The sequence below is a fragment of the Saccopteryx leptura genome, chromosome 4 (genome assembly GCF_036850995.1).
Source record: "Saccopteryx leptura isolate mSacLep1 chromosome 4, mSacLep1_pri_phased_curated, whole genome shotgun sequence".
NCBI classification, from domain to species: Eukaryota; Metazoa; Chordata; class Mammalia; order Chiroptera; family Emballonuridae; genus Saccopteryx; species Saccopteryx leptura.
This window is the reverse complement of record NC_089506.1, coordinates 39,673,751-40,827,183: the sequence shown is the minus strand read 5'-3', so window position 1 is coordinate 40,827,183 and position 1,153,433 is coordinate 39,673,751. Positions and strand designations below refer to the sequence as shown.

General features: G+C 37.8%; 4 protein-coding genes, 1 long non-coding RNA gene and 2 pseudogenes across 7 annotated transcripts; 5 read left to right on the top strand and 2 right to left on the bottom strand.

Moving 5' to 3' along the window:
* Positions 1-44,897: 44,897 nt before the first annotated feature.
* LOC136404099 (large ribosomal subunit protein uL18 pseudogene) lies at positions 44,898-45,784 on the top strand (annotated as a pseudogene).
* Positions 45,785-136,327: 90,543 nt separating this feature from the next.
* On the bottom strand, positions 136,328-139,183 carry LOC136402784 (uncharacterized). The gene is made up of 3 exons (XR_010751034.1): positions 138,690-139,183; positions 136,650-137,646; positions 136,328-136,546 (listed from the first exon to the last, which is right to left on the bottom strand). It is a non-coding gene; the product is annotated as an uncharacterized lncRNA (long non-coding RNA).
* Positions 139,184-139,570: 387 nt separating this feature from the next.
* Positions 139,571-149,441, bottom strand: LIG4 (DNA ligase 4). The gene is made up of 2 exons (XM_066380573.1): positions 149,316-149,441; positions 139,571-145,837 (listed from the first exon to the last, which is right to left on the bottom strand). The coding sequence occupies exon 2, from the start codon at positions 145,807-145,809 to the stop codon at positions 143,074-143,076; it is 2,736 nt and encodes a 911-aa protein (XP_066236670.1). The 5' UTR covers positions 145,810-145,837; positions 149,316-149,441; the 3' UTR covers positions 139,571-143,073.
* A 1,653-nt stretch (positions 149,442-151,094) lies between these two features.
* Positions 151,095-169,079, top strand: ABHD13 (abhydrolase domain containing 13). The gene is made up of 2 exons (XM_066380570.1): positions 151,095-151,388; positions 164,116-169,079. The coding sequence occupies exon 2, from the start codon at positions 164,136-164,138 to the stop codon at positions 165,147-165,149; it is 1,014 nt and encodes a 337-aa protein (XP_066236667.1). The 5' UTR covers positions 151,095-151,388; positions 164,116-164,135; the 3' UTR covers positions 165,150-169,079.
* An 18,095-nt stretch (positions 169,080-187,174) lies between these two features.
* On the top strand, positions 187,175-236,761 carry TNFSF13B (TNF superfamily member 13b). 2 transcript variants are annotated; one of them, XM_066380571.1, is made up of 6 exons: positions 187,175-187,696; positions 187,798-187,885; positions 204,130-204,186; positions 231,790-231,902; positions 231,989-232,139; positions 236,541-236,761. In XM_066380571.1, exons 1-6 carry the CDS (start codon positions 187,355-187,357, stop codon positions 236,651-236,653), a joined length of 864 nt encoding a protein of 287 aa, XP_066236668.1. In that variant the 5' UTR covers positions 187,175-187,354; the 3' UTR covers positions 236,654-236,761. The 2 variants fall into 2 exon arrangements, with proteins under 2 accessions (XP_066236668.1, XP_066236669.1); XM_066380572.1 differs by lacking the exon at positions 204,130-204,186.
* A 178,805-nt stretch (positions 236,762-415,566) lies between these two features.
* On the top strand, positions 415,567-1,007,790 carry MYO16 (myosin XVI). Of its 2 annotated transcripts, none has more exons than XM_066380569.1 (35): positions 415,567-416,620; positions 559,200-559,463; positions 593,874-593,944; positions 602,139-602,282; positions 624,557-624,665; positions 627,778-627,902; positions 635,730-635,855; positions 643,709-643,784; positions 646,360-646,513; positions 662,820-662,970; positions 676,061-676,171; positions 684,083-684,148; positions 694,122-694,249; positions 699,146-699,251; positions 707,172-707,289; positions 717,295-717,442; positions 757,352-757,463; positions 761,212-761,329; positions 762,092-762,163; positions 770,940-771,081; positions 795,821-795,893; positions 808,542-808,694; positions 812,765-812,965; positions 834,216-834,291; positions 840,503-840,675; positions 843,521-843,601; positions 843,861-844,066; positions 892,484-892,586; positions 909,961-910,057; positions 915,147-915,393; positions 917,292-917,563; positions 929,262-930,395; positions 957,826-957,984; positions 972,834-972,925; positions 1,007,384-1,007,790. In XM_066380569.1, exons 2-35 carry the CDS (start codon positions 559,238-559,240, stop codon positions 1,007,609-1,007,611), a joined length of 5,598 nt encoding a protein of 1,865 aa, XP_066236666.1. In that variant the 5' UTR covers positions 415,567-416,620; positions 559,200-559,237; the 3' UTR covers positions 1,007,612-1,007,790. The 2 variants fall into 2 exon arrangements, with proteins under 2 accessions (XP_066236666.1, XP_066236665.1); XM_066380568.1 differs by lacking the exon at positions 415,567-416,620 and adding an exon at positions 532,617-532,891.
* LOC136403257 (COMM domain-containing protein 8 pseudogene) lies at positions 688,426-691,518 on the top strand (annotated as a pseudogene).
* Positions 1,007,791-1,153,433: the final 145,643 nt, after the last annotated feature.

The window sequence follows — 1,153,433 nt, the reverse complement described above, 5'->3', positions numbered from 1 at the left end:
TTGACTTTGGGTGATGGGTATACAACATAATCAAATGTCAAAATGATCTGGAGATGTTTTCTTTGAATCTGTGTACTCTAATTGATCAATGTCACCCCATAAAATTAATTGTCTAAATAAATTAATATATATAATAGATTTCTTGTAGACACAACAATCATATGTTGAATCATTTTTTTTAACTCACTCTCACAATCTTTGTCTTTTAATTACTGTATTTAGATTGTTTATATTTAAAGTAAATATGCATATACTTATATTGATATCTACTGTTTATATGACATATTACAGCTATCTGGTATGATTTCTACGAGTGTGGGGTTACCCCAAGATTTTAACCCCTGGTGTCTGTATCATTCTTGCTAGTTTATTCTTTACCTCCAGCATTTAGTCAGTTAGTATTTAAGAGTTCTTACCAGTTTATGGCTCAAACAAGCTCTACTTCAGCTAAGCTGACCTCAGCTCTGATTCTCTGTATTTGTCTAGTTGTCTAGATATTGAGGTGACCATTCTCACTGTGACCTCAGTTCTCTAATAGGCCCAACATAAAGTCATTGAATTAGTTTTAAGTTTTTTTTATTTTAAGGATGAGACTCTAAGATCTTTACATGTAGAGTGGAAGCAAGAAATCCTGAAAGAATGCTTTAATATTTAAATATTAATATCTCACCAAATTAAGAAAACAATTAAAATATTACCTAAAGATGCAGAAAAAATATTAGACAAAATATACATCTTTTCTAATGAAGTATTTTTTAAAATACTCCCAGTAAACTATAAATTAAGTGGAATTTTCTAAATCTTATAAAGAGTATTTATAAAAAATTACAACTAAAATACAATATAAAATATTAAACACATTTTTCACAATGTCAGGAATAAAGTAAGAATGTTCACTCTATTTTCATTCAATATGTTATTTTAGGTGTAACAAATAATATACAACGTATATATATACATACATACATACATACATACATATATACATACATACAGCTATAAAAAATATAACTTCAGAAGATTAAGTTATAACATTCATGAGAATATGACTTACATAATAGAAAAAAATAAATGTATATGGGAAAATACTCATCTTCATTAATAAGAGACATAACTTATAACTGAATTAAAGTAAACTTTTGACATATAGACAAGGCATTTAGGGAAGTTTAAATGCCCAATATCTCCTGAACGGTAGGACCCTGGTTGTCTCATACTTTGCAAAAAATGGTATAAAGTCATACTGATAATTTAAAATGTTAGGACTATACTCATTAAAAGACATTATAAATTTCATGCTACTTAGTAACCTCATATCCTGTAATCAATTCAAAAAGAGCATTACTAAATATGAAAAATGCATTAGGATAAAAAGATTTTATAGCATTTTTAACATATTTAAATATCAAGAATAATATAATTGTTTAATAACACTGAATTTACTTTCATTCATTATGATTTTATTTAAAATATTTTTTAATGTTTATTTTATGATTTTTTTTAGATAGAGTAGCAGAGAAAATAGAAGACAGGAATATTTATCTGTTCCTGTAGGTGCCCTGACCAGGGATTGAACCCGCAACCCCTGTACTTCGAGCCATGCTCGAATCTACCAAGCTATCCAGCCAGGGCAGTAAAATGTTATTTAAAATGTTTAAAATGATATTTAAAAAGATAAGATGGTTAAAATTTAATCGTGATTTAATAATAAACAAAATGTTTACATAAGGGCAAATATTTTAAAAAGCTTTTTTGTCCCAGTAATTTAAAACATATTTGCAATGTTTGTATAAGGATGGTCAAATTATGAGTATCTTTCCCAATTTTTTTCTCATGTCAAAATTATAAAAGAATCATAACAAACATTATATATAAAAGCAAAATAAGATTAGCTATCATTAAAATATGTATAGTCAAAACAGAGATAATATATGTAACAGTCACATTTAAGTTAGCACAAATCATCACTATTTAATACTTTAAATAAAACTGTTCAGCAATAGAACTAGATAAAATGAGAAAGACAATTTCATTACCAAGACCTTTAGAGAGAGAGGGAAAAAAAAAATCTTCTTTCTCTTCCTGCAAACTTGTGAAGTTTTATCCTAATGTTTCCATGTGAACTTATTTTTATAAATGTGCTAAATAAATGCAGAGTTAAAGTAAACTGTCTAAAGTCTTTGCTTAAAAAAAAACAAACCAGAAGCTCACATCACTGATCTCTCTATTAGTACCTACATTCTACTAACGTCTACTTGTCCCAGTACAGCCCAAGCTCTACTTCGATCAGGCGTTCCCAATTTGACTTCCCCTTGCAGTGGGACACTCCTGCTTAACCGCAAGGCTGGCAGCCTCTTCAAGACTACTCTTGAGGCAGCTATGAAGATGTTACTTATTGGTACCTAGACCAATCGCCACCAGAGGAAAGACACAACTGACACACAAGTTAGTTCTAAGAATCATACCGGCAGTTTATTTTTCACAGGTACTATGGTGTGCCTGGGTACAGCTTAATGGGGTCCCGTCAGCGTACTCCTCTCATCTGTCCTTGGTCAGAATGGCCTGTAGATGTTTCACATTCAATGTTCAGCATTGGAGCCTGGATGACTAACTGCAGCTGGGGCCCCCTTGGCTTTAGTACCCTTTCTGGCATACGCCTTCTCACAGGTGTTATTCTACAGGATTATCACATCAAGCCACTTTTAGGGAATTCTTTGTAGGGAGCTCTTTTTATCCATGTATAATTTCACACACACAACTGAGTGAGCCCTGTGCAGAGGATTTAGTCTTGCCTATCACATCTCTACATACTCTATTAGCTCCCATCCAGAGGAAGTAGCCTTGTTCACCTGCCTTAATGGCTTTTAATATTATATCCTCACATTTCTATACATTTTCTGTCTTTTTCTATATTTCAATATATTTATTTACGATAACATTATATTGTAACAACACTCAATGAACTCAATACAGCAGGTTCTGAGAGAAGAGGGGAAAATCAAGAAGGAACAGAAGGAAAAAATATTGATTTATTAGTTTATTACATTTTAAACATCTTCAGTGAAGTGTCTTCATAGTTTTCTAAAAATATAAACATCAAACCTATGAATATATTTTATTCTATGTTCATTAATAAATTTATACCATTCAAGACTAGCAAATGTCTCACTATTTCCAAGCTACATTAAGGTTGTTTATTTCAGTAATTTGTGGGATTTTATGATAGCTGTATTTTATAGCACATGTGTGTGTTTCTTGAGAATAAACTATTAAAAGATAGTTCTTTCATTGTTTTGTTTTGTTTCTTTTTGCAAACTTTCTGTAATGGCTTCTTAAAATAGTGCTATATGTAAAATTTGGATGCAGAAAAATACATTAAAAAAAAAACACCCAACAGCAGTTCCAGGTTTGCCCAGGATTATACAGAAGCACCAGAAGAAGCTTGCTTCCTTTGTTAAAAGAGCTAAGCAAATATACTAAGCAAATATTCTTTCTTGCAAACTGGCTTCTGTTGAATTCTAGGGAAGCTCTGGAGCATGGCTTGCTCCTCAGTGTTATTCTACAAGCTCTCTAGCCTTCAGAATCCCTCCTCTGTCTTAGTTTTTGACCAACTAGTTGTCTGAGAAGGGCTTGAGGGCATAACCTTTTAGAGCAGGGGTAGTCAACCTTTTTATACCTACCGCCCTCTTTTGTATCTCTGTTAGTAGTAAAATTTTCTAACTGCCCACTGGTTCCACAGTAATGGTGATTTATAAAGTAGGGAAGTAATTTTACTTTATAAAATTTATAAAGCAGAGTTACAGCAAGTTAAAGCATATAATAATAATTACTTACCAAGTACTTCATGTTGGATTTTTACTAAGTTGGGCAGAATAAATCTTTATAAAACAACTTACTATAGTTAAATCTATCTTTATATTTATAATTTGGTTGCTCCGCTACCACCCACCATGAAAGCTGGAATGCCCACTAGTGGGCAGTAGGGACCAGGTTGACTAACACTGCTTTAGACAGAGGAACTAGTTCCCTTTATAAAGCATAATGTTGTACCTGGCAATTTGTAGGCTCTAAATAAAATTTTTTTAAATGTTATAAACTATCTGCCTAAGTGTTCCACAGTTGACTCATGTTCAACATAGTCTGAATTGAATTCATTTTTCTTCTCAAAGCCTGTTTCTACACCCACTTATCCTATCTTAATCTTATTATTATCTTCTCAGACACTGGAGCAAGAGATTTCTAAGTCAAATTTATTTCTTAGTTGCCTTTATTCACTTGTAAATAGTTCATTAATTCTACAAATATTGTTACTAGGAACTAAAATAAGTGCTGGTGACACAGAGTCAAATAAAACACAGCCTCTGCTTTCAAAGATAATTGTATCTAGTGGGAAAGAGAGACTAGTCAAGCACAATTTAAAGGACGCTGTGCAAAGTGCAATGGCAGAACAATGAATGAGCCACAAGACAGAAACCAAGAAAGACAGAAACCTTCTTGGAGAGGAGGATCCTTAATCAGAATTTGAAAGAAAGAATGGGAGAGAGTTTCACAATGGGGTGAAGGGCAGAGGAAATGGTGTGTGCAAAGGCAAAGAGGGGTTCACTGTTGACAGCAAGTAGTACAAAATAATCAGAGTGAACACCAAGTGTCAGGGGGATGGGATGCGAACTAGAGAGGCAAGGAAGGCCAGCCCTGTCTTCCAAATACTGACACCCAGCGGGGCCCAGGGAGGATGAACCATGTCTTAATCTTTGAGAACTCTAGAGAGTGGTTAAGGGATGTTATACAGGGTTTAACCTTCTCTGTGTGTCTGTGCATGCATGTTATTATACCACATGTATATATATATATTATGTTTACAGCAATACTCTTATGTTCAAAGAGTTCAAAATGGAAATACAGTATGTGGACAAAAGAGGGGGCCACGTGCTGAACTTGACGAGCTCAGGGGAGGCCTGCATGGTGTCCTTGCAAACTCAGAGACCTAAAGTAACCTCACAGGATGGTCTGAAATCAAAACTTTCTAACAGTTCTGGGTTGGGTAGTCATGTCCTAGGGAGGTATTTTTCTCTAACAAAGGTCCCTGCTTTCCTTAATTGAGCCTGTCATTTGTCTTTTATTATTTATTTATTTTGCACCCACAATAAGGCATTTGATAACATGCCTTTGAAATATGAGTACAGTAATCTCTTCCTGCCCCTCTAGGCAACCACCCCACCAGAGCAGAAACCAACAAAGCCCTTCATGATTGTTATCATGTTCATTGTAACTGTTAATTAGTTTACACCTGTCTATGTAAAAGAAATTTAACTACATATATTTTTACTTTTCATTTAATCCCAAAGATTTTCCCACTTTGCTTTCTCCTGCCTCCCTAATCCATCACCAGCGGATTTCATGTAACCTGCTTACGTCTTCCCCTTCAATTATGATGTAGAAAATCAATGGTGAAACTGCCTTCTACCAGAACATTTTCTCAATCCATTGAGATTTTGCTTCTCGGCAATTATCAACAGTTTGGCTCAAATAAACTTATAAAAGTTCTTACAGGTTTGGAGGTTTCTTTCATTGACAAGTATTATCTAATTTGTTCTAAGGACTGAGGACCCAGAAGCAAATTGGAACTGGTCTCTACTCTGGTGAACTCACAATCTATAAGTAATAAAAACATGCACAATAAAATATGGTAAATATTAGCATAAAGATATAAACCAGCTGCTATGAGAGTGCAAAGGAAGAAATGGCTAACTGCCTAAAACTTAACTCCCTCTCTGCCTAAAACTCACTGGGCCATGTTGATTCCTGGTCACCAGGCTTTTATATCTAAGGACCCACAAACAGCCTTTTGATATCTTGCTCAAGAATCTTCTGCAGAATTGAGGACACGTTCATTTGCTGTGCATAGTGAATTCTCTTCTGACTTCTTGGTTCACATTAAAACTCATTTTTAAAAATATTTTTAAGTGTTTATTTATTGATTTTAGCTAGGGAGAAAGGTAAAGAGTGAGTGATAGAGACAGGAACATCAATCTGTTCTTCTACGTGCCCTGACCAGGGATTGAACTGGCAACCTTTGCGTTTTGGAAGAATGCTCTAATCAACTGAGCAATCCGGTCAAGGTTATAACTCATTTTTATTAAAGCATTCTAGACTTAACAAAAATGTGTTGTAGAGATCAGTGATGTTTGTTGTGTTTTAGTGTTTGTTAGTTGAGAAGGCATATAAAAATAAAATTGTACTATTATATATTTTAATTAGCACTTATTACTATAGTTACAGTACCATCTATCTTGGACAAATGTAGGCTGTGTACCTATGGGTTTGTGTTTGTATGAGTCATGAGTATGTATGAAGGAGATATTTGCAAGAATAATTTAAAACCAATGCTAATTAGGCAGTCTCTGTGATTAAGGGAAAGAAAATGTTGACTGTGACTTCTAAACATAAGGAGGAATGCAATTCAATGAGGAAAAGAAATCAGGAAAACAGATAAGCACATTCAAATTTCTTGCAATAATTTTGAATGATCAAGCTTCTTGCATCATTGTTGGATGATACATGATAAATACTGCTGAGCACGTGCTAGGCAAAGGAGTTTTCTCACTCATTATCTCATTTAATAAGACGAAAAGGGTGGAAAAATTATTTTTAAAAAACCCCAAAACCAAGCACTACTTTCAAATATATAAAAGATCTGTTACATGATAGAATGAGTAGACTAGTAGTAGGGATAATAGAGAGCCAGGTTTGGGTTCAAAAAAGTTATTTAACAATGTGAAGCACAAAAACAATAAAGCCATACCAAAATAATTGACAAAATATCTATAAGCATAATTATTACAAATATTTTCAAAAATGGTTGTCATACATTTGATTTAAAAAACTTATAAACGTACATTTTATTGAGGAACTGTCTGTCCTGATATATAATATAATTTTGAGACCTATGCAATATACAAATTATGTTATATATATTTTATGTTATACATATATAACTAACAATATTATTATAATAATATGTGAAATATAAAATAAATATTATGTGAAAAGACTCAATAAATCTGGAGTAGGGGCCATCATTGGTATTATTATGAAAAATCCATGGGTAAGTCTAATGTGCACCAGTTATTGAGAATATCTGGCCTGGAAGATGCTCTATTCAAATTAAACAAGTAAGATTATGACCAAGTAAGAATTTTAAATAATAACTAATTATATGACTGATAACACACTAGAAAATCACCTAATATTATCAGACAAAGCACCAACAGTACTCTAATGAGTAGAAACTTATTATGAACAATAAGAATATTGATAAATATCTACAAACTTTCTATAAATTATAGAATTTCTGAAATATTAATAGTAATAACATTTTTTTTCTCTACAAGGCACATGATCTTTTCTGATTTGATGTCCTCCCAAGCAATTAAATAATAGCCTATTAAATAAAACTAATTATTTCTAACACCCCTTTATAAGATGAAAAGATAAATATTTGTGATTATCTAGGGCCCTTCTAAGAAACCTCAAGCTACTTTTAGGTGTAAAAGATATCCTGAAAATTAGACTATAATTTTTCTGTATTTAAGATTCTATTTGGGAATGAGAAAATCAAAACAGATGTTGCAGGAATTTGGATATTTGACTAAGACAGGACCACAGGAGCTTAAGAGGCAACACCCCAGCCTCTATTTAATCAAAATAACAGTAAAACATTTAGAAATAAACCCAGCCATTTTATCAATAACAAGATAATACCTCAGGGATGTACAGTTTTTTTTTTAAAGGTACTATTTGTGAGGTCATTTGGCAATGGGGGAAGGTCATGTGAGGAACTAAGTCTGGGGGCTTTGGCAGGGACCACCCACATCCATACCCACCAAAAGAAACAGCCCTGGAGCACTTTGAAAAAGAATGACTGTCTGTTGGCCAATGAAATTTCGCCACATCATATCAACTCACCACCACCATACCAACACTATAAATTACCCCTGGGTGAAGGAGGCTGAGCGACTTCTCTGGCCTGTCTTCCAGACCAGAGAACTTCGCCCAGGATGCACTCTGAATACAGCTTTTGCTATTCCACACTTGGTGGCTATGCCCTTCTTTCTTCCTTGGCAGGAAAATACCTTACATTTGGTGCCAAAACCCAAGAGGAGCTTGAAGCCCGCAAAGGCTGCTCCTCTCTTCTTCCCTTTCGAGGAAGAACCAGGACCTCTGACCTCCCACCCACTTCAGCAAATGGTGCGGTAAATCCCCTGCCTCCAACCTCCCTCAGTTCTTTCTGACTCTGAAACTCCCTGTCCGTAATTGCAGCTGTGTGGAGGGCCTCTTATCCTATCCGAGTGCACATGTGCCCATGGAGACATCCTTGACATGCCCACTCTACCTAACCATTCGGTGGCCAGAGCTTGAGTTGTGGGACACCAATTCTCATCTCTGATCACTCCGAGGTTGAGGGTGGCCATGGGGGCTTAGGAGTCTAAACCTGGCTCACAAACACTTTTGGGTGCCTTATCCAGAATCTCTCAAACATTGATCCCTCCCTAAAGAAGAAGAAACTGAATCTTCTTCTCCAATGTGGCCTGCCCACAATACCCACTGGATAACCAGACCAGGTGGCCTCCTAAAGGAACTTCCGATTTTAACACCCTTACTGATTTATGGAACTATTGCCAAAAACTGGGAAATGGTCGGAGATCTCTTACATTCAGGGCTTTGGGCATTTGCGCTCCTGTCCTAATCTCTGTGCCACCTGTTCTACGGTGCAGGTCCTTTTGGCCAGAGAAACCTCAGCTAAATCCTCCACTCCTGATCTTTCTTCCACCAACCCCCTTGAGGAACTCTCTCCCCCTCCTGCATGACCCCATCTGTTCTATCCCCTCCCTTCTTTGGATCCTGTTTCTTATTCACCTGCAAATACCAGTCCCTCTTGCTCCTCCCATCAGTGCTCATACCTGATCCCACTCTGAGCCACAAGAGGGAGACAACCTTCTCTGTCTTCTTTGCCAGGTGGCTGGAATGGAGAGAGTGGGTAGGGTTCATGTTCCTTTCTCCCTCCCTTATCTGTCTGCAATCGAAAAGCATTTAGGCTCCTACTTTTCTAATCCTACTGCCCATGCCAAGGAATTCCAATATCTCAGTCAGGCAAATGACCTCACTTGGCATGATCTTTATGGTATTATGTCTTCTACCCTTACCCCTGACGAACAGGACAAGATCCGGACGGTAGCACGGGCTCATGCAGATAAGGTCCACCTCTCAAAACCTCAAATGCCAACGGGCCCAGAGGCAGTCCCTGACATGGGCCCCAACTGGGATTACCAGATGGGACAAACAGGTAGGAGACGACTGGACCAAATGATTGAATGTCTCATAGCTAGCATGCAGAGCATAGCACAAAAGGTAGTTAACTATGACAAATTAAGGGAATCACTCAAGGACCTGAGGAAAACCCGGCCCTCTTTTTGAACCACTTCACTGATGCTATGGTCCTCCATACTTGTTTAGACCCTACTTCCAGTGCCGGGGCCACTGTATTAGCTACTCACTTTATTTCCCAATCGGACCCAGACAGTCGGAAGAAACTTAAAAAGATGGAAGAGGGCCCCCAAATCCCTATCTGAGACAGATGAATATGGCATTTAAAGTTTTTAATGGTCATGAAGAAGAGGCCAAGGCTGCTCACCAGGCCTGCATGCAGCAAAAAGTGATGCTCCAAACCCAGGCTCTTGTGGCAGCCTTGAGGCCGGCAGATCAACAGGGGCAAGGCATAAGAGGTGCCCGACCCAAGCCCGGGCCGCAAAGAGGAACCCCACAGGAAGCGTGCTTTAAATGTGGCAAAGAGGGTCACTGGACCCACCTGGGCCCCTGCCTGAGGCCACCCACTTAGCCCTACCCTGATTGCAAGCAGCCTGGTCACTAGCGAAGTGATTGCCCCCTTTGGGCAACAGGCTCTTCCTCAATGCCTCTACATGGAGGACAAGCCACCCAAATGAGAGGCCAAGCCAGCCAGGAAGGGCCATTGCTCGAACACCTTGACCTCATGGACGACTGATGCGGCCCAGACTCAAAGACTGCCATCACCCTCGCCAAGCCCAGGGTAATGCTACAGGTAGTGGGTAAGTCCATCTCATTTCTTATGGACACAGGGGCTACTTTCTCTGTTTTACCATCACACTCTGGACCTCTAGTTCCCTCATAGGTCTCGGTTATGGGAGTGGATGGGGCCCCTTCTTTTCCCCTTCGCACGCCACCCCTGACATGTAGTTTGGACAGATTCCCCTTTTCATACTCCTTCTTAGTTATGCCATCATACCCTGTACCCCTTTTGGGTTGGGACATTCTATAAAGTCTCAAAGCCACTACCCAGCTGACAGCATCTTCCCACTTACTTCTACCACTCCTGACTGAAGGCTCTCCCACTACTACAGATCACCCTAGCCCGATCACACCCCCTATTCTACCAGATATTGTCAACCCTCAAGTCTGGGACACTTCTACCCCAGTAGTAGCTGCCTACCTCCTACCCATTCACATCCCCTTGAAGAAGCCCTCCCAATTCCCATCTAGACCCCAATTCCCTATTTCAGCAAGTCATCACCAGGGCCTTAAACCAATAATTACTGGCCTCCTGAACCAAGATTTACTCATCCCCACGGACTCTCCCTGTAATACCCCCATCCTTCCTGTTTGAAAACCTTCAGGGGCTTATTGCCTCGTACAAGACTTACGCCTAATCAATGAGGCGGTAGTTACCCTCCATCCAGTAGTCCCTAATCCCTACACATTACTGTCACACATTCCCTCAGACACTACTCACTTCATGGTCCTAGATCTCAAGAATGCCTTCTTTATCATTTCTCTACACCCTGACTCTTACTTTCTGTTTGCCTTTACTTGGACTGACTCAGACACTAACGCAGCCCAACAGCTTATGTGGACTGTCCTACCCCAGGGGTTCAGGGACAGCCCACACCTGTTTGGGCAGGCGCTAGCTCAGAATCTAGCTGCATGCAATCTCAAAACTAGTACTCTCTTACAATATGTAAATAACCTACTCCTCTGCAGCCCCTCCCCGTCCACCTCAAGGAGACACACCGCCAACCTTCTTAACTTCCTTGCCATGAAGGGGGTATCGTGTCTCCTCTACTAAGGCTCAAATTTACTCTCAGTCCATAGTCTATCTGGGCATCGCCTTAAGCCCCACCACCCGGGGTCTCACTCTAGATCGAACTCAGACCCTTCACAGTCTCCAGCCACTTATCACTGCTGATCAGATTCTTTCTTTCCTCAGTTTAATAGGTTTCTTTCAACACTGGATTCCCAATTTTGCTCTCTTAGCTAAACCCCTCTATGAGGCTACAAAAGAGACTCCCACAGGACCTCTCACATTCCCCAACACTGTCGAAAGGGCTTTCTCTATTCTTCGAGATGCCCTCATCTCCTCTCCCCCTCTCACTTTACCTGACCCCAGATGCCCCTTTCACCTTTTTACTGACAAAAAACACAGCAATGCTGTAGGCGTGTTAACTCAACCTGTGGGGCCTACATACTTTCCCATAGCATACCTCTCTAAACAATTGGACACTACCGTCAAAGGCTGGCAGCCCTGCCTCTGGGCACTGGGCACGGCAGCTAAACTCACAAAGAAGGCTACTAAACTCACCCTTTCCCAACCCATCACTGTCTTCTCCTCCCACAGACTCACCGACCTCCTTTCGCACAAATCTCTTTCTCTGTTAGGTCCTTCCCGCCTACAAGAATTTCACCTCCTGTGCATCGAAAACCCTTCAGTGACTCTTTTGCCCTCTCCCCTACTCAACCCAGCCACTCTACTGCCAGCTTCAGTAATACTTTCAGAACCCACCTACTCTTGTACGGAACTAATAGATTTCCTCAACAGATTCCCGAGATAGATTATCAGATTCTCCTTTAAAAGATCCAGATCTAATACTCTTTGTAGATGGAAGTTCTGTACAGGGACCCAATGGACAATGGGCCACCTATGTGGTGGTCACCACCTCCTCCACACTAGAAGCTCAACAGCTGCCAGAGGACACTACCTCCAAAAAGTAGAGCTAATTACCCTCATACAGGCACTCACTCTGGCCCAGGGAAAATGCGTAACCATATATACTGACTCTAAATATGCTTTTTTTAAAATTACCCACAGCCACTCTACCCTCTGGAAGGAAAGGGGTTTCCTCACTACCAAGGGCTCCCCCATAATCAATGCTACCCTCATTTCTAAACTTTTGCAGGCATTACAGCTTCCCACCAAGGTGGCTGTGGTATATTGTAGGCACCATCAAACCTCTCAAGACCCAGTGGTCTTGGGAAGAGCTTGGGCCAACGTGGCGGCTTGAAACCTCACCCTGAGAACCTCCCCCACTCCTCTCATGTTTCTCTCCACCTCCTTGAAACCTTCCTACACTCCTGAGGAAGAACAGACCCTGCTCAGAAAGGGTAGGGATATGTGCAACCAGAGATGGATATTTCTCAGAGATAGAATTTCCTTACCAAAAGGACAGGCTGAAACTCTCCTTTATGATATCCACTGTTCCTTACACATAGGACCAAAAGCTCTCTGTCGGTTCTTGCAACCACTCTTTTTCTTCCCAGGCCTCCAGCAGACTACTGAAAAGGTACACGCAGCATGCACTATCTGTTCCAAAGCCACTACACAAGGGGGACTCCGCCCTCGCTTCCCTATTCATCAACTGAGGGGGCATGTGCCAGGCCAGAATTGGCAAATTGACTGCACTCATATGCCCTCTCACAAAAAACTCCGTTATCTCTTAACTTTTGTTGATACCTTTTCAAAGTGGATAGAAGCCTTTCCCACCTCTCGAGAGTCGGCAGACATCATTGCCTCCATTCTCATTGGAAACAGCATTTCACGGTTCAGACTGTCGACTACCATCCAGTCAGACAATGGCCCGGCCTTCACTGCCCAAATAGTCCAGCATTAACATTACCTGGAAACTCCACATACCCTATCACCCTCAATCATCGGGTAAGGTGGAAAGGGCCCATGGCATCATGAAGGGTCAACTATCTAAACTTTCCATCGAGACCAGACTTTCCTGACCAAACCGTCTCCCCCTGACACTCACCAGGATCAGAGAAACCCCATGAAACTCCACTGGACTCAGCCCCTTTGAGTTGGTTTACAGCAGAACATTCCTAATTAATCACAACTTACTTGTCAACCCCCTTCCTCTTGCCACATACTTCCCCTTTCTGTCTTTACTCCGCCATCTTCTCAGGGAACACAAAAACCAGACCCTTCCTCCCATAGGGGGCTCAGATGAAGCACACCCAGTGGTCCCCCTTCAGCCAGGAGTCAGGGTTCTTCTGAGGGAGCTCCAGCCTGGCTCCCTACAGCCCAGGTGGACGGGACCCCATATGGTAATATTGACTACTCCTACTGCAGCCACGCTCCTAGGGCAAACACCTTGGTACCATGTCTCTCGCTTCAAGCTTACCCCCATGCAGGACTGCTGGCATTCGGAACCACTGGGCCCACCCATCTCTGGCTCACCAAAAGGTTGGGCCCTGCAGATCCTCCTGTTGCTCCTGTCCCTTCCACCAGAAACCTGCCACCTGAGCAAGTTAAAGCAGGGAGCTGTTCAATGAGACTAGCCTGATGGAAGAAAACATCAATGTCCTCAACCTTCTGCAAGAGAAACTGCACAAGGATCTCTCCTCCCAAAACCCACTTAACTCCTGGTGGCAGCCACCCATCCTCACCCGGATTGCTCCGATCCTAGGTCCTCTTCTAATTATCAGCATATTACTCATATTTGCTCCTCTTTTTTAATAGATTCTTACAAGGCTGCATCCGCGAGGTTTCTCCAGTCACGGTCACCCAGATACTCCTACACCCATATATGCGATTTCCCTCAGAGCCACCACCTTCTGATCTCCCTTCTCCATGACACCCCTAACCAGCAGGAAGTAGCCAGATGAATAGCGGTGCCACTATCTAACATAAAAGGTCAGAATGTGAGTTTGGTTGGCAATGGGGGAAGGTCACGTGAGGGACCAAGTCCGGGGGCTTTGGCAGGAACCACCCATATCCATGCCCCGGCCGGAGCACTTTGGAAAGGAATGACTGTATGTCAGCCAATGAAATTTTGCCATGTCATATCAACCCCCCACCACCTTACCAACACTATAAATTACCCCCCCACCCCGGGCAGGGGAGGCTGCGCAACTTCTCTGGTTGCCCTCACGAACCAGAGAACTTCACCCGGGATGCGTTCTGAATAAAGCTTTTGCTATTCCACACTTGGTGGCTACACCCTTCTTTCTTCCTCAGCGGGGAAATACCTTACACTATTCATGTGGTACAAGAAAAAAGCAGAACAAACGGAAAATTATTGACTTTTTTTGAGCCCATCAGAAAAGAAAGTAGCAGAATCTAACTATTTGCTTAAGGGCAGACACATCTGGATACATTAAATTCTGGTATGAAGCTGAACTAGAATAATTTAGCAAACTGCTAAAAGCTGAATGTGGTGTGTGCTAGTGTGAGTGTAAAGCTCCTGGGGGCGGGGGCGGGGGCGGGGAGGGGCAGGAGGACAGACCTAGACTTTTCTCCACTCCTGTGGGCGTTTGCTCCAGGACACCCAGAGGGCTCACTCAAGGAAAACCAGAAAGACTCTTCTCCCTTTCCATCCTCTGAGAAATCTACCCAGACCCTGCCCCTCTTTCCCAGCAGGCTCACTCAAGGAAAACCAGAAAGAATCTTCTTCTCCCTTTTCCATTCTTTGAGAAATCTACCCAGACCCTGCCCCTCTTTCTCCACTAGAGAAAAAAAGACTCAATCTGCGGGGGTGGGGTGGGGTGGGGGGGCACTGGTGACATTCATGATACTGGAGGAGGAAAAAGAAACCAGCACTGAGACTAAGCACAGATTGATTCCTTTTATCTTCCCTAAATAGGAAAAGGCTGATCTGCAGAAGAGGGGAGGCAAAGCCGGAGCCTGGAGACACTGCAGCTGGCGAAGGAGAAGTGGGGGGAGGGGAGAGAAGAGCTACTACTGTGGAGAGGCAAGGAACCTTGTGACAGCCACACACCCAAGATACGGGTTCCCAGGCCTTCTCCAAGTCTGCAGTCTAATTAGAATACACTAATGAACCCACCCCCATCTGCCCCATTCCATAGCCATGCTAACTTGCTTCCTGTTAAAAAGTAGGGGAAACAACCGGGAAAGCTGCAAAAGGAATCTCTCTCGAGGGAGAAAAACAAACTGAAGACACAACACCAAATAGGAGATAAAACCAAGCTATCACTAGAGGAATGGAAAATTTGTGGTCCCCATAACAAATTTTAATTCCAGTAACTAGAGCAACACAAACTTTACAACCAGCCCAAATCCTGGCCAGATGAAAATAAACCCCATACTAAAGGCATGGCAGAAGGAAAATACTAAATACTCACTCAGTATCTACCATCATATACAGTATATCCAGCTTTTAATACAAAATCACAAGGCATACCAAAAGGCAAAAAAGAATAGCCTAAAGAATTAATCATTACAACCAAACCAGTTATGAAATAGATGTTGAAGCCATCAGATGGGGAATATAAAAATAATTCCAATTAATATGTTAAAACCTATAATTAATAAAGTAATTTCAGTCCCTGACTGGATAGCTTGGTTGCCCATTTGATCCCGGGTCAGGACACATACAGGAACAGATGGATGTTTCTGTCTCTCTCTCATTCTGTCTTTTTCTCTATATAAAATAAATATTTTTTAAAAAAAATAAAGTAATTTCAGCAGAGATAGATACAATCTCTAACAGTCAAATAAAAATATTAGAAATAAAAAGGTAAAAAATAAAATGTTAGAAATTAAAAAAAAAAATTAATCACAGCTTGACCAGGCAGTGGCGCAGTGGATAGAGTGTCAAACTGGCATGTAGAAGATCCAGTTTAGAAACCTCACGGTTACCGGCTTTTAAGCACAGGCTTACCAGCTTGAGCACAGGATTGCTGGCTTGAGCATGGGATCATAGAGATAACCCCATGGTTGCTGGCTTGAGTCCAAGGTCACTGGCTTGAAGCCCAAGGTTGCTGGCTTGAGCCCAAGGTCACTGGTTTGAGCAAGGGGTCACTCATTCTACTGTAGCCCCTCGGTCAAGACACATATGAGAAAGCGATCAATGAACAACTAAAAAGACTAAAAGAGCTGCAGCAAAGAATTGATGCTTCTCATCTCTCTCCTTTCCTGCCTGTCTGTCTCTATCTATCCCTCTCTCTGTCTCTCTCTCAGTCTCTGTCACAAAAACAAAACAAAACATAATCACAGAAACTGTACAGGTCAGCACAGTTGTATCAGACTTAATACAAAAAGGACATAATGAAAAATAAGAAACTTGAGTCTAAACAAAAAAATGAAGAGTGTTGGAAATGAAACAAGTAATGTTTTATCGTTTTTTGAAAGCTTTAAAAAATAAATTATTGTTAAAAAACTAGTATTAATAATGTATTGTGTGATTATAGCATCCATAAAAGTAAATCGTCTTACAAAATCGGCACAGGGAATGGGAGGGAGAGATTAGGAGTATACTGCTGTGAATTTCTCACACTACTGCTAATGTAATATAATATTTGGAGGTGGACTTAGATTATTTAAAATTGTATTTTGTAAACCCTAGGGCAAAATCTTCTCCTTAGAGCGATATAGTGTGTGTGCTTTTATCTATCCTATTTAATAACATTTTATTTGCATATGATTTTTCTCAATAAAATTATCATCACTAAGAGAGGTCATTCTCAGTGCACAAGCAGTTATAGCCCCAGTTCCATCTATTTAAACTATATTTTTGCTCCATCAGATAAAACAATATTCATAGTTCATTTCACTCTCTCCTAGTCTAGGCTGCTATAACAAAAATATGATAGACTGAGTGGCTTATGAATAATATAAATTTATTCATTACTGTTCTGAAAACTGGAAGTCCTAGATCAAGGCGTCAGTAGATTCTGTGTCTGGTGCAGGCCACTTCTTGGATCCTAGATGACCATCAACCACCTTCTTGCTGTATTTTCACATGGCAGAGGAGTAAGAGACTCCCTGGAATATCTACTATAAGGGCTCATTCATTAAGCCTTCATCCTAATGATCTGATAACTTGCCAAAGGTGCCACCTCTAACTACAATCACATTAGGGGTTAGGTTTCAATATCTGAATTTTGAGGTGAGGGAGACACAGACATTCAGTTTATACCACATTCTTTTGAAAAATGTAAACAATTTACAATTTTTCCCTCCTAATCTGTTTCTCTACATTGCTTTATTGGCCAATATACCTTTTCTTAAACCCACTGACTTAATAGATTCTGAAACTACTACTTAATGATAATCATTTTTTTTCCTGAAAATTAAACATTTTTCCCCTAAACAATGCTACCTTACAATATTAGCTATTCTTTACTGAGTCTTCTTTCCAGAGGTGGCCAAAGATGCTTGCCTTCAGATCTTCCAGAGGAGAGCCTGCTCCGGTAAGCATCAGCTCCAGCTGCTGAACCTTTGTGTTTGCACCAGGTCTGTACTGAGGCCATACTTTCTCTGTGTTACTACCAGTTAATGAAGGAATAAGGCAGAGAGACTACAGCTGGCCCATTTCTACCTGATATCAGACCCCTCCCAAGGGCAAACTTTGCTTGTGAAGCTGTGATCTGACAATCTCCCTACCCAATCCGTTCTTCCTCTATCTATGGTAGTCTGATACAACCTATAATCTGAAGACTTTCCTGCTGTTTGCCTGTTCCTAACCCATCTCTTTATTTGTCCCAACATTTGCCTTAATAAATTTTTTGCATACCTAAAACTGTCATGGCATCTGCTCTTTAGAAAACCAAAGTGACAGACCATTCACATGTTAAACATTCAGCATTTATTAAGGCTAATTTTCACAAGTAAATATCACGATCACCATTTTACTTCTAGGTAATTTAAACTTATTACTGCTTGGTTCTAAATTTTATACTCTTTCTATTACATAACAGATTATCTATTAATAAGCAAGTTCTCTCATTCAGATGATCTTGGAAACTTAATCATAATTTTAGGTAAATAGATATCATAAATATTTGTGTATCTTCCAAATGAAGTTCTATATAAAATCTTTTTTTTTAAATTTAAGTGAGAGATATACTCCTTCATATGCCCCTACCGGGATCCAACTGGGAAGCCCTGTCTGGAGCTGATGCTCTGCCCTTCTGGGGCCATGCTCAAACTGAGCTACTTTTAGCACCTGACACAGAGGTTCTGTAGAGCCATCCTCAGTGCCTGGGACCAACATGCTCAAATCAATTGAGCCATGGCTGTGGGAGTAGAAGAGAAAGAGAAGGAGAAAGAGAGAGGAAGAGAAGCAAATGGTTGCTTCTATGTGCCCTGACGAGGAATTGAACCCAGGACTTCCACACAGTGGGTCGATGTTCTACCATTGAGCCAACCAGCCAAGGCCTACAAAGTCTAATTTAATTGATTATATGTGTATGATAGGTCTCAAATTTGATTAATTGTATCATTACTTTGATAGAAGCTTTTAAAAGCACAAAAAGTTGACTAATTTTATAAATTACAAGTGTATATACACTTATAAAATATATTTAAATATCTGCTCTACTACTTCTTAGAGATTTTCAATTTTATCTACTAAGTCAAATATCAAAAATATTACGACATTTCGGTACCTAAGCAAAATGGAGAGACTTGTGATAATAACCTAAAGTCTGCATGAAATCCTGAATCCAAAGACCTTGTAATGCAAAAAGATAAGATTTCAGAGTTAGGGAGCAAAAGAAATCTATAAGTATAAGTTATGACATAGAAGTGACATTTTTATACCTAGATTCACTGTGCAAGAGCAGAGCAGACTCTCCCGTCCTGTAAAATCTGTCAAATTTCTTATAAGATGAGCAACAGCACCCTTGCCTCCAAATACAACTGAAGGTGGAAATGAAAAGTGCCAAACCCACCACCACTAATTACTTTAAATTAGCAGACCAAGCTTTCTCAAGTGTCAGGCATAGAATGTGAGTTTAACCGATTCCTTTTTAAATGACAAACTTGTCTCTATTTGAAATAAAACAATTTGGAAGCCATGGTTAATATGAACTCGGCTTAAGAATGTTAATACCTTCTGGAAAAAAGTCTTGAGCTACTGTCCAAAGACTATCACAATGAAAATTTATATTTTAGTGTCTTTCTCGGGAAATGAAAATGTATTCCTGTATTAGTAATAGTTACATAAGATTTGTGTTAAGCCAAAAAATGTAAAACTCTAATTAAAATGGAAAAAGAGAAATCAATGTATGATGAAAAATATGACGGCTCAGGCAGAATGGTCACTGTAGCTTTGGATAACTCCAACCATATAAATATTTGACATTTAGTTTGCAGATAGAGCAAAAAATTATCATTATTTCAATATATTAAAAATAATAAGGCTCTCTTATTTAAAAAGACAGCTGACTCTATTAACTTGTTCTATATTTTACTTCTAGTAATTTTCATGATCTTGGTGCCAAGTACAAAGCAAATTGCTGTATCTTGCAACAACCTGTTTTCAATATCATCACCATCACAACCACCAACACCATCATTACCACCATCACTATCACTATCAATAGGCAATTTTTCTGCCTCCAAACTTAAATTTTTTTCTTTTACCAAAAGTAATTAAATAGGATAAAGTATGAGAGGTGATCTATTAATAGGAAATATGATAAAAAGAATTTAGGAGTAAAAGGTGTATTATTTCTGTAACTTACTCTGAAGTAATTGAGAAGAAATAAAACAGATATAGTAAGTCAATATTGAGGGATTCAGGGAGAACAGTATCCAGCAATTCTTTGTACTATTATTAGAAATTGTCTCTAAGTTTTTAGTTATATCAAAAATGTATACACAGTTTTTAAATATTGGAATAGATGACCACTTTTATTAAGTATGTAGGCACGAGGATAAGTTTTCTCTGATAATTAAGAAAGCACCTATAATTGTGTAGGACCTTGCCTCTATAATAACAGCAAAAGCTTTTTAGTTTGATATAGTCCCATTTGTTTATCCTGTCTTTTATTTCACTTGCCTGTGGAGATAAATCAGCAAATATATTGCTGCGAGAGATGTAAGAAAGCTTACTGCCTGTTTTCTTCTAAGATGTTTATGGTTTCACAACCTACACTTAAGCCTTTTATCCATTTTAAGTTTATTTTTATGAATGGTGTAAGTTGGTGGTCTAGTTTCATTTTTTGCAGGTAGCTGTCCAATTTTCCCAACAACATTTGTTAGAGGCTGTCTTTACTCCATTGTATGCTCTTACTTCCTTTGTCAAATATTGGTTGTCCATAAAGGTGTGGGTTTATTTCTGGGTTCTCTGTTCTGTTCCATTGATCTATATGCCTGTTCTTATGCCAGTACCAGGCTATTTTGAGTACAATGGCTTTGTAGTATAACTTGATATCAGGAACTGTGATACCTCCGACTTATTCTTCCTTTTTAAGATTGCTGAAGCTATTCGTGTTCTTTTTTCATTCCATATAAATTTTTGAAATATGTGTTCTATATATGTGAAGTATGTCATTGGTATTTTAATTGGTATTGCATTGAATTTATAAGTTGCTTTGGGTAATAGAGACATTTTAATGATGTTTATTCTTCCTAACCATGAGCACGGTATATGCTTTTACTTGTTTGTATCTTCCTTGATTTCTTTTATCAATGTTTTATAATTTTCCGAGTACAAGTCTTTAATCTCCTTGGTTAAATTTACTCCTAAGTACTTATTTTTTTTGGTTGCAATAGTGAAGGGGACTGTTTTTTAAATTTTTCTTTCTGACAGTTCATTGTTGGTGTATAAAAATGCCTCAATTCTGAGTATTAATTTTATATCCTGCCACCTTGCTGAATTCATTTATCAGGTCCAGTAGTTCTTTGACTAAGACTTTAGGGTTTCCTATATACAATATCATATCATCTTCAAATAATGATAGTTTTACTTTTTCTTTTCCAATTTGGATGCCTTTTATTTCTTTTTCTTGTCTGATTGCTGTGGCTAGGACTTCCAGAACTATGTTGAATAAGAGTGGTGAAAGGGGGCACCCCTGCCATTTTCCTGATCTTAAGGAAATTACATTTAATCTTTGCCCATTGAGTATAATGTTGGCTGTGGGTTTGTCATAGATGACCTTTATCATGAGAGGTATGTTCTCTGTATTCTCACCTGATCATGGTGTATGATTTTTTTTCCTATATTGTTGGATCAGATTTGCTAATATTTTGTTGAGGATTTTAGCATCTAAGTTCATCAGGGATATTTACCTATAATTTTCTTTCTTTGTGTTTTCTTTGCCTAGTTTTGAAATCAGAATTATGCTTGCCTCACAAAAGGAGCTTGGAAGTCTTCCTTCCTCTTGAATTTGTTGAAATAGCTTGAGAAGGATAGGAGTTAGTTCTTTTTTGAATATTTGGTAGAATTTACTTGTGAAGCCATCAGGCCCAGGCCTTTTGTTTGTTGGGAGTTTTTTGATGATTGTTTTTATCTCATTTGTTGTAATTGGTCTGTTTAGGTTTTCTGATTCTTCCAGATTGATTTTTAAAAGATTATATTTTTCAAGGAATTTGTCCATTTCATCTGGGTTGTCTAATTTTTTGGCATAAAGTTCTTCATTGTGGTCTTCATTTCTGATATTGTATTTGTCATTTCTGACTGATTCTTTTTTATTATGTCATTGTCCTTTTTTATACTTGCTATCTCTTTATTTAGATGTTTGTTATGTCCATCTATTGTTGTTTTAAGGTCTTTGAGCATCCTAACAATCATTTTAAACTCTGCATCTGGTAATTTGTTTATATCTGACTCTTTCAAGTCCTTTTCTGGGGATTTCTCTTGATTCATTTAGGTTGCATTTTTCTGCCTTCCCATTTTGTCTGTGTATAAGAAAGGTGTGGCCTTTGGAGTCCAATGGATGTGGCCTCTGTGTTCCCTAGGTGTGGTCTCCAGCGTTTTCTTTAAACAAAGCAATACATGATAATAGTCTTGTTAGAGTGTCTTTTAAAGTGCTGACTTCTTGGTATGTTCATATGATGCAGCTAATGCATTGCCTTGTGCAAAGTATACCATTTGTGTTTGTAAACTTGAGTTTGACAAAGACAATAAGAAACTTCCAAAAAATATACCATTATGCAACTTTCCCTTACTCTAAAATCCATAATCATGAGAGTCACAATGAAACCCTGAGGATTCTTAGATTCACCATAAATATCTCCCAGAAATAATGAGTTATAAATTCTGTCCAATAATGATTGTGGATAGGAGTAACAGGGATAGTGACTAGAAATGATTATGGCAAAGAGCATCATGATTGACAAATGATTTGTTGCAAATCTATTGTAGAATAGGCCAGAGGAAATTGCTGCCATGTAGCTCATCAGCCAGGGTTCATCAATTGGCTTGGGTTAATTCAGTTTCCTGACATCTAGTTCTTTCAAGAGGTTATTTTTGACATTGGATGGCTTTGTTCTACACTTTATCAGATCTCTAACAAGGTTGTGTCATCATCTATTATTTAATGTTTCTAAAATGAGAAAAGAACCATTTCTGAAATGAAAAATAAGCTTGAATTCTCATTGTCTTATAGTTTAATTATTATAGTCCTCTCTTTGAAGATATTTTTGCCTTTTCCCCTAGTTTTAAATGGGTTGAAAATTTAAAATTTCATTTCTGAATCCTTATATTTACTGTATTCCTTTACTGTAAAACATGATACAATAGTTTGAAAACAAAGAAAGGTGTTATTTTCTGCTTATGTAACATTCCTGCAATTCACTCTGCTTTTATAAAATGGTTTTCCTCCTTAATGTTATTAACTATACCTTTATACATTCTTGCATAATGGGAGCTAACAAGTATAAATTACATGTGTATGTTATACAATAATAGTGTATATGGATGACCACTGATAAAAATAGGAGGAATCATATAGATTTATCTCTTAATTATATTAATTAGAATCATAAAATATTAATTTATTTACTTTAATGACCAGCCATTTCACTTTTGGGAATATATCCAAAGAAAATTGAAACACTAATTTGAAAGAATATATGCACCCCTGTATTCATTACAGCACTATTTATAATAGTCAAAACTTGAAAACAATCCAAGTGTCCATCAGTAGACCAGTGGATAAAAATGTTGTGGTACATATATATGATGGACTATTACTCAGCCAGAAATTTAAAGAACAAAAATATCAGCAGACAAAATAGAAACTGACCCATAGATACAAAGGACAGACTGATGGTTGCCAGAGAGGAGGGCTTTTGGAAGACTACATGAAAAAAGTGAAGTACAAATTGAAAAGCAAAGAAAAAAATACAAACAATAGTATGGGGATTATACAAAGGATAGGAGGGTAGAGAGAGATTAAAATAGAGAATTAAAAATATTCTAAATAAAAAAAAAAGAAGTACAAATCATAGTTACAAAATAGTCATGGGGATAGAAAGCACAGCATAGACAATATAGTCGATAATATTATAATAGGCCTTGGCTGGTTGGCTCAACCATAGAGTGTCAGCCCGGCATGTGGAAGTCCCAGGTTTGATTCCCCGCCAGGCCACACAGGAGAAGCGCCCATCTGCTTCTCCACCCTCCCCCCTCTCCTTTCTCTGTGTCTCTCTCTTCTCCTACCACAGCCAAGCCTCCATTGGAGCAAAGTTGGTCTGGCACTGAGGATGGCTCCATGGCCTCTACCTCAGGCACTAGAATGGCTCTGGTTGCAGCAAAGCAATGACCTAGATGGGCCGAGCATTGCCCCCTGGTGGGTATGCCATGTGGATTCCGGTCAGGCGCATGTAGAAGTCTGTCTATCTGCCTCTCCACCCTGGCTTCTCACTTCGGAAAAATATAATAATAATAATAATAATAATAATAATAATATTGTAATAACTATGTATGGTGCCAGGTAGGCACTGGAAATATTGGGGAAAAAACTTTGTAAAATACATAATTGTCTAACAATGGTGCTGTACACTTGAAACTAATACAAAATAATATTAAATATAAACTGTAATTGAGAAATAACATTAAAATAAGGTAAAATTTTACCATTTGTGACATAATGGATGAACCTAGAGATTACTATGCCAAGAGAAATAAGTCAGACAAAGACAAATACCTTATGATTTCACTTATATGTGGAATGTAAAATAAAATAAATGTACTAACAATACAAAAATAGACTCATAGATACTGAGAAAAAACTAATGGTTGCCAGGGGGGAGAGAAAAGTGAAGGAACTGAGCAGTACAGATTGGTAGTTATGAAATAGTATAAGAACGTAAAGTACAGCAGAGAAAATATAATTAGTAATCTTATAATAACTGTGTAGGGTGCCAGTTGGTACTGAAAATGTCACGAGGAGCACTTTTTAAAGCATAAAATTGTTTACCAATTATGGTGTACATCTGAAACTAATATAAAATAGTATTGAATGTCAACTGTCATTGAAAAATAAAAGTGTTCTGAAACCTCGACACTTAACATACATATTTAGAAATAAAATTTAAGATAGGGTTGATGTTCATATCATAACCAGGCAACAGGAATAAGTAGAAATCTACCATCAAAACCTATCACGCCTGACCAGGAGTTGGTACAATGGATAGAGTTTTGGACTGGGATGCGGAAGGACCCAGGTTTTAAAACATCGAGTTCACCAGCTTGAAGGTGGATTCATCTGGCTTGAGTATGAGTTCACAAGCTTGAGCACGGGGTCGCTGGGTTGAGCATGGGATCATAGACATGAGCTCATGGTTGCTGGCTTGAGCCTAGATCTCTGGCTTAAGCAGGGGGGTCACTTGCTCTGCTGTAGCTCCCCGGTAAAAGCACATATGAGAAAGTAATCAATGAACAAATAAGGTGCACAATAAAGAATTGATGTTTCTCATCTCTATCCTTTTCTGTTAGTCTGTCCCTGTCTCTCCCTCTCTCTGACTCTCCCTCTGACTCTGTAAAAAACAAACAAACAAAAAAACACCCTATCCCAAACTAGTTTAAGAAGAGAAAAGTAAGAGGTAAAAGTGAGTATCAAGGTTATAGAGCCACTGTATTTAGCTGTTCTTATTTTCTATGTTATGGCTTCTTTAGATTCAGGTGACATAAACCCAAGACAGATTAGTTTACACAAAGTAAAAGAAATGTATTGGCATGCAGCCTGGCAGTCCTAGAGCTCTGTTTTCTCCAGAGGTTAGAATAATCTCATTCTCTGGCAGGCTGCCTTCACGTAGTAGCCAAGATGGAGACAGGAAGTTCTTGCTTACATTATTTTCCTGGCTAACAATCCCAGGGAAATCAAAATCACATCACTCCTATTGTTCCAGCAGATGACTTTAGGGGATTCTGGTCAGCATCTCTTGGGTCAAATGCTATCTGTTTGATAATTACTGTACACCAAGCATAGATAGGACTTCCGTGAAAAGCTCCCCGTTATGCCCAACTTTGGTGCAAGAGTCAGAGCTATTTAATCCACATGAAGTGAGTCTTACACAAGAGGGCTTGGTTTGTAACCTAAAAGGGTACAGTGTTAGCTGATGACAGAACAAGTGATCTCCCTGATCTGTAGCCACCACAGCCACCCTCAGCTCTGTGCTGCTGGATGGAGTGCACAGCCTTTAACATGAGGCTTGGGAGAATAATGACCATTAGAAATGGGCAAATACATTGAATGTTCAAGCCCTTTATTTTAGCTTCTTGATTCTAATATCCTCTGCTCCTATTCGCAGTTTATTTTGACTCTGGTTTTTTGTTTTTTTAATCAATTTTTATCATTTTGGTTCCAGTCTTACAATCTGATCTTAATTATTGTTCTAGGGCCTCAACAAGAATGGCCAGAGATCCTTATATGCCCATGTTTTGACAACTTATTCCATTGTTTATTGTTTTAATATTTTCACCTGTTAATATTGCCATTTGAGACAAGTGTGCCATCTGACATTAGCTTGACTCCCTGGAGCATGCTGAATTACTGTACAGTTTTGTATTCTTGTCTGTAAAACAGACATGACAGTTTTTAACAGAAGTAGTGGAGTGCTTCCTGGTTAGTACCCCTAATAAAAAGTTTGCTCAGCATTCAAAAGGTCCAGATTTCTTATCTGATTTCTAGCTGTTTAGTGTTTGTATACAAAAGCCTTCCTACTGAGGGTTTTTAATATTCCCTATTCCTCTCATTTTGGAGGGAGCAATATCCTCTGAGCTTTACCTCCTGGAAGCTAGCTCTGGGCCCAGGCTGGTATTATGGAGGGAGGGTTTTAGGCATGAGCTTCCATATGCTGGTGACTGAGAACACTTAAGAATCCCCTCAATGGCATTTTTGCTTTCCTTGAAAGGACAAGATAACCAATAGTGGCAGGTTTTATAGCTTCTATGACTTCTAATGGTATCCTAAAGCACTGTGAATGTTTACCAGAGTAACACTTCAGTGAAATCTTCTCAGTGAGACCGTGTCTTGGAAATTTGTCTTTACTACTGGGTCTAGTCCAGTTCTGAAGGAATGTACTGCAATGAGCAGAATAAACCCAGCACAATGTCTGGGAGATCACTCGTGGTGCTTGGTTGAAGGTAGATCATTTTTAGGATACTCTCTGGAAATAAAATTCTATTCTGTAAAAAATGTGTAATGAGCCAAAACTGAAGTTTAGTCATTTGTATGCAATAGCGTGACTGAAGAAAAGTTTCAATGGTTTTTATAAATAGACACATACATTTTTTTTAAAACCTGGATACTTTAAAGCCCCTTAAAAGGTAACCAAAATGGAGGGAACATATAACAAGATGTCTTGAAAATGGAATGCACTCTAAAGGGAACATTCACTCTGTTACTTCCTTAAAATATAGCCATGCTGCCCTTAAATCAACTCTCAGAACTTAAGTGCTGCCAATAAGTCCTCATTTTCTGTGGATATGTTACATGGTAAATTGAGTAAGAGCATTTTGAGCTATGTGTAAAAAGGTTATATACATTATTTTGTTGGCACAAACAAAGAATAATTTCCTTGGAGCTGACAGAATTAGCTCTTTTATGGGTGAAGTTAATTGTCAGAAGAGATCTGATACTTTCTACACTGACCTGCAAATTAAACAAACAAACAAAAAAAAACCCCACAGTCTTCACTATGTCAGCAACTTTTACAAACATTGAATTCACTTATACTGGCTTTAAATTGGAAATGTACAATGTCATGCCAAGTATGAAAATATCTTATGAATTTATGTGTTCTTCCTAATTGTTTTACCTCTAGAAGATATTCATTATATTTAAGGTTGACTTCATTCTGCTGAGAAATGATGGAAGGAAGGTATCATTATAATGACCTACACAAATCTCCGGGACTGCATTCAGCCAGATTCCTTACACTAGGAGATTACACTAGCTTGAAAGAATGTGACTTCAGCTTCATTCTAAACTTCATATCATCTTATTCTCTTAGCATGTTCTCTGTAGAAAAACAAATCTTTCAGGGTGTATTTAACATAATATCTCCTCAAAAACAAAAATGTTTTAACCTTTTTAAGAAAACCCTATGAAATTAATTTAGTTGACAGAAACTTAAAAGTGGTTGACTAAGTCAAGAGTCAAAATTGCAAATTTTTAAAATATGTTGATTGAAAGGAGGATTCAGCAACAAAAACCATTTTATATGTATTTGGAAATGTGCAATTGATAGGACATGATGTTATTTGTATATACAAGATTTATTTTATTCTTGTTATAGACAAAAATGACAACTATTTCTCAGTATTAATTGAGTCACATTGTGTATTAACAATCAGCAATCAAATAATATTATCAAAAGGCTAGACTAATTCACAGTGCTTTTTAACAATCAAATATAATTCAAGTCCAATCATTTCTCTCACATATAAAACAGTGGGGTTTATTTTTCTAGTTTTAATTTTCTCTTAGCTTAAATATATTAGGTTTTCATCAAGTCTAATATATATTTTCATATTTTAACATCACAATAATCACCATTGATGTATATCAGAGTTTAGTAGGCAATGCATTTTCTTTTCTAGTGGTATATATAACATAATTGTGTAATTTTTAAATTGATGGCATCTCAGTTTCCCTGAAATAAGAAAAGTGTTCCATTAATATACACAATTAAGAAGGAAACAGAAAAATATGCTGAACAGACTATTATAAGAGCACATTATAGGTTCAATTCTTGTCATTATCACTTGACTATTCTATAATTTTTGTAGACAAAACTTGTCTAAAACTTAATTTATCATAATATAGTGGGTTAAGATGACAATTAAATGATACAATGAAAGTATTTTGACCTTAGTAGATATTCAAAACATAGTAGTACCCTTCTTTTCCATGATTTAAGGAAAAATATACTCTTAGAAAATCAATTTTAATGCCAATACAACAATATGGTAAAATAAAAATAATGACTATTGTAGTCGGAGTTAATAATTTTCCTCAGCCTTGTTTTCCAAGTGGAATTATTTCCCATATGATTCCTAGGTCTCTTGCCTCTCCTTCTCCAAGGAGACTGAATGAGTTATTTGACTAGGGGAGACAATCATTGTGGTGATGACTCCCTAAAAGACAACCAAGCCCCACCTTACTTGGGGCTTCTCCCATAGATCATTGAGGAAAGAATATCAACAGCAGAATAGCAATCATGGCCCTGAACTAGTTCTGCCAAAATAGTTGCTTCTGGCAGCTATGCTTTATCTGTGTGCGTCAGCACAGCCCATCTCCTCAGCAACCTTGAACTAAATTCAGCTTTGAAGGACCTTTTCTCAAAGGTCTGTTCATTTCAGGTTTGATTCTCAGTATAATAGAGGAGAAAGCAGCATTTTGACTTCAAGTGGGTCCATCTTCAGGAAATGCGTTTTTGCTCAAGCTCTCTGAGATCAGATATTATTACTGTACTCTTTCTCTCTGTGTTCTTTCCCTTTTAATCCCCTTTCCTGTAGCCCTACCCAGTCTTAACTGCTTTTAGCAACTTCTCAACATGTTTTGAAATCAATGGTCTTAACAGAAATAAAAATTTGGGGTATTTTTTTTCTTCTTTTTGGTTTTGTATTGTTTTCTGAAGAAAAGGCAATATCTAATTTACCTTTCTTCTTGAAGTCACTCTTTCTCATACATTAATTTAAATTTCCATATTCATAATGAATCCTTTATGGACATTCTCTGAGAGATTTTCTGGTTGTTAAAAATCTTGCTCTTAGTCTTTATTAGTTAGGATTCTCAGAGAAACAGAACCAGTTGGATATATATAGAAGATTAATCACAAGGAATTGGTTCACACAATTATGGAGGCTCAGAAGTCTCAAGATCTGTCATCTGCAAACTGGAGACCTAGGAAAATTGGTAGTATTCAGTCTGAGCCTGAAGACCTGAAAACCAGGTAGCCAACTATGTATGTAAATCCCACTCTGAGGTCTGGAGAAGATTAGAGATGTTTCAACTCAAGTTGGCCAGCAGGAAGCAAAGAGAGTGAATTCTCTTTTCTCCTTCTTTTGTTCTATTTAGCTTTTGAATGTACTGAATGATGCTTACACACATTGGAGTGAGCAATCTACTTTACTGAGTCTATCAATTCAAATGCTAATCTCATCTGGAAATACCCTCACAGGCACACCAGGAAAAATGAATAATGTGGGCACTTTGTGGCCAGTAAAGTTGACATGTAAGATTAACCATCCCACACATCTCAAAAATTTTTTCTCTGAATGAAACAATGCCACAGCTATTATGTACTAAACTATGTTAACACTGACCACAGTGAAAAAGAATTTAGTAACGAAAGAAGCTGGTTCAGGCTAGAAAAGTCAGGGAGTGATTTATGGAGGATGTTGACATTACAATTTTCTTGAACAAAAATTAAAAAGGTATAGATAAGAATGGATTAATAAGAAGAAGACACTACTTTCAAAGAGCACATTGAAATGAAACCAGGAAAGCAAATGACTTTACTGTAATTATAAAAATTATATATATATAGTGAGACAAAGAGGGGGAGACAGACAGACAGAAAGAGAAAGGGATGAGAAGCGTCAGCTCATAATTGTAGAACTCTAGTTGTTTATTGATTGCTTCTCATATGTGCCTTGACCAGGGGACTCCAGCTGAGCCAGTGACAGCTTGCTCAAGCCAACAACCTTGGGCTCAAGCCATCAACCATGGGGTAAGTCTAAAATTCATGCTCAAGCTAGCAACCTGGTGAGCCATGCTCAAACCAACAATCTTGGGGTTTCAAACCTGGGTCCTCACTGTTCCGGGTCAGCGCTCTATCCACTGCACCACCACCTGGCCAGACAGAAATAATAACTTACATTATATAATGCTTTAAAGATTTTGAAGGACTTTCCCATAAAACATTGAAGCAGTCCAATTAGATTCCCACTGGGAAAATACTGTATCTCCCCATGTATAAGATGTACCTTAATTTTGGGGTCCAAAATTTGAAAAAAAGAAATGTATTACATAAAGTTATTGAACTCAAGTTTAATTAATCATAAAATTCATACAATTCCTCATCACTGTCAAAACTCCCATCCATTAGTTTGTCCTGATCTGAGTCTGATGATAAATCACTATCTTCAACAATGAGTGCAAAAACAAGTGCCGAAAAGTGGAAATGCAAGTGAAAAAATTACAATCATTGTATAAGACACACCCAGTTTTTAGACCCCAAATTTTTCAAAAATGGGTGAGTCTTATACATGGGGAAATACAGTATATACAAAATTTGGAGGTTTACTTTTATGAGTAACATGTTAATAAATATTTCCCCAGAACAATTTTGTATTTTAAAGCAAAATCAGTGTGCCTAACAAAAAGTTTTGATTTTGTGTTGAGGAAATGGACTGAAGAGAAGGGGGTGGGCAAGGTTGGTTATATATGCATGTTGGTGTATTTTCTTTTCACAAATGATATCTATTTAAGTGATTAAATATATTTTCTTCTTAAATATAAAACCTATAGTAGTTGTCAACCTACCATAGGGCAATCAATTGCCCAAACTCAGGTTCAGTTCCTTCCCAAGAAGCAAGGTTGGGCTGTGCATGAAAAGTAAGATTTTTGTTGCTGTTAATCAAATCCAGTAGCTTCTTGTTCCTAACTCTTTACTCCAAACTTGGCTGGCTTCCTGTGGGTCTTAATAAATCATGTTCCTGGCTCTATTTTGTGCATCTAGTTAAGTTTACTGGTATGCAAGTTTTCCAACTATTAAACTCTAGCTCTGCTTCTTGGCTGCTAGCTGCATTTCTCGTTTTAGCCTGGCCTGCCATCCATAAATTGGTCACTTTAATGCAATATTCAAGGAATTCCCAGAACCACACAAAGATCTTATGGGAAGCCTCATGCAGAATGAAGTTTTCAGGTTTACAAACATGAAGAATTTGAAAAGCTATAACCCAGAGTTTTCAAAGGTCATAAGGATGTGGACATTTAGAAAGAAAAATCAGAAAATTTATTTTTTTGTTTCTTTATTTTCTGCTTTTTACATAAACCTACATGCACTTTATATTTTCAGTTATTGATTCTGACATCCTTCAAGCGGTAACTCTTATTTGCTATTCACTGATTTAGATCCATGACCCTTATAAGAACTGTTTCTGAATAGCTTCAGTATAGACCAAGCTTATCTCATTTTTTCTTCCTATTGGCATTACGCGTGACTAAGTCATTTACAAAAAAATATTTAAAGAAGTTGTAAGGCCAAGGGCTGCCATCATTGTGGCCATTCAAGTGCAGGTTCTCATTGAATTTGGACAAATGGTAAAGAAATAGTGGAGCCAAAGAATGGTGGACCATTCCTTTATTAAAGTCTTGCATCAGCCAGCAAGCAACACACACAGGAAAAACACTTTCCTTTCATTCAGGGCTCCCAAAGCCACTGACACATTCTCCACTTTCACAACCAGGAGAATGTTCTCTGATATCTCCTAGAATCAAAGGCCTCACCAGTCTCAGTGGAGCTTGCAAAAACCCCTCAGCTCTGATTCCCCATCTGCACACCTTCTCCTCTCTCTTCATAAATTGACTTCTTCCTCAGCACTCTGCATTCTCTCTGCTCTAACTCTGCAAACATGACTTTGCTCCTTCAGCAAACATTAGCAAGACAATACCCTTCCCAAGCAGGAAGGTAATTTGCAATTTCACAGATCACATACCTGATGCTGCCCAGAGCCATTTTTTTAACACTAAAAGTGAGCAAACTCAAAAAATACAAATTTTACAAACTTGTTTGCCCAACGGAAGTAAATATTGCATTTTTAATGTCCAGGTATGCTTTTTTAAATGAAAATAATTCAATTTGTGACATAATCAAATAAGTTTGTAAATATGATATATATGTTTACTCACTTATAGATTGCATTGGGTGGGGGAATCAGGCTGTAAGCTGGCAAGGTCCTTATAGCCTAATGTTTAGTTTTTTTTGTTTTTTTTTTCATTTTTCTGAAGCTGGAAACAGGGAGAGACAGTCTGACAGACTCCCGCATGCGCCCGACCGGGATCCACCCGGCACGCCCACCAGGGGCGCTGCTCTGCCCACCAGGGGGCGATGCTCTGCCCATCCTGGGCATCGCCATGTTGCGACCAGAGCCACTCTAGCGCCTGAGGCAGAGGCCACAGAGCCATCCCCAGCGCCCGGGCCATTTTTGCTCCAATGGAGCCTTGGCTGCGGGAGGGGAAGAGAGAGACAGAGAGGAAAGCGCGGCGGAGGGGTGGAGAAGCAAATGGGCGCTTCTCCTATGTGCCCTGGCCAGGAATCGAACCCGGGTCCTCCGCACGCTAGGCCGACGCTCTACCGCAGAGCCAACCGGCCAGGGCTAGTTTTAAGATTAAATCTTTTCCACCTTTTTAATACTAATATCCATCAACATCCTTCTAATACTAAAATCTTCTCAAAACTGAGCTTTTCCCCACACCTTTGACTGTTGCATGATGTGGCGTGGTGCACTTTTATGAGGAATCCCACTTATGCCTCACCTCAGATAAGTGGCTTTGTATCAGAAACTTCCTTATTTATATATTGGCTTAAAGACTTTAATTTTCTACACTCTAAAATGAGGCAGACAGGGGGCCCTCACTCATTCAGTTTCTGCCATTAGCATTGCAGAGGAGAGGCAGCCAAAGCCAAGATGGCGGAGTGCTGAAAGAGAAGCCAGTTTATGCTGAGTTAGTGCAAAGAGAAGGAGGTGGGGAACAGAGGTGAATAAGTCTGGTGAGCTAGAAACCTTTGATTCTAGGAAACTCGGATGAGTCAGTAGCTTTGGGAGCCCTGAATGGAAAGGGAAGTGTTTTCTCACTATGTGTATTTACTCGCCCACCAGGTGCTAGTCTAGAATAAAGATAATGGCCTACCAGTTCTTAGCTTCGTTGTTTCATTACCGTCTGTCCAAATCAAATGCGAACCTGCACAGGCCAGGCGGCTGTGATGGTGGCCATGTCTACTGGCTTTACAATTGGATCTCCAAGTGCCAAAAATCTTTGACTGACTTAGGAAGTTATTAGAATAAATACAGCATTATCATGTAACTCAATTATCACATTATGAATGGCAGTACAGTAGAGTTGTGTAGAGCATGAGATTTTGTTTCAACAGAACCAAGTTCAAACCTATTTCTACCAGTTGGTAAATAATGAGTTGGAGCATGTTCCTTAACAATCTTAAGATTCAATTTTCTTTTATGTCTGTTGAGCAGATAAAATGTATTATGCTCACTTTGTTAAAGATGGCGCTGCCCACGTGGAGGCCGTTGCCCAGGTGATATTAATGTGTGCTGGGGGCGGTCTGTGGGAAGGCAGAATCCTTGTAGCCTGGGGCTTGCTTTGGGGATTAAGCCTTTCCCACCCTTTTTTTTTAAAATTTTATTTATTCATTTTAGAGAGGAGAGAGAAAGGGGGAGAGAGAGACAGAGAGGGAGAGAGAGAGGAGAGAGAGACAGAGAGGGAGAGAGAGAGGAGAGAGAGACAGAGAGAGAAGGTGGGGAGGAGCTGGAAGCATCAACTCCCATATGTGCCTTGACCAGGCAAGCCCAGGGTTTCGAACCAGTGGCCTCAGCATTTCCAGGTCGACGCTTTATCCACTGCGCCACCACAGGTCAGGCTTCCCACCCTTTTTGATGTGGGGTGGTACAATCCCATCATGCCTCAGATAAGTGACTTTGTATTAGAGACTTTCCTATTTTGTATATTGGATTAAAGGTTTGGATTTTTACACTATAAAATAGGGGCAGAACAGGAGCTTGCGCTCTTGGTTCCTGAGATTATCATTAGAGGAGAGAGCAGAAAGGAGAGCAGAGAAAGGCCACGTGGAGGAGGCCAGGAGAAGCAGCCAAGATGGTGGAGTGTTGAGTGAGAAGCCAGTTAGTGCAGAGTTTGTGCAGGGAGAGGGAAGAAGATGGGGAACAGAGGTGAATAAGTCTGGTAAGCTAGAAACCTTTGATTCTAGGAAACTCGGATAAGTCAGTGGCTTTGTGAGCACTGAATGTGAGTGGGTTTTGGAGCCCAGTGTGTGTTTTTACTTGCCTGCTGGGTGCAAGCTAGAATTAAAGAAGATGGCCCATCAGTTTTTGGCTCCGTTGTTTCTTTACCGACTGTCCGAATCCAATGCGAACCTGCATGGGCCAGGCTGTTGTGATAGTGGCCCTGGCTTCTAGCTTTACAATGTCAAATAGATATAATAATAATACTTACCCTGTAAGGTATTTTTTAATAAAATAATGTATTTAAATTGCATGGCACAGTGTAAGGAGCATTTTTAAAGTTTTAATAAAAGACTTTAATTGTGCTATTATTGCTTTCCTTCATTTTCCATTCTATCAAGTTGGGACCTTATTATTTTCTCTTAGAAACCTTGTTTGTTAAGTGAAATGTCAATAAGCAAAGGGTCTAAAGTCTGAGTGTGGAGACAGGTGTGTTGCTCTTCTTGAGACCTCTCCAGTGGTTGTAATGTGAATTGTCAATGTAAGAAACGTCCAAATCTGTAAAATTTTTATGAGCTTATTTCAGCCAAACTGACAATTGCCAGAAAGCAAAATCTAAATAGATTGAGAAAATGCTCCAGAAAATGACAGTTTCACCACTTAGTTCATACATTAGAATCAAAGGAGGAGGGTATAAGGGGATTCCATAAAATCCGTTAATGATAGTTTAGGGAGGAGAAAGAAAGCAAAATGGGGAATCTTTGGGATTGTATTAAAAGTGAAATGTATAAACACATTAACAGTTAACAACTAACATGATAGTAATAACAATGAGAGGGTTTGTGGTTCCTGCTCTGGTGGGGTGATGGCAGCCTGAAGGGGTTGGTAAAGACAATTACTCTTACATTTCAAAGGTCTGTTATGAGGTAGTTGTTGTGGATGCAAAAGACAACAGACAGGCCCTATTAAGGTAAACACAAACCTTTGTTAGAAAAAAATGCCGCCCTAGGATATGACTACTCACTTTGAACTGTTTTTATTTAGAAGGTTTTGACTTCAAGCCATCCTATGTGATCTCTGAGTTTGTAAGGCCACGATGCAGCCTCCCTGAGCTTGGGCTCAATGTTTGGTCCCTTTTCATCCACAGAAGCCAAAAACTACTACTTTCTGGCATAGCCAATAAGTGAAAATTCTCCCTAGTCTTAGCTGCTTCTGGATCTTCACACAAGACTCAGATTTTTTTATGAGAGAATCGTTTTACATTAGTGTAAGGCCAGTAGCTATGGCCACCATCACAGCCACCTGGCTTGTGCAGGTTTGCATTTGATTTGGACAGACAGTAATGAAACAATGGAGCCAAGAACTGGTGGGCCATTAGCTTTAATCCTAGCTTGCACCCGGTGGGCAAGAAATACACACAGTGGGAAAACACTTCCCTTTCCATTCAGGGCTCCCAAAGCCACTGACTTATCCGAGTTTCCTAGAATCAAAGGTTTCTAGCTCAGTAGCCTTATTCACCTCTGTTCCCCATCTCCTTCTCTCTGCACAAACTTTGCACAAACTGGTTTCTCCTTCAGCACTCTGCCATCTTGGCTGCTTCTCCTTTCCTCCACATGGCCTTTCTCTGCTCTCCTCCAGCATGGGCTCCTCTGCCCCATTTTATAGTGTAGAAATCAAAACCTTTAATCCAATATATAAACAAGGAAGTCTCTGATACAAAGTCACTTATCTGAGGTATAATGGGATTCCTCATGAGAGTGCACCGCCCCCTATCATGCAACAGTCAAGGGTGTGGGGAAAAGCTTAGTTTTGAAAAGATCTTAGTATTAAAAGGCTGGGAAAGGCTTAGTCTTAAAACCAAGCCTTAGGCTATAACTACCCTGCCTGCTTAAGGCCTGTCCCTCACACCCAATGCAAACTACTGTGTAAGGGAGCAAACACATATTATATTTACAAACTTGTTTGACCAACAATTAGCATAGGCAATTCTCCATCAAATTTCCACTGACTACATTGAGTGTGAGAGAGATTGTTTCACAAACAAAGGGATGCAGACAGACCAGAGTCCAGGAGGGCACTTCAGTACCCACTGATAATTAGCAGACAGTATTTGGGAATTCTCTAAGGGCACATCAGAAGATGATGGAAATGTTCTACATCTTGTTTTGGTTCATGGTTACTTAGGTCAAAAATCACATGAATGCTTAAGATATGTGCACCTTATTAATACAAATTTTTAATAAGTGTGTGTAAATAGAGAAATAAACCACTTTATAGAAATACTTCAGTAACTCAAACTGCCTGCAATAATAAGATGTAATTTATTTTCAGTCTTTTAATTGTGTTCATATCATAATCTACTTTTTTCTAGATGAGAAGAGGGGAGATAGTCAGACTCCTGCATGCACCCCTACCAGGATCCACCCAGCAAGCCCATCTGGGGATGATGCTCAAGTACCAAGCTATCCTCAGTGCCTGAGACTGACACTTTGACCAACCGAGCCACTGGCTGCAGAAGGGGAAGAGTAAAAAAAAAAAAGGAGAGAGGGAGGGGGAGAGAAGCAGATGATTGTTTTTCCTGTGTGACCTGAGAAGGGATGCAACCCAGGATGTCCATACACCAGGCTGACGCTCTATCCACTGAGCCACTGGCCAGCACCATAATCTAACATTCAATAAAATGAAAGTGGAAACTCAAACAGAAAAGATATACACAGTAGTTTCTTTTTTAGTTTTTAATTCAGCAAATATTTACTGAACACCTAAGCTAACTTCTGAGGGTGAGCTAGTGAGCAGTGAGCAAGACAGATATGGTCTCTACTTGTCTTATAGACATGTGAACAACCCAGTAGATTTTAAAAAGCTAAAATAATTGTTTGCCTAACCTTGGTGGCACAGCAGCCAGAGCATCAACCTGGGATGCTGAGATCACAGGTTTGAAACCCTGAGGTCACTGGCTTGAGCAAGGGTTCAACCAGTTTGAGTGCATGCAGACTGACCAGCTTGAGCATAGGGTCATTGGCTTGAGTGGGGGATCATCATCATGATCTCATAGTTTCTGACCAAAGCCCAAAAGGCACTGGCTTGAAGCCCAAGGACACTGGCTTGAACCCAAGGTTGCTGGCTTAAACAAGGGGTCACTGGCTGAGCTAGAACCCCCTCATCCCCATCAAGGCATGTATGAGAAGCAATCAATGAACAATTAAAGTGAAGCAACTGTGAGTTGATGTTGCTCATCTCTATCCCTTTCTGTATCTGTCCCTGTCTGTCTCTCTTTCTTGCTAAAAGTAAGATTTTAGAAAAGCTAAAATTATTTTTAAAGATTTTTTTCCTGAGTTATTTACACTAACTTTCTTTTTTGTTTTATTTCTTTTTCATTATTTAAATGTAAGAATGAAATTTAATGAGGTGACATTGGTCCATAGGGAGACATAGGTTTCAGGTTTATCCTCCATTGCACATGATATTGTGTGTCCATCACCCTAAGTCAAACCATCCTCTGTTACAGTATGTTTGGCACAAGTTAATAGATAAAGTATTAAAAATCCCATACACACATGCATTTATAAATGGTCTGATGTGTCTGCAATATTCAGGTAATCATTTCCATTTTCTTTATTTATTGTAAATAAATATACTGTTGCTAGTGCTTTATAAAATTGGTTTTAATATTAATATAATTAAGATATATAGATCTTCTTTGAAAATTCTAATCTATACATCATTTAAAAAAACTGTTCTTTCTAATAGCATTATAATACTCATTTGCAGTTGAGAAAACAAAATGATTTTAATATTTTGTGTAATATTACTGGTTTAAAAAAGAAAAGAACTCAGAAGGTTTTGTTCTGCTATAACCTATATTTCTATAAATAAAATTTTCAAGAAATGTATGCATATTAATACTTCTTGTTTTGAATAAAAAAGCAAGAAATTGAAGAGTAGACTGAAAAGCCTATATTTGCTTGTATGTTATCTTCTGGTTTCCTTTATGCAAGAATTCTATTTTGTTTGTGTACTCTGTGTAACTCTTAGACATCCAAATGTTTATGTGTGCAGCATTATTTTTAAATTTGAAGTCATCACATATATTCCCACATCTCTATCTCTATACATATGTTCATATGTTTTCTAATATGTAAACTGAAAGTAATATGATGAACTAATTTATTTACTCTTTTATCTACTAATATTTATTAATTACTGTGAGCTGACCATTGTGTTGAAATATATAAAGAAAAGATAATCTCATAGAAATCCTTGTCAAAACTCTATTACTTGTTTTGAGAAACAGGTGGGAAAAAAATCTAAAAGGCAAAAACTTTATAATAAAAATTATGAGGAAAATGATAAAGACTTAGAAGAAAGATATTTGAGCAATCACTTATGAGTAACGATAATCTTAGATGGAGGAGAAAAGAAGTCCAAATAATATTTAAAATTAGCTAGAGGAGGAAAAACATCTTGGATCTGTAATTTGAAAAATATTTCTAAATCCCAGGTTAATTTTAAGGCCTGTCCTGGTGTCATTCCTGAATTTCAAGAATAAGGAAAATGCAGTATTTTTGTGATGGGAAAAATAAAATGAGAGGATAAAAACAAAATCCAGTTCTTTATGAAAAAGCCTGGCAAATAGATCTCAGTGGAACAATGTAAGGCCAGGAGCCACCATCGTGGCCATTCACATGCAGGTTCGCATTGGATTCGGACAGTCGGTAAAGAAACAATGGAGCCAAAAACTGATGAGCCATCATTTTTAATCTTAGCTTGCACCCTGCGGGCAAGTAAAAACACACACTGGGCTCCAAAACGCACTCATATTCAGTGCTCACAAAGCTACTGACTTATCCGAGTTTCCTAGAATCAAAGGTTTCTAGCTCACCAGACTTATTCACCTCTGTCCCCCATCTCCTTCCTTCTCCCTGCACAAACTGCACTAACTGGCCCCTCACTCAACACTCCGCTATCTTGGCTGCTTCTCCTGGCCTCTTCCACGTGGCCTTTCTCTGCTCTCTGCTCTCTAATGCTAATCTCAGGAACCAAGAGAGCAAGCTCCTGTTCTGCCCTCATTTTATAGTGTAGAAATCAAAACCTTTAATCCAATATACAAAATAAGGAAGTCTCTGATACAAAGTCACTTATCTGAGGCATAACTGGATTGTACCACCCCACATCAAAAAGGGTGGGAAAGGCTTAGTCCTAAAACCAAGTCCCAGGCTATAAGAATCCTGCCTGCCCACAGCCCTCAGAGACACACATTAATATCACCTGGGCGATGGCCTCCATGTGGGCAGTGCCATCTTTAACAAAGTGAGCATAATATATTTTATCTGCCCAACGAACAATATTATAAACTTTGGAGAGATCAGGACTAGAACCAAGAACATGGTGTGTAGGGCCAGTAGCCATGGCCACCATCACAGCCGCCTGGCTCATGCAGGTTCTCATTTAATTCAGACAGATGGTAAGGAAACAACAGAGCCAAGAACTGGTGGGCCATCCTTTATTCCTGCTTGCAACCAGCGGGCGAGAAAATACACACAGCGGGAATACACTTCCCTTTCCATTCAGGGCTCCCCAAACCACTGTCTTTCTCTGTTTTTTTTTCCTAAAATCAAAGGCCCAACAGTCTTACTCAGTCCTTCTGCACATCTCCATTTTGGCTGCCTCTTCGCCTGCAACCATGCAGCCTCTCTCTCCTGCAACAACGTGATCTCTCCTCCTCTTCTAGAATGGACTCCTAGCTCCTCCTTTCAAAACTTTTCCCGGGCACAACCCCTCCTTCAGCACAGATTAGCATAACCAAGCCCCTTCCCAAGCAGGAAGGTAATTAATATTATCACCTGGGTGGTGGCCATTCATGTGGGCAGCACCATCTTTTTTTATTTTATTTTAATGGGGTGACATCAATAAATCAGGGTACATATATTCAAAGAAAACATTTCCAGGTTATCTTGTCATTTAGTTCTGTTGCATACCCATCACCTAAAGAGAGATCGTCCTCCGTCACCCTCTATCCAGTTTTCTTTGTACCCCTCCCCCTCTCCCTCTCCCTCCTTCCCTCCCCCCACCCCCCGTAACCACCACACTCCTGTCCATGTCTCTTAGTCTTGTTTTTATGTCCCACCAATGTATGGAATCCTGCAGTTCTTGTTTTTTTCTGATTCACTTATTTCACTCCACATAATGTTATCAAGAATCCACCATTGGCAGCACCATCTTTAATAAAGTGAGCATAAAAATTACAGTTTACAAACTTATTTGCCCAACAGGGTGGCAAGGCAAGACTGTGTCCATCTACTAGGAAAAATAAAAATAGTCTTGGAATTTCAAAGTTCAGGAAGCATTCTGCCTGAACTTTGTAGGGAATGATCCATCTAACCTTGAACCCTCAATGACTTGGATTGGGGAACTTCAGTTAAAAGTCCTGAATGAATGTCTCTTGGATGCAAACACCAAGAAGCTGTGTGAGTGAATGATGACCTTTGTGCAAACACAAAGGAATACAGGTAAACAGGCTTTAGAAAATTAGCATAGAGGTATAACTAGATTGCCCCTTCCTTTGTGCTTGTTAACTAGCAAAAGAAAGAGATGTACTGCCCCAAATTAGCCCTTTCTCCAGGTCAACAAAGTTGCCTTTAGTCATTCTTTCCCCTTATCACCAGTCCTCCCTGTCTTGTATTTCCGTTACCTCTGTTCTGCTTCTGATAATAAAAGATAAGGAAGAAGGAAATTCAGGAGGTCTTCTTTGCCTCCCTTGACAGGCTTCCTCTTCTTCTCAACATAAATTTGTGACTTGAGTAGGTTTCTTCCACATGACACTGGTAGTTCCCAGCAGGCAGTAGTACTACAGTGCTGGTCTTGGCTTATTGGCTCTAAACTCATGCCCTTTCCTTCCCCAGAGTCTGTATCTTCAAACCAAGTTTTCCAGGACCTCTTGCCTACCAGCTTCTCAAAATCTTCCAAAAATAGGAGGTCCTGACAGGAGATAGGTAAATAGCAGGAATTAAAGAGTTGAGATATTTCTTTTTCTTCCTCTCTGCTTCAGGTTGCATCCTTGGCTGACACTAGCTATCACTTCTATGGTTCCTGGTCCTATCATGGTTCTGGCAATACTACCTCGTGTCCTTATCTCTCCAGTCATAATTGCAATAGTTGCTTCTTGATACTGCTATTCAATGGGCTGCTTCATCCCTGCCCACACCTTTGTCACTAGTTTCCTGTGATTGGTCTTTCAACTACTGAACTGCCTCACATGGGCTCTGTTTCATTGACAAGTCTCTGTTACATTGTCTGTGTATACCATCCATCTAGCAATAGCATAAGGATTTTGAGAAATAACCATCAAATAGAGCAGATATCTCAGGGAACACTAACAGAAAGAAAGAGTGGGAGAGTCCATTTAAATTTATTTAACAATGAATTATGCAGTCTATTGTTAAACACTAATAGGTGACAATAATGATGAAAATAAGAATTTGAGAGATTACTATTATGTAAAACTTCTTAAAAGATGCGTAATAAAGGTGAGTTTAATAACATTCTGGAAGTAAATAATTTTAGATTCCAGAAAGAGATGGGGAAATTCAAAATATTTTTAAGATTTCATCTTGGAACTGACAGACAAAGTGTTGGGCAGATAAAATGTATTATGCTCACTTTGTTAAAGAGGCCATTGCCCAGATGGTATTAATGTGTGTTGGGGTGGGCTAAAGGCAGGCAGAATCCTTGTAGCCTGGGGCTTGGTTTTGGGATTAAGCCTTTCTTACCCTTTTTTGGTGTAGGGTGGTACAATCCTATCATGCCTCAGAGAAGTGACTTTGTATTAGAGACTTCCCTATTATGTATATTGGATTAAGGGTTTGGATTTCTACACTATAAAATGGGAACGGAGCGGGAGTTTGGCTCTTGGTTCCTGAGGTTAGCATGAGAGAGCGGAGAGAGTAGAGCCAGCAGCTAAAGGAGGCCACGTGGAGGAGGCCAGGAGAAGCAGCCAAGATGGCGGAGTGCTGAGTGAGATGCCAGTTTGTACAGAGTTTGTATCTGGGATAAGGCAGGAGATGGGGAACTGAGGAGAATAAGGTTGGTGAGCTAGAAACCTTTGATTCTAGGAAACTCGGATAAGTCAGTGGCTTTGTGAGCACTGAGTGTGACTGGGTTTTGGAGCCCAGTGTATGTTTTTACTTGCCCGCCGGGTGCAAGGTAGGATTAAAGGCTATGGCCCACCAGTTTTTGGCTCCATGGTTTCTTTACCGACTGTCCGAATCCAATGCGAACCTGCATGGGCTGGGCTGCTCTGATGCTGGCCCTGGCCGTGGATACTGGCTTTACACAAAGGCAGGTAAATGTGGGAGAAGCATGCAAAAGTTATTTAACATTGATATGTTTCTATAAAGTAGGTAGAAGTTTTGCAAAGCATACTGGAACTTCCAGCTTCACTGGAAAAAATGAAAAAATGATTCAAGCCATGAAAATAAAGAAAGCACAAAAGAAGAGAAAATAACACCAAAAAAATAATTAAATATAGTGCAACTTAAAGATTTAGAATAACTTGATCACTGAGGATACAAAATGTCAAGGGGTTAAAATGTCATCTCACATACAATGAATGCTAGACTCTATTATAAACAAAAATAGCTCTCTATTATTTACAAAAATACCACAAAAGAAGCTGACAGAGAAAGGTTTAAAGTTAAGTGGAGGTGAAGGACACACAGAGCAAATGGAAATGGAAAGAAAGCCCCAGATGTAATGTTCACATCCAATCACACAGAACTCAGGCTGAAAGCATTAAATTGGTCACAAAGAACCAGGATATGTGATTTTTAAAATGTGTAGTCTTCAAAAAAAAAATAAACCTTTATGCCTCAACCACTAGAGCATGCATATACACACAGACAGGAAAAGGAGACAGCAAATCAGATATTTTATAACATTGTTGTTGCAGGCCTACCTCTTTGCCAGAGCTGCTGATGGAGGAAAGAGAATTGCACTGAACAGCATCATTAGGCTCACAGAAGCAGGCAGCAGCTGTACTAATAAAGGACATGGCTTTCTGAGCGGAGGGATGAGAGTAATAAAGCAGATTTCTTGTCTCTTGTCTCTGCAAACTTATTAAGTGAACATCAAATTTGCATCGATGTTACAAGGCTCCTGAGAGTCACTGCCTGGAGTTGGGTACCAATCAACACTCCATGCTCATATCTTGGAGTAGATCTTCAAAAAGTGTACCTTTGCCTGCAATAGCAGTCTTAGATTAGAGTAGATGTTATGTAAGGTCTCTTCCAGTTCTCTGATTCCAACATATTGACTATTCATAAAGCATATGACAGTACAGTCTCCAACTTTTATAATGTATAGTCTCTTTCTATAGGGAAAATAACTTCCTAGTATTTTAATTACATAGTGACTTAAATCTGTACAAGCTGAAAAAATAGATAGATGATAGATAGATAGATAGATAGATAGATAGATAGATAGATAGATAATAAATAAATCTGTACAACCTGGTATAAATGTCTTACTCTTATTAGTCCTATCCACCTATAAAATCAAAAAAATATATAAATAAATAAGAACAAAGCTAGAAAAGCAAATTTATTTTAAATCAATAGTATTTATCTAACTAGATTATTTTTTGAAATTAATGATGATTTTAATAATAAAGAATACTGGTTTAATAATAAGAAAGATTTTGTTCTAATTCTGTTTAAATATTTGTTTCCATGTTGACATAAATATAATAATACAGAAAAGGCCTATTTGCCTTGATATGTTTTATAAAATATTAATGAACTTAAGACCTGAGCTAGTCAAGCTCCTCACTTTAATGACACAGCCATAAGATGTTTTCTTATGCTGATGTTAATTAGAATTCACTTGTTAAGTCTGTACTATTGTCTATGTAAATATAAAGTTTGTATGACTGTATTACCAAATTCTGCACTTTGTGGGCATGTATTGTAATCACCAACACTATCCAGAGCATGAAAATCTTCACTGACAGTAAACTGGTAACAAATATGTCTGCTCACAACACAAAGGTGACAATGTGTAATGGCAGAAGTTGTTTTGATATTATCCAGCCTCTGAATGTGAGAGGTGTGTTGGCCCAATTTCTCCCCTCTTTTTCTTAAAGTATTGCAAACCTTTCATTTCTACAGTGTACCACAAATGTTTACATATGGCCTTTGCTTGCAATAAAGTTAAACCTAAATATAATTATTGTAGCAGAAATAAAGAACTAAGAATCCATTACAGACCTCTAAGAATGCTTCTTGGACTAGTAAGAAATTTTTTATCACAGTTTAAGAAATATAGATTTTGACCCTCCGCCTTCACCCCAAGCTGTGCTGGGCCTGCAAGTCTGTGACAAGCTGTGAACGTGGGTCTGTGTTCAACAGAATGGGGTTTGTTGAACTTGTAAAAAATAAGGCCTACTCTAAGAGATACCAAGTGACATTTAGAAGACAAAGAAAGGGTAAAGCTGATTACTGTGTGCAAAAAAGCTTTGTAATCCAGGATAAAAATAAGCACAACATACCTAAATATAGGATAATAGTTCATGTAACCAACAGATATATCATTTGTCAGATTGCTTATATGGGTATAAAAGGAGATATAGAGTTTGTACAGTTTATGCTCATGAACTCCTCAAGTATGGTATGAAGGTTGCCCTGACAAATTATGCTGCAGCTTATTGTACTGGCCTGCTGCTGGCCCACACACTTCTCAATAGGTTTGGCATGGACAAGAGCTATGAAGGCCGAGGGGAAGTGACTGGAAATTAATTCATTGTGGAAAACATTGATGGTCAACCTGTTGTCTTAATCTGCTATTTGGATACAGGCTTGCCAGAATTACTATTGGAAACAAAGTTTTGGGGGCCCTGAAGGGAGTTTTGGGTGGAGGCTTGTCCATCCCTCATAGTTCTAAACTATTCGCCAGTTAAGGTTCAGAAAGCAAGGAATTCAATGCAGAAGTATATCAGAAGCAGATCATGGATCAGAACGTTGCAGGTTGTATGCTTCACCTGGTGGAAGAAAATAAAGATGCTTACATGAAACATTTCTCTTAATGCATAAAGAACAACATAACCCAGACATGGAGGAGATGTATGAGAAAGCTCATGGTGCTGTAGAAGAGAATCCAGTCTATGAGGAGAAGCTTTAAAAAAGAGTTAAAAAGAAGAGGTGGAATTGTCCCAAAATGTCCCTGTCCAGAAGAAAGATCGGATAGCTCAGAAGAAGGCAAACATCCTCAGAGCTTGGGAACAAGCTACTGAGAGTTAAAAAACCAAACCACAGTTTTCTATGAAAATTGTTTAGAGACAATAATAAACTTACTGCTCAAGCAGCTGAATAAAAAAAAAATAGGAATTTTGAGCATAATAACTAATAAAAATTTGATAATCCTTTAAAATGAATATTCAAATGCATTTTTTAACTGAGAAATTTAAAGCTAAAGAACTAGTGGAGGAAGTCTTGATCAAGGTTCTATAGAATCCTATTATCTGTTGCTACATTCTGATTTTCTTACAGGAAACATAACCTATAGAACAGGGGTCAGGAACCTACGGCTTGTAAGCCAGATGTGGCTCTTTTGATGGCTGCATCTGGCTCACAGACAAATCTTTAATAAAAAAAAAAATAACGTTAAAAATATAAAACATTTTCATGTATTACAATCCATTTATTTCCTACCGCTCATGTTCATGGTTGTGGATGACTGGAGCCAATCACAGCTGTCCTCCAGGACAACACTAAATTTTTATTGGATAATATATAAGGTACACAGGTCATTGTGAGGTCAGGAAGTAAACTTTTCTCCTTTTAATCAAGTAGTCAGCTACCTAATTGCAGAAACCCTTTTGACAAAGAAGATGGCTAAAAGAAAAAAAGATGAGGAGTATCGTACTTTTCAACAGAAATGGACAGAGGAATGCAACCTCTGTGGAGAGAGCAGGTTCTTCAGTGTGTCTAATATGCAATGATAAAATTGCATCAATGAAACGGTCAAATATAAAGTGGCACTTTGACACATGCGATACTACATTTGCATGAAAATATCCAGCGGGGGACAGCAGAAGAAAGCATGTCAAGAGCTACTGTGCAGAGTGCAAGCTAGTCAGCAGATACTCCGTGTTTGGACCCAACAAGGTGACTGGAATTCAGCTAGCTTTGCTGGTGCTTTAGCAATTGTGAGAAATGGAAAGCCATTCACAGATGGGGAGTATGCCAAAACATTCATACTTGATGTTGCCAATGAACTTTTGACGACTCTTTGGGTAAAGACAAGATAATCAAATGAATAAAAGACATGCCTCTGTTGGCAAGAACTGTTCACAATCATACCATTATGATGGCAAGTCAAATTGGGCAACACAAGTGAAGTGAAGGACATAAATGCAGCACCATTCTTTTCTCTTGCTTTGGATGAGTCAACAGACGTAAGCCATTTATCCCAGTTCAGCGTGATTGCAAGGTATGCTGTTGGTGACATACTACATGAGGAAAGTCTTGCTGTTTTGCCTATGAAAGAGACAACAAGAGGGGAGGATTTATTCAAGTCTTTCACTGAGTTCACTAAAGAAAAAAAATCTACCGATGGATAAACTTATTCAGTGTGTATTGATGGTGCTCCTGCATGGTGGGGAAAAACAGAGGATTTGTAGTGCTTCTTCATGAACATGAAAAGAGACCCATCTTAAATTCTCACTGCATCCTACATCAGGAGTTGCTTTGTGCTCAGATGTGTGGTGAGCAGCTTGGTGAGGTGATGTTGCTGGTCATTTGGGTGGTCAACTTTATTTTTGCCCAAGCTTTAAATGATTGCCAGTTTAAAACACTGCTGGATGAATTTGGGAATAATTATCCTGGTCTGCTTCTGCACAGCAGTGTGCATTGGTTGTCAAGAGGGAAGGTGCTCAGCCGTTTTGCAGCTTGTCTGAGCGAAATTCGGACTTTTCTTGAAATGAAAAACATCGAGCATCCTGAATTAGCTAACACTGAGTAGCTCCTGAAGTTCTACTATCTCATGGACATGACTGAACATCTGAACCAGCTCAATGTGAAAATGCAAGGCATTGGAAATACAATCTTATCCCTTCAACAAACAGTGTTTGCATTTGAAAACAAGCTGGGACTCTTCATCCTCGACATTGAAACAGGTCATTTACTACACTTTGAAAACCTGGGAAAGTTTAAAGATGCATGCAGAGCAAGTGACCCTGCTCAACATCTTGATCTCCAGCAGCTAGCGGGCTTCACATCTAATCTCCTGCAGTCATTCCAAGCACACTTTGGAGAATTTCATGAGCGCACTCGTCTTTTTAAGTTCATCACCCATCCACAGGAATGGACAGCGCTGACCTGAAATACATACCTGGTGTCTCTGTCAGATATTTTGAGCTACAAGCTGCTAACCTGAAGGCCTCAGACATGTGGGTGAATAAGTTCAAGTCACTGAATGAAGATTTGGAAAGACTTGCACAACAGCAAGCAGAGTTGGCGAGCAAACACAAGTGGGGAGAAATGAAAAAACTTCAACCCGCAGACCAGCTAATTGTCAAAACTTGGAACGTGCTTCCCGTCACATACCACACATTGCAGCATGTGAGTATTGCTGCATTGACAATGATTGGCTCTATGTATGCATGTGAGCAGTCTTTCTCACATCTAAAGAACATTAAGACCAACCTACGATCACGTTTAATGAATGGAAGTTTCAATGTCTGCATAAAGCTTAACCTCACCACGTATCAACCAGACTACAAAGCCATCAGCAAAACCATGCAGCACCAGAAGTTGTATTAATGGTAAGAAGTACTTTATTCATCATTGATTAGCAACAGCATAACAACGTTATTAAAAAGAATTCAGAGACTTACTGTACTTTAAAAGTGTTGGTCTTACATATAATGCACACATTTACTTTTATTTAGTGTTAAACATATTGTATGGCTCTCACGGAATTACATTTTAAAATATGTGGCATTCATGGCTCTCTCAGCCAAAAAGGTTCCCTAGCCCTGCTGTAGAATATAAAGATAAATTTTCAACTGGTGATTTCCAAAATTGATTTAGATAAGATGCAGTATAAATAAGTAAAAACATCAGCTAGTCTCTCAGATCCTTGTTTTACTTGCCTTATTTATCTACTCAGCTGCTTTGAAGCAACCAGTAGAAAATAACCTCTTATATTTCTGCCTTTCCTCCCTGTGCAATGGTGATGCTAATGAGTACAATATTTTCAAAGAGAGAAGGACAAGAAGGAGACAGAGAATTGCCAGGCCATGGAAGGTGAGCTAACTAGATAATCTTCTCCCCTGCAAAGAGGTCTGTCCCTTTAAAATAATAATAAGGTAAAGCATTTTTTTGAAGCTATACTTTTCTGGTATTTGGGAAATGATCAATTGTTTGTCAGCATGATACTTGTACAATTTGAAAGGAAATTTTTAGGTGTATCATCCTTTCAATTAACAATAGGTAAAAATGTTAATGGAAAAATGATGGAGGTTCAACTTGAGTGTATTCTTGTTAGAATAGACCCTGTTCTCCATGTGACAACTAAAAGAGTTTTTTGATACCGAAGAGCTTTAAAATCAGTTTACTGTATTTTAATGAGGGGGGAAAAATTAAGTAAGCCTTTTAAGAACACTGAATTCCCAGTATTTTAAAATTATATTTATTGGAGTGACATAGATTTTTCAAATATACATTTCTATAATACATGATCTGTGTATTGCATTGTGTGCCACTACCCAAAGTTAACTCATCTCCCATCACCATATGTGGAACTCCCCCATTATTTTTAATTTAGAGTTAATGTTTGTTTTTTAAGACAAAATTCTATCCTTGTACCTGAAATCAAATGGTTGATTATTGAAGCAAGATGGAACATTAGACACAGGCTAGTCTTATCTCTTTATCTCAGAGCTAAGCCTGACCCTGGGAATATAGCTTAGTTGTGAAGGGACGGAGATTTCATTAGATAAAATTTGGCCTAGGGTGTTAGTTCTATGGTTAACTTGTAGCATGGTCAGAATTAAAGGCATTCACCTTCCTTAACTTCAATATCCTTATTCATAAAATATGAATGATAGTATTTATTACATGAGGTCTCCAGATTGCCCCAGATATGAGCATAATGGGAACTGTATATGAAAAGTTCTTAATAGATCCTGGATGGTGGAACAGTGCGTAAAACATCAGCTTAAAGTATGGATGTCTGGGTTTGATTCCAGGTCAGGGCATACAGGAGAAGTTCCCATCTGTTTCTATCTCCCTTCTCTCCTCTTCCTCTTTAGCAGCTAGTGGCTTAATTGGTTCAAGCATGACCCCAGCCACTGAGGTGCATCAGCCTCAGGTGTTAAAGATAGTTTGGTACTCAAGCATCATCCCTAGACAGGGTTGCCAGGTAGATACTGGTTGGGGTGCATGTGAGAGTCTGTCTCACTATCTTCACTCCTCTCAGTTAAAAAAGAAAAAAAGAGCTTAATCAATGGCAGTTATTAATTTTTTTGAGAGAGAGACAGAGGCAGACAGACAGAAAGGGAGAGAGATGAGAAGCATCAATTCTTCATTGTGGCACCTTAATTGTTCATTGGTTGCTTTCTCATATGTTCCTTGACCGGGTGGGTCCAGCCGAGCCAGTGACCTCTTGCTCAAGCCAGCAACCTTAGACTCAAGCCAGTGACCATAGGGCTTATCTATGAGCTTATTCTGGTGATGCTCAACCCAATGAGCCTGCGCTCAGACCAGTGATCTCAGGGTTTCAAACTTGTATCCTCAGCGTCCCAGGCTGACCCTCTACCCATTGCTCCACTACCTGGTCAGGCTAATTATTAATTCTTGAAATCACATGATTAATTACTACTCTGTGATGTCATGTATCACAGAAAACATATGTTCCTTAGGTTATTACCCCCACATAACACTAACCAACACAAACTATTGCAGAAAGAACACTGAATTAACCCAGGGCTTATGTTCTTGTCTTGACTTTGATATCAGTTCTACACATGATTTGGGGATCTATCACTCTAACTTCTCTGGACCTTGTTCCTCATAATTAAAACACAAGGGAAGCTTTTGCATCCTTAATGCCTTTCTAGAGATAAAAGTATATAGGTATCTACTTTTGCCTGAGTTCTTAGTCTGAATGAAATGTAGACTGCTCATAGCTTTTACATAAAGTAAGTGAAGAGATTGCTCTTGACTTGACACAAAGCTATAACCACCAGTGGGAAAATGACTGAATCTTGCCTTTGTCATTCTCTACACATTTTCTGTTGCCCTGTAGTAAAATCAATTGATAGCAAACGTGATGGGTCCTTTGGGTGATCCAAATTTAAAAAGGTAAACATACACGTAAGAAAAAAACTAACTTCACTCAACCCTAAGCATAATTAATAACATCCATTCAATACTAAACTCATGCTTAGTATATAAATAAAAGGAAAAGATTAAACATTAATTATTTTTAAGATAGTTAAGATTCACATAATAAGGAGACATCAGTGACAATTACCTCCTGTCTTTCTGTCCTTTACTAGACAGGGTGGGGCAAAAGTAGGTTTATAGGTGTGACTATGTGAAACATAGTTTATTGTTGTATTATTATTTATCAACTATTTTGGTATTTTCCATATAAACAAATGTAAATCTACTTTTGTTGCACCCTGTATTTCATTTATAGACATGATATTCTTTCATCTTTTAGTCTCAGTCATTGTTCAGTACTTATGCATTCCATTATTCAGGCAGATATAGAAGATATATGTATATAAGCAAAGTCAAATACATCCAAAAGAAAAAAAAAGAATAAAAAATACAAGTAGTAAAAAATCACTTTTTTCTAAAACCTTTTGGAATCTTGAAACTTATGTTTGAACTTGAAGTTAGTTCATGAGTTGAAACAATTTCTCCACCTGAAATGCAAGTCTCCTTCACCTTTGGTCATACATGCAAGAAGGAAAAACTGAATATATCACAGTCAAGTTTGGGGTAAGATTCAGGGCTTTACCACATACCAGCATGACGTAAACCTGTTAGCATCTTATACCATTTTTACAATTTCATATTTCACTTCTCACCGACTCCCTATGTTGCAGTGAGACTGTCCTTCCTAATCAATCCCCTTTCATACACTATCTTTTGTCTGTAAAAATGTCTTCCCTGACCTCTGAACTCATACACTTTTATATATGCTGTCCCATTTGTCAGAAATGCTTCATCACTTTTCTGTACTTGGAAAATTTCTATCCACTTTCAAAAACCTCTGCAGATTGTTCTGTTCTTTCTTCTGTTTCCTCATATATTTGTTGAGACCTTCCAGTAGAACTCTTACCAATTTATATTGTAAAGCATTGTCTCATATTGCCTTTTTAACCTAACTGGGCATGAGTCTTCAAAGGTACAATGTATCATTCATTTTTGTATCAACAGTAATTTTGGTTGAATCAAAAGGATTGAAAGACTCAGAGTTTCTCTAAACTTCCAAGAGCAAGTGTAGGTATGTTCCAATAATAGGGGACATGAAAAGAGAGTATAACTCAAGAATGGTGGTAGAATCTTGTAATAAAATTGTGAAGCTATATTGACATAAGAACTTACTAAGAAAAACAAAATATTACCTATTTGAAGAAGCTTATGAGTTATACAGCTGTTCTCTAACAAATTAAGATATCATTGGGTGAGTATGCAAAATGGAAAATAACTATGGGAATAGCAAAGATGGGAACTCAGCAGTAAGATAATTCACTCTTGGGCACTAAACTATCTATGGAGTTTTATTCTTCTATGGGGAAGCAAGACAGGAAGAGAAATTGCAATGTCCACCAGACCACAGATGTGTCCTGAGACAGTGTCATTACTGAAGTAGGCTGATTGAAATGATGAGGTATATTGATTAGACAGACAAAACTTCATAGTTTCATGTACTCTCAATGATTTTAATTAGGTCCTTGTCAGGGTCTGAAGTACAGGTCACATGGAAAAAGACATTAGCAGAGGATAGAAAGGTTAATAGAGCTGGAATGAAAGGAGGTAGTGTGAGTCTCATCTCCAACAAAGGTATAAGAGTTTAAATCAGGGTCTGAGAGGTCAGTTATTGAACTGAGAAATTATAATGTGGGATACTGAGCCTAATGGGTATTTACAGATATAAGGGAGTGGGAAACAGAGAACTAAGAACAAGAGATATCAAACTTAAGCAGTGATATTAAGTCTCCTCTCACAGATGGAAGTGGTGATCGTAATATATATATATTATTGGCTGTTTTATCTAGGTCCTCTAGCAGAGTGAGGTCAGGGAAGATATAAAACCAGAAAACAGGGTCAACAATGCAACATGGCTACTGTAGATTTTAAAATTTTGATCTTTATTAATAAGAGTATATTAACAGAAATATATTACCTATAGCAAAATATATGATTAATACTCTATATTTGAACTGCCAGCTCTACACTAAGAATTTCATATTATGTTCTTAGTATACGTGTTAAGGTAGAAACATACACATGAGCATATTGAGTAGGTTAATAATCAGAATTCAAGATTACCTCAAAATATGCTATATAAATGCATGGTTATTTTTAGACAGAAAGGAGAAAAATATGAATCATTACAGTACTATCTAAATGTAGAAGCAAAACTAAATGTAGAATTTGTGAAGTTGGAACTAGTACCAATAATTTGAAGTTGAAAATAATCTATAATCTGTCCAGACATAATACCTTTTTTCCTTTTCTTTAAACAAAACAAACTGCCCAAACAAAAATAGAATGATCTGCAAAGTGTATACTTCATGAAAACATGTTTATTGGTGAAATATTTTGTTTAGTAAAGGCAAAAAAAAGATTAAAATTATTAACTCAGTGATATCTCTGACTTTTAAAATAAATTTTATTATTAGAAACACAATTTAAATTTTGTTTTGCCAGTTGTAGACCATAGGAATTCTTACTTTTTTGTCTTTTTTACTACTATAAATATTACTCTTTTAAACTTATGTATTTAAAAAGCTGTTATTTGTGAGTAGGAACAAAACTGGTTTTCATATATTGATCTAATACCTAATTTGATTTTTTTCCTATATGCCTAATAATATAATTTTAAAATAATGACAGTTTTATGTCTTCTTTTCTGATTCTCATAATTTTTTTTCTTGTATTATTCCATACTTTGTAGTGGATGAAGTAATAATCATAGTCATGTTTCTCTCTTTTCTTATTTTAAAGGTAATACTTCAAATATTTCTTTATTTTAAAAATTGTGCCAAGACTGACCAGGTGGTGGCACAGTGGATAGAGCATCAGCCTGGGACACTGAGGACCCAGGTTTGAAACCCGAGGTCACTGGCTTGAGTGTGAGCTCATCTGGCTTGACTGCAGCCTCACCAGCTTGAGTGTGGGGTTGCTGGCTTGAGCATGGAATTATAGACATGACCTTATGGTCCCTGGTTGAGCCCAAGGGAGCTGACTTGAGCAAGGGGTCATTGACTTGGCTGGAGCACCTTTGTCAAGGCACATATGGAGAGCAATCAATGAACAACTAAGGTACCACAGCTATGAGTTGATGGTTCTTATCTCCCTTCCTGTCTGCCTGTTCCAGTCTGCCCCCCCCCCAAAAAAAAAACTGTGCCAGTAAGAATAGATTCAGTGACAGGAAAATAAACTCCTCCAAATATTTTAAGCATAATATTAGTTAATATAGAATGGTCAGTACTAAAAAAATATTTGAAAATGCTGAAGTAGTAACCTTTTGACTATTCATCAAAGAAAGTTGTATGTGTGTGTGTGTGTGTGTGTGTGTGTACATTGATTTAGCTTTCCAAAGCAGCCAAGAGTATAGCTTCTACATAACTTCTACCGTCCAGATCTCTAATAAGTTTATCTAATTGGAAGAAGTTAATTCACTTTCAGAACCTTATCCATGGCAGAGGCAGGGATATACAGCTTTTACCTTTCAAGTCTTTGCAAAGACTTCCTAGAATGTGTGCTGAGCGCTAGTCTTGTGGCTCTTCCACAATTATATATACTCATCCATGGACATTTGCACTTTCAAACAGTGTCATATTTGTTTATACACCCTTGGTCTCCTTAAAAGGAAATTCACAGTCCCATCAATTATTGTCCACATCTCTGCACGATGTCCTTCCTTTTTCCAGGTCAATCAGAATCCCACCTTACTATCTTATAACCTAAGGACTTAAGTACATAGCTAACAACTCATTAATAGTCTTTTATTTATGCTGTAAAATAGGGGAAAGGAAATTCTTTAATTTTATTTATATGCTTAAGGAAGCAAAGATGAAAATAGGGGTAGAGTCTTAGTTTTCACAATTTACCAAGAAATCATAACTGACATTTAAAATATATTCTCCCTCCACTCTTTTCATGTTTCCATTGCCTCATTCAGCATCTTAGCTGGATGAGTTCTTTATCTGGGGGGGGGGGGGAGGATTGCAATGGGGGACCCAAACCTTTATTTCACAGGGTCTGAACCCTTATAGACTTGCTGAAAATCTTTCATGAGTTTTTTACCACTAGACATAGACTTAGAACAAAGTACCTCACATGATTCTCTAGGGTTCTCACACATTCAACTTATTCCACAATTGCAGCAGCGGCAGCCTTATTTCACTGCATTAGTCAGGATTAACAAATCCTGTGGACACAGAACGCAGAATATTTGGAGGCCTATCAGATCCATGACATGAGGAACACAAAAAGGCAAGTGACAGTCTCAATGGAAACATTGTTATTCCTACGATAAATCTATCCCCTCTACCCTAGCGTTCTGACAGAACAGATTTCAAAATCATGGTGATAGGAAACAAGTACCTGTATTTGCATATGGGCCCTTCAATGTAAAAGTGACAAAGTGACAGGTACTTTCAGGTACTGTTGCTTTTTTTTTTTTTTTTTTTTTTTTTTGCCCGTGTTCTTGATCCAATATTCTGGCTATGGAGAAGACAGCATTATTTCTTCATTGATCTTTCTCTTTATATATTACCTCCTGTAGGACATCATTCCACACACACAAAGTATTTTATCCCCAACGATGATCTGACTGCATTGTCAGTGTGCCAGCTGAATCTTACTGTTGGGTTCATAACACAAGTGAAGGCCATGGTGTGAGTCCATTGCCTCATTTATTTGTCCATTTTTTTAAAGAAGAAAGGAGAGAGAGAGAAAGAAAGAGCAACTGACTTGATCAGAAATAACGTTATATGGAATGCTATGAAAGAGCAGCAGGCATTCAATAAGTTTACACTGGCAGGCCTGGAAGAGATAACAGGCTTGGAAATTAAACCCATTTTCAAAGTTTATTGGTTCCACTGTAATGAAAATGAACCAATGGAATCAGCTTGTCCCCAGGTAGCTGGTGTTCCCTAAGGAATGATGGCATAGCCGGGGTTTGGAGTCAATCTCAGCAGTGTTGTGGAAAGTAAATCCCAATTATTGAGACTACATATAAATGTATAAACCTATAAAGTCTTTCACTGGTTATCTTTTTCTTCCCTTTTATGTCTTATAAAACTGTATTGGGGTCAGAGAATGTGTGTTATCACTTATTTTATGTGATATTTGTTAATACTTAATATTATGACTAAGCCACAATTTTTATACAGATTTTATGATATTCTTGAGAAGAGTTTGTTTTATGTATATAGGTGTGTGTGTGTGTGTGTGTGTGTGTGTGTGTATTTAAACAAAGATAAATATACATGCTGGTTTTAATTTTTAAAAAAGTAAATAGGCCCTGGCTGGTTGGCTCAGTGGTAGAGCGTCGTCCTGGCGTGCAGAAGTCCCGGGTTCGATTCCCAGCCAGGGCACACAGGAGAAGTGCCCATCTGCTTCTCCACCCCTCCCTCTCTCCTTCCTCTCTGTCTCTCTCTTCCCCTCCCACAGCCAAGGCTCCATTGGAGCAAGGATGGCCCGGGCGCTGGGGATGGCTCCATGGCCTCTGCCTCAGGCGCTAGAGTGGCTCTGGTCGCAACAGAAGCGAAGGCCCGGATGGGCAGAGCATCGCCCCCTGGTGGGCGTGCCGGGTGGATCCTGGTCGGGCACATGCAGGAGTCTGTCTGACTGCCTCCCCATTTCCAGCTTCAGAAAAATTAAAAAAAAAAAAAAGTAAATACACTATGAACATTTTTCTATAAAAGTCCAAGATGTTACTAAAAATAAACTATTTAAAGTTTGTGTGTGACAGAGACAGAGAGACAGATAAGGACAGACAGATAGGAAGGGAGAGAGATGAGAAGCATCAATTTGTTGTTGTGGCTCCTTAGTTGTTCATTGATTGTGTTCTTATATGTGCCTTGACCCGAGAGGGATGGCTATAGCAGACAGAGTGACCCCTTGTTCAAGCCAGCAACTTTTAGGCTCAAGTCAATTACCATGGGGTCATGTCTATGATTCCATGCTTAAGCCAGTGATCCCAGGCTCAAGTTAATGAACCCGCACTCAAGCCAGCGACCTTGAGGTTTCGAATCTGGGTCCTCTGCATCTCAGTCCGATGCTCTATTCACTGTGCCACCAGTTGGCCAAGCTAAACCTTTTAAACTTTAACATAGAACTTGTCCACAAAAGTTTTCCTAGAATATTCTTTAAAACATGTTGATTCAGGACTCAAGAATATCAGACATTAAAAGGAGTCTGTCTGTAGACTGACAAATGTGTTAAATGTATAACATGCTGTGATATTTGTTTGTTTTCTCTGCTTCTTTCTCCATTGAGCTTAGCAGCAAAATATTTACAAATAAAGAGCACCTTATACTTCTTTTCTTGGGCATCAGTAAGAATTAGAAAAACAGGGATTAAATTTACAGCACATATGGAGAAAATGCAACAACAACAAAGAAGAAATTTAAGATGTTGGCCTTTGAAAGGGGCGAAGTGGCTCAGTTTCCCTATGTCAGCTAGCAGGAAGAAAGGAAGAATATGAAGAGACTGTTGACAGAATCCTTCCCAGGCTCCATCTTCTCTGCTTGGAATCTAGGAGAGAAATATATTCCAGCATTGCCCTGCACAATTTAACAACTTGACTAACACTTTTACTGGGAACCAAGTCACTGAATCCTGCAACATTTCACCCAGATTGCATAAAAAATGAGCCCACAGGCTTCTGCTGAAGGGCAATGCTCTTAAATTTCCTTGAAGTCCAATGTTTAATTTGGAGGACTGTGAAACATACCCTTCATTGCTTTAGAAAGCCCTAGTTTCAGGTAAGGTTAATCTTTCCAAGGTCTAATAACGCATTTCATAGTGCTATTCTCATTTTCATCTTTGCGCCAGGCTTTCCTGACAGTGCTCTGGATTAGATATTTGTTCAGAAACCATTTTTTAATTTTAGCGTAGTTTGGCATCTGGAGAGCTGGGAGCCTTCCAACCTAGCAAGTCACGATTTATTTTGGATGGAAAGCCCTTCCTTTACGTATTCTTGTCCTCTCACATTTCATAATAGTAACCAGATAACACTTGCAGCACCCTGGCTGGAAATCTGCTCAGCTAAATCAACCAGTAAATTTGGTATATTTTTACCTTCCACACACACACAGGTAACAGTGTTGACCCTTGTAGCTCTAAAATAACAAGTCCACACGTTCTCATTTCATAGCTTCACTCATTGCATACAAGAGACTGTTTAGTCTCTCAAACAGCACAATAAATTTTCAGTTTTATCTCAGCAGTTCATTTCTCAATTCTGAGTTAATACTGCCATTTTTGGCCAGTGGTAATACAGGAAGAGGAAATGAGGAAAGGGAAGGGAGAAGATGGCGGGAGCAGGTTGGAGGAATAGCAGACCAAGTAGACAGATGATAAATGGAGAAAAATTACTACTTAAAAAAGATACACCCAGCTCTAGCAAGTGGCTCAGTGGATAGAGGGTCGGCCTGGTTTATGGACTTCCCGAGTTCAATACCTGGTCAGAACACTCAAGAGAAGCAACCATCTGCTTCTCCCTCTTTCCCTCTCCCCATTATCTCCTTCTTACCTTCCCACAGGCAGTAGTTTGATTGGTTTGAGAGTGGCCCTGGGCACTGAGTATAGTTCAGTCCAAGTGCAACAGCCTCAGGCACTAAAAATAACTTCGACCTTAAATGGAGTTGCTGGTTGGATCCTGGTCTAGGTACATGTGAGAGTTCACCTCACTATCTCCCTTCCTTTCACCTAAAAAAAAAAAAAAAGATAAATTCTATGCTTAGCATAATGTTTACTAGGGCCAGTGCAGAATCTAGAAGAAATGCAAAATTTTAATCATTAAGATCTTGTTTTATGTCTCTGCTCCAAATCTGGCATTACCTAACTGTACAATTTTAAGACTATCAGTTTACCTCTCTGGGTCCCCAGTTTCTCTTCTGAGGAATGAGGATTTGTAATGTCCATATGGTTCTAAAATCCTGAGCTTGTGCTGCCCTTGAACTACTGGTGCAGAAAAGAGAGTATGCATGCCTCCTTACCCTCAGTGTCTGAGGATGGTCACCTGACACAGTGCTGCTGCACAATTCTTGGGTCTCCTCCCAGGCTAAGGTGTGGAAATCACAAATGTGTTTTCTGTGCTCATATTCAGGAAGACACAGTGCACTGGTGCTGTCATTGTGTTTTTCCTGTCTGTTCAGCTTTTCCATCATTGCAGTTGTTCAAACTGAGCTGCATCAACTTTGTTCATTGTCACCTGTTACCAAGTACTTTTGAAGACCTAATTGGCTTTATTAAGTGAGCCATGAATTGGGAAGCATTCTGTCTAGTAAATAGAATGCGTGTTTTGAGATGTTGTATTAAACAGAGTGTTTTATATGAAGATGGAAGAAGAAGGGAGTTATTAACAAAAGAAACAAAGGATTCTATTTAGACCACATCTTCTTTTGTGGGGAAGGGAACAGCAGAGGATTTTATCCTGCAGACTGCCTCTTCTTTCTATGATGAGAATAGAAAAGACCCCCCTGACAGATAAGCTCATTGGTGTTGACCAGAAAATTCCAGTCTGGATGATTAAAATAATATTTCTGGGAGAGGTTAAAAAGTGATTAAGTCAGGTATTAAACATAAGTTGGGTATCATGGGCTTTAGCACAGTGTTGTCATTTGGGGCCTGTGGTTTTCTCTTTAACACTCCAGAAACTCATCTGCCTCCTTAGTGTCCCCTGCTAGTTGATAACAGATTGCTTATATAGAACATATCTTCTAACAGTTGGAAGACAAAAGGGAGTCCGTCTCACACCATGTGTCACATATCCTGCTGGAGTCTAACATCACTGAATATTTTCTGAAGAAGTAAAAGAAGAAAATGGATGTATCTAAGGCCATATTATCAATGATATTTTTATCTATGTAGGGAAAGAAACATTGAAATAAACCAATGAAAATCATCCTGGGAAATAACCACAAAAGAAAGTCCATACAGAGATTGCAGTGTCTCAGAGACAGAGGGAATAAAATAGATACTGAAGTATCTGTTTACCTTTTTAAAATAAACATGCATGGGATTGTTTCTGAACTCCTAAAAGTACTTCTCATTCAATTGGCATTTATACCAAATTTATTTATATCATTAGCTTTATCCTGAAATATCATATTTATCCAAGTACATTTTAATCTTTAAGGAAGTTCATTTTATGTGCTCAATCCATATGTGTTTTTCAATGACTTTTAATAATTATAGCTTGTGAAATGCTTCTATATGATTTAGACTGTAAAAGTAAAAAATAAAATTCTAGGTTTCTCATTTCAGGAAGTGTACAGCCAATTGAAAGAGAGCATCATGTTCATGTATGAAGATATGAGTTACATTATTCCTGAACTGAACATGGGACCTGAGTGAATTACTGACTTATTGCTCCGAGTTTATTATCTGTAAATGGGCCTTACAATACACACCTCATAGCGGTGAAGACAACATAAAGTAAATATATATGATACATGTACTGTCTCTAAAACATGCTTGGGAGTCAACAATCATGGCATCCTAAAAACCGGGCAATTGCTTGTTTAACAAGTATTTATACGATATGCTTAGGGTCAGTCAATGTGTGAAAGCTTCATAAATATCAGCTCACTTAATTCTCACAATCACCTTCTGAAGAAAGCTTGATCACTACCCTATTTTTCAAAAGAGAACATTTAGGCCCAGTGACATTACAACAAATTGCAGAGCTGGTAATTAACAGCAGTAAATTTGACTTCAGATTCTGTGTTCTCAGCCATACAGGTGCGCTGCCTTGCTTTACAAAGCCAGGCACTTGTGAGAAGATAATCTCAAAGCATAGTCTGACTTTTAACTTGTAAGTAAACATTGAAAGTTGATGTTTTCATTTTTGATTTACGATACATCTGAACAATTTTTATTTACTTTTTATTGCACTTCTTTTGAAAAATCTCTAAATTTTATTTTTCTAGTAATTTAATACTGTATTCTGTTTTTGATTTCCAAAACATTATTCTCCACTTATTAAAAGTAATAAATTTGGCTGTCAGAATTTGCAAATAAGTGTTTTCATGTAGTCATTCAACAAAAATGTATCAAAAACTTAGTGCTAAGCACTAGATAGATAATAAAGAAACCTGTTTTGCTTTCTGAAGGATTAAAGTTTACTTAGGGTCTCAGATAGTTAAGCAAATTCACTTGTTAAATAAACTATCAATTTGATCCTTCAAATCTTTTTTTCTCCATTTACTAGCTATGAGATTTTGACAAAATACTTCACTGCAATTTCCTTCAATTTTTTTATTTATAAAATTAAGGTAACATTACTATGTACTGCATAGGATCATGTAGGGAACTCATTGAGTAATCCATTTAAAGTACCTAGCAAAAAGTAGTCTATAAAAAATTTTGCTTACAGTAAGGAGGCAATATTTACAAATATATGTAGGACACAAGTAAACAATAAAAAGGCTGTAAATAAATATATAAATAAGAATACAAGATTAAACAGTCAAATGGATTTATTATGATTAGTCAAACTACAGGAAGTTTAATGAAGGATGGTCCATGAATATTGGGACTTATAGGTTGAATAAGCTTTTATCTACCAGGAATTCATGTGAAGAAGAAAATTCTAAGCTGAAGAAAAAGGGCAAAGAGGAGAAATATTGTAGTAATTTCAGTATCTGAAACATGGGCCATTTACAAGGAAAGGAGAACAGAATAAAACATCAAAATATATTGTGATAAGAAACAAAAAATATATATGTTATATATTTGTACTTATTCTTATATTTGCATTTATTCTACAAATTGAAGTATTAACTTTTGGGAAATTGAAATTTTTCTGTTGGTGACTCTGTTCATATGAGTTCAAAACTGGCATATTCTTTAATAATCCTTTGTAAATGATAATGGTTTATTTGAAGAGAACTAGAGTGATAAGAGATCTAACTTCATGGAGATGAACACCTGATGTTGTTAAACAGACTATTAAAATGTGTCACTGGGTGTGAGAACAATAAGACAGACTATGTCAAAGTCACCACGTGGGTATCGCTCCCACCTGTTCTGATGAGCACCGGGACACCATGAACATTCAAACACTTCAGCTCCCTCTATGTCAAGGCCATACACTCTTGTAGGATTTTGTTCATTTCATTATCACATTTGATAGTAAAAGTGAAAACATAATTTAAACCTCTCACAAAGTTAGGGTGTTAGGATTTCATTCTCAATTCCATTATGACCATTTTCAAAAAAGGCTCAGCGATTTGTCCAAAGTCACTCAGCTAGTAAATGATGGTGGAACTCAGACTCTGGTTTTGATTTTTTTTCCCCACTGCATCACAGTGCTTGAGTGTGTGCACGTGGACATCCAAGCACACACAAACACCATGATTTAATAAGAATGAAGTAATTAATATAATAACAAGCAAAGTTTTGGAATTCAGTAACCGCGGAGAGCAGTGCACTAATAATATCATCAGCTCATCCCTGCTAACGAGACAGGGATTACACTCATTTCCACTCCCTTCACTTCTTCTGTGTCCTCCCACCTTCAATTACTTCACCTAAAAACTGATTTCCTTTTATCCCAAATATAAGTCATAAGATTGTCTGCAATAGAGTGAGAAACACTTGAATTTTCTAATTTCTGCAGAATATAACTCTGAATTATAAGAAAACTACAATAATGACTTAGAAGAATCATAGGTTAGAATGCACACAACTTGGTTGATAAATTTTATTAGATTTATTGAAATAAAATTGACCTACAATGAAAATGAATAACTTTATATTTTATTAAATTTATTGTGGGGGTTGATACTAGTTAATAAGAGATCATATAGGTGCACATTGCTATGATACATGGTCTGTGTATATTGCAATGCGTGCCCACTATGCAAAGTCAAATCATCTTCCATCACCATACATTTGACCCACTTCACCCTTTACTTGACACCAACAATCTTTCCCTCTGATAACCACTGTAAAGCCAGAAGCCACGGCCACCATCACAGCAGCCTGGCCCATGCAGGTTTGCATTGGATTCGGACAGTCGGTAAAGAAACAACGGAGCCAAAAACTGATGGGCCATCATCTTTAATCCTAGCTTGCATCCGGTGGGCAAGTAAAAACACACACTGGGCTCCAAAACCCACTCACATTCAGTGCTCACAAAGCTACTGACTTATCCAAGTTTCCTAGAATCAAAGGTTTCTAGCTCACCAGACTTATTCACCTCTGTTCCCCATCTCCTTCCTTCTCTCTGCACAAACTCTGCACTAACTGGCTTCTCACTCAACACTCCGCCATCTTGGCTGCTACTCCTGGCCTCCTCCACGTGGCCTTTTTCTGCTCTGCTCTCTAATGCTAATTTCAGGAACCCAGAGAGCAAGCTCCTGTTCTGCCCCTATTTTATAGTGTAGAAATCCAAACCTTTAATCCAATATACAAAATAGGGAAGTCTCTAATACAAAGTCACTTATCTGGGGCATGATGAGATTGTACCACCCCATATCAAAAAGGGTGGGAAAGGCTTAATCCTAAAACCAAGCCCCAGGCTACAAGGATCCTGCCCACAGCCCACAGAGACACACATTAATATCACCTGGGCGACAGCTTCGACGTGGGCAGCGCCATCTTTAACAAAGTGAGCATAATATATATATTTTAGCTGCCCAACAACCACCATACTGTTGTCTGTAACTATGAGTTTTGTTTGTTTGTTTTGTTTCTTCATTTGTTGTTTTCAGTTTTATATCCCACACATGAATGAACTCATATGGTTCTAAATTTTGCTATGTGACTTATTTCACTTAACATGTTATTCTCAAGATCCATCTGTGTTGTTATAAGTAGCAGTATTTCATCTTTTCTTATGGCTGAGTAATATTTTATTTTACATATGTACCACATCATCTTTATCCAGTCATTTATAAAAGGACACTTCAGTTGTTTCTATATCTTGGTCACTGTAAACAATGCTGCAATAAACATAGGGGTGCATAAATCTTTGAGAATAAATGTTTTCAATTTTTTGATAGATACCCTAAAGAGAGGTTGTTGAGTCATATGGTTACTCTATTCTTAATTTTTGAGAGACTGCCATACTGTTCACTATAGTGGCTGTACCCATTTCCATTCCCACCAGCAGTAAATGAAGATTCCTTTTTTTGTGGGAACCTCTCTAACACTTGGTATTACTTGTCTTGTTGATAACAGCCATTCTAACAGGTGTGAGGTTGTATTTCATTATAGTTTTGATATGCATTTCTATAATAGCAAAGTTGAGTATCTTTTCATATGTCTGTTGACCTAAACTGACCAACTATAAATGCAAAAAATGGTGAAGCTTTCAAATGTCAATAGTCATTTAACTATAACTGTAATCAAGATATTGAACTTCTATCATGTCCTAAAGTCCCTTCAGTTCCTTTTGAAACCAGTGCCAGCCACTGTTCTGTTTTCTTCACTAATATTTTGCTTTTTCTAGAATGACATATAAATGTAATCATGGAGTGGGTAGTCTTTTGTTCCTGATCAATCAATGACATTTGAGTGTTTATTAAATTCAGGACCCAGATAAGCACAAATTCTTGGGGGGGGGGGGAGCTTATTTAATGAAATGAATAATCACCAAGAAGAAATTTACCCAGCAATTATAGCTTCATGTAAACATTTTCATTGCATTTTGTGAAATACAACCTGGTTTAAATAGCAAATTTTCTGCATCTCTGGAAGTTCATGAGATGAAGGAAATCTAATCTGACTAGACCACATTGTTGGATTTGACAAATTCTCACCTGAGCCTTTAAAGATCATACAAATACTCTATTAAATATGTTCGTGCAAAGAAAGTGAAAAATAGTTACTGAAAAATTATAAAGGATTTTGCAAGAAATCACAGGAACACTTTATTACATAAATATCTATAGGGCTGTTCTAATTCTCTTATATACCAATATGTTATCAATTATTGTTTAACATTTTTTCTATCCATGCCTCAAAAATCTTGGCTTTACCAAGTATTTGGGGTTTTTTTGTTTTGTTTTGTTTTTGTATTTTTCTGAAGCTGGAAACGGGGAGAGACAGTCAGACAGACTCCCGCATGCGCCCGACCGGGATCCACCTGGCACGCCCACCAGGGGCGATGCTCTGCCCACCAGGGGGCGATGCTCTGCCCCTGCCGTGACCAGAGCCACTCTAGCACCTGGGGCAGAGGCCAAGGAGCCATCCCCAGCGCCCCGGCCATCTTTGCTCCAGTGGAGCCTTGGCTGCGGGAAGGGAAGAGAGAGACAGAGAGGAAGGAGGGGGGGGGGGAGTGGAGAAGCAAATGGGCGCTTCTCCTATGTGCCCTGGCCGGGAATCGAACCCGGGTCCCCCGCACACCAGGCCGACGCTCTACCACTGAGCCAACCGGCCAGGGCCTAGTATTTGGTTTTATTTGCTGTCCTCTCTTTCATGTATGTTTCTAATTCTTTATAAAATCTTGGTTTTACCAAATACTTGGTTTTATTTGCTGTGCTCTCTTTCATGTATGTTTCTTATTCTTTATTCATCATAGAACAAACACCTGTTGCATGACATTCTGCCTCGGGCTATGACCACAACCATTAAGACAGTACATCTAACAGAGGCCACTGAAACCAGAAGGGATCATATGAGAAAAGGGACTAAGGAGAAAACAAATTCAAATAAAGGCTGGAGTTTCTCTGTGTCTGAACCCATTTCTTGCCACAATTAAGGACAAATCAAAATCTCTTTATTCACTGTCCCCTCAACTTAAGATATGAATGTCTGAGCCCACACTTAGGTTGCTCTCCCCTCAGACACAGGCAGTGGAGGCTGAGAGGTTCAACTGGAGCCTCAGGATTTGTCAGTCTGACCAACAGACCACCCAGACTTAATAAAAGAAAACCCTTTCACTGTGGCTCTGATTTAAGGTACCTTTCGAGTTTAGGACCTTGACTTTCTTACCTTTATGTTTCTCACATATTTCTTAAGCTTTTAACTTATTTATGCACCACATTAATCACTGGGAAGTCAAAATAAGTGTAAAACAGTATTCCTACCTTAATAGGCCTCACAGGAAGAAAAAAATATATATTAACTAGTGTTACATAATAAGAACTCTAATAGAGACATGTTTATGCTTATGAATAGAAAGAGTAAGGTACTCATGCTCTCAGGGTGGAACAAAGAATGATCCAGACCAGATGTGACATTTGAACTGAGACTCGGAGACAGACCTGTGGTGGGCAGGAGGTACAACCCGCATGAGAACAGAAGTATGAGAGTTTATCTCGTGTTTAGGAAAAGTCCTGAGTAATTGACTTTTCACCATTATGATATTTCTAAAATATTAAGAAGTTCCTTATATTCAAAAGCTAAAAAAATATGATATGATGGAAAATGTTTAGTTTGTGCATCTGGAAATAGAAACAAATTCTTAATGTTATTATTAGTCCCTTGATTAGACACAGTTAAAAGTTTTTTAAATTTACATTGACTTCTGTTTCATGAAACCAGAAGCATACTACATTAATCATCACTTTGGGGGAAGCAGCTAAAATAAAAGCATTCTCTTTATTCTGTTAGCTCTGGTCTTGCTGAGAAAACTTACTTGTGTGCCTTTTTTCTCAGTATTCCCTCCAGCTTCATTTTCATGAGCGTTCTCATCCAATACTTCACAGTTTGCTACTGACATCATTTCCTCTTGCTTTTATTCTCTAATGAGGCCGAGGTCTGTATTTGCATTGTTCATTCCATCTATCTAATATTAACATCCTGCAGAGGTAGGGTTCCCATTAAATGCTATTTATGATTTGGCTAACATTTTTCTTCCTGTGTTTTCTTTTTTCTTAACTACCTTTTTAACAGAGAGTGTCATTAAAATACAGCTGAATTGTGTCCCACTCTCTTATAGAACAGACCAAAAGCTAAGCCCACATGTGTTCCCAAATATTCTTAATTTTAAGGACAAGTTCTGAAAATAATCTAAAATTGGGTCTAAGATGAACAGGAAAACAATTTTAGCACCTAAAATGATAAATAAGGCAAAACAAGACTGTTCTCATGTCATCATCACCATGCTAAACGATTTATGGAGTATTATTAGCATCTCTACGTTATAACAAAGATATGGATATAAAACAAGAGTCTTAGATTTGAGAAAGTTTTAAACAAAGTAACTATGTTAGTAAAATATGTAACATGTAAACACTTGATATTAATAGTATAGATGTGATAAGGTGCTTAATGAATTTTAAGAATAAAAATTGTTGCAGTCCTCTGTAAAAAGAAAAAACTCACCTTAGGCTGACATGTAATGCACTAAGTTGTTACACTCAACCTGAACTATCAAATGCACAGCTTGCTTATGCCTTGAAGTCACTATGGTTTTAGTTTGTCAGCTAGTTAATGTGTTCTCTTCTCCAACCATAGTTATATAAGGGGATAAGAGGAAACAAACATTGACTTAAACTGTCTTTCAAATCTGGATTGTGTTCATAGTAACCAGATATTCTTCGAAATTCAAATTAAATTGATTTAAACTCATCTCAAGTCCCTAAAGAATTCTACCTGCCCTCCTACTGAGAATTAGGGATGTGATGAATTGAGAGGAGTGACTTGGAGTGTTGGTAAGCCTTCTCACTGTGTTATCTTGCAACAAACTTGAGAATTGGCCTCTCTTTTGGTCCAGTATAGAGTTCAATCTGTCTGGACAGGTGCTCTCCCAGAAGTTGAGTATGGAAAATCATTTTTCTTTCTTACGTTTCTTTATACTGGTGTCTATTCTTTGTGTTATAAACCTGAAATAGCAGAGTGATGCTTTGCATTCTGTAATAATGCCAGCAATTTGCCTCAATATCTAGCAGACTTTTCCTGACCAAGAACCCAACTTCTTGGATGTTAAATAACCAGTATTTTGAAATTATTACTACAGCAAAGCCTAAAGTCAATGAACACATATAAGGTAATCCTCAGCTTTCTAGCCTCATCTAAAACCATTTAACACAGGGGTCTCAAACTCGTGGCCCACGGGCCACATGCGGCCCACCGAACAATTTTGTGCAGCCCGCAGACTAATCCACAAAGTTCAAAATATTTTGGATAAAATTAAGTAAGCCTAGGGGCCTACTTGTATTTTTCATTTCTCTAGCATCCTAGCTAGATATTAGCTTAGTTAACAGCAGTTGAGATGCGAACTACAGTTTCTGGTCGTTTTGTGACACTGAGTAAACTGCATGTATGATTGTGCTTGTTGTACTGATTTTTTTTTGTTTTCAACTGCAGTGAGAAAAGTGTTGCATAACAGTTGCCTTTTGTAGACCTAGTGCGGCCCGCCGAACGGCTGTGATCTTGCTCTGCGGCCCACATGCTGAGTTGAGTTTGAGACCCTTGGTTTAACCCTCCATCTATATTAATCAATTAAAAACTTGCATTTGTACACATGATATATCCATTTTACTCATGTGGTATTGCCGTTTGAAAGTCTTCCAAACTTTAGTTGCTTATGAAAGCTCTCTTAAGATGCAGATAAGGTGTCACTTAACCAATGATGTCTTCCTGAACCCTAAAATGGATTGAGTGCCATTCTATATCACCTAAGCAGGTAATCAACTGAGAAAAAACTGTAGAGTATTATAATTATATGTTTTTTTATCTGTTTCCTGCATTAAGTTATAAATTCTCCATATGATTTCAGATTTAAACTATATGTGACTATATGCTTCAAGGAATAATACTTGAGCTATTAAAAAAGATAATGAATATAACATTTTGTCTTTAACTTTTCATTTGTGTGCCAAAGCACCTTGCATAGTTCCAATGGAAAATGAGTGCTTAATATTAGTAGACTTGACTTGAATAATGAGCTATTTTATAATAGGGGTTGTATTATATCAATAATTAAAGTTTTTGTCAAATCCTGTGACAAAGAACAAGGCTTAATTCACCCTAGAAAGGGCACAAAGCCCTTGATAATGACAAGATTAAAGGACTATTAATATTTCAGGAAAAGTATGATCATTAACATTTATCTATTATGCCTACTATTTTTAATTCTATATCCATTTTAATATGTGGGCTATATACAATTTAATTTTCCACTTATTTGATATTTATTTGTTGGATGCCTATTGTGTATAAATAACAACTAATTTGAAGCCTTGGGAACACATGATTTCTTCTCTAAATAGTATAGTTCTGTGGAAAAGTTAACAAGGTTAAACTACAAAGCATCCATACATTAAATAAAATGTGTATGTCCTTGAGGGGAATATACCTGAATGAAGTAATGACACTTAAAGTACATTTGGCAAAAACAGTCAAGTAGGGAAAAATATGTCTCTTAAAATAAAATATCTAAACTAATGATAATCACATATGAAATAATGAGTGAGATCATAAAAACAACAGATGTTAGAAATACATTCTAATTAAGTCATTAACGCAGAGGACTTATATGACAAAACTTGGTATTCTTGAGTTATTTCACGCAACAGGATACTATCTGCTTTTTTGTAAGTAAATAAAATTAATTTATAGAACTGAAAATTTATTTGCAAAGAATCTACTATAGTGAGAATATACTTTTGTCAAGAACTGAGTGATGATGATATTACTACCTGGGCACAGGGTTGTTTTCACTATTGATATCTCTCACTCTAAAATTTCTCTCCAAGAACCCATATTTCATCAAAGCTGCCAATTGGCAGACCCCACACTCAAAAGTACACTTCAAATTAGATCTCACATCTAGTTTGAAAAACATTCTTACTGTTCAAAGAAAAAAATATATTAGTGAGCTTTTAAGTTTATTAAAATTCCTCATCTGCTTTAGTTCTCTTCTACAAATGCATTTATTAAATTGCAAGAAATGTAGTGTTTAGTTAAAGATTTGTTTAGATCTTAGACCTCAAAAACAATTTTACCTTGTACTTCATACTTTCAGTGTAATATTTATATCTATAACACAGAGCATTCTTGGACAGTGGCATGTATACATTTATTATTCAATTAGTCTTTGTAATTTCTAGCTCAAAAAGCAATCATTCTCAGATATCTACAATACTTTATCAATGTAGGTCCAGTTTTTGACATTTACACATAGTACAGTAGGATGGTTTGAAATATTACCATAATCAAGAGAGAGGAGTAGTTCCCAGCATGCTGGCTATAAATTGCTAATTTAGCAAAAGCCATTATCATTATCTCTCAAAGACTTCTCTGTGTGTGGCCCTGAGCTAGGTGTTCTGTACCTGTTTTCCCAGATAATTGCTTTATAACAGTGGTCCCTAACCTTTTTTGGGCCACAAAACGGTTTAATGTCAGAAAATATTTTCACGGACTGGCCTTTATGGTGGGACGGATAAATGCACAAAATAAAATTATGCGACCAGCGTAAAAACTGTGGTATTTTTAAATATAATTGTCGAACTTACGATATTTATTGGGCTAAATTAAAGGAGGAACGAGCATGTCCTCATTATTCAGGCTGTATTTAAATTTGTTATTCTGACAACGTTTCATGTTATTTATTCTTTCTTTGCAGACCGATACCAAATGGCCCACGGACCGGTACCGGTTCGCAGCCCTGGGGGATGGGGACCACTGCTTTATAAAACTTCAGTAATAGCCTCATAATGAGGTCCTTATATGGTTAAAGAGAATCAGCATAAAATGGGCACATTAGCCAGGTCAAGATAGACCACATTGTAGAAGATATATGGAATAAACATATACAAGGGTAGGCAAAAGTAGGTTTACAGTAATGAGTATATGAAACACAAGAGTTTATTCTTGTATTATTATTTATTAATTATTGTATTATTTTTATACAATCCTTAGCCTACCTTTTCCCACCCCTATTTATGTGGATAAACATTAAACTAATTGAAACATTAATATATAGTAAACATTTTATATATGTCCAGTGAGAGAAATAATAAAACTAAATATGGGAGTAGTATTTAAACTATATAAATCTTTTAGAGGAATTCATGCTAATTTAACCTAACATGTCAATAAAACAAGTATGCTAAATATACAGTAACTACCCAATGATGCTTTATTGATCCATTTTCTCATGACATATCTCCATCCTTTTTTTAGTTTGTCTATTATTGAAGTATCATGTTAGTTCAAATGGAACAGTTTTTGGTTTCCTAGAATGTATAAAGTTTTACTACTCAAATAACAAGGTTGCAATAGAGTAGAGTTATTAAGAAAACATGATTTGGAATCAGATGACTTCGATGAAAATACATCTTCTGTTGCTCTGTGAATTTTGAAATATATATTCACATTCTCTGCACCTCTCTTTTCTTACCTGTTAAATGACCTAATAATAATACTTATAGTGTTGTTGAGAAGATTCAATGAAATTATACATGTAAAACTTCTCAGGACAGAAGTAGCTATTGTTACTGCAGACCACTTTTAAAATCCAACTGTTAAAATAAAAGGCAATTCTATTATTAGCTTTATATTCTGATGAGGCTGTGGGTGCTTTTGTCTAATTCTAAGGAATGGAGAGGAGAAAGAAAAAAATGATTACATTATCCACAATCAAATAAAAGTGTAAGGGCAATGACTAGTCTAGTCCCACGATGGTGTCCCTGTCTGTTACACCCTTCCAGGGGATCATCTCTCTGTCCGTTCACCTCCACCATCCAATTATGTCCACCTGTATTGCATCTCTTATTCTCATCCATTCAACTAGAGCTTTCTCTTTTATTGTGCTTATAATGAACTTCCTGACCCTATTGACTTAATACTACCAGATATGATCCTGAAACAGGCAAAAGTGGGTAAGTAGAGAGAAAAAATTAAAATGACTATTCAACATAAAAAGAATAATATAACAAGAAATTTAAGTATTGTAAGGAAATCAGGAATTACTTGGTAAGAAGATCATTATTACACTTATTGTGAGATAATAGATATATATTCATACAAAGAATATATATATATAATAGATATACATCATGTGAATACACAGTAGTTTCTGTTGAATTAATTTTCCATTAAAATAAAAAGTGTATGAATTTTTCAGATGAGTGATTTATAAATTCCCTTTTATCTCAGAAACTTATTAATTTACCCAAAGATATTAAGAAAAAATTAGATCAGAGATTTATAAGTTTCTTTAAGATAAAGTCAGAAAGAAATGAATAGTATTTAAATTGTCATTCTGAAGATTTTTGCAGAACAAAGCATATTATGGGAAAAGTATACCAGTAATTAAAAGGAAATTCAGAGCTAGTAACATTTTTCATAGACACTGATTGCTACCCAAAGAAGGATTACAGTTCTTTTGCTTTTGTTTAGACTAATCTCACCCCATATATATTTTCTTAAATGTCTTTTTACTCTAAAGACATTATGATTTTATATGAAAGTTTCCTTTAATACTTCAAGTTACATAGAAAATTAAAAATGGCTATCACAGATTTTATCTTGAATAGTGTAGAGAAGTTGCTGGTCAGAATTGCAATTGACTTTTTCCAATAGTATGGAAAGAAGAGTGAAAAAAAAAAACAGGAACATAAAGCCTGACCTATTTTGTTAAAATCTAAAATAAACTTGATTTTATTTAGTGATTACACTGAAAATCATTTAGTAAAGCTAAAAAAATATATTGTTAGTCCCAGGTTCGATTCCCGGCCAGGGCACACAGGAGAATCGCCCATCTGCTTCTTCACCCCTCCCCCTCTCCTTTCTCTCTGTTTCTCTCTTCCCCTCCCGCAACCTAGGCTCCATTGGAGCAAAGTTGGCCTGGGCACTGAGGATGGCTCCATGGCCTCTGCCTCAGGTGCTAGAATGGCTCTGGTCACAGCAGAGCAATGCCCCAGATGGGCAGAGCATCACCCCCTGGTGGGCAAGCCGGGTGGATCCTGGTTGGGTGCATGCGGGAGTCTGTCTGACTGCCTCCCCGTTTCCAACTTCAGAAAAATACAAAAAAAAAAATAATAAATATATATATATAGTTAAGAGGAATAGGGATATAGGAATGAACGACCCTGGTAGGATTGGTGCACAGAGAAGGACTGATGTGATGTTAATAAAGGTCAAGTCTCCTTTTAGTATGCCCCCTTCCATATTCTGGAGGAGACCCTAAGCAATATGTTTAGAAAGGGAAAACTTTTCTATAATAAATGTGGGAAATTAGAATGATTCACCCCCATCCCAAAAGCCTTCTTGGATCATTACATTAAAACAGATTCCAGAAAAAATCCAGAGTCAACTATACAAAACACTAAGCTATTGATTAAATCATAAAAAAATTGAAGAAAATATGAGTTCTTCAGAAACGGGTTGGGAAAGATCCAATGAACTCCCAAAAATTCAAAAAGAAATCCTAAAGAAAATGTATCTATTTGGTAAAATGGCTTGAATTTAAAAATAACACACCAAGCTAACTACAAAGGTAGTTTATAATGAAATTTGCAGAGGACATCCATCATCAGCTTCCTAACACAGTTCACCATCCTTTGGCAACTGTGCCCATGTTTTTGGGGAAGGACCGAGCCAACCGCAGCTGTAGAGGTAAGGGGAAGAGGAGCTGACTGCCTTAAACCAGTCAATGAAGCCTTTTCCCTGACCACAGCGGTTAGTTCAAGGAAAATCCACTAACCAAAGGAAAACGATAAAATGTGAGAAGATATTTGCTAAGGTCTTCCAAGAAAGAGAAGTTTCCTCTTCTTTAAAGAGATGTCCACTCATCTTCTGAACTATATACGATATGAGAAACGAGGTCTAGAACTGTTGAAGCCATTTTGCTGTTTCATGAAGAGTGACTAGAAGGGGGGAGCGGTGGATAGTTGTGCAGCTCCTATAGACAGAGAATGAAATGAACCTTAAGTGAGTCAGAGGGGAAGCGTTTTGATGAATCATGGTCCTGGATGCATTGTTTAAGTTATTACATAAATGCTTTCCTCATGCCAGATTTTTAGTTTCAAACCCAGTAAATTAATTTTGTTGTTTAAAGCAACTCAAGTTGGGTTTTTCATACTTACAACACAACACAGTTCAAATGATGCATTTTTAAATTGATATTTTCTCAAGGCAGTGTTTTTTTTTTAAAAGAGGGTTTTCAAACCTTCCACAGACAGTTCTCAAAATATGAAAAATTCCAGTAATACATCAGGAAGTAACTCCTCGCTTTATAAATAATTCATGATGGGTCTTTGCTGAATATAATCCACCCTAGTGCACTTAAGATGGAAACAGACTTATAAACAATTTATGTTCTTCCAACGTGAAGGGAATAGCCTTCATCTTTTAGATTTTCACAGTTTGTAAAGCTGTTTTATGTGTATTATCTCATTCAGTCTAGGAAACCAAAAGAAGCATACATTGGCCAAGATCCCAGGAATATGCTTTTAGAAAGAGTAGATGTCTATCTCAATCTGTTTGACATTGATATTGATTCATTTTTCATTTCTCCATAATTGCACAATTGCCATAAATCCAGAATTACTATAAGCCACCATTCACATATCACTCCATATATTAAAAAGCAAACCCACAACATTTTCTGTTTGATGGTCACTGGTTCAATAACCTTACCTTTGAGTGGGAAGCACGTGGGCTTTGTGAGATAAGCTGGGTCTGAAACTGCCTACATCTACTAGATATAAAACATTTGGAAAAGTTGCTTAAACACATTGGGTTTTTGATTTATCATTTGAAGGTAGGAATAATAAACAATCACATCACAGAGTATTGAGCACAAAGCAAGCTAATTCTTTTCATGTCCTTTTCATTCTTCTTTTTTTCTATTGTGAGAAGGATAGAGAAATGGACAGACAGACAGATAGGAAGGGAGAGAGACAAGAAGCATCAATTTGTAGATGTAGCACCTTAGTTGTTCACTGATTGCTTCTCATATGTGCTTTGGCCTGGGGACTCCAGCTGAGCTTATGACGCCTTGCTCAAGCCAGCAACCCTGGGCTCAAGCCAGCAACCATGGGATCTTGTCGATGATCCCACACTCACACCAGCAAACCTGCAACCAAGCAGGTGAGCCTGCACTCAAGCCAGATGAGCCTGTGCTCAAGCTGGTGACCTCAGGGTTTCAAATTTGGGACCACACCATCCCAGGTCAATGCTCTATCTACTGCACCAACACTGGTCAGGCTCTGTTCTTTTATTATTCCTTTGACTTGTTTTACCCTCTTTAATTCTTTTTTTATAAAAATATGCAAATTTTTATCCATTTCAAATGTATAAATTTGATCATTTTATTGCCTTGTTTAAACCCTTTCAGTGATTACAGAACGAAGCCTGAAATTCACATCAATACTTCCAAGATTATCCATGATCAGGCCCTGGACCACCTTCTTATTTCCTGTCACTTGACCACCATTATACAGCCCCCTGCTCCTGGAGGCAGATCTTACCCTAAAGGATCTGAATGTTTCCCGCAGCATGGCTAAACTTTAGTCAGGTTTCATCCTACTCTGGGCCTTAACCTTTCTTTCCTTAGAGCATTTATTTTAGAAAACTGTAAAATCTTACTCAACCTCTTTATAATATATGCAGATCATTTTAAAGTCTTTTGCAAATTTTACAACTCAAACCTTTTGCTTAAGGACCTGGCAGCTACTATTTTTCTGAAGTGCAAACATCCAAGTTGACAGAGCCTCCATCTCCCAGTTTCCGGTGAAGGGCAGGAGTCCGACCTTGGTGAGCAATTGCTCCAAGCTGTAAAACCATCTCCTGTCATAACGTTCTAAGAAAGTATACTTTTCCTTTGGGTAAAGGTGGTTAGCAAACAGCCTGCGTTCTTCCTTTCATATAGTTCTTTAAAATCCTCCCACCCAGTGTGTCAGCAGAGTTAAGACAAAGGCTTGGCCTCTCTCCCCTATTGTGATAGGCTTAAATATAGTCTTTCTTGCTTGCCTACCTTTATCTGATGCAGTTTTTGCCTTGACATTCTCAAATGCAGCGTGTGGTTATGCTCATGCCTATCCTAGTCCACCTTCTTCTAATAGGGGACAACATTCTCTTTCTTACCCACAGCTCCTTATGCATTCTTATGTCAAAGGATTTACCATGGGGCTAATTGTGCTTGTTTCAACTTTCTACCCATAAGGACTAGGCGCCTTTTGAAGACAAAAATTGTTTTATTCAATTTTTTGTTTTTACAGGTTATCCCCGTATTAGGTCCTCAGTGTACCCTCAACAAATGCTTGTTATCTATCAAACAGAATAAACAACTTCCCATCCCACCAAACAGACTTTTAGCTTCTTATTTTATTTAGCCTGAACAAGTAAATTAGAGCTCAAAAGGTATTTAGACGTCAGAAGGAAAATCCCACAAATAATAAACCTGGAACACAATACTATTTATTATTGTTGCTCAGCAAAAATGATGAGAAAAGTCAAACTATATGCTCTTTTCTTCTAGAAAATAAACTATCTGATGCAAGGACTGTGTTGGCAAAAACAAAGGTGGTCACTTCTAAACCTTCAAAAATGTAGTTCCCCTGAACTAAAATGGAAATCTCTCTCTGATATTTCCATGTAGGTTAAAACTGCAACCGTTTTTCTTAGTATTTTTAAAATATTGATAAAGCAGATGTTGAAACATAATAATTATAAAAATATTTAAAAAGAGGAGATAATAAAGAATACTAAACATATTGGATATTTAAAATTTTCTAAGAACTGTTCTTATCAATCGCAATATGATCACGAGGCGGGTACGTTGACACTAAGGAACAGGCACAGTGAGGCTTGGTGACCAGTCCAGATTCGCTCAGCTGGTGAGCAGCACAGCCCGGATTCATCCTCGTTACATTACAATGAAGCAATAAGTTCACTTATGGATACATTTAGAAATTGTAATTCAAATATTGTTAGCGTTAAACACGGCTTAGAATAGCACTTACAAACTGTAATGATCTTTGTAGAAAATAACCACTAATTTTGCCCAACACACAAACTAAGATTTTGAGAAGAAAATTGTGTAAAATAAAATTTCTTCCCATCTTAGATTGCCACCACACATAGCAGAGAGAACATAGATGCTCAAAGAAAAACAAAAGTAGGCCTGACCTGTGGTGGTGCAGTGGATAAAGCGTCCACCTGGAACACTGAGGTTGCTGGTTCAAGACCCCAGACTTGCCTGGTCAAGGCACATTTGGGAGCTGATGCTTCCTGCTTCTACTTCCCTCCTTCTTTCTCTCTCTTTCAAATGAGTAAATAAAGTCTTTTAAAAAAGCAGAGTATACATAAATTAAGCCAAAATTATTACACTTCACTTTCATGTACCCTAAAATCTCTCAAAACTGAGAAAATTTGGATGAACTTTATTTTTTTATACAAATCCCCTCTAATTTTTAGCAAAAGTGTTTTCAGATCAACCACAACAGAATGTTTCTGCTTCAATTGAATGTAGGTACATAGAATATTAACAACAAAAAAAGTCATATTTTTCCAAGAAAAGGGCAATTCTTCCTGTACAGACTTCGTTCCAGTTTCTGAATGATGAAATCCTCAGAGGAAATAATTTAAATCCTGTAGGGTGCTCTAGCATCTCAAATTGCTTGGCACCTTAATATTAAATTACCCAGAGGTTCCATTGATCACTCTTTGTTAATGCACATTGAGCCTGCAAGGGAAATTGGTAATTGAAAAGTTGTTTCTGAGAAAAAAAAAATCAAAGACATTCATTTGTAGTTTTAATAAGAAATCCCAGAAAAGCTCAACAAGAACATAGTTGAATTAACTTCAATTTTACCATTTTTATTTTTTTCAAAGGTATACAGAAAAGCAGCTTGGATGGAAAATAAATGAATTTTATACTACTTTAGAGACTTCACATGGATATTAGCCATGACCTTTAGAATGAACATTGTTTTCATCTATTTTAGAATGTGAGTAGCTAAGAAATTAAAAGCTAAAAGTAATAGTGGTTGAACTATATCCAACCACTTAAAAATTTTGACTGGAAGCATGTACTTGTGAGTCTAAGATCGTGTAGCTAGATTCTTTTATATTTCTTGAATAATTAGTCTTTCTGAGTAGAGAGAAGTCAATTTAATTTTCAGTAAATTATCCCCTGGATAATATATTCTGGATAAATCTATAGATCTTTTTACCATGGCTATGTGTTATAATGTGTTTTAAAATAATGCTAACTTTGGCAGGGACCTTGTACATTCCAAGTTACTGCACTATGCATTTGCTAAATTGAATAATGTTTTGATCTATATTATCTGAGTTTTCTCTGGACTTTAACACAATCTAATATTCTCTTTTAAAAAAATATTATCTTCCAAATATATACTTAAATGCCTACTCAGCAAATCTAAATGTCTTTTCTTCGGTCAGTCAACCTTCTGTGTGACTAAATTTTCTTCTCTTGTTCTTCTATCTGTTTCCAGGGTGAGTTTGTAGTACTGTTGTCCAAAACTGGAGTCATTGTATATCTTTCATCTTTTTCTCTCCTATATCTAAATTTTCTCCAAGTCCTACAGATTTTGCTTTGTGCTTCTTACAACCAACCAATCTATTGGTTCAGGATCTCATTATATGTTTTTCAAATGTCTCCCTGACACGATCATCCACCCATCAATAGTACTACTACCTGAATAAACCTAAAATGTTTTCCAGTAGTAATTCCATGTAGGCCTTCTATAGCTTTCCATACTTATATCATAAAATCTAAGCTCTTCAGTAAAACCTATAAAGATACTGTATTGACCAATTTTTAAATCTATTTTCTTTCTTCTCCATCTGCAATTTATGTAATAGTAACTCTGAGCTACTTATCTTCAATATAATGATATTTGGATTTGGGGTCCTTGGAAGGTAATTAGTTTTAGATTTGGCTAGCAGGGTGGAGTTCCCACGATGGATTAGTGTCCTTATAAGAAGAGGAAGAGGCATCAGAACTTTCTTTCTCTTTATGTACATGTGTACCCAGAAAAGGCCATCAGAGACTTCACTTGGTGTGGGGAACACACAATACAGCGTACAGATCGTGTGTTGTAGGGTTGTGCAGCTGATACCTGTTTAATTTTGTTAACCAGAGTCCCCCCAACAAACTCAATAAAAAGGGAAAGAAAAAGAGCACATGGAGAGAAAGCGGCTATCTAAACCAAGAAGAGGGTCCTCCACTCTGGTGTTCGTGTTTTTGAATATTAACTATTTAAATAGGTGTGTAGTGAGATCTCATTGTTTTTCATCAAGTATGATTTTAGGTGTGGGCTTTCTATAAATGTACTTTATCAAGTTGAGAACATTTCTATTCTTAATTCTGAGAGTTTTTCTTAACATGAATTAGTTTTGGAATTTTTCAAGTTTTTTTCTGCATTAATTGCTAAGATCAGAGGACTTTTCTTCCTTAGGCTGTTGATGTGTTGGATTATATTAATTGATTAAACTATATTTTTTTCAATAATGACATTATTACATAGTTAAAAAGTCCAGGACTCTAGCTTGAAACAAGTAGAGTTATTATGAACCTGAAAAGATGGATCTATAGAATATAACAATAGAAATCAATTACTTTTGTGTATATGCACCTGGAAATGGACACAGCATGATAAATATTGACAATATTGGCAAAATTATACAAAGTTTTAGGAATAAATTTAACAAAAGAAGCATAAGCTCTACATAAGAGATAAACACAATTGTCCTTAATAAACAAAGAATACAGGTTTTTAGCTCTTTTGACTTTTAGGATCAGCTTGTAAATTTCTACAGAAAAGGCTTGGGATTCTGATAGAGATTAGATAAAATCCATATGTCACTTTAGGGCATATTGCTATCTTAACAATTAATACATCTTTAATTTATGATTTGTTCAGGTTTAAATATATTGTATCAGTTTTTTTCTTAATATTTATCCTACTTGTCCTATGTTATTTTTGCTTTTTTTTTTTTTTAAGGGATGGGGATTAAACAGTTTTTGCATTTTATATTTCTCTTCCTTTATTTTATTAGTTATATTTTCTTTTTCTTTTCTTTTTTTTGTATTTTTCTGAAGCTGGAAACGGGGAGAGACAGTCAGACAGACTCCTGCATGCGCCCGACCGGGAAACACCCGGCACGCCCACCAGGGGCGACGCTCTGCCCACCAGGGGGCGATGCTCTGCCCCTCCGGGGCGTCGCTCTGCCGCAACCAGAGCCACTCTAGCACCTGGGGAAGAGGCCAAGGAGCCATCCCCAGCGCCCGGGCCATCTTTGCTCCAATGGAGCCTTGGCTGCGGGAGGGGAAGAGAGAGACAGAGAGGAAGGGGGGGTGGAGAAGCAAATGGGCGCTTCTCCTATGTGCCCTGGCCTGGAATCGAACCCGGGTCCCCTGCACGCCAGGCCGATGCTCTACCGCTGAGCCAACCAGCCAGGGCCTATTAGTTATATTTTCTATTGACCTTTCTTAGTGATTATTCTGGAAATTATAACATATACACTTTAGTTAGTAAATCTACTAAAATGGAATGTTTTTACTAACTTCCAGAACTTAGAACACTTCAATACTTTATTTCTTCTTTCTGCCATTGTGTAATTATACTGCTCACAAAAATTAGGTGATATTTCAAAATGAATAGGAAGAGATAAAATATCCCCTAATTTTTCTGAGCAGTGTATTATCTGCATTTTAATTTTATATATATTTCAAATTTCATGGATATTACTGCTATTATTTTGTATAATCAATATTTATTTAGATTTACTCATATATTTTCTCAATTCATTATTTTTATTTTTTCCTTAACATATATTCTTCTGTAGGAGATAATTTTCTTATATACATGATCATTGTCCTTGTACCTAATGAACTCTTCTTAGCATTTTTTTCAATAAAGTTTTACAGGCAACAAGTTGTGTCAATAATAGTTTTTCTAGAAATGCCTTTATTTCACCTCCATTTTTGAAAGATAATTTCACTCAGTATAGAATTGTTAATTGCAATTATTTTCTTTCTGCCCTTCAAACACATTACTCAATTATCTTTTTTTTTAAATGTTTATTTTATTGATTTTAGAGACAGGAAGAAAGAGAGAAAGAAACAGGAATATCGATATGTTCCTGTATGTGCCCTGAACGGGAATTGAACTGGCAATTTCTGCGCTTCCAGACAATGCTCTAACCAACTGAGCTATTCCACCAAGGCACGCGATTATCTTTTAAATTCTATTATTTCTTTGAGACATCAACTGAAAGTCTTATTGTCTAAATGAAGGGAATGTGTTTTTTTCCTCTGCAATTTTTAAGATTTTTTTTTTTTTTAACCTGGCTTGCTGTGGCGCAGTGAATGGAGCACTGCGGTTGCCTGTCTGAAACCCTGGGCTTGTCCAGTCAAGGTACATGCAACAAGCAAACACTGAACAACCAAAGTGAGGCAACTATGAGTTGATGCTTCTCATTCCTCCCCTCTCTTTCTTCTCTCTGGAAAATCAATAAATCAAATCTTAAAAAATATAGTTTTTTCTTTTGGAGTTTTATTTTTCTTTAACAGTTTTACTGTGATGAACTTAGTTGTGTTACTCTTTGCTCAGACTTGTGGTACATTTAATCTGAAGTATATTGTCTTTCAGTAGCTTTTAAAGTCTATCATACATCATTCCTAGAGATAGTGATTCTACTTTATCTATTCAAATACTAGTTCTGTCCCATTCTCTCTCTTCCCTTTTCTAACTTCAATTACATATGAGACATTTCATCATATCTTATGTAGTTTACGTACTTTTCTGCATTTTATAACATTTTTTTCTGGATATTTCTACTGACAGAGCTTGCCTGCAGTTGAATATAATCTGCAATTAAAGCCATTTATTTCAATTACTGTATATTTCTACTGAAGATTTTCCTTGTATTCTTTTTTAAATTAAATTTACTGGGGTGACATTGCTTAATTATATTATATAGGTTTCAATTTTTCAATTCTATGATATATAATGTATATATGAATTCTTTTTAACACACTCAAGTTCTCTGGTCAAATTCTCCATAACATCATCTATTTTCTGAAACCTGACAATCATGGTTACTGTAAGGACTGTGTCTAATAAACCCATATCTAGATCACCAGTAGTTCTGCTTCTATTATTTTTTTTTCTCTGCTTCTTGACATACCATACTTGGTGATCATTGATTAAGTGGTGGAGATGTAGTATATAATGGCCGGGTATTCATGTGATCACTTAGCTTTTGACAAGCATTTCGAATAGAAAAGTTTCCTCCTAGTTTGATCTGGAATTGAGCCCTTCAATGTGCGGATGCACGTCTCCATCTGGGCGTGATTTTGCTTTCTCTGTGGTCTACACCTATGAGAGTACACCTCCTGGTTTTGAGGTGGTTTCAGTTTGAGACTTTAAAAGTCACAGTCAGTTTTATCAATGTCATCCCATCAAAATTAATCAAAAAAAAAAAAAAAAAAAGAATGTGTCTCACGGCTAATTCAGACAGTTAGAAGAATAGTATAAGGATGCTAATTCTGCTTCTCAGACCACATCCTACAAAAGGGGCCCCAAGCAAATTGGTGATTTGGCTCCTCCGATTTTGCCAATTGTATTTAAAAAAAAAATAGGCCAGAAACGCCCTGAAATGGAACTAACAATACATGAGCATAAATTTAAAGGACTTTTAGATACTGGAGCTGATGTATCTGTTATTGCTAAGCTACATTGGCCTCCTTCCTGGCCCACTCATGCAGCAGCCACAGAATTACAAGGTATAGGGCAGAGTAAATCCCCTCAACAAAGTTCTAGTTTTCTACATTGGGAAGATTAAGAAGGTCATTCTGGATTTTTTTTATTTTATGTGCTCCCTGGATGGCCAATTAATTTGTGAGGTAGAGATGTTTTGAAAAATATGGGAGTGTTGCTTGTCAGTCCTAATGGTTTAGTCAGTACTCAGATGCTTGATCGGGGATTTTTGCCCACCAAGGGTCTAGGGAAAGAACAGCGAGGAATTCTCACCCCCATAGAAGCGGCACCCAATACCAGAAGGTGTGGATTAGGATATCAAAATTTAGCATAGGGGCCTTGGTAGCTCCTGCTACCTCAATAATGCATTGTGCAGACCCAATTACTTGGAAATCAGATAATCCTGTATGGGTAGACCAATGGCCCCTTTCTCAGGAGAAATTTAGGGCAGCTGCTCAATTGGTACAAGAGCAGCTACAGCTTGGGCACATTGAACCCTCTAATAGCCCATGGAATACACTTCCATATTTTGATCTTGTTGCCTCCTGTATTATCAATGGGCATAGGCGACCTTTACAGCTTATAGGTTTTGAGCCTCAAAATTATTGTTGTTCCTTTTTTCAAAGGATCAACAACAATGGCTCTGGCAACTTCCACTAAATGCCAAATTGCTCTTGCAAATCAATGGACAACTTTATACTGAAACTGAAACTTAAAATCAGCTCAAAGTCTAGAATTATATGCCATTATCAAGGCTTTTCAGCATTTGCCATATTCCCCCTTTAATCTATATACAGACAGCAAATATTTACTTATGGTGTTTCCACTATAAAGACTGCTGTCTTAGGGACAAATGCTGATGAACTATTTCAGCAGTTCCTCCTTCTTCAAAGACTTGTACGTCAACATAGAGCTCCATGTTTCATAGGACATACTCAAGCTAACTCCATGCTCCCTAGAGCTTTAGCACAAGGGAATGCCCTATTTTTTTCTTTTTCTTTTTTTTTTTTTTTTTGTATTTTTCTGAAGTTGGAAATGGGGAGGCAGTCAGACAGACTCCCGCATGCGCCTGACCGGGATCCACCTGGCATGCCTACCAGGGGGGAATGCTCTGCCCATCTGGGATGTTGCTCTGTTGCAACCAGAGCCATTTTAGCGCCTGAGGCAGAGGCCACGGGGCCATCCTCAGTGCCTGGGGTGGCTTTGCTCCAATGGAGCCTTGGCTGTGGGAGGGGAAGAGAGAAACACAGAGGAAGGAGAGGGGGAGGGGTGGAGAGGCAGATGGGTGCTTCTTCTGTGTGCTCTGACTGGGAATCGAACCGGGGAATCCTGCACACCAGGCCGATGCTCTACCACTGAGCCAACCAGCCAGGGCCTAGGAATGCCCTTGTTGATCAAGCTACCCAAAAGAAAATTATTTGGAGCAACCATGACAGATGGAGCAATTCAGTCTCATACTATTCAGAACCAGAACGCTGTAGCCTGGTATAAACAGTTTCAACTTTCTCAGGAAGCAGCACAGCAGATTGGGAAATCCTGTCCAAGGGGTCCTATGCTACAATCTGCCCCTTCTTTTGGAGTTAACCCGCAGGGATCCCTACCAGGACAACTTTGGCAAATGGATGTTACTCATATACCTTCATTTGGTAAACAGTCCTATGTCCACGTTACAGTGGATATATATTCCAGATCTATAGTAACCTCTGTCAGAACAGGAGAGGCTGCTAAGCATGTTATAGCTCATTGTCTGTATGCATTGTTCTATTATTGGATTTCCTAAACTGGCTAAACTGAAAATGCTCCTGCATATGGAGCAAAAGCATTTATTGTGTTTTGTCATGCTTACAATCTTTAAAGTTAAGGTATTATTAAAATGTACCCAGCAAATATTTTAAGGTCAATTAAAAAATTTTTTTAAAAGGGGGTAGTCATATCCTGGAACTCCTACGGGTCTACCATATCATACTTTTTACTTAAAAAAATTTAAATTTCTTTTGAATGCTGATGAACAGGAGGCACCAAAACTTTTTTGCGATTAGAATATGTCCATCTTGAGGTGACGTCACAGAAATGGCGCCGTGAGCAGCGCGTCCGACAGATCTCCCCAAAATCACAACAAATTTATCAACTAGAAACAGAAAAATTTATCCTCGGAGCATTCCGGAGTTCCACACAAACTGAAAGCGAAAGGACTGTTATCACTTGAATCTGAGAGACGAAGGTGTGGAGAAAACTAACTACCGCAGGGATGTTCATTCAAGCTGTGGAGGGAGTGCGCCTGTGTGCTATCAACAAGACCACCCTCAGATGCCAATAAGAAAAAGGAAATCAAATATTATGGATACAAAAGAAAGAGAGGTAACACAAATATATGTGGAAAAATCTATGGAGAAAAGACTTAACATATTGGAAGCCTTGGAGCTAAATGACAGAGAATTTAAAATAGAAATCTTAAAAATACTCAGAGATATACAAGAAAACACGGAAAGGCAATTTAGGGAGCTCAGAAAACAACTCAATGAACACAAAGAATATATTACCAAGGAAATTGAAACTATAAAAACAAATCAAACAGAAATGAAAAACTCAATTCACGAGCTGAAAAACGAGGTAACAAGCTTAGCTAACAGAACAGCCCAGATAGAAGATAGGATTAGTGAAATAGAAGACAAACAACTTGAGGCACAACAGAGAGAAGAAGAAAGAGACTCAAAAATAATAAAAAACGAGAAAGCCCTACAGGAATTGTCTGACTCCATCAGAAAGAATAACATAAGAATAATAGGTATATCAGAGGGAGAAGAGAAAGAAAATGGAATGGAGAATATACTCAAACAAATAATAGATGAGAACTTCCCAAGCCTGTGGAAAGAACTAAAGCCTCAAATTCAAGAAGCAAACAGAACACCGAGTTTTCTTAACCCCAACAAACCCACTCCAAGGCACATCATAATAAAGATGACACAAACCAATGACAAAGAAAAAATTCTCAAGGCAGCCAGGGAAAAGAAGAGTACAACATATAAAGGAAGGCCTATTAGATTATCATCAGATTTCTCAGCAGAAACTCTACAAACTAGAAGAGAGTGGACCCCAATATTTAAAGCCCTGAAAGAGAGGAACTTTCAGCCAAGAATACTATACCCATCAAAGCTATCCTTCAAGTACGAAGGAGATATAAAAACACTCACAAATACAGGAAAGATGAGAGAATTTATCAGCAGAAAGCCCCCACTCCAGGAAATACTAAAGGGGGTTTTCCAACCAGATTCAAAGAACAAAAGAAAACAACACCACAAGTAACAGCTCTACAAAGAACACAATAAAACCAAACTTAAACTGTGACAACAAAGGAAAAAAAGGGGAAAGAGGATGGAGATTAACAGTAGCAAAGGACGATGAAGTGCAGAAATACTCATAAGATAGGGTACTACAATGAATATGGTAGGTACCCTTTTCATTACTTAATGGTAACCACCCTTGAAAAAACCACCACAAAAACACTTGACTTAAAAAAGGTAGCAACAGAGGAAAGAAGTATGGAACACAAACAAACAAAAACAAATGATAGAAAAACAAAAGAGAAGAATCAAACTAGATACAAAACTAACAGAAAGCAATTTATAAAATGGCAGTAGGGAACCCACAAGTGTCAATAATTACATTAAATGTAAATGGATTAAACTTACCAATAAAAAGACACAGAGTAGCAGAATGGATTAAAAAAGAAAATCCAACTATATGCTGCCTACAAGAAACACATCTAAGCAACAAGGATAAAAACAAATTCAAAGTGAAAGGCTGGAAAACAATACTCCAAGCAAACAACACCCAAAAAAAAGCAGGTGTAGCAATACTCATATCTGATAATGCTGACTACAAGACAGAAAAAGTACTCAGAGACAAAAATGGTCACTTCATAATGATTAAGGGGACACTGAATCAAGAAGACATAACAATCCTTAATATATATGCACCAAACCAAGGAGCACCAAAATATATAAGACAGCTACTTATTGACCTTAAAACAAAAACTAACAAAAATACAATCATACTTGGAGACCTCAATACTCCGCTGACGGCTCTAGATCGGTCATCCAAACAGAGAATCAATAAAGATATAGTGGCCTTAAACGAAATACTAGAACACCTGGATATGATAGACATCTACAGGACACTTCATCCCAAAGCGACAGAGTATACATTTTTCTCTAGTGTACATGGAACATTCTCAAGAATTGACCATATGTTAGGCCACAAAGACAATATCAGCAAATTTAGAAAAATTGAAATTGTACCAAGCATATTTTCTGATCATAAAGCCTTGAAACTAGAATTCAACTGCAAAAAAGAGGGGGAAAAACCCACAAAAATGTGGAAGCTAAACAACATACTTCTAAAAAATGAATGGGTCAAAGAAGAAATAAGCGCAGAGATCAAAAGATACATACAGGCAAATGAAAATGAAAATACGACATATCAGAATCTCTGGGATGCAGCAACAGTAATAAGAGGAAAGTTCATATCACTTCAGGCCTGTATGAACAAACAAGAGAGAGCCGAAGTAAACCACTTAACTTCACACCTTAAGGAACTAGAAAAAGAAGAACAAAGACAACCCAAAACCAGCCGAAGAAAGGAGATAATAAAAATCAGAGCAGAAATAAATGAAATAGAGAACAGAAAAACTATAGAAAAAATCAATAAAACAAGGAGCTGGTTCTTTGAAAAGATCAACAAAATTGACAAACCCTTGGCAAGACTCACCAAGGAAAAAAGGCACAGGACTCAAATAAATAAAATCCAAAATGAAAGAGGAGAGATCACCACAGACATCATAGATATACAAAGAATTATTGTAGAATACTATGAAAAATTATATGCCACCAAATACAACAATCTAGAAGAAATGGATAAATTCCTAGAACAATACAACCTTCCTAGACTGAGTCATGAAGAAGCAAAAAGCCTAAACAGACCAATCAGCAGGGAGGAAATAGAAAAAACTATTAAAAACCTCCCCCAAAATAAAAGTCCAGGCCCAGACGGTTATACTAGTGAATTCTATCAAACATTCAAAGAAGACTTGGTTCCTATTCTACTCAAAGTCTTCCAAAAAATTGAAGAAGAAGCAATACTTCCAAACACATTTTATGAGGCCAACATAACCCTCATACCAAAACCTGGCAAGGATGGCACAAAGAAAGAAAACTACAGACCAATATCTCTAATGAATACAGATGCTAAAATACTAAACAAAATACTGGCAAACCGAATACAACAACATATTAAAAAAATAATACATCATGATCAAGTGGGATTCATCCCAGAATCTCAAGGATGGTTCAACATACGCAAAACGGTTAACGTAATACACCATATCAACAAAAGAAAGAACAAAAACCACATGATCCTATCAATAGATGCAGAAAAGGCTTTTGATAAAATACAACACAATTTTATGTTTAAGACTCTCAACAAAATGGGTATAGAAGGAAAATATCTCAACATGATAAAGGCCATATATGATAAACCATCAGCCAACATCATATTAAACGGCATAAAACTGAGGACTTTCTACCTTAAATCAGGAACAAGACAGGGTTGTCCACTCTCTCCACTCTTATTTAACGTGGTGCTAGAAGTTCTGGCCAGAGCAATCAGACAAGACAAAGAAATAAAAGGCATCCATATCGGAAAAGAAGAAGTAAAGGTATCACTTTTTGCTGATGATATGATCCTATACATCGAAAACCCGAAGGACTCCACAAAAAGATTATTAGAAACAATAAACCAATACAGTAAGGTCGCAGGATACAAAATTAACATACAAAAGTCCATAGCCTTTCTATATGCCAACAATGAAATATTAGAAAACGAACTCAAAAAAATAATCCCCTTCATGATTGTAACAAAAAAATAAAAATAAAATACCTAGGAATAAACATAACAAAGAATGTAAAGGACCTATATAACGAAAACTACAAGGCATTATTAAGAGAAATAGAAAAAGACACAATGAGATGGAAAAATATTCCTTGTTCTTGGATAGGAAGAATAAATATAATTAAAATGGCCATATTACCCAAAGCAATATATAAATTTAATGCAATTCCCATCAAAATTCCTATGAGATTTTTTAAAGAAATGGAACAAAAAATCATCAGATTTATATGGAACTATAAAAAACCCCGAATAGCCAAAACAATCCTAAGGAAAAAGAATGAAGCTGGGGGCATTACAATACCTGACTTTAAACTATATTATAGGGCCACGATAATCAAAACAGCATGGTATTGGCAGAAAAATAGACACTCAGACCAATGGAACAGAATAGAAAGCCCAGAAATAAAACCACATATATATGGTCAAATAATCTTTGATAAAGGGGCCAACAACACACAATGGAGAAAAGAAAGCCTCTTCAACAAATGGTGTTGGGAAAACTGGAAAGCCACATGCAAAAGAATGAAACTCGACTACAGCCTGTCCCCGTGTACTAAAATTAATTCAAAATGGATCAAAGACCTAAATATAAGACCTGAAACAATAAAACACATAGAAGAAGACATAGGTACTAAAATCATGGACCTGGGTTTTAAAGAACATTTTATGAACTTGACTCCAATGGCAAGAGAAGTGAAGGCAAAGATAAATGAATAGGACTACAGCAGAATAAAAAGTTTTTGCTCAGCAAGAGAAACAGATATCAAAATAAACAGACAGCCAACTAAATGGGAAATGATATTTTCAAACAACAGCTCAGATAAGGGCCTAATATCCAAAATTTACAAAGAACTCATAAAACTCAACAACAAACAAACAAACAATCCAATAAAAAAATGGGAAGAGGACATGAACAGACACTTCTCCCAGGAAGAAATACAAATGGCCAACAGATATATGAAAAGATGCTCAGCTTCATTAGTTATTAGAGAAATGCAAATCAAAACTACAGTGAGATACCACCTCCCCCCTGTTAAATTAGCTATTATCAACAAGACGGGTAATAGCAAATGTTGGAGTGGCTGCGGAGAGAAGGGAACTCTCATCCGGTGTTGGTGGGACTGTAAAGTAGTACAACCATTATGGAGGAAAGTATGGTGGTTCCTCAAAAAACTGCAAATAGAACTACCTTATGACCCAGCAATCCCTCTACTGGGTATATACCCCAAAACCTCAGAAACATTGATACGTAAAGACACATGTAGCCCCATGTTCATTGCAGCACTGTTCACAGTGGCCAAGACATGGAAACAACCAAAAAGCCCTTCAATAGAAGACTGGATAAAGAAGATGTGGCACATATACACTATGGAATACTACTCAGCCATAAGAAATGATGACATCGGATCATTTACAGCAAAATTGTGGGATCTTGATAACATTATACGGAGTGAAATAAGTAAATCAGAAAAAACAAGAACTACATGATTCCATACATTGGTGGAATATAAAAACGAGACTAAGAGACATGGACAAGAGTGTGGTGGTTACCAGAGGCGGGGGGAGGGAGGACATGGGAGGGACGAGGGAGAGAGAGAGTTAGGAGGAGGGGGAGGGGCACAGAGAACTAGATAGAGGGAGGCGGAGGACAATCTGACTTTGGGCGAGGGGTATGCAACATAATTTAATGACAAAATAACCTAGACATGTTTTCTTTGAATATGTGTACCCTGATTTATTAATGTCATCCCATTATCATTAATAAAAATTTATTAAAAAAAAAAACAAAAAACTTTTTTGCCTGCAGACTACTACCTTCTTCATTTGATCCAGCTAATAACACTGTTTTGTCTTTTTCTAAATAGCTCCAGATATATGGAAAAGATTTATATAGGCGGATGGGGATCCTCAAACCCCTCAGCGAGATCTTCTGAGCATGGCTTTTAAGATACCTAGAGGCAGAAAAAGTCCAATAGAGATCAGGGGAACTACCAGCTTTTAGGATACACCCTTAAAGGCTCCAGTGCCCCAAAGGGGTCTCATAGGATGCCATCTAGGTCCTGCTTCAATAGTGGAAAGGAAGGTCATTGAGCTAAAGCCTGCCAGACTTACATGCCTCTGCTGTGAGGAAACAGGGACACTAGAAGGTAGGCTTCCCCCTCACTCCTCTAAGGGAGGGTTCAGTCTCTTCCAGCCCTGCTCCAGCCACTTATGGCCTAACCTTGCCCAGAAAGCTGGGGTTTGCCACTGAAGGCTGAAGGTGCCTAGGGTCTTCAGCCCCATCTACGACACTGTGGATGAGCCTAGGGTATTTCTTCCAAGAAGAAGGTAAACTGATCTCATTTGCACAAGGGCCACTTAACTATGTCTTGCCTGAATAGTCAGGTTTTTTATTCTTCCCTCGAAGATCTCTGTTGTGGGTGTTGATAGTCCTATCTTCTGCTGCTTTGCTTAATATATAGTGTTTTCTTTTTTCCTCCTACCTCAATGCCCCATTCATATTTCAGGCTGGGACCTACTCCTAATTTAGAGCTCTCTTTCCCCCTTTTGCCAACTTCTATTATGAATCTACCTTTGTCACCCAGCTTAGTGTATCCCAAGGTTCTCTTTACCATGCCACAGTCGCAGAGCTCCAGGGAAAAGCAACCTGGTCTCATCTCTCCAGACAGAGGAGAACAGAAGCTCCATCTCCACACATGCTGCAGATGGCTTTTCCAGTCTACCTGAATCATTACCAGCTAGAAGCAGCTGTCATTGGGACTTGGACATGAGCTGCAAAGTATAGAATTGTGACAACAATTCCAGTGCCATGCGGACTTTTCCTGGATGTGAACTTTTCCTGGACTCCTGCTCCTTGTGACAGCTCCTAACAGACTGAACTGGGGTTGGGTTGCATTTTTCAAGGACTTGGTATGGTGTTGGAGCCAACTTGGACTTGGTGAACATGTTAAGGACACTACTCTTTTATGGATTCTTGCTGTATTGGCCAAGAGTTTGATTAAAGGCTTTAATCACTGTAAAAAAGAAAAATAGAAGACTAGATAAAGAAGATGTGGCACATATAAAAAAAAAGTCACAGTCAGTGTGAACGAAGAGAGGGAGGATGAAGAGAAATAGGCTAACTAACCAGAAAAGGGGGCCTCATCAGTGAAGCTTCATGGAGGAGGTGATGTAAAAGAATGATGACAGCCCTGGCCAGTTGGCTCAGTGGTAGAGCGTTGGCCTGGCATGCAGGAGTCCCGGGTTTGATTCCCGGCCAGGGCACACAGGAAAAGCACCCATCTGCTTCTCCACCCCTCCCCCTCTCCTTCCTCTCTGTCTCTCTCTTCCCCTCCCGCAGCCAAGGCTCCATTGGAGCAAAGTTGGCCCGGGCGCTGAGGATGGCTCTGTGGCCTCTGCCTCAGGCACTAGAATGGCTCTGGTTGCAACAGAGTGATGCCCCAGATGGGCAGAGCATCACCCCCTGGTGAGCGTGCCAGGTGGATCCCGGTCAGGCGCATGCGGGAGTCTGTCTGACTTCCTCCCCATTTCCAACTTCAGAAAAATACAAAAAAAAAAACCCAAAAAACAAAAACAATAAATAAATAAATAAATAAAAGAATGATGACAACTTAATCCTGGAAGGAAAAGAGAAAGTTGTTATATGATTTTAAAAAATCTGACATCATTCATTTTTCTAAATTACATGAGACATCAAGATTGGTCAGGCTACCTTGAGCCTCTCTATGTTCTCCCCAGCCCTCCTCTGCTCATGTATCCGAGGCAAAGCCCTCCCTTTCACCACAGCAGTTCTTACTTCCCTTCAAAGCATTTAACTCCCTGAATTTAAACAATCTAACCTCCTCTTGGATTAATATAGAGAATTTAGCAAATTTTCTTTCCCACGTCACCTGTGGTAATACTGGTCTAAAATCAGAGCCCTAGCATCATACAAACCATTAAAAGGATGTATTATTATGGTCATTTCTATGAACAAGAAACAGAAGAATGGATCATGTACATACTTCAAAAAAAAAAAAAAAAAGAAAATCAAGGTGTCTATAATTCCTCCATCGCCTATTATCAGACCTAGTTTCAGCAGAAGGAAAATTGGCGGGCATGACCTGAGTTGCCAGCCTCTTGCCAACTTCCTGCATATGACTGTGCATTTCCAATGATGACTGCTTAGACCTGGTAACTACTTCCCCTTGAATGATTTGAGAAGAGAGAAGGATTGTTCACTCTGCTTCTTGTCCACATTTTCTTTTTATTTCTTAAGCATTTTCACTGAGTATCTAGGATGGAGAAAAGGTGTCTTGCCAGGAAGAGTAAAGGTTCAAGTCACATAGCCAGGAGATTCTATCCATTGGTCTACTCGTCATCTCCTCTTAGAAGCTCAAGGTCATGAGGACTGGTCTGGCCTGCTTGTCCCCTTCTACAGTGTCACCCTGGCATTTTCCAGGGCTAAGAGGAAACCTTGGCCTTTTGTGGAGAACTCACAGTACAGTTGCCCCCTACTGCCCATAGGGGCTGTGGTACCCAGGACTTCACCCCTGCATGGCACTATCTAGACAAGAGAGCAATAAGTTCCAACCGTACAGTTGAGAGTAGCATCCTCTCCACCCTCTACTCTTTTCCCACTTACTATGATGATTTTGTGGAAGGTTAACCTTCCATCCTTTATTTTTAATTGAGCTGAAATTCATATAACCAAATTAAAATGAACCATTTTAAAACAAAAACAAAAAAAAAATAACAAAAAAAGTCACAGTCAATTTCTGGTTTGCATTTTTCTTAAGATGCCACCCTTCAGGCCTTTGGACATCCCAAAAGCCCTACTCACTCCTCAGTCTCTGGGAAATAGGTTCCCAAATCCTAGCTGGTTTGGTAGCCTGAATTTTGACTTGACTCTCTTGGGGCTATGAGCAAACCAAAAGCTATGCACAGTCCCTGCTCTCTGCTTATATTTCTCCTTGGTTTCTCAGCTGCTAGTTCAGATTATTTTCAATATCAGCAAATGACTCGAGAAATGCAGCATAGATTGTTAGGCTCAATTCAGTGATTTTTCTCTTCTCTCAGTGATCTTGAACCCTCAAATGATGACTGCCCTGGTTCTTGCTCTGGTGTCTCTGAACAGTTTTTTGGAGGTAGAGCAGTAGGAGAGAAGTATTGTTTTACATGTTGCTTTTCTAATTATGAAGGATACAGGTATGTGTTGCTGGAATCTAGTCCATCGTACCTGGAAACACAAGTATTTGCAGGAATATTTTAAAGCAGATCCCAGATATGGTATCATTTTGTCTATAAATACTTCAATATGTCTTACTAGTAACTATGTGATGCTTCCTTAATTAAACATAAGTATGTTACAATAAAAATAATTATTTAATATAATCTAATATCAAGTCTATGTTCAAAACACCTCAAAAGTTTAAATAAAATTTCTTGAATTTGGATGCAAATGAGGTCCAAACATTGCATTTTGTTGATGTCTCATTTAGTCTAGAACAACCTTCCCTCTATTTTGTCATTCATTTATAATAAAAAATAGTTATTTTTATGTAGAATTTCCCATTTTCTCAATTTTACTGAATGCATCCTCTCATCTTTTTGCACCCTGGAAATTGAAAGTAAAGGCTTGATTAGATTCAAGTTTTTGAAACAATACTTCAGATCATTAAGATGTTTTCATTATCCTATTCTTAATGATGTTTTATATTGATCAATAGGCTCAGATGTCACCACAAAATCTTTTTAAATGAAAAATGTCTTTGGCATACACATATTTACATGGTCTGTTTTGTAATTTATGTATGAACACTGTGGCTATCTTTAGGTGAGATTGTTGGCTTCTGTTTTCTTCATTTTGCTTAAAGTTTTTACCTTCAGTCATAATTGCATTTTATTTAGCTTTAAGGGACATATAAATTCATCTTAGAATATGCAAGTGCTATTAGAGAAACTGAACTTATTCTCGAAGAACTCTCATGAGTAAATATATATATACATATATATATATATGATACCTCTTAACAGGGTAGAGTAAAAATATATTCACAAGTCTAATCTTGACATATTAATAAATTCAAGGCACCAGTTCTCAAATGGGTGGTACTATCCTTGGTAAGTCTCTGAGGGTAAGTTCTGGACCGAATGTTTGTGTCTCCTGCAAACTTACGTACCAAGGTCCTTGCCCCCAATGTGATTGGTACTAAGAGGTGGTATTAGTTAATAGCTGGGTTCTCTGCCATTCTTCTTCAAGATGCTGGTCTTCCTACCTCAGCCTTCTGGGCCAGCCCTGGATTAGAGGCCGTGCACATATGAACAGACTCTCTCATGTTTGGGGGCACTTTAACTTTTCTTCCAGTTTGTTAATGAAAAGACGTGCCTCCTGGTTTTGACAGGAGCCTGCAGAGTATCCCCAACCATAGTCTTCATTTTGTAAATTGACTTATCCCACCTGCATATTTTCCCCACGGTCACATTTTGTAGCTGTTTATTCTCTCACTCAAATGAGAAAAAGGATCTCTCCTTGATTTCAGCTTTGGCAGCCTCTGTGGTGGGCCCCTGGTTTCTAGGAAACCTGGGTAAACGGTGCTTGGGTGCAGTCAGAACAAAGCAGGTGCAATGGAGAAGGACTTTGCACCCCAGTTACCCTCTCCCACCAGTCCCTGAATTCCTAAGGGGTGCAAAGCACTGTGTGAGGTATTAGTAGATAAGGTTGGGAGGGTCTCAAAGTTCAATAAAACGAGTCTCACCTCTCAGAGAAATTTACAAGTCTAGTTGGAGAAGTAATTGTTAGAGCAGAGAGTTGGCAAGGCCAGGAGAAGGCTTTTTGTCCCATTGCTTTTGAAACACAGGCTGCTATTTATTCCAGCCTCTCTGAGCCCCTCCCACCCCGCCCCTTTTTCTCTTAGTCATACGTTCTGCCTCTTCTATGGTCAATATTGACATTAGTCTAATAATTATTATTGAAAGGGGCCCAGAAAAGATGGACTCTTTCCAGGTTTTAGACAACGAGATAATCATATACACAGAAGGACAGAAATGAGGGACGTATTCATAGAAAAGCCCTTACTTCAGGGTGAGAGCGAGGGTTCAGGGAGAGAGGACATTAGAAGATATGTGAGTGAATAATTAAGCAAAATCAGTAAACAAAAGGCCGTCTGTAAATCTGCTTACTCTTCCTAATGTTCACACCAAGAAAAAAAAGTGTGGGTACAAAAAAATATTCTGTAAACTCTGTTCTACTCCCCTATCGTGGCGTTATGTAATCTAGTTACAGCACAGCTCCAACTAGGCGGAAAAAAAATCATTTTGAAATTGGATGGATTTGGGGAAGCTCAGAGACACAATAAAGATTGATTCCCTCGACTGATTCTCTCAATCGTGCTCCGGATTCAGCGCCTTCTCCACAGCCCGCGTTCCCCTTGGAGATTTTATGTGTCCACGCGAATTTCTCTGTTTTTTTTCCTGCCCTTACATGCCACCTTTCTCTGCCTTACATTATTAGGTTGCTCTAAGTTGCACCATTTAACGCTGGGATTCCTTGAAACCTCAATTCCTCTTTTACTTGAAAGACTTCTAATTTTATTTGTTAATTTCTTTAACGCCTTAATGACCAAGTAAATTCTCAATCGTTTAACAATTATCTTTACCTTTCAGGTCTCTTTTCTGAATAGTCATTGTATTTTTTTCTAATTTAATTTTATTCATCTATTACAATTATAAGAATTAAGCAACATCAGAATGTGGTTAGAAGACTGGGCATTGCATCCTGACTGCATGGTTTAAAATACTACCTCCTCCACTTAGTGGCTGTGAAAATTTGGTCCCTGCCTCAGTTTTGTTGCTGGGGAAATGGGTACAGTAATATCGACAGAAGGATTGCTGAGAGCATTAGTAAATGAAGCATATTGACTGATTTAAAAAGTGAGAAGCAGAGATTTAGCCTTTAGTAAATTTTATTTGACCTTATTATTGACCTTAGTATGATAATGTTATCTCCATACTGAAAAGTTATTTTTGTTGTTAACATATACACATATGTTCCTTTTAAATTAAAGAGCCAGGAGGGAATAGACTCACAGCAAGAGAGAACCTGCGTGTTGACATTTTTTTTTTTTTTTTTTTTTTGAGGCTTTTTGAGCTTTTAAGATATTATATGCTGCCACCTGCTGGACATCTCAGGAATTGTCCCGGTCTGATAAGGTCGTAATGAACCTTGCCATGTTGTTTGATATTTCACATTTACACAAAATAAAGAAAAATATATTATTAAAGCATGCATTCAACTAATATTCATCTGAGCAATTGCTCTCATGATGTGACTCTATTAATACCTAAATGTGATCTTTGAACGTTCTGAAAGGTTGTTTGGTCTGCAAAAAGACGTCAATGTGATTATGAGCATCTTCATATTTATGATAATGACTTGGTTATGAAATGCACACTTCAGAGAATAGTGTAACGAAAAGTAGAATGTGAGCTGTGACATTTAAGAGATGGCATTTTAAATTAAAAAGAATTGGCCTGACCTGTGGTGGTGCAGTGGATAAAGCGTCAACCTGGAAACGCTGAGGTTGCCGGTTCAAAACCCTGGGCTTGCCTGGTCAAGGCACATATGGGAGTTGATGCTTCCTGCTCCTCTCCCCTTCTCTCTCTCTCTCTCTCTCTCTCTCTCCTCTCTATAATGAATAAATAAAAAAATCTTAAATTAAAAAGAATTGAAATTATTGATATCATAACACAGTTTTACTCTTGTCATTTAGCAATACTTCAGTTTAAAATTAAAGAAAATGATTAAATAAATAGGAGACACTGAGATAAAAATCAATAATCTATATTCATAATGTTAAGGAAAATATAAAATATTTTTTAAATACTGTTTGTTTCCACTAGTTAGCAGATTTTTGTTTCAGAAAGTCTAGGGTTCTGTAATGGGAGCCACATCTGTGTTATATGCTATGGCTAAGCTTTGAGCCAAAGTGAGAGATATGGCTGTATGAAAACCCACAAAGTAGTATGTGAGAACTTTATATCTAAAGCTTAAAAAATATAACTTCTCGGCCCTGGCCAGTTGTCTCAGCGGTAGAGCGTCGGCCTGGCGTGCGGGGAACCCGGGTTCGATTCCCGGCCAGGGCACATAGGAGAAGTGCCCATTTGCTTCTCCACCCCCACCCCCCCTCCTTCCTCTCTGTCTCTCTCTTCCCCTCCCGCAGCGAGGCTCCATTGGAGCAAAGATGGCCCGGGCGCTGGGGATGGCTCCTTGGCCTCTGCCCCAGGCGCTAGAGTGGCTCTGTTCGCAGCAGAGCGACGCCCCGGAGGGGCAGAGCATCGCCCCCTGGTGGGCAGAGCAGAGCGTCGCCCCTGGTGGGCGTGCCGGGTGGATCCCGGTCGGGCGCGTGCGGGAGTCTGTCTGACTGTCTCTCCCCGTTTCCAGCTTCAGAAAGAAAAAAAGAAAAGAAAAAAAAAAAAAAGAAAAAAATATAACTTCTCATGACTTGAAAGTTTTTGACTCCGAAGAGAATCTTAGAACATGTGAGATCTCGATATTATGAGTAAGGGCAATAAAGTACCTATCCTCTGAAAGTAAAAAATCCCAAGTAGCAGAGTGTTGGGATACATTTCTAAAAGTTAGTTATACTAGTGAACTAGCACATATCCTTTAACAATAATTAAATTGTTAAATACTGGATTCTCTGTCTAGACGAGCACATGGGAGGTCTAAGGAAATCAGGTAAGAAAATGTGATTGTTCTCTCCCTAGTTTTCCTGCTGAGGAGGTCTGTGCAGCTGGGTCTACCTCCTCCCCACTCAGGACCTTATGCGCTATGCATATTGTACCTCATCATGGTCAATATGCTGGGTGTCAAAAGGACAAGTGAAAGTCATATGAAAGCTATAAATCTCCTCTTAGAAAAAGTTTGATAACTATCACAATCACATACATACACACACAGGGCAGATCCCTGAACCTTTTTTAGACCCATTAAGTTTTAAAAATTCATGACCATGTTATATGTAAGGGACTTTATCATACTAGTGTCCAAGTAGTATGGGCATTATGATGCCCCAAGTGTGGGGCATCATGATGGCTAATTTTACATGTCAACGTAACTGAACCACAGTATGCCCAAACATTTGGTCACATGTGATTTTGGGTGTGCCTGTAAGAGTGTTCCCGCATAAGATCAACATCTAAATCAGTAGACTGAGTAAAGCAGATTGCCCTCCCTAATGTGGGTAGGGTTCATTCAACCTACTTGAGGTCTAAAAAGAATAAAAAAGACTGAGTAAAAAGGAACTTTACTGTATCTGAATTTTTAAGCTGGGACATTTGTTTTCAACTGCCTTTGGATTTGGACTTGGACTAGGAAATGCTTTGGAATTTATGCCATCAGCTCTCCTGGGCCTCTAGCTTCCTGACTTTAGAATTTAGAACTTCTAAGCCTCCATAGTGTATATATGATCTTTACAATATATATATTGTATATATATTGTATATATATATATCCTGAAGAACCCAGTAGTCAGGTAAAAATGAGGAGGAGAAGTCACAATTCTCTGGACTTGGGAAGCTGGAACAATGACATAATGTAAAATGGTTGTATGTATTTTACCCATTCTTTGCTTTCCAGATGCAGATAGGCACACACTGAAAGGCTTTTCTTCGAACCATCAGGAAGCCTAAGAACTTCTACCCCAGGCATAGCAGGGAACACCTGTGTCCATGCATGACAGCGATGATTGAAATACAGAGGAAACACATTTGTCAAAAGTAGGTCTGTCCCATTCATGCTTCTGATTTTTTCTGAGTCATTGAGTAATTAATTGTTTGTCCTTCTTAGACTTCAAGAAGTGGCCTCGATTTATTCCTAACTTCCTGCTAGTGAATGCATTCATGTGTTTATGGCCCTTTTTGGTCTATTTCTAGAGCTTGATTCCCAAATTCTACCTTATAAAAGCATTTCGCCCTCCTTGCATTTAGCCACTGAAGTTCAAGACCATGGTCATTATTGGGTGACTTGGCTCAACATGAAAGAACATGAACTGAGAGTCAAGGAATACCAGGACAGTCAGGGGTTACTGTTCTCAGTGTAATTTATTTAGAGCATTCAGGAGGAATAGCTGACAAATGATTGTAAAATGTGGCCAAGATTATTTTAATAATTGGGTTACCTTCAATGTATCAGACACTTATATAAGACATGTGTATATAGATTTGCATACACTTTAATTTTAAATCTGACAACAACCCTCAAAGGCAGTACTACGTAAGAACATTGGGGCTCATAAAATTTAATATTTTATTCAAAATCAGGCCAGTCATCTAGATATGTTTGGCACCAACATTCCCGCGCATTACATCTATCCTCATGGCTGCATAGCTGAAACTCATGAGACTAGGATTAAATTCTTTTCTTTTTATCTATTAATGTTTTAACTTCACTGAGGAATATACTAATATTATCAGTCAACTAATATGAATTAGTCAGAAGGTACATGTTTATAAATATCAAGTACAGTGATTTTTTTCAATAAATTTGATTGATTTGTCCTTCTGTCAGACACCATATCCTTGAGCTTGCTTTTATGTTTTAGTACATATTTCAGGAAAATATCTGCTAAAACACTAAATGCCTTAATTTCTGTTTCTAACTTGTTTGTGCTAATCACCAAGCTTCTTAGCAATTACACTATTATAACTATTTCCAGGTTTGTATTTTCTGAATAACTTATGCTTTTAATGATTTAATTGGTATAGGCTTCTGATAGTCAAGAAGGTTCTCATTTCCTGTGGTCTTCTTCTCTATGTCCATTAGCTCCCCGTGACTGAGACAAAGGGTCATAGGACCCACTCTTTTGTCCTTTTGTCCTTTGTCATCATGGCTACAAATCCAAACAGAACCATAACTTCATACATTTATCTTTCCTGTATCAAGGTGGCACAACTTTAAGATTCAAATTAATAAAGAATATTTTGAGATTCTCAATGTCTCTTTTTGAGCAGAGTTGACACTGTATTTTTCTGAGGCCCTCTTGTTCTTAATGTTTTGATTATAAATAACAAGTTTCTGTTTTTGTTTTTTTTTTTGTTTGTTTGTCTTATTAAGTGAGCGATGGGGAGGTGGTGAGGCAGAGAGACAGGTTCCCACATGCACCCTGAAAGCCCCCTACAGGGCAATGCTCTGCCCACCTTGAGCAGTTGTTCTATTCCTTGGCAACCAAGCTATTTCAGAGCCTGAGGCAAGGCCATGGAGCAATCTTCAGCGGCTGGGGCCAAATTGCTCAAACCATTCGAGCCATGGCTGTGGGAGGTGAAGAGAGAGAGAGGGGAAGAGGAGAAGGGGAGGAGGAGACAGAGCAAAAGACAGAGAGGAAGGAACAGAGACAAGAGGCATCAATTCTTCATTGCAGCTCCTTAGTTGTTCATTGATTGCTTTCTCATATGTGCCTTAACCAGGGGGTTATAGCAGAACAAGTGACCCCTTGCTCAAGCCAGCAACCTTGGGCTTCAAGCCAGTGACCTTTGGGCTCAAGCAAGCCACCATGGGGTCATGTCTATGATCCCACGTTCAAGCCAATGACCCTTTGATCAAGTTGGTGAGCCCATACTCAAACCGGAGACCTCAGGGTTTCAAATTTGGGTCCTCTGCATCCTAGTCCAATGCTCTATCCACTGTACCACCGCCTGGTCAACATATTCATTTTTTTGTATTATTTTTTTTTGTTGTTGTTTTTGTGGCAGAGACAGAGAGAGGAACAGATAGGGACAGACAGACAGGAAGGGAGAGATGAGAAACATCAATTCTTCATAGTGGTTCCTTAGTTGTCCATTGAATGACTTCTTATATGTGCCTTGACCAACGGCTATAGCAGACTGAGTGACCCCTTGCTTGAGCCAGTGACCTGGGGCTCAAGCTGGTGAGCTTTGCTCAAACTAGATGAGCCCGCGCTCAAGCTGGTGACATCAGGGTCTCGAACCTGGGTCCTCCACATCCCAGTCCGACACTCTATCCACTGCGCCACCACCTGGTCAGGCAACATATTCACTTTTTAAAGCTACTAACAAACAGGAACATCTTTCATTTGCTTTTGTGAATTTTTCACTTACTTTCATTTTTTGATGTGAAAAACTTCATATGTGATGATTTAGTGGAAATGGAAAATTTTAAAACAGCAAGTGTCCACAATTTGAATTTAGTATCTGCATATTATGAAATTCCATGATTAAACACCTTAAAAATTCAGGAAGACTGTGAATTTAAATGGGTATCAGAGCTTTTCCTGATTTTTATATAAAAACAGTAAGTTCTAAGATCCAGTAAATAGTTTAAAGACAGATATTTATCACACAAAAACACGTGTGATACATTTTTCTGAAGAAATTTTAGAATGTTCTTAAATAGTTGCAAAATATCCTTAACATACCCTGATTAGTGTGTGAGCACGTGGCAGCGCCATGTGTGTACAGTCTCTGTAAGGCTATGGGCGCTTGCCCTCAGGGCGATTCCATGTCCGCAGCTATGAGGGGCTACTCTTGCCGTTTCTTTTCCTGAGAAGAAGTTGCCCTGCCTGTTTACTCTTCCACTGTTGAAGACTCTATTAAATGGAAATGGCCCACCACTTTCTGGCTCCACAGTTTCTTTCCTGTCTGCCTGAATCCAATGTGGACTTGCCTGGCCACGGCCACTGACCTTACGCACACACATAGAAATATTATCCAGCCATAAAAAAATAAGTATTGCCATTTGCAACAATATAAATGAATCTTGACCATATTATACAAAATGAAATGTCTAAGAGAGAAAGATAAATACAGTATGAAGTCACTTATATGTGGATTCTAAAAAACAAAACAATTCAGACCCATAGATACAGAGAATAGAATGGTTCTAGTGTTTGCTAGCGGTGAGGAGTGGGGACAAGTGAGAAGCGCAAAATGAATGAAGAGCATCAAAAAAATACAAAATTCCAGTTATAAAATAAGGATGTAGTGTAAATCGTGGTGACTATAGCCAGTAATGCCATATTTCATATTGTACATTTGAAAGTTGCTACTGGTGCAATTGCTGTCCTACCTTTTAGTTTGACTGTACTATTAGTCTGGGACCTTGCTTCAGCTGTCAATGTCCTTATTATTTGGTGAAGCCATGCCTCCCATCAGTCAATCTCCACATGTTTATTGATCTCTGTGCTTGTCACCACAGTGGCTGGGAAAGTAGTACGAGAAGAGTAAGATTGTTCCCTGTTTCTATAGGATGGCTGTCCTCAGGAGGTTTGGAGAGCTTTGCAGCTCTGCTGTTGGTACCACTCAGTGTGGCCTTCATTATTCTTTTATGTACAGTCCTTTCTCACATAAGGGTTTGAGTGGCCTGGGACTAGGTGACCCTAGCAGAAGCATCTCCCCATAACTGAAAAACAACTTAGATCCCAGGGTCCAACCAACTCCTTTCCCCGTCCCTCAGGGTGAGTTTACTGCCTACACTCAGCTTTTATCTTTTATTCTGTTTAAGAGATTTAAGTTTGAGGTATACTTATTATTTCATCTTGGTATCATCTTTTCCCATGGAGTATATCAATTACTCACACAAAGGAAGACACAGAAGTTCACCACTAAAATATATGTTTGTACCTAAGTAAGAAGAGGAAGCAATTATTCCAGTGCCTTCGTGACTAGGACTTCAAACCCCATGTCAGCATTAAAAGATGGACACATGACCTCCACAAAAAACCTAAATTAAGGCAAGCCTTCTAATAATTCACCTGGCAATTATGACCTCACTCCCTAAGTCTGAAATGGAATAAACAGAAACACGTTGCAATAAGCTTGTTTCCAAATAAAAGAAACAACATTTGGCAAATAGTAATATTTATTCATACTTTAATTACTTTTTGGTATTTGAAAAAAATTCCAAGAAAACAAAGAACATTTGCTTTTTATGACTAGTAGTTCACCTAGAAATGTACAATAACTCAAAATTGAAGGTGGCGTCTAAGTAATAGAGATACACGAGTGTTTAAATAAGCTAACAAGCATTAGACAAATTGTAGTGTGCACGACAGAGTGAAGTTGGTGAACTGCAGTATAACATAAGGTAATATACTAAAGTGATTGAAAGCAATCTAAAGAATGCACAAGTTAGAAGTTGGAATAAAGAATGTTGAAGCTGTTTCTGAATTAGAAGGTCAATAACAGGCAATGTATAGATACAACGTGCTCACACATTCTTTCATGGTGTGGCAAAACTATAAAACTAATGGGTATATGTTTAAGTTTCTGATATTTTACAATGTCAGAAACTTAAACACAGTACAAATACTATTGAATAAGGCTAACATGTAACATTTTCTGGTCTAATGACCAGGCACATTTGTAAGTCCTTTACTTATATTTTTCTTTCTTCTTCCTCTCCAAAGCCCTGTAGGTGAGTATTCCTAATACTCTGATTCTATGGATGAGAAAGTTGAGTCAGAAGGAAGCTGAACATTTTTCCCAAAGTAACAAGTAGGACTTCCATTGCTGGGGTTCTGACTCCAGGACCCTAAATTTAAACCACTTCTTTGTACTCTTTTTGAAAATTCTTCCCTGATCTTTAAGCCTGAATTGGATGTCCTTCCCATGTACTCTATTTCATCCCATGTCTCTTCATACCCCTTTGTTGACATGACCTGGTTTTGTCTTTCTAGTCAACAAATCTATGAGCTCTTTGAGGCATGCACAATGTCTTATTGTTTCATTAAGGCTTATCATATAACAGGGTCATAATTTATATTTACAGAATTACTGAAAGACAAATACAAATCAATGAATATTAAAACAGCAAGCCCAAGAAAAGAGAATTCATTCTTGAACAGTAGGTGGCAATAGTGAAGAAAAAAGGAAAGAAAGAAGAAAAGAAAGAAAGAAAGAAAGAAAGAAAGAAAGAAAGAAAGAAAGAAAGAAAGAAAGAAAGAATAAAAGAGAGAGGAAGGAAGGAAGGAAGGAAGGAAGGAAGGAAGGAAGGAAGGAAGGAAGGAAGGAAGGAAGGAAGGAAGGAAGGAAGGAAGGAAGGAAGGAAGGAAGGAAAGAAAGTTGGTCAAAGAATGACTCCTGGGATCTGACCAGGAGGACTTTGCTTGGCGTCCCAGAGTTGGACTACCAGTTTGGCCAGGGGAAGTCACCTTATTATATTAAATTTAGTAAATTTAGTTATTCTTCTATAGATACCTTCCAAATTTGTTTTCTCTTTTTCCAGCACCAGAAACTAGAACTGGTTTAACTTCATTTGTCATATTTCAATTGAATCCGTTTTCCCACTAGCTTAACTTATAAAATATTTATTTTTCAAGGAACTCATAAGAGGGCTTATGTAATTAAGCTATAATTAAAATATATATGATACATGTTCCAATTTTAATTTTAATTCATTCTTGTGTGTGACAGAGACTGAGAGAGACAGCGAGAGGGACAGATAAGGACAGACAGACAGGAAAGGAGAGAGATGAGAAGCATCAATTCTTTGATCCAGCACCTTAGTTTCCCATTGATTGCTTTCTCATATGTGCCTTGACTGGGGCACTACAGCAGACGGAGTGACCCCTTGCTCAAGCCAGTGACCTTGGGTTCAAGTTAGTGATCCTTATTCAAACCAGATGAGCCCGTGCTCAAGCTGGCAACCTCGGGGTTTTGAACCTGGGTCCTCCACATCCCAGTCCAATGCTCTATCCACTGTGCCACCACTTAGTCAGGTTAATGTATTCATTCCTATTGAATATTTGTGGTTTGAAGAAATTCTGCCTATACTCACAATGGGATATTGGAGAAAAATAAAGTTATCAAAAACTAGACACCATTATTATTGAACAAGGAAAAGGAAAATGAATGTGAACAATTTTCCCTTTGGATTTAACCACAGTCTAAACATTCTAGAAGAAGGTGCACTCACAATAAAATTAAGAAAGAATGTTTCTCCCATACTTATTTATATAAACTCCCACTCCTCCTAATAAAATATTTAGATTAGTGCTTCTCAGTGTTTATAGTGCGTATGGAACATCCAGGGATATTATTAAAATGTGGCTTCTGATGTAGGTGATTTGGGTTGTGGCCAGAAAGCCTACATTTCTAATAAGGTCCCAGGTGAGGCTCATGGTTCTGGACCATGGACCACAATTTCAGCTCCAAGGACCTAGAATACAGTTACACCTCGCACTTTAAGGACAAGAATAATCTGTATGGAAATGTATGTCAATAGATTGCTGATAGCCATCAGTTGAATCTTAAGGTTATGGGTATTTCTTAATTATATTTTTACTTATTTTAATACACTTAGCTGAGTTAACTATGTTGATTATTTTTTTGTAAAAACAGTCATTCCCTAAAGTTAACATTATATCTTTTTCTACATTAATCCAAAATATAATATTCTGTTATCCATTTTTGCAAAACAACACATCCCAAAACTTCATTGGCTTCAAACAACAATAATTTCATTCTATGTCACAATTTTGTAGGCCAGAAGTTGGGGCAGGCATTACCTGAGTTCACCAGTGATATTCAGCAGTCAGGTAGTCTGATTTCTTGGGTCCCAGATCTTGATTGATATGTCTGGTGCGAGAGTGGTGGTTAGAAAGCTGAGCTTATCTAGACTTCGCTCCCATTCCACAGTTTCTAAACCTTCCTAGATGGCCTCTTCAACAGGGCAACTGAACCATCTTACATGATGGTCCAAGTTTCAGCATCAGGTGGCAGCTGCCACCCTCTTAAAAGAGAGGCATGACACTGTCATGGTGTCATTTCCACCATACTTTATTACTCAAAGCTGTTACGGGCCATCTAAGGTTCCAGGGAAGAAGATATAGACCCCTTCTCTGGACAGGGGGTGTGTCAGTGTAACCATCTTGAAAATTCCACAGTTAGCTAATATCAGAGGACAAAACAGTGTCATGGAATTAGTGCATATCTGTGTGTTGGTTTGGAAGCATAGAAGGAACTGGAATATTGGATATTTTTCTCAATAAAAATAGTCATATATTCAAATTGAATTTATTTGCATCTCTGCTTCATACTCATAAGATGGAATACATTTAGGTTTTGCAAATGTATTTGTTAGTATTAAAAATGTATGCATTTTCTCAACCTCTGTTATCTTATTATTAAATTGAGAATTAAGAACTTAACTGAGAGGGAGAAACAAGATGGCGCTGGAGTAGGCGGACGTACCAACATCTACCTCCCAGAACCAAAGTGGATTACAAACTAATTTTAAAAACTATAATCTGGAAAAACCAACTTTGGACTAAACTAAGAGGACTCTTCAACCAAGGAACACTGAAGAAGCCACACCGAGACTGGTAGGAAAAGCGGAAATGCGGAGAGGGCTGCCCAGCTCCCTGGAGCGAACGGCAGCAGGGAGAGACTCGCGTGGCGGGAAGAGAGTTTAGCAGAGGGGGAAGGGTAGTGAGCCCCAGGAACAAAGCCCCAGCCTGCAGCCTCAGAGCCCAGAAGAGGCGTAAGGACAGTATTTAGCTGGAAACAAGGCAGGATACTGTTTGTGAGAAAGAGTCTGATTTCTCAGACCCAGGATCCTTCTTAAAGGGACCGCGCAGAACATCTCTCTCACAACCACTCACCCAGGGCTCCTGTGGACGAGGAGAAAGGAGAGGGCCAGAGTAACAGGAAGAGAGTGTAATCTAGGAGGTACAGGGAGAAACAGTTTGGAGATAGCCACCCTAACCCCTGGGATGAGTCATTCCCCAAAGCTGAAGTGAATATTTCCCCCGGAAACAGCAATACCAGCAAAGGGAAGCAGGAGAGCAGCCAAACAAGCTCCCCCGCGGCACTCAGAGCAGAGTCGCATAGAAGGAGGGAGCTTTTGGGTCTACAGTAGTGAGTCTTAGGGTCCGAGCTGCAACGCCCCCACCCACTTGGCTGAAGGCTCGCTGGAGGGCGGGCAGCAGCAGGAGACAAAAGCATGGTTCCACTGGCAGGGGCGGAAGCCAGCTGGCCACCACTGGGCTCAGGTGTGAGCTCAATCTTGCCTGGCTGGAGAGAAGGGGGCGTGCAAAAGCGGTCAAGCTCAGCTGCCGGCAGCCTGTAATCCAGCCTGTGGGAGAAGGGTGGGAACCCCGGATAGGGTGGATACCACCCCCTGAGCAAGGGCGCAGGAGCACAGCCTTGCCCCGCCTGTGCAACCCAGGCTTGCGGTCTGACTTGGTAGCCGGCTCCTCCCACGGGGGTGGAGCCAAAAGCCCAGAAGAGGCGGAGTTCCGCTACTGAGCTGAGCTTGGGCACACAGTCCTACCCGGAGGTAGAGCCAAGGCTAGCAGCCGTTCCTCGAGCGGGCTCCTCCTGCAAGGGCAGGGCAAAAGCCCGGAAACAGATGGAGACCCACAGCTGAGCAAAGGTGCTCTCCAGTGCCCTCAGGACTGAGCATAACATCACACATGGGGGAGGGGCAAAGGCCAAGGCCACCAACCCTTGTGCACCCGAGCACGTAATCACAGCCACTCCCATGAAGAGAAAATGCAGAGGCAGAGAAATACAACACAAATAAACCAAGAGAAATCCCCAGAAAAGGACCTAAGTGAATCAGATATAACCAAATTACCAGATGCAGAGTTTAAAATAACGATTGTTAGGATGCTCAAAGATATTAGAACAACCATACATGGCCATTACGAAAACCTAAATAAAGAGATAACAAATATAAAAAAGGACATTGAAATAATAAAAAAGAATCAGTCAGAAATGTCAAATACAATATCTGAAATAAAGAATACAATGGAAGGAATTAAAAGCAGGATGGATGAAGCAGAGAATCGAATCAGCGAGTTAGAGGATACGATAAATAAAGGCACAGAAGCAGAGCAGAAAAAAGAAAGGAGACTCAAAAAGTCTGAGGAAACTCTAAGAGAGCTCTGTGACAACATGAAGAGAAATAACATCTGCATCATAGGGGTTCCTGAAGAAGAAGAGAAAGAACAAGGGATAGAGACTTTGTTCAAACATATTATAGCAGAAAACTTCCCCCAATTAAGGCAGGAAAACATTTCACATGTTCAGGAAGCACAGAGAACTCCATTAAGGAGAAACCCAAAGAAACCAACACCAAGACACATCATAATTAAAATAACAAAGCTAAATGATAAAGAGAAAATATTAAAAGCTGCTAGAGAAAAAAAGACTATCACCTACAAAGGAGCCCCCATAAGGATGACTTCTGACTTCTCAACAGAAACACTTGAGGCCAGAAGGGAATGGCAAGAAATATTCAAAGTAATGCAGAACAAGAACCTACAACCAAGACTACTTTATCCAGCAAGGCTATCATTTAAAATTGAAGGAGAAATAAAAAACTTTACAGACAAAAAAAAAACAAAAAACTCAAGGAATTCACTGCAAGCAAACCAAGGCTGCAAGAAATGCTAAGGGACCTGTTGTAAACAGATCAAAGGGAAAAAAGAATATAGCAAAAGAGGAATACAGTTTTAAAGAAAAAAATGGCAATAAACAATTACATATCAGTAATAACCTTAAATGTTAATGGATTAAATGATTGGATCAAGAGACATAGGGTGGCTGCGTGGATAAGAAAACAGGACCCATACATATGCTATCTACAAGAGGCACACCTTAAATCAAAAGATGCACACAGACTGAAGATAAAAGGATGGAAAAAAATATTTCCGCAAATGGAAATGAAAAAAAAAAGCTAGGGTAGCAATACTTGTATCAGACAAAATGGACTTTAAAACAAAGACCAGGGGCCTGACCTGTGGTGGCACAGTGGATAAAGCGTCGACCTGGAATGCTGAGGTTGCCAGTTCAAAACCCTGGGCTTGCCTGGTCAAGGCACATGTGGGAGTTGATGCTTCCTGCTCCTCCCTCTGTTCTCTCTATCTCTCCTCTCTCTCTCTCTCTCTCTCTCTCTCTCTCCAATGAAAATGGATGAAAAAAATCTTTAAAAAAAAAAAAAGAATTTGTTTAAAAAAAACAAAAAAAACAAAAAAAAAACAAAGACCAGGCCCTGGCCGGTTGGCTCAGCAGTAGAGTGTCGGCCTGGCGTGCGGGGGACCCGGGTTCGATTCCTGGCCAGGGCACATAGGAGAAGCACCCATTTGCTTCTCCACCCCCCACCCTTTCTCTCTGTCTCTCTCTTCCCTTCCCGCAGCCAAGGCTCCATTGGAGCAAAGATGGCCCGGGCACTGGGGATGGCTCCTTGGCCTCTGCCCCAGGCGCTAGAGTGGCTCTGGTCACGGCAGAACGATGCTCCGGAGGGACAGAGCATCGCCCCCTGGTGGGCAGAGCGTCGCTCCTAGTGGGCGTGCCGGGTGGATTCCGGTTGGGCGCATGCGGGAGTCTGTCTGACTATCTCTCCCTGTTTCCAGCTTCATAAAAATACAAAAAACAAACAAACAAACAAACAAAAAAACAAAGACCATAGTTAGAGATAAAGAAGGTCACTACATAATGATAAAGGGAGCAATGCAAAAGGAAGATATAACCATTATAAATATCTATGCACCTAATATAGGAGTACCTAAATATATAAAGCAGACTTTGATGGACTTAAAGGACAAGATCAACAGCAATACTAAAATAGTAGAGGATTTCAATACCCCATTAACATCATTAGATAGATTCTCAAGAAAGAAAATTAACAAAGAAACAGCAGACTTAAAGGACATATTAGATCAACTCGATTTAATAGATATCTTCAGAACCTTTCACCTTAAAACAGCAGAATATTCATTCTTTTCAAGCACTCATGGTACATTCTCTAGAATAGACCACATGTTAGGGCACAAAAGCGGTCTCAACAAATTTAAGAAGATTGAAATCATATCGAGCACTTTCTCTGATCACAATGGCATAAAACTAGAAATCAACCACAATAGAAAAATTGGAAAACATTCAAACACTTGGAAACTAAATAGCACGTTATTAAACAATGAATGGGTTAACATTGAGATCAAAGAAGAAATTTAAAAATTCCTAGAAAAAAACGATAATGAGCATACATCAACTCAAAATTTATGGGACACAGCAAAAGCAGTCCTGAGAGGGATGTTTATAGCATTACAGGCATACCTCAAGAAGCTAGAAAAAGCTCAAATAAACAACTTAACCCTGCATCTAAAAGAACTAGAAAGAGAACAGCAAGTAAAGCCAAGAGCTAGTAGAAGGAAGGAAATAATAAAGATCTGAGCAGAAATAAATGACATAGAGGCTAAAGAAACAATACAGAGGATCAATGAAACCAGGAGCTGGTTCTTTGAAAAGATAAACAAGATCGATGAACCTTTAACCAGACTCACCAAGAAAAAAAGAGATAGGACTCAAATAATAAAATTAGAAACGAGAGTGGAAAAATAACAACTGACACAACAGAAATATAAAATATTGTAAGAAAATACTATGAAGAACTGTACGCCAAAAAACTAGACAACCTAGATGAAATGGAAAAATTCCTTGAATCATATAATCTTCCAAAAATCAATCTGGAAGAATCAGAAAACCTAAACAGACCAATGACAACAAATGAGATTCAAACAGCTATCAAAAAACTCCCCAAAAAGAAAAGTCCTGGGCCTGATGGCTTCACAAGTGAATTCTACCAAATATTCAAAGAAGAACTAACTCCTATCCTTCTCAAGCTATTTCAAAAAATTCAAGAGGAAGGAAGACTTCCAAACTCCTTTTATGAGGCGAGCATAATTCTGATTCCAAAACCAGGCAAAGACAACACAAAAAAAGAAAATTATAGGTCAATATCCTTGATGAACTTAGATGCAAAAATCCTCAACAAAATATTAGCAAACCGGATCCAGCAATATATGAAAAAAATCATACACCATGATCAAGTGGGATTTATTCTTGGGAGGCAAGGCTGGTACAATATTTGCAAATCAATCAATGTGATTCATCACATAAACAAAAGAAAGGAGAAAAACCACATGATAATTTCAATAAATGCAGAAAAAGCATTTGATAAAATCCAGCACCCATTCATGATCAAAACTCTCAGCAAAGTGGGAATACAGGGAACATACCTCAACATGATAAAGGCCATCTATGACAAACCCACAGCCAACATCATACTCAATGGGCAAAAATTAAAAGCAATACCCTTAAGATTAGGAACAAGGCAGGGGTGCCCTCTTTCACCACTCTTATTCAACATAGTTCTGGAAGTCCTAGCCACAGCAATCAGACAAGAAAAAGAAATAAAAGGCATCCAAATTGGAAAAGAAGAAGTAAAACTATCATTATTTACAGATGATATGATATTGTATATAGAAAACCCTAAAGTCTCAGTCAAAAAACTACTAGACCTGATAAATGAATTCGGCAAGGGGGCAGGATATAAAATCAATAGTCAGAAGTCAGAGGCATTTTTCTACACTAATAATGAACTGTCAGAAAGAGAAATCAAGGAATCAATCCCCTTTACCATTGCAACCAAAAAAATAAAGTACCTAGGAATAATTCTAACCAAGGAGATTAAAGACTTGTACTCAGAAAATTATAAAACATTGATAAAAGAAATTAGGGAAGATACAAATAAGTGGAGGTATATACCATGCTCATGTCTAGGAAGAATAAACATCATTAAAATGTCTATATTACCCAAAGCAATTTATAAATTTAATGCAATACCGATTAAAATACCAATGACTTACTTCAAAGATATAGATCACATATTCCAAAAATTTATATGGAACCAAAAGAGAACACGAATAGCCTCAGCAATCTTGAAAAGGAAGAATAAAGCGGGAGGTATCACACTTCCGGATATCAAGTTATATTATAAGGCCATTGTACTCAAAACAGCATGGTACTGGCATAAGAACAGGCACATAGATCAATGGAACAGAACAGAGAACCTAGAAATAAACCCACAGCTTTCAGGACAACTGATATTTGACAAAGGACCTAGAGATAAACCCACAGCTTTCAGGACAACTGATATTTGACAAAGGAGGTAAGGGCATACAATGGAGTAAAGACAGCCTCTTCAACAAATGGTGTTGGGAAAATTGGACAGCTACCTGCAAAAAAATGAAACTGGACCACCAACTTACACCACTCACAAAAATAAACTCAAAATGGATAAAAGACTTAAATGTAAGCCGTGAAACCATAAGCATCTTAGAAGAAAACATAGGCAGTAAGCTCTCTGACATCTCTCGCAGCAATATATTTACTGATTTGTCTCCACAGGCAAGTGAAATAAAAGACAGGATAAACAAATGGGACTTTTCCAAACTAAAAAGCTTCTGCACAGCTAAAGACAATAAGAACAGAATAAAAAGACAAACTACACAATGGGAGAATATATTTGACATTGCATCTGATAAGGGGTTAATAACCAAAATTTATAAAGAACTTGTAAAACTTAATACCAGGAAGACAAACAATCCAATCCAAAAATGGGCAAAAGAAATGAATAGACACTTCTCCAAAGAGGACACACAGATGGCCAATAGGCATATGAAAAAATGTTCAACATCACTAATGATTAGAGAAATGCAAATTAAAACCACAATGAGATATCACCTCACACCAGTCAGAATGGCGCTCATCAATAAAACAACACAGAATAAGTGCTGGCGAGGATGTGGAGAAAAGGGAACCCTCCTGCACTGCTGGTGGGAATGCAGACTGGTGCAGCCACTGTGGAAAACAGTATGGAGATTCCTCAAGAAAATAAAAATCGAACTGCCTTTTGACCCAGCTATACCACTGTTAGGAATATACCCCAAGAACACCATAGTACTGTTTGAAAAGAAGAAATGCACCCCCATGTTTATGGCAGCATTGTTCACAATAGCAAAGATCTGGAAACAGCCCAAGTGTCCATCAGAGGACGAGTGGTTTAAAAAGCTTTGGTATATATATATACTATGGAATACTACTCAGCCATAAGAAATGATATCATAGGATCTTTTACAACAACATGGATGGGCCTTGATAACATTATACTGAGTGAAAGAAGTAAATCAGAAAAAACTAAGAACCATATGATTCCATACATAGGTGGGACATAAAGATGAATCTCAGAGACATGGACAATAGTGCTGGGGTTACAGGGTGGGGGGAGGAGAGGGAGGGGGTTGGGGGAGGGGAGGGGCACAAAGATCATGGCTTTTCAGCATTTGCCATATTCCCCCTTTAATGTATAGACAGACAGCAAAAATTTACTTATGGTGTTTCCACTATAAAGACTGCTGTCTTAGGGACAAATGCTGATGAACTATTTCAGCAGTTCCTCCTTCTTCAAAGACTTATATGTTAACATAGAGCTCCATGCTTCATAGGACATATTCAAGCTCACTCCATGCTCCCTGGAGCTTTAGCACAGGGGATGCCCTTTTATTTTCCTTCTTTCTTTTCTTTCTTATCTTTTGTTGTTGTTGTTGTTGTATTTTTTCTTTTATTTATTTATTTTTTGTATTTTTCTGAAGATGGAAATGGGGAGGCAGTCAGACAGACTCCGGCATGCGCCTGACCAGGATCCACCTGGCATGCCTACCAGGGAGGAATATTCTGCCCATCTGGGGTGTTGCTCTGTTGCAACCAGAGCCATTCTAGCGACTGAGGCAGAGGCCATGAGGCCATCCTCAGTGCCTGGGGTGGCTTTGCTCCAATGGAGCCTTGGCTGCGGGAGGGGAAGAGAGAGACAGAGAGGAAGGATAGGGGGAGGGGTGGAGAAGTAGATGGGCGCCTCTTCTGTGTGCTCTGACTGGGAATCGAATCCAGGCATCCTGCACACCAGGCCAAGGCTCTACCACTGAGCCAACGGGCCAGGGCCTAGAAATGTCCTTGTTGAGCAAGCTACCCAAAAGAAAATTATATGGAGCAACCATGACAGACCGAGCAAGTCAGTCTCATACTATTCATCACCAGAACGCTGCAGCCCGGTGTAAACAGTTTCAACTTTCTCAGGAAGCAGTACAGCAGATTGGGAGATCTTGTCCAAGGGGTCCTATACTGCCCCTTCATTTGGAGTTAACCCTCAAGGACCCCTACCAGGACAACTTTGGCAGATGGATGTTACTCATATACCTTCATTTGGCAAACAGTTGTATGTCCACATTACAGTGGATACATATTCCGGATCTATAGTAACCTCTGTCAGAACAGGAGAGGCTGCTAAGCATGTTATAGCTCATTGTCTGTATGCATTGTTCTATTATTGGATTTCCTAAACTGGCTAAACTGAAAATGCTCCTGCATATGGAGCAAAAGCATTTACTGTATTTTGTCATGCTTATAATCTTTAAAGTTAAGGTATTACTAAAGTGTACTAAGCAAACATTTTAAGGTTAATTAAAAAAAAAGAATTTAAAGGGAGTAGTCATATCCTGGAATTCCTACGGGTCTACCATATCATGCTTTTTACTTAAAAAAAAATTGCATTTCTTTTGAATGCTGATGAACAGGAGACACCAAATCTTTTTCGCCTGCAAACTACTACCTTCTTTATTAGATCCAGCTAATAACACTGTTTTGTCTTTTTCCAAATAGCTCCAGATATATGGAAAAGATTTATATAGCCAGATGGAGATCCTCAAACCCCTCAACGAGATCTTCTGAGCATGGCTTTTAAGATACCTAGAGGCAGAAAAAGCCCAATAGAGATCAGGGGAACTACCAGCTTTTAGGATACACCCTTAAAGGCTCCAGTGCCCAAAAGGGGTCTCATAGGATGCCATCTCGGTCCTGCTTCAATAGTGGAAAGGAAGGTCATTGAGCTAAAGCCTGCCAGACTTACATGCCTCTGCTTTGAGGAAACAGGGACACTGGAAGGTAGTCTTCCCCCTCGCTCCTCTAAGGAAGGGTTCAGTCTCTTCCAGCCCTGCTCCAGCCACCTATGACCTAACCTTGCCCAGAAAGCTGGGGTTTGCCACTGAAGGCTGAAGGTGCCCAGGGCCGTCGGCCCCATCTACGACACTGTGGACGAGCCTAGGGAATTTCTTCCAAGAAGCAGGTAAACTGATCTCTTTTGCACAAGGGCCACTTAACTATGTTTTGCCTGAATAGTCAGGTTTTTTATTCTTCCCTCAAAGATCTCTGTTGTGGGTGTTGATAGTCCTATTTTCTGCTGCTTTGCTTAATATATAGTGTTTCCTTTATCCCTCCTACCTCAATGCCCCACTCATATTTCAGGCTGGGACCTACTCCTAATTCAGAGCTCTCTTTCCCCCTTTTGCGAACTTCTATTATGAATCTACCTTTGCCACCCAGCTTAATGTATCCCAAGGTTCTCTTTACCATGCCACAGTCGCAGAGCTCCAGGGAAAAGCAACCTGCTCTCATCTCTCCAGGCAGAGAACAGAAGCTCCATATCCACGCATGCTACAAATGGCTTTTCCAGTCTACCTGAATCATTACCAGCTAGAAGCAGTGGTCATTGGAACTTGGACATGAGCTGCAAAGTATAGAATGGTGACAACAATTCCAGTGCCATGCGGACTTTTCCTGGACTCCTGCTCCCTGTGACAGCTCCTAACAGACTGAACTGTGGTTGGGTTGCATTTTTTAGGGATTTGGCATGGTGTTGGGGCCAACTTGGACTTGGTAAACATGTTAAGGACACTACTCTTTTATGGATTCTTGCTGTATTGGCCAAGAGTTTGCTTAAAGGCTTTTAATCACTATAAAAAAAATAGAAGACTGGATAAAGAAGATGGGGCACATATACACCATGGTGTACTATTCAGCTAGAAGACATGATGACATCGGATCACTTACAGCAGAATGGTGGAATCTTGACAACATTATGCGGAATGAAATAAGTGAATCAGAAAAAAACAAGAACTGCAGGATTCCATACATTGGTGGGACATAAAAGCGAGACTAAGAGACATGGACAGGAGTGTGGTGGTTACGGGGGTGGGGGGAGGGAATGAGGGAGAGGGGAAGGGGGAGGGGTACAAAGAAAACTGGATAGAGGGTGGCGGAGGATGATCTCTCTTTGGGTGATGGGTATGCAACAGAACTAAATGACAAGATAACCTGGAAATGTTTTCTTTGAATATATGTACCCTGATTTATTGATGTCACCCCATTATAATAAAAATTTATTTATAAAAAAAAAATCAAGACCAATACTGATTAAAATTCAGGGTGAACAATAAAAAAAAAAAAAAGAACTTAACTGATTGCTAAAACTTCTTTAGAACTCCATGATTCTAATATATGTAATCTTTCATCTCATGAAATATACCTGTAGTTGTTTATTTAATATTTAATGTCTCAAAAGTATATCATTCCAAACAAAATAGTATATGTGTACATATATATAATTACTTTATTTATACCTTCTCTGCCTCATCTTTATTTCCAGGCAAGGTCTTCAAGAGCTTCTGCATAATTTAAGTACTGCTTATTTAAAGATTTACTGCTTTAATTATAGACATCTTCCCTCTTTGAAAATCCTTTAGATGTTTAGGAAAATCTTATTCAAGCCCATATAATTTGTTTATATGACAATTTTAAAGCTTCACTAAAACATTCCTCAGTTTGTTATTATTAACTATTTTAAATATTTTGACCTTTTCATATTTCCTATAAAACGGCCTCTTGCAGCTGTAATTTTCAAAATGTTAGTGGATAAAAATTATTTACCCAAATACTACCTCAAGCCCACTTTAATAGTGTATAATAGTGAATATTTGGATTGGCATTCAAACCTGGAATTGAAAGAAAAAAGTTTACACTATCATAAAAAAAGTAATAAAGTTTCTAGCCATTTCTTTAAGTACATATTTACTTTTAAAAAGAGTAAAAAAAAAAAAAAGTATTTGTAATTCAGAATGCAAAAAGAGGAGAGCTGGGATCTGGAGACATAAACATCTTCAGACGCCTTAGATGCAGGCAGGGAGTGAGGGGTCACCTGAGAATAAAATAGACAGTGTAGACAGTGAGGAGAAAAGGGCAGGGAGATAAAAGCCCCCACAGAAGAGGGAACTAGAAATATGGAGTCTGAAGACTGGGGCTGAGCGGCCGAGGCCAGCCTGAGGCTGCAGGCACCTCATAGGGCCTGCAAATGCTCCTGAAAGTGGGGAATGGAAGCGCCAGTGAAAATCTCACAGTGCAGCTGCAGAAAGCATTGTGCATTCCTTTTTAGCTGCACAACTGACACATACTTAAGCTAATTCTTAAATATACATGATTTTATCCAAAAATTTGTAAAGTACTTGTTATGGGCTAAATTGTGTTCCCCTCCAAAAGGCACATGTTGAAACCCTAACTCTCTATTCCTTAGAATGTGACTATATTTGAGACAGGGCTTTAAAAAAAAAAAAGTTGATTTTGAGAAATTAAAACATAATTTGAGTGTTGAGGCGGAAGTGATAGTGGATAGGTGACGGGGGTTATTGATGAACAGAGGGCTATTTTTTTCATAACCTGGAAATGATATTCTGGGCTTTCTCAGTCCCACGCTATTATTTTTTCTAACGCTTTCTATTCTGATTTTTATTTGTTGTCCTTAATAGGTACAGCCTGTGAGCTAGAGTTTTTGTTTATATAGGAATGCTAAACTGGGCCTAGTCATGAAGCTCATCTTGAAGGTTCCTGACGGAAGAAACTAACAGTGATATGATTCAGTTACAATGCATTTGCTATATGTTGCTGCTACCTTTATAATGAATACTTCCTGTCACTTACATAAAGGAAACCTGGGGGAATTTTAACTTCTTTTCTTAATTTTTTTCTGAAATATTGTACTACAAAATCTGTTCTCTGTTTAAAGAAAGTAGGAAAAATACGCATGGAAGGCTCATTCTTATACTATTCTATTCAGTATTCAGGGCCTGCCATCATATTTACATTAGTTCTGGTCTATGATACTTCAGTCTCTGTTTGGTGTCTACAAGACCAACAGTGAATTCGAACTAGATTATAGCTAACAACTTACAGTTAGAATAAAACGTAACTCCTATTTTACCATTAGTAAAAATTTGTGAAATAAACGAAGGCATCATTAGCAAAGAATAGACATCTAAAAAATTAAATTAGCCAACAGGAAAAAATGGACATATTTTATGAGATCTATTAGGAGAAAAAATAAGATTTCTAATGTCAGTGTTCAGTGTCTCATTTTTTTTTTTTTTTGACAGAGACAGGGAGAGGGACAGATAGGGACAGACAGATAGGAAGGGAGAGAGATGAGAATGAGAAGCATCAATTCTTCATTGTGACACCTTAGTTGTTCATTGATTGCTTTCTTATATGTGCCTGACTGGGGGGCTACAGCAGACCAAGTGACCCCTTGCTCAAGCCAGCGACTTTGGGCTCAAGCTGGTGAGCCTTGCTCAAAACAGATGAGCCCGCACTCCAGCCAGCAACCTCAGGGTCTCAAACCTGGGTCCTCCACGCCCCAGTCCGACACTCTATCCACTGCACCACCGCCTGGTCAGGCCAGTGTTTCATTTTTAAGTTCATACCAACTTCATTTTACTGGAGCTTTTCTCTCAGTACAAAAGGACTGAAAAACTCAGAAAAACACAAAGAAAAGGAGGCACTCACAACTATTGCACTTAATGTAACTGGTACTTTTATTTTGATATGTCATCGCTTATATTCTTTCTATGCATTTAAAATTTGCTTTTTAAAGATTGCATGTCATTAAATCTTCTTCCTCAGTAATTTAGTGGCTCTGTATTATACCATTATATAAAATACTCTATTGTACTTAATTTAGATTTTTCCCAATACTTTCTTTTGCAAACAATATTGTGATGAGCATCCTTACACATATGTCATTCATAAACATGAAGTGCCATTTTAAAGAGTAATGCTAGCCAAGCACTAGATCATGAAAAATGGAACTTCCTCATTCTCACTATGTTCAAATATATGAATAAGATTAAAATTATGCATATCATCTCCACCTCTCCCATCAGGTATTTGATGGTAACTGATAATTAGCAACTGCTCCTACAGTGATCTCATTTACACTAATTAACAAAATCAAATAAGGTTGAAATTTATTGTGCTGTTCAGTGAATCATGAGTCTCAGCAGCTGCTACTACCAAGGCAGGCGTTTATGCCTGACTGCTAACAGATTGTCTGAAAAAGTGCTTTGTTGATTATATTCTAATGGACATGTTTGTCTACAGAAAAAAAAGTTTAAACTGATTTTACATTAGGATTTTGATACAATAAGAAAAACTTCAATTAAATTTACATTAAAGGGAAACGTGGATACTCTGGAAAAGAGCCATTTTGAGATGTAGTATTGAGGAAACTCTACTTTCTCGCTACTGATGTCGATTAGAGAAAGACAACACTGCTGAGTGGAGACTAAATCCATTTGGCAATTACTGTGCTCTTTAATTGTCCATCTTATCATTAGTTCAGAGTATCCATTTTGGACAAGACAGAACTTATCTTTTTATCTATAGTTACCATTAAAGGACCAATATCCAAGTATGTTCATTGTCAATGCAGTAAGAACAATGAAAAGTTGTGTGTCTCTGTTGTGATGAGGCCAGATTCTCAGCATTAGTACTTATTCTTGAAAAAGAAACACAAAACCTGGTGTGAATTTAGCTTGTCTTTCATGCCAAACACGAATGCCAGGTGAACTGAATCATTATAAATGAGACAAGAAAATAGTCAAGGCTTCTTAATCTAACTGTTTGAAGTAAATGGTTTCCTTAACTCCAACATAATTTATTTGTGATAAAAGTGGCATTGTTCATTAGAATGATTTTCACTATATAAAACTATTTTTATTTTAAAATAGTACTAGGTACTTAATAACTAAGTATATAATTTTTTAATACAAAAATGTTTCATTCTCTTCTACCAGAAATATGGTCATTACACAGTCACTAGGCAAGGCAATGATATTTCTTATATCACTGAATGGCATCATAACATTAAGATTGGAAAATGCTAAGGACTATGATGATTATAGTTATTAGTGTAAATAAGAATCTGAGTCTTGGTCCTTTCTTGTTTTCAGTGCATAATACATAAATATAGTACACAATCTAGAAAGTACAAATGAATGTAAAGAAAAGAAAAACTTCTTTCTCAACCCTGTCTACTTAGACCAGGGGTTGGGAACTTTTTGGTTGAGAGAGCCATGAACAGCACATATTTTAAAATGTAATTCCGTGAGAGCCATACAATATGTTTAACACTAAATACAAGTAAATGTTTGTATTATATGTAAGACCAACACTTTTAAAGTACAATAAGTCTCTGAATTCTTTTTAATAACATTGTTATGCTGTTGCTAAACAATGATAAATAAAGTACTTCTTACCATTAATGCGACTTCTGGTGCTACATGGTTTTGCTGATGGCTTTGTAGTCTGGTTGATACCTGGTGAGGTTAAGCTTCATACAAGCATTGAGACTTCCATCTGTTAAATGTGATTGTAGGTTGGTCTTAATGTTCTTTAGATGTGAGAAAGACTGCTCACATGCATATGTAGAGCCAAACATTGTCAGTACAGCAATACTTACATATGCAGTGTGTGGTATGTGATGGGAAGCGCTTTCCAAGTTTTGACAATCAGCTGGTCCACGGGTTGAAGTCTTTTCATTTCTCCCCACTTGTGTTTGCTCACCAACTCTGCTTGCTGTCATGCAAGTCTTTCCAAATCTTTATTCAGTGACTTGAACTTATTCACCCACATGTCTGAGGGCTTCAAGTTAGCAGCTTGTAGCTCAAAAACTCTGACAAAGACACCGGGGATGTAACTCAGGTCAGCGCTGTCCACTGCACACTTGTGTGGATAGGTGATAAACTTAAAAAGACGAGGGTGCTCATGAAATTCTCCTAAGTGTGCTTTGAATGACTGGAGATTAGAGGTGAAGCCTACTAGCTGCTGGAGATCAAGATGCTGAGCAGTGTCACTTGCTGTGCATGCATCTTTAAACTCTCCCAGGTTTTCAAAGTGTAGTAAATGACCTGTTTCAATGTTGAGGATGAAGAGTCCCAGCTTGTTTTCAAATGCAAACACTGTTTGTTGAAGGGATAAGATTGTATTTCCAATGCCTTGCATTTTCACATTGAGCTGGTTCAGATGTTCAGTCATGTCCACGAGATAGTAGAACTTCAGGAGCCAATCAGTGTAGCTAACTCAGGATGCTCGACATTTTTCATTTCAAGAAAAGTATGAATTTTGCTCAGACAAGCTGTGAAATGGCTGAGCACCTTCCCTCTTGACAACCAATGCACATTGCTGTGCAGAAGCAGACCAGGATAATTATTCCCAACTTCATCCAGCAGTTGTTTTAAACTGGTGATCATTGAAAGCTTGGGCAACAATAAAGTTGACCACCCCAATGACCAGTGACATCACCTCACCAAGTTGCTTGCACACATCTGAGCACAAAGCACTTCCTGATGTAGGATACAGTGAAAACTTAGGATGGGTCTCTTTTCATGTTCATGAAGAAGCCCTACGAATTGTGGATAAGTCCTGCCGGGGGTGAGGATGACAGAGACGCAAAGACCCGACTCCGGGGACCAGGTTCAGTGACACAGATCCACTTTATTCAGAAAGTAAGCAAGCTTATATAGATGGGGTCAGCAATAGGGTGTTACAGCATGTCCTTCATAGCCAATGGCTGAAAAGATCAGGGAGCTGTGTGGTTGGCACTAAGTCATTTCCTTAAAGTGGGCAAGCTCCCTTCCTGGGTATGCTCAGGAGGGTTCTGGGAGCTGAAGTATTCTCCAGCATTGCATCAGCCTCAGCTGCTAGGAATGTGCTCTGCGCTCTACCTACAATGAATACTCTGTTTTTCCCCCTCATGCACGGAGCACCATCAGTACACACCGAAATAAGTTTATCCATTGGTAGATTTTTTTTCTTTAGTGAACTCAGTGAAAGACTTGAATAACTCCTCCCCTCTTGTTGTCTCTTTCATAGGCAAAACAGCAAGACTTTCCTCACATAGTGTGTCACCGACAGCATACCTTGCAATCAAGCTGAACTGGGATAAATGGCTTACATCTGTTGACTTATCCAAAGTGAGAGAAAAGAATGGTGTTGCATTTATGTCCTTCACTTGTGTTGCCTCAATTTAATTTGCCATCATGATGGTATGATCATGAACAGTTCTTGCTGACAGAGGCATGTCTTTTATTCATTTGATTATCTTACCTTTATTTGAAAAGTCATCAAAAAGTTCATTGGCAACATTAGGCATGAATATTTTGGCATCTGTGAATGGCTTTCCATTTCTCACAATTGCTAAAGCACCAGCAAAGTTAGCCGAATTCCAGTCACCTTGTTGGGTCCAAACACACAGTTGCTGCTGACTAGCTTGCACTCTGCATAGTAGCTCTTGACATGCTTTCTTCCTGCTGTCCCCCACTAAATATTTTGCGGCAAATGTAGTATGGCGTGTGTCGAAGTGCCCTTTATATTTGACCGTTTCATTGATGCGATTTTATCATTGCATATTAGACACATTGCAGAACCTGCTCTCTCTACAAAGGCAAATTCCTCTGTCCATTCCTGCTGAAAAGTATGATACTTCTCATCTTTTTTTCTTTTAGCCATCTTCTTTGTCAAAAGGGTTTCTGCAATTAGATAGCTGACTACTTGATTAAAAGGAGGGAAGTTTACTTCCTGACCTCACAACGACCCGTGTACGTTACACATTATCCAATAACAATTTGGTGTTGTCCCAGAGGACAGCTGTGATTGGCTCCAGCCACCTGAAACCATGAACATGAGTAGTAGGAAATGAATAGATTGTTATACATGAGAATGTTTTATATTTTTAACATTATTATTTTTTTTATTAAAGATTTGTCTGCAAGCCAGATGCAGCCATCAAAAGAGGCATATCTGACTCACGAGCCATAGGTTCCCGACCTCTGAGTTAGACACTCACTTGCCTTTTCTAGAAGAGACCCTTTGATAGTTTCTGTGTAGTACTGAAGAGGTGTGATAACATATATAAGTATTTCAGCTCATCTCTCCCTTCAAAAAAAATACTACTGATAAAGGACTCTATATAGTGTCTTACAGCTTCATGTTTTTTAAAACATGGAAATGCCTTGTCCTTTTCTAATAATTTTGTGTTACCGGGAGCTGTCATTTATTTAACAAAACTTTGGTTAACACTCAAGTTGTTTATTCTCCTTCACCATGGTATAATTTTATAGTAATTACCCTTGGAAATATATATTTTAGTATATGTATAACAACATCTGTAAGGTAAATCCCTGGAAGTTAAGTAACTTGGCCAGAGTATAAATGCATTAAAAACATGAATACGTATTGCCATTTGCCTCCATAGAGAATTAATATACATATATGTGATATAAATATAAATACTTGCATCAAGAAAGCATGAGAATATATCTATTTTCTTTCATTCTTATTAACACATATATCATCAAAGTTTTGGTTTGTAAATTTGATAAAACAAGAAATGCAACTTTAGTTTGTCTTTGTCATAGGTGAGAATATTTTTTTAAGTTTAACAGCTATTTGTTTTCTTTGACACTGTTTTTGAACATTTTTATATATAGTTGTATTTATTATTTATTATCTATTGACAGCCTTTCTTACAAGCGCTTGTCCTATAATAAAAAAGAATGTCATTTTTCTCCATTTTATTAAAAATACTTTTCCTATTGTGTCACTTCCTTTGACTTATTTATTGTGTTTACTGCAGAGTATGTTTATAAGTTTTGTCAATTAAATTTAGCAATATTTTCTTCTCTGGATTTTATTTTTGTTTTTATAATATATTTAAAATATCATTCTTCTAAATTTTTATTTTGTGTATGGATTTCTTTTCTTTTCTTTTAGGTTTTCTTAGAGAAAGAGAGAGCAAGAGAGAGAGACAGGGACAAAGAGACAGGAAAAAAGAGAGATGAAAAGCATCAACTCATAGTTGCAGCCTCTTAGTTGTTTATTGATTGTTTTCTTGTATGTGCCTTGACCAGGGGGCTCCAGCTGAGTCAATGACCCCTTGCGCAAGCCAGCGACCTTGGGTTTCAAGCCAGTGACCTATGGGCTCAAGTCAGTGACCATGGGGTCATGTCTATAATCCCATCCTCAAGCTAGTGACCTTCGGGCTTTAAACCTGGGTCCCTAGCATCCCAGGCCAACACCCTATTCACTGCCCCACCACCTGGTGAGGCTGGCTTTGTTTGCTTACTTTTCCATATCTGGTTTATCTGAAATATATTTTACTAAAGCAATAAAACAGGGCTTCAGATTGACTGTTTGTTTTCTAGATGACTACACAGTTGCCTCCAAACTATTTATTAAATACTCCATGTCTCCCTCATTGACATGAAACATCACCTTTATTAAACACTGAAGTTCACATATGTGTCCCTTCAGAACTTGACAAAGCCAAATCCCATGGCTAGAATTTAGGCCTCAACAAGGATAGCCAACCCAGATTCATTCCAGCATGTCACCACAAATATGGTTTCCAGATCAATGCTGAGTTAAAGATAACAATATAAATCTAAAAATTAGACTCTATGCCTTAAGAGATAAATGTCACATTCTATAAGATCAAGAGCTATATTAAAATTTAAAAAAAATTTATACTGTCAAAGAATAAAATTTATTTATGGGACATGATTTACACTTTATACCTAGAGAAAAAAACATATTATAATCTACCCAGTTTCTTGCTGTCTTCAATTTTTTATAAATCATTTTATTATCTTCATTTGATCAGACACAGTCCAAATTATACAGGGACTCATGGGACAGATATATACAGTTTGCAAATATAAATAATGATTTTTTTCCTATGAGTTATTTTTGTTTCTTCATGATCATTAAAGTATTAAATTATGGATTCTATCATCCTCCCTTGCTATATGCAGGGTGGGACAAAAGTATGTTTACAATTTTGAGTATATAGAACAGAATTCACTCTTGTCTTACTATTTATTAATTATTGTATTATTTTCCATACAAAGAGCTGTCAAACCACTTTTGTCCTACCCTGTACAGTGTTGTAAAATTGGAGGAAATTTCCTCCAACTTAGCAAATTCATCACAAAGCAAAACTTACAGCAGTTTTCTTGATCTTAATGAGCCAATTTATATACAGTCATATCCCTGCTATCGAAAATTGGCTTAGGTCCCTGATGCCTATCTTTCTCATTATTAAGGTTGCAACTTATCAAAATTAATTCAGTATCACTTAGGTCTTAGAGGTTTGGCTGTGCCGGTGAACAAGGGTGGTCACAGCACAGGCCTGCCAGAAGGTAATTAATAATAAATGGCATTTACATAAGACTTTACATCTTCAAAGGACTTTGCAAACACTAATTAAACCACATACTAACCTTTTACAGGAAGTAAGCAGGAATTAGCATTTGTTTTATGAATGAAAACTGACTCATAAAAGGCTATGATTATTCATGCTCTGAAGAAGGTACTCACAAGTAATATAACATCTTTTCCCATTATATTTTAGATGATTGCAGAATAAGTTTTTCCAGCCTCAGCACTATTGACATTTTGATCTGAATAATTATTTGTGGAGGTCTTTTCTGTTCCTTATAGGATATTTAACAGTATATATAGCCTCTACCCACTGGATGCAAGTCACAACACCTCAATCTTGACAATCGAAGTTTCCAGATGTTGCTAAGCTTCTCTTCTGGGAAGCAAAAATCACTCCCAGTTGTGAACCACTATGGTACAAGGAAGGGCAAAAAAAATTGAAGTTGATAGTGCCTGTTATAAGGTTTGCACTTACAAATGCTGTTCTATTCTTCAGTTTACTTTCTGTTATTACTATGTATCACAGGTCCTTGGCAGATATTATTTTTCCTTTTAACATTGTGTATAAAATTAAGAACTGATAAGATCAGTGGTGGGATCAAATAATTTAACAACCTATTCTCTGCCCTAATAACCATTTTAAGTATAAAAAAATGATATACCAGAAGGTAGTTTATTATTTCATGCATTTAATACTTAAATAAGAACAATAAAAGTTGTACACAAGACTAGATTATAAGAAAGGGTCTTAAAATATTAATGAAAAAATATTAAATAATACCTGACAAAAACAACAAAACTTTATTTAAGATATTTCCATATTGCTTCTTGATTGGTGTTCTCACTTGCAATTTGTTCACCTATGGACGGAATGAATATTACTATGGACACTTAGAATATACTGTTGTGCAGATGAATGTTCAAAAAGAGTAAAGAATGTAAATTTATGATTTCCACATTGGGCGGTTGCCCAGGATCCCACCTTAGAGAGAACTCTGATTACAAGTGCCATTTTAACAATCGGTTTGCTGACCTCCACAAAAATTAGGTATCAGTTCTGCAAACAGGTGCAAACGGACTTAATGCCACCACTGGATATGATGCAGTGTTCTAAACATTGTTTTAATACATACCCACATGTTCACACACACAGACACACACACACTCATTTAGTCCTCAAAACAACCTTATAAAATAAGTACCACTTCATCTTATTTTATACAAGAGGAGTTAAGGCACAAAATGGTGGCATTAACACCTATGGAAGTCAGGATTCAAACCTAGGCACTTTGGTTTTATGGTATGTACTCTTTTATTTTTCCTTTTTATTGTCCTTATTGAGGTGACATTGGTTAATAAAATGATGTAGGTTTCAGATATACAATTCTATGTATAATACATCATCTATATATTGTATTGTATGTTCACCGCCCAAAGTCAAGTCTCCTTCTAGCACCATTTACCCACCCTCTAGCCTCTTCTATGTCCCCCTATCCTCCTTTCCGTCTGGTAATTGCTATACTGTTGTCTGTGCCTATGAGTGTTTTTCTTAATTCCTTCACCTTTTCCACCTAGCCCTGCAATGCCCCTGCCCTCTGACAGCTGTCAATTTTCTCTATGTGAGTCTGTTTCTATTTTGTTTTGTTGGCTTATTTTATTAAATTCCACATATGAGTGAAATCATATGTTATTTGTCTTTCTCTGACTGGCTCATTTCACTCAGCATAATGCTCTCCAGGTCCAGCCATGCTGTTGCAAAGGATATTTCCTTCTTTTTTTTACAGCTAAGTAGCATTCATTTGTGTAAGAGTATGTAGCTTTTTTATCCACTCAACTACCAATGGACACTTGGGCTGCTTCCAAATCTTGGCTATTATAAATAACACTACAATGAGCATATGAGAGTGCATATTTACTTTTAAATTAGTGCTTTGTATTCTTAACCACTGAGCTATACATTGAAGTACACATATTTTTCCAGCAGAAAGTTTTCTGACAGTGGATACTGTTAATTTCTTATGTGTCAATATAAATCTATAAAATACAACAGTGATACTATGGATAAGGAAAAGATAAAATCTCAATAAAGAAAGAAGTGAGGCAACTCCTTGTAAATGTACCTCAAACATACTTATGAGTCACTCAACAAAATAGGGCACACTGAAGCATCGAAGATTTGCATAGCATTATTCATATCCTCAAAGAGCTAACCCAAAAGATAATATCTGATAAATAGGTTATGTAGCATAAACTTATAAGAAACATATATTTCTAAATTCCTTGGTGTTAGGAAGAATGAGATCCATCGTGACCAGAGAACTGGGCAGATTGTGTAATAAAAGTGACATATGAACTGTGACTTTAACACTGAATAGGGTTTTTAATTGGAGAATTGTCATAGTAGTTACTCAGAGAGGGCATTTCAGATTCAGAAGAAACAGGATATTCATGAAAGTAGAAAGAATGAAGTCAGTCAGTTTGGCTAGAACTAACTAAGCAGAAAGAGAGAAAAATGATGAAAAATTAGTTTGAGGTCAGGCTAAAGTTATAAATGTATTACAATCTATTTGCATTTTTCCCAGTAGGACTTACAGAGCAAATGAAGAAGTGTTTCTTTAGCGCCCTATATACACTAAACAGTGCTGAGCACTTTAATATGCAATACTTTATTTAATTGTTGAGAGGTTTCAGAAAGAAGAGAGAGTGATGAGGTGCGTATTAGTTATCAGTTGCTACGTTTTCACCTGTAGGCTCAATTGGGGAAGCATCTGCCTCCCTGCTCTTGTGATTTCTCCCAGTTATAGGGTCCTTGACAGTTTAGTTGCATAATAGTTAACAGGGCTGGAGGGGGGGGCGCAGGGAGGGGAAAAGGATGGGGAAGGCACAATAGAGAAAGGTAGAGGAGGGAGGGGAAGAAGGAAGGGAGAGAGAGGGAGGGAGGGGAGAAGACACACTGAGGCAAGTCAGCTAATAAGATGGAGACTTATACAATGTAATGTAATCAGGGCAGTGCCATCAATCACTATCATCATATTCTATTAATAAGGTGCAAAGCCCAGGTCTTGACCACATTGAAATGGAGGTTGTCCTACAAGGATGTGAATACAAGGAGGCAGGGATCATGAGACCACCTTACAATTTGTCCACCACAGTTCATCTTCCAATTCTCAATAATACACCTCCCTCCCACATGCAAAATACATTTGCCCTTTCCCAAAGTTCCCAAGAGTCTCATTCTATTACATCAGCAAAGTACAAAAGTTCTCATCTAAATAAGGTTCAAGGGAAGTTGAGGTTCCTGGTATAAACTGTTAAGTCCAGCTCTCCATTTATGGATCTGCAAAACTGAAGACATACATTGTCTGCATTCAACACACCCAACATGCAATAGTAGGAGAGATATAAAACAAGAGTTATTGACTTTCTCTTTCAAAAGGGAGGGAAAATGAAAGGTAAAAAGGGGTTTCTGACCTTAACAGTTTTGAAATCCAGCCAAGTGCATGTTGGGAGTTCCTGGATTATTTCTCAAATCTTGGAAATAATTCTCTGTGGCTCTTGGCTTCAATCTCTAAACTCATGGCTTTGCTCTCTGAGCCACCCTTTTTTTTTTTTATAAAAGAGGGCATATGTTCGCTGCTCAGTAGTCTTCTGAGACTGCTTCCTGCCAACAGAATTTTGGTGGTTTTCCCTCAGTCTCTTTTCATTGTATACTCGCAGGCCAAGCTGGCAGTGTTTCTAGTGTTTCTGCTGAAATAGTTTTCTGAAGAATTTTATAGTTCTCCTGGGGATTTTAGTAAGGTTCTTCCCATTAGACAAAAATCACCAACAGATCTGTGCAAGATAAGACCTTCTCTACTTTGGCCTCCTGCTGAGATGGCTCGGAGTCAAACAACATCCCTAACCTTTCTATAGGCCTTATAGTTTGATTGAGAGGATCTCTTGGACCCTTTGTGAGTTCAATAATCTTGTCTGAATTTAGAACAAAAGTTTGCACAATTACATCTTCAGCTATTTCTACATACCACACTTTTGAAGTAATTTCTTCATTTCAGCAGCTTTCCTATCTGGAGAGGCTAAAAATATTCAAAATTATTAAGTTGTAGTTTCTTTTTGTTTAATAAACAAAACCAGATTTTGTTTAAATCCTTTTGCGTTTTACTATAAGCAGCAAGAAACCAGGTGTCATCATTACTACTTTTCTTATAAATATCCTCAGCTATACAACCAAGTTCATCACCTCCAAATTCTTCTTCTTACATAATTGCAGGAGACAATTTCATTAAGCTTCTGCCCACTACATAACAATGATACCCTTCAATTTCCAATAATATGGTCCTCACTTCCATTGAGCCCTCACAGAGAACATCCTTGAAACCAGCTTCCGACTAACCAGAATCTGCTGGGTGATTTCAACTTTCTCTATTGTGTTCCTCAAATTTCTTTCAGACTCTGCACACTACCCATCCCAAAGCTACTTTTTAGGTATTTGTTTAGCATCACTCCACTTCTGGAACCAAATATCTGTTTTAGTTTTTCTACAGTTCCTTTCTCATCTAAAGGACAACCTGGGGAACCATCACTTCCCCCATCTCACCATCGTTGCAGGTAGTCAGTTCCTTGAGCCTTTGAATCCATGACCACCCACTTCAAAGCCATCAAGGTGAGAGAGCGTACTAGGTGGGTCTCCGGAAATAGTGGAATCAAGACAAGACACTCTGGTTGTACTTAGTCTGAACACCTGAGCAGAATTAAAATTGTTCTTTTATACCACTAAGGTTTGGATTGATTTGTGATGTAGCAATATAACTGGAACAATATTTTGCAGTTTGATTTTTGTTTTCTAATAAGTCAATTCATTTTATTTTCTTTAAATGAATTATGAAATTAAATCACATAATTGTTGGCAGACATTTTAAAATAGCATACCATATCCCATTAGGAAACCTATTATATATTAAAATATATGCTAAAAATTAACTGTTTCAGCATGAAGAACATATAAAAATACTTCCATTTTATGATTATTATATTTTGCAAATTATACTTCAAAAAAGGAAGTGGTATTTTGTTTTTTAAATGGTTGGATTTTTTTTTCTAAGTGGTTAGGAAAAGAGAATATATGAAATTATTTGTAAGTACTACTTTACAAATTAATACATTGCAGTTATGAATAGAGCTCCATTAGCAATAAATAAAGGGAATATTGGAAATAATTGTCCAGATAGTTTATCTTTTGTTCAACATTGTTTGAGAATGTTTAGAACTTTGGAACTGAATATGAGATATAGGAATTTTGATCAGATGAAAACAATATTAATCCAGTGACAATCATCTTGGTATACATGTGTAATGTTACTTCACTAATTTTTTATTTTTGTTAATGAACCTTATTTTTCCTCTTTTAACTAAAAATACATTATAAGAAAAATGAAGTTACATGTGACTAAGAATAAAAACAATTCAAAACTGAATAAACCATAAGAAATGATGACATCGGATCACTTACAACAAAATGGTGGGATCTTGATAACATTATATGGAGTAAAATTAGGTAAATCAGAAAAAAACAAGAACTGCAGGATTCCATACATTGGTGGGACATAGAAATGAGACTAAGAGACATGGACAAGAGTGTGGTGGTTATGGGGGGGGGGAGGGAAGGAGGGAGAGAGGGGGGAGGGGAGGGGCACAAAGAAAACTAGATAGAGGGTGATGGGTATGCAACAGAATTGAATGACAAAATAACCTGGACATGTTTTCTTTGAATATATGTACCCTGATTTGTTGATGTCACCCTATTAAAATTAATAAAACTTTATTTATAATAACAAAAACTGAATAAAGGCCCTAACCTCTACATTAACAAGGGGTGTTCAGCTTATGTTCTTGCTCAGTTTTCACTTTACTTCTTTTTTTTTTTTTAAAGAGGAAGGTTTATTATGTGATGTTAAGTCAGTACTTTCTTTTTTTTTAATTAATTTATTCATTTTTTTAGAGAAGAGAGGGAGAGACAGAGAGAGAGAGAGAGGAGAGACAGAGAGAGAGAAGGGGGGAGGAGCTAGAAGCATCAACTCCCATATGTGCCTTGACCAGGCAAGCCCAGGGTTTCGAACCGGCGACCTCAGCATTTCCAGGTCAACGCTTTATCCACTGTGCCACCACAGGTCAGGCCACTTTACTTCTTTTAAAATGGCTTTCAAATTACTTCATTGTAAAAGAAACACTAATTACCTTATTTATCAATTTATTTGAAAAGCCAAAGATATTAAAACGATTACTAACATAAACATCCTTGTAAACCCCAAGGTCCCCAAACTATTGGTTGAAATTGATGAGTTACCTTAAAGCAAAACACACCCCAGATTGCCAGTTGTCACTTCAGACTAAACTGCATGACTCACAGCACCCTTTCACCGCCATGAATGATACTTTCTGGCAGAAAGGAAATAATTTAGAGAATGAAGTAGAGGAAAAAAATTAGCACAATTACTCCTACTTTTCTTTTGGGACTGTGACTGTCACTTTTAAAAAAAAAACCTCTTGCTCCAATAATTGTAAAAAACATTATTTGCATCATAAGTAAAAGGATGTACGTACTTTACTTAAATTATATAAAGCATAAAATGTAGGTAATGCATAGCGCTCAATGCTATTTTTTCCCTAAATTTTATGACACACATTTTGTAAGAATTTGAAGACTTGTATTATTTTCTGAATTCAATTTACTTTTTTGTTTTCTGAAAGTATCCCTAAAATCGAGTCAGCTTTAGCTGCCAGATTTCTTCAGCACATAGAAAATTCGAAGAAACTATAGTGTTATTCATTACGACTATCCAAATTTGGCTATCTTACAATCATTAATTAAAACTGAATGAAAGCGAAATGCCTACCTGGAAGAGAGGTAGGGGGAAGGGAGTAAAGAGGGGAAATATTGATATAAGGTGACAGAAAATGATTTGACTTTGGGATATGAGTACAAAACACAATCAACAGTTCAAGTGCTGTAGAGGTTCTCCTGTAACCTATGTACTCTTGTATGTACTCAATGTCACCCCATTAAGTTTAATTTCAAAATAAAAATTTTAAAAACTGCATAACAAAATTTGAGATTCTCAAGAATTTGAGTTTGAATTCTTTTATTTGTCTAAAACAAAAACTAAACTAACTCCATTATAAAAGCAACACTTACTATTATTTGAACAACAATCCTGTGCCAAGATTATGTTAATATTAGGCTTTTAAACACTGTGCTGTGATGACTGACAGAAGTTGGTGGAATTGCCATGGCTGCTTCTGAATTTCTATACAGAAATTTGTAAGAGGGGCTTAAAGAATGCAACCTGATAGCAAGGAAGTATGTTTATATGGTTGGAAGACTGGCAAGATGATTTCTCTTGAAGTACATTTATTTAGTCAGTAGTTTGTTTATATTTATATTGATGTTAGAAATAAAAAGGTCAAGTCTGTGAAAGATAATTTTATTAACATAAAATGGAGATATCTCATATGTCCAAATCAAAAGACTGGTGGAGATGAAAAGCCGTTCCTTGGAAAAGCCACTTCCAGGCCAAATGTCATGCTTCTCCTGGATCTTCCCACCAATTGCCCACCAATCGCATCAACCAACCAAGTCATCGTATTAGCTCCACTTCCCATTATAAAAATAAAGGCACACTAATAGATGTACTCTAAGCTCTTGGATATATCGGATATTATGTTCTCCTGAGTAACCAGTTTGCAGATTATGTGGCCCTTTAAAGGGTCAGATCTGGAATTAAAATGCAGATTTTACTGTCAAAATCAACATACATAATTCCCACTCTACCTTACTTTTTTTTCTCTTTTCAATTTTTCCACTTCTGTTCAGTTTTTGTTCTCTTTGCTTTGTTTCTCTTAAATTTTCTCAATCACCTCTTGCATATGTCCTTTCTCTTTTCTGCTCAAATCTCCTCTCTCCATGTTATACTCATTGGATATTGAGGGATTTGGTTGGTTTTGCATAGTTTCCTTGAACCTCATTAACATTATCAGTATGGAAGGTTAGACTCAGGAATAGCAGACAGAGAGCTACATTAGTATTCCAGGTTATTAGCATCTGAATCAGGGTAGTGGCAGAGACAGTCACAATGCTGAGATAAAAGTAAAGATACACTCCTCATTAAGTAAAAGCAGGTAATCCTTTTATAGGGCTCACTGTGTGCTAGGTTCTATTCCAAATGTTTTATGCATTTTAATGTGTTCAGTCCTCTAACAACTGTCTGAAAAAAGTATCTCCATTTTATAAATGAAAGAATGGAGGGCTCTAGCAACCTACAGCAGAGATTCAAACCCAGGCAGTTTTGCTCCAGAAATCTTGCTACCAAACAACATTATGTAAATCGCTAGAGTCTATGGGCTTCATATTAAGAATCTGTGGTATTTCTATACATGAAACTGTAAGAGTTGATGAATCACTCAGGCAAGAGAGGGTAGCATAAAAAAGAAGACTGAAAATAGAACACAAGATGATCTTAAAAGAATGTAAAGAAACAAGAATGGTCCTGCCTGGTGGCTCAGTGGATAGAGCATCAACCCAGTGTATAGAAATCCCTGGTTTGATTCCTGGTCACAGCACCCAGGAGAAGCAAACATCTGCTTCTCCCCCTTCCTTCTCTCCCTATTCCCCTCCTACAACCAGTAATTCCATTGGTCTGAGTGTGTCAGCCTCGGGCACTGAAAATAGATCAGTATGTGAGCATTGGCCATAGATGGGAGTGCTGGGTGGATCCTGGTCAGGGCACATGCAGGAGTGTGCCTCACTATCTCCCTTCCTCTCACCTAAGAAATAAATAAAGGAAAGAAGAAAGAAAGGAAGGAAGGGAGGGAGGGAGGGAGGGAGGGAGAGAGGGAGGGAGGAAGGAAGGAAGGAAGGAAGGAAGGAAGGAAGGAAGGAAGGAAGGAAGGAAGGAAGGAAGGAAGGAAAGAGAGAAAGGATAAAAGAAGAAAAACCCAAAACAAAGATAAGGATATAAGGAGAAATGAGGGTGGCAACATCCTTTTTGCATTGGTTTCAGTTTTTTTGTGCTGAGAAAAGTTTAATATTTTTTATAGTTAAATATATCAATAACTTCTATGAGTTGAGTTTCACAGTCAGAAAGGGTTTTGTTTTTTCATGCCTAATTTCTGAGTTATGTTCCTTATTTCTGAACTTTCCTAATTCTATGTTGTTCTTTTATACCTTCTATCATTTTTCTTAATGTATTCTAGCTTTTTGGAAATAGAACAGTTTTGATCTGTTTTATGGCCATTTATTTCTTGAATGCTTTTATTCTCTGTGAAAACATTCTTCTTCTAATTATTCTCCTTTATTCACATCCCATCTTTGTACATTTAGCCTCAATACTTTATGGTGGCTCCTTTTAGGTGAGAATAATGTTATATCCCGGCGAGATAGGCCTCAGCAGACACAAAGTAAATTTTATAAGTTTTATTGCAGACCTGCACAGGGACTGCAGGAAACCCATGCAAGGGAGCACTGCAGCCCCCCAAACCTGCGCAGGGACTGCAGGTAACCCACAAAGGGGAACACTGCAGCCCCCCAAACCTGAGCAGGGACTGCAGGCAACCCACACCTCCGAAGAGACTGGAGCACTGCAGCCCCCCAAACCTGCGCAGGGACTGCAGGTAACCCACACAGGGGAACACTGCAGCCCCCCAAACCTGCACAGGGACTGCAGGCAACCCACGCCTCCGAAGAGACTGGAGCACTGCAGCCCCCCAAACCTGCGCAGGGACTGCAGGCAACCCATGCCTCCGAAGAGACTGGAGCACTGCAGCCCCCCAAACCTGCGCAGGGACTGCAGGCAACCCATGCAAGGGAGCACTGCAGCCACGAGCTTCTAAAATGGCTCCTTTTTATAGGATGGCTATCTAGGATGAGCAAACATCATACAGAAGCTGATGTGGCTGTTAGTCATTGGCTAGGGAGGTCGTGCGCAGTTACGGGGGGGGGGGGTATTACTCAGTGGAGAATTTCAAACATAAACTTCTGATAAGGGTCTCTGACTCAATGCAGGATGTTGCTGAACTCTTTGTTCTCAGTGTCACAGGGACCTTGTACACTCTTGGCAGCCCCAGCATGTCAGTACTCCTTGAATCTAACATTCCCCCATCTCTTTTGGGCATAAGTCAAATCCTTGATTCTTCATCAGTGAGGAGAATGGTATAAGGCTGGGGCTCATGAGAATTTTCTACTTTAGCTGTAGCTATAAGCTAATTAGGTCAGGGGTCCTCCCTAGTATGTGCTGGCACGCTGATAGTGTGCCCTTAGTACTACAAGCTTTACGGACTAATTTCTTTCTGCCTTGTTTTTTTCTTCTCTGTACTAACTTCTTACAACTTGCACAAACCTTCTGCAACTTACATAAACCTTCAACTTACACAAACCTTCTGCAACTTACACTAACCTTCTGCAACTTACACAAACCTTCAACTTTTATGCACTTTCTTATCCAGAAATAACTGGCCTTCATAATAACTTCCTTTTCCTTTTTCTTTCAAAAGTATTTCCATACCTTATACCTTCTATTATCAAAACCATACAATTCCTTTCTAATTTATCAGAATTCTTAATTCCTAAAAACCTTAACCTTCAGCAAAGACTAAGTTAGTACTAAGTAATCCTCTTTTAAAGATTGCTTTTGGAGGTGTCCTTTTCATAAGCAGCCTATTGGACACATGACCAATATTCACAGATTATTCTATAGTGGTAGCTATGAGCACATACATAACTTTCATTTACCTTGTAGCTTCTCTCTCAGCCAAGGGACTTACACTCCCTTTCTGTATGACTCATAGCAGTACATGCATCAAACCTTAAGATGACTTACTTGGCTTTCCTTTACCTTAGTTTCCCTCCCTCCCCAAAGTCTCCATGCGTGGACCAGTTAACTTCTGGTTTGTGGCTGAAGCAGGGCATGCTGTCCTTCTCAGGGTCAGCTTACAAGGGTTGGCAGGGTTAGTCTTCGCTGTCCACAAAGGTTTCTCTGCTGGGACTGCAAGCTTCAGCCGGCTGCGGTGGACCCAGGCGGGTATGCCTTCTACCTTGGCAGTAGTGGGAGTTGTCAGGATCATGGTGTCTGGACCCGTCTAGGTGGGAGTCAGTCCTTGGGTGGTGTACTGCTAGAAGTGCCTCTTGGACAGTCTTTGAACAGTTTTCTGAGTAACCTATAAAACCTGTAAGTACTTAGGGAAAGGGTGTTACATTTCTACACCTTGCAGTTAGAGTTTAAGTCCTAGTGACTACTGCTTCTAGCTGGAATTAGCAGCAGGTCCCAGCCTATAATAGGCATGGAGCATTGAGATAAGAGAAATAAAGGAGATACTAAACATAAAGCAATAAAACCAGACTGTCAATACCCACAGTAGAGATCTTTGAGGGATAAATAAAACTTAAATATTCAAGCAAGGCATAGTAGATGGCCCTTGTGTTATTAGCTTATCTGCTACTTGGAAGAAATACCTTAGGCTCCTGAACGATGTCCTTAGGCCTTCAGTGGCAATTCCCAGCACGCTGGGCAAGGTCAGGTCACAGGTAGCTGGAGCAGGGCTAGAAGAGACTAAACCCTCCCTCCATGGAGCAAGGGGGCAGCTTACCTTCTCATGTCCCTCTTTCCACAGCACAGGTGTGTCAACCAGTGGGGCCCGGGAAGCCTGGCAGGCTTCAGTTCAATGACCTTTCTTTCCACTCTGGAGCAGGGCCTTGATGAAGCCCCTTAGAGCACTGGAGCCAAAAGTTGGTATTTCCTGACTTCTTTTGGGCCTTATTTGCCTTTTCTGTTATTTCCTTGGTCGTTATAGACCTTAAAAGCCATGCTCAGAAGATCTCACTGAGGGGCTTGACTAGGAGAGCAAAATTGGGAATACAACAACAGATCCTTGGTACAAAAAGGAAGTCTTTGTACTTGACAGGCTATACAATTCTATTATGGCTAAAGCAGTGGGTTTAAAAGGGGCCATATTCCCTAAATCTTCTCCTCGGGTCTGGCTCCAGATAGGAGGCGGGGATTCCCCGGAGCCAAAGCAGAGGAGGGCAGGGGCTGTAGCAAGGTGATGATAACCTCTAACTTACAGCGCTGTTATCTTTTGCCTGACTAAGCAGTGGCTCAGCCCTTGAGCCAGTGCCCAAGGGGGAGGGGCAAGTGCCTGAAACTGTGAGGGGAGCCTGCCACTTCTCCTGCAGCCAGCTGCAGCCTGGCTGCCTTTTCTTCCTCTACCTCTGCTGCTATACTGGGCTGCATACTGACCATGCCACCTGCCTGCAGGTGGGTGCTGGTGATAGTACGCTAGACTCTCTATGTTTTCTATGGGTCTAGCAATCCTTGGTTTGGCCAGTCTGCTCTTAAGTTGGCCATTCCAGTAGCAGACAAACAAACCAAATATGCACACAAAACAAACAAAACTTCTAAACCAAAACCAAAGGGAGAAGGCAGTGTCCTGCGTTCCCCGACTGACCAGGTGGGGAGAAATCAGGTGGCATCCCGCCTGCTCCACTACACCCTTTTCTAACCAGAGCTCTGTTTCCAAATATTCAAAGAGGAGGCTTCCTTACCAAACAGTCTCAAGACTCCAAATGTTTCAAATCAGCACACAAAACAAACCAAACTTCTAAACCAAAACCAAAGGGAGAAGGCAGCGTCCTGCATTCCCCGACCAACCAGGTAGGGAGAAATCAGGTGGCGTCCCGCCTGCTCTACTACACCCTTTTCTAACCAGAGCTCTGTTTCCAAATATTCAAAGAGGAATCTTAACCAAGGGAGAAGGCAGCGTCCTGCGTTCCCTGACCAACCAGGTGGGGAGAAATCAGGTGGCGTCCCGCCTGCTCCACTACACCCTTTTCTAACCAGAGCTCTGTTTCCAAATATTCAAAGAGGAAGCTTCCTTACCAAACAGTCTCAAGACTCCAAATGTTTCGAATCAGCCAAATTCAGTTTCCAAACAGCAACTGCTGGAGGCTGGCCAGCTACCAAAGTCTGCTGCAGCCCACTCCGTGAGGAGGGGTCTTACACGGCCAATCTCGCTGGGGCCTCCATCTGTTACATCCCAGCGAGATAGGCCTCAGCAGACACAAAGTAAATTTTATAAGTTTTATTGCAGACCTGCACAGGGACTGCAGGAAACCCATGCAAGGGAGCACTGCAGCCCCCCAAACCTGCGCAGGGACTGCAGGTAACCCACACAGGGGAACACTGCAGCCCCCCAAACCTGCGCAGGGACTGCAGGCAACCAACGCCTCCGAAGAGACTGGAGCACTGCAGCCCCCTAAACCTGCGCAGGGACTGCGGATAACCCACACAAGGGAACACTGCAGCCCCCAAAACCTGCGCAGAGACTGCAGGCAACCCACGCCTCCGAAGAGACTGGAGCACTGCAGCCCCCCAAACCTGTGCAGGGACTGCAGGCAATCCACACCTCCGAAGAGACTGGAGCACTGCAGCCCCCCAAACCTGCGCAGGGACTGCAGGCAACCCATGCAAGGGAGCACTGCAGCCACGAGCTTCTAAAATGGCTCCTTTTTATAGGATGGCTATCTAGGATGAGCAAACATCATACAGAAGCTGATGTGGCTGTTAGTCATTGGCTAGGGAGGTCGTGCGCAGTTATGGGGGGGTATTACTCAGTGGAGAATTTCAAACATAAACTTCTGATAAGGGTCTCTGACTCAATGCAGGATGTTGCTGAACTCTTTGTTCTCAGCGTCACAGGGACCTTGTACACTCTTGGCAGCCCCAGCATGTCAGTACTCCTTGAATCTAACAATTAACTTTCTTGAACATTTAGGGGGAAAATGTAGAGAATGGCAACTTTTCTAATTTCCCAGAACTCCCCTTATCAGTTACTTTTCCAAAATATGGTGGTTTGCTTTCCTAAAATATTGGCTGATTCCCTCCCCAACCTTATGTGGACCTTCTTTTTTCTCATTTGTCCCTATGTTGTTTACTTTTTACTTCACACCTAGTAGCTAATCAAAGGTTCTATGGTGGCTCAGTTTTGAGAATCCATAGGGTGCAGGGCAGACGCTTCGGATTTAGCTACACCTCCTTTCTCTCGCCTGCTACTGGATTGGACAAAACTCCTCCCAGTTTCAGGGGCTGTTCTCTCTGACCCACCGTACTTTCCAGTAACTACCTACTGACTATTTATGTAGTTTCTGTTTTCCTCAGTTCTCAGAGGCCATACAATCCCTTTGCTTTCTTCACACAGAGAGTTTGGTTTTTAATGTAGGAATTTGTAGAGATTCAAGCACTATGCTACCACTATCACCATCATCCCCAAATTCAAAAGCTTTTGGCTTTTTTGAAGCATTGTCATTTAAGAAGTCTCTTATTTTAATTTACTTAGTTTTATTTCTTATAAAAAAGAATGCTGTTGAATTTTATATACCAATTTTTTATTGCTGTCTTTATTAATATAAATGACCTAATATATTTTAAAATATTAGATTATCTTCACACTCATGAAAATTGGACACCTGGAAACTTTTTATTGCTCTTCTTGCAATATTTAATTTTTAAAAAGTTTATGTGAAATTCTGTAGTTATTTTTAATATTTAATTGATCTAAACATAATTTACAGAGAATAAAATGTACAAATCATAATTTCAAGAGTTTTGACAAACATGGTATCTGTGTGACCAACACAGATTACTTATTTCCAACACACCAGAAAGCTCCCTTTGCTCCTTTTGGGTCAGTCCTCTTCCCCAGAGGTGACTCTGCTCTGATGTCTAGGACACAAATTAGTTTTGTCTTTTCCTGAATGTAAAGCCAGTAGCCACGGCCACCATCACAGCTGCCTGATCAGATTTGCATTTGATTCGAACAGACGGTAATGAAACAATGGAGCCAAGAACTGGTGGGCCATTAGCTTTAATCCTAGCCTGTACCCGGTGGGCGAGAAATACATACAGTGGGAAAATACTTCCCTTTCCATTCAGGGCTCCCAAAGCCATTGACTTATCCGAGTTTCCTAGAATCAAAGGTTTCTACCTCACCAGCCGTATTCACCTCTGTTCCCCATATCCTTCTCTCGGCACAAACTGGCTTCTCCTTCAGAACTCCGCCATCTTGGCTGCTTCTCCTCTACTCCACGTGGCCTTTCTCTGCTCTCCTCTCTAATGCTAAACTCAGGAATGGAGAGAGAGCAAGCTCCCAGTCTTCCCCATTTTATAGTGTAGAAATCAAATCCTTGAATCCAATATACAAAGAAGGAAGTCTCTGATACAAAGTCACTTAGGGTGGGAAAGGCTTAGTCTTAAAACTAAGCCTTAGGGTATAATGACCTTGCCTGCTTACAGCCTGTCCCCCACGCCCAATGGAAACTATAAGTGAGCAAACCTATATATCATATTTACAAACTTATTTGACCAACACTGAACTTCATGTTAATGGAGTCATACAATATTTATGATTGGCTATTATAAAGTTTTGAACATTCTTGAACAAATTATTTTGTAAACGTAGCTTTTCCTTTCTTTTGTGTAGATAACCAAGGATGAATTTGCTGAGTCATAGAGTAGGTATACAACTTCATATAAAAATCACTAGTTTTTCAAAGTGGCACCATCTTACATTCCCACTAATAATGTATGAGAAAGTTCTGGTTTCTCCAAATTCTGTGCTGCATTTATTATTGAATAGATCTGTTAGGTGTCAGTATTGTTATAAAACCCTAAAAATGTTTTACGAAGATTTATGCATTTCTTTTTTCTAAAAGACTTCAAGTATCAAAGTGATTGTTACTTTAAAGGCAATCCCCCTATGACATCTCACCATAAATCACTAGGGTGCATTTGCTTAACCTGGCTTACTAGGTGGTGTTCTCTACTTCTTTCAGTGTTCCAAGTCCATCTTCTCAGAAAATAATTATCTTTCTTCTTGATGGAAACTCAGTGTCTGTGCTCCCTGAACAGAATCTCCAACAAGCTCCTAACATTGATGGGATGTAGAAATAGAAGTCACTTTCTTTTCTTTTTTACAAAAATTACATATGTAATTTTAGAAGTGAAAAACTAGAAAATAAACTAGCATTTTAGACAATTCTTTTAAAACTCTGTGTGTGAAAAAGAAATTAAGAAGGAAACATACCTTGTTTAAATGTGGACAGTGTCTAACAGGAAACCAGAGAAGAAATTATTGATTATTCTCCTTTCCCTTCTACCCACTAAAATGTAAATTAACGAAGGCAGGAATTTTTGTCCATTTTGTTTATTGATGTTTGCCCAAGTACTGGAATAGTGCCTACAGTTTATAAGACACACATATTTGTGAATAGTTAACATTTAAAAGGGCAAAGATGTGCTATAGACTGAATGTTAGTGTCTCTCTGGAATCCACATGTTGAAGCCCCAGTCAATGTGATATTTGGGGGTAGGGTCTTTGGGAGGTAATTATGTTTAGATGAATTAATGAGGTCATGGAGCACCCATCATGGGAGCAGTGCCCTTAGAAAATGAAGAAACCAGTACTAGTTTCATCATACTTCCTATAAACCAGGAAGAGGACACAACACCAGACACCTCACCTTGTTGGCACCCTGATCTTTGACTTCTATTATATAGAAGAGATGTTATTGTTTAACCACTCAGTCAGTGGTATTTTTGTTATATTAGCTTGAACAAGGACAGGAGGAATCAAGAAATTATTAGCCTTAGGAGCCTAAAATATCTTACTTAAAATTCTTCAGTGTACCTTTCTTGAGAACCAAATACAAACTATATTTTGTAGTGTGGTACGTAAGATGTTTTAAAATCTACCCTAATCTATTTACCTACATCTCCCAATCACACCTAAATCTGAATATTTTTTATTTTATAAATTTATTTATTTTTTTGTATTTTTCTGAAGTGAGAAGTGGGGAGGCAGAAAGACAGACTCCTGCATGCACCCAACTGGGATCCACCCGCACGCCCACTAGGGGGTGATGCTCTGCCCATCTGGGGCATTGCTCCACTGTAACTAGAGCCATTCTAAATATTTCAAAAGTTAAAATTACTGTTTTCCTATATTCAATAATATTGCACAAGCATGAATTTTCTAAATATTTCAAAAGTTAAAATTATTGTTTTCCTATATTCAATAATATTGCACAAGCATGAATTTTCTAAATATTTCAAAAGTTAAAATTACTGTTTTCCTATATTCAATAATATTGTACAAGCATGAATTTTAAGATATAAAAATAATAAAATTTAATTTAATATTTTATCATTAGCACCTGTTAAAAGAAGTAAGCCAAGTCAGGCACCTTCCACACTAGAAAAGCGAGCTTTAAACCAAGTAGTGATTTTCCTCCTGTAACTTACATTTGTCTATTGAATCCGTTACCCAACCTTCCTGCAGAATTTTAAACTTTCTCTTAAGAGTTCTTCGAAAGGCTTTAAAATCTGCAACACGACTATGATCCTTCCCAATAATTACATGAGATACTCCCGCAGCTAAACAAGAAACAACTTTTGCTCCATGAAATCGAAGCTCTAAGGCTGTAATAGCTAATCTTGTTCCCTCAATTCTGGTACTCACATCATTAATAACAGTATACAAGTCCAAATAAACAGTGTGGTGTCGAAACATACTGAGGGGAGAGCTGTCCCAGGAATATCGATATTCTAAATCAGCAATCACAGAAGCCATTTCTTCAGGAGTCTGTTCACTAGAATTTTTAATTCCTGAGAACACTTCTTTCAGTTGGTTCAAATCTGTATCAACAAAGTAACTGTCACCATAACAATCATATTCACGGGCAAAATGTTGTTTTGTTGATGGGCACATATGAGTCATAAAGCGAGGCTGCCATGGCACAAAGCTTTTGGTCTTAAAACATTCTAACAGCCACTCAGGCCTAACAACATCATGTTTATTTGAAGAAATTATGTTTTTCACTCTTATGTTCTCAGACCCTGCAATAATGCAGTATGTGTCTGGGCCTGGATTTTGTACTATATACCCACCAAATTCTGCAATTCTGTTCTCCAGATCAGGCTTTGGATGGGTGTTTATTCCATTCATAACACAAAACTCTACATCTTCAAATATGTTGGAAACTTTGTTCACGTTAGAAAGGTTAGGCGCTTTTAAGTGCTCAATAATTCCAATAACTTTCTTAAGCTTTGGAGCAGCTTTCCGCTTTTTTTCTTGTGGTTCATCTTCAGCAGGGCCATAAAAGTGTTTAGACGCGAGCTTTCCAGCTGCTTTCCCTCGAAGTTGTTCTAAGTCGTCCAGAGTCATGCATTCATGCCACTCTTTGTCTTCTCTTATCTTTTCAATTCGTGGAAACCGCAGAGTGCAGCCAGTTTTATACATATCACTAGGAACAATCTCTGTTGCTTTAATCTGAACAATGACAGAATTACAAGGCTCAATGTATACTTCTGGCTTCTCTGTTCCACATAAAATGCTACTTGGTGGAGCTTTTTTATGAAAAGGCTTCCAATGTTTGGCCAATTTCAAACCCAGATCATACAGTTCTTTCATGGTGTAACCTGAGCCAACGCGAGAAAGAGTATGAAACACTGATGGCTTTTCACCAGAAGAGGGCTTCTCTGCTACAGCACACAAAAAATGAGACATCATTCCACCCCGTGAACCTTTACCCCAATAGCCACCAACAATGATGATGTCCAGTTCATCCATCAGTCCATTTACATACTCTGGCTTAATTTTTAACCATCCTTCACCTCTTTTGTCTGGCTTATAAATGGATAGAGGATGTTTTATCATGATCCCCTCTTCTCTTTTATCTATTGCTTCATTCAGAGCATCAATTACTTCTTTTTTAGTATGAGCTTGTGTTTTCTGCACTATTTCTATTCTACCTGGCATTGGTGTAAAAATACTACTAAGAATTTCATACCTCTTACTCAGAGTTTCACGTCCTAGCTTCTTATTATTGACCATCAATACATCAAAAACACAATAACAAGTTTGAAGATCAGAATACTCTACCATTCTTTTAATATCAAACTTATTCCCCTTTTGCATAAAAGTTTGCGTATTAGGATTGTAAGCCATCATCTCACCATCAAGGATACAAACTTGTATATCTGTTTTGAATGCATTATGAATGAATGGTGTAAGAGAGCCTTCCTGTGGAGTGGCACCAAACTGTTCTGTATATTTATATCCATTTCGGGAGAAGTATGCATACACATCCCCATCTTTGTGCATCTGCATACGCTCTCCATCTAGCTTGGTTTCAATGTAGAAACTCTGGTTTTTCATGTCCTTCTCAATTCGCTCAATATCTGCTATTGCAGCTAGCATTGGTTTAAAGGCAGAGAATAAAGTAATAGAAATATCACTGAGTCCTACTAAAGGATCATGCAGTTGCCGACAGACTTTTTCCAGATCTGTGGTAACATTATGCAACTCAGCAGCATCACTATGAAAAACAGAAAATACAGTTTGCTGACTAAAACCTAGCTTCAAGTCCTTTACAATCATCCGTATAAGCCACTTCTGTTCAAGTGCTGAACTCTGAGTTATAAGCTGAAGAAGACTCTTCTTTACTAGGCCCTTTTTTTTGGCAGAATTATTGTTGGCAATTGAGTCTAAAATGTCATTTACTTGCTGTATGGTTAAACTACCTTTCTGTAGACATCTTGGTTTCAACACAAAGTATGCAATCATTGCAAAGTCTCCAGCATCTCCACGAGTTCCAGTAGGCGTTCTGTAATTTAAAAGTTTAAGAGCATCTTTTCCTTCTTTAGGTAAATTGAGCAATTCAATATAAAGCTTAGCAAGCATAGTTTCTTTGATTCCATAGGCCATTCTCTCTCTTTCTAGCTGAGGAAGAATAAGTCTCATTGCTGGATAAAAGGAGTCTGTGACATCTTTTTGGTTCTTATGAAGTGCATCATGAAATTTTCTCCAGGAGTCTAAAAATTCCTTGAAGTGTCTGATTTTATCTGCACGTCCTTTACTTCTCTGTATTCGTTCCAAAGTTAAACATAAATCTGTAAAAGGAACGTGAGATGCAACAGTTTCTGAAGTTTGAGATGCAGCCATAGAAGCAATGGTGAATCCTCTGGTTCAACTAATAAAACAGAAAGAGAATAACTAAGTAAAAGATAACATTCAACTATTTAATGTAAAGCCCTAACAGAGAATACCTGCTTTATAATGCTTGCTAAATAAAAATAGATCAATGCTATAAATGCTACAAATAATGTCCTTTCAATCTCTACATTTAATTATAATCAACTATTTTAGCTTCATTCTATCTAGCATTTACTATCAAAAGTATCAATAGTGCCATTCGCTGTTTTTATACTAAGCTTAATCATTTTCTTTCTTCCTAAACTACAGCTTCTATTGAAATTAATTATTACATTACTTATTTAGTACATAATGCAAAAGATGATTGTTAATAGTGATAACAAAAAATAAGGCTTAATTCACTACATTTCTGGGCTTCTTAAGTAAGGCCTTTCCTTTTACCTCTCCTTTCTGTCAGATACACTATTAGAAACAAACTTCTTAAAACAGATGTTTTCAGCAAATCATTACCTCACTGAATTGAAATTTGGCTCTTGTTTGTAGGAAGTTTGGGCTCCTCTATAGATAGGGCACAAGTATCTTCTATCAGACAAACAAAGCGTACATCTATCTATGTTTACTTCAACTTCAATGCTAGCTATGTCAAATCACTCTGATTCAAAACCCAACTCAAATTACCCTCCCCTTGAAATCCTCAATTGGTCTGTCTTTTTAAACTCTGTAATTTATCATAGTTACATTTTCATAAATTTAAATTCATTAGTACACTTTTTGTTTATATTCCCTGCCAGTTACCCCATCGCCTCACCCATCCATTCACTGACTGCGCATGAACCAAAGACTATGCTATGGGCAAATACAGTATGAACCTGCCTTAAGAGAGCATACATCCTGCAAAGAAAAGGGACATATGGGAGCTAATTATAAAATGCTAAGTTCTTTAACGAAAATGAAAATGGCGAAATGCCACGACACAGAGCTTTTCACTGAGGTCTCTTCTAAACTTAGGAAACAACAGGTACCTTGCTGTGCTAAGGTCTAGAACAGGGGTCCCCAAACTACGGCCCGCGGGCCACATGCGGCCCCCTGAGGCCATTTAACCGGCTGGCACTGCACTTCCGGAAGGGGCACCTCTTTCATTGGTGGTCAGTGAGAGGAGCATAGTTCCCATTGAAATACTGGTCAGTTTGTTGATTTAAATTTACTTGTTCTTTATTTTAAATGTTATATTTGTTCCTGTTTTGTTTTTTTACTTTAAAATAAGATATGTGCAGTGTGCATAGGGATTTGTTCATAGTTTTTTTTTATAGTCCAGCCCTCCAATGGTCTTGAGGGACAGTGAACTGGCCCCCTGTGTAAAAAGTTTGGGGACCCCTGGTCTAGAATATTTCTTAAAGCAGTCAACACCATTGTGAAATTTCTTTAACATTTTATATATCCATGCAAGTTCTATTAGAATATATAAGGTATCAGAGCTATTTTAATATGGTTTAATATAACACTAACTTTTCAAAGAGACTTCAAATAAAAATGTGTGGCCCAAAAATACTTTGTTTTTATCTTGTGGTTTCAGACACTGCCTAGCACATACCACGTAGCCCACAGAGCCCAGAACAGTGTCACAGGGAATGGGGGTATCTGCTATGGTGCAGAGACCACAGAATTCCCCAGCACAGCAAACAAAAACAAGCACATACACTATCAGCACAAGGTTACTCTATCTAGCACAAGAAATTGAATGGTAACTACCACATTTACTAAACTGTTCGTCTCTAGAAGGCAGAAATCAAGTTGCAATTTGTGCCACTAGTAATTGGACAGACATAGGTTTGTTTATTGAATGAATTACTGAATACCTAGAGTTGAGTTCCTAGGAAACCATACTAGGGAATGTCAGGAGACAGAGAACAGACAGACCACACACACACAGCTGGTAGCATTTAGTTTGGATACAAACATTCAGAAGCAATGAATGCACTGGGAAAGATTCACAATAGTCATTTATTGTTCTATTTTTTTAAAAAAAGGTCACATTTTTCTGTCTAATTCCTAACAAAGAAAATCTCACTTCTACTGAGTCAGACCAACAGATAAAACCATGAGATTACATTCTTAACTTTTATCTTTGAATACAGTAACTGCTTCCCCTCTACTGTGCTTCATTTGAATAACTGAATGCACCACCTGCTTATGTATGTTTACTGTCCTACCTCTCAAAACATGCTCCCTCATGCCAGTGCATTCTGGTTTATAATGTTATTTTTATAACATACAATGTATATTAAAATAAAGTATGTGAAGAAATATGCCTTTAAGGGTTCAAGGATTGGTATAGTTTCCATTCTATCTGTAGATTTTATATGGTCTGAGTTAGTTTCCTTCAACCAGTCCCAAGCAAAGACTCAAATTACTTTATAGTAATGTTGAAATCTACTTATGGGTGTAGATACACATACATGTAAGACTGCTATATAGATAACAAAGATTCCATTAAATAGACTTAAATATTTTTATCTATTTGAATTGTATTTTGATACAATATTAGTATTTCCATTGTTTTTTACCTGCTCTCTAATTTTATTTTCTGGATCCTGCGGTTATTCTAGCTAAAGTTTTCCATTTGTGAAAAAATAAAACAAGGTTGTGGTTAGGACACAGGCTCTGGAATCCAATATATCTGAGTTCAACTGTGGACTCTAATACTTAAGGTCTGTGTGATATGGGCAACTACTTAATTTCTCTAAGATTAAGTTTCCTTAATGTAAAATGGGGTCAATAACTGTAGAAATTAAGATAAAAATGACATTGCATAATTTACTTAAGGTGCTTAATACAGTACCTAGCATTTAGGAAGTCCTTAATCAATTTTAGTACTATAATCAATACTTGCTGATCCACGCAATATTTAAAAATATTACAAAATACTAAGGTAAAAAGGGGGACACTTCACTTTTTGATAATAAGCAAAGTTTTTAAGAGAATGCATGTAAGTAATTACTAAACAATAATGACTTGTTCAGTCAGCTGCTGCCTTTATTGTCCTGAAGTGACACAACAAAATACACTAGAAGCTTGTGAGTATGGGATACGATTCCGTGCTATTTGGGGAGAAAATGACTGGTGCCACTGGGCAACTCTGGACAAGATGACGTGTTTCCCTATGAAACAAAGGGGTTACGTAGCCTGCCTTCCACAGCACTTGGTGACAGTTGGGGAGGATCTCAGCTGAAAGAAATTAGTGGTAAAAAGAAAAGCCATAAGCCCGTGGGAGACTGTAAGGTAACGAAACACAAAGTGTAAGAGGAGAAATAAGGTAATGCACTCCAAGCCTACAGTCTCTCCTTCCGACTCCACCGGTACACGCCTTCAAAATCCCTGGGGCATGCCGCCACCGCTCCTCTGCCTCCAAACCAAACCTCCGATGGCTCGCGGACGACTCCCTGGCCCTGGACAAACCCCGTTCCATCCCCCGGCTTCTGACGCGGCGCGGTCAACAAGGGGTCCGTACCGCTCACCTAGGATCCAGAGAGGTGTTGAACCCAAGGACTTCCTCCTTCCTAACGCAAAGCCGCAGGCGCCGCAACCCAACCTGAAGCCCAGGCAGAACCGCGGGGGAAACAGCTGCTCCTAGCGCAGGCGCAGTCACCACTTGCGCCTGGGGAGGCTGTGACGCCGGAGAAATGATGTGCGCAGGCCCAATCCCAACTGCAGACTGGGAAAACCGTGACTTCAAAAGAATGATGGGCGTAGGCGTGGCGATTCTCGGGAAGGGTACTGGGAGAACCACACACCTCGCTAGATCCTTGATAGCAGTGTGACTACAACCAGAACTCCCAATAGCCTCTCAAAGCTGCAGGTTCTTTTTGACAGTGGTTAACCCACGAGAGTTGATTTCGTCCCTGAGCGAGACCCAAGAACACTTTATGCACTGGCTCCTTACTTAGACCAAGAATGAGATTGAGCTCTCTCTCTCCTTGGCCTATTCATGAGCAAGTGACAACCGATCGACTCTGTTCCCTGTGAGTAAACTATACTCATCTCGCTGGTTGGTTTGAAAGCACGGGCGGAAGAGGGCATCTTCTATCTCAAAACGTTTGCTGTTATTTCAATGGAAAAATTGGCTTTTGCAATATTGAATAAAGCTGTCCATTCCTGCTTGTCTTTCATGATGGCACAACTTTAATGTGAGTTGTCCCTCAATACAGAAACAACACATAATTCATAATGATACATAATATAGTATATAATTCATTACACCGATTCAAACAGCTGCATGTCCAGAAATCAACTATGGACTCTGTAGTGTCTGTTCAAGGATTCAAAATAAAGTTATTAGGTAAACCTTTATTGAACACATACTATGATATAGTAATTATTCTAGGTATGCAGGGATGAGAGATGAAAACAAATCCAGTCCTTAATGTTTCAGGAACTGTTGATTTCTACCTTTAGTTTATTATTTTAGCCTTTCTCATGCTTGGTCCAAAGAGAATCAAGGTTTTTGTTGTTGTTGTTTTTTTTAAAGCACCTTATAGTGTTGCTGTGATTATTATGAAAGCAAGCTACCTTAGAGCTTGGTGCTTATTAGGTACTCAACAACAGGTAGCTTTTATCAAGAGACTGGCTTTGACCTGGAGCTCTTGATCTGCTGGCAGATAACCAATTCTGTATATATAAATCAATGTGCACAGAATAGGGCGTGACCAAATGATGGTGGACAGGCATCTGTAAATAAACAATCCGGTACAATTCAGTGCCCAGGAGGGTTGACAGTGAAGCTAATAAAGCTGCAGCTTCAAGGGCACAACTGTGTGGCAACTGCCAAGGCTTTGAGTGTGGCTCTAGCAATAGACCCTTGGTCTTGTACTTACATAATATTTGCAAAAGTAAGATAATTTTACATTCATCTTCATTAAAAAGCCCCCCTCCCCCATTCTTGCAAGGTTCAAGCCTCAAAAAAATCTGCATCCGCCCATGATGGTCCACTTGGACAGAAGTAGGATAGGGCTGGACTGAGAGAAAAAAAAGAGAAAAAATAGTTATGGAAGCGTTTTAAAGCATAGGAATTCACTCCTAACAACACCATAAGGCAATTTCTTCTATAAGAACTGTGTCCAACAGAGAGCTTTGGTGGCTCCGGAGCTCTAAGCCCAGAAGCTTCAGACACGTAGGGGGAAGCCTTGGACCAGCCCAACTGCTGCGTAGACCTGCCTACCGGAGTCACATGGACGCTTGCGGTCAGACGCAGACATTCTTGCCCATCTCGGCCACCGTCTCGGGGACTCCCCAGGCCTCGATTTTTGCGCATGCCCAGAAGGGGGGACCAGATTACCCACTACAAGGATAGAGGCGGAGAGCAGGTGATGTGGAAGCCGGCCAGGGTATTTGCGGGCGAAAGCGAGTGTGGGCCGGAAGTGGAGGAGTCGAGAGGAGAGCCGCAGGACCTCTGTGCTAGACTGAGGCAACGCCACAGGCCACTCGGCTGCAGGAGGACGATGAGGCGCGACGGAAGCGGCACCGGGGGACGCTGCTACTCGGCGCCAGGTTGCGTGTCCGTGGCAGACTGCGCAGCTTGCGAGCAGGTCTAAGTAAGTGCCGGACGGCTCCTCCGACCTGCGGGTTCCGATCTTTCCAGGGGGTTGCGGGGGGGTGGCCGGCTGGGACCTCACGGGCGCCCTGGTCCCGAACGGCGTTCCCGGGAGTGCGGGGCTGCGGACCCGGGGCCGTGCACTCAGGGCCGTGCAGGATCCGTTCCCCGCCGCGAGAGCCCCGTTCAGGAGCCCAGTCCGCAGCCTCGATAGCGGCGGGGAGAAACCCAGACGAACGCCCCTGGTGGAAACGGAAGCGCGCGATTGCCAAAGGCCCTCCGGTGCCCTGCTGGGACCGGTGCCCGGTCGGTGTCTTCGAATCATATGCCAGTGGTATTTCCAGTAACGTGTACAAACCAATATGTAGAAATCATCCCACCCCACCCCCGCACTCCTACCCAGATGGAAAAGTGAAACAAAAATCCCGGCTTCTAGGTCTGAGGCAGGTAGTAGTCCAGATTCATGCACGTCACTAACAGGTTTACACGTTCGGATTTCCTGGCAGGAAGTTTTGGGTGTTTAAGAAGCAGCACGACAGCACTCCCACACGATTGGAGTCAATTTTGCTATAGATTTTTGTGAACATTCTTTCAACAGCTTTTGGATATGTTTAACATGTAATTAAGTAGAAATATACAAGAGCATATATGGGCTTTTTAAGTTTTGATTTTCATTGGTCCTCTCCTGGTTTCTTTTGGCATGGATTAACACTTATTTGTGTGCATGCTTAATCACCTATCTTTTCCCAGAAGGTTAAATTTTATTCCACTAAATTAGAGTTCGTGGTTGTCCATCAAGTGTTATGTCATAATTATCCCGCTTAAACCCAGACTATACCTTTAAGTAATTGTTATAGACTGACTTATGTCCCAGACACTGCTTCCTATTGAAAATACAGAGCTGAATAAGATGAAGTCGTCATCAAGGAACTGGAGAGCAGATGAGTTACACTACTACAGTAAGTGCCACCATACTAATTTGGACAAACTACAGAATGTGGAATGATTGATTGGCAATTGTGAGTTGAGGTCCAGGGAGGATTTCCTGAAGTAGCTGCTACCTGAGCTAGGTTTTAACAGAAAAATAAGACATTGTTCTAATTATTTCCTGTGAGCAAATACTCATATTATTACTCAGAGATTCTAAAATTTTTCTATTTCTTATTTAGTCACCTCAGAAATGTTTGAGACCCTTATACTGTATATCCCTTCTAAAATACACCTAAACAAGGTTCTAGTTCTTCTAATTAAGATTTGTCCCTCAAATGATAGATTTCTAATAAATTACTACATTTTTTAAGTTACCATTTCACATAGGTGTTAACTCCTTTGGCAGTACGTTCTACTGGAATGGTAAAGGTGTAGTACTTACAGAACGTGAACTGGAATTTCACGCATTTATGAGCTGGCCTCATAAAGTATTAGAACATTGCCCCTTTGTAAGTGAGAAACTTCCTGAATTTAATTCAGTCTTATTTTGAACATCTGTTTAGCATTCTTAGCCTTGTAGATTTTTAAAAACCATTTTCTTTCTTATAATCAAATATGTTGTGATGGGCTTCCATAGTCACAATAATCTGTCTTCTTTTTTGTGTCATAATTGACTGTATTTACCAAGTCTTCATGCTTCAAGTAAAGGGGAAAGCACAAAAATGTACTATGTTGCTGCCCAGTGTAATAACTGACATACATGCTTAAGCAGATTTAAATCCCAGTTTAAAATGTTCTCTGAACCATTCAATTACTATCCAGCATCATAGGCAGTTACTGTTCATTTGTCCCATAGGACTATTAATACATGCTCTTTCATTATTGATGACATGTGGGTAACCATTAGGGAAATAGATAATTCATTTTGTGGTGTCTCCAACACACTGACTGATAGCAGCTATTTGTGTTTCCATTTCAGCTGTGCAGCTGGCATGGTTTCTTAACTTTCCAGTGTTTAGCAGAAAAGGAGATCTATTCAGGCGGGAAGGCTGAACTGAGTTCTGTATTACTTGAAATGTGATTGGAAGCTGGGAATTCTTCCAGAGTACTTGGGAACCATGGGATACTCTTCCTTCTCCTGTGATGTAGATGTTAGCGACAAAACATGAATTTGCTTGCCCTTTTTATAGTCTAAACGTGAACCTACACATTGTTCTGTCCTTTGTAGGTCTGTTTTCTTTTAATGTATGAGCAGTTTTTATTGTTAAACAAGCTGTTTCTAAAAATTATCAGTTTGAGATAGACTCTTCCGGGCCTTTAAAAGAGTTCACCTAGCCCTGGCCGGTTGGCTCAGTGGTAGAGCGTCGGCCTGGCATGCGGGGGACCCGGGTTCGATTCCCGGCCAGGGCACATAGGAGAAGCGCCCATTTGCTTCTCCACCCCCCCCCCCCCTCCTTCCTCTCTGTCTCTCTCTTCTCCTCCCGCAGCCAAGGCTCCATTGGAGCAAAGATGGCTCCTTGGCCTCTGCCCCAGGCGCTTGAGTGGCTCTGGTCGCGAGGGAGCAATGCCCCGGAGGGGCAGAGCATCGCCCCCTGGTGGGCAGAGCGTCGCCCCCTGGTGGGCGTGCTGGGTGGATCCCGGTTGGGAGCATGCAGGAGTCTGTCTGACTGTCTCTCCCCGTTTCCAGCTTCAGGAAAAAAAAAAAAAAAAAAAAGAGTTCACCTATGACTTAGGACATTTTTATTTTATTCCTAATTCGTTAACCTTTAGTCAGATTGTTTTTGGGGAATTCACATTTAGTCCACGGATAGGTAAAATTTTTGTAGTTTTCGGAGACCTTTTATTATTGGCAGAATCAATAAATTTATATACACTGTGCAATACAATATACTTTTGCAATTAAAATAATTAGAGTAATTAGAATTTACTTTTTTGTTGTTGAGACAGTTTTTACCTTCATTAAAATATAATTTTATCTGTGACTGAAACAATAATGTATTGTATCTGATTTACTGTGCTAATTATTAGGGCAGTAATAATTAAAATATAATTACTATAGTTTGAGCTTTCTTCTTAAAATATTTAAAACATTCTTTATTTTTAATTTTTTGTATAAAATACTGTTTGGTAAAGTGATCTGAATAGATTACTAATGTCAGAGGGAGAGAAATAAAATCCTTTGGTGAAGAGAAGGTTGAGGGTGGTTATACTGTAGACTTGGAATCAATCTTTACTGTTTGTCATCATTTGCTTTACATTGGAGAGAATAACGTAAGTTCCTTTAGCAAAGTGTAGACCAGGGGTCCCCAAACTTTTTACACAGGGGGCCAGTTCACTGTCCCTCAGACTGTTGGAGGGCTGGGCTATAAAAAAAACTATGAACAAATCCCTATGCACACTGCACATATCTTATTTTAAAGTAAAAAAACGGGAACAAATACTATATTTAAAATAAAGAACAAGTAAATTTAAATTAACAAACTGACCAGTTTTTCAATGGGAACTATGTTCTTCTCACTGACCACCAATGAAAGAGGCGCCCCTTCCGGAAGTGCGGCAGGGGCCGGATAAATGGCCTCAGGGGGCCGCAGTTTGGGGACCCCTGAGCTAGACATTCATACTCTCAAGACCAGTAGACCATGCCTGGCACTAGCCTCTTTCTGCTTTGTTGAAAGATATGGGATGGAGCAGGCTGACAGCTGTCTGGTGAGGGAGGGGAGTAAGGGAGGTAGAGAGATTAAGCAAAGAAAGACAAATAGACCTCAAGAAACAAATGCATGATCACGGACAGTAGTGCAATAATTGCGAGAGTGGTTGTGGAGGAAGAACTAGGGGTAAAGGGTGGGGGATGAAGACTTGATTTGGGGGGTGACCACACAATACAGTGTATAGAGATGTGTTATAGAATTGGGCACCTGAAATCTCTAAAATTATTAATCAGTGTTGCCCCAATAAAGTCAGTTAAAAAAAAAAGAAAGATAGGGGTTAGAAAACCCAGGATATGAGTGAGCATCAGGTGTATTGTTCCCAAGAGATAATTCGAGCTAGTGGAAAGATGGCACATGGGTGGGTGCCTCCTGATTGAACTATTTTATGCTCCACAGGAAATAATATCTTATTTTTGGACGCTAAGCACATGGACTTAGTGTCCAGGATTCATCAGAGAGGCTGATTACAAATTATGTATCAATAAAGAAAAACCACTCTCTATATGTACTTCATACTTGGCGTGTGTAGCCCTGCTCAACTGCTCAGTCCAGATTTACCTCATCTATAGGGTCAAGTTTACCACACAAAATGTTGCTTAGAAACATAGCAGGTATCTCTCACCTTTAAGAGGTTTCCAAGGAAACCATGCTAGAAGATTAGCCATAGATAATTTTTTTTCATGGAGCAAAAGGTTTTGTTAACCCTTTACTCAGATTAATTTATTGACAAAATTAATAGAAAACTTGTACTGCTAGCTGTTGTTTCTGCAGTGAACTGTATCAGAGGCACTATTCATTTACATTGACTATCAACATCTGGGTCTATGTGAAGTTGTTTTTACATCTTAGCAGATAGCTCCTGTAATTATATTTGGCTGATAGTTTCAGTAAATTTAGTAAATAAAATTCTTCTTATGTTAAGTTTCCTTGTTCCATTTCCTTTAAGAACATGGAGAGATATGATAAAGACTAGGGAGCAGAAAGTATTGGCAGTGGGTTATGTAAATATAAGGCAGTCCATGAATAAAGACCAATTTGCTATGATGTATTAAAGAGACACATGGACACTCAGAGCAATCCTTCCGTGTCCTTAAAATTAGCTTCTATTTGATGTTCTTCAAAATGAATTGGCTTTTATTCTGATTTTCACAGGTCCATTGTAAGATTACGTTTGTTAAGAAAAGAAACTCATGAACACAGACAGCAGTGTGGTGATTACCAGGGGGGAAGTGGAGAAGGGTGTAGAGGGATGAATGGTGAGGTGAGGGCTCAATACTTGGGGGGGGGGGGTGAACACAATACAATGTACAGAGAAGTGCTGGAGAATTGGCACCTGAAACCAATATAATTTTGTTAACCAGTGTCACCTCAATAAAGTCAATTTAAAAAAAGATTGTGCTTCTCCCAAAGTCATTTAGTTAATTAATTACTTTTCAGGAGAAAAAGTCTTTGACTATAGAAGACTGTAAGTTGAATTAACTATTTTTCCTAACCAATAATGGGACTCAATCTGCAATTTTTCTGATGTCTACTCATAAACGTGTATGCCCAGTGCTCAGAATATAGTTAATGTTTTTCTTAGAAGTCTAGTAATTCAGATATATTACTGGATTATTTATTTAAAAGATATTTTAGTCTTGAGTATATGTGAAGTGTTATACTACCCAGTAGGGAATACAGTAGTGAGAAAGAAAAACACAGTTCCTATGTTGAATTAGAAATTGAAGAGCCTCCTAGTTTGAATAATTGAAATTTTACTAATCTATACAGGTGTGTGTGTGTGTGTGGTTTGAATTTCAAAATATGCCTTTTCTAGGTATGAGAGGCTTTATATTTTCTGTAGTGTTTTGATAGTTTTTTTTTAATAAGAAATTTGTTTGATTTGAAAACTGAGTTTGTTTGCTCCTGATTATTTGAGTTACAGATGTGCTTTACTATGCCCTTATCAAATTTCTAGTTTTTTTTTCTTACACTTGTATGGTAAATTCTGATGTTGATTTTAATTTGAACAGAACATGGTTAAGATGTAGTAGTATAGCCAGAAATACTAGTAGTCACTACAGCAAATAAAGTTAAGATATCCATAGCATTTATAAATGCTTTTTAAAATTTCATTTGATGGCTCTGGCTGGTTGGCTCAGTGGTAAAGCTTCGGCCTGGCGTGTGGGTGTCCTGGCTCCGATTCCCGGTCGAGGCACACAGGAGCAGCGCCCGTCTGCTACTCCATCCCTTCTCCTCTTTCCTTCCTTCCTTCCTTCCTTCCTTCCTTCCTTCCTTCCTTCCTTCCTTCCTTCCTTCCTTCCTTCCTTCCTTCCTTCCTTCCTTCCTTCCCTCCCTCCCTCCCTCCCTCCCTCCCTCCCTCCTTCCTTCCCTCCTTCCTTCCCTCTCTCCTTCTCTCTCTCTACCCTCCCTCCTCCCTCCCTCCCTCCCTCCCTTCCTTCCTTCCTTCCTTCCTTCCTTCCTTCTTTCCTTCCTTCCTTCCTTCCTTCCTTCCTTCCTTCCTTTCTTCCCTCCCTCCCTCCCTCCCTCCCTCCCTCCTTCCCTCCTTCCTTCCCTCCTTCACTCCTTCCTTCCCTCCTTCCTTCCCTCTCTCCCTCTCTCCCTCTCTCCTTCTCTCTCTCTACCCTCCCTTCCTTCCTTCCTTCCTTCCTTCCTTCCTTCCTTCCTTCCTTCCTTCCTTCCTTCCAATTCCCTTTTTCCCCTTCCTTCCTTTCCTTCTCTCTCTCTCTCTTTCTTTCTCTCTCTCTCTCCTCCTCCTCCTCCTTCTCCTGCAGCCATGACTCGATTGGAGTGAGTTGGCCCCGGGCACTGAGGTTGGCTCCATGGCCTCTGCCTCAGGCATTGAGAAGAGCTTGATTGCTCTTTGGCAACGCCCAGATGAGTGGAGCAATGCCTCAGATGGCAGAGCATTGCCCCCTAGTGGGCTTGCCAGGTGGATCCCAGTGGGGGCACATGTGGGATTTTGTCTCTGCCTCCCCTCCTCTCACTGAATTAAAAAAAAAAAATCATTTGATAATGTTGACCAGCCTTAAAAGTATGCAGTTTAAGTTCTCATTCTATTGGAAAAAAATTCAGAATGGAAGTAAATGATAAACCCAATATTATTCTGCGGATATATAATAGTGCAGACTTTAAGACTTAGAATTTTAGAGGCTTTTTTTGTCTACTGTGTTGCCAGATAAATGTGGTTTGAGTTAATCATCTCTCTGATACCTCTCACAAATTATTTGCCTAGCTATGAAATAAATTAAAATTTTTCACTAAAAAAAACTTAAATATTATATTTTTGAACTAGTACAACGCTCTAGTATTTTATATCCCAAACCTTTTAATCCTAACCATTACACAGAATTCTTTTATTTTTATATATAAAGTTAATGCCAGTGTTTTTTTGTTTGTTTTTTGTTTTTGACAGAGAGTCAGAGAGAGGGACAGACAGGGACAAACAGATACGAAGGGAGAGAGATGAGAAGCATCAGTTCTTTGTTGTGGCACCTTCATTGTTCATTGATTGCCTTCTCATGTGCCTTGACCAGGGGGCTCCAGCAGAGCAAGTGACCCCTTGCTCAAGCCAGCAACCATAGGGTCATGTCTATGACCCCATGCTCAAGCCGGCAACCCTGCGCTCAAGTTGGTGAGTCTGCACTCAAGCCAGATGAGCTCTTGCTCAAGTGGGCCACCTCAGGGTTTCAAATTGGGGTACTCCACATCCCAGTCTGATGCTTTATCCACTGTGCCACCGCCTGGTCAGATACCAGTATGTTTTTGTTTCCCCACTATAGCTTCTGTGTATATATGAAAATCACTTAGATGTTGCTTATGCTTAAAAATAAAAATATGAAAAGTTTAAGTGACCAGATGTGTTGTTGAGAATTATCCATCACAACAAAGGACTAGAGAGGAGCCATGTCTAATTTAAAGTGTTTATAATTAGCGGTCTTAGATTGTGAAAGGCCTTTATTATTGACCTGAAACAAATAGTATTTCCTGGAATTGGCTTACTTGGCTGTTATACTGTAGCCTCTTTCAATCTGATTTTTTTTTTTGTATTTTTCTGAAGCTGGAAACAGGGAGAGACAGTCAGACTCCCACATGCGCCTGACCGGGATCCACCCCGCACGCCCACCAGGGGGTGACGCTCTGCCCCTCGGGGCATCGCTCTGTTGCGACCAGAGCCACTCCAGCGCCTGGGGCAGAGGCCAAGGAGCCATCCCCAGCGCCCGGGCCATCTTCGCTCCAGTGGAGCCTCGGCTGCGGGAGGGGAAGAGAGAGACAGAGAGGAAGGAGAGGGGGAGGGGTGGAGAAGCAGATGGGCGCTTCTCCTGTGTGCCCTGGCCGGGAATCGAACCTGGGACCTCTGCACGCCAGGCCGACACTCCACCACTGAGCCAACCGGCCAGGGCCTCAATCGATTTTTAACCAATCTCACCCTAGTGCTCAAAGTATTGCTTCTATAGTTTTTACGCGTGGGTTTTTGTTTACCTGACATACCTGCTTTTCTCTAGTTCAATATATACTGCTCGTTGTAATAAAACTTGCTACAAATGGGTGGCAGTGTTGATTTCGGAGAAACTTCAGAAAAAATGCTATGCTGTTAATACATGTTATGAGTCTTTTGAAAAAGAACTCAAATTTGGAAATCTATGTTTAATGAAATACTAAATGTTTGGTGAAATAATAGTGAAAAATTCAATATTAAATTATCAACCTCATCTTTATAGCCGTTATAACTAATCTAATTTAACTTGATTTTATGTTTTTTTTTCAGCATTTATACCTAATATGATTTACTAAAATGCCACATTTATTAGCTTATGGCATACAGTAAAATTTTAAAAATTAGTGATTATCAAACGAGTAATTTTATAGAAGTTTTTGTTAGAAAAAGAATTTAATGTTTTTTTTTCAATTCTTTTTTTTTCTTTTTTTTTTTTTTTTTTTTTTTTTTTTACAGAGACAGAGAGAGAGTCAGAGAGAGGGACAGATAGGGACAGACAGACAGGAACGGAGAGAGATGAGAAGCATCAATCATTAGTTTTTCGTTGCGACACCTTAGTTGTTCATTGATTGCTTTCTCATATGTGCCTTGACCGTGGGCCTTCAGCAGACTGAGGGACCCCTTGCTGGAGCCAGCGACCTTGGGTCCAAGCTGGTGAGCTTTGCTCAAACTGACAACCTCGGGGTCTCGAACCTGGGTCTTCCGCATCCCATTCCGACACTCTATCCACTGCGCCACCGCCTGGTCAGGCTAGAATTTAATGTTTTAAAACTTGGTAAATATATAACTAGAGGACTACAAGAAAAATTGTAATATATCTTCTTGCCTTTTTAAGATGATGTCCATAAACATTTTTTATTTAATTAAAAATTGACTTTAATATTCTGTATTTTATTTTTTTAATTTTATTTATTTATTTATTTATTTATTTATTTATTTTTTGTATTTTTTTTCTGAAGCTGGAAACGGGGAGAGACAGTCAGACAGACTCCCGCATGCGCCCGACCGGGATGACGCTCTGCCCTCCAGGGGGCGATGCTCTGCCCCTCCCGGGCGTCGCTCTGTTGCATCCAGAGCCATTCTAGCACCTGAGGCAGAGGCCACAGAGCCATCCTCAGCGCCTGGGCCATCTTTGCTCCAATGGAGGCTTGGCTGCAGGAGAGGAAGAAAGAGGAAGTAGAGGGGGAGGGGTGGAGAAGCAGATGGGCGCTTCTCCTGTGTGCCCTTGCCTGGAATCGAACCCAGGACTTCTGCACGCCAGGCCAACACTCTACCACTGGGCCAACTGGCCAGGACCCTATTTTATTTTTATCAGTTACATTTTTCAGCAATATTTTTAAAAACTTTTACTGCATTAAGTCAGTTTCTTCATTTATCTCTGGTTCTCAAATAGAATTTCTGTTTCTTTTACACTTATCCCCTAAGTGTTTATGGCCTTACCAGTACATCATAGCACCCAGTGATAACTCACTGGTATGAAATGTAATGACTGCAAAATATTTTACATATTTTATTGTATTGGTAATCTGAAATTTCTTTTTAATCAGATGAAAAAGATGAATTATTAAATTTTTCTTAAAAAAATACAATATTGGCTTTGGCCAGTTGACTCAATGACAGAGCATCAGCCTGGTGTGTGGAAGTCCTGGGTTCAATTTCCAGGCAGGGCACACAAGAGAAGCAACCATCTGCTTCTCCAGCCCTTCTCCTCCACTTCTCTTTCTCTCTGTCTCCATTTCTCTCTCTCTTCCCTTCCTGCAGCCATGGCCTGATTGATTAGAGCAAAGTTGGCCCTGGGTGTTGAGGATGGCTCCATGGCTTCATCTCAGGCACTAAGATAGCTCAGTTGCTGATCAATGGAGCAGAGGCCCCAGATGGGTAGAGTATTACCCTACTCAATCGGGGTACTCCACATGCCCAGTGAATCCCTGTTGGGGCATATGTGGGAGTCTATCTCTCTGCCTCCCTACCTCTCACTTTATTTATTTTTAAAAAATTTTTAAAGATTTTTTATTCATTCTAGAGTGAAGAGAGAAAGAGAAGGGGAGGAGGAGCAGGAAGCATCAACTTCCATATGTGTCTTGACCAGACAAGCCCAGGGTTTTGAACCAGTGACCTCAGCATTCCAGGTCAACAGGTTATCCACTGCACTATTACAGGTCAGGCACGTCTCAATTAAAAAAAAAAAAAAAAGATACAATATTAAAAACTAGTGGTTGCCTAACCTGTGGTAGTGCAATGGATAAAGGATCAACATAGAATGCTGAGTTTGTGGGTTCAAAACCCCAGGCTTACCGGGTTAAGACACATGTGGGAGTTGATGCTTCATGCTCCTCCCTCCTTTTCTCTCTCTCTCTCTCTCTCTCTCTCTCTCTCTCTCTTTCCCCCCTCACTAAAACAAAACAAAACAAAAACTAGTGGTTAATTTAAATAAATTATTTTTTAAGTTTAGTTGTGAAGACTTCCAGGTAGAGAGGAAAATATTTTATTCTTATTTTAGTTTATTATAATTTTTTTCTGTAATAGGGAAAAAATACTAGTATCAGATTGCTTTTGATAGATTAGAATCTGTTAACTATCTCTTTAATCAAATTTGCCTTTAACCTACCTCTTTGTAGAATTCAGAAATCTGTTGTGTTTCTTTGCACTAATAACTGTCAGAAAGAAATTAAGAAAACTATTCCATTTACAATTTCTTCAAAAAGAATAAAGTACCTAGGAATAAATTTAACCAAGGAGGTGAAATACCAGGACACTGAAAACTTTAAGACATTAATAAAAATAATTGAAGAAGAAACAGATAAAAGGAAAACTCTTCTATACTCATCTATTAGAAAAATTAATATTCTTAAAATGTCCATACTACCCAAAGAAATCTACAGATTTAATGCAGTCACTATCAAAATTCCAATGACATTTTTCACAGAAATAGAACATGTTATTCTAAAGTTTCTATGGAACTACAAAAGCCCCCAAATAACCAAAGCACTCTTGAGAAAGGAAGACAAAGTGGGAGGCATCATGCTCCTTGACTTCAGACTGGATTGGAAAACTATAGTAATCAAAACAGTGCCGCATTGGCATAAAATAGACACATAAAACAGTGGAGCAGAATAGGAGCCCAGAAATTAACCCACACATACATGGCCAATCAATTTACAACAAAGGAGTCAAGAATATAATTGGAAAGGAGTCTCCTCAGTAAATGGTGTTGGGAAAACTGGATCATTACCTTACCGTGCACAAAAATTAGAACAGAATGGATTAAACACTTTAAAGACCTGAAACCACAAAACTCCTAGAAGAAAAAATCAGTAAGCTCTTCAATACAAATCTTAATAATTTTTTTTTTTTTGGATCTGACACTAAAGACAAAAGTAACGAAAGCAGAAATAGACAAGTGGGACTACATCAAATTAAAAATCTTCTAAACAGCTAAGGAAGCCATCAACAAAATGAAAAGACAACCTATGAATGCTAGAAAATATTTGCAAATCATAATAAGGGTTTAATATCCAAAATATTGTATATAGAAGCTCTGGCTGGCTTGCTTAGTGGATAGAGAGTTGGCTGGCATGTGAGCATGCTGGGTTTGATCTTCAATAAGGGCCCACATGTGAAGTGACCATCTGCTTCTCTTCTCCTTCCTCTCCCCATTCTCTCTCTTCCCTTCTTGGAGCCAGTGGCTCAGTTGATTGGAGCATTGGCCCCTGGTGCTGAGGGTAGCTTGGTTGGTCTGAGCATCAGCCTCAGGTGCTGAGGATAGCTTGGTTGATTCAAGCATTGGACCCAGATGGGGGTTGCCGGGTGGATCCATGTTGGGGCGTATGAGGGAGTCTGTCTATCTCACTTCCTCTCACTTTAATAAAAGGAAATACACAAAGACTCACACAACTCAAAAGCTTTAAAAAAATCCAATTTAAAAAGGGCAGGTCTGAATTGACATTTTTTCCAAAGAAGACAAATGGGTGAACAATAGGTACATGAAAAATGCTCAGTGTCACTAATTATTAGGAAGAAGCAAATCAAAACAATGAGATGTCACCTCACATCTGTTAAAATGACTAGTATCAAAAAGAAAAGAAATAAGTGTGATAAGGATGTGGAGAAAGGGAACTGTTCACCATTGGTGGGAATGTAAATTGGTATAGCCACTATGAAAAACAGTATGGAAGTTCCTCCAAAAATTTAGAAGTAGAACTAGTATGTAACCCAGCAATTCCACTTCTAGGTATTTAAAAAAACACAACAGCATGAAAATACAGCAAACCCACTTATATCCCTGAGCCTCCCTGCCCCCTCATATAAAACCTGGGCTCAAATCAAGGAGAATACATGAATGAAAATATCTGACAGCAAATAAGCACATTTTTAAAAATGAATATAATTTGATGACTGTTATAGCAGTGGAGGGAGAAAAGAAACTGTTGACAACAGAAGGGACAAGGGAAATCACAGCAATGATATTTGTGGATGGATTGATACAGGCTTCCAAGGATTTTCTAGTACCATGATTTATATATCATGAATCTAACTTTAAAATAGATATAAGTTGAATGACTGATATTTTCTCTCTCTCTCTCTCTCTTTAGGACACTTACAGAGAGCTACAATGGAAAAGTCCTGGATGCTGTGGAACTTTGTTGAAAGATGGCTAATAGCCTTGGCCTCGTGGTCTTGGGCTCTCTGCCGTATTTCTCTTTTACCTTTAATAGTGACTTTTCATTTGTATGGAGGCATTATCTTACTTGTGTTAATATTCATATCAATAGCAGGTATTCTATATAAATTCCAGGATGTATTGCTTTATTTTCCAGAACAGCCATCTTCTTCACGCCTTTATGTTCCCATGCCCACTGGTATTCCACATGAAAACATTTTCATCAGAACCAAAGATGGAGTGCGTCTGAATCTTATTTTGATAAGATACACTGGGGACAATTCCCCCTATTCTCCAACCATAATTTATTTTCATGGGAATGCAGGCAATATAGGTCACAGGTTACCAAACGCATTGCTTATGTTGGTTAATCTCAAAGTTAATCTTCTGCTCGTTGATTATCGAGGATATGGAAAAAGCGAAGGAGAAGCGAGTGAAGAAGGACTCTACCTAGATTCTGAAGCTGTGCTAGACTATGTGATGACTAGACCTGACCTTGATAAGACAAAAATTTTTCTTTTTGGCCGTTCCTTGGGAGGAGCGGTGGCTATTCATTTGGCTTCTGAAAATTCACATAGGATTTCAGCCATCATGGTGGAGAACACATTTTTAAGCATACCGCATATGGCCAGCACTTTATTTTCATTCTTTCCAATGCGTTATCTTCCTTTATGGTGCTACAAAAATAAATTTTTGTCCTACAGAAAAATCTCACAGTGCAGAATGCCTTCTCTTTTCATCTCTGGACTTTCTGACCAATTAATTCCACCAGTAATGATGAAGCAGCTTTATGAACTCTCCCCATCTCGGACTAAGCGATTAGCCATTTTTCCTGATGGAACTCACAATGATACATGGCAATGCCAGGGTTACTTCACGAGCCTTGAACAGTTCATTAAAGAAGTAATAAAGAGTCATTCTCCTGAAGAAATGGCAAAAACTTCATCTAATGTGACAATTATATAATGTTTTTCTTTTTGATTAATGCACTGTATTTTAATTTGTGCAGAATGATAAAGAATGTTCCTTTTTAGAGTGTGTTATGTCTGTACTTGTCTGAAGAGTGACATTAAACTTTGAAAGGACTTCAGTGCTCCTTTAAGATGATCCAAATAGTTTTTTACATTGGAAAAACTATAATTGTTGGGATTATTTCATACATTTTCATCAAACTTTTCAACATGGTTATCTGTCCATGTCTTTAGTTTAATATGCCAGTATGATATATTCAAAAGTTTCTTGTTGCTAAAGTGGTATTCTCTAGGTGATGCTTCAGATTAACGGCTGAGTGTGGAAGGTGAGGTGTAAACAAGAAACCTTTGGATGTTATTCCTTTAGTAAATATTGGGACACTCATGGTACACAAACTTAGTTCTGTAACTTCATTTTTCACTTTAAAATAAAATGCATGATATTTTATTTCTTGAATTATGCAATGCAGTGTTTTTAATGTAAATAGCACTGGTCATATACTGATGTATATGGTAACCTAGGTTATATCTATTTTTGTGTAAACTATTTTGGTTTTTGGCAAAAGATGAAATTGAGGCCTCTGTGCAGGTTGCTAATGAATTTTGCTCTGGTGAATGCTGAGATCCAGCTTTTTCTTACAAATAAATGGAAGCCCTCTTTCCAATATAAACGTATTGTGTTTTGTTAGGTTCGGTCTGGATCATGGCATGTAAAAATAGAAACTTAAGAGTTTTGCTGCAGCTTTGATGTGCATATTTGAACTTTTTAACATTTGTAATTTTGGTGGCAATGAGAATTTTAGCTTCTGTCAGTTTCGTCAGTCTACAAGTAAACTACCAATGGCAGTCTTAATGAAAATTATAACTTGTTTAAGAATTAAATTAGGAAACCTTATTACATAATTGTACGTACTATTTTAAATAAATTCCCACATTGGATTTTTAAGTCCCAGTATCTAGGTAGATCTAACCCACTAAAGCCAGATATCACTTACTGAACTTTCTGATAATAAAATTTAAAAAACAAAGGTAAAAATACTGTGCTCTTTGGTTTAATGTTTCAGTTGTAGAATTGCAACAAAAGACAGTTTTAGGAAGTCTTATTTAGTGTTTTTTACATGGAGGAATGTTGGGATGAAGGAACTCGAGCTTTTTATCACAAATCCTAAACCACATTTAACTATTAAATCGCTATCAGTAGGAAGTAGTATTTAGACATATAGAACAGTACAGAAAACATTACTTTTATAAAAAGCTCCTTAAAATTGCAGGATTTACCTTTGAAAATATATATGTATATTTGTATAAGCTATTGAGACATAATTGTGCTAAGTTGTTTTGAGCACTCCTCAGAAATTAGATGCAGTTGAGCTCTGTACCTTGTTGTGTTGGCTTTGACATAATATTTTGAATATTTTGGCTATATGTATTGCCTTTGTGCAAGCTGCTAGAACAGAAAAATAATGGGTCAATAATTTTGACCTTAATTTAAAACTCTTTCCATGGAGATAGGGCTGGAAATACTTTTGCCAAATAACATTCTTCTCATTCACTTTATGTCAGTATTTAGAAAACAATAAATTATAGCAAATATGACTTCTAAAGGATAATGTTTTTCTATAAATTATTGTAAAAATCATGCTTTTAAAAACAAATTTAGTAATGCCTATCATGGAAGGTGTATTTTGTATGTATAATTGCACCACAATTAAAGGTTATTTTTCATCTTGTCAATCATTGCTATCTAGAATAACTGACCTAAATAGTAATGTAGTAAAGGGGGAGGAGGGTCAATACAACAAAATGTAGTGTATTTAGACCTGAACTAACATGGCATAGCTTAGACTTGTATCATTTAAGGTTTATAAAGCACCTTATATTTTCATGTAAACATCTAGTCTACTACACTGTGGAGGAATTTATGAAGTTTAGTTTTAAATATGCTGATGAAGTATGAAAGGTTTTTCTTCATTAGTGTTTTGTTTTATGCTGCTTAAAAAATATATCTATACGTATGTATGTGTATATATACGCACGCACACATATACACACTTCAGATTTATAAACATTTTTCTTTTTTAAGCCAGGGCTTTTAAAAGTCGTGAATTACTTGTGCCGCTTGCCTACATTTATTCTCTGGGTTAAGGAGCCTTTCTGCGTCAAAGGGAGGAGGCTGTTTCTTGGGTTGTAGTACATCTTCCTAATTTCTGTATTTGAGAATATTTCCTTAGGAATAAAAACTAATTCTTATTATCAGTGGCCTCTGAAGGCCATAGCATCAGTTTTTCCAGAGTGTGTCTAATATTTTGTCCAAAGCATTTGGTGTTCATAAAATGTGAATTCTGATTGAATCACCTCATTTTGGACTCATAGTTCAGTGGGAATAGAGGTGTGTCTTGTATATTAATTTCTGGCTCACTTAAGAGCATGTGTAGGAGTTTTTAAATGAATTATAAGTTATTAAGCTACTGTAAATTTGGAAATACTAGATTGGTTTTAAATATGGCAATTTACAATTTATTTAGATCAAAATCCGTTATTTTAAAAGTGATTACTGTGGGGAAATGGCAAAAAGGATCCTAAAAAGGATATTGCAAAATATGGGGGGAAATAACTTGTAGCAGATAGAAGAATACTAATAAAATAGATCGAGCAAGGGAAAGGTAATGTATTTCTTACGTGTAGATCTAGGAAATAACTGATGAGAGTGGTGGAAAGGAGACAACAGTGCAAAACAACATTTAAAAACAAGACATTTCTAACAATGTGAGTGGAGTACCTGATGTTGAAACTACCCTATATTTTTGCAAGTACTTTGACTGTAAGATTGATAGTTTTTATTAAAATTCTGAATTTCATTCCAGGGCAGCTTAAATTTATTTTTATAATGAATTCTAGATTCTAAATAACTACCAAAGGTCTGGCTTTGGTACTGTGTCACCAGATTAATTGTGTTGTAATGCTTCTTACTGAGACTTTATACCACCTGATATTTTTATATTCATTTCATAAGTTTGGAAGACTTGGTTTAAGGTGGGAATAGGTTTGTTTGGTAAAATTAAAGAGTGAAGGTCATATTCAGTTTTTTTTTATGATTTATCTTACATAAAGTTCAGTTTGTAATTTTTCTTGAGTCCCTTATTTCTTTGAAGTTAGGAATAAATAGATAAACTTTTAAGAAGTATGTCACAGACATCACTTTTTAAACTAGGTCATGATTGAGATACACTGAAATCATTCATTGACTTCCCTCTCTCCTATTACGTTTGAAGTAATTACGGAGGGAAAAAAATTGTGAAAGCAGTTGGTCATATGCTTTTGAATTATCCACTTAAATTTATGTATTTTAATATCACTCAGGTAAAGTTGGAAATGACAGAGCACAGACATCTATTTTCTAAAATTGTAGAAAATGAAAAGTACTAATGTATAATATTAACATATATACGCATCATCTTAGCTAATCAGAAATAATAGTCATTTGTGTGGCGAAATAAATGCATTTATCCTAATAGTAATCAAAACGTTTTTGCCAAATGGCACAAATATACCTCTGTTTATATTTTGTCTTAAAAATGTAGTTCAAAATATAAGTGACACTTTTACAAAAAAGTGCCATATATACATATGTAATGGATGAGTGTCTGTTGTTTAATTTATAACAATTTCTGTCAGTACAACATACACGTAAAAGGTTTTAAATCTATTCAAGTACGTTCAAGATAAAATAAGTTAATCCAGTTTCATAATGTAAATCATATCTTTGTTGCCATATTTTATTTGAAGCAGTAATAAAATTTTATAGCTCAAATATGAATTATGGTACATTATGTGCTAAACATTTACATTTGTTTTTTTTACAATACTTTAAAATACTTTATTTTCCTGTACTGACATGCAATAAATTGATACATTAAAATTTTGATTAATGTCTTCAGATAGTTTGTATTCAGTTTTTTTAAAATATATTTTTATTAACCTAAATGGTAGGGTATTAAAGTTTCCTTAATGGTTAAATAAAATTCCTGAATTTTTGCTGAAATTAATGAATTTTTATTGTAATAATGGTGTGGATAAGATGTAAATTTATGTTCCATTTTCTCATCCTCTCACATACACTTAATTTAGGCTATTATTAAATATTTTCTACATATGAATTGCTGATAAATGAATAGGCTCCATAACATTTGCTTAATTAAATTAATCTAGGGACAAATAAATTTTAACTTCATAGTTCTATTGCCTTCAGATTTCATAAAGTGCCTTTTCATAAAATTCTCAGTTGTTTTTCCCCACTATATTTCTTCAGTCTTTACGAGTGTATACTTGGTGTGTGTATGTGTTGTTTTGTTTTGCTTAATACCTTCACCTTTTTCACCCAGCCCCTCAACCCCCCTCCCATCTGATAGCTGTAAGTCTGTTCTCTGTGGGTCTGGAGCTTGCTTTCTCAAAAGGAACTCGTATATTTGATTGGTATCAGAACCAGTGGAATAATGAGAGAAGTACGATAAACCTCAAATAGCCTCCTACAAGTAGAAATGAAGAATTCACTTGCTGGAGATCATCTTTCCATAGGTACATCTGGTGGGAAGTAGAATTTCTCATGTACTTCCTTGAAAGATTACCAACATAATCCTACAGTGAAGCAGTTCTTAGATTACAGTTTATTTTCAAAAGATAATTTCACTCCCCCAACTGTTTTACAATCTGTTACATCCTGAAGTTTATGAACAATTGGATCTGTTTAGGAAATATAACTCCTATCTTATTAAGAAGAGGAATGGAGGAAAAAGACATTTTTTGAAAACCAACAAGTGTAAGGCTTAAGTGAAAGTATGTTAATGTCATTGAATCCTTACAACAAACCTTTGAGTAATTTCAGTTCCATTTTATAATAAATGGGCTCAGAGTGGTTCAGTTAACATGCTCAAGGTTACCCAGACTGGAGTTATGATTTGAATCTGTCTCCTGTCCTAAATGTAGGACTATATATTACCTCATTCTTTCAAACAACAAATTTTATTCATATTGTACTAGATTAAAGACATTGAAATGGGATTAAAACTATACCAGGTCTTCAGGAACCACTCCCAAAGAATCGGCTCTAAATCAAAAAATTGAGACTATTATACAATCAACCACTTCTTTTCAGAGTAAATGTGTGTTGCTGGAGGAAAATTTACAAGTTAATAGGATTTTACCTCCTCTGTTTCTTTAGCCTTTTATAGATAAATCATGGCTCTAATAATTTGGGGTCATCTTCCTCATAAAGTTAAACTACTTTTGGAACTGATCTTGCTGTTTCTTTTTCCAGTAAGATTTATTTTCCCAACCTTTCTGCTGTACCGTGCCAGCCCCTGAAGTTATTCTATAATACCTAACATTTTTATTGACTGCTTGTAATGTGTCAGGTATTGTTCTGACTCCTTACTGTCATTTATTTTTGATAACTGAAAATCTAAACTGGTTTCTGACTTCACTGATCCTGCTCCTTGATCTTTGTCCTGTTTTAACTTGCCAGAAAAATATTTATGCCTTTTTCTACTGAAGGGCATTTAGTAACTGCAATTTTCATTAGATCAAAGTTGGACTTCTTGGCCTATTGTACCCTCTCACAAATTAAACTTGTAAAGGGATCTGATCTACTCTTCTCTTTTATGAATCAAACCCATTCCTCTTCCATGTGTTTATTCATACCCTGTGCTGTAACCTTTCACCTCGTTAGGCTCCTGGGCTATGACCCAAATTTGTGGTAGCTCTAGCAAGTTTCTCCGCTTTCTGAACACCTGTTGCCATCACTCCATTTTGTATTTTGGTCTTTATATTCTATTCAGTTCTTGGCTGTACCCTGTCTTGTTTCCCCTTTGTGTATCTTACTACTACAGTAAACCAAGATCTGGCATACTGTCATATGATTCTTCTCTTCCACAGCACCTAGCACAGTACTAAGTACCTCATAATGCTAAATAAATTTTCTGTGTAGAATATGCTCACCAATTATAAAGTTAGTTCAAACTTTTCCTTTTTTAAGAGGGACAAAGATGCACAAAGACAATTACAGGTACTCCCTGCATTATAAATGAGATAGAGTGTAGGTTGAAAATATTTAAGTATTTATATGCACGGAAAAGTAAAAATAAATACTATATTAAGACAAACATCTGCCCAAGTTAGATTTAATGGGTAGATGTACCTGTTCCGACTTACATACAAACTCAAGAACAAACCTATAGAACCTATCTTGTTTGTAATCCGGGGACTGCCTGTACTATAATATTTTTTTTATTTCCTAAAGGTTGAGACCTAGAATAGCAACAGACTTGGAAAGGAAGTTAAGCACATGCACACACAAAACCAGTGATTAAATTAGAAAGATCAGCAGTTACTTGTGTGATTAGATTACTGTTCAGTATAAAGGGAGGGGAGGGAAGGGCAATACTTGTGCAGGACATACGCCACTCTGGAGGATATAGCTTAAGCTTAGCAGAGGAACCTTGAACTCATACCTCAAAGTATATGTCCTGTGAATAAAGATCATAACAATGCCAGTAAATCATATTAAGTGCCTGTGATATCTCATTGGTTTACAAATAATAGGAATAATGATAAAATTTTTAAAAGGACCCACAGGTACACGTGGGAAAAAATATAATGGAAGAAATAAAAGCTGGGACGTAATCACTATCATCTACAGTATAAGTTCCATGGTAAGGGGGTCTTTGGCCTTCCATTGATATGTTCTCCTGACATTCGGGTCCTTGTCTTATCCTACACCAGTTATTAGTTACTTTAAGCTTATTGATCTCATCTGATCTTTGCACCATATCTACCTTCTGTGCTCTTCGCTTGATTATTTTAAGAATATTTTCACCTTTGTCTCTGCTCAGCTTAATCTTTAGTCTATATATTACATTTATATTATATATTTACAGTCAATTGATTGTTGACAGGAATGCCAAGAATTCATTATTGAAAGGACGGTCTTGTTTATATATGGTTGTGTGTAAACTGGATATTCACATGCAAATGAATGAATTTCGACTTCTACATCACACCATATAGAAAATTAACACAAAATGCAGCAAAGACCTAGAAGAAAACATGGCTGCAATCTTTATGTCCTTGGGGTAGGCAATGATTTCTTAGGTGTGGCACCAAAAGCACAAGCGACTAAAGAAAAAACAGATAAATGCTTGTCAAAATTTTTTTTTTAAATTGTGTTTCAGTGAACATTTTCAAGAAAGCAAGCACAATCTACAATGTGGTAGAAAATATTTGAAGATCACATCTCTGATAAGGGACTTGTTTCTAGAATACAAAAAGAACACAATATAAGGACAACCCATTTTAAAAATAGGCAAAGGATTTGAATAGATATTCTCCAGAGAAGATATATAAGTGGGCAGTAAGCACATAAAAATATGCTCAATGTCATTAGTATTAAGGGAAATGCAAATTAAAACTACAGTGAGATACTACCTCACAGCCATTAGGATGGGCATAATAAAAAAAACCCATGGACAATAAGTAGCATCAGTGAGGATGTGGTGAAATGTTGAACACGCTGCTGGTGGGAATGTGAAATGGATAGCTACTTTGGAAAACAGGCTAACATTTCTCAAACTATTAAAAATAGAGTTAGCATATGACCCAAGATATTTTCTCCTAGTTATATATTCAAAAGCACTGAGATCTCTTTATACAGAAACTTGTGCATAGTTGTTCATAGTAAAATTATTCATAATAGCAAATAAGTAGAAACAATCCAAATGTTCATTAAATGATGGTTGAATACATAAAATTGTGATGCATCCACATTATATGTGCAATGCTATTCAGCAGTGAAAAGAAATGCAATGCTGATAGATGTTACAATGTTGATGAACCTTGAAAACAATAAAATGAAAGAGGCCATGAAAGACTAGTGCTGCGATGTCCAAAATAGGCATTTCTATTTAGACAGAAAGTGGATTTGTGGTTGCCTAAGTTTAGGAGCATTGGGGGGCTACAGAATTTCTTTTGAGTGTGATAAAATGTTCTAAAGTAGGTTGTTGTGATCTATCTGTATCCCAACTATATGAAAATACTGAGAGACTATTGAATTATATCTTTAAATGGGTGAATAGTACTGCATGTAAATTATATCCCAATAAAGCTGTTAAAGTGGTGAGATGATTTAGTAATAGTCTAAAGAAATTTTGGATTCAGATGATGGTAGTGGATCTGGAGAGAAGTGTATGATTTCAGATATTTTGGGGATGTAACTGATCAGGAGAATATAGCATGAGAACATATATATCTTTACTTTTAATACCTGGATGAATGATTAGGAGAACACATGTTTTTTTGAGAGAAATACCTGAAATTCAAACGAAGTTCATAATGAGTTTGAAGTGCCTATAAAACAGTATAATGAGCATTTTCCATTCTTTTCTGCTGCCCAGCCCATGCTCCTTGTTTTGGCAAGTCTTCCATCTGATGAGTTGGGAGTCTGTCTCCCAGTATGAGGTATTTCGGTTACAGCTAAGACGTAGGTTCTGTACATGACCCAGATTTTGTCAGTCATATTGTACTTCAAGGTGGGGGCCGACAATTGGAAAAGGAAGGCTGAATAAAATCCATGCTAATGTGGGCAGTTGCAGTGAGCAGCAGCAGCAGCCAGGTGTAGGTTTCAGAGCCTCAGCCTGGTGCTAGCAGTAGATTACCAAATGTACAAATGCAAATGGTGGTACAACCTCAGGGACCTATTCCAGTTGAGAACAGAAGTGGTAGTTTATGGGTCCAATTCTGCATTGTAGAACCTAGGACCTAGCCTGAGGAATTTGAACTTTTAAAGTATTGGAGAATGAGAAGTGTTCCTAGATGAGAAAGGAAGAGATGTTTTATTTAACTATACAGAGTAGTTGTCACTTGATAGTTTAGAACAAAGTTTGTAGCCTTGTTCTGAATTTGAATGAATGAGCTTAATAGTCAACTAGAGAACTCCTGAGTTGAGTGTTAATTGCTTATGTAAATATACATGGGTTGTAAAATTTGGTATATAGTATCATGGTGGGAAATACTATCAAAGAACAGCTCTCTTTATTACAGTACAGAGTCCACAGAATTAAAGTGGGAAAAGGAGATTCAGTCCAGTTCTATTTACTCTGCATGTAGCAAGAGCCATGGCACCATTTTCTGAAACTTTTTTTTTTAATTATTTTTTTTCCGTATTTCTCTGAAGTGAGAAGCGGGGAGGCAGAGAGACAGACTCCCGCATGCGCCCAACCGGGATCCACCCAGCGTGCCCAACCGGAGCCATTCTAGCACCTAAGGTGGAGGCCATGGAGCCATCCTCAGCGCCCAGGCCAACTCTGCTCCAATGGAGCCTTAGCTGCAGGAGGGGAAGAGAGAGATAGAGAGGAAGGAGAGGGAAAGGGTGGAGAAGCAGATGGGCGCTTCTTCTCTGTGCTCTGGCTCAGAATCGAACCTGGAACTTCCACAGGCTGGGCCGATACTTGACCGCTGAGCCAACCAGCCAGGAACCATTTTCTGAAATTTTTATTAACAATCTTAACCTATAATCATGTTCTCAACATAGAATTTAATTAATTGCTTCTCTGCTTTGTATGATTTATTAATGAATTTGGGTCATTATCAACAACTTTTATTAGTATTTGATTACCACACCTTTATTTACTTATGTCCACTTCTCTAGGTTGACAATAAAAATGGTGATAAGGTTAATTCTTACATTTTTTTCCCACTGAATACTTAAAAGTGGCTGAAATGAACATATTCATGATAAAGATAAAAGATTAAGAAAGAGAGATTATGACATTAACATTTAGAATTTCTGTTACTTTGAAATGTGTAGATTTGGAATTATTACCATTCATTGGCCAAGAGCAGATCAAGACAGTTTATTATAGTATTGACTCTGCTGTTACTGTAGCAGGAGAGAGGGAGAAACTATGTATTAATGATGGCCTTTTTATTCAGCTTCATTGACTTCTTCTACCTTTATTTTTGTACCACTCCCTTATTGAACCTTATAAAAAGTTTTGTGATTACTTAGTGCAAAACTGCAACACTTATTATTTTTTAAGATATTTTTGACTATCCTAATTATTTGTATTTCCATGCAGATATTGAAACCAGAATGCTAGTTCATTAAAAAGCCTACAAGTTCAATTAAATTAACATTTTTTAAAAAAGAGAAACAGACAGACAGGGACAGACAGAAAAGAGAGAGATAAGAAGCATCAAATCATAGTTGGGCACCTTCATTGTTCATTGATTGCTTTCTCATAAGTGCCTTGACCAGGGATCTCCAGCCAAACCAGTGACCCCTTGCTTAAGCCAGCCACCTCTGGGCTCAAGCCAGAGACCATGGGGTCATGTCTATGATCCCGCACTCAAGCTGGTACGCCTGAGCTCAAGCCTGCAACCTCAGGGCTTCGAATCTGAGTCCTCAACCTCCCAAGTCTGCATTCTATCCACTGTTCCACCACCTACACAGGCAAATTAATATCCTAAAAATATGTATCTTGAGCTTTTCCTTCACTTCTTTCAGCATTCTTTTTAAGTCTATAATTTATATTTAAATATTATCGTGCCTACTTACATAAAATTTAAGAAACTTTATATATGTTTTTTCCCTTCTTGCTTTTGTGCTATTCTTATTATTTATTTTGTTTCTATATACAGGGTAAGACAAAAGCAGGTCTACAGTTATTTGAATGGAAAAAAAATACAATGATTAATGATCAGTAATGCAAAAATAAACTGTTTCATGTGCTAACAACAGTAAACCTGCTTCTGCTTCCCCTGTATACTATTCTTACACTAAAAACTCAATCATAAATGTAGGGGTATAATAATAGATAATGACTAAATCAAAAAGTTGTCTTTGCCCTGGCCGGTTGGCTCAGCGGTAGAGCGTCGGCCTAGCGTGCAGAGGACCCGGGTTCGATTCCCGGCCAGGGCATACAGGAGAAGCGCCCATTTGCTTCTCCACCCCTCCGCCGCGCTTTCCTCTCTGTCTCTCTCTTCCCCTCCCGCAGCCAAGGCTCCATTGGAGCAAAGATGGCCCGGGCCTGGGGATGGCTTTGTGGCCTCTGCCTCAGGCGCTAGAGTGGCTCTGGTCGCAACATGGCGACGCCCAGGATGGGCAGAGCATCGCCCCCTGGTGGGCAGAGCGTCGCCCCTGGTGGGCATGCCAGGTGGATCCCGGTCGGGCGCACGCGGGAGTCTGTCTGACTGTCTCTCCCTGTTTCCAGCTTCAGAAAAATGAAAAAAAAAAAAAAAAAAAAAGTTGTCTTTTAGACCAACTTTGTGTCGTCATTTTACTTTTTAGAATAAAGACTGTTATGTACATAACATAGATAAAAGACTTAGATGTAACCTCTAATAGTTACTTCCCACAGAACTTGTAAATGGAAAAAAGGTGGTCTTTTACTTCATTTTGGGGAAGTTAGAAAATTTTCATTCATATACAGATGTTGAAATTGTGTATAATAAAATTGATGACCATTCGCTTGTCACTTAGATTCAGAATTTGCTTGTTTTTCTCAATATGGTATTGCATTAATCAGGGATGTCCAAAGAAATAGAACTAATAGGATTTAACAGGATATACACAAATATATCTGAAGGCAGAAAAAGAACTTTGTCTGGGCTAAGCAGTCAAGCAGAAGGAACTCCCTTCTACTTGAGGGAAGGTCAGCCCCTTTGTTTTATTCAAACCTTCAGTGAATTGGATGAGAGCCACCTACATTAATCACAGACATACATGCATTCAGTGAAATTTCATTCAGCCTTGAAAAGGAAGGAAATTCTGACACATGCCACACATGGATCAATCTTTGGGACATCATGCGAAGTAAAATAAGATAGTCATGAAATGACAAATACTATATGATTACACTTGTATGAGTATCTCTTATACTCAATTCATAGAGACAGTGTAGAACGATGGTTACCGGGGCCAGGGGGGAAGGGAGAAAGTCAGTTCAATGGGTATAGAGGTTCAGTTTTGCACGATGCAAAAGTTCTGGAGATGGATGGTGATGGTGGTTGTACAACAGTGTAAATACACTTAAAACTACTGAATTGAACACTTAGAAGTTGTTAAGAAGGTAAGTTTTATATGTCTTTTTTACCACAATTTTAAAAAAATCTAGGGCCAGAGGAAGTACTGACGACAGAGGACGGTCCTGGGAATCCAAATGCCTTTTTTCTGCCCTGATTAGAGTAGAAGAGAATTTAAAGGTGAGTTAATATCTTTTTGTAGATGAATTAGAAGCAACCTGAGGGCAAAGTGACCAAAAGTAGTCACAGAGCTGTCACTAGAACCCAGTTGTTCTGAGTGCTAGCCAGACTTTGTTCCACAGCCTCTGCTGCCTCAGAAGCCTGGGATGAGATGATAAGTACATCTTATTTGCACCATGGAGGCATACTCAGCACTTGGGGCCAGCTCACTCTGATCGAGCCATGGCTGCAGGAGGGAAAGAAAGAGAGAGAGAGAAGTGAGAAGGCGAGGGGTGGAGAAGCAGATGGGCACTTCTTCTGTGTGCCCTTAATGGGAATCGAACCCAGGACTTCCACACACTGGACCAGTGCTCTACCACTGAGCCAACTGGACAGGCCTGAAATGGTAAATATTTTAATAGTTTCTAGCAGAGTTTTGAAGTTTTACTTCCACTTGACCAGTAATTCGGAGCTCAAAAGTGACCATCCTTCAATTCATCTCTTGAACTGTGTAGTTGAAAAATTATGCAAATCTTTACTTCCTAAAAAAAAATTTCTACAACTGACTCATTTATTTTTAAAGTTTAAGTTGTCTCTGCTATCTCTGTTTTGTGTATGTGTGCAAGGATTTCTACATTCTCTTCTTTCTGTGACTGCTTACCTCTCCTAATATCCCATTAGTTTTTTTTGTTTGTTTGTTTTTTACCCACTGAGCTGGTACATTCTTGTTTAACTGGTGGGAAACCAAGTTGACCCTAACCCCCAAAACTCTCTTTGTACCTGCAGGGAAACTTGCAGCCTACTGCTGAGGCATTCAGGAAACCTTTCCTTCTCTCTCTTCCCCTTCTATTCTCCCAGTCTGGAGAAGAGAAGGAGGAACTCTACCCATCTTGTTCCTTTCTGCTCTCTCAGAAGTCCAGAAACATGGCAACATCATATGAGGCCCATGGTAACTACCCCTGGAGCCCTGATCTTCGCTTGATTTCTGCCTATTTATTCATTCCGAGATCCATGAGACTCTAGTCTCAGATACAATACTGTAAATTCTTACTTGGGGAGGGGAGAACTTCACACCATTTTTTTTTCTCTGTCTAGAGCCAATTAGAACCCAAAGTCTCACTAATCTCTAGCCTCTAAGCTCTCAACTCCTTGCAGTTTGGCACAGGAAAGACAGATAACTATTGCCTTGCAGTATAATTTGATATACTTCCTCCAACTGTGCTCTTCCTTCTCAGGATTGCTGTGGCTATTCAGGATCTTTCGAGGTTCTGTATAAATTTTTGGAATATTTATTCTAGGTCTGTGAAGTATGCCATTGGTATCTTGATAGGAATTGTGTTGAATCTATAGAACACTTTGGGTAGTATGGAGAGTTTAATGTTGTTAATTTTTTCTATCTGTGAACACAGTATATGCTTCCACTTATTTGTATCTTCTTCAGTTTCTTTCTTCAGTGTCCTATAAATTTCCGAGCACAGGTTATTTATATCCTTGGTTAAATTTATTTCTAGGTATTTTATTCTTTTTGAAGCAATTGTGAATGGAATTATTTTCTTAGTTTCCTTTTCTGATAGTTCATTATTGGTATGTAAAAATGCAACTGACTTCTAGATATTTATTTTGTGTGCTGCTACTTCACTGAATTTATTATCAGTTCCAGTAGTTTTCAGTAGACTCTTTAGGGTTCTTTATTTGCAGTATTATATCATTAGCAAATAACAGTTTTACTTTTTCCTTTCTGGTTTGGATGCCTTTTATTTTTCCTTGTTGTCAGATTGCTGTGGCTAGAATTCCAGTACTGTGTTGAATAAGAGTAGTGAAAATGGACATTCCTGTCTGATTGGTTGAACAGAATAGAGAGCCCAGAAATAAACCCATACATTTATAGTCAATATTTGACAAAGTATGCAAAAACACAACGGGGTAAGACAGTAATAAATGATGTTGGAAAAATTGGATAGATACTTGCAAAAAAAATGAAATTAGACTCACCTTCTTACAACATACACAAGAACAAACTTAAAAAGGATTAAGGACTTAAATATTAAACCCAAACCATAACAACCCTAGAAGAAAACAGGCAGTAAAATCTTGGATGTTTCTTGTAACAATATTTTTTTCCGATATATCTCCTCAGGCAAAGGAAACAAAAGGAAAGATAAATGGGATTACATACATCAAACTAAAAAGTTTTTGCACAGCACCTGACCATACAGTGGCGCAGTGGATGGAGCATCAGCCTAGGACACAGAGGACTCAGGTTCAGGACCCTGAGGTCACTGACTTGAGTGTGAGCTCACCAGCTTGAGCGTGGGGTTGCTGGCTTGAGCGTGGGATCATAGACATGACCCCATGGTCACTGGCTTGAAGCCCAAGGTCGCTGTCTTGAAGCCCAAGGTCTCTGGCTTGAGCAGGGGGTCACTTGCTCTACCGTAGGCCCCCGCCCCCTGAGCAAGGCACATACGAGAAAGCAATCAATGAACAACTAAGGTGCTGCAACAAAGAATTAATGCTTCTCATCTCTCTCCCTTCCTGTCTGTCTCTCTCTGTCTCTCTCAGTGTGTCTTTCTTTCTGTCTCTCTCACAGCAAAGTAAACAATCAACAAAATAAAAAGACAGCCCACTGAATGGGAGATCATATTTGCCAATGATACCTCTGACAAGGGATTAATGTCCAAAATTTATAAAGAACTTATAAAACTCAACACCAAAACAAACAAACAAACAAAAAAAAACAAATTAAAAAATGACAAAGGACCTGAAAAGACACTTCTCCAAAGAGGACATAAGATGGCCAATAAACATATGAAAAGAGGAACAACATCACTAGTAATCAGAGAAATGCAAATTAAAACCACAATGAGTATCACCTCACACTTGTCAAAATGGCTATCATCACTAAATCAACAAACAATATGTGTTGTCAAGGATGTAGAGAAAAGGGAACCTTTGTGCATTGTTGGTGGGAATGCACATTGGTTCAGCTAATGTGTAAAGCAGTATGGAGTTGCCTCAAAAAATAATGGAACTGCCTTATGACCCAACACTTCCACTTCTGAGAATGTATCCAAAGAAACCCAGAACATTAGAAGTAAATATGCACACCTATTTTCATTGCAGCATTACTTACAGTAGCCAGTATTTGGAAGCAGACAGTTGTCCTTCTGTAGATGAGCAGATAAAAAAAGCAGTGCTTACATTTACACAATGGAATACTGATTGATTATAAAATAAATAAATAGATAGATAGATAGAAAGGAAATCTTACCTTTTGCAACAGCATGGGTGGACCTAGAGAGCATTATGCTAAGTGAAATAAGCCAGTCAGAGAAAGACATGTACCACATGATGAATCTAACGAACAAAATAAACTAAGAAATGGACGAACAAAAATCAGACTCATCGATAGAGAAAAGACTGACAGCAGTTAAGAGGGAAGGAGGTTTGTGGGGCTGGTTGAAAGGGGTGAAGGGATTAAGGCAAAAAAAAAAGAGCCTCAGAGATGCAGACAACCAATGCTATGGCGATTACCAGAGGGAAGTGGGACTGGGGGTTGGGAGAGTAGAAGAGGGGAACTGGTGAATAAATGGTGAAGGAAGGAGACACACGGGGTGGTGAACACACAATACAGTATACAGATGATCTATTATAGAATTGTACACCTAAAACATATAATTTTATTAACAAATGTCACACCAATAAAGTCAATAAAAAGAGGGAAAGCAATTATAGAAACTTAATTAAAATGGTAACATAGTTTTATACATGGAAATTGTTATGAAATACATAAATGTTACAATAAATATGGGTTTTACCTGGAAAGAAAAAAATTAGATAAAATGTTGATAGGAAGGAGAAGAACAATGTATTTGCATTTCATTTTTCCCTTAGTTTTTCTTCTGTTTGACATGACTCCCTCCTTTGAAAGAGGGCACTGAATTTATTCTGAGTCCACACAGAAAAGGCAGATCCATTAAATACATCTCCACACAATAGCACTTGCAAAGATTTTTTTTAAAGTTTCCTAACACTACTAAATTACTGAAGTTATCATAAAATAATTTTACAGAACTGAAAATAAGACTGTTCTTAATGAATTTGTTTTTCTAGCAATGGATGCTGACCGTTTCATTTTACATTGTAGTTTTTAAAATGTGAACATTTGGGAAAATCCTGAAAGAACATTCAAATTTGTTGTGCGCTACAAAGTTCTTTAGTGGGAGGAATATATACTGTCAATCTAGCAGAATCAGGATGTCATTGGATGTATTAACATCTGATCTTATCTCAAATTTTCTTAAAGAATGAGGAAAAAGTATTGCTCAATAGAAGCTTCCCATTAAGGAAACATGAAGAGTTGATAAAGTCAACAGCACAATAGTGGCATTAAAGACCCAGGTTTCATCTCTGATCTTGCTCTCTCACTCCCAGACTGGCAGGTGGAGGACCGCCAGCAGAGTTCCAGGTTGCTATAGGTACGTATGTGACAGAACAAGAAGACTGTCTTTCTCTGTTTCTCTTCAAAGATGACGAACTCATTTTTATGAGCCCCCCTTTTACACTGGAGTTTTATACTTTAAAGCCCCAGTGTAAAAAGAAAAAGCATCCATTGCTAGAAAAACTTAATTCATTAAGAAGAGTCTTACTTTTGGTTCTATTATCAAGTTATTTTTTGATAACTTCAGTTATTTAATAGTGTTAGGAAACTTAAGAAAACAACAGCATTAAAAGCACCTGTTTTGTGGAGATGTATTTAATGGATCAGTAACCTCTTCCTTAAAGGAAAAATAACAATATCTGTTTGTTAAAACCTCTCATTCATTTATTCTCAGCTATAAGTGGCCATGTGAATGGAGCCACCAGGATTGCTTTGCAATGAATAGTATTAAAGCATGCAAAAGATGGATATTGAAATAAAATTAGTTTCTAGATTTGGGGCAGGAAATAATGTTAAGATTATGACCCAAAATTAAGTGTGCAGATGTCTGACTTCAGCGTCCACACTCTTAATCCCCATCATTTTACTACTCAAATTCATTAAACAAAATTTCAAATAAATTGTTTAAAATGTTTGAGAGCTTTGCCTTATGAATTGTACTTGTTAGAGAGAATTTTATAAGTAATATTTCCTGCCTGAGTTGAATTACTTTATCATTTCTCCCAACATTTTTGAGGTGGTTGAATCTGACTAGGTATTTGAGTGTTCATTTTTGTCAAACTGTATTCTGTATGTCTGCGTATGTGAATTAGGAAAAATTGATTCATGTATATGAAACAGGTAGATGATCACATTGATCCATATCCATCTTAATACTAATGAAAATACTATGTAATTATAAAGGTAAAGAATGACACACTAAATTGCGCTCTAATTGAAAATGGTATTGAATACACAAATTTCTTAAAAACACACTTAAACACTAGCATTCAGAAGCATTAAATTAGAAAGCAGTTATACAACAAATTGAGGAAATATTTGCAAATGAAAGTTGGTCTCACCAAAGTGCACGTTTCCCCTAACAGTGACAAAAATTTAGTTCCAGTAGATGCATACATAATTCTCCTTTTAATGTATCTATTAAGAAAGAGAAATCAGCCTTGCCAGTCACTGATACTTTGTTATAAGAAATGACCCGAGTTGTCTAATTTCAAGAACATTCTTATTTTGCAGTTAAGTTATACAGGGTGGCCTGCATTAAGCCTTCCAAATCAAGTTTTACTATAATTGTAATAACCACTGATTGCATATCTATTTCTGCCAGAAAATAGCATGATTATTTTTCTGAAATGTAATAATTATTTGTATCAAGCTTTTCCATTTCTGAGTACTTTACAAGCCATTTTACCCAGATCTGTTTTTCGGTACATCTGCATATCTAGAAAAGCTTTCTCTCTATGCTTGAGTGATCCAAATCTTATCCTCAAAGAAAGGGGTATAGGAGAGATTTCCCAAAACCTCTAATCCTTCATGGTACTATTGAACCAGAAATGTATTATTAAACTCGTTGAATATGGGTAAGATTGTCAATATAAGAAGCAAGTGTTCAGAGTGGATATTTGTTTTATGCTGTGGGTTAGTCCCTTGGATAACTTAAATTCTTTTCAAATGTACCTTCACATGTTCCTACCTGCCCACTGCCGAGTGGATGAAAAAAGGAACATCATATATCAATTTGTTTATTAAATTTGGTATAGGTATGGCCCTGGCTGGTTGACTTAGTGGTAGAGCATCGGCCTGGTGTGCAGGAGTCCCGGGTTTGATTCCCGGCCAGGGCACACAGGAGAAGCGCCCATCTGCTTCTCCACCCTTTCCCCCTCTCCTTCCTCTCTGTCTCTCTCTTCCCCTCCTGCAGCCAAGGCTCCATTGGAGCAAAGTTGGCCCGGGCGCTGAGGATGACTCTGTGGCCTCTGCCTCAGGTGCTAGAATGGCTCTGGTTGCAACAGAGCAACGCCCCAGATGGGCAGAGCATCACCCCTTGGTGGGCATGCCGGGTGGATCCCGGTTGGGCGCATGCGGGAGTCTGTCTGATTGTCTCCCTGTTTCCAACTTCAGAAAAATACAAAAAAAAAAGATTGGTATAGGTATGTTATCAGAGAATGTTTACATTCCAGTTAAGAAAAAGAAGTGCGTTAAAAGTAGCAAGATACTGACAGAGAACTCTGTGGCTCAGGTATGGTAGTTTTTCCTCCCTGAATAATCTTGGGGTTTGGTGTATTATTCAATGAATATAAACATACTATTTATATTTGCTGAACAGAATTTCAGTTGAATTACTGTCAAACCATTTCCTCTACAGGAAACAGATCCTTAATTTATCTTCCCTTTGTTCCTCTAATAAGAAATTCAAGAACAAATGAATGCCACTTAGTTTTCTAGCTGTCTTCAGAGAAATTTGATGGTGTGATCATTGGACATGCAAATGACAATGACTGTTTGTCCAATGTCTGAATCAGGGGAAGGCCTTCATGCTGCCTTTGGTGGAGTAAAGGCAAGTTCTCTATGTTCAGATTTGCCCACTGCTTAATCCAAGATGGGGTAGCTGTTTTTTTTTTGTTTGTTTGTTTGTTTTTGCAATGGAGAGAGGGTCAGACAGGGAAAAACAGGAAGGGAGTGAGATGAGAAGCATCAATTCATAGTTGTGGCGATTGCTTTCTTATATGTGCCTAGACCAGGGGGCTATAGCCAAGTAAGTGACCCCTTGCTCAAGCCAGTGACCTTGGGCTCAAGCCAGCGACCCTGAGCTCAAGCCAGATGAGCCCACAGTCAAGCCAGTGACCTCAGTCGGGGTTTCAAACCTGGGTCCTCAGCGTTCCAGGCCAATACTCTATCCACTGTGCCACCACCTGGTCAGCTGGGTTACATGTTTTAAAACGGCCCGCACATGGCTGGTCAGTGGCCCTCTCTTGAGATGATCAGCAATGAAGTTCTCTGCCCGACAGAGCATTGAGGGGATTCTCTACAGCAATGAATTATTCTCTCTCTCTTTGGAACTGTTACAACTGAGAGGGGCCAGTGAGAAATGGAAGAGTGTTGACTCCCAGAAGAAGCAGTGGCTGTGGTATCCTGAGTGAAAGAAGTAACTGATTTCTAGCACTGCCTTGAATTATTTTATTCCTACATTATTAGATAATAATGCACACATATAACCTGAGTGAGTTTCAGTTACCTTCAGTCAAAAGGGTTTAATAGTATATCCAGACGAATGCTTTTTATTAAATTGAAACTTGATTTAGTATTGTTCCTGATTGACGTGAAAAAAGGACTGTGACAAAAGACTTGTGTTATGTGAAGCCTGATGCAGAGAAGTTTGGCACTCTTGCTCACTGAAGACTCCCACTTGAGAGGCTAGAGAACGGCTTATTTGGAGTTTTTAAGGTGGTTTGGTTTTTTTTTTTGGGGAAGTAATTTAAAAAGGTCTTGGAACTTGTAGACGCAAAGAAAAAAATGAACAGTCCCAGTGGTAAAAATGAGTGACTGGTGTCTCACTTAGTGAGACAATGAGGAAACAGGAACTCATGGGAGGGTAACTCAGTGATACCTGGTAAACGTGAAGAGGTGCCTGCTCTTCAACAGGTGTTTGCTTGGGAAACTCTTGCAGATGTCACAAGGAGACCTGCACAAAGATGTCCATTATGGGGCTTTAAAATGAAAAATATTTCATGTCATGAGTGAATGAAACATCTCATGTAATGCATGATTGCAATGAATAAAAATGAATGAAAAATGGAAGTATCCTTTTTTCTTTTTTGTGTGACAAATACAGAGAGAGTCAGAGAGGGACAGATAGGGACAGACAGACAGGAAAGAGAGAGATGAGAAGCATCAATTCCTTGCTGCGGCATCTTAGCTGTTCACTGACTGCTTTCTCATATGTGCCTTAACCAGAGGGCTACAGCAGACTGAGTGACCCCTTGCTCGAGTCAGTGACCTTGGGCTCAAGCTGGTGAGCCTTGTTCAAACCAGATTAGCCTGCACTCAAGCTGGTGACCTCGGGGTCTCGAATCTCGGTCCTCCGCGTCCCAGTCCGACACTTTATCCACTGCGCCACTGCCTGGTCAGGCAAAATGGAAGTATCTTAAATGTTTGTTCTATATTTTTGTAAGCCTCACTACAAATCTCAGGGACCATGATTATCCCATTGAACAGATGAGGAAACTGAAAGAATCACAGAGAGGTGACATATTTTTCCCGAGGAGAGTAAGGGGTGGAGCCAGGATTTGCAGCCTGGCTCTGGAGCCCTTACCTTTACTTAAATGTCTTTCTGACGATGACATGGAAACAAGAGGTGAGATGGAGCAAGGGGTCTGCGCCTCACCAAGCCTTGGCAAGTGCTCAGTAACTCTGTGACTGAAGTGTGAGCTCCTGGCAGGAGATGTAGCGGCCGGGGGCTAAGCAGCCGGAAACCAGAGAATGTTTGGGAGTTGGCTATCAAGACAACTCAAGGTTGGTGTCCTTGCAACAAAGCCAAGTCCTGCAATAGAGACTTGAAACTAAAATGACCCTAGTTTGAGTCAGGTTGTTTTGCATAGATGTTAGGTTGGCGGAGAGTCAACTTAATGTGGACTAGTACATAAGGTGCTTTAAGGAAAAAGCAATTAATAGTGTGACTGGGACATTTGAAGCTGGAAGTTAGGCCAGTTCTGAAAACAGTGTCAGATGGAGGAGTACTTGAAGCTCCAGAAGTGGGAGCAGCAGAGTTAGGACACCCCAGGATGAGTTTTCCTGTGAGTATCTGACTACCTAGTACTGTGTCCCAGATGGAAATAGATTACTGCTAAAGAACTAATCTCAGTAGGTTTGCAAAATGTAGTCACAGTTTTTATTGTATTGCTAAGATCATAATAGACTACTCCCCAGCAGACTTCCACGCCTCCTTTGAGGACACTTCATTTAATTCCTACTTGAGGGCTGTTAATAAATCACTCTCCAGCTGAGTACAGTTCAGTGCTAGGGCACTTAGCTTATCTGACCTTCACATTAATTATTTTTATTACACCAGCAGGAGCTTTAATGTTCACTTTCCCCTTTCCTGCAAAGCCACGTGGCCCTGAGCAGACCCAGTTTTCTCGTAATGCCAAAGGGGGAGCCCCATAAACACCAGCATCACACAGTTCTGTCATGTGTGCTGATCCAGACCCCAAGTTCCATCAAATCAATAGATTGAAGGGAATCGTTTGTGTATAAATGTTTTAAGATGCCATTAAAATTCTTACAAAAACTGAAAGTGAAATGAGGAAGACCGATTGAGCAATCGACTAGAAGGGCAGACGCAAGGGAGACCTATTGTACGGTAGGGGCAGAAATGCAGCAACGCGAGGGGGAGAAAATTCAGGAGAATTCTCCTGAGGGCAAGAGCCAAGCTGGCCGATGTAGTCAATGTAGGACATCAACAAACACAGATAACAGGAAATGATCTGTTCCCTGTGGTCACTTCTAAAGACCCAAACTTTCAAAGTTCAAGGAATGAAATGAATGACTCCACAGAAGGGAAACAGTCACGCTTTACTTGTCTAAAGAGGAGAGAAGAAATGAAACTGAAGGAGTGTGTCTCCATCCTCCCCCAGAAGGAAAGCCCCTCTGTCCAACTCTCCAAAGGTGGAATGCTGCTAGCCTTGACCTTGCTGCTGGCCCTGGTGTCCTGCTGCCTCACGGTGGTGTCTTTCTGCAGGGTGGCTGCCCTGCAAGTGGAGCTGAGGAGCCTGCGGGCAGAACTGCAGGAGCACCGCGCTGAGCAGCTGCCAGGCCCCCGGGCTGGAGCAGCAGCCCCTAGGGCAGCTGTGCCTGAGGCGTTAGTCACCTCGGCACTGAAAGTAAGTTCGCAGCAGCTGAAGCCCTGGGCTCGGTCTCCCTGCAGTGCTGCCTCCCCTTACCTCAGATGTCTTTGCCCTAACTTGGGCTGTTCTTCTCCTAGGGGATCCTTGCACCACCAGCTTCAGGAGAAAGCAACTCCAGTCAAAGCATCAGGAATAAGCGTGCCACTCAGGGTCCAGAAGAAACAGGTACGTTTGGGGCACAAAAGCCTTTAGGAGTCAGAGATCTCAGACTTCACAGGTGTGCAGGACAGCATTGGTTTGGGGGAGTGAGAGGTGAACATAACCTAGAAACTGAAATTTACCATCTAAACAAGCTTGAGCACTGGCAGATATATAATAGGCTGCACAGTGCGTCTGGTCCTCCAATGAGCACACTTTGTGCATGGAAGTATTTGTACTATGCATTAAGCATAGGGGAGGAAAAGGGGGCACGTATTTCTCCTCAGATGTTCACTCCTCTGTCAGAAGCACTGTCCATCACCCCAGGAAAAAAGCTCTACATGATAGCATAGACTTGGTTTTTGTCTCCCTTGGGTCATAGAAGTTCACCTAAAGACAAACATTTCCTGAGGGTGCATTTGTATGCAATGAAATCAAATGAAGCAGGTTTGTGTGTGTGCTTTATTTAGTTTCTTGCTTTAAAAAGAGTTTATTTTGTACACACTGATTTTTAAAGTTTTCCTTTAATGTATGCTTTTCCAGGAGATCCACATATTTATAATCTTCTGGTAACGATTCTTCAGGGGTTTCCACCTTCATGTTCCACTTGCTCCACAGAATTTTATAGATTCCTGGAACCTCAGATTTAGTGGGACCTCCTAAAATGCTTGATTTTAGTTCCTTTACTTTAAAGATAAACATTTGCAATGCATTTTCTAATATCACAATTTACCAAATCCTTGGTAATTATTCCCCTTTTATATAGAAGGACATTTTCTGAGCACCTAGAATGTGGTAGGCAGGAATGTACTAGGATAAGTATTGTCACACCTACTGTTTCCTTTGATCTCCATGGTGACAGTGAGATAAACTGAACATGTGTAATTACTCATAATATTTGTACTTCTGAAGAGAAATGTGTGAGAGACATAGAGACTAGGTGTTTTATCACACATACATACATTAGATGCTCTATTAACTTATTTTTCACTGAATGCCTTACTCATAAAAAATATTTTTGTTTCGTAAAACCATATTTTTATCTGATAATCTTTGTGCCAATTATCAGAAACGGTTGGGTTTAAATATTTTTAAACTAAAACACACTCATATTTATACTATACTTTAGTACATCAGTTATTTTCATAGTTTGCATTTTATGATTTTATGTTGTACATAACTGAAAAACTGCAACATTTATACTATGCTATATTTTTGTGTTCACTTATTGTACATTAAGCATTTTCCCTATTTCTGAGTAATTCTCACACATCTATATTAGCTTATTCATCATACAATTATTTAACATAGTCATTTCTATTTGTGTGTGTGTGTGTGTGTGTGTGTGTGTGTGTGTGATGGAATATGCCAAGATTTTTTTGCAGGTCTCTTTTGCTTATGAGAAATTATGTGTTCAATATAAGTTATGTAACTGGAATGTCTGAGCTAGAAAGGATAAACATTTTTATCACCCTTGCTACCTTTTGACATTTTGCTTTCCAAATGAGTTATAAATGCAATTAAAATGTAGTGTACAATTTCTCCACAGTCTTATAGCATCTTATCTTTTCAAATTTATTTTGGCTAGTTTAGTACTTGTAAAGCAGTATTTCAAGTTTAATTTGGTGCTTGCTTACAAATAATTAATGTTTTTCCACATATTTTGATAGCTTCTAATCTTATCTTCTGATAATTTTTATCCATAAGTTTTCACATGTCTATTTTTTTTATAATTTTAGTGATTTTTATATTAGATATATTGTGTATCAGAATTTTGATGTAAATATTTTCACAATATTTTGTTGCTTTTCAAAACTTGTACAGAGATTTTGCATCAGAATATTTTAATGTGATAAACTTTTCCTTTTGAGTTGCTCTCACACATCACAGCTAAAAATATATTTATTCATAACCTCTTAAATAGTCTAATGTGGTCTCTGCTGTTTTGACTTTTTTATAATTTAGTATTTTCGTTTGGTATTTAACTCATTAATCCCTCTGGCATTTACTTTAGTGGATGGTCATACAAGCTTTAACTTTTCCTTTCTATTTGATTTTCTTCCAAACTGCTGCTAAATATCTCAACCAAATTTATTAGATGATACTATTTAACTTGTTTGGGATGGAAAGTTTACTGTATTAGTTAAGTTCCTCATATATAGTTGAATCTATTTGGAGACTTTTCCATTGGTTTATTAATCTGCTTATTTTTATTAAATAAAATATTTTAAATAATTTTATAATGTAATGAGCTTCAAAATCTAGTAAGATCAGGGTGCCTCAATCATCTTCAACCTTCTGAGCTAATATTCCCCTGCCTCTATATAGTAGTTTTAAAAATAAACATTAACTTTACCATCGCAAAGAGGATATAGGCTCATACAGCAAATTTAAGAATAGTAATAAATCAATAACTCCTTGAGGTTTACTTCCCCAAAATATCCTTTATTGATGTGTTAAAATTCCTTTCATGTACATATTTTTACATATTTGTGTTTTCATGACAACAAAAATTATATACTGATAAAAAATTATCCCCAAATAATTTGCAATTTTTAGAAAGCTTAAAGAATAGAAAATTCTAGCCCAATGAATAAACTTTACTCAGTTTTCCATAGTCCAGATGTAATCACTGTTGTCATGTTTTGCCTCCAATTTTTATAAACCTTTAATGTAGTGTACAACAGGGGTAGTTAACCTTTTGCAGTCAAATGCTCTACCACTGAGCTATACCCCCATGCTATAGTCAACCTTTTTATACCTACAGCCTACTCTGTTAGTAGTAAAATTTTCTAACCGCCCAGCAGTTCCACAGTAATGGTGATTTATAAAGTAGGGAAGTACCTTTACTTTATAAAATTTATAAAGCAGAGTTACAGCAAGTTAAAGCCTATAATAATAATTACTTACCAAGTACTTTATTTCAGATTTTTGCTAAGTTTTGCAGAATAAATCTTTATGAAACAACTTACTGTAGTTAAATCTATCTTTTTATGCTCTGCTACCGCCCACCATGAAAGCTGGAATGCCCACTAGTGGGCGGTAGGGACCAGGTTACTACCACTGGTGTACAGGGATATACAAAAGTAAGTTTCAGTTGTTAATATGGAAAATAATAATAAATAAACAAGAATAAACTTTCACAAACTTACAACTGTAAACCTACTTTTGCCCACCCTTTAAATAATATATATGTATAGTATAATATATGTATATACTTATATAGTGTTTATCATATATAAATATTGTACACAGTACCTATATATCCCTATATCTCTCAATGTATACTCATAACATTCATAGATTCTAGATGGAAGGTTTGAAGATGAGAACCTTAGTGACAGGTAATATATGCTATTCCTTGCCAATGAAATCACCTGGAATGTTGTTATAGACACTATCATTTTGTGCATGGAAACTTATTTTGTTTGATACTACTCTAAAATTAATGTATATATACAAGGATGTAGTCTGAAACTCTATGATTTTTTTGTAATTTGGCAAGGTTTTTTTCTGGAACTGAGAAAAATCTATGCAGTTTGAATCTATTTAGCTTCCTTTCTTTTTTTGTTTCCATTCTAGTTGGTCTGATTTATTTTAAGGAAGACTCGAAAATCTTTGGTTGTCCTTTTTACTTTCAAAGTATTCATTTATGTTCTTATTTATTAATTTTTATATACATTTTGGGACTGTTAATATTTTTATTGGAATTTAAAACTGAGGAAGAAAGTTAACTTTTACACTATTTAATTTATATATTCAAGAATAATATGCCTATTAAATATTGAATTTAATTTCTGAATAAATGCATGAATTTTCTTATATCGTTCTCACTATTCTTTCAAAGTTATTTTTAAAAGGGTTTTTTGCTGTGTTTAGTCTTAGCATTTTCAGATAGCTGGTTAAATTGTTTTAAAATGTGCATAATTTTGGGTAAATAATATAGCATTTGATGTCATGTTTATTTTTAAGGCACAGCAACATACTGATAGATATATACTTAACATAATTTTGTTATTTTCAATTTTTATCTAGAACTCTACTTTCTACGTATACTCCTCAATGACAATGTGCCATGATTTTATAACTATATCAATAAGGTTCATAGCTACATATTGCCATATAAAATACCAGAATGTTACCTATTTTTATTTTTCTATAATCCAACACAAATTTCACTAGCCTCTTCAGTTGTACAGCTTATAAGTAAATTTCAATGTATTGATTTAGAAAGCCCAACCTCCCCAGCACACTGCAAACCTAGTACTGCATGAGTATTTAGTACTTATTACATGTCATTTAAGAATGCTGCAGTCTATTTGTGTGTGCATGTGCTGTCTATACAACTAAAAAGTACATGGTTTGGCTCTTTTTTTCTTCTTCTGTATATTCATCATGACACTTGCACACAGTAGGTAGACTATGAATATTTGTTGATGGATTTGGGCCTCATATGAAGCAAGATAGAGTGATTTCAGAATGATTTGACATCATTTTGGTGGGAGGATTTTCCTATATTTCACCTAAAGATAATTTATAATTTTTTTTGATTGATTGATTTTAGAGAGACAGAGGAAGAGAGAGAGAGAGAGAGAAAAGAATTCATTTGTTGTTCTACTTAGTTGTGCATTCATTGGTCACTTTCTGTATGAGCTCTTACTGGAAATTGAACCCACAACCTCGGTGTTTTGAAAGGATGTTCTAACTGACTGAATTAACTGGCCAGGGCCAACGTATAAATTTTAAACTTGACATTTAAAGCAACTAATTAATCAGAGAAGGAGCCTGATCACAAGGCTAGCATTTTGGGGAGAGTTTGGGAGCCTCTTGTCTCAGACCCTCTTGGTGTACCGGGTAGACACAATGTGAACTGAAAAGTCACAGAGAAGCTCCCATATTCAGCAACCTCTTTAACATTTCATGAGTTTCTGCTATTATTTAACGTTCTTTTTATTTTAATTTAAATGTTATTTACATATGCTAATGGGAACATATCTTAAAGATATAATGGTGAATATTCATAAACTGACAGCCATAGATGAACGGACCACCTTCAACCACACACCCACTCGCTACCATTTCCAGTCCTCCCAAGAGTAAATGCTGCTTTTACTTAATTTTACTACTTTGGCTCCAATTTTGTTTTTCTAATTAAGTTGTGTTTTGAATGAAAGTCCTATTAAGTTTCATGTGTTTCATAAGATAATTGCTGATTATAGTATAACAAACAGAAATGTGGGGAAATCCAGGATCAAAGAATTGCCAAATGGTTCACAGTAATCAAAAATTCACTTTTAAGCCCATCTTCAAATATAAAGTATATTTGGAGATAGTCCTAATTTAAAACAAAACGAAGTGATACAGCTTTAAAAATATTACCAATTCAAATTTCTTCACAAATGGAATCACGATGACCCATATTTTGAATTCTCACCTAAGCTTGCTCATTAATTATATTTATTGATTATAAACTTAGATTTATAAAAATCAATTCATTTAAAAAAAACCTAAAGATAAGCATCTGTAGAGTTCAGCAAGAAAATAAATTCTTTTAAATGGGCTCCTACTGAACCCATTATTTTATTAGTTTATAAACAAAATTAGGTGACTTCGTATGTTCTTACTTGTTGTTCAGTAGGGTATTTTAAAGTTATTAGAAATGATGTGTTTTAAATTTTAGAAGGACAAAAATAATTTTTATAATGTCTGTTATACTTGTCTTAGTTGTAATAATAAAATAGTGGTGAAAACATAAACAATTTAAAAAATATAAAAACAAGAGTGCTTATATTTCATCTCCTAAATATTTATCTTGAGATTTTTACCAATCTGCTTTATTTTTCTCCATTTTTAAATAAACTTTTTAGTTTGGACTTATTTTGAAACAGGGCAGGATGTTGCCATATATTTCTCTTCCAGTTTCCCCTAACGTGAACATCTTATATTACCATGGTGTCTTTGTCACAACTGAGAAATCAACACTGGGACTTAATTAATGATGAAGCTCACCAGTTTTTCCAAACCCTCCTCCTGGAGGGTTTCTGGGACAATAAAACCCAACAACACCAATGTACTTTTTATGTCCCAGAAATCCTCCAGGACACCACATTCTAGTTAACTTCTAAAGTCAGAGTTTTGAACTTAGTGCCCATAAATTACCACCTAATATTGTAACTTAACTATTTCTCTGGGGTAAATATTTTTAATTGCTAAAAGAAAACATATCGATACGATTTTTAAGTCTTCTTTCTTGAAATTTGTAGTCTCTTTTGCAAAGAAAGATGGATGTCTGAGGGGTCTATAATGTTAAGTCTTTGGTTTATTGACATTTCTGGCTCAGCTGTAACTTTCAAGGCTGTATAATATGTGTTGAAAACATAAAATGTAGACCTCAACTATCTGGTTTGTATCAAAATTAGGCTAACTGGAGCCTCTTACCCAGTAAGGGTGTGGTGTTCCTTCCTAGAACAGAAACAGCTGGCTGCTGTCATGGTGATCTTTGACCAGATTCTTCTCTGACTGTTATTCCCCCCCCCCTTTCTTCAATAATGAGAGACACTTCTTTTCAGTGTTGCAAGAGCAGGCTTCTGTTCAATTTCCAAAAAAGTGTTTAAAATGAAAATATTGACCTGACAGCCAAATCTTTGACCCATGTTCTTGTCAAGTTTAAAGTTTTGGGAAACAGAAGAGCCAGGAAACTAGTCAATCAATGCAGCCAAGAGTGATATTGCCTCTCTGCCACATATTCTGCAAGCCTGCTAGGTTCCCAGAATTATTCTAGATGTTGGGTGTTGGTTGAAAAACAAAACAAAATAATTTGTGCCTATCAGAGATTTCATTACAGTGAGGTGGAAGGACATAGAAAATAATCAATAGACATAATTAACAAGTAAATTATAATATTAGAAAATGGCACATGTAGTGAATAAATAAAAATTTTAGGGCCGAGTTAAGAGTGAAGAAAGGAGAACATATGTTTCTATTTCAAATAGGGAAGCCAGGGTTTTTCTGTCTTCTTCTTGAAAGCTCAGTAATTCTTTATATTTTCAATTTAAAAAAATTCAGGCCTATGTAGGTATTTTACACATAAATTTACTAATATTGAGGGATGTGTTCTCATTATTAATTCTGTATAAATGGATATTATTAGTTTTAATGTCTAATTCTCTTTATAGGTCAAGTTCTACTTAAAAGAACTGCATTGAGCAGTTGTCCCTTTGTAGTGGGATTTTTTTTTATAAGGATATACCCATTTCTGAAGAGTTAGTGAAGAAATATATGTATTTCTCAAAATAGAATAGCCACTTTGTAAAGCTCTGAGGTAGGCATTCTGGAATATACAGAAAAGAGAAGAGAGAAACCAAGTTATTGGCTGTATTCCATGTGTAAGCTCTGGGCTATGCCCTGTTGATCTATGATATCATTTACCTTCTCAATAATCTATTAGGTTGTCATTATTGTCTTTATTTTAGATGGTAAAATTGAGGCCCATACAAAGTCAATTCCTCCCCTCAACAAGCTAAATATTTAGTTAGAGAAATTAAATAAAATTGTGTAAATTTTAAAATAATAAAATAAACAACAAGCTCTTTAGATTTTACAAAGCACATTAAATTATGACTGCAATTGATTCTTACAACACTATGAAATAGATATTATTATTATATAGATAAAACATTTCAAAATTGTGTCAGTCTCATGATTAAAAAGCTAATTGGTTTAGAAAGTGAATTAATTATCTATTGACTGTAAATGTAGAGTTTTTTCAATTATGAAAGCTGCATGTGCTTACTGTTCAAATAAGACACTAGATTTGAGAAAAATTACTGAAACCTTTAAGACCTAGACTTTTATTAATATTATTGCTAAGAAGAGGGACATCTAATTATGGAATCATAGAATGTTAGTAATGATGATTATTGACTAAAAGATGATCTATTCCATGGTGGAGAAGAGTTGAGCTGGGTTTGGAAGATTTAACAGATTTCAGTAAGAGAAGACTGTACCCTATGAGAATAGTAATAATACAAGAAGTAGAAAAGGTATAAGAGGCTTTATTTTAGTAGGTAGAAGAGACATAACACATGCCAACACTTTGACATTGTCCCTTTACTCTTAAATTTTTAAGATTTTTGCAAATGCTGATTGATAGAAGTATTATTACAAGTTCAGGCTTTCCTGTCCTGCTCCTCTTCCTCCTATGACTAGACTGTGTGAGAAAGGAGAAATTGAAAATAACTTCCTCTTGATAGCTTCTGATACTAGTTGTAAAGTCACACATCAACTTATCTTTTTTCTCTTTTAACTGCTTCTCTAGAGCTTATCAGGGAAATAAAGAGTAAAAATTTCAGGAAAATAATTCACAACTATTTTCTTAAAATATATAATAGCATGCTACAATTTTACAAGTGAAGATTAAAAACTTGATTATTGAGGATTATTTGTTATGAAAAAATGGTTTCATTATAACCATGGGCCCAAAGATTTATTGTTAGAGGGTTCAGATATTATGGAAATAGATTTTTTAAAAATTTATGGAACCTATTTTTCCTAAAAGCATTAATTTAAATTTATTTAATATATTATTAAGTTGGATATAAGAATGGGTTTTTATATATATATATATATTTTTTTTATCAACTAATCATTTTTTTTTAAATAAATTTTTATTAATGGTAATGGGATGACATTAATAAATCAGGGTACATATATTCAAAGAAAACATGTCTAGGTTACCTTGTCATTAAATTATGTTGCATACCCCTCGCCCAAAGTCAGATTGTCCTTCGCCACCCTCTATCTAGTTCTCTGTGCCCCTCCCCCTCCCCCTAACTCTCCCCCTGTCCTCCCTCCCCCCACCCCTGGTAACCACCACACACTTGTCCATGTCTCTTAGTCTCATTTTTATGTTCCACCAATGTATGGAATCATGTAGTTCTTGTTTTTTTCTGATTTACTTATTTCACTCCTTATAATGTTATCAAGATCCCACCATTTTGCTGTAAATGATCTGATGTCATCATTTCTTATGGCTGAGTAGTATTCCATAGTGTATATGTGCCACATCTTCTTTATCCAGTCTTCTATTGAAGGGCTTTTAAAAAATTAGTAGGAAAGGTTAAATGTTATGATGTCTATTTTCTTTTCTAAATTGTTCCAGAGATTTTTGTTTTAATCTGCTCTCTACCAGACACTGTAAATTTGTAAATGGTGATCCTTAATTTCAAGTGACTCATGGTGTAGGGAGAAAGACAAAGAAACCATTAGTATGTATAGTGAAATGTGTGTCAATAGCTGTATGTACTAAGTGTAGTGGGGTCAGATATTTAGCTAGAAAGGTTAGGGAAAGAATTGATATTTGATCTGAGCTCTGAAGGATCAATGGACTTTCAACAGATGAAAAGTGAGGACTATTTATGCAGAGGGAATGGCAGATACATAGTTATGGGTGCATGGAGATGGCCTCTATTTCTAAAACAGTGTTTAAATTAAGTACAGCTGGGTGGATGAGTAGAATTTATAAGGTTGTGGAACTAGACTCCGTTTTGATGTTCAAAAGTGGCCACTAAAGAAATTATAAACATCAAAAGAACAAGATAAAATTTAGCTTTAGAAAGACAATTCTAGAGCAGATCCAAATGTTGGACTAGGATTTGTAGAAAAAAGAAGACACAAATTTGATAAACTAATGTAATTGTCAAAAATGATAAAGGTAAGAATCTGACCAGAAGGTACCCTGTTCCTTGTCTTCCCATTTTTATCATTCTCTCCCTTCCTTCCGTACATACTTTCTGTGCCTCTCCCATATCAGCCCTTCTATATACATACTTATGGCTATTAATTTTGTCTAGAATCTTCTTATTCCCTTCTGATTTTAGTTCAGATGTCACCATTCACTTTCTGCCTCATATAGTTGCAAGTTTAATTCTGTTTTTATCATATTGATTCATGCCTGTTCTTCTCACTAGATTTAAGCTTATTTGAGATAGTTATGTCTCCTTTTTTTGCTATCCCTAGCACAACAAATGACATTAATATAGTGCCCAGTAAAACTGTTGAATGAGATGTAAAACCTAAATTATACAAAACTGAAAAATTTAAACCATTAAAATTTGCTTATTATTTGAATTTCAAGATTGAGAAGGAAGGAATCAGGCATGTGTATAACATTTCTAGCTTGGGAAACTCAGAGGAAAGTTATATATTCATTAAGAAAGAAAAAAGAGGAATAAGAAGTGAGTGTGTGAGGAAAATAAAGAGATTTGAGGCCCTAGAGGGTGGCTCAGTGGACAGAGCATCATCTAGTATATGGACGTTCTGGGTTTGATTCCTGGTCAGGGCACACAGGAGAAGTGACCATCTGCTTCTCCCCTCCCCACTCTCCCCCTTCTCTTGCTTTTCCCCTCCTGCAGCCAGTGGCTCCATTGATTCAAGCGTGGCCCCAGGCATTGAGTCTAGCTTCATTGATTTGAGTGTGTCAGCCTCAGGTGCTAAAAATAGCTCAGTACTCAAGCATCGTCCCTAGATGGGGTTGCTGGGTGGATCCTGATTGGGGCACATGCAGGAGTCTGCCTCACTATTTCCTCTCCTTTCACAAAAATAAAAAGAAGAAAGAGAGAGAGAATGACAGAGAAAGAAAGGAAAGGAGGGAGGGAGGGAAGGAGGGAGGGAGGCAGGGAGGGAGGAAGGAAGGAAGGAGGGAAGGAAGGAAGGAGGGAAGGAAAAAAGAAAAGAAAGGGAAGAAAAGGAAAGAAAAAAGAAAAGAAAAAAAAAGTTAGATTTGGCTTATGTTGAACTTGAGGTATCACTGTGGCATCTAGATTGAACTGTCCAAGAGAAAGTTGAAGATGTAATAGTGAAATTTATTATTACCTTTCTAGAGACATTCAAGTATATTTTGATTTTTGATTTACCTTCCTTGTCTTCAGACATGTTTGCATTTTGTTTTTCACTGGTAAGTTACTGATATCCAGTGTCTTCTGAGTATTCATCATTAATCGAGAAATATTCTAAAATAATGCAAAGAAGTCATGGCAAAAGAAAAAATCCTGTGGTGATTATGACTCAACTTTAAAATTAGTAATTTTAAATAAAAATATTTGATTGATTGTAAAATGAAGCATTAGATGGAGATGGTGTATTTTTTTTGTTTTGTTTTGTTTGTTTTTACTGCTAGTGATTATGAGGCTATGTAAAGGGCTACTATTTACATATCCTTCATTGCTTTAGGCATAGAACATAATTATACTATGAGTAGTACATGGCAATGCCCAATCAATGCTTAAAACTCTCTGTATGTACACACACACAGAAAATCTTTAATTCAAATATTTTTTTTTACTCCTGTCAACTGTAGTTATTTCTGTTTTATTTTATCCACTCCTTTCCAGCCCTCAAAAAAACAGTATCCTGCCTGACCAGGTGGTGGTGCAGTGGATAGAGTGTCAGACTGAGATGCAGAGGACCCAGGTTCAAAATTCTGAGGTTGCCAGCTTGAACGCGGGTTACTCTGGCTTGAGCTTGGTCTCACCAGCTTGAGCGTGGGTTTGCTGGCTTGCGTGTGGGATCATAGCCAAGACCCCATGGTGGCTGGCTTCAGCCCAAAGGTCACTGACTTGAAGCCCCAGGTTGCCGGCTTGAGCATGAGGTCACTGGCTCAGCTGGAGACACCCCTTTCCAGTCAAGGCACATATGAGAAAGCAATCAATGAACAACTAAGGTGCCGCAATGGAGAATTGATACTTCTTATCTCTCTCCCTCCCTGCCTGTCAGTCCCTATTTGTCTCTCTCTCTCTGTCTTTCTCTCTCTGTCTCTCTCACTAAAAATAAATAAATAAATAACAACATTCCTTCTTACTTTCCCAGGACCATTATAGTACTACCATCTTTCTGAATTCGCTAGAGTTGAAAATTTGTGTTTATTATATGTTTTTAATTCTCCTTCAAACACATATCATTATTATTCACAGACTTTTAAATCGGCTCATCCTCATGTTATATTTATTACCAGACTACAGCTGAAATTTGGCTTGCTGTTGTCTCCCTTTATGGCAACTCATTCTACACATAAACACATGTATGATCAACATGTATCAGGCTGGCCCCTTTCAAGATTAAGAATTCCTGATTTTCTTTTTCTATTTTATAGTAAGCCAAGTACATACTTCTCAATCTAGCTCTCTAAAGAAGTTTTTAGAACTGTCTCAACTCGTACTGGTTTCATAAGTAGCCACCCAAGAAAACTACTTGTCATTGGTCAAATAAAACTTTATGATTTAATTTTCCACTCCTCAATTCTTGTATTTCCATTCTAGTAGAAATGTTTATCCCAAAGTAACTCTTCCTTCAATTTCTTTACAAATCTGTGTCGAGCATTAGATCAATATTTAGATCTTTAAGAGATTTCTTCTAATTAAACTTTTTCAGTCAGGTTAATTAAAGAAATATGAAAAATTAGTTGGTATAGAACACATGGATTGAGCAGATGTGTGATGTTTTTTATGGGAACCACATATAATCTATAAAAATTGGATTATTTATGATAGTTTTCCATAGCTCATTGGAACAATGTATAGAAAATCAGATTCCAGTTTCAAAGGATTTAGTTTCAATAGAAAAAGCAATGTAAAACATTATAGCAATCCCATAAACTTTCAAGTCCTTTTTCCTGATTAAATGGTATTTGAATATTACACCTAAAAGATAGCTTTCTAACTCAAAATATATTTTGTATAGAAAATATTTAATTTTTTAAAATTTTTATTTATTGATTTTAGCGAGAGAGGGAGAGAGAGAGAGAGAGAGAGAGAGAGAGAGAGAGAGAGAGGAACACAGATCTGTTCCTGTATGTGCCCTGACCAGGGATCAAACCAGCAACCTCTGCACCTAACCAACCAAGCTAACTAGCTAGGGCTGTATAGAAAACATTTAAATGCTATTTTAATTGTGAAGTTGGTTGGGTTTTATTTATCAAATGTTGAGTAACAGCAAATTATTTTGTTGTGTAAATTCTTATTTAGGAACTATAATGCTAGCACTACTATTAATAATAAATAATACCTAAAAGTGACTTTGCAAATATTATGTACCAGATACAGTACTAATGTTTTATATGCATTGTCTCATTTAATCTTTGTAATATACATGCACACACAACAACAAAGGAAAGATGGAAATTTGACCTTGACATTTGTCAACATCCTCTTTTTTCTGTGCACATGGAGTATTACAGCTTTAGGTGCTCTGATTGACCCTTGCCTCCCTCACAGAACTATGGTACCTTTTGAGTAGTCATTTCTTAAGAAGTATTTGTTAGGCCTGACTGGCAGTGGTATACTGGATAGAACATTGACCTGGGACACTGAGGACCCTTTTTCGAAACCCCAAGATTTCCAGCTTGAATGTGGGCTCACCAGTTTGTGTGTGGGGTCACTGGCTTGAGCATGGGATACAGACATGACCTCATGGTTGCTGGCTTGAGCCCAAAGGTCAATAGCTTGAATCTTAAGGTTACTGGCTTGAACAAGGGTCACTTGTTCTGCTGGAGTCCACTGGTCAAGGCACATACGAGAAAGCAAATCAATGAACAACTAAGGTGCCGCAACTACGAGTTGATGCTTCTCATTACTTTTCCTTCCTGTCTATCTGTCCATCTCTAGCTCTCTTTTAAAACAATAAAAAAGTATTTGTTAGAAAAATAAAAACACGTTTAAAATAGGTTTAATCTGGCAACTCTATATATTGTCCCCTTCAGACTTCATCTGCTTTGGATGTTTTCTTCTTTTTTCAAAGCCTTTTAATTCACAACTGTTCTACCTGTTATGTTTTTACATATTTTCATGGCAGAGGGTCTGCCATAGTAACTGCACTAATGAGTCATATTTTCCCTATGACACAGGCATGACTAGCCTTGTTTTACAAATCAATAAAAGAATCACAAAGTAAACCAAACAGTACTACTCTTATTGAATTGATCAGAGTAACATAAAAATGTGATAGAAATGTTTCATGGTTATAAAGAAATTGTAGTTTTTAACATTGTATTTCACCTTTAAATGTTAAGGAAAAAATCTTAACATTTTCTTATGTGATAACTCCTCCCTTTAACAATTCTTTTTAGATAAATGGATTTGTATAGCCTCAGAATATCATATAATTATACATATATTATATATTGTTCCGTAGTTTATTTATTTTATTTTATTTTCCCTTTTTCAAAATAGAAGAGGAGAAATAGAGAGATTTTCACATGCGCTCCAGGCACCTGGCAACCCTGGTCTGGAGCCATGCTCTCAAAGGAGCTATTTTTTACTTATCCTCTTATTTTATTTATTTTTTAGTTTTTTATTTTTTAGGGGAGGGAGAGAGAGAGAAATGGGGGTAGGAGTGAGAAGCATCAACTTGTTGTAGTAGTTGCTTCTTGTATGTGCCTGGATCAGGCAAGCCCAGGGTTTCAAATCAACAACCTCAGCATTCTAGGTCAATGCTTTATCCACTGCGCCACCACAGCTCAGGCATAAACTAGCTATTTTTTAGCGCCTTAGGTGGAAGCTCTACAGAACTGTTCTCAGCACCAGGGACCAATGTGCTCAAACCAGTAAAGCCATGGCTGCAGGAGGGGAAGAGAGAAAGAATGCGAATGGAAAGGGGGAGGGGTCAAGAAGCTGATGGTTGCTTCACCTGTGTGCCCTGACCAGGAATCAGACCCAGGACAGCCACACACTGGGCTAATACTCTACCACTGAGTCAACCTGCCAGGGCCTATTCCATGTTTTAAATATTAGAAAATTTTCAATTAATCAACTGAAGCAGAAATTCTCTTAAAATCTATACATTAAAAAGCATATTTTAAAGTATTACTTCAGTTCTAAATAAAATACTTGCTAGATAAAAACAAATCTAAACTAATAGTTTCTTAATTTAAAATAGGGGCACAGGTTTATATTATATTTTTCAAAGATATTTACTATTTTACTTTCTTCTCCTACAGTCCATTTTGCTTTTACCTGATGGCATGTCTTTATTTAACAGAATAGTTATTTATTCCCTTGAATACTCTCTGGAATATTCTGCTGTACATGTAATACGTGATATGACTTGGTGCTTCCCCCCAAATTTACTGATTAAGTAGTCTCAGGAAAAATCTTCCATTTAATTTTTTTTTTTTTTTTTTTTTTTCATTTTTCTGAAGCTGGAAACAGGGAGAGACAGTCAGACAGACTCCCGCATGCGCCCAACCGGGATCCACCCGGCACGCCCACCAGGGGCGACGCTCTGCCCACCAGGGGGCGATGCTCTGCCCATCCTGGGGGTCGCCATATTGCGACCAGAGCCACTCTAGCGCCTGAGGCAGAGGCCACAGAGCCATCCCCAGCGCCCGGGCCATCTTTGCTCCAATGGAGCCTTGGCTGCGGGAGGGGAAGAGAGAGACAGAGAGGAAAGCGCGGCGGAGGGGTGGAGAAGCAAATGGGCGCTTCTCCTGTGTGCCCTGGCCGGGAATCAAACCCGGGTCCTCCGCACGCTAGGCCGATGCTCTACCGCTGAGCCAACCGGCCAGGGCCCCATTTAATTTTTAAAAGATGTTCTATCTCTTGTCTTATTGGTTCAAATATATCTCTTGTCTTATTGGTCCAAATACTTTAACGAGAGCTTGATTTTGGCTCCAGAGCAAAACAGATGTGGTTTTCACCTCAGGTTTTAAGCAGTTATTTACACTTTCCAAGACTTAGTTTTCAGTATGTAATTGTTAGGGTTTTTGTGAAGTTGGATTTGTAGCTGCTCAATAGATGTTAGCAATTAATTTTATTTTTAGTAGTGTTAATAGTGGTATTTTTGGTACTAGGGACTTGTTATCTACTATTAGATTTTTTTGAAACAAAAAATTATTTTAGAATATTTTGAAAGTTTAACTGACTCATGAATTTGATAGGCTCAGAAAGCAAATGACAAAGACCGAATTTGCTTTGTATATGTTAACATTTTAAAGCAAGTTAGGTTAAACTATAAAGATGATATATTTACTGTGTTCTAACAGCATATAGAGATTTTTCAAAACATGACTTTCAAGTACAAATTGTATTTCAAGATAAATTATGGTAAAAACCTGTGGCAAATTTCATAAAGTAATTTTAAGAACACTATTGAAGCCATGTTGAAAGTATAACAGATTCAGAGTTACTGGAGACTGAGTTTGTAGCTTTGTATTCTAAGTCATCTTAGTTCCCTCTCTACTTCTATTCGAGTAACTAAAATGATACATTTTTGCTTTTCAGTCACTCAAGACTGCTTGCAACTGATTGCAGACAGTGACATGCCTACTATACGAAAAGGTAATAAATAGTCCCAGTCATTTTTCCACTTAGAATTCAGTATAGTCCAATCACTTACAAGTTTTACATCTAAAGATTATATTTAAACTTCAGTTCAAATCATCTTTCTACCTTAAAACTTCTTATAGTCAGAGGTAATATAATACATTTATTCAAAGTAATTAGGGAATTGATATTTAGGCTAATCTAATATTTTAAAACAATTATTTTAGAGACAAATGCATAGAAATTTAAAATAATTAACATGATAAACAGACACTAAAACAAATTAATTTTTTATTATTTCATCGATAATACCTCAAGATAATCTTCACAGATATTATCTTATTATATTAGGTTGTAGAAATCATACTAGGATGATTATAAAACCGAACATATCAATATATTAATTTGTTAGTAAAATATAAAATGCACAAATAAGAAAATATAACATTTTATAATAAATCTTCAATCTGAAATCACAACTTTATATTTTACATATAATGGTTAATAATCTACAGTGTCACAGTGACTGGGCACTGGGGCTCAGCACTGACTGAAATACAAATGGTTCCTTACTTTCATGGAATTTACCTTCTGACCAAGGAAAAACAAAAAGAAATGAGCAAGTAAAATGTAAATGCTATTTCTGAAATTAAATTCTGTTGAGAAAAATAAAGCAGGCAGGGGGCAAGGGAATGTTTGGGTTGTGAACCATAAAAGGGAGTTCAAAAGTGTCAGGAGGTTAAACTGGAGCCAGGAATGGGGAAACAAGAACAGATAACAAATTTGGACTGGCCTCTGTAATGACTCCAGGGAGTGCTATCTTGCCACCCGTATTTTTCTATGTGACTTTAATTATTTCAAATGTAATATAAATATTAAACTACTTGTAATTCTATTATTATTTATTACTCTGCGTCTTTCAGTCATATGTTTACAACTTTTAATAGGCAGCAGACCGTTTCCCAAGAATTAGAAATTAAGCCAAAATAAAAACCCTTAAGCTCCAAAGATAAAAGTTGTAAAAATATAACTTGGAAAAGATTTGTTTTACACATCTGGGCCAAAAAAACATGCTAAAAATCACAAAAAAAGATACAGCTGCTACTCCAATGCGAGTATCAGCTCCAGTTGCATGGTGTTAGGATCTTTTTGGCACGGTGGCTGCTCTCCACCAATCCCAGGTCCTCATCTGGGTGTCTCGCCTTTTGGACCCATGGGTTGGCCTTGTGATGCCACAAGCTCTAGACAGTATGTAAATAAATGTAAGAGAGCTTGTACATTTCAGCAGTGCTGCTCTACTGTGCCCCGGGAGTTTTGATACGTTGTGTTTTCATTTTTATTTGTCATAAGATATTTCTTCATTTACCTCTTGATTTGTTTTTTGGCCCATGGGTTGTTCAGGGGTGCGGTGGTTTAACATTCATGCACGTGTGAATTTTCGTTTTCCTCCTGTTACTAATTTCTAGTTCATACTGTTGTGATTGAAAGAGAGGTTTGATATGACTTCAGTCTTTTTAAATTTGTTGAGATTTAGTTTATACCCTAACATTTCATTTATCCTATAGAATTTTCTTTATGCACTTAAGAAGATGGTATATTTTGGTATTGCAGAATGGAATATTCTGTATATCTGTTAAATTTACTTTGTCTATAGTGTTGTTCAAGTACATATTTTGTTTCCTTAGTGATTTTCTCTTGGATAATCTGTCCATTGCTTGAAATGGGGTACTGAATTCTACGGTTATTGTACTATTACCGACTTTTTAAGATCACTTAATATTTTCTATATATGATATATTTAGAGTCTCCAATGTTGAGTGCATATATATTTATATTTGTTATATCTTCTTGATGATCATCATATAATGACCTTCTTTGTCCCTTGTGACAGATTTCAGCTTTGCATTTTTTAAATATAAGAATAGCCACTTCTCTCTTTTGTTTACTGTTTGCATAGAATAGTTTTCTGACCCTTCAGTAACAGCCTATCTATGTCCTTAAAGTGAGTCTCTTGTAAGCAACACATGATTGGATTTTAATCCATTCAGCCACTTTACACTTTTACTTCTTCCTCCCTCACAATTTATGCTAGCAATGTGACAATTTATATCTTTTTATATTGTGTAACTACTAAATTATTATAGTTATAATTCTTAATACTTTTAACTTTTACAGTAGAGTGAAAGTGATTTACATCTCATTTCAGCCATTTATTTCAGGTTATTTACTGGGAGGTTTGTTTCTTTTCTTTGCTTGTGTTGTGCTTTCTTATTCTTCATACTTCTTGCAGATTTGCTTTGTTCTCTGTACATTTGGAGAAGCAGCTACCTCTTCCGGAATGCTTCTGACTAGAGGACATGTTTATTGGTCATCAGTGATTCATAATCACATTGGGGACAAGACCTCCTTTGCTTCCTTTCTTCCCTCCTGGAGGAAAAGCCTAAGTTCTCTGCATTTCCTCAATTATGCAAAATGTTGGTTATCAGGGGATGCTGTCCCCCTTTCTTTGTTTCTAACTATATCAGGGGACCAAGCTCCTTTGCTTTCTCGGTGCTGGTGCTCGGTGTGAGGCAAAGTAGAAACCAGCTTCACAGCAGGCACTCTCCCCATCCCTCCTCAGGAGAATCGTGGGAGAATCAGAATCGTGGGCTGAGGCGGTTTTCTTGATGCTGAGCTAAGACTTTAGGGGAGGGACTGATGTGAGTACAGTGAAATTGCTCCTCTTACCAATAAGTAGGGCTACTTCTCACTTTGTGCTCCTTTAGGATACTTCTGCTTCTTAGCTGGATCCTGAATTTCTTTTCAAGGTATTTTGGTTCCAACGTTTTTGTTAAATCAGTGTTTCCGTAGAGGAGTATCAGAGCTTTAACTACAGTGTGTCCGTAAAGTCATGGTGCACTTTTGACTGGTCACAGGAAAGCAACAAAAGATGATAGAAATGTGAAATCTGCACCAAATAAAAGGAAAACCCTCCCAGTTTCTGTAGGATGATGTGGCAGCATGTGCGCATACACAGATGATGACATAACACCGTGTATACAGTGGAGAAGCCCATGGCCATGCCAGTCGAGATGTGGACGGTACAGAGGAAAGTTCAGTGTGTTCTGTGGCTCGCTAAATTCGAATCCATGACCAAAGTGCAACGTGAATATTGGCACATTTATAATGAAGCACCACCACATAGGAATAACATTACTCAGTGGGATAAGCAGTTGAATGAAACCGGCAGTTTGGTGGAGAAACCCGGTTCTGGTAGGCCATCAGTCAGTGACGAGTCTGTAGAGGCTATATGGGATAGCTACATAAGGAGCCCTAAAAAATCTGTGCGTGAGCCCACATCAAACTGTACTGAATAGGTATGAAACTCAGAAAGTTTTCCTTTTATTTGGTGCAGATTTCATCGTCTTTTGGTGCTTTCCTGTGAGCAGTCAAAAGTGCACCATGACTTGACGGACACACTGTATATAATCCTACTGCCTAGGTCCATGATCTCAAGAGAGAAATCAACTGTTAATATTATTCAGCCTCCCATGTATGTGAGTTGCTTCTCTCTAGTTGATTTCAAGATTTTACCCTGTTTTTGTCTATCTCAGTTTAATAATGTACCTTGATATGGATCTTTTTGAGTTTATAGTTCTTGGAAGTCATTCAATTTCTTGGATGTATAGATTTGTTCTTTCTTCAAAGTTGGGAAGAGTTTGGCAATTATTTCTTCAAATACTCTTTGTTTCCCTTTCTCTCCTCCTCCTGGAAGTCCCACTATTTGTATATTAGTGTGATTGATGGAGTACTACAGGTCCCTCGTGCTTTCTTTACTTCCTTTCATTCCTTTTTCTTTATGCTCTTCAGACTGGATAATTTCAATTGTTCTACCTTCAACTTTGCTGATTTTGTCTTCTGTGTGCTCTATCTCTTCTGTAACCTCTCCAGTGACTTTTTTTTTTATTTCAGCTATTTTACTTTTTAGCTCCACAGTTTCTATTCGGTTCCCTTTTAAAAAATAATTTTTATCTATTTACTAGTAGTATCTGTTTATTCAAACAGAGCTCTGCTGTTTTTAATTTCTTTGTCCATGATTTTCTTTAGCTCTTTAAGTGTATTTAAAAGTTGTAAAGTCTTTTTTTATTGTTAAATGTCTGGACTTCCTCAGGAAGGGTTTCTGCCAATTTATCTCTTTTTTTTCTTTCCTGTGAATGATTCATGCTTTTTTTGTTTGTTTATGTGCTTTGTGTTTTTATTTAAAAATTAAACTATTTAAATATTACAATGTGATAAGTCTAGAAATTATATGTTCCCCATCCCATGGGTTTGCTGTTGATTACTGTGAACTGCAGTTGTCCATTTGCTTATTGATTTTCCAAATATAGTTTGGCAAAGATTGTATTTCTTGTTCTGTGTGGTCACTGAAATCTTCTGCTGTTTTCTCTGCAGTCAACCTGATTTTCTTTCATAGAATATATATTTATTAGTGAAGACTAATTAGAGCATATATCAACATATAGTTTAATATTTATATTTTAATGTTGACTGAAGCACATTATAAAATGATAGGTATGATGTATATTTAAAAAATTTAAACATTTATTTTAGATGTTTATATAGAAGTATCTGCTTAAAAGCATAAAATTGATTTGATTTTTTTTACTTATGTTCATAATTTTTTTATAATTTAAAAAATTTTCGCATGACAGAGTGTCGGCCTAGAACTCTAAAGATCCATGTTTGAAACCCGAGGTTGCTGGCTTGAATGTGGGCTCATGTAGCTTGAGCATGGGCTCACCACTTTGAGCATTGGGTCACTGGTTTGAGCGCAGGATCATAGACATGACCCTATGGTCGCTGGCTTGAACCTAAGGTTGCTGGTTTGAACAAGGGATCACTGGTTTGGATGGATTCTCCCCCCCCCCCCGCCAAGGTACATATGCAAAAACAATCAATGAACAACTATGTGCCACAACTATGAGTTGATGCTTCTCATCTCTCTCCCTTCCTGTCTGTCCCTGTGTGTCTGTCTATCTCTCTCTCACTAAAAGAAAAATGTTTTTTTCAATTACAGTTTACACTCAGTGTTATTCTATATTTGTTCAGATGTAGTTAGACAATCATGTACTTTACAGAGTGATATTTCAAGAATCCACCTTGTAGCATGCATAGTTAGTATGATATTATTCACTATATTCCCCATGCTATAATTTACATCTCTGTGACTATTTTGTAACTACCAATTTCTACCTCTTAATCCCTTTACCTTTCTCATCCATCCCACAACCCCCTCTTTTTTGTCAACCATCAGTCTGTTCTCTGTATCTGTCAGTCTGTTTCTTTTTTGTTTGTTTATTTTGTGGAACCAGGGTCCAAGTGGTATAAAAAGTGTCTTTTATTCAGATTGCCAACAACCTAAGAAGGCAGTGGATTCATGTTAAAAAAAAACAAACAAAACAGAACTGTTTTAACAGTCTCGGCTGACTGGCTGGTTTATATCTATTTGGGAAGGTTGGTGATTTATTACTATCTATGCATGTTAGTCACATAGTAGAGTGCAGGTGGTTGGGATCTAGCATACAGGAATGTCCTCCAGGATGCTTGCGTGACATCAGCAGTGGCCTTAAAGATGTTCTTTAGCTTTGTCTCCAGGGTACTGTTGTCTTGAATCCATGGGAATCTATAGCATTTGCAAAACAACTCCCTACGTTCCGTGGAAGGACGTAAAGCAAAGATTTTATTGTTCATGAGACAGGTTATTCTTGCTAAGAACTATTACTACTGAACCCTTCAACCCCGTACAATATGACATTTTTCTTTATCTGTTTTATTTTACTTAGCATAATACCCTCTAGGTCCATCCCTGCTATTGCAAAAGGTAAGATTTCATTTATTTTTATAGCCAAGTAGTATTCCATTGTTGAAATGTACCAGAGCTTTTCTGATCCACTCATCTATTGATGGGCACCTGGGTTGCCTCCATATTTTGGCTATTATAAATAATGCTGCAATGAACACAGGGGTGCATATATTCTTTTGAATTAGTGTCTTGGCTATCTTCCCAGAAGTGGAATCCCTGGGTCATAAGACAGTTCTGTTTTTAATTTTTGAGGAACCTCACCACTGTTTTCCATAGTGGCTGCATCAGTCTTTGTTTCCACCAACAGTGAATGAGGGTTCCCTTTTCTCCACATTCTCACCAACACTTGTTTCTTGATTTATTAATGACAGCCCTTCTGACAGGTGTGAGGTGCATATTTAATTGTGGTTTTGATTTGCATTTCTCTGATGATTAGTGATGTTGAACAACTTTTCATATGTCTATTGGCCATCTCTATGTGTACTTTGCAGAAGTGTCTATTTGAGTCTTCTGCTCAATTTTTAATGAGGTTGTTTGTTTTTTTTATTGAGTTGTCTGAGTTCTTTATAAATTTTGGATATGAACCCCTTATTGGATGTTTCATTAACAAGTATCTTCTCCCATTTAATAGGTTGTCTTTTCATTTTATTGATGGTTTTCCTTGCTGTGCAAAAACTTTTTAGTTTGATGTGGTCCCATTAGTTTGTTTTTTTTTTATTTTCCTTATCCAGGGAGATATTTCAGAGATTTATTGTTATTATTTTAATCTCTAATCCTAATCCAGACAGAGATTCACTTAAATACCAGGAAGAAAAAAAATCCCTTTTTTTTTTTTTTTAGCTGATTGGCTCTGAGCTGGGGCACTCCTTCAACATTTAGCTGGGCTGCCAGCAAATCTGCCTTCCAACTTGTGTAGACACTGAAAATCAACTAGAGTGGTTAGCATAGCATTTTTGAGATCTTTTCTGAGCATGAACGAGTTTGGGCATGCATGTTGCATTACAGATTCCTTGGTGTATGAGATTAGCACATGAAAGCACTGATTCCTTAAGTATCTTCCTCCTTAGCCTACTCCTTCTCAGGTTTTTTGTTAGTCAGCTGCCTGCTCCATCTGCTGTCTCTTGTTCCAAGTGGCTACAGGTAGTATATGTCTTTAAATCTTTTGATTGATAACAGTCTGGAGAGCTGCTTCCATCTGAAGGGAGCTTCCAGACAAGTCAAGGTGCTACCTAGGATTCAGGCCAATATTTCCATGTCTGCTGCCAAATGGAGAATGGAAGATAGTCAATGAATAAGCAAAAATACTATAGTACTTTCTTACTTAAATTTAATGGCCTTTTTTTTTTCTTCTTTTTATTAAGTGCTTTCTTGGCACTACTAAATTTTTTACATACATACAGATTTCCTAGATCCAAAAATATTGATTCTGTGAGTTTTTTTTAGCTTAATTGCTGCTTCAATGAAGGTAATTTTCTTTTACTTTCTACTCTGCCATTTCTACTCTATGACATCTATAATTATATCTTTAGACAGTGTCTATTGATTGTCTATTCTAATCTATGATAAAATTAATATGATTTTAGTCTCTTTAATCTCTCTATTCTCCTGTTCACCGTACATTTTTTGGATAGGACTTTTATATTTCTTAATTTTTATCTATTTACTGTTAAAATGTTTATATTCCTATTACTTGATCTGTCAACTTTAATTTATATTCTTTAAACACCAGCTATCATAATTAAGATAATTGATCGTTTTACTACCAATATTTTCCCTCTTCTACCTCTCTATATTTGTTAGTTATATAATTTCTACATAGTTGTGACATAAAACTACTTTATTCTTTTCTGTCAAACAGTTCACTTTATGTGTTTTTGTCTTGGTTTTATAAATGAATATATTAAGTACTTATTGTAAATCCTTTTCCTATGGTTTTTTCATTCATGCCTTAGTTTGCTGAATTTAATTCTATACTAGTTTACTCAAAATGAGCTCATGAGAACAATAGTCATTGACTATTTGCATTGATAAAGCTGTTTCTTTTTAGTTTTTATACTATGAGGACAGATGGCTAGATACAAAATTCTCACTTTACTTTTTCTTTACTTGAGTATCTTATAGAAATTTCTCCACTGTCTTTTGACATTATATGCACTTTGAAGAAAACTAAGGTAAGATAAATATTTCTTCTCATAAGTGGCTTCACTTTCTTGTATGGTTACACGGAGAGTTATTTACATACCTTAAATACTTATACTTATTTCAGCCCTGGTTGGTGGCTCAGTAGATAGAGTGTTGGTCCTGATGTATTGACGTCCTGAGTTCAGTTTCTGGTCAGCGTGCACAGGAGAAGTGACCATCTAATTCTCCCCCTCTCCTCTTTCCCTTTACTCCCTTTTCCTCTCCCATACCCAATGGGTAGATTGGTTCAAGCATGGCCATGGGCACTGAGGATAGCTTGGTTAGTTTGAGCATGTCAGCCTCAGGCACTAAAAATAGGCCGGTACTCAAGCATTGGCCCCAGACAGAGTTTCCCAGTGGATCCTGGTCGGGGCTCATGTGGGAGTCTGCCTCACTATCTCCCTTCCTCTCACCTAAAAATAAAAATACTTATTTTAATATATATCTCAACCTGACCGGGAGGTGGTATGGTAAATAGAGCATCTGCCTGGGGCACTAAGGACCCATCTTTGAATCCCTGAGGCCGCTAGCTTGAGTGGGCTCACAGCTTGAGCGCAAGGATCACCAGCTTGAGCATGGGATCATAAACATGACCCTGTGATACCTGGCTTGAACCCAAAGGTTACTAGCTTGAAGGCCAAAGTCACTGGCTTGAGCAAGGGGGCATTGGCTTGGCTGGAGGCCCCTGGTCAAGGCACATATAAGAAAATAATTAATGAACAACTAAGGTGATACAACTATGAGTTGGTGCTTCTCATCTTCTCATCTTTCTCCCTTCCTGTCTTTCTGTCCTTTTCTCTCTCTCTCTCTCAAAAGAGCTAAAAAACAAAACACACACACACACACACACACACACACACACACACACACACACACACACACACACGGGGTCCTTGAGTTATGACACAGTTCCATTCCTACAAAAGTGATGTAATCTGAATTTTAATGTAAGTCAAAACACACCCTAGCCTAAATCACTTACCTGTTGTAACACAGTTGTAAAATTATAATCTATAACATAAAAACACAACTAAGCCACAGAAAAGGAAACAGGCATAAATACTGGACTGTACCCTGTACTGTGTATTCTTCTACTGTGTGCAACCAAACTAGTTCACCCACATAGTCCGTAAGTACAGTGCTAATGGCATAAGCCAAAACACTCACGTCTCAATTATTTTAGGTGTTTATGGGAGTGAGCATCATAACCCAAAGACCTGTGAGTATGTGTGTGTGCGTGTGTGTATGTGTGTGTATCTATCTCAGAATTGACTATTGTGGTAGGTAGAATAAATGTCCATACTCTAATCCCTGACACATGTGAGTATATTAGCTTACAGGTCAAAAGGGAATTTGCAAGTATGATTAAGATAAGGAATTTGGAGAGATTACTCTGGCTTAGTTGGGTGGGCCCACTATAATCACAAAGGTCTTTTTAAGGGGGGTTCAGAGGGTCAGAGTCAGAGAAGGCAATATGTTGATGAAAACCGAATTCAGAGTGATGTGCTTGCTGCCTGGGAAGATGGAAGAGGCCGTGAGCCAAGGAATGAAGGCAGACTGTAGAGCTGGAAAAGGCAGAGGATAGGTTTTCCAAATTTCAGAAAAAAGCCCAGACTTGCCAACACCTTGATTTGTGCCCAGAGAGACTTCTGATGTTTAGAATTGTGAGATAAATATGTGTTGTTTTAAACCACTACATTTGTGATCATTTGTTACAGCAGCAAGAAACTAATAAAATTATTCTGAATGAATTTTCCCTGGCATGTAATGTTCCTTGTCTGTAGTAGCTCTTGATGGTTGCTCTGCTTGACGTTTTGTTGTTTGTTTTGTCTTTCAGGGTTCCATTTATGTATATACTGGTAATTCTTTACCTGTCTTCTATATTTTATTGTTCTACGTTCTTATTTTAAATTATTAATTCTGTCTTAATCTCCATCTTATTTTGTTTTCTTTTCAGAAACCTTTATGTTCATTTAAGTTAGTTTTTTTTCCCCCTCCCAATTTCCCAAATGCTTTAGCTGACATTAAAATTTCTTGGATTGTCTTTAAGAAATTTATGTATATAAATGAAGGGTTGTTCACCTTTAGGGAGTTGATTTGTTGTTTTTTTGTTTTGTTTTGTTTTTTTACAGAGACAAAGAGAGAGTCAGAGAGAGGGATAGATAGGGACAGACAGGAACGGAGAGAGATGAGAAGTATCAATCATCAGTTTTTTTGTTGCGACAGCTTAGTTGTCCATTGATTGCTTTCTCATATGTGCCCTTGACCGGGGGCTACAGCTGATGGACTAACCCCTTGCTCAAGCCAGTGACCTTGGGCTCAAGCTGGTGAGCTTTGCTCAAACCAGATGAGCCTGCGCTCAAGCTGGTGACCTCGGGGTCTCGAACCTGGGTCCTCCACATCCCAGTCCGATGCCCTATCCACTGCACCACTGCCTGCTCAGGCAGGGAGTTGATTTTTTTGGCTCTTTGTGAGGTTTGCCACTGCCAGGCCCTCTCATGTTTTTGTTTTGTTTGTTTTTTCTCTTCAAGTCCACATCAGCCTCAGTGTGATCTTACTTGCTTTTGGCATCCCTTGCTGTTGTTTTGGATAACATAGAGCTGTTTGTTTCTTTCATATAACTTACAGGACGTTAAGAAAAATATGTATATACAAAATCATGTTGATAGTGGCAGTCGCTTGTTTATTTCAATCCAAGTTAATTATTTCATAAAGACAGTGATGAAATTTATTTTATTTTTTAAAATTCTTTTAAGTATTTTTTTTTTAGATTTTATTTATTTTTTTAGAAAGAGATGAGAGAGAGAGAAAGAGAGAGAGAGAAGTTGGGAGGAGCAGGAAGCATCAACTCCCATATGTGCCTTGACCAGGCAAGCCTGGAGTTTTGAACTGGTGTCCCAGGTTGACACTTTATCCACTGTGCCACCACAGTCAAGCTGAAATTTACTTTAATCTCTCGATAGAATTTGAGACTTGATGATCCCCTTTTTCTTGCATCATTTGCATGTCTTGGTTTGTTTCTCTAACTATGAACTTTGTGACCACACCTTTTAAAACACTTTTGCAAATAACTCTTAAATGTATTATTTCTTCAATATTGGTGTTCTTTAGATCTCTGGTATCGTCCCATTCTCTTTTCATTCTTCTTCTTTTTTTGGCATTTTTAAATGCTCCTATGTTGTCATTTAACATCTCTGTGATAATGACTTAAATGTACATTGATTAGCACAAATCTATTTCAGGGGTTCCAAGTCTATACCTACCTCTGTCTATTTAACCTCTTCCAGAATATGTTGGCATCAAAGTAAGAACTAGAGTTCATCCCTGCCTGAACTCTAGAACTTTCCCCAAGTTTATTCTTCCTCCAGTGTTCCCTGTTTCAGTAAGTGTGATGACTGTATCTTCAGTTCTTTAATTCAGAATTCCAAGTATCATTTTGATTGTTCCCTCTTACTCACTACATTAATCTCAAAACCCTATCATTTACTGCTCATAAATATAGTATGAATTAATCTATTTCTCTTCATTCCCATCTCACCATCCTACTACAAATCACTAATATCTCTCTCCTGGTTAGTTTTCTTGCCTCTAGTTTTGCACCTTTTCTTATTTTGTAGCCATCAAGTGATATTTCTACACAGAGTGGTATTTCTACACTGAGTGCTATTTCCACTACTCACAGCCCTCCAGGAACCTCCCATTGGTGTTCGGTAGCTCAGCCTACATGGTCCTGCCTGCCTAGCTCCTGTTATTTCTTTTTCTTTTCTTTAATTAATTTTAATTTATTGTGATAACATAGATTCAAGTGTCCCACTGCATATAACACCCTCACCCCCCACCCCTGTATCTCTATACCCCTTTTCCCCCCCTCTCCCTAACTCCCTCCCCTCTTCCCTCAGGGATTTGCTGTCCTGTTATCTGTATCTCTGTGTTATGTATATATAATTTCACTCATCCCTTCCCCTTCTCTAAACCCATCCTCTCATCCCCCTTTCCTCTGACAGCTATCCATCTGGTCCCTGTGACCCCTCCTCTGCCTCTATTCCGTTCCTCAGTTCACTTTGTTCCTTAGATTCCACATATAAGTGAGATCATACAATATTTGTATTTCTCTGCCTGGATTATTTCATTTAGCATAATAGTCTCCAGGTCCATTCATGCTGTTGCAAAAGGTAAGATTTCCTTCTTTTTCATGGCTGTGTAGTATTCCATTGTGTATATGTACCACAGGTTTTTTGTTTGTTTGTTTGTTTGTTTTTGTATTTTTCTGAAGTTGGAAACAGGGAGGCAGTCAGACAGACTTCTGCATGCACCCAACCAGGATCCACCTGGCATGCCCACCAGGGGGCGATGCTCTGCCCATCTGGGGCGTCGCTCTGTTGCAACCAGAACCATTCTAGCACCTGAGGCAGAGGCCATAGAGCCATCCTCAGTGCCCAGGCCAACTTTGCTCCAATGGAGCCTTGACTGTGGGAGGGGAAGAGAGAGACAGAGAGGAAGGAGAGGGGGAGGGGTGGAGAAGCAGATGGGCGCTTCTCCTGTGTGCCCTGGCTGGGAATCAAACCCGGGACTCCTGCACGCCTGGCCGACTCTCTACCACTGAGCCAACCGGCCAGGGCCTTACCAGTTTTTTAATCCATTCATCCACTGTTGAACAAATGGGCTGTTTCCAGATCTTGGCTATTGTAAACAATGCTGTAATAACCATGGGGGTGCAAATCTTATTTTAAATCCATGATTTGGTATTCTTAGGATATATTCCTAATAGTGTAAGGTGATCAGTTGTCCTCCTTTAGGGAGGACAGTCCTTCTTTTGTAAGTTCCATCCTCCCTTGAAAAGTGTCCTTCTACATGTCTTCCTTTTTGATATTGGAAGACTAATCTGTAAATGTCCATATTTGATTGATGCAGAGTTGATCCATTGCATGTGATGTGACATATTTCTATATAAATGAGTATTTTTTTCTTATAATTATTATTAAAAATTAATAGGCATGTAAACATAATTACAATATAAAATATTACAAATGTTTTTATTATACATTTATCATATTATAGTGTAGTATTGTTGCAATGAATAAAATGTTTCTTTTATTTATGATATTGTTTCCTTCAATTTATTTTTGTCCTCCTTTTCATTATAAAAAAGGTTGGTCACCTTATTATGGTGGGATAGCTGGGTTAAAAGGCAGTTCCATTTTTAATTTACTGAAGAAACACCATACTGTTTTCCATAGTGGCTACACAAGTCTGCATTCCCATCAGCAGTGCAGGAGGGTTCCCTTTTCTCCACCCCCTCACCAGCACTTATTGTGTGTTGTTTTGTGAATATGCACCATTCTGACAGGTGTGAGGTGGTATCTCATTGTGGTTTTAATTTGAATTTCTCTAATGATTAGTGTCATTGAACATTTTTTCATATGCCTATTGGCCATCTGTATGTCGTCTTTGGAGAAGTGTCTGTTCAGTTCTTTTGCCCATTTTTAATTGGATTGTTTACCTTCCTGGTGTGGAGTTTTAGAAATTCTTTATAAATTTTGGTTATTAACCCCTTATCAGATGTATTGGTGAATATGTTCTCCCATTGTGTGGGTTGTCTTTTTATTTTGATAATGGTGACATTTGCTATACAAAAGCTTTTTAGTTTGATATAGTCCCATTTGTTTATTTTGTTCTTTATTTTACTTGCCTGTGGAGATAAATCGGCAAAAATATTGCTACAAGAGATATTAGAGAGTTTACTGCCTATGTTTTCTTCCAAGATGTTTATGGTTTAGTGACTTACATTTAACTCTTTTATCCATTTTGAGTTTATTTTTGTGAATGGTGTAAGTTGGTGGTCTAGTTTCATTTTTTTGCATTTACCTGTCCAGTTTTCCCAACACCATTTATTAAAGAGACTATCTTTACACTAATGTATGCTCTTTACTTCCTTTGTCAATTATCAATTGACCATAAAGTTGTAGGTTTATTTCTGGGTTCTCTGTTCTGTTCCATTGATCTGTATACCTGGTCTTATGCCAATACCATGTTGTTTTGATTACAATGGCCTTGTAGTATAACTTGATATTAGGAAGTGTGATACCTCCTACTTTTCAAGATTGCTGAGGCTATTCGTGTACTTTTTTAGTTCCATATAAATTTTTGAATTTTTTCTATATTTTTGAAGTATGCCATTGGTATTTTGATAGGTATTGCATTGACTTTATAGGTTGCTTTGGGTAATATAGGTATATTAATGATGTTTGTTCTTCCTATTCATGAATACGGTATATGTTTCCACTTGTTTGAATTTTTCTTGATTTCCTTTAACAATGTTATATAATTTTCCAAGTACAAGTCTTTTACCTCCTTGGTTAAATATACTCCTAGGTACTTTATTTTTTTGTTGTGATAGTGAAGGGGATTGTTTCCTTAATTTCTCTTTCAGATTGTTTATTGTTGATGTATATAAATGCCACTGATTTCTGAATATTGATTTTATATCCTGCCACATTGCCGAATTCACTTATTAGGTCTAGTAGTTTTTTGACTGCGACTTTAGGGTTTTCTATGTACAGTATTATGTCATCAGCAAATAATAATAGTTTTACTTCTTTTCCAATTTGGAAGCCCTTTATTTCTTCTGTGTGCTTGCTGTGGCTGGGACTTCCTGAACTATATTGAATAAGAGTGGTGAAAGGGGGCACCTCTGCCTTGTTCCTGATCTTAAGGGGATTGATTTTAAATTTTGCCCATTGAGTACGGTATTGGCTGTCAGTTTGTCATAGATGGCCTTTATCATGTTGAGATATGTTCCTCTTATTTCCACTTTGCTGAGAGTTTTGATCAAAAATGGGTGCTGGATTTTATCAAATGCTTTTTCTGCATCTGTTGATATAATCATGTGATTTTTATATTTCCTTTTGTTTATGTGCTGAATCACATTGATTGATTTGTGAGTATTGTACCAGACTTGCCTCCACAGAATAAATCCCATTTGATCATGATGTATGATTTTTTCAATGTATTGCTGGATCCGGTTTGCTAATATTTTGTTGAGAATTTTAGCATCTAAATTCATCAGAGATATTGGCCTATAGTTTTCTTTCTTTGTAGTGTCTTTAACTGGTTTTGGAATGAAGATAATGCTTGCCTCTAAAAGGAGCTTCAAAGTCTTCCCTCCTCTTGAATTTTTGAAATAGCTTATTAGTTCTTTGAATGTTTGGTAAAATTTGCCTCTGAAGCCATCCAGTCCAAGACTTTTGTTTCCTGGGAATTTTTTGATAACTATTTCAATTTCATTTGCTGTAATCGGTCTGTTTAAGTTTTCTGATTCTTCCAGATTGAGTTTTGGAAGATTGTATGTTTCTGGAAATTTATCCCATTTCACCTGGGTTGTCCAATTTTTTGGCATATAGATCTTTATAGTATTTTCTTATGATCCTTTGTATTTCTGCAGTGTCATTTGTTACTTCTCCACTTTCATTTCTAATTTTACTTATTTGAGTCCTCTCTCTTTTTTTCTTGATGAGTCTGGTTAAAGATTTGTCAATCCTGTTTACCTTTTCAAAGAACTAGCTCTTGGTTTCATTGATCTTTTGTATTATACTTTTAGCCTCTATATCATTTATTTCCTCTCTGATCTTTATTATTTCCTTCCTTCTACTTCTTCTGGGGTTTATATGTTCTCTTTTCTAATTCTTTTAGATGCAGGGTTAAGTTGTTTAGAGCTTTTTCTTGCTTCTTAAGGTATGCCTGTAATGCTATGAACTTCCCTCTCTAGACTGCTTTTGCTGTGTCTTATAAATTTTGAGTTGTTCTATGTTCATTTTCATTTTTTTCAAGGAAATTTTTATTTCTTCCTTGATCTTGTTGGTAACTCATTTATTATTTAATAACATGCTATTTATCCTCCAAGTGTTTGAATGTTTTTCAGTTTTTCTATTGTAGTTGATTTCTAGTTTCATGCCATTGTGATCAGGGCAGATGCTTGATATGATTTCAATCTTCTTAAATTTATTTAGACTTGTTTTGTGTCTCAACATGTGGTCTATCCTAGAGAATGTACCATGAGATCTTGAAAAGATTGTATATTCTGCTGTTTTCAGGTGAAAGGTTCTGAAGATGTCAATTAAATTCAGTTGATCTAGTGTGTCATTTAAGGCTACTGTTTCTTTGTTAGTTTTCTGTCTGAGGATTTATCCATTGATGTTAGTGGGATATTAAAATCTCCTACTATTATAGTATTGCTGTTGATCTCGCCCTTTATGTCCATCAAAATCTGCTTTATATTGTGAACAATGCTGCCATAAACATGAGGTACATTTCTCCTTTTGAAACAGTGCTATGGTGTTCTTGGGGTATATTCCTAAAAGTGGGATAGCTGGGTCAAAAGGCAGTTCAACTTTTAATTTTTTGCAGAATCTCCATACTGTTTTCCACAGTGGCTGCACCAGTCTGCATTCCTATCAGCAGTGCAGGAGGGTTCCCTTTTCTCCACATCCTCACCAGCACTTATTCTTTGTTGTTTTGTTGACGAGCGTCATTCTGACTGGTGTGAGGTGATATCTCATTGTGGTTTTAATTTGCATTTCTTTAGTGATTAGTGATGTTGAGCATTTTTTCATATGCCTATTGGCCATCTGTATGTCCTCTTTGGAGAAATGTCTATTCATTTCTTTTGCCCATTTTTTGATTGGATTGTTTATCTTCCTGGTGTTGTTTTACAAGTTCTTTATAAATTTTGGTTATTAACCCCTTATCAGATGTATTGTCGAATTCATTCTCCCATTGTGTAGTTCACAATAGCAAGGATCTGGAAACAGCCCAGGTGTCTGTCAGTGGACGAGTGGATTATAAAGCTGTGGTACATATATACAATGGAATACTATGGGGCCATGAAAAAGAAGGAAATCTTACCTTTTGCAACAACATGGATGGACATGGAAACTATTATGTTAAGTGAAATAAGCCAGGCAGAAAAAGAAAAATATCATATGACCTCACTCATTTGAGGAATTCAGTGAACAATGTGAACTGAGGAACGGAATTGAGACAGAGGAGAGATCAAAGGGACTAGAGGAAAAGAGAACAGAGGGAAAGTGATGATAGGATTGGATAAAGCTGAAGGGAAGGGGGAAGGGTGGTATGGGGAGGGGGCAAGAGAGATGTTGAGGGGAATACGGGGTAGGGGGGCTGCATTCAGGACAACACTAGAATCTATGTAAACACAATAAATTAAAATCAATAAAAAATCTGCTTAATATATTTAGGTGCTCCTATATTAGGTGCATAAATATTTACATTGGTTATATCCTCCTGTCAGATTGTTCCCTTTATCATTATGTAGTGACCTTCTTTATCCCTTACTATGTAGCCTTTGTTTTAAATCTATTTTGTCAGATATAAGTATTGCTACCCCTGGTTTGTTTGTTTTTTTCATTTCCATTTGCATGAAATACTTTTTTCCATCCCTTCACTTTCAGTCTATGTGCATCTTTTTTTTCTGAGGTTGGTATCCTGTAGACAGCAAATGTATGGTTCTGTTTTCTTATCCATACAGCTACCCTATGTGTTTTGATTGAAGCATTTAATCCATTTACATGGAAGGTTATTATTGATATGTACTTATTTATTGCCATTTTATTCTTTAAATCTACATTTCTCTTTTTCTCTATTTCTTTTTTTTAATTTCTTTGTTCTTTTTAAAGCAGGCCCCTTAACATTTCTTGCAGCACTGGTTTGATTGTAATAAATTCCTTGAGCCTTTTTTTGTCTGGGAAACTTTTTATTTCTCCTTCAATTTTAAATGATAGCCTTGCTGGATAAAGTAGTCTTGGTTGTAGGTTCTTGTTTTGCATCACTTTGAATATTTCTTGCCAATCCCGTCTGGCCTCAAGTGTTTCTGTTGAGAAGTCCGATGTCATTCTTATTGGGGCTCCTCTGTAGGTAATTAACTGCTTTTCCCTTGCAGCTTTTAGTATTCTTTCTTTGTCTTTTAACTTTAGCATTTTAATTATGATGTGTTTTGGTGTAGGCCTCCTTCGGTTCCTCTTTAATGGGACTCTCTGTGCTTCTTGAATTTGTGTGACTTTCCCTTCATCAAGTTTGGGAAATTTTCAGCTGTGATTTTTTCAAACAGGTTCTCTATCCCTTGTTTGTTCTCTTCTCCTTCAGGAAACCCTATGATGCAGGTGTTGTTTCTCTTCATGTTGTCACAGAGGTCTCTTAGAGTTTCCTCAGTCTTTTTGAGCCTTTTTTTGTTTTTCTGCTGTACTTCTGTGCTTATATTTATCTTGTTTTCTAAATTGCTGATTCGATCCTTTGCTTCATCCAGCCTGCTGTTGATTCCTTCTAGTGCTGCCTTAATCTCTGATATTGTATTTGTCATTTCTGACTAGTTCTTTTTTATGATTTCAATGTCCTTTTTGATGCTTGCTATCTCTTTATTTAAGTGCTCATTATATCCATCCATTGTTGCTCTAAGATCTTTGAGCACCCTAAAAATCATTATTTTAAACTCCACATCTGGTAGTTTGGTTATGTCCATTTCATTTAGTCCTTTTTCTAGGATTTCTCTTGTTGATTCATTTGGGTTGCATTTCTTTTTCTACCCATTTTGTTTGTGTATAGACTCCTCCTTTGAGTGTGCTGCTTGTGTAGCTAGCTGAGTCTAGGGTTGGTGTTGTCTGCCACCGGCTACTAGGTGTGTTGGTTCTAGATCTTCTTGGATTGGCGTCAGCTGAGGTTTGTAACCTGCTGTGGGCTACTTGTCTGCAGCTACTGCTCTTTTTGCTGTTTGTGTCTGCGTTTTCTGTGGCTGGGTAGTGTGAGAGGGGCCAACCTGTGTATAAGGATCAGCTTCCTCATGCTTAGAGCTGACAACAGCTCCATAAAAGTCCCAACCTCTAAGATCTGCCTCCACTTTTCAGCTGCTCTACCTCCTCTTACAGCTGCCTGGTCTTCCCAGAGTCTTCTTTAGAAAGACTGTAGTGTAGGCCCTGATGGCCCTCACCCAACCAACCCCTCTATAGGTTGCAAGCTAGTTGGGTTAGAGCAGCTGATGTTGGGAATACAATGTTATTGGGACCCTCCTACTTCACGGGTCTTTTGGGCAGTAGCCCAGTATAAGGACTGTGGCCCCTACTCCATAGCCTAATCCCTCAGCCACTGCTGGATACTCAAATTTTATTTCTCTCCAACAAGGTGAGCCAGAGGTTCAGATAGAGTGGGGCTGACAGTCCCCTCTGCAGAAGTTCTTACAGCTGATGAGACCCTGGCCTCAAGGAGGAAGACTGAGAGAGTCCTCTCCTGGGGCTGACTGTGCCCCCTAGAAAGTCACTAAGCCCCTTGACCAGATCCAACAGTAGTCTCATAGAGACCCACACTTTGAATGTCCATGCTCCAAGCCTTTCTCCCTTCCCCCTTTGGAGTCTAGACCAGCAGGGCAGAATATCCAGCACCCCAGTCAGCTGACTGTGAAGCTCCACCCTATCAAATACACATGAGCTACTGTTCTGGTGCTGATCACAGAGAGCAGAACTCACCTCAGCTGGGCCAGGTGTGAGGAGCCTTTCCTTAGGATACCACTCTAGCAAGGGTTGTTAGGTCCTGAACCGATACTCTTTGCAGCTGGCCCCTGGATGTGCCAGCCCTGGGCCTCCCTGGCAGGAACCCGGCACAGACCAGTCGGAGACACTGCTTGTGACTGTTCCTCAGCAACCTTCTTGAAGCTACAAGCAATCCAGAGTTTGTGACTGCCTCTGCCTGGCCCAGGTTCTCATGGAAATACCAGCTGCACACCTAAGCTGGCTTTTACCCACACTGGGCCTGGGGCAAGGTCCACTTAAAAGGCCAAGGGTTCCTGAGTCCCACCTCCTGCAGCCTTTCTCTGCTGGTTGCTTGTTGAGCTTGGCCAGGGAATAAACCTCTGCTGGAGTCTAGTGCCTGCAGCAATTTAGGGATTAGGAAGAGTGTTGGGTGTGGCTCCACCCCTCAGCCCCAGGTATCAATCTTTCCAGACTTTTTTTATAGAACTCAGTAGGGTGTGGCCCCTGAGACCCAGAGGTGTGATCTGCCCACCCTCTGGACAGTTTCAGCTGAGTCTCCCATGAGGTGGAAGCACCAGTCTTAGACTGAGGAGCGTGGGGTTGGGGGGTAGTTCCGGCCTCAACACCAGAAAACTGAGTCATTGATGTGCCCCTGCTTTCTGGCCCCTCAGAACGACCTTTCCCCTGACTGGAACAGGAGAGACTCCCAAAGGCAGAGCAGTTGCTTTTCCCCAGGCTAATGCCATTCAGAGGGGATTGCTCCAGCTAAAAAAGATGGCGACTGAAGTACTGTATTAGAGAATGACTTAGCACAGGGGTTCTGGTGGCCGTCCCCCAAAGTGTCTTTCCCTGGGCCTCCAACTTTACTCTCTCCTCACACAACTCTAGTCCTTTCTCCAGACAGTTTCTTCTGAATCTCCCATGAGGTGGAAGTGCCAGTCCTAGAGTCAGGAGCATGTGGACAAAAGCTCCAGTCTTAACACCAGAAAACTGAGTCACTGATGCGCCCCCTGCTTCCTGACCCCTCAGAATAACCCATAGCCATGACTAGGGTAGGAGAGACTCCCGAGGGCGGAGCATTGCTTTTCCCAAGGCTGGTGCCACTCAGAGGGGATTGCTCCACCCAAGAAAGATGGTGACTGCAGTATTGCAGAATGACTCAGCACAGGGGTTCCTGTGGCCGTCCCCCAAAGTGTCTCTCCCTGGGCCTCCAACTTTACACTCTCCTCCCACAACTCCAGTCCTCTCAGCTCTCTCTCCACCGGAGCCCTGGGTAAGTGCCTATGAACGAGATTTTCTGTGCAGGCCCTTTAAGACCAGCCTGCGTCTCTGAAAGCTTACTTTCTTTCTCGCAGACAGAAACCTGGCTCTCTTCACCACCAAATGCTGTCTGGGCACTTCTTCTAGGCTCTGAGGCTCTAAGTGAGGGCTCCGGGCCTGGGACTGAAGACCCACACTTCTCAGGGCGACCCTCCCCTGTAGTGAGAGTCCCTCGGGACCCTCAGCCACTGCTCGCTCCTGGGAGCAGTACAGCCCTTTCCGCATCTCCACCCTTCCTGCCAGTCTCGGTGTGTCTTCTTCTGTGATCCTCGGTTATAGACTCCTCTTTCTTTAGTCCAAAGTTGGTTTTTCAAGATGATTGTTCTTAAATTAAGTTGTAATCCAATTTGGTCCTGGGAGGTGGCTGTTGGAATGTCCACCTACTCCATTGCTATCTTGGATCGCGTCTCCTATTTTTTCTTGATTTCCATAGCCCTACTTCATCTGCACAGCATAAGAATAAAATACTGTAGATTTCAATGCCAACCAATATGTTTTCTAACAATAACAACAACAAATCATTATTTCTTTAATTGGTTTACTTAATCTACCTTTCAAAAAGTATTATCAATATATTTATTCTCCCTTAAAACTATTTCCAGCATCTTAATGATAATAAACTAGAAAATCAAGAGAAATAACCAAATGTGATAGTAAGACATGTGATATCTGTGATAGCTGTTTTCTGTAGCATTTCTTTTTAGTTATTGAAGAAGGTCATACTGAAATATAAATATTTAGGAGGAAATTTCCTATTCATAAAATGGAATAAAAACAAATAGTAATAAAATATATCTTTAATAAAGTTTCAAAGTTTCACATAAAGCTATGTCATCCTAAAATTTATTTTCTACTTTTTCATATATGTCAGAACAGGAAAGATCTATTTTCTGAAGAGCAGTTTTGGATATATATGTAAATTATTTTCACATATTAGCACTGACATGATTTTTATTTAATTTCACATATACATGTACACATGAATTTTGTTAAGTTTTCATAACATTTAAAGACACCAAATATTTAAACCTGAGTGGAGAGGGGAAGTTCCAGCTTTATGTACTAAGATTCAAGCTTTATATACTAAGTACTTTATATACTAAGGTATTTTAGCTGCTAACTAACAAAACTAAGGAGAATACTTTTGAAAATTACTTCCAAATTCTTAAATATGTACTAAGAGGAGTGATGCATGCTAACTTATAAAACCATTCCACAGAATAGCCACTTAATTCATATTTTCTTGTGATCATTTACTAGTAGTCTAACTAGCATGCTAAAAAACTAATTAATTTTTAAGATGTAGAAATAAGTTATAATATTTATACTTAAGTTTATAATTATTCTAGCTTTTAGTTTACCATTTAGCTTTTTTTCTATAAGGATTTAACATTTACAACAGCACATATTTATTGAGTGAATAATGTGTGCTAGACTTCATTCTTAACGTTTGGGTTTATAGTGATGACGGTAGCAGAACTATAACCTTGGCCTTATGGAATAGAATCCATGCATGTATGTGTGCAACAATGTGGATGTATGTGCATGTGTGAGCAGTGGTGGGAAATACAGACAGTACATATAAGCAAGCAACCAGGTACTGTCTTTAATAAAAATATTTTCAGCAAGTGATAATACAAAAAATAAAATGCAATAAGCAATGCTACGAGTCGCTTAAAAAGAAGCAGGGGAGTCAGTGAAGAACTAGGGTCTACATACATCTAGTGTCTCAGTTCTTAGAACTATTGTTCAATTGCTGACCTATTGCCAAAGCCCAGGTCTTAACAACAAACGTCCAGGATTGATGATTGCTCCATGGACACATATAGATTTTCCTCCTCATCATGGTGACCAGACCATCTACATTCTTCACCTTGAAAGGAAACAGTCGGCCCTTGCTGGTTGGCTCAGTGGTAGAGTGTTGGCCCAGTGTGTGGATGTCCTGTGTTAGATTCCCAGTCAGGGCACACAAGAGAAGCACCCCTCTGCTTCTTCAACCCTCCCCTACTTGCTTCTCTCTCTCTTTCTCTCTCTCTCTCTCTCTCTCTCTCTTTCTTCCCCTCCTGCAGCCGTGGCTCCATTGGAGTAAGTTGGCCCTGGGTACTGAGGCTGGCTCCATGGCCTCTGTCTCTGGTGCTAAGAAGAGCTCTGTTGCTGAGCAATGAGACAATGCTCCAGATGGGCAGAGCATCCCCCTGTAAAGCGCTTTCTGGTTGAATCCTGGTTGGGGTGGATGAATGAGTCTGTCTGCTTCCCCTCCTCTCACTTAATAAATTTAAAAAGTAAAATAAAAAGGAAACAACCCATTTCAACAACCTACATCCTCCATTTACTTAATGAGTCTAACTGATTCCAAATGACCTGGCCAATATCCTTCATTTACATGGAAAGCTTGTGAGCAGGGCTCTTATGGTTTTGCCCTTTATAAACCCTGCCTTTCTTTGTTCACTTTGGAGCACAATTTAGTTGCTACCTAAATCAGTGCCCTTAATTGAAATTTCTCCTTTGCACAAATAAATGATTTTTATATTTGATTACAGCCTAAACATTATTATTTTTTTTTGGTTAACACATGTTGAAATGCCAAAAGAAAAAAATATATAAACCTAATAACTACCTGTTTTTCTTCCTATTCTGGCAATACAGCAGTAGAATTTGGTAAGAACTGGATCACTACTTTTATAGATATAAGTATGGTGAAAAGAAATAGGAAATCAATTTAGGGTGCTGCAAAAGAAAATTTAATAAAAAGTATCTAGGCCCTGACTGGTTGGCTCAACAGTAGAGTGTCGGCCCGGCGTGTGGAAGTCCGGATTCAATTCTTGGCCAGGCCACACAGGAGATGCGCCCATCTGCTTCTCCCCCCACCCCCTCTCCTTCCTCTTTATCTCTCTCTTCCCCTCCTGCAACCAAGGCTCCATTGGAGCAAGGTTGGCTTGGGCACTAAGGATGGCTCCATGGCCTCCACCTCAGGTGCTAGAATGGCTCTGATTGCAGCAGAGCAATGCCCCAGAGGGGCCGAGCATCACCCCCTGGTGGGCATGCCGGGTGGATCCCGGTCGGGCGCATCAGGGAGTTTGACTCCTCCCCCGCTTCTCACTTCGGAAAAAAAAAAAAAAAAAAAAGTACCTATGGCCAGAATATAAACAAAGAATTTTAGAAATGTTTTTTACTTCAATTCAAGAGTCTATACTACCTCTATGATGGAAGGTGTTTCCTTTCTCAGAGTTTCCATTACTAAGCAGAAAAGTGCTTTTAAAAAAACAATTGAATGTTTGCAATTAATTGCATAGTACATTGTCATTTTGAATTATTTTATGTTTAAAGTTGAATTAGATAATTCAGATATTTGCTGCATGTCTGCTGTGGGCCAGTCATCATGTTAGGCCTTCGTGAAATAGCAGGGAACCAAACATAAACCATCTCTGAATTCAGAGAAATTAGAATCCAAGATGAACATTGTTTTGAAGGAAAAAAACAAAAACCACACACCCTTTTTGGTCAGAGCATCAAATAAGTATCATTATAACCACGAAAGCAATCGCTTTCAGAGTCATCAGTTTGCATTTTACAGCTATCGCCATGATATTAATCCTTTCTCATTCAACATTCTACATTTTTAAAAAAGCTTTGGGCACATAATCACAGTTAAACATCATTGAAAACTACATTATTATAATCTTTTCATTAAAATAATGTTGTATTTAAACAGGTGATAATGAGTTTGCCCCTGTTACTCATCACTGAAGAGATCTTTGATTCTTGGGCTGTCATTATCCAGCCTACCACTGGAGGGTTTCCATTTATTTATTTATTTATTTATTTATTTATTTATTTATTTTTATTTATTCATTTTAGAGAGGAGAGAGAGGGGGAGAGAGAGAGAGAGAGAGAGAGAGAGAGAGAGAGAGAGACAGGGGGGAGGAGCTGGAAGCATCAACTCCCATATGTGCCTTGACCAGGCAAGCCCAGGGTTTTGAACCGGTGACCTCAGTATTTCCAGGTCGACGCTTTATCCACTGCGCCACCACAGGTCAGGCGGAGGGTTTCCATTTAAGGAGAATATGTCTCAGAGACTTTTTTTGGAGAACAGTAAATTGGGGTAATTACGTCTGGCCCATATTGGGGCCATTCACTCCTTGTGAGAGTCGTGGCAAGGGAGGCTCTTAGGAGTGCTTAACAGGGCCAATAAAAGCACTTTTAAAGAGTGATGTCCCTTCCTGACCTCCTCTCTTCTTTCTCCTCGCTCTCCCTCACAGTTCTCTCTCTGTCTATCTGGTAATCTGAACTTGGAAGGCTGCCCTTCAGGAATTGTTTTATTTTAACTTGAATTCATAATGTCATTTGCTTTGTTTGATTACCTTCTTAATTCCTCAGAAATATTCAGAAAATATGTTTCTTGTTTTATATTCTTCCCTTGAGAATTCTGTTTGGGAAAAGTTCAAATATGATGGGGCTTGCCTTGGGGCACTATTGAAGTGGGCACATACCCTTAGTAATTGTATTTATGAATGTGAAAGCATTATCAACTACCACATCCGAAGGTGTCTAAGAAAATCCTCAGGGGGGAATTTCCTTTCATTGCAATTCTGTGACAAGTTGTTCTCATCTTGAGCTTCTGGCTATTGTCCTGTGGACTCTGAATTTTATTACTGATTTTGTTTCTCTTTTGGTTGTAACCAAGGTGAAGTTTGGGAACACAAATGATTCAACATTACCAATTATATAGGAATATTTTTCATATAATTTTAGATTACCAGTTTGATTTTCCTACTCTATTCTCATATTACTATTTTTTAAGTCTTCTAGTCACTTATTTTACACCATTTTATATATGGCCTCCACCCACCCAAATTATCTAGCCTAGCTTTATGGTTCCCAATTTACTCCAATATTTACTTAATGATGAGAATTTACACTGATGAAATTAACACTGAATCCACAGGAAAGAAATGTTTATACTCTTCTAATGGATGTTGATGTCCAAAAGCACAGTGTTTTGACTCAGTGATTTGGTCGCCTCTTGCCAGCTCCTTTCTGGGGCTGCTATCTTCTCTCTGCTGCTTCCTCCCAGTTTGGAGCACAGTGCCTTCGCTGTCGCTCCCTGTTGGGCTAGTGAGTTTGTAAAATTTGTATTTTTTGAGTTTGCTCACTTCTATTGTTAGAAAATGGCGCTGGGCAGTGCCAGGTATATATGATCTGTGAAATTGCAAATTACCTTCCTGCTTGGGAAGGGCCATTGTTTTGCTAATGTTTGCTGAAGGAGAGGTTTTCATGCCATAAAGTTTTGAAAAGAGAGAGTAGAAGGAGAAGAGGCAGAAAGAAGACACGTTTGCGAGTGAGAGCAGAGAGAATGCAAAGTGCTGAAGGAGAAGCCATGTTGGCAGGGAAAGAGAAGGTATGTAGATGGGGAACCAGAGCTGAGGGGCTTTGTAAGCTCTGCTAAGTCTGGTGGGGCATTTGATTCTAGGAGGAACCGGAGAAGATTCTCCTGGTTGTGGAACCAAAGAATGTCAGTGGCTTTGAGAACCCTGTGTTTTTGCTCATCGGCCAGTGCGAGACTTTAATAAAGAAATGGCCTACCATTTTTTGGCTCCACTGTTTCTTTACCATCTGGCCAAATCTAATGGGAACCTGCATGTGAATGGCCATGATGCTGGTGGCCCCTGGCCCTACACTCCCCAAGTACAGTTTAGGGGATAATGGAGGAGAGTTATGGTCCTCAACAGAAGCCACTTCAACTTGGGTATTACAGACTATTATCACAAAGTTTCTTGACCATTTCCCAGTAGGTATTACATCTTAGTAACTTTCCTTCCTCTCCTTAAACTGATCTCCAAAAGTGCCCTTGCTTGTCCCTCATAAGCACTCCCAGGAACCTCCTCCATCCTGACTCTCGCAGGGTGTGAATATCCCTCACTAGAGGCCTGTCCTGATTACTCTAACTTACTATTTCCAAAGAAGGTCCCTGAGAAATATTTAAACATCTTTTTAAATGTTTTTTAAATTTTATTCATTTTTTAGAGAGGAGAGAGAGAGAGAGAGAGAGAGAGAGAGAGAGAGAAAGGGGAGAGGAGCAGGAAGCATCAACTTCCATATGTGCCTTGACCAGACAAGTGCAGGGTTTTGAACCGGCAACCTCAGTATTCCAGGTGAACACTTTATCCATTGCACCACCACAAGTCAGACCTGAGAAATATTTCAATGAAAACCTTCTGGTGGCATACTGGGTAACAATAGCCCATGAATCAAAGATCTCAGTTAGGAATAACAGAGGCAAACTCATCATTGCTCGTCTTTATACAGCATTACTTCAGTGAAAAGAGGGCCCTGCTTTCTCCTGATAACCTTCGCTAAACTCCACATACTTACTGTGTCTTTCTCTGGGAAACAAAAGAAAACTGAGAAACCTCTCTGAATGTATTATTCAGAAGCATTTTGTGCATTCTTTGCCTCGACTTCGCCCACCCATACCAGCCTATGTTAGAAAATTTGCTGAAATACAGAAAAATGAAAGAAAAATCAGACATTTTATGAAAAGGGTTTGCTCTCAAGTTCCTATATCTGATAGTTACCTGGGTTGATATGTAATTGATGGTGAAGAAACCAGTGGAGTGTTGTGATTTGTCTTCTTTTTTTTAAAGATGAAATTCTCCTCTGAATCCATACAGTTTAGCAATTAAGTGGAAATTAAAAACTGCCTTTCTCAGTTTCCTGACTTAGAAATTGTTCTCTCCTTTGTAGGAGCTTACACGTTTGTTCCGTGGCTTCTCAGCTTTAAAAGAGGAAGAGCCCTAGAAGAAAGAGAAAATAAAATATTGGTCAAAGAAACCGGTTACTTTTTTATATATGGTCAGGTACATTCCCCCCTCATTCTTATGTCCCTGTTCAATGTCTCCCGTCTTGTGCTCACTCTGACAAAGTTCTTTGTTTTGTCTCTCAGGTTTTATACACAGATAACACCTTTGCCATGGGACACCTAATACAGAGGAAAAAAGTCCATGTCTTTGGGGATGAACTGAGTCTGGTGACTTTGTTCCGATGTATTCAAAATATGCCTGAAACACTACCCAATAATTCCTGTTATTCAGCAGGTAAATAATACTTCTCTATAAATAGACAGAAAGACATTCTTCAATATACTGTGTGGTTTTTATTGTCTGGAATGATAAGCTAGTCTGATTTAATTGAGGCAGATAAAATCATTATTAATGGTTTTATCATTTTTCTATCATTTAGATAGGGCAGTGACTTCATAGCAATCAAGAACAATTCGAAGCTGTATTTTCTTCAACCTGTAATAACAACAATAATAATAGGAGAAGAAGAGAATGATGACTATGCGCCAGGCACCCCTGTCTGCACTTCATGCTGGCTCATTGAATGCTCCCGCTGGAGGGAGGTGGAATCTGAGACACAGTGCTACATTAACACATGTCTTAGAATGCATAGCTACTAAATTCTAGAACTTGGCTTAACCAGCCAATTTGATTCCAGAGTGCGAGAGACCAAAGATTCTCCCTTCCGTGCTCTGGAAGAAATTCCCTTGGCTGATTTGAGGGTCAGGTCCGGTTGCCCAGTGGCTTCTCTCTCACTTTCACATAGGTGACATCTGGTAGAATAGACAGCAGACAGATGACTTTGGGACGTGAAAGTGTGGGAGTTTGCCTTCATTTCAACTCAGGGGCAGTCAAGGTATGGAGAGAAAAGAGAAAGGGTAGGCTTTGTTCATTGTAGGTCTGTTTTGGCTGTATTGCCAACAGTCTTTATTTTATTTTGAGGGAAATTCCAAATTACTCAAGGCTGGTATTAGGAAAAAAAAGAATGTTTACCTTAACACATATATTCCTCTCTGCTGATTTTGACAAGTCCATTTAAAACCCCGAGGAATGTCTTCAGCTGCAGTTACCATGAATGGCAGTAGGAAATATAGGGTTGGAGATAGGTTGCTCAGTTCGAAGTACTATATTTCAAAGGCATTTACTAATAGTTAGAAAGAAAGGGAAATATTACAAAATAATAAGGATGAGTGTCATTCTGGATCTGCAGCCATAAACCTCTCTAAAAGGGTGATGAGGAAGTTTGTTACATTGGAATTCCCTAATTTTCATTAAAAAAAAATGCTTCCTTGCACCCAGTGGTGACTAATATTTTGATGTTGCAAAATATTTATAAATGGTATGGCTGTGCCAGTATATTTATTTATATCCATTTGTACTCAGAGCTTTACAACAAACTTTAAGACAGGGGTCCCCAAACTACGGCCCGCGGGCCACATGCGGCCCCCTTAGGCCATTTATCCGGCCCCCGCCGCACTTCTGGAAGAGGCACCTCTTTCATTGGTGGTCAGTGAAAGGAGCATAGTTCCCATTGAAATATTGGTCAGTTTGTTGATTTAAATTTACTTGTTCTTTATTTTAAATATTGTATTTGTTCCCATTTTGTTTTTTTACTTTAAAATAAGATATGTGCAATGTGCATAGGAATTTGTTCATATTTTTTTTTATAGTCCGGCCCTCCAACGGTCTGAGGGACAGTGAACTGGCCCCCTGTGTAAAAAGTTTGGGGACCCCTGCTTTAAGATTTTTTAACAATCTGCTCTTCTCACATTTACTTTCTCGACCTGATTTCCTAGGTGTCTTACTTTTTAAAACTAAATATCGTTACCTTAAAGATATTTGTCAATGCTAATAGCTTAGTATTATATATGAGAACCACTCGGTAGGAAATTTCAGGATTGCAGGTTAATCTATTCTAGGGTGAATTTGTTTAAAACCATTGAAAACTACACATTGTTGTATAATGTATAAAGTGCTTCCATGATAATCTGAAAAAAAATTAAACTGGTTCTTTTGAACCCAACATAATAACCGAAGAACCTCTTTTGTACACAAAGCAAAATGGTATTCATTGTTTCATTAACAAATTAAATGTTTATTATACAAAAGGTTAAATTGCTATATACTCAAAAAATTGAAATAGTCAATAACTCAGCTGTCAGAATTTTAAATAGAATCTGTATTCTTTTTTTTCCTTTTCTTTATAAAGATTTTATTTATTTATTTTTAGAAAGAGAAGAAAGAGAGAGAAGGGCGAGGGGTGGAGAAGCAGATGGTGGCTTCTCCTGTGTGCCTTGACCAGGAATTGGACCCTAAACATCCACACATCAGGCCAGTGCTCTACCACTCAGCAAACTGGCCAGGGCCAAGTAGAACCTATTTTAAAAAGTAGTTCATTCTTGGGGTTGAGTTGAGTAGAATATAGAAACATTCAAATGGTATGATGTCTAGAATTTGCTTCAAATTATAGATGAAACAAGTTTGACAAGATTGACATTGGGTTGAAACTGAGTAATGAGTACATGTTTATATTTTTCTTTCTACCTTAGAAAATTTTTGACAATTTCCTAAAGAAAAAAAAACCAAAATATGTTTTGGTGGGTGTATGGCCAGTAGTTGCTGCCATCATGGCCATGCTGGCACAGGTTCCCATTAGATTCAGGCAGATGGTAGAGAAACAGTGGAGCCAAAAATGGTGGGCCATTCCTTTATTCAAGTTTTGTACCAGCTGACAAGCAAACACTCAGGGAAAAACACTTCCCTTTCACTCAGAGCTCCCAAAGCCCTGACATTTTATCCAGTTCCACAACCAGGAGAATCTTCTCCTGTTTCTCCTAGAGTCAAAGACCTCACCAGTCTCAGCAGAGCTCACAAAGCCCCTCTCCTCTGGTTCCTCATCTGCCAACATGGCTTTATACTCTGCAAAACTGGCTTCTCTCTCTTTCCCTGCTATCTTGGCTTCTCTCTTAGCATTCTGCCTTCTCTCTGTTCTCACTGCAAAAATGGCTTCCTTCTCCATCCTCTTTCTCCTTCTCTCCTTTTAAACTTTTTTAGAGCAAAAACTTCTCCTCCAGCAACAGTAGCATAACAATGGCCCTTCCCAAGCAGGAAGAGGTAATTAGTAATTTCACAGATCACAGACCTGGCACTTTCCAGAGCCATTTTTTAACACTACAAGTGAGCAAACTCAAAAAATACAGATTTTACAAACTCATTTGCCCAACAGAGGGGGACGTAGCTCCCACTTTATTTTAAGAGTTAATATTACTTAAGGCTCTGTGATCTATAGCCTTTGTCAAAATACAGAATGGGGCAAAAGAGATTTACAACTGTGAGTAAGCAAAACAATTTTCTTGTTACTATTTATTAATTATTGTATTATCCATATGAACAACTATAAATTTACTTTTGCCCTACCCTGTATTAGATTATCCTCAATCTCTATGATAATGACTAACCTATTCAACAAAAAATTCAAATTTTTTTTTAACTAGTCATTAAATGCTTTGTCAATCCTAGAAAATTGTACACGCTTCCCTTAACAATACCAAAAACTGGTTTTTTATTTGTTGTCTACCTTGGTCCATCACAAAAAACAGGATCAAGATACTTGGAAACCCCCCCGAAATTTGTCATGCACACTGTTCTCTGTGCATCTAGAAAAGTGTCTGGTATATCATAAATGTTTAGTACATAAATACCAATTAATTGTTGCTCAAGGAAATTGGGTACTTTGGGCTCCATGATAGAATAGATGTTTACATAGATGAGTTAGTGTAAGTACATTTTCACTGTATGTTAATGAGAATGCAACTACTACTTTTAAAATGTTAGTTGAAATTGTTGACAATTCACGTAGTATTTTGTTAGTTTCTTCTCCTTTCCTTACTTCTCTTTCTTTTCCTTCATATAGATATTTTTTTAATTGGGGTCAGAAATTACCTGATAAACTGAATATAGTTCCTGAATTGTATTTTGTATTCCTAAATCACAAAATAAACCATTGTAATTAGGCACACACAGGTTTGTTGGTTAGTTTTAAGAAGGTACTCATTTTGTTGTTTTTGGTTATAGAAACAAATATGGCTATTAAAGGAAACATAAAATATAGAAGGCTATAAAAAGTAATCCAAAGGACTCTAATCCCTTAGTCTTATCTCTAGAACAAACAGTGTAACAGATGTGCTTCCTTAATAAGGGCATTTTGATTTTTACTTTTAATAATTTACACATTTTTATATGCACATTTAAAAATATACATGTGTGTGTATTTTTATTTAACATTATAAAAAGGTTTTTTGTCAACAAAATGAAACAAAATCATTTTAAACTATTAATATTCCATCAAGGGATGTGCTATAATTTACTTAACATTTTTTCTTAAACATTTGGTTTCTGTTTAGATTCTGCATTTTATAAGCAGTAGGTGCTAAGACATTTACATCTGTTGTAACTTCTTCTGTTCATTTCTTTTTTTTTTTTCTGTTATTTTTGAGGCTAGTAGAATAGTAATTATTTAGAAATCCACTGGTGTAATTTGAAGTGCGAATGTCAACATTAACATTTTTTTCATAACAAAATCATTTTATTTGATATTCTTCCCCCCAACCCCCATTGTACAACCACTTAACATTCTTGTAAACCATTCCTCTCCAGGCATCGCAAAGCTGGAAGAAGGAGATGAACTCCAACTTGCAATACCACGCGAAGATGCTAAAATATCACGGGATGGAGATGGCACTTTTTTTGGTGCCTTGAAACTTCTTTGACCTACTTACACCTTGTTTGTGGCTATTTTCCTTCCTCTCTATGTACCTCTAAGGAGAAAACACTTAACTGGAAAAACCAAAAGGAAAAATAAAAGTAGTTACCATAGCCTTTTCTGTGAGCTATTTGTTTTGGTTTGCTGAAACTAGACCAAACAGGAAATTTAACAGACAACCACAGCCAAAGGGTGTCATGTGAATTACAAGAAATAGAGCTCATTTAAGGAAAGATAGAATTAGAAAGATTTTTCACTATAATGCCTGTTGAACAACTTAGTCATAGCTTCTTGTCTTGGAAGAAGTTCAGGATTCAAAGGGGCAGTAATCATTTGTTCAAAAATGATATTCCATTATTTATGATGAAGCAAGTGCCTATAGCTATAGGACAGTAAGAGATTTTGGAGAAATCTCAGGATTAATCCTCTATTCTTATGTGAAATATACTCCTTCTTTTTTCAGATAAGAAAGTAAAAAGACAAAATAAATTATAGAAATGTTCCATTCACTACATGAAAAAGTCATTAAAAGCCTAAAGTTAACATCATATTAAACAATTGGACTAAAAATAAGATACAGTACTATTTAAGACTTTTTGGTTTATTTCAAGTGCAATTTTTGGTTCTAATATATTACCTGATGCAACACTCCCAGACAGTTTTCACAAAAGAGAAATAATAATTCTCTCATGTGTCTGCACTTCTATATTTTTGTAGTTAATTTCAGTTACTTCAGAAACTTAATGTAGGATAATTTAATGTACCATAACTATAATTTTTCTTATATAAAAATAAAATCTCCAATAGAAATTAATGAATACATTTATAATAATGTAATGTAATTTCCCTTTATTTCCTAGTCTGTTTTAAACTGCTGCTATTGTATGTAGTTGACATATCCCAGCCTTAAAAAAAATTGTAACGTTATTAGCTTTACTGAAGTTGAGGTTTAATTAAAATTTTTGGCATTCTGAAGTATTTTTTATGCCATATGCTGTTATAAAGATTACCATGTGCTGGAAGACACCATCTTAATTTTCATTTCATAAAGAACCATATTTGAGAATGCTATACTACTTAACTTTATTACATCAATTTCCCATTTATTTTTTTGGCTTGATTGTTTTTAAATGTCTTCAATTTAAAGAGTTTTCACTTCATGAAACAGTTTATTTCATTAATTTAAACAATAGCCAGAAGAATAGGGCCTGGGCATCATTAATATTCCACAATCTATATTAAAATAATTTAAAAGATGTACTTTTCAAAAACAGAAGGAGTGATTTGTATTTTTGTGTTTAAAATGAAACTTTAAAACTCTGGTTTCGATAATTTTGACTTTTGGTTAAAATATAATCTATTTTCCAAGTTATTTTGTTTGCAATATTATAATTAAAAAGAAGTAATAAGAGGAAAGTTTTCAGTGTTGCTGCTAACTTGGATTTCCAAATAAAAAACTTCAGAGCCTTTTGCCTCATTTATTGAGTTTGTCTAACACCATTTATCTTTTGGTTTATTTCTATATAGCTATTAAATGTTATTTTTTAAATTAGGTGCATAATTGTAATACATTACAAAATAATATGTGTAAGGGTATGATGATAAAGTATTTGAAATCATGAATATTTAACATTTTAAAAAGGACTTGTATACATAAGTGCTATATATATTGGGATGCAAATTAAATATTTCATAGAGAATAAGCTTAAAAAGATAATACTGCCTTTAAAAAGTGTGCACACTAAGCTATTAAAATCTGCAGCTTGCACCATTATTTTTTACTAGAAAGCCCGGTGGTCATATGAAATGACCGCTGTTCTAGATATTATAAATTTTAATTAAAATGATTTGTGCAAAGGTGTCTGCTAATTCAAACTGAATTACCTAGGGCAGGTGGCGAGGATGCCCCTTTGCTTACTGCCCCACGGGGTTTCCCCCTTCTACTTGCTTAATTGCTTAAAGTAGAGTGCAATGAAGGAAACCACTGGTGGTATATTTCTTAAGAGCCACCGCTAGCTCATTAAATAAAGGTGATTTAAATAATAAAATGTTAATTCACATGTCAAAGATCTTTTTGTACACAACATTTCTTGTGTAGATCTTTCCATCATTTTTAAGCTCGCCTTGCAGAGGACCATCAATTATTTTTAATTTTATGTCCGTTCTTTCATGAACTCTTGAATAGGCAACATAAAGTTGACCGTGTCCAAATGCAGGCTCAGGTAAAAAAATGCCAACATGCTTAAGCGTTTGGCCTTGAGACTTATTGATGGTCATAGCAAAGGCAAGTTTTACAGGAAATTGTCTACATCTCAATTGAAACGGCAACCCTGTTTGAGATGGAGCCAAATCAATTCTTGGAATGACATGTGTTTCACCTTTAGAGGAGCCAAAGACTTAGTTAGCTATTATGACATTATTTTTCAGTTGGAGAACCTCTAGTCTTGTACCATTGCAAAGACCCCTTCTGGTGTTAAGATTTCTTAACAGCATAATAATTGCTCCAATCTTTAACCTCAACTTATGAGGTGGCATGCCAGAAGGCGGGACTATTTGAATGCCGTGGCAACTTCACCCCATTGGCTAGTACAGTTACGCAAGCAACCAATAAGCTATCGGCGACAAACAGACACTTAAGCTGCATATAATAAAGACAAATGACCTAGCATATTTTGTTAGCAGATAGAGAATTCAGCCACATAAAATATACTTAAATCTTATTTTACTTTTGGTTACAACCAGTGTTAAAATGAGAACCCTATCTTCCTTGTATGTGAAATTATGAGGAATGTTAAAGTTTGATTAAGTTAAAATTTATTTGACTATCAAGGAAAAGAATTAAGATTATGTGTATAAAGGGATCACCACTCAGTAATAGTTGCCTGAGTTTCCACTTCTCTATCCTTCCCCTGATTTATTTTAGGAGAAAAAAGGAAAAAGGATGTTATACTGTGATTACCGATTACCTACAACAGAACGTTTTTAACGTTTAGTGTATCGGTCCAGTCTAGACACTGAAATCTGCAGTAGTGTCAATGAATAACTACGTGAAGGGATGAAAGTGTTCCCTTGTGTGGGGACTAACCCAGTTAGCTGTGACAACATCCAGACTGAAATAACGTGCAGCCCTAAGTGGCACCTACGTAGCAACTCTACTCTCCAAGTCATCGCACAAGACAAGGTCTTCCCGGTGTCGTTGTTGTGGATGCAGCAACTTATTGACAGAAGAATTTAATAAATCCTTTTGTAATTTGAATTATGAATTAAAAAATATTGTCTGTTATCTGTTTGGCCCTGGCTACGGTCCTGGGAATTATGAATTATTGCTTACTCTTGATTATCTGCGGGTGCATTCACTTTTTAAAATTAATTTTGTAAATTTGCATAAATTTGATTAACTTTTACAAATAACTCACGATAAAAAAAGGGTGTCCAAGATCTCTAGCCTTAAGATCTCACAGTAGCTTCTCCTTTTGAGTTCCACAGGAGTGACAGGTTGGCAGGACAGTCAGCAACTGCAAAGGTCCCTGGGACGTCCCTGTGAAGCCAGAGCCACACCATCACGAAGGGAATGCAATTTCCTTTTAGGCGGGGTTTGAGGTTGTCTTTGATTTCCTTATCTTCACTATTGCCATCATCTAAGTCGACTAAGCCTTTTCTTATTTAATAACTAATAAGATGAAATTACAGTTTAAGATCACTTAAAAGTAATAAAATTATAGAAGTATATTAAAATACAATCTGTGTATAGATTTGTTTCTTATTTAGATTTATTTTGCAATTTTTTGCTTGTATAGTCCTTACCAATACTTAGAATGATGTATTTAGAATATGCAGTACTTTTTCTATGCAATTTTGTGCATATAAAAAGATTTTACGCATTTGTTTTGTTTTTGTTTTATCTTGTCTTAGGTCCTGCTGCAGTCACACATTGTATTTAAAATTAATCGCAAAGATTGAAACTAAAGTGCTGAGACTGAGTGAGTAGCTCTGTGTGACTGTGATGACGAAACATTTGAAACACTGTTAGGACACTGAACTGTCATTGTGGATCACCCAGTGGCTGATTAATTTGTCATTTTCAAGGGGCCTAAACAAATGAGATCAGCAATGCAAAAACTAATCTATCTAGTATGTAGCAGTACAAGTTGATTAATTTCTGTGTCTCACATTTTTTCATCTACATAAAAGTAGCATTTTTTACAAATAAATGGGTAAAATGACAAAATCCATTTTAGATTATTTAGAGGAGAACATTGGTTATGTCATTACCTTTAGGCTTGTATTTATAGTGATAGATATAGTTTATAAGAATTTCTTAATGAAACAATTCTATTTGTGTATGTGTGTGTGTTTTAACTTTGATAAAAATTAATAGCAGGCCAAGCATTCTCCTTAGGAATGAATTATGAAGATAAGAGTCAGCAATGACCATGAATGAGGTCACTGAGTGAAAGCTCCCATCAGCGACCTCCAATCCCATTGAAGTCCCGACCGCTCTATGGTTCTCAGAGGTTGAAAAAGAGGATTTAGCTTGTTAACTGTCATTTTCTAAGATTAGACAATGGTGATGAATGGACTAGTAATGGAGAAGTTAGGACAGCGAAGGGAGACTTCTTCATCATTGAGGTCACAGATTCACCCTACTTTATGTGTTTTTGAACTTCTGACTTTTCATGTTGAAATAATTTCAGTCTTATAAAAAAATACAAGGGACAAAAAGAGTACAAAGACATCTCTTACACCCTTCACTTTTATTCCCCAAATTTTAGCATCTTACAGAACTACAATCAAAATCAGGACAGTACCTTGATACAACATGGTCTTGTGAATAATACTTGCCCCTCTCCTTGATATCCGCTATAGCCAGATACATGCACACGCGTGCGCGCGCACACACACACACACACACAATAATTGGGAGTATTTGAAGATGAAACTGGCTTCTTGGACAGGCTACCTATGCAGTAGCACAGAGCCTCACACTCCAGAAGGTCCTGCTTTTAGTTTAATCTCTTGTTGCCATCTTAAAGTTCATAATTTTTTAACAAGGGGCCTTGTACTTTTATTTTGCACTGGACCTCACAAACTAAGATGTGGTCTTGCTTGAAAATATTAGAAGATGTAGAGGATGGTAGTTAAGAGCACATCTCTCAGACCACACCCCTGAAATTCAAGGTCCAGTTCAATTGTTTGCTAGTTTTATAATCTGGGGTACGAAGATAATAGCAACTGGTAAACTCATGGAGTTGCTATGAGAAATAAGTGACCGATATAATATCTGGCACATTTTAAGTGCTGAATGCTTTTGTTTAAAAGACACGCATACCCATATCCTCTGACACACAAGAAGAGGGCTTTGAATTGCAATTCAAAAGAAGGAAAAATATATGAAAGCTAAATGGACAGGAAATTGAGGAGTATCTGGTTTGGTTGTTTAGTTTTAAGATATCTAGAATAAACCAGGAAAAGAAAAAAAAAAAAAAAAACAAGAAAGAAGGAAGGAAGAAAATAAAGGAAAGCTACAGCAGCCCCTTAGGTTTCGGAACACCACTCGGCCCTTCTTCCCGTCCCTCCTTCTACCCAGCAGTGCAAATGAAAAAGAAAATGAACAGCTCTTAACACATCCACCCTAGAAGCTACGTCTATCCAAGACTGAGGAGACAGGTGGAGCAAGAACTTCAGTGGGGGAGGAGAGGGTCATCCAAATACAACTTGATAGGAGAGGAAGAGAACCAGGATCAGATGTGACAGCAGTAGCAAGAAAACAGAATGGGAGGGAATTTGACGAGAAAAAGAAAATGCCCAAGGGGAAGAGTATTTGCACCCCAAGGGCTCTCTCTCCATAGGAGACTAGCTTACTGGGGAAAGCTGGGGACCCGGAGGGTTTGAGATCCTCCTGAGGGGTCTGGACAAGGAGAGAGCATACACTCAAGGTCCCTGGTCGCACTGGAATAGTAGCCACATTCAGTATGAACAGGACTGTTTGGGTGGTCACGTGGGAGCAAAAACAGCCACATTTTTATTAGAATCTCAGATAAGTCTATTGCATAATACATGGAAATTTGGCTCCCTTGGACATTAAGACAAATTAATTTTTTTCTTAAGTGTAAACCTCAGAGTTCACAGGGCTGCCAGCTTCATGTCCAAAAACTTCAGCTTAAATGAACTGGACATTTCTAAATAGCATCCTGTCTGCTGAGAAATCCCCTCCACCACCTGGAAAGGCTAGTTTCATCCAACCTCAGAATAAACCCCTTCAGAGGAGATAACCTGTTTTAGTGTTGAAATCGTGTCTCCTACAGGGAATGAGGATGTGGTCTGTGAATTAGGGGGCCCGTCTTACCACATTACCACATTCCAGGACAGGAAATTCAGCACTTAGCATAAATTCGTTTTAACCTATATTACCTGAGTGGATACACCAGCAGGCAGCTATGTCCAGCCACTTGAATTAGTTGGGGAAGCTCATTTTCACCTGTGAAACTCTTAAGTAACTGGAGCTCTAGCTGTTGCCTCAGTGTTAACTCAGGGAATAAGTAGTCCATATTGGTCTCAGAAAGGTTGGTTCCCAGCGCGCTCTCTTTCTTTTCCCCCTCTGCTTTGCCCAGGTGCGTTACTGTAGCCTTCATCTCTCCTAAGCTCCAAGGGCCTTTCTTTTGCTTCTACAAGTAGCTCTGTAACTTAAGAAAGAAAGAAAGAAGGAAAGAAAGAAAGGAAGGAAGGAAGGAAGGAAGGAAGGAAGGAAGGAAGGAAGGAAGGAAGGAAGGAAGGAAGAAAAAGAAAGAAAGAAAGAAAGAAAGAAAGAAAGAAAGAAAGAAAGAAAGAAAGAAAGAAAGAAAAAGAAAGAGAGAGAGAAAGAAAGAGAGAAAGAAAGAAAGAAAGAAAGAAAGAAAGAAAGAAAGAAAGAAAGAAAGAGGCAGGAAGGAAGAAGAAAGCAAAGGAGGAAGAAACATATTTAACATTTAAAGAGCTATAACATGCTAAATGATAAAATTAGAATCAATGAATAGAGTTTACAAATGTTTTTAAACAACCGTATTGAGGTACAAATTACATACTATAAAATTTACCCATTTAAACTGTAAAATTGAATGGTTTTTAAATAAATTTTAACAGTTGTGCAGAAAATTACAAAATTTAATTAGCAACATTAGGGACTTGACATTATAATCTCAGGAAGGAAGGGAAGAGGTGGTTTAGAACAGCGGTTCTCAACCTGTGGGTCACGACCCGAGCGGGGTTGCCTAAAGCCATCGGAAAATACATAATGCATATCAGGTATTTACACTCCGAATCATAACTGTAGCAAAATTACAGTTATGAAGTAACCACCAAAATTATTTTTTGGTTTGGGGTCACCGCAACATGAGGAACTATATTGCGGGGTCACGGCATTAGAAAGGTTGAGAACCACCGGTTTAGAAGAAGATTAAAAAGAAGGAAAAAAACCACTTTTTTTTAGAAAATATTTTAAGCACCTTCTTTATTTTAGAATGACTTAGATTTACAATAGGTTACAAAGATCATACAAAGAGTTCTGTATACCCCTCATCCGCTTCTTTTATTGTTAACATTGTACATTACTTACATTACATAGCTACAACCCCCAAAAGAAAACAGGTACATTACTATTAACTGAAGTCTGCGTTTTATTACGATTTTGTAGGTTTTTCCCACTACTCTCCTTTTTCTTCCTAGGATCCAATTCAAGCCACCTTATCACATGTAGTCGTCACTCCCTTCTCCACCTCTGCTCTGTGACAGTTTCTGGCCCTGGCAGTTTGGAGAAGTATTGAGCAGGTGTTTTCTGGGGTGCCCCCAGTTTGGGTTTGCCTGATGTTTTCCTCGCGGTTAGAAGGAAGTTGTTAGGCCTTTGGAGAACGACACCGAAGAGATGGCGTGCCCTTCTCATCCCATCGAATCAGAGATGTGTGATCATCTGGACAGTTGCTTTCTTCCAAGTTTCCAAGAAATCCTTCTAAATTCATATATATTTTTTTAAAGAACTATATTATTATCTTTGCAGGCTACATTAATTTGGAAACAAACCCATATGTTCAGTTTGGGCTTTGCCTTGTTGAGCTGTTGTGCATGTTTTCAACCACTAGAGAGAAGCACCGAACAACTAAAGTGAACGGTTTATTCTTAAATGCAATTAAATGGATAGAAAAATGCTGAAAATGATAAAACCAGGAACTGGAAGAGCGTTAAAACACCGACCAGACCCTCTAGAGTCTAGACCATATCCAAGTCCTAATGAAAGTTTGTAATAACACAATTTCTACTCTGTTCCTATATGATTGATTTGATTCCTGTTGAGTTATCCTAAATGGTTTACACAGCTGGAAACTTTGGCAAGTTTATATTCCCTAAAAGTTGGTGACAAAGGGAAGAGATGGTGGCAGGGAGAGAATGGAAAAGGGGAAATTGGAGAACAGGCTTCGTCTTAATTTGGTCAAGCTTTATAGAAATCTCTTCCCTTCTCTGGCTTCTTACCAGCAACGGTTAGTGATATATTCTCATAATTAAACATAGAGCATATTGTCTAATTTTGTTTAACTTTTTTAAAACTATTTTTATATTACTGGTCTGAACTGATTTTGCATGCATTATCTAATATTTTTAACATATCTTTATTTTTTTTTAAGATTTTACTTATTGATTTTACAAAAGGGGGATAGCGAGAAGTATCAACTTATAGTTAGTTGTTAGACTCAATTTTCATTGCTTGCTTGTTGCTTGTCCCATGTGCCTTGACTGAGCAAGCCCAAAATTTTGAACTGGTGACCTCAGTGTTCCAGGATGACATTCTATCCACCGCACCACCCCAGGCCAGACAAAAAGTATCTTTATTTTTAAACTGTATTTAATGGGTTGGCATTGTTTAATAAAATGATAGAGGTTTCAGATGTACAATTCTATAGTACATCATATATAAATTGTACTGTGTATTCACCAACCCAAGTCAAGTCTTCTTCCATCACCATTTATCCCCCATTACTCTTATTATCTAATTTTTATTTTTAAAAAATTAATAGACTATTTTTAGAGCCATTTTATGCTTACAGAAAAATTAAAGTCTAGAATTCTCATATATTCAATCATCACAGCCTGGCCAGGCTGTGGTACAGTGGATACAGCATCGACTTAGGATATTGAGGACCCTGGTTTGGAACCCTGAGGTTGTCAGCTTAAACAGAGATCATAGAAATAAACCCATGATCACTGGTTTGAGCCCAAGGGTGCTGGCATGAGCAAGAACTCACTGGCTCAGCTGGAGCCCCCCCCCGGTTAAAGTACATATGAGAAAGCAATCAATGAACAACTAAAGTGCCACAACTATGAGTGCATGCTTCTCATCTCTCTCCTTTCTTTTCTTTCTGTCCCTCTCTCTCTCTCTCTGTTGCTTTCTCACACAAAAAAAATTTATCACAACCCCAGTTCCCCTATTATTAACATATGTATTAGTGTGGTAAATTTGCTATAATTAATAAATTGATAAAAACACGATTGTTAACTAAAGTCCAGAGTTTTCATTAGGGTTTACTTTTGGTGCTCCACATTCTATGGGTTTTGACAAATACATAATGTCATGTATCCACTAGTTTCATACAGAATACTTTCACTGCTCTAAAAATGCTCTGTGCTTCACTTAGTAATCCCTCTCTCCACCCCAAACCTATGACAACCACTGATCTTATTATCTGCATAATTTTGCTTTTTCCAGAATGTTTTTAGTTTGGATCTTACAGTGTGTAGGCTGCCTTTTTTCACTTTCAATATGACTTAAGTTTCCTCCATGTCTTTTTGTACATCAGTGGCTTATTTATTTTTACTGCTGTATAATATTCCATTGTGTAAATCATAGATAGTTTATCTCTTTACCTATGGAAGGACATCTGAGTTGCTTCCAAATTTTGATATTTATGACTAAAGCTGCACAAAAATGACATAAACATTTGTGTGCAGATTTTTTAATGGACGTGTGTTTTCAACTCATTTGAGTAAATATCAAGGAGCACAATTGCTAGATCATATGATTAGACTTTGCTTAACTTTGTAAGAAATTGATAAACTGTCTTTCATAGTGGTTGCACCATTAACATTCCCATCAGCAAAGAATGAGTGTTCCTGTTACCTACAGCTTTGCCAGTGTTTGGTGGTGTCAATTTTCAGATTTTAGCCATTTAATTAATGAGTAAGTAGAGTTATCTCATTGTTCTGTTAAGTTGCACCTCCCTCAAAGTTGTGGTGCTGAGCACCTTTCACAGGCTTCTTTGTCATCTGTGTATCTTCTTTAGTGAGTTGTTTGTTTACATCTTTTACCTACTTTGTAATTAGTGTTTTCATTTTCTGACTGTTGAGTTTTAAGAGTTTTTTGTATATGCTGTTACATCTTTATCAGATATACATGTTTTGCAAAGATTTTTCTTCTACCTTGTGAATTCTTTTTATACTACTAAGTCTAAATTAATTTTTACAACAACAACTCTGTGATGCAGGTCTATTATTAGCTCTATATTATAGATGAGGAAATGTGGTCATGGAGATACTACTTATCCCACCCAAGCTCTCAAAAACTAAGGTGCAGTGGTTCTGACATGTGAACCTGCTGAGTGCAGTCTGTTGAGCTCACTGCTTCCCCACCTTGTATTCAGTGCTCATGAGCTTTGCACCGTGGGCTGATTCTGCTCAACTGAGATCAAGAATGATGGTGAGACCCTGATATTGGTCCTCTTTTCATTTACATTACTCCAGATACTAGTGCTTAGAAATGCAGTGATCTAGCAACAGTGCTGAGAAATAGAACTTTATATACTACCAAATGCAACCCAGCCTCAAAAAGGTTACATTCAGACCAAAAGCAGGGAATTGTTCAATGTCAGAGAATAATGGAATGGTTTCTTGAAAAATTGCAGAAAAACCCATTGTAACAGCCCTGGCTGGGTCGCTCCGTTGGTTAGAGCATTGTCCCTGATACACCAAAACTGTGGCTTGGATCCCCAGTCAGGGCACATACAGGAGTCAACCAAGGGACACATAAACAAATGGAACAACAAATTGATGTTTCTCTCTTTTATTTTTTGACAGATATTTATTTATTTATTATTATTTTTTAAAGTTTATTAGAAAATTAAATTTACCATGGTGACATTGGTCAATAATAGTACACAGGTTTTACTTAAACATTTCTACAGCTTTTAAACTGTTAATTATGGTGTATACTAATTTTTGATTAAGTAAAATGTATTTTTTACAGTTATTCAATAACCAGTATAGCCATGCATTATTTTTAAATGTTCTTATTAAATTTATTGAGATGATATTGGTTAATAAAATTTTACAGGCTTCAGGTATCATCTGTATATTGCATTGTGTGTTCGTCACCCAAAGTTAAGTCTCCCTCAATCCCCATCTATCCTCTGTCTGTCCTCCTCTATCTCCCCTACTGCTTCTGCCTCCTGCACTCCCCACACTTGTCTGTACCCATAAATTACTTTTTTATTTAATGCCTTCACTTTTTTCACCCAGCCCCCAACCTCCATCCCCTCTGACAGCTGTCAGTCTTGTCTCTAAGAGTCTGTTTCTATTTTGTTTGTTAATTTATTTTGCTCATTAGATTTAACATATGAGTGAAACCATATGATAGTTGTCTTTCTCTGACTGGTTTATTTCACTTAGCATAATAATCTCCAGGTTCATCCATGCTGTCACAAAAGGTAACATTTTCTTTTTTACAGCTGAGTAGTATTCCACTGTGTAAGTGGACCACAGCTTTTTTATCCATTTACTGATGAGCAATTGGGTTGCTTCCAAATCTTAGCTATTGTAAATAATCCTGTGTATATTCTTTTAAAATAGTGTTTTGGGTTCCTTTAGCTATATTTCCAGAAATGAAATTGCTGGGTCATGAGGCTGTTTCATTTTTAATATTTTGAGGAAACCCCATACTGCTTTCACAGTGGCTGCATCAATCTTCATTCCCACCTACAGTGCACGAGGGTTCCTTTTTTCTCCACATCCTCACCAGCACTTGTTTGTTAATTTATTGATGATTTCCATTCTGGCAGGTGTGAGGTAGTTATTTCATTATGGTTTTGATTTGCATTTCTCTGATGATTAGTGGCTGATCATGTTTTCATATGTTTATGGCCATATGAATGTCTTCTTTGGAGAAGTGTCTATTTAGGTCTTTTGCCCATTTCTTAATTGGATTTTTTTCTTTGGTATTGAGTTTTATAAGTTTCTTGTAAATTTTGGATATTAACCCCTTATCAAATGTTTCATTGGTAAATACAATCTCCCATTCAATGGTTTGTCCTTTCATGATTTGTTGATTGTTTCCCAGTTTGATATAGTCCCATTTATTTATTTTTTTTATTTCCCTTGCCCTAGGTCAGTGGTCGGCAAACCCCGGTTCATGAGCCACATGCGACTCTTTGGCCCCTTGAGTGCAGGTGCAAAGGCCAGCTTAGGAGTACCCTAATTAAGTTAAAACAATGTACCTACCTATACAGTTTAAGTTTAAATAATTTGGCTCTCAAAATAAATTTCAATTGTTGTACTGTTGCTATTTGGCTCTGTTGACTAATGAGTTTGCCAACCACTGCAATATGTCAGAAAAAATATTGCTATAAGAAATATTCAAGGCCCTGGCCGGTTGGCTCAGTGGTAGAGTGTCGGCCTGGCGTGCGGGAGTCCCGGGTTCGATTCCCGGCCAGGGCACACAGGAGAAGCGCCCATCTGCTTCTCCACTCCTCCCCCTCTCCTTCCTCTCTGTCTCTCTCTTCCCCTCCTGCAGCCAAGGCTCCATTGGAACAGTTTGCCAGGGCGCTGAGGATGGCTCTATAGAGGGCCTCCGCCTCAGGCACTAGGATGGCTCTGATTGCGGCAGAGCGACGCCCCAAGATGGGCAGAGCATCTCCCCCTGGTGGGCATGCCAGGTGGATCCCGGTCGGGCGCATGCGGGAGTCTGTTTGACTGCCTCCCTGTTTCCAACTTCAGAAAAGGAAAAAAAAAAAAAGAAAGAAATATTCAAGATTTTCTCTTTCTGTCACTCTCTAAAAATCAATAAATTTAAAAATATATAAAAAAGAACTAACTTTATAAAAATCCACTAACACTGAAACAGGGAATGTTAGTCTTTTCTTTGGTGGAAATAAAAGTGAAACTTTAGGAGTCAGGGCATGGAGTCAACTATCCTTATTTTCCATTACTTTGACCTGGGTATTTCTAAGGGCATAGCTACAAAATGCATTTAGTGCAAAGACACACACAGAAAAAATGGTGGATGAATAACAACGTTTATTGTATTGTTAGTACAATAAAACAGTGTATTGTTTTAGTACAAAAAAAGTGGTGGGATTCTATGGAAAGTAATCTCACAGAATGATCTGATTATAAATTTCTAGCTAGGCAGATCAAGGTGGGCAGTCACGCCCCAAGCATATAACTGCTTTAGTGAAAGGGTTAGTCGTGGCCTTCAGCAAGCCCCGTGCATTGCTCTGTGCATCTAGGTTAACACACCTGGAAAATGACTCTTTTCAGACCCCTCAGAAATGAAAATACCCTCAAGAGAACACATAATCTTATTCACTATTTTATAAGCCAATCCCCAATTTGCTTCCTTCCCACCTTCATGCAGTTTTCCTTAAGTTCCCTCCTTAAATTTAAATGCACAAAAGAAACTGTGAAAGCTATTCTGGAGAACATTTGAGCTCTTGCTCCTTGGCATTTTCTTTGAGTGTAGCTCAAATAAACACTTATAGAATTTAGGTTTAGGTGTTTCTTATGTCCTCATAAGGCATATTATTTCAAGAAGTTTAATGATAAAAGATAGTTTTTAAGTGATTTGGTGATGAAAAGGAAAGAGAGTAGTAGCTAGAGGGGGCACCCAGGACATGCACCTGGCTGAAACTCTGGCTGGGAGAAAGGCTGGTTTGAAGACGATGCAAGTCATGCTGGGCACTGGGTATAGTGGGGTGAGAGGATGGGATCCAGGATGAATGCAAGGAAATGGCTTTATACTGTTCATCTGAGACAGGCTAGAATTATCTAAAAATAGAGGATGCAGTAGGCAAGAAGAGAGGGAAAGGAACATTATTCCCGAGAGGCTTTCTCTGTAAGGTAGGAGATGACTTTACTGACTGCACAAAGAGAGTGCCGATTCATGGCTAGAAAGTCTCATTCTTGGCTTTTTCCCGCATAGTCTGTGCTTCAATCTGTTTTGCTGTCTGAAGACAGCCTGCCCCATGCACTACCTGATTTCTCTTGTTGGTGGTGGGTCTTCTCTCTCTTTCTCTACTTCACTCTCACTCTTCAGCCTTCCTCCTGCAACACAGGTGAGAGAGGTTTGGATTCCATCATTTTTTTCAATCATCTTCTTCCATCAAATCAATGTAAAAATTTAGAGTCCCAATGGCCTCCTTGGTTAAAGGACTTAGTGGTTCTATTTTCAAAGAGTTTATAAAGGAAACCATAGGATAGGTCTTAATGAATGATTTAATGAACTGTTTTCAGCACTACCCACAATGACGTGTAGAAATTGTGGAAAGTCAGGCTGGTCCTTCCTCCAGCAGGCCTGATACCCCCACCTCACACCTAAACACACTCACTCTCCTGCCTGTGAGCAACACAGAAGTCTGGGAGACACTCAACTGCTCATAGCCTCATTGTCTTCCCTTTGACAAAACATTTTCTTTAAATTGAATACTTTCAAGTCCTATTGAAGTTCTTGATATGAAGCTCTATTTAAACGTAAATGATCATAACCTTCACATTTGTTTCCTGAACCAAACTAATTCAATTCATGCTAAAGAATACATCTACATCCCTCTTTCTTTTTATTTCTAATTAGCTTTTGAGTTTAATAATGAATTGAGTCTAATAGACCCTGGACTAGAGGCAGCCTCATTGAATTTCACTTACTTTTGTTTGAACTAGACTAACCATGCATCACTAGGAATAAATGAATTTATCTGTATTGTGAATTTAAATTAACAGTATACCATAAAATACTAGATTTTTAATGACTGTTACTAATATCCAGATATATTATAATTTTAATGATTGTGCTATTCATATTTATCTTTGAGTTTCAAGTCATCACTTTCTTTTAAATTAATGCACCAGACCAAAACAATGTGACAATACAAGGCATCTTTAAATTTCAGGGACCATACACATTTTAGTCTAAGAAACACCTTCTGTAAGTCTTCACTTACACACTTTTCTTTGAACTTACAAGCTATGAATTAATAATTATAGAGCAGTGCATATACGTGTTTAAAATAGTACTGGTGATGGAATCACTTTTATTTTGCTCTGCTTTATTCGAAATTGAATATAAGCATGTTTGTTTATCTAGAAATTAATTTTCTTTGCCATGAAGCTTTGCATCTTTTTCTCTATTTGGACTTGCTTAAGCTTTCTTCTGAAATAACTCAGAACTTGATTTTTACATATTTTATGTCTCCTGTTACACTACCTTGAAAAGCAAGCTAATATTGTGACAGGAGAATGAGACCCAGAGTCCAATGGAACTGGTCTGAATTCCACCGGCGTTCATTTTAAACGTGCATTCCTGAATATATCTAAATAGATGCCCATAAATCTGTTTCTTGGTCTGTAAAACAGGGATAATAATCTGTACAGAGTTGATGTGAGAATCAGAAATGAGTGTATAAATCACGTCGCTCAGTTCCTGTCCATGGTGGGTATGGTAACCATTACATCTTATGTGTGTCTCTGTCACGAGGCTGATGCTGATCAAGGCAAAGGCTCTCTCTGTCTCCATTGCTTAGGAAGTGTTGTGCTCATAAAAAGTATCAGCTTACATTTCTTGACTAAGGAAATTAATTATTAAAAGAAAGAAGATCTCATAAACTCCAACTTAAGAAAAACCGGAAAGCTGTGCAATTTTCACTTTTTTGCCTTATATCAATATTTTTTCTATATCTCATGCCAGTTTGTAAAGAGATGGACACTCTTTTATTATGCGGTATGGAAGGTCTTATCAAGAGAAGTAAAATATTTGTTTATATCTCATGTAAATAGAATCGAAATTCCCCAAAGATCTGACGTATTGCCTGTTGTGTCCTGTATACACAATTCCCACTGTGTCAACACAGCAATTTGGTGGTTGACAATTGCCATATCCTTTGTGGTGGGCATCAGGAGTTTCTAACAATTGGAGGTAGGCACCCAAGCACTCCAGCAAACCAGTGGCGTAAGGAACATAACTGGTGCCGGGGGCACGACACTTTATTTGCTCCCCCCGCCCTTCTACTATGCTTTTCTTGTTTGTCTTGGAGACCATTTGGCGCCCCTCTGCGAGAGGCGCCCGGGGCATGATAGACCCCCTGGCCCCCCTCTCACTGCGCTACTGCAGCAAACTCTCTACCAGGAGGTAGGCTACAAAGAGAGAGAGTATTATATTCTGCCACATAGTCATACGGTCAGTTTTCTGTTCTTTTAGGTACCCCAATAAATAGTTTGCATGAAAGGTTTACTCCCATCCAAATTTCAGTGTTCTGAAGGTAAGAAATGCCAATTTTGCTAAGGTGTTGGTCACAGGATCAGCCAGAGGTTAAGACGTTTGGCCCCATTTTGGAAGGTTCAACTATTCACCGGATTTTTGTTCATGCTCATGTTAAGAGTTGAGATGCCTAACACTAGGCTAAAACTATTTTAGCAACTATTTGTGTGAGCACCACTCATTTCTCCAGTGAAATATTAATTGTAACATTACTTATGCTAATGAACAGTCCGCCAAGGCAGGGAAGTTGGTGTTATTTGAAGGGTTTACTGTATTGTCTTGTGAAGGCTGGAATCCTGACTAGGGTCTTTCAATTGCTCATTGTTGACTTTGTTTCATGATTCTTTCATTATTGACTCCCATCCCTTTCTCTGTTATAAATTAAGAGCAACCTGCAACATGTGTGCATCCTTTATCTATACTGAAGTTTACAAAGTATACGAAGGAGATTACAGAGCACATGACAGCATTATCAAGTGAACTTGTGTGAGAACAGACATTTTAAAGCACTTCAGGTTTTGTGGAGTGCCTCAGTTCCAGAACAATTGAGAAAGGGGAGCAGTAGCTGCAGGAAATAACATGTGGAAAGGGTCCTGTGGAAAGCAGACTCCCAGCCAGGAGACCACCCCCAGAGCAGTGCTGGGCACGCAGGCCAGCGGAGGCACGGTGCTGTGTAATGTACCCATAAAGACCATCTCTAATGACGGCAGAAGGCACAAGGGCAAACAACGGTAAAACTTAATTCTGCTTGTGCAAAACAAGGGAAGAGATGTCTCCCCTTCCTTCTTAGAGCACCTTCCTCAGAAGTTCTTTCTCTCTCTCTTCAAAATGTATGTAAACTTTTTAAAGAGTTAGCCTTGCCAGTTTCACAACCCTGGGAAGTCCTTCTCAAGAATCTGGGTACCATCTCTATGAGATGTAACCTCAAGGAAGATAGCGACACCATCTCTTGTCAAAAAGCTTGGAGTTTCTTTTCCTTTGTACAAAGCCAATTAGCTAACACGGATGGTCATTCTCATTACCAGGTGGATTCAGGGTGAACTATGTGGGACAAATCCTGTTGTCAAGTCCCAGCTCTCGAGGACTGGCCAGAGTTTATCCTGAGAACATGAATGTGCCAGATGGAGTCTGTTTGGCTACTCAAGGGGATGAGATTGCTTTCTGTCTTGGCAGCCCCTCAGCAGATTACCTGTGATGTGCATCCTGTTCTGGCTTAATACTCAGCCAATAATAAAACTGTTTTCTTTCTGTATTGACTTTATTGAGAGGATTTTAGGGTTGGAAGAAGATTTTGGTTTAAATTCTATTTTCTCTAAGGCTGGAGCTTAGAGAAATCTTTTATGATTTCCTTGTTGTTTTTACTGCATCGTGACGATGTCAAGCTATGCTCCTCCCACATTTTCTCTCATTTATAGTAATATGATCTACTTTCTAGGAGTGTAAGCATATTGACTCTCTTACCTCTGGTCTAGTATTTTATCTTAGTTGCCTTTTCCAGTAACGGTTGAAATCCTTAATCAATCTAATTGTTCTTTCTAGCTGAGCCCTGAACTCTGAGTCCAGCCCTACGTGTCCATAGGAGATTTAATCAACATTGTTTAGCCAGGTATAAACTAGATTTGAGGAAAATTTAGTCAAACTAATAATGTTATAAATAATTAACATACACATATCCTTTGATCAGTGATACTTTTGTTATATCATTGGAATTCTGCAACTCTTTCCTTTAATTATTTCTATTGAATTTTAAGACCTTTATCAATACCTTCAATTTCTTTTTAATATTTTAAAATTAAATTTTCTATATTTTCAACAGATCAAAATAGAAACATAAAATGATCCCCTCTCTAAAAAACACATCACAATATTAACTACCCAGAGATAATCGGTATAAAGACTTCATAATTCTCAGTGTGTGGGTCTCCAGGGTTTTCCACATTTTTTAGAGCAAAGCAGGAATAAAGGAATATAAGTTTTAAAAAAGATAAGTTAAGAAGGAATAAAGTAGAAATCCTTCTCCCTAAGTCTTTAATAGCACTTAGATATTTTAAGAAATCATTTTTAAGAAGCACTCTACTTAAAAGGTGAACATCCTTGGAAGAATATTCATTTTCAGTGAGGCTTTCCTGTTGCTCGTCTTTCAGTTCCATCACACAGGAAGCTGAATTGCTTCAGCTAAAAAGGCTTGTGGCCTAATCATAAACTATTTCTTAACCTAGTGCTTTGTGTAGTTCCCTTCCCATTAATGGGAGTGATCTTCAAGGGTTCTTTTTCATTAGAGAGATTGTCTTCAGGGATAAATCACACATTTGTTTGGAGTGAGTTTGTAAGAAAAAAATCAGGATAAAGAAAGAGTTTCCAAATTGCAGGACACTCCCAATAGTCTGTAACTTGTATAAAGAGTGTAAGCATTTATCAGTACCTAAACAAACAGCCACTTAATGCAGACACTAGTAATAGTAAATTTTTACTGTCCGGAAATCTAACTTCCAGCTTTAGAAAATTATATCAAAGCACCTTCTACTGAGAAGAGAGAAGGGGCTGGATAAAAGGAAAGTGATGATTTATTTAAACTAATTATAAGCTATAATGACTGAATTTAATTTCTTCTTGAATTTAAATATTTGAAGAACTACTCTCTTTCATTAAGTATCAGTCATAAGTTTCACTGGTCTATGGCTTAAAAAAATGAATGTATGTTTCCAGTGGCTTAATTTATAACAGAGAACAGTTGAAAGCATGAGAAAATGGACCTTCAATTCCATCCTGGTCCTTAATTTTGAACACAAAAGGCTGCTTCATTTCCCATACTGATTACCACTAGAGGGAGTAAAAGGGACAATGCCTGCTTCTCCATTTCTTCAGGGGTTGATAATAGAAAGCTTTGCTTCTTGGGAACTGCATAAACCAGGGGTCAGGAATCTTTTAGGCTGAGAGAGCCATGAACACCGCATATTTTAAAATGTAATTCCGTGAAAGCCATACAACAACCCGTGTACGTTATGCATTATCCAATAAAAATTTGGTGTTGTCTCAGAGGACAGCTGTGATTGGTTCCAGCCACCTGCAACCATGAACATGAGCGGTAGGAAATGAATGGATTGTAATACATGAGAATGTTTTATATTTTTAATGTTATTATTACTTTTATTAAAGATTTGTCTGTGAGCCAGATGCAGCCATCAAAAGAGCCACATCTGGCTTGCAAGCCATAAGTTCCCAACGCCTGGCATAAAGTGTAAACTAAAATGCTCATATAACTTAAGTTATCTGTTTGAAATGAAAACTGATAGTTTCATTTTCATTGAGTCCAATGTCATGTCTGACCAGTTCTGTCTTTTGGTAAGCCCTTCACCCTGTCCTTGCTACTCCCTGTGCTGGTGTACCTGCTCCCTCTGTTCCTTCTAGGAAACATCAGGACATGACTACAATATACAATAACCAGTGATGGCAGAACAGGGGCTGACATGTGAGTCAGGCAATTTCAGAAATCAAGAATAAGAGGGCATATAAGTTAATATCCTAATAATTTATGTAAAGACCAGAGAACCTAAGCATTGAACTCCCTTATGTGAACATCAGTTTTGATATCTTGTCAATGTTGCCAAGGAGAGAAAAGGAGAAAAGGAAATAGAAGCATATAGGAAGGAACTTTCACTTCTGGTTCACATTATGCCAGCAGAAATGACACTTTGTTTTGCTTCTGAGATGTCTAAGAACTTCAGATGCCACAACAGTCAGACAAAAATATTTCAGAAGGACTATGTACATTGGGGTAAATAAAAAATAATATATTACCTTTATGAGTTCTGGTGCCCAAAATAATAAAATCTTGGCTATTTTGTCTAAATTAGAACTTCCTAAGAAAATGTTTTATCTCTCATTCTTAATATGTTGGTGTTTGAAGATACATCATAAACTTTTTGAAAATGATAACTATTTGAGAATTGGTATTTTCCCATCATGAACAGACTAGTATAAATTTACTGAGCTTGGTAATTTGCAGTTGTTAAAAATTTGTGTTGAATTTTTTGTTTGGTGAAGCCAGTCTTTGTGAAGTCTGGCTCTCTTAGACTCTTTGTGAAAAAAGAACATTTTCTTTCATTTTTAAGTGATCCAGCTTCTGAATCTTCCTTTGACTATATTTTCAACACATACACTGCTTTCAAAGACATTTGATAAAAAAGAAATCTTCCTTTCAGAAATAATAATGGGGTCTTGATGTAATACACAGGTGGAAGTTTTTCCATTGACCTATTTAAGCAACATCTCCAAGTCTTTTCACTATATTATCTAATAAAAAAAATGGAAACCACAGCCTATAATTCTGTAATATTTTCATCATAGAAATTTTGCCAGTAGACCTCCAATATTCATTCTCCCTTTATTTTCTAGTTAGAGATGTTTTCACTGGGTTAAATGCTTCTCAGAATAAACTCAGCATCTCACAGAAGAGATGTATGTGCCCATTTGATTCGATTCTGGTCAAAAGACTATAAGCAAAAGTGTTGTTGGCAGTTTGGGGGAAACTTCTTTAATAGAGAGCTAGTCTATGCTCTTTGCCACTTCCTTCTTTGTCCTTTACCACTTCCTGTTAGCTGGAATATGTCACTATGGCTGGTGCTGGAATAATAGTTTTAGTCCATGATGTGAATTTAGAAATGGCAGCTATGCTCACCTGAGAAATAAGAGCTTGCTAACCTGAAGATATTTTTGAATATTGAATAAGCTGTGGGCATAACATCTTTGGAATATACAAGAAAGCATCAGTTTCTATCTTAGATAAGTCATTGTTATTTTGGATCTTTTGTGGATTGAACTGTCTTTTCTCCCAAAATTCACATGTTGAAATTCTAACCCTCTAGAACCTCAAAATATGACCTTACTTGGAGATAGTCTTTACTGAGGGAATCTCGGTAAAATGAGGCTGTTAAGGTACGACCTAATCCAGTGTGGCTGGTGTCCTTACAAAGAGACACACAAACACACAGAGAATGCCACATGAGGATACACAGGAGAAAGATGGCCATCGACAAACCCAGGTGCGAAGTATGGGACGGGTTCTCCCTCACAGCCCTCAGAAGGAACCAACACTGTTGACAGACACCTCAATCTCTGACTTCCAGCCTCCTGGACTGTGAAACAATAAATGCCTGCTCTTTAAGTCAGCTAGACTATGGTACTTCGTTACACCAGCCCCAGAAAACAAATACAGGATCTGAGGATCAAGAAGAATTTTGTCAGAAAAAACAGAAATCACTCTAAGTGTTACAAGTTGAAAAGACTTACTACGAAGAATTGGAGTTACAAAATATTGAAATGTCTGGGAGATGAAAGAAAAGTATGCTTGTATGGCAGTAGCCACAGCCACTATCACAGCCACCTGACCCGTGCAGGTTTACATTTGATTCGAATAGATGGTAATGAAACAATGAAGCCAAGAATTGGTGTGCCATTACCTGTTTTATTTATTTATTTATTTATTTATTTATTTATTTATTTTGTATTTTTCTGAAGCTGGAAATGGGGAGAGACAGTCAGACAGACTCCCGCATGCGCCCGACCGGGATCCACCCGGTACGCCCACCAGGGGCGATGCTCTGCCCACCAGGGGGCGATGCTCTGCCCCTCCGGGGCGTCGCTCTGCCGCGACCAGAGCCACTCTAGCGCCTGGGGCAGAGGCCAAGGAGCCATCCCCAGCACCCGGGCCATCTTTGCTCCAGTGGAGCCTTGGCTGCGGGAGGGGAAGAGAGAGACAGAGAGGAAGGAGGGGGGCGGGGTGGAGAAGCAAATGGGCGCTTCTCCTATGTGCCCTGGCCGGGAAACGAACCCGGGACTTCTGCACGCCAGGCCGATGCTCTACCGCTGAGCCAACCGGCCAGGGCCGTGCCATTACCTTTTAATTCTAGCTTGCACCCAGCGGGTGAGAAATACACACAGTGGGAAAACACTTCCCTTTCCATTCAGGGCTCCCAAAGCCACTGACTTATCTGAGTTTCCTAGAATCAAAGGTTTCTACCTCTCCAGCCTTATTCACCTCTGTTCCCCATCTCCTTCTCTCTGCACAAACTGGCTTCTCCTTCAGCACTTCGCCATCTTGGCTGCTTCTCCTCTCTTCCACATGGCCTTTCTCTGCTCTCCTCCAGCATGGACTCCTCTGCCCCATTTTATAGTGTAGAAGTCAAAACTTTTAATCCAATATACAAACAAGGAAGTTTCTGATACAAAGTCACTTATCTGAGGGATAATGGTATTACTCATGAGAGTACACCACCCCACATCATGCAACAGTCAACAGTGGGAAAGGCTTAGTCTTAAAACTAAGTCTTAGGCTATAACAACCCTGCCTGCTTACATGCTGTCCCCCACACCCAATGCAAACTATAAGTAAGCAAATATATATACAATGTGTCCATAAAGTCATGGTGAACTTTTGACCAGTAATAGGAAAGCAACAAAAGATGACAGAAATGTGAAATCTGCACCAAATAAAAGGAAAACCCTCCCAGTTTCTGTAGGATGATGTGGCAGCATGTGCGCATGTGCAGATGATGATGTAACACCATGTATACAGTGGAGCAGCCCACGGCCATGCCAGTCGAGATGTGGATGGTACAGAGGAAAGTTCAGTGTGTTCTGTGGCTCGCTAAATTTGAATCCGGGATCAAAGTGCAACATGAATATCGGCGCGTTTATAACGAAATGCCACCACATAGGAATAACATTACCTGGTGGGATAAGCAGTTGAAGGAAACCGGCAGTTTGGTGGAGAAACCCCATTCTGGTAGGCCATCAGTCAGTGATGAGTCTGTAGAGGCTATACGGGATAGCTACTTAAGGAGCCCTAAAAAATCTGTGTGTGAGCCCACATCAAACTGCACTGAATAGGTATGAAAGTAGGAAAGTTTTCCTTTTATTTGGTGCAGATTTCACATTTCTATCGTCTATTGTTGCTCTCCTATGACCGGTCAAAAGTGCACCATGACTTTATGAATACACTGTATTATATTTACAAACTTATTTGACCAACAATGCTGCATATTCTTATACTCAAAAAGCAGGCTTTGTAATCAACCAGATTTGGGGCTGAATCTCAGATCCTTTACTTTCTAGCTACATAACATGGGAAATTGATTAGGATCTATAAGCCTGCTACTGTTTTAAAGTATCCAATCCACAATTTCCCAGGTTTTCATAGAGGCACGTAGTCCAAATAAGTTTTTGAAGTTTTATTAAAGGAGGAAATTTATTAAATATGCCGGCCACATATGACTGACACAGGGCAACAGACCCAAATTGTGTAGACCCCAAAAATAGTTTAGGGGCTGTTTATATACTCTTAATTATACATCGGAGGGGGAAAAAACTGACATCATGGCATAAGTTTATACCTTCTGTTTAGAGATACATATATTAACTACATGCTTTCAGGAGGGGAGGGGTAGTTTCCATAGGGACAAATGCCTATAAATGGTTCATCAGTATAAGAAAAGATTTTAATTTAATCTTTTTCTTCCTGTATCTGGCTAGCTATTCACCCTTCCCCCATAGGTATGTGGGAAGGTCAGAGAATCCAAGTCTCCTTCCTCTTCTGCATTTACAACACAATGCCATTGGCTATATTGGTTTTATGCTAATCACACAGGTACAGAGAGATAATCCACACACCTCTCTGTTTGCCCAGCCCAAAATCAACAAAATGTTCTTTAAACTTCCTAAAATATTAATATTAATTCTGTAGCTTTTGGCACTTTACAACATTCCCCACTGATTCTATTCCCTAAGTCAAGTCTTTGACTTAATTTACTGATGAGCATAAGGCTGTTGTCTAGGAATATTAACTTATAACATGTAACAGATATTTAACAGACAGCATTAATAGCAATACTGTTCACTAGAGAAACAAATGTTATTGATTAATTTTTTATAAACTACACAAACCTTTTGCAACTTACATAAAACTAATTGGCTTTTATAATAATTTACTTTTAGTCAGAACTCTTAATTTAAAACCTTTAACCTTTAGGACAATTAAGTTGGGTTTTGTTTTACCCTATTTTCCCTTTTTCCCAAAGTCTGATTAAAAAGAGTTCTTAGTTTCTTCATATATTCGCCATATGTAGACCAACCAGCTTCCTGTTTGTGGTTGATGCCTTCTATTTTGGCAGTAGTGGGAGTTGTCAGGATCACGGTGTGTGGACCCGTCTGTGTGGGAGTCAGTCCTTGAATGATGTACTGGATCTGCTGGAAGCTCCTTTGGACAGTCTTTTGAATAGTTTGCTGAATAACCTGTAAATCCTGCAAATATTTAGGAAAAAGTGGTTACGTCTCTTTTATTATTTGATTCATGTAATTTACTTGCCCTGAACCTTTGGGTACAATGAAACTTTAAATTAGCTTCTAATTAATATTGAGTTCCTTTTCTACTAGCTTTGAGACTGTGGACATGAATGCAAGTCCAATACTAGAATGGGCAAGCTAAACCTGGAAAGAATATATATAGCAATTTCCTACCAATTGTCAATTAATTTATTAAAGTCTATTTCTAAATGTTTACCTGAGAAAATTTCTTTCTTCCCTGTTTTTAAATCTTGTCTAATTGGTTTTGAATAAACCTTTGGCAATAAGGGTCACAAAACCCCACTGATTCTGGGTGGCATCTATTCATTTGAATTACTATGTTCCAATTTTGAGGCAGACTGGAAGAATATACAATTAACAATAAAATTCAAATAGCTAATGTTAACAAATACTATAACAAGCATCTTAATACAATAAAGTGACTAAAGTCTACTAGATTATTAAACAAAAATAAAATTCTAACTAGGATAATGGGATTTAAAATAAAATTCTTACAGTCACAAATGTCTATAATTTCACTAAATTTATGTTGACATTATTGCAGCTTTATAGTCACAAATGTAACCTGATTTATATTTCAGTTTGAGAAATGTCCTATACACATTCCGGAAAAGTCTACAAGGCACTGGAACCATGGTCATATTTCTACACTTTGCAGCTAGAGTTTAAAGCCCTCATGATTATTGCTTTTAATTAGAATTAGGATCAGGTCTCAGCCTACAATAGGCATGGGGCACTGAGACAAGAGGAATAAAGGAGACACTATACATTAAATAAAGTAACAAAAATTAGACTGTCATTACCCCCAGTAAAGATCTTCAAGGGATAAATAAAACTTAAATATTCAGGCAAGGCATAAAAAATGGCCCTCGTATTTACAAAAAATGGGATCAGTTTTTACCTATTACTTGGAAGAAATTCCCTTAGTCTCGTAAATGGCCTTCAGTGGCAGGTCCCAACAGGCTGGGCAAGGTCAGGTCACAGGTAGCTGGAAAGGGCTAGAAGAGACTGAACCCTCCCTCCATGGAGCAAGGGGGCACCTTACCTTCTCGTGTCCCTTTCTCTACAGCAAAGACATGTCCCCTGGTGGGGCTGGGAAGCCTGGCAGGCCTTATCTCAATGACCTTTCTTTCCACTCTTGATGCAAGGTCCTGATGAAATTCTATTAAGTCCCTTTGGGGCATTGGAGCCTTTTAACAGTATATACCAAAAGCTGGAATTTTCCTGATCTCTTTTGGGCCTTATTTGCCTTTTCTGTTTCTATCTTGGTCATTATAGACCTTAACAGCCATGCTCAGAAGATCTCGCTGAGGGGCTTGAGAGCCCTTTTCTGTCTATATAAACTCTTGGAAAAAGACAAAAGCAGTGTTATTAGCTGGATTAAATTAAGAAAAACAGGTTTTTTGTGCCTCCATTAGAATTCCAGAATCTCTTCACTGCTGAATAACTCAGTACATTAGTATTCAAAATAAATTTCAACAAAAGCATGATAAAATAGATTCGCAAGAGTTCCAGGGTATGACTTCTTTCTTTTATATTTACCTAATATTGCTTCAAAATGATAATAAACTAAACATTACATAAAAAGTCATTATTAAAAATTCCTAATATTTAAACTAAGTTCTAATATTATAGGGCTTTAAAACAGCAAATAAAGAATTAACAAAAGGCCTTTAAAATAACACATATATTTTAACATGGAAAATATTTTTTTACACAATAAGGGACTCTTGGTATAAACTACCCAGCTGGCAAAGAGATATTAACTTTCTTTTGACCTACAGTAATTTACACTATTAAGTCAATCATGAGGGGCGGGATGGATGTCCGAGGGGGAAGCAGACTCCAAGAACTGAAAGTGGAGTCTGACACTTTTACTTTATTTTTCTGCAGTTGTCCTGTAGCCAGGCTCCTTAGCAAGATAATGGGGCTTTTCCCAAGCAGGACTTGAATCAATCTGCCACCTGCAAACTAATTGCCTTGCATTGAGCAGCTAAATACAATTTTCACAAAATTACTTTCCCAATAGTGAGTTGCTTTAGCCTCTGTGAGGTTTCCAATTTTTTCTGTAATTCCTGAAAAGTCTCTCTCTCTCTCTCTCTCTTTCCAATTTTTACTATTATGGCTAAAACAGTGGGTCTTCCCTATAAATCCCATGCCTCCGACATCAGATAGTAACCATGCCACATGAAGAGACTGGGGAAGGGTAGGGAAAACTTAGAGGGGACCCTACATCCTCTTCGGCCCCACAGGAGAGGGAGTCAGAACCCTTCTCCCAGTGTTAGTTTTATACATTTTACACTTATTTTCTCTTCTATTTCTTGTACACCAATGGAGGGCAATAAGCCATTAATCCCAACCCATGGAGGGCTCACATGACCCCTATGTCCCAGGGAGGGGAAGGGGTGAGGCAGCTGGAGGGCCTATCTCTGATTACACCGGGAAACAAAATTTTTGTTGCATCCACAAAAACACTTGTTCTTACCTAATTTGAGTGTGTTGATCTCAAATCTGACATTAGTTTTTCTCTGTAAGCTACAGGTTTTTTGCAATTCAAGATTTTAGGTTTTCATCTTATTGTAAAATTTACAACATTTAGTTTAACATAATGAAGTAGAATGTCTTCTTGGGCATCATCTTTGTGAAAATATAATTTATATAATGCAGTAAATACACTAATACACTAAAAGATGTGATTGCATAAGAATTTGTCTACAATTTTGAAATAGAACATATTAAAACACTTATTATAATCATAAAATTTACACAAAACTTATTTAAATTCTATTCAGGCAAAAATTTGTGTTTGTAGCTATTGTGTTTGTTTACTTGTTGAGGACAATCTCATTTGATGCTCCAGCAGTAGTCTGCTCATCACTAACAGCTACAAGATTTTCAGGAAACTTATCAAGGTGATTGTTCAGGAAGTGAATTTTAATGCTCATGTTACATCCAATGTTGCAGAAAGCCAACAGCATCCTTTGAACCAGAAGTTTATAGTTTTCTGCTTTTTTGTTGCCAAGGAAGTTCTTTGTAACTGCTACAAAAGACTGCCATGCTGCTTTCTCCTCCTTATTCATCTTCCTGGCAAATTCTTCGTCACTTATGAGGGTTCGAATTTGAGGTCCATAGAATACACCTGCTTTTATCTTCTCAAAAGACAAGGCAGGAAAAGCAGAAATAATATGTTGAAAGCATTCACTTTCTCTAGTCAAAGCCTGACCAAACTGCTTCATTAAGCCAAGTTTGATGTGAAGTGGGGGAAAATGATCCTGCCTCGATTAACTACAGGTTCATTCACAATATTTTGCATCCCTACTTTCAGAGCTTCATGTTTTGGCCACTCCTTCTGTGTCTAGTGTTTCTCCCGAGCTCAGCTGTCCCACAAACACAGAAAGCAAGGATACTTTGTGAAACCTCTCTGTTGTCCTAGCAGGAAATTTACCATTTTAAGATTCACATAAATGATCCAGTTATGCTTCTCATACTTCAGAAAGTCAAGGGAAATTTTTATGTCATTATAATCTTCTTGCAGATGAGTTGAATAACCAATTGGAACCGCTGAAAATAGGCAATATATGCACATGTCACAAATGATGAAATATTGTGCCTTTGATGTTGAAGTGTGTAACAGCCACATATATAACAGAAGGTGTTAGGACTATTTTTACATTTATGCCTACTCGAAGAAGCCATGATTCAATCTTAAAATAAAATAAGAGGGTGTATTTATCAGATAATAAGTTTTTACTTTTAAAAACAACTACAATTATGTAAAAGTGATGTTTGTAAAACATTAATTGCCTTGTGGTTATGTTCAATCCAAGAGTTGTTGCCCTTTAACTTCAATTTATAAACCAATGCATGTCATTAACAGTAACAAAAAGAAATTAAAATTGGATAAAAACCTGGAGCATGCACCAAAAAACGTTTTTCAGATTTGGAATCAATGCTGTAGAAATATATAGAAACAATTCTAAAACCTCATGCAACAGAGAATGAAAAAAACTTGTTCCCCAGTGTAATCCCATCCCCTATAATCCTGTTACTAATGATCTCATCACTCATTTTGGACTGCAAATTTATTTCAAAGAACTGATAACCAGCAAGTTCCACACCCGTGGTTTGTTAATTTCTAAATCCTTTTACCTGGCCTTTCTTTCTTTTTTTTTTTTTTTTTCACTCAAACTGCCTACTTGCCAGTCCTTTTGCTCCATAGTTTGGAGAAACACTTTCAATTTGTGGACTCCACTTTTCTCTCTTCCTCATGGCTGCTTGTAACCTGGGACATTTATTTTTCCAAGGGCCCTCTTCCTTACAATTTGCACATTGATTCTTTTCTAGCTTGGTCCTATTTTTTCTTGAATTCCTACTCTTTCCTTTCTCATTTTCTTCTTCCCTCTCTCCTTTGACAGAATCTACACTAACCTCCTCATAATCCTTCTCAAGGGTAGCTATGTCCTCATGTGCCTTGGAGTACTCTCCTTCCTCCTCTGGGGGTCCCTTATCCTTAGAAGACTTTGTCTCTTGGAGTGCTGCTACTATTGCTTTAGTTATTCTTTTTTTTTTTTTTTTGACTCAAATTTTGCATGACCAAGAAGATGTGCTTTGTATCGAGCATGTTTTAAGCCACTGTGGTGGATTCATTATTAAATTTAGCCACCGACCAATGTATGGAAACTGATCAGAACAACTTGTGTTCCCAATTACTATATTCCAGACTGTTCTTATTATCTGGGGATTAGAATTCCCAGTTGTTATTACTTATTACAAAACTGAAACTTGTTTCAGGAGAATCTAAGAATTAGTATGTAAAGCCAGAAGCCAAGGCCAGGGCCACCATCAGAGCAGCCTGGCCCATGCAGGTTCGCATTGAATTCGGACAGTCGGTAAAGAAACAGCGGAGCCAAAATCTGATGGGCCATAGTCTTTAATTCTAGCTTGCACCCGGCGGGCAAGTAAAAATATACACTGGGCTCCAAAACCCAGTCACATTCAGTGCTCACAAAGCCACTGACTTATCCGAGTTTCCTAGAATCAAAGGTTTCTAGCTCACCAGACTTATTCACCTCTGTTCCCTATCTCCTTCCTTATCCCAGATACAAACTCTACACAAACTGGCATCTCACTCAGCACTCTGCCATCTTGGCTGCTTCTCCTGGCCTCCTCCACGTGGCCTTTCTCTGCTCTCCTCTGCTCTCTCTTCTAATGATAATCTCAGGAACCAAGAGCGCAAGCTCCCATTCTACCCCCATTTTATAGTGTAGCTTCACAACCTCTAATCCAATATACAAAATAGGGAAATCTCCAATACAAAGTCACTTCTCTGAGGCATGATGGGATTGTACCACCCCACATCAAAAAAGGGTAGGAAAGGCTCAATCCCAAAACCAAGCCCCAGGCTACAAGGATTCTCAATACACATTAATATCACCTGGGCGACGGCCTCCCCGTGGGCAGCACCGTCCCTAACAAAGTGAGCATAATATATTTTATCTGCCCAACATAGTACATCAATAAAAACAAAAAGATAAGACAGATAATTAACTAGCACCCAGAATAAGAGGGTGTTTGACTATAGAGATATTAATTATCATACAAGACAAGGGGAAGAAGCCAACTGAAGAGAATGACTCTTTTCAGAGAAGAAACCTGACAGGGCACCCGAAGCTAATTTGAGAACAAAGAGAGGACAATGACTTTCTACTTAAGATTGCTTTTTAGTCAGAAGCTTCCAGTTTTAACACAAAAGACCAAAGCCAGGCTTTAAAACAGACACATTTTAGACATTAAACAAAGGAAAGGACTTACATACAAACACACACAAGTGTGCTTTCATAGACGAGGGAAGGGCTCTCCCTGTGGCCTCTCCGATGTATGCAGGCTGCATCCTGCAAGGACTTTAAACTTTAAACCCAGGAATTTTAGAATTTAAAAGTAAGGAGAACAAAGAAGAATGAGATCTCGATAAATACAAAAGTGTCTTTATTCAGGTTTCTCTGAGAGCAGAACACAATTAGCTGCCTCTGGAAGTTCAGGGTCTCTACTCAGTCCCCTTTAATTATCTTTCTTGAGAAATATATAATTGGGCAAGCACAAAATCGCGATAGAAGCTGATGGACCTGGTCACCTTCAGCTCCTACTAATTGTCCTTCCAGAGTATAACTAAATGCATCCCAGAGAATCCTAATCAAAACCAACGGCTCTTGGTCTTTGGAGAGCCCATAACGGGACTAAATTCAACTCAGAAATGTCAGAAAGCTGACTTCACCTACATACTTCTGAAGTTTCAGCTCAGCAAAGCAGCTTTGAAGGCCCTACTTACATCACCAGAGTCACAACTCTGGAGTCACAACTCAGTGAGACCCCCCAAATTACCTACATTCTAGTCCCAAACCAATTTGACCAGTACCAGTCTCAGACAGAAGAGTGAAAGCAAGTATTCAGAGGAAAGCCAGAAAAATTCAGTAAAGCAGAAAGAGTTGCTTTATTTACCTCCTTGATTTCTCTGCTGAATAGTCCAAACCAGGGAACTGTCTGGACCCCACATGAAGACTGAGAGCCCTGGAAGTCTCGGGTGGCACGCCTCTCCTTGGCTTTCAAGCGGGCCCAGGCAGCTCTCCGGAGAATTCGTCCAATTTGGGGGGCCTCTACCCGGTGACGCAAAAAACCGTAGGCCCCATGTTGGGTGCCAAATGTTGTAAAGTACCCAATCCACAATTTTCCAAGTTTTCGTAGAGGCACGTAGTCCAAATAAGTTTTTGAAAAGTTTTATTAAAGGAGGAAATTTATTAAATATGCTGGCTGCATATGACTGACACAGGGCAACAGACCAAAATTTTACAGACCCCAAAAATTGTTCAGGGGCTGTTTATATATTCCAATTATACATCGGAGGGGAAAAAGCCTGACATCACAGCATAAGTTTATACCTTTTGTTTAGAGATACATACATTAACTACATGCTTTCAGGAGGAGAGGGGTAGTTTCCATAGGTACAAATACCTGTAAATTACTCATCAGTATAAGATTTTAATTTAATGTTTTTCTTCCTGTACCTGGTTATCTATTCATCCTTCTCCCATAGGTATGTGGGAAGGTCAGAGAATCCAAGTCTCCTTCCTCTTCTGCATTATAACACAATGCCATTAGCCGTATTGGTTTTATGCTAATCACACAAGTACAGAGAAATCATCTACAAAACCTCTCTGTACACCCAGCCCAAAATCAACAAAATGTTCTTTAAACTTCCTAAAATATTAATATTAATTCTGTAGCTTTTGGCACCTTACAATACTACTACATCTGTAAAATGGGACTAACAACAAATATACCTTAAATAATTGTGAGAATTAGATTTAAAAAATATTAAATGTCTTGCAGCATATCTGATCATAAATATTGTATATTTTTATTATTATACTTATTTACTTCATTGCTTTTATTTGAAATTAGCTATTTATATGTAGATGAGACTATTATGATCTCCTGATGGTCAGAAGTGTTATGCTTTTTATCTTATCCCAGCAAGCAAATAGCCTCTAACACTTAGTCAGTACCTGAGAGCTGTTATTAGTGAGGTTATTCTTATCAATATATCTGTAATTCTAATGGTTTTCAAGAGGTCTCAAATTAACTCAACTAACAATTCATTGAATAATTTTAAGGTTAAACTTATAGACTTTCTAACATTATTTGAACACTAAAATATTGGTATTTTTATATTCCTATACAGAGTGGACAAAAATAAAAGACAGGGCCACAAACTGAACCTGACAAGTTCACATGAACCCTGCACAATGACTTTGCAAACTCAGAGACATAAAGTAAATACTCAGGATGGTCTAAGCCTTTCCAGCTAAAAACCGTTTATGGTGGGTAGTCATGTCTTAGGGAGTTGTTCTCTCTCAACAAAGGTCAATGCTTACTTTTACTCAAGCCTGTATGTTTTCTTTTGCATCTAGAATAATGTGCCTGATAACATGTCTTTGCAATGTAAGGGTCATCCTTTTTTACCATTAGGCCAGACATCCCACCAGAGCAAGAGCCAACAGACCCCCTCATTGCTATTGTTATGTGAACCATTAACTGTTAACTGTCATGTTCCCACTTAGGTAAAATAAGTTTCAGCATAATACTTTTACTTTTACCCAATCCCCTAGATTTTCTCTGCTTTGTTTTCTCCTGCCTCCCTTGAGGAAGAAAACTCCCCTTGAGATAAGAGGCTTCAAAGATATTTTATAACTTAGGCCAAGTGTTCAGAGAGAATTTATAAATATGATTTTTATACTTGTGTGTGATTTACAATAGCTCAAGATGGCCAATTATATTTCTGCTTAGGAAAGACTGTTATATTGTAAATGAAGAGGTTTTTATACTTAGAAGGTTTTGACTAGAACAGGGGTCCCCAAACTTTTTACACAGGGGGCCAGTTCACTGTCCCTCAGACCGTTGGAGGGCTGGACTATAAAAAAAAAACTATGAACAAATCCCTATGCACACTGCACATATCTTATTTTTAAGGAAAAAAACAAAACGGGAAAAAATACAATATTTAAAATAAAGAACAAGTAAATTTAAATCAACAGACTGACCAGTATTTCAATGGGAACTATGGGCCTGCTTTTGGCTAATGAGATGGTCAATGTCCGGTTCCATATTTGTCACTGCTGCCATAACAAGTGATATGATGCACTTTCGGAGCTGTGACGTGTGTGTCCCGTGTCACCAGAAGTAGTATTGTATGTGAGCAACGCTGTGCACCAATGAAAGAGGTGCCCCTTCTGGAAGTGCGGTGGGGGCCGGATAAACGGCCTCAGGGGGCTGCATGCGGCCTGTGGGCGGTAGTTTGGGGACCCCTGAACTAGAAGAAGGAAGGAGACTCAGAACCCCTCCTTTCTCCACACCTGGGTAAAAGAAGGTAAAACAGCCAGAAATGTAGGCGGGGAAAGGGAGATTTGAGTAGCCCTTTCCTCTCTTCTTTCTTTCTCCTTAATGGACGGTTTACAAATGATCATCTTCTGGCATCCTGTAAGCCCCCTCCCATCCTGAAATCATGTGATTGATGAATATACCTCAAGACAAAGAAATCACAAGACCCATGAATGTGAACTTATGTTCTCTAAAGGGTATGTAAGACGTAAGAATTCTAATTTTGGAGAGCATGCATCTTTGGAGCTATAGCCCTGTGTGCTTCGCTGGTTTTTATTAATAAATGCTCTTTTTCCTCTTACAGTTATCTGAATGTTAGTCCTCCGAGGTTTTAAGCGTGGAGGAAAAGACATGCTTTTGGCGGACTTTGGGTACCCCACTGGGGACTCCCAAACTGTCCTGTGGATGCGCCCACTGACTGCCACCGGGGATTTTTCCGCACGTGGATGCCTCACAGGGTGGAGAAAGGAGTTCCCATCTGCTGGTCCCAGCAAGATTCAGATAACAGAGGAACAAGAACGGGGATGTGTCTAAGGCACGGTAAAGTATACTGGGTATTGGGCAGATAAAATATATTATGCTCACTTTGTTAAAGATGGCACTGCCTCGTGGAAGCCCATCGCCCAGGTGATTGCTTGGGATGGGCATAATTATGTTAATATGTGTTGGGGGAGGGCTTTCGTGCCAAAAGGTTTTAAAAGGAAGAGGGATCATGTTGTTCTGGGAGAAGAGTGATTATGTTCTAGGAGGAGCCCATGCTGTAGGAGAGCGGAGAAAGGCCACATGGAGGAGGCCAGGAGAAGCAGCCAAGATGGCGGAGGGCTGAGGGAGAAGCCAGTTCATGCAGAGTTTGTGCAGAGAGAAGGAGATGGGGAACAGAGGTGAATCAGGCTGGTGAGCTAGATACCTTTGATTCTAGGAAACTCAGATAAGTCAGTGGCTTTGGGAGCCCAGAATGGAAAGGGAAGTGTTTTCCCACTTTGTGTGTTTCTTGCCGCTGGGTGCAAACTAGGATTAAAGCTGATTTCCCACTAGTTATTGGTTCTGTTGTTTCATTACGGACTGTTCAAATCTAATGCAAACCTGCATGGGCCAGGCTGCTGTGATGGTGGCCGTGGCAACTGGCTTTACACCAGGAAAGGGAAGCTAGCTAAAGTCCTGTCCTACCGGGCAGAAGGGAGGCCTGATCATCCTCTGAAGAATCACTAATCGCCCTCCACGGTTTTGGAGTGGTGACTGTGTACTCTTTACAGGTGTGGAGAAGGAGCTCCATGTGTTAAGAGAGATGACTGGTCTCTCTCTACTGGTGTGTGGGAGGTTGTGTGGAACAGAGTGAGTGTGGAGTGAACGAGACGGACCCCAGGAGAGGGTACCGACTCTCTCCTACAGGGCCAAAGCGAGTGTTGGGTTCCAAACCACGGTTTCGTAGAGCACCTCATACATCTAGGAGGCAGAATTGCATGCTGATGGTTTATATCAGCTTGCCATAAGCCAAGGGGCCCTCTATTCCTGCAAGGGGAGCAGCTGGTGACAGACTGGAGCGAGTGACGTTCTCTCCAAATTTCCCCTACACTTCCCCACATCCTTCATGTGATGTGACTGTTGTTTGCCGCGGGAGGCATGGGAGGTTCACAGGGGAAACCTACTCCTTTAGCCACAATGGTTAAGAATTTTAAGAAAGAGTTCTTAGGGGATTATGGAGTTACTATGTCCCCATGGAAATTGAGAAACTTGTGTGAAGTAGAGTGGTCAGCTTTTCGGGTAGGTTGGCCGGCAGAAGGAATCTTGGATAGGTCTGTTGTACAGAAGGTGTGGCAGGTAGTCACTGGAGAGCCAGGCCACCCAGATCAGTTTCCCTACATAGACACTTGGCTTATGTTGGTTCTGCACCCACCCACTTGGCTTAGAGGTCAGGTTTCTACAGTACTGGTAGCTAAGGCAGGGAAGTGTTCCACCAGACCCAGAGAGCCGCTGCAGCTGCTAATGCCAGAAATTTTAACCTCTAGTGAGCCAGAAGAATCAGAAGCTCTGATTCCCCCACCTTATGTGAGGGCAAGGCTTTATCCTTCTATATTGGACTCTCTGTCCACCACAGAGACTGCCTCTAAGTCAGGCCCATCATTGCCAGATTTATCAAGTCCCAGCATAAGCTCACCGGAGCAGGTGGTAACTCCTACTGCTCAGTCAGAATTAGGTTCTGGCTCTCCTCCCCTAGCCAGGAGGTTATGCTCAAAAACAATGCCTGGTATGCAGATGCCTCTGAGAGAAGTAAGAAATACAGTAATAAATGAGCAGGGGAATATAGTAGAACAGCAGGTGCTGGTGTATCAACCATTCACCACCATAGACCCTCTCAATTGGAAGCACCACACCCCCTCATATACAGAAAAGCCTCAGGCTCTAATAGACTTGATGCCATCCATATTTCAGAACCACAATCTTACATGGGCAGATTGCTATCAATTACTCCTCACTCTGTTCAATACAGAGGAAAGGCACCGAATAATATAAGCAGCAATTAAATGTCTAGAGGAGAATGCTCCTGAGGAACACCAGAATCCCCAGGAATTTGCAAGGGTCCAGATGCCAGGAGAGGATCCTAAGTGGGACCTGAATGAAGAGGAGGGCTTGGGATGGCTGAGGAGATATAGAAAGGCTCTCCACCAAGGCCTACGGAAGGGAGGCCAGAAGGCTACTAATACCAACACGGTGGCAGAGGCTTTGCAGAGAAAGGATGAAAGACCAGGTGACTTTTATGAGAGATTATGTGAGACTTACAGAATGTATACCCCTTTTGATCCAGAGAGTCCAGAGAACCAAAGAATGGTTAATATGGCTTTTGTCAGCCAGAGTACAGGAGATAAAAAAAGGAAACTCCAGAAGTGAGAAGGCTTTGCGAGAATGAACATAACCCAACTCATAGAAGTAGCCAATAAAGTCTATGAAAACAGGGAGGTTACAAGCAGAAAGGAAGATGAACGCCGGATGCAGAGAAAGGCAGAATTTATAGCAGCAGCTCTCCAACAGAAGGGAAAAGGAAAATCTTTTTTGAAAATGGGAGGAAAACAGGCAAGGGCAAGAAAGGGCAGTCAGGCAGAGCTCCTCTGCCCCATGATCAGTGTGCCATCTGCCGGGGAACTGGTCATTGGAAACATGAATGTCCCAATCAGGACAAGGGGGAGGCACCCTGTGCAACACAGCTGAGGAGTCCCTGTTGGACTGAGGGCGACCGGACTCGGGAGCCCCCACTGGGTCTATGGTCCATATAGAGGTAGGGGACCAGAAGCTAGACCTCCTGATTGATACAGGGGCTGAACACTCGGGGTGACACAGCCAGTAGTGCCACTCTTCACCCGCAGAGTGGACATTATGGGAGCAACAGGAACACAGCCTGAACAGGTGTTCTGTCTGCCCCATAAATGTACAATAAAATAGGAGGTCATGAAATTAAGCATCAATTTTTATACATGCCTAACTGTCCAGTGCCCTTGCTATGATGTGATCTGCTGAGCAAATTAAGAGCTACTATATCCTCTGCTGACAATGGTCAGCTGGACTTGCAGGAACGTAAGCCTAGGCTTGTCTTAACTCTAACTATTCCTAGAGAGGAGGAATGGAGGATTTTTGACACCGAGTCTGGGCAGCTGCTGAGCCAAAAACTCATTCAAAACAACTCTGGAGTCTGGGTTGAAGACCCCCCCTCCCGTTGGCAATAAACCAAGTGCCAGTGTGGATAGAGTTAAAGCCTGGGCACTGCCTGTCAGCCAGAGACAATACCCGAAACCTAGGGGGTCTTAGAAGGAATCCAGGTGCATTTACAGAGGCTTAAAGATATAAAATAATTATACCGTGTCAATCACCCTGGAATATTCCTTTGCTTCCTGTCAGAAAACTGGGGACTAATGATTATCAGCCAATACAAGATGTAAGGGTCATAAACAAGGCAGCAGTGACTCTACAGCCAAACCCTTACACCCTCCTAAGCCTCCCCCTGCTCGAGTCTCATGGTTCACTTGCTTGGACTTAAAAGGTGCCTTCTTTAGTATAAGACTGGCACCTGAAAGCCGGGAGCTGTTTGCCTTCTAATGGGAGGGCCCGGCCACAGGGGCAAAGGCACAGTACCCTTGGACTAGGCTCCCACAAGGGTTCAAGAACTCTCCCACCATCTTTGGGGAGGCCCTTGCTCAGGACCTCCAGAGGTTTCCTGCACTGGATACGGGTGTGTTCTCCTTCAGTACGTGGATGATCTGTTGCTAGGTCATGAGACTCTCCAAGGATGTACTCGAGGAACGAATGAACATGCTTTTACGGCATCTAGAGAAGAATGGATATAAGGCATCAAGGAAGAAGGCCCAGATCTGCAAAAGGCAAGTAAAATACTTGGGATTCATTCTCCAGCAGGGGGAGAGGAGGCTAGGAGTAGAATAGAAACAGGGTATTCAGAACACCCCAGTCCCTACCACGAGGAGACAAGTCAGAGTGTTCCTGGATGCAGTAGGATGCTGTCGTTTGTGGATCCCCAACTTTGCAGTATTGGCCAAGCCCCTCTATGAAGTCACAAAGGGGGGAGAAAAAGAGCCCATGGACTGGGGCCCAGAACAGGACTGTGCTTTTTGGACTCTTAAAAAGGAGTTACAAGCTGCCTCTGTGCTAGGTCTTCCTAACCTGGCAAAGCCTTTTGTGCGGTACGTCTCTGAGAGGAGCAACACAGCAGCAGCAGGTGTATTAACCCAGAATATGGGGTCATGGCCTAGACCAGTGGTCTACCTCTCCAAGCAAGTAGATGAGGTTGCAAAAGGCTGACCACTCTGCTTGAGAGCCCTAGCTGCCACAGCTATGCTAGTACAAGAGGCAGACAAATTAACTTTAGGACAAGACCTAAAGGTACAGGTGCCACATGCTGTGGTGACTTTAATGAACATCAAAGGACATCACTGGCTCACTAATGCTCGCCTCACCAAGTACCAGAGCCTATTATGTGAAAACCCAAGACTAGTAATAGAAGTGTGTACCACCCTAAATCCAGCAACACTACTCCCAGTGAGTGAGGGCAAACTGCAGCACAGTTGCTTGAAAGTACTTGACTCAGTATACTCCAGCAGGCTGGACTTGCTGGATCAGCCCCTAAGGGAGCCTGAATGGGAACTGTATGTAGATGGAACCAGCTCCATCAGCTCAAGGGAAGAAAGGCAGGTGGGATATACTGTAATGACCCTAACAGAGACTGTAGAGGCACGGCCTCTACACCAAGGTACTTCTGCTCAGCAGGCAGAACTGATTGCCCTGACTCAAGCCTTAGAGCTCAATGAAAAGAGTGAATATCTATACAGATTCCCAGATTGCCTTTCTCACTCTCCAAGTACAATTTACAAAGAGAGAAGACTCCTAACTGCTGGGGGCAAAGATCTTAAATATCCAGGAGAAATTCTCCAGCTGCTGGAAGCCAAAACAAGTACCAGCAATCTACTGGCGAGGACACCAGAAGGGAGGAACAGTAGAAGCTCAGGGAAATTCCAGAGCAGATGCAGAGGCAAAGAGGGCTTCTACTCTGCCCCACCTCAAGGGCACTATAGCCCCTCTCATCCCATGGGCCCCAGAACTTACACTCTGTGTTCTGAGGGAGAGAAAAAGTGGATAGAGACAGAAGGAGCTAAAGAATTAAAAGACAGCTGGACACAACTACCAGATGGTAGAGTTGTCATTCCTCACCTATTGGCACCAGCAGTAGTCCAGACTTTGCACTCTGCCACCCATCTGGGACAGGATAAGACAGAAAAACTGCTAGGGAGATATTTCTATATCCCTCTCTTGGCTTCCATAGCCAAGAAAGTCAGCCTGCATTGTTCAACCTGCTGTCAGAATAATGCAAAACAAAAACCTTCAGTGCCCCCGGGTGTCCAGTCCTATGGGGCAGCCCTCTTTGAGGATATCCAAGTGGACTTTACTGAAATGCCCAAAAGTCAAAGAATGCCAGTACATATTAGTGCTGGTATGCACCTACTCAGGATGGGTAGAGGCCTACCCCACTCAGACTGAAAAAGCTAGGGAAGTAACAAGAGCATTGCTCAGAGAAATTATTCCTAGGTTTGGACTGCCACACCGGATAGGCTCCGACAATGGCTCAGCCTTGTGGCTAAGGTCGTACAAGGAACAGCTCAAGCACTAAACATCACCTGGAAGCTTCACACGGCATATCGGCCTCAGAGCTTGGGGAAGATGGAACACATGACTAGGACTCTGAAGATAGGGCTTAGCAAATTATGTCAGGAAATAGGTCTTAAGTGGGTGCAAGCATTGCCATTAATATTGTTTAAGATTTGGTGTACACCCTCCAAGAACACTGGGTATTCACCTTATGAGGCATTATACAATAGGCCTCCTCCAGTAGTATGTAACATTCCAAGGACTCCCCGAGAATTAGGAGAAACAAAACCACATAGACAATTAGAAGCTTGAGGCCAGGTGGCCAGTACTATATCCAAGTGGGTACTAGATAGGGCTCTGATCAGTCTGTATGCCCCTGTGCATTCTTTTTCTCCAGGAAATCAAGTGTGGATCAAGGATTGGAATCCAGCTCTCCTCTGTCCCAGGTGGAAGGGACCCTACACTGTAAACCTGACCACTCCCGTTGCTGCCAAGGTAGAAGGCATATCCGCCTGGATTCACCACAGCTGGCTAAAGCCTGAAGCCCCAGTGGAAATGCCCTTGTGGACAGTCTCTGCGGTCCACAATCTTTGTAAGTTGACCCTGAGAAGGACAACATGCCCTGCTCCAGCCACAAACCGGGAGCTGGCTGGTCCACGCACAGCAGAAGTCTGAGGACTCTCACCATAGCACTCTTTTTAATTGGACTCTGGGGAGGGAGGGAAACTAGCGCAGAGGACTGTGAACTGTGTATCCATATTACCAAGGAAGGTCAGAAAATCTCCACCACCTTGCTTTTCTATAGTTTCTATGAATGCCAGGGAACTCAGAAGGGGATCTGTACTTATAATCAGACTCAATATTCAATGTGACCCAGGAAATGATCAAGCCTTACCTCAGGGGCCAGATGAAGAAGGTGAGACTCCAGTATAATAAATGAGAATCTGGAGGTCTCAAAGGGTGGAATGAGGAAGGAAACCCCCCTTGAGATAAGAGGCTTCAAGGATATTTTATAATTTAGGCCAAGCGTTCAGAGAGAGTTTGTAAATGTGATTTTTATACTTGTGTGTAATTTACAACAGCTCAAGATGACCAATTGTATTCCTGCTTAAGAATACAATGCTGTTATATTGTAAATGAAGAGGTTTTCATACTTAGAAGGTTTTGACTAGAAGGAGGAAGGAGACTCGGACCCCCTCCTTTCCCCACACTGTGAGGAAGAAGGTAAAACAGCCAGGAATGTAGGAGGGGGAAGGGAGATTTGAGTGGCCCTTTCCTCTCCCCTTTCTTTCTCCTTAATGGGCGATTTCCAAATGATTATCCTCTGGCATCTTGTAAGCCCCCTCCCATCCTGAAATCATGTGATTGACAAATATATCTCAAAACAAAGGATTTATGAGACTTATGAATGTGAATTTATGTCCTCTAAAGGGTATATAAGATGTGAGAAATCTAATTTCGAGGTGCACGTGTCTTTGGAACTATAGCCCCATGTGTTTTGCTGGGTTTTATTAATAACTTCTCTTCTTCCTCTTATAGTTATCTGAGTGTCAGTCCTCCAAAGTTTTTCTCTCCTGCAACACCTAACCTATCACCAGTCAATTTCTTGTAACCCCCTTACATCTTCCCTTTGATTATAATGTATAAAATAAGTGGTGAAACTGCCATTTTCCAGAAGACTTTTTTAATCCTTTGAGATTTTGCTTCCCAGTAATTGTTGACAGTTTGGCTCAAATAAACTCATAAAATATTCTTATAGGTTTGGAAGTTGTTTTACATTGACAACAGAAAGAGATTTATAGTTCCAAGTGGTGAGATTTTCTAAACGGATTACATGTTGGGGTGAACAGAGGGGAAGCATCAAGTAACAGGAGTGTTTACATCTTCCCAGAAAAGATAAAGATATTTGTATAAATTACATCCTCATATGGCATGCTAAGAAGTTTAACGTTTGTCATTGGAGGCAATAGAGATTAAATAAATAATTTTACTTTTAAATGGGTAGTAATGTTATTATTTTTACTGAACATGGACAGTCATGGAAAGGAAGGGAAGAAGCAGACAGGCTCAGAGGATACGTAGGAGGCAACACGCATAAAAATGATGGGCCTTGGGCAGGTGCTGTGTTGGGCAAATGAGTTTGTAAAGTTTGTATTTTTTGAGTTTGCTCACTTTTATTGTTAAAAAATTGTGCTGTGCAGCCACGTGTGTACATGCCCTCAGAACAGGGCAGTTGGTTGCAAATTGCAAATTGCATTTCTGCTTGGGAGGGCATTGTTTTGCAAATATTTGCTGGAGGAGGGGTCTTTGTGGGCCCCAATCAGTTTTGCAGGGAGAGAGGAGAGAATGCAGAATACTGAAGAAGAAGCTAGTTTTGCAGAGAAGTGAGAAGGAGTACAGAGGTGGAACCAGAGCTGAGGGGCTTTGCGAGCTCCACTGAGACTGGCGAGGCCTTTGATTCTAGGAGGAACTAGAGAAGATTCTCCTGGTTGTGGAACCGGAGAATGTGTCAGGGTTTTGGGATCCCTGAATGAAAGGGAGGTGTTTTCCCTGCCTGTTTGCTCATCAGCTGGTGCGAGACTTTAATAAGCAGAATGGCCCACCATTTTTTGGCTCCACTGTTTCTTTACTGTCTGCCGAATCCAATGTGAACCTGCATGGCCATGAGTGTGGTGGCCACTGGCCCTACATGCTGCAAGCCCACTGGCTCCAAAGAAATAACTAAGAGATGCATGTCACTTACACAGCAGGAATAGCCTTGGGGTACAGTCATGGTATTTCTTCCTCCAGCCAGTAGTGGAAAGAATATCTTAACTTTGCAATTTTGTGCTCTTCTGGCCCATGCAGGCTACCTGGACCCTGGGACTCCCTGCAGGTTTCTGAGGCCCTGAGGAGGCATGTCCACCAGAAACCTGGTTCATGTTTTACATTCCCTTCATGGCTTGTTCACAAGCTTTGCAGTAATCTCAGTAAGCTCACTCCGCGTTCAAGTTGTCATGCTCATCTTGCTTTAAGCCCTGACTAGCTCTTCTGTTTCAGATATAAGTGCTACCACCTCGTAACAACATTGGCTATATGATAAGAACAAACACTGTCCAACAAATTCCGGCAAATTAGGTCTTTGTTGCCGTTGCTGAGGGCAGTTTCAATCTTGTGGGAACATCAGGCTGATTACAGTGGGTGAAGAAACGCAAGGAAGATAAGGACATGGGACATGGAGTGCATTTTACTTCATTCAATAAGCTGATCTGAAGGAAATGGAGAGCAGTGAGGCCAAAGCATCACAATAATGTGCTTTTTCATTTTGTCAATCCAAGTGTTCTTTGCATTCAGGTAGATGCATGGCACTTTGTTTTAATGTTTTGCTATAAAATAAGCCATCGATTACATGACTACATTTAAAATTCCAGTAAATATGGCCTTCCCTTCCATTATTTTTTAAATTGTCAAATTACTCCTTGGCCATCAATAGTCATAAATCTGTACACACCAACAATATACAGTGTGTCCGTAAAGTCATGATGCACTTTTGATCGGTCACAGGAAAGCAACAAAAGATGGTAGAAATGTGAAATCTGCACCAAATAAAAGGAAAACCCTTCCAGTTTCTGTAGGATGATGTGGCAGCATGTGCGCATGTGCAGATGATGATGTAACACCATGTATACAGCGGAGCAGCCCATGGCCATGCCAGTCGAGATGTGGATGGTACAGAGAAAAGTTCAGTGTGTTCTGTGGCTCGCTAAATTCGAATCCTTGACCAAAGTGCAACATGAATATTGGCACGTTTATAACGAGGCACCACCACATAGGAATAGCATTACTCGGTGGATAAGCAGTTGAAGGAAACTGGCAGTTTGGTGGAGAAACCCCGTTCTGGTAGGCCATCAGTCAGTGATGAGTCTGTAGAGGCTATACGGGATAGCTACCTAAGGAGCCCTAAAAAATCTGTGCGTGAGCCCACATAGAACTGCACTGAATAGGTATGAAGCTGGGAGAGTTTTCCTTTTATTTGGTGCAGATTTCACATTTCTATCGTCTTTTGTTGCTTTACTGTGACCGGTCAAAAGTGCACCATGACTTTACAGACACACTGTAGAACATTTTTTTTTAAGACACAACCTCACGTAAAGCTAGACTTTTCAAATAAGTGAGCAGTCACATGCTTTGCTATGGAGGAGTTATTTCAAAATATATTTCCTATGTCATCTATCATGGAGCCAAAAAGTCCTCCCAAATCAAAATACTTGGGCATTCGGTCAAAAAATCCTTAAAAAAATACCTTAGTGGAACTGAGAAACCTCTCTACTGGTATTTGTCTGATGTATTTTTTATGATAAGACTGGGGTTATGAGTTATAATGAGGAAGAATATAGCAATAAAGTACTGTTTTTCCACATCCTAGTGAGTGTCCATATTATCAACATGGTTTATAACTGTTGATGCTGGCCTTGATCACCTGGTTATAATAGGGTTTGTCACATTTCTGCACAATAAAGTTTATGGAAGGAGATCGCTATGCTTACCCCACATCTAAAGACTGGAAAGTTATACTTCACCCTTTGAGGATAGAGTATGTAGATTGCATAAAATTACTTAAAAATTACTTGAAATTCTTCTGCAGAGGAGACTTGTTTCTCTCCCATACTTATTAATTTATTCACTTATTTATTAATACCATATGGACTCATGGATCTGTACTTTACACTTTGGTTATAATCCATACTTCTTTATTTTGTTGCTCAAATTGTTTCAACTTTGATGGCTAGTACCTCAGTTACCTACAAATTCCCCACTGTATGGCCAGGGGCCACTGCCATTGTGGCCATTCACATGCAGGTGGCCATTCACATGCAGGTTTTCATTAGATTTGGACAGACAGTAAAGAAACAGTGGAGCCAAAAAATGGTGAGCCATTTCTTTATTCAAGACTCCCACCAGCTGATGAGCAAACACACAGGGCTCCCAAAGCCACTGACACATTTTTTGGTTTCACAACCAGGAGAATCAAAGACCTCATCAATCCCAAAGCCCCTCACCTCTGGTTCCCCATCTGCCAACATGGCTTCTTACTTTGCAAAATTGGCTTCTCTCTCTTTCTCTGCCATCTTGGCTTCTCTCTTTCTCCTTCTCCTTCTCTCCTTTTAAAACTTTTCTGGTGCAAAAACGCTCTCCTCCAGAAACATTAGCATAACAATGGCCCTTCCCAAGCAGAAAGGTAATTAACAATCTCACAGATCACATAGCTGATGTTGCCCAGCACCTTTTCTATCAATAAAAGTGAGCAAACACAAATAACACAAATTTTACAAACTCATTTGCCCAATACCCACCAATATTTCTTTAAAAAAAAATCCCCCCAAAAGCTACTAAAAGGTAAAATAGCTTTGGGATGTCCAAAATGGTTACTTTGTTATATGGGTTTTATAAAATAATTAATAAAACTTTTAATGAAGAAAAGAAGAAAAGGCATCTGACCTTTTAAAAAAGCCAATCATAATAAAGAGCATTCTTTACACCATAATTTAATTCTGTAAATATTAATATGTAAATTTAACAAACTTTATAATTAAAATTCAAATAAGATTTATCGAATTTGGAATTGGATAAAATGATCTTAAAATTCATAAGAAAATGCAAGTCTCTGGAAATAGCCAGAAAAAACTCATTTAGTGATTTAAATTTAAATTTAAAAACCTATTTAGCAGATTCAGCAAATACTATAAAGCCAGTGGAAGCAACTCAATATGGTGTTGGCATAGGAATTAGATAAATAGATTAGTTTAAACAAACAGTAAACCAAATAATTTTAACCTGAGAGAATCCAGCAATACAGCCCAGTTTATATGTGAGTAAATATTAGTGGTATGTTGGCTCAGTGGAAAAAGGTTGGCTTATTTAACAAATGGGTCTGGCTCAGCCATATAAAGAAGAACATTTAAGACTACAGAGGCTGAGAGTCCCACCAGCAGGCCATGTGTGTATGTGTGTGTGGTCAAAGGGAATAACAGAGGAGTAAGGCTGGCAAGTGAGGGGTGAAATGCATCCTTGCAAGAAAAGTAGGAAACCACTTTTCTCTATTAAGCAGAAAAAAGACCATCATTAGTATGTTTTAGAAAAAGTCAGAACATGAAGAATTGATTGGAGGGGAGAAAATTAAAATGTGGGGATGTCCTGGACAAGGAGGCTTGGGACAACAAGAAGGGTAAAGATGAAGGGTTCTAAGAATCAAAGGAAGAGCTCTGATATTTGGGGAGGCAAACCCTGAGTCAAACGTGGCCCGCTTTATTATTTTGCCTCGAGTCAGTCTCCCTTCCCATGTCCATTTGAAATACATGTATTCCTGGTGTTAAGCCTAATCCGGAGGGACCTGAAACATTGAAGACATGAACAAAGTCTGTTGATTACACACCAAAGCTTTATTGTCTAGCTTGGCCAAGCGGTGGCAACTCCGTCTGAGGGAGAGCATGCTGGCCCTTTGTTCTAGTTAGCTTTTTTTTTTTTAAATAAATTTTTATTTTAATGGGGTGACATCAATAAATCAGGGTACATATATTCAAAGAAAACATTTCCAGGTTATCTTGTCATTTAGTTCTGTTGCATACCCATCACCCAAAGAGAGATCGTCCTCAGTCACCCTCTATCCAGTTTTCTTTGTACCCCTCCCCCTCCCCTCCCCCTCTCCCCCTTCCCTCCCCTCACCCCCCGTAACCACCACACTCCTGTCCATGTCTCTTAGTCTTGCTTTTATGTCCCACCAATGTATGGAATCCTGCAGTTCTTGTTTTTTTCTGATTTGCTTATTTCACTCCGCATAATGTTATCAAGGTTCCACCATTCTGCTGTAAGTGATCCGATGTCATCATTTCTTCTAGCTGAATAGTATACTATGGTGTATATGTGCCCTGCATTTTTCAGGGATTTGGCATGGTGATGGGGCCAATTTGGACTTGGTGAACATGTTTAGGACACTACTCTTTTATGGATTCTTGCTGTATTGGCCAAGAGATTGCTTAAAGGCTTTTAATCACTGTTCTACTTAGTTTTTATAGTTTTGTAAGTGGGAAGTACAGAAGCAAAAATTGTAATTAGGAGCCCCTTACCACTATTGGTTATAGTCATATGTCCTTTAACATGATAGGACCATGTTCAATTTGCAAGCCATACATCATTTTGGAGAAAACAAAATTTACAAATCAACACAATGGTAGAAAGATGTCTCTTTACATATTAAAAGGCATTCCTATATTATCTAGTGTTCATCCGCCATCTCTCTGTCCAGAGTCACAGATATTAACCACATGCACTTACATAGGAGAGGTAGTTTCTGTGGGGACAAATGCCCACAAATGGCTCATTGCTATAAGAAAAGGTTTATTTTGGCTTTTCTCTCCCTGTACCTGGCTAGCCATTCACCCCTTTCCCCACAGGCATGGTGGAATGTCTGGGAATCCATGTTTTCCTCCCCTTTGCATTTACCATACAATGCCAAGGGCCATACTGGTCATGCCAATCACACAGTACAGAGACTATTTCTCACAATCTCTCTGCACACCTTAACCCAAATTAATAAAATGTTCTTCAAGCCTCCCAAAATATTAATATTAATTCTGTAGCTTTTGGTACTTTACAACACCTGTGGGTGAAGTGGCGCAGTGGGTCCTCATTCCCCCCTCTGAATGGGAGGATAAGACACGGTATCTACGAAGGGGAGAGGCTGGTAGGTAGGCGGAAACATAGGTTGACGGACCAGGAGGTTGGTGGCCTCTAGCTGGCATTTGACCAGGGTGGGATAAGCAATAATCAGGTATTGCTCTTTGTTAACTGGGCAGGTGAGATGGCTGGTTAGGCCCAGCACCTGTCCCCTGGATATAAAAATACACCCTGTTTATATTTCAGTCTCCAACAGATATTAAAATTTCAAATTTGTGTGTTGTGATTCTTACTCATCTGAATTCCCATGTTCGGATTTGGAGGCAGACTGGAAAAATATAAAATAAACAACAATATTAAAACAGCCAATGCTAACAGATATTATAACAAATGTCCTAATACAATGAAGTGATTAAAACCTATTAGATTACTAGGCAAAGTCTTAACTAATACAACAGGATTTAAAATAAAATTTTTAGTCTTAAATGTCCATAACATGTTAATGTAATTTCACCAAGTCCATGTTGACACCATTACCACTTCATATTACTTGTAAATGTAACCCAACCCCACTTCAGTTTGAAGAAGTGTCCCAAGGAGCAGGAGTCACACACATTCAGGAAAAGTTCACAAGGCACTGGAATTGTGGTCACATTTCCATGCTTTGCAGCTAGAGTCCAAGTCCCAGTGACCACTGCTTCTAGTTGGTAACAATTCAGGTAGACTGGAAAAGCCGTCTGCAGCATGTATGGGACAGGTCTTCTGTTTTTTTTTAAACTGGAGAGGTGAACCCAGGGTGCCTTTCCCTGGAGCTCTGCAACCATGGTGTGGTAAAGAGAACCTGGGGATACACTATGCTGGGTAGCAGAGGTAAATTCGTCTAAATTAGGAGTAAGTTCCAGCCTAAAATAGGCACTGAAGCAAGAGGAATAAAGGAAACACTAAATATTAAACAAAGCAGCAGAAAATAAGACTATTAACACCCACAACAGAGATCTTCGAGGGATGAATAAAAAACTGAATATTCAGGCAAGGCATAGTAAGCGACCCTTGTGTTCATAAGAAAGGAGATCAGTTTTCCTGCTACTTGGAAGAAATACCCTAGGCTCGTCCACAGTGATGTGAGATGGGGCCGATGGTCCTGGGCACCTTTAGTCTTCAGTGGCACGCCTCAGTAGGCTGGCAAGGTCAGGTCACAGGTAGCCAGAGCAGGGATAGAAGAGGCTGAACCCTCCCTTGGAGGAGTGAGGGAGCAGCTTACCTTCCAGTGTCCCTTTTTCCCATAGTAAAGGCATGTCCCTGGTGGAGGCTGAGAAGCCTGACAGGCTTTAGCTCAATGACCTTCCTTTCCACTCTTGAAGCAGGGCCCTGATGGAGTCCTATGAAGTCTCTTGGAGCCTTTATGGGTGTATGCCAAGAGCTGGTATTTTGCCTGATCTCTTTTTTGAGGGGGCTCTGTCTGCCTTTTCTGTTCCTCTCTTGGTCATTATAGACCTTAAATGCCATGCTCAGAAGATCTTGTTGAGGGGTTTGAGGGTCCCCATCTGCCTATGTAAACTTTTTCCGTATACCTAGAGTTGATTGGAAAAAGACAAAACAGCATTTTCAGCTGGATTAAATAAAAGAGGGTAGAAGTTTGCAGGAAGAGAAAAGAAGTTTGGCATCTCTTGTAGGATTCCAGAGTCTCTCAGCTGCTGAATAAACCTGTACATCAGTATTCAAAAGAAAATTTTTTTTAAAAAAAGTCTAAAACACAAAGTTTTATTGAAAACAATAAAATACAGAAACAGCAGATTCTCATTTTAAAGTAAAACTGACATTTCCCAGAACTTTCCTAGTACCGCACCATTCTGATCACTATTAAAAAACAAAACAAAATCCCAATTCCAAAATAATTAGCAAACCTGCTGGTAAACATTCTTCTCATGGTTCTAGTTATTTTTCTAAATTTTACATTTGCACCTTTTCAAGAATGAGGGTTTTTTGTAAATTTAACTGATTAACATTTGTGAGAACTGGACTTTCTTCATATTTAATTTTTTTAAAAACACCCACACACCCCACTCAAACTAAGAGAAAATATACATTTGTTCATTAAAGTGCACCTGCTTTAGATAAATTTTTCTTCTTCACACATTAGCATAGAAAGCCAATGTTTGATTCATGCTGAAAATCTATACAAAACGAAAAGACCTGCTATTCCAGGGAAACCTTAAGGCAAAAGCAAAAGCCTTATGCTACAAAAGAAAAACAGAGCAGATGCATGGGGACTGTGAAGTCGGCTCAGATGAATAAGCACCACAAGGATGAAGACAATTTTTGTACAAACATATGCAAGAAGTTTTAAAAGGTGCATTCAACATCCATTTTCCTGCAGAAATAATTGTCATGTCAGACAGCTTAACTCCTGAAACAAGTTTAGATTTTAACAGAATCTTAATTCTCTCCTATATTTAGCAATGGAATCAGATCCTTGCTTGGGGGGCTCTTCTTTCCCCCTTGTCACCACACAGACTTTTAAGCATTTGTTGACTACACTCTATAATACCTTTACTTCAAAATTGTAAGAAATACTTGTCTTTATGTTAACCTAACAAAACATAGTAAATGCATTTTCAAGTAACATTTCCATACTTATTAAAATATTTCCATCCCATTAATTAACAGGCAAATTAAAGTGCACAATAAGGCTGGAAAATTCCACTGTGGCTTTTATTATTTTTCTATATTATTAATGAAAATCTACACCTTTGTTAGGTAAATTTACTCTGCTTCAAAACTTTGTAGCTTGCAGTAGCAGCCTGAAGTTTGAAGCAGTTTAGTCAAAATTAGCAAGTTTTTAGGATTCACATTCTATTCTATTTAAATTTAAATGAGCGTGCTATATTTATTCCAATTAAAATTAGAAATTTGTAGGGATAATATCATCTTATTTTTCAATATTAAAGCCGGCATTTCCAATTCTTGCATGCAAAGACCAAACACAACCGAGGATCAGACAAGGTAGACAAATCAGAGAGAAACCCAGGATTTTAGAGATTAGAACGTGGCCTGCTTGATTCTTATGCAGGGCTATTATGATAGGAACAAAAGGATAGAAACTAAACCAGTGGTTCTCAACCTTTCTAATGCCGTGACCCCGCAATACAGTTCCTCATGTTGCGGTGACCCCAAACCAAAAAATAATTTTGGTGGCTACTTCATAACTGTAATTTTGCTACAGTTATGATTTGGAATGTAGATACCTGATATGCATTATGTATTTTCCGATGGCTTTAGGCAACTCCGCCGGGGTCACGACCCACAGGTTGAGAACCCCTGAACTAAACAGAACTCTCTCGAAAAGTTTCGAGAACGGCTGTTTATGAGATTCTGTTTAGCTACATCCAAACAGGCATCCCCTTTGCTCTCATTTCAGGCATAGAACAGTAAAAAAATAAAATGAGTTTAGAGAAAGAGAATAACTGGAAAAATATGTATTTTCCCCAAACTCTTAAGTATTTCTACTTACTAAAGAAAATCGGATAATAACACAACTTTAAAAAGCATCTTAGTCTTCTAATCATTCATAAATTCTAAGAGCTGCAACAGCCAGCAGCCGAAATCCATTTCAACCCCTGCTGACCTGGGAAGCCACCGCTTTTGCCTCGCCACCACGCAGCCCTGCGCCCCCCCACGCCAACCCGGAGTCAAGTGGCCGGGCCGACCACTCGTGAGAGAGGGAGGGGGTTGAGAGGCCCAAAGGCGTGAGGCCGGTCCCTCCAGGAGCTCTTCCCTCGCGCTGCCCGTGGCCTTTCGGGGGAGGGAAGACGGGTCCGGTGTGGGAGGGAACTGCGCTCCCTCTGGTGTTTCCCCCAGAACGCGCCCGGCGGGCCCCCTCCTCACCTCGCCCCTGGTAGGGGCCAGCTTACACCAAGGCCTTGTCGCGTGCACACAGCCGCGACCCAGGGACATGTGCCCCGGTGGGTATCCCACGGGACATCGCGGCATCTCCCGCCACTGCGCAGGCTTCCTCTGGTGTTTCCCGAGGGCAGCACGCGTGAGCCAGGGAAAGGGAGAGCGAGCAGGCACTAAGAGGAGGCGGCCGGCCGGACCAAGCCAGTGTCTGCACGTCTGGCATGAGGGGAAGCTGCTGCCCACCCCCTTCGCCTTCCCTTCTCTACCCCCACACTGTACTTAAAAGCTTCATTCTCTAAAAGCTTTGACGAATGCAGTAACAAAAACAGATAGAAAAACAGCAAAAACAGATGGACAAACAGGCGCAACCTTTCCCTCGAGCTCAAAATATCTAAACTCAAACGGGGTTCTCTAAAAGCGGGATGCCTTCCCAAATCTCCCAACCTCGCACCCGAGGGGAGATGGCCACCGGCCTCTTCCCATCTCGTCAGCCAGGGCTCGCGTGGCAAATAGTCGCGACCTTGTTCTATACTTACCCGGGTTTGAAAAAGAAAGCTCCGATGTGCAGACCGACAGCAGTCCCTCGAGCCCTGACGAGCCCCCAAAATGTTAAGCCTAATCTGGAGGGACCCGAAACATTGAAGACATGAACAAAGTCCATTGATTACACATTAAAGCATTATTGTCTAGCTTGGCTAAGTGGCGGCAACTCCGTCTGAGGGAGAGCATGCTGGCCCTTTGTTTTACCTAGTTTTTATAGTTTTGTAAGTGGGAAATACAGAAGCAAAAATTGTAATTAGGAACCCCTTACCACTATTGGTTATAGTCATATGTCCTTTAACATGATAGGACCATGTTCAATTTGCAAGCCATACATCATTTTGGAGAAAACAAAATTTACAAATTAACACAATGGTAGAAAGATGTCTCTTTACATATTAAAAGGCATTCCTATATTTTCTAGTATTTATCCGCCATCTCTCTGTTCAGAGTCACACGTATTAACCACATGCACTTACACAGGAGAGGTAGTTTCTGTGGGGACAAATGCCCACAAATGGCTCATTGCTATGAGAAAAGGTTTATTTTGGCTTTTCTCTTCCTGTACCTGGCTAGCCATTCACCCCTTTGCATTTACAATACAATGCCAAGGGCCATCCTGGTCATGCCAATCACACAGTACAGAGACTATTTCTCACAATTTCTCTGCACACCTTAACCCAAATTAATAAAATGTTTTTCAAGCCTCCCAAAATATTAATATTGATTCTGTAGCTTTTGGTACTTTACAACACCTGCGGGTGAGGTGGCACAGTGGCTCCTCACTGGTTTCAAGCTTTTTTCTCCTATGCTACAATTACAGTGATCCTAAGAGTGCAGAGTTTACGTTTAGCCACCAGCAGTTCCTCTAACAGCTCAGGGAAGCTCTTTTTAGGTCCCTGGCATCAGATTTCATCACACTGACCTCCCACCCTTTTCATTGTAACCAGTTTATAGCTTTCAGACCTCCAGTAAAGTATTCACTTAAGGGAAACTAAAGATCTTGTGGTTTAAACTCAACTGGAAGGGGTGTTCCCAAACAAGAGAGCACATGTAATCAAAATACCACGTTATGTCAACAAGTCTTGGTACCAACTGGTGAGGTTTTGTTTCTCTCTGCAGCTTGTGCTCAGCTGTTGGTTGTCTGACGCAGCGGGTGAAACACAGCTGGGACACAACAGACCAACAGCTGCTGACAAAGATGGCCAAGGTGTAAATCTTTTTCAAAGCAAAGGCTAGATTAGATTTAAAGTTCAAGTTCATTCAAACTTTATAATGTGAAAGTGAAAATAAATGTCTTCATGTTATACGGGAATTTCTGTTTTATGGTATTCAAGCTATACCATGGCTATAAGCTTGGAAGATCTAGAAAGCAGTGCCCTTTCTCTGTTCTTAAACTTTCTATCACTACTTTTTCTATTATTATTTACAGAAATAATACATAAAATAATAATATAAAGTAAAAACATAAAAATAATAATAATTATTATTATTACATTAGTTTATTCAGTAAATAGTTTGTGCCAGATATTCTAATAATAGTATTCTCATTTTATTCTTTATTCTCAAGTCACTTTATTAAACCTTATTTTATCAGCAAGATTAAGTAGCTTTTCCATTGTCACACAGCTAGGAATTGAAAATTTATAATCTACCTCAAGTGCATATAACTCCAAAGAACATGCTCTTCTTATGTTACATTTCTTCCCAATTAGGCCAAAGCAATAAACAACTTTGAATACAGAAAAGTCAGTCATTTCGGAAATGCCTTTTGCTTTTAATGCAAATTGCTCTTATGCTTGGAATCTTAATTAAATTTGATAGATCAGCCAATGATTTTAAAGTAAGCACTGAATCTGAAGAAGTTGAAACTGTCAGAATACAGTCTCATACTCTAACTGATCAGGTTTAGAATCAGAGTCATTAGATGATTATTTAGGACAGGTCACAAAATTTTCAAACCTCAGTTTACTCATCTATAAAATGGGTTGTTTCAAACATTAAGAATAGCTATAAATGTATCTAAAGAATAATATCAGCTAAATCAGTTGTAATCTCCTCTCTGTCACACTCTACCAGCATCAGATCTGCAGTGTTTTTAGATCCCTAAAAGTGTGCACTTTACACTTAAATAATGTTCTTGTGGGGAGGATGGCATCTAACTCCCCAAACCAGTATCTGATAGTGGACTTTTAGTACTATGGTAAAAATAGAGAAAAGATGGTAAGATCTAAGACTTTTCAACATTCTCAAGTCTCAGAAAATTGGCATCTGTTTCTTTAAAAAGTACCATGAAAAAGTTAAGTTTTGGCCAGTGTCCATATAACAAGTTAGGCTTTGTAAAGAAGGGAAGAATCTTTCAAAAGGGCAAGCACAGGACAAGCATGCAGAGAGTTTATGACAAAAAAATTTGAAGTGGAAACATAAAAACCGGGAATAGAATGATGAAGAAATGAGAAGTAAGCCATTAAACAAATGAATTTGGTAGAAAGCTTTGAATAGTGCTGGTGTTTAATATTGTCATTTTAGTCTCTTGAGGTCAAAATGTGAATAATTATTTTTAATCCACTTGGTTTGATATCAATGCTGCAGTCACCGCGGCTTATCGCAGCCCGAGAAGCAAAAACTGGAGCGAAAATGCAGGCTGACCTTGACTGCCGAGGCGCAGGAGCCGCGCTTTCACTGTGACAACTGAACAAGAAGGGGTCCAGAGAGGGCAGCGTCCACATCCCATTCTTCCTGCAGGTGACAGACGTGCATTGCAGTTGTCTGTCCGCGAGATTGTGTAATTCTTTCTCCAGAGACGTCAGTATAGTTCCGCCAGGAAACAGTGCAGCTCCTCTTGTCCATTGGGGATAGAATCCTTTTTTTTTAATAGCCCAAGTTTTATTCTTCTGTGTTACAATGAATCTGGAATCTTATGACTTCCAAAGGAGAAAATGTCATTGTGCCTTGGCAATTTGTTAGTTTGAAAACAGTACTCAAAATCTTTGTCAAGTGCACCTCTTTCTCAGATAATCTGAAAGCAACTAGCTTGAAGGTCAAAACAGCACCACAGATGCATTTAACCTCGTGCTGGAGACTTTAAGAATTCTCTCAGCTGAGTGAAGCACTATGTCCAAAGTTATGTGCACAAATGTTCGAAACTAGCCAAAGTCAGAGAAGACAAATTGTTGGAAGGAACTGACATATTTTGAACTATGATATACAGGGGAAATGTAGTAAAAAATGTCCTGTCATTGGGTCTAGATAATTGAAGAATCACTGAGTTGAAGCTTAAACAGAAAGAAAGACAGGAAGATGAATTTAGCTTTCTCCTCCATCAATACAGCATTGATAGGGTCCCTAACAATATAGCTCTCAGATGAAAAATTATAAATAAGACTGACAGACACACTGGCAAGGTCTGATCATTGGCTTTGTTTCACTGATGTACCTTTAGGGCATATCAGCTTTCATAGAAACTTGGGATGCAAGAGTTTATTCTAAAAGCTTCACGTCTCATTCCAACAACAATTACTGGTGAGTACATGCATGACGTTTGTTCCAATCACAGTATTCAGAATGAAAAAGACGTAGGCCCTCTTTTTAAGTAACAGTCAGTCTTTGAGGATGCTAGATTCCATTTCCACAGAATGGAACTTGGTAGGAATTCATTACATTTTAAACTAGCTCTTTACTTGTGATTGATCAACAACTAGAGAGTGGGTCCTGCTATACTATTTGACTCCCCTACATGTTTATATTAGATTTTGTTCTTTTGCTGCAGATGAAACCAAAGGAGAGATTATATAGAGGGGAATATTTATCTAAGGAAGACATGATGACTTCTAGCTCCAGTAATAAATGGTTCATTGTTAGCACTTAGCACATCTCCTGAGCAACAGGCACTAAGATGCTCATACGAAGGTCACCAGACGTGTTCTTCAAACATTTCAGGAATGGTTACAGTTTAGGACTTTTGGCAGTGAGCAGATCCATTGTGTATTTTTATTTTATAGGGATGCTTGTTAGACACAAGAACTGTGTATTCATATGTCCAGTCTCCATCTCAGGGAAGGAAGTGTTTTTACTTCTCTGACCAACCAAATAATTCTTTGAAACTCTCATTGATAAGAAGGTTAATCTAAAGTCACAGGAGCCAAACTCATTTAATAATTTGTTCCATACTTTTTTTTTTGGTCTTTATTGTGTTAAAAAGAGATAACATGAGATCTACTATCAAGAAAAATTTAAATGCAGTATGATGCAGTATTAATCATAAGCCTAATGCTGTGTATAGCAGATCTCTAGAACTTAGCTCATCTTGTGTAACTGAACTTTATGTCCATTGAACAGCAACTCCTCATTTCCCCCCCTTTGCAGGACCTGGGAACCAGCATTCTACTGTCTACTTATAAGAGATATCTAAAATAGTCAAACTCATGGAAGCTCCAGATATTTGTGAAAGATAGAAGATCATAACTCAGACATGAGAAAGGACATACAGTCTATGTTTCCATAAACTATTGAGTTTGCTGACCACATGAGTAAATTCAGATATAGGTCAACTTTGTTTCTTTGTCTAATTACTTAACTCAATGTAGTACTTTGATTTGCAGTTTTAGTGTTGCATGTATAAAGTCACAATCCTATGCCTTGCTATCTGGACCACAACCCTTGAAGACATGTCCTTAAAAGTCACAAATGGGATTGTGAAACATATTTATATTGGCAGCTTGTTTTGTGTCAGCCCTGTTTTAGTTTTGAAAGATATAGTAAGAAACAAGACAAACATCTCTGTGTAGTGTGTGCTAGTGGGAGAGATAGACAATAAGCAACTTGAATAAATAAAGCACACAGTACCTATAGTAGTAACACGTGCTTAAGAGAAAATACAAAAGAGGGAAAAGAGTAGGTGAACTGTTGCAGTTCAGGGTAGGAGTGAGTATTAACTTTTTAGAGAGCATGGACACAGCAAGCTCTACAGACAGAATGACTTTGAAATGAAACTGAATGGAATAGAAAGAACAATATAAATGAACAAACAAAACAGAAACAGACGCACAGATACAGAAAACAGACTGATGGTTGCCAGAGGGGAGGAGGATTGAGGGACTGAGAGAAAAAGGTGAGGGATTGCGAAGTACAGATTAGTAGTTTCAAAGGGAATCTAGTCAATAATATTCTAATAACTATGTATGGTGCCAGGTGGGTACAAGAAATATTTGGGGAACACTTTGCAAAGTATACAGGGAAAAGTTGGTTTACAGTTGTTCATATGAAAAGTACTACAATTATTATTATTAAATTTTTATTTATGATTTTAATTTGTGTTTACGTAGATTCAAGTGTCCCACAGAAAATATCTCTCCCCACCCCTTTATCCTCCCTTCCCTCCAGGATTTGCTGTCCTGTTCTCTATAATGCTGTGTTATGTATATATAATTTCATTAATCTCTTTCCCTTCTCTGATCCCATCTTCTCTTCTACTTTCCCTCTGATCGCTTTCCCTCTGGTATCTTGATCCTGCCTCTGTCTCTGTTCCGTTGCTCAGTTCACATTGTTCATTGGATTCCTCAGATGAGTCAGGTCATATGGTATTTTTCTTTCTCTGCCTGGCTTATTTCACTTAGCACAGAAGTTTCCAGGTCCATCCATGTTGTCATGAAAGGTAAGATTTCCTTCTTCCTCACAGAAAAATAATACAATTAGAAAATAATAATACAAGAATAATCTCTGTGTGTCTCATACTTATAACTGTAAACTTACTTTGGCCCCACCCTGTATGATTATCTAAGTGCTATGCTGTACACCTGGAACTACTAAAAATAATATTGAATGTAATTGAAGAAAATTTTAATTTTTATAAAGCAAAAATGAAATAAGGGAGCTGGTAATGTGGCCAACAGGAGGGGCATAGAAAGAGAGCAGTAAGTGGAAAGGGGTCATGGGAAGGTGCCCAGAGTGTTTAGGGGCTGGGAATGTGGAGCAGAGGAGTACCAGGAGGCGAGGTCACACAGGCAATGCGGAGTCCGGGTCCATTACCATAGAGGATGGAAAGGATTTCAGTCTGTACTCTGAGATGAGGATCTCTTGTAGAGTTGTGCATAGAAGAGTGACAAGATATGACTTATGTTTAATAGGTTTATACTGATAGTTGTTGTAATGCTGGTGGCCAAGGCCAGGCAGGTCCCCATTAGATTCAGGTAGATAGTAAAGAAACTGTGGAGCCAGAAAGCATTAAGGTCATTCCATTTAATAAAGTCTCACAACGGCGGACAAGCACACAGGCAGGGGAAACCGCCTCTTGGGCAAACACACAGCAAAATTGGCCCCTTGCAGTAGTGGGCAGATAATCCGTGCATCCGCAGTCCCCTCATCTCTCTCAAGCACAAGCATCCGTAGCCGTATATAGGTCATATACACGTGGCCCAGCCACGCACTCACTACCAATCAGGCAAAGCGCTTGCAGCTGGTAACCCTGCGAGCAAGCCTAGCACAGCTGCCTCACAGATGTGTTAAGAATATACTATAGAGAAGCTGTGGGAGAAGCAGGGAGGGAGTTAGAAAGTGAGAGCAATAATTAAACCCAGGTTAATGATGACCTTGACCAGGAGTTGGCCATGAGGAGAAAAATAAAGAAAAGACAACATAAAATACTGCTAGGAAGAATATAAGGTGTGAGTGGAGTCAACTCAAGAATGAAGGCTGGTAGGACACAGTTGCCATGATATGAGACTGAGAAGACTTATGGGATGAGATTATATTGATGGGTACAGAGAAACTTGCTTTGCACATAAGATTTTAATGCTAATATGATTTCAAATAGAAAGACTAGTAGACAGGTGAACATCTGCTTTCTGACCTATGGATATAAATTTGAGACTCATCAACAGGGAGTACTTAAGGCTATAAAATTGAATGATATCAACTAGAGAATTGCTAAGATTTTTAAAAGCCTAATTAGAAGAGACAGAGCAGGATTGAGCCAACCTGAAATGTTCAGAGCAGCATTTCAGATCTCTTACTGGTAACTCCATGCCTCACTTGCCATTTTTACCTCTCAAACTCCTATTTTCTCTACATTCTGCACAATTGATCATTTTATTTTTCTCTTAATTGCTTTATACATTACAGCTAGATTACCAATTAGGCAGTAAGTTTTTTTGTTTTTTCTTACAGAGAGGTGCTTTTTTCCACAATTCATAAGAATGTTAGACAGTAGTAAACATTCAGTAAGTACTTTCTTTTAAGAGATAGAAATTTAGAATCATGATTTTTCCTCTATCAGAAATCATCTCAGCCTTAATTTTAAACTATTGTTAGAGAACTTCAGCTGAGATGAGACTACTGAAGGCATTTATGATTTCATGAGTTTTCAAAAGTGTGTCTTGGTGGTTATTTATTGACCCTTCCATAAAGGTGCACTTATCTATTTTAGGATTTACTTATTTGAAGAAAACAATAATTTAAAACAAAATAAAAGAAAAGAAAGAAAAGAGAAGACACTAAATTTCTTTTGTGCCTTCTTTTATGACACAAAATATGTCATAAAATTTATGTCTAATATTACAAAAATATTAAGTAGATTTATAAATTGCATTTACAAAACTTTTGAGTTTGCATAATAATATTATCTTTAACTATATTTTTACTTCTGCCTGTGTATTTAGAGTGTAATGCTAAAAATACCATCTGAGACAGCTGGGTTGTAGATTACCGAAACTACAGCTGTTCTGGGGTAAACTTTTGAACAATGTCATCCAAGTATCAGTTGTTAATTACCACCAAAGCAAAGGTTTTCTTTTTCTTTTAAGAAACTGAAATGAAAGCCACAGAATCAGGCCTTTCATGCAGCATGAACTATTTTTACTTTTTTTGTGTGACAGAGTCAGAGAGAGATAGAGAGAGGGACAGATAGGGACAGACAGGCAGGAAGGGAGAGAGATGAGAAGCATCAATTCTTTGTTGTGGCACTGTAGTTGTTCATTGATTGCTTTCTCATATGTGCCTTGTCCAGGGGGCTACAGCAGAACGAGTGACCCCTTGCTCAAGCCAGTGACCTTGAGCTCAAGCTGATGAGCCTTGCTCAAACCAAATGAGCCCGCGCTCAAGCTGGCGACCTCGGGGTTTCGAACCTGGGTCCTCAGTGTCCCAGTCTGACAACCTATCCACTGTACCACTGCGTGGTCAGGCTGAACTATTTTTAAAAATGTTCATGGCATGATAAAACAATATCATGAAGTATATTAATAATGTGTCTAAACAGAGTGTCACTAGAAGAATTAACAGTGGGAAGCCAAATATTTGTGGCATAGTTGCATAAACCAGTAGGGACAGATGTGAAGTCAGTAAGAGGACAAAAATATTAAGTAGAATTATAAATTGCATTTACAAATGCATGAGGTATATAACACAAACACAAATGCTGATGATCCTAATTCAACCTTACTGAATTGAACTGGGCCCTATTTCAGTGCTTTCAAATATGTATTGAACACCTACTGCAGAGGAGTTTCACACGCATGATCTCATTTAATCTTTGCAACAATCTCTGAAATGTGTATCATTTTCCATATTTTATAAGCGTGGTGACCTATGTTCACATGGAGCAAAGTACTTGCCCCAAATCACACATTAGTTCTTGTAGATTCACAATATAAACTTAAGAGTTACAATTTATAAATCAAACTGTAAGGAGTGGTATCAAAGGACAAAAGAAGTGAAGGAAGTTTATATGTAGTGATCTGCAAATCTCTCCAAACTGAAGTAGACTCAGTACAAACTCTCCCAACTATAGGTCAGAAATGTCACCTACATGCCTGAGTGACAGCACTTTAAATGTAAAACCTGTGATTTTAGAACCATAAATAGACACACATTATTATTTTTTTCTTTAAACGGAGGCGACAGTGACATCCTGTGTAGCACATTATTTGGCAACTGTTTTTCTAATTATGAAAGTGTATGCTTAAAAAGCATTTCAATTTCAACAACAAAAAATTAAGAATAATAACACTCTTTGCAGAGCATTCCTTCGTTTGCTCTGAATTAAATCCTGCTAATGTTATTTTGCTGGAATGTTAATTTATTTAGTTAAGGCAAAGATGTAGCATAATGCAGTGACAAGGATTTTCCCTGTGAGCTCCTTCATTTCTTTTACGTTGTCCTTACCTCCAATGGATTTGGTATTAATGATGACAAATGTGAAGAACAATAAAAACATAAATTACAAATATTGGTTTTAAAGTGAAAAATAAAGCTCATCTATCATGCACAATAGATTGTTGACCTAGAATTAAGGCTGGGCACGCAGCCCCTCCTGGACTGTTCCCCCTCCCATACTGGAACAAGTGGGGCATGTTGGGATGCGATCACCTCGAGTCCTAACATTCCACCCCTAGCACCTGCAGGGCGCCCATCAGCTGCATAACTCAAAGGCTCTATGGCCAAGCTTCCTACTCCGTTAAAAAGAAGAAAACATCATTTATCCTATCGTAGTGCCCCCTCCTATCTGCAGTTTCTCTTTCTACAGGTTGTTACCTGCGGTCCGAAATATTAAATGAAAAACTCCAGATATAAAAAATCTGTAAGTTTTAAAACTCACACCTGCTGAGTAGCATGATGAAATCTCACTGTCCTGCTCCATCCACCCTGTCCGGGACATGAATCATCCCTTTGTTTAGTATTTCCACTCTGGTTACACAACCTGCCCATTAGTCGCCTAATAGCCATGTCAGTTATCAGACTGACTGTTATAGTGTATGGCAGTGTTTGTGTTGAAGCATCCCTTAATTTATTGTTATATTGTTCTATTTTATTATTAGTTATTGTTAATCTCTTATTGTGTCTATAAATTAAGCTTTATCAGAGGCATGTATACACAGGAAAATACATAGCATATATACAGTTTGATACTATCCCGTTTCAGGCATGCACAGCGTGGGGTTCTCAGAAGGAATCCCCCAGTGTTCAGGTTGACTGCCATACTCCTCAGGGATGCTGTGAAAATCAGATGAGGGAGCACCAGTGTGGGGCAGGACTCAGATCTCTGAAGGGTGGTGTGATAAGCAGGGGATCTCACCACTGGCTGCATATTTGTATCACCTGTAGAGATTTTAACATTTCTGAAGCCCAGGCCACACTGCAGACCAATTCAATCAGCAACTTGGGGAGTGGGACCCAAGCATTAACACTTGTTATAAACAGTCTAGGGAAATCTCCTGTGTAGCCAAGGTTGAGACCAACAGCTTTGGGGATGTTCAGCATACCTCTAATGCACAGTGTTCTGTCTTCCTCATTCTAAGATGCCCCCATGGTCACTGATGGATTAAGAGGCTCAGAACACCACAGTTTAGATGTTCATTTCCCACAGCCAATGCTGTAGCCCCCCCTCTAAGAGATCAGCAGAGATCAGTAAATAATATAAACTAATTGACAACTTGAGACCTAAAGAAATGAGATGCAAAGGAGGTATAGCATAATGTTAGGAGTCAAATGCATATTGTGCAATTGTTTTCCCTAAGAGCCAGTTTAAAATACAAATTATCTAAATAATATTTCTAACCCATAGTAGAAGTAGCTATTTATTCAATGGTATGCCCATCTCAAGTTTCAGTTCTACTTTTTAATATGGAGGATGTTTTAACAAGAGAATCACAAGTTTAGAGAGTAGAGATAGTTATGATATAAATGTAGAATTTAGAATAAAATATGAATTTACTGATTATAATTGTGCTCTTCCTAAGGTAAGTAAATAATTCTTTGGATGGACATAGCAGGCTATATATATATATATATATATATATTTTTGTATTTTTCCGAAGCTGGAAACGGGGAGGCAGTCAGACAGACTCCTGCATGCACCCGACCGGGATCCACCCTGCATGCCCACCAGGGGGCAATGCTCTGCCCATCCGGGGCGTAGCTCTGCCGCAATCAGAGCCATTCTAGTGCCTGAGGCAGAGGCCAAGAGCCATCCTCAGCGCCCGGGCAAACTTTGCTCCAATGAAGCCTTGGCTGCAGGAGGGGAAGAGAGAGACAGTGAGGAAGGAGAGGGGGAGGGGTGGAGAAGCAGATGATTGCTTCTTCTGTGTGCCCTGGCCGGGAATCGAACCTGGGACTCCCGCACGCCAGGGAGTCCTAACCGACCAGGGCCAGCAGGCTATCTTTATAGCATCAGACATTTTAAAATTTTATTTCCTAAAATCAAGTATTTATTCACTCAATAGTTGAAGGTTCACATAATCCAAGAAGGTTTTTCAAAGGTACTTGAAAAAGACCAATTTATTTTTGTATAGTCAGCCAACAGCTACCTGTTCATCAGTGGAGCAATTAACAATTAGTGGCTCCATTTTACAAGACAGGAGTTTAACAATGCCATTTCATCGTTGATCTGAATCACTAGAAGAAGCAATTGTAATATAGACTTTGCTTTCCCCCTGTCATGGTTCATCAATTATGGCAAGGATACATACAGAATAAATGTGACCATAAGGGTTGTCAATTTTAGGATATAAATCTGGAGGAAGGGTTAATAGCACAGTAATCATAGTAGCAAATGCTGAGGGCCTAAGACTTACTGTTTACAGATGTCCCATAAAAAAAGAAATGCAGGTTTATGAGCTATAATAAATCCATCTTATATCGTCTACCTACATGTCATTCACAAACCTGAAAAATCCCCCTTTGCCCTAAACTAATGAGACAAGCATATACCTAAAATTTACAATATTTAAATAATCCAGATTCCCGTAATTGAGGAGGACTGAGTGCCATTGTCACTGTGAGTAACTGGGTCCTACCTTTCATAGCATTGATTGGGTAACTCTTGGGGAAGTGGAGGAAAATGGATGCATTGGAAATGCTAGCTTTGATGCACCCTGTGAGAGCAGATCGGGAGAGGGGAATGGAGGGTATTGAGTATTGTAAAGCCAGTAGCCACGGCCACCACCACAGCTGCCTGGCCCGTGCAAGTTTGCATTAGATTCAGACAGATGGTAATGAAACAATGGAGCCAATAACTGGTGGTTCATTACTTTTAATCCTAGCTTGCACCCAGTGGGCAAGTAAAAACACACACTGGGCTCCAAAACCCACTCATTCAGTGCTCACAAAGCTATTGACTTATCCAAGTTTCCTAAAATCAAAGGTTTCTAGCTCACTAGCCTTATTCACTTCTGTTCCTCATCTTCTTCTCTCTGTACAAACTGGCTTCTCACTCAGCACTCCACCATCCAGGCTGCTTCTCCTGGCCTCCTCCACGTGGCCTTTCTCTGCTCTCCTACAGCATGGGCTTCTCTAGAACGTAATCACTCTTCTCTCTAATGCTAATCTCAGGAACCAAGAGAGAGCAGTTTACCGGTCTGCCCCACTTTATAGTGTAGAAATCAAAACCTTTAATCCAATATACAAACAAGGAAGTCTCTGATACAAAGTCACGTATCTGAGGCATAATGGGATTCCTCATGAGAGTGCACCACCCCACATCAAAAAGGGTGGGAAAAGCCCCAGGCTACAAAGATCCTGCCTACCTACAGCCTGCCCCCAACACACATTAATATAATCACGCCCATCCCAAGCAAGAAGGGCAACCAATACCATCACCTGGGCCACGGGCTTCTACGTGGGCAGTGCCATCTTTAACAAAGTAAGCATAATATATTTTATCTGCTCAACAAGTATTCTATACTTATTTTCTGAAAACATACACAGAATTAATGTAAATTTTGTTCAGTTACAAAATAGTCAGCTATCTTCTCAGGCAGAAAACAAGACCAAGGAAATATGAAATAGAATGAAGGAGATTGCATGCAGGAGCAAAGCTAGCAATGGTGTGGAGTAGGTAGGTGGAAAGACCAGCTGGAGGATACCCATAAGAGGCTGTTGTGGGGAGAAAAGTCTCCTTACTTTCCTTTTAGGTTCTTGGACTGGCTTAATAACTACATGAACATAAAACAGATTAACAGGAAAAAATGAAATTAATTTTGTATGCACGGGAGTCTCTCAAAATGTGAGAGGCTCTGTTGGTCAAATAAGTTTTTAAATATGATATGTATGTTTGTTCGCTTATATTTTGCATTGGGTATGGGGACAGGCTGTAAGCAGGCAAGGTGGTTATAGCCTAAGGCTTAGTTTTAAGACTTGGCTTTTCCCCACACTCTTGACTGTTGCATGATGTGGGGTGGTGCACTCTCATGAGGAATCCCATTATGCCTCAGATAAGTGACTTTATATCAGAGACTTCCTTGTTTGTATACTGGATTAAAGGTTTTGATTTCTACACTATAAAGTGGGGCAGACCAGGAGCTTGCTCTCTCTCAGTTCCTGAGATTAGCATTAGAGAGGAGAGCAGAAAAGGCCATGTGGAAGAGGCCAGGAGAAGCAGCCAAGATGGTGGAGCGCTGAGGGAGAAGCCAGTTTGTGCAGAGAGAAGGAGATGGGTAACAGAGGTGAATAAGGCTGGTGAGGTAGAAACCTTTGATAATTTAGTAGTTTTGTGAGCACTGAATGAGTGGGATTTGGAGCCCAGTGTGTGGTTTTACTAGCCCACTGGGTGCAAGCTAGGATTAAAGCTAATGGCCCATCAGTTCTTGGCTTCATTGTTTCATTACTATCTGTTCGAATCTAATGCAAACCTGCATGGACCAGGCGGCTGTGATGATGGCCGTGGCTACTGGCTTTCCACTAGTGTTAGCACATCCTGCAACTGCCAAGCTCAGCACAGGGTGACCACACCAGTTGCTCAGCATTATGGGTGGAAAAGAGCCAGGCAGTGACCAATAACACATGCAGGATTACTCATGGTGGGACAGTGACAAGAGGGCAAGCTATTTGAATTACCGTGAAGTCTCTGGTATGGTTTGAAGAGTGAAATGAAGAGCATAGCAAGGAATCAGAATGTTCTTTTCCTTGTTAATTTTACTTCTGCATCTGCTATACTAAAATATTTACAGAGAATGAATGTGCACATCAATAAATATTTTAGGCTGTATGATGATACAATACTGCAGTCCCACAAAGGAATTCAGCAAATGTTTAATTAAGTAACGCAGCATCCCCGTGTTCAGTGTTTGGGTTCAAATCCTTACACTGTCACTTCCCAGTTAAGTAATTGTTTTGTGCCTCAGTTTCATGTGGATAATTTGGGTTATGCTACAAAACAGGTTGTTATGGAGATTAAATGCATTTATTCTGAAGAAAAACACTAAACCAGAAAATAATAGCAGGTTGTTTTTTTTTCTCAAGAGCCTTTTAACCAAGCAGACTAACAATATGTCATTATGAAACTGCTGAATTGTTAACCTCTTTCCCTCTCGGCCGCTTTACTTGGTACATTAGCTCAGGGGCAGAGGCATGGTCTCAAAATAAACTTCAATTAATGGGTGATTTTATCTCATTACCAGGAATGCAGCAAAAACTTGGAAAGCTTTTTTTAAATTATAATTAAGATAATGTTAAACAGGTTATACATTTGTTTGGAAAAGCAAATAGTTCAGGGGCACTTAATGTAACAAGAAATGATCTCCTGAGCCAATGTTTCCAAGTCTCAGGTGAACTCCCAAAATAATGCATCCTTTTTCAAAATTTAAATAATAACATTTATGTACAAGAAAAAGCACAAATTATCACAGAGTGGTGGAATTCAAATAATTTAACAACTGGTTCTCTGCCCAAATGACCATTTTAAGTATAAAAAATGATATACCAAAAGGTAGTTTATTATTCTATGTATTTAATACTTAAATAAGAACAATAATAGAGGTACACAAAACTAGATTATATTATAAAAAAGTTTTAAAATATTAATAAAAAACATTAAATAATACTTGACAAAAACAATAAAAATATTATTTAAGATATTTTTATATTGCTTCCTGATTGGCATTCTCATTTGCAATTTTTTTCACTTATGGATGAAATGAACATTACTGCAGGCACTCAGAATACGCTGTTACACTGATGAATGTTAAAAAAGAGTAACGAAAGTAAATTTGTGATTTCCACATTAGGCAGCTGCCCAGGCACACAAGTTAGAGAGAATGCCCTGATTATAGGTGCTACAATTGGTCCGCCAAAATCAACATAAAATTAGGCATTGGTTCTCCTAAACTGGTGAAATGGCTGAATCCCACCACAGGAATGCACTCATGTAAACACTACCTAAATCAAGCTGTGGAAACACTGTGTCCAATACAGTATCTACTAGCCTCATATGGTCACTGAAAGTTAACAATACACTTACAAAATCTAGTAATTAATTTGGTTATTGGACAAAGTCTAAGTATGTTTGGAATGGCTTGAGTGTGTGAATCTACTTTTCTAACTGTAGAATTTACAAAATTGAAATACAGTTCAAGAATTTCTGTTGAAAATTTAGCATCTGAATTGAAGAGGGCTGTAAATATAAAACTAACAAATTGCAAAGACAGTACAAAAATGCAAAATATCACAATAATGTTTATATTAATTTTGTGTTGGGTTAAATAAAATGTGTAAAATAGTTTGATCTCTTTCTTTTTACTTTTTTTGTGACAGAGACAGAGAGAGACAGAGAGAAGGACAGATAGGGACAGACAGGAAAAGAGAGAGATGAGAAGCATCAATTCTTCATTGTGGCACCTCAGGTGTTCATTGATTGCTTTCTCATATGTGCTTTGACTTGGGGGGAGGGGCTACAGCAGACCCAGTGACCCCTTGCTCAAGCCAGCAACCTTGGATTCAAGCTAGTGAGCCTTGCTGAAACCAGATGAGCCCATGCTCAAGCTGATGACCATAAGGTTTCAGACGAGATCGGGCGCGTTCAGGGTGGTATGGCCGTAGACGACCATAAGGTTTCAAACCTGGGTCCTCTGTGTGCCAGTCTGATGCTCTATAGACTACCCCAATGCCTGGTTAGGCTGTTTCTTTTTACTTTTTAAAAATTGTAGATTTTTTTTTGACATCAGAGTACTGGTGATATGAGAGATACTCTTCATCTCTCCTCTTAAAATTTCAACTAATTGAACAACTATAACACAGCAAAGAAACCCCAGCTGGGCTCGCTGGCATGTCTGAACGATTCAAGCACCCAATCAACTAAAGGTGAGACAGAAAGTATGGGGGAGGCAGAAGATTAAACACACTCATAGTCAGGCTTCCACTGAGGTTTCTTTCTCCGTTGCACTGTGGGAAGGAGAGAAGCTTGGGTAGTCTGCATTTTGTCAGCTGGAATATGGAGAGGTAAGCCTGAAGTGACTGGGTCTCCTCCCAGGAGGAGTGGAGAGATTGAGGAGCAGAGGGGGCAATACTAAACTAAAGTGGCAGCAAAACAAGGGGTCACATCCAGTGTTCTCATGGGCTGTTCACAGCTCACACTCAGCACAGAGACAGAGAAAACCAAAGTGCAACCCTTCAGCCTCCCAGATCCTACCACCCTTCCCTAGTGGGTATGAAAAGTGGCAGAGACAGACCCCAATGCTAACTCTCCAGAGTCACTTTCCCCCCTGAAGAACAGAGGTGCTTCGCATCTTGTGTCTTGTTCCCTGTTCTGTTGAGACAAGGGGAAGAGCACCGAGAGGCCTGAGATAGCCATTGCTAAATCCACAAAGCTGTAAAGCTATACGGCTGTAGAACCCTCACAATACACCTGGTCTACCAACACCACTGTAGCCCTGCCTACATCATTACAACAGCAATATCTCAGTAGAGGTCAGCCCAGGAATTTGACAGAGCTAAAACCTATAATACAGTTACATCTACTGAAAAAAAAAAAGTAACCTTTCAAAACTTATATATATTTTTTCTTTTTTCCCTTTTTCTTTTTAATTTAATTTAATTTTTATTTTTATTTTGGTGGGTTTATTGTTCTTATATTTTTTTAGTTTTTGCTCTTTGTTTTTTGTGTTTTTTCTTTTTTACTATTTTTTAAATTAAAAAAAATTTTACTTTTTGTTTTTTATTTGTTAGAGTTCTTAACAATACCACTCTCAAATGGCACCAAGAAAGAAGAAATCAAATACCATTAATACCCAAAACAGACAAGTATTTGAGAAAAGAAATTAAAAAAAATCTCCAGAAAGAAATCTTCATCACACGGTAGTGATGAATCTTGACATATTCTGCTAAAAAGTCCTGCTAAATGCCCCATAGTGTCTTCTTTTTTTTTCCTTAACTTATTTATTAAATTTAATGCAGTGACATTGATAAATCAGGGTACATATGTTGAAAGAAAATATCTCTAAATTATTTTGACATTTGATTGTGCTGTGTACCCCTCCCCCAAAGTTAAATTGTCTTCTGTCACCTTCTATCTGGTTTTCTTGTGCCCGTCCCCTCCCCCAACCCCTCTCTCCTTCTTCGCCCCCTCCCCCACCCCTCACCCCTGTTGCCATCTCATTCTTGTTCATGTCTCTGAGTCTCATTTTTATGTCCCTTCTATGTATGGATTCATATAGTTCTTAGTTTTTTTCTGATGTACTTATTTCCTCCGTATAATGTTATCAAGGTCCATCCATTTTATTGTAAATGATCCAATGTCATCATTTCTTTTCGCTGAGTAGTATTCCATAGTATATATGTACCAAAGCTTTTTAATCCACTCGTCCTCTGACGGACACTTGGCCTGTTTCCAGATCTTTGCTATTGTGAACAATGCTGCCACAAACATGGGGGTGCATTTCTTCTTTTGGAGCCATTCTATGGTGTCCTTGGGGTATATTCCTAAAAGTGGAATAGCTGGCTCAAAAGGCAGCTCGATTTTCAGTTTTTTGAGAAATCTCTATACTGTTTTCCACAGTGGCTGCACCAGTCTGCGTTCCCACCAACAGTGCAGGACGGTTCCCTTTTCTCCACATCCTCGCCAGCACTTATTCTGTGTTGTTTTGTTGATGAGCACCATTCTGGCTGGTGTGAGGTGATATCTCATTGTGGTTTTAATTTGCATTTCTCTAATGATTAGTGATGCTGAGCATTTTTTCATATGCCTATTGGCCATCTGTATGTCCTCTTTGGAGAAGTGTCTATTCATTTCTTTTGCCCATTTTTGGATTGGATTGTTTGTCTTCCTGGTGTTGAGATATACAAGTTCTTTATAAATTTTGGTTATTAACCCCTTATCAGACGTATTGTCAAATATGTTCTCTCATTGTGTAGTTTATCTTTTTATTCTGTTCATATTGTCTTTAGCTGTGCAAAAGCTTTTTAGTTTGATATAGTCCCATTTGTTTATCCTGTCTTTTATTTCACTTCCCTGTGGAGATAAATCAGCAAATATATTGCGCCGAGAGATGTCGGATAGCTTACTGCCTATGTTTTCTTCTAAGATGCTTATGGTTTCACGGCCTACATTTAAGTCTTTTATCCATTTTGAGTTTATTTCTGTGAGTGGTGTAAGCTAGTGATCTAGTTTCATTTTTTTGCGGTAGCTGTCCAATTTTCCCAACACCATTTGTTAAAGAGGCTGTCTTTAATCCATTGTATTTCCTTATCTCCTTTGTCAAATATCAGTTGTCCATAAAACTGTGGGTTTATTTCTGGGTTCTCTGTTCTGTTCCATTGATCTATATGCCTGTTCTTATGCCAGTACCAGGCTGTTTTGAGTACAATGGCCTTGTAGTATAACTTGATATCAGGAAGTGTGATACCTCCCACTTTATTCTTCTTTTTTAAGATTGCTGAGGCTATTCGTGTTCTCTATTGGTTCCATATAAATTTTTGCAATATGTGATCTATATCTTTGAAGTATGTCATTGGTATTTTAATTGGTATTGCATTGAATTTAAAGATTGCTTTGGGTAAAATAAACATTTTAATGATGTTTATTCTTCCTAACCATGAGCATGGTATATGCTTCCACTTGTTTGTATCTTCCTTGATTTCTTTTATCAATGCTTTGTAATTTTCTGAGTACAAGTCTTTAGTCTCCTTGGTTAAGTTTACTCCTAGGTACTTTATTTTTTTGGTTGTAATTGTGAAGGGGATTGTTTCCTTAATTTCTCTTTCTGACTGTTCATTGTTAGTGTATAAAAATGCCTCTGATTTCTGAGTATTGATTTTATATCCTGCCACTTTGCTGAATTCATTTATCAGGTCCAGTAGCTTTTTGACTGAGACTTTAGGGTTTTCTATATACAATATCATATCATCTGCAAATAATGATAGTTTTACTTCTTCTTTTCCAACTTAAATGCCTTTTATTTCTTCTTCTTGTCTGATTGCTGTGGCTAGGACTTCCAGGACTATGTTAAATAAGAGTGGTGAAAGGGGGCACCCCTGCCTTGTTCCTGATCTTAAGGGGATTGCTTTTAATTTTTGCCCATTGAGTATGATGTTGGCTGTGGGTTTCTCATAGATGGCTTTTATCATGTTGAGGTATGTTCCCTGTATTCCCACTTTGCTGAGAGTTTTGATCATGAATGGGTGCTGGATTTTATCAAATGCTTTTTCTGCATCTATTGAAATTATCATGTGGTTTTTCTCCTTTCTTTTGTTTATGTGATGAATCACATTGATTGATTTACGAATATTGTTCCATCCTTGCCTCCCTAGAATAAATCCCACTTGATCATGGTGTATGATTTTTTCCATATATTCTTGGATCCCGTTTGTTAATATTTTGTTGAGGATTTTAGCATCTATATTCATCAGAGATATTGGCCTATAATTTTCTTTCTGTGTTGTCTTTGCCTGGTTTTGGAATCAGAATTATGCTCGCCTCATAAAAGGAGCTTAGAAGTTTTCCTCCCTCTTGAATTTTTTGAAATAGCTTGAGAAGGATAGGAGTTAGTTCTTCTTTGAATATTTGGTAGAATTCTGTTGTGAAGCCATCGGGCCCCGGACTTTTCTTTGTTGGGAGTTTTTTGATAACTGTTTCTATCTCATTTTGGTGTAATCGGTCTGTTTAGGTTTTCTGATTCTTCCAGATTGATTTTTGGAAGATTAAATGATTCAAGGAATTTGTCCATTTCATCTAGATTGTCTAGTTTTTTGGCATACAGTTCTTCATAGTATTTTCGTACAATATTTTGTATTTCTGTTGTGTCAGTTGTTATTTCTCCTCTCTCATTTCTAATTTTATTTATTTGAGTCCTCTCTCTCTTTTTCTTGGTGAGTCTAGTTAAAGGTTCATCAATCTTGTTTACCTTTTCAAAGAACCAGCTCCTAGTTTCATTGATCCTCTGTATTGTTTCTTTAGCCTCTATGTCATTTATTTCTGCTCTGACCTTTATTATGTCCTTCCTTCTACTACATTTGGGCTTTACTTGCTGTTCTTTTTCTAATTCTTTTAGATGCAGGGTTAAGTTGTTTATTTGAGCTTTTTCTAGCTTCTGAAAGTGTGCCTGTAGTGCTATGAACTTTCCTCTCAGGACTACTTTTGCTGTGTCCCATAAATTTTGAGTTGTTGTATACTCATTGTCATTCGTTTCTAGGAATTTTTTTTTATTTCTTCTTTGATCTCATTCTTAATCCATTCGTTATTTAACAACCTGCTATTTAGTTTCCATGTGTTTGAGAATTTTTGAGCTTTTCTGTTGTGGTTCATTTCCAGTTTCATGCCGTTGTGATTGGAGAAAGTGCTTGATATGATTTCAGTCTTCTTAAATTTGTTGAGAGCACTTTTGTGCCCTAACATGTGGTCTATCCTAGAGAATGTACCATGAGCACTTGAAAAGAATGTATATTCTGCTGTTTTAGGGTGAAAGGTTCTGAAGATATCTATTAAATCGAGTTGATCTAGTGTTTCCAATAAGTCTGCTGTTTCTTTGTTAATTTTCTTTCTTGAGTATCTATCTAGTGATGTTAGTGGGGTATTGAAATCCCCTACTATTATAGTATTGCTGTTGATCTCGCCCTTTAAATCCATCAAAGTCTGCTTTATATATTTAGGTGCTCCTATATTAGGTACATAGATATTTATAATAGTTATATCTTCCTGTTGGATTACTCCCTTTATCACTATGTAGTGGCCTTCTTTATCTCTTACTATATCCTTTGTTTTAAAGTCCAATTTGTCTGATATAAGTATTGCTACCCAAGCTTTTTTTTCATTTCTATTTGCATGAAATGTTTTTTTCTATCCTTTTACCTTCAATCCTTGTGTGTCTTTCGTTCTAAGGTGTGTCTCTTGTAGACAGCATATGTATGGGTCCTGTTTTCTTATCCACACAGCTACCCTATGTCTTTTGATTGGATCATTTAATCCATTTACGTTTAAAGTTATTATTGATATGAAGTTGTTTATTGCCATTTTCTTCTTTAAAGGTGTATTCCTTTTTTGCTATATTCTTTTCCCACTTTGATCTGTTTACAACAGGCCCCTTAACATTTCCTGCAGCATTGGTTTGGTTGAAATGAATTCCTTGAGTTGTTTTTTGTCTGGGAAGCTTTTTATTTCTCCTTCGATTTTAAACGATACTCTTGCTGGATAAAGTAGTCTTGGTTGTAGGTTCTTGTTCTGCATTACTTGAATATTTCTTGCCATTCACTTCTGGCCTCAAGTGTTTCTGTTGAGTAGTCGGATGTCATCCTTATGGGGGCTCCTTTGTAAGTGATAACTTTTTTTTCTCTTGTAGCTTTTAATATTTTCTCTTTATCGCTTAGCTTTGGTATTTTAATTATGATGTATCTTGGTGTAGGTTTCTTTGGGTTTCTCTTTAATGGAGTCCTCTGTGCTTCTTGGACTTGTGAGAGTTTCTCTTGCATTAATTTAGGGAAGTTTTCAGCTATGATATGATTGTACAAAATCTCTATCCCTTGTTCTTTCTCTTCTTCTTCAGGAACCCTTATGATGTGGATGTTATTTCTCTTCATGTTGTCACAGAGCTCTCTAAGGGTTTCCTCTGACTTTTTGAATCTCTTTTCTCTTTTCTTCTCTGCTTTCATGCCTTCATTCCAGTTGTCTTCCAACTCGCTGATTCGATCCTCAGCTCTATCTATCCTGTTTTCAATTCCTTCCATTGTGGTCTTTATTTCTGATATTGTATTTGTCATCTCCGACTGATTCTTTTTTATACTTGCTATTTCTTTATTTAGGTGTTCATAATGACCATCCATTGTTGTTCTAAGATCCCTAAGCAGCCTTATAATCATTATTTTGAACTCCGCATCTGGAAGTTTGATTATTTCCATATCACTCAGTTCATCTTTTGAAGGTGTCTCTTGTGGTTTCATTTGGATTGCACTTCTTTGTCTTCTCATTGTCTGTTTTTGGGTTTTTTATTTGTAGAGTTGGTTGAGTCTAGGCTTGGTGTTGTCTGCCTCCAGTTTTCAGTTATTTCTAGGTATTCTTGGGTTGGTATCCCCATAGTGTCTTCTTGTTGAGTTTCTGTACATCTCAACTTTACAAATTATTGTGTATCACTCTTTGATAAATCACTCCCCTCTTTTTTGGAAATTGTTAAGAATTATAGGTTGTGTCTCTTGTATTGATAATCTATGTCACTTATCCTTTCCTCTCACTCTTTCCTTTTCCCTCTTTCATTTCTCGAATCTTGTATGCAGTTTTTTGTTTGTTTGTTTTTAGGTGAGAGGAGGGGAGATAGTGAGACAGACTCCTGCATGTACCCTGACCGGGATCCACCCAGCAACCCCATCTGGGGCTGATGCTCAAGTACTGAGCTATTTTTAGCACCTGAGGCTGATGTGCTTCAACTAACTGAGCTATCTTCAGCACCTGAGGCCACACTCAAACCAATCAAGCCTCTGGCTGCTGGAGAGGAAGAGAGAGAGAAGAGGGAGAGGGATGGGGGGAGAAGCAAATAGTTGCTTCTCCTTTGAAACCTGACTGGGAATCAAATCTGAGATGTCCATACACTGGGCCAACACTCTATCCATTGAGCCACCAGTAAGGGCCTTGTATGTATTTCTTAATTGAACTTTCTTTCTTGTTTTTGTTACTTCTTGTTTAGTTATTCTCCTGGGCTGTTTTATTTTTTTATTTATTCTTTTACCTTGAGTTTTCTTTTCCATATTCCAGGGGTTATTAAATTAACTTTGGTTTTTCTGTGGCTTGCAGGCCCTGGCTTGGTAATATGGTGGATAAAGCATTGTCCCAGGCATCAAGGTTGTAGGTTCCATTTGTGTCCAGGCATGTATGAGAAGCAATTAAGGGTGTACAACTAAAATGGAATAACTAAGTGGAACAACAAGTTGATGCTCCCTCTCTCACTTTCCCTTTCTCTCTCTCTCAAATCAATGAAAAAAAAACTTTTTTCTAAAGGTGATGGAAAAGCTGACTTGAAACCTGTATTTGTTTATGAGCTTATTAATTGAGAGATTACCTTGTGATGATTGGAAAAGAGCAAAGACCCTCAAATGTAAAAAATGGGTCATCTTTACACTGGAATTCTAAAACCATCTCCATTTTTATTGCCCCCACACCCCCAAAAAATTTTCTTCATAGTGTAACTTAACAGTAATCTGGTTTGTCATATATATGCTGTAAGTGGTACACAAACACAAGTTCTGTGTGTTATTTTCAGAGAAAACCTATTAATTACATTCTCCCACTCTCTCTCACTTAAAACCTCTCCTGGGCTCTGTTCAGCAGGTTGGCTCTGCCTCTGCCCTCTGACACCATTCTCCTGCCTGAGTTTGTTTGCTTGTATACAGAGCTCCAGTTTCCCATCATCATTTGTTGAAAAGGATATCCTTCCTCCATTAAATTGTTTTGTTCTCTACTTTGTTTCAATGTCCTGTATATGTGTACCTTCTCCAATACGATACTGCCTTGATTATAGTAGTTTTAAATAGTAAAAGTTTAAATTGAGTAGTATGAGTCTTCCAATTTCCTTTTTTTTTTTCTAATTCTTTTGACTATTTTGGTTTCTTTTACTTTTTATATAAATTTTAGAATCAATTTGTCTATACATAAAAAACTCAGATCTTCATTCTTGCTTTAGTCTGCAGTCACTTTTCTCGATACCAACTCTCGCATTATCCTGAGACTTTATTTTGGAAACTCCAGGTTCAATTACTGCCATTTTTTGGGTTATGCTATATCTTTTTTTTTTTTTTTTTTTTTTTTTATTTTTCTGAAGCTGGAAACGGGGAGAGACAGTCAGACAGACACCCGCATGTGTCCGACCGGGATCCACCCAGCACGCCCACCAGGGGCGACGCTCTGCTCACCAGGGGGCAATGCTCTGCCCCTCCGGGGCGTCACTCTGCCGTGACCAGAGCCACTCTAGTGCCTGGAGCAGAGGCCAAGGAGCCATCCCCAGTACCGGGGCCATCTTTGCTCCAATGGAGCCTTGGCTGCGGGAGGGGAAGAGAGAAACAGAGAGGAAGGAGGGGGGCGGTGTAGAAGCAAATGAGCGCTTCTCCTATGTGCCCTGGCCAGGAATTGAATCCAGGTCCCCTGCATGCCAGGCCGATGCTCTACCGCTGAGCCAACCGGCCAGGGCCTGTATTTTTCTGAAGCTGGAAACGGGGAGGCAGTCAGACAGACTCCCGCATGCGCCCGACCGGGATCCACCCGGCATGCCCACCAGGGGGCGATGTTCTGCCCATCCGGGGCATCGCTCTGTCACGACCAGAGCCACTCTAGCGCCTGGGGCAGAGGCCAAGGAGTCATCCCTAGCGCCGGGCCATCTTTTGCTCCAATGTAGCCTTGGCTGCGAGAGGGGAAGAGAGAGACAGAGAGGAAGGAGAGGGGGAGGGGTGGAGAAGCAGATGGGTGCCTCTCCTGTGGGCCCTGGCCGGGAATCGAACCCGGGACTTCCGCATGCCAGGCCGACGCTCTACCACTGAGCCAACCGGCCAGGGCAGATGCTATATCTTGTATTGAAAAGTATCACAGTGTATGAGGCTTCCTTTTTCTCCACAGCCTCTCCAACACTTGTTGTTACATATCTTGTTAATAATAGCTAATCTAACAGGTCTGAGGTGGTATCTCATTGCAGTTTTGATTTGCATTTCTCTAATAACTAAAGAAGATGAGCATCTTTCCATATATCTCTTGGCCATTTGTATTTCTTCCTGGGAGAAGTGTCTGTTCATGTCCTGTTCATTGCAGCATTGTTCACAGTGGCCAAGACATGGAAACAACCAAAAAGCCCATCAATAGATGGCTGGATAAAGAAGATGTGGCCCATATACACTATGGAATACTACTCAGCCATAAGAAATGATGACATCGGATCATTTACAGCAAAATGGTGGGATCTTGATAACATTATACGAAGTGAAATAAGTAAATCAGAAAAAACCAGGAACTGCATTATTCCATATGTAGGTGGGACATAAAAGTGAAACTAAGAGACATTGATAAGAGTGTGGTGGTTACAGGGGGAGGGGGAAGAGGGAGAGGGAAAGGGGGAGGGGGAGGGGCACAAAGAAAACTAGATAGAAGGTGACAGAGGACAATGTGACCTTGGGTGATGGATATGCAACATAAGTGGACGACAAAATAACCTGGAGTTGTTATCTTTGAATATATGTATCCTGATTTATTGATGTCACCCCATTAAAAAAATAAAATTATTAAAATCATAAAAAAAAAGAAAAGTATCACAGCCCTGGCCGGTTGGCTCAGCAGTAGAGTGTTGGCCTGGCGTGCAGGAGTCCTGGGTTTGATTCCCAGCCAGGGCACACAGGAGAAGTGCCCATCTGCTTCTCCCCCCCTCCTCCCCTCCTTCCTCTCTGTCTCTCTCTTCCCCTCCCGCAGCCAAGGCTACATTGGAGCAAAAGATGGCCCGGGTGCTGGGGATGACTCTGTGGCCTCTGCTTCAGGCGCTACAATGGCTCTGGATGCAACAGAGTGACGCCCCAGAGGGGCAGAGCATCGCCCCCTGGTGGGCATGCCGGGTGGATCCCGGTCGGGCGCATGCGGGAGTCTATCTGACTGCCTCCCCGTTTCCAGCTTTGGAAAAATGAAGAAAAAAAAAAAAAGAAAAAAGAAAAGTATCACATATATATTTTTTTATCTCAATGACTATTATCTAGAACTTGTATTGAAAAGAAAAGACAATCTCCAAAGGATACTTAGTGTTTAACACCCAAGAACCTGAGGGTAGACCATCTTTAAATTGGCTTGTTTTCTAAAAGTTTTGGAATGAGTGGGAGGTGAAACAATTAGTATGAATCAAATCTTAAATTTACCATGGATTTTAGTTATCCCAGCTTTGAACACCTATTTTAGTAATTGTTAAAGACTAAATTGCTTAATTGTTCAATTTGTTAAGTGAGAAAGATCAGTGTTAAAGTTCTCTGTTTTTGTTATTTTTTTAAGTATCTAGTTTAGACAGACATTACATATGACAAATGGATATTTCGACCAAAAATTCCAAGCTTGTGGGTATGGGTAATAATATATTAACAATCAATACAACTGTCTTTAAAGAAATAAAATGTGATAGCTATGTTTTTCAAGGTCAGTTTCCTTTTTTGTTTTTACGTGCTTCTACAGGGATTGGTTGGTGAGGATTAGTTGTCAATGAGTTAAGTCTTCTCAGTTTTCATTTTAGTACCTACTCTCCATATTCAAACCTATGCATAAAGAAAAAATCAGTTTGATAACTAAAATTTATAAATACATCATATTTATACATTCTGAAGTTAGCTTAGGAACAGTTTGGCCTCAATTTTCAATTAAAAGTTTAATGTGCTGAAGGCTCTCTTCCTAGTATGCTCCAGCCCCAGGTATGTGAGAAGCTTGACTTTCTAGAACATTCGCATGGATTACCATATTTTCCAATTTATGAGATGCTCCCATGTATAAGACGCCTCTTAATTTGGGGCCTGAAATTTGAAAAAAAAATGTATTACTCAAAGTTATTGAACTCAAGTTTCATTCATCATAAAATTCATACAACTCCTCATCATTGTCAAAACTCCCATCCCATCCATTAGCTTGTCCTCATCTGTATCTAATGACGAATCACTATCTTCAACAATGAGTGCAAAAACAAGCGTGAAAAAGTAGGAAATGCGAGTAAAAAAAAAAAAATCTACAACCACTGTATAAAAGGCACCCAGTTGTTAGACCCCAAATTTTTTGAAAAAGTATGTGTTTTCTTTCTATATGGGGAAATATGGTATACAGTTGTTCTACTCTGTGAGCTTGGATACACTAACCTGTTTGCTTGGGAAGAAGGAAAATCAATTCAGGAATCATTTATGAAACACATGGACTGTAAAACACATAGATTTCCTCTGAAACTCACTGGCCCTCTGGGGCATGATACCTCCTGAGTGTAGTTGCTAAGGCTAAAAACAAAAGTGCCCTTTCACAGTGCTCAACTGAGTTGTTACCACAGTAATTACTTTAATGGAAGGACAATTTCACTTTCTGTGAACTAGAGTGGTTAGATAATAGGAATCCGAAAACTGGATGTAAAATGCATGCAATTTTATTGCCCCAACGATCACATCCTCCTCTAGAATTGTCTCCCTTGAAATCTTTACTGTCTAATTTGCGAAGTGTATTTGGAAAGTAGCTTAAGTAAGCTGCAGTCTATTAACTGCTTAGAGTAACAGTTTATATTTTAAGAATTCGAAAGATCTTACATAGTTCCATTCAGATTTTTAAGGCAGTTATATCAAGTTTTCTCCACTATAGCAGTATTTACGTTTTGGATCAAATAATTATTTGTAGAGCGGATGCCCTTTGCATTGTAGGATGTTTAGCAGCATTACTGATTGCCACCTATTAGGAGCCAGTAGTACCCTACCTCCCTCACCAGTCATGACCATTAAAAAATGTCCACATACATAGCTAGTTGTCCTTGAGGGGTGGGGAGCAAGATCTTCCCACCTGAGACTGAGTTAGATCATGGTAGCACTGAGTTGTAACTTATGTCTGCACAGAGTTTGTGACCAGATTAGAAACAACTTTTGTTAAAGACAAAAAAAATCATGTTTCAGAAAAATTGTGTTAAAATCAGTTTAATGAAGCTGAGCTATAAAATGCATTGACATTGATGTTAAATGATGTAGTGAAATATCTCAATGCCATTTAATTTTCTGAATGTCCCAATATCTCTTTAGAAACATGGATTATACAAAAATCACGTGGTGCCCATAAGTTTCAAAGTTAGTCAGTTGTGTGATTTATTTTTGCTATAAGATATTTACTTTTCTGCATAGACAAATTTACTTTTCCAAGTTCTGTGTATTTCTATTTTATGCTGAACTCAATGGACTATTATAGAGCAGCTGTTTGTGGAATTATATGAAAATATGCAAGTCATTCTATTTTAGAATCACACATCATCATATTCAGTGCTGCAATTTTATGCAATTCAGTTATGAAATGAATCTATTCTTCCGGTTGTTTTGAACTCATTTACATCCTTCAAAGTTTCTCAATAGGAAGTCTTCAATAATTGTGGCATGCTATTTTTCTGTTTTACTTTGCTCATCTTCTTACAAGAGACTAGTGGTTACTAATTTATCTTCCTTTTCTATTGTGTGTTCGGTAAACTTGGACTGATTCGTGTTAGATTTAAACTGAAGAATAGAATTATTCACTTGAGGTAGTAACAGAAAATCATTCATCCTAGAGCTATTTAACATTCAGGGTATGATTGAAATGCACTAGCACGATTTGTTTCATGATTATTTTTAATTAGCAGGTACAATATTTTAAACAACGCCATGTAAATTATATTATTTTAACATTTCATTTCCACTTAAGCCTCCTGTAATTCTGTAGGAGTAAGAAATGTTTTCATAATTTTAAAAGCATTCTCCATTGTAATGTAATTTAATCATGTTAAAGAATATGAAATTTTAGCCTGATCAGGCAGTGAAGTGTTGACCTAGGATGCTGAGAACATAGGTTCAAAACTCCAAGGTCACCAGCTTGAGCGCAAGGTCACCAGCTTAATAACGGGATAGTAAACATGACTTTATGGTTCCTGGCTTGAAGCCCAAGATTGCTGGTTTGAGCCCAAGGTCTGTGGCTTGAGCAAAGGGTCACTGGCTCAGCTGAAGCCCCCCAGTCAAGGCACACATGAGAAAGCAATCAATGAATAACTAAAGTGCCATGACTACGAGTTGGTGTTTCTCATCTTTCTTCCTTGCTATCTGTCTGTCCTTGTCTGTCTGTCTGCTTATCTGTTTGTCTCTCTCTTCTCACAAAAACAAAACAAAACAAAAAAACCTAAATTTTAATCAGTCATTCTTAACAATTGCTTATTAAATGTTATGTGGAGATTGGTATTAAAATAAAACATATATTATACTGAAGGTCCAGCTATAAATAGTCACTTCTTTCTTTGGAATCATTATTAGCAAACTTGTGAATAGTATGTTGATAGTCCAATGTAGGTTTGACCACTAGAAGCACAATTCATCTTTCTCCCATCTTGGTGAAGGGGACTTCCACCACTGTAATAGACACAATGACTCACCAGTGACACCAAGCAAGTGTACTTCGTAGTGCTAGATTACCAAAACAGAAACAAAGCACACGCCCAAGTAAAGAACGTAAATTAAAAATTCCTCTTTGCCTTAAAAGAGTGACACTAATTTTATTCCTTCTTTTTAGTTACACAGCTCAGCAAAGAATGATGGTGTTTTCTGAAGAGACTGTTAAGCTTTGAAGCTAGTGGCCCAGGAAGGTATAAAACAATAGGGAGGCCATGGAGAATGGTTTGGGGCAAGCACTACCGACCAGGGGAACCACTTATACCTGGCTGTAAGAGGGATCAGAGATTTTCAAAGGTGTATTTAGAGTCCACTTTTAAATTCTACAATTTTTGATAGAATATCTAAAGGGATTAGCAATCTTAAACAAAACTGAATTTGTCTCCAGAGGTGACAGCATACACATTTACATTATACAAGGCTTAACAGTACCTTTCAAATACCTACCACAAATAGAGAATTCTTGTATTAGCCTCTCAGCATTTGCTGGCCATTTAGGTAGAACTGTTTGCCACCCTTCCATTGCTCTCTCTCTATGCCCATAGTCAAATTCGGAAATGCCTCAGGAAACAGGTGATTCTTTCAGCACTCTGCTTGTCAGTGCTTTTGCCCCTTTAGCCCACAGCGAGTTAATCCAGCTTTACCTGCCCCATAGGATTTCTGGGGGGGGGGGGGAGACAGTCTTTTTTATTTTATTCTATAACCAGTGTAAGCAAACAAATTTACATTCTGATTATGTTTGGCCGCATGCTTGTGATGCGGGTGTGAAATATCCTTGGGCCATATGGAAAAAAAAAAAGGCCACAAGCCCCTCATATTGTAGGGTTAGTGAACATGGTCAGTTATCCCTCCTTTATCCACTTGCAAGGGAACATATGCAGACATTACCAATCAATCATCTCACTAGCTTCAGTGAGGGCTGGAATCAGAGTCCTTCATCAAACAGCCCATAGGGCAACCAATTCATTGCTAATTTATTAAGTTAGGATAGTGTTAAAGTCTTTGCATCATCCTTACTCTAATTCTTTCTCTGCTACTGACAAGTGGTGTGACCTTGAGTCAACTGTGACACTTAGTTTTGAGTTTTTCATCTATAAAATAAAAAAAAGCTCATTTTTCAGTTCTGCCATCATTAGCCTGACTGGAAGAAGGAAAGCAGAATACATAAAATTTAGGTTTCATCCAATGTATAATTTTATCATGAAAAACATATATTAGATTGCCTGGAGAATTTAAATATTTCACTAGCTTCTTATGATTTATTTATGAGAAGATTACATTAATCCAGAGTATTATAGTTCTTGAAAAAATGTTTATAACAGTTCTATTTATCAAGCAAAGCTAGGTTGTTACCCAGAAATTATTTCTTGGTGCTGATCAAGAATTCTCTAAGTTAACTAACAAGAAAACAACACTTTCTTTTAAAGAACACATTTTCCACCAGTATTCCTTTCTAAAAATTTCAAGTCTTAGTAATTAACTCTGGCTTCTAATTACACTATTTTTAACACTCAGTGTTCAGATGAGAGCAATCCAACCAAAATTCACTTAACATATGGAGCACAGCTGCTGCAGAAAAATAAACCAGAGAAGGTTCTGATATTTGCCTCCTAAGTCCCAGGTAGAGTGACTAACACGTAAAATTAAGGGTTGCAATCAGTTCCCAGTTATGCAGTATTGAAAAATACTACCATTAGTAGCAATTTCATGACATAATAAGCATTCTCTTTGGAGATGGTTAGACTTTTGCAGAGAGAGGCAGGATTGTATTTATGAGGCATGAGATCCTGGTGCTCAAAACTACAGCCCCTGGGCACACCGTCTTGGTGCAGGCACTGTGTGATCTTGGGAACCTATGGAACATCCTTGTGCTTTGTTTTCACATATGTGAAAAGGAAATAATGCCTTTCACATAGTGTAATTGAGTGGCTAAATTGGATAATGTATACACAATTCTTAAACACTGTCAACCAGTAGTGGTCCAACAAATGTTAATTATATTTACCAAGAAAGAAAAATGTTTTAAGTTGTTAGGTGTACCCTGCTGTGGAAAGAAGCTCCTTGGCTCACAGCCAAGTAGCACAATAGAAACTATTTTTATGATTTTGAAATGTAGACACACCATATTCCTGACCATAGAACAAGTTTTGCAAGATTTGCTGATGAGTAAATGAAAAGAGTTTTGTAAAGCCATAATGTTAGTTCTGTAAAGGCCATAAATGTCCCCAAATGTCTCCAGCTGCCGGGAAAAGTCCTCAGGATGCTGCCTTAACAACCTCTGTAAAAGGCCAAAATGACCAAGCACATTCTCTTGTTTTTTTTGTAAAATGCTTCGCTAAGCACTCTCTCCCTAGATTGTTCCAACAATAACTGAAAGCCTGTATCATTTCTGTAAAACTGCTATGGCTAGGTGCTAACCCAGCCCCTCCCCCCCACTGCCTTTCCTTTTTTCCTTTAAAAGCAAAGCCCTGAGTTCATTTGGGGCCACATGAATTGGGTAACTATAGTCCCTGTGCAGTTGCCAGATGTAAAATAAAGACTTCTTAATTTGCTACTTAATTGTGTGGCAAAACATTTGTTTCCTTGCTGTCCAGATATAACATTTGGAGGCCCCAGTGAGATCGTGTCCTCTGGACATATTTGGTTTCTGCCACACAAGGGCAACTGGCCTCCTCGGCCTGACTGCTGGGAATGGAAACCCAGCAGGGGAGGTGCCACCTGAGATGTTCCAGGGCCCCACTGGTCTTTTCTGTCTGGCCAACAGTCAGCCATGGATAATCAGCATGTCCATCCACCCATTTGGAGACATCAGGAAAGCCACCAGAGGTGAGTAGAGCAAATTTGCAATTTGCTCAATTTATAACTTGCTTGTGGCTAGCCATCTTGCAACTACTATGATTGAGGATTGGACGTGATCACACTCACACAGTAGACTCTCCAGGGTCAAGACATTGGCAGAGAGTTAATGTGCTTTCAGGGAAGACATTTGCAGGGACTACGTTAAGTCCCATCTTGGGTTTCCCGGGACATTTTTGGATTTGCTTTCTCATATGTTTATCCTCTGCTCGTTTTGTCGCTTTTCTTTATTTTTACAAATTATCCTAGAGGACCTTTATTTTCAAGGGTCCCTCTCTAATTTGGCTTCTGCCGAGATCTTGTTCTTTGCTTTTGTTTTTGTTATTCTGTTTCTACACTGAAAACTCCTGAGTGAATGGTGTGTGAATGAGGAGCTTCAGTGCCTGCACCTGAGTTTCAAGTTTGTGGCTCCATGGCGAATAACCAGGGAGTCTGAATGAGCCCCAACCTGTGATTCTGTGGCGATTCTCATATGGCTTAGGGTGTTATCAAACACTCTCTGATCTGAGCTGGGGCTTTATAGTGACCCACCAATGCTAAGAGGCACCTGAGTTCCCACGAGGGACACGCCAGGAGGGCAACTGAGTGGCTCCTCATGGGGCACCCCCTCCCCTTGTACATCAAACTTTGTCTGAAAGCTCTCTGTCCTTTGGTTTTCTAGGGATTGACCCAACAGGAGACATTTTAGAGAGTGGGCACAAACCCCGGTTCTTAATCACTTTCGTGATTTTGGGAAGCTCATTTGTACTAATTTTGTTTGTAACAATAGGGGAAGGGCAAAGTAAGAGCCAAACTCCCCTTGAGTGTATGCTTAAAATTTTCAAAATTGAATTTTCTAATAATTATAATGTAAAATTAAGCAGGGGGAGACTTCAGACTCTTTGTGAATTAGAGTAGCCCTCTCTTAGGGTAGGGTAGCCAACACAGGGCTCATTAGATCCTAGAGATCTCAGAGTTGTATAGAATATAATAGCTAAGCCCCAGGGCTACGCATACCAGTTCCCCTACATCAGTGGTCCCCAACCCCCGGGCCGTGGATCAGTACCAGTCCATGGGCCATTTGGTACCGGTCCACAGAGAAAGAATAAATAACTTACATTATTTCTGTTTTATTTATTTTTAAGTCTGAACGATGTTTTATTTTTTAAAAATGACCAGATTCCCTCTGTTACATCCGTCTAAGACTCACTCTTGATGCTTGTCTCGGTCACATGATACATTTATCTGTCCCACCCTAAAGGCCGGTCCGTGAAAATATTTTCTGACATTAAACCGGTCCGTGGCCCAAAAAAGTTGGGGACCACTGCCCTACAAAGATCAGTGGGGGGCCGTGGTAGAAAATTCCCCTCCCTGGAGAAAGGCTGTGCAATCAGGAACGGTCATCATGTTTTACTCCTATTAAAATCAAGAAAGAAGGTCCTTGTCTTACAGACTGTTGAGTAGGAATCTAAATTACCTCCTCCATACCCTCTTTCTCCATCAGCTCCAGCCGCCTCAGAGAGCCCAGAGACACTGTCAAGGCAGTCTAGGAGGCAAGAAAAGAAAAAGGAAGCAGAATCCCTCTTACCATTGAGAGAAGCCCCACCAGCAGAGGGAAGGGAGAGGGAAGAGCCTTTTCTTGTTTATGTCCCTTTCTCCTCTAGTGACATGTATAATTGGAAGGCTCAGAATCCTCCTTTCTCAGAGAAGCATCAGGCCCTGACAGGACTGTTAGAATCTGTATTGTACACATATCGCCCCATTTGGGATGATTGTCAGCAGCTTCTAGTTACCCTGTTCACCGCCAAAGAAAAGGAAAGAACCAAAACTGAGGCAAGAAAAGCTGCTATGTTAGGAATGAACAGGTCTGAAGAGGAAAACCAAGACCACTTTGAGAAGGTATTTCCGGTTACCCGGTCTAAGTGGGACCCTAATGCCACAGCAGGATGGGAAGCTTTGAACACTTTTTACTAGTTTATTTTAGCCAGAATCAGGGGAGCTGCTAAGGAACCCATGAATTTGTCTAAGGTGTCAGAAGTTATTCGGGGTTCTCAGGAGACTCCCACAGCTTCCTTAGAGAAACTGCGGGAAGCTTACAGAGTCTATATACTTCTAGACCCAGAGGCGCCAGAAAAAGCTAAGACAATCAACTTAGCCTTTGTATCACAGTCAGCTCCAGACATTAGAAGGAAGCTACAAAAATTAGAAGGCTTCCCATGGATAGTAATTTCCCCACTGTTAGAAATAGCTCAGATAGTTTACAATAATAGAGATACCTTAGAGGAGAAACAAACTAAGAAAATAACTGAGGTAGTTGCAGCTGTTTTAGAACACCAGAATAAAAAGAAAGGGAAGCTAAGAAGGTAATAACCCCCCCATATTAGAGACTGCTAGAAGCTGGTATTCTTATTCCTTGTCAGTCCCAATAGAATACTCCTCTACTGCCTGTTCAGAAGCCAAGCACCAGACTAGCGTTCAGTCCAGAACTTACTGGAAATAAATAAGCAGGTTGAAACAATACATCCACTGTGCCTAACCCCTACACTCTCTTGAGCCTGTTGTCACCAGACTTGAAATTTTACACAGTCTTAGATTTAAAGGATGCTTTCTTCAGTATTCCCCTGGCCCCTGTAAGTCAGCCCATCTTTGCCTTTGAGTAGAGTGACCCAGAAGCAGGCATCTCGGGACAACTAACCTGGACCAGGTTACCGCAGGGTTTCAAGAATTCACTGACCATCTTTGACTTTGGTTAGATCCTCACCCCACCCCCCTGATTCATTTTTTGCCCTTGAAAGCAAAGCCCTAAGTTTGTTTGGGGCTGCATGATTTGTGTAACCATAGTCCCTGTGCGGTTGCTGGCTTTAAAATAAAGATTCCTTAAATGGCTACTTAATTGTGTGGCAAAACGTTTGTTTCCTCACTGTCCAGATATAATAATTTCATGTTCCTCTGGGGACACCTGTTAAATTTTGGCATCTGCATCAGTGCTGTTGAGGCTGTGTACACATAAAGACTCGTTGTTGCTCATAAAGCAAATCCAGGTTCAGAGTTTATGCCTATAAGGAGTGGTGGGATTCATCAGGTTTGCGCCAGTTCACACCGGTTTGGCAGAACCCCTACCTAATTTTTGTTGAGTTTGGTGAACCGATTGTTAAAGTGGCACTTATAATCACGGTTCTCCCTAAGGTGGAGCCGCCCAATGTGGAAATCACAAATTTACATTCCCTATTCTTTTTTAACATTCATCTGCTCAACAGAGTATTCTAAGCACCCGTAGTAATGTTAATTCCATCCACAGGTGAAAAATATTTGACAGAACTATGCTTGTAATATTTGTTTATTCACTTCATAAAACTCTTTATACCTTTGCTGAAATACTACAGTTTAATTCCTTGTGTTTGTTACTTCAGTAAACAAACATATAATGTAAAGAGAAAAAGTGCCAAACAACCAATGGGTGACAACTTATATTGTTTTTGGCAGGTACTATTTAAAATGTAAAACTCTTTCTTATCACATAATCTAGTTTTGTGTGCTTTTTTTATTGTTTTTTTATTTTTTTTATTATTTTTTTTTTTTACAAGAACAGAGAGAGAGTCAGAGAGGGATAGATAGAGACAGATAGACAGGAACGGAGAGAGATGAGAAACATCAATCATCAATTTTTCATTGAGACTCCTTAGTTGTTCATTGATTGCTTCCTCATATGTGCCTTGACCACGGGCCTTCAGCAGACTGAGTAACCTCTTGCTGGAGCCAGCGACCTTGGGTCCAAGCTGGTGAGCTTTGCTCAAACCAGATGAGCCCGCGCTCAAGCTGGCGACCTTGGGGTCTTGAACCTGGGTCCTCCACATCCCAGTCCGATGCTCTATCCACTGCACCACCGCCTGGTCAGGCTCTTTTATTGTTCTTACTGAAGTATTAAATGCTTAAAATAATAAACTACTTTTGGATATATCATTTTTTTATACTTAAAAGAGGCATTAGGGCAGAGAACTGGTTGTTAAATTATCTGAATCCCACCAATGCCTATAAAATATGATGATGCTACAAGCTAGTCTGTGGCTACCTCTGGATCAGCAGGGAAGGCTGTGCCATCACAGATTTCAAACCCTGGGGCAGGTGAAAGACGAGGAAGCCCACTGCTCTTCTATTCCCCTGTGGATTCTAAGCAGCCAACCCCAGCAGACAGCATAGTGCTGATGATTAGGAATGAAAAGAGTTCTCTCTTTTAGAGATCTGGTGCTGCTGCTTGCTTGGGTCTCTCACCCACCAATCAGGAACTTTCCAAGAGAACTACTGTGTGTTTTGATTTACTATCACTAGGCACAATTCAGGAAGGTTTCAATAGAGTCTGGTTTCTGGGACAAGTCTTTAACTGGCACACTTGTCTTCAGGCCCCCAGGGCAGGCCCTCAGTTCAGTATCATCATGAGAAGAGCAGGGGTCCTGGTTTATAGGCAGGGAACCAAACTTTGGCTCCTGCAGTGCAAAGGCTGCCCACCAGGCCAGAATAATCAAAACCAGAATTTCTGGCAAAGAATCAGTGCATCAGAATGATTTCAACTTCTCCAGTCTGATGAACAGCCAAGGCTGAGAACCATTAATTTAGAGCAGGTGTCCCCAAACTATGGCCCCGTGGGCCGCATGCGGCCCCCTGAGGCCATTTATCTTGCCCCTGCCGCACTTCTGGAAGGGGTACCTCTTTCATTGGTGATCAGTGAGAGGAGCACTGTATGTGGCAGCCCTCCAACGGTCTGAGGGACAGTGAACTGGCCCCCTGTGTAAAAAGTTTGGGGACCCCTGTTAGAGTTTAGAACCTTGCTACCCTAAGTGTGATCCCAGCAGCCCTGACCACCTGGAACTTGTGAAAAATGCAGCTTTTCCGGCCACCCCCAGGCCAACAGAATCAGAGCTTGCATTTTAACACGATCCCTTGATGAATGCACATTAAGTGTTGAGCTGCTCTGGTTCATAAAATGCATTATAATTTGGTAATTCTCAGCCAGGCTTTACATCAGATCACCAAGAGAGCATTGCAAGTCTCTGTCCTGTCCTCTAGCCCCTCAGGGATCATGGCCTGGAGATTTCAAAGTGCTTCTCTCAAGACTGAGAACCACAGCAAGTAAACTGGGCCATATCACACATTCCATCCCTATCTGGCAAGTATTACTGGCAAGACTGAATTCAGAAATAAAACACCTTCAAAAGATAATTTGCAAACACAAGGAGATACTTTTTCTTCTTAAGTTTTAGTCAAGTAATTAGTCCAATTCTTTCAGTTCCCAATCCTTAAAAATTTAAAGGACAATTAAACTACTATCTCACTCAATAATATACACTGGAAACTAATGAGTTTTGACTTTTAGCTACAATAAATATTTTTTTTGTTTAAATATATCATACAGAAGGCAAAACTAGGTTTACAGCTGTTTGTATGGAAAAAATACAATGATTAATAAATAATAATACAAAATAAACTGTTTTTCATATCCAGGACTGTAAATCTACTACTTTTGGCCCACCTGTAGGTTGTTTGGTTAAGTAATGGTATTGATGGGTCCCACAATTTGAGGCTCTAAAATAAATGTCTCATTTACTTAACATGAAAACAAATTCATTTAATATAGACAAAAAGAACATTAAACTGGTCAGAGTTAAATAGGCAAGGAAGTCTTTATTCAAGACTATTGCCATAGGGTGGAGAAGGCAAACTCAAGTCTGCTAAAACAAAAGGGAGGAGGGCTCTTGGTAATGGAGTGAGCGAGTGGAAACATGCTGAAGAACTTCAGAGGTCTAACATCTGCTGGTGTCCACCATTAACAACAGCACCTCCTCTTATCTTATAACTAGAAAGCCCGGCGGTCATACGAAATGACCACTGTTCTAGATATTATAAATTGTAATTAAAATGATTTGTGCAAAGGTGTCTGCTAATTCAAACTGAATTACCCAGGGCAGGCGGCGAGGACGCCCCTTTGCTTAGTGCCCCACAGGGTTTCCCCCTTCTACTTGCTTAATTGCTTAAAGTAGAGTGCAATGAAGGAAACCACTGGCGGTACATTTCTTAAGAGCCACCGCTAGCTCAATAAATAAAGGTGATTTAAATAATAAAATGTTAATTCACATGTCAAAGATCTCTTTGTACACAACATTTCTTGTGTAGATCTTTCCATCATTTTTAAGCTCGCCTTGCAGAGGACCATCAATTATTTTTAATTTTATGTCCGTTCTTTCACGAACTCTTGAACAGGCAACATAAAGTTGACCATGTCCAAATGCAGGCTCAGGTAAAAAAATGCCAACACGCTTAAGCGTTTGGCCCTGAGACTTATTGATGGTCATAGCAAGGCAAGTTTTACAGGAAATTGTCTACGTCTCAATTGAAACGGCAACCCTGTTTGAGATGGAGCCAAATCAATTCTTGGAATGACATGTGTTTCACCTTTAGATTTGCTCTGTGACTGAAGCAAGCCTTGTCTTTCTCTGCTCAGTGGTTTCTTTTTGTCGAAAAAGCCGTTTTGTTCAGCTTTAGCTCCTTTTCTTTCCTCTTCAGTGTTGTATTTTCTAGGAGGCATTCTTTTAATTAATTAATTAATTTATTTATTTATTAATTTATTTATTTTCTGAAGCTGGAAATGGGGAGAGACAGTCAAACAGACTCCCGCATATGCCCCACCGGGATCCACCCGGCACGCCCACCAGGGGTGATGCTCTGCCCACCAGGGGGCGATGCTCTGCCCCTCCGGGGCGTTGCTCTGCCGCGACCAGAGTCACTCTAGCGCCTGGGACAGAGGCCAAGGAGCCATCCCCAGCGTGCCCGGGCCATCTTTGCTCCAATGGAGCCTTGGCTGCGGGAGGGGAAGAGAGAGACAGAGAGAAAGGAGGAGGGGTGGAGAAGCAAATGGGCGCTTCTCCTATGTGCCCTGGCCGGGAATCGAACCCGGGTCCCCCGCACGCCAGGCCGATGCTCTACCGCTGAGCCAACCGGCCAGGGCTTTAGGAGGCATTCTTAAAAGAAATTACGTTAAGACGTAGTTTTTATGTAAAACAGATGATTGCCAATGCAAACAAATGTTCACCTTCCCCCTGACCTGCTCAATTTGCTTCAGCAGTGGCAACTTCACCCCATTGGCTAGTACAGTTACGCAAGCAACCAATAAGCTATTGGCAACAGACACTTAAGCCGCATATAATAAAGATATTCTAAAAGATCTTCCTGAGTTTTCAAATCCTGAAAGGAACTAGCCTCTTGCCTTCTAATTCAGTCTGACTTCCTGCCTCATCCCATCATTCTACTTTTTATGCAGCCATACTGAACTACTTATATATTCCAGAGTCTTTCACTTTCTTGCCGTTCCACACAATGCTCCCTTTGGCTTGGGGTCCGCTACAACTTGTTCATTTAAAGTAGTTATTATGATATTTTTGATGCTTCCTGTATAATCTAAAAATTATGTGAAAGTTTATGAAAACCAAGTAGTATTTTGTGCTTAACATAAAAACTGCAGATAAAAAGATTGAACAAAATTTTATATATTCAGAATATGGTTTATATTCTAAACACTTAAGTCATATAAATCAATAAGAAACCGGTTATAACATTTTATTTTATTATTTAACTTATTTTATTTTATTTTGAGAGAGATAGGAAGGGAGAGAGATAAGAAGCATCAACTTGTAGTTGTGACACCTTAGTTGTTCATTGATTACTTTCTCATATGTGCCTTGACTGGGGCACTCCAGCCGAGCCAGTGACCTTTGGTCTCAGATCAGCTATAATAGGGTCATGTCTATGATCCCACGCTCAAGCTGATAAACTCATACTTAAGCTGGTGAGCCCATGCTCAAGTCAGATGAGCCTGTGCTCAAGTGGCAACCTCAGGGTTTCAAACCTGGGTACTCAATGTCCCAGGTCGATGCTCTATCCACTGCACCACCACTATCAGGTTGGTTATATCATTTTAAATGGATATTTTACATGAAAACTGTATCATCCTTAGAGTTTCCATTTTTTATTTAACTTAAATATTTTCATACAGAACAATGAGGCATAAAACAACATATGTATAAGCTGAACAAGGATTGGTGGTAAGAATATTGAGAATTAAATACTAAAATAAATAATACCTCAAGAGTACATATACAAATTACCTAATACTATAAATATAAATATAAATATAAATATATTTTATAGAGACAGAGAGAGAGTCAGAGAGAGGGATAGACAGGGACAGACAGGAACGGAGAGATGAGAAGCATCAATCATTACTTTCTCATTGCGCGTTGCAGCACCTTAGTTGTTCATTGATTGCTTTCTCATATGTGCTTTGACTGTGGGCCTTCAGCAGACTGAGTAACCCCTTGCTCGAGCCAGCAACCTTGGGTCCAAGCTGGTGAGCTTTTGCTCAAACCAGATGAGCCTGTGCTCAAGCTGGCAACCTCGGGGTCTCGAACCTGGGTCCTCGGCATCCCAGTCCGACACTCTATCCACTGTGCCACCACCTGATCAGGCAGCTAATACTCTATCTAAGGTATTTAAAAGTATTAAGGTATTTCCATATTTAAGCTTTTTACTGTGGATGTAAAAGGATGTGGCCCATGAATGTAAATATCTGGTTCATATCATAATTGTAAGGCAAGAGTAGATGACTCAGTTCATTATCATAGCATGATGACCAGATACTCTTCCTACAATTTGGTTTTCATGATGTTTTATGTATAGAGTAAGACTGATATTTGGGGAACCCATGTATCCCATCCACTTGGTAAGTATATTTTTTATGTAAGTTTGAGTTTCAATGATGTCTGTATGCCAAAATGTGATAACCTTTAACAATCAAATTTCTTTTTCAAATTTTTTAATTGATTGATTGAATTTTGAGAGAGAGGTAAGGAGAGGGGGTGGAGAACATCAATCTGTTTCTGTGTGTGCCCTAACCAGGAATAGAACTGGCAACCTCTGCACCTCCGGACGATGCTCCCACCAATGGGGCTATTCAGCCAAGGCTAACAATCAAATTTCTAAGCCTGCAAAAATGAACACCAGTCCTTGAAATGAGTGATCATACCAGGTTAGCACCTCCCTAAGAATGATCCCTGTCAAAGTGACCAAAAAACAGTCACTAGTAAAGCTTGATTTCTCCTCATAATTTTTTTTAAAGCAGAAGCAATTCTGATGAACAGCTAATTATGGTGAAGTTTTTATTGGGTAATCAGAACAATGAAAATGAAATTGAGCAACACAAATTAAATAAAACTCTCCCCATTACTTTAATACATTGCCATATTGTCCACATATCAGGATAAAATGTGAGATCATAGTCATTCTCTTTTTCTTCTTTTTCTAACTTAGATATTAAGAATGAATTGTATCATGCATTAAATAGGTATTTTACAATTAAATACTTTGGCCTTTAAAAAGGCAATTCAATTCAAATTAGTTTATACAGGATAATGGCTTCATTTAAATTAATGAAATTTCTTATATGTGTTTTTAATATAATTTAAAGCCAAATATAATAAACCTAAATTGTCAGGTTATTATAATCAATCATTGAAAGTGAAAATAAATATAACATTTTTAAAAAACATAATAGCATAACCAGGCAGTGGCTCAGTGGATAGAGCGTCAGTTGGGAGGCTGAGGATTTGGATTCAAAATCCTAAGGTCTCCAGCTTAAGCACAAGGTCGCTGGCTTGAATGTGGGATCATAGATATGACCCCATGGTTTCTGGCTTGAGTTCAAAGGTCGCTGGCTTTAAGTCCAAGGTCACTGGCTTGAGCAAGGGGTCATTGGCTTGGCTAGAGCCCCCCGGTCAAGTCACATATGAGAAAGCAATCAATGAACAGCTAAGCTGCAATGAAGAATTAATGCTTCTCAATTCTCTCTTTTGCTGTCTGTCTGCCCGTCTGTCCCTCTCTCTCTTGCTAAAAACATAATCATTATTTAGAGGGTTTATCTTAGTGATAAACAATTTACTGTATCTCATATATGTGTAAAAGTAATTTTATATAAACTATTATTGGTGAGTAGTATATATCATTGAAATATGCCTGATTGACAAGACTTCACATTGTTTGTCCTATGTAGTGTAAGAACTTACTTATTGAATGTACATGCTGTATTTAACACACATACACACACACACACACACACATTCCCTGTTACACTGAAATAATGTTGGGTTAATATAGATGGTGCATAGTTTTGGATAATTAAAATAGTCAGTGAACTGAAAAATTAAAATAGGCCATTATTAGTGGAGCTATATGTTTTCACTTGCATACACGTGAAAAGAAAAAGTAGTCAAAATGACTCAAAATGTCCTGGTAGTGGTTTTGGAGCCTTATTATTCTAAAATAGATTAGCGACATTAAAATAGTGAAATGTGTTAAAATTGTTAGCCAAATTGCGAAATTAATAAAATGACTCTTTAATAAATGTAAAATAAGCATAAATAAGATCATCCTTTAATATCTCTGTGGCTTTTTTTTTTTTTTCATTTTAAAGTTGTATTATTTATTTATTTATTTATTTATTATTATTTTTTTAAATAAATTTTTATTAATGGTAATGGGATGACATTGATAAATCAGGGTACATATATTCAAAGAAAACATGTCTAGGTTACCTTGTCATTAAATTATGTTGCATACCCCTCGCCCAAAGTCAGATTGTCCTTCGCCACCCTCTATCTAGTTCTCTGTGCCCCTCCCCCTCCCCCTAACTCTCCCCCTGTCCTCCCTCCCCCCACCCCTGGTAACCACCACAAACTTGTCCATGTCTCTTAGTCTCATTTTTATGTTCCACCAATGTATGGAATCATGTAGTTCTTGTTTTTTTCTGATTTACTTATTTCACTCCTTATAATGTTATCAAGATCCCACCATTTTGCTGTAAATGATCTGATGTCATCATTTCTTATGGCTGAGTAGTATTCCATAGTGTATATGTGCCACATCTTCTTTATCCAGTCTTCTATTGAAGGGCTTTTTGGTTGTTTCCATGTCTTGGCCACTGTGAACAGTGCTGCAATGAACATGGGGCTACATGTGTCTTCACGTATCAATGTTTCTGAGGTTTTGGGGTATAAACCCAGTAGAGGGATTGCTGGGTCATAAGGTAGTTCTATTTGCAGTTTTTTGAGGAACCACCATACTTTCCTCCATAATGGTTGTACTACTTTACAGTCCCACCAACAGTGAATGAGGGTTCCTTTTTCTCCACAGCCTCTCCAACATTTGCTATTACCCGTCTTGTTGATAATAGCTAATCTAACAGGGGTGAGGTGGTATCTCATTGTAGTTTTGATTTGCATTTCCCTAATAACTAATGAAGCTGAGCATCTTTTCATATATCTGTTGGCCATTTGTATCTCTTCCTGGGAGAAGTGTCTATTCATGTCTTCTTCCCATTTTTTTATTGGATTGTTTGTTTGTTTGTTGTTGAGTTTTATGAGTTCTTTGTAAAATTTGGAAATTAGGCCCTTATCTGAGCTGTTGTTTGAAAATATCATTTCCCATTTAGTTGGCTGTCTGTTTATTTTTATATCAGTTTCTCTTGCTGAGCAAAAACTTTTTATTCTGATGTAGTCCCATTCATTTATCTTTGCCTTCACTTCTCTTGCCATTGGAGTCAAGTTCATAAAATGTTCTTTAAAACCCAGGTCCATGAGTTTAGTACCTATGTCTTCTTCTATGTACTTTATTGTTTCAGGTCTTATATTTAGGTCTTTGATCCATTTTGAATTAATTTTAGTACACGGGGACAGGCTGTAGTCGAGTTTCATTCTTTTGCATGTGGCTTTCCAGTTTTCCCAACACCATTTGTTGAAGAGGCTTTCTTTTCTCCATTGTGTGTTGTTGGCCCCTTTATCAAAGATTATTTGACCATATATATGTGGTTTTATTTCTGGGCTTTCTATTCTGTTCCATTGGTCTGAGTGTCTATTTTTCTGCCAATACCATGCTGTTTTGATTATTGTGGCCCTATAATATAGTTTAAAGTCAGGTATTGTAATGCCCCCAGCTTCATTCTTTTTCCTTAGGATTGTTTTGGCTATTCGGGGTTTTTTATAGTTCCATATAAATCTGATGATTTTTTGTTCCATTTCTTTAAAAAATCTCATAGGGATTTTGATGGGAATTGCATTAAATTTGTATATTGCTTTGGGTAATATGGCCATTTTGATTATATTTATTCTTCCTATCCAAGAACAAGGAATATTTTTCCATCTCATTGTATCTTTTTCGATTTCCCTTAACAATGCTTTGTAATTTTCATTATATAGGTCCTTTACATTCTTTGTTATGTTTATTCCTAGGTATTTTATTTTTTTTGTTGCAATCGTGAAGGGGATTATTTTTTTGAGTTCGTTTTCTAATATTTCATTGTTGGCATAGAGAAAGGCTATGGACTTCTGTATGTTAATTTTGTATCCTGCGACCTTACTGTATTGGTTTATTGTTTCTAATAATCTTTTTGTGGAGTCCTTCGGGTTTTCGATGTATAGGATCATATCATCAGCAAAAAGTGATACCTTTACTTCTTCTTTTCCAATATGGATGCCTTTTATTTCTTTGTCTTGTCTGATTGCTCTGGCCAGAACTTCTAGCACCACGTTAAATAAGAGTGGAGAGAGTGGACAACCCTGTCTTGTTCCTGATTTAAGGTAGAAAGTCCTCAGTTTTATGCCCTTTAAAATGATGTTGGCTGATGGTTTATCATATATGGCCTTTATCATGTTGAGATATTTTCCTTCTATACCCATTTTGTTGAGAGTCTTAAACATAAAATTGTGTTGTATTTTATCAAAAGCCTTTTCTGCATCTATTGATAAGATCATGTGGTTTTTGTTCTTTGTTTTGTTGATATGGTGTATTACGTTAACCGTTTTGCGTATGTTGAACCATCCTTGAGATTCTGGGATGAATCCCACTTGATCATGATGTATTATTTTTTTAATATGTTGTTGTATTCGGTTTGCCAGTATTTTGTTTAGTATTTTAGCATCTGTATTCATTAGAGATATTGGTCTGTAGTTTTCTTTCTTTGTGCCATCCTTGCCAGGTTTTGGTATGAGGGTTATGTTGGCCTCATAAAATGTGTTTGGAAGTATTGCTTCTTCTTCAATTTTTTGGAAGACTTTGAGTAGAATAGGAACCAAGTCTTCTTTGAATGTTTGATAGAATTCACTAGTATAACCGTCTGGGCCTGGACTTTTATTTTTGGGGAGGTTTTTAATAGTTTTTTCTATTTCCTCCCTGCTGATTGGTCTGTTTAGGCTTTCTGCTTCTTCATGACTCAGTCTAGGAAGGTTGTATTGTTCTAGGGATTTATCCATTTCTTCTAGATTGTTGTATTTGGTGGCATATAATTTTTCATAGTATTCTACAATAATTCTTTGTATATCTATGATGTCTGTGGTGATCTCTCCTCTTTCATTTTGGATTTTATTTATTTGAGTCCTGTGCCTTTTTTCCTTGGTGAGTCTTGCCAAGGGTTTGTCAATTTTGTTGATCTTTTCAAAGAACCAGCTCCTTGTTTTATTGATTTTTTCTATAGTTTTTCTGTTCTCTATTTCATTTATTTCTGCTCTGATTTTTATTATCTCCTTTCTTTGGCTGGTTTTGGGTTGTCTTTGTTCTTCTTTTTCTAGTTCCTTAAGGTGTGAAGTTAAGTGGTTTACTTCGGCTCTCTCTTGTTTGTTCATATAGGCCTAAAGTGATATGAACTTTCCTCTTATTACTGCTTTTGCTGCATCCCAGAGATTCTGATATGTCGTATTTTCATTTTCATTTGTCTGTATGTATCTTTTGATCTCTGCGCTTATTTCTTCTTTGACCCATTCATTTTTTAGAAGTATGTTGTTTAGTTTCCACATTTTTGTGGGTTTTTCCCCCTCTTTTTTGCAGTTGAATTCTAGTTTCAAGGCTTTATGATCAGAAAATATGCTTGGTACAATTTCAATTTTTCTAAATTTGCTGATATTGTCTTTGTGGCCCAACATATGGTCAATTCTTGAGAATGTTCCATGTACACTAGAGAAAAATGTATACTCTGTCGCTTTGGGATGAAGTGTCCTGTAGATGTCTATCATATCCAGGTGTTCTAGTATTTCGTTTAAGGCCACTATGTCTTTGTTGATTCTCTGTTTGGATGACTGATCTAGAGCCATCAGCAGAGTATTGAGGTCTCCAAGTATGATTGTATTTTTGTTAGTTTTTGTTTTAAGGTCAATAAGTAGCTGTCTTATATATTTTGGTGCTCTTTGGTTTGGTGCATATATATTAAGGATTGTTATGTCTTCTTGATTCAGTGTCCCCTTAATCATTATGAAGTGACCATTTTTGTCTCTGAGTACTTTTTCTGTCTTGTAGTCAGCATTATCAGATATGAGTATTGCTACACCTGCTTTTTTTTGGATGTTGTTTGCTTGGAGTATTGTTTTCCAGCCTTTCACTTTGAATTTGTTTTTATCCTTGTTGCTTAGATGTGTTTCTTGTAGGCAGCATATAGTTGGATTTTCTTTTTTAATCCATTCTGCTATTCTGTGTCTTTTTATTGGTAAGTTTAATCCATTTACATTTAGTGTAATTATTGACACTTGTGAGTTCCCTACTGCCATTTTATAAATTGCTTTCTGTTAGTTTTGTATCTAGTTTGATTTTTCTCTTTTGTTTTTCTATCATTTGTTTCTGTTTGTTTGTGTTCCATACTTCTTTCCTCTGTTGCTACCTTTTTTAAGTCATGTGTTTTTGTGGTGGTTTTTTCTAGGGTGGTTACCATTAAGTAATGAAAAGGGTACCTACCATATTCATTGTAGTACCCTATCTTATAAGTATTTCTGCACTTCATCGTCCTTTGCTACTGTTAATCTCCATTCTCCCCCCCCCTTTTTTTTCCTTTGTTGTCACAGTTTAAGTTTGGTTTTATTGTGTTCTTGGTGGAGCTGTTACTTGTGGTGTTGTTTTCTTTTGTTCTTTGAATCTGGTTGGAAAACCCCCTTTAGTATTTCCTGGAGTGGGGGCTTTCTCGTGATAAATTCTCTCATCTTTTCTGTATTTGTGAATGTTTTTATATCTCCTTCATACTTGAAGGATAGCTTTGATGGGTATAGTATTCTTGGCTGAAAGTTCCTCTCTTTCAGGGCTTTAAATATTGGGGTCCACTCTCTTCTAGCTTGTAGAGTTTCTGCTGAGAAATCTGATGATAATCTAATAGGCCTTCCTTTATATGTTGTACTCTTCTTTTCCCTGGCTGCCTTGAGAATTTTTTCTTTGTCATTGGTTTGTGTCATCTTTATTATGATGTGCCTTGGAGTGGGTTTGTTGGGGTTAAGAAAACTCGGTGTTTTGTTTGCTTCTTGAATTTGAGGCTTTAGTTCTTTCCACAGGCTTGGGAAGTTCTCGTCTATTATTTGTTTGAGTATATTCTCCATTCCATTTTCTTTCTCTTCTCCCTCTGATATACCTATTATTCTTATGTTATTCTTTCTGATGTAGTCAGATAATTCCTGTAGGGCTTTCTCGTTTTTTATTATTTTTGAGTCTCTTTCTTCTTCTCTCTGTTGTGCCTCAAGTTGTTTGTCTTCTATTTCACTAATCCTATCTTCAATCTGGGTTGTTCTGCTAGCTAAGCTTGTTACCTCGTTTTTCAGCTCGTGAATTGAGTTTTTCATTTCTGTTTGATTTGTTTTTATAGTTTCAATTTCCTTGGTAATATATTCTTTGTGTTCATTGAGTTGTTTTCTGATCTCCCTATATTGCCTTTCTGTGTTTTCTTGTATATCTCTGAGTATTTTTAAGATTTCTATTTTAAATTCTCTGTCATTTAGCTCCAAGGCTTCCAATATGTTAAGTCTTTTCTCCATAGATTTTTCCACATCTATTTGTGTTACCTCTCTTTCTTTTGTATCCATAATATTCGATTTCCTCTTTCTTATTGGCATCTGAGGGTGGTCTTGTTGATAGCACTAATTAGAATTAATAAAGAGTAAAAAGTAAAAAAACAAAAAAAAAACAAAAAAAAAACAAAAAACAAAGGGTAAAACACCCCACAAAAAAAAGCAGTAATAATTTATTATTTCCCCCCTTTTTTTTTTTCTTCTCCTTCCCTCCTCTCCCCTCCTCAGGGAAATATCGTGCCTATAATGGAGGGCCTGGTTTGCGGTGAAGAGTTCAAGGGGCAAAAAAAAAAAAAGGGGGAGTAGGGACCTACTAAATGCAAAAAAAAAAAAAAAAAAAAAAATGGAAGAAAATCTTAGACAAGCATAAGTTGATCTGCCTGCGGGTGATGGTCAACTAAGAGATATAATGAGAGGGATAAGAGGGAACCAGAAAAAAGGACAAAAAAAGGAATAATAAAGAAGAAAAAAATAAAAATAATAAGTAAAAATATGTTGTATTAAGTGGAGCAAAGACCAAATACAATGGAGACCTTGGGTTGGGAGGACCCAAAATGCCACAAAAATAAACTAACAAGAAAAAAACAAAAACAAAATCGAAAAAGAAAAATAAAGCCAAAAAAAACCTTGAGTCCCAAATTAACTAATTTGTTCTAGATTGAGGATTAAATGGGAGGAAAGTAAAACGAGAAAAGAAAAAACGAATAGAAAGGAAAAAATAAGAAAAAGAGAAAAACGAAGGAAGAAATAAAAAAGGAAGAGAAAAAAACAAAATAAAGCAAAAAAAAAACAAACAAAAATAAAAAAACAAAAGAGGATAGAGTGAGAGTTAAGTGTCCTGGAGTATAACCCCAAAGGAGGGTGAGGATGAAGAAGAGAAATAAAATGTAACACTTATGGGTAGTGTAGTTCAAGAAAAGGGAAGCATAAGATGGGCAGAGAATAGAAGGACCGAGGTGGAGGAAATAAAGGCAATAAGATAGAAGAAACAAACAACAACAACAACAACAAAAAAAAAAAAATTAGTGGAACAAGTTGTAAAGTCTGTGGATTTTTCTTGATTTTGAGATGTTAACTTCTTCCTTTTTCTTTTCTTTCCCTCTTCCTGGTCGGTGACTCTGTACCCCAGGCTCTGCCCCTGTGTCACATTTAGGTAGGGATTTGCAGTTGATGGGATTCTATGGCAATGTCATATAATTGGCTTTAGTCTTGCTGGTAGTCAAGGCTTGTTGGCGTTTGCAGGGTCCAACGATGAGAGAGTTTGCTTTCGTGGATTCTCTCTCCTAGTCCCCCCTTCCTGAATTAGCAGCCTGGTGATCCAGCTATAAGGCTGCCACTGCTTCTGCCTGGGGAGTAAGAGGCTCAAAGAGCTGGGAAATCCTCACTCTATCCCCAGTCAGTGCAAGGCTTTGGGAAGGGTTCTGACAGTCAGGGCCTCCAGTGTAATCAGGCGGGGGTGGGAGTCAATTGTTGTCAAGGTGACTGTTCAGCGCCTAGCATTCAGTTGGACCTCTCAACCCAGGCTTTCCACACTTTGTAGCCTGTTTTGGCTGGTAAGAAGAGGCACTAGTCTCTGCTTGCGACTAGTGTGGTATAGATCTTATTATCTGCCAAGTCCTTCTTGTTAGCGTTTATCCCTGAATATGGAGGCTCTATCAATCAGAAGTTGCCCCTGCCCCTTTAGCGAGAGGCACTAAAAAATATCACGCCTCTTGTTTTGGGTCGGTGAACTGAGAGAGATCTTATCAATTAGAACCGAGGGTGCGCAGATTTCACGGGTTAAGTTAATTTTAGTAATTGGGTCGCAGCTGTGCTCCCGAAGGTATTTCAGGCTGCCTGCGTGCGCCCCTCCCCCAACGCTTGATTGTTAGCTTGAATGGCTGGGTGAGGTGCCCCGCCCACGGAGAGAATCTCCCAAGTAGGGAATACCGCCCTGGGGCCTCTCCCGCTCCCCGTGTGCGGGCCGCTGGGAACGTTAGCGGTGCTCGGTCTGCAATGCTCGGTCTGCAACCAGACCGGGCACGCGCCAGCGGCTGCTCGCCGGTCCGGAGTGTGGGCGGTGCTCGCTCTGCAACCGACCCGGGCGCTGCTCGCGGCGGCTGGTGGCGGCTGCTGCTCGCGGCTCCCGAGTGCGGGATGACTTACCACAGGCGCACTTCCTCGCGGCTTGAATGAATGTCCCTGCGGTAGCTTCCTCCACACTCTCGTCTCTCAGATTCAAGTGATAACAGTCCTTTTGCTTTCAGTTTGTGTGTAACTCCGTAATGCTCCGAAGATAAATTTTCCTGTTTCTAGTTGATAAATTTGTTGTGATTTTGGGGAGATCTGTCCGACACGCTGCTCACGGCGCCATTTCCGTGGCGCCATTTCTGTGACGTCACTCTCTGTGGCTTTTTACAAGTTCTTTGTCTCTTCTGAATCAGGTTTTTTATCTCTGAAGTAGGATAACTAAACTTCAACACCGACATATCCCCCAGGGAACCCCTTGACCACAGAAGACAGAGAAAACCCCTTTATCCTGTGCTCTGTGTCTTGCAGAGTTTTTTATTGCACTTCAAATGATGAGAGGATCTGTTGCCTCTTCTATCTCCCTCTCAAAATACACACAGACACACATGCACACAGAATTTAAATGTTTTGAAGGAAAGAAACATTTTTATGCATTTCCTGCTTTAAACAAGGCACCCCATATGTTTTTGTTATTATTTGGATTAAATGAAAATATTGGTTCATCCAAGATGTTATATGAATTAAATTAAATCATTAATATGAATATAGTAAATAACACATAACATAGTGCTTAATATAAAATAGTGTTTCTATTTTAGTTTCCCAGGTCCCAATCCAACAGTGTTCCAGGGTAAGCAAAGTTCTGCAACCCAAATTTAAATCAAGCCTCATGGATTTAAAAAAAATAAAACATAAAAAATAAAATGCATGACTATGTGAAGGAATTGAAGCAGAGCGTAGACGACATAGGGGATTGTCAGTGTGTTAACATTTAGGACAGTGTTTGGTGCAGTGTAGGTGCTAAATTCATACTGTGAACATCATTGCCACCCTCATCAGAGCCACCCTTGTTTGCTCTGTAACCACTAGCAACTTATCAATAAATATCTATAAAAAAGTAAAAATCCTTTATCGCCATTGAGAATTGAGGCTATTAACTCAATGCTAGAATATGAGAGGAACTAATTCTAATGATAAGGTAGGTGCTGTAGGGTTGGGAGAAACCTACTCAATCCTGTGAGGTTTTGACTTCTCTTTGGGGGAACAGGTAACACCTGAGAAAACATAGGAGGATATTTTCTATCATTTGCAAATCTTACCTTTGATTCAGAGACCTAATGAGAAGATAGTTAAGTTTTTCTCAGGACCAGAAATGGTGTTAGAGATGCTATAATCCCTTAAAAACAAATGTACAGAAAATGGAGCCAAGAAGCAGTACTGTAGCACATTCTAAAGGGGGTAGATACCCAAAGTGAACAATACCCACAAGACACGGACAGTCAGAAACCTGATAGAGGGATAGCTGTAACTCTTTGTTTCCAGGAGCTCCAGTCTGTTTCCTGTGCCAGAAGTGGTGGGGAGGAGGTGGGGGTGAGGAGGAGGAGGGTTGTATGAGTAGTGAAGAAAGAAGGCATTGACACGGAAAATCAAAGCCTATTGCATGCTGAACCTGAGAGTTAGAATGGGGCATGCGCACACCGATCTGCTTTCTAGCAAATTTGAAAAGATTCAATCATGATTACATAGAAGATCAGGGCCAAAAGCTCACTTCTTCATGTATCAAATATTTCTTATTGAAAGTCGAGTATAGAAATCAACACACACACACACACACACACACACACACACAGAATAGGTTCTATAAAGAAATACTACACAATATACAATATGAGCAGACAAAATGGAAAAGTAAATTTACAGTGAAGATTTAAATGCTCTGACCTTTATCCAGAGTATAAACTCAGAGTCATACAGGTAAGATAACCTTAATGACAAAATGACAATCAATAGTGCACATGATGGTAGCAATCTGAAGCCCACAGACCGGCCCAAAGAGAAACTTGAAATTAGCTCTTCTGATTGTTTTGGGAGGGAATAAGAGCTCAGGGTTATCCAGTGAGGGTTCTTTCACTGAATCTCCAAATATTTAAAGGAGCTGTCATAACGTTTGTAATATTGTGTGTGCCAAACAAAATATGTCTGAGGGTCACATGTTGCCCAGAAGAGCCAATATATTATATAACCGTATTCATGTACCAAGTAAGTGCATTCAATATTTATACCTGAAAATATTAGAAACACAAAGCTTTAGTTACCATAAAAATAATATTTTACATTTGGACTTTGACAGAAGGAGGCAAAATATAAACAAGGCAACAAAAATATATAGACAAATATAGATGTAAAGGTAGTCGATAATCAACTGTTAATTTTAGAAAAGCAAGATCAATTTAACATTAAGACTTCATAAGTGATATAAAATAAAATTTTGATGGGAATAGAGCAAGTAGTGAAATTCAATATCCATTCCTGATATTTAAAAAAATTAATTTAGTAGGACCAGATGCTTCTAAGGACACCATCCTGAAAGTGAAAAAAAAAGTTTATGAAAAGGAAAATATTTGCAAATCATATAGTAGATAAAATATATCTAAATATATAAGGAATCTTACAACTATAAGATCAATATAAAAATAAAACACAAAGCAACAGCTCTATCAATAAAGGTATGAAACTATAAATTAAACAACTACCTTACACAATAAATAATGGGCAGCTAATACAGAAAAGAATTGTCCAGTATGTAGTCATGAAATACGGGTAATGAGCACTAAGTAAATATAGTGTGAGTTTATAAATAAGTGGATTCATGCTTCCATGTAAATTAATAAATTTAAAAACACACACCATTTTTAAGAGTGGTTACCTCTTGTCTGAGCAGGTGGTGGCACAGTGGATAGAGCACTGACCTGAGACATCAAGGGACCCAGGTTTGAAGCCCTGAGGTCCCCCCTTGAGTGTGTGTTCACCAGCTTGAGCGTGGGGTCGTTGGCTTGAGTATGGGATAATAGTCATGATTCCATGGTCGCTGACTTGAGCCCAAAGGTTGCTGGCTTGAGTTCAAGGTCACTAATTTGAGCAAGGGGTCACTGGCTCAGCTGGACCCCCCCACCCCCCAAATGAAAACACATATGAGAAAGCAATCAATGGACAACTAAGTTGCTGCAAGAACAAGTTGATGCTTCTCACCTCTCTTCCTTCTTGTCTGTCTGTCCCTGTATGTCTGTCTGGTTCACTAAAAAAAAAGTGGTTAGAAAAAGTAGATATTATTTTGTAATATGGTTGCAATTATCACTTTAATAGTTTAAAAAAATTAATTTGTTTTTTGTTTGTTTGTTTGGTTTTTGACACAGAGAGAGAGACAGATAGGGACAGACAGACAGGAAAGGAGAGAGATGAGAAGCATCAATTCTTTCTTGAGGCACCTTATTTGTTTATCGATTGCTTTCTCATATGTGCCTTGATGGGAGGGGCTGTCTAGAGCAGAGCAAGTGACCCCTTGCTCAAGCCAGTGACCTTTCGGCTCAAACCAGCAACCATAGGGTCATTTGTCTATGATCCCATGCTCAAGCCAGCGAACCCGCACTCAAGATGATGAGCCCGTGCTCAAGCCAGATGAACCTGTGCTCAAGCCAACAACCTCAGTGTTTTGAACCCGAGTCCTCTGCATCCCAATCTGATGCTCTATTCACTGCGCCACTGCCTGGGCAGGTGAAATTAATTTGTTTTATTTGATTTTTGGGTGTGAATTCAAATTAATCAAGGTCAATGATGAAAATCACTAGTGGTCTTTGTCCTTCCTCCTGTTTTCTGTTATCAGGGACAATGACAGAAACACTGACTATTAAACTGTATTTCAGAATATAATTCTGGGAGAAGGAATATCTGTAGATTAAAAAAATGGAAGAAGCTAGGAGTAAAACAATATGTATAAATAGAATATTGAAATCAACAAAATTTAAGCTTATTTATTTATTTTATTTTTTCCAAGTGAGAGGAGGGGTGATAGAAAGACACACTCCCGCATGCACCCTGATGGGGATCCACCCGGCAACCCCCTGTCTGGAGCCAATGCTCTGCCCATATGGAGGCACGCTCCAAAACGAGCTGTTTTTACCATCTGAGGCAGAGGTTCCAGGGTCATTCTCAGCACCCAGGTGCACTTGAACCAGTCGAGCCATGGCTGCAAGAGGAGAAGAGAGAGAGAAAGAGAAGGGGGAGGTGGAGAGGTAGAGAAGCAGATGGTCACTTCTGTGTACCCTACCAGGAATGGAACCTGGGACATCCACAGGTCAGGCCAATGCTCTACCACTGAACTAACCAGCCAGGACCAAATTTAAACATTTTTATGACATGAATTTCAATCTACAAGATCAGGTCATCCAGGTATAATGTATGTGAAAATAAAACTGGGCTCCAAGCAAAAAAAATGCAACATTATTTTCTGGCCCTGAAGTGGTGTGTATTTCCAGCGTCTTACTGGGCATCAAAGCAACGGGAAGGCTTGCTCCTCATCAGCCTGTCTGAACCATGCCAACCCACACATTTCCTGGTCCTTATGAACCCAGTGGGTATGCGAGGGGATGCTGAGGACAGACACTGCCACCTTCCTAGATAAACAGACGTGATTCCATCTGAGTCTTGCCACCTGCAAGGACTCCCATATGCCAAGCAAGGAGGCAAAGAGGCAGCAGTGTCCCTGACCAGGAGATCCTGCTCTCAGGACCCATAGCTCTCACTTTCCTCTCAGGTGTTCTGGGACTCCACCCGCCCCATATCCTGTCTCTCAAGGCTATCCTACTACTCAGGACCCTCCAGAAAAGTCAGGGTAATCTCTCCAGTGTGTTTAGGTTATTACAATAGTCAGAGAGAGACAGACTACCTTCGCTTTCATCCCAGCCAAACTCCCGGGAGGAGAGATTTATAAATGTATTACAAATCCTGGCTATTTGCTCCAAATGAAGATTAAAATTACAGGAATACTAAAACAATGTACTATTTCAATAATTATTTTGGACACATAAAAGATTTAATTAAGCAAGTCAAATTTGAATGACAGTGAAAATGCTGTTAAACTAAAAAATAGAAGGCCAAAGTGAGAGGCAACAAATATTTATTTGAGATCCAAAGGAGTAGGTAGCTGTTCAGGAAGCACAGATTCAGGCAGAAACCCAAATGGTGTTTGGTTAGGGGGTGAAGGCAAGGGGAAGCCCTGGCTCAGTAACTCAGCTGGTTAGAGCGTAGTCATGACAGGCCAAGGTAGCGGGTTCCATCCCTGGTCAGAAATATCAAATGCATATTTCTCTCTCTTTCTCTCTCCCTTCCTTCTTCTCTCTAAAAAAATAAGGAGAGAAAGGGAATAATTGCATAAATCGAAGAAAGGAATTTCTACAGCTGCAAATAAGCTAACTTTTTCTCTAGCTATACATGGTGGTGCTGATTCTAAAGAATGTCTTTAATTTTCAATTTTGTTAGAAAGTCTGCTTTCCTGTTAGCTTTGCAAACACTGGAATACAATGTTGGTCTGGCTAAGTCCAAAGGTTATTTTGCCCAGTTCAAACATTCCAAAAGCTTGAGGAGTAAGGCAGATAAAGACAATTCCTCTGGGACAGCAGCTCCGACTTCATTTTGAAGTGACTCTATTTATATAATTTTTCATAGTGCTAATGGCAAGAAAGCAGCAGAGAAAATAGAGCCTAGTTATCAAGTAAAACCATGACATCAAGTTTAAAGAGAAAAGCCTGTTCTCCCTGCAGCTACACCTTCAGTCCTGGCTGGGCACAGAGCAGAGGAGCCCTGTCTGGGGAGACAGAGCCTATGTGTGTGTGACCCCTCCTTCTGCACACAGCAAAGTGCATCTTATTAGCTTTTCAACTAAACATTTCCCAGCAGAGTTGACCTGTGAGCCTTTTCCCGCTAGGGAACTTCCTACATATTTCACACACAGGAACACAACACAGCTGGCTGGCCATGGTCTGCTAGCACAGTCTTTCTGAGAGTAAACGCCTCTCCCCTATTTTGAGAATTTGATTCATGTTTAACCTTAATGACAAATATAGCCAGAAATGATCACTGTGTCTCTAAAGAATATATATATATATAAATTCAGAGAAATATATATATATATATATATATATAAATTCAGAGAAAACTATGAGCAAGACAAAAGAGTAAAACTATAAAAAAAAATGGAGTTTTCCAATGCTGACAAAGCAAATCATTTGGTGTTAATACACAAATAAGTCTAACTGAGTCTTGATTAAAGAAGGAAGGTGTATACTGCAAGACTTTTATTAACTTAAAAAGCTATGCTTGGGTCTTTAAGAATGTTGCTAAGCTTGACCAGGTTGTGTCTGAGTGGATACAGTGGTGACCTAGGACGCTGAGGACCTTGGTTCAAAACCCCGAGGTTGCCAGCTGGAGTGCTGCCTCATCTGGTTTGAGCATGGGATCATAGCCATAACCCCATGGTTTCTGGCTTGAGCTCAAAGGTCACTGGCTTTAAGTCCAAGGTCATTGGATTGAGCAAGAGCTCACTGGCTCAGCTGGAGCCCCCTGGTCAAGGCACATATGAGAAAGCAACCAATGAACACCTAAAGTGCCGCAACAACAATTTGACACTTCTCACTCTCTCTCTTCCTGTCTCTCTTCCCCTTTCTGTCTGTCTGTCTCTCTCTCTCTTGATTAAAAAAAAATTAGCTAAAATTAGTTTCTTCTCCAAGTGGAATTTAAATACATTATAAAAATAAAAGAATAATTGTCTTTCATACAATAAATCAAATTTACATTTTTAAAATCTTCTTATCATTTCTCTTTTTAAGGTGACAAATTAGATACTAAGTTCTGAATGCAGGGTTACATAAACTAATAACTATAGCCAGACAGATTATGATAAAGATCTCTGTATTTTTCTGCAGCTTATACAAAGTGTTAAATGAAAATATATTTTACATAAATAGCAAGTACAGCCAATCTAGCAAAAGCCTTATCAGTCTCTGTATGAAAAAGAGCTGATTATATTGCAGGGCAGGACTTTGATGTGTGAATGTCTATACAATTTCAAATCTTTGTTTCAATTCTAGTGAACTGAAAGCCAGAAATACCTAGTACTGTAGTAGGAACATGCTAATGTTTCAAGTGTTCCTTTTTAATCTTAAAATAATTTTTTAAATTATTTTATAATGAATGTTTTAAGTGCCTGTTTTGTTAAAGGTCTTAAATATGGGAATGTAACAATTTTAATCCAATGTGTTCTAAACAATTCACATCAATTTATTTATTGATAACAGCCACAGCGGGCTTATTGAATCTTCTATTTTGCCTTCTTGGTCTCCCAGGAAAGCCAAGGTAAGTATGTTATTCTTGGTCTTGCCCACTTATGTCTACCAACACAAACCTGCTGAGCTTGAAGGTAAAAAATCAGGTATTACTTGGTAGTCACCAACCCTTTCAATAAACTGATTTGGCCCTGGCTGATTGGCTCAGTGATAGAGCATGGGCTCAGCATATGAACGTTCCTGCTCAATTCCCAGTCAGAGCACAGAGGAGAAGTGACCATCTTCTCCACCCTTCCCTTTCCCCCTTCTCTCTCACACTCTCTCTATATATTTCCCTTCTGCAGCCATGGCTCAACTGGTTTGAGTGCATTGGCTGGTATTGAGGGTGGCTCTGTGGAGTCTCCACCTCAGGTGCTAAAAATAACTCAGTTTTGAGCATGGTCCCTGAAGGGCAGAACATTGGCCCCAAGCAGGGGTCACTGGGTGGATCCCAGTTGGGGTGCATGTGGGAGTCTGTCTCTCTATCTCCTCTCCTCTCACTTGGAAAAAGAATAAAAAATAAAAAAACAAACTGGCTCAAAAATGTTTATAAGTATAGATAAATTTTTACTACCAAATACTTTAAAGAAATGCTTAAGTAATAATTAAACAAAAGTTCATCTATTTAAGAAATACTAAAAATAAGTGATTGGTATAGTTCATTTGGGTTTGAGAGTCCTTTCACTGTATAAAAATATCAGAATTGTTTGCTCACATAACTATTCTAGTGGTAAAAATTAGAAGTGAAGGGCCCGGCCCACTGGCTAAGTAGATAGAGCATCACTCCAGTGCACCTAGGAAGGCTGCAGGTTCATCAGAGGTAAGGGCACATGGAGAAGCAAGCAATGAGTACACAACTAAGTGGAACGAGTTGATGCTTTTCTTTTTCTCTCCTTGTCTCTCTCAACTCAATGGAAAAACATTTTAAAGGGGATGGGTCTAGGAGAGATTCATTATTTGGTTGGTTTACACAATATTTACTTATTATTGTTAACAGTGAGGAAAGTCATTCAAGACCCAGTGTGGAGCCTCTGAATGGAGCTGCTTCTCTGATATGGACACCGTGTCAGTGGGAAATGCAGCACTGGGGATATCCCTGCACTTTGCAGAGCACACATACGCTCAGACTGTCTTCCAAGTTGATGTAGGATTTTTGAGAAAAGATTTTGTCATCTCATTCAGCCCTTATCCTCAGTGCCTAGAAAAGTATTTGGAAGCTCCAGCAATTTTATATTGCACCCTTTTCCTCTGAGCTGCAAATAAGAACTTTTGGTTTCTGAATATCTATAAAGCATACACTTTGCAAATTCCCCCTGGAATATTTTGGGAAATATTCTGCTTTTTTTTTTTCTTTCTCGTTTTGGGGTTTAACTATCTCCTAGGTTAATTAAAATTGAAGATGAAGCTTCCATTTTTGTTTCTTGTTATCTGAAAAACAGTGGATAATAAAACAATATGCCTTGGTGACCAGTTAGATGTAGTGGGTTAAGGAAAAAGGAAAAACGAAGGATGATGTGGAAATTTCTAGTATTGGAAAACCATGTTAATGGCAGCACCACTCAGTGAGAAAGAAATACAAAAGACAGAGGAGTTTGGTGACAATGCTGGGTTTTCTGTGGAGCTTGCAGGATGAGAAGTATTCATGAGATATTCAAGTAGAGATGCCCAGAGGACATTTGGCCTGGGATTTCAAGGGAGAGAATCATTTAACAAACAATTTTGCTAATATGCTTAAAAACCTACAGTGTGCTGAATACTTGTTCTTGGAACTAAACATAGATAAAAGAATAAATAGAGATCTGTGCTGGATCCAGAAATTTTGATGCCATCAACATGTAAACAATGTTTAAAGAAATAAGAGTATAAGAGAGCGCCCCGGTAGAGTATCCAGAGTAACAGAAGAAGGTCTGGAGCGGAGTACCAGGGACACCCACTGCAGGGATGAGGTAGGTAAGAGGAGCAAAGAGCAAGGAGGGCTAAAAGGGAGACAGAGATGCAAGAGGGGAATTAAAGGTCCCTTAAGTCAAGTGAAATTTTTTTCCAGGAGATGGTAAAACACCAAATATTACAGAAGGGCAAAAAAAAAAAATTATTGACTTGAACAACAAGGCAGTCATTGAGAAACTAGAGGAGGGATTGAGGCAGAAGCTGAGGATCATGAACCTTATAATGTGTAAGATTGTAGAAAATCAATAGATTTGTAGAATTAATAAGTGAGTATATTGACAAATTCATTTGAACAAAGCAAAAGATGGGGATAGAGCCACTTATTCAACATAAAACTGTTGCGAGGATCTCTATGCAGTTGGCCATATTCTTAGTGCTGGTATTAGAATGGTGAACAGAATAGAAAATTCCCTCCTTTCAGGAAATTGCATTTTAGTTGTGCAAAACTGAAGATAAAGGAATGTATGACATATCAGAAAGAGATAAATGCTATAATGTAGGGAGTTATAGGGAGTGATGGAGATGAGAATTATATTTCATATAAGTGCCCAGGGGAAGACTTTGTGGCCCAGTATTATTAAAACAGAAACTAAAATCATGAAGGAGTGCCCTGGCTGGATGCTTCGTTGGTTGGAATATCACATCAAAGCACAATGTTACAAGTTCCATCCCTGGTCAGGGCACATAAACGAGCAGATTGATGTTCCTGTCTCTCGCCCCTTCTTTCCCTTCTTCTCTCTCTTTAAAATCAATACAATAAACATTTGTATTGAGTGAAAAAAAAGAGTGAAGCAATGAGCTCCTGCAGACCCTTCAAAGGCTGTGGGATCATAGAGGAGACTCAAAACCAATCATAGACTTAAATGTAAAATGCAAAATTAGAAAAGTCCTAGAAGATAAAATAGGAGGAAATCTATATTATTTGGGATTAGACAGTAGTAGCTTTTTAGATAAAACACCAAAGACATAATCTGAGAAAGAAATAATTTACAAGCTAGACTTCATTAAAAATGACTGCTCTGTAAAAGATACTCTCAAGAGAATGATAAGAGAAACTATTGAAAAATATTTGCAAAAGTCATATCTGATGAACACTGTTATTAGTATATACAAAGAACTCTTAAAACTCAACCATAAGAAAACAAACATTTATAATTTTAAATTAAGATCCAAAGACCTTAAAATCCAATAAAAAAATGGGCTAAAGATAGCAGACACTTTATCAAAGGTACACACATGGCAATAAGAAAATGTCAGTTAAAGCAACAATGAAACACCAGTACATACCTATTAGAATGGCCAAGATCTAGAACACTGACAACGCCAAATGCTGGTGAGGCTATGGAGAAAGGGGAACTATCATTCAGTGCTGGTGGGAATGCCAAATAATATAGCCAACATAACACATACTCTTAATATAGGATACAGCAATTGTGCCCCTTGGTATTTACCTAGAGGAGTTTAAAACTTATGTTCACACACACACACACACACACTCACACACACACACACACACACACACAAACCACACACAACGGTTTATAGCAGCTTTCTTTATAATTACCAAAACTTGGAAGCAAACAAGATATCTTTCAATAGCTGAAGAAATAGATAAACTGTGATACATCCAGATAATAGATGTCTTTTTAGAGTCTTTGGCTCTAAAAAGAAATGAGCTATCAAGCCATAAAAAAAACATGGAGAAAACTTCAATGCATATCACTGAGTGAAGCAGATCTGAAAGGTCTCCATTTTGTATGATGACATTTTAGAAAAGGCTATGCCACAGACAATAAAAAGATCAGTGGTTGCCAGGGGTAAGAGAGATAGAGAGATGAACAGGAGGGGCTCAGAGGCTTTGTAAGGCAGTGAAAGTACTTTGTCTGACACTATCATGGTAGATACATGCCATTAAATAAAAGAGGCTATTCATAGCCGGGTGCAGGGTTATATGGGACACCGGCATACCCTTCACGAGAAAGTGCTCAAAACACACACACATACAAACACACATGATGGAGACATATCAAAGACTTAAGAGGCAGCCAGATGGGTTTCTAATGGCTAACTCTAGGTCTGGACTCCCCTGAACAACAAATAAAACAAAACAATTCTACAAAGAACATTACTGAGACATCAGATGAATCTGGAATATAGATTAAAGAATTCTATCAGGGTTACATCTTCTGAATTTGTCAATTTTTCAAAAATTGGTGGATTTGGATAAAGATTATTTAGAAGTCCTTTACATTGTTCTCCAATTTTTCTGAAAGTATACACCTATTCGAAATAAAACTGAAAAATAAAACAGGAAAAAAAATCTTTTGTCTTCGTTTCCCACTTTATGAAAAGCAAATAAGAATCCTCTCCGATGGAGCTGAGCTCTCAGTTTGCTGTGTCAATGTGTGAGTTTCACCAACAGAACACATCCGCCCGCGCGCTGGAGCGAGGCGCTGGGAAGCTGGTGACCGCCGCAGCCCTGGGCCCCGGGCTTCTTTGTGCCTCACGTGCCCGCAGTGATGTGGTTCTGCTGACAAATGCAGCCTTTCTTTAGTTTTTGCGTGTTAAGTGAAAGGAATCTGACATCCGTTAGTATTTAGATGAAGTGATGTAAATAAAATACTATAGAGCTTAGTATACCAAGTGTGTGTGCAATGTTGTATCTATACCTTTTCTGGCTTATCTATGTTTTACTGGTATCTAACCTGGTTAGATTTCATCTTAAACTCATCAACAACCTGTGATTACCTGACGGCAGCTAACCAGAGGTGAAGATAGAGTAAGAAAAAGAACTTAAACAGTCTTTTGAGGATAAATGCCAACCCTTTAGCTGTCACAGAGATGCCACGGTGATTTTTTTTTTTTTTTTTTTTTTTTTTTTTTAGAATCAAGCATTTTCCTTCAGATTCATTAGCCCCCAAATTGACATTTCTAGCCCAGGTCAGTGTGTTTGTAACAAGATGTTGCTGGGTTTTGGCAGGGGCCCTAAACTTCCAGCATAATACAAGAATAACAGTTGCCAAGAACACGCATATGCTAGCAGGAATGCTGGGAGATCGTCAGTTTTTCTGCCAGCCCCCCCGTGCACCTTGCTGAGATGAAATGAAAGCTACTAGAAGGTGAGAAAATTGTTGGAGTCCAATGGCATTTCTCTTTCTAAGTGTGTGACAGGGGTGGCTTCCCTCACTTAACATCAGGTTAGGCTCTAAGAGCATCTTTTAGGGGTTTGGCACATGCCCTTGGAGTGGGAATCAGAGCAACTGATATTTGGCTCACATTCAAAAAATCTAAAGACAAGAGGCTAGGAGAGGAGCTGCCAACTGAATTCTGGAAAAGCAAAGTGGCTCATACTCTCAGTGAGGGAAAATGTTTGAATTTCTGGAGGGGATCAAATGTGAACCCTGCAGAGGAGGGCTGGCTTAGAGTTAGCTAAAAACTGATCCCACATAAGACAGTGTGCCTGGAGGAAGAAAGAGACCTCACCTGAAGGATGGGCCTCTGGAAACCCAGACCTTAAGGGTAAATTTTAAGTTATCATTAAAAGGGCGCTTGGGCCAAAGAAATTGCAACTGGAAGAACCCAGCTAGGGTTTTTTTGTTTTTTGTTTTTTTGCAAAAGCTAAGAAATTAGGCAACTTAAAAAGATGAAGTGGGCCCTGGCCGGTTGGCTCAGTGGTAGAGCGTCGGCCTGGCGTGCAGGAGTCCCGGGTTCGATTTCCAGCCAGGGCACACAGGAGAAGCGCCCATCTGCTTCTCCACCCCTCCCCCTCTCCTTCCTCTCTGTCTCTCTCTTCCCCTCCCACAGCCAAGGCTGCATTGGAGCAAAAGATGGCCCGGGTGCTGGGGATGGCTCCTTGGCCTCTGCCCCAGGTGCTAGAGTGGCTCTGGTCTCAACAGCGCGACGCCCCGGAGGGGCAGAGCGTGGCTCCCTGGTGGGCGTGCCGGGTGATCCTGGTCGGGCGCATGCGGGAGTCTGTCTGACTGCCTCCCCGTTTCCAGCTTTAGAAAAATACAAAAAAAAAAAAAAAAGATGAAGTGTTCTTTATGCAAGACCTTTATTCTCCTAAACAATTAATTTATAACAATTCTTTCTGTCAAAACACCTCAGTTTTAGTTTAGAACCTGGTTCCCTTTATGCTAAGTTCCTATACACTTGTCTCATGTGAAGGCTCCTCTGCCCCTCACAGAGGCACCAGTCACTCCATGCCTACCACACTCTGGTTGATCCCCAAATATATTGTGCTGCATGAATGAGGAATCTTGCATTCCTAAAATGGTCTATCTCCCTTCCTTTAATTATATCTTATCCCACAAAACTCAGTCTAAGCATGATGACTTTACACAGCTTTTCCTGACACTACATTCTGATTTATGTCCTCCACCTCAGCCTTCCCCTCATCTACAGTTTACTTGATTGTAGGCCTTCTCATATACTGCAGAGAGAAATGCTTTACTTCTCTCTCCCTCGCTTCATGTTTCTGTATGCTTATTTTATTGCATTTTTTTTTCATTTCTAAACCCAGCACAATGCTTGACATTGATTATTTGTTTGCTAATTGTTTGTTAAATAAATGTAAGAATTAAAAGGTAAATAGCTGTGTTAATTCAGTAAATTATTTTTTTTTAATTTTTTATTTATTTGTTTTAGAGAGGAGAGAGAGAGAGAGAGAGAGAGAAAGGAGAGACAGAGAGAGAGAAGAGAGGAGGAGCTGGAAGCATCAATTCCCATATGTGCCTTGACCAGCCAAGCCCAGGGTTTCGAAATAGCGACCTCAGCATTTCCAGGTCGACGCTTTATCCACTGCGCCACCACAGGTCAGGCCCTAATTCAGTAAATTATTATTGTTGACATTATTATTAATTATTATTATGTGTAGCAATTACTTATGTTCAATAATGCTTTGTAGTTTGTGAAGTGTTTTCATATGTATTATCCTATTTGTTTCTTCAGCCCGTACAAAAGGAAGCAAAGTTAAGGCAGGTTAAACAACTTACACAAAATATTAAGAAGGGTTTCTTGTTTCCTTTAAAACAATCACAACATTTTTTTTTCTTCTTTTTCTTCTGGAAACACAAAAGTTTTGCAGATTCATTGTGTAATGTTTTGGTTCTAGCTCTGAAGTCAGCCATTTCTCCAAAGAGCCTTGATTCTTTATAGTAGAAAGTGGGGACTAGGTCCTCTCATTTTATTGGGGAGTCACTACTCTCAGTTTCACTCAGCAGAGAGAACTAGGGAACACACATATACATGCATTTACATTTATATTTATTTCTGTCTAGCTACCTAGATTTAAAACCAGAAGTTCACATCAATACATCCAACTCCAATCCGTCATCACAAGAGGTTTATCCTAGTCTTCTCATTTCCCTTCAGGAAGGCCAGCAGTCGGGATGTCGTGGCCATGCACACACAGGTTCTCATTGAGTTTGGCCAGATGGTAAAGAAACAGTGGAGCCAAACCATGGTGGGCCATGCCTTTATTAAAGTCTCACACCAGCCGACTAGCAAACAGGCAAGGAAAACACTTCCCTTTCACTCAGGGCTTCCAAAACCACTGACGCATTCTCTGGCTCCACAACCAGAAGAATCTTCTCTGGTTCTTCCTAGAATCAAAGGCCCCACCAGCCTCAGTAAGGCTCGCAGAGCCCCTCAGCTCTGGTTCCCCATCTGCACACCTTCTCTCTCTGCACAAACTGGCTTCTCCTTCAGCACTTTGCTTTCACTCTGCTCTCTCCGCAAACACGTCTTCTTTCTCTTCTCTTCCTCTTCTCTCTCCCTACAAAACTGGCTACTTCCCTTCTTTTTCAAAACTTTCTGGCATAAAAAACTCTCCTCCAGCAAACATTAGCAAAACAATTGCCCTTACCAAGCAGAAAGGTAATTTGCAATTTCACAGACCACATAAACCTGGTGCTGCCCAGCCTCCAATGCAAACATAAAAATTATATTTTACAAACTTATTTGACTAACACCTTCCCTGATTAAAAAAAAAGTTTTTAAATCACTAATTCTTATTTTTATTTATTTATTTTTTTGTGACAGAGACAAAGAGAGAGACAAATAGGGACAGACAGGAAGGGAGAGAGATGAGAAGCATCATTTCTTTTTGCGGCATCTTAGTTGTTTGTTGACTGCTTTCTCATATGTGCTTTGACTGACGGGGCTACAGATGACTGAGTGACCCCTTACACAAGCCAGTGACCTTAGGCTCAAGTTGGTGAACCTTGCTCAAACCAGATGAGCCTGTACTCAAGCTGGTGACCTCAGTTTTTCAAACCTGGGTCCTCCGCCTCCCAGTCCGATGCTCTATCCACTGTGCCACCTCATGGTCAGGCTTAAATCACTAATTCTAATCATGCTTAAGATATTTACTTTTTAGCCACTCTCTTATATATTGCCAATTTCCTGTCTCAACTGCTACCCTCTCCCTCCAGGAAAGCTCTCCTCAACCGGCTTGGCTCTCAACCTCCACGCCAGGGCACCACTCAGGGGAGACAATTTCTTCCCTGGAGCTCTGACACTCAGTGGCAGACAGCTCCCACCCATTTGAGTCTCACCATCACATTCCAGCTCTGAACTCCTTCTCGGGACCACCATGGCAACCCGCTGTCTGCTGTCAGAACAAGGAACTCCCGGCTTTTACTCACAAAATGGCATTGGGCTTGAGATGTTCAGCACAGAAAGGGTCCCAAGGAGGAAGAGGGAGATCTGGTATGCAGTTTTAAGTAACAGAAGAAATAAGAAACACAGGACTTTCAATTCTAATTTGCTTGCCCTTCAAACAACTCCCTGATGTTTCTACACTTGTAGAAGCTAAAGAGCCTCAGTAGACTCAATCTAGTGAAGCCTGAAATAGCTCTATGCCTAAATGGGTTTAACGGCTCATTTCTGAAACAGCAAAATACTACTGAGGTTTTTCTTAAAGGGTGATCAAATCAAAGAGGCTCACTCAAAGCATTAGTTACTTAAGTTAGTTCCAATTTTTTTTCTTGGTGAGTAATGCTTCAATGAATAGTCTTGTAAGAAAAGTCTAAACATTTCCCTAGGATCAAGTCTTAGAAATGAAATAAATTGTTGGTCCAAACAGTGTTTTAAAAAATATCTTTATAATTATATGCCTATATCTTTATATATTTCCCTATATATAGCCCTAAAATATGCCAGTTTTACTATATAAAAAAAGCAAAGCAAGTAAAGAACTATCTCATAATGGAGAATTATATACCTATATATCTATATATCACACTTCAATATATTTATTCAGAACACATAGAACTGTGCCCACACAGAATAGACACCCAATAAATTTGTGTATGTGTGTATATACACACACATGTAACATTTCATATATGTCATGTATAATGGCATATGTTTCTCAGACTCTGTCAATGTTTAGTTCACACACCTCTGGTCCCTTTGCTGTTTTTTTGCTCCTTGGTCCCAATTAGCCTTTCCTTATAGCAACAATCACGTTCTTTCTCTGGCGTAGGACTACCCTGCCCTCAGCTAACTGGATGCTTCTTTGCCTGTATGTTGTGGGTGTTGTGGGAGTCTGGATGCCTGTGTTTCCTAGTGCCCTGGGAGCAAGGCTGTAACTAATGACTGGGGGGGGGGGGTAGGAGGCACAACCACTCCAGGTCCCTTGTATTGGATAGGGCTGACCCACTGCCGTGAACATTGTGGCTAGAGCTTTCTGCAGGACTGGCTTACAGTGACCAACCTTCTATGATTCTGCTCTGTACTGTGCCCTCGGTTGGCCTTTTTCCTTCCAGACCCCAATTTTCTATTCTACAGCTGGTTTTTCCTGGAAACATTGTCACACAGATTTTTATCTCTTTGTCTTTTTGTGAGAGATCCCATGTAACACAGCTTTTGAACCTAGTTTTTCCATATAAGAAATTCCTTTGGAAATATCTTAAGATATTTAGTGCTGCAAAATATTCTGTCATACAAATGTAACACATTTAAAAATTGGAAATTATTGAATAGATATTAATTTGGGTTCTAACTTTTTAGTGAACATCCTAATATCCAGAACTTGGTGTTTTTATAATTTCATTAGCATGTTTCTCTGGACATAAAATATTGAGGCAATGAGATTATACTATTCAATTGTCTTTGATGGATATTCTCCTTCATTAATAAAATACCAATTCTTCAGTAGTATATAAAAATCCAGTGTGCTTACACTGTCATCACAATGAGGTCTTCTTATATTAAAAATATTGACAATTTAAAAAAGAAGCATTTAATTTATATATCACAATAGACAATGAAAACAGTCTAGACAACTTATACCAGTGCTCTGTCTGGTTATGGGATGAACACAATTGTTTCCTTTTAGTTTATTTGCATTTTCTACCAAAACAAGTATTATCTCTATTATGAGAAAAAAACAAAACCAAACCTAAATTTAAAGCAAAACAAGTGTAACTTGTGGTAGCACAATGGATAAAGCACTGACTTGGAATGCTGAGGTTGCCAGTTTGAGACCCTGGGCTTGCCTGGTCAAGGCACATATGGGAAGCAACTACTATGAGTTGATAATTCCCATTTCTTCCCTCAGTCCAATGCTCTATCCACTGCACACTGCCTTGTCAGGTGGTATTTTTTATTTTTAATCTTCTTTTATGCCCCTAATAATTCTCATTTTAGAAAAATGTCACACAATATAGGTCAACCATTTTAATGTTAGAATTGTTTCTATTTGTTTTTTGTCTATTTTAACTTTCTTTTTTTTTGCTAAACAATTTTTTACTTATTCTCGTTATATAGAAAAACTATTGATTATGTATATAAATTTTTAACAGGTATCCTTGTTGAAGTCGAACATTCTTCTGATGTTGTTCCTTCAACCACCATTACTGTAACACAAGATGAGAAATTTGATCCAGATGTAGATTGATCATACCACCTGATGCTTAACTGAACCAAAAAAAATGACCTAATTCTGAAATTTATGTTTACATCTTTGTCATTAATCAAACTGAAAACTGGACTCAGTCAAAGGTAAATGTTTATGATGTTTCTCTTAAAATAATAAAAACCGGGTTTATAATTTAAATATTATATACTCTGACTAGCTGTATGCACAGCTCTCATCACCTCTGTTGGAAGACAGAGCCTGCTCCTAGAATTATACTCCCCTACTTGTTTTATTCACCCATCCCCTCCTTGATCACTGCATTGCATAACTCACCCCCCAAAAGAGTGCACATTTAATTTAGCAGTAATACTCATATGTTTCTTTTTTTGCTTTGATTTAAACTAGACAGATGCACAAATGTAAGACTATTAGAAGAAAAAAGTAAATAACATTGCCCACAGATACTGGTAAGAATTTTGCAAAATTAAAATATGTAAGCATCCTGGAGAAAACTAATAAGCATTTATCTCGACCAGGCTGCTTTGTGACTGGAAATGGAATATTGTTCAACTTGAACTACTGCCATGGCTAAGGAAGAGTGAAATCTTTTGAGATAGAATTATATTGGCTCGGGTCTAAATTGCCACTGAATAAATTGTCTGTGAATGAATTCAGTTCTCATCCCTATCCTGAAACTTTGATGGACTACTGTGATTTGTCAGCAGATGAATTACTGGTTCTATTTGACTTGGAAGTATATCACAAGTTTCTCAGTATTGCTTGGAAATGTTAATGCTCTGTATTTTCACCAAGTTTCTGCTTTTTAAAATTTTTTTATTGTAGGGCATTTTATTTTGTAAACAAACTGTTATTGTAGGTGTAGTTATTTATTTATTTCTGTTTCTTGGATATTTGAACCATAGATGAGAATAGTAAGTCACAGCCCTAGACAGAGGTGTCTTTCAGCATCAACTAGCTCCTGGTCGAAATTTCTATTACTATAACTGAAGGAGATTAAGCATCACATTGAATTTGTATTTAGATAACCTTGTCACTTTCCATTACCTAATTCTAAACAGTTATGAATAAATGGAAGTCCCTATTGTCCTTCACGGATTATGGCAATGTCAGGAAAATAAACACTGAATCTTGCCATTATCACATTGCCTTCAGTAGTTCACAGATTCTATTTTAAAAAGATTGGTAAGCTAGTCTCAGATTTTTTGTGGGCTCAAAAGTGATCATCAAGCTTCTTTGTGTCTATTTCTCTAATTAATTTGGACTTTGCAAATTTGAAATTTCCATTACCCAAATGAAACAATGCTTTTCTTAACTGCATAGCACAGATGCTTATGCTCAACACAGCAGTCTTCAGGAGGCAGGGTAGTTGTGTGGTAGATATAGAGGTTTGGGAAAAAGGAAAAAGCTTATGTTATAGTCATAGACCTGACCATTGAACAGCAATTAAAATGACCAATTATGATGCCCTTCAAATAAGCTCTATGGATATGCTTTGAAAAATCACCCTTCTAGCAGCATGCATAATAGATATCATAATTATATTACCTCTGAATTTTTTTTTTACAGAGACAGAGAGAGAGTCAGAGAGAAGGATAGATAGGGACAGACAGACAGGAACAGAGAGAGATAAGAAGCATCAATCATTAGTTTTTCGTTGCGACACCTTAGTTGTTCATTGATTGCTTTCTCATATGTGCCTTGACCACGGGCCTTCAGCAGACCGAGTAACCCCTTGCTTGAGCCAGCGACCTTGGGTCCAAGCTGGTGAGCATTTTGCTCAAGCCAGATTAGCCCACACTCAGGCTATTATTACCTCTGAATATTAAGGATGAAAATATTATCTCCAAAAACAATTTTAAAATAAAGAAGTAGCCTGACCAGGCGGTGGCGCAGTGGATAGAGTGTTGGACTGGGGTACGGAGGACTCAGGTTTGAAACCCCGAGGTCGCCAGCTTGAGCACAGACTCATCTGGTTTGAGTAAGGCTCACCATCTTGAGCCCAAGGTTGCTGGCTTGATCAAGGGGTCACTCGGTCTGCTGTAGCCCCCTGGTCAAGGCATATACATATGAAAAAGCAATTGATGAGAAATCAAGGTGCCGCAATGAAAAATTAATGCTTCTCATCTCACTCCTTTCCAGTCTGTCTGTCCCTATCTGTCTCTCTCTCTCTCTCTCTCTCTCTCTGTCATGAAAAAAAAAATTAAAATAAGGAAGTAGTTCTTTCTTTCTTTGTTTTTTTTACATGCTAGATCAGAGGTTGTCAAACTATAGCCTACAAGTTAAACCCCAATGTTTTTTGTATGGCCCATCAGCTACAAGTCATTTTTACATTTTGAAATGGTTGGAAAATATTTTTTAAAAAGACAGATATTTCACTGTACATGAAATTTATATAAAATGCAAATTCCAGTGTCCGCAACTGAAGTTTTATTGGCATACAGCCATGCTCGTTTGCCAGAGTATTGTCTATGGCTGCTTTCAAGCTACGAATGCAGAAGATTCTGGCGGTAACTGGATCAGTCTAGATACAGAACAAACTCTCTGCAATTGTCCCCAACAAAGACTTGCCAAAAGGCACATCCGATTATGACTCTTTGTGTCTTCAGGATGAGTTGAGCTACAGGCTAGGCCAGCTGGGCGGATAATTAATTACAGGGGTCCCTTTGTATTCTGACAACTCATAAAATGTCACCAGGTGCTGTTACCTCGTGACCCTCCTTGTTCCTCAGAGGGAACTATATCTAACTGCAAGAGAGAATTTAATAGTGGCTGTTAGCATCAGAAACTGTCTTTAAGCTCCTTTTCTTATAACCAACAGCATCAGAAACTGTCTTTAAGCTCTTTTTCTTATAACCAAACCCTCTATCATTTGTGAATGGTATATAAGATCACCATATATACAGTGGTCTCTGTCCCTTCATCTATGGGGAATACATTCCCAGACTCCCCCCCAAGTGGATGCCTGAAATGGTTAATGCTACAAACCTTATATACCTATGATAAACTTAATTTGTACATGAGGCACAGTAAGACATTAACAATAGTAACTAATAATAAAATAGAAAAAGTATAATAATATACTGTAATAAAAGTTATGTAAATATAGTCTCTCTCTTTCAAAATATCTTATTGTATCGTACTCATTCTTCATCACCTTGTGATGCGAGATGATGAAAAGCCTTAATAAGTTGAAAACTTCACCTTTTCAATTAAAAAAATCACTTTAGGGTTTCTTTTTGACATATCAGAATTGCCAGTATCACTACTCTTACACTTCGGGGCCATAATAAAGTAAAAAAAGGATTACTATTATAGAACGTAAGCACTGTGATATGATGACAGTGAATTTGTTATCAGAGATGATTACTAAGTGATTAAAGGAGGGAAGTGTAGATATTCTGGACAAAGGGATGATTCGTATCCTGGTGGGCAGAGCAGGACAGTGCAAGATTTTATCAAGCTACTCACAATGGAACACAATATAAAATTTAGGAATTGTTTATTGCTGGAATTTTCCCTTTAATATTTTTAAACCACAGTTGAAAGTGGGTAACTGAAACCTCAGAAAGTAAAACCGTGGAAAGAGAAACCACAGATACGGGGGGACTACTGTATTTGCATCTTTGCTTTAGTAGTTACTTCTGGTTCAGCAATATTTCCTCAGATTTGCAGATACATTTTAAACATACACCTCACGGTGGCTTATTTATTGCACAGGTGCAGTCAGTCTTGGTCCAGCTCTCATCCCATTGATGCATTCACTCAGTCTTAGGTTCACTCCCCAAACTCACCTAAAACCGTGGACTGGCTTAAGTGTAATGAAGTTGAGCAGAGATAAACATATGCCTGGGCTGTGACACACTGTGATATTGTGATTTATAATAAGAAATACATATTTGGTCTTTATCCCTGTTTCTGGCACAAAGCTCCTAAAACTCTTGGAATTTCTTAAGCCATTAGAGAGTTAAAGGGTTTTTTTGTTATATTAATGGAAAATTTTGGAAAGCATCTAAGGATGGGAACTGGTTGCCAAGGAAATCAAACATAAATAAAAGGTTGGAGTTTTCTGTCCCAACACCTGATTTCCATGGAAAGAAGAGGGAATGGAAGTTAAATTAATCACCAATGGCAATTGAGTTAATCTATCATCATTATGAATGAAGTTTCCATAAATACCCAAAGGACTGGATTAAGGGAGCTTCCTGGTTGATAAACGCCTGGAGATTTGGAGAGAGTGGTAAGCTCCATGCCCTTTCTTTGTACCTTACCCAGTGCATCTCTTTTTTTCTGGCTGTTCCTGAGTTGTATCCTTTTATAATAAAATGGTGATCTAGTAAGTAAAATGTTTCTCTGAGTTCTGTGAATGGTTATAGCAAATTAATTGAACCCAAGGAAGGGGTCGTTGGAACCTTTAAACCAGTGGTAGTCAACCTGGTCCCTACCGCCCACTAGTGGGCATTCCAGCTTTCATGGTGGGCGGTAGCAGAGCAACCAAAGTATAAATAAAAAGATAGATTTAACTCTAGTAGGTTGTTTTATAAAGATTGATTCTGCCAAACTTAGCAAAAATCTGACATAAAGTACTTAGTAAGTAATTATTATTATATGCTTTAACTTGCTGTAACTCTGCTTTATAAATTTTATAAAGTAAAGTTACTTCCTTACATTATAAATCACCATTACTGTGGAACCAGTGGGCGGTTAGAAAATTTTACTACTAACAGATACAAAAGTGGGCGGTAGGTATAAAAAGGTTGACTACCCCTGCAAACAATCGCTAGTTGGTCAAAAGTATAGGTGACAACATGAGCTTGCAATTAACACCTGAATTAAACAACAATTCTGTGGAACTGAGTCCTTAACCTATGGAATCTGATGCTTCTCCAGAATGACAGTGTCAGAATTGTGTTGAATTATGGGACAACCAACTGGTGTCTCCAAAAATTGCTTGGTGGTTTAAGGGAACCTCCTCCCCACTTTCACACATTGAAATATGGTGAACAGAACCACCTTCAATACACAGTAATCCCTGAGAAACAACTTCTGGGGTTTCCACACTTGAGGTGTGGATGCCAAGAGCACCACATACAACAATTCATGGGGATAATTCAAAAGAGGGCATTCCAATTCCTTTTCCTCTGTTTATTACCAATCTCTTGTCATTCTTGGTGTTCTTATTTTGATGAATTCCATGTGTATTTAAATTTTTTTAAACTTCCGATAAGAGATAAAACAACAGAGTCATCCCAGAAGTAATACCTCTCTCCCAAACCCCAGCCACACGTCCTATCAGCGCAGTGCCAAAGGAGCTCTGTGACATCCACCCAGCTTTTGCTTGATTTTTCATGGTAGAGAGCTCAAGACCTGCCAAGGAAGTTCCTTCTGGTTCTTTTAGCTTTAGTTACTAGATCTCCGATTTCCTCCCTGCTACGTTTGTGTGTGTGTGTGTGTGTGTGTGTGTGTGTGTGTGTGTGTGTGTGTGATCCTGAAATAACACAATTCAGCAGAATCCCTTTTCTATGGCATGATGTATTAACATTCAGAAGGCAATTATTATGGTTCCCTCAGCTTCCACTTCTAAGTTAAGCGTTCCCCTTTCCTTCAGCTCTTCCTGGTAAAGCCCCCCTTCCAGATGCCTCACAGCAGGACCACCCTCCTTTAGGCACATTGCAATCTGTCAAATTTAGTATGGAGTAGCTCAGGACAGAAACCACTAGTGCGCTAATTATGCTAGGGTTCCTCAGAGAGACCATTGAATATTTTGCTTAATTACACACCTTCTCAGCACCTGTGTTTTTGGCAAAACATTAAAAAGTAACACAAAGGTCAATCAAACTGGTGCCATTTTGACACGGAATTTTTTTTCCCTAAGGTGTTTGTTAATTTTTAGAGGACTCTGTAAGGACTCTGAACACAAAATTGTGGTACAAAGTACCCTTCAAGATAAAAACAAAATTCTTTATTTCAAGCTGCCTTCTCCTATGTGGTACATTTTATGTCAGTAAGAAGATAAATGAAAGAACTGAAAATAGTTAACAATTACTTAGTATGGAAGAGCCAAACACTGACAAATGCCACCAGATCATGATGTACTGATTTCAAGACAAGTAACTATCGAAAGCCTGCAGAGATTTACACTACACTGAATTTATTATGCATCTTTATTTTGGGCTGGGAAATGAGGACAAACAGCAACTGCTTTGTTATTTCTGAACTGATCCTAATTTGGAAACTGTTGTAAATACCACCAAGGGAAAAAAAAAAAACTTAATATGTAAAATGGAGCAAGAGAAATTAAAAAATGCACACAGGAAATAACAAGGTAATGTTTAGCCTGATTAATTTGAGTTAATAGATCTCAGGACCAACAATCCAGATCAGAGTCAACCGGCAGGGGAAATGCTTAGAAAGCCATGAGCAATAGTGCTGGAAAAGACCTGTTAGATTGCAAAATAGATAGGAGTTTGCAATTCGAGAGTAGGCAAATCCGGTGTGACTTCAGCTATAACCAAGGAATCATTATGCCTTGAGGTATATATAATCCTTCTGTCAGTCATAACAATGAAGCTGGAGAATTCTAAGCAGACAGAAATAAACTCTACAGTGTTCAGTGTACCTCACTGCATAAAGATGTGGTAAAATTTGAGGGATTCAAGAATATGAATATCAGAGAAAGAAAAAGAATTCTCATAGAAAATATGTTAAAAGAATGGAGTCTATGTGAATATTCTAGCCTCATACTTCATGTGTGGTGAAAAGAAATAATGAAGATATTTTTCAGGATATGCTTTTCCAAGAGCACAATATTATGTGAAATGTTTAATTGCACGCAAATGATAGATTCAGATTCAGAGTGTAAATGATTTGCAATCCTATCTCTAGATATGAGGCTACAACTTGAAAATATTGGAAAATATAAAGGGGAAGGAGGGAAATGGGTTGATTCTGTGTATTGGCAGAATCAGAGTTTGAAATTCAAAAATTACATCATATTGAGAATGCATGTGTTTCAAGATAAGTGGTTTAAGTATTCTGCCTTATTTCAAATATATGGAAGCTTATTCCTGCTTTGTTTAATATCACTAGGCTCACTGTGCAAGACAGATGGCCTTAATGGCCCTCAACACCAATATTTGAAATTCCCTGCCCAACTGTAACAATAATGTCCTTTCAAATTTTAATAACACCTGTCACCCAGGGGACTCATGACCCTCCTTGAGTTTCATTACATATAACATTTCATGAGGTTGGTTGTCTGTTTTGTTACTCTCTGAAAGGGAAGAATCATATTAGGCATGTGCAAATTGGCTAATATTATGATTCAAATTAGTTAAATCTATTAAAAACTTGTATAACATTAGACATACAATTCCCTACCCATTGATTCATAGTGTATCTAATTACTATATTTTAATTTTTAGTGAATAGCACCTGGACAATTAATATAGTTAAAGAAGGTAAACTCTAAACGTGTTTTATCCTTCAAACATAAGCAAAAATTAATGTCTTTTTATATAGCCACAATGGACATGGAATTTTTCTCATAAACTCTTTGTTAATTTACAGAGGAATCTATGAGGACTGAAACTTACTGTTTTATTATTTCATTAAAAACATGGTTATCTCCATGGAATGTTATCTTCTTGGAATTGAGAACCAAAGGAAAGAAGGCTACTTAGATTACTCACTTGGGGATATTTGATGGGGTGGTAGGTCTTACTTACTGAACAAAAATATTACTACTGAAGGATGCAGAGGGAAAACTGGTCTTCACACTGCTACATGCCTATTCCAACTGTATTTTTTCTGTTCCCCTGTCACCTCCTAAGCCTACCTTACCCTTTCTTCAAACTTCAAGGCTTATTCCTTCTTATGTTCAGCATAGCCCTTAATTGGATAATCAATATAATATCACTGATTAATATTTTCCCTGAACAAGACAAACACTTATCAATAATAGTTCACTGATATGACCAATATATATTAAGTTCCCTGAGCCTTAATAGTAATGTGTGTGTGACTTATCTAAGGTATTTAACCAACTGGTTAAATCAGTCACTTTGTTGAAAGTGTAACAAGTGAGCTTGAGTCTTTGATTGATTGCTTTTGTCATTTTTACACATGCAACTTGGTGAACTAAATGTTGACTGGATAGGGTTTTTGGCAGCCTGTAATAGATTTTATTTTCTCTTAACAGTTCCGTAATAACAGCAACCAAATAATAAACAAACAAACAAACAAACAAAAGCAACAACAACAATGGAAAGAGCAGCTACCATGAGCATGTTGCTTCCATGCCAGGAATAGTGAATGAGCACTCTGCCCATATTAGTTTAGGGGAATTAAGAAGCAGGTTCTGTTACCATCCCCATTTTAGAGGTGAGTAAACAGAGGCACAGAGGACTTCAAAAACATACTCAAGGCATGTAGACACTAGATGGAGCCAGTGGTACTCTTTTTTTTTTTTTCTTTTTTGGATTTTTCTGAAGTTGGAAACGGGAAGGCAGTCAGACTCCTGCATGTGCCTGACTGGGATCCATCCGGCATGCCCACCAGGGGGCGATGCTCTGCCCATCTGGGGCGTCACTCTGCCGCAACCAGAGCCATTCTAGCGCCTGAGGCAGAGGCCACAGAGCCATCCTCAGCGCCCGGGACAACTTTGCTCCAATGGAGCCTTGGCTGTGGGAGAGGAAGAGAGAGACAGAGAGGAAGGAGAGGGGGAGGGGTGGAGAAGCAGATGGGCAACTCTCCTGTGTGCCCTGGCCAGGAATCGAGCCCGGGACTCCTGCACACCAGGCTGACGCTCTACCACTGAGCCAACTGGCCAGGGCTGCCAGTGGTACTCTTAATGCCATCTTACGTTGGCCATGGAAAGAACACTAACCCGGGCTCCTCAAATGGCTGCATAATTTGCAGGATCCAGTGCAAAACAAAATGAGTGGCCCCCTTTAAAACTGATTAAGAATTTCACTGCGGTTAACAGCAGAGCATTAAACCAAGTGCCGGTTCCCTCTAAGTATGTGACCCCATGCAACGGCTCATGTCTCACTCCCACAAAGTGCCTCTGCTTACAGGCTTTAGCTGTCTTGCTAGAAATGGACATGTTGACCTTCAGTCAGGCAACCTTATTTTTATTGGTACTGTGGTCATAAGCACTTCCTCACCAGATCCCTATGTCTGTCATTAGCACAGAAGAAAAGTGTCCATGTTCTCTGAATCAGTTATACAACCACAAGTTAGTTATGTCAAGGACAACATGGAGACAGTCAACACAGGCACATAAAAGGAAATTACTCTAGCCTGACCAGGCTGTGGTGCAGTGGACAGAGCATCTGACTGGGACGCGGAGGACCCAGGTTCGAAACCCTGAGGTCGACAGCTTGAGCGCGGGCTCATCTGGTTTGAGCAAGTCTCACCAGCTTGAGCCCAAGGTCGCTGGCTTGAGCAAGGGGTCACTTGGTCTGCTGTAGCACCCTGGTCAAGGCACATATAAGAAAGCAATCAGGAGAAACAAGATGGCACTGGAGTAGGCGGACGTACCAATATCTACCTCCCAGAACCAAAGTGGATTACAAACTAATTTTAAGAACTATCATCTGGAAAAAACAACTTTGGACTAAACTAAGAGGACTCTTCAACCAAGGAACACTGAAGGAGCCACACCGAGACTGGTAGCAAAAGCAGAAACGCGGAGAGGGCTGCCCAGCTCCCCGGAGCAAATGGCAGCAGGGAGAGACTCGCGTGGCGGGAAGAGAGTATAGCAGAGGGGGAAGGGTCCTGAGCCCCAGGAACAAAGCCCCAGCCTGCAGCCCCAGAGCCCAGAAGAGGTGTAAGGACAGTATTTAGCTGGAAACAAGACAGGATACTGTTTGTGAGAAAGAGTCTGATTTCTCAGACCCAGGATCCTTCTTAAAGGGACCGCGCAGAACATCTCTCTCACAACCACTCACCCGGTGCTCCTGGGGACAAGAAGAGAGGAGAGGGCCAGAGTAACAGGAAGAGAGTGTAATCTAGGAGATACAGGGAGAAACAGTTTGGGAGATAGCCACCCTAACCCCTGGGATGAGTCACTCCCCAAAGCTGAAGTGAATATTTCCCCTGGAAATAGCAATACCAGCAAAGGGAAGCAGGAGAGCAGCCAAACAAGCTCCCCCGCGGCACTCAGAGCAGAGTCGCATAGAAGGAAGGAGCTTTTGGGTTTACAGTAGTGAGTCTTAGGGTCCGAGCTACAACGCCCCCACCCACTCGGCTGAGGGCTCGCTGGAGGGCGGGCGGCAGTGGGAGACAAAAGCGCGGTTCCACTGGCAGGGGCGGAAGCCAGCTGGCCACCACTGGGCTCAGGTGTGAGCTCAATCTTGCCCGGCTGGAGAGAAGGGGGCATGCAAAAGCTGTCAAGCTCAGCTGCCAGCAGCCTGTAATCCAGCCTGCGGGAGAAGGGTGGGAACCCCGGATAGGGTGGAGACCAGCCCCTGAGCAAGGGCAGAGGAGCACAGCCTTGCTCTGCCCCTGCAACCCAGGCTTGTGGTCTGACTTGGTAGCCGGCTCCTCCCGCGGGGGTGGAGCCAAAATCCCAGAAGAGGTGGAGTTCCGCTACTGAGCTGAGCTTGGGCACGCAGTCCTGCCCGGCGGCAGAGCCAAGGCTAGCAGCCGTTCCTCGAGCGGGCTCCTCCTGCAAGGGCAGGGCAAACGCCCGGAAACAGGTGGAGACCCGCAGCTGAGCAAAGGTGCTTACCAGTGCCCTCAGGACCGAGCATAACATCACACATGGGGGCGGGGCAAAGGCCAAGGCCACCAATGCTTGTGCACCTTAGCGTGTGATCACAGTCACTCCTGTGAAGAGAAAATGCGGAGGCAGAGAAATACAACACAAATAAACCAAGAGAAATCCCCAGAAAAGGACCTAAGTGAATCAGATATAACCAAATTACCAGATGCAGAGTTTAAAATAATGATTGTTAGGATGCTCAAAGTTATTAGAACAACCATAGATGGCCATTACGAAAACCTAAATAAAGAGATAACAAATATAAAAAAGGACATTGAAATAATAAAAAAGAATCAGTCAGAAATGACAAATACAATATCTGAAATAAAGAATACAATGGAAGGAATTAAAAACAGGATGGATGAAGCAGAGAATCGAATCAGCAAGTTAGAAGATAGAATAAATAAAGGCACAGAAGCAGAGCAGAAAAAAGAAAGGAGACTCAAAAAGTCTGAGGAAACTCTAAGAGAGCTCTGTGACAACATGAAGAGAAATAACATCCACATCATAGGGGTTCCTGAAGAAGAAGAGAAAGAACAAGGGATAGAGACTTAGTTCAAACATATCATAGTGGAAAACTTCCCCCAATTAAGGCAAGAAAACATTTCACATGTTCAGGAAGCACAGAGAACTCCATTAAGGAGAAACCCAAAGAAACCAACACCAAGACACATCATAATTAAAATACCAAAGCTAAATGATAAAGAGAAAATATTAAAAGCTGCTAGAGAAAAAACGACTATCACATACAAAGGAGCCCCCATAAGGATGACTTCTGACTTCTCAACAGAAACACTTGAGGCCAGAAGGGAATGGCAAGAAATATTCAAAGTAATGCAGAACAAGAACCTACAACCAAGACTACTTTATCCAGCAAGGCTATCATTTAAAATTGAAGGAGAAATAAAAAGCTTTACAGACAAAAAAAAAAAAAAAATCAAGGAAATCACTGTAAGCAAACCAAGGCTGCAAGAAATGCTAAGGGACCTGTTGTAAACAGATTAAAGGAAAAAAAGAATATAGCAAAAGAGGAATACAGTTTTAAAGAAAAAAATGGCAATAAAAAATTACATATCAGTAATAACCTTAAATGTTAATGGATTAAATGATCCAACCAAGAGACATAGGGTAGCTGCATGGATAAGAAAACAAGACCCATACATATGCTGTCTACGAGACACACCTTAAATCAAAAGATGCACACAGACTGAAGATAAAAGGATGGAAAAAAAATCTCACGCAAATGGAAATGAAAAAAAAAGCTGGGGTAGCAATACTTATATCAGATAAAATGGACTTTAAAACAAAGACCATAGTTAGAGATAAAGAAGGTCACTACATAATGATATAGGGAGCAATCCAAAAGGAAGATATAACCATTATAAATATCGACGCACCTAATATAGGAGCACCTAAATATATAAAGCAGACTTTGATAAACTTAAAGGACGAGATCAACAGCAATACTATAATAGTAGGGGATTTCAATACCCTACTAACATCACTAGATAGATCCTCAAGAAAGAAAATTAACAAAGAAACAGCAGACTTAAAGGACATATTAGATCAACTCGATTTAATAGATATCTTCAGAATCTTTCACCCTAAAACAGCAGAATATACATTCTTTTCAAGCGCTCATGGTACATTCTCTAGAATAGACCACATGTTAGGGCACAAAAGCGGTCTCAACAAATTTAAGAAGATTGAAATCATATTGAGCACTTTCTCTGATCACAATGACATTAAACTAGAAATCAGCCACAATAGAAAAATTGAAAAACCTTCAAACACTTGGAAACTAAATAGCATGTTATGAAATAATGAATGGGTTAACATTGAGATCAAAGAAGAAATTTAAAAATTCCTAGAAACAAACGATAATGAGCATACATCAACTCAAAATTTATGAGACACAGCAAAAGCAGTCCTGAGAGGGGAGTTTATAGCATTACAGGCATACCACAAGAAGCTAGAAAAAGCCCAAATAAATAACTTAACCCTGCATCTAAAAGAAATAGAAAAAGAACAGCAAGTAAAGCCCAGAGCTAGTAGAAGGAAGGAAATAAAGATCAGAGCAGAAATAAATGACATAGAGGCTAAAGAAATAATACAGAGGATCAATGAAACCTGGAGCTGGTTCTTTGAAAAGGTAAACAAGATCGATGAACCTTTAACGAGACTCACCAAGAAAAAAAAGAGAGAGGACTCAAATAAATAAAATTAGAAACGAGAGTGGAGAAATAACAACTGACACAACAGAAATACAAAGTATTGTAAGAAAATACTATGAAGAACTGTATGCCAAAAAACTAGACAACCTAGATGAAATGGACAAATTCCTTGAATCATTTAATCTTCCAAAAATCAATCTGGAAGAATCAGAAAACCTAAACAGACCAATTACAACAAATGAGATTCAAACAGCTATCAAAAACTCCCAAAAAAGAAAAGTCCTGGGCCTGATGGCTTCACAAGTGAATTCTACCAAATATTCAAAGAAGAACTAACTCCTATCCTTCTCAAACTATTTCAAAAAATTGAAGAGGAAGGAAGACTTCCAAACTCCTTTTATGAGGCGAGCATAATTCTGATTCCAAAACCAGGCAAAGACAACACAAAAAAAGAAAATTATAGGCCAATATCCCTGATGAACTTAGATGCAAAAATCTTCAACAAAATATTAGCAAACCAGATCCAGCAATATATGAAAAAAATCATACACCATGATAAAGTGGGATTTATTCTTGGGAGGCAAGGCTGGTACAATATTCACAAATCAATCAATGTGATTCATCACATAAACAAAAGAAAGGAGAAAAACCACATGATAATTTCAATAGATGCAGAAAAAGCATTTAATAAAATGCAGCACCCATTCATGATCAAAACTCTCAGCAAAGTGGGAATACAGGGAACATACCTCAACATGATAAAGGCCATCTATGACAAACCCACAGCCAACATCATATTCAATGGGCAAAAATTAAAAGCAATCCCCTTAAGATCAGGAACAAGGCAGGGGTGCCCCCTTTCACCACTCTTATTCAACATAGTTCTGGAAGTCCTAGCCACAGCAATCAGACAAGAAGAAGAAATAAAAGGCATCCAAATTGGAAAAGAAGAAGTAAAACTATCATTATTTGCAGATGATATGATATTGTATATAGAAAACCTTAAAGTCTCAGTCAAAAAACTACTAGACGTGATAAATGAATTCAGCAAGGTGGCAGGATATAAAATCAATAGTCAGAAATCAGAGGCATTTTTATATACTAATAATGAACTGTCAGAAAGAGAAATCAAGGAATCAATCCCCTTTACCATTGCAAGCAAAAAAATAAAGTACCTAGGAATAAATCTAACCAAGGAGATTAAAGACTTGTACTCGGAAAATTGTAAAACATTGATTAAAGAAATCAGGGAAGATACAAATAAGTGGAGGTATATACCATACTCATGGTTAAGAAGAATAAACATCATTAAAATTTCTATATTACCCAAAGCAATTTATAAATTTAATGCAATACCGATTAAAATACCAATGACTTACTTCAAAGATATAGATCACATATTCCAAAAATTTATACGGAACCAAAAGGGAACATGAATAGCCTCAGCAATGTTGAAAAGGAAGAAAAAGCGGGAGGTATCACACATCCGGATATCAAGTTATATTATAAGGCCATTGTACTCAAAACAGCATGGTACTGGCATAAGAACAGGCACATAGATCAATGGAACAGAACAGAGAACCCAGAAATAAACCAACAGCTTTATGGACAACTGATATTTGACAAAGGAGGTAAGAGCATACAATGGAGTAAAGACAGCCTCTTAAACAAATAGTGTTGGGAAAATTGGACAGCTACCTGCAAAAAAATGAAACTAGACCACCAACTTACACCACTCACAAAAATAAACTCAAAATGGATAAAAGACTTAAATGTAAGCCATGAAACCATAAGCATCTTAGAAGAAAACATAGGCAGTAAGCTCTCTGACATCTCTCACAGCAATATATTTGCTGATTTGTCTCCACAGGCAAGTGAAATAAAAAACAGGATAAACAAATGGGACTTTATCAAATTAAAAAACTTCTGCACAGCTAAAGACAATAAGAACAGAATAAAAAGACAAACTGCACAATGGGAGAATATATTTGACATTGCATCTGACAAGTTGTTAATAACCAAAATTTATAAAGAACTTGTAAAACTTAATACCAGGAAGACAAACAATCCAATCCAAAAATGGGCAAAAGAAATGAATAGACACTTCTCCAAAGAGGACACACAGATGGCCAATAGGCATATGAAAAAATGTTCAACATCACTAATGATTAGAGAAATGCAAATTAAAACCACAATGAGATATCACCTCACACCAGTCAGAATGGCGCTCATCAATAAAACAACACAGAATAAGTGCTGGCGAGGATGTGGAGAAAAGGGAACCCTCCTGCACTGCTGGTGGGAATGCAGACTGGTGCAGCCACTGTGGAAAACAGTATGGAGATTCCTCAAGAAAATAAAAATCGAACTGCCTTTTGACCCAGCTATACCACTGTTAGGAATATACCCCAAGAACATCATAGCACTGTTTGAAAAGAAGAAATGCACCCCCATGTTTATGGCAGCATTGTTCACAATAGCAAAGATCTGGAAACAGCCCAAGTGTCCATCAGAGGACGAGTGGTTTAAAAAGCTTTGGTATATATATACTATGGAATACTACTCAGCCATAAGAAATGATGACATAGGATCTTTTACAACAACATGGATGGGCCTTGATAACATTATACTGAGTGAAAGAAGTAAATCAGAAAAAACTAAGAACCATATGATTATATACATAGGTGGGACATAAAGATGAGACTCAGAGACATGGACAACAGTGCTGGGGTTACAGGGTGGGGGGAGGTGAGGGAGGGGGTTGGGGGAGGGGAGGGGCACAAAGATCATGGCTTTTCAGCATTTGCCATATTCCCCCTTTAATGTAGACAGACAGCAAATATTTACTTATGGTGTTTCCACTATAAAGACTGCTGTCTTAGGGACAAATGCTGATGAACTATTTCAGCAGTTCCTCCTTCTTCAAAGACTTATATGTCAACATAGAGCTCCATGCTTCATAGGACATACTCAAGCTCACTCCATGCTCGCTGGAGCTTTAGCACAAGGGAATGCCCTTTTTTTTTCTTCTTTCTTCTTTTTTCATTTCATTTTTTTTCCTCTTTTTTTTTTTCTTGTTGTATTTTTTCTTTTCTTTATTTATTCTTTGTATTTTTCTGAAGATGGAAATGGGGAGGCAGTCAGACAGACTGCCGCATGCGCCTGACTGGGATCCACCTGGCATGCCTACCAGGGGGAATGTTCTGCCCATCTGGGGTGTTGCTCTGTTGCAGAGCCATTCTAGTGACTGAGGCAGAGGCCATGGGGCCATCCTTAGTGCCCAGGGTGGCTTTGCTCAGGTGGAGCTTTGGCTGCAAGAGGGGAAGAGAGAGACACAGAGAGAAGGAGAGGGGGAGGGGTGGAGAGTTAGATGAGCGCTTCTTCTGTGTGCTCTGACTGGGAATCAAACCCGGGAATCCTGCACACCAGGCCAAGGCTCTACCACTGAGCCAACCGGCTAGGGCCTAGGAATGTCCTTGTTGAGCAAGCTACCCAAAAGAAAATTATATGGAGCAACCATGACAGACCGAGCAAGTCAGTCTCATACTATTCATCACCAGAACGCTGCAGCCCAATGTAAACAGTTTCAACTTTCTCGGGAAGCAGCACGGCAGATTGGGAAATCCTGTCCAAAGGATCCTACACTGCCCCTTCATTTGGGGTTAACCTTCAAGGACCCCTACCAGGACAACTTTGGCAGATGGATGTTACTCATATACCTTCATTTGGCAAATAGTTGTATGTCCACATTACAGTGGATACATATTCCGGATCTATAGTAACCTCTGTCAGAGCAGGAGAGGCTGCTAAGCATGTTATAGCTCATTGTCTGTATGCATTGTTCTATTATAGGATTTCCTAAACTGGCTAAACTGAAAATGTTCCTGCATATGGAGCAAAAGCATTTACTGTATTTTGTCATACTTACAATCTTTAAAGTTAAGGTATTATTAAAGTGTACTCAGCAAACATTTTAAGTTCAATTTAAAAAAAAAATTTAAAAGGGGGTAGTCATATCCTGGAATTCCAACGGGTCTACCATATCATGCTTTTTACTTAAAAAAAAAAATTGCATTTCTTTTGAATGCTGATGAACAGGAGACACCAAATCTTTTTCGCCTGCAAACTACTACCTTCTTTATTTGATCCAACTAATAACACTGTTTTGTCTTTTTCCAAATAGCTCCAGATATATGGAAAAGCTTTATATAGGCAGATGGGGATCCTCAAACCCCTCAGTGAGATCTTCTGAGCATCGCTTTTAAGATACCTAGAGGCAGAAAAATCCCAATAGAGATCAGGGGAACTACCACCTTTTAGGATACACCCTTAAAGGCTCCAATGCCCCAAAGGGGTCTCATAGGATGCCATCTAGGTCCTGCTTCAATAGTGGAAAGGAAGGTCATTGAGCTAAAGCCTGCCAGGCTTACATGCCTCTGCTGTGAGGAAACAGGGACACTGGAAGGTAGGCTTCCCCCTCGCTCCTCTAAGGGAGGGTTCAGTCTCTTCCAGCCCTGCTCCAGCCACCTATGACCTAACCTTGCCCAGAAAGCTGGGGTTTGCCACTGAAGGCTGAAGGTGCCCAGGGCTGTCAGCCCCATCTACGACACTGTGGACGAGCTTAGGGTATTTCTTCCAAGAAGCAGGTAAACTGATCTCATTTGCACAAGGGCCACTTAACTATGTTTTGCCTGAATAGTCAGGTGTTTTATTCTTCCCTCAAAGATCTGTGTTGTGGGTGTTGATAGTCTTATTTTCTGCTGCTTTGCTTAATATATAGTGTTTCATTTATTCCTCCTACCTCAATGCCCCACTCATATTTCAGGCTGGGGCCTACTCCTAATTTAGAGCTCTCTTTCCCCCTTTTGCCAACTTCTATTATGAATCTACCTTTACCACCCAGCTTAGTGTATCCCAAGTTTCTCTTTACCATGCCACAGTCGCAGAGCTCCAGGGAAAAGCAACCTGGTCTCATCTCTGCAGGCAGAGGAGAACAGAAGCTCCATATCCACGCATGCTACAAATGGCTTTTCCAGTCTACCTGAATCATTACCAGCTAGAAGCAGTGGTCATTGGGACTTGGACATGAGCTGCAAAGTATAGAATTGTGACAACAATTCCAGTGCCATGCGGACTTTTCCTGGATGTGGACTTTTCATGGACTCCTGCTCCTTGTGACAGCTCCTAACAGACTGAACTGTGGTTGGGTTGCATTTTTCAGGGATTTGGCATGGTGATGGGGCCAACTTGGACTTGGTGAACATGTTAAGGACACTACTCTTTTATGGATTCTTGCTGTATTGGCCAAGAATTTGCTTAAAGGCTTTTAATCACTGTAAAAAAAATAGAAGACTGGATAAAGAAGATGGGGCACATATACACCATGGTATACTATTCAGCTAGAAGAAATGATGATATCGGATCACTTACAGCAGAATGATGGAATCTTGATAACATTATGCAGAGTGAAATAAGTGAATCAGAAAAAAACAAGAACTGCAGGATTCCATACATTGGTGGGACATAAAAGCGAGACTAAGAGACATGTACAGGAGTGTGGTGGTTACGGGGGGTGGGGGGAGGGAATGAGGGATAGGGGGAGGCGGAGGGGTACAAAGAAAACTGGATAGAAGGTGACGGAGGATGATCTCTCTTGGGCTGATGGGTATGCAACAGAACTAAATGACAAGATATCCTGGAAATGTTTTCTTTGAATATATGTACCCTGATTTATTGATGTCACCCCATTAAAATAAAAATTTATTAATAAAAAAAATAAAATAAAAAAAGAAATAAATCAGGGAAAAAAAAAGAAAGCAATCAATGAACAACTAAGGTGCTGCAACAAAGAATTGATACTTCTCATCTCTCTCCTTTCCTATCTGTCCCTATCTGTCCCTCTCTCTGTCGCTGTCACAAAGTAAATAAATAAATAAATAAAAGAAACTTACTCTAACCTTACAGGAACTTGCAGCTTTTCTCAGAAACCAGCAGAGGACCCTTAGCCAATTTCCAAATGCCAAGCCAACTTACACCGTTTCTGTTCATCCTTGTTCCCCTGACTCAGCTATCCCAATCCCTATCAGAGAGAAGACAACTCTGCATTCAGACAGCTGAAAAAGCCAACTACCTTTTGTATTGATCCTGTAAAAATCTATTCCTTAGTCTGTGAGCTACTTGAAACTCATTGTTCCTGCACCCTTAATTTTTCTTGCTTCCAGGTTGAAAGGCTTACAATAAACAAGTCTTTCTGCTTTCTTTATTTAGTATGTAGAGTTTGTTTTTTGACACAATAAGTACTTGACTAGTTTTACTTATTTAGATAAAGTTTGACTACATGGTTATATTATATCCTGTATCCATATGCAACCCTCAAAATTGCCTTGGTTGTTCCTTTTATTGTGTACATGTGCACACACACCTATACCCATACTTTTTTTCCTAATGTATATTACCACTATCTAAATGAGTCTGATGCTTCTTGCCGTAAATATGAAGATCTGCACCTTTCTAAGAAAGAAAAGGCTCATGGATTACCTACACTGGTAGATCACTTACAGGAGCTTCCAAATTATTTTTTCCAGAGTTTCCAACAGTTTATCTTTTTTAGGAATACTAATGACAGAGAACAGATGGTTTTATATTCATATTTATCTCTTAATTTTTACAAATCAAAAAAACTTCAAATTTATTCTTTCCTCATTTTGTGTACTGTGAGAATTGCAATTTACAATTTTTCTCATAAAAAAACATTTAGTTTATTTATATGGGATAGTTGTGTTTGCGCCTGACGTCTAATTCAGATCTCCCATCCGAGTACTAACCCGACCTGACCCTGCTTAGCTTCCGAGATCAGGCACGTCAGGGTGGTATGGCCATAGACCAATTCAGATCTCATATTCAAAAAGTTAAAAGTGACAGTTGGTCCAGATTCTTTGTTTTTTACTTCATTTCACAGAATCATGAATTCTCCATCTGTCCTCTGAAACTAACATTTCAGGAATACTCCTACCAATATAACCAAAACACTTACTACATAGCTTAATTGCTCCTGTCATCAGTGTTAGAAAAAATAACTATCACTTGCACTACAAGGACTGTTATTTTACACTAAAATTTTATTAGCTATTTTGTGTTACACAGTCTTTAAGTAATGTTTTATATCTTATTCTGCTAAAGTAAAAAATTACTGAGTATTTTACCAAGCTTTTCTTCATCTACCTCTAATATAATGGACTGCTAAATTGTGTTTCTCCTCATACTTTTAATCCCTACTGATATTTATTCTATACCTGAAATTTGAATTACAGAAGTAGCTAATTTTAGTTGACAAACTTCAAGGTAATGTGAATACTCAACTTAGAATTAATTCCACAAAAGAATGTATTTGAACAACAAACAAAACTCCCAGATGACTTTAACCTTGAGTTAATTTTATAATAAAAAGAAACAGGTGAAGCTTATTTCATCTTGATAATATAAAGAATAAATTTCATTGTAATATAAAAGTTAATATTTTACAGCAATAACGTCATTATTGGTGGCAGTCAGCCACCAAGATGGTCCCCAACTAAAACACCCTCCTCTCTTTCTCTCTCTCACTCTCTTAGACCACTCATTCTGATCTGTTGTAAGTAAACTCTGGCAACCCATAGACTTTCGTGGCAAGAAACTGAGGTCCCCGGCTAAAACTAGTGAGGAACCAAGGCCTCTTCACAACTGTGTGAGTGAGTTTAGAAGCACATCCTACAGCCCTTGTGGAGACTTGAGATGACTGACTGCTGTCTCAGCTGACAGTTCAACTACAACTTCATGAGAGGTCCTGAGCAGCCAGACCATCTGGTTAAACAGCTGCTGGATACATGCCCCTCTGATACTATGTGAGATAATAAATATTGTTTTAAACTGCTAAGATATAAGGGTAATTTGTTACACAGCAATGACAAAATATTACTGGGAATAGAAAATAGAATAAAATTATATTTAGAGAAAACTGTAATGCTGTACTGTTTTCTTTGTTTAGAGTAGTCTGCTTTTATTATTAGGAAATGATTAAATACATTAGGAACAAATTGATATAGAAATAGTCATATCAATGGCTTAGACAAAATTTCTTCACTATGCCAAAGCTCATTGACCAGGTTTTAAAAGCCTCTTTTAATCTGGCCCTGTCTTACTTGTTTAACAATTTTATACCACTTCATAGCAGAGTCTAGGCTTTAGCCAGACTTCATTCTATACCAGGAAGACAATAAGTCTTCAGTGATATCATGTTCTCACTGCTTCATCTCACTATATGAAATCCCAACTCTCCTTCAAAACTGTTCAGCTATCATCCTGTTCTCCTTTATGAAAAGCCCCCTTCCTTGGACTAGGTTACTCAGTTTTGTACTTATTGCAGATCTTCCTAGTTTATAGGCCTCTTATTAAATATTGTGTGTTAATTTTGATTTCTCTTTAAAAAGATGGATTCTTAAAATACAAGGATTCCAAGAGCAGCTAGTGCAGCACTAAATATACTTGACGTAATTAAACTCTGGTGAATTAAAAGATGTATTATGACTAAACAATAAACACACACTGAGTAGCGCTTTATTATCTGCCAGTAACTTTTGTAAACCATATCTCACTTAACCCTCACAACAACTCATTCAGCTGGAACCGTGTTATGGACTGAAGTGTGTAGCCCCTCCATTTAAATGTTGAAAGTTAACTCTCAGTACTGCAGATTGTGACTGAATTTGGAAATAGGCTCTTTAAAAACGTAAGTAAGATGAAATGAGGCCATATGGGTGGGTTTTAATGCAACACAGCTAATGTTCTTATAGTAGGAGGAGATCAAGACACAGACATGCACAGAGGGAAGAACACATAAGGACAAGGGAGAAGACCACGATCTACAAGGTAAGGAGAGAGGCTTGAGGGGGACTTCTATCCTCTAGAACTGCCAGAAAATAGCTTTTGTGTTTAAGCTGTCCAGTTTGTGGGACTTGGTTACGGTAGCCCTGGCCAATTAACACAGAGATTTCCACCGATGTGAGTGAGGTCATGAGGTCCATGCCTCTTTATTGAGGAATAAGTACATCTGGGACCTGAGTCCAGAACTTCTGACTCTGTGTGAGCCTCGGGTATTTATGCACTTTGATCTTTATTAATAGAAGTTTACTGAGTATGTATTGTCTTTAATTCATGGTTTTTACTTTAGGTTAATTAGGTTAATCATACAAGTCTTTTAAAATAAAGTTGATTAAGTTAGTAAGGGCTAAACATAAAATCTTACTAAGTTCACAGTGAAATATACTAAGATTTAAAATAAACAGATTCTGTAATGCTTCAGTTATCTTTGAGGACAGCAGAGGTGAAAAAACTTCAGAGTGTGTGTGTTTTTCATTTGAAAAGAAGCGTATGTATATTTTTAACATCTTCCACCCGGCTCCTTAATTCTAACCACCATTCCAATACAGATTTCTAAAGTGCAATCTATGTGGAATATTAGAAAGATAATAAGGTTATCAGAGATTAAGTGGCATGATGTTGCTCTCAGTGTGGGGAGGCAGATGAAATAAGACTGAGAAAATGTTAACAGCTTAATCAATACATGGAATTCACTTTACTGTTGTGTATTGTTTGTGTAGGCAGATATGGAGAAACACAGATATAAAGATCTAGAGAAGCAGAAATAGAGATGGAGAGTTAAAGTAAAAAGCCTTACAGTCAGGCAGTTTCATGGGCTTCCTGTTAAATAGGAGAGTAGGCTTCAGACTTGAGGCAGGGACAAATTCTGGCAGAGGTTTCTGGTGACTTAAAAGTCATCTTGGAATCTCTGCACAGTAAGGAAGAGTCTTCCTGTTCCAAAGGCCAAGAATGGGGCAGGTAACTGTTCTACTTAACCCAAAATTGAAGGAGAATGATGTTATTCTATCAACTTCGGAACAGATAATTCTCTTTTGTCAGCCTCCAAAGAATATCTTCTCTCTCATTCATGATATCATTTATGTTTCAAAATATATTAAACACCTAGTATGTGCCAGGAATCGAAGCTGAAACCGTAAACTGAATAGCATGTATTTTTAGAAAGTTTCCCATCTAACAAGATGCACAAGGAAATACACAATTTCTATGCAAAATAATTTGTGGAGAAATTATCCTATGCTGAAAGTTGGGATGAGTTAATAAGAGGAAATCCTTGCACTATAGCCCCAGCTATATCAGTGATTTATGCCATAATAATGCTGAGTAATAAATGACTGTGAAATGTAATGACTTAAAATAATTATCATGCATTTGACCCATGAGTTGACAGGTTGGTGACTTAGGCTGGTCTCGGCCTGGTGTTTCTTCTGGTCTCAGCTTGCCTTGCTCAAGTGTGAAGTCAAATGCCTGTGGCTGATCATGGGTGGCCTCAGCTGGATTGACTCCATTCCACTCCACATTCTCGTGTCCTCGAGTAAGCTAGCCTGGTCACAGGATCAAGGTAATGGCAGAAGAAGTGAGCAAGACTCAACACACTGAGCATTTTAAACCCCTGACTTTGCTAAAAACACCATTAGCCAAAAAACAAGCCACATGGAGAAACCAAGAGCGAGAGTGGAAGAACACCACCAAGTGCTGGAGAATGAGAGTGACCGACGACCACACCACTCTGGAGCGCAGCACACCGGCCACCATCCTGGTTCTCTCATCAGCTCCCAGAGTAGAAGAAAGTACTCACTCAAGGTATCTAATCAATGAATGGGTATTTTTTAATATCCCAATAAAGCAGTTACTGATCTAGGGAGCTGGATATTGTTCCTTCAATCAGGATAGCCTAAGTTATATCATTTAAGCTGCTATATCTCCCTGGGAGGTTTTAATAATCTACTGTTTGGGGTTGACTTTCCCTTTGCCATGTAGCCCTCCCCAACATTGGGATCAGCTGCATATCAGAGCAGGAGGATCAGAGTTCCACTGAATAGGTGGCAGGGGGGGGGGGGGGGATGGGGAGGCAGAAAAGGCCATGTCACAGCTTCCAAAGATCCCATCATTAATTCATCCTGGAGCATCTTCAGATCATGCAGGGCAGTGCTAAGAAACCCTGTCAACCTAAAAGAATTATACAAAATCACAACGATTTCTCTATAACCTAGAAAAGAACACTGTCATGACAACACCAAACTCAGTGGGTATCCTAGAACGCGGGGAGCCCTCTATTATCTGTAAATCCTATAATTGGCTCAAAGGAGACAGAGACTGAGGATGGATCTATCTTGGTAAAGATTCATCAGAATAGCAGATGTGTCCATTGTCATTTAGAGAGAGGATAAATGACTAATCATCTGTAAAGAGATTGCTAAATTAACTGCCCAATACCCCCCCTAGAATCCAAACCACATCAGTGAAAGGAAATAAGCATTTCAAAGAGAGTCACAACTTCCTCAGCAGGTGTAATTACTTATGAAAGCAGCAGTACATATTTTGGATACTTGAAATACATTTGGTTTATTTCAGAGAGGTTACTATCCACTATGGATTATCTATATGTATATATATACACACACACACACATATATATATATCATTTAAAAATATTTTATAATATACACAGGGTGGTGCAAAAGTATTTGGGTTGGGGAATAAGTTCGTAGCGTTTTTATATTTTCTTTTATTTTACAACGATTTGTTTGCAGTTTGGCAAAGGGTAAGTATTCATTCGATAAAACTCTTTCTGCTCTACAAAACTATGTTAATTGTATTTTTGAGTTATTTAATTTTTTATTAGTTTTGAGGCTTAGAAATGGAATACTCAGGAGGCAAAAATCAACATTTTCGACACCTGCTCTTCTTTGCTTTTCATCGAGGTCAAAAAGCTGCCGAAGCAGCCCGGGACATTTGCAACGTGTATGGAGAAGGTGTCATAGGCGAGTCTACAGCACGGAAATGGTTTGCAAAGTTCAAAAATGGCGACTTTGACGTCGATGACACGTCCTGCAGTGGAAGTCCTTCTGAATTCGATGAAGAACGTCTCAAATCACTTTTGAAGGAGAACGGTCACCAAACCAGTCGTGAATTGGCAGAAAAAAATGAACTGCGATCATAAAACGATTCTCAATCACCTTCATTCAATGGGATTTACCGAAAAATTGGGAGCCTGGGTGCCTCACGAGCTCAACGAAAAAAACAAAGAAAGTCGCCTTCAAATTGCTTCTCAGCATCTCGCCCACCATCGAGCAACACGTGGTCATAAACAGCGCTTTTTGTACTGAATGGTCACGGGAGATGAGAAATGGTGTCTATACATCAATATGAAGCAAAGAAAGGAGTGGGTGGCTTCAGGAGATACGCCAAAGCTGAGAGTCAAGCCGGACCTTCATCCAAAGAAGATCATGATATGTGTTTGGTGGGACTGGGAGGGCATGGTGCACTGGGAAATGCTCGAAAAGAATGCCACGGTCAACAAGGAGCTCTACATTGCCCAGCTACACCACGTGAATGAGGCTATTCGACTGAAAAGACCTGATCAACATGGTCAAACCATACTCCTTCACGACAACGCCAGGCCCCATGTTGCACAAGTCGTCAAAGCCGCTCTCCAAGGGCTCGAATAGGAGGTCCTTCAGCATCCACCGTATTCTCCGGACCTTGCACCGACCGATTACCATCTTTTCCGCTCCCTGTCAAACCATATGAAGGGCATTACCTTCGATAACAAAGAGGTCCTTAAAAACTGGCTCAACAAATTCTTTGACACCAGACCAGGCGATTTTTGGTGGAACGGCATCAACAAATTGGTCGAGAGGTGGGAAGAGGTTGTAAACAGCAATGGCAAATATATAATCGATTAACTTATTGATATAATTATTGTTTTTTGTTTAAATAAAAGTCTTCGGTAAAAACGCTACAAACTTATTCCCCAACACAAAGGTTTATAGACTGTGAGTACACAAAACACAGAGTTTTTTCTTACATTATTACTGAGTAATTATTGTATTATTTTTCATGCAAACAACTATTAATCTACTTTTGCCCCATCCTGTATTTATATTTTATATATAAATTTTACACACACACACACACACACACACACACACACACACACATATACCCCCACACATGTATATACATAAAAATTCACTCATATTAACCAGGATTCTTAAAAATATTTTTTACTATTTGGGTAAAATAAACTGAACTAAATTACCTAAAAGAAAACAGAGTTCTGTCTCTTTCTCTCAACATGTCAGTGAACCAAGTAAAAATGCATTGTCAAAATATAACTACCAAAAGTATATAGCATAGTGGTTAAGACCACATCGTTTATCAGTTGTGTACACATTAGCAAGTTACTTTATCTCCATGTGAGGGTCTACAAAATGATAATACAAATTATACTTACATGAAAGATTGTTGTGAAAATCGAGTTAACATATGTAAAAAGCTTAGCATAAGTCCTGAAACATTGCACTGAAAAACATTGTTGTCATCAAAAATCTTCTATTAACTAGGTTATTCTGAGGTTGAAATCCCCATTTAGCCTGACTAGGTGGTGGCGCAGTGGATAGAACGTCAGACTGGGATGTGGAGGACCCAGGTTCGAGACCTCGAGGTCACCAGCTTGAGTGTGGGTTCATCTGGTTTGAGCAAGGCTCACCAGCTTGGACCCAAGGTTGCTGGCCAGAGCAAGGGGTTGCTTGGTCTGCTGAGGGCCTGCGGTCAAGGCACATGTGAGAGGGCAATCAATGAACGACCGAGGTGTCGAGACGAGAGGCTGATGATTGATGCTTCTCATCTCTCTCTGTTCCTGTCTATCTATCCCTCTATCCCTATCTATCCCTCTCTCTGTCTCTGTAAAAAAAAAATTAAAAAAAAAAAGAAATCTCTATTTAATTTAAATAATGTTCATTAAGTGCCTACTCTGTGTAAAGAATTCTGTCAGACTCTGGAGGGTTAGAAAAAGCAAAGCAGTATTCACCCTGCTCTTAAGAAAGTTACAAACCAATGAAGACTGCAGTTACACATGAAAATAATACAACGTAATAAAATTCTGTTTAAAAACAAAAGTCTATGGAGCCAGAAAGCACTGAGATCTTTGATGGCTAGGAAAAGGAGAGTTTGCATCTAAGAAGAGGTATTAGTTTGGGGTTCTCTGCAGGGAAAGAGGTTTTGAATAGTGATAAAGAAGAGAGAATTCCAAGGCAGAGGAATAACTTCAGCAAATTTAAGGAATCTGGAAAAATCAAGATGCATTTATGTCTTAATATCATAGAATCACTAAAAATTCAGGGAAATAAGCTCTATGCAATTGTTATAGTTTGTATCAGATAATTCACATGTTATTCACCACAAACACTACGCATCCTTCAAATTTCAGCAAAGTAAAACCAGACCCTGTAAAAGGAATGAGAGGGAGCATTCTCAACCTGTGCCAGTGGGGGTGTGGGTTCAATCAAGAAATGAATAACCATTTAATGTTATTCTTAGTTTGGCTTTCTCTCTTTATATATAGATATAGATATATAATGCACAAGAAATTTTATGTCTTTTAATGCAATAATCACATTTCTTTTTTATTCTAAGGAGATGAGCAAAGATACACAAATAACTTTATATAACAAGGATGTCAATTCCAGTTCTACTTACACAATTTGGAAACAGCAAAAATGTCAAACAATGGAACAATGGTTAAATATAAGTTTGGGTACATTTATGCAACAGAGTAGTCAACAGCCAGGTTTTTATTCTAAAAATATTTCCTAAACCATTAAAACTTACCTTCTTGGGGAATACTTAAAGATGTAGAAAAATTCTTATGACATATTTTAAAGTGAAAAGAAGAAATTACATTCAGTATGAGCAGCCTGTCTCTAATTTTGATAGTGTATACTTTATAAAATATAAACCAAAGTATTTTTAATTATGTATGGGTGTTGGAAACATATATGAATTACATTTTTACTTTTTATTATCTACTTTATTAATTTATTATTAATTCATTACTTTTATAATAATAGAGGGAAAAAATAAACATTTTCATAATACATGAGAATAAATAAGCCTAGTGTTAGAAGCAGCCTGAACATACAATTCACTGTATAAAAATGTCTGAAAAACAGCCTGGAGCTGCTTTTTTCCCAGAGCATAAAATCTTTAAATCTTCTAAGTGTCCTGAAGTGATCAAATGTTTAACTTTCAGTAATCCCTCAGCATACACATGTAATTGTCAACTGAAGTGATATACCCAGTAAATAGATGAAAACTGAAGAATTCCAAGTAAGTAGAAAATATTTGGATTTGTGTTTTATAAGAGAGAGCAGATGCATATACTTCAGAAAAAGAAAGGAGGAAGTACCATTCCTTCTTCTTATTAGCTGACATGTGTCCAAAATATTCATAGATATTATTCAGGAAACCAAATGATTGATGGGTAAGGTTAGACTATGGGCAAGTTAAGACAGGAAAGCTCTTCATAAGCTAAAAACAATGAACCAATTTTAAGATAGCATTCTTGATTAAAGTTTTAAATGTTTTGGTTGAAATAAAATAAATCAGAAAATTAGTTAATGTTAAATCATAGCTGTTCATGAGTTTTCTAATTTTTAAATTAATAGTTTGTTGAAATATTTCTCTGACTGTCATAAGTGGTCATAGCCAGACCTTTTTCTTTCTTCTCTTTTTTTTTTTTTTTTTTTTTTGGCATTTTTCCGAAGCTAGAAATGGGGAGGCAGTCAGACAGACTCCTGCATGCGCCCGACCAGGATCCACCCGGCATGCCCACCAGGGGGCAATGCTCTGCCCCTCTGGGGCGTCACTCTGTTGCATCCAGAGCCATTCTAGCACCTGAGGCAGAGGCCATGGACCCATCCTCAGTGCCTGGGCGATCTTTGCTCCAATGGAACCTCATCTGTGGAAGGGGAAGAGAGAGACAGAGAGGAAGGAGAGGGGGAGGGGTGGAGAAGCAGATGGGTGCTTCTCCTGTGTGCCCTGGCCGGGAATTGAACCCAGGATTTCTGCACGCCAGGCCGATGCTCTACCACTGAGCCAACCGGCCAGGGCCAGACCTTTTTCTTTAACAAAAAGAGCAGGCCTTACGACAGAGTAAGAACTGAACAACAGAAGTAGCTGGGTTGTAGAAATATGATAAGCAGAAAGCCATCTGAGTGGTGCTGGGTACATGGCACCTCTCCCCATAACTTCAGCTAAAGCACTGTAAAACAGCAATGGCTGCCATTCCCAGGCCATCCAGGATAGGGGGGATCCCCACTCCCTGTGGACTCCAGGGGCTACCTTATATTAGCTAATGTTACTGAGTCCAAGCTCATACCACTAGCTACAGGAAAGCTACCAAGTAGAGTGACAAGGTGTTGGGGCAAGAAAAGCAGCTTTATTTGGAAAGCCAGCAAGCTGAGAAGATGTGACTAGCATCCTAAAGAAGCATCTTTTAAAAGTACAGAATTCAGGTTTCTTTTAAATCAAGGGAAGGAAAAATGGGAGGGGTTTGGGGTTGATAGATGCTGCAGACATTGGGTGCCAACAGGGGTCTGAGGAAGATTGTGAAATTTCTTTGTTATTAGTCTGTTGATTCTAGTTAATGTGAATTTAGGCAAGACATTTCTGCAAATCTTTGATATTCAACAGTTATTTTTCTTTTTTTCTTTTTTGTATTTTTCCGAAGTTAGAAGCAGGAAGGCAGTCAGACAGACTTCTACATGCACCCAACTGGGATCCACCCAGCATGCTCACCAGGAGGTGATGCTCTGCCCATCTGGGGTATTGTTTTGTTGTGGTCAGAGCCGTTCTAGTACCTGAGGCAGAGGCCATGGAGCCATCCTCAGTGCCCAGGTCAACTTTGCTTCAATGGAACCTTGGCTGTGTGGGAGGGGAAGAGAGAGATAGAGAGGAAGGAGAGGGAGAAGGGTGGAGAAGCAGATGGGCTCTTCTCCTGTGTGTATTGACTGAGAATCAAACCCGGGACTTCCACACACCAGGCCAATGCTCTACAACTAAGCCAACTGGCCAGGGTCTCAACAGTTATTTTCCTACATACTTCCCTTATCTCCTCAGGAGAGACACTCTCAGGTAAGGTACTGTTTTTTTAAAACCCTGAGCATAAGGGGAATTCCTCTAATGATTAGCATATCTATAGGCAAGACTAAGCAGCTATTAGCATAAAGGTCATGGAACAAAGCAGTCCTGAATAAGATGGAGTCAAAGATGCTGAGCATTTCACTCTGTTACATTAAGAATTTATGAAAAGGAGGAAGCCACAGAAACCTCATGCACAGAATCATGTATCCTTCTGAGGAATCTTGTGCAATGTTTCACTAGTTTAATTATAACACCAAGTGAAAGGAACCATGGCCAAGTTTGAGTTTATGTTGTTGTCAGTCCATGAACTGAAACCAGACTTAGTGGTTTGGCCTTGTTGAAAGGCCATTTCTACTTACTTTCACTCTGAGTTGAATATAGTTAAGTGTTTTGATACCAAAAAGATAAGACAGGTCTTTAATATACATTAATGATTATCTCTTAAAAATAATACTCTACTATAATTGTTTTCATCTTCAAGTAAAACAAACTGCAAGTTCCCTGTTGGGCAAATGAGTTTATAAAATTTGTATTTTTTGAGTTTGCTCATTTTTATTGTTACAAAATGGTGCTGGGCAGCGCCAGGTATATATGGTCTGTGAAATTGCAAATTACCTTTCTGCTTGGGAAGGCCTATTGCTTTGTTAATGTTTGCCAAAGGAGAGATTTTCACGCAGAAAGTTTTGAAAAGGAAGAGAAGAAGAGACAAAAAGAAGCCATGTTTGCAGAGTGAGAGCAGAGAGAATGCGGAGTGCTGAAGGAGGAGCCATGTTGTCAGGGAAATACAAGGTGTATAGATGGGGAACCAGAGCTGAGGGGCTTTGCGAGCTCCAATGAGACTGTGGGGGCCTTTGATTCTCCTGGTTGTGGATCAGGAGAATGCGTCAGTGGCTTTGGGAGCCCTGAATAAAAAGAAAGTGTTTTACTTGTGTGTTTTATCATTGGCCAGTGAGAGACTTTAATAAAGGAATGGCCCACCATTTTGGGGGTCTACTATTTCTTTACCGTCTGCCCGAATTCAATGAGAACCTGCATGTGCATGGCCGCGATGGTGGCGGCTACTGGCAATACATTCCCAAAAGGATTTTTGTGTATAAATGCAGAAGATTGGGCTCTATCATTATGAAATTAATATGAAAGTAACTAAATCACCAAATCTTTAAACTGCTCTATATTAAAAACTAAATGGCCAGTGACAGTAAAACTAATTTGACAACGGGAGCCTCAACCAGAGATAAGAAACTTGGCTACTACAGGACGTTGGTCATTACTTAAGAAGGGTCATTATAGCCTGACCTGTAGTGGTCCAGTGGATAGAATGTTGGCCTGAGATGTTGAGGCTGCTGGTTTGAAACACCAGGCTTGCCTGGTCAAGGTACATACGGGAAACAACTTCTAGGAGTTGATGCTTCCTCTTCCTCTCCCATCTTTCTCTCTCTCTTCTATCTAAAATCAATAAATAAAATCTTTAAGGCCTTGGCCGGTTGGCTCAGTGGTAGAGCGTTGGCCTGGTGTGCGGAAGTCCCGGGTACGATTCCCGGCCAGGGCACACAGGAGAGGTGCCCATCTGCTTCTCCACCCCTCCCCCTCTCCTTCCTCTCTCTCTCTTCCCCTCCCGCAGCCGAAGCTCCATTGGAGCAAAGATGGCCTGGGCGCTGGGGATGGCTCTGTGGCCTCTGCCCAAGGCGCTAGAGTGGCTCTGGTAGTGACAGAGCGAAGCCCTGGATGGGCAGAGCATTGCCCCCTGGTGGGCGTGCCGGGTGGATCCCGGTCGGGCGCATGCGGGAGTCTGTCTGGCGGCCTCCCCGTTTCCAGCTTCAGAAAAATACAAAAAATAAATAAATAAATAAATAAAACTAAATAAATAAATAAAATCTTTAAAAAAGAAAAAGATGGTAATTACATTTTGATTTTTAAAAAGTTAGGTATGTCCAAACACAAAATTTTTTAATTCTTTCATTAAACTTCACTTTTTTGTGTGACTGCAGTCTATTGCCAATTGAACACATTTCTGAAGAAAAAAATTGATTGTGTGGTTTTCTCTCTAACCTAGCAATACCCAGCGCAATGGGAATACTTTGACAACTGCTTAGAAACATCCATTTCTGGTTCATTTCCATCACTAAACCATTAGCAAGAGTGTGCTGCGGAAACAGGTGACTCTGCTCTCCCTTAAGTTTTGAATAATCATGAAGTCCAAAGCAGAGAGGTGCAAGCTCAATGAAGTGACTTCTGGAAGACCCAGCTCTGCTCTCAGACCCACCTATCTCATGCCACTGTCAGGTGTTAAGCATTATTGCCGGGATTGCTGGCATTGCCAACTTTCTGATCCTCTCACTTAAGACTCAGTATATGACCTGGACCCTGCAAAACATGCCATCAACTTGCTTGAAGCCTCCCAAAGCAAGAAATTCCTACTGGAACTGGAGTTTTGTCCTGAAAGTTCAGTATAATAATGTTATTAAGAAAGGAAATGCTGTTAGTTTGGCATGCCTCAGTCTTAAAGAATCTGTTTTGGTTCTGGTTTCTAAGGATTATTTCCTGTTACAAGAAATCTGCTCAAGGGGAAGGAATTGACTCTTTTCTACATATGGAAATAAAAATCTACATCTGACTTTATGAGATCAGATTGATTATTGTATTTTTAATGGTTTTTCATTCTTTTGTTTTATAGCTTTTTTTAAAAAAAAGAACAATTAAGAAGAATTTAAGAATTAATAAACCCAGGCAATTTTAATTGTGTAGATTAAAATCTTAAAGAACTATGTAGAGATAATGGCAATGTAATACAACAAAGAGTAACTTATAAATGACTAGAAGAGGAGAAAACTGCTGATTTTACCGTGAACGGAGGAGCTGAGCCCAGTGGAGGACTTTCACTTTGGCCTTTGGATTGGAAATCTTGTGAACCTGTTGAAAATATGGGTTACAAGAAATAAAGAATGAAAAAAAGAAAGAAAGAAAGAAAAACTAGGCTCTAAAAATGAGTGTTAACACTTTTGTAAATCTGCCAAGATTCTCAATACAACTGCCAAAGTTTTGATGTTCAGAAAAAAACACAGCGGAATTGCTAACATGCATGCTGCATAAATGACTATTCACTGAATGAATGCTGTAGCTTATATGTGACTGCTTTCCTTGGCTGACTAATATATCAAGCATGGTACTTGTTTTGTGCTCTGAAAAACTTTCTCCATTACCATAGTAACCTCTACATGTTGGCGGAAGCTGATGTCATTCAAGGTATTATTCATTCCTAGTGAATTGATACTTAGAGTGCTAATAAGTCTCAGGAAGATAAAAAAAACTAAGTATACATACTGGTTAAACATTACTTAACCCTTTCACCCTACACAGCTTTCACATGCCCACTGAGGGGATTACTGAGGAAAGTTTAAAATGCTGCCTGTACTTGGGAAGATTATGTAGCAATGGCCACCAATAAATTACAGCTTATTTGGGGCAGTAGGGTTGTATAGTTGTATTCATCTGGTTAGGCTGCTGTCACAAAATACCATACACTGGGTGGCTTGGAAAAGAGAAATTTATTTTTGCACAGTCCTGGAGACTAGATGTGCAAGATCAAAGTGCTGGAAATTTTGGTTTCTGGTGAGGATGCTCTTCTTGTCTTGCAAAACAGCTGCTGTCTGGATGTGTCCTTAAATGGTGGAGAGAGTGAGTTCTGGTGTCTCTTCCTCATCTTATAAGAAAACACAAGTCCTACCTAATTAGATCCCCATCCTTATGACCTCATTAATCCTTAATTACCTCTCCAAAAGCCTTGTCTCTGAGTACAGTTAGTCACACTGAGGGTTAGGGCCTAAATATACGAATTTGGTTGGGAGGAGTAGAGGACAAAATTTAGTCCATCACAATCATCCTACCTCTTTTATATAAATACAAAGACTTAAATAGTACATTTCTAGTGGATACATGGTTTTCTATTTGACTTAAACCAGAAAAGATCAAGGTTAATTATAATAAAGACCAAGATAATCTTGTATATGAACCTGAACAGGTTAGTATCATGGTAAATATATCTCTACATCTGTGTGTTGTATTTATGTGTATGCTTAAGCTTATATTAGAAATATTAAATCTTCATTGGAATTTAAGTATAAGAGCAAAAAAAAAAGAATAACTACATTCTATTTTGTTTTGTCTATTAATATATTTTTAAACATTCTCCTGCATGAGTTTCAACTTTAATTTAGTTTTATACTTGGATTCGTCTTCATCTGAGACATATTGATTAGAGATCACAGGAACTTTAGGAGTCAGAAGCTGAATTAACTCTTTACTAACAATGTGCATAGACTCTATCACCAGTACATTTCCGGTAATGAAAGACTTGACTTAAAGTATGCTGTGGGCAGAGTATGGAACAATTAATATGCAAGAGTAGTGATTCCCAACTTCGCTGAGTCATTCAGTAAATGTTTACACATCTGGCAAGTGAGCAATGACTTTCTAGGGAGTGAGAGAGAATATATAAGAAGTGGTGGAAATGATTAAAGATGAATTTCAGGAATAACAAGCAGTTGCCTATGTCTGCAATAAAGAACAGCCATTAGAGACTGCTATGGTTTGAATGTTTTTGTCCCCCTATAATTCATATGTTAAAAACCTAATAACCTATGGGATAGTATTAGGAGATAGGGCCTTTGGAAGATAGTTATGTCATAAGGGTAGAAACCCATATATTAGATTAAGGCCCTTATAAAAAAGAGATTCTACAGAGCCATGTGAGGACACAGTGAGAAGTCTGTGACCTGAATGAGAGCCCTAACAGCCTGATCCCAGACTTCCAGACTCCAGAACTGTGAGAAATAAATTTCTATTGTTTATAAGCCACCCAATCTGGTATTTTGTTCTAGCAGCCCAAATAGACTGAGATAGAGACTAATGAGGCTGGAGGAGCCTTCAAGAGCCGAGTCTGTAGGACTTTATATAAGAAGCTTAACCTGAATTCTACAAGAAGCCAAACAATGAAGAGTTTCATGTTAAGGGATATGTCAGGACATAATTTCATTTTAGAAAAATAACTCTGATAAAATATTGAGGACCTTAGCCCTACCTCCACCACAGTTCTACACAGTTGATTTCTTCATGCTACTTAGATCTTACCTTAAATATCATCTCTTTAGAGAAGTTTGCCCTCTCCATACAATCTAAAGTTCTTTGCATAGAGCTTACCAGTGACTGACCTCTCCCTTGTTGGTTGTTAGTTTCTTTGTTTTGTTTGTTTGTGTTGTGACCCCCTGCATCCACTAAAATGAAACCTCTGTGAGAGAAGGGTCTATGTTTGTTGAACAATTGCTGAGAATAAAGTTTGGCACATACTGGGAAGTCAATAAATATCTGTTGAATGAATAAAAGAATGAATATAGGCAAAATGGGTAGCAGAAAGGCAAATAAAAAGCTATGAGAATAATATAAACAAAAAGAAAAAACCTGAACTAAGTTAGTACTAGGGAGCAGTGAATCAGAATATGAAGATTTGAGAAATACTTAAGATTCAGAAGCAACTGTTTGTTAACTAGTTAAACAGGGACAATAGCTATGGATTTTGGCATGGTGATGGTGACCTCATGGGGTTAAGGGACCACTCATGGGTGCATATGAGAGGAAGTGAGGAGGCTGATAATTTAATTTCTGTTTGGGGCAATCTCCTCTTTTGGAGAGAACACTAGCTAATTAAAAATGACTATCCGTAGTTGGATATAGTGATCTGATTTTAGAAAAAGTGAAATAACACAAGGAATAAATTTAATAGGAGTCTAAGAGTAGATTCAGCAAACATAAATACTAAAGAATAAACAGGAAGAGAGAAGTCCAAAAATAAGGTAAGCAGGCAGAGAGGTAAGAAGGAAACAAAGACAGGAGACTGTGACCAAGATTAAGAAAGAGAAGACTTTCAGGAAGAAAGAAGGGGTTTTTGGTCACAAAGGCAATAGCAGATCACATAAAATGAGCAGAAAAGCATCTCTTTGATTTGACAACAGAGAGATTATTGGTGATTTTTTTTTATCTTTATGGATTTATTGACACATAATTCTTTCCCAGTTTATATTCAATATTGTCTTGTATTAGTTTCAGGGGTACAGCAGAGTGGTTAGACAATCATATACTTCACAAAGTGTTTCCCCTGATATTTTCAGTACTCACTGGCACCATGCATAGATATTACAATATTATTGATTATATTTCTATAGGTGCAGAGAACAGGCTGATGGTTGCCAGAGGGGCTTAAAGGACTAGGTGAAAAGGGTGAAAAAATGGAGAAATACAGATTGATAGTTATAAAATAGTCATGGGGAAAGTGTGGTTTTAATAAAGTTGTGGAGACAGGCATTTTATTTTAATGATGTTAGGAGTAAATAGAAAACAAGGTAGGATATATATATATTAATTTATATATATATAATTTATATATATATAATTTATATATATAGTATAAAGATTAAAAATGGCAGAGAGTGATAACTCAGTATTGTTGACCAGTGATTAGAAGATAATTTCATTGGACAATATTTATAAGCAGACAGAAAGTAACCAGTGGAGAAAAAGAAGTAGAGGACAGAAGAGACAAGAGTAGAGGACAGACAGAGACCCTCATGGAGTTACAGGTAACAAAAAAAAAAACAGGAAGTCTTAGTGAATAAGCAGGCATTAGTCTTGGGAAGACACAGTATGAGATGATGGATGCATTCTCAAGAGGCATTCTCAACACTCAGCCACCTGGACTTCTGTACAAGGATCCTTAGCAGTCAGAGAAGGTACGTTGGTAAGATGTTTACCAAGCTTTGTGCTTGGAATGATAGTACTTCCTAAAAGCAGACCTTGTGGTATTTTTGATGCAATATTATAATTTTTCTCCAAGAAGACACTTTTTAAATTCTCTCAATGTGAAAGTATATAAGTGGCCCTACATTCAATAACTTTTTACTTGTTAAAGGACTCCCAATCCATCATTTCATTTGGTCTTCCTAACATCCTCCAGATAGTTGTGTTGCTATAATTTTGTAAATTAACAAATGAGCAAAATGAGAACCAGAGGTTTAATAATCTGATCAAAGGAAAATGATTACAGAATAACCAACCAGATTAAATTCATGATCAATTAAATCTTACTCAAGTAATGACGTACTATACCAAAGGTCAGTGATTTTCAACTGGTTTGCCATGAAAGGCACACTGGTGTGCCACAAGAATTTTTAAAACTTGCACTGACTTCTTTTCCCTTAGACTGTCAAATAAATAAAATGACAACAGCCAAAACAACAATAGCTCTCTGGTGTGAATGAATCAAAATTATATATAATTTTTTTTTATCAGATTGACAATAAATATAATTTTTTTTGGTATGCCACAGAATTTTAGTAATTAGTTTATGTGAGTCACAAGATAAAAAGGTTGAAAATTCCTGCTGTAGGTTGGTATTATTTCCAACAATGTTTGCTGAGGAATTATTGATTTCTGTGACTATCTTTGCATTCTCTTTTTCTCTTTTTCATTTATATTGGGAGGATAGAAGAATGCTAGGAAAGAAGAAATAGGAATTCAGAAATCAAACTTGGACTGAAATTCCAAGAGGGCAGTGGAGTATGTAGATGCACACACTGCCACCTCCCACCACCAAACTGGATTACAAATTAATTTAGGAACAATCATCGTGAAAAACCAACTTTGGACTAAAAGAATAGGATGTAAAAACCAAGGAGCACAGAAGAATCCACACCAATCCTGGTAGGGAGTAAAAGTGCACAGTGGGGCTCCCCTGCTCCCAAAAGCAAGGGGAGGTTGAGGCTGAGGGTCCAGAAGGGCTCTCATTACAAAGAGAGAGACCTTAAGAGGTGGGGGCCCACAGTCTCAGAACTGGAGACCCAGTCTAGAAACCCAGGGAATCGAGGAGACAGCCAGACAGCATTGAAGGGGAAAAGAGTGAAAGTTCTGTTTGTGGGAAGCAGTGGCAAGCCTTAAAGGGACAGAGCAGAAAATATCATTCACAGTCACTTGCCTGAGGCTCTGGGGGCAAGGAGGGCTGAGAAGACGGACTGGTCTTGCATGAGAAAAGTAGGGAGAGTGAGACAAACAGTGTTAAGGAGAGGAGTGCCTGGGCTGAACTGAGCTGAGATGACTCATTCTCCAGCACAGAGGTGGCCATACCTGGAGGAGGGGTTAGTCCCTCCACCCAGCACAAGCCTAAAGTGGAACCAGGTGTTCCACCTCCAAAAAGCTCTCCAGCTCCAATCAGCATGAAAGACATTTCAAAAAGGAAGAAGTAAGTGGGAGAAGCAGTGACTCAGATTTCCAGGGAGAACTGAGCTACACCTCACCCTTCATACTGAGAACATGCCCTGCCCTTGGACAGTAACTGGGGGAACACACTTTCAGATTCTCAGAGATCACACCCATCGCATTCCTGGATAAAATTTCAACTAAGCCCCCTGCTGAGATCAGCAAACAGAAGCTCCCTGCTGGGTAAAGCAAACAGCAGGCAAATCAAGACTTTAAAATGGCTCTACTAGTTAAGGAGAATAAACCAACCTCAGACCCACAACTCTAACAAGCCTGCAAACCACACACAGAAACAATAGAAGACAGAGGAACGTAAGCCATATGAATCAACAAGAAACGCCTTCATAAAAAGAACTGGATGAAATGGAAGTAATCAAATTACCAGATGCAGAGTTTAAAATAATGATAGTTAGAATGCTTAAGGGTCTCAAAGCTACAATGGAAGGACTTAATGAGCACCAAAATAAAAAAATTGTAAGCATCAAAAAGGACATTGAAATCATAAAAAAGAACCAGACAAAAATGACAAACACAATATCAGAAAAGAAGACTACACTAGAATCAATTAAAAGAAGGCTAGATGAAGCAGAGAATCAAATCAGAGATTTAGAGAAAAAAATAGGTGAAAACATGGAAGCAGAACAGAAAAAAGAAAAGAGGATCAAAAAGTCTGAGGAAACTCTAAGAGAGCTCTGTGACAACAAGAAGAGAAATAAATCCACATAATAGGGTTTCCTGAATGAGAAGAAAAAGAACAAGGGATAGAGAACCTAATTGAAGAAATCATAGCTGAAAATTTCCCAAATTGATGCAGGAAAGAGTCACACATGTTCAAGAAGCACAGAGAACTCCATTATAAAAGAATCCAAAGAGACCTGCACCAAGACACATATTAATCAAAATACCAAAGCTAAGAGATAAATAAAGAATACTAAAAGCTGCAAGAGAAAAGCAGTCAATCACATACAAAGGAGCCCCCAAAAGGATGACATCCAACTTTTTAACAGAAACACTTGAGGTCAGAAGGGAATGGCAAAAAATATTCAAAGTAATGCAGAACAAGAGCCTACAACCAAGACTTCTTTATCCAGCAAGGCTATTGTATAAAATTGAAGGAGAAATTAAAAGCTTCCCAGAAAAAAAAAAACCTCAAGGAATTCATTATAACCAAACCAATACTGCAAGAAATGTAAAGGGACCTGTTGTAAACAGAACAAAGTGGGGGGGAATCTAGTAAAAGAGAAATGTAGATTTAAAGAATAAAATGGCAATAAACAACTATATATCAATAATAACCTTAAATGTAAATGGATTAAATGCTCCAAACAAAAGACATAGGGCAGCTTGTGGGTAAGAAAACAGGACCCATACAAATGCTGTCTACAAGAGACTCATCTCAAAACAAAGATACACATAGACTGAAAGTAAAAAAATGTGAAAAACATTTCATATAAATGGAAATGAAACAAAAGCTGCAGTAGCAATAGCTATAACTGACAAAATAGACTTTAAAACAAAGACTAGAGTAAGGAATAAAGAAGATTACTACATAATGATAAGGGGAGCAATCCAACAGGAAGAGATAACCATTATAAATAATCTATGCACCTAATAGAGGAGCAACTAAATATATAAAGCAGACTTTTATGGACATAAAAGACTAGATGAACAGCAATACTATAATAGTAGGGGATTTCAGTACTCCACTAACATCACTGGATAGAGCCTCAAGAAAGAAAATTAACAAAGAAACAGATGACTTAAGGGATACCCTAGATCAACTGGATTTAGTAGATATATTCAGAACCTTTCAGCCTAAAGCAGCAGAATATACATTCTTTTCAAGTGCTCATGGTACATTCTCTAGATAGACCACATGTTAGGGCATAAAACGAGTCTCAACAAATTCAAGAAGATTAAAATCATATCAAGCATCTTCTCTAATCACAATGGCATGAAACTAGAAATCAACTACAATAGAAAAACCAAAAAACACTCAATCACTTGGAAACCAAAGAGCATGTTATTAAATAACAAATGAGTCAACAATGAGATCAAAGGAGAAATAATAAATTTTCTTGAGACAAATAAAAATGAGCATACAACCAGTCAAAATTTATGGAACACAGCAAAAGCAGCTCTTAGAGGAAGTTCATAGCATTACAGGCATACCTTAGGAAGCTAAATAGAACAAGCTCAAATAAACAAATTAACCCTGCAATTAAAAGAGCTAGATAAAGAACAGCAAGTAAAGTCCAGAGGAAGTAGAAGGAAGGAAATAATAAAGATCATAATAAAGCAGAAATAAATGATATAGAGGCTTAAAAAATACAGAGAATCAATAAAACAAAGAGCTGATTCTTTGAAAAGGTAAACAAGATTGATGAACATTTAACCAGACTCACCAAGACAAAAAGAGAGAGGATTCAAATAAATAAAATCAGAAATGAGAGTGGAGAAGTAACAACTGACACAGCAGAAACACGAAGGATTGTAAGAAAATACTTTGAAGAATTGTATGCCAAAAAATTAGACAACCTAGGTGAAATAGACAAATTCCTTGAAACATATAATCTTTCAAAAATCAATCTGGAAGAATCAGAAAACCTAAATAAACCAATTACAACAAATGAGATCGAAACAGTCATTAAAAAACTCTCAACAAACAAAAGTCCTGGGCCAGATGGCTTCACAGGCTAATTCTACCAAATATTCAAAGAACTAACTCCTATCCTCAAGCTACTTCAAAAAGTTCAAGAGAAAGGAAGACTTCCTAGCTCCTTTTATGAGTCAAACATAATTCTGATTCCAAAACCAGGCAAAGACAATACAGAGAAAGAAAACTATAGGCCAATATCCCTGATGAATTTAGATGCTAAACTTCTCAACAAAATATTAGAAAACCAGATCCAGCAATACATGAAAAAAAAACATACATGATGATCAAGTGGGATTTATTCTGGGGAAGCAAGGCTGGTAAAATATTTGCAAATCAATCAATGTGATTCATCACATAAACAGAAGGAAGGATAAAAACCACATGATAATTCAATAGATGCAGAAAAAGCATTTGATAAAATCCAGCACCCATTTATGATCCAAACTCTCAACAAAGTGGGAATACAGGAAACATACTTCAACACGATAAAGGCCATTTATGACAAATCCAGAGCCAACATCATACTCAATGGGCAAAAATGAAAAGCAATCCACTTAAGATCAGGAACAAGGCAGGGGTGCCCCCTTTCACCACTCTTATTCAACATAGTTCTGGAAATCCTAGCCACAGCAATCAGACAAGAAGAAGAAATAAAAGGCATCCAAATTGGAAAAGAAGAAGTAAAACTATCATTATTTGCTGATGATAAGATACTGTACATAGAAAACCCTGAAGTCTCAGTCAAAAAACTACTAGACCTGATAAATGAATTCAGCAAGGTAGCAGAATATAAAATTAATATTCAGAAATCAGAGGCATTTTTATACACCAACAATGAACTATCTGAAAGAGAAATTAAGAAAACAATCTCTTTCACTATTGCAACAAAAAAAGTAAAATACCTAGGAGTAAATTTAACCAGGAAGATTAAAGACTTGTACTCAGAAAATTATAAAACATTGATAAAGGAAACCAAGAAAGATACAAAGAAGTGGAAGCATATACCATGTTCATGGCTAGGAAGAATAAACATCATTAAAATGTCTATATTACCCAAAGCAATCTATAAGTTAAATGCAATTCCTATTAAAATACCAATCACATACTTCAAAGATAAAGAGCAAATATTCCAAAAATTCATATGGAACCAAAAAATAACACGAATAGCTTCAGCAATCTTAAAAAGGAAGAATAAAGTGGGAGGTATCACACTTCCTAATATCAAGTTATACTCCAAGGCCACTGTACTCAAAACAGCTTGGTACTGACATAAGAACAGGCATATAGATCAATGGAACAGAACAGAGAACCCAAAAATAAACCCGCAACTTTATGGACAAGTGATATTTGACAAAGGAGGTAAGAGCATAAAATGGAGTAAAAACAGTCTCTTTAACAAATGGTGTTGGGAAAATTGGACAGCCATCTGCAAAAAAATGAAACTAGACCCCCAACTTACACTATTCACAAAAATAAACTCAAAATGGATAAATGGGCAAAAGAAATGAATAGGCACTTTTCCAAAGAGGACATACAGATGGCCAATAGATGAAAAAATTCTCAACATCACTAATCATTAGAGAAATGCAAATTAAAACTACAAAGAGTTATCACCTCACACAAGTCAGAATGGCGCTCATCAACAAAACAACACATAAGTGCTGATGAGGATGTGGAGAAAAGGGAACCCTCCTGCACTGTTGGTGGGAATGCAGACTGGTGCAGCCACTGTGGAAAACAGTATGGAGATTCCTCAAAAAATTAAAAATGGAACTGCCTTTTGACCCAGCCATCCCACTTTTAGGAATACATCTCAAGAACACCACATCACTGATTCAAAAGAAGAAATGCACCCCCATGTTTATGGCAGCATTGTTTACAATAGCCAGGATCTGGAAACAGCCCAAGTATCCTTCAGTGGACAAGTGGATTAAAAAGCTGTGATACATATACACAATACACAATGGAATACTATGGCGCCATGAAAAGCAAGGAAATCTCACCTTTTGTGACATGGATGGACCTGGAAACTATTATGTTAAGTGAAAAAAGCCAGGCAGAGAAAGAAAAATATCATATGACTTTACTCATTTGAGGAATCCAATGTACAATGTGAACTGAGGAACAGAATAGAGACAGAGGCAGGATCAATGGGACCAGAGGTAAAGCAGACAGAGGGAAAGGGGATGATAGGATGGGATCAGAGAAGGGAAAGAGATTCGTGAAACTATATACACATAACAAAGCATTATAGAGAGCAGAAAAGAAAATCCTGGAGGGAAAGGGGGAGGGTGTTACAGAGAGGGTGTCAAGGGGGATGTTGAGGGGAACACAGGGGAAGGGGGATGCATTTGGGGGACTCTAGAATCTATGTAAACACAATAAATTAAAATAAATTACACTTGGACTTTCTTTTTTTAATTTTTATTTATTTACTTTTTTAGATTTTATTTATTCATTTTTATTAGAGAGAGAGGGAGAGATAGAGAGAGAACAGGGGGAGGAGCAGGAAGCATCAACTCCCATATGTGCCTTGACCAGGCAAGCCCAGGGTTTTGAACTGGCGACCTCAGTATTCCAGGTCGACGCTTTATCCACTGTGCCACCACAGGTCAGGCCCACTTGGACTTTCTTATGCCTTAAAGGTAAAAAAAAAAAATCGGGCTAAGGTATTATTTAACTTAGAAAGTCCTACAATAAAAAAAATTTATATTCATGTAGAAGTTAACAGAGATTTTGGAAAATACGTTGAAAGTTCACCAGGGATGAGTATTGGCCAATATTAACTGTGAGGCGGTCAAATACTGGTTACAGTTAAGAAAGTATAACAGAGATTGGATCTATTCTCTCATATAAAATAACTTTAAAACTGTACAAAATATATGGGAAACTGATTGTCTAGAAATTGAACATCAGAAAATAAGAGAGTGATCCCTGAGAGATGGGACAGGTTGAGCCTTCTTAGTGCAGGATGAACTAGGCACAGCCAGGCAGCCTCCTTGGCTTGAAAAGACCAGCGAGAAAAGCTAAGAGTCAGGGTTAACAACAGGGGCTCAAGTTCACATGGGAGAATCCTAAAGAAGAAAAGAGCATTTGGAGGATTCTGGAAACATGCAGACGGTCCCCACTGTAGTGTACTGGTAATCGCAAGAGTATGAAGGAATTGCTATGGGAGAGGGAAGAACTAACTGAAAGCATCAGAGGGAACAGTACTTAAAGTTCACTGAGGACTGTGGAATAGTGTCTGTTGTTTTTTTATTTTTTTTTTATTTTAGAGGGAAAGAGGGTGAGAGAGAGAAAGAGAGATAGAGAGAGAGAGAGAGAGAGAGAGAGAGAGAGGAGAGGAGGAAGCATCAACACCCATATGTTCCTTGACTAGGTAAGCCCAGGGTTTTGAATGGCGACCTCAGCATTTTAGAATGCTTTATCCAATGCACCACCACAAGTCAGGAAATATAGTGCCCCCTCCCTTTTTTTTTTTTTTTTAACAGTCAGACTTTGAAATGGATGAAAAGCCTTAAGGGATTTGAGTGAGGGAGAAACAGAACCCCACTTGGATTTTAAAGGGATCATTCCAGCTACAATGTTAAAATGGACTGTAATGAGGGTACAAGTAGCAGAGATTTTATTTTGGAGGTTAAACCACAACCCAAGTCATGGATGATGATGGCTTGGACTAGGTGACAGCCATCATCTTCGTTACTATTGATAGAAGTATCGAAAAGTGAGTCGCTTGAGTCTGCGATTTGAAGAAAAAACCAACAGAATTTGTCTGTGGATTACATGTACAAAAAGCAGATAGACTCCAGGTTCACTCTCGGGTGTTGGCCCCAAGCAAGTGGGGAACTATGACTGCCCTGTACTAGAAAATGAAACAACAGCCTTGAACAAGTGGGTAACAAGGTTCAGGCTTGAGATCCACACTTATCACCAGAGACATGTATTGTTATAGAAATATTTTCATTCTTATGGGAAAAATATTAGCCTGTATTTTTAAACCTAATATCAGGGCACTTCTTTCACAGATATTTTGAAGGATTCCAGCTTAGAAATTACCTAGTGGGTCTTTATACTACCATTCACAGGAAAAAAAAATCCAAAACTGTGTGAACCAAATACGAATGTTTTGTAAATTAAATGAACCTAACCTTGGAGTTTAACAGCTATGTGAGAATCAGCTTTAAAGGGAATATGGGAATATGGTTGCATGCCTGGGATACCTAAACTTACTTGCTTTGTTTTTTCACCCTTCCTAGACTGCTTCCTTTACTCCCCTCTGTTAAGAGCTGCAAATCATTAAACAAGGACCCCTGTTTCAGACTCTGCTTCTGACCTAAGACACATAAACAGACAGGCAGCCTTACGAAGGGTTTAGACATCTAACTGGCTCAGAAAGAAAGCCCTGCTTTTTGTTATTTTATTGAACAAAGAAAATAAAAGTCAATTTATCCACTTGTAAACACAATTAACATTTTTATATATTTTATATCTTCTTTCCATGTATAAAAATGTGTATGATTGAATTCCAACTATAGTCCCTAAACCATGAAGTTTAGCCACCCTTCTTTGTCATTACATTTTCTTCTAAAGCTTCATTTATCAAGGCTGAGTGGAATTCTATGATTTGGGCAATCAAAATTGCAATTGGGGTCACTCTACTTTCTAAGCTGAAGATAAGATTGGCTCAAAATCCCCATATAATAGATAGTAGAAAGTTCAATGCCCTCACCAGGATTTCTGTAAATTACCGAGGGAGTTATTTTCTCGCCATCAATCCTGACGCTATGCTCAGGCATCCATTAAATCAGTTCTCTCTCAGAATCTCCTCACTGTCTCACAAGATCTCCTTATCTGTACATTGACCCAGATATAAATTTTAGGTATTTTCCTTTAAAAAAAATCACAGGAAGCATTTGTGTTTGTGACTAACTGAGGATTTGGGGAGCTGAAATGTTTTACTTTACTGCTGTATAAACAACCTAACATTAGACATCATTGTTTTTCATATATTTCTTGGTTGAGGAATGTTTTAAAGGTTCCAGTTTCATATTTTATTTCTCAGCATTTTTCTATGTTCCTTTCCCTTTCTCCTCAATTTCTGCATGTTCATCCACTTTATTGCCTCTTTGTCTCCAGAGAAAAACTGACTTTTCCCTTTTACTTTCAGAAAACAATTCAACTTTCAGCAATGTCTGTCCCTGAGCTGAGCTGTGGTGCTTTCTTTGAACTTTCTCTGACTGAGAAAAATGATACTTCCATTTCCGCTTCTTATTTGGGGGAGGAAGTCATTTTTTTTCTTACACCATTTCTGTGATTTTGAATGTTTAAAATGATTCGATTTTTTTGCCAACATACATAACTTTATGATAAATATCTTTATAGCTAAATCTACATTTTAAATCTCTTATTCTAGATACTTAGAATGAGGATTTCTATGTAAAGCAATTTTTAAAAACTTGCCATACATATCAGCAACCTGCTCTCTAGGAAAGCTATACCAATCTATACTTTCATTAGTGGTATATGTGAAATCATTGTCTCCTCTAGATATTCTAATTCTGTTTTAATTTTTACCTATCTGATATTTGAAACTATAGTCTCACTTTTTTAATTAATATTTCTTTAATTGTTACTATACTCGAATATATTCAGTGGGAATGTAAATTTCTTTTTTCTTGAGCTGCTTCTTAGTCTCCTGGGAGCTCTTCTATGGAATTTAATAATTTTCTTATTAATTTCTAAGAGCTCTTTGCATATTTAGGCCACTAACCTACAGTTTGTCAACTATTTGATTTTTTCAGTCTCTGTTCTACATTTTAAAACCTTAAACGTGTAACATTTTTAAGTGGTAATATAAGGATTCATCTTCTCTTTTGTTTCCTGACTTTGTGATATGGTCTGTGTCTTCTAAGGTGACTCAAGGTTCCCTGGTCCCCGTGTAAGTCCCTCCTATTGACTGTAGAATGAATTATTGACCAGAGCATGGCAAACATGATGACATGTCATTTCCAAGATTATATGACAAAATGACTGTGGTTTCTGTTGTGGTGTGGTCTCTCTCTCTCTCTCTCTCTCTCTCTCTCTCTCAGAAACCGGAAGGAATCACTATGGAGAGGTCCCCCTGAGTGAATTTGCAAATCAATCAATGTGATGCAGCACATAAACAAAACAAAGGATATAACTCATGTGATCTTATCATATATGCAGATAAAGCACTTGCTAAGATACAACATCCACTTAAATTAAAACACTCCATAAAATGGATATAGAAGGAAAGTACCTCAACCTAATAAAGGCCACATATGGCAAAAAACTGAAACAAGATAAAGATGTTCACTCTCACCACTCTTATTTTTATTTTATTTTTTCATTCTTTTGTATTTTTCTGAAGTGAGAGGCGGGGAGGCCGATAGACTCCCACATGAGCCCAACAGGGATCCACTGGCAAGCCCACCAGGTGGCAATGCTCGGCCCATCTGGGGCGTTGCTCCACTGCAACTGGAGCTATTCTAGTGCCTGAGACGGAGGCTATGGAACCATGGTCAGCTCCGTTCCAAGTTTGCTCCAATGGAGCCTTGGCTGTGGGAGGGGGAGAGATAGAGAGGAAGGAGATGGGGGAGAGTGGAGAAGGAGATGGGCGCTTCTTCTGTGTGCCCTTACCGGGATCAAACCTAGGACTTCCACACAATGAGCCGATGCTCTACCACTGAGCCAACCAGTCAGGGCCACTCTCATCACTCTTATTCAACATAGTTCTGGAAGCCCTAGCCGGAGCATTCAGGCAAGAGAAAGAAAAGGCATTCAAATTGGGAAAGAAGTAAAAGTGTCACTTTTTGCAGATGACATAGTTTATATATAGAAAACCTTAAAGTCTATTAGAAACAATAAACAGCCTGACCAGGCAGTGACACAGTGGATAGTGCATTGGCCTGGGACACTGACGATCTAGATTCAAAACCTTGAGGTCACTGGCTTGAGTGCGGACTCATCCGGCTTGTGTACAGGCATACCAGCTCGAGTATGGGGTCACTGGATTAAGCATAGGATGATAGACATAACCCCATGGTCCCTGGCTTGAGCCCAGGGTCGCTGGCTTGAGCAAAGAGTCACTCACTCTGCTTTGCACCCCCCCCCCCCCCGCGAACTGTCAAGGCACAGATGAGAAAGCAATCAATGAACAACTAAGGTGCCGCAATGAAAAATTGTTGCTTCTCATTTCTCTCTCTCTCTCTTCCTCTCTATCTGTCCCTGTCTGTCTGTCTGTCTCTAACTTTCATAGTAATGTTCATTTTATCCACAGGTGAAAAATTTGCAAGTGAAGATGTCAATCAAGAAGCAGTATGGAAATATTTTAAATAATAGTTTTACTGGTTTTTTTTTTTGACAAATATTATTTAATATTTTTTCATTAATATTTTAAAACTCTTTCTTATAAGGTAATCTAGTTTTGTGTACCTCTTTTATTGTTCTTATTTCAGTATTAAATGCATGAAATAATAAACTACCTTACAGTATACTGTTTTTTTATACTTAAAACTGTCATTAAGGCAAAGAACCAGTTGTTAAATTATTTAAATCCCACCACTGCATACAACTCAACACCAAATAATCAAACAATCTAATTCAAAAATGGGGAGAGGACCTAAACAGACACTTCTCCCAAAAGACACACAAATGGCCAGCAGATATTTGAAAAGATGCTCAACCTCACTAGCTAACACCACAGTGAGGGCTCTTGCCCATGTCTCCCCCTCCTTCCCTCTGCCTCTTGAAGGACCCTGATGATCCCTGTGAGGCCATGCCAGCCATGTGCCCCCTCATCTCAGGATGTATGAGCAGAACAACTCATCTTTTCACTGAGTCATCTCCTGTCCTACTGGTCTCATCACTCGTGAATAATAACAGATTTTAAAACACATGTGTGTAACTATATATGTAGTTGCTCTGTTACATATTATGTGCATATACATGCGTGCGTGTGTATGCAGTTACATCTACACACATATCCAATCGATATAGTTTGTCTTACTTTTAATAAAATTATTGTGCTAAGGTTATTTTGGACAGGGAATTGTGCTATCCTTTTTTTCTATCCTCAATGTCTGTTATGCTAACTGCGTGAGTAATCTGAGGGGGGAGGGAAGATAGTTTTGCAGCGGATAGTATCCCTTCTAAATCTTTGATTTTGATGATGAGAAACTTCATCTGTAAACTCCATTTCTTTAATTACATTACTTATGGACGTGATGAGATTCTCAGCAGATTCACAATGGAGGCTTCCGAGAGGAGTCTTTCTGTCCTGGACTGGGGTATCACCTTTCCATCATTGTGTATTACTGCAGTTTTGCACTGAAATTTTTAGTGTTTCTCTTGAGGGAAGTTGCCAGTTGCACCTTCTGAGCTTACCATGAAATGATACTCTAAGCATCATTACCATCATTCAACATTTATGGGCCATGCAGTGTGAAGATGGGACCCTGAGGTACCGCAATCAGCCGAGAGTCAATCAGCCAAGTGTAATACATTCTTCTGACCATGATGAAGGCAATCTTCTAAGAAAACCACGTGGGTGGTAAAACTTAAAACAGGAGATTAAAGAACAAAACAAAAAAGAACCCTCCACATTGCATGTATTCCTCACAAGGAAAAAAAAAAGCATATAAGAATGTATTATCAACAACTTTGCTAATCATATAGGAAATTCTCCTCTTATATAGCTTGAATAGAGGAAGAAGGAGGTGAAATCAAAGTTAAGTAAGAGACCAAGAAGGACTGAGATTGTCATTAAATGGCAGTGAGGGATGAGATGAAGGCGAATGAAAGCGAAATGAAGAGTGACAGGGGAGAGAAACGTGTGCAGTGAAGTGAGAGCAGCTGCTCTTGCCAGAAACTGGGAAGTGGGTTTAGAACAATGAGTCGGGTGCATTCTGCACAATTCTAACCCATTTTCAGGGTCCTAAGGGACAGCACAATCCAAAGAGCAGCACTTGCCAAGTGGCACTTCTGTGATTTGTCTTGAAAGGGGGGTGAGCTGGAACTTCTGCAGCCGAGGCTCTGGGAGTCTTTCCAGCCCATCTGGGTCAGGACTGCACCACGCTGCCAACTCCTGCATAGGTCAATGGATGCACAGCGCCCCAGTGTAGACGTGCATGAGGAAGTGTCACCGCACTTTCTCTGGGGGTGGTGGTGACACTGTAGAAGGAGCTCTAGGATCAGAAAACTAGGCCTTGATATGACCTTATAATTGCCCCTCTAGTAGTGGAATGGTTTTGAGTACCCATTGACCTCCCTGAAAGATTGTTTTATTGGTAAAAAAGAAATCAATAATAGCAATGTAAGGCTTACACATTACACAAGGTTGCTGGTGTAATTCTCCAAGGAGATACTTTATATTAAAATCTGTAAATGGGAAAGAGCTATATACACACCCAGCATTGGAGTGCTCCAGAGACCAGCATGGCATGATAGAAGACTTGATGATGCCGGAGTCAGGCCCTCTCTCCTGTCTACTGAATCAAGATTACCAGGCAATTCACATGCACATTAAAGATGAACAAGCAATCTTTTATATCACCTTGGTAGGTAGGAGATACGCAACTTACTTTTCATACTCAAGACAATTTCTTGGATAAAGCTTATATGCTAATGAAATTCTTCTCAATACATTAAGATAATTTCTGAGCCCTGGCCAGTTGGTTCAGTGGTAGAGCGTCAGCCCGACGTGTGGAAGTCCCAGGTTCAATTCCCGGCCAGGACACACAAGAGAAGCGCCCATCTGCTTCTACACCCATCCCTTTCTCCTTTCTCTCTGTCCCTCTCTTCCCCTCCTGAAGCCAAGGCTCCATTGGAGCAAGTTGTCCCAGGTGCTGAGGATGGCTCCATGGCCTCCACCTCAGGATCTAGAATGGCTCTGATTATAGCAGAGCAATGCCCCAGAGAAGCTGAACATTGCCCCCTGGTGGGCATGCCATGTGGATCTCAGACGGGCTTATGTGGGAGTCTATCTGTCTGCCCCCCTGGACCCCTCACCCTACTTCTCGTATCAGAAAAATACAAAAAAAAAAGATAATTTCTGATCAAAAGTCAGAAAAATAACTTTTTAATGTAAAGTAAAAATATGAATAATAAATGTAGACTAAAAGTATAACTTTCTGTTTCAAGTTCAGGAGAGATAAATGAAGAGAGTGTATGATGTGAAGTCATGGGATCTGAATTTGAGTCCTAAATCTTTCCTTCACCCAGTTATGTCAGTTCCTTAAAATCGTGAAGTTCAAATGACCTTGGACATAAAATGGGAGTGATGAGAATAGTTTTTATAGAATGGTAAGATTAAAAGATGCACTGACTATAAAATGATTTGTAAGCCACCTAGTAACATAAAAATGCAATTATTTTTGTTGCTTCTATTTTGAAATGTTTGACATTTTTTAATCTTGTGTATCCTTAAAGGTAAAATTAGCTACAATAATTTTTGAGATACTGCCTCTTAGACAACCTGGTTATGTGTATCTCTAAATGAAGTGCCCCATGGAAGACATTTTTTTCAGACCAAAATAATAAGAAAGGAAAGTGTGGTTTCTCTACAAGTAATACACATTTCTATTGTGAAAAATGCAAACATTGAAAAAGATTATATTTGTATTCACTTTTACTGCTTAGCTTAACAACTCTGAGGTCCAATTTTAGTAGCCATTCATGCTCACTCTATTATTAATCAATTATTACAGATGCCATTCTGTAAGATTATACAATAAACAGTGTTGTGCACTGATTACTTCTCTTCTCTCATTTTAAGATTTTGCCTTTATTTTAAACTAATTCATCTGTTTCATCTTTATTTCTCCTTGTAAGCTATCTTATGTGCTTCTGGAAAGATAAGAATACATATATGTATAAATAAATAGATATCTCATAGTAATGTTTATAAACAAGTTATGTTTGAGATAAATATACATTATCTATATATACATTATACATGTATATATAGGTATATGTTATAAATACACATTATACAGACTTTCAAATGCTTTTTATGATGAAATCAAATTGAGGATGTTGAATTAGATATTAATCACATCACAACTGTACTTGGTATTGTTAAAAATTCAAGTTTTGAACATTGCATTTTCAGAGACCAATGTTATTTTTGCTTTTATTCCTAGTGATTTTCTAATTAAACAGGAATTTATAACAACCACATGAAAATCTAATGGCTAAAACAAACCACTTTGGTCTCTAGAGATATATTTGAAATGATGCCTCATTTTCTCTGGCAAATGTATTCTAGAACAAAGAAATTTCTAAAATACCCAGAGGTGATGGCATTTACTCAATTGATTTGAAACAAAGCAAAATGATTGATTACAAAGATTTCAACATTGAAACAAACGGGATCTCAGTTGTAAACCGGCACTCACACTTTAGATTTAAGCACAGTTAAGAGGCCTGACCTTGGCTGAGGATCAAGCTGGACTCTGGTGCATCAGCCCTCAGGAGCGAGGGAGCTTTCCAAGACTTGTGTAGATGTGATATGCTTTCAAGAGGAATTTCTATCTGCCCTGTCTCTTGACTGAGAAGAAACAAGACAATTATAGAATCAGAAAAACTAGCCTTGGGAATTTAGTCTTTGTTCAGCATCCTTCCATCCTACAGTGGTATCTTTTTTTAAAGATACCACCTTTCTTTAATAGTATCTTAATGACCTTCTAACAAATGGAAAAGAAATTGTACTATCACTTACACTGATTTTAAATAAACTCCTTGTCACATGTCAGCTCCAAAACTCTCAATTTTTGTTTTTAAATGTTTTCTTTTTCCTTTGGGAAGAAAAGAATTTGTTGTTAAGAAATTTCAACTAATATAAAAAAAACCAATACTTTTTAAAATAGAAAGTAGATGATATTCTTACTTAAGACCATATTGTACTTAAGACCAGCCTGACATTGACCCTGCCTACTGTTTTCATGGCTCCATAGAAAGGAGGAAGCAAAATCCAAACTGTGAGCAGACATATGAGACAGTCTTGTTGCTTTCCTTTCCCTTTTATTCTTCTGCTGGTCTCTCCTCTGTCTGGTGCCTTTGCTTCCCATTGGTGACAAATTGCAAAGATGCTGTTGTTTCCCACCATGCTGTTCTTACCATGTCAGCTTTGACATTTTATGGGACATCTGAGATGAACAGAGGGCACAGGAATGGTAGTTCAAGGGTCTATAGGAATGTAATCAGGGAACCTACAAGGAAATTGGATAGACTATCATGGATGAACTTCTAAGATCATCTAAGACTCGAGACTCATGAAAGAGATAGGTGGATATTTAAGAATAAATACTAACTTTTGTCTTTTAAACTTTTAAATATAATATGGTATATATCGTTGAAACATGTCCTATTGAACTAAGTTATAAATGTAAGATTAAAAAAAAAAAAACCTATAGGCCCTGGCCGGTTGGCTCAGCGGTAGAGCGTCGGCCTGGCGTGCGGGGGACCCGGGTTCGATTCCCGGCCAGGGCACATAGGAGAAGCGCCCATTTGCTTCTCCACCCCCGCCCCCCCTCCTTCCTCTCTGTCTCTCTCTTCCCCTCCCGCAGCGAGGCTCCATTGGAGCAAAGATGGCCCGGGCGCTGGGGATGGCTCCTTGGCCTCTGCCCCAGGCGCTAGAGTGGCTCTGGTTGCAGCAGAGCGACGCCCCGGAGGGGCAGAGTATCGCCCCCTGGTGGGCAGAGCAGAGCGTCGCCCCTGGTGGGCGTGCCGGGTGGATCCCGGTGGGGCGCGTGCGGGAGTCTGTCTGACTGTCTCTCCCCGTTTCCAGCTTCAGAAAGAAAAAAATAAAAAAATAAAAAAAAAAATAAAAAATAAAAAAAAAAACCTATAACAGAGAAACTGAAGCTGTTTTGGCCACTAGAATATAATGTTAATTATAAAAAAATGTTTTACCTTTCTTATCTAATTAGCATGAAGCACAATAAAAATTACATAAAGCACTAGCTCTGTCAGATTCAGCTAGTTAGAAGTGTTTATTGCAATAATAAAGTCAATATACATATGTCAATCACCAAGAATTGTTGGAATTATAATAAGGTTGTATTCTGAATTATCCTAGCCATTTAATCACATCTTTAAAATATGTAGATAATATTAATGAGCAATGGAGAAGAGTCATACTGCCTGGTGTCGATAGGCAATATAAGAGTAAAATACCAGTGTAAGAACAGAAATAAACCATAGTGTTATAGCTTAAGCAGATTTCATAAAGTTGAATACAGAATCCATGTCAACATGACAGCATTAATCTGGGAAGGAAGTTTTACAATGAATGAAGACAGAGCTCAGTCTTGGTTGGAAAATGCATATTATTTTAGGTTAACATATAAAAATGCCTATTTATATAAAAAAAATAGGGGTAACTGAAGGAGTAATTAAACTGGAATTAGAGTCTGTGTGGCCATAAAGCCTGGATGAGAATAAGTCTAAGCTAATAAGGAACAGGAATTGAGTATATAGCTCAGAACAAGGACCCTGGGAGGAAGGGGAGCTGATGTGGCTTCATGAGGCGTAGCGGACTGCAGCGCTCATGTGATAGACACACCAGGAAAGCAATTTGCAATTTGTTTAATAAAATGAAAAGGATCTCATCTGAGACCCTTCGATGGGACTGAAATGGTTTTAATGTAAACTGTACCCTATTCTTTGTAGCAGTGCTAAACATTCTTCTAATAAGAGAATTTAGCAGAAATGTGTTGTTCTCTTCTTTACCTCAGGAATTTTCAGAAACTCTGGTCATTGCTCCATTCTGACTGCTAGAAAAGAAAAGGAGTGAGGAGACACAAATAATGGGCATTTATAAATGAACAACTAAATGTATTTAAATGGAAAGAAAAACAAGTATCTTTAGAAAGTAAAAATAGTTTAAAACTAAAAGTGTTTCCATGTTACTTTTATATTTACAAAATTATAAACTTTTTTTTTTTTTTTGCGAGAGAGATAGAGAGAGGGACAAATAGGGACAAAGAGATAGGAAGGGAGAAAGATGAGAAGCATCAATTCTTTGTCGCTGCACCTTAGTTGTTCTTTAATTGCTTTTTCATATGTGCCTTGACCAGAAAGCTCCAGCTGAGCCAGTGACCCCTTGCTCAAGCCAGTGACATTGGGCTTCAAGCTAGTGACCATGGGGTCATGTCTATGATCTCACGCTCAAGCTAGTGATCCTACACTCAAGCTGGTGAGCCTGTGCTCAAGCCAGTGACCTTGAGGTTTTGAACCTGGGTCCTCTGTGTGCCAGGCTGACACTCTATCCACTGCGCCACCACCTGGTCAGGCTGTAGACATTTTCATGTACAGCTCATAGATTTAGAAATAGATTTCACACCACAAACGTGGTCTCTTATAACTACTGCAAATGTCTAAAGTTTTCTAAATCTCATCTTTTTGTAAATAAGCTTTGCATACAAATGACATTAGTATCTCCATGATAACTAATGCATGTTAATGTTGGTTCACAACCTCAAGGGTTTGGGGGTGAAAGTAGAAACTGATCTAGTACATTGAGGGCAAGGAGAGACCATAGAAGTGGGCAGGCTACTCTAGATGGTTAAGTGGCAGGTTTAGTAAGCAAGGGAACTTAGACATAAGGCTTGTCCAGGGTGCTGCAAGATGAGTACATCTCCATACCTGCCTGCCAGAATCTTAAGAGTTTTAGAGACGATTGAACAGGGTGCAGTGACTTATTCTCCAGTCCAGATAGTCTCAGAAACTCGTTGCTCTTTAAATACCGTGTCATTGAAAATGGCTCCTAGTGTGGGATGGTGGGCTGAGCATACATACGTTCCAAGGACAGGAGCTGGAGGAGGAGCCTGGTTGTCCCAGAAATAAATTTGTGTTTTTTTTGTTTTGTTTGTTTGTTTTTGTTTTTTTATACAGGGACAGAGATAGAGTCAGAGACAGGGATAGATAGGGACAGACAGACAGGAATGGAGAGAGATGAGAAGCATCAATCATCAGTTTTTTGTTGCGACACCTTAGTTGTTCATTGATTGCTTTCTCATATGTGCCTTGACCGTGGGCCTTCAGCAGACCAAGTAACCCCTTGCTCGAGCCAGCAACTTTGGGTCCAAGCTGGTGAGCTTTTTTTTTTTTTTTTTTTTTTTTTGTTCAAGTCAGATAAGCTCATGCTCAAGCTGGCGGCCTCAGGGTCTCGAACCTGAGTCCTCTGCATCCCAGTCTGATGCTCTATCCACTGCACCACCGTCTGGTCAGGCAAATTTGTGTTTTTGATTAGCCCCCTAATCAAGTGGAGAGGCAGTAACATCCTCTTGATGAGCTCTTCCAACAGACTCATACTTCAAATGTATAGACACAGATATTTTAAACGTAGAAAGATAGAATGAGATACCTTGCTAACACACAGACACACACACATACACACACACACAGCTGGAGTGGCCAGACATATCAGTAATAGAAAAAGCAGATTTCATCTCAAGGAATATTAGTAGGGATAAAGAAGATCATTTCAATATGATAAAGGGACCGATTCATCAGGAGTGCATAATTCTAAACATTATGGAATAAAACAAAAATTCTAAACACATGATGTAAAAATTGACAGTACTGTACAGAGAAACAAAAAAATTCATAATTACAGTTCACTCCTCCCTCAGTAATTGATGGAATAGTGCTTTAGTCAGTTCGGGTTCTAGACAGATTACCATTGGCTGCGGGTTTTATCAACAACACAAATTTATTTCTCACAGTTCTGGAACCTGGAAGTCTGAGATAGGGTGCTGGTATGGTCCTACTGAGAAAGGCTCTCTTCTGGATTCTGGAAGACTGTCTTCTTGTTGTATCTTCACTTGGCAACCATACTCTTCTTGTAAAGACACTAATCTCATTAATGAGGGCTGCACCCTCATGACCTAATCACCTGTCAAAGGCACCTCCTCCTAATAACATCACATTGGGGGTAGCATTTCAACACATGCCTTTTGGGGGTACACAGTCAGTCCATAACAAAGAGAAAACCTAGACTTCATACAAATTGTGAAGCAGGAGTCATAACTGCATTAATTTAATAAATGGTGTTGTTTCCAATAATACCTATGAAATTCTGTTTTCTAGCACATACCAATACTTTTAATTGACTTTAATCAAGATGTGTTATTTTATGGGGAACGATTGTTTCTGTCATCAAAATAACTGTTGAGAGTTCGCAAATTACTTTAAATTTCAGTTTATTTGAAAAAGGTATAAAAGAGGTACGCTAGATTATGAACTTAATAAAAAACAAAGCATTCACTTTACACACTTTTCAAGAAGATGAAGTTAGTAATTTATGTTCTGAAAGTGACAAAAACTTTAATTTTGTATGTAAAATAGCTGCAGTCTTTGGGGTTTCCATTAAGTAAAGCAATCTTCCTTTACTATCATGTATCTTATGGGGTTGGACAAGCTGCAAAATGCATGCTTCTGTGATAGCAAAAAGAATTACTATTTTAGAATTGGATGTCTCCATGTAAACAGAGTGCTTGCCAATGGCAAACCAGCGATTTATATCTCACTTTAAAGAGAAAAATTACCTTTGGGAACTGAACCAATATTGACATTCTTAATAATATATTGCCTATATGTTTGAATAGTATAATCATTTTTTTTAAAACCTTATCAGAATCACTTGTGTATTTGAAGCCACTGAGATGACCACACGAGCAGAATGTGATAGAAATAGCTAGATTACATATATAGTGTTGTTTGGGAGTTATGGGCTTTTTCTTTATATTCTTCCCTTTAATGTCTTCTAATAATATAACCTGATAATATAGAAACTTAGATATAAGATAGAAATAAACATACATCAAATATATCACCTATACTTGAGAAATAAAAGCACATTAGAGATATAAAGCCTAAAATCTCCTGTTGACTAAATTCACATTAATATTTTCATAGACACCTTTTGTTTGATGTCTGTAAAGTTTCAAGCACTGGTTACCAGAGCTAACTTTTGGGAAGGTAAATTTGTGCAAGGTTCTTCTTCCATACAAATCTAATACTACGGAGAGAGATGAAATAGTTCCACACATTACACAACATAATAAACATAAAAAAAAACAATATTCCTCACAGTCTATTTCTTTTCCTCGGTGCTAATGTATAAAATGCCAAGGAAACAATAAGGTGCTGAAATATTATTTTACTTTTAATTCATAGTCATTCTTATTAGTCTACATTAGTCTTAGTACCATGGTTGAATTGTTTTGATAAATTCAACAATTTTGTAAATTATTTTTGAGAGAATTAAATCTGACTTGAGACTGCACTCTTACCAGATTATGAAAAATATCTCCATATAGTCTCATGGTAATTATGTTAAATTAGTTGATTTAATTGATCCTATCTTAAAATTCATAAAATATATCTCAAATCACAAAAAAATATGAAAATAAAAACAGTATCACAGAATCATTATTTAATCCACTCCTGAACGTGCAGTGATCCAATGTCACTTAAGTTGTGAAATTTACAGTCCATGCAAATTCTTCAGTTTCTATTTTTCTTATACCTATTATAAGATTTATGCAGAAATATTTAATAATATGGATATAAACTAATTTGAATAAGCAGTTATTGAGTTTGTTATATAGAAGATCCTCTACTATTATATATAATTATGCATGTGTTGTATTTGTGTGTGCGTGCATATCATATTAACCCGGAATTAATATAGCATACGGTCCTTGTGGCAAAATATGGACAGTAAAACATGTTTACAGAGCCAAACAAAAACAAAATTTGGAGGGGGTTGGGTGGAAGCCTTCTATTTTGTTATGAAAATTGCAACAGAGAGTTGTACCCTGTAGTAGAGAAAGGCTTGTGTTTGTTCATGTCCGTCTTGTCCCACGCTGAAGTTCATATTTTGTAACATATTTCAGATGAATCTCAGGGGCTTTCAAATATCAGAAGGGGAATGACTGGGGTCACTCATCTGCCATAGTCCCTGCGACGGCCTTTGTTCTGGTCGGGCTGTCCGAAGGGGTTGCCCGCTCCAGGTCACAGCTCCCGGCCACTGGGCAAAGGACTCATGTCCGGGCCACCCCTACCTCTCCTACTCTCTCGCTTCTTGGAGAAGTCGGGACAGAAAAGTTTGAAGAGTGAACCCCATTCTTATATTCACAGCAAAGTGAGAGGCGGGAGAACCCGAAGGGGAGGATCGAAGCAGCTGGAATTGGAGAGAGAGGCGCGGTTTCAGGCAACGCGTGAGAGCGTGGGAAGGAGGGAGGCAGGGGACTTGGAGGGGCCACCCTGGACGGAGCGAAGGGAGGCGAGCTCCGCATCCTGGCCAAGGCGGGCGAGTGACACGCAGACGCCCCTGGGAGCTGGAGGAGTTCAGCCCCGTGGCTGCGGGGGCGCACAAGGAGGGGCGAGTGTGTCCGCAGACTCCGCGCTCTGACCGACTAGCGAGCACAGCCCACCCGGTGGCGAGCAGCAGACACCAGCCCTCGGCTGGCTGGCAGCGCTCGCCGCTCCCGCTCCGGGCGCAGAGGACCTGCTGCCCCGCGCACCGCTCACCGGCTCACCCGCAGCCTCCCGGACGCTCCCGGAACGGCTCCCCGTGAACACGCGGCCCGTTGCTCCCGGCTTCCAAGGACCCTTCTCCAGCAGGTAGGAGCCGAGCGGGGCGCCGTGCGCGGTCCCCAGCGCGGGGCAGTTGGTCGGGCAGCCTCGCCTCCGGGTGTGCAGGTCTGTGGGGCGCAATGCTGTCCTGCCCCGCGGCGCTGACGACTCCGGGAGGGTGCGGGGTGCTCGCACCTGTGTAGCCGGGCGCCCGGACAGAGCCCCAGCCTGCAGAGGGGCCGGGGAGGGGAGGGTGGCGATCACTTTCCCGGAAAGGGGCGCGGGGAGGTGTGTGAACGCGAGCTGCGAGCAGAAATCGCCTCAACTCTGGACCTAGCCCAGCTGAGGGAGCGAAACTGGTAGTTTAGAGGGACGTGGAAGCCTCCCGTTGCTAAGGGAGATGGGAGAAGCGGAGTGGTCACCTACACGAACCGTGCGGGGGCGGCGCGCGGGGGGAGGGTCGCCCTCTTTTCTTTTTTCTTTGGGAATGAAAAAGAGAGACTACTTCAGAGAACAAAGATGTAGGGGTGGAGGAGGGCTTCCTGACTGTTGCCTCTTCTACTGATCTACTGACCCCTGACTGCGACCCCCGCGGGACAACGTCAGCTCCATTGTCTTGGAGCCCGGCCACTACGTGTTGGGCCAAGTCGGCAGCTTGGTACCCACCCGAGGCTGTTCATTCATGGTTCCCGCACCCCCACCCTCGGCCCCCGCCCCATCTTCCCTGGCTGGGTAAAACCAACTAGGTCGATGAAAGTGCTGGGTTTAATTGTTACCTTTTATGCCCCTGAAAGGTAGTGGAGATAATTTTTATCAAGTTTTCTTAGCATTTCTATTATTTATTGAAAAGCTGTGGTTACTAACTCGTGGTTCAGATCTCTGTTTTGGGGGAGTAAGCCAAATACATTTAAATTACGTGTTAATCGTTTGCCATTTGGAAGAATTATTTAGCCATCGGAGGAGGAGGGACTGTGTGTGTATTGCTAAACAGGGCCACGTAAAACTTCGCTGCTTTGAATTGACCGGAGGAGTCAGTGAGCGGATAAGGCAGGCGCGCAATTGGGTCTCGATCTTTCCCAGTGCGGAAGACCCGGAAAGCGCTCATCCTCTTTGAGTCGTGGCTTTCTTTGAGGATCTCACGAAATGCTTGAAATCTTGGTTCAGGGAAAGGTTAAAATGTCTTGCACATCTAGGCCATCGGCTGGGGGTATTTATGAAGCTTATATATAGTCTATCCGTGCATCTTAGTGATTTTTATTTAGAATCAAGAGGAAGAACAGGAGACCCTAAAGTCATCAGTGAGTTCCTGAAATCAAAGCCATGCTACTGACAAGGGACAACCACCTTCCTGGACCCTCAAGCTTCTCTTTATGGGGTATCTGCCAGAATAAATTTTGCTCTTGATATTGTTAAAGGTTTTGAAGGTAATTTGTCATCCTGGGTTAAGGGTCCTCCAAAATGTGTCAATTTGTCTGTGTGACATTGTGTAGTATATTAAAATTATAAAAGCGTGTGTGCCATATACTTAATTAACATTTACACCTATGGTTCCTTATCACATGTGATCAACCTGTGTGACCATATGAGGTTTATAGTTGATGTACTTTTTGAAAACCAGAATATATGGTATTGCCTAGAAAACAGTATTAATATGCCTCAAGGATGTATTAGTTGCTATAAAAAATTATCCAGCATGTGCTATTTATTTACGAAAGGAAAAATGACATTAATCAATAAAGTTTCATTTAAAAGGCATGATGCTGTTTTTTATATCTGTATCCTTATGAGAACTGACGGAGTGAAATGATTTGTTCAGTGTACACTAAATAGCTGAAGTATTTTATTGTGCTTGTGTAATTAATACTTCAAAGATTTTTCCCCTCTGATTTGAGAATGCTTCAAGATATAAGCTGCAGTAGCAACTGTGGCAAGCCGTTAATGTGATCTGTGGGTTAGTCAGTATTCCTGCAGATAAAGGGGAATGCACACTAAATAGGGGCCTAGTGCATACATGGATCTTCTTGAAGGAGATTAAATAAAAGTAGAAACATTTCCTACTCCTTAGGAAGTCAGAAAGTAAAATCTGTTGAGTCAAAGCATAATACATATAATGCACATGTGTGTGTGGATCTTTATGTTTCTGTGTCACTTGCAGGTCATAAATGTGTCCAAACATGTGAGACAAGACATTGCATTGGAACTGAGATATTTGAAAATGATACTTTTTAAAGCTTGAGACTGTGGTTGGTTAGCTGAGCACTTCAGTGCTAAGCTCAGTACATCTGCCTTTTTGGGACCTCATTGCCAGGGCCAACCTGGGCCAGTGATGTTCATAGAGTGAGAAAACGTCAGGGTGTAAAGGAACTCGTACAGTGATCTGCTCCAGCTCCCAGTACTACAGATGAAGAACGGGAAGCCCAGACGACGTAGGCCGTTTTTTCCAAAGATCACAGGACTAGATCTTGGCAAGCTCCTAGCTCTTTCCTGTGAACATGAGTATCAGGTGTGTGGAAAGGCAGAGAGTTTGGTTATTTCCCTGAGAAGAAGGCACACAGGTGAATCCTGTTGTAGATGATAAGTTTTCACGTCAGTCATCAGAGGCAGATTAAGGTTGGTTGAGGCCCCGGATGCAGGAGAAAATATTGGGCCCCTTACATTAGAAAAAAGTGTAAAGTTGGGGTTTGCTGGGCCCTTCAGAAGTTGGGGCCCAGGGCACACGCCTGGTGCACCTGCCATTAAATCTGCCTCTGTTAGTCACCTTTCTTGGCGTTCTCCTTCTGCCAGCCCTTCTTCTGGACATTCCTTTGTTCTAGTCTTCTCTGTACTAAGAATAATACATTGTTCTATAGGACTTCTAGAGAGCAAAAAGTAGGCATAGTAAGAGAACAGGAAAGATTAAAAAACGCATACAATTTACCCATGTAGGTTTAACATTTTTTCAGGCATAAAAGAGATGATTTTTGTCTGAAGTGCATTGAGGTGAGGAAGCAGTTATAGGAAATAAAGTGTCTTTACCTTTAGAAACTAAGAAGCTCATAGTAACGACCCCTGACCATTTCATAAGTTGCTTTTCCACGTCAGGTCTCCTTGGCACTCACAGCTGGCCCTGGAAGTGTGCAGGGTGGGCATGGTCATTCATTGCACCTTCCCCACTTCAGATCACTGAAATCTGTTTCTTCTCCCTGTATCCATGCCCCCAGACAAAATGAAATGCTTTTCTGTAGCTCCCCTACTGGAGGGTGGTTATCACATTGTATGTTTACCATCCCAAGGCTCTTTTCACCATCATTTCCCAACCACCTGCCCAGGACATGGCCCTCAGTAAGGATTCTGTCATATATTGAACTAATGAGTTAATTGAAATCAAGCATTTATATTCAACTGGTCTTTTTTTAACCATGAAGCTTTTTTTTAAAGGAATATACCAATAATTTTTAGACGACAATTTATTAACAGTTCTGTTGTGCCATTTCCTGAAAATGAGCAGTCATTCAAGGTCACAGTAACTTGACTTAGAAAAGAAGATTGCACACCTCTAAGGACTAGGGCAGTGTACTTCCTGGGCTGCCAACTCTAGATCTCCCAGAGGTGCCCTTCAGAGTGGGTTTCCTCGGCCTACCCCAGACCTACAGATTCAGAGTCTGAAGTGGGACAGAAGAGTCTCTCTCAGTTAGTCCTGTGTGATTTTCCTAAATACTGCATTTGATAACCACAGTGGAATGAATGATCATTCAAGAGTTTACGTTTAGCCTCCACCTAGACCAGGGGTCCCCAAACTTTTTACACAGGGGGCCAGTTCACTGTCCCTCAGACCGTTGGAGGGCCGGACTATAAAAAACAACAACCTATGAACAAATCCCTATGCACACTGCACATATCTTATTTTAAAGTAAAAAAACAAAACGGGAACAAATTCAATATTTAAAATAAAGAACAAGTAAATTTAAATCAACAAACTGACTAATATTTCAATGGGAACTATGCTCCTCTCACTGACCACCAATGAAAGAGGTGCCCCTTCCGGAAGTGCAGTGGGGGCCGGATAAATGGCCTCAGGGGGCCGCATGCGGCCCGTGGGCCTGTAGTTTGGGGACCCCTGACCTAGACAGAATCGCCTCTCTTTCCTACCTTATGTAGGAATCTGCAAAGATTTTCTTACCTGGTTTTTTTCATGTTTGATTACAGTAACTAGGGAGACTTGACTCTAAACCAGGTCATTGGTTCTAAGGAAGTTTCGATTCACATTATCTAATTGTAACTAAAGGTATACACACATAAAATGATGTTATTTTCAGATAGATTATAAACTTTAAGTGGTAGAATTATATCAACTGATTTATTTTCTATCCCAGACAGGATCACAATACTTGGTTTACAATTGTGTTGAAGGAACTATTTTAAATGACCTGCTCTTTATGTTTTCTGTAACTTGTTTATTTCTGTGGCTGTGAAAGAAGCTGGGAGTAGGGTGCTTACATTCACTCTACTGCACTGGAGTTTATTTCTCAGGCTTTGTAAACCAGCTTCTATTTGGAGGATGCTGCTGAACTTGTTTTCTCACTCTTTCTGTCCTCTCACTGGGCAGCATTTGACAGTTGGCATCCTCCATCCTCAGCTACCCTTGGTTCCTTGATGTCTCCTTCCCTGGCTTTGCTGCCATCATCCACATTCTCAAGCTGGTACTTCTATACCAGGGGTCCCCAAACTTTTTACACAGGGGGCCAGTTCACTGTCCCTCAGACCGTTGGAGGGCCAGACTATAAAAAAAACAACTATGAACAAATCCCTATGCATACTGCACATATCTTATTTTAAAGTAAAAAACCAAAATGAGAACAAATACAATATTTAAAATAAAGAACAAGTAAATTTAAATCAACAAACTGACCAGTATTTCAATGGGAACTCTGCTCCTCTCACCGACCACCAATGAAAGAGGTGCCCCATCCGGAAGTGCGGTGGGGGCTGGATAAATGGCCTCAGGGGGTCGCATGCGGCCCGCGGGCCGTAGTTTGGGGACCCCTGTTCTATACTGTCTCCTTTGGCCTCTTCTTCTCCTGCTTTCCATATTGCACTAAGTTTCTCCCGTGTTGTCTGTCTGCATGCCTGTGGCTGAGTTCCAGACCTCCATCTCCAGTCCTGACTTCTTTTTGTACTTTTAGACCTGTAGCTGCCTGCAGGACACGTTACTTGTGTGTTCCATACCAAGTCTGATTTCTTATAGCCTATCCAAACTGCCTCCAAGTCTGCCTCTATTATTCTTTTTCTTTTCTTTTTTTTTTTGGGGGGGGGTACAGAGAGACAGATAAGGACAGACAGACAGGAAGGGAGAGAGATGAGAATCATCAATTCTTTGTTGCAGCACCTTAGTTCATTGATTGCTTTCTCACATGTGCCTTGACTGAAGGGCTGCAGCAGATTGAGTGACCCCTTGCTCAAGCCAGCAACTTTGGGTCCAAGCTGGTGAGCTTTTGCTCAAACCAGATGAGCCCGTGCTCAAGCTGGCGACCTCAGGGTTTCTAACCTGGGTCCTCTGCATTCCAGTCCAACATTCTACCCACTGCGCCACCGCCTGGTCAGGCTAGTCCTGTTTTCTTTTTTCTTTTCTGCCCTAGTAGTAGAAGAACCACCCACAGTCTTTTCATTTATTTGCTCTTCCTTTTCCCTCCCCCACTTTCCATTTCGTGTCAGTCATCAGGTCTTTTTAATTTATCTTATAAATATTGCTGAGATTAGTCTTCTCTGTCCTGGCTTTTTATGACTGCCCTTGGTCAACTCTTCATCACCCCCTGTCAGGGATAAGGAATCAGTTTATAATTCATCTTCCTGCTCTAGTCTTCCCCTCACATCCAGTCTTAGAGCTGCCAGAGTGATTTATCTTAAATGCAAATTTGGCCCTGCAAAGTCTTCGGGATTTCCTGTCATCCATAGCGTGCAGTGCACACTCCTCTGCACATCCTATATTGTCCCTCTGGATCCCAGCCTCCAGCCTCCCCTCAGCAACCCTGACCTACAGGTTCCACCTTGGGCAACACTGTGTTCCTTGGTGTTCTTTAGTGGAGCTTAGCATTTCTTAATGTGGAGACTGTATTAGTGCTGCTGTGAGCTGGGCCTTCTCCCTTTCCTCAGTTGTGCAGTTCTGATGTGTCAGTGTAGATGCAGTTAAGTACAGTTCTGATTAGACAGGGCAGGTCTCAGTCAGTCCGTTGGTGCAAAGATGAAAGCAGGGCTTCCCTGCAGTGGTTGGCTCAGACTGTGTGAACAAGCTGGGCACAGTGAGGGAAGCCCAGAGTTCAGTCTGAGCTTCTTCCTGGTCCGCAGAATACATGAGGAGCACCTGTCAGCAAATGGCCACTGGACTCTTATTATTCATAAGTTTCAGCCCTCATTGGACCATGCACAGTCCGTCTCAGCAGATAAAGCCCTTCTCAAAGTTCACATTTGCAACTGTTGGTTGTCAGTAGTGCCAGTTTAACACTGATAGGAATCCCCAATTTGGGGTGCGGCGAAGAAGGAAACTTTCAGTGCAAACATCTCAATTATGATACAGCATGGCTGTGAGAACAGCACCTGTGGAGGAGCTCCATGGTCTTACAGCTCAGTCATGAAGCGGCACAGCTGTGGAACAGCAGGACTGTGAGGTGGCCCCTGGCGAAGCCTCTCTCCGTCTACACAGTGCTGCTCTGCACGACTCTGTAGATGTGCTCTGTCTTGCTCTTTTCCATCTGTTCTTTTCTGCTAGTATGCCAAGACGTCCTGGATGTTTCATCTTCAGTTTTTCAGCTCCCTCTGGGGAAACCTAGTCTTCAGTCTTTGGTGGGAAGGAAAAGTGTACTCTCGAGCCAGAAGAGTGCTGATTTATGTAGAGAAGTCGCCATCCCTGGTCCCTACTTGGAGCCCTCATGCAGTGAGGACTCCAAGTCTTCCCGGGCTGATTGGTTCCAAAGGCACTATCCTGATGGGTCGGAATGGAGCCTCTCTGACTGGTAGGTAAAGATGTTAATGGAGATATGGCTCCGTAGTTTGAATCCTTAAGGTTGAAATACAATTCCAGGAACTTCTTTATAAGGGCTGGCTCAGATGGCAGGAACACAGTGCAGGCTTCTCCCTGAAGTGCAGTTGTTGTTTTTAAATTTGAGCCCAGTTAGCCACCAGGAGCCCTTCTTGGTAGGTATTTTTTTTTACACAGGGTCCATAACAGCAAATTAGAGAGAAAGAGAGAGACAGACAGACAGGGACAAACCGACAGGAAGGGAGAGAGATGAGAAGAATCAATTCTTTGTTGCAGCACTGTAGTTGTTCATTGATTGCTTTATTATATGTTCCTTGATGGGGGCAGGGCTCCAGCTGAGCCAGTGACCCCTTGCTCAAGTCAGTGACCCTGGCTCAAGCCAGCAACCTTCAGCTTTAAGCCAGCGATCTTTGGGCTCAAGCCACTGACCATGGGGTCATGTCTATGATCCCGCACTCAAGCTGGTGACCATGCGCTGAAGCTGGTAAACCCATGCTCAAGCAGGATAAGCCTGTGTGCAGGCTGGTAAACTCAAGCTCTCAAACCTGGGTCTGTAGCATCCCAGGCCAAAGTTCTATCCACTGCGCCACTGCCTAGTCAGGTTTGAATCTTTTCTTTCTCCCATTATCTCAGATTCTACCCTATTGATTCCTCTATTTCCTTCTCCCTCCATGACAAGACTCTGCTCAATTTCCTGGAAAGGAAAAGAAAACCCAGAGAGACTGAATAATTTATTCAAAGTTACACTGCTAGTAGTGTAGGGTAGATCAAGATTTTTGTATGGCGGTCCGGTTATCAATCCTGCGCTCTTATGGCTAAGCAAAACTCCAAGTTCTCTGTTTTTAAGAGAAAATAATGTGTGTCTTTAACAAGTGCCAAAGAGAGAACCATTTCAGCCTGGGGCAACAAACTTATAGCCTAAGGGCCAAATGCAACCTGTAGCCTGTTTGTGTACTGCCCGTAAACTAAACTGCTGTTCACATTTTTAAAGGCTACTAAAAACAAAACAAAACCAAAAACAAAACAAAGAATGTATGACCTTTCTAGACCCCATGGTCCTGGTTGCTTAAAATATTCACTGTCTTGCCCTTTTCAAAAGGTACTTGCTTAGCCTGACACCCACCCAGAAACAGTGGGACCCTGCAAGTGAAGTTCATGTGGAAACTGACTTTGGTAAATAAACTAGACCCAAAAAATAAGTTATAGATTACTGAATTTTAAAAAAGAAAAAAATGAAGGTAGGAGCCATACTTCATTCAAATGGTTGATCTCTTGTAATTATTTCTTAAGTTTTTGATGCTTCTGATTTATGTACAAATAATTACCATAATAGACGTTATTAGTATTAAGTAATACAAGTGAAATAGATCAGGTAAATCCTCATAAAAATCACTATGGACAATTTTGGTTAAAAAATGTGATTTAAGCCTGACCTGTGGTAGCGCAGTGGATGAATGTTGACCTGGAGCTCTGCTGTCTCCAGTTCAAGGCTTGGGCTTTCCCGGTGAAGGCACAAAGGAGAAACAAGCTGTAAGTTGATGCCCCCCCCACACCCCCCCCTTTCTCTCTCTCTTCCCTCCCTCTAAAATAATTAATTAATTAATTTTTAAAAATGCTATTCAAGGTTTGGATAAAGGGGAATTTGATGTCTAAGTTCTCACAAGCTGACCTGAGTTTTACATAAAAATAAGCATTTCAATATTTTATTTTTTTGTAAATAAATATTAAAAGTGTTCTTTTTAATTTTTTTTTTTTTTTACTAGGATTAGTTGGTGTTTTAAACTTGGGAGGTTAAAGCCGCTAGCATGTAAAACTGTATGCCTCTAATGAAGTCATTTAAAATATTAAATAATTCCTGTAAGAATGATAAAGTCTCATTCGGGCTTACTCATTTACTTTCTAATTTAGATTCTTGGTTATAAGCAGCTCCGTAATATGTGGTTGGGCGTCCCTGGGTGGAAATCACTTCATAAGCTCCCAAATCTTCTTTCAAAAAGTCTATTAATATGCCTTTTATCTTTATGATTTGGAACAGCAAGTTATTAACTTTACATTTATTTCAGTGATTTAAAACTAAATGCAAGAGCAAGACAAAAGGACTTTGGCACTAGAAATAAAGAAGTTTAGTAGAACAGAATACTGAGGAAATATGTAGATTTTAGCTTTCTATTTTCATTTTCAGTGTATAAAAAGAAATAACAATTTTCTGGACTAAACCTAAGCCATACTATTTTTCAGGAAGGGGTTTGCTAAAGCTACAGATACTTAAGAATTTAAATAAGGATGATAAGCTAAATTTTCCTAATATAGATGGATTAAAGAACCACTGTATGGGAAATTGCAATGCAGTACAAATTGGTCAATGAGAGGGTAAGCTTGAGTTGGACAAGCATTGATTGGAATTTCAGTTCTGCTTACTGCTCTGGGACCATGCATACATGAGGAAAACCTTCCTAGGACTCAGCTATGAAATGGGGTGAGCAAAATGCCTGCCTTGTAGGTTAAATGTGAGATTAAATGAGATGCAGTTGTCTGTGTGTGCTTAACTTGGGGCTTACCACTGCACAGAAGTTATGTAAACTCCAGCTGTTGTTAACCTGCTTTAGTAGCTCATAGGACAGTGGATTTTGAAATGATAGGAAGACAGGTAAGTACATATATCCCAGTGGACAGAAATTGTAAAATCAGATATGACATAAATGGAATGGGAGACTTTAAAAGCAAAATAATGACCTTGCAGTCACATGTTATTAAGAGAAAGTCACGTAGAAATGTCATGTCACTACCCAGGGCCACCTGTGAGATGACATTTAGTCAATATATGTGTACAAGGTTGATAGTTGGGCAAGTGTCCAAGCAAAGTAAAAAATGAGTAATGTGAACCCGTAAGAAGGATGTCAGAAGCAAATCTTATCATGAGCAGGTATGAAAAGTGCTAATGACAAGAAAGAGGATGAGTTTTTGTTACATCTAGAATAAGAGCAAGGCAGTGGTCAACTTCTGCTCCGGACTGATGGTATAAAAAGTAAAGATTGTGTAAAAGTCGATGTATTCACCATGATTTCGGCCCTCACCCTCTTCATCAAAAAGATGAAGTTTGAAAAAGGAAAACAAATTAGAATTTTGGGTTAAAGCTTAACATAGGTTATGAAATTAAAATAAATATTTAGTTCTTTTAAGTCAATTAAGGTTAGGTTCTATTTCTGAAAAAAAAACCCCAAACCCTGCCATGGCGATTTTGATAGAGATTGCATTAAATCTGTAGATCACTTTGGGTGATATGGGTATTTTATAATATTAAGTCTGCTAATACATCAACACAAAACATGTTTCCATTTATTTGTGTCTTCTTTAATTTCTATCGTCATTATTTTGTAGTTTAGGCATACAGGTATTTTGCTTCCTTGATTGAGTTTATTACTAAGTATTTAATTCTTTTTGATGCTAGTATAAATGGATTATTTTTTTAATTATCCTTTAAGGTTGTTTATCCATAGTGTATACTCAATACAACTATTCTAACAGGTGTGTGTGTGTGTGTGTGTGTGTGTGTGCGTGGTATTTAGATTTTCAACTTGTTAGAGAAAATAGATGATTTCACTTCTCCCTTTCCAATTTAGATATCTTTAATTTTTTTTTACTTGCCTAATTACTCTGGTTAGGACTTTCAGTACTACACTGATAGAAGTAGTAAGAATTGACATCCTGATATGTTCTTGATCTTAGAAGAAAAGGTTTCTGTGGCCTTTAATATGACTTTTATTATGTTAAGTAAATTTCTTTTATTTCTAGTGTTTTGAATGGTTTTATCACAAAAGTTGTTTAATTTTGTCATATGCATTTCTGTATCAATTGAGATAGTAATGATGTGAGTGTTAGTCTTTGTTCTGTTAATGTGGTGTATAAATTAATTGGTTTTCATATATAGAGCTACCTTTTCATCCCAGGGGTAAATCCCACTTGGTCATGGTGTATAGTGCTTTTAATGTGCTGTTGAATTTACTTAGCTAGTATTTTGTTAAGGACTTTCTAATCAATATTTATTATGGGTATTGGTCTATAGCTTTCATGTAGAATCTTTGGCTTGGTATCAGGGAAATACTGGTGTCAAAAATAAGATTGGAAGTACTCCCTCTTCTTCAAGTCTTTGAAAGAATTTGAGAAGGATTTACATTAGTTCTAAAAATATTTGATAAAATTTAACAGTGAAGCCATGTGGTCCTGGGCTTTTCTTTGTTGGAAGAGTTTTGATTAATTCAATCTTCTTACTAGGTTTAAACCTGCTAAGAGTTTTTATTTTTTTGTGACTTAGTATTGGTGTGTTGAATATTTATTCATTTCTTCTAGGTTATCCAATTTGTTAGTGTATATTTGTTCATAGTTGTCTCTCTCTCCCTCTCTTTCTATGTATATATAATATAAAAAGAGAAGGAGAGAGAGAGAGAGAAAGAGAGAGAGAGATAGGGAGAGAGAGATGGACAGACAGGAAGGGAGAGAAATGAGAAACATCAGTTCTTTGTTGCAGCACCTTAGTTGTTTATAGATTGCTTTTTCATATGTGCCTTGACCAGTGGGGGGTGGAGAGACTTCAACTGAGCCAGTGACCCCTTCCTTGCTCAAGCCAGTTACATTTTGGGTTTAGGACAGCTACCACGGGATCATGTCTATGATCCCATGCTCTAGCCAGCAACACAGCCCTCAAGCTGGTGAGCCTGCGTTCAAGCCAGTGACTTCAGGTTTTCAAACCTGGGTCTTCGGCATCCCAGGCTGGCTCTCTATCCACTGAGCCACTGCCTGGTCAGGCCATAGTTATCTTATAATCTCTTTTATTTCTGTGGCGTCACTGTAATATCCCCTTTTCAATTCTGATTTATTTATTTGACTTTTTTTTTCTTAGTCTAGCTAAAAGCTTGTCCAGTTTTGTCAACCTGTTCTTGGTTTTCTTTAGTCTTTCTTTATACGTATTATTTAGCTTTCCTCTAATCTTTATTGTTTCCTTCCTTCTCCTTATTTTTGGCTTAATTTTTTTCTTAGTTTCTTGATATGTAAAGTTAGGATGTTGATTTGAAATCATTCTTTTTGAATGTCGGTGTTTACAGCTGTAAACCTCCTTCTGGGTATTACTTTTCTGCTTTCTATATGTTTTATGGTGTTGTGTTTTCAATTTCATTTGTACATGGTATTTTCTTTATGATGTCTTGGACCTATTGGTTGTTTAGGAACGTGCTTTTAAATTTTCATGTATTTGTGAGTTTTTCAGTTATTCTTCTGCCATTGATTTCTGGTTTCATTTCTTTGTGGTCAGAAAAAATACTTGGTATGATTTCAATTTTCTTAAATATGTAAGACTTGTTTTCTGGCTTAACATGTCCTAATATGTTATCTGTACTGGAGAATGTTCCCTGTACACTTGAGAAAAATGTATTCTGCTGTTATTCTGTGAAATGTTCTGTATATGTTTGTGATTAATTTGCCTATAGTGTTGCTTGTTTCCTTTGATTTCTTATTGATCTTTTTCTGGTTATTCTATTCATTACTGACAGTGGAAGGAATTATTTAGGGTTATTAAAAAGAAACAGAACCAATATGATAAAAAAAGAGATTTTTTTTTTTGTATTTTTCCGAAGCTGGAAACGGGGAGGTAGTCAGATGGACTCCCACATGCGCCTGACCGGGACCCACCCGGCACGCCCATTAGGGGGCGACGCTCTGCCCCGACCAGAGCCACTCTAGTGCCTGGGGCAGAGGCCAAGGAGCCATCCCCAGCGCCCTGGCCATCTTTTGCTCCAATGGAGCCTTGGCTGCGGGAGGGGAAGAGAGAGACAGAGAGGAAGGAGAGGGGGAGGGGTGGAGAAGCAGATGGGCTCTTCTCCTGTGTGCCCTGGCCGGGAATCGAACCCGGGACTTCCGCACGCCAGGCCGACACTCTACCACTGAACCAACCGGCCAGGGCCAAAAAGGAGATTTTTAAAATCGGGGATTGGATCACAAGTTTATAAAGTCTGAGAAGTTCCAGAAAAGCCAGGTGCTGTAATTTTGTCTAAGTCTGAAGGCATGAGGACCAGGGTAGCTGATATAGTGTAAATCCCAGTTCAAGGGCAGGAGAAGGTGAGATGAAATGTCCCAGCTAAGCAGTGAGGCCGGAGAAAAACAAAAGACAAATTTCTCCTTCTCTCCCCCCCCTCTTTTTTTTTTTTTCTATTAAGGACCTTAATGAATTGGCTAAAACCCAGCAACATTAGAAAGGGCATTCTATTTTACTGAGTACGCAATTCAAATTTACTCTTATCCGGAAACATCTTCACAGATACACCCAGAAGCAATGTTTAATTTGGACATCCATGGTCCACTCAAATTGACACATAAAATTAACCATCACATTAAATATTGAAATCTGCTACTTTTGTTAGCAGATTTCTCTCCTAAATTTTATAAAAGTTTGCTTTATATATTTGGGTGCTCATATGTTAGGTGCATATAAATTTCTAATCATTATAGGCAATTTGACACTTTTATCATTATGTAATGTCGTTCTTTGTCTCTTTTAACAATATTTGACTTAAAATCTATTTTATGTGTTATACATATGAACACCCCTGCTCTCTTTTGGTTGCTGTTTGAATGGATTATCTTTTACCATCTTTTTTATTTTAACCTATATGTGTCCTTATATCTGAAGTGAGTCTTGCCTGACCAGATGGTAGTACATTGAATGGAGAATCCGCCTGAGATGCTGAGGACCCAGGTTAGGAAACCTGAGGTCGCCAGCTTGAGCGCAGATTCATCTGGCTTGAGTGTGGGCTCACCAGCTTGTGCTAAAATGTTGTTTCGGTAAATCAGGGCCCACAGATGTAAATGAGAGCTAATGGTATCCATAGCATTTTGTTTGAAGGCCCTTCTTATCCTTGGCTGCTAACTTAGCAAATTTAAGCGGTCTTTGAAAAAGTAAGTTTTGACAAAATCAAACCCAAGGTAACTGGGCAAGAAATCCTGGTGGTGGAAGAGTTGTTTCCCCTAAATTTTACCTTAACATACAATCTGAATAGCTCTGTGTTTTCCTATCCCATTGTAGAAACTGCCCACGCCTTTCTCCTGGTGCCTCTCAGAAGAGCCTTCTCCCTTGATTAGGAAGGTGTGGATTACTTTCATCTTCTTAAACTGCTTCTTCTCTAGCTTCCCAATAAGCAAAGCTCTTTGGCAGGGGTTGCAGAAACCAATCTCCTTTTCTGGTGAACTGTGAGATTCTGTGCCGCTGGTGGCCCTGTTCAGCTCTGTACACCCCACTGGTGGAGACAGGGGGTCTCTGGTTTGAGCGTGGGATCACTGGATTGAGCCCAAGGTCACTGGCTTGAGCCCAAGGTCACTGGCTTGAGCAACAGGTCAAGGCACATATGATAAACCAATCAATGAACAGCTTAGGTGCTGCAGTGAAGAACTGATGCTTCTTTTCTCTCTCCCTTCTTGTCTCTCTATTCCCCCCACCCTGTTCTCACTTTAAAAAAAAAAATAAAATAAAATAAAGTGAGTCTTTTGTGATCAACATATAGTGGTATCATTTTTATTCTTATTCATTGATTGGAGAGTTTTATTTATTTACATATAAGGTAATTACTGGTAGGAAAGGAGTTATTATTAACATGTTTTTTTCTGTATACTTTGTAATTATTTGGTCCTTTTTTATATTTGTTTCTGCTTTCCTTTTTGTTTTATTAATGTTTTGTAGTTATATATTTAAATTTCTTTCGGACATTTTCTATAGGTATTTTCTTTGTGGTTTCTATGTGGATTACATAAAAATAATAATTTATTTTTAGCTTATAACAACTTCAACCACATATAAAACCTCTTCTACTTTACTTTTTCCTCTCCTACCTTATGTTCTTGATGTCACAAATTACATTTTTGTACGTGCATTCATTAACATAATTTTATAGTTACTTTTTGCTTTTGTCTTTTGAATCTATATTACAATTGAAAGTGATTTATTTGCCACCATCACAGTATTTTAGAATTCTGTGTTTAACTAGATATTTACCTTGACCAGAGAGATTTATATTTTCATATGCCTTCTTTCTTTTTCTGCCAGCATTTTAAATTTCAATTTGAAGGTCTCCTTTTAGCATTTCTTATAAGGCAGTTGTAGTGGTGATGAGCTCCCTCTGTCTGGGGAAGTCTTTTTTACCTTAATATTTGAAAGACAGTTTTGTTGGCTTTGGTGTCTTGGTTGGAATTATTTTTTTCCTTTTAGTAATTTGAATGTGTCAGCCTGCTCCCTTTAGGCCTGTAAGATTTTTGCTGAGAAATCTTTTGATAATATCATGGAAACTTTCTTGTATATAATAAGTCACTTTGTTTTTTGATTTTGGCAATTTGAGTTCACCCTAGCTGGAATCTGTTCAGCTTGAATTTGGATGTCTATTTCCTTCCTTATATCATATAATGGGAAATTTTTAACCATTACACTGGGGAACAAAAATTTGGTTCCATCCACAAAAACACTTGTTCTTACTTAATTTGAGTGTGCTGATCTCAATTCTGACATTAGTTTTTTCTCTGTAAGCTACAGTTTCTTTGCAATTCAAGATTTTAGGTTTTCATCTTATTGTCAAGTTTTCAACATTTAGTTTAACATAATGAAGTAGAATGTCTTCTTGGGCATCATCTTTGTGAAAATATAATAATTTATATAATGCAGTAAATACACTAATACACTAAAAGATTTGTCTACAATTTCAAAATAGAACATATTAAAACACTTATTTTAATCATAAAATTTGCACAAAACTTATTTAAATTCTATTTGCTTTTGTAGCTCTTGTGTTTGTGTACTTGTTGAGGGCAATCTCGTTTGATGCTCCAGCAGTAGTCTGCTCCAAGATTTTTGTGAAACTTATCAAGGTGACTGTTCAGGAAGTGAATCTTAATGCTCAGGTTACATCCAATGTCGTAGAAAGCCAACAGCATCCTTTGAACCAGAAGTTCATAATTTTCTGCTTTTTTGTTGCCAAGGAAGTTCTTTGTAACTGCCATAAAAGACTGCCATGCTGCTTTCTCCTCCTTATTCATCTTCCTGGCAAATTTTTTGTCATATATGAGGATTCGAATTTGAGGTCCATAGAATACACCTGCTTTTATCTTCTCGAAAGACAAGGCAGGAAAAGCAGAAATAATATGTTGAAAGCATTCACTTTCTCTATTCAAAGCCTGAACAAACTGCCAAGTTTGATGTGAAGTGGGAGGAAAATGAGCCTGTCTCGATTAACTACAGGTTCATTCACAATATTTTGCATCCCTACTTCCAGAGCTTCACGTTTCAGCCACTCCTTCTGTGTCCAGTGTTTCTCCCAAGCTCGGCTGTCCCACAAACACAGAAAGCAAGGATACTTCGTGAAACCTCTCTGTTGTCCTAGCAGGAAATTTACCATTTTAAGATCCACACAAATGATCCAGTTATGCTCCTCATATGATACTTCAGAAAGTCGAGGACAATTTTTATGTCATTTTTACTAAGTCATTCAATTCGGGTTGGCTAAACTGCTGAGGGGTTAATGACTGCGTGGCATCAGAAGAAGACCCTTCAGATTCTACAACCATTTCCTCATGCATCTTATCAAAATACACTTGATCGCCATGTTCACTTTTTTCATCCTTAGAAGAAATAAAACCATTGAAAACTGGAACCAGGAATGTCTCAGAGTGTGGGACATATGAAGCAATATTAGGATATGCAATCATATGCCATTTTTTCTTGTCCATGCCCTTTGTATGGATCAGACAGAAATAACAGTCACTGCTGTGGTCCTTAGGTTCACGCCAAACCATAGGAATACCGAAAGTCATTCCTTTGCATTTTCCTTTTGTCCAGTCAGGAGGCATTTGCTCACAATTATGACACACAATATGAGGAGCCCAATTCTTGTCTTGATCGCCCAGGGGAACTTGAAAATAGACAATATATGCATGTGTCACAAATGATGAAATATTGAGCCTTTGATGTTGAAGTGTGTAACAGCCACCTATATAACAGAAGGTGTCATGACTGTTCTTACATTTACGCCTACTCAAAGAAGCCATGGTTCAATCTTAAAACAAAATAAGAGGGTGTTTTTTAATCAGATAATAATTTTTTTCATTTAAAAACAATTACAATTATGTAAAAGTGATGTTTGTAAAACATTAATTGCCTTGTGGTTATGTTCAATCCAAGAGTCATTGCCCTTTAACTGCGATTTAAAAACCAATGCATGCCATTAACTGTAACAAAAAGAGACTAAAATTGAATAAAAACTAGAGCATGCACCAAAAAATGGGTTTCAGATTTGGAATCAGCGATGCAGAAATATATAGAAAAAGTTCTAAAATCACATGTAACAGGAAATGAAAAAAAAAATTCTCCAGTGTTATTTCTTTAAATAAGCTTTCTGTCCCTTTCTTTCTTTCTTTCTCTTCCTCCTGGCATTCCCATAATGAGTATTATACATTTTTAATCCTGTTCCATATATCCCTTAATTTTTCTTCTCTTCAATCTTTTTTTTCTTTTTGCTCCTTTGCATCAATAATTTCAAATGATCTGCCTTTGAATTTGCTGATTTGTTATTCTGTTTGATCAAGTTTGATGTTGAACCTTTGTAGTGAGTTTTTAAGATGTTATGGTATTCTTTAGTGCCAATATTTCTGTTTGGTTCTGTTTTTTAGTTTCTGTCTTTATGTTGATATTTTTCATTTTGTTCAATCATCATTTTCCTGATTTTGTTTAGTTGTTTTATTTTGTGTTCATTAAGCCTCTTTAATGTGGTTTTTTGAATTGTTAAGTATTTCATAAATCTCCATTTCTTTATGTTCAGTTTCTGAAAATCTGTTTTGTTCCTCTCATTGTGCCATGTTTTTTCTGTATGCCTTGCTTTTTTTTTTTTGTAGAGACTTGTGCGTTTACAAGAACAATCACTGCTTCTAGTCCTTATGGACTAGCTTTGTACATGGGAAAACATTCACCAATCAACTTAGGTAGAGAAGCTGGGATCCTCTCAAACCTTTCTGGGGATATTTCTTCTCTGGGCTTGAGGGTATAATTTTCCAATTAAAGAGTTTACCTTTTTGTTTTTCAGAAGCTTGTAATTTCTTGCTCCCTCTGGTGTCTGTTTGTGGTACTGTGGCAAGTTGTTAGGTTCTTCTATGTTCTCAGTGGCCCCCAGACATCCAGAGTATGTTGGTTCTGTTACTGTCCCGTGTCAACCTAGACAAAAACCAGTCCCTTGGGCAGCCACGAAAAGCTGAAATACTGCATGCAAATTTTTTTTCCTATTGAAGGAGAAGACATTAGTTGGGAGTTTTCTTTCAATCATGCTGAGCTAAGTCATCTTGGGAGTGAGTGATCATGGATGGAAGGTTTTTCTTGCCTCTTTAAATGCAGCTATTCTCAGCTTTTTGCTTGCCTAGACTACTGCAACTACTGAGCTGGTTTTTGCATTTAGTAATGCCAAAGCCATTTGGTTTTGGCCCCTTATATTTTTGTAAAGTCAGTGTCTCTGTGGGAGAAAAAAGGCTGAGGTTTCTTATTCTACCATATTGTTGCTGTCTCTTTATATACTGGAGTTTAATTTGATTTTAACAAGGCATTCTGTAAACTATCTCGGACTTGGCATAAAGCATCTCGGCCTTGATCAGTTGTGACCCATATTTGTGGACATGAGAGCCTGGATACAGTGAGAGAGATTGAGCTGAGCTATGTTGCCTTTAGGGCAATATCAACTAGTGTCAGTCTTGGGTAAATAAAGATAAAATTTTATGAGACATAGTTGAAAAAACAAGTGGAAAGATCAAGTAATTATAGGAAGGAATATTTTTAAAAATATAGATTGAAAAACTAGCATTTATTCATTAAAACATACAGTAAATCACCTTATTTCGAATATGTAAAATAATACTGCAAGTACTAGATTCTCATGATCTGAATCTAAGTTCTAGGATTTTTGCAATTTATATCCTATGGTTCTCCAGATACATCTAAAAATGATGCTAACTACTCAGGTAGGATGGATATCTGAGTTATATCCTCTTAGACAAGGCAGCAAGAATTGATCTTGATAATCAATCAAGATCCTGTCATTAAAGAAGTAGATGCTAAAATGGAATTCCAGCTACACATAAAGACCAGTAAAATACATGTACAAAAGCACTTCGAGTAGAAGTCACTCATTCAGAAACTAGAGACAGTATGTGATTGTTATAGAAACATTGCAAAGTGCGTATATACCCAAAGAAAATAATTATTTGTATTTTCACTCCTGTATGGAATTGTACTCTTTATCTATCCCTGCATAACTCTCTGTATGTAGGGTATGTATAATTATGTGTATATATATGTGTGCATATAAGTGTGTATAAATCACCATTTGTTTTACTATTTTCCCCTTATGTAATAACCACATAGTTTGGGTGAAAAAGACCCAAATCGAATTTTAGAAGTTGACTGTGATTGGCTTATGCTGATCAGCATGACAGTATTATGCTTTCTCTGATGATGTTTTTTTCTTTTCTTCTAATTTTTTTTTTCTGAGAGAGAGAGAGAGATGGAGGGACAGACAGACAGGAAGGGAGAGGGATGAGAAGCAACAAGTTATAGCTGCGGCCCCTTAGTTGTTCACTGATTGCTTTCTCATATGTGCCTTGACCAGGGGTCTGAAGTTGAGTCAGTGACCCCTTCCTCAAGCCATCAACCTTGGGCTCAATCCAGCTACCTTGGGCTTCAAGCCAATGACCTTTAGGCTCAAACTGGATGAGCCCACACTCAGGCCAACGACCTCAGGATTTTGAACCTGGATTCTCAGCACCACAGGCCGGCACTCTATCTACTGTACTACCACCTGGTCAGGTGCTCTGATGATTTTTCAGTGTTAAGAATATAATCTAATTTAGTATGATATGACTCAGCATTTTTCCTCTGTTATTGAGAGTGTCTGTCTCTCTCTTTGTTTCTATCTCTCTGTCTTTCCATACTGTCCTAGTGCGGCCTTGATGCTGTCATGATAGAAACTAATCTATTAATAAAGCTATCACAAGACACAGCAGGAGTTGAATGAGATGAGAAAGGGGCTAACACAATGGTCAAACAGCACTGAAATATCCCTTCTGTCATTACCTCTGACCTAGAATTCTTGGGGTTGTAGAAAGACAATAATTTTAATGAATTCTTTTAATTTAATTTTAATCTTTTTAAATTTAGAAGGATAACATTCATTTTTATTGTTGTTGTTTTTAAGATTTTAAAAATTCATTTTAGAGAGGGAAGAGAGAGAAAAAATGGGGGAGGAGCAGAAAGTATCAACTCCCATATGTGCCTTGATGGGGCAAACCCAGGGTTCTGAACCAGTGACTTTAGTGTCCCAGGTTGATGCTTTATCCACTGCACCACCACTAGTCAGGCCGAGAAGTTTAACATTCATAGAGAAAAATGAATATAAGTTTTATAAGAAAAATGTATATTGTTTTATAAGTTAACAAACTATAGTAAGGTAAACACATGTATCAAGAAATAAACTATTATAAGCAACTCTGTTACCCACTGTCTTTACTTTTATGGTTTTTTGTTGTTGTTTATTTGCTTTTCTGTATAGTTTTATCTAACACTAAAGTTTTGGTCAGTCTGTGAACTGAATGTGAATGGAATTATTGATAATTATGCATGAGTTGTAGCTTATTCAGTTTCCTTGCTGGATATATTTCTCCTTTTCAGTATACCAGAATGTATTTATCCATTCTACTGTTGCTGAGCTTTGGATTTTTAATTTTCAGCTTGGGTATATTATGAATAATGCTACTCTGTCATATCCCAGTATACCTTATATGTGTATTTGTATATATGTATGTATGGTGTATGCCTGGGAAGAAAGAACTGGGTCATGAATATGAATATTTTAGATGATTTAGATCAGCAATTTGAAGTTCACTATAGATTGACATTTTGGTCCAAGAATAAGAAGGGGGAATTTATTAAGGAATATTGTAAGCCTTGTTGGTAGCTTCAAAATATCAATGGCACTGGTTCAGAATGTTCAATGCATGTCTTTATAGTATAAGATTTGTAATAAATACGTGGGTGTCAGTTTGACTGATGCTCAAATTAATAAGCCCAATGTTACCATAATAAATGCAGATATGATATTGAAACTGAAACTTAAATGTCTAATATCCTAAGTAGGTGAGTTCACATTTAGAATAGTGAAGTGACTCATTTTCGGGAATCATACATAATGATGGATTTGAAAAACTGGAATATATACAAAGGAAATATACTAGAATGGTTAAATCTCAGAAAGAGCAGTATGAAAAGTTTATCCTGGGAAAGATTTACTCTGGAAAAGAGTAGAGAATGTCGTACCTTTTATGTAGGAAAACTATTATACCTATTTTTTTTAAAATTTTATGTAGTCAACATTGGAGCAGTGGGAGGGGTGGGACAAAAGTGTATTAGGCATATTTTTTGCATATTTAATATTTTAATGTAAATTTAGGCTGTAATAATTTCAAGGGAAGGAAAAGACAATCATAAGACATAGGGAGGTCATCATCAAACAAGTTTCAAATAGAAACAGGAGATGTCTAGTCCTGAGTTTAGATGATCACTTTTTTTTTTTTGAGGGAGAGGCAGGGAGAGAGAAAGAACATTGAGCTGCTCCTGTATGTTCCTTGACTGGGGAATTAAACCGGCAGCCTCTGTGCTCCAGGATGACATTCCCACTGATCAAACTATCCAGCCAGGGCTCTTTTTTTTTAATTGATTTATTTTTCCATTAAAGAGACAGAGAGAGGAAGGGAGACAGAGGGCAGGTAGAAGCGAGGCATTTGTTGTTACACTCAGTTGTGCATTTTTTGGTGCATGACCTGATTGGGGATCAAACCCGCAACCTTGGGTTTTGGGGGATGACAGTTTTAACCAATTAAGCTAGCTGGCCAAGGCCTAGATGATCACTTTTTAGAGTCTTCTCAGTATATCTATTTTAATAGAAGTAGGAAAAAATTCATAGCCTCAAACAAGGAATTCCTGGGAACCTTATTTCTCCTGCTCAAAGCTTTTGTCTACTTTTGGACAGGGAGGTATTTCTTAGTATTAAATTATAGTTTCCATTCACCATGTGTAATGCAACTTAGACAGCTGCACCTGCTTTCCATACAAATAATTACTACTTGAAAAAGTGTTAAAGTCAAAACAAGGGAAAAAGTAACTTCTAAGGTAGATATAACAAAAAAAGTTGTGCAAAATCTTGTGCCATAGTGATTATGTGGCCTTCTTTAGAGCTCTAAATTACCTAGCCCACACCAGGCTTGATTTATAGAAGCTGAAATCACAGTGGAAAGGGTTCTTATTGAGAAAAAAGAATGTCAGAATTCAAGATGCTCTACATATTCAGTGATTATTTTAATTTTCTAAAACAATTGAATAGAATGAAAAATATCAGGCAAAAGATGGACATACATTTAGTGATGTGTCCTGAAATTGACACACATAAAAATAGCAACACCATCCCTAAGCATCTTGGAATACATGCTGCTTTAGAAATGTTGAGAAAAATAGAAAAACAAATTATACTGTTTAGATATTTTTATATTTTCAAGAGACCAGAGGCTTAACAAATTTCTCAAATCTGCATCATGATCATCTTACCAGAGGCAAGAAGTCCAGATTTTACACAGGTGAGCACAGAATAGTTTAATCTTGCATAACAGATGGCTCCAGGTCAGTGGCCAATAACAGTTTGTAACACACCAGTGATAATACAAGGAAGCCAGCTCTCTCTTTGGAATGCAACCTGCTTTATAAAAATAAATAGGCTGGTGACTTTTTCTGTAGGGTAGAATTCTGTTTATCCCTCCCTCCCTCCCTCCCTCCCTCCCTCCCTCCCTCTGTCTCTCCCTCCCCCCTGTCTCCCTTCCTAGCTATGAATTTAACTACACTTAGTTTTCTTGCTTGGGTTAAAGTCCTGCATGTATCAGCAAATTTATATTAACTGGATATCAAACACAAATTTCAACAATGCAAATAACAGTATAAATAAGGTGTACTTGCCCAAAATAAGGTGTGTGTAAAATACCAAACACAGTGAGTATCGGGGAAAAAAAATCTAACTTTTACCCAAAGTCCAAATGTTTTGTTAAGAATTTACAAAAGCTGTCTCCTAAGTGGACATTATATAAAAGTAACTAATGGTGGGATTCAGAGTAAATGTACTAAGTAATGACTCTCCTCTCTCTTCTTTCCCTTAAAAGAAGAAACAAGTTACCGGCATTAGGCGAATTCACTGAAAACACAAGTTTTCAAAAATTAAGTACTGTACATTTTAATACAAATTTGTTCTAATTAAAAACAAACCACATTTATAAGAAAGCATACTTGGAAAGTATAACTCTGAGACCATTAACTTACAAGGTAACAATTTATTATAGTTTTGAGCATATCTTTATTGAAGAAAAAAGACAGTGAGGATAAAACATGTAACCTGTTACATTTCTTGGGGTTTTCATTGTTCTTTTCCTTCTCTTTATTCTTCCCTCTCTCCCTACCATTATATGACCTGAGGCGAGCCATTTAATATCAGTGTAAATGCTTTACTAATTTATAAAGTGTGTATCTTAAAATATGTCTGGTCTGCCTCAGTTGTAGTAAAAATCAAATGAAATAATGGATGTGAAATTCATTTAAAAAAACTATAGTATGCACTCTATACACACTATATATATTATTAATATTTATATATATAACAAGTAAAAATGTACAATTATAATTGTAATAAAATCATCATTTTACTTGAAAAATTAAATTTTTGTGTGTAAGGAAATATATAATTAGACTATATTTGTTATTTGGATATTGGAAATAATTTTTTATATCGCATGGTGAATTTGTGATTCTTATATTTTTTAGAATCTTGCCAATAAGTACTAATTTGGAGAATTACTGATCTTGAAACCTTGAATTAATAAAACATGGCAGGCTCATTGAACAAAATTGGTATTTGTCAAGGAGAAAATTGGCTAGTAAAAATGTATTGACAATCTGTTATATTTTACAATTCTATTAAATAATAATATACAAAGAAATTCTCTTCAGTCTCAGATCCATTTAAGTCAATGAACTTATATCACACTCTGTGATATGGACATTTAATTTAAAAACATAGAAGACAAATGAAATTTAGACAAAATAAAAGTGTGTGTCATCAGAAGGAAGATTATTACAGTGGCTATAAGCTCTCTCCCAGCGTTAACTAGCAGCAGATGCTCTGACACTCTTCTAGGCGGCAGAGGACTGGCATTTGTTAGGATGTGGGCCAATAGACTAAAATTACTCTGTGGAATGGGTAACTCCATCTTGTACATGTTCTCTCCCTCCCTCACCCTTCATACCTTCTTTCTTTCTTTTTTCCCCCTTTTCTTCCCTCCTGTTTCTCTTCTGCAATTCTTGCCTTCACTTTTTTTCTTCTTTCCTATTTTTTTTTAATCCAAAGTGTCTTTGTCCCTAGTAGGCTAGATATGAAATAGAAACAGCACATGACATAGGTGCTTCTAGAATTTACCATCAAATGGAGAAAAAATAAACTAAGCATAGGAAAAAGATAAGGCAGAGTGCATGCCAATGTGTGATGACTGGTCCCAGCAAGAGAAGAGTAAACAGTAAATACTAGACAAATTCAGGAAAAGGCAGATTAGTGACACTACGATGGATGGGGAAACTTCATGAAAGTGTTGTGCATGATAAATGCCTGAAGGATAGGTACAATGAAGTTATATGGAGAATAAAATAAATGTTATATGGAAAGACTTTTTCATGTATTAACTAATTTTTTGAAAGTCAGTGTTGGGTATCAAATAGGGCAAACAATGAAAACTTTTAAAAATAGATCCCATTCTATTTTCATTGTCTGTAATGTTGATTTTTAACACAGGTGTCTGTTAGAGGAAGAATGTGTTATGTTTTGGTTCCTTCTATCTCCAACATAATTGACTGTAGTATAAATGTATCAGGTGCCTGCATGCTGCCCACTCCCATCACCTACTGCAGCCCGCCTGGGAAACAGTTCTCTTTATATGGGATAATCTGTCCCTGAGCCTGGTTGCTGGGACCTGAAGTACTATAGTTTTGCTTGTAAGTGTAATTATATTTAATGATCTGTTTTATCAATACAATGGTTTTTCCTTTCTGTGTGTAGTCAACTGAATCTGAATGTGGAAAAAATAAAGACATGAAATGTGCGCATTACAATTTCGGAAAATGTTTCTATTATTGTGTATATTTTCCTGCTTTGTTCTAGATTTACATTAAGTACATTATTATTAATCTCAAACAACATAAACATTATGTATTTTTATATTTATGGAAATGTTTATTTGCAGTTTTCTAAACCTTCTCAAGAGAATATGTACAGAGTTGTGTACAGAGGATGCTAAATAAATAGTTATTACTTATTTTCCAAATATAAAAGCTAAATTAAAGTCACGGAGGAAAGAAACCCAAGTACAGGGACTATTTTGCACAGCTACTGAAAATTATATAAGATTATATATGTATGTTCTGATGTAGCCCAGACCTGGACCAGATTTTTCAAGATGCCCAAATTTTTCCTCATTCAGAAAGCAATGACATCTATGAGTGATGTGATCCAAGTAATGTGCTGGCAGGCAGACCTCTGGCAAATGTATTCCTATTTGTTTACTGAATGTGTGAACACATGAACATATAAAAATTAGATTTGCCAGGGAGAGGCGCTTAAAGAGAAACAAAATATAAGGTGATGGAGGATGATTTGACTTTGAGTGATGGGCATACAGCTTAATTGACTGTCCAAATGATGTGGAGATGTTTTCTCTAAATCTATATACTCTGGTTGACCAATGTCACCCTGTTAAATTTGTCTAAATAAAATAAAATAAAAATTAGATTAGATACCTGTTATTTCTTTTCCTCATGGACTTAAAATTGTATTTCAGGAGAGTCCAGTTCTTTAATCGCATAAATTCTAAAAACATACAAGTATGTAATTTTTCACAAGTGTAGTATTTTGCTGAGGCTTATGTATCAAAGGACCACACCTGGATGGCTTCAACACAGGAATTTCTTGTCTCACAGTTCTTGAGCTGGAAGTTCAAGATCAAGGTGTCTGCGCAGTGGGTTCCTTCTGTGGCTGGTGAGGGAGACTGTCCACACTTCTCCTCTAGCTTCTGGTTGCTAGCCTGTGACTTGGGTTCTTTGGCTTCAGGAACGTAGATCTCTGTCTTCATCTTCCATGTCATTACCCCACTGTGCATGTCTGTCTCAGTGTCCAAATTTTTCTTTTTATAATGACATCAGTCATATTGGATTAGGGCTCACCCTAATGACCTTTTCTTAATGAATTATATACATCAGCAATGACCCTGTTTCCAAATAAGGTCAAATTCTGAGGTACTTGGTATTAGTATTCAACATCTGTATTTTTTTTGGGGGAAGGGGAATGGACACACAATTTAACCCATAATAAAAAATGTCATGGACAGGCCTCAGTCTTTTTTACATAATAATTACCTAAACACAGGGTAAGATTAAATATAAAATATGAGACATGAGAGAGACTTAGTAAGATGAATATTAGAATGGAAAGTGGTCTCAGTTGTAGTGGTAGTAATGACGAAAAAGCCCTCACATCTGGCTGAGGAATGTCACAGAGGTCTTAAATTTGAAAGTTAAAGAATGTGTCCAGGCCCTGGCTCATTGGCTCAGTGGTAGAGCATCGAGTTGGTGTGTAGAAGTCCTGAGTTCAATTCCTGGTCAGGACACACAGGTGAAGTGACCACCTGCTTCTTCACCTCTGCCTTCTCCCTCCCCCCCCCCCCACACATCCATGGCTTGAATGGTTTCAGCAAGTTGGCCCTGGTCACTGAGGATGGCACCATGGCCCCACCTCGGGTGCTAAGAAAGCTCAGTTACTTACTAAGCAACGGAGCAAAGGCCCCAGATGGGCAGAGCATCACCCCAGTTGGATCCTGGTTGGGTTGCATGCAGGAGTCTGTCTCAGCCTTCCCGCCTCTCACTTAATAAATAATAATAATAATAATAATAATAATAATAATAATAATAAAAAGAATGTGTCTGAATTTTTCCATTGAACACAAATCTCGAATTTAACTTATCTGAAAGGAAACTCAGTTTTCTAAGTAAACTTGTACATTCTCCTTAATTATCTAATTCTATTAATGGACTCAATGAAATGGACTCTTCTCTGTCATAACCTCTCAGACCATGAATCTTCTCTGTCCTCTCCTCACAAAGTCACTCTGTTCTTCCTGTCCCTTCTATTTTTACTGCTGCTTCCCCAGTTTTGGGTTTTACTGCTGGAATGCCAGTGATGTCCCTGAGTATATCATCTTCCCTGCATCACCCATCCTGCACATCACTACCTGATCCGTCTCTGTTGTACTCATCTGCTCATTACTCTGCAGGCCCCAAACCTTCACTGTCTTTCTATTACCTTCCAATATTATTCAAGCTCTTCACCCCAATAGTCACATCTCTTCACAGCCTGGCTGCAAACGACGTACATTTCTCAAGTCAATAGTCAGAAGGGTTAAAGAATCTCACGGAAATAGCTTTTAGAAGTGATCTAGTTTATCGCCTCATCACATGCATGAATCCTTCACCACATCTCAACAAAGTGATCACGTCTTATTTCTGTCCCCAGTTCCAGGAACTTTGCCTGTTGGGGCTGACTTATGCTCAGGACCATTTTGAGCATGTGTGTGTGCTTTCTCACTTCTGTATTGTAGATGCCAATGTTATGGCATCTTTTCTGAGACATCTACACTGTTGCCCATATTCATCCCATCATTCAAGGCTTGGCTCAGATGCAAACACTGCTATGAAAAATGACTGTGGTACTTAGCTTATAATAACAACTGAACCAAGGATTGTGCTGGGAGGACAGGGGATAAATAACAAATAGGAGCAAAATGGAATAAAGACTGAGATGGTAATAGAATATGGGAGAAAACAATGGAACAGGAGAGAAAATTGGAATTTGGATGTAAAGGCTTTGTTGAAATTTTATGTTTCCTGAAAATTTAATTTTGGAAATATGAAAAATTAAAAAAAATCAACTTGAGTGTTTAATATGATTTGTTTTCAAGTTAAAATGATTATTTTCTAGTTTATATTTCTAACCCCTTTTTGAAAAAATCGAACTACTGTGATATGATTAGTCTACATTCAAGAGTGATATAACAGAGAGGGAGGGTTCAGTGTGGAGACATAAAGTACACACACAACAGGGACAGACATTACCTCTGGGTTCCACTGAGAATAACAGTCAGAGTCACCTCAGGATGCCATTAGATCAAATATGAATGAGTACAGATGGTGCTGCTAACCACACTACCCTCTTCATTTGTGTTCTCATGAATATGTTCCATAGTGCAGAGTGATTGCCTCCAAAAGGAACCTTACTTAATATATATCTTAGAGAGTAAACAAATTGATAGCTAAATTATTCGAATCAGCCAAATTTGAAGCAATCATCAGGCATTAGGCATTTTTTGTGTATAATGGAAATAAATTAATGAAATAATAAATACCATTTACCAGATGTTGTGAAGGTTGTGCTCTGTTTTCAGTCTTTAGACCATAGGGGGGAGTCACCTCATTTTATAATTTCATTTGAGTGCTCGTTCGAAAGGCATTTTGTCCTTGTGTCCTTTTAGGCACATCCTGATCCACCTGATGTTTTCTGGCTCTTTAGCAGCATCAACAGTGAAATATGAAGTGGTAACTTCATTAGCATCCAGATATCTAGATTCCGGTCTCTCAACCTTGGCACTATTGACATGTTGGTCCGGATCATTGTTTGTTTTGGGCTTTGTCCTGTGCATTGTAAAATGTTTAGCAGCATCCCGAACCTCCACCCTGGATATTAGAAGGACCCCTCCCCTCCTCTCCTCCCCCATCTTGACGACTAAAAATGTCTCCAGACATTGCCAAAAGGTAGAGGGGGCAAAAATTGCTCCCAGTTGGAAAACACCGATCTAGGTATTAACACCTACTCCATTATCTTATTTTTCATTATATCAAGTGCCAAATACTTTGTGGAGAATACCGACCCAGTGAATCACCATGTGATTGCTTGGCATGCCATGTAGGCTGATTATCTGATTAAAGTGCCTTTAACAAGAGTCCTGAAACTAAAACGCATACAAGGTTCCCTCTACGTGTTTTACACATAATTTAAGTGATGTAGAGTTGATTACTTTTTACTCGTTTTACACATTTTCTGCATGTACTGCTTGAGTAAATTATGTCAATTTTTTTTTTTCAGTTTGGCAACAGATGCTGCTCTTGATCTTCCTACATCTGATTTATTTCTTTGGGGGGCTAGGGAGGAGGGCTGTAGTGACACCAGCTGGTAAATGCAGAATTAATTACAGATTGTTTCCCTCACAAAAAGACGCACATGGATTACCAACCTCTAATGATTTTGGCAGCTGTTCCTGCCCTTTTAAGATTACCAGTAACTGGATAGATACTTTATTCTTTTTCTTGGAAGCGTATGTTGCAATTTTTTGGGATTTGGACATTAGAAGCTTTGTTACAGATGCCACATCTGATGAAAATTTTAGACTGTATGTGCTATTGCTTCAGAAATCCAATATAAAATCTATCAATTCACTGACTTTTGGGTAGTACATGAGTTTCATTTAAATACAAATATATAAATACATTTCAAAAAATACTGGCTTAGAATTAAAGCATATAAAAATAATTAAAGCACATGTGTCTTAAAGTAGAAAACTTTCAGATAGGTGAAGAATGACCTTTGTTTTTATACTGGATTTGAAAAAGAATGATCTTATTATTGAAGTGACTCTCTATTGCCCTGGCTAGATAGCTTGGTTGGTTAAGCATTGTCCTGATACTCAAAGGTTTCAAGTTTGATCCCTGTCAGGGCACATAATAGAAACAAACTGATGTTTCTTGTCTCCCTCTCTTTCTCTTCCTTCCTCTCTCTCTAAAATCAATAAATCAATTAAAAAAAATTTTTAAAGATGTGCTATGTTCATGGCAACAATTTTTAGAGAAATATTCCACCCTCCCCAAATGCTGATAAATTAATGGTTTAATTGCATTGAAATAGAGCCTTTCAAAAAATGCAGGTGAATAAAACAAATGGAATCATTACTGAATTAATATTGATATATTAATAAATCTTATAAGTTAAATCATTTCAACTGAAATTGTATAGTTGAAAGGAAGGACCTTTATTGTCTCAAAAATACAATCTACATACAGTTTTCAATTTTTCATTTCCCATTTACTCTTTAGTCCACTAAACTTGAATTTAGTCCAAAGTGTTTTACTAACTATTCCACTGGATATTCCTGTGAACATTCTATTTTATTTTTGCCTTTCTTTCCTAGTCATCATGCTGCTTATTTGACTGTCAATATTCTCTCTAGCATATAGTGTTTTTTTTTTTAATGAAGAAGCAGTATAGTGTCAGGGTTGAAAGTACAAACTTATACTGTCAAACTGCCTGGGTTTGAATCTTTGTTTTGCAATAGTCTGATCTGGGAAAAGCCATTACAAGCTGCCATCTTGTTCTTTTAATGACAATTAAGGTCAAGTTATTAAATTTGGATAGAGTTACAAAATTCTCTGAGATCACAGATGGTGAGTTAATTATGATGAGGTTGGTGGATAAAATCAACCTAGTATGACAAAATGGCTCATAACTGTAAGTGAACAAGCACAGCGTTTGAAGACAAATTTTTAACAAATTTAGCATATTACAACAAGGATTCATAAATACAGTCCTTGGAACTTTTAAATCCTTTTGTGTGTGTGTGTGTGTGTGTGTGTGTGTGTGTGTGTGTGTTTGTGTGTGTGTGTGTGTGTGTGTGTGACAGAGTCAGAGAGAGTCAGGTAGAAGGACAGCTAGAGACAGACAGGAAGGGAGAGAGATAGAAGCATCTATTCTTCGTTGTGGCACCTTAGTTATTCACCAATTGATTTCTCATATGTGCCTGGACCAGCGGTCTACAGCCTACAGTGACCCCTTGCTTGGGCTAGCGAAATAGGTCTCAAGCTGGTAAGCTTTGCTCAAACCAGTTGAGCCTGTGCTCAAGTGGCAACCTCAGGGTCTCGAACCTGGGTCCTCCGTGTCCCAGTCTGACTGGTCAGGTGGAACCTTTAAATTCTTTAAACATACTTTCCATATTTATAAGAAAACAGCTTTTCCCAAATCAAACCAAGTGAGTTGCTGTAGAAATTTCAAGTTTACAAGGGCAAATTACAGACTCAATGTAGAGTCAACTTAAATTTAACGGTAAATAGTAAATTTCAACATCCTTTTTCTTAAGATGATATAATAGATAAGTGAGTACTTTGTTTTACTACATTCTCTATATCAACACTCACTTCTTCTCATGCTTTCTTATCAAACTGTTCATTAAGGCTTGCAGTCTCCGGATTCAGTTATCATTTTGAGTAAAGTTTGAATCAAAGACTGTGTGACTTATAATTTTCCGTTTTCCTACCCACTCATTTAAGAAATTATGGACACAGATTCCAGTAAGTGATCAAAATTATTTGGCAGTTTGAATTATTTTGTATAGGAGCCATTCATCAGTGTAGAGTGGCCATTTTGACATCTTAGTGGTAACAGTTTATACCAGTAAAAGGATTCTTTGAACACGAGAGAGTAGTGTCACCATTCATTATTCATTTCATTGTAGGGATTATTAATATAGAAATCTTAGTTCAGTCACAATCCTGTTTGTTCTGCCTACCTTGTTAAATTTTTTTTTAATTGGTCCTTGTAGTATCTCTGTGTTAACAGGTATGCCAATGACAGGATTTTTTTGAAACTAAGGATGTTAGCTTTTCTACTTATTCACAGACTTCCAAAATATACTCCTTGTTTTATGATTCTTTCATATTCCATGCATCTATGGAGTAAATGCCTGCTGCAGTGACAGACTACTCCTTATGACCTGATTCTGTTGTTTGACCCCTGGGAATTTGGTAGCCATGGGATACCCAAGCATCTCTTAAATCTTGAGGAAGTAAAGTTACAGTAAACATGATGAGTAGAAAAGTGATAAACATTTACAGATGTGACACTTTAAGCAATTAAATGTTACTGATGCTTCGTGGAACCAAATTTGCACATATTTACCATAACTGACAACCTCTTTTGTATGGCATTTTAAGTGAAAGCATTACGAATGAGGTGAAGGGCAAAATCTCATAAAGAGACAGATTCTTAACCTTTTGTCCAGATGGCACAACTCGAGGCTGTTTATCAAGATCTGAGGATAGAAATTGGGACAAGAAACATGAAGTCCAGTGCCAAGAATAAGACAAGAAACTAACATAATGAGGAAACTTGAATTTATCCTGCTTGAATAAATATAGCAAGATTTAAAGTTCAACTTCTTGTATTAATTTGGAAATAGTAGTTCTTTAAATTATCTTCCATCTGGGAGGAGTAAGGACTGAGGGTAGTAATTGGGGAAGAAGAAGGTAGGTTTGGGAGACAATACAGATTCTTTTCTTTTTTTACTTTTTACTTTATTTCCTTCCCCCCCCCTTCCATTCTTTCTCTCTCTTTCCTTTACTCCTTTCTTTCCTTTTTTTTCCCTCCTCTGTTCTTTCTTTTAGCTTTTGACTTTCCTCTTAGAAAATATGGTATAAAAAATGATAATACTTGAACCAAAGGAATAGAAGGAAAAGTGAACAGGAAAGAAGACAAGTCAAGGGTTTAAACCAGTCTAGGTCGAGTGAGATAGTTCAATAGCAATGTATACAGTCCACGGAAACTCTGAGTTCAGAGGGAGGAATAACAGTGCAGAAGTAGAGAACTGCATTTTAGACACTGACTGAGCCAGCTCTTTGGAGCACCATGGTCGAATGGGTAAATCTTTGGTCTTGATGGCAGGATTGAATTCCAGGTGTGGACTTACTAGCTGTGCAAAAATCCACTTAACTAGTTTTATTGTATGCTTTCATAATTAAACACAAAGGGTTGGATTTACTTCATACAAATTATTATTTCTTTGTCATCAAGGAGGCCACCATATTTCTAAAAATAATCTCCTTATATTTTTCCCTCTACTTTTCCAAATTCTTCAAAACATAACCTAAATACTCATTTCTCCAGAAAGCCTTTTCTACTGCTTTACTCCAATCTGAAATAATCTCTTTACTTCCACACCATAATACTAGCAACTAATGATTTCTGCAGTTTAACTGTCAACTATTTATGTATTGCATTATATTTATTTCATCATTATCATAATAATTCTCATATATTTTGTTCTGGTCTTTGGTTCTTTTCACTTCATCTGGCCCATAGGATGACTAGGGTATTTAGGGTAGGGCGAGTTTCATGTGCTCTTTTATCACCCCAGCACCTATCATGATCCTTAAAGAGAATATGTTGTTCATTTATACTTAATTTGTTGAATTGTCAATCTAGAAAGTTTATATGTTTTCATATTAAATATACTTTTATGACTTAATAAAGTACATTCTTTTGGAAGCTCAAAAATATTCCAGTTGGAAAGAATAATAATCTCTATTTATTTTGGATTTCGATTTTCTTCTTTAAAATCCCATCAGGGTCAGCTCCTTGCTCTGCTAGAGCCAGCAATGTTCCTCATGCACGTGACTAAAAATGTTGGACAAAATGGATCATCAGGGGCATCAGGCAGAGTGTGGACCCAGTTTTGTTATCTTTAAGGCATTTTCCCCCTTAAACCTCATACTTAATTTTGGTGTACATTACTGAATTGGCAGAGTAAATTGCAATTGATTCTGAAAAAAAAAAGGAGATACAGCCCCATCTTGAGTAATGTTATCTTAATGCTGATTTGCTTAGCCGCCAGGGTTATAAAACACAGTGGGGACACCAAACACCTCTTATAGTGATCCTTGGTTGAACAGAACCAGTCTTATGATGATTTGAGCTAAGCTGGCATTCTCATAGCACACGTACTGTGTAGCCTGTACTCCCATCGGTCCACTCAACTAGAGCACAATGACAGAGCAGTGACTTTGTTGAAGAGTATTTCTTTGCCTTCTTTCTCACCAGGATTTTCTGACTCTTTTTTTTTAAATTTTAATTTATTAATTTTAATGTGGTGACATTGATAAATCAGGGTACATATGTTCAGAGAAAGCATCTCCGGATTATTTTGACATTTGATTATGTTGCATACCCCTCACCCAAAGTCAAATTGTCTTCTGTCATCTTCTATCTGGTTTTCTTTGTGGCCCGCCACTCCCCCCACCCTCTCTCTTCTCCCCCCACCCTCTGTTACCATCACATTCTTGTCCATGTCTCTGAGTTTCATTTTTTTTTTTTTTTTTTTTTTTACAGAGAGAGAGAGAGAGAGGGATAGACAGGGACAGAGAGATGAGAAGTTTTTCGTTGTGCATTGCAACACCTTAATTGTTCATTGATTGCCTTTTCATACGTGCCTTGACCGTGGGCCTTCAGCAGACCGAGGAACCCCTTGTTCGAGCCAGCAACCTTGGGCTCAAGCTGTGAGCTTTTGCTCAAACCAGATAAGCCCTCGCTCAAGCTGGTGACCTCGGGGTCTCGAACCTGGGTCTTCCGCATCCCAGTCCAATGCTCTATCCACTGCACCACCACCCAGTCAGGCTGAGTCTCATTTTTATGTGTCATCTATGTATGGATTCATATAGTCCTTAGTTTTTTCTGATTTACTTATTTTACTCAGTATAATGTTATCAAGGTCCATCCATGTTATTGTAAATGATCCGATGTCATCATTTACTTATGGCTGAGTAGTATTCCATAGTATATATGTACCAAAGCTTTTTAATCCACTCGTCCACTGACGGACACTTGGGCTGTTTCCAGATCTTCACTATTGTGAACCATGCTGCCATAAACATGGGGGTGCATTTCTCCTTTTGAAACAGTTCTATGGTGTTCTTAGGGTATATTCCTAAGAGTGGTATAGCTGGGTCAAAAGGCAGTTCGATTTTTAATTTTTTGAGGAATCTCCATACTGTTTTCCACAAAGACTGCACCAGTCTGCATTCCCACCAGCAGTGCAGGAGGGTTCCCTTTTCTCCACATCCTCGCCAGCACTTATTCTGTGTTGTTTTGTTTTCTGACTCTTTAAACCTCTCCCAACAATTTCTGCCATCCCCTACAGTAAGCCTCCCAACTGATCATGTGAGTTCATGTTCCCAGTTCCTTGCTGTTCCCAAAGTGGGCTTTGTGCTGTAGCGCTCTCTGCATTGCCTACTGCAAGAACCCCAGTTACTGCAAACTCGTTTATCCCTGCTACTTCCAAGTCCTTTCCAAGTTCTATGGCCAGATTGGTTCTAGAGAGAGGAGAAAGAGCCCAGAGGATAAAAGCCTGTACTTTGGTAAGAACCATGGAGAACTATCAGCTGGAGGAGAAATGGCCAGGAAAGAAAAGAGAAATAGGAGATGTGCTGAAAAAGTAAGAGAGATGAAAAGGGAAGGTGGATAGTTCTAAAAGCAGTAGACCACAGGAAAATGATTATTTAATTGTACAGTGTGCCAGGATTGTAGGGCCAGATTCATCTTTCTAGCACTGTTTCCTTTAGAAAAATTAAATTTGACCCAAGCCAACATCCAGCTATTTTACTTAATTTAATAATGGGACTCTGATTTTCAAAATAAGGTTTTTAGTTTAATTATGTAATGAACACATTAATTATATATGATTAGTTGGCTAATACGTCTCCACTTTGCTAGGGTATAGGCTCTCTGGAGGTAGAAAATGTATCTATTTGACTACTGCCATATTCTTAAATTAGCTAAATGCTATCTCATGGTAAAAATTTAAATTTTAGTGTTTATCTTCAAGTTGTAATAAAAATTTGTATCACATATTTGTTTCTAGTTACTAATGACTCTTAATCATTGTACTTTTGAGGGGGAAATTTACCCATTTATAATATGAGTCTTAATTTTGTAATTCATTTGTGTAATGCTCGTAAGTTTTTCTGTGACTATTATCAATATTTTCTAGGTTGTTTTACTTTTGTTTACGATGTCTTTCTGAAATGGAGATATTTTAATTCGATTACATTCAGTTATCCATCTTTTCCTCAGTGATCTCCTTCTCGGCTTCAGGCTTACAGAGCATTTGGCTACATAAAAGTCAGCCTGTTATGGACCTAGAGTTGGCCTGGTGGAGAGGATTTAAGGAAGGAAAAGAAAGCCAGTGAGACTGGAATTCTGAGTAAGAGAGAGAATGGGTTACAATAAGGTTAGAAGAACAGTCAGAGGATGCAGGCCTTTGAGGCCATATTAAATATTGATGCCTTTGTTCTGAAGGAAGGAAATGTGCAGCTCTTCAGGGGTCTTAAAAAAATAGAGTAATGTGACCAATCGAAAAACTACTCTGATGGTAATATCCACAGCATTTAAAGAAGACAGAAGAGCAAGTAGAATGTGCAGTGGGGGTGCTCTTAGGCGTCGATACAATAGTGAGACTCTGTGGCTCAGGTGACAGAAGTGGGTGCATTTCAGAGATTCGTATTAGAGGTAGAGCAGACAGGACTTGGGGACAGGTCTGAAGTGCGGTTTGTGGGAGCAGGAAGATGTCAGGAAGATGACTGGATTTCTGGTCTGAGCCCCTGGTGGGTGGCAGCACTGCTTCTTGGAATGGAACACATGGAGGAAGAGCCACTCAGTTTGGGACCTTTAAGCTTTATGAAGCTCATAAAGAGGCCTGGCACGGAAATAAAATATGAGTCTACGGCTGACAGTTAATTAACTTAGGTGGGGATGAGCTGACAGAGGAAGACAGAGTGAGAAGGCAGGCTGGTTCTAGACTTGGAAGAACTCCTACACTGTGCTATTAGACTGACAGGGGAATTTGAGGCCAGAAAAGTTATAGGGAATTTTTCATAAAAATGAAGTCTTATTTCCTTGAAGTTAAAATTTTCTTGAATAAAAAAATAAACAATTTTGGGGGTAATGATTTCAATTGCATATAATCAGTTCAGGATACCTAGCACCCTGCAGATGATTTTCTGAATTTAGTACTGTAACTTGTTTCTTGCTGGAGCTTTCAAATGGCTTTCCTCTTCCTTATTTTTGGATATTGTGAAAGCCTGTTTTATTTATGTTTGTTTGGGTAGGCTGTACATTTCAGAGAGTGGTACAGCTCAAAGGAATTATGATAATCATTGTACATTAATTGAAATATTGTTCTGATTATTAGAGGTTCTGTTTTTTTGCATTTCAGTTCTGGCTTATGTTTTATGTATCCATATACTGTGTTTACGTTGAATAATAACTTACTGCTTCAGCTACACTAATGGGAAATTCAGGGAAGAGTCTTCAGACAAGAATATTATGTCAGTGCTATCTTTTAGGGTCATAATCAAACACTATTTATCTTCTGGTGACCATCATTACCATATATTGCCACTGAAAGTGAATTGTTTCATCTTGGTTATCCTATAGCTCCTGGAGAAAGACCCGCATTGTCAATATAATATTCATCAGCCTTAGAAGAAGCCCAGTGCTAAGAACATCCCACATTCACTTGCTTGTTTTGAGAGAAGTTCAGTGTCTGGTGATGATTATCATGGCAACAGAACACAGCAAGAAGAATGGATCATGCTGCTGTCAGAGCAGCTGACGCCTGGCGCTTTTCTTGAGTTTTCGTATGAAGTACCTAACATTCGTGTGAGAATTGTAGTCACTTTTCCAGTTTCACCCAGTAAAGGTGAGGGCGGGAAAAGTGGAATCTCTAATCATTCTGTTTCTGGGTGAGAAAACCGGAAGAAGTTTCTGCCAGTCACTGTCTTAGGAGCCGCAGTTGACAAGTCTCCATAGGTGTAAGTAACAACACTTGGCAGTTCTTAACTTCTCCTTATTTCTTTAGCAAAGAGGAAATAGGAGGAGTGGGGAAAGAACCCTCTAGGCATCAACAGATCTAACTTTTCTTCCTTTGTATTGTTTAAATATACTTCTTAGCTAAAGAGGCGAAAACATCTAAAATGACAGTGGCCTAAATGATAAAGATATTTATTTTTCTCTCTGATCTAATGACATGTACAACCCAGGGCTGGTGTGATGGCCCCGTCATCATCATGGGTCAGGATTCTTATCTGGTGGATTCCCATGGTCTGAATTGCTGCTCCAGCTCTAGTGATGAATCTCACACTTCAGCTCTCAAGATGAGGAAAGGAGGAAAGAAGGGTGGAACGCTTCCCTCCCAGGGGTCTTACTGAAAACTATATTCATCGTTTTCTCTTACATTCCAAAGGGTGGAATTTAATCTATGGCTTCACCTAGCTACAAGAGATCCTGGGGTGTCCCAGGGTAGTCTTTATTGTAGGTGGCAATGTGTGAAGCCACTTTTCAAGAGTTGTATTATTTCACCGGAGTTTCAGTTTTTGAAGGCTAGAACCATGCCTTATTCTTTTTTCCACATAGCCAATTGCTGCTAACAAAATACTAAGCTCATTCCAGGGTTATACTAAATTCTGGATGAATGGTTTGATTTGCTTTGATACCCTCTCTCTCCAGAATATTTAGAATAGGAATCTTTTTAGAGAAGTCTGGCTGATACAAGGAAACTTTACTTTTGTGAAACTCATCGTGTTTATGATGTGTGTGTGTGTTGTTTTGAGTACAAAGAACATTGCTAGATTGAGTAATTTACAAGAAACAATGGGCTCTGGCCAGTTGGCTCAGTGGTAGAGTGTCGGCCTGGCATATGGAAGTACCGGGTTCGATTTCCACTCAGGGCACATTGAGAAGTGACCATCTGCTCCCCCTGTATCTCTCTCTCTCTCTCTCTCTTTCTTTCTGTCCTGCCGCCATGGCTTAAATGGTATGAAAAAAGTTGGCCCCAGATGTTGAGGATGGCTTCATTGCCTCAGCCTCAGTCACTAAAGTAGTTTGGTTGCTGAGCAATGGAGCTGTGGCCCAGCTGGGCAGAGTATTGCCTGGTAGGGGCTTCCCAGGGGGATCCTGGTCAGGATGCATGCAGGAGTCTATCTCTGCTTCCCCATTTCTCACTTAATAAAAATAAATAAGAAACAATGGTATCAGAATATATGGTGTAAGTCAAGGGGGAAGAATTAGTTATTAACTCCCTAGAGATCTACTTTAGCTTTGCCTCAGCTTGATCACTTAGAGAAAACAGAAACAATTTTAGTCTTAATTTCTCTTTCTTGGGATCAGTAATCAAAAGATTACACCTAGTTATAGCTCAGCTATTTAGTTTTGTATTCACCAAAATGGACTTTCACAGCAGAAGCAGTTTGTTAACTGTTGAAGTTGAGGAGGAGACATGTCTTAAAAATAATGTTCCAGGAGATAGCAAATAGCTAGCACATAGAATGCTTCAGGTCCTTTGGTTTCTTGAAGCTGAATTCTAAAGTCAATGTAGGGTTTGTATCTCAACAATAACAGGAGCAAGTTGTATAACTTTGGGCAAGTTATAAAACCTCTCTATATTTTTAATTTTCTCATCCACATATGGAGAAAGCCAATGTATTATCCAATGCCTCATAGTAATGTGAGTCTGGGATATAAATTAGTTGACTACTTGGCAATAATTTTAAAAGAAGAGTTAAAATAATTTAAAACTTATAATATGAACTAGATTTTGTGACTTTCTTATTTTTGATTTTCACTTTTTATATTAACTTATCAATAACTATGGTAAATGTCAATGAATAATTTTAAAAAGTGATGGAAGAAAATTTTTTATTCTACTTTGTCCACAGCTAAGGAGAAGATGGTTGTAAAACTCAAAGTTCAATCAAAAGAGATCAATATTTTATTTTACTTTTGTCACTGGTAATCTCATGGGAGGAAATATACACATGTTCTCCTTGCTATTTAACCCTATACCTGCATAATTTTAAAGGGGGTACAGAGCTGAAAAAAGAGCATGAGATAATTTATATCATTGCAAAATGAGAGTCTCATGCCACGATTATGCAAACAAAGTTTATAACTAAAATTAAAATTAATCTATAATGAGAATTGTACATCAGCAGCAGGACCTTCTTAAGAAAAAGACTCCAAATTTTAAGGATAATGATCAGCTTGTTTTCTGTAACTATATGACTGGCTTTGTTGCCTCTTTGATACAATTCTTGAGTTAGATTCTACATAAATAGACTGAACTGATAAAGTTGGGAAATATTTATTGTATTTATTGTCATATTCAATATGCATAGGCATGCAGTGGTCAACATAATGATAGAAATACCAAGGAGTCTGCAGTATGAATTTTGAATGCTGTATTTTTATGCATTTTACTTTATGGCAAAGCCAGTGTTGTATAGAACAATTAAATTATAATAGCTCCTGTGTAAACTGAGGACATTGGAATCAGTTTTTTATATCCATTTGGAAAAAGCTGCTGTTTGCTAATAATTGCACTTGAAGACAGCATCTAAAGGAAATGAGCCTGGCATGACCAAGGAGCTCATTGAGAGACTGTAGTATGTAGTATAATTTATAGTTCCTCTCCAAAAGAAAGAAATTTTTTAGAACTTATGTGATTGTAAACAGTTATGTACAAATGCTCAGTTCTGTTAAAGGCTGGAAAATGAGATTTTTTTTCCCATTTACAAAAAAAAGATATGTAATTATATATCTTTTATATAATTTATATATATATATATATATAAATTGCTGCTGTATAACTTGAGTTAGTAATATACTATTCCTGTGTTTTTACCTGTTTCCATATTCACCATAATAGGAATGTTCTGAAGAGCCAATCTTAAGAGAGTGGAGTAAAATGGCTTAGTTGTATCAGAAGTGTAAACTTTTGTGTTTTTTCAGAAATGGAACAATTCCAAATAATTTAGTCTCAAAATCAATTAACCAAGAATAAAAGATTCTGTCTTAAAAAGGTATAGCAAAATTTAATTTTTCACATATGAACAATTATAAAGGTTAATTGTATTACTCAAAATACAGTAAGTGTAAACTTGAAAAAGTTAGGGAAATTTGAGTTGAGATTAATATTGAGATAGAGTGGGTGTTGTTCTCTTTTGACATGGCTACAGACTTTCCTTGTTAAGAAGACCACAGGACTTCAAAGGAGAGTCAGCGTTATTGAAAGGTCGCCACTCAAAATTCCTCAATACCTTTGGGTGACCCCTTACTGTTGGCTATTTGCCTCAATAATATTCAAATCAAAATTAGGAAACTCAAGTAAAAATTTGCAAATTTCCTACATGTGACTTTAAAGACTATGGTGTGTAGATATATAATATTTACTTATTATATATCTTTATATAGATGTTTGTGTAAGTATTAGGATTAGATACAGTATTCTATAAGAAATATATCTTTTGATATACTGTAATATTCAGTAGACAATTGATTTCACTACTTGGATATTTTATTTCATAATTTTATTTTATGTTTTAAAGGTAATGGGTTTAAACATTTTCTTTTATCTTTTTTATCTTTGAACATTTTATCATGAAATAATTTCCAACATTTTTTAAAATAAAGATAATAATATAGTAAATCCAGCTACTTTTAGATTCAATAATTAATATCACTTTTTTAATAGAAGAGTTATTGGGGGTTTTGGTTATATTACTTTCTTAATGTCTTAAATCCTATATTATTTCCTGAAATGGGTTAAATATTCATATTGATCTTTGAGATAAGTCTTCATTTTGAAATCTTATCTACAAATTCCCAAGAAGTAACAAATATACTGGAATTTATATAAATGTCACTATTGATATTTTGACAAGGTTTTAGGACATATTCCATAATAACAGTAAAGAGAAATTTTATTATTCTTATAATTTTTAATAACATTCATGAGAAACAGTTCTCAGAAACTGGAGTGGTCCAGGGAAAATTATGATGTAGCTCATCTGCATTTTATGCTGTAGTAGTTAATTTTCACCAAGCTAGTAATTGTCACATTAAGATTATTGTTACTTAACAGATGTGATATTTTCTTTATGCATTCATTAATGTTAACTTGAAGATGGATGTGTGCAAAAAAGTGAAAAAATTGTTTTATATCCAAAGAAATCAGATGTTTGATTTTCCTAAAATATCATGCTTACTTGTATTAAAACTAATTTTTTTTGTGTGTGTGAGAGAGAGAAAAAGAATGAGAGAAAGGGACAGACAAGGACAGAGAGACATCAACTGATAGTTGTGACACTTGTTCATTAATTGCTTTCTCATATGTGTTTTAACTGGGGGCAGGGGCCTCCAGAGCCAGTGACCTCTTGCTCAAGCCAGCGACCTTGCACTCTTAAGAGCAGATGAGCCTGCTCTTAAGCTGGCGACCTCGGGCTTTCACACCTGGGTCCTCGGTGTCCCAGGTCGACACTTTCCCCACTGTACTATCACCTACCTGGTCAGGGAAAAACAAAGCATTTTTTAATATCGGGTATCACAAGCCTCTTTTTTTTAATTTATATTTTTAATGACATTATTTCTGCAAAGTATAAAAACACAGTAATAGTAACCAATTGGAAAGAAAGAAGGGTGGGCGGGATGTGGGAGAGAATGCAGGGACTTCTATTTTATTTTCAAAGTTTTCAAAAGAATCTTTTCTGAAACTTCTGGTTTTCTCTTGAAGGGTCTTGAGCGTCCTTAAGTTTCCTGGCCATTTTATAAGGAAGAATTTTACCTTACAGAATTACAAGCCTCTTTTTATAGAAAGCATCAAATGTATATTTGGAAAGAATAAGAAAATTCATTATTAGTGAGTAAAAATTCATTATTTAGTGAAATAAATATTCATTATTTAATGAATAAAAGAAAGATAATTTCTAAGGAAGGATTTTTTTGAAAAAAATTTCAATATTTCAATTGTTTAAAGTTTTATTACAATAACCTGTGTTTATTGTGAGTATAAAATGCGCAGTAATACCCAGTAATTTCATTATATTTTAAGGTTAGTGTACCTTTATAAAATATTATTCTAGCAAAGTAGAATCCCAGATTCTCTTATTTGACCAAAATAAATGTACCAGGCAAATTTTTTTTCTTTTATTTATTTATTTTTTTTACAGAGACAGAGAGAGAGTCAGAGAGAGAGATAGATAGGGACAGACAGGCAGGAACGAAGAGAGATGAGAAGCATCAATCATCAGTTTTTCGTTGCGACACCTTAGTTGTTCATTGATTGCTTTCTCTTCCTATGTGCCTTGACCGCCTTCAGCAGATCGAGTAACCCCTTACTCGAGCCAGCGACCTTGGGTCCAAGCTGGTGAGCTTTACTCAAACCAGATGAGCCCGCGCTCAAGCTGGTGACCTCGGAGTCTCGAACCTGGGTCCTTCCGCATCCCAGTCCGACACTCTATCCACTGCGCCACCGCCTGGTGAGGCATGTACCAGGCAAATTTGATTACTTTCAGTTAATACTTTTATTATATACTTTGTTAATATTACTGTTGGTCTTAGTTTTAGGGGTTATTTTTAGATCCCATATTATACAGTGTTAGATTTTTAATGGTTTTAAGCATCTGTGTGTATTAGTATGCTTAAATTAGTATTTTTTAAAAAGATTTTATTTGTTTAGTTTAGAGAGGGGAAAGAGAGAGAGAGAGAGAGAGAGAGAGAGAGAGCAGGAAACATCAACCATATGTGTCTTGACCAGGCAAGTCCTTGGTTTTGTACTGGCAACCTCAGCATTCTATCTAGGTCAACACTTTATCCACTGTGCCAACACAGGTCAGACAAATTAATATTTCAATTTGTGTTTTAATTTATTACTGGAGGAGTGTGGAGATAGTTCTCATCCTCAATAGATATTCCTTTGATAGAGTACAGGACTCTGAAGGTTTTCTAATCATATCAAACCTAGATATTAGTTGAGAATACATGGAGCTGCTGAGTCATCTTTTAGGTAAAAGGATCAATGGGAAAAGGGTAGAGTTTAGTTTAAACTTTGGGGTAGTTCATGGCAGTGATCAAGACTGGGATATGTTCAATCAGAACTGGATTTGGGTTTGGGTTTTTTCATTTTCTGTGCTTCTTAGCTTTCATGAACTGGAGATATTTACCTAGAGGCTTTTGTGAGGACCATAGGTGAAAATGTGTAGATAGTGTCTGTCACATCACAGTTTCTCAAATACACTCGTACTGGTGGTAAAGGTTGCTACTCTATTGGGATTGTGACTGTTGGCCATGATGGCAGAACTTCTAACTGCTGTGCTACCATTTTCCGACATGAGCGCAGACCCTCATAGTAATGAGCTACACTGGTCTGTGTGTGTTCTGTTCTGAAAACAGGTGTACAGAGAAAAGTGAAGTCAGAGGCAGCCTAGATATACTTAGAGTAGTGGCATTTAAATGAGACTTCTAGAGGCAACTATGGCAGTTTCCAGTCAGAAGCCTGTGGAGCTGCATCCTGAGCACATGGTTTCCAGCGGGAAGCTATCTACCTTTTATTCTGGTTTCTTGTTAGAGAGATAACTGCTCTCTTGTGGATCTCTTCTGAAAATAGGTTTTTCAAGGGCAATTAGTTTTGGGATGTTGAAACTATATCAAAAGGACCTTGATGGTGCTTTAAAGTTTAAAGAGAACTTTAAAATTTCATTACAATATCTCTGTTTATTGTGACTATAAAATACATAGTAATACCCATTGTGTAATGGTATTACACAAAGTGTAGCAACTCTGCAGAATAGATGTATCTCAGAGAAATCTGTCCCTTCTCTTTCACTCCCTCACACTCACACACATACACAAACAGCCCCACATGTAGCTTATTGCAAAGCTTGGCTGGCACTTTACCAGTGTTAAATGTTTATTTTCTTCATTGTTTTTTGAATGTTAAGCAAAAATAAAACAAACAAAGCTCTCCAAAATATCATTTGACTGATAACTGAGGCCCATAGAGTTTAATTGCACAAGAAAGTTATAATCTCTGTTCCTCCCATTGCAATACTGATATGACACAGATCCCACAGTGGACGTGGCGACCTTGTGTTTTTCTTCTCACCTCATTTTTGTCTCTCAATATGATAAAAAAAATAGGGTTTTGTATTCATAGTAAACGTTTCAGGACTGGTTTTCAAATCACTCAAGAGAGAGAATCACATGAGGTTGTTAAGTGGTTATCCCTCCTCCTGGATAAAGGCAGAGAATATTAAATATGGTTCAAACTCGTTTAGTAAGCTCATCCCCGGTCTCCGAACAAAATTCAGAACTGTTGAATACTGAGCCCATGGTCAGTTCACCTGTGTCCTTAATATTTAACAATTGGCTCTCCCTGGGACAGAGGGGACTCCTGATAGTTGTGTTTTCTAGTTTTTAAAGTAAGACCATCCCACCATAGCTTGTTTCACGCTACTGATGTGATGTTACTGTGCTCAGAGGTGGGAAGAGAGATGCACACCATTGACTATCAAGTGCCTGTGGAAGATGGCTGTTGCACACTACTCTTCACATCCAGGAAACAAAACTTTTTGGATATTCAGTCAGTCATATACTAGATCTTTATTAGATCATTTCCAAGAGTGACACAATGTACTACAGCAGTTATAAAGAAGTGGGTTGTACAGTGGCCATCATCTAAGAGTTTAAAATTACAATTGGTAAAAGGGATGCTTGAAGGAGTGCATCAGGATGCAGTTAGATATTGGTTGTCTAACAGTTGCCATAGAAATGTCCAGGTGAGTAAGGTCACTTAAGGCTGGATGAGCAGAGCTTTGACTAATAGGTAGAATTTACTATAATAAATGGAACTATTTAGTATGCAAATTGAGTCATGAGGGTGGTTCTTATTCTCCTTTTTAAGTTTGGATAATTATTTTGAATTTGTCACTATCCCTTCTAGTTCAGATGCCACTTCATTTAATCCTTCCAAGAGTCAGCATGGTTTTGAGTAGAGAGTCCTGAGTTGTCAAAATGTCTATTTACATTAAAGAGCTGATTGTTATTTTCAAATAGAAGATGTTGGCCAGGTTCCTAAATGTCCTCACTTATCTAAACCTACATTTTTTTTTTGTATTTTTCCGATGAGAAGAGGGGGACGGAAGACAGACAAACTCCTGCATGTGCCCAACTGGGATCTACCTGGCATGCCCACCAGGGGGCGATGCTCTGCCCAATTGGGGTATTGCTCCGCTGCAGCCGAAGCCATTCTAGTGCCTGAGGCAGAGGCCATGGAGCCAACCTCAGTGCCAGTGCCAACTTTACTTCCATGGATCCTTGGCTGTGGGAGGGGGAGAAAGACAGAGAGAAAGGAGAAGAGGAAGGTTGGAGAAGCAGGTGGGAGCTTCTCTTGTGTGCCCTGGCCAGGAATTGAACCCACACGCCGGGCCGACGCTGTACCACTGAACCAACTGGCTAGGGCCTGAACCTACATTTTCTTCACATATGAAATATGTGAGGTAGTTCTTTACAAAAACTGGAGTCTCCTTTGCAAACTTTGAAGAAAAAGAATGTATTGAAATGATAAAAATCAGTTTAGAAGTGTACCATGCTGTAGTACTGCTGCATATAACAATGACTCCAATGATGATGACGATGATGAAGATGATGATGTTGATGTTAGTGTGGATGACGATGTGGATGGTGATGGAGATGATGATGTGGGTGATAAAGATGGTTATTATGATGATGATGATGACGTGGTGGTGCTGATAGTGAAGGCAGCAGTGGTGATGATGAGGAGGAAGATGGAGATGATGATGATGAAAAAGATAGCTATGATGATGATGTTGATGATGATGATGATGATGGTGGTGATGGTATGGTGGTGTTTATAATGAAGGCAGGAGTGGTGATGGTAATGATGATGATGAGGATCTTAAATACTCTCACTTCAGCTGCCCACTTTGGTGTTTGAGATTCAAATTTAGCAAACACAGTTTCTAGGAAACATTAATTATCCTAAGTATTTGCATTAGTATGGATTAGTAAAATATATAGAATGAGCAAGAGATCTCAACACATGAGTTTCTCTTTGTGCACAGTTACTGAGGTCCTATTCTTCATATTCTGGGAGGAAGCTCTGATGGCACAAAGCCAACTGCAAAGTTATTTCATATAGAACTTGGAGATTTAGCAACCTACTGTACTTCTGTCTCTTGGCTATCCTTGGTGTGCTAAAATTGTTTTATAAGGTCAAAAGCAAAGGAAAGGAAATTATCTGGAAAGAGATTTTGTCTGTACAGAAAAATACAATTTTGCAGGAAAGAAAAGTTATGTAATATTTACCTAGATCCTGTTTCTACCTTTCTACCATTTCTAAGATGGTTTCATGAATGCCACATGAAATATTCAATAAATAGAACCTGGGTGGAGACTAAGGTGACAAAGGATGGTATTTAACATCTGTAGTCAGTATATATCTATAAAGTGTTACCTTTCTTACCAGATTAGAACTTTATTTATACTTTATGCAGTAATTTGCTTTATTTTTATTTCCTATAACAATCTCATTTCAAAATATAACTACAATTTTGAAAAAGAATTTGTCTTTTTTTTTTTTTTTTTTTTTTTTTTTTTGTATTTTGCTGAAGCTGGAAACGGGGAGAGACAGTCAGACAGACTCCCGCATGCGCCCGACCGGGATCCACCCGGCACGCCCACCAGGGGTGACGCTCTGCCCACCAGGGGGTGATGCTCTGCCCCTCCGGGGCGTCGCTCTGCCGCGACCAGAGCCACTCTAGCACCTGGGGCAGAGGCCAAGGAGCCATCCCCAGCGTCCGGGCCATCTTTGCTCCAATGGAGCCTCGGCTGCAGGAGGGGAAGAGAGAGACAGAGAGGAAGGAGGGGGGGTGGAGAAGCAAATGAGCGCTTCTCCTATGTGCCCTGGCCGGGAATCGAACCCGGGTCCCGCGCACACCAGGCCAACGCTCTACCGCTGAGCCAACCGGCCAGGGCCAGAATTTGTCTTTTCATTAGAAACTTTGAAAAGACTGAATTGTTTTCTTGTTATTTTCACAAGTGATGTCAGGTTTGGTTGGCAGTGTGTGAATATGGTGTGTGTGTGTGTGTGTGTGTGTGTGTGTGTGTGTGCATGCACACGTGCACCCTCACACACATACACTTTTTCAACAATGACTGATTTCATTTAGGAGAAAATGGTAAAGAGAGTAATCAATCAGAATAACTGTTACACCATGACAATACATCCCACTGCTAAGTGCACCGCATAATAGAAATCAGGGTTTTAAATGGTTATTTTTGTGGGCTAGCAATGGCCCAGAATACCTGTCTTTTTTCTTACAAAGATTAAATGATAAGGAATGATGGTTACTTATTGGTTTCAATTTATTTGCTGTCAACTAGTTTTCGTTTGGTCAGATTTTACATTCTCCTCACGCAGATGTCCAGTCTTGCTGGTGAAGTCAGAGCTCTTGTGAGAAACTCATATTGCCTGAAGTATATGGTTGTAAATTCTATGTGATTCTGAGGTCTATAGCTATTAATAAGAAAATAAATACTGTATATTCTAATTATAAATTTTAGCTCATCTACTTACCTTAAAATATTTATCATATAAAAAATTTTATCTTAACATAAAGATAACAGCTTGAATGGTTTATTTAATTTTTGAGGTAGAAAATAATACATTGAATTATATTTGATAGAATATGATTTTAATATGATAGTATTTTATTTCATATAATTTACAGTATATAAATCAGCCAATAATCTTGTTTTTTAAAATGCTATTTAATGTTTAGAGAATTTAAAATGCTAAAATTCACAGAACATGGCATGCATGTCTATTTTTTTTTTTTTTTTTTTTTTTTAGAGAGAGAGTCAGAGAGAGAGATAGGGACAGACAGACAGGAACGGAGAGTTGAGAAGCATCAATCATTAGTTTTTCGTTGCACATTGCAACACCTTAGTTGTTCATTGATTGCTTTCTCATATGTGCCTTGACCACAGGCCTTCAGCAGAGTGAGTAACCCCTTGCTCGAGCCAGCGACGTTGAGTCCAAGCTGGTGAGCTTTTGCTCAAACCAGATGAGCCCGCACTCAAGCTGGCGACCTCAGGGTCTCGAACCTGGGTCCTCTGCATCCCAGTTTGATGCTCTATCCACTGTGCCGCCACCTGGTCAGGCGGCATGCATGTCTATTAGTTCAAGTTTACTTTTATGTCTCTCAAGAGTACATTACATTTTTCTTTATATAGGCTTGGAAATTTATTGTTATATTTACATATAATTATAAGTATATATTTATATGTGCTAATTAATGATATAAATGGATATATGTGTATAACCACCATTCACACATTTGTGAAACAATTTTTTCTATAATGCTGAAATATAGTACATTTTTTGTCTGTTTTTCTTCATCAAAATTTGTATTTGAAGAGAGAATTTGTTTGTTTTTTTCATGGTTGGATCCCCAGGATTATTCATTATGAATACAGAAAACAAAGTTGTTGAGTAGGTAAAAGCATATATAGATAAGCATCTTCCATCTTCATAACCTTTCCACTCCAAGCACATCTCTACACATCTCTACTTTTAGATAAGACCTTAAATAGTTTTATAATTTGTCCTTATTTATACTTAAGTAAAGTTTATTATAATTAACATTGAACACATACATTTTAGAGCAGAAATTGCAGTTCATGGCCGATTTAGCAGACACCTTTGTTCTGCTCTGAATAAGGCTTAATAAACTTCTGGTTTAGATAAGTGTACCCTCATGAGCTCTGTGACTTTATTTTTATTTATTTTTAAAAGTTTTATTTATTGATTTTAGAGAGAAAGGAAGGAAGAGACAGACAGACAGACAGGGACACCTATCTGTTCTTGTATGTACCTTGACCAGGGATTGAACTGGAAACCTCTGTGCTTCGGGATGATGCTCTAACCAACTGACCTAACTGGCCAGGGCAAGGGCTCTGTTATTTTACCTGACTTCCTTGGACAGTTGAGCAGGACACATGGGCCCAAGCCTCTGTTGCCCTATGTACATGACCACCAGTCAGGTACAGTCAGAAGGTCCTAGCTGAAGGCCCAGGCCCCTTCTAGCTCACCACAAGTTCAGTCTCTACTTTCCTTTGACCCTTCACCTACATTCTTTTACTAATTATCTTTCTTGGCCTTTGAAGGCATTGGCATTTTCTGTCTGAATACAGTGAGTCGCTGTTTACACAAGACAAACTGTCATATTTTGAGACTCTTGTAGGGGTCAGACAGTTCTCTTTATATTATCTCATTTATTCCTTACAATAACTCAGTAGGGCAGGCCTTTTTGTCTGTGTATTTCAGATAAAGCAACAACAAAACATAACCAAACAGAAGCCAGATCTGTTTCCAGGGCATATTTCCATAATCCTTCTTTATGCATGCTCATAGTGGTAGCCTAATAATTTAACTGAAGACAATGACTTCATTACTTATAAATTAGGTTTTTTAACTTCTGAAAACTTTGTAAATTAATTCTCAAATATTATTAATTTACTCAGAAACACTTTTTTCTTATATTTCCTTATATTCTCAGTACCCAGTGTTATTCTCTCTGGACTCTCTGTACTCAATAGAGTTGTTGGTGCTTATTTCGTCATGTAAGAAGCAAATGTGTAAAACATTTTAATTCTGAAAAGGCAATAAATATGATAAATATGTGGGCACATTTTGTCTATTATATAAACTTCTCTAACAAGAGTTATCTGGACATAAAAAATGTGCCAATAGTCTAGTGGGAGAGTGTGGAGAGACACAGTCAATTTGAATTTAACCTCAAATACATGAGCCAGGCAAGGTGTTCATGAAACTAGAGTCTTACCTTGGTCTCCAGGTAAAGGACTTGGAGTGCACTGGATTGTACATTGTTTGAATTAAACTATAGGAGAGAGAGCAGAGGGTCCAATGAGGTCCGTGAGGTTAGGTTAGCCCTTCTGAACAGAGGGCAGTGAGTCACGAACTTTTATGAAAACATTTTCAGTCTATGATCAATGTCTTTAATTCTGTATTACCAGCTCTGGCCTTATTCTATTGGACTTCAAACTAATTTAATTAATGCAGGCTTTCACAAGTTAGTCACATTCCACTCACTGGCTTCTACCTCAAACCAGCTTCTCTTGTAAAGTCTTGCTTAGTGCTAACAACTTGCAGCAAAAATATGTTTACATGTGCTTTTTCACTTTGTTCCCACTTTCTAACTTCTATGTCAAATTTTTCTCTTGTACCTAGACAGCTATAGCTCCCCAGCTAGTTTTTCTGCCTTTAGTTTCCCATTTATCCACCAGTAAGGTGTCATAGTTGTCTACTTTAAAGACAGATTATTTTCCTACTTAAAGCTTTCAATGACTTTCCATTTTTTTTAAAATTAAATTTCAACTTATTTACTCTTCAATGAGGAAACATTTTGCCACTGCCCAGCCTTCCATCTGGTTTCTCTCTTCCTCACATGTTCTATATCATCAAAGATGGACTGTTTCTATTTTTCCCACACAAAGCACTTAATCCTAGCTCCTTCCTTATCACTCTTTATACATTTCACTATTGTTCATTCGTTGAGAATCAATTTGTTTATCCCATTATCTAAAAAGTTATGACTGCCTTGCCACCTTCTTTCCAACTTGAATTATGTGCTTTGCTTTGATGATTCTGAAAAATTCCAATTTTATTAGAATATATACATACACACACGTGCACACACATATATTTCAACAATATCTTCCAACAAGACTGAACTATTCTTTTTTTTTTTAATTCACCATAGAAAGTGGTGAGGAGAGAGCGAGCGAGAGAGATAGAGAGAAGGGAGAGGAGCAGGAAGTATCAGCTCCCATATGTGCCTTGACTGGGAAAGCCAGGGGTTTTGAACCGGTGACCTCAGCATTCCAGGTGGACACTTTATCCACTGCACCACTACAAGTCAGGCTGGACCGCACTATTCTTGAGGGCAAGAATTTGAGGAGTGTCTTAATGATTGCCATGTTTCCATATGTGGCAGGCAGAATAATCCCCCAAAGATGTCTATGTCCTAATCCTAAGAACCTGTAAATATGCTTCCTTACATGAAAAAAGGGACTTTGCAGATGTGATCAAATTATGGATTTTGAGATGGAAAGATTATCTTGGATTCTGGGTCGTCCCAATATAATTTTAAGGTCCTTTTAAGAGGAAGGCAGGAGAGTCAAAGTGAGAGAGATTAGAAGATACTGTATTGCTGACTTTGAAGACAGAAGAAGGAGTCAGAAATCAAGAAAGGCAAGTGGCCGTTAGAGACTGGGAAAAGTGAGGGGCTAGATTTTCCTCTGGATCCTCCAGAGTGACATATTACTGCTGACACGTGAGGTTTCTTTCCCCAGTAAAAGCTATTTTGGGCTTCTGAAGTCTAGAAATATAAAATAATCAATTTTTTTTTTTTTTGTATTTTTCTGAAGCTGGAAACGGGGAGAGACAGTCAGACAGACTCCCGCATGCGCCCGACCGGGATCCACCTGGCACGCCCACCAGGGGCGATGCTCTGCCCCTCCAGGGCGTCGCTCTGTGGCGACCAGAGCCACTCCAGCGCCTGGGGCAGAGGCCAAGGAGCCATCCCCAGCGCCCGGGCCATCTTTGCTCCAATGGAGCCTTGGCTGCGGGAGGGGAAGAGAGAGACAGAGAGGAAGGAGGGGGGGTGGAGAAGCAAATGGGTGCTTCTCCTATGTGCCCTGGCCGGGAATTGAACCCGGGACTTCTGCACGCCAGGCTGACGCTCTACCGCTGAGCCAACCGGCCAGGGCCCAATTTGTGTTTTTACATTCAGTTTGTAATAATTTATTATAGTAGCAATGGGAAACTAATACAAAATATATATGTAGAGGACAGAGTTAATATTTGATGTGTAAGTAAATGAAAGATAGAATGGAGCATGTGCTGCTAGAGCATATTGGATTTTATACTGAAGGCATGAGGGATGTTAGTCCTTAGGGGACAGAAAGAAAATTATATTGGTGAGATTATGGGACTGGGGAGAGAGGAAAGAGGACTGATGCCTGTAGATGTCTGAGACTGAAAACTTTCTGACTGTTGAAATAATGGAAACAATATAAAAAATGGCAATAGAATCTCAACCCAACTCCCATTACACTAGAATACATTAGAAAGTGATTAAAGGTTAAAAACAATCTTAGGATATGGAGCAAGAGGAACTCTCATTCTGTTCTGGTGGAATGCTAAATGCTAATTCCACTTTGGAAGACAGTTGGCGATTTCATACAAAACTAAACACATTCTTACCATAAAGTCCAGCCGTTGTGTTCCTTGCTGCTCATCCACGCACAAACCTGGGTGTGGATGTTTATATAGCTTTCTTCATAGGTGCCAAAATTTCGAAGCATCCAAGATGTCCTTCAGTAGGTGAATGGATAAATAAGAAGGAGTACATCCAGACAATGGACTACTATTCAGCTTTAAAAAATGACCTGGTAACTCATGCAAGGATTTGGAGGAACCTTAAATACATATTATTAAATGAAGTAAGCCAATCTGGAAAGGCCACATACTATATGATTCCAAATACATATATGATATTTGGGAATGAGCAGAATTATGGAAAGAGTTCATCAGTGGTTACAAAGATTTTAAATTGGGAAGGGATGAATAGGTGGCCATAGAAGATTTTTAGGGCAGTGAAAATCCTCTGTATGATACTGTAATGGTAGATACAGGTCATTATACATTTGTCTCAACCTGTAGAATGTACAACACCAAGAGAAAACCCTGATGTGAACTATGGACTCTGGGTCATGGTGATGTCTCAGTGCAGACTCATCAGTTGTCACAAATGCACCACTGGTAGGGAATGTTCACAATGGGGGAGGCTACATATTGTGGGGACAAAGGGAGATATAGGAACTCGATTACCCCTTCCTTCCATTTTACCATGAACCTAAAACTGCTCTAAAAAATAATAAAGTCTTAATTAAAAACAAACAAACAAATCTGACTTAAAATAGAAGCTATTTTGGTAATGCAAAGTAGAAGCAATAACCATGAAGCCAGATTTCCAGCAGTGAACTTTGGTGCAGATCCTCTGGTCCCTCCCTGGCAAGATACCCTGGATTGCTGCCTTTGGTGGTTCCTGTGCATTTGAAACTGAATCTAGCTCTGTTTCATGTCTATGATTCCAACGAGGCCAGCTGGCTGGCACAGCACCTTACTGTTTTTGTGCATCCACGACCTCAATTGCTAGTGGGCAGGGAGTGTAGCATACGAGCAATGAAGAGAGACAGTAAGCCTTGGGACAGTTTAGTCACTGGCGACACAATTCCTCTCCATCTGCTGTTTGACAGAGCTGCTAAGGGTGCTATTTCCAGTGGCGTCAGCCCTTTGGCATCTGTGCACATGGTCTTGGAAAGCACAAGTCTTTGCAGTTGCCTGGTAGTCCAGCACCACTGTATGCCTGAGCTTTTAACTCAACTGTCACTCATGGGCAAAGACACAAAGCATGTATATTCCGGTAATGTCAAACAATTATTTTCCAAGTGATGTTGACACTTTACTAACAATTATACCTGGGATCTGAAAATAGGGTCTTTTGTTCTTTAAAGAATGTATAAAAATAGTTTTCATCTCACTTGCTAGAGTACAAACAAAATTTAAAATAGAAAGCAACCTGGTATTGTTAGATCTGCTATTTGTATTCTGTCACAACTTTAACTAAGGCAAATAATATTGAATAACTTATAGTACTTAGAGATTATTTAAGTTACAGTGTTTGTGGATCTGTAATACAAATAAACTAAATGGAAAAAGTAATGATTATCATTTGTCTTTATTTTATCATATTTACCAAAGCTATTTCTCTCTTTTAAATTTGCTTTCTCAATTAAAAATCATTTATTTAGTCCCTGCTAATGCTTTGAAAATGAATTATTGCATTTGGGAGAAAGCATGCTATTATTTTTCTCTTTACTTCTTTGCCAGAAATGTTAACTTGTTCTTTGTGAATGCATCTTAAAGACAAATACTAGAACCACAGGCATGATTAAACATGCACCTAATATTTTATCTATTTGATAAATACGAGTGCTGGGAAGCCCATGCTAATAGCACTGGCATTGTACCTGTATCTTTTTATGAAAACTTCCTTAGCTTTTATAACCAAAAAAACATTGCCACCTTCGATAGAGCAAGCTACTCCTTGCTTACTTTCCCACACTTGTTTTTCTCCATAAGTTTATTAACTATTGGGGTTCTAAAGATTCCATCTATTCCATCTTCACCTGTTTTCACCCTATATCAGAGGTCGGGAATCTTTTTTGCTGAGAGAGCCATGAACGCCACATATTTTAAAATGTAATTCTGTGAGAGCCATACAACTTGTGTACATTACGCATTATCCAATAAAAATTTGGTGTTGTCCTGGAGGACAGCTGTGATTGGCTCCAGCCACCCGCAAACAGGAACATGAGCGGTAGGAAATGAATGGATTGTAATACATGAAAATGTTTTATATTTTTAACGTTATTATTTTTTTTTATTAAAGATTTGTCTGCGAGCCAGATGCAGCCATCAAAAGAGCCTCATCTGGCTCATGAGCCATAGGTTCCCGACCCTGCCCTATATCATCCTCCTGAGTATTTTGGTGTTCTTTTGGGTTCATCTTGCAACTATACTGATAATTTACTTTTCTATGTGTCAGCCCACCTTTTTTTGTAAGTTTCAGACTCATCTACCCAACAGTGTTGTGGGCTTCCTCCTGAGGGTAGCTACTGAGATCTGAGACTGGACTCCTGCTATATTCCACATATGAACAACCTGCCCTGCCTGGCTATAGTTCTGATGCTTCATTCTTAATTTTCTCAACTCCTGGTCTTGCCCAGGTGCTATCACTTAAATATAGTTCCATCAATCCTCAGTTAAGACTCTCATTTAATCTTCTTTCTTTTTCTACTGGAATTTCTGCCTCTAGTCTGGGTCCCCTTTAATTCCTTCTCCTTTTTTATTTCAGAATTATTCCACACATCCCCATAGTTTTGCTCGGTAAAATCTTTCCATATTTCTGCATTGCCAAGAGTATAAATTATTCACCCTTAAGTATAGTAGGAAATGATTTTATGATTTGAACCCTCTCTATTCTTCTCAACTTACCACTCTCCACTAATATTTAATATTCTTTTTTTGTGTGTGTGATAGAGACAGAGAGAGAAAGACAAGGAGAGGGACAGATAAGGACAGACAGGCAAGAAGGCAGACAGATGAGAAGCATCAATTCTTCATTGCAGCTCCTTAGTCTTCTTAGTTGTTCATTGATTGCTTCCTCATATATGCCTTGACTGGGGGGGGGGGGCTACAGCAGAGTGAGTGACTCCTTGCTCCAGCCAGCAACCTTGGGCTCAAGCCAGCAACCTTGGGCTTCAAGCCAGCAACCTTGGGCTTCAAGCCAGCAACCATGGGGTCATGTCTATAACCCTATGCTCAAGCCAGCAACCTCTCACTCAAGCTGGTCAGCCCATGCTCAAGCCAGATGATCCTGTGCTCAAGCTGGTGACCTCAGGGTTTCAAACCTGGGTCCTCTGCATTCCAGTCCGATACTCTATCCACTGCACCACCACCTGGTCAGGCTAATATCTAATAGTCTAAGCACACTAATATTCCTGTGTTTTGCTTATGGTTACTATTGTTTAGGAGGTAATCCTGATGCATTGGTCACTTCCAAATGCACTACCAGCTAGGCTATCCCAGAGGTTGCAGAACAGAAAAGCTCATATCAGACTAAAGTAGTTAATCATTCCGTTCACTAACTTTACACACAGCAAGGTCGTGGGGGAAAGAGATGAGTGAATTAATGTAGATAAGGTAGGAGCATGCAGGCAGAGGACCATACTGTTTGAGCCCGGGGACACTGATGATAATGATGATGATGATGTTGATGATGTTGTTGTTATTTTTGTTATGAAGACCAGAAATGAGGTTTGAGCCAAGAGCCCATGGGTAGATGTTTTGGGCCAATGCCATGTGCTTCCTCTATCACAGAGCAGGTTTATCTGGCTACAACTATCCCTTGATCATTAGCCTGGTGAACAGACAGGGGCTTTCTGTGCTTTTCTAGGGTTGGATGCATGTGGGGCCAGAATGGGAGCATACTGGGTGTCACCAGTGGGTGGTTAAATTTGGATGGCTGAGCTGTTAGCCCTGAAGTGACAAGATACCGGTTTCATTCTATCATCATTACTGTACACACATTACTCTTGTTTGTTGAAGCATGTGTTATTTTTATTTCCTCTATCTTTGGCTTCTTGCCTTACAGCTCACTAACTATCCTCAGTTCTGCCTGTTTTCCACAGGTTTCCTCTTTACACATTGCCTCTAATTACACATTTCCTATAACTGACATACCTGTGCATGTTGCCTTTCTCTCACAAACTACCAGCTTACCTACATTTTACATTGAATGCTTCTTATGAGTTTATTCAACATGTCTGTGTATTTTTTCCATATGTCAAAATTAAATATTCTCAAACACATTCTCAAAAGCATGTCCTGTAATACATACGTATGATACAGCTTTGCTCTATGATAGGCCCTTATGACCTGGCTCCGCCCACCTATAATATCTGTCTGCCTTCCATTTACTAGGCTAATTTTCACTTACCCTTTAAGGTCCAGTTTTTGCCTCTCCTTCCTAAGAAGTTTCTGTGTGTCGACCAGTCTGGATTAGAAGCCCCAGGGATAATGCTCCCTTTGCCTTTGTCTGTCATAGCATTTTATCAGAGTTTATTGCAGTTTTGCACTTACTATTTCATTCTCTCACATTACACTGGGAACAGCTTTGGGCAGAAATTTTGTCTTTTCTTTATTAGGTATTCTGAGTTATCCCAGGTAGAGTTATTCCCACAGTGGGTATATGAGGTTATGATGTAGTTTGCTTCTTCCCCCAGTTGTAATCATTCTGGTTCCACTTCAAGACTGTGCCTCCCCCAATCATGTAAGAAATCCCCGAAAGGTATCACCTATGTGTTCATCGCAGTCTTCTTAGCTACCCTGCGGAGTGTGCTGTTGTTACATTTCTGTTCTTCCCTCACTTGCGCATGTCGCTTGCTGCTTATGACTCGAGTGCCCCAGGAAATAAGAGAAAATGCAGTCTGAAACCCTCCCTCTGCTTAAGGTGCATCTGAAATCAAGGTGCATCATCCAAGGTGATATACTCCAGTGTCACAAAGACACTGTGCTCTCTCATAGTTGTTGTGACATTGGTTTTCCTTGATGAGCCACAGAAACTCTTTGGGGGAAGTCTCTGCATTTTGGGGCAGATATGCTCTATATTTTTTGCTGTCTTCATGGATATAATTAAATTTCTTGACTTGTCATACAGAAATTTTATACTATAGTAATCCTTTTTTTCAGGAAAATTTTTTAGTGTGACTTCTGTGATACTGCTTTGTCATTTTATGGTGACATTTTGGGGGGGGGGCTTCTTTTTCTTTGTGAGGTCAGAGTTCATCTCCAAAATTTTTCTATAAACACCTATCTCAGGGTTTATGCTTTCCTTTATGATATTGACTTTTCATTTAAAATCATTGGTTTTGCAATTTCCTTCTAGAACTAGTCATGTACTTATTATTGTCTACTTTTGGGAGGGGTGGAAGTTTTAATATTTTTCAACTTTCACTAGCTTCTCTAGTATATATTTATCATCTTTTATTGAAAATGAGGTGCCTCTTGGTGATATTCTCTTATAAATGTTGAAGAGATCTGGATATTATCTAGTAAGTACAAACTTAGACTATACAGAAATCTAATTTATGTATTTATTCTATTTTAGTTGCTAACATTGAACATTCCACCTATTTTTTGAATGTCTTGTTCATCACTTTGAATAAGCAGTTGATGATTGGTTGGCTAGTTTTGGAAGAGGATTGTTAAATCTTTGGACCTGTGTGTATTCCTTAAATTAATTTTTATAATTTTTTTCCCAATCATTGAACAAACTTTTCTCAACTCATTTTGAAGTCGCGTAGAGCAGTGGTTTTCAACCTTTTTACACTTGGGGACCGGTAAAAATGGGAGAATTATTTTGGGGAACACTAAAGCAGAAATCACCCTGAGCATAAGTGAATTCAACTAAGATAATTAGGTCTATAATCTTCATAAAACATCATGATGATTAACTCTTTCATGGACCGGCATGAATTTTCTAGCCCTAAATCAACATAACCAGTATCCTTATTAGAAACATAGACACAGAGTGTCTGCCAGGTGAAGACAGAGGCAGGGATTGTGCTAATACAAACCAAGGAACACCAAGGATCTGTGGCAGCTGCCAGAGGCTAAAAGGAAGGCATGGGGCAGATTGTCCCCTAGGTGCCCTGATGATGCCTTGATCCTGGACTTCTAGTGTTCAGAATAGTTTTCTGTTGCATAGAACACCCAGTTTGTGATACTTTGTCAAGTAAAAGCTTTAATATTAGAGAACTGTCTTTTACTTGAAAATATAATATTATGGCTGATATTCCGCCTAAAAATTATTTACTTAAACAGTGTTCAGGTAAACTATAGGCTAACACCCTTAACAATAGTATTGCATATTAACATATGTTCCCTTCTTTAGGGCTTTCAGGAAATTTTAGATAGGTACTAAAATGTACTCTCTAGCAGAAACAATTAACCTTAGATTTGCTTTCTTGAATTAATGTTAACTGGAATTAAAGTATCAGTGTTAGTATATTAGGCTAAGAATACATGGAAAAGATCCATCTATAAAGAAACAGTGTTTCTATTTGCATGAAGTAGTTAACCATATACAGTAATGGGACTTGAACAGCACAGCTTGGCTGGCGTGTTACCATGTTGCAGAGTTGCTATGGCAATATTAAACCAATGAATGGACCACCTCCCAGAGACAGGGAGGTGAGTAAGTGTGAAATTGATTCAGTTGTACACAGGAATATGCTCAAGCCAAATTTGTCAGGATAAAATTTCTGGTAGGAAACTGCATTTTTAATTACATAGACACGATGAATATGATATTAAATATTTACTTGCATATTCTAGTAAAATGGTACTTAAAAATTAAGTAAAATTATGGAAATTTTGTGGTTTTTGTATATGCTTTGCACTTAATTCAGATCACACTGATTTTCTTTTCATTCATTAAATTTGGATATTTAAAGCAGAATTTTACATCTGAGATGAATATTTTATGCACTCTTGATGTTAAATTGCTTTTATTTGCTCATTTTAGATGAACATGTTTAGCAAAATGTCTGTTTAGGGAAACATAAATGAAAGTTATATATATGTTTTTATTTTTAAATAACATTTGTAAATTGTATTTTGCATTGAATAGTGTAAAATATAAGAAGTATAAATCAGTCAAAAAATAAACACATTTTCATATTTTAAAAGTTAAGAAGTCTGGGTGGTCAGGCTCTCTAAAAATAATTTATTCACATAACATATTATGTGTTCAGAACTCATTTTATGCATGCAATTATAATACATTGTTACTACAGGTTCAAAGTATGTCTTAAACTTGATCAGTGTTATCCTTTATGACAAATGGTTTATTTTGAGTAATCTGATGAAATTGATGTGATTTTCTTGGTTTCTTATAATACATATACTGTATAGGCTTTGTCTATCTCATAAGGTTGCTGAAAACACTGTAGAACAGAGATCAATCTATCTGTAATCTGGTAAACACTGAAATGTCTCTAATAGTTAATACAGTTTATATTAACAAAATATATTGATCAGGCATAATCAATTTAAAATTAGAAGATGTCTAATCTCAGGGGACCCTATGTACTGAGATCCATCTACTTTTTCATTAGTTTGACTTGTAGAACAGAAGAGCATGACTTGTTTATATAACAGAAACCAATATTTGTTCTCCTTTATTCTTGTGGCATAGACTTCTAAGGGCAATGTTTGCCAGTTCCTGGCAAAACCCTTGCTGAGGGTGCATTTCTTCTTGGGAGATACAATAGAACTCTCTAAACTAAAACAATACTGCCTGAGTATTCTTTTTTTTTTTACTTTCCATTGATTTTTGTTATAAAGAAATACAAATATTTTAACTAAAACTAATATTAGGTTTTATAAAATACGTTCTGTTTGGTTTCATGACCTAAAACTGTGGTCATACATTGATATTTGCAGGTGCTAGCACGTTAGCATGATGCTGTAGATAAAATTGCATTTGGTACTGAGTCACATGTATTCATTCCTGTGTAAGTGCTGTTACCTATTGCTTTTGTGCAAGCCCATTTAAAGCTGTGCACACCCATCCTTAAAGGAAAATGTATATTGAAAATACTAAATAAGACACACTTCTCAAGCAAATAAATCCTACATATTTCCTAATACAAAGCACTTTTAGAATAATAGTATATTTTCTGGTATGAAGGTAGTAAGCCTTTTTAAAATGGAATCTCAGGAGACAGAAAATTATTTCTAAATACAGCCTTATTAATGTGTTTATGACATTTGTGAATCTGGATTCTGTGTTCTGCTAGACATTCCAGTTTTACTTACCCAAGTAAGCTTTTCCACAGAAGTTACCCCACTGTCAGAGGACATAAGAAAAGGTAGGAAGAGTAGAAAAAGGGATTATTCATTTTAAAATCACTTCCACAATTCACATAGACACAGCATTAGATGCAGGTTTTAAGGTTGTGACAGTTTGTTAGTGATAATAAGGAAACTTATGCACACTTCTTAGAGTACTTGCATTTAAAAGTGCTTTTATAAACAGTTGTGACTCTTTCGGTATACTTATATGGACAGCGCTGGTTAGTGAACTTGTTTTTTATTTGCTAATAGTCTTTAATAGTACAGTTATTGACAGGACATGCTTAGAAATATTTAGACCAAATGTGGTAGTGATGTGAGGACTCATTTCATTGGTATGGACATATAGGGTATTGTTTAACCTGTGTGGTATGTTGCAAGTGGTGTGAACTACATAATTTTGCAGAACCCTGCATTTTTCTTTACCATTTTAGTGAGGTATGATTAACATGTAAAAAGCTGAAGCTATTTAATGTACACAACATGATGAATTTGGGCGTAAGTATACATCTCTGAAACCATCACCAAAATCAAAGTCACAGACATATTTGTCTTCTCCCAAAGTTTCCTCTCGCCTCGGAATTGTTTCTATAGTTACATTGGGTGTGTGTGTGTGTGGGGGGGTAAGAACCCTCAAGATATGATCTACCTCTTACATGTTAACATATTTTAAGTAAATAAAACAGAATTGCTAGCAGTAGACACTATGCTGTATAGTATGTCTCTAAAACATTTAAACCATCACTGATACTATGTACCCTTGAACCTTCCCTCCCTCTTCTGGTAACCACCATTTATTTTCTCTCTGCTCTGATGTTGATTGTGGTAGATTCCACCTTTCAGTAAGATCATACAGTATCATTCTTTCTCTGTCTAGCTAATTTCATTTAGGATAATATTCTTTAGGTTCAGCCTTCCATGTTGTTGCAAGTGGTAGAATTTCCTATTTTTTTTAAAAAAAGTTCAATTCTATTCTATTTTACTTTATCCATTTATTTGCTGATGGACATTTAGGTTTCCATATATTGAATAATACTGCAATGAACATAGGGGCTCAGATTGTTAAATTATAAAGTTTCTTTATATATTCTAAATACAAGTCCCTTATCACATATGTTTTACAAATCTCTTTTCTTATTGGGTGGGTTGTCTTTTCCCTGCATTTATGGTATTAATTATACAACAAAAGTTTTATGTTTTGCTATAGTTTATCTTTTTTTTAATGCCACTTATACTTTTGTTGTCCTATCTTAAGAATCATTGCCTAATCCAGGGGTCCCCAAACTGCGGCCCCCTGAGGCCATTTATCCAGCCCCTGCCGCACTTCCGGAAGGGGCACCTCTTTCATTGGTGGTCAGTGAGAGGAGCACATTGACCATCTCATTAGCCAAAAGCAGGCCCATAGTTCCCATTGAAATACTGGCCAGTTTGTTGATTTACATTTACTTATTCTTTATTTTAAATATTGTATTTGTTCCCATTTTGTTTTTTTACTTTAAAATAAGATATATGCAGTGTGCATAGGGATTTGTTCATAGTTTTTTTTTATAGTCCGGCCCTCCAGTGGTCTGAGAGACAGTGAACTGGCCCCCTATGTAAAAAGTTTGGGGACCCCTGGCCTAATCAAGGCAACACAGATTAACTCTATGTTTTCTTCTAAGAGTTTTATAATTTTATCTCTAAATTTAAGTTTATGATCTACTATTTGAGATAACTTTTGTGTATGAGTTTGCATGAGGATACCCAGTTGTCCCAGCATTACTTGTTGAAAAACTCTTAATTCTCTATTTGCTGTGAGAATTCAGTTGACTGGAAATGTAAGGATTTATTATTGGACTCTCAGTTGTCTTCCATTGATCTATATGTCCTCATGCTAGTACCACACTTAATGACTATAAGTAAACAGTATGTTTTATTTTTTAAATTTTTTATTGAATTTATTGTAGTGACATCAGTTAGTAACATTTTTAAAGAAATGTTTATTTTATTAATTTTAGAGAGAAAAAAAGGAGAAACAGGAACATCCGTTCCTGTATGTGCCCGGACAGGGGATCAAACTGGCAACCTCTGTGCTTTGGGACAACGTTCTAACGAACCGAGCTATCCAGGCAGGGTGGTTAATAATGTAAGTTTCAGGTGTACAACTTTATAACACATCTTCTATATATTGTATTGTGTATGTACCACCCCAAATCAAGTCTCCTTTCATCAGTAAGTTTGAAAACTGACAAATGCTGGCCCTCTAACATTGTTCTTCCTTTCAGGTTTGTTTGGCTAGTCTTGGTCCCTTGCCTTTTCATATGAATTTTGCGATCAGCTGGTCAGTTTCTTCACAAAAGTCCACTGGAATTTTAATAGGATTTATATTGATTCTGCAGTTCATTCTGGGGGAATATTGCCATCTTAACATATTGAGGCTTTCAATCCATGAACACGGGATGTTTTTTAGTTTATTTCAGTCTTCAATTTCTTTCAGCAGTGTTTTGTAAGTTTCAGTGTATATGTATTAAATTTATGTTGTTTATTTCTAATCATATTATTTTTTATTTCTGTTATAAATAGAATTTTATTTTGCTTTGTTCGTTGTTAATAGAGATATGACTGATTTTTTTTTGTATTTTTATTTTTTTTTTCTCTGAAGCTGGAAACGGGGAGAGACAGTCAGACAGACTCCTGCATGCGCCCGACCGGGATCCACCCGGCACGCCCACCAGGAGGGGCGACGCTCTGCCCACCAGGGGGCGATGCTCTTCCCCTCTGGGGCATCGCTCTGTTGCGACCAGAGCCACTCTAGCGCCTGGGGCAGAGGCCAAGGAGCCATCCCCAGCACCCGGGCCATCTTTGCTCCGATGGAGCCTGGGCTGCGGGAGGGGAAGAGAGAGACAGAGAGGAAGGAGAGGGGGGAGGGGTGGAGAAGCAGGCCGACGCTCTACCACTGAGCCAACTGGCCAGGGCCATGATTTTTTTTTTTTGTATTTTTCTGAAGCAGGAAGCTAGTGTGTGGGGGGGCAGACAGACTCCCACATGCACCCAACCGGAATCCATCAGACATGCCCACCAGGGGGTGATGCTCGGCCCCTCTGGAGCATTGCTCCGTTGCAAAAGGAGCCATTCTAGCGCCTGAGGTGGAGGCCATGGAGCCATCCTTAGCTCCCAGGCCTATTTTGCTCCAATGGTATCCAAAAAAGCCATGATTGATTTTTTAATGTTGCTCTTATATCCTAAAAACTTGCTATATTTAGTTATTAGTTCTAGTAGACTTTTTGTGTGGATTCCCTAGAATTTTCTGTATATAAGATCATGTCTTCTGTTAATAGAAATAGTTTTACTTCTTTTTTTCCAATCTGGATACCTTTTATTAATTAATTTATTTACTTACCTATTTATTTATTTTGACAAAGACAGAGTGAGAGACAGAGAGAGGGACTCATAGGGACAGACAGAAAGGAAGGAAGAGAAAGGACAGGCATCAATTCTTTATTGGGCCACCTTATTTGTTCATTGATTGCTTTCTCATATGTGCCTTGACCCAGGGGCTAGAGCAGATCAAGTGACCCTTTGGTCAAGCCAGTGACCTGGGACTCCAGCCAATGACCTTGGGCATCAAGCCAGTGTGACCTTTGGGCTTAAACCAGAGACCATGGGGTCATGTCTATGATCCCATGCTCAAGCCAGCGAGCCCGTGCTCATGCCGGTGACCTTGGGTTTTGAGCCTGGGTCTTCTGCATCCCAGTTCAATACTCTATTCACTGTGTCACCACCTGGTCAGTCTAAATGCCTTGTATAATTATTATTATTATTTTTTATGGCTTATTGTGCTGTCTAGACTCTTGATTAAAATGGTGAGAGTAGACATTCTTGTCTTCTGATCTTCAAGGGAAAACTTTCAGGTTTCATCACTGACTATGATGTTAGTTATGAGTTTTTTGTAGATTGCCTTTATCAAGTAGAGAAAGGTCCCTTCTCAGTTTGGTAAGTGTTTTTTAACAAGAAATGTTAGATTTTGTCAAGTGTTTTTCTTTGCCTAGTGCAATGATCATGTGGTTGTTTTTTTTTGGTTTTTTTTTTGTCCTTTATGTTGTTAATGCGGTAGATTACATTAACTGCTCTGTATATTTAATCAACTTTGCATTCTCGATTAAATTTTACTTTTTCATAATGTGTAAACATTTTCATGTGTTTCTAGGTTTGATTTGCTTATATTTTGTTGAAGATTTTTTACATCTAAATTAATAAAACACCTGTCTATAGTTTTGTTTTGTTGTTTTTTTTGTGACATCTACCTGGCTTTGGTTATACTAGCCTCATACAATGAGTTCAGAACCATTGCCTCTTCTTCCAATTTTTGAAAGTATTGTGAACAGTTGGTATTAATTTTCCCATAAATGTTTGCTCTAACTTTCAATGAACCCAGAGGGGCCTGTGAAGTTAACATTTAGGACTTTTATTTTCTTATTCTCTGTCTATTCCAGCACGAGAGTCTGAAATACTTTGTAGATTCCACTGAGTTCATTTATATATCTGAGATAATATATGAAAGGCTTGTTTAATTTAAGACTTTATGAAAATTAAAAAGAAATATTTTGAGAATGATCAAATCTGTTTATGGTTATAAATGGCATGGTTGTGGCAAAGTGTTTGCCTCCTTGATGGTCTTCATATCTATTATTTAGTTTTCCAGCTGTGCTCCTCTGTGATTCTGTGCTCAGATTAGGACTTTCCTTTGAGATGGCTAATTATTTTAAATTCAAACATCGCTTGGGTCTATTAGGCACTAACTTAAAGTTAGCTGTAAGGACAGAGCATTTATCAAAAACATTCTAAGGAGGTCTGAGGTAGCACTGACACGTTAATATAATTTTGGTTTTTGGTAAAAGTAAATATGATTAAGTACAGATCTGATTATTTTAACTTTAATATTACTGAGGCAAAAGGGAGAAGATGTAGAAAAATGCAAGTAGTTTGTGCTGCGATTGCCATTATTTTTTTTTTCTTCAGGCTATAAGAGAATTCTGCTTTGATGACTGAATCTCTGTGAACTGTGGACATCTAGGAATTGGCTCACTGGTTAAGCATAAGAGGATCTACTAAAGATGAAAGCAGGGGGTTCAGAGGGTGGCTCAGAAGTGAGGATTAGCCCTGGGAGGAAGAAAAGACAAAATTGTCAAGGTTGGTGAGCTGTTGAGAGTAGAAAAAATAAAACCAGTGGTACTGAATCTTGGAAGCATTTAAAACTTCTCATCATGATACTGAAATTGATTAGAAAAATTCCTGAAATCATAAAAATCTAATCACAGGCATTGCAAAAAATTATAATTTTAGGTTGTCACTAGTTGTAGATTCAGAGTGGGAGGATATTTAAGAAAGTTCCTAAAACAACAGAGAAAGAGCACCCTTGTAGGTTTGTAAACTTAGACCTGCGTGTCCAGGGGTTAATGTGTACTTCAAAATAAAACTCAAGAGTGAATCTACTGGTGTTACATTTCTGAAAACAAAGATATTTCATTCATGTAGATGAATGTCTTAGACTGTAAATATGAATATTCTTTTTTTTAATTACATAGTTGATTTTGAAATAGAAATGTTGGTCCTGGCAGTTCTTTTGTGGCACATTGTATTATTTCAGGGTTTTTTTGTCCATGCCCCTTTTAACAAACTCACATCAGCAGGGTGCTATTTTCTCTCAAGAGACCTCAGTTTCAGCTCCAGCACCCTCTACTCGACTTAGACCTCAACCCTGGGGGTCACAGTTACATCTTGCTGTCGCTGTTTGACACCTTAGCGTTTCCCTTTCATCTTTCAGTCCTTGGATGTTGAATAATCAGTTCTTTATATCTGACACCCTTGAGATACAGATGGTGTGGCTCTGTCTCCTGATAGATACTGACTGACAGACCCATTCTCTCCTGTCCCCTCCATTTACATCATGGGGCCATCAGGGTGCTTCATGACAAATGTTCTTAGCCTGCTAGGTTCAGTGGAGCTTGGGGAGAGAGGGTAAAGGTTAGGATTTTTCACTGGGACTAGAGATTAGTAGTTGGTTCGTATCTGAGGAACTGTGCTAATGAGATAAGTGAATCATGTCCAAGAAAGTTATCAAAGCAAAAGGCTTGAGTCAGATGTTTTTGAGTGTTGGAATGGATCTCAGAGAGCCTGTGCTTGAATGAGTAAAGAGCCGCAACACCTCGGAAACTGAGGATTGATTCTCTGGAATACTAGGGAACATTTGGGAATGAGCTGGGGGCTATTCTTCGCTGGTGAATTATATTTGGGAAGCAGGGAGTACAGAGCCAGGATGCCTAGAAAAGTCAGTAGTGAGAGTTGAGAGGCTGGGAGAGCACACATATATGCACCACCACCCATTAGAGAGGTGAGGGGAGAAAGAATAAGTAACTTGGTGTATTCTTCAGAAAAAAATTTGTTTAGATATTAGAAATAATTTATAAACTTGTAAGAAAAAAGAAAGGAGTGTAATGTGAAAGTTATATTTCATAAGCAACCACTTCAGACTCTACTGTTCCACTTCATGCCTCTCTCATCAATCTTCCCTGTTTGCTACCATACACCCCAGATGGACATCGAGCCAATCTGTGCATATCACCTGCTCATTTCTTCCTTTCCAACAATGGCTGCTGCACGTGCCATTTCTTACGTGGAATGGCTTTTCTCTAGTTAGAACAGTTCATTCACATCAGGAAGTTTTAAAACAATCAATAAAGGAATTCTTATTAATGCCGAGGTTTGCACATACTGAAGTACTTAAATGGAAGGGTGCACATGAACATACTGATGATGCAGGGCCTTCCTGAGTGCAAGTCCACAGATTGGCAGTTCATTTCTCTTTCTTCACTGAACCACACCCATATCACGTACCCTGTGATACAGAGGCTTAAAATTCTTCAGACTGAACTAGAACTAAAACAAATGTGCAAGAATTTAGTGCAGAGTCTTCCTATGTTTTGTGAATTTCCCCTTAAGCATTTAAAATTGTTTATCTTCCAAATAATTAGTTTACTTTTGAGTGACTTTGTGTTTAAAAAGTATTAAGCTTAGTTTTCATAGTAATAATTTTATCTTTTTTGGACTCAATTCATCTGATAATTTAGTTAAATTAGGTAACCATAAAAAGTACCAATGGCGTATTCATATTTGGGCAAAAGTAATGCACTCAGTCTTTTTTTAAAACCTTTTTTTTTCTTTTCTTTTTTAGATTTTTTTTATTTTTTATTCATTTTTGCACTCAGTCTTGGTATGCTCATTTTCTTCATGTGGGTATAGAATTCTCCACAGGAACTGGAGACCTATCAGTGGCAGTGTATACCCAGGGTGTCACCAGCATTGATTGTGGCGTTTTACAGAGGAACATACAGCATTCCGCAAGGAGAAATCAGTTTAAAATTTCTCCTTGAGTAGTGACTTGTTTTGTTTAGTAATCCAGAAAAGAATTTATAAACCTACTTAAATTTAGACTGTGTAGACAGTCTAAGAATATTGAGGAAATAAATGTATATAAATATTTGAAGATCAACAATGTTTTCTTTCTAAAATACAATTTCAATTTTTTGGTGGGTATAAGAGGAATATGGCAGTATTATTTTAATTAAATTAACTTTATATTGAATGAATATATAATTTGATGTGAATTCATATGATAAATACAATAAATGCGGTCATTTAGGGCATTATTTTTGGAGTATCTACTTTAGATGAGTGAAAAAGATTCAAGAACTTATTGAGATTATTTATAAATTACTAATATTGATACTATATGGCAAAAAGGCCAAGGTATCTGTTATCTAATAAAAATGTCTAAATGTAAAGTCACATCCTAGTACTGTGAATATTGTTAGAAATACTGGTTGAAATTTTTTGGACTATCAGAATCCTAAATCGCATACTGTTATCATATACATTTAATATGCAAGCTAAATTGAAGAAAATACTCAAATGCTATAACCACTTTTTGTTCAAAGATGTTTTTAGTAATCGAGGTGTCTTTTTTCTACTTATAAACCTCTACCTTACTTCTTGCCTATTTTTGTATGTAACACCTGTATTTCTTATTATCATGTTCCTACTAGGGTTTACTCTCTTTCTCCTCATTCTCACAGTTTAGCCCTGGGCAACGTTACAAAGTCGGTGAAGGAAGTCAGCACTGTTAGAATCAAGTGAAGTCGTTTAGATTCTTCTGGCATTCCCAGTACGTTTATTGAACTAATGCATATTCATTGTTTCCATTTGAGAGACTGTAAATTATTTAGACACATTCAATAATTTATTTTCTATGTACCATGAAGGCCATTTTAGGGTTCAGTAAAGACTTGCATATTTTCCTAATTTAAAAATAGTTTTATATAAATTAGTTCATATTTTCCAGTACTTTTCATCATGATTGTTTGATTTTGGGGACTTTTTCTTGATGACTTGTTACTATTTCAGATTCTAAGAGATAATGGGAGGTGGTGAAAGAGTATTGAACTCAATGATGAAACACCTTGGAGTCATTTCTTCCTTACTCTTGACCTTGGATCTCAGTTTGTTTCTGTTTTGTCCAGTCCCACAATTATGTGTTAAGACTATTCTACACAAGGCATTTGCACAGATATTGGAAGTACAAAGTGAAATAGACAGAATTTCTAACCTTGAGGATTTTTGAAGAAGAAGTATTTTCAGCCAGGAGAAGCAGGTGGCACTACCCTTGCACATGAAAACCCAGCCAAGGGAACAGGGAAGATACTTCATCAGGACATTTATATTCATAGTGTAAATATCTGGAAGCGGTGCTATGGGGAAAGACAGGGAGGATCGCCAAACGTTCTTCTATACTGTTTTGGAGATGGCTTCCATGTTATAAGAGACTGAGTTGACTCTTGAGGGATGAATAAGGACTGGCCAAATGAAGATATGAGCGTGTGTGATGGGGATGGAGTAAGGGAGTTAGGGTGAAGATGAAGACCCCTGCATATAAAAGGAAGACAGGTTTTTATTAAGCAACGTTATAGTGCATGAAGTTATTCCCTAAAAGTTTATGAATATTTTTAGCAAGTGAAGAATGATGAAAATATTACCTTTTTTTTTTTTTTTTTGCTGATCTCTAGGATTATAGGTCTGTCCATCCCAGTGGGATCCTATGTTGAAAATCAGTTTAAAAACACTAACTGTCAATATCTCTATAAACATTAAGCTTTAATGTGGATATTGTTGATTCAGAGAATGATAAAGGTCAAGTTTATGAGTAAATATTAGAATATTAAAGAAAACATTCAAAGAGAAATTGTATTGTAAGATTTATAAAATGGTATGGTATGCATTCTGGCTATTATATTTTAAACAAAATGAAGAATAATAATAGTAATAGTTTTGTTTTCATTTCTGCTTTTTAAAAATATATGTAGTATTTTTTTGCATGCATTTATTATCTTTATATTTTTTTATCAAAGAAGGTACTCATGATGTACTATGAGAGCTACATTTTGGAACACGTCTGTAAATCATCCCAGGGATGGAAAAAGGATCCATACATCAAGTTGACAGGGTTGATGGCGTTATTCACTGGGAATTTCTGTATTCAGATTCAAAGGGTTCTAGAAAAGACTACTTAGGAAATCTTCCTTGATACATGATGGTGATATTCTCTTGGATTGAAAAAATTTTAAATGTTAGTACCTTGGAGATTTGAATCTTTCAGTATGAATATCACATGTAAGTATAGTGGACTTGAAATATTATAATTCAGTAATGGATCAGTATTTTTGAGTCATTAGAAAGGTGGTATATGTTATTTTTGTTACTTTTATGCAGAGTAATTTTACATTCAATTTAAATGAAATTGTGGTGTGTATTATTGCATTTATATGGATAAATATGAAGAAGATTTAATGAAATGAAAATGGATCAATTGACAAAGTGTTAGAATGATGAATGATGCTAATTTACTCATTTCTGGATTTGGTATTGCTTTGTAGTTTTTCTGAATTACAAAGCTGATTTTGGCACAACATAGAAAATTTGGAAAACAAAGATAAGAAAAATGAAGGAATTAAAGCTACTGTCAATATCACCAGATGAAAAACAGTAACATACGGCTTTTTGTTACCTATCCAGCCACTCTTTTTATATATAAAAAAAATACATATTTTACATATACAATGCTTATTCATTACTTTATGTAAAAAGTAGAATCATGCTTTTTGGTAACATGCTTTTTCTCATTATTTATTGTTTTGTTGTTTGACATAATTTAACAAAACTTTAAAATCCTATCAAGAAGACCTTACAAAAAGATTAAATTAAGGATCCAAAGCAAGACGTGAATTTCTGATATCTATTTTCTACTGAAATGATTGCTTTCAGGTATGGAGAACGGATTGACAGCTGTCAGAACGGTTGAGGGTTAGGGGACTGAGTAAAAATGGTGAAGGGATTAAACAAAGAAAAAAAACTCATAGACACAGACAGACAACACTTTCCTGATTACAGGAGGGAAAGGGGGTGGGGGAAGTCGGACCTGGTAGAGGGGAGATAAATGGTAATAGAAGGAGACTTGACTTGTGGTGATGAATACACAGTGTGATACACAGATGATATATTATAGAATTGTGTACCTGAAACCTAAATAATTCTATTAACCAATATTACTCCAATAAATTCAATAAAATAACAATTTTAGAAAGCAAAAAAAAAGTACAACTGTTTTCTGTTAAAACTCACGGACAATGCAAATATGTAAGTGCAATTTTAGCAACTTAAAAATATCTCTAGCAGTTTAATACACATAATTAGACAAAGTTTTTGCCTTTCTATAATTTCTGACCAAATATTATTCCAAGTCAGGTAGATGTTTACTAGAGCAACTTTAGACAAAATTCTGTCACAGTTATAATTACTGTTATCATTATTCATGACTTAAATTAATGTTTTTAAAGTTATAATTTTACAAAGTAATAATGAGTTGAATTCTGGTCTTAGAGTTTGTACAATAGAGGTATAATTTAGCAATATGTTTAAGGTGATGTCTGATAATCAATGGGTTTTCCTTCCTTAGCCATATAACAAATTTGTTATTTAGTTATAAGACATTAATTTTCCCCTGTAGTTCATTTTGAACTGCGAGTAATAGTGAACCACTAGGAAGATATTCTAAGGGTTATTAATCAGATATATTTGAACTTAGATTTATATTTAGATGAAAATTTATGCTACCATAAATTGAAGGATGAAGCATTAATTCAGTTGTTCTTTATAATAATGCTTAATATTCAGCAAGTTATTTTAAATTTCCTGAGTACTCAACCTGTAAACTAAGATGAATGAATTTTCAGAGGATTCGATAAACTAACATAAAAATGTTTTTTATAATTGATCTTGGCACAAAGTAAGCACTCAATTAGCACTAACTATTTTAAATAATATTACATTTCAGAAAATAAGTTATATACATATATATGTGATGCATACATGAAACATACACATGCATATCCTAGCCATAGTAAGAGATTAGTAGAAAACAAACTTATAGTAAATGAATAAAGAACAAATAGATTTGAACTAAGTTAAAATTAATGAAAATAATTTTATTTATAACAGGTTTACACTGAAAGTGAAAAAATAATCAACAAATAAAATTTTATTTAGTTATTTTAAAAATATTTACTTTTTGAAAAATATTCTTGCCTTTATAACAATTTAAATTACTATTGAAACTCCATTTGAAAGGCTCAGAGAGAATAAGTAAGTTATCCAAAGAAACACAGCAAGGAGAGATTTAGATTAATGAAGTCCAATTCTCAACTCCCTTCCTAGAAATAAATACCAAATCGTAATTTTTTTCAATAGAACACCTGCTCATTTTTAAAGTAATAGCATTTATATTTCAATACATTAAATCAACAAATAATGTTAGGCTACAGAGTTACATGTGTTTCAAAATTTTATACAGTTTGAATTGAACAGCAGGATTTAGCAACATAGTTTTAGATAATTCATTCTATAGATGAGGAATGGGATTTGAATTAAGATTTTAAAGGTTTCTGTGAGGGAGGGTAAAATGAGTATTGTGCTTCCTAATTGTTGGTACCACTGAGAATAATGGTTCATAAGTAATTTTTATCCACCATGCAGCTCGGTACATATATAACTAGTTTTTCACATTAACATTCTCCTTGAAAGTGGGGAAGCACCCAAATCTATTTCTAAAACGCCATGGTTATTATAACCATACAATCAAATGGTGTTTCCAAATCAGCTTAAAGCCATAACACACCTGTGAACAGAGATTAACATCTGGTCCTTAAGTCAACCTTCTCAGATAAAGGCAAATACATCTTAATGTAGCCAGAACTTGAAGCATACTCCCCCCCACACACACTTATATAATAATGTATATAAATGCAAGTGTACTGCAGGGTATCTGCAAAACAAGAAAAAGATTTAGAGAAGGAAACGTAATTTTTTAAATGACCTGTAATGCCATCATTCTAGAATAACAACTGTTAAAGTTCCTTTGCAAAGCTTATACAGGGCATCTTGGGTTCTGATAGTCTCGAAATATGACTTTCCAAGTTTACGATGCTCACTCCTATAAAAACTTTAAAAAATTGAGATGTGAGTGTTTCGCCTTACGCCAATAGTGTTGTATATACTGACTGTGTGGACGAACTAGTTTGGTTGCTCCAGGAGGAAGAATACATAGTAATGCGACATATGGGTGAAGGGAGTTGGCATACCCCAGCATGTTTACCCCTGCCATTTTGGACTACTAAAAGTGCAAGTGTTCTATTTGTATCTTTGTTTGGTGACCTTTTGGCCCATATCATAGCTCCTAAATGAAAGAGCTACTGGCATCACACGGGGAGGAGCTGTCTGCTGAGGACCTCCTTCAGCTAGAGAAGCAGCTGATTGAAGAAGAAGATATAGAAACCCCAAAACCCAGGAGATTTACTTTCAAGGGTTTGGTTGAAGGTTTTTCTATGGTAGAGGATGGGTTGACAAAATTTCAGGCTGAGGACTCCGGCTATGACTGATTCAGAAAGATCTACAGAGCTGTTATGGATGCCTTGCAATGCAAAAGGCAGATTTTTGGAAGAGAAGAAGTCATCAACCTTCCAGACTAGCCTGGAACAATTCTTTAAGAAGGTACAGAGGCCTGCAACAGATCCTGTACCCTCTACATCAGCTGCTTCTCGAGATGAAACACCTATAGTGCAGGTAGAATCATCTCCAGCATCTCTTACATGTTCCTTACAATCCTGATTCACCTGGCCTGGTATCTCCAGCACCTTCTGCAGGTTATCCTGTCTCTCCAGCTTCCTCCTCCCAATAGGTCACTCTCTCCCACCTTGCAATGTTCCTTCCAGTGTGCAAGCCAACTGCAGGAATAAAGATAAGGCATTTTATTTTACACCCACTTTTTCTGTTACTACAGTACAGTGTACAATAAAGTATATATATGTCCTTTTCCTTTTTCTGTGGCTTAGTTGTGTTTTTATGTTCTAGATTATAATTTTACCACTGTGTTAGGATAGGAAAGTGTGACTTAGTCTAGGGTGTGTTTCGATTTACACCAAAATTTGGGTTACTTCACTGTCGTAGGAACAGAACTGTGTTGTAACCTGCGGACCCCCTGTATATTATGCACATATAGTAAGTTTACATGTAGGGTCATTCTGTATGTGGAATTTTGTGTGTGCTCTACTTCCCCGAGTCTTAAATGTAGTCTGTTCACATTTTTGTGTCTGAAAAGGAGTACTTCGAGTGTGTTACAATCACTATTTTGCCTGTTGGGGAAAGGGAAGTTTTCCTCGTTTGTTCTTTGAAAAATGTGGCTATTTTCCAGGCTGTACTGATGTAGACATGCCTCATTGCTTGCTAAGTGTTAAGTAAAAGAGTTAGTACAAAAAGTAGCATATGTAAAATATGGTTTGTTCTGCAGCATTTCTGTCGCAGGAGCAGACTTATATACATTTATCAGAAATTATAAAAACAATAAGAAGCAAGAAAGAATTCAGAGAGTAAATGTACTGAAGAAAAGAGAGAAAGAGGGCTTCCTTTTCAAAACAACACCTACCTCTCCAAAGAAACTAGGTCTTTATAACAAGAGCAATGTTCAAGAAGATACTGAGTTAAGAAGACATTTCTATCACAGTCACGAATTATATTTGTAAATAGTTCTACTTCACCTCTTCCAAACACAAAGTAGAACTGCACTGTCTTGGTCTTTCATGGTTGGGTGGCACTATGTCATGAGTTTAGGTAAATGAAATGAGAAAGTGTTCTCTGTCTTTTCAGGACATGCCACTCACTTCTGGTGTGAGGCCTTGGACACTTTTTACTCTGGCACAGTTACTGGCAATGCTCAAGCCTAAGCTGAATAGAGAAACCCTGCCCTCCTCTGATGGGCACGTAACATGAAAGACAAAGGAACTTTGTATGTTTTCAGCCACTGAGAATTGAGGTTGATGTCACCAAGGTATAATTTAGCCCATTCTTACTCATAAAATGATTGAGCGTTTATGGATTTGCATACAACATTTTGGAATAGATATTGACTAAATGTGTACCCTTTCGTGTTAGATCATGAAAAAGACATTAGAAAAGTGTTTCAAGGGCTACAGTGGAGGCACAATTAAAGTGAAGCCAAGAATACTGATAGAGTGGATTAAAACGATAGTTGCCACACATCTCAGGTTTTGGGGACCATCCCTGATTGTACCTGTTGTGCTTGCATAATTATTAATAGTAACTTCTTTTTCTCTCAAAGGTCCTGGTTTGGATGATGAATTATGATAGTAGATCTACAAAAACATATGTGGACTTCTTTATTTTTACCCTTTCTTATTGAACAGGTCATTTGATCTGTTAATTATAACCCAATTAATGTGTTTTAGTACACTTCCATATTAATATTTTCCTCCTCTCATTTTATTATGCTGTATGTTCCAATTACTAGTTCCTAGTGTTTTCATTAATATAATACTTATTTCCTCTGGATTATAAAATACTATTATTTCTTTAGCTCCCTACTTTATACCACCTTGTAATAAACAGTGAAATTTATTATTTCATGAAATTGTTATTAGTTTAGCTAGTAATCACTATAACAACAAAGCAAATACCAATATAGAATATCTGCAACCCCCCCAAACAATGTCCAACAATATTAGTCATTTCAGCTTTTCAACATATTTTCCAGGGCTCCAGGTATGACTCAATATATATTTTGAACAGATCATTCTTTCTTTTCTCTTCTTTACTTGTTTTTATATTTTACATAGAAATTGCATCTTTAATTTTAAAACATTTAGAAGTCATTACTAAGTACTTTCTGGAATCACAACTCTGGAAAATTGAGGGCAATTTGGAAAGATTAGTCCAAATATAGTCTTAAATTATAGTCCCTTTGGTGCAAAATTAGAGAGATAACACCACGGGCAAAACTTGACAATAGTGTTAAGATATGAAGTTACTCAGTTTAATTTTCCAAACTCATATTTTTTTTCTTTTAATTCTCTCATATAAACTTTCTTCCTTAGTTTTTTATCTTTATTTTGAAATGTGTACAATTATTATATAGAGAAGTAAATATTTTGTAATTATATATATTATGCCCATTTAAAAATTATCAAACACCTACAGTCATATTGATGAGAAACTTTTGGCTTCTTAAAGACCATTATCAAAATGCTTTTGTTTTGAGTGGTAGTTACAAAATAGTCATGGAGTTGTAAAGTACAACATAGGAAATATAGTCAATAATAGAACTATTCATGGTTCCAGTTGGATACTGGAAATATCAGGGGGAACACTTTGTAAACTTTATAATTGTCTAACCATTATTTATGTTGTACACCTGAAACTAATACAAAAAATATTAAATATAAACTGTAATTGAGAAATTAATGCCTCTGTTTTCTGAACAGCATATTTAGCACAGACTAAATTCAGTATATTTTTTCCAGTGCATACTAAGAAAAAAAAATGTAAACATTTTTTATTTAAAAATATTTTAAAATATTCCATATTTTCTGGAGTATGTGTTACACTCAGAAAAAAGTGTGTATTAGTCACTTCTGAAATTGCACATAATGGCCCCTGAAAGAATTACTCCCATTTGTGTGACTTCACTGAGACTCGGTACCTGAAGGAGCAGGTGAAATCCGTCAAAGAATTGAGTGACCACGTAACCAACTTATGCAAAATGGTGGTCCCAGATTCTTATATGGCAGAGTATCTCTTTGGAAAGCAAATCCTGGGAGACAATGAAGAAAGTTAAGCCTGAGGCTGGCTTCCCATAGCCATAGGAGTGACTTCTCTGGCAACCAAAGCAGTATATGAATGTTGGAGTTACCTTTTCCTTTTCTATAAGTTCTACTAAATCATCCACTTACATTCTCTCATTTGTACCATTTCTTTGAATACAAGTAATTTGATACTACCCCCCCAAAAAATAATTCCACATTTCACAAAGAGCTGTAAAACCTGAGTTTTATGTAGTGGCTCTGAACCCTGTCTATGCATTAGAATTATGTGAAAAGTTTTTAAAGAATACTAATAATGCCTGGCGTCACCCCTAGAGGGTCAGATTTAATTGGTTTGAGCCCAGAATTGGTGTAATTTTGAATGTTCCTCAGGTGATTCTAATGAATGAGCAGTATGGAGAAAAACAATGTTAACGGATCCCAATTTTTGGTGTACATATAATTATGTCCCCCAAGAAGTTAGGTTGAAGTAATAACCCCTGCTATTTCTGGATCTTATTTGGAAATAGGGTTTTTGAAGATGCAGTTAGTTGAGATGAGGTCTTCTGGAGTAAAACTAAATGTCCTTGTAAGAAGAGGACACTTTTGATACAGAAACAAATGGAAAGGAAAATGCCTTGTGACAACATAGAGACAGAGGAGACACAGGAGCAAAAAGCAAAGTTACGATAGAGGTGGATATTGAAGTGATGCGTCTCCCACCAAGAAACACCACGGGCAGCTAACTGCACCAGAAACTAGAAGAAATGAGGAAGCATTATCCCCATAGAGCTTTCAGGCATAACCCTGCCAATACCTTGATTTCAGATTTCTAGCCTCCGTTGTTATAATCCATCTGGTTGTGGTCCTTATTTATGGAAGCCCTAAAAATCTGATGCTGAGCCTCATGGTCATTTGTTGAATTTATTAAAAATAAAGAGGGTCAATCCATGTAAATTAAACGGAATATTTGGGTGTGCATCATGGGTTGCTGAGTTTTTTCCTTAGCTCTTTCCTCTTGCAGTGCACGGTCTGGCAGTGTCGACATAACCAGAGCTTGTTGGAAAAGCTCTTTCAAGTTCCTAACCATATCTGAATTGAATCTACACTTGAATAAGATTTTTAAAGTGATTCCTGTGCACTTTTGCAGTTTAAGAAGCCTTGCCTTGAGGGGATAACAAGGCACCCCAAAAGCCTGAGCTTGGTTGCTTCAGCCAAGATGAGCAAGCATGTCATTCATCTTCTGGGCAATGTTGATGAAAACAGTCGTTTTCCTTAAACATAAAGGAAGAACATTCAATATTTGAAAATATAGTTGTAAGTTGAGATCAAGAGAAAATATTGATTTACTTACTTTTTAACAGAAAATAAAAAAGTCTGACATTCCGGTTCATAAATGGTTAATGACTCCATCCTTTTATTTTGAGTGCTAAACTATTTTTTTTTATTTAGCTTACAGTCAATAGCCTTTCATAATGATTGGAAGGAAACATAACAAAACAAATTTCATGACTCATTTTTCCTGACAGTGCTGGACAATGTGCTTTAGAGAAAAATGTATTGGGGTTTGGGTTTTACTGGTTTTGAGCCTTCGTTTGTATGTTAACTGCTTTCTCTTTCTTCTTCCTTGTCTTTTTCACTGTGTAAATGACCTACTTTGAAGTTTCAAATAAAAACAAGTTAAATAGGCTTTTATTTGGCTCTTGATTCTGTCTTTTTCTAGCAAATTTGGAAAAGGTCCTGACTTTGAGTATAACATGGCTGAGTGTAGAGAAGAAAAGAGAGAGCTTTTTCTGTCTGGTACACTCACGAGAACTTTCTTAGCTCTAAGGGAAAGCAGAGAACCTGCCAATATTTGCACTCGATGAATAGAAGCATTTGATTTAAAAAATAAAAAATAAAAGATGTTTATTTACTTTTTGAGATATAAGTTAAATCGTTAAGGGAGCATTGTGGTGTGTGTGTTTGTGTGTGTGTGTGTATGTGTGTTTGTATGTGTGTGTGTGTGTGTGTATGTGTGTGTATGTGTGTTTGTATGTGTGTGTGTGTGTGTGTGTGTGTGTGTGTGTGTGTTAGCTACTGTAGGGGAAGAATTATAATTTTCCTGTGCCCCCTGAGTGCTTAGCTGAGACCACTGCAATGAAGAGACATAACAAGAGTAAAACACATGTTTATGTATGCCTCATGTGCACACCAGAAAAAAATTAGTAACACAAAAAGGTGACATAGCATTCAGGATTAAATACCATCTTAATAGGGGTAGGGGTGGGAGGATGTAGGCCTCTCGGGAGAGGGTAAAAAAATTTTAGGACAGATGAATAAGCCCTTAGGATAGAAAAATATGCCTTGAAGATGATTAAACTGGGTTCACAGTCAGTTCCTGATGTCCCTGATGATTCATTTAATTTTACCCGATTTTTAATCCATTGCATGCGGAATATTGCTGGCTCTAGCAGAGCAAGGAGCTTACACTGATGGGGTTTTTTAAAAGAGGAAATACAAATCCAAAATAGATATAGTTTGTGGAAAACGTTCATTTGAGTGTGGTATTTACTTCTAGTCTCCTTTCCTGTGACAAGAGCCAAACTCTGGTTGATAAAACGCCCAGGTTTGGGGGGTGAGCTGTTTGTTTATAACAATTGAGCTCCTTTTGGAGGATCTGTCTTTAAGCAGATGAGGAACATACTGCTGTTCTGCAAGTACCTACAGCTCAAAACAATCAACATAGCACAGTGGCATGACCTGAATATCCTACAGTCATGTATGTTGGGGTGGCGTATTCTGCTACCTTTTGCTACATAGGGTTCATTCCATTTTCAATGCTTTGTTACCAGCATTGCTAACAATGTGGTCATTCTCAATAGGATTTGATTTGTTTCTTTCTTAATTAAGAAACAAAGTATGCTGCTGTTGAAATAGAAGATTTTTATATAATTATTTACTTAATTGAATTTTTCAGGCTTTGTATTCTTTTCCACAAGAAATGATACTATAATTCCTTCAAAATGAAATACCCAATTTGGCTCTTGATTCTGCTTATGCTGAACTAGTTTATTGAAACTTCTGTTAGTTCTAGTGAACATGGATGAAATACATCTTTTCCTTGTAACATAAGGATATTCACACTTGCACTGTTGTTTCAATGTTATCTAATAGGGTAATAGAGATTAGTTAAGGGTGAATATAATTAAGGTATGGACTGACAACTCCTCATGATGGAGGGAAATATTTAGCAGTTACTTAACATCAGCATATATATAGAGATATTAAAATAAATTGACATACTTAAGGAAGTGTTCTGGGGGAACTTAAGATCAAAACAAGATTCAGCCTAACCAGGCAGTAGCGCAGTGGCTAGAGCAGTGGTAGTCAACCTGATCCCTACCGCCCACTAGTGGGCGTTCCAACTTTCATGGTGGGCGGTAGCGGAGCAACCAAAGTATAAATAAAAAGATAGATTTAACTATAGTAAGTTGTTTTATAAAAATTTATTCTGCCAAACTTAGCAAAAATCCAACATAAAGTACTTGGAAAGTAATTATTATTATATGCTTTAACTTGCTGTAACTCTGCTTTATAAATTTTATAAAGTCAAGTTACTTCCCTACTTTATAAATCACCATTACTGTGGAACCGGTGGGTGGTTAGAAAATTTTACTACTAACAGAGACACAAAGTGGGCAGTAGGTATAAAAATGTTGACTATCCCTGGGCTAGAGTGTTGGACTGGGACACAGAGGGCCCAGGTTCGAAACCTCGAGGTTGCCGGCATGAATGAAGGGTCACTGGCTTGAGCATGGGATTGTAGACATGACCCCATGGTCACTGGCTTAATCCCAAAGGTTGCTGGATTGAGCCCAAGGTTGCTGGCTTGAGCAAGGGGTCATTCGGTCTACTGTAGCCCCCCAGTCAACGCACATATGAGAAAACAGTCATTAAACAACTAAGGTGCCACAAAGAAGAATTGATGCTTCTCATCTCTCTCCCTTCCTGTCTGTCTGTTCCTATCTGTTCCTCTCTCTGACTCTCTTTCTGTCAAAAAAAAAAAAAAAAACACTTAAAAATTCCCCATAAGATTCAGTGTGTGCTTTAAACTGTATAACAGGTACAGAAGGAAATGCTGGAGTTGCAGTAATCCAACAGTACAGGGAGTCCTGGTAAAGAATTTGGGGAATAGATCACCTGGTGGCAGAAAGAACCATAGAGACAGGCATGAGCTACTTTTGCAAATGCTGTTTCCTTGATCTGGGCTTGTCTAAGACATCATTACTGACAGTGAAGGCCACAGACTATGCTTGACATAGTGGCATATTTTGAGCTATGACACTGGGAAGTTGTTACCTAGAATAGTGAGCAAGTGTGGCTGGGATTAGCTAGTGAGGGATTTGATAACTCCAACCCCAGCCCCTGTCTTCCACAGACCATACTTTTGAATCCCACCTGACCAAAATCAGGAGTCACCACTCGTCCTGCAACACCTGCAATAAAGTCACACTGAGAGTTTTCCTGCACAGAGATGTCTGCTGCGTACCCATTGCACCCAAATACTGGACAGCATCTTGGACCTCCTGTCCAGTAGAAGTACCTCCCCTGTAGGAGCACCTCGCCCCAACATCCTCCAAGGAGAGTAGGCCCCACAAAGAGTTGCCTGGAATGCACAGCTAGCCTCTGCTATTCAGCTGAACATAGACAGTTTTACCAAATACCAAGTATATTGCCGGTGGCTGAGTCCAGGCAGGTCCACATTGGGTTCGGGCAGACGGTAGAGAAACTGCGGAGCCAGGAAGTGTTGGGCCATTCTGTTTAATAAATCCGCGCAACAGCGGATGAGCAAACAGTCAGGGGAAAACCTCTTATCCGACAAACGAACAGCAAAGTGGCCCCTCACAGCGGCAGGCAGGCAATCCGCCATCCACATCCCCCTGAGCGCAAGCGCCCTTAGCTTTATATAGGCCACACACACGTGGCGCTGTCACGCTCTCACGCACCAATCAGGCAAAGGGCGTGCGGGGAGCAAACCTAACACAGCTGCCCCTCAATAACTTCAGACACTCTTTGCATGTGTTGGATCAAGACAAAAATGAGATTCTTCCATTATCCTGTATAAACACAGACATAAACATGAACATTATTCAAGCCAGAGAAACTTTCAAACATCCTCCATGCTGGTCAGTATAAGTGATGCTGCTTCTTCATGAATTGCAGCTTCAGCCTAATTCATGTCTTTCCTTCTAAGAGATTTATTGTTGCCCAGTCACAGAATTCACCCATTGTTCTGACACTGTCTGTTTCAGAGAAAAGCCCTGGTTCCTGGAAGCCACTCTAAAATAACCTAAGACAGACTTGTATCCTATAATAAGTCCCAGGACATGACTACCCACCATGAACTGCTTTTAGTCAGAAAGGTTTAATTTAAACCATCTTGTGTGGTTACTTTAGGTTTCTGAGTTTGCAAGCCCATTGTGCTGGTTTTCCCTAAGCTTGTCACGTTCAGTTCGTGGCCTTGTCTTTTATTTATTTTTTGTCTACAGTTGAAATCTGTACACTGGAGTATTGGCTCTGATTTACCTGTACTGGAAGTCCTCATTACCTGTTCCACGATGGGACACTCGGAAGCTGAACACTTTCAGACGACTGAAATTCAGTGTGCAGACACATCATTGCATACTTTGGAGCAATGCCTGTACTGGATTAAGTCTTAAAGGCCCCACCAACCCCATGTTGGTGAGCAAATGATAGGTCCTGCACTATTGTCTGCTTGATAGGATGGTTGTGAATTTCCTAGGAATATTCAGTCATATGCCTGATGAGATCCTTGTGTTGGGAAGGAGGTTGAACCTGTAGTTAGTAAACATCCTTCTAAATAAAAAATGTGATGTTACACTCACAGACATTGGGGAAGAGGAATATATTCTTCCTTATGATTTGTTATGGCTTGCTTTTGCTAAAAAGTCAGACATGGTGAATTTCGGATCTTATATATCAAAAATCAATTTATTCCTTTTCAGACTGATATTTTTTTTAAAAAAAATATATTTAATCTATATATTTTACGGGTATCTGATGGCCTGAAAGTTCTGAATCAAAAATGTTAATATCTTGGGTTTTCTTGAGAATTTGTTCTTCCTGTACATTTCATCTCTGCTCTTTAATGAACTCTAGTGGTTTTACATGGAGATATCTATTTTTCAATGACCAGCTACAGAAGCCTAGACTGTTAGGTTGGAAATCAGCATTCACATTGTCTTTATTAGCTTTGCTCCAGCATGCCATAGGAGTATTGGGCTTGTTTAATTCATTCTACAAAATTGAATGACTTAATGGAATCAGGTCACATTTCCCCATCCTCACATGGCCAGCAAAATGATGTTTGGATCTAATATGTGTTATAAGGGGATTTGACTCAGAGCTTACTCTTGAAGTTTTTTTTTTGTTTGTTTGTGGTTTTTTTTTTAGTTTTCTGCAGTTTTGAATATTATGGAAGGCTATTACAACAACCTTTGTGGATAAGGTGGTGGAATTTTGTTGGTGGAAATCAAATCCAGTCTCTAATAACTCCAACTGGCTGCTCCCTCAGGACACTCTGCCAGCCTTTGGACTCTAATCCCTCTGCTCTCAAAGCCCCCTCTCCACCTACTGGGGAGTGAGACGACAGAAAAACAAAGATTTAGCCATAAGCAGCCCCTGATCCCTTTAATAAATAAAACTGCTGACTGTCACACCTTCTCTTCCTTCCCTAACTCCCCTCCAATTCTTTCTGTGTGACAAGTTTTACTGGTGAACCTTGAACTTTATTTATTGTATTGATTTTGATGTTCATCACTCGGGCTACTTGGAGTGTTTCTAGAGAGAAAAAGGTAGTGCACAAGTCAGAGTTCTTCACAAATCTTAGTTTTGAATTTTTTTTCTTACCTCAAGTAGACTTAAGACTTCCCTTCTTGTTAATTAAAGAGTTGCACTACAGTTACCAAAGAATAATGGCCGACTGCTGTGGAGCTGAATTTGGGGCTGCCTTTAAGTCAACCTGAGCTTCTTTGTTTTCTAGAATGACTTAAAAAAAAAAGTCGGGAATCAGTCTCATCAGCTGCCTGGGAGGAGGTGGGGGAAGGGTGGAGTTGCTTCAGACTGAGTGTGGATCAGTTCTGCATGCGGAGACTTCAAGTTAACACAGAGGAGAGATTTCAAAGGTTGTATTTTCCTTCGAGCCTCTCACCCACTCTGTGGTAAGTGGGTCAGCTCTGCTTCACTCTTCCTTTTAAAAGAGGAAAGAAAACCCGTGCAGAATTAACCCTGTGTTTTCCACAAATGAATTTTAATTCCTTTTAGAAGGTGTACATTTTACCATCAAACTCTTTGCTTTGTTTTTTGTTTCTTTGCTTTTGCTTTGTTTTTACCTTTTGATTTTTAGATTCAGCCCAGTTTAATGCAGTCATTCTCTTTAAAATCTTAGCTCTAATTAAAACCAAAAAATACATATAAGTCTAAATTCTAAAGTCTTCTTGAGGGATCCTATATTCAAAATAAATTAAAAAAAGAAAATGCTAGTAAAGTTCTAAAAGACAAAGGGAGAAAGAAGATGGTTTTTCTCAATTATACATGCTTTAGCATATTCTTATGTATAACCTAAGATTGAAGCTTGTAGTGGAAAATAGTTACTTTTCTTATTCAAGGGCACATTAACATGCATTGTAAATGCTTCTGTAATGTATATAATACAACGTAAAACTGCACACATTTTTCTTTGCTTTCACAGAACATAGTGTATTTTTTGTAGGGTCATTATGCCTGGATGGGCTGAATTTTTCAACCTTGACAATGACTTTTAAAAAAGTAATAGCTACCATTTATTCATGCTTCCTGTATGCCAGGCGCTGACAGTCTTTTATATGCCTCATCTCATTACATACGTACAACTAACTCATGAGTTAGGTAGGCACTTTTGTTATTCCTTTAAAGATATATTTGACATACCGTCTTTAAAATAAACCAAATGATACGAAGGGTTTATAGTGGAAACCTATTATCTCTTGCCCCAAAGCATGTTCACCTAAATTTTCACCCCAGAGGCAATTGGAGGAGTTTACTCCAGATTCCTAACAGTTCACCCACACGGCAATTATTTTATTGAGATGTTGTTTATTGGCATCCTGCAATGATGGATAAAGACTAAATTGATCCTGCATTGTCTTTTATGCCTTCTTACCCCCTTAGTTGAATACACATATATTGTTATTTTCAGTTTCTTTCATGTTCAGTCACCTTTGTAACCTTGAAAACACACCTAAACCTGTTTTTATTGTTCTATTTACTATATATAGTATTTCTTAACTCCTCATTTTATTTATTTTTTTTTTTTTATTTTTTGTATTTTTTCTGAAGCTGGAAACGGGGAGGCAGTCAGACAGACTCCCGCATGCGCCCCACCGGGATCCACCCGGCACGCCCACCAGGGGGGGATGCTCTGCCCCTCCGGGGCATCACTCTGTTGCAACCAGAGCCACTCTAACGCCTGAGGCAGAGGCCAAGGAACCATCCCCAGTGCCCGGGCCATCTTTTGCTCCAATGGAGCCTTGGCTGCGGGAGGGGAAGAAAGAGACAGAGAGGAAGGAGAGGGGGAGGGGTGGAAAGGGGGAGGGGTGGAGAAGCAGATGGGCACCTCTCCTGTGTGCCCTGGCCAGGAATCGAACCCGGGACTTCCGCACGCCAGGCCGACGCTCTACCACTGAGCCAACCAGCCAGGGCTTAACTCCTCATTTTATAAAATACAGTTGTTAGCTCTCGCACCCTTTCCTGCACTGTCATTCTCTCCACTTTCCAATCTCTATCAGCCATACCTTGATTTTGTTCAGTTTGAAGAATATGGAATTGCTGATATGTGATTGCTTTTAACCTACAAAAATGGCGGTGTCATAGTTGTGATCAAGGTGGATAAAACTCCATTGCAATTTATAACCCTTGTAGTCTTTCATATTTATGGGACGGTTTTAAATGGAAGACCAATTATTGTTATTTAGTGTCTTATGACTATATGCATGTGTTTAGACACAGGAACACAGTGAAAAAGATGAACTTTTTTTTCTTTTATGAGCCATTTACATTCTTTACTGTAGAACGAAGTGCCCTTTTCAGCAGTTCACTAGTTCTCTTATCCAGAGACACTGATGTTTCGCCTCTGAAAATACCATACATTTATTCAGTGCTGCTTTTAGTACTGGCAAGGCTAGTCATTAGCATCTTGGAGACAGCTGTGTTAATAAGATGAATGAGAAAGATGGGCAGGGATCAATATCTTTGTTACTTTTATTTATTCTGCAAATAATTATTGAGCTCTTAACATGTATCGGATACTGTGTAATAGGAGAAAGAATAAGTCAAATACAGACCCTGACTTCAAGAGGCTGATATTCTGCTGTCAGTATTTTGTGGCACTCTACAAAATAAACATTGAGTGACTGTGGACTGTGTGTGTGTGTGTGTGTGTGTGTGTGTGTGTGTGTGTGTGTGTGTGCGTGCGCCCATATTCACTGAGATTTTAGAGCATGTTTAGATTCTTCAGTAGGTTATGACATTTTTCTTTCTTTTTTTTAACTGGATACTGATAAAGTACCAATAATTTTGTTTTACTCTAATATTAGTTTTCTTATTTCTAACTGGGATGTAAAATTCTCATTTGTATCAGTTGGTCTGGAGAGATTCTGTTTGTATAATTTTTAAATTAAATTTCAAGTTTATATAACAAACCAAAGTTGAATCATCTTTTCATAGTTGAAAAATATTCATTAAAGGCTGTTATGAAAGTGATTATTTGGGGGCTTTAAAAATTTTGTTAGTTTTTTTAACTGTTCCTGTCTTATGTGAATTGAAAACATTCATTTTTTTGTTGTTGCCAAACCTGCTATTTTATAGAAAATGAATTCCTTTAATGAATCAATAGAAAGGAATGGACTGAATGAGTTTATTTCTTATGTGACTTGCAGAGACGTTTAAGACCTCCATTTACTAGCTTTTACTCACTGGAATCTAAAACGGTCTGCTGGTTGGACATGTACATGACCTGAGCAAAACCAGTGTATATGAACAACTGTAATATTGAACAAATTTACCTGTGTTATATTTGCTCCTCATGGAGCCATCTTCTCTTCACAGACACCCTGGGAAAACAACAAGGGGTGTCCTCACTTAGGCTATTAATTTAACCCAACTGTCAGTCATAGTTCGAAATTAACTTAGATCTTAGAGATATCTCACACACAGGGGGATCTAACACAGAGTCAGTGCTCAGTAAATATGTCTGAAATCAGTGAATGAATGAAATGAACTGAAACCCCACTCAGTGACATAAACAATGAAAGGTTTTCCTCTAATTTTCTGTCAGTTCCTAGGGGGACTAAAATGTCCATCCTTCATTTTGGCTCAAGACATCTTTTTATATCAATTAGTAAACATTTCTAATTATTTCACAATGCTCTCCATGCTCTCCCAGTTTTGTATTGGGAGAGCCCAGAAATGAAATGAGGTTCTTTTTTTTGACTTTTCATACCCTTGTATATACTAAAGGGAAAAGTCAACAAAAGAAAAGCCATTTGTGATTGCAGTAGACTTTATAAAAATTTGGGGAAATTTTCTCAGTTTTTATGTGTAGTAATTAGGCTACCCATTTGCGTAGTCTCCTCTGTCTAGACGCACTCCCAGGAACCCGTTTTTACAAACAAAATTGTCCAAGTGAACAAAGTCAGCACTTCTCTAATTACTCCTATTTATCCTAATTCTTGACTTTTTAGGACTACATTTTCTTGAATTCTGATTCTCATGCAAAATTTTTGGCAGCATTGCCCTGAGAGTGTGGGTTGAGGCATTGATGAACAAAAGTTGCTCAAGAGTTTGCAATGATGTGAGACAGAACTGGTTTTGTATTTTGGCTCTTGTGTTTCCTGATCTTTGACATTGGTTAATTTGCTGAATCTCAGCCTCCTATGAAATGTGGGTTATTATAACATTTTTACCCCCCTACCTCACAGAGTTGTGAGCAGAATATTGTAAGATGCACAGAACAGGGTCCGGCACCCAGTAAAGCTGCCAATAACGTTCTTTTATTAACATTGTAGTAGTAACATGACTACTGTTGGCTGTTTTACACTCCGAAGACTTTGTGTTTGTTGAAGTTTTATCAATTGTCTTTAGAAATTTTTGCTACTATAAAATTTACTACATTTAAAAATAGTTTGCTAGCAGGCAGTCTAGCTAAAATACAAAACTAAGTTTGAATGGTGGAGAAAAGAGTGGTGCATTTGACTTACTGTCAAAACTGGACCTTTGACTTTCTGTTACACATTCTAGGACTTTGAATTGAAAACACTTTGAAACTTAGCAACCACTGCTTCAGCTGTGCACCATTTTAAAATATATTTTATTATTGCTTTGGGGCATTTATTTCATGACATCTCTGACAGTGAAATCAAACTTGCCTTAAATGCTGGCACTTGAGTCATTTTACTATAGTTTTTATAAGTAAATCAGCTTTCCCAACTTTGTATTTTCCAGCAGGTCTTATTAAAAGTAGCTTTTTTTTTTTTTTTAAACCACTGGAATGTTGTGACACATTTTTCACCGTGAGGATTTTTTTCCTGCTTTACAGAAAGAAAAAAGGAGAGGGGAAAAAAATGTTATCCAAGGTCCTTTTTATTTGAGTGATTCTTAGCCAACTTTGAACTCAGTGTGTAGGGTGTTTTGACCCATATAAAAACCTTATAAAAAACCCACTTTTCTGAGAGGAAGGTCAGAGGTAATTGTGGATGTGTGCTTCCATTTAACACACTTTTTTCCCTTGGAGATAAGGTACCCTATGGAGCACTATAATGGAATTATAAGATTTTGCAACTAACATTTTATGGACTTTGGACTGTGTTGAGAAAAAAAAATGGAAAATTAGAAAGCTTCTGAAAATCCTAGAGAATATTCTGCTATTTATTATAACTATATCACCTCATAAGAATAAATTCTGTGCATTTTCAATAGGTTCCATTGTAATAGACTTTTTATTTTTATGAGAGAGGAGGGGAGATAGTGAGACAGACTCTCAAATGCACCCTCTGCTGGGATCCACCAAACACCCCATCGTGGGCTGATGCTCAAAGTGTCTCAGGCTGATGCACACCAACTGAGCTATTCTCAGTGCCCAGGGCCACACTCAAAACAGTCAAGCCACTGGCTGTCAGAGGAAAAGATGGAGAGAAGGGGGAGAGGGGAGAGGAGAAGCAGATGGTCACTTCTCCTGTGTGCCCTGACTGGGAATTGAACCCCGGACATCCACACACCAGGCTGATGCTCTATTCACTGAGCCACCAGCCAGGGCCAAGACTTTTTTGTAATGAGAAGGAACAACATTTTTTTTTGTCACATCTATAAGAGACAAAAGGGGGAAAAATAAATTTTCCCCAATTATAAACTGTATATCATATGGCCACCTGAAACATAGTTTGGGACTAGTCTTATTTATTTGTTAATGATAACAGTATGGTAATTTTCTCAAGTTTTGTGATGATTCTAAGCTCCTTTGTATCATGTACGTGTAGAGATGGTGTTCTAGAAGCCGCAGGACCCGGAGCAGGCTCTCCTGCACCCCAGTCCTTTGGCCCTGCCTTGTGTCTTTCCTTTGCATTTCCTTCAGTGTTTATACTAATGAACTGGGTTAACGCTGATTAGTGTTTGGTTACTTGCCCTCTAAGTCGAGAGCTTCACCAAGAGTTTTAGTAGTATACATTTTCTCAGAACTCTTACATTTTGGAGAGTATGACCATTTTTAAAAAATTGCTGGTCTTAATCCTCCTTCCCCATGCAGTCATACAACATTTTATCAGTCTCTAAGATGTCTACCTCTTTCCGGTTTATTATTCCTTTCATTAACACTCCCCTCTCTGATGTACTCTATGGTAGTCATTGTATATGTAGCTGTAATCTTGAAACAGCATGTTTAGATGATAAATTAGTAGGGATATTGTTGTATTTTGGCAACACTTTAATTTCCCACCATCAAGAGTATTATTTTTCAACAATCAAAACCATCATAGAACATGTCACTAATAAGGTAAAGTACTAAAATGTCACCATATATGGAGAAAATACATGCTATATGGTAACTTAGGGCTGGAGTCTAGCTTTTGTGAACTCAGTCTGTCTTGTTTTTGCAATATTCAATGACGGCCACGTTATAAATGGATGGTTTGGTCCTATGATGTTCTGGAGAATACAGAGGGATATGTACACTTTTTGCCAGGAAATAATGAAATGTTTTAGAAGAACTTTTATTTCTAAACCATCACTAGTGGAACTCATTTTCCTCCTATTCTACAGCTCTCCCTGGTTGACTGAAAACTTTCTGCTAAATTTGTAGGCAAACCCGAGGAGAATGTATCATAGCTGTAGGAAAAAAAAATACCCTCAGTTGAGAGAATTCTGCAAAGGAAGACGCAGAGAGAATCTCCACTGTTCTTGTTCTTATGTATTTGCAAGGAAAGCCCTGATTAACTCACACCTGCTTTGAAAATGAAAAAAACAAAACAAAACAAAAAAACAAAAACGTCTACAGAAAGCATCTGTAAATGAGATTTTAGATTCAGAATCTAAAATATCTTACAAAGGATTTATCTCTATTTCAGAGGACATACTCTAAGAGGATATTGTGCACCTTCATGAAACATCTCGCTTAGAAACTAGCTGAGACAATTAGATTTGGAGTATATTATGATGGCATTGGGGATGGAGGAGTGAGACAAATGGCCGGTTTTGCTCATTATAAAAAAACCCTGGACATATTTACCACATCCTAAAATGTTGTAATCAATCTGTGAAGCATTAAATGGACTGCTTTTCCTAATAGAGACAGTGCATGTGTTCTGACTGTTAATTGTTTCTGGGCTTAGTTACATTTTATTTCTGCTCTAGGATTCATTATATTTTATTTCTAAATAAGCCGAGGGTTGCAAGAATTCATGAGCTTACCCTAAAACATTACTTTTACTTAATATACAACTTTTTTTTCTGATTTTAGATGTTGAATCTTTTTTTTTAAATATTTGAATTATTGACAGTATCTTCTGTTGATGATTGGATTGGCTAATGTCTTTAAATTTAAATTGAAACTACTTATTCTTTGCTTTTAGCTCATGCTATTAACCCCTTCCAATTCATTTGTTAATTTTCTCTAAGTTCATTTGAATAGCTTATTTTTCACAGCACTGGCTATAGTAAGCAGTTCAGTGACTATGATCATACTGGATTAAAGAGACAAAAGCAGTTAATCAACCCTCTGACTAAATTTAACATATGTTCTTATGCTATTTTCTTGTCTTTAAGCCAAGCCTCAATGAATTTCTCTTTGCTAAATCTTCTTTTTCTTAATCGCTAGTGCTCCTTTAGTGACAGAACAAGCACATTCAGTGTGTGCTTTGAGTACCTACCTATAATGTATGTAGCCTTTTAAGGGATACTAGAGAGGGATTATTTAGTGGAAAACATTCCTGTACAAAGGCGCTAACTCTGAGATTTCCTTTCTGAGAGGCTAAGGAGTGACTGAAATACAAACTGTAACATTTGCATGAAGAATGTAGTGATAAGGCTGAAGAAGTGAAGTAACGATTAGGGATGGATTGATTGATGTCTAGATGGATGAGTGAATTTAGAATGCCCCAGCAAGACAATGCAGTTTTGAAACATGCAGTCCCTGTGTAAACATTTCTATTCCTCCAGCAGTTATCAGTGGACCTCTCTGTGGGAAAGAAACCATGTCTGGTTCTGGTTAAGAGCAAAGCCTTGTACCCTTTATCATAGTCCTATATCATAGTTACATGTAATTTCATTTCTTAGAGGACTGACTCTTTGACCTAATGTAGACTCCTGTGAAAATTATAGCCGCGAGTGCCAAGAACATAATTGCCTGATTCTGAGGAGCCTGTCTTAGTAACACATCTAAGAATGTTTCCTTTGTTTATCTAACAGGAACATGCCACATCTGACTTACTCTGTGTGAAGAAAACAAATCCCTTCTGATGCTCTAATACCCTACCGTGCTCTAATGCCCTATGGCATTCGGCATTCTGAGATCTCTCTGATGGAGTATTGGTCCACAGATTCCTAGACAGGTGGTGTTGGTGTGGAAACAAAGAAATCTCAGTGTCTTTACTGTTTGTTGCGGAACATTTTAGGACTGAACACCACATGTGCACGTGCTGTCCAGTGCTGGTCAATAATGCGATGATGGCACACTCTGGTTACTCTCTTCCGTCCTTCCTTTTTTTTTTTTTTTTTCCCCCGAAGTTAGAAGCAGGGAGGCAGTCAGACTCCCATTTGCGCCTGACTGGGATCCACCCTGCATGCCCACCAGGGGGCGATGCTCTGCCCCTCTGGGGCACCGCTCCACTGCAGCTGGAGCCATTCTAGCATCTGAGGCGGAGGCCATGGAGTCATTTTCAGTGCCCCAGCCAACTTCGCTCCAATGGAGCCTTGGCTGCATGAGGGGAAGAGAGAGACAGAGAGGAAGAAAAGGGTGGAGAAGCAGATGGGCGCTTCTTCTCTGTGCCCTGACAGATAATTGAACCTGGGACTTCTACACCGGCCTACGCTCTACCTCTGAGCCAACCGGCCAGGGCCTCTTCTGTCCTTCTTAGCGTCCATGTTCCCACCGCACTTGAACTCCTGGCTGTTCTCAAGTGCATTCCACCATTTTCTTTTCTCCTCAGGTCCCTGAGCTGTAGCGATTTTCTTCATCTCAATCTCCGAATGTCAAAAATGGCCCAGTTTTGAAACAGGCAGTGCAAACATCATTAAGCTGCCCTTGATTTTCTCAGCTAGGCAAGATCTCTTTCCCACAGCCCTTTGCAATGCTAACGACTGATTATTATCACTTTCAGTTTTGCAGATTTCTGGAAACTCTGATGTTAGTTCCCATCACTGGTTTGGCAGGTTTGCGTGAACATTTCACTCGTGTAAGTCAGCCTAAGGCAGTAATTAAATGTGAGCCTGTATTTACGGTAATACATTAGATGCCTATTATCACGTATTTGCAGTTCCTGTGTGATTGGCCTCTAACCTACCCTATGCCTTTGTCCTCTCCCACTGTATCACATGGGTGTCGGGTCAGCTCATCTATTAATAATTTACCATTATCCTTCATGCCTCATGGGCATGAGCAGCCCGACCCCTTCCTCACACGCTGCCAGGAATCCTAGCCTTAGCTCACACCTAGTCACTGGGCACGTCTCAACTTCAGTCCACTTCTTAACCAAACCTGGCCAAAGCTCCCCTCCCCCACTGTGACATTATACTTTTTCTACTTTTTATTTTTATTTCCTGTTACCTCAGTTCTGATTTTTATAATAGTTTCCATGTATTTTATCTATATAAAAGCATATCTCTGTATAACCTGAATAAACCTTGAATGCATTTGCCCACTCTATGCAGGGAATGTCATTTAAAAAATTAACCCCTATACTGAAGGTCAATGTGAGAAATGTGTGCAGTGTAAGGACTCTTATATCTTCATCTATTGAAGGGCATTGTAAGAGATCCAATTTATGAATGCTAGGCACTTGTCCTTACTGCCTTATTTTTCCTGATTTTCCCAGAAAGCAGGTTCAGTACATGTCACTTGCCAGACAGCACAAGCATACCAGGAGCAGGCCCATGAGCTGTCTCTGAGCATGCTGATCTTGACCATTTGGACTAACCTGAGACGTTCTTATTTGTTTCTTTTTGCTTTGCCTCCTGGGATTTCCCTCAGTAAAGTGACATGGAGCCAGCCACTCAGGACTCCCCTTTTTCTTATGTGTCTTTCTCCAGGTACTTTGTACCCACAAGGCCTGATTGTTTTCTTATTCTACAACATAAACAGCATAGACATCAGGCCCTTCATTGGGGATAAAGTACTAAAAGGGAATGCAGAGACCGAGAGCACTCAGAGCAAGAAAAGACAGTGGGGAACATTCTGGGGCCATTGGGTGACTGAGTCCTTAATGTCATGGCACGGACAAGGGCCACTTCTGTTTGGTTCACTGGCACGCACATCTCCTACTGTAGGGCTGGGCCTGCAGTAGGTGCTCAGTGGTGTCAGTTGAATGACTATATGAAGGAACCCTTGTGAAGAGAGGCATTAGCCTGGTGAGTAAATGCAATACTAAACTGAAAACACTAGAGGGAGACCAGAGAAGGACTTGAAAAAAAATGATTATAACACCAGTCAAGATTCAGTTGTGTTTGCTAGGGTGGAGATTTTACTCCTCCCTCCTTGTCTTAAAATAAAAGAAAAATGGTATGAAATATGAACTGCATCTGATACAAATCCTTTCTCTGTTTTTAATACAGTTCATAATGGCCCCTACCATCTGTGGAAAAAGAAATGTAGAGATGCTGATAGATCTTCTAAGAAGAGAAATACTTATTTGAGTAGAAGTCTCATGAAATTGAACTATATTGTGAAACAGATGGGCTAGAATTAATACCACTAATAGTAATCTGAAATCATAAATAATGGGCATATGAAGGAATTCTAGGCCGAAAATGACTGTGGTTGAAAGGAAATAGCATAACATGCCAGAACGTCGTGTATATTTCATGAAAGAATTCATTATGTTCTCACAAATAGTCATTAATGTAATTCATAAAACATACAAAACTAGGAAATCACTTAGTGTAAACAGAGTTGAGTTCACATCATCAAGCTCTGGTACAGACTGCCATGCCTGAGACAGGTCTCCAGGGCTTACTCTCTGTTTGATCTTGAACAATAACCTATCTAGGTGTTGTTTCTTCATCTGTAAAGTGGAGGTAATAGTAGGAGGCGGTTCGCAGGGCTTTGGTGAGGATTACAGGAGCAAATGTACAGGGATGTCTTAGCTCAGAGACTGGCACCTGTACAGTAAGAATTTAATGTGCTTGCTAACCTTTTGGGTGGTATTAGATGGAGGCCTTTATGTCAATGTACCAAATTTACTAACATTTGCTTGGTTCAGCCATTTCCTCTTTTTAGCTCCCCTTTGAGTGATTATGCTGTGCTAGAATGTTTTTTCTTGGATTCTTGAATGCTTTGTGGGGAAGAGTACTTTTCTTTTATTCTTGTAATCCTGCCGCGTGCTGGTTCATCTGGTGGAATAGTCAGATAAGGCCCCAGCAGTGGTTTAGGAAAGAGTTTGCAGAGCAGAGGTGCTCTAAAGCAGATTTCCAATGTGAATGGGAAGATGCTGATGGACGTGCTGTGTGCTGAAACCGTGTTAGCATTTCAGTTTCGGCTGCATTCACACTGCGGTTCACAGTAAATCCTCCTCTACTAAAAATTTGCTTCACTGTCGGCTTCTGTATTGTTGGATCTGGCAGAGGCTTTGATGAGGAAATGGCTGAGAACGGCTGCCTCACAGGGAACCGGTGACCTTGGGACAGAGGGAGGAGAAAAGCCCCAAGCTCCATGGAGACAGAATTGGAGAAAGGTTTAAAAAAAGAGGGGAGGGCGTGTTCACCTTTTCTTTCACCTTGAATTCATTAGGGTGTTTTGTTTTTCTATAGATAAATAAAGGTGTGCTGGAACATCACTAAAATAAAAAAAAATAAGCTTCAATAAAAAATTAAGTTGACCCTTTTTAATAATAAATTGATGGAAAAATCCCTCAGTGGCCCAAAAGCCATAATGTTTGGAATGATGAACTTGTACATCAACTTTAAAAATTAAATATATTCATTAGTCATCACATATATCATTTTGAAAATAATGCCATATCGTCCATCTAAATTTGAAAGAAGTATCATTTCAATGATCTAAAATTCTATTTAATTTAGCTATTAATAAGGAAGAGTAAGTGAACATAAACTATAAAGAGCCACTAGTTTAATAATATCTTATAGACTTCTGCAGTATTAAAGATTTGGGTGGTGGATTTTATTTATTGTTTTTACTTACATTAAACTACAATAAAGAGACAAAAGTAAAAGACCTTAGAAAAGCACTTACTCAATGAGACAAACTCATCAAAAATTCTAAGTTGGAAGTCACATTGAAACAAATGAGAAAGGAATTAATTTGGAACTACTAGAAAAATGACATGTAGCCAGTATTGGATTCAGTTCAATTTAAAATCAGAACAACTTTTATGTTTTACCATCTGCCTCTCCAAGAGCCTTGTAAAACTTGAATACTCTAGTCCTTAGAGATTCCCATATGAGGACAGCTTTTGTAAAGGCCATTTAAAGAACATAAAACTCGAATAAATAATGTTGGTGCTCATCCAGGAATTGAGTTGGTACTTAGTGATTACTGAAGAGACAGATGAATTGCACCTGTGATTTAGGGACTCAAGTATTCCATTTGAACTTATGCCCTCTGCAAAACCTCACCCAAGTTCAGCAGAGAGTCTTCCATTCCATGTTACAGATGAGCAAACGAAACTCAGAGAGCAAGCCACTGGCTCACACTCATCTCACCTGCGAGTTGCTCAGAGCTGGAGTTGAAACCCACAATTCTATGAACTGATGGTTTCAGGGCCTAACACTTATTAAACAAAATAGACAAGAGGTATGAAACAAATTATCTGTCTGTTAAATTTTCATGTTCTAGTTTTATATAAAGGTGTGCTAGATAGCCAGCAGGTGCGTGTGCTGACAAAATATGTTTTACTTTTTACACATACACATATGTGTGTGCACCTCTGTAGAGATTTAAACAATTGTTAGCTTTAGTTTATGGATAATATATGAATAGTATAATGTTTTAATGACCTATTTTGTTGATTCTTCTAAAGCTCCCCTCAGACACAGGCTGTAACTTATTCATCTTATAGTCACATTCCTTGAGTCTTTTCCGTTCAATGAGTGAGTGAATGTCAAAGAAGGAATGTTAAAGAAGAAAACAATTCTACATGAATAAGGTGCTGATTTTAGAAAAAGAAGTATTAATATGCTTTAATCAAGGTTTTACTGAAACTGATAATTATGATACAATTTAAGTTTCTCCACAAGATGGCATGTTCGTGTGATAGACACCAATGAGATACATCTTGTTACTCTCTACATAATCTTGATAGAACAATACCTTCAGTTTTAGGAATATGAATTCACTATTTACTGATTTAATCATTAACATGTGCCAAGTGCTGTGACTAGATTAAAATATCAAGTAAGATATGGTCCTTTCCCACTTGGGGTTCACAGAAGATATCCAGGCAAATGAAAAAATGGGTACTAAGTGATAGATGCTAATATTATCACTATACCACATATGGGGGCAGTCAGAAGAAAGAACCCAATCTATCAGGTGCGAGTCTGAGCTTGATCTGGTGAGCAAACGGGTGGGGGATGAGCTGTGACAACTCCTTCTTTAGTTACATTTTTACTTCCTCCTTTCACACTGTGGAAAATGTAAAGTAAGTCAGCAAATATGATACCTGTTTCATATTCTTGCTCTTCTGTTAGTAGACTCTGCCTCTCTTCCTGAATGAGGAAAGACACCAAGGAAGTTTAGTTGTTATGTGCCCTAGGTCTTGAAATTAAACTGGGATGCAACTTGTACAGAAATAGCCAGGGTGAGGAGAGGGGGTTATTTCAAGACAGACTCTGAAGCAAGTAATAGCACTAACTGTTTGAATGTGATATACAGAGTGGGGCAGAAGGTTTACAGTTACTCATATGGAAATGATACAATAATTAATTAATGATACAAGGCTAAACTGTGTTTTATATTCTCACAACTATAACCCTACTTTTGCCCCACCCTGTAATATTTAGGAAATGAAGTTGAGGACAGGTAAACTTGATGAAAGTGATAAAATAATGTTTAAACTTGGGGAGGTGGGACTTAAGGACACAGTTGAAAGTAAAAAAACAAAAACCTAATTAGATGCCTTGTCTGAAAATAGCTAAAGTTTAGTTTAATTTGATGAAAATACTTGTTTTCAGCTTTTTCTATATATACGTGTGTAGATCTATGTCTGGGATATATACATAAACTTTCTGTTCTGTAAAAGCACTAGAAATTTGTGAGTGATTGCAACTATAAATGTCCTCATTTCTGGATATGCTTTGAGACATCCTAAAAGTCATCTTTAATTTTTTTATATCTTGAATTCTTTTTTTTAAAAATTTTTAAATTTATTTTATTTTTTATTCATTTTTTTAGAGAGGAGAGGGAGAGACAGAGAGAGAGAGAGAGAGAGAGAGAGAGAGAGAAGTGGGGGAGGAGCTGGAAGCATCAACTCCCATATGTGCCTTGACCAGGCAAGCCCAGGGTTTCAAACCAGAGACCTCAGCATTTCCAGGTTGACGCTTTATCCACTGCACCACCACAGGTCAGGGTATATCTTGAATTCTTGACATTCAGTTAGTTAACATGTTGCTTATTCTACTCATGCAAGTTAGTTTTTGCTGTGTAACAAACTACCCTCAAGACGTAGTATCGTGATGTAAGAGAACACTTTACAAATTATTATATGCAGCCAGAATTTCCCCAATACTAAAAGCAGAAAAAGACAGTCTAAGAAAATGAATGTCCCTCTGCCTGACCAGGCGGTGGTGCAGTGGATAGAGCATCGGACTGGTATGCGGAGCACCCAGGTTCGAGACCCCGAGGTCGCCAGCTTGAGCGTGGGCTCGTCTGGTTTGAGCAAAGCTCACCAGCTTGGACCCAAGGTCATTGGCTTGAGCAAGGGTTTACTTGGTCTACTGTAGCCCCACAGTCAAGGTACATATGAGAAAGCAATCAATGAACAACTAAGGTGTCGCAATGAAAAACTAATGATTGATGCTTCTCATCTCTCTCCATTCCTGTTTGTCTGTCCCTATCTATCCCTCTTCCTGACTCACTCTGTTTCTGTAAAAAAAAAAAAAAAAAAAAAAAGTCCCTCATGAATATGCAAAGAAAAGGAGTCAATATATGACCAATAAACCAAATCCAGAAACATATAAAAAGTTTTTCTGGTTTTTTTTTTTTGTATTTTTCTGAAGTTGGAAACGGGGAGGCAGTCAGACAGATTCCCGCATGCGCCCGAACAGGATCCACCCAGCATGCCCACCAGGGGGACGATGCTCTGCCCATCTGGGGTGTCGCTCTGCCGCGATCAGAGCCATTCTAGCACCTGAGGCAGAGGCCACGGAGCCATCCTCAGTGCCCGGGCAAACTTTGCTCCAATGGAGCCTTGGCTTCGGGAGAGGAAGAGAGAGACAGAGAGGAGGGAGAGGGTGAGGAGTGGAGAAGCAGACGGGCGCCCCTCCTGTGTGCCCTGGCTGAGAATCGAACCCGGGACTCCTGCACACCAGGCTGATGCTCTACCACTGAGCTAACCGGCCAGGGCCTATAAAAAGTATTATATACCAGGACTACCTGGAATTTATTCTAAGAATACAAGTGAAAAATAATCTTATTAATGGAACAGAAGTCAAAGACCACAAGATTGTTTCATTTGACTCAGAAAAAAAAAATTAACAATATTCAACAACTTTTCATATAAAAATACTCAACAAATGAAGAATGGAAGAAACTTTCCTCAACCTGATAAAGTGAATCTATGAAAAACCTACAGCTAAAATCATATATAATGATGAAAGACTAGAAAGATTTCCCCCTTAGATCAGGAACCATACAAAGATATCTATCCCTATCTCTAAATTCAACCATGTATTGGACGTTTCAGCCAGGGCAATTAGGCAAGAAAATGAAATAAAAAAGATTGAGATTGCAAAGGAATAAGTAAAATGATCTATTCTCAGATAACATGACTTTGCATATTGAAAATCCTAAGGAACCCATCGCACACAAATATAGCTAATAAATGAGCTTTGCAAGTTCACAGGATACAAGATCAGTAAAAAAATGTTTAACTAGATCTAGCAATAAGCAAAAATTCATCGAAAAGAATAAGTCCATTTATAGTGTCATAAAGCACAAACTCTTTGGGATTAATTTAAGAAATGTATTACAAGATTTGTACAAACTACAAACTGTTGTTGAGAAAAATTAAAGAAGTCCTAAATAAATGGAAATGTATTCTTTCTTTATGGCTTAAAAGATAATGTTGGAAAGATGGAACTGCTCTCCAAATTAGACTACAGATTAAATATAATCTCTAGTGAAATGACAGCCGGTCTTTTTCATAAATCAACAATCTGAACTTAAAATTAATAGGTAAATACAAAGGACTCACCTTAGCCAAAACAATCTTGAAGAAGAACCAAATTAGGAGATTGATGTTTCCTGATTTCCAAATTACTACTGTTACTGTAAGCAAGGCATGAAGCTAGATATATAAATCAATAGATAGGATAAAGAGCCAGAAATAAACCCTGATACTTATGATCAATTTGTCCAGATCATCCAATGGGTAATCAGACTTTCCAGCAAATGGTACTGAAACAACTGAATACACACATGCAAAAGAATAAGGTTCGACCGATACTTCACACCATCTACAAAAATTAACTCAAAATTTTTAGTCGACCCAACTGTAAAAGTGAAACTATGAAATTCTTAGCAGGAAACATAGTAAATCTTTATATCCTTGGATTGGCAGTAATTTCTTAGATAGGACACCAAAATCACAAGTGAAAAAAGATAAACTACATTAGAATTAATAACTATGGAGTAGAAAGAATACCGTCAAGATAATTAAAAATGTAATACACAGAATGGGAGAAAATGTTGTGCTAAATTTAGCTAAGATTTTCTTATTCTATTTTTTTCTTTTTAAAAATTTTTATTTAGAAAATTCAGTTTAATGAGGTGACTGATCAATAAGAGTATATAGATTCCAGACAAACATTTACATAGCATTTGAACTGTTGATTTTGTTGTATGCCCATCACCCAAAGTCAAACCATTTTTTGTCACTGATATATGTCCCTCTTTACTCTTCTTTCCTCCTTTCCCTTCTCCCCTAACCTCCTCCTCCTGGTAACCACTTCACTTTTACCTATGTCCCAAAGTCTCATTTTTATATCCCACCTATATGTGAAATTATACAATTCTTAGCTTTTTCACATTTACTTATTTCATTTAGTATGACATTCTCAAGGTCCATTCATGCTTTCCTAAATGGCAATATGTCAGCATTTTTTATGGTTGAGAAGTATTCCATTGTATATATGTACCATATCTTCTTTATCCAATCCTCTATCGAGGGACACTTTGGTTGTTTCCATGTCTTGGACACTGTGAATAATGCTGCGGTGAACACGGAGGTGCATCTGTTATTACTTACCAGTGTTTTCAAGTTTTCTGGGTAGGTGGTTTGCTGGGTCATATGTTATTTCTATTCTTAATTTTTGGAGGAACCACCATATTTCATTACATAATGGCTGTACCAGCAGTGAATGAGGGTTCCTTTTCCTCCACAGCCTCTCCAACACTTGTTATTACCAGTCTTGTTGATAACAGCTAATTTAGCAGGTACCTAACTGTAATTTGGATTTGCATTTATCAGATAGCTAAAGAAGATGAGCATCTTTTTATATATCTTTGGCCATTTGTAAGTCTTCTTGGAAGAAGTGTCTATTCAAGTCCTCTTCTCATTTTTTAATTGGATTGTTTGCTTGTTTGTGGCTCAGCTTTGTGGGTTATTCATATATTTTGGATATTAATTCCTTATCAGAGATGCTCTTTGTAAATATCATCTCTTTGGCTAGCAGCTTTTTTTGTTGTCAATATCTTTTGCTGTGCAGAAGTTTTTTAGTTTGATATAGAGCCATTAATTTATTTTTGCTTTTATTTCCCTTGCTTTTGGGGTCAAATTTATGAAATGTTTTCTACAGCCAAGGTCCATAAGTTTAGTACATATGTTTTCTTCTATGTAATTGATTGTTTCAGATCTTATATTTAGGTCTTTGATCTATTTTGAATTAATTTTTGTGCAGGAGGACAAACTGTAGTCAAGCTTCATTCGTTTGCATGTGGCTTTCCAGTTTTCCTAGCACCATTTATTGAAGAGGCTTTCTTTTCTCCATTGTGCGTTTTTAGTTCCTTTGTTGAAGATTATTTGTCTGTATATATGTGGTTTTATTTCTGGGCTCTTGATTCTGTTCCATTATTCTGTTTGTCTGTTTTTCTGCCAATACCATGCTGTTTTGATTATTGTGCCTCTGTAGTATAATTTGAAGTCAGGTAGAGTGATATCTCTGGCTTTATTCTTTTTTTTCTCAGGATTGCTTTAGCTATTTGGGTTTTTTTAATGGTTCCAGATAAACCTGGTGAGTTTTTGTTCTATTTGTTTAAAAAACAACATTGGGATTTTAATGAGGATTGCGTTAAGTTTGTATATTGCTTTGGATAATATGTCCATTTTAACTATATTGATTTTTCTGGTCCATGAACATGGGGTATTTTTCCATTTTATTGTGTCTTTTTCAGTTTCTTTCAATAATGCTTTGGAGTTTTCAGTATATAGGTCCTTGACATCCTTTGTTATGTTTATTCCTAAGTATTTTTTGTTGTTGTTGCAATTGTAAAAGGAGTTGTTTTCATGAGTTCATTTTCTGAAGTTTTATTATTGGCATATAAGAAAGCAATAGACTTTTTATATATTGATTTTGTATCTTGTGACTTTAATATATTGCAAAAATAATACATCATGATCAAGTGGGATTTATTCCAGGAGCACAAGGGTGGTTCAATATATGTAAATCAATCAACGTAATTATACTACATCAAAAGAACAAAAATCATATGATTCTATCAATAGATGAAGAAAAACTGTTCAATAAGATACAACATCAATTTATGTTGAAGACAATTGAATGGGTATAGAAGGAAAATAACTCAACATAACAAAGGGCATATATGACAAACCATCAGCCAATATCATGTTATATGTTGAAACACTGAAGGCTATTAAATCAGGAAAAAGACAAGGCTGCCTACTCTCTCCACTCTTATTCAACATAGTACTGGAAATCTTAGCCAGAGCAATCAGGCAAGAGGAAGAAATAAAATGCATCCATATTGAGAAAGAAGTAGTAAAGGTATCACTTTTTGCAGATGACATGATCCTATATATAGCTAAGATTTTCATGTCTGCTCTTCTTCTTCCAAGAAACTATAAATTACTTAAGGATGGGATCTATGCACTTTTGTTTTTCATCTTATTTTACTTAGCCCTTCAGGAAAAGGTTTTCCACATAATAGTTTTTATTATTTGGGGGGGGGGGGTTTGTTTGTTTGTTTTACAGAGACAGAGAGAGAGAGTTAGAGAGAGGGATAGATAGGGACAGACAGGAATGGAGAGAGATGAAAAGCATCAATCATCAGTTTTTCGTTGCGACACCTTAGTTTATTTATTGCCCTCTCATATGTGCCTTGACTGCGGGCCTTCAGCAGACTGAGTAACCCCTTGCTCGAGCCAGCAACCTTGGGTCCAAGCTGGTGAGCTTTGCTCAAACCAGATGAGCCCATGCTCAAACTGGTGACCTTGGGGTCTCAAACCTGGGTCCTCGGCATCCCAGTCTGATGCTCTATCCACTGTGCTACCTCCTGGTCAGGCTTCACATAATAGTTTCTAAATAACTATTTATTAAATTGAATATTTGAAGGATCACCCAAATCACTTTACTTTCCTCCACTCTGCTGCTTCCTTAAACTCTCTGATCCTACTGATGACCTCACCAAACATACAAGCACATAGAAATCTGGTGGCCAGTTTCTTCCTTTTACTCTTGTGCTGCATTTCACTTTCCATCCTGACAATCTCAAAGTCATCACTTCATGACAATTTATCTAGTCTGCTCTGTCTTCTGTACCTGTACTCAATTCAACCCCTTGTTATCTCTTCCTTGGGCAATTCTAAGAACTTTTAAGCTACTTCCTTCCTACCCATCTTATCTTCCTCAGATCTGTCCTTCTCAGAGTTCCATGATTTAACTCAACTATTTAAAATCTGCTAACCATTCTCCATTAGATTCAAGGGAGGTCTTAATTTTATGGGTCAAGGATCACTTTGAAAGCTATTGATCCTTTCCTGAGACTCTGTGGGACTTCATTGGATTCCAGAGTAAATAAACCTGGCAGAAGTGATGAAGTTCTTTATACCATATACAATGTGCTTTGTGACTTACTCCATCCATCTCTACAGGTTCAATTCTATACACTTATTATTTGCAAGGCAAATGTTCCAGAATACCAACTGGCTAATAGCAGCCTGAATGCGCCATGCCTTTGCTGGAGGTGTCCCCTCTTGAAAAGAATCTTTTCTTTCACCTTTTCTATGCTTCTATGATGCCCTGTTAATATGTTTCCCTTTGTACTGACTGTATTATAGTATAATTGCTTGTTTACCACACTAGAAAATCACTTTAAAGGCACACAGAGAGTTTCATATTTGTATGTGTACATTAACATAAAATGTTTAGCCCATCAGTCAGTGTTTGGTAAATAAATGAATGTCATATGAACTACCTTAGTTTTATGCACCTTGAAAATATTTTGGGGGAGCTATACTTCTTGCTGCTGTCTTAGGAAGTATGTCACTATTTGAAATACTTGTAAAAGTTAGATATAATTTGGATAAGGTAAAATGAACAAATCTTGCATCTCAATAAATATTTATATATCATTATATTTCTCTATCTATATTTGTATAACAACCACTCAGACCAAAAGATGAAACATTTTCATTGTTCTAGAACAGGGGTCAGGAATCTTTTTGGCTGAGAAAGCCATGAATGCCACATATTTTAAAATGTAATTCCATGAGAGCCATACAACAACCCATGTACCTTACACATTATCCAATAAAAATTTGGTGTTGTCCCAGAGGACAGCTGTGATTGGCTCCAGCCACCTGCAACCATGAACATGAATGGTAGGAAATGAATAGATTGTAATACATTAGAATGTTTTATATTTATTTTTAATTTTTTAGAATGTTTTATATTTTTAACATTATTTTTCTTATTAAAGATTTGTCTGTGAGCCAGATGCAGCCATCAAAAGAGCCACATCTGGCTCGTGAGCCATAGGTTACCGACCCCTGTTCTAGAAAGTTCCTTTGTGTCCCCTTTTCACCACTAGTCCACTTTTTAAAACTTCTTTAATCCTAAATTAGTTTACCTGCTCCTGTACTCCATATAAATGAAATCATGTATTTGACACTCTCAAAATACCCCTATCAGGCTCACATGAAGCTTTCATTTCGGTGATATTTCTTCACACTGAATTACACTATAATCAACCTTAAACCACTTCATTAACACCTCCATTTTGGGGTATAGGGATGTGCATCAATATCTTCTGTGCTCTGGGAATGATCCTACAATATTATCATCTTACATATGATTGCAAGCAGCTATAATATATTAAATTGAAAAAAGTCTATTACAGTTGCTATAGCATAACAATTATTTCGTGAGATTTAAAATTCCATTTTTTCTACCCCCCTTAAATCCCACATATAAAAATATGTCTCTCTTCCTTCTATGAAGTCCTACTTCTTAGCTGTAAATATTTTCTTAACACTTGCATTCTCTTTACATTTATGGCTGACTAACCTGGCACATTGCAACCTCTATGGTGATGGATAATATAGGGTGAAGAGTAAAATATCATTGTATTAGCATCATATTAGCATTTTTAGAGGAAGCCCACAAAGAACATAAATAAACCATAATGGGATGTAGGAAGCATCGAAGCAATAAATCAGTACAGCTCACCTAAGCAAGGAACAAAGGGGTGGGGGACACAGAAGGGCAGGCAGCTCACAGATTCTTGAGTACATATTTCCCACATCAGTTTATCCATCTTCATACCATCTGCACTTCAACCTCATTTTCTTTATGTCTTTTCTATGTGCATCTTTTTTTCTCTCTCCTCTCCCTCTAGATGTGTGTCATATATAGAGAGTGTTATTCAGACAAAGGTGGTGGTGGGGGGGCAATGAGAAAAGCAGAACAAATGTGCCTGATGGAAGGAGAAGTATGTGGTAAGAGTTGAGGGTCCCTAGAAAGTTCAATAATAAAAAATTTTAAAAATAGGTTTAACTACTGAACAGGAAATGCCATGCCCACGATTAGGGGTATGCTGGACGCTGTGGTCTGAAAGTCGCAATGAATCATGTGCTTTCATGGCCATGTGATCTTGGACATCTTGCTTAGTATTTGTGCCTCGATTACTTTATTTGTTTAAAAAAATAATAGTACCTACTGCATAGGTCTACAGTGTGTCCGTAAAGTTATGGTGTACTTTTGACTGGTCACAGGAAAGCAACAAAAGACAATAGAAATGTGAAATCTGCAACAAATAAAAGGAAAACCCTCTCAGTTTCTGTAGGATGATGTGGCAGCATGTGTGCATGAGCAGATGATGACGTAATACCATGCATACAGTGGAGCAGTCCACAGCCATGCCAGCTGAGATGTGGACGGTACAGAGGAAAGTTCAGTGTGTTCTGTGGCTCGCTAAATTTGAATCCATGACCAAAGTGCATCGTGAATATTGGGGCGTTCATAACGAAGTGCCTCCACATAGGAATAACATTACTTGGTGGGATAAGCAATTGAAGGAAACTGGCAGTTTGGTGGAGAAACCCTATTCTGGTAGGACATAAGTCAGTGACGAGTTTGTAGACGCTACATGGGCTTGTTACCTAAGGAGCCCTAAAAAATCTGCGTGAACCCACATCGAACTGCATTGAATAGGTATGAAACTGGGAGAGTTTTCCTTTTATTTGGTGCAGATTTCACATTTCTATCGTCTTTTGTTGCTTTCCTGTGACCAGTCAAAAGTGCATCATGACTTTACGGACACACTGTATTATAAGGATTAAATGACTTGATACATTTAAAGTGAATATAATTATGCGTGGCATATAATAAACAATATAATTGGTTGTTATATAAAATCAAGCCTTAAGAAAAATTTCAAGTCACTTCCTAGAACTTAGAAGTTTGTAATTTTAAAACATTTAACTAATATCTATATTTATTCTGGAAGTATAAAAGGAGTGAAACTATATCTATCTATCTATCATCTATCTATCTCTCTAATCTATCTATCTATCTATCTATCATCTATCTATCTATCTATCTATCTATCTATCTATCTATCATCTACTACCTGTATTTTAGGGCTGTTCTCATGTTTGAGATTGAAGCCACACTGAAGGAAAAGAGAATGGAGTCCTTAAAAAATAGTAGGGAGAATTAATTAGTTCAAGTGACTTTTTATGGCATCCTAAACTCATTCTTCTGATTCCAATTCTGTGTCTGGAACTTTTGGAATTTGGGTTTCCAGAGAAGAGACCCTTCTAAGATTGGTAACATAAGATAAATGATAGAGATAGCAGAATAGATCAGCTCAAGTCTACCCTTGTGAGGACACTGGGGAAAGGCCTGGGTGAGAGATCTGAAGAGAAAAGCTGACAAAGAAGGAAACAGGAATACAGAGAGAGGTTATCACATAGGTGGTATTGGAGGAACTTATATTGTGGTTGGAGAAGGACATGCATTCTGCTCCTAACAACTCTACCTTTGCTCTGACCACCAGAACAATTCAATCAGCCTTGAACACCCCCACACACCTTCCAACCACACTCATTCTTATTGTTTCCTGCTCCAGTCACTTCCTGCAGTCAGAGAGATATTCCTGTTTCAAATCATCTTCCTATATGGCTTTCAAATTTCCCATCTTTTTGTGATTCGTGAGAAGGAATAAAACCATCTTCCCTTTTACCCGCAATTTATCCTCTAATGACTTCTCTAGACTCACCTCTCACCTGGCCATTCCATGTACTTCTTTAACTATAAGAAACTTTATTTTTGGCCCTGGCCGGTTGGCTCAGAGGTAGAGCGTCGGCCTGGCGTGCGGGGGACCCGGGTTCAATTCCCGGCCAGGGCACATAGGAGAAGCGCCCATTTGCTTCTCCACCCCCCACTCCTTCCTCTCTGTCTCTCTCTTCCACTCCCACAGCCAAGGCTCCATTGGAGCAAAGATGGCCCTGGCGCTGGGGATGGCTCCTTGGCCTCTGCCCCAGGCACTAGAGTGGCTCTGGTCGCAACAGAGCGATGCCCCGGAGGGGCAGAGCATTGCCCCCTGGTGGGCAGAGCGTCGCCCCTGGTGGGCGTGCCGGGTGGATCCCGGTCGGGCTCATGCGGGAGTCTGTCTGACTGTCTCTCTCCGTTTCCAGCTTCAGAAAAATACAAAAAAAAAAAAAACTTTATTTTTAATCTGAGCACAATATGAACATCCCCACACCCCCTCTGTCTGCTTCCTTCACCTGAATCTTTCTATTCATATACAGGTGTCTGCTTAGGGGTTCCAGTTCTTCAGAAACATGCTCCAATTGTCAAGCTTTGGTTGTCTGTCCTATAACCATGTATTTATAATATCATACATAATTTTTTCCGTAATTTCTGTTTCCTGGTCTATAATCTGTGTCAGCTCTACAAGGAAGTGTCTGCCTTATTCTTAACTATCATATACATAATGCACAACTACTTGCAGGGTTGATAGAATTCTATGGAGTTTTTATATTTTTAATGCTTGGTCCATAATAGACATGGTTAAATATTTACTGTGAATGGGTTTTATAAGTCATTGATACGTGGAAAGCTATACCAAAGATTGGTGGTGTATTCAGGGAAAATCACATAATAACCATTTTCATTAATACAAAGATAGCAATAGGTCAGTAAAACATCAGGAATGCATAAAATGCTTTAAAAATAATGGTTGGAAATACACTTGTTGACTATCTAGGCTGTGACTAAGAATCCTGTGCAGTAGGTATTATTGTCTCCATTTTTATAGGTTATTTCAACTTCAGACAGGTAGCCTGACCTTTCGGGAGTGATAGAAACACTACAAGCTTGTACACTGATGTGAAGATAAAAAATGGTGACCCACTGGAGGAGCCTTGGTGATGGAAAGGCTGTGCCATCCTTCTAGGGTTTCATTAGCCTTCCCCAGTATAGGCAGAATTTATGTGTGGTATTGCTTCATTCTGAGAATTTTCTTCAATTGCGCATATGTGTCTTAAGGAGAAAAGAAGCTAGAAATATAGGTAAGAAGAAAAGAAGGGAGTAAGGGCATTAAGGGGAGAGGAGAGGAAGCTTCTGGTAGGAAACATGAAGCCATGGATGATGGATCAGAAAACTGACTTTTCTATTCACAGAGCACCCTAGCATTGGTTTGCTGAGCCCCAGTCCCCACAGGATGATGTAGTGACAACCCTATATGTGCAGTGGGTTATAGCACATCAGAGGAAACACAGAATTAGAAAACTAGGCCCTAGCCCTGGCCGGATGGCTCAGTGGTAGAGCATTGGCCTGGCATACAGGAGTCCTGGAAGAGAAGCTCCCATCTGCTTCTCCACCCCTCCCCCTCTTCTTCCTCTCTGTCTCTCTCTTCCCCTCCGACAGCCAAGGCTCCATTGGAGCAAAGATGGCTCTATGGCCTCTGCCTCAGGTGCTAGAATGGCTCTGGTTGCAACAGAGCGACACCCCAGATGGGCAGAGCATTGCCCCTTGGTGGGCATGACGGGTGGATCCCTGTCAGGCGCATGTGGGAGTCTGTCTGACTGCCTCCCCGTTTCCAACTTCAGAAAAAAAAAAAGAAATAAAAAGAAAACTAGGCCCTTATATACTTTTGGCACATATTTCCATTTTTTGAAAGAAAGAGGGAGGGAGGGAGACAGAAAATATGAGTGAAACCAATCATCTTCATAGAGGAGAGGAAAGAGTTGCTGGCTTCATCACTCTGAAATATAAACAATTGAGTATGGGCAGGAAATTCTCCAAATTTCCTTTAAACTATATCATTATCTGTAAGTTGAGAAGAGTCTGTAAGTAAAATGTCCTTCAAATGAATTTAAAAGAATGCATAGAAATTGAATAAATAACTAATATATATGTAGATAAGTACATAGATGGTTAAATTATAGATAAGAACATAATTCAACTAAAAGACATATTTTAAAGCAGTGGTCCCCAACCCTCGAGCCACGGACTGGTACCAGTCCGTGGGCCATTTGGTACTGGTATGCAGAGAAAGAGTAAATAACTTACATTATTTCTGTTTTATTTATATTTAAATCTGAACGATGTTTTATTTTTTTTTAAATGACCAGATTTCCTCTGTTACATCCATCTAAGACTCACTCTTGACGCTTGTCTCGGTCACGTGATACCTTTATCCATCCCACCCTAAAGGCCGGTCTGTGAAAATATTTTCTGACATTAAACGGGTCCATGGCCCAAAAAAGGTTGGGGACCACTGTTTTAAAGGACCATATCAGTTGGGAAAGTATGAAGGAGAGGCTCCAAATTTAACTGTCTCAATATACCTTTCATCCTTTTTAGGAAAGTTGAGATTACTCTTTATGTTGTCAGACTACTTCAAATATTGTCTTTTAGGTGAAAGTTGTCTATAAATCTGCCCAAAAATTTGAGTCTTATTTCTCAGATATTTTTAGGTCATTGCTGATGTCTATATGATTCAGGATCAATAAAAGTTTATTCATTTGATGATCCCACTAGTTACATAAAGCTGTTATCTCCCTCAAGTGTATTGAAGAACAAGGCAGACCATACTTAATTTATGGTTTGCATAGATACATCATTTTATACACATGCACACAAATTTAGGTACAGTCATACAAACATAAACTAATACTATCCTTTTTTAAAAAATTTATATTAAAGACATGCAAAACTCTTGTTCAAGGTCAAACTTTATCTTGTGAGGTAAAACAATATCTGCAAATGGGCAAATCATTCTAGAGAGTTTTAACACATATCAGATATTTCAAAGTGGTAGTAATATTCAAGTGAATAAATTTTCAAATGTTTTACAAATTTTCATTCTAAGATAGTTAATTTAACTGATGCTCATTAGAATTCAAAGCTTTTCATTTTGATTAGGGCAAAAACTATCACATAGGAATGTGGGTAACCAGATAACAATTAGAGCATTCCACATTTTGTGTGTGTTTAGCTATATATCCATATTAATGCACATTTATATGTTATTTTATTTTATTAAGCTGTACTATATTATATAAAGAGCAAATTTCAATAATTTTGGAGCAATTTTAAAATTGTATTTTTACTTTACATTTTTGTTTATGAGAATATTAGTATAAATGTTTATGAGTAATTGCTAACCCTTATTGTATATATTTACATTTAGGCACTAAAACGATGCTCAGCCCAGTTCACTGCTTTGCAGATGCAGAGAGATCAGTCTACCTTTTTATTTTTCAGTAACACCAGTCTCTATCATACTTTTCTTCTCTCTTCAACTTACAGTTACTTACTACTAAGTTAAATGTCCACAAGTTCTCCCAAATAGACTTGTGAGGCTGTTTGAAGGTGAGGAGTCTTGAACCTGCTGGTCAGTTATTCAGTAGACTGGCTGAACTCAAGATCAGCCCCAACAGTGGGCAGACAGTGGAAGGAGGCATGAGCAGAAAGGCAGGGATCTGGTCAATCCGGCAAGGCAGGCTTGATCCCAATCACTCACTGAGGCACCTGGGGGTTGACCAGTGAGAATGATTATCTAGCAAGAACTGAGTAATTTATACCTTTTTTGTCTTGACAGCTCAGATTTTTCCTTTTCGGCGACAGAAAAAGACCCCTTAAGCCTTCTAGGGCTTTAAATGTTTAAACCAGAGTATTATTCCCAGGAGAAAAGGTCTTGACTCCATTCATCCAGAAGAAGCCAATATTTGTGACAGGTGTTATACTATGGATTTAATTCCCAGCCATTTTATGTGGGTCACCTACAGGCCAAAGTTCATAAAACTGAGTGTGATTTGCTTTATCAAAGCCTAATATTTATAAGCTCCAACCTATTCCCTGAGCAGAGGCAAAGATCCTTGTGTCACAGAGCTTGACTTTGCATTATAAACAATTAGAGCATGTGATTTATAGTCTTCTTTGAAATTTTTATATGTCACATATGTATACACTCTACTTAAACTAGTGGTGTTGGCAGAACTATTAGATTTACTAATTATTTATGAAGAAGTTGGCATAAGTAATAGATTCTTCCAAATAGGGGTCTAAATAAAATAGTATCTCACTTATGAGCTTTTACTAGAACAATTATTTTGAAACTATGTATCACACATATCCTATTTTAAAAGATATTTAATAATAAGCAAGTGTGTGATTCTTAAATGCTTGTCTGTCACTAGATTTATTTTAGTTTTATTATTTTGGTGGTAGCTGGGAAATAATTTAGACTTATTTGAAGAATTCTGGTATTTCATCATGATGCTAACATTTAAAAGAAAAAATTCACATGTTTTAAATCAGAAATACTGTAAATAGTGAGCAGGTCTTTAAGGCATAAAAGAGAAAAAGGAATTTCTTTATTATTCAAATTGTATTTGAAATATTGATTTATATTCAGTGTGAAAAATTTTTCATTATAATAATTTTGAAATAAAATATTTGTTTTATGAGTGTGTAACTTTTGTAGCAATTAAAAACAACCCCTTTCAAATGCATGATTTAATTTTGTACTTGATCATGTTTTGCAAAATACATAAATTACAGACAATACATAATGCAATCTAGGTTTTTTATTGCTACCATCATTACCGCCTTTGATATTATATTTAACATTGCAGATTCAAAGAATCTTGGAATGATCAATGTTATGTCCTAACACTGAGTTGAGTTTTGTTTGGATGGGCAGAGATCAAGAAATTTTAATCAATTTTAAGTTACCATTTTTATACTTTATAGAGGAAGTGGACTTAATAGAGCCAAAATTATAAATATTTTCCACTTGTTATTAATGCCTGCATGTTAAGCTAATATTTGTTTAAAAGTTTTGAAAAATATAAAGATGTGTTTTTGTGTGATTAAACATAGTTTTGAAAATGTTTTGAGCACAAATGTGTGGCTTCCAGAGACAAAAATTAAGAGAACTTCTTAATTTAGGGAATTATATGTATATACAGTTCATACATAGGAAGCATATTCTAAATACTTTCATAAAGCTAGGAATAAATTTTATTGGATAGCTTCCTTTAGCTCCTATCAGTTGTTTTAGAGGTCTGTGTTTTTCATCTTATAATTCCTATCACTTTTCACTGTGCTGGCTTGATTAATTATATATATTTTCACCAGACTGTAAGCTGTTTGAGGGCAGGAATGAAGTCATCCTTCTCAATGTGTCAAATAGCAAACACAACGACTTGTCAACTCTTTATGAAATACATGAGTAAATGAATAATAAGGCGACAGAGGAAAATCTGACTTTGGGTGATGGGTATGCAACATAAGTGAACGACAAGATAACCTGGAGTTGTTATCTTTGAATATATGTATCCTGATTTATTGATGTCACCCATTAAAAATAAAATTATTAAAAAAAAAAAGAAAAATAAATAAATAAAAGAAGAAAAAAAAAGACATTTGGTAATGATTCCCTGGAGCATGGGGAAAGATATTACTGAGCACAGGGGACTTTGGTCAGAGTTCTTCCAAGAACAAGGTTTAACTATTAAATAACATTTTGGGGGGTGCAAATGAATCATATTTTCAGTAACATTTTCTTATGTTACCAAGCACACACCATAGTTCTCTGTGTCATACATATATATATTTGGTTCAAAAGTAAATGATGTCACAGAACTCAGTTGTCTTAAGATGCTTATTGAGATAGTTATATGATGGCATGTAATTTGGAGAAAATTAAGAAATTTGTGTATGTAAGAAAGGTATGTAGAAAACATACTTGTGTGTTAAGAGAAGGGATATCTAAATGGATAGCCCCTTCCTCAAAGAGACAATGGACAACATTTACATAAACTATAATTACTGTATGCATATATGAATAACTTGTATTGAAATAAAAGGAGAGAAATTTCTTTCTATGTGAGAGACATAAAAGTAGTGTATTATAGTTTATTAAGGAACATTTCAGAACACACACAAGAAAACTTAAATAGACAGTATATTCCAGTATACAAGGGCTATGTTTTTGACATAATTTTATTTCTGAAAAGCACTTAAACGGTGACTTGCATAACAACTCTTTATAATTAACTGTGAAATGAATGAATAAATGAGAATATATATCACCGATGTAGGCTGAAAATTCTCCTTCTATATAGTTTAAGTGTCTATTTCAGTAATCTGATGTATATAGCTAAATATATTTTCTTTGTTAATGTTAATAGCAACTTTTTATTGAGCACAATAATATAAGCTAGAATTTTTATATTCATCTTTGTGATGTTCAAAATAAAGATTAGGAGTTGTACTTCCCATGTGCAGATGAGGAAACTGAGGCTCTAAGAGGTTAAATAACTTGTTCAAATTGGTACTCAGTTAAGTGGTAGAATTTGGATTTAAACTCAAGCCATTCTGAGCCAAATCTTGAACTTGTGTACATCATACTACTAACACAGTTAAAATGATTCCTTAGTAAGAATTTAAGTCATAGATTTGAAATTTATAATGTTTACATTTAATAAGGGCACTTCTCTTTGAGTTTTGCCTAGGTAATCCAAGACCTAGGCTTCTACCATAGAAATATGTGCAAGTTTAACATGCAGTCCATATCTGCCTTTGCAATGTCCTCAAAATCCTAAACGCAAATTTTAGACTATGCTAACTCATTTCCAGAGATCACCAGAATGTATCAATTTATGGAAAAAAACACAAATTTACATTTGTAAGTGACTTAAATGTGACCTTTTCTTTGGCTAATATGGTTATTGCATTATGAGTATGATATTTATTTTTATTGCAATAACCTCTCAAGACCATATATTTCTTTCTGATTGCAGTTCAGTCAGACTTAATTCACATGGTTTCACAGTAAAATTCATTGCAGTCTGCAGAGGTAGCAGAATCCTAAATTTGTAAAGCTATGCAAACCAAAAGCTTTTTGTGGATAATTTAAGTTTTACATTCTGCATAGAAAACCCAAAAGATGTGTTGTGAAATATAATATAATTTCATTACTGGTGACAGATAAAAAAGACCCCTGATTCTAAGAGCTGGTTATTCTAAGATCCTACTATCAATTTCCTATTCACACACAGCAACTGGTGGTAACTAAAAATAATCAGCTCTGCCACCAGCTAGGAATCTGGTCATATTTGGCTTGCGGACAAAGTGCACAAATAAGATTTAGGATCCTTCGTTAGTTGCATCCCTCTAGCCCACTCATCATCTAGTTTGCTGCCATTTGAAAGCTATTGAAAAGCCATTAACAAGCAGGACTGGGAGAGCCGCACTGCAGCACACCTCCGTGCCGGCAGAATGTGGCTGCATGTGAGCACCAATTAGAACTGACTATTCCCGGGATTGTGACACTAGGAGCCCTGTCAGTCAAGGGCACTACAATAGCACGTGCAGCGGTAGTGGCTCCAGATCCACGGAGAGGCTTTATCTGAACTCCAGCTGCTGAATGAGAATGAGTTAGAAGCTTTTTGCATGGTCATGGAACAGAGCCTCAGTTCAATAATGCATCCTGAGGTAAACTGTTACCTGAGTAAGGGCTCTAAATAATGCATTTCCTGAGATCGACAGTTGTAGTAAAAGAGAATGCTGGAACCCGTTGCAAGATTTCTCTCTGAGCTGGAAAGATGTCTCACTATCATTTTATCAAGTGCTGTAAGTAAGCTTGATATTTTGCTCATGTGGTTGTTTTCTTAACATATTATTTTATACAGATGGCAAAATTAAGGCAGGTCTTCTAGTATGCCACATCCGGGTGAATGACATAGAACAGTGACTTTGAAAGGTGTTTTATATGCTAAATGTGTTTTCTTTTAATTTCAGGTTCTGAAATAATTCCAATTTGAGCCAAATGTTGATAGTATAAAATTCTTTAAAACTTTAGCTTTTTAAGAAAATGATATAGGCATTGTTTTTTTTAAAAAAAAACACCACAATTCATAAAAAGGAATTTTATAAGGATATTTTTGGATATTAGCATATATCAATAAAATGCTTGCATAATAAAAATTGGTTTATTCTTGTGTGGCTGAAACCATTCTGTTATTATTTTACTCTTAAGTTTTACTGCTTATGATGATATTCAGTGCTCAACTTGTAAACTTGATCTTTAGGATTATCCTTGACTGCAAACTTCTGTCCTTGAATCACTCACCTTGCAGTGCTCAGGGACTCAAATGACATCTGTACTGTGCCAAATGTTCTACACTGATGGTAGTATGGTGAAAAATAGTTTGTTACTGGCTTTTCTGATGGGTCCATCAAGGCTTCTTCAGTGCCTGAATTTTAACAGGATTTTCCGAGCTAGATAAAAGCAGCATCTAAACCTTCTCTGAATGGTGATAATGAAGAGGGAGACATATTTATAGCAAAAATAGTGTGCTAGATAGACATTTTTTCCCCAGTAATGCTACTGAAAACTTCTATACATTTATGTCATCTCCTTAAAGTTACACATGACATTTGTAGAAAATGGTTTCCCCCTAGGGTGAGGGTTCTGTTGGCAAAGGACATGACAATTTCACATTTAAGTAACATTGTTAAGGGAACACATGTTTTGAAAGGATCTTGAGTTTTACACTAAGGGAGACAAAAAAAAATGATAATAATGGAGAAGGCTGAAATACCTTCCTCTTGTCTTCTGTGGAGGAGATATATAGGAATTAAAACTCTGATTAATGAAAATAAAAATTCCTTAATCTTCAGCACACCCCCCAAGAGGTATGTTTGGGCTGGCAGAACAATTTTAACTCAAAAAAGAATCCTTGATCAGCTGGTAAGTTCCAAAATTAGGTTTTTAATGAATACAAATGTTTGCATGCAGTATATTTAGCAATTATGAGACTAGTCTTTTGTTTTAACCCCTGAAATCCTGGGGTTATTACCTTGGTGAAATAGAGAAAATAGCACTCTTGCTGGCTTTTGCATTGCCCCTCATGTTCACTGCACTGGCAAAATGTCATTATTTCCCCTTTCTGTGCCTCTGCAGAGGAAATTCCTGAAACCCTCTGCACCATTTCTACAAGGAACTTGGGCACTCCTCAGGCAGAGTGAACACATGTGGTAGAAGTCAGCCATGGAACGTGGGCAGAAGCGCAAGGGATGACATGGACTTGGGAAAGTCAGGGCTCATTTGCTCCTCAAATATAACAGGAGGTTGTCCTTTTTTGCCTTATATTATTTTTGTTTCAGCTAAATTATTCGAGTTCAGATTTCCAGAAAAATAGAGGAAATGATGATGCCTGGTCTGTGGAAGCATTTGGGATAATTCTTGCAATCCAGATGAAATCTGAAATTAATGAATAGTGAAATGTTCCAAGTACCTAGAAAAAAATGTTCCTCATGAATTTATCAAAGTAATTATCAACTACTTGCTCAAGATCTGACTATGTTCTAAGCTCTGCATTTGGCAATATGTATAAAGTGGAAAAGAAGCATGACTATTGTTGAATGGTAACTTCTCTGGCAGAACAGTACAGTGTGCTAAAGGAGTTCAGAAATTATATTTCATTGCGTGCTACTAGTCAAGGGACATTTTATAGTCTTGAGCTAGATACTGAAGGATGAATAGAATATAGAAGCAAAAGTGAGGGTGCTTACAGAACCAGAAGGATTTATTGATAAGGATCCTACTCCACCATTTACTCATTATTCTTGATGCATAAAATGTTCCCATATTGTGTTCCCTTGCCCCTTATATTGCGTTGTTCAGTTGGCAAGATTGATGGCCCACGTTTTTCACATCCATTCCTTACTCATGTGTGCTTTCTTTCTTCCACATGCCTGTCTTTTCATTATGACCCTGGCTTACCACTGCACCTCTTCCACTTCCAAGCTGGGCAGCAAGGCAGAAAGTAGTCAGATTTTAGAGTAGGAGCAAAAGCTATGGATGTGCACAACAGTGTCCTAGCAAGGTAGCCTCATGGCAGGATGGTGGAGGACCACTAAAGAATGTTTACAGGACACTTTAGTCATCTATTGTAGGAACGTACTCATTATCATTAATGTATGCATGTACTGGAAGATTTTTTTTTTTCCTGAAGCTGGAAACGGGGAGAGACAGTCAGACAGACTCCCGCATGCGCCCGACCGGGATCCACCTGGCACGCCTACCAGGGGCAAAGCTCTGCCCACCAGGGGGCAATGCTCTGCCCCTCCGGGGTGTCGCTCTGCAGCGACCAGAGCCACTCTAGCACCTGGGGCAGAGGCCAAGGAGCCATCCCCAGCGCCCTGGCCATCTTTGCTCCAATGGAGCCTCAGCTGCGGGAGGGGAAGAGAGAGACAGAGAGGAAGGAAGGAGGGGTGGAGAAGCAAATGGGTACTTCTCCTATTTGCCCTGGCTGGGAATCGAACCCGGGTCCCCCGCATGCCAGGCCGACGCTCTACCACTGAGCCAACTGGCCAGGGCCTGTACTGGAAGATTTAAACTCGAATTCCAACATTAGTTAATTCTGGTTTCTGGAATACTAGTTATTATAATTGTATACAATACAATTTTATTAATCATAATTAATTATATATATAAATAAGAAATATAAGTATTCATATATTAATTATGAGTAAATATCTGACATATTTATATGATTAGTTGTAGTCATGAAATTATCAGTTACTTTTATAAACTCTCCTTTATTTTCAAAACTGTCTACCATGGACATGTTTTACTTTTACAATCAGGAAAACAAAACTTTAAGAAAGTGTAAGAGAACATTTGGAGAATGCAATGGCTTAGATTTGTAGCACCACTCACATTCTTTTCTGACTCCTTGGAAAGTGGCCCGTTCCTGCCTATTTCATATATCTTGTATAGACATGTTAAAAATTGGAGTGTAAAATTTGTCGTGGAGGCAAGATGTAGCAGAAAAGTTTAAGAACACTGCTACAAAAAGTGCTGATGTTTCTTGTATCTCCGTGGCCAAGAAGTATCTTCAGATGGATCAGTAGTGAGATTCTATCTCTGAGCCGTGCCTGGTGAGAGTGACATGTGACTTTGGCCAGGTGCCTTGGCTGAGGTGCAAGCAGAAATGAAAAATGAAACTCGAGGGAGTGGCTGGCTCACAGAGTTTTAGTATCATGTGAAAACCCGGAACTATTTTCTGGTTTACTCTACACAAGCTGGAGCAGAAGCCTGAGGGCTGCCCTGTTAAATTCCCTCTGTGTGTTGGGAATCAGTGTTGGCACAACTATGCCTGGCCCAGATCTCTCCTTGTTGATAATTTTTCTCTCATTGTTTGGAGTTGGGACAGCACAGTTTACAGGAGGAAGAAGGTTAAAGTTTTTTTTTTTTTATGAATATATTCTAGAACTGCTAATTCATTCACAGCCAAGTAAGGATGATTATACCAGAAAGGCTGCTGTTTTGCATATTAAGCCAATTTTACAATATCAAAGTCACCTTATCTTTTTCCTTATCACTCATGCTCATCACTAAATGCCACTAAAGGCCCTCACTGATCTTTCGCAGACTATACATGCGCTCCCTTCTCTAAACCTCCACTACAGCAAGTCTACAAGCTCAACAAAGCACCGACATGTTGCTCCCACGATGACCTCGCTCTCCCTCAGCCCACTCTTTGCCCAAACCAGATCCATGGTCCATCATTGCACCATTCTACTCCCTTGTCCTCATGTCCCTCCGTTGCACTCAAGGGACCAAAGAATAACTCAGGTTGAACTGAAATTTCCAACTTCTCCGTCCTTACGCCAAAGCAGTGAGACTATGATTGAAGGAGGATTTCAGAGCAAATGCAAACTAATTTCACTTTAATTTCAGATAAGCAATACTCTCCCTTGCTCTTATCATGTTTGCCCAGAAGGCATGATTGTTCCTGCCTAGAGACCTCTTAATTCTCTCACTCTGGGAAAATAGAAATCATCACATAATAAGTCTTTTATATATTCCCAGTATTAAATCTACCAAGTTGCCAACAAATGAACTGCTCTGCTCACTTCCGTTCTGTAATCATGAATTGTTCCTCCTTGTATCCAAAGCCAGTGTGGTCCGGGCTCTGTTCCCTGCTGCCTCACTCCTTCAGTTCTCCCTTTTATCCTGCACCACTAGTCTCTTCTCTGCTGCACTATTTCCATCAGCGTAAATAAATGGCCTGGTGCCCATCTTCACATAATCAATCTTCTTTGACCTCATATTTCGTTCTGGCCAGCACCTCATTTCCTTACTTTCATGACCTCACCTTGGAAAAATTGCCTGTATGTACACATGAACTTCGACCTTTATATCTTTTTTTTTTAAATGCTGCCCATTCATCATTCCACTGAATCCACTTAAATAAAAACCACCTTTGTGTGGCAAAATGCAGTGGACACAGGTCCTTTCTCATGTTAATTTTTCACTTGAAATTCTCACCTTCTCTTTTACAATTCTTGAGATTCTTTTTCTATGTTGCTGGCAACCATTCCTATGCCTCATTGTCAGCTCTCTCTCCTGAGAGCATGGCCCTCACACTGCAGAATTCTTGGTGGACCTCATTCATTCCTGTGGCTTTAAATATCATCTACATTTCCTCTTAATATCTTTAACTCAGATGTCCCCTTCTCTCTTGTAACTTGGGCATCTTTTATGTCCAGTATGGATATATCAAATTATTCTTCTTATGATAGCTAAGTACTATTCCATAGCTTTATTAGGCCATTTTACTTACAAACTTTTCTCCTTTTTGATAGGCATTAAAATATTATATTTGGCTTGTATTACTTGAGTATTGATTCACAAAAGCAGTTTGCTGAATCAAATGGCATGTGTAGTTTGAAGTATTGTAGCCACTGCCAGATTTTTTTGCAATCAGCTATAGCACTTCAGGGTGGCACCAGCATCAGAAGAACGTACATCCTGCCTCTGTGCCAACCGGGATGCTGTCTTCCTCAAATGGTAGAAATATAGTTCCACATAAGACTCTAATTTTATCTTACTAATGAGGGGTTTTCTCATTTTCATTATTCCTATTTGATTATATCTGTTCTCATTTTTATAATGAATTGCTTGTTCCTTTAAAATCAATTTTATATATTATTTTATTTTAGGAAATATTGATATTTTTCTGGATATGTCCTGAAGATAGCTTTCATATTTTTTCTTTTGTCTTTGTTCTGGGTACATTTGGCACCTAATTTTCTAATAGTTGTGTAGAAATTATATCTCTTTTTTCCTGAATAGATTTTAGTTTTTAGTTATTGCTTTGTATTGTTTATTATTCTGAGAACTAAATGAGTAGTCATCAACATCTTACTCTAAACTTTCACTTTCATATTTTAAATTCTAATCCTTAAAAAAATTAAGATGTATGTACAATGAGAGATGAGGGTACTTTTTTCATTTTTATTTCTATGTGCATCACTTCTGTCCATCAAAATGAAATCTCATTTTTGTTACAGTTTTTTTTTTTTTTATTCTTTTTTTGTGTGTGTGTGTGTTTTTCTGAAGCTGGAAACGGGGAGAGACAGTCAGACAGACTCCCGCATGCGCCCGACCAGGATCCACTTGGCACGCCCACCAGGGGCGACGCTCTGCCCCTCCAGGGCGTCGCTCTGCCGCGACCAGAGCCGCTCTAGCGCCTGCCGTGACCAGAGCCGCTCTAGCACCTGGGGCAGAGGCCAAGGAGCCATCCCAAGTGCCCGGGCCATCCTCACTCCAATGGAGCCTTGGCTGCAGGAGGGGAAGAGAGAGACAGAGAGGAAGGAGGGGGGGGTGGAGAAGCAAATGGGCGCTTCTCCTATGTGCCCTGGCTGGGAATCGAACCCGGGTCCCCCGCACGCCAGACCGACGCTCTACCGCTGAGCCAACCGGCCAGGGCCTTTGTCACAGTTTTAAATTCCAAAATGTACTTGTGTCTATTTCTGATTTCTGTTAAGTTACATTGATCTATTTTTCTTATTTATGGCCATACTTTTTTGGTGACAATGACTTTCTAGTAACTTTAATATATGATAAGACAAGTCCCTTCTGATTATTTTTCTTAGGTAGTCTCAAATATCCTTCAAGTGAAAACTAAAATTAACTAGTCTTAAATTAAAAAATAAATTCTACTCAGGTCTTAAAAATTTTACCCTACTATTTAAATTTAATAATGTGTTAAAATAAGATCTATAGATGAATAGTACCTATGATTCTATTAAATAAATTAGTTTCAATACATAGTGCAACTGTATCAAGCTGATACTTATCTTTATAAAAGTATTGATAATTACATGAATATTTTATTTACTTACAAAATTGTAAGAATATGTTAATGTTTTATTAAGATTATTTTATGGAATATTATTATAATAAATGAATAAATAAGTAAAGCTTACATACTAGTGAAAAATCTAGGACTCATAAAACCAATGCAATTAAGAAAAAAAAAACAATCATTAAATGTGCTAATAAAGGTTATAGATCATTCTGTTTCTATTATATCTATATATAATATATTCCTCTTGTGCTACCAGTAATAAAGTGAAGAAACAGAATTGAAGAATATATAAAATGATAGAGTAATTGTAATACATGTCTATTTTTCAACATTTGACTGCATTGTTCTTATAGTTCACTATTATACAGACTCCTAGGAATATCATAGCTACTTTTTTCCTGATGGTTCATCCAATGATATATCTTTGTGTATTGCTACAGTGTTCACATTGCATTATAAAAGGCTTGTTATTATATCTGGGGGATTGCATACCCACATTCTTACTTGATATCTGTTATTCTAATGTGATACCGTCTCTTTCTGTCAGTTGTTTGGTAAACGAAAAGGGGCTCCTTATGCTTTCAGTGGTTGGCTTACACTTAGTGTCACTTTAGGGACAAAAACATGCCATGGCAACATAATTGAGCTGGATGGACTAAGTTGATTTCTTTTTCCTTCTCTTTTATTTATTCATTAATTTATATATTTATTGATTAATTCAAGAAATATTATCAAACTTCTGTTCTTTCTTAAGCACTGGCACAAGAGCAAAGGGTAAAAGGGTAATCGAACAAGTTAACACCCCTCCCATCCTGAAACACTCATGCCAGTGGGGAAAGAGTAAATAGGTCAACATGCTGATGTAGATAAAACATTTTGATAGTAGCAATTTATGTGAACAAAATAAAGGAATTTAAAGATCTAATGAGCAATGTGAGTAGAAAATGAGGTGAGGGGCAATTTTAAATAGGCTGTTAAGAGATGACCTCTTTTGAGACATGACTTCTGAGTGAATGAAATGAGGGAGATAGGATATGAAGATCTATGGGAAGAGTGTGCCAAACAGAGGAAACAGCAAGTGGAAAGGCCCTGAGGCAAGGATGAGCATGTTTCAAATTGTTAATTTAAAGAATCTAGGCTCTCAAAAGTTAAAAGTTTAAAAAAAACCATTTCATTAATACTTTCCAAACTCTGCCTGACCAGGCGGTGGTGCAGTGGATAGAGCATCAGACTGGGATGCGGAGGACCCAGGTTCAAGACCCCGAGGTCGCCAGCTTGAGCGCGGGCTCATCTGGTTTGAGCAAAGCTCACCAGCTTGGACCCAAGGTCGCTGGCTCGAGCAAGAGGTTACTCGTTCTGCTGAAGGCCCACGGTCAAGGCATGTATGAGAAAGCAATCAATGAACAACTAAGGTGTTGCAATGAAAAACTGATGATTAATGCTTTTCATTTCTCCCCGTTCCTGTCTGTCCCTGTCTGTCCCTCTCTCTCTGTCTCTGTAAAAAAAACAAAACAAAACAAAAAACAAAAAGAAAAACCAAAAAAAAACAAAAAAACTTTCCAAACTCAGTAAATACTACTTTTGATTTCAATGTCCTTTTCTACTCAGACTTATATTTAATAGCTCCATTTACTTTAATTCCATATTTCTTTCCAAAATTACTTATATATGCCACTCTAATGCTAATTACTATCCAATGACTACATTTTAGCTCCCACTCTATTATTATATTAAAATATTAAATTCTCTTTTTTGTTCCACATTTATCTCAAAATGTAGGGGTTACCAAAAGTAGGTTTACAGTTTTGAGTAAACAAAACACAGTTTATTCTTGTATTAATTATTATATTATTTTTCATATGAAAATAATTTACAGCTGTCAATCTACATTTGTCCACTCCTGTATTTGCACAGTTTAACACAACTCTCTCTAACATATCAAGTCACCCTTCTCCCTCATTTAACTTTCCTGAAAAATATCTTTGTAATTCTCTGACTTACTCTGCCCTTCCAGGTTCCTAGGTTAGTCTTTTTTACATCCATTGTTTTTAAATGTTTCAATCATTCCCTCATGCCAGAGAGTACACTGTGCTCTCAGTTTATATGTGTAAATAAATTTCTTTTCTGCAAAAAACTCATAATGTAGAAGGGAGGTTAGAAAGAGCTATTCAGTATTTTGTTGTGTGTACAGGTATGAAGCTGAGGTAAAAGATGCTTATTTAAAATAGATATGGGGCCTTGGCTGGTTGAGTCAGTGGTAGAGCATCAGTCAGATATGTGGATGTCCCAGGTTCGATTCCTGGTCAGGGCATGCAAGAGAAGTGCCCGACTGCATCTCCACCCCTACCTTTCTCACTTTTCTCTCTCTCTTCCCCTCCTGCAGCCATGGCTCGATTGGAGCTAGTTTTCCCCAGGCACTGAGGATGGCTCCATGGCCTCCACCTCAGGCACTAAGAAGAGCTCAGATGCTGAGCAACGAAGCAACACCCCACATGGGCTGAGCAAGGCCTCCTAGTGGGTTTACCGGGTGGATCCCAGTTGGGGCACATGAGGGTGTCTGTCTCTGTCTCCATTCTTCTCACTGAATAAAAAAAAAATGGATATGGGGTCACTAGCATATTGGTTGTATTTAAGCTATGGTGTGAGTTCACCAGCAAAAGAAAACCCAGATTACTCAGATCAGAAACTTTGGAAAAATGGTTAGAGGAAGAGGAGTTCACAAAGGAATTAAGACATTTTTAGCCAAGAACATTTCTGTAAAATGCATTTCTGTAAGTCACAGTTATCAGAGAAGGCTGAAGAAGGTTACCCAGTGGGAAGATGTACAAGGAGCTGGGCCAGCTGGGTCAGGGTGGAAAGGTATTTCAGGATGAGGAGGCCTTTACTCACGACCAGGGGTGGGGAACCTGGGAGAAGAGAAGATGTGCACAAAATACAGTGTGTGGTGCAAAGAACAAATAAAAGGATCTTCATGTGGTGGAGAAAGGAGAACAATGTGCAATATTGGACAATTATGATTATTTTTTAATGTTATTTATCATGTGAGGAAGCTAATTATGTGGTTTTAAAGAGTGATGAAAATGATCAGATTTGTGTTTTAGAAGTGTAATTCTGGTAGCAATATATAGAGGATGGATGATAGGAGAGATTAAAAAAAGAGGAATGCAGGCAATAGGCCAGGTGAGAGCTTAAATCAGGATGGCAGCAATAGGAACCGTGAAGCATGGCTTACCTTGAGAGACGTCTATAAGAAAGAATTAATGGAAGTTATTGTCTGATTAGAGAGAAAAAGTTGTGCTTTGCTTTGCCTTTTCCTTTATACATGTCCTATTTAGGTTAATTATTTCATCTCTGGCATCATTGCACATAGATTCCAGGAAAAGGTCTCTGGCTGTGTTTTTGTCACGACCTCCAGGAACGTACTGTGAAACCCAAGCAGACCACTATATCCTGTCAGCACTTCCAGCGTGCACTGTCCAAACTGAACCTACACTCTTTCTTCCTAAATGTGGATGTCAGATTGTGAAGGGCCTGTGTGTCATGTCACTATGTTTAGATATTTCCTCAGAGCAATCAAATCCATTAAAAGCATTTAACTATAAAAATGGACAGCAAAGACTTGCATTTGTGAGATCGGTTATGGAGAACAAGTGAAGGGGAACAGCAGTGAAGTGTGGGAGGTCAGCTGGGTGACTTGTGTGACAGTCCACACCAGGTGGAGGGGAGTTGGTACTGGTGAGTTACCCGAGAGTACATAAAAGTGGGTCAATATGAAGGAGACTTGAATACCAGGAATCTTAGCCTTTAGGATGAATTTAGGAGTTAAGTAGGATGAAAGACTGGCACTTAGATTTTTTTTTCTTGAGCAGCTGTGTTTATGGCATTACCATTAAGCTTCAGATGTGAACCAGAAGAGGATGGGCAGCCTTGGATCTAGTGAGTTCCATGATATCTAAGGAGAGCTGCCCAGTATGTAGTTGTGTTTACAAGTCTAACGCTCAGGTGGAAGAAGTTTATTTAAAATGGATCTGGCCCTGGCTGATTGGTTCAGTGGTAAAACATTGGCCTAGCATGCAGGAGTCCCAGGTTCGATTCCTGGCCAGGGCACTCAGGAGAAACACCGATCTGCTTCTCCACCCCTCTCCCTCTCCTTCCTCTCTGTCTCTCCCTTCCCCTCCCGCAGCTAAGGCTCCATTGGAGCAAAGTTTGCCCAGGCACTGAGGATGGCTCTATGGCCTCTGCCTCAGGCACTAGAATGGCTCTAGTTGCAACAGAGCAACGCCCCAGATGGGCAGAGCATTGCCCCCTGGTGGGCATGCCGAGTGGATCCCGGTCAGGCGCATGTGGGAGTCTGTCTGACTGCCTCCCCGTTTCCAACTTCAGAAAAATTACAAAAAAAAAAAAATAATAATAAATAAAATAAAATGGATCTGGGGTCACTAGCATATTAGTTTTATTTAAGCCGTATTATGAAATAGACAGCAAAAACTAGATTACTCAAATCGGAAACTTCTGAAAAACAGATAAAGAGTAGTTTACAAAGGGATTAAGTGGCATTTAGTCAAGAACAGAAGCATCAGTGCCAAGAGGCAGGGTCTACTAAACAGCCTAGCATGATGTGATAAGATTAGGTACATGTTTGAGGAGGATTCACTGGGACAATGGACAACAAGTTCTTAATTGAGGAGGACATCAAGCAGTGCCAACAAGAGCTGGAAGTGGAATTCAAACTGAAGTGACTTAAACTTATCATTGGAGGAGAATTGTGAGTACAGAGTGCTTACAAGCTTTGGCTTCTGAAAGGAAAAGGAAATAAAAATCAGTGGGTGAACAGAGATATGGTTATAAAAAATACTTTAAGATATATAGTAAATACTTGCATAGTTTTTAAATTACTGTATCTACTTTCTCCTCTTTGAAAACTCAATTCCATTTATTCCTTCACACTCACCTCTATTAAAGGCTATGTTTTGGGACATTTTTTAAAAATCTTTGACATTTTCAGTTTTTTTGAGAAATTAAAATGTGACAACAATGATACTAATGATGACAATGCAATTTTAGAAAGTCTTGATATAAAAGAAACATTGGTATTTAACAATTTTTATACATAAATTTATGGTAGAATAGTACCTATAAAATAATGTTTTAAGAATCATGATTGTTATATAAAAAGTACCTTTTTGTATCATGCTTTGAAAACTTCTGTTCCAAGCCACAGTTGAAGTAAGTTTTCCTTTATAAGGAGCTGCTAAGTCCATTTCAATGATTCGCAAACTGTTGAGTTTTAAATTGAATTATGGCTTCAAAAAACTATTTAGAGGTCTTTGTGGGGATTTCAGTAAATATGTCATTTCTGCAGATAGCTGTGGTTAAAAACACTAATTGGAAGTTCCTCTACACTTTAAATCCAGATAATAAAACAGAAAATGAAAATTATGGCATTTCATGAATTATTGGTGCATTCTAAGTACTGCCCCCCATTTGGTTAGTTCAGCTTATAAAAGTCTTTGGTTCATAAGAAGTAGTTGAGGAAAGAATAACTAAAAGGCAGAGTTTCAGGGTCTTCTGAATATGGAAAGATGAAAGAGGCTTGAATAATTTATTACCTAAAAATGAGGAGTGACAGGAGAGACAGATTCAAATTAATAAATGGTTTTGTGGAAATCAATGGAATGTTCTTCTTCATTCTGGCTGTTAGTAGAAAAGGAAGAAGATACTCACCCAAGCGGGCTGACAAGAAATATGAGATTGATAAAGGATATGCCCCTTGGTGCCTCATAATTTAAGTACATAAAAGTCAATTCTGTGAAGTATCATTAAAAGGAGAAAACCATCAAAGGTTGAATTGTTTCCTAAATTTCTAGTTCATTATTCTTTACTCTGAACAACTTAACCATGACTAGATCAGTGCAGGTCCACACGTTGTTTTATCTTTTCTATTCTCGTGAGATCCTAGACAAACCAGAATCTTTCTCTTTCATCTCACCAGCGATCCAGAAAGAACATCATCTCTGATGTACCAGCAGAATCAGTTTAAGATATGCCAAGCTGAGTATGGCGTGGTGTTCTCTGCTGGTGTGGACTCTGATTACAAATGTAGCCAGTGCAGGTGATGGAGGCAGCACACATTCTCCTCAACATTTTGGGGAGCCTCAACTATTACATATGCGACCCCTAGGGCTAATCTTAGGGTGTCTCAGCTACTTTCTAGTTTTTTGTTTGTTTTTTTTTGTTTTTTTTTATCTTTGGTGTATCACCTAACTTCTCTAGGGCTTGCTACTTGTTTCCTCATTTAAAAAGGTAGCTGATAATGTTATCTCTCCATTGATGCCTGTGACAGTCAATCAGTCTATTAATAATTCTCCCTACCTTCCCTCCCTTTATCTATCACAAGTTCATCCATCTGTTGTCAAAACTAACGGAGCCACAGCTGGATAGAGAATGGGTGCAGGTGCTGTCCTTGGTACTGAGCATATAGCCATGAAAGTGGCATCTTTATTGCTGGAATCCTAACATTTGAAGTCCAGTGACAATATGTGAAAACTCTTGAAAATCTGTGATGTGTGTTGCAAATTGAGAAGTTGGGTTAGAATGGAGTTACTGTGCTATTTTTCATTTACACCAGACACCTGGTAATATTGGGTATTATTTTTCTCTTACTCCTCTGGTTTATAACACATGACAAGTGCTGGAATTTATTTGTAAGACTCTTTATTTCACCTGACCAGGTGGTGGTACAGTAGATACAACGTTGAACTGGGACACAGATGACCCAGGTTCAAAACCCGAGGTTGCCAGCTTGAGCATGGGCTTACCAGCTTGAGCACAGGGTTGCTAGCTTGAGCATGGAATCATAGACATGACCCCATGGTCTTAGTCTTAAGCCCAAAGGTTGCTGGCTTGAAGCCCAAGGTCACTGGCTTGAGCCCAAGATCACTGGCTTGCCTGGAGCCAGTCAAGGCACATATGAGAGAGGAATCAATGAACAACTAAGGTGCTGCAACTATGAGTTGATGCTTCTCATCTCTCTCCATTCCTGTCTGTGCCTGCCTGGCCCAATAAAAGGAAGGAAGGAAGGAAGGAAGGAAGGAAGGAAGGAAGGAAGGGAGGGAGGGAGGGAGGGAGGGAGGGAGGGAGGGAGGGAGGGAGGGAGGGAGGAAGGAAGGAAGGAAGGAAGGAAGGAAGGAAGGAAGGAAGGAAGGAAGGAAGAAAGAAAGGAAGGAGAGAGAAAGAAATTTGCCATAAACAAATCTCTGATTATTGTACGGAAATAAGCTTTTTATTTCACTGCTATGAATGCCAGGAATGCAATTGTTGAGTGTATAATAAGTATGTGCTAAGTGATTTGAAGAAACTAGCTTCTGTCCTTTAGTGTAATTCACCTGAGATTATCCATGTTGACATATACCTTTAGGTTTATTCTCTTTAGTGCTTGAGTAGTATCCTGCTATATGGACATATGACAGTCTGTTTATACATTTGCTACTTTGTAGTTATTTTCGTTGTTTCTAGTCTATGACTATTCTGAGTAAAGCCTCTATAAATATTCACAGGCAGATTTTTTTTTTTTTTTGCATCTTTACATATTGAATTTCCTGTCCTGTCAGGGAGAATCTGACTGGAAAGCAGAAGTCGTAGAAATATGGTAACCAAGCCACTGAGCTTTAGTTATTGAGCCACAGGATTGAGCCATTCAGTAGATGGTTTTATTGTATAAAATCTCAATTAGACGATGTCAGTCAGAGGATTATTGCTCAACTCTATTTTTTCTGAGCCCTCTAGACCCCAGATCCCTTAATCAGGGTCAAGCCTTGACTTTTGTGCCCTCAGGTCTAGCTTGAGGGCAGATCCTGAGCTCAGTCTGCTAACAGAATAGGCTTCCGGATTCCATGTCTGCATAGTTCAGCAGTGATAGCTCAGGAAGACTTCCACACAGTGCATGTGTTTTACTTCTCCTGGTTCTCATCTTTAGGGTTCTTGTAGCTTCTCTACTCACTCTTTTTCAGATACCTGGTCTCAAATGATTGGAGCTTTTATTATGTTCATCCATCTGTCCATCCATCCAGCCAGCCAGCATGCCAGCCAGCCAGCTATTATTTATTATCTATCTATCTATCTATCTATCTATCTATCTATCTATCTATCTATCATCTATCTAATTTTAAGCTATGTGCTGAAAAAATAAAATTTATCCTTGTTTTATTATATTAACACAATGAGAAGGCTTTTCTCTTTAAATAGTAGTGGTATAATTTTTAATGGAAACCTCATTGTCTGTTTACAATTTAATTGGCTTTAAAAAATTCTTAAGGAAACTCAGGCTTCTATTTATAAACAACAGTCTTTAAAGTATATCACCTTTAATATCTTTATTTTCTTTTTGTACCTTGTTCTAATTCAGTCTTCATCAGTTGATGTAAGCATAAGTGAAAAATTTAAAATAATTCTTAATAATAAGTGTCCATTATGTCACAGAAAGAGAAATCTGCATGTGAAACTCACACACATGAGAAGTCTAGAAATGCTAAATCAGGTCTAGTTTAAAAATCTACTTAAGTCCAGTGTTGTAAAAATACTTTTAGAATGTTTGATTAATACTTTTTAATGAATTAATAGTAGCAATTTTAGTTCAAGACTATACATAGAGTAATACCAATGGTGTTTTTTTTTATCAGTTTGAAAATGTAGAACTTCCTTACTGTTGTGGGTACAGTTCCAGATGTTTTTGTGCCTTATCCTTGTTCTCCCAGATCATCAAAGGTAGAGACATCTCAAAGGGGGCATGAACAGAGGTGGTGGCCATCCCTGGGTCTTTATAATCCCTCTCCTGTTTACTGGCTTACATTTGCCAGATCTAGGCTGGGTCTCTAGACTTTCAGAGACAGAAAAGCTGATTATACAACAACATGGTTTAGTGTTAAAACTAAAGTAACATTAATAACATCAGTCATATACTTATAATAATATTTAATAAATGAGTGAGTCATCAATAGTAATGAGTTCACATAAATAACTGCCGTTACTACTCTTTTTTTTTAACAGAGAGAGAGAGAGAGATAGATAGAGAGAGGGATAGTAGATAGGGACAGACAGACAGGAACAGAGAGAGATGAGAAGCATCAATCATTAGTTTTTTGTTGCAGCACCTTAGTTGTTCATTGTGCTTTCTCATATGTGCCTTGACCGTGGGACTACAGCAGACTGAGTAACCCCTTGCTCGACCCAGCGACCTTGGATCCAAGTTGGTGAGCTTTGCTCAAACCAGATGAGCCCGTGCTCAAGCTGGCTACCTTGGGGTCTCGAACCTGGGTCCTCGTCATCCCAGTCAGTTGCTCTATCCACTGCGCCACCGCCTGGTCAGGCCAGAATAAATCTTTATAAAACAACTTACTATAGTCAAATCTATCTTTCTATTTATATTTTGGTTGCTCTGCTACTGCCCACCATGAAAGCTGGAACGCCCACTAGTAGGCAGTAGGGACCAGGTTGACTACCACTGCTCTAGAGCAAACACACCGAGTTACAAAAGATAAGACAGGCCAACACAATGGAATTTCAAGGTTGATGACAGATTGAGAAGCTCAGAATATCTGATGGAATTGATAGGGCCAGTAATGACAGCAGAACCCAACACTTCCTATCACAGTGTGGCCATTATAGTGAGCTCAACCTAAGCCACATTTCTAATTCTGTGGGAAGCTGAGTTGGGCAATCATTTAATAACCCCACTAGAACCACCTGAAGTGAGAGAGGAGTGGTGATTCCTAGAAGGAGGTTTCTCTTAGAAGAAATAATGGGCCACTGTGGGTAGTTAATGATAGTTTCAGATTCCATAAAATGGAGTAGTAGGAAGACAGGAATGGAAATTGAAGGTATTTAAAAGGCTGGTTTGTTTGTTTGGGGCACTAATTAGTCATATCTCCAGTGGGCAAGGTAGAGCTCACTGATGATGAGCTCATAGATTATGACTAGTTTTATTTGCTATACCATTATTCTGAGTTAGTATTGAGACAAATGCAGTTTTAAAAAGTCTGCCCAGCAAAGTGGAGTGGTGTGAGACTAAAGCCAAGGGTGTTGAATACAATAATTGAACCTTGAGTTACGGAGGGTCCTTATGTAGAACATAGGGCTGTTTCTCTGTGAATTATACCATTTGATACTGGGTTTTAAATTGACCTTGAAGAGTTTCTTTCATCTGAAATTGTGTCTTTTTACAAAAGATTTTATTTATTCATTTTTAGAGAGGTGGGAGAGAAAGAGAAAAGGGAGGAAGGAACAGGAAGCATCAACTCCCAAATGTGCCTTGACCAGGCAAGACCAGGGTTTTGAACCAGCAACCTCAGTGTTCCAGGTCGACACTTTATCCTTATCTACTGTGCCACCACAAGTCAGGTGAAATTGTGTTTTAAAAATTGATATTAGGAGTAATCAAAATATTTTTTAGTTAAGTGAGAGTCAGAGAGACAGACTCCTGCATGTACCCCGAACCGGATCTACTTGGCAAACCCTCTACCAGGTGTTGCTATGTTCATATGGGGCCATTGCTTTGTTGCTTATAAGCCAAGCTATTTCAGACCTGAGGCAAGGCTATGGAGAAATCCCCAGCACCCAGGGAAAAATTGCTCAAACCATTTCAACCATGGCTGCAGGATCAGAGGAAAGAGAGATAAAGAAGTGGGAGAGGGAAGGGTAGAGAACTGGATGGGCAATTCTCCTTTTTCCCCTGACTGGTATCAAACCTGGGACTTCCACACACTGGGCCAATGGTCTACCAGTGAGACAACCAGCCTAGGCACAATTAAAATAATTTAAAAATACAAATTATAATCTAGAATGCTTCTTAATCTAGAAAGAATAATAGAAACTTTATCATCTGATTTTTCCCTATCTTTTTTTCTTTACAGAGAAAAGTGAAATAAAACAGACTTTATAAAATCAAAATTAAGTATTAAATGTGAAATTCTATTTTGTCTCAACCTATTTCAGGACTGAAAATATTTTATATCGAAATAATGTTAAACATCAAATGTTTTATATCAAAGTAACATTTTGTATAAAATTTGCAAGACCTAAAAAAAGATGAAATTAAAAAATTATTTACAGCCATGAAGTTAGAGTTGAATGGACACATACACACATGCTTTTGAATTATAAAATAAAAGATATTTAAAGAGGAAATGTGAAGGCAAAGCATGTGCTCATTGGTTTGTACTTGAAATACATAATGTTTGCTTCACAACATTGCTGCAAAGCTTAGACTAAAGTCACCTAGGAAGCTGCTTGACTGACTAATGAGGTCATGAAGCCAGTCAGGGCTTCTGTTTCCTTAAGAGGGAACCAGTGTGTTAAAACTGGCAGGTATCCTATTATCAGACAATCTGAACACTAGGGAATTACTTTATTAGAAATATTAGAAGGAATAGAGTGAACTGAGTCTCTTTTAACCAGAATAGAAGCTGATGACTAAGGATGACAGGTAGATTTGGATTCAGAGCAGAAGATGATTTGAAGTTCGAGGATCGCAAAATGTATATTGAGGTAGAGGATCCAGCTTTATTTTATTGAGTCTGAACGAGAAGAGAGCTTCTCTCTTGAGCTACCTAGGAATTTAAGCTTGTCTGAGACTGTTTTAATTTCATAATATTGCCCTCTTTTGGAAGGGACATGGCAGCAATTGGGGTTCTAAAGCTTGGAAACACCCAGTAGTGACAGCATAGTGTTTTGAAAGGCAGGAACAATCATACAAAGACAGGGTTTGATTTCAGCAACATGGTATGTCATCAGCAGGCAGTTCCAATCTCAGAGGGGCTGGACTTCCCCAGAGAAGTTCTCATTGAGTCTATAAATGATAAAATAATAGCTAATTGATACCCAGAGTTGGGGCTCCGAATCACCGGGCTCTGCAGATCCTGAATGTAGCTGGGTTGTCTCTGAAAAGGATCCTGGTTGTTCAGTCCTCGTTGTATCAAGGTAAATTATTGTGTTCACCATTTGCTCATGGGCATGATTTTGGGACCATCTGTGACACAGGGACAGAACATTCATGACATGATACCATCCTTCTGATCAATAAATTTGGTTAGACATCTAGGTCAGCTTGGGTATTGAATCAGGAACATCACCTCCGGTTAACAATCTTCTGTTTTATTGTTACTCTGAAATCCTGAAAAGAATTATGACTGTGAATCTATAGCCACAGAAAACCTACTTATCATAATCAAATCACTCATTATTAAATAAATATTGTAAGAGAAATAGCAGATGTGGAAACATATAGATTGATAGGTACCAAATAAATCTACTTCAGAGTATGTCATAATTATTGTGTCATATGTATTTTCTTTCCATTTTAATTAAAAAAATAAAACATTTTTCACATTTTCTTATTAGAAAAGTATGCCCTAATAGTTGGAAACCTAAGAAATGGTCACATGATACATAAATTAAAAAAGTTAAAGACAGTAGTGAGATAGAAAATATTGTTGATTTTCCTGAGAATAATTTAAGCTTTTATTTCTCTTTCAGAGAAACATTTCAAAGCAGGATCACAGGAAACAGGCATTTTGAACTTAAATCCTGAGATATTTTAGGGCATAATTTCTATATCTTTTCCAAATGTAAATTCTTTGTACTATTTTTTTGCTCTATGAGAGCAAATGGACCTGCAGCTTGATTACAAGAATGTTAAAATCTAGCAATTTTTAAAGACTTTAATACTTAAGGTTTTTCTAAGACTCTGGGGGAGTATGTTGAAATTGATTATACTCTTATCTTTGAAAATCCTCATTCTTCCTTTGTTTCATATTCATTGTATATGCAGTAAAAAATAATTCTGGAAGCATGTTATAACAATGGATTCTAAGAATAAAACTTCTGCTAGGAGAATTGTTGGGTATGCAGATCTAAGAGTGTGTGTATATGTGCAACATCTGAGTGTAAGCATTTTAATTTCCTTCCTGGACAGCCACTTCTAGCATTTCAAGAGTTCACAGCAAACATTTTTATAAAGTAGGGTAAGCGACATGTTTGGAAATACATTTTTCATTAAAAACTTAAACAATGTATGTGTCTTTTCTTCTTGAGAGAGTGATGAAGAGAGGGAAAGAGTGGGGGGGGGGGGAAGGGAGATAGAGAGAAACATCAACTTGTTGTTCCACTTAGTTGTGTACCTATTGATTGCTTTTCATTCGGGATCGGGCCGGTGATGCCTGGATCTAGCTGAAAACCTTGGCTCCCCAAGATGATGCTCTAACCATTGCGAAACCAGCCAGGGCTCTTATGTATCTTTCAGAAATCCCTGGGATGTAATCCCTTGTCTTATTTCCCCCAACACACACACACACACACATTTTTTTATTGTGGTTAAAAAATGACATTTACTAGCTTAATTATTTTTAAATGTACAGTTCAATAATGTTAAATATATCCACACTGTTGTGACATAGAGCTCCAGAACTTCTCTTAACTTTAAAATCTGATCTATCTGGCCTGACCAGGTGGTAGTGCAATGGATAGGGTGTCAGACTGGGATGCGGAGGACACAGGTTCAAAAAGCCAAGGTCACCAGCTCGAGCGTGGGCTCATCTAGTTTGATCAAGGCTCACCAGCTTGAGCCTGACCAGGCGGTGGCACAGTGGATAGAGTGTCGGACTGGGATGCCGAGGACCCAGGTTTGAGACACCGAGGTCGCCAGGTTGAGGGCGGGCTCATCTGGTTTGAGCAAAGCTCACCAGCTTGGACCCAAGGTCACTGGCTCAAGCAAGGAGTTACTCGGTCTGCTGTAGCCCCACGGTCAAGGCACATATGAGAAAGCAATCAATGAACAACTAAGGTGTTGCAACGAAAAACTGATGATTGATGCTTCTCATCTCTTTCCGTTCCTGTCCCTATCTATCCCTCTCTCTGACTCTCTATCTCTGTAAAAAAGAGAAAGAAAGAAAGAAAGAAAGAAAGAAAGAAAGAAAGAAAGAAAGAAAGAAAGAAAGAAAGAGAGAGAGAGAGAAAGAAAGAAAAGAAAAAAGGCTCACCAACTTGAGCACAAGATTGCTGGAAGGAGTCACTTGCTCAGCTGGAGCCCCCTGGCAAGGCACATATGAGAAAACAATTAATGAACAACTAAGGTGCATCAATGAAGAATTGATGCTTCTCCTTTCTCTCCCTTCCTGCCTGTCTGTTCCCATTTGTCCCTCTCTCTGTGTCACAAAAAAAAAAAAAAAAAAAAAAAAAAAAGAAAAAAAGAAAGAAAAATCGGATGTATCTGTACTCATTAGGCAGCAGCTCTTAACTTTTCCCTCTCTCCAGGCCTTGGAAACCATTTCTAAATTGTTAATTGTTTCTTTGAATTTGTCTACTTTAGACACCTCATATAAGTGGATTCATACAGTATTTGTCTTGTTGTTACTGGTTTATTTCATTTAGTATGCCCTCAGTGTCCATCCATGTTATATTATATGATAGTATATTATCTTTTTTAAAGAGCAAATAATAATTAATTGTATGTATATACAACCTTTTGCTCAACCAGTAATCCATCAGTGTCATTTAGTTTGCCTCCACCTCTTGGCCACTGTGAACTACGCTGCAGTGAACATAGGTGGGAAGACATCTCTTGGGGAAACTGTTTTCAGTTCTTTCAGATATAAACACAGAGTAGGATTGCTGGATCCTATGGTAGTTCTATTTTAATTTTTGAGGATACTTCACACTGTTTTCTATAGTGATTGCACCATTTTACAATCCTGCCAACAGTGCAAAGGGATTCCCAACACTTCTTATTTTCTGAGGTCTTTTTTAGTAGCCGTTCTAATGGGTGTGAGGTGATAGCTTATTGTGGTTTTGCATTTCACTAATGATTACTGATTTTGAACATATTTTTATATATTTGTTGTGCACTTGTAATCATATTTAGAGAAACATGTATTCAAGTCCTTTTCAGTTTTTGAGTTTGGTCATTTGGTATTTTAATTGAGTTGTAACATTCTTTATATATTTGTATATTAACCTTTTATTAAATATATGGTATACAAATACTTTCTCCCATTTCATAGGTTGCTTTTTTACTCTGTTGACTTCTTTGATGCACAAATGTGTTTTAAGTCAGTCCAGTTTGTCTATTTTTGTTTCTGATGCCTGTGCTTTTGGTGTCTTATCGAAGAAATCATTGCCAAGTCCAATGTCGTGAAACATCTATGTATTTGTCTATGAGTTTCATAGTGTTTTTTTATGAGCCACATGATCTCACCTAGAGAGATTAATACATAATGTAGTTATTTAAAGAAACTGGCAAAGTATTTTCTTGAGTGGCTCTGCTGTTTTACATTTCCACTGGCAACGGTAAGAGGTCCAGCATCTGTATGTCCTCACTAGGATTTGATATTATCACTGATTTTATTTTTATCTTAGTTCTTCTAACACATGTAGTGATACATTATCATGTTTTAATTTGCATTTCTTTGACGGCTAGTTATGTTGAACATCTTTTTATGTCCTTACTTGTCAGCCATATATGTCAGTGAAACGTGTCTTCATGTCCTTTTTACACTTTCTAATTGGGTTGTTTGCTTTTTTCTGTTGAGTTTTACGTTCTTTGTATATTTTAGATGTGATTCTTTTGTCAGATATGTGGTTTCCAAGAACTTTCTCCAGTTCTCAGCTTTTCTTTTTACCCTTATAGTGGGGCCTTTTTCTTAGCTAAGTTTTGAGTTTTGACAGAGTCCAGTTTATCAGTTTTTTTCTTTTATGAATCTTGTTTTGATTTCAAGCCTAAGACTATTGTTTCAAAGACTTTCCCACATTCTTCTAAAATTGTTGCAGCTTTATGGTTTACATTTAAGTCAGTGATCCATTTGGGGTCCATTCTTGTAAAAGCTGTGAGGTTTAGGTTGTTTATTGTTTTTCCTTGTGAATGTCCAACTACTGCAGCATCATTTGTTGAATAGACTATCCTCATTGACTTACTTTTACCCTTTTGTCGCAAATGAGTTGGCTGTTTTTTTGTGGAACTAATTCTAGGTTCTCTCTTCTGTTATATTTATCTAAGTGTCTATTCTTCTACCAATGCCACCATTGTAAAATATTAAAGTGTGAATTGGCAAAACATAATTTCCTCCAAAGATAAGAGGGTGTGTTTTTTACAAAGTTGGTTTTTGTTACTCCTATTTTTTTCATTGCATGCTCGTTTATTTAGTATTTGTTTATTTTTATCTGCAGTATATTTCAAAAGGTTTCTAAAGTTTATAGTTAGTGTGGGAGAGATACAGCTTAAAGTTTTTCCAATATAATAATGTTTTATCTTTGTCAGTCAAATGATGTGAAATGATATCTTTAACTTTTTTCTATATATTAGTGAAGCTCCACATTTATTATTAAGTTTAAAAATGTAGCATTCTTTTGTGTATGTATTGACTTGTCGAGCAAAATTCTTGACTATCAGTTCTAATAGCTGAGTCAAAGAGTGTGTTGTTTTTCTATTTAGATAACAATATTTGCAATGTTAACTAATTTTCTTCTTCTCCTACCCACATTTTATGGCCCTTATTCCTTTTTCTTTTTTTCTATGTTGACTAAAACTCTCATACTTATTTAGGTAGGACAGAAGCCTTCTCTTTTTAAATTTGAAACAGAATTTAAAGCAGTAACATATATTTTTAAGTGTTCTAAAATAAGCCATCCTTTTATTCCATGAGCAAATTGCACACTCTTGGGTTCATTTAGCTACATATTCCTGTAAACTATTTGCATGTGAAGTTATAAATGAGATTGACCTGTAATAGCAAGTTTATGCTAGTCCCCAAAATGAGTTGAGATCATTTTCATCTTAGTGTCCCAAGGATGAAGTTCAATTAATTTTGAGTGGAATGCCTCAAAACTGTTTCCTATAACTTTGTTATATTTAGTGACTGTCCTACAGATTGATAACAGCATATATACAAGGATAGCTGATCCACTCATAATTAGACAAAAATGTTTTCAGTGCCCAACATATTTCCAGAATATGAAATAAATAAAAGTTTAGACTATTTAAAATAAAAATATGGGAATTATATAATATTACATGTTGTACGTGTTTGTATTTGGAATTAAACACCCTTAGTTTCTAATTTTCAAATTATAAGGGGATTAATTTATGAACTACTCTATACTCCTTTGTGACAGCTTAAGAGGATTTCTCAATGAATCATGAGCTTTACTGCACACATTTTAAACATTATTTGAGACCCCCCCAAAAGAATTAAAAAGTAGAGGACTGTTGTGTTTATTAGATTATCCTCCACATTGGACTCAGTACTTCTTAGGACATGACCTTGTGATGTCATTTGTTTTACTTATTTAGGTTTTTCAGTGATTCCATAGATTTCCTGGGCACCTGCTGGCATTCCAAGAAAGTTATTATGAAAGTCAAAGTGGCTTGAGAATTCAAGTCAATGGATCAAACTTGGTGCAGTTTTCTAAACAGATTTCAAATTAGAAGATATTTTCTGTAGATTATTCATAAATTCTCACAATCCGTGTGATCATGGCTTTTATCAAACAAACATACATGGATAATGTTATTTCAGAACCACCATTATCTCTTTGTGTTTTTTTTTTTTTTTTTTTTTTCATTTTTCTGAAGCTGGAAACAGGGAGAGACAGTCAGACAGACTCCCGCATGCGCCCGACCGGGATCCACCCGGCACGCCCACCAGGGGCGGTGCTCTGCCCCCCAGGGGGGCGATGCTCTGCCCATCCTGGGCATCGCCATATTGCGACCAGAGCCACTCTAGCGCCTGAGGCAGAGGCCACAGAGCCATGCCCAGCGCCCGGGCCATCTTTGCTCCAATGGAGCCTTGGCTGCGGGAGGGGAAGAGAGAGACAGAGAGGAAAGCGCGGCGGAGGGGTGGAGAAGCAAATGGGCGCTTCTCCTATGTGCCCTGGCCGGGAATCGAACCCGGGTCCTCCGCACGCTAGGCCGACGCTCTACCGCTGAGCCAACCGGCCAGGGCCTCTTTGTGTTTAAGTCATTGGGAAGGGATATTTTATTTGCTCCTCCGAACATAACTCTTATAAATATTTTTTCTTTAGCGAGAGAGACAGGGAAAGGAACAGACAAGAAGGGAGAGAGATGAGAGAGGAGAATAAACTCTTTGTTGTGACACCTTAGTTGTTCATTGATTGCTTTCTCATTTGTTCTTTGACAACGGGGCTCCAGCTGAGCCAGTGTCCCCTTGCTCAAGCCAGCAACCTTGGGTTCAAGCCAGTGACCATAGGGTCATGTCTATGATCCCACATTCTAGCTGGGTGAGCCAACTGGCAACCTTGGAGTTTCAAACCTGGGTCCTCAGGTTCACGCTCTATTCATTGTGCCTCCGCCCACCTGGTCAGGCTTACAAATACTTAACAGTTTTATGACAACACACAATTCTAAAATGTTGTCAAATACTAACAGAAAACCAAAACAAAATTCTTTAACTCTACTTCTCTCCCTTGCCCTTATATATTATATTAAATACTTGGATGTGGAGAATGAGTCTTTTTTTTTTCTTGAGCCTTTATGGAATATTTATTACTGTCATTAAATCATCTGTTTGATCTTAGAGAAGTCATAGCCTCTCTCAACTTAGTTTTCTTTGCTTGCAACATAGGAATGGTCATGCCTGGTGGTTGTGAGAATAACACTGTAAAACATCAAGTGAAACAGAAATGGAAATAGTGCCATCACAACTTGCTGCCCTTTCAAAGAAATCAGGCACCTTTCCAAAGATGAAGTAACAGTAACCCTTATTGCATGATATTTCCAGATACGGCATATGATGACCCACATTTTTATGCACGCACAGTTACTTGTACTTGCTTGAGACTTATATCATAAATATCTTAAGAGAAGAACATATACACACTTATCTGAACCTGTGTTTGTGAGCCAGAGCCTAGAATTTTCAGTGCTTTAACCTTAATTTTCTGCTAATAGTAAAATTTTAACCAAGTGGTAGTTAGTTCAGTTCTACTGCAGTTGTTTTGGGTGATGTTTGTAGGAAATAGCATCTTGAAAGAAAAATGTTATTTTCATTTTCAGGACAAAGGACCCAAGTTTGTTAATCACTATATGAATAAAAAAAACAATACAACAGCAATAATTCTATCCATGATTTTGATTTGCGAAGATAAAAATTTTCATTCCAGTGCACAATCATTATACTTAAGCATTGTTAAGTTTCTTGAAAATGAATGTTACTAGGAAATGTATTTAGCAATAAATTGGTGAAGAATGATTATTGTATCAAAGAAACAATTGGTAGCATACCTACGCTCTATATAAACAATTTATATCTTACATATATTCTATTACATTAGATTAGCAGAGTCATCAGGCTATGCAAAACCAATTTTATTAGGGTGTGCTGAAAGATTTAGAATGGCTTTCTGCCAAAATTTACCACATAAAATTTAGTCAGCATTATTCAGTTAGATGAAGGATCTTAATTCAGTGGTAATATTTTTAAGGTTTTGGTTTAGCTTTAAAGAAATAAGAAAACATGGATTGTTACATGTTAAACATAATCACACATCGATATCCGTTATTTGTTTTATTACTATGCCATTTTGAATAAAATATTAACTCTGTTTTTCTCCTAATCTGTAAGTAGGGCTTGGCATTTGCATGTCAAGCACAAAGTAGAATGAATGAGTTTCTGACTTGTTGGATGGGTAATCGAAAATCAAGTATGTTCTGTAATGTTACTGTATTTGTTGTGATAATGGGCCTAGTGACTTTCCCATTGCATTTCTTTCAGGTTGCTTTCAGCTATGTAATGTTTTCCGATCCCATGAAATGGAAATTGACCAGTGCTTGCTGGAGACCCTTCCCCTTGGCCAAAGGCAGCGGCTGGTGAAACGCATGCGTTGTGAACAAATCAAAGCCTACTATGAAAGAGAGAAGGCTTTTCAGAAGCAGGAAGGAGTACTGAAAAAACGGAAGCATGGGAAGAATCATAAAGTTCACTTTAACCTTGAGGACATGATACAAGATGCAGTTATTCATCATGATGACAAAGAAGGTACATAACATAAAGAAAAAGTTTTCTCATGTGGTTTTTCATGATTTCTATTGGCTTGTTTTTTGGTGGGAAGATGAAGGTTGAAATTTCTTTTAAATATTAGGAGCTTTCTTTTAACTGAGATATTCAAGAATAAATTATTTTTTCAATGAACAGAGTTAAACCTCTCAAGTCTCCTAGTAAAGATTAAAAATGCAAAACTTTGGTTAAATTGTATGTCTTTTTGAAGAATTACCTATCTAAATACAAGTGATTTCCTTGAAAATTGTTTACTGTAGTTATTAATGAAACTTTAAAAAATGAAATTGTTTCCTTTGAATATGAGATTATGTTGCAAAATTCATTATTAACTCATTCTTGAATAGATTGAGTTGAAAAGTCAGTTTCTCCCAAACTCAGGATATCGGAGTCAATTGGTTTGTCCCTTAAAATTGATTGGCTTGTAGTTTCAAATTTTATTAAGAATACTCAATCCAAGTTTCAGTTGTTTTTTACAAGACTATTAGGCTTAGCATCTTTCGTGTATTTTTGTGTATGATTTTTTTTCTGTTTTTGTTTTTAGAATCTAATTTTCAAAGTTCTAATGGATGGATTTTCTAAAACAGATATGCAAAGAGTATAGACCCTCAATCCACTGGCCACATTTCAAAGTCAGATCTCTAAAAACCAGTTTTTTTAATTAATTTTTTTGTTATTCATTTAGTGGTAAAACTGTTTCTGAACTATTTATATTTCTAACCTGTTTAATCTGGGAAAAATAATAAATTTAGTAACATATGTGGTCCCAAAGCTTTCAAATAGAGATCGTGGTTCTATATCTGACAGCACATTATATACAATAATAGCTACAATAAGAAGACTAAAATAGTTCTTTCATTGGTTGTATGTGGGCTTGTTAGAATAGAACAAAGGTTCTGAGATTTTTTTTTTTAACGCAGTGACAGTACCAGAGAATCTCTGAGCAGGAAAGTTCCTATTGATCCAATGCTCTTATTTTACACATGAAGGAATGGTCCCAAGCACTCTTACCTCTCATTTTATCATTCCCTTCCTGCTTATAGCTTTTCATTTAATACCATCTCCTCTGTGAAGGTATAAATACATGGAGGGGTGAGGGACACTGTCAGTCAGGTTCACTGCATCCTGCTGCTCAGCTCAGTGTCAGGGAAGGAGTGAAGTGGTTTGTCCAAGTTAATGAGGCAGTAGTTATCAGAACAAATCTAAATTAGAACACAGGCAGATTTAAGCCCAATACTGATTTAAAAGTAATGAAACAACAAAAAATTACTTGCAAAGTTATAAAATTTCTTGTATAAAATATTTACAGAACAAGATAATGCTTAAGTTAATGCTAAAATAAATTAAAATAGTCAAATAATAAATCCAGAGACCAAGAATTACTTATTGTATATACTTAAGACTATATATTTCTAAAAATAAAAAAAAAAATTGGGAAAACATTGAAATCATGATTAACTTTGAGTTGGGTTTTCTTGAAGAAATTGCTTTTTATACGTTCGATTTTTGAATGGCAATAAAGAGAGAGAATGGGACTGTAATGTTTCACATTTTGTTTGGTGTAATGACCAATATAAAGTATCCAAAATGATAAGGACAACAGAAGGAAAACCATACACCCATGCACTCACACATACATGTTCTTTGTATTCTTATAATCACTGTACTAAATTCTTTCTTATACTCTCTCCTGTTTATTCTTCATGACAAAAATAACACAAAAAAATTCTTAAGATTTTTAGAAAAAAAGTCTTCAGAAAGACCTAGTTTTATTAATAATGGAAGCAAAGATTGTGTTCAACTAAGATCAACATGAACATTAATGATGAAATAGTTGAGTGAGTTTTAGAACTCAACAAAACAAGTTTGAATTTCTAATCAGTTATTAAAATTTTAAGTACATTATTTCAATGTAAGTTAAAATATTTGTCCAAGGAGGGGTTTTAGCTCTGGCAACATTAAGAAAATGCTATAGACTGGGTGGCTTAAAGAATAGACATTTATTTCTCATGTTCTGGTGGTTTGACAGTCCCAAGATCAACATGACAGCAGATTTGGTTCTTAAATGTACTTTTCCCATGGCCAATTGGCTCAGTGGTAGAGCACTGGCCTGGCGTGTGAATGTTCCTAGTTTGATTCCTGGCCAGAGCACACAGGAGAATCACCCCTCTGTTTCTCCACCCCTCCCCTCTCACTTCTCTCTCTCTTCTCCTCCCTTCCTGCAGCCATGGCTCGATTGGAACTAGTGGCCCTGGGTGCTGAGGATGGCTCTATGGCCTCCACCTCAGGTGCTAAAATATGGCTCCAACTGCAGTGGAGCAAGGGCTCAAGATGAGCAGAACATTGCCCTCTAGTGGGCTTGCCAGGTGGATCGCAGTTGGGGAGCATGTGGGAGTCTATCTTTGCTTCCCCTCTTCTCACTAAATTGAAAATAAATTAATAAATAAAAGGCACTTTTCTAGCTTGAAGATGGCCATCTTCTCACTGTATCCTTGCATGGTGGAGAGAGGAAGCTCTGGTCTCTCTTTCTCTTCTAATATGTATACTAATGTTAGTATGGGGGCTCCATCCTTATGATTTTATCTATACTTGATGACCACTCAAAGCCCCAGTTCCTAATATCATCACATTGTGGGTTAGGGCTTTGATATATGAATTTAGTGAAGGACAAATTCATAACAAATTGTATATTTATTCTATACTTGAAATTGACCCTCATGTGAAATAATGATCATATCTTTTACTGCTTTTGAGTTTCTCATCAACCTTGGAAACTTTCACATGTATGCTGATATACCTTACTATATCAGAGGAAAAGCATTAATTTCTTGGATATTTAAGAAATTAAATTGCATTGAAAATGTAAGCCATCTCCTTAGAGGCATTATAATCTCTGTAACATATGTTTGACTTCTCCTAGAATGGTGAACAGGAAAAGCTTTCATTTAGTCATGGTAGTCATGTATTCATTTATTTTTTAAGCTATTCAAATAGTTAAATGCATCTGTTTATACAATTGAGAGATTATAATAATATTGCCATAAGAACAAATCCTTTTTATTTAAGTAATTATTTAAAACTTTCATGATTGTTTTATTAGTATAAAGTTTTTTAAAAAATATTAGTCCCAAGTACTTTAATTGGCTTACTAAGAATAAATAATCAAATACACTATTTCAGAGGACAGCATGTTAAGGTGTAGAGTATGTCATTTAGAAGCAATTCAGGATTTTTGTTTAACTTTATAAATGTTGCATTTTTGTATGTATAAATTCAGTATTTTTGATGTTTTATTGTTCCTTTCAGGGAGATGGTGACATTTTAGAGTATAATATGTCATTTTAATACATTGCATAAATAAAAAATGTGGTCAACAATTCTTTTCCATCTTATAAGAAAACTTGCTTTAAATTTTCTTTTAGGACTTTTACTTCAACTTTCTTTAAGTTAAATCAAGCAAAAGAAAAAGCGGGAGAGAGAGAAGACAGACAGACAATGGGAGAGTTAAAGAGACAGATAATAACTGTCATATGTAGAGAAAATTTACACAGGAATACAATTTTCTCGGTTAGAATTACTACTCCTAAATACAGTTTGTTTTTACTAGTTAATCCTATATGTTTTTAGTAAAAGTAATATAGGTGAGAATGGAGTGACTTTATTATTCTTTTGTTACCTAACACTTTGCAGGCACACTCAGCCCTGCTTATACTTTAAAGGAACTTAGTCACTTGAGTCTTCTGATTACCATATTCTTCCCATTACAAGGGGGAAGATATTGAAGTTTAGAAGAACTGATTAGAGGTACTCTCTTCAGTCCACCTGAGTTTGGAAACTATATTTTTGTTCACAATTCCATACTGTCTCTCAACTTGATTTCTTCTTTTTTAACTACTCTGTTGAGTTTTGATTGACATGCAAACAGCTATACATATTTTCTGTGTACAAATCAGTGAATTTGGAGATAAGCATACACTTGTGAAACCTCCCAAGAATCAAGGCCAAAACTTACCCATCAACTCTGAAAGTTTCTGCTTACTTAATTTTTTAAACTTAAATTATTTTTCATTTGTGGTAACAGCCATGTTACTTTTCCAGCTTATTTTTTATAGTAAGTGAACTAAACCATCAACTTCACAAGTTGATTTGCCTCCATGGCCATTTGGCAATATTTCTTCCTCTTACCTAATTGAGCTCTTTACTTGCTGTCAAGAGAATTGCCACAGGCAAGGACTGGTATTCTTTAGTTGGTGGTTTTTCTCTTCTTTTCCTGATCAGCTCTCTTTCTTGTATTTTACAAGTTAAGGGAATTTGCTTTTTAATTTGCTTTTTTGTTTGTTTTATTAAGTGAGAGTCAGGGAGAGAGACAGACTTCCACATTTTCCCCAACTGGGATCCACCCTGCAAGTTCCCTACAGGTTGATGCTCTGCCCATCTGGGCTACTGCTCCATTGCTCTGCAACCAAGCTATTTTAGTGCCTGAGGTGAGGCCATGGAGCCATCCTAAGCACCCCAGGGCCAACTTGCTTTAACCATTCTAGCCATAGCTAAGGGAAAAGAAAAGAGAGAGAAGGAGGAAGGGAATGTGGAGAAGCAGATGGTCACTTCTCCTGTGTGCCCTCATCAGTAATCAAACCCGGGACTTCCACACGGCAGGCTGGTGCTCTACTGCTGAGCCAACTGGCTAGGGCTGCTTGTTAATATCTATACTGAATGTTTACTGAGGATGAGAGCCTGTTCTAGCCACACAAAGAATTTGTAAGTATAGTAGTTATAGACTCGTGATATTCAACTTCATTTATATCTTTATTTTAACCTAAAATTCTAAGTAGTCTCTTAGCAAAAAGTAAGATACCAAATTACAACAATATGAGACTGTTTCCTTCTCCTACCTCTTAGACCCCTGGTCCCAGTTTCCTTAGAGAGCTAAGGCCTAACGTCCATAATCTCAGGCTCTGGCTCAAATCTTCTTTTCTTTCTATCTATCCTCTCTGGAAAGCCTCACCTTCTCCCACTGCATTCACCTCCACCTGCTCCAGTGATTCCCAAAGTGTATTCAGATCTTTCTCCTGAGTTCTAAACCCCACCTTTGTGATGCCCTAACGTTTCTGACTTATTGAGTTCAAAATTGAATGTCTACCTTCATCTCCTAGCAAATCAAAATTGTCTCTTCTGTTCTCCATTTCAGTTCATGTTACCAGCATATCCCTGGCCTTATATTCCAGAAATCTTGAAGTCATATTGATTTAAGTGCACATTTGTAAAGTGTTTATGATTTCACTCTCAGAATAATTTATAGGAAGTGTCAACTGCTTGGATATTACCCAGAGCCCTCTAAGAATATGCTTAGAATGCAGTGGGTGCTCAGTATATGTTGGTCTATTGTTAGGTCGAATGAAATCTCCTCACTTATAATTTTGTAAGGAAATCATTAGGACCAAGTTTTCACTCACATACCACCCCCACCCATAAACATGTAGCCTTTGGTTAAAAAAATAGCTTTTCTATGTTCCTTAAATGTTTTATACATGAAGCATGAGAGATTTCCTGTTAAACATAGAGCTTGTGAAGACTTAGCCCGGCCCTATCCTTGCATTCACTAGGTTGGTGCAGGAGTTAAAATTCTGAAGTAGTTGGTTATCACATAAATTTCTTTACTTATCTATCTCTTTATTTGTTTATATTTTATTATCTAGAGAATAAATGAAAATGGAGCCAACTACAATTTGTCACGGCTTCTATTTAATTAAGCTGCTTTATGAAGATGGCCCAAGTGGTCTGGCACTGTTTTCCTGATGGTGTGTGTAGGTTTCTGTTGAAGGCAGCCTCATCCTCTCTATCCTATAACCAGCTGCACAAATTGGCATTTAGAAAATGTGACAATTAATAAGTGGATTTAGGTTGACTCCCACAGAGATTGAATGAAGCCAGGGCTCTGCCATCTTTTGAACAGTGGTCAAAATGACCAGGTAGATACCCAACCCTGGTTCCCTACATGCATTTATTGTGAACATAATAGAGTGTGATATGTGTGAAAATCTGTACTAGAAAACTATTTCCAGACCGCAAAACTAAGAGTATAATATACCTGACATGGGATATGTGTAGACTGTGTGCAAAGGGGTTGCATATACATATGTCTTTTGTTTTAGATACATGGGGTTGTAAAGCAAGTATAAAGCATTATCCTGTTTTTAAGAAAGAAATAGGAGAAAAGAAAAGTCCCAGTGAAAAGAGAACAGTATACTGTTGTCATCATCTTCCATAGTCTAGAGCAGCACAAAGCCTGAGGAGAGTGAGGGAAATGACTGGTTTACCAGAACCATCCCCGTCTTGTTAACTTCTCAGTAATATAGCAACAAAAATCCTCAATGCTAATCTGTAAAATAATCTGGTCCTTCCACTTGGCAGAAGAGAGAGGATGTGAGAAGATTTAGTTCAGTTAAGATGTTTAATAGGCCAGACACAGGAACAAAAGGACCACTTCTAGATTTTTCAGCTACCGGCAACGTCCACCTCATAGTTCTACCTAAAAGTGTGTAGCTCATGTACATGCTGAGTCCAGCAACCCCAGGCAGTTCTGAATTTCAGAGAGCTAGGTTCACTGGACCATGATGCTTTCAATTAATCAGTAACAGCTGCTAGGTAATAAAACATTCACATTTCAAAACCAGTTATAGAATCATAAAGAGTTGAAAATTAAGTGCATTTAAATTCTGAGGGATTCTGTATCAATTTAATGAGTGTCTTAATAGTTCACCAATACCAAATTCATATTCCTGAGTAGCATTAATTACTTTAACTGCCTGCTATATAATCACAACTTTACTAGGTTCTGTGAGTGTAACTGAAAAAAAAAAAGAGATAAAAATGTGCTTCAAAAGCATTTATAATCTCAATGGAAAGATGGTGTCCTTTTAAAAACAAACAAACTACAACTTGATTCATTTCAAAGGAATTGCAGTGGGGATTCATTGGGGTGAGGTGGGAATGAAATGCATCAGAAAATCTGCTCTGTGGGAAAATTTTTGAGTTTGGTAGGAGAAGAGAAAGGGACTTGGTGGCTGAGAAAAACACCTTAGTGCAGGAACAGAGGCAGAGAAAAGCAGGATTCTGATAGGAGAGCATCACAATAGAAACATCGTGGGGGGTGGTCAACATCAAGAGTTCTAACTCTCAGTCGGGGTGATGAGTCCCATCCCTACACTAACAATTAATTCTGAACCGTGTCGTTGGCCAGGGCCCTTTCTTTGCCTCACCTTCTTATCTTGCAAATAAGGTTAAGAGACAGAGGTGAACCTCTCTTATAAGTGGCGGTGAGGATTAGCTAGATAATACATGCAAAGAACTTCAAATGACATTTGTCATGTATTATTACATACATAATAAATGTTAGCTACTGTTAGGATAGAAAATGGAATCAAGAGACAGTATTGAAGCAGTAAAGAATGGCTAACTAATAACTGTGGCTGGTATGTGGTTCAAAGATAATCACAGTGGGTTTTTGCATACAGCAATAAAAGCATAGGTTTCGGAATGTTTAGCGCAATCGTATTATGAATTATGAATTATAATGAAATAGAGGAGGAAAAGACTGAAGATAGTCACATAAGCTCAGGGCAATATAAACGTGAGAGAATGAGTAACAGAAATTGGAAAATATCTTTGGAAATGGATTGAAAAGGAAAAGATTTACATTATTAACATAAAAAAAATCACAGCATTAAAATTTTATTCTTTTCTGGCCATGGCCCTGGCCTGTTGTCTCAGTGGATAGAATGTTGGCATGTGGAAGTCCCGAGTTTGATCCCTGGTCAGGGAACACAGGAGAAGTGACCATCTGCTTCTCTTCCCTTCTCTCTCACCCTTCCTTTCCTCCTCTCTTCCCCTTCTGCAGCCAGTGTCTGATTGCGCCAAGTGTCGGCCCTGGGTACTGAGGATAGCTCGGTTGGTCTGAGTGCATCAGCCTCAGGCGGAGGTTGCCAGGTGGATCTTGGTCAGGGCGCATGCGGGAGATTATCTCTGGATTTCCCCTCCTCTCACTTAAAAAAAAATTGTTTTTTTTTTTGCTTGGACTACATATATTATCCACGATTTTACTTTCCATTGTCTAGTTAGGGAGGTTGACCATAGTCTGAAAATATTAAATGAAAAATTCCAGAAATAACAATTCATAAATTTTAAATTGCATGTCATCCTGGATAGTGTGATTAGATTTTGCACAATCCCTCTCCATCCCACTTGGGATGGGAATCATCCCTTTGTCCAAGTATCTACTGTATGTGCTCCTCCCTCATTAGACACTTAGTAGCCATCTCAGTTATCAGATCGACTGTTGCAGTATTGCAGTGCTTGTGTTCAGGTAACCTTGACTTTACTTAATAATGGCCTCAAACCAAGACAAGTGATGCTGGCAATTTGGATATGCCAAAGATAAGTTTTAAAGTACTTCCTGTAAGTGAAAAGTTAAAGGTTCTGCAGTTAATATGGAAAGAAAAAAAAATTATGCTGAGGTTACTAAGATCTACAGTTAAGAACAAATCTTCCATCTGTGAAATTGTGAAGAAGGAAAAAAGAAATTCGTGTTAGCTTTGCTCCCACACCTCAAACTGCAAAAGTTACAACTGCGATGCATGATAAGGTCTGATGGAAAAAGCATTAAGTTTGTGGGTGGAAGATAAGAACAGAAAATGTGTTCTGTTTGGCGTATTGTGCCAGAAAGCATCGAGCCTATAAGAAGACTTTATTCAGCAAGGGATTCCCTTAAATGAGTTACCCCACTGATACAACTTTTATTACAGTACATTGTTAGAATTGTTCTATTGTTTTTTCTTATTTTCCAAGTGAGAGGAGGGGAGATAGAGAGACAGACTCTGCATGTGCCCTGACCAGGATCCACCTGGCAACCCCTGTCTAGAGCCAATGCTCTGCCCATCCGGCACCATGCTTGCAACCGAGCTATTTTTAGCACCTGAGGCAGAGGCACCATGGAGCCATGCTCAGTGCCTGGGGTTCTGTGCTCAAATCAATTGAGCCATGACTGTGGGAGAGGAAGAGAGAAAGTAAGAGAGAAGAGGGAGGGGAAGGGGTGGATAAGCAGATGGGCGCTTCTCCTGTGTGCCCTGACCAACAATTGAATCCAGAACATCCACACACTGGGCAAATGCTCTACCACTGAGGCAAATAGCCAGGACCAGAATTGTTCTATTTTATTATTTGTTGTGGTGATCTCTTACTGTGCCTGATTTACACATTAAACTTTATCATAGGTATATAGGTATATATATATGTCCTTTATCATAGGAAAAAATACAGTCTGTATAGGGTTTAATATTGTTTGTGGGTTTAAGCATCCACTGGGGGTCTTGGAATGTAGCTCCTGTGCATATGGAGTAGGGTGCTATTCTATATACATATACATATATGTGTTATACATATAGATATATATATCTCACAAAAATTAGGGAATATTTCAAAATGAATATGCAGTGATAAGAAAAAGCCATTGATTGTTTTTTATTAAAGAACATCAGAAAAGCAGACGACAGGTTAAAGAAAGTTATTCAATTATGCAAATAAGATATCCTTTCCCTCCATCTGATTGCCTTATATTTATTGGTGGGACTTTTGACACTCAGATTTTCGTGTGGTGCATGAATGTTACTGAGGCTATCTGCACATCTGATCCCTTCATTGCCACTATCCAGGGAGCAAATGGCACTCCAGCCCACAGTGTTGGCGTGTGGTGGTACAGAGGGGCCCAGGGCCAGTACTCCATCTCCATGGGGCTCACTTTTCGTTCAAGTCTAGTCCTGTCTGTTTTTAGCGTTCTACAGGTCTGCTGAGTCTGAACTGCATGAATAGGTCTCTGTTCCTTCCTCCTCTCACTTTGTCCTGGTCCGTCCTCCCCGACAGTCCCTCCAACCACCACCAACCACCACCACCAACAACAACAACCACCACCACCAACAACAACCACCACCACCACCACCAACCACCACCACCACCAACAACAACCACCACCACCACCACCACCACCAACAACAACAACAACAACAACCACCACCACCACCACCACCACCATAGCTCCCTTCCCTACAGCCCCTCCCAGCCATTTCCTCCCTGGATCTGAAGCCCAGTGCTTCCTGAGAAAAGGCATGTATTCTTGAACAATGGATTTAATGAAGCAGAGGATGGACTCATCTTTTTAAGACACTAGGACAGAATCTAGTCCAAAATTCTGAGTTTGGGACCACTTTCCCAGAACATCTATTAAAGTGATTTTAATTATAATTTCTCCTTTACTTATGCCCAAGCCAACTCTCTGATGATTTCCTCTCAGGAGGGAAATGGTCATTTTCATCATTAACTCAGTGGTTGCAGCTCACTTCCCACCTCAGGCCAACTATGTTCTTTGATCCCTGGCAGTACATGGGAGAGTGTGTGAATTGATGGAAACATATCTGGACTTTTGATGGTCCATAGGCTGCAATTTCAAAGATGAGAATCACACTTTCTTACTGCTGTATCTTTGCTCAAGCTTTGCCTCTGCCTAGAACATCCTCCTGCCTTCCTCTTTCAAATGAACAGGCCCTGTCCCTAATAGAATCTTCTCTGACATTCTCATGCAAATCTAGTCCCTTCTTCCACTGTGTTGCCAGTACGAATTCCTTGGTGTTATTTAATCACTTGTTTCCATGTTATCTTTTACTAGAATGTATATTATGCAAGACAAGGATGATTATTTCTTTACTATTTGCATATTTACTTAGCAAACATTTATGGAACTTCTGTCACCTTCCATGTACTTTATGGTAATCACTGAAAATATGCAGAAAGAGAGCAAGTGTCCAGGGCAAAGAGGGAAGCTGGAACAAAGGGACAGAAGAAAGTTTGTTTTCTGTTTCTGCCCCAGTGAGCTTCATAATATTTCTATTTCTCTCTGTTCCTAGCACAAAAACTGTGTATTAGTCAAGGTTCTTCAGAGAAATAGAACCAATAGGATACACACACACACACACACACACACACAAACACAGGTGTATCATATGTGTGTTTGGAGAGGGGGAGTAAATTGACTCACATGATTTTGGTGGCAAATGGGAAATGTGAGGGGGGAGGGGCAAAAGAAAACCAGATAGAAGGTGACGGAAGACAATATGACTTTGGGTGATGGCTGTGCAACATAATCAAATGTCAAAGTCACCTGGAGATGTTTTCTCTGAACCTGTGTACCCTGATTGACCAATGTCACCCCATTAAAAATTAAAAAAAATAGGAAATGTGTGGGACAAGCTGAAGATTCAGGTAAGAGTTGATTTTGCAGTCTGGAGTCCAATTTCTGCAGGTGGGCAAGTGAGCCACTCATAGAGAGCTTTTATGTTGCAGTATTGGGGCAGAATTCCTTCTGGAAATCTCAGTCTTTGTTCTTAAGGTCTTAAACTGTGGAGGAGACCTGCACACACTGTGGAGGGTAATCTGCTTTACTCAAAGTCGACTGATCGAAAAGTTAATACATCTACAAAATACCTTTACAGCAACATATACACTGGTGCTTGACTAAACAATTGGTCAAACATAGCCTGGTCATGCCAACACACAAAGTTAACCATCACAGACATTCCTAAGGAACTAAGTGTTAGAATTATTGTTTACCATTGTCCAGGCATTGTTCTAAGTGCTTTAATGTGCTAACTTCTATTGTTCTCATTATAGTTCTATGATCTCAGAACAGACCTTAAAACAGACTGAGATTTGTCGACGTAAGAAACATGCGAACCTGTAAGAATTTTTATGAGTTTATTTGAGTCAAACTGACGACAATCACTGGGAAGCAAAATCTCAACAGATTGAGAAAATGATACAGAATGAAAGTTTGCACCTTATTTTATACATTAGAATCAAATTGCAAACTCTTCTTTTTCTCAAATTGCTTAGGGAAGTGGGAGAAAGGAAAGCAGGGAAATCTCTGAGACTATAAAAAGTAAAACGGATAGACACATACTTCTTTTACATGGGTGGGTATGGGGTATACAGGAGAACAAGGCCACAGTGGGGGGTCCTGTGGTCTGTGTTCTGGGGGAGATTATTCCTCAAGGGGTCTGACAGCCCAAAGCTATGTTATTCTAGATGCAAAAAGACCATAGACAGACTCAGTTAAGTTTAAGATTGACCTTTGTCAAGGAAGATACTGGCCTAGGATATGAATACCTTTGGTGACTTGCCTTTAGTTACTAAGTTTTCATTTCAGACCATTCCACATGTTACTTTGATTCTCGGAGTGTGTAAGGCCATCATGCAGGTCTCCCCTGAGTTTGCCAGGTTTAGTACGTGCCCCCTTTTTCATCCACAGATTCATTAAACAGCTTGCTCGAAGTTTACACAGGTAGTTATGGATTGAAACCCAGGCAATTTAGCTTCAGAGCCTCTTGAAAAAAAAAAAAAAGCTGGCTTCAGTAAGAAGACTTTATTTGAAAAAAACACTATTGCAATAGTGGGACACTCTGACCTCAGGACCAGTGAGCATCTCAACATCCAACAGGAAAAGGCTTTTCATGTATTGTATGAGGTAATGAAGGCTAGCGGGAACTTCAGGGAGGAGGGCTAGGATGTGGGGTGAGCAGACAGCATGACTGGGTGGGTTAGTGGGAAATCTTTCGGTCTGTGGCCGTATTATTTTTGGAAAGAGCAATTAAGGGAAGTTCTCCAGCATCGTAGTGCTTAAGCGTGAGGCTATGCCAGGCTCCAGGTGTCTGCAAGGAAGAGAGAAGACTGAGCAGGATTGGTCAAGTCGCATCAGTGGGTAGGTGTTGGGCAACTGTGAATACTTGTTAACAGTGTGCTCTCAAATCTAAACTACCCTAGAGGTGCAGTATAAGAGTTTGGAATTAATAATTGGCTGAGGAGTAGATTAATTTTCCTGATGATATTGTACATGAAAAGTTAGATTTTTTAAATTATTGATACCGGTAGTTATTTACTTCGGCCTCTTCATCTTCAGCATGTCATTCTACCTCTCTTACTGTTTGCAAATATATTATAATAGCACCTAGTGAGTGGTGATATGAGCATATCTATGTTCAGCACATTTCATTGATTCATTCAAAAATAAAGACTCAGTCTTTCAAGCATGCCCAGAAGTGGGCTAGGTATTGGGGATATCACAAGGAAAGGAACCTGGTGTCTGCAGCCTGGTAGAAGGAGAGGCAGTCTGGCAAAGAAAGGCCATCAGTATTTACTGTCTGTAGGAGAAGGTAGATGGGTATCCAGGGCAATGGGCTGTAGTGGCATGGGAAATGAAGAGGGCAATGGAAATGGCATCCCTTGGCCCTTCTAAGTCAGAAACTAAGCTAAAGCTACAATTGGTCAGAGTCCTGATTTACTGCAAGAGTATAATACTTCAGAATGGCAGGTAATAGGATATGATGAGTTGGGGAAGTTGGAATCATTCTTCAGAGACCTTGAGCCCTATGTAGACATCTTTGGAGTTGGAGTGTAAGAGAGAGGGGATATTGTTTTTACTCAAATGTGTTCAGTTTTAGATGAGCCCTCGGTGCTGTGAAGCTCCAGATTTCCAATGTGGAGGCTGCTACCTCTTTCCTCCCCAAAGAAATGGCAACCTGGTGGCAAGAGCATAAAGGTGTGGCCCTGGCTGGTTGGCTCAGTGGTAAAGCGTCAGCCTGGTGTGCAGGAGTCCTGGGTTCAATTCCCACCAGGGCACACAGGAAAAGCACACATCTGCTTCTCCACCCCTCCCCCTCTCCTTCCTCTCTGTCTCTCTCTTCCCCTCCCGCAGCTGAGGCTCCCATTGGAGCAAAGTTGGCCCAGGCACTGAGGATGGCTCTATGGCCTCTGCTTCAGGAGCTAGAATAGCTCTGGTTGCAACAGAGCAGTACCCCAGATGGGCAGAGCATCGCCCCCTGGTGGGCGTGCCAGGTGGATCCCGGTCGGGCACATGCGGGAATCTGTCTGACTGCCTCCCCATTTCCAACTTCAGAAAAATACAAAAAAAAAAAAAAAAAAAGAGCATAAAGGTGTAAACTAATCTTCTAGGTGTCATTCCTTACCTTCTTTTTTCTTTTCTTACGTGAGTATAAAGAAATGTGTAGGAGTGAAACATTAGATCAGGAAGCATTTTTTTTTTCTTTTTTTACTTTGACTTAGTAGTTTTCATATTTTAGGGAAGAAGAAGGCAGGTGGTGGGTTCTGGTATGTTCAATGAAATATTACCGCATAATTGTACAGTTTCACTCCTCTATGTCACTCCCTTGATCCCTGTGCTGTTACTTCTTAGACCTGCTCTCCTTTGACTGAAGTGAATGTCTAATAAGAATTATTGCACAACATGAAATCTGAAATTTCTCCTCCCTATGCTATCAAGTTTTGATTAAATTGAAAGTGAAAAAAACAAATGAACATTTTAGTTCACTGAATTAACGCTGCAGCTAAAAGTCCCAATCCATCACATTTTAGACAGCATTGCTGCTGGTATAAACCAACAGTTTTCTGATTCATTGTTCTCAAAACAGTCTATGGAAAAAGAAAAATAAATGACTCATAATTTTTATAGGAAAAAAGCACAATCTGTCAGAGGCCCAGATTGCTGCTTAGTGCACCAGGGCAGCAGCAAAACAATCTTTAGATCATATTTGCTTTTGACAGTACGACTCTAATACATGCCAAAGGAAAATGTTCTACAGGGAAAATGTAGATTTGCCATTTATAAGATCAGAGAAGTCATTCAGTGTGTGAGGGCATTTGGACAAGATGTAATATATTATCAAAGTTTTTTCCTGAGGTTTTTTGATACACAGAAAATTTCTAGGAAAGAGAATTTTACAAATACTGTTTTGTCAAGTGGCACATTGGCAACAAGGTTCAAATTCACCCAGTAAATTCATTCCCTCTAGCCTTCTCTCTCTCTCTCTCTCTCTCTGTCTCTTTGTATTTTTCTGAAGTGAAGTGAGAAGCAGGGAGGCAGAAAGATAGACTCCCTCATGTGCCCGACCAGATCCACCCGGCATGCCCACTAGGGTGCAATGTTCTGCCCACCTGGGGTGTTGCTCCATTGCAACCAGAGCCATTCTAGCTCCTGGAGCTGAGGCCATGGAGCCATCTTCAGCACCCGGGCCAACTTTGCTCCAGTGGAGCCTTGGCTGCAGGAGAAGAAGAGAGGGAGAGACAGAGAAAGAGAGAGAGAGAGAGAGAGAAGAGGGGGAAGGATGGAGAAACAGATGGGTGCTTCTCCTGTGTGCCCTGGCTGGGAATTGAACCTGGGACTTCCGCATACCTGGCCAATGCTCTACCACTGAGCCACCCGACCAGGGCCCTCTAGCCTTCTCAGGATCATCATTCTTCTAGTTGCCCGCTTCCTTATCCACAACACTGGATCATTTCCATGGAAGAAAAGTGCTGTAATATCTTCTGTAGTAAAAGGAATACTCAATTAAAATACTGCCTTTTCATTTCATAAAGAAAAAAAAAAACTCAGAAGAAGCTGTCTATACTCACTGTATCCTAATTCTCTCCTCCACTGTCTCTTTGTAAACAGTCCCATTAAGTTTTCTTTCATTGACTCTATTAAACCTGCTACCTGTACTTATCAAAGATCTCCTTGTCACCAAGTCCTTGGGATATTTCTTTGTTCTCATCGCAGGTAACAAGAAGCAGCATGTGACATCCTTGATCATGTTTCCCTTCTCAATTAACTTTCTTCACTGGACTTCTGGACCTGTTCCCTCTCCTTGGTTTCATACCTACCTGAATGGTTCCTCCCTCTCACTCTTCTTTGCAGGACACTCCTCATGGAACACCATAATGTCCCCAGACTTTAGAGCTCTTCTCTATCTACTCTCCCTCTCTGGAAATCACTTCCCATGACATGGGTGTACTGCAAACTCCAATTTTTATTCCAGCCAAGACCTGTTCTCTGCATATCAGATTTCTCTACAGCATGTCCTTATGGCATCACGTACAGACCTGCTCACTGTCAGGCTCTTGGTTTTCCCTGACAAGACCACCTCTTCCTCCATCTTTCCAATGCAATGAATGACTCCATTCTACCAGTTGTTCATGTCAAACATCTTGGAGTCTTTCTTGACTCCTTTATTTCTCTCTCACTCCCTTGCCCGATCCATAAACACATTCTGTTGGCTGTACCTCCTATAGCCTTCATAATCTGGCCACCTCTCACCACCGCTGTGGTACTCTTCTCTAAGCTGTCATCATCTCTTGCCTCTTTCATCGCAGTAGTCTCCTACAGCATCACCCTGCTTCTAACCTTATCCCCACCATCTATTTTCCATCAACCTTCTATCACTTAAATCACTTTACTGTCCCTCTGTCCTGCCCCACTCCAGCCAATTTTCTCTCATCTTCTCCCATGCTGTGTCTCTCACGCTCTTCTTGAGCCACGTTGGCTTTTGCACCTTTTCTCAAAAATGCTTCACTTCCTGTCCCCTGGTCTTTTGATGTTTTTATCTGGATTCTGCAGGGATCTTTTATTCACTTCTTTCTGCTCCAGTGTCACATGCTTAGAGGGGCTTTTTCTGAGTCTCCTGTGTGAGGATTATTAGCAATTTCTGAAGCCATGCAGCTGCTTCTTGTTTCTTTCTCGTTGAGTTTTGAATGGAATAGTAAAATGTAGTTAGGCATTTGAAAACTCTTCCTACCACTTACTTGTCATTCATGGCCATACATAATTTTATCATTCCTATTTAATTTTCTGTCTCTCTGTCTTGTGCATCCTAGACAATGTTCCCAGGAAGGCAGTGTTGCTCTAACCTGGGAACTGATTAAAATAGCAGATTCCTGGGCCACACCCCAGACCTGTTGAATCAGACACTGTAGAAGTGGGCCCAGAAACCTGACCTGGAACAATCCCTCCACGTGGGTCTTCTGCAAGATGGGGTTTCAGTGAGATGCCAGTGGTTTTCACAGGGCATGTTTGTCACACGTACTTTTCAGTTCCACTGAAATTCTGTGTCCATAAGACAGAGGTGCTAACACATTGCCATGTCTCAAATGTCCCAGTCAGACACTGTAGAAGTTGGCCCATAAACCTGGCCTTTAAGAATCCCTCCACGTGGGTCTTCTGCAAGATGGGGTTTCAGTGAGATGCCAGTGGTTTTCACAGGGCACGTTTGTAACACGTACTTTTCAGTTCCACTGAAATTCTGTGTCCATAAGACAGAGGTGCTAACACATTGCCATGTCTCAAATGTCCCAGTCATCCTTATGGAGGGCACGATGAATCTGGTCTAACAGAAATCCTGCCATGCTTTGAATATAAAAGCTGGTTTCCTGCTCCTCTGTTTCCTCACTCTGTTGCTTATCCTTATCTTCATCTCAAAATGTCTGTATCCTATTGCTCTTTCAAGGCCTGAATTAAATAGTTCACCCTTCAGGAAAATTCCCTGATTTCCTAAGCTGAAAGAATAATACTTCTCCTTTGTACCCCCAGAAGCATTGATTCATTGATCTATAATTCACTTATTAATATCTGTCTTAGACTATAATCCTTAATATAAATGTCTTCCCCAATTTACACAACTCAGGACCAAATTATGTCTTCAGTTACTTTCTGTCCCAAGCAGAGTTGCTGGTTTGTGATAGGCTCATAGTAGAAACTTCCTTTCCCTCCCTTCATCCTTAAACTCTAGTAGCCCCTGAACATAAAAAACAGAAAGCACCAGTGATATATTTAGCAATGGCTGCAAAAATAAAATAAAAGGAAAATACCTGTACTTTATAATCTGTGACCAAACTCTCATGGGAAGCATCTAGAAGCAAGAAATGTGTCTGATAAATGAGCTGCTTTGTGCCAAATTGGTGCATGATACAGAAGCTATAATTCTAGCTCACAGCAGCTGAGTGGTACTAGAAGCCAATTTTGAATACCCTGGGGCAACTCAGATTTGATAATTGCCTTGGTTCCCTTCTTATTTGAAACTAATTTGATAAGAAAACAAGATTACCTTCTTGCTCTAATAAAATGAAGATCACAAACACAATTTTATGTTGAGCTCGAATTTTAGAAAGATGAGGTTTGAAGTTAAACCTGAGAAATTAGGGCCTTTGTGTTTGCACTTTGAATTCTCTTTCCAGGTTGAAAAAATGATAAGTAGTAACATGTTTTATGCGTTTGGAAACTCTGGCATAGTTAAGATGGATTGCCGTCTTCAAAAACACAGAAAGGGTATGTGAACTGGATGACAAGTAGGTGCAATTTGTGGGGTTATAAGCACGGAAGGTATCATATTACTCAGCTTGGGCTGCCATAACAAAATTTCACCAACTCAGTGATTTAAACAACAGAAATTCATTTTCACATGGGTATGGAATCCAGAAGCCCCACATCAAGATGCCAGCAAAGTCCGTTTCTGCTGAGGCCTCTTTCTACCTTGTAAACAGCCACCATCTCTCATGTTTTTTATACCAGAGCTCTCTGATGTCTCTTCTTATAAGGACACCAGTTCTACAGAATAGGGCCCCACCCTTATGACCTCAAGTACCTTTATTACCTCTTAAAAAGGCCCTATCTCTAAATACAGTCACATTGGGGGTTAGGGCTTTAACATATGAATTTGGGGAGGGCATAATCTAGTCCTTAATGGGTATATAATTGGTTGATTTCTTATTTCAAAGGGACTGTGTTAGTTTGGGTTCATAGCAAAGCAAATACCAAAATAAAATTAGATGTGCAAGAGATTTGGGGAGAAATACCTGCAAGGAGAAAAGGGGAGAGACCAAGAGGAGGCTGAGAGAGCCTTCAGAATGCAGGGCTGCTGTGACCCCAGTTGTGCTGGTTTGCTAAGGCTGCTATAACACAGTACCACAGGCCGGTGGCTTAACAGAAATTTATTTTCTTACAATTCTGAAGGCTAGAAATTCAAGATCAAGGTGTCAGTAGGTTTGGTTTCTTCTGAGATCTCTTGGCTTGTGATGGTCACCTTTCTGTGTTCTAATATGATCATCCCTCAAGCCATGAAAGTCTGTGTCCTAATCTCTTCTTTTTATAAAGACATCCAGTCTGATTGGATTAAGACCCACCTTAATGACCTCATATAACCTTAATTATATATTTAAAGACTCTATCTTGAGAAACAGCATCGAGAAGATACTCTTTGTTTCACTAAGTGGAAGATACACTTTGTCTCATTAAGTTAGAAAATTACGCCTGACCAGGCGGTGGCGCAATGGATAGAGTGTTGGACTGGGATGCGGAGGACCCAGGTTTGAGACCCCAAGGTCGTCAGCTTGAACACAGGTTTATCTGGTTTGAGCAAAGCTCACCAGCTTGGACCCAAGGTTGCTGGCTTGAGCAAGGTGTTACTTGGTCTGCTGTAGCCCCATGGTCAAGGCACATATGAAAAAGCAATCAATGAACAACTAAAGTGCCACAACGAAAACTTGATGCTTCTCATCTCTCTCCCTTTCTGTCTGTCTATCCCTATCGATCCCTCTCTCTGATTCTCTCTCTGTCTCTGTCAAAAAAAAAGAAGATTAAACAAAAACAGTGAGAGGATAGCCTGGTCACGCAGTGGTGCAGTGGATAGAATGTCAGACTAGAACGCAGAGGACCTAGGTTCGAAACCCCAAGGTCACCGGCTCAAGCATGGGCTCACCAGCTTGAACCCAAGGTCGCTGGCTTTAGCAAGAGATAACTTGCTTTGCTGTAGCCCGCCCCCCCCCCCCCGGGTCAATGCACATATGAGAAAGCAATTGTTGAACAACTAAGGTGCCGCAATGAAGAATTGATGCTTCTCATCTCTCTCTCTCTCTCTCTTCCTGTTTGTCTGTCCTTATCTGTCCCTCTCTCAGACTCTCTCTCTGTCTCTGTAAAAGAAAAAAAAATGAAGAAAACAGTGAGAGAGTAAAGAAAAATTTGAAAAAAATTTAAAGAGTAGACAAATTAGATTAGACTAGTATATTAAACATGTATGCTAAGGATCACCTTAATGTGTGAAATATAATACATTAAAGAAATTATTTTATCTGTATAATAGAAGACACTCACCTTTTGTTCTACATAATTTTTTTAATGTATGTTCTGTTCACTCTGTTGTGCATAACTACACCAATTTTTGAATAAAACTACTTGAATGAATTGCTCTGATAATCAGGGGTGATTGTAATCAGTGAAATTCAGATAATCGTATTAGCACAAAATACTGGATCCATTTCTTACATACACATACTCTCCAGTTATCATTCTGTCAAATACCATGTGTGTTTCAGCTTTTGTGTGCTAAAGGCTTTATCATAAAGTCATCTTCAATTTCAGTCATCTTCAATTTCGGTCTGTTGTAATTTCTGGTTGGCTGTTTGCTGATGGAACAATCATTTCTTCATCTTCTCTCTGCTTTGACTGGCAGCTCTGTCCCTTGGTTCACCTGCTGAACCATTTACATCTCCTCTATCGCTACATCTTCTGCTTCCCTGTTGTCTTCTTAGTCCCTTAATCCTGCAGGGATGTCATTTATCTGTTTACTTTTAACAACTCTTTAATCCCTTAATCTTTTAGCTAGCTGCCTATCTTCACTGCCAGCTGTACTCTAGAGTCTATAGCTTCTAATGTATTAAATGTTTCAAATTGCTAAATCTTTTTGATCCAACAACAACAAAAAAATGTTATCTTTTTCTTAGTTTGGGGCTTAAATGTTTTTTTATTACCATGTAGAATCCCTAAAGAATTTTTTATTACAACACCCCTTTTTATAACTGTGGGTATGTGATACTAATCTAAGCATTTCTGATGACTTGAAAACACAAGGTTCTATTTTAGTACAAAACTGAAACTTCTCATAACCTTAAGAGCTAAGGATTAAATGCAGCAGACAAAACTTTGAAGCAGTGGTTTACAATATATGGGTCAGGCAGCAATCCTGAAGATTGTCTATGTAGTTATTATAAATGGTGTTTGTTAGAAGTGAATGTATGATAGAGAATTTCTAATGTAAGAAAAATTAGGTAGGCTTATTTAACAAATGAGGCTGGGTAAGAGGTTAATTTGGAAAAAAAATCACTTTGAAGTGATGTTCTTTGGATGACTTAATGTAGGGATAATAAGTTGTATCAGATTTTTTTTTACAGGTCTTTTTCAAAGTATATATTCCCTTCATCTGTTGATTTTTATGAGTTCCTTGGGGTGGTATGGTCCCAATAGGCATAGCCACCAAAGGGATGTGAGTGCTATGGGGCAGGAAGGGCATTAGAAATAATAGAGTTTTATTTCATGCCATTGACTTAATCAAGTGGCAGCTGTATTAGTAAATTTAATTTATAAAAATACATTCAAATATAGTTAAGTGTTTAACTGATTCTGTAAGGTCAAAGTTCTCCTAAAATAGAATAAACACTATTCAATGACTTGATTTAAGTTCCTATCTTAAAGTCAGCAGCAAATCTTGGATTTACGGAATGACATAATACTTTGCCTGCAGTACACTTTAGGTAACAGACCAATATCAGTGTGACCAGATGTCCACTCATTCCACTTCAAGTTAATATTTATAATATTTCATGGTCTTGAAAAGATGTAAAGATTTTCTTAAATCTTTTTTTTTTATTTTTTAAAAAGAGAACACCATTTAAAAAATAAATCATAGCCCCAGAGGACACATTCTAAAAGGGTAAGCCTGCAGGGCGAGGGAGAATTCCAATTCAGGAATATTAATTAGTTCCTCACATTGCTAAGGATCGAAGCCCCAGTCACTACTGTACTATCATGTAACCAAGCATTTTTACATGTCCTGACTCACCATTTTCTTTTGTTTGTAAAATTATAATTCTTTTTGTAATTGTAGGTTTTGGTTAGGGTAACATGGCAAGATACTAACACATTATTATTTACACGGGTTTTTACATGTGCTTTTACTCATGTCTAAATTAGAATCAACCTTTAATGCCCATCCAGATGTGCAAACTACTGACGGAGTTCTGTTTGCTGCATATTTTCAGATAACTGTTGGACAGTGTAGATGCGTAGGAAATCCAAGTAAGTGTGAGACCCAGGAAGGTGTTTTGATTCTATTTTATTTATTCTTTACAGAAAAGTTCCATTTTATATTTAGTTGGCCGATTTTTTTTTTTTTTTTGCCTATTAGATTCTATTAATTTTAAGTAACAAGGAAAATCAGAAAACGAGCCTGGTCAGTCTGAGTAGTGTAGAGAAACAGAGCAGGAGAGGGAGAGGAGGTGGGGAGAGACACCTAGCACAAACCATTTAAGCAAAGTCAGACTTGGGCACTAGGACAAAGTTTGTTTTTATGCTCTGAAGAATGATATCCATCTTGCGTGCCTCCAATTTCCTTGATTTTTTTTAAGGCACAGAAATGTTTGGTGTTCAGCAAAACTTAATTGGTATGCACAATATTGGATTTTAAAATATGTTTAAGAAATAAATTGAAATTTGGTTAATTACAATAAAATATTCAACATTTAAGAATATTAAAATAATGTTGGTTTTGTATTTGTAGAGTAGTTTTTAAAATTTTTTTTTTTGTTTTTTTATTAAAAATTTTTTTTATTTTTTATGTGAAGGCCTAACACTCATGGACATTTCTGGCAGCTGCTGTGATCATGGTTGGCCTGGTACGGGGAGGGCTCACTCGATTTTGTTGAATGCAAGTGTTAATTTGGAAGTGATCATTTCCTGCAAGGCAGCATTTATCTATTTTCCAAAATCCACAAGGTGCATATTTTTCTACACAAGCTTATCTGGGGACAACAGTTATAAGTGCTTAATAGGGCATATATCTGAGTTCAAAGGAGAAGAATGTACTGACTTAGACTCAAGAAGAAAAGTAGTGGTTCATATAGAAATTTGGAAAGTAATAGGGTCAAATACAACTAAGTACAGTTATATGGTTTATTTGAGGCTCAGTGGAACCCTGTTAAGAACTGGTGTCCATGGTGCTGACAGTACAGCTTCATTGTGTCACTCTATGTGACCTGAAACTATACCTGTGAATTCAAAACTATTCTCACTGGTCATTCTTGGGGCTAAATATGAATAATTTTAGCAAATTGGATTAAAAATGCAAATGAATATTATACAAATAGGAAGGCTTAATTATCCTCCAGAGTTTTTCCTTCCTACCTCAGTTATTGAAAAACACAAATAGGATTTGTACATTGAAAACTATTTGACGCTAGATTTTCTTCAAATATGGTTTTATAAAACACAATTACAGTAAACGATACATGGTTTTAAAAAGTTATAATGTTTAACAATGCCACATTGGGGGAATTATGGCTTTTTATTGTGACAAAATATGTGTAAAATAAAAACGACCATCTGAACTATTTTAAAGTACATATAAAAGGGTGGCATTGATCGCCTTCCCAGTGTTGTTCATCCACACCGTCTAGTTCCCAGACATTCTCATCACCGTAAGTGGAAATCACATACCCATAAGCAGTCGCTCTTCATTTCTTCTTCCCCCCGTTTCCTGACAACCACGAATCTATTTTCCATCTCCATAGATTTTTATTTTCTTGTTATTTCACATAAGAAAAATCACACTGTAGTTTAGTGTGCCTGACTTCTTTCACCTAGCTAATGTTAATGTTTGTTCATATTGTAGCATGGATTGCATTTTTTATGGCTGGATAATATCCCATATAAGAGAGTAACAGTCTTTGTTTATCCATCAGTCAGTTGATGAATATTTGGGTTATTTTTGGCTGTTGTGAATAGCATGGCTATGAACATTCATGAGCAAATATCTGTTTAAGTACTTGTTATCTATTCTTTGTTTGTTTGTTTTATACCCAGGGGTTGCTAGCTCATTTGGTAATCTGTGTTTAACATCTTGAAGAACGTTTAGTGTTTTCCACAGTCATGGAACCATTTTACACCTCCACCTACAATTTATGAGAGTATCAGTTACTCCATTTCCTCACCAATGCTTGTTATTTTTCTTTAATTTTAAAATTTATTAGAGCCATCTAATTGTCCCAGAAACTACATTTGTTGAAGGGACTATTCCTTCTCCCACTGAAGGATCTGAAAGTATTGTTGAAAATCTGTTGAACATAGATATATGGATTTATGGGTTCTGAATTCTCAATTCTATTTCATTGGTTCATATGTCTATCTCATGTCAGTTCCACACTGTTTTGATTACTATGACTTTGCAGGAACTTTTGAATACAGAAAATATGAGTCATCTAATCTTATTTTTATTTCCTTTTCAAGATTATTTTGGCTATTCAGGGTCCCCTATAATTCCACATGAATTTTAGAATCCGCTTTCCTTTTTTATTTAAAAAAAAAAAAGAGTAACCATTGAGGTTTTGATAGGGATGGATTATGGATTTTTTGATAAGAAAAAATCTGGAAAATTAAGGAATAATTTGCCATTTATGTCCCCTTTTCTTCCTTGAGAAGGTGTTTTGTTTTCACTGATATTATTTGTAATAGGTTAGTTTACCGAAGGAGAGTTATTATTTAGTAACTCATTATTTTAACAGTTATGGCAATTTTTAATAGGATCTTTTAGTGTGAAGTAAAACAATAAATTTTTTTTAAAAAAGGGTATATTTTGATTTATCACATAGTGAACAAGTAGAAGAAAAATGAAAGTTCAGAATGAAGCTTACATGTGTACACATTTGATTTCCCACAAAGATGTTAGTGCAATGCAGTGGCATATAAAAAAGAGCAATTTCAAGTTATGTAGCATAAATTGACAGTGGGCTATACATAGAGAAAATAAAGAACGAAGCATGTATTTATTCTGTGTGCATTCTAGATTTACTATTTGTGCATCAAGATCTGAAGAAATATGCAGTTAAATTTATGTTGTCATAAAACTGTCGCTTTGGGTCTATTTGGGAATATATAGAGAGTTAATGATTTAGAATTGGTTTAGGTACAGAGGCCATTCCTGGTTCCCCACAGGCATATATACCACAGTAATATGTGTTAGAAATTCTATAAAACAGGTGAGCTTGATAATAATTTTTTTGGAGTATCTTTTCAGCTACATGCCAGTGAGTTCTTTGAAGGAGGAGGGAGGAAATGGGTTGCAAGCAACATTTAAAGAGAAGAATGGCACATAATTTTTTGAAAACACATTTAGGATATTCAGTCACTGATTTAAGAACTACAAAGCCCTCTGCTGTATAATTATTTCCTGTTTGCCTTTTGTCTTCTCCATCCCAGCCCGCTACAATATAAACTCTGTGAAGGCAAGATTTTTTTTTTAATTTTTTTAGAGAGACAGACAAACAGGAAAGGAGAGAGATGAGAAGCATTAATCATAGTTGCAGCACTTTCGTTGTTCATTGATTGCTTTCTCAACTGTGCCTTGACCAGGGTAGGAGGGCTTCAGCCAAGCCTGTGGTCCCTTGCTCAAGCCAGGAACCTTGGGCTCAAGGTTGGTTATGCAGTGACCTTTGTGCTCAAGCTAGCGACCATGGGTTCATGTTGATTATCCTATGCTCAAGCTGGTGAGCTTGCTCTCAAGCCATAGACCTCAGGGTTTTGAACCTGGGTCTTCAGTGTCCCAGGTTAACACTCTGCCAGTGTACCACCACCTTGTCAGGTGAAGGCAAGATTAAAATTTTTTTTTTCTCTGTCATAACTGCAATTTCTAAGATAGTGCTTAGCACATAACAGACGCTCACTGGATTTTTGTTGCGTTGGTCATACCTGCACACCTGGGTTGGGATTTTGAGTCAGCCTGGCAGTGGGATCTCGGCCCTTAAGTTTACAACTTCCAGGCTCTAGTCAGATCCAGCTTTGACCAAAAGGAGCAGCAGAGCAGAAATCTGACACCTATTGCAAAGTGGTATGAAATGAGTCCTCACTGCCCAAAGCCTGTGTGCCTAGCTGATTAGTCTGTAGTTCTTCTGCTCCGTCTGGAACCCTAATGCAGCCCTGATCCTGTACCCCATCCTCCTGGATCTCCTTTCCCAGAAGAGAGGCTTATAGCATCTTTGGGCGACCCACTGATGTGTGTGGACCAGGTCCAAATCAGATACAAGCAAAATGGCCCTTTGGATACTGATTTCCACTGCTGTCCACTCATCCCAGTGTTATAATCAACGAGGTGCCTTGATATTAAAAACATGTGTGATAGATATTCACATCCAGAACTGACAAAATTTGAGAACTTGGTAATAGAACTTGAGCATTTGTATTTTTTTTAAAGTTCTACTAGCTGTTTAAAGCTTACTGGGGGTTGAGAGAGTCATTATTCCAGGCTCAGGATGTGTTCTGACCTGAGGCCTTCCCATCTACAAAGACCTTGACACTCCCTTTAGATTACCCCACTAAAACCATCATTCAAGTCAAGTAAGTTTGGCTAAATACATAGTTATTGAGAATAAATTGTTATGTTCTGAGGGATACAGTGATACACACAGCAGTAGGGGCCAGATTCTCCAAGGTAAAGCATGACGGACCTGGAGGGTATTGTTCTCAATGGGAAATTAATGGAAACCTGTCTACCATGATTTGTTAACTGCTGCTGCTAGTTCTCTTGCTCCAAGAGAGGCATTCAAAGGTAATATTCTGAGATCATAAAATACTAGCAGTTTTTCTCAAAATATCTTCAGTGGGCATTTGCACCAAAATCTCCTAGAGTGTTTCTTTATATGATTCTATTAACTAATGTCACCCCATTAAATTTAATTCAAAAAATATGTAGTTTTAGATCCTATCCCCAAACTAATGCATCAGAGTAACTGAAATGGGGATAAGGTGTAATTCTAAAAAAGGCAAAAATCATCCTCAAAAGTAGAAAAGTTGGTTCTTGGAGGAGAAAAAAATTTATCTTTAATAATCGTGTGTGAAATTACAGATATATGGTGGAAGTTGTAGGAGAAGGGATGGAGAATAATGAAAAATGGGTCAAGAATCACAAAACTAGGAAAATCTATTTTTTAAAATTCTCAAGTCATTCTCAGATATCTTAAAATTTGAGTCCTACCTAGGGCAGGAAATTGGTATGTTAAGCAGCATAATTGTACAAAATGGACATTTTTTTGGTGTTGATAGCATAATTTCCATATCAGTGCTTTCTGCTTCCCTTCTTTATTGACATATTGAGGACAGATACACCTTTTAAAGCACTTCTTAGACTATCAATTATTATGGAAATTTTCACACCTACAGTTTTAGAAGTGTTCACATTGATGTTTCTATTAGCACTGAAGAAACAAAACCACACTACCTTGATTTTTTTTTGTTATTCATTGTCGCTTTTTATTTAGAAATAAAATCAAATTTACAGAAGAGTTGGGAAAACAATACAAAGAACTCCCATATACCTTTCAACCAGGCTTATCAATTGCTAGTCTTTTACCACATATTATCTTTCCCTTTCTCTAGAACAGGGGGTCCCCAAACTTTTTACACAGGGGGCCAATTCACTGTCCCTCAGACCGTTGGAGGCCCGGATTATAAAAAAACTATGAACAAATCCCTATGCACACTGCACATATATTATTTTAAAGTAAAAAAACAAAACAGGAACAAATACAATATTTAAAATAAAGAACAGGTAAATTTAAATCAACAAACTGACCAGTATTTCAATGGGAACTATGGGCCTGCTTTTGGCTAATGAGATGGTCAGTGTCTGGTTCCATATTTGTCAATGCTAGCCGTAACAAGTGATATGAGGCGCTTCCGGAGCCCTGACGCGTGTGTCCCGCATCGCTGAGCTTTGTGGCGCCACCACATACGGCACACAGGATGCATCCTGTGCTCTCTCACTGACCACCAATGAAAGAGGTGCCCCTTCCGGAAGTGCGGCAGGGGCCGGATAAATGGCCTCAGGGGGCCGCATGTGGCCCGCGGGCCGTAGTTTGGGGACCCCTGCTCTAGAAAATGCCTTTTGAAAGGCTTATAACCAGAATAAAATTTAGAATCCAAGGTTACATTTTATTTTACTCTTCCTCTTCTCTCTTAATTTTAAATGTAAAATCTTTGTGTGTGTGTACTGACCCAACATCATCCTGAGAATTATTTGAGAGCAGTCATAGATTGCCATGCAATGAAATGTCCACACAGCTCACATAATTTCCAAAACACTTACTCTCATGAACTTGCTATCAGGTTACTCTCATCAATGTGCTTTACCATCAACCCAGATAACTCATGGTGATATCTAGAGACTGAAAATAAACGTTGACTACCGGGTGGATTATGGAGTTTGGTTATTGTTGCTGATGGTGGGGACAGCTGTCTATTCTATTAAAGCTCTTTAGCACAAAATTTTATGATGTATTTAATCCATTTTTAAACCCCAGTAGCTGGAATTGAGAGACTTAATGTTTCTTTTTAAATATCAAATCATTTTGATGGAATTTTATGGCAGCTTGATGATGAAACCACAAATATACAATAAATGCTGAATCAGTTCCAAGCAGTTACACTATAAAAGGAATCCAAAACTTCATTATTCTGTTTGGTTCCCAGATGGCTGTTTTTCCTTAGGCTGTTTCCTTGCAGATTTTCTTGTAACAGAAGATTCAGAGTAATGGTGCCATTTCACTGGACTGGTGGTTTGGATCATGTAATTACAGCATTGCTATGAACTCCTATATTTTTGGGGAAAGTATTTTAACCTAATCACATAAAGTTAGTAATTATGAGGGCATTAAAATGGGTCACCTTCAACTGTCATGTGATGTGGGAGGTAAAATGTCCTACTGCTTCTTTGGTGAAAAATGCAGTCTTTGGAGTCATATTGCCCGCACGTGTGTTCTAGATCCATCATACTACCCTGTGGCTTCAGGCATCACATCATCTATCAGAATGTTAGTTTCTTGATTATTAATGCAGTGACAATTATGGTATCTACATTGTGAGTTGAGAAAGTTAAGCAAATATTTGAAACTATAATCTCACTTTTTTTTTTTTTTTTTGTATTTTTCTGAAGCTGGAAATGGGGAGAGACAGTCAGACAGACTCCCGCATGCACCCGACCGGGATCCAACCGGCACACCCACCAGGGGCGACGCTCTGCCCACCAGGGGGCAATGCTCTGCCCCTCCGGGACGTTGCTCTGCCGCGACCAGAGCCACTCTAGCGCCTGGGGCAGAGGCCAAGGAACCATCCCCAGCGCCCGGGCCATCTTTGCTCCAATGGAGCCTTGGCTGCGGGAGGCGAAGAGAGAGACAGAGAGGAAGGAAGGCGGGTGGGTGGAGAAGCAAATGGGCGCTTCTCCTATGTGCCCTGGCCGGGAATCAAACCCGGGTCCCCCGCATGCCAGGCCGACGCTCTACCGCTGAGCCAACCGGCCAGGGCTTAATCTCACTTTTTAATGAGTATTTCTTTAACTGTTACTATACTTGAATATTTTTTTCCCATATGTGTGGTGGGAATATAAATTTCTTCTTTCTTGAGCTGCTTTTTAGTATCCTGGGAGTTCTTCTTTGAAATTTAATAATAATCTTATTAATTTTTAAGAGCTCTTTGCATATGTAGGTCACTAACCTGCTGTTTGTCAACTATACTGCTCACGAAAATTAGGGGATATTTTATCACTTCATATTCATTTTGAAATATCCCCTAATTTTTGTGAGAAGTATAGTTGATTTTATCTTAATGTTGAGTTCCCTCCTGAGGTATCCAGGAGCAAATTTTCAATATTCAGTCATTCAGTGATTCTGATTTAGTTCTACCTGACTTTCAGAAAATAGCCCTTCTTTGTAAGAAAAGAAAATTGCTCAATTTTTCCTCTGTGGTCTGAAGTCTGGCCAGAGAAGATGCATTAACCATCTCTATCATTGTTACAAGAAAGAAATTATGGAATTCTTGAGTGTAGTGTCCTCATTCTTGGCCATTCTCATCTAACTCAGGGCTGCTCACTGTAGTGTCCTGGAGCTTATCCTATGTCCCCTGAAAGCCACTTGTTAAAATTTCAGGAATTTGGCCCTGGCCGGTTGGCTCAGTGGTAGAGCATTGGCCTGGCGTGTAGAAGTCCCGAGTTCGATTCCTGACCAGGGCAACAGGAGAGGCACCCATCTGCTTCTCCACCCATCCCCCTCTCTTTCCTCTCTGTCTCTCTCTTCCCCTCCCGCAGCCAAGGCTCCATTGGAGCAAAGATGGCCTGGGCACTGGGGATGACTCCCTGGCCTCTGCCTCAGGCGCTAGAATGGCTCTTGTCGCGACAGAGCGACGCCCCGATGGGCAGAGCATCGCCCCCTGGTGGGCGTGCTGGGTGGATCCTGTTCGGGCGTGTGCGGGTGTCTGACTGTCTCCCCGTTTCCAGCTTCAGAAAAGTATAAAAAAAAAATTCAGGAATTCTGAGTTAATTGTGAAATGGTTAAACCAAGCTCATATTAAAAACTAAGCATATAAACTTATAAATAAATGAAATTTATTAAAAACAAAAATAATAAATATTGAAAACTTATCACATCCTAATTAGTTCACCACATCTTTATCTCACACTTGAAGTTGTTTACATTTCTTGTGTTTGTATAGCAGAAATGCCACATAATTGTGAAGTATGTCACATCTTTTCCCAATTATGGGTTTAGCAACATCACATTGATAGCTTAAAATCATACATTGTGGGGGAATTTTGAAAACTTCTACACATCAAGGCTTGATTTATTGTCTTATTGATTATTTAGATTTGATAAAACAATGGAGTAAATATTAATGCTTCAGGCTATTTTTAAAAAATGTATAAGTAGCCATGATGGTTTGAAAAGGACAAAAATGTGATGAAATATGATTATATTATTCAAAAACTTGTCTGATTAAGCAAAGATGTCACTGAGGTCATTGATAAAGGAGTAATGTTCTGACATATTTCATTGGTTCACTTTAATCTTATTCAGGACTTGGTAAACTTTTTCTGTAAAGGTTTAGATAGTAAATATTTTAAACTTTATGGACATATAATGCCAGTGTTGCACATTCTTCTTGAATTTTTTGTTTTTCTTTTTATTTCTATTTTATTTCTTATACACGTTTTAAATGTAAGTCATTCTTCATTCAAAGGCTGTACAAAAACAAGCCAGGGCTGGATTTGGCCTGCTGCCTATGCCCATAGTTTGTGAGCCCTGGCTCTCACTCATTAATGTCAATGAAAAAATCAACCAAATATCAAGGTCACACTCATTAATTATAGTCATAGATAGCCTATGGATCCAAGAGTTCAGTAAAAATTATCAAAAGCATTCGGTAAGAATCAACTGGCTCTATGGAATTTATAATAATAATAAGTATTGTATACTTAATTACTATTTGTAAATGTGAACAACATAGCCTTTATATCAGCAACAAGTGTAATAAATTCATAAACACATATTTGTCTGTCCATCTATTTCTTTACCTGTCCTTCCGCCCAACCATTTATCTAGACATGTAGATCTTCATTTCCATCTATTCTTGAGCATTCCCAGCAGACTGTTGTGCCCACCCTGATTCTGTGAGGATCACCATCAATATTCTGCACCTTGTAAACTGGATTCCGTGGACATGATGGCTTAGCCCCACCTGGGCTGTTAGTGTTGCTTTAGACCCCTCTTTCTGAAGTGTGGCTCTGATTTTCATTAAGCCACAGGCTGGTTAATTTATTATCTATGCTCAGCAACAATAAAGCCACTTCTCTGGACTAAGCTTAAATCTCCATTCAGAATTTAAACAGAAAGTGAGATCAAGAGACTCTCATTAGCCTTTGTGGTGCCCTATCTTATTGTCTTACTCAGCTCAGGCTGCTGTAACAAATATAATATAGACTGAGGTGCTTACAGGGAAAACATTTATTTCTCACAGTTCTGGAGACTAAGAAGTCCAAAATCAAAGCTCCAGCAGACTTGGCCTCTGATGAAGACAGCTTCCTGCTTTACAGGTGGCTGTCTTCTCGTTCTGTCTTCACATGGCCCAGAGAGGGAGGCTGGACTCTGTCTCCTTATAAGGACACTAATCCCATTCTGGTATCTTTCCTCTCAGGACCTCTCTGATTACCACCCAGTTACCTCTCAAGGGCTCCTCCTCCTGATGTCATTACATTGGGAATTAAGCTTCGGCATATAAATTTGGGGGGGGGGGGACAAACTTAAGTCCCTAGCACTTATCTAATGTATCTTTTACTCCTTTACTTAAATCCTGTGGTCCTCCTGGTTGGCCACAAAATGACTTCCAAATCCTACAATGTGATGTACAATATCCTCCACAGTGCAATTCTCCAAGCCATTCACGATTTTCCACTCCAAAGGGACCATTCACTTCCCTGTGCTCAGCATTCCTCCATTCCTTTATGTTCTCTTCACTCCCTTTACCAGCTGCATTAATTGCACACTCATCCTTCAAGTGACTATTGCTAAATTTGCATTTAATAATCAAAAGGTTTTGAGAAAATTTAGAATAAACTTAAGATTTTTATTTTATGATACTTTATTATGGGGTTTTATGATTTATAGCTATTATACTAATAGAAATTGTGTAGTGATCCTTACCAAGTGCTAGGAGGCATGCTAAGCATGCTATATATGTTGTCTGGTTTAATTCTCACAAAACCGCTATAACAGGAGTCCAACAATTGTCCATTATTTTACTGACAGCTGAGGCAGAGAGAAGTTTAGCATCCAGGTATCATACTCAAATCTGTTTAACCCCCAAACCAGTGTATTAATGATTCATATTATGTGTAATTCCCTACACATGTGCATTGTGGATTGTGTGTAAGGATCTGGTGACATTTTACTATTTTAACTGATACAGTATAATCAGCCTCATAATATATTTTTAGTGAGATCCCACTTGCACAAGTGCTTTGCTATGAAGACTATAAAGCACCAAGTTACTATTAAGTAATTCAAGATGAATGATTTTGTTTGCTAAAAAAATAAATGTTAATGTAAGAGTGCTATATATCTTCTGAGAAAACTATTGTCAAACCTGTCTAATGGACTTTTTAAAATTAAATATGAGGCCCTTGCTGATTGACTCAGTGGTAGAGTGTCGGCCCAGCATGTGAAAGTACCAGGTTTGATTCCTGGTGAGGGCACACAGGAGAAGTGACCATCAGCTTCTCTACAACCCCCTCTTTTCCTCTTGAAGCCATGGCTTGAATAGTTTGAGCAAGTTGGCTCTGGGTGCTGAGGATGTTGCCACTGCCTCGCCTCAGGCACTAAAATAGCTCAGTTGCTGTTTAACAGAGCAGCGGCCCCAGATGGGCAAAACATTGCTCAGTAGGTGGCTTGCTGGGGCATCCGGTTTGGGTGCATGTGGGAGTCTGTCTCTGCCTCCCTGCCTCTCACTTAGTATAAAAACAAAACATTACAAAACAAAAAATAAGTAAAATTAAATGTGAAAAGTGTGTGAAGGAACAATAATTGCATTCATTTATTATATGTATAGAGGGAGGTGGAGAAAGGGAGCGAGAAAGAGCATCTCCGTACCATGCAACAGTGTAATTCTCAGAAACTGAAGAAAAGAAAGGCAAGTGTCTTGTATATGTTTTGAGCCATTGAGTCACCTCCAACTTCTGGTGACCCAGTGAATGAGTGATGTCCACAATGTCCTCTCCTCAGTAGTCTTGCTCAGCTCCTATATACTAGGCTTATGGCTTATTTTATGGAGTCAATCCTTGTATACTTGGTCTTCCTCTTCCTGATGCCTTCTATTTTCCCAGCATTATTGTCTTTTCAAAAAAAAACCCTGTTTTTTCATGATGTGCCTGACATAGAACAACTTTCTGCCTCTCCAACGATATTTCAGGTTTAATTTGCTCTAGGACCCACTTACTCATCTTTCTGGTGGTCTGGGGTATCCACAGAGCTCTCCTTCAACACAATCTCAAGTGAATCTACTTTTTTTTTCTATAAGCCTTCTTCACTGTCCAACTTTTATGGCCATACGTAGTAATTGGCAACATGAGAGCATGTATGACTTTAGCCCTGGTTCCTGATGACACGTTCTTGCTCTTGGTGATCTTTCCTAATTCTTCTATTGCTGCCCTTCCAATTCTCAGCCTTCTCTCAATTTCTAGGTTATAATCTCCATTTGAATAGATGACTGAAGCAATATGAACAAAACCTTTAGCCTTTTTATGTCTTCAGTGTCTGTGTTAAAGTTTTGTATTGCTTTTATAGTCATGACTTTTGTCTTCTTGATGTTTAGAGGCAGCCCCAGTTTGGCGCTTTCTTCTTTTATTTTAACCAGAAGTTGTTTTAAATCCTTGCTACTTCCAGTAAGATGGTGTCATTAGCATATCTTAAATTATCGCTATTCCTCCCAAGGCGTCTCTTCTCAGGACCTTGCCTTCCTGGACCTTTATAATGGCGGAGAAAGAAGATACCCAGGTTAGCAAGTGGATACACCATGTGATGTCAGGTTATAGTTGATCTGTAACTTTTTTGTTCAGGGTATGGAAGAAAGATGTGTAACTCCCTTCTTCTCTTTTATCTTTTCAGCACTCCGACTGTTGAAGGAGGGGGCAGACCCCAACACTCTCATTTCCTCAGGAGGGTCCTTGCTCCATCTGGTAAGAACTGCGATGACCAATACAAGTATGGGTGACAACAGGGAGAAGGAGATTCAATTACGGGGTCAAAAATCAGTAGGAAAATGTACATCTGATAGATGATTAGAAAAATGACATTTCAAACTAATAATTCTAGATAATAAATTAATCTTAATTATTTGCATTAGAGTTTGTAAATAATCTTTAGCAAATGGAATTAGAGTTTCTGCCCCAAGGAAGATCTTTTGTAAATGAATAGTATTTTAAAAATATGCAAAAAAATGTTGTATTGATTATAACTAGGCAATCATTCCTTTATATCTATAAGTTGCTTTTTTTGCTCCAATGAACTTTATGATACTCTGCTTATGGCCCAACTCATATAAATGTAAATAAAACTCACCTACATTCTTTTGAAAACAAAATGAGATTAAAGTGATAAGGTAGATGGGAAACAATTCTTGACCCAATGGAAATATATTGCATTTTTATACTTTTAGAAATGGGTCGTGAGTCTAAGATGAGGGGAAAGATGGACCTGAAATGCATCTACGAAAATACAATGAAGGCTGAAGAAACCAGGGCGCAGGCTGAGTCTCCTTTTCCTGGGGTTACTGAGTAAATAAAAACAACTGACAAATTGCAGGTTGCCAGAGAGATAAAATTACAGGGTTTCAAAATGACTTAAATACTGAAAAAGACAATTTAGCCATTGAAAATGTCAGCTGTGAGGAGGTCGCTCTGCAGTGTGCCCTATCTTTTAGGCATTCCACATTGCAAAGCCTGATGCTTTGTCAGCACCAAAGCTCTAATTACATATTCAGGGATCAACATTTTTGAAAAAAAAGGTGGCATATGTTTGTGTGGGGCACCAATGATAAGCTGTAAAACTTGTGATTTTTCAATGTTTATTTAACTATTATTATAATTCATTTAGTACCTGACTTTAAGGATAGATTTCTATAGGACATTTCTCTTAGAAGTGCCTCAAGAACTTTTAGGTCAGAGATTAATTAATTCCCACTCTATTACCGGTAGGTATTTGAGAAACAGGTTTCAATATTTTTTGACATATAAAATTTGTAGTTGTATCTACACTCTTAACAAATATACTTGAATTTTTGTTTCAGTAACTCATGAAATAGCTTTTGTATTAAACCTAAGACAGGTATCACATACTATTATTGATGGAAAGGAAATAATGTCAACAAGGAACAATATCCGCAACCAGGAATTTAGTCTCATGAGAATAATATAGATGGGAATTCAGGTTTAACTCTTTAAAATAGTGTGATACTTATGCAGTTGAAAACAGAACCACATCAGCTTTGCTAAATGCCGCCCAGGGTTCTGAGTGACGGCCTTTGATAATGAGCTATTGAGAAGAGCTCCTGGTGGCAACAAAACCTTGAATGGCGTGTGAAAGCACATTCTCTTCATTTGGTCCTTTGACCACAACAGGCCATAGTGAAGCTCAAAGGAAACACATTAGAAATAAGAAATATTCTTGCTTTTACTTGGTGAATTCTAGTTTTAACAAAAAGACAGTGCTTTAAGCAGTGGAATTTCATGCAAGTATTAAAAATATTGAACTACATGGCCAAGGGCAAAAGAAGCAAAAATAACTGAGACTACATCAAACTAAACAGATTCTGCACAGTTAAGGAAACCATTAACAAAATGAAAAGACAGCCTACTGAATGGGAGAGGTTATGCATACATAATATATATATATATATATTTGATAAGAACTTGATATAAAAAATATTTAGTTCTGGCCTGACCTGTGGGGGCACAATGGATGAAGCGTTGACCTGGGTATGCTGAGGTCACCGGTTCAAAACCCTGGGCTTGCCTGCTCAAGGCATATATGGGAGTTGATGCTGCCTGCTCCTCCACCCTTCCTCTCTCTAAAAATGAATTATTAATATATATAGCTCTGGCTGTGTAGCTCAGTTGGTTGGAGCATCATTCTGACATGCTGTGGTTGTAAGTTTGATCCCCTGTCAGGGCACATACAAGAATCAAGATGGCATGAATAAGTGGAACAGCAGATTGATGTTTCTTTGCATCTCTCTCTCTCTCTCTCTCCCTTCCTCTATCTCTAAATATATAAAAATATATATATGGAACTCATTAGCCTCAATATCAAAAGAAAACAATGCGATTAAAAAATGTGCAAAGGATCAGAATAGACATTTCCCCAAAGAAGACATGCAGACTGACAGCAGACATGAAAAGATGCTCAACATCACTAATCATCAGGGAAATGCAAATCACAACCACAATCAGATACAACCCCATACCTGTCAGAGTAGCAATCATCAAAGAGTCCACAAATAACAAATGTTGATGAGGATGTGGAAGAAAGGGAGCCCCAAGCACTGTGGGTTAGATTTTAAATTAATACAACTACTATAGAAAACAGTATCAATATTTCACCAAAAATTAAAATTAGAACTGCCATATGACTCAACAATTCCACTTTGAGGTATTTATCTAAGGAAAGCAAAAACACTCATTTAAAAAGATACATGCAACTTTATGTTTATTGCAACATTATGTACAATAGCCAAGATATGGAAGATATCCAAGTGTCCAGCAGGAAGTGAACGGATAAAGAAGATGGGATATATATACAATCGAATATTACTTAGCTATAGAAAAGAAGAAAAATTTGCCATTTGTGACAACATGGATGGACCCAGAGGGTTATATGCTAGGTGAAATAAGTCAAACAGAAAAAGACAAATACAGTATGATTTCTCTTATGTATGGAGTGTAAAATAAAGTGAACAAATAAATAACAAAATGAAACAGACCCCATAAGATACAGAGAAAAAACTAATAGTTGCCAGAAGTGGGGGTGTTGAGGGATGGGTGTAAAAGCAGGGCACACTCCAGTTATAAAATAAATAAGGTCACAAGGATGTGGTGTTTGGCAGAAGAAATATGATAATAATATTGTTCTAATTTTGCACAGTGAAAAATTAGACTTGCTATGGTGGTCACATTGTGAGGTATATAAAAGTCGAATCACTATATTGTATAACTGAAACTAAGCCCTTGTATACCAACTGTACTTACATCAAATTAAAAAAAATTGAATTATGACAGATATGCAAATATTGTATGTACAAAACATATTGCTAAGTATCAAAAGCAGGTTAGGGATTAGTACATATACTACAATAGATGAGGGGGGAAAAGGAGATATATACTGTACATTATATATATATATATGTATATATATATGAAAGGGAGATAGAGATGGATAGATGGATGGATAGATAGAGTCTTTTTCATCAGTGAAGAAAACTTTAAATACTAGACAAGAAATTTTTAACAATGACTTAGGTTAAGAGAAGGAGAAAATGTCTTTTATTTTCTTTTATATAATCCTTGAATATTTTAAATATTCATGTTTGTTTCCTATAATAAAAACATTTAATACAAAAATATTTAGAACCGTTTTTACTAGAAGCCTAAAATTTAAATGTTTTAATCACTTTCCTACTCTTATAAGAAAACCTGGTGCTTTTAATAGGGCTGATCTTGAGCTTCACTCTTTATTTCTCTAGTCTCTGGAGCTGTAGGAACCAGATAATTAGCAACTTCTACAGTACAGGTGGCTCAACAGCTTAATGTCTTTAAGACCATATTATATTTTGAAAAGAGGCAGAATATTAGGACTCTAGAGAAAATATCTAACTAAATAAGTATAATTAGCAAAACAGTCTAGGTGTTAAGAAAAATAGTCACTCTGTGGCAGCTGTCCACACTTTGCCCTGCTCGCTCACACCAGAGCATCTGGGCATCGACCATGTAACTCCATCCTCCTTCACGTTCTCGAAAGGGAAGGGCAAACGCAGCAAGGATAAGTACTGGTGAGAAAATTAATCATAGTGGAGGAAAATATATCCTCCACAGGGGCTGTTCCCCTGGTGAAGAAGCATATAAAATAGCTAAATGGAAGCAATGGGATGATACCAACGAGAGAGAAAGATTAATGTGTGTATTTGAAGGAACCTGGGAGGCAGATTGATTAAGAGGCTTGTCAATTCAGGACTGGCTTCCTGGGCGGGTGGTTCATGAGTCACCAGCTTAGAAAGGCTTATGTTTGGCTTCATGTTGTGCTGTCACCATTTTGAAACGCTTAATAATTTTTGAATAAGGGGCCCCATGTTTTCATTTTGTACTAGGTTCCACAAATTACGTAGCTAGCCCCGCTTGGCATTTTGAGAGGCGGAGGATAGTGACAGGAGGTGCTGGGAGTTAGGGGCCCAGGCTGCAGGTAGAGGAAACTGGCAGGTGTCAAAGTTCTGTTGAGAGGCACAGAGTGGCTGTTCAGCCATACACTTGGTGCAATAAAGTGCCACCAGAAATTGGTCACAGTGATAGAGAACAACCTGAATCGGGATGAAGATTTACTAGCTTCGAGAGAATTCTCTTTAGGGAGAATTAAGTTTACTATCTAACAATAATATTGTAAGAATATTGTAACAGAAAATTCAGCCATCATAATTTTTTTAGACAAGTGTGATGATTAGAGAGTATTTATTGCTGTCAAATTATTATTCATAATCCTCTGAAATGTGAACCTAAAAATGATATTACTTGAGAGGGGCGGATAGCACTTTCAACACTGTATCCAATTAATTTTTTTTTTTGTAAGATACTGAAAATCCAAACTGTGGATATCATTGAATTGTAAATGTGGATTCTTGAGATGCAGGTTGAGGATATCTTGACAGGCACAGAAGGAGGAGGTCACATCTTTATTGATTATGCAGTGAGCTATCAAAAAGTTAATGAGAGTAGAATACAAATGACTTCCATATGAATTTCCTAAAAGAAATTAGATATAGGCCCCAAATTCCAAAACAATTTATTGAACTTTCTTGCTCTGGTCCTCACCTTGTCAGTCATTGTACCCAAACCTGCAGTTACTGTAGATGGGATCGCAGTTCTACCTTCAGCGCCCAATAGTAGTGACCCTTTGCTATTGTTACAGATGATGTGGAACATCTGATAACCAACAATCCCTGTTCAAACTGACACTGATCTCTCAAACTTCATATGTTTGACTTTGCCCCAGGTGCTTTCCTGCATCTCAATACTGATGCATGCTCATATCTTCCTTGATGTGGAGCTTACACCATAATTTTGCTTTGTGCTTAGAGTATCTTCTTGAGACTATCAGGTAATGGAGAAAGATATGAGTATTCTTGAATGTCTAGATATTATGATTATGAACCACAATTTCTACATCTTTTTTTGTTGAAGTTCAAATCTTTTACGTAATTTTTAAAATGGGTTTGTCTTCTAATTAATGATTCTTAGATAATTAAATAATAAGAAGAAGAAATCATAAATGTGTCCAGGTAGTTCCCACTTTCATACTATTAATCTGTTAGGTGTCAGTCTATCTGAAATTTCTCCACAGCTCATTGATGATCTAGCTCAGGGGTAGTCAACCTTTTTATACCTACCGCCCACTTTTGTATCTCTGTTAGTAGTAAAATTTTCTAACCACCCACCGGTTCCACAGTAATGGTGATTTATAAAGTAGGGAAGTAACTTTACTTTATAAAATATATAAAGCAGAGTTACTGCAAGTTAAAGCATATGATAATAATTACTTACGAGTATTTTATGTCGGATTTTCGCTGTTTGGCAGAATAAATCTTTATAAAACAACTTACTATAGTTAAATCTATCTTTTTATTTATACTTTGGTTGCTCCGCTACCACCCACCATGAAAGCTGGAATGCCCACTAGTGGGCGGTAGAGACCAGGTTGACTACCACTGATCTATCTGTTCATTTATTTTAAGTCATTTTACTCTGTTTCATTATGTATAATAGATATTGCTGCCTTTAAGTTTGCTAATCTTGTCTTCTGAAATATCTTGTCAATTGTTAATCCCATTCAGTAGTAGATTTCTCATTTTAGTCATTGCATTTCTCATCTCTAGAAGTAAAATTTGAGCATGTTTAGTATCTTCCATGTCAATAGTTTCCCTTGGTTTTTAAACATTTAGGATGTAGTTATAATAATGGTTTTAGCACTCAGATTTGCTAATTCTAACAGGCACATCACTTTTGAGTTGGTTTCCATTGATAAGTTTTTCTTCTCATTGTGTTTTTCTGCCTTTTTGTATACTGTATATGGTAATTTTTTCTTGGATGCTAAACATAGTCAATACTGCCTTGATGTGTATTGAATATCTTTGTATTTCTGTTAATCTTGAGCTTTGTTTTGGGGCAAGTTATTTGGAAACAGTTTAAACTTTTTAGACCTTGAATTTAATATTTTTTAGGTGGGAACAGAATAACATTTAGTTTAAGGATAACACTTTCCCACTCTGTATGCAAGACACATCTGGTACTCTACCCAATGCCCCATAAATTATTAAGTTTACAGTCTGGCTAGTGGAAACAGGCATTATTTATGAAATTTTATGAGCTCTGAATCCTCCTTCTTTTCAGCGGGCTCTTTTTCTGACCTTCAGTTGTTACCTAGAATGTATGTACTGATTATGAATCAACTGAGTATTTGAGAGGGGTTTCTGCAGGTCTTAGACATTCTCTGTCTGTGTAGCTCTTCTCTCTCTGCTCCTCTGTCCTGTGCACTCTGGCCATCTTGTTCTCTCTGGATCTTCAGTTCAGTTTTCTTATAACTGGTCCTGGTCAACTGGGATTCTCCTCTTTGTTCTGTTGCTTGGGAACTTCCTCAAGGAAGTAAGTTGGAACAATAACAACAGTGGGGCTGCTTTGACTACTTTCCAGTTCTCAGAGACCATAGTTTATCTGTTTTTATGTAGAAGGTTGAGGTAGGAAGATAAATATAGTCCGTGTTACTCAGAAGTGAAAGACCCTTAATGAATTGTTTTTAATTTTACTGTTCAGTGAATAGGTGGGTATACTGGTATGATAATACAGTATAAAACTCTCCCAGTTTCATACCTATTCAGTGCAGTTTGATGTGGGCTCACACACAGATTTTTTAGGGCTCCTTAAGTAGCTATCCTGTATAGCCTCTACAGACTCGTCATTGACTGATGGCCTACCAGAACAGGGTTTCTCCACCAAACTGCCAGTTTCCTTCAACTGCTTATCCCACCGCGTAATGTTATTCCTATGTGGTGGCGCTTCGTTATAAATGCGCCGATATTCACATTGCACATTGGTCATAGATTCAAATTTAGCGAGCCACAGAACACACTGAACTTTCCTCTGTACCATCCACATCTCAACTGGCATGGCCATGGGCTGCTCCGCTGTATACACGGTGTTACGTCATCTGCGCGTGCACACATCATCCTACAGAAACTGGGAGGGTTTTCCTTTTATTTGGTGCAGATTTCACATTTCTATCATCTTTTGTTGCTTTCCTGTGACCGGTCAAAAGTGCACCATGACTTTACGGACACACTGTAGTTCTGGTGGTAGATTGTTTTGTACACATTTTGGGAAAGGAATCTGTTTTATGCATCCCAAATCTATAAAAAGTGTTTATCTTGTAATCCAGAAATTTTACTGATAAACATTTGACCTATTAATAGGTCTTTTTTATATACTAATTTTACTTGACATTGATATGTCATATGATGCAAATATGAAAAAGTTATACATGGGATGAATAATTTTCTTTAATTACAGTGGTTAACTTTTACAAGATGGCATGTTGTGTAATGCCTGGTTGTCTTATGTAACTAGTGTGAAGGCTATGTATACGATATAAAAATGTTGATAGATGAAGATGGAAGACTGTTAAGTGTCTTGTCTGTCTTGGATGAAATAAAATGGTAAAGCTTTATTCTGTTGGCTGTGAGAAACTTTACAGTTTTAGAACAGAAGGGTAGTGTAATTAAATCTGTAAATCTTTATTTTAGAAAAATAATTCTGCTAAATTGTCCAAGATTTTCTAATAATACTATCTATAAATGAAGAGTACACAAATAGTAAAATATTTTTTATTTATAATAGTTGCTCCTTCTTTCTTATTTTTCTTCCTACTCTTTGTGGATTCAATTTATATATGCTTTTTCTTGTAGGTAAGTTAGAAAAAAAGAAAGCATTATTTCCCAGGTTAGAGCTGCCTCTAAACTTCCAAAATTGGCATTGAAGTTTCTTACCCATGGAAATTTGAAATAAACTTTATCATAGTTTGTTGAAATATTATACTTCCTTTGTTTTTCTTTTTCTTTAGTGTGCTCGGTATGATAATGCCTTCATTGCAGAGATCCTGATCGACAAAGGGGTCAACGTCAACCACCAGGATGAAGATTTTTGGACACCAATGCACATTGCCTGTGCATGTGATAATCCTGATATTGTCCTGCTCCTTGTATTAGTAAGTAATGTAATTAAGTTTATAAGCATTTGAAAAGTTGATGGCACATAAAAGGCTACATTTATCTAGTAAAATTTCACAATGTGTAATACTTCAGTAGAGAAAAAAATGTGTGTATATGTTATGAGTTATTTGCCTGCAATTATAAGATAATTGAAAATTAAGATTGTGGGTTACATAATTTATAAAACAAATTTTGTAGTTATCATGCCAACCTCTACTCCTCTTGCTTTTTTCTTGGTTATTATATTATATATATATCTTAATACTTCACAAGTGAATCCTGACTGAAATGAATTGATAATTGTACTTTTTCAATTCATTCTTTTAATTTTTAGTCAACTAGACATACTAAGGAGATGTTTATTGAATCTTGTTCTCTTTTTACATCTAGTAAACAAGTGACTACAAGATTAATATATGAAAATGAAAATGTTAAGTCTAATAATCATTGGAGTTATTTGTTATTTTCACTTATAGATTAGACCCTGATATTGATCCTCATAAAACATTAATACATAAACAGTGCCAACCTTTCATAAACATTCATTCTTTACTTGTTGAATACATAAATATGAATGAACAGCAGGCCAATTTTTGTAAATCAGCCTGAATTTAATATTGCCATCATTATCACTAATAAAAACTGTCTTATAACCACAGTTTTCTTTTTACTGCTCTTTAATTCCTCATGCTATCCATTTTGCATTTACATTTAAGAAGTGTTTGCTTTAGCACACTAATAGTCTCAGCGTCTGATGTTGCTTTTCTATACTAAACAGAATGAAAAATAGAAATTGGTTTTATTTAATGTATAAACAAATTTAAATCTATAATTGTCAAACTATTCACATTTTTATGATTCTGCAAGGCCATTTCTCACATCATAGAATAAACCAACCTTATATGTAAAGTTATGTATTTTCTAGATACTGTTTTTCAGTAAACTTCATATGCTGATTACTATCTTCATTTAATTAATATTTATTAATCACCAACTATTTTTAATATAATTTCTTCTTTCAAGTAAATTACATTTTATTCATTCATTCAGCAAATATTTATCAACCACTATTATCTAGGCATTACATACTGAACAAAAAAGACATATTATGCAGTAGTGGCAAAAACAAAAGCAGGCAATGTAAGTGTACTACCAAGAAATTTGATTAATGGATTAAGCAAGTCTGAGTAGCTGCATTTCCACTACGTTATAGCCAGTCCATCATCCAGCCACAGAAATAATTTCCTTTCATATAAATTTTGATGAAATATATTGTCATAAAAAGTATAATTTATATAGAAATATGTTTTTGTTAACCTCAAAATTGAGTCTGATCGTACTTAAATTTCATTGTGCGTGTAATCTTTCATGTTCAATGATTTTTTCACTTTTCAAAGAATATTGATGAGTGAGAGAGACTATGCACATTCACTTGTTCAATAAATATTTGAATGACTTCTATGCTGTATACTAAGGGAGACAGCAGGGCACAGAGGAAGCAGAAGTCCCTGTCTCGTGGAGCTTACATTCTACTGGGGATAAAAAAGAAAAAAACCAATAAATGAGTAAAATATATAGTAGGTTAACTAAAGAGAATTGTGGATGTAAAATACTCGACAAAGGAAACTGAAAGTGCAGAGCTATGTGGCAGCATCTTGTGCTTGAGGAACAGCAAGAGAACAGCACAGCATGAGCGGTTATTATATATATATCATATATATATATCATATATATATATATATATATGATATATATATATGAGGTCAAGTCCAGACATGAAGTGAGAGAGGCAGTGCAGCTAACCAAAGCTGTTGCAAGGATGTTACATCTACTTTTAGTGCAGAAAATCATTATCTATTAAAATTTTTATTAAACTACAAGATAAGTGTTGTGAATTTTTGTTAAATAGAGATGTATATATGTATGTGTGTGTTGCCATCATATATATACTAAACAGTATTAGAACATTGCTGTTTTAATTGAATCAAAAACATTTTATATTTGAATAGCTGTTGCAAATATTGTGAGTACTTTTGCCAAATGATCTTCAACATGAGCATATACTAAGGATGAACTTTTATAGAAGATTTCCTGTGTATTTGGTACTTTTGTACATGCTTTATGATTATTATTTCACATAGTTCTCATGAAATTATATTGCATGTTCTGGCTTTTTCTGCTCATTATAAGTGAGGTGCTTTAAGCTCAGAGAGGCTCATCTGTAGGCTGAAAGCCTGATAATAGTGACAGAGACAAGATTTGATCCCACCGAGGCCAACTTCAGAACTTGAACTTCCAACCATTCTGATCTGCTGTCATATTGCTTATAGAATTCATACAGAGTTGAAAGTCTCCAAAGTGGATCAATAAGATCATGGTTTTATTTTAATATCATACATTTTCCTTAACACAGCTTTCTGAGTTATTTCTAATTTTAATTATTATTAGAATTAGGGAGGAAAGTTAAGAAATATTATGCACACAGCTGACTCTTATTATTTGTGGTAGTTATACAGGGTTGAGTAAAAGTAGGTTTATAGTTGCTCATATGAAAAGTAATATGATTGATAAATAATAATACAATAATAAACACTTTGTTTCATGCACTCACACCTTTAAACCTTCAGTTGCCAATAGCCTATGTTACATAAAGTCACCAGAAACACTGAATTAGTGAATTCTGAGTTATTGCTTTTAACAGAAATAAAGTATTAAGTTCCTATAAGCTTCTGGTCACAACACATTCTTCAACAGATATGTACAAACCTTGTCTTATGTGTGTTTCTGTTTAAAGACACCTTATTTAATATATTGTTGATTCAGAAACATTACACTCATGGCCAATAACACTATAGCTCATTTTTGAACAAAGCTTATCCAATACATATACTTTCTATTAATGCACATCTTACACTTGGTAACACTAGAAAGCACCTTAGCATTATGTTTGGGAACAATTTTGAACAGTGAAATCACCTATAAAAAACTCAAAGATTCAGAAAAATGTGGCACTAAATTGACTGCAATAAGGACTTTAGTTTATACTGTGAGAGCTGAATAAGAAGTTAGTGTTACCTAATTGGGCCTCAACCGAAAATCTGCACAATGGGTGACTAAAATTTTTCATCACTGTTCAGGTACATGAATGACCATGAAAATACCATGAGTAATGATTTTAGTATTACAAATAACTTTTAGAAAGTAGACAGATTCTCAAACATGGAATCCATGAATAATTAAGATTGACTGTATTTATTACTAAATACAGGAAAACAATTGATAGTTTTTAGAATTTTAAATATGAAATAAAAATCATCAAAATTCAGTGTATTTAAGGAATAGGGGTTAGCCAAAAATGTTGCATTTATATAATATGTTTTCAAAAATTAGACAAAAATGTTTATTATTTTTACAATTTCTATCATATACTTGAAAAGGGCTTTGTAATTTCCTAGAAATTTTACAAATGTTTCACTGGAAATGTAGAGCATTTCCATGATGTAAGCAATACATTTAATATAATCTTTATTTGCATGACCAGGCAGTGGTGCAGTGGACAGACCATTGACCTGGGAAGCTGAGGACCTGGGATAGTGAGGACCCGGGTTTGAAACCTTAAAGTCACTGGCTTCAGCCCAAGGTCACTGGCTTGAGCAAAGGGTCACTGGCTCAGCTGGAGCACACACCCTCCTGGTCAAGGCACATATGAAAAAGCAGTCATGAACAATTAAAGTGCCACAACTATGAGTTGATGCTTTTTATCTCTCTCCCTTCCTGTCTCTCACTCTCTCTCTCTCTCACTAATATATATATATAAATATATACATATGTATATATCTTTTTTATTTTTATATAAAGAAGTCTAATATCAGAAAGGTTATGTAGTAGAGTAAAATCCTAAATCTCTTTTGGTTCTCAAGAAAATATTTTAATGCATTATAATTTTAAATTTAATATACAACGTTATGCATTATAACACTTATTAACAGAATTTTCTTTCACTTACCTTGTTTTAATTGATTATTTGAGCATGTCATATACATTTTACGTTCTGCATTATTCTATTTTAAAAATCTATTCTAATTTGTGTAATATTCAAACACCAATGCTCTATAATTCAAATTATTTTCTAGTTTTAATTTTAAATAATTTCACTATAATTTTCTATTTCTCAGATTTTAAGGAGCTTTTCGGTTATTCAAGAACAAATTATAAAGACTAAAAAGGGATTCACTCAAATCATGTCAGCTTTTATTCTCTTGAAAATGTTGACTTCATATTGATTTTAATATGTTCATCTGTTTATTTCTAGCATGTCATATCAATGCATCTGTGCCTTGAATAAATGCTTTTTAAAATACCTTCAGAATCTACTTCATCACTAGCCTACTGAGAGAGTCACAACAGACTTTTCTTTGCTGTTTTGTGCAGTGTGATTTCTAGGGAATGGTCTCTGAATGACCTTGCTCAGTTCTCACTTCTTTTCTGATATGGTTTAAACATGTTGATATCTCTGAATTTTCACATTTAATTTTGCAATGTGCCTACAGTTGCTAAATTACTCTGTTCTGTTAGCAATTCTAAAGCTGTGCCAAACAGGCACATTTCAACAGTTTATTGTATTTGAACCGTAAGAAACAAATGTATTGTTTTAGCATTATTTTGAAAGAAAAATAATATTGAGTGAGACACTGTGATATTTGCATAGGGAAAAATGATTACCAGTATTCCTGACTAATCATCTCAGACTTTTTCTCTCTCCTATTGAAAATTTTGGGTGGAGATGACTTGATACATATCTTGAAGCCATTCAATAAAGTTTACTATTATACATAATTTTAAGAAATAAGTAATGGCAAGTGCAGGATAAATTGTCACTTTAGTTTTATTTTTAAAGGGGTAATAAACAATAATGAATTGCTAAATTATTACTATTATTATGAAGAGACCTTTAAAAATATTTTCACTCCTTGTAATTAAAAAGTTTAGAAGGAAATATTAGTGAATGGATAGCCATTTGTTAAGTGATGCTTAGTAATGTCTGTGATTGTTTCACTTCAGTAAACTATGGTTGCGGGATATTGCGGTGAATATTTTCTTGATCTTTGACCTTTTTTGTGTTTGAACATCTGACATTAGTAATTTCATTGCCTGTTTGATGGAGTGTGTCATGAACTGTGTCTAATGGGCAATGTAGAACTAGATCATTTTAATAGGTTCTGCAGGCAATTGCTGTGACCCAACAATTTTGTTATAACTTAAATAAGAAAAGATATTTCAAAAATGTATTACTTAATTTATGTTAGGTGGCTTAAAGTGATAGATCAAAATCAAACCATCCAATATTTTACTCATTAGTTGCTTAGATTATTCCTAGATTAAATAGTAGTATCAAAATTTGTTGTTTAGCTATAGGTACTCCTTTCCATCACTTTGATTTGTTAAATATTAGGAATCAGGTAAACCCTGCTATATTTCAACAAGTTATATTTCTTCCTAGAGAATGAGCTATAAATTCAAATGGTTCAAAGTAAATTTGATTTTTCCAGAAAGAATTGTGACAGGAGAACTGTGCTAAGAGCCTCATTATCAACTTTTTATGTACATGACCCCACACAATGTTTACCCCCTCATCAGTTGATCTTGACTTCAGCTTCACTGAGAGAATTGAAGGCATCAAACTTACTGCTATCAACTTCGTACTAACAAAATGATTGATTTTTTTCTAGTTACTCAATCTTATTTTTTTTCTTAAAGAGATATTTATTCTCCTTTCTAAACTAAGTCCTCCCACATTCTCTCTTAGATTCTATTAATTGCCAGCTTTCAAAGGATTTCTCTTTCATCATTTAGTCTTTCTTATGTTCACAGTAATTCTTTTAGCCTTTATTAGCCTTTTCTTTTATATTTATAGTTATGCCCTGGTATCTATCCTTAATTAAAAAATCAGAAAAAAAGATGACTTTATTTCTCTAAATGTCACCCTATTGTTTTTCTCATTTTCATCGTCAAGCTTCTCTAAAGACCAGTATGCATTTTCTGATGTTAATTTATAATCTCCTGGTGACTCTTCCATCCAGTCAATCTGGTTTCCGTCCACTACAGCACCTCAAAATGGCCTTTGCCAGGAACACTTTTGACATACATCTTGGTAATAAAGTCACTGGGCACATTTCATTGTTTATCCCACTTCATTTATCTCACTTGATCCAAAGGCAAGTTGATCAAAGAAGGTAACTGGGCAAATGTCTAGTTTTGACCTAAAGTTATATTTTTTGGGCTAATGTGAGTAAGAATTTGAAGGAAGCTGCTCTAGGTCCTAAGACCTGTTGGTGGTCATTGAACATGAGAGCTCTTTAGTTCTTTTTTATTTTTCCAGCTTTATTGAAGTATAACTGACAGATACAGTTGTATATGTATTCTAAGTGTATAGGTTTACTTTGTGAAATGATTATTACAATCAGGTTAAATAACACATTCATCTCCTTGCATCATTACCATTATTATGAATATTAGGTCTATGTGCCAGGTACTGTGCTTGCTCCTGAAAATATGTGAGCAACAAAAGAAACAGGGTCTCTGGTGTGAAAGGTTAATAATAGTCTTACGTAGTAGAGAGTAAAACACGGGCATAAAATTTTTTTTTTCCTGTATTTTTCTGAAGCCGGAAATGGGGAGAGACAGTCAGACAGACTCCCACATGCGCCCAACCGGGATCCACCCGGCACGCCCACCAGGGGGCGACACTCTGCCCACCAGGGGGCAATGCTCTGCCCCTCCGGGGTGTTGCTTTGCCGTTACCAGAGCCACTCTAGCGCCTGGGGCAGAGGCCAAGGAGCCATCCCCAGCGCCTGGGCCATCTTTGCTCCAGTGGAGCCTCGGCTGCGGGAGGGGAGGAGAGAGACAGAGAGAAAGGAGAGGGGGAGGGGTGGAGAAGCAGATGGGCACTTCTCCTGTGTGCCCTGGCCTGGAATCGAACCCGGGACTTCTGCACGCCAGGCCGATGCTCTACCACTGAGCCAACCGGCCAGGGCCATGGGCATAAAATTAACTCACACCACAAATCAGATCTTTCAGTGAGGGCTGTGATGAGATCGGTAAGTGGTGCTTTGGACGCTCAATGGAGAGAGTGCCCGACCTCACATAAGAGGCATTGGGCAGTTGAAGAGTAACACTGAAGGGACACCTCGCTGGGGCACTGCTTTTGGGAAAATATTTTCCAAACCCTGGTAAGGGATTGTTGGCTTAGCATGGCAGTGATGGTGATGAAGCACATATTGATGTTCTATATTGAAGGTGAAATTGACAGTAATGTTGATGTTTTTCATATCAGGGTCAAAGAAGAGAAAGGAATTTAAAAATGACTCCTGGCTTTCTGATTTGGGGAAAGTGAGAGGGATGGTGTCATTTATCAAGAAAGCAAACACCGATAGAGAAACCTTGTTTAATGTGAGAGGTCCATGCATTCCTTTTTGAACATATTAGGGTCAGGATCCCAAGAAGACTTGCCCCTAGAGAAGTAGAGGAGGCTGTTCCTGGAACTCAGGAGAGGGAACAGCTGTACTTGCATACACAGGGAAACCTGGAATAAATTAGATCAATACCTACGAATGGGAAGTCTGAAAAAAGAAAGGATGTTTGAAAAAGAGAGTGCCAAGTAAACCAATTAAAAAAATTTTAAGGGAAATAACAGGCTGCAACAAAGACGAGGAAAGAGAAGCCATATTTAGAAGAAAAGCCTGAAGCTTGAGTTGCTACGAAAGTCAAGGGAAACAATTCTTGAGAATTTCCTTGTGGCCGCTGGACAGGTATAATTAACAGGAGCAGCTAGCTATTTGAACATGGGAAAGCAAACTCTGAGAAAGTTGTACACTGCACCCCTAGCTCAAATGTAAGGATATTTTTAAACATTTTGTAGTTCTTTCATCATGTGTACAGGGTTGAGAAAAAGTAGGTTTACAGTTGTTAATACAAACTGTTTCACGTACTCATGACTATAAACCCAGTTTTGCCCACCCCTGTCTATAAATATTACAGTGTGGTCCCTGGCTGGGTGGCTAAGTGAATAAAGCATCATACTGATGCACTGAGGTTGTGGGTTTGAGTCCTGGTCGAGGCACATATGAGAAGCAATCAATGAGTATACAACTAAATGGAAAAGCTAAGTGGAACAAGTTGATGCTTCTTTCTCTCTGTCTCTTCCTCTTCCTCCCTTCTCTTTCTCTCTCTTTCAAATCAATGAAAAAAAATTTGACAAAATTATATTGAGAGATTAAAACTGTAATAGAACATTCTATATGAAAGAAAGAAAGATAAATGTAGGCATTAGTACTACAAGACAGTAGAGATGAATTGTACGTGAAGTCCATTAGCACAAGGTATTAAGGGGCAGAAACATCAAATGCCCATATTTTCAGTTGGTTGGTAAATAGATTAGGAACAGGCTGTATTTTCTCAGAGCAGATATGGAATGTTCAGATTAGCCGCAAAGCCTTTGTAAAAATAAGAGCAAACAGGGTGGCGTTGGAGAGTGATGAAATGAATGATAATAAGGTAGGAGGGTACTGGCTCTTACATGCAAGGTCTTTAGTCAATAAATATTTACTAAGTGCTTAGTATGCTTCACACAAAACTTACATACTAGGGGAAATGAGTGTCTTAGGATGAAATATTAGTGACTGGAAATTAGGGTGAATTTACACTAACCATATGGGAATCTTGTAAAATAGAGCCATGATTTCTTTCCTTAGTTTTTTCTCAGAAACACTGAATAGGCTTGCGTACTGTATTGTATCTTTTAATCTCTCATCTAGCTCACCGGATAGATAATTGTTAACTTGTCTGCAGTTTACTCCTCACCTTGGAATTTAGTAGATTTGAAATTTGCCATTGGACCCAAGTGAATGGTTATGTGTTTCCATCTTCTTTCATAGTTTTGCTTATTGCTTATTTTGAAAAATATTTTTTCAATATAAATATCACATTTGTTTATGTTAGCAAGTGAAAGACACCAAATATATAAAGATCACTAATAAGTCCATCACATAGAGGTAGTCACCGAGTATATTTTGATTTTAATGTATTTTTTAATCCTCTATTCTGTCCTTCTTTCCCACACCTGTAATATCAATATAGAATTTAACTGACACCATGTTTACATCTTGAGAGCCTTTATATTGACACATGTTTCTGGCACTTCTCCAGGCCTTAAAAGTTTTTTCCACATCATAGTTTGTAATAATAAACAGTTGCACCATATAAATATCATTAATTTATTATTTTCCTATTTTAGACACTTTATGTAAACTTTCATCACTATTTTCTATTTTCATGGTTCTCTAATTGCATCACTTCAGGACTATGGCAATAAATATCTCAGGACATAAACATTTGTATTGGTGCCGTTATTTCTTTTCATTCTAGATTTTTACCTGTCATATACACCCATATTTTTAAAAGTCAGTTTTATAAGGTTTTTAATAAGTTTTATAAAACCAATTTTCTTCTCTTCAATCTTTCCTTTAAATGATCCTTTTCATATACAACCACTTTTAACTCTTCTAGATGGTTCTTCTGGTTTTTGTATTTATTTCATTCTAAATAACATGTTTATATTACTACCTCTTTAATTTTTCTCTTCAGTCTGGAAGATGGAAATTCAGCTCTGTGTTCTCACACTCTCAGCCCCCATTAGATACATACATTCTACTCATCTGCTCATGTTCCCCTATCATCACGTCAAACTTTCAGGTTTAATTCTATTCCTCAGTTCACATTGTTCCTTGGATTCCTCAAATGAGTGAGGTCATATGATATTTTTTTTTCTCTGCCTGGCTTATTTCACTTAACATAATAGTTTCTGGGTCCATCCATGTTGTTGCAAAGGTAATATTTCCTTCTTTTTCATGGCCCCATAGTATTCCATTGTATACAACTATATGTGCCACTGCTTTTTAATCCACTCATCCACTGACGGACTCCTGGGCTGCTTCCAGTTCTTCGCTATTGTCAACAATGCTGCCATAAACATGGGGGTGCATTTCTTTTTTTGAATCAGTGATATGGTGTTCTTGGGATATATTGCTAAAAGTGGGATAGCTGGGTCAATAGGCAGTTTTATTTTTTATTTTTTGAGGAATCTCCATACTGTTTTCCACAGTGGCTGCACCAGTCTGCATTCCCACCAGCAGTGCAAGAGGGTTCTCTTTTCTCCAAATCCTCACCAGCACCTATCGTGCATTGTTGGATTCCCCAAGTGTATGGCTTTCCATGTTATCTGTCCCAATCTAGAATCCTAAGGAGGGTTACATGCTTCTAGTCTTCTCTCTCTTATTAAACAATGGAAATCTGTGGGAAAGCCTCTGCTTGAGACTAGAGATCCATGAATCTTCTCCAGTTCTCTGGTTTTGTGGTTGTGGGCAGGTAAAAAGCTCACGAGTCCACTGGCAGGTCGGGCTCAAGTACAATAAGGACAGCTTATGCCAAGACTTTGGGTCCTTCCTTCTCAGTCCCATTCATGGTGGTTAGCAAAGGTAGTTCTCTCTGTTTCAGGTCTCTGCTGGTACACACCCTAGCTGGCAGCCTATCTTCCAGATTGTGATGTCTCAGCTGAGTTTGGGGAAAGAGTTCATGATTCAATGACTAGTAGAGAGATTTTAGAGTTTCTTCATCGGTTCTTTTGCTGGCATATATACATATTTCAGAGTAAGAGGGGTTGATTTCTGACTAATCCATATAAAATAACATATCTGCTAATTGACAAATTCAATAATAATAAAGAATATAAAATAAGGCAAGATAGAGCGGGTAGGCACTTCACAAGAACTTGTGCATCCGTTATTCCTCACTGCGTTTGCTTGCCCTTTTGGGTCAGTATCTACTATTCTTTTTCTATAGTGATTTTATTTCACTTGGGGAGGATTTTTATTGATTTGCTTGCCTGTTTATAAAAAAGTTTGCTGTCTTTGTTCTGATTTGTTTGCAGGTTTAGCAGTTTTTTTGGAGTTTGTCCTTGTAGATAAGGTCAGAATTATGAGAAATTTTTCTTTTCATTCTCATACAATTTGTTGTGAACAGTAGAGAAATCTCTGCAGTGCTTTACTGAGTCACTGAGTGAAAGCTAGACTTTTAAAATATTATGTAGTAATTAAGTTGGAAATAAATGAATTAGACACAAATTTTGGAGATGTCTTTCAGAGGTACCTGTACGTTTCCACTTAATCTTTTTTTTTTTTTCCTTTTTATAAATAAATTTTTATTTTACTGGGTTGACATCAATAAATCAGGGTACATACATTCAAAGAAAACATTTCCAGGTTATCTTGTCACCCAGTTCTGTTGCATACCCATCACCCGAAGAGAGATCGTCCTCCGCCACCCTCCATCCAGTTCTCTCCGTACCCCTCCCCCTCCCCCTCTCCCTCCTTCCCTCCCCCCCCCCCCCCGTAACCACCACACTCCTGTCCATGCCTCTTAGTCTCGCTTTTATGTCCCACCAATGTATGGAATCCTGCAGTTTCTGTTTTTTTCTGATTCACTTATTTCACCCCGCACAATGCTACCAAGACTCCACCATTCTGCTGTAAGTGATCCGATGTCATCATTTCTCCTAGCTGAATAGTATACCATGGTGTATATGTGCCCCATCTTCTTCATCCAGTCCTCTATTTTTTTTTACAGTGATTAAAAGCCTTTAAGCAAACTCTTGGCCAATACAGCAAGAATCCATAAAAGAGTAGTGTCCTTAACATGTATGTATTTTGTTATATCTGGTTTGTCTTAAGAAACAGATTTTTAAAAGGTTCCCTTATACATCTCAGGGCATGTTACACTATTATTACAATACCAGTAATAATAGAGGGCATTCTGTTATTTTTTTCTGGCTCACTACAAATACTGCTCTCAAAGATTTTAACGTTGTGCCTGTGTATTCTAGGAATGGCATTTATAAGTAATTTTATGTCTTTGATGAAAATTCTTTTTTATTGGTGGTTTTTGCCAAACATTGTATAGTGAGAATGAGGGGAAAAGGGAAGTTATTAAACTATCTCTACCATCTTCAATATTTCAAGGCGCTTTGGGCTGAATTTCCCTTCTCTCTTTTCTACTATTTCATTCTGTAACATTCTTTTAAGGATTTGAATTCTTAAACCTAGCTAAAAACTGTGCTGGCAGAGACAGATGGTTGATTTAATATACTATCATTCATGGTTGTCTTTGCAAATAATCCATTTCATATGGTACTCTTTTTTCTTCCAGCTATTTTTGTTAGTATAGATACAAGTTATTGAGTGCCTACTGTATGTCAAGCATTGGGCTGGGTACTGAGTAGGCTTATGCTGAAGATAACTGTGCTATACTTAAGCACTAACAGTTGGCTCCACTTTGGAAACTGAAGGAAAGAATTAGGTGGTTTGATCTTGGACACAAGAGCAGTGAGCCGTAACCCCACACCAGAGCCAGGCTTTTCTCACTCCAAACCTTGTTTCTTTTCCTTATTCTAAGGGAACTTTTCTTCCTCCTTCTCATCTGCTTCCTGCCACCTTTAACTCAAACACTCCCTTGTCTTCTTGTGTCTCTATTCCACAGTTCTCTAAGTTCTAATATTCTGTTCTCCATGTTCTAATAGTTTTGCCAAACTCACTACCTTACTGAATGCAAGATAGTGGAAAATACATATTTAAAATTTTTGTTAGCTTTTATATAAGAAACTCCATTTAGATTTCTCATCTAAACCTCTTTCTTTTGTTTTTGAATGTGCATTTCTTGTAGGATAGCAGTTTCTATTGTTTAATATGAGACTTCATGAATAGTTCAACAATGAATATTATTACAAATCTCCAATATAAGGTCAAATGAATTTGAAAAATTTGAGGACAATTTGCAATTGGTTTCTTTAGTCAAGGACATTGAAGAGTAATTAATATGCAAATATACCCCCAACACTTGATAGTATATGGGTGTAGTATAAAATATTTTCCAATATTTTTCTCAAATAACTATAAATAAAATAATTTATTTAATGTGCAATATTTGATTATTTTACTTGAGAGTAACATAATGAAAATCAAGTTAAGTTGTATTATCCATTTGTTGAACCTGAATAGAACATTTCAGAGAGATTAGAATTTCTGCTCTCTACTCTAAAAAGTTAGTGTTGAAAATTTGTAAGTACTTTTTAGTATTAACAGAAACACAATCCCAATTTTGAAATAGTCAAAACTCTAGAAAACATAATGTAGAAAAGGAGTACAAATAGCCACAGATGTGTAAGAAATAAATAGCTTTTCCTATAACTAAAACTGTTAATTTTAAAAAGTTTTAATCATGTGTCATATTGAACACCTTATACTTACACTATAGTGTATTTCAGTTATATCTCAATAAAGCTGACAAAAGGAAAATAAAGTAAAATAATGGAGCTCAAATTTCAAACAAGACTAATGAGGATTTGTCCTCATTTGTTGTATTTGACATTCTGTATTTTATTTTGTTCCAGGAGTCAGCAAACTCCGCCCCATGGACCAAACCTAGCCCACTGTCTATTTTTGTTATGACCCATAAACTACAATTTTACATTTAGAAATGATTAAAATATCAAAACAAGAATAAAATTTTGTGACCTGTGAAAATTATATAGAATTCAAATTTCAGTGTCTATAATGAAATTTTATAAGAAAAAAAAAAACAGAAGTTTTGAGATGTATAATTATCAATAGTAAAAATGTATTTATTATATAATTTAATATTATTAATAATTTATTCATTTATTCACTGACAGTTGTTTCCTGAGCACATATAAAATGCTAGACAGTGTAATAGATTCTAGAGATGTAGGAATATCAAAATAGTGTCTCACAGAATTTAAAATCTAGGATGAGATATTGTTAATAAATAAGACTTTGGGTCATATGATAACTGTCAGAAAATTAGAATAGAGTAAGGTAATATAAAGTGATGAGTTTTAAGGGAAGGGCAATTTTAGATAAGATAAGATTCTAGGAAGAAAATTGTAAAGAAATAGCCACTTCAAGATGCCCAGGGGAAAGCATTCTAAGACCAGCATGTGAGATGTCAGTGTGAATGAGGTGGGTGTGAGGGAAGTCAGGACGGTCTGTGTGGGTAGAAGAGTTTGTGAGAGACCAGTGGAAGTGATGGTTAGAGAGGAGCAGCGGTACAGATGGCATGGATACAGGGAAGACAGGAGAGAGTCCAGTCAATCTCTGGCCTCAGAGTACAGTTCCCTATATCCTTAAAATAAAATATAATCACATGCTTTCTCACCTAAAATAATTGTTTGTATGGTATATATTAATTAGTTTGAGATAACTTTCACTTGCCCTACAGCATATGAGTTCAAAATTTTCTATAAAAGATGAGAAACCCTCTACAATTCAAAAGCACAAAACATCTACTCACATTTTTCTATTTTTCCTAACATGTTAGATGCCAGCAGTTATTTAAATGAAATCTTTTGTGGGAACATATTTGAGGACTATGTAAATATTTTATTCCTCATCAGATATTTGCTTTAGTGTTAGCACCCCTTGGTGAGTTTCATCTATATCAGTTATTACTGTAATGTAAGGGAAATTCTAACTTTCTTATTACTTCACATTTATTAGCTGCTATTATGTTGTAAGAAAAAGCTTTGCTTTTCTCCCCTATTTTCAGGTATTCATTTATTTATTGATATCAACATGAACTTATGCATTCTTATCTGCAAGATTACTTTGTAAAACAAAAAAAAAATTTCACCTTAATCCGGTAATGGAAGTTATGGGACCAGGAGACAGCATATGTCTTATGCTATGATACAATGGGAAGAACGTACCACCCCCTCTGTGGTTTTCCTGCCAATAATCTTATTATAAGGACACATCAGAGATCTTAAAGAAAAAAAAGAACAAAGCAATTGTTGTTTCTAATTGTAGGCGATTACAGAAAAGGGACAACTAAATGTACCGGGTGACCTTGCAGTGTATCCTGAGTCAGGGGAAAAATAGCTACCAAGGATATAATTGGAAAAATTAATGACATTTGAATATGGACTGAGATTTAGATATAGCATTTATTAATAAATTTTTCTGATTTTTATAACTTTTGTGCAAGATGATAGCCTTGCTCTTATGAAATATATACTAAAATATTTTGGGGTAAGGGGTAATATTTGTGATTCACTCTTAAGTGATTCAAGAGAAATAAAAGAAGGAGAAAGATAGTGAGAGGGAGGAAAAAAGTATTAATAATTGGTACATTTGGATAAAGTGTAGGGTATTAAGAATATTAGTTTTCTGAGGTTGCCATAATAAAGTACTAGAAACTGAATTGCTTAAAACAACAGAATTTTTTTCTATTTATTTTTTAATTTAGACAATTAAATTTAACAGGATGACATTGGTCAACCAGAGTACATAGATTTAGAGAAAACATCTCCATATCATTTGGACAATCGATTATGTTGTATACCCATCACCCAAAGTCATATCATCTTGTCACCCTATATTTTGTTTCTCTTTAAGCCCCTCCCCTTCCCCCAACCCCCTCCCTCTCCACCCTTCCCTTCCCCTTAGTAACTACTGCACTTTTATTTATGCCGTGAGTCTCAATTTTGTGCCCCACCTATGTATGGAATCATACAGTTCTTAGCTTTTCCTGATTTACTTATTTCACTCAGTATAATGTTATCGAGGTCCATCTATATTGTTGTAAATGAAACTATGTCATCATTTCTTATGGCTGAGTAGTAGTCCATTGTATATATGTACCACATCTTCTCTATTCAATCCTCTGTTGAAGGACATTTTAGCTGGATGTCTTGGCCACCATGAACAATGCTGCAATGAACATAGGGATGCATGTGTCCTTACGTACCTATGTTTTCGAGTTTTGGTGGTATATACCCAGTAGAGGGATTGCTGGGTCATATGGTAATTCTGTTCTTAATTTTTTTGAGGAACCACCATACTTTCTTCCATAATGGTTGTACTAATTTACATCCCCACCAACAGTGAATGAGGACAACAGAAACTTGTTGTCTCACAGTTCTAGAGATCAGAAGTCTGAAATCAAGGTGTTAGCAGGGCCACACTCGATCTGAAACCTCTCCAAGAGGATCCTTCCTCAACTTCTGCAGCTCTGGGAGGTCCCAAGTATTTCTTTATTTATGGGAGGGGGGGAGATCTTGATTTATTTATTTATTTATTTTTATTTTTATTGAATTTATTGAAGTGCCTTTAGTTAACAAAATTATACAGGTTTCAGGTGCACAATTCTTTTTTTTTTTTTTTTTCATTTTTCTGAAGCTGGAAACAGGGAGAGACAGTCAGACAGACTCCCGCATGCGCCCGATCGGGATCCACCTGGCACGCCCACCATGGGGCAATGCTCTGCCCACCAGGGGGCGATGCTCTGCCCATCCTGGGCATCGCCATGTTGCGACCAGAGCCACTCTAGCGCCTGAGGCAGAGGCCACAGAACCATCCCCAGCGCCTGGGCCATCTTTACTCCAGTGGAGCCTCGGCTGCGGGAGGGGAAGAGAGAGACAGAGAGGAAAGCGCGGCGGAGGGGTGGAGAAGCAAATGGGCGCTTCTCCTGTGTGCCCTGGCTGGGAATCGAACCCGGGTCCTCCGCACGCTAGGCTGACGCTCTACCGCTGAGCCAACCGGCCAGGGCCCAGGTGCACAATTCTACAACACACCATCCGTACATTACATTGCGTGTTCACCATTGCAAGTCAAGTCTCTGTCCATCATCATTTATCTTCCTTGTACTCTTCTCCACCTCTCCCCACTCCTCTCCTCATTGCAATTACCACACTGTTGTTTGTGTCCATGAGTTTTTTCTCTCCTTTTCACCCTTTTCTGTTCAATCTCTTCACCTCCTCATGCAGCACCCTTCACCCTGCCCTGACACCTCTTTCTATCTATGAGTCTGTCTCTATTTTACTTGTTAGTTTTAAGACTTAACATTACTTTTGTTCATTAGATTCCACATTTTACCTCTGTCTTAAAAATTATATAGTGGATGCTTACATCAATGGAATGAAGATTAAAATGTACAGAGGAATGTTTTAAAAGGATACTTAGGGACAGTATGTCTTGGAAGATAAAAAGTATTTTAGAAGACAGGACACCAGTCATATTGGTTACTTCAGCATGACATTATGTTGACTTTGCTAATTCTATCACAATGATCCTGTTTCCAAGTAAGGTCACATTCATAGGTACTAGAAATTAAGACTTAACATTTCTTTTTGGGGGATGCAGTACATCCCATAACAAATATACAGGAGTTCTTTGTACTACTCTTGCAACCTTGAGTAAACCTGAAGTTATGTCAAAATAAAAAAATTACCAAAAATTATTAGCATATAAAAAGTGGTATTTGTTTATTAAAATGCCAGTGGGTACCTCTAATGAAAATTTCATTATTAATGCTTTAGAGAATTATTACTAAATCAAACAACTGATAAGTATATTCATTGATGGTAAGTTGTTACATAAAGTAAAAGAATATTTATACATATATCACCTGATAGGCAGTAAACAAGATTCCTGTATGGGGAAATGGTATATTTGAAATCCATTTTCAATACTTTAGGAACGTAGTTGAGGACAATTTGGAAGTTAGGTGGCTTCCCAGTTTGAATAATTAGGGAGGAAATGCAGCTAGGGCTCCCAGCAGGAACTAAACAGTCCTCAATTACAAGAAACATTTGAGAAGTTTTGCATATATAGCATTGATTACTTTCATTTACCTGATGAAAACCAATCACTGTGGGATTGATTGATTTTCCTGAAGCCAAGCTGAAAAGCTTGCCTCAGAGTCTAAGTTGTACAAAGAGAATATTTTTTTGAGCTGTTCTTACTAATCCTAGTCTTACTTAATTTGGAATTTGTTCTTTTATTTAGACAAAAGATGATCACTACTGTCAGTACAAGGAATTTGACATCTGATGACTAAGTGGGGGGATGTAAAACCAGGAAGATATTTCATACACACGTATACCTTTAGGTCTTAGGGTGCTCACAAACAGCAAATATTAAATGAGTTCATTTGAATCATGAAAAAAATATGCATATTTCATCTATACTCAACCCCAGTAGCCTTTTACACACCCAATTCCCAATTTGTATTTTTTATAAGAATAGCATTCAATAATTTTAAAATATTACTTATGATTTAGAAAATGTGTAATGATTGCTAAAGTTGGTGTTCATAAATAAGTACAGGCCTGTATGTTCTTTGTTCTGTATTTGAAAATCTAGTCTAGGCCCTGGCCGGTTGGCTCAGTGGTAGAGCGTTGGCACAGCTTGTGGAAGCCATGGGTTTGATTCCTGGCCAGGGCACACAGGAGAGGTGCCCCTCTGCTTCTCAACCCTTCCCCCTCTCCTTCCTCTCTGTCTCTCTCTTCCCCTCCCGCAGCCAAGGCCCAATTGGAGCACAGTTGACCCAGGTGCTGAGGATGGCTCCATGGCCTCAGCCTCAGGCGCTAGAATGGCTCCAATTGCAGCAGAGCAATGCCCCAGATGGGCCAAGCAGTGCCCCCTGGTGGGCATGCCAGTGGATCCGGTTGGGCACATGCAGGAGTTTGTCTGTCTGCCCATCACCCCCCCCCCCCCGCTTCTCACTTTGGAAAAATACAAAAAAAAAATTTAGCTAAAATCCTCAATGTGCCTAGGTTCTCATCCCCTGAAAAAAGACAACAATGTGTGCAATCAAGTGCACAAATGACACATGAGAAAATTTAAGTTACTGTTTACTGTGGGCATCCTCATTCTGAACCATGTGTCCAAGGAAACAATATAATGTGTGCACGAGTTTAGGAGCAGTTTTCTCTGGCTTTTGTATTCATAGCTGGAAAATCATATAGTGGACACTTATATATGGTATATAGTTTGAAGTATTAAAAGAACATTTAAAAAAAGATATTTAAGAATATCATGTCTTGGAGTGCTGACCCAGAATGCTGAGGTCGCTGCTTTGAAGCCCTGTGTTGCTGGTTTAGTCTCTAGTCAAGGCAGATATGAGAAGCAATCGATGCACAACTAAGAGCAGCGAGTTGATGTTTCTCTCTCTCCCTTCCTCTCTCTTTCTCCCCCTCTCTCTCTCTTCACATATGTGTGTATACATATTTATATAATGTCTTAGAGAAAGATAATATTTTAAAACACATTTTAAATTCTCACCTTAAAAATGGACAATATCAAGAGTGATATTTTTGTTGAATTGAATTATTTTAGGGCATGTTTTGACAAGATGGGAAAATTCATTATATGTTCCTGAGGGGTTCAAAGCATTTCTTTTTGTTTGTTTTTTAAATAAATACTAGCAATGATATCATCCTGATCATATTAAGGGAAATCTTCTAACATTTTGAGGGAACATCCTGCTTTGAAAGTCATCAGCACCTTATTTCCAGTGGGATCCATTAACAACTATAATTGCACATTAACTTCTATGTTAGTTAGTCTGAGAATAATATCCATAAATCTTATCAGTATTGTTTGTTTTTTAAATAGATGTACAATTTCAGAATTCTAATTCAAGAAATACAGCTTCTTTAGGGACCTTTTAGAATTTATATTGTCATTGCATATGGCTCAGCCCATCTATGGACATCTGGGTGGTGGGGACAGAACACCAGGACCACTGCAGGTGGGGCACTTAACTCACAAAGCAAGGAAGGAAAGAAGGAAGGAAGGAAGGGAAGGGAAGGGAAGGGAAGGGAAGGGAAGGGAAGGGAAGGGAAGGAGGGAGGAAGGGAAGGAGAGAGGGAGGGAGGGAGGGAGGGAGGGAGGGAGGGAGGGAAGGAGGGAGGGAAGAAGGAAGGAAGGAAGGAAGTCTTTCATATATGTCATTGTGAGGGCTAAAAAATAATTTGCCTTCCACTTTTTAAGTTCTTCTAGCTTAGCTAATAATCAAATTGATAGAGATAGATTAAAAGAAGAAAATGTCCAAAGTTTATTATATGAATGTACTTTTGAGGGTGCCGTAAGAATAGAGACCCAAAGAAGCATTGGGCAGTTGAGGTTTATGTGCCACTCTGAAGCCAAAGAGAAAGGGGAGGTTGTGGTTTGGGACTTGAAAAGGGCGGGAGCGCAACTCACAGGGAGATGGAAAGCAAATGTTTGGTAAATAAATGTTTGCTGGTCTGTCTTTAACAATGGGGTACAGAGAGAACTTGGAACAAATGGGCTTTATTAGGTTCCTCTCTGTCTATCACACACTAGTTTATATTAAACTGGAGTTATCTGTAAGAATATCTTTCTTCCTGAAGCAGGTCCTCTGTCTAAATTTCTTTGGGCATTTGGGGGGGGAGTGTGAAAGGTTTTTCCTTTCACACTCCCCCCCCAAAAATGCAGTAGTCCTGAGTCTTTTGTTCCTTTACAGTCATCTTAAAAACAATATCCCCAAAGGCATCTTTTGGGGTGGCAACCTCTGCTTCCCTTCATTATCCATATTGAAAGATTGAAGACAAGAAACCTAATTATGCATATATTGTCTTTGTAATATTATCTATACAGCCTTGAAAACAAAGGTCAGAAAACTTAATTTAAAAATTATTATGAAAATTGTAATTCTTTGCCTTAATTTTTAATAATGAGTTTAATTCAGTGTTTGGTTCCTTATTTTCAATTTATTTTAATACATCTTTGTTACCTAAAATGTGCCAGGCATTGTAATAAGTGTTGGGAATATAAAGAAGAATAAAACGTGATCTCTGATTAGGAAAATCCTACTTCTTTTTTTTTAATCCATTCTCTATATTTATTTATATCCATGCTGTTTTAGAACTGTTTTTTTAAAATCCTACTTCTATATAGGGAATAATACCTAGTGATATAGCAGTGCAGAGCAGTGAGTGATTAATGGGGTGAAATTTCAATGAGTGAGTCCAGCAAAAATATTCAGCACCATGTTTCACTTTCAGACTTTCTTTGAAAGCACCTCATTACTTCTGCAAGAGTAGACATATTCTCTCCAAGTATACCACCTCTCTCAATTACCTATCCTATTTATTTTTGTTGTGATTGATAATACATGACTCTTGATTATAATCATTGTTGCTTTGTGCCCAGATGTTTGAAACAGATAAGATTCTATCTGAGACATATATGTATTGGGAAAAAGAATAACTCAATTATCTCCCACCTATTAGTATTGAAATTGGTACCAAAACCCTATAGCTCTGTGTCTTAATTGATTCTTATATAATTGATACTTGGGTAGGTATGCAATCACATTCTCATGGTTGAAGACTAAAGGAAAGGAATTATTAGCTAAGTATACTTAAGAACATTGCCTCAAGTAATTTCTTCTCTGAATTACAAAAATGAGGTTAAATGCATTAAGAAAATAATGTGAAGTCTTTAGGATCTTAAAATTGCTTGCTTTTCTTAGGTAAATGAAAATCTGAAGTATATAAACTTGCTTTGTACAAATAAATATCTTTTTATTATAAAATATGGTAAATTTTAGATGGCAAGGTAAGCAACACAACTTATCTGAAGGGTAAATATTAAGATATGGAACATTACAACACCTTGACCTACTTTTTTGTTTTGTTTTTACAATAAATTTAAAGAAGTTTTGAAAACCTAAGATATGGAAAACTTACACACATGCACATGCACACATATATACACACAGAAAAAGCAAACCATCACATTTTTATACAAGAATAAACAAGACATCATGCATAAGTGGAACAGCAAATTGATGGGGGTTTTTCCCTTACCTTTCTTCTCTCTCTCTCTTCGTTCCTTTCTCTCTAAAAATCAATAAATAAAAATTGACAACAAAAAGTCACGGTGTGAGAACAGCTCTCAGTTGAGTTTCTGTGAACAAGGAGCTTAAAGATTTTATAAGATAGTTTGAGAAAGATTAGTCAAAGTTCATATAAGAGTTTGCCATTTGGACTTTCTGAAGACATGGGCACTTCTGTTGTGTGAAAAGCAAGACAGGCTATCTAGATGCGCTAGCACACTGGCATGAGTGGTTCAGGAGCCACTAATTGGATTTTTTGTATGGGGAGGAGTAGTTGGGATTCAGGTCTTGCAAGGGTCACGTGAACATTATTATACTGTCAGAGTTTCTCACTAAGTATTTAATATTTTGTCTCAACAATAATTCTAGTTTTCTGCAGGATTGTATCTAACGTAAACTTCTGTGTATCTTTTTTCTGACCAAGATAGTAATGAAAGGATTGATCTGATTTCTATGTTAACAGTATACATATGTTATATTTGTTCCTTTTCACTTACAGGCTGGAGCCAATGTCCTCCTCCAGGATGTTAATGGGAATATCCCATTGGATTATGCTGTAGAAGGGACGGAATCAAGCTCTATCCTATTGACCTATTTGGATGAAAACGGTAGGCTGAGCTTTGAAAAACTGTAGAAAGATAGATGGAGAGGTAGGATGGTAGAATTATAAGTGTACTTATATTTTAGGTCTGCTTACATGATTTCCTATTGATGTAATTTCCCTAGAAAGTGTAAAGTGAGTTATGTTTCTACACTGCATTTCACTCTCCCCCCACAATGCATTGTTGATTTAGTAAATGCAGTTTTGCAAGCCAGCAAAATTCTAGAGGCCAACCATGAAGGAACATTTTAACAAGCATCTAAAGTCCATAATTATTGGGACTGGGCTTGTAATTATAATCTGTCCTCCACTGGGAAGAGAAGGGAAGTGAACCAGCACAATTGAATTTTGAGTTAATGAGAGCAAGGTCATCTGAAGTGTATTCTCTTAGGAGCAACAGTCCTCTTAAGAATGACTACATGTGGGTATGTGAGGGCCTAAGTCCAGGGCAGTTGACACGGGCATCGCAGCATCCTCACTTGGTGACACCTGGAAATAGAAACGTTGTCAGAAGATCGTCCCACGTTCATGGTGCTGGCCTGAAAACATGAAGCTGAAGCCCAGATGAGAGAGAACATTTAATTGCATAGACCCAGCCTATAATTTCATGAGGAAGTTTAATGTTGGCAAAATGAGAGATATTTGAAATCTTGGGCTCGATACGGTATATATTAAAAGATAGAACTGTGCCCCTCCTTTTTTCCTTTCTGCTGTTTAGGTATTTATAACAACAATGAAATTCCAATCCCTTCAAATATGATCTTTTGTCAGAGAAAAAGATAAAAAATTTTAAGAGCCTCACTGTGCTTGTGACTCTACTCTTGCCTCTAAGAAAGCCCACACATCTGCTGCTTTGTTCCCTGTGCTCATCGCCTCCTCCGGATTGCTCGTTTCAAAAGGTTATTCTGAGGATGGCTTAGAATAATAATAATAATTAGTACTGAGCCGTCATGAATTCTTAAAAAAGTAATATCATTAGTTTTAAGAGCAAAGTAAATACCACTATTTTCATTGGAGCAAACTGAGCTGAGCTGTGATTTTGAAGGTCACTGAGTCATGGCTTGGTGACAGAAGCCACATGGCTGTGTGATGTGACCAGTCGTTCCCCCTACATGTCCCTCAGTCCTTGTACTTGCTTCTGTCTGAGGGATCACCTGTACTCTTCACATTTTGTCTACTATGACTCGGAGATCGATTACAAAGGAAATGAGTGGAAAGTTATTGACATTCCACTGTTGGGAAGTTTATTATTTGCACATCTGCAAAACTTGACCTGTGATCGCAGGATTCTGAATTGGCATGAACTTGACTGTCTTTTATTTAGTTGTGCCAGTTCTATAAGATGTTCCCTGCTCTTCTTACTGTTCTGAATTTCTAACAGCCATAGTAATAAGTTTCTCTCCGGAAACTAAAATTAACTATCTTTATTCACAAAATAATTAATCTTATTATAAACCTTTCCAACTTATTAAAGGATTTTGTTTCATAAGAAATTTTAGTGTTTGAAAAAGCAGTGTTATCTTCCTATATAAATAAAAATAAGTATTTCTTTGAGAGGTTGCTTTAAAAATGATTCAGAAAAAAAAATGAGAGGAAGGTTCTGACTGAATGGTTAGGAGAAAATCTGTTACGGCAACGGCTGTCACAGTCAGTTTGCAAAATGCATGTTTGCTGGAACAAATTCAATAAAATATCTCTTAAATTTTTAATTCTGTCTTCCATTTGTCACTGCTGTTGCACTGGCCTCTGCCTTCCTGTCCATCTGCCCCTCTCTCACCTTATTCACAATCTGGTTCTATTTCTGACAGTGTCCGTTCTACTTATCTGTATCGGCTGTCACGGTTCCAGTAAATACTGTCTAATTTGATGTATTCTCCCTTTGCTGGTGCACTTTTAGAATCATCTGCTATGACAGCATGGGCTGATGGCCTTAAAATTTCTAATAGTAATAGTACAAGATGAGAGAGTTTTACTGTTAGTTAGCAGCCAGTGTTTCAGCATCACATTCTTATAACGAGGTAGCTGCAATCTTGATTTTTCACTCTGCATCATACAGTTTCAAATCAGAGCACTTACCATGCTGTCATATCAGGACACATGTAGCAGGAAGCAGTCGAGGTTGTGAGCAAGTTGATTACATGGAAAATCGCTGGTCACAAGTTCTAATTGTATTGTCACCACTGACATCCAATGTGCACCTGGCCACAGCAATTAACCTCGGCTCACTGCCTGAGCCATCGGGGTTGGAAAACGAGACAACCACGGAGGGCTGATTGAGCATGTGATGCATATTAGATCTCCAGTGCAAGGCAAACCAGCTGGTGTTCAAGGAAATCAATTGATTATAAAATGAACCAGCATGAAGGGAAAGCAGTGCAGGGAGAGCTCAAGGTGGTCCAGGACGTGAGGTTCACCCTGAGGGTTGGGGGGGTATATATCTACGTTAAGAACAAGGTGAATTGTTACAAAAGCAATATTATCTTATGAGGGACACTTAAGGAAAGTAAAGATAGGGTTCAGGTTGACTTGATGTGTTAATGAAGTTTCAGTTTTTCACAGGCATCTGAGTTTACTGCACCAGGTGAAGCTTTACATACCAAACATTACATAGATATTATCAAATATAATCAGGTAATAGTAATTAGAATCACATGTACCGTACCATTAATTAAACTATAGACTTTATTCAGATTCTTTCCATTTTTCCATAAGAGTCTTTTTTTTTCTATTCTAAGATAATACATTACTTTTAACAGCAACTGTTATTGGTCAGAAAATCATAAGGAATGAGAACTCTATCTTTATAACCTTTTATAATTTATAATACCCTGGCTAGGGCATGTTGATATATAGAGAAAGCAGATATTCATTGAGAACCTTCCATAAATAAGGTAATTGTGTTACAAATTTTGGATATAATAAGAGGAAAATTATTCAGGACTACACTCTCGGTGGGAATAAAATGCTTCTAAGAGAAATAATGATAGTGTTTTGAGTGAGAATTCAAAATGGATGAAGGGCTTCAAAGATGAACATGTTGCACGAATGTAAGAAGAGTTTTCAGCCCAGCAGTCAAGAGGCATCTCTGCGTTCTGTTTGAAAGGCTCTTTTTCTCCCAGGAGTGGATCTGACCTCACTGCGCCATATGAAGCTGCAGAGACCAATGAGTATGTTAGCAGACGTCAAACACTTCTTATCATGTGGAGGAAATGTCAATGAAAAAAACGATGAAGGAGTAACACTGGTAAGTTAATATACTTGACTCAGAAATATTGCTTGAATGGAGAATTTAAGTTTACTTCTAAAACACAGAAATGGATATAATAAACTTTTAAATAATGTCCTTTTTGATCACAAAAGTCATACATATTCATTGTAGAAATTTTCCAAAGCATGTAAGTATGCAGAGGAATATGCAAATCACTTACGGCACTACCCAGAGAAAACCAATGTTTGTGTGTTAATATATTTTCTTCCAATCTTTCTTCTTATGCATGTTTCCCCTACAGATTTAGAAGATTTTTTTTTTTGCATTTATTTGTCAATGTGATTTTAGGGCTCAGACTTATAGGAAAACAAACTATGGGTTAGTCTGATGAATGAATTTTTAAGTTCAAGAAAACTGTTATTACTTGACTTATTGCCATCAGGCAGTAAGTTAAAAACAGAGCAATTAAATTTGGATTAATGTTTATATAAGCATAAGTTTAATCATCAAAATATGAACATTTGTTCTTGTTCATCCATAAAATTTACCTGGACTGGGCATGCAGGGGTTAAAATGAATTATGATGGAAATACATGTACGAAGCTCAGGGGAAAAGAAAAGTAAACTAAGGCAGCAGAAGAGAGTATGTGGCTCTGAAGTATGGGATGCACAGAAGGGGTTGGATCCAGCGATGCAGTTTCTGCCATGGAAAACATATAATGTGAGGTTGAACCCAGCATATCTCAGGCTGAACAGTGGTAAGTGCAATAGCCCTGAGTCAGAGCGAAGTGTGGTATGATTGAAACACAACAAGGAGGTAGGTAATGGTGTGGCTCAGCCACAACAAGTGGTAGAAGTTGAAGTGGTGAGAAGTGGCTAATTTCACTTTACATTAAGGAAAGATCCTTTGGAAGTTCCTGATGGAAAGGTGGCATGAGAGAAAGAAAAGACTTTACAATGACTTTAAGTATTTTTAGCTTGGACAACTGGAGTGATGGAGTTGGTATCAAATGAGATAGAGAAGGACGAAGCTTTGAGCAGGAAAGATCAGAATCAGTTCTGGAAATATAGTCAGATTTTCATGGAGATGTTGACTTTGTGGTTGGATATCACAGTCTGAAAATCAAAATATGTCTAGACTGAAGAAACAATTTTGAGAACATTAGCATATATGTGATCTTGAAAACCCAAGACCATGGATGAAATCATGAATTTGATGCAGAAGGGAAGAGGATCTGTGACCTCACCTTGGCGTTTTGGGAAAAGAGGAAGATCCAGAAATGAGAAAAGAAGAAGCAACTCCCCAAATAGGAAGAAAATCCAAGAGAATGAGAAGTTCTGGGAGCCAAATGAATTAAATATGATAATAAGGAGAGTATGATAGACTATTAAATACTGCTGGAAGGAGTCAAGTAAATGGAGATGGCAAATTGACTATTGGGTTTTGTAGCATGAAGGTCATTGGTTTTCTCATCTAGGGTAGTTTTAGTGGAGTAGTGGAGTCAAAATCCAGCTTAGAGTAGATAATTAATAATACATTTAACACATGTAATATACTAATGCCTCACACATAGTAGAAACCCAGTACAGCCTTTGTTTCTTTGTTTGGGAGAAGATACTACAACTTTAAATACATTTTTAAGAATTACTGATAAAAAACACTAATATAGATGCTTCAATCATTGTTGAATAAAAGGACCTTTCAGTAGAAAAGTTAGTGAAATAATCAATATGGGGAAATGGGTTGCTCTCATTTATAACAATCTTCAATTTTGACATTCCTTGTGGCTTTTTTATAATTGAATAGAGGGCAAAAATGTTGCTAATAATTGTTCTGTAATAACAGTCTTCTGGTGCTCATCTTTGAGCTTTTTACAAGGAAAATAACAATGAATGGAAAGTTAGAAAAATATGCTGTCCCTTGGATGTCAGCATATTTAAGAAGTGACGGTTTAGTTTGATTCTTAGGTCTTATTTAGTTAGTCTGTTATGTTAAAGGCTGCCATATCTGGAGTTCCTTTCTGTAAGGCACATGTATATTGTGTGTTTTTGTCTATTGTCGGTGATACCATGAGATACATTATTTTCTTAGACTGATCTCTGTGTTCTGAGTTGGAATGTCAGTGGTGCTTCAAAATTAGGCATAATATTTTACACTGTTAAATTGTGCAAAAGAGATGAAATTATCAACAAATAGTTCAATGGGAGTAAACTTCTAGTAAGATGGTTTTAATATTGTCTTTCCCTCCTTTTTTAGAATATAGGATGAAATAACCAAATATTTCTATAACTTTTTAAAAGATCTCTTAGTTTACATTCAAATTCTTCTGAAAAGAAAATAGAAACCTTAGAAAAGGATACAGTGCAGAAAAAGCATGTGCATAGGAAAATTATTTCCCGGATGTGAATGTATATATGCTCTTGGAAAATACTGCTGCAATAATTAGCATATATGTCACAAAGATGCTGTTCTTTATTGTTTTGTTTTGGGGTTTTTTTCTCAGAATTTGATATATCACACCTGGCCTTCAGACATATAGGTTTTTGGAAAAGAATTATTCATGAGATGTAAATATCAAGCAATCTTGCTTTTGTTTCTTTGTTATTTCGAGAGTACCAGTTCCTTTACTTCCAGATAAAGATGTAGCTAGTGCCATCAATTTTCTGGTCATTTTTAGAGAATACGGCTTTTGTGGTTACTTTATATCATAAAACATAGCCTTAGTTCAGAGATTATAATGCCTGGACCCATGTGATATTGAAAACTCCCACCTTGCACAAAGTCCAGGCTCATTGATCTTTTCAATGCCATACTCCCCTTTAGCCATATGGTATATATAGCCTGCATGTCCCTTGTTCATATGTTTTTATGTAATAAAAAATGGTACATAGAATTATAGAGAAAACCAGTTATATTGAAATATAGTAATCATGAAATTGAAATTAAGCTTGTGATATGTAGTGTCCCTTTTTTATTAATTAATACACTAAGTATCAGATTTAATAATTACCATTATTTTATAGTAAAGTTGAACTTGGGTGATATTTTGAGATACCTACTATGATAATAATGTGATATGAAAATATCATTTCTTCTCATAATAACACTATGACTATGTTGCTTATGTTTGTCATTAAAGAATTTGCTAAATTTTTAGGAGTTAGAAAAAATGTATAACCAATCATTTTCCTACTCATGTTTACAAGCCACTTGAAATCTATCAACAGACCCTAAGTGGGCCTGTGAGTAAACCTAAGTTTAAGGACCCTGATTTCAGTAAAATCTTGAACATTCTAATCCAGTGTAGCACTTTGTCAGATTAAGAAGTCCCTAAAAGAGAGGCTGAGCATGCTCACCTGACTCCCCCCTCCCATTGCTCTTTCTCTTTGGGATTTCTGTAATCGAAGAAGAAAAGAGAGGAGGAAACAGATGCGCAAGAGAAGATGAGTACTGAAGTCTTTTCCCTCTTCACTCCGAATTATTCTTCTAACCATCAATTTTCTGGAAAACATAGTATATAATCATACAGAGGCATTATCATTTACCTGAGAAATACCTGATTATTGGGCATTTATGTTTTTGCCATATTTTGATATTATAAGAAACCTTTTTGTTAATAATCACTATATATGCCTCTCTTGATTATTTCTTCTGATACATTAGGAGAAATGGAATTTTGATTCTGAAATAATAAAAATTTTTCTAAGTTATTGATTTATATTGCTATACTGAGTTCTAGAATGTTTGTACCAAATTATACTCTATCAAGGAGTGTGTGGAAGCACTTATTTATGTAGGTCCTAGGTTTTCTGTTCCTCACAATCATTTATGTTAAAAATGATTGCGAATAATTTGCATTTATTTAATTACCAGCAGTACTACTTTCATATACTTATAAGCTAGTTGTAATTTTTTCTTTTGTGAATTGACTCTTATTTTGTTTAATTTTTAAGTGATGGCCTTTTCTTGTTAATTTCTATGAATGCTGTATGTTTTAAAGTATTAGCACTTTGAGATAACTATTGTAAATATTATCCTGGTTTATTTGCCTCTTAATTTGCTTACTGTCTGAAGAATAAATGTCAATTTTAATTTGTTGGAGCCCATCACTTGCTAGATGTGACTTTTGCTGGTTTCTTAAATTTCTGAGTCATAATTTTCTCCTCCTTTGAATTTGAATAATAATAGCACCAACATTGCAGGATAAACTGGTCCCACAAGACTATGCATCTAAATTGCTGAACCTATTGTCTAGTTAGCACATCATGAGTGCTCAAAGTTAGCCATTATGCAATCAGAACATATTATAGCATTGAAAGTATCCAATATATTTAGGGAAAATTAATTTAAAATGAGTACACACTTAATGATCCTAATTTTGTAGAAGTGGCATGTATATGCATTATTAGATAGAAATAATTCTCCAAAATGTCAAAAGCAATTATCATGAAAGTGCAATGCCAGTATGTTCTTTATTTTCTTTCTTTTGTTTTATACATTTTTAATACTCTGCAGAATAAATAAATATAAACTAATTTATAGCTTAAAAAAATCTCTTAATTTTACTTGAACTTACCCTTGATAGGGACCTGGAATACATTGCTGCTAAAATGAGGTGAGGCCGTCCTGGCAGGAGCCCCTGAATGAGTGTTCTGTGTGGGTTAAACCCTGTCCATAGCAACTGATGCAGCTGAGAATGAACATTTAAAATATAATCATGGCTACATATTTTTATTTTAATAACTATCGTTGGGGTACTCTCTTACAATATTAGAATTATAATTTATTTGGGAAAATTAATTTAAAACTTCTAACTTTAGGAAAAGATCAGTAGCTTATTTTTTTTAATTTTCTAATAATGAAATCTGCCATTAAATGAAATAAACTGCTTGCCAATGGTATGAGATAAGGTGGTGAAAAGTGATCTGATGCGGTAAAAATAAGGTCTTTATGGGAAGTAAAAACTAAGATGTACTCATGACCCTATTCTTTGACCTCACTCAGGCCTGTTGCACTACCTGAGTGAGCGAGAGGCAGTGTTAGCAGGATTCCGGCTGCATAGACCACAGACTTCTCACTGGAGTCTGAGAGTCTCCTGTGTTTTCAAATCTGAAAATGCGGTGACCTGGTAATGGTTTTGCAAAGTATACAGAAAGCTCATAAGCCAAACTTAACAAACACAGCTGTGCCTACATGGGTGGTGTGCCAAGGGAAAGCTAAAGCAAGTGTGTACATAGTGTGCATCTTTAGAGACAGACATTTTAATACTAGATTAGTATGTGGGAGAGGGGTGGATTACAGGAAGAAGACAAACTGTATATTCAAACAAAGAAATTATGGGATGATTGCAAGGTTTGTTAGGAGCATTAATACTGCAGTGTTATCTTCGCAGTTTGGCCAACTCGAATGTACATCCCTCTTTGCTGTTTCAAAGTATCAGTGCAGAAGAAACTGTTTTCAGACCTGGTGGCCAACCTTCCCTGAATAGTTACCTAAATGATCTAATCCACAACTTCCCTAGCTTCAAAATTAGGGTGATAACTGCCATCACAGGCTGTACAGAATAAAGAACTAATCTGTAACATCTATGCCTACTGTTTGAGGGACCACTATAACATCTTGTCTGCATTGTCACTAGACAGATGATTTCTAACTTGGAATAATTTTCCACCAGAGAACTGTGCTTCCATATAGCTGTTGTTAGTTCTCTACAGAAACAACACCCACCTTTGTGTATCTCATAAGACCCCGTTAGCTAGCAGGAGAGGAGTGTTCTAATACACCGGAGTGATAAACATTCTTTCACATTTGAGCACCTGGTATTTTCCTACCCTAGTTAGGATATGGTAGTATTATCAATTCTATTTCAGAAAATAGACATTTTTAATTTTTTATCGCTAAGTCTAACTTCAGTAATGAGAAACTATGTCAATGGGGGGGTCTAGTGACTTGCTTATGAATATGAATTCAGAAGTTGATTGCCCTTAGAATTAAGGCGAAGGCTCTACCTCCTGATATTTTATTATAATTATTTTTAAAAAGCAATAAAAAATCAATGTTAGGGAATTTTTTTGTATTTGTTTTGAGATTGCCTAACTGTGACCACCTCCATAGATGTAACTGATAGCTTATGTTTCAGAGAGCTTTTCTACTAAGTGAACCGTAACTATTTCCTTCTAGTCTTTTCCTTGTGAGCAATACATGAAATGACTGACTGAGAGGCCAATTTCTAAATGGTGGAACCTGATTTTTGTGGCATTTAAGCAAAATATTCATAAAGGGGTTGATCCTATGAACTTGACATCATTAGTATCAAGCTCTAACCAACTAATGGAATATTTTTATGCAGTTTTACTCAGGGAAAATCTTCTGAGATCCAGATGTTAGTGCATATAGTGCAGAGTAACCTGCCAATCACTGACTCAAGTAATTGATTCAAATAATATAGAATAAATTTAGAAGCAGATGAAAGATTAGTTCTCTATAAGAACAAGAATAAAGTTATATTTCATCAAAAGACTTGTGAATGTATTATTTTTGGGACTGATTGGTAGAATAAAAATGAAATGAATTCTGTATATAACAAAGCACAGGAAGATTGATGTAAAAGTTAATCACTTAATATTTATCTCTTAAATTAGATGAATTAATTTGTTGCTGTAATGTATTTCAAAGTACAAGAAATAAACAGGTAAGTGTCACTATAGATAAAAGAGTATTTTAAGTCTAAGGATAGAAAAGCAAATTATTTTGCTGAATTCTATCAAAATATATATATTTCATAAGCCATTTGACTTTACTGTAATTTTATTTTTGTAGCAAAATGGAAAGGAAAAGAGATAAATTTTATGCTATAAATTCCAGAACTCATTGTTTTAGCTATTTTTAAATGTCTGTTTTCTTTTTCTTATAATTTTTACTTTTTAATTGTTATAATTATAAAATTAATCATGTAGTTACCTAATAACCTAATTTAATTTAGGTTAGATGATAAGTTACCTACAAATAAAGGCTGTTGCATTAAAAACTGGAATTCTCATATTGGAAAAATTGAGTCTCTAAACCTTGTTCTCATCATTGTTGTTCCCGAGGCCTCATTTCTAAAGTTCAGGTTGCATTAAGGAACTGAACTTGGCCTGACCTGTGGTGGCGCAGTGAATCAAGTGTCAACCGGAAACACTGAGGTCACTGGTTTAAAACCCTGGGCTTCCCTGGTCAAGGCACATATGGAAATTTATGCTTTCTGCTCCTCCCCCCTTCTCCCTCTCCTCTATCTAAAAATAAATAAATAAAATCTAAAAAGAAGAAAGAAAAAAAAAAAGAAACTAAACTTAGAGAATGTTAAAATGATAGCTATGCAATCATTTTAAAGCTTTTCAGGATTAATTCATCCTATCTGGTGTTCCTGTCCCTTTTCCGTGTATATAGACATCACAATGATCACATTTTCTGTTGTCATTTGTATCATTAAATCTCTCTCTTATGCAACCAAACACAGTGCTGGGATTTTAGAACAAATCAGTACATGACTGACTTTTGGGCAAGTAGTAGTAAAATATTGAATTATTACTTTTTGTATTTAGAAGTATTCATATTGTCATAGAAAGTAACACTAGAGAGGGAAATAAGAATTACATGAAAAGTGAATATTGTCAGAGTAAGAAGGAAAATAATAAATAATTAACACATAGCCTTTTCAAAGGAGGATGATATCCACTTGTACCAAAAAAAGAAAATTATATGTCTGCTCCTTTGATTAAGGTCTCTGTATTTTGTGTTCAAACTTTATTAAATAGTTCTATTTAAAACACTGAGTAAACTGCATGGATATTGTTAAGTAACAAAATGTGTCTTTGTTGCAGTTACATATGGCATGTGCCAGTGGCTACAAGGAGGTGGGATCTCTTCTCCTGCAACATGGTGGAGACCTCAACGTAGTAGATAATCAGTACTGGACCCCACTGCACCTGGCAGCAAAGTATGGCCAGGTAAATGAGTTCGTGAATTACTTTTTAAAAACTTATTTTATGATCAATGCATCATTTTATATTAATTCTATTTTATTTCAAAACATGTACTATTTCTAATATAGTTTGACTTTGAATGGCATCATCTTACCAAACAGTATTAATATTGAAAGAAAATATTTACTTTTAGAAGGATAAATAATAGTATATACATTTCTTAGGACTCTTCATACTGCATATTGTACTGAAAGTCATTGGAGAAAATAATCAAAACTTATATTCTTTATAAAATGGACTTAATGTAATTTTAATATTATATACTTATTAGCTTGCTATTTCATGAGTCTGTTATAATTCCCTATGTTTTCTACAGTAGATGTAAAGTAACATTATATTTTATATTTTATTTTTCTCTATATATAGCATCTTAACAAATGAAGGATGGATAGTAGAGTTCTTTCACTGAATTGATATTTGGCTATAGCTAATGCACCTTGAGTTACTGTTGCACAAATTAATTTTCACTAGGTATCATTGTATCATGAAGAAGAGCAAATTCTAACATTTAAATGATTTACATGGATGAATATGGCAGCATTGTTCATCATAATTCATTTATATTAAAATCAATTTATAACAATATTTATGTTTTCTTAGAGAAACTCTTAGTAGTAATAGTTTGAAAAATAATTCAATTTTACATATAGTATGTGGGGATTTAAGCTAAACTTCTTGATATCCAAACATTAGTTTGAGATAACAATCACACTCATCTCTTAGATGCTAACTAGTATGCAAAATATCTATCATAAAATTTGAGAAGTGCTGTTGTTGAAAGCACTAAAAACATTTCCCTTTCGCATACTTTAGGAAAAGCATCTTGCTTGGGAAGGTCTTCAAATAAGTATTGCTTACTTTATCAACATTTTCTTTAGGGAAATATCTCACTATGTAATGAAATTTTTAACAGATTATCGACAAACCTCAAAGTGTGCTTTGAGCAAGTGAATGGGTGTGTAAGTGAATGGGTGGATTAAGGGGTTGAGGTTGCAGAGAGCTGAAGTTCTTGGCCTCGGGGGTCCAGGGTCCACAGGTACCCTTACACCACTGGAGCATTGGAGATTAATGCCTCAGCTCTCCGTTGTTAGCTCAGCAGCAGCTTGCCGGATACTGGGAAAGAGGCTTTGCCATTCGTTAGAAAGAGAGAAGCAGACATATAAGAAAGTACGTACTGTTTTCTAGAATGCAAGGTATTGACCTATGCTGAAGAAATGGTGATCGGTATATTATCAAAATGTGCCCATTATAGTCAAGGATTGCTTCTGGAAGGTCCTAAATCTGGAAGTGAGTGACAGTTTGGTCTGATGAAGCAGAAACTACCCCAATTTGAATGAAGGCTTTCACTTTACTCAATTTTTCACTTTTGATTGGTATTTTAGATTTTGGATCAATACCATTTTAAAAAGCAATAAATTATTTCCCTGTAACCACTTTTATGAGATAACAAACTCTGCTGGATTAGGACTAGATTTTAAAAAGTTTTTTTTTTTTTAAAGACATATAATGGACTAAACATGTCACTAATTTATCTATTCGAAATTTAACAACTTTTTTCAGAACCCTGTGTGTAGTTTTTGTTTTCTTTGGTTGCAGGTCTAATAAAATATTTGGCATTGATTGGTATGTTTTTGTATTTTTAAATTCTATGATGTCCATTTGGTTCTTTTTTATGATATTTATACTTTGATGAAATTTTCTATTTTTTATTTGTTTTAAAAGAATTTCTAGTTTTTGTTGAGGTATTCTTATGATGGTTGCTTTACAATCATCATAAAATAATTCCAGCACAAAAACAAATAAATTCTTTTTTTTTTTTTTTAGGAGAGAGACAGATAGGAAGGAAGAGAGATGAAAAGCATCAACTTATAGTTGGAACACCTTAGTTGTTCATTGATTGCTTTCTCAGATGTGTCTTGACTAGGGAGCTCCAGCTGAGCAAATGACCTCTTGCTCAAATCAGCAACCTTAGGCTTTAAGCCAGTGACCTTTGAGCTCAAGCCAGCGACCATGAGGTCATGTCTATGATACCACGCTCAAGCTGGTGAGCCCACACTCAAGCCAGATGAATCCACGTTCAACCTTGTAACCTTGGGGACTTGAACCTGGGATCTCAGCATCTTATGCTGATCTTTTGTCCACTGTGCCACCATCTGGTCAGGCAGGATTCATCTTACCATTAATGTTAACTAATCGGTTTTTGTTTTGTTTTTTTGCATTCAAGATGTAATCTCTTGATGTTGGTATGATGAGTGATTTTATCATGGACAGTTTGGCTATTATGTTAAGAGAATCTTTGTTTTGTATATATCTGTTTTAGACAACAGTCAACATGTTCAGGTTTAGCCTCCAGGTTCTGGTCCACTTGAGGGGGATGTTGGTTCTAATGACAGTTTAATTTTCAGACCCTTTGAGGTGCTGTTTGAGAATGCTTGGTTTATCCTATGCCCTGGGGCTCCCACTGGATCCTATGGGTGCCCCTAAAGGGATGGAATTGATTTTCCCAGGGTAGGCTACCCCATGTCCCTTTGTGTGGTAGGGGAATCTCCATGGGTCAAAAAGACTCTCAGGGCTTGGGACCTGTTGGGAAATGCTCCTTATTGCAAGTGACCCCCTCCCTATCCTCTCTCATCTCTTGTGAGGTAGGAGGAGAATCTTAGGCTCAATGGGAGAAAATTGCCTATTTGGGTACTGAATGTTAGTGGGGTCATGGTATTGGACTCACCTGATCTTGTTGGAGAAATATGGTTTGGATGGAGGAAGAATGCGTCTATCTGGGTTCTTTTCTTTCCACTAGATTGAGGATGGATAACACCTAATCCACAGATGCCTTCTTAACTGGGTGTGAGGACATAGGGTGCCCTGCCTCTCTCTGATTCCTCCCTTTTTGGCATCCTTAGCCACTTTCACTTCTCAGACTTCTTCCTGGGTTGTTTGTTATTTCCAGGATTTTTTGGTGTAATTGATAGAGAGGACCAAGAAGAAACTAGTTAAGTTGTATCTTCAAACAACTGCCTTTGTTTTAAAAAAACACTTATTTCTGAAAGCCTTGTAAAGATTGGTAAAGTGTAACGAAAAGAAATGAACTACGATTATTTTCACATGAAACCCACTTGAGGAGGCAGAGAAGAAATTAATATGATCATTGCTGTCTTTGGTTCTACATGTTGAACATGCCTAAATGTGGCCAGTTTTTCCTGAAACAAATTTTGAAGGATCATCTGGATATTTCCATTAAGCTACACTAATTAAGGCAGAAGGAAGTAGTGGCTCTTCAACTACTCCCTCAGGAAATCAGATGAAGCTGCTTATCCTTTTCCCAGAAATTCTGAGGCACATAGAGTACACCTACAATTTCAGAGATCTAGAGTCCTCCATGAAAATACATGGCATAGTCCTTTCAGAATTCATAAGAAACCCAACTCTGCTGAAGTAGAAGCTGTTATCAAAAATGTGCATTTTTAATTGGCCTGTAATAGAGCTTTGTTATATATAAGTGTTATAGACCAAAATCACAGTCAGATAAAATTTTTGTCCTGGAGAGAGACAGGTTTTATAGACCCATGACAAAAGACTAAGGAATGCATTAAACTAATAAAACAGGTTAGCTATATAATAAAAATACTTTCAACTGGTTTTAGTGATGAAAGTAGATGTTAAAAGATATTATTTTACATAATTATGTTTAACAATAAGAAATCATTTAATGATAAATGTACATACCAGATGTGACCCCTGCCACACCTCTGTGATATAAGGAACATAAGCCCAGTCTGGTTGCTACTTCCTGAAATTTTATGTCACACAAAAGTTGTAAGGGAAGAATCAGTGGTTAATAAGGTAGAAAGAATTATTGGAGATCTCATAAAATCAACCAAGTTCAACTTTACTGTAAAATCACAGTAATTACTAGATCTTAGTGTATTAATTGAGGCATACTATGTATCACAAGTTTAATTTTAACAACATTATTACTATATTTCAACATAACTGGTTTTCTCTGTAATTCTATGTACTGTTTTTTTGTTGTTTTGTTGTTTTTTTTTTGTATTTTTCCGAAGCTGGAAACGGGGAGGCAGTCAGACAGACTCCCGCATGCGCCCGACCAGGATCCACCCGGTATGCCCACCAGGGGGCGATGCTCTGCCCATCTTGGGGCGTTGCTCTGCCGCAATCAGAGCCATTCTAGCACCTGAGGCAGAGGCCACAGAGCCATCCTCAGTGCCCGGGCCATCTCTGCTCCAATGGAGCCTTGGCTGCGGGAGGGGAAGAGAGAGACAGAGAGGAAGGAGAGGGGGAAGAGTAGAGAAGCAGATGGGTGATTCTCCTGTGTGTCCTGGCCGGGAATCGAACCCAAGACTTCTGCACGCCAGACCGACGCTCTACCACTGAGCCAACCTGGCCAGGACGTACTGTTTTTTATTACATAAAATATATATAGACAAGGGGCTTACGGGGCATACCATATGGCTAAAAGGGAATATGGCATTAAAAAGATCAATGAGCCTGGACTTTGTGCAAGTTGGGAGTTTTCATTACAACATGGGTTCAGACCTTCTAATCTCTGAATCAAGTTTATGTTTTGTGAAAGAAGTAACCATAAAAGCCATATGCCCTAAAACTGACCAGAAATGGCCATTTATAGTGTGCAAATGAGGCAGATTTAAATAATAATTTCAGATTTATCTTCTTCTTTAGAAAATGACTAGTCATTAATTTGGTATTTTTCTTTTTATTTTTTTAAATCAAGAGAGAAAGACAGACAGGGACAGACAGACCGTAAGGGAGAGAGATGAGAAACATTAACTTATGCTTGCAGCACTTTCGTTGTTCATTGGTTGCTTTCTCATATGTGCGCCTTGACCAGGGTGAGGGGTGTTCCAGCTTAATGAGTGACCCCTTGCTCAAGCCAGTGACCTTGGGCTCAAGCCAGCGACCTTGGGCTTCAAGCCAGCCACCAGGGGGTCATGTCTGTGATCCTATGTTCAAGCTGGAGACCTGCGCTCAAGCTGGTGAGCCCGCACTGAAGCTGAGAAGCCTGTGCTTGACCCTGTGACCTCAGGGTTCAAATTTGGGTCCTCACAATCCCAGGTTGATGCTCGATCTGTGTCACCACCTGGTTAGTTCACTATATTTCTAAATCCTTAGATGTTTTAGTACAAAGAATAGAATTTGAAGACTATCTATGTTTTCCATTTTGCTCCATTGAGCCTACTGGAATGGGGTCTCCACAAGAATGTAAACTCCAGAACAGCCGAGATATTACTTGTGTGTCGCACTATGCCATCCCTGTGTCCAGCAGAGTGATGGAAGGAACTGAGTGGACAGAACAATCAACCAAGAACTGGAAGCAAAGTTCCAGTGCTGAGCGGTAGAGTGAGGATTCTCTGTTAGAATATATGACACCAGAACCAAAATATTCTTCCTCTATTCAAACTGCAAAATTGACTGAGAAATTTACATTAAAAGAAGATTTTGAGGAAATTATATCTTGATTATTTTGTCAAGTATATCATATGAAAGAATTTTTTTAAAAAATTGTTTACCTATAAAATACTACTTAATATTTATTTTGGAAATGATATTTTAGAAACAGACTTATTTGAATATTAATTTATATGGAGGGGAGATTTATAACTCTCTAAAGACATTTATTGTAAATAAATGCATTTCAGTTCAGAAAAAATCTTTAAAAATGCTAGCATTTTAAAAAGGCCAAATGGCAGCTTTAGAGATGTTCACAGCAATTTCACTTTCTTATAAATATCTTATGAATATAAATACTTTTATGGAGAAGGTAGTTTATAATTTATGACAGTATTTACCGTGTTACTGACATTTATACTGGAATGGCATGTATATTTTAACAATTTCTTTTATAAATATGTTAATATTTCCATTGAGAAAAAATAAGTGCCTATTCTTCTCTAAAACTGAGCACTGAATAAATTATGTGAGCAACAATTCTTTCACAAGTTGTACTTAAGATTTTATTCTAGTCTTGTATATACTTTAGTGTTTATAATAGCATTGATAATACTACAACAAAAGATAAGAAAATAATTGTATGAATGTTAAATACCCTTATTTTTGAAAGCATTTTGTATCTCATAACCCATATATCTTGATGTTTGAAGGAGTCACTTGAATTCTCAAATTTTTACCTAAGTATGTAAGAACTGAGACATATCTAGAGTTTTTCTTTTTCTTCAGATAGTTCTTCTTTGCTTTCCTCCTACCCCCTGATAAGTTCAGTGCTCTATCCTAGGTCTTCTTTCTCCTCAATATTTACATGTGTTTAGGAGTCTTCTCTCTTTCAGCTTCAATACTCTCATGCTTGTAACTCCCAAAGCCTTCTCTCTCATTTCTCTCCCAAATTCCAGACCCAGGAGGATCACAGCCCAGAGGGAAACCCCTATCCACCTGCCGTCAAACTCAACTTGTGTCAAAGAAAAGAGAATTCGTGTCTTCTTTTTCCCATTCCCAATATGTTGCCTCTTCTCTGTTTCCTCATTTTCTGGGCATTATTCTTTTCTTATCTCTCCTCACCCATATCTAATCAACCATTGAGCCCCAAAACTCTTACCTAGCAAATGGATTTGAGCTTCTGAGCTATAATCATGACCAATGAATTCATGCGTTCTCACTGCCTCTTTCCTCATCCAGTGCTTCAGCATTTCTATGTCAGGATTAACCTGCCAACCTCCTCCCCAGGCTCCCTGCCCCTCTCCCACTTCATGCTAAATGCAAAAACAATCAAACTGTTTTTTAACACAACAGCCTTTCCATCGCTGTTGATATGAAAAGCCCACTTCATAACATAGTTGCCAAGCCCCATGTGCGTGGGCTTCTGTTTCCTGTCCAGCTCTCGTTCTCCTGCCTCCACACACCAGGTTAGAGGATGTAGTCATGCTGAACATCTTTTAGTTTCTGGAAGAAGATACCATTATGTACATTCTTTTCATGTTCTTTTCTTGAAAGTGTTAAGTGTTCAGATCTGACAATATGAAATACTATATATACCAAGATTAATTTCTACAAATATCACAAACATATGAAGTTAAGCAATTTGTTGTTTATGGATACTTCCATATGTAGGGTCCAAGCATATGAAAAAAACACAGTAATGTTTAACCCAAAATTCATGATGGTAGTCAACCCTGGAAACTAGGAAGAGAGAATGATTTTTAGTAGGAGCACACAAAGATACTATTAGTGACATATTTAAAATTTTGGTGCACTGGAATTTATTTCATTATTTCTCTTTTAATGGTTTATATACAATATATGCACACTTTGTAAGCATGGTGTATTTAATATTATTTTTTTTAAAATGTATTAATCTCTTAAGTTGCTTAATTCTTATAATTTGAAATTTAAGATTTTTTAATTCTCTAGTGTGACTTTCAGTTCATATTGTCTATGATACTGTAGTGTGTGGACAGTACTAATAAATGAGACTTTCATGAATTGCTGAATTAAAAAAACAACAATACTGTAACATATTCCTCCCAGAAGAGCTGCCCCACAAAAAACCTGAAAAGTGTTAAGTGTACTTCTTCAAATCTTCAGTGATTTATCCTGCATTTGATAAGTAGTGTTATCTTAGCTGATGAAACAGTTCATATGTCTGTCATTTTAAAAAATGTAACAGGAAACAGGGAATGTAAGAAACATTTAGCATAGGAAATTATGCTAATGTATTCTCATTTCTCCACCCTTAAGTGCCCCTTGAGGCCATGTCGGTGTATTATTTACCAATGAATCTTTATTATCTGGCATGGTGTTTCCTATTTCAATTATCTCTAATGTTTCAGACAAACCTGGTGAAACTTCTTTTGATGCATCATGCAAATCCAAATCTTCTGAACTGCAATGAAGAGAAGGCCTCAGGTAGGTTATGAGTATCCTGGGACTACTGAGCAGTCACTGTTTCCTTCCTGTCATTTGTAAGTAATTTCTCTATCATGAGCATAGCGAGGAAATGAGAGCCTCTCCTCAGAAGCACTGTGAAAACCACCCTCGTTCAAGCATGACTCACAAACTCAAATGTGGTCCTCCAGACCAAGAGTGCATCAGAGAGCGTTTAAGTTTATCGATTATTGTACACTTCATTGCAATTTGCTTTTCAGGCTTTAAACTTCCAGGGCAATGATTCTTGCAGTGTCATTACTTTAAATATTTTCTTTCACTGTTATTTTAACTATTTTCTCATCATACTTACATGCTTGTTCATTGGGGTATTTTTAAACAATAATAGTATATTTATACTGTAAGAAATAGAAACTAATACTGTAAAGACAATTTAAAGTTGAAAATCTTAATTTAATATTACTTATTTTTAATAAATATATTTTTGAACATTTCTAAAGTTCTTTTTCCTAGTGTTCTTTAATATATTCAGATATGGATTTTAAAAATGGATGTCATTCAATTTTTCATTTTTAGAAAATTTTACAAAATTACTACTCATAAATTGTTTTGGTATATTGAAAAAAGAAAAGTCTAGCATAAGTAACAAAATAACAAATTATGAAGATAATGATTGAGCTGAATGATTTATACTTATTCTTCTTGTTGTAACTATAACCTAAGATTTTATGTTTGATATATTTACAGGAGGGTGTATAATTACCTGATAAATCTCTAGTTTAATACAGGATAAGGGATTTGCTCTATTATTTTATTGGAATTAAATATCATTGTTGAGTGTGTTTTCATCTCTCTGCTAAAATATACTGATGATTTAACAAATAGAATTATGATAGCTTGACAATCTCAAACTTTAGAACAGGCTGATATTAATGATAGTGTAGTAATTTTAACATGAACAACTAAGGCAAGTCTAACAGTAAATATTAAAGGAGCAAATAGAAATTAATAGTATAGTTTTCTTCTACTTTTTTACAAATGCACTTATTGTGAAATATAAGGCACTACCTTTGTTAACTCTATTCTAGTTCCAACAGTTTACATATTTTCAAGTTTGTATCCCTGGATTTTTGCTCAAAGAAGGGAATATATGATTGATCCTTGACTTCATAGACTCCTATCTGTAACACTTTCTCTTTTAGGTCTAGTGTCAACTGTGTCAAAACAGACGTCTGAGGTAATTGACAGTCCTAGAACCCCAGGGAATGATTAAATTTCTGATCTACAGTCAGCCTGGTCTCCTCAGGTCTAGCACATGATGACTCAGACAATTTTGCTCATGTTGTTCATGCCATATCTACCATCAGAGTAATTCCTTTTCTGTGCCATGTTGACCCTGAGAGACTTAGTGATGTGACTCTCAATGAACATTTGTTGACTGAGTGAAAATATTTCTCTCATACACAAGGATAAAGAGCTATAATGCAGTAAGAGGTTTCAAGTAAATGCAAGCTATCCCAACATCTTATCCAAAGGCAAGAAGAATGAACTAGATAAAACAGTAGTGCAGTGAACAGTTACCTTAATACCCATATTATGCCTGAGCATATGGAATTATCAAAATACTATAGTAGATTCTTGATATTTTGAGTTTCTTAAATTTGTAATGGGCATATAAAAATTATCTGGGAGATGAAAGAAATTTGGGATGTAGCTGATAGGTGGGGCAGAAATAATCTTCCCAAGGAGGCTGAGCTGTATCCTACTCACTATGTGGTTATGATTTAGCCTAAAGCAAATGATGATACAATCCTGGCATAAATGCCTTCTTGTGGTAGCTGAATTACCGCATCCAGCCCATAAAGCCACATAAGTCAAATTTATAGACAAAAGTGGTCATACAGTTTAGTAATGAGGGTTGAAGAGGAGCAGTTGCCTCTATTACGTTCTTAGTTGTTATTAATGTGAATTTTCTCTTCAGGATTTATTGATTTCTATTATCACTTGTTAATAAGTGTAAATTTGACTTATACCCATTTATATTACTATCCAGATATGTTCAGATGTCACTGTTAATGTGTATTTTATAAGGAACTATAATAATTCATATTTTAGATTGGGAGGCTAGACAGTATTTTAATAAAACAACTGATTATTTATTTGTACATCTACCCATTTAGTAAAATGTTTTATTTAGACTACTTACTATGTTTTACAATAGTTCATTCTGAATATATAACTATTTTTTATCATTTTGTTTCATATTCACCAAAATAAAAAGTTTCACTGATAATAAAATGATATTAAGTTCTTCAAGCTTAGCTTCTCAATGCTTTACATTTTACACATCACCACTTAGTGAAAATTATTTTTATATTTAATTTTAAATAAATACGTCGCTAATATGAAAAAGGTAGTCATTTTAAATGGCAGTGCTGCAATTTTATTTTTGCCGTTAAAAGTTAAATAAAACTTTTAATGTTTTTATTTTGCTAGATGTGCTAGTAAATTTTAGCATTTTCAGAATTATTGAAAGTAAATCGTTTGCTGTGATTTCCCTATTCACTTTTTCTGATTTCTTCACTGTTTCACGTAGATATTGCTGCATCGGAGTTTATTGAGGAAATGTTGCTGAAAGCTGAAATTGCCTGGGAAGAAAAAATGAAAGAGCCTTCATCTGTGCCCGCCCTAGCACAGGAGGAGCCCTATGAAGAGATCATCCAGGACCTCCCAGCGCTTTCCAGTAAGCTGTAAGTGCCTCCTGTCTAGCATGAGAAAGTCATGGACCCCGTGCCCTGCGGAGTTCACTGTTCTCGTTTGTCTTCCTCCTCTCTAATCGCCATTTTACACTCAATAGAACGTCTGTCTCTTAACTAAAGGTTAGAGAATTGAAGCTACATTTCAATATATTTGTCAAAAAATACTTGTTGACAATAATGAGTTTAGCATACTTTTATGAAAACCCTCTGATAGTTTAAAACATAACTATTTCAGTCATTAGATGAATTTGTCCCCACGAGATCAAAGATAATACTTTTTATCTTTAAATGTTTTGTTTGTTGATTTGAGAGAGAGAGAGAGAGAGAGAGAGAGAAGGAGAAACATCCATTTTTTTGTTCCACTTACTATGCATGCATTAGTTGATTCTTGTATGCGTCCTGACCAGGAATCAAACGCCTAACCTTGGTGTATTGAGATGATGCTCCACTGTGCTACCCAGCCAGGGCCAAAGATAATATTTTAAACATACTCCAGGTTTTTAGATCAACTGGTATGTAAGGTTTCTAATGATTGTTAATATGACTCTATTTCTGAAGGTGGGAAATACAAATAGGCATTTATTTTCTTTTTACAGTGTAAAACTATATATTTCTTATTGTTTAAAATACCTCCTAAATATTAATACATGCTACAAAAAAGGACATAACTTTAAAAAATTGTGCTAAATGGACAAAGCAAGAAACAGAAGTCCACATATGATACATATCCATTGATATGAAATGTCCAAAATTATCAAATCCATGTAAATAGAGAGCATATTTGTGTTTTCCAAGAGTGTGGAGAGGGGGTAATGAGGAGTGTCTCTTAATAGATATGGGTCTTTGGAATTGATGAAAATGTTCTAGGCCTAGATGGTTACATAAATATGTGAATATGCTAAAAAGCATAGAATTATACAATTTGAAAGTATGTCTCTTTTGCCTTGTGAATTTAACTCAATAAAAGAAATAAACATGTATAGAAAAACAGATAAAATATAATTTGTTAAAACAAAACTTTATATGTACTACCAGTGAGACTTTGAGGCCGTTGTCTCCTTGTATGACATATTTCTTTTCTGATTATGGAGATTATGTCTACTATTGAAATATTTTAGGGTACCTTGGATAAACAGCAGTAGTTTCTGGACAATCTGAGAAATAATCAGGGAAAAGATGGAGTCCAATTTATACCCTATCAGTTCTAGAAGATACATCGGAGGACATAACTGAGTGTGGTCGCGGAAAGGGTTTTTAAGTGTATCTTATTTTCAGGCATCTTTACCAATGAGGCACCCAGATCCCAGATCAGGTCTCTCAAAGGAGGGGTCTCCCAGACAAGGTTGCAATGCAGAGGAAGAGGAACAGCTGTGCTCTCTGCAGGAAGGTTTGCTCCAAGAAGGAGATGGGCTGGGGAGACATTCTTCATTGTAGTCTATTTTTTAATTTTTCTTCAGAGATAGAATTGAAAATTAAATAAAAGAAGAACTTAACCATAATTTTAAGTATTTTTGAACTCTTAAAAAATTGGTTAGTTTAACAGCGACAACTAAATAAATTTGTAAATTTTCTTTTATAATTCATTTTGACACATTTTATCTATTGTATTTGTTTTATTTTGTTTTAGTGAAAGAAGGGGAGACAGAGACAGACTCCTGAATGTGTCCCAATCAGTATCCACCCAACAAGCAGCCTCTAACAGAGCAATACTCTACCCATCTTGGGTGGTTGCTCAGCAACTGAGCTATTTCTAGCACCTGAGATGGAGGCTCCATGGAGCCATCCTCAGCACCAAGAGCCAACATGCTCAAACCAATTGAGCAATGGCAGCAGGAAAGGGAAAGAGAGAGAGAGAAAGAATGGGGAAGTGGAGGGGTAGAGAAGCAGATGATTGCTTCTCCTGTGTGCGCTGACTGGGAATAGAACCTGGAATATCTGCAGGCCAGGTTGACAATACCACTGAGCCAACCAGCTAGGGCTATTGTTTTTACTTTTTACATACAATGTCTAAATTTTTATTACATGTATAAACTTGCTTTTAGCATGAGAAGGAAAAGTATGGACACTTTAAACTCCCTTCATGATCAAATGATCAAACTCACAAATATTACTAAGGTAAAAACATTCTCTAAGACTGGTAAATGTGTATATTGTTGAGAAAAAATATAATGCTTATTGATTTTAGTGTGCTTTGATCTCACCATAGTGACTGATATGGAAAACGAATTTACTTTTCAGTTTTGCAACATGCCATTCTTTTGACAGAGAACATACAGGGTGGGGCAGGACTAGGCTTACAGTTGTAAATTTTTTTTTTATAATTTATTTGGCACATCTTATCTGTCTCTGACTGTTTATTCTTTATATACAACTTCTAAATTTTTATTACATGTACACGAAAGAGTTTATTCTTATATTATTATGTATTAATTATTTTGTTATTTTTCATACAAACAAGTATACACCTCATTATGTCTTTAATTAAATTATTTAGCCTAAGAAAAAATAGTGATATTTACTGGTAAGAGAAGTATAGAATTAAGACGAACTTAAAAAGCCTTTTCTTCTTCTCTATATAATCTGTGTTTTCCCAATAAATCCTTCCTTTCCCACTGTTTATCTCTAGCCCTCACTCTGCAGAGTTACTATGTATTACCTCTCCTGAATTATAGTTGCCATTCTTCTTCATCAATTTTAACCTTAAATTCCTATTTCTTTGCTTTATAAAGTTGACATTTAAAAATTTTTTTTTTCCCAGAATGTATTTTGCTAAAACTTTAAAAAAGACGTGTGTGGTGTACTCTTTCTAATATTTCAGCATATATGTCAAATTTCCTTTCCACTGTTAAATTATATTCATTTTTTGTGAGCATTCTGTGCCCTAAATTATGATTTAGCCAAGATAAAAATCACTTCACTGTGTTCCACTGTTAGTAGTAAATGCCTTTCTTTGTAACAATATATAATAGGAAATTTCTACATTATTGGATTATCCCATATTTCATGTTTCTAATATATCTTCTATCTAATTAAAATAATAAGGTGTTGATGTGTTACCTGGACTTTAAGTTCATGTCTCAAATGAACAGGTTAGATTTAACTCCAAAGGTCCTTACAAGTGTAAAATTCTCTATCTGGTCTCTAGCCACAAAGTTTTAAAATTTTCTCTCTCTGCTTTAAATTTACAACTATTCTCATACTTGATTGTTGTTCCTCACGGCATTCTTTCTTTCCTGCTGACTGGGTGCCTCTTCTCTGTGCTGTCTCTTCTGTCCACGAATGTATTTCTCAGTACCTCATTTACTGTTATTGCTGCTGACTGTGCCCTTGGTGTTTGGACGTGGGAATGCTCTCCGAGGGTTTTTAATCAGTGAGAAATTCTGATATGCGCCAACTTTTGTTTCTAATATTCTATTTTATAGAGTCCTTAAGTCGGAACCCATTAAAATTCTGCACAGTGCCAAAATAGAGTAGTTTAAACAATTGTGGGATTTAATTTATTAATAATAACATTAATTCCAACTTATAGCAGCAACAATAAAAGTTCATTGTTGGGCAGTTACAAAGGTGTCAGGATGTGTGTACAAAGTGGTTTGCATGGTTAATGTCATTTAATCCTCAAAATATCATCTGAAAGTACGTTCCATCACTATCCTTACTTTTACATCTCTTTCTGGGATACTCAGACTTTAGTAACAACTCAGGACACACAATTATACCCAATCTTATATTGTTTCAGTAAGATAATTTTTATTTGTGATTCTAAAATTTTTCATTGGCTTTAAAGAGAGAATTGTTGATCTGAGTTTCACTGTTATGGTCACCCATCTCTAGATGTGACACAATGTCAATTTAGGGTGAATGTTTAATATGTTAATTTCAGAAGACAGTCTATTATCTGTGAGAGCTTATCCTTACTGGGCTCTGCACTTACTGGCTCTGTGACCTGGGTAATTTAATAAAACTTTTTGTCACATTTTTCCTCAATTGTAAAATGTGCGTGTTGTATAATAAAGAATTTGGCCTGGCCTTTATCCCCTTCCTGAGAGGGGGAGACCTTAAGTCCTTAGAATTTCCAAGTGTCCTTGTTGTTCAAAAGCCCCTTGGATCATACTTAAGTTTATGCTAACAAGGTGGTTCAGAATGATGGCTGGTCACACCAGAAAAACCAATGATGTGATAAAAGACTGGGGCTCTGAGCCAGCCTGGCCACCAGAAAGGGAGAAAGACTGGAGACTGGATTCAGTCTATGGCCATACCACTCTGAACGCGCCCGATCTCGTCTGATCTCGGAAGCTAAGCAGGGTCGGGCCTGGTTAGTACTTGGATGGGAGACTGGATTCAAACATGTGACCAGTGATTGAGTCAATCATGCCTGCATAATGAAGCCCCAGAAAAAACTCTGGACAACAAGTTTGATGAGGCTTCTTGGTTGATGAACAGATCAGTATTCTGGAAGGGTGATGTTCCCTGGCTCCATGGGGAGAGGACAACAAAGCTCCTCATTCAGGACCCTCTTGGACCTCACCTTGAGTGTCTGGTCCTGATTTGTATCCTCTAGCTGTAATAATAGCAAGTATAGTGTCTTCCTGAATTCTCTGAGTTCTAGTGAATTATCTAAACTGAGGGGGTTATGGGGACTCCCAAATTTGTAGTTAGTTGGTCCACCTGTGGGTGGCATGGAGACTCCCAGACATGTGGTTGGCATCTGAAGTGGGAACCACTTTGTTGGAAATGGTACCCATAACTTGAGGGGTCCACACTAACCCCAGGTGGCCAGCTGCAGAATTGCACTGCAGTTCACCGTAGGATGATGCTGATAATTGGTGATGCCTGTTTCTTAGGCTTGTTCTTGATGAATAATAACTGAGTTAATGTTTATAAAAGTGCTTAGAGCAGTAACTGGCTCACTGTAATATATAAGTGTATGAGAAATGAAAAAAGAAAAAGAAGTGTTTTTTATTCAACTGCAAACTGTCAGCAAATCATCTAAAGAATAAAGGCCTTCTGGCAATAGCTTAGAAGACAATGGAATTAGTGCTTCAGCTTTGTGCTTTTAAACTGATTATGACCATATGCAGAAAATCATATTTTCTAGGCAACTGGAAAGAAAATCCAGTTTCAGAAAAGACCAGCTTTAGTTAGGTGAATCCTCTGATAAAGTTGCTTAGGGTCTGGGTTTCCAGTGCTTCCGAGTCATCAGGAACTTGGGATGGAGAGAAGAGGCTGCTCTTCATGGGACTGAAAAAGGTCTAAGAGGGGACAGAAACAGGGCGACAGGCAAAGGCACTGGAGGAGTCAGGGAGAAATCCGTGGGTGGCTGCAGCCAAGTAGCCATTAATGAAGAGAATACCCTCTGGGCATTTTCAAGTGGTGCAGTGTAAATTATGCAATGTGTCCTTCTTGACCACAGTAAAACCTGAGACAATAGGCTTAAGAAGATTTTGTACAAAGTTGTGAGGGTGCCACATTTTATGAAACAGGTTCAGCTTATTGTATTCACTGAAAAGTAAGCCAAATTGTGGCTACACTATGATTTTTTCTACCACCTTTGTTGCTCAATTGAAAATAAATATGGTTTGCATATCAAAGCAATTTTAATAAACATTTTCATTTATCTTCATTTGAACTTTTTGACTTAGGATGGACAGACGTAATTATCCACATTTTCGTTACAGAGAAACTAAGCCCAGAGATGTAACAGACTTGAAGGTATGACTACTCTGTGGCAACTGCAATTAGAACCCAAGTTTTTGGAGTCTTTGTTCACACTCTCCAGCCTAAGGCAGAAACAAACTCAAGAACATGATTTGAGCATCTCCATAGCCTCATGAAATTCACAGTCTTTCTGTGAAGATCTAAAAAAATTTACTCATATGAGGGAGATTGCTTTTAACCCATGCCAAACCACTGCACATGGGGACATTCATTATTCTAAATCTCAATTTTTTGAGATTTAGACCAGGCTGCTCAGAAAAGCACTAAAAGCACACTTTTCTATAAGTCCCTTGGATACAATTGCATTGTAGACATTAATTTCCTCGCTTCTGCTGGTTGAACATCACACCTCTAGTTAACACCTGTAAGGCAATTGTTGAAAATTTACTATTGACCCCGAATGACCTAAGCATTTTCTAAATCAGCATAGTTTCAGTGATCATTGTGCAGTAAAATGATATCATCTTAGATAAAGTTTGACCAGACACCGAGGTCTGGATTCTACAGAGTCTTCATTTCATTTGGAACCTCTTGTACTTTTGTCATAGATGTTGGGGAAGCTGTGGCTGGCTGGGAGCAATCTGGATTTTATTAGCATGTCATCCAAAGGACTCACGAAATACCAAGCACTTCCACTAGAGCCCTTGTGTTCCTATGTCAAACTTTTTTTACTACTGTTTAACAAAAGTTTCCAGTGATCAGAAACATTCTTTACTTATACTACCTTCAAGTATGAAAGAAATAATATGTAAGTCCATTTCAAAATAGTGGCACTTATTAAAAAAGGAAATTGTGTCATATTTAGAGATTTCCTCTTTGAGCTGGAATATTTGGAGTAAAAACTCCTTCTGCAACCAATTTTAGTTACCCTTCAGACTTTGGTGATTGGCTCTAAACATCATACTTACTGAGAGATACTATTGTTTCATATAAATATGATATATATAATATGCAAAATAGATGTTAGAGAGTCATTTCTAGCAAAGGTTAACACTTGTCATGTTCAGAAACTCCCTTCACATATGACTAGAGCTGTTGGATTCAACTTATTTTAATTTAGAGTTTAAAAACTTATTTGCTCTTATCTATTGAGAACTACCAAGATGACTATGAGATGTTGTAAAAAATATATAATTTTTAATCCAACCACAAGTCACATGTTGAAATTTTTATTTGTGTTTTAGACACAAGTCTTATTTCACTAAAATTGTAGTTTTTTTTTCTTACAAAAACTAAAGTCATTTTGGAGGGACCAAAGAAAAATTTAATTAAAAACTCTGCAGGAACTATTTCATTCAACATTATCTTTGGATCATTATCTTATTTAATAGATGCAGCAAATCCCAAATTCCTCGTAACAAATAATTTACATAGCTATGTTCCAAGTATTAAAATTGAGATCTATTCAGTCCATTACTTTAACCACCAAAATAACTAAACCGCATATGCCATTTCTTCTATTAGATTTTTTGTTTCTATTAGATTTTTTCTTCATTGGCCTAATATATCTCAATATAGTCAATTTTATTTGTTCTCCATAGTTTTCTAAAATTGTTTTAGATGTAATGGCCAATAATTGTCACCTTTGTAAGTTTTATTTTATGAAGTTCCTGTTTCCATTTTCGGATATCAAATCTCAGTCCTATAGGCACATTTGCTCTGCATGAAATGCCTTTTATGTTTATAGAAATAAGTAAGTTTTGAATAAATCCAGTAGAGTTCAGAAATTGCTTGTCTGCAAGCAATTGGGGCTATAGCCCCAATTCATTTGTAACACAGTCAGGTTAAAGCTAAGCACTGTCATTTTCTTTATGGAGTCTGTCATACCAAAGACCTTCTTTTAGAAAATATACTATTTCAATCCTATTTTTCTGTTTCTCACTGATAAATTTCTGTTTCTAATAATTCTTTTTTTAAGACTTTATTCATTTTAGATAGGATAGAGAGAGATAAATAGATAGAGAGATAGAGAGGAGGGGAGGAGCAGGAAGCATCAGCTCTCTTATGTGGCTTGAACAGGCAAGCCCGGGGTTTTGAACCGGTGACCTCAGCCTTCCAGGTCGATGCTTTATCCACTGCACCACCACAGGTCAGGCCAATTCCTTTTTTTTTTATAATCAAATTAATATGTCTTCACTGAGGACAATTTGGAAAGTACAATAATACATCCGGAAGGATGACAAAAACCACACAATAGTGTCAGAGAAAAATTTCACCAGAGAAGTTAAAAATGCAAGAAAAACTTTACTCAGGAGTATTGCAGTAGGGAGAGAGATGAGCTCAACTCCATCAAACAGAAGGCCAGAGGGATTTTGAGCTTGGAGTGAGTCAGTGGAAAGGTGCTGGAGGATGTTATAAGGATGGATGGTCAATATAATTAGATCATTCTTGTTTGCTGATTGGCACTTCTGGATGTTAGGCTCCTACCTCCATAGAGACTGGGAGACTACAGGGACTGTATCTTTTCTATTAATGTACTTCCAAGGGAGGGCTCTCCAGTCATTGAGAAAGACACTGCTAGGTTGCAGAAGATTTACATCTAAAGAAAACAAAGAATTTACAGTGGAAAGTTCTATAAAATAATTGTTCAAAGAAACTGGTCAGGGGTCTAGAGTTGAGAATAAGCCTCTCTATAGTTTAGTCAAGATAAAGGGGATGTTATTACTTCATCATTAGTCCACCTTTTTGATGAATCTACTATTTTTGAGTGTGTGACAGAGAGAGAAAGAGAGAGACAGACAGGAAGGGAGAGAGATGAGAAGCATCAGTTCTTCGTTGTGTCTCCTTAGTTGCTCATGATTGCTTTCTCATATGTGCCTTGACTGGGGGCCCTAGCAGAAAGAGTGACCCTTTGCTCAAGCCAGCAACCTTGGGCATGAGCCAGTGACCTTGGGCTTCAAGTCAGCAACCTTTGGGCTCAAGCCAGTGAATATGGGGTCATGCCTATGATCCCATGCTCAAACCAGCAACCCCTCGCTCAAGCTGGTGAGACAGTGCTCAATCCATGACCTTGGGGTTTTGAACCTGGGTCCTCTGTATCCCAGTCTGATGCTCTACTAACTACGCCACCACCTGGTCAAGCTCAAAGAAACTACTATTAATTGTCATATTTCTTCTTATCCTTTATATGTTTCTTCTTTATTTTTAAGTTTACTGCTTGCTCTATAGGTACAGCTCCTTATTTTTTAAAAAATTAATCTTATAAATATTTTGTATGATGGATAAACATTTAATGAGTATTAAAATAAATACCAATAACTTAAAATTATATCTGTTTTAAGAAAAATGGCATTTTATTACATGTTAATATGTCCAAAATAGTCAGTGAAAACTTAAATATATAAAAGTTAACATATGAATGTTATTGTTAAGCACATGGATAAAATATGTTTCATTTCAAAATGGAATAGAAACCTAAAGAAAAATTTTCCACAGGTTTTTTTTTTTTTTTTTTTTTGTATTTTTTTGAAGTTGGAAACGGGGAGAGACAGTCAGACAGACTCCTGCATGCTCCCGACCGGGATCCACCCGGCACGCCCACCAGGGGGCGATGCTCTGCCCCTCCGGGGCGTCGCTCTGTTACAACCAGAGCCACTCTAGAGCCTGGGGCAGAGGCCAAGGAGCCATCCCCAGCGCCCGGGCCATCTTTGCTCCAATGGAGCCTTGGCTGCGGGAGGGGAAGAGAGAGACAGAGAGGAAGGAGGGGGCGTGGAGAAGCAAATGGGCGCTTCTCCTATGTGCCCTGGCCGGGAATTGAACCCGGGTCCCCCGCACGCCAGGCCGACGCTCTACCACTGAGCCAACCGGCCAGGGCCACAGGTTTTTAAGACATTTTCACATACCATCAGCCTAGGTATGTGTTTTGTACTATTTTTTGTAGAAATGATGTCCATTACTAATTATTATATTGCCATTTAATTTAATTCTATTATTTAGAGTCATTTTTTTTTCTTATATCAGTACGAGAGTATTTGTAACCTGCTACTTGCAATTATTGTTAGTAATAGATCCTAAACAATGATGTTATTGAATATGTAAATTTTATTTTTATTTTTAGTGCCGGTGAAAAGATCTGAAGAGAGATTATGTATTAGTATCACAGGGCTTGATATATACTTAGATATTACCTAGTTTAATTTCTGCGTTTGACAAAGGTGAAGCTATGGTCCAGAGATTGTCATGGCCTGAGAAGGTGAGACCAACTTGAAGTAAAAATTTAGAATGAGGTCGCTCTATTCGTGGACCAATCATCTTTCCACTGTAGCTCTCAAGAAGCCTGCTATTTTGGTAAACCCACTATTTCTTCTTTGTATAAATCCTTTGGTGATTTGATGTGTTTCATGAACTATCCTCCTAGTTTCTACTTGGCAAGTCAAACCCCTGCTTTACTAATAACTTTATACTCAGAAGTGTATGGAAACTTTCTTAAAAAAAAAAAAAAAAAAAACCTCTTTAATTTTTTTTTGTATCTCTAGAAAAGAGGATGATTGATGTAAGGGAAGATAAGGAAGGAAATATTTTGATAGATGCAAGGATGAATTTTTTGATGAAGATGGTGTGACATGGTGGTTAAAAACACAGGTTCTGAAGCTCAAATCTCAGTTTTAGTACTGCCTGCTATATGGCCAGGTCAAGTTTTCTTTGTGGTCCTTGGTTTACTAATTTATAGAATAGGTATAAAAATAGTGCCTACCTGATAATGTTGTTGTCAAATAGAGTTAATATGCAATATGCATAGAATACTTAGAGTTGAGACTACCACATATTAAATACCATATAATTATTTAAATGTTTTCTAAGTGACTCACTTAAATTATATAAAGTATAGGGAAACCATAAGTGTCTTCAAATATCTGAAAGGCTCTCGTGTCAAAGAAGAATAGGGCACATTCTTGGGAATTCTAAGAATGGTGAATACAAGTTTGAGCAGGCAGGCATTGTTCCAAAGTTGTTAATGGAAGACATAAGGTCTTTTGGTAGTTATGGCTTCTTTGGGAGTTATTACTAGACTCAAGCAGCTCTGGATAACATGTTTTTTTGTTTTGTTTTGTTTTTAACAGAGACAGAGAGAGAGAGTCAGAGAGAGGAATAGATAGGGACAGACAGGAAGGAACGCAGAGAGATGAGAAGCATCAATCATCAGTTTTTTGTTGCGACACCTTAGTTGTTCATCGATTGCTTTCTCATATGTGCCTTGACCGTGGGCCTTCAGCAGACAGAGTAACCCCTTGCTTGAGCCAGCAACCTTGGGTCCAAGCTGGTGAGCTTTGCTCAAACCAGATGAGCCTGCACTCAAGCTGGCGACCTTGGGGTCTCAAACCAGGGTCCTCTGCATCCCAGTCTGACGCTCTATCCACTGCACCACCACCTGGTCAGGCTGGATAAGATGTTTTTAAAAGCTTTATAACACTCCCTTTTATAATGAATTTCTGAAATTAATAAGGTTACTATTGGAAGGGATCTGCACCCTGAGGACACTCCACATTCTTGCTCAGTTTATGAGCAAGTGCTTATGGATGATAAAACTTAACATTGTTAACATGTAAGTTCTCCCTAAAGACTGCAAGGCAGGCCCTGGCCGTTTGGCTCAGCGGTAGAGCGTCGGCCTGGCGTGCCGGGGACCTGGGTTGGATTCCCAGCCAGGGCACATAGGAGAAGCGCCCATTTGCTTCTCCACCCCCCCCCTTCCTCTCTGTCTCTCTCTTCCCCTCCCGCAGCCAAGGCTCCATTGGAGCAAAGATGGCCCGGGCGCTGGGAATGGCTCCTTGGCCTCTGCCCCAGGCGCTAGAGTGGCTCTGGTCGCGACAGAGCGACGCCCTGGAGGGGCAGAGCATCGCCCCCTGGTGGGCAGAGCGTCGCCCCCTGGTGGGCGTGCCGGATGGATCCCAGTCGGGCGCATGCAGGAGTCTGTCTGACTGTCTCTCCCCATTTCCAGCTTCAGAAAAATACAAAAAAAAAAAAAAGACTGCAAGGCATATGTAGTTAGTGATACAGGTTACTCAGTAGTTCACGAACATCACAGCACACACTCCCAGAGGACAGCTTGTCTACTGCTTGGTACAATGTTTGCTCCTTCTCAAAAAATACTTGACTCTTGACCAGGTTTCTTTTCTATAAAACAACACACTGCATGTGTGAGGCATCCATTTAGTTCAACCTGTGCTGCCCACTCCCACCCTTCGTGGGACAGGGGCAAGTTTCCTATGAGTAATAAAGCTCTCTGTCTCTGACCCAGGAATCTCTTGTCTTCTGCACCCATCCATGACAGGAGGAACAAGTTAACCTGTTAGAGCTTGTAAGCTGAATAAAACTCCAGAAATTTCACAGTCCTGGACATATACAAATAACAGCTAATTTTATTCCTTGCAATTACCATGAACATTTTGCTAAGCCCTTTATGTGCATTATGTTAGTGCAATATGTTGTAATACAAGCCTGTTTTAAAGATTGGTTTTACAGAATGGTTTTATAACTTTCCCAAGGTGGCAGAACTAGATATCAAACTGTGCAGTATTTCTGACTCAAAAACGTATGCTTGTTAGAGCTGAACTAAATCTAAATCCTGCCTGTTTTTAATATATGTTCTCCTTCCCCACCTACTTAAAAATAGATTTATTGACTAAAGCACTTTAAAATATAATCATCCAGGGTTCAAAGGAAATAAAACTGACCTCACATTAATGTAAACGTGTTGTTTAGCTATCCCTGCTTTCCCCTTAGGCCTGACCCTAATGCATCCGCTTCCTAGTCAGGCTTCACTCACACTTTTCCAGACTAGAGCTGAAAGACAGGGCATAGATGCGGGCTGCAAAGCAATGGCACATTGTGGTAACTGAAAGAAGTCCTTCAAAGTACTCTCTTCCTATCCTATCAAGGTTAAGATACAAAATTGTTTGTATTTCTATAAATGAACAGTGAGCAACTGGAAATTGAAATGTAAAAATACATTTACAAAGGCATAAAAGCATGAGATACCTCAGAATAAATAAAACACATTATTTGTGAGATTTTAATGCCAAAACTATAAAATACCAGTGATGGAATTAATGAAGATCAAAATAAATGGAGAAATATACTGTGCTTATGGATTATAAAACTTAACACTGTTAACATGTAAATTCTCCCAAAATTGTTTTATCAATTGAATACATTGCTAATCAAAATCCCAATAAGCATGTTTATAAAACCTGACAAATAAATTTAAAAATTTATGTAAAAATACTAATAACTAAAATATGCAAAATAATTTTTAAAAAGAATACAAAGTTGGATGACACACATTACCTGATTTCAAGTATTACTATGAAGGTTTACTAATCAAGACATTATAATATTGGTGTAAAAACAAATAGAATATTATATCAATGGAATACAATGGAATGTCCTAAAATAGACCCATATATTTATGGTCAATTGATTTTTAACAAAAGTGTTCAGGTAATCGGTTAAGGAAAGTTCTTTTTAGAAAGGATGCTAGAACATTAGGACAACCATATGAAAAAATATTGAACTGTGACTCATATATAGCACCAAATACAAAAAGCCACACACATGGATAAAGCATAAAACTCTAAAATTTCTGGAAGAAAACTTGGGGAAAACCATGTTCATCTTGGGTACGGAGAAGAATTCTTAGGTAAGACAAAAGAAGTGCAAACCATAAGAGAAATAAAATGTTCTTTGAAGCACACTTAAAAAAAATTTGCCGAGTGTGTATATGACAAAGAACTTGATTTGAAATATGTAAACTAAATAATCTGACAACAGAGACCCAGTAAAAAGTAGTCAAATGATTTAAACTTGTGCTTTACCAAAGAAGACATACTTATGTCAAATAAACATGTTGAAGTGTAAATTAGAAGCACAGTGAGAAGCCACTCATACACTTACTAGAACGAATTGACAAGGATGTAAAGCAAGTCCGAAAACTCCACCACATTGCTGGGGGAAGTGCCAAACGGTACAGCCACTTTGGAAACAGTTTGGACTTGCTCCTAGATCAGCAATTTTCTATCGGTGTGCTGTAAGAATTTACAAAACAGGCCCTGGCCGGTTGGCTCAGCGGTGGAGCGTCGGCCTGGCGTGCGGGGGACCCAGGTTCAATTCCCGGCCAGGGCACATAAGAGAGGTGCCCATTTGCTTCTCCACCACTCCCCTCCTTCCTCTCTGTCTCTCTCTTCCCCTCCCGCAGCCAAGGCTCCATTGGAGCAAAGATGGCCCGGGCGCTGGGGATGGCTCCTTGGCCTCTGCCCCAGGCTCTAGAGTGGCTCTGGTCGCGGCAGAGTGACACCCCGGAGGGGCAGAGCATCGCCCCCTGGTGGGCGTGCCGGGTGGATCCCGGTCGGGCGCATGTGGGAGTCTGTCTGACTGTCTCTCCCCATTTCCAACTTCAGAAAAATAAAAAAATAAAAAAATTACAAAACATGTAATACCTGACTATTTAGTCAATAGCACTGACCTCTTTTCCCTTAGATTGTCAAATTAAAAAAATTCAGTAGCTAACACAAGAGCTGTCTGGTGTGAATGAATCAAAATTATACCCTTTTTTTTTTGTCAGTCAGAAGAATATATTTTTGATGTGTCACAGAATTTTAGTAATTAGTTGATGTGTGCCATGACATGAAAAAGGTTGAAAATCACTGTTCTAGATACCTAACCAAAGTGAATGAAAGCATATGTGTGCATAAACACCTGTATATGAATGTGTGTGGAGGCTCCATTCACAGGTGACAGAAACTGGACACAACATAAATCTTTGGTGAATGGTTAGCTAAAGTGTAGTACATCCTGCGGTAGAATACTACTCAACAATAAGAAAGACAAGCACCTGACCAGGCTGTGAGCAGCACATAGAGCGTTGGCCTGGGATGCTGAGGACCCAGGTTTGCAATCCCGAGATTGCCAGCTTGAGTATGGGCTCACCAGCTTGAGCGGGAGTTGCTGACTTGAGCATGAGATCAGAGACTTGAGCCCAAAGATTGCTGGCTTGAGGCCCAGGGTCGTTGGCTTTTGAGCAAGGGGTATATGGCTCAGCTGGAGCCCCCCCTCCCAGTAAAGACACTTATGAGAAAGTAATCAGTGAACAGCTAAGGTGCTTCAACTATGAGTTGATGCTTCTCATGTCTATCCCTTCCTGTCTGTCTATCTCTCCTTTTGCTAAAAAAAAAAAAAAAAAGTAAAGAAAAACAAGTATATTGCTATATGCAGCAGCATGAATGAGTCTGAAAAACTTATGTTAGATAAATCAAGTCTTACAGAAAAGACTATGCCTCCCTGACCCCTTTCATATAATATTTTGGAAAAATGCAAAACGCTAGTGAAAGACACAATTATCAATGGTCACAAGGGCCAGGAGGCCAAAGGAGAAAATTGACTCCCACTGGTAGTCACAGAAATACACATGGTAGTGATAAAAATTCTATTTATTGCTGATTATGTTGGTTACATGAATAAATATAGATATATACACAATTCAAAACTCACTGAATTATAACTCTATAAAGAGTGATTTTACTATATGTAAATATAACTCAATGAACTTGAATTTTTAAAAAGCCAAAGTAATTGCATTGAGCTTTAATTAGAATCACAACTACTGTTGTAGCCTGCATGAAATAATTATGTTTGCACATATTGCACCTGATTAAATATGTATGTATTTCTGCTTGTATGGTAAAATTTAGGAAAATATATTTTAAAATCATAATATAAAAATTTTATAATGAAAATTAAACTTCTAAATTGTATTTATTTTTTATGAACATTACAAAATATCTCCTTTCGTCAGTGGAGTCGACAGGAACACAAAAACACGGAGTAGCTTTTATTCTTTGGCTAGATGGAGCTGCATAGAAATAATAAAACATGCTTTTTGTAATATTGCAATCTTATGCACATCATTTCTCTCTCAATATTCTATAGTCATTTAGTTGCAAACTCTAAACATTGCCAATGATGCTATATTTTAAATAATGTGTGCACAATATTTTAATTAATTGTATAGTTTTTCCTTCACTTCTTCATCATTAAGTTTCACACTTATTTTTTTTAATTGTATATATTGATTTTGGAGAGGAAGAAAGAGAGAAAGAGAAACATCGATTTGCTGTTCTGGTTATCCATGCATTTTTGGTTGATTCTTCATGCATCGGTTTCATCCCCCTGACTGGGGACTAAACCTGCAACCTTGGTGTATCAGGATGATGCTCTCACCAACTGTGCTACCCAGACAGGGCTAAGTTTCATGCCTTAAATATCCATCTTAGTTTAATCATTTGTGTCAACCTTAGTTTTTAAGTTGCTTATTATTTGTTTGTTACAGTCATATGTACTTTTCTAAACATAGTCTTTCCCAATTGAATATAGTTTTCTTTTAAATGTGAAATTGAATGAAATTTGGAGCAAATAGAAAGGCTTATAGATTTTTCTTTTTCTTTCCTTGCCCACAGTATTGAGAAACTGTTTCCTGCCTGAATAAAACAACTTTCTGTCATTGTGATGTCCTGTCATAGTAATTTGTGATTGATAGATATAGCTATGTTGGGAGACAACTAATTATAGTATTGATTATTTTCCATAGCTGTCCCCTGGTGTTGCCAATTGCCAAGCAAGACAGTTTGTTGGAAAAAGACATTATGTTCAAAGATGCAACAAAAAGCCTATGCAAGAAACCATATCAGGACAGCGCTCCTGAAAATGCCATTGTGAATGGCTCCACCAAACCTGAGCAGGTAATTACTCCCTTACTGCACGTTTGCTAGTATTGTGTCCTATTATATCCAAAACAATTACCCACTAATTTCTATTCAAAGAAACTTTAATGAAAGCATAGGTTAGTATTTTGTTTAAAATTTCCATTTATAAAACGTTATTGTGTTTTACAAAGATTTGAATTTACATTCATGATTTATCAGGATTGTAAGCTCACCAATATGTTCATTCCTGTGTCATCATGTGTTTGCCCGTGTTGTGCTGTATAAATGGTAGAGTATTTTATAAGTGGTAGAGTAATCCTTAAAATGTCTTGTTTCAGTATATCTAATTATGAATATTTTAAAGATATTTTAACTATAATTTCTACAGACTTCAAAATTTTTTTATTTTATTAATTTTTATTTTAAAATAACTAAAACAACAAAACATTTGAAATAGGTTTCAATTTTATCAGGTGGATTCATCTGCTCAGGTTGCCATAACAGAATAACAAAGTGGGTGGTAACAGACATTTTTTTCTCACAGTTCTGAAGACTGGAAATTGCAAATCAAGATGCTGGCTGAATTGTTTTTGGTGAAAGCCCTCTTCCTGGCTTGTAGGTGGCTGCTTTGTCATTGTGTCCTCATATGGGAGAGATAGAGAGAACAAACTTTCTGGTATCCCTTATAAGGACACCAACCTTATGGGTCCCATCCCACCCATGACTTCATTTAATTTTTATTACCTTCTAAAAATCCATCTTAAAATATAGTCACATTGGCAAGTATAGTCTCAATATATAAATTGTGAGAGGTGCAATTCAGTCCATAGTACTAAGCAAATGGAAGGTTTGGTGAACTTAAGGCAAAGTTATTTCTTACCTTTCTTAAGGATCCTATGAACTTCCTGCAACCTTAAGTTTGTATTACTAAGTGAAAGCATTCCATTTGAAAAGGCTACATATGCTATAATTCCACTATTCAAAATTGTAGAAAAGGCAAAACTATGGACACAATATAAAGATCAGTGGTTGCCAAGAGTTATGGGAGGGGGGAATGAATAGGTGGAGCACAGAGGATTCTTAGGGCAGTGAAACTATTGAGCATGATCCGGTAAGTGTGGACACATGCCTTTAGACATTTGTGAAAACCTATAGAGTCTACAACACCAAAAGTGAACCTTGATGTAAACTCTGGACCAGGGGTCGGGAACCTATGACTTGTGAGCCAGATGTGGCTCTTTTGATGGCTGCATCTGGCTCACAGACAAATCTTTAATAAAGAAAATAATAACTTTAAAAATATAAAACATTCTCATGTATTACAATCCATTCATTTCCTACCGCTCATGTTCATGGTTGCGGGTGGCTGGAGCCAATCACAGCTGTCCTCCGGGATAGCACCAAATTTTTATTGGATAATGTGTAACGTACACGGGTCGATGTATGGCTCTCACGGAATTACCTTTTAAAATATGTGGCATTCATGGCTCTCTCAGCCACAAAGGTTCCCGATGCCTGCTCTGGACTCTGGGTAATAATGATGTCTCAATTTAAGTCCATCAATGGTGACAAATGTACTGCTTGGTTGGGGGCTGCTGATACCAGGGCAGGTTGTGTGTGGAGGGCAGGGATATATGGGAAATCTCTATACTTTCCTCTCAGATATATGTTAAATCTTTAACTGCTCTATAAACTAAAATCTTTTTTAAAAATGAGTAGACATTCACAACATAATGTCAAGTATAATCTTTTTATACTTGAAATCTTTTTATACTTAAAAGTAGAATGACATTTCTTTTTTTTAATGTAAGCACTTTGTAATTGTATCCTAGATGTTAAAAGCAGTTGTAATCATCTTCTGTTTATTTGGTATTAAAGAGGAAATGGCTTATTCAGGTCTTATGTTTGTAGGTTATGTACATAATATTCACCCATGTCTTCCACCGTCTGCGTTACACTCTCATACATGCCTGGCCTGTGGTGCATAGGTGATTCTCTCCAAAGCAGGGACAGAAGGAGGAGCCCTTATTGGATTATATATACATTTGCATTCTATAGGAGGACTTTGGAAAAGGGTTGTCAAAACAGTAACATTCCGATTAACATTTTGAAGAGAAATACATAATGTAGAAAAAAAATTCTTAAATTGAAACAAAAACCATAATGTCTCTTCATCCAGGTTTATATAAAATGTAGGTCTTACCAAATGGTAACTGTGTAAACGAATACTCATGGCTTGACTTAAACGTTTTATGTTTCTGATAATCACTGAAATTAACTATTGCTATTATAACATCTGAGAAGAGGTAGAATTGTCTTAAGTTGCTTAAAAATGTGTAAGGTGTTCTTCCTTCTTTTCCCTTTTTGTTTTGTTAGCCCTCGCATTACTCCTTTCCCCTGCTCTGCCCTCTTCTGTTCTCTTTCTATTTCCTACCATGCTACAGTCTTTCCTTTCTTCTTTCCTTTGAGTATATATTTATTTAAATGTAGCTCAAGCTTAAAATTCAGCTCAGGTTATTCCATCTTGTGATGGAATTGTATCCTGGGGAGCAAAGAGAAAAGTTGGTAAAGTCATACAGATTTGCGCTGGTTTGGGGCTGCTGCTGGAGCTCTCTGACTCTGGCAGCTGTTTGACCTCATTAAGCCTTATCTGTGAAATGGGTGCACTGACCTTATACGGTTATTATGAAGATGACAAAAGATTAAGGCTATAAGGTGACAGCAATTGTTTTTGCCAAGAAGGTAATAAAAACTCATTAAAATGTATTCATTATTTTATTGTTATTATTTGTGTAGACTGTATATCAGGTTTTACCAGAGTCCACTGTTCACGAATTTATTTGTTCTTAATTTATGTAAATCCAGTTAACATATCTACCAGTTTTATGTCCAATGCAAATATAGGTTATTTTAGAATATAATGATACAAAATAATACTTTCTATGGGTTAATATTTCAGAACTTAAAAATGCTTTCACTTGCATTATTTTAATCTTCAAAATTCCACTGTGAGCAAATTACTATGCACTTTCAATACTTAACTTATAGTCAAGTTTCAAACTGAATTTAAATTGACCAAACTTAAACTCCAGAAGCTTAAGCAAATGGCCTAGAATCACAATGTTTCTTTTACTCTACATCCAGTGCTCTTTTGGAAATACTACAAGCTCCTAGATCCTTTTCTGGAGCCCTGCTTACTTCCGACAGTTCTTTGAGGAGGAGAGTAAGTTTGTATCCCATGGCTGCATGTGGGGATAGGCGTTTCAAAGATTGAAGAAGTTCTCTTTCTATAGTCTACAGATACACCAACATCTACATACATAAACTATAAATCCTCAGTGGAACAAAGTAATTATGTAACTAATACATAATACATAGTAACTAACACATTTCACTAAGAAAAATTTAACAGAATAACAAAAGTAAGGAAAAAAAACAATTGAAATGCTATTCATGCATGGTAACGGGCTTCAGCTTTGGAATGCTTAGTATAAAGTACTTTGTTAGATTAACGTCCATTTCCCTATCATGACCATCCCAGTCACCTTGTTTATTTTCTTATTTTATCGTTCCTCCTCATTCATGCACACTCAGTTCTTGTCGTCTAATCTACGTTCCTTGAGATCTTGTCGCCCTTATCCCATTTGTCAGGCCATCTCTTTGCCCATTGAACTTCTGGTTCCTGTGTGTATGCCACTAACTTCCTGGAGGGAAAAGTCACAAGCAACCAAACAAAACAGCAAAGGTGGCAGCACTCAGAGCAGGGTTGACAAGTGGAGATAGGGCATCAGTGTATTCACAATAATTTCAAAATTAAAATTCCCTTTGAATCTCAAAACATTTTTGAAAATGTATCCTAGTTTATATCTGCTTTGTGTTCTAGATCTCTACTTTTGGAAATATATACAGAGAGATATATATATAATGGTTACTTATATGTCTTCAAAAGAAACAAAACAGGGAATTCTAGAGAAGATACTAATCTTTTATTTACATATTTATCCCATCTGTTTTTTGATTACTGTAATAATTATTTGGCAGACATTGGTAATATACATCATTGAGTCTACAACTATAATGTAAAAATATGCACAGACACGTTTTTCTTTTTCTTTATACTTGTTATCAGCTGTCGCAATGCTTTTGAAATCTTCATTTAAAAAAATGTGTCCATTTGAAAACCTTGCTTATGATTGATTATCAGGCTGCCTTCTAATGATTTTGGTATCTTGGTATGGTAAATTGAAGAAATTCTTTCCTTGATCCAATCTAATACTGTATTTGTCATAATTCATTACTGCAAACAGATAAGAAAGTCTCCACATTTTTTTTGTCAGCTCTGTTTTTCCTCTAAGCCAGGTAACAGCTGTGCCACTATAGATGAAAGTCCTCACAAATTCCGAGGAGATGTCTGCAGTAGCTCTTTCTGGCTTGTCAGAACAAATGGGGAGCTTCTGTTCGTGCTATTCAGGCTTTTTCTAAATATGCACGCAGAAATTTGCATTGAGCTCGTTAAAGTTGTGGTTATAAGCGGGATCTTATTATCTTAGTGTAAATCATTACTTTTGAAGGAAGAAAAATCTTGCTCTTGATTTTCCTTTTATGATTTCTTTGAGGTTAAATATGTATGCCAACTTGTGAGAGACTCCTGTCTTACCATTGCATTCTTTAAAGTTATTGCAACTATATTATTTGCTTATCTCATATATGCACATGAATACGTATATATGTGTGTACTATTTTTGTGTGTGTGTATATATGCGCAAAACATAGATATCAGTTTTCCAGGATGCATACGGTGTGTGTGTGTGTGTGTGTGTTTGTGTGTGTGTGTGTAAGTCTTTATACTTTGGAAAATGCTTGCAAAGACATTAGAAAGAAAAATATGTACACCCATCTTTAAATTGATGATGAAACTTCCCATTTATATATTTCTCTAAAGACTTTTGTCAGTAGCCTTATTATTTCTAGAAAATACATATTTACCCATTTCCACTTATTTTCTAAATTCCCCTTATATCGAGGGGCAAATATTCCAGTTTGTTATTCGGAAATATAAATAGTAAAGTTGTGCATCAATATAAATAAACCTTTGATCTCGTCTAACCTAATCCTAATGAAAACATCAAATACAATTCAGTAACACACAGATGAGGATGGTAGTTTCTCTTCCTCCTAATTAACTCTCCTCAGACGCTTTGCTGCACCACCATTATTTGGAGCTTGCCAGCTGGTTTCACCACTTCCGCCTTTGGCTCCACAGGCTGCGGGAGTACTACATTAACGGTGCGAAGTCACACTTGTCAGACCCCTGCCTCAAACATTTAGTGATAACCCGTGGTCCTTGGTCTTAGCAGCACCTCCCCATGACCTACAAGCTCCACCTGCTCCCCGAACACCATCTGCTGCCATTCCCTTCCACCCTCCACCCTCAGGAGACAGAGTCGAGGGCCTCCCACACTGTCTCATTCTGACCTTGGGGTCTTTGCCAACTTCCTTCTTCTCCCTCGATTGTCTTCCCACATCTCACAGGGTGGCCTTTGAAATTTATTTCCAATTTCAACTATAACTCCTTGAAGAGGACTTCTTATTCCATCCAACCAAACACTCTGAGGTAAAAAGAAAAAAAAAACAACCCACTTCATTCCCGCAGTTGTTCTAAAACTCTAGTGTAATGCCTGGCAAAGAGTAGGTGAGCAAAGAAGAAAAAGGTAAATTATTGAAAGTATGTCATCAGATTTATTCATTACTTGTTAGAATCCTGCTGCTGTTACCAAATGGCTATCATCCCGGCTTCTGCTTCTGATTTATCATGTGTGTATCACCCAGGGAAGTCACATGGCCTCTCTGAGGCTTAAGTTCTATATTTACTAATTAAGCATATTGCACTATATTAATGAACTGAAGTTTTAAAAATTACTATTTAACAGAAGATATTTCCCCCTAAAGAAATGCATGAATTAAAAGTCCAGTTTCTAAAACAGATGAGAACTGAGTGTCTTTGCTGGGAGCAGCAGAGACAGGCTCAGAGCCCTCTACAACTGCTGCCTCCTCCTTCTGCCAAAGGCAGCCCTCAGGGAAGCTGGCAGGAAGTTTACCGTTAGTGTCCATGGCCCTTTCTGGATATTTTACTAATAGCATAACCATGCATCCTATTACTGCACATTTATCTGCAGGGTAGTCTCTGTGCCAGGGCCTCCACATAAATTTAATTGTCATAACCACCTTTGAAGGACATACCGTTATTTATCACATTTTATAAAAATTGAAAATGATTTAACGATGTTAAGAAAAAAAATGTTCGCCCTGGCCGGTTGGCTCAGCGGTAGAGCGTCGGCCTAGCGTGCGGAGGACCCGGGTTCGATTCCCGGCCAGGGCACATAGGAGAAGCGCCCATTTGCTTCTCCACCCCTCCGCCGCGCTTTCCTCTCTGTCTCTCTCTTCCCCTCCCGCAGCCAAGGCTCCATTGGAGCAAAGATGGCCCGGGCGCTGGGCATGGCTCTGTGGCCTCTGCCTCAGGCGCTAGAGTGGCTCTGGTTGCAATATGGCGACGCCCAGGATGGGCAGAGCATCGACCCCTGGTGGGCAGAGCACCGCCCCTGGTGGGCGTGCCGGGTGGATCCCGGTCGGGCGCATGCGGGAGTCTGTCTGACTGTCTCTCCCTGTTTCCAGCTTCAGAAAAATGGAAAAAAAAAAAAAAAAAAAAAAAAAAAAGAAAAAAGAAAAAAAATGTTCAAGAGCTCACAGATAGGGTTCTGGTGAGGATGGTGGCGTAAGTAAATGCAGTCTATGGCACCTCCCATACCACATCAGAATTACAACTAAATTACAGAATAGCCATCATCGGGAACTGCCTGAGATCTAGCTGAACGTAAGTCCTACAACTACGGATATAAAGTACAAGCCACGTTGAGACTGGCAGGAGGGGCAAGGAACATGCTGATCCCACACCCATGGGTGGGAGGGGTATCTCAGCTGTGGGGTTCTGTGTAAGGAGCCAGAGGTCCCAGCCCCACATCGGAACCTGCAGCCCGGAGTTCCAGTACCGGGAAGAGGATTCTCCATAACTGTGGAAATGAGAGTAGATTGTAGCTGTGTGAGGTGGATGGCTGTGTGAGTCCCAGATGTTCCTCTTAAAGGGCCCACACAAACATTACTCAGACTTACTCATTATGAGCTCCACATTGGAGCAGCAGCTTAAAAGGTGCCAAGGACATAAGGGGAAGAACTGAATTGTCTAGCTGCAGAATGAAGACTGGAGGGGCAGCTTTCTTCTAGACCAGTGGTTCTCAACCTTTCTAATGCTGTGACCCCGCAATACAGTTCCTCATGTTGCGGTGACCCCAAGCCAGAAAATAATTTTGGTGGCTACTTGATAACTGTAATTTTGCTATAGTTATGATTTGGAATGTAAATACCTGATATGCATTATGTATTCTCATTGCCTCTCCGCCTCCTAGGCTTCTGTCCTCCGGCGCTTGCTGCACCTGCCCACTGATGACGTCAGCAAGCGCCGGACACACATAATGTGCTGCTATGGACTGTGTCGCGTTCCCCCGCTTCCCCTGCCCCTTAGGCCCCAAACGGATGATGCAATCATGTGTGCGCATGACCGCAGGCATTCAGTTTAGAACGCACGTCCATAACGGCATGCGTTCAAGCTGAATAGCGCTGCTGCAGACGGTAGCACGGCTTCTCAGCAGCTAAAGCCATTGGAAATATGTATTTTCCGATGGCTTTAGGCGACCCCTGTGTTTTGGTCGTTTGACCCCCGCCGGGGTCGTGACCCACAGTTTGAGAACCACCATTCTAGACAGAAGTGCTGTCAGAAGCCATTGTTCCTTTGCTGAGCCCTGCCCCCCACAGAACTGGCAGGCAGGTGCCATATCCTAGTCTCCATCAACCTCACTATCACTGTTAGTCCCACCCTAGTGATTCCCTGAGGCCCTGCCCCACCCAACATGTGAGCTCATATAAATAGCCAGTTCCATATAAATGTCTTCCTTGCTACAGACTTTGGGCTTTCCTAAAATCTCTCAAACAAGCAGTATCTGGCCTTTGCATGCCCCATCCCTTGGCTAATTCGCTGCAGGCTTAGGACTATTGGCAGCTGGCCTTGGTTCAAAGCTTTGCCTCTACAGGGCACCTCTAAGCACAGCACAGGTAGACGCCATCTGCACAAGACCCTAGGCAAAGTACAGGAAGTGCCTGACCTTGCAACTCCTGGGAGATCCCAGAGCCAGTACACCCAGTCGATAGCTATGTAAGATGCTGGATTACTGTCCTATTACCTCCATTAGCTACACATTTAAGGAGCACACTCAGTAGGCACTAAAGTCCCACTGAACAAGTCCTGCTCTGTAAGGTCAGCTCCTACACAGCAGCTCCTCCTCTGTAGTCTCAGTTGGTTCTCACAGATGATTGGCCTGGGGCCAATCCCTCCCAGTGATGCAAATAGCAATAAAGGCTCAACTGTAACACAACAGTGCATACAACCCATACAGGGTACACACCTGGAGCGCCCAGTCTGGGTGACTGGGGACACTGTACCACTAGGCCTTACAGAACATGTACTACATAAGGCTACTTTACCAAGTTGGGAGACTTAGCAGCTTTGCCTGATATATAGAAACAAACATAGGGAAGCAGCCAAAATGAGGAGACAAAGAAACAGGTCGCAAGTGAAAGATCAAGAAAAAGAACTAAATAAAATGGAGACAAGCAAACTAACAGATACAGAATTCAAAACAGTGGTTGTAAGGATGATCAAGGAATTTGGTGAGAACTTCAACAGCATAAAAAATGACATAGGAACCGTAAAAAAGAACCAGTCAGAAATGAAGGGTACATTAACTGAAATGAAGAATAAGTTACAGGGAATCAACTGTAGAGAAGATGAAGCCAAGAATTATATCAGTGTTTGGAGTATAAGAAAGCAAAAAACACCCAATTAGAAAAGCCAAAAGAAAAAAGAGAAAGAGAAAGGAAGAGAGAAAGAAAGAAAGAAAGAAAGAAAGAAAGAAAGAAAGAGAAAGAAAGAAAGAAAGAAAGAAAGAAAGAAAGAAAGAAAGAGAGAGAGAAAAAGGGCCTGACCTGTGGTAGCACAGTGGATAAAGCATCAACCTGGAACACTGAAGTCACGGTTCAAAAACCTGGGCTTGCCTGGTCAAGGCACATATGAGAGTTGATGCTTCCTGCCCCTCCCCCATTCTCTCTCTCTCTCTCTCTCTTCTCTCACTAGAAAAATAAATAAATAAAATCTAAAAAAAAAGAAAAAGAAAATAAATTAGGATAGTGTAAGGACCTTTGGGACAACCTAAGTATCCCAACATTTGCATCATAGGGGTGTCAGAAGGAGAAGAGAGAGAGCAAGAAATTGAAAACCTATTTGAAAAAAATAATGATGGAAAACTTTCCTAACCTGGTGAAAGAAATAGATGTACAAGTCCAGGAACCACAGAGTCCCACAGAGTCTTTGGGTTGAACCCAAAGAGACCCACACCAAGGCACTTCATAATCAAAATAGAAAAAGTTAAAGACAAAGAGAGAATTTTAAAAGCAGCAACAGAAAAGCACTCTCTTAACTATAAGAGAGTGTCCATAAAAACTTATGGACACTCTCAGGCCAGAAGGGATTGGCAGGAAGTACTCAAAGTATTAAAACAAGTACCTACAACCAAGATTACTCTACCCAGCAAAGCTGTTAATTTGGAATAAAAGGGCAGTTAAAGAGCTTCCGAGATAAGAGCTAAAGGAGTTTGTAACCAACAAAACAGTGTTAGAAGAAATGTTAAAGGGTCTTCTTTAAGAAGAAAAAGAAAAAAAGATATCAAGAATATGAATAATAAATGGTCATTAAAAAGAATGCATTTCTACTTTTTTGTGACATCAGGGATGGCTCTCTAAAGGTATTATGCTAAGCAAAATAAATCAGAGAAAAAGCAATACCATAGGAATTCAGTTACATGTGGAATGTGAAGAACAATGCAAAGGAACAAACAAAACAGAAACAGACTCATAGATACAGAGAACAGACTGATGGTTGGCAGGCATCAGGGAAGCAGGTTAGGGGGAAAAAGTGAGTGGATTGAGAAGTACAGATTGGTAGGTACAGAATTGTCATAGGGATGTAAAGTACATCAGGACATATAGTCAGTAATATTGTCATAAGTATGTATGGTGCCAGTTGGGTATTGGAAATATCAGGTGGGACACTTTATAAAGTATATAATTGTCTAACCACTGTGTATGTTTCATACAAAATAATATTGATTGTAAACTGTAATTTTAAAAATTTTAAAAAGAATTTGAAAAAGATCTCACAGTAAGATTTATCACTGGGATTTAAACCAGATGAATACAAATAATTGATGTCTTAGACTTAGATGAGCTTGAATTTTCCAGCATTCCAATACTGAGATCAGTGTGTTAGATTTTACATGAATTAGCATGACTTATGACAAAGCAGAATGAAAAACTGCCTGGGTCAAGAAGACTGGAGATTCCTAGGGGTTAAGCAGAGGCGTTATCACTGCTTTAATTTTCATGCTTCTCTGAGAGCTGTTTGTCTCAGCAGCATTTTTGGTTTGACTTTTCAAAGTGGAACTAAATATATAAAGGTAAAAAATGTATCATACAATCCCCAAATTGATTTTGACAGCCCAGAAAATAGTAGGAGATCTGGGGACATTATGACTTCTATTCATCAACAGATACCAGTTTTAGGATACTGTTGTTGAACTACGTATTTTTGACATTATCAAAGCCTTAAAGCTTTCTCTCTAACCTAAAGTTAAATGACTGATTTTAATATAACTAGGTTATATGTCCTGTATAGATAGCTTAATTCTGGAAGATATTTTGAGCATGTTTTCTATTTAAATGCTATAAAAACAGAAAATAGATTCAAGGTTTCAGCTGAGTGTGTGCATTATGGGAAAGGGGAGGCTTGTTCTTGATATTTCTGAGGTCTGTAATATTTTACAAATTAATTTTTAGCAATAAACATGCTGTTATGGGATATATTATGTTTCCCACTGATACAAATGGTTGTATGTTGTCCAGTGCCGGAGAGTGCATTGCCATAATATCTTTCCAGTTAGAAGATTTAACAAACTACTCTTCTGAGTATTTGAAATTCCCAGTAAAGAATGGAAGTTTTTGTTATTAATGCATTAGGATTAGAAACAGTATGGGATAACAATGAGCTGACTTTATGAACTCATGGGAAAGATGGCATTTTGGGAAATAGTCACTCACAACAGAGAAAGACTCCTAAATTTAGTTTTTTGTTTGTTTGTTTGTTTGTTTGTTTCTATTTTTCTGAAGTTGGAAACGAGGAGGCAGTCAGACAGACTCCTGCATGTGCCCAACCGGGATCCACCCGGCATGCCCACCAGGGGGCGATGCTCTGCCCATCTGGGGTGTTGCTCTGTTGCCACCAGAGCCATTCTAGTGCCTGAGGCAGAGGCCATAGAGCCATCCTTAGTGCCTGGGCCAACTTTGCTCCAATGGAGCCTTGGCTGCGGGAGGGGAAGAGAGAGACAGAGAGGAAGGAGAGGGGGAGGGGTGGAGAAGCAGATGGGCGCTTCTCCTGTGTGCCCTGGCCGGGAATCGAACCTGGGACTCCTGCATGCCAGGCCGATGCTCTACCACTGAGTCAACTGGCCAGGGCTAAATTTAGTTTTTAAAATATGTGTAATATTTTTCACTCTATAAACACTTAGCTGATAAACACTAATATTTACATTCAACTTATTTTGTGATGGTACATTTACTAGTTTTAAGTATAATGCAAATATAGAATACAAATATGGATACAGAATAGAAAAATGAATTCTAATAATACAAATAAACTTATTGCTATTAAAAATTTAGTATGGGCTTTAGTAAGCCCATGGGAGCATTTACAAGAATATTCTTGCTCTTTTGTTCCTTGATGTTTCACACAAGAAATCTGAAGCTGTCATCTTATGTCAAATGTCAACTTTTCAGAACATATATTGTATATACAAAATTACATATTGGCCATTTCTAACTTGTAAAGGATAGATTTTCATCTAATTAAATAATACGAGTTTATCTGTTTTTATTTTTATAATTGGTTTTTAATTTATTGATTTGAGAGAGAGAAACAGACTTGTTGTTGCACATATTTATGCACTAATTGGTTGATACTTGTACGTGCCCTGACTGGGGATTGAACCTGCTATCTTGTCATATCGGGACTATCTCTAACCATCAGAGCTAGTTTTATATTTTTAAAGATTTTATTTATTGATTTTATAGAGAGGAGAGAGAGAGAGAGCAAGGAGGGGGTGGGGGAGAGAAGGAAACATCAACTCATAGCAGTTGCTTCTCATATGTGCCCTGACTGGACAAGCCCAGAGTTTAGAACCGGCAACATCAGCATTCCAGGCCAACGCTTTATCCACTGAACCGCCACAGGTCAGGCCAATAGAGCCAGTTTTTAAACTGTCACTCTATATTAAATTGAAGAGGAAAACATTTTTTTCTTCTTAACAGAATTATCATAATCTCACAGCTACTTTAATTTTAAAAGTATTGTAGAGCCGAATAAAAATCAGAAGCCAAAATTATAGTGTTTACTTTAAAATCTAGCCTTCTAGATGTGTGCAGAAACTAAATTCCAGGCACATTGCTTCCATGCCAACAAGAGTAAGTTGAGAGAGGTGTCTGTTTCAGCTCTGGAAACACTGCAAACACACGAGCTGTTTTCACTGCTTGTCTTACAGAGCACTCAGCACAGTTTAGAGCTGTCTGAACTGTAAGAAGGGACTAGGAGAAATCAACATGCAGAAATGACTTTGATAGACTTCATGACTTTGAGGGTTGGAAGCTAACATCCAGCACGCATGTGTGTGAGTGTGTGTGTGTGTGTGCACTCACGGGTATAGAATAGAACTTCTCATCTGAATATATTTATCTGTGGCTGTTGAATTTTTTTTTGTTTTCTATAAGTGAACCATTTCATCTTTTAATAACAGTTGCAAATGCATGTAGCTTTTAAACTTCTGACATGTAATTGAAATGGAACATCCAACTGTGAAGAAAGTTGATTGCAAAGCAATTAGAATTGATTTTACTTGTGTGTTTTTTTCCCCAGGTCAAGCTAATGCCTCCTGCTCCAAATGATGACCTAGCAACACTCAGTGAGCTGAGTGATGGCAGCCTGCTTTATGAAATTCAAAAGCGCTTTGGGAACAATCAGATATATGTAAGTGCCCTTGAAATCGCCTTTTGCAGTGCATTTGTCTTGCTGCACATTTTTACCCTTCAGTGCTGCAAATGGTACAGAAACTGGGTTTAATGCTGCTTCTGGTCACGCTGATAGCTTAAGGCAGATTTCTCAGCACTCAGGTTAATTCTTCTGGTGCAGTTATAAGGCAAGTTCAGCCAAGTTTCAAATTTCAGAGTTGTGAAGTGAAAGTTAATAACCTGAAAGTTAACAGACAAGTTCCTTGTAATGCTTGCTGTTGAAGATCTTGCTAGAATCATCAGACTCTGCCAATCACTTTTAAAAATACTGTTTGTTTCCTCTACTTTAATTTAGTCTTCTAGTTCTAGAAAAGGAAACTGAAGAGGAAAAGTTGGTTATGGCTGGAGAACTGCATCTCTATTTGCATGAAAAGATAAACTATTGTTCCTCTAAATTATGAAGTAAATAATTTATACAGGGATCTTTGATAATAGGATACAAATATATGACTCAGATGAAAAACAGCATGGGGCATTTATTTGCTGTGGTCCTATCCTTCTTTATATGTGTTATTTCTATTAGTACTAGTAATAATTTAGACACCATGAGATCTCAATCTCTTTCTTAAGCTGTCTCTTTCTCTCTTCTTGATTTTGTCTTACTCAACTCAGAGAAATTCAGTCAGAATGTCTTTAGAGAAATCTGATTATACACATGTCTACTATCCCTTTTTCATAACACCCTTTTCCTACTGTACTGAGAAATTGATTAGGTAATTTTCATAGAAATGGGAGGCCTCTTATTCCCTTACAAATAATAAATTGTAAGGTGCTGATTAGCCTATAAAAATTAAGTGCAGCATCTTAATGCTTGGATAAATAACCTGGCACTGTAAACACACTTAAAATTAAATCCTTTTCTCAAAATTAATGAAACTGAGTCTTGGTATGAAGTGTTGAAACCTGATTACTTTTATTTGTTATTGCTCTGTTCCTTGTGTATTATTTTTATTCTGTTTTTTCTCCTCACCCATCATTGTGTTGATTCTTGTTTTTAACTTCTTAGTTATATTATCAGAAGACCACTGCTTGAGTTGTTTTGAATTTCTTTATTTCTTCATGCTTTTCGAGTGGCTTTCTCTCCCAGATATCCATTTAATTTACTTCACTCCATCTCAATGGTCGCCATTCTCTTCAAAGCCAATATCATTTTTTTTTCTCCAACAGCTTCCTCACATTCTAGAGCAAACTTCATTCTCTTTCTATCTGTTCTCACAATGAACTGGAGTAATTTTTGTAAAGAACAGATATGGTCACAAAACTCCCAGTCTTAAACCTTGCCTATGGCTTATCACTTTTCATGGGAAGATGACCACAGTCCTTATTCTAGAGCAGGGGTCCCCAAACTTTTTACACAGGGGGCCAGTTCACTGTCCCTCAGACCATTGGAGGGCCAGACTATAAAAAAAAACTATGAACAAATCCCTACATACACTGCACATATCTTATTTTAAAGTAAAAAAAACAAAACAGGAACAAATACAATATTTAAATTAAAGAACAAGTAAATTTAAATCAACAAACTGACCAGTATTTCAATGGGAAGTATGCTCCTCTCACTGACCACCAATGAAAGTGGTGCCCCTTCCAGAAGTGCAGCGGGGGCCGGATAAATGGCCTCGGGGGGCCGCATGCGGCCCGAGGGCCATAGTTTGGGGACCCCTGTTCTAGAGTGTAGAATCTCCTATGAGTCTCATCAGGATCTGGTCCCTGTATACTATTGTTGGTGACTCTTAGCCACTGATCATTGCCTGCATCAGGGAATTTTTTTATTTTTCTTTCCATCAAGTTCCTTTTCCACCTCCCTTAACTATATAAACTCCCACTCAAAAATTTCTAATTCTTTAAGTCATTGTGGAGGATCTTCCTGTCGAGCATTTAAAGCTGCTCGTGGTTATATAGCTCACTGTGGTTTGATTAACATCTGGCTCCTGTTCTAGACTCTGAACTGAGTGAGAACAGGAGTCAAGGTGATTTTGCTTGCCATGAGTCCTGGCCAAGTGCTTTGTAGTCTTAAATAAGAAATAATTCCTAACTGTTTATCTGCGCCATGGTTCTAACTCCTCCACAGAGTGGACCATCTTCATAGACACTCTCTGCTCTGTATCTGGATAATCAGAATTAATATTCCCTGTTTTGCTAAAGTTCACATTATACATAAATTTGACACTGAGTGAGGTGTGATTTTCCTCTTCTCTGTACCTGAAATATTGAAGAACTAAATCATCTAGGATCAATTTTGTAATGAGTGTTCCATGTTATGGTATTTGAATTCACCTCTCATGGATAGACAAGCAATTTAAACATTACTGATTGAGTAGTTATAAGTGATACTCAAAGTATATCTTATGGGCCACTGGATATGTGAAATTTTCATTAGCAGTCTGCAATGAGATTAAGCATTTAGAATCTCATAGTAATTTGATGGTTTCATTTTCATCTGTTGAACCCAGTAAGACTCAAAGTTTATATTTGGTATGTTTTTGTCTTTTTCAATTTTATTTTTCCAGGAACTCATCTTTATTATGTTTTACAAGTATCAGTTCATGATGAACTAGAAATAAAAACAAGCATTTTTCCCCCTCAAATATAATGGCACTAATTTAATAGATGTCTCAAGATAAAATACTCAAATATGGTAGTGTGATCTCAACACCCACCCTTTCAGCACATCCTCTCACATCGCAATTAACCACCTCCCCTTTCTTTCGGCTTTAAGGCCAGAGTGCCTGGTAGTAGTATTCAGGCTTGTTTGTCTTCCATATTCCCTGATTTTACTGTAATATCATCAGCCCTACCTTCAAAGTATGCATAAAGCATGATTTCACTGCTGCCACCGGCCCATCAGAGCCAAGATAAAATATTTCGTTTGAATTGTTTAACAGGGATCTTCTTCTTTTTTTTGCTAGTCTGATTGTTATATTAGATGATCTTTCAAAATAATCTATACATTGTTCTTTTAAGTAAATGGATAGCATTTCATTTAGCTACCAAATTGGGAAGTTTCCATACAGTCTGTAGCGGTAGGAAGTTCCCAAACCATCAAACAAAAAATGAATTGCAGGTGATGAGACATGTGCTTGCTAGGAAACGTGCAGAATAAAGGCATTGCATTCCCTGAACAATTCTTGTCAACAATAACAGAGAGAATAGGAGATGCATCTCCTATTTTGATGCATCAAATCTCTTCATGGATGGCCGATAAGCACGTAAGCAATATTCTCTTTTACAAACACACTGGTAGAACCTGAGACTCATAAAGAATAGAAACCCCACAAAGTAAAAAAACTATATCTCATTAGCCAAGTATGGAGCCTGGCTCATGTCAGCCGCTTAATAACTTACTGTTCCCCTCAAGGTGACCCAGCTGGATGTGGCAGGTCTTCTTTTTTTTTTAAGAGTTTTTCAAGAGGTAAAAGTTTACCAGCTGGTGTCAGAAGTTGAAGTCTCTCTCACTTCCAGGTTATTTGAAATGGTGTGGGTGGACACACTTTCCCCAGCCTGGTTACTGAGGTCTTGTCCAAGATATGCTGTGTTGTGCGGGACCTGCCTGCAATCGCCACTTAGTTAAGCATGTCCTTCCTTTCAGCCTAAACGACTCTTTCGAACACTTGACAGTGTGAGTTACTTTTAAAAAGTAATGTAGCAGAAATATGAGGTAAATGAAACCTTCACATTTCTATAATTTTAAAAATTCTTTCTCTGCAGTCCTTTAAAAATTTTCCATTTTATTAAAACAAGCTTTTCAGAATATGGTATAAACCCATATAAAGTCATTTTTATGATTATCATTAATATCCAGATTACATTTTTATAATTACTATTTTATCACAAAATATATCATCAAAGACAGTCTCAATTTCTTTCATTAATTAGATCAATTACATTTTAAAAGGAAAATACAGTTTAGAGTTACTATATTTTGACTTTATCTTACAATTTTTCATCTTCCTTAATAAGTATATTTTTCACTTATCCCTCAGTCTTTCTAGTTTCATTTTTATTCTATGGAATTTAATAGTAATTTTGAAAAACAAGACCTGACCAGGTGGTGGTGCAGTGGATAGAGTGTCAGACTGGGATGCAGAGGACCCAGGTTCAAACCCCCAAGGTCGCCAACTTGAGTGTGGGCTCATCCGGCTTGAGCGGGGGGTTGCTGGCTTGAGCACGGGATCATAACACATGACCCTATGGTCACTGGCGTGAGCCCAAAGGTCACTGGCTTTAGCCCAAGGTTGCTGGTTTGAGCAAAGGGTCACTCTGCTCTGCTGTAGCCCCTCTGGGTCAAGGCACATATCAGAAAGCAGTCAATGAACAACTAAGGTGCTGCAGTGAAGAATTGATGCTTCTCATCTCTCTCCCTTCTTGCCTGTATGTCCCTATCTGTCCCTCTCTCTGTTTCTGTGTCTGTCACAAAAAAAGAAAAGAAATGAGAAACTAAACAAATAAGATCTTCTGTTTGTTCAATTATTTCACTTTTATTTCTTTTCTGCTTTACTTGCTATAAAATTCTGGCTAATCTTTTTAAGTAGATGTTGCATTGCATTAAAACATATAAAGGGAATAATGTACAGTTATTAGAGTTATTAGTGTATAGCTACATAAGTTTAATTTGATGACTATACATATCTAACCAGCAGCTTCATAAAGAAATGGAATATAAAAATCCCCTTCCCCAATTCACCCTAATCATTACAAAAGTTTCTGACATATAAAGCTTTCAAATATATTTTGTCTGGTTTATTAATTTTATATAAAAGGAATCATCAAGTATATTCTCTTTTGTGTCTTTCATCTTTCATTTATCATTATGTTTCTGATATTTATACTGTGTGACTATATCCTAATTTATTAATTGACTCTACAATTGAGGAACCTTTGATTTGTTTTTACTTTTTTGGTTATTATAAGTAATACTAATAGAAACTGTCTTACATCTTTTTAGAGGTACACATAGATAAGTATTTCTGTGGGGCATTTACCTAGAACTGGAATGCCAGCATCATAAGGTATATTCAGCTTTAGTAGATATGGCCAACTAGTTTTTCAAAGTGGTTGAACTTCCACCACAGACTTTGAGGTTTACATATCCTCACCAACACTTAGCATGGTCAGTATTATTTGTTTTATTAATTTAATTTTATTTTTTTCAAATTCTGTTCAACCTGGCAGTTTTGCAATGGTGTTTCTTTATGGTTTTAACTTAAATTTCTCTGATAACTAATGATGTTTTTCTCTGATAACAATATGTTTTTGTTGCTTATTTGATTCTCTTACTTTGTGAGGTACCTGTTCAATTATATTGCCATTTAAAAATATGTAGGTTGGTTTTGGCCCTGGCAAAATAGCTCAGTTGGTTAGAGTGTCGTGCTGACATGCCAAGGTTGTGGGTTTGATTCCCCAGTTGAAGCACATACAAGAATCAACCAATACACAGAATTGAATGAGTGGAATAACAAGTCGATGTTTCTCTCTCTCTCTCTCTCTCTCTCTCTCTCTCTCTCTCTCCTTTTCTCTCTCTCTCCCTTTCTCTCTCTCTGAAAATCAACAAAAAATGGTTGCTTATATTCATTTTTTTCCTTGAGGTGTAGGGTTTTATACATTCAGGCTATTTGTTGTCAGATATACATATTGCAAGACATTTTCTCCCAGTTTGTGGCTTACATTTTATTCTGCTTTTAGTATTTTTAGATGAAGAGAAGTTTATAATTTATATGAAGTTCTTTAGGGTTAGTGTTCCACTTAAGAAATTTTGGCCTTGGTCATACAAATATTCTTCTATATTTTCTTCTTGAGGTTTGGTTGCTTTGACTCTAACATTTAAAGTGTATTACCAGTGTGTAAATGATTTCAGTGGCTAAAGAGGAGGGTCAGGATTAATGTTTTTCCCATGAGTATCTGCCTGCTCCATTGCAGTGGTATCTTTGTCATAAATCTGGTGACCGTGGGGAGTGATTCTGTCTCTCAAATCTGGTTTTTGATGTATGGATCTGTTTTTCTCTCTAGAAACAAACACCAAAATATCTTAATCATCATAACTATACACTAAATCTTGATATATAGCAAGTACTCTTTAACTTTGTTATTAAAAAATATCTTGGCTAATTGTGACTCTTGGTCATCCATATATATCTTAAAGTGAATTTATCAGTTTTAATTGGATTTTATTGATATTGCATTAAGTATATGGATTAGTTGGGAATAATTGAGATTTTTACAATATTTGATTTTTCATTTGATGAAATGTTATACTTAGATCTTTAATTTCTCTGCAACATTTAAAAATTTTTAGTGCAGAGTCTTGCGTATTTTTCATGTTTGATGCTATAATTAATGTTTTCTTATTAAAATAATAAGCCAATTTTAATTTTCTAATTATTTATGGCTAACAGAGATAGAATTTTTATTCTTATATTCACCTTTTATCCATCCATATTAATTTTGTATGGAGTTTCTTTTGAAAATTTAGCATACATTTTCATATACTCAGCAAATAAAGACTATTATTTTTCACTTTTAAATTTTGATTGCTTCTTTACTTTCCTTTCATGAATTATTTCTCAGGATAAGACTGCCAATAGAAAGATAACTGGAAGTTATAAAAATATTAATTGACTATAAAGGTTTACAGATGGGGTATTATAGTATTGTACACCTGAAAGCAATGTAATGTTATTTTATTAACCAATGTCACTCCAATAAAGTAAATTAAAAAATATATATATATATATACATATACATACAGTTTTGTTAATAATATTTTGTATAATTCAATTGGTCAATGTCCTAATTATTACATTTTCAAAATTTTGGCTGCTTATTCAATGAATTACTGAGAAAAAAACTGTTAAAATTCCCACTATTATTGTGACTTTATGTTTTTCTTCTTAAAGCTGTTGTTGCTTCATATATTTTTATCCTAGATTTTAATCCACAAAAATTTAAAATTTCTGCATATTCCTGATTGATTTATCACTTTATCATTATGAACTGTCCCATTTTTTAACTCTTATTGCTTTTTTTAAAATTAATTTTAATGGGATGACATTGATAAATCAGGATACATATGTTCAGAGAAAACATCTCTAGGTTATTTTGACATTTGATTATGCTGCATTCCCATCACCTTCTACTGGTTTTCTTTTACCTGAAAGTATATTTTCTATGAATTGAGTATTACTAAACGACCTTTTTTGTTGTTATTGTTTGTATGTGTATCTTGCTCCATTCTTTAACTTTCAAATTTTATTATCCTTTAAATTTAAAGTGTTTCTCCAGAGTAGCACATAGTATTTTCATCCAGTTCATAATCTTTTGTTCATGAGAGTATTTAGTAGCTTTACATTTGATGTATTGCTGATATATTTGAGTTTAATTCTATCATTTATTTTATATCTTTTTGTTCTATCTGTTTCATGTGTATTTATATCTCATTACTTGTCCTTTTTAATTAAAAAGTATCTTTATATACTTTTTGTTTTTTTATCAACTTATGCATTTTATTATTAATCAGCTATGTATTTTATCATTGTTCTTTATCAACATAGACCTCTTTATATACTTTCTCCAGCATATTTTGCTGTGTTTTAACTTTAAATTTTTTATAACCAGTCTAGTTCTCACAAAATCCCTTTACAATAAGAAATTCTTACAAACTAATTATTTCACTTTTTAGTGTTAAGCAGGACAAACCTATTGGCCTTATTTTATTTGAATTGAACTTTTCTATTTCTTTATTTACAAACTTAAAAGTAATGCACAAAATGTTAAAATGTAATTTTTACTAAATCTTTTTATTGCACAGTGATTTTTAATTGAAAGGTACAATTTATATGATTCAAGAGCTATTTATATCCTTTTCTTTTAACAGACTTTTATTGGGAACATCCTTTTGCTTGTTAACCCATTCAAAGAGCTTCCAATTTATTCTACCATGGTGAGTATAAAATTTAAAATATCATTTAGTAATGTAAAATAATATTTACCATACATACCTCTTTGTTTCAAAGGACCATGAAGAAGAAAAACTGTAACAATAAGTAATGTCAGATTTTTCAGAAAATTCTAAATTGAGTGGTTGCATAATAATTTTCTTCATTATATTTAGTATGTAAAGACTTTTGGCATGTAATTATTTATAATACTATTTTTTAATGTTTTTAGAATTTTAAGTGATTTCTTTTTATTTTATATGTTGGTTATTTAAGCCTTCTCTAACTTTTTAAAATCAATTTGCTAGGAATTTATTAATTGTATTAATGTTTAAAAATAACTCAACTTTAAAATTTTTTGTTGTATATTTACTCTTTATACCATTCATTTTTGCTTTTTATCTCTATGTTTTTTACTTCTTTCTACTTCCTTTGAGTTTAATTTAAAAGTTGCTTAAGTTTGTAGTTATGTCATTGATTTTTTTGCCTTTTCTAAATATGTATTTGCAACATTTTTTTTTGCTTTAAACACAGCTGGTTGCTAGGTTAACTAAGTTACTTGACTGACTAAGTTATTAATTCTCTCTACTACTATTTGAATATACAGATAAAACCATCTATTAAATTTTTCATATTAATTTTTTAATATTAAAATATTTATTTTCTACTTAGAGATTCCTGATCTCTGGCGAAATTTTTTTTTCACCACCTGTTTTCTTAAAAATGTTAAAAATGTATTTTAAAATGTGTGCCTGAGGCCCTGGATGGCTAGCTTAGCAATAGAGCATCGGCCCAGTGTGTGGAAGTCCCCGGTTCAATTCCTGTTCAGGGCATACAGGGAAAGCACCCATTTGCTTCTCCACCCTTCCCCCTCTAGTTTCTCTCTGTCTCTCTCTTCTCCTCCTGCAGCCAGGGCTCCATTGGAGCAAAGTTGGCCCGGGTACTGAGGATGGCTTCATGGCCACTGCTTCAGGCACTAGAATGGCTCCGTTGCAACAGAGCAACATCGCAGATGGACAGAGCATTGCCCTCAAGTGGACATGCTGGGTGGATCCCAGTCAGGCACATGTGGGGACCTGTCTCTCTGCCTCTCCACTTCTCACTTCAGAAAAAAAATAAAAATGTGTGCCTGATATAACTTATTATTAATCTAGTAACTCTAATACTAGATAATAATAGTTTTAAGAATTCTAATCTAATTATAATATCTGATTATATATTCTCTGTTTCATGTTGTAAACAAAAGTTCACACTTACCATCTGTGTCTTACTTTTAATTTGTTACCAATACAATTAACTGTTATATTAAGCTTTTGCATAGTATTCATTTCTTATCTAGCAAGTCATTAATCATGGACGTAGAACACCCTTTGTGGCAAACTTCATTTTGAGACTGCTATAAACACATGACAGCAAGCAGCCCTGTGCATTTAGGTATCTTGCTGCCATAAGCAGTGTTGATCTGACGCTAACATTCACCAGGGGAAGTGGCACGGCATGGGCCAGTAGGCAGGCAGTTCTAAACGAAGTATAACCAATGTGGAAAGGTTCATTATTATGCTTCCTATTGATGCTGAAGTCAAGTATCATCACTCATTTTAAACACGTAAGAGGTAAGGAAGAAGGAGACAATAGAAAAGTAGTCAGATATTTCTGCATTGTAATTAGGGACAGGAATGCTTTATAAAACCAACAAACATTTCTTGAGTCTATGAAATGGACCATGTTATGTTAGATATTTAGGGATGTTTGGTAAGAGCATCTTTGTCCTTAAGAGCTGTATAGACACTCTAGAAGCAAAATACAGGGGGAAAAAAAATTAAAAAAATAATCACAGCCTGACCAGGCTGTGGTGCAGTGGATAGAGCGTTGGACTGGGATGTGGAGGACCCAGGTTCGAGACCCCCGAGGTCAGTAGCTTGAGTGCAGGCTCATCTGGTTTGAGCAAGGCTCACCAGCTTGAGCCTAAGGTTGCTGGCTCGAGCAAGTGGTCACTCGGTCTATTGTAGCCTCACAGTCAAGGTGCATATGGGGAAAGCAATCAATGAACAACTAAGGTGCTGTAACGAAAAATTGATGCTTCTCATCTCTCTCCCTTTCTGTCTGTTCCCATCTGTCCCATTCTCTGACTCTCTCTTTCTCTGTCACCACAAAAAAACAATCACAGATTCCACTTGTAGCTGAGGACAGAAAATACCTCTATTGGGGGTATATACTATTAACTGACATGTCAAAAGGTTAAGATGAAAGGAAATCCTAGTTTAAGAAAGGCATTACCTGGAAAAGAAATGCAATGGGGCAAATCTTAAAGAATAAATAAGATTCTGATAATGGAGAAAGGGGACATATTTTGGAAAATTGTCTAAAGCCACATTATGGAGATGAAAAAAATATATAAGGCCATTTAGAGAAATGCACAGAATAATTCATAAATTAAGAAGGTCAAAAAGCTGAATAATTAAAATTTTAGTTTAGGTTAAGATTATAAGCTAAATTAATGAGAGTTTGGATTTTATTTTTCAGAAAATAAAGAACATTTTGGAAAAAAAGAAGTCTGATGCAGTTAGTGTTTTAAGTCTATTTGTTGCCCTCAGTTTAAGGAAAAGAGATATTTAGGCAAGAAGACTAGTTATGAGGTACTGAACTAATCCAAGAGTAAGTTTATCATGACCTACTACGGGGAATCTGGTAATAAGGAATAAAAGAAGGCATTGAGTGAGTTTATGCAAAGACAGTAATATTGAAAGAGTAATTTTATTTGAGGAGTGAATAGAAGAAGAGATGATCAGTTGATGACACAGATTTTGAATTTGTGAGTCTGGAAAGAGTAAGGGTATCAATAACAAAGAAAATGAAAAAAAAAAAAAGAAAAATTCATGAGGAAAAACCAAGTTCAGGTAAATATATGGAGTTTTTGGAGATTAAATTGATGTAATATTGAGATTCTATACTGCATGCAAGTTAGAAGAAATTCTCATAGACAGTTCCCTTTGTGAGATTTCTAGGATTCACACTACATTTAAGAAGGAGGTAGAAAGATAATAGAAAACAAAGAAGGGGGAGGGAAGTGGGAGGGGCAGACAATAGTGACAAGGGACTATAGTTGTGGTGGCAGCTAAACAACTAGGTCTGATGTATTAGCAAAATTAGTAACCGGAAAACCGGTGAACAAGGGAATGTAACAAGAACAAATGCTTGAGCAGTGAACATTTATCTGCTCCACACACATCCTTTCTCTGATGTTTCTGATTATTACTTTTACTATGTAATTCACAAACCAAAGAGGCATCTCCCTGAATCTCAGTGTATAAAATGATGACACCATTCAGGAGAAAATACCTGGGGATAATTTTTCAAGATCATATTTTTGAGTATACACAATACAGAACTGAGCAGTACCCAGTCTGCTTTCTGTCCTCTCATTGTCAGTGAGATTAAGCTCTCCCAATATGTAATTTGGCATCTTATGTGGGATGCCCGGTTAGGACTTGGCTTAATTTTAGATTCTTTCTGCTGTTGGTCTCCTGATAGTCCCATTGCCAGGCATGTTGGGTTTGGCAAGTGGCTAGAGGGTCTGAGCAGGGTTTTGTAAATTCCAGGGGACAGGGCTGGGAAGGAATACCAGTGGCCAGCATTGTTTAGGGTTAGTTATTGCACAGCAGGCCTGCTGCAAAGGGCTTTACTTATATTATCACATTCAATCTCAAAAGGCAACCCAATCAGTATAAGAATAATTATTTCCACTTTGCAGGTGGATAAACTGAGGCTTAAAGAGATTAAATAAGCTTCTTAAGGTTTTTGTATCAGTAGCAGGTCATGTGACCCCATAGCAAATGCTTGACAGACTACTCTCAGCAGCAAGGTGCTAGGCCCAGAGGCACATAAATATTTAATTATACATGGGCTTTTAATAAAACATTTTTTTTCAATGTGTGCCATATACATATAGGTATATAAATAATGAACAGGAAATTCAATCAGACAAGTAGAATGATGACATATTCAAGCTATAGTGTGGCACTAACATAACGGGCCATGAACCCTCCAGCCATTGGCAGCAGGAGGGTTCCACAGGTTACCAGGATCCCAACGCTGTGGTCTGTGAATGGCCTACTCAAAAGCATGGAACTGGGTGGTTGGCTTCATAAATCAGAATGTGGCAACATCTGTAATCTCCTGACTGGTTACTAAGAGGCATCCTGCACAATGGAAACTAAGAGGGAACTGATCCATAAAGAACGGCCTCATTCATTGGAAATGGAGAGTCCAGCAAAGACTAGAAATGACCACAAATGAAGATCATGTAATGTCAACTCATCCATAAGATAAAAAAGAGCACATAAAATTTCCATGGACCGGAATTATTTTGTTCCCAAATGCTACTAATGCTAATAAGGTGAAGTGAGAGAGGCAGCCCATGGGAAAGGAAGTGTCTCACCCTGATGATATTTGCTGGACCAAATGAGAATGAGCAATAATATTGATAATTATGATGATAACCAATATAAAGTTAGATAGCTTGTTGTCACTCAGAAAAATAGGACTTATGTAAGTGAAAATCTTTAAGATTTGATAGAAATAATTCAATAGAAAATGGTATCATGTTAAAATTCTTATTTCATATTTATATTACTTTTACAGCATAGAATTAGTGTCAAGCAAAGTTTTATCAGGTAACAGCAATGAACTATTCTATAATATAAATTTTAAAATTGCATGAAAAGGAGGTTTACAAGAGAAGGGAACTGAGGAAGGTTACTGGTTTGGTTATTGTGAAAAAACATTATTTTGACACTCAAGGTCTGTTACTTCATCTAATATCTAGGAGAACTAAGCCTAAAGGGAACAGGCAATCTCAAATAGGTGTGAAGAAACAAAGTAGGATTGTGATGCACTCTATGTACAAGCAGTTTCATATATGCTCCTGGGTCTCTTGTGTTTCCCTTTGTTTCTAATACCTAATGAAATGCTTAAAAATATTTTGTCAAAATAAGATTAGGTCTGTCCATGTTGGACTTGGGGAGAAGTGGAAGTATGCTAATGCAAGTTTTCAAAAAGAACAGAAATTTGTCCTAAAAGAAAATAAAGTTGGGCTAGATCTTCCTGGTGGGTTTATGAATTATACTGTATATATCACTGACATACAAATAGTGTTTTTTTTTTAATTCAGTGAGAGAAGGGGAGGCAGAGACAGACTCTCACCTGTGCCCTGACTGGGATCTCCTAGCAAGCCCACTAAAAGGCAATGCTTTACTCCTCTGGGACATTGCTCCATTGCTTGGCAATTGAGCTCTTCTTAGTGCCTGATGAATGGAGGCCATGGAGCCATTCTCAGTGCCTGGGTCTATCACTACAATCAAGCCATGGCTGCAGGAGGGGAAGAGAGAGAGAGTAAGAGAAGCAAGAGGGGGGGCTGGAGAAACAGATGGGCTCTTCTCTTGTGTGCCCTGACTGGGAATCAAACCCAGGACATCTACACATCAGGCTGATGCTCTATCACTGAGCCAAGCAGCCAGGGCTGACATTCAAATAGTTTTAATACTCACTTTTAATTTGGGAATAATTCAAAATGCAAAGAGTTCAAGTATAAGACAATAGACAAATTTGAGCATACCACCATATGGATCTCATTTCTTTTAAAAATATTTTAAATAGTCTGAGCTGTGGTGGTGCAGTGGATAAAGGGATGACCTGGCATGCTGAAGTCACCAGTTTGAAACCCTAAGCTTGCCTGGTCAAGGCACATATGAGAAGCAACTACTGTGAATTGATGCTTCCCAATATTTCTCTCTCTCTCTAAAATCAATAAATAAAATCTTTAAAAATATATATTTTAAATAAATAATGTGTTGTTTTCCATACACTTCTGCGATCAGGATGCAAACTTAAAGATGTTACAAGAAAACATTGTTTTCTGTTTTAAGTGTAACATATATTTTCTGAGTAATACAGAAAACAAAGTAATGTTTTAATGATCTGGTTTCTTAGGTTTCACAGTGTGCTATGAACACTTGAGCTTACTCCTTTTATAAGCAATCATAACTGCTATCCTGTAAATGTTATACTCTCATCTAATCTTTTGTTTATTGACTATATATATATAGCCTCTATACATACATATGCAGTCTTAATGCATATGCCATTATTTTCAATTGTAATTCACTCAGAGGACATATTAGCTATATCCTTTTAAAAATTTATTAACCGGCCCTGGCCGGTTGGCTCAGCGGTAGAGTGTCGGCCTAGCGTGCGGAGGACCGGGGTTCGATTCCCGGCCAGGGCACACAGGAGAAGCACCCATTTGCTTCTCCACCCCTCCGCCGCGCTTTCCTCTCTGTCTCTCTCTTCCCCTCCCACAGCCAAGGCTCCATTGGAGCAAAGATGGCCCGGGCGCTGGGGATGGCTCTGTGGCCTCTGCCTCAGGTGCTAGAGTGGCTCTGGTCGCAACATGGTGACGCCCAGGATGGGCAGAGCATCGCCCCCTGGTGGGCAGAGCGTCACCCCTGGTGGGCGTGCCAGGTGGATCCCGGTCGGGCGCATGCAGGAGTCTGTCTGACTGTCTCTCCCTGTTTCCAGCTTCAGAAAAAATGAAAAAAAAAAAAATTTATTAACCATTGTGCTTTCAAACATTTTTTATATAAAAAAATTTGGATCTTGTTAATTTATTCGAGAGAGAGAAAGAGAAGGTGGGGGGGCAGGAAGAATCAACTCCCATATGTGCCTTGGCCAGTCAAGCCCAGGGTTTCAAACCAGTGACCTCAGCATTCCAGGTCAATGCTTTATCCACTGTACCACCACAGGTCAGGCAAGTTAATTTATTCTAAATACCCTATAGTATTTTATCATGTTAAAACACAATCATATTAGAAATAGCTGCAGAAGCTTCCAGCTGAGCCAGGCCCAAAGTTTCTTCACAAAATAATTGATGGCATTTGTAGCTGAATGTACTCTCTACCAGGGTTAGCAGAGTGTTTGGGATGCCACAAAATTGATGCGTGTTCTGGAAGATATTACCAAATGTTTCAAAGCTGTAGTTGGTAAAAATTTATCTGATGAAGAGACATCTCAGCAATCTAATCGGTTGACTTCATTTCATGAAGAAACTCTCATGAAATGCTTGAAAAGTGGAAAAGATAAAATTATTCAGGCTATGTTAGAAATAGTTGATATTTACTCTGCACAGCTACTAGATTTTGATTGGCAGTTAAAGCTTGCAGTTTCTTGTGACAAGATTGCTACATTACAAACACAACTTTTAAACCATCATCTTGACATAAAAGAAAATTATGAAGTCAGACCATATTCTTTTGAAATGAATAAAGAAGAGCTGTAGAATCTAATAAATTCCTTGGAAGTAGCTAATAAGTTCATCTAGCCATTGAAATAACTGGAAATGATGAACACCCACATTATCAGAGTACACTGCTACCACCGTTAAGATAGAGGGAATGAGTACTATGCATTCAGAATACCTGCAGTATGCTATAATGCCAATCCAAGAACGCGGCCATGTGCAGATTACAAAGATAATTTATCCAGCTTCCCTAAGAGCAGGAAGTTACATGTTTTCTGCTCCTACAAAGAGTACTAAGACTTGTTTTGTGTGTACTATTTTTTTTGCTAATGTTTGAAAGTCTCTGCAGAGAGATTCCTAGTCAAACCTAACTCCTTAAATTTAGAAGATATTGCCAAATTAGTCTTGTGATTAGTTAGAACACACCAGATGGTATTATAGATGTGTTTCTCCAGCCCTGGAGAAAACATTTTGAAATCAACTGCATCACTAACTTAGCCATGTGACCCAGAACTGGTCACTAACTTCTTTGCATCAGTTTCTTCATCTATGAAAAGGAAAATGATTCTTATACCCAAGTCATCAGTTTCTAGGAAAATTGGATGAGAAAGTGAGTATAAACTACTGAGAACAAGAGCAAGCATTTAGCAAGTGTAAGCAATTATTATTATTAAACTACCTTTCATTAAGTTACCAATATTTTATATGTAATATATGGCCTTATTGTTTGAAATGGCACTTCCCTGGTTACCAGAGAGTTTCTGCATCCTTTCTCATATTTATTGGCCATTCTTTTCCATTTTTACTCTTTACCTAATTTTTTCTTTTATTTCCACTTTTTCTCATTGATTTCTAGGAATTGTTTAGAAAATACTGATAACTTATTGATTCTATGCACAGCTTATTTTCCTCTCTGCCTTTGCTTCGCCTTTTTATTTTATTATTATAGCGCCTGTGGTTGAATAGCAGTTGTTAAATGTAATGTTGTGTGGTTGACCCATCATTACCATTATAAATTGTTTGTGATGCTTATTTCCTTGCCCCAATCATGAGAGTACTATTCTATATAATTGTCTAAATTATTTAAGCTTTGCAGTTCATATTTGAAACTTAGATTCATATGGAATTTATTTTCACAGATGGCAGGAGATAGAATTCAACATTTGTTTCCTCTACAAATACATGGTCAGTTTCTCAACACCATCCTTTACTATACTAAGAAGGGATGCAGAGCCCTGTCACGCACCAAATCCCCACCAATGCCTGTCTTGAGTTAGCTCTGTAGTGTGTTCTAGTGATTTCTTTTTCCAATATCAACACCAGAACCACAGTGTTTAATGCCTTTGGCTTTTTGAAATTTTTATCAAGGTATAATGCGTGTGCAAAGTGCTCATTTCTAAGAGTACAGACTAACAATAACTGTTCATGAGCACTCAAGTGGAGAACATTACTAGCACTCTAGAAACCCCATTGTTGCCTCTTTCTTATCACTACTAAAACCTTGTCCAGGGTACCACGGACATGACCTCCAACAGCGTAGATTAGTTTTACCTATTTTTGAACTTTATGTAAATGGATCTTAGAGTATGTGCTCTTTTGTGTCTGACAGGTTTCACTCAATGTTATATTAGTGAGATTTGTCTAATAATGTCTTACAACTGTAGATCACTTATTCTCCTTTTAAACATTCTTTCCCCCTGTAATTTTAAATACCTTCAAAATGTATGGACACTTTGCAGACAAGTAGTATAAACAACCTTTTTCCTCAAGCATTTTCAAATAATTTGCTGGAAAATTGTTCCATCAATGTTGAAGATGTGTACCATAGGTTTCCTACGAAGGCGTGCTCCTGAATCACCTCCTTACCACCATCAAAAACAGGAGGTTACTACCAACACACTGCTAGCATCCCATCAAGAGGCCTCATTCAGGTCTTCCCCGTTGTCCGCATAATGACCAGAGAACCAAAGCCAGGCCGCCAGACAGGGTGCGCTGAATTGCCAGGCTCTTTGATATCAATCTGGAGCAGTTCTTTAGTTTTCTCTTGACCATCCCAATCTTGACATTTTTGAAGAAACAAGCCAGTTATTGTGTAAAATAAAAATTCCTCACCTGCTAGTTCTTCATGACTCAGAAGTCCTCCTATCATTTCGTTTTATTCATATGTAAATAGATCCATTAGAAACTCAAAAGGACTAAATATACCGGCAAGTGAATCACCATGGCAATCACCATAAATCACTGTCACTGAAATTAAGTTAATTAAAATTTTGTTTTTTGAGAAATTTATAAATTTATATGTATTTCAGTGACAACTGCCTTCTATTGAAATTAAAAACCCTTTCTACCTTATGTGACAGAAATTAGATGTTGTATTTGATGTAAATTATCACAGTTTCAGTTTACTTCATGTTATCTATTAAATTGGGTTTTTGTGAGTTGCTCTTCTTAAAGACAGCTGACTAATTTAAATAATGAAGGATTAAATATAAGCTTCATTTTATCATTATGAACATTTCAAATGTGCTGGGAAGGACGTCCTTTTACAAATGTTTTCTAGTTACAAATGAGGTTCAAAATTCAAAACGAATTCACTTTCGTGTTTTGGAAGTAAGTCAACTGAGTCGTGCAGTCGAGGAGCCTTTTTACAGAGATTTCTGTCCTCTTGCCGCGCTGTTTTCCAGATCTCAGAGCTGTACCTGAGCAGCTCGGGGCGGCCGTGCGCCTCTCTGCCGCCGCACATCTTCTCCTGCGCCGAGCGGGCCTTCCACCAGCTCTTCCAGGAGCAACGGCCCCAGTGCTTCGTTCTCAGGTAAACCCACGCTGCACCCCATCCCCGGGCTCGGCTGTAACATTGTCTTCATTCCCTATGGCTTACGTTTGTCTACTTCCCCAGCAGTTTGCAGTCCAGTGTGTCTTTGCAACAAGTACGTTTGACTCCTTACCAAGAAGAAGCATCTTTGTTGTTGGAAATAGCCCCAGTGTGGCTGAATCGATAGCAGCAAACTGAACTTGTGACTCAGTTCATTTTGAAGGTTTGCAGCTTAGACATAGAGCGTGTTTGCTTTCAAGCCTCGGAACACGCGGGGAAAGAAAGGCTCCCAGTAAGAGCGAATCTGTACCACCGCTCTCCAAAATGTGGTGCTGCCCAAAAAGCAAAATAAAAATTGTTAGCTTGCAAAATATTTCCAAAATAGCATACGAGTAAGAGGTTGTTTTCACTCTTGTTCTGAAGTGTCCCTGGGACGAGAGAGGCACTGGAGGGTTGCCCCATCCGTTCTTGAATCGAACAACTGTACTTTTACTTGCTTTATCTATTGTTTTCTGGCCTTACTGTGACAAAAAGGGAACAGTTCTTAAAACTTGTGAGATTGCAAGGGGTGTATGGGTACTGTTAACAATAATAAGTAATATTTATTGAAAACTAAGTGCTAGATCTTTGCTAGATGTTGTCTATGTATTATATTAAAATAATTAGTCTAGGGTCCTATAGTTAGTAAATAGCAAACTGGAGATGTGAGCCCAATACTGTGAATGAATAGGTGGTGACTAATTAGTGCAGGATCCTGTGTACCTAGAAGTGAGCCTAGGAGTCAGGCTTCTGAGCACCAACGAAGCTCAGCTTTTCTCTTAGCCTTACGCCAGTGCCTGGCTAGCCCCCTGCTGCTATCCTAAGGAGGCTTTCGGACAGCCCACCCTAACAGCCCCTAAAATGATGGCCACAGTTCCATAGATTTACCTAAATTCTTATTGAATCCACTTAATTTTTTGAAAGATATTCATCCTTAGCAAAGCTCTGAGGAACCAATATTTTTATCACTTTTGGAAGTCTGCTTATTATAGAGTTCACAATGCCTAGCGAGTTCTTTCAGTAAAGATTCCTGTAACCCAAAGATTTCTACATGTTCTGCTCATGGAATTTTATTTTCATTAAGAGTTGTTGGTATTCTGCAGAAGTAGTATCCATTTGAGACATTTCTTAAGGCTAAGATGCCATGCGTCAACCATTTATTCTAAAAAATAAAGATTTCTTTACTAAGTTTCAAGACGGTATCACCTGGTCTTGGTGTCCATAGTTGTAGAACAAATGTGTGATCACAAGGACTTAACTATAGTCATTCTCAATCTTCTTTCATTTTCTTTTTATTTTTGAGAGAGGCAGGGAGAGAGACAGGAACATCGAGCTGCCCCTGAATGTGCCCTGACCAGGGGAATCGAATTGGCCACGTTTGTGCTGCGGGACAATGCTCCATCCAAACAAGCTACCTGGCCAGGGCTTACGTTTTATTGATTTTTTGAGACAGAGAGAGGAAGAGAGAGAGAAGGCAAGGAGAAGGGTAGCATTCATTTGTTGTTCCACTCAGTAGTATATCCCTTGGTTGCTTCCCATGTGTGCCCTAACTTGGGATTGAACCTGCAACCTTGTTGTTTTGGGATGTTGCTCTTAACTGACAAAGCTAACTGGCCAGGGCCAGTCTTATGTCAAGATTAGTGTTTTTATGTAGCTTCTTGTCCTCCTTGATTTTCTTGACCAGTATAAGGATTTTCTACTTTATATTAATTTATATTAATACATTAAAAATTAACAAATTTAGAACTCACCTAAATATACTATTTGAAGTTCATTTATTCAGTTTTATTGTGTCTCATAAATAGAATATGCAATGAATATTTTTTAAGATTTGGGGATCAAAACTGATAACTTAGTGTCAGCCAAAAAACTTTTATTTCCAAATTTCAATTTTATTTCTCATTTTGTTGGTAATTATAGGGCCCAGTGGCACACTAGGATTCATCTTGAGTAAAAGTCTTTAATAATTTTCAAATATTTTTCCTGGGGTACACTTGAGAGTCTGAAGTCCACCCTAATCTACGTTACCTTTGATTTCCTAAAGGCTTCGTTAAACAAATTTAATTAATTGTTTGGACATGTTTGGCAAGTATCCATTATCCTAAGTATATGTTGAGAAAATCTAAGTTGATGCTGTTTGCTGTACACACAACCAACTTGTGCACTAAGTGGTATAGGGTCTGCCTCTGTCACATACAGCTTTATCAGCCAAGGCTGTTCAAATATGAGTACTCTTATAGACTCATGATTGGTATAACCCAAATTCTCAAGTCAATTTATTTATTTATTTTTTAAAAGGCTATTTTAGCTATTTTAGTGTCTGAGACAAGGCCGTGGAGCCATCCTCAGCACCTGGGGCCAACTTGCTCAAACTGTTTGAGCCATGGCTGCAGGAGAAGGAGAGAGAGAGAGGAGGGGGAGGAGTGGAGAAGAAGATGGTTGCTCCTCCTGTGTACCTTGACCAGGAATTGAACCTGGGATTTCCACACACTAAGCAGATGCTCTAGGGCTGAGCCAACTGGCCAGGGCCTCAAGTCAATTTCTCGTTTAATTATAGACTTGAATTTTGAGATTAAAAAATGTATCTTTAAGAGGTTAAAAATTTTAGTTTTATTGTGATTGCCTGTGGAGCCAAGCCTAGCATACATAACCCATTTTCCTTTTCTATTATTTCCTGTATTTTACTCAGTTTAAATGAAAGGTGGCCATTTTGAGAAGTTATGACATGGTTAAAATGTGTATGATTTTAGCTATCCCTTCCCTGCTCCTATTTTGGCAATCTAGCAATCCCATGAGTGCAGTGGTGGGAACAGACGGGGACGCACATGACCACCAGGTCGGCCCCATTCCCTCACATGCTTCTGTGTCTCCAAATCTACAGACTGATTTTGCCTTATTCACCACCGTGCACTTGCCATTTATTTCATGTTGCTTATCGAGGCTTGGGAAAGATTTATTGAATGTTTCATGCTAAATAAATGCTACCTTCTATGCTACTCCTTCTCCAAGATCAGCTCAGCTTCCACCTCACCCACACGTCTTCTCTGGTTCCCTCTCGGGGCTACACCTGCCTGTTCACTGTGGGTGTGTTGCTTGCTGTGCCCCACTGTATTCTAATTATGCATCACTTATGTTCTCAGTGTTCACTTGAGAGTATCCCCAGCAGATAACACAGGGAGCAGTATTTTTCACGGCTTTACCCATGAAACCTCCGGCACATAGTAGGCCCTCAGTGACTTTCATTGAAAAGAATGAGCAATATTTTAAAAAGGAAGATGGTATTTTCAAGGTTTATTCCTGAGTGGATGTAAGCAAAATTTCATTTAAAAAGATATATGAAACATCCAATTATTTTGCTGGGTAATAGAATTTTTGTAACAATAAATATAATTGTAGAAATTAAATTTCCACCATGAAAGATCTAAATGCTTTTTCTTCTCTGAAATTAGAAGGTTGAAATAAAAGGTCTTTAAACACAGAAAAGGAGCTGTTTGTCTTGTGCAGGTCACTGTCACTTGCTCTACAGAGGATGTTGGGATGGTTGTTCTAAAAGTGGTTAAAATGTTTACCTTTGGCATGGATGAGGGCAGGAGAAGCGTTTGTTACAACTTGAGATCTGAATAAGATAATTAAAATTCAGCTTCTTTTCTGGAAAAAACCCTTTAATCAAATTCATTAGAATGAAAGTTCAAGGGAAAAACTTGAGAAAATACCAGTGAAAGGATTTATATGTATGTTTAATTTTTTGACTAATATATAAAAGGCTGCTTTTATGAGTGTTCTATCTGGATGCAGTAAAAACTTTATTATATCAGACCACTTTGGAATTTCATGTTAACAGTATATTGTCTATTATCAGGAGTATAACACAGTTATTATTTATGGGAATTAGGTAAGTTATAAAGTATGCCTGGGAAATAGCAAAAGTATTGTCATGAAAGGTAACACATTTGCCTAGTGCTTGTTCCTGGGTTAAAGGGAAATGGGGAACATGAATTGTCAGAACTGACAGCAACCTCAAGAGGAAACGGGCCATTTTAAGGTCTGCTGAGTGTCACCACTTCACTCACCTACCCATATCCAACCATCTTACCAACTTAGTTTTAGTAGCTGCATACTTTATGCTCATTCATAAAAAAAAGAGAAGGAAAGCTCAGAAAGATGTAATGATTTTTCCAGGGAAGATGTAGAATCTTTTCTGGACGGTGCAGAAAGTTTTAACAAGGCCGAGCCATGTGGCTCAAGGACGTAGACGCCTGCAGTGTAGAGTTCTGTCACCTTGGCTCCACCTCTCTAACTTTCATTGACAAAGCTGAGGATCAGTTGGTAGTCATCTTCTTCCACATAACACCTTTAAGCTGTAACTCACCTCTGTTACGTGGTTCTACACTGTAAGATACCGGGCGGCAGAGGTTGCATCAGATTAATATGTAGTCCCAGCATCTGAACACCATAGGGCACCTGACAGTGTACATTTGCTAAATATTTATTTTATTTTATTTTTAACTTTATTCAGTTTTTTTAGAGACACACACACACACACAGAGAGAGAGAGAAAGAGAGAGAGAGAAGGGAGAGGAGCAGAAAGCATCAACTCTCATATGTGCCTTGGCCAGGCAAGCCCAGGGTTTTGAACCGGCGACCTCAGCATTCCCAGGTCGACACTTTATCCACTGGTCAGGCGCATTTGCTAAATATTTTGAGTGAATGAAGCAAATTGAAGAGTAAACAATACCATAAACTCGTTAAAAGTTGTTATTTCCTACCAACATTGTGTCTGAGAACCATCAGTGGTTATTAATATTTTATTACATTTTCCAAGACAGTAAACTTGTGTTTTTTCTCTTTTTCTTTTAGTGGAGAAAGAGGATCTGGAAAGACCGAAGCCAGCAAACAAATAATGAGACACCTAACCTGCAGATCTGGCACCAGCAGGCCGGTATTTGATTCCAAATTCAAATTTGTAAGTTTCTTATTTGGCTTGGAAGATACGTTGAACCAAAAAAAAATGTCATTTAAAAATAAAGAGTGACATGATAATATACCACATGTTTGACCATAAGTTGGTCAAAATCTGTGGAAGTAAAAAAAAAAAAAAAGATTGAGGCTTGGTATCAATCAATATTGTTCAAATGAACTTTTCTTGTAAATATTTAAAATATTTTGAACATACTCTTTTTTTCATATTTGTTCAGAACAGGTGAATTGAAAACATGTTAAGTGAGTTAGAGGTTGTTCACATAGAAAGTTCCACTTTGGTATGTAGATGCATTTGATAAAGTTGAGTCAATCAGCGACCTTGTGGGGGATTATTGAAAGCTCATGATGATGTTTCAATGTATGCAACATAATTGACAAAGGGAAACCTGAAGGACATTGATGAGCAGGTAGTAAATCTTCAACACCAGGTCAAAAAATCATTAGTTTTATATGTCAAAAATTATGTTTAATTTCTCACACGTGTAAGAAGAATGTTAAAAATAATTCAATGAGTTCTGTATAACATAGAAGAAAATGATGTCCCTAAGTGCTATATCATTTCCTTGATAAAAAACAAACAAACAAACAAAAAAAACCCAACACATTATATACAGCATCGGCTGTATTGTACCCATAAAGATTTCCTTGGTGAATGTTTCCAAGTGAGGCATTGCAAATATAATGATGCAGCCTCAAAAATTTTTTTTATTATTATTGAGAGGGAGGGAGGTAGAGAAACAGACTCCTGCATATGCCCCAATTGGGATCCACCCTGCAAGCCCGCTATGACGCAGTGCTTTGCCCATCTGGGGTTGTTGCTCTGTTGCTCAGCCCCCAAGCTATTTTAGCACCTGAGGTGACCATGGTGCCATCCTCAGTGCCCAGGTCCAACTGTGTTCAAATGAGCCATGGCTGTGGGAGTGGGGGAAGAGAGAGAAGAAAAGAGAGAGAAAGGGGTGGGGAAGTGGTGGAGAAGCAGATGATTGCTTCTCCTGTGTACTCTGACCAGAAATCAAACCTGAGATTTCCACACACCAGGCCAATGCTCTATCACTGAGCCAACTGGCCAGGGCTGACGCAGCCTCAAATTTACACAGCTTGCTCCACCAGAATGTTTCCTGCACAGGCCTCACTGCACATACCTTTACAGAATGAGTTCTGCATTTCATTCAGCAATTGTATATTCAAAAGTGTCTGATTACATTGGAATGAAAACAGTCACTACTACAGCGGTTCTCAAAATTTTTGAAGACGGCACGCAATTAAAATCCTACAAATAATTGTAGGTGTACTATATACAAATTTATGAGAAATATGTTATAATAATTAAGTCAAATATTAAAGAAAAAATATAAAGTCCAAGCGTGCTTTTATGGTAATTAAACAAAATAAATACGACAAAATTAAATTTATTCTGACATTAAAAAACATTTTTATGTTACATTTTTTGAGTTATGCTTTTTAGAATTCATAAAAAAAGAGGGGTTAAAAAACAACAACAAAAAGTTATCTTTATATATATACACACACACACACACACACACACACACACACATTCTTAGTAAGTAAATTCGGCAGGTCCCGGTAAAAATGTTATGTTAAGTTTTTTCATTCTTGTGTTTATAAGAAACATGAGCCTGATGTGTCCTAGTGATTTCTCAATGTTTGGGCATATATTTGAAAGGAAAACTCTCATTTTTTCGTCAACACATTGAAGAATTCCTCTCCTTTTACTCTTGTGTTGAAGGTAGAAAATCCTAATTCACATAAATAGGATGTTGAAAATTGTACTAAAATGTTCAAAGCTTTTTTAGATATTGCCACATATTCTTCTTTTATAGAAATCCAAAAGGCTTCAAGAGACAATTCCTTATGTTTAATCATCAATCTACGATCAGTGGATATAGCTGCTAGTTCTTCTTCTTCTGTTAATATTAAACCAAAATCACTTGAAGCTTCCATGAATGGGTTTCTAATCCAATTGTATTGTTCAGTGTTAAGTGATGGAAAATGCTATAAATTAAATTCTGCCCATCAGCCTTCAAGTTCTGTTTTATTTACACTTAACTTTTGCTCACTTCCAAATCGGATTCTTCAATATCACACATCTTGTTGAGAAATCTATCTTTTATTTGGGTGTATTTATCTAAAAATAATGTAATGATGTGTTAATAATAAATATGATAATGATGCATTAACAAAAAAAAAGCAGTATTTCCATAATGAAATGGTATAACAGAGTAACTATATTTATTTTTATATTTGGGCACATGCCACAAACCAGCGCAGCTAGTAATTCCAGGTCCCAAGTGGGAACAGTGCAGAATTAAGATAATACGGGGTTGGGAGGGCCCTGTAATTGCTACTGGCAAGAACAAAGTGCACCCAAAAACCACATCTTGCTTTATTTATAGGGTAAAGTGGGCCATTAGCAAATCAATGAGATCTTTGATCATGTTTCCAAGGCAACCCAAGAATTTTACCAAGCGCAGAAAACCCCCACTATACATATCATCTTACCTTTACACCAAACAAAGGATAGAAGAAACTTGCCTCCAGTCTTTCTGGGGAACATGGGGGTAGTGTAAACAATCCAGCACCACAGCTTAACAAACTTTTGCAACCTAATCAGGCAAGTGAGATGGAGGGTTGGACAGACTGTCAGCCTACAGCCAATTCCCCATACCTCTGTTTCCCAAAAATCTAAACTCCAAAAACCCGATTGGTTTTTGGGTCCTCAACAGGCACATATTTATCTGGAATACCATAGGGTGCACCTGGAAATCTTTTAGGGAGTACCAGTGCGCCCAGGTGCACACTTTGAGAAACACTGCACTACTATCTTAGATCATCCCCTAAAACAATAGCGTCTGAAGGTTCACACATTAGGTTCACACATTAATCCACAAATCTAGAAGTGGATTGCACATTGAGTATTGTGCTATTTGTGTTTGGTTTTGTTTCACTTGCCTTTTTTACTTGTGGCTGCAGGTCAGAGTTATTTCTGCGGTGGTAATATGTACATGAGAATACTCTGTAAATTTAGTATTGATTCTTCATTTAGAAATGAGAGGAACTTCCATTTAATCAGTAGATTAATGTTAGTTCCTTATACTTTCTACTTTTGAATAAGAAGGCCTTAAAAAAGTAAATCTACTTTTAAGGATTCCTGAACATATGCCTGATTCTAGAGAGTTTTCTCTTTGTGAAAATATATAATAAATAATATTGCAGTGTATTCATGGTATCATATGTGTTCATTAATGACTTGACTTCATAGCCATTTATTAAGCTCAACCTATAAATTGAGCACCTACATAATTCTACAGCACAGCTCAAAATAATTTTGCATTTTAGGTTGACTTGGAAAGAATAGAATAAATTATCTTCTTTGTTCAGATATTGTAATATACCGACTACTGACAGTTAAGAATTAGAGAATTTATAAAACAACACAGCTATAAAATAGACTCAGGTTTACACCTGAGCATAACTAATAGAATAAAAGGATCTCTTGGCTTAATTATAAGGACAAGAAACAATAGTCTGCACTGTAAATTATAGAGTAAAACAATCATTTATTAAAATGCTTTCTTTGTGAAAGAGCAGGCTATGTAATTTCTGAAATGCATTCTAGATTACTTTATGTAAATTGGCTTTGCATTTTAGCTTATGTCAATGCATTTGAAGTTGCTTTTCTTTGGATAAGATAGATCTAACTCTTCCAAATTAATTAGCATCTTGGAATCAATATTATTCTATCTTTGCAAATTTAAGGTAACTATTTCTAATTAATTTTGTTTGTTTTATTTATTTCTCATGGCAATTTAAGGATGTTATAAATAATTGATTTCAAGTCTTGTGAAATAATATTTTTCAGATTTGAATGTGGCTTAAATTTCATGTCTATTATGCTCTTTTTGGTTTTTCTGTAAATTATTTATCTGCATGAATATCATTCAGTGTTCAAAGCACTCTTGAAACTTACTCATCCAGTCTTTTCACAGTATCCAAGTGTATGTGTGGGAATTATGTACAAGCATTGGCTAAATTTATGAATCAGCTGTAAATCTGTATAACATCACAGGACTGCAAACTGTGGAATCAGCGGATTTCCCATGGCAATAAGTTTATTGGAACATAAAAGTCATGTATTTTTGAGGGAAAAAAACTGTCTGAAACTGTTCAGTAATTTTGGAAAAACTGCGTTTCAACTTTAAGAAACATTCAGTTTTATTCACATTACTGAAACATTTATTGAGCAACTGCTTTCACAGAGCAGAGGGATGGGGTCAGGTTGATTAAGCCATTATTTTGTATTGAGGGGACCACGGATTCTTACTCTTAGAAAATACTATAGGTTAACTAATAGCATGATAGTAGTGCATAATTATTAGTTTATATTTTAATATTGTAATTATTACTATTTTATAGGAAGAAAGGCATACAATGTAAGTAGAAAAAAAATCATGCCAATAAAATATGAATCAATAAGTACAGAGGAAATATATACTCACTTCCCTTTGCATAGGTTTTTAAATTTAAAGTTGTATTACTGTGCACTGTCTCACTGTTTTGTTTCAAAGTCAAGGTAAATGGTGGAATTTTTTTTTATTCCATTTTCTCAGTATTTCTTTTAACACATTTGTTTGGTGCCACCTATTGGCCAAGTGGCGAAACAAAGATGAAAACAACTGGTTAAAATTTAGTATTTTAATCTTGAAATATAAACCAAAAGTGCATAATGTGAGAATGCCATATGAGTATTTATATTTTGTTTAATAGTTTTAGTTTTATGCCTTATATGTACTAGTGCTTATAATTCAAGCAGTAATAGTTCTATGATGCATTGTTTAAACACATTAATTCCACAGAGACATTATTTGGGTTGAAATCCAAGCTCCACTATTTACAAGCTCTGAACTTTGGGAAACAGACTTAATTTCTCAATTTTCTTTGCTTTAAAATAGACACACTAGTTATGAGGAGTAAAAGAAATATATGTATACATATACACATATATCCACAAATACACATATTTATATATATACAACTTTACATACATACATACATACATAAACTTAAATACATATGTATTTATATATAAAGTTATATATTATTAATTTCTATTATTATTAACAAAATAAAATTAATCTTTGTTATTTGTCATTATGTTATTATGCTTTGTATGTGCCAGGCACCAATGTTAGGGCTTTATTATGTACTTATAACCACTGAAGGAGCTACGCCTGTATTAGAATAAATAAGACCGAGGCTCAGGGAATTTAAGAAATTTTCTCAATGTGATATAATTTGTGATTAACAGAACTGGAATGTGAGGGCAGCTACTTCTCACTCCAAAGCACATGCATTGAACCATTACCCTATACTTCAGTGGTCCCCAACCTTTTTTGGGCCATGGACTGGTTTAATGTCAGAAAATATTTTCACGACTGGCCTTTAGAGTGGGACGGATAAATGTATCACATGACCAAGATAAGCGTCAAGAATGAGTCTTAGGTGGATGTAACAGAGGGAATCTGGTCATTTTTTAAAAATAAAACATCGTTCAGAGTTAAATGTAAGTAAAATGAAAATAATGTAAGTTATTTATTCTTTCTCTGCGGACCAGTACCAAATGGCCCACGGATCGGTACCGGTTTGCGGCCCGGGGTTTGGGACCACTGCTGTACTTCATATTTGGCCACATGTCATTAACTATCTTTTATGCACTTTTTCTATAATAACAATTTGGTTTGTTATGTGAAACATCAAAAATACCCTAGAAGCCCAAATATTTAAAAAATTTTATTCCAAGCCTTTTAATGAATTTTAAAGTTATTTAATGTAATGATATAAATGTTTAAAATGTAATATAATTGCATTATTAATTTCACTATATATTTATTTAATGTTAAATTATTGTACAAGAAGAAAAAATAGGACGTCCTTAAATATTATTTGTAATTATTTTTCAGAAAATATTTCTTCCATGATTACTATAATTCACTGATATATAAAATTAAATTATAAGGAGGCTTAAAAAATAAAGTTTTTGTAAAGATTTAGTATATATGTTTTTCCAAAAGTTCAAACTTACAAAACAAAAGTTTTAATATATTTCACTATTGTCACAGCAATTAACACTTGATTAAATTCAAAGTCCTGTTTCATATTTTTCAAAATATAAAGTATTTTTAGGTGAATTAAATGCTTTAGTTTAACAGTATCCAGAAAATTTTTAAAAAGGAGCAAAATTTGTTTTTTTTTAAATTAGGTTAAAATTCTCAAAAATAGTGTCTCTAGAAATTATTTTAAGGAACCACTACCCAGTGTATCAATAAGGTATTATTGTCTCCCTCTTGCCACTGACACCGGAACTGTATTTATTAACATTATTTGTATCTTGAAAGATAGAAAAACAACTTTTTGACCTGCCAGTTTTTATGCTGTTTATAGAATTTCTTGGTCATAATCATTATTTCAAGCACAGTAAAGAATAAATGATGTTTGTTCTATAGTCAGTGTTTAAAGAAAGAATTCCAGATGCATGTTGATCTGAGGAGCTTTACTAACAGCATTTTAAAGCCCCAAACTCCTCACTACTGAAAGAGAACATATGGGAATAAGAAACACTGACTACACAGCTTCATCTAGAATTCTAATTCTTGTCTCTGTGGGAGACAGTGGAGCAATGACAGGTTAAAGGAAGGGTAATGTAGGGGCTCAGGTTGAAAAGAGTGTGCAAAGTAAGAGAGTTAAAAGAAGGTTATAATTCAGTGTTTTACTGAACTTATTATTATTATTATTATTATTTTACAGTTACAGGGAGAGAGTCAGAGAAAGGAATAGATAGGGACAGACAGACAGGAATGGAGAGAGATGAGAAGCATCAATCATTAGTTTTTCGTTGCGACATCTTAGTTGTTCACTGATTGCTTTCTCATACATGGCTTGGCCGTGGGGCTACAGCAAACCGAGTAACCCCTTGCTCAAGCCAGCGACCTTGGGTACAAGCTGGTGAGCTTTGGTCAAACCAGATGAGCCTGCGCTCAAGCTGCTGACCTCAGGGTCTCGAACCTGGGTCCTCTGCATCCCAGTCCGACACTCTATCCACTGCGCCACCTCCCGGTCAGGCTGAACTTATTATTTTTAAAAGATATTCTGACTATCGCTTATATTAACTTTAATTTCTTTCTTCCAAAGCTACAACAGCGTTCATGTGTATGATTTTCTAGTCCCATATTTTATCTGTGTGTACATTTTCTGTACATACATACCAATGATAAAGTTTAATTTGTAAATTAGGCACAGTAAGAGATTAACAACTACAATAATAAAATTATTATAACAATATAATAAAAGTTATGTGAATGTGGCATTATTAATTGAAATAACATGAGCACTTAGTGCCTCCACAGTTACTTAACACAAGCACTAAGTGCCTCCACACTGGAGTTGATAACAAAGATGTCTAGTAAGTGACTCATAGACACGTAGCCTATACAGCATGGACACACTGGACAAATGGATGGTTCACTTTCTGGGTGGAATGGAGTGATGCAATGCAAGATTTTGTCATGTTACTCAGAATGGTGTACAATTTAAAACTTAAGAGCTTTTATTTCTGAAATTTTCATTTAATATTTTTGAACCATGGCTGACTGCAGTTAACTGAAACCGTAGAAAGGAAAACCATCAATAAGGGATCCTACTGCAGTTTGTAGTCGAGGACAGTGACCTCAAAAATTTAGCATGGAATTTTCTGATCCTATAGAGAACTTCTTAGATAATGGGGTGTTACCTGTATCCAATGGGGTGTTTCCTTTATCTTTGCTCTTATTCTCTAATTTTATGCAAGAAAAACCTGAGTAGTTCAATAAACAGTTCTCTTTTAATACAGGTCACGTGCATTTTAGAAGCCTTTGGACATGCTAAGACAACTCTTAACGATTTGTCCAGTTGCTTCATAAAGTATTTTGAGCTACAATTCTGCGAGAGGAAAAAGCACTTAACTGGGGGTAAGTTTAAAATGATCTAAGGGAGATCTCACTTGCTACCAGAAGAGGGCAGAGAAATACCAAGCATGGGGATAACCGTTAGAGCTGTGCGTGCCAGTGTGTATGTGTGTGTGTGTGTGTGTGTGTGTGCATGTCTTCGTGTGTATGTATGTACATGTGCAGCTATATCTGAGATGTCAAGTTATGAGTTCTAAAATTATTTCAAATTAAAAAATATTTTGAAATGCAAAGTGAACTTTTTAAGGTGATTATAAACTATCTAATATGGACCCAAACTAAAATGACCCATGCTGAAATGAATATTTGCTAAACATGGGAATGAATTGAAATGCTCAATTAAAATGAATTGTAACTTGAGTATATAATTTCTTCATACAGCACACTCTAAAATCTATTTCAAACAAAAAGGAATCTATACTTTTAAAATTATTGAATTAAAACAATCAAGATATCAAAGTGATCATCCAACTAAATATAAAGAGATCTGTTTCTTGTTTGATTTAAATATTTAATGTATACTTTATGAAAATTTCCTTTTTTTTTAAATTAAACAAATATAGAATTCAGCTAGAGTTTTACATCTGTCCAATCAAAACAGATTCTCTATGCAGATGAACAACATAAGTACAGTTGTAGATGGAATGCCTAATCTACTTAGTGGAATCAGCTATTTTTAAAACTTTTTGAATAGCTGCTAGTTAACAAACATTTGCTAATTTTAATGACTTTTGAAAGATAATTTGATTTGCTGTTTTCAAGTTGCTTTATAATCTTTTCAGGAAATAAAAGTTAGTTTTGACTCTCATTTAGCAACAAAAAACTGTGTTTTGCAGGAAGTGTATGTCAAGATCAAATATTTACTGAGGAAATGTGGTAAATAATATGTGTAAAAGGGGCAAAAAAAAAAAAGAGAATGTTAGATGTTGGGATTAGAGGCTTAAATCCTGCAATAGGAAAGTTTTTTGTTTTGTTTTCTTTAGTTTTTGTTTCTAACCCATGGCTAAGAGCTCTATTTGAAGATCTACCATTTTAGGAAAGACCTCAGAGGGGAAATGTCTTGAGGCACAAATGCTTTTATGTCTTGGTGTATGGCACCCTGGTGAGACTGTCCCTCCAAGTGACAGGCACAGCCTGCATGCTTTGTTACCATAATGTTCCCCTGAGTTTTCCATGACCAGTGGTTGGGTCCATAGATGCTAAGGGGGTAGGAAGTTCCAAAATCTGTGTGTTTCAACTTCTTGTTACTCCAAGGTGAAGCTCAAACAAAAACAGGCACTCTGGGCCTAATCTGGAGTTTATTAGGGCTCTAGGCCCACCCCTTGACCTGCTGATTGGGATTCTCTGTTCAACAAGATTGACAGGTGATTTGTGTGAGCACTGACGTTTGAGAGGCACTGTTCTACCCAGGCAAAGCTGACCACTCGTGTTTAAACATGGTTGGCCCAGAAAAGTTGCTTACCTGGGATATCACTCGCATGAGTTCTTTTCCTGTTTCCATTCGATACTTCCTTCACCAAGGTTATGATACAATAACTGACCGTGAAGGTCTTATCCATTACTAATGTTGTTTACTACTTTTTCTGGATAGAATTTAACATGTCCTCTTCTTCAGGAATGTTCATTTAAAAAATAATTATATACACATTAAAAAAAAGAACTAGAAAACACTGCAGTGAGCACTTATGTATTGAGCCTTCTGTTAATCAGCAGTCTCTATTAGCACACAGCCCCATACGGCTTCGGCATAATCAAATCCACAAATACCTCTCACGCGGCTTCTGCAGTCAGATACTGCAGAGAAACGCTGCTCACACTGTGATACGGTGATAATAAATATTCATCAAGGTGAATCTGAGGCTCTTCAAGATTCTGAAATGCCCTCAGAATCATTAAGGAATGACGAGCATAAATTCAGTATACTCTGAGCATTGTTCAAGTTTGAGCTTATTCCACTCTTAGGGAAGTAGCGGCCCAGACTTCCATGTCGTTAGGTACTCTCCACATTTCTCCACTTTTTATTTTGTTTTTCTCCTCATTCTGTTCTCCTTGCTAGAACCCTTAATTCAGTCCTTATCGCCTAATTTATTGGGTCATTTATTCCAATGTCCTTTTAAAATTCTGGCAAAATGATTTTGTAGTTTTTATGTTTTTAATTTTAAAGAATAAAAGAGCTACTAACAAAACAAACAAACAGATAAAGACAGTGCTAACTGAGACTACATGAATAGAAGCAGAATGCCTAGAACAGAAGTGGTAGGGGAAGTCTGAAGTGGTCAGACTGGGGGTTCAGTTCTTTGTTTTCTGTATTTAAGAGGAAAAACAAAGAATGTATTCAGAGAATGTTTATCAGGGGAGTGAAAATTGAAGTGCCATGTGTTTGAAGTGCGCTTAGAAGAAATTAAACACATTTACATTGGAAAGGAAGAGATTCAAGGGAAATATGACAAGGGTCTTGAAGTATATCCGCTACCATGAAACGATCATGAGTACAAACATTGATTATGCATACTGTGAAAAGTTGGTAAATGTTTCAGAGAAGGAATACCTTCATTTAATCATGAGAACTTTCCACCTTACTTCCTCGTAATTGCTAAGAGCTTTCTCACCCTGACGCTGGATGTCCCCAAGTAGGATGAAAGAGCGGACTCCTACTGTGCTACAAATAGTCTGACCCGATGGAGGACACCTGCACTAGATTATCCCAAAAATGCTGCCTACTGCTCCACATTCTGTAGTTCCAAATATGAAGAATTCTGTTAACTGTTGACCAGATTTCTGATGCCCAGTGGAGTGAATTGATAGTGTTTATTGTCTCCTAGTGCCCCTCAGCATAGACTAAAGAGTGGATAGGAGAATGTGAAAAAAGTGTGTTACTGCCCAAGAGCTATTAAGATGTAAACACTGATGGCAGAGATCATGTCTGCCTGGGTAGCTAGTAGGCACATAGTAAGTGTCAGTTGGGTTAATGAATCTAAGGAATGGCATCATGGAGGAACAATAAAACGAGGCAGTCATTATTCAGTGCAGGGAGGAAAAGGCCATATACGACTGAAACTGTGAAACAGATAAAGAGGGTTATCAATAATGAACTCTGGATTATTTTTAAAATCAGAGCCAAGTTTCTTTCATAATTAGAGTTTATGTGTGCTAACAATTCAACTATTTCCTACTTTCTTAGAGCACTTGTTCATGTTGGAATGGGCAGAGCAGAAATATGCTGAAAGTTCTGCAAGGGGAAGAAGACCCAGAGTCCTCATGTAAAATGTGAAGACTAGTTGGCTTCTCCTCTTTTCTATGCCCTTGAGACACCCACGTATAGTTAAGTGGAAATTAAACTTTACGAACAATTAGAAATGCCTCCTAGTAAATATGCCATGGTTCTGCTATCTACTTGGGAGACTTAAACCTTAGCGTTAACACAAGTGAGAAAGAAAATACTTTAAGGCTTTTGCCTTTTTTTCAAATCTTGACTTGAGAAGCCAAGCCAGAAGACAGTCTTCACCTTCGATATTATCATTATCAGCTCTCGTTAGTATTCGACTCTCAATTGGACTTTACTTTCAAAGTTTCAGAGAGCTTTAATTGATCTTATCTCCTTTGAAGAACAGCATCTTTTAATGCAAACAGCCTGATCTTTGGAGATCAGTCTTCTGGGTTTAAATGTAAAAAAAGGTTCGCAATGGCATTTAAATGAGGCAATCTTTAAAAACCGCCTAGCACAGTGCCTGGTATACAGTAGGGTGGTTTTTGGTATACAGTAGGTATACAGTAGGCTTTAATGGTGGTTCCTTCCTTTTGGAGTACAAGGGAAGTCAATCCTCATCTGCTGTGGGGAGAAAGAAATTAAGAGGAATGTGGAAATTGGCAATGTCAGATTCAGGACTAGTTTCCATGCTTTTACTCCTACTTGAGGCACTTTTCACTTACGCCACCCCTAGCTTTAATGATTATTAATAATGAAGTCAAAGATATGCACAGTGTGAAAAAGAAGATTTTGCCATATTAATTAATCAATAGTATGTTTTTGATGATTGCTAATTGAAGGTATCATGAGACTTTCAAGGAACAAGTCATGATTTATAACTAGATGAATGAAGCAGGGTGAGATTTGGTGCTGGAAATTTCTAGAAATCAACAGGACTGAAAACAGGCATTTGTTTTTCTTGAAGATGAAGGACATTTATATAAATATTTTCTACTTTATTTCATATTGAACAAACATTGGTTTAACTTTATAAAATACTTTTTCTACATATTATGTTACATATAATCTGTAAACATATATATTTTACAGTACCAAAATGTTTTGAGAAACATATATTTGTATGTAGATTACTGAAAAGATGCATTGTCACAAATATATACCTACCTGATCAAGACTATTTCTAACACAAAAGATCTCAAATGGAATTTGAATTTTGGGTTGTTTTATGTTTTCTTCCTTCTAAAAGCTTCTTTAATATACAAGTTTTTTAAATCTTACTGATCAAAATCCTGCCAATCCAGAGCAATTTTATTCACTGCTGGAGGTGCGCTAGCTAGGATGATTAGTAATTATGCTGTTTTAAAATTTAGATGAAAGCTATTGAAGTCACTCTTTGATGTGGAATTTGATTAGGTTCTAATGCTGTTTTAAATTAAGCTTGTCTGCTGGCTGGGACAAGTGGGTGTAAGGTCGCCCTTTTCCCTGAGTGTAGGAGCATGGTGGTCAGAAGGTCAATGCTCACTCTCCATTCTCACCAGATATTTCTTTAGTTGACGACTAGACAATAACAGAAGGGAATAATGATGGCAGTTTATTTTCTATTTGTATAGATTTTAAAATATATTCCTTTGAGTAATTACTGCATGGTAAATATTATTAATATTAAATGGAAAATTTTTTTTCAGCAAATAATCTGCTTAAGAAGGCAAAAAAGGGAAGAAAACTTAATAATTAAGACATCAACTTGAAAATACCAGTCACCAGACTTACATATACATGGGGAATGGAAAAGAACATGCACTACCTCATCCTAACTTTAAATTCACCTTTGGGCTTCCCCCCCCCCCTCCTTTTTTAAATGTATTTATTGATATTAGCAAAGAGAGAAGAAGGAAAAAAGAAAGAGAGACAGGAACATGGATCTGTTCCTGTATGTGCCCTGACCATCTATGCTTTAGGATTATGCTCTAACCAACCAAGCTATCTGGCCAGGGCTCACCTTTGGGCTTTAATACCGTGAATGAAAGAATATTTTGAAAGTGTCTTTTCTTTATGCACATATAACAACTTTACTAAAAACTGTCTAATACTACTTTTCTTCATAATGTTTATTAATTTTCAGATTTTTAGAACACTGATAATCATTCTTTCTGGCTAAATGGACTATTTACAATATTTATAATAGGCACAGCACTGTAATAGTGATTCCATTTTTTCAAATAAAATTGGCTGTATAAAACCAAAGTTCAGAGACCTCACATTTTTTGCTTTTAGAAGCTGGACTCTGAAATAATTATTAGCTGACTCATTACATGAGGTGTTGTTTGTAGTTCAAATGTAGGAAATAATTAAATCCATTTGCCTTCCTAAAAGCTGCTACCTTTTGTTCCAAAAAAATTATTGACCATTAATTCTTACTTCAAAGTGGAAAACTACAGTAGTTCACATTAGCATGTAAAATTCAAATATATCATTATTTACTGACCATTCATAATATTGAGAATACCCTAATTTCAAATAAAAAGAATGCTCCAGAAGCAATAAGATTTTCCTCATTACAAACAGATAGCCACAAATTCTGAGTAACATGAATTTTTGAATTGCCAGTCCTATCTCTGAAGCAAAATCAGGGTTGTAATTCCCATATTGCATATTTTCATCATTTTTCGGTTATTATGAAATAAATTTTTTTTCTTCTTTTTCCAAGTGAGCAGAGGGGAGATAGAGAGACAGACTCCTGCAGGAGCCCCAACCTGGATCTACCCAGCAACCCCCTTTTGGGGTCAGTGCTCTGCCCATTTAAGGCCATGCTCGTAACCGAGCTATTTTTAGTGCCAGAGGCAGAAGCTCCACAGAGCCATCCTCAGGATCCAGGACCAATACACTCAAACCAATCAAGTTGTGGTTGTAGGAGGGAAAGAGAGAGAGAGAGAGAGAGAGAGAGAGAGAAAATGGGGAGGGGCAGAGAAGTAGATGGTCGTTTCTCCTGTGTGCCCTGACCGGGAATTGACCCTGGATCTTCCACGTGCTGGGCCAACGCTCTACCACTGAGCCAACTGGCCAGGGCCTATTATAATATAAATTTTAACCATACATATTTATGATATGGGGTTGTTTTTTTTGTTTTTGTAATACTTAAAGGCAGAGGACCAAAATAATGAATATTAGGTATTAATCCTACTACTGTACAAGTGAGTCCACAATATCTAGCAAGATGAATGCACACTATTTACTCTAGGCATGCATTACTTTACAGCACATTACTTATTTCCCTCTCTAACTGGAATATGAACTTTATTGTTGAAGCATCTGTTTCATTATCTATCACTATACTATAAATCATGATTTAGCTCTTTTAAATAATTTCAGTATAGGCCTTGAAACTTTTTTAACATAAATTCTATATATTAAATTGTCTGTAAAAATTGAAGTCATACTTGCCTTTGCTGTGTTTTCTCACCCATAGTGCTTCCAGCATTGAGAAAATATTATTGACATCCCTTGTCCTTAATAACCAGAAAGCCATATAGTATTCCAATCTATTTGATAATAATATTTACTAGTGTTTATAGAGCACTTAATAATTAATATATATTGGTATATACTATAGCAGTATGCCACTTTCAAATTGTGACATATTAATCAAGAAAATTTTATAATTTATGTTGCTGCCTTTGTTATAGGCAAGGTAATGTCTTGTTTCAGATTACATTTGTGCACATAAATTCATGTTGGGTCAGGAACAAGGTAGGAATGACCCCTTCTACAATGTTTTCAACATTGTAACAGAAGTCCTAGCTAACATAATAAGAAAAGAAAAAGAAATAAACGGTATTTAGATTGGAAAGGAGGAAATCAAGCTGTCTTTGCTGACATGATTGTCTCTGTAGATAATCCGAAAGAATGGAAACAAACACACACAGAAAACTTCTAAAACTTATAAGTGATTTAAGTTAAGTTTCAAAATATAATGTTAATATACAAAAGTCAATTGCTTTCCTAAATACCAGCAACAAAAAATTGAAATTTAAGAAAAATCATAATTTCTATTAACACTAGACAGTGAAATACTTGGGTATAAATCTAACAACATATATGCAAAATTTTTTGATAAATCAAAATTGATTTTAAAATATCAAAGAAGATATAAAATAAATGGAGAGATTTTCAACGTTCATAGATGAGAAGGCTCAATATTATTGGATCTTAAGTTCTTCCCAACTTGATCAACATATTCAACATAATCCCAGTAAAAATCTTAGCAAGTTACTTAACAGATATTGACATAAAGTTTATATGAAGAATTAGAAGAGCCAGAATAACCAACACAGCATTGAAAAGAACAAAGTTGAAAGACTGCTGCTACCCAACTTACAAACTTACTATACAGTTACCATAATCAAGATGGTGTGGGATTGTTGAATGAATAGACAAATCAGTGAAACGGTATAGAGAGCACAGAAGTAGACCCACATAAACATAGTTAACTTACCTTTGACCAAGAGACCAAGGCAGTTCAATGGAGAAAGGATTATCTTTTCAACAAAGGATGGTGAAACAACAGGACATTCACATGTAAAAAAAAAAAAAAATAGTCGACACCAACATGCAACAAAAAAAACCCCAAAAGATATAATAAATCTAAATGTAAAAACAAAACCATAAAACTTCTTTAAAAAGATAACATAAGAGAAATACTTGGTGACTTTGAGTTTAGCAATGACTTTTAAGATAACAACAGAAAAAGCACAACCCATAAGAGAAATAATTGATAAGATGAACTTCATTAATATTGAAAACTTCTTTTCTGTGAAAGACCACTGTTAAGAAAATGAAACAATAAGCCACAGGCTCAGAGAAAATATTTGCAAAAGACATCTTAATTACTTAAAATATACAAATAGCTCTTAATATTCAACAGTTAGAAAATAAGCAACACAATTTAAAATATGGACAAAATTTCTTAACAGAAACCTCACCAAAGAAGGAATACAAATGGGAAATCAGCATATGAAAAGATGTTCCACATTATATATGACCTAGGAAATGCAATTAAAACAACAGTGAAATACCACTGCATACGTATTAGAATGCCTAACATCTAAAACTCTGACAACAACAAATGCTGGCAAGTGAAACAAGCCAGTCTGAAAAGGATACATACTGTATGATTCCAACTCTGTGACATTTTGGAGAAAGTATAACTATGGAAACAGTGACAAGATCAGTGGTGGCCAGAGATTAGGGAAAGGGAGGGATGACTAGGTGGAACACTACAGATTTTTAGGGCAGTGAACTTATTCTGTATGGGACTTTAAGGGTGGATATGTAACATGAATTTTTCAAAGTCCATATAGCTGTACAACACAAAGAGTGAACACTAATGTAAATTTTGAACTTTAGTTGTGTCAGTGTTGGTTTATCCATGTGAATACACTAATGCAAAGTGTTTTGTTTTGTTTTTTATAAATTTTTATTAATGTTAATGGGGTGACGTCAATAAATCAGGGTACATATATTCAAAGAAAACATGTCCAGATTATCTTGTCATTCACTTATGTTGCATACTCATCACCCAAAGTCAGATTGTCTTCCGTCACCTTTTATCTAGTTTTCTTTGTGCCCCTCCCCCTCCCCCTCCCCCTCTCCTCCTTCCCTCCCGCGCCCCCCCTCCCCCCACCCCTGATAACCACCACACTCTTGTCCATGTCTCTTAGTCTCGTTTTTATGTCCCACCAATGTATGGAATCATGTAGTTCTTGGTTTTTTCTGATTTACTAATTTCACTCCGTATAATGTTATCAAAATCCCACCATTTTGTTGTAAATGATCCGATGTCATCATTTCTTATGGCTGACTAGTATTCCATAGTGTATATGTGCCACATCTTCTTTATCTAGTCTTCTGTTGAAGGGCTTTTTGGTTGTTTCCATGTTTTGGCCACTGTGAACAATGCTGCAATGAACATGGGGCTACATGTGTTTTTACGTATCAATGTTTCTGAGTTTTGGGGGTATATACCCAGTAGAGGGATTGCTGGGTCATAAGGTAGTTCTATTTTCAGTTTTTTGAGGAACCACCATACTTTCTTCCATAATGGTTGCACTACTTTACAGTCCCACCAACAGTGTATGAGGGTTCCTTTTTCTCCACAGCCTCTCCAGCATTTGCTATTACCTGTCTTATTGATAATAGCTAATCTAACAGGTGTGAGGTGTTATCGCATTGTAGTTTTGATTTGCATTTCTCTAATAACTAATGAAGATGAGCATCTCTTCATATATCTGTTGGCCATTTGTATTTCTTCCTGGGAGAAGTGTCTATTCATATCCTCTTCCCATTTTTTATTGGATTGTTTGTTTGTTTGTTGTTGAGTTTTATAAGTTCTTTGTAAATTTTGGATATTAGGCCCTTATCTGAGCTGTTGTTTGAAAATATCATTTCCCATTTAGTTGGCTGTTTATTTTGTTGTCAGTTTCTCTTGCTGAGCAAAAACTTTTTAGTCTGATGTAGTCCCATTCATTTATCTTTGCCTTCACTTGCAAGATGTTAATAACAGGAAAAATAGTGTGTTGGAGAAGGAAGAGAGAGGGCACATTGGAACTCTCATTATGTTCTACTTATTTTTTTCTGGCCCTAAAAAATTGCTCTAAAAATAAAGTTTATTAATATTGTTTAGAAAAGGTTTGTATTTGAAAAGAAGCTACAATTTTATTCTTGCAATTAATTAATATGTGCACATTCACACAAACAAAACTAATAATGTCATTTAACAGAATTACTTTACTTTCCTTAACCAGCCAGAATTCATACTTATATGCTAGAGAAATCCAGACTTGTTTCACAACCTCCTGGCCAGAGCAATTTTCTCATTTTCTACTTGTTGATGGATGGGTTATCTGCTGAGGAAAAACATGGACTTCACCTTAATAATTTATGCACACACCGGTAAGTGACTGTATTTTCTATCTAGTAATTCTGCCTTCAACCTTTGTTTGCATTTTAGCAATCTTAAATTTTCCTTTTATTTTTTATAGAATAATTGTGATTAAAAAAGATTAATTGGATACCGTTAAGTTAGAACCATCTGTATAACACAGTATAATCATTTATTGTATGTTTAGGTGAAGATTTGGGTATGTGTATTACTAACTTAGGTTTCTACTGTTCTAGTTTTCAGATATGAATAGAAAAATGTGTGCATATATAACTTTTATATTCCTTTTGGGCATTTTGCATATAATATTAGTTATGCATTCCTAATCTTTGGTAGTCTTTTGAAATAATAGAAAATATTTTGGCGAATTATTATTCATTAATAACAGATGAGGTTCCATGTGGCTTAGGATGAACAATATATATATAAACTCTGAGGCCAATTTTCTGCACTGGAGGCAGAAAGCATTTGTTAAATTGGGGATGCCTTACTCATAGTATGATGATGGTGGGGAGAGGGGCATAAAGATATGGAGCTGAGGAATGTCTTTGCAATGTATGCATTTCCACCACTGCATGATCCAGTATGTCTCCCTGGAAAGATTGGTACAGATTTGAGTCAGGAGGAGAATGAAACAACCAGAACAGTGAACCATTCAGACATCACTGAGAGAAGGGAGAAAAAGGGAGCTGGATGTGCTGATCCAAACTCCCTAGTGAATTGGCTTAGGGCACGGAAGAACTAGACTCCAAAAGAAAGAAGTATTCATTTCAGATGTCTGTTAACACCTGATTTATAATTTATTGGATGTTTGTTTTGAAGATCGAGAAGAATAGTGTGTGTTTTCATATTTTTTTTGTTACATGAGAGGAGGGGAAATAGATAGACAGACTCCTCCATGCACCCCAACCAGGATCCACCCAGAACCTGTCTTGGGTCAATGCTCAAGTACCGAGCTATTTATAGCACCTTGGGTTGATAAGCTCACACCATCCGAGCTATCCTCAGTGCCCTGGGCAATGCTCAAACCAATCAAGCCACTGGCTGCAGGAGGGGAAAAGAGAGAGAAGGGAGAGAAAAGCAAATGGTCACTTCTGTGTGCACTGACCGTGAATTGAACCTGGGACGTTAGTATGCTGAGCTGGTGCTCTATTCACTAAGCCACCAGCCAGGGCTTGTGTTTTCATAATTTTATGAGAAGTTTTGTGAGAAAACTGAAAGATTGCTTGGGAAGGAGGAGCAGGACCTGAGGACCAGTCGTGTAGGTTTTGAGCTTTGAAGGTGAAGTTGACTAGACAGGAGAATGGAGATGGCAAGTGGCAGCTGGCACGAGAGGGGTTTTCAAGGCGATGGGGTTTCAGTGCGGCTGAACTGCTGAAGCTGTATGGAAAAGCTACAGGACAGCATCTGTCATGGCGGTTGCTGTGAGATTGAATGATGGCAGGACATAAACCCAGGGAAAGGGGACGGATTAGCTGTATCCTAATTTACCATGATGTTATTAATCACACTCATTTAATGTCTTTGAAAATGTTACATCCACAGTGTACATACACTTTGTCATTTTGAATAGAAAAAAAAGTAGTCCCAAAGCTCACAGCTTCTCAAAATTGTGTTTTATTTAAAGCAGAAAAACTCTTTTGGGGTATACTGTCTCTCCAAACAACAGAAATTCAGGAGAAATGGAAAATGCTGATAGTGAAACATAATATCCCAGAGTTTAGTGACAAAAAAAAAAAAAAATTGAGATTCTAAGCTCCATTAGAAATATCTATATCCGGCCTGACCAGGTGGTGGCGCAGTGGATAGAGCATTGGACTGGGATGCAGAGGACCCGGGTTCAAGACCCCCAGGTCGCCAGCTTGAGTGTGGTCTCATCTGGTTTGAGCAAAGCTCACCAGCTTGGACCCAAGGTCGCTGGCTTGAGCAAGGGGTTACTCTGTCTGCTGTAGTCCCCCGAGTCAAGGCACATATGAGAAAACAATCAATGGACAACTAAGGAACGACAACGAAAAACTGATATTTCCCATCTCTCTCCCTTACTGTCTGTTTATCCCTATTCTGTCCCTCTCTCTGACTCTCTCTGTCTCTGACATAATAATAATAATAATAATAATAATAATAATAATAATATCTATATCCAATTCCCTCATTTCATAAAAAGGGAAATTGAACGCAGACCCCAAAGAAGCTTGTACTGAAATGAATATATTGTACAACTGTAGTACTGGAAAAACCCATTGTCTGGAATCACTTTTTATGTTTCTACACTGTTTCTAATGGGACATGTTCCTGAGAGGAAAAGCATCAGATTGGGAACCATGGGGAAGTTGTGAGGAAGAAAAGTCTTGGATTACTGTGTTTCTAATCTTTCTTACAAGCAACAAGTCACAGATCATAGCAGATCACTGGTTTAGAGGGTGTGGATGTGTGTGTGTGTGTGTGTGTGTGTGTGTGTGTGTGTGTGTGTGTGTGTGTATGAATGCATGCATGGGTGTGCGCTTGGCAGTGTGGGCATACAGCACTGAAGGAAAAAAAGGAGGTAATCTAATCTGCCATTCAAAGAAACAATTTAACTTCTTGGTCTGTGGTTTGGCGGGGTCTTTTGAAGTGCGTGAATGTGTGGGAGAAAACAAGCACTTCTTTATTGAGTTCCAGTTCCAACATCCATTTCTCTTTGCAAAAGAGAGTTTGGAATCACTTTGGCTATTTAGAAAGTCAAACAGTCAGGGGTTGCTTTGTGAAAAGCTCCAACAGGAAAGAACTCAGCAAAATAATGAATAATTCAATTCCCCTGAACAAAGAAGTTATTTTATTAAAATGTATTATAAATGTCTAATGGGCACAAAACAATATTCCTCAATAAAAATATACACCACCCTCCAGATTCTTAAAAGTATCAGTTGGAACATTTGCACAATGAGAATTCCACAGACGGGATATTCTTCCACACTAAAGCAAGCTGTTTTGCAAATTATAATACATTATACATCGCAGTATTTTTATGATTTGTGTTATGTGGATCTTCTCACAGTTACAGTATTGCTAGATCTTCTCACAGTCAGTACTACTAAAGTTTGAGGAGTTTGAGTTGAGGGTCAATCTTTTGTTTAGTAATTATATAATAGGAAGTACAATAATTTTGACAATTGTCTTGTATACATCAGTAGTATAAATCTGAAATTGCTAGCTTTCTAAACTTTTACAGATTGATGCCCTTCTGAGTCTTCTCTTTAAAATTGATACATACAGGTAAAGGATATCATAATATATGCACACATACTATGCCTAATTACCTACATAGTGTACATATACAAACACTATTATTAAAAGTACTATTATCATATTTATTTATCTGATTTTCTTTAAAAAGATGTTGACACATATATTAAGTAGAACCCACCAGCTCTTACATTACCATCTGAATATCTCTTTGCTTATTCAGAACTTGAGGGCAGCTTGTCATGAAATTGTGCTAATAATGTTGAGTCTTAAACACAACTAACACTGAAAACTTGCTTTCTTCAAATGCATGCTTTCTGTTTTTTATCAAAAGCAACTCATTGTCTACATGAAACATTTAATGATGACAGCAAACTGAAGATAGTTAACATTTATCACATGTTCTTAAGTGATCAGAACTCTAGAGAGAAAGAAAACATTGTTGTAAAATGCTTTATAATTAAAGCTGGAATAGTGTTTTGCAACTTTGATTCAGTTTTTGGAATTAAAATTTTTCTATATAAGACATGAAAATTTATGGAGGTTTACTTCAGCACTATTATATCTAAAAATACTATTCTATTTGTAAAATTGGGATAATATCAAGAACAAGCAGAAAGCACTCTTGCTCAACTCTAGAATATAAATGGTACAGGGACAGACATCAGCTCATACAGCTTAACTGCATAAAAACAATGTTTATAACACTTTACTTAGAACTCTCCTATCCAGATTGTTAAAATAAGAGGAAGGAAAATCTCTAGGTCTGTAACCTTTTTGAGAAGTGGCAATAAGATTGCATTTGTTAAGAATTTTCACTAGATGGTGCACTCACCACAGCCAGACAAGAGCAAAGGGGGAGAAAAAGCTCATCTCTAAAGATTTCTGTTTTATTTATGTTTCTTCCTATGATTTACTTTTACTTTCCATGGCTGTTTGTTTTTCGATTTCTATTTCAATTTTTTGTCTGAAATACTAACATTACATCTAGGGAATAAATGTAGTTTATGTTTGTGGGAATTGAGCTTTGATGAAAGTTAGAAATAGTAATTAATTGCTTATCTTCAACCTCCTTTAAACAGTTTTTATGGGTTTAGTCCCAGAACAATTGGGCTCCAGAATCCAAAGAAGTTATTCCTAATCTCCCTTCATATTGAGTAATGATGGAAATGATTGTGGTGCAGCCTAACATTTCCAGCAAAGGTCAGATTTTGAATTATAAACTGAAAGCTAGCAACTGTTTGACTCAGAGCGTGTGACCTGTTTCTAACCTTGTGTGTTAGTGAAAGGAAACTCTGACTCACTAAGTATTTGAACATGTGATTGCTGCCTGGGAGTACACCTGTCACAGTATGCTGCAGTAATGAACTCTCAGTGAAAGTTCATTCTTTGCTAAGGGTTTATTATTCACATTGAACTTAACCTTAGGAAGTTTCACATAAATTTTCTTCAAGGTGGGGGTAAACTTAAATATTATTTAAGGATGGTTTTTTCATGATTTTGTAATATAATAAGATATTTAATTTTTCACACAGTTTAGGCAAGTAAAGCTTGAAGTGCTTCCAAGACAAAGGGTCAATATAGGAGATAGTATAATTATGTCTAACAGACTCTTATTAATTATCTAAATGATAATCACAATTGTAATACACACAACATATGGAGCACTAGTATAAGCCAGACCTTGTCTTAGGGCGTATCTCCCTTGTCTGGTTGAATCCTCACCTGCATCTAAGCAGAAGGTGCAAAACTGCACCTGCATCAGACAGACTAGGACATGAAGACAAGGAGGTCAACTAGGAGCCAGGTGTGAATCCACAACCTGCTTTCTCTTAACCTTAACCCTGTATTATCTGTGTAGCAGTGGGGCAGGGAAAACAGCAACCACTGCCTGTGCATCCTTGCCTCAAGGTAATTTTTAAAGAAAATGTATCAAAGCCCTGATGGCTAGCTCAGCAGTAGAATGTCAGCCCAGCGTTTGGAAGTCCTGGGTTTGATTCCCGGTCAGGGTACACAGGAGAAGTGCCCATCTGCTTCTCCATCCTTTCCCCTCTTCTTTCTCACTGTCTCTCTCTTCCCTTCTCACAGCCAAGGTTCCATTGGAGCAAAGTTGGCCTGGGCATTGAGGATGGCTCCACAGCCTCCGCCTCAGGAGCTAGAATGGCTCCAGTTGCAACAGAGCAACACCCAAGATGAACAGAGCATCACCCCCTAATGGGCATGTTGGGTGGATCCTGGTTGGGCATATGCAGGAGTCTATCTGTCTGCCTCCTTGCTTTTCAATTCAGAAAAATGCTAAAAAATAAAAAGAAAAAGAAAAGAAAATGGGTGGGAAAGTACAAAGTCAACATCTGTGCTTAATGAAATTTAAAATTGGTTAAGCAAGACTACAGGTATCCTAGAGTTGTGATCTCTACCATAAAAGTCAATTTCAGATCATTTCTTTATTTAGTTGCATAATACAAGTATTGAGACTACAAGACAGTGGTGGGATTCAGCTGGTTCACACCGGTTCAGCAGAACCAGTACCTAATTTTTTGTTGAGTTTGGCGAAATGGCTGTTAAAATGGCACTTGTAATCAGGGCTCTCTCTAAGGTGGGTGCCTGGGCAGCTTCCCAATGTGGAAATCTCAAATTTATATTTGTTACTGTTTTTTAACATTCATCTATGCAACAGCATATTCTAAGCACTTGTAGTAATGTTCATTTCGTCCATAGGTAAAAAAAAATTCTAAGTGAGGATGCCAATCAAGAAACAATATAGAAATATCTTTAACAGCTTTTTTTTTGTTTGTTTTTTGTCAGGTATTATTTAATATTTTTTCATTAATATTTTAAAACTCTCCTTATAACATAATCTAGTTTTGTGTACCTCTTTTATTGTTCTTATTTAAGTATTAAATGCATGATATTATAAACTACCGTTTGGTATATCTTTTTTTTTATACTTAAAACGTTCATTAGGGCAGAGAACCAGTTGTTAAATAATTTGAATCCCACCACTGCTAAAGATCTTGCATTTCTCTGAAGGTTATAATGCTGAGAATATAGAAATGGTTGGACCATCTCTGTCAATGGGCAAGTAAATTTCACTTGTGGAAAGCCAGCAGGAGTCAGAGTTAGTGGCTTTCTTACTTCCTCTCATTCTTGAATTATATATACTCAGAAGAGGAGGGAGAGGAGCAAAACAACAACAACTACAAAAAACCACACATGAATATCAGCCACCATGCTCTGCCTCTTCAGTTGGTTTTCAAAACTCTAGAGTTATTGGTATCCTAAATTGTATTTATAATAAATCTAAGCGTGAATATGAAGCTTACTCAATTATTTTGTAAATCAAAGACCCAGACTCCAAACTCAGGTTTGCACGGCTTCAGATTTTCTGTTCATCAGAACTCGGTGATTGCTAGTGTCAGATACCCCCCTAACACACTTAAGAAGAAGGAGGAGGGTTGACACAGTCAAAGAACTGGAGAAGACAGGAGTGGCGCTTGCCAGGAGAGACCTCAAGAACGGCCTCCATCAGTCTCTGCTTCTCTTTGTCTCTCTCTCCCCCCCATCCCTCTCTCTCTCTCTCTCTCCCCCCCATCCTTCTCTCTCTCTCTCTCTCTCTCTCTCTCTCTCTCCCCCACCCCTCTCTCCCTCTCTCTCTCTCATACACACACACACACACACACACACACACACACACACATACATACACACACACACCTCTGTTTTACTTTGTGGGTATGTTCTCATGTGGAGAGTAACTTGACACACACATCATCTTCCACATTTTAGGAACCTTGGAGAGGAAGCAAAGCTAAGAGGCCATCATAGCAACCCAGCTCAGGCCTGGGGCCCAGCCCTGCTGCCTGGCTCAAGGAGAGAGGGTGAGGAGATACTTGACCCATGGGGGGACCGCAGGAGCTGTTTAATCGAAGAAAAGGACTGCAGAGCTGGGCACAAATGAACAGTGAGCCAAATGAAGCCTCTTCCCCCCAATTTATTAGGCTTCTAGCAAGAGGCTGATCATCGGCCGCCTGGAGGGAGTCAGCCCTGGGGTAGAAAACAACTGTCAGGGAAACTGGGCTGACATTTAATGAGTGCCGGGGACTAAGCTTAATAACTACTTGGATTATCTCATTGAGTTAGTGTCTGAGATAGATACTAAGACCGCCCCACTTTATGGATGAGGACACTGACACCTAGAATGTAGTAACTGGCCCAAGGCCATGCAGAAATGGGGGCACAGTGATGTCAAACCTGGTGTCTGTCTCCAGAACCCAAGTGCTGAGAGTAGTTTGTCCACTCAGGAGGAGGGATGGGCCAGCCTTGTCCCTTAGAAATGTACACTCTGTCCTGACATAAAAGCTTTATGGTCTTGTCTGCATAATCACAATTTGGGAAAAACAGCATACCGAAACCATTTCACTCTTTTTAAAGTTTTCTTTCCGGTCCTTGAAATTCCAATTCGATTGTGTCCATTTTCCCAGCCACTGATTCAAGAGAAGACACTGACCCCCAAACATTCTCACCTCTTTGTTCTCCCAATGCAGCCCCAAGTGCTGAACATTGTGTTATCACCTCCCTTCCCTGCCCCGCCTTGTCTCCTCCCATCCTCACTGCATGCATCTGAGTGCTGCTCTCCCACCCTCCCCATTGCACTCGGGCTGGATGAGCATTTGGTAGATACCGACTTAACTACAAAACCCCTAGCTCGGAAATCTTTAATAAACATTGCTTTTCTGTCACGTCAAATAAAGTCTCCTTGATGATGGAGGCAACAAAGCAGAGAAGGCCTGAAGGAATTTCGAGGAGAGGATTGTTAGCATGTTCTTTGAAATTCTCTCTGTTGTTGTCTCAGCATTTAGGAGTGGAGTCGAAGAAACACTCTGTTTTCTGCGAAGTGAAGAAAATAAACTCACTTGAAACTAGATGGTCAAGCAGCGTGTTTGTCTTCCGATTAAGAAAATAGAAAGTTTCTCCTGTGTCGAGAGAGGGAAATGCTCCGAGTCTTGCCTTCTTAGCCAATGAATTAGCCATAATAACACTTTTAATGTCTTTAGGGTTATTATGAATAGATCTTTATGAATTAAAAACCTTTTTCTATAGCTCTTCAATTGGTTATTTGTAGTTCCCAAATTCAAAATGTTCTGAAAATCAAGCATGTATTTATAACTCCTATAGTGATAAAAAAAGTAATATAACCTGAACTTATTTGAAGCAAAATACAAACTTGAATTGATATGGCTGTTTTTAAAATCTTTATATATTGCACTTATTGAGAATTTCATGTGATTTTTCCGAGAATTAAAATGTTTGATTAGGGAAAACTGCCCAGCCCCACTGGGGATAAAAACACTATGGTAACTTTCAAGACCCTCCAAAATCCGGAATAACAGAACATATTTGTCCCCAAAAGTCTAGGTTGAGGACTGTGGCTTATATAATCTAGTTTGTGTGGCAAATTACTGAAAATATGGTAGTAATTGTGTTTCTCATCCATGAAAACACGTCCACCCCAGGACCACAAGGCGCATGCGCGGTGAAAATTATCTCCACCTGGCTTCCGTGTCTCAGCAGGACCATCCACTCCTCCTCACTCTCTCCCCTCTCTCCTTCTTCATCTCGCTTGGTCTCTCTCTGTATCTATTGTCTCTCTGTCTCTCTCCCTTTGAAATAGTTTCTTCCTTACAAATAAAAATTATTTTATTGTATTGTATCAAGACACTAGACAGGCATGGGTTTAGAGAGCAGTCTGGTCCCCTTGCCAATGGTGATGTCATTTGTCAGTGGAGGGGTGGCTCTGGAAGACTAATGAAACTTACTGGGAAAGGCTGCTGTTCCGTCCAGTGTTTGGTGACACCAGTGCCATTTTAGAGGGACTTAATCACAGTACTATGTGTGTTTGAGAATTTTCTTCTGTGGCCATAGCAAACAATATTCTACTCTCAGATGTGACTCTCTACCAGTCATGGCCTCACTTGTGTGTTCAGCCAAGGCCATTGGTGACATTTCCTTTTCTTTCCCAGCCCCACTGGCCAGCCTCTTCCTTCCTTAGCACCTGTGAGCACCACACTGGTGTGTTCACCAAGCTTTCCTCAGGGTAGAGAGAGGGGCGGCCATTTCCCAGTGACAGTCTGTCATCTGTGTCATCCATGGAGCCTGGGTGAACGATCACCCATTGTCCCAGCTCACGTCTTCTCCGGTCTGACTTTGTACTCTTATTGACCCAGTGACCATTCCTCATTTTTCTTGGATATAACACAAAAATATCTCTTACCAGTGCTTTCCCCCAGTTCATGCTTCCATCAGACTGCAGCTCTGCCCGGGGGCATTGATGGACTTCTGTTGTGTATCAAACCTGGATTTTGATTCTCATGTTACTGTGATGAATTATTTATTTCAGTTATTTAATTTAGTTGGATTTTGGGGGGGGGGGTGGAAATCAGCATATCCTTCTTGATGAAGTGAGGACAACTGAGGGCAGATATGGGAAGGACAGTGGCCTGGGTACTGGGCTGCAGCTGGTGTTGATGTCCTGAGAGGTCTTGGACTAGTCTCTCATTAACCCCATAAGGCTTAGCTTCTCTGCTGTTTCTCTTAAAGCACAGGAATTGGTGTTGTTAATGAGATTCAGAGGAAAGTACAACCCAAGGCAGAACTTGAACACTTCTAGAAAACTTCCTGTTTCACATTTTCCCTAGGGCAAAAAAAAAAAAAAATCAATTCAGATACTTCAAATGCTTTGTCTTTCTGTACCAGCTAGAGTAAAAAAAGAAAAGAAAAGAAAAAGAAAGAAAACTACAGATTTTCTGAAAGTCTAGAAACCTACACTTATTTAATCATAAGACATGATGACCTCGATAAGATTTTGAAATGCACAATTAGTCACCAATCATCTGTCACTTCAAGAAGATTCTGTTAGTCAAACCAGAGATACATCATGTATTTTTCAGGGTGAGTTTTGAAACTGATATCACGATGTGGATATTTATGTAGAATCTTATGATAAAATGTCTGTGGACACAACTCTATAATTACATTTTATGCCGTGATAAGAACAAGCACTTTGAAGCTAATTCTGTTTGTTCTTGTAAATCCACAGCCGGACCTGGGCACATGTGGGCAGTACAATTAAAACTGTAATAACTGAGATTTGTTCAGCAGTGGGTTTACGAGGATAGCTGAGCTAAGCACTGTTTCCACAGCCCAGCCGGACACAAGGCAGGGCTGAGTGAATCACGCACAGTCACATGGCAAGAGCACGGGGGTCACAGCTTTGTCCAGGACTTTCTGAGACACAGCGCAGTTCTGCCTTTCAAATTCTGATTTTCTAAGTAACAGATAAAAGATTTTGTGGAAATATTTGTAAAATAACCACAAAAAGATTGCCACTCCCCCCCCCCAAAAAAAAAAAACAAAAAAAAAAAAACTAGAGTTCCTAAGGGCACAGGTTACAGTTACTAGTCCTGTGTCTTGGTACAGAGTCCCCCGCCAGGAGGGTGCTGCTGGACCACTGGGTACTGGGAGACTCGGGGAGAGGGAAGAGTTACGGGGTCTGGTAATACAGTGCAGACAGCGTGGCCACGGGGTTCCGGTCGTGCACAGTCTCTGACTGGAGGAGAATCGTTCACGAGGAAAGGGTCTGCTGCTGCTGTTGTGGGGTTCCAGGCAGAGAGAGCTGTTGATTGGGGGGATTGCTGAGGTTGATGGGGGCTCATTTCCAGAATGATGCTGCCTGGACCCGGAGGATGAAGCAGGAAAGAGAAACTTGACCTCCGGCCACTCTGAGCAGATCCGCCCTCACCTGGTCCATCGACCTCATCCCTTTAACTTCCCCAAGCATGTCAGGCTTCCCACAAATGTCCCTTCGCCCTCTGCCTTCTGCAGTCTCACTTTTCCGGGCAGGTTCAGAATTCTCAGACCTCAGGCCGAGCACTTTGTCCTCCTTCGTTTTTGGTTTGTTTGTAGGAGTCTAAGCAGGACTTCCTGTTAACCTTATCACCACCAACAAGCCGGGACTTTATACTATTTTGTATTTATTTCTCCTAAGCCAGATCTTCCCTAGCCAACCCACACTGTACAGTGTGATTTCAGAACCCAGGTCTGGGCAGTGGCACGTAAGCGGCTGTATTTCTTTTATGAGTTTCGTCTGTTCTGACACCAGCATCTCTGTTATTTTTGCTCTCTCGACTCTATGAGCTTCCTCGCAGAATCTCAGAGGAAGTGAAGAATTCTCCTGTCTTCCACCATCAGTCTATGGTCTTGGTTACTTCAAGAGGAATTAGCTCAGTAGAATCTTTGAGTGCTAGAGCTAAGTAAAGCAAATTCTTATAGGGACATATATTTAGGACCCCAAAAGCACTTGGACATCTAACAGAAATCTCTTACCTGAACATGTCCCAGTCTAAACTCCTGCTGTGCCCGCCCTGCCCACTCCTACCCAAACCAGCTGCCTGCTCAGTTGGCAAGTCCAGGCCTCCAGAGGCCCAGACCAAATTTCCCTGAAGTGTCATTGACACCTTTCTTTTCATAACCACAGTCAACTCATGAAGCTGGTTCTACTTCTCATTCTCTCCACTGCTGCCACCCCAGGGTGACTCGCCCATGTGCCTTACTAGGATAACCGCATTCATTTTCACAGGTCACCCTTGATGCACATAAAGAATCAGTTCTCAAGGCAACAGTCAATAGAACAATTCTTTGAAGTGCTCTTCTGCTGACGCTGCAGTCTTGCCCTATTTCTCCGAGTGCTGCGACCCACCAGTGGCTTCCAAGGCCCTGTGTGAGCTGGTTCTTGTCAGTGCAGACCTTCATTCTAGTCTCCCTGTGGCCTCCACCTAGCCACCGTGGCCTCCATATTGTGCCTTGAGCTCCCCACCCTGGGTTTTCTCTGCCTGGTCCTTCTTCCTAGAATGCTCTTCCTCCAGTTTCCATGTTGACTAATTTCCCTACTTCTACAGGATGGGCTAACATCTCTTCTCAGTGAGCCCCTTTGAGAACTGCCACCTGAATCCCAAGTCCCACACTCCCAAGCCCTTGCAGCATGCTCCGCCTCCTTGTTTCCATAGCACGCAGCACCTTAACACACTCTAAAATTTTGCTCTTGTATGATGTCTTCTGTGCCTTATCTGTCTCCCAGTGGGGCTGTAGGCTCCATGAGGGCATGGATGTTTGTCTGAATCATTGATGAATTGACAGTGGCTGAAATAGTTCTTGGCATAGAACAGGTTCTGACTAAATCCGTATTGACTGTGGAATTTGTAAAGTATCCATTTAACTAAAGTCATTGAGAATGTCTTCTTCTTATCCACCAAAGTGCTGCTTTTGCTTAAGATCGTTTTTTAAAAAAATGTCATAACTTTTCATGTTTGGGTTATTATTTACTCTAACCTGGGGCTTTCTGGCATGACTCCTGAAGGCTTTTGTTTTCATGCTTTGTTAGTTTTGTCTGTTCTGACACGGCGTCTCTTTTGTTAGTGAACTCTTGTAGCTATATGGAACTTCTTTACAGAATCCTGGAGGAAGAAAGGGTTTTGGTTCTCTTTCACCATCATTTTAGAGCCATAAAGTCAAAACTATCTGCTAAAATATACCCAGTAATCTCCATGTTCATACATATAAAAAAATTTCGTTCAGATAGGATGCTTGGCTTCATCAAGCTGCCCAGCTGGACTCCGTGGATAAGATGCGTGAAGTGTCATGAGAATTCATAGCCATGTAAGTTGGGTCTAAGATGCTGTAAGCGAGTGGGGTTGTCTCCTTCATTGTGTGGCTCCTTCCAGTCACACGAGTCTGAACAGAACTCCAGAAACACCGCAGAGCCCAGCCCACACATTCCTGAGTCATGGGAGAAGTCATTAATTGGACTTCCACCCCCTACTCCACAAATATCTTCCTCTTGGCAAGTGCGAACTGCTGAGGGCTCATTACTAATCAAGGGCTTCAAAGAGTCACACTCACCTACTGTGGTTTGAAGGGTCGATGATGCTTGAACTTCAATAAAAAGAAACTCTCATTATTCAAGTGAGTTGTAGTCTTACCAGAATCTCCCGGAATCAGAGTTAGTGAAATGATATTCCCGAACTTTCTTCACTTATGTAATTGTAAGTGCTGAATTTTTCCATTGAGTTAGAGCTCTGTGTTGCAGAGCGAGGTCCTTTGCTTGTCACCCAGTGCAGTCAATGGGAGTTGTGCCCGTGTGTCTGCAGGCTCTCCTCGACAACATGGCGTGGCATGCTACATTCTTCTGATGTCACACTTTCTGCTACACATGCAGGCTAGTGGGTTTTGCTCAGCACCTGAAGTCTAATGTGTTTGTCACATCCTTAGGTATTTAGTTTAACTTTTTTGTGTTAATTAATATTAGCCAGTAATTTCTGAATTTTGTTACTATAAATTTTCTTGACTATTTTATGAAGTTTAAGAAAATTCATTTTGAGCCTTTGAATGGTCTGTACTGGTCTTTCCATCAGAGGGTTTGTGTTCATTGGGTCCTGTATTCTCCAGCCATTGTGTTATTCACAATTAAACAAACAGCATTGTTTTGCCCATTGAGCTGAACATCAGCTACAAGCATCCCAGAGTTTAAACACACATTTGATGAATGATGAATGAGGTATCCTTGATCCTGAAATGGCATCACTCTTGTTAGTACCAGCTTGCCTGTGGCATCTTTTAAGACATTTGATTCACCAAGTCTTCCCTGCCTCAGTAAATGCATCTTGATTCACACCAAAACCTGAAATGTTGTTCTACTCCCCTCCCCTCTAACCTGACTACTGGCACATTCTCTTGGCTAGGCTTCCTACATATACAACAGCTCTGGCTCCCTCTCCCCATGTCCCTGCTGCAATCGCAGGCCTGGCTGCCATCATCTCCTACCTGTAATTCTTCAAGTCTTTCTTTTGGACTTTCTAACAGTGACTGGCCCCCAATAAAATCTATACCAGGGGTCCCCAAACTTTTTACACAGGGGGCCAGTTCACTGTCCCTCAGACCATTGGAGGGCCGGACTATAAAAAAAACCGATGAACAAATCCCTATGCACACTGCACATATCTTATTTTAAAGTAAAAAAACAAAACAGGAACAAATATAACATTTAAAATAAAGAACAAGTAAATTTAAATCAACAAACTGACCAGTATTTCAACGGGAACTATGCTCCTCTCACTGACCACCAATGAAAGAGGTGCCCCTTCCAGAAGTGCGGTGGGGGCCGGATAAATGGCCTCAGGGGGCCGCATGTGGCCCACGGGCCGTAGTTTGGGGACCCCTAATCTATACCCTAGTCCATAGTAATGGTGCTCTTTCTAAAGCAGAAGTCAGTTTTCATCACCATTCATCCCCCTTAAAGCCTCTAGCGTTTTCCCCTGCAGAGCAGAGCAGACTTCAATCTCTTGGCTTTGTTCATGAGATTCTGGCCAATTCTCTGTCACTGTCACTGAACTGCTGCTGCAGCCACATTGCTCTAAAGCCTGCCACTCAAGTCACCTGCTCAGAGGGCTGAGTCCCAGTCCTTCTTCTTACCACGCTAGCCTCAACTCTAGTATAACACGCTCACAGAGCTCTTGCAAAATAAAATGCACCAGAGGTCCCGACAGCATACTGAGCAGAGAAGGGAGGACTCTAGAAGACCAGCCCTCAAAGAAGCTGCAGGAAACCAATTCAAGGAGACACATGTATTTACGAATGGTTCTCTCACCAGTGCCAAAGTAGGTATTAGCTACTATATACCCAGCATGTTGGTCTTTCTGACAGTGCCAAACTGAGAAATGAGTAATGTCCTGAAGTTGCTTACAGTGTTCAAAATCTAAACAATCTTCATGTTGTTATCAATGCTGCTATGTGAGAAATATTCCAAATGTCCAACAAAAGTGCTCTGGGGGCACTTGAGGAGCTCGGTGCCCAGGCTGTGGGAGAAGTGTGAAGTAGGGGCTGTGAACAGAGAGATGGATACAGTGAGACTGTAATGGACAAAGTCACAGGGGAATGGGAAGAAAGAGAAATACTGCTGAGTCTAAAGATCCACAGGGAAAGCAGGGCACACATGGAACGAGTACTTAGAGACTACTGGCCACACAGAAGAGAAACAGAGCAATGTTTTGTAATGCAATTATTTTGGAGAGAAATAAGAACAATGCTACCCATAAATACTCACAAATAATGGGCTCTTTCTTTACCTGAAGACAGCATTTTTCACAGTGACAAATACTAATAAATTGTATCCAACTCATACTCAATATACCTTTTTCAATTGCTGGTACTAAATAATATAAGACTATAACATACTACAGATATAACTCATTTCTTTTAATTTATAGGCCCTGGGTTGGGGGTTAAGAATACCAAGATGTAAAATAATCTGTAGCTGAATTTCCAGAGTCCTAATATGAAAAGAACCCATAAATAGACCTTCAAGTGTGATATGACAAATGAAGGCCACCTGTGGACCTCAGCCAAGAAACACATCTTGGCCAGCATGATGCCCTAGTGATTGGAGGAGTTAGCATTCACCAAATAAAGAGAATGTCCCAGATGGAGACATAACCCCACCAGAGGGCTTAGAGAAAATGAGTGTGTTGATTTTCCTAAGTGAGGATGTAGTAAATAATGAATTATATTTGCACTTTAGCATTCTTCTCCCTTATGTCTTCCTCCACATAAGAGCAAGAGTGATCTTTCTAAATTAGTGATGTCCCTTGGGGAGGGTTAAACCTATTGATGCCCGCCACTTCCCAGAGATGCTAATATAAGTGGTCTAGGGCACAGCCTGGGCATTGACACTAGCCATCAGATTCCAGTGTGCTCTCATGGGAACCACTGTTTCAGGCAGGTCAGTCAGCAACTGTGCTTCTGCAGGTGCTAACCTTCGAGGTCCCTGCGAAGCCCGAATAAAAAAAATTAGCTTGTTGAAATGATTGTCGAATAAAACCTTCTGACCTGAAAATATGTTTATATATTTCCAGATTTTTGAAATTGTGCAGATTATCCTTTGAGAAAGGTAAAGTAAGGCAGGGCAAATACTCTGCTGTGAGAAAACCATAACATTATCATGGCAGGAAGGTGTTGAGCATACTATGGAAATTCAAACCAACTTCCGTTCTCATAACCACCTCACAAGGCAGGCCTTTTATACAATCTCTACCAATAAGGAAATGAATAAAATGGAGAAACCTAAGCTCTGGGATGCCCAAAGCCAAGACATCAGTCACACCCAGAGCCTGAGCTCGCACGCGCTCAGTGATGCACCATCTTGTCACCGTGTTGTTTTCTGCTAGACACATCTTCAGTGAAGCCTCCAGGAAGTGCTCAGGAAGAGCTCCGATTGAAACGTCCCTGTGAGAGTTCTAGGAGTCTAGGGTGCAGTCCTCTAGCCTGCTCAGTTCAGTTTTCAGCAGTAGCTCTTTAAAAGAGGCATCTGTGCTTGCCTTCCTGGCTTCCTCCTCTCCCCAACCCCAGAGGGGAGGAATGCCAAGGGAGAGGGATGGGAGAAGCTGGAGAGACAGAGCAAACGAGCCTGAATTCCTAAGGTCTTCAGGGAGGAAGTGAGGAGAGCACGGGACCAGGATAGGGGTGAAGGAGGCTCTGAGCATGAAGGACAGAAAGGCCCATGCATGTGCCAGGCATTTCATATATTACATATTCATCATATGTTCCATCAACAGATGCATTACTATAGTTATTAATAATGTATATCACTATATAAATATACCAGGTATATTATATATCATTTTCTACATAAATGTTGTATAAAAATACATTATTACATATAAAATCTTGTTATATATTATAATATACATAGTCCCATGTGTTTTATATCTGATTAGCAGTATGTCACTTATCTAGAAATATGGACATTTGTGTGAGTCATGTTGAGTAGATATTATATAAGACTGACTTACGCCTGACCAGGCGGTGGCGCAGTGGATAGAGCATTGGACTGGGATGCGGAGGACCCAGGTTCAAGACCCCGAGTTCACCAACTTGAGCGTGGGCTCATCTGGTTTGAGCAGAGCTCACCAGCGTGGACCCAAGGTCGCTGGCTCAAGCAAGGGGTTACTCGCTCTGCTGTAGCCCCACGGTCAAGGCACATATGAGAAAGCAATCATTGAACAACTAAGGTGTCACAACGAAAAACTAATAATTGATGCTTCTCATCTCTCTCCATTCCTGTCTGTCTGTCCCTCTCTTTGACTCTCTCTCTGTCTCTGTAAATACAAAAAACAAAACAACAACAACAAAAAGACTGACTTACAATGCATATAAACAACTATACATATGAATAATTGAATGGAAGAATGGAGAAGTTTGTTACCCAAAGGAGTGTATGTGGACAGTTGTGTACATTTAAAATTTAGGTGAGGGCCCATAGAAATATCAGTACCTTAAAATAAAAATTTATAAAAAAGAAATGGGCCAAATCTGTATTTACCTTTAACCTTGAAAATGTATTGTCTGAACTAAAATAATAAAGATATATTAGCAAATGATAATTTTTTATATCAATACCATACTTCAGACACTTATGATATACTTACTTAAATATTGAGCCATGCTTGACCAGGCGGTGGCACTGTAGATAGAGCATCGGACTGAGATGCAGAGGACCAAGGTTCAAAACTTCGAGGTCATTAGCTTGAGCATGGTCTCTTCTGGTTTGAACGTGGGCTCACCAGCTTGAACGTGAGGTCTCTGGCTTTAGCTTGGGATCATAGACATTACCGCAAGGTTGTTGGCTTGAGCAAGGAGTCACTGGCTTGGCTGGAATCCTGTGGTCAAGGCACATATGAGAAAGCAATCAATGAACAACTAAGGTGCCCAGCTTCTCATCTCTCTCCCTTTCTGTTTGCCAGTCCCTGTCTGTTCCCCTCTATATCTCGCATGCTAAAATAAAATTTTAAAAAATTATGCCATATATCTTAGGCTGTAGAGTGAAAATTTATAAATTCCAAAATTGAAAAATTGTAAAGGGTATAGTCTCTTCACAATGTAATAAAATTATAAGCTTAACATGGAAGTGAAGACAAAAATCACTAGAAAATAAAATATTTATAATTGGCAAATAATATAACTCCATAGGTAGTGATACCACATAAATAAGAATCTTTTGTATGAATCTGAAATTGACTCTAAAATAAGTAAGAGGTCAAATTAGACAAATATCTAGAGGGAACCCGAATGTTTCCATCCACAGAAGGAGACATGCCCAGGAAATTCCTAAGCATATGCTTTGAAATCTTCAAAGAACAGAGAATTATTATATTTAAACTATTGCAAAAATTGAAGCATAAAGAAAACTCTTTGTTTCTTTTTTGGAGGGCAGCACATACAGAGGAAAAACCGGGAGCCCAATAAACATATGAGAAGATGCATATACTCACAAGTAATCTGGGAAATGCAAATTGAAAAAATAATCAGATACCATTTCATAATGACATTTGCAACAATAATAAAATGGGAAAAGCTAGGCACTCTTACACACTCCTGATGAGAGTTTAAATGAGCAAAATCGATTTTGAAACCAATTTGGTAATATTTGTTAACTGGACATGTGCATAACATATCCTCATGGGTTGATTTACTGCACAGCGGACTCTTTGTAATGTCTGGGCACATTTTTGGTAGTCGCAACTTGGGGGGAAGAGGGCACTGCTGACATTTAGTGAGCAGGACCGAAGATGCTGCCAAACACCCCACTTTCTACAGGATGATCCCACAACAAAGTAATTTCTGGCCCCAAATATCAACAGTCCTGAAGTTGAGAAACTCTGGTTTAGAATTGTGCATAAATAAATACATACATGTTTTTCACTGGCATATTCTTTAAACATGCAAATGAATGGGGAAGAAACTAAATTACCCTATATAAGGATGAATAAGTTATTCTAATTGGAGTGATGGTAGAGTATTTTAAAACATTTTAAATAAATGAACCTAAACTGTATCTGTCAAGAATAGATTTTATAAAGCTAAATTTGTATTATCAGCAATTTGCTGAATTATGCATACAATATAAATAATATATACATATAATTTTAGGTACACATAATAACATTATGTACTTTGTAGGTATTTATATATCAATATAATTTAATTTTCTTTAAATATAGACTTAGAAGATAGACATAAAATTAATAATACTTATTTCTGGCCCTGGCCGGTTGGCTCAGTGGTAGAGCATTGGCCTGTCGTGTGGAAGTCCTGGATTCAATTCCCAGCCAGGGCACTCAGGAGAGGCGCCCATCTGCTTCTCCACCCCCCCCCTCCTTCCTCTCTGTCTCTCTCTTCCCCTCCCGCAGCCAAGGCTCCATTGGAGCAAAGTTTGCCCAGGCACTGAGGATGGCTCTGTGGCCTCTGCCTCAGGCGCTAGGTTGGCTCTGGATGCAACAGAGTGACGCCCCAGAAGGGCAGAGCATCGCCCCCTGGTGGGCATGCTGGGTGGATCCCGGTCGGGCGCATGCGGGAGTCTCTCTGACTGCCTCCCCGTTTCCAGCTTCAGAAAAATACATAAAATCAACAAATAAAAATCTAAAAAAAAAAAAATACTTATTTCATCTGATAAGGAAGGAAAGGAATGTGTAAATGGAGATATAATTTTAGCTGTAAAATTTATTTATAAACAATAAAGATCTGAAACAAATGTGTCACAATGTTGATCTTTTCATATTGTTGGAGAATGATACATTGACTGTATGTATGTTGTTCTTTTAAACTTGAAACGTTTCTGATTGTCAAATTTTTTTAAAAATTCAAAATTTAGCATATCTGTGCTATCAACACATCAAAAGATATACTAATAAAATAAAGAATAAACAATTATCTGACTTGTAGATATAGAGGCATAAATAAAATATTAGCAAATAGAATCTAACGGTCCATTAAAAGATACTCAATGATCAATATTAGGAAATTTAAATATTAGTATACATCACATCAATAAGTAAAAAGAGAAAAATCAATTGAGCATTTCAAAGTGCCAAAAGACAAAACTGTCAACTCCCAAATCTTTCTCTTAAATTAGAAGTAAAAGGAATCTCTTACAAGAAAAATAAATGGTTATCTTAAATCCTAAGCAGATATTATATTTAGTTGTGAAATATATAGTTCCAAGCTTTTTTTAGCCTTGATCTTAAAAATGTAATCATTGTAATAAGAGAAGAATATAAAAAGCAATAACTGTCAAGAAGAGTAAGACATTTCTATTCTTTGTAAATAATATGATTGTCCTCCTAGAAAATCCAACAAATTAATTCAAAGCATTCTTTCTAATAATATATTTTAGTAAAGTTTTAAGTTCAAAACAAACATGGAAAAATAAAAATATCACATATATACCAGCCGTAACCTCTTATATAAAAAAATAAATGGATGTGGTTCTTTTAATGATGCTGCTAAAATATAAAATATCTATGCATGAGGATGACATAAAGACATTCACAAATAAAATACAGCTGTGGGAGAAGGGATTTTTGACTCATTATGCTCCAACCATGAAAACACACACAGGCACATATACACACTTACATACATATACATCTTCTCCTCTATCTGAGCAGCTCTATTTTACCTATTGGAATACCTTAAGATTTGAATTCAAAGTTTTCATTATGGCAAACAATGTAAAACCACTTCTCTGAGGCATTCTAGTCAGCCTAAAAATTATTCATCCGTCTCTCTTTGTCTTTTCTGTCCTAAATAGTTCTCTGCTAATTCCCACCAAGTCTACTGCTCTCCAGAGCAGCGCACCACATGAATGTGGTCATTTTCAGTGAACAGATAAGTGAATGAATGAATGGCTTCACATGCTTTTACATGGGTTCTCCTACTCCGCCTAGAACATGTTTTTGTTCTAAAAATTCACCTTCAGTGTCTTTCTGCTTCAAAGCTTTCCCTGACTCCTTTCTCTTTCCTTTGTAGTCACATGTTACCCGCCTTTTTTTGAATTTGAGGATAGTCTGTGCATATCTCTACTGTGGAATTCATCATGGATTATAAGTTTTGATTAGAATGCTGTCTTTCCCCCAAAAGCAAGTATCCTTAACTTGAGGCTATGACTAAATTAACTTAATGCACATAGGTCCTGGCACCATCAGTGGCACATAGAAGGTGTGCAGTAAGATGGATAAATAAACATTGTTACATGGGTATGTCTTCTCCTGTGTGTATAGATTTCTGGTTCTACTGCAGTGATTCCAGATAAGAATTTTGTGTATTTATTCTTTTAGAGACTTTGATTTTCAAATCATTAGATGTATTTATTTTACCAAATTTGAAAAATTATTGGCTGTTCTCTCTGTGAATGTTCCCTCTCCCTTGTTTTTTCCTCTAGGACATTTTTTAGATACATGCTGTTTTCTCTTATTCTATTTTTCTTCCCCTAACTTCTCTTTTGTATTTTCCATCTCTCAATCTCTCTGTGCTTCTTTCTGGGTAATTCCTGCAGTGCTTCCTTGCAGTTTACTAATCCGTTTTGAACAGTGATTAATGTGATGTTTAATGCATACATAGAGATTTAATTTCAATGACTTTTTAAAATTTCTTAGAGTTCTTCTTTTTCAAACCTGCTTTTTCTTAAATATTGATTTATTTTCTTATACTTCCAGTTCTTTTAGTTGTTTTAAACATGCTTGTTTTGTCACCTATAACCAGTTTATAACCAATGTCTTCCAAAGTTCTCGAGCTTCTGCTGTTGCTGTTTATTATGTCTGCTGACAGAGAGGATTCTTCCTCTCAGTGTCTGTCATTCAGGGAGTGATGTGGTGTCTGGGAGAATTCTGTGAGGCCAGAGTTGAAAGTCAGCCCTTCAGAAACATTGTCCTTTTACTCTGGTCAAATACTCCAGGAGTCTTATGAACATGGAGTTATTTTCATGTTAATTCATTAGTAAAAATGTCCTAAGGAAATGTGCAGTCTGTTTTATGTTTAAACCCCTAAAACTAAGAGAGGTCTGGCTGTGGTTATGATTTCTCTTGGCAGAGACATTTGACCACTCAGAATTTATCCAGAAAAGTTTCTTTGTTGCTTGTCTATATCTGAGGGTGGATATGTATCATATCCTTCCCACTGGGCAGTAGCCTTTGATTGTCTGGATTTATGTAATTTCTGGAGCCAATAGCATGTTCTCCTTCCCCACGTAGACTGTAGCCAATTGGTTAATAGGATAATCCAAAGTTCCCATAAACCCTGGGACTCAAGTCCCCTCTGGGTGGGCCAGGGACTGCTCCTTTCTCAGTGAGATGTCAGCTCTCCCTTTGAAAGCATGTTATCAATTCCAGAAGTGTACTAAGCAAGGTGTTCTCTGCTAATAACATATTTCCTTTGTGAAGAAATGAAGGGACTTTTTTCTTCTTCACTATAAACAAGGAGTAAATAATGACTTTATTTTAAGATACATGAGCTGTCTACATACGTAGAATAGAGCATTATACTGACAGGTGTGTGCATTTGCGTCATTGTGTGACTGGAAGCCTCTTTACATCATCCCAGGAAATGGATGCTACTAAACTTGATCATAGGTAGAGATTTTGACAAATTCTAAACATTTATGTGCTTATGTGGGATTATTGTTACAGATAACTAATTCAGAGCTTTAACTTTGAGATTGATTAATCTAATATATTTTTTCCTAAATAAAGTACTCAAAACATCAATATCAACAGAAGGCATTGGGTAGCATTACAAATAATGATGTAATGCTATTGTTAATGACCTATTGGGTTGTGTATAATATAATTGTGTGTGTATCTGTGTGTGCGCGTGTGCATGTAATATCCAGGTACAGAACAGTTTGTCCTAGGCATGCTGCAATATCTCACCTGTTTAAACATTTTATTGTAAACAGAACATCCTGCAATGATGACTGGTTTTATTTTTCAATTGTCTCTTACATCAAATGCATTAGCTTGATAAAATAATATACAACATTGTACCTGTAAACCCTCACCATAAATTTGCTGCTTGCTGATAACCTTTGCAAAAATAAACTAATAATAAAAAGAAATCCTAAACATTAAAACCAGCAGAGGATGCTTACCGGGGAGGAATTAAAGGAACAGGATCCTGATAGCACATTGAGGATATTATAGTGAATCTCTTAGAATAAAATGAAATTCAGCTATTGAAGCCTCTGTTTTACAGTAGACAACTTCTACTTATTTTTCATAAGAAGCATTGCTCTCTATGTTTTGCTAAACTCCCTGTTGTGCTTCTATGATGGAGAACTGCCCTGGACTCTCAGTGGGAGCCCTGGGCGGAGCTCGCTCAGGGAGCACAGCTTCGGTGGGAAGGGGGGTTGGGGTTGGGGGGGGCAGGCCTGGACAAGGCCTGCTACTGGTGCCTGATGACTGGTTTTGGTGAAATTTCAAGAAGTGAACTCAGTTTAAGTAAGAAGAAGCCAGAAAGTAGAGGTCACTGGAAGTCAGTGCAGGAAGTGGGACATGGGGAGGGACTAACAAGGAAACTCTACATTCTACCTTAGTCCTCACACCCTCTCTTTTCAGAAAGCATGTTGGAGAGAATCCCCATGAAAAGAGTGAGTGACAAAATTGCGTGAAGGAACCAGAAAATAGACATGTATGCCCATTTGCCCTTTTGTTCCCCAAGCATTGATTTAATTGAAAGAAATACTTTGTCTTTTTGGTAGTCACATGAAAAGCTCACTACAACAATGAAAGTTCACATTAATTCAAATTTTAGATGTCATATTTTACCTGTTTGGATACTACAAACATGTGCTTCTCATCTCAAAGCAAATTAATTTTGTTTAATTAACTTTGAATTTTCTTAAACATCTAAATGTCAGTTTAATTATGCATATATACAATAATCTATTTTGTGGATTAATTGGCCAGAACATACTATGTTTTGAGTGTGTCGTATATTCAAACTCACATTTCTAAAGAATACCAGAGACCAGGGAGGCTGCATTTTGTGGCTAGTGCTTTATTTTACCTCTCCTTTGATTAGAGCTTGGTTTTTACATCTCTCATTTATTGATTCCAGTAGTAACTATTATTTGACTATTTTTTTCCTTTGTCTTGCATAATATATGGTAATTATTCTAAGCATGTTTCCACTAAGTATCTGCATCATCTCTTAAGTTCACGGGCCTTCGAAAAGAGATTTTTATAAGGTTTGCAGAATCCCCAAGATTATTAAGCCTCTTATATAATATGCTGATGAGAGTAAGTGCACTTACAGAACTGTTAACATTTTCTGACATTACTAATTGAAGTGCACATTTAGACTTTCGGATCAAGCCAATTGTTGATCGAAACATGCACCAACATTTCAGTCTTTAAAAAAACTGGAATGTACGCTTTTTAAAAATATTGGTTTACTTTCCGGGATTTAATGATTAAATAATCACTGATATTTTACATTATCATTTTATATCATTTGGAATATAATTTCCATATGTATATATTGCTATCATTTTGTCTTGACACTTCTGTCCTCCCCACTGTCTCTGGACAAATACTGTGCCTCCTTCATCTTTGAATCCCCAATAATCACAGTTCTTGGCACATGCAGAAACGCAGTATTTTTGTTTACCGACTGAAAGCGTATTTTCTTAAATTAGCAATTTATAATAAAAACATGGAACACTGTCTCCCCGAACGTACAGCCTGTTCAAGTCTGTCTCTGTAGAGCTGCTTTGAATCATCAGAGCAGCGTGGATTTACTGCAGCATGGCTACTTGTATTTTAGTCCTTTTCTTGGTCTAATTTTTTTATTTAAAACCTTCCCTATTAGTAAGTGCATAATGAGAGGGTGGAAACCCCGCTTTATGCTGACCAATGGCCCTGTGATTGGTATTAAATTAAACATTTAGAGGTAGAGTGAATAAATTGATTAATGAATAAAACTGTCTTATTTGCTCTGATAAGAGTGGATGTCCAATGGAAAAAAAATGAATATTCTGGTCAAAAAGAGGAAAGATATGAAAATGTTTTTATAAACGCTGTATTTTTAGCATTCTACACTGGGCAGTTAAATCATGGTTGATAAAATGTTACCTTTAAATTTCTGCTTAAACTACGAGTATATAATATTCTTTACTAGGATCACATCATTATATATAATGGTTGCTGAAATGCTAAATAACTTAGTAACATATCATTAAACCCTACAGCAATTTCCTGATCTAGATCATTATATAGATGCAGTGCAGTTGTTTAAGTGTAATATCATCAACATTTTAAGTATCCTACATTCTCTGATGTTTCAAAATGGGTCTTTTTTTTCTCCTTTGGCTAAAATGTGTGACTGATTTCATGTAGTGGAGATTTTCCATTATAGGAGAAAAAAATTTCCTATCTGAAAATGGAGATTAGTGGGAAGTGAGGACATTTAGAAGAGTTGGTTTTAGCAAATCAGCTGATTAAGGTTCTAAGCCAGAGTAGTACAAACAAAGCACAACATATTTTGAAATTTAATACTAGCTATTTTTCTTCTTTGTACCCGACCTCCTCTGAATTTTTCTTTCTCCGGTTACCACATATAGAGTTTCTGCTTTCAGTAGGGCTTGTGATAGACACATCATTCTGCTACAGGAGATTAACAAGAAGAAGAAGGAGAAAGACCAGCCCACCTTATCCTTAAATAAAACTTTCCTAAGAAAATCATTTTTTTACCCATAAAAGAAAAAGAAAATGGGGCATAAGCGCTCTCGTTTTCTTGATAATGACGACTGTGGTTTTTAACTTCATTAGTTAATTTATGTAATTAAATTCTTTCTTTCCCAACTTTAGGTTTTTTAGTCCCAAACAATTCAACAGTAAATACCTAATGATTTTATTCTTCCTAATTTTAGAAGCTTTTATTTTCATGAAAGTTGAGATTCAGAGTTAACCCTTTGAAACACTTGACACCTTAGATACTGAAATTATTAGATGCAGCATATTGGGTTTTGTTTTTTTTTAAGCTACTACAGGAATTAGTGCAATGTCTAAAAAATCCACAGTTCCAAAGATTTATTTAAATTATTTCTAAAAAAATATATACAGTTTTATATATTTGAAAGTTGAAGATAAATTTGACAGTGAAGATGCATCTGAGTTTCATTATTTCTCTTTCTATTTTTATTAGTATTAACATCTATAATACTAAGTGAATGTGTTTTTGAAAACTATAAATATTCTATAAATAATAATATTGGCATAATACTACTTATAGTAAAAGGTTTCCCAATTTCTGCTAGGTCAGAAAATTGTTTCATTCCTTTAGTGTATGAGGGGAAACTTAAATCAGAATGTTAATTATTCCTCTGGGTTGACAAACATTTCAAACCCAGAATCTACCGGTCTTGAAGATTCCAGAATCTTCAAGTTAAGTAAACTAATCTTAAACATTTTTTCTCCATTCAGTATCTATGTAATTGATTGCTTTCTTACATTCTTGCATAATTAATTGGATATCTCATATTAATATCTCAAAATGAAAATATCACATCTGGAGCTAAAGCAAATTATTCTAACCTGTATTAATAATGTTTTCATAGTTTTTGGTCTTCAGTTAATTTTTAAAGTAAAGATATAATGTTATTTGGGCAACTTGCCTGGGTCTTTTCTGCAAATTCTCTTTTGTATGGACGGATTTTTATCTAAAAACAATACAACATGGTTAGGGACCACTTATTTGTAATATTAACCTATTATTATTATTTTATTAATGAGAGGCGGGGAGGAAGAGACAGACTCCTGCATGCACCCTTACCAGAATCTACCCAGGAAGCCTCCTACCCTACCAGGCGATGCTGTCCATCTGGGCCGTTCCTTTGTTGCTTGGCAACAGAGCTATTTTAGCACCTAAGGCAAGGCCAAATAGCCATCCTCAGCTCCCAGGGCCAACTTTTGCTCAAACTGTTCGAGTCATTCGAGCCATGGCTGCAGGAGGGGTCGATGGAAGATAGAGAAGTGGGAAGGGTGAAGAAGATGACTGTCACTTCTCCTGTGTGCCCCAACCAGGAATCAAACCCAGGACTTCCATACCCGGGCTAAAACTCTACTGCTGAGCCAACCAGCCAGGGCTATTAACCTATTATTTAAGCTCTATTCATTATTTCATAAGTAGTGTTCTGTTGTTATTAATGAGTAGTTGAACTTTAATGTGCAGATAGAAATATTGGAGTAGTTAAAAAAAGTTTAGAACTAACTTGAGAATAATTTACTCTGAATGCTAATGACATACTTCCAATCATTCTTCTTTTGGATGATCTTGACTTTGTTTTAAAAATATTCTATATTGTAATATTATAAGCGGATTACATTTATATATGATATATAATTTTGTTGAAAATATATAGCATATTTAGGATCACGGCAATAGGTCTAGCACATACTTTTCTTTAAAAAATTCAAAAACAGAAGAATAAAGAGGTACAATAAAAAAATAGGTGTTGGAGTAAAATCTACATTTTCCATCCCTTCTTTCTTAATTTTATTAGTTTAATTATGAGCAAAGGAGTATTTTTAATGTACTAACATAATCATGTTTATTCCACTTTTAAATGAGAATTGATGTTTAGCCAAAAATATATATGGTATTAAATATAATTTATGAGTTTATACTGAAATAACTAGTTTTAATGTCCCATTTCTGACATCATTTATTTGCATACTTGCTTGTGGGCAAGATTACTAGGTATAATCTACATTTTAATAAGGTATTATACTTAAGGAGGTTTTCCTGAATTTTATTTAAAAATTACTTTTCTCATAGAATATCAACCTATTATTATTATTATCCATCTACTGTGTTCTTCTCTTGGTCCCTTGAAATATATATGTGAAATAATGTATTTAGGCAAATTTTAAATGTTCTAACAAAATATGTTCAAATTTAACTAGTTTTTTTTAAATTATAGAAGTAGTATTTTTTTTTTATTCAGTGAGAAAAAGGGAGGCAGAGACAGACTCCGACATGTACTCTGACTGGATCACCCCAACCAGCCCACTAGGGGGTGATGCTCTGCTCATTTGGGGCATTGCTCCATTTCTCAGCAACTGAACTCTTCTTACCGCCTGAGGCAGAGGCCATGGAACCATCCTCAGCGTCTGAGGCCAACTTGGTCTAATCAAGCAGTGGCTGCAGGAGAGAGAGAGAAAAAGACAGAGAGAGAGAGAGAGAGAAAGAGAGAGAGAGGGAAGCAAGAGGAGGAGGGGTGGAGAAGCAGATGGGTGCTTCTCCTATGTGCCCTGACAGGGAATTGAATCTGGACATCCACACAGTGGGCTGGTGCCGTACCCCGGAGCCAACCTGCTAGGGCCTAGATAGAGTATTTTTATTTTACTCATTCTAAGTTCCTTATCAGAATCCCAATTTGTTAAAATGGAGATGCTAATGGTTCTTATTTCTATGTCAGAAACATTTTGGACTAATTTGAGGGTGCTATGGGGATACCAGGGCCTGACCAAAAATTTTTTACATGTGGTGTGTGTGTGTGGATATGCAGGGGTTTTTTATTGGTACAAATGAAGTTTACTGTTTGTCCACTTATCTTACTAGGAAAGTCCAGCAAACTAATTTGGTGAAATATTTATATTTCTGTTTAACACTGTTTAGTTATTTCTTCATTCCCCTTCCCTTTCTTTTGTCATACTTCCTTCCTATTACCCCTCAGAGTATTGAAGGCAGATTTATCACTTTTGATCATCTATTTGCATGTTTGTTTCTTATTCTAAAATTTTTTTACTACATGATTTTCCAAATAAGCTCTCATTATAGAATTTGTAGGGTTATGCTTCTTTAAATTTTATTTTTAAAAAATTAATTTTTATGTCATTGATTTTTCACTTACTTGAGCCAACCTTTGGCTAAAGAAAAAGAGTAGAGCTTGCATTTGAGACTTACGTTATTTATCAACCACCTGCATATAGCTCCTGTCAGAGTGAGAAACTACCTCATCCAAATAGAACTGACCAGGTGTATGCAGAAACTTCGAGACAAATATGGAAACTTTCAGATGTATGTGAAACTTACCATATATTCAATACTGACATTGAAGTTACAAGCATCAACCAGGAACTTTAGGATATGATCTCTATCCACAAAGAATCAAATTAGTGACATTTAACTTTTTTTTTTTTAAGAGAGAGAAAGATAGAGAGAGGACAGACAGACTGGGAGAGATATGGAAAACATCAACTCATAGTGGCAGCACCTTAATTGTTCATTGATTACTTTCTCATATGTGCCTTCACCAGGGAGCTCCAGCTGAGCCAGTGACCCCTTGCTCAAGCCAGCGACCTTTGGCTCAATCCAGCGATAGTGGGGTCATGTCTGTGATCCCATGCTCAAACTGGTGAGCCCACTCTCAAGCCAGATGAGCCCACACTCAAGCCGGTGACCTCAGGGTTTTGAATCTGGGTCCTTAACATCACAGGCCAACATTCTATCCACTGCATCACAGCCTTGTCAGGCAGTGATATTTAACTTTTACAAGTTAAATACAAAGTATTAAAACCTTAAATGTGTGAATAAATGAAGTGGAGTAAGGAAAGTGTAATAGTTAGGATTCCCTAGAGAAAAAGAAACTAATAGATGAGTATATATTTTTATATATGGCATGTACATATGTATATGCATTTATGTACATGAGATATTTATTATATATGAGATTTATTATGTTATTATTTATTAATCAGTTGTGGAGGCTGAGAAATAACAAGAGCTATAACCAGCAAACTAGACACTCAAGAGAGCCCATGTATCACAAGCCAGCAGCCACGAGACCCGAGATGAGCTGATGTTTTAGTTTGAGTCTGAAGGCAAGAAGAGATACTATCCTGGCTCAGAGTAGTTGAACTGGACAAGTTCTTACTTATGAGTGGGAATGTTAACCTTTTTGTTCTATTCAGTTTTTCAGCTGACTGGACAAGGCCTGTCAAATTAGGGAGGACAATCTGCTTTTCTAGGTTCATCTATTCAAATATTAATTTCATCCAGAAACTTTCTCAGGGACACATTCAGCATAATGTTAACAAGTAGGGTGGGGGTACCCTGTGTCCCAGCTACGTTGGCACATTAAATGAACCATCTCAGAGAGTATGTATGAATCAGAGAAGGCTTCATTTGAATGTGTGCTCGGCGTGGCCCTGGTAAATAGGTCTGGATAGCAGGAAAGAAATCTTGGGGAAATAGTGGCAAAGAGGAAAAACTAGGTCAAAATTAAGTCATAGGGTAGCCAGCTACAGTGGCAAGGAGGATGCAACATGAATAGTACCACTAAATCAGAGTAGTTTGATGTGGTGGAGCTGTGTTATGGGGAGTCTTGGAAAACACTTAGGAAAGTTTATTATTTAGGGGGAATATATATGAGTAGAAGAGAGAGTTGACCTCATGGCCATAAAATTTGGGAAAATTCATCTGACTTGAGCACTGATGCATGCACTCTTTGTCTTCAATTTATATTGACAATTACTTGCTATATTCCATATGGGTGGAATTTAAAGGCTGGTCTTGCTTTTTTGGTGGGAACACATGTCCAGGCAATTGTAATGAGTCTGATGAAAAATATGGTGGAGGGAATGCAGGGTTTGGAAGAGCTCATAGGACGGCTATTCAGCCTAAGACTTCCCAGAGAAAGTGGCTGTGAAGACCAATGTGACTTCCCTAGAATGTTCAGTGGGGCTTGGATGTGGATTATGTTGCCAGTGGAGGAAATAATGAGTGAGGGCATAGATGTGGATGAGAATGGGGTCTGTTTGAGGGATGGAAGGAAGTTCTGTATGGCAGGAGCTCAGAGGGACAGAATAAGTGGCTCTGTCAAGTACAGAAGCTGGAGAAATGTGGAGAATCCGTGATGTGATGATGGATGTGATGATGTGAGCCCTGGCAAGTCATGCTGGGGAGTTTGGATTTCAGGAGCAGGGTTCTTGTTTGGGAAGTGAGTTAACTAAATTTACATTCTAAAAAGAGAATTTTGATTGCAGTGTGTGAAATCAATTGGAAGTAAGCAGGACTGGATACCTGAAGACAAAGGCTCCTACAGTGTTGAGATAGAGATGAGCTTATTTAGTTGCTAGAGGTGGGTAATGTAGAGAGGAAAGCACACCTCTTAAATGCACTATGAATGAAGAATCAACCCCTTAGGCAAATTTCCACGTGCGATTGGAGGAGAAATAAGTTTGGATATTATGAATATCCTAATAGTGAAACTAAAAGGAGAGAGAAATAGGGTAGATAATAGAAATAAATATTTTGCATGGATATTAAAATTCCCTTTCATGCCTCCCAAATCGAAAGAAGTTGTTTGATATATTTATGTGTTACAGTCAACATTGTATTTTCAGAGAGAGTTGATGCAAGTTCAGAGGTGGGTCCCACAAGAACCCAGGAAACAATGCATTTATCTGTAGGAACTCAATAAATGGTCAAGTGTCTCAATTTAATATTCTGTAATGTTAATCTATAACAGGGGTTTCCTTGCAGGTGCCTGCCTCAGTTGGTATTTAAGACACAGGGTTATGTTTATCCTTAATAATAGTGTTACCCACTTGACCTTACACAAGACTTTATACAGTGCTTTTTCATAACGATTTCTCCTGAGGAAGATTTTAGCAACTGTTCAAGCTTGGCTGAAGCATATATATATATATATATATATATATATATATATATATATATATATATATATATATATATATATATATACAGATGCACTACCCCTCCCCATATGCAGAGCAGGGACAAGCCTGGCAATCAATGGTAATGGGTTGAGTACCAGAAAGTTCCTCTGCCAGCACCGTGCACAGTTGCAGACCCTAGGCCGTGACTTGTTAGAAACAGGTTCATAAAAACCAGACCAAAGCACACATTCTGAACAAAAACTTCTTCCCATTTCACTAATTCACTCATTAAGGAGTTCTTCACGAGGAGGAAAAGGTCTTTCTTCCTATGGCAGTAGGTACCTAAGGCCAACACAGGCTTGAAGACTGGCTGTAGATGGGGTTTGGGCCCCAAATCTTTGTCCTAGGTTCACTGTGCAGGACACAGCCACTCAGTGCTTGTGTCTCCTCCCTTAGCTCTCTGAGTTAGACATTTTCAAGAAACAAGTTAGTTAACCATAAGCATTCACTATTTGAAAGATGGTAAGAGTTTAGTTTGTTCCACCAGATGTTTTAAAGAAATATTTTGACTGATTAGAAAAATATGGACAGACTATTCTGGGAATGTCATAAGACCCAAAGTCTCTCAGAATGCCTAATTTATTAAATGGATTCTGTTCTTGTCCTGAATTTATTAAATGAGTCTGTTCTTTTCCTGAAGACCACTGGCAAGGATTTTTTCTTCCCAGACAAAACAGTTTGTGGCTAACATATTAATATTTTCATTGGTGGAGATTTATGTATCTGAAGCTATGTTAATAACAATCTTATTCATATTCTGTTGGGGGGAGGCATTTAAAATTCGTTAATGCTTTCCAGATAGTATAAAAACAATAGAGAACAGAACAAAATTTCCTTTTCAGGAGTAAGGTTGGGGGGTGGCAAGAAGCAGCAGTTTACTGGTTTTATTAGTAAACTGTAAACATTGCTCTCTTTATTGGTGCCAACTGTTTGATTTTTGCCTTACCTGGTTTCTGGTTACATATTAAATGTTCCTAAGTAGAAGGCAGCTTTGCCCACAATAGAGAAGACATTGTTCCTTTTATATTTATGCTGCAGATAAAACACTGAGCAGAGCATCCTGTTTATAGTCCATGAGCCTCTGACTCGGTAAAGGGGCCACACAGGTACTTTTAAGTGCATAGTAATATTTTTTCTTTGCACCTGAGTCTTCATTCCCAGGGTTCCACACACATTCCTTTCATGGCTGCTAAATGGTGTTGCCCACTGAATGTGGCGAGGGCAGTTGTATTTTTCTTTGTTCCTTTAGTTGGTTGGTTCTTTCCTTCTTTATAGTTGACAAATAACATTGTGCAAATTTAAGGTGTACAAGATGTTGGTTTGATACATTTGTATATTGCAATATGATTACCAATGTAGTATTCTTGTCACATAATTATCATTTCATTGTTGTAAGTGAAAACAATTATGATCTAGTCACCTAGCAACTTTGAAGTTTATAGTACAGTAGTTTTTTTTTTATTTTATTTATTGATTTTAGAGAGAGAGAGGATGGGAGAGAGAAAGAGAGAGAACTATCAATTTGGTGTTTTCACCCACTTATGCATTCACTGGTTGATTCTTGTATAATACCATATTGTTGACTAAAATCAGTACGCTGTGCATTAGATCTCCAGGACTAATTCATCTGCTAGTTGCAAGTTTGCGGTGTCAATGTGCCCAGTACCACTGTGAGATAGGAAGCACAGGTACCTGAGGGGGACACAGGGCCTTTAATTTCATAGTGGAGTTTTTGCAAATGGCCACTATTTATGTTTGATATTCAGATCATGCTACCTTGAATTCCTAGTCTTCATGTTAGAGTGGTGCCAGAGGCTAAGGAGTAACATTTTTAATTTGTCCCTCTATGTAGCAAATTCTGAAAGAGTATTCCATTTTGGCTCTTGTGAACAAAGGAAAATTCTCCTGTGATTTAGTGCATGACTTAACTTTATCCATATATTCTCAGGTGGCCTAAAAAACTTAGTCCAGGATCTGGTTTTCTTTACCATAAAACATAAGTATCAGCACACACAAACACACCACTCACACACACAGTACACACATGATTTTGACTATAACTTTGACCTACCTCAGAAGATATATCACTGGAATGCCACTTGCTATGACAGTTAGCAAACTGAAACAATGGACTAGTTGATTTGAAATAGCACATAGTCAATAGTTGTTGTTAATGACCATTCTTAAATAAATTTAATTTGCAATGGAACCCTTTTTCTTTATCCAAAAGCCCAAGTATAATTTTGCACTGCCCAATTTTAACACATATTTATTTGGTTTGCTGTTTTGTTTCTTGTAAATGAAAGCAAAGATATTTTTATATTTATGGCACATGTATATTATGGTGCCTTTTTCATGTTGATCTGTAAAAATGGTATTTGTAGACTTGGTCAAAAAAACCACCATCAAGTTTTGTAAACAAGGGAGTGTGAAACCCCAAGGAGCCTACACAACTTTTTCTCTAGACTAATAAATAAGGTAATCAAATAATTGGAGCAAGACTGAACCAGCCGTCACTAAAATCCATTCTGATGTCAAAGATGCTTCAACCATGTCTGGGCATCCCATTGGAGGCCTCCCCAAGGAGAGAGACAGTGGTGGGATTCAAATCATCTAACAACCTATTCTCTGACCTAATGACCATTTTAACTATAAAAAAATGGTAGTGAAAGGTAGTTTATTATTTCATGCATTTAGTACTTAACCCTTTGAACAGTACGAACATTCATGTACGTCCTCATGCTTCCTGACCATCCAGAGTACAAAATCATAACAAATTTTTTTACATTAAAAATGTGTAAGGCAACATTTTAAAAAAGGCAAATGTATGTTCTTCTTGTTTCCATAAATTGGTTACCAAACAGACATTATTTTAAGTTAATAAAACTGGAACCAGAACTAACTTCATTTTTTGAAGAAAAAAAACCCCTCACTCTCAAAGGGCAGTGAGCATGAAAACAACTCACTATGCAAATGATTAAATAAGAACAACAAAAGAGATACACAAGACTAGACTGTTATAAGAAAAGAGGTTTAAAATATTAATAAAAATATAAATAATACATGACAAAAAACAATAAAACTGTTATTTAAGATAATTTCCATATTGCTCCTTGATTGCCACCCTCATTTGTAATTTTCTTCACTTTTTTTCTGAGCATTATTGGCTGTGTGATTTATCCTTAATCATTTTTTCACTATAGGAGTAGGATCTCATTCCTTTAGAGGTAGGCCGATTAGACTCATAGTCATTGTGTTTGCTATATTAGAAACAGTTAGGCAGCTTCTCTTCTCTGAACATATGATGTTCATCTTTGAAAAACTGCACCTTGGAGAGAACCCTGTTAACAAGTGCCATTTTAACAACTAATTCACTGAACTCAACAAAAAATTAGGTATCAGTTGTGCCGAATGGGTGCTAACTGGCTGAACCCCACCACTGGATAGAGACTCCCAACCCGAGAGGAAGCGAGAGCTCTGTCACGTCGCTCAGGGGCTTCCTCTGAGCTCTGCACTAGTCAGCCTAATGCTGGTAATGCAAGTAGAGTACTGGGTCAGAAAAGAGTAAATTAATAATGAAATAACCATTGAAATCATCAAATTTTATGAGATTTTTGCTTTCTAATTAAAATATATCCATGCTTAATAATAATTTCACTGCTTGATTTTTTTCCTCCCACATTTTTAAACACAAATGTCACTCTAGGATGATGCTTAGGGAGGCTGTTTAATCTCTCTTTCCCTTCCATCTCCTTTGCAGGAAATGTATAATTGGGATTGAGCAGAACTGAGAAGTTAGTTAGCATGATGCCTGTGTTGGTTTATCAATTACTGGACTGGTTACATCAAACAAGTTTTAATTTTCTTATGTCTTAAATGAGTACAATAATAGCTCTTCTTTTCATGATCACTTGGCAGATAAACTGGAGAAGTGTTTCTAAAACATCCAGTCAGTGATTTGATACATAGTATTAGTTCCCACTGCCTTTCCCTTTGAGTAGAATTAGTCAGTGTTAATCCATCTATAGCTTTTAACATTATATATCCTACATATTGTTACAGTCTTGTACTACAGGGTAGAAACAATATTTAGAACATTCCCTTAATCTGCCACTCTTAGAAACAAAACTGCAATGATTCTTGATTCAACAAATTGCATAGTCTCTGATGTTTCTAACTCTGGACATTGAGCTATCTCTATGCTGCCAAACATTACTGTTCCAAGTTATGAGTTAAAATAAGATGATTAAAAAAAGCAGATTGAGCTATAAGTATATGATTTTGAGTCATAAAGAAGTTGACTTAAAAGCTATTGAACACTGAGTACTAAGACTTGAATACTGTGAATTGTGGGAACATTAATTAATAGATGACAGAGTTGGAAACTCTCAGATGAAAATACTTGCATAGATTTATTTAGGGTGATTTACTATCACATTGTTAGATTAGTGGGGAAACAGTCAGTGGAGTTATAGTTAGTCTCAGAGTATTCTATAACCTTCAACCACAATCATTCTTACCTATTTTCAAGGGTTAAAAAGACCTGGAACTACCATGGTAATAGTGCAGATGCGATTGTCAACTTCCAAGTGATTCATATCGGGGAAAATAGTCAAGAAGTGAGAATTATGATTTTTTTCTTGTATCTATTTATTACTTTTATCTGTCTGAGAAGAACAGGAAAACATATTTTATAGATTAAAATATTCTTCATTGTTAGAATCATTTGTTACAATTTCTCAAAATATCCCTTACTTCATTTGGCTTCGTTATTTATGCAATTAAGAGCTTCATTAATGACAGAGAACTTTGACTAAAAGCTCCTCACAGATGCAAGATATTTTCTTTCCAAGAAATATTCATATTCTACATGTACATAATCTGAGTGTAGAAAGCATACCACACACAATATCTTATTTTATTCTTGTAAAAATTATGCACAAAAAACTGGAGACTTTTAAAATTTTGTTAATCTCGATTCTCTCCATTTTAAAAATAATAGAAAAAAAGGTTTAAAATGTCATCAGAAAAGGGCAGAAAGGACTCAATTCACAGCCTTCAGATTCCTAGTTGTATTTTAATAGGATATTAAAGATTTTTCAAGTATTTCTCTGTCCTCGTGCATGGTCTTGTTACTAAATGATGTCAAAGGGAAATGAATACTTTTAATTTCTAATAATTAAGCTTTTAATTTTTTTAGTAAGCTCATTTTAAGATAGTTTTGTTGATAACTAAAAACTATATTTCTAGTGAAATCATCCCAGACTTTATTGAATAGTCAAAGAAATTTAAAACTTGTACAGAAGACATTGAGTTCTATATTTTTTGTTGTTTTCATGCCAACAAATGTTCTGGCTAGAGAGGAAAGCAGAAGCAATTTTAAAGCATCATTCTTGCTGTTGGGCAAACTGCCCTCTAAAATTTTCTATTTTGATTGAATTTCTCCTGAGCTATTACATAATTAACAGCCCTGTCTACAACTACCAAGATTAATTTTATATTGTTTCTTCTATCCAGAATTTAACTGAAGTAAAAACTGTTGTGAGAATAAGAAGAATTGAAAGTGGTTACAATTCTTATCATTAAGGCTTTTTAGTCACTGAAATGTTTTATATTTTAGGCAAAATGACTCTTTGACCATCAGAACCCAACCTCTTGCTAACGTTGTTGACCTTTCCCTTTTGTTCCACTGCCCCAGACCCCAGCTCACCCATGCTATATCAGGTAGTGGGAGACCTCTGGAGAAAGTGAAACCACCACATGAGTTGGTCTTCACCTCCATGAACTCTCTGCAGCATGAGCTAAACTTCCCATGTCTCCCTGCATACAATCATTCCCATTATCCACAGTGAATAACTTAGATTCCTGAGACATTTCTAGAGCCAGCTTCACCTAGTCATCTAAATTTGATAACTTTCTCTCCTAGAAGTGAAACCATGAGGTAGTAGTTCCTCAACTCCCCTGAGATGCTACCGCCTTTGGAGCCATATTTCATTACCTTTCTCAGTGGGGAATACATCCTCCACTGTAGCCCTGATCAGACTTTTCTTTCTTTCTCAGCAACTTTCTTCTCTTCACCCCTCAACAACTCCCTTTCTCTTAGTTTTTATTAACTCTTTATGTGTTTCTATCTCAGCATATAAATATTCTGAAGTCTCTCCCACTCCACACCCCAAAGACTGATTTATTTCTATTGTTCACAGCAAAGAATGAGAAAAAAGAAGTCCTCAAGGACCCCATTCTCACACCACAGAGGAGTCTGTGTCCTCCCCACACCGCCATCTGTTTCCTTGTCTCTATGGTTTCTTTTCTATCAGTACCAATCTATTTTAAAAATACGTTATCCCTGGGTTGTAATAACAGACTTTCTTTAATTTTCCTATTCCCTTCCTAAACATTTAATTCTTTCTTCACCCCTAAAATTTTAGCCTCTCATTTTGTTTGAGTTCATTCACTCATTTGGTGTTTTTTTTTTCCGTTTTACATATTGATGACTTCCAGATCTTATTTTCTAAGCTTTTCTGAGTTTCAGGTTCCTATAGCCAATTGTTTCTGTGAACTCTACTTCAACTTTAACAAGAAGTAAAAAGTCAACAGAACTAATATAAAATAATAAGACTTTCTCTGTCAAAGCTTCCTCTTCCTCTTGAGAACACTGTCTGGTTGAATGAGCCCACAGTACATGCTTTTCCCTTGATAGAAACTTGAAAAGCATCATTGACTCTCCTTCTCGTTTTCCCCTGTATCCAATCTGTTGCCTCATTCTGCCAATTCTACCTCCTCGATGCCTCTATATCTTATTCTATTCTTCACCACTGCAGGTCTCTCACTAGATTACCTAGTACCCTTAGTTGCCTCATGTCTTTCCAGGTAATCTTTCACTAGGATACCAGAATGTTCTTTCTGAAACAGCATTCTGATTGTGCCATTTCTTTGGCATGGATTGTTAGAACTGCGGATTACTTCCAAGACATAGTTGAAACCCTTCTGCATAACATACAAAACTTTGAGTAACTTCTCCATTCTCGTCAATCTCTGCTGCTCTCACTGTAGGCTCCAATTATGTTGATCTACCCAAGTTTCCCATATACATTATGCATGCTCAATTCTGTGTTTCTTTGTATGTATTGCTATTTTTTTTCTGATATTTTTTAAATTGATTTTTATGTATTGTGTTTACATAGATTCTAGTGTCGCCCCGAATGCATCCCCCCTCCCCTGCATCCCCCTCAATATCTTCCTTGCCCCCCTCCCCATAGCGCCCCTCCTCTTCCCCTCAGGGTTACCCCATCCTGAATGCCCCCGAACTCATCTGTATTGCTAATTTTTTAAGAAACACCTTTAAACATTTCCTTGGCATATTCTTATTGATGTGTGTCAGTTCTTGAAACCAAAGCTTCTTTCACTCCCATAAACTTTGTTCATCATCTGCTCCTGGTTTGATCTCCTTCCTGAACCACATACAAACCCCTTACTTTCATCTCTATTGTTTTACTTCTACATTGTATTTTAGCTACCTCTTCTCTTGTCTTTGCCCTGAAAACATTATCTTTGTGTTGCTGTTGAATTTCCAGGGATGACCCCTTTATCTTTACATCCTCAACTGCTACTGCTGTGTATTTGGTAGGGGATTCCTATGCGTTTGTTGAATGAAAGGAATAAATCAATGAATTAATCACCTCATAATTACAAGATATTGACAAGAAAAAATAATAAATTACTTTAAAGTAAAATTCTTTAATAAAAATATTAATTACAAAGCATATGATAGGACTGACCCAATTTCTGTATGAAATTCATAAAACACTATGACCTTCTCTTTTCAGCAAGAAGAGTGCAGCTAAGGTGAGGACCAAGTAAAACAGTGTAAATATGTTCTGGTACAACAAGAACCTTTTTTTCCTTCCTGAAACATCATGTGTTATTATGTATCAAAGACTTATAAACACATGGGTGCACAATGTCCAGGTGATTTCCATTATTCTGGACACCAAATATGGCCGAAGTGATTTTTAAGCATTGCAGCTTGACTGTGAGCCAAGCCAGAATGCTATGTGCTTTTTCTCCTCACAGGTATTTGAACCAGACCCTACGAGATGATATATCAACAGCTGAGCATTCTCTGAACAGGGAGAAATTGGCTGTTTTGAAACAAGCCCTGAATGTAGTTGGCTTCAGTAACTTGGTGAGTTCTATCCTAATCTTTCACTGAGAAACCAACCTTGAACTATTTTATTAAAGTTAATGTTTCAAAAACTTTTAATCCATATGATGTTCCAGATGTGGTTGCAAATACTCGTGAGTCCGCGGAGAGTAAGCCCTGATCTTTGCCTCTTAGAGTTTACATTCTAGTGTGGTAGATAGGCATAAACCGGGTGTTCAGAGTCATAGGTACTATGAAGACAGAGAGTGACAAGAGTGACAGAGAGTGGTGACAAGAGGCAGGCTGCTACTTTCAAGATGGTGGCCAAGCAGACCTTTTCCAAAATGAACCATGTGAACCAAACATAAAGAACTTCAAATTGACCAACTCAAGGGAAAGTTGGCAGCTCTAAAAAAACTGTTACTTTATTAAAATACTTTATTACTTTATTAAAATATCTTCCTGAACAATACAAAGCTTTCTTTTTTATTCTTAAAGAATTACCTGCAAGCATTGTAAAGCTGAACAAATACAACTTAAAATGTGTGGATGATGGCTGTGCAATAGAAATTTCTAGGATCACATGAATGTTCTGGATCTGCACTGTACAGTATGGTAGCCACCAGTCACCTATGGGCACTGGGCCCATGAAAGTTGGCTATTGAGAATGGGGGAATGGATTTTTAATTTTCCTTTGTCTTAATTAATTTAAATTGAAATGGTATTGTGTGGCTAGTGATTACTGAATTATATAGCACAGGTCTAGTGAATAAGAGATAGGAAGTGATCAAAGCCTTGCGACTTCCCAGCATTCCTACAGATCTCTTTCCCTTACATGGTATCCCTGTTTCCCTGTAGCCAGCATGGACTTCTTTTGAATTGTGGCCAGTTCCTCATTAGCAATTAATGTAAGATTGCATGGGTAACTTTGGTATGCCAATAGTCCAGGAACCCAGATTTATTCATAGATTTAAATATGTTCTTTTTCTTAGACCACTAACTTCATTGCTTTTGGTGTTTGTTCATTTTTTCCTTTGCCCAAGTAGATAGGGCTAATGGGGCAGCTAGTGGGTGGGGAGAGTGGGAAGGTGACAAAAAGGGAGGGGAAAGGGGATGGAGACTCACCCTAAATGAATTCGCTCTGGGCCCTTTGCTTCACTCCGCCCTCAGCCCATTTGGAGATTGGAATTCTAGGAATAGCAATCATAAGGAATCTTTTTTTCCCTCTGATTATCCAGTCTTTATATGTGTCTTTTACTAACTCCTACCCACTTGTATTTTTCCTATCTTTACACTTTCTACTGTTGCATTTTTTTGTTATTTCCCCCCTTTCTCCATGAAATGACTGCTTTCTTATAGGAAACTGGTATGTAGAGGCACATAAGGAACCATTCTGTTCAAGTTCTGGTTGGTTGGAAAACAGGGCTTTAAAAACCTATGATTGATCCTCAAAAGCAGGGCAAGCAAGATATACCTTCCACCTAACACAGCAAACACAGAATTCAACAACCATGTTGGTAAAAGAAATATGGGTGTTTTAACAGAAGACAATTCCTTCGCCTCGATTTTTTGGGGTGACTGGGATGGTGACAGTTTTGTCCACTTAGCAGACATAGATCACATCCAAACAGATTGAAAGGAAGTGTTTCTAGGCAGGTGAGGCCCTTTTACGAAGACCTTGTAAGAGATGTGGTCCTGGGAGGTCTGTTCGTGAAGGTACTTCCCTCACTTCCCTCCATCTCCAGCAATGTCACCCGCCAGCAAGATGGCAGGTGATTGTTATGGGGTGGACACACAACAGTCCCTGCCCCCTGTCACACAGCAGTTTATTTTTACCTCTGTCACAGATTGACCACATTTTAATCATGTTATGGCTAGTTTTCACAGCTCTGCCTCCACCACTAAACTGTAAGATCCTTGAAGGTGGAACAAAGTCTTCCTGTCTGTGCATCTAGAAGTGCCTATCTCACAGGGGACTAGAAATTTTAATGAGTTACAGAATTTATTAAAAGAAGAATGGGAGTTGTCAGGTAGTATGAAAGATAAAATGTTATTTAAACAAGCATAAATGAATTAAATTTGAAACACTTAATTACCAGAAACATTTTTAAGTAATGCCAAAATCATAGTGTACTAGACCTGAAAATGACATAGAGATCATCCTTGTCAATGCCCTCATTTTATAGGAGATAAAATTATAGTATTTGCTAAAAACTGTAAATTCTGGAGGAAATTCATAAAGTCCCATCAAGCACATTGTTTCAACTATATATTTATGAAGAGAATAAGAGTAATAATTTGTGAAATTTCCACAGTAGCTTTTTATTTCTGTATTTCAGATTAGGAAAATAAATAAAAATTTAAAACATTATGACACAAGCCCTATATGGAGCTTAACCCATTTTATTATTGATACCATCAGACCAAATATATATTATTCTAGAAAAGTGTATTTTAATTAACAACTTTTTCTTTTATTTTTTTTTAAATGTGAGGAGAGAAGATAGACAGACTCCCACATGCATCGCAATCAGGATCCACCTGCCAACCCCCATCTGAGGCGATGCTCTGCCCATCTGGGGCCATGCTCACAACCAAGTTATTTTTAGTGCCTGAGGCAGAGGTTCCACAGAGCCATCCTCAGTATCTGGGACCAATGTGCTTGAATCAATGGAGCCATGGCTGCAGGAGGAGAAGAGAAGGAGAGAAGGGAGAAGGGTAGAGAAGCAGATGATTGCTTCTCCTGTATGCCCTGACCAGGAATTGAACTTGGGACATCTACACATCAGGCCGACACTGAACCAACCCTCCAGGGCCAGCTTTTTCTTGACTTTTCATTCTTTCCACAAAATGACTGTCCAAAACCAAATTTAAGCTATTTTTTTCCTTTATGCAGAGTTCCAGATTCTCAAATATTCTCTTTCAGCAAACATTCTTATACTTCCTGCTACCTTCTGCTCAAAGACAGTTCTTGCCAATGTTCTTTTTTTCCCTGAGTTTTCCTTAAAATACTTTTAAAAAGAACAATTAGCATTTTATTTGTCTAGGCATAATTATTTTTTATGACGTTCCTCTTATCTCTCCAGCAGAAGTGAAAAACTCTATCATCATAAAAGCAACCGATTGCAGAAGGGAGGTAACCATAGGATAGACACCGTCACACGTGTGCTGTCGTGTGGCAGTCCTAGTGGCCACACAGCCTGGTTAGCCTTGTTTCACTTCTGTGTCAGCTCGGAGAGGACGTGTGAAGTCTGGCCAGACCTCACCGCTGACGACCAGCCAGTCACACTGGCAGTACACAACGATTCACTTTTTATTTTGATACTTAATATGGAAACTGTTTACGTACACCAGAACATCACTTCCTTATTCCCTTTTTCTTTAAGGAACAGAAATGTTAATTTTCAGGAAATGTACACTGAATGCAGAGATTTTAATGTTGAGCTACAGATTCAAACATCCGAGGTCTGGAAAATCACAGCTCCACTAATAGGGTTCACATTTATTTTTTTTAAGTTTTTGAAACTCATTTTTAACTCATTTTTAACTTTAAGACAGGCATCATTTAGGTTTTTTTTTTTTTTTAATAAAAGAATGTTAATTGTCATTAGATCTTTTGTTTTCTGAAGCTGTAGTGAAAATACTGAAATGCATTATACGATGATTTCATTTGCATTTGACCACGTTAACATCGTTTTTTAACCTACTTTTAGGTTTTTAATGGTTTTGACTTTTAATCTGTTTTCTTCTAAGCAATCCTGTTCATTTTCTCTATCTGTAAACTGCATAGGAGGTGGAGAATCTGTTCGTGATCTTAGCAGCAGTATTACACATTGGAGACATTCGGTTCACTGCTCTGACTGAGGCAGACTCTGCATTTGTTGCTGACCTCCAGCTTCTGGAACAAGGTCAGTGGAACAGAGCTCACATTCACCTCATGGATACGCGGCTTTGCAGAGCTGCCAGTAGGTGGAGACACAGTACAGAAAAGCCAGGTGGAATAAAACCTTTCTTTTAGAGTAGGATTCAGTTGAGAGCAGTGGGGGTGGGGTAGGGGGTAATCTGTAACTTTGTTCTTTTTTTGTAAATGGTTATGGGAATAAGTAACAAAATAGACATTTATGTGTTGCTGCTGCCCACAATATTAAGAGGTTAATTTTTTGGCACAAACTTGGGTTTATTTATATTCTAAGTATTTGGGGGGTATATTTAGGGGGTATGTTATTAGTTAAAGATTTTAAATCAGATATAATTACTTCCCTGTAAAGATCTGGCCAAAAATATCTCTCTCTTTTGAAGTTGTCTGCTTGTTACTCCTAGATTTTTTTTAAAGTACCTTGAAACCAAAAATTATCAATGAACAGCATATCTTCACCTCATATCAAAGTTCTTTAATCAGACATTGGTAGAAAACACTCAGGTCTGTTTGTGAGGGAAAGGAGGGAAATAACATGTTGTGATACAATGTGGGAGCCCCAAGAACTCATTAATGTTTTGATTACCATTAGGCTCTTTCTTTAGTTGAATTTGACAAATAAGTTGGTAGTTTAGTTTTTTTTAATGCACACATTTTCTAATGGGTCTATATAAAGCTTATAAATCATAACCATAAAATACATGTTCTATCTGTCAAAAAGAAATACTAACTTTGGTTTTCAATGTTGCTTTAGTGGCTGGAATGTTACAAGTCTCGACAGATGAACTGGTGTCTGCTTTAACAACTGATATACAATATTTTAAAGGTGAGTTTTTCTATACTCTGGCTTTTATCTTTGTGTAATTGTGGTCTTCCTTGAAATACGAAAAGTAAATACAAACTTATCTTTACCCTCTTAGTGGAACTATCTCTGTGACTTGAATGCCAAATAAGAAAAGTATTATGAATCCTTTAGGTCACTTGATCTGACTATATATTGTACACTCTACGCTTGTGAGAGACCATTTTGATTAACTGGTCAACTTTTCTAGCTAATCAGTCATTTCAAACAAAATCTTGAACCCAAGAAGACTTGTTAATTAAAAAACATTGGGACACACTGAGACTGGTAGGAAAAGCGGAAGCGCGGATAGGGCTGACCAGCTCCCAGGAGCCAACGGCAGCCCAGAGGGACTCCTGTGGCAGGAAGCGAGTTTAGCAGAGAGGGGAAGGTTCTGGGACCTAGGAGAAAAGCCCCAGCCTGCATCCTCAGAGCTTAAAAGAAGCGTATGGACAGTGTTTAGCTGCAAAACAAGTCAGGATACTGTTTGTGAGAAAGAGACAGATTTCGCAGACCCAGAATTATTCTTAAAGGGATCACACAGAAAACGTCTTTCACAACCACTCACCCAGGACTCTGGGAGATGGGAGAGTTGAGAGGACCAGAGTAACAGTAGGAGAGAGTAATCTAGGAGGCACAGGGAGAAACACTTTGAGAGACAGCCACCCTAACCCCTGGGCTGAGTCACCCTCGAAATCTAAAGTGAATATTTTCACTGGAACCAGCAATACCAGCAAAGGGAAGCAGGACACCAGCCAAACAAGCTCTCCTGTGGCACTCAGAGCAGAACTGCTTAGAAGGAGGGAGCCTTCAGGAATACAGTATTGAGTGCTGAGGTCTGAGCAGCAGTGCTGCAACCCACACTGCTAAGGGCTCACTGGAGGGTGGGCAGCGGCGGGATGCAGAAGTATGGTCCTGTCGGCGGGGGGCAGAAGCCGGGCCAGCCACGACTGAGGCCGGGTGCGAGCTCAGTCTCACCCAGCAAGGGTAGAAGGGGCACATGAAAGCGGTCCAACCCGGCTGTGGGTCAGGGGAACAAGAGCGGTCCCGCCTGCAATCCCGCCCACAGGGGAAAGGTGAAAGCCTGGGAACTGCAATGACCCATGGCTGAGCACTGGCACACAGCCTGGAATGCGCGCACAGCTGAGGTGCACAAGCGCAGCTTTGCACATGTGGGGGTGGGGCGAAAGCTGGGGAACAGGCAGAGACCTGTGGCTGAGCATAGGTGCGCAGCCCTGCCTGCGGTGCGGAGGCTTATGGCCCCGGCGTGGCGTGTGGCCCACCTGCAGGAAGAGGGGGGTGAAGGCCAAGGCTGGCTGAGGCTTGTGGACTGGGCATGTGAACACAGCCCCTCCCATGGAGGAGAGGTGGATACCTCAATAACTGCGACAGTGGGCTGGCACTGGCAACGCCCATACTTGAATGCCCAAGGCAACTGCAAAGGGGTTGGCAGGCCTGCAGACAGACCATACCTAGGGAACACAGAGGCCACACCCACCAGAACCCAGTGGCCACACCCTTTGAATACGCAGACAGATTGGGAAGGCAGAGAAATCCAATGCAAATGAATCAAGAGAAATCCCCAGAAAAGGACTTGAACGAGTCAAATATAACCAAATTACCAGATGCAGAGTTTAAAATAATGATTGTTAGGATGCTCAAAGATCTTAGAACAACAGAAATGGACATAATGGACACCTAAATAAAGAGATAGCAAGTATAAAAAAGAACATTTAAATAATAAAAAGGAATCAGTCAGAAATGATAAATGCAATATCAGGAATGAAGACCACAATGGAAGGAATTAAAAGCAGGATGGATGAAGCTGAAGATTGAATCAGCGAGTTAGAAAACAAGATAAACGAAGGCATGGAAGCAGGGCAGCAAAAAGAAAAAAAAGACTCAAAAAGTCTAAGGAAGCTCTAAGAGAGCTCTGTGACAACATGAAGAGAAATAACATTTATATCATAGGAGTTCCTGAAGAAGAAGAGAAAGAACAAGGGGTAGAGACTTTGTTCAATCAAATCATAGCTGAAAACTTCCCTAAATTGATGCAGGAAAAATTTACACAAGTTCAAGAAGCACAGAGAACTCCATTAAAGAGAAACTCAAAGAAATTCACACCAAGACACATCATAATTAAAATACCAAAGCTAAGTGATAGAGAGAAAATATTAAAAGCTACTAGAGAAAAAAAAGACTACCACCTACAAAGGAGCTCCCATAAGGATGGCATCCAACTTCTCAACAAAAACACCTGAGGCCAGAAAGGAATGGCAATAAATATTCAAAATAATGCAGAACAAGAGCCTACAACCAAGACTTCTTTATCCAGAAAGGCTATCATTTAAAACTGAAGGAGAAATAAAAAGCTTCCCAGACTAAAAAAAAACTCAAGGAATTCATTACAACCAAACCAATGCTGCAAGAAATGTTAAGGGAGCTGTTGTAAACAGATTAAAGGGTGAAAAGAATATAGCAAAAGAGGAATACAGCTTTAAAGAATAAAATGGCAAGAAACAACTACATATCAATAATAACCTTAAATGTAAATTAATTAAATGATCCAATCAAAAGACATAGGGTAACTGCATGGATAAGAAAACAGGACGCATACATATGCTGTCTACAAGAGACACACCTCAAAACAAAAGATGCACATAGACTGAAGGTAAAAGGATGGAAAAAATATTTCATGCAAATGGAAATGAAAGAAAAGCTGGGGTAGTAATACTTATATCAGACAAAATGGACTTTAAAACTAAGGCTATAGTAAGAGATAAAGAAGGTCACTATATAATGATAAAGGGAGCAATCCAACAGGAAGACACAACCATTATAAATATTTATGCATCTAATATAGGAGCACCTAAATATATAAAGCAGAATTTAATAGATATAAAGGGTGAAATCAACAGCAATACTATAATAGTAGGGGATTTCAATAACGCACTAACATCACTAGATACATCCTCAAGAAAGAAAATTAACAAAGAAACAGCAGACTTAAAGGACACACTAGATCAACTGGATTTAATAGATATCTTCAGAACCTTTCACCCTAAAGCAGCAGAATATATATTCTTTTCAAGTGCTCATGGTACATTCTCTAGGATAGACCACATGTTAGGACACAAAAGCAGTCTCAACAAATTTAAGAAGATTGAAATCATATCAAGCATTTTCTCTGATCACAATGGCATGAAACTAGAAATCAACCACAACAGAAAAACTGAAAAATACTCAAATAGTTGGAAACAAAAGAACATGTTGTTAGATAACGACTCTGTTAACAATGAGATCAAAGAAGGAATAAAAAAATTTTCTAGAAACGAAAGATAATGAGCATACAACAACTCAAAATTTATGGGACACTGAAAAAGTAGTACGGCGAGGGAAGTTCATAGCATTACAGGCATACCTTAAGAAACTAGGAAAAGCTTAAATAAACAACTTAACCCTGCATCTAAAAGAGCTAGAAAAAGAACAGCAAGTAAAGCCCAGATGTAGTAGAAGGAAGGAAATAATAAAGATCAGAATAGAAACAAATGACACAGAGCTAAAGAAACAATACAAAGGATCAATGAAACTATAACTGGTCTTTGAAAAGGTAAACAAGATTGATGAACCTTTAGCCAGACTCACCAAGAAAAAAAAGAGAGAGGACTCAAATAAATAAAATTAGAAATGAGAGTGGAGAAATAACAACTGACACAGGAGAAATACAAAGGAGTGTAAAAAAATGCTATGAAGAACTGTATGAAAAAAATTAGACAATCTAGAAGAAATGGACAAATTTCTTGAATTGATATAATCTTTTAAAAATCAATCTGGAAGAATCAGAAAACCTAAACAGACCGATTACAACAAATGAGATTGAAACAGATATCAAAACACTCCCAACAAACAAAAGCCCAGGTCCAGATAGCTTCATAAGTGAATTCTACTAAATATTCAAAGAAAAACTAACTCCTATCCTTCTCAAGCTATTTCAAAAAATTAAAGAAGAAGAAAGACTTCCAAGCTTCTTTTATGAGGTGAGCATTATTCTGATTCCAAAACCAGCAAAGACAACACAAAGAAAGAAAATTATATGCCAATATCCCTGATGAATTTAGATGCTAACATCATCAACAAAATATTAGCCAACAAGATCCAGCAATAAATGAAAAAAAAATCATACACTATGATCAAGTAAGATTTATTCTGGGGAGGCAGGACTGGTACAATATTTGAAAATCATTAAATGTGATTCATCACATAAACAAAAGGAAGCAGAAAAACCACATGATAATTTCAATAGATGCAGTAAAAGCATTTGATAAAATTCAGTACTCATTCATGATCAAAGCTCTCAGCAAAGTGGGAATACAGGGAACATACCTCAACATGGAAAAGGCCATCTAAGACAAACCCACAGCCAACATCATACTCAATGGACAAAAATTAAAAGCAATCCCCTTAAGATCAGGAACAAGGCAGGGGTGCCCCCTTTCACCACTCTTATTCAACATAGTTCTGAAAGTCCTGGCCACAGCAATCAGACAAGAAGAAAAAATAAAAGGCATCCAAATTGAAAAAGAAGAATTAAAACTATCATTATTTGCAGATGATATGATATTGTATATAGAAAACCCTAAAGTCTGTCAAAAAACTACTGGACCTGATAAATGAATTCAGCATGGTGTCAGAATATAAATTAATATTCAGAAATCTGAGGCATTTTTATACGCCAATAATGAACTGTGAGAGAAATTAAGGAAGCAATCCCCTTCACTACTGCAACCAAAAAAATAAAGTACCTAAGGAGTAAATTTACCCAAGGAGATTAAAGACTTGTACTTGGAAAATTATAAAACATTGATAAAAGAAATCAAGGAAGATACAAACAAGTGGAAGCATATCCTGTGCTCATAGTTAGGAAGAATAAACATCATTAAAATGTCTATATTGCCCAAAGCGATTTATAAATTCAATGCAATACAATTAAAATACCAATGACATACTTCAAAGATATAGAACACATATTCCAAAAATTTATATGGAACCAACAAAGAACACAAATAGCCTCAGCAATCTTGAAAAAGAAGAAGAATAAAGTGGGAGGTATCACACTTCCTGATATCAAGTTATACTGCAAGGCCATTGTACTCAAAGCAGCTTGGTACTGGCATAAGAACAGGCATATAGATCAAAGGAACAGAACAGAGAATCCAGAAATAAAACCACACCTTTATGGACAACTGATATTTGACAAAGGAGGTACCAGCATACAATGAAGTAAAGACAACCTCTTCAACAAATGGTGTTGGGAAAATTGGACAGCTACCTGCAAACAAATGAAACTAGACCACCAACTTACACCATTCACAAAAATAAACAGAAAGTGGATAAAAGACTTAAATGTACGTCATGAAACCATAAGCATCTTAAAAGAAAACATAAGCAGTAAGTTCTCCGACATCTCTCTCAGCAATATATTTGCTGATTTATCTCAACGGACAAGTGAAATAAAAGACAGTATAAACAAATGGAACTATATCAAACTCAAAAGCTTTTGTACAGCTAAAGACAATAGGAACAGAATAAAAAGACAATCCACACAATGGGAGAACATATTTGACAATACGTCTGATGAGGAGTTAATAACCAAAATTCATAAAGAACTTGTAAAACTCCACACCAGGAAGATAAACAATCCAATCAAAAAATGGGCAAAAGAAATGAATAGACACTTCTCCAAAGAGGACAATAGGCATATGAAGAAATGCTTAACATCACTAATCATTAGAGAAATGCAAATTAAAACCACAATGAGATATCATCTCACACCAGTCAGAATGGCGCTCATCAACAAAACAACACAGAATAAGTGCTGGCGAGGATGTGGAGCAAAGGGAACTCTCCTGCACTGCTGGTGGGAATGCAGACTGGTGCAGCCACTGTGGGAAAACAGTATGGAGATTCCTCAAAAAATTAAAAATCGAATGGCCTTTCGACCCAGCTATCCCACTTTTAGGAATATACCCCAAGAATACCATAGGACTATTTCAAAAGGAGAAATGCACCCCCGTGTTTATGGACGAGTGGATTAAAAAGCAGTGGTACATATATACAATGGAATACTATGGGGCTATGAAAGAGAAGGAAATCTTACCTTTTGCGACAACAGAGATGGACCTGGAAACTATTATGTTAAGTAAAATAAGCCAGGTAGAGAAAGAAAAATATCATGTTACCTCACTCATTTGAGGAATCCAGTGAACAATGTGAACTGAGACAGAGGAGGGATCAAAGGGACCATAGGGAAAGAGGACATAGGGAAAGGGGACAGAGGGTATGGGGATGACAGGAGGGGATAAAGGTGAAGGGAAGGGAGAGGGTGCTATGGGGAGGGCGGCAAGGGAGATGTTGAGGGGAATACAGGGGAGGGGGGATGCATTTGGGACAACACTAGAATCTATGTAAACACAATAAATTAAAAAAAACAAACAAACAAAAAAAAAACATTGGATCCATTTGTGTATGTGGTGCCATGGGGCCCTCTTCAATGAAGAGCATCCTTTTTTCTGTTGTCATCATAGTTATAATAATAGCTGCCATTCATTGGGCACTTACAACAAGAATTGTGCCAAGCATTATAAATTTGGAGATTTTTTATTTTATTTTAGTGAAAGTAGGGAGGCAGAGACACAGACTGACGCATGTCCTGACATGTCGGGATCTTTTAGTTTTTACAAATCTCTCTGAAGTGGGCATTACTATTTCCACAGCTAAGATTCAGATAACTTTGTAATGACCTAATGTTCTCTGATTCCCAAGATAAGTCTCTTTACTATGTGCATCTCTACTCAATGGGCAAGGTTTTCCTCCATTCTCTTAGTTATTCAAGATAAATCATTGCCTTACCAACCCTCCTTTGTATTGTAATTTTGAAGACTTCCACCCACCTGATCTTTTTTGGCTAAAAGAAAACATTTTTCTTACCTTTTTTCCTATTGGACCTACTTGCAGGTATTTAGGGCTGACTTATCATTTCTGTATCCTATCTAGAGCTCTCCCTTTCATGTTTCCGGACCCTGTAAATCTCCCCATTATCCACTCAGTTGCCCCAAAGTCATTCCTGGTACCTCTTCCCCCTCCTTTTCCAGTGTGTAGAACAGACATACTCCAGCTCCACTGCATAGGCAGCTTTCATTCTCACTGCCTCCTTTTCATTTCTATTGCCATTTCCTTACTTATTCTTTCCTTCCATCACGGCAGGAACATTTTCCTTAATCTTTTTATCTGGCCTTATCTCATTTTACTTCTTTTCTCACTGCTTTCAGGCAGAATCTTTCTGAAATGCAACTATGGTTTTCGTCCATGGGTTTCATCTGAAAGATGTCCAAGGCCTTTAGAGTTCAGCTTGTCGTTTTAGGGCAGCACAGGAAGTCCTTTCTCATCTGGACATGGACCTACCTTCTATGCCTCATGTTCAGTCATTTTCCTACTGGTATCTTTGCATCCAACCGCACGAAGTTTCTTGAAGTTATCTGAATGCATTATTTTTTTTCCTCTTGACTTTTTAAAGAAAAACTGAACTCTGCATTAATATCTATAATTTAATATATTCAGGTTCCTCTGCTGACACTGGAGCTCATCTCCTTACACACCTACCATGTTGGTGACTCATTAAAACCTTTAATCATGTTGACTCTAGAGACCTCAATTCTATAATTACCATAAACAGCACACTGCTTTCACTTCCACTGTGTGTTGTTCTAACTCCATGGCCTTGAACTTATAGCTCCTGGACTCTTTATCACTTACTGTTGTTTTGTTTGTTTCTTTCAAACAGTTATGGAAGCAGTTCTGCTCCCTCATGTATATTTATATGATTAACAACTTAGCCTCATGGTCATCATCCTATTGTTTCACTTCCTGCTCAGCCTGAGTTGCAGTGGCACCTTGTTGGCCAAGGCTACCAAGTATGAGTATTCCATCCCCATTCCTCTCCACGTTCTAGCATAAATGCTGCCATAGACTCAATTCCAAATCATCTTTGCTTATATTTTTCTTTGCTTTTTTTCTCTAGTCTATTCTCTTTTAAAAATCTTCATATTCAAGGTTTCAGTTACCATCTCTTTGACAGTGACACAGAAATGTCTACTTTAAGCCCAATCTTGCTCCCGCATTCCAGACCCACATTTTGGTTAGTTGGATCATTTCTTTGAAAATATTTAAAATATGACTAATTTCCCAGATGGCCAGGTTTTCAAATGCCTTAGAGATGATTCAGTATTTAAACCAGTGAGCTGTTAGCAGGAAACTTGTTAAGAGAGGCCCTTCAAAGAGTTGATCCTAATAGAAAGGAAATCACAGTCTGCAAAAGGTCAAAAGCTGTGGTCAGCAATTGTAACAAATAAGATCATAATGTATATGACACCCATGCTAGGAGTACATTTTATGTAATAATTAACAGAGACTTCATTTATTAGAGTCATAATATATTTTTTAACATCTTTTGTTGTATGGGGTTGTGTGCAGGATGATTAGGATATACACAGTTTTGTTTGCTTTTAAATGATAGACAAAGAATTGACTTCGGGTGGTGAACACACAATACGGTGTACAGATGATGTGTTGTAGAATTGTGCACCTGAAACCTTTATAATTTTGTTAACCAGTGTCACCCACTGAATTTAAATTCAATAAAAGGGAAAAAATTAAATGAATGAAAAGCTTGTTCTTCTGCCTCCTCTCCTTTCTGCTATTTTAGGAGATACGATCACAAGACGACATACTATAAAGATGGCTGAATTTTACCGGGATCTCCTGGCCAAGTCCTTGTACAGTCGTTTGTTTAGCTTTCTGATGAATAGTGTGAATTGTTGCCTCCACAGTCAAGATGAGCCCAGCAGGTGAGAGTGATGGATGCTGGTTGCTAGTGTTATCCTGTCATAGATAACTTAAAAAATTTCACCTCTTAAAGATGATTTACAATCCAGAATGATCCTTAAATTAAACTGTTGTTAACACATTTCATTTTAACAAGGTGATTTTACTTGAAGGATTTTATTGTTTATTTTAAAAGATTTAAGCACCCCCTCTACACACATACATGCCCACACACATCAAATCATTTCTTGTGTATAGAGATACAGATACATTCTCTCTGGACTGAAGACACATATGTCTTGTCCTTTTTAGCATCAAGAAGTACAAAAATGTATAAATCTAGGAAGAAGACAGTTCAAGACTATCTAAAGCACTTACATTTGTTGAGGAGCCCATGTCTGTCTCAGAACCAGTTTGATGATATGTTTCAGATCTGTAATTCATTCTATTTTCTTCACATATTTTGTGGATTACTTGACTAAGGCTCTCTGGGATGATCATTTTGCTCATAGCCCTAATCATCTTTAAAAAGTAGCCTTTCAAAGATAATTAATCATCTAAAATTTATAGATCTCACCCTGGTCAGGTAGCATAGTGGATAAAGTGTTAACCCAGTGAGCCAGAAGTCATAGGCATGATCCCCAGTCAGGGCACATAGAAGCCATCAATGAATATGCAACTAAATGGAACAACTGAGTGAAATAATGAGCTGATGCCACTGTCTCTCTGTCTGCCTCTCTCTCTTATTCCCCCTCCTTTTCTCTCTCAAAAATCAAAGGAAAAAGTAAAAAGAAAAAAACTGTGTTAAACATTATAGATCTCCATGGCATCTTGTTCATAGAAAACTTTGTTAATATTCTTGTCACTAATAATGACCTTGAGCAGGTCATTGAAAACAAAATTGCATCCAGATGATTGTCTTTGAAATAATCTTTTTGAGGATTTCTTAGTTGTCCATATAGATTCCTGCACCAAATTTCTGAAATTTGCTGCCTTTAAAGGTTTCTTGGAAACATAGCTAACATGTATTACTGGGGAAGTTCCTAAATAAACACAGACATCTCAGAAGATTTCAAGGACAAAATGATGCTAAAATTCTCATTCTAATGTACACATAAAAACCCCACTATGCATTGATCAGCATATTCAATATACAGTCTGTGATTTGAGGGTAGATTAGTGTTTTTTATATTTTAGCAAATATGCCTTAGTGTTTGGTATAATGAGGATTTTTAAAATATTGTTACTATTGCTTATTATCGTTAATTTCTGATTTTCCTTTAAATATGAAGATAGAATAATACTGATATACTATGGATACCAAATGAATCTTACATAACATTTTTGGCAGCTCTGTTGAAGTTTTTATTGAAAAAATTAATTTATATATCCAACTGCATGTAGAAACTCTTAGAAAATTTCCACTTGACATTTAAATCTTACAGGGTACTAAATATATATAATTGAAAACATGCATAGTCTAGATTTTTGACTACACACACACGCACACACACACACACACACACACACAGAAACCTTAGAAAACACATTATTTCCCTTTTAGTGGGAATATTGTCACTGTGTCAATATGTAAATTTATGTTAGTTTTATCTTTTAAATTTTGTGACTAAGCAATTGAATGAGGACAGGGATTAATAGGAAATTAAAAATGAAATAATGTATTATAAGTTTAGCTTCTAAGATACAGTATTCTCATTTGAGTCATAATTCTCATTTTTTCTTTCAATTTCTCCCGTGGGTCACCCAAACCTAAATTTAAATCCTGAAATAATGCAAAGAAAGGTTATGTTTGCAGTATTTCTAACTCATTGAAATTCATGGAAAATTTAAGGTTTCTCAGATTTACAGACCCATTTTCAAAGTCAGAAAAAGGTCTCAAAATTTGAATAAACTTAGATAGGCTTTTACTGTTTATGAATCTTCAATTTTGTAGAAATTTTGTAATGTCAAAAAGATTATATAACATAAGTAAATATATATCCCTAGGGTTAAAGTTGGCACACAGTATTGATATTGAAGTGAAGTATTTTTCATACTAAATATTTTTGTAAATTTTACAAGAGAAAATAGATAGAAATAAGATAAAAAGTAACAAAAGGAAAACAAGTGAAATTGCAGCAGATGAAATGTTTGGTCTTGGAATGCTGATTTATTTTCTGGAATACAGCAAAATAGGTACCATATTAATAATATATATTTTTAAAAGACTCTACTTTCTCTACCTAGATTTCAAAGAAGGTTGCTTCTAAATGAAAATCATGGGGTAAAATGCAGAAGCTGACAACTCGTTAATTAAGATGAGCAGAAGTGTTCACCATGTTAGCCTGGCCAAAATCAAGTCAGTAAGATGAATGTGAGGACACAGACCAGCTCGTTGTTGCCACGATCTTGACTTTGGTGCAGGCAGCCTGCACTACACACTGCAGGCTGGAAACCAGCCGGGCTGGGCAGCTTTGATGCAAGGGCCACACGGAGCAGTCAGGGCATTTCAAAATAGAAACACACTGAAACTTTATTCATTAAGCTTCCTTGAAAATGATTACCTAAGCAGATAAAAGGGAATAGTTATAATAAAAACAACTATAATAATACAATGCTTTCTATTTGTTAAAACTATTTAATAATTAAAATATTATTTGGAATAATATTAAATAATTGCTAAAGCAAACTGATAAAGTGGTTAAGTTTGATTTGACTTTTCTAGTGTTAGTTGTTTTCTACTCCTCCATGAATTGTCAACCAACATGCAATGACCAGTGTAAGTAATCATAACAAAGTCTGTGTTCAAACCACAGGGAGATACACACATAGGTTCCTACATCTTTTGTCTGTAGAAGATTGGCAACCACTAAAGACCCCAGAAACACTGATACTGGATTCCATTCTTCGCTGGGCAATTTTTCCTCAGTGAATATGAAGACTTGTTTGTTGTCTAGTTCCTGCCTAGGGCAACAGCCCATCTCCCCCAGAAGTCTTCCCTCAGATGCTTCATTCATTGCAGTCATACTAATGCTGTTGTCGTTTCATTCGCAAGAATCTTAGAGATGACAGCCAGGGTGTCTTTTCCTCACTAGATTAGCTTACTTGATCAGGAGATAGTGTCTGTATCCTGCAGCTTTATGATTTCCCTGCTTCCCAAGCGAGCTCAGTTACTGGTCTCTCCTGACACAGCAGATATAATGTAAAAACTGCGGGATTGACATCCCTTTGATTTCTGTCAGAGCACCTTTCTAGAGCTTGGAGTAGGTTCCCTCCAGGGTCTAGCCGCAGTATCTTAAAATAGTACCTTAAAAATGAACGTTGTGGCATAGAGAAGATGCTGAATAATTGTCTTTAATACTTTTATTCCTCCATGGTTATTTTGCCTCATTATTATAAAGATTCTTTTTCATTTGGTAATTTTGTTTGGTTGTGTTTAACATAACATTCAGAATGGAAAGGCTTGCTCTTTTGCCCTTAAACATGGGTGGTTCTTTTTCTTTTATTTTCTTTCTTTTCTTTATTTATTTTTTTGCCAGAGACGGAGAAAGAGTCAGAAAGAGGGACAGATAGGGACAGACAGGAAGGGAGAGAGATGAAAAGCATCAATTTTTTGTTGTAGCACCTTAGCTGTTCATTGATTGCTTTCACATATGTGCCTTGACCCAGGGGCTATAGCAGAGCAAGTGAACCCTTGCTCAAGCCAGCGACCTTGGGGTTTAAGTCAGTGACCTTTGGGCTCAAGCTAGTGACCATGGGGTCATATCTATGATCCCATGCTCAAGCCAGAGACCCCACATTCTGGCTGGTGAGTCCATGCTCAAGCCGGCGACCTCAGGGTTTCGAATCTGGGTCCTTAGCATCCCCATCTCCTGCTCTATCCACTGTGCCACCGCCTGCTCAGACAGTTTTAATAAAATTAAAAATCTTCAGAAAAAGATAAGGAAACCCATTAAATTTACCTTTGGTCTATGGAGGCAGCTGCCTGCTTTCCAGGAAGAGAGTGAGGGAGGTGTCTGCATCCAGTGTGCAGACTGGGCTTGCCAGTTTCCCAGGAAATGAGGGACAGCAACAGGGAAGTGAAGGATGTCTTGGCTTCCTCAGGGATTCCCATTGCTGGACCTCTCTTTCTATAGTCCTCAAGAAGTGAGAACTACCTTTATTCTTACACTTCTGCCCCACACTGTCACCCATGCTTCGGGACAGTCCATTAGACATAAATGCATAGCACGCAGGGGTTGATTCCCGGCGGCTTCCCAGGTGTGCCCAGGTAGGATTTCTCTGGATTGAGAGGGCAGTCAGAGTGGGACAGTGCCTGGAGGAGATGTCGATAGTTCAGTGACTCCCTTTTTATAACGGCTAAACCAAAGGAGTGCACTAACCTGAAGTTAGTTTTCATAAAAGATATTTTCCTTATGATTCTGAAGTTAGATAAATGGTTGGAGAGCCTTACGGAAGTATATTGAATTATACCTTAATTTTTTAAAAGAAGTGGTAATTTTGTGAGTTTTAAAATTGGACCTGTTTCGGAATACAACACATAACCCCAGGATTGAATTAATCAATGTTAAATTAATTTTTTTTAATTTACATCTTCACCTGAGTTTTGCTGCAAACTTCACTAGCCTTAGGCAAGCAGAAGGCTTGTAGAAACTTTGAGAGAGTTCTCTAAATGTTTCAGACACCAAAACCTACAGTTTAATCAACTAATTTTTGTCATGGGTTCTGAATACAATGATTTGTATTTGTGGGGACATCTGAGAAATATAACCTGTAGAACATTTTCCTTTTTACCATTAGAAACATCCTAAGAATAACTATACTGAAAGTTATGGAAGTTTTAGAGATAAGAAATATGAATTTGAAGAGATAACCCAGTAGATGGGAGGATTGAAGATGACTTTATTTATTTCTGTATGTATTCATTAATTCATTTGTTTATGTCAACATGTTCTGAAATTCACAAGTTTGGATAGTATAGTTGCCATGCAAATATAATATAATAAATACCTAGAGTTTCGAGCATACCTATTGAGCCTTTTTTGTTTGTCATTGAGCCCTCAGTTTATATGCTTATAGTATATTACATACTTACAATATTTTAGTTGAGCTAAACATAAACATTTAAAACTTTATGATTAATTACATTCAGCTTTGATGAGCAATACAGACTTTGGGAAAGTTCTCTAAATACCCTCAGATACCCAAACCTATATTTTATTGCTACTTGTTTTCGTCATGAGTTCTCATGTATCCAAGCCTGTTCATTTGACACCTGGTTGCAAGAACTTGGTTCCAGGGTGAGCTGAGGATAATGCAGGGACACACACAAGATTTCAGCCCAGTGCCTGACACAGCAGGAACGATTGCTGCAGTGAAATCATGGGGGGTGTGGCAGGAAAGAAGGCTTTCTAGTTTGTGGTGGTTTATCTGTGGAGAAGGGAGGGTTGTGAAAAAATTCAAATGAACTAGAGTTTGGGAAACCTAGACATAATCTAGTCTCTTTCATTTAATTTTGATTCAGTATTCTTGCTTGTTTTGAAGACTGGCAAATTGAAGAAATATCTTGTTCTTTAGAAACAGGAATAATGCTAGTCACATACACTCCTGGGACATGAGGGGCAATTTATGTGTTTGCTCAGTTTTACTTTGAAGTAAGTAATGATAATGGATATGCATTGATCTGTTTCCATACTCCTTCTTTTTCTTCCTCTAATGACACACTTAAGACATGTTTGTCAAGTGCCTGACTGGGGTCCAGAGCACAGTTTGTGGCCTTTGATTATTGCAAAAAGCAGGTCCACGTGCATTAGAGACTGTGTTATTTCCTGATCAGTAGGAATCCCGTGAGGTAAAAGTTACATGAGGAGGCACCAGTCCCTAAACATAGACAGGCGAGTACGTGGTGCTAGACTAAAGAGTGGCTACTGGTGGAGGGGACCACAGATGAACAGGGCCCTGGTGATCTGGGAATTGGTGGGAGAGTGGGGCCAAATTGGAACAAAGTCTCCAGGTTTTAAATATGAAAATGATCCTTTCTTTCACTGGGAGTCAGGGGTCATTATCTCAGGAATTGTATACAGTCTTTGTCCTTTGATTCATAAATAGAGATTAATTATGGAGAGAAAAAAGAAGGCTGTTGAAAAAAATATATATCACTTGCAAAAATTCTCAAACTGCTAAATCTTTCCTCTCCAACACAATATAACTTTGATATGGACTAAAATAACAGAAGGAAGTATTAAACATACACCAGTGAGAAAGATAGGCTGTTTTAGAGAGGTTGAAATTATAGTCTTCCATATCAATTTAATGATTTAATTCCTGAAATCACTAGTAGAATATTTTTGCAACTTATCCTGTTTCTAAATTCATATATTTTGATGATAAGGAAAATCATTTCATTAGTCAATAATGAATATCCTAGATGTCCAGAAAGACTTCCATCAGCACATTTGAAAAATGGTCCATGTTGCCTGACCTGTAGTAGCTCAGTGGATAAAATGTCGACCTGGAACTCTGAGATCACCAGTTCAAAACCTGGGCTTTCCTGGTCTAGGCACATATAGGAGATGATGCTTCTTGCTCCTCCCCCCTTCTCTCTCTCGTCTCTTTCAAAATGAATAAATAAAATATTTAAAAAATATTGTTTAAAAATGATCCATTTGTTCTCCAACAATATGGTTGAGTTTATTATAAAGAATGGCAGTGGGATTCAGCTTCCCAGTGTCTCACAACTAATGACTCAGACTCTGATATGAGAGTAAAAAAGATCACTTCCAGCAGGATGCAAATTTAAAGTCCTGTCTATCTGGTGAGCACATTCCACTCCACTCTAACATTAAATCTGCACTAATAAGATCATAACAAGCAATATTATCATCTTCAAATATTCATCTTCAGAAAATTTGCACTCCTTCATTTGGTGAGACTTGCTGTTCTTTCTTAATTAGAGGAAGCAAATATTTCATGCAGGGAAAGATAATTGTAGCCTTGAAAAATTCTACAGGATGATTTAAAAAGCAACCCCATGTCGCATTTTGGATAATCTATATTCGCATGTAGTGTAACTGAATGGCAGAGAGGGCTGATCTTTTACCTTGATGCTCTGAAATGAAAGCGAAGTGAATTAACTGGGTTATGTCTATATGTGCTGTAAGTTTCATTTGGGAATTTTAGTTCTGGTCTACCGAATTCAGTATGTATACAATTAGTTTTCAATATTTAGTGGTGTGTATGCACATGTTTGTTGAATTTCCAAGGACTTTAAAGAGAAGAACAATATAAAGAACAAAAATGATAGCCAAATTTCTTATGATTTCTATATTTCTGTTACTCATTGATGCAATCAGATAGCATTTAATGTACTTATAAAATGTTATAGTATATCTCAACTTTTGAGAATCCAATGAATAGCATAAACTCACAACACACATACAGTTTTTTATATAATTTCTGAGGATTAATAGAACCTGATTAAAGGTTATCTTATACCTGGACTCTAATAATTTTTAATTTGTTGATTAAAACATTAATAAATTCTGGAATTAATACCTTCAACATGGTTTATAGTCTCCTGGTAGTTCATGAAGATTTTAAAGTCAAAGTATTTTTTGTAATGATTTTGTTCTTGACCTTTTTTAAATTTAAAAGGCTATCTTTTCAAATTTCAGACAAAATCTGTATTTTTTAAAAAAACATACACTGAGATATCTCTTACTAGATGGGTAACATAATTTTTAAGACATTTTTATGACAGTAAGCATGTTGATGTATTTTGTAAGATTATTTTTAGTAGATTAGATTTTTCCACTCTAACCAAGTCCTCCTCAAAGATCTTGTCCATCAACAAGAGCCAGGAGCTTGGTTTCCAAGGAGTGCTCTGTGGGGCCTGAAGGTGGTTCTGAGGAAGGAGCATCTTTTTGGCGCACTGCAGGCAAGCCATTAAAAATATCTTCTGGAATACCATGTATCCCTACAGTATTTGCACAAATCACCTTTAAATACTTTACCTAATCTTATGACAGTTTTCAAATTCCATCTGTGGGTTATTTTTGCTTTCGGTACAGAAAAGTTTGTCACTACTTCTATACCATCTCCTTATGTTTTACAATATGCATAAACCTAAAATTCACATTAGGGGTGTGCATGTGTGTCTGTAGAAATATGTGTGTGTACTTGTTTTCTTAAATTATTTAACCAAAGTACACACACACACACACACACACATAATGTCAATGCAACCTATGATTTTTTATAAAAGACTTGAAAGTAGCCATCAATATTTATAAATGGATCTTATAAATGTATATATCATTTTATCTTTTACAAGGAAGCAAGGTCAATTTAGGCAGGTTAACTCTTTGGGTTAAAAGTTTGAAGATTAATCTCTTCCAAATACGGTAGTCACTGGGAGCACCTCAGTTGATGAGAATTGTCCATTACTGGGATTTGATAATTGCAGATTTAATTATTCCCTGCCATATTTCCTTACAAACAGGTCAATTTCCCTTTATATAATGGTTTCCCAGTATTTCCTCCAATAGGAAGGCTTAAAGTAGGCTGTATTTTGCTCTCTTCTGAGTCAGATGGTTAGGAAAAATTATACTGGAAAAAAGCAACGTGATTTTTCAGAATGCTTGTGTCCGACCCCCTCCCCTGCCCCACCCAGTACAGAATGGAACTTGTATAATTATCACTTACCTGTAACTCTACATTTAAGAGTGTTCTGCTCATTGGAACTATCTACATTATCGACTAGATGAGCTGGAGTGATTCTAAATAGTATGGTGTGAGACAGGGCTCACTGACCATTGCAAAGCAGAGGAATATTAAAATTAATTTAAATGTTATTGCCAAACAACACATCTTTCCCATAACACTCAGATGTCATAGTGTAAAAGAATTTGCAATGCCCCTCAGGGTTTTCAAGACTGAAATATGTTAAGAAACTTAATGTAAATAATAAACTAGAGGATAGAAAATGAAATTTTAAAAATCTAGAAATGAAATGTGATTTTTACTGTTATTTTGATAATAAAATTGAGGATTAATTTCCTGAAGAAATATCTGACCATATGATACATTCAACATCACTTAAGAATCCTAAGTAAAATCTCATTCTCTCTCTCTCTTTATACCCATACACGCATATGTATATATAATATGTATATTATAATAAAATATATTTTTTATTCATTCCTTTTAAAAGTTAAAAAAGTGTCATTGAGATTATCGTACTCATTTAACAGACACAAAACTGGGAACAGTGTGAAGCTTGCTTCTGAACCAGGAATTAAATTTGTAAGTGAATTAGATTAAAAACCAGATATTTACTTAGTTGTTTTAAATTTCTTCCTCAGCACTTTAATAAGTGATTATGAAGATTTATACTCTTTGATAGAAATCACAAATAAAAAATATTCCTGGCCAGTTGGCTCAGCAGTAGAGCATTGGCCTGGTGTGTGGAAGTCCCTGGTTCAATTCCCAGTCAGGGCACCCAGGAGAAGTGTCCATCTGCTTCCCCACCCCTCCCGGTCTCCTTCCTCTCTATCTCTCTCTTCCCCTCCCAAAGCCAAGGCTCCATTGGAGCAAAGTTGGCCCTAGTTGAGGACAGCCCCATGGCCTCTGCCTCAGGCGCTAGAACAGTTCCAGCTACAACGGAGCAACACCGTAGATTGGCAGAGCATCGCCCCCTGGTGGGCATGCTGGGTGGATCTCGGTCAGGTGCATGCGGGAGTCTGTCTGACTGCCTCCTGGCTTCTAACTTTGGAAAAGTTAGTTATATATAGTATATATAGTATTTTTATATTTATATTTATAATATATAAAAGGTCTACCGGAAAGTTCTGTCCGTCTTTGGAATAAAACAAAATACAAATTTTTCTTACATTAGTAAACTTTATTAAATAATATAATTGCTATTATTATTAATGATTTCTTTCCAGCATGAGGGCAATTTGTATATCCCATTTTTGAAAAATGTTTTATTTTTTGATGTGAAAAATTGAACCAGTGCTTGTTTGATATCTTCTTCATTTTTTAATTTTTTGCCCTTGAAAAAATTTTTTAAGGACAAAAACAAGTGATAGTCGGAGGGTGCTAAGTCCGAGGAATATGGTGGATGCGACACACATGCTTCTGTAGCATTTCTTCCTTGTTGAAATTCGTAAAAATTACAGTGGCATAAATGAACTTTATCAGTAGCCATGGGTACACTATCACTTCACACATAAGACTAACGTGAATCAACTTTGTTTTAGTTAATTTGCTACGTCAGTATGTATACATTAAGTGATAAAAATAGAGAGGCACACATGCACCAAATAAACGTGCTTACGTGTTGAAACTTGTGATAGAAATGGACAGAACTTTCCAGTAGACCTTATATATATATTCCTGCAAGAAAGATAATTTTAAAATTTAAATAATCAGTTTATAAATATTTAAGAGCTGATAAAAAGAAATTTTGTATGTTACCTTATTAATTATAAGGTAATTAATTATAAAACATACTTAATTCTTAATAAATAAATTTATATTCATAATGCCCAAATACCTTATAGAAATACTAAAATACCTGCTCTGCTTTTGTGAGAAAATGAAAGTAGACTTCTCTGTTTTTTTGCTGTTACTAATTAACATATCTCTTTATATTAACTCTTTTAATTTGAGGTGGGGGTAGATTTAATAGTCAAGAAGAGTACAAAAGGGTATAGGCAAGTCACATACCACTATCTAGAATGTACACTATTAATATTTGCCACTTTTGCTTCAGATTTTTATTAACATAAAAGGAATAGATTTGCAGCTAAAAGCTGAAGTTCCTTTTGTTAACATAGGTTCATTCCTCTCCTTTTCACCCCAGAGACAACGATATTATTAATTCTGTGTATACTATACACAGTTAATTATTTTGTTTAGATATTGCTTTTTCATAAAAGCTGAATCACTTTGTGAGACATTAAGAATTTAGAGTTATGCTACCAGACAATACATTTTATTCTGTACTTCCTTTTTTAACATCACATATTTTTGACAGTGTAAATATATTGGCACCTGAAGAGCTTATTTATTCTGTCTTACTGCTGCATTAATTCTCTTGGATTAAGAAAGCATCAAATTCTCATCTTTTTCCCTAGTGATTGACACTTTAGTTTCTTTTTGTTTTTTTCTCAATTATGAACAATATTGCATCATCATACAGGTCTCCTTTGATACATGTTTAAAATTTTGTATGGGATATGTATAGAGTGGCTGCATTTCAGGGAGAACATTAATTTGCATTTTCCTGATTATGAATGAAGTTGAACATGCTAATGCAGGTCCTGCACTGCCCCATGATGACGTGCTCATAGATGTACAGTGTGATTTGTTCAAATATAGAGAGAACTCTCACTTTAGGACCTCATAGACTTTCTTTTCCTACTCCAGGATCATCTTACGTTTCTTTTCTAAAAACCCTTAGATTTTTTAGTACAGCATATATTTATTTTTATTTATATGAAGAATTGATATAATACTATATATTTTAGTCAGATATGCAATTATCCCTACCTCTTTCATTGGAAATGCTTTTTCACCCCCTCCTGATTTTTAATCTATTTGACTAAAACTCTATCAGTAATATATTGTTTTAATAAGTAAAATTTTACAAGTTATTATTATTTGGTTATTACTAGATCTTTTTATGCATATGAATTTTATAATTACTTTGACTCAATCCATAAAAGAAATTCTTTTGGGATTTTACTAGAAATCCATTTATAGATTAATGTGAGGACACTTGGCCATTTTAGGCTATTGATTTTTTTTCCTACAAATACCCACATTTCTATTTATTCATGTATTCTTTCATTCTTTAACTAATGCTTGTATTTTTATAAATTTTATCAAAATTTTTTATTTTTTCTGTTTGCTTTGTACTTTCTGTTGCTATGATGAGTACTATTTTTCTATTACATTTTAATTTTTTTATTGGGATACTCACTCTTGGGTGGCCTATGTTGGTCTTATATCTAGAAACCCTGCTGACTTTTTTTATAAGTTTCAAGTATTTTCCAGCACACTATCTTACTATTTTATGACCATGATTATCTTTTTCTCTTCAGTTTCTCTTGTGTTACTTATATATTCTTCTTATTTTATCGCATTGGCTAGCACTGCAGTACAGTATTGAAAATTTGTAGAGATAGTGGATATTCTTGTCTTATTTCCTAATTGATGCACTATTTCTAAATACTTGCCATTAAGTAATCTATTTATTTAGAGTTCTAGTGTAATCTTTGTTAAGTGTTTTCAATGATAGATGCAAATATTTAGCTAATGTTTTTCTTTACCTATTAAGGTTATTATACTGAGTCTTTCCTTTTCTTTGTTCAAGTGGCAAATTGTGTAGATGTGTGTTATTTGATGTTGAATAATTCTTCATTTATAGTGTCACCCATGTTTGGTCATGATGTAGCAGATTCAATTTTCTAATTTTTATAAGGAGGTCTGTGGTTATTGTCATTAGTGAAATGGGTTCCATTTTTTTTTTTCATTTTGTACAATCCTTGACTATCAGGTGTATATTAAAGAATAAATTGGGTAGATTTCTATAAAACAGTTTGCACTAAATGAAATGATGTTTCTTGAATGTCTGATGAAACTTTCCCTAAAATCTTTTGGGATGTGAGGGGAGTATTGATATTTAACACTAATTATTTTAAAGTTTATAAGTCATATTATTTTCTCTTTTTTTTGTCATTTGTATTTTCTAAAAAAATTGTCTATGTTAAGATTTTAAATTTATTCATCAAATAAATCACAGCTTCATTTTATAATCCTTCAGTCTCTCTTGTAGCTGTCCTTGGACCCTTTTTGTGTTCTGGTACTGTTTATTTATGCCTTTATTCCATTATCATTGATCAGTCTTGTTTGAAACTTGCTTATGAGAATTATTTATTTTCAAAAAGTATTTTGTCATTTTTCACTTTTTTGTTTTTATGAATTTCTGCAGTTTTATTATATCCTTATTTTGACTTTGTTTGAATTTTATTCTATTATTTTTTCTGACTTCCTGAATGTAATGTTTATTTCAGATTTGCTGATGATTTTGTTGACCCTCAGTCTATAAAACAGCTCCTGAGTACTTATTTCTCAGTGCATTTCAGACACTATCTATATGACTTTTCTTTTGTTGTTTAGTTTTGTTTTTATGTTGTTTCAGAGATAAAAGAACAAGCACTTTGTTAGAAAAATAAATTTGACACACCGTGTTTTTTCTTCTTTCATCCAAAGTGGGAAGTTTTTCTTTCTATTTAATAATAAGATTTCTTTGATTCTTATGAATATAGTATGAGTGACTTCTATTTCCGCATAGGCTTATTTAAATCATGCTGCTTATTGCCATGACAACCAAAACTACACAATTTAGCAAAATATCTGAGACAAAACCTGCTTTCTAAATAATTCTCCTTCTGCTTCATTTCCTTACCAAAACACCCATATGTATAATGATTTCCTAAAGAGCTAAGAACCTTTTTTCTGTAATCGCATATTTGTTTTTTATTATTTTGTAAGATTCTTTTTTTTCAAATACAAGGATTCAGAATAATAAACAATATTAAAGGTTTACCAAAGCATCATGTATATTATAATACTAAAAATAATGTTTAAAATTATTATAAAAGTGATCATATAATCTGGACACAATCATGCTTAAATTTAAATATTGATTATGATAATGCGATAAATTGTTTCAAGAACAGTGTATTTTATTGAACCAAGAAAGATCCATATGCTTTTCCTTTAAGTACACGTTTTCAAGATACGGAGGAAGGAGATTCATCATACCCCTGAGAATATGGCATTTTTAGTATCAAACAGTAGTTGTTTTTCCTTCTTGATAATGACAATTATGTGATTAGCAAATATTATTTGAGAGCCAAATAAATTCAACAAAATGTGTAAGAAATTCAGTGATTTATAAGGCTAATAATAACCTTATAACATTCTAATTTTCCAGCTCTTCTTTGAGCCAAGAGTGCAGAGGCTAACGCTTGTATATTTTATACTAAGCAAATAATTCATTGCATTGCTAGCCATGCCTGATTTCTTGTTTCATTTCTAACGGGGGAAATGCAGTTGGCCTCTTTTCAACCCCCTGATAACCTGTCTTGCTCAATAGAGTTAACCGAATCTGTATTTATTATGCTCCTCTGTGCCTGTCATTTGAGCATAGTGGTAGTTCTGCCAGAATAAATAATACTGCAGTGCCGTTCAGGAACGAGAGCAGAATGTCCCATTCCAGCTCTTGGTGACCCTGCCTCTCCCGGCAGAAAACACCAGGAAGGAAATGTCAGTACCACAGTTTGAATACTGTTTGCCTTTTTCTAATATAATTTTCTAAATGAGGAGAATGTGCTTTTCAACTAAAGGACATTTTTAGTTTTTGTCAGCTCTCTGCTTTTAACTTTTCTCTCTTCACATCCTGCTTTATTGAATGTATATTGTCCAAGCCTGGCTTCTTTACGCATGCAGACGTGTTATGTGGTGGAGGTTTAATTTTTGTGATTATAGTTTATCAGACATTACCAAGAAATGAGTTAGACTTTGAACTGGGTGCCATCACAATGACTGCTGACATTAGCCATGTGGTAGGTATTATTGTTTCCCTTTTTTAGATAAAGAAATTGGATTTCAAAGATATTAAATAAGTGGCCCATGTCACACAGCCGCAAAGTGATGGACTTGATGTGTGAACCGCAGTATCTCAGACTTAGTACCTGAGTTTTTCCAAAAAAGTCTCCCATATTGAAGACAGAAAAGCGATATTTAAAAAATCATAGTTTTAAAGTTATTTTTTTAAATTAACCTTTTGAACTATAGAGATTTCTTTATTTCCAATGAAATTATTATTTTTAAGTGAGAAGAGGGGAGATGCTGAGGGAGACTCCTGCATGCACCCTGCCAGTATCCACCCAGCAACCTCATCTGGGGCCAATGCTTGAATCAACTGAGCTACTTTTTAGCATCTGAGGCTGACACACTTGCACCAATCAAGCTATCATCAGCACTCAGGGCCAACGCTCGAACCAAGAGGGGAGGAAGAGGGAGAGGAAGGGGGTAAGGAAGCAGATGGTTGCTTCTCTTATGTGCCCTGACTGGGAATCAAAACTAGGATTTCCATATGCACAGCTGATGTTCTATCCACTGAGCCATGGGCCAGGGCCAAAATTATTATTTAAAGTTTAAAATATCTCTGTATGGACATGTCCCAAAGGGCATGACAGTTGTCCATTCCTGGCCTCTAGCATCCTGCCGAGTGCTTAGCAAAAATAGTTATTTAATACAAACTCACTGAAAATGTGAACGAACTAATAAATGATTAGGTAAAAGTCATTCTCAAGCAAAGAGGCCTTGGTAGATTGCAAAAATGTTTCCAATTGTTCTCTAGATCTAGGCTCTATACAGTATATCTTTGACACTTCTCTTATCAAAAGGTTTTTCTCTTTATTTGAGCTGCCCTCGTGACTTGTTCTAGCCCATGTAATACTGATGTGACAATTTGAAGCCCTTGAACTAATCTGTTTTCTCAGACCCCTGTCATTGTCATATGCACAAGCCCAGGCTTGCCTGCAAAAGGTGAGAGACAGATACTTTGTTAGTGAGCGGATAGCCAGCCAACCTCAAGGCATTTGAGTTAAGTCATCCTAGACCCATCACCCTTAGCCGGGCCATCCAAACTGACCAAAAGACTTGCATGCTATAAGAAATATTGGTTTTTAGCCACCGAGTTTTGGGGTGGCTTGTTACCTAGCAACATCTACTTGCTACAAGTCACCATCTAATTAATTCAATTTTCATACCTTCTACTTTGAACCATAAATTGTGAGTATGTTCATTTGGAGGGGATCATTAGAAAGACAGCTCTCCCTTTGATAGGTGATTGGAGACATACTGAGATGCTCCTTCCTTCCCAGCATTTTCGAATGCTCCGCTCCATCATCTTCCGAGCAGTGAACCTGAAGCCTTTGGGTGATGAAGTATAGAGGTGAGGCTTCACCATACTTTCTTTGTTGTTATAAATAATTAGTATATATATATATATAATATTATATAGACATACAATTAATGGATGAACTTTTTTATGTCTGACTTCTTTCATTCAACATGCTGTAAGATTTATACAGCTATTATATTAGCTATAATTTGTCCATTATACTTTTTAATTGACAGATTGAAATAGTGAGGCACTATCCATAGGCTTGTTTTTCAATTGGCAACGCAATTATTTTGATCCTTCCTTACCGCTCATTGCCAAAAGTTGACCCAACCACACTAATCTAACATCAAGAAAAGGCAAAATAAAATTAATCAGTCCAGGAAAGTTTTCACTACCAGGAAAAGTTAGCTGTTCTATGAATTCTCCTAAATGTCCACTAAGTTGAATGACCCATTCTTAAGGCTGAGCCAATAGCTGCACAATGTGAGGGGTTTTTTTTAACCACACTTTATCACAGAAATGCTCCCTCTGCAAACTCAGCCTTATGACTTTATACTATAATGGATGAACTACGCATTACTCCTCAATGACTGAAATTATGCTAGTGTGTGTCAAATTCAATGGATCCTTAAGTCTTAGAACTGGTAGTACCGCTATTAATAGGTGAATATTAAAGGTCGCAGGTTAAATCATACCTATAAATCCTCATAATCACGACCTACGCTAGTTCTTTGTTTTTTGGTGGCTCTGCCCTAACAAATCCAACCTCCAGCAAAAGGCTAGCCTCCACTCAAAGCCTAAGACTTCTGCCTGTGATGCAATCACTACCTATAAGCATTTACCATGGCTGGCCTTCCTTGCGGAGTAGTGTGTGCCTTGTCCACCCATTCACATAGAGCATTCACCCTTAAGGGAACTCCCATTCCATGATTAGTAATCACACCTCTTCTTTGAATATCACAGAAAACTTCAGATGAAGTGCTTTGATGGCATCTTGAAAACCACTTCCACATAACCTACCTGGATTATGCACCCCTGTTGGGATCCTGGCTTTACTCTACCTTCCAAACCAAACCCACCAGACCCACATGTTTTGTCCTAAACATTCCCTGATTGATTTTGGCTATATACCATGACTCACCATCTTCTTTGTAAACCTCAAGCTTGTCAAAAAATAAAACATGAACTAGAAATACACCTTCCATATTCACTCTCCTTTAAATCTCACCCTCTTTTTGATGTGTGGGGATACTTTCATGGTATGGATCTTTCAAAACACCAGGTCAACCTTAACCAGTTTCTGAATCCTACTGCTGTACTTGTCTTGTAGTCATCTACTGCTAACACAGACCAAAGGGAAAGGAGAGGGATCTTCTGGATGTAAGTTTGAACTGACCACTTCCTTGAAAAGACATACACTACAGAATACCTGCATCTTCATATAGGTTTTTATTTTGATGATTGATGATTTACTAAATGTAGTCCAATGCAATGATATAGGAACCTAATTTACAGGCATATAGATAACACACCACTTGTCATTGTATAACATATAGAATAATATGGTTGGACACTGACTTTGCGACAGCAAGTCACAAATAACCTGCAGCTCTGTTGATTTCATGCTGTCATTGTTTTGTTTTGCTTTTCTGGAAAGCTCTCAGAGGTGACGTGGTGTGTATGCTGAAGGAAATCCCTCACCCCTCCTTATCCCAACATACATCCACAATGGGGAACCTCCCTCTAGTTTCTCTCAGACTCACTTATCCAGATAATTGGTTGAACACAAGAACCTACATCTCTGTTTTTGTCAAAGGGACTGAAGTCACTGGTCTGAAGGCATTCCCAAAAAAATGCAACTCTGCTTTCAAAGGTAGTTGCCAAAAGAGTCAGCAGACAAAGGAGGAGGATAGATATAAATCTCTTACATAAATGGAAATGGTAATGGAATAAATGTTGCTGTAATTATATTCAAGTGATTGAAGAATGTATTTCCATCATTTTCTTGACCTTTGGGCCAGTCCATCATCTTGTTTGTAATTGTCTTCCCAACTAAAGTCTTTATATTAATAAATGGGGCTTGAGCTTCTGATGGTACCCAAGGTCAACTGTAAGAAGGGTCACTATTCCGACATCATGTCAGATTGGGCAGCCCAAAGTAAAAATGTCTTTGATTTGAGTGCTTATTTAACAAATATTCAACTACTGATCTCTCTATCACTATGCATAGTCATGATCCTAGTGAGCATACACTTTTTAAAAACTGATTTATTGAGGTATAACATAGCTGAAGTACAGGTAGCCTGTACACATTTCAGTGGATTATACTTACGCGATATGACTGTGTAATTTCCATGCAGATTGAGATGTAGACTCTCTCCAGCACTCCAGCAGGCTTCATGCACTGTTTTTATGTCTGGTTCCTTTTGCTCTATGTTATGGATGTGAGAAGCATTTACAATGTTGAGTGCAGCAGTAGTTCCTTCTTATTCTATTCCTGGGTAGTGTCCCTTTGTAAAAAAATGTATGGACATACCACCAGTTATTAATTCTACTGTTGATGGACACTTGGATGATCTCCAGGTTTTGAATATATAAATAAAGCAGCCATGAATATTCTTGTGCATGTCTTTCAGTGGACACATACACTCATTCCCTTGGATCCATGCCCAGGAATGGGATTTCTGGGTCATTCAGTAGGCATGCGCTTTAGTTGTCATAGATGAATTCAAACTATGTTCCAAATTTCAAATTTCAGCTACCGCCAGCAATATATGAAAGTTCCAATTACTTTACATTCAATACGTACAGTTTGTATCTAGCTCTTTTCATCGTGATAACTATCCACATTTCTCTCTACTCTTCATAACTGTCACTTCTTATAACTGTTGAATAATTGGGGAAGCAGTGATGTTATAATTTACTTAAGTAGCCTGCTCTTATTCTAAAATGAGGGTTGTTTTAGACTAGGAAAGTTCATATAAATGAAATATTATTTATGGATTAAAAAATGTAAATTGCATGGTAGCTTGATCCCTGCTTTCTAAAGGCGCTTTTGGTAATTATATAAATATAATATATAATTATATATAAGTGAGATATAAAACATATATCACTTTTATAAATGCAGCTTATAATAAATAAGTTCATATGTTTATTAAAAGTACTAAGTATTCATGCTTTTTTGACTGTGACTTGTAGCTTTCACTGATAAGAAGGGTTCAAATGATCATTAATTCTTTGTATTCTTCTGACTCCTGGGAGAGTTCCCTTCTTGGTTTCTGTGTTGTAGGTCAGAATTAGACTTGTTCACAGGACCAGCAATTTGAAGTAGCTTTCTGCAGTATTGCGCAGGGCATACACACCCAGGAACTAGTGTTAGACAGTCTATGTTCCCATCCTGGCTCCCTCTAATGCTTATGTATGCCCTTGGACAACTTAAAAGCTCTCTATTCTCCACCTCAGTATTCTCCTCTGTAAAATGGAGTTGATTATTGTACTTATCTCCTAGGGTAATTGTTAAGGCTAAATGAGGTAGAGTATTTTAAATGCTCATAACAGTGCTTGGTACACATATTAGCTCTAGTGTCCATCCCAGGATTTTCTTATATATCCAGGCTAACTGCAATTTTTACTTCAAATGGTTTCCAAATTTCACATCGTAACTTCTTTTTCCAGTGTGGAAGAATGACAAGGGAGGACTGTGTTTAGGAACAACGTTGGTATACACAGTACCACAGAGGACAGAAGGAGGCAGACAGCTGCCGTGGTAAACACACTCCCACCCATCACCCAGCCTCTAGTTCAACTTGTCAGCAAGGGCAAACTCTTCACTTAATTCCTGACATGTTTTCAGAAGCCTCAGGTATTTTCTTCAATCAAGCTGTGTAATGGGCAGAATTAACCTCCACATGTATGTACTTTGCCAAATTAAAAAAAAAAAAAACCAACCTGATTAACTAAACTTTCAGCATGTCAGTAGCTGAGTCAGTGAATACCATAGCATAGCCCAGCATCACCAGGGCCTTTGCACTACTAACCTCTGTGTAAGTCCTCTGATCCCCAGGATGGTGTGTCTGGACAGCCAGATTGCTCAAGCCTGGAATGCTTTCATATTTCATTCTGACCCTGTCCGGGGTCCTACCAGTCAGTGATCAACTGAAGAGGCCACTTCAGCTCTAACTCAGTCTAAGGATTTTATACTAAGCAGGATTCAGCTATTTCCTAAAATGACTACATTCTTAACTCTCTAGTTAATTTCCTTGCCGAGGGAGAGTTGAGAACAAAACCTGACTTGTACATACCACCAGACCTCTATGTCTAAATAAAATGAACTCATCCATGTTTTAAGGTAAACATTCTCTTTCATTCAGACCTTAAACCTTCCCATATCCACACATGGAAAACAAAATCAAAACCAGGAAGATGCCTTGATACTTAATATTTTTTGTCTGATATAAAAGGTGTTGTATTTTATTAAAAAGTGAATGCAAGTTAGACAGTTTTGTTAACCATCAGAAATGCCCTCAGGAGAATTCTAAGGAAGAATTTGAACTAAAACAGACCATTCATTAATATGTTAATTTGGCCTATAGGATTGAATCCTGGTTTGTCAGATGACCTCTATCTGCTCCTCTGTGCTAGAAATTGGTTGTTGAATTAAAGGCCTGAGTAATATGAGTCAAGATATCAATAAGAGAAATGACAATAATGCTGACTGCTACATAGATAGTATGGACACTTTGCTGGCTGCAAATTCTTGTGTCACTGTGCCAAGGTAGCTATTGCAAAAACAGACACATATTTCATTCAATCATAAATGATGAAATAGATTTTTGAAAAAGAAATGAACACATTATTCTGTCAGTAGTTGCAAAAGTAATCCTTAAAATGCATTAAACCTGCATTTAAATTTTCTCCTGAAAATGATTTTTCCTTCCTTACCATCATTTTTAATAGCAACTTAATTTTGTAACCAAATATAATTTGGAATGCAGTTCAGTATCTGTAAAATCTGAAAAAAAAAGTCATTTAAAAGGAGTACTCTTTAAACCAAATTTATACTACTCTAAATTACTAATAATGTACTTTTCCCAATCTGAACCAGACTCTTTTTACATAATTTTCTCACTCACATACCTTCCTTTGCTTGTCAACACAAAGCTCCCATCCTTATGAGAAGGCAGAGGGCATATGCAGTGACAGCCGTTAAGTGGTAGCTGTTGCCCTTTTTCCTCACGTCTGTCAACATTATGTGCTGTAATTATAGGGCCACCGCTGCCAAGCACAGCTGGGAATCAGGCAGGGAAGTCACATGTGAGATCTGGGTAGAAGTTGGCTGGAAGCATTCATAGTTCGACCAGCAGTGGCCACAGGAAACACCCCTGTTCTTTCTCTCCTGACTTCTAGGGTCCCTGTTGTACCTCTTCTCTCTGAACAAACAGACACCTGCTGGGCTGTACTTTTCCTCTCTGTCTTTAAAGAACAGAAAATTCAGAAAATACTCACCATATATTTAATCATATATTTTTAAAAATAAAGGTTAACGACAAAGAGTATCATAATACCCAGTATAGAACATTAAAAACAAACAAAAAAAAAAAACCCCAAAGAAATCAACTCTAGGTCTATCATTTAAGACAATATCTAATGTTAACTTTTTCTGTGCCATTGATTTATTTTTAGCATGTTTGAAATTTTGCTGTAAGTTACTCTAAATATACAAAAGGTATAGATTTTATTCCAGCTTTAGTTTTTAGCTTATGATAGTTCAAGAACATTTACCATGCATTCACAGTGTTTTTATAAACGTCAATTGAATAGTTATTGGTCATAAAAATAAAATTGTTTCACTATAGAAACCTTAGAAAATTCAGAACAATAAAAAGAATTAAACAAAACCATCTCTCTTCCCTCTTTTCAGGCTGACTGTACTTCTTTCTAGATCTCCTGGATATATAATTGTGTTTATTCTTTATACAGAACTTATATGTTCCTTTCTATTAACTTGAGAGTTTTGCTAAATTAATTCATCATAGGATGCAAGCCATTTAATTAATTGTGTTTTTAGTGTAGGCTATTTATTATTCCTTTTTGTTTTTGCTACGGTAATTAAGATAACAATGAACATTCTTGTTCATAGTCTTTAATTTCATTTCTGGTAATTGTGTTGGGATAGTTTGTTATATATGAAAATATTGTTCAAATGAAATAAACATTTCAAAGCTTTATATCTCATAACTAAATTGTTTTTTAAGAAGGCTCTGTCGATTTAAACTCCTAACAAAAGTATATGGGACTTTCTCATCCTGTTTTAAAATATTTCTTTGGCAATTTTAATGAGATTGACACTTTTACTCTGCCTTTTAGCCATGTCTATTTCTTCAGTTAGAAATTCTTTTCATTTCTAGAGCAAGTTTAATCAAATGTCTTTTTTTTTAAAGCAACATCCAGTGATTGAAGATATACACTGTATACTAGCTATTATTTTGGAGCTCTATTTGCATCACCTCTAATTGTAACAACAATCTAGGTGGGCACATGTGCTTGTTATCTTAGTTTGATAGATGGTGAAACTATAGCTCATAAAACTTAAGTAACTTGCCCAAAGTTATCCAACTAAAAAGTGTTTGAACTAGTATTTCTGCCCCAAACAAAGCAACTCCAGAACATGACAAGCTTCATCACTAAACTCCCACAAGAGAAACAGTGCATTTCATAACATGGAAACACACACACACACACCAAAACAAAGTAGCAAATCATCCTAAACCTCAGCATTATGATTATCACTGAGTCAACATCACTCCCAACATATCCTTGTGCACATTATAAAGAGTAGGGTGGGAAGACACATGGATGAATGGGAGGTAGTGTATGACTGAACACACGTGTCAACAGATTGAGAAAAATCTATGAAAATGAATGAGGCAATGTGTTTTAGAATAATACTTTTCTTTAACAGAATATATTCTTATTTATGCTATTTATCCTGCAAAAAAATTGTAGTATTTGTGTAATCATTCTTTTAAACATTTTTTTTTTACCAGAAGTCAGAACTGAAAACAAAAATCAAACAAGTAAAAAACAAAACAAAAAGACTCCTGAAGATCACATTTTTCTTTGCCCCTTTCTAGTTTCTTGTTCTACCATTTAACTCTAACCCATGTACAGTTTACTTGGTCACACAGGGTGAGGTGAGGTACAAAGCTAACTTTTTCTTCTAAGAAACTAAATCCATTTACCTAGAGACAAACATTGAATAAGTTCTTCTCCTCACTACATTATATTTTTTTGCCATGTGAAGTTCATCTTAAGTGCTTTTAAAATCCTGTTTTGAAGCTTATATTTGTGCCATCTACAACAAATAATCTTAGAGGCAAGATATTATAGAATCAATACTCTATCTTTTTTCAAGGAAAAAAAAAAAGGGTAATGTAAGCAAACATATTACAGACCCTAAAAGGTTAGGAGTATGTACTGAATGTGAAGACAATATACAGATACAGAAAGAGTCAGTTGCCAATGTGGTTCTGTAGGTTCTCACAAAGCAAGTGGAGAGCAACAAGAAAAACATCTCCATGAGCTGTAGTGGTGGTACGGAAGTAATCAGCGCCTGATGAGGATGGGCCATAACCCCCTTGGCAGGAAATGAAGACAATGGTTGTCCTCCTAATGCTCCAACCAGCATGTGGAAAGGTGGAGGTGTGCCCTCCTGGTCGCCCTCATTCCAGAATCATCACTGGAGTCCTGTCTTTGCAAGAAACAACCTCATGCACACTCCACATGCTACCACCATGTGCCTTACAAAAGCCAGGGTGTCAGGCATGCTGTCACTAGCCAGGTTTTCTCCCACTTTCCTCACTCATTGCAAGGGTTCTGACATCTGCAATTAAAACTGTCCAAGACTGTAGCAAATTTTGAGTGGTAGTTTCAATCTCGGGGAAAAAAAGGGTTGATATCTTTTTTTTTTATAATTTTTTAACTTACTGTTTTTCAAAAGAGAGAAAAGGGGGGGGAGAGAGAGAGAGAGAAAGAAAGAGACTGATTTATTGTTCTACTCATTCATGCATTTATTGGTTGATTATTGAATGTGCTCTGACTGGAGATTGAACCCACAACCTTGGCATATTGGAACAATGCTACACCCAATTTAGCAACCCAGCCAGGGCCCTAGATGAATTACTTTCAATTTTATAACCAAGTTGCATATATTTTATTCTTTTTTTGTTGTTTTTCATAAGAATTCCTTTAGGAAGATCATAATATAATTTTGAAGCAGCTGAATTTGATATTTCAAAGAATATGCTTGTGGCGTGATTTACCTCATATTGTTCTTAGGTGAGGTAAAGAAATAGCTTGATTCCTGCTTGTGTAGCCTAATGAGATAAAGTATGAACTGGTGAGAACCACTTACCAGGTGAGCACAGGTTCCTTGAGAGAAAGCAAGTCTGGTAGAAGGAGAAGGACACAAGGACTGGTTCAGAGAAGCACATATTAAATCACTTATGTATTGGTAAATTTTAAACATAAAAGTCAAAGTATTTCTATTAATGTTCTCTGTTTAAATCAAAGCATTAAAAATAAAAACACTTTTCCCTTGATTTTCTGAGATTTTCACCAAACTCTAAGATACGTAATTATTTGCATGCTGGGACTTCAAATTAGCAGGATCTGCTAAGTGGCCAGATTTCTCCGACCTGCTGTAGCAATGGGCAGGGGGTCATGGAAGACTTTGAAGGACACCTAGTCACACTTTAAATGTTTCATTTCAGCACACAGACATTGGATATTGGAATATTGGACATCTTTGGTTTTGAAGACTTTCAAAAGAATGAATTTGAACAAGTAAGTGGGGGTTTTATTTTGAAATTTTATAAACTTTAACATCATTTTCCCACTAATCAGTTAGTTATTTTATACACACATACACACACATACACATACACACACACGTATATGTATCTATCTTTGTTTCTTTTTTTTTAAAGTGAGGAGCAGGTAGCAGAGAGACAGACTCCTGAATAAGCCTGACCCGGATGCACCTGGCATGCCCACCAGGGGCCAATGCTCTGCCCATTTGGGGCATTGCTCTGCTGCAACCAAAGCCATTTTAGCACCTGAGGTAGAGGCCATGGAGCCATCCTCAGCGCCTGGGCCAACTTTGCTCCAGTGGAGCCTTGGCTGCGGGAGGGGAAGAGAAAGAGAGAGAGAAAGGAGGGGGGAGGGGGGAGAAGCAGATGGGTGTTCTGTGTGCCCTGACTGGGAATCAAATCCCGGACTTCCATACGCTGGGCCGACGCTCTACCAGAGACAACCAGCCAGGGCCCAGTTAGTTATTTTTTAATTTAATAGGCTGTTTGCATAATAACTTTTAAATACAGAATTAGAAGAAGTACTTTGCTATCCTGTTTTAAAATTAATGTCCTTGCTTTGTTGACATATTCATCGTTTTTCTGTGGTCTTGTAAACAACCGACGTAATCATCGTTTTTCAAAACAGAGGCACTTGTTTTGAGAGGCAGTGCTTGAAGAAAAGCTGAGTTGTGCTCATGCGGTTTCAACTAGGTCAGAGAGACAGACGGGGGCATCTGTACTTGAAATCAGGGCAACGATCTTCAGGAACTATGGCCAAAAATAAGAATGAAAATACCCTCTTATGCTAAATGCTGTTATTTGTAGATTCATCTTTATGCAGTATGTACACATATGAATATGGGAAACTCATAAAACTACATTAAAGAGGCACTGATTATTTTTAATCCATTTACACTTTAGGGCACCAGGAAAGGCACTTGATTCTTTATGTATCTTAATAAAAATGGATGAAGAATTTAATCAAATTAGGTATATCCAAAAATTAAGTCTGAAGGAAAAGAGTAGAAGTAGAATATGCCTTACCAGGCAGAGAAGGAAAAAGAAGCCTGTGTAAGGATAGAGATGGGAAGGTGAAAGGCAGGCTGCACATGGAGAATCACAGCTCCACACTGTTTTAGGAGAACTGTTAGCAGTTATATAACTTGCTCAGCTGTACTTTAGAGTAGACGATGTCCTGGTAACAGACACTGGATAAGGAATTAAATAGAATGAGCTTGAAACGCAGATCTGAGACTTTTACTAGCAGAGCTATCTTGACCAAGATGAAGTGTCCATAATGAGCTTTGGTTTCCTATTCTGTAAAATCAGGATTATAACAGATTTATACAGATGTGAGATTAAACAAGATAACTACTGTATTACTTCTAGCTCATTATACGAGTTTAAGAAATGGTGGATAGCCACTTTTCTATTGTAAATGGAAACACTTGAAAAACTTTTAAAATTCAGTTTTGGTGGTGTTTCGCTACATAGGTGATACAGCATCCTGTGAGCACATCCTAAATCATGCTGATTCACTTAATCCAGGGTAAATCAACATGAATCACATTTTTTGGAAACATTACAAAGAAATCTAGTGCAAAATAAGATCAAGGAAACCATAGATATTTTCCTTTTTTCATGCTTTTGTATCCCAGAATTCATAGAAAAAGGAGGACTTCATGGTTTTACTTATTTTTTGCTTAATATCAGAAAAAGAGTGTTGACCATAAGGAAGAGAGCAGTTAAAAGAGTGACGAGTAGCATGCAAAGCCGTGGGAGCAGGTCTGCAGGCTGCCTCTTGTGCTGTATTCTCAGTGCAGTGTTTGAGTGGAATCTGGCAGCCCTATAGATTCCTTACATTCTACCTGAGAAAACACACACACTTTCATGTCTGTAGTGAGACTCACTGGATTCTCTATCACCTGGTAAGTAACATGCAGAAATCACAGGTGGGATGATGTCAAGGCCTCTACCAATGGCTATGCACTCAACCCCCTGCTTCACACCCCAACACAATTATCTATCAGGTCTGTGCAGACAACTAATATGTACAAAACATGAAAGCTATTTTCTTAATAAAACTTTCATTTTACCGCAGTTAGGTATATCCCTTATTATTTCTTTCTTCTGCTAAATATTTTAATGGTGCTACATTTTAGAATAAATCTCAGTCTGAGATTTTTTATATAACAAGGAATGGCATTTTCTTCAAATTCTAAGAATGAATATTAAAAATGAAAAACTAGTTTTAAATATTTATGACTAAAATATCAAGATTCATTGTTAAATAACTTATGCAAAGATATTATAAAATATACTTTTTTCTAAGCAAGTTTGGTTGGCTATTATGCACAATAGTAACTGGAAGTCATTTAGAACAAAATTAATGTTTTTTGTGATGAATCCAAAACTCATTTTACAGTGGACTTAGCAAATTCCTAAATTTGCATGGGAACTTTCTAAAGGCCATTGATTTGAATGAAACATTCTAGATTCTTGAGTTGCTGATAGGACATGAACTTTCTCATTTTTTGTTTCATTGGAGACTTTGAAAAATATGTTTAACAAATCAATATTATATTCAGAGTCAAACACAGAAAAATATTATTGCCTTTATAAGTATTTATTTTATTCAGTTTTGAGAATTTGACCCATCTATGAGCTGTTCACAAGAAAGTCAGGTCCTACACAGTAGAAGATTTATTTGAGGTAGCATTTTGTGTATAATAGCAGCTTAACAAATATGTTTTAAATTACAATTTTTAAAATAAAACTCAGAATAAAAAATTTTCATAGTGTATTTCCTAGTGGTTCTCCTTGATGAGGAATAAATGTATGTAGTTCTTGAGAGTATTTCTTTTATAACAAACTTGACAAAGAATAGGGACAAATTGGAGGGGATATTAAGAAACACTAAAACGTCAGCAGCTCCAACATTAGTATTCCCAAGTAGCTCTAAAAGATAAGGTGAATGGTTGCTGTCCTTTAGATAAGAATTGTTTTTAGCTCATAGGAAATGCTAATCCCATTTTAATTGACTTTTAGTAAATAATTTCTATTTTGAGCTGTTTTATATATTGATATATATAACAAATACCACATTTAGAGTAAAATACTATATATTAAACTCAGTAATAGTTTGATGATTCAATGGAGAGTCATGTTAACACTTGAGTCCCGAAGTACATCTCGAGGGGCTGTGAATCTACTAACCTGACTTATTAAGAGATTACATTATTATCAACTCACTCTCTCTTAGGTAATACCTAAACATCATACACTCTCTTTTATTATGTGAAGTTGATCTCTAGCACTGTAAAAATATCTTCTGTCATTGAAAGGAAAACCTCCCAGTTGATTCTTCAGCAGTACTCAGTCAATGAATTCCAAGTTTCTAATGTTTGATGAGTAGAAAGATGATAAACAAGATGGGGGTATCTTCCCACAAATCACAGTGCCAGTGATGTTAGAAAAGGGAAAGCAATTCAGGGCAAAAAGTAGAAAGGAGAGATAAAAATATTTCTACTTCCAGCAATAATTACATATAATTTAGAAAACTGAAAAGAATGTATGAAAACATTACTGCAATAAGAGAACTTGATAAAATAGCAAGTTGCAAAATCAACATGTAAAATCAGTAATTTTATATATTTTTAAAATACCTTTTTGGAAGATGAAATGGGAAAAAACAACGCTGTCAAAAATAAGTAAATAGCTTAAGTGAGGGAATCTGTAAAATGCTCCTGAAAGTCACATACTTATGCTAAAACAAATAAAAAGACATAGTGCATTCTGAGACAGAAAAGCTTAGTATTTTAAAGATGCTGATTATAAGTTAATTAATAAATATAGCTTTATTCAGTCCTGCTACAAATAAATAAAGAATGAAGGACAGAATCAGAGGAACTCAATTTTGCAGCCTCTAATAAGTAATGAATCTAGGCAATGAGTATCAGTTATTTTTAACATTACTAAAAAAAAGTAACAACATACACAAGATGTGCATCAAGTGTTCTTGCCAAGAAAGAAAGCAAAGAGAGAAAGGAAGGAGGGAGAAAAGGAGGGAGGGAGGGAGGGAGGGAAGGAGAGGGAGGATAGAAGGAAGCAAAGAAGAAAGGAAGAAAGGGAGGGAGGGAGAGAGGGAGGGAGGGAGGATGGGAGAGAAAAAGGAAGGAAGGAAAGAAAGAAGGGAGGAAGAGATGGTAAATGAAGGAAAAAGAAAGAGAAAGAGAAGAAGGGAGGGAGGAAAGAAGGAAGGAAGAAAGGAAAGAGGGAATGAAGAAAAGGGAAGGGAAAGAAAGGAGGGAAGGAAGGAAGGAAGGAAGGAAGGAAGGAAGGAAGGAAGGAAGGAAGGAAGGAAGGAAGGAAGGAAGGAAGGAAGGAAAAATATGGGAAAAAGAGGGAAAGGAGGGAGGGAGGGAAAGAGAGAGAGGAAGGGAGGGAGAGCGAGGGAGGGAAGGAAGGAAGGAAGGAAGGAAGGAAGGAAGGAAGGAAGGAAGGAAGGAAGGAAGGAAGGAAGGAATAGGAAAGGAAGGAAAGGGAAGGGAAGAGAAAGGAAAGAGGGATGGAGGAAGGAAGGATTAAGAGGAGGAAGGAGAGAGGGAAGAAGAGGAAAGGGAGGGAGGAAGGAAAGAAAAAAAACCTGAATATAATGACATATTGTGAGCTAATTACTAATTAACAGGAGCAAGGATGGAGAGAAAGGTTAAAATAAACCAGGGAGTGTACTCTACAAAAACAAGAATGTGGGCAACTGTTTAAGAAAATGACCTGATTTCTTCAACATATAAAAGGCAAGGGTAAAAATATAAAAGCAGAAAGATGACCTATAGATTAAAAGACTTGTAAGAGATACATAAGTCAGTAAATATTAGACATTATGTAGATGCTAATTTGTTTAAGTATAAAAAAATTATGAGTTAATGATTGTAATGTGAAATGTAGATGTTTGAGAAATTAAAAAGTTATTGCTGACAGAAATTGTGTGTGATAAAGGTAATATAGATGGATTTTTATGTTCTTATATCTTAGAGAATTATTATTGATAACTATTGAAGTTGGCTGATGGTAGATGGTTCATTACATTATTCTCTTCACTGTTGAATATGTTTAAAATTTTCCATAATGTCCTATTTTAAATAAATGACCTTTGCCAAACAAGGTCAGAGAAAATAAAGGCTCTACAATAATAAGAAATCCAAGAAGGCAAAATAAATTATAAAATCTTAAAACTGAAACAGCTCAAAAGAGATACTGTCTCTCACCAACACTCCACACCTGCCATTTTAATTTAGTAACTGATTTTAAAGAGAGAGGAAGGGGGAGAGAGAGAGAGTGAAATATAAATCTATTTCTGCATGTGCTCTGATTGGGGTTCATATGGGCAACCTTTGGGTATTGGGACAGCACTCAGCCAATTTGAGCTATCCGGCCAGGGCTGCGCCTGCCATTTTAAAGATAATGAGCCAAAATTGAGAATAATTGATTTGTTGGGGAAAAAATGTACAGTAGTCTCATAAGCTGCAAGGAATTCTAAAAAGTGAGTTGGAGATTCACAGTACACTTGCCACAGTAAAGACCCTGAAAGGTCCTGCAAAGAAGCTCTCTAACTTATTAGCTCAATGTTTCTCCAAGAGGCTCCTGTTTTGTGGTTTTTCAGACAATCGTAATTGACATCTTATACAATTAGTGTTTTGCTGAACATGTTTAAAAAATACTGCATGTCTGAAACTTACATCCTCCGCCTCTTTCATATATATAATTCTATGACATAAACGTCTGTATATATGTATAGTTATTGATGAGCATATCAGTTAATGGATTGTGCATGTTCTGTTCCATCATCTTTTTGGTGTGTTCAATCATGTCTACATGTTAGAATCACCTGGAAAGCTTTTAACATATATCAATGCCTGGGCCCCACTCTGACTTAATTGCTTTGGGGTCAGGCCGGGACATCAGCCTTTTTAGAAAAGCCACCGGTTAATTCCAGTGTGCAGTAGGATTGCAAATCACTGTCTAATGCCTGGGGCCCTGCCTTGAACGGGAGTCAGCTCTAATTAATCTCCTACTTTAATTCTGTGATGTATATGTCATGCTCCATTATATTTTTGCTTCCGATATATTTCACTGAGTAATAAAGGGAGAACAGTTGGTAAAAATTTACTCAAGAAATTAAGTTTGTCATTAATACAAATGATAGGCCATCTGGATAAGCAATAATGTTCTGTTACTAAAACGTGTTTTCAAAGGGTGCGTAATTTTTATTATTAAATCGGTTAGCAACAGCACTTTCTGTACAGAGTGCATGCTAATTAAACAGTACTTAATAATGGTTCATTCTCATCTGTGATCCTCACCTTTCACCCACATTTCGAGTCTACTCTGAATGCAGCTGGGAATATGATGAAACCCAAATACAGTCCTGAGGGATAGAGTTGAAAAATAAAAATGATTGTGTTTGCACCAAAGGCCATGATAATTCCCAATTATTGATGCAGATTTATGCTTCTAGATACCTAAGCTAATTAGACTATAAAAATCTTTCACTGTGTCTTTCTCTGATTGTGTTTCACACACACCCACATATGCACACACAACACAGTTCAGTGAAAATAGATCAAGAATAAGCAGGCCCTTGCCATGATTTTGGTTACCACTGGTTGGTGGCATACACTTTTCAAAGTTTCAACTTGGTACCTGTCATAGGATGATACGTTTGTATCGGTCCCCTGGCTACAGTTATGGCGGTTTGCAAGTTCATGTTACAGTGCTTCTTTTGTATTTCAACTTTGGTTCAAACAGTGAGTGCTTTCAACACTTTTAGAAGAGGGAAATGCTAACTTGTTTTGTTAAAAATAAATGAATGTGCACATTACTTCAAAGTAAGTTTGAAAACTATTCTGTTCTGAACTGCATATGCTCTCAGCGAGTCCCTTTACCCAGCCCTGCTCTCCTCTGTGAGAAATAAAGATACACATTCCCTTTCAGACAGCACCACTGTAATTAAAGGGACAAGTCAAAAATCACTCTGCAGGCCACTCAGTTCCACACAGCAAGCTGGAATTTCCCCAGGGGATTTTAATAAATTACTTTTTTTCCCCTCCAAAATAAAAAGAACATGATGTACAATAAAAGGTTCAGCTATATTGTAACAATCACCCCATGTCACAAAGTACCATCTGATGCTGCACCTTAAACATTATTAGAAAGAAGCTCAGCAGAGAAGCTGTACCTTTTAAGAATCATTTTGACCAGGAGAGTAACAACTTGAGTTGCTCTTTTCAGAAGAACAGGCCAAAGCCCTTTTCTGTGGGCAGAAAATGTGGGCAGATTGCTTTAGGCCTTCCTGGAAAAAAATAAAAGGTTAAAAAAAAAAAAAAAAAGAAGGCTGGTACTTTGACTCCTTCCAGCTCTTTCTAATTTAGTGTGACTTTGTCCACACTTCATACTTGGTATCACCGTTTTGACTAAAACAGTGAATCTAGCCCATAAAGCCAAAATTCAGTAATAAAATATTAGTAAATAAATATGCACAAGCCAGTCAAAACACTACACCTGGGTATACAGAGATGGTCAGCTATCAGACAACCAAGAGCAAGAGGGTCCACACCAACAGGGCACGAGGGTTCCTTTTCTCCACATCCTCAGCAGCACTTGCTGTTTGTTGATGTATTGATGGTAGTCATTCTGACCGCCGTGAGCTGATATCTCATTCTGGTTTAGTTTGGATTTCTCTGCCGATTAGTGATGTTGAGCCTCTTTTCAGATGTCTATTGGCCATCTGTGTGTCCTCTTTGTATAAGTGTCTATTCAGGTCCTTTGCCCATTTTTAAATTGGATTGGAGTGGGGTTTATTTTTTGGTATTGAGTTTTATAAATTCTTTCTAAATTTTGAATATTAACCCCTGTGGAAAGCCGTATGGAGTTATGTCAAAAAAATTAAACATGGAACTGCCTTATGACCCAGCAATTCCACTTCTGGGAATATATCCAAAGAAGCCCAAAACACTGATTTGAATGAAATATATGCACCCGTATGTCCACTGCAGTGTTATTTACAATAGCCAAGATCTGGAAGTGGCCCAAATGCCCATCAGTACCTGAGTGGATTTGCAACAACACAGATGGACTTAGAGGGTATTTTGCTAAGTGAAATAAGCTAGTCAGAGAAAGACAAGTACCATCTGATTTCACTTATATGTGGATCTTTAAAACAAAATAAACCAACAAACAAAACAGAAACAGACTCATAGACACAGAGAACAGACTGACAACTGTCAGAGGGAAGGTGGGTTGGAGAGCTGGCTGAAAAAGTTGAAGGATTAAACAACAACAAAATAGTCACAGACAGAGGCAGCAGTATGATGATGACCAGAGGGAAAAGGGAGTGGGGAGAGGTAGGAGAGGAAATAGGGGGAAGAGATGGTGATGGAAGGAGACAATTTAGGTGGTGAACACACAATACAATATACAGATGATGTATTATAGAATTGTGCACCTAAAATCTATACAATTTTATTAATCAGTACACCCCAATAAATTCAATAAAAGAAGAGCAAGAAGATTTACTCAGGTTGTCATCAAAAGTAATTTTTGTAGCTACAAAGCTTCAGTCTCTTCTGAATGCAAAATGATAAGAGAATTCTATTAATAGAATTCTATTAAATATATTTGAGGCATCCACATCTATCTAAGTATTTTCAGTTAGAGAATCTCAAAATGAGGGGAATAATAAGTATCATATAATTTGGATATTTCTTCTACAACAGAGAATCAACTGCTGATGTTCCTATTTTGGAATCGTTTATTAGACTTCTTTTTATTTTTGCATGCAGTAACATACATCACCTTATTTTTCATGGCTTCATAATTTATTTCTGCAGCAATATATTTCCTAAAGTATATTCTATTTAGGCACACCTTCCATACTACTTTTAAATCAAACTGCTGAGCTATAGAATCTATTTGTGTTATCTCAAATGATTACAAGTCTTTTTAAAATCACAGTTAAATGATTACGATTATGTATGTCACATAATCAAAGAGAATCTTTTCTACTGGTTCCTATTCCATAATGGAGTCATTCATTTTATGTACATTTATTTGTACAATTCCTGTACATTATTATATAATGGAGTCATTCATTTTCTGTAAATATTTTACCCCACATTTTAACAATATTTATTAATCTTTAGTAACAAATATAGTAGTAGTAGTAAACTGGGAGAACATCTCAAAATATTATTTTTTAAGCAAAATGAACTTATTTTTTAAGTGTGCATTTTTTTCTCTATTAGCAATTTTCAGACCTTTCTGTTTTCGACTTTTGATTACAATGAGAGTGACAATTAAATGTTTTCTTTTACGATGAGGACACTACTGTGCACAGATGCCACACAGTTTTATAGAAAATATTTCTTTCCATAATTATTCCTAGAGATAAACACAGTTATTTGTCTACTGATATTATTTAGTTTTGATGAAACCATACAAGAGGATGAATGTGAAAAACTATATCAGTTACAAGGAAGTAAATATGTTTCATAAGATAATGAAATACTGAATTCCACCCTTCCCTATGCTAGCTGTAATGTACAGAATGTTTGTATTCTTATTTAGTTGTTTTTGCCTTAACCACCAAGCATGTAATTTTAAATTTTCTGTATAGTATGTTTTCACCTAAAGTGACTATAGTTTTATTATTTCTAATATTCAGCAAATCGATCAGTAGAAGTACAAATTTAAGAAACATTTAGCTTTAAATACAAAGAACTTCCAGGTTTGTGTAGAACTCATGAAATCTAGTTGTCAAGGGGCAGAGAGGAAAAGTTCTATGATTACTAGCCAAATCAGTTAGAAGGAAGAAAACGCAGGATATCATGAATGGGGTGCCAGGGAGATGATTCTGAGCAAAGAGTGATAGTAAGTTTGAGATCATTCTCTGAAAAAAAATTTTCTTTTAGGTTTTAAAATGACTTCCAAGACAGAAGCAATGTGGCATGGTTCATATTATATTTTGTTTTTAACTTAAATTTTATTTTGTGATAGAATACAATAGGGAGGCTTATTCAATATACAGACATTCATCTATCACCAAATTTATAGAAACTTTTTTCACTCTGAAGCTGAGATGAAAAAAAAAAATGTGTAGGAAACAAGGGGAAGAGTAGACCTTGGCCATCATTTTCTTACCTGGAGCTAAGAATTGTTTTTGTTACTCTTTGTGTGTCAAGATATTTAGGTCTTAGTTTTCATATAGTTATTATTTAATTTTTTGTTTAGTATATTACTACTTTATCAGTTCTCTATATATTATATTAATAATGAAATATTGATGTACCTTCATCATTGAAGGAGTTGACTGGATAAGGTCACAAAAGCCTCCAATTTTCAGCTCTTCTGCTCTTGTCAAGGTCGCCAGGTATCTGCAGTCCTGCCACCTTCCAATCACCCCGTTTCTGAATACAATTGAACTTTCGGTACCTACTCACAAAATTCTGGCCCTGGTGAGAAGTAAAAGAATAGAAGTTCACAGCACACCAGCCTGTCTCAGGACAAACTCCATCTGTGTTCTAGTGCCCTTCACTCTGAAGTGTTTGTTTCTTCCCTGAAAAAATTTCCAGCTATGACTTCTTTGTGTCCCTAGAGACCCATAAACTCTCACCCTCCCAAATAGCCAATAAAAGTAGACATACTTCTGGATTTAATGTTTATCCATCACTTAAATCACCAGTAGAAGTTTAAGAGCAATTGCTTGAATGGGTAATCCTCTATGTGTTATTTGCTAAAACAACTAACAACAAAACACAACTCACAGCCTTTTTCTCTAGGTACATGTTAGTCATCATTCATTAATAATCATGCCCGTAAGAGAAGGCACAGATGCCATATGGAGAATTAAAACATTTCTGATGTTGGCCATTTGAGAAGGTGACTTGGCTCACTTATTGGAAGCTGAAGCCAGAGATGCTCTTATATTTGCCAAAGACAAGCCGCAAGCTCCCAGTTGATGGACATGAATGTCTGGGAAGAGCTTCTACTTAGCAGGTGTTTTAAAGCACCAGACTTAGAGAAGACTCTGGGTACATAGAAAAGAGGGGCCCAGGCCTGACCTGTGGTGGCACAGTGGATAAAGCGTCGACCTGGAAATGCTGAGGTCACCGGTTCAAAACCCTGGGCTTGCCTGGTCAAGGCACATATGGGAGTTGATGTTTCCTGCTCTTCCCCCCTTCTCTCTCTCTGTCTCTCTCTCCTCTCTAAAAATGAATAAATAAAATAAAATAAAGAAAAGAGAGGCCCAAAAGGTGGTCTTTCTTTTCTCTGGTGATCATCCCCATCAGAAATACAAAAGCTTTGGCATTTTTTTTTAATAAATACAGAGCATTTCACATTAATTGCAATCCTAGATATTGTGCCTTTTGCAAATATCTGATTCCCTTTTCAAAACGTTTTATCAGTTATTTTGATTTACATAAATATTTTAATTTTTTTGAGTTAACGACCAAATTCTAAATATTTCTGAATGATCTTTAAATTTCACCTAGTATAACAGTGGCTAGGGTGCATATGGGGGAACATGATGACCTGTGAGACGAAATGAGTTCATTAAAGAATTGGGTGCAGATAGAGAAGACACAAGCCTCAAAGACTGAGCCCTGGAACACCAGGGAAGGAGACAGAGTAGGAGTGGCCAGTGAAGAAGGAGGTCAAGAGTGATGTCCTGGAAGAAAGGCGAGGCAGTGCTCCTCCGAAGGAGGGGAGTGACTGTCAAATATCGCAGGGAGGTCAGGGAAAATGAACACTGAGAATTGAACATTGAATTTAGAATTGCACACATCACTAGTGACTTCCACAAAAGCACTTTTGGTGGTACCATGGGGGCAAAATTTTATTAGAGTGGTTTCAATATTAGGGAGGAGAAGAATTTGAGATTATAAGAAAAGACAATGCTTTTGAGGTTTTTTTGTTATAAAAGAAAGAAAAGTAGGAGTGTAGCCTTGAGGGAAGTAAGACTTTATTCTGATCAGATTTGGATTATTTTATTTTTAAAATATTTTAAGATCATTTTTAAGATAAGGAAGCAACACTTTAAGATTAAAAAATAACATATTTGTTTCCTGATGGGAATAAAAAAAAAATGACAGTAGGAGGAATGTAAAAATATTTTCAGATACAGGACATCGTTTCTGCAATAGAATGCTTCAACCTGTTATTCTTCCTGAAAGAAACCCGTGTTCTCTTGCCCACGAGGAGGCAAGAAATACTTCTTCTTTCTCTGGAATCTTAAGGTCAATCTAGACTTTACCTTCACTTGTTGACTAGAGACCAAATATTTCCTTTTGGAAATTTTTTTTAAATCCTCTAATAGACTCCAGATTTTTAAGTCAATGTTTTAATTATGCTTGTTGTTGTTTTTAACATACTTTAAATTGAATAATCAGACATTTGAAGTCAACATTATCAAGTGAAACTCCTTACTTTGGCTTCTCAAGCAACACTGTAATGCTTTATCTTGATAGACTAATTGGTTTTTAACATTCTTGAGTCAATATTTCACCAATCTGAAACTGTCATAGAAAGAATGAATCTGCATGGCCATATTATCTTGTGAATTGTTTTCTTTTTTCCACAATAGCTTTGTGTCAACATGACCAATGAGAAGATGCACCACTATATCAATGAAGTACTTTTTCTACATGAACAAACAGAATGTTTACAAGAGGGAGTAACCATGGAAACAGCTTATTCTCCTGGTAACCAGACTGGAGTTTTGGATTTTTTTTTCCAGGTATTCATGTAATATAATTAGTGAAATTACCAAATACATGCATTTAAATATGCTGCAAACAAATAATTTTCTTTCAAGGGGCCTTAATTTTTTTAAATATCTTTCTATGTGAGATGGCTATGTATTTATTTATACTGTTACCTTTTTCTGAAGGGGCATTTGAAGGATTACCAATTCATCAAAGGGATAAGAGATATATTATATCATATTGTTAAAAGAATGTTCTACATTAATTATGTTGCTAAACTCTCCTTTTTGGCATAGTTACAAATTCCCAATGAAAAGAATTAATATTTTATAAAATAATATCTAAGACTAACAATATTATAAAATAAATTCCACAGAATCTTTTTGATTTATCTTCAGAGTTTTTAAATTTAAATTTAATTATGAAAAAACTGGCAAGAATATATATTAATATATGCATGAATATAATCTTAGAATATCTACAGATGTTTATACTTATCTTTGTTTCTACCTTACAATGTGAGAAATCTTGCATCAATCTTTCCATTGTATAAACAAAAATTTATCCTATAAACAGCAATCCCTATCTACTATTACAGGAAGATATTATGGTGATTTACCCGTATCTCTAAAACACATGAACTTGTTTAAAACTAATAACATTCATTATTGAACAACATTGTATTTAATTTTCTGCCTTCTGATTTTCATAAATAATGGGGTAGACTTATAAATTTTTTAGGCATTTTCCTAATACTGTAAAATACTCTTGTTCTTCTACCAACTTGTCAACATTTTTTAAACTACCTAAGAAGCCCTTTTCCTCCAGAATGCCCTCTCTCATTATGACACATATAGTATGTGATTTATTTATTTGAGAGTTACAGAATATCTTCGGACTGACAGCAATATATACTGAAAGCTCAGGTCCCACTGCCCCATTCTTATTTGCTGCTATATCCTTGATGGTTCAGTGTTTAGCAGAATGATGTTTCTTTTTTCTCTTTGGCTGTCATTCTCTGAGGTTTCATCTTTGAAATGATCATTTTATTAGTAGGACCCTTAGTGGTATAAATTGGAAATGAGAATGGACATTTCTGGCTGCTGCTTCTCTTTGATACGCATACAAATGGAATGAGAAGGCATTCTAAGTGTAGGGTGAAATACCGAGGTCTGGATACCAGGCAAGAACATGCCCTACAACACAAAACAAATATTGTTTCCTTTCTAGCAACTCCTAAGCCTCCACCTCTCACAAACGTTTTAATTTTTGCATAGGCCATATTTATATTTCAATGAACATATAAATATATTTGTTTGTGTCCTGAGGGGAGGGGCCATCCAGATTCTTACCAGATTCTCCAAGTGTCTAAATACAGTTTGTTGTAGTCTCAGTATGGCTGGTTTTTGTTGTTGTGGTAAAATTTCATATGATAACCTTTCCCGTACAGTAGAACAATTCAACTCTCCTAAGTCTTCACCTCTGAAGGAATTGAAAGGTCCTTAATACCTTTTTATGACTTATCTCTCCATGTTCTGTTTTTCTTTAGAAACTTCAGCAGGTTTTCCAAATCCATAAGTTTGATTATCACCATTCTCTCATGGCTTTCTATCAAATGTTCAGAAAATATAACACACATGATCTTTAAATTTTTGGAGACATACAAATTATAATGCTTGCGGAAATATATCTTGTTAGTAATCAACCACCTATCTTTGCAAAGTATCATCTTGCTCTTGGAGCAGAGTGGTTTAGATCTTTTAAAATTTTCTTTTTTTTTAGCAGAGAGTCAGAGAGAGGGATAGACAGGGACAGACAGACAGGAACGGAGAGATGAGAAGCATCAATCATTAGTTTTTCATTGCGCATGCGACACCTTAGTTGTTCATTGATTGCTTTCTCATATGTGCCTTGACTGCGGGCCTTCAGCAGACCGAGTAACCCCTTGCTTGAGCCACTGACCTTGGGTCCATGCTGGTGGGCTTTTTGCTCAAACCAGATGAGCCCGCGCTCAAGCTGGCGACCTTGAGGTCTCGAACCTGAGTCCTCCACATCCCAGTCCGACGTTCTATCCACTGTGCCACCGTCTGGTCAGGCTTAGATCTTTTTAGAATCAGTCGCTTCCCTTAAAGTAATTCGGGCCTTATCATTAGTTTACCTAAATATCCATTTAAGGATTCATCAAAGAAACAGAAATTCTCATCTCCAAAGTAGAGGTCTATCACTATTTCTGAAATATGGATACATTTTCACACAATCTTTAAATAGCCTATTGATCCTTCCACCACATGTCAGTATGTGCTGTGTGTATGTTTGCCTGTGGATGTAAGTGTAACAGCATATAGAGCATGCCATAACACTCGCACATCGGCAGCTGGAGGAATGGCTTCTGCTATTATAATATCATTATTTTACTTGCTTTTCAGCAAAGAAGTTGCTATAAATTGAAATAAAGATTTTTTTTTTATTTTTAAAACATCCCCAAAAGTACTAATCAAACTTGTTACACTAACTTTTTTTCCCAAGGCCTCTCCTCATCCAATTGTATACTTACATATTTTAAAAGTATTTTTTCACCTCTGAGCTCTTCTTGGGAACCCTTTATGGGGTCCCTGGACACACTGAGATTCTTGTTATGTATCCTACAGAACTGCCTGATAGGATGACACCCCTTGTAATGAACTTTCTCCTCCAAATTTCCTTATTGAAAAGCATTTTTGTATTGGTACAAAGTATCTCTCCAGGAGTTTTAGGTAGTGTGCTAAGGTGGGTGACCTCACATTTTGCAGGAATTTCTAATTCCTTTATAGTACCATGTCCATCTCGTTAGTTCTTCTTCCTAATCTTCCCGGGTAGGCTATTGGTTGCTCATTTGAAAGATGACCCCCAAATAGCCAGATATCTCCAAAGGGACACCCTCCGGTGTGTGCGCCTCCACCAGGCGGAGGTCCTGCCCATGTCTGGCGCTTTCAGCCTCTGTTCTCTACGGGCGACGTCAGGATGATCAGAACTTTTGCAGCCCTCAGACAACTACATACAGTCTTTGGGGGTCTTTTAGTATGAGCAGAGGACTATGCAAAACAGCTAAAATATTTATGACCCAGAGAAATGACTTTCTACTGTCCAAATAAATGACATCATGAGGGTCCGGGAGTGGTATGGTTTGGTTACCTCAAGTCAAAGTACAGACTGAAGTTGCTACAGGGGTCAAGATAGATCTCTTCACTTTCTGGGAATTAAATTTTATGGTATTTACATTGGAAAAGCACTCTGAGTCAATGTGAAGAATTAAGATATATGACAGAATAATGTAAATGAATAATATATAGTACCTCATTTTAAAACATGTCCACAGAATTATTTTCTTAGGAAAGAAAAGATAAGCAGCACAGCGCTGAGTAAAATGTTATTCAACTGATGGGTAAACCATGTGGGCAGAATGGTGTTCTGTGTCTGGAATAGTGCAGGTTCAAAGGTTAGGAAGTTCTTAAAGCAGCATTTTACTTATTGTAAGATTAATTTTATTTTGTTGCCTAGTCTATGACTTTATTTTCCTTTTTGGTAGCCATAAACTATCAGGCTTCTGATTTGAATTTTACAAGTTATAGCTTTAAACTTTCTTTTCTTTTTAGTCTAAATATTGGAATATCATAGAGTCACTTCTATTTCCTGCTGAGTTGGATATTGTCACAATTTTTATGACTTTACATCGTTGTAGGTTTTGGTTTTTGATAAGTAACTTGTCCAACACAAGTATGAAGTGTTTAATATGGGTTATATAGGTCAAGAAGAATTATAACGTTGGAAATTTTATTGCTTTATTAAGATGTGACTATACTTTTTAATAACCCAAGTGTTTTAATGACAATAAAATATACTCATTTATTATTTATTCATTCCTCTAATCAGTAAATATTATTGAGGGCCTATATTACATCAGAGTTTTGACTGCCAACAATGAGCAAAAATAAATGTGTAGTAAAAGTAAAGATATTTATCTTCTGAGTGCTTTAGATGAAATAATGAAAATATAAATGAGCATTGATGAATAAAAAAATACCAAATTAATAATAGAAGGAAAATATTTCCTCTTAACTTTCAGAAGCCATCTGGATTTCTCTCTTTATTGGATGAAGAAAGTCAAATGATTTGGTCAATGGAATCAAATCTTCCCAAAAAACTACAGAGTCTCCTTGAATCCTCAAATACGAATGCAATATATTCCCCTGTAAAGGATGGGAACGGAAATGTCGCCCTCAAAGATCAAGGCACAGCATTCACTATTATGCACTATGCAGGACGCGTAAGTTCAAAGTTAACTATGCAGTTTATCATATACATTAATGGTCCAAAGGTATTAAGGAGAAACTTTAAAGTTTTTGATATTTTAGAGTTTATTTTGACAAATAAAAGTTGGGTGAACGGCCCACAGAATTTTCCTTTTCTAAGCTATAATCTTTTAGCCTGGTAAGGACTTAGCATCTTTAGAATGTGGGTGATGAAGCATGCAGTATGCTCCTTCTCATAATGTGAGGAGTTTAACTTCAGGTGAGCAAAAGAGACCTGGACAAGGAGCTCTGCTGTGAACTTCGGGATATTTTCATAATCCAAACAAATGTTGGACATCTGAGTTTACTTACCCTTAAAATAGTGTTATTTTTCTTAAAGCATGTTAACCTAAGAAAGAAAATGACTCCGCTATTTCTCCATTCTTTAGCCAGCTTTGTAAAATGTGCTTCTTTCTTTAAATCCTTCAAGGACTCACTCCTACCTGCCTAAAAAAAACATTCATACTCCTTTGGCCAGGCTCTTTTAGATTACTCCAAACAGATACCTGTCTTCGGGACTCACTGTTACTACTGCCCTGTACTGCTTAGTTCTTTTTTTCTAATCCCCCCACTGTTTCCCTACATTCCCCACGCCTTCCCCTTAAATTGTTTCACACTCAGGCTTGAAATAACCTTCTTGTCCTCTTCACGAGGTCAAATTAGATACATCTTTTAATGCTGAAAACCATATCCTGCTTATCATCAGTCCAGCTCTGTCTATAGTTAGTATCTTCTGCATTTAAGTGGCCTTCAGTTATTTTCCCTTATTTGTCACAGGATAAATTACATAATAGAGGATAGAATCTCTACTCACTCTCTCACACTCAGTGTTTTCTGTTCATTTCGACCAGTGTCTGCTATACACCAAAGCCAGAACATTGGAGAATCAAAGGTGAGGATAACATATCCCTTGCCCTCAGATATCTCACGGTCAAATAAGAAAAAGGGAGATGATCAAAAATTATGATGCAATTTGTTTATGATAATATTAGTCATAGTAACAAAGTTCTAGAGTACCACAGAAAAAGAAGCAGTTATTTGGCTTCAAAAGAAAGTGTAGAAATATCTTCTAGAGAAAGTGAAAGGTGACCTAAAGCTTCAAGGATAAATTAGAGCTTACTAAGAATAAAAGGGAGGGGCCCTCACAGACTTTTGCAAGTGAATGCATGTGTAACCCCCAGAATCCAGTCGCATAGGACAGAATCCAGTCCAGCTGTTCAAGCAGGAAATAACTGTAGTACAGGAAACGAATTATTGGGAGACTGTAAATTGAACTTTAAGAAAGAACTTTAATTAAAACCCCACCACATGACAAGACTACTAACATAGTTATGGCCTCATCTTTGATCAGGAAGCTTCTAGCCATATGGAGAAGCTGCTGCTATTGGTATTGACTCTTATTTAGTGCTTCCAACTATACCAGTAAACTACCCATACCCTGGTACTCAACATGGAAGAGGTCAGTGACTAGGCCTTGGATCTCCACTGCCAGAGGAAAAACAAAACATCTTCATGGCATACTTACCAGGTAAAACAGCAGAAGCAGCAGATGTGCAACCTTCATCACTTCTACGTTCTGAATCGTATGCCACAGTGCTGGACTGATGGAACCTTCAGAACAATCAGATTCTAGCTGCAAAGGAGTCTGGGAAGGGTAACTCCCACTTTTCGATGTCTGCAGTACAAGAAAGCAACTTGGATAAAGGCCATGTGCCATTCTGCCTTATCTACCCACATCATAGCTGGGGAATGGTATAAGAAGTTCAGTTAAGTTTATCGAGCATGATAGAAGAAAAGTCTAAAAAAACTGTTTTGTGGCCAAGTCAGGAATAAATATGCATGTACTCCTCAGAACTTTGTCCCCTTGACAGTGTTAATTAATTACATGTTTTCAGGTAGGGTGGAAGATGAAGTAAGAAAAACGTGATATAGAATGGATTGAGAAAAAAGGGGGCTATGAAAACACTCATTCAAGGACTGCATGTGAGCTATGGCTGTGGGATGCAGAGGAGGCATTCATAAGGGACTGGGGACACAGCCTGACCAGATGTACAGAGCAAGGGAAGAGACAGCTTGAAATAACACTGAGGTTTCTCACCCTCTGGATAATTATATTATGCCAACCAACAAAAGAAATCCTGGAGAATGAGGCAGTTGAGAAGGAAAGATACTGAGTTGCAGATGTTTTGAATTTGAGGTTTTAATGCAAATCCCAATAGAATACTGAAAATACTTGAGGTTGGGATGAGAAAGGTTTGGTCAATTTAAGACATGCAGTCATAGTTTTGGAAATATATATCTTGATCATTTCACCAAGAAGAACATGGAGAAGGTAGAGAAAAAGATAGTAGGAAAGAGGAGAATCAAAGAAACCTAGAGGGAAGAAGGAAGAAGAGGAGTCAGCAGGAAATGCACCTGGAAGGGACAGTTAGGCCATGGAGCACCTTTGTGAGAAGTTACAGTAGAACGATGCCATAGGATGTCTTGAGTAGTTAATGGATAGGAAGAGGAAGTCTGTGGAAGGTTTTCTGTTTAACAATTAATAAAATTCACAGTTATTTATTCTGTATTTGAGAGATATGTGTGAGTTTTTTTACATGGCATTGAGTTTTCTGTGGCTCCTGGTGACTCTTTGAATGAATGATGTCCTCAATGTCCTCTCCTCAACTGTCATGCTCAGTTCTTGTTGAGTCAGGCCTATAGCTTCTTCCATGGAATCAATCCACTTTATATTTGGTCTCTCGTTTTTCCTTCTTTCTTATATTTTTCTCAGTATTATTATTATTATTGTTATTGTTATTGTTATTATTATTATTATTATTATTTATTATTATAGAAGCAAGGAGAGAGAGACAAGAACATCGAGTTCCTCCTGTATGTGCCCTGACCGGGAATCAAACCGGCAACTTCTGTGCTCCGGGTTGATCCTCCAACCAACGGAATTGAGCTGTTCAGCATGGCTTAATTTTTATTTATTTTTAGAGAGACAGAGAGAGGAAAGGAGAGAGAAGGGAGGGGGAAGGGAAACATTTGTGATTCCATTCAGTCGTGCATTTTTTTAGTTGCTTCTTATGTACGCCCTGACCAGGGATCGAATCCATAACCTTGTTTCCAGATGATGCTCTTAAGGGACTGAGCAACTGACCAGGGCTCACCACTATTGTCTTTTCCAAAGAGCCCTGCTTTCTCATGATGTACCCGAAGTAGGACAACTTCAGTTTTGTCATTTTTGCCTCCAGCAATGTTTTAAGATTAATTTGCTCTAAGACCCACTTATTCATTTTTCTTTCCAGAGTATCAGCGGAACTCTCCTTGAAATCTATGATTCTTTTTTTTTTTTTTTTTCTATTAGCCTTCTTCACTGTCCAACATTTGCATTTTATACTTAGTAATTAGGAATTCAAGGGTGTAGATGATTTTAGCTTTGGTCTCTAATGACACATCTTTGCTCTTGAAGATCTTTCTTAATTCTCCCATTTAGCTTTTTATAACAGTAGCAATCTTTTAGTTTCTTATTCAGATCTTTAAATCTATATTTACTTTATATTAAACATTTATTGAATTTATAGGATTTATTTGAAAAATTACAATAATTTTTCTATAAGTTTCATGGCTCTATCTTACAGTCAGTATAGAGCTGACCCGCCTTGTAAGTTGGTTTGTGTTGTATCTTGGAGAGGTGATCAATAAATGCTCATTCTGTTAAATGGAATGGGCAACCAGTTTTAGAATAATATTTTATTTAGTTATTTTGCTTGCTTTTAAAAATTATTGTAGAAATCCTTATTGAAATTTCTATTTCAGTTGATTTAAACAGATTTTGGAAGGAAACTGAATACTTTTAATTTATTTTACTGAATTTTAATAGTAATAAAGCATAACAGAAAAAGCCATTTGGTTAGTTGCCATAAAGTCAAAACCCTTGGAATCACAGATTTTCCTGTAAAAGCACCTTTATATCATATTTTAAGCAGGATTTTTTTATAATTGGAGTCAGTTTTGTGGTTTTATAAAAAATCTTTTATTTCACTGAGATGTACTAATGAGTCTTAGCCCAAGGACTCCCTAAGGACTGATTCACAAGTTACAGTATAGATAATATGTAATTTGTGACAATATGTCAAACTATATGCCATTCTAATCATCACATGTAACTTCATGTACTTAAATTTTGAGCTATCCATTTTCAAGAAAAGTAGCACAGTCTGCATTTTATAAATCAAGAGATGTAGCAAAGAGCTTCCAGGTTTAAAATCAGCATGCAGGATCTATTTTGGACAGGAGGATGCGCATCCTTCAACAGTTCTTTGATAATAATGGTGATCCCAAAAGAGAGCTCTATGGCTCTAGGGTCCTTGGGTGGGTTTGTAGCCTCTCCTTTGACCATATGGATGACTTAGGGAATCTTTCTCATAACCGCTTGCTCCTCGTAGATTGATTTACCTGGTTTTATTAGTGAAAATTCACTACATCCTTGTAAGAAGGATAATCATTATGGCTGGTGATGATATTGACATCCACCCCTACCAGAATGGACCAGTGGAAGTCAACCTGGTTCCTTCCGCCCACTAGTGGGCGTTCCAGCTTTCATGGTGAGCGGTAGTGGAGCAAACAAAGTATAAATAAAAAGATAGATTTAACTATAGTAAGTTGTTTTAAAAAGATTTATTCTGCCAAACTTAGTGAAAATCTGACATAAAGTAATTGGTAAGTAATTATTATTATGTGCTTTAACTTGCTGTAACTCTGCTTTATAAATTTTATAAAGTTCCTTCCCTACTTTATAAATCACCATTACTGTGGAACCGGTGGGCGGTTAGAAAATTTTACTGCTAACAGAGATATAAAAGTGGTCAGGAGGTATAAAAAGGTTGACTACCCCTGGATAGCCCATCCTATTCTGTCTGTGGGACTCTCCCATGCTTCTGAATATTGTTTCAAGCAGAGGCTCAGCGGTCCTTTTAGAAAAGTTTAAGCAACATTATTTGCATTACAGCTGAAAATCTTTCCTAAACACATTTGAATTTTTCATTACTCATAGGAGCATGGTGTATTTTCTAATCTCCATTACAGAAATATTTTAAAGTGAATGGGAAGCGGCTGTACATGAAATATTAACAGGGTCTCGTTAATGAGCACAAATCTGAATGTAAAAAGGCTGTGAGTTGTGTTTTGTTGTTATTTGTTTTAGCAAATTTTAAATCATATAGGGAATTACCTGTTTTAGAATTGCTCTTAAACTTCTACTGGTGATTTAAGTGATGGATAAGCATTAAATCCAGAAGTATGTCTAGTTTTATTGACTTTTAAAAATAAGAATCTTGAAGAAAAGAAGAATTATTGTTTGGCAAAAGGCATGGGCTCTTAGGATAATTTAATTTCCATTAAGGTGATTCTGAATTAACACTAATGGGAAATAGTTTTTTGAGGTTCCTAAATTTTAATGTGAGGAAAGGGAATAGAGTAGGAGATATGAAAGTGAAATGAAGTAATAAGATTTAAATTAATGAAAATATAGGTCAAAATTAAAAGTTGTAAAATGTATGATGCTTATATACCTGACCCTCTTTGTTATTTTGCTCATAAAGTATGTCAGAAAGGTGTTTAGTGTAATGTTATTTTTTTTAGCATGAACTGATGACCTCTGGATCCCATACAAGTGTCCCGTTTTATGGCTGGAGTGTTTGGTTTATGTAAATCAAATTGGTGATATTCTTATCTGAGATGGTGTGCCTGTGTTTTAGCCTCCTTCTTCTCAAACAGTTACTGTAGTGGGTGCAATGGTGGCCACCCAGGTTTTAAGGATAAGTCTGCACACTCATCCCTAAAACCTGTGAATGGGATCTCATTTGAAATAAGGGGTTTTGCCTGTGTAGTTAAATTAAAGATCTTGAGATAAGGAGATTATCCTGGATTATCTAGGTGAGCTCTAATCCAATAACAAGTATTCTTATAAGAGTAAGGCAAAGAGAGATAGGGAAAAAGAAGCCATGTGACCACAGAGGCAGAGATTGGGGTGATGCAGCCACAAGCCAAGAAAGCCTGGAGCCGCCAGAAGCTGGAGCCAGCAAGGACGGAGTGTCCCCTACAGCCTGTAGGAGAGCAGGGGTGCCCGATTTTACAGTTCTGGCCTCTACCGCTGTGGAATAATAAATCTGTCGTGTTTTGGGGCACCCTGTTTGTGGCCATGTGTTACAGCAGCCCTAGAAACTAATACAAATGTTCATTGGTTCAGTTTTTAAAAATTAAAAGGGTAGTTTTAGCTCATAACATTGTAGAATTTCTGTCACATTTGATTCATTTAAAAGTGACCCCTACATTTCTCCACTTCTGTTTTTGCTCATATGTTGTTATCTTTTACCACCTGGAATGCCCTCTTTCTTTCCAAATTTCATCCATCTTTCCAAGCATCAAGTGCTTGGTCTAATCCAGACTTCATAGATCTCTGCCTTCCCTTATCCGTAATGATGCCTGATGCTTTCATAGCACTTTCCAATTTACAAACTGCTTCTGGGAATTTTTTTACCACCAGTATAAATGTTACTATGTCAGTCTTCCAGTTAAGTAAGCCTTGGTGAAGGTCAGTGATTCACCAAGGATTAAATAGCTATGTATGAGTCTCCTGAGGGTGCCATAACAAAGTCTCACACTGGGTGACTTCAGACAGCAGAAACTTATTCTCTCACAGTTCTGGAGGCCAGAGTCCAAAATCAAGTGTCATCAGGTTTGTTTGTTTTTTTCCTGCAGGCTTTGAGAGAAATCTGTGCCAAGCCAGTCTCCTAGCTTCTAGTGGTTGCCAGCAATCGGCATTTTTTTGGCTTAGACACAACGCTCTCCACTTTCACATGATCTTCTTCCTACGTGTGTCTCCATGTGTCCTCTCCTCTTTTTGAAGGACACCAGTCAATAGATTTAAAGTCCACTCCCACTATATCCAGTATAATCTCATTTTAACTAATTATGCCTGAAAATATTTTATTTATGAATAAAGTTACAGGCTGTGGTTCTGGGTGGATGTGGATTTTAAAGTATTTATTGTCTATAGTCATAAAATCTCTGTGGTGTAGTGGAAAGGTAAGATGCACTAGGCAACACTGGGACTCCATTGCTATGGCTTGGAATAGGACACTGATCTTCAGCTGACACACTCATGGAGTTTGTAATTGAGAAGAATATAGCTAGGAACTTCATAATCTTGTTCTGAAGGTTAAATTGTGAACAAGCAATAAATGCAAATATTGTTTTAAGATACTGCATCAAATGAGTCATATTTCCCTAACCATAGCTTCTGATGCAGGAATACCACCATATTTAGGAAAATTTTGGACTCATCAATCATAGAGATTGAAAACCCAAAAATATTTCAATGATCTAATCAACTGACTGTATTCTCACACTATAATATTAAGGACCCAATTGGCATTTTAAATTAAGTTAGTGGTGAAATGTCCTTGATTAATTTTAAAAAGTATATTGTTACTTTTTATATCTTATAAATGTGTTTATATTGCACAATATTTTATAAGTCACGTTAGGATATTTATTTTTATTTATCACAATGTTATTAATATCACTTCAGCAGATGATAGGAAAGATAAGATGTAACCACCACAGTTATTATTATATTTTCTTGCTCTTTCTATCACTCTTGAAAAACCAGTGGAAGATAAAACAAAAAATTGAGATATTTCTTATTAGTTTAGATTTAGGCTGTTGCCTAAAGAAGTAGAGATCTTTATCTCATTCATACTACAGTAGATTTGGGGTAAGATATTGGTGAAAGCCTAGCTTTTTGTCCTTAGACATATTTACATAACTTGTATGAAAGGATATCTTGGCCTGTTTAATTTTCCAATTCTACATGTCAGGAACATGTCTATAGTTTGTCAACTGGCCTTCACCCCCCAGAGTTCTGTAGGAGATGCAATGTGGCCAAGAGGGCTCTGAAAGGGAACCTTTAACTCAAAAAAAACAAACAACAACAAAAAAAAAACAGCTGAACTAATCAATAGGGAGGCTTCCATTTATTTCTCTTTCTTTTCTCCAGGCAGAATCCCCAGACATAACAAAGGAACCTGTCTAGTCTAAGCCAAAGGGATACTATTAAAGGTTATTTGACAAAAATATTTAGATTCACAGAGAAAGAGCTTAATTTACATCTATACATTTTTCTGGTGCTCTGTTGCTTCCATCAATTTCACCTTTAAATAGATAGATAGATAGATAGATAGATAGATAGATAGATAGATAGATAGATAGATATAGAGATATAGATAGATAGATATAGATATATATATTTTTTTATTAAGTGAGAGATGGGGAGACAGAACGACGGAATCCTGCATGCACCCCAGTGGGGAATCTCTACCCGGCAAGCCCTCTACTAGGGTGATGCTCTCTCCATCTGGGGCCACTGCTCTGTTGCTTGGCAACCAAGCTATTTTAGCACCTGAGGCAAGTCTATGGAGCTGTCCTCAGCACCCATTTGTGTCATGGCTGCAGGAGGGGGAGAGAGTGAGAGAAAGGGGTGGGGTGGAGAAGCAGATGGTCACTTCTCCTGTGTGTCCTAACCTGGAATCAAACCTGGGACTTCCACACACTGGGCTGACACTCTACTGCTGAGCTAACCAGCCATGGCCTGTAATACATTTTTGTAGGAGACTTGATAAAAAGTTTCCCTACCCAGTGTTTGGTAAGGAAGGGAAAATGCAGGATCTCACTTAGGGACTTTTTCTGTTTCTTCAAATATTTAATAGCTTATGTTATCTTTATGGGTTGAAAAAAAGTAATAAATAAGAAACCATATTTCCTAGAATATTAATGTCTTATTGTTAGTTGATTTTTTTATCTTTAAAAGGAACCAATGAGGCATATTTGTAAATTTCAGATGTGTCAGTTTCAAGGCGATGTCCATATTTATACTCTAGGTATCTAGATAAAGACTGCTATTAATAATTCTATGTGTTCCTAATAACTTTATAAAATTAGTATTTAACTTAAAGTGAATCAGAATGAAAGCAAGCAAAAACTATTAGATAAAATAACTTAATGGAAAAGTAAAAAATAGAAACTTCTACTTATATATATTGATGCTATAAAGAGATCAGTTTAGTACTGCACATGAAATTGAGACTCTTTTCAGCAAATCTCAAATAGAGAGGTGAAACCAGGCATGAAAAATTATCAGAATCATTTATATTTTCCAAAAATAATCTTTTATTCCTTTAGCTAAAATCCAATCTTTATGTACATTCTAATGTACTAGAGTGTATATCAAAATCAAATTTTGGGTTTTTATCATCTGTTAATCCCAACTACATTTTGGGGGGGATTATATTTTGCATCATATAAATCAGAGGTAGTCAACCTTTTTATACCTACCACCCACTTTTGTATCTCTGTTAGTAGTAAAATTTTCTAACTGCCCACCGGTTTGACAGTAATGGTGATATATAAAGTAGGGAAGTAACTTTACTTTATAAAATTTATAAAGCAGAGTTACAGCAAGTTAAAGCATATAATAATAATTACTTACCAAGTACTTTGTCAGATTTTCGCTAAGTTTGGCAGAATAAATCTTTATAAAACAACTTACTATAGTAAAATCTATCTTTTTATTTATACTTTGTTTGCTCTGCTAGCATCCACCATGAAAGCTGGAACACCCACTAGTGGGCAGTAGGGACCAGGTTTACAACCACTGGTGTAAATAACATGGTGGAGATAGAGATTATAAATTTCACTCACTAGTGAATTTATTTCCTTCTCGTAATTATTGGCATTTTCCCTGGTAGTATTTTGTGTCTTCTCCTAGGAGTTTATTTACTGTTGTGATTCAGTTTTGTCTATGAGATGACTCCCAAATCTCCAGTGTAACTATTCCCCCTGTGGGCTTCATAGCCATCTATCTATTTTTTGATATCTCTACTTGGGTAGGATATGAAATGCAACAAATCCAGAAGCTAACTATATAAACTAAACTCCTTAGCCACTGCCCAAACTCACTCCCTCTCAACTCACTTCAAAAAGTAAATAAATAAAACTGATTCTCTATATGTCCGTCCCACTTTACAACACATGGTAAAATCAGAAGTCCAGTTAATTGCCAAATGAAAGCTACTCTCTATTCTATGTATCTCTCAAATCTAAAAACACTCCTTCTTATGTCAGTACCATAGTTCTCCTGGCCTTCCTCACTCTCTCAGGTTACTTTAATAGTTTCTTCACACGAACTGTGTGAGTAGAACATAAGTAGTAATTATCAGGGAAGGAAGGAGTGAATATTTTTACCTAAAGGCATACTAACTGCCTCTATTTCATTTATCTATGTGCTTCTCTGATAGCACTGTTCAAGATTAAAGGTGATTATTCTAATTCACCTTGTTAATGAAAAACCTAAAGTAGTGGAAGTGATGGCTGCTTTCTTAATCAACTGTTCATAAACCATTCCTTTAAAAATTTTACCTTCTAGCTTATCTCTTTTTTTGCTAGAAGAATAAACTTTGCTTTCTCCCTAAAAAAAAATATATTTTTTTTGTAGATCATTTTAACACTCTTTTCCTTCATGTACCTGGTGGTTGAACAAGCAGAATTTGGAGGAAGTAGTCAAGGTTCAATCTAATTTTGGGCCCACACTACTTTTTAAAATATAGTCAGCATGGACAGCCCTTTTATTGTAACCAGATACAAACTCAGACAGCTCCAGTGATATTTTTCTAGTAACAGAAAGATCTTTGCTTTCACAGGCATTCACAGATTCAATTCAGTAATTAAGGACTGCTAGTCCTATACAATAACCAGAACCACGAATATAACTGAAAGTTAAGTCCCCTCCTGTGTCAGTCACAGAGGAGGCACAGTACAGGGACCTAGGGGCTTCCGATTCCTTTCTTTTCTTGGCTGACTTGTCTTGTATTGTCACAGCATGTTTCACAGACACATTGTGTGCGCCTCTGATGTTTAGAGCTAGCTCTCACTTGGATGCTTCAAGGAGTCCTGAGACCCTCCTGCCTGGGAGCCTCTGACACCCTTCCGTGAACGAGGTGATGCTGACTCACTGGGCTGTTCGCTCCCCCCTCAGCCCTGCTTTCTGCTGTTCATGCCGCCCAGACTCTCTTCCCAGGGCCCCCTTTTCCCAGGCTTCATGTGTTCTCTTGGGCAGGATATAATGTGGACTGAAAAATGTCGCTGTGTCCTTTGTAATTCATCAGAAACATAAAATGTTCTATGCTCTCTACTTCTGAGAGCTGGCACAGCAAATTCCACTGCAGCAGAGGCTCTTTCTTTTTTTTTCCATTTTTATATATTTTATTCCTGATGTATGTCTTTTTTATTGAATTTATTTAGGTGACATTGGTTAACAAACTCACACAGGTTTCAGGCGTACAATTCTATAACATAGCGTCTGTATCTGTACACTGTGCTGTGTGTTTACTCCAGTCTCCTTCAGTTACCACTTATCCCCCTTTGTTCTCTCCTACCTCTCCCCACACCTTTTCTCCCCTGGTCATCACTATACTGTTGTCTGTTATCTATGAGGGGTTTTTGTTTGTTTGTTTGTTTGTTTTGTTATTTGTTTTGCTTAATCCCGTCACCTTTTTCAGGTGGAGAGCATTCTACTAAGTGAAATAAGCCAGTCAGAGAAAGACAAGTCCTATATAATTGAACAAAAATAAACTAACAAATAGAAACAGATACATAGAACAAAAGACTGACAGCTGTCAGAGGGAGGAGGGTTGCATGGCTGGGTGAAAAGGGGCTGCTTCTTTAACCCCATGGTACAGCCCATCCTCCCCCTTTGCACTTCTTAGTGGGGTCACACACCAGTTTGCAGTGTTTTCTTAACCAGTGGGACAAAGTCAAAGCATGAGAAGGATCCCATGACACCTTCTCCCTCTTGGCTTAAGGGACGAGGGAAGAAACTCTGTACTCATGACCATGCTTGCATGCTATATACAGTCACTACTGTGTACTCAGAGGGTGTGAGAGCAGTAGATGAAGAGACCAACTGATGGAAACAGATAGAAAAATCAAATATGGTAGGTAGTTTAGATAGATAGATAGATAGATAGATAGATAGATAGATAGATAGATAACAGGTAGATAAAGGGAAGGAAGGAAGGGAGGAAGGAAGGAAGGAAGGAAGGAAGGAAGGAAGGAAGGAAGGAAGGAAGGAAGGAAGGAAGGAAAAAGTTATCTTTTGGAAAAAGAATAAGAAGTAAATTTTATTTTATTATTTTTTGTATTTTCCAACTTTTATAAATATATAGCATTGTATTTTATGAAATATTTATTTGTTTAACTTTTTATTGAATTTGTGTGACAGTGGTTAATAAAATTATGTTTCAGGTATAAAATATTTTTAAAAAATCAGTCCTACCTATTTTCCTTAATTTTTTTTCAAATGTAGTTTATAACTGGTTCAATAAAAATTATATTTATTGACTTTTGCTATTACATCAAAGGCAATTTGAAAATCAACATAAATGGTATCCACTTATACCCATTTACTATAGATAGCCTGTTCATCCCTAAAAATAATTTCTTTTATTGATGGGCTATGCTAATCAACTCATTAGTATGAACTGGCCTGAGCTCAGCATTAAACAGTATATATAATATAAAATGAAGTTCAGAAAAGCTGACTACTCATGCTTTCACAATGAATTATTGCAGCCCTTGTCCCATAAGTAATTTTTTAGGTGGAAACTAGACTACAAACCCCTCTTCATAACCCTTGGTCCACTGTGCCTTTTAGTTTTAGTGCACTCTTAATTAATCATTTTATTTTCCCCAAATTTCCAGCTCTTTGTATGACTTGTACAGGGTAACACATAACAAGGTTGTTAAAAAATACTGGCTTCCATTTCTAATGTCTTAGATAAAACCTCTTGGAAATTCTTTCTCTGTAGCTTTTTACAAAATGCTAACATTTTATAAAAAGCTACGGGGGGGGGGGGTTAGCCTAAGTATAATTACATATACTGTAGTCTTATTTAAAATTTATTGGCAATTTAAAAATATGCCAATATCTGCTCTATTAGTGGTCTGTATCTCAAATGACCAGAAAACATTTCTTCTCTGCCAACCCTGTCCCTGGGCTCCCTTTTCCTCTGCCATCATCACACAGGAGGCCAGAGTTCACGAACAGCGAAGTCACTGATACCTGGAGCTTTGTTTCTCAGACTTCAGTGTGCACCAGAATCAACTGGGGAGCAAGTTTAAAATGCAGGTTCATTGGCTCCAGTCCTAGTAATGATGATTAAAGAAGTCTAGGTGAGGTCTAAAGTATGTGCATGTTTATGAGGCACCAGAGAATGTTTTCCTCTAGGTAATCTGGGAAGCCCGTTTTCAGAAACACTGAAGGTATTATTGGCGCAGAGTAAGTGCTCAGGGTAGCACACATTCCACAGTCCCTCGCTGCCCTCCCGCTGTGCACCGGGCACCAATCAGCTGCGTCTGCAGGCACGAGGAGCACACCAAGCCCCGGCTCCGGCATACCACCGCACCTTCTTCATCAAGGTCAGAGAAGCCAACTGCCCTTGCTTTCAACTCAGGGAATTAAAATCAGTGACGGTGGATATAAAGCCATTGCCATGGAGCTCTCTCACCTTCGGATTTCAGTTTCCTTGGTGATTAGCCAAGCATGAGCCTGACAGCCTTCATGTAGATGGAAAATGCATGTGGTTTGGCATTTGATAATGGTTCTTTTGTTTGTGGACCCAAGAAATGAGGTCTTTTGCTGAATGGTGATGCACTTCCATGGTGAAAGTTTCATCCCCCCTTTTTCATATATAGCTAACCTAATTTATCTTTTAATTGCATTTATTGCTGTACCACGTGTTACAGCAAGCACTTTCGGAAGCAGCGTACTGCCATGCACCCTGGTTTATCCTGCACCCCTCATTTAGCATCCACACTGGAGCATTTAGATGAGTATTGCTCATACGGAAACATAAGCAAAATACTAAGTTTCCTTTGGAGTCATTTTATTGAACAGAATCATTCTGAAGGAAATCTTTGAATACATGACAGTTTCCTTAAAGATTTGTAATAGGCGGCATGCACATAAATTTCTCTATTACATGCATGAGGGATGCTGTCACTTATAGCATGAATCCTATCTTCCAGCCCTTAAGATGAATAATAATAATAATAATAATAATAAAGACAGAGAGGAAAAGGAGAAATTTTAACCTGGTCTCTATCTTTTGCGACTTTCATGGTTTTTTTTTTCTTCTTTCATCCCACAAATAACGGAACATCAAGAAAGGAAGGGTAGGGCTGGGAGCAGAGCAGCTGTCCTCAGTGACCTGGAAAGGCCTCTGCTTAAAACCTGCTTCCTGCTGCTCTGGCAGCACCCGTTTATCTCCCTCCCCCAGTGGCACAGCTGAGAGGACAGACCTTTATCTATTCTTGTGACATCGCGGACGCACCAAGATATAGTGAGTTCTAGAATACATTGAGTTCCTCCTTGGTGGTTTCCCTCTCATGAAAATGTCTCTGTCCATTCAACTAGGCTCTGAGGTTTCCTTCCCTTCGAGTTAGTAGCTCAGGAACTCGGTAGTCCTGTCTCACTATTTTTGCAGCTTCCATGGTTTATTCTCCTTGAACTTATTGCCTCTTTGGCCTCCTGGAAGGCAGGAGTCTCAGCGAGCTCCAGATGCTGAGGCTGATGAGCGTGCTGTGCCCGGTCTTCTGGGGAGACTTGCTTGGTTTGGAAGCACTTGCTTTGTGTAAAGTCATAAATGAATTTTATTGGTAAAATCACAGGCACAGGGGGAGACTCTCCTTTTTGGATAAGCAGTGCATTTAGCAGCCTCAAAAGAGATGATGAGGATGACTCCATGAGCCCTTCTTAGGTCCATATTGTACCAGAATTATGAGAAGAAAGTACAGGTGAAGATTAGAAGCAGGTATGAGGGTTATTATTAGAAAATTATAGGTATTATGCAAAGTTAGATAATGACTAGCTATTTTTTCAAGTCACCTTAATTTATCTTTAAAATCATTTTGAGACAGAGATGGGGGAGGGAGAGAGAGACAGAGAGAGAGAGAGAGAGAGAGAGAGAGAGAAGTCTTCATTACCTTCCATGTTCTAAAGATGAGAAGTCATAAAGTCTCAGCATCTGAACCCATGTTACCTCCTGGGCACTGGGACTTGCTGACAAGGGAGGCGGCCTGGAGCTCTTTCTGCTACAGCTCGATGCCTCCCGGAGAGTTGGGCCTTGGAAAAGAGACTTGGCGTTGGCAGCTGGAAAGGAATTTACTAAATGGAAAGACAGGGGTGATGTTAAGAGCAACTCTGGAGCAGAGTGTCAGAAAAGTGAGATTAAAAATTACAATGAGAATCACCTAGAAGTATGCCATATACAAAAGGATATTATTAGGCAAAGTGGGCATCTTTCCTTAGAGTGTGAGGATTTATCAGGGATGGACACAAGTTCTTGTGTTCATTTAGGACAAAAAAAAATGTGAGTTGCCATAATTTAGATTATAATTTTTCTTTTTGTAGCTATGGCCACCTCATTTGCTATAAATTTTAAGGTGAACAAAATAAAAACCTTTTAGTGACATTTAATAAAGTTAAAGATTTTATCTGAGTGTGTATGGTTTTGAAATGCTTAGGCATATTTCATATTTTAATAGTGTGTTAAGTCTTTGAATGGTACTGTGCCCCGTCTACCCTGTCACTGTCGGGGATGTCAGAGGAGGCCTCGTGGGGGATTGGGACGTTCACTCCTGCCCACAGGTGACCCGCCACAGTTGGTGGAGGCCACTTAAGAAACAAGCCAGCATATCAACTCCTCCCCCCCTGTTCACCTGCAGCTGGAAAGTGTGACTGGCGTCCCAGTGGAGACCCCAAACTCCCACAGCTGCACAGCAGTATTAAGAATCCCCTTCCTTTATGTCAGAAGAGGATGAGTGGAGAACCTAGACTTCTCCCACCTAGCAGTCGTAGGCCATGCCTCCCTTTTCCTGCTGAGTGCTATCAGTGGAAGCCAGCAAAAACCAAACGTTACATTGGGAACTTCAATACCTTTCTCTGGACAAGTGATAAAACATCTTCCTAGTCAAGCAGCAGGAATCTGGGAGAACTCAACAACACCATCAACCAACAGGATCTACTCCGTTATAGAACACTTAGGCAAAAGCAAAATATGCATTCTCTTCAGGTACCCAAAGCACACAGTGTCAAGAAAGACCATTTGCTGGACTGTGAGTCAAAACTAAATAAGCTCAGAAAGATCTAAATTATGCAGAATGGGTTTACCTACCACAGTGCAATCAAACTAGAAATCAGCAGCAGAAAGATAACAAGAAAATCACCAAATACTTGAAAACTAAAACATTACTCTTCTGTATAATTTCATGAATCAAATAAAGTCTCAAGAGAATTAAAAAAAATATGTTGAATTGAATGAAAAGGAAAATACAGGAATGAAATTTTTGAAATGGTTCAAACAGTACAAGAGGAAGATTTATAGCACCAAGTGCATATGTTAGAAAAGAGGAAAGTCTCAAATCATAATCTAAGCTCCCACCTTAAGAACCTAGAAACAGTTCAAACTCTATAGAGATGTTTACCTGAAACCTATGTATTTTTATTGATCAATGTCACCCCATTAAACTTAATTTCATATAAAAAATTGAAAACAAAAAAAAATAAATTGAAAGTGAGCAAACAAATGTCAGTAACAAAGAGCAGGAATCCACAGAATTTTTAAATTAGAGAAAATCAATAAAACAAAGACCTGGTTCTTTTAAAATAACCATAAAAATGACAAACCTCTAATAAGAATGACAGAGAAAAGACACAAGTTACTAATATCAGGAATAACACAGGAAGTATCACTATACACTACAGGCCCTGCAGACACCAAAAAGATCAAAAGGGAATTTCAACCAGCTGTTCTATGTACATTTGACAATTTATATGAAATGAACCTATTTCTCAGTTTACCTACGATGAGCTACATAATTTGAATAGCTCAGTAACTATCAAGGAAATGAATTTGAATTTTAACTCACCCGAAAAGGAAAGCTTTAGTCCCCAGTGGTTTCACTGGAGATTTCTCCCAAATACTAGAGGAAAACGAACACTAAAATTACATGATGTTTTCTAGAAAAATAGAAAAGAGAATTCTTCTCATTTAATTTTATGAAGCTCCTATTACCCTGATATCAAAACCAAAGACAGTATATACACACACAAAAGAAAAAATAAAATTGAATATTATGACCTATCATGATACAGATGCAAAATACTTTTAAATATTAACAAATATTATTCAACAATATATAAAGACAATTATTCACTATGAATAAATTATTCCTCCCACCCCAGGATGCTTCAATATTTGAAAATCAAGGTAATCTACCATAGTAACAGTCTAAAAAAAAAATCACACAATTATATCAATTGATGCAGAAAAAGCATTTGATAAAATTTAATATCCATTCATGATTGAAAAAAAAATTCAGGAAAAAAATAATAGAGAGGACATCCTCAATTTAATACAGAGCATCTACAAAAATCCTACAATTAATATATTCAATGGTGAAAGGCGTGTTTTACTCATAAGATTAGAAACAAGGCAAAGACGTCTGCTCTTACTACTGTTATTAAACATAGTGCTGGAAGGCACAGTGCTGGAAGGCAAGAAATTAAGTAATGGCCATACTAGACATATCAGAAAGGAAGGAACAAATCTGAATTTGTAGATGATGTGATTGTCTAATAATTGTGTTGAGCTTTCGTCTCAAATGTGGTGAATACTGCTATCATCCATAACTTATAAATAAGGTTGGAGCTCTTAAATTTGAAGGGCCTTTGCAGAATATTATTTAACACATGAAGAAAGACTGAAAGAGCTTGTAGTAGTTTGCCTGTTGATAGAAAAATAATTAATTTCACTTCATGATTTATTGATTTTATACAAGATAAAATAATTTGCTAAACTCGACGCTTCCCACAAACATGAAACTGCGTTACTGAATGTTTGTACTATATGTGTGTGTTAACTTTGTTTTTCTATGTAACTTGGTCAGTTGGAATCTCCAACTGGTAAGTTCTGAATGTTAGTTTTAACGTAGACCTTCAGCTTTCTCTTAAAATATCCAAGTACAACCAGGGTGCCATGTATGAGAACTTTCCAAAGCACATGATCTTGTGATAATTAAAGAGTCATCAGCATAATCTTAAATTAAAAAAGACAATGTGATGCTACACTGCATTTGGTCACAAAGTAACAAAACCTTTTTGTTAATTTCACCAAATATCTATTGGATGTGTCCAGTAGACAAGTCCTTTTGCTTGGTACAGCAGAGAGACTGAGCTGAACACACTGTTGCCACTTCCATCAAGGTAAAGTCAGAATTTTACTGCAGGAGTTAGGAATGGCCATCACCAAGCAGGGCCATAACAGGAGCAAAGGCAAACAAGGAATGATATTTAGAGAAAATAAGGTAGTCCAATTATGTGTGTGTGTTTAATTTGGAATCATAAGATTCACATGGGGGCAAAAATGGGTTAGAATAGATTAGAGCCAAATAAAGAAGAGCTCTTAACTACAGGATCAGCTCTGGGACATCAAATGACTAGCTTATGTTCAGTGTATTTAAAGTGGCTTAGAAAGTTGTGTTCTGACTACTCTTCCATGATTTCACTGGACACTGCTGTCCCTAATGTAGGAAGGCATAGATAAGTCAAACTTCTAGGCTAGGGTTTCCAACCCCAACACTATGGACATTTTGGGCAGATAATTCTTCATTGTGGAGCTGTATAGTGTACTGTAGAGTTTAGTAATGTCAATGTAAGTAATGTCCAAACCTATAAGAATTTTTATGAGTTTATTTCAGCCAAATGGTTGATAATTGCTGGTAGGCAAAGTCTCAATGGATTGAGAAAATGCTCCAGAATATGTCAGTTTTACCACTTATTTTATACATTAGAATCTAAGGGGAAGATGTAAGGGGGTTACATGAAATTGACTGGTGATAGGTTAGGGAGGCGGGAGAGAGCAAAGGGGAATCTCTGGGACTGAATAAAAATGTATATACTGAAACTCTTTTTAAATAGGCAGGTAGAAGATAATTAACAGTTAATTAATATGATAATAATATATACAATGAAGGGTTTGTTGGTTTCTGCTCTGATGGGGTGGCTGCCCTGAGGGCAACAAAAAAGGATTATCTTTACTTTTTTTATTTTTATTATTTAGTGAGAGGAGAGGAGGCAGAGACAGACTCCTGCATGTGCCCTGACCAGGATCAACCTGGAAAGCCCACTAGGGGGCGATGATCTGCCCATCTGGGGCATTGCTCTGTTGCAACTGGAGCCATTTTTTTAGCACCTGAGGTGGAGGCCATGGAGCCATTATCAGCAACTGGGGCCAACTTGCTCTAATCGAGCTATGGCTGCAGGAGGGGAAAAAGAGAGAAAGAGAGAAGGGAGAGAGTAGGAGAAGCAGATTGTCCTTCTCCTGTGTGCCCTGACTGGGAATCGAACCCGGGACATCCACATGCTGGGCAGATGTTCTGCGGATAAAGCCAGCCAGCCAGGGCCTTATCTTTACATTTCAAAGGCATGTTATTGAGTACATTATCATAGATGCAAGAGATAACAGACAGTGTCCGTTAAGGTAAGCATTGACCTTTTTGTTAGAGAAAAATACCTCCCTAGGACATGACTACCCACTATGAACTGCTTTTGGTTAGAAAGTTTTAATTTCAGACCATCCTGTATGGTTACTTTAGGTCTTTGAGGTGTAAGGCTACCATCTAGGTCTCCCCTGAGCTTGTCAGGTCCAGCATGTGGCCCCTTTTTCATCCACAGTAACATTCCTACCAATTTACTCCCTCAGTTGTGACAAACACAGGTGTCTCCAGACACGGTAAGTGTCCCCTGGAGTCACTATCAACTCTGGTTGAGAACCACTACTCTACTCAACAACGTATAATAGGTAACATAATATATGGTTGACATTTTATTATTGGTAAGCCATGTTCTGGCACAAGAGCAAACTGGTAATTAGGTCATGATTTAAGAGTATCAAAAAGTTGATTAGTTTTTTGGCATTGTCTCAGTTCAACCATTTTTCTGATCCAAATTCATACTGACAAAGTCTGAGAAACTTCAGGACATCTTGGGATTTCTCTGGCATTTAGGCTTTTGTGACAACAAACAGTACAAACTCAGTAAGGCCCTATGGTAAGGAATGCATGGTCAGGCACTAGAATTTGAAAGCTATTTAGGAAGCAAGGTTCATTAGGTGTTATTTGGCCTTTTTCTTTTCTTTTTTTTCTTCTTCTTTCTCTTTCTCATGGATTCTTTTTCTGCTTAATCCACTCTTTCTGCCAGTGATAGCCCTCTCAAAGCTGTCTAGTTAAAATCCCCAAAGGAGTGGGATAATTATTACCATTGTTGATCTGACCCCTTATTCTTCCCATGCGTGATGCAGCGTGAAGAGATGCCGTTCATTGGACAGCTACCCCCTGCGGTTTAGTCCTGATCCACCCAGGGCAAAGGACAACCTGTGACACGTGACTATGGTGCCATGCCTCAATGTGTTTCCACAAGAAGTGAAGCAGCTGTTGAAGCTTATAAGCCTCATGGTCAATCTGACTTAGCTGAGATTGGGAGAGGCAATAAAACCATGTCTATCCTCAAAGACCAAGTCTCCCAGGCCAGCCCAGATTACCAATAAAAGCAGACAATGAAGTCATTTAAGTGTGTTCCTAAGTAAACTGTCCTTGAATAATCCAGAATTTATTGTTTTATGCATTATCTAGATTTTAAAGACTTCAGATTAATGGTTTAAATAATCCAAAAGGAACCCTTTTAATAAAGGGTGAGTTGAAATTTTCAAACTGAAATCACATTTCCTTTTCAAGGTGTCACTTGAGTTAGTGAGTTTTCTGTGCAGGTTAGAGTCCTTAAGAACAAAGGGGACTACACAAAAGTAAGTCACCACCATTTTCTCTTAAAATCATGATCAGAGGAGGGCTTTGCAAATTAGAATAGGAAAAGCATCCTGTGTTTAATGTGCAGAATGACAGAACACGGGTGAGCACTTTGAACCTGCCTGTAATGTGAACTCTCAGACCTGAAGACATTTCTTTTATGAATAATTTAAAACTTCCTCTGAGTCAAGTTGTTCTTTAAAGGAAATTAATGTGGTCATGTTTCATCATTAGTAATTACACTATTTTCTTTTATCATAGGTAATGTATGAAATTGTTGGAGCAATTGAAAAAAATAAAGACTCCCTTTCACAGAATCTTCTATTTGTAATGAAAAGTAAGTGTTCCTCCCTATTGTTAAAATACCATACATTTCTCATTTCTCTGAATATTGTCCTATAAAATATGCCACCAGCTAAAGGATAATTGAAATTCTTTTACATTCTAATGCCCAGCATAATAAAGAATGAATCTTTTTACACTATACACTGGTTACAATTTAATTTGGAGTCTAGTAGAAACCATAATTTAACTAAGCTTTTAGCAGATAGAAATATAAAGCACCTTTAACACTCTAGTGTTATGAATATAAAAAAGCTCTTCTGTGAAGACTAATGAAGATGAATATGGCTTCCAAAGTTATTTAGGCCACAGCAGGGTGAATTCCATTACTTAAGATGACTCTAAAACACACCTAAGGGGTAGTTTATTCTTATGTACTTCATATAAAGTACTAATGCTCACAAAGTAGAATGAGCGTATGACTTTATATATATGTATGCATACATATATGTATATATCAGTAAAAATTTATAGGTTCCATCTACTTTGTGAACTTTATGTATATCTATAATTCCATGCATAAAACTGTATACTACATTTATATAAAGTATAATTACATATATGTCAATATATATAATTCTATCTCCTCTAGTAATTATCTTCTTAATAGCAGTTCTGCAGTGATTCACATTTTCTTAATAACCTTTTCAATGAATTAAAATGTATCATCTTTTGTGCTTTAAGTTGCTCTAAATGAGATCAAATCATTTATCTTTCCTGGGGAAAGAAGCATATAATAGCCTTTCATAAACTGGGTGTATGCATTTGAGCTGGAAGTGAGACATCTATATCACTTCTGGTTTGAGGAACACATTTACCTTAAACCAAACAGCACAGGTGCAATATATTGCTTTTGACAGGGAATTACTCTGCTTGCCTCTTAGAACTTAGGGCTTTTGTGAGTTCTTTTAAAGGCTAATGATAAAAATGTACACCTGGAATAATATTGCATAGCAGGAAAAAATTGAAATACTTAAGACTATTGATTATCATTGAAAATGTCTTGTAGTTTTCAATTATTTGATCTTTTGTTTATAACATACCTTCATTTAACTCAGTGTTTTTCAACCAGTGTGCCGCGAGACATGGTCAAGTGTGAGTATAAATACATTTAGAAACTATATTATTAACTATATGTATAATATGTACTGTGTCAGAGTGTCATTTTGTGTCATTTTGGTAGGTGGTGTGCCCCAGGATTTTGTAAATGTAAAAAATGTGCCGCGGCTCAAAAAAGGTTGAAAATCACTGATTTAACTCATACATTGTATAAATATCTAATATACAGCATGATTTTTAGTTGGTGCAATGACTTTTTCTTTATTTTTGTATTTTATGGTAATAGAGTATATATTTAGAATGAGAATATATGATGGCTGGTGATATGGCAATTCTTTGTATTTTAATAGAGTCCTTGTATTTTTTAAGTTATTCTTTTGTGTAAACTTGCTTACATGTTCCAAGAGAAAAACTAGTGAATCTTATTTTATTCTAAACACTTTAGGCTGTAGGTGCATTGGGAAAGAAGACAGAATTTACAGTATGCCCTTATATGTTTATGCAGGACAAAGGGCCATAGAATTTTAGGCTTTGCAAGTCATAAAGTCTCTGTTGCAACTACTGAACTCTACTGTTATGAAAAGAAAGCAGCCCTAGACAACACAAATGGACATGACTGTGTTCCAATAAAACTTTATTTACCAAAACAAGACATGGACCAGATTTAGCCCATGAGTCATTATTGCACATTCATTCTAATACGAACAAAAGATGCATGGCTGCTATGGTATTTTATGAATCTGTGGAATGTTTTGATGCTTTAAATAGTTATTAAAAAGTGTGATTTTTTTTAAAGTTATTTCTATTACCAAGTATCTTGCCTAAGTACTTTGCATACAGTGTCTAATTCAGTCCTCATATAATCAAAAAGCTCCCAGTTGAAGAAGCTTGTAGAGTCTGTTGTAGGATCCATGCAAATATAGCTGTGTCTATGAGACACCTGACCAAGTGCCGCTGGTAGCATGGAGGTGTGGCTCTTGCAGACATGCAGCACATGCTCTCATCTGTACCTGAGATTAGAAATGAATTCTACTTGACTTAGTAAGAGGCAAAATTTAGATTCAATAAGTCTAAATCCAGGTTATTATGTCCGGTTATAAGAATAGGAAAACTTGAGATTTACTGACCATAATGCTGTTAATTAGTCTTTTGTCTCTGAGCATCTCTGCCTGTCTGCGTATAATTCATGGACATTTAATTTAGCATATCCCATTTTTCTGACAGAAAAACACCTAATGCCATGTTATAAACCTGAGGGAGGGTCGCTTTCTGTTTCAGTGTGTACTATACACAGTGACATGAAGAAAAGGGCCCGCAGTCAGAGACCCGACGTGATAGGAAAGAAGGCCAGCACTGTCTTTTCACCAGAGCTTGTCTTACAGGTTCTGAGAGGCAGACAGATGGCAGACTTTCTCATGTCATGTCCTGAGGAATCTGCTGTCACTTCCCATTTGCTCAACTTGTGGTAGGGCTCTAACGTTAGGGTCCTGTTGCATGAAGACATCTTCTTGTGTAAGTAGGATGACAATAACGTACTATATCTTCATGCAGCCTGACCATGTGATTCAAAGAAAGACAGAAACTGTTCAGTTACATTTTTTGGCCCATACTTACTTCTTGTGTTTATAAACTACTGAAGGATTTTATCCCAATTTAAGAATAACATGTTATACTATTTATGTATTTATGTATGGTCTCATCCATACGTAGACTTGCTATAAACATAAATAATTTTTAGCTCTTTGAGTAGTGAGTTTTTTTATGCTCACTGATACCCAAAGTGAATTTTTTTTTCCAAAAAAATTAACTGAAATTAACTCCACTCCAGTTACAGTTTTATTAACTTAAAATCATGTTTGTTTGATAACCAATTTATGGAAACAAGAAGATATGCATTTGCCTTTTTTTAATGTTGCCTTACACTTTTAAAATAACTCGATTGTACTCTGGATGGTCAGGAGGCATGAGAACATACATGAACGTTTGTACTACTCAAAGGGTTAAATGGATTGTGGTATTATATATTTATTTTTACCATTATTTTGTGATAATTTTGAACATAAAGAGTTACAAAATTATCTCTCTCTCTCTGTCTCTCTTCTCTCTCTCTCTCTGTCTCTCCCTCTCCTCTCTAAAAAAAAAAAAATAAATAGAATTACAAAATTAGTATGAAGACTCCTATATATCCTTATCCCAGATTTATTTTTTCATTTCTTTTCTTTTACTCTTTTTTTTTCCTACCATTCTTCTCTTTCTTCTTCCGCCTAACCTTCCTTCTTTCCTTTCCTCCTTCCTTCTTTCCCTCCTTCCCTGTGTGTGTTTGTACATATATTTTTGAACCATTTGAAAATAACTCACATACATCTTTATGCCTAACCACTTTGGTATGTCTTAAGATCAAGAACCTTATCTTATATAACATCAGTAAATTATCATAATATGTAACATTGATGCAGTGATAATAATGTGTAATCACAAGTCCCTATAAAATTTTATCAGTTAACCTTGGTCACTTTTTAAGGTGGCATCCTTAGGGTTGTTTTTTTTTTTAATTGAAACTTGCTGTTTCTCCTTTGATAAGTAATTTGTAAGGAAGTACTTTGAGATTATGTAAGTATTCTTGTCCTCACCAAACTTTCACCTGTTAATGTTGCATTAATGAATAATTCTTACTTAAATTAATGATTTCTTTATGGTTGCAAGGTTATTGTTCTAACTCCATTTTTCTGTCACCATGAATTTGACTTTAAGGACTTCTCTTTCTAATTAATTACTTATCAGTATGAACTCAAATTCTTTTTGTTTTTTTTTATTACCTGTCTCTTTTTAAAATATATTGAATTAATATTGGTTGAAAACACCATATAAATTTCAGGAGAATAGCATTATAATTTGGTGTTTGCATTCTCTACTATTTACTGACCACCAAAAGTCTAGTTTCTTCTTGACCCCCTTATTTTACTGAGTGAATCATAATCCATTACTATCATTATGTTGATGGCAAAATTACCCAAGATGTGGCCAGTGAAAACCATTTAAACTAGCTTCTGTGTCCTTTTGACAAGTTCTCATTATCATTTTTAGAACTTCCTTGCATTTAGACCTTCCAAGATATCCAGGATTATCTCCTTTGCATTAGATCTAGCATGTGTTCAAGAAGTCTTGATTTATTTTAGAGGAGAATAGTATTATTAAACACAAATTTTTGGGAGCTTGGCAAGTTTATTTCTACTGTGGTGTCACAGCTTTTTGGACTTTTCAGAACTATAATACTTAAGATATACTTACAGAAAATATATAGATATGTAACTGTATATGAAAAGTCGTGAACTTGTGCTTCTATGTCCAATTTTAATCCAACACCACAGGGCTCCTTTTTTGCCTTCTTGCATTCCATAATTGTGTCTTCCTTCTCTGACACTTCTGTCTAGTTTCTTGTTTGTTCAATCATATAGTGACTTTGCATTGAGCGCAATGATAAAAAACATGGTAGCCTGGACAAGCAAAATAATCTGGGAGCAGAAAAGATAAAGTGCTCTGCTACTAAGCCTTGCTGTCTGAGGGGCTGAGCATGATCCTAAATGATTTATTCACATTATTTCACATTTTAATCTTGTAGTAATCCTCAAAGTTGGAATGGTATTGGTCATTTTAAAGAAAAGGAAACTAAAGCTTAAAAACCTGGCCCTGGCCGGTTGGCTCAGTGGTAGAGCGTCGGCCTGGCGTGCAGGAGTCCTGGGTTCGATTCCCGGCCAGGGCACAGAGGAGAAGCGCCCATCTGCTTCTCCACTCCTCTTCCTCTCCTTCCTCTCTGTCTCTCTCTTCCCCTCCTGCAGCCAAGGCTCCATTGGAGCAAAGTTTGCCTGGGCGCTGAGGATGGCTCTGTGGCCTCTGCCTCAGGTGCTAGAATGGCTCTGATTGTGGCAGAGCGATGCCCCAGAGGGGCAGAGCATTGCCCCCTGGTGGGCATGCCGGGTGGATCCCGGTCGGGTGCATGCGGGAGTATGTCTGACTGCCTCCCTGTTTCCAACTTCGGAAAAATACCCCCCCCAAAAAAACAAAAAAACCTGTCTACATAGAGATATAGGTAATACAAGAAAATTTTCTTTTAGATCCCTAAACGTCATATACAGTTCTCATGATGCTGTTTAAATTTATAACCAAAAGCCCTTTCATCATTGCTCCACTTTCTTTCTGAGGTATCAAGAAAGAAATACGGACCCAAAATTATTAGAATTTGTATAACATAACATCTAATATGTATCAGCTTGCTTTTTACCTTTGCAGCTTGACAGGATCAGAAAAAAAGGCACTTCTTTTAACTAACAATTGATATAACCAAATGGGACAGGGTCTCGCATAGATATTTTTTAAATTTTTATTTTCAATTACAGTTTACATTCAATAGTATTTTGTATTAGTTTCAGGTGTACAGCACAGTATTAGATAATCATATACTTTACAAAGTACTTCCCCAATATCTCCAGTACCCGTCTGGTACCACACATAGTTATTATAATGTTATTTTTTCTATTTATATGTGAATATGAAAAATAAAATAAATTAACAAACACGACTGAAACAGACTCATAGACTCAGAGAACAAATTAACGGTAGCCAGAGGGGAGGGGGTTTGGGGGACTGGGTGGAAAAAGTAAAGGGATTAAGAAGTACAAATTGGTAGCTACAGAATAGCCTTATAGGTATTTACGTGCAGCTCTGAGGCAGGTTAGGTTCTTGGGAACCATGTTCTTGGGTAGTTATTTTTCTGGAATGGGGAGTTGCTGACAGAATCTCTGTCTCCTGACTTGGTCAAATGCATTAGAACTCTGGGATTGGCCAGGTAGGAGTCTGTCCAGACAGCTAGGAGAGCAGTAAGTGACAGAGAGTGAAGGGTTAATTGCTCAGGTAGAGAATTGGGAAACATGGGATCAGGACTTCTGGCCAAGGGCGAGGACGGTCAAAATTCATCAAATGGTATAATTACTAGTGGGGAGAATAAAATATAGGCAAAGGGAAAGATGGACTCTCAAGTACATCTTCTACTCTGAATGTTTTAGTGGTCAAAGGACTTGGATAAGGAGTAAATTTAATGTAAATAACAATTTTAATGCCACTTAAACAATATTCATTTATTTATTTCCTAGCTAGTGAAAATGTTGTGATCAATCATTTGTTCCAGTCGAAACTGTCACAAACAGGATCGCTTCTATCTTCCTATCCTTTTAAATTCAGAGGACATAAATCTACCCTGCTCAGTAAGAAAATGACAGCTTCTTCAATTATCGGAGAAAACAGGAATTATCTAGAACTTAGTAAGGTAGGAGTTTTTGTGATTCTTGTTTGGTTGTTTTTAAATTTGTTTAGAACATCTACTTCTTTTTTTTTAAAGCACAATTATGAATACTAATGGAAAGAAATTGATATTTTAATTTTAAAAAACTAAAAGGAAAGGATGCTACTTGAAGAATAACCATCAGAAGGAAAGAACGGTATAGAAAAGTACTACAGAATGAAAATTCAATAGCAAATGCATTTTTATTAACAATTGTATTGGTTGTCCATGCAACATCCTATTTATGTTTCATCCCTATGACTGTCTTTGTGATGAATGGGAAGTAACTTATGGGGTAGTAGGCTTAGAGGAAATTAACTTAGCAACCTTCTTCAGTTGACATTAATCACTTCAGAGGTTTTAGGTCACCAAACAATAAATTGTAGCTTCTTACAGACATAGTGTATTTTTCAGGTGCTAGAATATTTTCACTGGGCATTTTGTAGATGTTTAACTTATTTTTTGTTTTACTATATTTGTAATGTGTATTTGTCCCACACAAATGTGGTTGTACTTACAACCTAATTGTTCTAAGTCGGCGAATTTCAATCTGTGTGCTGAAAGACTTTTTCAAACTATGCAACATGTGACTAGTAGCACTGACCTCTTTTCCCTTAGATTGTCAAATAAAAAAGAGACAACAGCCAACACAACATTAGCCATTCAGTGTGAATGAATCAAAATTATACACGGGTGTGTGTTTTTTTTGTCAGATTGGCAAAAAAAATAGTTTTTGATTTGCCACAGAATTTTAGTAGTTAGTTTATATGTGCCATGAGATGAAAAAGTTTGAAAAACCGCTGCTCTAACTGTTTGTAAAATAGAACTAAAAATTCAGTGAAATCTTTATTTCAAACTGAAATGTTTTAAGTTTAAGATTCAGTGTGGCCCAGTTTGTTTTGTGTGCCCCTATCAAGAGGTGAGAAGTGTGCTTGGGAAGACGTCCAGGACAGTCTTTTTTAGATACTCAGTTGTAGCTTGCTAGAATGCATTTTAGCTTACCAATTCAAATGAGAGCATAATTAAAATTGGCTCTATTTTAGAAGAGTGGCAGAAATGTGTATAACATATTAGAAATAAGTCAGTGTGTGTGTGTGTGTGTGTGTGTGTGTATTTACTCATAGGCCCTAGGCTTAGGGATCCTTTGATATAGCTGCAGCCTTGTATGATCACAAAAATTCAATCTCACTGAATGCAAAATGGCATCTTTTCCATAAAAAAGACAAAGCGTTTTCCTTTATAAGGAAGATCTCTCTCCCTGATGGTTTCTCTGAACCTTCTGGCCCTTCCTTTCTCAATCATCCTGGAAATCAAGACAAAGAAATTACTACATACCTCTAAATTGTAATCTTTAACCTTAATTATTAAACATTATCAGGCATAGATGCCATAAGTCTTTTTTTCTAAAGGACTGCAGAAGAAAGATAATTCACAGTAATTCCTCCACCCAGAAAGGGAAATGGAGTATTTAATTTCCAGGGATGGAGATTTATTTATTATGATTATTCCTTAAGTGTTCCATTTCTCATTTCTCTTTAAACTGCCCTCATCCATGCTCATCCACCCTTGTGACCATAGGTTAGAAATCTACCCACTCTTTAACTGAGCATTATTACACTTGGCTTTGTGTTTGTAGGAAAAGGTTGATCCTGGACCAGTCTCTTCATTTTACAATCCCTTGTCAGTTATAATCATTTCTGTTTGACAGTTCATCTTAATGGAAGGAAAAGAGCTATTGCTATGGTAGCAATAGTACCAAATTGACAAGAGTGTTTTATCAGAGTTTTTTTCTTCTGTAAAGACCTTTCTATTTTAAGATAAAGAATTTTGGATTGCCTGGCCTGTGGTGGCACAGTGGATAGAGCTTTGACATGGAATTGCTGAGGCAACAGGTTCAAATCCCTGGGCTACCTGGTCAAGGCACATACGACAATCAATGAACAACTAAAGTGAAGCAACCATGAGTTGATACTTCTCACCTTCCATACCTGTCTCTCTTCTCTCTGTAAAATCAATAAATAAAATCTTAAAAAAAATAATTTTGGAGCACTAGATGTTTTGGCCTATGTCAGTGTGATTGTGTAAAAAGTAAAGGTATATATCAGTGGCTGAGATTCCTTTTAACTGATGGTGGAATTTAATTAATTACTTTCTGCCCTTTATTTCTTCACTTCCACTGGCTTCATTTTAACTGATTTCTTTTATCTCCATTATCATTTAATCTTTGCTACACATGATTTTCAAGAAGTGTATATAGTTACTTATTAAAGAAAACAGTCTATTTTCATTTATCAAGCCAGGTAATTTACTAACCTCTTTTCATTGTTCTAAAAAAAGAAAAAGGAAAGGAAGGGTAAGAGAAAGATAGGAAAGAAACTAATCATAGTCAATCTTAAGGGAACAGATCAGTGATTGTGAAAACATCGAATCTTTGTGACTTAAAATAGCATTCTTTTGCCCTAAAGTCAACTACATTTCGTGATCAATGTGGACAGTTAGAGATATAACCAGTAAAAATACCAGGGTGAGTTGACTGTGCCACCAAGCTAGTCCGGATCTATTTTATTTTCAAATTAAAGTGGTTACAGTATGGGGACAGCCATGTACTTGAAAGGTTGGCAGTAATGGTTCTTATTTTACATGAAGTTGCCCATTTCCCCAACTTTATGGGAGTATTACAGAAAATCTTTTGGTACTGATTTTTATAGTCAGTTTTAAATATATATCTTTTTGTAAGGGAATGTATATGAATGAGAAGGTTAATTATTTTTTTCTAAGTGGAATTTGGTACTCTAGATTCACTCAGCATTTCTTTTGGTTTTCTTTCCAGTTATTGAAAAAGAAAGGAACTTCTACTTTTCTTCAAAGACTGGAACGAGGAGGTCCAGTAACCATTGCATCGCAACTCAGGGTTAGTAATGTCTTCTGATTTTAAAACTTAAATTGTGATTGTATCAGCTGCAGAAGGTTTACATAGAATTCTCCCCCACTTTTGACCACTTGAATGAATACCTTCAGAAAAAGTAAACACACACATAGACACACACAGTGAGTGAGTGAATGAATAATTTTAAAAGTCATGATTGAAGATAAAGATTTTTATTTAAAAACTGCTTTATATTTTTAGTATCTTCTTTGGAGAATCAGTTTGATTTTTCTTCTCTCCTTAGAAATCTCTCACAGATATTATTGGAAAACTTCAGAGATGCACTCCACACTTTATTCATTGCATCAAGCCCAATAACTCAAAGCTGCCAGATACCTTTGATAATTTTTATGTGTCTGCTCAGCTACAGTATGTTGGGGTCCTCGAGATGGTGAAGATCATCCGATATGGATACCCTGTTCGCCTTTCCTTCTCAGATTGCTTGTCAAGGTAAATTTTGTTCTTAAAATATTATGTTCACCGTTCACTATTGCACACTAACAATATTGCACAAGGAACTTCTGATTTTTTTCTGTATTATAATTTTGCTTTTATTGTGTATTTTCTTCTAGCATGAGCAAACAAAATACTCTGAGAAACAATTAAATACACTGACAAAACTAATATAAAAAGTTTCTACACTTGGATACCTTGGAAATGATTTTCATGTTCTCTTCAATATGTGGATTTCCTTGGATTTAAAGATTTATGAAATTACACATATAATGTTTACATAAATGTTATTTAAAGGAAGAACATACATGTGATTATTTTCTTTCTATATCTATGAACAAAGTATTTTTTAGATTAACGATTCAAAAACCATCCCCAGGCTAAATTTAGCTCATCTCCTGTTTTTGTAAATAAAGTTCTTTTGCAACACAGTCACTGATGAAAATAATGAGGATATCTTGTTTTTAAAGAATCAAAAAATTAAAGGGGAGGTGGACAAAATGAAAACCAGGAATTATTCATTAATTCTATATAAAAACATGAAATTTTAAAATAATTTGATATAAATAGTAACATTGATATTATAAGAATAAAATCTAGCATTTATGGTTAAAAATTAACTGTACAGGATAGTATGTAAAAATATTTTTTACAAACCATTTATTTTAAAAATAAGATCGTAAGACTTTTGTTGACCAGAATTCAATTTGAGTCTCCACGTGAAGAAGCTGTAAATCTAAATCAATAAGTTGGAAATATTTAGTTCAGAACACAGGGCATAACATTTATGATTAAAACTGTATGTTTGATTTTAACACTTGTTTTTCCAGAGGAAAGAAGTAGCATTTCTTCATTGTGTGTATTTGTAAGTTTCACAAAGAAGCAAGTAAAAATCAAATGAGTTTTCTTGAATGTTCAGGTGACACCCCAATACATTCAATAAAAAAAGACAAAAACTGGTAAAGTATCTTCAGAAGGGAAGATAAAATTGACCACATGTCATAATAAATTATTTGAGGAGTCAATATGTTTAACCTGCAAAATATGAATTTCAGAATGACAAGATATCTGTTGTTTAAATCTTAAAAGATGCTTATAAACAAGTTAATAGACACACTGTCTCGTAGGTATAGCAAAGAATTGCAATATATTTCCCACATATAATAGTTTAGGCATTAAAAGTCATCTCTACTACTTATTGTAGAACATGTTTTCTGTAGACTAATGAGTTTAAAACCTGCCCCTGTACAAGTTTAAAATGATAGATTCTCAAATTTACCCCAGGTCTTCTACATAGCAGTTATTATGGAGTGTGATCCAAGGACCCTCTGGTTTGTCTCGTGGTGAGGGGTAAGGTGGAATTACCTGATAGTAGCATATGGTATCAGAGGGCCACAGGTCTTCATAAATTGCAGTTTGGGCAGCAGTAGCAACTCCCTTCCCAGGCATTGCTGAGAACAGCTGTTTCCCCACATTGTTGTCCATTAGAATCACTGTAGAATTGTTAGAGTAGAGTCCAGGGTAGCACCTCCAGAGTTTCCCACTCAGTAGGTCTAAGTGAGGTTAGTGAAATCAGCATTTCTAATGCTGATGCTGACATTACTGTTATGAGGACAACCCTTTGAGGGTCACTGGCCTAGAGTACCTAGTCACTTGGGCAGGTGTCTTTGTTTCATTTTGTTTTTTTCCTAACCAAGGGTTGAAAGTATGTGAATGCCTTGAACTTGTTGAGAATGAAAAATCTCAATCATTTATTGAATTATTGAGTTGAAATCTGCAAATTTGTTAGATTCCCAAATTGAGATTAAACACTGTTGATGGATTTTTGTATTGGATATGAAATAGGGTTAATTTCATTCTGTGAATAATTTTTAAAAAGTATATCTAATACATTTTCTCTTTTCTTTTTAAATTTTGTCAGAGTGTCCTAGAATCACAGAAATAAAAGGAGCTTTGCATTTAAGAGCCCCTCAGTATTTCTCTGATACAATCTTTGGTAGTTGCATAAATCTTCTTGACTACTCTTCTAACAAGCAGTTACTTGAATTGTCCTATTCCCCCAGACAAGGGTGGAGAACATAGCTGTGTATGTGTGTGTTTATGTGTGCAATATTACCTATCATAAGAATTAGAAAATTATTTTACCTTTATTTTTTTTCAAATCTAGTTTGAGATATATATATAGCTCTACCAAGACATATCTCTATGAAAATAGCATATACAATAAGTATCTTTAAAAAAAAAAAAGGACAAAAAATTCATGGACACAGACCAAAGTGTGCTGATAGGTGGGAAGGGAGAAGGTGAAGGTGAACGAGGGTATGGGGGCATATATGGTGATAGATAAAGACTTGACTCGGGGAAGGTGAACACACAATGTGGTGTATGAAGATGTGTTGTCGAATTCGGCTCCTGAAACCTGTGCAATTATATTAACTCGGGTCACCTTAATAAAATAAATTAAATTAAAATTTTTATATGTACGCATTTCTTTCTATACTAAGACTTCCAGGCAGAGACCGTCTCTTATTCATCACAATTCCTGTGCATTATAGATGTTTAATCAATGTTTTCAGAATGAACTTGACATTGGAGATTAATGGCTATTCAATTTGAAGTAATGTTGATGCATAACAGAGACCATAGTCATACTTTGTTGAAAAAAAGTAGTGGTAAGTGAAATGAGCCAGTGAAGGAAAGACAAATACCATTTGATCTCATGTATCTGTGGAATCTAATGAACAAAATAAGCTGACAAACAAAATAGTAACAGAGGCATGGACACATGGAATAGACCTACAGCTGTCAGAGGGGCGAGGGTAGGAGAACTGGATGAAAGAAAGTGAAAGGATTAGTCAAAAACCATATATATATATAACATGTAGACACGGACAACAGTGTGCTGATAGCCAGGGGGAAAGGGTGGTGGGGGTAGGTAGAGGTGGCCAAAGGGTGGGGAAAATAGGGACAGAAAGAGACTTGGCTTAAAGTGAGGAGCACATGATGCAGAGTGCAGATGATTTTTTTATAAAATTGTACACTTTAAACTTGTATGGTTTTATGAACCAAGATCATCCCAATAAATTCAAAAAATAAATAAATAAAAATAAAAAAGAAGTAAATAAAATGATAAAAATAAAAGAGTAGTGATAAATAAATGATAGCAAATGATACTTTGTGGTAAATTGTTTTATTTCTTTAACCAGCCCGTTATTTATTTTTTTATGTTTTATTTGTTTTAGCAAAAGAGAGAGAGAGACAGAGACAGAGAGAGGGACCAACAGGGATATACAGACATGAAGGGAGAGAGTTGAGAAGCATCAACTCATAGTTGTGGCACTTTCGTTGTTTATTGATTACTTTTTCATATGTGCCTTGACTGGGGAGCTCCAGCAGAGCCAGTGACCCCTTGCTCAAGCCAGTTATCCTGAGCTTCAAGCCAATGATTTTTGGGCTCAAACCAGTGACCATGGGGTCATGTGTAAGATCCCATGCTCAAGCCAGTGACCCTGTGCTCAAGCCAGCGACCTCACAGTTTCAAACCTGGATCCTCAGCATTCCAGATTGAAACTCCATCTACTGTGCTTCCACCTGGTCAGGCTAACCAGCCATTATTTAAAAGGAAGTGTGATCTCTACTTATCACCTTTATTTGCAATGGCATATCTGTAGAAACTGAATTATTAATTTAGTTCAATGAAAATTTGTCATCATTTCTCTTAAGTAAAGGATTCCAGCCTAGAATATTATCACACAAATTATGCCAATCCATAGAGAGATTTTCAGTTTCTATTAGAACTTGAGTAAAACACAATGCACATATAGGGGTCCTCGGGTTATGACACAGTTCCGTTTCTATGACAGTGACGTAACCCGAATTTTGGTGTAAGTCAAAACACAACCTAGTCTAAGTCACTTACCTATGCTAACACAGCTTTGAAATTATAATCTAGAAAATAATAACACAACTAAGCCACAGAAAAAGGTAAAGTTTATAAATATACTGCACTAAATACTGTAGTAACAGAAAAAATGACAAAAAAAATGTGTAAAAAATTCCTTACCTTTATTTTTGTGGTTGGCTTGCACACTGGAAGGGGCATTGCAAGGTGGGAGAGAGTGATCTATTGGGAGGAGGAAGCTGGAGAGGCAGGAGAACCTGCAGAAGGTGCTGGAGATACTGGGTCAGGTGAATCAGGATTGTCTAAGGAACATGCAGGAGACAGGAGATGACTCTGCCTGTACTACAAGTGTTTTATCTTGAGAAGCAGCTGATGTAGAGAGAACAGGATCTGTTGCAGGCCTCTCTACCTTCTTAAAGAAGTGTTCCAGGCTAGTCTGGAAGGCCGATGACTTCTTCTCTTCCAAAATCTGCCTGTAGCATTACAAGGCATCCATAACAGCCAAAACACTCATGTTTCCATTTTTTTTAGTTTTTATGGAAGTGAGCATCATAAACACAATATCATATGTCGAGACTGTCATAACCTAAGGACCCCCTCTACTGTCACATTAAGAATAATAACTTAATATTTATTCATAATAATAATTTAATATTAATTCAGAGAACTCATCAGAACTTTTTGAAATTGCCCCAGGCACTCAATCATCATTTTATATATATAAAGCCTAGAGGTACAATTTAATAGAAATTTTTGGTTGCCAAACTCTTAGACAATAGGACGTATTATTTCTAATGTAAAATATTTTTCTATTCATAGCACCTTGTCTTAACTGTTAGAGAATAAAATCCTGTCAAAACAAATTACTTCATTTAGTATATGAAAAGGAATGTGTTTACCAAATAATAATAAAAAAAACCTGGACAAATAGAAAAAAAGATGTCCAGTTTAGAAGGAAATACCTGCTTACATGAACAGCATGTATTGTTTCTGAAATCTAACATGATAATAAATGTGGTTACTAGACATTCCAGTGGAATCTGTAGGTGGACGTGACAATATTACAAATTTACTCTCTGGTATCTGGGATTTTATAACTGTTCATCATTCTGAGTCTTCTTAATTGAAACCAGAGAATCATGGTCGTTGAGAGGATCTTATTTTGATTAAATGTAGAAGTATGCTTGTTGAATTTTTTTTTATAATACTGTCAGTTGCTTCTTAGTGGGCTGATAAAGATGTAAGCTCCTGTTTCTCATGACAAGAGACTTCACAAGTTTGGATATATGATGAAGGAAAGAAGTAACAAAACTGAATTATTATGTAAAAATCATGATGCCTAATAAAATTACCCATTGCTATGGATTGAATCTGCGCCCCACCCCCAATCCATATGTTGAAGCTCTAATCCCTATTGTGACTATATTGGGATATGGGACCTATAAGGAGGTAATTAATGTTAAATGAGATCATAAAAGTGGAGCCCTGATTCCAGTACTGCTGAATTGTAGCATATGATACTCCGTATATTTAATTGGTTAAAGGCAATCACCTGGCCAAGACCAGCATCAACAGGTGGAAGACTGTCATACTTATACAAAGTACTACAAAACATGTAACAGTGAGAATATGTACACTTCTGGCTCACTTATCTGTTGCTGTGTGTCTAACCACCCCCAAATTTAGTGGCATACAATTGCAATTTATTTTTTATCTCAGTTCTTAAGATTAAATGAATTTAGTAATTCCTGCCTGGGGTCTTTCTAACAGTTGAAACCACATTGCAGAAGAGGTTAGTGTTAGCTGAAAGCTCAGCTGGGCTGGATGGATATACAAGATGGCTTCTTTACCCATGTGTCTCGTGCCTCAGTGTTCTTTCATATGGCCATTCTCCCCAGTAGAATATCTTGGACTTTTTTTTTTCTTTTTTCTTTTTTCTTTTTTTTTACAGAGACAGAGAGAGAGTCAGAGAGAGGGACAGATAGGGACAGACAGACAGGAAGGGAGAGAAATGAGAAAAATTAATTCCTCACTGTGGCATCTTAGTTGTTTATTTATTGCTTGTTCATTGATTGCTTTCTCATATGTGCCTTGACTGGGGGGCTACAGTAGAGTGAATGACCCCTTGCTCAAGCCAGCGACCTTGGGCTCAAGCCAGGGACCTTGGGTTTCAAACCAGTGACCTTTGGGTTCAAGCTGGTGAATTCACTCTCAGCTGGAGAACTTGGGGTTTTGAAGCTAGGTCCTCTGTGTCCCAGTTCAACACTCTATCCACTGTGCCACCCTCTGGTCAGGCTACCCTGGACTTTTTACCTCATGGTTCAAAGTTCCAAGTCAAGAATGGAAACCAGTAGTCCTCTTCAACTCTGGAGCCGGGAGTGGTACAGTATCACTGGCCCTGTGCTTTATTGGTCAAAACAGTTGCAGACCAGCCCAGATACTTTGCATGCGAAGGAAGCAATTCATAGTGGCCAACTTTGAGTCCAGCTACCATATACTCTTAAGAAGATAACATGCAAGTAGTTGGGAATGATAAAAAAATTTTGAACAGCCATGCTTATATATGTGTACTGTTATTATTTTCATATCTCCCTGGTCTGTGTGTGTGAGTTTGATGTGTTGAATAATATAATACCATCATTTTTTCAAATTATAGAATTGTGGCAAAGAATCATGAGTGAATGTTAAAGAAATGATTTTGATAATTTCTTAAAGTTATGGTACCATGCCTTGTACCTTGTGTGGTGCCATACCATCCTTTCCCAAAGCTTCCTTTAGTAGTCCATATTCTGGTGACATTATAATTAACAGAGCTTTTCTATGACAGCCTGTGCCAGATTTTAGTCTTAAGCATCTCTACTCTGGCCTGACCTGTGGTGGTGCAGTGGATAAAGCATCGACCTGGAATACTGAGGTCGCCGGTTCAAAACCCTGGGCTTGCCTGGTTAAGGCACATATGGGAGTTGATGCTTCTTGCTCCTCCCCCTGTTCTCTCTCTATCTCTCTTTCTCTCTCTCTCCCCTCTCTCTCTAATAAAAATGAATAAATAAAATCTAAAAAAGTAAATTAATAAAAAAAAATTTTTTTAAATATTAAAAAAAAAGTATCTCTACTCTTCTCAGAGTGCTAACCCTATAAATTTGTGTTCTCTTCTGGGTGGCAAGCGTCTAGGGGTCATGCCCATCATCCATCCACAGGTTTGTTTACAGTTGGCAAGAAAGAGTAGGACAACATCACTACAGGGAGAGGCTGACCCTTTAATGAGGTAACCTTATTTGGAAAAGACAGAAGGACTTGTCCAGTAAAAGCACCATAAGGATTGCTATTATGCTTGGCATGGTGAGGGAGCATGATCTGTGTTTTGAGATTGTTACTGGATGAGATCCCTGTTAGAAATAGTCTGAATCATTAGCTTGTTTAAATGACACAGTTGTTGCTGAAAGGTCAAGCTGTGAAAGAACACAGCTATGATTAAATTGGGTGTGGAGAGAGGGATGAAAGAAGACACACTTCAGCTTATTGGATTAAACTAATGGGCAGCCGCTGCCCAATGAAGCAGAACCATCAGTTACAGATAGGGGTTGGAATCTTCTCAAAGTTTTCCTTGTTACATGCAAGTGATGCCAGTTACTACCAGTACTACTTTAATAGAAATGTGAATTATTAAGCTCAGGAGCTACTATATACTCTTAAGGCTTTAATTGCAAAGGGTAAATTTTCTTCAGGGTAACTTTGCCAAATCTTACTTTCTGTTAAAATCCTTCTACAAGATTGGCTGATTATCTAAGGTTTTAATGACATTTGGTAGGAAAAAAAAGACTCACTTATTAATGGAATATAAAATAAGAGAGAGAGGTATAAGTAATAGATTCCAGAAGCCATTTCAACTTAAATATAATGAGGTATATCTTTATAGGGAATTTCTTATACTGATCAGTAGATTATGAATCATGAATCCTCCCCTAATCTACTCTAGGGATCTGCAAACTTTTTTTCATAAAGGGCCAAACAGTAATTTTTCTAGGTTTGCAGGCCATTGATCTCAATGCAACTACTCAACTCTGCCTTGTGTCAGAAAGCTGCCATAGATGGTATATTAATAAATGGGTGAGCCAGTGTTCTAAGAAACTTTATTGACATAAACAAATCCTTTGGATTAAGAGGTGGCAGTCTTAATCCAAGGGCAGTTGACTTCTTATCTAGTCTCATTCCATCTTCTTTCTGATAAAGTCAGTAAAACCCATTTTATAGAAAAAAAAATAGGCCCTGACTGGTGGCTCGATGTTAAAGCATCTGCCTGGTGTGGATATCCTGGGTTTGATTCAGGGAACACAGGAGAAGTGCCCATCTGCTTCTTCACCCTTCCCTCTCTCCCTTCTCTCTTTCTATCTCTCTCTCTTCTTCTCCTGCATCTATAGCTCCATTGGAGTAATTTGCCCCTGGGAACTGAGGATAGTTCCATGGCCTCACATCAGGTGCTAAAACAGCTCTGTTGCCAAGCAATGGAGCAACACCCCAGATGGGCTGAGCATCTCCCGGTAGAGGGCTTGCCATAGTGGATCTTGGTCAGTGGATTGCATGTGGAAGTATGTCTCTCTGCCTCCCTGCTTCTCACTTAATGAAAAAAAATGAAAAATAGTGAAAGGTGACTTTGGCCCTGGCCAGATAACTCAGTTGGTTAGCATAGTCTGGAAGCACAGTGGTTTCCTGTTCGATCCCCAGTCAGGGCACATACAGGAACACATCTATCTTCCCATCTCTCTCTCTCTCTCTCTCTCTCTTCCTCTCCCTCTAAAGTCAATAAAATAATGAAACATTAAAAAAAAGGTAACTTTGGTGTTTGCTTTGTACTCTCATAACCAGGTTTAGATTCTTATTTTTTCTCTAATGAACTAACATGATCTCTCATAATAGCATCCATCTATTCATTTTCATCATTTCACCATTTATTTCTTCATGATTTGTTTATTCACTCTTATTTTATACAAGCATTTATTGAATAAAAAAACATTATGACTTGGAAAGTCACTGTCACCAGCAGTAGGGTCATGGGCATTATCATTGAGTCTCATTATATAGCCACTGCAGTGAAACTCTAAATCTGTACTTTATACTTATTATTTAATTATTCATAATAACCTTTGTAGGGAATTACTCTTATTATAAAGATATTAGTTATTATGTAATTAATAAATGCTAAAGTTTTGATTTAAATTTGCCTTAAATAACATGTATCAGTACTGACGAGGCACTGGGCTCTGAACTCTGCATAAGAATTATCTCATTTAATCTTCATAACTCCCATGAATATTATTAGTAGCATTCCTGTGTTACAGTTGTGAAATCTGAGGTCCCAAGCAGTTAGGTACTGGCCCAAAGTCTAATACCTCATCCCTGAGGATGTTTAAACCTCTCTACGATGCAATATTTGCACTGATATTGTCATAACTCCAAAGCTTGTGCTCTTTTTTACTCTTTTCACTATGATGTGCTGTCTCTTTATGCCTAATTATCACTAACACCCAAAGGCAGTGAGACAGGAATGCCAGAACAGTTCCGGGGCATCAGTGGGGAAAAGAAGTCCCTGGATATTTCCAAAATTCAGTGGTAGGTCCTTCATTCTGGATTATCTTTGCTCTGTTTTTGGAAAAACAATGCAGTTAATTTTGTGGAATTGCATGGACTACAAGTTACTCCTGTGCCCACCAGTCCTCTCACAAATTCAGTGGTGAGGTGCCACTGGGTGATGGAGAGTGGATGAATCAGTCATTACTGAAAAATTAGCTCAAAGAGGAAGAAAGGTGATTGATCCTTAAAAATGCAGAACTGCACGTTTTTATTTAAAATAATGCAACAAATGAAAACAAAAAGATTTTAATAACTTTCTAACAACCTTCATAACAATACTCCAAACTGGGCCTATCTAAATTATTTAAAATGAATATAAAATTCCACTTGAGTAAGCATTCACTATGAAACAAATGAAATCAGAGTGATTATTGCTATTCCAGGAAAATAGGCAAGAAGCTATTTTCGGCATAAATTCAATATTATATCAGTTGCATTTTACTTTAATACAATTTTGAGATTAAATTAAAAATTTCAATCCCAGAATCCTGAATCTTATTTATCACTTGATTTTATCTGGGCTTCCCCACTTCCCTCCATCATGTATCTTAATGTTTTTAATTATAACTTATGTCAGGTAAAACATAATCACAAAATGACCTTTCTTTCAAGACCTAACTCATTTAAAATAATTACCTTTACGTTGCTTTTTTTCTTACTTATAAGTCATTTACTACTTTTTTGTAAAACAATAATGTTATTAATATGACTATAAATATGTGATAGTTCTTTTCATTCATTATATTGAATGATCTTAATGATTTAGAAGAGAAGTCTACTAAGAACTTCAGGTCACCATTGGGATCTTTCAGGAAATCTAATCAATAATCTTTTATTACTTATCCAGTTTTTTACTAAAATGAAAGACAAAAGAATAAGGCAAAGGAGAGAGCAAAATATCGCCTCTCTTGCACATAACATCTGGGTCGAAGGGCATCACTTAACACAAGAGACAGAAGTGCCTGCTAATAGAACCCTGGAGTTAGGCAGACTTACCCCTAATTCTGTTCTAGACTTTCCCGTGAAGGAGGCTGTTCAGGTGAGACTGGAAGCTTAGAGAACCAGAGGAAAAAAGTTTCTTTGCAAGCAGTTTGTTCACAAGCAGTTGAGAATGCTCTGGGATTTTTCTCACCAAAATTACCAGTGAGACTCGTCAGTCATTTTATCTTCCCTGATGAAGTGTAAAGGATTAGAGTGTTTCAGAGAGACACCCTACCTCCATCTCTAAGGAAACATCAGAAAAGAAGAGAAAGTCTGCTTCACTAACTGTGGTGTTCTATGTTCTGGTGTTTTGGATTCATCCAATAAGCCTATACATAATTAGGGATGCGGTTATATCCCTGAAGGGTATATGTGGCCTTTCAGATCATTCTCTCACACTCATGAGCACTTCACACTGCTTCTCAGTGTATTCCTTCTGATCACTGATAAGCAATATAGATTTTGCACCCAAAGATTCTGAAATGTGTCAACAATGAGTTACTTTAATTGCTCTCAAGGCTCTTCTGTATTCAAGTTTGTGAATGCATTCTATTTCCTGTTCCAAACCCCGTTCTGACATATTGTCTAACGGAGTCTGTTAGGTACACTGCAACCAGAATAAATGAAAATGCTAAAGTAAAACAAAAGGACAATTGAAAGAAAATCTCCGTAGCCTAGATATTCTCCAATTTTGACTATAAATCTTCTTCCATTATTAAGTTCCCAGTGAGAAATGATAGTTCAAAGATTAATGCATATTATAAATTAAAGTCCAGAGATACTCGATTCCAAAGGAATTCAAATCCCAAATCTGATTATCTTGCCTTTCTGAGTTAAATGTACAAAATTTCATATGCATAAGTTAAATTATGGCCCCTGAATCATCCTTTTCATTTTCTTACTTGGTTCAGTCTTAGCTAAAGAGATTCCAGACATTCTGATTGAGCTGAACTCTTCCGCATAACAGTCTGAGTCATATCTGTCTGTTTGGGCTGCAGTAGCAAAATGCCATACACTCAGAGGCTTAAACAACAGACAGTTTTTTTTTTCACAGTTCTGGATACTTGAAGTCCAAGATTAAGGTGCCATCAGCATTGATGTCTGGTGAGCACTCTTCCCTTGGGTTGCAGATGGCCACCTTCTCACTTCCCATAACCTTCGCTTGGTGCATGCATGCTGAGACACTGGGAGCAAGAATGAGGGAGACAGAGACAGAGAGAGTACACTCAAATGTCTCTTCTAAAAAGGACACTAGTCCTACTGAATTAGGTCCCTGCTTTTATGGTCTTATTTAACCTAATTACCTCCTTATAAGGAGTTTATTTCCAAATGCAGTCACATTGGGGATTAAGACTTTAACATGAATTTGGGGTAGGGGGGGCACAAACTTTTAGTCCATACTAATCGTCTTAATAGATATGGCTAATTCAGGCCTCACGTGCTGTGTTAACTCAGTGTCGAGTTTCTCATCATCTTCACATTGAGAGTCCAATGAGTTAACAGGAGACATAAAGTTATTAAGGAATTAACTTTATACTCACTAAACAAGAATATATCTCTAGTCTCTAGAGTGGTGTTTTATGGGGAAAATTATCCTATAATCTTAAAGTTTATGTTGCTAAATACAAGGGTGACCGTATAGTATACTGACTAAACTAGGACATGTTTTATAGTAAAATGGGGTATTACTAATAATTTTGACAAGAATATGTGTATAAACTGGGACTGTCCCTGGCAACCTTGAGTCTCATTTCATTATCAGGATTTTCCAAACTCTCTCTTTCCCAATAGACTCAAAGCTCTATTAAGGAAAAAGTTCCATATGCACATAAGAAATGGCCAACAAATATTTGATGAATAAACTAAACTATGAATGAATAATGTAGTTTTATAGTTGAGCTCTAAATTTTGTGTCCAAGATACAACATTCATGGAAACCCTATATGAGATGCATAAGTGGGTCAAAATCATTGTTGTCATTATCTAACCAGCTTAATTTGGTTTTATTATGCCTAAATATTACCATTTTAGGGTAGCCATTTGGACTTTATTTATTTTTTGATCATTTAGTGTAAGATAATAATCCTAGTCTTGCCTTTTTTACAGTTTAAAATATTCTCTTACTGCCCAAAAAGCACTGAGTAATACTCTGAAATTTTTAGCAATATGATAATTATACAACAATGTAGAAATTAGTATTCCTATATTGATTAAAAGGGGCATTATTTGATATTTATTTTTTATTTGAAATGCTTTAACTAAAAGCACTGTTTGTGATTTATAAAGGTGGAGGATCCACTTATGAAGTAGAAATCAGCAATAAAAATATCAAATCAGCCTGACCAGGCGGTGGCGCAGTGGATAGAGAGTCGGACTGGGATGCAGAGGACCCAGGTTCGAGATCCTGAGCTTGCCAGTTTGAGCGTGGGCTCATTTGTTTTGAGCAAAGCTCACCAGCTTGGACCCAAGCTTCCTGGCTCGAGCAAGGGGTTACTCAGTCTGCTGTAGCCCCATGGTCAAGGCACATATGAGAAAGCAATCAATGAACAAAAAAAAAAAAAATCAAATAAAAATAGATACTGTATTGATGATTTATGTTTAGGGTAGAAGCTATTTTTAACAAAGAGTAATTTACAACTAGAGCTGACTCATTTTATACTGTTTTCTCAATATAATCACTTCAGTCTTCTACCAAAACTACACCATTGTTATACCTTATTAAACGTGAAAACTAATTTTGTAGCAATTTAATAAGTAAATATTTCTAAATAAAGATTCTGTTTAGCAGAGTTCAACTTCAGAATAAAAGTAATTATTATTCTTTATCCATAACAATTGTCTTAATAGATATGGCTAATTCAGGCCTCCATTAGGAGGAAATCTATAGTTTTATTTAAAAAATTCATAGTTAAAAAATACCATGACAACATATTTTCAAATATTCAATTAATATTCTTAAAAATATATCTTCATTTATGACAACAACATTCCAACAAATTTCTGCACAGGATATCAACTACTTTCTCCACAGCTGTCAAAAATGGACTAATTTATATTATAAAGGACCTTCTAATATATTCAGAACAATGAAATTTACAGGAAGCTGAATCACACAGAGTGACCTGATAATTATCAGTACACTTAGTGAGGAACTCAAGAAAAAAATACTTTGATAAGAATGATTTGAGCAGTCGCAACAACTGACAGATGGTTAGAAGTAGGGGTAATGTGACATTTTTCTAGCTCTGCTCATCATACAGCCCTAAAAAATCAGAGTCCCATTCAAGAACTAGAATACCAAATGTGGCATTTATCAAAATTATGTCTGCTTTCTTTCTTTCTTTATTACTTTCTTTTCTTTCTTTCTTTCTTTCTTTCTTTTTTTTTTGGGGGGGAGGGAATGTCTGTTAGGTCTCTGAAATGCAAAGAAATGGAAGTATATTTATACATTGCATTTAGTAAAGCAATGATTATTTAACAAGGTGGTAAAACAAGAAAGTTATAGCCATACCTTTTCCATTAGAGGTGACCTATACCATTTCAAGATTGATTTTTATAGAATTATCAGGGAGATATTTTTTAAAAGGATCCATTACATGGGCTATTTTTTAAAAAATTTACTGGTTTTCTCCCAATGAAAGGTATATTTGGAGGAGGTATAGATACAAACTATTTCATTTCTATGCCCAGTCAACCTCATTGTCAAGAACAACATCAATGCTATAATTATCTTCCCTCAATTCAGTTAAACAGATACTTTTATCTGCTGTCTTCTTATTCTTTATTGTGCTTTGATCATTATTCCAAATAAGCCTACACATTCCAATAATAGGGCGTGTATTTTCCGCAAAACCTACCTAGTTCAGTGCCCCAATTTATGGAAATTGATTGAAACTTTCATCTCACAGAAGGTTCTATGCTTTAGTCATTTTTTTTTCCTTTCATAGGTTCAGTAGCTTCACAATATTGCTTGTATCCTCTTAGTAAAAAGTCTTATGGTGCATGTTCACTGAGAATAGTTAATTGCTACATGCTATACTATAATGTACCTAAGAAATACATTTTTAAAGGCATCGTTTTCCCATTTCAGCTCTTTATTATTGGTATAGAAAAGATATTTTTGGGGATAAAGAATTTGTTCTTCCCACCATCTACCATAATACCTTATCTAGATGTCCTCTTAGTAATATATACCCGTCTCCTACTTTAGATTGTGATGCCAGCACCTAACACAAGGCCTGGTAAATTATGATGCCCTATAATTATATTGTTGTTCTGAAAATAATTTATAAGAATTCAAATTATTAATAGGTATTTTGTAGAGAATGACCTCCTTTGCTCTGCTAACATTCATAAATCTGTGCCATTTAAAACACACACACACACACACACACACACACACACACTATACAAGCATTCTTCAGAATCAATGTCTCTCAAACATGGCAGCCCTGGAGACTCAGTAAGGTTTTGTTTTGTTTTGATTTGATTTTTTTTTTTAAATTATGGGTGGCTGGGTTGGGGCCTGGGTAATAGGTAGGGGTGCCAGATACGATATAAGAACCCCAGTTAAACTAAAATGTAAATAAACAACAAATGTTAGATAGATTGACAAACATGATTACTTTTCAAGGATGCCATGACATTTCCTGGATCACAATGTTAAATATTCTTCTCCTCTCTGTTCTCTTCCCTTTCCATTCTTTTTTTACTTTCACCTTCTTTCCTTTCTTTCTTCCACAAAAATGAAAGAATTATCTATTATGTATAAACAGTTCTTACCTACACTAGTTAATTGAGTGCTCTTGTAATTTTTTAGACTAGGGTATTTAAATCTATTATTTTTATAAGACATGTTTTAATTTTCTGTTTTTATATTAATGATTGCTAAATGTTGAGTAATATTATTGGGTAAAAGGATGAAATATTTTATAATCTTAATATGGAGTCTGAATTTGGTAATCTGTATTTGAATTACTAAAAATTATTAAGAAAAAAATTATTTTATGTTCATTTTTATCTCTGCCCCATTACTCAGAGATATAAGGTATCCATTTAAGCCTGGAAAATTATAAAGATATGTATTTTCAGAAATAGATACATATTTCCATGTACTTTTCACCAGTATACAACTGAAAGGTATAAGTAAAAATGGGGCACTTAGGATGTGAATCAACCATTAGGATACTAACTAAATTATGTAGTGTGATCAAATTTCACTGAAAAGACTACAATCACATTGACGAAATAATAGTTTTTTTTTATCCTTCAGTATATCCTATTGAGAATAATTTGTATCTGTTAAATATATTAATAACTATAACATGATAAATATATTGTGGTTAACTGAGGGGAGAAGGATACAGAGTTAGCAAAGAGTAAAGTGGATCAAATACTATATATGGTGATGAAAGATATTTGCTTTGGATGGTGAGCACACAATGCAATGTAGGAATAATATATCAATATCATAGAATTGTACCCTTGAAACCTATATAATTTTATTAACCACAGTCACCCTAGTAAATTTAATTAGAAAATAAAAAATATAAATAAATAAATAAATGTAATACATTAAATTCAAATGACTTATATTGAATTGTTTTTGCTCTTGACCAGACACTGTCAAAACATGCATTATGCATTCTTATTTTCTAATGTTTATAAAAGCTACATGTAATTCCCATCAATACCTCAAACTCAATTCATCCAATTTCATCTTTCTAGCTTTTTTCTACCGAGAGGAATTAATTCTCTGGTATTTACTTAACATGCAAACTAAACATCAGAAGGAGTGAGAATTTTGGTTTCTATTATAAGCATGCAGGACAGATTTTTTTCTCAAGTGTCTCTGAATATTTTTATGGATGTAAATTTATTTCTAACATTTTAAACAGTTTTAATAAAATATATTGGCATGCATAAACTGCACCTGTTTTTGGTTTTGAAAAAGTCAAGTGGTAACATAAACCTACATCCCAGAAATTATTTCACAAATCAAGATAGTAACCAAAACCATTGGCCCCCAAAGATTCCTATGTTCGTTTGTAGTATCTATCCCATTCTTATCCATCTCTACTTCTTTATCCCTAAACAAGCATTATAAGCTTTTGTTTACTCTGAGTTAGTTTCATTTTCTAAAATATTCTACAAATGGCATTATAAAGTAGACTCATTTCTGTTTGGCTTCTTTCACTCAACATAGTAATTTTGACACCATTCATCCAGTTGTGTGTATCAACAGTTTATTGAGCATTATTCCTGTTGTATTTATATGTTTACTCACTTGTTGATAGATATTTGGATTGTTTTCAGTTTTAGGTTATTACAAGTAGAGCTGCTATGAGCGTGGTGTATAGATCTTTGTGTGGAGATGGCTTTATTTTGTGGGCGGGAGTATAAATATGGGAGTAGAATGAATGAGGCTTATGGTAAGGTATGTTTAACTTTTTAAAACATTGCCAAGCTGTTTTCCAAAATGATTGTACTAATTTGTAACCCCACCAGAAGGGCATGAGAATTCCAGTTACATCATCTCCAACACTTGATTTGATGAGCTTTTTTCATTTTTGATATTTCAATGGATCTTGTTGTCATTTTGCTTTGCATTACTCTAAAGCAGGGGTCCCCAAACTTTTTACACAGGGGGCCAGTTCACTGTCCCTCAGACTGTTGGAGGGCCGTACTATAAAAAAAACTATGAACAAATCCCTATGCACACTGCACATATCTTATTTTAAAGTAAAAAAACAAAACGGGAACAAATACAATATTTAAAATAAAGAACAAGTAAATTTAAATCAACAAACTGACCAGTATTTCAATGGGAACTATGCTCCTCTCACTGACCACCAATGAAAGAGGTGCCCCTTCCAGAAGTTCAGCGGGGGCCGGATAAATGGCCTCAGGGGGCCGCATGCGGCCCGCAGGCTATACTTCGGGGGACCCCTGCTCTAAAGTCTAATTATATTGAGCATCTTTTTGTGGGCTTATTTCCTATTCATATGTCTTCTTTGGTAAATTATCTTTTCAAATATCTTGCCTAAGTTTTCACTGTATTTTTTTTTCTTAGACTTCTTTATAAATTTGAAGTCGCATATGTAATAGGTATTTGACTGGCCAACATTTTCTCTAAAACTGTGGCCTGCCTTCTATATTGTAGAAAAGATTATGTAGAATTAGTGTTAATTCTTCTTTAAATGTTTGATAGAATTTGCTAGTAACACCACTTGAGTATTCAGAATTCTTATTTGGAATTTAAAAATGAATTCAATTTCTTTAATAGTTATAGGGATATTCATGTTGCCTACTTCATCTTGGTTGGATTTTAATAATTTGTAGTTTTTGAGAAATTGTTCTGTTTCATCTAAGATGACAAATTTATCAATGTAGAGTTGATTATAGCATTCCATAATTATCCTTTTAATGTGATAATATCCTCTGTTTTGTTCCTGATACAGATAATTGTGTCTGTCCTTTTTCCTTACCAGTCTTGGTAGACTTTTATCAATTTTGTTTATTCAGAGAAAGAACCATCTTTTATTTTTTATTATTTCTGGGTTTTTTTTTAATTTATGGAGACTGACATTTTCACAATGTTGAAATTTTCACCCAAGAATATAGTATATTCATCAATTTACTCACGTGTATATAGTTGCATTTTGGAACATTAAGATGTTCCTCTTAGAGGTTTTGAACAAATCCTGTTAAGTATTTTTCTAAATATTTTAAATTTTGCTAATATAAATAGAGTCTGGATTAATAGACTGTTCAAATCAATTTTATTAAATCCACTCTTTATGATTTCTTAACTTATGTTTGCTTTAGGTTTATTTAGCTCTCCTTTTTTTCTAATATTAGGGTAGAAGTTTAGAGTTATGAAAGCATTTTCTCTTCTAATACAAGTGTTTAATGTAAGCTTTTCTTTACTTGTTTAAACAGCAGCATTGAGCTGATGGTGAGTTTACCAGTTTTTTTCATTGTACCCTGGACTGGAATGCAAGCAGTTCTAAACCCAGAAGTGGTATAGGTGCAAACAAGTAATTCTAGAAATCCTCTACTCAGGCTCAAGGGGCTGCGGGTGAAACTCCTAATTCCCAAAACTCATAGAAGTACATTGTATTTTATTTCTTTCATTCTCTCCCTCCTTATCTCAGGCAGTCCTGTGGCAGAAGGCCCACAGGCACCTAGTAATCTGAGGGAGGGGACTCTTCCTCCCTGATCAGAATAGTAATAGTTTCAAGAGGGTGGGGTAAAATCTTCCTGATCTTTTCAGTTTTCTGTCAGCTTGCAAGTGCAGCCAGGGAGGTCCACAGTGGACAGGGGTAATGAACCCGGGACTTCAGCTGGAGGACAGGAAAGGGAGAGACTGAGAATTAGGAGGAGCTATGGGAAGTGACAAAATAGAGCTTTTTATGAACCCATGGCTCACGTCCAAGCTCTGCAGGTGTGGATCTTATACTTACTCATCTCTATTTTTTTGTTGTTTAATTAATTTAGTTTTATAGACGAGTTTTAGAGCACTTATAAGTTCACAATAAAATTGATTGAAAGTTAAAGAGAGTTCCCACATACTCCCTGCCCTCACACATGCACCGCCTCTGCCATTATGAACATCCCCCACCACAGTGGTACATTTGTTACCACTTGATGAGCCTACATCGACACATCATCATCACACAAAGTCCTTGGTTTACATTAATATTCACTCTCTGTATTGTATATTCTTCTTTTTATTTTATTAAAATATATAAAGATATTTTTATGAGGTAAAATATTTTAGGCTGCATATTTTTCTTTTAGTATTTTAAAGCCATTGCTCCTCTCCCTTGCACTTTTTCCAGGAAGGAATCGGCTATTCCTTCTAGCTTTATTTTTCTGTACACAGTTTTTGTTTCTGTGTGCTTTTAGCATTCTCTCTTTTTTACTGTTTTTGAGTAGTTTGAATATGATTCACCTGGGTGAAATTTTCTCCCCTCCCCCCATGTTTCTTGTGCTAAGGATTAATCTTGAATCAATGTGTTTCTTGGATTCATGAGTTTATAGCTTTTATCAAATTAGGAAAAAGTTTACCCGTAAATTTGTCAAGTATTTTTTCTATCTTCTATCTACTCTTATTTAGAAACTACAATTATGTGTATCTTAGGTATTTGAAGTTGTCCTGTGGGAAACTAATTCTCATCACTGATCTGCGCAGATCACTGATGTTTGTCTTTTCAGCCTTTTTTCTTTGTGTTTCATTTTGGATAGTTTCTTTTGTTATGTCTTTAGGTACTTTAATCTTCTACAATATCTAATCTACACTTAATCCAATTTTCTTTTGCTTTAATTACTATACTTTTCATTTGCAGAAGTTCAATTTGGAACTTTTATAAATTTTTCATGTTTTTAATACAGTTTTTCATTCTTGTAGTACCCACCAGTCTAGTCATTCCATTATCTGCCATTTTTGGCATCATTGTTGATTAATTAATTTTTCTCTTTATTTTAGATAAAATTTACCCGCTTCTTTGCACGCCTGGTAATTTTTGAATGGATATCATACATTATGATTTTTACTTTTTCAAATGGTACATATTTGTGTATTGCTACAAACATTCTTAAATTTGGTCTAGAGAATGAGTCATGAAAAAGTAGTTTATTGTTAAAATAGCAACAGATTGATCGCTGCAGAGAACACCCTAACAGCTGTTAGAGGGGTGGGGGGTAGAGGGATAGAGTGAAGACAGTGAAGGGATTAAGCAAAAACAAAAACGAAGATCTCATAAGACAGACCACAGTATGGTGATTGCCAGAGGGAAAGGAGAGTGAGGGGAGGAAAGAGAGGGTGATGGCAGGGGACAAATGGTGATGCCAGGAAACTTGACCTGGGTTGGTGAACACATAATACAATGTACAGATGACATATCATCGCATTGTACACCTGAAAGCTATATAATTTTATAAACCAATGTCACCGTAATAAACTCAATAAATAAGTGAACAATAACCACAAAAAATAATTTGCTGTTTTAGGGTTTTGCTTTTAAACTTTGTTAGGTAGAACCAGACCAATGTGCAGTCTAAGCGTAAGTACTTCATACTACTAATGCAAAACCCTTGCGTTTTCTATCAGTGTGTCCCATGAATTACGGAATTTTTAACTCTGGCTGATAGAACAGCCAAATTTCTTGCTGTCTTTGCTACAAGGATGGTTCCCTCTCATCCATTTGGGTGGTTCTTTTCCGGGACTTAGTTTATTCACATGCATGTGCTGCCCAGTACTTTGCCAGATCTTTGAAGGGGAAGCTCTGCAGAGCTCTGCAGTCGTCTCTCAGTGCCGCCCTCTCCTCTCTGCTTCTGTGCTGTGAACTCACAGTGCTCTAGAGTCCTCTTCTTCCAGCGCCATTTACTCCACTTGGTGACCGTCTCTGGTTTCACTCAGGATCCATTCGGTGGACACCGCCTACAGCCTCCCCTTTGAAGCAAGCTAGGCAGTTTTAGGTCTTAACTCACTTGTTTCCTGTCTCTCAGGGATCACTGACCTTTGTTGTCTGGTGTCCCTTGCTTCCCATATGTTGCCTGGTCTTAGTTGTTTTTGGATAGAGGGTAAAACCAGTAGCTATTCCTCTAGTTTGACTGGAAGCAGAAATCTGTGAACTTACTTTTTATACTGGTTTCCTACAAGACAGGTACTTTATCTATTAATTTGTTCCTGTGAATACCTACAATTTATTATCACAACAGAGAACTTCTTAAAATAATGGTTATCTTTTGAAACCCTATATTTTTTTAAAGATATTTTTGGTTGTTTAGATAATGGTACATTTTTCAGTTTGATCATTCAGATTACGTATACCAACTTTTTCTAAACAGACTAGTATCTCTGTATAAAAATTAACATAGAGCAGCTTGTATTTTATAAAATGATGCTGCTAGACAAGTGTTTATAATGGGAAGTAGAGGCGAATACTATATTTGAGTGTGCATGGGATTTTAATTAAGCTAAAATTAAGCATGTTAGAAATTGTCCAGGAAGCTGATGACTTTCATTCTTATTCCTAGAGAATTTATGGGTTGAAAGATTCTATGACTAAAATGGTCAGAAATGCATATTTATATGCAAGGTTCTGAACAGACTTACAAACTTTCTGCCCTCCCCCCTCCACCCACAAATGCTTTGGCTCAAGGGAAAAGTGCCACCTGCTTTGCCCACAGTATAATTTGAAGAGTTAGCAGGAAATCTTGCATTCTTTCACTGGTGCTCCACCAGTGCCTTCACTCAGGGGAACCCTGAGACACAAGAATATTCTTGAGGTATTTCACAATTTAATAAGTAATGAGGATGAGAGGATATGCTTACACTTATTATGTCTTAGAAATTTTTATAATAACCACTGCCTGAAAATACTGTTGTAGCCTCTTATCAGACATTTATCAAATTAGAAATAAGGCTCAAAAATATTAAGATTTAAGCAAGTACTTTTAGCCCTTACTATGTACTATACTATTGCCATTCCATTCAGTGATCAAAGGATATATGTGTGTATATATATATAATATATGTATATATGTAATATAAATATTATATATATATATATATATATGGCAATGATTTTTTAAAAGAAGCAAAAGACCTGGATAAGACAAGTCTTGAAAGTCTTGTATGTTTTCTCCTTAGGATTCTCATACGCTATTTATTCATTTACTTAGAAATATAAAATCCTTGTACCCTGATTTATTGATGTCATCCCATTAAAATTAATAAAAATATATTTATAAAAAAAAGAAATATAAAATCTTTTTTTGTACTTTTTTTAAATATTTTTTTTATTTATTCATTTTAGAGAGGAGAGGGAGAGACAGAGACAGAGAGAGAGAGAGAGAGGAGAGACAGAGAGAGAGAAGGGGGGAGGAGCTGGAAGCATCAACTCCCATATGTGCCTTGACCAGGCAAGCCCAGGATTTCGAACCGGCAACCTCAGCATTTCCAGGTCGACGCTTTATCCACTGTGCCACCACTGGTCAGGCCATAAAATCTTTTATGTGAACCTGCAAATATATTTTCTTAGCATTGTTCATTGAAGTAATTAAAATTTTAAAAAGTAGCAGTCATAGTAAAATCTAACAAAGTAAAATGTTATATTATGCCTGTACTTCCCTTTAAACATTATTTTTTTGTCCTAAAACTTACCACATCATCTAAAGACCTAAAAGCTTGACATATCAAAGAAATCTCTATAAAAGTTATTTACTGGAATGAATATTGAGTTCCTACAAACTACCTGAGGCTGTTCTACATGATGAAGATGCAAAGATGAACAAATCTTGCCCAAGTCTGAAGTGTCTTCCAGTGAAGTAGGAGGTCTAATACATGAGAGAGCTCTGCTGAGTGTCGGCAAGTCCTAGAAGTAAACCCAGCTATCCACCAGAATAAAGTGCTTATAAGGGCTCCCTAGAGGAATCTTGAATGATAATGAGAAATAAGCTCATTGAAGGAGCTGATGGAAGATACTTAGACTGGAACTAAGGGTGAGGTTAGTTACAGGTTATATGCATAAAGGGAAGGGGATGAGGAGCAGGAAAAGGTGTGCAGGGAAGGACATTCCCACTGCAGTAGCAGAAGAACAAGAAAAGAAAATGGGAGTATACAGAAAGGCAAAACTTTTATATTCTGGGACACCAAACTTGAAATTTATCTGGTAGCTAATAGGCATTAAACATTTAAAACAGTATAATAATGTGTTTTTATTTTCTTTTATGCTAGATCAGGAGTCAGCAAACTATATGACCCCTGGGCCAAATACACTCAGCAGCAGGCTTATTATGTTAAATAAAGTTTCATCAGCACACAGCACGCTCATTTAATTGTTTGTGCCCCGTTTTGTGTTATAAGGAACAAGTTGGGAAGTTACAACATAGACTGTATGGCCCACAATGCCTGAAATATTTTCTGTCTGGCTTTTTACATAGAAAGAATGCTGACCCCTGAGCTAAATGTCTCTAAGACAAAGTTTCTCAACCTTGACACTTCACATTTTGAGCCAGATAATTCTTGTCATGGTGGGCTGACCGAGGCACTGTAGAATGTTTAGCAGTATAGCTGGGCTCTTACCCACTAGATTCCAGGAGCACTCCATCTCCCCCATCATGACAACCAAAATGTATCCAGACATTGCCAAATGGTTTCATGAGGTGGTTTTAAGAGAACCTGCTTATAGTTAAAGTTAAAAAAGTGAAAATCTAAATGGACAGAAAAGAACGGATGTTAAAAAAAAGATATTTGAGAGCCCTGGCTGGTTGGCTCAGTGGTAGAGCATCGGCCTGGCATGCAGAAGTCCCGGGTTCGATTCCCGGCCAGGGCACACAGGAGAGACTCCCATTTGCTTCTCCACCCCTCCCCCTCTCCTTTCTCTCTGTCTCTCTCTTCCCCTCCCGCAGCTGAGGCTCCGGAGCAAAGATGGCCTGGGCGCTGGGGATGGCTCCTTGGCCTCTGCCCTAGGTGCTGGAGTGGCTCTGGTCGCAACAGAGCGACGCCCCGGAGGGGCAGAGCATCGCCCCCTGGTGGGCAGAGCGTCGCCCCCTGGTGGGCGTGCCGGGTGGATCCCGGTCGGGCGCATGCGGGAGTCTGTCTGACTGTCTCTCCCCGTTTCCAGCTTCAGAAAAATCCCCCCCCCAAAAAAAGATATTTGAATATAAAAACTGCATCATTTAGTGTTTATAAACATGGACTTCAGACATGAAAATCAGAGATGACTTCTAGAAGTCTATCTTGTGTTTCAGTACAGTGTCTTAGGTCAGTGTTAGGTACCCATAAATGAGAAATAATAGTGGAAGAAAAACAGGTGTCAAAGGAAAGACAATGAGTTCGATTTTGGATGTGGTAAGTTCAGGTATCTACGATATGCAAGAGTAAGAAGCCTGATAAGCTATTGAGTACAAGCAAAGTCTGGCGGAAGATGTATATAGGAATGTCACCAGACTGTGGCTAATATTTCTAACAGAATCGTAGGTAAAAACTAATGAGTGCAGTATCAGAAAAACCAGTAGTCTATAAATCTTGTGAAAAGGTTGGCCAGAAGAGTGTATATAGTTGAGGGAATCAGAAATGAGCATACAAAGTGTCCACCATATTTCTAAATTAAAAAATGACCCACTTAGAGTGGTGGATAGAAGGAAAATTTTGTAGAATGAGGCACAAAGGATAGTCAAGATTTTTTGAAAGAGATAATGAGAAAACAAAAAGAGGGAAAAAAAATCAAGATTCAAGAACTCCATGGCTTCCAAAGGATACTGTAAGGAGACTCACCACTTAATGCTGGCCAGAAACATTTTCAAGAATAGTGTAAGTGAGCAAGACACTTCACTTAAATATTTTATAAGGGCAGGTTTCTCGTAAACCTCCAGAGTGTTGTACCCATATTGCCCTTGGTAGGTGGCAATTATGACAGTATGAGAGGGTTTTCAAGGGCACCAGCATCACAACCAAATATTTGCACCAGACTGTAAGAGATGGGGTGTCTGGGAATTAAACTGTTGGGAAGTCATAGCTTGCATCTCTTTATCCCTTCATAATATAGATTTATGGTCGTAAGTAGGAAACATCTTTGTATAGCAGCACTTATATTATGCATTCTGTGTACATGTAGGTTTAAAGTTGATCCACGGCTGATCTACTCAGTATTTCTTTTTTTAGATGGTTTAAAATTGGTTTTAAACAAATTGGCCATAGCTTTCTTTTTAATATCACCCCGTCTGAACGTATAGAAGAAAAATGGGCATTAGAAACATTTTTAAAATAACCCAGATAAATAAGAGAAAATACTATTATGTAATGATTGGCATTGGAACGCTCTCAGGGGAGAGCGTACTGGAGAAGGACAGTCAGCACGGCCAGGTCCTCCACAGGACCACGTCTGCTCCCTTCTCCTGGGGCTGGTGGTTCGAACACAGTCACAACCTCTTCACTCCTATGGAAAGGATCTTTGAGAAACTCGACAATGACTTTAATTTCAGAGATAGGGACCAGGTGCCATTTAGATAAAAAATGGTTCATACCCCTTAATATGAGTTAGAAATAAAAAAAAAAATGAATGGCTATGTAATTTCATGCTTGTACCTGGCAATTATATGCTATTGTGATAGTACACCTGTTTTTATACATATATAGTGTATAAGGGGATGTCACCAGCAAAACAATATATCTAGGTGATTATTAAAATAATATTATATAATATTATTTTATTATTTTTGCATTATAAATATACTTATGTATAAATATTAGAGATGGAATTATATTAATATACAAATTAAGATTTAAATAACTTTTATTGTTATTTTCTTTCACTTTTTCATTTCTCTTTTCTTTCCTTCCTTTCTTTATTCACTAGACAAAAGCTATTGAATGTTTTCTTTTAGATATGCTGGATTCTATGGGACACTTTAGGGATGAAAATATAGAATGCATAGCATATTCTCTGACTCAGGATGTAGGGGAAATAGAAAATGACCCCACAGAGTGATAAGAAATGAATGCAGGCAATACTAAAACTGTAAGTTTCCAGGAAAGGAGCTCATAAGATTTCCTGGAGTAGATGATATTGAGCTGAGGCTTGAAGACCATTAGAATTATCCAGAAGTGAAAGACTGGTTGCCCACAGAAGGGAACAGTGAGAGAGAATGATGAGTTTAGTAAATTTCAGCATGGCAGAAGTACATGATCTTAAGTTTTTATTATTATTATTTTTAATTGTTTTTATAGAAACAGAGGAATGGAGAGAGAGAGAGAGAAGCTTTAATTTCTTGTTGCACTCAGTTATGCATTCATTGGTTGTTTCCTGTGTGTGCCCTGATTGGGGATTGAACCCACAACCTTATTGTTTCAGGGTGATGTTCTAACCCACTGAGCTAACTAGCCAGGGTGGGAGTGCATGATCTTAACAGCTGGGAGCTGTTTGACTAAGACAAGGTATCATGAAAGAGCCCCTAGATCATGAAAAACTAGAACTGCTGAAGATAGGGGAGCCCCTGTTAAGCAAAACAGTGTGAAAAATTCACTAGACAGCTATATTTATAAAGCAGTTAAACTAATCAATGTGGCTGAGACTTTATGAAGATAACTTGATTGAGATGAAGAAAAGGATATAAACTGAAGAGATGTTAGGATATAAAATGATCAAAGCATGTTTATCGACCAGTATTTGACAGACTCTATGGTTTCCAGGTAGGCAGGTGAACAAGTGATAGATCCCATGCAGTAGGAGAAAAATAGGCAATTATAAACGAGGTGGGGAGTGGAATACATTGGTCTTGATGTACTTGGGAGATCCAAAATGTGCTGTACGGTAGGCAGTTCAGCATATTGGTATCAAGTTCAGGAAAGTGGTTATTGGGTTTTACATACAAAAAAAGTTTTACGTCACTAATTTACAAAGGACAGCTATAGCCTTGAGAGAGTGTTTAATGTTTCTCAAAGAAGACATTCTAGAAGGGCCCAGAAGTGTATGCTGAGAAAGCACATACATTTAGTGGAAGGAAATTCTGTTCTTAAGAAGCAATTGTGAAACAGGTGACAGGGTAACAGAAGAAAGGGAGGTCAGCCAGGGAGACGACTTATTCTAGGAGGGTAAGTCCGTGGTTTCATGTGCTACTGAAAAGATCAAGTTATGTGAAACAGAAAGGAGTGGTAGGAGGAAAACTCCCTGCAATAAAGTTATTGGGTTTGACATATAAATTGTTAACTATTGTGACATGTGATGTTTCGAAAAAAGTGATATGCACAAAAATAGAAACCGGATTGCAGAGTTTGGAGAGTATATTGGAAGGAAGAAGTGAATTGGATTTGATCACTGCTAGAATGCTAACTCATCCTTGCTAATTCTCAGTTACTGCACTGTATTTTGGTGAAGTATAATTTTTTAAAAAGGTAAGAGCATGATGGTAATACAAACATATGTTGAATACATATCAATAGTTGTGTTCAGGTCTTTATAAAGAAGAAATGAATATTAAAACAGTTCAAATGAAAATTTGATTTACAGAGATATGTATGTATTCTCTATGAACAAAATTTATTTTGTGCTGCCAAGACACATTGCTGCAATGATTTAGGCAGGAATAATTTGCATTTTTTTTTGGTTTTCTACAACTTAAGTTTTATCTGTACTAAGCTACAAAATAGCTTAGTCAAAAGCAAGCAAAGGTCATACCTCTGCCAAAAGGTAGTTCCCAGGGGTCCATTGGAACATGTCCAGCATTCTATTGAGAGGACACTCAGATGCAAGGCTATTTGGGTGTCCAGTATTTACTATACCAAACTAAGTGTTGTACATGTGTTAATTGTAAAGAATAGTTATCAAAGTAATTGTAAGAGGTAGAAATGATAGAAACCAGAACATTTAAATGTGTGGTATGTCAAAGGTGTGTGTATGTTAGTGGATGGAACATTTTATAAATTCCTTTAGGATATTAATTAATGCTAGTTTTATTTTTTTTATTTTTTTTTATTTTTTTTTAATTTTTTTTTTTTTTTCATTTTTCTGAAGCTGGAAACAGGGAGAGACAGTCAGACAGACTCCCGCATGCGCCCGACCGGGATCCACCCGGCACGCCCACCAGGGGCGAGGCTCTGCCCACCAGGGGGCGATGCTCTGCCCATCCTGGGCGTCGCCATATTGCGACCAGAGCCACTCTAGCGCCTGGGGCAGAGGCCAAGGAGCCATCCCCAGTGCCCGGGCCATCTTTGCTCCAATGGAGCCTTGGCTGCGGGAGGGGAAGAGAGAGACAGAGAGGAAAGCACGGCGGAGGGGTGGAGAAGCAAATGGGCGCTTCTCCTGTGTGCCCTGGCCGGGAATCGAACCCGGGTCCTCCGCACGCTAGGCCGACGCTCTACCGCTGAGCCACCCAGCCAGGGTAATGCTAGTTTTAATCATGCCTTTCTTTGAGTTAAAACTTTTATTAGAAATATTAGTAGCGAGTGACGTCATGGAAATGGCGCCGTGAGCAGCGCATCCGACAGATCTCCCCAAAATCACAACAAATTTATCAACTAGAAACAGGAAAATTTATCTTCGGAGCATTACGGAGTTCCACACAAACTGAAAGCAAAAGGACTGTTATCACTTGAATCTGAGAGACGAAGGTGTGGAGGAAGCTACCGCAGGGACGTTCATTCAAGCCGCGAGGAAGTGCGCCTGTGGTAAGTCATCCCGCCCTCGGGAGCCGCGAGCAGCAGCCGCGAGCAGCGCCCGGGTCGGTTGCAGAGCGAGCACCGCCCACACTCCGGAGCGGCGATCAGCCGTTGGCGCGCGCCCGGTCTGGTTGCAGACCGAGCATTGCAGACCGAGCACCATTAACGTTCCCAGCGGCCCGCGCACGGGGAGCGGGAGAGGCCCCAGGGCGGTATTCCCTACTTGGGAGATTCTCTCCGCGGGCGGGGCACCTCACCCAGCCATTCAAGCTAACAATCAAGCGTTGGGGGAGGGGCGCGCGCAGGCAGCTGAAATACCTTCGGGAGCACAGCTGCTACCCAATTACTAAAATTAACTTAACCCGTGAAATCTGCGCACCCTCGGTTCTAATTAATAAAATCTCTCTCAGTTCACCGACCCAAGACAAGAAGCGTGATATTTTTTAGTGCCTCTCGCTAAAGGGGCGGGGGCAACTTCTGATTGATAGAGCCTCCATATTCAGGGATAAACGCTAACAAGAAGGACTTGGCAGATAATAAGATCTATACCACACTAGTCGCAAGCAGAGACTAGTGCCTCTTCTTACCAGCCAAAACAGGCTACAAAGTGTGGAAAGCCTGGGTTGAGAGGTCCAACTGAATGCTAGGCGCTGAACAGTCACCTTGACAACAATTGACTCCCACCCCCGCCTGATTACACTGGAGGCCCTGACTGTCAGAGCCCTTCCCAAAGCCTTGCACTGAGTGGGGATAGAGTGGGGATTTCCCAGCTCTTTGAGCCTCTTACTCCCCAGACAGAAGCAGTGGCAGCCTTATAGCTGGATCACCAGGCTGCTAATTCAGGAAGGGGAGACTAGGAGAGAGAATCCACGAAAGCAAACTCTCTCATCGTTGGACCCTGCAAACGCCAACAAGCCTTGACTACCAGGAAGACTAAAGCCAATTATATGACATTGCCATAGAATCCCATCAACTGCAAATCCCTACCTAAATGTGACACAGGGGCAGAGCCTGGGGTACAGAGTCACTGACCAGGAAGAGGGAGAGAAAAGAAAAAGGAAGAAGTTAACATCTCAAAATCAAGAAAAATCCACAGACTTTACAACTTGTTCCACTAATTTTTTTTTTTGTTGTTGTTGTTGTTGTTTGTTTCTTCTATCTTATTGCCTTTATTTCCTCCACCTCGGTCCTTCTATTCTCTGCCCATCTTATGCTTCCCTTTTCTTGAACTACACTACCCATAAGTGTTACATTTTATTTCTCTTCTTCATCCTCACCCTCCTTTGGGGTTATACTCCAGGACACTTAACTCTCACTCTCTCCTCTTTTGTTTTTTTTTTTGTTTGTTTTTTTTTTGCTTTATTTTGTTTTTTTCTCTTCCTTTTTTATTTCTTCCTTCGTTTTTCTCTTTTTCTTATTTTTTCCTTTCTATTCGTTTTTTCTTTTCTCGTTTTACTTTCCTCCCATTTAATCCTCAATCACGAACAAATTAGTTAATTTGGGACTCAAGGGTTTTTTTGGCTTTATTTTTCTTTGTTGCTTTTGTTTTTGTTTTTTCCTTGTTAGTTTATTTTTGTGGCATTTTGGGTCCTCCCAACCCAAGGTCTCCATTGTATTTGGTCTTTGCTCCACTTAATACAACATATTTTTACTTATTATTTTTATTTTTTTCTTCTTTATTATTCCTTTTTTTGTACTTTTTTCTGGTTCCCTCTTATCCCTCTCATTATATCTCTTAGTTGACCATCACCCGCAGGCAGATCAACTTATGCTTGTCTAAGATTTTCTTCCTTTTTTTTTTTTTTTGCATTTAGTAGGTCCCTACTCCCCTTTTTTTTTTTGCCCCTTGAACTCTTCACCGCAAACCAGGCCCTCCATTATAGGCACGATATTTCCCTGAGAAGGGGAGAGGAGGGAAGGAGAATAAAGAAAAAAAAGGGGGAAATAATAAATTATTACTGCTTTTTTTTGTGGGGTGTTTTACCCTTTGTTTTTTGTTTTGTTTTGTTTTTTTTGTTTGTTTGTTTGTTTTTTTCTTTTACGTTTTACTCTTTATTAATTCTAATTAGTGCTATCAACAAGACCACCCTCAGATGCCAATAAGAAAGAGGAAATCGAATATTATGGATACAAAAGAAAGAGAGGTAACACAAATAGATGTGGAAAAATCTATGGAGAAAAGACTTAACATATTGGAAGCCTTGGAGCTAAATGACAGAGAATTTAAAATAGAAATCTTAAAAATACTCAGAGATATACAAGAAAACACAGAAAGGCAATATAGGGAGATCAGAAAACAACTCAATGAACACAAAGAATATATTACCAAGGAACTTGAAACTATAAAAACAAATCAAACAGAAATGAAAAACTCAATTCACGAGCTGAAAAACGAGGTAACAAGCTTAGCTAGCAGAACAACCCAGATTGAAGATAGGATTAGTGAAATAGAAGACAAACAACTTGAGGCACAACAGAGAGAAGAAGAAAGAGACTCAAAAATAATAAAAAACGAGAAAGCCCTACAGGAATTATCTGACTCCATCAGAAAGAATAACATAAGAATAATAGGTATATCAGAGGGAGAAGAGAAAGAAAATGGAATGGAGAATATACTCAAACAAATAATAGACGAGAACTTCCCAAGCCTGTGGAAAGAACTAAAGCCTCAAATTCAAGAAGCAAACAGAACACCGAGTTTTCTTAACCCCAACAAACCCACTCCAAGGCACATCATAATAAAGATGACACAAACCAATGACAAAGAAAAAATTCTCAAGGCAGCCAGGGAAAAGAAGAGTACAACATATAAAGGAAGGCCTATTAGATTATCATCAGATTTCTCAGCAGAAACTCTACAAGCTAGAAGAGAGTGGACCCCAATATTTAAAGCCCTGAAAGAGAGGAACTTTCAGCCAAGAATACTATACCCATCAAAGCTATCCTTCAAGTATGAAGGAGATATAAAAACATTCACAAATACAGAAAAGATGAGAGAATTTATCACGAAAAAGCCCCCACTCCAGGAAATACTAAAGGGGGTTTTCCAACCAGACTCAAAGAACAAAAGAAAACAACACCACAAGTAACAGCTCCACCAAGAACACAATAAAACCAAACTTAAACTGTGACAACAAAGGGAAAAAAAAGGGGGGAGAGAATGGAGATTAACAGTAGCAAAAGACAATGAAGTGCAGAAATACTTATAAGATAGGGTACTACAATGAATATGGTAGGTACCCTTTTCATTACTTAATGGTAACCACCCTAGAAAAAACCACCACAAAAACACATGACTTAAAAAAGGTAGCAACAGAGGAAAGAAGTATGGAACACAAACAAACAGAAACAAATGATAGAAAAACAAAAGAGAAGAATCAAACTAGATACAAAACTAACAGAAAGCAATTTATAAAATGGCAGTAGGGAACCCACAAGTGTCAATAATTACACTAAATGTAAATGGATTAAACTTACCAATAAAAAGACACAGAGTAGCAGAATGGATTAAAAAAGAAAATCCAACTATATGCTGCCTACAAGAAACACATCTAAGCAACAAGGATAAAAACAAATTCAAAGTGAAAGGCTGGAAAACAATACTCCAAGCAAACAACACCCAAAAAAAAGCAGGTGTAGCAATACTCATATCTGATAATGCTGACTACAAGACAGAAAAAGTACTCAGAGACAAAAATGGTCACTTCATAATGATTAAGGGGACACTGAATCAAGAAGACATAACAATCCTTAATATATATGCACCAAACCAAGGAGCACCAAAATATATAAGACAGCTACTTATTGACCTTAAAACAAAAACTAACAAAAATACAATCATACTTGGAGACCTCAATACTCCGCTGACGGCTCTAGATCGGTCATCCAAACAGAGAATCAATAAAGATATAGTGGCCTTAAACGAAATACTAGAACACCTGGATATGATAGACATCTACAGGACACTTCATCCCAAAGCGACAGAGTATACATTTTTCTCTAGTGTACATGGAACATTCTCAAGAATTGACCATATGTTAGGCCACAAAGACAATATCAGCAAATTTAGAAAAATTGAAATTGTACCAAGCATATTTTCTGATCATAAAGCCTGGAAACTAGAATTGAACTGAAAAAAGAGGGGGAAAAACCCACAAAAATGTGGAAGCTAAACAACATACTTCTAAAAAATGAATGGGTCAAAGAAGAAATAAGCGCAGAGATCAAAAGATACATACAGGCAAATGAAAATGAAAATACGACATATCAGAATCTCTGGGATGCAGCAAAAGCAGTAATAAGAGGAAAGTTCATATCACTTCAGGCCTGTATGAACAAACAAGAGAGAGCCGAAGTAAACCACTTAACTTCACACCTTAAGGAACTAGAAAAAGAAGAACAAAGACAACCCAAAACCAGCCGAAGAAAGGAGATAATAAAAATCAGAGCAGAAATAAATGAAATAGAGAACAGAAAAACTATAGAAAAAATCAATAAAACAAGGAGCTGGTTCTTTGAAAAGATCAACAAAATTGACAAACCCTTGGCAAGACTCACCAAGGAAAAAAGGCACAGGACTCAAATAAATAAAATCCAAAATGAAAGAGGCGAGATCACCACAGACATCATAGATATACAAAGAATTATTGTAGAATACTATGAAAAATTATATGCCACCAAATACAACAATCTAGAAGAAATGGATAAATTCCTAGAACAATACAACCTTCCTAGACTGAGTCATGAAGAAGCAGAAAGCCTAAACAGACCAATCAGCAGGGAGGAAATAGAAAAAACTATTAAAAACCTCCCCAAAAATAAAAGTCCAGGCCCAGACGGTTATACTAGTGAATTCTATCAAACATTCAAAGAAGACTTGGTTCCTATTCTACTCAAAGTCTTCCAAAAAATTGAAGAAGAAGCAATACTTCCAAACACATTTTATGAGGCCAACATAACCCGCATACCAAAACCTGGCAAGGATGGCACAAAGAAAGAAAACTACAGACCAATATCTCTAATGAATACAGATGCTAAAATTCTAAACAAAATACTGGCAAACCGAATACAACAACATATTAAAAAAATAATACATCATGATCAAGTGGGATTCATCCCAGAATCTCAAGGATGGTTCAACATACGCAAAACGGTTAACGTAATACACCATATCAACAAAACAAAGAACAAAAACCACATGATCTTATCAATAGATGCAGAAAAGGCTTTTGATAAAATACAACACAATTTTATGTTTAAGACTCTCAACAAAATGGGTATAGAAGGAAAATATCTCAACATGATAAAGGCCATATATGATAAACCATCAGCCAACATCATTTTAAACGGCATAAAACTGAGGACTTTCTACCTTAAATCAGGAACAAGACAGGGTTGTCCACTCTCTCCACTCTTATTTAACGTGGTGCTAGAAGTTCTGGCCAGAGCAATCAGACAAGACAAAGAAATAAAAGGCATCCATATTGGAAAAGAAGAAGTAAAGGTATCACTTTTTGCTGATGATATGATCCTATACATCGAAAACCCGAAGGACTCCACAAAAAGATTATTAGAAACAATAAACCAATACAGTAAGGTCGCAGGATACAAAATTAACATACAGAAGTCCATAGCCTTTCTCTATGCCAACAATGAAATATTAGAAAACGAACTCAAAAAAATAATCCCCTTCACGATTGCAACAAAAAAAATAAAATACCTAGGAATAAACATAACAAAGAATGTAAAGGACCTATATAATGAAAATTACAAAGCATTGTTAAGGGAAATCGAAAAAGATACAATGAGATGGAAAAATATTCCTTGTTCTTGGATAGGAAGAATAAATATAATCAAAATGGCCATATTACCCAAAGCAATATACAAATTTAATGCAATTCCCATCAAAATCCCTATGAGATTTTTTAAAGAAATGGAACAAAAAATCATCAGATTTATATGGAACTATAAAAAACCCCGAATAGCCAAAACAATCTTAAGGAAAAAGAATGAAGCTGGGGGCATTACAATACCTGACTTTAAACTATATTATAGGGCCACGATAATCAAAACAGCATGGTATTGGCAGAAAAATAGACACTCAGACCAATGGAACAGAATAGAAAGCCCAGAAATAAAACCACATATATATAGTCAAATAATCTTTGATAAAGGGGCCAACAACACACAATGGAGAAAAGAAAGCCTCTTCAACAAATGGTGTTGGGAAAACTGGAAAGCCACATGCAAAAGAATGAAACTCGACTACAGCCTGTCCCCGTGTACTAAAATTAATTCAAAATGGATCAAAGACCTAAATATAAGACCTGAAACAATAAAGTACATAGAAGAAGACATAGGTACTAAACTCATGGACCTGGGTTTTAAAGAACATTTTATGAACTTGACTCCAATGGCAAGAGAAGTGAAGGCAAAGATAAATGAATGGGACTACATCAGAATAAAAAGTTTTTGCTCAGCAAGAGAAACTGATATAAAAATAAACAGACAGCCAACTAAGTAGGAAATGATATTTTCAAACAACAGCTCAGATAAGGGCCTAATTTCCAAAATTTACAAAGAACTCATAAAACTCAACAACAAACAAACAAACAATCCAATAAAAAAATGGGAAGAAGACATGAATAGACACTTCTCCCAGGAAGAGATACAAATGGCCAACAGATATATGAAAAGATGCTCAGCTTCATTAGTTATTAGGGAAATGCAAATCAAAACTACAATGAGATACCACCTTACCCCTGTTAGATTAGCTATTATCAACAAGACGGGTAATAGCAAATGTTGGAGAGGCTGTGGAGAAAAAGGAACCCTCATTCACTGTTGGTGGGACTGTAAAGTAGTACAACCATTATGGAGGAAAGTATGGTGGTTCCTCAAAAAACTGAAAATAGAACTACCTTATGACCCAGCAATCCCTCTACTGGGTATATACCCCAAAACCTCAGAAACATTGATACGTGAAGACACATGTAGCCCCATGTTCATTGCAGCACTGTTCACAGTGGCCAAGACATGGAAACAACCAAAAAGCCCTTCAATAGAAGACTGGATAAAGAAGATGTGGCACATATACACTATGGAATACTACTCAGCCATTAGAAATGATGAATGACATTGGATCATTTACAGCAAAATGGTGGGATCTTGATAACATTATACGAAGTGAAATAAGTAAATCAGAAAAAAACAGGAACTGCATTATTCCATATGTAGGTGGGATATAAAAGCGAGACTAAGAGACATTGATAAGAGTGTGGTGATTAAGGGGGGTGGGGGGAGAGGGAGAGGGAAAGGGGGAGGGGGAGGGGCACAAAGAAAACTATAGATAGAAAGTTACAGAGGACAATCTGACTTTGGGTGATGGGTATGCAACATAATTGAATGACAAGATAACCTGGACATGTTTTTTTTTAATATATGTACCCTGATTTATTGATGTCACCCCATTAAAAAAAATAAAATTAAAAAATAAAATAAAATAATATAAAAAAGAAAAAAAAAAGAAATATTAGTAGCAGTGAGTGATAATATACTTAAATGTCCAAGATACCTTAAATATCATGAATCTTTTATCATTTGGACCTATCTAGCTAATGTTTTCAAATAATGACAACACATAATTAATATTTAACATGACTTGAGTACATGTGTTATTTTCACCCAAAATATAAATGTACTGGATCCTAATTCTTAACATTAATTATCCCTCACTGTTATCAACCTTTCTGTTATACTATTCAAAAGTAACATCATAGTTTACTTAAACTATCTCATTAATGAGAAAGAGACATTTTATTGTTTATAATTAATTTATTATTTTGATCATGTTTTTAAAAAAATGTGCATGTTTCTTACCTATCTTCGCTCAAGATGACATAACTCAGTCAACTGATGTAAGAATTAATACTGCTAGTGTTTAATGACTCACTATATGACTACCTGTTTTAGCTACAAGTATTGGTTGATTATATTTTAAAGCTAATATTTGCCATGTGGTATATAATATATGGCATATACAATATATTCAGCCTGAGAAAGGAAGGAAATCTTGCCATTTACAAGAACATAAATGGACCTGAAGGACATTATGCTAAATGAAATAAGCCAAACATACAAAGACAAATACCACTCATCTCACTTATTTGTGGAATCTGAAATAGTCAAACCCATAGACAAACACATTGAATGGCGATTACCAGGGACTGAGGGGAGGGAGGAAAAGGGAAATATTAGCCAAAGGGCACAAAGAGACACTTCTACAAGATAAGTAAGTTCTAGTAATCTACTCATGGTGCCTAGAGTTAAGAATACTGTACTGAAGTCTTAAATTTTTGCTAAGAAGACAGATCTTATGTTTTTTAAAAAGGAATAAATAAAAATAAAGAGTGCAGGAGGAAACTTTTGGAGGTGAAAGATATATTTATGGCAGTGATTGCAGTAATGGTTTTACAGGTGTCATCCAGTTGAATACATTAAACATGTACAGCTTTCTGGCATACCTCGAGGTTTTTTTAAAAAGTTAATAATTTCCCAAATAAACAAACGTGACTAGGTTCAGACACTAAACCCTAAGCCTCGATTCGACCATGGTCACGCCCTGTGAAAAGTAAATGTACAAAAGAAACTTTCAATTCTGTTGAAATAATATGTTCTTGTTTCAGTGGCAGACTGTTTCTTTGGACCTGAGTCTTAACTTCATAATTTGCTAGCCAACTGTAATGACAGTGATATTCTAAGCAATAGATTCACATGGTGCTAAGTAACTCATTTCATTATCTGAAATAGGCATAAACTTGTAATAAAAGAACTGCATTCGCCACCAATCTCTATAAAACATTGTAACCATTTCCAAAGAGAATTGCCTTCTTTATTCCCTTGGGAGAGAAATAAATTACAGGTACCTCCCACAAATAAACTGGCCTGCCTTGGTTTCCTGTTTCTTGGCACTCAAAAACAGGTCAAAGTGACCCTGGTGAATATTTGGGTAAGGAACAACTAGCTTTAGAAATGAGATAATTTTACTTAAACCATATAGGTTAGATTCTAACCGTTAGAAAGATCTGTCTCTTATTTAGGCTTCAGCAACAAATGAGCATCTGTTCTTTTCAGTGTAGCTAAACAAGCTGTTCTTATACCTAATAAATACCGGCTATGGCTCAGCCAGTAAATTCCACAAAATGTAGAGGACAAAGCACACGGATTTGAATGTACACACTGATTGTGCCCAGCATCCTCTTGGGCGTGTGTAACGGGATCAAAAAGCAGCAGGATTGGTTCCTTTGCCTGCAACCATTATTTCAGCTCCCTCACGTATTCAGTTCCCCAAGAGGGCACAGTTTTAAGTGTCCCTTATGGTAGATGGCTCTGGAGTGTTATGCATGCACGAATGGGGTTTCTGTGTGGCAAAATATCCCAGAGATGTATTAAAAGTACAGACCTAGCTAAAATGAATCTTTCATGCTGCAAAGGCAGCTCAGGAAATGAAACCTAGTATATATTTCATGCTGGGACGTCTCTAATTTAGTGTTTCACTTTCATCCATTTATTGAATAAATAGAATGTTGTTACACTGCACAATTAAAATGAAATGGTGGAACTCACTTTAAAAGAACTTGAGAGCATTGACATGTAAATTCTTAGCAGATGCTCTGAATTCATTTTTTATCTGCATAGTGTAGTACTGGTTAATCTTAGGAGCTGAGGTTTAATTTCACATTCTTTTTTATTATTGAACTCCCATATTTTCTGGGAAGAGAGAGAGTCCCCTGGCTTAATTACATGAAGTATACGAATGAATGAATGAATGAATGAATGAATGAGTAAATGAATACCATGAGATTAAGGTCATATCTCTGGGTGATCTGCCTTGCCATGGGCTTTAGAAGGAGACGCTTTCAAGGAAGTTGAAAGCACTGATGATTTGATAGAAGCAGATGAACTTCAGTTGTGATCATTCATACCCACCACTTTCATTCACATGTTTGGCTAGTTAGAACTCACACAAGGTGAGAGCAGCAGAATTATACTGAAATTTTCAGATGAAGGGTAAGAGGATCCAGAAAGGTCTCTCAGCTGGTTCAGTAACTACTCAGAAATTCCCTTTTCTCCTCCATGTTAACTACTTTCTCTTTTCCTGGCTCTCTACCAGGAGTGTTGTGAAAGACACTGAGTCTTAAGAGTTAATGTCTGTGATCACACCAAAATAACATAGTAATGTTATTAAAATAGTAGTAGCAAAAACAAACACCACTATTACAATAAGAGAGAAAGAGGGAGAAGAAGGCTAGTAAGAAAGATAGGGAGAAAGAGAGAATATGATCTTGATTTAGAAAACTCGGAATTTAAGGTTTTTCCATTTCCTTTCTTACTAGTAGTCCTCATTAATACATGATTCTGTAGGATGGTTACCTTTATCCTTTCAAGCACAAAAATAGAAAAATTTTCTGTTTTTATTTTATCTTCCAAATTAAGCTATATTAGATTAAAAATTCTACAGACTAGATTCAGATTCTAGCTTCACTATTAACTAACTTTTGGAAGTTATCACATAACTTCTTTAAGAGTCATTCTGGGGTTGTTGTGAGAATTCAGTGATAATATGAAATAACCTATCATTATACCTGACATTTATATCTACTTTATAAATTTTTGTTAGTTTTTCTTTCACCCTCTATTCTTCCTTTCTTTCCTTCATTTGTCTCTCTCTCGCTTTCTTCTTTTTGTCCTCCCTGCTCTAATTTAATCTTTACAGAATGGCAAGTAGAAGATAAGGATGCCCTTAACCCTGCCACTTACCCAGCCTCCAACAAAATCAGCATGGGGCTGTAGGGTGGTGTCAGTGGGAAAGCTCTTCTGCATTGCCCCTCCCTACTCTCCCCAAGGACTCCTCTCCCAGGGGGCTCTTGAACGAGGAAGAACATGGGAGTATGAAATGCCGCCGCTTTGGAATGGTATATTCATGTTCCTAAACATGAGAGTGGTCTATTTACCATCATTTGGAAAAAGAAGGGAAATCGGTCTTAATCATCAGTGTGAGCAATAGGTCTAGGATTGTCATAGTAATAATGTAAAGACTTTTTTCCACTTAGTAGAGTTATACGGAGATCCTGAGGAGCCCTGATAAGCTAATGCTCGTCCCAACAGATGTAAAAAGAAACTCTAGAAAGAAATTCCATGCCTGAATGATCCAGGAGGTGCAAAAGTCATTGCAAAATACAGCTAACATCCTCTGTCTGTCCCTCCTGTGAGAAAGAGGAGGAGATCATGAGTACTGAAGATTGGAGAGCCACGAGCGCCCAGGGAGGTGGGTCAGGCTGACGAGCTCCAGGTGGACGTCAGGGTACCGTGAAGTGTGGGAAGTTCCAAAATGGTCTGATGGGCTTGGTGCAGAGGACTTCTGGAAAACTGGTAGAAGACAGGGTAGAAGGATGAGCAGGTACACATGATAAAGTCTCCATAAAGTCTGCTGAGCCATGCAGGCTTCATCACCTAGTGTGGAAGGAAGGGACAGGTCATGTGACAGCACAACCCACTATAGGACAAGTCAAGTCAGGGTCCAAAGACCAGACAAAACCTGAAGGCATTGATGGGATTTTTAAATGCTCAGGATCATGGGAAGAAGAGAAAAATGTGCACACTTAGAGAACACAAAAGGATTGTGTGTGAACTAAATAATTTTTGATAATTTTATCTCTGCTTTCATATTTTTTTCTTTAAAAGAAGAAAAAGTGCTCCTTTGTCATTGACAAGCACTTCCACAATTCCTCTCTCTTTGTCTCATTTCTCCTTCTTATCTTCCCTCCCTTGCAGGTTGAAATAGGTTTTATTTCTCTCTCAAGCTCACTTGTGCTCCTTCCTCTTCATTCTTCTATTTTCATGATAGATGTCAGTCCCGTTGCTAGGCAGCTGTTATGTTCAACCTACCACTCAGCATTCTGAATGCTGGAAATTAGCCTCAAATAGCTAGAAAATCACACTCCCACACCTGCACGATGTTTACTGTGAGCATATCAATATAAGGAGTAAAATGAACAACCCAGGCAAGTTCGTAGGACCAGTGCAATGTGTCCCTATTTAAGCAGAGCCAGTCTACTACATTTGTGGCATAGATTTCTGGTAGAGAAATCCCACAGACCCCTGTGGGAAATAATCAAGGAAATGGTTATAGATGAAACTGCATCCCTATACCATGAGAGCTAAAAATTATGGAAAAAATTATTTGGAGTAAAATGGAAATTTACAAAAGTAAGCATGAATTGAATGTATTGAATAGAATTTGTATGTTTTTACAAATGTTGCCCATAAGCAGTGTTGAATCTTCCTTGCTTCTGAGAAACAAAATATCCCAAAATTTTGATTAATCTTACTTCAATCTCAAGCTGTTGACCTTTTATTTATTTTGTGAATCACCAGAGCTCAGCACCTGGGCTTCTCCACCATCTGCTAATGTCTCGATGCCGCCGTAATCTGGATTCTTCCACATCTTTAGCATTGTCTCGATTCCCTAGTCGCCTAATCCAGCAGCCCTTTCTCAGTGTGGACACTCTTTAAGCTCTCTGAAACATTCAGGCTGCTGACCACATACATTCTCAGCTCTGCCTTCCCTTGACTATTCTGAAATTACACAGCCCCAGTCCAGCCTGCCTGTCTTTTCCTCCTTGTTCTGCCTTTATAGGCTGTCTTTCTCTCTCAGCCCTCCAGTACAGAGCTCCTGAGACATTTCATCTTCTCTTCCTGTGGATTTCCTAGTCCATCCTGGGGATGAGGATGTTAATGGTTCTCCCCAAACGTTGTTTTGTTGTTTCCAATGAAATAACTAAAATATATCTTTAATAAAAAAAAAATGTCTTGCCTGACCAGGAGGTGGTGCAGTGGATAGAGCACCGGACTGGGATGCAGAGGACCCAGGTTTAAGACCCCAAGGTCGCCAGCTTGAGCACAGGCTCATCTGGTTTGAGCAAAGCTCACCAGCTTGGACCCAAAGTCGCTGGCTTGAGCAAGGGGTTACTTGGTCTGCTGAAGCCCCACGGTCAAGGCACATATGAGAAAGCAATCATTGAACAACTAAAGTGCCACAACAAAAAATTGACGCTTCCCATCTCTCTCCATTCCTATCTGTCTGTCCCTCTCTGTCTGTCAAAAAAAAATGTCTTGAACTGAGAAAGCCACATCTTTTATGAGACATAATTTTGGCCAAAAATGTCATGCTTTATTTTTGAGCATATGCAGTGCAATAGAACACACACCTTGGTGGTAACCTGTGCATTTTATGGCAGAGATTCTTGCTTGTAATAGGTTCTTAATAAATATTTGTTGAATAGAATTAAATGTTATAGTGTTTCAGGACTGTAATCTTCACAATAGAATTTGCTTTGTAAATGAAGAGATGAAGTCAACCCTCAGCAAACAGAAACTATTTCAAAGATACTGCATCTGAGTTTTGTTTTTGAAGCATTAGCTTGATATACATACCTTATATTTTTCTAAAGAAGTGCTTCTACTGTTTCATGGCAGATTTCCTAAAGCAGTGAGTTGAGTCACTACCATGTTTCTGTGGTTCCTGCATAAGCTCTTTTAAAAAAAAAGGTCTTAAAGTGAAAAGAACAATCACATTTGCAAAGAGAAAAATTGCCTGACCTATGGTGGCACAGTGGATAAAGCTTCGATCTGGAACAAGAACAATCACATTTGCAAAGAGAAATATGCCTGACCTATGGTGGCACAATGGATAAAGCTTTGATCTGGAATAAGAACAATCACATTTGCCAAGAGTAATAATATTGCCTGACCTATGGTGGCACAGTAGATAAAGCTTCGATCTGGAACACTGAGGTCGCCAGTTTGAAACCCCAGGCTTGATTGGTCAAGGCACATATGGGAAGCAACTATTACGAGTTGATGCTTCCCACTTCTCCGCACTCTTCCCCACTCTCTCTCGCTCTCATTTCTCCCCTTCTAATCTAAAAATCAATAAATAAACAAGAAAAAAAGAAATATTAATTCATAACTTTCCCTGCTTTACAGTTCTCAGTTGTTAGCTTTTCTCTGCTTCAACTGCAATCTAGCCCTCTTAGCAACCTCAAAATAAACACAACCAGTGATGTGGTTCTTTCACTTATAATTTTGTAGGGTATCCTGATGTCTGCTATTATGCTAATGTCATCATGCTGCTGATACTGTGAGTTCATTACGAATAATTTTTATACTTGAATCTCTGATGCAGAGAAAGTACTTCATGAATAGTGTACATGTTAAAGAATTTTTCAGTAACTGTGATAGAACTTGCCATGAAAACCCATGCTTATCTATTGGAAATTGAGGATGTAGACTGGCAGGAAGAAGTTGCAAGTCCTCAGAGACATGTTCACAAGAGAAGTGAGGCAAAAGGAGCATTTAACAGCTTTAGGTTTTGACCCCAAGGGAGCACCAAATATTCAGCACCATAATGGAAGTAGATTCAATTTTCTATATGGTCAGTTCCATGCTGTCCAGTTAGGCAAAAGGTTGTGACAGAGATGGAACTGACCCAGTTGAATAATCATCAACTGGGGAGGGATTAAATCTGGTTCTGGAATGTTGGCTGACATTTTGTCTACACCTCCGTTGCGAGTTCCACCTGCATTCCTCCATTTCAGTTCTCCTTGGTTGACTATTCCCCTTCTGATTAGGCAGCATCTCCCAAAGAAATAACTACTCTTTCCAGTCTACTTCATCGTAGTCAATGTCAGCTTCATCTTCTAGTCTCTTAGGTCAGAAGGCTTGGAGTCATCCTCTCGCCCCTTCACATTCATGTCAGTCCATCAGGAAATCTTCTTGAGTCTGCCTCCAAATATGGGCAGAGTTCAAGTTCAACCAATTCCTACCACTTCCATTGCTCCCATCCTGGGCTGTGGGAAGAACTTCCACAGAGTCACCCTGGCTCTTCATTTGCCTCGTGGTTGCCTACGCTCAACCTAGCAATGTTGGTGATTCTTTTAGTGTCAAGTGATGTGATTCATCTACTGTAATCCCCAGGCTTAGGTCTCTCCAAGTCCTTAGTCATGGCATGATCTGCATGCTTACCCACTATGGTTCTTATTCATTACTTTTGTGAATCCCTCTCCTCCTCGTTCCTCTTCCTCTCAACTGCTGGGCTCCATACACACCCACCTTCTTGATATTCCTCCTCCCTCTACCAAGCATGCACTACCCCACTCAGGGCTTCTGGACCAGCTGTTTCCTCAGCTTGGCTCTTCCCTATGAAGTGCCACCACTTTCTTCCTTTCCCTCAAATTCTTGCTCACAGTGAAACCTCTCCTGCTTTATTTTTCCACATCTCTCATTGTATCTGACATTCCTTCTCATTTATGTTCCTGTTCTCTCTGTCTCCATGAGAGAATATAAGGATTCTCATCTGTTTTATCCTGGCTGAATTCCCAGTACATATTTTGTACTCTATCAGCATGGTCCAGTGAGACACAGGACCTCGATTCTGAACATGGAACTAAATCCTTATAATTTCCCTCATCCCAAGACAGGATGAGGTAAGAATGGGTTTGCTAGAAGAGTTAACATTTATTTCTTACAGTCAGTTGATTGATCTTGGGCACAAGGCAGATGTCAGACTGAATACAGGGCTCTTCAGTGGATTGTGGTGTCTTCATCTTGTATGAACGAGGCTTGAAAGGTATGAGGACTGAAAGCTGAGAGGCCCTACCTGCGACCACACCTGTGCTCAGGACCTATGTAGTTCTCCAGGCTCATTATTACCACTTGACCTCAGATTGAATTTTCTATGAGATTATGTCTTAGCACAGTGACAGACCAGTGACTACCTATAGATGACACTCACATTCCAAAAGACAAGCTGATTTGAATTACACTAAGATAGAGCACCTTACCCTATCTAAGATGACATTTTTTTCTTTTCAGTTTAAATGTCAGAATGAAACCATTTTAGGTGTCAAAAGAACAATATAAAATGAGGGAAAAAAAGCACCAAGTATAAGAATTTTGTTCTGACTCGTTAATAGTTTATTCAGATACTTGAATTATGTCAATTCAATTCTTGGTGATAATTAACGAAGTTACAGAATGAGATAATTAGAGGAGAATAAAAAGATAACTTGAATGATTTCATTTTCTTGTGTAACTGGCTAAATGGTAGAAATGCATTGATTTTTCCTGAGTGCTTGAATGAGTCTGTATTTCATTATAAGTTCTAGTTTACTGTTATAGAAGAGGTCCAGTCACTCAAAGATCAAAGAGCAACAAATTATCTCTGCATGTCCTATGTCTTGATGATTACTGTTGGGTTTTACCTTTCCAGTTTTTTTGTGCTCAATTGTCCTTATCCATTCTAGAAGTGTCTGGCACTGGGGCTTGTTAGTTTCTGTCTAGACTATAGCAATGGTGACAGAGAAATTGCCTCTGGAGCTAGATAGCCCTGGGTTCAGTTTCCAGCTCAGCCACTTTTACCATCTGTGTGAGTGTCCCAGAGCTGCCCTAACAAAGTACCTCAGACTAGGTAGCTTGAAAGAAGAGAAACTTATTCTCGCATAGTCCTAAAGGCTGTAAGTTCAAAGTCAGTGTTTCAGCAGGGCCATATACCCCTCTGAGACTCTGGGTATAATCCTTCCTCAGCTCTTTTAGCTGCTGCTGGTGGCCTGCAATCCTTGGGGTCCTTGCCTTGCAGCTGCATAACCACAACCTCTGTCTCTGTTATCACATGTCATTTTCCTCATAAGTACATCAGTCATATTGAATAAAGGCCTGGCGTTAATGACCTCATCTTAACTTCATTACATCTGCAAAAATCCAAATTCTAAATAAGGCCACATTTACTTATCTTTTGACGAATGGGACACAATTCAACTCATACACCATCTATGTGAACTTGAGCACGTGACTGAATTCCTGTGATTGTCAGCTTTCTGACCATCAGAAAGTTATCATACAGACCACCTACGGCTATCAGGAGCATTTGAAGTAGCATATGAGCAGCCCTTTGTACTCATTCCTTCAGTATTTGAGAATTGTTACTTCTCCCCATGCACCAACCCCCCAGCCTAATTTCTTGGCCTCCCATCATTTATTTGTGCTTGCAAAACCAATCCAGTAGACACGGTAAAAGGTACAAATATGACCCCATGTCCTAGGGAAACTCGCACACATTGATGACAAACAGGAATTAAACTAGTGTTTTTAATACAATGTAGAATTTGTGTCGCATCTTGATAAACACATGGAATACTGAGAGAGGGCAGAATGACTTGCTAAGTGGCTCGCCAAGGGCCTCATAGCTACTTTGCTACACAGTTGGAACTGAAGCTGGGTTTAGATTCCTCAACCCAGTTTCTTTATTATTCTAACGCATTATACAGTTATATCATTTGTTATCTTTGAACCACTCAAACATGGTGAAATGAAATCCATGTTTGCTCACTAATGCATTGATGTCATGCATGGGCATCTTTTGGGGATGCCCGTAAACTTTTAGGTATCCACCCCACTGCCCTCTGCATACTTTACTCCCATGTCCCAATCCTCCACACACACATACTCCACTAGACCCCATGCTCTCTCCGTTCTCCCCTTGAAATACATCTTTCTCTTTTGCAGCAATCACAATATGGCCAGTAAAATAATAGCTACCAACTTCAGCACCTGCTGGGTAGGAAATCACATTCTTGACTATTATAAGAAAAAAAAATCACTGAATATGTCTGTTATCCACAGATCATTTCGGTCCATTCAGTGTGATCAAAATGATGAGCAGGGTTTTTATATCCTTGCCTCTGGCGCTACAATTTCATGTTCAGTCTCTGTTACTTACTATTTTTACTCCCTACTGTACCCTGAATTTGGCATATGAGGAAAAATCTATACATTTGAAGGAAGGCTTGTTGCTTATGTTGATGTATGTATTTTGTTTGAGTCAAGGGTTTATGATGATTATGACAATTATCAATCCAGGAAAAATATATAGACAGTCACCAATTATAATGCTTTGGCTTAAAATTTTTTGATTTCTGATGGTGTCACAAAATACACATTCAGTAGAAAATTAACTTCAGATTTTGAATTTTGATCTTTTCCCACACGTTTTCCGCTGCTGGGCAACGGCAGTGAGCCTCAGTGAGCCTCAGCTCCCTGTCAGCCATGTGGTTGGGGGGAGGGGGGTAAACAACCAATACTCTGTTGTGTAGTCATTGTGTTAGGGGATTTTGCCCAACTGTAGGCTAATGTTAAGTTTTCTTACCACACTTAAGGTGGGTTAGGCTAAGCTGTGCTGTTCACTAGGTTAGGTGTATTAAATGCATTTTCAACTTCAGATATTTTCAATTTACAATGGGTTTATTCAAACATAACCTCATCGTAAGTGGAGGAGCATCAGTTCTGAATTTCGGTGACAATGCTAAGGAAAGTAAGAAAGGAAATAAGTATCTGCTACTAAAAAGTCAAATAGGTGTGGGTGCGTTTTCTGTCCATGTTATATGCCAGACTCACAGCTACTGCTCCACTGCCTCGTATGCTGTGCGCCTCATTTGTCCACAGCACTTGTAGAAATAAAGAAACGTGTAAATCTGCTGTGGCTGTCAGTGGGATATGTCCAAGGCTTCCAGTGCTTAAAGGAAGGGTGGTAAATAAAGATTTGTAGGTAATGTACTTCCTTCCTTAGTTGCCCTAAGGAAACAAAAGAACCTTCATTTTGAGAAGATGCCAAATTTGTTGAGGCAAACTTCAGATGAAATGCTAAGATATTCTACAGAAAAGACCAGAAACGTAGGTGATTTAACTTATAGCGTAGAGTTTCCTCTGCAGCCCAGCATGAGAACCATAAACTCACAATGGAACTGGATGCATTCACACAGATCTTTACTTGTTTCTTCTGTCTGTCTGTCCTCCTTCTCCTTCACTTCCTTCTTCTCCCTTCTCCTCTCTCTCCTCTCCTCTTCTTCTTCCTCTTCCTCTTCCCCTTCCCTCTTTCTTCTCCTTTTACTCCTCCTCTTCTTCCTCTGCCTTCTCTTCCTTCTTATGCAGTTTTACTTATATATCAGGTTCAATACTCTAAGTGCAAAAAATTTTTGATGTAAATTTTAAAATGAGTGATGTAATTTTGAAAAAAAATTGTTTTATAAATCCATATTATTTCAGCATGCATTTCAGCTAAGAAATGAAAGATAATAATTCAAAAGAACTTTACAAAACAAAATAAAATGTCTTTCTGGAAGATTTAAAACACTCAATTTTCTAATATATGGGGAAAAACCTACTCTGCTTCTCACTCAAATAGCAATTCTGGATGTTTTGATATTCCCTTGTTATAGATTCTAAGCATGTCGAGATATTCTCTCAAATGGGAATAAAGAATGCTGGAATTTCTTAAAAGCTGTATTTTTAAAGATCATTCTAAATATTTAAATGAAAACTAGCAGAGTTTTTTTTTTTCTCTTCAAAGTTTCTTTTGCTACATGGTTTGCATCACTCGTGATTATGTTAAACATTAAGGGATTGAAAAATATATTTGATTCATTTAAAAAATTATTTTTCATATGAAAGATGTTATTTCACAGTTGCATGTTAAAGGTACAATGAATGGAGTAGGTGGGGGCTCATGGAATAAAATAAAATGGGGGAAGACTTGAGAAACATTGTAACAAAGAAACTCTGTTGCACATAATCGTTGGCTCGATGAATTCAGTCACCGCTTCCGTGTCCCTGCTGCTTTTCACAGGTATAAGCCTTTGGCAGAGATACTCCCCGATGAGAAGAAGAAACTGTCTGCTGAGGAGAAATGTCGACTTGTCCTCCAGCAGTGTAAATTACAAGGCTGGCAGGTTAGTGACCTACAAGCTACTAACATACCAGTTTAGGATTTTAAATAAGTGAGCTGAGTCATTGTGGGGAGCCACCAGAGTCTCACTGGCAAAAACAAATTGCTTTGATGTGTTTGGCAAGGCAGGACACTGAGTGTATTCCCTGGAAACACATCAGTCTCTCTGATTTCCTGGTTTCAGCAGCACGCAGCAAACACAGGAGGAAGCCAATGGACTCCTGTGCTGTATTGATGAGGAGTTCGTGAAGCCGCTCAGTTTGTCCACGTGATCGATTTAAACCTTGTCTGTCAAGCTTCCTGAAGTATCTAAAAGGTAGCTAGCAGAAGGCTGAGAAGCCAAACTGTGAGGACAGAGCATTGATTGCCTTGGCTCTTGGCTGGGATCTCTCAAGTGTTCTTGAGACCCAGACTTCCCAAGCGCCGCAAGCCTTGTTTAGACTCCCTTTTCTGTTTCTCTTTGCCCTGTTGCTCATCTACCACACACTGAAAATGTCACTGCCCTTGTAACCTCATTTAATGGCACAGTCTTCATAATTGGAAACATTTAATTATGTCCTGTGATCCTTTTGGTTGGCAGAGCCCAGGGCCCACTGGAGGGACAGCTGGACTTCCAGAAGGAGGAGTGACAGGAAGCAGAATAACACAGGAAATCCTCCCCAGGAACAGTAGGGAACAGTGTGGATTTTAATACCTTAAACGAGGTCAATATGCCATCTTACCAGGGTGAGGGAGAAATGTGAAACTTAAAAGATGGTAATATTGGAGCAGGAATGGGAAACAGAATGAAGTCCAAGTCACCAGGAGTTATTGGGCATTTCTAGCTATAAAACAACTGTTAGTGCTTAGGTGACAAAGAGCATGGTGGCTGATGGCTTTGGCAAAACGTAACTAATGAAAAGCAGATAAATAAAAATAATAGGGAACACTTGTATAAGTGAAACTGTATGATAACCGATGGAGCCCCAAACAAAGTCTTCATTTCAGAAGTGACACGGACAGAAGGTTCAGAATTGCTGACTGTGTCTGAGAGTGGGCCACGCTAGGCAGACAGGGAGAATGCACTGGCTGGACCCCGGCACACTCATTCCTCTATGACAGGACTAAGAACCTGGGATGCGACATTGATGAGTACTGATTCAATCGTCTGTGCCACCCAATCTTTTTCTTTATTATATTTTCCCCCTTTGTTTTCTTTTTTTTATACTAATCATGGACTTGAACTTTAAGTAACAGTCTGACGGAGGAGGCTTATACTTTATAGTAGTCATAGAGGCACTTCATTTCAGAACATTGCATAATAAAAAGAAGGAAGGAGGAGGAATTACTAACACAGAGTGATGTGAGCTAGTCACTCTGGAGTCAGTGACATAAGATATGAGGGCGATGTATAGAATTATATACCAGGCGTGTATGTTCACTTAAGTCATTTCAATTGAATCACTGCAGGGGTTTTTATATAAGAATTTGGATAGTAGTGGTTCATGAATAAGTAACACTCCGATATTCTTGTCTTTTTTCCTTTAACCCTTTGAGTAGTGAGTTTTTTTTCATGCCTGCTGACGTCCAGGAGTGAGTTTATTTTAAAAACTGAAATTAGTTCCAGTTACAGTTTTATTAACTTAAAATCATGTTTATTTGATAACCAACTTATGGAAACAAAAAGAACATACATTTGCCTTTTTTTTTTAATGTTAACTTACACATGTACAATCGTTCTCTGGATGGTCAGGAGGCACGAAGACGTACACGAACTTTCATGCTACTCAAAAGGTTAAAGAATACTCACAAGTAAGAATAATTTTTTAAAAATTGACATTGAGAAAGAAAGTTGAGTTGCAAGGAAAAGGTGAGGGACTCTGGAATAATTTTTCCACTAGGAAAGTGACTAGCAGTAACCGCATTACCTGACTGGCCGTCAGTTTTCTGATATAACTGCGCAGTATATGGGGTCAAGCGTGTGAGGGGACTGAGAGACAAGTGGGCAGCCACCATTCCTTTCACATTCCTGCATGTGCTAAGATACTCGAAATTGCAGCTGAGGATAGGAATAAATTGAAACACGTACTAGAACTTTGAAAAGGTTCACCAAAATTAAAAAAAAAAAAAAAGTAGGAAAAAGCTCCCATGTCATTGGACTATTCCATTTCTGCTCCTTCTTTATCTCTCTCCAAAGGAATTTAAAAACAGAACAAAAAGAAAAAAGAAAGAAAAGAAAAAAGAAATTCATTGAGCATGTTTGTCTCTGTGTTTCATATTAAATAATTAGATAAGACTAAATTCTTCAGCTTGTCCAAAATGTAACCTTTCATGTACGTTCTCATAGAATACAAATCTTTGATTTCATGGAAATAAAGCTTATTCATAATTCATTTTTATACTAGTCAGAAAGCAAAGTAATTTTAAAAAAATTATTTATTTTTGACCTGGAAAGACACATTCTTCAGTTTAAAAAACAAAGCATTTGTTTAAAATATGTTTATAGTTACAGGAAAATTACAAAAGAGTTACTATTACTCTCTTCTGTGTGGTTAATCTGGACCAGGATACACAGGAGCTCTTTGAAGCTAGAGTAAGATCCTAATGGATGGTTATTGTAGCTGTACCATGATTCCCACATTGCTAAGTGTTCATCCTTTGGCTCTGAATGGTTAACACAAGTTATTCTTTTCTGTGTTTTTAAAAGCTATATGAGAAAATAAAAGAAATCAGGATTATCTATTGTCATGTGAACCTGCATAGAGAATTAGTTGGAAATTCAATTCTCTTTACTAAAACTGTGATCCTTGTATTATTGCTCTGATGAGTCCTGAAGATTTTAGAGATCTCTTCATTTCTCTCTGACATTAATCAGACCTTGTGCAATAAAGCCTCTGAATCATCAGTATGGGATTCTAAATCCATAGTTCTCATGCTTTTGTGCATTGTAATAATTGTGTAAATGGTGGTGAACACCAACCAGCATGTTCAGAGGTAGATTAGAGTCGGTTGAGGCCCTGGGCACAGAAGAAAATATCGGGTCCCTTTTAAAAAGAGAGAGACAGGGAAAATAAAACTACAGGTTAACCATATTTTTAAATAAATAAAAATATTATGTACTATTAATGTTAAAATTGCACATATGAAACCAAACTTGGCATCATTAGAAAAAGTGTAAAGTTAGGGTTTTGCAGGGCCCTTAAGAAGTTGCGGCTCAGGGTGCACGCCTGGTGCACCAGCCTTAAATTCACCTGAGCATCTTCTTGTTTCAGATGAGGTAGAGACGTCTTACCTTCAGTGGTGTTGCGTTTTTTTACCTGTCCATGTACGCTAATTATATTTTATGTAGTTGTGTTTGCAGTTAGAATGTGAAGCAGTGGGATTCTTAATATTTCATAAATGATTCCTTTCTTCTACAGATTATGCTTTATTTTCCCAACAAAAAACTATTCAGTTTTTTTGCTCTGTTTGATTTAAGCCTAATCACATCTCTGCGTACAAAAAGGAAAGTAGGCAGGGTGAATAGTAGTGACCTCATTTTAAATATGAGGAAATAGGGTCTTAGAAATCAACATACTGATCAAAATATTAGGTGTAGTTAATATTTAGTTTCAGTGGAAAGACCACTTTGCTAATGCCGGCGTCTACGTCTTGCCATGCTCTGTTCTTTCCACTGCATTTAACTCGATCTGTATCTTTTAATGTAACCATCTAAAGCCCTTTCATTCAGGTTACAAAACTTGAAAGACATAGACCATGCATCACAGTGTGAGCTTTGATCAAAGGCACTTACATATTCCTTTATCAGTCAGAGCAGATTGCTCCTTGTAGTTAGTGTCTTTTTTATTTTTTAATGTTTATAATTCACCCAGTAGATGAAGGAGAAAAAAAGCTAGCTGCTTCCTGTTGCAGGCAAATTCTGATCAGAATCTTTCTTACCCTACCTGTCAGCTAAATGACCCTTAAATAGCGCAGCAGTTTTGGACTCTAGTTCCAAATTGCATCTTAGAACAAAAAAGAGAGAAGGGAGTGAAAGAAAAAGAAGATGGGGAATAAAAAGAAGAACTACAATCAAGTGGAGGACATGTTTGACTTTGTTTAATCCAGTGTTTACTATCAAGACCAGTCCTGAGAATGAAATTTAGATGCTGCCCAGGCGTTCCGCAGGGAATTGCAGGGTGGAGAGAAGATTCATGGGTTCATGGGCGGCGCTGGTTGACAGGCCAGTCAGGGTGATAGTGGTTCCAAATCAGAACTTGAACAAAGACAGTTTGAGAACAGTCTGATTAAACTGTTTTGGTAAATCCATCTAGTTCGTAGGATGCCAGGCTTTGCTCACCACCATATTTTACATGTCCACCCTCCTCCACTTCCCTTTAGCGTTTGCTCCCTCTTCTCTGCTATGTTCTCATTCCTTAGACTGCACACCTTCTTCAAAATGGTTGATTGTCTCTAGCAGGTAAGCTCCATCGGAAAGGATTTTGATCTGTTGTATCTTCACCAGAAGGGACAGAGAAAGATGCATAGTAGATTTTTGTGCATATATGCTGGGTCAATAAGTGAGTCTTTTTCAATAAAAAAAAAACCTACTAAGCCAAACTATAGACTTTTTATGAATACATAGACATTTAGGAATTTTTTAAAATCTAGAATAATTCACAACAAAAACCTTACAGTGACGATATTTAGGAAATCGTGTTTGAGATGATAGTTAAATGGTGTTTGGGCTCATATTTGTCTTTAGTAAATACATGTATTTAATTAAGCATTACCTCTGTAATTAAAAAAGATTTTTAACATTTGTAACTAGACCCTGGTTGGGTAGCTAAGTGGATGAAACATCCTGGTGTGCTGAGATCACAGTTCAATCTCCAGTTAGGGCATGAATGAGAAGCAATTAATGAGTACACACTAAATCAGGGGTCCCCAAACTACGGCCCGTGGGCCACATGCGGCCACCTGAAGCCATTTATCCGGCCCCCGCTGCACTTCTGGAAGGGGCATCTCTTTCATTGGTGGATGCATCCTGTGCTCCTGGAGTACTGTATGCGGTGGCACCGCAAAGCGCGGCGTCGCTCACGTACAGTACTACTTCCTGTGACGCGGAAGGCATGCGTCACTGCTCTGGAAGCACGTCATATCACTTGTTACGGCTAGCAATGACAAATATGGAACCGGACATTGACCATCTCATTAGCCAAAAGCAGGCCCATAGTTCCCATTGAAATACTGGTCAGTTTGTTGATTTAAATTTACTCGTTCTTTATTTTAAATATTATATTTGTTCCCGTTTTGTTATTTTACTTTAAAATAAGATATGTGCAGTGTGCATAGGGATTTGTTCATAGCTTTTTTTTTTTTTTTTTTTTTTACAGAGAGAGAGTCAGAGAGAGGGATAGACAGGGACAGACAGACAGGAACAGAGAGATGAGAAGCATCAATCATTAGTTTTTCGTTGCGCATTGCGACACCTTAGTTGTTCATTGATTGCTTTCTCATATGTGCCTTGACTGTGGGCCTTCAGCAGACCGAGTAACCCCTTGCTTGAGTCAGTGACCTTGGGTCCAGGCTGGTGAGCTTTTGCTCAAACCAGATGAGCCCGTGCTCAAGCTGGCAACCTCGGGGTCTCGAACCTGGGTCCTCGGCATCCCAGTCCGTCGCTCTATCCACTGCGCCACCGCCTGGTCAGGCCATAGTTTTTTTTATAGTCCGGCCCTCCAACGGTCTGAGGGACAGTGAACTGGCCCTCTGTGTAAAACGTTTGGGGACCCTGCACTAAATGGAACAACTAAGTGGAACAACAGATTGATGCTTCTCTTTCTCTCCCCCTTCCCCTCTTTCTCTCTCAAATCAATGGGAATTTTTTTTAAAAATTTGTTATCACCACCACATAAATACAATTTAAGCAGAATATTGTTCAGAGTCAAATGAATTATTTTAAGCATTTGTGAACAAGCTATCACAATGACTGTTTTGCTTTAGAGAGTTTTGCATTCAAATAATACTTAGCCTTTTGTATATTTTATACCACCAGCTCTTGTGTATCAAAGGAATCTTCAGTCTTCTTTCATGTGATTTGAACTGGTAACCACAAATTCTGGCAAATTCACTGATGTTACTATTACTTTAGTATATTCAATGTTGTTTTCACATAAGGCAGTTTCATTTTGAAGAAAAGTGAAGGAAAATCACGATGTAGGGGTGACTGGAACGAGTGTTATGAGGTTTTTGTTCATGTTTATGATGAAGTGACATATTTAAAAATTATGCTGGACTCACCAGAGCTTTGTCCTTATTTTAAGGCATAATTTAAGTTGTTCATAGAGGAATAGAAGGTCATCAAAGTGATTTGAGTAGACTCTATTTGATTAGCTTTCTGTATTGTTCTCTATCTCACCAGATATATATGTTTTTTATGAAACAGAGAATCTGGGGGTTACTTATTTGTGGGAAAATAATATTCTAAATAGTTTGAATTAAGTCATAGTTTGAAAGCAAGTTAAAATAAACCACTAGTTATAATCCTTATGCTCTTTTTAATTATTCAGTTTTTTAAAATACATTTTTAGTTCAGTCCTAGTTTAAGGTAACTTTAGAAATAATGCCTCCAGAACTGTATACAGTTAATCACACACTTCCTGCCCTGATTTCTTCAAGCCCTAGAAAAGTGACTGGCAGGCCTTCAGGCTACATGGAACATGCTTATTTGCCATGTTATGTCATTTATGCAAAGTGAAAACTTATGAAACTAATTCTAAATGGAAAAATAAATGGTATAATCTGATTTTCACACATTTTATATGAATCAACTGGTTATAGGATGATTTCTTCTGTGTAGTTATTTGAATGCTATATTCATTTTAAAGCCATCTGGAAGAATGACGAACGGAGAAACAAATCTGTCAGAGTCAGTTCATGCGATGCCAGGGGTGCCGCTTCAGCACACAGACACAGAGCTCGGGAGAAGTCAGGACGGCGAACAGGCTGGCCCCTGTGCAGGAGAGCCTTCACAGCCATACGTTTCCTTGTCATTTTAAACAGATCTCTAAAACTCTGGAGTGGGGGATAAAGCTTTGTGGATAAAGAAGAATGCCCCGTGTCGTCCCTTTGAAGTAGGGGCTCATGATCTCTGCTACAGGAAATGGTGGAAGGAGATATTTAAATGATAACCCTAGAGAGATTTTACATATCCTCTATAACATTTTAAGGATGAGGAGTCAGATATAGAAAGACTTTCGGTAACTTGGTAAAGATTATACACATAGGAAGTCAAAAATGAAATTAAATTAGAACTTCAGCTGAACTACCCACATGATATGATATACTTCCGTGTGTGTGTGTGTGTGTGTGTGTGTGTGTGTGTGTGTGTGTTAAAGAGATAGAAAGGGACTGAGACTCTGAAAGAAATAATAAAGGCTGCTCACAAAAGACAAACCTCAATTTTTTGTGAAATCTATTTTTTCTATTTTTCTTGATTTACTAAAAAAATTACAATAGTTAATTTATTGGCATCTTCTAATGTAATTTTCAAAGAGTAGCCTAGATTTCATGGTGTCTCTGTAAAATATGTGGTCTTTGAAGGATTCATTCTTATAGTCCTGAGAATCACAAAATTAACATTTTCCCATACCATTAAATAAAATCAGTTGAATGAAAGATTTATTATCTCATTAATTTAAAATAATACAGTATAGAAACGATAATAAAAGTAAGAACAAGAAACTGTTAAAGTTTTAAGCATCCTCCATGTTTTTTTACATATTCTAAGACAAGATGATTGTATTAGGGCCCTTGGCTCTTATTAGTACAATAAATTAATGGTTGGTTTATAACTTTTGTTTTATTACTCAGGGAACACTTCATAAATCAACTGTAAGTACAAGCTAGAAAATAACCTATAAAATTATCCTTTCTTATGTTTATTTTCTTTCTCTGGAATTACTAACGCTGCAAATAATAGACTTTGGGATCTAAGATTATCTCTTGAAACTGTACATAATAACAAAGAATCACTATATATGTACATATATTTCTTTTTTCTTTTGTACGAAATACTTGCATGCATGTATATATGAACCCAATTTGTTATGAAAGTAGCATTCATTCTTGATAAGAAACTTGGAAAATTAAAGAAGAAAATATAGATCATTCATAATTGAGTTGCTCTATCTAGAGATAACTACTAGCAGGGTTGGGACTGGTTAGTTCTTGGATGGGAAATCACGACTATGTTTGTGTGTATTGACTAAGTTCTTAAAAATACTACTACAGGTGTTAGATTCTTGGTCAATGTGTCTCTTCCTCTTTTCACTCTGAATGTTATGTGGACAAATGTATGACAGTGGTCAGGAATGGCATCACCAAGAGGAACATATGTAGGGCTTAGATCTGAAGGATCCAGTCACAGCACAGGACAGGAAATGGGGTCTGGGGACAGGACCAGCATGTGCCAATACCCTGAGCAGAAGGCTGCCTAAGAGAACTGATGGAAACAGAATGGCTGGAGTACTGAGAACCAGGCAAGAGGAAGAGATAGTGCTTTATAAGAGTGTCTCTCAACCTTTATTTTTGTCATTATTTCTCCACTAAGCAGAAAAACTCATGAGACAATTACTAAGGAATTTAGTTTAGTACTGGATGGCATAATTCTTAGCTAAAACAACGGCTTGTACCTTTTCAATAATCAATCCTTCTCATCAATATCTGTCTTTTAACAATAAATGGTGGTTCTGACTATATCTAATCCAATTTCACTTCTTATATATCTATGTAGTTTTCCCTAAGTCCAGGTTTATTTAGTCCTTCAACAATATTAAACACTTGTTGTATGACACAAACTTTGTAATAGCCAAGGTTTCCCCCCACCCCAATTGGGAACCATTTCACCCTCTGGGGTCAGAATCCCCTGTAGATTGTGAATACTTAGAAACAAGCAGGGGCAAGAACCAGTGGGACCTTATGTGAGTCAAAGCACAGTGTTCTATTTTAAGTTCAACGTGAAGCCATCAATAAGCCATAAAGAGGGTGGTAACATGATCTGATCTATGTTTGATACATGAAAAAATAATGTGCTGTTGGAGACCAAGACTAGAGCTAGGAAACAGGTGAACGAACTAATAGAGTAGCCCCACATATGGTGGAGTGATGGTTGATAGGCCAAAGACGGTGGATGAGTCAGAGAAGGGTGAAGAGAGATCCTCACAGGGGCCTTCAATAAATAGCCTTCTCACATGATGTTGACTTGAAGAGTGGATTCTTCTTTAACACCAAAATATAAACTTCGGTCAGGAATATAAACTCTTATTAACAAGTGTGAATTTGCTACCCAAAATATGTGGAACTCTAAATGATGGAAAGGGCCTGGCTCTTCAGGAGTTGTAAGCAGAAGATAATTCACAGAAATAAATGTAGATGTGTCTCAAAGCAAACAAGAACACACCACAGAATGAATATGTGGAAAATTAGGAAAGTTATGTAAGTATATTTTAATATCTAAAAATACTCTGAAGGATGAACAACATAAGAGCAGATGCCCAGGATGGAGTGCCATGAGTATTCATATTTTTAGAGGTAAAGCAAACATCAAAATACAACATAGCAGTGACTGGGTAGCTGCTGCTGGTGGGAGGGCTCCCAACCTATGTGTTTGTACACACCCCAGTGAGTACAGGGGGCCGTGATGATGTTTATGTTGCTGTTCATCATTTATAACATACACAGCCCATGGGACAGGTAATTAGTTTTTACATTTTGGAAGCCATGTGGTTAAGAAGAAAGAGTAAAGGTGCTCTTAAAATGAATATATTAACTTATCCAATATACTTTCTTCCTTGATTTTGAAACTAATCAGTCTTGTTTGGGTTTGGCTTGGTATTGCTTTTCATAGTGAGTCATTTTAGGAGGAAGAGATTTGTTTGTTGTTGTTGTTGTTGTTTTTTAAGAGCTCTTGACCATAGTGATGTGATTTCCATAATGAAATAATATATAGGATCACATAGTGAGCAATTCACTAGGAAGCTCAAAATAGTAGTTTTTATTCATCACTGCTTGCTGTACGGGTCATACTATTCTAGGTAAGGGTAATTAATTTTTTTAACCTGTAATTATATGTAATTCGAGCCAAACCACCTTCTTCAAATAGCAGAAGATACAGTACTCTATTAGATGTGTATGGCTATAATTATCTTTTCTATGTTGAAGTTAAACTTCAAGAATAGTCTATTTATAACAAAGAGAACTTGTATTTTAGTATAAATGTATCCTTTGAGGATGTTTAAAAGTACATTCAGGCCAGGCTGAAAATTAGAATATTTCTGTTTAGTAATTTTTTAGAGCTACCCTGAAAATACAAAATATTGAAATATTAAGTATAAACTATGCACATACAAAGTAATGCTCAAACTTAGAAACTTAGTGAGTCAAAGAATCAAATATGGGAAATATGTGAATTCAACCTGGAGAAGATGAATTTTAGTTAAATGGTTATGTTACTGAACTTCTTGAAAAGATAGATGTTATTCTGTTCATTTTTGTGGTCTTAGAGGGCACAGGGCCTGGTATCAGGAAGGCCCTTGGAAAATATTTGATTTATGGATGGATGGTGAATGAATAGATGGATAAGACAGACACATGATAGGATGGATGGATGAATAAATGTGAAACAAGGAATATCAAGAAAGATAAGATATACGGTGTACCCAATAGTTATATGAAAATAACTCCAAACCAAGAATTAATGAGTGAATGTCAACAGCATGCAAATAGAAATATTGGGGTTTTGGAGGCTAGTTCTATTTGGAATGGATTAAATAATTAGTTACAGAAAATGCTTTTCATGGTAAAAGTATAGTACAAGGAACAGTATTCTAAAGGAGTACAGTGACATTCTCAGATCATCAGAAAGAAAAACAAGTCTGATGGGAGATTAATGGAGACATCAAATCACATAAAAAAAAACACAACAGGATATTGTTTATATAACTTCAATAAAGCTATTTAAAACTAGGGAATAGATTTACATGATAAGGCACTTTAAGAGATACCAGCGCATTTTGGAGGGGAGGAATGTTAATATTATAGTGAAAGAATATGACTGGTTTTAATGCAAATATGATCTTATATATCTTATCTTTAGGAAATATTTATTAGAATAATGTTCATATTTTTAAAGCAATAAAAATTAAAATTTTTAAAGACAACTTTTTTATCAGTAATAATGGAAATGAAGCATTTTCACAGCAAAAGTAAAAAGCATTGACAATAAACTATTTCTCATTATACAAAAATGTATGGTAATTAGTAATAAAAACAGCCCAATATTTAAAATCAGACATCAGTGATATTATAGAGATCGATACAAGATACGTTAAAGACACAGATATGCTGTTTTAATGAATTCATTATTATATGGTAAAAGCTATGAGAACCAAACCATTTGTGATTTAAATGAGTAAGAGCTTATCCAGTGGATGATTTATGTAGAGAAAGGTATTGAGGAAAATAGAAATAGATGATGTTAAACCAGAGGAGGAAAACAAGTTCCCATTTTGGAATGCCAGCAATATGATAACAGTTTGAGAATAAACAAGAATGCATTGGAAAAGGACCATCCTACAGAAAGTCTAATAAACATTTCAAAAGAGTTTGAACAGTATTCTGAAAAATTATGACCTGCAATTAAATAAGTTTAAGCACAAAAGTAATCTAATGAGGTTGATGTTTAGAAAGATCATTGACTCCCAGACAGTGAAGGGTGGGCCAATGAAAATGCCCCTATGAAGCAAGGCCAGACATATGCATCTCCCCCGGGGGGGGGGGGGGCGGAGGGTTGTGGTTACCATGCAAACAGGGAAAGTAGGTCCCTCTGGCTCTCCATAGGATGGCAAGCCCTTCTTTTTGTCCCTCTTTGATTGGAAGCAGTAATCAGTGATGAGGAGGAGGGGGGGGGGGGAAGAAGAAGAGGAAGGTGGAAAGGATCTTTGCAGGTTCCATTAATATCTCCGTCTAGTACAGCCTCCAGACCACCTACACTCCATCACAACCACCACTCCAGCAGCTGTCTGTGTTCCCACAGCCTGCTCCTCTAAAAAAATCCTCTGCAAACTGTAGCAGTAATTGAAGCTTTCGAAGTCATCAATGACAATTTTGTTTAATCTTTTAAAATCTGTCACTTAAGAATAAAAAAGCTAATGGTTTTCTAATAAAAATAGAGATGACTATAATTCACAGATGGTTTACTTTTATAGGAGTCAGAATGACATTAACATTTTAATCTCAGATCAGAACACTCTGCGTGTAGGGAGTGCACAGGGAGAGAGAGGCTCAGCAGGAGAACTTTTCAGTCTCTCCTTTGCTACGGTTGTGAGAGAAATATATATATTTTTTTGTAAGAGAACACAACTAAAATCAAGAATGTAGGTGATCTGAACATTTGGTCTCATTCTGGGGAGTCCTAATTTGTTGGATTGGATACAGCACAGTAAGGCACTGGTTACAGAGAAACTTTACATGAATTCATTTCGTAAAAAAATTAAAATCACCAACACTTTTGTCCTAATCCATCTCACTAACAGACAATATACAATTCTTGCAAATTCAGAATTAACGTGGTCTTGTCTGGGTTTTCCTGATAAAGAATGATTTCTATATTTTTACCCCACTAATTCCTAACATCAGTGATACCAGAGGTGGTAAGGACTGAAGTGCATTATTCAGAATATGTGTTTCCTGAGGAAGAAATCTAAAATACTACTAAAGGGCTAATTTTATTCTGTCAGGAGAATAAAAACATGGCAGCCCAAAAGATCAGAAGTCAAACAAATGTTAATATTTTCAATGAGTATCTCCAAAACTTACCTATCCACAAATAAATTACATAGTAAAAAATGTGAATGAATATGAAACAATGAATCAGTCCATTGGATAACTGTAAAGTATACCAGATAACTGAATGAAGCACTTTTAAAATTATCTGAATGTGATGGCAACACAATACCTAGCCATTTTCACAAACGCTTTAGCTGTGTCTTAACAGGATCCTTTTTTTTTTTTTTTGTATATATTTTTTTGTATTTTTCTGAAGCTGAGAATGGGGAGAGACAGTCAGACAGACTCCCAATGCGCCCGACCGGGATCCACCTGGCACGCCCACCAGGGGCGATGCTCTGCCCACCAGGGGGCGATGCTCTGCCCATCCTGGGTGTCCCTATGTTGCGACCAGAGCCACTCTAGCGCCTGAGGCAGAGGCCACAGAGCCATCCCCAGCGCCCGGGCCATCTTTGCTCCAATGGAGCCTTGGCTGCGGGAGGGGAAGAGAGAGACAGAGAGGAAGGAGAGGGGGAGGGGTGGAGAAGCAGATGGGAGCTTCTCCTGTGTGCCCTGGCCGGGAATCGAACCCGGGACTTCTGCACGCCAGGCCGACACTCTACCACTGAGCCAACCGGCCAGGGCAACAGGATACTTTTAATATGGATCCAGACTTTAATTCTCTCCCCTTCCGCTGAATCAGAAGCCCTACTTACTTTCAAAGCCCCTGGTTTTACCTCTACAGGGAGAATTTTTATGGATACTCAAAAACTTACCAGGAGTTTTGGGAACTTAACTGTCCTTCCGGTTCCCAATGTTACTTACCTGTGTAACACTCCACCTGGTACATGCCCTGTGTCTCACATACCAGTCATACCCTTCCCTTGCCATTATCCCAGTCCATGGATCCCTGCATAACTTCATTTTTCTGCTTCCAAGTCTGGCTTAACATATAGATCTGTGGAACACTCAGATGCCTCTCAACTACTTACAAGCAGGTCCTATGTAATCTCTAATATAGGCTGAGAAAAATCCACTTCATCTTCCATATTTACTCCACTTCTAATTTAACCTTCATATATGAACTGTAAACTGGATGTCTCCTGACGATACTCTATCATAAGGTTTCACTTTTACTCACTTGCTTTGTCTCAGGAGTGGAGACAGGTCAGCTGAATCATTGTTCCCCAATCTTATTTTATGTCTACATCATTTGTGGACCATTTTCACTCCACTTTTCATTTTCCTTTTATTTCCATCATCATTGGTTTTATCACTGACTGACATCCACGACTCAATCCAAGCTTGCTGAATGACTTCAGGGTTTGGCTTCTGTTTTCATTGTCCATCATACCATATTTTCATCATTGAAGACAGCTAGCTCTATGACTCATCTTACTCCAGGAAGTCACAGTTCCTCATCTTCTTTTTCTAATCTGAACCCATCCTCCCCACATTCCTACCACTTGTAAAATCAAGACTATATCTTCAGATCCTTCAGAAGATGTAAATGTGTGTGTATGTGTGTGCGTGCAAATATACAATGCAATATAATAAGAGAAATAAAAAATCATTCATAAGGTGCTCTGGGAACACAAATTAAAGTCATCAAAGCTCTCCTGGAAGTGAAGACATGAGTATTAAAGATCTAATAATGAAGATGGGATTTGATTCCAGCTCTGAAGGCTAAATAGGGGTTGGCCAACAGACAAGCAACAGTGGAATAATCTTCTAAACTCAAATTGTTGACTACGGTATACCTTGCCAACCAACTACCTTCCAAAGCCAAGCCCAACAATTCATTCTCCAAACAGTTTTAAAAGGCACTTTATAGAGTTTAAATACAGTTTCAAAAATTATTTTTATAAAATTTAGATCCAATTCCCCTTTAATTCTTTCACTTTAACCACATTGCTCATAGGAAAATATCCATGTTTTCCTGGAATACTCTTCATGGTTTGGCCACAAGCTACATGTGCAGCCTCTTCTTTCATCACTCTTCACACAGCTATACCCAGATGGTTGTTTTCTGCTCCTTGCCTTTCACATGGTAGTTTTTCTGTTCCACACCTTTTCTCACCATGCCTAGGTACCCTGGAAAAAAATCCTACATATCTTTCAAGACTAAATGGCTTAGATAACATGTTTCCCCACGAATTCTACCTGATTCTGTCTCGATCACCTCCTGCTCTCTGACAGTCCTTGACCATGACTCTTATCACCATACTGAGTATGTTTTTTTGCTATATATACTCACTGCTGATTTTTCGTATGAGCTCATAGAGAGGGACCTCTTTTGTATCTCTGAAATATAGCAGAATTCTCAAGATAGACTGATTTGGCTTTTTGAATTGCTGTTAGAAATGTCACTGTAAAAGCTCTTGGTCATCTGTCTAACTCTCTGCCTGCCCAGGGAATTCTTAGCTCCATCCTTTTAAATGTGGAATGGAACTAAGAATTCATTCTCCTGTTTGCATTCCATTGGTTTTATGTTTCTTCCGTATATTAGTTCACTTAATGATCATTATTGATTCCACCCATTGTGGAGTGTTACTGGCTAGCACTCTTTTAGAGTTTTGCCTTTGAGATTTAGTTTCCCACATGAGTAACATACCATAGTCAGGGATGAACAGAAAGATGACATGCTCCCTCCTTCCCAATGCCTGTCTCACAGATTTGTTCTGCACTGCTCACAGACAGTACCAACTGTTCTTCCTGTTGACTGCCAAAATAAGTCAACAGTCGGGAAAGGAGAAAAAGGCTGTGCATTATGGAAAATAACTAGGGAGAGAGAATGTCAATACAATTGGGAAAGAAGGAACAACTCTCGGTAGCCACCCACCCAGGCAACTGTCTCAAATTTCAACCAACTAAAAGAAAACTAAATGAAGAAGAACATCAGTCAACCAGAGGCCTCTGAAACAGAACAGTAGTTGAGAACTTTCTTTGTTGATATAACTAGCCTCACTACCACAGTGCAAGTTCCAGGTTCCAATTCCTTGCAAAACTGTGTGTTTCATTAAGACAACATGGCTAAGAGGAGAGTGTTAGAAGGAAAGATGGAAAGTGACAAAATATGTTTGGAGTAAACTCAGTTTCTATATGAAAAGGTCATAAACTGCATCTGGTTAAGCACTCTGAAGACAAGTCTGACCTATAAACCTTTCCAGGACCTAATGGTATGTGTATATATATATATATATATATATATATATATATATATATATATATATATATACACACACACACACACACATACATACATACATACATACACATGCAAGCTTCAGGTGTCATTGTGATGTATGGTATATATATATACACACACACACACACATACATACATACATACACATGCAAGCTTCAGGTGTCATTGTGATGTATGGTATATATATATATACACACACACACACACACATACATACATACATACACATGCAAGCTTCAGGTGTCATTGTGATGTATGACCTAGGCTGTGCGGTGTTATCATTTTAATGTCCCCAGCTTATGCTTGGGGGTGCACACGTTAGTCTTCCTCTTATTTCAACGGTGTTTGTCTAAAGTGCTAAGAATATGATTATGAACATATTACAGGGTCTGCCTAAGCAGTGTTTCTTCTTTATCTCACAGAATACCACCTCAGAGCTTCCAAAGCACTCCATGTTAGTATTTACCAGGTTTTTCTGCAGGTGTATCTGTTCCCCCTAAGAGACTGTGAACATTTACCTTGTGAAGGGCATTCCTCACAACTATCACAGCTCTGTGAATTCTTAGAAAATAAGCACAACACACAAGGAAATTATTTTTTAAATGCACGGCATAGCTTATTGTTATGTGTTTTTAACAATTTTCTTCGGTAGCTGTCTTCATCAGTAGCAGCACGTTTGGACTAGCTTGCTTACCCCTCACCTTTTTATCGAAACTAATTTTGTAACATAATGAAATTTAAATTTTCTATTGAAGAATGTTCATTGTGCACTACTGTGTATGTGAACACCGAGAAGATTGTTGACTTTATTGAGACGTTTCACTTTGATGTTGCTGTTCTATTGCAGTTGTATACATTCAATTTATAATAACATACAATGTAGTAGAAAAATTTAATTGACGTAAAACAATTTTGTGTGTCCACTGCATGTTTTGTTTTGGTCTTTTTGTTTATTTGTTTTTCTTTTTGTAAACTTAACCTCCCTGCTGTGAGTGAGGAAAGAAAAGGGTAATAAAGAAAAGATAGAGGTTTGTCTCTAGAGTGTGAGAATTCATTCACGGGGATGGTTTTTATCTCCTGATAAAGAGTCAAAGCCAGTCAGCATTTTGTATCGCCTGGTACAAGCACCACAACTGTAGTGTGTAGGCACTTGCAAACATTGGGAACAATATGTATGCCCAACAAAGATACTGATTAGAACAAAATCTTTGGGACCATGATTAAATGTAATAGTGTTAATAAATAATAAGGAAGATGTACTAGGATTAGTTTTGTTAGCTTTGTTTCTTCAGGTTGTCTTCTGGAAAAATCCCTTGTTCAATGGTTTTCCCATTATCATTTTGGCATCATCGTTCTCTTAAGTGTTTCTCTGCTATTTACGTTTTAGATGGGAGTCCGAAAAGTGTTCCTAAAGTACTGGCATGCCGACCAGCTCAATGAGTTGTGCCTACAGCTGCAAAGAAAAATTATCACCTGTCAAAAAGGTAACAATACACACTAACATATTTGAACTTTTTTGAGTTTTGAAATACAACATAATTTTGTTCACCCTAGGTTAAATGTCAATGTTGTCAACATTAGAGTGGACCACTCCATTCATTCCATGATGCCACTTTTGGGCAGTTCTCAGGGACTTAAGAAGTACAGTGTCTTAGTTTGCTCTTTACCTGTCTCTAAATGAGCATATGTAAACACTATACTGCTCATGCATTATTTGATAGTCACCTTAGCTGGTATTTTTATAGCAAATTTTTATCTAAATTACAGTTTTTAAGAAGGAATATTCACCTCCTATGATTTATGCATCCACTACCTCTCAAATATTCATGTTCCTAATATATTGATCCAGATAAGAACAGTGTACCTTTGAACCAACAGTGGGAAAAACCCCCATGTGGCACTTAGGTTCAGATATGGAGCCAGATTGCTAAGCCAGTTCAGTCAGCACCATTGGCTTGCTCGAGTTGGGAGGCCGGAACAGCCTGTTAGCCATATCGTATTTTATGTAATTCCATGTGTGCCATGGAAAAGTCCTCGACTTCATTTATCCTTTGTGAAGCAATGATAATATCTGGAGTATTATCCTTGATAACAGATAGGACTTTTTCATTTTAGCTTTGAGAGAATGTTTCAAATTTTTTTCCTATCCAAACCTAAGTGAGCATCAAAAATGGGTACATGTTAACAATCATAATTATACCTCATATTAAACATACATACTTAATAGATTTATAATTTGCTCAATAATTATATATTATAATTTTTGAAGAAAGGTTAAAGCAGAAAAATTAATCTATATGCTAGTTATTGGTAGAACTTGTTGTGATGAGCTTAGCTTTCTGATATATTTGAAACTGTTGAAAACAAGCAGAGACAACTCAGAGGATGCAGAAATCAGTTCTATTCTGTTCAAGCCTCTGTTTCTTTGAAACTCTGTGGCCTCATCCAGGCATTCTCCTCATGAAATATCCAATCTCTTGTCATTTTCTGTGGATAAATTTCTTCTAGTCCATCAAACAATCTTATTCAGAATTTAGCAATTTCAGTCCAAGTAATGCTCAAAATTCAGAACCTTTTTTTAAGTAAAAAGACCCTCCCAGACCTCTGAGGCTCCACAGGAAGGCAGTGGGCATGGTTCTTACTCCTGCCTACCCTGGTGTATGCACACCTTCCGGCCCTCCAGAGCTGACAAAGGGAAGAAGTGAGGGGACAGAGCAGCTCTTCTGTCTACTGTCACCACTATGATCTGGCCTTGGGTTCTTATGGTGGAGCAAATAGGTGTTCAGTGGCTCTTTGAATATATGGGCACATGTCAGCACTTCTCTGCATTACCCACCTGAGAACTGGCAAGACCTCTCCTTTGGACCTGTAATCCCCCCTTAGCCTCTGGGCATCCCTTGGACACTCCTTGACCAAGTCTAAGTGCTCGCTAAGAAGTCTCTTTAAGTGACTCCAAGCAGACATCTCTGTCTTGAAACCATTTCTGGCAGGGAGAGCCTCACTGTGGGGCCTGACAGGTGCAGCTTCTCCCAGCAGAGCCACCCTGCACTGAGTGCCAGGCAGCGGCCACTGATGCAGCATCAGTCTTCCCAGGATTCACGGTCCGCTGGGTCCACCAAACTCCAAACTCCAGAGTCACACAACAAGTTCTTTGGGTGGTCCTCCGAGGGCACTTTCTCCAGGCTGGAGGTGAGGACAGTGGGGGAAGCTCGGGTCAGGGAAAGGTCCTATCTCACCTTTCGGTATCTCTGGCTTCTCTGTGGGTGATGATAATCTGGCCTACTTAATTTTATCCTTCACCAGTAGAGAGAGGGGCTGGGCTCACAGGTCTACTCTGGACCACACCTTTGCATTTCCTGTTTGTGTGGTCAGCCCTGACAAACCAACATGAGATCTGAGTGCCTGCAGCCTCACCACCAGCCAGAAATGGCTAGAAATGTTCAGCCTCAGGCCCCATCCCAGACCTTGTGAATCAGAATCTATTTTTGCAAATTCAGCTGAAATTAGAATGAGAAGAATCCCATTTACAAGACCAGTGTTATAATCACCAAGTTATGGAGTCAACTGAGATTCTCATTTAATATCATGTTGTATGAATGTGGAATGGAGTCTAAAATCCTCCTGGAAATTTTCCTTAAATATAATCAGAAGAATGTGCCCAAGCTGGCTAGCTTGGTTGGTTAGAGCGTCTTCCCAAAGCCCAGAGGTTGCCAGTTTGATCTCCAGTCAGGGCACAACCATACAGGAACAGATTGATGTTCCTGTCTCCCTCCCTCTCCTTTCTCTTTCTCCCTTCCTTCTCTCTAAAATCAATCAATCAATAAATAAAAAATTGTGTAAGTGGAAGACTATATACCTTGTCTTCCATCAGGGGTACTCCCTAGAAATTTCTCTTCTATTCAGTTACAAAGATTAAGTTGTTGTTCCCTGCTGACCTGACGCAGAAGAAATGAGCAGAACTCTAGCTATCTCTTCACCTCTAAAGACGGAAATTGAAAATGGACTAAAAAATAACATTAAGGTGAAAACCATAACTTCACATTGCATAAATGAAATAAAGGATATAAAAGCATTTTTAAAATTATGGGCTCTTAAACGAAAGCATTATTGATTTTTATTTTTATATCTGTTGGACGAGTTCCCTCAGTACTTTCTGCTGCTATGAAATTTGCTCAAAATTTATAATGATCTGGTGTCATATCCAGTTTTTCAAGAGTTTTCATTCTTTCTTTGCAAATGTTAGGGGGAAGAAAGCTGTAAGTTTTAATCTTAAATTTAACCATTTTAATCTCAAATTTTTCCTAAAAGAATTCTTTTTCTGACTCTCTTTGTTCATTTTGTCTTGAACAGAACTTAAAAATCTGAATACTGTAGGTGTCAAAAAAGCAGTCTTTTGAAATCATCAGAAAGAGACTAAGTATCAACATATGTTTGTAGCAAATTTATTTGTATCAGCTATCCCTTATTAAAGATACCAGTTTTTAGCAACTGGTAGAACATTTTTAAAGAATTGGAAAAAGTTCTGGTCTGAAATGTGAGAGAATGGAATCCTATGTATGTGGAACAATAGATTCCGGGTGAATGTGAATGCAGTGAATAGCTCGGCTGTAGTCGGAGGCCACAAGAAGTCTGGCATATCCGCATTAATCTTTCCTTTATTCCAAGAGATTAAATATCTTGAGTATACCTTCATGTTCACCCTTCCAAAAGTCAATGTTTCAGTTTATTTAAATATAACAGAATGAGCAAGGGAACTAGCCAGTTTGAATTCTGCTTCTCCCTCTCAGTGTGCCCATCACATGGTTAACACTTCTGCCCTTTGCTCTGCATTTCATCTTTCTGGAAGTCTGCTTGTACCTTTTACTGTTTAAATTTTTTCCCCTTTAGATTAGTTCAGCATGACTGTTTTACAGTTAATTCAATACCACTGCATTCCAAAGTAACTAAACATTTAGTATTGCCATCTGAAGGAAAAGCCTTAAGCATTTTAGATGTCTGCATAACACTTGCCTCTGAAGCCATAATTGTGGAAATTTCTGTTCAGTTTTCCACCCGTAATCAAGAAAAGGCATCAAATGAATATCATAGATAACCCACACATTTGTTTTTCTGTAGCCATGGTCTGTTTCAAAGTCCTCAATGTTTCATAGCCTTTCTCTTTCCTCCCCTACAGATGAGGATAAAGTGTCTTTGTTATACACACTGGTTTCCCCTGAAAGTGTAGATCTCCTTGTAATCTGAACAATTCCTTCTAGTCTTAGAAACTTAGAAATGGATGGAATGGCAACCCTGAGTCAAAATGCCCAAATGGTAATTCCTGCCCCTGTGTCTGTCCACAGCAACCATGAACAGGGCCATTTTGCTCCTGTGGACATGATTAAATACTGGAGCAGAATGCCTGTTTCCGGAAACAGCCTGATCCATTTATACCCCATGCTCAGTGTTACAAAGTTCTGCCTTACACTGATCACAAACATGCTACCTATGACTTCCCTGTTGGTGACCTGCTCTCTGCAGAGCAACAACAGATCATGCCTTTGTGCTTGGAGGCTGTGGGAATGAGCTTGGCCTGATGATCAGACTAAAATCCTGGCTCTTCTATTCACTGGTTGTGTTTATTTGGAAGAAGATACATTGAACCCAGAATAAGAATTTACTAAAACATTCTAATCTCATATTAAAAAAGGGATATCTAAATTCAGTAGTGATAACACTAAAGGCAAAAATCCTTAACCTGAATGAAGACATGAAGGTATTATTTGTAAGACCTATGACACTGTAATAAGGTCTCACTAAGCTTCTCTTTCTTTGTCTACAAAATGGAGAAAAGGATATATTACTTATCATTGAATTGGGGCACTAAATGATGAAACAGTGTTCCTATCACATGGAAGTGCCTTTAAATTGTACTCATTTTTATTTTCAAGTCTTACATGTGTGCTGACATATTAGCAATTTCAGAATGTGTTCACTCACTTGTTTCCCACAATTCTTACACATTTTCTTGGCCAGCTTTCCCAGAGAGCAGGAGAGCAGGAAGGATGTCCTATTTTTCTACACAATCTCTGCCTGGACTCTTAAACACAGTGTTAGTTTTCCTAGGAGTTAAATCACAGTCCTATTGACAATATGTGCATGATGTTTTCAAAGACTAATTCCAGGAGCCTCAGCACTTCTGTTATAATCTGATTTAATGAAAGATCATCAGTTGGAACCACAACCCAAAATTCCACAAACCCCATTTGAACCTAGTTTTTTTTTTCATTGGCTTTAGTCCAGTCCATCAATGTCCAGCCTTTCAAACCAAAATAAGTGTGGAAACTTGATTATCACATTACCTGCACGATCTCATTCAGTTTAAGCATTTGTGTCTCTAGTGTTATCATAACTGAATTTAGATATTCTTTTTAATACAACATTAGAATGTTTTATAAGTTTTTGTACTGAGTTAAATATCTCATTTTGTAGCTGCTGAGACATAAATGTATTGTGACTTTTGTTTGTGCCCATCTGTTTTTTTTTTCTGCTTTTCCTTCTCTCGCTGACCCCTGATTGCGTTCTTTTATGTGAAAGTTATAAGAGGATTTCTGGCACGCCAGCACTTGCTTCAGGAAAGAAGCATCAGGCAGCAAGAGGTCACGTCCATCAACAGCTTCCTGCAGATTACAGAGGACATGGGGCTAAAGACCTATGATGCCCTGGTTATTCAAAATGCTTCAGACATTGCCCGGGAAAATGACCGGCTCCGGAATGAAATGAATGCTAATTATCACAAGGAGAAGTTGGAGGCCAGGAGCAAGCAAGAGGAAGGAACCAGAAGGTAAAGGCAAATAGAATGTAACTATAACTATCTATGTAATTGACTCAGTGGAATGAAGAAAGTTTCTATAAACCTTAAGGCAAAGTTCAAGCAAATACAACAGTAACTACCGGAACTGACCGGTGTGCACACATGGTTTATTTGAAACCTCATAATAATCCAAGGGGGTTCTTTTTCTCTGCTATCTTTTCATGAATTACATGCTGTCTGTGTTAGTTTAGTCGTATGGAATAATTATTGCTTCACTCACAGTGCTTGCACCCCTTATCATCTCAAGCACAAAGTTTGAAGGCATCTAATATCTCTGTCTTAGCTGGGTTCTCGACAAGTGCCGTGCCTGTAAGGCTGACTCATAGAAGCTTCTGGAAATCTGATCAAAAAAAAAGAAAAATGGAGAAGCCACTCTGAAAACATAAATATAGTGAAATCAATAAATGGTTGTATAGCTGTTTTCCTCAGTAAACTGTCACATTTTCTTTGCCTATAAGGAAGGCTTTGGAGAAAGCTTCTTATTTTAAAGTTCAGTTTGGAGACTGAACTTGAAATAGAAATTTAGGGATGACCTGATCCTTCTCCATTTCATCATTCTTGTCTCTCCATGAATGATGAGGACACCTGTCATCCATCCATAATACCCCTTCCTGGGATGGCAGGGACATGGGTCCCTTGGGTTCTAATGCACTGTCAAGGAGATGCTTTTTTTTTTTCATAGAAAACTTGATAATACCTGGTTGTTTCTCAATGAAATGATTCCCCTTTGTAATGCCTGCCTATGTCAAATGATTTTTTTATTTAAGTGGAAATGGTGATGTGTCTTTCGCTAATTAGCTTCAAATATCTCAGTGATTAAATACTGAAAAAAAATCTCTTTGTATGAAAAACTGTAATTAAACATTGCAGGGAAAACAAATTATCCACTGAGTGCCATGCTTTCATCTTCAGCTGGTTCATTTTCTGCATGGGCGTCTGGCTCTGCCTTGTGGTAGATCCTAGCCCTGTTGGTGCTCTGCCACACAGAGATATAATTATAAAAGCAAATGCTCGGAGACTCTTTGTAAAATGAATGCATTGGCATCTCGGTAGTACATGATTACATTGACATATGAAGCCAGGAGGAATTTTTTTTAAACCAGATAACTATTAATTTGATATGACTTCCAGAATAATGTTTGTTATTTTCTCTGCTGGAGCTAAACAGCCACCCCAATTTCTCAATTTGATTATGTGTTCATTTGTGTGATATAAAATTAAGTGCAGAAGTATTTGTCTATTTATTTATTGAATATCAGCAGGTCACTTGGCATTGGACAAACAGTTGGAGTAACAGAAGAAAAATGATAGCTCTGTACATTATTAAGTAATTGTCTATGGGGTTTAAAATAGTAAGAGAAAAAGAGAGAGAGAGAGAAAATGTACATCTTTGGTAGTTTTAAATATATACTGTTTTGCAAGGGGAAGCGGCGATGAACTCCCAACATTTGATGCCTCAGTAACTCTCTATTAAGATGGATTCTCCAAAAATTATCATTCAGATTGAAATTTTTGTTTTTTGATTTGCTTAATAATCAGAGTGTGAAAAATTCATTCAGTGAATGCCTGATAGAAAATGTAGCACTTCTTAAGAAGTGCTGCATTTGTGTGAAATTTTTTTTAAGTAATAATGATGAATTGCCAACACGTTCATTTATCAGAAAGCAAGGGCTGGGAGGTGGGGCAGCTTTCTCTGGGTGTGCCAGTTACCAGAGTGCTGCACATGCATGCGTCCTTCAGCCTCAGCAGGGAAGGCTGTGTACCAAAAAGCCCTGATTATGTCTGGTTGAGCGGGTTCATTGTTAACCTCTGAATAATGCATCGGGGCCTCTCTGGTGGGGTGCTGTTTGTGTTTTGTTCCCCTCAAGAACTGAAGACAGGGGTGCACCCAGACATTTCCACTGCAGCTCCGTCCCAGTCCCCATGGCTGGGGACAGCCTGGTGCAGTCCCTGGCTGGCCCATCCACCCGGTCTCCTTCTCTGCACTCGGTGTTCAGCCTGGATGACAGCAGTGGCCTCCCATCACCACGGAAACAGCCTCCGCCCAAGCCAAAGAGGGACCCCACCACACGGCTGAGTGCCTCCTATGAGGCTGTGAGCGCCTGCCTGTGGGCCGCAGCCAAGGAATCATCGACTGAAGGTTAGCCACAGGGAAGGAGGAAGCTGGCTTGTTGGGTTATTGATGCACTGACTTCCGGTTTCCGAGTGCCCCATGGCAGCATTGTTATCCTAATATATTTTTAATAGGAATAATCCAATTGTCTGCTTGCCAGCAGCTCTTTAATCATTAAATATAAATAATGTGTATTCAAATCTGTAAGCCTCTTAGAAAAAAGCTACTTATATATAATTTCCTTAACTCCCATTCCCACTTCCACATTGAATGGGGAGACTCAAACCAGAGAAATTCAGAAAGTTAGTCACCAGCCCACGTAGATGTTTACTACTTAAAACCCTAAAAATATTTATTAGGCTTCCTTCTTATTACAATAGAATTAAAATTAACCTTACTTTATTATGCAGTAAGTAAAACAATGTACTTAGATGAGAGTCAAGATATTGCAGGATTCAGTGAGTGAAAATTTTGGAACTAGATAACAAAAGTTTCTGCATTTATGACCCAGAATTTTTTATGCAAAATGGGGGAAAAAATTACACTTTAGTCTCAATCAACTATCTCATCGATGAGTTCATGTGACTATTGTTGCTTAATTATTAACTTTTAGAATTGGGAAAAAAGAAGAAACACTTCTTTGCAAACATTTGTAGTTTCACAGATTTTATTTATTACTTAGTAAAAACTAGGCCCTATTCTCTCATCCAAGTACTAGCCAGGCCCAACCCTGCTTAGCTTCCGAGATCAGATGAGTTCGGGCGCGTTCAGGGTGGTATGGCCGTAGACATACTAGGCCCTATTCTAAGCCAGGGGCATATACAATCAGTGAAACAAACGGAAACACTTCCCTTCATGGAGTTTGCATTCTAATGGGGGAAGACAAGTGGTAAACATAATAAACAAGCAAAGACAGTAACTATCTTAGAAGAGGATGCTGCAGAGAAAAATAAATATTGGTAGAAGTGGTAGTGCAGGGTGAGGGAGCTGAAATTTTAAATAAAATGGCTGTGCAGGTTTTACCAGAAAGATATTATCTGAACATAAGATGGAATACAATTCCTTCAGTAAATAAACGGACCAAGGTCCTGGTCGGTTGGCTCAGTGGTAGAGCATCGGCCTGGCGTGCGGAAGTCCTGGGTTCGATTCCTGGCCAGGGCACACAGGAGAGGCGCCCATCTGCTTCTCCACCCCCCTCCTTCCTCTCTGTCTCTCTCTTCTCCTCCCGCAGCCGAGGCTCCATTGGAGCAAAAAGATGGCCCGGGCGCTGGGGATGGCTCCTTGGCCTCTGCCCCAGGCACTAGAGTGGCTCTGGTCGTGACAGAGTGATGCCCTGGATGGGCAGAGCATCGCCTCCTGATGGGCGTACCGGGTGGATCCTGGTAGGGCACATGCGGGAGTCTGACTGCCTCCCCGTTTCCAGCTTTGAAAAAATACAAAAAAATAAAAAAATAAAAAATAAAAAATAAATGGACCAAAAAAGCACAGGGAAGCCATCAGCTCATCTCTGGGAAGAGATGGCTGACTCCGAGGAGACTGGAGCAAGGAGTACACTCTCGTTATCTTCAAAGATGCTTTTTGTTGGTTGCTATAAGAGAGAATAGATTTTTGAGAGAATTTTTAGTTTAAAAAATGTTGCTATCCTAATGTATGAGTCATGCTACAATAATGCTTAGATGGGGTTGTAGGTAAAATTTATAACTTTGGGAAGAAGAGCCCAAGTGTGTATCTTTAGTGTCATGGTAATAAGGACAACAGAAGGTGGAAAATGACATTAGGGAAATCATCTAGAGGAGAGTTTTCAGGTGGATATAGATGTGAAAACAGACCTCCATAGAAACAAGGCATTCCAATATACATACATAAGAACCTAATACTCTAAAGATATCATACACTCCCTAAGAAAGTAGAAAAAAATCACATTTCCCCCATTATTACTTTTATACCTCTATACTAGATTTATGGCATTATGTGCCATAGTGCCAAAAAGCTGTGATTGAAATATGAAGAAAGCTTTTTTATGTGGCATATTGAAAGAAGAATAGTATTTAACAGTCTAAGACTAATGAGAAGGGAAGATATGAAGTAAAGACTCAAAACAGCATCAGAAATTGAAAAAAAAATATAGCAAAGAAGATTAAAAATTGCAGTGCATATAAAATAGAGCCCCATCCAGACTTGAACACTGCAAACAAGCTCTATAAATTTGGAAGAGTAGGCCTCAGAATAGCCTGTAAAGTCTAAAAGCACTTTCCCTTGTGTGCATATTAAAAGATTAGTTATCCTGAAATTGAGATTTTGGAGTGACCAGATGCCAAGTAGTCATACCATTGTGACAAGAAATAGAATACTGAGGGTAAAGTTGATGTTTCTCATATAGGCAGCCAAAACATGTCAGTTAAGCAAAAGGTATTTAAAAAAATCATGGGAGATAAAAATATATTTCAAATAAAATGACAAAGGAAAAGATGAATGAAGAAAATGCAAGAAAGACCGCAATTGTCAAGTTCTGTATTTCCTTACCACTGTGGGGAAATCACAAGGCTCAAAAGCCTTGTGTAAAATGTATGACATGATTCATTAGACTTGCAAGAATTTTATGTAAAATTCAATTGGAAACCAATTTCAGCTCACATATGAGTCAGGTGCTGATAGGTGTCTCCCACACAGATCACACCCCAAGGAAGATACATTTTAGAGGCTTGAAAAAGGTCCAGTCCATAAATAAGTTCTTTTTTTCTCTAAGTTATTTATTCTTTTCCCACAATTTTTGATTCCTAGTCTTGGTGACTTTACCATCACCACCATATCTCCTATGGCTGCAGATAACTTCCTATATTTTGGAATGTGCTCTAAATATATATTTAAGAATAAAAATAAATAACTGCATAGTCAGATCAAGCTGGTGTTAGTTTTTGTAGCATTAGCAGTCAGGGGCCAATAGAAGGACTTAGTCACTCAGGCCATCACTGCTCTGGATTTCTGTTTTATAATCACAAAGATGGCGACACTCTGTGACAATACCACTATCATCAATGAATCTGGTCCTGTTTGTGCTCTTGTGACAGGAACTACAGGTATCCAATAGAGTATCCACTAGTAACCTGTGGCTATTTAAATTTGAATTTAAAAAAAAATAAAATTTAAAATTGAGTCCTTCAGCCATTACCTTTTCAATACTCAACAGCCACAAATATGGAATTTGCCATCCTCACAGAAAATTCTATCAGATAGCACTGATTCTCAGAGCTTCAGGTTTTTACCACAGAGGCAATACAGTAAGTCCTCACTTAATTTCACCCATAGGCTCTGTGATGTTAAGCTAAACAGATATTACCATAGATTAATGGATATAAACAAGAATTAAGTTCCTATAACATCTCATCAACTAATGGTACCACGATGCACAAAATGACACTATTTGAGGAGATGCTGTCCTGAGGTTTTTGCACCTACTAAGATGTCACAAATTTATCCTTTTTTCTGCAAAAAGTTTGTGAGAAAATTTGATCACTACTTAAAATGTTCTGTGACCCCTAATTTCTTAAGAGCAAGGACCACAACTGAGGCCAATTTATTATCTGAGCCACTCTTTTGGGCCTATTAAAAGTAAGTTCAAGTTCATTTCTTTCACAAATAAAACTGCTAATCAATTCAGAAGGTTATAGAGTGAAAAGAGAGCAGATTGGAGAATGAAGGCTCAGAACCTTACAGAAACCAATAATTAGGTCACATTAAAGTCTTCATCTTTGTGGCCAGTCTTGTTCTTATTAGCACATGACTTTCATATCGGTTTTTTATGCAGTAAACATGTGGTCATAAAGAGAGGCAAGAGAGAGGGCTTTTTTTTTTTTTTTTTTTTTTCATTTCTTTTGTACCTGAACACTTTTATGGGCCAGTAAATTTTAATGCTTGTTTGCAAACTATTAATAAGCCAAAGACAAGTATTTGAAAGGACTATTTTTTAAAAGTCTGGGGTTGCTCTTTACAAACAGTGACTAGGAAAGGAAAAAGAGGGAACTGGCTTCACTTTCTCTTTGCAGGGGGGCTCCCGGTTCTACTGACCATCTGGAGAGAAGAGCTAATTCTGCAACCCCAGCATGCAGGTTTTCTTTCAAACACCATGATGCCTGGATAGTGAAATGGCAACTGGAGCCTCCATCATTTTATCTTTTGTGATGTGACCTCCACTGCCACCCTCCCTTCAGACTCCAGCAGCCCATTCCTTATAAATAATGCCTTAAGGAACCCTTTTTTTAAGTATTGCCATACAATTCTCTTTTCAACAAAATCCAGTTCATATGTATAGAAACAAGAATGGTTCGGCTGTGGGACTTAATTTGGAAATAACGTTCTGTTTCTTTTCTTCTTTTACTGTTTCATGTACATCTGTATTCCAGACATCATTTGACACACAGTAGGCACTCCGTAAATACGTAGTGAACAAATAAATAAATGTTATAGAAATGTATTTCTTTACGCTGCTTTCATTCAGGTAGAATTAGCTATATGTTAGTAAGTTGTAATGAGCACAGTTTGGCAAGGTTCAGAATGTCCCGTTAAGATTTCTTGTATTTTTTTTTTGTCAGCATATATTTTAGCAGAAGTTCCTTTATGATTTTTTTTCTATTACCTGAAATTTATAGATTAGGTCTTTCTGTAATCCCTGTCCTAAGAATGTGTTACTGGACAAAACAGGAGAACATGAGCACATGTTTCACCATTTATGTTACATTTGTACATTCAACACATATTAACTATGTGATTTCATGAGTTTGGCTCTTCCCTGAAGACGCCAGTGGGGGAGATAAATGGGCAAACAAATGATGAGATAAGCAGAGTAATAACAAAGAGAACAGGATGGAACAGAGCAAGAGGGACTAACCCTGGCTGGGAATTGAGGAAAGGTCTGAAAGGACATTTATGGTGCCTTTGGAATGCTGTCCAAAGAGTAAAGATGTGATGAGAGCTAAGGTCATGGGCTCCTCCCACACACACACAATGAAGCGATATTGCAAGGTTGCAAGACATCAGCTCAGTAGAAGCAGTTTTTGTCCATTTTGAAGCTGGTTGTAAATTGATACGGCATTCACTCACGTATGCAGCGGGCCACCAGCCAGCTAGTTGGCATTCATTCAGGCATTCTTTATATCCTGTGCTAGGTGCTGAGTTTGCTCTGAAGCTAGGCAAAATCACACTGGAAGAATTGGAATACAATGGCTACGTGCATACAGAGATACGAACATTTTCTGGTTGAACAAGTTCTTATTTCTTTTTCTTATAGATTAATTATGTAGGCATCTTGTTCTTAATGACAAGAGGGCCAAATAAACTGTATCCTGGAGCAGTGGGTGACTTAAAAGTCACCCCACATGCCTTAGCAACACAGTCAAAAGGAAAGTATTTTGTATAAGAAAATTGTTATCTCCTAACAGAACTTAAAATGATACAAGTCCTTAGACCACTGCACAGTAGCTCAGATAAAAGTCAGGTTTATAAAATAGTACGACATCTTGAGAATGTGGAATTTAACCCTAAAGTTACTGTTAGGACACCAATACTTGCCCTAAAGATGATCTGTGACCATGAAATGTCTACCTGACACCATCTCATTGACATTGTTAAGTATTCACAAGAGCTTTTACTCACAAATCTTAGGGCTAAAATATAGGGTTAGGAAAACTCTTAATGTAAATTCATCTTTAGTAGCCCTTCAATTCATATTTGCAAATGACCTATTAGCAAGCACTTGTATGGATACACACACATAAGCATAAAGAAATAGCGAGAAAACCAAATTATTCTTTAATTCTGTAACTGTGATGTTCTAATTTTAGTTTTTGAAGAATGAAGCTTTTCAGTTCTATCCCCAGAGATTATAATTTATTGGTTATGGAATATGACAAGGAACTGTGCTGCCTACATTCTCAATAAAATACCTGTGACTGATATTGCTGAACCACACTCAAAGGAACCCTATTCTATTGATCAATCATTAATTTCTGATTATGTAACAATAAGGTAATGATAATAACAACTGACACTTATTTAGTGTTTATTATGTGCTGGGCATTATGCTAAGTGTCTTTAATCTTTAAAACTACTAACTGGGGTGGGATATCATTGTGATCCCTCTATAGATGAGGACACTGAGTCAAGATACATTGCTATAACCTGCTCCATGTCATTCATCCAAGGCAGTCAGATTCTAGAGGACAGTCTCTTGCCTACCTTCTAACTAAATATACTAATTTTATTTATAATAGTTTAATCTAAAAAACATGGCTTTTCTTTGCATCTAAAGCAAACTTTGAGTTATCTATTGTTGCTTAACTACTCATCCAAAACTTGGCAATTTAAACAAAACACAATAACTTTCGTACTATCTCTCAGGTTCTGGTTGTCTTCTGAGTTTATCTGTGTGGCTCTTACTCAAGGTCCTGCATAAAGTTGCACATGATAGCTGGAACCATCTGAAAGCTGATAACTCACACATCTGGGACCTCAGATGTCTGAGGACTCAGACAGGTGGGGCATCTATATCTCTCAGTGGTCTCTCTCTATCTGTAGGCGGTTTGTGCAACATGGTAGCTTTTTCCATAGAGAATCAATCCATCAAAGGCACATGCTCCAGGAAAGAGAACACATTCTATGAGTGAGCCTTGGAAATCATGCATCATCACCTCCACCACAATCCTGCATCAGGCATTCCCCCAAGTGCATGGAAGTTTAGGGAGGACAAATAGATTCTAGTTCTTCACAGAACTAGAAGCACTACCGTGGCCAATTTTTGAAAGATACAAATTGCCTTAGTTCATACTCCACACAAAACAATTTACCTCCCTTCCACATGCAAGACATATTCTCCACTTCCTCCGGTTACCCCAAAGACTCATTCAATCATCAAACGAAGCTCAAGTGCTAAGCCCAGATCTCAACATTTAAATCAGATCCAGGTATCCTGGCTGCTTGCATAAGGTTCTTTAGATAGACATCTCCTCCAGTATTGTCACTATCTGTGTGAAGACAGGATGCCTCTTCTCCACACACCTAACAAGCACTGGAGTGATAGGTGCAGATGTTCCTGTTTAAAAAGGGGTAAGTCAAAAGGCACATAGCAAGCACTTGCACAGAGAATGTCTGATATACCTGAGTACACATTGCCTGTACCTTGAAAAGGATTTTGGCTTAGTGCCTAGAAATTTCTCATGGCTCTTAGGTCCATGCTTTGGACTCTTGGCTCTCCTGTAAATTATAATTCCTAATCCACAAGAAGTGACATGTTTGGAGTGGGTAGCTTTTCAGTTTGTTTTCTGCTAATAAAATGTTGAAGCACCAGAGACTCTTCATTCTGTATAAAGCCTTCTCCTTTCATTGCAAGGCTGGTCCAATTTCTTAAAAGGCTTTGTGAGCTTCCTGTGAATTTATAATCTACTTTATTATTCAAAAGCCCATCCACAAATCTCTCTGAGATAATCTTGTCTACTTTGGGGTCTCTATGAGATTTCTGTGCTCCAACATGCTTACTTTTGCTCCTTTGAACAAATCCATGAAGTATCACCTTAGATCTTTATGAGGTCTTAATAAAGGATATCATAGTCATGATCTTGACTTCATCTTTAGATCATATTTTCCTAAAAATGCCCCCGATTTCATCTCTGCTTAAAAATCATTTCTTAAATTCAGAATCATTTGCCATTGGGACAGCTTGACCGTGAGAAATGTTTATTTTCAAACAGAAGGTCCAGGATCCTTAACAGTTAATAGGTTTTTCCTCAGCTTATGTCTTTACTCTCACATTTTTCAATAGGCTAGAAGAACCCAGGAGGTAGATTTTACACACTGCCTAAAAGTCTCCCCAGCTACATCATTCAGTTTCTTCAGTGTGGTTTTTATATTCCACATTACTGCAGGTGATAGTGTTTCTAAACTTTCCACAGTAGCATAAGAGTCATGTTTTCTGCAACTTCTAGCATCTTCCTCACCTTCTTTTAAGCCTCACCAAGAGCTTTCTTGAGGCTCACCACACTTCTAGTATTGTCTTCAAGACTCCTCCAATTTGTACTACTTTCTGATCCCAAAGCTACTCCACCCTTCTTAACATTTTATTTATAGCAGCACTCCACTTCCAGGTACCAATATCAGTATTTATTGTCTATTTCTATGTAACAAAGCACTTCCAAATTCAGTGGCTTAAAATAACAATTATCCCTTTCCCCCCTCTTACACTGCTAGCAATTTTCTGGGCTCCACTGAATAATTACCACCCAGGCTCTCCTATAGCTAAAGTAAGACTCTGGGGTTGGAATCAAGCAAAGACTCAGTTATTAGATTTTTGGTGTCTGTGCTGGGGAAATTTAGATAGCCAAAAACCGAAGCAAATGGAGTCCTCCTCATCTCTGTCACCACTATAGTGGCCTCTCCATATGTTCTGCAGAGTATGGGTGCTTCACATAGAGATCAGGGCTACCAGATCTGAGTTCCAAGACAGCCAGACCTAGGCAGAAGTTGTACAATTTCTGATCCATCCAAAGAAGGCAGGTGGCCTTCCCTTCCCAATATTTCATTCGTTGGGGGCAATCACAAAGGTTCTCCTAATTTCAAGATTCTAGAAGAATATGTGGGACTGGAAATATTGTTGAAGTTAGTTTTGGAAAATACAACCTGCCACAAATTATTTAAATTATTCAAGTCTTTAGAACAACTCTATAATACTAATGCTAAAATTTTGTTTGGTTCATTAACTTTCTAGGAGAAGCTTTGTTTTGGCATAGTGAAAGCCTTAGAATAATGCTTATCAGCTACAGTACTGTGCAATTTTTGGTATTTTCTGACCTTAAAAGTTGGCAGCTTTTAGGAACCCTGTATAATACTAGCTTACAAAGATGTTCATTGAGTTAGAAAATTAGTTTTGTTCTTTTCCGTTCTCATTTGGATGTCTCCCATTTGTTTCATGTTTACAGTGTGCCAGAATCTGAGCTAACACTTGACATTCAATGTCTGTTTTATGCCTCTGAGATCATTACTGATATCATTTTATGCATGACTCTCCTGAAGCTTAGCCTAAGACCTTTTTTTTAGGAAATTACACACCTTTTATTTGTTGTTGTTGTTGTTGTTTTTAAGAATTATTTATTGAATTTATTGAGGTGATATTGGTTAGTAATAAAATTATGTAAGTTTCAGGTGTCCAGTTATATAATACAACATCTTTATCTTGCACTATGTGTTCACTACTCCAAGTCAAGTCTCCTTCTATAACCCCTCTTCCCTTCTACCCCTCCCTCCACCCGCCTCTCCCTCTGTGATCACCACACTGTTGTCTATGAGGTGTCTGTTTGCTTGTTTTGCTTAATCCCTTCACCTTTTCACCTCGCCCCTCAACCTCCCTGCCCTCTGACAACTCGGTCTGTTCTCCATGTCTGTGAGTCTGTTTCTGTTTTGTTTGTTAGTTTAGTTTATTCATTAAATTTCACATAAAATGAAATCAGATGGCACTTGTCTTTGTCTGGCTTATTTCACTTAGCATTATACTCTCTAGACCTATCCATGCTGTTGCTATAAGTAGGACTTCCTTCTTTTTTATGGCCGAGTAATATTCCATTGTGTAAATGTACCACAGCTTTTTATCCACTCATCTACTGACGGGCACTTGGGCTGCTTCCATATCTTGACTATTGTGAATATGCTGCCATGAACATAAGGGTACATGGATTCTTTCAAATTAGTGTTTCAGGTGTCTTCCTATATCTTCTCAGAAGTGGAATCACTAGGTCATAAAGCAGTTTCATGTTTAGTATTTTGAGGTAACTCCACACTGCTTTCCACAGGGGTTAACATCCAAAATTTCTGAAGAATATATAAAACTCAACACACACAAAAACAAACAATCCAGTTAAAAAATAGGCAAAGAACCTAAATAGACACTTCTCCAAAGAGTACATACAGATGGCCAATAAATAAAAAGATGCTCAATATCACTAATCATCAGAGAAATTCCTATTAAAACCACAATGAGCTATCACCTCAGGCCTGTCAGAATGGCAATCATCAATAAGTCAGCAAATGAGTATTCGCAAGCATGTGGAGAAAAGGGAATCATTGTGCACTGTTGGTGGGAAGGCAGATTGGTGTAGCCACTGTGGAAAGCAGTATGGAGTTACCTCAAAAAAATAAAAATGGAATTGCCTTATGGCCCAGCAATTTCAATTCTGGGAATTTATCTGAAGAAAACTGAAACACAAATATATACACCCTTATGTTTACTCCAATGTTATTTACAGTGGCCAAGATTTAGTTAAGCAGCCCAGGTGCCCATCAGATAAGGAGATAAAAAGGCTGTGGTACTTTTACACAATGGAATATTACTTGATCATAAAAAGATATAAATAATTCCTATAGTAAAATACCAAATTAGTATAAGAGTTTTTGAGAAATTTTGATACTTCAGTATGATAATATAATTTTTGAAAATTAACACTCAGTCTTCAGAGAAATTATGTTTAATAAATATTACAGTTTAGCTTATAATTTTTTTTACAGTGACAGAGAGAATCAGAAAGAGGGATAGATAGGGACAGACAGACAGGATGGAGAAATATGAGAAGCATCAATTATTAGTTTTCTGTTGCGACACCTTAGTTGTTCATTGATTGCTTTGTCATATGTGCCTTGACCGTGGGGCTTCAGCAGACCGAGTAACCCCTTGCTCAAGCGAGCGACTTTGGGTCCAAGCTGGTGAGCTTTGCTCAAACCAGATGAGTCCATGCTCAAGCTGGCGACCTCGGGATCTCGAACCCTGGTTCTCCACATCCCAGTTCGATGCTCTATCCACTGCGCCACTACCCAGTCAGGCTCTATTACAATTTATAATAAACTATATTAAAATGTCTTTTGGAATTTTTTAAACTTCTAATTTAATAAATGTTTTAGCATCATATCTAAATAGTTTTTCTGCCTCTTTTAAAGTAAATTTTTACTAATAATATATGCTGATTTGTTTCTTTCAATATCTCCCCTTTTTTCAACTTAAGAAGTTTCTACTTCAGAAGTTCTTATTCTTGATTTGGTTATTAAATATGTTTCTGTTAAGGATTCAAATATACTGATTAATTGTAAAACTCACCCTTGGCATCATTTTAATAATACATTGTTTAAAAAAATAATAATCTCTCTATGCATGTAGGTGTTTTGTTGGTATTTTGTTTTGTTCATTTTGTTCCATTTAAATAATCAAGCTTACTCATTTCCTATAAGAAGTATTTATGTGCTGCTGACTGGCTAATTAGCTTGCTCTCCCTAGCTTTTTGTTTTGTCATCTTGAAAATTCAGAGAGCCAGTTCAGATTCTGAGAATACAGGTGTAAATTCGTCAGCTGATCTGAAGTATGATCCCCCGCTACATGACTGCACCGCTGACCACACCTCCCTTCTGCAGGTGCCTGGCAATCCTGGGACACCTTATGGTCCCCCTAACGTCTTCCTTCGTGGGTAGAAGTTGTCCTCCAGCTCTGAGGTCAAAACTCCCTTTCTCACTGGCAGTCTTAAGAAGTGTATGTTGAGCCAGGGTCCCAGAGAGTGGAAGGATGCAGGCCTGTGTCTCTCCATCAGCAGGGGCTGCAGGAGCTGTGTGGGCAAGGGCAGCCCAGCCAGCCCCAGTTCCTGGAGGCTTTGGCCCTGGAGTCTTGCTAACACTTCTCATCACTTCTTGGTTTCCTCCCTTTCAGTTTTCACCCGGCCCAGACCTCACAGTGATGACTACAGCACCATGAAAAAGATTCCTCCTCGGAAGCCAAAGCGAAGCCCCAACACCAAGCTCAGTGGCTCTTCGGAAGAGATCTCTGGCAGCAGGCCCGGGGCGGCGGGGACCCCAGGCACGCGGAGCAGGGCAGCGGGCCCGCAGTGCCTCTCAGGGGCCGTCTTGGGGACCCCCGCGTCCCCCACGCCCCTTGCGCACTCGGAGACCGAGCCCGAGCCCGTCTACATCGAGATGGTGGGCCGCGCAGGCAGCCCGGACCAGGCCGAGGCAGTGTATGAAGAGATGAAGTACTTCGTGCCCCCCGAGGACGGCGGCAGTCGCGGGGTGGGCGCCTGGGCATTCGTTTCAGCCCCTTCACTGCGTGAGGGCCGGAGCCCCATCGCCTTGGAGGATGGAGAAGGGAGCTGCCCAGCACCAGGGCCCTGCAGAGACGCGTGGGACATCCCAGCCCCCTTTCCCAACCTGCTCCCTCACCGCCCCCCACTCCTGGTGTTTCCTCCCACACCTGTCACCTGCTCCCCCGCGTCGGATGAATCGCCCTTGACACCCCTGGAGGTGAAGAAGCTGCCAGTTCTGGAAACCAACCTCAAGTACCCTGTGCAGTCTGAAGGCTCGAGTCCTCTGTCTCCACAGTGCTCCAAAAACCAAAAAGGGGATGGCGACAGGCCCGCGTCCCCCGGCCTCCCGGTGTTCAACGGGCCTCACAAAGTCTCTCCCCCTCCCACGCCGCCACCTCCTCCCGCGCCCCCGGCACCTCCTGCTGCCGCCCACAGGCACTTCACCTTCCCACCCGAGACTGGCGTGGTGCCCACGGGAAAGGCAACCACAAACCCAGATCTGCCCAAAGTGCAGCAAAAGCCAAACTCTGCTCCAGCGGCGGGTCCGTGCAGCTCTTTCTCCAAGGTTCCTTACTCCCCCGGCAAGGCGGCAGCTCGAGTGGACCACAGGAAAGCCAGCTCCAACGCCTCCTCTCCAGTGCCCTACAGCCCACCGCACGCCAGGCCGCTCAGCAGCCCTCTGGACGAGCTCACCAGCCTCTTCAGCTCTGGAAGGAGTGTACTCCGGAAGTCTGCAGCGGGGAGAAAGATCAGGGAGCCTGAAGGTAAGCAGAACAGATGCTGTCCCCTTTTGCTCATTGAGATGGATGGACGGATGGAAGGATGGATGGATGGATGATGGATGATGGATGGAAGGATGGATGGATGGATGGATGGATGAATGGAAGGATGGATGGATGGATGGAAGGAAGGATGGATGATGGATGGATGGATGGATGGATGGATGGATGGATGATGGATGGATGGATGGATGGATGGATGGATGATGGATGGATGGATGGATGGAAGGATGGATGGATGGATGATAGATGGAAGGAAGGATGGATGGAAGGATGGATGGATGGATGGATGGATGGATGGATGGAAGGATGGATGGATGATAGATGGATGGATGGGTGGATGATGGATGGATGGATGGATGGATGGATGGATGATGGATGGATGGATGGAAGGATGGATGGATGGATGGATGGATGGAAGGAAGGATGGAAGGATGGATGGATGGATGGATGGATGGATGGAAGGAAGGATGGAAGGATGGATGGATGGATGGATGATGGATGGATGGATGGATGGATGACGGATAGCCAGACAGATGGAGGCATGGATGTTGGGTAGGTATATATGTACATATGTATATACATATACATATATATGTAATTTCAATGTTTGAGGTGATTGTAGTAGTCATTCAGAGAAAATCTTATGCAACCAATGTGGCCAGATAGGTAAGAATGGACATTACCATTTTGCAGATGAAGGCTTATGATATGGAAATACATAGGACTAACACTGGATTCAATAAACTCCTATGAGTTGATAAGTGTTAGAACAAGGTTTAATTTTAGCTACTAATCCCCCTCCCTCTCCAATAATACTTGCTTAAAACAAGGGAATGGTATTTTTGCAACATTATATATTGTAGATTTCCACTTGATTTACAATTCACTATTAACTCCTTTCTGTCTTTCTGTCTTGGCTGTCTATCTCACTTCCAGTCAAGTGAGCTCAGTGCCATGCTGTTGCCGCCCCTGTGTGTGTGTGTGTGTGTGTGTGTGTGTGTGTGTGTGTAATAAGTATTTTTATATCCCTATAAAGGCAGAATGTGGCTAACAAAAAAAATTGCTAATCTCTTGTAAGTAACTAACTTCATGCTACTTCATTCAGATGAGATTGCCTTTATGTGCAAAAGGTACTGTTTTGACAGATTCTCTTAATAATTATAAAGGATATAGTCATCTTCAAAAAAAATTTTAAGGCTTTTGTAGAAATCCAAAATATTTCCCAATATTCTGTATTTGGGGGGAGAATTGCATTAATATAAAGTATCCTCTTTTTTAAAGAATTATAATTGATCCCTTGAGTTATGATGCTATTAGCCTAAGGTACATGGCAACTATTAACATCTTCACTTTACAGAGACAGAAAACTGGAGAATGAAGAGGTTAAATACCTTCCTTAGGGTCAGGTGGTAGAATTGGAAATAAAATTTTGACTTATGACACAACATTTTATGTGTGCATTAACCTACTCTTGCTCCTAAAGAAAATACAAAAATATATTAGCTTTCATTGTTTGATTAGGAAAATTACTTTAGGTATAAAAATGCTAGGAAATCTAGGAGGCAAACTGAATAAGTGAAAAGTAGGTCAAGGCTAAGAACACTTAGCAAATAAATGAATAACCTACTTCCTATTTATTCTTCAGACAAGCTAATTGTTTGTTTAGCTAACAATTTCTTCTTAATTATAGGCCATTAATAAATGAAATTGTCCTTGTAAGTAGGAGAATGTTTGAATTTCACAAGTTGTATGTTTCATTCCAGGGAACAACATGGAATCTAAAAGAAAAGCATTCAATGAACAAATTAGCATTCTCTTTTAGAACTAAAAGTTTATTCAAACCTCATAAACCTCATTTTACTATAGATGAGAATTGGGTAAATTCTTCTTGGCTCTATTCAGGAAAGTGAAGTTAATAAATTTCTAGATAAGCCTTATCGTTTGGAAACCCCTAAGTCTAGGAATTCAGAGCCTAGTGAGAATTATAGTGAGGCCTCCGGGCATGATGCATGAATTTACTAATTATATTTCCCTATGGTGGCCACTAACTAGTATTTGAGAACACGTATCAAAACCTTAGGTACAACATTGTTAGTTCAACTCTGAAATTATAAAACATCTATTTTTCTACTGTGGGCTTTTACAAAACTCTTTTTAATTTGAAAAGATTGGTTTGAGCCACTTATGACTTTTTCATAAATATGTGAATTTGCTGCTCCTGTTCCAGCACAGTAGCTTTAATAACAGAAAATTTAGCATTGTGAGATGGGGTCATCCTCACACACCAGATCATAGGAGTTCCAATTACATGGTTGAAAACTGTGTGATTCTTGATGGTCTGTGATGTGGGAAATAAGTATATACGGTTGTTGTTTTTTTTCTCTTTGAGGGGGTTAGAATGTATATAAAAGGTGCTAAAGATAAGATATAGAAAAAAAATCCTTAATGCTGGAGCTAATCATTGGGACTGCTTATATGATTATTAAGGTTTACACAATTGGATCCTGAAGTCAGTAATCCATTTTCTTCTGAATGAATTGAAAGGCTTATTAATGGCTTAGGGTAGGTAGTCTTGGGACTTCTTCCCTTTAAGTTTTTAAATCTTCTACTTTACCTGCTTTATATTTAAAGATATTCTTATTTTCACGTGAAATACCTTTCTTACCAAATCACCCAGTGGGTGGCTAATTCACCCTCAAGGCACTTAAATTAATTACAGCTCATTTCTTATACAGTTGTGATATGGGAAAAATTTTTTGCAAATTTTGAAAAAGGGTTCAAAATATTCCCCTCACGTCTTTGGAAAGTGACCTTGAGGAAATTAAACTGCTCATTACTATCCTGCTATAGGTATTTCCAGTTAAAATATAAAGTACAGTGAGTTGTATAGAAGAAATGAGGTCCTTAGGTATGGAATTCCACTCCATCAGTACTCCATAAACTTAAATATGAGATTTTATATGTATTATGTTTTTCAAAACAGCTCATTTTCTATAAACTTTTGACTATTCAATTTGAGCCATACAAAATTACACTAATTCTAAGAGTCCAGAGTGCACATATAGACATAATGTGATGGTGCAGATAGATGATAAATGTGACTGCAGCCCAAAAGGAGTAATATTAGAAGCAAGGAGCTATAGTGCTTACTGTGCTCCAGACATTGTTTTTTGGGGTTTGTTTTTTTTTGTATTTTTCTGAAGTTGGAAACAGGGAGGCAGTCAGACTCCCACATGCGCCCGACCAGGATTCACCCGGCATGCCCACCAGGGGGCGATGCTCTGCCCATCTGGGGTGTTGCTCTGTTGCAACCAGAGCCATTCTAGCGCCTGAGGCAGAGGCCATAGAGCCATCTCCAGCACCCGGGCCAACTTTGCTCCAATGGAGCCTTGGCTGCGGGAGGGGAAGAGAGAGACAAAGAGGAAAGAGAGGGGGAGGGGTAGAGAAGCAGATGGGCGCTTCTCCTGTGTGCCCTGGCCGGGAATTGAACCCGGGACTCCTGCACACCAGGCCGACGCTCTACCACTGAGCCAACCGGCCAGGGCCCAGACATTGTTTTAATAAATGCTTAATTCTCACAAGACTAAAGGTATCTGCTACTGTTATCTCCATTTTACAGATGGGAAAGCAAAATCACAGACTGAGTAATCAACTTTCTCAAAGTCACCCTGCTCATGAAAGAGAGAGAGTGACTTGAACGTAGTAATTCTGTCTCCAATGGCTATTCTCTTAGTTACATACACTATGGTGTGTAGGACTGGACTGCAGAGGGGTAAAAAAACAGAAGATAACATTTTTACAATTTATATTTGCTCATCTAAGGTGCAGTAAGTTGAGTCATACAGATTGAATGTAGAATACTGTTCCACAAACTCAAAAATGCCAAACATGTACTTTATAGCTCACAGGTGTGTGTGTGTGTGTGTGTGTGTGTGTGTGTGTGTGTGTGTGTGTGTGTGTGTAATTTTGGAATACCATATGGCAGCCATTTGGCCCTTAAAATTAAGAATGACTAAATGTTTAATCATCTATGCCTTTCTAGATACAATTATCCCATTCATTCACAAAATGTTTTCCATCTATTATATGGCTAATATTATTATGCTAATTATTTCTAGTTGTCTAGTTTCAAAATCTGTGGGACCTGATTCAAGTGAATGGGAAGATTCATTGTCTTGCTTAGACCACTAGGGTGCTCCATTGCTCCAAATGGCATGGCAGCATCTGGTTGCCTTTAGAACATGAAATAAAACAAGCGTGTTACTCTTCACTCGTTGAAAATGATCAGGATGATAGAACATTGACAAAAATGCAGTACACCTCAGAAATCTGAAGAAGAGAATAGAGGAGAGCCAGGCTGAGTTAAGGAAAAATCTGATTTGCAGAATATATCTATTTTTAAGTTGTCTCATTACTTACTGATACTGTGTATCTTGGTTGATAAGATACAGATAGGTAGTTAAAATGATGTCAGCAAAAGTAATGTATAATGGTTCTTTTGCATTCATTAGAGGGTTAGTAAATATACTTAATGAAAAAATTAGCTTAGAAAAGTACTTTGACATAAATATATTTGATTGATTTAGCCTTTGTGGCATTTTTACTTAATAAGAATCACTTAAGCCAAGTGCAAATTACCATTAATTTCAAATATTTTATTTCTTGCATAAATATTATGAATAGAAATGGAGGTTTTAAGTCAAAGTATTATATAAACAAATTTTTATAATATGATATTTTTATTCCATAGAGCCATTTGTTTAAAAAAAGAATTCTTTTTAAAGTTGGCCCTGTGGAAAATTTCAAACATATAAAAAAGTAGAGAGAAGAGAATAATGAACTTTCTCCATGGCCAACTCTATTTTATCTTTTCTCCTGCCCAGTTCCCTCCTTCAGCATTGACTTATTTTGAAGTACATCCCAATGTCAAATCAATTTATTAATAAATACTTATAAATATTTTATTACAGAAGTCCTTTAGAAAAAAAATCAAAGATTTATTATTAAGTCACCTTAATTAGTACAGAGAGATTTTTGTTGGGCCTTTTAGATCAGCCATACCCCTAACTTAATAGGTACATAAAGATGCCCAAACACACATCTGTAGCTCTACCCTCTTCCTTCTGTTCATCTTTACATGACTGACCCACACGTATCTGATACTCAGCAAGGGCTAAGTTAACTTACTACCCTTCATCTAACTCCTTCCTACTCTATGAACTGACAGCCCTTCCCCAGAACCTGTGCTTTTTTTCTATAAAAAAAAAAAGAAAGAAAGAAACAGGGAGAAAGAGAGACAATAGGGAAGAAAGAAAGAAAGGAAGAAAGAAAGAAGGAAGGAAGGAAGGAAGGAAGGAAGGAAGGAAGGAAGGAAGGAAGGAAGGAAGGAAGGAAGGAAGGAAGGAAGGAAGGAGAGAGAGAAAGAGAGAGAGAGAGAGAGAGAGAGAGAGAGAGAGAGAGAGAGAAGGGAAGGAAGGAGGGAGGGAGGGAGGGAGGGAGGGAGGGAGGGAGGGAGGGAGGGGAAAACCTGTCTCTAGAAGCCATGGAGTCACTTTATCATTTTTCATCACATAAACAAAGTAATTCTCAGGGGTTAGCTTTCTCCTAAAACAACACTAACCTGCAAGAAGTTCCACATGGGCTTGGAGACAGCGCCTGACATGGGCGGCTGGTGCAACGACCCCTTCTATTTCCCCTAAAAAAGTGTGGAACTCTAAGTATTGCTTCGGAACAGACTTCAGTATCGAAGATCAATGTTCCAAAAGACATACAGTTGCATCTTAAATCAACATTTTATGGGTTTTAGATGCTTCTCTACCAAAATAAGTGCAGTTACTTTTACATTGTTTAGTAACAAGAAGAAAAATGCTTAAAAATTACTGAAATATCAAGGAATTAGTGACAGTAACCTGTGCTTGTTCAAAGAACAGTGTTTGTAAATTGCCAGTCACTGCTCCTGTGTTTGAGAAAGCAGTTTCCATACTATCTTCATTTAATCTCTGACACATTGTAATGAGATGGCAGAATAAGAAACTTGTCTGCTCTATGCAAATCTCGCTGTCCTATAATGGGATGCAGAGCTTGACATCCCATAGGCTTCTAGCCTATGCACAGGCTCTCTTAGCACTTTATCCTGTGCAGAGCTGTTAATCTTTCTCACTCCCTGTAAGCTTTCTCTCCATGGTGATTTATTTGTGGGGGGTGGTGGCCTGAGGCTTCATGAAAATTATAAAGGGCGTGGACAGAACAAGCACATAGTTTACTGATGTGTTGCTGTCTGCATTCCTGCCTCACATAAAGTCTCCCTCTTGTGAAAGTAAGGGTTTTCTTTGCATCCTGGAACCATTTTGAGTCAACACTAAATTTCCCTCATTTTTCAAATGAGTAAATCCTTTGGAAGATGAGCTTAATATCCCCTGAGAGAAGCAAGTTCTCCATTCATCACTAAGTGAAATGGGCAAGGATGAGCTTTCAAAAGTTTGTTTTCTTGCCATGCCAATGAACTCGGCCTTTGACATAGGAGGATAGATCTGTGTATGTGCAGAAGATATTTTCACCAAGTTTCTGGTCCCTCTGCAGTTACAGAAAGTGTCCGTGTTTGGAACTTGCAGCTACACATTGCAGTGGTTCTAATTTCCCAAGTCTCCAATAGAACTAATATTTTGTTCATCTCCACTGAGAAGTAAGCTTTCCATTTTAGTAAGTTGATCAGTAACCAAATTTACTTATGTTAACAACACAAAGCTCTTTGTCTTCTATATCAATTGAATGTTTCTAAAATGACTTTTTGATTTTGAATGTTTATGACATTTCCCTCATAATTTAAAATACCTTTCCTCTACAAATACCCAAGAATTCACACCAGGAAATTGTGCAACCAGGGGCCTATAAAACAGACTTGCATTAACTTGTAGAGCTGATTCCCTATAGTCATCCAATAGGCATTCCCTTAATGTAAACACAGAGCTTGCTTCTGGGAATCCAAAAAAAGAAAAACAAAATCTGGCCCTTCCACACACAGTGCAGGAAGCAGGTGTGCCCACCCATTTTCAATGAGTGAATCTTTAGTGGAGGAAAGAGGCTTTAACCTGGAGGTCATGCACTATTAATGAGCTGAGCTCCAGCTGGCCCAAGCACCCCATCAGATGTGCAGATGTGTACGCATGGTGTCCTGAGTGGCCAAGAAAAGAAGTGAGTGACTGCCTTTGAGAACCTAGCAGAGCCTCCCGCTAAGAGGACAGGTGAGCAGAAGAGTAATGGATAATAAGTGGATGCAGTTCTCCAGGTGCAGAAGTAGAACAGACATGGCAGCCAAAAAAGCCAATGTCAGGTGAGAGAGACCTGCTGGTTCAGGGTACACGGTCCTTTTAGAATACAGCTGTGAATGCTGAGGGGAAAAGAGAAGAGAAGGCTTGCCTTTTATGGACTCAGAGCAGGATAGGCTTTCTTTCTGGACTCCATGATGGGGCCTTAATTTATCTCCATAGGTTTCTCTTCTTCACATGGGAATTCGGTACTAACTTACACGATCTTTTCTATAAAGAGTATAAAGAGCCAGAGGACGAAACTGAACCAACATTATAGTGGTGATTGTAGGTATGAGTATTTGACCTCATATAAACTCAGAAATGCTAACGAACATTTGTTAATGGTACTGTATTCTGTTCATCATAATAATAGCTAGTATTTGTAATTGACTGTTTCCTGTTGGCCAAGCATGTTGACATCTCTTTTCTCTCCAGATCCTCACCTCTCTGTGAGGCGAGTGAAGCAGGTGTTAGCATCCCCTTTTACTAATGAGCAATCTGAGACTTTAAGGGATTAAATGATTTTCCCATAATCACAAGAGCCAGTGAGTCCCAGAGTCAAGAATCAACCATGTCTCCTTTCTCTCAAACCCTGGATTCTTTCTATGGTGTCATGTTTATTCTTCAAGCACAATTACAATTTTTCAAGTGATATCAAGTTTCTGTCTCAGAAAGTAATTCCCTTCTGAAGTTAAACATAAACTCATTACCAGGAAAAGATATGGGGTAGAGCTATTTTTCCTTCTGTGGTCAGTGTTCCTGCAGGACATCCATGCATAGTTTTTAGCCAAGAGGATCTTCCTTGTGCGCCTCTCCACCTGTTCCTCCTCTTGTTCTCAATTCTTTACAAAATTCTTTCTACTTACCTGTCCCACAGATTGCCCTTTCTAATGCCATACAAGTTGGGCTGGCATAATTCTTCATGTTCAAAACTATTATAGTATTTCTGTTAGTTTTTGGTTGTTTGCCTTTTTTATAAAGTTTTGTTTAGAAATCAAGTTCCTGATCACTGAAAACACATACCTCAGTTGTATTCCCTGGCAAAGTGCTCATCTTTCCTTAAGGAAACATTTAGTTCTGCAGGATATAGACTTCAGTACTATCAGTGGGGCATCAGAAACCTGCTCAGGACCAGCCAGAAAGGAAAGATTTGCTTATCCCTTAGCTGTACCAGGGGACCATGCTAGGAACCCCACAGATGATCAGCAGTGATTTATCAATAGCCATGGTGATCAGGACAAAAGAAAGACATCCACCTCAAAAAGCCCTCTTCGTCCGTCTCCACAGCTGCTTTCAAAAAATAAAGACAGAAATTCATTATTTTTTAAATTATGTGAATATAGAAACAGAGATACAGATCATGGCATAGTGAGAAACATGACTGAACAAAAAAACTAATGTCAGGCCCATAATCAGAGCCCCTCACATATTTGTTGGGAGAATATTAAACTCATAGGTCTCATGACCATGGTACTTCCACTAGGCCATGCTGCTTCATTAGTCTTTGAAACCCAGGAACATTACCAAGCAGAGTTGGGACAATTAAATATTTAGATCAACCTAATTAAAAAAGATTACCCTTCAAATACTGTGAATTAAGCCCTGGCCGGTTGGCTCAGTGGTAAAGCATCGGCCTGGCATGTGGAAGTCCCAGGTTCTATTCCTGGTCAGGGCATATAGAAGTGACCATCTGCTTCTCCAGCTCTCCTTCTCTCACTTCTCTCTTTCTCTCTCTTCCCTCCTCATGCACCATGGCTCATTCGAGCAAGTTGGCCACATGTGCTAAGGATGGCACCATGGCCTGACCTCAGGTGCTAAAATAGCTCGGTTGCCAAGCAATGGAACAACAGCCCCAGATGGGCAGACCATCGCCCCATAGAGGTCTTTCCAGGTGAATCCCCTGTCAGGGCACATGTGGGAGTCTCTTTGCCTCCCCACCTCTCACTTAATAATTAAAAAAAATACTATGAATTATGTTGGGAAATTACCTTAACATATTGGCTGTGAATCTACAGTCTCTGGCATGCCAGTCAGAGCTGAGATAGGTATCTTGCATACAGAGTTCATTACTTTTGAGATGAGCCAAATGCTGCAAAGAAGCCATCCCAACTGGGATGTTCTATGAATGCTCTGTCAGCGGGAGAAGAATCTATTGTACCTGGAATTTTGAAAAGAAAAAAGACAGTCTTTTCAGAAATGGATTATCTTTCATAACCAGCAAATATTTTTCATACTATCAACCCATTAAAAGCAAGCAGCTATTGTGTTTTGTGGGTCTCTCTACTAGATTGTGAATGAAACTCCCACTGGGGAATCCAAAGAGAAACCCAGTGCTTTATCCTCTAAGCTACTCAGCAGCTCTCCTTAAGCAAGTTAATAAAGACCTTCCCGACTATCTGCATCTCATTATTGCCATATAATACAATATCCTGGGGTTTCTTCCTTTTGAGAAGAAATGTTTAGAAGCAACGTGGTGTGTGGAATGTTTTCCTAAAGATGGGATGGATTGGTGCCATGTTCTCTTTCTCAAGAGTTCTGAAAAAAAAAACAAAACTATTTCTTAATTACCTACTGGTGTTTAGGTGCTTTATGCCATATTGAATCATTTTTATGATTAATCCTTAGATTAGCCTAGAAAATTTTCACACCACCTGAGAGCTAGTGACATTCATTATTATTTTCCCCAACACTTCCTTCCGTGAGTCAACAACAGTCGCCTGGCATTACTGTGTGCAAAGCTTCTCACGTCTTTTCTACTCTGGTTTTTGGTTCTTTCTTTTCCTGGTTTCTCTTTGAAATCTTCAAGGTTCATACTTAAACACTGTACCTTTTCAATTACTGGCCAGTTGCAACTTCATAGTACCTGTTAATTGTAGTAAGACAATAAACAACAATCTCATTCACTGTGCTTCCCACAGAGATGACTAGGTCCTAAAATATGCAGGGCTCAAGCAATGGCAGGCATGAGCGAGATCCGAGATTACACAGATTTACAATGGAACAGTCACTGTACCGTGATACCTGAGAACTTATGCATTATCCCAAGTCCTTGAAAAACTGACAAAACAGCTTCACACCCAAAACTCACAATCAAACATACTCTTCCAAAAGAAGTGTCCATTATGGATCAAAGACCTAAATATAAGACCTGAAACAATAAATCATATAGAAGAAAACAGAGGTACTAAACTCATGGTCCTTGGTCATAAAGAGCACTTTATGAATTTGACTCCAAAGGCAAGGGAAGTAAAGGCAAAGATAAAGGAATGGGACTACATCAGACTAAGAAGCTTTTGCACAGCAAGAGTAACTGACAACAAAACAAACAGACAGCCAACTAAATGGGAGATGATATTTTCAAACAACAGCACAGATAAGGGCCTAATATCCAAAATATACAAAGAACTCATAAAACTCAACAACAAACAAACAATTAAATAAAAAAATGGGAAGAGGACATGAACAGACACTTCTCCCAGGAAGAAATACAAATAGCCAACAAATATATGAAAAGATGCTCATCTTCATTAGCTATTAGAGAAATGCAAATCAAAACTACAATGAGATACCACCTCACACCTGTTAGATTAGCTATTATCAACAAGACAGATAATAAGAAGTGTTGGAGAGGCTGTGGAGAAAAAGGAACTCTCATCCACTGTTGGTGGGAATGTAAAGTAGTACAACCATTATGGAAGAAAATATGGTGGTTCCTCAAAAAAGTTAAAAATAGAACTACCATATGACCCAGCAATCCCTCTGCTGGGTATATACCCCCAAAACTCAAAAACACTGGTATGTAAAGACACATGCAGCCCCATGTTCATTGCAGCATTGTTCACAGTGGCCAAGACACAGAAACAACCAAAAGGCCCTTCAATAGATGATTAGATAAAGAAGATGTGGCACATATACACTATGGAATACTACTCAGCCATAAGAAATGATGACATCAGATCATTTACAACAACATGGATGAACCTTGATAACATTATACTGAGTGAAATAAGTAAATCAGAAAAAACTAAGAACTATATGATTCCATACATAGGTGGGACATAAAAATGAGACTCAGGTACATGGGTAAGAGTGTGGTGGTTACCAGGCGGGGGGGGGGGGTGGAGGGGGAGGAGAGGGAGGGGGTGGGGGGAACAGAGGAGCATAAAGAAAACCAGATAGAAGGTGACAGAAGAGAGTTTGACTTTGGGTGATGGGTGTACAATATAATCAAATGTCAACATAACCTGGAGATGTTTTCTCTGAACCTATGTACCCTGACTGATCTATGTCACCCCATTAAAATTAATTTTAAAAAAGGAAAAAAAGGAAATGTCCATTTTAAAGATAAAAAGAAGCGGCATATACACAATGGGTACATGAGGGTATTTTCTAGGCAAATACCCATGTTTTGGATTTGGGTTTGATTACTCTCCTTTGATGTGGAGAGATGTGTGGTCCAGAGAGATGTAATTGAGAGAAAGGAGACTAGAGCAAAGCACTGGGTGAAAATTGTCACTGTGCAGGTATTTCCATGTCACCAAAAGGCAAACCAAAGCTCTCCGTTGATAAATTATTTCCTGAAGTCACATTCACATGTTGGAGTTACATTTCTTAATTTCAGATCTCAACTGAGATCACCCACCAAGGTGGGGACTGGAGGGCAGGATCCAAGCTGGCTTTAACAAAAGGATGGAGTGGACACAGAGGAGAACAAATGAGTAATTTAAAGTAGGACGGCCCCCATAAACTTGTACCAGTTCACACATTCTTTCTTGGGTAAAACACCAATACCCAACAGCAGATCGCATAGATTTCAAAAGTTTCCTTTTTTATTATTTTCATGAGAATTGTATTAGTTCTAGTTTGTCTCTAAGTATTTAACATTTTTAATACATTGCTAATAATAGAGCCCCTCTTGGACTTTTAATAGATAAATTGCTTTAAGACTAACTACTGCAGTCCTTATGAAGAATATAATCTACGCTGCTTCATTTCGGGACATTAGCTTGTGCTATAGTTGTAACATGCCGTTCTAATGCTTTCTGCCATCCCCATCTCCACCACATAAACCTCAGCACTAGAGATTTAGGGAAGCACTTACATGTCATACAAGACAGTAAAGCTCTCATTGTTAGCATTCATTTCACTGGTATAGTTGCAACTATGTGGGGGATCCACTCCTTTCAGTTACTCGGACCTGAAATTATGTCTAATTTACAAAGATTGGGATAGTGACACAGGGCAGAGGCACTGCGCTTTATATATGGTGATGAGGGATCATAAAAATGTCTTCTTTTTTTTTGTATTTTTTTTGAAGCTGGAAACGGGGAGAGACAGTCAGACAGACTCCCTCATGCGCCCGACCGGGATCCACCCGGCACGCCCACCACGGGGCGACACTCTGTCCACCAGGGGGCGATGCTCTGCCCCTCCGGGGCGTCGCTCTGTTGCCACCAGAGCCACTCTAGCACCTGGGGCAGAGGCCAAGGAGCCATCCCCAGCGCCCAGGCCATCTTTGTTCCAATGGAGCCTTGGCTGCGGGAGGGGAAGAGAGAGACAGAGAGGAAGGAGAGGGGCAGGGGTGGAGAAGCAGATGGGCGCCTCTCCTGTGTGCCCTGGCCGGGAATCGAACCCGGGGCCTCTACACGCCAGGCCGACGCTCTACCACTGAGCCAACCGGCCAGGGAAAAAATGTCTTTTTAATCTGATGATCATTAGGAACCCGGTGATATGGTCGATCTGCTCATCAGAGAGCAAGCAGTTCCATTGCTGTGGGGATTGAATACATCCTAGGAACCCACTGTAATAATTTTAGGGAAAAAAAATGTTCCATTTTTCAGATAATAAAATCAATCTATGACATGGCCCCAGACATGCAGTTTTCTTTTTCCTAGGCCTTAAAGTTTCAGAAGTTAACTTCAGGTAAAATGGTTAAACTAGCAAGAGTATTTTGTACTGCTGTTTGCTATTTGCCTCAAATTTTTAAAGTGGTTTGGAAAAATCATTAAATAAGAAGAGCAAGCTTTATTTATTTACTTATTTATTTTTCAAAAAATGTGTTGAAGATCTATTTTGTGCCTGGCATTGCACTAAGTTGTATGGATTTTAAAAAGAAAATATGTGGTCTGCTCATAAGCAGCTCCCAGCAGGAAAACACAAGGAGTCCAATGTATGTAGGCAGTGAGAAACAGTTTTTATATAAAGATATGCGGGATTCACAAAGTGCTACTTACCCTTAATGCTTGTGAAAGGCTGCATTCTTATTCCATTATTTCTCCTCTCACATTTTAAAATACTATGACGACCAACTAAATTGATTTCCAACCCCATAAATATGTTCTTTGAAACACTGGTCTAGAAGGTAGGCTTTATCCGGAGGGATGAAGGGAGACAAGGCTAACTAAAGCAAAAGGAGAGAAAATACTAGGGTAAGAGTACCCCTCCCTCATGCTAGAAGCTGGTTTGTGTTCCACCCTGTACTCTGATTAATTCGAGGGCATGATGACATAATTAGGTTATGTTTTAGAATAAAAACAGCAGGGTATATGGAAAGGTTTTTTCTATACTTGTTTACATGTAAACATATTTACTTTAGTGAGAAGTGATTAGTTGTGGGACATATGAGAAAGGGAATCCCTCCACTTGCCTGGCCATTTGGTGGTTTCTTCCTGCAGCAACATGAGAATCCATGTGAGACACAGGTTTAGCCTTGCCTTACAGTTTCTCAGTGGCTCAGCCTTTCTGAGTAACTGACATCTACCCTGTGATATGCCACTGCAATAGCTCAAGGGCAGTTCAATCACATGTGCACACGATTTGGAGGCACAAGGATTTAGTAACGCCAACCAGTCTACCTCCAGCAAAGGGCACACTCATAGGAGCTATCAAAGAGACAGTTCAGGTGGCTTGAGGAGATCTTTTTAATTTATTATGTAAGGCTTGGAGCTGCTGCTTAGTAGTCAGCCAATGTAGGCAGGTGGGGTTGTTCTTCAGATGTGCAGGGTTACCACCATACTATTGTTAAAGTATTGATATCTCTTTGTGCAGTTGGTAATGCCTGCAGTCCTGAGCCCTGCAAGCTTCCCTTCACCTACTCCATCACCTTGGGTGTTCTGGCCCCAGGCCTGCCCAGCTTCTTTTCAGTTAAATGTTGACATTTGGCAAGAAGTTTGTGTATGGCTCCCAACTGTTCTGATGGGTCCTCGCCTGTGCCCTTTGATTATTAAATATTTTAGGTGAGTAAATTTTGTAATTAATTCTGAACAAGAATTTTGAAAAGAATCAACAGACACTGCTTTTTGTTTTATAACTTTTGCTATTTTTGTTTGCTTTTTAACTTTTGCTGATTTTCCTGGTCCTCTCTGACCTGCTGTAACTAGATCAGGAAATTCATCCTAACAATTAAAGCTTTACTTATGTGTCTTGTGTGACACATACGTGATTCAACCAAAACTCTAGTTGTGCTGAGTTTTGTGTGGCGGAGATGAGGGATGGCCAGAAGGCACTGGAATGGCATGTCACAACTGGAGCACGGGCTACTGTCCCTGAAATGGAGCAGCTGTAGATGGTATTTTTCTTAAGGACTGCAATAGTTACTCTTAAAGCAAGTTATCTATTAAAAATCCATGAGGGGCTCTATCCTTAGCTCTGTATACAGGTGCTTAAGTACCAAGAGACAAAACAGAGTCAATACAATACTTGTGAGAATATGTAAGTACATAAATACTCTTTTGTTCTAAAGGGAGCATCGGTTGTTTACCTAAGAAAGGATGTGTGAACTGGTAAGAAGTGTTTTGGGGGCTGCCTTGTATTCGTATTTTCAGATGATACGTATCACTAGCTCACCATCAGGTGACAGCATGCAGATGTCACAAATACTAAAATACTCCCAATAAAAGAGCAGGCATATTATTTTCTCTACTTTGCTTTTGGAGAAAGTAAAGGGGGATCGTGAACTTGAAGCAGATGCAACCGAGACCAACAGTGCTGCTCAGCAGGAGTTGCGTTCTAGGACTCCTGGATTTATGTTACCACCTGGCATTTAGGAAATGTAAAAATAACAGGAATATAAATAACCGCATGACCTATGAAATTATACATGAGGAATGGGTCTCGGGGCCAAGCCAGCTTGTTGTTTAGGTGTTGCATATTCAGCTAATTATAGGAAAGTCAAGCTGCCCAAGTACAGGGAAAGAGAAAAGAATTGATCTTCTTACCCCCATGGCAGGGGCAGAATAGATGGGCCTAAAAGGATCTAATTAGTTCAATTTAAAAGAAAAAAATTGGCACAACATAATTTCTGTGCATTTTCAAGTCCTGAAAACCTTATTTTTACTGACAGTCATTTTTTAGCTTTACTATCAATACATTCTTCCCGTGCTCAGTGCATATGTTGTTGAAGATATCACTCTATTTCCTGCTTCAGTTGGTGTTCTCTTGTGCAAATCCTCTCCTTGGACTTGGCAGGGGAGTGGGTGTCAGGAGCTTAGAGGCGGGCACAAGGGAGCATTTCCCTTCCACCCTACTGAACCCAGAGAAGTGGTGTCTGTGGCTCTTTCTGCTGCAGAAGAATGCTTAAGACACCAGTTCAAGAGGAATTTTGATCTACCAAAGAGTGGGGATTTCATAAGGGGTTATTAAAAAGCAGGAGGGAATGCTGGGGGCCAGCTCTAGCCTTTTAAGGTCAGCAGCACATAGGGTAGTTCTGTTTCCCCCATCATTTCCAGTTGCTGCAGAGTTATATTTTTTCTGCTTCTTAACTAATCTCTTCTTATAGAAACATGATGGTATTGTGGAACACTGCTGTATCACACAAGGAAATGCATGAGAACCTAGAGTTCTGTTCCCAGTTCTGCATTGCCTCAGACACTGCAGCCCTCGGTGGATGTATTTCTGCAACTGTTAGCAAAGGGATGATAGATATAGTCAGACTCACCAGTCAGTTAGACTTGTGCTGTACCAAACATGCACAAAATCACTGTGCCCCTTTCCTAAGATACACATATCCCCCTTTAAATAATACACCTTTGCACTCCCATCTTGTATCTCGTTACACCGTGCCACGTGTGAAATCTCTGCTTATTTGACTTCAGGATCCTCTCCGTACCTATATGAATCCTTGTGCTTGACATTTGTCTTTCTCTGAGGCAATATGCCAGGTGTTCGGGTTATGCTTTCATGTAGAATAAAAGCTTTCGAGAAGCTTACTATTGCAGAACGCATGAGGGCCTAGGAGTGACATTTAATTCCTTATTTGCATTTCTTCCTCATGTACAATAATATAAGATTTTAGAAAAATCAGAGATTTAAAATGCATTGTTCCTTGTATCACAGACTAGATTTGGTTGAACAGAAACTGGATGTCGATTTGGGGGCTAAGTGATCCTGTCCCAATTTATATAATTACACACCATCTATGTGTATTGGGAAGCACAGTCTAACTGCGATGCCTAAATCTCAGAAATGAGAACTTGAGAAGTAGCAGGGCCATGCCAGGGACCTCACTCAGCGTGTGTACTTTCTCTTAATGCCAAATAGGAAAAAACAAGCACATCCCCTTCGTGCACTAGCCTTGCCGAAGAGAAATTTTCCTATAGAGTTGCAGAATGAATTATAGCCAGCATGAGTAATGAGTTTAAAAGTATTTTCACATTTTCTTATGCCTTACATGGCACTCTCAGTAGTTTGAATCAGTCAAACAGCTATAGTTTGTTTTTCCCCTTGCATTACAGAAATCTGGATCCTATCTTATATGTTTCCAAAATACACTCTAAAATTATCTCAAGTTAAGGTAACTAAGGGAGGAATGTTTTTAAGTATTCTTCTTAAAGAAACACTCCACTCATTCCTTCCTCGTTCTCCTTGACCTTTCTGTGGCACTGGGGACTGTCAGCCTCCCTCTGTTTTGCAAAGCCAGTCACTTCTGCTCCTCCCCCACCCCATGCGCTCCCCTCTTCAAGCCTGCACCTGCCTGTGTGTGTCCACTGTCACTGGTTCATCTCCTTCTGCCTCCTTACACGTTGGAACATCACTTTTCCTGGAAGACGTCCTCCCTACTGAGAGATTCTTAAGTCTCTCTTAGGTATTTTCTTTCCTGTACTAAGAAACGTCCTTTATGTTTAAATAACTGCCACAAAGTTCAGCCCTTGGGTATGTGGCTGTCACTTCAAAGTCAGCATGCGCAGCTCCAAACTCACCCTCATCTCTGGGCAGCTGTCAGGTCCTGACTTATTTCCTGCCCTCAACTCAAAAGGATCTTGAATTTGGCCCACTCCCCGACTTCCCTGTTCTGCACTGCCCCAGACTGAATTCTTGCTGCTTTTCTCTTTCTAATCTCTCCTTGCAGTTAATCCATCTAGGCACTTTTTTTTTCTAGATTAGTAACATTATAAAAAGTCCTTTTTAATGTCACGCACTTACTCAGAATACAGTACTCGCTGGAGCCCACTCGCTTGCGTGATACGGAACAAACTCCCGCTCTCGGGGCGGAGCTGTGGCAGAGCCGGCCTCTTCTCACCTCTGAGCGCATCCTTCTGATGCTTGCTTTACACGTTTGGCTTCCTTTTCCCTCCTTCTCTCCCCATTCTGTCCACGCTTCAAAATCCAGTGTTTTCTCCCCCGGCCCGTACTCCAAAGTCTCACCTGGCTCTGACGTCCCCTCCGCACCGTGGATTCCTGCACACCTCAGTTCAGCCCTGATCTTCCGCTGCCTCAGTGTTCGCACAGCAGGCACTGTGACCGCAGCTGCCTCCTGAGTTGAGTCATCACCCAGAATCCTGAGAAAAGGCACCCATTAGACTGTGCCCTGCTTGTCACCCCCGCACATGATGGCATATGTGTATCAAAGGGTTTAATACACACAAATCAACAGACATTAACACAGCTGAGTAGGACAAGAATCCTGTCTTGATTATTCCAGATTATTCACTCCTAAATCCTCCACATAGACAACAGTCATCATCGTGCCTTTTTTTGTTGCACTCCTCAGGATGTACCATAAATTCCTGTCATTTATTGTGTCTTCTTGCCCTTTCAGATATGTTTGAGGGATTTTTAAGATATACATTTCTGAACGCTTTCAGTTAAATCTTAGCATAAAATTTGGACTGCGTAGGACTTAATAAATACTTGTTGAATCCATGGAGAAATCTCCCAATTTGGAGAAAGAATGTGGTCAGCTCACAGCTCACCACTCTTTTCTATGTTTAGCTCTCACATGTCCCCCAGAGCAGCCACCAGCTCAAGGACATCTCTCTGTTTCCCAGAGATTGACCAGCTTCTATGCCCTTTGCCACATTTGTTCTTGCTATTGATTTGCAGTGAGTACTTGACTCAGTCACTCATTATACTCCCCATGTTTCTATAGCTGGCCCAGACTTATCCAAGGAAACTTCTCGCCCCTAATAAGAAGCTTTTCTCCTCCCTTTCAGAATCTTGTGTTCATTCTCCAAGGGAAGTTTTTCTCCTTAGCCTTCATCTTGCCTCTCTTCTCTGCCAACAAAATCCTGTCTCCATTCCTCTCCTACACACATCACCTTACATGAACTTGCACATGCCTTTCATATCAAGGTAAATTAGAAAAATAGTCCTATGACTAGTGAGTAGTTAAGGTATTCTACTTTAATATTGTCCTGAAGACTTGTGCCCATGGTATCAGTGAGAGCCAAAGGCTATGCTGCCCTGTAGCCATATTCAGTGATCTTATACCCATTCTTCTCCCAGTCAGTGTAAACTCCAAGAAGTAAAGATTGGATTGTATAGATTACCACAAAATCCTAAACTTGGGACACATTCTGTTATTTTCAGGATGTTGAAGCTTATGTAATTGGGGGGAGAAATGACTTCTTTAAGAAAAAGAATAAAAAATGACAAAAATATAGGGATTAAAGTGGACATTTATTTAAAATGAAAAATAAAGCAAATTACTCATAATTCAGTGCCTAGAATAGTGCCTCTACATAGTAGATGCTCAATAAATATTTGTTGTAACAGAAAAACTTTGAATAAATTATTGCAATGATGTTACTAAATAAGCTTTGTCAGAAAAAAATGTAAGATATGCAAATGCTAACTGTGCATGCATTACCCCGCTCCCTCTTGGGCCTTCGAAGTGGTCTTTGCAAGCAGGGGAGGTCTGGAACCTCTACTCACTAGATTCCTTGTCAACCCTCCCCTGCTCATTTCCTGCCAACAAGATTCCAAAGCTAAAGTGTAACAAATCGATTGTGGGTTTTCTAACAACAGACGTTAGAAAGCTATGCAAATTAAGATTTTTAAAACCTAAATATGTATGGACCTTGCACAATGAAAAGTTTATCCATGATAATTGGTAAGACAATACTGAAAACATGAATCTTTACACTATGAGTCAGGCATAAATTTCAAATATCCATAAGTCTTTCCTTCCCCAAGTTAACACTCTTAGGTAGAAAGAAAAACAGTTTTAACCTTTTGATTATGTAGAAATTTTTACCTCACACAATGTGATATTTCCCTTACCTTGTAATTTTACATAAGACGATTAGAACTCAAAAGTATATTACTGACAATGGAAATCCTTTCATATATTTCCAATAATCTCATGAGAATGAGGAGAAATTATTACTGTGATAGGGGATTTCTCCATAGTCATTCACATGACTATTTTGGTTAGTAAATTTCTCAATTATTTTAGTTATAAAAATGTGTGGTTTCTTTTAGAAAATAAAATTTATTGTTGTAATAATTGATTCTTTTCTTTTCCTCTTTCTTCCAGCAAATATTTATTGAGCACCTGCTATGCTCTGTTGGGTAGGCACTGTTCTAGGCAGCAACAATGCAGTTGAGCTCATGGTACCAAGATTCCAAAGGGAGGAGACAAAAAGCAAACCAACAATTGAAATGTAATGTGTCATACAGTGACAAGGACTATGTAGAAAACCTAAAGCAGGGAGTCGGAAGACAGATTGACCTGGGTCAGGGAGAGGGATGCTGTTCTCTAGAAGGCAGTCTGGAAGGCCTTTCTGCTCAGGGCAGCTTTGAACGGAGCTGCCCTGCTCCCTCCAGGAGAAGAGGCTGAATGAGGTGTGCAGAGGTGGCATGTGGCCAGGGGGGTAGTTCAGAGCGTGGAATGGAGGTTGTGAAGGATCTCTCAGCTTCAGGAAATCTTTGGATCTTAATCCCAGAAAACCAGTAGGGAGATTGAATGAAGAAATAGTGTGATCTGATTTAAGTTTTATAATAAGCTTTCTCAAGCTCGGCATTGCCATTCTGGGCCAGATATTTCTTTGTTGTGGAGGAATGTTTTGTACATTGTGGGGTGTTTTGTAGCACCGCTGTTGTCTACCCACTAGATGCCAGTAATATCCCCCTCTCAGAGTGTGACAATCAAAAGCATCTCCAGGCACTGCCAGACGTTGTTTAGGGGGGACGGTGAGTGAGGGTGGGGAAGGAGTGTGGGGAAAAGGGTGAGGGAGGGTAGCCATGTCACCTCTTATAGAAAACCACAGTTTCAAAGGATCACACCCACCCAGCATGATATTTTAGTTACTGTATATAAAAACTATCACAAGACAACTGATTTTTTTATTCACATTTAGAGATTTGCAGAGCTCTCTCACTAGATTAAAATTCAACTTAAATGTGACTTCTTTGCCTACATATATTTAATAATCATATCCTAATGTAAGGCCAAGACTTTATCTTTGAGTCAGATTCCAGTGTGACTCATTACTCCCATACCTGTAAAAGCAACAGTAGGCAGGGGTCACAGAGATATCCTGTGACCCCTGCCTAATGTTGCTTATAGGCTATTAAAATATCACCACAGGTATTTGAATCAACCAGTGTTACAACCTACCTCATCAAAGGATGCCACCGAACTACACAAACCACTGATTTCACAAGACATAAAAATGATGCAGACATACCTTAAATCATTATGCAGGATTTTACAGTTCTCATTTCTCTACTTGTTTGCTTAGATTCTTTAAGACATCGGATCATTTACAATAACATGGATGAACCTTGATAACATTATACGGAGTGAAATAAGTAAATCAGAAAAAACTAAGAACTATATGATTCCATACATAGATGGGACATAAAAATGAGACTCAGAGACATGGACAAGAATGTTATGGTAATGGGGGAGGGGGCGAGGAAGGAGAGGGGGGGTGGTAGGAAGGGAGGGGAGGGGCACAAAGAAAACCAGAGAGAAGGTGACGGAAGACAATTTGACTTTGGGTGAGGGGTATGCAACATTATCAAATGTCAAAATAATCTGGAGATGTTTTCTCTGAACATATGTACCCTGATTTATCAATGTCACTGCATTAAAATTAATAATAAAAAGAAACTTAAAAAATTTTTTAAAAAGAAGCAGAAATCTGGACACAGAAAGAGACAAAAGGAATGCCCACAAAAGAAAGGCCATGTGAGGACACAGTGAGAAGGAGGTCATCTGCAAGCCAAGAACCAGAGGCCTCAGGAGAAACCAAACCTGCTGACACCTTGCTCTTGGATTTCTAGCCTTCAGAACTGTGAGAAAATAAATTTCTGTTGTTGAAGAAGAAAAAAAAAAGAATCTCAAATATTTTCTTTTGGAGTGACAGACTTTTCTTCACCCTCAAAACCCTGATGGCCGCTGCTTAAAGTCATGAACAAACTTGATGACTTCGTTTGCACTGTATTATTCCTTTGAAGTCTCCATGAAATATGCATATGGTATATGCACTTAAAAAACTTTTTCCATTGATTTCAGAAAGAGAAAGAAGGAAGATATATATAGAGAAAGGAATAACAAGAGAAGAATGAGGAAAGGCATCACCTCATTGTTCCTTTTTTAATTTTTTTATTTTTCTGAAGTTGGAAACGGGGAGGCAGTCAGACAGACTCCCGCATGCGCCTGACCGGGATCCACCCAGCATGCCCACCAGGGGGCGATGCTCTGCCCATCTGGGGCATCACTCTGTTGCAACCAGAGCCATTCTAGCGCCTGAGGCAGAGGCCATAGAGCCATCCCCAGCACCGGGGTCAACTTTGCTCCAATGGAGCCTTGGCTGTGGGAGAGGAAGAGAGAGACAGAGAGGAAGGAGAGGGGTAGGGGTGAAGAAGTAGATGGGCGCTTCTCCTGTGTGCCCTGGCTGGGAATTGAACCCGGGACTCCTGCACGCCAGGCCGATGCTCAACTACTGAGCCAACCAGCCAGGGCTCATTGTTCTATTTAATTGTTTAATTTTTTTTAATTGTGCACTCAATGATTGCTTCTCATACATGCTCTGACCGGGGATCAAACTTCTGACTTTGGCACACCAGGATGACACTGTATCCATGGAGTCACCTGGCCAGAGCCATGTATACATTTTTATAACTAAGGCTTCTTTAGAGTTAACACCATTGTCCACTTGATTTTTCATTGTTGTAATTTCTTCAATGCCTAAATACAGGGTAATGGGTGTACTTTTGATAAGGGGCATAGCAACCATTCATGCACTAAACTGACACAACAACAAAGTCAGAATTATTGAGAATTTCTGCATTTGACCCTTGTTGTGGCTGTATCAAGATATTAACAAGTTTGGACACAGATGCTTTTATGTGTTTGGATTTAGCTTGGAGTAAGGGTGGTTCTGAGCAAAGGCTGACACAGAATTTACTATGCTAAGAACCCTCTAGTTAATATTAATGAGTAAGGATACCCCAAAGTGGGGACACCCATATTGATTTTGTAGCTCTGTTTCAGTGGCTGGAGTACAATTCTTCAAGCTACAGTTGACAGTTCAATACCACTGAGGTATTGAATACCAGTAATAATGACAATTCAATATCACTCAGGCATGGGTGACAAAAGCACAGAAAGGAAGCTGCCTTATCCTTTACACCAGTGGTCCCCAACCTTTTTTGGGCCACGGACCGGTTTAATGTCAGAAAATATTTTCATGGACCGGCCTTTAGGGTGGGACGGATAAATGCACAAAATAAAATTATGCGACCGGCGTAAAAACTGTGGTATTTTTAAATATAATTGTCGAACTTATGAGACAAGCATCAAGAGTGAGTCTTAGATGGATATAACAGAGGAAATCTGGTCATTTTTTTAAAATAAAACATCATTATGGCTTAAATATAAATAAAACGGAAATAATGTAAGTTATTTACTCTTTCTCTGCGGATCGGTACTGGTCCGCGGCCCAGGGGTTGGGGACCACTGCTTTACACCAGTGAATGGAATAAGGAGGAAAGACTTTACCTAAGGGAACAAGCATAGGAATGAGTGTAGGTGGATGGTGGGTACCTTTAAGCCTTCTTCTGAATCCATCTGCAACACTAATTGTAAAATGTTTGCTTATAGATTAACCTCCTCAAGCCTCAATGACCTCATCTTGAAAATAGGTGTGATAGTGACAACTCTTCAGAATTGTTAGGAAAACAAGAGCTAAATTAAGTATCACATCTGGGGGAGGGGTGGGGATTAGCGCATAACAAATACTCAGGAGATGATAATTATTGTAAAAGCAATGTGAATAATAATCATTAGGTTAGCCATTAATTCTTGTCTTACATTAAGAAAGACTTATTCCCTTATTCCAATCCAGAGCCATCCTTGAGTAGACATATGGTTTTAATATAAAAAAAGAAAACCTTAAAAATGATGTAAGGGTCACAGCTTGTGACAAATTTAAACACATTTATTGGCTACAATTTCACCTACTGACCAGAAATATGATATTTTTCATCTTTACTAGGAAAAATGAAGATTTTGACTATAAGTTAATATATCAATTGTTTCTGAGACAGAAATCAGTTATGAGGAAAGCTAGCATCAAATATTCATACTAAGACGACACAGTATCTCAGAGGTTTGAGTCTTGTACCACCCACTAGACATAAGAGAACTGTCTCCATTTACCTGCCTTCCTGCCTCACATCCTGTTGTCTTAAATGTCCAGTGCCCTGAGTACAAGAGCTAAACTTCTGCTTGCAGTGGCCTCCCCAGCCCTGGGGATGTGCCTGTCCCCTGTTCTCACATGTCCTTTGCTTCATCGTGCCCAATTCAAAAGGATCCTATTACCTGGTTCCTTGAAAAAAGTGAGCTCTTTCCTGCTTGGAGTTCTTCTCACATGTGGGCGGCTGTCTGTCAACACATGCACTTCTTACCCTCCTTTTCCTGAGCTTAACTGACCTTCTAGAGATGGTTTCCTGACCCATGCTGTCTGAAAACGTTGGCTGCTTACCCTCGTTTCTCATTAAATTTTCTACCCAGCTGGGAATCTACCTCTTTTAATTATTTGTTTGTTTATTTGCTTGTTTGTCTGTTGTTAAACTGGGCAGTAAACTTCAAGTTGATTGTGATATTCATTACTGTGTTGTACCTCTAGCACCTGAAGGGTGTTAAGCATATAGTAGGTATTCAATAAGCATCTGGATTAAAGAAAAAAAATAACTTAAAGAGGAATAAAATTTGGAGAATGTCTGTGTCTTCAGACAACTTCAGAATAAAAAATTTAAAAAAAAGCAAAATAGAGTTGACCAATTGAATATTCTTTTAGTTACAGCCTGTTTGGTAGTTGCTCTCTGTTAAAAGCTAGGATCACCCAACCTCATAGTCATCACTGTCCTTATGCATGTTGTCTTAACCAAAACCTTTTGCTTGTTTTTTATGTGTAAGGAAACAGGAGCTGCAGGGGCTCACTGGATCACTGAAATATTAACTCTTCTGCTTGATGTTCAAAGCCCTGTTCATTTTCCCTTTATACTAACTGTCTAGCCTTCTCTACTCTTAACCTTAGCACACCTTCCTGTTTGGGCAGACCAGAATCCTCTTTATGCTGCACATAATTTACTTGTAAATGAGATCACTGTAGGTGAGCTGAATAGTGTCCTCACTGGTGGTTAGGAAGAGTCAAGATTGGTGAGTGGAGAGAGAATGCATAGACCAAAGCACTGAAACATGAGTCAATGTGGATCATCTGAGAAAATGTCCATGGCTTGTAGTGCTGTTTGAGTGTGAGTCTCAAGAGTAAGGGGAGAGAATGTCTAGGAGGAAGAGTTAGAAAGGATCAAGTCAAGCTCAGCCTCGGGAGCCTGGCCTATCTTCTTCCTCCTCTTATCCTTTCCCCTTCCTTCCCACCTGCCTCATTACCTCCCCTCTTTCCTTAGAATTTAAACAGCAGTCCATTGAAATGACATACTCTAATTTGTCTTTTAGTAAAAAACAAAAATAGGGCAGTGATCAGAGTACATATGTTAAAGTTCTATTCTACTTTCTTCCAGCTGCATGACCCTGGGTGATCTTGATTCCCTTTTCAATATGAGGGTAACCTCTCTGCCCATTGAGGTCCTGGTTATGGGGATCATATCAGATAAACTGTTCTTCTCCATGTAAAGCATAAGAAACAAATTGTATATATTATCCCTTTTGAATAATTTGATAGCCTAAAACAGGGGTCGGGAACCTATGGCTCATGAACCAGATGTGGCTCTTTTGATGGCTCGCAGATAAATCTTTAATAATAAAAAAAAAAATGTTAAAAATATAAAACATTCTCATATATTATTATACAATCTATTCATTTCCTACTGCTCATGTTCATGGTTGCGGGTGGCTGGAGCCAATCACAGCTGTCCTCTGGAACAACACCAAATTTTTATTGGATAATGTGTAACGTACATGGGTCGTTGTATGGCTCTCATAGAATTACATTTTAAAATATGTGGCGTTCATGGCTCTCTCAGCCAAGAAGGTTCCTGAGCCCTGGCCTAAAACTTCCAGCAGAACTGACTGAAGACAGCCAGAATCCACTGTGTACCAACAGACAAGAGCAGAAACAGCATGTATATGTTTGATGTTGAACAAAAAAACTCCCAGTAGGTCAGAGCTTTTTTGAAGTCCCTGGGGAAGCAAGAACCAATCCCGTGTATGTCTGGCCTGTCTGAGAGAGGGGGCCTGATTTTGAGGATTGGGAAACAGGGGAAGACAGTCTGACACCATGGTGATAATTATGGTTGATTTGCACACTCTCACTCATTTTCCCTGCCTAAGGATCGTGCTGTCATTGTGTAAAACTCTACGTTAGTTAGACATTGTTATAAATCTTAGCATTTGTTCTATTTTACTTTATTATTAATACATAGCTTTAAAAATCTTTACTTGGCTCTTCAATCTAATTTGGACAATGACTTCTGTGTTTGCACATTTCAGAGCACTCAGTTTGGGACATACTGTAAACATTTAGGTAATCTTGTTGGGGTATAGAATACAGAGGTAGGGATTTGAAGTTTAGTATTCCTTAATGGTTACTAACACATTTTATAATGAGGTTGAAAATGTATTTCTTATTTTATTCCAAATCTGTTAGATTGCTTCAGCTCTACTTACTTTAATAATTCAGAAAACTCCTGAAACATAACTATTGCAATATTATTAAGAAATAGCCTTCTTAAGTAGGCCCTGGTTGGTTAGCTCAGTGGTAGAGCATTGGACTGGCATGTGGATGTCCGGGGTTCAATTCCTGGTCAGGACATGCAGGAGAAGTGCCCATCTGCTTCTCCAACCCCCTCTCCTGCTTCTTTCTCTCTCTCACTCTCACTCTCTTTACCTCCTGTAACCATGGTTCAGTTGGAGTGAATTGGCCCTGGGTGCTGAGGATGGCTCCATGGCCTCCACTTCAGGTGCTAAGAAGATGCTAAGAAGAGTTCAGTTGCTGAGCAACAGAGCAATGCCCCAGATGGGCAGAGTATCACCCTCTAGCAGGCTTGTTGATTGGATCCTGGTTGGGGCAAATGTGGGAGTCTGTTTCTCTGACTCCCTCTCTCTGAATAAAAAAAAAACAAAAAAACAAATCTGTACAGATATGTTAGAAAATAACAAATTATCAAATTTATTTTCACCACTTAGTTTAACAATGTTTGTTGAATATTTTGAGGTCATTATGTTTAACCATGCTTTGGTAAAAATTGATGAATATTTTGTAGGCCATACATTTGATTAAGTATTGTTACTAAGTTATTTTAAATGTAATTAATGTTTGATTTGATAAGTTGTATTGTTCCCTTTCAGTATTTTATTCAACTTATTCAGTGTATTTTAGCAGAAAAAAAATAATCTTTCCTGCAATTTATTTTAGGTTTTGAAACTAACATGAACCTAACTAGCCGAGATGATCCTGGAACATCAGAGATTTCAACGGAGACTCAAGATAGAAATGCAAATAACCATGGAATCCAATTATCTAATTCACTCTCTAGTGCTATCACTACTGAAAATGGAAATTCTGTCTCAAATGGTAAGTTCTTTTTAAATTCAAAATTAAATAGGTAAGTTTTAAGTTGTATCAACTTTCTACAGAGATACATTGTTATTAACTTAATTAGGGTACTCCTAAACTGGCCTTTGCCAGTACTTGGTATTTTGTGGAAGAGCCACACTCAAGGGGCCAAAGAGTTGCATGTGGCTCACGAGCCGTGGTTTGCCAACCACTGCTGTAGGGTATATTGTCAACACCTGATAGGTTAAATTAAAGAATTATAATTGTATTCAGTGTTAGATGACTTTTCAGAGATATTTAGGAAATAGTTGGTGTATGAGAACCAGTGAAAATAATACTATATTAAGCAGAAGGAGAAGATAGATGCTCTAATAATATTTTTAATTAAACCAGCTGGCGCAGTAGATAGAATGTCTGCACAGCACATGGATATCCCAAGTTCAATACCCAGTCAGGACACACAGAAGAAACAACCATCTGCTTCTCTTCCCCTCCTTTTCTCCTCCTGCAACCAATGGTTCAAGTGATTGAGCGTTGGCCCCAGGTACTGAGGATAGTTTAGTTGGTCCCAGCTCATCAGCCTCAGGCACTAAAAAAAGCTCGGTTGATTCAAGCATTGGCCCCAGACAGGGGTTGCCAGGATACATCCTGGTCAAGGTGCGTGCGGGAGTCTTTCTCACTATCTCCTTTCCTCTGACTGAAAAAAAAAATCATTTTTCTTTTCATACTGAAAAAATGTGAAGGATAATAATATTGAAGGCATGATAAATGCCAAACTTGTTTTAAGTATTTTGTTTAAGTGTATCAGTATGTCATTTAGAAATTGGCTTGACCATGTGTAACCAAAACTTGTCTAATCATAGCTTAAACAAATAAGTTATTTCTCTCACACATAAAAGAAGTCCAGGATTCCTAATAGTGGCTAATGGGAAGATTCAATCCAACCCTTTTCTGAAAATATTCAAAAGAGTCAGACAAAACTTTCTTTATTTGTTCAATCTGATTCAGTACACTAAGCAAATACTAAGACAGTAAGACACTGGGAAGGGACTGAAAACGTGGGTATGGAATGCAATGGAGGCCATGCGAAGAACCCTACATATTCTAGGCTTCTCTCCAAAGGGTGCTTAGGGCACTCACCTACTGAAGACTAGGCTGTGCTTCTGACTATCACCTAAGATTGTGGGGACACTCTAGGTCTAAGGTTTGCCAAGGCCATGGGATGGGATCTTAAAATGTACATCCTAAGGGTTATGTGAATCAGAATCGGGAACCACAGCTGATTTTGGTGGTGAACCATCTCAATCCAACTTCAGGAACTGCCATGACCTACAGGTAGCTGGGGAGTGGGGGGGATGTATATGTGTTCCAATTACAGCATCCTATGCTCAATTCAATACATAGTAAAAAATAACCAGGCACGAAATAAGCTGAAAATTATAAGCAGAAATAGCAGTCAATTGCAATATATCCATGGGTACTCAAAAGATTAGAGTTCAAAAGCACATACTTTAAAATAAGTATGTTTACTATGCCCAAGGAGATAAAAGATTGAGAAGCTCAGCAGAAATGAGAAACCATAAAAATGTGCCAAATGGAAATTCTGGAATTAAAAAATACAGTAATAAAATTAAGTACAATGGAGGATGAGTTTAAAGTTAATTAGACACAGTCATTTAAAAATAAAAACCTAGAGGTCCTGGCCAATTGGCTCAATGGATTGAGTGGCATCTTGGCATGCCAACGTTGTGGGTTTGATGCCCGGTCAGGGCACATACAAGAAGCAATTAATAAGTGCATCACTAAATGGAACAACTAAGTGGAACAAAGAGTTTATGCCCCCCCCTCTTCTTCTCTTTCTCCCCCACTCCCAAATCAATGGAAAATAATTTTTAAATAAAATAAAATAAAAACCTGGGGAAATGAAAGATAAGTAAAAAAATATCCAGAATGAGACACAAACAAAAGAGAAGAATGGAAATTCCAGGAAATGGTTTAGAGTCGTAAAGAATACAGTCAGGGAGACGGATGATTAGAATCCTAGGGAAAGAAGAGAAGATACATGGGCAAGAGAAAAGATTCGGTGAGAAATGTTAAGAGAATTTCTCACTCTGACAAAAGCATCAGGAAACAGATTTGAGTTGTCAGTTTCCTATAAAGTTCGACATACACTCTTTATATGACCCACCAATCCCACCCCTGGGTATTTACACAAGAGAAATGAATACACTGTCCACACAAACACCTGTATGCAAATGGTACCTTTATTCATAACCACCTAACACTGGAAATTAAGTGTTCTTCAGCTGGTGACTTGATTGTATTAGTTACCTATTGCTATATAAAAATTACCCCCCAGAACTTAGAGGCTAAATACAACAAACAGCTATTATTTTGATGTTTCTTTGGGTCAGGAATCTGGACATGACTGAGCTGATGCCTTGTTCTAAGTCTAAGGCTTGTGCCTTAGTTACAAGGTGCCTTGTGAGGCAACGATCAGCTCCCATCCAAAATGATAGTCATCTTGATGTTTGATTGACAGATGGTCCATTTTTAAGATCCCTCATATGGCTCCTGGCAGCCTCAAAAGATCCACTTTCCAGCTCACTCACATGAGCTTCTCCATAAGGGTGGCCTCCCAACAGGACAGCTGGCTTCCCTCAGAGCAAGCAATCTATACAACAGTCAGAAAGAAAAACCACAATGGAAGCCACAGTCCTTACACAGCCTATTCTTAGAGGGGATATCTAGCACTTCTCCATTCGGTTTGTTAGAAGCAAGTTATATATTCAGTACACTAGAGAGGCAGTGATTACATAGGTGTGAGTGCTTAGAGGTGGGCCTATTTAGGGCCAATTTTTTTCGGTTGACCAGCAGCACATAGAAAAACTCTTCAATAAAAAACCATGAAACACGATTATATATGACACAGTGGATGGATCTCAAACACATTATACTGAGTGAAAAAAGTTAGACTCTTAAAAGACTAGAAGTGTAATTCCATATATCTGACATTTCAGAAAAGACAAAACTATAGGGCAGAATACATGAGTGGTTGCCAAGATTGGGTATAGCCGGGAGGCAGAGAATGGATTGCTCTCCTAGTCAGTTCGGGCTGCTATAACAAAATGCCACAGGCTGGGTGACTTACAAACAGCAGAAATTGATGGCTCACATTTCTGGAAGATGGAATTCCAAGGTCAGGGTGCCATCATGGTCGGGTTCCAGGGAGGGCCCTCTTCCAGGTTGCAGACTGCTGACTGCCCACTTCTATGTTCTCATGTGGCAGAAGGGGCAAGGAAGCTCTGTGGGGACTCTTTGATAAAGGCACTAATCCCATTCATGAGAACTCCACCCTCATGGCCTAATGTCCTTGCAAAGGTCCCATCTTCACATACCCTCACCTTGGGGATTAGAATTTCAACATGAGCCGGTAGGGGCAAGGGATACACACATTCAGACCATTGTAAACTGCAAAGGGCCATGTAGTTCTATTGAAAAACAGGAATGCGTGTGTTCCCATAAATTTATTGATGTGTACAATTAATAAGGGTGAATCTTTCTGTCTCTAAATGTGACTTTGGTGAAAATATGCAAAACCTGAGTAAATTAAATAAAAAGAAAGCCACTCCTAGGCGTATCAGTGGTAAAATAAATACCACTTTAAAAGCAGCCAAAAGTGAGAAAGCAATCAATGAACTAAGGTGTCGCAATGAAAAACTAATGATTGATTCTTCTTATCTTTCTCCGTTCCTGTCTGTCTGTCCCTATCTATCCCTCTCTCTGACTCTCTCTCTATCTCTACCAAAAAAAAAAAAAAACACAGAAAACAACAACAAAAAAAAAACCAATTAACTTCAAAGGAGCAGCAATTAAAGTCTCAAGACAATGAAAGACATATTTAACATGCTCAAATAAAATAACTGCCAATCTCAAATTTTATAAACAATAAAAAGCTCCTGTAAGAATGAAGGGAAATTAGGATCATTATAGAAAAAATAAAAAATTGTAAGAATTAAACACAGGCAGACCAAAAATGTTTAGAGATTCAAAGAGGAATAAAGAACAATTTTTAAAAGTTAGTGAGGTCAGGAGAGGGTAGAAGAACAATAGTTAATCCAGCTAGCAGGTAATAATTTTAAAGATCACCATTGAAAAATACTAGTGGAGAGTATAATTCCCAAACTAATAGAAAAGGTAAAATAGAAAGTCAATCAACCCAAAAGATGGTGGAAAAAAAGAATGAAATAAGAATATCTGAAAGGTAAGATAAATACAAAGGTCTTCAGTGGTAGATAAAAAAATATATGAAAAGAGTTAAACTTAATTGAATCCCATTAAACTTTGAAAGACTCTTACCTTGTAAGTGCACATTAGAAATAAAATGCGTAGTATATTTTAAAGCCCAAGATTTCTAAAGAACATATAAAACATGAGGGTACTGGAAGCTTTAATGTAAAGAAATAGAAAAGAAAAAGACCACACAAATATTTTAAAACAACAATTCTCATCTATTTGGAAAATAAAAATTGTATCTCTGTTACATACACACATATGCATGTGCACACATATAATTTTAACTAATTACTATAAAAATGAAACAGAATTTGTGGGATGCTGCTAACCTCTTAATCAATGGAAATTTATAGCTTTAGATATATTATTGCAAGCAAACAAAAGTTGAAAATCTGTAAAAAATGTTAGAAGTTGGAAACAAAACAACAAAGTAAACTTTAAGAAGAAGGAAGGGAAAGTGTAATAAAGATAAGGACATAAATTATTGGAATATAAAACAACAAAGCAAAATGTTGGGTCTTTGAAAAAATTTTCTCTGAAACAATAAATTAATCCTCTTTCAAGGGCAATAGAGAAATAAAGAAAGTGGTTACGAAGATTCCATGCTGGGGATTGAAAGGGGGACCCACCACACATCTTGCAGAAACTAAAAAGTAAGAAGAGTATAGTGTTAACAGGCTTATGCCAGAATTAATTTGTAAATTTAGATCAGCAGATATATTTCTATTAAAAAAAAAAAAACCTAACCAAAATGGGAAAAGAAGTAGGAAAACTAAATAATCATGTGGGTATTAAATTAATTTGTAATTGAATGCTTTTTTACAAGAAGAACTCTAAGCCCAAATGACTTTTCTGGTAAGTTCTCCCAAAATTCTAAGGATGAAATAATGTCAGTGTTACACAAACTCTTCCAAAGACTAGGAATAAAGAAGGATAAGGGGAGGAAACTCTCCCCGCTTGTGCAAATAGCCACCTAATTTATGACAAACTTGATATTGCAAGACACGGGGGGCAGCATAATTCACTACTATCCACATGAGGAAATAAAATGAAATGACCCTACTATACACTGTTCACACAAAGTAATTCCTTGTAGATTATAGATCTAAATGTCAAGTATACAGTAAAATTTATAGAAGAAAATATAGAGAAATAACACTTTTACCTCAGAGGTAGGAAAAGAAAGAAAGAAATTTTTAAACAGAAGAAAAGAGAATGCTAACTTTAAAGGAAAAAATATATATTTATAATATATAAATTCATATTTAGAGTTTACTTAAAAACAAAAAAAAAGATAACTGAACAGAAAAGTAGACAGAATATATTAATAAGCATTTAAATAAGCATTTTTGATAGGGTCAAAACTCACTAGTAATTAAAGAAATGCAAATTAAAATCCCAATGTGATCCTACTACACACCCTCCAGAATTCACTGGCAAGGATGAGGAGTGAAGGGACTACCACAGAGTCAGGACATTGACTTATTTCATTCGAAGGAGAAAGAAGCCAATAGTAATTTGGTGAGAGAATGATGGAGGTTTCCAGGTAGCTGAGAGTGTTCTATTCCTTGACTTGTGTGATAGAGTTCCACAATTTAAAAATATCTGTGGAGAGAGAGAATGAGAGAGGAAAGGAGCTCTCAGAGTGGATTTTAGATGTCCAGGACTGTGGAACTCCATGGCCTTCTGAGGTTCAGACTCTTCCATCCTACCTCTTACTGCCCCAAGGTCAGTTCTGGGGATGTCGTTTTTCAGCTGAGCAGACCAAAGATGTTCACTGCTGACCTACCAAAGAAGAAGGGGAGGATAGGATAAAGATTAGCCAACTATTTAATCACAAGTCACACTTTGAGACAGTCTGATTGTGGATAGTTGGTTGGGAAGATTTTGTTCAAGCTTAGCACCAAAGTCTCTGAAGAAATAGTGTGGAATTGTTCTGTTATCAGAGAGAGAGAGAGAGAGAGAGAGAAAGAGAGAGAGAGAAGGACCTCAAAGATATCAATAGGTGCCTGACCTGTGGTGGCGCAGTGGATAAAGCGTCAACCTGGAAATGCTGAGGTCGCCGGTTCAAAACCCTAGGCTTGCCTGGTCAAGGCACATATGGGAGTTGATGCTTCCAGCTCCTCCCCCCTTCTCTCTCTCTCTCTCTCTCTCTCTCTCTCTCTCTCTCTCTGTCTCTCCCTCTCCTCTCTAAAATGAATAAATAAATAAATAAATAAATAAAGATATCAATAGAATTATTAGTATTTGGCTCACAAGAAGGAGGTTTTTGATGTAATGCGGGGGTGTGGGGAGATGGTGATACTTGTAAAATACAGAAGGACTTTTAGACCAGTAATAAAGACATAAAGAGGGAAAAAAATGCAGTTGCCAAAAATTTATTACCACTAAGAATTGACATGATTTCTGCAAAGAGTGATACAGGATCCCAAAGTATTGACCTTTCTTAATGTTTTCTCTTCAATGACTTTAGCAGCTTTCTTAAAAATATATATTATTGGCCCTGGCCGGTTGGCTCAGTGGCAGAGCGTCGGCCTGGTATGCAGGAGTCCCGGGTTCGATTCCCAGCCAGGGCACACAGGAGAGGCACCTGTCTGCTTCTCCACCCCTCCCCCTCTCCTTCCTCTCTGTCTCTCTCTTCCCCTCCCGTAGCCAAGGCTCCATTGGAGAAAAGTTGGCCCGGGCGCTGAGGATGGTTCTGTGGCCTCTGCCTCAGGTGCTAGAGTGGCTCTGGTCGCAACAAAGTGATGCCTCAGATGGGCAGATCATCGCCCCCTGGTGGGCGTTCCGGTTGGATCCCATTTGGGTGCATGCGGGAGTCTGGAGTCTGTCTGACTGCCTCCCCATTTCTGGCTTTGGAAAAATACCAAAAAAAAAAAAAAAAAAAAAAAAAAATATATATATATATATATATATATATATATATATATATATATTATTCAAATGGAATTTATAATTTTATGCAGGTTATAAAATTTACACATGCTCTTTGTAGCAGTCTGGAAAACACAGAAAGAATAAAAACTACTATCAATTCTATTACTCAGAAATATTTTAAACATGTCTAGTATTCCAGTGTTGAATTTTATTTTTTTACATAAATATATGTGCATGTTTACATACTATATATGGTTCTGTTTTTATGAAGTTTGAGTTATATCATACATAAAGTTTTAATAATATACTTTTCCCCCCTTAAGAATATCATGTAATTTATCTCTATGTCAACAGATCTGCACTGTTTTCAGCTAGCCATTAATGGTACTCAATGCATAGCATTCCGTCATCTAGAACTATTACAATTTAAAGACTTTATTTATTCAATTTTTTTTTTCTCAGAAAGGAGAGAAACGGAGGGAGGGGAAGAGGGTGAGAGAGAGAGAGAGAAGGGGGAGGAGCAGGAAGCATCAACTCCCACATGTACCTTAATGAGGCAATCCCAGGGTTTCGAACCGGTGACCTCAGTGTTCCAGGTTGATGCTTTATCCCACTGTGACACCAGAGGTCAGACCTGAAACTATTACAATTTAAAATAACCAAGTCCTATTTGTTGGATGTTAAAATTATCTCCCTATTTTAGACCCTTAAAATAATAATGGCTATTACTCTAACTTGATTAAAATAGGCATTTTGTAAAACTTTTCATGTTAATGTGTAATGTTCAGATCTATGTGTTTGTTGGGATAAAAATATTCAGGTATAATATTTTTTAAAAAATTACTTTCTGAAATCTCTGAAGATATCCCTTTATGAGCTGGTAAGTATAACAAAAACACTGTATGCCCTTATATTCAAATTGAATATTCTAAAACAATAACAATGAAATAGTAGTAACAGCAATAGGCATCAAGTATGTGATAAAATATTTCACAAAAGTTGTATATATATATAGCTAGAAAGAAGGTAAGTAATACATTTTTACTTGCAAGTTGGCAGTATTTTAAAGATAACCACTTAACAAAAAAAGAAATTTTAAATACATTAGAGTGATCAAAACTAAATATACAATATGTAAGAAAGATGACCATATACCCATTATTACTTTTGCTAAAATTTCACTTCAAACCATTTTCCCTAGCTCACCTACTATAAAGAAAGAGAAAATAGAGCTTCTTTTCACCAAAACATTTAATTTGTATTTTGATTCAACAGGTAAAAGCTATGGCTTAAGAAATTACACTAGCAAACTAAATACAAAAATATGACTCTTACTCTACATATCAAAATAAAACTAAAAGCCAATGAAACAAACAACAACTGCTGTAGAGCAAAAATAGAAATCCTTGTGAAATACATTTCTTGAACTTAATAATAAAAAATTATGTCTTTAGGAATATCAAACTTCTAAACCTTAACAGAGTATACTTTCATACTTTCAAACCCTAGAACACGGATTTATGTCTTTTCCCTTAAATGCTTATAGGATTACGATTTTTAAATAAGGCTGTAAGATCACTTGAAAATCTCAAGAGTTATATATACAAAAGGAAAATTATTTCAAATGGATTTTTAATTTTTCAAAGCCACTTGACACATTTAATTTGATCTACTTTGTGAATACCATGAACTTCTGGATTCCTAAAGCCTTCCTATGAGTATTAAAATACCTGGCACAGTGCCCTGGGTACTTAGGCACTCGGAAGGCCTTTACTGATTAAGACACTGTTGCATATTACATATGAACCTGTAAGTCCTTTTCAAGGGACAAAGTCAGAAAATTTCTCCTATTCAGTATGATAAAAATTAAACAAATATTACACATGTGCAACACATGATATATTCATGATCATTACAGTTCTTAAAGCAGTTATTAATACTGATTCATAATTCATAATGTACAATCAATGTGCTTTCTAAACAAAGACACAAGATGGAAATGAATGTTTAAAATAACTTGAAGTTCTAATTGAATCAGAAACAGTGTTATTTTTCTAGGAAATTATTTCTCTCTTGAATGCCAGTATCTGCGTGCTACCTCTGCTTCCCAGAAATAATTATCTGTTTGTTCATTTGCTGAAATATAGTTATGTGTGGGTAATTATAGCTATCACTTACTTTAATTGCCATCCTTTTACTGATGTGAACACAGACTTAGATCTTTTTTGTATAATTAATTATTCCCTGGACTTGTGGTTATTTATCATTAGATTAGAGAACAGTTTTTTAGTGTTAGAACATCTTACTTATAGCAAAAAGAAAATTGTGAATATAAAGATGTCTATTTTGTGAGGAAATACAGATATTAAAAAAATTCCAACTAAGACAGTTTATGTTCAGTATGGTCTTCTTTCTTGCTGCTCAATAAATATACAGTTTATTCCTGGACATCAAGAAAAATGGCAAATAAATAATGCAGTTATTATATATATATATGATTTTTACACTCTCCATTCTGTGAAGATTATCTCTTTTTATTTGCATAATGTTTATCTTCAGTGGAGAGCAAGAATTATCGGTGGTAGTAAAGGGATTTCCACAGGGAAGGCCTGGCTGAAACCCTTTGCAGGACCAGGGGCTCTGCATTCTTTACCTAGACTCCAACGTGATATTAAATTTAGTGCCATTGTAGCGACAAACCACACTGACTCTGGGAACATCAAGTGTTCCTTTCATTAGCTATGCCTCAAGATAGATCCAGACCATTGACAAAGGAGCCTCAGACAGGAGCCTATGAAGTATATTCATATGTACTTTTTACAACATCACTTTGTTTATGGGAATTTATAGATTCTTTGGAACTCATACTGTGGTCTGACTCAAAGGCGAGCTGCCAGAGGAAGCAAGCCTTCACTTGACAATCTGGACTATTGTGCGACTATCTATTTTGAGCAACAGAAGGTAGCTTTGCAAAGAAAGCGAGCTCCTCAGGCATTTAGAAAGCCCTGCCCCACTCCTCCTTCAAGTTAAAAATATTTTGAAGTCATACTGTGTAATTTCTAATTTGGATATTATTTAATTAAATTTCCTTCAGTGTGGTTGACAGTCAGGGTTGAATATGGCTGGATTGAGATGCTGAAGCTCAGTTCCCTTTCCTCTGTTACAGAGTACACTGTTGGCCCATCATCCGTCTCACATTCCTGGAGTCAGTCTTCATTCCCTTTTTCTTGCCTCTTATACCAATACATTATTTAATACTCTTGCTGGTTGTACGTACAAAGCCAGCAAAGGGTCAAGTGGAAGAACATAAGATTGGTACTGCTAACTTCAGTTTCCTACCAGTGTTGTGTTGATCCTGTTTGCCTGAGTTCAGACCCCAACTCTAATGCTTATTACCCCTGTGACCATGAGCAAATTATTTAATGTTTCCAGCTCGTAGTTTTCTCATCTGAAAAATGAGTATTACCAAAAGATTGCCCCATAGGACTGTTCTGAGTATTTAGTATGATGAGACCAGCACAAAGTTAGTGCCCATTAAATATTGCCTTATACACAGCTATCATAAATATCTTAGGTTCTTCAGAACTAAAAGATCCCTGACGATTTTTCCAAGAAAAGCAAACAGTTTATGTATGAGGCAGAGGAAGCAATGAATTAATTTCTCCAAGATCATACAGAATTCAATGCTAGAAATCATTGCCTTGTGACTTTTTAACATATAGACCCAAATATACACATATGTACAGCCAAACAGGCATATCATTCTGATGGCCTACCCTGGTATGTAGGGCAATGACAGTCATTGCAATTTGGAGCCTCTCAAATTAATAGAAGTTAGGATATGTGAATAAAGTTCAGGGGAAGGATCTGTTTTATCCTTAGGTTGGAAGATTCAAAATGATATAAAGGGCAGAAGGGCAGGAGGAAGCCTAGTGAAAGCCAGATGCACATAAGTCAGTCAAAGCATTTATTAAGCACCCATTGCATGCAAGCCTTGTGCTTTATATGCATGGGAGTGACAGGAAATCTAAGCAACTCATGGTGTGCTCTTTGTGAGCACATACATAAAATGAGAGAAAATGCATAAAATGTTGACAGTGCATATCGAGAGATCACAAAATTGGGCAGCCAGTGACCAAGTGTCAAATTCAACTACATAAAGAATGTTTCTCAATTGCCTCCTTATAGGAGAGGAGATTATTATGGGCTAGGATAGTTAAGGGCATTTTATGGTGAATGTTGAAATTTTCAAAACAAATAGGATTTAGATAAGAAAGAAGGGAGCATCTTTCATTGAAGAAAATTTACTGCACAATGTCTTTTTTGGCTGGGACATGAATGCATTGCTTTGACAGAATAGTCAAATAAATAAGACAGGAAAGAAAGTGTTAAGAGTGTACTACAGGGCATTGAATGCCAGTTTAAAGAGTGTCACTAAAAGGGTTGTTCTTGTTTGGAGGGGGCACTTTATACTATTTTGGAGAAACTTATCTGATTGCATTATTCAGGGTAAACAATGGAACAAAAACTATTAAGTTTGTATTCCTTCACTTGAACCTTGACTGGCAGTGTAATCCAGCAAGAGTTTTGGAGAATGTATTGGTATAAGAGAAAAGAAAAAGGGAGTGAAGGATGACTACAAGAATTTGAGATGAAAGAAGGAGAAAAGTGCTCTTTTTAACAAAAAAGAGGAGGTTCTAAGAAGATGTTTTTTCTGTGGGTAGGATTTGGAGTTCAAGAGCTGAGAGGAATTCTGACTATAGACAGTTGCTACAGAAATTAGGATTATAGTTTTGGAGTTTAGTTGAGGATTCCAAAGTGAAATGATAGGAAAGACAAATTTTGGAAGCTTAGAAAATGGGATGTTTTATAGCATCTGAGGAAAAAGTATGAATAAAAATGAGAACAAAAATCTGACCACAAAGCCATGCAGAGTGCCAAACTTTGAGAAATATAGCTTGAGAAGAAAAGACACAGGTACAGAATAGGTGGTCGAGCCTGCCCTGTGGTGGTACAGTGGATAAAGCGTCGACCTGGAATGCTGAGCTTGACTGGGCTAGCCCAGTCAAGGCACATATTGGAGTTGATGCTTCCTCCTCCTCCCCTCTTCTCTCTTTCTCTCATCTCTAAAATGAATAGATTTTTTTAAAATGTTTTTTATAAAAAGAATAGATGGTTGCAGAGGTAGTACAGATGTCCAATTTCATCGAAACCAAGAAAGAAATGGAGTTAAAGATCAGGGAAGACATAAAAAGAGAATCCAATCCCCACTGCTGTTAACTAAACAAATTTGGGTTCCCATAAAATGACAGGGAATTTTATTCTAACCAGCAGATGCTGATTAACCATATAAGACGCAGTGTCAGAACCACCCTTTGTAGTCTGCCCTGTTCTCTTTGTAGAAGACTTTAAATAAACCCATTCGGCTCTGCGTGTAGACTTCATGATCTCAGAGTCTCATATTTGTTCAAAGTCACTTTACAAATTTTAAGGGGCTGAATCCGTACCATAATCATTGAGACTGTCTTAAAAGATATTTCTCCTGAGCATCCTGGGAAAGATTTAATTTAGAAAGCTCTGAGCAGGACTACATAAGGAGGGAGGGCAGAGACTCCTCCCCTTGCCTGGACCGTGGATCAAGGCAGATCATTTTTAAAAAATGGATTACAACCTTATTTCTCTGCCTCATATTCCTGGTTTCAGTAAAATGTCCAGTGAACCAGACTCATTAGAAGTAGACATCTGGGCCCTGGCCAGTTGGCTCAGCGGTAGAGCGTCGGCCTGGCGTGCGGGGGACCCAGGTTCGATTCCCAGTCAGGGCACATAGGAGAAGCGCCCATTTGCTTCTCCACCCCCCCTTCCTCTCTGTCTCTCTCTTCCCCTCCCGCAGCCAAGGCTCCATTGGAGCAAAGATGGCCCGGGCGCTGGGGATGGCTCCTTGGCCTCTGCCCCAGGCGCTGGAGTGGCTCTGGGCGCGGCAGAGCGATGCCCCGGAGGGGCAGAGCATCGCCCCCTGGTGGGCGTGCTGGGTGGATCCTGGTCGGGCGCATGCGGGAGTCTGTCTGACTATCTCTCCCCGTTTCCAGCTTCAGGAAAAAAAAAATAGAAGTAGACATCTGTCTTGCTTGTGTCTGTCGGCCCTTTGTCCCCCATCTTTAACACTCCTCCTTCCCATGAGCCCCAAACACTTTGCTGTTCTCTGCTCCCTGGACATATTGCCAACTACCTGCTGATCCTGAAATTGGAGCTTGTGCTCAATCTTAGCTTTCCATGTTCCCTCCACGTGTTTAGATTTCAGATCACTCTAACACTAACTGCTTTCCCACATCTGCTACCATGGTCTCTAATATAATATTTCTCTAGTCAGCTGAAGACATTGCTGTTGCTTATGGCAGGGATCCATTTTCCAACATATGACCGCCAGCCATAGGTGCCTCAGTTTTCAGGTGCTGGCTCAAGACTGCTCAGTCTCAATGAGGCTATACTTTCCACATAAAGTATATATTTGTATACATCACAGGAAGATCAGTTGGGAGGCCTTGTTATGTGACAAAAAGATTTTGTGAATTTCCCTGAGCAACTAACTCTGCTACAATTGGAAAAAATGTGCAATGATTTTCTAATGATTTTAATTTAGGAATTGTGCATATGTTTAATCAGTTATACCATACTGGCCAATTATGATTTCAGATGAAAGTAGCAATCACTTCAGAATTTGAAGTTCTCTGGGTTGAACTCATTCTATTGGGTAGTAGTTATTTTTTTATCTATTCATCTTCATTAAGAAGTCACTTGTGATTATATTGATCCTTTTTTCATGATGGTTCTCAGCCAGGGATGATTTTGCTTCCCAAGGTATGTTTGGCAATTTCTGGGGACATTATTTTTTTCACTCTGGCATCTGGGGTAGAAACTAGGGATGCCGCTAAAATCCTGTGATGCACAGGACCGCACCCACGGCAGAGAATTATATAGCCCAAGGCATCAGCATTCTGCTTCTGTAATAAGGTATAATTAATAAAACCCTTTGGTTCCTCTTAGGAGCTTGTATAGTCCTTGGAAAGGGAGATGAATTTCTTCAAACTCTCCCATTTATTTTATATAGTAGTCTGTTGTGGATAGACAAGCTACCCCAAGCTTTCTTCATGGAATCCCACCCAATCACTTTCCTCCATTTGTATATAAAATGAACTATAGTCTATAGAATTCATCTGACACTTGATTGTTTCTTACATGTTTTCTAATCCCTCCTACGCACCACTGCCACCCCACAAATGACGTACAAACTCTGTCTTCTGTAGCAACCCAAGTAACCCATTTACTTTCTGGTGTCCATACACTTCTCTTCCCCCACTGACGTTTCATCAAACAGTTTTCTGTTTCCAGAAAAGTTTTCCTTCTCCCCTCCAATACTTCTTTGCTGAACTTTACTCATTTTTGCACCATAATGACATATTTCTCCACTATCATTTTATCTCACTTGCCAGTATATTTATTCTTTCATTAAATGGAACTGCAGAGGTACTTTGTTTTCCCATATTTTCCTGGAAAATTTTTACTATTCAGTTAGTGCTTAACTGATGGTCATTTCAATCCATAAAATATAACAATTTTAGTTTATTACAGTAAGTGCACAACTTATTTAATTCAGGGAAAGGACACACAACTTAACTGCTTTCTGTTGACCTCAATAGGTTTACCCGAAGAAGAGGGATTCTCCAGGTTGTCTGTGAGCGGGACAGCAACCTCAACATTTCAGAGACACAGAGAGAGTCACACTACTCAGGTAATGATCCTTGCATAGTCGTATCAGTCATAATAACTTAAATTAAATTATGGTAAGAGATTCATTAAAGTATGACCAAGAACATAGATTTATTTACTGGACTAGAGAAAGGAGTTGCTCTAACTCTGCCCTAAGTTTCTTCAACTCAACAGTCTTCTCTCTCTTCTACCTCAACTGATGCTGGTTTTTCTACTGGTTTCAAAAATCATATTTTTCTCATTCAAATAAATATTAATAAATGGTTTTAAATAAAATATTGTACACATAATTTATGTTGTAGTATTTTTAAATCACTGTCTGGAGAAGATGATAATAAATTTACTGAATGGTGTTAATATGTTTCCCACATTTGACCTCAGCTTAAAATAGGGGAACTTTAAGTGACAATCAATGGAAATAAAATGTTTCCACACTTGTGGTTTTATAGCATGCCATTATATCTCAGCTACTGCTTCCAAATGCTATCTAATCCAAATTCAGTTACAATATGACATGCGATTAGAGCCCAGTGAAATCAAAATGGGCTGCGATGCACAGAGCTGTGTTCCAATGTGTTTCAGTGATTTTATATATATGCTTCATGTGTTTGGCCTGAAAAAGTTCACCAAAAAAAAAAAAAGATTTCATTTCAAGAAAAAAGAAAGCACTAGTTTTTTTAGAAATAAATAGGATTTATTCATATAAATTAGTATTTTGCTATGTTGAATTTTAAAATGCTGTTTTCAATAATTATCTTCAAAAAGATGCTTATTCAAGGTGGTATACAAACAATAATATATCAGACTTTATTATCAATATATTCAAAGTATAGCAACAGGATTCTTATTTTGTATGAAGTTACTGTACAATTTTTATTACATCAAATATCTGCATCAAAATCTTTTAAAATCTCAGTCGAGTATCCAGATGATTTTATAAAATTAAACTATCCAGCTAATGATTAGTTTGCATCAGTATATCTAACATGACGTAGTCATAGACTTATCATCAGATGAGATTTTTCTAAATAACGCTGATGCGGTAGTGAGAAAAATCAATACTTTTAATCTTAAAAATAAATCTCCTAGGAGGTAATCTGCTGAAATCATTTACACTGATATATAGGCACTGAAATAGAAAGAAAACGCTGATTGGTTACAATAATAGATTGTCCTAATCTCCCCTCTGCTCCTTAGAGGTGCATTTACTTTACCTTGTAAGCATTACAGATGCTTCATCTAAGATCATTCACAGGGGACCCTACTTGTAATGAACACTCCTTTGATTTTTATTACCGGGTTGACTCCTGTGTATTAGAGCACAATGATAGCCCATCTGACATCCTTCCCAGGACTCCCACTACAACGTGGTTCATAGAGAAAAGGGTTAATATTGAAAGAAGGTACATGAACTAAGCATCTCTGTAACTTTTCCTCTGATCTTGCATCGACTTCACCAAGAAGCAAAGAGAGATGGGAAAGATCATCAGGAATAATTTTCCATTCCTAATTTTCAATGGAGGCTTGTTTTCAAATGCAAACATTTCTGCCTCCAGTTGTCTCACAATGCGTTTTATTCAAGGAAATGGGAAACCAGTCTCATTTGATTCCATGCAAAAGTGTGGGCATTCTTATGGTAGGACACATTCCTCACTGTTGAAAAGCTGTACAAGTTGTGTGAAACTATGTGTTTAATGGCCACATGTCTTTCAGCATAAATGCCTCTTGTGTGACATTTATAGAGGAAGTATGGACACATACAGGCTTATAGCATTTCAGATATTCTACTAATGCAATTAAATAGGAATTCTATAAAATCAGTTGCACTGATTGGACATGTTGCAGTAAAATTTAATTAACATCATGAATGACTTTAATAAACTCTCCTTAAGGAAGACAAAATGCATGGGCATTATTTTAGATAAAGAAAACAAGAAATAAATTTAGTAATTTGCCCAAGACTATAAGAAAAATTCACAGTCCACAGTTTGATGGATGTCAACATCATTTGTACTGTGTCTGCAAATGAACTTACCATAACTCATTAAAAGGAATGCAGAAGTTGTTCAGCTTTTTCATAAGATTTGAAGAATTTTTGGTTCAAGATAAAAATTCAAATAACCATAGTAGACACTTATGATGTGTTGGTGTGGTTTTTTTTTTTAACTGCAAGTCACATATTTAAGTTTCTCAACTACCATTGTGAAATTTTAAGGGGAGAAACTACCTTTTCCTCTCTCCTTTGACAACTAGACAAATACATGTGAGATGGGCTCAGTCAGTCTATCCACCGTGGCTTATGGAGTGAGAGACATATGATGGAAAGGACAGAATAGATGTCACGTGGGGGTTACATCTGGTAGTGGTGGCTCTCTCCAGCGGTAGCAGATGTGATCAGCATCTGTCTACTGACAGCCACTGTATCGTCCTTGGCTTATCCAATTTGCCAGATCTTTCCTTCTATCTTCATGTCATCCTTTTGCCTTCCAATAAAACTTCTAACTGTTAAGATGTCCCTGGTTAGATTTTATTGCTTACAAATAAGAGTTTTGACTGACACTAACTTGATAAATAGTAGCTACTTTCCTCATGGTACATTATATAAAAAATATAGTTTATGTTTGATTGCATCATGATTTTTATTTTATTAATTTGCAAAGTACAGTTTTCTATGAAAGTAGTAAAAATTAATTTTACTTAAAATATTTGAAAATTATAAAAACAGACATTTGCTGTATTGCAAATGTAGCTGAATTCATTCATGCTCCTTATGTAGAAGGTTTGGTAGGTCTGTGCTGTGAACCAAGATAAAATATTAATGACCTTCCAAGCACTCAGTATGAACAAAACCAGCAGTGAATGTATGACATCCCGAAATTCCACATTCTGGCCCTAGAGGGGTGAGGTCTTTGTGACACATCCCAGTACCCAAATCTGGAACTGCACAGGTTGTAGAAGCCACTGCAGATTGGTTTTAGAATCCCACAGCATTTATAAAAGTAATGTGCTGTTTACCTACTTGATATTTTATGAGATGTAAAATTTGGTGCCATTTGGCATGATACAGCCCCTTAGAAATAACTGAGCGGCAGAAGACTCAGCAGTGAATGAAATACGAAAACATCTTTCAACTCAGAATGACTTCTTAGCGGTTTTTTTTTGCTGTGATTGCAATGCTCTACTGATGCAGAAGGCCAGGTAACCTGACCCAGGAAGCCCATGGATTATAAATAGAGCCAAAGCGTGAGCAGTGCAGGAGGGGTGTCCTAAAGCAGGAGGGTATTGGATGGGGTTGGATAAAATAAACGTTTAGTGCTTGCCCTTGGCAGAAAATTGCTAGTTGCACATCTGATTAGGGGTCCACACTTGACATTGAGAAGTGAGATGTTTTATTTTTTCATTTGAGCCTAGTTTATTTGTATTTGCATTCTCATTTTAACTTTAGCAACTTTGACTTCATGCCATTTTACTCCTCTCGGCTGTCTATTCTCCACAGTAATATTGTGTGGTTTATGATCTTTGATTTTTATTATGGGCATTTATCATATCTCTTTGCCAAATCATTTTTATATTATTTTGTTTTTTAAAGAGCATAAAATTTTTATTAATATCTGTCAGATTCAAATGTTCATTGTAAGAAATCGTTGATTGTGTCTGATAAAATAGTGGTATTCCAGCACCCAAGAGCTTAATATACATCTAGCTCACTCCAGAAACAGCTTCCAATGAAAGCCATAACATAATCAATGTGCAATTGATCCACATCAAGAAACAAATTGTTATGTGGTTCGTTTTACTGAATGATCAAAGAACCCTTTTTGTAATGTCACATATCAACAAAATGAAGAGTTGCAGGGCACAGAATAAACTCCATGCCTTCTTTTTATGTTCATTATATTTGTTCCATAAACTGCTTTTAAATATACTGTGCTGTGGAAAAGAAAGTGTGTGAGACAAAAATAAAAATAGACATTTTGTTTAATCATTAAGAAATAATTCTAAAGCATATGGTAGGAAATAAATATTGGATGACCATCTCAAGAGGAACTATATCTACTTCATTTAGACGCTACAAACAGAAGATCTACGTAGAAGCTCTTTCACACAGCTGAAGTTTCTGTGAATCAATATGCACCACTCATGATGTCCATAATCTGTGCAAAAAAAATAAAAGCAATGAATTAATTTGATGATCTCAGTTAAATGGCAGCATTTTCAACAGCAAGAGGACATATCCTATAGAGCTATATAGAAAGTTAGAAAATAAAAAAAGACACCAAATTCTGTTTTGTATTTTTCCTTCATAAGATTGTATCCTATATATATATCCTAAATGTATTCAAATACATAGTGTATTTCTAGTGAAGACATTGACTGTTATCAATGAAAATAATTCAATTTTAAGTATGAGACCTCAGGCTTGAGATGTGTTTTCATAGAGGAGAAAGGTCTTTGCTATCTCTGCCTGCTCACCTTCCAGATGGGAGAGCTGACATTGACCAACACTACTGCATAACAGAGGGAGTAACAGTGCAGCTGAGAAAAATGTGGCTAGGTAAAAATTCTAGTTACCTTAAGAATTTCAATATTAATTCAATTTGTTTTTTAAAATTAAAGAAGATGTAAATATGAATCCCATCAAGTTATTTAACATGTGGGTATAGAAAGTAGTCTTATTTTTCATATTGATTAGAAAGAATATATGTAATATGTAAAACAGCATGCTTCCTGCTATATAGTAAGTGCTAAAAAGTGCTTGGTATTTTTATTATAGTATTTTTTTCAAAGTCAATATTTTGAGCATCAATTCTGACTCTAATAAAAAGATGCTACCTAAAATATGTAAGAGATTAGATTAAATTAGCAGGACCCAACATTTAGCTGAGATTTTAATAAAGTATAAATGTCATGTATGTGGTTTTCAAAAATATTTTGTTATGGAATATTATAAACTTAGAAAAAAATGACAGTGATTAGTAAAACACAATTTCAATACATCTTATTTACTGTATATACTCTGGCACTATATTTTAGAGACATATGTATCCCAAGTTCTGATCTCATCTCTGGCTTCCATACTAAGGTGAATACCATCTTGAACTAAGTACATACCTCTCCATTACACGTTAAAAGCTTGTCATTTTTGCCTCCAGAGATGTTTTAGATTTAATTCACTCTAGGATGCACTTGTTTGTCTTTCTGATGGCCCAGGGTATTTATCGGTAGAGGTATCCTTCAACACTATATTTCAAATGAATCAATTCTTTTCCCTATCAAGTTTCTTCTCTGTCCAACTTTCACATTTGTACATGATAATCGACACTATGAGAGTGTGAATAACCTTAGCCTTGGTCTCTAATGACACATCTTTACTCTTGATTTTTGTCAATTCTTCCATTGTTTTTTCTCTGAGTCTCAGTCTTTTCTTGATTTTTTTGGCTGCAGTCACCATTTGAATTGATGACTGTACCAAGGAAAGTAAAATCTTTAACAATGTCAGTATCATTGTCTATTTTAAAGTTGTCCATTTCTTCTGTGGTCATGATTTTTGTCTCCTTGATGTTCGAATAAAGTCCTGCTTTGACACTTTCTTCTTTCACTTTCATCAGGAGTCATTTCAAATCATTCTACTTTCTGCTAGTAAGATGGTGTCATCTGTCTATCTTGTTATTGATATTCCTTCACAAGTTTTCACTCTTTTCTCTGAGTCTAGTCATTTTTCATATATGTTCTGCATACAGATTAAACAAATAGGGAGCTAAAATGCATCCTTGTCTGACACCTTGGCCTGTAGAAACCATTCAGTCTTTTCATAGTCTATCCTGACAGTGGCTTCCTGCCCACAATACAGGTTATTCATCAGGACACTCCAATGCTGAGGTATGCCCATTTCTTTTATGAAGTGAAAGGCATTACTGTGATCTATGAAAATAGACTAACCTTCTGAAATTCTTTTGGAGCACTCCAGTATCCAAAAAATTTTACAATTAGAATCCAACTTAAACATTCACTTTACTTGCATGGGCTATTATTTATTAGCATGGGCTATTGCACTCTTTGGCATCTTTTCACAAAAAATGGGATGTATTGATATAATGAAATACATTGTCTGTAGGCCATTGTTTTGTTTTCATATTTGTTTATATATTCTTGTTAAGATTTTGAGAGATTCAGTCTCTCTTTCATTTTTTTTTTATTCAGTGAAAAGAGGGGAGGCAGAGAGAGAGACTCCTGCATATACCCTGACTGGGATCCCCCCAGAAAACCCACTAAGGGGTGATGCTCTACCCATCTGGGTTATTGCTTCATTGCTCTGCAACTGAGATCTTAGTGCCTGAGGCAGAGGATATGGAGCCATCCTCACTGCTCAGGGCCAACTCCCTCCAATCGAGCCATGGCTGCAGGATGAGGAGAGAGAGAGAGGGAGAGAAAGAGAGAGAGAGAGAGAGAAAAGTGAGGGATGTTGGAGAAGCAGATGGGCACTTCTCCTGTGTGCCCTGACTGGGAATCAAACTCAGGACATCCACATGACAGGCCAATGCTCTACCACTGAGCCACCGGCCAGGGCCGAGATTCAGTCTCTGTGGCTTGAAATAAATCTATTGGTATCCCATCTGTTCCTCATGATTTATTTCTTCCCAATACTTTCCAGACTACTTTTACTTCACTTTCTATAATTTCATGTCCTTTCTCCTAGTAATCTTCAAAACTACCTGTCATCCTTTTGTCTCTTTTATATAGATCTCCAGGATTCTGTTTCCACTTTACTTTTATTTTCTCCTGATTAAATAATGTGCTTCCTTATTGGTCATTCAGCATTCTTCCTTTAGGTTTGAATTGCCCTTTTATTTTCTTGAATCTTCTGGTAAGGATCTCTTGGTTTTGTTTTTCTTTTTTCCTTTTCTTTTCTATTTTCTTTTTGGCTATACAATAGTACTTTTAAAAAAATCTATACATAATTGTCATTGGAAAACTGTGTTCAGAATTCAAACCCTGCTTGTAGCTCCTTTTACTTTTGCTGCTCACCTGTGTTTGACAATATTTAGTGTTTCCTCTGTCATCCATCCTGACTTTTCTTTCCTTTATACTTCTAGCACTGTCTTTTTTCATTCTTCCTTAATAATATTTCTAGTTTAGCGGTGTAAATCTGATTTCTATGTGGACCTTAAACGATTAGACATGATATTTATGTTATATTTCGACACAACGATTCTTCTTCAGCTTTACTTTCATGTTTGATATTAATAGTTCATAGTCACTACCATAATCTGCTCCTGGTCTTGTTTTAGCAGAGAGAATACAACCTCTCCATCTCTTGTTTCCAATTACATAGTCTATTTGATCTCTATATTGGCCGTTTGGTGATGTCCATGTATACAGTAGTCTGTCTGTTAGAAGCATGTTTTTGTGATAGACAAGTTGTTGGTAGCACAGAAAGGCACAAGTCAATCTTTTGCTTCACCCCTGACCCATAGTCCAAATTTTCCAATGACAGTTGATTCTGCTTTATTTTTTCAGTGTGCTTTCCAATCACCTGTATTTATCAGCATGTCTTGTTTTGGTGTATGATTAATTTCTTCTTTAATATTTGTAAAAAGCATTCAATTTTGTCTTCTTCAGCCTCTGTAGATGGAGTAGATTTGAATGATAGGTATATTAGTAAGTTTTCCTGTAAGTCGGGTTGATGTTACTCAGTTAAACCTTGTGTTATACCCCCTAACTTTCTGTGCTACATCTTGCTTCAGTATTAAAGTAATTCTTTTTTCTTTTGAGTTTGTCAATTCCAGAGTAAAACACTTTGTAGTTGCCTGACTAGAAATGGCTCACTTTAGTCCATTTTAGTTCACTAACACCAAGCACTGCAATGTTTAGATGTTGCATCTCTTGCTGTACATTTCCAGTTTACCTGGGTTCATGGTTCTTGTGTTTCACATTCCAATTGTATGTGTGATGTGGCATTGTCCATTGCTTCACCTAGGTGTGCATCAGCTACTAGACATTCTTCTGGCTTTTGTCTAGTTGCATCATTGGCAACCATGCTATTTATACTTGTTCTGTGCTCTTCCCTGGTAACCGAATACTTTCTGACATGGGAGTCTCATCTTTCAGCACATTATCTCGTATTTCACTTTGGACTATCTCATCATAGGGTGTTCCAGGTAAAGCAGGAAAAAAAATAAGAAAAGGAAATGAATCAACAGTTCAAATGCTATAGAAATGTTCATCTGAAACTGCTATACTCTTATTGATCAATGTCATCCTGTTAAAGTTAATTTCCTAAATAAATTTTTTAAAAAGACATCAATGACCTCTACATTCTTAAATTCGATGCTAAAAAACCTAAGAAAAAATGAAAGAAAGAAAAGGAAACGAAGCATTTACCATTGACTTATGGTACTGCAATCAACAAACTCCTACAAAATGTAATTGTTTTTTAAGCTCTGTTACTGACCTTTGCTTTATATTTGTCACATACTTTACATCTCTATATAGTTGTCACTTTATTACATCTACACACATAGAAAATATTTTCCCAGGCAATGTTATAACTTTGCTTTCAGCACTCACCCATGTTTTAGACAACTGTAATGGAGAAAACTCATTTTTTTTTTTGTTATCGCATGATTTACCATCTCTGTTGCTCGTCCTTATTCCTGGAGTTTTAAGTTGCCTTCCACCATCATTTACTTCATCTTGAAGAACCTCCTGTAGGATTTTGTTTGCAGCACATCTAAGAATTCTTTTCATTTTATTTCATCTGAGCATGGTTTTATTCTTCTTTTCACTCTCTAATTTTTTATTCCTGCCACAATTCATTTGCTTTTGTTTACTTTTCTGAATCCTCAGATTGATGTTTATGTATTTTATCTAAAGAGTTGGTTATAATCGGTGAGAGAAATAGGCCATAGTGGGCTTGCTTATGTATTTATCACACATAAATTTATAATGCTTTTTTTAAGTCAAATTGACTGATCTTTATCTTTATGGGTTGTGATTTTCTTATCTCTTCAAAAATATCTTTCTTATTGAAAAAGTAAAAAAAAAACTTTCTTCCCTTGCTGCCAAAAGGTATATATATAATTTTTGCATTTTTCTGAAGTTAGAAGCTGGAAGGCAGTCAGACAGACTCCCGCATGTGCCCAACCAGGATCCACCTGGCATGCCCACCAGGAGGTGATGCTTTGCCCATCTGGAGCATTGCTCCATTGCAGTCAGAGCCATTCTAGCACCTGAGGCAGAGGACACGGAGCCGTCCTCAGTGCCTGGGCCAATTTTCCTCCAATGTAGCCTTGGCTTCGGGAGGGGAAAAGAGAGATAAAGAGGAAGGAAAGGGGGAAAGGTGGAGAAGCAGATGGGCGCTTCTCCTCTGTGCCCTAGCCGGAAATCTAACATGGGACTTCCACACCCTGGGCCGACACTACTGCTGAGCTAACCGGCCAGAGCCTAGATTTGTTTTTTATAGTTAGGACTTTAAGGTACCTGGAATTTGTTAATTGGTTATAGTGTAAATTAATAATGTAATTGTACATTTTGTACTGATAACAATTTTCCATATCTTATACCACATAGGATCATATTGCTGACTTCCTCCTAATGCTGAGTACATTGTTAGAAATAGTCTGTTCTCCACATTTGTCATTAACTTTCCAGATGCTGCTTTAATATTACTTACCCTTTAATGACATTTCTTGAGCACCCCTTCCTAGTAATATAGTTACCTCTGTAAATTGGTTCTTATAACTCTATAATGTAAATCTCTTTGTTGCATCCATTTTGTTGTATTATAATCTTGTGGGTATATGTAGACCCTGATAGATTTTTGAACCTATAGAAAACACATTAAATGCATCTTTAATCATTTTGTATTCCAAACACAAAACAATTAATAAATTGTCAGCTCTATGTAATTGCCAACCAGTAGCAGCCCCAAAAGAATTAAGAGAAACTGGACTGATAAAATATTTTTAAATTTATCCAGTATTTTAATTTAATTTCATGTTAAAAATGTAACAGTAAGCCCTGGCTGGTTGGCTCAGTGGTAGAGCGTCAGCCTGGTGTGCAGGAGTCCTGGGTTTGATTCCTGGCTAAGGCACACAGGAGAAGTGCTCATCTGCTTCTCCACCCCTCCCCCTCTCTTTCCTCTCTGTCTCTCTCTTCCCCTCTTGCAGCCAAAGCTTCATTGGAGCAAAGTTGGCCCGGGCACTGAGGATGGCTCTATGGCCTCTGCCTCAGGCGCTAGAATGGCTCTGGTTGCAACAGAGCAATGCCCCAGATGGGCAGAGCATCGCCCCCTGGTGGGCATGCCGGGTGGATCCCGATTGGGCGCATGCAGAAGTCTGTCTGACTGCCTCCCCGTTTCCAACTTCAGAAAAATACAAAAAAAAAAAAAATGTAACAGTGGACTTAGTATATAAGATCACAGGCAGTTGCATTATTGATTATAAGATATTAATGTAACATTTTCTATGGTAATTAGGTTCTAAAGTTGGCATGTAATGTGAGAGTCACAATAAAAATGACTGACTCTGGAAGATCCTTTATATTGCCCATAAAGAATGATACGCATGGTTTAATGTATATAACTGTTACTATATATGTATTATATATATACACACACCCATACATATCTATTTATGCATAGTGCATAAGGCAAAATAAAGCACATAATATTACACATATTTTGAATTCTAGGAAAGTGGATTGAATAAAATTGAATTTTCAGAGGTTCATTTATTTAGTCATTCGTCCAATACTTATTGAGGATCTACTTGTGCCAGGGACAGATCAAGGCATTTGGGATACCTTGCTCTACAAAACAAGCATTCTTGCCTTCATAGAAGTCTAATTCTAGCCTGAGAAATCAACTAATAAACAATATTTAAGTAAAATATATAATATGCTTAAAGGTAATATAGTCATCCCTACTTATGTGCAATTTCAGTTACTCATGAACAGCCACAGTTCTAAAATATTAAATGTAAAATTCCAGAAATAAACAATTCAAAAGTTTAAAACTGCATGCTGCTCTGAATAATGTGATGAAATCTTGAGCTGTCCTGCTCCATCTTGCCAAGGACATGATTCATTGCTCTGTCCAGCATCTCTACACTCTATCACTCTACCCACCCATTAGTCACTTAGTAGCTATCCTGGTGATCAGATCAACCATCAAGGTTGTTGCAATAGTTGTGTTCAAGTAACCCTTACTTTACTTAATAATTTCCCCAAAGTGCAAGATAAGTGATGCTTATTCAGATATGTCAAGTAGAAGCTATAAAGTGTTTGTTACATATCGTTAGAAGGTCAATAGTAGCCTAACACTATGTCACAATACCTACGTTATTCCCCTCACTTCATCTCATCATGTTATCATCTCATCATCACAAAAAAGAAGGGTGAGCACAGTACAATAAGGTATTTTGAGAGAGACCACATTCACATGACTTTTATTATAGTATATTATTATAATTGGTATATTTTATTAGTATTAATTGTTGTTAATCTCTTACTGTACTTCATTTATAAATTAAACATTATCAAAAGTATATACCTGTAAGATTCAGCACTGTCCACAGTTTCAGGCATCCACTAAGGATCTTGAATTTATTACACATAGATAATGGGGTAACTACTGTTAAATTATTTTTTTAAAGTAAAACAGGCTAAGAGGAACTAGGAGTAACAAGAGTGGTATAGAGGAAGAATTATAATTTTAATTCAGGTTGACAATAGAAGCCTCATATTAGGAATAAAGTTAGGAATTCAGTGAGGGAGCTGATATGAAGGAAGAGTGTTTCAGGTAGAAGAACAGTAAAGGCCCTGAGACAGCAGCATGCCAAATTGCAGAATGCTCAGTGTGGCTGGAGTGGAGTGACTCTACTAGATGGTTAAATGAAAGGAAGTTGAAATTATCATCAAGGCCCTGGCCGGTTGACTCAGTGGATAAAGCTTCAGCCCAGCATATGGATGTCCTGGGTTCACTTCCCAGTCAGGGCACACAGGAGAAGCAACTATCTGCTTCCCCACACACACACACACCTCCTTCTCTCCCTCTTTCCCTCCTGCAGCCTTGATTGGTTTGCATATCATCCCAGGTGCTGAGGATAGCTTGGTTGGTCCAAATGAGTCAGGCTCAGGTGCTAAAAATAGCTCAGTTGATTGGAGCATCATCCCCAGATGGGGTTGCTGGGTGGATCCCAGTCAGGGCACATGCAGGAGTCTGTCTTACTATCTCCCCTCTCACTTAAAAAAAAAAATTACCATCAGTTATACAATGTTATTTCTAGAAAAGGGATACTTTTAAGTTATAAACTACAGTAAGAGGCTAAATATAAAATATCAGTTATAACTATATTTTATAGTCTTTCTTCAAAACCATTTACCAGTTTTGGAAATTTTAGTTTGCTTAGAATATAAATAAGGGGTAAATATTTTCTTTTTCTTTAAGTGAAAAATATGAGGCAGATAGCTCTATTAACTGCTCAAGATAACAGAGAATTGGAAGAGACACCTGGGAACCTGGGCCCCAGGTTTCCTGACTTCTTAAGCATCGTGTTTTGTTCCATTGTGCTGAAACATAATCAGCTAACACTAGTGAAGGAATTTATTTTTTGGCTTTACTAGACCTTGTAGACCTGATTCTTCTCTGATTTCTATGATTACATTATTATTTGAATCTCTCATTTTGTATTTCTGACTCTCAGAATAAGTCCTGAAAAAGTTAAACTGTGACATTGCAAAGAAGTGTCATGAAGCCAATGATATTAAAAGTCTTGAATTTGAAACCCAAGTGGATTTAGATTAATTTTATACACTTGTTAGAACAAAGTCTTGATTTAAAAGATCTGCTCTCATATGTTGCCTACTTTGGCAAAATCTTCTCTTTTCCTTCCTAATTCTTTGTGAAATTGGTTTTTCTTTTCCTGTTTTGTTTAGCATTTGTACCTGCATGATTTAACCATGACTGTGTCTTAAAGACTGTTACTGACTCCAGGGATCATTGTGCCCACAGTCCACTTCTTTGTAAGCACATAGACTACATTTCCCAGCTTCTCCTGTGTTTGGGAATTGTCATGTGACTGTTACCTAACCAATGGAATAGGAACCATAGTAATGTGAGGCACTTCATAGTTTGACCCATACAACTTTCCTTTGCCTATGAATATTCCATGCCCTTTCCCATTCAAAAGGTAGATACAGAATAGTCCAAGATTCAAGACGATGCAAAGTACACTCATGACAACATGGAGGGTCACTCACTGATCAGAAACAATCAGTTTAGCCTTAATGTGGTGGTATACTTTATTTGTGTCAGCTACTGGTATTTGGGATCTGCCTGTTAAAGCATCTTGGGTAACTCTATCACCTTACATCATTAATTTTGCTTAATATTTTGCATATTGCTGCTGAGCATTATTATTTATAATACTTAACTAAGTTTAGCCCCATTATTGGCCATCTTCATTCCTTACAGTAGCAAAAATTGTGCATGTTTAGTATATATTCTGATAATAGAACTATTGGAATATTGTTTATCACACATTTTTACACAAAATAATGATCAGTGGGCTCCCATCAAGTTTTTATATGTATGAAATCAAAACTTGTAACTCTTAATAACTGGTCTCTCAGAAATTGCTCAGAATCAATAGGCTTAATTTTTCTCAAGGACATAGGTATCCCCTATAACAAAGTGAGTACCCTGAGAAATATTTTAATATTTTTAGAAACTTGGTGCATTTAGTGATTATAAAAAATTGCCTCTCTTACCTCTAGTTCTCAAGTGGATGACTCTAACTGGTAACTAAATTTTGGAGGGAGAATCAAGGTTGATGACAGGGGAGATCCTTTCCTCTATGCACATGATAAATTCTGTGACAGTGAAGTTATTAAACTATGCCTCTTTCCTAATTCAAGCTATTTTATAATTGGGTTGATAATTTTTAAGTATCCAATTTCATAAAATGATTGTTTTTATTTTTATTTAATTATAATTAATAATATAATTATAGATTATGGTTGTTTCCAGAAAAAGTATCTTGAGAAATCAATAACTTAACAGGTACATTGCTACAAATCAATGCAAATTAGTATGTTGGCTGCCCGTCAGCAACACACCCAGCAGCAGTGTGACCATTGGGCAGACCACATCTCTGGATCTCAGAGACTAAACCCACTGGACTCCTGTGGCCACACCTACTGAGGTCTGAAAAAAAAAGTCTGGATAGAATGACACCTGAGGCCAAGCAGCAAACCACTACCCTTCTAGTCCCTGAATTACTGTGCTGAGCCCAACAAGCAGCCAGCGGCAAGAGGCATCAAAAAGTGGGAATCAGGGGAACTTGAACTTTTAAGTGGACTTTCCCTAGGCCAAGAGTACATAAAAGCCAGCCTAGGAGTACAGCTGATATATACAACACCACCTGGGCCCAGCAGAGGCAGCCACAAACTCTGGATTGCTTATGACTCCAAGAAGATTGATAAGGGCCAGTTGTAGGCAGTGACCCACACTGGTTAGTACCAGGTTCCTTCTAGGGAGGTACAGGTCTGGCACATCCAGTGGCCAGATGTGGAGAGCATTAGTTCAAGACCTAACAACTCTTGTTAGACTGGTATCTTAAGGAAGGGTTCCGCACACCTGACCCAGCTAAGGCATAAAAAACACCAACACAAACATCAAAAAGAACAGTAGCTGCAGACAAGTAGCCCACAGTGAATTACAAACAACAGCTGATGCCAACCCAAGAAAATCTAGAAACAACACAACTGGAAGCTGGAGGCAGAGAACACCAACATTAGACTCAGCTAGCTACACAAACAGCACACCCAAAGGAGGAGTCTATACACAGACAAAATGGGAAGACAGAGAAATGCAATCCAAATGAATCAACAAGAGAAATTCCCAGAAAAAGAACTGAATGAGATGAAAGTAACCAAACTACCAGATGCAGAGTTTAAAACAATAATTTTCAGGATGCTCAAGCATCTTAGAGCAACAATGGATGGACACAATGAGCAACTAAATAAAGAGATAGCAAGCATCAAAAAGGACATTGGGATCATAGAAATGAATCTGTCAGAAATGACAAATACAATATCACAAATGAATACTGCACTGGAAGGAATTAATAGCAAGCTGGATGAATCAGAGGAGTGAATCAGTGATTTAGAGGACAAGATAAATGAAAGCACAGAAGCAGAGCAGCAAAAAGAAAAGAGGCTCAAAAAGTCTGAGGAAACTCTAAAAGAGCTCTGTGACAACACGAAGCGAAACAACATCTGCATCATAGGGGTTCCTGAAGGGGAAGAAAAAAAACAAGGGATAAAGAACCTTTTTTTTTTTTTTCTGTATTTTTGTGAAGCTGGAAACGGGGAGAGACAGTCAGACAGACTCCCGCATGCGCCCGACCGGGATCCACCCGGCACGCCCACCAGGGGCGACGCTCTGCCCACCAGGGGGTGATGCTCTGCCCCTCCGGGGTGTTGCTCTGTTGCGACCAGAGCCACTCTAGCGCCTGGGGCAGAGGCCAAGGAGCCATCCCCAGCACCCGGGCCATCTTTGCTCCAATGGAGCCTCGGCTGTGGGAGGGGAAGAGAGAGACAGAGAGGAAGGAGAGGGGGAGGGGTGGAGAAACAGATGGGTGCTTCTCCTGTGTGCCCTGGCCGGGAATCAAACCTGGGACTTCTGCACGCCAGGCCGACACTCTACCACTGAGCCAACCGGCCAGGGCCGGGATAAAGAACCTTTTTGAAGAAATCATAGCTGAAAATTCCCCTAAATTGATGAAGAAAAAAGTCACACAAGTTCAAGAAGCATAAAGAGTCCCATTAAAGGGGAACCCAAAGAGACCTACATTAAGACACATCATAATCAAAATACCAAAGTTAAGAGACAAAGAAAGAATACTAAAAGCTGCAAGGGAAAGCAGTTAATTACCTACAGAGGAGCCCTCATCAGGAAGACATCTAACTTCTCAACAGAAACACTTGAGACCAGAAGGGAATGGCAAGAAATATTCAGAGAGATGAAAAACAAACACCTACAACGAAGACTTCTTTATCCATCAAGGATAAAATGGAAGGAAATTTAAAATTGAAGGAAAAATAAAAAGATTCCCAGGCAAAAAAAAAAAAATATATCAAGGAATTCATTACAACCAAACCAATACTATAAGAAATGCTGGGGGTGTGTTGTAAACAAAACAAAGGAAAAAGAAAATCTAGAAAAAGAGGAATGTAGATTTAAAGAATAAAATGGCAATAAACAACTACATATCAATGATAACCTTATATGTAAATGTATTAAATGCTCCAATCATAAGACATAGGGTAACTGTGTGGATAAGAAAACAGGACCCATACATATGCTGTCTACAAGAACCTCACCCCAAAACAAAAGATACAAATAGACTGAAAGTGAAGAGATGGAAAAAAATACTTCTTGCAAATGGAAATGAAAAAAAAGCTGGAGTAGCAATACTTAAATCTGACAAAATAGACTTTAAAACAAAGGCTATATAGTAAGGGATAAAGAAGGTCACTACATAATAATAAATGGAGTAATACAACAGGAGAATATAACCATTATAAATATCTATGCATCTAATATAGGAGCACCTAAATATATAAAGCAGATTTTGATGGACATAAAGGGTGAGATCAACAGCAATACTATAATAGTAGGGGACTTTAATACCCCACTAACATCAAGAGATAGATCCTCCACACAGAAATTAACAAAGAAACAGTGGCTTTAAATGATACTCTAGATCAACTGGATTTAATAGATATCTTCAGAACCGTTTATCCCAAAGCAGCAGAATATACACTCTTTTCAAGTGCTCATAGTACATTCTCTAAATAGACCACATGTTAGGACACAAAATGAGTCTCAATAAATTTTAGATGATTAAAATAATATCAAGCATCTTTTCTGATCAGAGTGGTATGAAACTAGAAATCCACTACAGTAGAAAAGCTGAAAAACATTCAAACACTTGGAGGCTAAATAGCATGTTATTAAATAACAGATGGGTTGACAATGAGATCAAGGAAGAAATAAAAAATTTCCTTGAAACAAATGAAAATGAACATACAAGAACTCAAAATCTAGGACACAGTAAAAGCAGTCCTGACAGGGAAGTTCATAGAACTATAGGCATACCGTAAGAGCAAAATTTAAAAAAGCTCAAATAAACAACTTAACCTTGCATTTAAAAGAACTGGAGAAAGAACAACAAACAAAGCCCAGAGGAAGTAGAAGGAAAGAAATAATAAAGATCAGAATGGAAATAAATGACATAGAGGCTAAAAAAACAATACAGAGAATCAATGAATCCAAGAGCTGGTTCTTTGAAAAGATAAATAAGATTGATAAACCTTTAACCAGACTCACCAAGAAAAAAAGAGAGAGGGCTCAAATAAATAAAATTTAAAATGAAAGTGGGGAAATAACAACTGACACTGCAGAAATACAAAGGATTATAAGTAACTGCTATGAAGATCTCTATGCCAAAGAAAACGGACAATCTAGGTGAAATGGATAAATTTCTTGAAGCATATAATCTTTCAAAAATCAATCTGAATGAATCAGAAAACCTAAACAGGCTGATAACAACAAATGAAATTGAAGCAGTTATCAAAAAACTCCCAACAAACAGAAGTCCTGGACCAGATGGCTCTACAGGCAAATTTTACCAAATATTCAAAGAAGAACTAACATCTATCCTTATCAAGCTATTTCAAAAATTTCAAGAGAAGGAAAGACTTCCAAACTCCTTTTATGAGGCTAGCATAATCCTCATTCCAAAACCAGGTAAAGACACCACAAAGAAAAAAACTATAGGTCAATATCCCTGATGAACCTAGATGCTAAGATTCTGAACAAAATATTAGCAAACCATATCTAGGAATACATGAGAAAAATCATACATCATGATCAAGTGGGTTTTATTCTGGGGAGGCAAGGATGGTACAGTATTCGCAATTCAATCAATGTGATTCATCACATAAACAAAAGGAAGGATAAAAATCACATGATAATATCAATAAATGCAGAAAAGTATTTGATAAAATCTAGCACCCATTTATTAAACTTAAAACTCTCAGCAAAGTGGGAATACAGGGAACATACCTCAACATGATAAAGGCTAACTACGATAAACCCACAGCCAACATCATACTCAATGGGCAAAAATTAAAAGCAATCCTCTTAAGATCAGGAACAAGGCAGGGGTGCCCCCTTTCACCGCTCTTATTCAACATAGTACTGGAAGTCCTAGCCACAGCAATCAGACAAGAAGAAATAAAAGGCATCCAACTTGGAAAAAATGAAGTAAAACTATCATTATTTGTGTATGACATGATACTTTACATAGAAAACCCTAAAGTCACAGTCAAAAAACTACTGGACCTGATAAATGAATTCAGCAAGGTGGCAGGATATAAAATTAATATTCAGAAATCAGAGGCATTTTTATACACTGACAATCAACTGTCTAAAAAAGAAATTAAGGAAACAATCCCTTTCACTATTGAAACAAAGAAAATAAAGTACCTAGGAATAAATTTAACCAAGGAAAGCTTGTACTCAGAGAATTACAAAACATTGATAAAGAAATCAAGCAAGATACAAACAAGTGGAAGCATATACTGTGTTCATGGATAGGAAGAACAAACATCATTAAAATGTCTATATTACCCAAAGCAATCTATAAATTCAATGCAATTCCAATCAAAATACCAATGTCATACTTCAAAGATATAGAACAAATATCCCCAAAATTTATATAAAACCAAAAAAGAACACGAATACTTTCAGCAATCTTGAAAAAGAAGAAAAAAGTGGGAAGTATCACATTTCCTGATATCAAGTTATACTACAAGGCCATTGTACTCAAAACAGCTTGGTACTGGCATAAGAACAGGCATACAGATCAATGGAACAGAACAGAGAACCCAGAAATAAACCCACACCGTTATGGCCAATTGATATTTGACAATAGGAGGTAAAAGCATACAATGGAGCAAAGACAGTCTCTTTAACAAATATCATATGATCTCACTTATAGGTGGAATCTAATGAACAAAGTGAACTGAGGAACAGAATAGAGGCAGAGGCAGGATCACAGGGACCAGAGGAATAGTGTTCAGAGGGAAGGGAGATGAGGGGATTGGATCAGAGTAAGTAAAGGGATTCGTGAAACTATATATACATAACATGGAGATATAGATAGTATAGATAGCAGGACAGCAAATCCTAGAGGGAAGGAGGGAGGGTGTCGAGGAGAGGAGGGCAAGGGGTATTTTAAGGGGGGACATGGGGGTGGGGGTGAGGGAGTTGTTTTCAGTGGGACACTTGAATCCATGTAAACACAATAAATTAAAATTAATAAAAATTTTAAAAAAGATGTTGGCTAATAAGCAAGTAGGAGAAAGACTTATTCACAGCTCCATCGATAGTTTGAAGCCAACTCTCAAGTCCTATACCACAATGCAGGGTGTTTCTCTCTGTCTTGTATTTTATAATAGTAAATATAGTCATAAATAAAAGCATGAACACCATTCCTTTTTACCAGTCAATCCAAATATTCTTTCTTCTTTTTGTGCCCTACTCATCTTTTTTATCCAGAAAAAAAATCCATAACCCAGTGTAAATTTCTTGACCATCTTGCCTTGAAATGAGTAAAGTCTTCTCTGTTTTCCAACAACAGTGATCACATATATAATTTATTAGTCAATTAATGCTGTGTTCCCTTGTGACATTTTTCCTTTCATGTTCTATTTAGCATTTATTTAATTACCTCTATGTATTTGCCTTGTTGCTCAGTTTGAATGAATGATTCTTGCTAGAGTAAGTCATACTGTGTGATTCCAAGCCCTATAGAACTCATCACAGCACCTCCCATTTAATAATCATTTTAAAGCACATTTGTTCATTGATTAACAGACAAGGAAAACTTTTTGGCAGGCACTTGTAATTAGTACCTAAGAAGATAGACTAAGTTCAGTGTATTTGAATTTAAGTCTGACTGACCAAGTGAGTTTGAGCTTTAAAGATGAATCTTAACATTTATGAAATGAGACTAATAAGATTTAACCTACTTACTTTGCGTGGTTATAAGAATCTATTAGAATAATAACATGTGAAAATGTTTCAAGAATGTAAAATAATATCATGAAGATGACTTTTAGAGGTGGGCCTTGAAAACTTCAGAGGATTCTATATCTAGGCATCCAAACTGTTGGAGAGAAGATAAGTAGAATTATAAGAGTATGTTTGAGGTCAATCTGATTGGGCTGACATACAGAGTCTGTGAGAGAATGGATGATGATGAAGCTGGAATAATGAGTGTGGCCAGCCATGGAGGACTAGATGTAACATGCTAAGGCATGTGGACTTGATTGTTTATGCCGCAGCATTGAAGATTTCTGAATAAGCAAATTATATGAGCAGATTTGTCCTTTGGAGAGATAAAATTTAGTAGATTAATTTTTCTCAGTAACGCCAACTGCTATTTCTAGTGAGACTCCCACATGATCCCAAGAAAAATATTTTAAAATGTATTATAATACTCTTATTTTCTGTTTCCAATATAAAAGATTTATATTTTTCCATAGAGTTCCTGATTTGAACCCATTACCACAATATGTCATTATAAGCATACTCTAAGTATCTGTTACCAATTTCTGCTACTGTATTGCCATGGGTTTTATTTTAAACGAATTGAAGTAAAAGACAGAACTCATACAAAATCCATATCCTAAAATGGCACAAATTAATTATATCACATGATGTGCAGTACAATTTTAAATTTCTATTTTATAACTTTCCATTAATAGAAACATGCATTCACTCATCAGAGTCCATTTTTATTCATAGCTATAAACTAAAAAATCAGCTGCAAAATGCAAACAAAAGTCCATTTAAATTATACTAAATCTGTTCCAATATAATATTACTTCTTACAAAAGTAAAGAGCAGTGGTGAATTTTTAAAAGAAATCAAAGTATACAAATAAGGTAAAAATTAAAATGCTGTCTTTCCTCCCTCACTGCTGGCTGTCCAGAGATAGCTACTCTTGTTTCCAGTAGAACTTGTAACATACCTTCTAAGCAGATACTTTTCTCCATTATTTAATTTAACCCTTAGTCAACAAAGAAAACAAAAGAGCAAGAATGAACTTAATTGGGCTGCTGTATAAATGCCTTTTTCTAAATTAGGAAGAATCAGCGCTTTTTTGCCTAAACCAGAAATGCTATGTTCACTTTCAAATCATTTTCTTGATAGTTTTTTAAAGTTTTGAAATATACAACCTTTTAATCAACGACTTTTTGAGTCACATTTTATTTTATGCCACATTTTAGGTTGTGTTTAGGTAGACTTGGGTTTTACAAACTGTTATTTTTAAGTTTTTTTTTATTTTTTACAGAGACAGAGAGAGAGTCAGAGAGAGGGATAGATAGGGACAGACACACAGGAACAGAGAGAGATGAGAAGCATCAATCATTAGTTTTTCCTTGCGACACCTTACTTGTTCATTGATTGCTTTCTCATATATGCCTTGACTGTGGGGCTATAGCAGACTGAGTAATCCCTTGCTCGAGCCAGCGACCATGGGTCTAAGCTGGTGAGCTTTGCTCAAACCAGATGTGCCCACGCTCAAGCTAGCAACCTTGGGGTCTCGAACCTGGGTCCTCCGCATCCCAGTCTGATGCTCTATTCTCTGAGCCACCGTCTGGTCAGGCTCAAGTGTCATTTTTTTTAATGTTTTTCCTCCAACATCTTGTTAGCATGAAGTAGAAATAGGATTTGCATTTGAGACACTAATATTCACTACTCAGTCAAGGGGCTTCCTTCTTTTAATTTCCATAAATGTCAGTAAATGCCTCTTTTCACCTTTGGGTGAATAGTCAATAGAAAAATCAATTCTGTGACAAATGAACAGCAACATGATTTTACATATGAATTATTTATCAAAGATTATTTTTATCCTAGAAGGGAAAGACTTAAGGTAAAAATCAGCAACAAATTACTAATTTTCATTTATTAATATTATTCATAGAAATGCACATCTTCAGGAAGTAAAAAAAATTATATCTCATTTTTAATTAATTCATCTCATAAAACTCTATTACTGACAATAGAATGCCATTAGTATATAGATTTATATGTAATAAACTTCATTAAGCTTTTACAACATATTATGTTTTCCTCTAGGTTGTGGGATGGTTTTTAACCCCTGGAAGTAAGTGAACTAATTATATATAATCCATTTTAGATATAAAACTTGCATGAACTCGATCTTTACATCCCTTTATCAAACTCTTTACACGTAATTGATATCTTCTAGGCATTAGAAAACACAGATACTTTACAAATCGAGGTGGGAAAATGGAAACTAGGTTTACATCTTGCACTGCTAAATAGCAAATCAGCAAGATTTCCTCAATAACGAAATAGCAGCACTGTTTGAACCCCCTTACTGAGTTGTTGAGGTAGGCATCACCAGTGTCTAAGTAGCACTGTATCTAAGGATTACGATGTGAATGAGGGATATTCTGTTAATAACCTGCTGAAAGTCAGAGATTCTGTTTGAGGATGGGTACCCTAGCTTATAGGGAAAGAAATTTGGACAGGATCATTTCTGTATCTGTTCACACATGCTGGGAGCTTGAAATGGGGTGTTACTTAAGAGGCATATATATTTATTGAGAATAGATGGCTTAGTTCCCTTCTGTAGTCCTTCCTTAAGAGTAGAAAGAAAAATGTGCAGTTATTATGTGCCACAGAAGCCCCATTTTAGGTGGTCTAAACTGGCAGTGGGGAGAGTATAAACTAAAAATACTGACTTCCTCCCCCTTCCATCCAGCCTGCATGGGGGTGGCGTGAGTAATACTGCCTGGTCTCCAGTGTTTGTGGAGCGGGTCCCTTGGTCAGTTTTTTGAGGGGTCAGGTTGTCCCAGCTTCCAGGATACTGTGATGTGGTGCTTTCTCATACTGAATCACAAGTGCCCCCTAAACTCTGGAGCTTTCAGATCTCTTTCAAATGTCAAATTTAAAAATAAAAAAATCACAGGATATTTTACAATAGATTATTAGATTCTCCATTAAAAGATTTTTTTTTCAAAGAGTTTTAAGCTGACAACCTGTGCCCTTTTCTAGAAACCTGGGTTTTGTGCCTGTTACAAAATAGTACTATTTTTTCCCCATGCTATCCAAAAATAAAAATAAAAATTGGGGGTATAAATTGTCTCAATCCATTCAGGTTACTGTATAGCAAAATACCACAGACCAGGTAGCTTATATACAATAAAAATTTATTTCTCATAGTTGTTAAGGCTAGAAGTCGGAGGTCAGGGTGCGAATCTGGCTAGGTAAGTGCTGTCTTCCAGGTAGCAGATTTGTCAGTCTGTCCTCACATGACAAAAGAGGTAAGGGACCTTTGTGTAGTTTCTTTTATACAAGAATTTATCCTACTTATGAGGGCTCCACTGTCATGACCTAATCACCTCCCAGAGGCCCCAGTTCCAAATACTGTCAAATTGGGCTTTAGGATTCCAACATGTGTGTGAATTCGGGAGACACAGACATTCAATCCATAACATGAGATAAGCTGATTTGATTGCTTAAAGCATTGCATTCTTTGGCATTGCATCCTGAAGTCTATGGTGACTGTTCCACTCTCTTCAGTGAACCCACTCACTAGCCGTTCAAACCCATCTAGGCATGTTTGGATCCAGAGTAACTGATAGGTCTGAAACCACTTACACCGTATGTGATATCAGAACATTTTCAGTAGATTCCTGGGGCTTTATAGTGTTTGAGAGGGTGTTATCTAAATCTTCAAGATGTAAACTATCTCAAATATAAGATTTGTCCACCGTCAGTCTGGTGTTATTTCAAGGTACTCCCTTTCTTGGCCTTGATGGAGGTGAGGTGCTAAATTGTCCCTACATTTCCAAAAGAAAAAGAAATAAAACTACAAGTCTAATATCTAGGAATAGCTCAGAGATATTGTGAGTTTGTTTTCAGACCATTGCAACAAAAGCAAATATTGCAATAAAGCAAAAATGGCAATAAAGCAAGTTGCACCAATTTTTTGGTTTCCCAGTGCATATAATAATTATGTTAGGGCCCTGGCCAGTTGGGTCAGTGGTAGAACATCAGCCCGGCATGTGGATGTCCCAGATTCAATTCCTGGTCAGGGCATGCAGAAGAAGCGACCATTTGCTTTTCCCCCCTTCCCCCTCCCTTCTCTCTTCCTCTTTCTTGCCCTCCTGCAGCCAAGGCTCAATTGGTTGTTCGAGTACCTCAGAACCTGGGGATGCGTCTGTGGAATCTCCCCCTCAGGCACCGAAAATAGCTTGGTTGTGAACATGGCCCCAGATGGGAGTTGCCCTTGGATCCTGGTTGGGGTGCATGCGAGAGTCTGTCTCACTATCTCCCCTCCTCTCATTTGGAAAAGAAGAAAAGAAAAAAACATACTATATTAAGAGTGCAAAAACATCTTGTTAAAAAACAATGTACATACCTTAATTTAAAAAATACCATAATTTAAGCCTATAGGAAAATGACACCTATGGACTAGACACAAGATTGCCACAGACATTCAATTTGTAGAAAACTCAGTATCTGTGGTGGTCAATAAGATGGGATATGCCTGTATCATGGTAATATCTGTTCCTTCTCGCAAACATGCATGCAGGTGTTCATACATTAACTTCGTTTATACCCTCCATGTAAGTGAACTGGATGCATTGTGCAGGACAGAAATTAATTTACTCATTTTGAGCTCTAAAGCACTCCCCTAGTCTTTTCAAGTAGACACTAATTCTACCCACAGGGAATACTACCCATATCAATCAACATTTTTCTCACTGTGATAATATATGTGATCCTTATTGTTTTGTTTTATTTTATTTTTTATATGATCCTTTTTAAATGGAAAAACATTCTCTTTGATTCTTAACATTTCTTAAGTTGCTTTATTAATTGTTACATAAAATCTCTGTATTCTTTTAGCTCTCATTATAACTGTAAACCAAAGCAAATTTATAAATTCAGTAGAAGAAAAACTTACAAAAATCAAAATAAAATAAAATTTTCAATGTATTAATTAAGTATGATTTTGTTTAGCTGCCATGAAATTACTGTTGAAAATCTGAATATGGAGTTGACTCGGATTCCATGAACTTCAGTATATTTATATCATCCTGTGCCACAGGCTTTACCTAAATGTCTGTTACTCTTTTCTATTTGAACTGCCAGGCAACCTACACTGTCAGATCGCTTAGCTCTTTCTAGGAGGAGAATTCTTACTTGCATATTAAATACACCCACTCTTTTTTCATTAACCTGAAAGAATATAAATAATATTACTTGTGTCAATCTGCTGGTAAATAAAATACAAAGTCAGAAAATAAAATCCCACTGAGTGCAAGCTTAAAAAGAAGGTAGGTAGATACAAAGTATAGTATATTACTTTGACAGAAATCATAAAAGTAAAACTGCAAAAAATTTTCGGTTTTCCCAAGAACTTAAGGACCCCTGAAAATACATATACAAATTCCATATAGAAACATTTAAGAGTTGTTTACTCACTAAAATTTGTGTATACCCTTCTCTTCTAAAATTTAAACAACCTCTAGACTTTTTATCATTTTCTTCATGTAGAACTTCCTTTCGTTTAAAATCATATGTAAATCATGTTTTGTTATGAATCCTGTGTGTTGCTCAGTATTTTGAAAGGTTCACGTTGACAAGAAAGAAAGAGACTATGTTGTTTTTGTATAAGACCATAAATTATGAGAAGTGGCTACATTTAACATTGTCTGATTGAGTCATCAGGACAACTATGATTCAGAATGTTAAGAGATTTTTCTCAAGTCAAACAGCTAACAATGACAAAGTCATAATAGCCCACATTTAGAGAGTGGTCACTTTTAAGTAGCTCACATATGTTACTCATGTAATCCTTACCCATCCTTTTGAGGTAGATTGTGATTGTGACCCCAATATACAGATGTGAAAGCTGATAGACTTGCTCAAGGTTATATATATAACTATTAGGTGGCAAATTTAAGATTCCAGTCCAGGCTCTCTGATTCAGGAGCCCAGGCTGTCAACCATATCGCCTCTGCTCAACCAACCTCAGTGTCTTCATAGGTTTATGGTTTCATGTTAAAGAATGAAGTTCAAAGTCTACATCGACTACTTTGGAAACACCTGTCTCTGCCTTCATTCCCCCTTTTCCATCCAATTGACCATCTCATTTTTCAAAATTTAGACCAAAAGTTACCACTTCTTTGAGGTCTCTACAGACCCTCATCCACAGAGTTTCCTTTCCACAGGTAAATGATAAAAAAAAAAAAGATAAAAGTTGCTAAAAAAAACCCACTCTGTCTTTTTGACTCACTTCATCTCCATGCCATGGGCAACACATTAAGATACTTGGGTGAGGCCCTGGCCGGTTGGCTCAGTGGTAGAGCGTCAGCCTGGCGTGCGGGGGACCCAGGTTCGATTCCCGGCCAGGGCACATAGGAGAGGCGCCCATTTGCTTCTCCACCCACCCCTCCTTCCTCTCTGTCTCTCTCTTCCCCTCCCGCAGCCAAGGCTCCATTGGAGCAAAGATGGCCCGGGCGCTGGGGATGGCTCCTTGGCCTCCGCCCCAGGCGCTAGAGTGGCTCTGTTGCAACAGAGCGACGCCCCGGAGGGGCAGAGCATTGCTCCCTGGTGGGCAGAGCGTCACCCCTGGTGGGCGTGCCGGGTGGATCCCGGTCGGGTGCATGCAGGAGTCTATCTGACTGTCTCTCCCCGTTTCCAGCTTCAGAAAAATACAAAAAAAAAAAAAAGATACTTGGGTGAACTGAATGCATAAAAATCCCTTTACAGGCAAGACATTTGATATCCAGAGGTTCAGACATATGGAACAACTTTTTACTTTATCAGTTATAATACTCACCTTCTGGTTCTGAAAGATGACTTCGTATACAAACACTATTATATAAAACAAGGCAGAAAAGAAATTAAATAAGTGACTATCTAAAGTGGTGACATGGGGTGGAAATCTATCCTTTAAAGCAGTGGAAAACAAGATTTAAGAAAAAAACACACTATCACATCTTTATCCTGCAAACAGACACAGATAAATGAGACCTGGTGGGAAGTCAGCTGACAGCAAGCCCACGTTGCCAGCAGCAGCCCTCATCCCCAGAGCCACTTCCTCTCCTTCTGAAGAGAAATGCTTCCCTTTCAGTAGAAAAGCTAAAATTCTTGTTAAAAATTATTATTGCCTTTCTAATGATAATATTTTTGTGAAATTTCAAATAATGGGAAGGAAAGCTGTGGGGGGTTTTGCGATTAGAAATAGGTTATGAAAAGTAAAGAACAGAGAAACACTAATTTTGATTTTTTTACAGTGCTGAATAATACTGTGAATACTTTTTGTTGCTTATATATTATTTGACCACCATTGAAATATTATTCATAGTTGCATTTGTTTGATGTTCTAAAATATTAAAACTCTTGACTGTGACAGCTGTAATTTTTATGCCTCACAATCTAATAAATTTAATAAATCTAAGTCAGATAAATTCATTAGAACACACTGCCCTTATCTTCTGATCTTCTGTTTATTGTCTCACAGATCATAAATTTTAAATGCCCTCTGAACTTAACTGTGTTGAAAGTAGTGACCTATTATATAGCTTTACCCAGAATGTTAACCTTCATTTGAGACGTAACCTGGGAAGAATCTGTTTTGCTTTTTTGTTTGTTTGTTTGTTTCTTTGTTTGTTTTTTTTTGTATTTTTCTGAAGCTGGAAACGGGGAGGCAGACAGACAGACTCCCGCATGCGCCCGACCGGGATCCACCCGGCACGCCCACCAGGGGGCGATGCTCTACCCATCCAGGGCGTCACTCTATTGCAACCAGAGCCACTCTAGTGCCTGGGGCAGAGGCCACAGAGCCATCCCCAGCGCCCGGGCCATCTTTGCTCCAATGGAGCCTTGGCTGCTGGAGGGGAAGAGAGAGACAGAGAGGAAGGAGAGGGGGAGGGGTGGAGAAGCAGATAGGCACCTCTCCTGTGTGCCCTGGCCGGGAATCGAACCCGGGACTTCCGCACGCCAGGCTGACGCTCTACCACTGAGCCAACCGGCCAGGGCCTGTTTTGTCCTTTTTTTTTTTTTTTTCCCTGAAGCTGGAAACCGGGAGAGACAGTCAGACAGACTCCCGCATGCGCCCAACCGGGATCCACCCAGCACGCCCACCATGGGGCGACGCTCTGCCCCTCCGGGGTGTCGCTCTGTCGCAACCAGAGTCACTCTAGCGCAGGGGTCCCCAAACTACAGCCTGCGGGCGGCGTGCGGCCCCCTGAAGCCATTTATCCGGCCCTCACCGCACTTCTGGAAGGGGCACCTCTTTCATTGGTGGTCAGTGAGAGGAGCATAGTTCCCATTGGCCAGTTTGTTGATTTAAATTTACTTGTTATTTATTTTAAATATTGTATTTGTTCCCGTTTTGTTTTTTTACTTTAAAATAAAATATGTGCAGTGTGCATAGGGATTTGTTCATAGTTTTTTTATAGTCCGGCCCTCCAGTGGTCTGAGGGACAGTGAACTAGCCCCCTGTGTAAAAAGTTTGGGGACCCCTGCTCTAGCGCCTGGGGCAGAGGCCAAGGAGCCATCCCCAGCACCGGGGCCATCTCTGCTCCAGTGGAGCCTCGCTGCGGGAGGAGAAGAGAGAGACGGAGAGGGGGAGGGGTGGAGAAGCAGATGGGCGCTTCTCCTGTGTGCCCTGGCCGGGAATCGAACCCAGGACTTCCGCACACCAGGCCGACGCTCTACCACTGAGCCAACCGGCCAGGGCCTGTTTTGCTTTTTTGAATGATCAATAATGTTAATATTTAGCATCTCATTTATTCCATTCTGATAACTATCTTGATATAGCTGTTAAATTTCGCTCAATACCTATTAATCTCTATAATAGAAAATAAAGTTCCATGGGATCTCTCAATGAAAGGTATTATTTTTCTGAGTATTAGTTGATTATTGCAAACATCAGTCAATTTTTTGCTTATCAAAAAAGCCTAGAAAGCTGTTGGTCATTGACTCAAAGGTGGCATTCCTCTGTCCTTACGACATTCAAGACATCAATACACTCATTAAGAAAATGCTTTTAAATGGTTTGTTTGTATAAGTTTCACCTTTTATAATGTATTTGGGAATTCAGATTTTTTTTTAAATAAACAAGCCTAATTCAGACCAGCAGCCACTGAACATCACTCCCAGTAGATTGTCACAGTTTCTTTGGAGTGATTCAATCTATAAATCTGTTCCTATTATGAAGGTCGAGGGTTATACCTAGTATATGATTTTGCTCATGATGCAAAGCTACTGAAAAGAGTTTGGGATTGAGGAGAAATATAAAATGGATGTATTTTGTGCTTGGTGTGAGGACAGCTGTATGTTCTTATCAGCATGAAGATGACCCCGCAGATGTCATCGGGCCATGGAAAAGCAATGCCAACTGTTAGGAGTTGAGTCCATTTTTATATTCTTGTGGTACCTTTTTTACTTTTTTTTAAAGATTAAATGGACATTTATTTTGCATTTCTTTATGAGCTATTTATTATGCATTCCAACTATTCTTTTTGTAGTTTCACTAGAGAATAAAACATGCACCTTACTTATTGCATCATTACATAATTTATTACTTTTTCTATTTTCCTAATACTGTTAGAAACAGAGCCTCTAAATTCCATGTAACTTTTCTTGGCTTTTGTACTTATTGGTGGCATCCATTCTTGTTTTATACATAATTTAAGTCTATAAGATGTTGCAACTATATTATTTATGCATTTAATTCCACTGTTCTTAATTATCTCATAAATTTCTATTTTTCCATGCAGTATCATTTACTCTCACCTTAAAAAATGCACACACACAAGACTTTTGATGGCAAGTTACCTCATTTTTCTTTTTCTACTTTCATTTTTGAGGGATATTTTTTGAGTACAGAATTCTACGTTGAATTACTTTCTTTCAGTACTTTAACCTGTGATTCATTGTTTTCTGATTTCCATTGTTACTGTTTAGAAGTTAGATTTCACTCTTACTGTCATTTCTTTGAAGGTAATGTGTATTTTCCTCTGGATTTTAAGATCTTTTTTTTTTTTTGTCTTTGGTCTTTGTCACTTTTAACATAATATGCCTTGTGTTTTCTTATTGTTGGTGATGGTGTGTGTATTCATCTTTTGTGTGGTTTATTGAACTGATTAAATGTGTGTATTGATGCTATTCACGAGTTTTGGAAACATCTCTTTAACAATTGCTTTGCCACGTTCTTTGTATCTCTTCTACTTCAGTTACTCCTTTTATGTTTATGTCCATTCTGCCATTTCTTATATTTATCCATTTTTTCTCTGTTCTCATAAATATTTAATCACAGATAGTTTAGTCTTTACCTGCTAGCTCTAAGTCTAGATTATCTTTGAATCTGTTTTATCTTTTCCGTTTTGCTAAATTTCCTTCTCTTCACATGTATAGTAAATTTTGATTGCACAGTAAGCACTGTATGTAAACAAACTATATATGCTATAGATGATGATTTTAACCTAAAAGGTCATCATCATCCTTTGTTAGGAAGCAAAGGCAAGGGGTGGTCACATCAACCCAATCACAAATTGAGCTGTATTCCAATTCTAGTTCTCCTCTAATCCTCAGGCTGCACCCTTTCATGCTTTGATTGAGTACGTATCAGGTTCCTTATCACTGATACATTATAGTAGCTCCAGCTCTATATTTGAGAGCCCCATTCTCCAGCCATGTGCCCCACTCAGTTTTATTAAGTGAGAAGAGGGGAGACAGAGACAGACTCTGCATGTGCCCAACTGGGATCCATCGGGCAAGCCTACTAGGGGGCAATGCTTTGCCCATCTGGGGCTTTGCTCCATTGCTCAGGAACCAAGCTCCTCTTAGAGCATAAGGTGGAGTTCATGGAGCCATCCTCAGCACCCGGGGCCAACTTGCTCCAATCAAGCCATGGCTGCAGGAGGAGGAGAGAGAGAGAAGCAAAAGGGGGAGGTTTGGAGAAACAGATGGGTGCCTCTCCTGTGTGCCCTGAGAGGGAATCAAACATGGGGCCTCCACATACTGGACCAACACTCTACCACTGAGCCAACTGGCCAGGGCCCCACTCAGTTTTAAAGCCTGCAAGTCTTTAAGATGAGACTAGTCAGGTGCTTGAGCTTAGCATCTCTTCTGTTAAATTATTGCTTCTGAAAGCATCTGTCATTATAGGACATTTCACTCTACTTTTTATAGGCCTTTGGCCCAAGGCTCCACTGATTCATATAGTTGAAGAACTACCAAATGTCCCTTTGGTAAAATGATCATGCATTTGAGAATCCTCAAGTTTTCAATTTGTGTCTGTAGTGCCATGCACCAGCAAAATATTGTATGGTCTTTTTTTTTTCTTCTAGAATATGCTCTTAGACCTACAGAAGAACAGAATTGGTAGATGCCCCCATGAGAAAAAACAAAACATAACACAAGCTAGTAATTATTTGTTCACTCAGAAAGATTCTCTTCATTCAAAATTTTGGTTTCTCTAGTTCTCAATTTTGCCAGAGCTTTGTGATGTTTTAAAAACATGGTTTTTGTAAATTATTCCTTTCTTACCACTTTACAATGGGGGAGCAGTAGCTGCCCTGATCTACAATGTCCTTAGCAAAAGTAGCAGTTCCTTGTTTGGTTTGGTTTGGTTTGGTTTTTAAATCAATATAAAGTTCTGTTACTCAAGAAAGATGATATTTCAAGGAAGTTTTGGGAAAATAATCAACTCCTATGGCAGAGGTACCCTTCCACAAATTAAATATTCTCTCATAAAAAAAAAATCCAGTGACAGCATTTTTCCATCGTTGCTATTATATACTGAATGTATGCCAAGGAACATATATGCAGATACTCAATATTCATAGAGTTAATGAGACTGAAGCTAAATGTAATCAACATAGATTACACTAGTGGAGAAAACAGAGGAACTAAAATACATTAATGGAGAAAACATATAGATTTCAATCAAATTTCATTTAGAAAAAGGAGGGAAAATGAAGGTGGTGTAGAGATCCTGGTCTTTAGCATCCTGGACAATAATTGTTATGCAAATTATAAGCACTGTAGAATAATGGTTAAGAAGGCGGACTCTGGAACCAGCCTGCCTGGTCCCACCATTTTCCATGTGACTTTGGAAAAATTACTTAACCCCTCTGTGCCTCAATGTCCTCATCACAAAATACTAGCCCTCCTTGATAGACTTCACATTTGTAAGGTGCTTAGAAAAGTACCTGGCATGTATTTAGCACTCTAAAGTGTTTATTGAATAAATAATTTTTATGCCTACCCTCCACTTCACTTTCTTGGCTCATTTCCCTGACAGTAGAGGCAATTTGGCTTCCACAAGAGTCTTCCTAGCAGGAGAATGTCTCATTTCCAGGTCATTCTGGTGCAAGCTGGGTGCTAAAGAAAAGCACCCTTTTAAGTGGGGCATGCTGCTTTAGCAGCTCACTTTCTGTTGATGCCTGGGGTTGTTTCAGGAATTGGACAATCACAGTCCTGTTTTCCACTCTTAGGGTTTTTTTTTTCTGGTTGTTTGTAAATTCAATTTGGGAAAACTCCTTTTGCTGCAAACCACCTCCAGAAATCTGGTTATGCACGCTGGGTATGGCTTTGACCTCCAGTTTCTGTATTTTAACACCATACCTCAACATTCTGCCCATCAACCTGATTCTAGACTTTAAAATTGTCTTCCTGGAGCAAAACAATAGGTTCAGGTGTCCAGGGGAAGGTGTTGGCTTTAGAATTGTCCTGGAACACTGACTACTTGTGCTTCTTACACAAGTACCTGTTGTCACAAGAGGAAACCGCCTGTGTCCTGCTTTGTTTTGCTCTCCTCTGTCTTGATGAAGAGGATGGGAGTGGCACTAGACAGCAGCGGGTGCTTGGGCGTGGGATGAGCCATCTCATTTCCTCTGAGTTCTCTCAATATTCTCATTCTCATTTGTTATCCATGTCTAGAATCTGGAGTTTTTAGACCAGCACACTCACTTTAGACAGGAGAAACGGTTTCTGCAGTCTGCAGCTGTTACAGATTACTGGCTGCTGGCAGAAGGGGGAGCCCACGGCAATCAGTGGAGCGTGGTTGTCCTGAAGTGCCCCAGCTGCGGCCAGGAGCAGGCTCAGTCTCCGAGGTGTCTCTCTTTGGGTGCCCTATGGAAATGAGAGGAAGGAGCTGATACAATTGCACATTCTGCTGCTGCCCTGCAAGGGCCCCTAAAATTCCCATCTCCTTGGTCTCAAGGTCTGAGAGAGCAAGCACACAGCTGCCAGATTAGATCACAGCTTCGAGCCACTGCCACATAATAGCACGTGCACTGACACACCAGTGGGGTGGTGGGTGTTCTCAAGATCAGCTACCTGCCTCCACTGAGTTCGTTTGATATTTTAGTGGCTGTCCCTTGCTACACTGAACTCTTAAAGACAGTCTATATTAGCATGGTCCTCTCTTAACATTGACTCTGAATGGGCCCTCTAGAGCAGGGGTCCCCAAACTACGGCCCACGGGCCGCATGCGGCCCCTGAGGCCATTTATCCGGCCCCCGCCTCACTTCCGGAAGGGGCACCTCTTTCATTGGTGGTCAGTGAGTGGAGCACATTGACCATCTCATTAGCCAAAAGCAGGTCCATAGTTCCTGTTGAAATACTGGTCAGTTTGTTGATTTAAATTTACTTGTTCTTTATTTTAAATATTGTATTTGTTACCGTTTTGGGTTTTTTTACTTTAAAATAAGATATGTGCAGTATGCATAGGGATTTGTTCATAGTTTTTTTTATAGTCCGGCCCTCCAATGGTCTGAGGGACAGTGAACTGGCCCCCTGTGTAAAAAGTTTAGGGACCCCTGCTCTAGAGTAAGGCATCCATCCTTGTCCTTGAGCAATACATGGTGGTCAGAGTGGTGTCACATTACCTTAAATTTGGTGACTAGTAAACTTGTGCATAGACGGAGTGGATCCTAGAATAGGCTGAACCTTGAGAAATCAAAAACGTCAAACAGAATTACAATGGTTAAAAATTACATTCAGAAAGAAATACAAGGTGTTATAAGAATGTATAGTATATAACAAGAGAGGGCGAAGAGCAAACAGACCTTTAAGTCTTGTATCACCTGGAGGTATATCATGTTAACCTGTATACCTATCCTAAATATTCCACTGATTGGTTTTCTGTTCCACTCATCTTAATTCAGCCGCTCACAGTCGACCCAGTTGCATGCCATTTGCCTGGAGGTTTCATAGGGAACAGATGATGTCTGTTTTGACGCCAGTCCAGCCTCATGGCTTTCAGGTGTTGCTATTATACTTCTCACTCATTCACAATACATATTTGGTGCTACTCTTTCTACCCCTTCTTTCCTCCCACAGGTAATCCAGCAGCTGAGGCTCTCAGAGAATGAAAGTGTGGCCCTGCAGGAACTCCTGGACTGGAGGAGAAAGCTCTGCGAGGAAAGAGAAGACTGGCAGCAAATCCTGCAGCGCTCGGAGCCCAGAGCACCTCCCCCACCTCCTTGCAAAAAGCCGACTCTCCTGAAGAAGCCTGAAGGGGCCTCCTGCAGCAGGCTGCCTTCGGAGTTCTGGGACACCACAATGTGATGTGGTCCAGACTACAGACTCGTAGAGTACAGCTGCCTAGTGCTTCCAGGCTGAGCAACAGAAGGCTGCCTCTCTACATGCTGGGTGCTCTTCCACACACCGACACAGAAAAGCACAGGACAGAGGAGTTCAATACCTGAGATTCCCTGAGTGTGTGGCTGTGTAGTGTGTGTGTGTGTGTGTGTGTGTGTGTGTGTGTGTGTGTGTGTGTGTGTGTGTTTTCTTACCCATTCTGTGAGGATACACTCTGATTTTCAGGCTCCGTGGTTATAGGGCCACGCTACCTCTATGTAGCAAGAGAAAGGCCATAAAACGTGTGGATGAGATGAAAGAGGGAAGCGTGGGGAGGAGGGGAGGGATCCATGCACACTATACACCTGATTTTATATAATCTGACCACATGTTTCTTGTACTCTAGTCATTTTACAACAGTACACTCTATAAGACATGTGTTCTTTTTTTTCCTTTGGAGGTGTTTGTGTTTTATTGGAATTACAAACCTGAAAATTATTTACATATTTTCTACTGTGTTTTATAACTTTATGCAATTGGTGCTCCCTTTCTTCAAATACAAATTTTAAAAAATTAATTTCTAGAATTTTTTTCTTTCACATACCATTGTTTAACCTAAAGTACCTAAGAATTTTGGGAGTAGGTTGTTGTTTAGCTTTGCCCTGCCTTTATATTTCATTTATTGATTAGGAGGCAGTTCCTTCCTAGGCCCTGTATTCTGGATATGTGGGTTGTGAGCTCTTTAGTTAAGTCTCATCTCCTGACTTCAGCATAGGTTACAGGAAATTTTGTGTCACTCAGCATACATGGCTTCAAATTCATAGCTGTTGGGATGTAAGGGTCCTATCCATTTAAAGGTCTACACAGTACAAATAAGCACGCTGAGATTTACTGGTTTGAGCAGTAATGCTGCATCACAAACAATTGTCCTCTCTGAGCGCCACTGCATGGCTCACCTGCTGTATACCCTCAACCCTCCTGTAATGCAACCGCCTTGTTCATTGATGTGCTTCTGTGGGCTGTCGGGAAGTTCTGAGCCATGGCATTGGACCATCGTGTCTTGCTGCTTGGAACTTTTATTCACACCAACCTTTGAAAAGTTACTGTGCCAATAAAAGGGTACAACTATGTTCTTCTGTGCTCTTGTTTGTTGTTGTTATCTTCCACACATGCTTCTGTTTTCCTGATCCCAACTATAGAGACAATTAATCTCATTTATCCAGCTTCCCTTCATATGTTTTTCTCAACACATTTTTGCAGCTTCGGGCTCTAGTGGTTTGTTTTAACATCAAGCTGTATGACTGTGTAGATATAACTATTATGTAGGCATATGTTTGTTTCATAAATAATATGTTCTTTCTTTAGGAGTAATATTAGACAAACAGATCAGGAGATGACGGTTTGTTAATAGAAATCCCATGCTGTCAGGGGGAGGCCGCATAGAGAAGCACCTGGATTGGCGGGAGGCAGAGGGTGTGAGGGCGCTAGGGGGTTGAAGCTTTTTTTGGTGGGGTCATGGGGAAGAATGGGGAGGCAGGTGTGCAGGCATGGAATGAATGAATTTGAATAATTTCAGAAGATGCTTCGTGCAGAGGCTGAACCTGGTTATCCGGTACCGGCCCTGGGCGAGGGCGTGGCCTGGAGAGGGAGAGCCGGAGGAAAGGTGTGTTTGGGGCGTGGGCTCTAGATTGGTTGGAGTTGTTTACTCTCCCTAAAACTTGGCTAGTCCCAGGAGGGGCGGTTCCTTCAGAATCACCAAGGCCCAGATGTCAAAGCATCTCAATACAGAAAATAAAGACATAGTTAATACACAGTTAACTGTCAAATTACTGTACCATGTAATTATCACAGGGAGGCATCCTGCCCAACCTCCCGCCAACAACCAAGCCCCCACACCCTGACTCTTCCTCCTCTGTCTCCCTGACATCTGACTTCTTAACATCAGACACTAAGGAACAGAAGAAGCCAACTTTCCTTAATACACACAGCTTCCTTGACCATGCCTTGCACATTGTAGGCACTTAATGACCTTGGTTGGATTAAAATTCTAAACTGGATGCCTGTCCCCCAACACACAGTATATATTTAATTATACCAGAATGAACAGTGAACTGTTCAGGCATTACACTTTGTGAAAACTTGTTTCAAATGTGCACTGAGCACTTGCCATGACTGTTCTGGTTGCTTCAAAGATATTATTTCTACTACTAACATATGGCTTTAGTGTAATTATTATCATCTGTGAGTTATCATCCTGAAATTGAAGCTCAGAGCTTTAAATAGGCTGTTGGAACGTAAACCCTCATTATTATAGTTCCAAAGTCCATGACATTTTAACTTGATATACAGAAGTTTTCTACTTATGTTGAAATATATCTTTAAAAGCTTCAAATCAAATGACCTTTTTGGGGTTACATCATTGTGTGAAATTGATGGGAGACTATTATAGTGCAAGTTTACATGAAGTAAGCAATCCCAAGCACTTGGGGATCCAAAAGATGCCACATTCTATTTCTATTAACATGGCCACAGTTTGGGGTTTTTTAATTCATAAACTGAAACTGACAATCACCTACGAGAGGTACCATCAGCATCACAAAACAGTAAGTATTTCATCTGTCTAGTAATCACTTTGCCTCCTCTAACACTTGTTGACCTTCTAGAGCTAGAGAGAAAACCCTCGAAGAGTTTCTAAAACACAGTGTTGTAAGTCAGCAAGGTTTTATGAGTTTAGGTTTATTTTTCTCCATAGTGGAGTAGGTTTTCAAGTATGTTTTAATCACTACTTTAGAACCATCTGATTGTATCTGCTCTACTTCCATGGTAGAAAAATCAGCAGACTCAAAAGCATTAATAGCCATGATAGTAGTAATAGTAGTAACAGTATTAATAGTTATAATAATATGAGATAAAATCCAAGTCTGTGTGTCTATGAAATGTACATGTACAATGGTTCTCTAATAGTGACAACATTGTCAAGAAAATAAAGGCACTGTTCTGGAAAATAAAGCACTGAATATTATTCTACATAAGCAAGATTTCAACAGTTATATAAATTTGCAATATATTTAATGATAGTATTTTAATTGCAATCAGACCATACGGTATGAATTTTGATATATTAATGGGCCTACGACCTTAGGTTGAGCAATATAATTGGGATGAATTATTACCCTATGTTCAAACCCTGCCCAATTGCCTTTTTAAAAAATGTTTTACGAGGGATCTCAAAACTATCAAAATGTCTATAGTGGGTTAAAATGATTTAAAATGTATATTCTAAGGTGGAAAAATACATTATTATTCTTAAATACTGGTATCTAATTTAGTAGAATTATGCTTACATAAATTTACCCAATAAAAGCAACAGCCAATTAAAATCATAGATTTGCAAATGAACTTCATAAATGAACATTAAACAACTTGGACGAAAAGTATATTATGAATTCCATAGTCTAGAAGAACAGATAAGTTTTTATCAGAATTCTAGTGCTGTCAATTCCCAGCCAGACATCAAACTCAACTCATACCATAATAAAGGTCATGAGGTTATTTTCTAACAACATTTGAGAATGGGATACATTTCATCCACTGGTTATTATTCTGAACTGCTAAATTAGCATCTAACTTTGATAGGTATATCATTACTTCGAAGTTAATAGGATTTACTTTAATTTCCACTAGGAAATTTTCAACAAAAACATGTTTAAATTAGCTGGGGAAAAAAATCCAACAGTGTTCCAAGTAAAAGTTAGTGTAATTTTTACATTTTTCAAATTGTTTTTGGCTGAACATTAAAATCCATGTAATAAAAATAAAAGCAATTATATCTCTACTTTGTTCAATGATGAATTCTCTACAATGTTCATATTTTCCCAAACTGTTTCAAAACATTAAAACTGTATTCTCCACCCCCATACTACTTCCTTTACATCTTATTCATGAACAAAGACTTTATGAAACAAATTCTACGACAATGTTCTAGCCACGTGAGTTACAAAGATACCCATATAGCAAAGGGTTGTAGCGTGCTGAGTTACAGACTGGAAAAATTACCTTTGTAGGTTTTTACTCTACCTAAGTACTACAGACCCCTGGAATGTTCCATTATTGTGTAAGTTTCTCTAAAATCCAGGATGCTTTGTAAAACTTTAAATATAATATTTTCAAAGGGTAAGTCTTATTAAATACCTATAATGTATCTATCTCCTGTTCTAATTTTTCAGAACACTTTTAAGGTGAAAAAAAAAATCTATACCTAAAAATAACACTTTTGTTTGCTTTGACATGAATACAATATATTATGGGTTTTATTTAATTTAACATATCATAATGGCAGAAGAAAATCTTGATGTCTTCTCTAAGAAAAATTAAAGGTGAATAAATCTATGTATTCATTTCAATTGTTGCTTTATAAAAGGAATGCATCGAATGTGTCTTTTCTTTCTTTTGAATTAGTCATCCCCAGACATCCTGGTATAGCTGCTGGCTGCCTTTTCCTATAGCCCCAGGGAACATGTGCTGCTTCAAAGGCAGGCTGAGAGCTTACCCAGATGACATTTTCCTGATGTCACCACTTAGTTTCTAAAGTCTAAAGAAAATGAAAGAGAATGAAACTATTGATAAATTCCAAGAGGGAGATCAAAGCTCTAAAGAAAAATGGAATAAAACCAAATTCAATCTGAGGTTTTGATCTTTTAAGATTTCAGCAAACAAAGGGTATACAGGTCCATGATCTAAAACAATTGGTTGAAAAGTATATAAATTCTGTCACATTCTGAAGAGAGGTTTTCTTACTGAATCTATTTTTGGGGGGATCTACTAAACTGAATTTAATCTAACTGGGCCTTGTGTTATAACAGAAGGAGCAGGTCCACCTAACAGAGTCCCCATTGTTGTCCATCAATATTGTTAAATAAAATAAGTTTAAAATGATAAAAGTAACTTTTTGGATACTTTCCTATTTAAATAGGCCATGCCTATATGTGCATTATAGCAGAAATAATTATTCATAAAATTTTACAAATGAAAGACTGTCGTCATTTCCTTGGGTTTAGAAGCTGTTAAGAAAGGATAACACTCCATATTTTAAAAAGTAAGAAAAGTTCCCTAACAGAAGAGAAGAAGCCACACAAAATTCACGTAAGGCCACAACTACTAAAGGCTGTCAAGGGTAGGGAAGTAGATAATTTGAGATGACATTGTCTCATTACTGATCACAAGAACACTTACCTTTCAGTCCCAGATGAAAAGGCAAGCCCTACAAACATGGAATACTTCGTTCCCAGAGCATTCAGAAGTCAAAAGTTAACCACACTGACTCAGAGGAAAAAGCTCATGAAATGTACAAGTTAGGTCTGACCTGTGGTGGTGCAGTGGATAAAATGTCAACCTGGAACACTGAGGTCGCCGGTTCAAAGCAATGAGCTTGCTGGGTCAAAGCACATATGGGAGCTGATGTTTCCTGGTCCTACTCCCTTCTCTGTCTTTCTCTCTTTTCTCTAAAATGAATAAATTAAAAAATTAAAAAAAAATTTTTAATTGAAAAAGTGCACAAGTTGCTATATCTCCCAATTTTACTCCAACAATTAGCATTGGGACCTAGTGATCAGTTGTCTTATTTGTCTTGAGTCTTCAGCCCTACCTATATTTGTTACTCAAGTAGGCTGTTTCAACAACCACAGAATTTAAAAATTAACACAATAAACTTGTATTTGTATTTCAGTTTTCTCCCTTAAGTCGTAGGTCCTACACATGTTCACCTAAGCAGTTATCCAGAGATCAAGGTTCTTCCATCTCATGGTTCCAACCTACTCTTAGTCTTTGAAGTACTCCTTATTTAGCCAGAATAAGGGTATTAGAGCACAGAGAGTGGTATATGGGAGAGTCATGGCTTGCCTGCAAGTGGCTCATCTCATTTCTACTCACATTCCATTAGCTAGAACTTGATTGTATAAATGACTCAACTGAAAGGCAAGCTGGGAAATATATCTGCTCTATGACCAGGAGGAAAAGGAAAATATTTGGTGAACAACTAACTACTATCTGTTATACTATGTGAAGTAGAGAGCTCCAACAATAAATATCTAAAATCCACTTTGTTTTTTCTACAATAGAAGTCACCTGGGGCCTCTCACCTCCCACCAACCATAAGATGCAAGACTTCCCTATATCCATAAACCACCTGCCCATGTTTTCCCTAATGTCCCATGATAATTCTTCCTTGCTTGGCCCCACAAGTTCATGGACTGACGGTAGATGGGGACAGAGAGGAAAGATGAGAGAGTTCTCACTTGTCTGGGGGCTCCTCCTCTGGGCCTGGCAGTGGAACAAAGTTGCCTTTCTCTTGTGGGAGATGTTGAGAGTCCTTCAGGGATTCCCTGCAGGTCTTCTCTCTCACTAAGCCCTGGGCAGACGAATGCATCTCTACTCCCACTGCTAGTGATATCTTCTGAGCCCACAGACATAAAGAGGAATGTCTCTCTTCCTCAACATCTCCCTAATCTCTGCAGGAGACTCCATCTGATAGTGCTCTTGGTTTCTTACAGTAGGGTTTAGTGACCAGCATCAATGATATCACCTAGGGTCCCCATGCCCAGATCTGCTGAATCAGTCTCCATTTTTATAAGACCTGAAGGTGATGCACACACACGTGGGAATTTGAGCAGCATTCATCTGGACATGCCCATGCTGGCCCACGTTGGATGTTGGGAGAATCTGTATATAGCACTGACCCCAACAGGGTGGGCTGAGCTCAGTGCAGGAACACTTTTTGGTCCCACCTCCAAAGGTAGCAAATTCCAGTCTTCCAGGTTTCTTCAGTGGTGACACTCTCAGAGCCTGAGTCCCGTTAGGGCTAATCAAGGAACTGGCTGTCTGTGTCTCCTTGCTGCATAACCACATTGCCCCGTGCTGCCTGGGGTGCTTGTAAAGCCCCTCTCACTAAACTCAACATGGAAAGCTGGCACACATCCCAAAACCTTCCTTAGGTGGGGACTTCATGTATGGCCAAAAAAATCTGTCATCAGTCTTTCCCGTCCTCACTCTGAACCCTTCTCGTTTCTTTAATTTTGCTGAGGGGTCCTTGTGTTTCTCCCTTCCCCTTGTAAAGTCTGTGTATGTTCTAGAAAGGGTCGCACGCTCACTGTACTGCCCCAGATACTGTCCCACTAGGCTATTAGTGGAAACTGAGGCAAAAAGAGTTACAATTTAAAACCCTGTGACAGATATATATATATATATATATATATATATATATATATATATATAATTATATATTCTTAAACGTTCTATAAATCTTCACTAATTCAGAATACCCTTACCCCGATTACATTGCCTACGCTATTAATTGCAGTGTACATATCCCCTCCCCCCAAGAGTTTCTTGATTTTTATCATTTTGAAACTAAAGAAACCATACTCACACGACTCAAACCATCTTTTACACTCACTTGGGAGAATGATATCACCAAAAGGTCCCCCACCCCATCCCCCAGTAAAACTGAGTGCTAAGAGTTGTAGTCTGCATTAGACTAGGAAACCCACAACTCTTACTTTCTCCACTCCCATGGAAAGCACCCAATTCTTAATTTCAAATGTCTTATTAGGCTGAAGTAGCCACCAGTCTTTTTATTTCTATCTATGTACACTTTAAGTCTGGCTTCAGATTGTGTCAAGAATGAGAGAACATTCAAAGTTGCTTGTATTTCTCAAGATAATTTCTAGAGTTGTTTTCTGTCTCTCCCTGTGCTTGCATTTTTTAGTCTGATTTTTGGGATTGTGAAACTCTTGCAGGTTATAATTTTTACAGATATAACTTATATGTCACTAGTTATTTAGTTATCAGCACAATTCTAAGTATTTCAATTTAAATTGCTTGACCACAGGCAATTGGCTCAGTGGTAGAATGTCAGCCAGGCATGTGAAAGTTCCAGGTTTGATTCCCAATCAGGGCACACAGGAGAAATGATCATCTGCTTCTCCACCCCCACTTCTTTCTTACTCTCTCTTCCCTTCCCACAGCCATGACTCAAATGGGTCAATCAAAGTTGACTCCAGGCACTGAGGAGATAGCTCCATGGCCTCACCTAAGGCGTTAAAATATCTCAGTTGCCAAGCAATGGAGCAGCAGTCCAGACAGGCAGAGCATTTCCTGGTAGGGTGCTTGCTAGGTGGATCCCGGTCAGGATACATGAGGGAGTCTGTCTCTGCCTTCCCGCCTCTCAAATTCATATTAATAAATAAATAAATAGATAAATAAATAATAAAATTTAAATTGTTGTATGCTAGTTTAAGTCATACTGATAGTTTCATTTATAACTAGTGCTGGTTCAAAGGTTCTATCTAAAATTTACTTATGAGTTTTCAAGTTATACCTAGCACTGAACCAATTTAAATTTCCATCTGTTAATCAAGAATAAGCCTTCCGATAGCTCTTGTTAGGCCATTAAAACCAGGGAAAATAAAACAAAAATAAATTTGCTCCTGATTAATTTAATTGGCATGTAGTCTGTGCTTTCAGTATCATCCCTGAGTAAGAAAACATAATGGATTCTTTCACCTTGAGAAGCATACCACCAGAAAGAAAATCAATGTGACAAGTATTCCAAAACTACCTTTCCAAATATCAGACCAATGTTTACTTCTTGAATACTTTCTTATTTCCACTGTTTTTTGTTTTGTTTTGTTTTGTTTTATCTGTGTCCTCTCCTCTTTACAGTCTTTATAAGAATACAGGTCCAAAACCTTTTGCTCACTCAGAACTGTGAAGTGGATAACTTATTTGATGAGAAGTTCTGGGCACTGACAGTTACATGTGGTGGGTGATGTGCCCCAGCCCTCTTCTGCATAGCTGTCCACAAACCTGTTTGAAGATGCTACAGCTGACAAAGGGCTGAGACTCCTGTTCCTCACTTCAGCCAAATGAGGAGGGCAAAGAGAGAGCCTTGGAAAAGAGATATCATTATATTCTCATATTTGATGAGTCATGAGCATGAGAATGAAACTGAGCTCGTTGATATATTCTACTTGCATTTTTCAATGGGGAAATATGACATATTTTATGCCAAACTCACAGGGAAGTCTAGTGAAATTTTCTCTGTGAAGATGCTTTTATCTTTAGTAAAATACCTAAAGCAAGTTCAGTTATTCAGAATAAGCATATACATATTTCTAAAGCTCTTCCTCTGCACATTTGGCATTGAATATGTAGTCTTGTTCAAACAGATACAATTCCTGCTCCTAGGAAGTTACATTTTAGTGGGGAGAAAAGAAGTTAGACAAATAACGCTACATATAACTACCGAAAAAGCAATTTTGTCAATTGCTATGAGGGCAAAGTGCAGGGTATTAAGAAAATCTGAAGAAAAACTTCATTTACTTAAAGGATGGTGAAACTATTTTTTTAAAATAGTATTTATATGGCAACATAAATGAGAAGGTATAGGATGAGGAGGCATATGCATTGTCAATTAGAATATAGAAATCCTCAGAAACAGGAAAGAAACTGAGAGTACTGTACTCTTCTTAATGACTCTGGCTTTCCAAATACTCCAAGTCCTCTGTGTATACCTCCATTAGAGCACATGTCAACCAGTATCATAATTTCTATCATTCCTACGAACTGTGAGGACTTAGGAGTTCTTGGTATTCCTTAGACTTCAGAACAGTCTTTGGCCTACAGAATGTACTTGCCTACTACTTGATAATGGATAAATTCAACCAAGCAGAATTGATTGAATCAGTGCATGTAAAGGCTCATTCAGAGGGAAAGAAATGCCTAGGTATCAGTGATCCTGGGGCCACACCAATTAGTCAAGAAGGAACATTGCTTCATAATACATTCCACCTTCCCAGCTCCCCCTGAAAATAACTCAAATGGAAACCACAGCGGTACATTTCACTCCTCTCTAAGGTGACAGCACAAATAAATACAGCAGAACATCCAACTGCCTCAGGGTAAAGGATGAAGGAAAAATCATGAGTCACAAAATATTGGAGAAAAGATAAGACAATAACTTCAACAAGAGAAGGAAATGATGACCAAAGAAACAGTCACTGGAACAATCAGAACAATGTTGACATAAATATGTAGTAAGTTATTTGGGGGATATATTTCTACCTTGGCAAGTTTCTGATTCTGTAAGCGTCATCTTGATTTTTTTTCAACTTCAGCGTCTCCCTCAGCAGCCTAGTTTTGGAGTACAGAAATCTTCAATGATAGATCTAGAAGCTATTTTTTAGCCCTTCCAATGATTCTGTAATATCCTGTGAAAAATCTGGGGGAAACTAGCTAGCGTTGACAGTTTCTTCACCTGAACTTTCTTCAGTACAGTAATTGGTACCAGAGCTAGTTACACACAACAGGGAACGAAGAATCTGAAATGTGTTATCTGATCCAGTTAGATCTAAAGGCAGCAAAGATTTTGCTAACATTAAAGGATGGGACTCTAGTAGTGCAGGATGTCCAGTGATGAAAAAGACATTGAAATCATCCCCAGAATTGTGGGAAATAAAGTGTCCAGTGAAGGAAAGACTTCAGTGGGCTACACAGCTGCTGTCATAGACAAACATGGATTGAAAGGTACAATCATTATGGATTACATTGGGTTGTTTTCATCTGTGTTAGAGATCACAAAGTTAAAAAACAAAAAGCTCAGGGTTTTTCATTTTTATCTCATAGTCAGGAGACCAGGGAGTTTCTACGTCTACAAGAATACTTGATCTCTCACAGCTATGAAGCAGATGTAGTAAAAGTCAGTATCTGATCATAAGTTTAGAATTTACAGACTCACAGGACTCAAGATTATGAATTGATTACAAAAGTGTGAGATCCAAAGACTTGTTACAAGGATTAATGGGAGAAATTAATTATTCTGAATACCTAAAGACCACCAAGCAATCAAACCCCATCCCCGCCACCTTACTAGTAGGAGGTTTTTTCTTCCTTTCCTTTCCCATGAGACTATTCCTGCCTTACTTAAAGAACATACCATAAACTCAACCCAGAGACTTTTCCAGTAATGCAGTGTCTCTTAGCCTTGACAGCTTAGTAAGATTATCTAGGATTTTTCAAATATCCTAATGCTCAGCATATACTTCAGACCAATCAAATGAAAATCTCTGAAGGTGGAACCCATATATCAATATTTATATAGTTCCCCAGATAGTTACAAGGTACAGTCAAGGTTGGGAATCACTGTTATAAAAAGATCCCCGTTAATCTCATTCCCTCCTTTATCAACTCTTATTTTCTTGTACCTGCCCTTGTATCTTTCTCTGACCCATCTAATCATAACTGCAATCTCTCCACATTCTCCATTCATCTTTAATGCATAATTTTTCTCCATAACATTTATCACCACTCAACATGTTTTATTGCACTTCCTCACGTAGTTTATCTTTTACCTTTTCTTATGAGACTATAAGAGAACAGGGAATAGTGAAATCATCCCAGTGGACACAGACACATTTTGTCCATTTTCTTAGAAGGTGAGATAGTCATAAGTAGAAATCTACATAGACAAGGGCTGATGTTTTAGCTACATAATCTGGGATATGGAAAACATAAGATTAGGAGGCTGGTAACAAGGAGGTTTGTGAAAGAATTATGAGGTTTCAACTTTCAGAGTTGAGTCACCTGTGAATATTTACCAAAAAAACTCACTTTGGAGGGTGTTAAAATAATTGAGAAAACTCAGTGTTAATCAACCTCATTTCTTATCCACCCCAAGGACTGTCTCTAAGGACTTATGGACAAAATTGTCATGGTAACCATAATAACAATTAAGTGTGGGCCTAATATATGGACTTCTCTTCACCAGGTTTTACTTGGTTATTGGTACTTCTGAAATTCCGATCTGTCAGAAGTGAGACTGAACACCAGTATGACCCCAGATACTTAGGTACCAGCCACTTATCTGTAGGTCATTTAAAATGAACATTTTCTATCATGGAGGAAGTGATTTGTTCTCCTTGGAATTGACACTTATTCCAATTTTGTATTTCTTGTTTCTTTCACTCAGTCTACTCTCAGCAATACCATCCATGAGATTATAAAATGCCACACAGTCGACTAAAGTACTTCTGACCCAAACCCTCATTTTACAAAAGAAAATTAATCCCTCTGCCCCATTCAAGGACAAAAAAAGGAGGGCTAAAGAAAAAAAAATCTAGAGATGACATCAGAGTAATGGCAGTGTGAGAGAGATTTTTTATTTCTCTCCTTGAAATTTCAACAAGTTGAACAACTAAAATACAGCAAAGGAACCCCAGCTGGGCCTGTAAGCATGCCTGAAATATCCATGCACTGAATGTACTACAAGTGAGACAAAGTAAAAAGGGGAGAGGAAGATAAAATGCATTTGCGGTGGGCTCTGGAGAGGACACAAACCTGGAGTGACTGGGTTATTTTTCCTCTACGGGACTTTAGGGAGGAGGATAGCTCAAGCTACTTAGATTTTGTCTGAGGGGTATGTAGAGGGAAACCCAGAGTGACTAGGTCTCCTTCTAGCAGGAGTAGTGGTGAGATAGAGCAGAGGGGGAGAAACTAAACCAAAGCAGGTCAGTCCAGTGTTCCCATGGTCTGCAGGCAGCCTGCACTTGGCAGAGACAGAGAAAGTTTAAGGGCAGCCCCCAGTCTCCCAGACCAGCACCTTCCATCACCTCATGGTATCGAGAGTGGCAGACACAAATCCCACAGCTAGCTCTCCCAACCAACTTTCTCCCCTGAAGAACAGAGGTGCTATGTGTCTGGTTCTAGGTCTGTTGAGACATAGGGAGGAGGCCCAGAGGCCTGAAAATGCCATTGCTAGAGCCGTAAAGCCAAAAGCTGAAAGCATAAAGCCCTCACTACATATCCCACCAACCAATGCAACTGTGGACCTGCCTACATCATTGCAACAGCAACATTTCAGTGGAGGATAGCCCAGAAACTTTACAGAGCTAAAACTTGTAATACAGTGAAGAATCTCTCAAAACTAAGGTTTCTTTTTCCTTTTTTCTATTTTTTTCATTTTGTTCTTTTTTTCTTATTATTCTTTTTTCTTTTTTCTCTTTTGAATTTCATTTTTTTTCATTTTTATATTTTTATTTGTATTTTTTGTGGGTGTTTTGTTTTTTATTTTTGTTTGTTTTCAATAATTTTTTCTGTGGTTTTTCTTCTTTACTTATCATAATTAAAAAAAAACTATATATATATAATTCAGTGAGAGAAAGGAGGTATAGACTCCTGCATGCACCCCAACCCAGACCCACCCAGAAAGCCCACTAGGGGGTGATGCTCTGCCCACCTGGGTCTTCGATCCATTGTTCAGCAACCAAGTTCTTCTCAGTGACTGAGGCCAAGGCTATGGAACAATCCTCAGTGCCTGGGGTCAACTCACTTCAATTAAGTCATGGCTACAAGAGGGGAAGAGAGAGAGAAAAGTGAGAGGAGGAGTGAAGAAGCAGGTGGGTGTCTCTCCTGTGGTCCCTGACAGGGAATCAAGCTCAGGACATTCACACATCAGACTGATGCTTTACCACTGAGCAAACTGGCCAGGGTCAAATTGTTATCTCTTTCATTTTTATTTTTTCAGTTGTTTTTTATTTGTTAGGGTTTTCATGATACCATTCAATAATGCCATCAAGGAAGAAGAAATTAAATACCATGACTACACAAGAAAGAGAAATAGTTCAAAAAGAAAGTGAAAAATCTCCAGAAAAACATCTCAATCTAATGGAAACCTTAAAGTTAAATAATAGAAAATTCAAAACTGAAATTTTAGAAATACTCAATGAGATGCAAGAAAACACCAATAGGCAACTTAATGAGCTCAGAAAACAAATTAATGATCAAAAAAAATCTCACCAAGGAGATTAAAATTGTAAAAAGAGATATGAATAACTCAATACACGAATTGAAAACTGAGATAGCAAGTTTAGCTAATAGAACAAGCCAGATAGAGGGAAAAAGTCAGTGACATTGAGGACAGGCAACTAGAGATGCTACATAGAGAAGAGGAGAGGGACTCATAAATTAAAAAGAAAATCTAAGAGAGCTCTACAAGAATTGTTTGACTCTATCAGGAAGAGCATATAAGAATAATGGTTATCTCAGCTGGGCCTCCGGGAAAAAAAAAAAGGAATAATGGTTATAACAGAAGAAGAGAGGGAGAAGGGAATGGAGAGCCTATTAAAAGAAATAATTGATGAAAAATTTCTAAGCCTATGAAAAGAGTTAGAGCCTTGAATCCAAGAAGCAAACAGAATGCCCAATTATCTCAACCGAAACAGACCTACTCCAAGGTACATTATAATGAAATGTCAAAAATCAATGACAAGTCTGACCTGTGGTGGCGCTGTGGATAAAATATCGACCTGGAACCCTGAGGTTATCAGTTCAAAACCCTGGGCTTGCCTGGTCAAGGCACATGTGGGAGTTGATGCTTCCTACTTATCCCCTTGTCTCTCTTTCTCTCTCTCTTTCTCTCTCTCCTCTCACTTCTCTAAATTGAATAAATAAATTTAAAAACTTTGAAAAAAAATCAATGACAAAGAAAGAATCCTAAAGACACCTAGGGAAAAGAAGAACATAACATATAAAGGAAAGCGCATTAGGTTATAATCAGTTCTTAGCAGAAACTCTACAAGCCAGAAGAGAATAGATGCAAACATTCAAAGTACTAAAAGAGAGGAAATACCAACCAAGAATACTATATCCATCAAAGTTATCTTTAAAATATGAAGGAGAAATAAAAACCTTTACAGACAGACAAAGCCAAGGGAATTTATCACCAAAAAATCCCCTCTGCAGGAAATACTCAAGGGGCTTATCAACCAGATACAAAGAACAAAACAAAATAAAATTACAAGTAAAAGCTCAAACAAGGTCACAATAAAAACAGGGATAATCTGTGACAATAACATAAAAGGGGAGAGGATAAAGAACTGCAGTAGCAAAGGACAATGAAGTACAGAAGCACTCATGAAACAAAGGACTTCTGTACATACAGTTTTTTCTTAGTAACCAAATGGTAACCACCCACAAAAAAAGCCACTATTGAAATATACAGCTTAAAAAAAAAAAGAAGAAGAAACCGGGGAAAGGAGTATGGAATACCATCAAACAAAAACAATTGACAGGAACACAGAAGAGAAGTACTAAAAAAGACACAGAGCTACCAGAAAATAAAACATAAAGTGGGTATAAGAAATCTTCAAGTGTCAATTATTATTCTAAATTTAAATGGATTTAACTCACCAATAAAGAGGCACAGAGTAGCAGATTGGATCAAAAAGCAAAACCCAACCAGATGCTGCCTTGAAAAGTCACATCTAAGTTGCAAAGACAAAAGTAGGCTCAAAGTGAAAGACTGAAAAATGATTCTCCAAGCAAATAATATCCAAAGAAAAGCAAGTGCAGCCATACTCATATCTGACAACTCTGACTTCAAGACAACAAAGGTAACCAGAGACAAAGATGGACATTTCATAATGATAAAGGGGACATTGCGTCAAGAAGATATAAAACTTCTTAATATATATACACCAACCAGGTAGCACCAAAATATATAACAACTAATAACTGATTTAAAAATAGAAGCAGACAAGCACATAATCATACTTGGGGATTTCAACATACCACTGACGGCTTTAGATAGATCATTCAAACAGAAAGCCAATAAAGAAATATTTTTCTTAAATGATACACTGGACCAATGGACATAATAGACATTTACAAGACATTTTATCCCAAAAACGTCAGATTATACATTCTTCTCCAGTGTGCATGGAACATTCTCAAGGATAGACCAAATGCTGGGCCATAAAATTAACATCAACAAATTCAAGAAGATTTAAGTTATAACAAGCACATTTTCTGACCATAAGGTTTTGAAATTAGAATTCAATTGCAAAAAGGAAGTAAAGAAACCAACAAAAATGTAAAAATTAACATACTTCTTAATAATGACTTGGTCAAAGAAAAAACAAAAGCAGAAATCAAAAGAAATATAGAGACAAATAAAAATGACAGCATGACATGCCAAAATTTCTGGAATGCAATAAAAGCAATAATAAGAGGGACGTTTATATTATTACAGGCTTATATCAAGAATCAAGAGAGATCCCAAGTAAACACCTAACATCACATCTTAAGGAACTAGAAAAGGAAGAACAAAGGCAACCCAAAGTCATCATAAGGAAGGAAATAATAAAAATTAGAGCAGAACTCAGTGGAATAGAGAACAAAAAACTATAAAAAAGTTAATACAACAAAAAGTTGGCTCTTTGAAAAGATCAATAAAATCAACAAACCACAGGTAGACTCACTAAAGAAAAAAGAAAGACTCATATAAACAAAATCTGAAGTGAAAGAGAAGAAATTACCATAGAAATCATAAATATACAAAGGATCAAAGTATATAGAATTTTATGAAAGATTATATGCCACCAAATTCAACAACCTAGAGAAAATTAATAAATTCCTAGAACTATACAATCTTCCTAGACTGAGTCATGAAGAAATGAAAAACCTAAATAGACCTATAAGCAAGAAAGAAATAGAAACAACTATCAAAAATCTCTCCCAAAATAAAAGTTCAGGACCAGATGGCTGCACTAGTGAATTCTACTAAACATTTAAAGAAGAGTTGGTACCTATCTTTCCTTCTCAAAGTCTTCCAAAAAACAGAAGAAGAAGCAAAACTTCATAACACATTTATGAGGTCAAAATAACTCTCATACCATAACCTGGCAAGGACAACACAAAAAAGAAAACTACAGACCAATATTTTCAATAAATACAGATGCAAAAATTCTAAACAAAATACTAGAAAATCGAATAAAACAACACATTAAAAAATAATACATCATGATCAAGTGGGATTTTTTTCAGGAGCACAAGGATGGTTCAACACACAGAAATCAATCAACATAATACACCACATCAACAAAAAAAGAACAAAAATTATATGATCCTATCAATAGATGCAGAAAAAGTATTTGATAAGATACAACATCACTTTATGTTTAAAACACTCAATAAAATTGGAATAGAAGGAAATTTCCTCAACATAATAAACGCTATTTATGACAAACCATCAGCTATTATCATACTAAATGGTGAAAAAAATGAAGGTTTTTCCTCTAAAATCAGAACAAGACAAGACTGTCCACTCTCTCCACTCTTATTCAACATAGTTCTGGAAGTTTTAGCCAGAACAATCAGGAAAGAGAAAGAAATAAAAGGCATTCATATCAGAAAAGAATAAGCAAACGTATCGCTTTTTGCAGATAACATGATCCTGTATATAGAAAACCCCAAAGATTCACCAAAAAATTATTAGAAACAGTAAACCAATACAGTTAAATCACAGGATACAAAATCAATATATGAAAGTCTATGGCTTTTCTTTATGCCTCAATGATGAAACTTTAGAAAATGAACTAAAAAAATTCCTTTTACAACTACAATAATAAATAAATAAAATTCCTAGGAATAAACAACAAAATATATGAAGGACCTATATACTGAAAACTAAAAAACATTATTGAAATAAATTGAAAAGACACAATGAAATGGAAAAATATTCCATGTTTATGGTTTGGAAGAATCAACATAGTTTAAATGGCCACATTACCAAAAGCACTATATAAATTTAATGTAATCCCGATCAAAATCGCAATGTCATTTTTAAAAGAAATAGAGTATAAAATTACCAGGTTTGTATGGAGCCATAAAAAAAAAATAGCCATATCGATCTTGAGAAAAAAAGAATGAAACTGGATGTATCACACTACCTAACTTCAAATTATACTATAGAGTCACAATAATCAAAACAGCATAATTTTGGCAGAAAAACAGACATACAGACCAATGGAATAGAATCAAGAGCTCAGAAATAAAACCATATATATGTTGACAAATCATCTTTGACAAAGGAGCCAAAAACACACAATGGAGAAAAGAAAGCCTCTTCAACAAATGGTGCTGGGAAAATTGGAAAGCTGCACAAAAATTAATTCAAAATAAATCAAAGACCTAAATATAATATCTAAAACGGTAAATGACATAGAAAAAAACACAGGTACTAAACTCATGGACCTTGGCTGTAGAGAACAAGTTATGAAATTGACCCCAAAGGCAAGAGAAGTAAAGGCAAAAAGAAATGAATAGGGCTATATTAAACTAGAAAGCTTCTGCACAGCAAAAGAAACTGACAACAAAACAAATAGACAGCCAACTAAATGGGAGATAATATTAGCAAACAAGAGCTCAAGTAAGGGGTTAATATCCTAACTACATAAAGAACTCACAAAGCTCAGCAAATGGGGAGAGGACCTGAACAGACACTTCTCCCAAGAGGACATAAAAATGGCCAACAGATATAAGAGAAGATGCTCATCTTCACTAGCTATATAAGTAATTCAAATTAAAACTACAATGAGATACCAGCTCACACCTGTTAGATTGGCCATTATCAATAAGGTAAGTAATAACAAGAATAACAAGTGTTGGAGAGACTGGAGAAAAAGGAACCATCATTCACTGCTGGTGGGAATGCAAATTAGTACAACCATTTTGAACAAAAGTATGGTGTTCCTCAAAAAATTAAGAATAGAATTACCATATGACCCAGCCATCCTTCTACTGGGTATCCCCAAAACCCCCCAAAAAACTCCATTGATACATAATGCCATGCACTCCCATGTTCATTGAAGCATTGTTCACAGAGGTTAAAACATGGAAACAAACAAAGTGCCCCTTAATAGAAGATTGGATAAAGAAGATGTGGTACATACATACAATGGAATACTACTCAGCCATAAGAAATGATGACATAGTGACATTTATGACAACATGAATGGATTTTGAGATCATTATACTGAGTGAAATAAGTAAATCAGAAAAAACTAAGAACTATATAATTTCACACATAGGTGGGATATAAAACTGAGATTCATGGACAAAGATAAAAATGATGTGGTTGCCAAAGAGAGGGGGACATGGGGAGAGGGTTGGGCAAGGGGGTGAGGTGAAGGGTATAAAGAGGGACAAATATAAGGTGACAGAAAATGATTTGACTTTGAGTGATGGGTATACAACATAATCAATAGTTCAAATGCTATAGCAATGTTTACCTGAAACTTGTGTACTCTTATTGATCAATATTACCCTGTTAATGTTAATTTTCTAAATAAAATTAAAAAAAAAAATCTCAAGGACATGGACAACAGCATGGTGAATGTCAGAGAGTGGGAGAAGGTACAGGAAGGTATGGAGGATAAATGATTATAGACAGAGACTTGACTTGGAAGGGTGAACATGCAATATAGTGTACAGATGAATTGTGCACCTTAAATGTGTATAATTCTGTTAAGCAGTGTCACCTCAATAAATTTAATTTTATTAAGAAAGAATTTAAGGTGGTAGACTGATGCTAGTAGAAATTATTGGTTTTTAGTATTAGAAGCAGCCTTGCCAGGAAGAATGGTGAAACATTCTACTTGAGACCTAGTCATGGCACTGGCTAGTGTTCAGCAGCACCATGGAAGGAAAGAGTGTTGTCCTATAAAATGCAGTTTAGTTTCTGAAACGAACTAACATATGGCAACAATCATCCCATAGTCAGAACACATGGGTAAGGGATCCACAGATAAGAAATGGGAATAGCAACTCACTCGCCCTGGCTGGATAGCTTGGTTGGTTAGAGTGCCCAAAACACAGAGGTTGCTGGTTTGATCCCTGGTCAGGGCACATGCAGGAGCTGATCAGTGTTCCTCTCTCTCTCTCTTTCTCTCTCCTTCCCTCTTTCTCTAAAAAACAATTTTTAAAAAAGCAACTCACTCTGATACCTAATAATGAATAAAGTTCTTGTGATGTCACACTAGGTACCATGAATTTAGTGGTTTTAGATACAAGAAATAAATCTTTCTACTGATGCATATGCCACATGATTGTGGTGGATTCCTGGTACCACTAGACCAGTAGTGGATTCTGTGCAAGTAGAGGCATTCATCATTTTCATGAGAAAATACAACAGGATAAGAATAAGATTGTCTTGAATCAAAGTAATCTTATAGGTCATGTAAGAATTTCTGGTGGTGTAAGGTAGACACAGGGGGTCCTCAGGTTACAACAGTCTCAATATATGACATTTTGAGTTTACAATGCTTACTCCCATAAAATCTTTGTGTGTGTGTGTGTGTGTGTGTGTGTGTGTGTGTGTGTGTGTGTGTGTCAGAGAGAGAAGAGAGAGGGACAGATAGGGACAGACAGACAGGAAGGGAGAGAGATAAGAAGCATCAATTCTTCATTGCAGTACCTTAGTTGTTCATTGATTGCTTTCTCATATGTGCCTTGACTGTGGGGCTACAGCAGACCGAGTGACCCCTTGCTCGAGCCAGCGACCTTGGGTCCAAGCTGGTGAGCTTTGCTCAAACCAGATGAGCCCACACTCAAGCTGGCGACCTCGGGGTCTCGAACCTGGGTCCTCCACATCCCAGTCCGATGCTCTATCCACTGTGCCACCACCTGGTCGGGATACCATAAAATCTTAAAAAAATTGAAACATGAATGTTTCAGCTTATGCCATTAGCATCACACTTACAGACTACATGTGCGTGGAGTGCAAGAATATGCAGTACAGTGTACAGTACAATTATCTATGTCTTTTTCTTTTTTCTGTGGCTTGTATCTTTATGTTTGAATTATGATTTTACAACTGTATTAGGATAGGTAAAGTGACTTACGCTAGGGTGTGTTTCAACTTACACCAAAAACTTGGGTTATGTCACTGTCATAGGAATGGAACTGTGTCGTAACCAAACAGGCCCCTATAATAGAGTACAGCAAAGAGTCTACACATGTGGCATTCCAAGACTCTTCAAAAATCAAGAGTAGGGGTTCTCCACTAGGAAAGAATCCTGGCTTCTTATGGTATTGGCTGAGGGCAAAAGGAGCATGGAAGAGGTTATGGAAAAAACAAGTTATAAATATCAGTTCAGAAATATTGAATTAGCTTAGAATGAGGGCTAAATTTGCTATCCATATAGCTTGCTTGCTTTATTATGTGTATATCTTTGTATGTAAGCAATAAGGCTGATAATATAGATAGATGAGTAGCTATGAAAACATAGAAAATAAGTAAAATTGGAGTTTCTAATTTTTCATATTTTTCCATCTTTTTTTCTTACTTGTTATATAAAGTATATTGGCAGCAATAAATTTAAAATTGAGTTAAAAGGTTACAGGTTATTAAATCATATTGTGACTAAACTAGAAAAAGGACAAAAGTCATCTAGAAGTATTCTTAAGACTCAAAGTCTTAAAAGCTTAAGTCCACTTTGTGGAGAAAGAGAGAGAGAGAGAGAGAGAGAGAGAGAGAGAGAGAACTGGTCAGTTTATGAAGGAGCTTGCTGTTGTTACTACTGCTGCTTCAAGATTAAGAATAGAAAAGACTACAATTTATCAACTATCAGATTTGCAAATATTTAAAAGTTATTGAAAAGGTATTAAAATGCATTTTTTAGAAGAAGGAGAAAGATCTTTACAAACTAGTATGAAGCAAATGCAAAGATCCACGATTTAATGAAAAAAAGCAAACTGAAAAAAATGTGGCATGCTGTATTTTACATCAGAAAAAAAGGAAACAAGAATATGTTAAATTCAAAGCTTATAAATATTATAGGGGATTGGTGGGAATAAGCTTGACTAGATAGAGTTGGGAATACATAATGAATCTCTGAGTACCTTTTTGATGAAATTTTGGCACATCTAAGTTCTTTACATATTAAAAAGTAAAATATAATCCAAATAATAAAAAGTAAAACGTAAAATTAAATACAAACAGATAAAAATGAACCAAGACGCATATCTAAACACTAATCAAATACATACAATAAAGGAATTAATTCAGGCAACTTTTAATTGAGATTCTAACTATACATCTTTATGGGAGTATAGTTTAAAGGCAAAAAGAACTTCAAAAAATTATTGACCTTTACTTAGTAACCATTGATAATATGGTTTTAAAATAATTCTGAACCATTTTACTTTTATGATAAGATTGTTCAAATGAGTTAACATGTTAATGTCATCGAAACCATAGGAGAATGGAGATACAAATATAGAATGAGAAAAGTTCTGTGGCATCTGGTTTGATTTGGAGATTAGAGAATAAGACACTTTTTAAACCTCAGCCCTAAACATTGGAAAGGCCTAGAAATAATAAGCTCTATTAGGAGTATACCTAGAGCACAGATAGATTCTGAAATAGCAAACTTCACCTCTGTGGCAGACAAACTAGGAGGTGATATTGTAAACTCATGGGATCAGAATGATAGAAAGTCATGTCAACAAAAAACAACAGCTATCTTAAAAGGGAACCCATCAACCAAATTTGGGACCCTTCATATTAAAAATTTAAAAGAAGCACTAGAAAAAAAAATGATATAAACTGTTGACATCTCTAACAAATAGAGGGAAAATTTTAAACCTAAAAAAGAGAACTAATCCAACTAATGAACAAAGAGGCAGGAAATCAAACATCACTAAACAAGTAGGGAACATACTAGATTAAAAGAACAAATTAGGAAGACCAGAACATTTCCAGACATATGAAATTATAGTAAATGTGAACAGATCATATTCATTTGAGAAAGAATGATGGAATTTAAAATGCATTTAAAAAGAGAAAAGAAGGTAAAGAAGGAAAGGGAAAATAAGAAAAAAATCCAGTTAGCACATAGAATTTGGTGTCAGAATATATTGCCTTCTCATCTGTATTTGAACATAAAAAATTCTTTCAACTGTCATGATCCTTAATATGTTCAACGATAAAGAGGGGTGATATTTACATATGTCATACACAAGATGAGTATTAAATGAGATGCTGCATGTGAAAGTAGTTGGTGAACTGTGTGAACACCACTTATTATTTTATCTAGAGGTACTGCTTTGCTACTTAACTACACTATCTGTGGGTCTTTAAATGGCAAAAGAATACTTAACTTTTGCATTTTTAAATGATTTTAGACAGCTTTGAGGTAAAGGAAAAGAAAAAATAAATATGTGTCCTATTTGTTATTCTATTTTACCTCAAGAAAGATAAAATTAATAGGCCAGTGAGTATGACGCGCAGGGTGGATGGAAAAGTCTGATATCCATTCATTCATAAGGAGCTTTAAGAATGTAGGCCCTAGTCCTGGCTTAGCAGTCAGTGTGCCTGAATAATTCTGTGTGTGTGTGTGTGTGTGTGTGTGTGTGTGTGTGTGTGTGTGTGTTTTGGGTACAGGAAGATGATAAAATGTATAGTAAATTCCTAAACAATAGCTCCAAAAATATTATGATTCTTATTATAATAGAAATTTTCAGAAAAATGAGATAGAATAGCTAAAATATTATTTTGTCCTGACCAGAAAGTATAAAAGTGATGGTAAAAGCCAAAAGAGAAGGCATGTCTCTAATCAGAGAGAAGAATAAAATTCATTCAAGGTAACATAATCAATTTTTAAGAATGTACGTATATTGGGGAAAAAAAGAACAGAAAAGTGACTTCAAGGATTAACACTGCTGGAAACATGAGCCCATTGTCTTCAAAGTATGCGCGGTCACTTAGTCCCAAGACATAGCGTTTCTTTTTGAATGATGAAAATAAAAATGAGTTAAAATTGGAAATAAAGCCCTCCCTCTAATGATTTGACAGTGTTAGACCTTGCCTCGGGCAAGCCCAAGGAAAAAGACAAAGAAACACAAGGAATTCAGAGTGCCAGGGCTTATCAAAGTCAAAACAGTATCTTTTAAAAACTGCAAGTAAGGTTTAAAAGATGATTTAATCGAAAAGAACATCTAATTCCACCAAGTGGGGAACTTAGGAGGAAAGACAAAGGCTCTGAAATGCCTGCCTCTTTCAGAATGGGCCACAGATCGGAGCGTGCTAAAGGATACTTTCAAGTAGTGGCAAGAACCAAAGTGAAAATTTAAAGAATTAGTGTCTGAGTCTCCATAAGATCTAAGAGGTTGATGAAATTGAAATGACTAAAAAGGCCCTAAGCTTCTGTCCCTTTGTGACAGTAAATATAGACTATTATTAAAAACAGAAATTAAACTAGACAGACGGTGTAACTTTTTTCAAGTTAATTTATTGTGGTTTATCTTTGTCTGTAATAATCATTTTCCCGGATTATTCTGAGGGGCAAAAGCACAAAACAAACAACAGCAAATTAACTCCTGAGTAGTAATTCTAAAGGGAATACCTTAGCTCCTTGATGCAATCAGTAGATGGATATTTTTTGAGCACTTACTAAGTAGTAAGCTTACAGTGGTCTCAGGATTCACACACACACGCGCGCGCGCGCACACACACACACACACACACACTATCCACAGCTCTAAGTCTTGAGTGTATAATAATCTGGACTATTAACTAAAGCAAGCAGCAAAAGCATCAACTCTAGCCATTATAAAAATCAAATTGCTTGGAGATCATAATAAATTAATTCTTAAACACAAAAGAGAAAGAGGGGTACCTTCTAGGTTGCCATATGCCCTTCAAAACTTGGGAGAATCAGCCTGACCAGGCGGTGGCGCAGTGGACAGAGCGTTGGAATGGAATGTGGAGGACCCGGGTTCGAGACCCCAAGGTTGCCAGCTTGAACGCGGGCTCATCTGGTTTGAGCAAAGCTCACCAGCCTGGACCCAAGGTCACTGGCTGGAGCAAGGGGTTACTTGGTCTGCTGAAGGCCCACAGTCAAGGCACATATGAGAAAGCAATCAATGAACAACTAAGGTGTCGCAACAACAAAAAACTAATGATTGATGCTTCTCATCTCTCTCTGTTCCTGTCTGTCTGTCCCTATCTATCCCTCTCTCTGTCTCTGTAAAAAAAAAAAAAGAAAAGAAAAAAAAACTTGAAAGAATCAAAAATAAAGACTGATGAAATATATAGCTTAATGTAGAGTCTTGTAAAATGTCTGCAAAATTTTTAAATTTTGTATGCTAAATGCAAAAGGAAAAGTCCTTTTGAATAAACAATTGAAGAAATGCATTAACAACTGACGAAGCAGTGCATGATTTTATGCCAGTACAGGTTTTTTTTTATTTTTTAATGTTACCTTTGGTGGTTTTTATTCATCTCCTCATTGTACTCTGCCCAGGGTACTAACTGTGAATCAGTGTCCAGGAGCTGATTTTTGCTTCAAGAGCTGTAAACCTTTCACATCTGCGTTCTCTTTGTTGAGTTAATCCCAGCTTTACTACTAAGCATCAAAAATGCTCTCTTTTGACCAGATGGAAATCTGAAGCCAGCCCCGGATGGGATAGACATTCCCACCAATGATTCAGACTAAAGAGGCACAGGTTCTCTCTAACGTGGCTCACACCAGCACTAGGGCAACCAAGTCGCTTCACATCCTTCTGTATACCTCGGAGGGTGATTGATGTATTTATTTATTTTAAATCAGTTGTGGGTCACACCAGACTGTTTCCATGAGATCATTTCTTGTTCCTCATCCACAAAGATGTTTGCCCACAAGCAGTGGTTAAAAAGCACAAAGGACAGAAAGCCCTCAAAAGGAGAAAATAAAACACACCAGCGCCAACCCACATAGTTTCCATGTCACAATCCTCACAGCCTAACATTCCGTTCTCGTCGATGAGGAAACAATATAATGTACAGTCCTGTCACCATAGCTATTAATAACTTGGATGACTTCCAAAACTACACGGGTACAGAGGAATATTCTGTCCTTAGTAATCACATCAATGTTTAGATGTTTTCTTGCTGAGACCATGCCTCTAAGTCTCCTGCCCGCCACGTGTGAAGGTTCTAATTTTCCAGTCACACATAAGCCCTGATTAGTGTTGATAAGGCAGTAAGTAGGACTGATATTTTTTTGAGACTTAGAAAACCACAAAGAACTCTAAGTTCCAAAACACTCTATTAGCACGCTCTGGTCCCATTTTAGAAAACCAATGGGAAAAATGTTAAATGAAATGAGTTCAGAAGGTTTTTCATCAAAGTATAGTTGTAATTTTAAGTAGGAGTTTGTATTTAAACTCCCTAATGGCAAACGATTAAGAGAAGCTTGGCTTTACTGTTTACAGCAAACCTTGATTAAATACAAACAAGCAAATGGAACAAAGAAAAAAATCCTTTTCAAAATGTCCTGGGGTCCCTACCCAGAAGAATAATCTTGGAGGAAAAAAAGAAAGATCCGTGGAGTTGGCCATCTGCTTCTGTCCCACTTCCTCCCTATTTTCTTCAATCCTTTGTCCATCTGTATGATTTGCTTACTCTGGTCTGTCTTCTGAGTTTCAGCTTTTCAAAAAGCAGATACTATACAAGCTGATGTTCAGCATCTATCACTATGGTGTTTACTAAATGGTAAGCAATAATAAGACCTATTATTGCACTGTGATCTGGGATTCTTTTTTTTCCTGAAGTGAGCAAGGCTGCGCATCATATGTCTACATTTTTCTCTGAGCCTTAGATATCAGGAGGCCCAGGGCATTAAAAAAAAGGGACAGCATGGAAGGGAGATAGGTGATTAAACATTCTCGAGGGCTTCTTTCCTACAACGCGCCCCCCCCCCCCCACCGCTCCCTTCTGTTCCTGTTTCTGTAAAAGGAGTAAGCACACAGCAACCACCCATAAACCAACATCAGAAAAACAAAAGGAATTCAACTGTCATGATGAGAGAGAAAATCTGTTACGGCTATAGTGCAGTTGTAACTAGTGAGTAAGGAGTAGAACGTTGGCAGTAAAAAGGAACTCATTTTGTTTCAATGGTCCAACTCTGGGTGAAGGGGAAATGTGCAAAGTCCTTGCAAAGCAGAAGCATGATGGAGAAGGTAGGTAACACTACCTGACAATAACCCAGGTGATATTTTGGGCCCAAGCCCGTAGACAAGCAAGGTTAAAGAAGGCAAACGCAACATCTTTTTTACAACCTGGAAAAAAGTCTGTGGCAAAGATGTTCTCATAGAAGATCATTTTCATATTGAAGGAATAGTTTCATCAGCGTGCTCTAATTGGCCACAATTTTAACGTTCTCTTCCCTCTCTTCTTCATCTTCCTTCTTTTTTCTTCCTCTTTTTCCTTCTCCTCCTTCTTGAAATAGAACTATATGAAACAGAAGTTAACTGGTTGTCATTTGTCACTAACATTAATTCAAAATAACCTTTCTAATGTCAAGAATTGGAAGGTCATTTTAAATTAAAATTTGCTTGCTGTCACTTCCTACAGCTTTTCTCCCTGACAAATATTCCAGACCATACATGACTATGTTTATTTTCTTATGTTCATTTTTTACACTAAAGCCTATCTTTCACTTAGAAAATAAGCCAGTGGAAGGCAGTATTAGGATGTCTTCAGCTTTTCCATCTGCCTCTTACTCTTTTCCTCATCCATCTTTGTTCTTATTTACTCTGTGGAAACAATTACTCATCACCTTTTCCAACAACATGCCCTCAGGACCAACTTCTGGACCATGTGTGGTGCCATCAAAATATGTACCTGTTATTGTATTTAGCATGTAGATTACAATCTACTTATTAGTTTAGTAGATTTGGGGGGTTTCTTTTGGGGGGTTGTGGGAATAGATGCTGATACATTAGGATGAAAGGGGACTTTTCAGAAAAGTGAGTACATATTTACTGATACAATATTATATACCTGACAGAACTTCTGTTTCTGTTCAAGATCTGGATATACCTAAAACAATAAAAAAGGCAATATATAGAAAAAATGGTTTTCAAGACAAAGGATATGAGGCAATGAAAGGCAGTTATCTCTGACATAAACTCTAAAGTTGCCCTCCCTTACTGCCGTGAGAGTTTTCAAGACACAGGTCAGAAATGGGGAACTGAGGTGGATCCATGTGGACTCTCTGAATTGAGAAGAAGGAACTGGGTGACCAAAGTGGCCACAGTTGACAGGACAGTGTGACAGGAGAAGTCTGCAAAGAGAGAGAAACCTGAAAAGCTGCAGAGGACCCACCTCAGTGATTCAGCTGATTAACAGTATGCCCATGCATGTAAAAATACTACCCAAATCCAGGAAAAAAATTGCCCCAAAGTTGGAGGTAATAGTATCTAGGATTCACAATGGACCATGAGTAATACCCACTTGCATCAGCTAGACCTAAAATCTACTGAATCTCGAGACATTGCGTAGGGTACATGGGAGGGTTTTGCCTGAGTACAGGGAAATAATTAAGCTAAAGTGAAGACTTCTACCATCCTAATAAATCATAAGAAAGACAGTTCAAATGGTTTCCTAGATGATTTGACTGTATCCAAGAACTAAGTTGGAAAAATATTTATATAAATACACCAAGTTATGGCACACAAAAAGATAAAATTCACAATAGCTGACATTCAATTAAAAATTATCAGGCAGAGAAATGCAATCCATAAAGAGGAGAAAACTCAGCTAATAGAAACTGACTCAGAAATGGCACAGATATAAGAATTATCAGATAAAAACATTAATGCAAAAATTATGAATGTATTTCATGTATTCAAAAAATTATGTAAACATATGTAAATATTTTTTAAAAACAACCAAATCCAAATTTTAGAGATGAAAACTACATGTATAATGTGAAAAATACATTGGATGAGATAAATGATATGTTAGACAATTAGAAAAAAAGTTAGTGAATAGTAAGATCCAGAAATAGAAAACACCCAAAATGAAACACAAAAAAAGAGAATTAAAAACAATATAGAAGAGCATCTCTGAGCAGTTAAAAAAACTTCAAACAGCCTAAAATATATATGTATAATTGATCTCCCCAGAAGAAAAAAATTTAAATATATAATTGCTGAAAATTCTTCAAATTTTATGTAAACAAGAAAGCTGTTGAGATGACGTCAGAGTAATGGCGCGGTAGGAAGCGATACCGATAAATCTCCCCAAAAACTCAACAAGATCTTCAACCAGAAACAGAAAAATTTATCCTTGGAGCCTCCAGATGTTCCGCAATACACCCGAAGATATGGTCGAGTGAAAAATTGGCTAAATATATAATCAAACCCCGAAGGAAATAAGGAGTAAGAAATGCTCCACCTTCCTCACTAACCTAAATATGGCTGCTTTCACTGGGAACTGAGAGTACAGAAACTGAGGCGGGCAAAGGGGGCAAATAGATCCAGGCCGTGGCACAAATGGCTGAACCAGGCTTTGGCACGGAGATCCAAGCCGAGGAAAAACTGTGCCTGTGGCAACCAAGGCAATACAAGCTAACACTCATGCCAAACCCAGATAAAGAAAGACAAGTGGGGCAACCATTTGCCCCAATCTTCTGGTCGACACGCGCAGATAGTAGGCGAGAGATTCCTTCGAAATCCCCGGGAGTGGGTGCCCCTGTTATCCCACAGAGAGGCAGAGTCAGAGGCCTTTGTGTGGGCTAAAAGCAGAATCTCGGGACCACCCCAGCACCCTGAAAAAGCCACACACGGGGAGGGAGTGAGAGCCAATTCCAACGCTGGAACTTTTCCGTGCAGGCAGGGGTTTCACTCAAAGTGTGAGGCAGCCGGCCTGATATCCTGGTCGGCACACATGGAGAGTGGGCAAGAGATTCTTCCGAGCACCCCGGGAGTGGGAGCCCACCCGCCCCTGTTAACGGACACAGTGGCAGAGCCAGAGGTCTTTGTGTGAGCAGAAGCCCTGCCTGATTATGGTAGCAGCTCTGACTGACTGAGCCTTACCCAGGGCCCTGTGCTGAGTGGGAATAAAGTGAGGAGTTGCTAGCTCTTTGAGCCTCTTACTATCCAGGCAGAGGCAGCAGCAACCCCATAGCTGGATTATCAGGCTACTAATTGAGAAAGGAAAGACTAGGAGAGAGGCTCCGGGAACATGGACTCTCTCACTGTCGGAGTCTACAAATGCTAATGAGCTTTTACAGCCAATGAGACAGAAGCACAATACATGATATCGCCATAGAGACTTATCAACTGCAAACTTCTACCTGAGCGTGCCACAGGGGCAGAACCTGGGGTACAGAGTCACCAACCAGGAAGAGGGAGAGAAAAGAAAAAGCAAGAAGATAACCTCTCAAAATCCAGAATAATCCACAGACTTTATAACGTAACCCATTTTATTATATTTGTTCGTTTATTTCTCTTATCTTCATTCTTGATTTTTTTTTCCTCCTCCAATTTGGTCGTTTAATTCTCTGCTGGTCTTATTCTCTCCTCTCCTTGAACTACACTATCCATAAGTGTTGCATCTCCCATTATCTTTTCTTTCCTCTTCCTTTCTCTCTATGGGGGTTGCACTCCAAAACCCTTAACTCTCTCTCTCTCTCTCTCTCCTTTTTTTTCTTCTTTCTTCTTTTAGTGGTTCCCTATTTTTTTCTCTCTCTTTCTTTTCTCTCTCTATATTAGTTTCTTCCTTTCTCCTTTACATCTCCTCTCATTCAATCCTCAATAACGAACAAATTATCTTATCTGGGACTCAAACATACGTTTGTGGCATTATGGGGGGTTTTTACTTTACTTTCTTAACTCACTAGCAGTACTCCCATCCCTGGCTCTCCATTTTATCTAATTCTGGTTCCACTAAATACAATAGTAATTTTTTAATTTGTCCCCCCATTTTCCTGTTTCCCTCTCATCATATCTCTCAGTCAGCCACCACCTAAAAGCAAATCATTTTATTCTTGACCCCAATTTTTTTCTTATTTGCTTTTTGTGGGTTCATAGTCCCTTTTTTTTTGCTCCTTTATTACTTCTCCCCAATTCAGACCCTCCATTACAGGCATTGTTGTTCTATTTAGTACAATATAATTCAAAGTTCACCAAAAGATTTTCTCAAAAAAGAGGGGAGAGTAGAGGAGAGGAAAAAAGGAGGGGGTGGGAATAATTTCCTTTTTTTTTAATTTTTTTTCTTTTTAATTTTTAATTAAAAAAAAAACTTTTCTATTTTTTATTTTTATTTTCTTAACTTTTTATTCTTTATTAAATCTCATTAATACTATCAACAAAACCACCCTCAGATGCCATTAAGGAAGAGAAAATCGAATATCATGGATACAAAAGAAAAAGAGGTAACACAGATAAATGAGGAAAAATCTATGGAGAAAAAATTTAATATATTGGAAACCTTGGAGTTAAATGACAGAGAATTTAAAATAGAAATCCTAAAAATACTTAGAGATATATGAGAAAACACAGAAAGGCAATTTAGGGAGCTCAGAAAACAACTCAATGAACACAAAGAATATATTTCCAAGGAAATTGAAACTATAAAAACAAATCAAACAGAGATGAAAAACTCAATTCACGAGCTGAAAAACGAGGTAACAAGCTTAGCTAATAAAACAGGCCAGATAGAAGAGAGGATTAGTGAAATGGAAGACAAGAAACTTGAGGCACAACAGAGAGAAGAAGAAAGAGACTCAAAAATTAAAAAAAATGAGATAGCCCTACAGGAATTATCTGACTCCATCAAAAAGAATAACATAAGAATAATAGGTATATCTGAGGGAGAAGAGAGAGAAAATGGAATGGAGAACATACTCAAACAAATAATAGATGAGAACTTCCCAAGCCTGTGGAAAGAACTAAAGCCTCAAATTCAAGAAGCAAATAGAACTCCAAGTTTTCTTAACTCCAACAAATCTACTCCAAGGCACATCATAATGAAATTGGCACAAACCAACAGCAAAGAAAAAATTCTCAAGGCAGCCAGGGAAAAGAAGAATACAACATATAAAGGAAGGTCCATTATATTATCATCCGATTTCTCAACAGAAACTCTACAAGCTAGAAGAGAGTGGACCCCAATATTTAAAGTCCTGAAAGAGAGGAACTTTCAGCCACGAATACTATACCCATCAAAGCTATCCTTCAAATATGAAGGAGAAATAAAAACATTCACAGATACAGAAAAGATGAGGGAATTTATCATCAGAAAACCCCCACTCCAAGAATTACTAAAGGGGGATCTCCAATCAGATACAAATAACAAAAAAAAAAAAAAAACAAAGCCACAAGTAAAAGCTCCAAGAAGAACACAATAAAACCAAACTTAAACTGTGACAACAACAAAAAGAAAGGGGGAGGGGGAGAGGATGGAGATTAACAATAGCAAAGGACGATGCAGTGCAAAAGTACTCACAAGATAGTGCACTACAATGAACAGGGTAGGAACCCTTTTCATTACTTAATGGTATCCACCATTGAAAAAACCACCACAGAAGCACATGATTTAAAAAAGATAGCAATAGAGGAACTAAATAAAAACAAAAGATAAAAAAATTAAAGAGAAGTATCAAACAAGACACAAAACTAACAGAAAGCAAGATATAAAATGGCAATAGGGAACTCACAAGTGTCAATAATTACACTAAATGTAAATGGGTTAAACTCACCAATAGAAAGGCACAGAGTAGCAGAATGGATTAAAAAAGAAAATCCAACTGTATGCTGCCTACAAGAAACTCTTCTAAGTAACAAGGATAAAAACAAATTCAAAGTGAAAGGCTGGAAAACAATACTCCAAGCAAATAACATCCAAAAAAAAGCAGGCGTAGCAATACTCATATCTGATAATGCTGACTACAAGACAGCAAAAGTACTCAGAGACAAAAATGGCCATTTCATAATGGCTAAGGGGACAGTGAATCAAGAAGACATAACAACTCTTAATATATATGCACCAAACCAAGGAGCACCAAAATATGTAAGACAGCTACTTATTGACCTTAAAACAAAAACTGAAAAAAATACAATCATACTTTGGGACCTCAATACACTGCTGACGGCTCTAGATTGGTCATCCAAACAGACAATCAAAAAGATATATTGGCCTTAAACAAAACAATAGAGCACCTGGATATGATAGACATCTACAAGACATTTCATTCCAAAGTGACAGAGTATACATTTTTCTCCAGTGTACATGGATCATTCTCAAGAATTGACCATATGTTGGGCCACAAAAACAACATCAGCAAATTCAGAAAAATCAAAGTTGTACCAAGCATATTTTCTGATCATAAAGCCTTGAAACTAGAATTCAACTGCAAAAAAGAGGAAAAAAATCCCACAAAAATGTGGAAACTAAACAACATACTTTTAAAAAATGAATGGGTCAAAGAAGAAATAAGTGCAGAGATCAAAAGATATATATAGACAAATGAAAATGACAATACGACATATCAGAATCTATGCGATGCAGCAAAAGCAGTGATAAGAGGGAAGTTCATATCACTTCAGGCATATATGAACAAACAAGAGAGAGCCCAAGTGAACCACTTAACTTCACACCTTAAGGAACTGGAAAAAGAAGAACAAAGAAAACCCAAAACCAGCTGAAGAAAGGAGATAATAAAAATCAGAGCAGAAATAAATGAAATAGAGAACAGAAAAACTATAGAAAAAATTAATAGAACAAGGAGCTGGTTCTTTGAAAATATCAACAAAATTGACAAACCCTTGGCAAGACTTACCAAGGAAAAAAGAGAAAGAACTCATATAAACAAAATCCAAAATGAAAGAGGAGAAATCACCACGGACATCGTAAATATACAAAGAATTATTGTAGAATACTATGAAAATCTTTATGCCACTAAATTCAACAACTTAGTAGAAATGGATAAATTCCTAGAACAATATAACCTTCCTAGACTGAGTCAAGAAGAAGCAGAAAGCCTAAACAGACCTATTAGTAGAGAAGAAATAGAAAAAACCATTAAAAACCTCCCCAAAAATAAAAGTCCAGGCCCTGACGGCTATACCAGCAAATTTTATCAAACATTCAAAGAAGACTTGGTTCCTATTCTACTGAAAGTCTTCCAAAAAATTGAAGAAGAAGCAATACTTCCAAACACATTTTATGAGGCCAACATAACCCTCATACCAAAACCAGGCAAGGATGGCACAAAAAAGAAAACTACAGACCAATATCTCTAATGAATACAGATGCTAAAATACTAAACAAAATACTAGCAAATCGAATACAACAACATATTAAAAAAAATAATACATCATGATCAAATGGGATTCATCCCAGAATCTCAAGGATGGTTCAACATACGTAAAACGGTTAACGTAATACACCATATCAACAAAACAAAGAACAAAAACCACATGATCTTATCAATAGACGCAGAAAAGGCTTTTGATAAAATACAAAACAATTTTATGTTTAAGACTCTCAACAAAATGGGTATAGAAGGAAAATATCTCAAAATGATAAAGGCCATATATGATAAACCATCAGTTAACATCATATTAAATGGCGCAAAACTGAAGGCGTTCCCCCTTAAATCAGGAACAAGACAGGGTTGTCCACTCTCTCCACTCTTATTTAATGTGGTACTAGAGGTTCTAGCCGGAGCAATCAGACAAGACAAAGAAATAAAAGGCATCCATATCGGAAAAGAAGAAGTAAAGATATCACTTTTTGCAGATGATATGATCCTATACATCGAAAACCCCAAAGATTCCATAAAAAGACTTAGAAACAATAAGCCAATACAGTAAGGTCGCAGGATACAAAATTAACATACAGAAGTCCATATCCTTTCTATATGTCAACAATGAAACATTTGAGAAGGAACTCAAAAGAATAATCCCCTTCACAATTGCAACAAAAAAAATAAAATACCTAAGAATAAACATAAAAAATGTAAAGGACCTATATATTAAAAACTATAAACCATTGTTAAGGGAAATCGAAAAAGATATAATGAGATGGAAGAATATTCCTTGTTCTTGGTTAGGAAGAATAAATATAATCAAGATGGCCATATTACCCAAAGCAATATACAAATTTAATGCAATTCCCATCAAAATTCCAATGACATTTTTTAAAGAAATGGAGCAAAAAATTATCAGATTTATATGGAACTATAAAAACCCCGAATAGTCAAAGCAATCCTAAAGAAAAAGAATGAAGCTGGGGGCAAATACCTGACTTCAAACTATATTATAGGGCCACGACAATCAAAACAGCATGGTATTGGCAGAAAAATAGACACTCAGACCAATGGAACAGAATAGAAAACCCAGAAATAATCCACATATATATAGTCAAATAATTTTTGATAAAGGGGCCAACAACACACAATGGAGGAAAGAAAGTCTCTTCAACAAATGGTGCTTGGAAAACTGGAAAGCCACATGCAAAAGAATGAAACTGGACTACAGTTTGTCTCTCTGTACTAAAATTAACTCAAAATGGATCAAAGATCTAAACATAAGACTTGAAACAATAAAGTACATAGAAGAAGACATAGGTACTAAACTCATGGACCTGGGTTTTAAAGAGCATTTTATGAATTTGACTCCAAAGGCAAGAGAAGTGAAGGCAAAAATTAATGAATGGGACTACATCAGACTAAGAAGTTTTTGCTCAGCAAGAGAAACTGATAACAAAATAGACAGCCAACTAAATGGGAAATGATATTTTCAAACAACTTCTCAGATAAGGGTCTAATATCCAAAATATACAAAGAACTCATAAAACTCAACAACAAACAAACAAACAATCCAATAAAAAAAAATGGGAAGAGGACATGAACAGACACTTCTCCCAGGAAGAAATACAAATGGCCAACAGATACATGAAAAGATGCTCATCTTCTTTTGTTATTAGAGAAATGCAAATCAAAACTGCAATGAGATATCACCTCACCCTTGTTAGATTAGCTATTATTAACAAGACAGGTAATAGCAAATGTTGGAGAGGCTTTGGAGAAAATGAACCCTCATTCACTGTTGGTGGGAATGTAAAGTAGTACAACCATTATGGAAGAAAGTATGGTGGTTCCTCAAAAAACTGCAAATAGAACTACCTTATGACCCAGCAATCCTTCTACTGGGTATATACCCCCAAAACTCAGAAACATTGATACGTAAAGACGCATGCAGCCCCATGTTCGTTGCAGCATTGTTTACAGTGGCCAGGACATAGAAACAACCAAAAAGCCCGTCAATAGATGACTAGAATGATACGAAGCGAAATAAGTAAATCAGAAAAAACCAGGAACTGTATTATTCCATATGTAGGTGGGACATAATAGTGAAACTAAGAGACATTGATAAGAGTGTGGTGGTTACAGGGGGGAGGGGGGAATGGGAAAGGGAAAGGGGGTGGGGAGGGGCACAAAGAAAACAAGATAGAAGGTGACAGAGGACAATCTGACTTTGGGTGGTGGGTATGCAACATAATTGAACGACAAGATAACCTGGACTTGTTTTCTTTGAATATATGTATCCTGATTTATTGATGTCACCCCATTAAAAAAATAAAATTATTAAAAAAAAAATAGATGACTGGATAAAGAAGATGTGGCACATATACACTATGGAATACTACTCAGCCATAAGAAATGATGACATCGGATCATTTACAGCAAAATGGTGGGATCTTGATAACATGATACGAAGCGAAATAAATAAATCAGAAAAAAACAGGAACTACATTATTCCATACGTAGGTGGGACATAAAAGTGAGACTAAGAGACATTGATAAGAGTGTGGTGGTTACGGGGGGAGGGGGGAGAGGAAAAGGGAAAGGGGAGGGGGAGGGGCACAAAGAAAACTAGATAGAAGGTAACAGAGGTCAATCTGACTTTGGGTGATGGGTATGCAACGTAATTGAACGACAAGATAACCTGGATATGTTTTCTTTGAATATATGTATCCTGATTTATTGATGTCACCCCATTAAAAAAGATAAAATTATAAAAATAAAAATAAAAAGCTGTTGATACAAGAAAGTCAAGACACTCAATGTACAGGGGAAATGATGGAATCTGTATCAAAGCATACCATAATCAAATTTCAAAACAACAGCAATGAAAAGAAAATAGTAGTAGTAACCAGAGAAAAAATATTATATTAAAAGGAGCAAATGTAAGAATTATAGCAGATTCATTATCAGAAAGAATGCAAATGACAACAAGGCTTGGGAATATCTTTAAAGTACTGAAAAAATATTAATCTATATTTTAATAACTAGAAAAAATGAAGCTGAAATAAGACTTTTTCAGTTATAAGAAAGGTGAAAGAATTTGTCAGTTAAAAGAATGTAAGAAATGTTGAAGGAAGTCCTCAGGCAGAAAAAAAAATGATACTAGATTGACATGTGGATCTACATTAGGAAACAAAGAGCACTTGAAATGATAATTACATGGATAAATTTAGAGGATATTTAATATTATTTTTAAAATATTTTTTAAAAATTGAATATTTAAAAAATTAACAATGGATTGCAGAGTTTATAACATTTATATAAGTATAATATATACCAAAGTGGCACAATGTCATGAACATTTTACTGTGGTATGGTTAAAAGGTATAATATGTTCCTTAAAGAGCCACTAAAATCCCAATTTGAATATAAATGTTATATGTGATAAACCAACCTAAAAGATAAAGTAGAATTATAAAAAACAAACAAACAGCAACAACTCAATTTATAAGAAACCAGAAGGGAAGGAAAATGAATAAAAGAACAAATAAGACAAATAAAAAATAAGTAGCAAGATTATTAACTTAAAGCTAATTCTGTCAATATCACACTAAATACCCCAATTAAAAGATAAAGATTGTCAGATTAGACACACACCAAAAAAAAATCGATGCTTCATAAAAAAAATACACTTTAAATATTTGGAAGTTTCTAAAAAATGTGAACATACATCTAGTTATAATCCAACCACTTCACTCCTCCATATTTACCCAAGAGAAATGAAAGCAAATGTTCATAGAGACCTGTACATGAATGCTCATGGTAGCTTTATTTATAATAGTCTAAAACTAGAAACAATCCAAATATTTGTCAAAAGATAAATGGGTTAAACCAATGGTAGTATATTCATTCAACAGAGTGCTACCCTTCAATAAAAAGGAATAAACTATACACACTACCACCTGAATGAGTCTTCGATAATTATCTTGAGGGAAGGAAGATGCACAAAAAAGTAAAAAATGTATTTTTGTATTAATATATGTTTTTAGAAAATTTAACTAGTCTATAGTGATAAAAAGTAGATCAATGGTTTCCTGAGGACAAGGGAAGGGACAGACAGAATTACAAGGGAACATGAGGAACCTTTGAAAGTTGATGGATGTGTTCGTTGTTTTGATAGTTTCAGAAGCATATTTGCATGTCAAAACTTATCAAATATGTAGAACTTTCCATATATGCAGTTTATCACATGTCAATTATACCTAAATAAACCTGTTTAAAAAAGAAAGGAGAAATACTGAATATAGCCGAGTTTTGGAACAGGGCTTTTCAGGTGAAGAAGTATAAAACTCAAGTGATAACAGTTTCAGAGTAAATATTTCTCTTTGTGATTCTGTCTCTCTCACTAGAATTCCCTAAAGATTTATTTTTGTATCCCTGTCTCTGGCAGAGAGACTGTCAGATGACAATTGCTCTTCTGACTGACAATTAATTCTTCTGACTGATTGACCAAGAAATCAATGCTTAGTCTCTGAATGGTATCCAAGATTATGAGAAATGCCAGATGGAAAGTGAATGAAGTGTTTTAGAAGAGAGAGCTGAAGACTGAAAGAATCAGGGTTTGAGCAAAGAGGCAGAGTTCCTAGGATATAATAAGCCACTATACATAACAAAGAATTTGTTTTAAATATTTAACCTCAGGTAACTATGGGTGCTGGTGAAACTTTCATGGGGGAACATTTCCCAGTTTTGATGCTGCAGCTTGACTTCAAGAAAGCAGAAAGTCAGGAAAAGAAAATGGAATAGCGTTGGGTATACATGACCAAATGGACCCAGCCAAGGTGTGTGAACCCCACAGGGATGGATGGGAATCAATTTTTTATTGCCTCCAATCCTCCACCTTTAAGATGAAGATGTTCTTCAGGAAAAATTGACCTCTTTGTCATACAGAAAAAAAGAAAGGTGATGACTGTGGTCTTAATCACATATTCACCTAGGTTTCACTTGCCAGGTTTTAAAAAATGCTCTCATCCATCAAAATGTCTATCGTGTTACCATCCATCATAGGTCATTTATTTGATTACTGTTCTCATCTCCCATTACTTTTAACTCTTCCAAAATTTAATTCTAAATACTCCTTTAACACATAAAGATCCAAACACAATATTATATTATTTTATAATTTTTTTTAAGTGAGAGGAGGGAAGATAGTGAGACGGATTCCCACATGCACTCTGATCAGGGATCTAGTCAACAACCCATGCCTGGGGCTGATGCTCAAATCAACCAAGCTATTTTTAGCACCTGAAGCTAATACACGCAGACCAACCAAGCTATCCTCAGTTCCCAGGGTGATTCTTGAACCAATCAAGCCACTGGCTGTGGGAGAGGAAGAAGGAGAGAAGGGGAAGATGGGGAGATACAGATGATTACTTCTCCTGTGTCCTCTGACCAGGAATAAACCTGGGATATCTATATGTCTGGCCAGTGCTCTATATGCTGAGGCAACCAGCAGGGCCTTTTTTTATAATTTTTGTATGTTATATAGTAATAGTTCTGTGGGGCCAGAACAATGTCTTTTTGTCTTATGTGTTATAAAGTGAAAACTCAGTAGGCACTTTTTATGTAACTGACTGGTTAAAAGCTCAGAAAAGTCTAGCAGGTATATAGAACAATCTCCATTCCTATTGTTGTTTGAGCAGTTGCCAAATTTAGTTTGACTTTCCTATCTATGGAGCCAATGGGATTTGTTCAAAGTAATATTGGGAGTTCTCTAAATCAATATTGCTAAGTGCTCATTATCAAGAATTCCCTGAACACCACCTGCAAGTCTGAATTGTTTATTTGAGGAAGCTAATTGGTTTCTTCCAAGTTCCTTGAATTAATACTGGCATTATTTTCCAAGTGAAACTCTGAACCATTAATAGTTCACAAGGGCATATTTTAATCTTACAAGACATAGAATAAGTATAACACATTAGAGGTCATTTAACTGAATGAAAGAGTGTAAAAAGAAAAGCCTAAATTAGCCAGTCAGAATTACCAGATCACAGAAAACTTTCTTCCTTGACAAGAAAACATATTGAAGAAACAATGGAAATCCAATTGGAAAAGATCAAACAATACTGAAAAGGCATAGTCTCTATTGAAATGTCTTTAAAATAGTTTTCCTCATCTTCAAAGAATAATTTTTGGGTTTAATTAAAGGGCCTGAAATACAACACAATAATTAGGTGCTACTCATTAAAAACCAAATCAAACTTAAGAGAGAGAAAGAGAAATTCAGCTTGGAAAGGAAAATAGGTAGCATTTGGTCTGGTTTAAACTATGAACTGTAACTATAAATCTTCTTTTTTTACCTAAAGTGTCTAAATAAAAGCTTTATTCCTTTGATAAGGAGTGTTGAACACAAAAAGAAAAAAAAAGTAATGACTGATTTCTTTAGGAAGTTGACAGTTGTTCCAATTGGGCTTTAGAGTTAGTTATAGAAGAGGTTGTTGAATTCTGTGTGGAGAATGTTCTTAGTAATGGTCAGTAACTAAATATCAAGAGCTTCAGGACTGGCAACAAGATCCAAGTTACCTTGAGAAAAATATTTCTGAATATAATTGAATTGATACAATTTGCTAGGTCCAGATTAATAGGTTTTTGGTTATTTGTTTTTTGGCATGGAGGTCTTCTTAACTTTGCTAAACTAAATAGCTTAGTTCTTTTTTAGGAAATGACCCCTTCTTTTAGGGAACTTTATCTTTTTTTCCAAGAAATCATGCAAATCCAAAGGAAGTGTTCAGGAAGTGGGGAGAGAAGGAATGATTCTTTAATTGACTACTTCTACTGAGTCTATCCTTGAAATCAATGAACACATCACATTCACACCCTAGGATTCTCAGGGCAACATTTATTCTTTATTTTTTTTTATTTATTTATTTTTTGAGAGGAAGCGAGAGAGATGAGAAGCATAAACTCATAGTTGCATCACTTTAGTTGTTCATTGATTGCTTCTCATATGTACCTTGATGGGGGTGGGGTGGGGGTGTCAAGCCAAGTCTTTGCTCAAGCCAGCAACCTTGGATTTCAAGCCAGTGACCTTGGGATCATGTCAATGATCTTACACTCAATCCAGGGACCCTACACTCAAGCTGGCGAGCCTATGTTCAAGCCAGTGTCCTCCAGGTTTGAAACCTGGGACCTCAACATCTCAGGTTGACACTCTATCCACTGCACAACCGCTAGTCAGGTTAATTAATTCTTTATATTGGATAACTTTAATATGGGTACAACTGCTGTGTTGTTCTATTACGTACATGCATTTGGAAACATCTTTGTTCCTTAACCTAATTATTAAAGATAAGGCTTGTAAAACCATGGTTGATATAAAGGGATAGATAGTGATGAGATGTGATGTGAAGGGGTAGATAGGGAGACTTGACTTGGGGTGGTGAACACACAATGCAATATACAGATGATGCATTACAGAATTGTATACCTGAAACCTGTGTAATTTTATTAACCAATAACATCCTAATAAATTTAATTAAAAATTTAAAAAAGAAGTTGAGGAATACAGAAATGAATTCTTTTAAAAAAATAAAGATTGAAACACTTTTTTAAAAAAAGCAAAGCAAGCAGGAAGAAAAATACAGATTAAAAAATGTAATGATCAAGAGTAAAAGAAATTAATTTTCTGATAATGAAATATTATGTTTTGGGGGTTTGTTTGTTTTGGTTTTAGTTGTGGGAAAGAGCAAAGTAAAATGAAACAGCCTGACCAGGCGGTGGCACAGTGGATAGAGCATCGAACTGGGATGCGGAAGACCCAGGTTTGAGACCCCGAGGTCGCCAGCTTGAGCACAGGCTCACCTGGTTTGAGCAAAGCTCACCAGCTTGGATCTAAAGTCGCTAGCTCAAACAAGGGGTTACTCAGTCTTCTGAAGGCCCGCAGTCAAGGCACATATGAGAAATCAATCAATAACAACTAAGGTGTCACAATGAAAAACTGATGATTGATGCTTCTCATCTCTCTCCGTTCCTGTCTGTCCCTATCTATTCCTCTCTCTGACTCTCTCTCTCTATCTCTGTAAAAAAAATAAATAATAAATAAATAAATAGTTATCTTGTGTCATCTACCCTTTAAAAAAATAAAACAAATACTTTTTTCAGTTTTGAGATATAGTTGATAGACATTGCTGCATAAGTTTAAATTATATAGTATAATGGTTTGACTTGTATATATCGTGCAGTGATTACCACACTAAATTTAGTTAGCATTCGTCTTATGTAGATATAAAAAAAAAGAAAAAACTTATTTTTTTCTTGTGATGCCCTATGACTCTTAGGATTTACTCTCTTAACAACTTTCATACATATCATACAATATTGTTAACTATAGTGATTATGTTGTACATTACATTTCTAGTGAGTATTTATCTTATACTTGAAGTTTGTGCCTCTTGACCACCTTTAAACCCTCATGCATCCATACTTCGGCATAAAAAATTTCCAATTCAAGGTTTTGGTTTCATTCCTAAACCTACCACCCCCATGTCTCCCTTCTTATTTTGGAGAAAATCCTAGTCTTCACATCATTTCATTTTTCAATATTTTATTATATGTCTTTAAAATACATGAAAGATTCTTAAAAATAAATAATCATAACATTACTATCACATCTAAAAATTAATAATAATTACCATATTTCTCCATGTATAAGATGCACATTGTTTCAAAAACTTTTGGGTCTAAAAACTGGGTGCATCTTATACAGTGGTTGTAGATTTTTTAAATTTAATTTAATTTTCTGCTTTTTCACGCTTGTTTTTGCACTCATTGTTGAGGGCAGTGATTCATAATCAGACACAGATGAGGACAAACTAATGAATAAGAATTTTGACAGTGATGAGGAGTTGTTTGAATTTTATGATGAATAAAACTTGAGTTCAATAATTTTATGTAAAACATTTTTTTTTCAAATTTTGGACCCCAAAATTAAGGTGCATCTTAAACATGGGAGTGCCTTATACATCAAATATTCAGTTAGTATATGTCTAATTGTCTTATAAATGTCACATTTTTTATACTATATTTGAATCAAAATCCAAATAAGGTCCACAGCTGTAATCTGCTGATAGGTTAAGTATTTATAATGTATTACTTCCTCCTCCATCTAGTTGTTTTTCCTTGAAAATGTATTTGGAATAAACCAAATATGAAGTTTTCCCCAGTCTAAAGCATGACCTTTTTAAAAATAGTACATTCAAAGGAGAATCAATGTTAATGCCCTTTGTTGAATTTTCAGCGAACAGTACTCTTTAAGTTCACTAAGAAATTTTCAGTCACTGAACAAATATTTTTTACAGCATTCTTGTCATTTTGTTAGACAATTTTAATTCTTTTTTTTGCCTTTGAGGCTATACAAGGCTAGAACACAGGCAATGAAGGACCCTGACAGGTGCATCGATTTTATGACGTCTCGTTCTGAACTCTTTTTTGTCTCCCTTTGAATGGAACATCATTTTAATACAACTTGCATAAGCTAAGTAAACTGACTTAACAAAATCAGATTTAAATATTCATGGAACTTAGAATCACCATTCTAGTCACTAATGGACCTGAAAAACCATCTTTTAAAAACTATAGAATAACCTAATAAGAGGCAGATTTTTAAAATAGAAAACAAATAAGTTTGAAAGAATTTTAAAATTTTATTTATTGATTGATTCTAGAGAGAAAGCGGAAAGGAGATTGAAAGAGAGAAACATTGATTTGCTATTCCACTTATGCATTTATTGGTTGATCTTGCATGTGCCCTGACCAGGGATCAAACCCACATCCATGGTGGATTGGGACTAGTTCTAATCAATTCAGCTACCTGGCCAGGGCAGTTTTGAAGATTTTGTTTGAATCTCATCTCTACTGCTCTCTAACTTTAGATATATTACTTACATTATATAAACCTCACTTTCCTCTTTTCTAAAACAGAGATAATAATACGCTTGTGCAATTACTGGGACAGTCACCAGGGCCCTAGCTCTAAGTTAAGCACTAACAAGCAGTACAGTCCTTACTGTGCTGCAGAAGGAAAGGTGTCCATGTGTGCTGGTGCTGCCAAAGGTCTTGGAGAATCTCAATTTAAGAACTGAAAACAATGTCTTGAAGATATAACTGAGAGATTGTTATTATCACATCTCTGTGTTCTCTGGAGGCCAAAACATTTGACAGCATCATGTCTGAACAAATACAAAGTTAAAAAAAAAGTAGTATTGAGAATTGAAAGACACTGAGAAAAATTCATTAACTAAAATGTCTACTACCTTCAATGACCATGTTGCCTGAAACTAATTCTTTATATTACTCCTTTTGTACTGTAAATTCCCCATCTTGGTATAATGTATTAAAAAAAATTCTCACAAAAAGAAAAGAAAAGAAGAAAGAAAGAAAGAAAGAAAGAAAGAAAGAAAGAAAGAAAGAAAGAAAGAAAGAAAGAAAGAAAGAGAGAAAGAAAGAGAGAGAAAGAAAGAAAGAAAGAAAGAAAGAAAGAAAGAAAGAAAGAAAGAAAGAAAGAAAGAAAGAAAGAAAGAAAGAAAGAAAGAAAGAAAGAAAGAAAGAAAAAAAGAAAGGAAAAAAATTAGACTCAGTGCTATTTTATTACCAGTTTTAATTTTAAATTCTGTGCATCCTGGCAAATAAACATACAGTAATCTATTTAAGAAACCACTGAAGTAAATACTTTCTAGTGAAATCAACACTGTATATTTTCTAGAAACATAAGTTAACAAAACCCTATCGTGTTTTCTATTACTATATCCAGCTTTAAGACTTTATTTTAAACCTAATTGCTTCAAGGTGGCAAGAAACGTATAGAACTTTACTGTTTAGGCTATTTACCAAGAAAATACAGCCTGTCACTAAGCACATTCTATTGATGTGGTATGTAGTTATATTTAGGAAAACAGAAACACTTATAATTGTGCAGCATTGACTATACTCTTGGTATAATGAAGTGTGAGACAAATGTAACCCAGAACTCACAAAACAATACAAACTAACGCTTTCATTGTAGTGTTATATCTATGATATAAGCATAGGGCAAAAGAAATTCAGAAATGACATTACAATTTTACCCTGTTTCTGATCCTTACTCATTTAATCCTTACTTACTTTCACTTTCTGATGACAAGCATATATTTTTTTATATAGAAAGAAAAAGAGTTATAAAATATTATTTCATCTCCACTAAAATAAACACTATTAGCACAGGGCATTCATACATAAATTTTACAGCATTTAAAAATACTAATACCTATAAATATGAAATTCATTTCTTCTTTTGAAAACAATATGTTTTATTTTGTTGTTCTGCAGAATTTAGGCAAGCGATAATATGTGCTACTCTGAAGAATATAAAAGATGTCTATTACAGCCACACATATACCAGAGGCAAGAATATAATATGCTGCTATTAGGTTACAGTACTTTAAAATAAGTTTTGCCTTAATACTTTTAAATTGTGAATGAAAAGATAGATGTGAGCAGAAAAGAGCTTCCATTAAAATTTAGTTTTCTCAGCGTGTTTTTTGTTTATTTCTGTGTTTGTGTTTTTGTTTTTGATAATGTGTGTGAGTGTGCATGTGTGTATGTTGTGTGTGGAAGGTGGTATACTTGTTTCCTGAGGACCAGTGAGATTGATTTATATTTGAATGTGCTAAAGCAAACTGAGAAAAGTCAAAAGGTGTCCACCCATTTGCCTTTCTGGATCAGATACCAAAACAAAAACTATGGGATTACATCAAAGAGCATATCTGAGATTCCTGAGTTAAGGGAAGAAAACGTGTATACAGTACATTCCTAACGACTGTGATGGAGCATGAGCTATATAAGGAAGCTATCATCACCGTTGACACACACTTCTTATATAAGGCACTGGACTTCCTATAAAGAAAATGAATGCTAATGAATTCAAAATATAAGCAACCCAAGGCCTGATAGTGGAGTTACCCTGCACTGTCCTGCTTCTTTCCACACAGATAAGAATCCTGGTCTATAATGAAACTAAACATCCACATTGGCACGTAACTCCGTGATAGGACATGTGAGCACAAATAGTTTAAATCGCTCAGAGGGAGAAAGTCAAAAGCACATTGTGCAATCTGACTCTTTGGAATGTCAGTGTGATGCATGAATCACCTGACAGGCTTTGCCTCAGACCATTTAAAGACATTACTCAAAGAAACTCTGTCTACACATCCTTGCCCAAAAAGGAGACTTTCTCTTTCAAAATTAAATGAACTCCTCAGCCAATTTCTTAGCATCAGGTGTGATCACTACTAAATATGTGCTAATGCATCCATGTTTTCAGTCCTTGTGGGTTATGAAGGATAAACTTTAGAAATCACATTTTGGAAAACGCATGATATGAAGAGACAGAAACCGTAGATTCTAGATTGTGCCAAACCACTTGCCAGACAGATGACCTTGAGCAGCAAGTACCTTAATCTCACTGCACTTTCATTTCCTTCTTTCTTAAGAAGGAGTTTCTGAGTTTTTATCATTTTGTTTTGTTTTGTTTTTTTTATCACACAGGAGTCACATGAAAATCAAAAGAAATAGTACATTTAACCTTGTTTTATGAAGTCTAATGCATATAGACTTCCTAATAATTACCATAATGTTTCTATTATAATAAAGCAGAAGTTTTTGAATAATGAGTTTTTATTTGAAGACATTAGAAGAAATGAAACTATCCCAGAGCATTTGTAGTAAGTTAGAAAGAAACAAAAGAAATAAAAATCATGAGGAAAGCTAAGATTTAAAAAGAAGGCCAGCCCAAATGTCAGCAAAGGAGAATGAGAGGAAGAGATGGTAGAAGTAGTGGGTAAATAGGCGTGTCTGGTGTTATAGAATCCAAGGACAGAAAGTAGTCACAGCTATTGCGCAACACAATGGCAAGTAGGAAGGTCACTTAATTGTAATCTTTAAGTTGGATAATTAAGAAGGCATAGCTCTGTTTCTATTAACTGATTTTTCTTCTGGTTGTGGACCACATGTCCTGTTTCTCCAAATATCTAGTAATTTTAATTGGATGCTTGGCATCATCCATATTATTCAGTGTCTGGATTTTTGCCTTCCTTTCAAGAGCTTTGTTCTACAAAATTATGAATTTGAGGTATTCTCTTGCTTTACTAGAATAAATTTAGAGTAGCTTCTTTTCAAGGCTAATTTAGCCTTGTTTCTATGATATGACCTTTCTGCAGGCTCTACTGAATAAACCTGTTGTTCAACAAGGTCTTTCCATTCAAGTTATACTGCTCACAAAAATTAGGGGATATTTTATTGCTTTATATTCATTTTGAAATATTCCCTAATTTTTGTGAGCAGTATAGCTGGATTTCAAATATCTCCTAACTGTAGGGAAATTTCAGGGTTTTTTTTTCCAGTTTGCAGTTACCTAATAGTTGTTTTTTTCCTAATAGTTGTTCTTTACCCTACTTTTACTTCAGACTAACTTTCAGACAAAGAGTCAAGGGAACTTTAATGTAGATTCTGGAACTCTTTCTCTATAGCTCCTTGATCTCTAGTATTCTGCCCCATAAATTCTAAAATTGTATTACCTATGAAATATGAAATTAAAACTAGCAATTTGAGCCTCTCTGAACTCTGATCTCTATCACCTTATCTCAACAAGGCCCTAGGCTTTGCATGGGCTACCCTCCTCCTGGGCCATGATCCAAAATAGTCATTCAGGCAGAATGCCAAGGCATCAGGAATTACCTCATTGGTATGTTTTCTGTCATGGATTATATTTCCATGCTACCTTTGGTCTAATATCTGAAAAACATATGTTTTTTAGTTTTTTGAGCTCTTTGTAGTTAAAGGGCTAGTACAGTACTAGAAATCAAGAATCATGACTTGATTTGATTTGGACTCATGACCAAAGAATTCTGGAGTCACCATCAAGAACTTTTCCTCATCAACAATGGGTAAATTTGCACATAAACTTAAGATTAATAAAAGTGATATATTAAAGTACATAAAAACTGTTAAATCATGAGTATATAAATTACTTAAATCTCATTGGTAATGTTTAAAGAATGCTAGGAAAACAACTCACTATTTTGAAAACTAGTCAATAAGATATAATCACGTACTTATGTTGTCTTTTCTATAAATATTCTACCTCAAGGTAATTCAATAATATATGAGGGAAAGATATTCTTTATAGACACATTACAGACAATAAAAAATGATAAAAATCACCATTTTGCAACTCCTAAATTAGTCTTAATCTATTCTAGGCAGATTATTAATAGCTGCTATCTTTACAAATAGAAAGATGTCTAGTCATCATATACTTCCTGATAGAATTATATAATACTGCTTCTGAGGAGTCTATGCTTAAAAGTAAAATAAGAATATAATCCAAATCTCATCAAACATCTTGGTCTATTTACCAATTTACATAAAATACATGATTCAGAGGAATTACACAACAGGTATATAACAAACAATTCAGTTCTTTTAACAATTAAAATTCAAGGAAAAAAAGAAAAACCATATATTAATTAAAAGAAATTTAAGTCAACCAATCACAACTGGACCTTTATGAGAATCCTGAATCAGCAAACTAAAAGAGAAAAAAAGATTGAGGTAAATTTAATATTGGCTGAATATTTAATATAATAAAGAATTATTATTAATTTTTGAGTGTGTTAACAATATTGAGGTTATATTTTAAAAGAATCCTTATCTTTCAGAGATATATATTGAAATATTTATGAAGAAATTATATCATGTATGAGATTTGCTTCAAAATAGATAAAGTAGGACTTTTCTCATTAATTTTTAAAGCTGGGTGACCAGTACATAAAATTATTATATTATTCTCTCTATATGTCTTATAGGCTTAAAATTTCCATAATAATTTTAATGTTTTTAAAAGTACCTCATTATATATAATAATATAAATAAAAGATGCTTTGAGATATATAAAAATGTAATAGATCTTTTGAAAATAAAAAAATAATCAAAAGTTAACATTCTCTAAATTCTGAAAAGGAAGAAGGAAAGAAGGAAGGAAGGAAGGAAGGAAGAAAGGAAGGAAGGAAGGAAGGAAGGAAGGAAGGAAGGAAGGAAGGAAGGAAAAAAGGAAAGAAAGAAAGACCATGATCAATACAGAAATATTTTTAGTGTTTGTGTACAGGTTTTAAAAGCTATAAAAATGATAAGTCTAGGTCACCCAAAATTATTACAGGTTAAAGTTAATTTCAAAGCATTTTAGTTATGTTTTTGATAAGATATAACCAAAAAATCATATGTAAAAGGAAGAATAACCCACTGCATGACTTTTAATAAACTCTTTGCCATGAGCAGCCATACTAGAAATTGGTAGGCCTATTTTCCATATGGGATTGTGTCTTTGGAAGAGGGGCAGCAGCTCTTGTTTTTAGGCAGAAATGGGCTCAGGGCTGATGCCTGCAGTGTGGTGCATGCTGGGCAGTACACCACCAAGCTGCATTCCACAGGACAAGGTTCACATAATGAACACTATAGACTGGCATTTTCATTACCACAATTCCCAGCAAAGAGCAGTAGTGATATCTAATAATATCATAAAATGTCTTGGAAGGGTGCTGTAGAGCCAGTAGCCACGGCCACCATCACAGCTGTCTGGCCAATGCAGGTTCGCATTGGATTCAGACAGTCGGTAATGAAACAACGGAGCCAAGAACTCGTGGGCCATCATCTTTAATCCTAGCTTGCACCCAGCGGGCAAGTAAAAACACACACTGGGCTCCAAAACCCACTCATTCAGTGCTCACAAAGCTACTGACTTATCCGAGTTTCCTAGAGTCAAAGTTTCTAGCTCACCAGCCTTATTCACTTCTGTTTCCCATCTCCTTCTCTCTACACAAACTCTGCACAAACTGGCTTTTCCTTTGGCACTCTGCCATCTTGGCTGCTTCTTCTGGCCTCCACTTGGCCTCTTTCTGCTCTTCTACAGCATTGGCTCCTTCTAGAACCCTGATGGCAAACCTTTTTATAAAAACTACCCACTTTTGCAGTGCTGGTCAACCTGGTGCCTCCTGTCCACTAGGGGGCATTCCCGCTTTCATGGTGGGCAGTAGTGGAGCAACCAAACAGCGCTGTGATTGGCCCACCATGAAAGCTGGAATGCCCACTAGTGGTCGGGAGGAACCAGGTTGACCAGCACTGCAAAAGTGGATGGTTTTTATAAAGAGGTTCACCATCAAGGTCCTAGAACATAATCACTCTTACCCCAAACAATGTGATCTCTCCTTTTTAAAACCTTTGGTGTGAAAGCCCTCCCCCAACACACATTAATACAATCACACTCATCCCAAGCAAGAAGGCAATTAATAGTATCACCTGGGCGACGGGCTTCCCTGTGGGCAGCACCATCTTTAACAAAATGAGCATAATATATTTTATCTGCCCAACAGGTGCCTTCTTCAAACTTGTGAAAAGATCCTAAGATCTACCAGACTCATTTGTCACAGAATATCTACATATTTTGCAGTTTTTGTTATATCCTTTGATTTTTAAGAATGGAAGCTTTTAAATTTCACTGACCTGGGTTTATATACCAACAAACAGAGTATAGCCTTGAACTTTCCACCCTATTATTTTGTGCTTTCTAAAGCTGTACAAATTAGATATTCACATAGATTAATGACCTTTTATTTTAAAACATATAGTGGGCAAAATATCACTTTGCTCAATTTTAGAAGACCAGGCTACATTACACTGGGCCAGTCATTTAACCTTTCTGTCATTGATTTAGTCTATTATTTTAAAAGGATCATAACCCTTTTCCTTTTTGTTAAAACTATTATAATGAGGAATAAGATCATGTGACTTCTAAAATACTACATGCACCACTTTGGAGGTAGATGGAAGAAGGATGATAAGTATACAGTTGTTATTTAATAAAAACATTACTGAACAATTACTGTGTGGTGGGAATTGATAGAAGTGCTTTATGTGTATTTACTCATTTAATCTTCAGACAACTCCATGAGGTGAGTATAAACATCTCCTTTCTAAAGATGAGAAAACTGAAGCCATGAAAGTTGAATTAAATTGTCCTAAATTACACAACTGATATCACTAGCAAGTGGGAAGAACAAGATTTCTAGCCCTGCAGCCTGATTTCTTAAGTACCTTATTCTACTGCATACTTACTTGATGTATTTTTTTGATTATTAATATTTACTATCAATCAATATTGTTTATGGATATTGAATTCAAAAACCTGGAAGGAAGGTAAAAGGAGGAAACAGTCCATGGAAACATCTGAACACCATATTTGGCAGACAATTTGGTCTCCTGGGCTAGGAAGACTTGTTGAACATGTATGAAGTGAAGCTACATACTGAGCAGGGAAGATCAGAAAGAGAAGGACTGCTGAGATAGTGCTTGGGTCACTTTAATATCCCAAGCACTTGAAATCCTCACACTGGTAAGCCCACTTAACAGAACAAAAGCCCTGAAGTTACAAGAGTCTTTATGTATTAAATATTATTACTCAAGCATTTCTTTTGAAAGAATCATTTTCATGACCAACCCAAAAAGCTTTATGAAAATTTTATTACATATAGGAATCTTTCAAAGAAAAGTTGGGGTCAATAATATTTATCCATCACACTTTCTTTCAAGGATGTTTTGGCATTCTTTATAAATTACCGTCCTGGCCAACTACCCCCAACACTCCTTTGTATGGCTTGAAAGACAGGTTTCCTGCTAACAGAGAAATTGCAGTATAGTTCAGGATATAGTTATTATTAATAATTGTTTGACTTTCCAGAGCTTTCTTTAACCATAATCATTCTGACATCAGCTTCTCCCTTGTCCCATATATCCAATTAGTTGACCTTGGAATTCTACTCATATAATCTGCCACCTTCTCTTCCTTTCCCTTCTCAATGCTACCAGATTCATTTGGGCCCTCCCAGGAGAATGATCAATGTTCTTTAATTTCCATCACCCAAGGAATTTGCCTGAGGCTACTTGCTGAAGAAAAATAACCAAAAGCAGACATGATAAATATGATTTGCTGTATTTGATAATAAACCAAGAAATTATCTGCTAATAAGTGACTGAAATGTTTGACACATACCTGTGGAATTCTGATGACTGATTATATTTCTAGGTATGATGACTGATTATATCTCTAGGGAGTGAAACACTGAGTTTGAATAAAAATGTAAGCAAGTTTTAATTTTGACCCTGTTGTTCAGCAATCCTGTAGGGAAGGAAAAGAAAGCAAGAGAGGTACAGAGATGCAGACCTTCTCCCACTCCTTCAGGGCAAAGCACATACCAACAATGGAGAAAAATGTTGGCATTACCTGGCAACCATGGGTCCTGGGTGAGTCTCTTCATGAGGAGACAGAGGGTCAGCACCCCTGTCATTTCTTCCCAAACAGGTACAACAAAAATAGCATCTGGTGGGGGCAGGTCTGATGACTCGGAACCTTGAGGAAAATGGGCCCTCAGACCCTCTTCTTTGGGGAAGTGGCCAAATAAGAAGAGGTAATGTCCCATAGAACGTTTATCAAGACAACACCCAAAACTCCAACCAATGAGAATGGTTTAAAAAGGTTAATAAAAATGTAAGTAAAATATAATCAAGTAAATTCCAAATCTATTTTATTGAATCTTATCAGAAAATTGAAAAAAAAGAAAGAAAGAAGGAAAAGAAACAGCAAGGATTACATTAGGGGAAAAAAAAAAAAAAAAAAAAAAAAAAAATTTTTTTTTTTTTTTTTTCATTTTCTGTTGCATGAGGTTTTAGAACTGTTTCTATATATATCTGCATCGCTGGTTCCAAATCTGAAATTTGTTTTTTGGAGCATGCTCTAGTTTTTATGCAATTATAATTTCTTTTTGTTATAGTTAATGGCATGCATTGGTTTTTAAATTGCAGTTAAAGGGCAATGACTCTTGGATTGAACATACCACAAGGCAATTAATGTTTTACAAACATCACTTTTACATAATTGTAGTTGTTTTTAAGTGTAAAAAATATTATCTGATAAAAACACCCTCTTTTTTTGTTTTAAGATTGAATCATGGCTTCTTTGAGTAGGCATAAATGTAAGAATAGTCCTGACACCTTCTGTTATATAAGTGGCTGTTACACACTTCAATGTCAAAGGCGCAATATTTCATCATTTGTGACACATGCATATATTGTCTATTTTCAAGTTCCCCTTGGTGATCAAGACAAGAATTACGCTCCTCATATTGTGTGTTATAATTGTGAGGAAATGCTTTGTGACTGGACAAAAGGAAAACGCAAAGGAATACTTTTTGGTATTCCCATGGTTTGGCATGAACCTCAGGACCACAGCAGTGACTGTTATTTCTGTCTGATCCATACAAAGGGCATCGACAAGAAAAAACGGCATATGATCGCATATCCTAATATTTCTTCAGCAATACAACTTATCTCACATTCTGAGACATTCCTGTTTTCAATGGTTTTCTTTCTTCTAAGGACGAAGAAAGTGAATATGGTGATCAAGTGTCTTTTGATAAGATGCATGAGGAAATGGTTATAGAATCTGAAGGGTCTTCTTCTGATGCCAAGCAGTCATTAACCCCTCAGCAGTTTAGCCAACCCAAATTGAATGACTTAGTAAGAATGACATAAAAATTGTCCTAGACTTTCTGAAGTATGAGGAGCATAACTGGGTCATTTGTGTGGATCTTAAAATGGTAAATTTCCTGCTAGGACAACAGAGAGGTTTCACAAAGTATTCTTGCTTTCTGTGTTTGTGGGACAGCCGAGCTCGGGAGAAACACTGGACACAGAAGAGTGGCCGAAACATGAAGCTCTGGAAGTAGGGATGCAAAATATTGTGAATGAACCTGTAGTTAATCGAGACAGGATCATTTTTCCCATACTTCACATCAAACTTAGCTTAATGAAGCAGTTTGTTCAGGTTTTGAATAGAGAAAGTGAATGTTTTCAACATACTATTTCTGCTTTTCCTGCCTTGTCTTTTGAGAAGATAAAAGCAGGTGTATTTGATGAACCTCAAATTTGAACCCTCGTACATGACGAAAAATTTGCCAGGAAGATGAATAAGGAAGAGAAAGCAGCATGGCAGTATTTGTGGCAGTTACAAAGAACTTCCTTAGCAACAAAAAAGCAGAAAATTATGAACTTCTGGTTGAAAGGATGCTGTTGGCTTTCCACGACATTGGATATAACATGAGCGTTAAGATTCACTTCCTAACAGTCACCTTGATAAGTTTCTCAAAAATCTTGGAGCTGTTAGTGATGAGCAGACTACTGCTAGAGCATCAAACAAGATTGTCCTCAACAAGTATACAAATGCAAGAGCTACAAACGCAAATTTTTGCCTGAATAGAATTTAAATAAGTTTGCACAAATTTTATGATTAAAATAAGTGTTTTAGTATGTTCTATTTTGAAATTGTAGGCAAATTCTGATGCAATCATATCTTTTAGAGTATTAGTGTATTTAATGCACTATATAAATTATATTTTCACCAAGATGATGCCCAAGAAGACATTCTACTTCATTATGTTAAACTAAATGTTAAAAATTTTACAAAAAGATGAAAACCTAAAATCTTGAGTTGCAAAAAATGCTGTAGCTTACAGAGAAAAACTAATGTCAGATTTGAGATCAGCACATTCAAATTAGATAAGAACAAGTGTTTTTGTGGATGCAACAAAAATTTTGTTCCCCAGTGTTATTGATGAAGGAAGTCAGAATTTTGTTGTAATTATTCAGAAAGAAGAGAGAGTGATATGATTAGTCTTGAACTCCTTTCTACAGCAGTGCCGTCAGAGGTGAAATCAGGGAGACTAGATATTATGCCCTTGACACCATTCTCTCTAACTTTCTTTACTCACCTAACAACCTCTGAGTCACTCAGCATCTGAGGGATTACAAGGATTCCTCCTGTCATAAGAGCAATATAAGAATGGGAATGCTCTGTGTAGAAGACATGAAAAGTCACAATGTTTCCCTTTATGAATTAATATTTTAGGCATTTACATAAGTTCCCTTGAATCCAAATAATTATGGGAATATTGACAGATTTAATTTTCTAAGAGTTCAAACCTGAGGGCAAGACCCTGATTATGGTGACTTTATCTGGGTAATGCCATCCTCTGGTGGCAGCTTGAAAGCCCAGGTGGCAGCCTCATCCTACCAGAAAACGCCCTCCCAGCACCAACAAGTAGTATTAAGGGTCTGTTAGGTGGCATTTTTGTTCTGTAAACTTGCCAAATAGTATCACCTCTGGGCTTCATTTTCATCATATAAAGTGATGAATTGGCCTTGATGTTCCCAGAAATTTCAGTCTCTATGAGTCTCTTCATCAAAAATATCATTCATTTTCTTCTCTCTCTCTCTCTTTTATCTTTTCTAGTTTTTCTTTTAAATGTCTCTCTCTCTCTATATATATATATATATATATATACTGTCTCTTGTAACACCTTAAACCTTGGGGCTTGTTCTTGACAAACTAAACAAATTAACTGTTCTCCACTGATTAATCATGTCCTTCCCTTCCCATGAGAATGTGGGTTAGTTATGCATGAGAAAGTTTGCCAGTTCTGACAGGAAGATGTCTTTCAGGTAGGTAAGGCACCTGTGATGAAGTGATCCAGTGAAGAAAGCCTATTTTCTTGTTGTATAAATACAGCCCTGAAGACTACGTGTGAGCTGTCATACACGTACCTCCTGAATACAACCCTGCAGAAGTGACACACCGTCATCATTCATGTTAATGTCTATTTGTGCAACAATATTGTTTGAAATAATCGACCAATTCATCAAACGAACAGCAGACTTTGGAGGGGGGAAGGGTGTTTTTTCAGTACTAATAAAAAAAATGACATTTCTGTTTATCATTTGTCAGCTTTAAATAGTCAATAAATGTTTGTAATGATTTCCCAATTTTGAGATGTGATTCACTTGTAAGGATATGCATGCAATGTTTTAGATTTATGGAGAGGGCGTCTCTTCCATAAACATTCAGCTTTGATAATTATCAAGAGAACAATTTATTATGTCTCGGAAGTTAAATGCATAATAAATGAAATGCCTCTTATTGGTTGCAATTTTCTAAATGTAAAGAATGCCTATTTTTTGATAATTGATTCAAATATGTTAACAAATCTCTGTATTAAAATTGTTTTCATTCTTCAAGCAGATGCAACAAATATCAGAATTATTTTAGTGTTACCAGTGGCTCTTCTCAGATAGTCCTGATTGAGAACACCTAATGGGGTCAGATATGCCCTCCTACCGTCAGCTCCACAGATCCAAAAGCCAGCTCCTCAATCTCACCCAGAAACCCAGCTGGAACCTGGAATCCAAAGAATGTGTTTGCATTATCAAAGAACTCTCCCTTCCCAAAGGGTCCACCCTGGAATTCCATTCAAGTGACTACAGAACTCACCTAATTACTCATTAGTTAGTTCTCATAATCTTCTTAAGAACTTGTTTACTTGTTAAGAGAGAGGGTGGGGAGTCTAGCCTTAGGAGTTTCTGTCAATTGAACATCAAAAATAAGATAAACATATCTGAAGTGATCACAGTGTCCCTGAACATCTGAGCTAGAGGGAATCAAGAGATCATCATTACCCTTCTGATTTTACAAATGAGCACATGGGTAAGGTCACCCGAAAGTCATTTTGGGAAATTTGCCTGACTATGATGCATTCATAGCCCCTGGCACTGGCTTGTCATTGGATGGTGCTTAATGAATGCTTGCTGAATTGAATGAATACAACTTGGATTTATATACTTTCTTATCAGATATCTAGTTCTAAAAAATAGAGACCTGTACTTCAGCCATACAATGCTATTAAGATATTTCCTATTGTGATGTGGGAAATGATATCTTGCCATAACATAACCATTAACCACACTGAGAAAGAGATCAAACAAAACAGTGCAAGAAAATGCACACCCAGGTAATCTCATTTGCAATCATCACAGCACCCAGCCAGTTCAAAACATTTCACCCATATTTTATTATCAAGAAACACCTGAGGGACTATATGTTATCTTGGACATGCCACAGAAATACCTGATCCGGGAAGAGGGGGCGGGAGTAGAGATGTTCCCTGGTTTGTGTAAATAAATGACTTTGCATTCATGGAGATAGATTTGCACATGGGTTTAGAAGCCATTCTGTAAGATATCTTCCCAAAATGAACATGTTGTAGTACCTTTTCAGACTATGCATTTTATAAAAGACCCCATAGCTGCTAGGTTGCATATACCAAAAAACAGCTCATTACAGTACAATAACATCCCACTACATTTATTAATTTTATAGCAAGAGTATGAAATGATGTTGTCTAGGGAACGGGATCAGAGGATGAAATGTTGTCTAGGGAGTGGGATGAGAGGAGACTGGTTTAGGAACTGGGAATTTTCATTCTGGCTCAGATGCTAATTCTCCTGCGACCTAAGCCAAGCCCTATAAATTGTTGCTATCTGCAAAGTGAAGAAAATAGACAGGCCTTTCCCTTCACACAGGAGGGTCATAGAGATTAATTAGGCAGCTCATTTGAGACTCAGAGTGCTTTGAGCCCACAAGAAAAATAATGGGGAGAACAAAGGAGGGGCTCTCACTTCATTTTAGCAGACCTGGGACAACACCAAAGACATTCCCAGGAATCCATGCGGTGGCACAAACTAGTATTTGTTAATTAACCAGTATTAGGAAGTCATTATGGCAGCCAGGGGTTAATGGAAAGATTAAACTTGCTGCAGTAGGCTTGTAAGGTGTCCATCGAGGTTTCCTTTTCTTCTGAAGGAGGACGGGGCCCTTAAGCATCCAACCTACCTTGTGCATGCTTTCTGTCCTTTCCATTATCTTTTTTTAGAAACCCGAGGCAGGTAGTTTGGAGCACGAACTCCCCACCCCCCAAGGAAACATGAAATCTAATTCTTATTATGCCAGGAATGAAAAAATTTTTTTTTAATATCGAAAGGAAGAAAATAAGTTAATTAGTCCTTTTCAGTAATCCTTTACTGGAAGAGTTCCATCTGTACTCATACAGTGGATGCTGTGTGAACATGCACACATGTACACACACACACACACACAGCACAGTCAAATCAGAAGTCTTGCAAGACACCATTCTGGGGAGGATCCCAGAGGAGTCCCCAGCCTACCACAGAAGAAGCAAATGTGTAGTACACAGGGCAGAATGAAATACACCACGTGGAATTTCCAAAGCACAACTGAGCTTTGAAAGAGAGGCTCAGATGAACACAAACCAGTCAGGAAAGTTATGCACAGAAATGAAGTCTTTTTATTAAATGTGGGTATCTTTTGAGGGCATATTTTGTGAGAGTTAAAAGAGGAAGGGGGGATATGGATAAAGATCTAAAGTGCAGCGTACCCTGGCCTAGCTCCCACCTCCCTCCCTTGGTGGAATCCAAGGAAAGGAGATCAGGTGCTTAGAATTCTAAATCCTCTAACCAGCTCCAACCTGACTGTTTGAATGGAGCTCTGCATAGACAATCAGAGCGCAAAGCAGTATTTCAGTGATCTTTCACACTTTGAAAGACCATTGCATTTTTAAAATCTCCTTCTTAGAAAAGAGGGTGAGAGAAAGGAATGAAAAAGCTGGAAAAGGAGGGCCAAGAACCAAAGGAGGAAGAAGCCCCTTTCAAGGAGACAGAAAACCCAAACTTTTCTATCTATTTCACTGGCTTTTGTAGAGAGTCCATGGCTCTTTTCAAAATGTATTTAAATACTTATCACAATGTTCAGTTCTGATCCTGCTAGAGTGCGCATTATTCCATGCCATCCTCACAGAAGACACACGACATCTGGATGGAGCAATCTCTGGAAGGCAGACCCTGGGCCTGACAGCATTCTTATGAAGGAGAGGTCTGAACTTACCATATTTCCTCATGTATAAGAAGCTCCTATGTATAAGATGCACCTCAATTTTGGGGCCCAAAATTTGAAAAAAAAATATATGTATTACATAAAGTTATTGAACTTAAGTTTTATTCATCATAAATTTCATACAAGTCCTCATCCACGCAAAAAAAGTGGGAAATGCAAGTAAAAAAATCTACAACCACTGTATAAAATGCACCCAGTTTTTAGACCCCAAATTTTTTGAAAAAGGGTGCATCTTATACATGGGGAAATATGGTATATGAGGATGCTCTGGAGAGGAAACTCAGTTCTCGGGATTACCACCAGTGACAGTAAGCACACAGAGCTAGGGTTTATTTTGTCTTCTCTCTGGTCTTATAATTTCTGTGTCTTGGGCTGCCTGGCTCTGTGGGCGGGAAGAAATACACCTGTCTGTTTAGGGTAAATGAGGCCTTGCCCACCAACTTTGAAAAAGCCTTTTGTGTTTCAGGACAGGAACTCCCCTAGGGAGAGATTGCTTAGGGACTCTTCACTTTCCAAGGGAGGATCTGAAGCCATGCTTCCATGCTTCTACCCACTCTTGGCCCAGAGACCAGAGGGAGGTAAATGGGAGAGTGTCAGTGGTACAAATGTAAACACCCAGTTTTCTCTCCTGTGAACTGTCCAATTCTCCCAGGGTCTCTGTGATGGACAGCCCGCTGTTTGTTTCTCAGGCCCCTGAGCCCCTTCCTATTTTTTTTCCCTTTCCTCTCTTTCTTCTTCCATTCCATGCTTGCTTCTCTCCTACTGCTTCTAGTCCCTGCACTCTTATCTGTCACTGTGCCATTGCTGGTCAACAATGATGAAAAAGGAAAATAGAAAGTCTCCCACATTTAGTGAGAACCAAACCCTAGGTGAGGTACAGGACATGTCACCCCCAAAGATGACACCATGGCATATTAAATATTTTAAGCTGAAGGAGTTTCAGAAAACAGCAGAAGCAGGATGGTCACTCTGACCTCTGCTTTTCCATGAGGCAGGTCATAAGACCCTCACTTGAGAAATACCTTCTTTATTCCCAAGGAAAGAGCATCCTTGGCAGGGAAGACAAAGGATGCCAAGCAGAATCCTAACAAATAGGCCATGCTTGCCTCATATTTCTGTCATAGTCCTCCATAAGTGACTGCTCTTCTTCAAGACTAGCATGAAAATACTGAGGCCTTTTCTTCATGTCTTCATTTCTTTCTTTTTTTTAACATTTTTAAAAATTCATTTTAAAGAGAGGAGGGGGGAGAGAGAGAGAAAGAAAGAGTAAGAGAGAGAGGAAGAGGGAGGAGCAGGAAGCATCAACTCCCATATGTGCCTTGACCCTACAAGCCCAGGATTTTGAACTGGCCACCTCTGCATTCCAGGTTGATATTTTATCCACCGCACTACCACAGGTCAGGCATGTCTTCATTTCTTTATGGGGCTTCCCATGTCAAGTAAAACTTATATTAAATAAATCTGTATGTTTTACTCCTATTATTCTGTGTTTGTCAGTGCAATGTTCAGACCTGGCCAGGGACCCTAAGAAGATTGAAGAAAGTATTTCCCTTTCTTATACCCATCACTGGTCATATGAATATGACTTGTGTGATTCAGTCGGTTCAGTGGTGGGATTCAGCCAGTTCACACCAGTTTGGCAGAACTGATACCTCATTTTTTGTTGAGTACGGCGAACCGGTTGTTAAAATGGCACCTGTAATCAGGGTTCTCTCTAAGGTGGGCGCCTGGGCAGCCTCCCAAGTGGAAATCACAAATTTACATCCCTTTTTTTTAACGTTCATTTGTACAACAGTGTATTCTAAGCACCCATGGTAATGTTCATTCTGTCCATAGGTGAAAAAAATTTCAAGTGAGGACGCCAATCAAGAAGCAATATGGAAATATCTTAAATAACAGTTTTATTGTTTTTGTCAGGTATTGTTTAATATTTTATTAATATTTTAAAGCTCTTTCTTATAATCTAGTTTTGTGTACTTCTTTTATTGTTCTTATTTAAATATTAAGTGCATGAAATAATAAACTACTTTTTGGTATATCTTAAAACTGTCATTAGAGCAGAGAACTGGTTGTTAATCCCACCACTGGTTACAGGTTCTATATTTCTTTCAAAATTAGGAGTGTGGATTCCTGGGCAATGTCCTCCTAGGTGGCATTGTGAATGCAGGCTGCTCACCTTTCGCTCGCCCTAGTCTTACTTACTATAAAGAACCAAAAGGATATATACCCCAAATCTGCAGGACAGGCCATCAGGCTGGAGACCAGTGAATTGAAGAAGTTGCAATTTCAGTTCAAAAGTAGCCTTCCCTCCTCTGGATTTGTCAGTCTTTTTCCTATTAAAGCCTTCAACTGATTAGATGAGGTCCAGCATGGAGAGTAATCTGCTTTACTTAAAGTCTACTGACTTAAAATCTCAAGCTCTCCTATTCCATCCCATACAGGACATGAATGGTCCCTTCGTGCAGTATATCACACATGCTGTATACTCTACCTGCACTTTAATCACTTAGAACAGGGGTCCCGGAACTATAGCCCGGAGCCAGCCCCCTGAGGCCATTTATCTGGCCCCCGCTGCACTTCTGGAAGGGGCACCTCTTTCATTGGTGGTCAGTGAGAGGAGCACAGGATCCTGTGCTCCTGGAGTACTGTATGTGGCGGCGCCGCAAAGCACAGCATCGCTCACGTACAGTACTACTTCCGGTGACGCCGACGCACATGTCACGGCTCCGGAAGCACGTCATATCACTTGTTATGGCTAGCAGTGACAAATATGGAACCAGATGTTGACCATCTCATTAGCCAAAAGCAAGCCCATAGTTCCCATTGAAATACTCGTCAGTTTGTTGATTTAAATTTACTTGTTCTTTATTTTAAAGATTATATTTGTTCTCATTTTGTTTCTTTTACTTTAAAATAAGATATGTGCAGTGTGCATAGGGATTTGTTCCTCGGTTTTTTTATAGTCCAGCTCTCCAACGGTCTGAGGGACAGTGAACTGGCCCCCTGTGTAAAAAGTTTGGAGACCTCTGACTTAGAAGCTATCTCAGCTATCAGATCAACTGTCAATGTATGGCAGTACTTGAGTTCAAGTATCCCTTATTTTAGTCCATAATAGCCCCAAAATGCAAGAGTGGAAATGCCAAAGAAAAGCTGTAAAGTGCTTCTTTTAAGTGAGAAGATATGTATGTGTTAGGGGGAAAACATAGCATAGACAGGATTTGGTCCTATCCAGGGCTTTAAACACCCACAGGGGCCTTGGATCATACTCCCTACACGTAAGGGGAACTACTGCATCACACAGGGGATGCAGCTAGCTGGGGCACTGCATTTGAAAATAAGGTAAATTTGTAGCAATTAACAGCACATTCATGGGTATTTCATGCCAGAAGTATGTGTACAGTCATAAAGCAAAAACAGAAAACACTTATCCTGCAACAATCAAATATGTTCTGGGCATATGCTTTGCTAACAGGAAATTATTTCTCCTCCTCCTTCTCCTCCTTCTCTTTCTCCTTCCCCTTCTCCTTCATTTTTCTTCTTCCTCTTTCTTTTCCTCTTCCTCTTCTTCTCTTCCTCCCCCTTTTCTCCTTCTTCTCCATCTCCTCCTTTTTTTAAATACAGAAATGGTTGCCTAGAGATATTTTGTTTTGCTCTATTTTTCCTTTTTTTTTAAAATAACATTGATCCTTGGATGAAAGCAAGTGAAGGTTATTATTTGTTTTATCTCTTGCTCACAATAGAATGGCTGTGAGGGAAATAGTGAATATGAGAAGGCAGATCCTTCTGAAGCCAATTAAAATGTGCAGTCTCTTCAGATCACTACAGACAAAACAAGTCATTATAGCCAACCCTTACTCATTTGGCCACAGACGAACTGGGTTGGCCTCGCATTCAAAGGCTAAATATAGCAGAACAACTCTCAGCCAGTTCTCCTGTTTAAAGGTGAGAGCTCATAAGGACAGCCTAACTGCAAGTTAGATTTTCACTTAGTATTTCACTATAAGAGATTTCATGTTAAAACATCACAATTATTATTATCATGAAGAGCTGAAATCTGGGGAAATTCTGAGTGTGCAAAGGAGAACCTTTTTACAGATGACATATCACTTTGGGGTGGGAGAACGAGGAGGGTGGGGCTGGTCATGAATCCCTGCTATTTAGTTTCTTGCAATTTCCTCTCTGCAATCCACCTACACTCACTTGGCTCACAGCCCCTGCATGAATTCCTCAGAATCTGCCTATTGTAAAATAAATAGATCCTGGAGAATGGAATCAGAAATCAAAAGGTAAAGCCCTTTGCCCTGAATTCTTTCCTCTATGAGGCACTAACAGGCATGTGAACAATTAGCATGGAGTGTTTATGCCATCCCTTCAGTTTTGTTTTATTTGCCTTCTTTGTAGATTGAGAAAAACAGTTTCTTTATCTTCCAGAGAGATATAACAGGACCACATTTCCCTGAGCCATGTGAGAGAAAGGGGTGATTTTGAACACTAATTAAACTGGCTTTTAAGAAAACATGTCATGTGGGTAAGATCTGCTTCTTCCCAAATAACCCACTTGAGAAAATTTCTTCAGTCAGATCTTGTTTCTTATCATATTTAATCAGTAAGCCTTTCTACAATGTGTTCCTCACTCTATTCTCATCTGATTTACCGATCCATATAAGAATAACAGTGAGCTTGATGGAAAATATTTTATTCTTATTTATTGAGTGTGCATCATGTGCTACATACTGTCATAAAGAATTTATATGTATTAATTTTTAAAATCCTAACAACAGTCCTATGAAATGAGAACTACAGATAACATGTAGTTTCATAGCTCATGCTAATTCTCACAGGAAATAATTTTTTGGACAACTCATAATAATAATAACTGACATACATAAAGTTCTATAAAACTTTAAAAGGGTATTTTCACAGGACACATTATTTCCCCCTCTTTTTCACTGTCTGTGAGATAGAGTATTTGTTTCATTACCACTCCCATTATCTTCATTGAAGGAGTGAGGGAGATCTGACTGGGAGAGGTTGAGGGACTAACCTGGTCACATGTGGATTCACAAGTAAACTGGCTGGGTACCAGGTACTCTGCCTGCCTGAGTATGGGTCCCCTTGCCTGTAGTCATCCAAGACACTGTCAGAAATTCAGTTCCCTGCTCAGCATTGTAGTGTTTCCAAACTCAATCAAGCCAAAAAGACACTCATTACTTTCCTTCAGAAACCGTCACTCTCAATTCTCCTCTTCTTGTCAGTGAAGCCCACTTATCTTCTGATTTCCCAGTTTCAAAATCTAAGAATTACCTTTAATAACTTCTCTCCTTCTTTCTCTCACATCCAAACCAATCAATATGTCCTTTGAAATGCATGTGTCCAATTCATGAAACTTCTGCTAGCCTAGAAGTACCACATTGTGCGATGATGGGAAGGGGGATGCCTAGGAATGGAAAACCAAAGATGAGAATAGGTAATGACTTTATCATCTCATGGAGGAGATGCAACTGGAACACAGTTCATTAAACTTCAAGATAAGAAATGCTAGAGACACAAGAAAGGTAACTCAAAACATGTTCTTACTGAAAAGGTGAGAGGTCTCAGAGGAGAACATGCTTATCTCCAAGTAGCCCAGACAGAGAAGCCAGGCAGCATGTGAGCTGAGACTTGGGTAGTTCAGAACCCTCAGAGCAGGGGTAGGCCTGGTGCTCAGACGTTGGAGGAAAAGTAGAAAGCAATGAATATTATCCTTTGGCTGATTTTTAATAGGCAATGAAAGAGATCGGAAGAAACAAGGAATTTCACTGAAATTTCACTCTTCTTCCTCTCTCCTTGCACCATGATCACCTTGGTGAAGGCTTTTATCACCTGTTGCTTGCAGTAATTCTATGACTTCCCAGCCACTCACCCAAACTCCAGCTCTCCCTCATCATACAGAATTCTGTAAGTTCCATGATGGATGTTTATGCTTTTCATCAAGGATATGCATAATTTATTATTTATGCATATAGATTAATGTAAACAGTGCATCTACTCCCCTTCTCTGTTATTACACAGAACTGTTTTACTGAATTTAAGGCTACATCTGCTTGACCAGGCAGTGGTGCAGTGCATAGAGAGCACTGTCCTGGGACACTGAAGACCCAGGTTAGAAACTCCGCAGTCGCAAGCTTGAGCACGGGCTCATCTGGTTTGAGCGTAGGCTCACCAGATTCAGTGTGGGGTCGCTGGTTTGAGCATGGGATTATAGACACGACCCCATGTTTACTGGCTTGAGCTCAAATGTCACTGGTTTGAAGTTCAAGGTCACTGGCATGACCCCAAGGTCATTGGCTTAAGCAAGGGGTCACTGGCTCGGTGGAGCCCCCTGGTCAAGGCACATATGAGAAAGCAATCAAGGAACAACTAAGATGTCACAATTACGAGTTGATGCTTCTCATCTCTCTCCTTTCCTGACTATCTTCTGTCACTCCCACCATCTCTCTTCCTTGCTAAGAAACAAACAAACAAACAAACAAACAAACAAAAACAATGACCACAAATTTCTCCTGTGCTTTGGGTCCCATTTCATCTCACCTACTTAGTATGATTACCAGTTCTATCTTCTGCTTTCATCTTCTTCCTTACTCCTGGGCCTTATGCATCTTCACTTAAATATCCTCAAGTCTTTCTTATTTTAAAAAGTCCTCCTAATACTCCCTTTTTCCCCCTCTCAATTTCCTCAGCTATTTCTTTTTGACCATCTATCCCATAAACATAATCTCTGTAACTCTTGTTTTAATCTACCATTTTGACAAAGCAGTTTTCACTAGGGTGACTGCATCACTGCGGATGGTGCAGGGCTGAGAAAAGCAGAACACCAGAGTAAATACCAATATAAACAGATTATTGGTTTTGGGATTTATTTATATGTAACATGAAGTCCGGGGCTGATCTACTGGCAATATGATTCCTAAGAAGACCTAGGTGACTCCATCTTGCTGAAATGCTATTCTCGACATCTCACTTTCATCTTCATGATTATCTGATGATTGCAGGATTGCTGTTCCACTGTCAGCCATGCATCTGGCTTCTAGGTAGGAACAAGGGCAAAGCTGAGTGTGGTCTTGAAACCACTTTTACAACTCTGCAGCTAGGGGCATCCAGTCCCCAGGCCTCATTATGTGACATGGTAAATTTTAAAATACTTCTAATAGCACTTTTAAGAATATGAAATATAAAAAAGTTCGTCGTTTTCCCACCAATTCCAGGCTCTAGAAGAAAATAATTAAGGTAAGGGTGAATCTTTTCAGACTCTTTTTTTGTCCCCAAGGCTAGTAGTGTGAGCTGAATAAGATAGTTTGACAAGTTGCTTGAGATGAAATAAGCAACTTCATACACAAAAACAGGACTAACTCCCACCTGGCCAGTGGTGAAATTGCTGTTTCTCTCCCTCACAATCCCTGTCCTGACTTCTCCCCTCACAGCTTCCTGTTTTATTTCAGTCACCTCTACGACCTTCTCCCCTTCTTCTGGCTCACACAGGACGCCCCCTGAAAGAAGGAGGACAGAACACCTACCCAAATATAAGCAGGTTCTGTCAGAAAAGATGAAGAGAACAAGTATTGGATGGACACATTTTTTTAAGTTATCAGGATCTTGTCCTCATTTAAAATTAATAAAATTCCAGGCCAGCTAAAGTCTTAGAAGATCAGGAAGCAGTTCACCTTCTCTCCCAGCCTGTGTCTCTTCCATGGCTTCCTTCACACAAAACTCCTCTGGGATCTCTTTCATTTCTCGGGCGGTTCTTCCTTGGCCTCCTTTGCACGCTCCCCTGCCCCATCTCACTGTGCTTTGATACATTTCCCAAAGTTCCCACTCGCTGTAAATGGCACTAGCTTGTATCCAGTTCTACAGTAACATGACTTCAGTAGCTTCACCAAAAAAGGGAAGAAGTTTAAAAGGCAGTTAATGACATTGGCATGGGGGCTCAGAGGGATGTGGGTTGAGATGTTTTTAGTTTTCTGGGCCTTCTCTTTATGGTTTCAAAATAACTCCTGTTGTTGTGGAGTGAATGAAGATTGTCTAATTCCTTGCCTTGGATTTTTAAATCTTCTGTATTTCTCTTCATTCTTTTGACCACTTTGATCTTACCTCAATCATGCAACAATGTATACCCCCCAGTCCTGATCACAGGATCTCTATGCCAGGGGTTGGGAAACTTTTTGGCTGAGAGAGCCATAAATGCCACATATTTTAAAATGTAATTCCGTGAGAGCCATACAACGACTCATGTATGTTATGCATTATCCAATAAAAATTTGGTGTTGTCCCGGAGGACAGCTGTGATTGGCTCCAGCCACCCACAACCACGAACACGAGTGGTAGGAAATGAATGGATTGTAATACATGAGAATGTTTTATATTTTTAACGTTATTATTATTTTTATTAAAGATTTGTCTGCGAGTCAGATGCAACCATCAAAAGAGCCACATCTGGCTTGCAAGCCATAGGTTCCCAATCCCTGCTCTATGCCATTTCTTGGATGAGGCTTTATTCTCACAGTTCTAAAGAAACGATAGCTTCATCACCACTCTACTCCTCTCTATTCTGGCCCCTCAAATTTCTTCTTCACCACTTAGTGAGAATGGCCATTCCTTCAAACACAAATCTGATTATGCCATTCCCAAGGTTTTAGTCAGCTTGCCATTATCTCAGGATACGAGTATAATCCCAACCTCGATCCACTGAGTTTTGCAGGTTCTACTCCCTAATTTCCTCTTCAGTCTTCTCCCAGAATCCCCTGTGACACCTCACCCAACCTCCTCATTCCCATACTCACACCTCCCCCACTCCCTTTCTCATCTTTCACTTCTCTGGGTTACTTCTCTTTCTTCGAAAGCAAAATGTTCCTGTCTACAAGGAGAACACTGTTTATTTTTCCTCTTGGCTATATTTTATTCAATCTTTGGGTTCTAGATTGATAGTGAATTCCTTAACTCACCTCACCCTCACTCCCAGCCTCACCTTTTAGTGTATGTTTCTGTACAATAACATTATTAGGCACTTTTACAGTAACAAGATCATTTGCTCCCTGTTGAGTATTCACCAATAATCAAATGGCAAAGTTTCAAGAGTGTATATATTGGGGGGAGGGAAGACCTAGTGTTCAAATCACAGCTCTAAACACTTTTACACTTCTATATTTCATTGAACATAAGATGCACATTTTTTTAAAATGTAAATTTCTTTGAAATCAGTCTTTCAATACATGGAATTCAATGTTGTTAATTAGCATCATTTTTAAAATAGTATATACAATATGGTAGATCTAACAATTGATAATGCCTTAGATTTTTTATTAACTATATCTTGTGAGTTTAGGCAAATTACTGATCCTTTCACTGCCTAAGTTCTCTCATCTGTATAGAATGGTAATACCTAAACCTTAGGATGGATAGTTGTGATAATTTTAAAAAGATAATATATATAAAGTACTTAAAACAGTAGTTCCTGACACACTATCATTGCTCAATAAATGTTAGCCATAATCATTGCCTTTTGTAATACTCAGGGATATGTAGTCAAGTGAATAATATCTGATCTTCAATAGACCATGTAAGAACTATATCTGTTTGTTCCCTTGTATCCCTAGTTCTTAGCGTAACACTTGGCCTATCTGGTGCTTATTATATATTTGTTTAGTATAAACTATGTAAAGGAAAGAATGGATATAGCATGTTCATCTCTACCTATACAATTTATTTTTACTCCTGATCTTTTTAGCCAGACAATCTTTTTGTCAGTATTCTTCCTTTTGTCAACACAAGGTTTTCCTACAGTAAACCTAGAAATACTCTACCTTCTAAAATTCCATCTATTCAATTAACCAATATTTAGGTTAATATATTAAATCATAAAATTCAAAAATTTTAAATACTTTTAATAGCAGTTTTAAAATATGAAATGTAAAAAAAGCTCATTCCTTGTCCTTCCAATCCACCCTTTAGAAGAAAATTATTCAGTTTAGTGTGGCTCTTTCCAGACTTTTTTCAATGCAAATAGTGTGAGCTGAATAAAATAGTGATTGTTTGAGAAGTTGCTTGAGATGAAATGAGCAATTTCATACACAAAAAATAGTACTAAACTCCACTTGGCCTGTGGCAAAATCGCCCAGTTTCCCAACTCCACAATCCCTGTTCTGACTTCTTCTTTCATAGCTTCCTGTTTTATCTCAATCACCCCTAAGGTCCATCTCCCCTTCTCCTGGCTCATACAGTTAACATTTAAAAGTCCCTTACTCCTCTTCACCTCTTCTTCATTTCTCAGTAGTCTTTTCTCAAAAATTATGACAGCTGTGGAAAGTTAGGGGGAGTAGAGTGGACATCTGTTGGCGGTAACAACTCTGGATTAGGCTGATCTTTAGATGCTTTTAAAAGTACAAAAGAAGGCCACTGAGCCAGAAGAACACTTGGGAGACCCATGCTCCTGCTCATCTTTCTTTTTAAATACCTTCTCATTCCATCGGCCTGGGATCAACGTACAGCATGCTCTCCTTGTGGGAGTGTAAATTGGTCAACTTCTTTGACGGCCATCTGGCGATAGGAATTAAAATTCTAACGTTAGCAACTTTTGATCCAGCAACTCCACTGGCAGAAATTGATCCAAAAAATAAGAGGAAAAATGCACCAATGTGTGTGTGAGAATGGTTACAACATTGCTTTTAAATAAGAGATATCAAAAATTCTAATTTACCAGGGCATTTTAAAATAAATCATCGATCATCATAGATATGTATAATATGTGTCTGTCAAGAATAATAAAATACTTCTATATGTGTGTGGATATATATGTATATATATATATATCGGCATAAAAATTTACATGGCAGGTTTTTTAAAATTATAATATAACCTTTTTAAAATAAACACACTAACATGTAAACATGGGAACAAATATCAAATGTTAGCAGGGGTTTTTCTAAGAAATTTAGTGCTGATTTTTTTTCTTTATAATTTATAGTATTCTCTTTCTATTTATTTACTTTTTTAGATTTTATTTATTCATTTTTATTAGAGAGAGAGAGAGAGAGAGAACAGGGGGAGGAGCAGGAAGCATCAACTCCCATATGTGCCTTGACCAGGCAAGACCAGGGTTTTGAACCAGCGACCTCAGCATTCCAGGTTGACGCTTTAACCACTGCGCCACCACAGGTCAGGCTATAGTATTCTCTTTCTATGACTCTCTCTTTCTTTACAATGATTAAGTTTTTACTTTTATAAAAACATAAGCTCTTTTGATTTTGGAAAACTTAGGGTCTAGACTCACCATGCCTTCCCTGTTCTTACATATTTACTCTAGTTTTTTTTGTGTGGTTTTTTTTTTGTTTTTTTTTTGTATTTTTCTGAAGCTGGAAATGGGGAGAGATAGTCAGACAGACTCCCGCATGCACCCGACCGGGATCCACCCGGCACGCCCACCAGGGGCGATGCTCTGCCCACCAGGGGGTGATGCTCTGCCCCTCTGTGGCGTCGCTCTGCCACGACCAGAGCCACTCTAGCGCCTGGGGCAGAGGCCAAGGAGCCATCCCCAGTGCCCGGGCCATCTTTGCTCCAATGGAGCCTTGGCTGCGGGAGGGGAATAGAGAGACAGAGAGGAAGGAGGGGTGGTGGGGAAGCAAATGGGCGCTTCTCCTATGTGCCCTGGCCGGGAATCGAACCCAGGTCCCCCTCACGCCAGGCTGACGCTCTACCACTGAGCCAACCGGCCAGGACCTACTCTAGTTTTTTGTGGTCTGAAGAGATTGTATTTGGCTCAGGTCTCAAAGCAATGGTTCACCAGGTCTCCTCCTCCACCGTGGTCATCCTACTCTTGGGTACTGGTTTGTTCCAAAGGAAAGAGATGGTGTCATCATTCTACAGGGAAAGAAGGGGAGAGAAAGATGCAGAAGTATAAAAGGGAGAAGGGAAGAGAAAATGGGCAAGCCAGAAACCTATTTTCTGGTAAGATTCAGTCAGATTGTCTTTTACATCATTTTAAATCTAAACTGTTGATATACATCATCAAAAGTAAATGTGCAAATTCACATCAAAGCATATATGAAATCTCTATGTCAAAACATTGAGAAACATACTGGTTGATAAATGCCAGGGATTGTTGTTGTTTATTCCTGTGATTAGAGGTGATAGACAGTTGGCTCTTCAATTCATATAACTTAAGCCTGGGCCATTCTGAACACAAATTAGGGTCACACTTATTATTGTCATTTCAATATGGCTAGACTATTTCTCTCTATCTTATTTAAGTGGAAGGGGGTGGGAGATATCTGGTAGACTTTTTCATACTGTTTGCAAAATCTATTCCATATTGGTTTCTATATTTGAGTGACTTCTGAGGTTATCGCTACAAGAAAAAAATCCAGATAGACAATTCTTGTAAGATCTAATATATAGGAATTTTTCCCCCTCATATTCTGCCCCTTTTTGTCTCACACTGCTGATTGGACATCAAGGGCCCCTGAGTCTTAGAGAAAAACTGTTCAGCTGAAAGAGAAGATGCATCATCTAACCATATTTCAACATGTAATAATGACAACTCCACCCCGCGAAAAGGCTGGGTTTTTAATAAAAGCCAGATAGCTTAATATTTTGAGATTATTTCTAACCCTGCCTCTCCTACACATTTGGCTGTTTGTTTATTTTTGTTAGAAAGACAGACTTGTTCTTTTGCCAAGAAACGCTCTAACATCCTGCCACCAACATCTGCACAGAATAGAATGCTTTAGAGGGTCAGATGGAAAAAAAACAACCTTCCCTCTGAAAAGGGTAAGGAAGATAGTAGTGCTTCTGTTTGAAGCAACAGAATGTATAAGAGAAAGTGCCAACTAAAGCACACCAATAAGCCATTGTGATGGGCCATGCTGCAGCAGAAGAGGGATCTGAGGCCATCCTAACAAAGGTGAAGGGGACACAACATGACCCTCAGCTCCTGTGCTATTAGCATCTGCCATGCAGAACACAGTGTCATTCTGCTGGCATTCAATATTCTCCTTGTGTATTATAACCTAAAAGGCCACTTAAAAATTTTGTTTACTTATTATTTGTCTCCTCCATAGGATTGCAAGGGTGCAAGGGCTATAAAACAGAGCATACATCTAATAGATTCACCAATATAGACTTAGTATTTGCCTCACAGTACACACTAAACAAATAGAGGAAGGGAAGAGGAAAGGAAGGAAGAAGAGAGGGGAGGGGGCAGAAAGGAATTTGTGCACTTACCCAATGACACTGCCTGCATCTCTCACACTGGATTGGCTGCTGTTTGGATGCATCCCGCCACTCTCTGCAGCACCTAACAGCATGCCTGGCAGGGAGCAAAGTAATCCATAAATGTCTGCTGAATTGACTATGTTCTTTAGTGCTCATTGGATTAACAATAGATTAAAATTGATATTACAATAAGAAGAGAATGCTAGTGTAGACATGCTCATAAATAAGTACTTGGAATGAATTGGTTTTTATAAACAGGAAGTTTTCAAATCCATCCTGATAGCTAATTATTTTCATCACTAAATCTCCGAAACTCCAGGCACATTTGTGAGGCTGGCACACTGGCTGTCAGCACACAAGGAGCAGGCAGCTTTTTGCAGGAGGCAGGCAGCCTTCCTGTTTCAAATAGATGCAGGGAGGTAAGTCAGTTATGGGCACATTTGCAGGGCTAGTTTCTGTGGCTCTGAAAAGACGATGCTGCCACTCAGTTGTTTTACCACATGTATCCCAATAAATTCAATTAGAAGAAGAAGAAGGAGAATTAGTTTCAGGCTGAAGTTGTCATGCAAAATTATTGGTCAAAGGTTGAGTGACCTGCTCACATAACACTCTCCTGGGGTGACAAGCACATATTAAAAAGTCTTGAAGAGGGAAGATGGGAAACCAATATGAGAGCTTACCCTTTCCGCGAAGCTAGCTGTGACAACTCAGCTCTATCAATAAGCTACACTGTGGTTGAAAACACAATGGGTTTGAATTTCCAGCTTCCACCCCAAGTCGAAGTGAGCAGCAAGATCTTTCTCAGTTTCCTAATCTATAACATGGGAATAAATGTAATCTGTTTTGAGGGTAATTGTTACAATGATTAAATAAAAGCAATCTTTGACATTTTATTTTATAAACCATTAATTACTATGCAAATATATTGCTACTGGTAAAAATAACTAACAATTATTAAGCACTTAGGGGTCCCCAAACTACGGCCCGTGGGCTGCATGCAGCCCCCTGAGGCCATTTATCCGGCCCCTGCCACACTTCCAGAAGGGTAACCTCTTTCATTGGTGGTCAGTGAGAGGATCATAGTTCCCATTGAAATACTGGTCAGTTTGTTGATTTAAATTTACTTGTTCTTTATTTTAAATATTGTATTTGTTCCCGTTTTGTTTTTTTTACTTTAAAATAAGATATGTGCAGTGTGCATAGGGATTTGTTCATACTTTTTTTTTTGTAGTCCGGCCCTCCAATGGTCTGAGGGACAGTGAACTGGCCCCCTGTGTAAAAAGATTGGGGACCCCTGGCAAGGGTCAAGGCACATACAGGAAACAACTACTACAAGTTGTTGCTTTCTGCTTCTCCCCAACCCTGGTACTAATAAAAAGAGTTAACAATTATTAAGCACTTACTGTGTAGAAGTATCTTGCTCAGGGTTTAAATGTTAAGAGCATTTAAAACTCACAACTATCTCTTGAGATATTAGAAGTTGTGTTATTTTTTTTAAAGATTTTATTTTATTGGTTTTAGAGAGAGGAAAGAGACAGAGAGAGAAAGGGTGAAGGAGAAGCAGGAAGTATCAACTCATAGTAATTGCTTCCTGTATGTGCCTTTACTGGCAAGCCCGGGGTTTCGAACTGGCAACCTCAGCATTCCAGGTTGACACTTTATTCACTGCGCCACCACAGGTCAGGCCTACTTTTTTTCTATCTCTCTGGAAACACACAGATGTGAGAAAGACAAAGTGCACTTTGTGCACAATTAAGGAAACAATGTAATTCAGGCAATTGAAATAGGGTGAACACTCATTGATCAGTAATATCTCAAACAAATAGCAGGGCCTGCATTTTCATGGAGGCGGATGTACAGGTGACAAGGGGTTCATGCATGGATCTAGGGGAATCACGTGAAGGATGGAGAGAGGGCTTGGCTTACGTGATCACTGAGAAAGGGCAAAGGTGTATCTTATCTTGGAACAAGTGAGAATAGGGTGATCTTTTGTGGTTAGTGATGTCTTAGACCTGAAGAGGCTGTTGATGTTGACTTTATTACCCCCTCCCCCAAGATTATTTTCTTTGTAATCAAGGGAAGATTCTTAAAGAACTAAAGCAGAGATCATAAGCACATGACGTTAAAATCAGATGCAGCCGGCATAGGTAGGAAGTTTGGCCCCTTCCTCGTGGAGAGAAAAAGAAGTTACTGGTATTTACAAATCAGGAATTTTCACCCCAATTCTCAAAAATTAGACTTCATCGGTCCAGGACTCCGCAGCCCCTTTCCCTGAGGCAGGGAGGCTGCTCTTCATCTCCATCCTTCCGTCGTGGTTCATAGCAGCCAGCTCCACTCCTAAATTCACATCCCCTGTTGACCAGGGCCTTTAAGCTTTAGTCACAACCGATGATTCTCTACAAGGAATGAGCTGACAGACGAGTGCGCTTGGAAAAGCCTGGTCTTCATGACTGAGATCCTTTCATCTGTAATTCTGTTGTCCCAGGAAGTTTGATTCACAGGTGCAGACAACGTCCGCACAGGTACTTACAGGTGTGAACGGATCTCAATAGAGTTAATCAAGCTGAAAACAAAAGGTTAACAACCAAAATTATTTTTGAAACCTGAACTTAGTTCCCATCAGTTCAGGGTCAATTCCAATAATGTGAACAAGCCACACTTAACAACAAGCTCCTTGATTCTTTCCTGTATCCTGTATTTTGGTTTTTATTCATTTCCAAAAGTCATCCTTGTAGTCTGTATTTCTAAAGCCCAAATATCATTTATTCTTTTCACATTCCAGCTATGCGTCTGAGATCTGGACTAAGCAGAAATTCTGCTAAGTGAGCTTGCATCTGGGAAATGAATCAGAGCTCCTATTAGACATGATTACCTTTACTAGGGGATGTGACTTTCAGCCTGGCCTCTAGGGTATTTATCACTAAGGGAGTTGTGCAGAATAAAAGATTTTTATTCTAATAATCTAAGTGATGAAGAAATAATACAAAATGCCTAACTGATGTTTTGATGACAAAGAGAAGTTTCAGACTAAAGTTGATATGCAAAACTATTGGATGTGATTTTGCCAAATGATCAGCTTTATATTAAATAAACAATATTACATAATAGTTAGCAGGAATCAGCAAACTATAACCTGTGGGTCAGATCCAGTTATGCCTGTTTTACAAATAAAATTTGTCTATAGTTATGGACAAGGGCCTGAACTGGAATCAGGGGAGACTTTTAAAAAGCCTTGGGCAAAGAAAACTATAAATAGGAAGAAGACATGAGTGCCAAATTGTCCCAGAAGCTGAACCTTGATAGTCTCAGCTCAGGTAAGAGAGAGGTGATCCTTGGTGAGTGTTGGCATCCTTCCTCTTGGACACTGACTAGTGGTGGACTAGTGGGACTTTGAGGGAGCTGGCAGTGAATTGGCCAGGATGGAAACACTGGGATAGGCCACTAAGGCCACGCAGTCCTAAATACTGTAATTTTTTGAAAGTAACATATGTGATTTGCCTATAAGTTAGAAGAAGAGGTTCCTTCAGAGAACAAGTGTTTTTGAGGGATTGGGAATTAATTACCTTAGTAAAGGAATGTGTTGTATCCTCTTAAAGAGAAAAGTTTCACACAATCTGAACAAGGTTGCAATTATACACTGGAAACCAGGCTTTGGATCCCAACACAGCTGGGTCCTGGGACTCAAGAGCTCCTCTTGAGCAGCCCCTCCCTGCATGGCTGAGATCAATGGGGTGTGTGTCCTCAGGGAGAATCCTCAGCATCTGTTCAGGATCTGAGGAGTCATGCAAGCTTGTTTGTGATCTGAGCCTCATATTAGGAGATGACAATTCTGATGGTGCTAGAGTTGGAAATAGCCATCTGTGCCACCATCTTGTAACCATCTGTGGACAAAAGCAATAATTCTGACCAGACATAAGAACCAGATTTCTAGCCAGCTATTCAGTTTTGACCAAATGAATCCTCCTCTGACCTACAGGAAGTCAGTTGACTAATTTACCAAAAAAGCATGGCAGAGGTCTGCACTGAAACTTTAGCTAAATCTCTAAGTCCCCTAGATGTCAGGAGGAGATTTGCTGTGAATCAGATCTCCTGGGAAACCCTGATCCTCCGAGAACCTCAGGCCCCCACACCTGCACGGACTTATTTTCTGCCTACATTTGGTTTTGTTTGGGTTTGCACAAAGCTCACATTGGACTTAACTGTGGTAAATTGCAAGGTAGGTTTCAGAGTCTCTGGAAGGGAGATACTGGTAGTACAGAAATCCTTCCTAAGAAAAGTCATTCAACCAACTGACACCTATTTGTCTGTATTATCAGTTCTATATGCACAAAAATAATGTGGAATCATATGTTATCTTTATATATAGCCATATAGGTCTATAAAAGACCTGCAGACATTTGCATTATCTTCTGTCCTGGCAGTCTTCATAGTTAACAACTTTCCTTCTCATTACCATTCTTTCCAAAACTATACTTGTATCTATAACATATATTGTATTGTTTTGATACAGACTACTAGAGTGAGAGAGAGAAGGAGGAGGGGGAGGGGTGGAAAGCGACAATAGATGGTCACTGTGTGCCCTAACTAGGAATTGAACCTGGGACTTCCACACACTAGGCCAATGCTTTACTGCTGAGCCAACTGGCCAGGGTCAGGCATAAGATTTTTTAAATGCAATATTGTTCAGCTAAATTAAAAGCAAAGTATATAAGTAATTAATATTTATAAAATATAATTTTTTATAACAAAGCTTTAAAAACTTTACGACTATATCTTTTCCCTTTTCTTTTGGTCTAGTTAGGTAAGAAAAATTATTGTTCTTAGTATCTTAATTAAAATAACATTATAATGTTAACAAAACAAGAAGATCATTTGACATAATCATATCATAATTACATTTAAAAAGTTTATTCTCCATTAGTCTTCTTGATTGTACTAAGCCATCTGTGCTTATAAAAATAATAATAAACAATGAATTCTGTATGCCATATGTACTTTGCTGTTTAATAATAATTAAGTAATAATCCCAAAGCAATCACTTAACTGTGATAATTGCTTAAAGCTAATTATTTGTAATGAATAATAATCAATTATTTGTAATAGTTACAATAGTTTTCTTCATTTTTTAATTTTTAAAATTAGTGGCTATAGCATTCTCAGCAGCTATGCTGGAAAATTAGTGATTCTGTTGTGTTCACAGATTTTCCACAAATCAATATTCTAGTTATGGTTTATTAGATTTGTAATAGTTTTTTATAGTATTTTCAAAATTGACACTGCTATAAATATCTCATTCAATTTATTATTACAAGTAAATGGCTTTGGCTCTGGCAGTTTGGCTCATTGGTAGAGCATCAGCCCAGCATGTGGAAGTCTGGGGTTTGATTCCTGGTCAGGGCACATAGAAGCGACCATCTGCTTCTGCATCCCCCTTTCCTTTCCTTCCTGCAACCATGGATTGAATGGCTTGAGCAAGTTGGCCCCAGGCACTAGAGATGGCTCCATGGCCTCACCTTCAGTGCTAAAATAGCTCATTTGCCAAGCAACGAAGCAGCTGCCCCAGATGGGCAGAGCATCGCTGGATAGGGGCCTTCTCCCGTGGATCCCAGTCAGGGTGCATGCGGCAGTCTGTCTCTCTGCCTCCTTGTCTCTCAGTTAATAAAAAAAGAAATGAAAGAAAAAACAACAACAAGTAAATAACTTTAATAAAACTTCTAGGGAAATGTAAAGTGTGAAATGACTGATACTACAAAGCACAGTATAAATGTGAAAATAACAGAGCTTCATGTCCTAAGTAGGAAGAGGTTGACAGAAAACAATGTTAGATTTGGGAAGATAAGAAAAACATAAAATATAACCACTTATCTGAAGTTATATACTTTTACAAAAGTATCACTACACATTATAGCTTTAGACAACTTACTAAGTCATTTCAAAAAATTATATATTACGTTAAAGGGTGGCATTTCTTACAATAAAAAGGTGACTAAGTCATACATACTTAAAAAATAAAACAATTTAGGTATTTAAGATTCATAGCAAGTATATTTTTCTTTTTTAAAAATTTTTTTATTTTTCTGAAGTTGGAAATGGAGAGGCAGTCAGACAGACTCCTGCATGCGCCCGACCGGGATCCACCTGACATGCCCACCAGGGGGTGATGCTCTGCCCATCTGGGGCATTGCTCTGTTGCAACCAGAGTCATTCTAGCGCCTGAGGCAGAGGCCATGGAGCAATCCTCAACGCCCAGGCCAACTTTGCTCCAATGGAGCCTTGGCTGCGGGAGGGGAAGAGAGAGACAGAGAGGAAGGAGAGGGGGAGGAGTGGAGAAGCAGATGGGCGCTTCTCCTGTGTGCCCTGGCTGGGAATCAAACCCGAGACTCCTGCATGCCAGGCCAACACTCTACCACTGAGCCAACTGGCCAGGGCCTATTTTTCTTTTTATTGCAGCAAAAATAAATGTATTTGGGTTAAAACTATTCTTGTTTGTCTATAATTATGGACAAGGGCCTGAACTGTGCAAGGAACCAAGCACTTAGTCTGGTTTCTTTACTCTGGTTACTGACATGACAAGGACATACACTATAAGATACATTCAACTGCTTCTAGATCAGTGGTTCTCACTGAGAGGTGATTTTGCTCCTGGGAGGACATTGGACAAGGTCTGGAGGTATTTGGGGTTGTCCCCAATGGGGGAGAGAAACTACTAGCCTCTCATGGGTAGAAAGCAGGGGTTCTGGGAGATGTCCTATGGTTCAGAGGACATCCCCATGACAGAGAGTGATCCAGCCCAAGGTGCTAACAGTGACGACGTTGAGAACTTGGCTTCGATGACCTGTTTTGCAGTTAAATAATTTATAAAGAAATACAAGCATTCTAACTTTGAAAGTTTCAAAACAGAATTAAAGCCTTAACTACTAGGAACTATATTTCCCCTCTTTTCCCACCAGAGAAAATAGGAAGTGTCATAGAAATAAAAACTTCTCCAAGATCTGGTCAAAACACCAAAAAAAAAAGTTTATTGATGTATATTAAGTAGCTCCAAATATCATCATGTGGGTTGCTAAATGCCCCTTAGCTGCTGTAAAGCAAATGTCAGAAGTGATCTGATGCAGAAACTCCACTTTCGCTATTGCTGTCAGTGCCAAGCCTGTCTGGTGCCCAGGATCCAGCCGCTGTCATCACCCAGAGAAAGGAGGACTGTGCAAGGGCCTTTTTCTCCCTTTGCAAGCTTGACAGTCAAGGTCTCAGACAAACATCTTATGGAGGACTCATGCATATATAGGCACCGCTGCTGCAATAGTGGCTGCAGAAGAAAAATGTCTGCTTTTAGGAGATAGGGCTCATGATATGGAAATCCATGGAAACCTATGGAGTTGTGAAGAGTTGACTTGTAGCCACAAATAACACTTGTAATCTTGAGACCAGAATTGCCATTTGTTTGTTTGTTTTTTTAGAAAGAATAAAGCTAGACTCATTGAATCCTACTATTTTAGGGTTGGAAGAAATCTATCTATTCTGAATATACTTTCTCACCACCCCAATCCTCACCTCCATTCATGTTCAATTTGTCTCTTATTTTTCCCCTTCTTTCCTTCCCCCTTCTTTCCTTCCTTCCTTCCTTCCTTCCTTCCTTCCTTCCTTCCTTCCTTCCTTCCTTCCTTCCTTCCTTCTTCCTTCCTTCCTTCCTTCCTTCCTTCTTCTTTCCATCAGTCAACAAATATCTGTTGAATGTCTGCTTTGTGGAAGGTACTATTATAGAGGATACTGTAGTAAACAGGGAAAACCCATGCATTTATATTTATTTTGGGGAAGAAAAATAACAAAAATAAATAAGTAAACTTAATAAAAAATCCCTGACTTTCCAAACTTGGGAACTGCAGAAATTTAGGTAAATATTGGGATAAATATCATTCAAATTTGTGAGATACCAGCTATCTGTAATTCAGGCACAAAATAAATTAAGATAATGCATTATCTTCTGCTGTTCAAATCCAGCACCCCAACTCAGGAATTAAATGGAACTAAGTGAAGGGGACTTTTATGCAATTTGTCAAATGGCAATAAATGCCATGGAGAAAAGTGAAACAGGGAAAGTGACAGTGACAGTCCCAAGGGGAAAAGAGTTGCAACTTTAAACAGAGTAGAAAATCTCACTCAAGATGAATTGGGAAAAGTTCTGAGCAGAGAGAAGCAAGTGCCAAAGCTTCAGAAGGGAGTCCGCTGCTGGGTGTGAAGGCTGCAAGGAAGCTGGTGAGTTCTGTTGTATATGAGATAGATAGGATCAGCAAAATATATAGAGGCCAGATCATGAAGGCTTTGCTGACCATTGCAGTCACTTTGGTTTCAGTAAGAAATGGAGAACCATTGCAGGGTTTTGAGCAAAGACATGACTAATGTGCTGATCACTGCGCTGAAGAAGTATGTATTGTAGGAGGAGAAGAATGGACTCTGGAAGCCCAGTTTGGAGGCAACCTCAAAGGTCTTCTTGTGATGTGATGACAGCTTAGATCAGGGCAGTCACAGAAGAAATGATGAGGTCAGATTTTGGATATATTTTGAAGGAGGAGCCAAATTGGCTTCACTATGGAGTGATATGGAAAAAAAAATAGGAAGTCAAAGATGAAAAACTAGAAGAATTGTGTTCTGAGATAGGAAAGACCAAAGGAAGGAAAAGGTCTGTGTGTGTGTGTGTGTGTGCGCGCGCGCATCTGTTTGTATGTGCGTCTGTGTGTTGGAAGGCAGTAGTTCTGTTTCGGGTGTGTTAAGTTCAAGATGCCTCTTAGGCACCCAAGTGCTGCAGTTGAGGGAAGAGGTCTGGACTGAAGATAAACATTTGGAAGTCCTCCAGATGTGGGTGGTATTTTTAAGACAGTCAGTGTGAAAAAGAGAAAGGGACCGGGAACAGAATCCCGGTCCAATGTTAGGAGGTTGGAAGAGCCAGCAAAGGAGACTAAGAAGTAACCACCTGGAAAGTGGGAGAAAGACCAGAACGTCACTTCACATGGATGGGGCAATTAAGTGTGTCACACATGCTGGAAAATAACGAAATGAAGTGAGCAGCTTCAGGGAAGCCATCAGCATGCTTCAACTGTGCTTTCAGTGGGTGGTGGTGGGGAAGGGGAAGAGGCCAACTGAAGAGAGTTCAAGAAACAATGGAAGGGAAATGGTGCCTCTCTTCTCTAGCAGCTTGAAAGGTAGAGAGAGCTGAGATTTTATTGCAAAGATTGACCCATGAAGGGGAATTGAAGGGTGAAGAGATATTCTCTGAGAAGGCAAAACTTGGGCAGAGAGAATTTGAGGGAGCACAGAGCATGTGCTTCTCCACAGCAATTTGTTTAAATGCTGGCTGCTCAAGTCGAATTACCGGGGAAGCCCTAAAAATGTTGGTTCTGGACCCACCAGCAAATTCTGGGCTTTGATTACAGTAGGCTGTCTTTATCCAAAGTTTCACTTCCATGGATTCAGTTACCAAAGGCCAATCACCGTTTAAAAATATTAAATGGAGTGAGTGACATTCTGAGTAGCCTCATGAATTTTTGCGTTATCCTTTTTTTGTCCTCCCCAGGAGGTGAATCATCCCTTTGCAACAAGTATTAACTTGACTTCATCTCATTGTGTTGGAATTGTATCATCTCCCACCACAAGAATGGTGACTATAGTACAGTAAGATATTTTTAAAAAGAAGAGAGACTACATTCACATAACTTTGATTACAGCATATTGTTCTAGTTTATTCTAATTATTGTTGTTAATCCCTTACTATGCCTAATTTATGAACTAAAATTTATTATAGATATATTTGTATAGGAAAAAAAGAGTGTGTGTATAGAATTCAGGCATCCACTGGAAGTCTTGAAGGTATCCCCTGCAGATAAAAGATAGGGGTCTACTGTATTTCAGACAGTAGTAATTGTCAAAGCTGACTAGTGGTTTATCTGTGTGACCAAGGTTGAGAATTAGTATAATAAAACTCTGAAGCAACATGCCATTTATTTGAGTACTAAAATAGTTTAGTGTTGCTTGATCCTTTAGAACTCTGTGTGCATACCTTGCATGGCAATACTGTGTGTGTTATATTTGTTCATTTTGTACATAAACAACATTGGCAAAGAAAACTAAGTTATAAATGTAGAATTATAAGTGTGGAATAAAAGTACAGGCATGTCAAATCAACTCAATATTAGCTTTATTTCAAAAAGGCTACTCTCCTATTCAACCTCTTCTCATAAATCTGGTCATATTTATAGTCTGTTAAGAGCTGCACTATCTACTAATTTGTATTACTACCTAATTACTTCCTGACCATAAGCCTTCTCATCCAGGTTTTAAGTTCTTTCAGAGAAGTATGATACTGTCATATATTTTTGTATCCTTCACAACTGGGCCTTCGCTAAGAGAGGAAGAGGCTCTTTCTTCTGGGGGTCAATTTAGGGGCTGACAGGTTGTAGATCTATGAAGGATTTCATGGTCACCATTCACATCTGTAATCAGCACACCATTGTCAAATAAGACATCTCAGCATTCCAGAAAAAGAAGACAGCAATTTTATTGCTGGTTCCCTCCATCTTAAAATAATTTATAAATTAGGTGAACAGTCAGAGGTCTTAGTTGCTTTTGTATAATAGATATAAAACCCTGCTTCTAGGGTCAATATTAATCATATTGACCGGCTATGATTTTGTCCATCATTCTCTCTGGCAGCTTCAAACTGACATCAGCTATGCTTTGCCATGTGCCTCATATCTTAGGTTGTGTTTACATTGCACTAAGTTAAGGGGAGGTTAAACAAACACTTGGGTAATATAGTCAATAAAAATAGTCAATAAAGTCACTTCTTGATAATGTTTTCAGAAAATTTTACTTGTTCTCAGCAGAAGAAAACAATCAGAGCTTCACTGCATTGCCTGACACAGTTTGGAAGAAAAAGATGTAGGTGTAGATGCAACATACTCAGGTGCATAAGCAATCAATCACTTATGCACCAGAAGTGTTGTAGTGAGATGACGTCATTATGAAGATCTGAACATCACAGGAGACAATGTTGAGTCCCATCATTACAGAGCTACATAGCACTGCTCTTTGAAGAGCTAACATTTGTCTTGACTGTTTTTTAGTTGGGCTTGGTAGGAGATCTCACTGAAGAAACAGGTAAGCAGCACAGTTCTCCCTGATAAGGTAAATATTGTGTTGAGATAATAGGTAAGTTTGGAGTGAGCCCCACTGTAGGGTATGTTTAACAGCCAGCCAATATTGCACCTATCTCTAATTAAGCAAACCTCCCCTCCCCCACAAGGGCCTGTTGAGAATAAAACATGTAGAAATGAAACCAAATTCTATATTAGAAAAAAATTCTGGGTCATCTTCAAAATAAAATATGAGAAATTCTTGCACATCAGTACAAAAAATATTCCTAGTGTTTTAAAGAATACTTAATTAATAACTACAACCATTAATGGAGGACTCAGGAGGTGCAAGGGCTGTGCTGTACAACTGCCTTACATTTTATTCGTATTTCATAAGTCACAAATACAGAAACCTCAAAGGGCTGAGTGTTTCCTCCTCCAAGAAGCCTGCCTTGACATTGCAGACCTGGAGTTGGTTGCCCCTCCTGGCACCTCTATGGCCATTCTCACCTCCCTAGCACCCTGAATGTGTTTGTCACTGCACTCCCATCCAGAACTGTAATGATTTGTAATTGAAACTCAAGATGACAAGTGCCTTTTTAGGGTCAGCTGCTACTTCTCAGGCCTGCTTAGAGATCTTTCTATAGAGTTCCCTTATATATGATACTAAGTGGGTTTGTGTATCACATGGCCTCATTATTGTGGAAATAAGACCCCAAGCTCAGAAATTTGGCATAATGGCTTTTATTGTTTTCTTAGCTTCATACTGGAAGACATAAGGAAAATTGACCCCCAGCCACAAATAGGGGATGCGTGAGCTTCAACTCCTCAATTCTTAACTCATTGGGTTTTTATGTTTTCTTTATGCCTCAATACAGCCTAAGACCTCACTGCCCACGCCCAGTCATTACCTTTACAGGACATACTGTGGGATCATAGAACAGAAGGCCCCTTATATTCAAAATAGCAACAAAGACTGATAATATTCCCTTAAAAGTGATTGCAGTACACAGTTTGAAACACAAGGAAAAAATTATAAACCAAATAAGATCCATATCTCAAAAGAAGTTCAAGTATACATTTTGAAAGTAAACATAATACAATAAACTAGGTAAGATATATATCTGAAAGGAGATGTAGAAATGCATTTTCAAAAAAAAAAGGTATTTTTTTAGTAGAACAAAAAGGAGTATTAGATTGTGGGAGTAAAATAATGAAGAGTTCTTGCTACTTGGAGATGTATCATAAAGTTGTTTCCTTTGGGAGATCTGATTTTGCCCTCAGCAGTTCCTCGAAGGAAGCCAACTGAATATTGCACACTCCGATGGCTCTGAGAGAGAAAGTATCTCTCTCTTTTTCTGAACAATAAAGTCATATAATCCTGGAATTCCCAGGACATTTTTTTCTGCTATGCCTGAGAAAGTTAAACATGCAAAAATAAAGCCAACATGCAAAACAGAAACTTGAGGACTTTGAGCTTCTGGATGCAGCTATTCTTGAAGACTTTACAGTGATATAAATGGGATATATATATGTGTATATATTTGTTTAAGTCAGTTTGAGTTATGTTTATTGATTAAAGTCTAATCTTTGTTATTTAAGGACTAATAAGTGTCTGGCATATTATGGATGCTGAAAAATATGCCATATATGTAAATTAATAAATTGAATTGAACTCTTGGAGTCAGCTACCTATATCACTCACTTTCATTGGTGTAATGTTTCCTTGATTCAAAATAAATGACAATTGAATAGAAAAATGACATTTTGGAGATGATTTTCCCAATTCTTTTCCAAATATAAGAATAATAATATGAAATATGCAATTATATCTATCTTTGCTCAAAAATAAGAGCAGAATTCCCATGGATCAGGAATAGGGAGAATTGAGTAGAATCTGAAATCATGTTACATATGAAAGCAAGTCTGAAATATGAACACTGGGGGATGAGGCCTTAATACCATACAAGAATTGGTGGTAAGCATTGTCAAACAGCAGTAATGGGCTCCCTGTGTGAAGCCAAGGGGAGTGAACTGAGGCTGAAGTAGCTCTGCCTCTCTATCTGATATTGCAGATAGAAACTCGATATTGTCTGTGTCTTATGGACAAATAAGAGACAATTTTATGTTTGACAAGTGGTGGCACAGTGGCTAAAACTTTGACCCGGAATGCTGAGTTTGCTGGTTGGAAACTTCAAAATTGCTGGCTCTGAGCATGAGGTCATCAGCACGGGGTCTCTACCTTCAACTGGTATGGTCGACATAATCCCAAAGTTCACCTTCTTGACGCTGGCATGGCCTTGGCCAAGGCATATTCAAAATGCTTAATGTACAATTAAAGTGAAAGCAACTACAAGTTGATGCTTCTCACCCTCTCTTTCCCTCCCTGTCTCTCTTTTTCACTTTTTTTTCTCTCTCTCACGGAAAAAGAAGAAAACAAAACAAAAACTTTACAAGAATGGAAACTAGGTAGCATTGCAGGTAGGTTGGAAACCTCCCACCTGGCTGAGAATTCCTAAAAGAAGAGATGGTTCAGAGTGTGCAATGAGGTGGGGAGGGGAAAAGGCAGACAGGCTGAGAAAACAAAAACATGAACATGAAAATCTGCTGTGTAAAAGGACTCTCAAACAAAATTTACAAGAAGTACAAGGAATCTCATTCGTATGAAAATCAGTCATCAGATTTGATATTTGGGAGAATTCACACCAAAAAAATAATCAATCTAAAAAAGTAAATTTAAAATAAGTATGTAAAATTCTGTAAGAGATATAGGAGGAATAATATTGTTAAAAAGAGGAAGACTTTGTTAAATAAGAACAGATACAAAAAATAACTAAATAGAAGTCTTGGAAATGAAATATAGTTATTAATATAGAAATTTCAGTAGAGGTAAAAAAAAGAGTAGACCCTATTGAAAAAAGAATTGGTAGAATGGGTACTAGATTTAAATTTTTCACCCAGAACACAGTACAGATTGTTTTGTTAAAAATTATGGAGGATAGATTTTAAAAGTCCAGCATAAACTGCAAATGGCAATTTAGAGAATATCAGGGTAAGGAAATAGTTGAAGGAATAATAATAATAATAATAATAATAATAATAATAATAATAATAAAAGCTTGCAGACTTTAAAGAAAGATAAATCATCATATTGAAAAACTGAAAAGTGCCAAGGCAGCTATATTTTATAAAAATATGTTTCTAAAAATGGACATATCCTTTAATCAGCAATATTTAAACCCTGGAAGATTAAGTTCAATATTGTGATTAAGGTCTTCTCCTCTATTAAATAAAATAGGAAAACAATAAAATATCACATTTCTGTCACAGTTGCAGAGATTAGTAACATAATCAAGGACTTGAAGAATATAAAAGGTGTCAAGTCCCTACCAGATCTTTATTCTACTCACCTCTTTGGTTTGTGCATATCTTGGAAAATGGCATCAGGACATCATAAACTTTTAAATAGTGACTCCAAATGCAATTGCTGTCCCAAATGTGGTTCTATTCCACATCCTGGGCACCTAGTATATAGTTACTGATATGAAAGATGTATTTTTTCTCTCTATATCTGCAGATAAGGGCAACCAGATGTTGTTTGCTTTCAACTGATAGGGCCAGCAAATCTTCCCACACTGTCATACATCAGGATTACATTATATTCTGGTCAGCAGAGTCCTGGTTCGCTTCTCAGCATGGCTTCTGATTAGGAAACTTAAATTATCACAAGGTGCAGCAATTTTCTCTTTCTCATAGAATTTACTGATTATATACTTCATCATCTTAAGGGAGCTGAGCTAATAAGACGATTTAATAGCTTGTTGAGGGGTTAGTTACCGTGCAACAGGGTGGTCATATAGTGTGGTGTTGGGCTCATGTCTTACAGGATGTATACATGCTTTCTGAGTTGGCAACCAAGAAATGATAATGTTTCTCTGCTAGCCAAGATTAAGTCTGGGAATCAAGGTAGAATTGATTTACTAGTTTTCTTCCCCTCTAATACCCTGCTGATAAAATTATACCTCCTGCTTCTAAATTTTTGGACTCTGATAGTTTATAGATCTTAGTTCACAAGGAAGAAATTTCTCCTCTAAAGCCCACAATGGTTCCACTAAATGAAAGATGACTTCTTTTGCTTCTCCTACTAGTGAACCAATAGTCAAAAAAGGGTGTTATTGTACTGGCTGGGGTCATCAATCATGATTATTAAGGGGAAATCAGGTTATTTCTACACAATGGAGCAGGAAAGAGTGTGTCTTAGTTAATCTCAATTTTTCTATGTGTTGTGGTAAAAGTTTATGAAAAACCACAAGCATCTAATACAAGTTGGACTGCTTCATCCCAGATCCTATAGAAATGAATGTTCACTTCACCCCACCATGGTTCTTGCTGAGAACTATACAGTGGAAATCAGGCTTTGGTTTTTAACACAGTTGAGTACTAGGTTTTGGAAGCTCCTCTTGAGTAGCCATCCCTATGTGGTTGGGATCCATGGTATACAGGATTTCAGGGAGAACTCTCAACATCTCTTCAGGATGTCATGAAAGGCATGTTTTTTATCTTAGCCTAAATATTAAGAGATGCTAATACTGATGATGCTAGAGTAAAAAAATAATCATGTGTGCAATTTTCCCTGGGTCTCTAGTCTTCTAGTCCACCACATGGATTCTGGTCGTGCTCATCCACAGCTACATGAGCTAATTTCTTAAAGTAAATCTCACCCACAAAATCTTTCTAAGTAAATCAAATGGCTGTTCTGTTATGTTTTAAGTTCACAGTGAAAAATAACAATTGGAATGCTTCTTGAATACTAAGGTAGATACTAAATTAACTCCTTGGTAGTACAGTGAACTGATTGTCTTTGTGGAATGCAAAAACTTTTGGTTAATATGGAAAGAAACCTAGTAAATTTGGAGAAACAAAAGGTGAAATACGCTATTTATTTATTTATTTATTTATTTATTTATTTATTGAATTTATTGTGATGACATTGGTTTGCAAAACCACACAAGTTTCAATTGTTCAACCCAATAAAATGTCATCTGCACACTGTATTAAATCAGTTATTTTTGAGTCCTGTAAAATAAAAAGGCCAGCCTAGTGAAGAAATTTCTCATTTTGTGGTTTTTCTTTTTTCTAGCTTTTATAGACAAACCAGCATCTTCAGGTGTTCTTCACACCCATCATTGTAGAAGGCATTAGGGATGACTAGACAGAGGCAATCAAGATGATGAAAAGAAGCTATACTGTGTACTAGTCTACGAGTGGCAAATAAAAAAGAAAGAATAAATAAAAAACACCTCTCTTCTATTAGGTAGAAGGTAATGTTCTGAAAGATGCAATTTCAGGTGGAAAATAAAAGGCACAAAAGAACTTCATGGCAGAACACAATGGTTTGTCTCAACAGAAGTACCAAAACATATTTGCTGTCGGGTAAAGTTAGCTTGGTGCATTGCCTTGCAGTCAGTAATGCTTCACTGACTAGAAGGAGGGAGGAGGAGGAAGAGAGGGAAGAGGGGAGTAGTAATTATATTCATCAATACATCAGGCTCTATGTCAATATATCATATAACTCTTCACTTAGCACACCAGTTCTTACAAAAGCTATAGAGTTTTACCTATGGCTGAAGTGGGGGAAATATCAGAATATCTACCCTTTGGTTATGTTGAAATAAAGAAAAAAATACTGTATGTAACTGGAAATATGTTAAAAACAAATAGAAACTGTAATAGATTTTGTCATCTCCTAATTTGTCAGTGTGTGAATGTGGCAGAATTGTAGCACAACTGTGTTAGATATTCTGTTAGTCGAAGGTAGAGAACTCCCTACACATTTGAAACTATTATCTCTTTAAATAATAGAAGGTGGTTCTAAGCTATATAAATGGATGAACTGACCAAAACTATTATCCCATAAATGTCAACCACCCACTGAGCTTGGTGCAAGGCATGTTCAGCTTCTGATCAGCTCGCATAAAGAAGTTAACCAGAAGGAACACAGCACTTGGCAGACATAGTGCAGGTACAAAAGTCTGTAGAACAGCCTCTAGAAACGTGTATGGCCATGATGTTTTCTCCCATAAGCTGACTGGCTCATACTTACTTGGGTTGCACTTCTGCATCACTAAATATAATTTTAAATTGTACCATATTTTAGCAAGAAAAATATGCTGTATCTCAACCTCACCTCTGGTCAGTCAAATAGACACTCAGTAAAGAGATTATTTTTCTCTTTTTTTTTTTCAGAGAATTGAATGCCAATTGTTATCATTCACACAAACGAATGTCATTCTCTCACTTTCGGCTATTTCCTTCACTTCCAAAATGTGGCAGAAGCCTGAAAAGTAATTTCCTTCTCGAAATAAACCACAACTGAATGTACAACTCAACTAGTCAGAGGTGGGAATTGAAAACAATTTTTATTGTCCACTTATGTTCAATGCAAAGGATTGATTTCTTCTCCTTTCTCCCACCTCAATCATATTTTTTGATTGTCAGTTTATGTGTCTATGTCTACTTTGTAGAAATTAAGTTTTAATGAGCAAGTCTTTTTAGAGGATAACAAACCTAACTCTCAAATTTCACAAGCATTAATTTTGTTTCCTAATGAATTAGTCAAATGGAAGCTGTCATCATATTCGTCAGTACATCAGGTTCTATTTCAATGTATTAGATAATTAGCCAGATGTCTTCTACTTTGAGAGAGGCTGGTGGTTGGGCTTCATTCTCTCCTTCATGGCATTTGAAGCTTAGGAGAGCAGAGCCCAGATGTGGAACCTGCACCCCACAGTTGACTCCTCAGTGCACAGGTTGGTCCCTTCATCCTCCATTTCTCCATTGTAGAAGCTTTGTCTTATAGAATTATCTGGGGAGAAAATGAAAATAGACACATGCCTCTGCAAATTAGACTTGGATTGGCAGTGTATTAAGATAATTATACTTTATCCAGGCTACTCTGTCTTGTTCCCACCATGGCATTGCTGAATATATCATCATTTCCATTTGGACTACAGTTTGAAAGTGCCCATTACTGATATCTAAAGTGAATTAGACAGAATGACTTCAGAGAAAATAATCTTCCACTGATAGTCACTCACAAGAATAGTCATATGAGCTATTATTTTTTAGAACTGCTTAGGGTGAGTCTGCATTCATTCCAGCCTTTGGAAAGAACATTAAATTCCTATACCCAGGACTATATGTTGCACTTTTAAAACTTCTTGCAGAAATCAGATTTTTATGGTTTATTAAGGATTCTCTATTTATTTATAAATTTATGGGGGAAAAAACAACACTCTTGGTGAAAGAAAAAAATAAGAATGTTGTTTGAATATTAGCCACATAGGTGCACTTTCAAATTCAGAAATAGAATGAGATAATGTATATTTAAGAGAAAACAATTCTGCCTCAGAGTAGTTGGTCAATTTGGCACATTCCTCTTCCTATTGTTACTAATAAACCATTTTGAATATAAAAGCATTTGGATAAACTTTTCTTCTTCTCACCAAGTCACGTCTTCACCCATCATTTTCTCTAAATTAAATTTTCTAAAGAGAAGCAATGCTAGAAGTTAGAATTGGATAACTACAGAAACTCTCCCCAATGGTTAGGTCTCCAGATGTGACTCTGTTTCCCACATCTGTCAGGCATTAGGCCACCACATTTGCCCTTAGAAGAGCAACTGATTGTGTTCAAATGGATCTGTAGTTTAAACTTAGCTCTGCTGTTTACTAGTTGTATAACTTTGGACAGCATAACTGCTCTTTCTGAGACTCAGTTTCCTCGTTTGTAAAATGGAGATTGATACTTTTATCTCACAGTGTGTTGTAGAGGCTCAATAACTCATGCAAAGCTCTTACGCTACCACATAGTAGACACTCAGGAGACACTCACATAGTGAATATACAAGATTAATCCTGACATATTGAAATAAAAACACTTCTTCCAAACTAGTTCTTCAGAGAACCAGCTGCAGCAGTGAGTCAGGCTTATAAAAAGAATCTGCAGGCAGAGGACACCAGGTGAATATCACAAGGAGAGGGTTTTCTTTTTTTTTTCTTTCTAGCATATACCAGAAACCATGATATGTACAGAATCAGGGACATGGGCCAGTTCATAATATGACAATTTGTTGAACCTCTTACAGACTTTTGAAATCCAAGGCCACCAGTCTTCTTAAGGTCTCTTCTGCATCTGTTATTCTGTGACACTGTCTTGAGGAAAAATTAACTGTAAAAGCTAAGAACCAGAACTATGAGTTATGTGTTTTTTTCTCGATGTCAGTTTTAAACTAAAGGGCTCCAGTTTGTATTCAGGTTTTTAGATTAGTAAACATTAAAATTCTGGTCAAAAAAGGCAGAAATTTATACTGAAGAGAGAGATGAGAGCAGAGATGTTAGTAGTATATTAGACTTTCACAGGACTGGAATAGTTCATAGCTGGCATTAATATATGCAAAGGCAATACAACCTCATAAAATCTATGTAAGAATAGGCTTCATTTGCTGTGTTAAGGAACAATCTGGTAGTCTCTGAGGCTTCAAAACAACTGGGTTTATTTCTCACTCTTCTTGCCCATTGCCCACCATCTGGAGGCTGTTCTCCCATACCAGTACAATTCTCATTCTGCAACTGAGGCCCTGGAAGCACAAAGACTCTTTATGAGGGTGACAGAAGGAAAGGTGCATTTTTGGGGTGTTTCATAACAGTGATCAAATGCTCAACCTGACAAGGACAAGGGCACATAATTCATAATTTACCATATTTTTCCGTGTATAAGAAACTCCTATGTATAAGACGCACCTCATTTTGGGAGCCTGAAATTTGGGGGAAAATGTATTACATAAAGTTATTGAACTCAAGTTTTATTCATCATAAAACTCATACAACTATTGATCACTGTCAAAATTTCCATTCAGAAAAAAAAATTTTCCATTTAGGGGTCCCCAAACTTTTTACACAGGGGGCCAGTTCACTGTCCCTCAGATCATTGGAGGGCCACCACATACAGTGCTCCTCTCACTGACCACCAATGAAAGAGGTGCCCCTTCTGGAAGTGCGACGGGGGCCGGATAAATGGCCTCAGGGGGCCGCATGCGGCCACATCTGTATCTGATGACGAATCACCATCTTCAACAATGAGTGCAAAAGCATGAGTAAAAAAGTGGGAAATTCAAGGGAAAATATCTGCAACCACTGTATAAGATGAATCCAGTGTTTAGACCCCAAATGTTTCCAAAAAGAGTGTGTCTTATACATGGGGAAAACGGTACCTGATATGGCTCAAACTTCATGACAGGGACCAGAAAGTGTACTGCTTCCAGGTATCCAGGAGTGGGGGACTAGGAAGTTATGCACAACGAGCCTGTATTATCTTTCTTTATTATGTTTATGCTAGCCTCAAAGCCAAGCCCATCATCCAATGAGTCAAGTAGAAGCAAGAGCAGAAATCATGGCAGGAAAGCCAAATGCTTGCTGGGTTTTGGTTAAGACTTGAGCAGTGAAAATGCAAAGCCTCATTTATGGACAGGTAATGAGCATCATAGGAAAGATCTACAGGTATACAATCGCAGGTGGATGGTTTCTTCTTTCTGGAGATGGTATTGGGTAAACAGCACTGGGAAAACAGAAATGATCCCAATGCCCTGAATGTATTAGAGACACATCAGTCCTGAACAAATGTTATGACAACAAAACAGTGCTAACGATGATTTACTTAGAGCCTCCAAACCCCCTCAGTGTGGTTCCCACTACTCCAAGCACTGTCACTCACTGGGCACAGTACAAGGTTGATCAGAAGGCAATGAAGCTTAAGGACTGCCTACTAGACCCCCCTGGAAAGTATATCCTCAGGAACATCACACCTTCATACCAGCTTGGCTGTCACCATTAATCAACTACAGAAATGCAATCATTTGATCTGGGAGTTCTGACATGGGAAATCATTGCTTTGTAAAATTACACTGCCAAACTATCATATATATCATGAAATTATAAAATGGTTTTGTGTTATGCATTAAGATGTGTATTTTTGTGTAATTATGCCCTACTGTTGAGGTTCTCAAAGTCTGGTCCCCAAACAACAGTGTCAGTGCTGCTGAGGAACTTGTTAGGAAGGCATGTTACTAGGTCCCACCCCAGGCCTAATGAATTAGAAACTCAGAGGGGTGGGCTGAGCAATCTGTGATTTGCAAGCTTTCCTGATGATTTTGATGGCGCACTGAAATGTGAGAACCAGGGCCCTAGAACACATTGTTTTAGTATTAACAAAGATTTTGAATTTGCCCGGTATAGTAGTCCTAAATCTTGTGTGCAATTGGAAATAGTTAGAGAGCTTATAGAAAAATACATATGCCTGGGTCTCATTCCCAAGAGTTTTGAATTCAATTTGTCTGGGATGGGAGTCCAACATCATATCTCTAAAAATACTTACCAAGTGATTCTCAGTGCAGCGGAAGTTGAAAGTCCCTATACCCAACCCCTCTCTTCAGTAATACGCAAGCAGAGGCCCTGAGAGGCTGAGCAGCCCAGAGCCCACAGCTAGTCAGCTCTTACGCAAGGTGGCCATAGTGAACCAACTCTGTAGCATTTAGGGAACAATGTGTGCTGTGTTATCAATGCAGACTTTCAAGATTCATAATCTGTTTTGACCTGGATGAGTCATAAGCACACATCTCTGTTATTGCCTTATTGCCTCAAACTTTAATTAATGATCACTTTGCTTTTGCAATGATCCTAGATTTTTTAAATATACCAGATTGTTCATCCTGCAAGATGACAAGCTGCTGACGTCATAATGATGTAAGCAACGGACAAACAGCTCATCATTTTCACATTAAATTTAATCAGGTTTCCTTCCTGTTTGTGTTGTACATGCCCACAATAACGGCATAAATATTATGTTTCAAACACAGAGCATTTGTGGCCACTTAAAATCGAAGAATGGATCTGTTTCTGAACCAGATGGTTCAACCTGAAGTGTAATGCTATTAATTGTTCTGAGTCCATTTTACAAGAAGTACTGCCTAACTTCTTTGATCCAAAACTTGTTTGTGGCCACTACAACGCTATGTGGAGGCCACTGCATCCCTCAGCACCTCGAAGAGCTCTTCACATCTCCTCTTTCTCCACCGACACCCCCCCCCCCCGAGAGTTCCCAGTGTTCTGCTGGCAGTTAACCAACCGGGGCTAGTTTGGCTGCTGCCTGCTGCTCACTAAAGGCTGCTATGCAAAAAGGCAGATGGAAAATGAAAGCGGTGTTTTTCAGTCACTGTGTCTCTTTTCCCATCTAAACACAAAAGAATAATTTCACAGATGGTATTTCTTCTTTTCGACACTTACAGTTTAGGACAATAGTTGTGAAGAGCAGGGAACAGATTCAATGCCTCAGGAAGACAAAAGTACGGTTCAAACACGAGTGTTTGATGATGTTTGCAATCAATATTTGCAAAGCTGTTTTGTATTGTGATGCTGTGTACTCTCCTCCTTCCCCAGCGGGAGGAAACCACTCTGTGCTGGGAAATTAGGTGTTCATCACACAGGATGTTTGACAGAGGCGGCTGGCCTTGCAACCTGATCTTTTCTCCATTGTCATGTGCCCTGTAACCACCGGAGTATCATAAAACAGGCTAGAGGTTACTATAGCAACGCTACTCAAACCAACGCGAGGAAGAAGGCTTGCGGACTGGGAAATGTTGTCATTTCAACCCCTGATTTTCAGGGTTTGGAACATGACTCTAAACCGACATATCAGAATACAAGGCATCGGTTTTTCAAAAAGGCGTGGAGCTTCGGGGGTGTTAAGTTTCCAGATAGGACTTAGAAGCCTCTCGTATACATCAGCTTATTACAGGGGTCATAAAAACCACTTTCTGTAGCAGTCATAATTTGTAAAACAGGTGTCTGACCTCAGCTTTTAAAAACCCGTTGAAAGCACAGGCAATAGGAGTTTGGGAACAAAAAATAGGATAGGTCAAGCCTCATGCTCACGCTAAGGTAAGGGCCCCTTCGGGGACAGTGTGAGGGTGTGACAGAACTGTTCTTGGGCCCAGATGAAGCCTGGGTATCTTCTTCACTCTGGCCAGGCAGCTTCGCGTTCTCAGGGGAGGCCTTCAGCTGATTTTACTCTGTCTTCATGTACAAGCCCCTATTTTTGCTTTTCCTTTTGTTCCTAACCCTCCCATAATTTCTCTTCCTTCCTAAACTGTTATCAGCATCAACTGCTTTCAATTACGCCCATTTCGTCTTTATTTATGTTTACTAATTTAACCAAGCAGAGAGCAGGGAGGCAAGCGTCTCTCAGGTGTGGCTGTGGGGCGTCCTTGCTCTGCCCTTACTGGTCGTATGAACTGGATACCTTAATTCCTCCAAGGTCATTTCTTTGAATGATACCCACCTGGCAGAGATTGTAAGGATTAAATGAAATAATAAACAGTAAGTGTGGCCAGAGTGTGGACTCTTGGCCAGTGTTCTTGAAGTCAAGCTTACAAGATCAACAGAAGACAATTGGTCAAGGTTGGAAGGAGAGTCATGGATACAGATAAGAGTGAAGTGGTTAGTTACCAAGGAACGGGGTTTGAGAGAAGGGATTGGGGGAGGGGTTGGAAGGAGGATAGTAAAGAGGGACAAATATACTGTGACAGAAAATGATTTGACTGAGTGATGGGCACACAATGCAATCAACAATTCAAATGCTATAAAGATGTTTACCTGGACCCCACTAAATTTAATTTTTAAAATGAAGATGCTTACTAGGCCAGTGTGACATGACCTTGGAGCCATGCTCTTTTCTAGTCCATGGACTGTCTGCCCACAAGCCTGGAAATCCTTAAAAAATAGTTTTGAGTTCATGTCCAAGGCCTTTGAGCACATTTCTGTCTATCTTTCTAAAGGGCTATCTTGGCCCCAGCTAGCGGAAGGGGAAGGATATTTGTAAGGAGTAGATAGAAACTAGACTTGTGGCTGAGTGCCCACCTGCACACACCCAGGGCCAATTACAGAAAGGTAGGCAGGGGCCGGTCATGGATTCCTGTTTCCCTTGGTTCTAGCTCAGAAATTCTCACTTTAAACCTGGCCTTTTAGGTCATTGTTTCTATATTGTGTCAAGGTAGGCAGACAGTATAGTTTTATTTAACTGTTTGCTGACTTAATTTATAACTTTATAGTGTTTATGCAAATAGTGCGAAGGTTCCATTTGCTTTGTTGAATTGGATCACATAATGACAATGGCAGAATTCACATACAGTATACACATCACCGTGATGCATAACAGGTCCATTAACACCAAGAGAATATTATGTAGCAATCAACTGATTCATTTAGTTTTGTACTTTTTCAAAAGGAATTTTTAAAAATTATCACAAAAACTGAGAGTCATGGATACAGATAAGAGTGAAGTGGTTAGTTACCAAGGAACGGGGTTTGGGAGAAGGGATTGGGGGAGGGGTTAGAAGGAGGATAGTAAAGAGGGACAAATATACTGTGACAGAAAATGATTTGACTGAGTGAATGGGCACACAATGCAATCAATAGTTCAAATGCTATAAAGATGTTTACCTGGACCCCATTAAATTTAATTTTTAAAATGAAATTTAAAAGTGTTGTATGTACAGTGATTGACCTGGTAACATTGGAATGAATATGTGACACAACACAATCATAAAAAAAATTTTTTTGAAAAGTGGTCAAAGGAGAGGGGAAAGATCTAAAATTTGATTTTGGTAAAAATCTTATTCAAGCATACTTATTTTCTTCTTCAACAGTCATCGAGAATTTGTAATCTCACAAAAAATATGACAGGAATGCAAAAGACTAAACATCTATGGTTTCACAAGAAGAGCATAAAGGCAGTTCATCTTAGATTTAGAATGCATTCGAATTGTTTTTCTGCCCTGCCCTTAGATTGTCTATGTGCGATAGGGATCCACTGGGCAGAGATGAATTAAGTTGTGCTGAGGATGGATTTTACAGGAAGAGCAGGTGGTTGCCTAGGGCAGTGAAATGTTTTAGTGACTCTATTATGGGAGGGTCTGTAAGCTGTGAGGGAGTTGTTGGGTTTATCCCCATCTTGCCTAAGGCTGCAAATTCCCAGCGCCACCCTAGGGTGTATTAGGCAAAGTATTTGAATATATTTACATCTATAACCCAGACTTGAAAGAGAGGGGGAGAGAGGAGCATTTGTTTACTATTTCCTGTGCTTCTGATGAGTATTTAACTTTCTGTCTCTGTCTCCACTGTGGCTCCTGTGACATCTCAGTGCTGTGAGAGATGGTGACAAAGCCAGGCTTTTATACAGGTGACAAGAGGTCACATGAGGGTGTGCCAACCCAGGCAGACCAGAGGGACAGCTGGTAGTCCTGCCCACTCCCCTTTTCTTTCGCACCCTCTCTGGAGAGTGTGTACATAGTGGTAACAATACAGTCGACCTCCTGAAGCCCGTCCAAATCTGCACCTGGTTCCCTCAGCTGCCAGCGCCATCTGTGCAGGTTGTCACACCAGTTCAGGTTATCTAATCCTAAGGAAGCCTCAACGAGACAGACCACATTTTGTGAGCAGACTGGAGTCTTTTGCACCTTATGATGAAAATTATCCATGTGCTTTAGCTGAACCCAAGTCCATGAAATGTAAGCAAACTGCAATGCAATGTAACACACAAGGAACAGGATGACTTAGAAAACTGATTCTATATTATGTAGACTGTGTGTGTAAAATTACCACTCAGATGGTCAAATTCACCATAATCATTGTGAGACAACACAAGGGCAGAAAAACAAGCTGTCAGAAGGAAGTCTGTAGTCTAGGACATTTGCTGAGAACTAACAAAATTTTACAAAATACCAAGGAAAGGATCTTAAATTAGCCAAGATTTTTAGAACAGTCACTGAAGACAATTCAAGGCCATAGAAGAAAGTCTCCTGAGTGGAGGCTTTACTGAGATAAGCAAATGGTTGGTGTACATTGATATCTGCAAAGGGGTGTATTTTGACAGGTTAAGGGGATGCCCCTTTTTCATCACAGTCAGTGCAGCTACAAAGAGAACAGTTTTTACCCAAAGTGACTGTGGCGAGAAAAAACAGAAAAAAAACTCAGGAGGCTGGGACAACTAATGGTGTCATTCTTTCTGGATGTCTTGTACTGGGAAAACCATTCCAAAATACTTTGGAACTATAGTTTAGCATCTTCTCAAACCAGCTAGTTTCCAAGTCAGCAAAAGATTTTTTTTCTTTCTTTTCAAAGAAATTTTTGCTTTTTCCTGATTTGTGGGATATTTGTGTTTTTTAAAAGTATTTCCCAATTAACAAATGTACTCTACACATAGAGCCCAGGGGATCTATTCTTATGACAATATGTCCACATAATTTACCACTAATGAGAAATAAAGATGTACATCAAAGGAAGAAAAGAACCTTGCATCATCTAAATGAATACGCTTCATTAATGCAACATTATGGCCAACTTTTACTGAGAAAATGCATTAAAGCCTAAAGGTTCAGAATAAATCTACCAGCAGACAGTGTATACATACATTACCCTAAGGGATTTGAAAGAAAATCAGATCAGGATGGCAGAGACTGCACTGGAGCTGAAGGCCCAACGCTTCAGGGAAAACTTTGGGATCTTGACTCAAGTTCCAAAATGTTACATAACTACAGTCAGGTCTCCAAGCAGAGAAGGGGTGATGAGGAACAAACCCTGAAGACCAGATGTGGACACTTAAAAAATGCTTAATTTTGCAACAATAAAAAATAAATGCATTATCTTTATACCTCTGTTAAATGCACATCTTGTGAGTGTCAGGTTATAGTCATTGTTAAAATCCTGGTGCTGTTGGAAATAAATGAAAATCAAATTTTGAGTTCATAAACTTCTGTGTAAATGAAAATGCAAGGTCAATAACCCATGGCAAAGGGCAAAAATGTCACATTTTGGGGTGTCATTGTCTTCATTTAAGGTTGCTCATTACTACATAATTTGTCTGGCACTTTTAAGCTGCATTTCCCAAGCCAACTGATAAAAGCTGGGGAGTATTTCCAGATGCTAAGAAAAACTGGTTTTTGGGATTTTTAAAAAATGATTTTAGAGAGAGAGAGAAAGAGAGAGAGAGAGAGAGAAACAGCCATTTGCTCTTCCACTTCTTTATGCATTCATTGGATGATTCTTGTATGTGCCCTGACCAGGGATGAAGCAAGCAACCCTGTTGCATCAAGACAATGCTCTAACCAACTGAGCTATCTGGCAAGCATGAGTTTTTAGTTTTGGCAGTAAAAATGTTTATGCCTGTTGAGAAAGTGAAAGGCAATGTAATCAAATCCTCCCAGGTAAAAGCAAATCACGATCCTTGTAGCTTTGACACACCTGTTGAATTTAATGCTGTGAAAAGTTGGCCCTGAGAATGAGCCAACTCAATGGGCTAAAAGCCCAACCAAAGATATTGATGTGAACCACTTGCTTAATGTGCACACACTCTCTCTCTCTTTTTCAATTCCAGTTGCAGTGATTCTATTCTTAGAATCCAATTCAGAAAAAGTCACACATTTCACGATAAAATTTTTATCCTTTGTACTGACTCTTCCACCACTAGAAATAAGAAAAACAAAGAAGAAACAAATCAAACAACTTATTTTTTCCGATATTCTAACTTGTGTAAACCTTGGTAATTCACAAGGAATACAGAAACCACATGCAACATAATTTGTCAAGATGCCATGTGAGCCTTTACTCATGTTCAGTAGCTCCATAATACCATGCTTCTTTCTCCTAATAGTTTGATTTTGAAGATAGCTATACCAGTTAGCTGACTTGTGCAGTGAGAGCTCTGTTGCAATCTCATAAAAAAAAAAAACTTCCTAAAAATGGCTGTGAGATGCAATAAGCATGCTAAGGTGTAGCCTTGCATTTTGACTCTCACACTAGTTGGTGTTTGTGTTTATTTTTGCAGGACCACCATTATTCATACATAAAGTAAAGGTAGGAGGATGGGGATCCATAAGGTCGTAGTTTTCCAAAATGTGTTTGTTCATTGGCACAGAGTTTTGGAAGATCACTTTAAAAAAAATTCTTTTTTTTAAATTAGAAAATACAGATTATTGTATTTCATTGATGATTTTCAATGATTATTTATAATTAAAAGACTTAAGATGTCTTTAGTTTAAAGTTTTAGTTTAATTTAAACTTATCTTTCTTCTCAATCTCCATAAATGGCAAGAAAAAGGCTTTACCAGAATGCAACACCCCTTCAATATTAAAAATAAGAAAATAGAAGGGTGTTTTTAAATATTTTACATTTACTGTGCATGCACACTCACATGCACACATTCATAAATATATAGATATAGATACAGTCTTAAATCCACCATATTATTTAATGAGGGATATCTAGAAAGTTTAGAGATATTAGAGACATTTTCCTTAAAATTAGGAAGAAAGCAAAAATGTCTAACTGTATTATACTGCTCAAAATTGTAGGAGAGCTATCGGCCAATGCAGTTATGCAAAATAAATCAATTTGAGATATGACAATGCGTAAAAAAAAGTGTAAATTTTGTTTTTTATACACATGATATTATAGTATACTTGTGAAACCCTAGAGAATCAATGCTAAAACTATCTCAAACAATGAAAAAATATAAGTGAGGTAGTAGGATGTGAAATTAACACACAATCATCAATAGCCTTTATATCTACAAACAATAAAGAAAGAAAGCTCCATTCATCAAAGCAATAAATATTATTCTAAGAGATAAATGTAATAAGAAGAGAACAAGTCTATATGAGGAAAACTGAAATTGCTTATGGAAGCTGCAAAAGTAGACTTAACTGAATGTATAGCCAGTTGTGCTTTTGTCTAGGAAGACTCAACATTTTAAAGATGTATGTTCTAAGTTGATGAAATTTGTGTAGTATCACTAAAAATACTAACAAGCTATTCTATAGTGTTAGACAACTTAATAGAATTTGTACAAAAAAACAGCAGATAAAGATACTTATGAAAACATTGCGAAAGCTAATGGGGCCACTTGCTCTATCATGTAGTAAAGCATACAATATATCTCCTAGAATTAATACCATGTGGTGCTGGCATGGGAATAGGCAAATAGATCAGTGGAAAGTATAGGTGAAGTATAAATTAGACACAAGTACATACGGAAATTTAGTATAGAACCAAAATGGCTCCCCAAATTACTGGACAAAAGATGGATTTATTAATAAATAGATCTGGGACAAATGACTAGCCATTAGGAAAAGATAAAATTATATATATCCTAAGATTATACTTCAAACTGATTAAAGAAGTAAATGTAATAATAGCAATCATTTATGTACCAGTTAAAAAATGAGTAAACTCTCTTTGAAGTTGGTATATAAAAAAAAAACCTTTCTGACTATGGCTCAAAATTCAAATTTAATAAAAGGAAAGATTGATATTTTTAAATACATAAAATATACAAAAAATGTATATTTCAAAAACTCACCACAAGCAAAAGCAATTGAGAACTGGGAGAATATTCTAATCAAATAACTCAGACAAAGAGCTGCTATCCCTAATGTGTAAAATCTCTTAAAAATTAAGAGATAATGGCAAATGTGATAGATAAATATAAAAAAGACATGAACAGTTCCATCTCTGCCTCTTTCATTTTCCCTCTTTTTAAATATATTTAAAAGTTTGCTGATTACATTTATCTTTTCGGAAAGCCAGCTTTTGTTCCAGTGATGATTTTCTCTATTGTTTGTTCTATTTATGTTTAATGGTATACAAGCTTCTTTTTTCTTTACAATTTGGTTTTGATTGATTATCTCTCTATCTTCTTAAGGTAGAAGTTTAGATCACTGATTTTAAACCTTTTTACATAACCTCCAAAATGAAAAATGTCCCTCTAAGCATTGCTTTAGACTGGCATCTTACAGGTCTTTGTATGCTGTTTTCCGTGGTTTCCTGTCCCCTTGATTTTAATATATTTTATATTTATAACTCTTTTAGAAACACAAAAAAATTAAGAAGCTACAAGAGAGAGCTGGCACATAACAGCACATCCAGCTTCCCTTGTTATTAACATCTGTGATAGTATGGTACACTTGTTAATTGAGGAACCAAAAATGATTCTTTAATAAACCCATAGTTTATTCAGATTTCCTTAGTTTTACCCAATGCCCTTTTCTGTTCTGGGATCCCATTCAGGATCCCATATTATATTCCATGTCACCTTAAAGTTCTCTCAGCTGTGACAATTTCTTAGACTTCCCATATATTTGATGAGTACAGGTCAGACATTTTGTAGAATGACTGTGCATGGAATTTATTTGATGTTTTTCTTATGGTAGGACTGTGGCTATAGGTTTTTAGAAGGACTATCCCAAAGATAAAGTGTTATTTTCATTGTATCCCAGGTACATACTACCAACATGGTGTCACTGTTGATGATGACTTTGATCACCTGGCTCAGGAAATATTAGCTTTCCTTACTGTAAATTGGAGAGTAATGCTTCCTCTGTTGAAGGTGAAGAATCTATAAAAATTATTTAGAATTCTTCTGCATAAGAGATTTGTCTTTTTTTCTCTTATTAATTTATGTAATCATTTATTTTTATGAGTATGGACTAATAAAAATTTATTTTATATTTCAGTTACTGTCTAATAATACCTTACATATTATGTTTTCCATATCATTTATCAACATGTAAATATATTATAAATTTCTAGAAGTGAAGTTGTTGAATCAAAAATTATGCACATCTTAAATTTTGATAAGTGATTGATTTGCCCTCCTTAAATGCTATTCATATTTACATTCTCCCCTCCCTTGCCACGAATCAAGTATGAAAACAACTGTTCTATGACATCCTTGTTACAGTGTGCTACAAAACGTAGTGAATATTGCCAGTGTGAGCTCTGCTGAAGCAGAATCCCATTATGGTTTTAATGTGTTTGTTATTTACTAAATAGGCCTCATTTACCAAGTTGTGCTGTGTGTTCCCTCTCCCGCCACTTTTTCTGAGAGCCGTACTCATTCTGAGGTAGCTCCTACGGCCAGCCCTAGCAACTTATTTCCATCCTGGGAACGTGAGGTTGGACCCAGCCCTCTGAATTGCCATTTGCTTTAAAGAAGTGGACCTTTTCTGGGGTCTGAGACCATGGTGTTCACCCTCTATATTTTCCATGTTTGACATCCAGTTGATTTTGACAAACTATCCTCCTATTTTGTTTCTTTTTTTCCTTCTTCTTTTTCTCCTCCTCCTCTTTCTTTTCCTCTCCTCCTTCCTCTTTGTTTTATCAAAGGTGAGAAATTACATATTTTGAAGTTATTAAAGGGAAGAGGAGGAGTAATGTCAGTTGCACTTTACCACTTAAAGCAGGAATCCTTACCAACTTTGAACTGTGGGCTATCTACCTTGCTTTGAAGGATTTCTATGAAAGAAGTTTTGACATCGTTATAGCTTTACACCAGCACATCTGGATTATTTGAATCTCAATGTAGTCATTTGCTGTAGTAGATTTTTCCTCCCAATTGTTAGATCACTCACTAATTTGAGAAGCATGTTTTCTATCCCTTCAAGTAAATGAATGATAAAAGTGTTTGAGTGGACTTAATCATATCAGGACCTTTTGGCTTGCCACTAATAACTTCCTTTTGGGTGGATATCAGTACATTAATCACCACTTTTTTTTTTACAGTTATTTTCTTCTTTAAATTTCATCCAATTTTACTATCAGTCAGTTCATGTCATCTTGTTGTGTTTCCATGAACATTAAAAAAGGTTCTGTTACATGCTTTGATGAGACCCAGATACACCATTTTCATGTCATCCCCTAAGCTGCCATTCTAGTAAAAGCGTCAGAAAGCAAATGAGGTATGACTTGTTGGCAGTGAACCCATTGCTGACTCCCTAGAAATCACTACCTCTTTTTCTAAAGGGCTTATAAATCTATCATCTAATAATTCCGCTCTACAGTTTTACACGGAAATGTTATCAAGTATGTCTATTTAAAGTTTCTGGTACTTGTGGCTTAGCCCTTTCACTTTCTCTGTGATTCTTCAAAGATAGCTGAAATTGGTTTTGTAATCACACATTAAAGTTCTGCACATCTTGGGATAAATATCTGGACCTGGAGACTCAATCCCTGTCAAGGACCTAATGCTGTTTTATCATCTCCTCACTGTCTGGGACTCCACCTCCCATTGCTCCATGTTTGCCCTCCCTGCTTCCCTTGAAAGACTGATCTTGCTAACAAAGACAGTTGAAGAAAAAAAAGTAGCAGAAAAGCAGTTCTTCCTTCTGATATCTTTTAACACCAAACCCAAACCGGGTATTACGCAGTTCTTGATAGCACCTCTTGTTCCGAGCATCCTTACGAAGTTCCCCTGGCTGAGTACTTTGACAAATTGTTTCTCTTCTAGCAGCTCCAGTTTATTCATTTAACATGTGACTAATCACAACATTACTTGTGAGGCCTCTTCAAGGATGGAGATCATACATTTCACATACTTAGAACACTGCCTGGCACCCCTTTAGTGCACAATCAATATTAGCTATCTCATTGTTGTCATTGTTATCCATGGCATTTTAATGGGCAAGCTCTCTGACATTGTCTTTCCCCTCCTGATAGTAAAAGCTGATCACTGCAGTTCTAAAACAATTTTTGATTATGTGCCTATCCTTTTACTTTTCATACCTGACTTTAAAATCTGAACTCTTCAGAAATGTTTTATTATTGACCTCCCTAATTTTCTTCCTCACCAAGTTCACTGGATTTTTTTTTAAATTACCTGTCTTAAATGATTACTTCTTTTAAAGTCTATGACTATGTGTTATATCTGTCTCATCATTTTCTTCCTCTTCTTCTGGCTTTCCCCAAACCTGCCCTTCTGAGAATTCCCTTACGGCAGGACCTGGCATAGGATTTAATAAGCCAACCCTTTTTTCTCTTTTCTTTACTTTCTTCTGTGTATCCAACAGATCTACCAAGCACTGCTAACTTTATCTCCAGAAATTTAATGACTCTACCTCCTTCTCTTCATCTCTCCTGTTACTATCTTATATTATTTCCTGGCATTTCTCCTTTTTGTTAGTTCAACATGTTTTGTGCCAGTTTTCCTGACACCAGATCTGCCCTCTACTGCCAGATGAGTATTTTAAAACATTAATTTGATAACAATAACAGCTTGTCAAAGATTTTTTAAACATATTGAACCGTCTACGAAATTAATAATCAAGCAATGAAAACACCAATTAAAAAATCAGCCAAGATTGTAATAAAATACATATATCATGTTGAGATTACTCTCACATATCAGCATTGAATACATGAAAATAAGAAAATTGACAAAGCCACTCTTCTAAAAGCTTTAACTATTTGTTCTCAACTAAAGAATTTTGATGAACAGTAAACCTAATCAACAATTACTATAAACTTGTAGAAAAAAACAAAAACAAAAAACAAAACCAGGCCCTGACAAATTGGTTTAGTGGTAGAGCATCAGCCTGGTGTGTGGAAGTCCTGGGCTTGATTCCCAGTCAGGGCACATAGGAGAAGAGACCATCTGCTTCTCCACCTCTCCCCCTCCCCTTTCTCTCTCTCTCCCAGAAATTATTGAACTTTGGGTGATGGACATACAACACAATCAACAGTTCAAATGGTACAGAAATATATACCTGAAACCTATGTACTCTTATTGATCAATGTCACCTGATTAAATTTAATTTCTAAATAAAAATAAATAAGCAAAATAAACTGTAAATATCTACCATATTTGTGTAGCACAGAAAAGGGGTGGATAAGAGTCTCTGGGGGGGAGGAGCAAGGTTTTCAGAGAAGAGATGATGAGAAAACTGTTGATCTCTGTCTGGAAGGATGATCAACGTATTGTACGTGGACGAAAGGTCTGGACAGTGTCTCTTAGGCAGTGAGAATAGCAGATTCAAAGGCCAGAAGGAGCAGTGGTTCAGACTGTTTCACGAACTGCAACTGTTTAGAAAGGACAGAGCGTAGACTCTGGAAGAAACATGCATCAAGATTGAAGCTGGGAGTCACTCAGAAATATAAGAATGCATCATATTCGGTAGAGAAGTTTATTTCAGTCAAGTCTATGTGACACATTAGGGCTTCTCTCAATAAGGGGAAGAAATTTGAAGGTTGAAAACAATCACCTGGCCTGACTAGGCGGTAGTGCTGTGAATACAGCATTGAACTGAGACGTGGAGGACCCAGGTTTGAAACACCAAGGTCGCCAGCTTGTGTGTGGGCTCATCTGGTTTGAGCAAGGCTTATCCGCTTGAGCCCGAGGTTGCTGTCTCGAGCAAGGGGTCACTCAGTCTGCTGTAGCCTTCCAATCAAGGCACATATGAAAAAACAATCAATGAACTAAGGTGCCGCAACAAAGAACTTGTCCCTATCTGTCCGTTTCTCTGACTCTCTCTGTCTCTGTCACAAAAAATAAAAACAAACAAAAGAACAATCACCTGAAGCCAGTAAATTTATATTGGTATTCAGAAATACACATTACAGCTTGAATGAGTAAATACTGCATCCACTGTGAGAGGGACTAGGCAGCAAACAGCCTTCTCTTGGACTATGACTTAAATTTTGTACCAACCCTACTGCTGATACCTGGACACAACCAGACAAAAAATATTTTTGTTTATATTCTCTATAGGTCAAAAGACTCTCCCAGAAACAAAAAAAAATAATGACTGTAAATTCTTTAAAATGACTTAAATGATAAGCACATGACACTGGAGAACAAAATATTTGTTAAATCCACAAAAACCCTTGTTCTTGCCTAATTCGAGTGTGCTGATCTCAAATCTGACATTAGTTTTTCTCTGAAAGCTACAGTTTTTTTGCAATTCAAGATTTTAGGTTTTCATATTTTTGTAAAATTTTCAACATTTAGTTTAACATAATGAAGTAGAATGTCTTCTTGGGCATCATCTTTGTAAAAATATAATTTATATAATGCAGTAATGCAGTAAATACACTAATACACTAAAAGATATGATTGCATCAGAATTTGTCTACAATTTTTAAATAGAACATATTAAAACACTTATTTTAATCATAAAATTTGTGCAAAACTTATTTAGATTCTATTCAGGCAAAAATTTGCGTTTGTAGCTCTTGTGTTTTTGTACTTGGTTGAGGACAATCTCGTTTGATGCTCTAACAGTAGTCTGCTCATCACTAACAGCTCCAAGATTTTCGGGAAACTTATCAAGGTGACCTTTCAGGAAGTGAATCTTAACACTCATATTATATCCAATGTCACGGAAAGCCAACAGCATCCTTTGAACCAGAAGTTCATAGTTTTCTGCTTTTTTGTTGCTAAGGAAGTTCTTTGTAACTGCCACAAAAGATTACCATGCTGCTTTCTCCTCCTTATTCATCTTCCTGGCAAATTCTTTGTCACGTATGAGGGTTCGTTCGAATTTGAGGTCCATCAAATACACCTGCTTTTATTGTCTCAAAAGACAAGGCAGGAAAAGCAGAAATAATATGTTGAAAGCATTCACTTTCTCTATTCAAAGCCTGAACAAACTGCTTCATTAAGCCAAATTTGATGTGAAGTATGGGAAAAATGATCCTGTCTCGATTAACTACAGGTTCATTCACAATATTTTGCATCCCTACTTTCAGAGCTTCATGTTTCTGCCACTCCTTCTGTGTCCATTGTTTCTCCCGCAGTGGGCTGTCCCACAAACACAGAAAGCAAAGATACTTCGTGAAACCTCTCTGTTGTCCTAGCAGGAAATTTACCATTTTAAGATCCACACAAATGATCCAGTTATGCTCCTCATACTTCAGAAAGTCAAGGACAATTTTTATGTCATTCTTACTAAGTCATTCAATTTGGGTTGGCTAAACTGCTAAGGGGTTAATGACTGCTTGGCATCAGAAGAAGACCCTTCAAATTCTACAACCATTTCCTCATGCATCTTATCAAAAGACACTTGATCACCATGTTCACTTTCTTCATCCTTAGAAGAAATAAAACCATTGAAAACTGGAACCGGTAGTGTCTCAGAGTGTGGGATAGATTGTATTGCTGAAGGAATATTAAGATATGCTATCATATGCCATTTTTTCAGATATAATTTTTTATCAGATAAAAACATTAATTGTCTTGTGGTTATGTTCAATCCAAGAGTCGTTGCCTTTTAACTCCAATTTAAAAACCAAGGCATGCAATTAACTGTAACAAAAAGAAATTAAAATTGTATAAAAACTAGAGCATGCACCAAAAAATGGATTTCAGATTTGGAACCAGTGATGCAGAAATATATAGACACAGTTCTAAAAGCTCATGCAACAGAAAATGAAAATAATTGTTCCCCAGTGATAATTATTGTTTCTCTAAAGACTTTTGCAAACAAGAGTAACCACTCAAATATTGGCGAATCTGGATAGTTCTGCCTGTTTTCAATATGAGGTGTTTAACATCCATCAGAGGATGCATAAAGGCCTACAAAGGAATAGTTATGACAAATTTTAAAAGTATACTGCACATAAAAGTCAATACAGATTTGCTCATTTACAGTTACTACTGGATCACAGAGAATATGATGGAGGAGGAAGTGCTCATGACCGAAAGTTAGAAGACCTAGGATCAAATTTTGGCTAGGTTGCTTTTAGAGAATCAAATCAAAGGGGCTGGCTAGATGTTCTTCCTTACAAAATACAATCAGACACCCTGGGTAATGTCTGACATGCCTAAATCCTTCCAAAAGTTTCCTGATTTTCCCTAGAACCTCCATAATTAGGGTTGGCATAATAAAATTTAATACATGACAATGAAATACTTGATTTGGAAAAAGAATAAGAAAGAAAGTAGTAGTCTCAGCACTAATAGTTCGAGAATAGACACTACCCTTGGACTGCAGGACGCTGGATTTCTGTATCTAATTCAAGCATAACAGACCAGGATCACGAGTCTATGTGGGGCTTTTGGAAGAGGTGCATGGTGGAGATATATTATTCAACTCTGAAGCTTTGCTTTTATGATTTGAACTAACATTTTGTGTCAGCTTATGTTCTCATGAGTTGACCCACTGACATAGACCAGCACAATGAAGCTGTTAACTGTTGGGAATCTTAGTCCAACAAGTATTGGTCCATGCCTCTAGAAGAGCACTTGCAGCATTTTTCTACCCACATGTCAAGAGCTTAACAGACCAATGTGGCTAGTAGCTGCCACAGTGGACAGCACTGGACTGGAGGAAATTCTTTTGTCTGATTCTCATTTGAGAAACTGGAAGGCGATGATTAAAAAAAAAAGGTTTGCAATTATACTTCTTTACATAAAATGTTGTTTGCAATTATGCTTCTCTAGAATAAGATAAACATCTTAATGCTTTTAAGCCTTACTTTTCTAATGTTTGAGTGATGTGTCATTGCTAAACTACAAACATTTCTTTTTAAGGGTAAGACTTATGTAAATGCATTAGGGATGAATTTCACGAGTCAAAATGGTTTCAGCCCTTTAGAAATACTTCATCTGGCCAAAGGTTTCAGCAGGTGTAAAGCAATTCAAATATTCCACATGTACAGACAAAAGATTTCTTACTATTTATTTATACTGCATACCAAAATTAAGCAATTTAAAACAGTAAAGTGAAATGTAGAATAAAAATAGGAATAAAATAGGTTATTTACAATTTTTTTCTAATTACATATTGACATAATAGTATTTCAGGTATGTTGGCTTAAATGAAACATATCATTAAAGGCAATTTCACATATTTCTTTTCATTTTTACAATGTGGCTATTAGAAAATTTAAAACACACATGTGGCTCACAGTGTGTTTCTATTGGACATCACTTTTTGATGCAGTAACTTCTAGGAAGATTGTATTAAGTCTCCATTTAAGAGTTCGAATTATGTTTTTCATGAAAGACTTGCTTTTTCCGAAATAGATCAGCATAGGGCTCCCACCACCTGATAACAAGAAACAATGAGGGTAATTTGTATTAGTCCAAACAAGAAAAAGTAATGGGGGGGGGAAGCAATTATAGTTTAATTCCTTTCAATTCCTTTTAATATATGATTTTTAAAACATACCATGCAAACACCCCAGCTTTTAGATTTTGGTAGAAAATTTGATTTGAGGGAAGGATTGATCCCTCTTCTACTAACATGACAAGTACAAAAATAAACAGATTATCCATATCAGCTAAGGAGAATGCAACTCCATATGCACTCTGGGGCAGGTGTTTCGTTCTGTGCAATGTTGATAGAAAAACTGACTAGGGACATTTAAAATTCATTGCTGGGAGACTTTATATTATAATGAATCCCATTAATAGTAATTAGGATTTTCCCCCCAAGCTCCCATAGCTGACAGCCTCCTTTTTATAGGTCAAAAGAACTTAAATACTAGTTAGTCTTCTAATAAACTGAGAATATAATTTTGTTTCTTAAATATATGTCCTAAGCTGTAAGGAGCATCTCAGCAGAAATGTTTATTTTCCTCTTTCCCAAGTGTCTAAATTGGCCTGACAAGCCATATAGTAGATTTTTAAAAATCATGACTGGAAGTGGAAACAATATACTTGTCACAAAATCACCAGTGACTTTTAATCACGATTATAGGCAGGTGATAGGTCAGAGCAATCACTTTTCTTTTCTTGTCTAAACAGTTCTCTTGGAATTCATTATGGAGAATCATGACCCTTGCTCTGTGAACATCATCTGGGAAGAATAGTGGGATGTTTATTCATGTAAATGGGCAAGATGGACTATTTTCTTGCACCAGGTTCAGCCTGAAACACTATAATCTAATTACTTTTCACTTTCATTTATGTGTTCAGACTTCCCTCCTAAGACAGGGAAGCCTGTTTCTTTTGGCAGGGGCTGCAAAGTGGAATTCTACTGTATTCGCACACTGGGAATAGGACTAATATGCTGGCACTGTGACAGGGGCACGAGAGGGCATGCTATTTAGATAAGTGTTTCTGCTACATTACCCAGACAGCCTGCCCTTCACAAGTGGCCCAGCCATTGTGCTACCCTGAGATCGCACAGCTATCGAATGCTAATGCCAACCTAATTATATATTTTGGCTTCCGTTTTCACAATGGGCTGTACTTAAGCAAAATTTAGTACTGTCTTATGTGTTTCTACAGCTGGATAATTACAAGGCATTTCAGTTTTCAGAGCAGGAAATTAATGATATGAAGATCAGCAACTTTTAAAGACACTTCCATGGACCCACTACTGGAAAGCATGTTGAACTCCCCAAAGATGCTCCTGGGGTGGGAGAGAAAGAGGCACCGTTTTTATTCAACTTTGGGGTCAAATGAATTTTTTATTCTTTGGGTGAATGTACTGTCAAAGTCAGGGGTCGGGAAACTTTTTGGCTGAGAGAGCCATGAACTCCACATATTTTAAAATGTAATTCAGTGAGAGCCATACAATGACTCGTGTACCTTACGCATTATCCAATAAAAATTTAGTGTTGTCTCAGAGGACAGCTGTGATTGGCTCCAGCCACCTGCAACCATGAACATGAGTGATAGGAAATGAATGGATTGCAATACATGAGAATGTTTTATATTTTTAACGTTATTATTTTTTTTTATTAAAGATTTGTCTGCGAGCCAGATGCAGCCATCAAAAGAGCCACGTCTGGCTCGTGAGCCATAGGTTCCCGACCCCTGGTCAAAGACAAGCTCTACAAAAAGATGTCTGTCTTGTAATACTTTCACCTAAGTCTCCCCTAATACTAAATGATGCTTAGATGCAGGGTGGCTGGGGAAGACATTGGCAAGGGCAAAAGCTAAGAAAACAGAACTGCCAGTTTTTCAAGGTCCCCTGATTAGGGAAACAGAATTATAAAGCATTAAGGACCAGAAGAAAACCTTAGAAAGCATCTATTCAAGGGGTATTTAAATCTTCACTTTTGAACTCCAGGTACAGCTAAGCAGAGGTTACCTGCACATCAAATAAATGTAGGGTTGCCTTGGGTCACTGGAAGCCCCCACACATATATGTGGGAAATCCCTGAGCAGTAATACTCAGCTCTTTTTGCAAGGAAGGAAATTGACTATTCTGATGTAATTATTATATTGGCAATATTATATTATATCAAAGCCTAATGTATTAGTTTAATGCCTATGACAGAAGAAGAAAGAGCTTGAGTCACAAGTTGTTTCTAATCTTACAGTCTTTTCCCAGCTCACAACTGATAGTCTGTTCGGACTCGGTGATAAGTCTTTAGAAAATGAGCCTTGTTTGTATCATAAATACTTTGTTGGAGTCAGGATCATCAATTATTTCATATGGTAGTAGGTGAAAATATTCTGAACGAAAGCTTATATTCATCAAAATAAAACCAACATGTTAAAAAAATAAAGATCCTTAAAGAAAAAACAGCAAGGCAAACAAATTATTTTAAATGAATTCATTCATTCTTCTCCCTGGATGAAGAGACCATTTGGCTTTTGTCATTTAGCCTTTGACCTTGATATATATAAGAGTAGAGACAATAGGTATCCTTACAGACACTTTGAAGCAATAAAAGAGTGCCTGACCCTCCCCCACTCCAAGATATAATGGAAACTGTGGACTTCCACCCAGGTTTTCCGCTGTTTAGGACGAGAAAAGAACAGTCCTCCAAGGCTTTCCCTTCCTCTCTCTAGTGTTTCCTTTCTTTCTTTTTTATTTTTAAAGTGTATGTTCAGATGTGCTTGTGTTTGTGTGTGGGGATTGTGTGTGTGGTTGCATGTGAGTGAGTGTGTGTGGTTGCATGTGGGGATTGTGTGTGCGGTTGCATGTGCGTGTGTGTGGTTTATGTGTGAATTTGGGTGTTTATGTGCAGTGCTGTGGCTGTGAGGGAGTGTGTGTGCATACCTAGTTTTCACATAAAGCATGAGCTTTTGACCTTGAGAATATTGCATCCCAATCTCTCTTGCTTCCCTGCTGGGACATTGAGGTCATCAGTGCTCATAGTTGACTCTGCATTGGCATCATCTAGACATCTTGTTAAGCTCAAATAGCTAGGCCCACCCCCAGAGTTTCTGATTTACTAGGCCTGGGGTAGACTTGAGAACTTGAGTTTCTGGCTATTTCCCAGGTGATGCAAATACTGTTGTTCCAAGACAATCAAAACCGTCTGTTATCTGTACATGGGAGATAACAGACCTACTGCCAAAGAAGTTCTAAGGAATAAAGTATGTGAATGGCCTAGCACCATGCCTAAAATAATAGGAAAAAAACAAACCACTGGCTATTTATATTTGCTTTCCAGGGCTCCTATAACAATGTACTATGAGTGCCTTAAAATGACAGAAATTTATTTCCTTACACTTCTGGAAGGTAGAAGTCCAAGATCAAGGTGTCTTCAGGGCCCTGCTTCCTTTCTTAACTTCTGTTTTTTTCCAGAAATCTTTGGTGTTGTTTCTTGATTATCACCTATCATTACTTGATGCTTTCCTTATGTGTGCCTATCTCCTCATGGCATTTTCTTCTTCTATAGGAACACGACAAAGGTTCTTCCTAATGACCTCACCTTAACTTGATTTCTAAGGAAGACCACACTCACAGGGACCAACTGTTAGAATTTGAACATGTCTTTTTGGGGAACACAATTCAACCCCAAAGCACTATTACTATTCATGAAATCAAGAAAATAAAATGTGGTTTATATCTTCTCCCACACTTCCTTTCTTCTTCACACTCCCTTGAGGAGTCATGAGGGTAAACAAGCTTCAGCCTCACTTGAAGCACCAGGTCTAATCCACTTTCTCCCTGTGCTCACGGGGGCCTCTGATAAGGTAGTGAGAAAAGAGAAGCTCACCATTGTGCATTGTGGCCCTGTGATTAAATGCCATTGTTTTTTCATCTGAAGTAATATCACAACAGGGAAAATTAATTCAGTTTTGAAGAGTGCCAAATCAGGCACCATGGAAACATGACACCTATGAATTCTGCATTTTATTACAAACCAAAGAGATTGTTTTAAAAGCAATTTTAGGTCTTCTATGTGACATATGGTGATAAAGTTGCTTCAATACATGTATAATAGTTTTACTTCAGATGATTAAATAGGTATTATTCTCTGGAAATATATAAAATTGTTTTCTTTTACAATGCCATTCAGTTATCTGTGTACTAATTCAAGTTTAAAATGTATGTGTGTGTGTGTGTGTACATAGATGCCTTTGTTTTTGTATGATGTTTATTTAATTGCAATGATTTCATTTTTTAGATCTCTTTCATATAGGAATTATCAGTCTTTAACTTGCAATACATATAGTGACTTTCCAAAAAGCAAATAAGACATAATATGCAGTATTTTCCTAAATTACTTGATCATAGAACCCCTTTGTATAGTTTTCCTCCTAAAGACAAAGCCTGTAGGCCCTATATTGGAAAATTCTGCTACAAACTGAACATGTTACACGGTTTGGGCAGTTTTATCAAGTGTTAGCACTTTATACTAAATGTAGTATCACTCTTTGATATTTTGGCTTTAAAAATAATTAGTATATATACTAAATATATATATATATATTTTTTAATTTATTTTTTAAGTGAGGGGAGGAGAGATAGTAAGACAGACTCCACATGTGTCCCAACTTGAATCCACCCAGCAACCCTGTCTGGGGCCGATGCTCGAGTACCTAGCTGTTTTTAGCACCTGAGACTGACGTACATGGACCAACCGAGCTATCCTCAGCATTTAGGGCCAACACCTATCAAGCCACTGGCTGCAGAAAGAGAAGAGAGGGAGAAAAGGGAGAGAAAGAGGAAGAGAAGCAGATAGTCACTTCTCCTATGTGCCCTGACCGGAAATAGAACCTGGGATGTTGATACTCTGGACCAATGCTCTATCCAGTGAGGTAAATAAATATGTATATATGGCAATAACTATAATTTGAGTATTTATCTTTCTTTGGACTTGGCACTATGCATTTGCCATCCAGTAGTCATCTTTTATTTGAAGAAATAGAAAAATACATAATTAACAACTTTACTCTTCCTATGTCATTTGGAAATTTTTTTCAGTTTTAAAATTAAGATTTCCAATTATGTGAGCTAAATAGAAGACTCATCTAAGTTCTTTTAAATATTTCAATGGTATTGGTTTAAAATTCAATGTAAGTACTGATCTTTTCTTGTGCTTTAAAAAAACAGTATTTCAAAGTAATGGCCTCACAAACATGAAATATTGTAGCCCTTGATTAAATTTTGTAGCCTCTGATTACATTAGAGCTATGAAATATGACTCGCTTACTAGCAGGGAATAGATAGGTTGTTAATATATCTGTATCACTACTGTATTTAGGTATATCCAGATCCCTCTGTCTACTGAGAGGGAGATAAATGAGGAACACTGCAATGACCATAAAACACAGAGGTGTCAAGAAAACTAAAAAGAGAAATTCAATTACATACTTCCATAATCCTTCTCACATTTTTACTTTACATAATTCGTTATCATTATAAGAGGCCATTGGTTCTTTAATTCACTTTCATTATAGGTTGTCTTGTCATATACCCCAACCTAAACTACTTACCTTGTCACAAAATAATAGTATATTTTCAGTAAAAATTTTATTTGTAACTTTAAACCTAAACTACTGTAAGAAGTAACTAACATCCATCATAAAACTATCCCCTGTACTATCAGATACTTATTAAGTCTAATTCTTTTTTTTTAAATTTACAGAGACAGAGAGAGAATCAGAGAGAGGGATAGATTGGGACAGACAAGAACAAAGAAAGATGAGAAGCATCAATCATTAGTTTTTCATTGTGACACCTTAGTTGTTCATTGATTGCTTTCTCATATGTGCCTTGACCGTGGGCTACAGCCCAGACCAAGTAACCCCTTACTTGAGCCAGAGACCTTGGGTCCAAGCTGGTGAGCTTTGCTCAAACCAGATGAGCCCGCACTCAAGCTGGCAATCTCAGGGTCTCGAACCTGGGTCCTCCGTATCCCAGTCTGATGCTCTATCCACCGCGCCACTGCCAGGTCAGACTAAGTCTAATTCTAACCTAGCCTTGTTCCTGATCCCTGTTTCATATTGAGCTCACCTGGCTCCCTTCTCCTATTTCTGCTCAGACCCATTAAGTCAATATTTTATTTAAAGTGGTAAGGATAGGCCTGATGTTATAAGGAGAGTCTAGTATTCATGTTTATCCCAAGCACACTGGATTCAAGGACTGCGGTAGCAAGGTTAATTAATCCCACTCAGAGTCTAAAATGGGAAAGAATGTCTAGTACTTCCCTGAAGAGACTAAATAAAGATACCTGTATACTTAAGATGATGCACTAAGATCAACACTGGAAAGTAAAGGAGTTCAAGATATAAAGCAGAAATCAAAGATGATTCCACATGAAGGCAGAAAGTCTTCCCCTGCCTTTGTATTTTTAATCTGTGCATTCCATTCAGTATAGTCAATTGATAATAGGCTAAAGATCTGTTGAATTTGGATAAAAGGGAAAAAGAATCCAATCACATGTCTTGCAACTTTCATCCAAGGGAAGAACTTGACACCACCCACACTGTCTTGAGCCTCTGTATGCGAGGAAAAGTTATCTTCCCTTCTTTTGCTGCTTAAGTCCAGAACTCAACATTTTTTCTTCATAACAGACAAACATGCTTCTTCCTGGGGTTCCCTTCTGTCATCTCGCCTTAACCTGAAATCATTTGGCATGTTTCGAAAAACTTATTGTTGAAAAGATAGTTCATTGAGGTGAACTTTTCACTTATTGAACACTCAATGGGGCTGTCTTCTGAAGGTAATAAACGTCTAAGAGATCTCTGCTTCTCATCCTTGCCCTAAGCCATTTCCAATCCTAATCAGTAGGGCAAAAGTTTATGGAGTAAGTGTCTGCTGTATCACACATTATAAAAGTAAGGAAAACACACATTCTCTTCTTGCAGGTCCTAGCGTCATGGAAAGAGTAGACAACGTAAGATATGAGCCTTCAAGGTCAGCCTTTCCACTTCCTGAAAGAGTGGAGTGGGAGAAGTCAGGTGTCTCCTTGTTGAAATCATCAAACATACACATACAGAGAGATAATTACTTGAAAGTGAAAGTAATTTATTAACTACACTAGTTGAACAGGAAAGCAAAAAAATATGTGAAGTGATAAGTGACAATTGACTTGAAGTTGGTCTTGAAGAAGTTACTAGGGCAAGAGAGAATAAGGTGGGGGATATCCTTACCTTTCGTGCCAGAACTCTCAATTACCAGCCTTTCCCTGTCTTGCTTAACAGAGCAGTGCAGGAGAGTAGACCTGTGGACACAGAACTATGCATGCTGCCTGTGTTACCAAACAGAAATTGATGTGTGACCTCTAACCAATCAATCAAACAGAATACTGCCTGAAGACAGAGAAAACTGAGTGTGTCTTCAAAATGCACCCCACCCTCGCCATTTATTACCCTATAAGTCACACACAGGGGACTGCAAGATTCACAGTTTGTATTAAACTATGATCAGTTTGTCATTCCTAGAAATCGCTAGGAAAACAAAAGAACAAAATTGATGAAATAAATAAATGAAATAACCCAAGTCACACAGTATTAGAAAGATACATCTTCACACATGAGTCACAAAAATTTATCACCCTTTCAGCATGTAGTATACAACATCACCATATATTATCATGTATTTTACTGTCTTGTCTTTACAGTATTGCCATACTTGCAATGCATAAAACTGGCATCCATGTTTTGATGCTAAGCTGCCTCACTTCCATGGTGGAAGTAGATGGGATATTAATCAAAAAGAAATAAAACAGGTAACAGTTGTGTTTGTGTGGGGGTGAATGAAGATGAGGAAAGCCGGTACCCAGCACTAGTTTTATAGATGACAAAAATGGGTACAAATTAGTAAATTAGTAGCAAAATTGTGAGGATTTATCTATTGTTGTTTTATGAGCCAAATAGCCTGAACTCTAAAGACAAAAAATTGCAGCATACACATTAATTTAAAGAAGGTATCCTTTTAATTTTTATGGTTTTCTTTAAGTAACACAATTATTCTCACTTTTGACATGAATAATTTGAAGCTTAGAAAAGATACAAGACTTGCTTATGTGTCCTAAAGTTGCTGTAACAAATCCCACACACTGGGTGACATAAAACAATAGGAATTTATTTTCTCATATGTCTGGAGGCTAGAAGTAAAAAATCAAAGTGTCAGCAGAGCCATGCTCCCACTGAAAACCATGGGAGAATCCTTATCTCTTCCAGTTCCCAGAAACCCCATACATTACTTGACTTACAGCTGCCTCACTCCAACTTCTGCCTTCATCTCTGTGTCTGTCTTCAAGTGGTCATCTTCTAGTAAAGACAGCAGTCGCATTGAATTAGTATGACCTCATCTTAATTAATTATATCGACAATGACCCCATTTCCAAATAAGGCCACACTTGGAAGAACTGGGGGTTAGAACTTCAACCTATTTTTTTGAGGAGACACAATTCAACCCATAGAACTAACCTGAAATTATCAAGAAAATTCAAGATATAATTGTTACTGAAGATTTGATCTCTTACCTTATTTGAGATCAGAAAAACTATCTTGGAATAGGAAGGTGGGAGGGATGGGGGAGGTGTTCACACATTTTACCTCAAACCAGTGCCAAACAGTTCACACAGCATTCTGGGAGTGGGAGAGACAACAGTGAACAAGAGGGACAATGGCTTTGATGTCATGGAGATGACATCCTTTTGAAGATCGAGACCAACAAAATAAATAGCCAATCCATCGGACAACCAACACAAACATGAATGAATAGAGAAGTGTTGGTTCATGATCAACACTATGTAGACAAATAGTCTTATGTGATGGAGCAAGCCTAGAGGCTACATTAATGTGGGCAGTCTGGGCATAGCTGACTTGAGGTCATTGAAGGTTTCTCTGCCAGGTGGCACACACAAGCTCAGCTTTTTTCAGACAACAATTTGTTAGTTTTACATTGTCACACTTTACAAACAGAAGATCTCATTCTCTTCTGACTGTCCTGACAAAATTCCCACTAATACCTCAACGTTATATTGCGGTGGGCTCCTCCTCTCTGCAGGCAACAATGTCCACCCAATGCTGCATTTGCTTTGTTGGCATAGTCTTACCATGCCACACTCTGTTTAAGAAGGAATGGAATATGCCCCAGGATCCTTGCTGAATTCCACATTATATGATTGAAATACTAACTATCAGATCCAACATTATCTAAATCTATGTGCCTTTTTACACAATGGAGATAAAGCAGGACCCCCCAGTATCCCTGCTCCTACTACAAACATGTCTGTCACTTTTGTTGCTCCTTTCATAATCTTGTTGGTCTCCTGCTTCCTATCCAAACCTAATCATGCCTCTTGCTCTATTCCATAAGCTTCTTCATCTCTTCCAAGACCTTGCTTTAGGGATCACTCCACTCACAGATTCGATGCTTCATGATCCAAAAATATATGTACTTGTGTGTTTGTATGTATGTGCAACTTTCCAGAATTCATTGCTTTTTTAAGCATGACCCTCTGGAATATCAAGGTAAGGCAATTTAAAAACAAAGATAATGGTAGCTTGAAGAATCCTAGGAAAGTTTACTGACTTCTTAGGTGCACTCCATGCTATGGAAATTAGTCTTCACTGGATTTTACAAAAGTCAAAATCTCAAGAAATTCTGAAGTCTGCTTTTTCCAGTTTAATCCTCTCTTTGGCATAAAAGTTCAACTGTCCCACACTCATGTTCTGGGTGGGGCTGGGAGGACCATGTTGGAGAGAGTTTTTACTCTGAGATATCTTCTCTATGGACAAATGTATTATAATTAGATCTTTTGTTATCTCATTTGGAACTGGAACAATTTTCTCATGTATAGGCTAGCTCAAGTCTAATAGCTTGCTTAATAGAGATATTCTGAGTCAACAAAGAAGAAGAAGATGTTCATAGAGAGCAGTATATAGATGTAAGACATTCAAAAACTACTGTCTTGCCTGACCAGGCAGTGGCACAGTGGACAGAGTATCAGACTGGGATGTGGAGGACCCAGGTTCAAGACCTCGACGTCACCAGCTTGAGCATGGGCTATCTGGTTTGAGCAAAGCTTACCAGTTTGGACCCAAGGTTGTTGGCTTGAGCAAGGGGTTACTTGGTCTACTGTAGTCCCACGGTCAAGGCACATATGAGAAAACAATCAATGAACAACTAAGGTGTCGCAACGAAAAACTGATAATTGATGTTTCTCATCTCTCTCTGATCCTGTCTGTCTGTCCCTATCTATCCCTCTCTTTGACTATCTCTCTGTCTCTGTAAAAAAAAACTACTGTCTTGAGAAATTTCTAACATTTGACAAAGAAGGTATAAAGTAAGAATGGGTCTGCACATGAGAATTTACTAAGAGATAATCTAGCTTTGTTCATATATTCCCCTTCACTTTACAATCAAATTTCTTGAAGAAGGGGTCATGATCTTCACATCCCCACCTTCCACTCATTGACCAAAAATCTTGTTTCTGTTCTTATTGAACTATTGAAACTTGTTACCGAAGACTTCCCCAAAGCCAATAGTTTACCTGACAGCTTCACTGTCTTTGGCAGAAAACACTATTCCAACCTAGAAAAAACTCTTTCTTTGGATTCTGAGACAATATTAATTTTTCTCTTATTGCTTATACTTATTTTAACTTCTCTCCAATGTTATTTCTTTATCCTCTCAGTAGTTCATATCCTCCAAGGATCTCTTCTCTTCTCACCTAGAAAACCTGGTTGTGAATCTTGGCAACTATGTGATGACTTTTATGACCTCAGGCAGCTGATAAAACTTATTCCAGCTTCCATGTATTCAATTACAAAATAGAAGTAATTACAAAACTAACTTTAGTGAGCCAATGTGAAGATTAAATAAGGCAAAGCCTGTGTACTGCTGAGGGAGTTATAAAGCACAGCGCAAGTAAGCAAGAGCAGTGACATTGTCTTGTGTCCATGTCTTCACAAAGCAGTTCCTTCTTCAGAAACTGTCCTCTGCCCTGGCCAGCTTGTGGAACGTCAACTCACCTCTACATGTCTTTTCAGCCACCATTCTTCAGAGAGGTGAGATTCATTCCCTCCTGCCCCTCCTCCATGGCAAAGTAAAGTGCCCGCTACCTAAGTCTCCAATTATACTTTGCCCATCTCTCCAGTAACATGATTGTTGTGTTGTTTTTGAGATCTTTTACTTTATCTTATTTATTAGTCCTCTTTCTTAAGGGCCAGAGATTTTGTCTTGTTCTATCTTGTCCCTCACCCAGAGGGAATAGGAAACCAAAGTCTGTTAACTATTGTATTAGTTATCTACTCCTGCATAACAAATTATCCCCAAATTTAGCAGCTTGTACTAGTCTGTTGGGGTCACCATAACAAATTACCACAGACTACCTCTTTGAATAACAGAACTTATCATTTCTCATTTTTGGAGAGTAGAAGTTTGAGGTCAAGGTGTCAGCAGGTTTGTTTTCTCTGGAGGACACTCTCCTTGGCTTGTATACAGCCACCTCCTTACATTGTTCTTATATGGTATTTCTCTGTGTGCACGTCCCTTGTGTCTCTTCTCATAGCATACTAGTCCTATCAGATTGGGACCCATCCTTCTCTTATGACCTGTGTTTTAGCTTAACTACCTTCCTAAGGGCCTTATCTCCAAATATAGTCACATTGGGCCTCAAGGCTTCAATACATAAATTATGGAAGAGCACAGTTAAGTCCCTAACACAGCTTAAACAGGATGTGTTATTCACAATTCCTATGAATCAGCAACCTAGGTGTGGCTTAGCTGGGACTTTAGGCTCAGGCTCTCTCTCAGGCTGATCTCAGGCAATTGAGATGCCAATCAGAGCTGTAGTCATCAATGCTACTGATATGGATCTTTTTAAAGCTTACAGCACATGGTAAATTCACACTCCAGGGTGTGGGAATTGAGGGCCTTAGTTCCTCATTGACAGTTGGCTGGAGGCTATCCTTGCCCTTTGTCAAGCTTCATCTGAGCAAACACTTGAGAAGAGACAAAGACAGAGAGCAAGAGAGAGAGAGAGAGAGAGAGAGAGAGAGAAACGCAGCAAGAGAGTGACAACCTTTAACCTGATGGCAGAAGTGGCACACAGAATTCCTGCAGTATGTATAATACATTAGGAAGGGGTTGGGAACCTATGGCTCGTGAGCCAGATGTGGCTTTTTTGATGGCTGCATCTGGCTCGCAGACAAATCTTTAATAAAAATATAATAACGTTAAAAATATAAAACATTCTCATATATTACAATCCATTCATTTCCTACCACTCATGTTCATGGTTGCGGGTGGCTGGAGCCAATCACAGCTGTTCTCTGGGACAACACAAAACTTTTATTGGATAATGCGTAACGTACACGGGTCTTTGTATGGCTCTCACGGAATTACATTTTAAAATATGTGGCGTTCATGGCTCTCTCAGCCAAAAAGGTTCCCGATCCCTGCATTAGGAGCTATGACTAAGTCCGGCCACATTCGAGGGTGAGGTCACAGAAGGCATAAATCCAGGGGACAAGGGTCACTGGATCTCATGATAATGTTGCCTCCACAGCTGTCTGCCCATCTAGGCCTGGGGACGAGGCTACACATGAACACAGAAGGCAACACTAGTAGTGTTAGAAGAAGTAATCATAACAATGATGACAATAATAATAGCACAATAGTTCCGTTTGTCTCACAGCTTCAAGTACACAAAGTATTTTCTTAAAGATTATTTCTAAGAAATCGGACTTTTGGTAGAACACAGTGCCTCAATCTCAAGAGCCCTGAATGAAACTGAAAATCATGGTGAGGTTTCTACACACAAAGCACGCACACCTGCCATTGGCTTGAAAGAGCACTAGTTCTATTTCTCCTTTCATCGTGCATGTGTGGGATCCCCTGCAAGTAGCAGGTCTGAGGCAGATATTATGGAGAAGCTGCTTAGGTGGACCAGAGAGTTCAATGCCACTGAATTGCAAAGGGGCCAGAGGTCAATTGCTTCAGGTAAGATTTAAAGGGACAGACACGTTTGTTTTATGAATCCTTTATACCAGTAGTACACTCTGAATCTAGGACTGTACATTCTATTCTGAGTTATTAAATATTTAATACTTGCCAGGGTTGTTTTTTTCATACCAACTAATTATGTACAAAACCTTTTATTGCCAAGAACTATATGCTGGTAAAACTAATTAGCATGATAATAACTGCCCCATCTGAAAGTAGGGTTATGATGATCAGGATAAATATTTAATTCTTATGCTGTTTTTAACCTCTTCCTGATTATGCAGTAAGCTTTATCCAGGAGCCTTAGCAGTTTCTTCATAATAAACAAGTGACACAGAACATGTCATTAGGGGCAAAGCATGAGACAGCAGTTTTTATTGGTTCCTGTTATGGGTAAAAGTATCACCACCAAAAAAAGACATTTTGAAGTCTTATCTCCCAAAAACTAAAAAAAAAAATGATCCTATTTTGAGATAGTCTTTACAGAGGTAATAAGTTAAGGGCATTAAAGTGGACCCTAACCCAATACTACTGGTGTCCTTATGAAAAGGAAGGAGGCCATGTGGTGATGGAGGTGGAGAAGAACGTATTAACTGAAGAATGCCAGAAACTGCCCGTAAACCCCCAGGAGCTCAGAGGACCAGATTCTGCCTTACAGCCTCACAAGGAAGCAGCCCCGTGGCACCTTCATCTCAGACCTGATCATCTATCTTGAGCTGTGGGGCAATCGATTTCTGCTGTTTGAGCCACTTAGTCTGTGGTACCTTGTTAGGGCAGTACTGGGACACTAATAGCCTAGTTACCTCTACGTACTAGCCAAAACCCAAAGCTCTCGATCAAGGGCCAGACTTGTTTTGGGACAATCTTTTTGACACTCACAGACTCTATCTGCAGAACCCCAGTGTGGACATGCATCTCATTATGCGGTTTCATGGCCAGAACTGAGAGGAGTAACCCTCTCAGTTGGCCTCCAAATGGGCCCTTTTCATGATCTATTCTCTTATGTAAACATTGCTTCAGCTTCTTAGGCTCTTGAACATATTAAATAATCAAACATTCCATACTAAGAGAACCCCAGGTGAAACAGATGAAGAGATTTATAACCGTAGTATTTAGGTCTTTCTGGTCATGGTCATGCTCTAAGTGACATAACAAAGAAGTGTAAAAACTAACTAACTAACTATATAAATAAATAAATAAATAAATAAATAAAATAAAACAACCCTGTGCAGATATTTGCATCTGTAACAGATAAAAACAAGACTAAACAAGAAGAAAAAGATAAGAACATACAAAGAAACGCGTTTCCTTATTTATTTACTCACTGGAGAAACATTTCAGCAATATTTTTAGCCAAATATTATGCTAGATATTGAAGATGGAGAATGAGGAAAGACAAATTCTAAATGGAGTATTTCTAGTTCTGATTTTCTCTCTTGGATCACTAAATTTCTAGATGGCTTCTGAGGCAAAGCAGCTCCCCCTGGCCACCAAAAGATGATGCAATTCCCCCCGGCTCTGGTTGCTCTGACCCGGGGGGTTGACCTGCATCAGCTAGAGGAAGTGGAGTCCTGGTGTAATGTTTTGGAGATTCCAGCCAAACAAGCTCTGGGCTGGTCCTACTGACAAATGACCTCAGCTCATTACCCACCTCGGTTAAATTATCAGACAGAGTCTCGGTTTTCCATTCCCTTCATCTATTCTAAGCTTCTTTGTAAAATGTTAATATTTCTTTTTAAATTAACTTTAGTGCATATTAGAAGTCATTGTCACTAAATAAAAGCTTCGGGGGTGTGTGTGTATGTGTCCTTGTATATTTGTCTTGTATGCAAAACCTCAATGGCTGGTGCTGACAGGCAAGAGGCAGGCTACTTTTTTAAAGATCACTGAAATAATCATGTCACCAGAATGCTAATTTATAGTAAATAGCACCCCCACACACGTACACACAGTGACATACCCAAGTGCCACAGGCTGGCAGAGAGAAGAATAACACACTGCAAAAATGGGTAGTTTCTTTCTTGTTCTGATTCCTCTGGTGCTCTGGTTTGAACAGCCTGGGCCCGGAGTATTACATTTTTTGTCTCTGTCCAAGCAGCAAGAGATGTAAAAAGAATAGAGAATCTTAGAAACTGTCAGTGGAAGCAAAGGCAATAGCAAAAATAGAAAAATCCATTCAAAGCATGTGGGTCACCAGCCTCAGAATTCCCAAACTGGAGTCGGTTGAGGGGAGGGATTAAGGCAGATCTCTGTGGCCTTCTCCCTGCAATGCACGGAGGAGGCAGGGCCACCTCTACTGGTTCCAGCTTTGCAGTCTTCCTGATGGGCTCTCACTTGTTATTTCTGCCGCTTGTTTATTCTGTAACTTCCCTCAGGGGAACTGAGCAGGGTACTGGCTGTGCTGCCTCACTGGGCCATCTCTTTTAGGCACCTGAACCCAGGACAGGAGCTCTTGAAACACACCGTGTGCCAGCCCATAAAAGGGCTTCCTGGGTCTTCCTGTTCCTCTCCAAACCCAGAGGGAAAAGCTCTCACTTTTCCATGGTCTCTTTGCCTCCAGTTGGCATCCTGGGCATGAACAGCACTTGGTCCTGCTCATTTGACTCTTGGCTCTCTGCTTTACTCCTGCAAGTCAGAGGCTGGCTCAGGACCCATCTGTCATCTCACTAAGCAGAAACCTCTTGTAAAGTTATGGAGAAGCAGTCACACATGCACTGCACAGACCAGCACAAGGTTCCCCAAGTTGCTCTCCCTGTGCCCTTTGAAACATGGGAAATCCAGAGGCATGAGACAGAAAGAGCAATGTCAGCCACTGCAGTCAGAGCTCAGCTAGTTGTCACCCCACAGGTCATCCCTTCTCTTGACCCTGGTCAGCAGCTTCTCCCAGTTCCTGCAGCTGCTATTGCAACTTCTGTCTCTCTTTGATGTCCTCACCATTCCGCCCACCTACTCCTCCTCCCCAAATGACCTCTCAGCGTCATGAGAAGCAGGCACGTGAAACTGCATCAGTTCACCGTGAGTTCACCGTGGCTCTCAATCTCTCAGCTCGTGGTAGCCCCCTATGCTTCCTTTCCATCTCAGAGGAAAGGGAATGAAGAAGGAATCTCATATATGTGGAACACCTACTCAGTGCCAGGCATCTATCACCATGACTCAATGTCCTGTTACTATGTTATCAAGCTGTGTCCTCAAAGGTGCTCCAGAGTCGTCAGCGCTCACTAAATGTAATTATGTTTGTTACTCTTTTTCCAAGGCAGCCAGCAGATACACAGTGTCAGCATCAGAATATCCTGCTCCTTCCCCTTGCGTCTTCCTGTTCCTGCTCTCATGAGTCACTGCACCTGTGACGTTCACACCCCAGCTTCCCGGCACCTACCCCACTGTGTGTACCCTGTGGTTCCTTCACAAAAGCCCAGTCACTGGTCTAGAAAAGCAGGGTCTTCACTAGAGAACTGGGGGAGAAGAGACACAGAAAACCACCTGGAAAGACTAGCCTCTGCCATATGCAAATTCATTTACACATCCCATGTCACAGAAGGTAAATTATGAAAGCCCCACATCTAAGAGAAACTGATCTGTCCAGCTCGAAAGTCCTCTAAGGGTCAAATCACTTTATCTGTGGAATTCCTCTGCAAAACCCCCTAGAAAATTCCCCTCACTGAGCAGTAGTAAGTGGAATTAGGTACCCACTTGGGGCTAAATGTCAGCCCCCAAAGTACCACCTTTATTCAGGGCACACCTTTATTCATAACTATATAAAATTATATACACATATATATGGCAAGAAGTTAGTATACTTATTTACACTCAATTAAGAAAATATTTCAGGCCCTGGCCGGTTGGCTCAGCGGTAGAGCGTCGGCCTGGCGTGTGGGGGACCCGGGTTCGATTCCCAGCCAGGGCACATAGGAGAAGCGCCCATTTGCTTCTCCACCACCCCCCTTCCTCTCTGTCTCTCTCTTCCCCTCCCGCAGCCAAGGCTCCATTGGAGCAAAGATGGCCCAGGTGCTGGGGATGGCTCCTTGGCCTCTGCCCCAGGCGCTAGAGTGGCTCTGGTCGCGGCAGAGCGACGACCGGGAGGGGCAGAGCATCGCCCCCTGGTGGGCAGAGCGTCGCCCCTGGTGGGCGTGCCGGGTGGATCCCGGTCGGGCGCATGCGGGAGTCTGTCTGACTGTCTCTCCCTGTTTCCAGCTTCAGAAAAATACAAAAAAAAAAAAAAAAAAAAAGAAAATATTTCAGAAATAGCTTAATATTTGTGCAGGGCAATATTAAACTGTTGTGCATATAAAATATATCCAAAATTATAACATAATAGAAAAAATATCTATTTTGATACATTTTCCATTTTAAGCAACTATTTTCTATACTTTTAATTATTTTCTCTACATTGTATTATTTTTATATTTGATATTGCATTTAAAACATTTACCATGTTATTTCAATATTATTCTACCTATATTTCCAGATTATTATACAGTTTCTAAATCATTAAGCAGCCAACTCAGTATTCTACTGAATAGATAAATGAATATGGTTCTAATGGTTCTCTATGATTTTCCTTTTCCATCTTGTAAATCATTCTACTAATCTATTTCTTCATCCATCTATTTTTTTTCATATTTAAATGTGTTACCTTAGGATGCATTCCCAGAAAACTAATTATTGAATCAAAAAGAATAGCTTTACTAAATCACTCCCTAAAAGGTTGTGTCAATCATACTCCCACGAATGGATGAAAAGCTTATTTCACAGAACCCTTATCTGAAAAATTTTGCCATTTGACAAGTGATAAAAATAGTCCTTCATTGTTTATTTGTATTTATTCAACTCATAAATTTAAATATCATCTCAGACATTTGCTTATCTGTAGTTTTTTCACTTTATATATTCAGTAGTACCACCTTATCTGTGGGGGAAACGTTCCAAGACCCGCAGTAGATGCCTGAAACCATGTAAAATACTGAACATTATATATACACTGCTCACGAAAATTAGGGGATCAGGGAATATGCAGATACTCCCATACTTTCAGCCTTTTGTATAGAGCATTTTCACCAATGAAATACAAGTTGGTTTTGTATCTGATTTGCGTAATCGAACAACTTTCTTTGACTTGTTTGCTTTTCTGATGTTCTTGTTTAATAAAAATATAAATAAAATGCTTCTTTTTTATCACTTCATAGTCATTTTGAAATATCCTCTAATTTTTTTGAGTGGTATCATATCTTTTTTCCTATATGTACCCACCTTTTCACTTAAGGAAGCACTCTAGTTTCTCATGACATATTTAAGTCCCTAGCATCATTCCTTTTTCACTTTGGGGCCGTTATTCAGTGAAATAAAGGCTAGTTGATACAATTACTGCAATACCTCAACAATTGGCATGATACCCTCGATGGCTTCTGAGTGACTAAAGAGCAGGCATGTGACAGCATGGATATGCAGGACGGGAGGGGTCATTCATGTCCCAAGGTGTCCTGAGATAGCATAAGATTTTATCACACTTCTCAGAACAGGACGTCATTGAAAACTTATGAGTTGTTTGTTTCTGGAATTTTCCATTTAATATTTTTGGACTTGTGTTGACCGTGGGTAACTGAAACTGTGAAAAGCGAAACCACGGATAAGGGGGGACTACTGTAATCAGGGCCTCCCCACACCTATCCCCTGGTATTGTGACATGGGGACCTGTTGGATGCCACTGGGCAGCAGTCATAGGTTAAAATAGGATGAGACCCTGTTTGAGTAGAAATACCCCCTCTGAAGTCAAGAGTATCCAAACTAATGGAGGGAGCTTATAGGTCGGTACAGAACACACAGTTTCCAGGGGGTCACCTGGAACAGAGATAAGCTGCTCACTCTTATTTCTGACACCTGGTTTCTAAACAGAATAACCAGTTCTCTGACCCTACTCCCTTCATCTGTCATAAAACTTCTAGCATCTTAAGTTGACTTCGTGTCACTCATCATTTTCTCTGAGCATCCAAGGTCACCCAAAGCCCTGGCAACTTTTTCTCATGGTCTTGAGAGGGTGTCAGATCTTGTATTACAGGCATCTACATATCAGTAAATTTTCCCTTCTCCTGTTCACTGTTCTGTCCGCACCAAGACATAGCACCCTCAGAATCCATCCACACACATCATCTCCTGGCTTCTGCTGGAAACATTGGAGGACACGTGACAGCAGATTCTGAGTGTACTTGGTGGACATGTCTGCAAGGCAGAAAACACTGGACAATCTTCAAGGAAGATAGAAGTGTCAGCCTTTACATGGACACATGGGCCATTTCTACAGGCACAGAGGGTTTCATGGGTGTCTAGGGAGTCAAAATGTCCAAGTTCATTGACCTCATTATTAGGCTCTACTGTTTTGAAATCAGAGTGTTGAGCATGAAATAGCAGATTTATTGGAGTCAAGGATTCAGACTTCTCAGAGGTCCACAACCCCAATAACAAAATACCGTCTCTCCATTACAGTTTCTTATACCATACAGCTAAAGAAGAGGGTAATTTCTTTATATTTTGCCAAACAAACAAACAAACAAACACACAAACAGAAAAGCTTAGTGAAATCAGGCTGCTATAACAACATACCACAGACTGGGTGGTTTTTTAACAACAAACATTTATAACTCACAATGCTGGAGGTTGGAAATCCAAGACCAAGGTGCTGGCAGATTCAGTTTCAGGTAAGAACCCCATTCCCAGCTTATAAATGGTCACCTTCTCCCTAGGCCCCACATGGCAGAGAGAAAGAGAGCTCTAATGCCTCTTTATCTTCTTACAAAAGCATTAATCCCATCATCTACTCTCATGGTCTCATCTAATTTGTCTGGCGGACACAAACTTCAGTCTCTAACAGAGGCCTTCTAACTTCCACACTTGCCTTAAGTTAATCACTCTTAGCCTTTCATTGTCTTTCTCTAATGTAGGGTGTCTTCATTCTGGCACTGTTGACATTTGAGGCCTGATTAGCCTTTGTTTTGGAAGGCTGTCCTGTGTGCTATTGGGTATTTAGCAGCATACCGGGACTCCTCTCACCAAATGTCAGTCAGTAGCAACTCTTCCCTATCAGCTGTGACAACTAAAAAGTCTCCTTATATTGTCAGATACCCTCTTAGGAGCAAAATACACCCTTGATGAGAACCATTGCTTTGACACATCAATAGCCCTCAGTAAGAAGCACTGGATTCCATAGTCCTTAGCGCTACACCTCCCTGCAAACTCTAAAACACCTAAGATAATGCATCTGCTTGTGAATTCCCTTGTACCACAACCCCAGGCCAGATTATCTGCAGTGGGGGTTTTCACAGGGACAGCCCTACTGCATGCCAGAGGCTCTTAGTGCTCTGTGTACCATGAACAATGGCTCTTGTAGCAGTCCCATTGCTTTCTTGGAATCTGCCCTGGCCTCTGACTCGTATAGGTCAAGCCCTAGGAAGTTGACTCTCAGACCCACATTTGTGTACAGAATGTACAGGGGGAGAGTAGTTGGGAATGGCACCCACTGTGGAGTCAGGAAGCTGGACTGCACTAAAGTTGAACTACCATGCGGTTGCAACTGACAGTTCACTGACCTGACAGGATTTGGAGCTGGGATAGTTACAGTTGTTGGGAATTAAGACAAGGGGCTGAGTTTTTGTATGCTTGCATTGACCAGTCCTAGACAGAGATGCCAATGGCTAAATGTGTGTGTCCCTGAAATCTAGATGTTTAAATTATAATCTTCAGTGTGATGGTATTGGGAGCTGGCGCTTTGGAAAGGTAATTAGATCATAAGGGTGGAGTCCTTGTAAATGAGGTTAGTGTCCTTCTAAAAGGGGCACCAGAGCCCACTCATTGTCTTTCGGCTGTGTGAGGACACAGCAAGGAGACCGTCATCGGAAACCAGGAAGAAGGTATCCCGCAGCGGCCCCCAGCGCAGCTCTGCAGGGCATCTAGGCATCTATTACCTGCACATCTAATTCCATCAGCTTTATCACAATAAACCCCACCCACCCACCCATACTGGAGAGCCTCGACTGGCTTTCTCAGAGCTCTGCCTGTGGTGGGCAGGGCATGCTTCCTCACCTCAGGATTTTCTCTGCCAGCGTGATCGTCAGCACTCCTCCAACTCAGTTTATGTTTGTTTCATGACTAAGTGAATAAACCTATTAACAGTGTTTCTTTTTTTTAAGCAAAATAAAACGACTCCTTACTTATTTACAAAGGCTAATTATGAAAGATGAAAAACATGTTTTCTCCTTTTGTAAAGTCTCTCCCGAGGTTAGTGGCACGTTTGGCATCTTTCCTTTCTAGACAGTGCTCGCTCTGTGCTTCTGCTAACTCACTACAGGGACCGGGGCCACGTGGGAAGGTCTCCTTCTCACTGCTTTGTGCATTTCAGTGGTGTCTTGGGACAGATTCCTTTGGCACCATATGCCAGAAGCAATTGTGAATTGGACTTAAAGGTAGAGCAAGCACACATTACCTAATTAATTAACATTTAAAGGCGCTCTGAAGAAGAAATCACTGGGCAGACAATGTGACATGAGAATATGTAAATGATGGAACTTCACATTGGAGGAGCTGACAATATTGTAATGGGCACCCACATGTACGTCCAGGCATATCTATCTGTTCACAGGAGCCTGAGGTTTTGGGGACATTATTAGCAGGTGCTGGATGTAAGCCCGTTTTCCAGTTCAGGGTGGAAGCCTTGAACTACTCAAAGTCAGTCCTGAAGAATGTATTTTTATTACTTATTAAATAAACTGTTGGTCTGTTTTCTCTTACCAAAAATTGTCCCTGTAAGAAACTGGAAACATTATGATAATGAGCACTCTGTGCCCTGTGATGGTACCAGGAGAAAGGCACAAAAGCCATTATCAAAGCACATGGAGTATCTATCACCCTCATACGGGGTTTCCTGCATGGATCTGAATTTGTTCTCATCAAAACACAATGTAGGTAGGCAACAAAAAGATACATATTAAGGAACATAATGTGAGTGACTGAGAAGTTTCTAAGTGCATAACAAAGCCTGCTTGTTTTTTATTTGGGGGCCCGCTAGCTGTTTACTCTGAATCTTGTCGCATTATCACCATAGCTTTTTTGGATCACACTGTGAGCAGCACAACGAACAGTGACTCGGGCCTTTGCAAGCATTCCCCACCATTTCTGTCCTGGGATGACCTCAGTGAGGTCATTTAATCTCCTGCCCTTAAAATGCATATACATTTTTTTGTTACTTTCCCACTTTCTAGGCATGTGGCAGTGTAACCTCTTTCCATACCACCTGTGGAAATACCTGTAGAAAATGACATTGGAGGGACCAAGAAACTCTCTAATAACATTCCATTCCAACTAACTACAGTACGGTCTGACGGTAGATGCGCTTGGTGAAAAACACAAAAGCCCTGGAAAAGTTTCCTGTTAAAGCATCTAAGAGCATGTTCACCTGCAGTGTGGAAGGGGAAATTCAGCCAACTATCTTGTTGATGTATAAAGAAAAACTAAACCAATCTTTCTTTTTTGTTCAGATTAGATCCACTCAGCTCTCTATGGAACTTGGCTTTGGATAACTTCTGAACGAAGGAGTCTCGTTTTTCACTCTCCTTCTTCTGAACTTAATGATCCATCTTCAGAAAAAAGTTCATGAACGTTGTGAAATTGTACACAACTCCTACAGGTGGGATGGTGACAAGCTTATTCTATAGCACATAAAAACAGATAAAAGCCATTTCACCCCCCTTTAAAGTCAGGAAATGTCAGTAGGGCTATTGCTGTCATTAGCTCACTTATAGACTGTCTACACTGACACCACCAACAAGCTATCATATATTATTAACTCAAAATGAGTACTATCTGTTAGCTGAAGGAGGTTTCCCAAAGTAAGAATCTCCATCACCTGCGAGGCGGTTAGTCACCCCTTTAACCACGGGAAGAGGAAAGACCCTGGAAGCTCCCACTGGTTTCGATGGAATAAAAGAGTTGTGTTGTTTTGCTTGGTTAAAAATGCCTGGTGAGATAACAATAAGTCTTTGATACTGGACAGTGATATTGATCTGGGTGCATCTGTCTCTCTCAGCAGCTGAAAATGACACCACATGTGACTTCCTGTCACTAAAGCCCAACAGACTTTGCTGGGGCTGGGCTCCACAAGTCCAGCTCCGCTTCCAACAGCACCTTGGCAGCCAGGCCTCTTCTTGCCTTTCAGCGGATATGCCTGGGGCTCGGTTGCACAGCGCTGTAAACAACTTGTGTACCTCCTTCCAAAGACAATTTGCTTTCATTTCCATTGGCTGCTGTGGAGTAAACAGAACATTCAAAAAAAAAAAAAAAAGTAAAACTTTTACAAAATAAGCAATCAAAAGGAAAACAACCTTCAAGGAGAGCAGTCTTTCTAAAGCTACGCTCAAGCTACACTCCTTGGGGTAAATGATATGATTTACCTGTTGTTTTCCTTTTCAGTCAACCGTGCTAGAATTGTACAGAATACATTATAGCTTAGAGAAAAGTAAAATACTCTCGACACTAACCATACACGTACCCAGGCAGGAGAAATGAATCTGTGTGGAAGACCCCCTGAACTCTGCAAACTCACATCCAGTCCTGGGCAGGTTAAAAATCTGGTGTTCATTTTTCATTTGATTGCACCTGAGTAACATATCTTTAGCGACACCATGGTCTTTGAGAAAATTCATGTCATTAGTAATTGTTCCTTTCACCCAGTGATTTCAAAATATTTTACGAATGTTAAATGGTTATCTAAAGTTAGATGAGAGAGTTAAATTTTAAGGTTGAGAATATAATTATTTTAGGAGACATAACTTGGGTTATGCTTTATTTTCTCTATATTTTAATATGTAGTGATATGTGTGTTTCTCTCTAGATGAACCATTTATAGTGTGGGTTTATACTGTGGTGTTAATGACAAGGTAAGAGAGTAAAGAGAAAAAGAACAATAAATAGAAAAGTAACACTCATTTCTGAAGTCTAATTTATAGAACTTAGAGCTAAAAGGGGCCTTGGTGACCCCCCTTCTTCATGGAATGCTTGCATTTTGTATCCAAGAGACGTCAGGCACTGTTGTGGCTCGAACTGTGTCTGCAAACCGATATATGTAAGGCTTCACCCCTGTGTACATAAACTTATTTAGGAATGAGGCCTTTGTTGATAAAATGCAGTTAAGATGAAATTAAAGGATCGGCCTTAATTCAATGGTTGGCGTTCTTATAAGAAAAGAAAAACAATGTATAGACACCCACAAACACAAACATGATGGTGGAGATGAAGATTGGAGGGATGTGCCTACAAGCTAAGGAACTGCAGAGGCTGCCGGCAAAGAGAAAGGCTGTGACAGGTTCTCCCTTAGACCCTTCAAGGGAGCATGGCCCTGCTGACCCTGGATTTCAGACTTCTTCCCTCCCAAACAGTGAAAGACAGCAATTCTGTTGTTTTAAATGACCTAGTTTGCAGTAATCTCTCACAGAGCTCTGGGATACTAACAGGGGCAATAAGGACTTAGGATGTGGCAGAACCCAGGGTGGTGTCCTGTCAAACTCCATTCCAGGAGGCCTAAGTGTATCTCAAACAGTTCTGCAGAGATGCAAACTGTTCCAGTAAGGTTCCCAGAGAAAATCATTTCTAGCTCAGTGTGAGTAGTTACCAGAAAAGCAGGACCTGCTTCAAAAATTTGAATAGAAGCAGTGAATGTGACAGGCAACCAGAGCAAGGTGCTGAGAAAGGAAAGGTGGGACAGTCAACAGCTCGGGCGAGCATGGGCAACACAATCCTGCCGAGACCCTCTGAGAGATGATGTGAAGGCGGCCCCAGGATCGCCCCCCCCCCCCAGGGGTATGAAGGTGCCATATTGGATTTTCTTAAGGTGCTGTCTGCCTCACTTCTCATCTGCCCTCTGTGGGTCTGTATATTCCTTTGAACAGAGAAGGCAAGAAGACCAAGAAAGAGAAGAGCATGTTTACAGTTGTATTTGGGATGGGCTGAGGGGCTGTGGAAGGGGCACAGCATTCCTATAGCTCCCCTTCCCAGCATTGATTTTATATGTTAATGAAAAGCCATCAAAAAAGTAATCTTTAGAAAATTAGAAGGTGGTTATAGAGAGTAATAACTAGGGGGAATATATATATATATATATATATATATATATATATATATATATATATATATATATATACATTTTTAATTCCAAAGGATTTTCTTTTTTTTTTTTTATTTTTTTTTTTTTTATTTTTTTTTTTTCAAAGGATTTTCTAAGAAGAGAATGTTAAGTAAGGAAGGCTAGGAATATTCAGAAGTAACAGTGTCAGTATTGGCAAAGTTATATATTAGTACAGAATATAAATGCTTTAAAGTGATTCTTTCAGAAGTACAGTTAATCCTCATTACTCACAGATTTTGTACTTATAAAATTCACCTCCTCATTAACATTTATTTGTAATCTCTAAATCAATACTTGGGATGCTTTCTTGGTCATTCACAGACATGCACAGAATAGAGAAAACTTTGAGTCACCCATTGTGCGTGATCCGAGCTGAGGTCCAACAAGATGACACTCTGCTTCCTGTTTCAGTTCTCATACTGTAAACAAGGGTCCGGTTTGTGGTATTTAATGCCATATTTTTAAGATGCTTGTGATTTTTTGTTGTTGGTGGTGATGATTTTGCTGTTTAAAATGGCCACCAAGTGCCACATGGAAATGCCAGCTAATGTTCCCAAATGCAAGAAGAATGTGGTGTCCCTTCAGAGAAAACACACAGCAGGTGAGCTGCAGCTGGAAAGAATGACAGGGTTGTCGGGCATGAGTTGGATGGTAATGAAACAACAACATATATTAAATAAAATGTCTTCAAACAGAAGCTCATATGAAACAAAGGCATGAAATGAATTGATCAGTGAAAATATAACCAAAGGCTCACAGGACCCTAACCTTATATTTCTCCTAGAAGTGAAGGTTCAGTATCTGACAATTCTGTGTTCACGGTGGCTTTTGAGAACATGACTACTGATAATAGTGAGAATCAACTCCACTACAAAATTTTTTCAGCAGCGTATTTTTAGCAAACTCCCTTTGTCCAAAATACAACCAGAATTTCTTTTCAGTAAGGACAATACTATCTAAAATAGCATATGACATCACTTTTATTTTTGTTGTACCTTTGACTCAAGGTACAGCAAAGGGTAAGAATAGATTTTTTCCCCCATTTTTGCTTGACCACTCACTTCACATTGGTGAGGTTCTTGGGATTGAAAATAAGCAAGTGCATACACACATAATTAACCTTATACCTGTTGTTTTAGACACAGGGAAGATAGGTCAAAGTCAACTCATGTGTTTACTTATTCCAGTTAAGATGACTGAAAAAAAAATACATAAAAGTATATCATTTGTTCAGGTGGTCGTTCTGGAGATTTTACATAAGAAAGCTAAATTAGTAAACTAAGGTAAAGCCATTCAGAAAGAAGTCACTGAATAGAGTCAGAAAGTTTGATGACAAAGAGAAGATTATGGACATTTAAGACCAAGGCTGAATTTAATTACTGATTTCAACTCTCTTAACTCTTTTAGCTTGTACCCCCAATTTCCCTCCAGGCAAAGTATTGGTGTTTACTGTTCCTAATTGCTGGTTTTAGTGATTCTTCAGGGAATGAGGGGAAATGTGTGAGTGTCCAGCAAATTGGAGGTTCATGTGTGTTCCAGTCCTGGTTGTGTTTATCCAATGATGACTCCAGCCACATGCTTTTTAGATTTCATCTCATTAGAGAAATTAAGAGCAGAGACTTTCTCCATTATTTCAGTTTCCCAACTTGAGAGAAACAGAACATTATTGTTCTTAAGATTGAATTTTCTTATTGACTTACCAAGGAGAATGTTCACATTGTTTTAGCAGGTCTGAAAAAAAATGCATAAGAATTTTGAGATTTTTGAGATTCAGATTCTGGCAGCCAGTTTTGTTTTTGTTCTTGTTATTGTTGTTGTTGTTGTTTGGAAAATATTCATAAAAACTTCCTCTCCAGAAGGCACTGCACGTTTGTGTGGGATCCCAGATTGCTTGGGTGGCTGTAGTAAGGAATAGATGTGGGTTTTAAAGTATGCTGATGCCACAAGAAGAATGCAATCTTTGTTAAACGTTTCCCTCTGTAAACTGAAACCTATTCCCTGTCTCTTGGAAAATGAGCTTGGCGCTAGTGACATAATATCCTTTCTTCTGTGCCCAAATGCTCATAACACCTGACTCCACTCCTCAGTCCCTGAAGCCCCTGCCCTTTGAGCCAAATCTAATCCAAACTTTTATTTTTCAGGGACAAGATAATGCTGAGACAAAAGGGCTTCCTTTCTCTCTCCCTCCACTCTTCCCTCTCTTCCTTCCTTCCCTTCTTTCCTTCTTTCCTTCTTTCCTTCTTTCCTTCTTTCCTTCCTTCCTTCCTTCCTTCCTTCCTTCCTTCCTTCCTTCCTTCCTTCTTCCCTCCTCTTCCTCTTTCTAACTATCTGTCTCTCTCTTATCAAGAGAATAATCTTGAATATAATGATGTGCTGACACAAATGGGAGATCAGCTTAGGGTAAATGTTGGTAAAGACTAGGAACCCAACATGGGTGAATCAAGTAGGCAACCAGTGAGTGCCCTGAACACAACCTCAGGGCCAAGAGAACGTCTATACATGTAATCGATGGAAACTCTCTGTGATCTTTAAAAAACAGAGAAAGAAAAGAGAGAGTGCAGAATACAAGTGACTGATTGTGACCCAATAACCACAATAAAAAAGAAGATTCACTTAAGGAAAACTATAGATTGGTGAATTTAAAATAGATCCCTAGGAAGAATCTAGAACAGATGATTAAAATTACAGTCTGAGATTACTTGAAGAAAAAAATGGCAATTAATACCCAGTAAGGGTCTTAGAAGAATGAGCCAGGGAAACATCATTTCTTCCCTTGGCAAGATAACTAGACTCAGATTTCATAGAAATGTTCTTAAGACTTCAGTCAGCTATGTCAAGTTCTCTTGTAATACCCTTGCACCCTAGAAATTTTAAAATAAAACACTTTGTCAAGCATCTTATCCAACCAATATCTATTTGTAAGCACCTTCCATGTGCCTGGCACTCTGCTTAGTGCTAGGAATAAAAAACAATGGAAAGGTGTGTCTTCCACTCTGTGGTGACTACAGCTTCAGCTGAGAGATGAGAAGCGGCACGCGTTAACTAACCATACCCAAAGGTCACTGATTAGTGAATAGCGTCAGTATGGGGGGAGGAGAGCAGTCTTCAGTTTGTTTGTGTTCTTATTGGCATTATTTATCAATGACTTGATGCAAAGATGCAAAACGTTTCATCAAATCTGCAAGTCCTAAAAGTGTAAGGAGTAGCGAATACAATGGATGGCAGTTGTAGAAAGTGTAGACATTAGAGTCTCACCAATCTACACCCTACACACCAGTCCAGCAAGAAAGGTCTGAAAAAAGTTTCAATACTCTTTAAAGATTCAGAGGAGAAAAGAATAGAATATACCAGACTAACTTGTTCAATTTCATAGTAACTGAGAAAAAAAAGTTTTGACTTTGATAAGCTGCAACTGAAAGGCCAGGCCAGCCCCTTCCATCAGTTGCCAGTGGCTCACTAGAGTATGATGTCTCCTGCCTGACCTGTGGTGGCGCAGTGGATAAAGCGTTGACCTGGAAAACTGAGGTCACCGGTTCAAAACCCTGGGCTTGCCTGGTCAAGGCATATATGGGAGTTGATGCTTCCTGCTCCTCCCCCCTTTCTCTCTCTCTCTCTCTCTCTCTCTCTCTCTCTCTCTCTATCTCTCTCATTCTAACTCTCTCTCTTCTCTAAAATGAATAAATAAATAAAAATAAAAAAAAATTCAAACAAGTTCTAAACACACTACAATATTGGGTCTTATGCAACAAGCTGCCACTCAACAGGAATGAGTGGGGCAGTGGGGGAGGAGTCCAAGTTCAGAATAAGAAGGCTTAGATCGGTGTTTGGCACCTCTCAGACACAGAAGATGTGGCTTGGCAACAACATGCCAGGTAGGCTCACAGCATTTGAGCGCAGCCTCTGAACTGCTCTGTCTCTAACCAGGACGGTCACAGAAGATGAGGAGGCCCAGGCTGTGCTGCAGTGTGCTTGCAAGACACATCTGAAGAGTATGTTGGAAGTTGAAGGAAATGGAAGGGGGAAATGACTAGTACAGTGAAGGAAAACACCACTGGGACAAGTAAGAAGTGAAACTCAGAATGGTTTAGCCTAAAAATAGGATACGAAGTCAGATTACACATGCTCTATACAGCTCAGAGCTATAAAATTGAAGCCAATAAGTGGAAACTCAGGCAGAGACATTCTTGCTGGAGACAAACAAAACAAAAACAAACAAGCACAACTACACCAAGAACCTCAGGGCATGCTCAAGTCTCTAATGTCTGTTCTCAAGTTGGTAAATTTATGACTGGGGGTTAAGATAAGCAGTTTGAATCATTAGCAAGGGAAAGGTCAAGAGAAGCTAAGCATATAATAATGCTTAGAGTATTACTACTTTGGAGCTGATATTTGCATAGAATAAACCTGACACTATTTAGTTTGCATCTTACAGGATCTATGCTGGACTGGTGTTTTCTGTAAGCATGTTGCCTTCTCCTGGTCCATTTCTACACATCCACCTTTTTAAGTGAGACCATGTGATTCTTTGCAATATTTTTGTGGCACTAATGCCATTCATATTCTCACAGGCAGAATGAAAAGTCATTTCTTGTCCCTTTCCTCACAAAATCAATTTTTCAAAAGATTCTGTTGTGGGTTTACACAACAGTATTAAAGTTCCTATGTGGAACAGATTATCCAAATAATACCATTTCTTAGCTCATGGAAGTGTTTGATGATGGAAATGTAAGAGAATGGATGATCTTCCTGATGCAAGAGACCAGACACCCCAACTCTAGTCTGAATTACTCAGAACCCTGGACTTGTTCTTCAAAACCTTTTTTCAGGGTGAGTTATGGCTTCACTTCTGCAAATTGGTGGAATTTTTATGATTCCAGAGAACCATGCAGGCTGTTGAAGTGGCCCACTGCTCTTGTACAATCTTTGGGCCCAAAAGATGTTGTAAATGTGTAGATTAACACATTGCCAATTGATCAAGGCCCAGAGGGGTCTGACCCTACACCCTTGTGCATATTCTAATTTCTTTCTCTGTCCATTCACAGATTCCCTCTTGCCCTTTGCCTGAGCTATCATTGCATTGTGATCTTATTAATGTGGCTCATTCTCTTCTCTTTAGCTCATGTCTTTTGGCCATGTTCCCCCTAAATTGTTTCTTTGTTCTTTACTTTAATGGGAACCATAATACAGTTACAGGGATTTTATAAAAATGAAAATGTTATCAATTTGGGGTTTTTTGTAAGTATAAGTGTTGTCTCTATAAATACTGCTTTTTAGAAATTTACTAAGGGAGCTAATGACATTAAAAATACCTATAATATTATTAAGTATAATATGAAGAGAAATGGCCACAATGTGAAAAAAAAAACTATATAGAGAGTTTTGGGGGAAACCAAGTGAAAAAACTAAGCTATTGCACTTCAAGTATGCAGCATGACACCAGATACATAGCATTTAATAAATGCCTAGTCATATTATCTTACCATATTCTAGACATAAACATTGTTCCATCTTTGAAGTTGCTATTGCTGCTAATATTTACCCTGGCCAGAAGACTTTGCACCTGCATTGCCTGCAGTGAGAGCATGTGCACATCCCACTCGGTTGAGTTCCACATTTTCCCCTGGCCCAGCAAGATAGGAAGGACAGGGTCAATAAGATGAAAACAGAAAAAGCAGCAACTATGTATCTATGAGCTTTTCCCTCTTCTACCAAGACGATGAATTTGTCAATAGCATCATTGTTTATTATTATTTAAAGAAACATTGCTTATGGCAGTACTCTTAAAGCAGTGGATAAATGGTTGTGTTTTGTTTTTACCATATCATTTCAACAAACTAATCAATAGTGATAAAAATCTGAATAGGAGTTGCTTGGGGAAGGGGTTAAGGGGGACTGGGTGGAAGGGGATTACTTGGAAACATGAGAAACTTTGGAAGATGATGGCTATATATATGTATCACTTTAACTGTGGTGGTAAGGTATAGGTATGCTCATATGTCAAATCTTAAGAAGTTGTATACTTTAATTATATAACTTTTTTATTGTTACTCATACTTCAGTAAAGTTGTTAAAATTGAATTTACAATTTTATTCTCATAGAACAAGTTGGGTATACTCTATGAATATGTCGCCAAATATGCAAAATATCTCTCCAAATCTAAAATCTTACCAACATTGTTCCTATTACTTCATTATCAGATCAAAGGAATATTCTAATACTTATAATCTATCATGCTTTATAAATCACTCAATCGTTTTCTTCTTCATTGTCATTACATATAATTAATTTTGTTTTAGTGATATATTCTCAATTTTATTTAACTATCTTAGTTCCTTTAATAGGCATAAAGTGGGATAAGATGATCAAAGTGATTTTACCTTAGGAAGATCTAATTTTCTGCCTTTTGGTTTCCCAAATGGAGTCCTATTCAGGATTGCTGCCTTTATACTAAGTGTACTCGTTCTTATGTTAAGCACCTCAGTTATTACTTGTAAGGAGGAGAGGAAAAGAAAGAAGATGATATCCTTGGTAATATATAATACTAAGCAAAGGCTTTATGTGTGGCCCCCAAATTGGCTTCCTCTACATGGAAGGCACTCATAAGATTTCAAAGGGCAGGTAAATCAGACAAATACTCTCTGGGTACTGATATTGGAGTTCATTTGTTCTGATGGACAGGGACTTGGAAAATAGTCTTCTTGTATAGTAAGTGAAGTCAGAGCATTATGAGGCCCTAAACACCTCCACTTTTGGCCTAAGACATCCCACCCTGGGGTCATGCACAGTGGGTGGCTCCCTCTCTGCAGGGATTGCCTGACTAACCTCCTTCTCCACTGGCACCACGCAATCTGTTACTGAGCGGGAAGACTTGGCTCACAGCATTTGTATACCTTGGTCATTAAAAAGAAGCGACGGAGTAAGTACTATTTGTGATTTTCCCCACTTTCCATAGGGAATTTGAATAAAATCAGAATGGGAGTAGAGGCAAATATTCAATTGATGAAGAGCTTCAATCACTCAGCTTGTCAATTTGGGGAGATGCATACTTAATTAACTGATGTTCAGCCCTTAACTTCCATTTCAGCAAGCTAATCAAAGCAAAATATCTTCTCCTATGAAAATTCCCCTTAAAAATACTACGTATAGAATATATCTTAAGTCTTCCACCCAGTACTTTACTTCTAAGAACCTATCTAAGCTCCAAAATTAAAAACACATATGAGGAGTTATAGCTAAGATATATCTGGTTGTAATACAATTACAGTAAGTAAAAATATTTATATTCCTTATATTAATAAAAAATGGGAAACATCTAATTGTTTGAATTATGTAAACCTCCAATGGTACATCCATACTATAAAATGCACAAATATTAAAAATCATGTTTACTAAGAGTTTTTAATGATATGATAAAGAACATAGAGTAGAACAGGGGTTGGATACCTATGGCTCACAAGCCAGATGTGGCTCTTTTGAAGGCTGCATCTGGCTCGCAGACAAATCTTTAATAAAAAAATATAACAGCGCCTGACCTGTGGTGGCGCAGGGGATAAAGCTTCGACCTGGAATGCTGAGGTCGCTGATTCAAAACCCTGGGCTTGCCTGGTCAAGGCATATATGGGAGTTGATGCTTTCTGCTCCTCCCTTCTCTCTCTCTCTCTCTCCTCTCTAAAATGAATAAATAAATAAAGTTAAAAAATATATAACATTAAAAATATAAAACATTCTCATGTATTACAATCCATTCATTTCCTACTGCTCATGTTCATGGTTGCGGGTGGCTGGAGCCAATCACAGCTGTCCTCCTGGACAACACCAAATTTTTATTGGATAATACATAACGTACATGGGTCGTTGTATGGCTCTCATGGAATTTCATTTTAAAATATGTGGCGTTCATGGCTCTCTCAGCCAAAAAGATTCCCGACCTCTGGAGTAGAATATTAAAAGTCACAGTGGAAAATGTAAAATCCATGCAGAATTGAATGAATAAGTCAGGTGATGCCAGGACAGTATATCCCACAGTGCCTGGCATATGCTGTGCAATCTATGCTCACTATTATCTCAACTAATACACATCTGGACATTTGAAAAAAATTCAGAAAAAGTCTTCAAAATAAGATTTCAAGTAATTTTATTCTTTATATCCTTATGTATACTCTAAAATTTCTGCAGTGAGTATATAATGCATTCATAATTAAAACAGAATTGCTTACAAAAAGGAAGAAAAATGCAGCCACATGGTTACCAATTTTTTCAATAATATGGCAATGAGTTAATTCTGGCATTCACAAAGTGAGATAAACTATACATTCATGCAGCAAAAACATTCAGAGTCTAGCCTCTAAATTGACCTAAATCTATTGTTTTTCAGAAGTAGTTGTTATTATTTTTATAAGATCACTTAATTATTTAATAATATTTGAGTTCTTTAAATTGGCAGTTTAAGAGCTGAGAACTTAACAGTTAGCAGAGCTGTGACTTTCCACAATTTATTTACTGGGAGCACGCGTGTGTGTGTGTGTGTGTGTGTGTGTGTGTGTGTGTGTGTGTGTGAACATATGTGAGAGAGATAGAGAATATGCATACCTTTATGCTTTTTCTTTTCAAACCATGTACAATATTTCCCCATGTTCTAGGAAGTTTTAAAACAAATTGATTCATGATGGGAAGTCAATTATTATATGTAAGTGGAGAATATGTTGAGTTGCTGGAGAAGTCACCATCCCTGATCAGGATACTATTAGTACATCTTTAAGCTCCTTCTAACTTTAACTCTTTACCTTGAAGTGCTATAACTTCTACACCTTTTTGTGGTTACAGAGACCTTTAGTGGGTTCACTGACTTCTCTCACTCCTTCACAAACATGGTGGTGAGAACACCTCCATTCAAAATGCTGAATGGGCTCTTTTAGTTAGGAGTAAACTATGAACCGTTTTAAAGAGCTTTGTTTTCAGCAGCCCCTGTACGGTGGTCTGTGAACACCCTGGTTCCCATTGGTCATATGGTGTCACTGACATCGGAGCTGGGTGCTTTAGTGAATGTGGCCCTGTCCTGCCCTGGGCTTCCTCACCGCCACGGAATGTTTCGTCCTGAAATGAGAGCACTGCTCAGCACAGAACATTTGATTCTCTTAGTCACTAGCAATTCCCAGAATATGAGATGGAGTTGGTTTTCTGTTTCTCTATTCATTTCCTGATACTTGCAAAGAGCATTAAATCAACTGATAAACCACCCATAATAATTAACCAGATGTAGAGAAATCATTTGCTACTCAAAACTTGTAACTCAAACCTACATTATTGCAAAGGGGAAAAAAACCACTAGCCTCCTACAGTTATTGCTACATGATTGCAAAAGAGCAAGTGGGTTAAAGTTGTATTATTTTCTTTCTGAAACTTTATTTGCCGAGAACATAGATTGCACCATTCCAGTTGCTCATACTGGTAGTTCATAGGATGGACTGTTTTCATAGGCAAATGAATTTGCAAAATCAGACCTACTCTTCCAGATTATGCTGCTATAGCTACAAATATCAACAAAGTCAGCAAATAAACAGGTCTCAAGGGAGTTTTTTAGCAAGCTCTGCTAGTATCATTGGATTCCTTTGGAAAGAATTATACAACCATTGTTTATTTATCCATTCGTTAACTAAATCAATAAATATGTATTGAGAGCCTACTGTGAGCTGGCACTCTACAGGATGGGAAAGAAGACATGAAGATGTATAACATAGAGTCTGTAATGTGGTAGAGAAGGTAAATTATGTATGCTGATTCAAAAACTACAGAAGTACTGTACTTCTTATCCAAGAGAATCCAGATGAAACCAGAAGTCTCACTCTCTCCTTGACCCTCTGTATTCTACTCAACATCTGTGCTATTTCTGGATATTTCCTCATCCTGCTCCATGGAACAGTATAGCACCATGCTAATCTCCTAGATGGCTTTCTTATACCTACTCTTGTTCACCTCCAGCAGGTTCTCTCTATAGCAATAAGCATGTTATATTGAAAGCCCATAAATGATCATTGACATACTTCTATAAAACTCAAATATTTTTTCATTTATTTTTAGCATAGAGACCATACATTTCACCATGGCTTATAATGTCATGGATAATCTGGCTTCTGTCTACCTCTCTAAACTCACACTGAGTGACTTACTTCTTCTTTTCTCTGTTAAAGCCACAGTCTGTGCCTCTTTGCATGTGAACTTTCTCTCCTGTGCTAGAGTCTTTATAACACTGTCCTCCACCCACCCCACACCTGGAATTCTGTCCTTCCACGGCTGTATTAAATTCAACATCTTCCTCTGATCATAACACCAACTCTGCTACCCTGGAAAAAAATCTCCAAGTCACTAGACTGGATTATATTATACATTTGTAAAACATACTGCATTTTGTTGGATGTTAGCCCTTATTTTAATTGGACACAACCATGTGTGG

What these genes read in the sequence shown, in the direction of transcription:
- LIG4 (XM_066380573.1), bottom strand. Translation starts at nt 145,809, where the DNA reads ATGGCTGCATCTCAAACTTCAGAAACTGTTGCATCTCACGTTCCTTTT.
- ABHD13 (XM_066380570.1), top strand. Translation starts at nt 164,136, where the DNA reads ATGGAAAAGTCCTGGATGCTGTGGAACTTTGTTGAAAGATGGCTAATA.
- TNFSF13B (XM_066380571.1), top strand. Translation starts at nt 187,355, where the DNA reads ATGAATGACTCCACAGAAGGGAAACAGTCACGCTTTACTTGTCTAAAG. An exon ending in TAGTCACCTCGGCACTGAAA is followed by an intron (nt 187,697 to 187,797) that starts GTAAGTTCGCAG and finishes TTCTTCTCCTAG; the next exon opens with GGGATCCTTGCACCACCAGC. An exon ending in CATGCCTACTATACGAAAAG is followed by an intron (nt 204,187 to 231,789) that starts GTAATAAATAGT and finishes TCTCCTTTGTAG; the next exon opens with GAGCTTACACGTTTGTTCCG.
- MYO16 (XM_066380568.1), top strand. Translation starts at nt 532,864, where the DNA reads ATGTCTCACTATCATTTTATCAAGTGCT. An exon ending in TTTTGGATTTTTTTTTCCAG is followed by an intron (nt 808,695 to 812,764) that starts GTATTCATGTAA and finishes CTTAACTTTCAG; the next exon opens with AAGCCATCTGGATTTCTCTC. An exon ending in AAAGATCAGGGAGCCTGAAG is followed by an intron (nt 930,396 to 957,825) that starts GTAAGCAGAACA and finishes AATTTATTTTAG; the next exon opens with GTTTTGAAACTAACATGAAC.